The sequence below is a fragment of the Pholcus phalangioides genome, unplaced genomic scaffold (assembly GCF_987345545.1).
Source record: "Pholcus phalangioides strain wild (caught in Gottingen) unplaced genomic scaffold, Ppha-v1.0 ptg000028l_1, whole genome shotgun sequence".
NCBI classification, from domain to species: Eukaryota; Metazoa; Arthropoda; class Arachnida; order Araneae; family Pholcidae; genus Pholcus; species Pholcus phalangioides.
Window position 1 is genome coordinate 8260504 of NW_028301618.1, and position 1153433 is coordinate 9413936.

Below are 1153433 nucleotides of genomic sequence, written 5' to 3' on the forward strand. Positions count from 1 at the left end.
AATTAATAAATTCACAGTGCGGCAAAATATATCTGTTACGGTAAACATGAAAAAGGGAACAATGAAATAGGATATGTACGACACTGGCATTGAGTCCAGAACTACAAAACGGACAGATCTCTTCGCAGTTATAACAAAATGTAATTTCACCATTGTCACTCAGAAAGGATAAACTAGATCTCAGTCGGAAAAAAGTACGAATGACTCTGAACGGTAAATTAAAATTAAAATATGGCTCGCGTAAAAATGAAAAAATTAAATGTTTATAATGTGGGAAATATGTTGAGTTTAAAATATGATTATAATCTCTATGATAATCGCAAGTTACAATATGATTTAAAATGAAAGGTATAGTACGTTTAATTTCGGGAATAGACAGTGACCATACATAAGCATAGCCATATTCGGATAAAATATGTTCAACTTGGGAAACCCAGTTAAAAGTTGTATTGTTATTTTTCCGATTTTTAAGGGCAATAAAACATTTTTTTGTTAGCCTGTTATCGCCAAGATTCAGAATGCGTACCCATAAATTCAGAATTAATTTTATTACCGATCGTTTTAGAGTTGCTCGTCCAGTTTCGTATCGTATTATATAGCCAGGTGTGTTGGATCTCAATCGGAAAACTCTTTTTAAAAAAGTTAAATGGATTTTTTCAATTTCGTCAAAGTACCCGTGACTCCAAACACCAGAACCGTACAATAACACCGAGGAAACAAGTGAGTTAAACAATTTCAATGATTGAATATTTGTACAATTTTCAATGTGCTACCTTAACGCATGGGTCCACCCAGGCAAAATGCCCAGGGTGGGGAAGGGGTAACCACTACTTACAGATGTAACTAGGATTTTTTCCACCCGGTACAAACATGATTTTTCCGCCTCCACAACTTCAAAATTTGACACTTTCATAACGACGTTCTTTGTTCCCACCTAAAACTTCCACTCCGAAAATTCTGCTACCCCCGACAGTTGCCCCATTGCAGCCCCCCCCCCCCAGTTCCGGCCTCGCCAGTACTATTACTAACAAATCTGTATATGCTGAAACGGGTGGTTTGAGTGAATGCTTTCCGCTGGCGTATTTATGTTGTCAGAGTTGTGCTTGTTTCGTGTTCTGCTGTTGCTGCCATCTGCCTTCCGTACTTTGAAGCGAGTTGCGCTTCACACATTTAAATGTTTGAATTTTCCTGTTATGTGAGTATCGTGTTGAAGACCTGCCTTCTGTCAGAAGAAAATACTTTTTGAATGAGAGACCGACTCGCATTCGCTCTCCTGAGTTGGAAAAGTACAAAAATAGTAGTTCCGGTTTTAGATTATTGTTGTCATAGTGGTGCCATCTGTTGTGAAAAGAAGGACAACGGGTCGTTGCTACGAATTTTGTGAACGTGCAGCCTCATTTTGGATTCACCGTATCTGGTAACTCCATAACTCCATCGACCGATGTCTTCAACCTTTTTCTTGTCGGGAGCCATGGCCCCCACATCCTGGAGCGGAGCCCCTCGGCTGGGAACTTTTGTGGGGCCGCCCCGGTCAGACTTTTCACGGGCCCCTTCCGTAGTTAATTTATAGCGTGAAAAAACATAAAAATGATGAGAACTATCCCGAGCCGCAGGGCTAGAGCCCTGTCAGCCCCCCCCCCTTTGTGGGGGCCATGTCGGGAGCACTGCTTGTACCGTTCTACCCATAATCAAAACAAAAGCGCCCTTGCGGCAAGTTCAACATAGGTATGAGGTATGCATGAAATAAATAAGGATGATTTTCATCCTTGAATGCAGTTTGTTAAAGGAATTTGATTGGAACATTGATCAAGTGCCCCGTGGGCCGAGATACGGGGGGGGGGGCGGCGGCGGCATGGGGGCATAGCCCCACCCCCCTCCCTCACCGTCAAAGGTGGAGTCGACTGATCTAAGAATTGACATCATCATCGTGTCCCCCCCATACTTCCAAGTCTATCGCCGCCTATGAAGTGCCCTCGCACAAGTTGAGATGTTTACCTCAGGAGTTAGCTACACTCTCAGAATCTCGATTATCACCATTACATACGCCATTTTTAAACATGTCATACTTTACTCAAGCGCCATCTGCAGTGAAGTTTACCTACATGAACGTCACACTGGGGCGGAGAAAAACTTCCGGGCCGCATAAATAAAAACCAACGTCAAGTCCTTCCTTGGCTAACAAACACAAGCACACCTTCCTTTTGCGGCTTTTCTCCACGGCTCTCTCCAGTTTAAAAAGACCATTGTTGAAAACCCATTGTTGTGGTGTAATTGTGACGATAACGAAACCGAAACTCGTGGCGGCTTTCATCTTGAATTGAAATTAAATTAAAAAAGCAATTTCTTCCTCCCATCATGTCCGGCTTCCATTACAACATCGTCATCCAGTAGAGCTTCATAATTTTTTTTTTTTTTTTGTATATAATTATTATGTGATGCTGAACTCTTGTCTCAAGGACTATAATAATTATAATATAACTATAATATAAATTAATTGCAAACACATATAATACCTGTATAAATGAAAATGCTGGGCGAAGACGAAGTAGTTTTCGAAGAAGTTTATCAGTTGTGCGAAGTCGTTGGAAAGTGAGTAGTTTTTATTGCATTTCAAATTTGAACGATGCAAATCAATCCATACTTATTAAAGAAGAAGTATGGATTGATTTGCATACATTCCATTCAAATGCGTGTTGATTCCCACAAACTCTCGAAAACTATAAAGCACTTGAAAATGACACTTGTTAAAAATTTCTAGGTGTAAAACGAGGGAGTTCTTAACCTTTCACGTTCCACGAACTCCCGGAACCAATGAAATGAAGGCCATAGACTGCTTCTACTAATAACTTCTACTAAAGGCCACAGACTCTTTTTCGTGCCAATGAAATGAACCAGCTTCTACCGAAATTGACCACGTCTAATGAAATTGACAGCTTCTGCTAATATAACGAAGGCTACACTCTTTCGTGCCTGTGAAATGAACCAGCTTCTACTGAAATTGACCACTTCCACTCAGGGCCGCAACTAGGGGGTGCAGGCGGGTCTGGTGCCCTGGACGTCGGACCAGGGGAATGCAAATTTCACTCTTTAAACCTCTCCTTTAATACGTTGTATTACGAGGGGGGCACCAAAATAAAATGTATGCCTGACCAAGCATCTCATTGGTTCCTGCTTCCACTAGTGAAATGAAGCTCCCAGAATTCCTCCTGCCAAAGAAATTTATCCACTTCTACTGAAATTAATCACTACTCAGAGCCGTCATTTCAACTTTTTCCGGGGGGGGGGGGGGCAAAGAGCATGTACTAAAGGTACGCATATATATATATACCATTTGTAGTGTATTTTGTAATGACGGGCAAAATGTATTTGTGTAAATGACGGGCAAAATGTATTTGTGTAAATGACGGGCCTGCTACTACTGAAACCAAACACTTCTACTAATGAAATGAAGCCCACAGACTCCGTTGTGGCAATGAAATGAACCTGCTTCTATTGAAATTGACCACTCTATTAAATTCTTTCTGAGGTTGTTCTGCAACGTTCATTGCAATTTTCGGCTTTGAGACCACAGACTCCCTCATGCCAATAAAATGAGCATTGCAGACCACTTGTACCAATGAAATGTAGGACACTGACTCCCTTGCACATAAATAAAATAAAAGTTATAAACCCTTTTTTCAGAATAGTATTTAGTGTATGCAGTGCTATAAAAATAATGGATTATTTTCTTATCCAAGCCCACATACCCTCTGAAGGCTTCCCATGGGGTTAGTAGACCCCTGGTTAAGAACCCTTGTGTTGAGCGAACATAGAAGAAAAAGCGAAACACTTATGAATACAAAGAGTCAAATTTGTTTATATGAATACATTTTTTTTTTTGACGAACATTAACCATCCATGGCTTCGAGGCTGATACCCATTGTTTTTGTAAGGTGTGTATCTCATTGTCGAAGAAAATTCTTTTTAAATTCCTTAAATCGGGGGGCAACTTCCCTGGGCGAAAACATTTAAGGGGAACAGCAATTTGAGTTGGAAACAAAGAACACCGTTATAAAATTATCATATTTTAAAGTTGTGGGGAGCAAAATAATGTTTGTCCTGGGCAGCAAAAATCCTAGTTACAGCCCTGGCCTGAACTAATCCATGAGGCAGTTTTGATGGACAGAGATGGTCATGCTTCCATCGTGTACAAGCCGCCCTGGCCTGTATCTCACTTAGTTCCTCCGTAAATACGCCCCCAATGCAGGGTACCCATCAGCAATACATGGTTCTGTATTTCAGGTCAATGCAAACTAATTTTTAATTGTTGGCTTGATATAATTGCAGGATTTCCATCTCTACTCATATTTCGTCTCGCGCTATGATAATTATTCACCTTTGCTTTTGTGATGTATCGAATACTGAAAACAGAACCATGCAGTCGACATCCAACCCCTTCTCTGGATCTGCGCTTGTGGATCACTCATCAGCAATACATTCTTCTGTGTTTCAGGTGAATGTGAACCGAACAATAACTGCAGGGGCAGGTTTTCCTTCAGACTCATATTTCACCTCCCACAGCAGCTATTCTCCGCCTTCACTGATATATTCAACTAAATGTGCAAAACTGAGAAACCATTCAGTCTCGCGTTGGGGAGATAATGCATTGGGCATAACTCTTCTGTATTCTAAGTCAATGTGACACCAATCCATAATTACAGGAGGGCTTTCTTCCTGACTCATATTTCATCTCCTAACTAGGCAGGTGCACCCGAACAGGGCTCACTTGGAAGGGGGGGGGGCAGAATGGGCCTAAATGCAAATTCTTGCACAATGTACAGGAATGGCCAGTTATGGCACTGGTGGGAATTATCATTTATTTTTATATTGTAACAAAAATGCTGCAAATGGAGGACCATCTTTCTACGTAGAGTATCCATCAGCAATATGGCTACACTCATTTCCATTTCAGATCAATGCAAACAGATTGCAAATTTCAGATTAGTGTCCTGTGCAGTACACAAATGGGAACATCGAACTCGTTCGTTCATCAAGTCAAGGATGTTCTGCCAAGCCATTTGTTCCGATTGCATTCTCAATGTTGTCATCAAATTAGTTTGTGACGACCTTTTATTCTTGCCAGATGTCACTTATGTTATGGCCATTCCAGAATAAGGCACCAATTGGTTATCAAGCGATGTCTTGTTTGTCACTGGCCAACCGAATGATGGCCCAGTCCATATTCCAAGGAATTTCTGATAGGCAGCTGTGGGAAAAGTAACAAAACCCACCCAAACCCTTGTTTGCCATTGCAAAGTGGGAATCTGTCGTGAAGCGTCATCTAGTAAGAAATTGCCATTTATATGAGATACTATTTGCCAGTGTCTTGCTTCCAATACTCACTATCAATGTCTTAACGTAATGGGTGGAGATATTGGGGGGGGGGGCCGTCGGGTCACCCCCCCCCCCCAGCGTCAAAGGTGGAGTCGACTGATCTAATTTATATGTGTATATATGAATTGACATCATCATCATCATCGTTCCCCCCAGACTTCCAAGTCTATCTCTGCCTATGCAGATGTCTCGTTAACAATACTCATTGTCATTTTCTATGTTCCCCTCCCTAATGGTGGGGGGGGGGGGGGGGAAGCAGGACGATTCTTATCATTTTTTGTTTCTTTATACTGTAAATTCATTATGGAGGGGCCTGTGGAAAATCTGACCAGGGGACCCCACCAAAGATTCCAGCCTTTGGGCCCGGCTGCAGGATGTGGGGGCCATGCCATTTTCGAACTTCCTGTTTCTGTTTGCCGATGTCTCATTTTCAATACTGTTTGCCAATGTCTCATTTTCAATACTGTTTGCCAATGTCTCATTTTCAATACTGTTCGCCAATGTCTCATTTTCAATACTGTTTGCCAATGTCTCATTTTAGTACTGTTTGCCAATGCCTCATTTTCAATACTGTTTGCCAATGCCTCATTTTCAATACTGTTTGCCAATGTCTCATTTTCAATACTGTTTGCCAATGCCTCATTTTCAATACTGTTTGCCAATGTCTCATTTTCAATACTGTTGAAATTCTTTGTGAATCACCTAAAGAATATTTCCTACGGGAAGGGTGCTTATCGAAACTGTATTAAATTGCTTCTACGGCGATAGACCGGGATTGCGGACGGTCGGGAAAGGAAGGGTCTCCGGCTTCTTCGTTAGTGTTTTCGTTAGAACTTTATTTGGAGTCTTTGAATCGCCAATAACGCAAAGTAAATGAAAATTGGCGATAAAAAAGCGTCGCTTTCGGAACACTTTTCTCTGTCTCGACATCTATTCTGAATAGTGTTGGATGAACTACATAAAAAGAAGAAAATGGCCGAGATTATGCGATATCGTATGTTTGCGTAGCATGTTATCTACTTACTTTGTAGAGGAAAAAGGAAGAAATGGGCACTTGACGCCTTATCGCCATTTAATGTCGGTTTTGTGAGCGAGCCCGGAAACCATTCTATTGAAAGAGGAAGCCCTTTTATTCCCCTCGATAATCGAGGGAATTGTTCCGTTTCCTACAGTCTTTACCCTCTCCAACGTGAGTATAGACGGAAGCCTTAATGGGATACTTGGTGCTCTCGAGAATTGACGGAAAAAAAGAATCATTTAGTTTTATACACTTTTTGCAGCCCTATTAATGATGAAGGAAGACGGAAGAATTCTTAACCCAGTATTGGTAATGTTCTAAATTGATTTCACGTACAGATTTCGTCGAATCAACGGCGCAGCTCCCAGCCAAAGCTCATTTTTTGGCTTCATCTAGAGCCGTCTCTACGCATTGGCCCCCCCCCCCCATACGAAATCGGCCGAAGACCGTGTAATTTTGTGATTTGATGTTAGTGTTTTCAGTGGATCGGTAGGCAGGTTTTTCCAGTGTGGTAGAGGCCACAAAACATCATTTTGCCCATGGTGCTGTTAAAGACGGCCCTGACCTCATCGACCGATGACATCCTCAGACCGAAGCCGCTTGAAAGGTCTCTTATTGCAGCTTTGCCTCAGACTGACCGGTTCAAACCACCAATCAACCAACAAGGGGTTCCCGAAAGTTTCTGTTGCAGTGGTTTTCTTGTGCTTTTGAAATCTGAACGTTTCGTCTTCGAGCTGCTAGTCTAGCTGCTGAAATCTACACCTGCCCGTTCCAAAGCTTCTACAATCCACACAAGCTGTCCTCGATCTTCTAAAATCGGAACACGCCAATCTATAGCTGCTAAAATTGTAACGTACCCTTCCCGAGCTTCAAAAAATCTGCACGCGCTCGCCGCGACTTCTAAAATCGAAACACGAGAACCCTCCTCAGCTACTAAAACCTGCACGTGCCTCTTGCCGAGCTTCTACAATCTGCTCATGCTATCCTCGAACTTCTACAATCTGCTCATGAGAGTTCAAAACACTCGTTGCCAATTTTTTCACTTCGTATACTTATTGCCAATTTTTTCAATGCAAACACCCATTGGAAATTTCGTATTTCAAGTACTCGTCAAATTCTTACCTCAGATACTCAACAGATTTCCACTTGCAAATACTCATTGTCATTTTTACTATGTCAAATACCCATTGCCAAGTTTTAGACTACTTGGAAATATAAGCAGTGCCGTCTTAACGCATGGGCCCACCCGAGCACGGCCCGGGGCCTCAAGAAAAAAGAGGCGTCACAAAAATGAGATCCGGTTGAAATTTTCTAAGATTTACTAGGTAGGGCCTCAGAAAAACCACAAAACCGGAGGCCCATTATACTCTTAAGACGGCCCTAAGTGGGGGGGGGGGGGCACGATGATGATGATGCCAATTCATATATATATATACACATATACATTAGATCAGTCGACTCCACCTTTGATGTTGAAAGTATCTCGCCCATGCTATAACCTGTCGGAAATTTCTCATTCATAGTCAGATTCCTGCGTTAGATTACTCATCAAATTCTATTACTTCAAATACTCATTGCCAGTGTTTCCTCATGCAATTTCTCACTTCGAATACTGTAGCCTACTTATTGCCAATTTGTCACTTCAAATTCTCACTGACAGTGTCCGAAAGATTATTGTTAATTTTTCACTTCCCGTTTGGGTGTCGGTAGCACCTTATCGTATACATAACACGTGCGGTATAAGACACGCTCGCATACCAGGTACAATCAGGCCACTCCTCGGATAAGTCATTCCCGAATCCCAGGATTCTAACCCACACCCTTTACAGCGGCTGTATGAGGGAGGCGATTCTGTTTTAATCTTCCGGAGTAAAAGCGTCGTCGGTCAGTCACATATGACTCAGTGGGAAAAAATAAACATACCAACTGCCGTTCGTCATTTCCCGTCAACAGAATCGAATTTTACGGGTACGTGGGCCCGTAGCGAGAGTTCCCGAAAAACCGACCCTCCTCCCCCACCCCCTTAACTCTTAATTTTCATTTCTGTCCAGACATTGACTGCGTTTATGGTGTGTGTGTGTGTGCGTGTCAGTCCTAACTTCTGGTGAGAGAGTGTGTGTGTCTGGCACATCGTGGTCTTGAGATAAATCAATAACTCCTGGCGGAGAAGAAGAATATGGAGATATACCGTGCTGGGGAGAGGGTTAGCAGATCATTAAATAGCATGGAGACCACTTTTGGGGCGTCTTTTGTCTGGGGAGGGGGTTCTAATCTTTATCTGGACCCCTTCCCCCCCACAATTTACAGTCTGGAAGGCTGTCTGCAAATGCCATAAAGGCTTTGTAATATCGAATGTGCGTGTTTTGTTTTATTGGTATTTGACTTAAATTACCTTTAAAGGGGCCATTCAAGTATTACGTAAGCAGATTTTCAGTCATTTTTGACCCCTTCCCCCCCCCTTGTCAACAAAACACTGACCCCCCCCCCTGTCAGCAAAATTTCGTCAGCAGCTTAGAATATTTCATATCTTCAAAAAGGGGTGGTTGATAACGTAAGCACCCTTCAAACCCCCCCCCCGTCATCAAAAGTCAGCAAATCCGAAACCCCTCCCCTCGATGCTGACGTAATACTTGAATGACCCCAAAGTATTATTTACATGTTTTTTTAAACTATATGTATACTAAGCCCTCTTTGTTGTTTTTTTTTGTTTGTTTCTTCTAGGGGTCCGTTCAGCTCTGTACGCCGCTGTGTCCACCGCACCACTGGTCAGCACTTCGCTGTCAAAATAGTCGACGTCGCCAAATTCACTTCCTGCCCTGGTCTCAGTACAGAAGGTGAAGGAAATATATAATTAGTAACTGGTCTGGGACCGTCTTTTTAACGACTTGGGCAAGGGCCGCCCAGAAAAAAAATATTGCGGGCTAGTTCGTTGATTCCGAAACCTATCGCGGGCCACTTAAATGATCAGGAAATGTGCTGTGAGCCACTTGAGCTATGGGAAGTGCACCGCGGGCCACTTAAGTGGTCTGGAACTGTCACTTAAGTGATCCGTAAATGTGCCCCTGGTAACTTAAGCGATCTCTCAGTATGCCACGGGCCACTTGAGTGATGTGGAACTGTACCACGGGCCATTTAACTGATCTGTAGAGTGTGCCGTGGATAACAGATGTGCTTTGGAAATGTCGCGGGCCACTTAAGTGCTCTGGAGCTGTGGCACGGATTCTACTCGGGCCTTTTGAAGTGCACTGGAACAGTGGGACGGGTCACTTAAGTGATTTGTCCATGCTCTACTCAGTTCATTTTTACAAAATTTGGTTTGAGATCGCGGGATACATTCGGCTTGCGCGCCATATGAACTTAGCATATGTGCTTTGACCAATATACGCTCCACCTATCGCTCAACTGGCCCTCGACAGGTTTTCAAATCGCCGCTGTGGTGGTCGAGTGGTCATAGTGACGGACTCGCATCGCGGGGACCCGGGTTCGAGCCCCACCGTCACCACAGTGGTGGTCGGCTGAAGTTGGTTTTCTGTGGTTCCCAACTTCGAGGCGCAAATGCGCGTCGATCTCCCCGTTAAAAAGTCTAGGTAGTAAATTGCCTATGGCGATAGACCTGTGTTGTGCTCGGTTTAAAAAATAAAAAAAAGAGTTTTCAAATCAATGAAGTGGCCCGCACTCTGCTAAAGCTTGAGTACCCTTACTTTAACTTAACTTCTTCCCCCCAGAAGTACACGCATATGTGCACCTTCATTTTTTAATGGTTTTAAATGGCTTTAATCTCTATCTCATTCTTTTTTCAAATTAAGATCTGAGGTGTGTACCTAACTCAAATAGTTCTTGTATAGAGAGTTCTGGTGTTCTATGAATGCTTCGAACTCATATCCAGGGCTACGCAAGCCCCCGACGCGTTTCCACGGGATACTCGAAGCACGTAAATGTTGAGAAACTCCTGGACTAGAACTTCAAATATCAAGTGGCACCCCAGGTTAGCTATGAGACATTTCAATGGGCACCTGCTAGTGCCGTGGCGAAATAAATGCTAATAACAGTTCTGTTAGACTGATCCCCGACAGATCTCACGGTACCAGAGGGTGCCGCGGCTTACCGTTTAGGAATCACTGCTTCGTTTAATAATATTAATTAAATGAAGTAAAAATAATTATTAAGAGTTGATAATATTTATTGTGCCGTAAGCCAGGCGCGTATCCAGTGCTATACGTCTAGGAGGGCGAGTCAGTGGGAATGAAGGACATGCGGTGAATATACGTCCCGTTTTTTACGGGACAGAACTGTTATTTTGCATTGTATTTCTGGCTTTTTGGGTGACGTTGGGGGTGGATCCGCTCTTGTCCGTAACAACTTTGTGAGGTTGTCAAATGACATCTAATGTGACCAAGGTTACCTAAATTTGGCTTTTCCACTTTCCAAAGTTTTTTTCTCTTTGAAACTTCATCTCTCTCCCCCCCCCACACACGAAGCAGCATAACCTTTATAGGAAGTTTTCCCTTCGAACACACGTGTTGTGTCGAGAAAGTAACTTCCATCAACTGGTGAGGTGGTTTTTCTTCCAAAAGCTTCTTTTTTTTTCCTCCCGGAGTTGGTTTCTCCTTCGTACGCGTGTGGAGCGCCTGGCATGAAACTCCACTGTACTTTTTTTTTCTTCCCCTCTCACATATGTACGTGCATTGGGGGGAGAGCGAATTCTCACGAGATGAGTAAAGTTGTTTTCCTCCTCCTACCTCTGTGCATACACGCTAGCGTGTAGAGAAGTAGCTTTTAGAGGAGAAACGTCAAACTGTTTTCTTCGTGGAGTTCTTGGTTCCTCCCCCCCCCCCATCTGAATTACGCATCTCTGCGGAAGTGAAGAAAACCAACTTCCAGGATGTTCAACTAGTCCCTTTTGCTTTTTTTTTCGTGCGTTTGTGTTGTGCCGAGAAGCCATTCTTTTAAGATCAAGTGTGTTTTTCCCCCCTTTGTATTGATCTTTCTCCTGAATACAGATGTATATTGCCGGAATGTGATTTCCGAAAAAAGAGCACTTGCAAAAAAATTGTTTAAGCCCCCCCCCCCCCAAGCGTTGCACAAAAAACAACTTCAGTGATAGCAAGTCGTTTTGTATTCTGCTTAGCTATGCTATGTTGAAGAGCAACCTGTTAGTAGCATAGCAGAGTGACGGCGAGTAGAGAAGAGAGTAATCTGTTTTGTGTTATGTCGAGAAACAACGTATTAGGAGTAAAGTGATGTTGAGAAGCGACACATTAGGGATGAAGTGATGGTGAGAAGAAATATTAGGTGTCAAGCCAAAGGTTCTGAAACTTTTTCCACCCGCGACTCCCCTTACCCCTGATTAACGCTTATCTACGCCAGAGCAGTTTTAAAAAAATGTCTCTTCGGAAAAACCTTTGTCAAGGTCGGTGCTCCGCGGCACCCCTGACAAAATGTTGGCGTAGCACAATTTTGAAAACTACTGTATTGGACCATTCTAGGGACCCACCTCCTATGCATCGGGCAAGGGAGCCGGGGGGTGACAAAAATTTGTGAACCACTGAGGTAAAGCAATGTTGAGAAGCAATATCAAGGTCGAAGCAATGTTGGGAAGCAACCTGTTAGGAGTGAAGTAATGCTAAGAAGCAACTGAATGGGGGCAATGTTCAGAAGCAACTGAATGGGGGCAATGTTCAGAAGCATCTAAGTAGGAGTAATGTTCAGAAGCGACTATAGGGAAACCTACATTAAGGGGTGAAGCAATGCTGAGAAGCAACTATGAAGAAATGAAGAAAACTAAATTAAGGGGTGAAGTAATGTTGAGAAGCAACTATAGAGAAATCAATATGAAAGGCGAAATAATGTTGAGAAGTTATTTATTGGGAATTAAGTGATGCTGAGAAACAGTCTATTAGGAATAAAGCTACGTTGAGAAGCAATCTATTAGGAATAATGACATGAATGTCGCTCTCCACTTGTTAATACAAGATATACAGAAGACTGGATGTTGTGAAGATTCAAATTAAATACATTCACAACATCCAGTCTTCTGTGTGGAGAGCGACATTCATGCCATATATATAGCCATCTGGTGGCTCGTCGTCCATGACCTATTAGCTGATCGGTTCACCGTCCATTGCACGGTTCCGTTCGGCAGTATATACGCTCTAGCGAAGGAAAATCTCTATCTCCTCTGTAGCTTAGTGGTCAGAGCACTCATCCGGCAATCGAGGGACCCGGTTTCGACTCCCGGTAGAGGCAGAGATGAGTTTTTCCTTCCTTAAAAAAATTAACATCTCAAATAATAAATATCTTCACAACATCCAGTCTTCTGTATATCTTGTATTAGGAATAAAGCTATGTTGGAAAACAACCTATCAGGAATAAAGCTATGTTGGAAAAACAACCGATCAGGAATAAAGCTATGTTGGAAAACAACCTATCAGGAATAAAGCTATGTTGGAAAACAACCGATCAGGAATAAAGCTATGTTGGAAAACAACCGATCAGGAATAAAGCTATGTTGGAAAACAACCGATCAGGAATAAAGCTATGTTGGAAAACAACCGATCAGGAATAAAGCTATGTTGGAAAACAATCTATCAGGAATAAAGCTATGTTGGAAAACAACCTATCAGGAATAAAGCTATGTTGGAAAACAACCTATCAGGAATAAAGCTATGTTGAAAAGCAACCTACTAAGGTTTCCATAATGTTAGAAGCAACAATTTTGGAGCAATTTATGCCACAAAAAGGTTTGCAGACCGCGTCTCGTCATTAGCGGAAAATATAAAAAATAGCAGAGGTTTGCGACGTGAAGAAGCACCGACCATGTTTCAACTATGATATCCGCAGATAGTGAAGAAAGATATTTTGCGTTTTAAAATGAGAGGAAGAGATATACTTTTTTATCTATTATATGTCTGTGTGCCCCCCCCCCCGAAAGTTTGGGTCTTGGGCAAACATGAATTTTCATGAAGGGAATAGAATAGTTTAGGCGGAAATTGTTAATCAAAACTTATGTATGAATACTGCAAAAATAGATTCTGAGATATATTCTATAAGGCGTTCACTTACTTTACATTGTTCAATTTGGAAAACACCATTCTGGAATTTAATAAGATTAAAAAGTTAATGTATTACACCAGTGATTCCCAACGTGGGCGATGGAATGTTCCAGGGGGCGCTAGAAGCTACTGGTACAGCATAGGATCCTATGGGGGTTAGTTTGCGTTGTGGTTCGATGGGAGAAAAAGGTTGGGGAAACTGTGTATTAGATCAAGGCCGTAGCGAGAGGGGGACTTGGGGGTCTGGTCCCCCCCCCCCCGAAATGTGAGAAAATGATGGAAAAAAGGGAAAAAGATGGCCAAATCTTTTGTTCTATCACTTCGGTCCCCCGCACCGAAATAAAAATTTCTGGCAACGGGCCTGTATTTGACCCTAAAAATTTTGTGGAGCCCTGAGCATGTCCCGGGTTTGCCCTTGCGAGAGGAAAGAAACACTGGTCTGCCGTGACCTCAAAATTTGTATTTGCAGAGTTGCCAACTGCTACGGATGGCCGCAATAAACTACGGAGCTAAAGGGAGACACTCCCAATACTACGGAAATCGGTTAAAAAAAATGTATAGTCTGAGTTCCTTGCCGTGTTTTACTTATTAATTTTTTATAATTGCATCTATCTTTACAGCAACGCATGCAAGAGAGTTCGAGGGAAGGCAAACTCGGAGCCGATCTGTTTTGTCTGTGTGTGGAAGGCAATCTGTAAAGCCCCGTCTAAATCCGCCGCTATACTCCTAAGATAGTTACTCTTTAACCAGCTTTGGCTCTACTCGATGTTCAAACGCTTGCATGATTGAGCTCGCGGAACTTGTATTGGAAAGAATGTTTCATCGTAGGTGCCATAGGAGCTCTGATACGAAGAAAACGGGGATAGGGGGGGTGTTCTAGGGTTGCTATACGTCCGTATATACGGCCCACAAGGGCATATGTAGGTTGGGATTGCATCGAATATTCATGAATTATAAAGGGACTTGGCGACCTGTGGAAGTTGCTTCGGGTGGTGATGGCAAAGCGGAACATTCATCAATACTGACAAGCTTTAAGCCAATGTTGACATGTCTGTATTTGTGAATTTTTTTCCCATTCGGCAACTTCTCATAAATGTGCCTTTAATTAGCAGAACAGGAACATTTCACTACAGTCCGCAATATTAGAAAGTTTTTTTTAAAGGAATTTTACCTTTTCTTTATTTTTCTTGCAGATCTCAAAAGAGAAGCCACGATATGCCACATGCTGAAGCACCCACACATCGTCGAGCTTTTAGAAACGTATAGTTCAGATGGTATGCTGTATATGGTCTTTGAGTTGTGAGTACATGGTTTTTATATATACCTTTTCTAAATTGTTATGGGCGTAGAAAATTATATCGCATGTATCAACTCTGCTAGTTTTTTCTTCTTCTTTGGGTTGGTCAGAAAGAGAAACTTCAAAGGAGAAAGCATTCAGTTTCTTCGACAATCGACAGTAGAGTGACGTCACAAAAGGACTTGCTTATAAAATTTGAAAATGCTGAATATTTGTTGTTTGTGCATTACGGTGACCCTACTGGGTCACTCTGAAAGACGCATTGTTTTTTCTTTCAGTTATTGTGTCTGCACATCTAGTATATTTGAATTAGGGTTTCGTTGATTCTTAGTTGAAAAATCTGATCAACAAACCCTATACTGCTAGTACATGGACTTCACCACACACCAACTCTGGCCATATTGCTATATTGCAATTTACTGCAGTTAACGAGTTGGGTTGGAAATGAAGGTGCCATCTAATAGTGGTTGCCTCAAGCTTGTTAGGGAAAAATATTGTTCCAGATAATGTCTCTCTCACAAATACTTAGATGGCAAGGCGCAAAGCAATTAGAAGGACAATGCAGATTTATTTTACAGAACAGCTGTGTATTCACAAGCAGCGATTTGCCAATACACGCTGAAAAGAGAGGGCCCTGGCATATGGTTTCCTCTAACTTACAAGAGATCTGGTATTTAACTACTCAACGAACTGCCCCTTAGTTCCGCTTTGGTAGTGCTTTTATGCAGGCGAAGGGAAATTCCAGAAAGTTCTCCACCAATCTTGCGAGATCCCTTAATTTTCTCTGGTGCCATGATGTTGCCGAATTATCTCAGTTTGTCATCAATTAAGCGAGATTCACAGAGAAATGCGTTAATTTAATTTTTACATAGATAATGACTATTTGCAGGTGGAAGATGACATAATTAATTATAAATATGGACTACTTACATAATTTTCGTAACAATATCTTGTTATCTATATTCTTCCCCTGGATCGAACCCGGGAGCTGATGATAACCTTCACTGTGGGTAGATGAGCATCTTACCACCACTCCACTCGGGTGGCACATGGATACATTACTCATGTAGCCGTAGGTACCATATTTAAAGCCTCCGATATAGACAGAGACTTTCAGAAGCAATGCAATGTTCTCTAGTATGTAACCCACCAGTGATCACACATGTCTAATAAGAAAATACAGTATGTCCCACCAGTTAGTCAGGATGTCACGAGTGTGTTAAAGAATGTTTTTACCAACACATTTTTGTTCCTTATGAATAATTGATTGCGTATTTATGTTCTTTTGCAGTATGGAAGGATCAGATCTCTGCTACGAGATAGTCAAGAGAGCTCATGCTGGCTTTGTATATAGTGAAGCTGTAGCTAGGTCAGTTTTATTTTGTGTATATAATGTAGTAGAACCTTCGCTAATCCGAACTAATTCAGACCAGGACCTGTCCTTGGTTATAAGGGTGGTTTTTTTTTTTAACATTTAATGACAGTGGGTGTTACAATGTGTTAGATGAGAATCTGAGACCTGATAATTCAGTTCAATGAGGGCCGTTTTATGAGTGTTAGAGGTCTGGTGCTGTAAAACATTTGATGAGGGGAGTCACTTTTTAACTTCTGTGAAAAACGGGACTTGACAAATCCCAGGGGTTCATCTATGAAATCTGTATTGGCACCCAAAATATTCTGTATGTGATTGCTAAATTGGAGTCTATGAATGACATAAAATTTTGTGATTTTATAACATGGGAAAAGGTTATAAAGTCCCGGAAAAGTCGAAAAATATTATCATTCTGGTCTCCTAAGAAATTTGGCAGGAGCATAAAATACAACATGGGTTACAGCGCCACTTTGGGCGTGGTAACCCATGTTGATAAGATACTCGTCTAAAGTATCAAAGGATGTTTACAGGTGTCGAGAGTTCCGTACTCGGATTGTCCTTGTGAGAAACTTCCCTGATGCAGGGGTACAACAGAAACTGTGACATGATCACAGAAAAATATTGCTACCACAGAGAGTTCTACACCTAGGGGTTAGCGTACCAACCTCTCGGTGAGTATTAAAAAAGAAAATGCTGCTATTCACAATTGGCAATAAATTATAGGTCCCGCTCTAATTAGCCCTCATGTGAAGGAAATGACTGTGATGCGACAAAAATGATCAAATGGTCAGGACCACTTTGGTCTGACTTTTCTGACATTCAAGGCTCCTTCAAACTGAAATTGTTCGCATTTATCATAGGAATGAAACAAACCATGTTCTGCCAAGGAATTTCAAAAAGTTCTAGCGCCATGATTTATCAAGACTCTACTGTAACCAGTTGTTCCACGCCTATGCAGGCCGCAGTGATCCAAAATGGGCCTGCAATCATGTGTAAAGGGGTGGGAGGAGCGTATTAACCCCCTTAATCTAAAAGGTCGAAAAATGGCACAGGGCAATTTTAATAGCATTATAGGGGGGGGGGGAGAGGGTAAGTGGCACTGCCCTTGCCTTTTGGTAAACTGGAATGACTATGACGTTTTTGTTTTCTTGTTAATAACTTTCTCTTGTTTTTTCTTCTCCTCCCCCCCCCCCAGTCATTATATGAGACAGGTGCTAGAAGCAGTCAGGTACTGCCACGAGAACGACATAATCCATAGGGACATCAAGCCACAATGCATCTTACTGGCAACTAAAGAGAATTCAGCGCCCTTGAAACTCGGAGGATTCGGTGCTGCTACCCAAATAATTAGCGAGATTATAGGAGAGAGAGGTAAAAATCTAACGTAATCTGTTGCTTATTCAAACCTGTAATAATCAATACAATATATAGTATATCCCTCCACTCCTGCTCCACACAGAAATATAAAATGAGTTCAGTAAGCAGACCGAGTGTCTCTCTTGGGACTTTCTTTCAAACCGTGCACAACTCAGGTCTATTTCCATGGGCAATTTACTACTTAGTGCTCTCTATTGAGACTGAAGGAAGTAATAGAATTTGAAAGAAAATGAATGCTTTAGGGGTAGGGATGTTCAATCAGCACCTCATAGAGATAGAAGGACTCTGCAGTTTGCATGTGACGTCAATAAGTAATCTATCTTCCTGCAGAATATTCAGGGAAAAAAATTCCCTTCTCGTGCCAGTATCATCGTTTTGAGGAAAAGAAATGATCGGGCTCAGAATTGGTGATTTTTATGTCCCACATCCAATTAATATGCGGTATTTGTGAGCCAATCAGGAAGATTCTACGCCAAAATAAGCAGAAACGAAATAGGATGCTGTGTTTCAAAATGTGGCAAACTTGCTAGGTAATCTGAATGACGTTTATGGTAAACAGTGCAGAGGCGTTCTATCTCTAGGAGGTGCTGGTTCAACCCTTTGCTTAGAACAAATACGAATGTGGCCCAACAAGCACGTCAAACGTGCATAATACAGTCCACGCTTGTTATAATGACCCCATGCTATAGCGACCATTCCATTGTAACCTAACTGTAGACTGATAGGATGAGTCCTAAATTTTTCCATATAATGACTATAATATATATTTTCCTTTTGATATAACATCCGTTTTCGATGGGATGATGAAGGTAGTTGTAATGAGAGTCGTCTGTATCTCAGGGTATGAAAAAATCATGATTTAAAAAAAAATGGAGTTTTTAAAATTTAAATTGCATTTTTTATTTAACCGAATGCTTATTAATTAAGACAAATCTTGTTAATCTTTAAGGATGCACAGGGGCGTCGGAAGTGTTTCTAAACTGTGGGTGCTCGTTTTTAGTTTCATATCGGAAATTTTAATTTCTGAATCAATTCTGGGGAGTGCTGGGATCCATGCCACAAATTACTATGGGTACTTGAGCACTCACAGCACCCCCCGCTCCGACGCCACTGAGGATGCATATTTTCATATCACCTACCTGCTTTTTTCGTTTTTAATCTAATTCAGCAAATCTATATATATAAAATTGATTTTCTGTATGTCTGTGTGTGTGTATATATATGTATGTTCTCTATACAAATCTACAATTTTAGATCGATTGTTGCCAAATTTTGCATATATACCCTTATATATATAAACACTTTATTTTGCGTGTTTGTGTGTAAAAAAACAACACAACATACAAAATTTTTACAACAACATGTTTTTCCCCGGACGATTGGGTGGGTACTGTCCCGATTAACAAATTTTGTGGTGATTACAGACGGGTTGGGGAAAAGTTTCGTTAGGGTGGAGGTATGTTTTAAAAGCAATTGCGGTGGGGGGGGGGCATGGCATCTCACCTGTTATCTTACACTTGCCATCTATATCTATATAATTGATTTTCTGTCTGTGTGCGTGTATATGTTCTCTATAGAAATCCACAATTTTAGATCGATCGTCGCCAAATTTTGCATATATACCAAATGGTACCCGACTCAAACGATAGGCTACTTTAAAATTTCGTCAGAGCAGGGCAAATGCCCAAAATGAGCAAAAAACTGTCGGGCAACAATGGTTTTCGGGCCTCAACAATCACTTTCGGAACGTTTACTTTGGTTACCGTGGTTCCCTAGCAATGCGTTTCAGACGTGTATATGCCTTTACAATGATTTGTCACTTCTTTAACGCTGCCAGTATGTATGTATGATAGTTTATGCCTTTATAATGGTTTGCCACATTTTCAATACTCCCACTAATGAGGCTTTTAAATAGATGTCATAATCATCATCAGCATCGCTTTGAAAGTCAGGCAAAGGGTGATCCTCATAGAAATCAGTGTTAAAATCGCTGATTTTACTGTAGAATTTGGGAAATTTGGTGGGGTTTTCCGCCACATCATTAATTTGAAAAACTGTATTGAATTCTCGATTTTTGAAATATTGAGTTGGCTTAGAGATATAAGAAGCCCAGGAGATTAAATATGAAGTAATTAACCCTAGACCTACTTTTGAGTTGGATATCCGTGCAATATAACATTGATTTCAACTTTTTACTTATATCCTCTTGAGCATGAAAATTAATGTTTCCGTATTGTCTTTTGATATTCAACTGCATAAATTCATGTGGGTTAAGATATTTTAAAATTAATTATGGGCCCCGTAAAAAGTACATCGAAAAAATTCCACAGCTTTAATTAAGCATTTTTGGAAGCTGAAACAGGCAGATGGATAACTTGAAGTTAAGGGAGGGGATCGAAATACTTAGCGCCCCTTAAAAAAGATAAAAAAATATATTCATTTCTTCGTTTCTTTTTAAATCTAGATTTGTTTATTTCATGAGTCGCCATATTGGTTAACTTAGACACGGTTTGCATGTCCCTCAAAGAAAGAGGGAGATATCACGTGATCCAAAAAGCCTCATTAAAGAAAACCCAGGCAGCACCGGGTATTATAGCTAGTAAAGAATAAACTAACAAACAAACTACAATCAAGAAATATGAACACCAAAAATCTGTGTTTATGCACTATGAAACGTAATTGGGCACAAATAGAGAAAAGTGCTTTTATTCAGGACGGCTGTCCCCCGTCCCATTAAAGTGAAAGAGTGGTGGCAACACAGTATCACACGTATGGTGCAGGTATCTCAATTCACTCGATGTACAACTAAAGGGCCATTCAGCATCAACTAAATAAGAAACAAATTCTACTAACAAGATTGTTTCTGGCACAATTGATCAATGCATTTATTATTTGACACCAGTATCGATTGGTGAGGGACAATGCAAGGTTATGGTGTCGCAGGGAATTTTTCTCTAATAGGGTTGTTAACAAATGGAATAGCTTACCCCCGGAGGTAGTAAATTGTAACACAATTGACACATTCAAAAAGAAATACGATAAACATGTTGGGGTAAATCGAGAAGTTCTATCCATACTTAGAATAAGACATCCATAAGTATTCTTTATGGCATTGTATAATATTTTATCGTGTGTATATATTGTTTATAATTTGTGTTAATTGCATTTTTAATTGGGTTGCTGTATTTTTGAAATATATGACATCCATATTTTTATGGGCATCTTTTTATCAGCCACCTCATTGGGCATTTTGCCTGTTGTGGCGTTGTGTTTGTATTTGTATTATGATGTGTTTTCGACTTGCATAATGTGTTGCTTAATAATTTATACATTTTAATTCTTTCACAGATTTAATGAGTTTCAGTAAAAAAAAAGAGCAAACTCTGAATTTTAATATGAAAAGTAAAGAAGTCTGAAGCTTAACATTATTTATGTTGGTACAATGTCTATTACTAGCTATAATACCCGGTGTTGCCCAAGTTTCCTTCAATTACTGAGAGGATTGAAAAATAGACAAACCCTTTATAAAGCCGTAAACTATTACACATATAATGACAGGATTGGAAAAAGCGACAAACCTTTGTAAAGGCATATGCATGTCTGAAACACATTGCACAGTAACCAAAGTAAACATTCCAAAAGTTATTGTTGATGCCCAGAAACCATCATTGCCCAAAAGTTTTTTTGTCCATTTCAGGCATTTGTGCTGCTCTGATGAATTTTTAAAGTAAACTTTTAAACTCTATCGTTAAAGTCTGGTGGCGTTTGGTATACATGCAAAATTTGGCAACAATCTATCTAAAATTGTATATTTGTATAGAGAACATACACTGACACACACACAGAAAATCAATTTATATATATATATAGATTATTTTGAATCAGCAATTAGGGCATAGAACTCAAGGTTATGCATAAAAAGTATTAAATTAAAAGTAATAAAAAATTATTTTTTTTTAATCCGGGAATCTCTAGTGTCTCATTGTAATGCATTGAAATGAAAGTTTTAGTATGCCTTTACAATTGCTTTTTTTACAACTGATTTTTTTCGTAATTTTTTCCACACAGCCAATCACGTTGCTTCAGCCTCTATGTGTGAATATTATGTTAATGGACAAACAATTGATTTATTTAATTCTGTTTTTGGTAACTGGCAACACATTATTAGTGAAGTATTAAGTTTTAGAGTTTTGACAACAGCATAAAAAACATGGTTGCTCATGTTGTCTCTCATTTTAAGTGCCTAAATCTCTATTAGATATGTGTCTTTGTTCAATTCTGGTTATAATTTCTTACACTCACACAATGTATCTAAGATGTCCAGCTGCATACATTTTTTTTGTAATTTTTTCCATGCGCGAAATCTAGAAATAGAACAGATTTCTTTCTGCACTGTATCTAGGGATTAAGTTCCAAGTCTATATTTACCCCAATTTACCATATATTTACAATATATTTTTAATCACAAACTTTACCACATATCAATAACATGCAAACTACACCAGGTTACTTTCGCTTTAATATCATTAACACCAGAAAGACAGACGGGGGGGGGGAGGGGTCTTTATGACCCTGCACGCTGTTTAGCTTGCATATCTCTGCTAAGAATGAACCAAACCACCTGAAATTTCTCGACTTTTCCTGAATTAGCATGTTCTTATTGTATACCAAAGTTTTTCTTCGTTATATTTTTTAACAATGAAGATGCGAGTGGATAATACCTAGAAAGACGGAAGGGGGTCATTGTGACCCTTCCTTATATCTTAGCTCATTATGCTGTAAATACTATTGTCATCATCACAATTGATTTTTAAGTAGGTTATAATCCTTCCGAAAGTCTTTTTTTTGCATTTGACGTTCTGTGTGACCTTTCTTTCCCCCCCCCCCATTCTTATCTGCAAGTGTCCGTCAGCAGGTGTGTAATTTTTGGTTTTTTGTCAAGCATTCTTTCCATGTTATCCGATAAATTTTTTGTCCTGGGACGTAGAAAATTTGAGTGTATGTGATCATTTCAAATAGTTTAGAAATGGCGAGAAAACGTATATTTACTGAAGAAGAAATACTCCAGGAGTTGCAAAGATTAGATGAGAGAAACTCTGGAAGCAGTGATGATGAAAATGCAAAAGGGCATGAGATCTATCCTATGCCGAACTGTGGAGAAGCAAGTAGCGGTTCTGATGACGAAAATTTAAATCAAAATAAACTTATTTCTCCAACGGTGCATCAGTTGGTACAAAATAGAATGTCATTGAGAAATAAGAAACGTAAAATCGTGGGTCTTGTCGAAAAAAAGACCACAGAAACAGTTGCCCGTAATAACGAAACTAAATATGGAGTGGATCAAATGGTGCGATTATACATGACCAAGACTGGAAGTCATCGTTGGCCAATGCATGTATTTTCTAACATTTTGGATATGTCAGCGATAAATGATTGGATTTTGTACAAACAAGTGACAGGAAAAAAGATCACTCGGAGAACTTACATATTGCAGTTATGTGAAGAACTCCATGCTGAGTATTTCAACTTGAAAACTACAATTCAAAATGTGATAATATGCAAAACACCTATTGATAGAGACAAAAAACGATAGGAATGCCAAGTGAGAGAGAACTGCATACTCAATAAAACACTCCAATCTTGTACGCAATGCAAAAAACCAGTGTGCGGTAAATGTGCATCGAGAGAGGGGATTTGTACAGAATGCTTTGAGTGCTAGATAAAAACAATATATTAACAGGCCAGTGGTTTCACTCTTTGTTTTTTGTGTTATAACTCTATTTATGTTTTAAAAATGATATAACGTGATTTGGTATCTGAAAATTGCAAAAAACTATGGGGGGTCATTTTGGACCCCATTCCATCTTTCTAGGTACACTCTCGCGATCCGTCTTTCTAGTGTTAAAGTTATGTAAAGGAAAAATTTAAAAATCAATGATTTTTAAAAAACAATCAAGCGGTTTAAATCTTGATTTTAATCACGATTTAAATCAAGCTGATTTAAGTTGACGTACTCTGGTCTGTGTATTTAATACTGTAAAGCAGGGGTTCTCGAACTGTTTACATCTGTGACACCCCCTTTTCCCTATTCAATGCTTATTCATGAGTTCCGCCGGCTCCCCAGAGTTGTTTAACAAAGAATATTTTCGAAAAACTTCTGTCGGGTGCGTGGAGTAGTGACGCTGACAAAGGTTGGAGGAGCACAGTTTGAGAACCCCCTGTTGTAAAGTGCTAATTTTTTTTAGTATGTTTTGCCACAAAAATGAAAAGAAAACAACCTTCATTTTCCTCCCACTTAGAATGGTATACTTGGATTTAAAATGCTGCCACCAGCTGTCATTTGCATTTCGAGTGCATCCCTAAATAGTTTTTTATCCTCCAAATGCTGTCTAAAATGTATTTTTTTCTTTTCAATGTGGCCGAGAAAACCAAAAAGGTAGGGTAACACTAGTCTAGATGGAGCTGCTGGTCAACCATATGAATGCACTCTGATTGACCCGAAGCGATAGTGGCTTACGTCTCTTACATCTAGAAATTGTCTAGTCCAAGCTGCAACTGATCAAAGCCATTATAACGATACATCGATACATATGCAATGGCTCAATCAAGCACTGTTGTTAAATGTTTTATCAAAATTACTGGTGACAATTTTTGTTATTTTGTCTGGGGAATATATCGGCACATTGGTAACTAAATTGAGAAAATCGGTTATTTGATACGAAACTCTGCTAATCGTGGACCTGTTTGCCTATAAAAGGGGGCATTTTGGGACATTTTATGCAAGTACCGGCAACCAATGAATTAGTAAATAAATTCATCTCTGTGGTGATTTCAATTCCTTTTCAATTCTAGATTGCACAATCAGCGATTACCGTCCTGATATCGGACCAAATGGAAGATTTTATTTGAAATGTGATGAGTATGGTGAGTATTTGTTTAATTTATTGCACACGAGTTTCCATTATGATAACAATACAAGTTAATATACAGTATTGTGATCTAACACAAGCTTGTGTGACACATGGTGGTTTCAACACTGCACTTGAAACATTTAGTGGAGATAGCAAACACATAAAAGGGAACCATATTAACACAGGAGAGCATGATTGACAATTGTATTTGAATTTCATGAGATGCGCTGATTGCCAGTTCGGGTTTTTGGTGGGACATTATGACTTTTTTTTTTTGTAGGGTAAGGGCAGAGACAGTTTTATAGTTTGCTGCCTAGGGCTACACGAATTTTGTCGCCCTTCTCCCATTATAGTCCAATTTTCTCGATCAATCATTACTCGAATACATCATTCTGGTCTATAGTCTTCTTTGCCCCCCTGCTCTTGTAGATACACCTGTGTCTCTACATCACTCTTGTGATCACCCACATGCTTGTATACTTGTTTGGTCACTCCCATGTTCACACACTCTCTAGGTCATTGTTTTGGTCATTCACATGATCCCACGCTGTTGTGGTCAATCACAGTGTGCTTGCACACGCTCTAGGTCACTCTTTTGTTCACTAACGTGCTGGCAAATTCTCTAGGTCACTCGCTGATCTAGCCCCTCACTCTCTAGGCAGAGTTGTACTTACAGTTTTGCATCCTTTCATTCTAATAATTTCCTTGGCCACTCATTCCACAAATCTGCCATCCCTCCAAACTTGTTGTCCCGAGCTATAGGTTGCTCCTGTAAATAAGTTACTGAGTAAGGGGTATAAAAAAACAGATTTTGCCTTGAAATGGACCTTGCAGTGAGAATCAGCATAAGAATTGCAGTAATGCGACTACTATCTTATATTCATAAAAACAATTTTGTGCAGTCTTGGCCACAGCAAGATGATCCGGAAGCAATATGATAAGATGCTGCAAGGTTGACTTCAGTGTTATCCACTTGAGCTTGGATGAAAAAACGAGGGGTCCAGTTTTTTACACGACTATGCGCTGAATTATATTCTGTGAAGGGGGTCTACATGGAGTTGATTGTAACTGCATAGGTGGATCTGTGCAGTTAATATCTATCTAATTGGCATAAAGGGTCCATGGAACACTCAAGGTTAAGAACTCTGAGCAAAAGTGTGACTCTACTGTGTTTTGGCACTGATACGTGCATGACACCAGAATGCTTTGGCTGGGCTGGAGTTCACATATTGGGAGATTTCTTAATTGATTTGAATTCTTGAATTTGAATTGGCAGCCAGCCACAAGGTCAATTTCGGAAGCAATTGTCATTCTGTGTGTGGTGTAGCATCTCTTAACGGCTACATCCCGTGATTCTTTCATCCACAGAGTAAGTTGTTGGCAAACAAAGAAAATAAAGCAATTCTCTAATTTAAATAATTTATTACTTCACAATTATGTTATATTATGTTAATCTCGTTAAATAGATCAAATAAATATAGTTGAACACAACTGCCAATCTATAACATAAGGTCTCACCCAACCATGTCAGCAAGGGTCCCTCAGGCTAAGAGAATTCTTTAGAGCTCTCTGAGGAACTAGGCAATATCGACGCAAGATCGTGATTCACCTGTTGGCACATCGATGACACGACACACTAGATTGTCTACTAATTTGACAGAAGACAACACAGACACTAGTGACATCTCATCACATGAAGAGGTCGAACATCATAGCTCGTTGAATGAAGTTGCAACCACATAACTGCAGGACGCACGACTAACTACCCGGACCAGCCAGAGTAGCTCGAAACAGAACACTTGAAATATTAGTCGAACATTATTAGGGTTAGGGTGAGAGCATCATGCTCTACACTAAGAACTGCTTAGTTGATGAAGCGAGATGAACTGTAGAACGAATGAGAGAATGCCCTGCTGAAGCATCAGCCAGGAGTATACATAGTGGCAGAGAGCCGGTTTTGCGACGGACCAATCAGCATTCTGTTGTCGTTTGGCGCACAGAGAAAACTATGACATCACTCGATGTATTTGCATGTTGTAGGGCGATTTGTAATTATCGGAAGAGTATTATTTTTCTATGGGTGGCAACAGGCTCAACAAGATGGAGGAAGTTGATCAGGCTTCTCCCTTTGTTGACAAGGCTATGGCAGTTTCAGATCGCGGAATCTGGATGACGAAACGGAAGTCTGCGGGTACCTCCACTTGTGAGACAAGGTATATAGACGCATTAATCACATTTCATACAATGTACATTTATATCATTACAGTATAAACATTGAAAAATAAACATAAACAAACATTATATCAACGAAAATCCAGTGACTCGAACGGGTCCTCCCCTGTGGGTTCACTCTGTATTAATGTTAATGTAAGGTTAACAGGAAAGGGGGTTAATGGGACATAAAGCCCTAGGGGCGCTATGTTACAGTGGCTTCGAGTATCCTTCACCGAAGTAAAGCTTGTCCAGGACCTCTGATGAATAGCACTTTTGTCTGTGTGTGAATGTGGTTCATTTCAACGTTCTCAATCTCACCTTGAAATTTATGTGTGAAGCTTCGAGTGACCCTGTTTAGACGGTCTTCCATAGGTTTTATTTCACTAGCAGAGTGATTTTGTTGCAAAGCAAGTCTTTGTATTTTTCTTTTGTCACATTTACTAGTCACTTGGGGTCTTCTAGATCTTGATTTTAGTTTATGATGTTCACCAGGTGCTAGGGCTCTTTAGATGCCTCATTTAAATTGATTTAATTTGATAGAAATTTGAGAAACATCTACCTTGTCACCTCAATATCAATATCCATAATACAGTCGATGCTTCGACTGTCCATTATAGCAACCATCCCATTATAATGACCGGTGCGACAAATCCCAAATATTTCCCAATTCCCCACCATGTTATTGTTTATCCAATATAACGACTGGTATATATATATCATTCTATCCATTACAATGACCAAACTCAACTGGGCCCCAGCTTTTTCATGCAAAGAAATGGACAAAATCGTTAGTCGAGTGTTTTTGACTTTGACCCCTCCGATGCTTGCAGAAGAAAGGGTATGAAACATAGATGGTTTAAAGATATAAAGATAAAGCATTGCCATGTCTATGGAAAGCAAGTGGTTAACTAGCGCTGTATCTGTGAAAATGGGGCAAACCAAAGGCTCACTGCGGTTGTGTGAGTTGACTGGATGGTGATGTTTTCCCCCTCTTCCCCGTTTCCTTATTCTATTCTACTATAATCTCACTGGTGACTCACTTCCCACACTGTTGATTCTTTTTTATCTTATTTTAAATTTTGTTGTGCAATTTCACTTAATTTCCCAATGGCAGAAAAATAGGTTGCTTCTCTAGGTTGGAGGTTGCTTCTCTCAACATAGCTTTATTCCTAATAGATTGCTTCTCAACATCACTTAATCCCCAATAAGTAACTTCTCAACATTACTTCGCCCTTAATATTGGTGTCTTTATAGTGGCTTCTCAACATTACTTCGCCGTTAGTACTTGTTTCCTCTATAGTGGCTTCTCAACATTACTTCGCCCTTAATACTGGTTTCCTTTATAGTGGCTTCTCAACATTACTTCACCCCTTAATGTAAACTTCCCTATAGTCACTTCTCAACATTACTCCTACTTGGATGCTTCTGAACATTGCTCCCATTCAGTTGCTTCTCAGCATTACTTCACTCCTAACAGGTTGCTTCGACTTTAATATCGCTTTCCAACATTACTTTGCCCTTGGTGTAGTGCTTCCTAAAATTACTTCACTCTGAAAATTGCTTTACCCCAGTGGTTCTCAAACTTTTGTCACCCGCGGCTCCCTTACCCAATGCATGGTTCATAGCGGGTCACATATTTTGCAAATGCACCGCTATTCCACGATTACATGATTTTTTCCGTATTTTTTTCCACACAGCCAATCACGTTTCTTCAGCCTCTACGATAATTTGCGTAACTCTACGATATCTTCATTTTTGTATCTGATCACGAAACGCATATTTCGCAAATGCACCGCTATTCCGCGATTACACGATTTTTTTTGTAATTTTTTCCACACAGCCAATCACGTTGCTTCAGCCTCTATGTGTGAATATTATGTTAATGAACAAACAACTGATTTATTTAATTCTGTTTTTGGTAACTGGCAACACATTATTAGTGAAGTATTAAGTTTTAGAGTTTTGACAACAGCATAAAAAACATGGTTGCTCATGTTGTCTCTCATTTTAAGTGTCTAAATCTCTATTAGATATGTGTCTTTGTTCAATTCTGGTTATAATTACTTACACTCTCACACATTACTAGTAAGAAGGATATATCAACATATCCAAAATAATAAGTTGCAGCACTTCCTTATCGAATTCATTTAGTATGAATTTGACTATTTGAAAAATTTTTCACCTTAGAATATGCAAGCATTTAGCCATGCTCCCCATCGCTCAGTAACAGGCTTTGGAGGCAGAGCTAATGTAGGAGCTTTGGCTTTAAAAGCTTTTACATGATAACGAGAAAAAAATAGTCACATAAAAAATTTTTCACATTGGGAAGATGGTCAATGTTCGAATAGAGTGATCAAATTTCTTCACAAATGCTATGCATTGCATGAGCAAGTAAAGTTACATGTACAGCTTTTGGATAGAGGCTTCTGATTTCTCGCCCTGCTTTTATCATATACGAAGTAGCATTAGCCAAGAAAAGTAAAATATTATTATGCTCCATACACACCATTTGGCCACAAAATATTCATGCTTTTGTCGAAAAAGTTGACAGATAGTGGAATGATTGACTTTCTCTAGAATCTCAGAATTTAATACAAAACATTGCCGTGGATGATCCGGCCCGAGAATTCCTATCATGACATTAGCAACAGAGCGGGCTTCAGCATCAGTTGTTTCATCTATTGAAACAGCGTTTTTTGGCCTGCTATAGTAGATCTTACCTGGTCCATCATTTCAATAAAACAATCACTCACAGAATTTTTTGTGCAGTGTTGATTCATCGGGTATGCGATGTCTGGTGCACTTTTTCAAGTCCCTTGAATAGTTCAGCTTTTTAAAAAGTATGCTAGTTGATATTAACATGTCACACATTTCCTTGAAAAAGTATATCTTTGAAGAGCATGATTTTGTATGCTTATTCTTTCCAATGTGCTTTGCGACAGTAAATTTCTTTTCAGCTGAAACTTTAGTTTCACACATTTTGTGCAAAACAAAATGACCTGATCGGTGGAAAAAAGCATCCTCCCCAAATTCTTTAACTAGCTTTTCCACGCGACAAAACTTATATGGTTTGCTTCTGGGCGTTATTCAAATTTCAGCCATACTCGTTCAGCACACAAGCTTCATTGCAAAAAGCTTGAAAAGACTTCCAAGATATCGTCTCTTGTGCTCTAATTTATCTCTGGGAAAAATATATGTTGCTGATCAAGAGAGACCTATTGTGAGATGAGAGCCTTTTCCAAGTTGTGGGCTATGTTTTAAATTTCCTTTACGATGCATTAATTTTTATAATCCAACACTTCTTTTCCTTGCTTTCTCTTGCTGACGAACGGCTTAACTGACTTCTTATCTTCGGTGAAAGACTTTTGAAGTTCATATACCAATGCAATCTGTTGTTGTATTTTTCACTCTGTGACTATAGCCAAATTATAAACATGCTCTCTTCTGTTTGGTTCCCACATTTGGGCAAAGATATTTTTTTTTTGTAATGTGCTACTTTGCCTTTTGTTTAAATTGAATTCCTTTATCATGACCAAAGTTGAAGTTTAACCGCTTAAAAAAGTGATTTAATTGAAGCATTTTATAAATTATATTTTCGATAATATTACTCAATGTAATTAGCACATGCACATATTTCATTTCGTTCACCTTTTATGCTCTAGAAATTTTTTTTTAGAACAGTGAAAAATTTTCTAAAAATGCCAAAAGATGCCCCAAAACATGAAAAAATGCTGTTAAAGTGAAAAAAGGCCAAAAAAAAAAAAAAAAAAATGCAACGAAAAAAAGGCAAATGTCATCAACACCTGGGCCCTGCAGATCATTAATAAAATCATTAAAAAAATCTATCAGTTATTTTTAATTTTATTAAAGACTATACTGTGTGCCTAAACTTTTGTGGCACACTGTATCGTCCCTTGGGGTAGGCGCTGGAATTTTTCAGTAAGATGGGGGGAAAGCCCTCAATATAGTATAAGGGATTGGTTTGGATCATAGGGATTGGTTTGGGACAGGAAGCGCTGAAGAAAGTTTTCTCGTATCATAGGCATTATAATCAGTTTGGCCCAATATAGGCATGGCCTTTGAAAACAGACAGACCCCCATTCAGTGAGAAAATTGTTTTATCAGCATAGGTGGGAGAGTGGAGGTGTATATTCTCCCTCCATTCACTATACACACCCTCAGTGATTTTCTCCTGTTCGAGGAGCCTACATACGCTTGTGCGGCCCAATATATATATAGTAAAACCTATCTTTAACGGAATCGCAAGGGATCAAGTTTTTTTTTTGTTGAAGACAAGTTTCCGCTTAATAAAGGTTCAATTAACGTAATATGTGAAATTATGGAATGGAAATTATATAAGTAAAAGTGGAGTAATATGTGGTATAAAATATACTTTGTAATTACTGCACTATATATTTATCATTTGATATGATACATGATGAATTAAAAAACCACATTACATACGTATTTACTTTGAAATTACACTAGAAATATATGGTACATTACATGCATTAGCTATTCACACCACACAATAATCAGTACAAAAATTTACAAAAACCATTGAACCAATAAATTTTCATTTTTCTACAGTAATCAATAAGAGTTTTCTTTATGCAGTTCGTACTCTTGGCTGCCTGACTTTCTGCGAACAGTTTCGCTTCAGAAATCACACAGAACGTGTCCGAGTCATTATGCTGTAAAGAAAAGTACTGCAAGGTTTTTTGACAGCATTCTGTATGAGTCTTCACCCTACACCAGCGGTTCTCAACCAGTGCTCTGCAGAGCCCTTGGGGCTCCGCCTGCACTCTCCAGGAGCTCTGCGGACGCTCTAGGAAAATTTAAAAAAAAACATTGAAATATTTTAAAAATAATTATAAATATTTTTAAATAGTAGAAATAAATCATTAACTTTTTAATGAATAATTAAAAATGGGCCTAGAGGCTCCGCCATAGAACTTTTTTACTAAAAATGTGTCTGCGAGTCATAAAAGGTTGAAAACTGCTGCCCTACACTGTTCACTCATACAACTCATACAAATACAACGCCACAACAGGCAAATTGCCCAACGAGGTGGCTGACTTAAGAACACGTTTAGAACAAGTTTTTTTGCTCGTCACTGACAAACCATTTCCCCAGAATCGCGTTGATGTTTTCATTTGCAGTTTTTTTCTTAGTTCTCTTTTTATTTTGTCATTATCACAGTTTTTAAATTGCTTCAGAACGTCCTCTATTTTCTTTAGAACTCCTATGCTGAACATTTGCACAATCTGTTGGACATACAAATACAAATACAAATACATCTCCACAACAGGCAAATTGCCCAACGAGGTGGCTGACTTAAGAACATCATGGATCCCCCAGCCATTTTTTGGAGGCCCTACCTACTACTGCTACACCACACATGCACCCTGCCCCCCCCCCCCCGCAGAACTCCCAATGAATCGGTACATGTGGGAATGTGCGTGTACGTGTAGTGAAACCTGACTTGTTATGTGTAGTGCTGCCATCTGCCACCAGTTTTTCTAACTATGAGTGAAGTGTTATGATTGAATGATTTATTGTTGTAGGACTGTTGCTCTCTGTGGCGAGACTTTTTAACGGGGAGATCGGCTCGCATTTGCGCCTTGAAGTTGGGAACCACAGAAAACCAACTTCAGCCGACCACCACTGTGGGGTTCGAACCCGGATCCTCACATCGCGAGTCCGTCACTATAACCACTCGACCACCACAGCGGCCACTTGTATACTGGCCGCTGTGGTTAAAAATTGTACTATACAATTTTTAACAACTACTTGCAGGAATCTCTTTTATTTAGGTGTTAAGATCAAGCTTACAATGATGACGCCTCATGACAAGGCTATCAATCCAACAATGCTCTGACTATATCAGGGGTTCTTAACCTATGGGTCCCAACCTAAACTTGGGTCACAGGATTTCTGAGATGGGTCATTCTAATAAATTAATAGCCAGGGGCTCTTGAGCTACAGATCTTGATCAAACGTAATTCACAAGGGCTTCCATGATGGGGCATATAATCCTCTTAAAGCTTATGGTTCTTGATCTGTGGGTCACAACCTGAACTGGATTCACAGACATTTCAAGATTGGTTACACAAATATACTACTGTGGGTCACAACCCAAACTTCCTCCTAGATGGGTCATTAAAATCCACTTACAGTCCTGTTATAAATGCACTTATTGTCTCACTGATTTCTCTGATTTTGCAAAAAAAAATGAAAAAAAAAGTTCCGTGGGCAAAGCTGTCGTAACGCATGGGCCTACACAAGGCTCATAAAAATTAGAACAGATTGAAATTTTCAAGAATTCGTTACTTAGAGCCTAAAAAAATCAATTGGCCCGGTAGCCAGTGATAATCTTAAGACAGCCTTGTCCATGGGTCGCTGCTAAAAAAGGTTAAGAACCCCTGGACTAGATCAACTCCTCGTGACGTACAAATGTGATCTGTACAAGTGGGTTGTGCCAATCATATCATCATGTGGCTTCTTATCAGAAAATGAGATCTGTCAGCCCTTATTTATTTGTTATGGTTCTGCAGATGCCCACTCATGCAAGCAGTGGAAGGGGGGTTTGCAATGAAAATGAACCCTCCCTCTTCGAAGAAAAAAAGATAGAGAAAGCTTTTTTTCTGTGAGACAGTTTTGCGCACGCCTATGTGAACCTATAACAAAAAAAAACCAAGTTGTTTGTGAATTTTGTAAAATTTCCCGTTAGAGAGAGAGAGAGAGAGAGGTATTATTTTCCTTTTTGTTTTCGCATTAGACAGGTTTTTTTATAATGTATTTTGGTCTTAAAATCACAGGACCAAATTTTTTTTCCCGTTGAAGACAGGTTTCCACCTGATTCAAGTTCCGTTGATGATGGGTTTTACTGTAGTTTTTTTTATGGTTCTACCATTGAGAAATAATGTATTAATCTATAATTCTACACTTTCCAGGAAGGATAGGAAGTCGGCATTACATGGCACCAGAAATCGTCATGAGGCAACAGTACGGCAAGCCTGCTGATATCTGGAGCTGTGGTGTTCTGCTGTATAATCTGCTGAGCGGCACGATGCCTTTCCTCGGCACTAAAGATTGGCTCTGTGAATCCATATGCAGTGGCGAGTTCCGGGTAAGTTAGGCTTTTTGGAGCAAATTTTCTGCAAAGCCAACCATTGCTTAGTATCACACCTATTAAACACGACTTCCACAAGGGATGTCTAGTACAAATTATGTCTAGTCATGGGGACCTCGTCCAGCCTCATGATATTAGAGACACTAAACCAAGGATAAGTTAGGCTGTCGCTGTATTTTTGAACCTAAGGTAATTACTTTCCATGCCAAATAGTATGATTTATATGAGTTCTTAGCTGTGTGCCTAAAGGCTGTCAGGTTTTGCTCGGCAGCTAACCGGAACAGCCATTGCATTGATTTGGTGTGAACAAGTTATTTCGTCTTGCTGGATAATAAAGTACAGTGGGTCATGGCCGGATTTAGACAGGTGCGAAAGGTGCAATAGTACCAGGTCGCTAAACTGCAAAATGGAATAAAAACATGTTTATTAAGTTACATTTTGACTTCTTAATAAAGTGATAGCTTAAAATTCTTTCCAAGACGGGCCTAGACCCACAGGCCTAGGGTTTCAACTCCCTAAGCCAAGAGAGCTCTCCCTTTAACAATGTATTTAAATTATACAGGGTGGATGCATGCTTGCCCCGGCCGAAAGAGTATTTAATTGCGTCTCTGTGTAGCGATCCATTGTTGACAGCCCATCCATTGTGACTGGTGCATAGTCCCCAGCATCATGCCATGATTGAATATTGACTTGTATTTTTTATTTTTTTGGCTAAATAATGAAGTGTTCAAGACTCTGCTATGAAGCTGGGCTGGAAGAGATCTTGGGAATGGGATAAGTTTGGGGCAGAGGTCTGGTGTTCGTTCCCATAATCTGGCATCAGGGTCCCTCTAGTGGGATCACAGGACTCTATAGTGACTTTATAGGGTGAAAAAACAAAAAATGATAAAAATCATCCTGGGGACCCCCCTATGCTAGAGCCCTGTCAGCCCCACCCTTGTAATGGGCGATGTAGACGTGACTACCTGGGCTGTGATCTTTGGTGGGCCTCTAGAAAAGGTTTTTCGCAGCCTTCAGAATGAATTTACAGGGTGAATAAACAAAAATAATAAGAATTGTTCCGGGCTGGACCCCTGTCAACCCCATCCTTGTGGAGGCAACGATTGTCTAAATGCCTGTTACAATTTCTCTCGCTTGGGCTGTGGGCACTATTGCCTAAATTTATTGCCAAAAGGCTTTTTATTATCATAATATAGTAGTACATAGTTTGATAGTTGTTCTTGTGTGCAACATAAACTAGGTAGGCAAAGGGGTGCCTGAGGACACTGCAGGATCGGGGGAAAACCAGTTTAGGCGTCCTAAATCTGTTTTCACACCAGCTGCAAAATACTTCAGCCCATTACTGCAGTGGGTGGCTAATTAGGTTTTGTGGCAGTTTTCTTCCATGAAGGAGATTGTCTTGGGATAAGGGGGCAGCCAGTCATGTGAGTTTGAGTATTGACTCTGCATTTCTCCTACACCAGAAATCAGCATCATCGGGAGATATATTCTAATACAGGCTTCCATCCAATCAGGCTCTTTCAGGAGGATTCAACTGGATACTGTAAATCCTGACGGTATGCAAAATTGAGTCAATTGCTAGCAAAGAAGCAAAAAGTTGATTTGAGATTAAGGAAAGTTTGTCGTTATTCTTATTTTACTTGGATGTCTCACAGTTACATTCAGATTCTAGCCACTGTGGTGAACCCGAGGTCCCTAACCAATACTTTCTGTAACTTACTCTCAACACTAAATTTTTTTTTGTAACATTAAATTGTGTTTGTGTTTTTTTTTCTTTTGTAGATTCTAGGTAGGCCATGGGACGGTATCGGCAATCACGCTAAAGATCTCCTGTGCAAAATGCTCAATGTCGATCCCAAAGCTAGAATAACAGTCGAAGAAGCGCTGAATCATCCATGGGTCAAGGTAAGTGTCTTCTTCAAGTGCATTCCCGATATGCAGGAAGTATTGTTCAGCTAAAAAAACAACTTTGTTTAGAACAGTATTTCTTAACCAGAGGTCCACGGACCCTTCAGGACCCCCCTCCCTGGAGAAGTTTCAGGGGAAGTCAGTGAGCTGTGATGAAAAAAAAAAATTATTGTTCGTAAATTACTATGTGTTGCATATTATTCTGTGAGAGGGCCTGTAGCCTTCACCTTATTGCTGCAAAGGGTTTGGGAACACAAAAGGTTAAGGACCTTTTTTTTTTAGAAAATCAAATCAGCTGCTTAGCACGCACACACGCACAGTTACTGATTATTACTCATTAGTAGGTTATCACGTGTCGTTGCTTAAAAATTATCATCGCAACCAAAAACAGAACAAACACATTAAAAAAGTATTCATGGTAATTTTGCCAATCAGATTGTCAAGAGGTTTTTTTGGCGAATTTAACATCTTCAGTGTAATGCATTTAAAGCTGAAAATTTTATGGTATTGTCTGTCTTCCGCAGCATTTTCAATGATTTGGTTAGTTATTGAATGACTAGGTACAGATGGTTTTAGACCTCCTCTGCACTCCCAAATTTCACCTAAGGCCACAAATATTGTCTAGATAGCCATATGGTAGACATGGTCTGTTATCACAATTGATGCTTGACAGCAGTCATGGTTGTTGAGGAGTGCTGATATTTCACGAAACCTGCCACTGGTCTCTAGCATTCACACACCTCTGGTGTTTTCTCACGTCGCATCCTGGATGTAACACATTATGGCGCATTTGGATACTCCAGCGTTCCCAACGATTCCTCCTTCGTCGAGCATGTTTAGTTCACCATATTTTGGCTTTCAGTTATGCCTTTCTTAAACGGGGGGGAGGATCTCTGTCGCTGAAATTGGTGAAATACTGATGGAAATGGCCGATGGTTTTATCATTCTTGCTTACTGCGTATGTTCTTTGCGCTTATTGACGTCATCTCCTAACACTTGTGTGGTCTTTCACCTTCAATACTTCATGTGTTGACTACACTTGTGTCCTGTTGCCTTTGGAACCTTATGAATTATATGCAAAGAAAGACGTCTTCTCCCAGCTTGTTAATACAATATATATATACAGAAAACTGGCTGTTTGAAGAGATATCGATGTTTATATAGGAAGGAAAATGTGGATGGAAGATATGACATTAAAACTACTTGACCACATGGCAACAACCCGAAAAGTTGTAAAATAGTTTGATGATGTGAAAGCCTAATATTTCAAACATAACAATGCTTCAGCATCTTCTTTTCAACTTGACCATTTTGCTGCTGCCTAGGTTGCGCAGAACAGTTTTCGGGATATGAGCTTGCGGTTAGTCATGTTAATGTGACTTGACTGTGTAACTTTCGATTCTATCACTGGGCTTGACCATTACTTGGGATGTTACGTGATTATTATCAGCCAAGTGAAGTTGAATTTTGTCTAGTGTTGAAAGCTTCGAAAAAACAAATTAGAGTAAAAGTTTGATGTCATGCAATTTCTTAAGGTATCTAATGTTTCTTTTACTGTAGGAACGAGAGTTTTGTGCGCTGAAATCCCATCTCCAAGACGCAGTTGACGAGCTTAGTAAATTCAACGCCAGGAGAAAACTGAAAGTAAGTTTTGATTTTTACTGGTTGCAAAGTGTATGACTTTTTGCCACATTGTCACAGTGTAATCACTGTATGCATGGAAATTAAATGTTTCCTATTCTCATTTGGAAGCAAATGATTGATTACGCATTTCCTCTCCCCCCCCCTCCCCATCATCTCAGGGTGCAGTACTGGCGGCAGTTTCCAGTCCGAAATGGTCCAACTATTATAATGATCCATCCATGGAGCCTCTCGAGGAAATCACATCGGCAGGTGCGGTTCAATTTTTTGTGATATTGCAACAAAACTAGTGCACTCCCAGTTTAATTTAATGTTTTCCCAAATTAGATCGTTGGTAGATGGCAATAAAGAATATCACAGCACAAACTTTTCCATCTGAAAACTTATTACAGTTAATTTAAATTACATCAACAATTTGTATTTTCTTTCGATAATCATAACACAATACAGCAATGCTAAAGTTTTATGTCAGTAAAATACCACAAATTTACCACAGTTAGTGAATTAGATAGATCTCATCTGATCAACGATCAGCATCAATTCAACTAACATGTTTCTGAAAGTTTGATCAAACTCCAGAACTACCTTTCAGCGGCACCACAATCACATCAAATGGCTAGGAAGTCCATGCTGATCCGCATCACCTTTCTGCGAACACCACAAAATCTTCAGGGAAAGGGCATTGTCAAATCAATTCACAATTAGTTCCGGAAACAATCAAACAGGGGACCATTAGAAGTTACGTCATTGTTACGATCATCGGCTTGAGCATCTTACAAAGATCTTTAGGATACAATCACAATGGAGGCATTGGAGGGATTTATTATTGAGGAACTTATATCCATTTCATCATCACAGCAAGAGTGGCGAGGCAACCACCAAAGGGAGATTACTGCATATAATTCATTATGACATCTGAACGATCAGGAAGCGCTATAAGCATCTTGCTTTCACTCAGATCGTAACTAAAAAAGAGCAGGAGAGAAAGTGATGGAAGTGAATGTTCACAGCACACAACTAGCGTTTAAAGAGAAATATTCTTGGTCATAAACATACCACAAGAACCAATCAGATTCAAGAATCAATGTCACAGAAATGATCATAATATGCATACATACAATTGAAAGATTGTAACAATCAGAACCTGACAACATGGAGTGGCCACGATTGCTGGTATGAAAACATCTTGACCGTTCCCGGAGGGCGTGAAAAGAGCAGTTATAAATTTTCGTAGAAATATTAATTTTAATGTTTATTTTTATGGAAATAAAACATTATGACTAGAATAATAGACTTCTCTCTGGGGGAGGTATATGGATACGTTACGATATGATCCCCCTATTTTCTTATTAGATTGAATATAGCGAACCAAATGTTTGATCTCTTGAAGTTTATCTTCTATAGCTGGGTGTTTTACTGTATGTTATTATTTTGTTTTAACTGTTTTATGTGAGGAGATGCTTTCTTTTTTTTCCCCTTCTCAAAGGAGCAGTGTCATTGGTTCTGGACAGTCTTGACGACGTGGATTGTTTGACCGACTGCTCAGAAAGGGACAGAGACTTCCTCTTGTCAGTTTTGGAGGACACACAGCTCCATGCCTTGTTAGACGTGAGTTTTGTTTTGAAATGAAAATCTCTTTGTGTGATTTGAATATTAATTTTGAATGAAAATCTTTCAACTATTCGCTTATGATCTAATGTTGGAATTTCAAGACAGAGTCAGTCGGGATAAATTGTCATTCAGACTTTTGAATACAGCACATCGATCAGATGACGAAAAAAACAACAACAACAACAGATTCTTCGTCACAAAGCCACTGTTTAGTGACATTCCAAACATTTCATTCTCTTGCCGAGATCTCTCATTAAGCCCCTCTCATCTTCACTAAAGATACTTGTTTTCCACTGTTGCGAATGAGCCTTTCACTGGACTACAATTTCCTTAACTTGAAAACGGTCAATTCAAGTGAAACGAAAGGCAAGCGCACCGCAAAATATGGTTTTACCGATACTGCACAGCTCAGTGTCAGCGTCCTTAACTCATACGTTTTTAGGTAACTGAAACAATCCCAGAACATCACAGAGATTTCTCTGGCTTGGCACGTGTCCATACTTGTCAAAGGGTCAATGGAGTTAATGCATCCAAAGTGAAATGCGTAAACAGCTCATTTTAAGGCAGTTGATCAATTGGCAGTCTTACCCCCTTGTTTCTGTTCAATGCTCCAAGAATGAGCAGAAGTGAACCGTGTAAACACAGGTGGCGCACTTCAGTGCTTGGTATTAGACGAGTTTTTGTGCTGCTGGCCTGGATTTCTCCTCACTTTGCTTCAAAAATTGTTTTTCCTTCTTTCTTTCTTTTTTTTTTTTTTAATGTCGATTTTTCTATTTAGCCGCATTTTTTTTCGCTGCTAAAATTTTTTATGTTCCGCTCACCATAATAATAAAATTCAAAAATCAGTGTTCAATGCATACAATATTGAACTTATTTAAATACTGTCCTGCTTAAGGTTCTATCGTTGTTCCAGAAATCTCTTGATGCGATCAGAAATGATTTACATAATCATAAAATTAATCGTCAGTCATTCCATCTTTTTCATACAGCTGCTTCCTATTTCTGTTAGTCAAATTATTCATATTAAAATTTGGAGTTGCGACAGTTGGTGGTGTGCATACGGAGTGACAAACATAGGAAATTTCAATATTCCACTTCAATACAGAACATGTGAAACTGGCAACCCTTCACTGTGGAGGTTAAAATCAAACTCTCTAGGACAGTGTTTCTCAACCTGGGGCCATTGGCGCTCTTGCAGTCCTGAGATACTCTGAGAGAGCCATGGATCATCAAGTTGAGAGGAGTGAGCCATGACAGACTGCTTAGCTCTAAAAAAAAAAAAAAAAATCAGATATAAAGACATTGAGCTTCAAGTGAAGTATGGTGAGGAAAAAGTGTGGCTGCTTTCGAATGAAGCAGAACTGCCCATAGAGTAAGGGCCGTCTTAACACATGCTCCCACTCATTCATAACCCATGGTCTTGTTGAGTGCGTAGTAGGGCCCCACTATCATGAGATTTGATACTATATTTTTCTAGAAAAAAATGAGCGTATAAATTTGTGCACAAGTATTCCCAGGAAGGTAGGGGGGACCTACATGATGTTCAAATACAAATACAACGCCACAACAGACAAATTGCCCAATGAGGTGGCTGACTTAAGAACATCATGGATCCCCGAGCCATTTTTTGGAGGCCCTACCTACTACTACTACACCACTCATGCACCCCGCCCGCACCCCCCCCCGGAACCCCCCAACGAATCGGTACATGCGGGAATGTGCGTGTACGTGTAGTGAAACCTGACGTGAAGTTTTTGTTGTTTCTCTGTAATGCTTGTTATGTGTAGTGCTGCCATCTGCCACAATTTTTTGTAACTATGAGCGAAGTGTTATGATTGAATGATTTATCGTTGTAGGACTGTTGCTCTCTGTGGCGAGACTTTTTAACGGGGAGATCGGCTCGCATTTGCGCCTTGAAGTTGGGAACCACAGAAAACCAACTTCAGCCGACACCACTGTGGGGTTCGAACCCGGATCCTCGCATCGCGAGTCCGTCACTATAACCACTCGACCACCACAGCGGCTGGTGGCTCTGGTACCAGCTCTGGTACCATGATTTGCAGGAATAAGTAAATACTTACGCTGCTCTTTTTAGCCCAAGGGCACAGGAAGGTGAAATGGTACTGCATAGAACTGTCCCCCCCCTCCCCCCCCGAAAACTCTCACTAAATCAGGGGTTGACCTTACTCATGAAATTCTTAGTTAATATCAATTTTTTCAAAAAATCAAGATACCCGGTTCGTCCTTGTCAGAAAACTTTCCTGACACAGGGGTACAACAAAAAACGGTGACTTGATCGATGAGTATAAAAAACAAGCCTGCTGTTTGGAATCGGCGATAAATTGTAGGTCCCGGTCTAATTAGCCCTCGTTTGCAGAAAATGACCGTGGTGCTTCGAAAATGATAAAAAAAATCAATCCAATAATAAGAAGGATCTCACTCTTTTTATCTGGAGGGGGCCCTGGTTTAGACGGGGGGGTGGGGGGGGGCGGCATGAGAAATAAATATGGTCCATGGGGGTGGCATGGGTAAAAAAAGGTTAAGAAATACTGCTCTAGAATATGTCTTTGTCGCTTGATAAAACTTAATCCTCACGTGTTTCATGAATAAAAAGTACTACTGTACGTCCTTGTCAACAGTGTGCGTGTTACAGAGTTTGAATCTGTCCTTTAACACGAATATCTGTATACAGGGTGATTCAAATTGCACATGCGTGTGCGATGAAAAAGCTTTCTTAAAAATAATTAGTGTTTTTTTATAGTTTTTTGATGCTAATCGTTGGGAAAAATAATTAAAAAATTCCATCACGTCTAGTTTTCGAGGCAAAGTGGAAATTAAATTTCAATACTAATGCATAAACAGCAGACAAATCACATTGAAACTGTGCTCTATAAACAAATACAGTAAATCATTGCCAAAGATAATTGTCTGATTTTTGGGTGACATTGGGGGGGTGCTTATTCCGAATCTACTACTACTACTTCACCAAACACCAACTCTGGCCATATCGCTGTATTGCAATTTACTGCCATTAGTGAGATGGGTTGGAAGTGAAGACGCTGTCTATCGGTGGTTGCCTCGAGTTCGTTAGGGAAAATATCTTATCGATATCCTCCTTTGGGTTCGAACCCGGGACCCTGACAACAACCTTCACGATGGTAGACGAGCATCTTACCACCGTGCCACTCGGGCACTGATTCCGAATCTGTCATTGGTTTTGCCATATTGGCTCTATTTCTTGAGAAAAAGTGAAAATTAAATTTCAATTATAAATACCGTTGTCCCAGAGCTGCTCTCAGCGTCTGGGGTTGATACTTGAGATACCAATTAATACCACTCAATTATTCAACCCTTGTCCTCAGGTCGGAGTAAATTATTATTTATTTACAGCTATAACAAATAATGTATATATGAGGATGTATTTAAATTACATACTTATAAATCAGTACATTTGTTTTATGCTACTACTCCTTGAGCGAGAGAGGAATGGAGAAAGCAATAGGTCAAGACTTACCCCAGACTTTCGTCATCTTCCGCTCCTTCCACTTTCCTCCAAAAAAACCCCGGACAACCACCTCTCATCAAGACCTAGTTCGTTCTGTCTCTTTCAACCACCTTCTCTCGTCCAATTTCCTCCTGTTTCCCTCTCATTGGTTCCGTCTCCTAAACGTCATACCCCCTCCCCTTTGGGTCCCAGATTAGAATCCCTTACTGGAATCTCGCTGCTGCCCCGATGTCTACATACCAATGATAAATCCATCTGCCACTCCTTCTCAAGGTACCACTGCCCAAAGGGCAGGGTCAATTCTGAGAATCTGCAAAAGGCGTTGGAGGTAACACCTGTGCATATAGGTGCCCCACGTATTTCTATACACGATATCTGAATAAAAGTCCAACCCAGTTCCCAGACTGTCTGGCGTCGTAAATAAAATTATATTCTAAAAGGCTTCATTAAAATTTTAACAAGTTAGCGAGTAGCTTGTTACACCGTAAGCAGCATACAAATCATATTGAAATTGTGTGTTACGAATAAATATAGTCAATCATTGCCAAAGATATTTCATTGTTTTCAGGGTCTATCATTACAATGGCAGAGCTAGGATATAAATGTGAAGTGTGTATTTATGAGGTGATTTAAAATGAAAATTCCGAAACATTTGGATTTTTTGGAGTTGTGTTATTTCCCCCAAAATATGAAATCGTTTTGTGAAAAAACATCTTACGTGGTTGGTGGAAAAAAAAATGGATTGCATTTTTTGGAATCGGCACCAAAAAAAAAAAATATATATATAAAAATCAGTTTTCAGAATTAAAAAAGTTTCCAAAAAATATTTTTTGCAGACCTGTGTTGTTTGTCCGCCCTACTATCTTTGAGGCTGTTCAAGTATTACGTAAGCAAATTTTTAGCCATTCTTGACCCTCTCCCCCCCCCCTTGTCAGCAAAATTTCGTCATCAGCTCTGCCCCTCTGAATCCTAACTCATATTTTCATAAAGGGTGGTTGATGACGTAAGCATTATCCAAACCCCCCCTTCCCCTTGTCATCAAAAGTTAGCAAATCAGAAACCCCCCTCCCCCATCGATGATGACGTAATACTTGAACGGCCCCTTTGCAACCATCAGTTTCAGAAGTGTGTTTCCAATTACAAAGAGTTTTCAAATAACGTTCAGTTATTTATCATGTCACAACTTTTTATACAGTTGTAGTGTGCTAAGCTGTGGAGAACCTACTCCGAAAGTCATTTTAAAAAAAAAACAAAAAAAACCTCCAAATTTCTAAATGCAATATTTACTAGAGATATTGAAGATGTAAAATTTCTGTGGTTCGTTAACTTTGTTGGCAAGTTTGTATTGCCTTGAAAATCTTCATTTTTAGGGAGTGAAAATCTTCACTCCCTGTTAAGGCCCGTGGTCCTCAATGTCTACTGTCCATTAATGGATATTCCTCATTAGCAGATAAAATTTTTTGTCCCGAGGGTTCAGTTACAAGAGATTCCGCTGTACTGGTTTTTACTTTATTTATGTATTTAAAAGAAAAATGCTTCTCATTGTGCTTTGTATCATCACTTCTCATGTCTTGTACAAATTATTTCGAATTATATAGAAAGAAAGTGATTATTCAACTTTTTAAGAGAACAAGGTGTTTGCTAGTATATTTGCGTTTGAGTGGCATGGTGGTAAGATGCTCATCTACCACCGTTAAGGTTGCTGTCACGGTCCCAAGTTTACACCTGAGGGAGGATATAGGTAAGATGTTTTCCCTAACGAGCTTGAGGCGACTACTGATAGACAGTGCCTTCATTTCCAACCCATCTCATTAATGGCAGTAAATTGCAATATATAACGATGTGGCCAAAGTTGGTGTTTGGTGAAGCGGTATATTTGTACAATGGAATTACCTATTTAGAAAAATGCAGAAGGCGAAAAATCCAAAGATGTTAGCTAAAAATATACAAAATTAAATGCCTAGACAGCTGTTTTGGGGCTACTATAGCCCCTTTGTCAGTTGAAAAAATGAAATGAAATGAATAGACCTGTTATAGCGCAGGGTACTCGCTTAAATGAAAGCATGTTGTCAGATCGAGGCCAATGCATGATGACATGTTGGAAGAAAAATGAGGTGCTGGAAAAATCGTTAACCAAAAAAAAGGAGTTTATGTGAATATTGAGCGCTTCAAAGAAATCTAGGTCGAGGGGGTGAAGAGCAATCCTTAATGATTTTGGGAGAGAGAGTCAAAGTGGTGATTATTGGTCCAGAAGTGTTATGCTATAGAACAGTGATTCCTGACATGGGCGTTAACGCCCCCTTGTGGGCGATGGAATGTTTCAGGGAGGCGGTAGAAACTACAGGTATAACATAGGATCCTATGGGTTAGATTGCTTTGGGGGGACGATGGGAGAAAAAAATTTCTGAAGAAGGGAGCGATAGGACAAAAAAGGTTGGGAAACTGTGCTATAGAAGAACGTTTGTGCTTTAGATTTTTGATGTAGCGTTTATGTTCAGCAAGGCAAAATTTTGACATCATGCGTCAGCCTCGATGAAATCATATGCTTTCATTTAAACAAGTAACCTGTGCTATAACAGGTCTATTCATTTCATTTTATTTTTTCCACTGACGAAGGGGGCTACAGTAGCCCCAAAACAGCTGTCTGTTGTTAAATTTTGAATATTGCGTTGTTTTTTGTTTTTTTTTGTAATGTTAACGCCTAATGTTTTTTATAAATTGGGTTCCAGGTTCCCCTTTTTCCGAACTCATTAAGACTGCCCAGTTATTGTGATCATGTAAAGGGAATGGGGCGATGAACCAAAGTCTGTGTTATTTTTACTGCAGGGTTGTTCAAATTTTCTTTGTAGTGAGTGAATGTGAGGGGAGACTCGATTCGTTCAGTCTCCTATTTTCCATGCTGTTGGAGTATCGATTTGAATATTCCTGTGCGAGGAGAGAATTAAGGAGAAGGAGTCATGTGATAGGGTGAAGAAACCAATAGAAGAGATTGGGGTTTTTTTGCGTGCCCATCTTGTGCCCCCAGATGTTTTTTACACGTATTTATCAGAGATTGGGTGTGACGATAGTCTAGCAATATTTTGCCTTCCTATATAGTAGTGGGTCTCAGACCTTTGTTTCCGGAGGTTCCATTGCCCAGTTCATGGTTCATCTGCTGCTCCTCAGAATGGTATGGTAAATATCTTCCCATGTAAAATAACCACTTCAAAGCATAAATAGGCACACAAATATATATCTCCAACCCACCGCGACGCCCCTAAGAGCGCGACGCACACTTTGAGGAAACACTGCTGTACAGGGTGCCCTGTAAGTCCTAATTTGGCCGTTCATTGTCTTCAGAAATCACCCTCTACCAGTTGTGAGAGTAAAAATAGTGTGTCACAAAATAAAAAATGTTTTCATCTAAATTTTTATATGGTCCTCCCCCCTTTGTCCTCTAACTTCCAATTAGAAAGTTGTTGCCCTGCCTCTCTGAAAAAAATATATTCCACGTTTCTAAGTGCAATGTTTGCCGATTCAAATTCAAAAATCGGAGAAAAGTCGGGAAAGAACAGCATAAACTAAAAGACAACGCTTCTTTCCCTTCATTTATGTTGTTCTTTCCCTAGCTTTTCACCGATTTACAATTCAAACATCTCAGCAAATATTGCACTTAGGGTCACGGAAATGTTTTCATTAGCCTCAGAAGAGACAGAGTAACTTTCTAATTGAAAAATTAGTGGGCAAGGGATCGTGTAGCAGCTTAGATTTTCATTTATTTTATGACACACTGTATCTTTCACTGTTGAAAGTGGTACAGAGTGGTTCCTGAACACATTGCGAGCACTTTTTAAATTGAAACCATACACCCACGATGAACAGCTGAGGAAATGAAGGCCGAATTAGGACTCACATAGGGTAAATACGTATTTTCCGGGACAGTCCCGGTTTTTCCCGTTTTTTACGTGAAGCCCACTTGGATTTTTATTCTTTATTGAAGTCAAAGATTGAAATTATTTTTCAACTCATAAATTATATTATGATAATTACAACTATAAATAACAACATTAATCTCCCACATTTGTCTTGGTGGACGTTTTATCTCGTGCAATTCATTTTAATCTACGCAATTTGCAGCAATGCTTCATTTCCCGCAGGTATTATTTTCCCTTGTAATTTCAGCAATATTTGGCAACTTTGTTCAGTTTTGGCGATGTCCCGTATTTGGAATCGAGGAAATATGGTCATCCTAAACTTACAGAACACCCTGTATACTGTACTGTATTCAGGGCCGGACTTAGGCAAGTGCGAAGGGTCCTATCGCACCGGGCCGCTAAATTTTTAGGGCCCCCCCAAAAGGGGATAAAAATGTTTTGATTACATTTTGACTTCAACTTCTTAGCAAAGCAATAGCTTAAAATTCAGTCCAAGATAGAGAACCTCTAAGGTTTTAGGAGACAATCGGTTTTCTAGCCCTGAGAGCCCCAAATCTTCGAGTGCCTGGGGAAGCACTGGGAAGCGTACACTTTTGTCCATATTTATTGCCAAATGGAATTTTTTATATGACTACGAAGGAGTTTTGCAGTCGTTCTCGGGCACCAGAGTACCCATGGACACCCTGGGGTATTGAAAAACCTCTGTTCAGAGGGGCCGCAATTTTTTTTCGCACCGGGCCGCAAAATACTTTAGCCCGTCCCTGACTGTATTATCACCAGATTACTGTTTAACGCTTAACCGCGTATACTTAACGTCGTCTTCGATCATAAATACAGGGTGGGCAAAAAGTCGGTATAGAAACTTTAAGAATGAATAAAAACCGGAAAAATAACCGAAATAAAAAAACGATTTGCAGAGTTAGCATCGCTAGGTCACGGGAATTTTTTTTTAAGACGGGGAAAAAAATAGCTCAAGACAGACGATAGGTGGCGCTGGTACGAGCGACTTCGGTGGAAATATACAAATGAGACGGTTATAAGAACTTTCGTTCCTAATCCACAACCAGCTCACCGTTGTAAAACCGTGTTATGTGGACCTGCTGCACTCTGCCGTTGCTGGATTTGCGACTCGCCTGCAATGTGTTATCCCCTGTGGCGGCGGTGGTCCGGTGGTCATGTGGTACACATACCACCGCCATCACGCATACTGCTGTAATAAACGATTTGCAAGGTATTTTGTTCGTTATTTGCGTATCTTTTCTTTGACTTGTGTACGCCAGCGCCACCTATCGGCTGTTTTCTTGAGTTTTTTTCCCCCCCACTGTCTTAAAAAAAAATTCCCGTGACCTAGCAAACCGTTTTTCCATGTCGGTTATTTTTCCGGTTTTCTATTCATTTTTAAAGTTTCTACGGACTTTCTGCTCACCCTGTATACACCGAATTGTCAACAACTCGTTTGTCCATGGCGAGTTGCGAGGAATTTTCCGGTTCCGGAATAAAATACGGTTTCGAGCTTTGTTCGGTCTGAAAAATGAATTTCCAAGTGGATCGTTATTCGAGAAATTTCGCATTCATCACTAGAATATCATACCCGACGGTTTTGAGTGGGGGGGGGGGGACGGATAACGACCGTAAAGTTCATCATGAATGTAGCTCCGAAAACTTGAGGGAATTCTAAAAAAGCATACACACCCCGACAAAACGTCGATATCTCCTCGCAGTATACGACAGGAGACGTCCTTGTTCATGCACACACACACACGCACGCACGCACGGAAATATGACATCCTTCCTCGCCACCCAACAGATGTACATAAACATGCCATCAGCGACATTTGCATATCCAAAATGGTCACCCATTTCGCTACGTAAATACGTTGTATACGTTTCATGTCTCGAAGAAAAGCTCTCCGGAATTTTAATGGGGGGCCCCCCTCTTCCCCTTTTCATTCCACCACTCGAGAGAACCCGGATGATACTAAATAGCTTTGCGCTTTCCATTCCCGTCGTTGTGGGAAATGTTTCTTCTATCCGGAAACTGGACCATTTTGTGGTAACTAGAGCCCGGATTATATGCGCTTAAAAAGGGGGCAAAACATGTACTAAAAAGCGCTGAAATATTTCACTATAAAAAATGCTGAAATATGTACTGGAAAATGCCGAGACATACTATGAAATCAAAAATATGGGACTAAAAATGAAAACAAAATATGCATTTAAAAACATTGAAATACGCATAAAATGAAGAATATGTTTTAAAATTCTTCAATGTATGCCCTCAGACCTTCCAACTCTCCGGATTTAGGCGGGAGACTCCGGAGTTTTCATCCTTAATCCGGATTTGTTGAAATTTCTCTGGATTTCCGCTGAAAATTAGATTTCACGCGAGCTTTGTCACGTCGCCGTGACGTCAATGACTGCCGTCGTCGTTAGGGAAAACACCCATAGAGGACAGCCGTGGTCGTTTCCATCGAGCAGCTGTAAAAAAAAAAAAAAAAAAAAAAAAGTCTCGGTGACCGCATTTAAGCAACTGGCAAAGACGACGTGACTTTGTTTACGTAGCGTTTATCGGCAATCATTTATCAGGGGCATGACCTTGGTTGCCGAAATTCCTGTGTAATCGTTATTGTATTCTATTGACAGCCGTGCGGTTTGAATACAAGTTTTTTCCTCAGCAGCTTTGTGCTGTATTTTGAAGTTTTTTAAATTGTTTTAAGTCTTCAGAAAGAAAATATAAAACTTTAAGCTACATAAAGCTTTTAAGAGTTCATATACCCAAGAGTATCGATCACTGATAGCATCATGGTCGCTCATTTTGGTTCGAACAACCCACGGTTCTCTTACGAGTTGAATGGTGTCACTATCCCGGATGCAACTAGGGTCACCGATTTGGGAATTCTCATTGACGAGCGGCTTAGGTTTTCTGAACATTGTTCAGCGGTGGTCAAAAGAGCGAATAGAATGCTTGGTCTCATTTTCAAAAAGGTCTCTTCACGTTCTTCTAAAGTCATTCTTCCGCTTTCTCGAAGCTTAGTTCGTTCGGGACTGGAGTATGACGCTGTAAGGTTTGGAGACCATGGAGAGGGGCTGAATGGGTGCAGAGAAGAGCTACGCGTGTCCTTATTGGCACACGGGGCTTGAGTTATGAAGAGAGACTTCATTTTTTGAACATGTTTACATTGGACGAACGCGGGTGTCGAGGAGATATGATCGAAGTGTTCAAAATTTTCAATGGGATGGATAGGATGGACCATGAACTCTTGGTACACCGCCAATCAATCGACTGCTTTTACAAGGGGGACACCAGTATCGATTGGTGAGGGACAATGCAAGGCTATGGTGTCGCAGGGGGAAATTTTCTCTAATAGGGTTGTTAATAAATGCAACAGCTTACCCGCGGAGGTAGTGAATTGTAACACAATTGATACGTTTAAAAAGAAATACGATAAACATGTTGGGGTAAATCGAGAAGCTCTATTCCATACTTAGAATCAGGCAACCATAAGTATCCTTTATGGGCATTGTATAATATTTTATCATGTGTATATATTGATTATAATTTGTGTTAATTGCATTTTTAATTGGGTTGCTGTATTTTTGAAATATATGACATCCATATTTTTATGGGCATCTTTTTCTCAGCCACCTCGTTGGGCATTTTGCCTGTTGTGGCGTTGTATTTGTATTTGAATGGAAACATTTATATTTTATGAACAGTATATGTACATGTGATTTCTCTATTCTGCATGGAAAGACTGACGTGGAATTATATTCTGCTCAGGGGCAATGCAAAAACTGCCTGCCTTGTGGGGGGAGGAATGGAACTTTTTCTTAAGTGATTAAAAAAAAAAGAATTTGTGAATTTTATTGTGATCGAGTCTATGAGTGCCCGGGGGGGGGGGCGGCAACCCCCTTCGGGAGAATCTCGGGATTCCAAAAGTTGGCACGTCTGTGCCCTAAATGGCATGTATAAGTATACTGTTAATGCACCACGGGCCTCTTAAATGCTCTGGAATTGATGGATGGGTCTCTTGAATGCTCTGGAATTGATCGATGGATCTCTTAAATGCTCTGGAATTGATCGATGGGTCTCTTAAATGCTCTGGAATTGATCGATGGGTCTCTTAAATGCTCTGGAATTGATCGATGGGTCACTTAAACGATCTGCAATTGTATTGCAGGTCACTCAAGTGATCTTTTAATGTGCCACGAGTCTAGTACTACTACCACTACCCGTATATGCGCCTCGTACACATTCCTCTATGGAATTTCTAACGAATCCGCACATGCTGGGATGTGTGTTGTGAGTGTGTATGTATGGCCCTAACGTATTTATGTTGTCGAGTTCCGCTTGTTTCGTGTTCATGGTATAAGTATATTGAGAAATATACTAAAGTGGGCTTTTTTGGCACGTATTAGCATTTAGATTTATTAGGGAAGAGGTTATATATATATATATAGTCAAATCCCGTTATAACGAACTCCAAGAGACCGGGGAAATCACTTCGTTATAACGAAATTTCGTTATGAAGGAATTCCAGGTTTTTGCATTGTTCCTAAGTAAACTTATCTGGGGGAATCAGAAAAGTGTTCGTTAAAACGAGATTTTCACTATAACTGTATTCGACTGTATTACGTTAAGTCGATCTTTTTTGGACCCAGGCCTCGAGATCCCGTCCGACACCTGGAATGCAGAAAAAGGACAGGATAAATGACTGTGTGTGGCTACTGGTATTCAGGTGGGAGGGAAGAGGAGCGTTTCAGACCCATATTAAAAGACCAGTCCCAGCAAGTCAATCCGAGTCTCTATGAAAGTATGAAAGTAAAAACTTTTTTTATTACATTTTTGGGTAATGTTTGGCTTTGCCTCGATTTAGTGTTATGGCACCTCCAAGTTGTGAAGTTTCTGGGAATCCCTCAATTGTGTACGAGTGATCTGAAATCGTGAAGCTATTGGAGAATCACCAATTGAGGAGCTTCTGCTGAGTTGCGAGCTCTTGAAGTATTATTACATCTAGGCTGACCATATTTCCTCGAGAGAAATACGGGACACCGGGATTCCAAATACGGGAAAATACGGGACACCGCCAATTATCGCCAAAAACTACGCCAAAACAAAACGAAGTTGCCAAATATTGTTGAAATTACAGAAAAATCACAATGGCGGAAAATGATGCATTACTGCAAATTGCAGTGGATTAAAATGCATTCCACGAAAGAAAAAGTTTACCAAGGCAAATGTGGGAGATTAATATTCCCATATATAGTTGCAATTATCATAAAATAATTTGAGTTGAAAAATAATTTCAATCTTTGACTTCAATAAAGAATAAAAATTCAAGTAGGCTTCGTGTGAAATACGGGAAAAACCGGGACACTTTTGCCAAAAAGTCGGGACGGCCGAAAAAAAAGAAAATACCGGGACTGTCCCGGGAAATACGGGACGTATGGTCACCCTAATTACATCCATATTTTTATGGGCATCTTTTTCTCAGCCACCTCGTTGGGCATTTTGCCTGTTGCGGCGTTTTATTTGTATTACTCAATCGTTAAGGCGTTGCAAAACTGTGAAGCTGTTGAAGAAGTACTCAGTCTTGAAATTTAGACGACAGCATTGGGGATTCAACCACAACACTAGATACGCACTCAGACTGTTGGACACACACACACACTTCCGGCATAACTAACTCGGTTGTAAATTACCCATGGCGATAGACCAGAGTTGTGCTTGGTTTGGAAGAAAGTAAGAATCACTCACAATCGAAAGGTGTTGCAAAATTGTGACTTACGAAATTCTCTCGATTGTGAGGCTGCTGTAGAATCACTCAATCGTGAAGGCGTTGCAGAATTGTGAGACTGTTGCGGAATCTCACTTGATTGTGAGGCTATTACAGAATCACTCGAGCGCGAAGACATTGCAGAATTGTGAGGCTGTTTTAGAATCGCTCAATTATGAATGTGGGGCAAAATTGCTCAATTATAAAGCAGTTGCAGAATTACTCAATCGTTAAGGCGTCGCGAAATTGTGAAGCTGTTGCAGAAGCACTGAATCTTGAAATTTAGACGACAGCATTGGAGATTCAAACGCAACACTAGATACGCACTCAGACTGATAGGCACACATACACACAAACACTTCCGGCATAACTAACTGGGTAGTAAATTACCTATGGTGGTAGACCAGAGTTGTGCTCACTCAATCGTGAAGGCGTTGCAGAATTGTGAGACTATTTCGGAATCATTTGATTGTGAGGCTATTGCAGAATCACTCAAGCGCGAAGACATTGCAGAATTGTGAGGCTGCTGTGGAATCACTCAATCGTGAAGGCGTTGCAGAATTTTGAGACTGTAGCGGAATCGTTTGATTGTGAGGCTTTTGCGGAATCGCTCAATCGTGAAGGTGTTGCAGAGCTGTGAGACTATTTCGGAATCACTTGATTGTGAGGCTGTTGTAGAATCGCTCAATTATGAATGTGCAGCAAAATTGCTCAATCATAAAGCAGTTGCAGAATTTAATCATTAATGCGTTGCAAAATTGTGAGGCTGTTGCGGAAGCGCTCAATCGTGAAGCCGCTGCTGGATCACGCAGTTGTAGAAGTATAGCGAGGATGGTATGGGATCACTCAAATGCAAGGCTTTACCAATCATGCAAGTTGTTCAGTTTCTGTAGAATCGCGGAGACGCGAAGTGTCGTTATGAGCTTGTTGAAGTTGATGCAGAACCGTGGAAATGTTGCGAATATGCCACGGAATCGCTCAACCATTGAAGCTTATACGTAATCGCGGTGATAAGCGATAATCGCACGTACATCTCTTTTTTTTGCCGGAAAATCCTGGAATATCATTTCGGGGAAAAAAAAACAATTAATTGCACCTTGTTTTCGTACGTTTTCCTACCGTGGGTCGAACGGGAAATCTCTCATGAATCCCCTCTGAGACGTTTCCTTGAAAGGAGATTTAACTCCTTCCCATGATGAGAATAGACTTAAACACTTTCCCCCCGTGAAGATCCGAAAAAGAACGGTATACGAAGAGACCTGTCATAACGGGGATTAATATCAGCTTACGCTCGTCATAGCAGGGTCTTTATTTTCTTAAGCTCGGCAGGGGCTTAATCGAAGCTTAAAATCGCACGAATATTTGGTTTGTTTGCGCATCAACCATTGCCAACGTTGAGCTTGGAGGGTATTAAATTATCAGATCCGTACCCCCCCCGGAATTTGTGAGGCGTGTTCTCCTATTCAAAGTTGGTTCCCGAGAGATTCGCATCAAGAAAATTTGAGATGGAAACTTTTGTTGTTGCTTTTTTCGGTCCATATTTCATGTAATAAAAATCTAGAATTGAAGTTAACAAAAAAGGAAAAGAGGAGGAGAACATGGAAATCCGGGATAAGTTTCCTTGTAAAGGTGGTGGTTTCGGGAAACTCCTAAGGGAAGGGACAGAATTTTTTTTTTATCTTCTCCAGTCTTTTAAAGGAATTGGGATATTTCTTTTTTTCCCTGTTTCTTTCCAACCCTGGATTATAAAAGGGGAAAAAAAAAAGGAAACGAGACGAATGATTTGCCCGGAAGAGGCGTAATGTTCGAAGTTTTTTTTTGGTTCCCACCTTAAAGTTTTGGGAAGTGCTGTTTTGTTTGTAACGCGGGTTGATGGCGACTGTGACGGGAGTAGTTTCGTTACGATTCCCGATCCGGTTTTTTTTTTTTTTCTTTTTACGCCTCGGATAAAGTAGGTTTCATTTTGGTTCTTTGGATGTTGATGTCGATACCCACTTTGAACGTACCCGCTGGTAATGAAGAAGGTGCGGGGGGGAGGGGATTTTATTTTGCTTGCCGTTGGGATTATTTGGCGTCTTGTTGTTATGGCTGAAGAAGCATCGACCAGGGGATGTCCTGCTTACGCTTCGACCGAATGGTTATCGACCCGATAACGTCTAGTGTTATTCGATGCATCGATCCAATTAGTTCTGACTTCCGCATCAGCCATGTGATTAACGCACCTGGTAACGTCTTGCTTCCGCTTTGGCTGTGTGATCACATTTGGAGACCATACCTACAGAAGCCGCGTTCACATGTACAATAAAACATCCCGGGAAGTTCCCGGTAACGGGGATTTTCGCTACAAACCGTTCACATGTCGTTAAGTTTATGCCGGTAATCCCCCCTCTTCTTTCCGGAAGTCGTCACTGGTTACGTAGGTTGAACGGAAGTGATTGATTCAAGATGGTTGACGAAGGAGCTTATAGCAGTTTTCGCGGCGTAAAGGATTATGGGAGAGAAGGTCGGTGTCGACCTCCAATCCACTCCAAGAAAGATGGGCTTTTTTTGATGAGCTTCTCTCCCACCTTTTTCTTCCCTACGAGGGGAAAAAAGTTGTCATGCCGGTAATTACCACCAAAGCGACCCCCAATCTTGCACATGTGAACGGGGCTAGAGGGACATAGACTTGGTTGAAGGGGTGCAGAGAAGAGCTACGCGTGTCCTTATTGGCACACGGGGCTTGAGTTATGAAGAGAGACTTCATTTTTTGAATATGTTTACATTGGATGAACGCAGGTGTCGAGGAGATATGATCGAAGTGTTCAAAATTTTTAATGGGATGGATGGGATGGACCATGAACTTTTAGTACACCGCCAATCGACTGCTTTTACAATGATGATGTCTGTGTCTGCTCTTGCTTTGGCTTTGTGATTAACGCAACTAGTAACGTCTGTCTTCCGTTTTGGCCGTGTGATTAACGCACCTGGTAACGTCTGTTGTCCGTGTTATTGATGCATCAACCCAATGATGTCTACTCTCGCTATGTCCGAATCGTTAACGCGCCTTGTAACGTCCGTCGTCCACTTTTTCCGCGTTTGAATCACCCTGATGTCGTCTGGCTTCCGTTTTGGCATTGTGAATAACGCACGTGGTAACGTTTGACTTTACGCTTTGGCCGTGTGATTAACGCACCTTGTAATGCCAGTCTTCCTCTTTGTCCGTATTATCAATGCATTGACATATGATGATGATGCCTAATCTAGTTTTGGAGCAGTATTTAACGCATCGATCTTGAAACGTATGGTTCTAGCTTTGACCGAATAGTTAATTAATCAGCGAGGCACTGCCTGATTTCCACCTTGGCCGTGGGATCAGCGTATCGATCTGAGATGGTCCGGTTTAAAGCTTTGGCAGAATGTTTTCTTCAAAACCCGACTTGGCCCCGGATTGACACTTTATAAACCGTCTTAGCCCGCAAGAAATAGGCTGTGATAGCTATATTCGTACGGCTCACCCAGAAAGCTTCCGCGAATAAAGTTTGGGTCGTGACCCATCACTCGAGAATCCCTGGCTGTAAGTAAATTTGAAAGGCTTATCTAGCGAATCAAGTTTGATCGATAGCTCTGGAATCCCTAGCTGCTAGTGTATTTTAACCAGCCGCTGTGGTGGTCGAGTGGTCATAGTGACTGGCTCGCATCGCGAGGAATTTCGGGTTCGAGCCCCACCGTCACCACAGTGGTTGGTGGTCGGCTGAAGTTGGTTTCCTGTGGTCCCAAACTTCGACTCGCAAATGCGAGCCGATCTCCCCATTAAAAAAAGTCTCGCCACAGGGAGCAACAGGCCTACAACGATAAATCATCCAATCATTACACTTCACTCATAGTTAGAAAAACTGGTGGCAGATGGCAGCACTATACATAATAAGCATTACATAGAAACGAACGTCACGTCAGGTTTCACTACACGCACATTCCAATATGTACCAATTCGTCAGAGGTTCCGTAGAATAATATGGACGAGGTGCATGTCTAGTTTAGTAGTAGTAGTAGTAGTGCATTTGAACCACACATGAATTTTAAGAGCCCCCCCATCCAGAAGAACGTTGGTATTGCACGTCAGTGTGACGAACGTTGTATAATTTGGATGTCTACTGAGATCGCCATGGACCCTATAATATTCGAAACCTTGGTTCGACTGAAAGTTGAGTCCTTTTAACCCTAATATTTGGCCGGAGATAGACCCATATTAGGGTTATATCGTAAAAATATCAGTCCATAAACCGAATGCAAAAAAAAAAATTATGCGTGTTTCCAAAACTTATCCACGCAGCGGTTCTGAAACTAATAACCACCTTGGAGTTTCGAGCCCATGAATGGCGAAAAGAGAAACTGAATCACACCCACGAGAGAAATGTCGATATCTCTTCGTACCTACGACAAGAGTCGCGTGGTATATATGTATATACATAAATACAAACGGCAACACATAGACACGCAAATGGCGTCCTTCTTCGTTCAGCCAGATACATAAGCATGCCATAAGCGCGAGGAAGCGACATTTGCATATCCAAAATGGTCAAACCCATTTTGCTACATACGCTCTCTCTCTCTCTCTCTCTCGGAGAGAAAGCGCCCCGGAATTTTTAACGGGGGGTTTCCCCCCCCCCCCCCCACCAACCTTCTCGGGGATTCCGGCGAGGATGTTACTGCGAGTGAGTGAGTGAGTAACAGCTTTCTGCTTTTTTTCCTACCTTACGGTCGTGGGCGCTGAAGACACGGGAAATGTTTCTTCTGTTCCGGAGACTGGACGCGACGGTAATGATGGGAAATATACGTCTTGCATGTTTTTTTTTTTTTTCGGTTTCGGAGGAGGGAAATATCCAAAGAATATCCCTGGGGGAGGAAGGAGCGAAAAATTGTTATAGCCCCTGGAATATGTATTTTTGGGAAATACTCACCTGGGAATATCGAGGGCGGGATTTTTTTTTCCCCCTTCAACTCCGTATTTGCATTTCAATTTATCAGCGGTTCTTTTGGTGTGAATTCCGTTGTATTGAATCTGGGGGAAATGGAATTCGGTGGGTGCCGATTTCGATTTCATTTCGGTCTGTTGCTGTGGCGCGAGGTTCGGTGCATATTTGTTTGGTAAATACGGATTATATACGAAGGTGTAGCGCAATCGCTGAATCGCGAATCTCTCTGCGGAATTTTGTTCGGTTCTGGAGCTGTTGTAGAAATTCTCGCGCGAGATATCCCGCGCGTGGTGTGTTGTGGCGAAATGGCTCAATCGTGAAACTGTTGTGGAGGTGTTACGGACGTGCTGCTCTCAGTCAGCGAGCTGGTTCGAAGCTCTCGCTGAATCCCTAAATTGTGAAGTTGCTGCTGGAATGCTCAATCGCGTGAATCTCCCGCGGAATCGCGAATTTTGTGCTGTGATCAAATAGATCAATTTCGAAGCTGTTGCGGACCACGAAGCTGCTGTAGAAATGCTCAATTTTGAAGCTGTTGCGGACCACGAAGCTGCTGTAGAAATGCTCAATTGTTAAGCTGTTGCGGACCACGAAGCTGCTGCAGAAATGCTCAATTGTTAAGCTGTTGTAGAAAATTTTAATTCCGTAGCCGTTGCAAAAATGTTCAATTGTAAATCTGGTGAAGGTGTGCCGTTGTGCAAGGCACAATCGGGGAGAATAGCTCAGTTGAACGCGTGGAATCACTCAATTGTGAAGCCATTGTAGGAATCCACAATTATATGAAGTTGTTATAGAATCGCTCGATTGTGGAGCCCTTAAAGAATCGCTTAATTGTCCAGTTGTTAAATAACCGTTCAATCGTTGGCCCGTTGTAAAATTTCTCAATTGTGTAGCCGTTATGAAATCCCTGAATTGCGGAGCCACTAGCTGTTACAGAATCGCTTCATTGTCGAGACATTAAAAAAGCGCTCAATCGTGAAGCCGTTATAGGATAGCTCAATTATAAAGCCCTTAAAGGATTGCTTAACTGTCGAGCTGTTGAAGAATCGCTCAATTGGCGAGCCGCTGAAGAATCGCTGAGTCGCGAATCCGTTGTTGAATAACTCGGTGGAGGAGCTGTTATAAAATCTCAGTCGTGGAGTCTAATGAATCGCTCAACTGTGGAGCTAGTAAAGATGTTATGGGATCACCCCGAACGGTGACGATGCCACGTGAAACTACAGAATCGGTGAGATTCTACGAAAGCGCCAATTGTGAAGCTGTTGTGAAGCAGTTGCAGAAACAACAACAACAGTTCTTTCCCCACGGAATCTGTTTGTAAGCGACTATTACGTATAATCGTCCACCTAAACGTCTGTTACGAAGTCGTTACCAAGTCATACGCATACAAGTACCGTACATGCATTGCAATATTTTGGAGCTTGTGTAACCCCAATATACGCCAATTTTGAATTTAGGAAGGCCTATTGTAAATACGGTGTGACGAAATATCTTATCCGCGAACAGTAACAGCTGCGGAAATCCTTAGAAATAGTGGATTTCTTTCTCTTCTTCCGGACATTCCGTAAACCTCAACGTCCGGGGGAAACCCTCCCTTGATGATAGCAAGAGGGTGTCCCAAGTAACATCAATGGACACCCCCCCCCCCACCCTCGAGGAACATTGAGAAGGCGTGATCGTCGATTAATTCCTACGGAAAACGTTTTATCGCACGGGAGACGATCGATCGATCGATCTCAACACGACCGAGCAAACGCGTGATTACCATCGCGCCATCATGTCAATTAACACGTAACAACAGCTAATTACGTGTTTATTTAAAATTAATGATAATGATCACGGATATTGGCGTGATAATCGATTCGGGCGTCCGCCCATCGATTAAAAGGTTTTAAGAACTTTTTCTTTACCCCCCGTAAGTAGAAAATGGAGAAAAAATAAACCGGAGATTCTCGTTATTTCTGGAATTTTTCTTTTCCTGTTCTTATCGAGGGTCGACGACGACGACGTGCGTGATTATTTCGATGTTTCGGAAAGGATTTTGGAAGACGAGAGTTCTTTTTGCTCCTTGTTCCTCCTCGTTCCTTAAGGGAAAATGACTTCCCGGGAATGTTTCAAATCCGGTTTTTTTTTTTAAACGTCGCCATTAAACGGAATTGAATAAAACGATATTTTTTTGGCCTCATCTCGAGGTTGCCGATTCAATTTGTTTATTGGCGCCATTATTATTTAAATGGCGGTTTTTTTCGCAAGTCAGGATGGAATCATCGATACTCACCAAAAGGGGAAAAAAAATTTAACCAATAATCGTTTCAATGATGAAACAAATACTTGTCAGACATGGTGCTGATACGTCATCCTTGTATAAGTCGCCACCTGGTGGCAACGTCAGCAGTTGTGAGCTTGTCCTGAGTCTGGTCCGGCCGTCCATGTACGGTCCCTTTCAGTGTACACGAGCTCCTAGGAAAGATTGAGAGATTCCGTGCCTCTGTAGTCTAGGGCGTTCACCCGGAAAGTGAAAGGACGTGGGTTCGATTCCCCCGCAGGGGCAGTTGAATTCTCTCTCTTTCCGAAATATATCTTCGCGACAGCCAGTTGTTAAAAACCTTCGTATGGTGCTGATACTCTTCGAAAACGAAACCTATACTTGCCAAAAATGGAACTGACACTCAGCGAAAATGAGAACTATAATCGAGAAATATTCGTCAAAATGGAACCAATACTTGCCAAAAGAAACCAAACCAATATCCGTAAAGGAAATAGACCTTTTCTTGATATTATGCCGAGGTGTAAATCGAAAAGGGAAGTCACGTGGTCTCCGCTGGGAACTGAACCCAGTTCCTCTTGCTAACCGGGCAAATGCACTAGCATATACACCACTGGAGACACGAGCCCGTGTGTCTCCAGCGGTTTATACACTGTGGAGTGTCCGCAAATATCCAGTGATAATCTTAAATATTCACTGCGAATATTGGGTGAATATTCAATCAATACAGTCAAACCTCGTTAGTACGTCACCCGGTTAACACGTCACTCCGCTTACCGGATCACTTTTTGGAAGTCCAATTGTCCTCAGGCAGGAATTGGCAAGCTATGGCTTACTCCGTTTAACGAGTCACTCCGCTTACTAAGTCATATTTTTGCTCTCCCAAGAGTGACTCATTAACGAGGTTTGACTGTATTCGCAAAAGATGTTCCCAATAAGTGCGATAGACAGAGTCAGTACTTACCAAAAATGGAACCAATAATCGCCAGAAATGAACCAATTATTCGCCGAAATACAATCAACATTCACACAAAATGATCCCAATAATTGCCACGAACAGAATCATACTTACAAAGAAATAGAACCAATAATTGCCAAAAGCAGAGTCAGTACTTGCCAGAAATGGACCCATATTCTCCTAAATGGACCCAATGATCCACTTTTGTCTTAAGGGGGTAAGGGGGGTGGGCTGGGAAAAATAAGCATTAGAAGACCTTTGGAAAGAATGCCTGGTTTTTCAACAAAGACATTTTGGTTTAAATTTGAAGCCCCTAAATTAGTGGGGCCCCATGCAGAAATCAGGTCTAGCTCAAACAGTCCCTTACGTTTCAGAAACCTTGGTCGGCAAATGAACTTCCCCAGCATAACTTTCGTTACTTAAACTGTTCCGTTTTGGTACATAGGCTTTTACGGTGCTTATATTTAAGCATATGGCAATGCTGTTAACAAGCTCTTTGTTTTAATGGGAGCCATAGAAAATGGTCTGCTCCTCTCTCTCTCTCTTTCAAACTTTCTCATAGTGACGACTTAACCGAAATTAGCGACGAGTAAACGAGGGTTTAATGACATTCTTGTCTATGAAAGCTGGAAGGGGCCTGGAGAAAAGCGACGACTTCTTAACCGGAGTGACGAATTCTGACGAGGTTTTACTGTATCTCCATCAGAATGGGCGCCACGTACGTCTGAACAGTGTCAGTTTATTTCGTAACCACCCTCTATTACTCTCGTCTCACGATGAAAAGAACTCGAATCAGTCGCGAGATGGCGATAGAAATTTCAGAAGCCTCAAAAGGAGCCGAAGAAGCCTGACATAACTGTTTAAAGGCCATCGTACGTCTTGAAACACACGTTTTTAGGACAATATCCGATAAAATTAAACGCTAAAACACCCGCCATCATCGAATTATCGGAGAAAGGAAAAAAAAAAGGGAGACCTCACCTGATACCGTAAATTCCCGTTCTTCTCGAGATTTATCGATATACATATAACGGGCGAGGATCCTTATTTAGAAATTTATTTCTTTTTCCACATTCTTTGCTGAGGGGCCGTTCAAGTATTACGTCAGCAAATTTTTAGCCATTTTTGACCCCCTTCCCCCCCCCCGTCAGCAAAAATGTGATCCCCCCCTTTGTCAGTGTCAACAAAGTTTCGTCAGCACTGCCCCCTACCTCCTAGCGCATGCTGGTGGGATCAGAAATGTACGCGAAAGTGGGGGGGCATAGGGGGCTCATGTGGCCCCCCAGACGAAAAAAGAAATTAAACAACAAATTTAAATTTCAAAAGAAAATACCTTCATATGTTATTATAATGGATTTCTGTTAATTTCAATGCTATTTGAAGGGTAAGAGCTCAAAATTTCTCTTTAAGAAATTCATTGCGACCCACCCTTTAAGCCATATGTGGTAAACCCTTGACCCGCGGACCAAATGTGGCCCTGAAGGTTATCTGATGTTTCTTGCCCCCTCAAACCCAATTTTGTAAAAGATGAACTAAGCACATTTACAAATCGCTTAAATGACCCGTGGCACAATTCCAGAGCATTTAAGTGGCCCGTGGCACATTTTCAGATCTCTGAAGTAGGCCCCGAACACATCACTTTCACATTCAAAGATCACTTAAGTATTCTGGAACTGTGTTGCGTGTTACTTAAACGATCCCTGGAACATTTAGAGATCTCTTGAGTGACATGTGGCGCAATTTTAGAGCACTTACGCGGTCCCACATCACTCGAGTTACTTCTTGAGTGACATGTGGCGCAGTTTTAAAGCGCTTAAGCGGACCCAGTGTGGTTCTACATCACTCAAGTTACCCGCGGGACATTCCCAGATTACTTAAGTGATCCGTGGCATAATTACGGATCACTTGAGTGACGCGTGGCAAAGTTCCAGAGCACTTAAGCGGCCCGGACACATTTCCAGAGCACCTGAAGGATCCGCGAAACATTTAGAGATGACCAACGTGGCTCTGTAGTGGAACTTATCAATAGGGAGGATGTTAGTTCAGGTGCCCAATAACTATCGAAAGGGGTTTTTCCCGTTTTTGGCGAAACCGAATAAGATGCCATTAGAAATATTTCATATCTTCACAAAGGGTGGTTGATGACGTAAGCATCATCCTAACACCCCCCCCTCCCATCTGTCATTAAAAGTCGGCAAATCGGAAACCTCTCCCGTCATTTCAACTTTCTCCGGGGGGGGGGGGGCAAAGCACATGTACTCAATGTATGTACAGTCAAACCTCGTTAATGAGTCACTCTTGGGACAGCAAAAATATGACTCGTTAAGCGGAGTGACTCGTTAAACGGAGTGAGCCATAGCTGTGCCAATTCCTGGTTGAGGATAATTGGTGCTTCCAAAAAGTGACCCGGTAAGCGGAGTGACGTGTTAGCCGGGTGACGCACTAACGAGGTTTGACTGTATCCTAATCATCCTCAGGCAGTAATTGGCACAGCTATGTCTTACTCCGCTTGTTAAGTCATATTTTTGCGCTCCCAAGAGTGACTCATTAACGAGGTTTGACTGTATATATATTTGTAGATATATACCGTCAAACCTCGTTAGTGCGCCATCCGGTTAACACGTCACTCCGCTTACCGGGTCACTTTTTGGAAGTCCTAATCATCCTCAGGCAGGAATTGGCACAGCTATGTCTTACTCCGCTTAACGAGTCACTCCGCTTGCTAAGTCATATTTTTCCTCTCCCAAGAGTGACTCATTAACGAGGTTTGCCTGTATATCATTTTTGGTGTATTTTCAAAAGCTGGGGGGGGGCAACGACCCCTCCCCCTCCCTAAATGACGGGCCTGCCCTTCCCCCATCGATGCTGACGTAATACTTGAACGACCCCTATAAAGGTTCGTTTTATTTTTTTTTCTTTCTCGAAGGCGCTTCATTTCACTTCTTTAATTTTCTTTTCTATCAAGAAAACAAGGAGGAAGGGGAAAAAAAAAATAATCGATTTCTCTATCGATTATCATGTCATCTATTTATACATACTTTAATGCTCCGTCATTTTTTCGTTCTTTATATCTGTTTTTTTTTGAATGTGTGTAATGGATGTTTTCATTTGAAACACCCTTCGCTCCCCCCCCCCCCTGTTTTTTTATAAATGAATGAATAAATGAATGACTCCAAATTTATTTTCACGAAAGACTGGATTTTGATTGGACGTGTCTTCGAAGGGGGAGGGAAAAAAAACCGGTTTTTAATTTTTTTGGGGAATTTTGGAAATTTGTCAGTTTTTTTGACTTTTTTTTGGCATTAAATATGTTACGATTTCTCCGGTGGGGGGGGGGGGAAATATTATCCGGCTTCGGCTTTTTACGGAAATCGTATTTGGCAACATCTTGTCCGTTTTCGTTTGTTGTCGTTTTTGGACGGGGTTAAGCCAAAGGAAATGCATATTTGCGTAATTCGTTTAAATAGATATCGCAGTTGGATTAATGTCGTTCCGGATAATGGTCTTCTTCACAAGACCTTGACAAGAGTAAAAAGGCACGAAGTGATTTAATACCGGTCGTGTCTCTGAGATTTGTTTGCAGAGCGGCAACTACAGTTGAATCCCGTTATAACGAACGCCAAGAAAGAGACCGGATAAAACACTTCGTTATAACGGACTTCCAGGTTTTTCCGTTGTTCCTATGAAAAACCTTATCTGGGGTTATATTAGAAAAGTATTCGTTAAAACGGGATTTTCTCGCTATAACGGTATTCGTTAAAACGGGATTTGACTGTATATGCATCGAACGTTTAAGGACCGGATGCGCACTCCGCTTTGCAAAAGTCTCAAAATTAGTTGGCGATGATTCACCTGCAGTCGAATGCCGTTAGAACGAACGCCAAGAGACCGGATATAAAGCTTCGTTATAACGAAGTTTCGTTATTAAGGAATACCAGGTTTTTTGCATTGTTCCTATGAAAAACATTATCTGGGGTTATTAGAAAAGTGTTCGTTAAAACGGGATTTGACTGTATATGCATCGAACGTTGAAGGACCGGACGCACACTCCGCATACTTCTCATCTCGGAGCGTTCCCCGGAGGATGGGTGTATCCGGAAATTTATCAATATATGCGAAAATAACGAAAACAACGATATCTCATATATACGATCTAGCTGTTACCCGCGGTTTCGCTCGCGTGGATTTGGTAGTCTTCAAATTACTCGGCCATGACTCACCTACAGCACGAATCCCGTTATAGGGAACGCCAAGAGACCGGATAAAACACTTCGTTACAACGAAGTTTCGTTATGAAGGACTTCCAGGTTTCTGCATTGTTCCTATGAAAAACTTTATCTGGGGTTATGAGAAAAGTGTTCGTTAAAACGAGATTTTCGCTATAACTGTATTCGTTAAAACGGGATTCAACTGTATATAGCATGTGAACCTGTCATGATCCCCCTGGGGGTGGGGGGGGGGGGTTGAATTTTCAGAAATCGCGTCTTAATGGGTGTCTATATTATAAAATTATGAAATGGGACTAATGGCCTGACTTACATATTTGTACTTCGGCGATTTCGGCTCAGCGTAATTTCTCTATATAACCTTTGAACTTCCCTTAGGGGTCATTCAAGTATTACGTCAGCATCGGGGGGGGGGGTTAAGGGGGTTTCAGTTTGCCGACTTTTGATGACGGGGGGGGGAGAGAGGGGGGTTTGAAGGTTGCTTACGTCATCACGTCATCAACCACCCTTTTTGAAGATATGATCTATTCTAAGCTGCTGACGAAATTTTGCTGACGGGGGGGGGGGGGGGTCAGTGTTTTGCAGACTTTTGCTGACAAGGGGGGGGGTCAAAAATAGCCAAAAATCTGCTTAAGTAATACTTGAATGGCCCCTTATGAACCCATTGTGGGAGGAGGGATCGAATTTCGAAAATCCCCTTTCTTAGTGAGTCTTTTTCAGCGGGGATTCCCCACGATTCGTGGTTCGCGACGCAGGGTAAGGTAATTGAAGTAGGAGACAATAAAAGTCTTCCTCAGGATCCGAGGTCGTCGTCGTCTTCGGGGCCCCGGGGGTAGCAACAATATTTATGGCTTTCAATACAAAGGCCACGGAACGGGGAGGAACATCTAGCCAACGACATGGAACCTTCAGACATTTCGAAATGGATAGTGGAGGAAGACTGCTGGGATCCCCGCTTTGTACGTCGTGAAATGAAACTACTGACAAATTTCATGTTTATAACATCAGCGGTTTCGGCTCGGCAATGATGAATCAGCCAGCCAATCAATGAATCAGTCAGGGCATGTTATTCTATATGCATAGATAAGGAATCTGGAATAATTAATCGTCTCTCCATGGTTAATTAGCCCGTAATCGTACAGTAATCTTGTCTTGTCTTGTATATGATAGATTCTGGAATTGAATTTGTCTCATCATCATCATCCCATTTTCAATCCACTGCTGGATGAAGGTTCCCCCTCTAAATTTTTTCCATTCTTCTCTGTGTGGTGCTTCAGGGCGGTATTCACCGACATGGTTTAAACTATAGTCACAATTTTTTCATGAGAGATCGACACGGATTGGTTGCATTCCAGGTTTTTAACCAATCTATGTTGATCTGTTATCCAAAAATTGCGACAACAGTTTAAACCATGTCGGTGAATACGGCCCTCAGCCATCCAGTTGACTCCAGTCACTTTTCTGATCTCATCGATCCATCTTGTGTGGGGGGGACGCCTTCTTCGACGTTTACCACCACAAGGGGGTACCAATCCAGAATACTTGTGGTCCATCTGTTGAACTGTCTTCTTGCAATATGTCCAGCCCATTTCCATTTCAGACGTTTAATTCTTTCCGTGATATCATATACCTTTGTTTGGTTCCTTATCCAAGTGATTCGTTTTCCGTCTCTCCTTGTGATGCCTAGCGTACATCTTTCCATGCTCCTTTGCGTTGTCTGTAGCCTTTGAATCGTTTCGCTTGTGAGTGCCCATGAGTCAGTGCAGGTAGCACACACTGGTTAAACACTTTTCTTTTCAGGCATAATGGCACGTGGCTCTTCAGAATTACACAGTTTTTGCCAAAAGCGCTCCATCCAATCCTGACGGAGCACTTTTGGCAAGAGATTTATTTAATATACAGAATACACCGATCTCTCATTGATTTTCAGTATAAGCAATCACGCCGGAATAAGATACAAATTGTGGTCTATCTGACTGGCGCCTCCATTTCACTTACATCCGCCAGTAGTGGATGAAACAGCTTGTTTTCTTGGGCTTAAATTATACATTTTTTTATTAGGTGTCGGTGAAACAGCCGATGCTTGGCTTCTTGGCCGTAAATTATACTTTTTAATAGGTATCCGTACTACCTCTTTTTGTTGGCGCATATGATGGGTCCTCTGAGCTCGAATGTCTTCCAGCTGTTCCTAAAGCTCGCGTCTTGTAGATGTTGGTTACGATCCAGGAATTGAATCAACTTCTGCAAACGTCGAAAGTTCAAAGGGCTGTTTAGAATTTTTATCTTCCAAGTCAGCATTCTGGGCTCTGGCTGATGGCCAAAGTGGAAGTCTTTCGTCTGGGGATCACGTGGTGATGTGTAATACCATAGGGCGAGAAATCTACCTTTTTTTTTTGCAGTACATCCAATACTATAGTTGAGATGGACGACTTCAGTGACGTCACGAGCTTCGCGTGTGAGACTTTCTGCTATAGAAAATGTTGACACTCCCCGCACCTCTTATATGAGGGGGGGGAAAAATATCAAGTAGAATCTCGAACATTCTCGCGGGATCCCGTAGAATATGCCTCTTAAAAAAAAATGGATGCTTTTCAGCAAGTTTGAGTCAGTTGAAAGTGCACTGTCGCAGAAAAAACGCACCAGTGTAGACATAACTTATCATCAATCATATCATTCTTCTTGTGTCATGACGTCATCGAAACATCGGCGTTGTTGCCAAATTCGCTATGTCCATCGCCAACTTGGCGCGATTTACAGAAAACTGCTCATTACGGCTCTAATTATTGGCTGTATGTAGAGTAAAGGCTATTTTTTTTTATATTTTTTTTATTGTTAGGCCGTGAGCCTATTACAATGGTGGTGACATTTGAATATATATCATACGCTGAAGGGAGAGAGACAATACATCAATTTGAGATTGGGGATTAGGATTGCACTGAGTTAGTTACATTCGTGACAAACGTTACAAACAATATATTGAATAAAGCAAGAAAAAAAAATGCATAAAAATATTTAAAACAAAAACGCATTGAATAGGAACATAAGAAGATTCTTTGAATAGAAAAAAAAAAAAAATACACATATATATCAAAGAGTGCATCAAAATATATTTATGTCTCGGATTCATTTGCATACTCGCTTTCTGTGAGAATAAAATTTTTTAGTCTTTGAGCAGCTACAATGAAATTGAAAATTGAATGATATTGTTTATGAGATAATTTTAAGAGACCATTCAAATCAAAATGACTTATGAGGTTAGACAGATATTTTCGTCTATATGAACGATAGATTGAACAGTTGAAAAAAACATGGTGCCAGGTTTCGAGTTCGTTCAGATTACACACATTGCAGAAATTGTGGGGAGATATTGCAAAGATTTTTCCATGAAAAAAGATTGAATTATGTTTTATTCTAAGTTGAAAAAGGACTCTTTTCACTGTGGTATCAATTTTTGATGTCATGTAATCCTCAACAAATGTATGCGATTTGAGAAACTTATAATGAGGGTGGTTATTACTATTTTCCATAGCACTCGTGTCAATTTGGAGATTTTGGTCTACAAGTGTTTGCAGAATCTGTGGCAGAAACTTAACAGCTGCGTTGGGATCCTGAGCAAACCAAACAAACCCAAAGCCAGATTTTTCAAGTAACAGTTTGGCGTCTGAAGCCCAGTTAAATTTTGACTCAGTGGACGAGTTGCTATATTGGTGTAAATATGATTTCTTACTAAGTCTAGAGTCCGGCATTTTGAGAATACGTATCCAGAATTTAACAATCAACTTTATAAATGTAATAGATAAAGAGGTAAATCCGAGTTCCAATCGCAATATGTAATTTGGAGTATATTTTGACAAATTAAATAGTTTCTTAATAAAAAAAGAGAAGCATTTGTCGAGTTGTAGAAGGTAATGCATTGACCAAATTGGTGAGCCATAGATCAAGACAGAGGTTACCATACCGTTAAATAGTTTAAACCAGCTATAAGGTGAATTAAGTTTGGCTCCCAGAAGAATAGGCCATAATGCATGTATTGCAGATATACCCTTCGCTTGGAAGTGATTTTTTGCCAGATGGTATGTTCCAGAGGAAGAAAAGGGAATTCCGAGGTAAGTATAAGAATTAACGGTATCCAGTTTTTTATTTTGGTAGAAGAATGTATCGCTTTTGGACTTCTTCCCCCCCCCCTTACGGAAGACCAAGACTTTTGTTTTGTTCACATTGACCGTTAGTTTATAGTCCTTACAAAATTGCTCTAGAATATCAATTTTTCTTCTTAAATTCATAGGGGAGTCCGCCAGTAACACTGCGTCATCCGCGTACAGCAAGATGTTGAGTTGTGTTCCATCAGGGAAAGACAAGTCTTTTATTTCTGCAGAATTAAAGCGAATTATGAGGTCATTCAAAAACAATGAGAACGAAATGGGACTCAGAATTTCTCCCTGAAGAACACCAGAGTTAATGTTGAACAACTCAGTGTATCCCAATGAGCAGCGCACCCTTGCGGCGGCTTTTTTGTATATGTCAGCGAGCATGGAAACAAATTTTGCACTAAGATTAAACTCTTGGAGAACCGACCAGAGAATTTGATGGTCCACTGAATCAAATGCGCTCTTGAAGTCAATAAAAGCTGAGAACAGCTTTCCTCTCTTCCGTTTTAATTTGTTTTGAATGAAATAGTTTAAAACGAACACTTGATCCATGCAACCATATTCCTTTCTGAAACCTGCTTGTTCCTCAAGGAGAACGTCATATACGTTTAACCAATTAGAGTAAAGGCTATTTACAAGCAAAGAATGCGAAGATGCATGATTAGTGATGACTAATGACTATTTACATAAATTTCGTGCCAATATCGTTATTTTTGACGCTTATTTGTCGAGAGGTATTCTTTGAGTGACGTCCTATCTAGGCAGCGTATTCTTATTTATAACGACATCAAGAATTGACGAGTGTTCAGCTATAGGTATTCTTCTAGAAGTCATCCGGCTCAGCCTCCATGAACCAATAGCCATTCGACGACATTCACGTTATTCAGCGACAGTTTTTTTTACTGTTTTTGAGTGCATTCCATAAAGACTGTTCATGATTGTCAAATTCAGCTGTAGGTGTTCTTGGATGTTATTTAGTCTTTGAAGGACCAAGCAGAAAGAGATAGTATTAGAGCCCATTCATCAATTTCTATTTCTGAAGCCCATTCAGTCAGTCGTCATGTTCAGGGCCTCATAAAAGAAGAAAAGAAGTTGGTAGAGGCTTCGCAAATGATGGAGGCCGCCCCCTGCTCATCCAAAAATAGTTATTATGGCTGCTCTCGAACCCATTTCTGCGATTACTATTCTTACTGTTCTTTTGCGCATTCAGCAACGAAAGTTTTCGCTCTATTTGAGACCATTCAGAAACAAATGCTTTTTGCTGTTCCTGAGCCCATTCGGCAACATATGTTTTCGCTGTTCTCCTGTCCACTCAGTGCAAATGTTTTCGCTCTATTTGAGCCCACTCACCAATTGGGCACAGCAACAACGACATCATCTGTCGCTGTTCCTGTGCAACAGGAATTTTTTTTTTTTAGCTCTATTCGAGCCCATTTAGCAACTGGTGATGTCGCTGTTCTTGAGCCCATCCAGTAACAGATTTTGGCCCAACCGGAAACAGACTTTTTCGCTCTATTTGAGCCCATTCAGCAACTGATGTCTTCACTCTACTTGAGCCCATTTAACTAGAAACTTATAAACTGGTGTTTTTCGCTCTATTTGAGCCCATTTAGAAACCTAGAAACAGATGTGTTTCGCTCTATTTGAGCTCATCATTCGGCAACCGATGTTTTCGCGAAGAAAAAACAGATGATTGTGAGACGCCGAGTTGTGGTGTCAACGTCTGTACGGCCTTGCGTGCCAATATCCTATCAAAAATGTAGGAAAAAACCCCTCCTCCCATCAATTATGTCTTAATTCATCGCCCCCCCCCCTCAGCCAACGATAAAGACAGTCGCCTCCCTCAGCCAACGACCAAGCAGATAACATCTTTCAGCCCATTCAGCGATAACTATTTCTGCATATCGTCCAGCAACATCTGCTCGTAGAGCATTCAGCAAGAGGTATTCTTTGTGACGTTTCAGCGACTGCTATCCGCGAATCCCATTCAGGCGCTTGAAAGCCCAATCAGCGACGTCTCTTCCCGAAACAAACCTGGCAACATTTCGCTAAGGAAACGGCACGATATATTTAATACACAGCAATAAGTACTAAAAAAAACAAACAAAGAACAAAACCGATAGGCAGCCAAGTCAAGAGAGAACCTCGTGGTGATTCATATCCACTAAACCCAATTAGCAGCTATTATCATTGCTGGAAAAATCTCTTCCGACAGGTATTGTTCATTCTCATTTAGCGACTGTCGCCCGACGAGCATATTTTTTAAGAATCGCTCGCTATTCACCCCCCCCCGGAACGGCATTTAGCTTAAAGAGCCATCTACTTTTAAAGCGAATACCGTTTTATGAACGCGAATACCTTCTAAAAAGCCTATTTTTCAACAGCCTTCGCGAAGCTGCTAATGGCTGTTGCGGAGGATGGGAGAGAGTGGAATTTTTCCGTATTAAAACTTATTTCGTGCGCGATCGTTGAAACGACTTCAGAGAAGATGGAGGCAAAAACAAAAGCACAAAAAAAAGGCTCATCATGGCGCGCACACACACACGTAACACGTAGTGATAATCGATCGAACCGCGAACGCACCGCGATCGATTTTTTTCCCATGTAAAATAGAATGAAGTGAAAACTCCGATAAGAAATTTATTTAGTGAAATAAATTCTCGTTTGTGCCCTCCTTCACCCCCCCCCCTCCGCCTTCCGCCGACGTGAAACGAGGTGAGCGCGAGTACAGTGTATGGAGCATTTATCGGAAAACCTTTGTTTTCTCCTTCACTCACCGGTTAAGCGGTGAGCTCAGCAGAATCAACCGAGTTTTGGCGATTCCCAACTATAGTCCCTGCATGGGGTGACCAGATGGGGGTAACTGAGAAACCGGGACAAAACGCGGAATCCATTAATAAATACCAGGCAGGGCTCCTACTTTTTTTGGTAAAATGTCCTACTTTTTCTACTTTTTTTGGTAATATGTCCTACTTTATTGGTTCTGTCCTACTTTCTAGATTTTGTCCTACTTTTCCTACTTTTTCTACTTTTTTGGTAAAATGTCCTACTTTATTTTACTTTGTTCTGTCCTACTTTCTAGATTTTGTCCTACTTTTCCTACTTTTTCTACTTTTTTTGGTAAACTGTCCTACTTTATTTTACTTTGTTCTGTCCTACTTTCTAGATTTTGTCCTACTTTTCCTACTTTTTTTGGTAAAATGTCCTACTTTATTTTACTTTGTTCTGTCCTACTTTTCCTACTTTTTTTTTTACCAAATCCTGTCAACAAAATTCGTGTAATTGATTTTAATTGAAAAGGGAATCACATCGACATATTGCCAAATAATACAAATGTAGTATATTGCAATTAATGATTCTGCCAAAGCAGAAATTGTATCGTTTTTCAGGTGATTTGGAGGGGGGGGGGGGGTTGCACGTGGACTATTTGATTTATTAATTTTTCTTGTGCTTGATTTTGAGGGTTCGACAAGTAGAACAGCAGTCATTAAAAACTCGTATCTGGATGGAAATAATAATTTTGTATTTACCACTTCGTGGTCTTGGACAGTAACTTTCATCATTTAAAATTATGGTACACATTTTGTGTATAGGTGAAACAACAGTTTGCATTACAAATCAGTTGGATACATAGGCCTATTCTAAGTTTTTAGCATTCAATTGTCTTTTGTATTTTTAGGGCATGCAGAGGCATAAACAATATTTACAATGTTCAGCAAAGAGCTGGAAATGAAAGTGCTTCATTTGTCAGAAACGATTACATTGGCATTGAGCACTAAAATGTAAACAAATCCTTTTTAAAAGGGATGGACAACACAGTAAAAGTTTCACCTTGACTCATTTGCATTAGACCTGGTAATTTGGAAAATTTGCACTGTGCTTTCGAAAGTGGTCTCGAAAGAGCCCCGTGTTCTCGAAAAAGCTTACACGTCTTTGTAATTTGCCGTGTGCATTGTCGAAGAGAGTTGACAGACTGGACTGTGGGAGACTCCAAAAAAGAATGCATGGGCGGAAATACGGGGGGGGGGGGCCGTGGGAGGGCATTGCCCCCCCCCCCCCCAGCATCAAAGGTGGAGTCGACTGATCTAATGTATATATGTATATGTGAATTGACATCATCATCATCGTACACCCCCCCCAGCAATAATGACCTTGCCCCCCCCCAGACTTCCAAGTCTATCACCGCCTATGAGAGAATTTCCTACTTTTTGGTAAGATAGCCTACTTTTGTCCTACTTTTTGGTAAGATGACCTACTTTTGTCCTACTTTTTGGTAAGATGGCCTACTTTTGTCCTACTTGCCCGGTTTTGTCCTACTTTTTTACCAAATATTATCTACAAAATTTGTGTAATTGGTTTTAATTGAGCAGGGAATCATCGATATATTGCCAAATAGTACAAATGTTGAAGAATGCAATTAATGATTCTGCCAAAGCAGACATTTCATCGTTTTCAAGGTTATTTGGAGGGTGTATGTGAACTAATTTGGCTTATTAGTTTTTCTTTTGCTTAATTTTGAGGGTTCGACAAGTAGAACAGCAGTCATTAAAAACTTGTATCTGGATGGAAAAAAGTAATTTTGTATTTACTTTTCATGGTCTTGGACAGTAACTAGCAGTCATCGTTCAAAGTTATGCATTTTGTCTGTAGGTGAAACGACGGTTTGCATTACAAAGCAGTTGGATACACTGGCCTATTCTAGGTTTGGTGATTCTGATGCTACCCAAATAGCATTTCCATTGCCTTCTGTATTTTTAGGGCATGTGCAGAGGCATAAAAAAATTTATACAATACCCGGCAAAGAGCTAGATGTGAAAGTGCGTGATTTTTCTGAGGCCCTACTTGACAAATTTTCGAAAATTTCAACCGGTTCTAATTTTTTTCGGGCCCCTCTTTCCTTGAGGGTGCCCGGGTGGGCCCCATGCGTTTAGACAGCATTGGTTTAGACACACATTTTGGCCATTTTGTTCTCGCTCCTTTCCCCTACCTAGTGAGTCATCTTTTTCGCGGGCTTTCGCCGAAAGCCTGACGCTGCTGTCAGGTGACACTTCCGCGGCCAATCAGGTGGGTCGAAACTAGGAAGTTCGGGAAAAAGTTGTCGAAAACGAGGCTTTTTCCTTAAGGTACTGGGGGAACAGATAGACGCAAAAGACGTCTCCTCTCGGAACGTGGGGGGGGGGGGGCACATGCAATGTTTTCCATACCCAAGGAACGCCAACCTCTACCCGGCCAGATCATAGAAAACGACGCTCCTGGGCCACCACCTCTCATGACATGACTACTCTCCCTTGGTCACCTCTCTCCATCCGCATCCAACATCGGTCAACACTGCTGGGAACCATCCACCAGGGGCCACACCTCTGAAGACGACGCTCCTAGGCCACCACCTCTTATGATCACTCTCCCGTGGCCACCTCTCTCCATTCGCATCCAACATCGGTCATATACAAGACGAGTGTGGATGGGGGAGTCTGAACGGGTTGACCTCAGCGAACGTACCACAATCAGATTGGAGGCGTTTTTAGCAAAGGCCAGCCTAATGGCCCTTTAATTAAAACCCTCTAACCCTAACACCCCTAATTAAGTTAATAACAATGTACCTACCTATATAGTTTAAGTTTTAAAAAATTTGGCTCTCGAAAGAAATTTCAATCGTTGTACTGTTGATATTTGGCTCTGTTGACTAATGAGTTTGACTGCCCTAGACCAGCGGTTCTCAACCATTTCTGACTCGCGGAGCCCTTTTCAGTGTATAATTTCTATGGCGGAGCCCTGTTTAACTCGAGGAGCCCTTTTTAATATATTATTTATATGGTGGTACCCTTTAGGCCTCTTTTTTTTTGTTTATCGAATTTATTGATTTATTTTATTATTCTCGAGTGGCCGTGGAGCCCCTGGGACGTGCACGCGGAGCCCCTAGACCACTAGACTACAGAGGTAACCAATATCTCAATCTTTCCATGGAGCTCGTGTGCACTGAACGGGACCGTACATGGACGGTCGGACCTAACTCAGGCCAAAGCTCACAGTTGCTGACAGTGCCACCAGATGGCGACTTATCCGAGGATGATGAAATAATGCTATGAGGCAGGCTGACCACATTTCCTTGAGAGAAATACGGGACATCGCCAATTATCGCCAAGAACAACGCCAAAAGTGTACGAAGTCGCCAAATATTGCTTAAATTACGGAAAAATCGCAATGGAGGGGGAACGAAGCGTTACTGCAAACTGCAGTGGATTAAAATGAATTTCACGAAATAAAACGTTCAACGAGACAAATTATTGTTCTTTGTAGTTGTAATTATCAAAAAAAATTCATGTAATTATCAAAAATAATTTCAATCTTTGACTTCAATAAAGAATAAAAATCCAAGTAGGCGTCATGTAAAAAACGGGAAAAACCGGGACACTTTTGCAAAAAAGTCAGGATGGCCGGAGAAACAAAAACCGGGACTGTCCCGGGAAATACGGGACGTATGGTCAGCCTACTATGAGGGGGGAAAATTTAAAAAATAAAAATGGAGGATTTTTTTTTTGTTATGCTGTGATTATGTTGTCTGGAGGGGGGCCTCCCCCCCCCCCTCCTACTATTTAGTCCTGCTTTTTCCTACTTTTTTGAGTGGGAGTCCTGAATCTACTTTTCTTAGCCCTAGAAAAAAAATAGCTTCATCTCGAAGTCAACCGGACGAAGTATCGCGTCGTTAAGTCAACTCACACGGGTCAAGCAGATAACGCTTGGTGCGTGAAGGTGACTTTCAGGGTTGACACCGTGACGTGTACCGCTGCTAAGCCTTACTTAAGGGGGCGCCACATCGACCAAATTTCAAAACTAAATCCGTTTCTCTGAGCTCTAAACAATTCCAAATCCTCCATTTTTTTTTTTTTTTTTTCGTTCGCCGAACAACTCGGACGCGATAACGGCTTTTATGGGACACAATGGACATTGTAAAGTAATTGCTGGCATCGGCATCGCTGTTTCCAAGTCGATATTAGACGCAAAATCCCCCTCAGGGGGCAGACATCAGTTTATCCCCCCTCCCCCCTTTTTTTATTGCTTCATAATGATATTTATACGGTGCAAAAAAAAAAACCAAGATGGCGGATGTTTTTTTTTATAGCTCCAGGTAGAGTAGCTCTTATTAAAAAAAAAAAAAATGGGAAGTTTTTTTGGGGAGAATACGGGGAGCGGGAAAAAAATTTTCCTGTTTTTTTTGCTCCTTTTCCCGAATACTTGGAAGCCATTGAAGCGTGTTTCTTGGAGATAAGAGGAAATATTTTTCCCGTTTTTTTTTCTCTTCCCCTCTCCGTCCCGTTTTTTTCTTTTAAATACTGGGTTTTGTTCTAAAAGACGAGTTTTCTTTATCTTCTTTTATTTGTTATTATTATTTTCGGCTGACACTAACTAATAGATGGCGGTTAATTTGTTCTCATTGATTGCCTCGACGATCAACTGCGTTTGTTTCGCGTTCTCATTGCTTGAGCCGATTAGTGGAATTGCGTTTAGTACGTATTATTGGATCGCCTTGGTCGGTGGTGGTTCCCAATCTTTTCTTTTGCCATGTGCCCCCCCCCTCTCCTTCAAGAGACACACATGAGTGTGGGGGGGAGGGGGGACAAGACGATCGAAAATTGAAGAAAAATTTGTAAATTGAATGAAAGCTCTTTAATAATTGCTTTCTATATCAATTTCTGTGAATTCGGAACGTTTTTTTTGAAGGTTAGAAACTCAAAATTTGCTTTGAGAGATTCTCTGTGCTCCCCCCTCAAACCTCAAATTCGGCCTGTGTGTTTCTCTCTTTCCCCCCACCCCCTCCGAAAAAAGAAGGTCCTACTTATGTACCCCTTTTTCCGTATATATACCTCTCGATAACGGACACCCATGGGACATGAATGAATGTACGCCAGAACTTTCCCACTGGACTTAACCCGTTGTTGAGGTCTCTTCCAGCCCATGTTCGTGGCAGAGTCTGGAACACTTTATTTTGCGTGTTTGTGTGTAGAAAAACAACACAACATACAAAATTTTTACAACAACATGTTTTTCCCCGGGCGATTGGGTGGGTACTGTCCCGATTAACAAATTTTGTGGCGATTACAGACGGGTTGGGGAAAAGTTTCGAGGTTTCGTTAAGACGGATGAATGTACACTTATTAGGGTGGATGATCCAAAAAGCCTCATTGAAGAAAACCCGGGCAGCCCGAAGAAAAAATATCCATCGGAGCGAGTCGTCTCGCTTAGCACCTTATTGGTCGAGCAACATGTGAATACGACAATATAAGTACGCACGTGTGTTGTGGACGTGAAATGCATGAAGAACTTGAATAGAGGAAAGAGAAATACACATATACATACATATATGTAAGCCAGGCCGAGTCGTCTCGCCCTAAACCTATTTTGGTGAGCAATGTGGGCTTGGTTTAAATGGGGGATTGTCTGGAGAGAGCCTTAGCTAAGGATCAGCTTCGGTCTTGGTGGACTCGATCTGGCTGGTTATATTTATATTAGGAAAAAAAATGAATATATATATAATATAAACTACATGTAATGGTTATTATGAAACCATTCGTGACGTCCCGCCTAGCACCCTAGCTAGAAAGAATAGCGGAATGCAGGACACTTGTGGTTATCACATTTACATCATTGTAACGGGAATGTCATAAAAATTCTTGTTCGGGTCCCGTTATTACATGTAATGGTTATGTATTAGTAGTGGCAGTCATGTGAATACACCCATGGGACAGAAAATGTTGTCCGCTAACGAAGACACTCTGTTAATGGATAGATGGCAAAATACATGGAGGCCTGTCGACGTAAATTGTAAAAATAAAATTGTCCTTGGTATATATATCTGGAGTTGGCCGCTGAAGAGGATTGCCCGTTATGGGAGGTCTGAGACAGGCATACGTATCGTTACCAGGCATATGTCGCGTTTGGATGTCAGTGGGGGTTATACATGTAACGTTAGAATAGATTCGACTGTGAGTAACGACCAGTAAAATTTGCTACGATATATCGAAGCACTGCGGGACAATGTTCGGAGATCCGTTAACCATTCTCATAGATGGCGCCCCGCGTCCGTCGACGGAGTCTTTGTCGTCTCCCGGGAGATGTTTATCCCAGGTTCGAACTTTTATTGTTTCGGTTTGACGACTACCATCTTTCTTCATCGTGATTCACGGATAACGGCCACGCGCCGCTTTTACGACCGCGCGTCGCATTTAGATGATAATAGGTCGTAAAATTACGCGGATGCATCGCGAGAGCGAGCCCCGGTCATTTCCATAATAACAATAAACTCCCCGCATCCTTTTCCGAGAGATGTTTTGAGTTAATAAAGGGAAATGGGCGTTTTAAAAGCGCCATCCCTGGGAACGGGTCGCTGGGGGTTTCGGGGGGCCCCTCCCGATATGGACCCGTAGGCTCGTAAGTCATCGGAAATATACTCCTAAAAAAAATTACGTCTTTTTTTTCCCCCTCCATCTCGTTATCAGCGATGGTGTGATGATGGCGTCATTTGAGGCTAAAGTTTCTGGAAATGGTGTCATCAGGTATATTATACTCTCTTCGTAAAGGGGAAAAAAAATTCGGAATAGAGTCTTCGATCGCTGAAAGAGGACGAGATTATGAGAGAAAGGAAAAGTCGAGATGGTGATTGGCCGAGGAGATAATGACGTCATCATCCAGGATGAGGTGATGAAATGGTGCTTATGAGAGTGCAGGTAATCGAACCGGGACATGTTCCGAGTGGCCATTATCAATTATTACTGGTCTAGAAACCCATGAAGCTGCAAAAAATTCGTGAGATGTGTGACTTGTGGGGAAAAAAAGGACCTGGGGAAATGAAATCACTCGAGTTATTTTTTTTGGGACTCTAACGTAGGGGCATATCATGGAAAAGGAATTTGGACGAATCTTTAAAATCTGAGACTCGAAGCGGGGAAAAAAAAAAATGTGTATCAAGTCTCGAATCTAGGACTTGAAGCGGACATCAGTCAAACGGGACTCGAATCTTGAAGTGTAACGGAGAAGAAAAGTTTGTGAGAAGGAGCTCACAAAATGAAAAACGAAAAAGTGACTGAACCGAGTTTTAGAATCGGAAGGTGGAAAACCAGTTATGATGTGACTTTAAGTGAAAATAAAGTGATTTCCAAGACGATCGTGGCTCCCGCTCTCCGTTACGGGACTTGAATTGGGGGTGGGGTGTGAAGCGCTGTGAAAGAATTTGTGACGAAACTCGAATCCGGGACACGAAGCTGGCAGAAAGACGAGACTCGAATCGGTGGGCTATGAAAAAATGGTGATGGGACGGACTCGAATCGGGAACATGAAACTCGCAGAAAGACGAGACTCGAATCACGTACGTGAAGCTGGGGAAAAATTGTGACAAGACTCAACTCACAAATGTGAAGCTGGGGAAAAATTGTGACAAGACTCAACTCACGAATAGAAAGCTGGGAAAAAATTGTAACAAGACTCAACTCTCACGGATATGAAGCTGGGGAAAAATTGTGACAAGACTCAACTCACAAATGTGAAGCTGGGGGAAAAATTGTGACAAGACTCAACTCACGAATAGGAAGCTGGGAAAAAATTGTAACAAGACTCAACTCTCACGGATATGAAGCTGGGGAAAAATTGTGACAGGACTCGAATTATGGATACGAAGCTTGAAGAAATTGTGACGAGATTTAAATCGAGAACATGGAGCTGGCAAAAAGATGAGACTGAGATCGGGAACATGAAGCTGGAAAAATCACGGTTATATAGTTGGAAAAAATTGTAACGAGACTCAAATCACGGACATGAAGTTGGGAAAAAATTGGGACGAGACTCAAATCACGGATATGAAGTTCGAAAAAATTGTGACGAGACTCAAATCACGGATATGAAGTTCGAAAAAATTGTGACGAGACTCATCACGGATATGAAGCTGTGGAAGAAATTGGGACAAGACTCGAATCTCCCGGATATGAAGTTGGGAAAAAATTGGGGCGGGACCCGAATCACGGATATGAAGCTGGGAAGAAATTGGGACGAGACTCAAATCGCGGGTATGAAGGTGGGAACAAATCATAAGACGAGACTCGAATCACAGGGATGAAGCTGACAATTTTTTTTTTAAGTCATACCTCGAATCGGGAATATGTAGCCGAGATCCCACGTGGAGGAAGCATAAAGGAACATTAACTCGAAGTCATTCATTTCTGACGGCGACCCCGTATCAGTGAGTCAGAAGAGAAACGTGGCTATGTGTTCATCATAACCAAAAATAGCTATCGATGGCAATTAATGGAGTTTGATGAAGGGTTTTCGTCGCTAAGTTAATTAAAAGAGGAAGAAAAACGAGTAAAAAAAGCCAATTAAAATAAGTTTCAAACGAGTAACCGGAGCAACATCTCCTGTTTTCGAATGGAGAGAAGCGATAATGATCCAGAGAAAAATAAAATAAATTTGGCCGATCTCTCATCGAATCGGCGCGAGAATATTTATTTATTCATGGAAATCGGGTCATCGGCCATTCATTCGTAATAGCTCAGTAGATGTGCATTGGAAATGCGTAATTCGGTGACTCGGATTTATTTGCATTTAAGTTTACCAAACCCCTGACGTAGGTCCATGTTGACGTGCTTAGTCAAGGTTGATTTGCCTTTGAATGTGAACAGGTGATGTGGATTTTCTCTCGAAATGTGAAACGGTGATGTGGATTTTTTCTCTCGAAATGTGAAACGGTGACGTAGATTTGCTTTTAAATGTGAACTATAGCCACTAGAATAAAAATGATAATCCTTATCAAGTCGCCTTAATGTGAACAACGAACGTTGATTTGCTTTGGTATGCGAATAGGCGATGTAGATTTGTCTTTGAACGTGAACAGGTGATGTGGATTTGCTTTTGAATGTGAACGGTGATGTGGACTTGCTTGTAAGAGGCGAAACGGTGATGTAGATTTGCTTTTGAACGTGAACAGGTGATGTGGATTTGCTTTTGAATGTGAAAAGGTGATATGGATTTGCTTTTGAATGTGAAAAATGATGCGGATTTTCTTTTGAATGTGAACAGGTGGCGCGGATTTGCTTTTGAATGTGAAACGGTGACGTAGATTTGTTTTTAAATGCAGACTAGTGACTAGACTGGGGGCGTATACTTGCTTTTAAATATAGATTGGTGACGTGTAGATTTGCTTTCAAATGGGGGATTGGTGACGTAGCTGGGCTTTCAATATAGCCACTGAATAAATCGAGGCCGACTCATCAAACGTGATTAATGCGCAGTTTGACGTCATTATTACCGCTACAGCCAATAGCTGATCCCCATGCCGATTTTTTGTAACGATTGGACGTCACTTTGAGCAGAAAACTGGTTTTTCAACCCTTGAATAGCCCCCCTAGGGGTTTTTTTAAGCGTGAACTAGATAGATTCGCTTTAGAATATAGACTGTTGACGTAGATTTACTTTCAAAGTGCTGGAGTAGATTCGATTTTAAGTGTAGGCTGATGACGCAGACCTGCTTTTATATGCGAACTGGTGCTGGTGACGCATACTTGCTTTTAAATGTAGACTGGTGACGTGGTTTCGCTTTTACGGTACTGACGTAGATTGAGAGCGACTTCTTATCGAGAGTGCTGACGTAAATTCGATTTTAAGTGTGAAAGGCGTGTTGCCTTGATCTATGACCCTTAGGCTGAAGTTATTGATAATATTAATTATTAAGTGAGCTTGAAAATTTTAGGGGTGGTGATCAAAGCCAGTATTTCAATAGGTATCATAGAGTAGGTGGTAAATATCGGAAGACGTAGATTTTCTTTGCAACATCGCCAGCCGGTGCCGTGCGTTTGTATACATCATAGTTTCCCAATCTTTTTTTTCCCATCGCCCTCCAATGAAATCTAACCCATAGGATTCTATGTTATACCCGTAGCATCTGCCTCCCCCCTGAAACATTCCATCGTCCGCTTTGGGAATCACTGGTATACATCATCCAAAACAGTATTGTCGGGGGTTACGCTACAAAACAAAACACACAAAAGGGACTTATTAATATTGTATGCACTACAGCACGGCTTTCCCAACTCGGATAATGTAGACAATTCACTCTCATAAATTTCGCCAAATGGCGACTAATGTATTTTAATCTCTTAATACCGCTCGCAATCTTCGTCCATAAATCCCGGGAAGAAAATCTTCGCCAAGCCACTCCAGCAATTAACTTAAATAGTAATTAGCGCTGCCGCTAATTACAGCTAATTAAGTTATCAGTAGCTTTATGGAGGCTTCTTTCATGGCAATACGTCGACGGATCTTCGCCGCGGGGCAGAATCGATCGCGGCCATTTTCATGATGTTAATACCACCCACGGAGAAAAAAAAAACCATGAAAAAATGGACAGGTCCAATGGAAAAAAATTGGTTTCACCGAAATCTGCGGATGGACATTTTAGTTTCCGTTTGTCGCCAATTGTCATGATGGTACCATGCTAATGAGATTGACGACGTTGGCGATGAATGTTCTTTGTTTGGTGGAGTTTCATCTCGTTATTGCTCCGGGTTGGAAGCTGTTGTCGTTTTTATGATCACTGGAATGTAACCGGAACTATTAGATCTAATTAAACATCTTGGCTATGTCTTGGAAGGACTGAGCGTCAAATGTCTCTCCGGATGGGTTGTCTTTTGGGAACAAGACTTTCTCTTCCGAAACTGAATTGGAAATTTCTAGATGCTCGACCACTTATTTTTTCGAATTTATCTGCAATGTCCGAACCGTCTTTTTACGTATCACATTCACGCACGGACATACAGTCGTTTGAGGTGTCTTGAAAGGCCCTGTTCGTGGCTCTAAGTGTCCCCGGAAATATTGTTTGTGGTGTCTTCAAGTGTCACGATGGATTTGTCTGGTAGTTTGAAGTGTTGCACGTGCCTTCACAGACCGGCATTTAAAGTGCCACTCATGAACAAATGCTTATTTGAGGTGTCTCGCGCGACCCTGTCTGCTGTTTGAAACGTTCCGTGTTGTATGATTATTATTTCCATATTTATTCTGTCAATTTCAAGTGTCAAAAAAGATTGTCTTGTTTATTAAAGTGTCCCGCGAACATCGTCTTGTTAATTAAAGTGTCTCACGAAGATCGTCTTGTTAATTAAAGTGTCCCGCGAACATCGTCTTGTTAATTAAAGTGTCCCGCGAACATCGTCTTGCTAATTGAAGTGTCCCGCGAAGATCGTCTTGTTAATTAAAGTCCCACGAGGATCGTCTTGCTAATTGAAGTATCCCGCGAAGATCGTCTTGTTAATGAAAGTGTCCCGCGAAGATCGTCTTAATTAAAAAACGATGTAGCCCAGGTCGATAAGATATTCGCCTAAAGTACCAAAGGATGTTTAGAGGTGTCGCAAGTTCGATTCCCGGGTTCGTCCTTGTCAGAAACCTTCCTGACACGGGAGTACAACAGAAACGATGATATGACCACGGGAAAAAATTACTACCGCAGGGAGTTCCACACGGAGACGGAGGAGTTAGTGCACCAACCTTTCGGTGAGTATGGAAACGAAGGCTGCTGTTCGGAATCGGCAATAAATTGTTGGTCCCGGTCTAATTAGCCCTCGTGGGCAGAAAATGACCGTGGTGCGACAAAAATGATCAAATTGTTAATTAAAGTGTGCTGAGAAGATCGCCTTGTCTAAAGTATCCTATGATATCCATATTATCGTTTCAAGTGTCTTGTAAAAAATTCTCTTGCCATCTGAATGTTCAGTGAAGATCACCTACTCGTTTGAAATTTCCTGTGAGATCGTTTTGTCGTCTGAAGTGTCCTGTCAAGGATCGTCGTGCTTTTCGAAGTGTCTTGTTAAAATGATCTTGTCGTTTGAAGCGTACAGTGGAGATCGTCTTGTCATTTGAAGCGTACAGTGGAGATCGTCTTGTTGTTTGAAGTGTCCTGTCGAGGATCGTCCTGTCGTATAGAGTGTTTTGTGAAGATCATCATGTCGTTTTAAGTGTCCCGCGGTTGTAGTCTTTCCTCTGGAAGCGTCCCGCGATATCCGTATAGGCGTTCAGCAATCATTCCGTCATTTCAACCGTCGTACGATGTTCTCTAGGTCATTTGAAGGGTCAGTTGAAATGCCTCACGAAGGCCGTCTCTTAATAAAAGCTTCCAGTGACATCTGAATAGTTTTACGTAGTAATCTGTCGAAGTTTCGGAGGGGTTCCCGTTATCATATAAACATTCCACGCGACATTATAGAGATTTAGCGTATCGTGATTGGCCGAAATGAGTGATGAACCATTACGTCACTCATAGTGAAATTTGTGCTGTGGTGACGTTTAACAATATACAAATACAAATACGACGCCACAACAGGCAAATTGCCCAACGAGGTGGCTGACTTAAGAACATCATGGATCCCCGAGCCATTTTTTGGTGGCCCTACTGCTACACCACACATGCACCCCCACCCCGCGGAACCCCGATCGAATCGGTACATGCGGGAATGTACGTGTGATGAAACCTGACGTGAAGTTTTGTTGTTTCTGTGTAATGCTTGTTATGTGTAGTGCTGTCATCTGCCCCCAGTTTCTCTAACTATGAGTGAAGTGTTATGGTTGAATGATTTACCGTTGTAGGATTGTTGCTCTCTGTGGCGAGACTTTTTAACGGGGAGATCGGCTCACATTTGCGCCTTGAAGTTGGGAACCACAGAAAACCAACTTCAGCCGACCACCACTGTGGGGTTCGAACCCGGATCCTCGCATCGCGAGTCCGCACTATAACCACTCGACCACCACAGCGGCACCATAGATATACTTAATTGTACTTGAATCCAACATCCGCAGTTGGAGCAGTGGTTAGAGCACAGGACACACGTACCGACGATTGTGTGTTCGATTCCCTCTCAAACCCATCTTAGATCCCCCCCCATCTTTGCGATAATTTATTGATTTACTAGAAAATACTTTCATTTTTTTTTCCTGATTTAATCAGATGTGGTTCAGGGGCATCAAGATGACAATAACGCCTCGCGAAGCTGGGCACTGCAATCAATTATTGATTCCCAAAAAAAAAACTCTTTCATTTTTCTTTAATATACTTCGAAATTCAGTTCCGTCGAAAGCTCCGCCCCCCCCCCCTCGTGAAGTTTTATCACCTTTCTTGCTCGTAGAGTAGCCAATCACCGGCGTGCTAATGCTTCTTGTGTTGCTAAGAAAGTAGGGATTGCAATTACGCTTCTCCCGTTGTCGTGCTTCAGGATCGTTGCGTTAATCTGGATGCTCTAAATTCGGATAAGTACCGTACAGCAGCTTTCCGACCTCCTCTTCCCCCCTTGGTATGTGTGAGTCGGCTTTTTCCTCACCGTGACAAAGTGTGCAGTGAAGCCCTTTTTACAGGTTACCTCGCGTCATTCCGGGATGGCCTCGAGGGCCCGTTCGATCTTCGCGGTATCTGTGCTCAGAATCCTTTCTCTTCCAGATGTTCGAACATCGGGTCCATAAATTTTTTGTTTTTTTTTGACTCGTTCCAAGGAATTTCAAGAGGCGGTGGTTCTTCCACTCGAACGGATAATACGAACATGCCGTTCGAACGTTAAGTAGATGGAACGGAAAATAAGCCCCCACCGAAGAATACGTAATGGGGCCCTTCTTCCCTCCGGTCCTTTTTTTTCGCCCTCTTTACTTCTATCTCTCTCTCTCTAACCTATCTGTTCGGGCTCGCAGTACGAACAAGAGCCGCAGCAGCTGCAGTTAACGGCCCGTGTGTGTTCTGTGTGCGTTGTGTGATGGCGGAAGGATACAAATATCCACGAAACTATTTCGCGGATGAGCGCACGAGGTTATTCTATATATATATCAGTCTAGGGTGTGTGTGTGTATATACTAAATCCAGAGATTCCATTCCACGTCAAATCGGTGATATTTTAAGTTTTTGTATCTGGAGTTCTCCCTGAATCTCGCGGGACTTCGAGATTCGTGGTGGTCTCCGGGGTTTCAAATCCTGGCGGTCCGATTTAAGATACGTTCGTCGGAGTTTTCCACGATACTTTATCCATTCCGGTATTATTATTCTTAGCTTCGGGTGGATTCTGGCCGTTCTATAAGATTCCAACCCATTCCTACGAGCTTCGTTGGAATCGCGGGGCTCGTATTTTTAGTCTTCTAGTCTTAGTCTTTTTAGTCTTGTGGGGGCCCAATCTTTGGTTTGAGGAATCTAGTAGACGTTTGTGGTCCCTGAGAAGCCTGAAGAAACGTCTATATTAGTTTCTTTTAATGTCTCAACTGATTTTGACGGACAATTCGGGAATTATCTCCACGCATCCAGAAAGGATAGAATTGTCCGTCAAATCTAAGATCCTGTTCAATATCTGGAGACATCTTGCGACGATTGGGCATCTCATGCCTCCGGAAGACTCAGTTAAGAGTTTACTCTGGAAAAATCGAATGTAACTTTTATTTCAAGTATCCTTACTGTCATTTGGTGTCTCGCGATATCCGTATCGTTTCCGAACTGCCGTTTAAAATGTCACTAAAGTGTCGCCCTATTGCTTCAAGTGTCACGACTGGCCGGCCCGTTATGTCCTTTAGAGCTTTGCACGTTTGTCCGAGTGGTTATTTCTAGTGTCCATTCCGTTTATTTCAAGTGTCACGCGAGACCTGTTTTATAATTTTAAAGTGTCGCTTGCAGTGTCCGGCAAGGCCCATCTTGTAGCTAAAAGCCCATAATAATTAACTACAGGTCGCCCGAGTGTTGTGGTTGGAAGTATCCTAGGGGTTTTCTGGATAGTGTCCGATATCAATGTTCTCAAGTGTCATGCAAGTTTTTTTTTGATCGTTTGAATTGTCACGTGCTACCGAGCTATCTCTGGAGACATCATGCGATGTCCAAATTTCAAGTATATTTTAAAGAATACTTTTGTGATTTGAAGTGTCCTACGATGCCAGGTAGTTGTTTCTAGAGTTCCACTTTTGCAATTTCAAGTGTCACATGAGACCCGTTTTGACATTTTAAGTGTTTTCGGGGAAACCATCTTGTCATTTAAGTTTCAGCCAAGATCCAGCTGCTAGCTGGATGTCAGGAGTGACCCGCGATATCGGAGTTGTCGTTTCTTGCACCCATTTCTCAAATTTCAAGTGTCACTCGGGTTATTAGAGGCTTAGCCCGTCATTTCAAGTGTCGCGGGATGTCCGGAAAGGCGTTTTTTTAGTATCAGTTCAGTCTTATTCAACTATCCCGCGTAACCCGTTTTTTTCGTTTGAAGTGTCCGTTGAGACCGGCCTTGTAGATTGAAAGTGTCCCACGATGCGTTTTTTCAAAAGTGTCCACGATTAAAATGTCCACGATAATAGTTGTTTTTAATGTTAATGCCCGTTCCATTGATTTCAAGTGCCACGGGAGACTCGTTTTGTCATTTTAAGAGCCTTTTGAGGATAGATTTGTCACTTCAAGTGGCTTTTGAGGATAGTTGTGTGATTTCAAGTGTCTTTTGAGGATAATAGTGTCATTTCAAGTGTCTTTTGAGGATAATAGTGTCATTTCACGTGCCTTTTGAGGATATATTTGTTATTTCGAGTGCGTTTGAGGATAGATTTTGTCATTTCAAGTGTCTTTTGAGGATAGTTGTGTCGTTTCTAGTGTCTTTTGAGGATAATAGTGTCATTTCACGTGCCTTTTCAGGATATATTTGTTATTTCGAGCGCGTTTGATCGATTTAATGATTTTGAGTGCGTTTAAGTGGCCCGCGGCACATTCTCACTTCAACAGCTAAGTGGTCAGCAGCACGTTCCCAGATTACTTAAGTGGCCCCGTGACACCTTTTCAAACCAATGAAGTGGCTCTTGTTTCAAGAGTTCTGTGAAGATCATCTTGTCGCATTCAGGTTTCAGGCGAGGTCCTTCTGGTAGTTTGAAAGAAATCTCGCGATATCGCAATAGCCGTTCCTAATGCCCATTCCCGTTATTCCGGGTATCACGCGAGAGACCCATCCCGTCATTCTCAAGTGTCCATTCAAGAGCCCCACGAGGTCCAACGTTTGAACATCGAGGCATTCGGTTGTTGTTTTTCGAAACGTTTTATCTCTTTTAGAAACTACCTCCGCAAGAGAGAAGGAGGATATCGAAAAAAGAAGCGGCGACACGTAATAATTCAAAATGGCCTCCCCGCGATTCCATAACAGGAGTTGAAGAAAAATGTATCGGTTTTTTTCCTTTTCCTATTTTTAAAGGCAATTTCCGAGGATGTTTTTAATGGCGTCGGATCCTCATAAGGAGCGAAATGAAACTTTACACCAAAGGGAAAAAAGAAACTAATATCTTTTCTTGTAACGTGCCTTGGGGGCCGTTCAAGTATTACGTCGGCAAATATTTAGCCATTTTTGACCGCCCCCCCCCGTCAGCAAAATTTCGCCAGCACTGCCCCCTAGCTCCTAACGCATATTGGTGAAAACAGAAACGTACGTGGGAGGGGGACATGGGGGGGGGGCTCGTGCGCCTCCACCCCCCAGGCGAAATTTTTTTTTTTAAAAAACGTTAAAATTTCGAAATAAAATACCTTTATATGTGTGTTATTATAATTCAATTTCAGTTAATTTCAATGCTATTTGAAGGGTAAGAACTCAAAATTTCTCTATAAAAAGTTCATCGCGACCCACCCTTTAAGCCATATGTGGTAAGCCCTTGACCCGCGGACCAAATGTGGCCCTGAAGGTTATCTGATGTGGCTTGCCCTCCCTCAAATCCTAATTTCGTAAAAATGAATTAACCGGCACGTTTGCAAATCGCTTAAATGACCCGTGGCACAATTCCAGAGCATTTAAGTGGCCCGTGACACATTTTCAGATCACTGAAGTAGCCCTCAAAATTCACTTTCACATTCAAAGATCACTTAAGTAACCCGCGACACAGTTCCAGAACACTTCAACGATCCGTGGCATATTTAGAGATCCCTTGAGTGACGTGTGGCTCGATTTTAGAGCACTTACGCGGTCCCACATTACTCAAGTTACGCGCGGGACATTCCCAGATTACTTAAGAGATCCGTGGTATAATAACGGGCCACTTGAGCGATACGTGGCACGTTTGCAGAGCACTTAAGCGGCCCGGAAACATTTCTAGAGCACTTACGCGGCCCGGAAACATTTAGAGATCACTAAAAGTGGCTCTGTAGGGGACTTATCAATAGGGAGAATGTTAGTTCAGATGCCCAATAACTATCGAAAGGTTTTTTCCCATTTTTGGCGAAACCGAATAAGATGCCATTAAGAATATTTCATATCTTCATAAAGGGCAGTTGATGACGTAAGCATCATCCAGACACCCCCACTCTCCCTCCCCGTCATCAAAAGTCAGCAAATCGGAAACCCCCCTCCTCCCCGCATCGATGCTGACGTAATACGTGAATGACCCCCTTGGCGGTAAAAAAGGATATATTTTCCGATAACAACATAGAAGTTTCTAGAAAAAGAAAACGTCTTGTTGTCGGCAGTTTGCGGAGAAACAGGACACAATCGTTACAAACGAAGGAAAGGAAAGTTAACTGTTGCCAGATACTAATAGGGGGAAAAAAACTATATTTAGAAGAATCTCTCCTTTTTTTCTGATCAAGTTTTGTTATTAGATCGCCAAAGAAAATGAGAAAGTGAGCTAGACAAATAAATATCTTGTCTTGAACGTGGAGGGGTTAATAAGGGTGGAAACGAATTATTCCCAATTTTGGATTCGATTTTGGAGCCAAGTGGAATGTGAATTTGGAGCCATGTCCAAGTGAAACTTGGCTTCGTTTTGCTTTTTCTGTCTTACTTGGCGATGAAAACTGAGTGCGAAATATCTTACTTGACCCCATTTCTTAACCCTGACCGACAGTTTTATGGAGGCGTGTCTGTGATTTGGAGTTTATTGGCGATATTTGGAATTTTTTTTGCGAATTTCGCGTAGCATGTATATATCTCCCCCCAGGAGACATCCAAATACAGTAGTCGCCGCTTATAAGAATCACGTTTTGCTCAGCCGTTTTCATTCTTATAAGCGGTTGATTCTTATATATCTGAAAGTTTTTGCTGTTTCTAGTCACCACTGAGTACGCAACGGAGGGGGTGAGGGGGGGGGGGCTTCGGGCGAGATTATGATGTTTTCATTATTGAATAATCTTTAATTTCTGAAATTTTAAATCTATGGCAATAGCATATAGTTTTCAATGTAGACTGACTAAAATGTTGTGCAGTAACTGAATTACTATTTATTTCCAAAAGTAGCCAAATATCGCCAACGCATCTATATAGATAACCCATACATTGCCAAAAGTGATCAAATATCGTCAACTCATCTCTATAGGTGTCCCATATATTGCCAAAAGTGATCAAATATCGCCAACTCATCTCTATAGGTATCCCATATATTGCCAAAAGTGATCAAATATCGCCAACTCTTCTCTATAGGTATCCCATATATTGCCAAAAGTGATCAAATATCGCCAACTCATCTCTATAGGTATCCCATATATTGCCAAAAGTGATCAAATATCGCCAACTCATCTCTATAGGTATCCCATATATTGCCAAAAGTGATCAAATATCGCCAACGCATCTCTATAGGTAACCCATACATTGCCCATATATTGCCAAAAGTGATCAAATATCGCCAATAGATCTTAATAGGAAACCCATATATTGGCGGTACATCTCTGCAGCTAGCCAGCCTATATACATTGCCAAAATCTGCCAGATATCCTGAAAACTGCCATTACAAATGGAAAGTGTCGAACACGTAATTTTAAATAAGACAATTACCTCCATATAACGGATATATATATTACTGAAATGCTTCAGCACCCCCGTCATAACCGAATACCTTTTTATTACAGACATAATAGACAAACAGCTTTACAAAAGCTTCATCTTGAAATTTTCCAGATATTCTTCATTACAAGTAAAGAACATTCAGCACATTTCTTGAACGGACACCTTCCTCCCACCCCTCCAAGACGGACAAAATTTCACGAGGTTGCATTTCCGAAATCTATAAGCGCAATAAGTTTATTTCGCAGAAAGCTCATCATCACCCACGGCGACGCCTAAACACATATCCCCCTTTTTTTTTTGTTCCCGAAAAACTACCCTTAGCCCGCATACAACGGCCACCACCCGCCCTCGTCCTTCGTTTACGTAAAGTCCATATAGCTCCAAGGTAATATCTCTTCCGATATATGTGTTATCGACGCGTCTCCTCTGTAAAGAGATAAACGACCATGAGAGAGAGAGAGAGAGAGAGAGTCTTCGCGATAACGAGATACAGCACGAACTAACGCCCCACCATAACGGACAAGGTATAAAACTTCGGGAGAGAAGTAACCATCATTTGCCGGCAGGGGTAGTACGACGAGAAGAGACTGATAATCTCTAGTGCTGAGGAGAGAGAAACTTTCTGTGGACGTAGTTTCAGTTGGGAGAGCCTACCCCGATAGTACGCATTTCTTTTCTTTTTTTGAGAGAGATGGCTTCGATATCTCTCTGTTTCTTCCCGGAGGGTGAAACAAATCTTCACGCTGAGCAGAAGCCACTTATCTCGAAGCTGCTCCGATTCCTCTCCCTTCAACCCCACCATAGCAGATTATTCTCCGAAAGGTAAAAGAGAGATCGATACGAGCAAAGGCTAGTGGTTGATCTCTTGTCTCCTCGAAGTGCGTTCTACCGGGGTGAAAGAGGAAGACATCGGGAAGTGCGAAGTTTAGTTTTAAAAGGAGTTACTCTCCAGCACTGAATACTTCCCTTGCCTCAGTAATTCGGAAAAATTCCGAAATGGTCTTTCCTCCGTCTCCCGAAAGCGGACGCCTCTCGAATACGTATTGGAAATTATTATTATTTTCTCATAATGTCCGGTTAAGAGAGGTTTCATTCTGCGAATCCAGGGAATACGACACACGTGCGGAAACGTTTTGGTCCCTTCCGTATGTAGAAACCCACCCAGAGGTTAAGGACTGATCGCCCAATAAAAAGGTCCAAGAGAGTAACCAAATCGACAATCTTCGCGGCATTGAAAAAAAAACCCCTGTATAGCGGATGGAAAATGGCCTCTATTTATTGTTTGTTTTGAATTTACTACGTGTTCGTTGACTTTCGACCGCCTGCTGTGAACGGACACACTCGCGCCATTCATCTGTGACCGTCCGTTTTCCAGAGGTTTCGTTACATAAAATGTCACGAAATTTTTGTAACCGGCCCTCTCTATAACAGATTGTGCTGGGAAAAGTTTTCATTTACCGGCTTGTTGAGAGAGAGAGTCGGTAAAGGCATTAGTCTTTACGTTGGCGAAGAGATCATTTTTCACCTCACTACAGCGGACTCCTCCCTCTAATACGTATTGAAAATATTTCGATTTCTCATTGCAGTTCTGCCCGGTTTATAAAGGTTCTGCGAACTTATCGCTCTCCACGAGTTCGTGAAAAGTTTCGGGTTCTTGAGCAGGAACCCCTCTAATACGAACAGAAAATTCTATCCTCTCTATAGAGGTTAAGAATTGACTCGGATAGATTGTCCTTGCCCATTAGAAGTTCGCAGAAGAAAGAAATCAAAAATCGTTCCGATAATTTAAAACCTCTCCGTAGCGGATGAAAACTTTCTGCGATAAAGCGGTTTTTTAAAAATAAATTTTATTATCACACTTCCGATGATGTTCAATCATTGTTTGTGAAACGACATTCTCTCATAATTTACTTATCAATGCCCGTCTTACAGAGGTTTTTTTTCTTCAAAATCACCGGATACGTAGTGAAGAGTCCTGCAACGTAACCTCTGTATAACAGATTGTCTCGGGAAAAAAATTCTCATTTCCCGAGAGGGTCAGCTGTAAAATGCATGTTATGGCAACGAAATAAATACTACCCGTCTCATTAGTGAGGACACCCCGTAATACGGATAGAATTTTTTTTTTTCGTCTCTCTCCATCCGGTGAAGAGAGGTTGAGTTCTCTGAATACAGGTGATTTTTTTGGCGTTAGAAATTGATTTGATGCATCTCTTTTTCAGTAACGGACAGAAAGCTTCGTCCTGTCCGAGCAGAATAGGGTATGTGTCACCTGGGAATCGAATCCTGGATCAGTTATGAACGCCTCCCCCCCCCCTACCTTCCGCAATCCCAGGACTAATAACCTGAAGGATTTTCTTTCCGTGGGAAAACTCTACGTGTTTCCTCCAGTTTCGGGAAAACGGGGGAATCTAATTTACGCTATTCCGGGGTAGAAGAACAACTTCGAAATCACGAACGTTCGCTGTCACGTGACCTCCTGCATTCCATCACGCGAGTCAGTCACGTGATTGAGGCGTGTTTCTCTTTTTCTCCCCCCCCCCCCAAAAGGCTTTTCCCGAGATGAGATTTCTCAAAACTTTTGAATTGTTACGCTTTTTCTCGATATTATGTTCGACAGAAATATCACGGGACTTTTTAGTCCTATGTTATGACGTCATTGGCGTTTCCACCAATTGCCGATCTTGAATTATCGTTTATAAAAAATCGTTAATTAATCCGATTGGCTGCCATTATGACGTAAGAGAAGGTGGGGCGTGGCATCGCCCATGACGAGTGCGAAACCGCTATATTGGCCAATCGACTAGCTCAATTTTATTTAACGTTAAAAGGAATTAGAAATCATTTCGTCTGATTGGCTGTCGTATGACGTAATAGAATGTGGGGCGCGGCTTAGTCAACAATGAGCTCAAATCCGCTATATTGGCATTTTGCTGAAGTTGTGATAGAATTTTTCACTTATTGTTATTCGATACCTCTACATAGCAGCCTGGCAGTCCAGTGGTGTTAGGGAGATAGCCTCTGACTGTACAGGTCTGGGTTCGAATCCCGGTTCGGGCATGGATGTGTCTACTATAACACTAACAAATTCCCTGGACAGATAGATCTTACGGGTGTCTTGCGAATACATGAGAATCAAGTTATTATTGTTTTTAAAATTGTTACTAATAGCATTAGAAGCGTTACCAGTACGCATACCCATGTAATACGGAATCCACATTGTTTTTCCTATCACCGCTTGTTTTATGGGGGGGGGGGGGGGTTCTTCTTAGAATTCCCTCATTGCGCCTCATGATCACTTGTTTTGAAGTATTTTAGCCAAGACATGTGTTGAGCGGGTACCCTTAGAGTCATAGCAGTGTGGCATCCGATTGGTTGTGCTTATGACGTCAAAGAACGAGGGAGTGGCATCATGGAGAAATTGTTGGCTTAGTTGCGTCATTCTTTTCGAAAGCATTTAATTGGCTGTCATCACACGTGATGTAATAGAACGGAAGGCGTTGTCATTATGTAATTGGCGCTCAAACCGCGTCTGTTTTGCTAGGTCGAGGTAATATTGACTTCTTTATTTATTTGACCTCTATAGAGCGGGCATTGGTGTCTTTCGGAGATTTTATATCTGGAAAATACGTTGACGAAGATGGAATGACGTCTTCGCTAATGCATTAATGGGTACAAGGAGCGTTTCCAAATTGAAACCTCTTCATAGCGGATAGAAAGAGTCAAGGGTAGTGAAGTCTTATTTTTTTATAATCATTCGCATAAAAAAAACTATCGCACCTACCCATGGCCGTAACTAGGGCTTTTTGTTCCCACCTAAAATTGCCGCACGGGGCAGTTGTCCCTTCCCCCCCCCCCAGTTATGGCCCTGCACCTACCCATGTAAAACGAATTAACTACGTATCTCATCGCTGCCTGTTTTATAGGGTTTTCACACGAGAATTCTAAAATATATTCCTCATAATTCCTTCATGAAATATTTCGGAACCTCTTTTGAGCGGTCGCTCTCTTCACCATAGATATACGTTTTTGAAGGTTGGTGACTGGTGACACAAGCGTCACTCATGGCGACATTCAATAGGAACTTTGCAGTGGCATCCATGATTTGCAGCCAAGAGTTCTTGAAGCCTGGCCCTGAGGAAGTGGAACAAACGAGGGTCCTTGTGGAATGACTTTATTTATTTTGTGTCGCAAACGCCAATGATTCTTCTCGTTGTTTGTGGGGCCCACGCCTTCAGTTCTTTCTAATTAGGGGGCGGAGGTTCTAAGGAAGGCTCCCCGAATGTAATTGTCGCCACGTGATTTATGGCTCGATCAGGAAAGATACATCAGCGACCACCTTACAAGAAGATTGATTTGATTCCAATACATGCATTGGAGAGGCCGCGTTTTAGCATTACTGAGTTCGGAGCGACCTCTGGCGAGTTAATAATAGATTTTCGATTTTCGCAAATGGTCGCGAGTGTGGCCGAGCCTTTTTCATCAAGAGAAGCGACTTGGCCACACCTTCAACGATCACGCTACCTGTTGTACGTAACGCATCAGTTGAAGTCCAAAATCCAATTTTATCCGATTAATTCTCTTTCTTTTGATCGTGACTTAAGGAAAATATCGTAAAGAAAGAGGGAACAAGAAACAAGAATCTTTTATGTCGTCGGAAGAAATACCTTTATTAAGAACGATGGTAACGATGATAATGGCCTAGTTTTTGTGGTTGAAGACGGGTAGGTGTGTGTCCGTTTATTTCATAACATTTTGTTCCCGCCCCCCACATCACCTGTGAATCCTGTCGATCGATTTGGGTGCTACGATCGTTCTTGATTGGTTCTTTGGTCCCGTTATCTTTGTCATTAAGATAAAAATCGAGATAAAAGTACGATTTTCCTCGTAGTTGATCGGAATTTGTCGTTTCACTTCCGGGAAGTGATTTTTGTTGAAAGGGTGGATCTCTCCAAATGTAATGTACCGACGATCGCACGCACAAGTGTGTGTCTTGAGAATGTTTCTTTGAGAAAGAGACCCTTCAGGTGGTTGATGAGGCTTAATAGTTTCTCCCAGAAGGATATTGGTGACAAAAGCAAGTACAATGTCCAAAGCCAAGACAACGGGCGATTCGATTCTTTATTAATAGGTTGAGCGGTCTTTCTCGTTTGGTGGTTTCAGTTTTAGATGGCGCTCGTAAGATTTACTCGGAGCATGAAAGGTTAAGATCCAGGTCATCCATACTCTCGAACCTGAACTCTCTCGCAGGGTGGATAGAAATCGTGTCAAGCAGGTCGTGGGATAAATAAACTGGTTTCTTTTTGCTTCGGTCCTACATCCAGGGGGTTTTGTCCTACTCCCGGACGATAACTCAGTAAAACGCGCCAAACTTTCTGTATTTCGCCTAATCCAAGCTCTTATTTGTAGGATCCAACGCCCCTTCGTAGTCGTGCAATACCTCCAGCTCGAAATCCATAATTTCTCGGTCTGTAGGAACATTTTGAATTATTTTGCGGATGTTGTTTCGACGCCGTAATGAGGAGGTTCCTTCAAAATGAATAAGGAAACTGCTGTTGTTGTTCGGACCTGCTGCTCAATCAGTCAATGGATAATATAAACCCAGGTTTAAGAGGATTAGCCGGATCCTTTGTTTGGCTTGAATGAAGGAAGAATGGGCAGGATGCCATTCTCGCCGTAAATTCGAAGACGTTTCGGACGCGATTGACGTAGTCTTTGTGTGTGTGTTCAAATCGGGCTGCCGATTAGTAGAACACGTGTTCTGTAATCGTCTTTTTGTTAGTCGTTCGGTCTCGTTTTGTTGCATGCTTTTAAGGAGGAGATTGCTCTGTAGGATGCGTGTTAGTGGAATTGGAGTGCTTAGGGACACTGAGTGGACTGCACTTGGCACTTCTCCGGATAGGATTATTGTGTGAGCAGAATCGGCTGGCTGTAAACTAGCATCGGCAGTTCTACGGGTGGAAGCGGCTTCGAGCTACTCTTGATACGCTCTTCCATAGAAGCGACTGAACTGCTTCCGATATTTCTGTCGAAAAAGAAATTGGAAGAGAAAAAGGGACTCCGGGTTATGTGAGGCAATGTGGCTGGATTGGGGCTACTATGACTTGCTCCAGACTCTTTCCTGTGTAGAAACGAAACGAATTCTCTGGGTTGAATTGGTCGTAGACAGATTTTGTTGGTGAACTGCTTCGCGCGGGGACAATTTGTCCGAAGCAGTTAAATTGCCAAGCGGATTAAATTGCCAAGAACGGATTCTTCGGAGTTTAATTGCTCCGGACAGATTTTGTGGGTTGAACTGTTTGGGACAGATTGGTTAGGGTGGAAGTGCTTAGTGCGGAATCTCCGGGTTGAATTGCTCTGTATAGATTGGCTGAGAAAAACTGCCAAGGACGGATTCTCCTTGTTGAGTGCTTGGGGCGGATTCTCGACCTACGGTTTTTATTGAGTCTCAGCTTGACTGCCAACGAAAACATGAGGTTTTGAATGGTCATAATTCGCGAGCTACTGGACGGATTTCCATAATTTTAGTTTCTAAACAATCATCACAATCTTTGAAAACACGTCGATGCTATGTATGGTTCACAAAACTCACTCGTTCAATATTTTATGGTCTTATATTCTGGAACGACAGCGTTTCTCCGTTGCAGGCCTGTTGCCATTCCCAACAGCTAAAGACTGATTCACCGAGTTTAATTGCTCCTGGCAGATTTTCTGAGTTGAACTTCTCAGGATGGACTTTTCGGGTTGAATTTTTCCGGAAGTATTTTGCGGCTGAACTGTTTCGGAAGGATTTTTTTGGATTGAACTGTTTGGGACGGATTCTCTGGGTTGAACGGCCAAGAATGAATAATTCGGGTTGAATTTTCCGGATGGATTTTGAGGGTGAATGTTTCGTATGGATTTTGTGGGTTGGGCTGTTTGGAGCGAATTCTCTGGGTTGAACGGCCAAGAACGCATAATTCGGGTTAAATTGCTGCGGATGGATTTTGAGGGTGAATGTTTCGTATGGATTTTGTGGGTTGAGCTGTTTGGGGCGGATTCTCTGGGTTTGAACTGCCAAGGACAGATTCTTCGGGTTAAATTGTTCCAGAGCGGTTTTGTGAGTGAATGTTCCGTATGGATTTTGTGGGTTGAGCAGCTTGAGACGGATTACCTAGGTTGAACTGCTCTGAACTTATTGCCTGTGTTGAATTCCCCCCGACATTTCCCTGAGCAGAAATCACTTTCAAATGTTTTTGACGAATTCTTTGGATTTAACTGCTTCAGACGAATTCTCTGTAAGTTGAATTCCCCCCGACATTTCTTCGATGAAGCGGCCGTGATTAACAAGCAGCTCTCGCTACAGCTCTCCGATTGAAAAGTTTTCCATCTGAGGTGTTTTTGACGGCTACTTCTTTCTTTGTCTCGTATTCCCATATTGTAAACGCCAAAACTTACTCGAATCCAGTGTTACCAAAAGAATAATTTTCAACACCTCATAACTTTATTCAAAAAAGTATCTAAAATTTAAAGGAGTATTTTGACTCCTCAACGAAATTTGGATGCGCGAATCACGCATCTACATGCTTATCGTCGAACACTGCTCGGCTTGCATGATGACGTCGTCACCGAGCATTTCATCAGTATGAATAATAATAATCTGCGTTAGTTATTCATAAGACGGAAAATCCGACGATTTCGCGCCTCCGTGTTGCAAGAACCGAAATTTACGGAAGTATGTTCTGGGATCGACGAAACGGATCTCGTACTTATCCCCGGACATCCATGCTTAGCTTATCCGGCGCGAGGGAAGAGTCGTGGGGATTAAAACGGGACGATGACGGGACATATTAATAATAAGCCTCCTTTTATCACACACACAACACATTCATTTCGATATTGAATGAGTTCTAGAACATTCTATTAGTTATTGTTCAGGGCTCCTCTCGAAGAGAGGGGATTGGTTGAGAGCCCGGGAACATCCGAATCGCGATGTCGGAATTATTTTCAAGCGCATTTTCGAATTACTAACACACACGTTGACGTGAGAGAGAGACAGAGAAACATCTCCTTTCTCCTTCACGTTTCTTGTGCATATTAATGAGGAGGGGGGGAGCCCTTTGGGGGGTGAAAGGCGAGGGTTGGTTGAGGTCGTCCAGTGAGAGCGGCGGCATTGGACGGGACGGGGGTGGCAAAGATATAAATTAAGCAAGCCGAGTGGAATAGCAACCCGTTTCCTCGAGAGGAATTTTGAGGTGCAGAGAAGAGAGATATCACACGCGAAATGCTTTACACCGAGTTAGCGTTGCCACCGGCGTTCTAATAAATAATGGTGTTGAGGAAGGAAAAGTTGGTTGTGTGTGTGTGTTGGTAGAGAAGTGTATATATATACTTTCGGGGGTTTATCGCACCATATTCGTGCTGAAGGCGGTTGAAAATCGGGACGGAAAACTTGTATGTAGAATCGGATTTTCACTTGCCCGGGCTTTCTCTTAATGGCGTGGAACGTTGACTTCTCTCACTTGTGCTCGGCTTGCTTATAAATTGATCTGTCTGTGTGTGGAAGTGGGGGGAGGGGGGTTGCCCTGCGTGATGGACACGGAGCCGTAACGATCGCACCTCGTATTCCGATTAAGTTATGATCGACGTTTCGCCGCCCACCCCCCACACAATCTCCCTCGTAAGAAAAATCGGACAGTTCAAGGATTCGTGTAGACAGCGAAGTCGGTCGAGAGTTGTTACAAGGGGATTGTGTGCAATTGTGTATGGCTGGAGGGGGCCCACGCCCATCAATCAGAATCGGAAACTTGTTTGATGATGGTTACCATGTTATGTATGACTTCGAAGGAATAGTAATCACTACTCTCTTTCTAGTTGTGTAATGGACCCGGTAACGGTACGAAAATACACTCGCCGGGCAAAAAAATTAGAACCTAACTTGATTAGAAGTTGCTCCGTCTGGGGGGATCGACGCGGAATTATTCCCGTAGGTGTGCTAATGTGATCAACACAAAAAGCGGAGCTACCGAGCCACCAGCTGCTTTCGGAGTTCTGCGAGGTCATCCAGACAGCTGATGATTCTGCTTTACTTACTGAGGCTACCCATTCGTAACAGAAGTTGTGGGCACGATGCAATCAGGAATCATCTTTCTGGGATATTGGTCTTTTTCCGAATCGAGAGGCATCAAGAAGTTGATTAAAACCCATGCTTAATCAAGGTAGGCCTTGGTAGTTCTGCGTGAATTCATTAGAGTTTAGTTACTTTACATTATTGAACACGTGATTCGAGCAGCAGGTGTGGCGACTACCCGTCGCAGAGCAAAGTAGGCTTTTCTTTCGGCGCGTTGCAAAGAACAATTAGAAATTCTTTTTAGGATGCGACCAAAGTATGTGCGTTGTGAGTTCGGTTTGGACCAGCAGCAGCATTCATTACTACTACTAAACCAGACACACGTACCTCGTCCATATTTCTCTGCGGAACCTCTAACGAATTGGTACATGTTGGAATGTGCGTGTACGTGTAGTGAACCATAAGGCGTGAAGTTTGTTTCTGTGTAATGCTTGTTATGTGTAGCGCTGCCATCTGCCACCAGTTTTTCTAACTATGAGTGAAGTGTTATGATTGAATGATTTATTGTTGTAGGCCTGTTGCTGTCTGTGGCGAGACTTTTTAATGGGGAGATCTCGGCTCACATTTGCGCCTCGAATATGCGAATTGCTCCTCGCGATGCGAGTTCGTCACTATGACCACTCGACCACCACAGCGGTAGCAGCATTGATTGCGATATCGGGGTGGCCGCATAACCTAAGCAGGTGTAGCAAAAAAAAAACGCAGAGCAGCTACCCATTCCGATGTGGAATAACCACGGGCAGGTGGCGCAGTCATCTAAGTCATCTATTGCGGTTCAGATAGACCAGTTCACTAGAACTGTTGCAATTTGGATCTATACCTTTTCACTTGCGTGGCCTTGATGGGGGCAGACATCGCAGCTCTCGTGTAACCTAGCCAGGTGTAGCTAGTAGCAGCCGGAGGAATGACCATGTAACGTAGGCCATTGCAACTATTATTAACAGCCATAAGAGTGGCCACTTTACCTTGTCAGTTGTTGCCAGCCGCAACCATGACAGTGGTTACATAACCAAGACAGAGGTGGCGTAGGAGTCTTCACGTAATCTTGGTAAGTGCATCCAGAAGCAGTCATAGGAGTGGCAGCGTAATCTGGGCAGGTGCAGCCACATGCAGAATGGTTACATGACCCGGGCAGGTGTTTCGAGCAGCATCCGTAAGATTGGCCACGTAATCTAGACCGGCGCAGCTATTATCAGAAGCCATAAGAGTGGCCACGTTACCTGGACAGTTGTCGCTAGACGCAGCCATTGGAGTGGTTACGCAACCAATTCAGTTGACGCCAGCCGCAGCAGTAACCTGGGCGAAAACGAAACGGTGCAGCCACATGCAGCGGACATCGTAGTGGTTACGCTACTTTGGCAGGTGTGGTGCTTGGCCATCAGCAGCCGTACGAAAGGCCACGTAACCTAGGCAGCTGCAGCAACCACCTATAGCAGTTTTAGAAAGGCGGACGCTATTCCGTTTATATTATGCAGCGCTTCTCTATTTTTCTCCCTCCAGCCGCCATCGTTAAGGCGAACCAGCATCGCATTAACCCATAATGGGTGCCGACCCCCCCCCGCCCTCCCCCTCCTCTCCATCTGAACGCAACCCAACCACACCTCACCCAAGATGGGAACCGCGACATCAGCGACAAATGGAATCTAATGACCGGCGACGGGTGGAGGAAAGACAAGACAGAATCCAATTAAAACCCTCGCGGACATTGAGCTCATCCACCCGATCCGCACCACACACGCCGCCATCAACATAACACTACAGAGGAACCAAAAAAGGGTCCCGGAAACCGCTTGGGGGGGGGGAAAGTCAGATATCGTGTGTGTGTGTGTCGGAAGATTAAAACTCGACTCCCGCCCTAATTAAAAAGACACACAGACACAATGAATAATTCATTAATAAGCGAATTAATTGATTTTTATGCAAATCGAATGAATGGGAGGAGGAGGGATTCGTTAAGTTTTGGACCTAATTGAAAATCCGATTAATTAAATTATCGGATCATGATCCCCGGGCACCCCCCTCGTCCCTCGCATTGGATGTGATACTCGAGATGCGACTTAATGTTACGATATTTTGCGCTCGACTTACGACTTTTTTGATTATGTATGTATGTATGTATGGGTTTATATATACGTCTGTGAGATATATTTGGAGTCGCCCTGATTTGGAGCGAGGGAAGTCGCGCGATGATCGACCAAGTCATTAGATAGTCGTTTAAGTTTGCTGTTCCCTCCGAGCACCTGTCGTTTCTCTCGTCATTAAGCCAAAGTCGTTTTCATATATACGACTTTTTTTCCTGTTTTTTCGTCGATTTCGTAAAATGTCGTTTCGTGTAAACGTTGTTCGATGTTTAAGGTCCCGTAATTCGAATTTAGGTGTTCGGGGTCCTCCCCCCCCCCCCCCCCCCGCCCCTTCCTCCCTTCTGGAATCGATTATAGAGTCGACTTATATTCAGTTTCGACGCTGGAAACAGGTTGTTTCGTTTGTTGGGGTTTTTTCTGGGGTGGGGGGGGGGGGTGTTCGGTGAGTAAAATCGAGTCTTTTTACGTGAGAAGTTCGAGTTTGAGACCTCCAATTCGAATTTTGATGTGTTAACATTCTTATCGTAGACTATCAAAGGGAGTTTCCGCGGGTTGTTTAGATTATTGAGAATCCGACTTGTGCAGTTTTGGGTGCGAAGCACCAGAACTGAGGCGTGGATCACGTGTTTACGGGCCTTAATTCCTGTCTAGATGCTAGTGAACGTCTTTCCGGCACCCGATTTCGATCTTTATTTGGCGGTTTTCGATGGTCGATTCCTGTCACAGTACAGACTATTTGGTACGCACGGCCCTATAATCAACCTCTTTAATACGAACATGAACTGAATAGAATGTCTTTCCCACCGATGTGTACTGAATTGGATACTTTTTACCAACATGAACAGAATTGGATGTCTCTCCCCCCCCCCCCCCCCAACAAATATGAATTAAATTGAACGTTTATCTTCCCGACACATAAGTTACTGAGTTGGGTCCGTTTCCTATCAAAATGAAAACTGAATCCAATGTCTTTCCTACGAAATCGAACAGATTCGAATCTGTTTCCTACCAACATGAACCGAATCTGTTTCCTACCAACATGAACGGAATAGAATCTGTTTCCTACCAACATGAACCGAATCTGTTTCCTACCAACATGAACGGAATAGAATCTGTTTCCTACCAACATGAACGGAATAGAATCTGTTTCCTACCAACATGAACGGAATAGAATCTGTTTCCTACCAACATGAACGGAATAGAATCTGTTTCCTACCAACATGAACCGAAATCAGTTTTCAACTAAAATGAACCGAAATCAGTTTTCAACTAAAATGAACGGAAATCAGTTTTCAACTAAAATGAACCGAAACGCGCACCTGTTTCCTACTGAAATGAACCAAAATGGATCTGTTTCCTATTGAAATGAACCAAAACGGATAACCAAAACGGATCTGTTTCCTACTGAAATGAACCAAAACGGATCTGTTTCCTATTGAAATGAAATTCCTACCAATATGAACTGAATCGAATCCCTTGCTTACTGAAACCAACCGAAACGAATCTCTTTCTTACTCAAATTAACAAGATCGAATCTCTTTCCTATTATAGCCGTCTTGAATCGAATGTTTTTCCCAACAATGTGAATTGAATTGGATCTATTTTTACTGACATTAGCGCCGAGTCGAATTTCTTTTCCAACTAACATGAACTTCATCGAATGCCTTCCCTACCAGTATGAACTGGATTTCTTTCCTACCAACTTGAACAGAATCTGTTTCCTACCTTATCGAACGGAATAGTTTATTTCCTACCGTCAAACCGAAAGCTACCCGGGCCGTATCGCCATATGACAATATCAGCTCATTGTCCTCACGGACTGGATACCTCTGGCAATTAGTGTATTTTGTAATGTTCGTTTTTATAAACAATGATCATAGCAACTACAAAATCATAATCTAAGTATAAAATCTGTTATAGCCACGTGCTTCAGATGTGCAGTTAACTTACATGTTGATAAATAGTGGATGGGAGTACCAATTTCACCAAGTGATCTGTTCCTCGTTTTTTGAAGCGGTAAAGGTAATTTGGAAAAAATCCGTCTTTGGCAATGTTGCCAATTTGGTTATTTTCCAACTAGATCCGGTCTTTTTTGGGAAATTCTGTGGTGTTTGGTCAGAACATGATAACTCTAAAATCACATTTTTGAGATATAAGCATTTTCATTGTCATTTAAAAGTCAGAAATGAAGCACACACACATATGCAAATGAAAATATTGTTACGAACTTCCGACGATAGATGGCGCGATTTGTTCGATAGAAATATCGATGATACCGGTTTCGGTCTAAGCGCTGAGACATGCGATTGGCGGAGAACTGCAGTGCGTGTAGAGAAAAATCTAAGAAAGTCCCGCCCCTGCATACGGTAGCGCCGCCGACTAGGAAACTGTGAAATAGAATTTTGTGGAATGTTCTTTTTCTCGAAGTTTCTATCCGGGATATAAATACCGTGGCGCTCACAAGATGGCAGCCTGAGAGAGGCTAGACAGGCTAAAAGAGACTCGGAATAGACAGACTCCATTGTTGAAGTCAGTTGCGTTTAAACTGTGCAAGAAAGTTGTTAGCTCTCTGATTAGCTTGTAAATACGTGTAAATTGCTGTTCTGTAAATAAATCTGTGTTTGTCCGTCGAACTGCTTCTTGTTTTGCAACATAGAAGTCTTGCGGAAAATTATCCGGAACAATATCATACGTCAGCACGTTGTTTAGCCGTACGCGCGTATTTGTGCATTCATCTCACTTGTAATTAGTTATAATTAGCAAGACTTACTACTAGATCAAAAGCCAATTTTTTAAATTAAGTGAAAATACGGAAATGTCCCAGAAAATACGGGACGTATGGTCATCTAAATAATGACTTCTCGACTGTGGTTGTTTTGAGCACGGTTTCTAGTTGTTTTTTTTATGAAGAATCTGGTTGGAAATTTTTTTTGACTGTTGGCAACACTGGTCATTGGTCGTAAAAAGTTCTCTTGCTTTGTATGAAATCGTGGTACTAAGTATTTTGTGGCTTTGATCCAGATACGCGAATCCGTGGGCTCTTGTGGGAGGGACTTGCCGGATATCCCTAGCCAGGGCATGGATGGACATCGGGTTCTGTATTGCGTATGTTTGTATGAAATCGTGGTACTAAGTATTTTGTGGTTTTGATCCAGATACGCGAATCCGTGGGCTCTTGTGGGAGGGACTTGCTGGATATCCCTAGCCAAGGCATGGATGGACATGGGTTCTGTATTACGTGTATACTTGAAAGGCTATCGCGCTGTATATCCGAATGGTCAACTTCTTTCTGTTCGCGGGCCCGAACGGAATCGTCAGCTACAGCTTCGCGGGCCGCATCAGTGGTGCAACTTCGGCGTATAAGCCGCTCTCCATTATTAATTGAATTAATTAGTTAGTTAGAAATAAGAAGAGTTTGTGTTAATCGAGAAATCTGCTGTTGGAACCGATATAGTTCAGATAATGATCACAAATTCAATTTTCTCACGGTACGTTTACCTTGTACGAGCCGCATGCGGCCCGCGGGTCAGCTCTTGGCCACCCACCCCTGCTATAGATGTTGGAGCTCTTGAGCTTTCGTGGTTTGCCATGTATTTCCTACCTAATCGAACTGAATTTTCGTTCAGTCAATATTCAAAAGGCCTTCGGTTTAGTTTATTCAAGACCTTCAGCGATAACAGCGACCGCATCTCCCGGGACTCAAATCCCGGCCATCATATTAATAATTTATCGAATAAATTGATCTCCAAGTGCCCCCCCCCCCCATGTCTTTTTCTCCTCCTCAACAAGTTGAATTCATTCCACAAGCGGGGCGACGACAGACGCAATTCCAGGTCAAAAAAAGGAAAAAAATTCCCGGAATTTTCTTTTTCTCCCGAAAGAATTAAATAAACGGGAAAATATTTAGAAACATTTTTTTTTTTGACGTCCCTTAAGAGAAAAAAAAAGGTTCCCGAGAAACACGGGGTCGTTCTTCAATTCAATTAAAATTTCGAGGCGGAAAAAAAAAAGGATCTCCAGGACAATCTTTCAAAGATAGTTTCCTTCATCTTCGCTCCAGTTTTTTTTTTTTTTTATGTTTTTAATATTCTAATTCCCGGGAGTGTGTGCGTTCATTAATTATGGTTGAGAAGTTTCCAGGAAAGTCTTCTTATATTTTTTTGGTTCCTTCCCAGCGCCATCTTTTGTCTTTAGTCGGCCATAAATCCCGGACCCGTCATCCTGGATTTACTCCGGGAATCTCGAACGGAGATTATTTTTGTCGCTTTTATGTTAATTTTTCCCGGCCCGAGTCATTTCTCATAAGGAAAATATTTTCCGGAAAATTAAAAACTTCTCTCAGACTCCCCCGGATTTATGGTCTCTTCGCTCTTTAAGTCGTCCGGGAACCTCATTTCGGGTCGGGCCATCTTATTTTCGCGTCTCTCTCTTTTTTTTTAAGAATAAATATTTCATCGTTCCATGAAATGGGTTCGAGATCCATAAACCTCAACTTCTCCCGATTTGATTATCTTCCCGATAACTAAGTCGCTGTATTGCAGGTTCGGAACCGGGTATGAATTTTTTTTCAAGGATGATCCGGGATTGTGTTTTACGCTCGGGATCGGCCTGAATGATTCAGTCAAAGGTTCCTGCCACGGAATCCGAATTTTTGAATGCAGAAAATTCGTGTTATTTGGATCTGATCTTCGAGACATTCTCGAACGTCTTGCAAACGCTTTCCTGTGACTAATGTTCATTTTGAGATCTTTTGGCGATCTATCGGTCGCTTTAAGTCCTTTTGGCGATCTATCGGTCGTTTTAAGGCCTTTTGGCGATCTATTGGTCGTTTTAAGGCCTTTTGGCGAGCTATTGTTCGTTTAAGGTTTTTTGGCGAGCTAATTGGTCGTTTTAAGGTCTTTTGGCAAGCTATTGTTCGTTTAAGGCTTTTTGCTTTTGGCGAGCTATTGTTCGTTTTAACGCCTTGTTCAAGGCCTTTTGGCGAGATATGTTCGTTTAAGGGCTTTAGCCCCAGAAATGACTCATCTTGAAGCTTTTGCTCCAGAAATGATTCATCTTGAAGATTTTGCTCCAGAAATGGCTTATCTTGAAGCTTTTGCCCCAGAAATGGCTCATCTTTAGGCTTTGGTCTAGCAATGGTTCACCTCCTGACTTTCATTCCAGTAATTATTCATCTTGAGGCTTTTGGTTCAGTAGTTGCTCATCCTTAAGGCTTTTGCAGGAATTGCTCATCCTTGAGGCTTTTGCAGAAATTGCTCATCCTTAAGGCTTTTGCAGAAATTGTTCATCTTTGAGGCTTTTAGTGTACCGATGCCTCATCGTGAAGTTTTTGGTCTAGCAGTGACTCATCTTGAAGTTTTTGGTCTAGCAATGGCTTACCTACAGACTTTTGCAAAAATTGCTGATCTTGAGACTTTTGCAGAAATTGCTTATCTTGAGGCTTTTGGTCCAGAAATCACTCATTTTGACGCTTTTGGTCCAGAAATCACTCATCATGGGGCTTTTGTAAGTCCCAGTCCAGAACTGAACTCTACTACTATCCCAAGTCAAATGGTTTCTATACTTTTTTGAATTTATGAATTGCGGGAGAATTACTGCAACGACTAGGTTTTTTGCACCATCTCGCCTGAATATATTTGTGGGGGTGGTGTATCTCGGGTTCCGATCAGGTTGGTCGTAAGTCACTCGAAACCCTACGAAGTAAAAATTTATGTGTTATATAAATATTTATGGATTCCGATACATTTTGAATGTGTTTTCCCAGTCCTACGTTTGCGATTTTTTTCTCATCTCTACGATCGAAATAGATTTTCGTTTAGGGGGGCCATTCAAGTATTACATTCGGATTTGATGACTTTTGATGTCTTGGGGGGGGGGGAGGAGGAGGGGTTTGAGTGATGCTTACGTCATCAACCACCTCTTATAAAAATGTGAAATATTCTTAATGGCATCTTTAAATTGGTGTGCCAAAAACTAGAGAAAAAGCTTTCCGTAGTTTATGGGCACCTAAACTAACATTCTCCCTATCGATACGCCCTCTATAGAGACGCTTTAGCGATCTTTAAATCCCGCGGATCCTTCAAGTGCTCTGGAAATGCATCGCTTTTCGCTTAAGTGCTCTGGAACTGTGCCGCGCGTCACTCAAGTAATCTGTTCTTATGCCGCGAATCACTCAAGTAATCTGAGAATGTGCCGCGGGTAACTTGAGTGATGTAGAACTGCATTGCGAGTAACATGTGAAAACATATGAGACCAAAAGAGCGACATAGAAAGTGGATGAGCATGTGAGTGAGAAAAACAGTGCTCAAGCTTGCGAGTGACCAAAAGAGTAATCTAGACAGAGCCGGCCGTATTAAGAGCATCATGGACCCTCGGGCAAACTGATTTTCTGAGGCCCGTACCTGGAATATTCTCGAAAATTTCAACGAGATCTCATTTTTGTGAAGCCTCCCACCTACCCCATCTTCTCGTGAGGGCCCCCGTGCCGTGAGCTCATGCGGTTAGACGGCACTGGATGTAGAGTGTGTGAGCGACCAAAACAACGAATTAATGAATTAGAGACATTGGTGTGTTTACAGGAGTGGGGGGGGGGGGGTCAAGTGGTTTATATCACTGGGTGGCGAAGTCGAGAAATGAGTGGTCTAAGAAATTAGACTAGAATAGGAGAAGGGCGGCAAAACCCGTGTAGCCCCACAGGCGGAAAAATTTATTAATATGGCTCTGATAGTGGTCGCAGAGCTGATGGAATTTTGCTGACAAGGGGTGTCAGAGTTTTGCTGACGGGGGGGGGGGGTTCAGAATTTAGTTTTGCTGGCTTTTGCTGACACGGGAGTCAGAGTTTTGCTGACTTGCTTACAAGGGGGTGAGTTTACTTTTGCTGGCTTTTGCTTACAGGGGGGTGAGTTTACTTTTGCTGGCTTTTGCTTACAAGGGGGTGAGTTTTGCTGACAGGGGGGGGGGGTCAAAGTTTTGTTGACTTCTGCTGACAAGGGGGTCAGAGTTTACTTTTGCTGACACGGGGGTCAGAGTTTTTCTGACAGGGAAGGGTCAGAGTTTAGTTTTGCTGACACGGGGGTCAGAGTTTTTCTGACAGGGAAGGGTCAGAGTTTACTTTTGCTGACACGGGGGTCAAAGTTTTTCTGACAGGGAAGGGTCAGAGTTTACTTTTGCTGACTTTTGCTTATAGGGGGATGAGTTTTGCTGACAAGGGGGGTCAAAGTTTTGTTGACTTCTGCTGACAAGGGGGTCAGAGTTTACTTTTGCTGACACGGGGGTCAGAGTTTTTCTGACAGGGAAGGGTCAGAGTTTACTTTTGCTGACACGGGGGTCAGAGTTTTTCTGACAGGGAAGGGTCAGAGTTTACTTTTGCTGACTTTTGCTTATAGGGGGATGAGTTTTGCTGACAAGGGGGGTCAAAGTTTTGTTGACTTCTGCTGACAAGGGGGTCAGAGTTTACTTTTGCTGACACGGGGGTCAGAGTTTTGCTGACGGAGGGGGGTGTCAGAGTTTAGTTTTGCTGACTTTTGTTTACAGGGGAGTGAGTTTTGCTGATGGGGGGGGGGTCAAAGTTTTGCTGACTTTTTGCAACAAGGGGAGATCAGGGTTTTGCTGACAAGGGGTATGAATTTTGCTGACGGGGGGGGGGGTGCAGTGGCAAAGTTTTGCTGGCTTCTGCTAACAAGGGGGGGGGGGTCAATAAATGGCTAAAAATCTGCCGACGTAATACTTGAACGGCCCCTTATTTCATTTTTTTCCCCCATATTTACGCGGACATAAACGATTTTTTTGTCTATAGTTTTTTTCCCCCCGAAAATATCGTAAATATAAAAAGGGAGAGACTGACAGCTTCTATTAAAGTGAAGAAAAATTGTCGTTTTTCTTACGATCGATTTTCTCGAGAAAGAAAAAAAAAAAATTTACGATTTTTTTCCTTACGATTTCGTATTTTTTTCTCCCCCGAACATGGAAAGATACGAATTTTTTATCGTTTACATTTTTCATAGACTTGATTACGGGTATTCATAGTGTTATTTGCTCAAATGATTTCGATTCCGATCGATTTTTTTTTCTTCCCCCCCCCCATCATTGTGCGCATGCGCCGTGTCGGAAAAATATGCGGAATGTGTTCTTTAAAGCTTTTTTTTTTATGTTTTTTCAACATCGACAACATGAATGTAATACGTGTTGAATCCATTTTGGATTGGGTTTCTTTTTCGCCCATCTCGTCACGGATTCGAATCATGGTAGAGAAAAAAAAGCAAGCTAGATTGACTATACAGGGTGTCCTGTAAGCGTTAATGCGGCCTTTATCAACACCACCTATAGCGCACAAGGCCTCCGCACGAAGCCTGTGACGCCAATGAAGAAGACCATTTCTCCTATTGCCATTGGGTATATTGCAAAAACAGGTAAAGATATCGCATGCGTCGGCCCTGCTATATCCAATGGAATATGTGAAATTGCCGCCTTCAGTGACGTCACGAGCTTCATGAGGAGGCCTTGTTCTATAGGTGGTGTTGCCTTTACCCCATCAACGTTCGTCGTAGAGGTTAAGTAGTATCAATTTAGAAAATGTTCGGAAGCCGTTCAAAAACTACCCTGTACTAGTTTCGAGAGTGAAAATACAGTGTGTAACAAAATGAAAAAATCTAAATTTTTATACGGTCCCCTTGTCCTCTAGTTGTTGCCTTGTATTTCCCGTAAGGCCAGCAGAAAACAATTCCATGTTCCCGAGTTTAATATTCTCTAAGATATTTGAATTTTAAAAAAAATCGATTAAAGTTATGAAAGAACAGCCAAAAAACGAACAGACGAACGCTCTGTTTGCTGTCCTTTCCAAACTTTTCAATTTTTGAATTCGAATATCTCAGCGAATAATGCACTTAGATAACTTTTTTTGGTTGGCCTCGGGAGAGACAGGGTGACAACTATCTAATTGGAAGTTAGAGAACGGGGAGGGGCCCGTATAAAAATTTAGATTTTTTTTTATTTTGTCGCACACTGTATCTTCACTCTCCGAACTTGTACATGGTAATTTCTGAACGCCTTTTGAGCATGTTTTAAAATTAGAATCTTATCTGTACGACGAACGGATGATGAGATTACATTTCATTACATTTAAGGCCGCATTAACACTTACAGGATACCCTGTATGAAAGGAAATGGGTTATGAATCCGAAAATGGACTGATATCTATGTCATGATTTAAATACTGTACTCGGAATCTGTCAGTAAATGCTTCGAAATTCGAATTCGGAAAGACCCTGATTGGATTTCAGAATCGTGTTGGATCTTGAAGATTAAGCAGGACATGTATTTGAATCCTGGTACGAGGCCGTAGTCGTTTCAAAGGCCCCAAAATAATCAAAAAAAGCAAGCCTTAAAAATGAGCAATTGTCGACTTTCTGGTCCCTGATGCTCATTTCAAAGGAATTCAAAATGAGCGTTGCATGGTGAAAAAGTCTCAAAACGAGCGTTCACTGTATCAGGATGACTAATATAGAGGTCTCAAAACGAGCATTCACTGTATCAGGATGACTAATATAGAGGTCTCAAAACGAGCATTCACTGTATCAGGATGACTAATATAGAGGTCTCAAAACGAGCATTCACTGTATCAGGATGACTAATATAGAGGTCTCAAAACGAGCATTCACTGTATCAGGATGACTAATATAGAGGTCTCAAAACGAGCATTCACTGTATCAGGATGACTAATATAGAGGTCTCAAAACGAGCATTCACTGTATCAGGATGACTAATATAGAGGTCTCAAAACGAGCATTCACTGTATCAGGATGACTAATATAGAGGTCTCAAAACGAGCATTCACTGTATCAGGATGACTAATATAGAGGTCTCAAAACGAGCATTCACTGTATCAGGATGACTAATATAGAGGTCTCAAAACGAGCATTCACTGTATCAGGATGACTAATATAGAGGTCTCAAAACGAGCAGCAGATGTCTCAACATGATTATTAGAAATCGCAAAACGAGTAGTAAAAGTCTCAAGATGATTATTAGAAATCGCAAAACGAGTAGTAAAAGTCTCAAGATGATTGGTAGAAGTCTCAAAACGAGTAATCTCAAGATGACTGGTAGAAGTCTCAAAACGAGTAATCTCAAGATGACTGGTAGAAGTCTCAAAACGACTAATCTCAAGATGACTGGTAGAAGTCTCAAAACGAGTAATCTCAAGATGACTGGTAGAAGTCTCAAAACGACTAATCTCAAGATGACTGGTAGAAGTCTCAAAACTAGTAATCTCAAGATGACTGGTAGAAGTCTCAAAACGAGTAATCTCAAGATGAGTGGTAGAAGTCTCAAAACGAGTAATCTCAAGATGACTGGTAGAAGTCTCAAAACGACTAATCTCAAGATGACTGGTAGAAGTCTCAAAACTAGTAATCTCAAGATGACTGGTAGAAGTCTCAAAACGAGTAATCTCAAGATGACTGGTAGAAGTCTCAAAACGAGTAATCTCAAGATGAGTGGTAGAAGTCTCAAAACGAGTAATCTCAAGATGACTGGTAGAAGTCTCAAAACGAGTAATCTCAAGATGACTGGTAGAAGTCTCAAAACGAGTAATCTCAAGATGACTGGTAGAAGTCTCAAAACGAGTAATCTCAAGATGACTGGTAGAAGTCTCAAAACGACTAATCTCAAGATGACTGGTAGAAGTCTCAAAACTAGTAATCTCAAGATGACTGGTAGAAGTCTCAAAACGAGTAATCTCAAGATGAGTGGTAGAAGTCTCAAAACGAGCAGCAGAAGTCTCAAGATGACTAATAAAGGTCCGAAATTGAGCAGGAAAAGCCCCAAGGTGATTAATAGAGGTCTTAAAACTGTCAGTAAAATTCTCAAGATGACTAATATCAATCTCCAAACGAGCATTAGGAGTCTTAAGAATGACTGGTAAAGGTCAAAACGAGCATCCTCAGGGTCACTTGTAGAGGTCTCAAAACAAGCAGTAAAATTTTCAGTATGATTTAATAGGTCTCAAAAGGAGCTGTAAAAGTCTCACGAAGACTGGTAATATCAAAACGAGTCGTAGAAGCTTCAGGATAGTCTTCAAAATGAACATTAGAACTCTCAAGACGTCTAATATAGCTCTTAACGCTAGATTAAAAGTCGTGCATAGGAACCCTAGGATTAGTAGGTAGGTTTAAAGATGATGTTCCACATGATCTATGATTTGTGGGAGTCTGAAATAGAGAAGTAGGGCTCATATATATACACACAATAAAAATTTGTATGTAAAATGCTGTAGGAGTCTCAATTTGGACAGTCAAAGACTCGTTTTAAGACCTTTATTAGTCATCTTTAGACGGCCACTTTTCAGACCTATTAATCAATATTGAGTTTTTCTGCTCGTTTTGAGACCGCTAAGTCATCTTGAGACTTTTATCTTCTCGTTTGGAGATTTATGCAAGTCATCTGGAGACTGCTCTTTTTTTAGAATTTTACCAGTCACCTTGAGACTTCTACTCCTCGTTTAAAGACCAATCAGTAAGTCATCTTGAGACTTTTACTGCTCGCTTTGAGACTTCTACCAGTCAGTCATCTTGAGACTTTTACTGCTCGCTTTGAGACTTCTACCAGTCAGTCATCTTGAGACTGTTCGTTTTGTGACTTCTACCAGTCAATCCTCTTTAGACTGTTCGTTTTGTGACTTCTACTAGCCAATCCTCTTTAGACTGTTCCTTTTGTGACTTCTACCAGTCAATCATCTTGAGACTGTTCGTTTTGTGACTTCTACTAGCCAATCATCTTGAGACTGTTCGTTTTGTGACTTCTACCAGTCAGTCATCTTGAGACTGTTCGTTTTGTGACTTCTACCAGTCAATCCTCTTTAGACTGTTCGTTTTGTGACTTCTACCAGTCAATCCTCTTTAGACTGTTCGTTTTGTGACTTCTACCAGTCAATCCTCTTTAGACTGTTCGTTTTGTGACTTCTACCAGTCAATCATCTTGAGACTGTTCGTTTTGTGGCTTCTACCAGTCAATCCTCTTTAGACTGTTCGTTTTGTGACTTCTACAGTCAGTCATTTTGAAATTCCTAATGTTCATTTGAAGACTTCTATTAGTCATCTTGGGACTTTTAACACTTGTTTTAAGACCCCCTGAGGTTTGAAAGCGAGCAGTAAAAGTATCAGCTAGTCATGTTGAGATTCCTACTTCTCGACTTATCAATCATCTTGAAACTTCCACCGATCGTTTCGAGACCTCCAAGTCATCGTGAGACTTTTACATCGCTAGGAGACGTCAAGGTGCATTTCATCTTGTTCAGCGACATCGGTGTTCGGTAGGTGGCGCGAGAAACAAAACCATCCGGAATCGAGTCCGGAACATTGTTTCTTTAGCACTCACGAGGTTAATTGGAAATTCCAACCACAACACATCCAGTTGAACTCGTCAGATTCGCTCGTTTCGAATTCAAAACAAAACGGGACTTCATCTGACGAACCAACTCTCAAAAAAAAGATTCCTGCATCAAGAGAATCAAGGTTCATATCCCCCAACCAGCCAATCAGAGAGGAAGGATGTAACTGAACCGCGTGTCTTGAAAATTGAGGAAAAATTCCGTTTTCCCGGAGAGTAATTCGGGAATTACTGTAAGGGGGAGTGGATGTTGGATTTGAAAAATGGGAGTGAAGTGGTATTAACTCCTCTCTTAAAACTAGTCGTCGGGTGTTAATCAGAATCTCCCTCGAAGTGTTTTCGCAGAGCATCTTGGAGTGATTTACCACGAAAGGAACGTTGTTGTTTTCTTTCGTGGAGGAACCAACCTTCCCCCCCCCCACCAATTGCGCCAATTACCTCGCAGCGGAGACGTTTCCTTACTTGATTATTATTACCTCCATCACCTCGTTTTGTTGTTGTTCTCGTATGTGATGCGCTTCCGGAATTACTCGTTTCCAGCAACCATACCATATACTCGTTAACTGTTTCCTCTCGTCCCGGAATTACCGAGCCCCTCATTCTTAGTTTCTTTTCTGGGGGATAGAAGAAGGTTCTCCTCCGTCTCGAGTTCGTTTTCATTTCGGCGTTTTCTTCGAGGGCCGTTAATTATACGCTTTATTTATTATCATCCCCGCGTTTTTTGAGGGCGGCCTGTCGTTGAAGATGTTGTGTTTTGAGAGCACCGCCCGTGCGTGGTGCTTGAAGCGGTTCAGTGTTTTTCCTTGCCGGGAGGAGGGCTTTTTAAAAGCCCGATGTTTTTTTTTGGCTTCATTCCGTCTTCGTTTTGAAAAGAGGCTCGATATTGATGGTGTCGTCGACGGGCGCTTGACGATGACGCGAGCGTCCAAAGCTCGTTTCGAACTGATGATTAATCGCGGGTGACGCTCGAGGAGAAGGAATTTAGGGGTTACGGGGTTCGAGTTCGTTTATTTCGAAGAGAATGGCCTTTCTTTTTATGTGTTTTCCGAGTTGGAAATGACTGTTTCGTGAGGTTGCCGGATCCAAAGCGGAACATGACGGAAACGATCTCGGCGAGAATTTTAAGGAAAGAAACTCTTTTTTTTTTTTTCTGCTTAGAATTTTTACTCCTGAACATTTTCAGTCAACTGAGACCAGTGTTTCTCAACCTGGGGCCCATATGCCCCCCCCCCTCCACTTGCGGTCCTCGGATGCTCTCCGGAGAGGGTCACGGGTGGAAATCAGATGAAAGAGGATCAGCGACATGTGGGGGAAGGGGCCACAGAGAACTGAAAAAAAATAGAGCTTCCAAGTGAAACATGGTGGGGAAAAATGTGACTGCTTCCATAATCTAGCAGAAGCTCTCCACGGTGGAAGAGCAACCTTAACCCCTGTGTCCATAGGGAAGTATGCAAATATGTAAGCTGTTACGGGGCCTCAGAACATCGCTCTGCCCGGGGACCTATGATGTTTTAGACTACTTCACCAAAAACCAACTCTGGCCATATCGCTATATTGCAATTTACTGCCATTAGTGAGATGAGTCGGAAGTGAAGGCGCTGTCTATCGGTGGTCGTCTCGAGTTCGTTAGGGAAAATATCTTATCTATATCCTTCCTTGGGTTCGAACCCGGGACCCTGACAACAACCTTCACGATGGTAGACGAGCATTTTACCACCATGCCACTCGGGCTGATGTTTTAGACTGTCATCCAAAGAACCCCACATGTAGGAAGCTCACTGAACTTTAACCCAGGGTAGGTACAGATCCAGAGTGAGGACCCACGAGGTCGGGAGGACTGATTTTACAAAACCTATTTTTCCCATATGAATTCGACAATTGGGTGGGATAAAACCTCTGCCGCCGCCCCCCCCCCCCCAATGTGAATCCGTGCTTAGCCCAGGGTTCCAGAGATCGGTCGTATTTATAAAATCTTTTTCATTATAAATTTATTTCTGACATAATTCAATAAGTAGAAGAGGTCTCAGATGAGGTGGGGGGGGGAGCGGGATAAGACTGGGGGCGGGAGCACGAGAAGAAAATGTGTGCAAAGGGAGCCATGGACTGAAAAAGGTTGAGGAATACTGGCAGCAAAACATTCTGCTTTGGAGTTTGCCGGTAGCAATTGTGCGGTTATTGATGACTGATGAGGATATTGTAGGGTTCGTTTGGGAATCGGGAGTTTCCGGTCGCAGATCGCGTATCCGATTCGAGTCCGAGGTCGAGGCTTAGCTTTTGCTTGTCGTCCGACGGTCGGATATTCGTGAGGTGGAAAGCAGAGTCCGAGTGTTTGTTGGTAGTCCGAGGTCGAGTATTCGCGTCTGAGCGTCTCGTTCATAATCTGAGGCTGCATATTGTATTTGACACGGAGCGTTAATGTCTACAGGGTGATTCAGAATCACGTGCGTTCAAATTTGGTGGTCGTCCGTAGAGAATCGCAGAAGTAGAGGACGTTGTGTGTCCAGAACTTCCGTTCACGTACAAAGTTGTCCAACTACTGCGACCGGTCGTCATTCTTTGTGCGGGGACCGTAAAACCTTGTGTTCGAGACTCCTGTTGGTAGTGGCACGGACCTTCAAGCGCAAATATCAGTTGCCACCTGCAACGTCTATGAAATGCCGGGCATTTTCCAGACTGTCCGTTAGCCCATGCAACAGTGCTCTCAGTCTTGCATTCTAGCAGATGGTCGCGACTTCGAGTGCCTGCTGTAATTCTGTAATAACGAGGAAGAGATAAATGCTATTTGACTTGCCGTTTGTACTTGCGCTGCATCCTTTCCTCCGTATCTAAGCATATCTTGCCTTTCTACATGACGCTTGCGACCGTATACTCTCCATACGAAATCGTATTCTTTCGCCATATCCTACCTCCCTACCATATTTGAACGATCAGTTATGAATAATACTGTTGAATCGAGTCTGAGAGGGGTTGCTGACAGTCTTAGTTGTAGAGTTATCAGAGTTCTCGTGCTGTAAGGCCACCATGGATCGAAGTTTTTACTCAACGTTTCGCCTGCTCTAGTGCCGAAACCGCGAAAGGCTTACTAGCTAGTTACTGTGTATCCAATGCATAGGTTTCCAACCGGGGTTCCGCGGTATCTAAAGCAGTGGGATTTTACATCGGCGTTGCAATGAAAATATCTGTATTAACGCGTTCACTACCCACTTCACACACGCTATATGTGATGTCCCGGTTTTGTCATCTGAGTGAACTGTAGTGAATGTCCGAAAGGATGTCAGATCCTGGGAGCCACTGGCACAATCAATGCGATGTAATGAATTCGAACCTGGAATCCCGTGGTGATTCGTGTGGAAATCAATGTTCAGTCTGGGTTTGTAGGGGGGGGGGCGGAAGAAAGTCTTTTGAGAGTCACAACACACACACGTCAAAGACGGAATATATGTAAATGACGTCACGTCGTCCCGATCGAATCAAAAGGCCGTCTTCCAAAACCCCAAGGATTGCACTTTCCACACAACAAACACACTTCCAATTACCCCACGAGCCATTTCTCCATTGAGGATCACAGGCGGGGAAACGGTTTGTTTTTAATTAAGAATTAATTTAGTGTCGAAAATACTCTCTCTCTCTCTCTCAGACACCTTTTTTTTAATTAACGGAGCGTCGTTATATTCCATTGACGACGGCGACTTTGTACATGATTAACACTTCAAAAGGGCGTCTTTTTACACACAAAGGCTTTCCGCCATAATTACTCTATAAAAGGAATTTCCTTCGAATGAAATGAAGTCTTCTCCCAGATTCGAAAGCATCAAAAACTCGGGTGGGTGGGGGGGGGGGGGGGGGGGGGTCATCAACATTTCTCGAGTCGCGAGCACTGCCTATACCCCCCCCCCCCCATCATCAAACGAAGAGCAACCCCCCCCCCCTTCCTTACGGCAACTTTGACGTACTTATGCCTGAAATCTGCATTTAATCGTAGCAATTTTTACGGGGGGGGGGGGGGGTTCTTTAATTGAAGCGAGTTGATCAAGTGCTCTCGAGCACGAAATCGGACACGAGCGTTCAGCTCTCTCCATACTCGCGAGCAACAGGTTGAAGATGGCTGATCAGAAACAGTGACGTTGACTCGAATACCCGCCCGCACTTGATCGGGTGGGCTTAGATTCTGAGCACGCACGCTCGGACTCGAATTAGTGACTTACTCTGGGACTCAAATCAATGACTTCGGGGTCATATGAAACACCCAACCTCGATTAAAGAGCTGTAACTAGACGTTTTTGCAGAAATGTACTTGTCATTCGGAGCGATCGTACATTTTGGCGCCTGTACCCGTAATATTTATCGAGCGGGAAGAAAGATGAATTCGGTGTCCCCACCCGTACTGTGCAGCGTGTTGTACCAGATATAACTGACCTCCCATTGGATTTGGACCTGTGAGGACTCTACCCAAATCCAGGAACTCGGACTACTTTACCATACATCACACTCCGGTCATATCGACAATTTCCAATCAGTGGAGTTGGGTGGGAATGAAGCCGACATCTATCGGTGGTCGCCCCCAGACTCGGTAGGTAAAAAACTTGTTTTAGATTTTTTTCCCCGTGGATCTCGACAGTAACCTTCATGATGGAAGACGAGCATCACCGCACCGCTTGGGTGCAGGAACTCAGACTGCAAACGTCGAATAGAACTCGAATCAACGACTTCATATTGCTAACACCACTGCTAGATCACGCGGATCATTGAACTCAGACTCTCAAACATCCCCTGTCGGACCAGAATCAACATTGTGATTCTGTCTGTATACTCTACGACTAGACCTGAAATCAACGACATTAGACTGCAAACATCCCCACTGGGATTCGAATCAACAACCTGGGACTGCAAACATCCCCGTTGGGACTCAAATCAACGATGTTCAGCAGAACATCCCCGTTTCCATCACATAACATTAAACATCCCCGTTCGGACTCAAATCAACGATATTCAGCAGATTGCAAACATCCCCGTTGGGACTCGAACTAGCAATATCAGGTTGCAAACATCCTTGCGTGGACTCGAATGAACGACATTAGCAGACTGCAAACATCCCCGAGGTTGCGGTACAGCGCCAATCAGTGGTTCCCACAGCGTATGCCGCAAAATATTCCGGAGATAAAAATTGTATTGAGCTTAGCAATAAAGCGATGATTTCTAATCAGCTTGTCACTCAGCAATTTACGGTCGTGCCGTCAATCGTGCTTCGGGATCGGGTAAGGGGTGCCGCGAGCTTTAAAGAGTGATGGAAACCTTGCTCTAGATCAGAGGTCTTTAGCCTTTTTTCCCAGTCGCGAGCACTGCCTATACTCATCATCATCATCAAAAGAGCACCATTACGACTAGTTTGACATACGAATGCAGGAAAAATCAGGAGGATTTCAATTCTTGAATGCAATTTGTATAAGCTGTTCATTTAGAATGTTGATTAAATGCTCGCGAGAGCACGAAATCGGACGCGGGCATCGAGCAATGATGCCTGCTCCATAGATGTTGATTTTCCTCCATGCACAATTGCATTCTAAATAATGAAATCGGTCTAAAGGTATCGTTCTGTGCATGGAATTACGGTCCCGGAGTTCCCATTCCGATGTTATAAGTGGGGGAAGTCACCTCCACGTGGTTGATTCCCCTCTTTGCGCATTATTCCGTTATATTCATCAATCCCTCCTCCAAAGACTCATCATCCTCCTTCAAAAATAGAAGCACTTTTTCCTCGGATCAAACCAAACACTCCAGAAACCACCAAAACTCCATAACGAAGCTTTCCACTTTTGACTACTAACGGACATACATATATGTCTCCGAAAGAAAAAAAATCCAAATACTAAATTTGCTTTAGTTGTGATCTGTTTTGTTCATTTTCACAGAAAGCTCAGGTCTTTAAAAAAAAAACTCGCAGTGAAAAGGGTTAACACAGCAAATATAACTCGTCTAGAACTCGAATCAACGAAACCAGCCGGCTGCAAGCATCCCTGGCTGGAACTCGAATCAACGAAACCAGCCGGCTGCGAACACCCCTGGCTGGAACTCGAATCAACGAAACCAGCCGGCTGCGAACACCCCTGGCTGCAAACATCCCTGGCTAGAACTCGAATCAACGAAACCAGCCGGCTGCAAGCATCCCTGGCTGGAACTCGAATCAACGAAACCAGCCGGCTGCGAACACCCCTGGCTGGAACTCGAATCGACGAAACCAGCCGGCTGCAAGCATCCCTGGCTAGAACTCGAATCGACGAAACCAGCCGGCTGCAAACATCCCTGGCTAGAACTCGAATCAACGAAACCAGCCGGCTGCGAACACCCCTGGCTGGAACTCGAATCAACGAAACCAGCCGGCTGCGAACACCCCTGGCTGCAAACATCCCTGGCTGGAACTCGAATCAACGAAACCAGCCGGCTGCAAACATCCCTGGCTGGAACTCGAATCAACGAAACCAGCCGGCTGCAAACATCCCTGGCTGGAACTCGAATCGACGAAACCAGCCGGCTGCAAACATCCCTGGCTGGAACTCGAATCGACGAAACCAGCCGGCTGCAAACATCCCTGGCTAGAACTCGAATCAACGAAACCAGCCGGCTGCGAACACCCCTGGCTGGAACTCGAATCAACGAAACCAGCCGGCTGCGAACACCCCTGGCTGCAAACATCCCTGGCTGGAACTCGAATCAACGAAACCAGCCGGCTGCAAACATCCCTGGCTGGAACTCGAATCAACGAAACCAGCCGGCTGCAAACATCCCTGGCTGGAACTCGAATCGACGAAACCAGCCGGCTGCAAGCATGCCTGGCTAGAACTCGAATCGACGAAACCAGCCGGCTGCAAACATCCCTGGCTAGAACTCGAATCAACGAAACCAGCCGGCTGCGAACACCCCTGGCTGGAACTCGAATCAACGAAACCAGCCGGCTGCGAACACCCCTGGCTGCAAACATCCCTGGCTGGAACTCGAATCAACGAAACCAGCCGGCTGCAAACATCCCTGGCTGGAACTCGAATCGACGAAACCAGCCGGCTGCAAACATCCCTGGCTAGAACTCGAATCAACGGAACCAGCCGGCTGCAAACATCCCTGGCTGGAACTCGAATCGACGAAACCAGCCGGCTGCGAACATCCCTGGCTGGAACTCGAATCGACGAAGCCAGCCGGCTGCGAACATCCCTGGCTGGAACTCGAATCGACGAAACCAGCCGGCTGCAAACATCCCTGACTGGAACTCGAACTCGAATCAACGACATTAGACTGCAGACACCCCCGTTCGGACTCGAACCAATGGCATGAAACTGTGAATATTCCCGCTCGGATTTGAATAAATGACATAAGACTACAGTATCCCTACTCGCGCTTCATTCAATGACATCAGCAGACTGCAAAGATTTCCGTTTGGACTCGAATCAGCGACCTCAGAGTGCAAACTTCTCCTCTTGGAATCGAATCAACGATACCGGACTGCAAATTATTCCCGCTCGGACTTGAAACAGCACATCAGGAGACTGCAAACATCCCCGTTCGGACTCGAATCAACGAGCTCAGACTGGAGAAACCGCGAGACACCCAGGCTCTATCGCAAGAAGCAACGCAACGTACGTACTTCGGCCCCCGGGGGGAGGGACCAGAAAAACCAAAACTTATTGAAACGTCAAAGATTACATATATCCGATAATAAACAATTATAGAAAATTGTGTAAAATCCTTTCGCAAAAGGCGCAATCGAAAGTTCGATCGATCAAGGACCGCATGACAGAAGGGCGGAGCACCTCATTGCGCTCAGAGTGTTCAATCCACCAAGTCTAATTCACTCTTGATCACTGTTGAAGATCTTGAAAAATTTCTCCGGGAATCCATTAGATATTAGGGATTCGTCCTGATCCTCACTTGCAAACAGTGCCACCAGTGCGCTGTCAGGGTGAAGACGCGGTGATCTCCTTTACGGAGGAGCTGGAGGAGTCACAGATCTCTCAGGATGTTGCTCAAGGAATTTCACCATTTTTCTCATCTTCTCTTTTGATTCCTCTCGATGTAGCATGTCAAGCATCCATGGTCTATGTAGATGGGCAGCCGGCGAACGGAAGTGAAATGTTAGACAGCATGTGGTGTAGTGCAGGGACGTGCCAGGCTCAAGACAAGAGCATTCATTTATCGCTGGCAATCGATTTAAAGCAGTGATTCCCAACGTGGGCGTTAACGCCCCCCCTTAGGGGCGATGTAATGTTCCAGGGGGCGGTAGAAACTACGGATATAACATAGAATCCTATGGGTTAGATTGCATTGGGGGGCGATGGGAGAAAAAAATTTCTGAAGAAGGGGGGGGCGATGTGTGGGGCAAAAAAGGTTGAGAAACTATGCTTTAAAGTGATGTAAGGTTGCCGGGAAAGGCCCATGACCGGTGACAAATACGATGAGTTCGCGTGACTAGCCCCTGCTGCTGGTATCTACTTTCTTTATAACTTCATGAGTTGATCTTCCTGTGTGACGCCTCCGGCATATTTTGATATCATGTCCCTCCAGACGAGGGACTTGGCGTAAGAAGCTGGATATAAGAGTTTGTCGCAAAAGACTCCGGTATTGGTTGCCGCATCCGCTAGCTCGTTTCCACACTGGCCGTTGTGGGCGACATCAGACTGCAGCATCCCCACTCCTCGCGCTCCAATCAACGACATGAGCAAACTGTAAACATCCCCCGTTCCGACATGAATCAACGACATTAGACTGCAAACATCCACGTTCGGACTTGAATTAATGGCATCAGATTGCAAAGGATTCGAGTAAACAACATCCAAACTGCGAAATCCCTACTCGCACTCCAATTAACGACATCAGCAGACTGCAAACATCTCCCCCGCTCGGACTCATATCGACGACATCAGCAGATTGCAAAACCATTTTGAACAGCGAGATCGGTCTATGAGTAACTTTCCGTGCATGGAATTACGCTCCCGGAGTTCCCACTTCGATGTTATATAAGTGGGAGTAGAAATCGACAGCTACGCGACTCCCCCCCACATACACACCCATTATTCCGTTATATTCATTAATCCCTTCTCCAGGACTTTCATCTTCCTCCTTCAAAAATCGGAGCACTCTTTTCCCGGATCAAACCGCACGCTCCAGAAACTACCAAAACTCCGTCACGAAGTTTTCCTCCCCCGCCACCACCAACCACTCTTCATCCACTCACTCGCGATGGAGTTTCCCACGGTTTTCCCGGATATTTATGGGAGTTTTCCCGACTCCGATCTTTCCCGGATCCTGGGGGAAGGGAAAGACTTTGTTGGGCAATAAATCCAGGCTCTCGCCCAACCAACAGAAACCGCAAAACTTTTGTTTTCGGGTGGGTTCGGGTGGGGAAAACTCTTTGTGTATTGCATTGTGTTATTGTTATTGCTTTTAGGGGCGGAAAGGGATTTTCTCTGTCTCTCCCCTTTCTCCAGGCCTCCCTCAAATTCTGTGGGAATCGAACCCGGAGCCCACGAAAACACAATCCCGGAGTTTTAATTAATAAAATCGTCTTTGTTAATTGAATCGTTTGTAATGTTAGGTATCTAAAAGGCTTTTGTGTGAGTGTGTGTTATGGCTGCTTTCCTCCATCTTGGCAGATTTCCCGGGCGCGGAATTGATGGCCCGCCCGCTCCCCTCCTCCTCCCGATCCTGAATATAGAGATTTGGTGGGAAGGGGATAGGGTGGGCTTTCGGTTTGGCTAATTTATTAGCCCGCTTTTGTTCTTCGTGGTTAGGAAGAGATGTTGTAATCATCTCTTGTGCTGCGGTGAATGGGAATGAATCGAACGGTTGCGAGGTGCTCTCTCGCTCTGTATGGTGGAATGGTCGGTCCTCTTCTCTGGACGATGTATTGGGGGGTTCGATCCCCATTCTACACACCCCCGCTGGCTACGAGTTATCGATGGATTCGATTTTGGCCGGTTGTACTCGCGGCCTCCTGGAAATATGGCGATTTGTTATCCGGGGGAAATCCTGCGTACTGATGACTGACTCGGGCATTCTTGGGAGAGGCCTCGTTCTGCTTTTTTCTATGAAAGATAGGTGGCGCTTCCTCCGAAATAAAGAGAGGCAATAGATAGAGAGATTAACACTGCCTATGACTGGCGTTCGGTACGCTCGATCGCGGAAGGTGTGAATATAGGGATCTTCGACCTGTTTGCTGTCGAGCACCTGGGTGCTCATTGAAGAAGTACGCGCCGGAGAACCAAACTTATCTGGTTTTCCTCATCTCCATTAATGATATTGAGTTTTTCCGGATGGATGGATGAAATACTCTATTTTGGAAAACACCATTCATCAACATTTCCCACTGGAACGAAAAATGGGCAGCGGGATATCACACAGTTTCAGGTCGTGAAGTACGCGGTGCTCATCGAAGCACCCTAAGAGTGCTGGGCACTTTACCTCGCGTTCTTGAGGTTTTGATTGACACCTCCCATTCAAGAATTTCTGGTCCTGGCTTGAGTATAAATCAGAGTTATGGGTGCTCTTCCTTTGACGCTGGACATGTACAGGGGTTGGACAAAATAATGTGAACACCTGTGTAAAAACAACACTCGAGGGAACCTGTCGTATACGCCCGCCCTCTAGTGTGGAAGAGTTCCACTTAGTGGGCGATAATGAGCACACATCAGTCTAGTCGTAGCAGTGATAGCGTTCGGGTACGATGTATATTGGGACGTTATTATATTCAATCACTTTACTCATAGGTTGGAAAATAGATGGCAGCACCAAAAACTTACGCCCAATACTAGATACGCTCTCGAACTGTTAGTTACGTATGCGCACTTCCGACGCAACTCATTCGGTAGTAAATTGCATATGGCGATAGATTTTTCTAGTCGCAGAGGTGGTGCCATCTGTCGAGAGCCTAACGGAAACTCCAGTTCTACAGGTGTATAGAAAAAAAGATGTTGGCTCATCATGAATATCATGAGAGATAAAAGCTTATTTCGGGGGGTGCGCAACCTCCGCTCCGCGGACCAAATGCGGCCCACCAAGGTGTCCCATGCAGCCCGCGAAAGGTGTTCTGGTAAAAAAGTATCAATACGCACAACACTGTAAAAGCTAGGCTGACCATATTGCTTTCATAAAAATACGGGAAATCGGGATCCATTCGGAAAATTGCAAATTAGCGCAAAAAAAAAAAAAAAATCAAATGCGAGGAAAGTTGCCAATCCCGGCCAAGAAAAAAAAAACTGTCAACGATACATACGGTTACCAAATTACAGCCAAAAAAAATTGTCAAAGGCAAGTGAAGTTGCCAACTATGGCCAAAAAGAATTGTCAAACGCAGGTAAAGTTGCCTATCATAGCCAAAAAAATTGTCAAAGGCAAGTGAAGTTGCCAACTATGGCCAAAAAGAATTGTCAAACGCAGGTAAAGTTGCCTATCATAGCCAAAAAAATTGTAGAAGGCAAATAAAGTTGCTAATTACAGCCAAAATTTTGCTGTAATGTTTGCAAAGATGCCAACTATCGTTAAATTCGCTGAAAAAAATCGCCAGTGACGGAAGATAGAGAGGCTACTTACTGCTACTTGTGTTGGATTAAAATGTGATTCACCAAAGAAACATATGTGTTCGACAAATATGCATCACAAATATATTCACATGACTATAATTAATTATGATAGATTCATAATTATCATGATATAATCTATAAGTTATGAAAATGAGCTTAACTCTTGAGTTCAGTGAGAAATTAAAATTAGCATTTTCAACACGTAAAAAACGGGACATTATACGAAAATCTTTAGATGGCCAAAATTACGGGAATGTCCCGTAAAACATAGGTTCTATCGCCACTCCATAAGTTTCCGCGAGCTGCAGAAATATCGCATATCCGGCCCCGCGGACTGGAAAGGGTGTAACGTGTACACCCCTGGGTTGTCTGGCAGATTTTCCAGAGCGCGTCCCGTTTATTCCGGGACATGCGCAATGCTAGCCGGACATGATTAAATATCTCGAGAACCTTCGCGGAACTTTAAAAGGGAGAAATTACGTGACACACAGCAGCCGTCCGTCATCACCATTCCACAACAGAGACGTCAGCGATCAAATAACGCTGAAACCAAAATCGACGAAAAGGAATCCCGTAATTGGTCATCCTCCTAATACGACTTTGCCATCTATGGGTGGCTTTTTTTTTTCCCCCTCCTTATTTTCGTTTTTCGTTCCAAGAAAGAAAGATGGACGCCAACTGCGAAACCCACTATCTGAATTATTATCATTATAGTTATCTTTACCCGTCTATGAAGTTGATGCGCTGTGTGGAGGTAGGGTTAGAGCGGCTTCCAGAAGAACTCAATAATCTCGTTGCCGCTTTTTTTTTATGCGGTGGTGGACGGGTGAAGAAACTCGAGGTGATGAGGTAAATGTTTATGGCCCGCTCTCCTTGCAATGGAGCTAGAAGAAGAAAATAAGGTCCATATCCATGACAGACAACGTGACTCTTCCTCCCTATCAACAAGATAAGGGGAAAAAAATATAGGAGAGTGTTTCCTTTTTTTTCCCCCTCGCCCTTAACCCCTTTAGGAAGTCTTACCTTTCCCACCATCCCTTGATGGGTTGCCTGCGAAGTCTCGTGGAGATCGATCGAGAGTGAAGTGAAAAACTCATCAATCACGTCACGATGTTCGTTCGAGTCGATCTCTGTTCGGTTCTCGATACTCTTTTTCGCCCCCCCCCCCACCACAACCCCGGAAAAAGTCAGTAGGGACATTAGTTCGGCCAATAACCCGGCCAATCTCTCATGATTTCTGACTCTGGCACCGATAACGAAGTTACAGGGGAGTTTTTTTTTTACCCCCTTCACATACGTACTAATTTAGTAATCGGAGAACGACATGCTTGAGATGCCCAGTGGTGTCCTTTCACTGTGTGAAAATAACATCATGGCTCGTTTCCTTGTTGTTGACACGAAACCGTTACTTGGTTTTCCTTTTAATGTGTTGTCCTGGACTTTTTTTTTTTTGAAGTGAAACTTCTTTAGGCAGGGTAGGGAATTTCCAAATCCGTCACAAAAAGTGTAACGGAAACGACGTGAGCTAAAGTGAAACGTCGGGTTTCCCTCTCGTTAGCAGCCCGGGGTGAAACGGAAATGACGTAAGCTTTCCTTTGCTTTAAAAACTAGTTCTACAGGCAAGTGTTCTTATCAGCACCCCCGAGTTGCGCGGTGGTAAGATGCTCTTCTACCACCGTGAAGGTTGCCGTAAGTTCGTACTGGGGGAAGAATATACAAGGTATTTTTTCCCCAACTAGTTTGAGACTACCTTCGATGATAGATGGCGCCTTTATTTCCTACCAAACTGTTTTTTTTCGTTGTTTTTAAAGTCGCCAAGAAACTGCAAATTGGTTCCTCCTCTCCCCCCCCCCCCCACGAAATATTTTTGTATAAAGTTTTACCTTCCATGACTTAATATGATTGTAGGTTGGTTTCTCCCCCCCCCCCCTCGTTTTTCACAGAATTCCGGGTTAGTTTTACTCTACGAGAGGAAACTGCTGTTTGGTTTTTTTTTCCCTCAACTGCATGGACATGAACGTTGATTTATCAGGTCTGTTTTACCCCACTGCAGGAAACTGAAGGTTGGCTTCTCCTGTTTGCGTTCTGGTTTTTCCCCCACTGCACAAAAATGCAGATTAGTTCTTCACTATACCAAACTATGTGGATTTTTCTTTGATGCAGTAACTCGGGATTTCAAATCAGTTTTTCCCTCACGACGCGAAACTAGTTTGGTTTTGCTTTGCTTTATCGTGGCTGACGAGCGGGAAAGACCGTGACAACTCATTGGGGTTGCCATAGTGCACCCACCTACCTGCTTTTACCCGCTTTAACCGGAATGTATTATAATTTTTTTCCCTCGCTTGACTTGCTCACCGCTTGCACTTTTAATTCCTTCGTTTACAAGGTATTAGTGAGAAATTCGGATGATCTCTATTAGGCGAATGGGCGATAAATATGGTAACCTTGTCGTAACCTAACCACACGTTAGAGAAAGGGAAAGAAGTTAAAGGGGGAAAAAAACCAAATGAAAGGAAAACATTATAAATCGTAAACTGGTTAAAACGGGTATTTTCCTCCTAGTCTAAATATCCGTTTTATAGTGGAATGGTAAATCCAACGGAGTTTTTGTAACGATTAATTATCGTTATTCCTAATATCGTTGATTAGTTATGCCATAATAAAAGCGAAATCTTTATTTAATAATTAATGGTAATTAATGATTATACTGAATCCAACGGGATTTTTTTGGCGGTCAATTGTTAATACTAATCGTTAGTTAGTTATGACAATAAAAGCGAAATCGCTAATTAATCGTCATTAACTATAATTAGCTATTACACTAAATCCATTACAACTTCAAGGCGAGTCCTATTCATTTCATGAACGTTCGCCATTCTTTCACGTTTAATTTTATAATAAAACTTATCTGTTGTCAACAAAATACATAATAGATCCTCACGTGATGGCTCCATGATGCCAACTGATCATACAGGCGGTAATATATATAACCACCACCGGCTAGAATCACGCGGGATCATCTCGCTTTCTGCAACTGCTGCGGTTTAAGCGAGAAGAGCGGGAAGCGGTGCACTATGGATGTACCCTCTTATGGGAGTCTGAGAATTAGGTTTAATTCTCAGACACAAACCTTCAGGCTGGTTTTTCGTCTCCTTGAACACTACAGTCTGGTTTGTCTCTTTGAACACTACAGTCTGGATTGTCTCTTTGAACACTACAGTCTGGATTGTCTCTTTGAACACTACAGTCTGGATTGTCTCTTTGAACACTACAGTCTGGTTTGTCTCCTTTCACTTCACTATAGTTTATGTTGGTTTCTTATACTACTACCAGTTCACCATACATGTGCAGCTCGTAAACATTCCTGTCATCAACTTATGTTTGGTTTAGGTATATGGTTTGGTGTGCAGTTTGGTTTTCCCTCACTACGCCAAAAATTGTTGGTTGGTTTTTCCTTTTTTCGACTGTTGGCTGGTTTCCATCAATGCACAAAAATCGATTAATTACACAAACCTCAAGTTGCTTTTCCCTCACGACGTCGAACCACAGTTAGGTTTTCTCTATCACGCAAAACTACGAGTTGTAATTTCCTTCCTGCACACCCACTCGAGACTAAAAGCAGGTTGCTCCACGCCACACGATACTATGGGTTTTGTTTTCCCTCGACACATGAACCTGCAGGATGATTACCTCTCCGTGTTCTTCGGGTATTTTTCTCATTACACGGGAACTGAAGGTGGAAAGTTAGTTTGCTCTCACCGCCCGGATTTGAAGATAAGTTTCCATTCTTCCACTCGCTACCGGGACCTGAAAGATAGTTTCCCCTCACTACAAAACTGAAGATTAGTTTTCCCTCACTTTTAAGTGCAACTGAAGGTCGGTTTCTCCTCACTACATGGATATGCACGTTGGTTTTTCCTCGCGATAGGGATCTGGGGGTTAGTTTTCTCTCACTTTCTCGGAACCGTATCCAAATCACTACAAACAACTGGAGATTAGTTTACCCTCTCTACAAAACTGAATGAAAGTGTCCCCTTCCTCCAGAAAACTGAAGATCAGTTTTCGCCCTCACTACCGGAAACTGAAGGTTATATTAGTTTCTTCTCCCCCCATAGGGATTTGAAAGTTAGTTTCCCCTCACTATAGGGATCTGAAAGTTAGTTTCCCCTCACTATAGGGATCTGAAAGTTACTTCCCCTCAGAGATCTGAGGCAAAGCAAGATATTTAGATTATTCCCCCCCCCCCCATACTATGAGGACCCGAAGGTCGGTTTCACTCACTACAGGGATTTCCGGTTCCTCCTCGCTACAGGAAGGATCTGAAGGTTAGATTTTCCCTTACCAAGTACATTGATCTGAACTTTAGATTTTCCCTTACCAATTACATTGATCTGAAGGTTAGTTTTTCCTCGCTGTAGGATCTGAAGTTTTGCTTCCACTCACTACAGGAACTGATGTGACTAGTTTTCTCCTCACTACAGGGATCTGAAGGTTAGATTTTCCCTCACTACAGGGATCTGAAGGTTAGATTTTCCCTCACTACAGGGATCTGAAGGTTAGATTTTCCCTCACTACAGGGATCTGAAGGTTAGATTTTCCCTCACTACAGGGATCTGAAGTTTTGTTTTTTCACTCACTATACAGGAACTGATGGTTAGTTTTTCCCCTCACTACAAGGATCTGAAGGTTAGTTTTTCCCTCACTACAGGGAACTGAAGGTTGGTTAGTTTCTAATTCCCATATCACAAAAACGGAACTGCAGTTCGCGTTTTTTCCCTGTAAGGAAACCGTAGGTTGGTTTTTCCCCCTTGATATTTTTCAGTTTATTTCCTTCCCCCCCCCCCGTTTACCGGGGCTAACGGGAGTCGGGGCTCTCTGGGTGTTACTATGCGCGTTTTTACGCTGCATTCCTGCACCGAGTGCAGCGTAAAAACGCTGATTGGTTAAAAACTTGAAATTCCGGTTTTTTGACTAATCAGCGTCTTGACGCTGCACGCGACGCAGAAAACCTGTTCCTAGGAAAACCCGGCTTCTCAGCCCCGCTCTCTATTTTCCCCCGTTTGTTTTAGTAAATTTTCCCCCTTATGAATATTAATTAGAGTTAAACTTCAGTGGCACAAAAATCCTGGAACCGAGGTTCGAGTCCCGTTTTGTTTCCCCTCCCCCATGCAGTGCGAGGAAGCCATCTTAAAGGAAGTTGGGGGGGGGGGGACTCCTTTCAGTTTAAAGACGAAGAACAGCCAATTGACAAGCGGCAGCAAGCGTTTAAAAGGTTTCGATGTGTCCCCGGACGATCATTTCCCCGACAGCCGATCATTTACGAAACCGATCCGGGAAATTTTAAAAACTTGTTTCCCCCTCTCCCCACCCCGATCCGGAGGGAAATCATCGCCATGTTTTCGACATGAGATTTAGAACATTCTGGAACCTCTTCGCCCAATTAAAGAAACGGGATCGGGATTGAGAGGGGGAAAACAGGAGCATCTGAGTGACAGGTGTTTCCTTTTTTTTTATCCCGTTTCTTGGTACGGTTCCAGATTCTACAAAAAAAAAAAACCTGGAGATAACGAGCAATGACAAGTGTTTGGGGGAAAGAAACCGGTTTTTTTCTAGGACATTCCAAATGGAGATAAAGAAAGGGATAAATTTGGAGTCTGTTGCATTTTTTTCCCCTTTCTGATAATGATTGGGTGATAGGGAACGTGTGATTCTCATGATTGTAATAAGAGATTTGTTCCTTTTCTCCGGGACTTGAGGAAAATACCCCGACATAGCGGACACCTATTGATTCGAATTCACCCCAATTTGAGATCTCCCCCCCCCCATCTCTTGGGCGGATTCCGCCTTAGCCTATTCCGCGGGCCCAGAAACTTTTACATGAAGCGTGGCCATATGACCCGTATTTTACGGGACATTTCGATAACTGGCTTTTGCCGTCTTGAACTTTTTTTCATAAAATGTCCCGTTTTTTCCTCTGTTTTCAACAAGACTTGCGGTTGAGAGTTTTTGATAGCAAGAATAAAGAATATTTTAATAAGTTGCAAATTATGTTATGATGATTATGACTAATTTATCATAATCAATTTATAATCATGTACTAAGTGTGTTCATTTCACATATTTGCCAAATATGCACGTTTTTTTTTTTTTGGTGAATTACACTTTGACTTGCAGTACCCATCAGTTTTGGCGATTGGTGAATTCTCAGCAATTTCAGCTGCCTTTGCCAGTTCTATGGCTGTAAGTGGCAACTTTAGTTGCGTTCGACCATTTTTTCGGATTTAATTGGCAACTTAACTTGCCTTTGACAATTTCCAATTGTTTTCTGACTGGTACTGGCAAGTTTACTTGCCTTTGTAACAATTTTTTTCGGATTAGAACCGTCTAGAACTGCGGCTTTAAATTGCAAGATCACTTGCCTTTGACAATTTCAATTTTTTCCGACTGAACTTGTAAATTTATTGCCTTTGACAATGTTTTCGGCTTAAATGGCAACTTTACTTACCTTTGGGAATTTCCAATTTTTTCTGACTGAACTAGCAAGTTTACTTGCTTTTGATCATTTTTTCGGTTGCAGATGGCAACTTTGTCTTTGACAGTTGTTTTTTCTGACTGGAACTGGCAACTTCACTTGCCTTTGACCAATTTTTTGGCTGTAAATGGCAACCTTTTACTTATCTTTGTCCATTTTCTTTTACTGAAACTGGCAAGTTTACTGGCATTTGACAATTTTTTTTTTTTGGCGACATCCCGTATTTTTGTGAAAGAAATATGGTCAGTCTAAGTATTTATCTTGTGTTTGTGCGTTTTGATATTTTTCTACTGGAAGAACTTTTGCGGGCCGGTTGGAACCCCTTGACGGGCCGCATTTGGCCCCGCGGGCCGGAGGTTGTGTACTCCTGGCCTATATCAGTCCGTAAAATTCTATAACAAATATCAGTTTCGCCCGTTGTATAGAATGTAGTTTTTAGAAAATGGATGGGAAGTTATACCGTGATAATTGTTGATGACATATTTACCTTTCCATAACGGAAGGGTAATGTTGTGCGTTATAGAGAGGGAACCAAAAGATGATGAAGAAAGACTTGGATGGGTCTTACATGATAACGAAAAGCTACAGAATTTTTTTAGTGTAAGTAATAATACTCGCTGGCATATTTTCCCTCTCTATAACAGAAGAGCAATGTCGTGCGTTATCGAGAGGTAAAGATGATGAAAAAAAAAGAGGTTTTGATGAAGGGATAACGAAAGGCTGTAGAATTTCTTAAGGAAAAACCAGTAATAATAGTTGCAGGTATATTTACCTCTCTATAACGGAAGAGTTGTGTCTGTAATGCTCTTATTTTAGCGAATCAATGAGCGCGATTTTTCCCGCGCGAGGAGCGCAGGTGCCGCAGCGCCACCTGGTGGTTTCCCGATCCCGTTTTCTACGGATTTCTTCCGCCTCAGTTTGGGTTTAGGTTTCGGAAACGGCGATCGTCTCCTGCGTCACCTCTCCGTAGCGGAAAAGTTTTCTTTCTCTCTCTCGCCTCGGATTCGCGCCGTGGTTCGGATGTGAACGCGTATAACGGCCCAGAATATTCACTACCGCCGGCGGGTGTTCGAACTCTCGTGTCCGTGCGTGTTGCATGTGCAGCGTGTGCGTCTTGGCGGGGTTAGAGAACGCTTCCAATAAGCGTTACACTACTCGAGTCTCGCGCGGTCTTTCCTATATGTGCTTTGGAGATGGCGTCGTAGCCGTTCGGCGTTCGCGGTCACCACCGGCATGTGTTCCCATGTATTGCGCACGTGTCGTCGTCGTCCGTTGTGAGGTGGCGAGCAGGAATGTGCATTTCTTCATGTGCTGCGCCATGTACTTCTTGTACGGAATGGTCAAGCAGTGGTCACTATTGGATAATACGGCCAGTGAATCCAAATCCAAGGTGAATATAAGCTTATCCTCTTCTCTCATAGATCCTCCTATAGATGGCGCCTTAATATCCAACCAAACTCCATCGGTAGTAAATCGCTGTAAGGGGAAGGGGTCATTAAAGTATTACGTCAGCGTCGATAGTTTGGGTAGGGTTTCCACTTTTGATGACAAGGGAGGGGGGTTCAAATGATCTCTAAATGTTCCGCGGATCCTTCAAGTGCCCAAGAAATGTGTCGCGGGCCGCTTAAGCGCCCGCGAACTTTGCCGCGCGTCACTCAAGTGATCCTTAATTATGCCGCGGATCACTTAAGTAGTCTGGGATTTCCAGATTACTTAATTGATGTGCCGCGGGTAACTTAAGTGATATAGAACTGCTCGGCGGCCGCTTACGTGCGGTCTAAAACTGTGCCACATGTCACTTAAGGGGGAATCTCTAAATGTGCCACGGGCCGCTTAAGCGTTCTGGAATTGCTCCACGGGTCACTTAAGCGATCTGTGAATGTGCCGCTTAGTTTGTTTCTACAAAATAAGGTTTGAGGTGGCGGGCCACATTTTGGTCCGCCGGACATGGGTTTGGCATATATGGCTTAGAGAGTGGGTCGCAATGAATTTCTTAAAGAGAAATTTTGTAGGTTCTTGGCCTTCAAATGGCATTGAAATCAACAGAAATTGATTATAATGACGTGTAAAGGTATTTTCTCCCGAAATTTAGGCGGTTCGGGGGCGACTTGGCCCTGCCGTCGTAACGAGTCACAATAGGCCCGCTGTTTTGACTGTGAATTTTTACAAAAATTATTTTTTGCATCAAAAGGGGAGTATCGGGGGGCTCGTCCCCCAATATTGCGTTGCGTTTTGAGGTAGGGGTCAAAGCTGGGTGGGGGGGGGGGGTTGAAAATATCTAACATTTTGCTGCCGTAATACTTGCATGTCCCCCCTTAAGGCCATATGACCGGAGTTGATATGTGGTAAAATGGTATTTCAAGTAAGAGAGCCCCCCCCCCCCCCACCAAAAAAAAACCCGCATTTTCGAGAGGACCGTATTCGATGGGTGAGGGGGTCTCCAACTTCTTCATGTTTCATGTTTCATTTTTCATGTCATTGCCTAGACCATAGTCTCCCAAACTTTTTGTTCCATCGCCCCCTTCATCAGAAATTTTTTCCTCTCATCGCCCCCCCCCCCTCCCCCCCGAACTCAAGTAAACCCATAGGATCTTATGTTAAATCAGTAGATTCTATCGCCCCCTTGGACCATTCCATCGCCCACTTTGGGAAACACTGGCCTAGACTATCGCCAAAAATGCGTACGATCCTTGCGTAGTCAACATTTCCCCCAGATGCGAAGGATGGTATGCTTACCTATACAATGCGTTTAGGAGGCTTCTACGCCGCTATAATTCGTAGCAGGCGTCCGTTGTCTTTGAAATGCGTAGCAGGTTTGCTCAGCCTCTTGAATGCTGGGAGGCCTGCTCGGCCTTTTTCGATGACTATCTTGTTTATCTTTTTGAGATGTACACAGCAGGCTTCCTTTGAAATGCGTAAGAGGTTTGTTTTTCCCCTTTGGAATGCGCTGGAGTCGCTTATCTTTTGAAAAGCATAGCAGGCTCGCTTTTACCCTTTGAAATGCATAACAGGCTCGCTTATCCTTTGAAATGCATAACAGGCTCGCTCGTCCTTTCAAATGTATAGCACGCTCGCTCTCACCCCCAAAAACTGCGTAGGAGACTTGCTTATGCTTTCAAATGCTTTTCTTTTTTGAAATGCATAGCAGCGTATCCTTTGAAATGCGTAAAAGGCTTGCTTATTCTTTGATATGCCTGGGAAGCTTGTGTAGGTTATTACTAGAAATACGTAGGAGGCTCGCTTATCCTTTCAAATGTAAAACAGGCTCGCTTATCCTTTCAAATGTACAGCAGTCTGGCTTATCCTTTCAAATGTACAGCAGGCTCGCTTATCCTTTCAAATGTAAAGCAGGCTTGCTTATCCTTCCAAATGTATAGCAGGCTCGCTTATCCTTTCAAATGTAAAGCAGGCTCGCTTATCCTTTCAAATGTAAAGCAGGCTCGCTCTCACCCCCTAAGAAATGTGTAAAAGACTTTACCATTTAAAATGCGTAAAAAAGCTTGCACAGTTATTACTCTTTGCCTAGGCTACCGCCAAAATTACGTTGAAGCCTTGCATAGGTATATTTTCCAGAAATAGGAGGCTTCCATGTGGAGCAGGCTTGCTTAACTTGACAATGCGTAGGCGGTTTGCTTACCCCTAGAAATGTGTGGAATGTGCAAAGTCTTAAAAAAAAGCGTAGGAGAACCCGTCAATTCCCGTGGATTTTTGTTATCCCTGCCCCTACGATAAATAAATCCAGAACGGAAATAAACCTCCAACATCACCAGCCATTCCCAAACACTGCGTTTCGGAAATTCCAGGTTCTGCCGGAGGGCTCCGAGGTCGGTCGAAGGTGCCACGAGATTGTAGGGTCATAACTTTATTTGAATTTCCGGGAAAAATAAGCCGTCTGTGAATAATCAAAAACTATGAAACTTCGGGATTTTGTATTGGCGGGAACGAGAGATTCCGGGAAAATTTTCGACGGGAATTTTTCTCGCTTCATGAACGTCGCTTTTCCAATTAAAACGAAATGACGTTTTCTACCGAATTCCCGGATAATTCGAGATATATAAATACAACATCTGTCAAATACTTTCTTCGGAGTTTTCCCGGCCAATTCTGAATATTTTTCCTTTGAAACGGGATCGAAATTAGTCCGAGAGAATTTCCCGCAGTCAATGAAAATTTTTCCTAATTAAAGTGCTCGAGACTGTCCTATGATTTGTAAATGCCTGGGAATATTTTCTGATCGCGTGGAAATGGTTTCGTATTCCGTTATCCCGGAATTATTTTGCCTCTGATTCCGGGACATATATCGAATATGTATTAACTCGAACAAAGGAATTTTCTCCCCGGAAAAACGGCAATTCTCTCTCTCTCTCTCTCTATTTATCCGTTAGCTTATCCTTTGAAATGCATAGCAGCCACCGAATTTCAAAGGATACGCAAGCTAACGTACCCTTTGAAATTCGCCCCAGCCTTGCTTATTTTTCAAAATGCATAGCAGGCTGGCGTATCCTTTCAAATACGTAGGAGACTTTCTTATCCTTTGAAATACATAGCACGTTTGCTTATTCTTTGAAATGCGCTACAGCCTTGCTTATCTTTCAGAATGAATAGCAGGCTCTCATGCTATGCGTAGAGGTTAGCGTATCCTTTCAAATACGTAGTAAACTTTCTTATCCTTTGAAATGCGTAGCAGGGTTTCTCTTAGTCTTTGAAATGTGCTACTTTCTTGCTTATTCATTGAAATGAATAGCGGGCTTTCTCTCTCTCATACCATGCTTAGCAAGTAGGCTAGCGTATCTTTTGAAATGCGCTGGAGTTACGCTTATGTTTTAAAATGCATAGCGGGCTTTCTTTCCATATTTAACAGGCTAACGTTTCCTTCGAAATACGTAGCAGGTTTGCTTATTCTTTGAAATGCGCTACTGCCTCGCTTATCTTGCAAAATGCATAGCAGGCTCTCATATCATGCGTAGCAGGCTTTCTTCTCTCTTACCATACTTAGCAAGTAGGCTAACGTATCTTTTGAAATGCGCTAGAGTTACGCTTATGTTTTAAAATGCATAGCAGGCTCTCATACGATGCGTAGCAGGCTAGCGTATCCTTTCAAATACGCAGGAGTCTTTCTTATCCTTTGAAATGCGTAGCAGGGTTGCTTATTCTTTGAAATCCGCTACTGCCTCGCTTATCTTTTGAAATGAATGGCAGGCTTTCTTACCATGCATAGCAAGTAGGTTATCGTATCCTTTTAAATGAGCTAGAGCCTTGCTTATGTGTTTTAAAATGCATAGCGGGCTTTCTTACCATGCGTGGCTTTGAAACACGTAGGAGGCTTGCTTACCTTTCGAAATGCGTAGCAGGTTTGCTTACTTCTTTGGAATGCGCTGCACACTTGCTCACCTTTCAAAATGTTTAGCAGAATTTCACAACATGCGCAGCATCCTTTGAAATGCCTAGGAAGCTTGCTTGCCTTTTGAAATGCGTAGGAGATTTGCTTATCGTTTGAAATGCACGTAGCAGGCTTTCTTACCGTTCGTAGCAGGCTAGCGTAGCCTTTGAAATGCGCCAGTGTTTTGCTTATTTTTCAAGGATGTCTCCTGCCTTTTAACATAGTAAAAGACTGCGCTAGTAAAAATATCATTAAAATACTAATTAACCATTGATTTGGAATGTCTAAATGTCCGGGAATATTTCCTGATCGCATGGAGAAGGTTTCGTATTTAGTTATCCCGGATTTATTCCCGTCTCTGATTTCCAACATGCATCGAATATTGACCCCGAACTAAGGAATTTTCTCCCCGGAAACGACAACTTTCTCTCTCGATTAATCCGGAAGGATTAGCCTGGATAAGTTCGGCGAGAAAATTTCCGGGACGAAACATTTCCACGGCAAAACTCTCCTCGCGCCTGTGTATGGGGGAACAATTCCCCCGGAAAACTCGGGAAAAATCCCATTCCACTTCCTTTCTCTTCCTTAATCCAGGACGCGTTCGATCTTTCCTTGAGAGTTCCAGTTTCCTGAAAACCTGGAGAAGTCTCCTCCCTCCCCCCACTCCCCCGTCACTGCCTTTCATCTCCCGAATTAGAAGACACTCGGGAGAATTCTCCCGTAAAACGAAACGGGACCGTGAAGTCCCATTTGACGGGATCCGGGAATTTGGGATCTAATAGATCAGGATAAATATGGATGCTTTTCCCGGACTTTATTCTGTTTTTTTGATTGAGATGAGATACCGGGAAACGAACCTGTTTTCCCTTTATTTCGAGATCAGATAATGTAGCAGAAAAGAAATCCCGTCGTAAATCTTCCGTCCTGGATTTATTTTTCCGGATGAACGTGTTTCATATGCGACACGTAACAGAAATTGATGAGAAAGAAGTTTTTCTGGGTTATCTTGTCATTTTTTATTTTTTGCGATAATTCTCGTACTTTTATGACTTCTCTCTCATTTGTGCGACTTTTCTCTTATTTTTTTTACGATATTTCTCCGAATTTTACGAAAATCCTTCAAAATTCTCGTACTTTTATGACTTCTCTCTCATTTGTGCGACTTTTCCCTTCTTTTTTTTACGATATTTCTCCGAATTTTACGAAAATCCTTCAAAATTCTCGTACTTTTATGACTTCTCTCTCATTTGTGCGACTTTTCCCTTATTTTTTTACGATATTTCTCCGAATTTTACGAAAATCCTTCAATTTTTACGAACTTTTCGGGGATTAAAACAGTTTTGTTTCCCTTTGTATCTTTGATTCTTTTTTTTTCCTGAATTTTTAAAAAAATCACATCCGTCGTGAAAAATCTCAAAGTATTCACAAAAAATCGTAAATTTTCCAAAAATTTTCGTTTCTCATAACACACTTTTTTATTTTTTACGACGGCATTTTCCTCAATTTTACGAAAATCCTTATATTGCTTACGATTTTTTTAGCATATTATACGTAACAGTTTTGTATAGTTTTATATATGCTTCTTAATATTTTTACTGAGTTTTCTGAAAAATCGTATATTTTGTGAAAAATTTCAAAGTTGCTCACAAAAAGTCGTAAATTTTACGATTACATATTTTTGGATAATCTTTCAATTATTAATTCCTGAAAGAAAAGGAAACAATTTTTTTATGTACTGGGTGTCCCACGAGCACTAGTTTAAAGATTCTTAAAAATTGAAGGAGTAACTGGTATATTTGAATGCGATTTTTTTTTGTTTTGGAAAAGTTTTTCCTTTGGTAAAACAGAAACATTAGTTCAAATTTTGATAGAGGGCGCTTCACGGAAGCAAATCACTGGGAATATGCCAATCAAGAGTCCTATAAAACACTTGGCTTAAGACTAGAACAGCTGAATTCTGAATTTTGCAGTTGCTGGCGCTTATACAGGGTGTCCTGTAAGAGCTAATGCGCACTTTTTCCCGTCAACCGTCCGTCGTAGAGGTATGATTTGAGTTTAAAGATATGCTCGAAAGGCGTTCAAACGTTACCCTGCACCAGTTTTGAGAGAAAGAATACAGGGTGTAACAAAATGAAAAAAAAAAATTTTTATACGGTCCACTTGTCCTCTACCTTCCAATTAGAAACTTGTTGTCCTCCATTCCAAAAAAATTCCACGCTTCTAAGTGCACGACGGATGTTTGATGAGATAAAGGCCGCATTAGCACTTACAGGACACCCTGTATGAGGTTTTTGCATTGCGATGTTGACAATGGTAGATAAAGCTGTATTCCCAAATCGGTCGCGTGTGCGGTGGGTTCCGGTGTCACACTGAAGGAGCTCCAGGATGCAATGGCGCAAGGCTCTTGTGATGCTCTGTTATGTCGCTGAGCCATCCCATTCTGCCTTTCTAGCAACTTTTCATGAACTTCAGGAATCTGCGGTAGAGTGAATTGTAGACGCTGGCAGGCTCGTCCGTGTCGCGAGGAACCGGGTTCGAACCCCACCTTCGTCATAGTGGTGGTTGGCTGAAGTTGGTTTGCTGTGGTTGCCAACTTCAAGGCGCGAATGCGAGCCGATCTCCCCTTTAAAAAGTCTCGCCACAGAGAGCGACAGGCCTACAAGCGGTGCAAGTATTCAGTCATTACACTTTACTCACTTCACTTCTGAAGTGATGGCGGCACTGAAAAATTAGACACAACACTGGATACGCAGTCAGGCTGTTTGGTACACACGTTTACACTTCCGGCACGACTCGCTAGGTAGTAAATCGCCCTAAGATGGTGATAGACCCGAGTTGTGTTCGGTTTGAAAGGAACCAAAGTATCGAAGTTGCTTTATCTCAGCCAGCGAAACGCCAGCTGAAGCTTTACACACGTTTCGGACACAGAATAGATTGAAGAATCCTTTAGGTCCGATCACATCTCTTGGACTGGTTTCCCTGGCCATCTATCGACAAAAATCTAAATTAATTGTTATTTTTTCTATACCAAAAAAATCGCCCGTCCTCGGAATAACTTTTCCGCAAAACACATTCAAATACACAAATCTCTTCAATTTTTATGGCGATCTGTAAAATGTGTCGGGATGCGCTTGAGCTCTCTGTAAATGTGCCGCTAAGGGCTTGGGCGATCTGTAAATGTGCCGCTAAGGGCTTGGGCGATCTGTAAATATGCCGCGGAAGTGATATAGGAATGTGCTGCGGGCCACATAAGTTATCTGTAAATGTGCCTGCCGCTTACGAAACTAGGTTTCAGGTCGCGGGCCGTATCAGGCGACTGCGAGAGCCAATTCTGGCCCGCGGACCCATGGGTAGAGCATACATGCACCTCCTCATCATCCAGGGAACCCGCTTCATCGGTACGTGTCCTCACGGTCTGATGTCGAACCCGCTTGCACTCACCATCCAGGAACCCGTGACGTAATTGATCGAAACCACTCACGGATTCTGTAGAGATCCGCTCCGCCGAAATAGGCGCCCACCAACACCCCCCCCCCGCGCCCCTCGGAATCCGATATCGCTTCGGGTATCGCGCTCGGGACCTAAAATATTCGCGTTGTTAAATTGGAATATTTCATTTGTTGCACCACGGACACGTTAGCCGATACCATTTGCATTCTCGGACGATGTGTTTACCCGTTGGACCACCCACCATACAGCCGATTTCGAATTTCCAATGCCATTTGCACCCGAACGCCCCACAACTTTCCCTTGAAACCCAATAATACCAACCGCGAAATGATTAAAACCGTATACGAGAACAAATATTTGAGCAACCACCCCCCCACCCCCCTCTGGACACCGCCCTCTTTCACCCACCGTGGGAGCCGCCTGCCCGCCCCCCTCCTTTTCCAAAGAGTCAGCAGTTAATGAATATTGAAAACCCGGGAAAAGTATTTGTTCGTTTCGCCCGGGGGGAATGGTCGGAAAACGGGGAGTCGGTTGGGGGGAATGGGCGGCCAGGTGATAATGGGGAAACACGGCAATGCACTTAAGAGCTTTACCTCCCACATTTAATGGCTGGGAAAAACGGGATTTAGGAGATAAATCTCTCTTTTGGGATCAATGGGGGCCCCCTTGATAAATCTTCCTATATATATATATATTTGTTTTAAAACGAACTGTGTTTTCAAACTGCTGATGTCGAGAGATCTGTCGAACAAACTGCTTTCCTCCTCTTTCGAATGCTTGCTTGGTTGGCCTGTAGGTGGCGCTGTGAGAAAGATGCGATTTAGGAATTCCTACAGCAAACGAGAGGGGAAAAAAAACGAATTCTTCAGTTTTATGATATTTTTTCACAAATCTATGGTCATCCTCATATTTTTACGATTTTTTACGTAGTTTTATGAGAATTTTCCCAAATTCCTAAGATAGAAAATATTAACTTCTTGCGAGCTTCCTCGTATCTTTCGAATGCTCTAGTATTTTTATGAATATTTTCCCAAACACGTAAAAAATCAATCTTAAACTATAAAAACTTTTTGATAAAACTTGAAAAATGCAACCAATAAGCGCATCGGTTGCATTTGAGCGAATTTAATCAATAGGCTTATTCGTTTCATTTTTCAAGTTTTATAAAAGATCTTGTATCAAACTTTTATAGTGTAATCCCGGCTTTACGCGCGTTTTTCCATATCACGAATAATTTCGTGGTTTTATGGAAATGTGCTGAAATTCATCAAGTAATAAAATACCAATCTTACGAGCGTTTTCCTATCTTAGCGAACGCTTCTATAGTTTAGGAAAACTTTCTCAAATTTATTAAACAATGATTGCTTATCCCACGAGCGTTCTCGCATATTACCCGAATTTTCTCTTAGTTTTATGAGAATTTTCTCAAATTTATCAAACAATGAATATTAATTTTACGATATTCCTCATATCCTTCCGCATGTTTTTGTAGTTTTACGAAAATTTTCTCAAACAACGGTTATCTGTCTTACGAGCGTCCTCCTATTCTCACGAATGTCCTCTCAGTTTTGTGAAAAAATTCTCAAATTCATGAAATAATAAATATCGATCTTATACGAGCGTCCTCGTTTCCTTGCGAATGTTCTCGTAGTTTTATGAAATTTTTCTAAAATGTATATGAGAATATAAAATATAATGCTACGATCGAGTTCATATTTTTACTAATATTTTCGTAGTTTTACGAAAAAATTCTCAAATTTTATTTTTATGAAAATTTGCTCAATTTCATCGGATAATAAATATTAATATCAATCTTGCAAGCGTTCTCATGTGCTTATGAATATTCTCGCATTTTTATGAAAATTTCCTTAGTCATGAAATAAACATCTTACACAAAATCCTCATATCTCTACAAATGCTTTCTTAGACTTACAAAATTTTAAAAAAATTTCCGTTATGTTCACGTAGCTTTGTGAAAATTTTCTCAAATTTGTTGGAGAATGTACAATATAATCTTACGAACGTCCTCATATCTTTACGAATTTTCTCGTACTTTTATGAAAATTTACTTAAATGTGTTTTGAAAATTTCTCAAACCAAAATTTGCTGAAAAATCGCACATTTTCTGAAACTTATCTCAAATTACGTTGAGGGGGGGGGGGGGGGGAGTCCATTTCACGGTAAAATTTCAAAATTGAATCAAAAAATGTCGTTATTGCAAAAAAAAATTGTATATTTTCAATACGTAAAATATTTATAGTTCCCCTTTTTGATCCTCGTCCGAGTAACTCGACGCGAATCTAGTGAGTTCTCATTTCTGCTTTTTTGATCGTTGTCCTGTAACTCGACTTGAATCTAGTAAGTCTTGAATTCCGCTTTTTGATCGTCGTCCTGCAACTCGACTCGAATCTAGTGAGTTCTGCGCTCCTCTTTTTGATCGTCGTCCTGTAACTCGACTCGAATCTAGTGAGTTCTGCGCTCCTCTTTTTGATCGTCGTCCTGTAACTCGACTCGAATCTAGTGAGTTCTGCGCTCCTCTTTTTGATCGTCGTCCTGTAACTCGACGCGAATCTAGTGAGTTCTGCGCTCCTCTTTTTGATCGTCGTCCTGTAACTCGACTCGAATCTAGTGAGTTCTGCGCTCCTCTTTTTGATCGTCGTCCTGTAACTCGACTCGAATCTAGTGAGTTCTGCGCTAGTAGTATGAGCATGACTATGGCGCTTTTTTTTCGGCACGCCCCCGGTGCTGTGGACCCTCCGTGTTGTTGGGCGGTGGTTTTCTTTATGTGCTGGCTGTCGTTGGGTCACGTGATGTGAACACTCCTGGGGGCGTGACGGCCATATTAGATGGTCGTGTTGTTGGACGGGATTTTTTTTTGTGACGTCATGTTGTCGTTGGGTCACGTGATGTCCCCCTCCTCTAAAGGTGGCGTCTCTCTCCTACAGCGATCACGTGGCGCTCATGTTGATGGTGGCACTATCATGCCTCCAATTTTCTACGCTAGATGGCAGTACTACTGATGTATTTTCTCGGGGAAAAAAACTTTCCGCTAAATTGACATACCTGCAGCGAGTAAATCATCCCGGATCTTCTGGCTTCGGGCTTTGTTGGCCCTTGCCTTCGCTCGCCAGTCAGAGGGATACGAAAAATCTATGACAATGGTTCATGCTCGGTATGAACTCGCTATTTAAAGGATCCTGGACCCTAGGAAGCGATGTGATATGTCTGACTCCGCCCCCTTCCGCAATACAGTACGTACTGGCCTATCCTATTGGTTCTCCGCTCATGACTTGACTCGACTTGTGGGTTTTGAAAAGTTTAGAATTTGCGCGTTGGCAACACGTCAAAAGACGATTCTATTGGCTCTTTGTGACCACGTGACAACATTCGTCCAATCGCGAAGTTGTTTGGTCTGACTCCGCCCCTTGTGTACGCACTGGTATTGCATTTTGATTGACAGCTTGACCCCCTTTAAATAGCAAGATGTCCAGAGCTTCAGTCCGTTCAGTAGTATGACCAGTAGGATAGCACCTCTGGACGGCCTTGACCACAAGTGGGCGTGTCCCATAATCGTGTTGTTGGACGGAGGTAGTTTTGGAGGGGGCGTGGCCATCATGATGGCGGCCATATTGGGTTCGTGTTGTTCGAGAGGGGAATTTCCCCCCCCCCTCCTGTGATCGATTCGCACTGTTCGACGATGTGTGTTTTTGGGTGTCACGTGACCAATATATACAAGTTTTTCTTTAAGGGATGATCACAAAGCGCACATCACTTAATTCCAACCCAGTTATAAGATGATCGAAAACCGGAACTTCGCTCGATTCGAACCCAGTTATACGATGATCCAAAACTGGAACTCACAAGATTCGCGTCGAGTTGCAGAACAAGACGACGATCAAAAAGCGGAAATCAGAACTCACTAGATTCGCGTCGAGTTACAGGACGACGATCAAAAAGCAGAACTCACTAGATTCGCGTCGAGTTACAGGACGACGATCAAAAAGAGGAGCGCAGAACTCACTAGATTCGAGTCGAGTTACAGGACGACGATCAAAAAGCAGAACTCACTAGATTCGCGTCGAGTTACAGGACGACGATCAAAAGCGGAACTCAGAATTCACTAGATTCGAGTAGAGTTGCAGGACGACGATCAAAAAAGGGAGCTCAGATCTTACTAGATTCGCGTCCAGTTGCAGAACAAGACGACGATCAAAAGCGGAAATCAGAACTCACTAGATTCGAGTCGAGTTACAGGACGACGATCAAAAAGCAGAAATCAGAACTCACTAGATTCGCGTCGAGTTACAGGACGACGATCAAAAGCGGAACTCAGAATTCACTAGATTCGAGTAGAGTTGCAGGACGACGATCAAAAAAGGGAGCTCAGATCTTACTAGATTCGCGTCCAGTTGCAGAACAAGACGACGATCAAAAGCGGAAATCAGAACTCACTAGATTCGAGTCGAGTTACAGGACGACGATCAAAAAGAGGAGCGCAGAACTCACTAGATTCGCGTCGAGTTACAGGACGACGATCAAAAAGAGGAGCGCAGAACTCACTAGATTCGAGTCGAGTTACAGGACGACGATCAAAAAGAGGAGCGCAGAACTCACTAGATTCGCGTCGAGTTACAGGACGACGATCAAAAAGAGGAGCGCAGAACTCACTAGATTCGAGTCGAGTTACAGGACGACGATCAAAAAGAGGAGCGCAGAACTCACTAGATTCGAGTCGAGTTACAGGACGACGATCAAAAAGAGGAGCGCAGAACTCACTAGATTCGCGTCGAGTTACAGGACGACGATCAAAAAGAGGAGCGCAGAACTCACTAGATTCGAGTCGAGTTACAGGACGACGATCAAAAAGAGGAGCGCAGAACTCACTAGATTCGAGTCGAGTTACAGGACGACGATCAAAAAGAGGAGCGCAGAACTCACTAGATTCGCGTCGAGTTACAGGACGACGATCAAAAAGAGGAGCGCAAGTAGTATGAGCATGACTATGGCGCTTTTTTTTCGGCACGCCCCCGGTGCTGTGGACCCTCCGTGTTGTTGGGCGGTGGTTTTCTTTATGTGCTGGCTGTCGTTGGGTCACGTGATGTGAACACTCCTGGGGGCGTGACGGCCATATTAGATGGTCGTGTTGTTGGACGGGATTTTTTTTTGTGACGTCATGTTGTCGTTGGGTCACGTGATGTCCCCCTCCTCTAAAGGTGGCGTCTCTCTCCTACAGCGATCACGTGGCGCTCATGTTGATGGTGGCACTATCATGCCTCCAATTTTCTACGCTAGATGGCAGTACTACTGATGTATTTTCTCGGGGAAAAAAACTTTCCGCTAAATTGACATACCTGCAGCGAGTAAATCATCCCGGATCTTCTGGCTTCGGGCTTTGTTGGCCCTTGCCTTCGCTCGCCAGTCAGAGGGATACGAAAAATCCATGACAATGGTTCATGCTCGGTATGAACTCGCTATTTAAAGGATCCTGGACCCTAGGAAGCGATGTGATATGTCTGACTCCGCCCCCTTCCGCAATACAGTACGTACTGGCCTATCCTATTGGTTCTCCGCTCATGACTTGACTCGACTTGTGGGTTTTGAAAAGTTTAGAATTTGCGCGTTGGCAACACGTCAAAAGACGATTCTATTGGCTCTTTGTGACCACGTGACAACATTCGTCCAATCGCGAAGTTGTTTGGTCTGACTCCGCCCCTTGTGTACGCACTGGTATTGCATTTTGATTGACAGCTTGACCCCCTTTAAATAGCAAGATGTCCAGAGCTTCAGTCCGTTCAGTAGTATGACCAGTAGGATAGCACCTCTGGACGGCCTTGACCACAAGTGGGCGTGTCCCATAATCGTGTTGTTGGACGGAGGTAGTTTTGGAGGGGGGCGTGGCCATCATGATGGCGGCCATATTGGGTTCGTGTTGTTCGAGAGGGGAATTTCCCCCCCCCCCCCTCCTGTGATCGATTCGCACTGTTCGACGATGTGTGTTTTTGGGTGTCACGTGACCACTGGGATAGTGTCCCAAAATCGTGCTGTTCGACGAGGTGGTATTTTTGGTAGATGGCGCTGTAGTCATTCAAGATGGCTGCCATTGTCACATGACTATTTTTTCATGTTTTCCCACCAGGTGGCAGCACTACCGGGAAAAAAGTTTTCGTAATGTTCACCGGCCTGGTTTCGAACCCGGGACCTTGGGATCTCGGAGCGGAGATCCTCCCTCTCGGCTATGACGTCGTTATGGAAACTCGAGTTAATTATCAATATAAAAAAAAGGCTAGCAGTAGTTTTCTCCGATTTTTTTTTTTTTTACGAAATATTTTTTAATTACTCAACTTACGATCACGTGACGTAGATGGTGCTACATGGTAATGATGTTATCATTCAAAATTGGTGTTCATAAACATGCAGGGACGTGTCGGAATGATCACGTGACCTAGGTAGTGTGAATGACATCATCATTCAAGATGGCATCTCCCTCTGAACATGCAGGGATATATGCGATAGGCCTAACCTAAAAGAAATATTAATTACCTAATTAGAAATATTTGGGTGGTCCTGAAAAGGGCCTTTTTTTTACCTCCTCCACATTTAACATGTGGAGGCTTCGTCATCTCCATCATACGATGAAAATGACGAATCTGTGAGTGATGGACCTTCCGTCTGACCTTCAGGTGTTATCGCTCCTCCCCCCTCCTTCCTCTTCGTGGGGGGGGATGATGATAATGCTCCTTTTCTTTTCCTTACGTTGATGACGCTAATTAATCATTAGTGTACAAATTATGCTGCTTAGCTCTAGTGTTATGCCCATTTCCGCCACTAGATGGCGCCACCGGAAATGTTTCCTATTTTTCGTGCGTTTTTTGACCGACTTCCTTTTTTTGCCGGATTTCGCACCTTTCGAGCCAGACTTCCTGTCGCCTGGAAAATGTCCGATATATTTTCTGGATCTCGCACCTTGCAAACCAGACTACCTGTCTGGGAGAAATGTCGGATATATTTTCAAAATCGCGGTAGGTCCTATTTATTTGGGAATAAAAAACTATTTTAGAGACCTATCGAATCCATGACAGCTGATAAAGAATATTTTCGTTCTCCAGGCTATTGTGCTAGCCACCGAACCAATTAGACTTGCTAGGCCTTGTGAAATAAGTATATAAAATATAAAAGCAATAGTACGTATAGCACATTTAAAAAAGTATATTAAAAAAACAACGCTCCTATAACAAACACATGGCTCCTAATTTTGATGATCTCAAAATATGCCTATGATCGAGGCTACCACCCGTCCAAGGAGTTATTGGTGAAAAGGGTGAATATCGTGAACCATCTCTACTGTTTTTTCAATTATTTTCACACTAATTTTCCACAAACTTTTTTTTAAAATAAATTTTAAAAATTTTTCTCAAGATGGTTGATCACGTGACCCACGTTGATCACATTAATGACGATACTAGGTTGCAGCACTACCGATACACAAATTTCGTGAAAATTATTCACTACGTCGTTATATAAAAGAACTTCTATCAAATGTCCCGATTTTCTCTTTGCACATGAAGTTGCTGTATTAGAAATGAATTTAAAACAGAAAAAATTAAGTCGCCAAATTACGGCACAAAACTAACCAAGATTTTTCTCTAGCTGTTTTCAATCCCCAAGTTTGAAAAGATATAGTTCGTTTTTGGTTGATGATGCTAATTAACCTCTAGTGTTCAAATTATGCTGCTTCGAGAAGAGCCTTTTTATAAACAAATATTCAAGTTAATCAAACATGATCCAAAAAACGCTCACTTTCCAGGCATTATTATTTTTACCCCTCTTCTTCGGATATTTAAGAAATTAAATACCAAAAATAAGAGAATATGCACACACACACACATAAAAGTTTTCATTGTCAACATTTTTATATTTACTTCCATAACGAAACGAGATTTGTAACAACACCCATAAAACACGCATGCTTTAAGCATATTGCTTCTCATACCACATAAATAAGAAACATATTGTGCCTTCCCGCACTTTATTATTTTATTTCTATATTCCATTCAACCACTTAAAAATTATTTATTTCACTTGTTTTATTTTCGTTGATATTATTTTTTTAATTTAAATATATTTTTAGTGTTTCATTATGTCACTTTATTCGTGGCTTTTATTTTATTTTACCACTTTTATTTTATTTTATTTTTATTTACTTCAAACACTTAAAAATTTATTTATTTCGCTTTATTTTATTTTATCCAACTTATTCTCTATTTAATTATTCAAACTTTTATTCAAAAACTTTAATATTTTCTATTTAATTTTTATTATCTTAGTTTCATCATATTATTTTCGTTTCGTTTATTTTTCAATCATTCAAAATTTTATTTTTTAATGTTTCATCGTTTATCTATTTGATTTTTATTATCTTTGTGTCAACAATTTATTTTTCATTTCTTTATTTTTTATCGTTATTATTTCATCTATATCGTTTTTTCACTATCTTTGTTGTTTTTTAAATGTAAACCTACTTTTAGTTTTTCATTATATCACTTTACTCATGCTTTTATTTTAACAAATTTATTTTTATTCATTTCAAACACTTAAAAATTTATTTATTTCACTTTATTTTACTTTTTCCAACTTATTCTCTATTTAATTATTCAAACTTATATTCGAAAATTTAATTTTTTCTTTATTTTACCTATTTGATTTTATCATCTTAGTGCCATCATTTTATTTTCAGTGTTAGCTTATTTTTTCTCTCATTTAATTTATTTTTATATTCCATTCAACCACTTAAAAATTATTTATTTCACTTTATTTCCATTGATATTATTTTTTTTTAATTCAAGCCTTTCCAACTTATTCTATATTTTACTTTTATTAATTATTCAAACTTTTATTCAAAAATTTTAATTTTTCTTTATTTTATCTATTTGATTTTTATTATCTCAGTGTCATCATATTCTTTTCATTTCGTTTATTTTTCAATCATTCAAAATTTTATTTTTTAATGTTTCATCGTTTATCTATTTCATTTTTATTACCTTTGTTGTCAACATTTTATTTTCGTTATTTTTTTATCATTACTATTTCATCTATATCGTTTTTTCATTATCTTTGTTATTTTATTTGTATTATATTTGTAACCATTCGATTTTTATTTATTATATTATTATATTTTTATTCACTTAAAAGTGTTTATTTTTGTCGTTTGAAGATTTTTATTTCTTAAATAATATATATTTTTAAATATATATATATATATATATATATATATATATATATATATTTTTTTTTTTCCTTTTATTAAAATGTTATATGAAAAACCTTCACGCGTAGTTCAAAAAATGAGACTAGTTTATTCAGTCCAAATATTTATGCATATCAAGATATCGATCGCATGCTCGATAAGTTTATACATTTGTTTTTAATTTAAATTAATTCCTTTTATCGTCGGTGTGTTATTGACAAAAACACGAATGTCGTAAATTGTACTACATTTCGTGAAAAAAAACACCATCACCAAGAGGTTGGGAACGAGAACAGTTTCCTCTAAATTTGAAGCTGGGGTCGTCGTACACATACAATGCAAGGCTAGATAAAGTGATAATCACGGACACAACGATGATCCCGATCAAGGCTTCCCCCGGTCTCTTCACGGCTAAAAAAATTTCTCTGGGCCGTCACAGCGCTATACTTTGGCACGTCTTGCATAACTCTGTACTTATCACGATCTCCACTGGAAGTGACAAATGCTAGCGGGATTTCAGCAATTAATATGGTTCATTATGAAAAATCGACGTGGTCTTTCTAGTGTTAAACTGTATTTACGTTGAATTGGGCATGAAAACCGTGTCTCTGACATGTCTCAATGAATAAAATTTTCTTAACTTAAGAAAATATTCATTTCCTGCCGTTTTATGAAATATCAATGTTTCTTACATTTCTGCTGAAAATATTTCTAATGTTTATCAATCCGGGAAGTTACTCCGGCTTACGTACTATAAAATATTATATCTGTATGTTTATTCGAATTTTTTTCATGAATTTTACGTTCCTTAGCAGACATTGTTACCACGAGAGGCATTTTTTTTTTCGAATAGTGATGAGAATAAGAAAAGGCTAAAAATAATCTACTGTATCCGATATGACTGGTGTCAACTAAAGAGTGGACATGGCATTTTAACTTTTATTCTTTCTCGCACCAATTTTCTCAGAAGCATGTGTGTATTCAATAAAATAGTTGGATAAACGTTAGAAATATTTTCAGCAGAAATGTAAGAAACATTGATATTTCATAAATATCAATGTGTTTGTTATAGGAGCGTTGTTTTTTTAATATACTTTTTTAAATGTGCTATACGTACTATTGCTTTTATATTTTATATACTTATTTCACAAGGCCTAGCAAGTCTAATTGGTTCGGTGGCTAGCACAATAGCCTGGAGAACGAAAATATTCTTTATCAGCTGTCATGGATTCGATAGGTCTCTAAAATAGTTTTTTATTCCCAAATAAATAGGACCTACCGCGATTTTGAAAATATATCCGACATTTCTCCCAGACAGGTAGTCTGGTTTGCAAGGTGCGAGATCCAGAAAATATATCGGACATTTTCCAGGCGACAGGAAGTCTGGCTCGAAAGGTGCGAAATCCGGCAAAAAAAGGAAGTCGGTCAAAAAACGCACGAAAAATAGGAAACATTTCCGGTGGCGCCATCTAGTGGCGGAAATGGGCATAACACTAGAGCTAAGCAGCATAATTTGTACACTAATGATTAATTAGCGTCATCAACGTAAGGAAAAGAAAAGGAGCATTATCATCATCCCCCCCCACGAAGAGGAAGGAGGGGGGAGGAGCGATAACACCTGAAGGTCAGACGGAAGGTCCATCACTCACAGATTCGTCATTTTCATCGTATGATGGAGATGACGAAGCCTCCACATGTTAAATGTGGAGGAGGTAAAAAAAAGGCCCTTTTCAGGACCACCCAAATATTTCTAATTAGGTAATTAATATTTCTTTTAGGTTAGGCCTATCGCATATATCCCTGCATGTTCAGAGGGAGATGCCATCTTGAATGATGATGTCATTCACACTACCTAGGTCACGTGATCATTCCGACACGTCCCTGCATGTTTATGAACACCAATTTTGAATGATAACATCATTACCATGTAGCACCATCTACGTCACGTGATCGTAAGTTGAGTAATTAAAAAATATTTCGTAAAAAAAAAAAAATCGGAGAAAACTACTGCTAGCCTTTTTTTTATATTGATAATTAACTCGAGTTTCCATAACGACGTCATAGCCGAGAGGGAGGATCTCCGCTCCGAGATCCCAAGGTCCCGGGTTCGAAACCAGGCCGGTGAACATTACGAAAACTTTTTTCCCGGTAGTGCTGCCACCTGGTGGGAAAACATGAAAAAATAGTCATGTGACAATGGCAGCCATCTTGAATGACTACAGCGCCATCTACCAAAAATACCACCTCGTCGAACAGCACGATTTTGGGACACTATCCCAGTGGTCACGTGACACCCAAAAACACACATCGTCGAACAGTGCGAATCGATCACAGGAGGGGGGGGGGGAATTCCCCTCTCGAACAACACGAACCCAATATGGCCGCCATCATGATGGCCACGCCCCCCTCCAAAACTACCTCCGTCCAACAACACGATTATGGGACACGCCCACTTGTGGTCAAGGCCGTCCAGAGGTGCTATCCTACTGGTCATACTACTGAACGGACTGAAGCTCTGGACATCTTGCTATTTAAAGGGGGTCAAGCTGTCAATCAAAATGCAATACCAGTGCGTACACAAGGGGCGGAGTCAGACCAAACAACTTCGCGATTGGACGAATGTTGTCACGTGGTCACAAAGAGCCAATAGAATCGTCTTTTGACGTGTTGCCAACGCGCAAATTCTAAACTTTTCAAAACCCACAAGTCGAGTCAAGTCATGAGCGGAGAACCAATAGGATAGGCCAGTACGTACTGTATTGCGGAAGGGGGCGGAGTCAGACATATCACATCGCTTCCTAGGGTCCAGGATCCTTTAAATAGCGAGTTCATACCGAGCATGAACCATTGTCATGGATTTTTCGTATCCCTCTGACTGGCGAGCGAAGGCAAGGGCCAACAAAGCCCGAAGCCAGAAGATCCGGGATGATTTACTCGCTGCAGGTATGTCAATTTAGCGGAAAGTTTTTTTCCCCGAGAAAATACATCAGTAGTACTGCCATCTAGCGTAGAAAATTGGAGGCATGATAGTGCCACCATCAACATGAGCGCCACGTGATCGCTGTAGGAGAGAGACGCCACCTTTAGAGGAGGGGGACATCACGTGACCCAACGACAACATGACGTCACAAAAAAAAATCCCGTCCAACAACACGACCATCTAATATGGCCGTCACGCCCCCAGGAGTGTTCACATCACGTGACCCAACGACAGCCAGCACATAAAGAAAACCACCGCCCAACAACACGGAGGGTCCACAGCACCGGGGGCGTGCCGAAAAAAAAGCGCCATAGTCATGCTCATACTACTTGCGCTCCTCTTTTTGATCGTCGTCCTGTAACTCGACGCGAATCTAGTGAGTTCTGCGCTCCTCTTTTTGATCGTCGTCCTGTAACTCGACTCGAATCTAGTGAGTTCTGCGCTCCTCTTTTTGATCGTCGTCCTGTAACTCGACTCGAATCTAGTGAGTTCTGCGCTCCTCTTTTTGATCGTCGTCCTGTAACTCGACGCGAATCTAGTGAGTTCTGCGCTCCTCTTTTTGATCGTCGTCCTGTAACTCGACTCGAATCTAGTGAGTTCTGCGCTCCTCTTTTTGATCGTCGTCCTGTAACTCGACGCGAATCTAGTGAGTTCTGCGCTCCTCTTTTTGATCGTCGTCCTGTAACTCGACTCGAATCTAGTGAGTTCTGCGCTCCTCTTTTTGATCGTCGTCCTGTAACTCGACGCGAATCTAGTGAGTTCTGCGCTCCTCTTTTTGATCGTCGTCCTGTAACTCGACTCGAATCTAGTGAGTTCTGATTTCCGCTTTTGATCGTCGTCTTGTTCTGCAACTGGACGCGAATCTAGTAAGATCTGAGCTCCCTTTTTTGATCGTCGTCCTGCAACTCTACTCGAATCTAGTGAATTCTGAGTTCCGCTTTTGATCGTCGTCCTGTAACTCGACGCGAATCTAGTGAGTTCTGATTTCTGCTTTTTGATCGTCGTCCTGTAACTCGACTCGAATCTAGTGAGTTCTGATTTCCGCTTTTGATCGTCGTCTTGTTCTGCAACTGGACGCGAATCTAGTAAGATCTGAGCTCCCTTTTTTGATCGTCGTCCTGCAACTCTACTCGAATCTAGTGAATTCTGAGTTCCGCTTTTGATCGTCGTCCTGTAACTCGACGCGAATCTAGTGAGTTCTGCTTTTTGATCGTCGTCCTGTAACTCGACTCGAATCTAGTGAGTTCTGCGCTCCTCTTTTTGATCGTCGTCCTGTAACTCGACGCGAATCTAGTGAGTTCTGCTTTTTGATCGTCGTCCTGTAACTCGACGCGAATCTAGTGAGTTCTGATTTCCGCTTTTTGATCGTCGTCTTGTTCTGCAACTCGACGCGAATCTTGTGAGTTCCAGTTTTGGATCATCGTATAACTGGGTTCGAATCGAGCGAAGTTCCGGTTTTCGATCATCTTATAACTGGGTTGGAATTAAGTGATGTGCGCTTTGTGATCATCCCTTAAAGAAAAACTTGTATATTTTGAATACATAAAATATTTATTTTAAAATATATTTCGGATTTTTCCGAAGAATTTCGTTCTATATAATAAAGTCTCAAACTATCTCCCAAAAATAACGCACAGTTATCGAAATTTTTTTATTTTTAAATAATCGTGCATTTTATGAATAAAATCTCAAAATTTTTCAAAAACAATTGTACGTTTGAGGAAAAATAAAATCTCAATATTTATTTCATTAAAATCATTAAATACTTCAGAGAAATCTTGAATTTTTTCGCAAGAGAGCCGGAATCGTTTTTAACAAAGTATAATATCAAATTATTTATAACAATTTCTTCTTTTCCGAAGTGAATCTCAAATTGTTTGAGAAAACTTAAAAATTAAAAACTTCACAATAAAAAATAATCGCGCATTTTTCGGAAAACAAATTCAAATTATTCCAGTGAAATTTGTACATTCATTAAATAAAAACTTCGAATTTTTGCAAAATAATTTTTCAGGAAAATATTAAATTTTATGAAAGTAACTTGTAATTAGTTTTCGAACAAAACGTACTTTCTACGAGAAAAACACTCTTAAAATTATTAAAAGCATTCTTAATGAAAAAAAAAATTTCCTCAAATTATTTCTTTAAAAACAGATTTCCATTGGACGGGAGCCTCAAGCGGGAGGCTCTTCAATCCGGGAGAAAACCTAATCCCGGACAATATAAATAACTGTATATAATTTGAAACTTGAGTAGGCTCGGCTCAGCCCCAAGCAAATTGAAGCCAGAAAAATCCCCTACATCGGTTCCCGTTTCGCCCCGCCCCGTAAATAAAGAAAACGGGATAAACAGGATCACTGTAGAAGATTTCTCTAAAGAGATTCCGGGGTCATTATAGTTATCTTCACATTCAAATAAACCCAATAACAATTATCTTTTCCGCTATAGGACAAAAAAAAGAAGATTCCCCGGAATAACAAGATGTTTTTCTCGCAATACATGGAATGTTCTAGAAATATCTCTTTCGCCGTCCCGTTTTCTGGCCTTGTTAAGTTTCTTTTCCGGATAATTTATTCACGGGGAAAGGAATTTGCCTTGTGGTTGATTTCGGGAGAAAATAAAACTGGTGTTTGTTATTTTAACAAGAACCTTTTCTTCGTTGTTGTTTGCCTCCCCCTCCGTTTGGGAATTTTTCCCGATTTTTCCTTTTTGTCTCGTTCCAATCTGTTTCTTTTTTTCCCGTTTGCATTCCAGACAAACGAATATGGAGAAAGTAAAGACACACTGTTTGTACGTAGATAAGAGATCTGTGGTGAGGGGGAACTTTTGTGGAAAATTAAATGATTTTGGTTCGATTCCGAGGATCTGTTTTGTTCCAAATCGGGAAATTAGTGATGGTTGAGTTGGCTTTTCCTTTGTTTTCGTGGATATAATGTTTCCTTCCGACTGTTCCTTTTCTTTACCTTTTGTTTCTTTTTCATCAATTTATCTGTTTACCTCTTTTTTTGTTTTCTTTCGTTTTGTTTGCTTTCGTCTCCATTTTGCTTCGCTGTCTTTTTTTCTTCTTTCATCGTTTTTTTTCTCTTCGGTTTCCTATTTTTTTCTTTTTTTTCTTTTTCTGTATGTTAGTCCATTCCTTATCTCTTTTTGTTTCTTTACCTTTTCCATTCTCTTGTTTCCTTTTCTTTTTTGCATTTCTGTTATATTTTTGTTTCCTTTTTTTCCACTCTTTTTGTTTCCTTTTCTTTTTGCATTTCTGTTATATATTTTTGTTTCCTTTTTTTCCACTCTTTTTGTTTCCTTTTCTTTTTTGCATTTCTGTTATATTTTTGTTTCCTTTTCTTTTTGCATTTCTGTTATATATTTTTGTTTCCTTTTTTCCACTCTTTTTGTTTCCTTTTCTTTTTTGCATTTCTGTTATATTTTTGTTTCCTTTTCTTTTTGTATTTCTGTTATATATTTTTGTTTCCTTTTTTTCCACTCTTTTTGTTTCCTTTTCTTTTTTGCATTTCTGTTATATTTTTGTTTCCTTTTCTTTTTGTATTTCTGTTATATATTTTTGTTTCCTTTTTTTCCACTCTTTTTGTTTCCTTTTCTTTTTTGCATTTCTGTTATATTTTTGTTTCCTTTTCTTTTTGTATTTCTGTTATATATTTTTGTTTCCTTTTTTTCCACTCTTTTTGTTTCCTTTTCTTTTTTGCATTTCTGTTATATTTTTGTTTCCTTTTTTCCACTCTTTTTGTTTCCTTTTCTTTTTTGCATTTCTGTTATATTTTTGTTTCCTTTTCTTTTTGTATTTCTGTTATATTTTTGTTTCCTTTTCTTTTTGCATTTCTGTTATATATTTTTGTTTCCTTTTTTTCCACTCTTTTTGTTTCCTTTTCTTTTTTGCATTTCTGTTATATTTTTGTTTCCTTTTCTTTTTGCATTTCTGTTATATTTTTGTTTCCTTTTCTTTTTGCATTTCTGTTATATATTTTTGTTTCCTTTTTTTCCACTCTTTTTGTTTCCTTTTCTTTTTTGCATTTCTGTTATATTTTTGTTTCCTTTTTTTCCACTCTTTTTGTTTCCTTTTTTTATTTTATCTTTTTTATCCTTTTCTTCTATTTCTCTTCTCTTTTTGTTTCTTTTTTATTCTATTTTTTTTCATCCTTTTCTTTTCCTATTTCTATTCTTTTTCCATCTCTCTTATTTTTTGTTTCCTTTTCTTTAAATTTTAAATTTCTCTTTTTGTTTTTTCTTCAATTTCTGTTCTTTTTTTCCTATTTCTGTTCATTTTGGTTTCCTTTTTCCTTGATTTTTTTTATTTTTATTTCCATTTCTCTTTCGCTTTTATTTCCCTCTTTTTTCCTTGTCGTCATTTTCATTCCCATTTCTTTTTTTATTTCACTTTTCTAGTCTTTTTATGTTTGTTCCTTTTTTTCCCACTTCATTTTCCTTTTCTTTCTTGTGTCTTTTTTTGTTTTATTTTATTTGTTTCTCTGTGGTTCATTTGTGCGGCCTTTTAGAATTTTCTCTTCGTTTTCCTTTCTCACTGTTTCTTTCTCTCTTCATTGTAATAATACCCTTTGTTTCCTTTCTTTTTTCTCTTCATTTTTCTCATCCTTTTCTATTTGTTAACTTTTTTTCTCGTTTCTCTTAATTTATTTTTCCTTTTTTTTCATTTTTCACATTTCTTCCTCCTTTATCTCTTAATTTTATTTTTGCTTATTTCTCTTTCCTTTCCATTTTCCTTTTAAATTTTCTCTTTTTCCTACGTATCATTTGTTTCTACTTTTCCGTACTACTGTTTATCTCAGCTTTATACCATCTGTTTTTTTATTGTGCTTTTACTTTTAACTATCCATTTTTATTACCTTCATTCTTCACCTTTTTCTCATCTTTTTCCTTCTCTCTTGTTTACTCTTCCTTCTTTTTGTTTCCCGTTTTTTCAAGATATTTCTTATCCTCTTTCTTCTCTTCCCATCACTTTTTCTTCTCTCTCTCTCGCAAATGAACAGGAAGAAAAAGAAATTAGGGCCATCGGAAAATACGGGAAAATGAATCCGGGAATGTGAATATAATACAACTACAACAAGAGACGATATCGAAATCGGGAGAGTGCCAGATAGAGATAACATGCAATATATCCTGGAATGGATTTATCTCTCCGACGACGCCCAATCAAACTCCAGCTCGAATTAACTGTTGATTAATCGACAGACGGGAGATGAATCCCTAAGCCTAATGAGCCTTAAATGCTCGCAATAATCGGGAGAATCATTCAATTAATTCGATCTCGAAACTTCCAGGAAAATGAAGCTTCTCGCTCCCCCCGCCGTTTTCCTCTGTGTCTTCGGCAATCCCCACCATATTCAGTCGCGGTAGCTGTGGATCGAATTCATATCACATCTGACAGGAAAATTCTAGGTTTACGTGTTACCGGGAGAAAAAGAGGAATACTTTTCCGGAGAATATATTCTCGAAGATTCTTGGGATGGGACGAAGAAGAAAAACGGGACCGAGAACAGATTTCTCTAAGAGATAACATATATTTTGGCGCACCTCGCCGTCCTTCGTCGCTTTTGAAAAGAGTTATTGAGGGACAAGTTTCCATGACAACAGGATCGTTTTTCTTTGGGTTTCGGGATTCCTTTTTGTTGCTGTTGTCCGGGGATCGAGAGGGATTGCCGTTATCGAGTCGGATAAGTGACACGTGACTTGATAATGGTCGTCATCACCTCGTGTTGAATCCAGATACTTCGGCGATACCTCGGGATTGTGGTCGGTTTTCGAAATCGAATAATTACGGATAGATCTCGGCCCGGATTTCTGAAGGGTCTTTTTTAGACCTCTAAGACCTGAAAACAGTCTGTTTACGTCTGTTCCGCTTGAATCGTATCGACGTATTTCATCGGACATTTTGGTTGAATGATACATTATTTTGCTATATTTACGATTTTTCGTCTATTTTTTAGATTATTATCGTAAATTACGATATTTATCTTTGTATGATCACTAAAACTCTTCCTTTTTTCTTTTATTTTTAGGTAAGTACTAACATTCCTAAAGGAGGTTTGAATAAGTAGCTTCTCGTAAGTAGCTGTAATTTGTCGTAAATATATGTATATCGTTGATGACAGTTAGCCGTCGGTCACTGTAAGTGGGTGGAATTATTTCGAGTGGTGTCGAGTATGCTGTCAATGTACCTCTGCCAATCGTTCTCATATAAGTAGGCACAGATTGATGCGATCCCACTTAATGATCATTATTTATTTATTAAATACAGATTCAAATATAACATATAACTAGATTCAAATCGAGAATGTTCTGTTTACCTATGGTTATAGTATCACGATTCGAATGGAGGGATTTCCATTCTCCGATCCTTATCTTAAAGCTAGGATCAGATCGGAGAGGGTCTCTCATTGTTATTGTTATGATGCAATTGTGTCCGTATCCGTCAGGTTACTATTGGAAATCATTATTATGATAAGTAGGACCGAAGTGAGAGGATATTCCGATTGTCATCCCGTAACTGTGCTAAAAAATGAGTGAACTCTACGTTGCGACTGTCATCGTGTAACATTCCGTTCGGTGTCTGTCGTCCTGCGAATCGAATCGAGCAAGTTCCGCTTTTTGATCGTCGTTATCCCGGAACTCGAATTGAGTGCGACTTCCGAATTTTTATCGTCGTCCTTTTACTCGAATCACGTGATTTCAGCTTTTGATGATCGTCGTCTTCCCATAATTCATCTCGGATTGAGCGCTGTTTTGGTCGTCGTAATCTTGTAACTCGGGTTTTTGATCATCGTTTAACCACATTCGAATCGAGTGAGTTCCGATTTCTTGAAACGGACTCGGATCCGGCAAGTTTCGCTTTTTGATCGTCGTCCTGTAACTCGTCGCGAATCTTTTGATCGTCGTCCTATAACTCGTCGCGAATCTTTTGATCGTCGTCCTGTAACTCGACTCGAGTCTAGTGAGTCTTGAGTTCCCCTTTTTGATCGTCGTCCTGTAACTCGTCGCGAATCTAGTGAGTTCTGAGTTGATCGTCGTCCTGTAACTCGACTCGAATCTAGCGAGTCTTGAGTTCCGCTTTTGGTGGTTGTCACAGTGTAACTGGTATTGAGCGAAGTTTCGGTTTTGGATAATCCTATAACTGGGTTCGAATCAAGTGATTTCCACTTTGTGATCATCCCTTAGCCGGACTCAAATGGAGCGAGTTCTGCTGTTTTAGTCGTCGTCATCCTGTAAATCTACTCTAATCGACCGTATTCCACGTCTTTATCGCCGTCATCCCGTAATTCGATTTGAATCGTGCGTGCGTGTGTGTGGCGGGGGGGGGGGTGGAAGTAAATAACACAGAGATGCGAAGCGTTTTTGAACGTGAGATGTGTATGTGTGTGGTGAGGGAGAAGTGTTTGATTTCTTTAAAGGCTCCACATGAGCTCACTTATGCGTTGAGTGACTTGTTAAAGTTTCCCATAAATGTGCATGGATGTCATGAATTATTTTATTGCGAGACAAGCATCGCGCAGTAGACGAGTGTCAAACTTGACAGGATCAAGTCACGGTCGGCACATCAGAGAGACTTTTGTTGCTCCTCTAGGATCTTGTATGGTGGAAGGTGGAAGATCGGGGGTGCTACGGTCACAACCGGTTTTTGTATGGGCAGGAAATAGAGGAGAAGCAAGAGTCAGACGTTTTTGTTTGTTTGTCCCCACGAGGGAGACCGAGTAAGCGTATGCAGACGTATAATCGGGAAGGGGCGTCAAATGATGTCTGGCGTGATGCGTCGTCTTCGGGCCTCGGGGAAGCTATCATTTTGTATGGCTTTCGATACAAAGGCTTTACTTTTCTTTCTTTCAAGTAGAGCACAACCCCGTGGGCAATTTACTATCGATTGAGTTGTGCCGGAAGTGAGAGTATGTTTACCGAACAGTCCGAGTGCGTTTATAGTGCTTTGTGTGAATTTTTAGTGGTGCCATCTATATTTACAAGAGTGAAGTGTGATGTTTGAATATTTGGGCTGTTGTAGGCCTGTTGCTCTGTGTGGCGAGACATTTTAACGGGGAGATCGGCTCGCATTTGTGCCTCGAAGTTCGGAGCCACAGGAAACCAACTTCAGCCGACCACCACCTAAGTCTCGGGAATTTTTTTTAAGATGGGGGAAAAAAATAACAAAAACAGCCTATAGGTGGCGCTGGTACAAGCGACTTCGGTGGAAATGTGCAAATGAGACGGTTATAAGAACTTGTGCTCCTAATCCACAATCAGTTCACCGTTGTAAACCGTGTATGTGGACCTTGCTGCACTCTGCCGTTGCTGGATTTTTGTGACTCGCCTGCAATGTGTTATCCCATGTGGTGGTGGTGGTGATGGTGGTCAGAGGGAAAACACGTACTCTTATACTGCTGTAATAAACGACGTGGAGGCATTCTGTTCGTTATTTGCGTATCTTTTCTTTGACTGGTGTAGCCATCGGCTATTTTCTTTTTTAGGATTTTACCCCGTCTTAGAAAAATTCCCGTGACCTAGCGATGCTAACCCTGCAAACCGTTTCCTATATCGATTATTTTTCCCGGGTTTTTATGAATTTTTAAAGTTTCTGCGGACTTTTCGCCCACCCTGTATATATAGACACTCCCCCGAATTTTTCCTCCCCACCAATCATGCTCCTATAAAATTACCGGAAGAGTCCGGCAAAATTTCACTTCGGCTAGTGGTTGCCTGAAGCATTTTAGCGGTTTGTGTTGGACAAAGACATTTTATTAGCTTTCTCTATCCCGCGTGACGACCCGAGAATAGTCGGACGGCCCCTTCAGAATCCCATTGAACCCCCCCCCCCCCGCCAAAAGAGGGAAGCCGTGACGCCCATCTATCTTGCGTGTTCCCTCGGATATCCATCCTTATTTATAGAATTTTCTATATCATAATGTGGATCTGAATCGAACGGGCCTACTTTCACCGATTTGATCCCGTAATCTTTGGCGTGTTTGAAGAATGACCAAATTAGCCCTGCGGGGTTTGCCGTGCCGATTGTTAGGCTGGACACCCCCGAACCGTTATCTTACGATGGTTTCTCTATGCTCGTTCTGAATTACATAATGGTGTCCGTTTCTCTCTCCCTGACGTGTTCCGTTCGCTGACGAATGCGCTCGACCACCGTTGATGATTGGACGTCGTCATCATCATCGTGCCCCTATAATGCTAATCGAGTGCCGTTTGTTCGAGCGAATATGTCGCTCTGGGGGCGTGAAATGTAATCGACATTTCGGTCTAGTTTCGGATTTAAAATGAGTTCGGTATCTGGATCCGACACACACACACTGCCTGGCCAAAAAATAAAAGCCGCGCGTGGTCCTGGGATATTCTAAGATGGGGATCATTCAAGTATTACGTCAGTATCGACGGGGGGGGGAAGGGGGGTTCGGGTTTGCTGACAAGCGGGGGGGGGGGTTGAATGATGCTTACGTCACCAACCACTCTTTATAAAAATAGAGGCAAGTAATGTTGCCGATAACGGCCTGAAAAATTGTCAAGTTGGCAATTACAGCCAAAAAATCGTCAAAGCCAAGTAAAATTGGCAATTACAGCCAAAAAATCGCCAAAGGCAAGTAAAGTTGCCGATAATAGCCAAAGGAGTTGTCAAAGGCATTACGACGCATTCACAAGTCATGAAAATAATCTTAATTCTTGATTGAAAAGAAAAAACTCAAGCAAGCCTCGTTACAAATGAGAAAAGAACTGGACATTTTATCGTAAAGGTAGGGACGATCAAAGCCACTCTGGAATGTCCCGTAAAATGGGATCATACGGGCACCTTATTTTATACATAACCAGTCAGTTTCTTGCCCGCAGACTGAAAAGGTTGTGCCCCCCTGATGATCTAAGATCCTTTAAAGTGAAGGAGAGTCGAATGACACTCCCGGGATTCCCTGTGTAACAAGTCTTCTGGCCGCGCAGTGTATATTCTTGATTTCTCAATTGACCTCGTCATTATGTTGCCCTCAGTTGTCTCGATTCGACGATTAATCCGTAATTTACAGTATAATTTCTTCCTTCAGAGATTGATTATGAAAAGATACGTTTGGAATTGAAATTTTTCTCGTTAGTGGTAATGGGTTCCTTATGGTCATAATGAACAAAAAATCGTAATCATATGAGAAACATCTTTAGTTTCGATCATAATCATCGGAAGATGTTTTCATCGCATTTGGCACGTCATTAACAATGTTTTCATTAGTTTTTCCCTCCCTCCATTCCTCTGCTGTTTGATTTACTCTGAAGAGAACTTACGATTTTATCTTAACTTCAGTCATTAAACCTGTGGAGTTACGATAAATCGGAGAATTTTACTACAATCGTTATCCGATGGAATCTTATTCATAGGTGCCAATGCTTCCGATTTTTCAGCCTTATTAAAATCTTCCGTTCGGAAATCAGATTCTTTCGATTTTTCGTATCTTCCTGTCGGAAATCAGATTCTCCCGATTTTTCGTATCTTCCGGTCGGAAATCAGATTCGATTTTTTGGTATCTTCCTTTCGGAAATCAGATTCTTCCGATTTTTCGTATCTTCCTGTCCGAAATCAGATTCTCCCGATTTTTCGTATCTTCCGGTCGGAAATCAGATTCGATTTTTTGGTATCTGCCTGTCGGAAATCAGATTCTTCCGATTTTTCGTATCTTCCGGTCGGAAATCAGATTCTTCCGATTTTTCGTATCTTCCGGTCGGAAATCAGATTCCATTTTTTGGTATCTTCCTGTCGGAAATCAGATTCTTCCGACTTTTCGTATCTTCAGGTCGGAAATCAGATTTTTCCGATTTTTCGTATCTTCATAGAAAAATCCCTAAAAGTCCTCAAATTGTGCTTTGTTTGAATGGAAAATCCCGAAAGAAAATACGCTTTCAGTCCTTTCAGTTTCAGGCTGACCCCGGTTTCTCAGGAAAAATACGGGGAATCAGGATTTCAAGTACGAAGAATCGGTAGCTAACTGTCGCCAAATATGATACCAAAAGCATGCAAAGTGGCCAATTATTGCTTAAAAAAAACCGGGACAAAACGGAAAATGCTTCCCGGAAAAACGGGATTTATATATGGTCACCCGTTACAGTTTTTAAAAAAAAAAGGCCCCGGGTTTTCCCCTTTCATTTGTATGACATGTTTTCTCTGATGCGGAATGTATCATCACGTGATAAACTACAGATTTTTCAAGTCCGTGAATTGGCACCTATACTTATTGAATTGTGATCAGCGTTTCTCAACCTATGGTCCGCGGACCAGAGGCAGACATGATAAAATTATTCACCAGTTGTAATCGATACTAGTAATATCCATATAAGGTCAAATAAAATTACACCATGGCGCCATATATCATCGAGGAGAATGCAGGAAATTTTGATCTTAAATACCGGCTATTACTAAATTTTGCAAAAAAAAAAATTCAATTTATTGCTTCAAATGCTAATTACTGCTAAAATTGCGGAAAAAAACGACAAACCTGACAAATATGTGAGATAAATATTTAGAATTTTTGCCATAATTATCTTAATATAATTTGTACTATGAAAACGCTAGGGAAGGGGGTATTATTATGGCTTTAGTAATTGTTGCAAGTATTGCTGAAAAGAATGGGACAAATGTGTAAAAAAAAATAGAGAAAAACGAAAAAACTGCCGGTATGTCCCGTAATACGGGACACAAGTGGTCCGTCAAATTGTTTCAGACATTTTACTCTGGTCCTTGTTTTCAGAAAGGTTGAGAACCACTGTGAGATAAATCGTAAGCAGCCGCGATTTTTTTGGTATTTTACGATATTTATTTAACGATAAAGTTCGCAGACTTGCGACGAATCAAAAAGTGCTACGATTATTTAGTGATTTTAATCACGATTGAATTATTGAATAGATGAGCTGAATGAACTAGAATAAACTGGAAAAAAAAACAATAACGTCGATGGGAATCTTTAAAAAAGTTCGCTATGCAAGGGTAACGTCTGCTAAAGAGAGGCAATCAATTATTGAGGAAGAATAACGTCCCCAGCCCTCCAAGAAGTTGTCCGGTACAGAGAAGAACTAAATTCGCAATGACGGGTACCCGCGATGTCCATGCGAATGTCCGTTTTAATGGGTTTCTGTCATCCAGAGATCCGTTATGTGCAGGTCGTTTGAGTTTGGGTACCAAAACCAACAGTACATCCTAGTAGTATCTCAAGAGGATGTAGGTCTTCTTGAGATCAAGCCGCTATGAAGGGGTTTGTTCTCGTTGATGGGTGAAAATCCCTTCTACCGATATTGACTGTCCATTGTAAGGAGGAAAGGGATTTCTAGCATGAAAATTTAATTTATTCATCGCAATTCACTGGATATCCTTTAAGGGAAGTAATCTGTTTTGTGGAGGGTCACGTTTGAACTCTCAAGAACCTCTCGATAAAGGACATGCACGAACCTAAATTTTTGTCCGCTAACAAGGAGAGTGTCCGTTAATAAGTAGAATACATTTTATACGCGATAACACTGATTTTAAAAAAACTATCTGGTGACGAGAAATTCCTGCTAACGGGGAGGTATGCGTTGTGGGGGGTTTCAACTGTTTAGGCAATGTTCGTTGTAGAAAGGTAATTGTTTCCTTTACTTGGGGGTTAACAAACACAATCGGTCATCTACTAGTATGTCCGCTATAGGAAGGTAATTATTTCTCTTACTTGGGGTGGGCAACGTTTCTGATAAATTGTCCGGGAGAAAGACGAATGCTATCGGTCGTCAATTAGGTTTGTCCGCTATGGAGAGGTAATTAATTATCTTACCAGAAACGCTGCCCAAACCGAGTAAATTGTCCCGGACAAACACAATCGGTCATCAACTAGGTTTGTCCACTATAGAGGGACAATTATTTCTTTCACTCGCTGTGGGCAACGTTTCTGGTAAATTGTCCCGGACAAACACAATCGGTCGTCAACTAGGTTTGTCCACTACATCCAAGTCCTACGGATGAACTCTATCACGGACGGCTTGTTTCATTCATGCGTCCGTTTTAACAGGGTTGTCTCAGTGTAGTAAAAGGAATGTAAAAACATCCATTTGAATATAGAAAAATGTTTTTCCCGTCCGTTTTGCGGGGGAAACCAGAGCGCTTTTGTCCGGGAAATGTACATAAAACGAAAATGGAATTTTTAGGAGGGTAAAACGGAACGTCAAGAGAGGAAAAAAAAAACCTCAACCTGGAGCAACGGTCGTGGGAAATATAAAAATCCTCGAAATTTCCTCGAAAATCTCTTATCTGTGGGTATTTCCCGGACGAGAGGAAGGAGGAAACTTGCCATTACACAGAGGGGGGGGGAAACACTCGTAAAAATAAACTGGAATTTGTTTATTTTCACGGAGTAAATTTACTTTATGAATTCCCTCTCCCGTTTCCTCTTGATTTCCCCAGAGTTAGGAGGAGGGTAGAGAAGAGGGGAAAACCGCTGTATCGGGTTATCCAGGACACGAGAAAGAACAAGAAAACAATACGTTGCTCAAATTTCACGGGGAAAATAAATGAAAAATCCCGAGAAATACCGGATCCGCTAAATTTATTAAACATATCCGGGAAGAAAAATATCTCCATATCACCTTTTGAATAGTCCTGGAAACAATTGTCCCGGAGAAATAAAAAAAAATCCGTTTTTACTTTTATAAAAAACATAATTTTATGAATTATTCTACATCGTGTTTTTTCCCACGAAGTGGGAAAGGGAGAGAACTTCAATCGATTTCGGAATTCCTGTCCTGGATAAATAGAATACACACAAAGGAATCTCATTTAAAGATATTTTTTTTTTTTTTGTCCTGGAATCGTTTTTCCCTCCGGAACGATGTATTCGTCGTGTTTGATATTAATAATTTAAACCTTTACGGTGGTTGTTATATTGGATTTTAACAAGCTCCTGGAATAATTTTAGTTCAAAAAAATGCCCGGACAGCATTCTGGTGTTTCCTGGTCATAATGACGTATTGCCCACATGACCTCAGAGTATTTCAGTCGCCTTTAAAACTCCATGAAGAAACATTAGGAGGTTAAGGGTGTGGGTTTAGAAATTATAATTTTATATATGACATGAATGTCGCTCTCCACTTGTTAATACGAGATATACAGAAGACTGGATGTTGTGAAGATATTTATTATTTAAGATGTTAATTTTTTAAGGAAGGAAAAAACTCATCTCTGCCTCTACCGGGAGTCGAACCCGGGTCCCTCGATTGCTTAGTGGTCAGAGCACTCGTCCGGCAATCGAGGGACCCGGGTTCGACTCCCGGTAGAGGCAGAGATGAGTTTTTTCCTTCCTTAAAAAATTAACATCTTAAATAATAAATATCTTCACAACATCCAGTCTTCTGTATATCTCGTATAAGATTATATTCCTGACATATTATATAAGTCTGCGGATACATGAAATTCCCCTGAACATGCTGTGGACCTTCAGATAGCTCCGATTTCCATGACCTGCTATGGACCTTCGGATAGCCAGAATTTTCCTGACCTGCTGTGGACCTTCGGATAGCCAGAATTTTCCTGACCTGCTGTGGACCTTCGGATAGCCAGAATTTTCCTGACCTGCTGTGGACCTTCGGATAGCCAGAATTTTCCTGACCTGCTGTGGACCTTCGGATAGCCAGAATTTTCCTGACCTGCTGTGGACCTTCGGATAGCCAGAATTTTCCTGACCTGCTGTGGACCTTCGGATAGCCAGAATTTTCTTGACCTGTTGTGGACCTTCGGATAGCCAAAATTTCCCCGACCTGCTGTGGACCTTTTAATAGCCAGTTTCCCATATTGGGTATGGAACCTTCAGATTCCTAGAATTTCCCAGCCTCGCCATGGACCTTCAGATATCCAGAATCTCCCAGAACTGCTATGGACCTTCAGATTCGTAGAATTTCTCAGACCACCTATGGATCTTCAGAAGATATCCAGAATCTCCCTCTCCCAGAACTGCTATGAACCTTCAGATTCCTAGAATTTCCCAGACCCGCTATGGACTTCGGATATCCAGAATTTCCCACACCCGCTATGGACTTCGGATATCCAGAATCTCCCAGACCCGCTATGAACCTTCGGATAGCCAGAATTTCCCCGACCTGCTGTGGACCTTTTAATAGCCAGTTTCCCATATTGGGTATGGAACCTTCAGATTCCTAGAATTTCCCAGCCTCGCCATGGACCTTCAGATATCCAGAATCTCCCACAACTGCTATGGACCTTCAGATTCATAAAATTTCCCAGACCACCTATGGATCTTCGTATATCCAGAATCTCCCAGAAGTGCTATGGACCTTCAGATTCCTAGAATTTCCCAGACCCGCTATGGACTTCGGATATCCAGAATCTCCCAGACCCGCTATGGACCTTCGGATAGCCAGAATTTTCCTGACATGTTGTGGACCTTCGGATAGCCAGAATTTTCCTGACCTGCTGTGGACCTTCGTATAGCCACAATTTCCCCGACCTGCTATGGACCTTTTAATAGCCAGTTTCCCATATTGGGTATGGAACCTTCAGATTCCTAGAATTTCCCAGCCTCGCCATGGACCTTCAGATATCCAGAATGTCCCAGAACTGCTATGGACCTTCAGATTCCTAGAATTTCCCAGACCCGCTATGGACCTTCGGATATCTAGAATCTCCCAGAATTGCTATGGACTTCAGATTCCTAGAATTTCTCGGACCCGCTATGGATCTTCGTATATCCAGAATCTCCCAGAACTGCTATGGACCTTCAGATTCCTAGAATTTCCCAGACCCGCTATGGACTTCGGATATCCAGAATCTCCCAGACCCGCTATGGACCTTCGGATAGCCAGAATTTTCCTGACATGTTGTGGACCTTCGGATAGCCAGAATTTTCCTGACCTGCTGTGGACCTTCGTATAGCCACAATTTCCCCGACCTGCTATGGACCTTTTAATAGCCAGTTTCCCATATTGGGTATGGAACCTTCAGATTCCTAGAATTTCCCAGCCTCGCCATGGACCTTCAGATATCCAGAATGTCCCAGAACTGCTATGGACCTTCAGATTCCTAGAATTTCCCAGACCCGCTATGGACCTTTGGATATCCAGAATCTCCCAGAACTGCTATGGACCTTCAAATTCATAGAATTTCCCAGACCCGCTATGGACCTTCGGATATCCAGAATCTCCCAGAATTGCTATGGACTTCAGATTTCTAGAATTTCTCGGACCCGCTATGGATCTTCGTATATCCAGAATCTCCCAGAACTGCTATGGACCTTCAGATTCCTAGAATTTCTCTGACCACCTATGGACCTTCAGATATCCAGAATCTCCCTCTCCCAGAACTTCTATGAACCTTCAGATTCCTAGAATTTCCCAGCCTCGCCATGGACCTTCAGATATCCAGAATGTCCCAGAACTGCTATGGACCTTCAAATTCATAGAATTTCCCAGACCCGCTATGGACCTTCGGATATCCAGAATCTCCCAGAATTGCTATGGACTTCAGATTTCTAGAATTTCTCGGACCCGCTATGGATCTTCGTATATCCAGAATCTCCCAGAACTGCTATGGACCTTCAGATTCCTAGAATTTCTCTGACCACCTATGGACCTTCAGATATCCAGAATCTCCCTCTCCCAGAACTTCTATGAACCTTCAGATTCCTAGAATTTCTCAGACTCGCCATGGACCTTCCAGAATCTCCTAGAACTGCTATGGACCTTCAGATTCCTAGAATTTCCCAGACCCGCTATGGACTTCGGATATACAGAATCTCCCAGACCCGCTATGGACCTTCGGATATCCAGAATCTCCCAGAACTGCTATGGACCTCCGAATTGCCACAATTTCCCATGTATAAACTATGGACGTGAGATAACGTGACAGGATTTACCCATCGTCACAACGAGCGGCTAAAATTTCCTCGGAGTGTGAATTTGTCGAGAACCATAATCTCTAGAGACCTGGCCTTTCAAGCCTTCTGATGGGTGAAATTGTACTGCTGAAAAAAAAAAATTTCCCGGACATTTCCATTAACCTGATAGCTTCTAATCTATTTCGGACCTGCTATACATCTCGAATAATAAGAATTTCCCATACCTGCCATGAGCTAGTAGATAGCTAAAATTACCCGTAAATATTACACTTGTTGATAGCCAAAATCGCGTTCACGTTCCAGGGACGTCGCTTGTGGCTAGAATGTCCCGGACACATCATATAGCTGCGGATAGCCAGAAGATTCCCAGACCTGATATGGGCGTGTTGGTATTCATAATTTCTCGAACGTACCGTGTATGTATCTACAAATCAGTGTTATCCGAAAATGTCACAAAACCACGTTTACACGAAGCTGTTGAAAGAGGCAAAGTTTAGGCAATTACGCTCAACTTTCTATACTCTGGGTGCATGAAAGTCGTGTTATCACCACCTTTTCTGCACCCACTGATATATTTGCAAAATTCTGCCATTTTCGTTCCTTTATGTTTGTGTGTATGTAACAGTTCTTTTACAAATAGCCATTCTTCCCTAGGTGTCGCTTCTTTAGAAAAATATGTTTTCGTCTCTATACAAGGTATTCTCATTTCCTTTACAATAGCGTAGGTGCCAATGCTTCCGATTTACCCGGAAGGTTTCCGATTTTTCAGCCTTATTAAAAAATCTTCCGGTCGGAAATCAGATTCTTCCGATTTTTCGTATCTTCATAGAAAAATCGCTAAAAGTCCTGAAATTGCGCTTTGTTTGAATAGAAAATCCCGAAAGAAAATACTCTTCCAGTCCTTACAATTTCAGGCTGACCCCCGGTTTCTTAGGAAAAAATAGGGAAATGAGGATTTTTTCAAGTACGAAAAATCGGTAATTGTCGCCAAATATGATGCCAAAAACATGCAAAGTGGCCAATTATTGCTAAAAATAAACCTCAGGACAGCAAAAAACTGGATTTATATGTGGTCACCCGTTGAAATTTCAAAAAAAGTGCTCGGACTTTCCCTTTTGTTTGTGGGACGTGTTTTCTTAGGTGCGGAATGTGCCATCACGTGAACGTAATCGATGGGGGGGGGGGGGTTCCGATTTTCTGACTTTTGATGACAAGGGAGAGGGGAGGTTTGCATAATGCTTACGTCATCAACCACCCTTCATGAAAATATGAGTTAGGATTCAGAGGGGCAGAGCTGATGATGAAATTTTGCTGACAAGGGGGGGGGAGGGGTCAGCGTTTTGCTGACTTCTGCTGACAAGGGGGGAGGGGGAGTCAAAAATGGAAAAAAATTTGCTTACGTAATACCTGAACGGCCCCTTATGCAGAGTATCCTTTTCTTTTATCGTTGGGCTCGAAAGTTTTTGCACATTTTATGTCATTCATAGGATTCAAAACTGCGTCAAAGTCAATGAAAATGCTCATTGTACTTTCTTCAAACCGGCTGTCCAAGTTTTCAACCGAATGGTCTAAAACAGTGGTTCCCACCGGTGGGAGCTGAGAAGTCTGAGGGGGGCGTTTTTTGTTCAAATCATATTAGCCCGGTTTGCATGTTCAATATATATTGCGGTATCACTGGGAGTTTCCGGCAGGTAAAGATTTATCTCCCTTTCAAATGCTAAGAGATCAACATTCAAGACGTCCAACTTTGACTAGTATGTTTTCGACAACATCGAAGCAAGAAAATGATGGATTACGAGCGTCATACATTTCCTTACTCATTGCTAAAGCGGGCAAAACCGCACACTATTGGCGAAGAATTGATACTGCCAGCTGCGAACGAAGTCCTGCATACTGTGCCGCATAAGCCACCAGCTGATATTATTAAAACAATTCCATTGAGTAATAAATAATGCAGTGCAGAGACGAATCGATGAAATGTCCGAGGATGTGGAGAAATCTCTAACTGATTTTTCGGCGACTACTCGATGAATCTGCTTTACCAACAAATGAGTATTTACTTCTGACATACGTTCGCTTCATAACACATTTGCCAAGAACTATTATTCACCAGAACATTAGAAACGGTCACTAAAGCAAAATCTATATTTGACGTTTAACACTATTTTGAAGGAAAAGGAATTTCTCTGACTAATATTTTGTCCGTTGCAACCGATGGTGCTCCGGCAATGGTTGGACGCTACCGTGGATTCGTTTCATTCGTGAAAAAGGTCGTACCAAATATAGTGGCCGTGCATCGACAACATTTGGTCACAAAAAACTTTAGTGATCGCCTTCATCGCTCGCTTCAATATGTAATTACGGCAATTAACTAGATCAGAAGCAATGCTCTCCATAACAGAATATTTAGAAATATCTTTGTGATGAAAACGAAGACGACTTCAATCGTTTATATTACACACAGGAGTTCGTTGGTTGTCAAAAGGTACGTGTCTGAAACGATTTCACGAACTCTTTGAATCAGTCACAAAGTTTTTTTGAAAATAAGGATGATTCATTAAGAGAGAATTTATTGAAATTTAAGAGCGATGTATCGCCTATTTGGCCGATTTATATACCAAATTTAATGAAATGAATGTACAACTCCAAGGTTATGATTTGAATTTCATCAAAGCAAAAGGAATTATTTCAGCGTTCGCGTCAAAACGTACTTTGTGCAAACAAAAACTTTGGTAGACGACAATTTTATCAGTTCCCCCCCCCCCCCAATGCTTTCTTCAATAGAAACAACTGATAACGCCCGCGACATTTTGGTTTATTGCCAGCATTTGGAAGCACTAACAGAAGATTTTACGAATAGATTTCAGGATTTACTCAACATGGCTATTCCAGAATGGGTCCTAGAACCTTCCTCAAATAACAGAATTATCGCTGCAGGAAGAGTTGATAGAATTGTCAACAAATGAAGAGTTGAAATTAAAATTAAGAAAAGGGTATCGGGAATTTTGACTACAAATTCAAACATTATACCCGGCCTTATGGGCTACAGCAAAAAAGTTTTTCATTGCATTCCCATCATCATATTTAGTCGAGAGAGGATTTAGCATAGTCGCCAGTCTATTAACGAAGAAAAGAAACAGATTGTCAATAGTGGAACGCGGAGATTTAAGATTATCGATGACAAAAATGACACCAAACATCGAGAAATTAGTTTCATCACATCAAGCTCAGATGTCTCACTAACGGTATTATATTCATATTTGAAATAGCATATATATTTCCAATTAAATACTGCGATAAAAATACATTATTACCTTCTCATAAATTAATTTAAAATTTTGTCCTTGTTTTCAATACATACTATGTGCAATATACACTGAAGAGCCAAAAAAAACTGGTGCACCTTCCTAATATCGTGTAGGGCCCCCGCGAGCACGCAGAAGTGCCGCAACACGACGTGGCATGGACTCGACTAATGTCTGAAGTAGTGCCGGAGGTAATTGACGCCATGAAATCCTGCAGGGCTGTCCATAAATCCGTAGGAGTAAGAGGGGGTGGAGATCTCTTCTGAACATCACGTTGCAAGGCATCCCAGATATGTTCAATAATGTTCATGTCTGGGGGCGTGAGGCGTAAAGCTTTGTGTCGTGCAGTCATCAAGGGTACACGAGTGGGCCTTTGGCTCCGAAAGCCCATATCGATGATGTTTCGTTGAATGGTTCGCACGCTGACACTTGTTGATGGCCCAGCATTGAAATCTGCAGCAATTTGCGGAAGGGTTGCACGTTTGTCACGTTTAATGATTCTCGTCAGTCGTCGTTGATCCCGTTCTTGCGTGATCTTTTTCCGGCTGCAGCGATGTCGTAGATTTAATTTTTTACCGGATTCCCGATATTCACGGTGCACTCGTGAAATGGTCGTACGTGAAAATCCAAATTTCATCGCTACCTCGGAGATGCCATGTCCCATCTCTCGTGCGCCGACTATAACACCACGTTCAAACACACTTAAATCTCGATAACCTGCCATTGTAGCAGCAGTAACCGATCTAACAACTATGCCAGACACTTGTTGCGTTATATAGGCGTTGCCGACCGCAGCGCCGTACTCTGATTGGTTCCATATCTCTTTATTTGCATGCGCATGCCTGTACCAGTTTTTTTTTGGCTCTTCAGTTTAGTTTACCGGCAGAGGAGGGATTTCTTTTTCCTAATTGTGAAGTGAAATCTTGCAAACAGGGTTGCTATGGAATTTTTCTATTCGGAATTCCGTTAACTTTAACCCTCCCAATAAGAGTTGAAAAACTGAGGTTTGTCTGCTTGAAAAGCAAAACAGGTAGTTTGTCGGTCGAGTCCAAAACATCTTTTAGAAGTCAAATGCTTGCAAAAAAGTTTAACTCGGAGACTGCTTTTCACACAAAGGCTGGAGGATTTGGTGTTAGCCCCCCCCCCACCCCTTTTTTTTTTAAATAAAGGAAGGTAATGAACACTATGCAGGGATCAGAGCTAAGTTACAAATAAGCCTGTATAATCAAGTTGCAGCTTTCTACACGGGTAACTTCTGAACCCTTGGGGTTCATGTTCATTGTCTCTTGTACCTATGTTTTAAAAAAAAGCACATCGATCCTAAATTTTGATGAATATTTTCAAGATTTCAGGGGGTGAGATGCGTATTGGCGAACGCTGCTACAAATAACCAAATTACCCGGACAAACCACAGGCCCTCGTAAATCCGGAATTTTCCGTACACGCCATGGACCTCAGCACAACCAGAATATCCTGGGCCAGCTAAGAGCCTTTCGTATCGTCAGAATTTCCCGGCCCAGCTAAGAATCTTTCGTTTCGCCAGAATATCCCAGACCAGCTAAGTCTTTTTTTTTTATTGCCAGAATTTCCCGGGCCAGCTAAGGGTCCTTCGTATTTCCAGGATATTTCCTGGACTAGATAATTTCCCGGACCAGTTAAAATCCTTTTGTATTGTAAGAATTTCGCAGACCAGCTAAGAGCCTTTCGTATCATCAGAATTTTTCAGATCAGCTAAGAGTCTATGGTGTTGCTAGAATTTCCCGGCCCAGCTAAGAGTCCTTCGTATTTCCAAGATATTTCCTGGACTAGATAATTTCCCGGACCAGTTAAAATCCTTTTGTATTGTAAGAATTTCGCAGACCAGCTAAGAGTCTTTCGTATCGTCAGAATTTCGCAGACCAGCTAAGAATCTTTCGTATTGTCCGAATTTCCCGGATTAGCTAAGAGCCTTTCGTATCATCAGAATTTTTCAGATCAGCTAAAGAGTCTATGGTGTTGCTAGAATTTCCCGGCCCAGCTAAGAGTCTTTCGTTTTGCCAGAATATCCCAGACCAGCTAAGTTTTTTTTTTATTGCCAGAATTTCCCGGGCCAGCTAAGGGTCCTTCGTATTTCCAGGATATTTTTTGGACTATATAATTTCCCGGACCAGTTAAAATCCTTTTGTATTGCTAGAATTTCCCGGCCCAGCTAAGGGTCTTTCGTATTTCCAGAATTTTCCAGACCAATTGAAAGCCTTTTGTATTGTAAGAATTTCGCAGACCAGCTACGAGTCCTTCATATTGCCAAAATGCCCCGGACCAGCTAAGACTCTTTCGTATTGTCAGAATTTCCCGGACCGGCTAAGACTCTTTCGTATTGTCAGAATTTCCCGGACCGGCTAAGACTCTTTCGTATTGTCAGAATTTCCCGGACCGGCTAAGACTCTTTCGTATTGTCAGAATTTCTCGGACCGGCTAAGACTCTTTCCTATTTTCAGAATTTCCCGGACCAGCTAAGAGCCTTTCGTATTGCCAGAATTTCAAGCTGAGAGTCGTTGGTGCTGCCAGAATTTCCAGGGCTGCTTGCGTATCCACAGATTTGGAATACGAAATATTTTCAGAAACGTATATTGCGTTCCTACCTCCTGAATTTTTAAATGCAACGTGCACACTTCAACGGTGTTTGCATTACTCTATCCAGGACAGAATATGGAATCTCTCAGTGGCAAATAGTATTTTCAGGAACAAATGTGAATCCGAATAGGAAATTTTTTCGAGTAGCATAAGAATCTCTTTAATTCGCGTAAAAAGAATATTTTTGGGGTAAAAAAATTCTCCCGGACATGTTTCTATTTTTCTTGGTCAGGAAAGGAATGAACCGGATCCAAAACATCTCGTCCTAGTTTTCAACTTCGTACTGAAGAATAAAACCTCTTTTTTTTCCAAATATCCGGGATCAGTTCTCCCATTTTTGTAATAACAATATTATTTATTGTCGCCATTTTCGAAGGATAGATTCCAACTTTTTCCAGGACAAGGGGGGGGGGGGGAAGAAAAAGCTTTGATAAACTGGACAATTTTTCCTTTTAATTCTATTTATCACAGAAATGAGAGGAAAAAATTGTTTTCGATTTGTTACCAGGGGTTATAAAAATATTTCCTCCTTAAGTTTCCAGCAGCGGCCGTAAGACCCGGATGCTTGAAAGAAATATTGTTGCCATTTATTTTGTCAAGTCCTGGAGATCACGGGAATCCCCCAGAGATGGGGAGGGCGAAGATCAGAACTTCCGCCCGATGAGAAAGTGGAGCCGCTGGATATTAGTGAGGATCTTCAACGATTATTGGGGGTCGGAATCCAGGACAGTGTTTAATCTTTAATGACTTTCTGGGTACAGGATCGTGTGGAATATTGAATGAAATGGGTCAAGATCTGGGATTGGAATCTGAAATGGGGGTCGTTGTACGGTTCCGGGAATTTGGCGTATATTTAACGTGTGGGAGTTTCAACGGGTATGTTTCCGGATCCGGAAAAAAAAGTATTAGTTTCGAGATTATTTCTCTCTGGACCGTGAGCAGTGTTAGAGTTGCGTGTCCGGATCCAGGACATCATTGGGGGTTTCGAGTATTTCTCGGGACTCGTAGTGGCATTTTGTTGAGCTTTAAAACATTTCTACGGATCCAGGACGATATTGGGGTTTCAAAGATTTCTCTGAATCCGGGGCCAGTAAAGGATTTTCAGTGAAAGTTGTCCGGATCCAGAACCGTGCAGGACTTTCGAAGAATGCTTGTCCGAATCCAGGACAGCGTATGGTGTTCAACAATTTTTTTCCCTCCGGATCCAGGACAATGTACGAGTTTCGCAACGATTGTTTGGATTCAGGACAGTGTCGTAAATTTTTGATCGTGGAAAGAGGGCACGAGAGAAGCCCCCTGTGCCCCCCCCCCGTGTACGTCTCTGATCCCACCAATATGCGTTAGGTTTCAGAGGGGCAGAGCTGATGACGAAATTTTGCTGACAAGGGGGGGGGGGGGGTAAAAAATGGCTAAACATTTGCTTACGTAATACTTGAACGGCCCCCAAGTTTGAGTCAATAAAGTTAGACTTGAATGGGGGAAAAGGGGTACATGGCAAAATTTGTACAGCCCACAGGCGGCAAAACCGTAAATACACCTCTGCTCACACAGAAGGAGCCAATCAGCACTCTTCGTGCATGACAACCTCCATAACACCGAAACCCCCCCCCCCCCGTCGGTCAATACTGGAGCCATTAAACACCACCCTCAACTAAAATGCGCAGATGCGTCCGTCGCCAACTGTGGAATGTAGGACAATGACATTCTGTCTCATTAAAAAACAAAAAAAAAAAAAAAACACGTAGAAAGTTCCAGAAAAGACCGCAAACGACAAAAAACAGGGGGGGGGGAGAGAGAAACTCTTTCATCAACGTCATCATCCATTCAACATAATTATGCACGGAAGGAAGATGAAAACTGCTAATAGCAACAGTCAACGGGAAAAGGAGTCGGTGGGGGGGGGGGGGAGGGGGGTGCTTTGACGGGAAAAAAAAACCCTGGAAACGTGCCAAAAAAAGAAACGAATAATCCCGGACAACAAAAGGATTTTCCCGGGCCCCTTCCCCCTGTTTCTCAGGATCCTCATTTTGAGGACCTCCTTGTATATATTCACAATCTCCATTCTCACGAGAGGGGAAGCCGGGGCGGACGGGACGGGGTTGTGGGTGACAAGAAGTCACAAAAAAAGAAGGGGGGAAGAGCTTTATGATGAAGTGGAGTGAAGTGCTGAAGATGAATCTGTGTCACGTGTGAGTTCTCCCCCCCCCCCCCCCAGCCTGAAAAAAAGGAGTAAGTGAAGAATCTTGTTGGTTAGCGTCAATCGAAAAGATTCTGATTGGCTGGTCCGTTTTCTAGTTTTTGGCGATCGATTTCTGTTCGATGAGGATCTCGAGACCTAAACTAACCCTTTACATACATTACACGTCAAAAATTGTCGCCAAAAAGGCGAATAATCAACGGCAATCGAGGTGAGATGGCGTCTTTTCTCAGTGGTACTAGATGTTTCACGTGTTTAGGCTTAGAAGTGATCCAGGACCGAGTGGTTTGTCACCGTGCCAACACTGTCCTGGATCTGCTCCCCTCCCCTTCCCCCCCCCCATTGGCGAGGATTCTACACCACCTCAGACCTGGACCAGAGTTATCGCTGGATGTTTGTCAAACCCATTTAGCCAATCAGACAAAAGAAAATGTGTAGCCGAATGGGAATAAAAGCCAAATCGCGACAAGCTGTTTGGTGGCGTTGGCGAATATAAACTCGTTATTTGGTGATCTTGTTTTTTTATTTACTCGCCAAAAATACATTTCATCACGTGCATTTCTGGCGCAATGGCGGTCGGCAGCGCGAACACTTACCCTTACAGTAATCGTTGAAGGGTTTTCACTGCCCTTAATCCAAACAATAAAAGACCCAACGTGGACTTGGATCTGTACGTTTACTCAATGAAGATCCCATGCGATCCTGGACAAGGATCCTAACAGTTGAGAATCAAACACTGATCTTGATCTTAGCTCTTAATCTTCAAGGATCTAACACTGTCTCGGTTCCAGTCCTAAATAATGGGAGGTCCAACACGGTCCAGGACACATACCCAATCGTTGACATCTCGGGTTGGATCCAAAAAAATTGTCGTTGAAGATCTGAATCCGGGAGAAAGGTCAAAGATCGATCGCTGTCCACGATTTGGACCATTACTATTAAAGATCTGGAGTCTCTGGATCCAGACCTTAATTTTACAAAAACCCAACATTGTCCTTCCCGGATTCGGACCCAATCGTTAAAGATCTAACATTATCGTGGATCACAATCGTTTCTGTTCTGCACTGTGTTGGATCCGGATAAATAATGGTTGAAACTCTGACGCTGTCCTGAATCCAAACAATCGTTGTGAAACTCGTACATTGCCTTGGATCTGGAGGAAAAAAAAATCGTTGAACATCATACGCTGTCCTGGATTCGGACAAGCATTCATTGAAAATCCTTTAATGTCCCGGATTCAGAGAAATCTTTGAAACCCCCAATATCGTCCTGGATCCGTAGAAAAGTTTTAAATCCCAACAATCCCACTACGGGTCCCGAGAAATACTCGAAACCCCCAATGATGATGTCCTGGATCCGGACACGCAACTCTTACACTGCTCACGATCCAGAGAGAAATAATCTCGAAACTAATACTTTTTTTCCGGATCCGGAAACACACCAGTTGAAACTCCCACACGTTAAATATACGCCAAATTCCCGGAACCGTACAACGACCCCATTTCAGATTCCAATCCCAGATCTTGACCCATTTCTTTCAATATTCTTCTACACGGTCCTGTACCCGGACAGTCATTAAAGATCTGTCCTGATCACTGTCCTGGATTCCGACCACCCCTAATCGTTGAAGATCCTCACTAATATCCAGCGGCTCCACTTTCTCATCGCAATTGTCGCAAGCGTAGGATGTTTTTCAGTGCCACGCGACACGCACTGGCACGACCAGTTTCCTTGTGATTGGTCGATTCGTTAGCAAATCGATATAACGAGACATTATTATATATTTTTTTAAATATTCGTCATCAATGACGTTACAACGCCATCTCTATTCCTGGAATATCAAAACCTTCAGATATATTCGAATTTTTTTTCCAGATTTTCCAGGGTAAAATACGCCCGTTTAATAATTTCACGTTTGAAGATTCATTGCCAAATCACCGAAAGGTATATATATATATATATATATATACCTTTCGGTGATTTGGCAATGAATCTTCAAACGTGAAATTATTAAACGGGCGTATTTTACCCTGGAAAATCTGGAAAAAAAAAATATATATATATATATACACATACATGTATCGTCCTTACTCCTCCTACCCCCCCCCCCCTCCCCCCCGGGAAATGAATTCCTGAATGCGTAGGGATTCCCGGATGTTTAGCGATGGATAAAATACAAAAGAAGCGTAAGAATCTTTGACAAGTCTTTTCCAATACACGGTGAAAGAAACTTTTCCTTCCCTATATATTGAAAGGGGAAAAAAGAAAATCCCTTTTTTAGTGAATATTTTCCCTCTTGCCTCGGAAATATTTCTGCTGACTCGGGGGGAAAAAACGGGAGGAAATCCCTCTGACGTACGGAATTTAAGGACTTTTTTCCACCCGTTAAGACGTAATGAAAAAAAAAAGCACGAGAAAAGAGGGAAAAAAAACTCTGGCATTTGATTGGCTCGTCATCATTTTTTTTACTTTCTTTTTAGCGTTTTTCGGCCTCTTTTGAACTTGCGTTTGTTATGAAACGGCTTCGGATGGATATTGAATATGATATGGAGATTGTTTCTCTCCCCCCCCACCCCTGACTTTGACATGCTGGGGGGGGGGGCCTTGGGTAGAGCAGGCATTGGGACCCTCCTCGTGACTGTAGTCAAAGATGTTTGATATTTGATTGGGGGGGAGCGCATGTGTACAGTCGGGATCCGGAAATTTTGACTCTCCTGACCGTATGAGCGACCGGGTGAGTGGCTGGCGGCGTGAGTGACGTATGAGCAGTGCCGTCTTAACGCATGGGCCTACCCGGGCACGGCCTCAAGAGAAGAGGGGACTCACAAAAATGAGATCCGGTTGAAATTTTGTAGGATTTACTTGGTAGGGCCTCAGAAAAACCACTTGGCCCGGGGGCCCATGATGCTCTTCACCCGGCCCTGCGTATGAGTGATCAGGTGAGTGTGCGATTGACTGTATAAAATGACGTATGAGTGACTATTTTCATGATCAAGTTAGTGACCGAATAGTTGACTTAGGGAATGACCGTTTGAGTGACCACACTCACTTCTCATACGCGATCACTCGCTCATACTGTCAGTGGCGTCGGAACAGGGGGTGCTGTGGGTGCCACGGGGGGGGGGGGGTTCATCCACAGAATTGATTCAAAAATTAAATTTTCGAATATAGTGCTCAAGACGAGCACCCACAGATTCGAAACGCTTCCGACGCTCCCTCTGTATGCCGTCATCCATCCCACTCACTTGTTCACTCGTACGGTTACTCACCTCTTCAATTGGTCACTCATATGATCACTCGCACACGTGGTGAGGGCAGGCGAAATTTCTGTAAACCGTACAGTCGAACCCCGATTTCACGAATCAGTTAAATCTTACATTTCTATTCGTTAAATCGAGGAAAATCGTTGTGTCGGGGTTGAGATCAACACAAGCACAGAAAAATGAATTTTGAATGCCGGCACCACATTATCTGTGGGATGTTTCGGTTTGCATGGTCCATCTCTACGGGTTTTGTGGTGCTGAAGGGCCCATCTCTGTAATTCTGTGGTGGTGGTACACAACATTCTCTGTGGGATGTTTCAGTTTGCATGGTCCATCTCTACGGGTTTTGTGGTGCTGAAGGGTCCATCTCTGTGATTCTGTGGTGGTGGTACACAACATTCTCTGTGGGATGTTTCAGTTTGCATGGTCCATCTCTACGGGTTTTGTGGTGCTGAAGGGTCCATCTCTGTGATTCTGTGGTGGTGGTACACAACATTCTCTGTGGGATGTTTCAGTTTGCATGGTCCATCTCTACGGGTTTTGTGGTGCTGAAGGGCCCATCTCTGTAATTCTGTGGTGGTGGTACACAACATTCTCTGTGGGATGTTTCAGTTTGCATGGTCCATCTCTACGGGTTTTGTGGTGCTGAAGGGTCCATCTCTGTGATTCTGTGGTGGTGGTACACAACATTCTCTGTGGGATGTTTCAGTTTGCATGGTCCATCTCTACGGGTTTTGTGGTGCTGAAGGGTCCATCTCTGTGATTCTGTGGTGGTGGTACACAACATTCTCTGTGGGATGTTTCAGTTTGCATGGTCCATCTCTACGGGTTTTGTGGTGCTGAAGGGTCCATCTCTGTGATTCTGTGGTGGTGGTACACAACATTCTCTGTGGGATGTTTCAGTTTGCATGGTCCATCTCTACGGGTTTTGTGGTGCTGAAGGGTCCATCTCTGTGATTCTGTGGTGGTGGTACACAACATTCTCTGTGGGATGTTTCAGTTTGCATGGTCCATCTCTACGGGTTTTGTGGTGCTGAAGGGTCCATCTCTGTGATTCTGTGGTGGTGGTACACAACATTCTCTGTGGGATGTTTCAGTTTGCATGGTCCATCTCTACGGGTTTTGTGGTGCTGAAGGGTCCATCTCTACGGGTTTTGTGGTGCTGAAGGATCCATCTCTGTGATTCTGTGGTGGTGGTGCTGCTGCTGCTGCATGATACCAGTTGTAATGTTCTTTGCTGTTGAGTGGTTCGTATCTAAGGTTCTATAATGCTTAATGGTTTCTTCTCTACGGTTCTTTGGTGGTGAATGGTCCAGCTCTGCTGTTGTTCACCGGTGAATGGTTCCTCTGTGGTACATTAAATGTTCATCTCCGTTGTTCTGTAGTGATATCGAAAAACTCGTTTACCGTTTGTTCTAGTGATACTGAAGGGTTCGTCATGAAATCACCTCGAAGCTAGTGGTTCGGCGGCTGGTGTTTTGACACCCTCGTTTCATCAAAGGGGCGTTACACGTTGTTTTGTCAGTCTTAGGTCCCTTTCACACGGAGCGGATGCGGGTCCGCATACCCTTTTAAAGATTCGGCGCCCGCATCTTTAGTTTGGAATTCGTGCATGAAAACAATTTTTTCGCAATTTTTGTAATTTTCTCCATCCCCGATTCAGTGCCCATAGGCAGCCTAGAGCCATTCTTCGGTGGTTTAATCTAGAGCCCCATAGAATATGGGTATAAAGATGCCTTCATTCCGATCCTCACAAGTAGTCGATGGGAGAAAATGTCTTAAAATATTTTGAAAATAAAAATCCGTCTTTTCGGAAAAATATGGAAGAAAAATTCCAAAAACACATCCAATGTTGGAAAATCCAATCCAAAAACATCCGAAACATCAATGTTCCAAAAAAAAAATCAGGAGATATCAAAGAATTTGCAAGTAGGAAAAAGGGGAGGGGGGTGGAGACTTTCAAAATGTCCGTGCTTAGAAATATTCACATCACAATTCTGTCTTAGGCCGGGATTAAACTATAAAAGTTTTATAAAAGCTCTTTGATAAAACGTGAAAAATTCAACCATTAAGATCACCGGTTTCATTTGCTCGAATGCAACCGATGCGCCTATTGGTCGAATTTTTCAACTTTTATAAAAGATCTTTTGTAAAACTTTATAGTGTGATCCCGGCCTCAAGCCCAGATTACACTATAGAAATTTTATAATAATTCTTTTAAAAATGCAACCGATAAGCTGATCGGTTGCATTTGCTCGAATGCAATCGATGAATTTATTGGTTGCTTTTTTCAAGTTTTATAAAATAACTTTTATAAACCTTTTTGGAGTGAAATCCCATCCTTAGATTAGGCACTTCTGAAATGTAAAATTTCATATTTTTTTTTTCAGTTTATAGACTGAATATTGAGTAAAATACACTTGTAGGTATCGGGGGAGCCACCAAAAGTATTCAAGTGCTCAGGGCCTGCAAACGTCTTAATCCGGCCCTGAGTGAACACCGTTTTTTATTGTATAAAATTGTGAAATATGGACAAAAGGCAGTTGAAGTTGCCATATCTCCATCTCAGAAGGAAACGGAGGGACAGACGTACGTGGGTACATCATATTTGATGAACAGGGACCGTCATATGGTGTTTTTAAGGGTATTTATGGCAAATAATTACAACAATTCCGTGCAAAATCATCTTTAGGACGAATTCGCTCCGCGTCCGCATCGTGTGAATAGCCCCGAATAACCCAATTGTCAAAACTTCTGTGTGCGGATGCGGAACCCGCGCTTAGGCTTTGACACATGCGGACGCTCGGTATATTCCAATTGCTAAAAACTTCTTCCGGACCCGCATCCGCTCCGTGTGAAAGGGGCCTTATTGGCAGAGTTGTCGCTGGAATGTTCACCAATACTAAGTTCTGGAGTTCCGTCCGAGACGTCGGCTTGGCCGAAAGCCACTTCGTTTAGAAGACACTTCGGCACCGAAAAGTAACTGTTACCAAATCGATAATTAACCCCCCCCCCCCACCTAATCGAAGCTGATCGCAGCAGGGAGGTAACGACGCCCTTTGCAGATGTCTATATTTTGTCGGAATGCGGGAGAGTTCCATTCATTAAGGGTGTTTCTATGTCTTCCATATCAGATTCGAAATCCGTTATATATACCCTGACTCGTGTAACCTTGAGCTGTTTGAGGGGAAAGCTCGCCATTCCACCACGATTCTGATGCCAAGTAACAACCGCTATCTACGGTGGGGAAATAATTGGCCGCTGGCCGGGCATAGAAACCCTCTCTTATAATGAGGTCAAGAGCAGCTCATTAAAATCTCGATTCCATGCAGGTTGAGCCAGTGGAGCTGAGTTGAAGTTATTCTTATTGTATACCCACGCTGAGTTGGCCTCTGGCTACGTCATGAAACGTCACGCGCGCGCGATGGGCGATTCCATTTAGCTTCTTTCGGTCGCAGGGAAAAGGAGGAGGTTAGTATTTCCCGTCGGCGTCTTTTGCGCTATTGTAGTGCGTTTCCCCCCCCCCCTAAAAAAATGAACCCTTCCTTCGCGCGTCAAGGTCAGAGGCCAACTCCGTTACGGGCATAAAATACCTTGGAGAGGATGCCTTCGAGTTACGCGAACTGGCTTTTGAGTTCGTCTGAACTGTTTATTTGTCTATTACGTGCCCACTTGTGATTGAAACGGGTGTTGCATTTTCTAAAGGAGGATAGATCGCTCGAGTAAACCACGGCACAATTCAAAGGCCCTTAAGTGGCCCGTGACACAATTACAAGGCTCTTAAGTGGCCCGCGGCACATCTACTGATCACTCAAGTATTCCGCGACACTTTTTCAAACCAATTGTAAAAAGTCGAGCGCACCTCCCTCCCCCCGCAATACGTGATTAAACGCAAGAAAGAGTAGCGTAAAAAGCAAAATCGGCACCGACCGTGACGTCACCGACGCCTCTCGTCACTTTTGATACACGTTGACGGCCTTGATCGGAAATTTCGTTCGTTCGTCGTCTGCCTGTCTCGGGGAGAATTGGCAGTGCCTTGATTTTGATTGATCGTTTCTCATTTGAACCCGCCCTGAGTAGTAAAATGGAGGGAGGAGGAAGAGGGGGGGGGACAAGATTGATTTCGATCAAGGATCCTCATCCATTCGGCGGGATCGTTCCAGGGATCGTTCGTTACCTTTCCCCCCCCCCTCCCTCCCTCCCGATCCGGATTAAAATGCAATTCGTTGCCTGTGAGAAATATCTCGACGGACCGGAAACAAAGAATAACATTCCCCGGGATTTTGGAGATTTTATTAAAAGTCTGATGGAGAGTTTTTCCCGAGGAACAATGTAATTGGTTTCCTTATCCGCGTGTGTGTGTGTGACGTCATTCCCCTCAAGTTTCCTTTTTTTTTTTTTGGAACGGGAAAAGCCCGTTTTTTAGGGAATTTCGTTTATTTGATGGATTGATGATAACCGGAATGAAATGTATGTTATACACTCATTGCCATAAAAATTTGCGCACCTAGAAAAAGTCGTCAAAATGAAACGAAATTTTACACATGTAAGTACTACGTTGATATAAGTAAGTGATTAGAAAACCCAAGAAAAAGGATCATTTATTGCAGAAAAAAGTACAGATGAACAGAAGTTTTAGTACTCTGTTGGACCCCCCTCTAGCGCGAATGCACGATGCGATACGAGCGGGCATCGAGGCATACAAGTTCCGTATGATGTCCTGAGACATCTCGTTCCACAGGTGCTGTAAATGCGCCTCTAGTTCGACCAACCTCGTAGGGTGTCCAACTTGCCATCCCAGATATGCTCGATTGGTGACAAATCTGGGGATAGAGCAGGCCAGGGAAGGGTGGTAATGTGGCGGAGGCAGTCTTGTGACATCCTTGCTGTGTGTGGCCTAGCATTGTCTTGTTGAAAAATGGCTCCTGGGAGCCCTGCCATGAGTGGCAACACATGTGGCTGAAGGATGTTATGGACGTACCGCTGGGCTGTCATTGTGCCATGGGTCAATATTAGGGGTGACAGTGTATCGTAAGCAATGGCACCCCATTACCATGACACCAGCTGTGGGAGCGGTGTGTCGCTGTAAAGCGAAGGCAGGATTGAAGCGTTCACCACGGGGCCTCCACACGCGAACACGATTGTCATCACTGCTCAAGTTGAATCTCGATTCGTCGCTGAAGACGACCTGGTTCCATTCCGTTGCAGTCCAATCCCGTCGTGCTCGACACCACTCCAAACGGAGGCGTTGGTGGGTGGGTGTCATTGGCAGCACACGTAATGGGCGCCGCGATACCAGATGTCCTTCAGCCAGGCACCTTGCGATGGTTCGGGAAGACACAGGGGCCCGTAGTGAAACTGCTGCCTGTGTCTGGATAGCGGCCAATGAGGCAGTTGGCTCTACGCGTGCGTTTCGGATGATGTGACGGTCTTCTCGACGACTGGTCTGTCGAGGGCGTCCTGAACCTGGTCGCCGTGTAAATGACGTCTCTTCTGTCCACTGGTCCCAACACCTCCTCACAGTAAAATCGGAACGGCCTAGTTGACGAGCTACTCGCCGAGCTGACCACCCAGCTTCCATCATCCCGATGATTCTTCCCCTATCGAACTCTGACAACTGCTCATATGGTCTTCGACGGTGGCGTAACGGGATGTCTACCTCAGCGTTTCCTTTGCAAACGATTAAATACACTCCAGCAAGCTCTGCTTACCTGTTTTATACTCCAAGGAGAACGAAGTTCAACGCCCTCTAGTGGCATTACGCAATGCGCAATCACGCTGCATTTCTAATCATTTGCATATCTGCCCGACATGTACCTTCAGGCCAACTTTCGTTTCGATCCCACAATTATTTCTTGGTGCGCAAATTTTTATGGCAATGAGTGTACATACGGCTAATCTTTTTGGACCTTTTCTGTATTTACCGGCTTTGGAAGCCGTTGCTTCTGATCCGGAACGTCTTTGTTGGAATCGGAGCGGGATTTCTTATCGGTGTTGGGCCGGAATTAAAAGTTTTATAAAAGATCTTTTACAAAACTTGAAAAAAAAAACAACCAATAAGTCCCGATACATTAGCTCGAATGTAACCAAAATGATAACTGGGGTAAAGAAGGCTTGGAAAAATTATCACCAGAGAAAGTGAGACTCGGAAAGAGCTCGGACAAAATGATAACTAGGCCAAGAAGGTTCGGGAAAATTATCATCAGAGAAGGTGAGGCTCGAAAAAAAATGATAACTGGGGCAAGATGGCGAGGTAAAATTATCACCAGAGAAAGTAATTCTTGGAGAAAATTATCACTAGGGCAAGATGGCGCGGAAAAATTATATCAGGGAAAGATATAAGCCCGATGAAATTACCACTAGGGCAATGGAGCTTCTTGTAGATGATCGTTAGGGCACAATGGGTATTTAAATAAATTATCACTGGGAGGCTCGAGAAAAATAATATTTAACGCAAGGGTGGCGCTTGGAAAAATTATCACCATAGCAATGGAGCCTCTTTTAAGTGATCGTTAAGGCAAGGGAGGCTTCGGGTTGATAATCGCTAGGGCAAGGAATGCTTCGGGTTGATAATCGCTAGGGCAAGGAATGCTTCGGCTTGATAATCGCTAGGGCAAGGAATGCTTCAGGTTGATAATCGCTAGGGCAAGGAATGCTTCGGCTTGATAATCGCTAGGGCAAGGAATGCTTCGGCTTGATAATCGCTAGGGCAAGGGATGCTTCGGCTTGATAATCGCTAGGGCAAGGAATGCTTCGGGTTGATAATCGCTAGGGCAAGGAATGCTTCGGGTTGATAATCGCTAGGGCATGGAATGCTTCGGGTTGATAATCGCTAGGGCAAGGAATGCTTCGGCTTGGTAATCGCTAGGGCAAGGAATGCTTCGGGTTGGTAATCGCTAGGGCAAGGAATGCTTCGGCTTGATAATCGCTAGGGCAAGGAATGCTTCGGGTTGATAATCGCTAGGGCAAGGAATGCTTCGGCTTGATAATCGCTAGGGCAAGGGATGCTTCGGCTTGATAATCGCTAGGGCAAGGAATGCTTCGGCTTGATAATCGCTAGGGCAAGGAATGCTTCGGGTTAATAATCGCTAGGGCAAGGAATGCTTCGGGTTGATAATCGCTAGGGCAAGGAATGCTTCGGGTTGATAATCGCTAGGGGAAGGAATGCTTCGGGTTGATAATCGCTAGGGCAAGGAATGCTTCGGGTTGATAATCGCTAGGGCAAGGGAGGCTTCGGGTTGATAATCGCTAGGGCAAGGAATGCTTCGGCTTGATAATCGCTAGGGCAAGGGATGCTTCGGCTTGATAATCGCTAGGGCAAGGAATGCTTCGGGTTGATAATCGCTAGGGCAAGGAATGCTTCGGGTTGATAATCGCTAGGGCAAGGAATGCTTCGGGTTGATAATCGCTAGGGCAAGGGAGGCTTCGGGTTGATAATCGCTAGGGCAAGGAATGCTTCGGCTTGATAATCGCTAGGGCAAGGAATGCTTCGGGTTGATAATCGCTAGGGCAAGGAATGCTTCGGGTTGATAATCGCTAGGGCAAGGAATGCTTCGGCTTGATAATCGCTAGGGCAAGGAATGCTTCGGCTTGATAATCGCTAGGGCAAGGGAGGCTTCGGGTTGATAATCGCTAGGGCAAGGAATGCTTCGGCTTGATAATCGCTAGGGCAAGGAATGCTTCGGGTTGATAATCGCTAGGGCAAGGGAGCCTCGGTGAAATTGTCATCAGAGCGAGGGCTCGAAGATGAATGACTGCTGGAACAATGGAAAGGTCGTTTTATGGAGCAATGCATCCCGTATCTTGCGGGACAGAACCATTGTTTTCTCTCTCAGTGACGAAAACGATCTCCCTATCTGTATCCGTGCCTCTCTATAGCGGACATTCAGAAACCACTTGCTACTCTGTTTGTCGATTCCACCAATCCGTTATTTACTGGTTGAATTTAAAAAGTCCCTCGTAGAGCGGCCATTCTTCACGAAAAATCGATCGATTTCTTATTCTTTAAAACGGGCACGAAACGTATTTTCTTTAAGAACAAGCATCCGTTATGTGGGGGGAAGAGGAGAGAGACGCCTCTATTTTGGATGCTTACCGCATGTATCTTAACTTATCAGAAAGAACCACACGGCGTTGCCACCACCGAAGTATTAAAAAAAAGTTTTCCGAAGTATTTCGGTAAAGAGAGTATATATTTCGGAACTCTCTCTTATCTCTTGTTAAACGTGGAATTCCGTTATGCGGGGGTAAATATTCCTCTTTTTTCATTCGCCCGCAAAAAACCTTGCATACACGTAATACATATACATGTGCGTTTTCCATTTCCCCAAAGGGACATAAAATCGTATTTTGTTCGGTAGGAGAAAAAAAAATCGTAAAACTATTTCCAGACCCTGATACGTGTTTTCTGGAATTTTCCCGGATTTTCGCGATTTTTATGATTTTTTCTCGAATTTTTTTATTTTACGATTTTTTTCTCATTTTTAAGATTTTATTCTCATGATTTTTATTTATTCTCGTATTTTACGATTTTTTATTTTTGTTTTCTCGTATCATTACGATTTTTTATATCGTTTTTTCTTATTTTTACGATTTTTATTTTATTTACTTACGATTTTTCTCTTATTTTTGTGGGATTTTTATTTTCTTATTAAGAGATTATAAAAATATTTCTGCGAGTTTTTTCTTATATTTTTACGATTGTTTATCTTTTATTGCGTTTTGTCGGTTCTTTTGTTGTCGATTTCTCGCCCGCGTATAACGGTCTTATTTTTCTTTTACGATGGGTTTTTAAGAAAATTACGATTTTTATCTTCTTTTTTTTTGGATCGTATATTCGTTGTCGTTTGGACGTTATTGGTGGGTAATTTTTACGATTTTTTTTGTCGGATCAAAAAAGCGATGTTTTTGTCGTTGTTTTATGACTGGCTGGCTACCTCTGCAAAGCGGACAGAGTTCATTTACGTCATCGATGGTTTTCAATTCATGTTGAGAATCATATATTTTTCTAACGTATCTCCAGTATTCCCGGTTCAGTGGATGCCCCTATATAGCGGACACCTGTATGCATTTTTCGGAATAATCTAGCGACCTTGTACTAACGGATATTTCAGTATAGCGAACACTTAATGTTGCAAGAAAAATAGAAAAGAACGATATGCATTTTTCGGACCAATTCGTAATCCTGGATTGACGGATACCTCAGTATTGCGGACACACACGTCTCGTTACTGACCCCTCCCCAACGACCCTGTAATAACTATACCTCATTATAGCGGGCAACTATCGTTGCGAAAAAAAAAGGAACATTTTTTGAAATGACCCCATCAACCCTGATATGACGGATACCTCAGTATAGCAGATACCTAACATTATGAGAGAAGCATATTCGTTAATTTTATAGTAAGTATTAGGTTGAGGGCATTGTCTGTAGAATTACCTGACCTAAACAACCTCTGCATCTCTTTAACGGATACCTCAGCATACCGGACACTTATGATTACGAGAAAAGTACGCTATGCGTTTTTGGGAATAATCCAGCGACCCTGGATTAACGGATACCTCGATGTAGCAGACACCTATCGTCACAAAAAAAACTAAGTATTTTTCAGACTGACCCAGCGACCATAATGTAACGGATACCTCGGCATAACAGACAGCCAGTGTTACAAATATATATGATTAAAAAAATTTTTATACTGATCCATGGACCTCGTTTGAACGAATGCCTCAAGTTTGCGAACACCTAATGCAACGAATTGATAAGCATTTTTCGGATTGACCGAGTGCGACCCCCGTTGAACGTATATTTCAGCATAGCAGACGCCAGCGTTACGAAAAATGCGCAATATGCATTTTCAGGCTATCTAATCATTTTGGGTTAATGAGTACCTCAGTGTAACAGACACCTAGCGTTAAGAAAGGAAATAATGCGCTTTTTTTGGATTGACCCTAGTAACAATGTTTTAAGTGGTACCTCATCATAGCGGACACCAAGGATTACGAGAAAAGCGAGATATGTATTTTTTCCCAATTGACGCCAGAAAATATGGTTCAACGGATACCCAAATATAGCGAACATCCAGCATTACAGAAAAGAACATTTTTTTGGATAGCCCAGCACCCCTGTTTTAACGGATACCTCATCTTAGCGGACACTTGTCGTTTGCTATGATGTGCATCATTCGAAATGATTAGAGCAACCCTCAGTTCATTGATATTTTACTCGTTATTTCGATATTCTGTGCTGTATGTACGCTTGACCTCAGTTAACAACCATCTTCATATAACGGACATTTTTGCCACCTAACAATGCATCTAAGATAGAAATACCAGACTCACTCAGTAAGAGGATATGATACTCAAAATACGTACTGCTCACGGTCACGATATACCTCAGTAAAGCGGATGCTTCACATTCCGTACCCTTTTCCGATCAATTGCTTTTCCTCAGTTAACGTACACGCTCACATAACGGTCATTTTTGAACGCAAGAGTTATATCTGGGATCGAAACGCGAGACACCCTGGGTTTTGCACTTGAAAGACGAAGCATATTGCGCATAGAACACACCCCTGCACAACGAACATTTCACGTTACCTACACACCCCCCATTAACGGAAACCCTTTCATTAAAAACATTTTCGGCTCGGATAACTTTGTAAATGAGCGAAAGGTCTCAATGCTGGAAAAAAAAATTTCCAGCGATGATTCAGTATTACCTCTCCAAAGCGGGCACCATTGATCGTTCGCGTGGAAGGTTAAACCCACATAGAGCGGATGTTTATCCAAACTGCGGCAGTGATGAACGAGATTAAAAAACCATTATAGTAAATACCCCCACTTAACGGACACCCCCTCAGATGGGGCCCACCCTCTTTTACGGCCAAATAATAATAAAAGTATGCATTTCAAACCCCTGATTAACGGTCACCCTTCTTTTACGGACGAATTGTTTTTTGTCCCGCCAGTGTCCGCAAAAGAGAGGTTTTACTATATTAGATTTCTTTCAATGAAATCTCCGTTTAACGCACTTTTTCTCCCAAACCGTATGTCATGGCTGCTCTGCCGTTATATATGAGCATAAATCGAATCGCCATTTTTTTTTTATGTTTATAGTTTCTCTTTATTGCGTTACCCACGTATAAGAGAATTTTTTCCATTATTTTAAAAGATCGATTCAGTGAAACCTAATTTGAATATCGGAAAAACATTTTCTCGTGTTGGACGAATTTCCCGTTTAAATGACCTCTTTATTACGTCTTTTTTTTTTAAGAGCCTCACCTGAACGTCGAAACCCGCCTAAAACGGATTTTTTTCCCCTCCTATTCTAAGCTTTCATTGGCCTTTTTAACAAGAATAGAAGCGGATAAAATGAACGTTTTCTAGAGGTTTCCGAATTCTATGTACAAATACGCAAATACGCTAGAGAGGGAAGTAACATTTGTTCCGTTAAGAAGAGGTCTGATTATGTATCATTCATCCGCGGTATAGAGGTGAATAAATGAAAATGGGATACTGTCATCTGGCTGGTTTCGTCTGTTCTATAGAGGTATGAGTTTTTCATATGGCTAATTTTCCTGGGAAATATTCGTCCGTTAAGAAGAGGTTTCTGGCGGCATAACATGAATTGTTACAGAATACGCTAAAGAACAGGATTGGATTAAGTTATTATCTGTCCGCTATACAGAGGTCTCGTTCCAAAAAAAGTGTGACAAGAAAGTAAACAAAGCGAAACATCTCGTTTGTTGTGGGCGGTTCCATTCAGAAAATGCGTATTACTTCATAACAACCCTCTTCGTGACGTTCCTGGCCGTTATACAGAGGTCCTGTTTTTAAAATCCGACGTCCATCTGGTGAAGAAAGAAAGACGTACAAAGCGGAAGATCTCGTCTGTTGTGAGTGGTTTCTTCCAAAAAACATTTAAAAAAAAAAAAGTGTTCAAATTTTATCACATCAATTTATCCGCTATATAGAGGTACGAGATTTGTTATCTTCATTCTCATATCCATTTCCACCCGTATCAACGAGATAAAGGGACTAATATTGACATTGACTGGAAAATGAATGTCCGCTAACTAGAGGTTTTGTGAAGGTCTTCGAAGTAATCGTGAGTGGTTGCGCTGAAGAGAGGTATGGGGGTTTATCGCGAGAATTTTTTAAATCGATGTACAGTCGAATCCCGTTATAGTGAAAATCTCGTTTTAACGAACACGTTTCTAATCCCCCAGATACGTTTACGTAAGAACAAAATGCAAAAAACCTGGAATTCCTTTATAACGAAATTTCGTTATAACGAAGTGATTTCTCCTGTCTCTTGGAGTTCGTTGTAACGGGGTTCGGCTGTATATAGCGTCATAAATATCCTGAAGCGTTAGTTTTTCATTTGTTATACAGAGGTTCCGTTAAATAAATTGAATGACTTCCAATGCGTCAAGAAAGTAAAAGCTAAGTTTCGTAAGAAATTATTTCCTTCAGAAAAAAAAAATGGATATTTTTGTCCGCTGTATAGAGGGTTCCGTTACAAAAACTAAATGAGTTCCAATTATCCGCTATGTAGAGGTTCCGTTGCATTTTTTTTATACGGCTCCCAATATGAAAAGAAAGAAAGACGAGCAGCTCGTCCGTTAAAAAAGTTACGTTCAGAAGAAAAAAAAATTGTCCGCTATGTAGAGGTTCCTTGTAAAATTTGAAAGCGAAAAAAAAAGACGAAAGAAAGATGTACACAACTAGTCCGTAATATTGAAGTTTCGTTGAAAAACAAATTATCCGCTATTTTAAGGTTCCGTTACAAAAATTAAACGACTTCCGACGCGAGAAGAAAGACGTACAAAGAGGAACAGCTCGTCCGTTATAAATGGTTTTGTCCGGGAAAAAAATGTTTTTTTTTTTTGTACGCTATATTGGGGTTCCGTTAAGAAAATTAAATGGCTTCCAACGTGGAAAAGAAAGGCATAAGCTGAACCGCAATAATTGTTTCTTTCATAAAAGAAATTGTCTGCTTTGTAGAGGTTCCGTTACAATAATTAAGGAAATTCCGACGCGAAAAGAAAGACGTGTAAAGAGGAACTGCTCGTCCGTTATAAATGGTTTTGTCCGGGAAAGGAAAGATTGTTTTTTTTGTACGCTATGTAGGGGTTCCGTTAAGAAAATTAAATGGCTTCCAACGTGGAAAAAAAAGACGTATAAGCTGAACCTGAGGTAATAATGTTTCCGTTCATAAAAGAAATTGTCTGCTTTGTAGAGGTTCCGTTACAATAATTAAACGACTTCCGACGCGAAAAGAAAGACGTACAAAGAGGAACAGCTCGTCCGTTATAAATGGTTTTGTCCGGGAAAAAAATATTGTTTTTTTTTTTGTACGCTATATTGGGGTTCCGTTAAGAAAATTAAATGGCTTCCAACGTGGAAAAGAAAGGCATAAGCTGAACCGCAATAATTGTTTCTTTCATAAAAGAAATTGTCTGCTTTGTAGAGGTTCCGTTACAATAATTAAGGAAATTCCGACGCGAAAAGAAAGACGTGTAAAGAGGAACTGCTCGTCCGTTATAAATGGTTTTGTCCGGGAAAGGAAAGATTGTTTTTTTTGTACGCTATGTAGGGGTTCCGTTAAGAAAATTAAATGGCTTCCAACGTGGAAAAAAAAGACGTATAAGCTGAACCTGAGGTAATAATGTTTCCGTTCATAAAAGAAATTGTCTGCTTTGTAGAGGTTCCGTTACAATAATTAAACGACTTCCGACGCGAAAAGAAAGACGTACAAAGAGTAACAGCTCGTCCGTTATAAATGGTTTTGTCCGGGAAAAAAATATTGTTTTTTTTTTTTGTACGCTATATTGGGGTTCCGTTAAGAAAATTAAATATCTTCCAACGTGGAAAAGAAAGGCATAAGCTGAACCGCAATAATTGTTTCTTTCATAAAAGAAATTGTCTGCTTTGTAGAGGTTCCGTTACAATAATTAAGGAAATTCCGACGCGAAAAGAAAGACGTGTAAAGAGGAACTGCTCGTCCGTTATAAATGGTTTTGTCCGGGAAAGGAAAGATTGTTTTTTTTGTACGCTATGTAGGGGTTCCGTTAAGAAAATTAAATGGCTTCCAACGTGGAAAAAAAAGACGTATAAGCTGAACCTGAGGTAATAATGTTTCCGTTCATAAAAGAAATTGTCTGCTTTGTAGAGGTTCCGTTACAATAATTAAACGACTTCCGACGCGAAAAGAAAGACGTACAAAGAGGAACAGCTCGTCCGTTATAAATGGTTTTGTCCGGGAAAAAAATATTGTTTTTTTTTTTGTACGCTATATTGGGGTTCCGTTAAGAAAATTAAATGGCTTCCAACGTGGAAAAGAAAGGCATAAGCTGAACCGCAATAATTGTTTCTTTCATAAAAGAAATTGTCTGCTTTGTAGAGGTTCCGTTACAATAATTAAGGAAATTCCGACGCGAAAAGAAAGACGTGTAAAGAGGAACTGCTCGTCCGTTATAAATGGTTTTGTCCGGGAAAGGAAAGATTGTTTTTTTTGTACGCTATGTAGGGGTTCCGTTAAGAAAATTAAATGGCTTCCAACGTGGAAAAAAAAGACGTATAAGCTGAACCTGAGGTAATAATGTTTCCGTTCATAAAAGAAATTGTCTGCTTTGTAGAGGTTCCGTTACAATAATTAAACGACTTCCGACGCGAAAAGAAAGACGTACAAAGAGGAACAGCTCGTCCGTTATAAATGGTTTTGTCCGGGAAAAAAATATTGTTTTTTTTTTTGTACGCTATATTGGGGTTCCGTTAAGAAAATTAAATGGCTTCCAACGTGGAAAAGAAAGGCATAAGCTGAACCGCAATAATTGTTTCTTTCATAAAAGAAATTGTCTGCTTTGTAGAGGTTCCGTTACAATAATTAAGGAAATTCCGACGCGAAAAGAAAGACGTGTAAAGAGGAACTGCTCGTCCGTTATAAATGGTTTTGTCCGGGAAAGGAAAGATTGTTTTTTTTGTACGCTATGTAGGGGTTCCGTTAAGAAAATTAAATGGCTTCCAACGTGGAAAAAAAAGACGTATAAGCTGAACCTGAGGTAATAATGTTTCCGTTCATAAAAGAAATTGTCTGCTTTGTAGAGGTTCCGTTACAATAATTAAACGACTTCCGACGCGAAAAGAAAGACGTACAAAGAGGAACAGCTCGTCCGTTATAAATGGTTTTGTCCGGGAAAAAAATATTGTTTTTTTTTTTTTGTACGCTATATTGGGGTTCCGTTAAGAAAATTAAATGGCTTCCAACGTGGAAAAAAAAGACGTATAAGCTGAACCTAAGCTAATAATGTTTTCGTTCATAAAAGAAATTGTCTGCTTTGTAGAGGTTCCGTTACAATAATTAAACGACTTCCAACGTGAGAAGAAAGAAACGACGTACAAAGCGGAACAGTTCGTCCACAATAGGGTTTTGTCCGAAAATAAAACTTTTTCCTCTTTATCCGCTATATGGAGGTTGTAGATCCTTGATCTCTCCCTGTTGTACTTTCTACCAGCACTGTTTCGGAACTACTGAGCGAACCCGATAGATGGCGGCACAGAATAACGGTAGGAGATAAGTTTCCTTTCGGGTTCCCAATAGCTCCGACAGGTGGCAGCAGATGTATTTTCGCTGGATATTGATTATTTACTTGCAGGAAATTAATTGGAAATCGATCGATTAATCTGTGATTTCGTTTTTGTTGTTGCAGCTGTACGATCGGATCAACACTCGTTCCTATTGCCCCATCAAGTGCCCGCCTTCAGATGCGTTGGACAAGGCCAAGGAGGTGAGTTTCTCTCTTTCTCTCTCTCTACATTACATTCCCTACGAAATTGACGTTCATTGTACAGATCCGAAGAAATTGCTGTGCATGTCGCCGTCAGGTGATTTCTTTGGCGCGAATGTGTCTGTAAAGGTGTAAATATCCGTTCTTGAATCTATTCGCTGTTGTGGATTCTTTTATGCGCAATACAGACGCGTATACCTTTGGTGACCATACGTTCCGTATTTCCCGGGACAGAGTCCTGGTACTTTCTATTTTTCTGGCTGTCCCGACCTTTTTTTGGCAAAAGTGTCCCGTTTTTTACACGAAGCCTACTTCAATATTTATTCTTTATTGAAAGCTTGAAATTATTTTTCAGCTCATAAATTATATTGTTATAATTATAATTATGAATAAGAATATTATTAATCTCCCATATTTTTGTCTTGGTGAACGTTTTATCTCGTGGAATTCATTTTAATCCACTGCAGTTTGTAGTAATGCTTCATTTCCCACCATATTGTTTTTCCCGTAATTTCAGCAATATTTGGCAACTTTGTTCGGTTTTGGCGACATTTTTGATGATAACTGGCGATGTCCTGTATTTCTCTCGAGGAAATATGATCGGCCTACTTATACCTGAAATATGGGGAAAATGCAATTATTATGAGTTTCTTTTCGAGCAATAAAGACGTGTGCAGCCAAGCTGACCATATTTCCTCGAGAAAAATACGGGCTATTGGACTTTTAAAATTGGCGGGACATGGCCAATTATTGCCAAAAATGATGCAAAAGTAAGAAAGGTTGACAGCTATTGCTAGGATCACGAAAAAAGTCGCCACTGCAAAGGTTAAGTTGGCTTCGTTGAAAATACGTGAAAAACCAGGACATTTTTTCAAAAAACGTCGGGACCGCCAGAAAAAGGACGTACGGAAACCCTATTTATAAGCCAGCACCGCTTAGAGATAGACCTCCGCACGCTGCTCATGACGTCACGCAAGTAGCCCATCCTCACTCTGAATATTCGGAGAAAAGAAAATTCCGCTACACGTGCCACTATAATCGTTGTGCGGGACAAGATACGATCGGGCTCAGAATTGGCGATATCTATGCCCCACATCCAATCACCCTGTGGTATTTGTGAGCCAACCCGTAAGATTCTACTCCGAAATAAGAAGTAACGAAATAAGATGCTGTGGTTCAACATGTACCAAACTTTCTAGGTGGGCTTATCGGACTTACTCTCATGACGGTACAGATGAACTTGGCAACCCTTGCGGAGACCTATCTCTAGGAGGTGCTGGTTAGCCCACGCACACAAATTGCGAACTCAAATGAGTTTTATGCTCAATACAGACTTTTATGACGTAGCTAAAGGGGAAAAATGTGAAGTTTACTGGATACTTTATGCTTTGTGTGACCATACGTCCCGTATTTCCCAGGACAGTCCCGGTTTTTCACGTATTTTCAGCGAAAACTGCTTGACTTTTTATGCTTCAAATCAGCGATTAAAATTGTCTTTTCAACTCAGAAATGGCGGTACGATAATCACGACTACTAAGAATATTCATCTCATGTACTCGCCATGTTTCTTTTTGTCCACTGCAATTTGAAGTGGCGGTTCATTACCCGCGGCGATTGGCGACTTTTCTGTGATTTCAGCACGAGTTGGCAACCCCGCTTACTGCTAGCATCATTTTCAGCGATAACACTAGCCATAATACCCGACGCTGCCCGGGTTTTCTTCGATTACTGAGAGGAATGAAGAAGTGGCAAACCATTATAAAGGCATATAAACTATCATGAATTATACTGGCATCATTAAAGGAGTGACAAACCATTGTAAATAGACAGACCATATTTCCTCGAGAGAAATACCGGAAATTGGGATTCCAAATGCGGGACATCGCCAATTATCGCCAAAAATGACGCCAAAAAACCGAACAAAGTTGCCAAACATTGTTGAAATTACGGAAAAATCACAATAGCGAGAAATGAAGTATTACTGCAAATTGCAATCTATATATATAAAATTGATTTTCTGTCTGTGTGTGTGTGTGTGTATGTATGTTCTCTATACAAATCTACAATTTCAGATCGATCGTCACCAAATTTTGCATATATATACCAAATGGGACCCGACTTGAACGGTAGGGTACTTTAAAAGTTCGTCAGAGCAGGGCAAATGCCAAAAATGGGCTAAAAACGGTTGGGCAACAATGGTTTTTGAGCCTCAACAATCACTTTCCCGAACGTTTACTTTGGTTACCGTGGTTCCCTAGCAATGCGTTTCACACGTGTTTTATGCCTTTACAATGGTTTGTCACTTCTCTAATCCTGTTAGCATATGTATAATAGTTTATGCCTTTTTAATGGTTGGCCACATTTTCAATACTCTCAGTAATGAGGCTTTTTGAATGACGTCATAATCATCATCAGCATCGCTTTGACGGTCAGGAAAAGGGTGATCCTCATAGAAATCAGTGTTAAAATCGCTGATTTTACTGTAGAAATGCGGAAATTTGGTGGTGTTTTATTTCATGAGTCGCGCGGTAAGTCGCCATACTGGTTCAACTTGAACACGGTTTGTATGTCCCTCAAAGAAAGAGGGGGTTATCACGTGATCCAAAAAGCTTCATTGAAGAAAACCCGAGCAACGCCGGGTGTGTAATAGCTAGTGAAGAATAAAAATTCAAGTAGGCTTCCTGTAAAAAAAGAGCAAAAAGTCGGGACGTCCAAAAATACAGAAAATACCGGGACTGTCCCGGGAAATACGGGACGTACGGTCACCCTAATTGTAAAGGCATATACGTGCCTGAAACGCATTGCTAGGGAACCACGGTAACCAAAGTAAACGTTCCGAAAGTGATTGTTGACGCCCAGAAACCATTGCTGCCCGACAGTTTTTCCGCCCATTTCGGGCATTTGCCCTGCTCTGAGGAACTTTTAAAGCAGCCTATCGTTCAAGTCGGGGCCCCATTTGGTATATATATGCAAAATTTGGCGACGATCGATCAAAAATTGTAGATTTGTATAGGGAAAATCAACTAGTCAAACCTCGTTAGTGCGTCACTCGGTTAGCACGTCACTCCGCTTACCGGGTCACTTTTTGGAAGTCCCAATTGTCTTCAGGCAGGAATTGGCACAGCCATGACTTACTCCGTTTTACGAGTCACTCCGCTTACTAAGTCATATTTTTGCTCTCCCAAGAGTGACGCATTAACGAGGTTTGACTGTATATATGTAGATAGATTGCAAGGGCGTAGCCGGGGGGGGGGGGACTTGGGGGGTCTGGTCCCCCCCCCCCCCCCCGAAATGTGAGAAAATGACCGAAAAAAGGGAAAAAGATGGCCAAATTCATTGTTCTGTCACTTTGGTCCCCCCCGAAATGAAAGTGGTCCCCCCCCCCCGAACGAAATTTCTGGCTACGCCCCTGATAGATTGGCATTGTCCCGTATTTCGAAGCCCAATATCTCCAGCAAATATGGTCAGCCTATTTATGCGCGGTACTGACGTGTATAGCCAATTTGCAAATAAAAAATATTAACGGGTTTCTCTTCACATGCGCAACACCGATGCGCATAGCCAAACGCTAAAAACTGAGCACTTTCCTTCTCGCGCGATACAGCCACGCCCCGTCATAGTCTGCATGATCAGCCGTTGTGGTCACAGTGCTGGACTCTCATCACGAGGTCCAGGGTTCGAACCCCACCGTCGCCGCAGTGGTGGTCGGCTGAAAGTGGTTTTTTTCTTTTGTGGTTCCCAACTCTGAGGCGCGAATGCAAGCCGACACCACCCCCCCCCCCCACCCCACACACTTTAAAAAAAGTCCACGGAAAGCGACAGGTCTGCAAACGATACAAATATTACATCTCTGTACTTCACTCCCTTCTGAAATATAGATGGCAGCACTGCAAAAATCAAACGCAACATTTATATATGCATTCACACTGTTAGGTGCATACATTGGCATTTCTGGCGCAACTCATTAGGAATTGTGCTCGGTCTGAAAGAAAGATAGCCAAGGTTAAAAATGGTCATAGGCGGAGATAGACTTGGAAGTCTAGGGGGGGGGGGGGTCAAGGTCATTATTGCTGGGGGGTGGCACGATGATGATGTTATACATTATATCTGCCCGCTCCACTTTTGACGCTGGGGGGGGGGGGGACAATGCTCCGCCCATGAAAATGGTGATTCGTATTTTCTGTAAGTCACGTTTACCAGATTTGAAAAAAAAAAAACCCCTCTTTAACGTCACTTTTCCCAATTTTCATACCAGATGGCGCCACTAGAAATCAGCATCACTTGTTGTTTGCGTCCTGATTTTTTTGTTTTGGAATGAGGAAAGCAGAGTTGCCAGATTGGCGGTTTTCCCGCCAAATTGGGCTGGTTTGAAAACGGTTCGCCGGGAAATTTTTGGCTTTGGCGGGTGGCGGTTTTTCCAAAATTGTGTTGTCTTTGCTTGCGAGCAAAGCAGTTTTTCTGTTTCACTTCAGTCCCCACCTCATATTGTGTTTGCTTCCTGACAAGGCAGAAGGGATGGAGGGGAGGCATCTCACCCAACTATGGAAAGCCAGAACTTTCAACCACAATGCCTTTGCCACCCAATAATTGAAGGGACCGTAAAACAAAAACTTGGGAACTGTCCTAGGCTTTAGATAGTGGTTTTCGACCTTTATGACACCGCGGCCAGTCGGTTATCATATATCCAATGTAGTATAAGGGAAGTAGTATGATGTATATCCAATGACTATAAGAGAAATTATAGCCACTACAATAGGGCAGTCGCCTTAAGGGAAATGGGAGACTTCAGTGACGTCACGAGCTTCGCACGGAGGCATTTTGCTATAGAAGGTGTTGCTCTGACCCGACGGTTGGGAAACACGGTATCTAGACCACAGAAGCCTATGAAGGAAACCGTAGCCTCAACAAGCGTGGAGCTGACAGGGCTCAACCCCAGGAACCAGTTCTGTCTAAATGCATGGGCCCACCAGGGCATGGCCCGGGGGCCCATGATGCTTTTAAGACGTCCTCCACTCCAGGCTATCTCTGGGCCGTTTTTCCAGGAGAGAGAATGTGTAGCCCTGACCATGGCCCCCACATCCTAGAGCAGGGCCCCTAGGCTGAGATCTTTAGCGGCTCCCCCCCCCCCGACCCCACTTTCACGGGCCCCTTTATGGTGAATTTATAGCGTGAAAAAGCAAAAAAAATGGTAAAAACCGTCCCGGGCCCCACGGCTGGAGCCTTGTCAGCCCACCCCTTGTGGGGGCCATGGCCCTGACTTTCGCAACTTTTCAAAGAAATCAATTTATTCGGTGAAAAAAAAACCCATATTTTTACGGAAAATGGGGATGGGGGGGAAGTTACTGGACTATAACAAGAAAAGCTATAAACCACACCTTTGCATACTAGAATATCGTCAAACTGTACCTCGCATGTTGCTTCATAGATGGCAGCATACGTTCAAATATTTTGGGCTACTTTTTGGCTACTTTTGAAGAGGATTTTGGCTGGAAATTTTTTAAGGACCTGGCAACTCTGGAGGAAGGGAAACATCCCCCCAGGATAATATGGTATTCTTAAAATGGATGCTGCGATCGCCCCCCCCCAGGGGGCGTTAACGCCCCCTGGGGGGGGGCGATCTGGGGATCTGCTATCGACAGTGCAGACGGGTAGAGTAAAATAAAAGAAAACGAATTTCTTCATGTGTGGAGCGGGGGGGATCTTCAACCTTTTTCCAGTTGCGCGAGCACTGCGTGTGCCCGTCATCAAAAGAAGAGCACCCTTACGGGAAGTGTAGCGTACGAACGCATGAAATCAGGATGATGTCAATCCTTGAATGGAATTTTTTTACAATGTGTTTCTCAATTGGAACGTTGGTCAAGTGCTCGGACACAAGCATCGAGCACTCTGGGTACTTCAGGGAGCAGCACCGTGGTGCTCGCGAGCAACTGGTTGAGGCAGCACCTGGTAGAGTTCTCTATCTCTGTGTAGGAGGTGCTGGTTGCCTGGTCTAGGGTTACGAGATCCGAAAATTGAGAAAGGACGACCGCGCGCACCTTTGAAGTAATTCCTCTCCAATTTTCACAACAGATGGCGCCACTTTTTCTTCAAAAAGGAAGAAGAAAAAAAAGAGAAACCTCCCCCCCACCCCGCAATAATTTCCCTCAACCGCTGTATATGTTAAGGAAATTTGATACATCCTATTGTTATGCATAATCACCGGCTATTACGCATATTTACCAACCACTTTTTTAAGTTCAATAATTTAAATTATTTTTCACCTCATAAATTATATTATGATAATTACAACTGTAAGGAATTCATTTAACCCAACTGCAATTTGCTGTAATGCTTCATTTCCCGCCATTTATCCGTAATTTCGGCAATATTTGGCAACTTTGTTCACTTTCTGGCGTCATTCTTGGCGATAATCAGCGATGTCCCGTATTTATTTCTGGGTAATATGGTCAGCCTGGATGTATGTTTGAAAAAACAAAATTCCACCACCCAAAAAAAAAAACTAACTAATAATCTCGGAAGCCTGGAAAAGGAGGACAGGAGGACGAATGGCTTTTCCGAAACGTAGGAGTACGCTTGAAATGACGTCAAAAAGGAGGCCGTCGAGGTAACCCTACTTCATGCACAGTACGTACAGACATTGAATACAAAAAGAAACGTAAACGAGTTTCACGTGCAAAGCGTGCCTCGTGCTGCCATCTGTGGTTCGCCGACGAAACTTCATGTTCTAGACTCGAGCATCCATACCTTTCAAGTTATTACGTCAGCATCGATTGGGGGGGTTCGGGTTTGCGGGCTTTTCATGACGGGGGGGGGGGTTGGATGATGCTTGCCTCATCGACCCCACCCTTTACAAAAATAATAATTCTTTATGGCACCTTTACTGAGTGTGCCGTAAACGAGAAAAAGCCCTTCACTAGTTTGTGGGCACACGTTCCCCCCGTTGATCCTCTATTGATCCACTTTGGTGATCTCCTAAGCGTGGAAATGTGTCGCGGGCCGCTTGAGTGCTCTGGAATTGTTAGCGGGCCCCCTTAAGCGTGGTGGCTTGCTGGAAATGTGGCTTGCTGGAAATGTGTCGCGGGCCCCTTAATCGCTCTGGAAGTGGTCGCGAGCCCCTTAAGTGGAAATGTGCATCTGAAGCGATCTGGACATGTGTCGTGGGGCCCTATAAGTTCTCTGGAAATGTGTCGCGGGCCCTTAAGCAATCTGGAAATGTTCGCGGGCCCCTTAAGCTTGCTGGAAATGTTCACAGGCCCCTTAAGTGCTCTGGAAATGTGTCACGGGCCCCTTAAGCGCTCTGGAAGTGTTCGCGGGCATCTTAAGCGCTCTGAAAATATCGTGTCGCGGGCCCCTTGAGCGCTCTGGAAATGTTCGGGAGCCCCTCAAGTGGAAATGTGTCCTGGACCCCTAAGCGCTCTGGCAATGTTCGCGGGTCCGTGGAAATGTGCATCTGAAGCGATCTGGACATGTGTCGTGGGCCCTATAAGTTCTCTGGAAATGTGTCGTGGGCCCTATAAGTTCTCTGGAAATGTGTCGTGGGCCCTTAAACAATCTGGAAATGTTCGCGGACCCCTTAAGCTTGCTGGAAATGTTCATAGGCCCCTTTAGCGCTCTGGAAATGTGTCACGGGGCCCTTTAGCGCTCTGGAAATGTTCGGAGCCCCTCAAGTGCAAATGTGTCCTGGACCCCTAAGCACTCTGGAAATGTTCGGAGCCCCTTAAGTGCAAATGTGTCCTGGACCCCCTAAGCGCTCTGGAAATGTGTCGCGGGCCCCTTAAGGGCTCTGGAAGTGTTCACGGGTCCCTTAAGTGCTCTGGAAGTGTTCGCGGGCCCCTTTAGCGCTCTGGAAATATTTGGAGCCCCTCAAGTGGAAATGTGTCCTAGACCCCTAAGCACTCTGGAAATGTTCGGAGCCCCTCAAGTGCAAATGTGTCCTGGACCCCTAAGCGCTCCGGAAATGTGTCGCGGGCCCCTTAAGGGCTCTGGAAATGTTCACGGGTCCCTTAAGTGCTCTGGAAGTGTTCGCGAGCCCCTTAAGTAGAAATGTGTCGTGGGCCCCTTAAGCTCTCTGGAACTGTGTCACGCATCAGTCATTTGATCCATAATTATGCCTCGGATAAGTTAAATAATCTGGGAACATGCCGGGGATCACTTTAGTAATCTGGGAATGTGCCGCGGGTAACTTGAACGACTTAGAGCTGCACCGGGGGAGGGGGGGGCTTAGGGGCTCTGTTGCGTGTCACTTAAGGATCTCTAAATGGGCCACGAACCGGTTGCACTGTGCCGCGGTTCACTTAAGTGACCCGTGAATGTGCCACGGGCCCATTTGAGTGCTCTGAAAATATACGGGCCGCTTAAATGCTCGGGAATTGTGCCAATATGCTAAACCCATGGCCCGCGGGCCAAATGTGGCTCTCGGGGGGGTTATCTGATGTAGCCCGCCACCTCAAACGTAATTTTGTAAAAACGAACTAAGTGACGTGATACTTGAACGGCCCGGCCCCTACCGAATTAATGAATAAATACATGGCCGTCCGCTACAGAGGGGTTTATCGTTTGTCTCTAGTGCGACAGGTGGAGCCACCGTCGATTGATTTCCTCTATTTCCTTATGTTTTTGCAGGTTGTGGAAGATCTGGAGAACTGGTCTGATGAACTGCTCCCGGGAGTCGAGGAACTTAAACTCATTCTGTCGAAGCCGCATTTCAGGGTAAGCCGTCTTGAGCGGATTACCCGCTCAAAACGGACAAATATCAGTTTTTATTTATTTTTCTTATTTTCACTCTGCCTTGAGAGAGGCTTCAATTTTTCCGCAAAACCAGTAAATTCACGTTTCAAACAAGATGATCGGTTGTATGTCCGTTATGGAGAGGTTTCGCTATAGAAGTCTGGATCCCACTGGCTTTCAGTTGTGACCGATATGCACAGCTCTTTCTGTGTTTCTAATATGCGATTTCGAAGCTGTATAAAAGCTCTATAAATTTCATTGAGGAGGCATACATTGGGACCTCTCGATAACGGACACCCTTGGCGTGGGGGGGGGGGAGAGAAATCCGCTAACACGGGGCGTGTCTGTTAATAAGTGTTGAAATACGTTGATGTTTTTGAAAGGGTTCCGTTAACAGGAGCGTCCGCTGTGGGAGATTGCAGTGCATATCCGTTTTATGGAGGTTACCGACTTATGAAGGAAATGCGGAAGAATATAATCGCAGGATATATAAAACTTTTGGCGTGTATCTGTACAGCCGTTATACGGAGACGGAACGCAGTGTGAAGCTCTCGTGACCGTTATTTGATGTCGACGGTATTGCTGGGATCAGACGGCCGTTCTCGAGAGGTTCCGCTACAGTATTCGCGGGTGACGTGACCACTATACCGAGGTCATTAAATAAATATGCGATCTATTAATCATTTGAACGTACCATTGCACAAGTAAATTCACTTTTAAAAGAAAATAATTGGTTTGTTTTTGTAAGTTGTCCGTTATGGAGAGGTTTCGCTATAGCAGTCTGGAGGTTATTGGCTTGCACTTGTGACCGTTATGCAGAGTTCTTCCCGTATTTTCAATATACAATTTCCGAAGTTGTACAAAAACTTCACAAGTATCATTGAGTAGATATATATCCGTTTTATGGAGGTAACCGCTTTGTAGAGGAAAAGATGCCGTTATTAAAAATATAATTGCTGGATGTAGTTTTTGGCATGTGTATGGCCGTTATACTGAGGTAGAACACTGTGTGAGGCTCTCGTGAGACAAACTAAAGGCCGTTATTTGATGTCGAAGATACTGTTGACATTAGACTGCCGTTCTCGAGAGGTTCCGCTATAGTATTCCTGTGATCATCGAGTTTGACGTGACCGCTTTGTCGGGGTCGCGAAATAAAAATTTAATCCATTAATCAAGTGAATACTCCATTACACAAGTCACGAATGGAACAAAATAATTGGTTTGTTCGTAAGTTGTCCGTTGTGGAGAGGTTTCGCTATAGAAGTCTGGAAAACGATTGGCTTTCAGTTGTGACCGTTATGCAGAGTTCTTCCGTATTTATAATATGCGATAATGCCCGGACCCATACAAAAACTTTGCAAGTTTCACTGAGATACCCCGTTTTACGGAGGTAATCGCTTTATAGAGGAAATGATATCATTACCAAGAAGAATATAATACAGCGAAACCCCTCTTTTGCGGCCAAATAATAATTCCTCCTTGTATAATAAAAGCATGCATTTCAAACCTCGGATTAACGGTCATTCCTTTTTTATGGACGTTTACTGTATTTGAATATAATTTTTCGCGTGTGCATAGCCGTTATAGAGAGGTGTAATGTTCTCATGACCGTTATTTGATGCCGCGACCGTTCTCGAGAGGTTTCGTAATACAGTAAAACACCTCTTTATCGTGTTTGAAATGCATACTTTTATTCTTCAAGATAAATCATTATTTTTTCCGTAGAAGAGGGTTGACCGTTCAAAGAGGTTTTATTGTCCATCGAGTGTGACGTGACCGCTATGCTGAGGTCATTTGAGTGGAAGCAAAAAATTGATCCGTTAATCAAATGAATACACGTCAAAAAGGAATTTTATCTGTTTTTATACGTGAACCTCTTCAAAGCGTCCAGCGTTTGATAAATGTCCGCTTTAAAGGGGTATCCGTGATCGTGGAAATATTCAAAATTCAACATCATCGCTCGAAAGAGTTTCCGCATTTGAATAAATAGACGAGTAAAAAGATACTCTCTTTGAAGTGAGGAGAATGAAATAAAAGAAAATGCGTAATGCGGGGGTAAATGCGAACGTCCTTGAAATTCAATGCCGCCGCCACCTTTCGGCAAAAAAAAAGCAAATAACAGCAAAAAAACCCTTTAGCTCCCGTTGGAGAATCGGTTCTTGGCATCGTGACAAGTTTCTTCCCGTCTTTACCCCTCCACAACAGACACCATCATCCTCCCACGTAGTCCAGAGTCAGTTCTCTTTGCTCTTGTATAGCAGAGAAGAGAGAGAGAGCCGCTCTCTCTCTCTCTCTCTCTCTCTCTTTCCCCATTGCAGTCGAATTTGATGCTCTCTGGCTGTCTGTTTCTCTCACGCAACGGAACCCCCGTATAACGCGCAACGTCTGGCTGATGATGGTGATCGCCGCCGTAGTGTGTGGGTTTTTCTTGTTATTCCGTTCTAGTTCAGTCGTGTTGTTGTTGTCGTCGGCGGCGGTGGTTTCAGCCGGGAGCTCTCTGTCTGTCTCTTGTACGGAGGCCGCTGTCTGTTATGAAGGGGTTTTTCGTCTTACTTGTTGTGGGTCGTCGCTTGTTTTGAATTTCTCGTGCCTTGTGTTGGTTGTAAGGATTCTTTCATGTCGGAGGTAAGAACGATTATATAAATTTTTATGGAATCTGTTATAAGAGGTAGTGTCCTGTTATAGACGGGCTGACTAGTAAACAGTGACGTCAAGGTTTGATAACTGTGATTAATACTTATCGCGATGTACTCCGATGGAAAGATAATTTTTTGTTGATGTCCGTTATCGAGAGGTTTCCGCTTCGCAGGGTAAAGATGGGTTATTGTATAGTAAAACCTCTCTTTCGCGGACACCGGCGGAACAAAAAAATTCATCCGTAAAAGAGGGGTGATCGTTAATCAGAGGTTCGAAGTGCATACTTTTATTATACAAGGGGAAATGATTATTTGTCCGTAAAATTGGGGTCATCGCATCTCAGAGGTGTCCGTTAAGAGGGGTTTTACCGCATGTAGCTATTGTAACGAATGTATTGTAGACATAAGCATTTTCCGTTTCTCCGTCCCTACAGATTCGGTTTTCTTTCTTACCTCTACATAACGACGTTTTGATACTACAGTAAACCCCTTGTTAACGGTTTTACCCCTTCTAACGGCTTAATAATACAGTAAAACCACACTTAACTGTCATCCTCTCATTTACGATCAAATAAAGCTTTCCCCATGTATAATAAAAGTATGCTCTTCGAACCCCTGATTAACGGTCACCTCTCTTTTACGGGGGAATTTTTTTGTCCCGCCGGTGTCCGCAAACGGGGTTACTGTACCCTTTTTCGTTTTCATGAAAAGGTTTAAATTCGGGTGGTTGCTGAAAGTTTTACAATACAGTGAAACCTCGCTTTTGCGGACACTGACGGGACAAAAAAAATTTGTCCGTAAAAGTGGGGTGACCGTTAATCGGGTTTGAAATGCATGCTTTCATTTTTCATTATACATGGGGAAATTATTATTTGTCCGTAAAAGAGATGTGAACGCATCTGGGGGGCGGGGGGGGTGTCCGTTAACCAGGGTTTTTCACTGTATTCCTCTTTATACCTCCGGCTCCGGAAAGCGAGAAATTTCGTTGACCTATCTTCCTCGGTATAACGGAATATTCGTTGAGTTTATCTGTGATACAGAGCGGAATAGCTAAAATGTTTGCCTCCGAATAGCGGAATTTCACCTCAAACAATTCGTCTCAATTAGGATTACAATTAGGATATTTTTAATGATTACCTCTATATAACAGAAAATTATTCCAAGTCCTTAATATCTGTTACGTAAAAAACAGTTCCTCAAAATATTACTCAGAAAACCCCCATAGAACGGAATCAATTCAAATACAGTGAAACCCCTCGTTACGGACACCCCCCTCAGAGATGCGGTCAGCCATCTTTCCCTTATATGTTCCCTTTTATAATAAAAATATGCATTTCAAACCCCTGATTAACGGTCACCCCTCTTTCACGGGCGAATTTTGTTGTCGTCGCCCCGGGATCCGCAAAAGAGAGGTTTTACTGTTCGCTCCCTACAGTGGATTTTTATAGTTTTACGCTTTGGAGTGGGAAATCTTATTTTAACAGATAATCTGCTATACAGGGGTGTGGTTTTTTTTAGTCATTTCAATTTCGGTAGATTTTTTCCAACGAGCATTTCGCAATTCAGAGGTTTATTTTATCGAAAGAATTTCATAAACCATTCCGCTTTGTGGAGGTCTCAGATTTATTCATTTTTGTTTTTCAAATAATTGGGAGCTTCTCAAAACTGTCCACCTCTACAAAGCGGAATTATATTCGCTTTAATTCTTGTAGTGATAGCATTAATAAAATACAGAAAAACCTCTCTTTTGCGGACACCGGTGGGACAAAAAAATTTGTTCGTAAAAGAGGAGTGACCGTTAATCAAGGGGTTTTAAACGCATACTTTTATTATACAGGGGGAAACAGCATATAAGTGGATTTTCACGACCCGTCTCGGAAGCCCCTGCGAATCAATTTAGGGCCGCTTGGCCTATAGCCCAGAAATCCCTGGCTGTAGGTGGATTATCCCGACCCATCTCGGAAGCCCTGCGAATCAAATTTTTGTAAGAGGCCCGTACCGCAAGGACCCCCGACTGTAAAGGGATTCGTACGGCGCTCCTCGGAAAACCCTGCGAATCAAGTTTCGGTCGTGACCCATAGGTCAAGAATCCTTGGCCTATAAGTGGATTTGTACGAAGCCCCTGAGAATTAAACCCAAGCGGTAACCCATCTTCACAATCATGGCACTTCACTCACAGTTCGAAAAATAGGTAGCAGATGACAGCACTATTACAAACATTGGACAGAAAACAAGCTTCACATTAGGTTCACAGCACGGACACGCACATTCCAACACGTACCGATTCGTTAGAAGTTCCGCAGCGGAATATGGACGTCGTATAGTAGTAGTAGCATGCTACAAATGTACGCCGTTCGAAGCCTACGTAAAAACTTCCGTCACCAGAAACTGGATTTTTAACTCATAATTGCAAATCATCCGGAAACAATGTATCCCACAAACGTTCACACCCAAAAGCTGAATTTATTCGACAACTGACCACCCCTCAGAAACCGTAATGTTTTCCTCCATCGGAAATGGAATGTATCCCAGTTTCCCACTACCAGGAATGGAATGTATCCCACAGTTTCCCACTACCAGGAATGGAATGTATCCCACAGTTTCCCACTACCAGGAATGGAATGTATCCCACAGTTTCCCACTACCAGGAATGGAATGTATCCCACAGTTTCCCACTACCAGGAATGGAATGTATCCCACAGTTTCCCACTACCAGGAATGGAATGTATCCCACAGTTTCCCACTACCAGGAATGGAATGTATCCCACAGTTTCCCACTACCAGGAATGAAATGTATCCCACTACCAGAAATGGAATGTATCCCACTACCAGAAATGGAATGTATCCCACAGTTTCCCACTACCAGGAATGGAATGTATCCCACTACCAGAAATGGAATGTATCCCACAGTTTCCCACTACCAGGAATGGAATGTATCCCACTACCAGGAATGGAATGTATCCCACAGTTTCCCACTACCAGAAATGGAATGTATCCCACTACCAGGAATGGAATGTATCCCACAGTTTCCCACTACCAGGAATGGAATGTATCCCACTACCAGGAATGGAATGTATCCCACAGTTTCCCACTACCAGGAATGGAATGTATCCCACTACCAGGAATGGAATGTATCCCACAGTTTCCCACTACCAGGAATGGAATGTATCCCACTACCAGGAATGGAATGTATCCCACAGTTTCCCACTACCAGGAATGGAATGTATCCCACTACCAGGAATGGAATGTATCCCACAGTTTCCCACTACCAGAAATGGAATGTATCCCACAGTTTCCCACTACCAGCAATGGAATGTATCCCACAGTTTCCCACTACCAGGAATGGAATGTATCCCACTACCAGGAATGGAATGTATCCCACTACCAGGAATGGAATGTATCCCACTACCAGGAATGGAATGTATCCCACAGTTTCCCACCGCCAGGAATGGAATGTATCCCACAGTTTCCCACCGCCAGAAATGGAATGTATCCCACAGTTTCCCACCGCCAGGAATGGAATGTATCCCACAGTTTCCCACCGCCAGAAATGGAATGTATCCCACAGTTTCCCACCGCCAGGAATGGAATATATCCCACAGTTTCCCACCACCAGGAATGGAATGTATCCCACAGTTTCCCACCACCAGGAATGGAATATATCCCACAATTTCCCACCACCAGGAATGGAATGTATCCCACAGTTTCCCACCACCAGGAATGGAATGTATCCCACAGTTTCCCACCACCAGGAATGGAATATATCCCACAGTTTCCCACTACCAGAAATGGAATGTATCCCACAATATCTAGCAATTGGAAAGTAGAACGTGTCCGACAATTTTCTACTACCTGAAAGTGGAATGTATCCCCAAATTTTCCTCCATCGGAAATGGAATGTATCCCACAATTTCCCACTTCCGGAATGGGGAATGTAACCCATAATTTACCACTACCGGAAATGGAATGTATCCTATAATTTCCAGCAACTGAAAAGTAGAATGTGTCCCACAATTTTCTACTACCTGAAAGTGGAATGTATCCCCACATTTTCCTCCATCGGAAATGGAATGTATCCCACAATTTCCCACTTCCGCAATGTGGAATGTATCCCATAGTTCCCAGTTCCGGAAAGTGGAATGAGTCCCGCAATTTTCCACCGCAAGAAAACTGAATTTATTCTGTCATACAGCTAACAACCTCGGGGGGAAAGAATGCGTCCTGCAACAGTCAGCCACGGAAACCCTGAATGTACCCGAGAAGTGAGATGTATCCGAAAATATGTACGTGCATCTTCGAGAAGTGAATTTCCTCTTCCGGGAAACGGAGTATATCTGATAACTGGACGCTGCTTGAATCGGGATGTATCCGACAAAGCGGTCAACCACCAAAGTTCTAAATGTATCCTGCGATTGTCCACCGCCCGGAAAATTGAATTTATTCTACAACCTCCGGGAAGCAGAATATTTTCCGAAACTTTCAGACAAATACAGGTAAGTATCCTACAATTGCATGCTATAGAAAAGTGTTACGAATCCCGACGTGAGTCAACCAGAGAAACCCCCATGTATCCTATTATTGTTCACTGCCGGAAATCTAAATTTGTTCTACAACTAGCCATCTACGTGAAATGGAGTGTGTCCAACAAAGGTCAACCTCCGAAATCATACATGTATCCTACCATTGCCCAAAACAAGACTAAATTTATTCCACAATTGTGTACCTTTGAAAAGGGGAACGTATCCTAAAACCGTACACCGCTTGAAAGTGAAACGTGGTTGATATTCTGCGAAAATCAACCACGAAACTTCTAAATGTACCCTTCAATTGTCCCCCGACTGAAAACTGAATTTATTCCAGAATATCCTGAAAGTTTCTTTCTTTGAGATATTGTGAGGTGTCCGGTGACACCAGAAAACTGCATCAACGGAAACTGGAATGTATCCTATAAATGTCAACCACAGAAGCTCGCAATCATCCACCACTGTAAAGTATAACGTACCCGAAAACTGTGCGCCAACGGAAACTGGAATGTATCCGACGAATATCAACCACAGAAGCCTCACAATCGTCCACCACCGAAAACTGCGTCAACGGAAAGTGGAATGTATCCTTCAAATCTCAACCTCGGAAACCCTAAATATGTCCTACCGCCTGTATAATAAATTAATCCTACAATGGCTCACCTACAGGTAACGCAACCTGCCGACCACCATAGAGCGGAACGTATCCAACGAAGGTGAACCATAGAAAACTTAAATGTATCCCTATCACCAGTCTTGATATTCAGTTTCTCGTCCACCGTCAAGAAGCAAAATGTAATGCAAATTGTCCGTAAAACTTTCAGATCCCCTCGAAACTGCACATGTTATGAACTCCACGGATGCAGTCATCCACCTCGGTAAAACGGAATATGCTCTATTACCTTCCGCTTAGAAGGGAGGGACTTGAAAGAAAACTTCCGCTATTGCCAATTTCCTGAGAGCAAAACATTCCCAATATCTTATATCAATGGCCAGCAAAAGCGAAAAATCCGCTTCAATGGACACCTCTACAAAACGGAAGACGCTACTCTCTTTCATATTGCTGCCCTTCTACAACAGACACCAACTAAGATAAGATGGAGGGGGGGGGGGAAGTTATAGATAGTTTTTCATTGAATTGAGAGATAGGGACTCGATTACGGAAAAATTGGATTTTTATTTTGGAACCGGATCAAAAAAGGAAAAAAACTGGAAACGGCGTAATAACCGGAACCATAAAAGACCATTCCCGTTTTTTTATATCCCGGAAACAACTAAAAAATAGCGGACGTTTGCGGGCAACGAGCCAATCTCTCGAAAATGACCCTCCTCCTAACTTTAAAATAAAAATTGACCGAAGTTTTATGTTGCGCCATCTATCCGTCCAAAACGGTAACTTTTGTCCCAGTATTTTCTCCTTAATTACCCGGATAATTATCTCCCCGAAAAAACGTAATAATCGATTCTCAATTATGATAATAATAATCGATAGGAAGGAATCAATTCCAGTTAATTAAAGTGTCGACGGGTGAAGTTAATTATCCTCCCTTCCGTATCTGACCAATCGGAAAGCGATGTTTCCTTCTCCCACCCTCGTTTAAAATATTCATCCGGGAGTCTCGGAATGAATTTAAATCCGGAACAGAATCTCCGGAAAAAACCAGCTTATAACCGCTTTACTAGGCGGAAATATTGCTGAGGGTTCCGTGATTGGCTAGGATTTCGTGGCGTAATTACCAGACATCGTTCAATTGGCTACAGGTTGTGACGTCACAAGTGGAAATGGCCTGTGATTGGTTGGAATTTCGTGACGTGATAAACAGACGTCATTCTATTCGTTACAGGTGTGAGGTCAAGTGGAAAATCGCTGCGTGATTCGCTGGGATTTCGTGACGTAATAAATCACATGCTCATCCAAGGCCCGCGGACCAACAGATGTAGCCTTCGCAGTCATCTGATGTGGCCCGCGATCTCAACCCCAATTTTTGAAAAAGGAATTAAGTGGCACATTCCAAATTTGTTTAGTGACGCGCTGTGCAGTCTCACATCACTTAAGTGACCTTCGGCGCAGTTCCAGAGCGCTTAAGCGACCCGCGGCACATTCCTAGATCGCTTAAGCGACCCGCGGCTTATTCACAGATCACAGCGGCACAGTTCCAGAGCATTTAAGTGACCCGCGACACATTTCTAAAGCACTTAAGCGACCCGCAGCATATTTATAGATAATTTAAGCGACCCGCGGCACATTTGCATGTCACTTTACTAACCAACTATGCTGTTCCAGATCATTTAATCAAGTGGCCCGTGGCACATTTACATATCCTTTTAACAGCCAGCGGTGCTGTTCCAGATCATTTAATTAAGTGGCCCGCGGCACGTTACCAATTAATGAAGTGGCTCCGCACTCTCCTAGAGGTTGTAGTAAGTAGAAGTCATTCTATTGGTTTAAGGTTGTGACGTTACGAGTAAGAACTTGCTCTGACTTGGCTTGTTTCGGTGACAGCCGGCGTTGTTGGCTACTTTTGGTGACCACCTATGAAGCCATCATTTGAAAAATGCAACCGTTAACAAACTGTACAACGTTTGGTTTCTTCAGCCATCACGACAGGAACCAAAGTGGTTCCAAACTGTGGTTTGTTCATTATTTGGCTTCAACCGTTGTGTCATATTTGGTCCTCTTTGATGAGAAATTGAGATAGGCAATAGAAGCCGTAAGTAGCGACTTCCAAAACCGAATTTGGTGATCTTTTGACTGGTGAGAATCGGGGAGATTTCATTTGGCGGTTTTCATTTGCTATAATAGGATTTTAATGATATTTTTAGTTTTATTTTTTGGTTCTAAATTGGAGCCAAATGTCTTTTGTCCCTAACGTTGTTCTCATTTTGCTATTTAGGCACTGCTTCAAACGCATGACGTGGTCGCCCACGAGATCTACGGCGAGGAGGCTGTTCGTGTGACGCCACCGCCGCCACCCACCATGCCTTACCTGAATGGCGTCGGACAGGACTCGGAACAGTGTGCGGACGGCGAGAGGGACATGGACACAAGCGTCACCAGGGTCCGGCTCGTACAATTCCAGAAGAACACCGACGAACCAATGGTAAGTAATAGCAACGAATGAGATTGCTGCATTACTCTCTGCGAATAATTTGGCTCCCCCTTTTGTGCAACCTGAGCAGTCGATTAAGGAGCCATTGGCTGTGTATCGTAACTGCTTCGTTTGGCGACTCGAATAGCTAATGCGGAGCTTTCTGTAACCAGTTTTCTTCATTGGGCGACTTGATCTGGTTGGTGACTCGATCAGTCAACAAATTGCTAGGCTGATTGTCGTGACTCTAGCAGCTAATTCGGAGTTTTCTGCGTATTGTAACCAGTTGGCTTCATTAGGTGACTTGATCTGTCGGTTTGGAGCCATTTGCTGAGTAACAAGCTGGCTTTCTTCGGTGACTTGAGATGTGGGGAGTATATGTGATAGCTAGTTGGTTTTTGTTTTGTGACTTGAGCTCAGTTTGGGAGCCATTCGCTTTCTATGGCAGCTATTTAGCTTCATTTGGTGACCCACGCTGCCAGTTTGGCGTCATTGTGTATCTCGATCAAATAATCAGAGCCACTACCCGTGTATTTATAACAAGTTGATATTCTTTCGATGGGGGGGGGGGGGGGTGACTTGAACTACTTCTTAACTACACATGCGCTTCGTAAATATATCTTTGCGAAACTTGGGTGACTTGAACGGCTGGTTTTGGAGCCATTGGGCTATTTATTCGTAACAAACTGGTTTTCTTTGGTAACTTACGATGGCATTTTGGGACCCATTAACTTTCTAAGTGCAGCTAGTTGGCTTAATTCGGTAACTCAAGTAGCCAATTTGGTTGTGAAATCGCAACCATTTGGCTTCATTTTGTATCTCGATCAGCCAATTTAAGAGGCCCCTACCTGTGTATACGTAATAAGTTGGCGTTCTTTTGGTGACTTAAAAATGCCTTTTTCGGAGATATTGAATATTCATTCATAAACAGTTGGCTCTTTTTTGTGACTTGAACTGTTGGAACCATTCGCTGTGTTTTAGCCAGCTTTCTTACTCTGGTGACTTGAGGTGCCAGTTTTGGAGCCTACAAATGGTAGGTGGTTGACTTTATTTTGTTACCCAAGATTTCAGTTTAAAGCCGTTTGTTCTGCATGTCAGTTGGCTTCGTTTTGTGACTTAAAACACCAGCGATGAAGCAATCCACTGGTTTTGTGGCCTACTGGCTTCTTTTTTGGTGCCCGAAGATGCTAGTTCTTGAATTTTGGAGCCATTACGCTCCATATTGCAGCTAGTTGGTTTCTTTTGGTGACTTGAGCTTCCAGTTTGGAAGCCAGTAATTGCGTATTGGGGACAGTTGGCTTTATTTTGGGGGCTTTTTTTTCAACATTAGTATTTGCATCTGATATTTTTTTATACTTTTACAGGGCATCACCCTCAAAGTGGATGAAGAAGGACGCTGCATAGTGGCCCGGATAATGCACGGGGGCATGATCCACAGGCAAGGTACGTTTGTAACGTTTTTTTGGTTCCGGACATGGCGTCGTTATGTTTCGAATCTAGTCCAGAAAATAATTGTTCTTTTGTTTTTCTCTTTTGCAGCTACGTTGCACGTTGGCGACGAGATCCGCGAAATCAACGGCGTCAGCGTCACCAACCAGTCAGTGGAGAGCTTACAGAGGATGCTGGTGAGTGGAGGCGTGCGATTGGACGGTTGTTTGATACAAACAGTACTAACGTTGATTTGTTTTGACTGTCTGTTTCTTTGTTATCGTTGCAGAGGGACGCGAGAGGGAGCGTCACCTTCAAGATAGTGCCGAGTTACCGAAGTGCTCCTCCGCCCTGCGAGGTAAAGTTCATGTTCCTTAATGAGGTGCCCGAATCCATGAGGCCTTTCCTCCAACGTGATGCTGCTCATTCCTCTTCCTTCCCTGTAGCTGCTCTTTAAAGAAAAATGACAACCATATACCGCTTATCTTTATCGTATATATGTGTTTATATAGCTTATCTTCTGCATGATTCGCATTGCTTATCTTTGTTTCTTTTTGCATGTTTCAAAATGAAGAGAGAATCCTCGCTTGGAATCGCGATGATTTCGTTTGGTCGGTTGTCGTGCGGTTTGTCCCACGAATGATATCTCTCCCCCCCCCCCAGTCTGTCCCATTCAATATTCACAATTTTTTGTGACATGTAACCGAAAAGAGCAATTATGCAGCGTGTCCCATGCCTTAAAGCGATGGACACTTACTTTTTAAGATAACTATGGACGCTCTTAGGTTCGTCTCATTGCCAATGAACACTTTTACTGTTAGTCCGTCAATGATAAATAAATAATAATGGACACCACATTTTTCTCGTCTTGTCACCGATAACAATCAGCACTTCCATCACTGGTAATGTAGTCACGCTTCCGTTCGTCTCATCATTGGCAGCGATGGACAGTTGTTCCGTCCATCTCATCACTGATAACTATAGATTCACCCTCCTGCTCGTCCCATCACTGATATCGATAGACACTTTTCTGTTCGTCTCACCGCTGACAGCGATGGACAGTTGTTCTGTCCGTCACATCACTGCTAACGATAGAATCCCTTTTTCCCGTCCAATCACTGATATCGATAGGCACTTCTCTGTTCGTCTCATCATCAAGGGACAGAGCGGGGGCCATGTTTGGTGTTATGTATGTATGTTCGTCTCATCATTGGCAGCGATGGGCAGTTGTTCCGTTAGTCACATCACTGATAACGATAGCCCCCCCCTCCCACGCTCGTCACATCACTGATAACGATAAAACTTCTTTTGCGCGTCCCATCACTGATATCGATTGTTCCGTCCGTCACATCGCTGCTAACGATAGAATCCCTTTTTCCCGTCCAATCACTGATAACGATGAACGCTGATATCGATAGATACTTCTCTGTTCGTCTCACCATTGACAGCGATGGACAGTTGTTCCGTCCGTCACATCACTGCTAACGATAGAATCCCTTTTTCCCCGTCCAATCACTGATAACGACGAACATTGATATCGATAGACACTTCACTGTTCGTCTCACCATTGACAGCGATGGACAGTTGTTCCGTCCGTCACATCACTGCTAACGATAGAATCCCTTTTTCCCCGTCCAATCACTGATAACGACGAACATTGATATCGATAGACACTTCACTGTTCGTCTCACCATTGACAGCGATGGACAGTTGTTCCGTCCGTCACATCACTGCTAACGATAGAATCCCTTTTTCCCCGTCCAATCACTGATAACGACGAACATTGATATCGATAGACACTTCACTGTTCGTCTCACCGTTGACAGCGATGGACAGTTGTTCCGTCCGTCACATCACTGCTAACGATAGAATCCCTTTTTCCCCGTCCAATCACTGATAACGACGAACATTGATATCGATAGACACTTCACTGTTCGTCTCACCATTGACAGCGATGGACAGTTGTTCCGTCCGTCACATCACTGCTAACGATAGAATCCCTTTTTCCCCGTCCAATCACTGATAACGACGAACATTGATATCGATAGACACTTCTGTGTTCGTCTCACCATTGACAGCGATGGACAGTTGTTCCGTCCGTCACATCACTGCTAACGATAGAATCCCTTTTTCCCCGTCCAATCACTGATAACGATGAACATTGATATCGATAGACACTTCACTGTTCGTCTCACCATTGACAGCGATGGACAGTTGTTCCGTCCGTCACATCACTGCTAACGATAGAATCCCTTTTTCCCCGTCCAATCACTGATAACGACGAACATTGATATCGATAGACACTTCACTGTTCGTCTCACCATTGACAGCGATGGACAGTTGTTCCGTCCGTCACATCACTGCTAACGATAGAATCCCTTTTTCCCCGTCCAATCACTGATAACGACGAACATTGATATCGATAGACACTTCTGTGTTCGTCTCACCACTGACAGCGATGATGGACAGTTGTTCCGTCCGTCACATCACTGATAACGCTAGAACCCCATGTGCACCGTCCTATCACTGATAACGATGTGAACACTTGTTCCGCGTCTGACTCATCACTCATACCGATAGAAACTTTATTGTTATCGGTGATGGGACGAACGGGAACGGGAAGTTTTTTTCCCCTTATCCGTGACATCACTAATGTTTATAGACGCTTTTTCAGTTCGACGATCGCCATTTTTATTCCTCGGCCGTCACATTACTAATAACTAAAGCTCGGATCTCTATGTCTTTGCTTTTTTTTTGCATATTCCGCTATTTCTACGTGATAGAGCATATATTTTCAAAATTTTAAGGTATTTTTTGCATATTTCATAATTTTGGATAAACGGTAAATTTTTCCTCGCTATTCCAATTCCGCTTAAGACGATTTCCCGCCTCTGACGAGAGCTCGTAGGGCTAGGATTTTCATGAACTAAAAATAGAACGTCGTTGCTGATTGGTTTGAAAACTAGATGGCAGCACGTTAATCCTGAATTTATAAAAGTGGGGCGGGGGGGACGCTCAAAAGGGAAATTTTAGCTTGATGAGATTAGAGTTAGTAAAACGAGAAATTTTTGTTCGTACAATAAGTAATGGTTCAAAATAGTTTAGACTGCATCAACACTTCTCATTATCATATTATTTTACTAATGCTAATTGAGATAGGAATGCAAAGTTTTTTTAGGACATATTTTTCGTTTTATAGAGCATGTTGGCAGTTTTTTTAAGAGCATAAATGCATTTTTTATAGAGCATTTTTAAGAAGTTTTTGGAGCATAAAATTCCTAGCCCTACTAATAACGATAGATAGTTAGTTGTTCATCATTGTTAGGCTTGTCCTTTCGATTTCAAATGTTTTATGCCAATAATCCTGATAACAATTACCGGACCCACACGAAAAACAGCCCCAAATTGCACCATCGTATTTTGAAATTCTTTAAGAAAATATTCAAGCGGAGTTTCTCTCATTCATACAATGCCGAGACTAGTTCAATAAGTTGAGCGCATGCGCCACACCCATTGACGTAACTGGTCATTTGCATAAGTTCTACCTTCAATTATCCTCGCTTTGCTTATGGATGGGTGTTTGTATATTTGACATATCCGTCAACCGATGAATTCGATTTCATTAACAAAATTGATCAAATTTTTTGTGGAGTAATTAATGTTTGTCCATTTGCATTTGGTAAAGACTTTTATGTTATCATTTTATTTTTACATAAATGGATATATACATGTATATGTTTTTGTATACTAATAAAATTGTTATCTTTTTTCCCTAACGTTGAGTAATTTTCATTTGAATATAGTCTGTAGTTTTGAATTGTGACGACAGATGGCAGCAGACGAGGGAATTATCTGTTTTAATTAAAGCTAGCTAGTCTGTTAATTTGACCTCTAGCGGCAGAAATTAGAAGCTTTCGAGAGTGGATGATTATGAGGATTTCTGTTGTTAATAGCAATTTTTTTATAGTGTGAATTCTTTTTTTTTTTTGTTCCGACACTATGTTTATCTGTATTGTCTTTAATGATTTACGATAAGAGATTTTTATGCTTACCTTTCTTTGTCTTTTCTCTTTTTGTGCTGCCAGTATTTCAGGATAAACCCTCCTCCCGTTCTTGTAAGTAAAAAGTTTATTGCTTGCATGCTGGTGCCGTCTTCCGATTTTTTTTCCCGACTAATCGTCATTTAATTTATGCTAATCTTATGCTAATAGCTTGCTTATCTCATGATTGGTACCAATTTCGTTTGTCATTTTCGTCACGGAATGTTTGATTCTTGGTTGTCATGGAGACGGTCGTTGATTCGGACTCGTGAGTCATCGAGATGCTAATTTTTTCTGTCGTGTGTCGTGATTAATTGATCCAATACCGCCATGTTGTTCTGGCAGAATAATTTGTGGCGTTATTGTCACGTTCGCTTATCACTCTTAATCAAACATCCGTCAGCTTACTTATCTCCATCACTAGTTTTTCTCATCGCTGTTATCGGAGATAGTATTAAATTATTGGTCTGCTTGTAGCTGTCAACTGAAGAGTTATCATTTCTTATCGTTCAAATCGCTCGGCTTATCCACAGCCTCCTAGATACTACTCACTAGGAGGCTTTGGCTTATCGCCGTTACCTTATTGCTAGTACTAAATTGTAGTTTCGTGTTATTCACTTTGCTGCGTCACCACTTTATCCACAGAGTTATCAATTGATTTATCCCTATTACCCAAATAGCTATCTGTTTGTTTGTCGTTGTTGCCAAAAAGTCAGTGGTTTGCTTGCCGCCATAACCGAAATAGTAGTTATCGCAAATCTGCTTGTCGCTGTTACCAAAGCGTTATCGGTTTCCTTCCCCTTGTAACCAAAATGTTTTGCTTATCACTATTATATATATATATATAACTATCACTACCCTTAAAACTGTTACTAAAAAATTATCAATCGATACTATCACCAAATAGTAATCTGGTTTGTTTTGTCGGTACTCCAACGAGTTATCAGTTTCCTTACCGCTATATAACGGAAGAATTATCACTTCCCTTGTGGCTGTTACTAAAAAAGTAATCAGTTTGCTTGTTGCTATCACCAAATAGTCGCCTGTTTGCTTATCGTTGTTGCAAAATGATTATTGGATTTTTTTCATCGCCATTACCGAAATAATAGTTATCGCAAGTAGTCATTTGTTTCCTTGTTGTAATCGCCAAAAGCGCCGTTTACATGTGTAAGATTTGGGGTTGGTTTGGTGATCATTACCTGCATCCTTTTTTTCCCGTTTTCCATTTGTCCCTCTTTTTTCTTCGTAAGGAAACAAAGATGGGACGGAAATCTCTCAAAAGAAGCCCATTTTTTGTGGCGGAAAACGGTGAGGAGAGACCCGATCTCCTCTCCCAGAAACTTTTTCTCCAGGAAAACTATTCTTATCATCGAGCTTACATTACTGGAGGGACCATCGAATGCAAGGAAATCACGTGACTCGGGGAATAACAAAGTTCCCGGCTGGCAATTTCCCCATTAAAATGTCAGTCCGGTCTCTAAATATTGCGTTTTAAAGATTAAAAAAAGGGATAGAGGAAAACTCATCTAAAGATGAAAAATGATTAAATCATTTCTTTCATTAATTTTGAAATTATCACTTTTTCATTAATTTTGAAATTATCACTTTTTCATTAATTTTGAAATTATCACTTTTTCATCAATGCTGAAATTATCTCTTTCATTAGTTCTGGAATTATCACTTTCCTTAATTCTGGAATTATCACTTTCCTTAATTCTGGAATTATCTTTCATTAATACTGAAATTAGCTTTTTCATTGATTTTGGAATTGCCACTTTCGTCAATGCTGAAATTATCTCTCTCATTAATTCTGGAATTATCTTTCATTATTTTTTTCATTAATTCTGGAATTATCTTTCATTATTTTTTTCATTAATTCTGGAATTATCTTTCATTATTTTTTTCATTAATTCTGGAATTATTGCTTTCATCAATGCTGAAATTATCTCTTTCCTTAATGAGAAGATTAATTATATTTCTAGAATCACCTTTCATCAATGCTGAAATTATCTCTTTCCTTAATGAGAAGATTAATTATATTTCTAGAATCATCTTTCCTTAATTCTGAAATTACCTCTCATTGATTTTGGAATTATCTTTCGATTGATGTCATTACAGAATAACGGAGATTGCGCTGATATTCAACGAGTCACGTGATCTTCCGACGGATGATGTTGGCGACACCGTTCTCAGCACTGCCAAGGCGGAGACCGCTGACGTCATACTCCCGCCAGCAATATAAGCTCGGTGATTGGTTACCTCTTTTGTGTCAGCCATCTTGGGCTAACCATTTCCGTTCAACCCACGTGACCAATGACGACTTTTGGAAAGAGCGGGGCGAATACTGACATAAACTAAACGCCATGTAAACGGGTTGTAGCAAAAATCCCTGTTACAGGCAACTCCGCGGGATATTTTATTTCCCATGTAAACGGGGCTAAAAAGTTATCAGTTTGTTTGTCTGTGCAACATGAGCGCTTAGAGTACATATGCTGCTACGCTACGTTAATTAATTGTAGTTGAATTTCATTTGTGTTGCTAGTCTGTGTGCGAGTGTTGTCAGTCTAATTGTTGTCATTGGCATTCTTATCTAAAGGCCGGAAGACGCTACACTGACGTGACATGGCATCGCGTCACGTCAGAAACTTTGGGAATTTGATTCCTGGAAATTCTGTGACGTGGGAATTAATTCTACGTCACATAAGTTCCACGCTAAAGAATTTCCACGAATCAAAATTTACAACGTCTCTAATCGCGTCACGTCAGTGTAGTGTGTTTTGGCCTTAACTCATCTGTCTCTGATGCCACTAAAGAAAACTCCACCATTGGTTCACTATAATTACGATCAGTTATCTTCGCGATTTTGATTATCAGAACTATCGGCGACTACAAATTATGATACCGATTCAGCGATGACTACGGTAAGAAATGCGAACGCTTGTGACAACACTGTTATATCACGGGCCTAGAGTCTAGTGCACCCTTCTGGCAGCCCTCGTGCCTTGCAGACTTTCTGGTCACTGTTTTGGTCGCTCACACGCCTTGCAAACTCTGTATGTCGCTCGCTCTCCAGGCAGAGGTGGATAAATGGTTTTCCCGCCCTTTCATCTCTCACCCCCCCCCCCCCAATGCAACAAATTCATGCCAGCTTGGCGACATCAGGATCGCTAGAACGATCGTTTATTTTGATTTTTGGACTAATTTCTAGTGGGGCAGGAGTGAAGATTGGCGATGATATCGAGATGCTGCATACCTTTTGATGCGTTGCGTTTTATTTCGCCAAATACGCCGCGATAAGTGGATACTTTTTATTTCCTTACAGCAAATGAATTTGAATTTTGTAATAAATGAAATGTCAATTATCCTGCCAAGTAGTGGGTTAAAATATACTTTCACCGAATCTCGATTTTTTTTTTTCTCCAGAATTCTAAACTGCGTCAGGGATTGATCGTTCGAATTTCCTTCAATGGGCGTATCTCAAAAATAGCGTCTGAAATGGGCAGGGTTGAAGTAAAGCTCCCAGAAGGTGGCATGATATGAAATAGAATTACGTCACGGGCATTGGATGGCGTGACCAAAGTGGGTTTGATGTCGTGGAAGTAAGCGTGGATTGAATTAAATGACGTCATGGAAGGTGGTGTAAATTGAGCCGAATGACGTCTGGTAAGGAGGCGTGAATGGAATTGAATTGAGTGACGTCACGCGAGTAATCGTAAATTGAATTAAGTGACGTCCAGGATGGAGGGAATTGAAATGAATGACGTCATGGAAGAAATTTCTTTCAAGGACTAGAATAGGCTTGGAAAACTAATTGCTCAGAAAGAAACATTTTGTCGTCTGAAAGTGTTAATTTCACTACGATGGATAACCGTTGTGTTCTTATTTCAAAAAAATTCGGAAATTCTGGCTTATTATCGCCACCATTATGGCAAAAAACTGCCAATTAGTAACAATCTGAAAGGTCGGTAAATTTATTTAGAGAGACTATGGATAATACTCAAAATTTCAATAATTAGAAGCTGATTGGCTGCAAGGACAAATGTCGTCCGCTCTTCAACGGCACAAAATAGTGACGGCATAAATGGTGCATACAGGGTTATGAAGACCATCGATGCCACAAAAATTTATTTCTAGTTTATCTTCTGGTTACATTCGTTAAATATAACGAGAGAGAGAGCGAGGAGAAAACAAAAACGCCGATTGGCGACATTCCAACGAAAAAACCGGACTAATGTCGTTTGATATTAAAAGGAACACAAATGACGTCATAAAAAAGAGAAGTGAAACAACCAATAATGCCACCCGTTTGGTGATTATCGAACGCCATTTACCAGAAGAAGAGATCCCCCCCCCCCCGCTTTACCAGCGGGTGAAATGACATATGACAGACTGCTGCTTGATGATTCATATAATGAGCACCGAAAGAATATTTATTATCCTTATCATACATTTCCCCCCAATTCACGCGATATCGCGTCGTCCATCACGATCGGATGCGGATAAGCGTTATCTTCATCTCCCGAGAGCAAAGTTTGATGTTATCTGGCCAAAAGCCAAAAATATGATCAGCTTTGGCGAGAAAAAATAAATAAAATACGGTGATATATATATAATTGGCCGATATCCATCACTGAAAAACATGGAGTTAGAAGCAAGGGTGGTGGCTATCGGTTTTTATTTAATATTAATTGTAGCCAAATAGGAAAATAGATTAGCCAAATTGATCTGCTATTTGGCGACATTGGCGAGTGAGCACTCAACACCGGGATGAATTCCATTCAGCCAGTTCGGTTTTACAACAGTCACCGAATGAATGCCAACTAGTTAGTTGAGTCTCCAGTCACTAAATGAACGCCAAATAGCCGACGGGTTTTCAACAGTCGCCAAATGTGAAGTGAATGCTAATTAGCCAAAGTCGCGAAATGAGCCGTAATCAGCCAACTGGTTCGCAAACAGTCGACAAAAATGAAAGCTAATCAGCCAATTAATTTTAAAAAGTCATCATATGAACCTCAAGTAGCCAGTTGATTTTTCAAAGAGTCACCCCCATGAACCCTAACTAGACAGTTGGATTTCTAAATCATGAACACCAAGTAGCCAGAGATTTCCAAACATTCGCAAAATCATCGCCAGTTGAGTGGTTTTCGAAAAAGTTGCCACATGAACGCTAAGTGGCGTTCCAGTTTTCTGAGTCGTCAAATAAATGCGAATTCGCCAGTTTAGTTTTCAGTCGCAGTTTAAACGCCAAGCAGCCAGTGGGTTTTCAAAAAGTCGCAAAACGAAAGCTAACCCCACAAATGAAAGATTAACAAGCCAAATAAATTGACCCCCTTCGGGCGTACAAGCTGTTGGTGATGAATTTGAATGATCTGCATTAGACGTACAGGCGGAAAACGGGGAAAGGAGGAAACACACAACTTTGTTTCACAGGGCTACAATAAAGCTTCGCGATGAGGAAAAAAAAGAGGTTGAAGAAACAGTCAGCTGGATTGAAGTCATTCCACTGACATTTGGACGCAATATTGCGTCCCTGATCGTAAAGGGGGTCAGTTTCGTCTTGATTTAGCGCAATCGGGATCAACAGAGGAAACCCCCGCTGTTTGGCGAACACATCCGTTATAAATATAGCTTATTTGGCGAGTTCGATATTTTATTTACCCGCCAAATGAAACAATGTCGATTTGGCGCCATGGCAGAATCTCGAGCCATGCTAAATTGACCACAGCTATTTGGCGAGAAAACATTTGTACTTTGGTGACATTCGAAATTTGATGAATTTGATCATTTATTTACTTGTCGAACGAAATAATTTCGTCACGATTCGGTGGTGATGGCGATCGACAGAGGAAATCCTTATTCGCACCAAATAAACCCTCTGTTTGGCGACGTTAGTGAATGGACACTCGTTATTTGGTGAATTTGATATTTTTTCGCCAAATTTCAACATGGTCTGGCGGGGTGACGATAAATTCACTGTGTGACGAGATTGGCCGATATAGATCAAAGTCGACACTCGTTACTTGGCGAATTCGATCTTCCGTTAGATCGCCCAACATTTCGCCATGATTAGATGTGGAAACCCACAGCTTCGCTACAGTAACCCGCTGTTTGGTGATATTGGTGAATATATTCGAACTTTCGTGACGTTGTCAAATACACTCTTCGTTTGGCGAATTCAAAATTGCGTTAAAATGAAGTATTGGGTTCACGCTAAATTTGGCTATCATTTGGCTTTTTGGTGACCCGGGTGCTTTTGACAGGTGTTTTGATATGTTGATAATTTTTGCCAACTTATATTATATACATTACAATGAATATCGAATATTTAGCGATCATTTTGAAAAAGTCGCCAAAATCGTCAACCTGCAATTGATAAATAACTTTAAGCCAAACCATATTCATTCACTAAATCGTTGCTGCGATTTGGCGCAGTATTTTTGGTAACGGAGGCTCTAAGCGCCACGAATTCCTGAATACACAGTCAATAGGAAATCAAATTCTCGGCCCTCATTGGCTAATCAAGAGCTGTCTCTTCCTTTGATTCCAAAACTTGGCTATGTGACGTCTCCAGGCGGAGCACCAAAGAATAAGAGTTACGTATTGATGATGGTTTCTTTTTCTCTTTGACCAGATATATGTTAGGGCTCAGTTCGACTACAAGCCCGAAGAGGACGAGCTGATCCCCTGCGCCCAGGCCGGCGTGGCCTTCAAGACCGGCGACATCCTGCAGATCATCAGCAAGGACGACCACAACTGGTGGCAGGCGAGGAGGGAGGGCTCCGACGGCACGGCCGGGCTGGTGCCGTCCCCAGAGCTCCAGGAATGGAGGACGGCCTGCTTGGCGATGGAAAATACCAAGAACGACCAAGGTCAGTCGGTGCAGTTGAAAATCGAATTTTTACTCTTTCGTCAGTAATTGGGGGGAAAAAAATTGATATGGTCCTGTTTTCTTTGCAGTGCACTGTTCGATATTCTCGCGGAAAAAGAAGCACTTTCGGGACAAATATCTCGCCAAGCACAACGCCGTCTTCGATCCCCTGGACGTCGTCACCTACGAGGAAGTCGTCCGGCTCCCGGCTTTCAGGAGGAAGACTCTCGTCCTGCTCGGTAATCGGCGTCTTACCGAATGAGTGCTCAAAATGCTGGTGCTCGTCTCGAAACTTCAATATATAAACTAACCTTTGTTTCTTTTTTTTTTCTTCTCGTAAGGTGCTCACGGAGTCGGTAGGAGGCACATAAAGAACACCTTGATCAGTCATAACCCCGAGAAATATGCTTACCCTATACCACGTAAGTACTGAGTTTGAATAACTAGCTGCTAAATCGCCAAAAATGAAACTGGTGAGGTGAATTCAGTCGCCAAAAAAAGAAAAAATTTCTGTAAAGATTTCTCGTGGAGAGAAACTTATGAACGCCAAGTCATCAGGTGGATTTCTATACATCACCAACTTATGCCGAGGGGTAATTTGACTTTTAAAAAGTCGTCAAACAATTTCGGGGAAAAAAATTCATTAGATTTTCTAAAAAGGTGCCAAGTTAAGAGTTCGTATCTGAAAATTATCAACTTGATGGATTATTGTAATAGCCAATTAGTTTTCAGACAGTCGCCAAATGAATATCAAAAGAAAACATCAATGGGTTTTCAGTCTCCAAGAAAACGCTTATTCGTCAGCGAGTTTTCAAACAGTCGTCAAATGAATGCTTATTACTCAGTGGATTATCGAACAGTCGCCAAAATGAATCCCAAGTAGCCAAATGGATTTTCAAACAGTCGCTAAATGGAAGCTAATTAGTTTGTTACTTTTCAATTAGTAACCAAATTACCTCGATTGCGTTCTCGAATTAACGCCAATATATTTAAAAGTCGCCAAATGAGACATAAAAGACGTTCAGTTCTGCTATGAAATATCGCCAAATGAATACCAAACAGCCGATTAGTAATTTTGTAGTGTGTTGTGAGCATTTTTTTAAAAATCTCGATGGATGTCTTAGTTGGCGATTTTTTCTCTATGTCTGCAGATACGACGAGGCCGGCGAGGAAAGGCGAAGAAAACGGCAAGAACTATTACTTCGTCTCTCACAACGAGATGATGTCGGACATCGCCGCCAACGACTACCTGGAGTACGGCACTCACGAGGAGGCGATGTACGGCACCAAACTCGAGACGATATGCAAACTACACGCCGAAGGCAAGATGGCCATACTCGACGTCGAGCCCCAGGTTAGTTGCGTTTTTCGCGTCTCACCTGTTAACTAGTCTCCATATAAGTTGGCGCTTTTTCGTGATAACTTGGCTTATTTTTTTTCCTCAGGCTCTCAAGATACTCAGGACGTCGGAATATACGCCTTACGTTGTGTTCATAGCAGCGCCTTCGTTAGGGAATATGCAAGACGTGAGTAATTTTTCTTCTTCAAAATATCGCTAATTTTGGTGATTTTTTTATCGAGTGGTCTGCTATGTTAAATTTTGACCATTCAATCGCGTTAGAGATTTCGCAGCCTGGAAAGACTATTCAAGGAAATATTTTTTACGATATCGCCAATTTCGGTGATTTTTCACCAAGTGGTTGTGCAGTCCAATTACGTTTCAGACGGCGGTCTGGAAAGGCTGTTCAAATAATTGTTTTAGATTCTTCTTTCAAAATATCGCTAAGTTTGGCGATTTTTCCAACGAATGGTGCGCTATATTATAATACTTGAACCTTCGTTGCGGACATATTAAATTACAGACCAGCAGCAATTTGGAAAGGTTGTTCAAAGAAATTTTTCGAAATATCGCCAATTTTGGTGACTTCGCACAAAAGTGGTCCGCTATGCTGTACTTTAACCGTTTATTACAGATTAACTGAAGTCTGGAAAGTACATTCAAGGAATTTTTCAGATAAATTTGCAAAATTTCGCCAGTTTCCGCCATTTTTTACCGAGTGTTCTACTTAACCGTACCTCGTATGCATTCCTCTGCGGAATTTCTAACGAATCGGTACACGTAGGAAGGTGTTATGTGTAAATATTCGTGGCCCTAACGCATTTGTTGTGAAAGTTGTGATTGTTTCGTGTTCTTGCAGATGCTGCCATCTTTTTTCCACATGAAAATGGTAAGCAGTTTAATTTTCATGTTACGTAAGATTGCAAAGAGCAGGCAGACCTTCAACACCTGCTCTCTGTGAAGACACCTTTTCAAATGGAAGGCTGGCTTGTAATCGCGCTTCAAAGTTGAAAAACAGCAAAAAACCAACTTTAGCAGACACAGAGTGGTCTTGTATACTATATCTAAACCGTTCAATTGCGTTACAGATCGACGGCAAAGGCTATTCAATGCAAATTCTTTTCAAAATATCGCCAATTTTGGCGATTTTTCATAGAGTGTGGTCTGCTATACTATACTTGAACCATCTAATATCGTTACAGATCGACGGCAGTCTGGAAAGGCTATTCAAGGAGAGCGAGCTTCTGAGGCAGGCCTACGGTCACTTCTTCGACCTGACCATTGTCAACAACGACATTGAGGAGACCATAAGGACGCTCGAAAAAGCCCTAGAGAAGGTCCACACCACGCCTCAGTGGGTGCCAGTCACGTGGGTGTACTGAATGTTTGTTGGTGACAGAAAGAGTAAACTATTTTACTGTGCATTCGGCAATAACCAGTCTTGTATTCTAAGGATTTTTCTTTAAAGGGAGGGTGAGGTCAGAAGAGAAAATGGCTGCCATTGCCATTCTATGCAAGATTTCTATTACTATAACGTTGGCAAGGAAATGGAAACTGATGCCTTGGCGATTATGACGCACTGTTACTATTGTTGGCTCAACTCTGCGGCCATTTTGGTTTTCAAATAATTGGCTACATATCACTTGCATTGGCATGGTGGCAAAGGATACGTCAGTTTTGAATGTGACAGAAGAATTCTCCTCAGCAGGGATCTTGTGGAGGGCCACCTAGTGTACCAATTACAGTGGAACTTTGGTTAACGAGCTTAATTCGTTCCTCCAATGTGCTCGTTATCCGAATATCTCATTATTCGAATCAAACTTCCCCATAGGAAATAATGGAAACTGATAATCCGTTCCACAATTAATCATTCACATAAAAATGACTAATAAAAACGGCATTCAATCAATAATTAAACACAATAATAGTAATATATAATACAATAAAATATGCATAATATAAATAACGCCATAAATAAACATACAATATGGGATTATTATTGACTATTAACTTACTTTAAACAACTAGAGGAGGACTATCGTTTAGGACAGGCACCTTCAACCTGTTGCTCGTGAGCACCATGGGCTCTCTGAATCACCCAGAGTGCTCCCAAGCACTTGATCGACGTTCCAATTATACAAAACCTTTTATAAATTTGCATTCGAGGCATTCATTTGTGCGTCAAGCATGCCGTCAGGGTGCTCATCTTTTTATTATGGATACAGGCAGTGCTCGCGATTGAAAAAGGTTGAAGACCTCTGGTTTAGGACAATTTACAGACTACTTGTTGTTTTTGCAAACTTATTTTTAACTCTTTTTAAAAAGAGCCTTATTCAATGACACTTGCTTTCGCCTCCTTTTTAGGATTTCTGGGAAATCGCAGTGTTCGTTGGACAGATTCATTGCTCGCACACTGCTACAGCTTTATTTGGGCGATTCTTTTCTGCAGAGTTTTGCACAGATTCCCACATTCTACACATCTCTCTAACCTCATTTTACGTGAGAAGGGACATCTCCTTACTTCTCTCTTCCTCAGATGAGATACCATCCATGAACTCTTACTGGTGCATGCAAAAGAGATCCATCACTTCATCTATCGTCAACTCCTAGACATTTTTCACCACTAGTTCTTGAATGCCATCCTCGTGCACCCCGAGTCAATGGTCTTCCCCAATCACACAATCTCTTCGACAAGTAGTGGTTCCTGTTCATCAGCTAGCTCTTCAAAGTCATGTTAAATAATTCAAATCAGCTCACAGTTTTCTCCAAGCAAAATTTGTATAAAAAAAACTTCAAGCGCATGTACGCATGGCTACAATGCTACATCTAGTTTTGTATCGTAAATATTCACACTCGCATGTATGTTCATTTTCCGAGTGAGGCACGCTTATCGGAGACTGCAGGGGAAAATATTACCCACAATTCTATAACACGTGTGTGGGCGAAAAACCATCAGCTCACTTGTGATAACGTGAAAATAAACAAAGCTCAAAATTTTTGCTTGTAATGCTCGTTAACCAAAGTTCACTGTACATTGTTCTCATTATCATGGGGTGGGGGGGTATCCAACTAGGGGAAAGGATCCACTCTGCCAAATTGTTGAGTGGAGTCAGTTGAAAAAGATTTGCTTTACCATCACCACCAGAGGGGCATCACTTTCCATTTCTCCGACCAAACAAGTGTCATAGTCATCATTATTCACTGGGGGGGAGGGGGTGGCACAGACGGAGATTCAGTGAAGTGATATCAACCTGTGCGCGCAGTGCTGCAGTTGTTTTAAACATTCTGTAGAGGATATTTTCTAGTCGGGTATGGAAGATAGTCGTAGTGGGCTGAAAGATTCTTTCTTTGGATGCCAAAGTGAGAAATCACCGTCTCTTAAATCAGAAAAATAGTTACCTCTTTGCTATCAAAAGAGGTCAAAACTTGCACACAGTGCTCGATATTGACGATGACACCTTGGGGTGTCCCACAAAATGCAGACTTTTTACATTTGGCACAACGTCATAGTCTCAAACTTACCTGCTAAAAATTAGGCAAACAAACCTATCGCATTTGGCACAACATTGCAAGCTCTCACTAGCATGTTGAATTTTGCTCAATGTCACAGTATCCCACTGGCTTGTTGCATTTGGCTGTATTGCAACGAAACATTTACTGTCTGTTTTAAAAAAGTAAGTAGCATTGCACATTGGGCACACCGTTGCAGCATGGGCGAAGATACGGGGAGGGGGGGCAGCGTCAAAGGTGGAGTCAACTGATCTAATGTATAAATGTATATATGAATTGACATCATCATCATTGTGCCCCCCAGACTTCCAAGTCTATCTCCGCCTATGCGTAGCCGTTCCACTGTCTTATTAAAGTTGAAAGGTGTTTAGCATGGTTTTTTTTTTACCCGGTGCAACGCCGCAATTTATGCCAGGGCCACAAAGTCACTGTTCAGTCAAGCAAAATCTTGTCAGAAAGTGGATAAATCGGCATCAGGGACATCATTGGCCATAGCCCGAAGCAACTGCCTGTTCGCAATTCATTAGAAGAATCGCAAAAAAAAAAAAATTGACTTTAAAGGGACGAGCATCAAACTGCAACATTGTGCGCACAATTTTAGGACACACGGTATCATTTCCCTGATTCTACATCTGAATTGCCATTCTTATGATATTTTCGCTTTAAAGATCTAGTCCAAAAAACTCCAAAGCAATACATGCAGTTTTTGATGCCACCAAATGCCATAATTTCACCGAAAATACAGCGCCAAAAACGTGTATTTTTTCCCCCCTTGTTTTGTTTCTTTGATTTGTTTATTATGAAATCTAAATATATAGTTTTATACATAATGAGATGTTTATTTTTATGCAGATGGCAATATATTTTTTTCTTTTGTTTGTTTTGTTGTTGAGTAAAAATTTTTAGCCATCCGTTTTATTGTTTTTTGGATTGACGCTGGCTGTGTGTAAAAATCGATATTCAAGACGGAAGAACATTCCTGTTTGTTCGAAGAGCTTTTTTGGCATTTTTAGTTTTTAGACCTTGCATTTTTCTTTTGTCGTTTTGTGTTTTGAACCTGTTTTATCGTGTAATTTTTTTAAGGAGACGTCATCTATTCACATATTAAGCGAGTATTAGGGTGTGTCTAGTAATGCTTGAACTAACTTGATACATGAACAGACGGGAGAAAAGATATTAAAACCAGTCTTTGTCAAATGACGGATAGCTGCGCCAAAACCAGCTTTTACAGGTGCTCGAATGATGGATAGTTTTGAGAATGCTGCAATGAAAGTGAGCAGCTTTGTAGATGCCCAAATCGGTGGATTACTTCAAAGTGTCCGAATGATGTAAAGCAGGAGTTCTCAACCGGTGCTCCGCGTGCACCTCCCAGGGACTCTACAGCGACTCGAGAAAAATAAAATAATATAAATCAGTAGATTTGATAGATAAATAAATAAAAGAGGCCTACACAGAGGTTCTGCCGTAAAAATTATGTACAAAAAAGGGCTCCTCGAGTCAAACAGGGCTCCGCGAGTCAAAAAAAGGTTGAGAACCGCTGATGTAGAGCTTTGAAACTTTTGTGAGTTAGTGGTTTTTTTTTTTTGTTTTGTTTCCAAACAGCTACGCAGGTGTCCGAATGATGGACAGTTAGCTCTGTTAGGTGTCTGAGAACAACTGCACAGGTTGTTGAAATGATGAATAGCTTTGCATATGTCCAACTGATGGATATATTTGCAAAATTTAAATGAATAGCTTTTTTTTAGATGCCCAAACAGCTTTGTGGATGCCTAGATGAACAGTTTAGCAGGTCCCTGAATAATGGACAGCTTTACAGGTACCAAAACAAACAGCTGTATAGGTTTGCTGGAATGACGGATAGCTTCGCCAAATGCCCAAATGATGGGTAGCTTTACATGCTCCTAAATAATGTACAGCTTTCCAGATGCACAATTAATGGATATGTTACCAAAATCTAAATGATGGATAGCTTCGAAGGTGTCTGAATGATAGACAGTTTGGCAAATGTGGGAAAATGATGGATAGTTTTTTTAGGTGTCATCTTCCTGGGCACACTGGAAGATGTCCAAACATCTTCCCGAGTGGTGCCCAGATGAGGAATAATTCAGCGGGTCCCTGAATGATGATGGATAGCTTTGCAGATGATAAAAAGCTTTGTACGTGTTTGAATAGCTGCGCATGTTATTGGGATTTTTCACAGGTGCCCAAATAATGAATTGCTCTTTTCGTGTCTCACAACAGCTTTCCAGGTGTCTAAATGATTTATAGCTTCAAAGATGTCTGAATAGCTGTACAGGTTGTTGAACGATTAATAGCTTTGAAAGTTACCCAAATGGATAGCTTTCTGGATTACCAAATAATAAATAGCCCCACAGAAACTCAAATGATGGATAGGTTTGAAAGGTTGGTTTCCGTCTTCTTTGACAGATGGTTAAGGGCCCAAGTGCTCTTCAACTGCGTTATTGAATGTGTGATCCGTAACATTTGAACTGACGAAAGTTAAAGATGAAAGATTTTGAGTTCGAGTCTGGGAAAACTCTGGATGCATCGATTCAGTGGTGAAGACTTATCAAAGATGATCTATGAAAATGAGAGCAGCCCTCGCGTGGGAAATTGCATCCAGGAATAGTGGTCCGTTGTTTGATTCACACGCATTTGTAATATGGGATATGAGGTAAATCTCGCACGGCCCCATTCTTTGGCATCCTTGATAGTTTACTAAAATTACAATGGGCAAACCGCCGGTGTCTAATTTCGATTTTCTCTCTTGAAGTTACACAAGCACTTTGGGATACAAAGATTGTATACTGTTTATGATACTGACTTCACTGTCTGAAGCGTTATTGTTGGAAAACAGTCGTTTGAGTTTATCAAAGTATGACAAAAAACAAGGAAATCAGAAAATATAACGGAGCGTTAATGATTAATCAAAAATGATGTTATTGAAAAAGCAGGAAACCTAAATCTTAAAGTTCAAAACAAAGTTGTGTAGCACTATCAACAATGGTGTGCGTCTAAACAGCTTTGTGTGCGCCGAGATGATGGATAGCTTTGCAGGTTTCTGAACAGCTGTTCTTGGAATTAAGAATGGGTTTGAAGGTGCCCAAATGAAACGTTATCGAGCTTACCAGACACACCCGTAATATATACACCACTTGATCTCTAGCATCAATTCCCTTAAGAAATTGCCAGGTCTAATGAAAAATCAGTCTAATAATAATAATAGCATCTGCGAATGAGACGACATAGAACACGGCTAAAAGTTGAAACGAGAAAAATGCATATGTCAAAAGGGATAAATAAATAAATATTTATATATGTAATTACGAAATATATTAATGCAAATAATTATCATTGAATTGTGTAATGTTTAGTCGAGCGTTTTTATATATTCTATGACGGAAATAAAAAAAGACGAAGAAACAAATTTGTGATAATTTTCTAGTGAATAAAAAGGAAACTGTCAAAAAGTGACGGTGATTTTGCTTACAAAAACGGATGCATTGCCAATCTTTTTTGTACTGTATGGTATTTGAAAACATAAAGAGACGTCTCGAGACATTGCTGCTTTTAAAACAGCCAATGCAAGATTCTCCTATAAATCGAACAAACTTGATCAGTTGCCTCTCCATTTAGGCTTATTTCGTCTTCTGCGACTAAACGAGATTCCAACTAATACTCATTCGATGGACAGTTCGTCATAGATTCTGTTGGGAATGATGGTTACTTTCAAATTTGGAAGGAATATTGAATGTAAATGGACTATTCAGAAAAAAAGCTGTGGATTAAAACCCCTCAATATTCAGGTTCAGTGAAGGTTTCTTTCTCAAAATATCAACTTTTCCACGCTCCACCTACACACTACAGCATCGACTTGGCAGCTTTCTCGAAGGCTTGTCAGACAACTTTCTGGGACTCGGTTGATTCCCTCTTGAGGGTTTTGAAAGCTCTAGATAGCATACAAGATCCTGTAGTTGAGAGGCCAGTCTTTTCACATCCTCAACGTCAGCATCACTATAGCATTCTAACACTGGGATTGTAATTATATCTGTAGATGATGCCTTTACTCGCGGAATTTAGAATGTGTGTTTGGCTTTCGCCAAATATTTTTTTGAGGGATTATTCGGCTTGCGTGATAAAATTCCAACACCATGCTAGGTCAGGTCTGGTGCCGACCATAAATTACATGATAGCTCCAACTACTTGTATGTAAGGAAATGATTCATCTGCTTGTGATTCGAGACCATTTTCCTTTGACGGCACTTTCAAAATAGGTTTACGAACTAGTCTACAATTTTCTGTACCAAATTTCTTCAGCACTTTCTTTGTATATGCTTGTTGGCTAATTTTGATGTTTCGATTGGAAAACTTTTCAATTTCCAATCCTAAGAAGTATGTTGCTGGTTTACTGGCGACTTTACATTTCATTTTCAGCTCTCTCTCTGTGTTTGATGAAATCTTCAGCTTCTTGCCTATCAGTTGCTGCGACTAGGCGGCCATCATCAACACGTAAAACTACGAGTAATTTTCTGTTATGATCTCTGATGTACGAACAAGGATCAGCTTCACTTGATTTGAATCCTAGTTTGAACAAAATATCTCCAAAACACTTGTTCCAGCAGCGAGGAGCTTGCTTAAGACCATAAAGACTGTGCTTGAGTCTACACACATTACTTGTCCCATCATTATAACCCCTTCAGGTTGTTGCATATAGATGGTTTCTTCTAGATCACCATATAAAAATGCTGTAGAGACATCAAATTGAGTCAAATGCAATTTTTTCCACTTGCTACAATACTGATTATCGAGTGTATTGTTCCTAACTTGGTTACCGGACTGAAGGTTTGATTGTAATCAATATTATGACGTTGCGTGAATCCTTTCATAACAAGTCTCGCTTTATACTTGTCAATACTACCATCTGGATTCTTCTTCATACGATACACCCACTTACAAGGTATAGCTTTCGATCCTTTAGGAAATGGCTGTAGAATCCATTTTAGACTCTGTGGCGTTTACCCAAAATGTACAATTGATTGCATATTGGTAAGTTTCTGGTTCACTTGCATCAGTCACAAACACATCTTCCAACTCGCCTAAAGCACCAAAGGATGTGCAGAGGTGTCGCGAGTTTGATACCCGGTTCGTCCTTGCCAGAAAACTTTCCTGACACAGGGGTACAACAGAAACAGCAACATGACTACAGAAAAAATTACTACCGCAGGGAGTCCCCCATCGAGGGGTTACCGCCGTTTGGAATTGGCAATAAATTGTAGGTCCCATTCTAATTAGCCCTCGTGTGCAGAAAATTACCGTGGTGCGACAAAAATGATCAAATGACATCTGCCAACATAATGTAGCCTTCAGACCTTTCAGGCTTTTTCAACTCGTTTCTGAGCTGTCTGATGTTTATTTCAGCCTCCTCATTTTCATCTTCTGAGCTACAGCTATTTCCCCTCGATTCTTCATCATGGGTATATCTTCCCTCATTTGAAACTTCATTTCTTGGTCAGTTAGTTCTTTCAATTGGAAGTGTCACTATGTTTTCAATCTGTAAGGGCTCTTAAAATACCACATCACGGCAGCAAACTACTGTCTGCCTTTCTTTGATATAGATGTGATACCTTTCATCTCCATCGTATCCGAGAAGATAACCCTTTGTTGCTTTCTTATCCATTTTCTTCCCTTTTTCAGTTGGGATATGAGCATAACAGACTGACCCAATGATACGCATATGCCTTATTCGAAGCTTCTTTTTCATCCATAGCTCCAAGATTTCCAAGTCCTGTTCAGAATATAATCTGAAGTCTCGATAAACTCAGCCCATATGAAAGAGTGGGAAGCTCATTTCTTTGTTGGAGTACTTGCCATCTCAACGATGGTTCTGTTCTCTCGTTCGCTACTTCCATTTTGTTCAGGAGTATACGGTGCAGTCAATTTGTGAATAATTCCATTCTTCTTGAGAATTCTTTGGACTGCTTGGTTGACGAACTCTCTGCCATTGCCACTCAATACTCTAGTTCAACTTTATGTCCTAAGTTTTTAGCATGAGCTAAAAAGTCTTCAAGTGCACTTGCAGTCACTGATTTCTGTTTCAGGAAGAAAACCTAGCGGAATTTGGTATACTGGTCCTTGGAAACAGCAAAGTATCGATACTTTCTACATGATAACATCAAATGGTCTACATATAACTGTAGAGATAAATTCTCCTGGTTTTGTGGCTTTTTTGTCTAGTGCCGAATTTCAAACGATGAGCTTTGCCATAGATAAAGGCAACTGTTTATCAATGTTGAACTTGATATCGCATTCTTTTTCCCATTAATGACTTCACATGCTGTCTATCTTGATGTCTGTACCTTTCGTGGTAAAGCTGGAGAAGGGAATCATCCTTGCTCGCCATATTTACTTTGACTGGCGTTTCTGGTATCAACACTTTAATTTCAGCTCTGAAAAGACCACCACTGACATCTCGTGATTCGCCAAGGACTGCTTTCGCCATTAATTTTCAGATAACATTTTCTTGATGTTGATTCAAATACTGTTCTTGTTTCTGTCTTGCGTTACTAATACTGAAAACAGATTCTTGCTGATATCAGGGATGTATCAAGCAAAGTTTTAAATTGTTTCCTACTGTTTACCATGGGCATTTTTCTTATTGTGCCTTCCCCAACGGCTGGTAGTACTTTTCCATTTGCCACAGTTATACCATACGGATATTTGAATTTACCAAAAAATTTAAATCTACGAAGAAATTACTACTCTTGGTGACATGTTTAGATGCACTGTTATCTATATACCAATAATCACAATTCACTTCTGCAGCGGAAACATCTCCATCTACAGCCAAGAGAGTCATACTGACAGCAGCAGCGGTACCACCATCCTTACTCTGATATCTTGTGGAACAACTTGAACTGGGTTTCGGTGGTTTACCATCAGCAATCCATTTCCGGCAGCTCTTGATCCAATGCCCCTTTCTGATGACAACAGTTAGACTTACTGTACTTCTCTTGTCTGATGATTCTGGGTATTCGTCTGTTTGAAACTTGCAACTAGTGCTTCGTGACCAGATTCATTTTCATCTATGTCTGTCCTTAATTTCCGCTCATGAGAACATCGCTGTATTGTTAAATCATTAACAGTTCTTTTCTTCTTCACTCAGGAGCAACCAATTTGCTTTAAAGGCACGATAATTTTGAGGAAGAGCATCGAGAGTATCTTGCATATCAGCAGTACACGCGGAAGCTTGGTTTCGTGTTTACTTTCTCAACCTTTGTTAAGCTCATTCCACAGATTCTTCAATTTGAATAAGTTTTTTTATTTTCCTCAAGCAGCCGCGGAGCCCCTGGAGAGTGTGCAAAGGAGCAGCCGTTCTCAACCGTTGCTTTGCTCTAAACAAATGTTATACAGCTGATTTTTTTAATGTAGAGCCCCATAGAATATGGGTCTAAAGATGCTTTCATTCCGATCCTCACAAGCTGTCGATGGGAGAAAATATCTTAAAATATTTTCAAAAGATTTTGAAAAAAAAATTTGTCTTTTCGGAAAAATATGAAAGAAAAATTCCAAAAACACATCCAATGTTCGAAAAATCCAATCCAAAAACATTTGATGTTCCAAAAACAAAATAATTAAGGAGATGTCCGAGACTTTGGAAGTAGAAATAAAGGGGAGGGGGTGGAGACTTTCAAAATGTCTGTGCTTAAAAATATTCACAACACAATTCTGTCTTAGGCCGAGATTACACTATAAAAATTTTATAATTCTTTTATAAAATTTGAGAAATTCAACCAATAAGATTATCGGTTGCATTTGCTCAAATGTAACCTATGAGCTTCATTTATTGGATTTTTCAAGTTTTATAAAAGAAATTTTATCTAACTTTTATAGTGCAATCCGGACTTTAAGCCTGGATTACACTATAAAAATTTTATAATAATTCTTTTACACAAATGCAACCAATAAGCTGATTCGAGCAAATGCAACCGATAAATTTATTGGTTGTTTTTTCAAGTTTTATAAAATAACTTTTATAAAACTTTTAGAGTGAAGTCCCATCCTTAGATTAGTTACTTCTGAAATATAAATTTTTTTTCTTTCAGTTGATAGACTGTATATAGAATAAAATATACTTGTAGGTATCGGGGAACCACCAAAACTATTCAAGTGCTTAATGCTTAAGCCGGGTTTTCCTAGGAGCAGGTTTCTACAGCATTTGCGTGAAAACGCTTATTGGTAAAAAAAAAAAAACACCCTGAATTTCAGGTTTTTAACCAATCAGCATTTTCACGGTGCAGAAATTCTACGCCTAGGAAAACCCGGCTTTATGGGTACATCATATTGATGAACAGGGACCTCCATATGGTGTTTTTAAGGATATTTATGGCAAATAATTAAAAAAATTCCGTGCAAAATCTTTAAAAAGTAGCCAAAGATGTGGATGAATTCGCCCCACATCGTGTGAATAGCTCAGAATAACCTAATTGTCAAAACTTGTATGTGCGGATGAAGAACCCGCACTTAGGTTTTGACACATGTGGACGACGTCCGGACCCACATGAACACTTCGAAAATTGCGGGCTAATTTTGCCTCGCCTGAAAGGCTCAGTATATTCCAATTGTTAAAACTTCTTCCGGACCCGCATCAGCTCTGTGTGAAAGGTGAAGGCAAAGGAACTTCACTTGTAGGCTGACTGGAGAGTTAGGCTCTCGCTCACACACACACAGCAGCAGAGTTAGCATGCGGTAACCCATAACCTCTTGTTATTTTGGATCTGTTGATATTTCCTTTCTACTAATGATGTGTGTGAGTGTAAATGATAACGATAATATTTGATTGGACAAAAGCGCATATTTAATAGAGATTTAAACACTAAAAATAAGAGACAGCATTTGTTGTTCAGACTTGAGCAGCCATGTTTTTTGTACTGTTGCCAAAGCCCTGAATTTAAATACTTCATGTATTTAAATATATTTCAATCAGAAAAGCTTTATTTCTTCACATATGATTTCTTTTTCTCACCTCTCTTCTGCCCTCTTAACTACCTGCCATGGCTCCCCCATACAATTTATTCCCGTGGGCTCCCCCAAAACATTCCAGTACTACAAAGGGGCCATATGCCCCCCCCCCTAGTCGAGAACCACTGCATTAACATAATATTCTAACAATTACTATCAATGCAATGAAGAATATATCACACACAAATAACAAAACATTATGTATTAAAAAAATGCCTAAATTTATTCAAGTCGAACGGAAAACATGGAATTAAAGCTTAAGAAGCGGAAGAAGGACCGATATAGAAAGCAAGATAAAGAGCTTCTTTGAAAAATGTTCTAACTTAAAATAACCAAAAGATGAGAAAAAAAAAACACCACAATTTGTGAACTTAAAACGATCTGATAATCAATATATGTGTAACCAAATGAGAATTTTTTAAAAAAGAAACAAAACGTATGATTTCTCGGTTATATATATATATATTTTTTTTTTTCACAGACGCGCAAAAAAATAACTGAAATAAACTTCAAATACCGGATGAATTTGCGTTTTCCGAATAAACATATACATATATATTCAATTTATATACAAATATACCAATCAGAAAAGAGGAGCGAGCGCAAAAACAACCATCATTAAACTTTTGGACAGTTATCGGCGGCAGCAACAACAACAACAGGTTATAATAATGTTATCACAAACACACTTTCGAAGGGGCTGGAGAGAGAGAGAGAGAGAGAGGGGAGCAAAGGCTTCAAGCCTTCATCGCAAGTTTGCGCTCAATGAGCAGGTCGCTGATGAGAGTGTCTTTGACTGGATCGCTCGTGTCTATCAGCGAAAGTTCCAGGATGAAGCTCGGCCAGTCTCGCTCACTGTAGGGAATAACACATTTGATTTGCGAAACAAACGACTTCTCTTTGACTATGTCTCCGAACTGAATGCATTCCTGTGTGTCCCAGTCTCTGTAGCACGGCTTCACACCTGGTGGGAGAAAAAGAGAATTTAAGTTAGAATCCACAACCACTGAAACTTTAGACAGCTGTTCCTATTGTTTGGAACGCTATAAAATCTTGCATAACTATGCTATGAGTCACACTCTTCTGCCATCTCCCAATTTTTTCAGTTTGTCTGGACCAAAACATGATGCGGCACCACAAGCATAAAAAAAACTTAAGTTGGATGAACAATCAAACCGACTCTCACCTGATAGCGTTGCCTTGATAGCTTGACATGGTAGCGTCCTGTATTTTTTCCACAGCGGCTGTAGACTAGTCAAAGGAATCGGCAAAAAGTCCCCAAAATCGACAAAGTGCACCGCAACCTATAAGAGAAACGCATGCGCATTCAATACCATTGTCTCAGTCGCTAGGTCACCTGCGACAGTAAACAGAGCAAACCGAGACTTACCATGTCAGCAACTTTGTTAAATCCACCAACGAGCTTCACCCTGTACCAAGACCCATCCTCGTGATGAGCTGCGAAGAAATTAACGTTTTTCAGCAGGAAAGGGTGCATGTCGAGAATGTTTTCCTGCAAATATAAAAAAAAAAAGCTGTTTACAGAACACAGCATTCAGACATACAGTGGGACTCTGGCCTATCCAGCATAATGTGGCAGAGGGGCGGGCCGGATTTGCTCACTTCCACCCATACCATAAAAAAACCGCCCTTTTTATACCAAAAACCCTATTCATATTTTCTGATCTCTAAGTACAGGCGAGTACTTGATAAATGTCCGTTCTGTACTGGACTAACTGTTCAACTAAGTTTTAAAAACTTATTACGGAATCAATGTTCCAAGAATAAAAATAACGGACACATTTCAGGGTTTAGGATAAAGTTATTTTAGGGGCCGTTTCAAGTATTGCGTCACCAAATTTTTAGCCATCTCCCCCCCCCCCTCTTGTCTGCAAAATTTCTTCAGCACTGCCCCTCACCTCCTGACGCATATTGGTGGGATCAGAAACATACGCAGGAGGGTTGCTCGGGCCCCTCCTCCCCAGACGGAAATTTTTTTTTTTTTAAGTTAAAATTTTGAAAGAAAATACCTTTATATGTTATTATAATCAATTTCTGTTAATTTCAATGCTATTTAAAGGCTACGAGCTCAAAATTTCTCTTTAAGAAATTCATTGCGGCCCACCCTTTAAGCCATATATGGTGAACCCTTGACCCGCAGACCAAATGTGGCCCTGAAGGTCATCTGATGTGGATTGCTCCCTCAAGACTAATTTTGTAAAAATGAACTAAGCGGCACATTTAAAAATCACTTAAATGACCTGTGGCACAACTCCAAAGCATTTAAGTGGCCCGTGGCACATTTTCAGATCACTGAAGTAGGCCTCAAAGATCACTTTCACATTCAAAGATCACTTAAGCAACCCGCGACACAGTTCCAGAACACTTAAACGATCCGTGGCACATTCAGAGATCCCTTGAGTGACACATGACACAGTTTTATAGCACTTAAGCATCCCCCAGTGTGGTTCTACATCACTCAAGTTTTACCTGCAGAACATTCCCAGATTACTTAAGTGATCCGTGGCGTAATTACAGATCACTTGAGTGATACGTGGCACATTTCCAGAGCACTTGGAAGATCAGTGAAACATTTAGAGATTCCTAAAGTGGCTCTGTAGGGAACTTATCAATAGGCAGAATGCTAGTGCAGGTGCCCAATAAGTATAAAAAGGTTTTTCCGTTTTTGGCGCACCGAATAACATGCCATTAAGAATATTTTATATCTTCATAAAGGGTGGTTTTGATGATGTAATGGGTCATTCAAGTATTACGTCAGCAGATTTCTGGCCATTTTCGACCCCCTCCCTGTCAGTAAACCACTGAACCCCCCCCCCCCCCCCCAGCAAAATTTCATCAGCAGCTTAGAATATGCCATATCTTCAAAAAAAGGTGGTTGATGATGTAAGAAACTTTTCCGACCTCCACCCTCTCTCCTTGTCATCAAAAGTCAGCAAATCCGAAACCTCCATCTTCCTCAATTATGACGTAATACTTGAATGATCCCTAAGCATCATCCAAACCCTCCCTCTCGTCATCAAAAGTCAGAAAATCAGAAACCCCCCCCCCCCCATCGATGCTGACGCACACAATACTCGATGACCCCTTATGTCTATCTTGATTGAAGGAAACAGAATCATGTACACTATAAATTATGAACACACAACGCTGGTAAACAAGGTTTTTGTTTCTTGGATGCTGAGTACTGTTTCTTACGTATTTTTCGACACTGATTCTGAATCCGTCGTCAGAAGTCGTCCATCAGGCACCAGTTTTCCACAATTGCATTTTCCATAATTGGGGGTTAGTCGAACCAGCCTTAACCCATCAGCTGCCACGATCCCTATTTGAGGATTTTGTAATTTTACGTGCTTTACGTTTACAACTTTTTGTGCATATACATAATTTATCCAGCCAAAAATTTCAAAAAAAAAATTTTTTTGGCACTTAACGGGTTAATACTCTATACTTACAAGATCAACATTTTTAGCCTAATAATGGGTATTATGAACATTAAAACTAAATATTATGGAATAGTACATCAAGATTCTTTTGAGATACCTCTGATCATGTGCTAGCCATGGGGGGTTAAAGGAATTACTAGCCCCTTTCACCCTTTCTAGGGAATTCCTGACCAAACTGTCCAAGCTTTGCTCCTCGACCAAAGCAATTTGAGCACCTTTTTTTCGAAGGAAGACCACTCAGTCTATTGCAATGATGGCGATGCTCTGTACGTTGCATTGGGGCATCAGTATAATCCCCTAGAGTGGAGGTTATTCATAGATTCCTCTAAAACCAGCACTTTTGCACAATGGTAATGAAAACCTCTCATTTGCATCGCTTACGGGGGCCCCACATGAAGGAGACATATGAAAACATGAAAGTTTTATTACGGATGGTTCAGTATGAAAGACATGCCTGGCACTTTTGCGGAGATTTGAAAGTCATTGCTCTTGTACTTGGTCTTAAACTAGGATATACCAAATTTTGCTGTTTCTTGTGCTTGTGGGACAGCAGAGATAGACAAAACCATTATGTAAAAAAAACAATGGCCACCAAGAAGACAGCTCTTTCCGGGAACCAAAAATGTCGTCAGTCAGCCCCTGGTGGATCCTCAGAAAGTCTACCTGCCACCTCTACACATTAAACTGGGATTGATGAAAAATTTTGTTAAAGGAATGAATTGAAACGGCGATGGTTTTAGCTTTCTAAAAAATAAATTTCCATTGGTCAGTGACGCTAAAATCAAGGAAAGCATATTCGTTGGCCCTCAAATTCGAGAATTAATGAACGATCCTGAATTCGATGACACCCTAAATGAGCAAGAGACACCAGCATGGGAGGCATTCAAGAAAATAGTCCAGAACTTTCTTGGAAATAACAAGACGGACAAATATAAGGACCTTTTGGAGGAATTACTTCAGAACTATATGAAGCTCTTGGTTGCAATATGTCACTGAAAAGATACATTTTCTTCATTCATATTTGGATTTTTTCCCTATAAAAAGAAAATCTAGGTGATGTCAGCGATGAGCACAGTCAGCGATTCCACCAGGACATATCCATCATGCATTATCAAAGCAAGTGGAGCCCAAACATGCTGTTCGATTACTGTTGGACATTAAAAAGAGATATTCTTGCTGCAAAATACAGAAGGAAATCATGTAAAAACACCTTTTAAACTGCCATTAATATTAGAATTTAAGTTATTTTGCTCATAATACTATGTAAGCAAATGCGAAAAATATACGTTTTTCAAAATTTTAAACGTGTGTTACTCAAATACTATGCCTGACACAGAAATTCTGAAAGCAGATACGGAATCAGTGGGGAAAATACTATAAAAATGACCCTGTTTGATCAAAGAAACACGAAAAAATTGAAATTTTGTTTACCGGTGAATCGAACGCTTTTAAAATAAACAAAATATCAACATAAACCGTAACTTTAATTTTCTTATAAAAATTACTTATAATTATTTCGCTCCTCAGTGATAAACAGTAACAGAGGTGTAAAAAAGGTAGGCCCAAGATGAAGGAGTTAGTTTTTAATTTTTTGAAAGTCTTTGATGTGGATGACTCGGGACTTCTCCCGTTTTAGCCATCTTCTGTGACACAATGTCCCTCCACTTACGCTCCAACCCATGGAAAAACCGGCCCGGTTTTGAGGTGTGGCTAACACAGTGCTGGATATTTTGCATAGCCACACCCCAAACTAGTTTGCACAGCTTGGAGAGAGAGAGAAAATCACAGAGAATTATGTATTAATTTTTAACTGGGCCGGACAGTCAAGAGCCTACTGTATTCACGTAACTGTCAAGAGATTCCAATGACAAAATTACTCTGAATGATTAAAAAAAGTATGTGAATAGGTTTTCGGTTGTCATAACAACAACCCATAAGATAATAGTAATACTGTTATCTTATGGGAGATAAAAAATAAAAGCACCGAGATATAAATATAACTGAAAATCTTTGCTCTTGGTATTGCTGCTTTAACGAAATGCTTTTTGAAGAAATACTTGATGACAAGGGAACACAATCAAGCTTGTGCTGGCAACAACTATAATATCTGAGCAGTATAGATGGTCCACAGACATTTGAAACAGCCTGAGCTGTTAATTATAGAACATTTGGAGACGTAATCCTGTAGTGGTGAGCCTAACAAGGCACTAACCTAAGGGACTACATAATGAATTGTGCTAGTTAGTAAATCAAATTCACAGCAGAGTACCTGCTAATAATTACAGCCTAGGGGCCCTGCTTTAGGATGTGGGAGGGGTCCTGACTGTAGCATCTGCTTATCTTGTATAGCTTAAAAGTAGGTCAGATAGCATCAGTTCCCATTTACCAGTGCTATGAAGTAAAATTTTGTTCCACCTGGATTAATGTGTGCTTGAGAACCTATGTCACTTTTCCAGAAGTGGATGTAACGGCAGGCACACCAGGCATGCGCCCAGGGCTCCGAAAGGGACAAACCTCACACTTTTTTCTAATTTAAGGGACCCAATATTTTATTTTGCGCCTGGGGCCCTGACCAACTTTAATCCACCGCTGCACGGCAGCATGAGCACTAAACAAGTGTAACTGGACAACATAAATTTGTTAAGGGCCACACATGCACTCAGAGCACATATGCCGATTCGTTAGAAATTTCACAGAGGAATGTGTACGAGGTGCATGTACGGTTAAGTAATATTAGTGGCATTATTTAACAGACAATATCTTTACGTAATTGACAGAATGTAATCCGCATAATACCGATCAACATATGAATACCAATATTCAGACACCCTAGTACTCAATAGATGGTAGTTTTGGTACTGGGATATTTTCCGTGGTACAGCCTCTTTTAGACTATCAATTGTTGTTCCAGCTAACACGATGGCGGATAGGGTACTCTTTAAATAATCACATCATTTTTAGACTATGCATGTAATGACCTTGAAAAAAACATGATACAGTCAAATCCCATTTTAACGAATATCGTTATAGCAAAAATCTTGTTTTAACGAAGAATTTTCTAGTCCACCAGATAAGTTTACACAGGAACGATGCAAAAACCTGGAATTCCTTTATAAAGAAATTTCGTTACAACGAAGTGATTTCTCAAGTCTCTTGGAGTTTGTTATAATGGGATTCGACTGTAAAAGATAGAACACATATCAATTGACATCAGACTTTGTTAAATGCCGGATAGCTCTGTAGATGTCTCAATGATAGACACCAATGCAGAGAATCTGAATGATGGATAGCCTTGAAAGTGTCAAAATGACGGATAGCTTAATAAGCATCCAAATGACAAAAATCTTTGCACGTCTATGGATGATGATAGCTTTGAAAGTGTTTCCAAGAAAGCTATCCTTCATTTGGACACCTAGAATATTACCCCTTACAGGCTGCCAATCACAGTGGGATATGTGAAACTCACTTCGATCGAGTAGAATCGGTTCATTTCATTGACCAAATTGTCCAGAGCTTTTGCTGTTTTCATCGGCTGCACCTGCAATAAATGTACACAGATATGAACATATAGGAAAGGTGAAGACAGTCATATTAAAAAAAAAAAAAAAAAGATTCCTCCATGAAACATTTGAGGGATTGAGAATCAAAGTGGTCTAAGTAACTTTTCATAGCAGAGCTTTCTTTCTTGAAAGCTCCCAAAAAATCAGTTTTCCTTGAAATGCTTTTTCGCTTGTAAGACACTTTAAAGGAAGAACCAATGTAACTTATTACATTGAAGCAATAGTTATATCTACGACAACAGCAGTAAATTTTAAGGAATAAAGGACTTAGACCACTTCAATATTAAACGAAACTGAGGTATTGTTGAGTAAAAAAGAAGTACAGTGTTTGCAAAAAATGTTATAAAACGAAGTTCTTTATTGATTTATTACAGTAATCATAGTTAATGTACTTTAGGAATAAAAACCCCCATCTTTTAATTTATCTGCAATAAATTCCTCTTCCTCATCTGGAAGAAAGTTAAATTTAATGTTGAATATAAAAGCACACCTAACGTTGAATGAAAATTGCCTACTGTTGTGTACAAAGGTGCATCTAACATTGAATGGAAATTGCTTATGTTGAATACGTGATCTCAATGACAGATTAGAACGCACCAAATAATGAATACAACATCATAGCTGCCAACTTTTGAAAATGAAAATTCGGGAGATTTTTGTTCAAACCCGTATTTTATGCTAAAACCACTCCCAGACGTGCCAACTTTTGAAATTCAGAAATCCGGAGATTCTCCCAAGGGGGGTACCCCCCCTTGGGGGGGTACCCAACCCCCTCCCCGACACTTATAGACTCAATCAAAAAAAAATTCATAATTTTTTTTTTTTTTAATAAATTAAGAAAAAGTTACATTCTCCTCCTCCCCCCCCCCACTCAAGGCGGGTTCTGCATTGCCCCTGAGAAGAATATAATTCCATGCCAGTCTTTGCATGCAGAATAGAGAAATCACATCTACATACTGTTTATAAAGTATGTTTTCTTTCGTGGATGCTATCAGTGATTAATAATCTTGGGTATATGAATTCTTAAAAACTTTATATTTAGCTGTATATAGCTTAAAGTTTTATATTTTCTTTCTGAAGATGTTTAATCGGAAGAAACGATTTAAAAAATTCGAATTACAGAGCTGTGGACGAAAAAACGTGTTTACAGCGCGGCTGTTAATGGAATACAATAACAATTATACAGGAATTTCGGCAACGAAGGTCATGCCCCTGATAAATGATTGCCGATAAATGCTACGAAAACAAAGTAGAGTCATTGCCAGTTGCTTAAATGCGGTCACAAAGACTTTTTTACGGCTGCTCAATGAAAATGACTACGGCTATCCTCTACGGGTGTTTTCCCCTAATGACGACGGTAATTATTGATGCCACGACAACGTGAAATCTAATTTTCTGCCAAAATCCGGAGAGCGGGAGGAAGGATGAAAAATCGGGAGAGTTGGCAGGTCTGCACTCCCTAATAAATACAAAAGGGATTTTTACAAATAAAATAGGGATTTTACACAGATGGAAGTTAAACCCTTGGGAATAAAATCCCTACGCAAAAAAAAGAAGTGAAATTGGAGTCCAAAACTTCAAAATGGTTATCTAAAAATAAAATAATAAATATTGTGTTCAAAATCAGAAACGATGTGAACAAACATTCTCTGTGCGAATGACCCCAAAATCATCGGAAGATGAAGGAAAAAAAAAGCGTTAATTTTTGAACAACACTGACTTTTTGTGACATTTGCTTGATGTTTTTTTTCATTTCACATGAGTGATGATGGCAGTCTTTCCATGACCGATGTTTATGTCCTTAACAAAACTTGTACAAAAAGGAAAAGTTCTGAAACGTTTGATGAAAGGAAATTCATCGGGGGAATAAGTATCTTCAAAATTGATTAAATATGTTTTTGCTTATCAGTATTCATGCTTTGTTATATCGCACGTACATAACTTCAACAAAAGAAATGTTGACCACATGCGCGTCACTATAATTTTCAATTATTATCCAGGACTGGGGCGCAGTAGCCCAGGTCGATAAGACACTCGCCTAAAGTACCAAAGGATCTTTAGACGTCTCGCGAGTTAGATACCCAGTTCGTTCTTGTCAGAAAACTTTCCTGACACAGGGTTACAACAAAAAACGGCGACGTGACAGAAGAAAACATTGCTACCGCAGGGAGTCCCCCCCACCCCGTCGAGGGGTTAGCGCACCAACCTCTCGATGAGTATATAAAACAAGCCTGCCGTTGGAATCGGCATTAAATTGTAGGTCCCCGTCTAATTAGCCTCGTGTGCAGAAAATGACCGTGGTGCGATCAAAATGATCAAATTATCCAGGACTATTGGCTGCTAAGCTATTCCCTGCCCGATAAGAGAAAAAACTTTCTTGTTACCATAAGAGGGTTTGTAAAACTTCCTTAAAAAGGGAATTTCCCCATTCACGACGTGTGACGTCATTTCGAAAGGGAAAAAAACATGTTTACAGAAGCGGGGATTTTTTTTAATGAAGTAGGAAATTTTTAGGGACTATTAAGTATATTTTTTTATTTTCGTAGAAATTCGGGCGATTTAAGAACTTTTTGGGAGGTCGAGGGATGAAGCTAAAATTCGGGAGACTTGGCAGCTATGCAACATGCATCAATGATGAATATGGCATGCACCTAATGATGAATATGGCATGCACCTAATGATGAATATGGCATGCACCTAATGATGAATATGGCATGCACCTAATGATGAATATGGCATGCACCTAATGATGAATATGGCATGCACCTAATGATGAATATGGCATGCACCTAATGATGAATATGGCATGCACATAATGATGAATATGGCATGCACCTAATGATGAATACAAAAAGTGCATCCAACATTGAATAAAAATGGTCTAATGTCGAATACAAAAATACATGTGATAATGAATATGAAAATGCATCTAACTAAATAGAAATAAACAACCAATGCTGAATACAAAATGTGCCTAATGATGAATACAACATACATTTAGTGATGCATAAAAAAATACATCTGATGCCAAATCCAGCACACTTTGGGTCACCAAGGTCCAACAGCATTAAACAGATTAAGCCATATTAAAAAGAGTAAAAAAATCCACCATGGCACTTACAATGAAATTTGATGGACTCGCTGCCATGGGAATGTATACGTCCAGGAACTCTCCAACTTCGGGAATCTCAGCATCAGGAATCGGATCACTTTCATTAGAAGTAGGCCTGTCCAAACCTAGGTCTCCGTTAGCACCAACGACAGGTCTGTAAAACAAAAGTAAAAATTAAAGGAACGTAATTGACAGGTTAAGCCTCATCTAGTGTTTTCAACAGATGGGTGACTAACTACATCATTGGAGCTGTTATTACAAATACTAAACCATGCTGAGTTTGCAAACTCTTGGTTATCTCTCCAAATATTTGAGCCATTTGAAAAGCAACAAGAACTTACCAGACCATTCGGGCATAGTCTTCTATTAATTTCTAATATTTCAGCTGCAGTGGACATATTTAGAGGTGACATGTCAAAGAGGTGTGTGCCCACCGTCAACTTTTTCTGTTCTGCTCTGCTCGCTGTGGTGTACTGCGATGCTGATTCAGTATTGGCAGAGAGCAAGTCCCATCTCAGGATTGGTAGATATTACCATTTGTGGGAAGATTATTTTTGATAGAATTTCAGCATGTGAGAGAAATGAGAACCCAATATTCACTAATCACAAGACAGAACTCGCTCTTAGCCAATCCTGAATCAGCATCACAGGAATCAGCGCTACAGTGAGCTCAGCCAAAAATTTTTACAAGGAAGGCATGTTGTTGGCATTTTTAAATATATCCGTCACAGCAACGGATTAAACATCTCAAATCAATAGAAGGCAATGAACAATAACCTGGTCAAGTTCTTGTTGTCTTCCCATTAGGTGGTTCCCAACTTCAGGATGTGAATGCAAGCTGACCTCCTCATTAAAACGTCTCACCACAGACGTTAATGAGGAGGTTGTCACAGATGTTTAACGCAACAGGCCTGCAACTGTAAAATCTTCAAACTTCACTTATAGTTGGAAAAATATGTGGCAGCACTATACAAGCATTACACAGAAACAAGCTTCACGTTAGGTTCACAACATGGACACGTGTATCACAACATGTGCCAGTTTGTTAGAAGTTCCGCAGAGGAATATGAACGAGGTACATGTGTGCCCCAAAGCAGAATGTTTTGCGTTGTTCTGCAATGATCCCTCAGCTGGCTTAATATGTTCTGCAGTAAATCTACACATAATAGCGTTTTTCTACACTTTTCTTAAAATTCTTCCAGATTGTTCTGCAACAGCACAGGTTGTTCTGCGACGTACGTCACACATTTCGGCATATTCTGCTTTGGGGCATGTGTGGTTTAGTAGTAGTAGTTGTCTTCCTATTAGATGCCAGCCTTGAAACCTACACCAATGTGTTTGAATCATTCTCAGCTCCATCTGTCTCCCCTTTTTTGGACAAGTCATACATATTGAAACATATTGGGGAAAAGTTATCTCGTGAAATTATAAAACACCATCGAAGATGCCTAACCAGAATGATTAGTCATACATTCATCAAAGCAACAAGCTGGTTCACAGGAACCACTTTGCTTCAAACAGAGGAATAAAATTGTAAAATGTCAAGACACACTGAAAGCATTCAATCTTATCGGAAGAGAGATAATAACTGCACACAAATCACTGAAGGGTGAGAGTGAATAACACCAATGAAATAAGTGTGGACAAGAATACAAAATCTTGCATGTGGACTTACTCTGAGCTGATGGTCAATGCCTCGAAGTTGCCTATTGGATCTTCATTAACACAGGCATCTCCGGAACCCAATGACGATCCCACATGATTAAAAAAAGCACCATCAGTGTTTGGGAAATCTGAGTTGGGTGATTGGACTGGAGGACTGATGACAAGTCCCTGGGAAGGATACTCCGGTTTCTCTTCGGTTTTGCTGCAGAGGAAAGAAAGATTATAATGTTTTCGCAAATCAGTCAAAGATATGCTATCGAGACATAACTACCCAAAAAAAAAGATTATCATAACGATGAAAAATGGGATTTTTTTTAATGAACTTGACAGAATCGACACGATTGACAAATCACAGTAGGTCTATGATAAATTCGATAAGCAATTGATGGCACATACTCAAAGAGATTTTGATTGACCATGAAAAATGTGTTGATGGAAATGAAGTGACCTTCCGTATTTCGTCGGTGAAGGTTCACTCTTGCTGGAAGCTCGTCGGTGGCAGGTTCGTCAACCTTTAATGAAATGAATGAGCATAACCAATAAATTTTCTGGCAAATCATTCGCAGAATCACTGCAAAACAAAAATCAGACTTTGTCACAAAAACATTTTAATGGTGAAAGCGTCCTTTACTTACCCGCAACATAAGCTGTTCCATGTCAGGAGAAAGTTCGTACAACTTGTCTGAGCATCTATTCGACCACACCAGATCGGGACACGGCGGAACTCCAGTCATAATACATTCCACAGCCTGTGTTTAAATAAGGAAACAAAACAAATGGCAATCAATATTAAGAGATGGCAGTAGCTGCCATTTTATTTTTGGGATGAAATTAAAGTGATAAAAAAAATGCAAAGCATCAGTATAATATATAGTCCACCAATCATGAGAAGAACATCGCCTAACATCACGTCGGACGATTCTATTATTTCCTTTTAGGTAAAGCAACTAGTACTATTTTGGACTCCTAGAAATTTCACTAAAATCGCCACGGCAGTACTCTGATAATGTCATCATCTCAGTGTTTTTGTTACATAAACACCAGCTGTTCAACAGTGTCGTGTTAAGGCATTGTCACATTAGATTCACAAAAATTTGATCTGGTTGAAATTTTCCAGAATTTACGTGGTAGGAAAAATCAGAAAAATCACTTGGCCAGGGAAGGCTTGTGATGCTCTTAAGACGGCCCAGCTGCTCGAGCAGTTACAACACATTATTTTAACACGTTCACTGCTAATGACATGGTGCCATCATAAAGGACTTGTACTAGGGGGGCTCGTGACGCCATGGTGGCGTCATATACAAAACTAGTTTTAATCTTTAAAAAAATGCGCCCCATCGACTCGACAAGCAATTTAGGCCCCGCAGTGAACGTGTTAATACAAAAATATATGTTTTTTATTCTGCGGAAGGGATCGAAAACTCCAGCCCCCTTTTCAATAATCAGTTCCATGCATCAAGCTGAAGCAGAACACTACACGTATAAAACATGGCCCCCAGAAGGATGGGGTTAACAAAATCCAACCCAGGAGAATTCTTGTAATTTTCTTTTTTTCCCACACTTTGAATTCAGTATGGACGGCCGGTGAGAGATCCCAGCCAGAGATGGCCCCCACATCTTGCAGCCGGGCTCTTAGGCTGGAATCTTCGACGGGTCACTCTAAAGTGAATTTATAGTTGTAAAAAATAATTAGAATCATCCAGGGCTGGATCCCTGTCGAGCATGCCCTTAAGGTGGCTACAGACGTAACTGCAAACTTGATAAGCATGCATGTTACTTTTTTATTTGCCACTACTACATTTGTCACCTATTTGAAAAGCCAATATGAGTAGCTTCTGTGGAAAAAGTAAAAAAGACGATGATGGCGATAAGAGAAGGTAAACAGAAGAAGAATGGCTAATTGCTAGCAGGTGGCATTCTCTTGCTGCGGTATAGAAATTTAACTGAAGAAAATGCCATGTAATTTACAGTAGTAATAAATTATTAAATTAATAATACTCTTTTTGTATTAAATTATTAATTTAAAGTAATTTAACAATTAACTTATTTTATTTTAGTAATTTAATTATTAATTTAAAGTAATTTTACTCCCTTTATTATTAAATTATCAGTACTCCCTCTAAATTTTTTTCTGTATGAAATATTTTAGTTCAAAATATTTTTATTAAATTTAAATTTAATAAAAATTAAAATTTTTTTTAATTAAAAAATTTAATTTACTTCCAGAATTTATAACAACAATTTTCGAGTACATCTTTTAACAAAGGCCAACACAAAGCGCAGCTAAATCAAGCGTGAAGACTGACGAAGTCCACTGAAGCGTGAAGAATACCCGCATACAGAGAGAATCGATTTGCGCCTTTACTGGCAACCCGCGATAATTTTTATCCTTTCCCCACGCCGAAATGGATCTTCTCCAGAGAGGGGCATTTCCGTAACTCTTCTCGTGATCTGAGGACTATAAAAGGGGACACACAAGTCTCCTACCTATTTCTAGGGAACATGCAAGTCCCCTATGCCAGTGGCGCGCAAAACTGTGTCCCTCTTGAGATCGCGCTAACGAACTATGGGGGGTCGTGAGATTTTCCACAATAAGAATTTCCCAAATAAGAAATTCATTTTTATTTAAAAATATGTCAAAACTAAAGAATGCCTTTATTCAGCTGAGCTAACTATCATGTATCATACAATGTAATTTCATAAAATTGTACTTATATATATCGGCTCCGTCATGCCAGAATCAAGAATGTGCAATGCCCTTGCAGAAAAAAGAATGTGGGAAATGACGCTTGAATGTTTACTATACCCATGTTACTCTATGGAAGTTATTTTCCTAAAATGTTTTGTAACGTGTTTCAATAAGGATACACATTCACATTTCAGACACAACTTAGATAGCATAACAAGGTATCCAAACAATTGATTTAAAAAAGGAAAATTTATACATTCATGATTCTGGCATGCGGCAGACGATATCAAGTTAGTACTTTTACAGGGTGACTTGGAAAAAATCACCCAATTTCAAAACTATATTCCTTAAAAATTAAGATCACAAAATACAATGATAAGTGGTAAGTGAATATACGGGGGAAATTGTGTCTACGTTTTATGAACAATTTTTTTTTAATGGTTGATTTCAAATGTAGAATCATTTTGAAATCAGATGATTCTTAATCACCCTGTATACGAAAATCAAAAGGACCAACAACTCGCTACACTTCCATCTTGCATAAAGGGCACTAAGTACATCAAAAAACAAAGTAAATATTTATATGATATTTGAAAAAAAAATTGAATATCTTTGGAAGTCAAAGTTTATCACCAAATTAAAATCGAAACAAGCGTACCGAAAAGGGCTTTTGGGACAGCACATTTATCGACAAAAAAATCGGAATGTCCTGGTTTTCCAGGACATATGGTCAGCCCATGTTGGGGTCACAGGACATATGGTTGGCTTATGTAGGGGGTCGTCGATAATTTGTCAAAAGGGGGGTCACGCTTTGAAAAGTTTGAGCAGCACATTCCTATGCAATGCATTTCTAAGGAACACACATCTACACGACACATTTCTAAGGGACAGCAAGTCTACATATATATATTTTTTTAATAACGTGATCCTCACGTATTCCCAAGGGATCAGCGTGATCCGTCCAGGGAACTTGTTAGTGTTATTAAACATCCATGTTCAAACCCAGACCTGAACAGTGAGAAGCTAGTTCCCTAACCACTCGACTGCCAGGCGGCATTTATAGGAAACATGCAAGTCTCCTACACATTTCTAGGGAACACACGTCTCCTATGCAATCGATTTTCAGTGAACACACATTTCTTATACAACACATTTCTAGGGAACAGCAAGTCTCCTACATATTTCTAGGGGACACAAAGTCTCAACAAAACATTTTTAGGAGACATGCAAGTCTCCTACATATTTATATATAGGAGACACACAAGTCACTTACACGTTGCAAGGGGTACAAAAATTTCCTATGCTGCTCAAGGGATACGCATCTCTATAGTCACACCTTGCTGGAAAGTTGAATCTGGGTTAAATTCCGCCGAAGTTGTTGCATGCACCTACGCTGACAAAGCCATTTCTATTCTGATTGACTTCAAGTTACGATATAAAAACCCAAACTTTAGTTAACAGAGAATAGCAGGGGCTTTATGAATCCCAGGAATGAGGTTCCAATGGCAAATGAAAGAGTTGGTATTGGCATCTGTTTGATTTTCGCTGCGTGATTGCTAAATCTTCTGAGAATTTATGTTTGAGCATCTACAAACATAACAAGGAGCCACTAAGTCCTGGAACAAGTGAAGAAAACATTTATTTAGGACAGAGTTTTTCTGGGGGAAAATACTTATAGATTCAACTGGCAGCTAAGTTTTTCCTTCTCTGATTTGTCAAACCCTGTAGAATAACGTTTCTCAATCTTCACAGCAATAATATCGAATGTTATACACTACATGATCCTGAATAGATGGTTAAATAAGGATGCTCAGAACCTTACCAGTCTCGGTAAATCCGCAAGCCAGTCTGGAATCTCTGAGACACTCGACAGAGGAACGGTCAGGGAGTTGCCATAATCCAAAAAGAACATTTCTACCTGTAAAAAAAAACATATATACATAAACTGAAGTATAATTATACATTGAAATTACACCTACCACAAGCAAAATGCCACAAGCATGCATAATAAACCACAATTGCATCATTTTTTTTGTTGTTTTTTAAAAAACGTAGATTGCTTACTTCGAAAGGTTTTGTTTCTGTCGGAGGTTCCGTGAATCCAGTGTGCATGGCTCTGACCCACGTATCGTCGATGGGATATTTCACAGCATAAACTTTCCCCAAGGACAGCTTCTCTGAAACATTACCGGCCCCTGCCTGTAATTGTAACAGTTCGGGAAGAAAAAAAATCAATCAGTCAATACAACTACCAAACACACACAAATTTCTAGTCCAGATTTGAATCCACGATGTATCACAAGAATGCATACCTCAAATAATTGAGCCATTTTCTCCATTTCTGCATTCAGAATTGCTAATGTGGAATCAGTGCTGTGTAAATAGAGGATGCCATCCGGACTCGCGTGTATCAGGTTGAAAGTCCCGATCCTACCAACCTAGCGAGAAGAAATAAAATTGAAAATACATGCATAATCTTTACAGCAATATAGAAAACATAGAAATTGCAGTACCAACCCGGAAAAAAAAAAAAAAACGAACTCACTTCGGGCAAACTACCGGCCAGAATCAGACTTTCCAAAGTTTTTCTCTTAAGTTCCTGATTGAGATTGATATCATCTTCGCCATGAGTGTCATAGAGCTCTACCACAATGTTAGGTTGCCTAAATGACATAGAAACATGCATCAAGTCATCCAATACGCAATACCGTGTTTTTAGGCGATTCTGAAAATATGTTATCTTATATTCAGTAGCTGATCTATCTTACCACATGAAACATTTTATGAACTATTCCTCTGGTCATGATCTATTTGCACTTTCTTTTAACGTCTTCCCCATTTATGAAATCCCGATTTCAGAAACTAATCCTTCAAGTCTGCTTCAGTTCATAAGAATGAGTGCCGGTAGAACAATGTGTAACCATGTTCTGCTTCTGTTAACCCTTAATATTGTGAGAGATCACACACCTTTTAGACCTCAGGGACCTTAATACTTCGGCTGTGGGGTGAAGTCTTACAGTCGTTGGATGAGGATGGGACCAGAGGTCAGGCTGCTGATGTCCATCAAGATTAATCTTGTCAATTTCTAATAGTTTTCAGTAGTTCATAAGTTTTTAGAGGTGAAACCTCCCCTTGAGTTTTCATTGTCTGTTTGCATTGTTCATATATATTCAGGTTAAGAATTGTGATAAGTATAAAATACCTTGTTTCACACGCAAATGGCAGCAGACTTCGAGACTGGTGAAATATGATCATGTAAAGATCACAACATTATAGTGTGGATCTGGCCAGTTCACTAGATGATGTTGGTTGTTGCCATTTTAATGTGTGAAAATTTATTATTTTTTACGTTTGGTGTTTTTTTTTTAATGTTTAGTATTTTTTATGCAAACTTTCGTTGTTTGAACGTGACATAACTTTATTCTTTTGGAGACAGAGTAGTTACACAGTTCAGTTGCTTCGAAAATTTCTTTGAGATTGTATAAAATGACCCATAATTGAATTTCTCTCTCACTTATCATAGCTACTTTCCAGCATAACATATTCCTTTAAACTTAACCTTTAGTGCCTTGGCGCTAACCTAATCACCGGCTAGTCCAGATGTTTTAGTAATTTAATAAGTCCTTGTAGGTGTTCTCTTCAAATTCATTTTTCTGCGGTGGTCAGTTGATCAATGGAACATAACCTCTTGGTGATCGCGATGGTTCCTCTGGATAAATGAACAAAGTGATGTGTCGGAGGACTCATGCCATTAATTCCCAAATTCAGCAATCGTGGCATTCCCTTTCATCTTGCGTTCAATTGCCTCATACAGACTTTTTACTTCTTGATGACTTCATCATCTCTCTATGATGGTTTTCCCTTCCCGCCTATCTTCCTTCATCGAGATCAAGCTATGTTTGGCGACACATCGATGTTCTTCCCATCATCCTTACTTGATTGTGGATTACATCATGTAAATCAGTCACAGAAATTGAAGAGTTCGCAAAACGAAGTGCAAGCAAGCCCAACTGACCAATAGAGATATCGTCTGGACGTAAATGAAGTAATCCGGACTAATGGTGAGAGGATCAATTTAATTACGAGCTGTATTATTTTTTGTTTTGCGACAAAAAGGTTGAAATCTAATTAAAATGTAACATATTTGAATTTTAAATTGTTTGTGAAGAATCAATCGGTATTGATTAACTCAAACTTGTAAATTTAACATTGAATAAATCACTTGTGGCGGAAATTTGCCATATTTTTTTCATTTTGTTGTCTGTCAATTGCACTACAAAAACCAAATCTGGGATATTATACCGTACGATAAAAATGAACGCTTTCACAGTCGGTGTTGTGATAAGAACATGCGCTGAGCTAGGGTGCCATAGTCCAATTGAATCTAAGTTTTTAAATGTGTCACATCCACATCCCAGTTACCCATGAAGGTGGGGAGGAGGGTGTTGCTTCAGGAAAGCAGGAATTAGTGGAGTCTGGAGGCCTCTCCGCACCTAGCCACAGATGTTTGGTTAGAGCAGTGAAACCTGTCTGCTATTTAGTTTTGTACAGATTCCACTGCAGCATCTCAAAACAAGTGAAGCAGTCTTCCTTGGATGCTCTGTGGACTCCGAAGAAATATGTAAAGGTAATTGTTGAGGTCAATGTGAACAGTTGGATTTCCATGAGGTCTTGCTCACACTGTTTTCTCGTTGGTTGGAGCGACTTGCCCCTTTGTTGGTTGAATGTGTCACTTTTGCAGGATTGATTTGCCCCCAGGGTCGTCTTAACAGCATCACAGGAAAAAAGATTTTTCTGGAGCCTCTTACCTGGATAGAAATAACTGCCAATTAATTTAAATGTGCATTGTCGAAAATTTGACCTGATCGTTTTTTCATAAGGCTCTTTCTACACTTGAGGTCCAGGCCTTAGCCGGTTGGACCCATTTGTGTTAAGACAGTACTGCTCGCCTCTTTGTGGAATACACCTCCCTTTTTTTTGCCCGGCTGGCCTAACCTTTCTACAAACTGATTTTCCTTGTATATGCCACATCCTTAACCTAACATGAAAATGAATCGTCTTTTGAGTTTAGTACTGTGGGATATTCTTGGAATTTTTATCAATTTCTTTACCTTAGTCTGGCCATTCACAGTGACTTGCATAAGAACTTTAATGCAAAAACAGACAAAGTGATGAGAATTGCATTGATTCATTGCGCAATACAGTAAAAATTTAGGAAACAAAAAATTTTACCAAAAGAACACACCTTTCTATAACCTTAGCGATATACGTTTCATCCAGAAGATTTTCGAGGAGTGTTCCGTCAACTATCTCACAATAATTCTCCAAATCGTGCAACATAATGTGTATTGCCTGAAAATTTACAAATTAAAATGTTCACAATGGTTAGTATCATGATGATCTCAGACATGTAAAGAAATGGATTTTATCGAAGCATTGCAAGAGGAAATTCCTACTTCTAATACATACAGCTAATCCGTCTTAGGCAAAAGACAAAGAACAAGTTCTCTCATTACCTGCAGTGGCAAGACCTCAAAACGTGGGTCAAGCTCTCGTAGGTCCGCTATACACTTCTGGGAAGTTGCGCCATAGTCTACGAAATAACATGTCACCTATAAAACAAGAATTTTAAAAGGAATTAGCATTGATAATGCATTATAACATCGAAAGTCTGTTTTCAAATGAATATATCCTTGAAAAAGACCCTGAAATCTATTTGGTCAAGATGGAAGTGTTTCAGATCAGTGAGAACTTTGTTTGAGTTTCATGTGGGAGATTTCGATTTCCGAAAGTGTTTGATCAGCAATATGACCCTACCACAATATTTGTAGCACCCTTCTCCCGTATACCACAATTCTAATGACACCAATGAACTATTGATTGCCCTGTTGCAAAGCGAAATTACTTATGCCATATGTTTGGCATTGTCAAACCAAGATTCAACAAGTCTGCTGGGGGGGGGGGGGGGGGTGGTGTAAATTTTATCACTTCACAAAAAATGCCTATTGTTGGCTGTAGGGTCATTTGATGCTCACTGGCTTGATCCCTGAATTGGTAAATTGTTTGTTGACTGACTGTCACTTTACTCACTGATGCTGTAACTTCCTCACCCCCTCTTTCGCTTACTCAACTACTCAGTCACTTGCTTACTAATTTGCTTGATCAATTGCTCACTAACTCAATTACTTGATCAATTTCTCACCTAATAATTCAGTCACTCATTCACTAATTTACTAACTATCCACTCACTTGCTCAATCAATTGCTCATTCACTCACTCAACATTTTGATGGCAAACTGTTTCAATGAATCTTCTGTCGATGAATTGTCACAGTGAATTTTTTGTACACGGAGGAATATGTATTCCAAGGGGGGGTCCATCAGACTTTAAGGTGATCTGCGTCCATCAGCGGGGCACTTCAAGGTTGTCAAGAAAATCATATGCAGCTGAGATGAGAATCGAGGTAGTTGAGCCCAGTTTCTATGTGGGAAGCAACCGGGGGACTCATGCAGGGAATCTGTGGAGATATTCGTCTCCTCATGGAGAATGGCTGGAAGTCTTTTACCAGTTCAGCCATAAAGTGTGACTGCTCTGACAACTGTTATGGTTCATAGAGCTGCCTGTGTTCTACGTCAAATTCAGGGTTCCATTGTATTTGCATTGTGACAATTTATGTTTTGCAAATTCCACTGCATTTCGCAACGCAAACTTACTTCGCATCCTGCTGATGCAAAGATGTTGCTTGAAATAAACATCCTCAATGTTTTGACATAAATACATCTTTGATACAATGAATTATAACATTTTTAAGCAATTAAAAGCATTTTTCTAGTCTGAACATCAGTCGTGTGTGTGCACCACACCATTCACCTGCATGGCATCAACCCCATTATTATGATAGTCTGTCGAGACTGCACAGCTGAAATTGTAACAGTGGCCTTAGTGAGATCCAGCTTAGTTATGCTTGTTGTGTGTTGCGCTGCAAGAACAGCCAATTGTAGAACATGTACCATCTGGGAACTTGAAGAAGGATGGCTCAATGGTACAAAGGTCTAGAGTCTTATCCTTTGGCAGGAGATGGAACGAAATCTACAGTGCAAATGCAAAGTAAAATGGGCAGGAATATCTTGCAGCCATCTTTGCCCTCAAAATGGCCCCACATTGAAATAAAAAAGGTAGCAAATGACTAAAATGGTGATATAAGTCCCGTTTCGAAATTCCGCACGAAACCTCACCTACACTGCATGTAAAGGTTCCATGGATCATCTAAAGATTACAAACAAGTTCATTTAACTTTTCATATGAATTTTTTTCTCTTAATGGCAACTATGGTGTGCATATCGAAATATTTATTTTTTCAAAACGAAAAAAAAAGTAATTTTATGATGAGCTGAGAGAGAGAGAGCGGTGATGGCAATTAGTTATAAGACTTTACCCTTTTTTGTTTATTTCTTTGATTCAAATTGGTGAGCTTTTATGTTTGAATGCAGAATTCTCCATGCCGAATTCAAAAAACGCTCCAGCAAATTCGGGTATGATGGGATTTTCGCATCTCATGCTCTAACAATTGTCTATGATGAACTGCTCTTCACAGCTCGGAAACAGGTAATGGCTCGATATTCTGCTCATAAAGTTTACCACTTGGCTCGATATACAATGATCCGATATGTCAGAAGGTGCTCAATATTTCTACACAAACCATGACTGGTGCAATCGCAATAATTCAGGAACCCAGTAAGCCGTATGTTATTGGGGAAAAGAACTATCACACAGCTCAGCGATTCTTGTGCCTGTTAAAATTTCAAAGAATCCTCACTTCTACCTAGACAGTAGCTAATTGTCGTTGCCAACTGAAATGTTGGGAGCTAACACCGCACTGTGCCTTGGGGGTGGATTCATTTCAGTGAGGTGGTCATCATGGCATCTACAGATGCATGGTTGTGGATCATGAGTCATCGTTGACAGCGAGTGATGCTGTCTATCATCGTTGGTAAAATTCATGAAAAATGAAATGATCTATGCAGAGAACTTTTCAATATAATTTTGACATGTCTTCATGCATCTATAAGTTTTGTGAATATTGATCGTCATAAATTTTATTAGCTCTCATTATAACTATTACTTTTTAATCGAAAACTCTTGTGATATCTCATTGCACAGTGGCCCATTGAGTTGCTACAGTTTGCAAAGTCAGTCTAAGCATGTCCTGCTTGAAGTTAGGTAGGTATCAAATGACTTCTGATGCGTCAGTATCATGTCCCTAGGGATTCTAGGTTTTAACCCTCCCCCTCTTTTGCCAGATGTCCCTCCTCCCATCCCAACAAAAAAAATCACAGGCGCTTATAACAACAAACCTCATTAGAGCCGTCCACTGCAATGTCTTCGATCAACACTCGTTTCCAAAAGCCTTCATCTATAGCCGCATACAGCTTATTTCTGATTGCTCGATGAACTGGTGGGTGATCTATTGAATAGAACTCGTTCATCTTCTCGAACATGTCTCTTAATTCTGGCTGCAATATGAACAAATGACAAAATGAACACTAATACACAAGTTCGAAGATGCTTACTTTGTTATCAAAACACATTTTCATCATATCATGCGTTTTGCTGAAAGTTATGAGCGACTGTAAATCTCAATAATAAATTTAGTTATCTTATGAGGATGAACTAAAACGAAAGCTTACGTTATATTCTATGAGCAAAACCGCCACATTCACCGTACTGGCAACATAGGTGACATGCACCATCCATTCGTTTAGGTCGGGTAGAATAAGAGGAGGTACTGACCCCGTTGATACCTCATTACCAGCGCTACTAGCTAGAGGATTCTGTTCGCTATTGACATGAGCCAGAACATGATGGTGTTGGTCTTCTTCCATGGAGAACGATGTCCTGCTCTGTGAGTAGAGGAAAACACACATGAACGATGAAAAGAAAACACTTTGCACACAGAATGAATTTAATGTTGCCTTTGGGGGCCAACTGATTACTTACAGAAGTGCTAGTAGGTGTCGTAGTGCCAGAAGACATCTTTGTTATTCTTAGGATACAGGCATTGTGGGGGATCTCGAGTCGTGCTTCAGAAGACCTATCACCAAGAAGGAAAGAAATACATGAATTCAATGCATTGTAATTCCAAACGGTCAAAGACACATCCAATTGGAACACACACACACTTACCGTTCAAACTCGATTATCGTGCTATTCGTCTCGATTATGGACAGCCAATGCTCGGGCAGAGATTCTTGGTATCGGTCCTTGTATTTGTTTGGCATTCCATGGCTCCAGACACCACCTGGAGTTTCCGACAGAATCTAGATGAGAAATGGGAAAAGGTTAGTTTATCAAGAAAGCACCTTGTTTATAGAAGAACATGTACTGTGCAACATACGAACATAACGCACAGCTTCAGACTTACTGTTTCAATGCGACCGACAAATATCTGAATGTCTTCTGATGAGTCTAGCACTGTTTCTGGATACCTCTTCTTATTCTCTGGAATGAGAAAAAGAACAAAATTGACTATCTCAAGCACGATTATTCTCGTTTCTATAGGAATGAACTCTGAAGAAACCACCAATGACAACAGACATGAAATAATGAGAACGTTATCATTAATCTGCAGAATCGCAACCTATCCCATTACCAATTCTAATGTTTGACTTGTCTCTTTCCATATATAATTTTTGAACTATCAATGAATACATAACGACAGTCTGCTAGAGCAGCGGTTCTCAACCGGTGCTCCGCGGAGCCCTTGAGGCTCCTTGTGCACTCTCCAGGGGCTCCGCGGCTGCTCAAGGAAAATAAAAAACAGTAAAATTAAAAAATAATAATTATGAATATTTTTAAATAATAAAAATGAATCGGTAACTTTGATGAATAATTAAAAAATTGGCCTATGGGGCTCCGCCATAGAATATTTTTACTTAAAAGGGCTCTGCGAGTCGAGAACCGCTGTGCTAGAGGTTTCAGTGCCTGGAAGACGTCCTGTCATTGCAATCGATAATTTTCTCTAAATCAGAATTTAGTTGGAAAAAAATTAGCTGAAATAAAACAAAATTTTCCTGATCAAATAGCGTAGAAATATTAACCTCTGATTACAACAAAAAAATTAGTATCGTTAATGCCCCCCCCCCCCCCCCATCATGGCCAGAATTAGGATGATTCGCTATAAAATTCAAGTTCATCTATGATCACTTCCATTCTCAGATTACACGCATTAGTTTACGATAGGTTAAAGCAACATGAATTTAGAACAATTCCTTTAACTTTTGTAACTTGTGTGAGGTTCTTTTATTCATTTATATGTACGCCAATATACATGTTGGTCATTTATACAATATATGTAATCCAGGGTTTAAGCTATGGTCACATTTTTTGGAAAATGCGAAAGAAAATCTTAGAATGCGAAAGAAGTAGTTCGAAGAAGTAGAATGCGAAGAAGTAGTAGAAGTAGTTACACTTCCGCAAAAATACGTACAGGAGGTACGAAACGATCCATCAATAATTACATTAGCATTGTGTAACATTTTGCTAAAGCTTTTCCCCTCATTTTCGCTTTTTTGCGAAAGGAATTTTTTTATCTAGCTTAAACCCTGATGTATTCACACATACATAGGTGCCAATTCACAGACTTGAAAAACCTGTAGTTTATCACGAGATGGCACATTTCAGCATCAAAGAAAACATGGCACACAAATAAAAAGAAAAAAACCCGGGGACTTCTTTTAAAAAATTTCAACAGGTGACCATATATAAATTTTGTTTTTACTGGACGAATTTTTTGCTGCCCTGATTTTTTTTTAAGCAATAATTGGCCGCTTTGCATGCTTTTTTGGCGATAATTACAGATTTTTCGTACTTGAAATCCCCACATTCCCCATATTTTCCCCGAGAAGTCGGGGTGAGCCTGAAATTGTAAGGACTGGAAGAGTATTTTCTTTCAGGATTTTCTATTCAAACAAAGCACAATTTGAGGACTTTCAGGGATTTTCCTATGAAGATACAAAAAATTGGAAGAATCTAATTTCTGACCGGAAGATTTTAATAAGGCTGAAAAATCGGAAGTATTGGCACCTATGCACTGTTACTTTCCTACCTATAAGATGTACTAAAAAAAATGAAAAGCCCAGATGAAGATGGGATTTCAATAGACACTATTAAAGAAGCAGCAGAAGATTTGCCAGTATTTGCTAGCTGCTTTGTTCACAAATTGTCTCACAAAATCGGATGTGCCTGGAGATTGGAGTAATCCTGAAGGGGGGGGGGGCTTATACACAAGTATATATGGCAATCTCTGGTGAAAATAAAAATGTGTATCATTAATTCTGGTTGATATTTTCTGCCCCCCATCATGGACGAAATTTAGGTGATTCGTCATTAATTATGATTTTTCCTGAAAATTTTTCAACAATAAAAAGAATGTTTTTGATCATTCATCATTTTTGTCGCACCTACTGCCATTTTCTGTACACGAGGACTAATTAGACCGGAACTTATTACAGTTTATTGCTGATTCCGAACGTGGCAGTTCTTTTTATACTCACCAAGAAATTGGTGCACTAATCCCTCGATGTGGGACTTCCTGCGGTAGCAATCTTTTCCTGTGTCGATGTTTCTGTGAATGTTTTTGATGGGTTCATCTAGAATCACATTACATCTCTAATCTACAAATCACTTTCGTTCTCAAATTAGTTTACAATACGTTAACATAACACCAATTTAGCAAAGTCCTTTGTCATTTGTGGGGTGGTTTTAACTAGTTCGTGAAGGGCCTTATTAACTAAGATTTACTTTATGGCAGATAATAATTTTGCTGCTTGCCACCTCTCTATGGTGAAATTTCATGGTTTTATAACTTATTTTTTGTTTCCCCTAAACAACAAAAATGGTGACATGACCGCAGAAATAATTGCTACTGCAGTGAGTCCCCCGTCGAGTTGTTAGCGCACCAACCTCTCGATGAGTATAAAAAACAAGCCTGCCGTCGGAATCGGTCCCGGTCTAACTATCCCTCGTGTGCAGAAAATGACAGTGGTGCGACAAAAATTATCAAATGATCTCTCTCTCTCTCTCTCTCAATGGTTTCCCCTAAAATTTTCACCTAGGCTAGTTGTTAGCTTCATTTCTGAGTTATTGAAAACAGACAACCCAAAAGTTTTTGGGCCTTGTCCCCACCCTTAATTTACACACTGGCTTCCAAAAGTTAAGTATGCAACAGCTTATACAATACCACCACTTCAATTCTGCCCCTCAGAATTGGATGGTTAGAGGAACGCACAAACACATGGTACTCAGACATACCCTTCATGTGGAGTTTTTGGCACACTGTAAGAGCAGATAGTGTCTTATCAAATGATGCTGCAACCACGGATGTAACAGTTGCAGTTGTGGAGGTCGCTCTCTGATTCTGCTTGGCTACTATATCAATACCGATCATGGGGGGGGGGGGGGGCGAGCAGGGAGTAATCCTTGTTTCACCAGGCACTGGTCTCCAAACAGCTGCTTGGCTAGTTTGAAATTGTTTTCATAGTTGGTATATTGCTGTAGCAGCCAAATGGAATCGATGAGTGATCTCCACAACTGTAACATCAATGGTTGTAGCATCACTTGGTAAAACCATATCTGCCAGTAATTATGTACCAAAGGCTCCACATGAAGGGACTGTATACCCAAGTACCATGTGTTTGCATTCCATTAATCGTCTAATCCAGAGAGGCAAGATTAAAGTGGTTTCATCATGTTATATAACGTCATCATAATCTTAACCTTTGGAAGCTAGTGCTTTTTAAAAAATCTGGTTGCTTTCAACTTGTAAAATTAACACAGACAGCATATCAGATAATATTTCTTACATGATGAAAGCGAGACATCAAGTTGATTGTTACCCCATCGGCACCCAACAATAGGAAAATCACCATCAAATATTTTGTTAGCACCCCCATTTCTAACACACAGTGTAGTAATATGTAAGAATTTTTACATTGAGCAGTTTGTGTATGTGTGCGCATAGCCAAAAGAATCTTAACGAGTAGACTATCAATAATGGCTTGGCTCATGCCAAGGTTTCCAAGTCAAACAGACTTTTTTGAAATATCAATTGTTTATTAATGTACTCCCTCTCTCCTAAAAAAAAAAAGTTCAGGGTACAGGCACACAAACACATCGAAACAGCCAGGGATGGCTCATGGGCCATGTGATCCATGCAGCTGCACAGAGTGTAAGGGCCTCCTCACACGGGGATGCTCAAGTCTGGAAGGATGGGAGACTCTGTATCCAGCGGATCGACACATAGATTTCTACAGAGTTCCTCACACAAGGATATTGGCAACAAAATATCCTACTTGGCGACTGGCATCATTTGTTGTGCAATCGTTTAGCATTCCTTCATACTATCGTCAGTCGAGATTGTACGAGAGATGTCCGATGCTGAATTTTGTAACAAGATAAACAGTTATAATAACTGTTATTTTCTACAGAAATGTTCTCTGTTGCAACCCCAACCCCCTCTCGAATAGGATGTATATCTGTAATATAAATATAGGCCACCACAATATATTGCAGCACACACATGTGCGAGTATATAGGGAAAACACTGCACCCCTCCAAAATAAACACGTCATTTTTTTCTCTTGGTATGGTAGCATCAGAGTCAGTTCTTCAAAGGAAATAAAGCTTCGTGGTCTAGAACTAAAACTCCTTCCAAATATTGGATATTTGCAACATGAATTTTACTTACCTTAATCAAGGAATATTAGCTATTACTCATCGGGGCTGACAGATCTATTAATTAAAGGTAAATGTCTTTTCTGCTTTCGTATAACGAAAGGAATCCGATTCCCATTGGCCGAAATGAATAGTGTATGATGAATGTTATTTTTATAATGCATGAATCTACCCATAATTTTTGTCTCTATTTATTCTTTTTTTACGGAAATAATAGTGTAGGATGTTAAGCGATATAATTATCATCCCCCCTCGAGCTCGATTTGAGTATTCACGTGTGAGGAGGCTCTGTGTTCAATTATGCTAATAACATAAATACTTTGTTTTGCTGGGAGATATGACTACTACTATTAAATCACACACACACACACCTCATACATATTCCTCTGTGGAACTTCTAATGAACTGTTACATGTTGGAATGAGTGTGCACACGTAGTGAACCTGATGTGAAGTTTGTTTCTGTGTAATTAGGGTTACCAGATTCGAAAACTAAGAAAGGAGGAAACCTGCAAGCGCACCCTTAGTGATGTCACTTATCCCAATTTCTACAATAGATGCCATCACTATTCCAACCAATAAAACCGGCCACAACAATAATTTTTCCCAACTCTAAAACAGAACTGCTAAAAAAAAAAGCAGAAATGGAAAAAAATCTGGGAATTTCAACGGGTATTGGTGAATGCGTGAGGGGGAAAAAAGCACAAAAACACTCATATCAATGAAGAAATATATATTCCAAAGTAGAAAAAAAAAACTAATTCCAGAAACCTGAAGGGCGAATTTTCCGAAACATAGGAGGACACTTGAAATGACATCAAAAAAAGAGTAAGGTTGGTAAACCTATGTGTAATGCTTGTTATATACACTGGACAAACACAAGAACACTGCTAACTTTCACAAAACACAATAACGCTCTGGCATAGCTCCCATATTCAGGTTTAAAAATACATGACAGAGTGGTAGATCAGAGTTGTTGACCACTGGGGAGGAAAAGAAAAAAATATTCCACCAGGAAATCGCTTCACAAGAATTTATATTAATAAGCGTGTTAGAATAATTTAAATTTAATCAGAAGATATTATTGAAAGAGTTGAGGTTTTTCCCGAAATGGGAAAATCAGAAAGAGAATTACTAGATTGATTTATTAGTAAATATATAAATGTGTATCAAACTTAATTATATTTGTTTTCAGATTTACTACGTGTTAAATGCTCAATGTTAATGGGTTTCTTTGAAAGCTCTCTCTACCAGTCGAAAATGAAAGTAAGAGAACCTAGTTATAAGCTGGTAAATTAAAATCTCTTTTAAAATGAATCTTTGGATTGAACATGTTTCTAGAAATTAATTATTTGATTCGCGGTAATACCAGTAAATGAAGGGTGGGGGAAGGACCATACTTCTCATTTCGAGAGGGACCCACTTTCACTCAAACAGGACACAGATTTTGCCAATAACCAGGGTCCCGGGACTCAGGTTAGAGTACAGTAGCACTTTTGAATGAAGCTACAACTACTAAATCACACATGCACCTCGTCCATATGCCTCTGTGGAACTTCTAACGAATTGGTACACACAGGAATGTGCATGTATGTGTAGTTTGTTTCTGCGTAATGCTTGTTATGTGTGGTGCTGCCATCAATTTTTCTAACTGAGTGAAGTGTAATGATTGAATAATTTTGTGGTCAGATGGCAAAATGTCGTAAGTCACTTTTCCAAAAAAATTAGTTGCCCGCATTCTGGAGTCTCGTTCTTAAAAATTTTGGAAGATGACAAAATATTTCGTCCATCTCTTTCGTTTCATGAGGAATGAACGGAGGCAAATTGCAATAAGTTAAAAAGCCACAGTATCATATTTTTATAAAACATTGTTTACAAATTTGCCCTCGTGAAATTTTGAAAAAGTGACTGGCTACATTCTGACATCTGAACACAGAATCGTACCATCGTAGGGCCTGTTGCTCTCTCTCTGTGGGAGGGGGGGGGGGGGGTGAAAGAACAGCCGGCAAGGCAAACCCCTGCTGATTCAGGCATAAATTCTCTAATCGAGGATCAGAAACAGAAAGGAAGAAGGTAGGTATGGTTAAAATATTTTTGCCAAATGTCTTTGTAATGGTCAAACTATAATGCGTCAAGAATATCAAATCATTCACCCAATAACTCAAAGTCTGGGAATGACTTTATATGCTCATTTCGTGGGGAATGACTGAGCTGATACACTGTGGGGGAAGGTGAGGGGAAAAACAGTTTCCAGACTTTTTGAACAGACTGGACAAAATAGTAATCGAAACTTATCAGATCTGTTCTCGAATCATAATAGCAACAGTAATGAGCGAATGAACTGAAGGCCACACAGAAACACAAGAAATCTATTCTTTTAAAAAAAATACACATCACATTTATTTCCAATAATCGCTATAATAAGTACAAAAAAATGCAGAACAAAATCGGCAACAGAAACAGCGCAGTTTTTTAATAAAAAAAACCTCACCCTAAAAATTGTTTCTTCAATCTTAAAAGAGGATTTCTGAACCTGTTTCTGTGTGGCCATCCAAAATAATAAAATAAAACCAGGTCAATGAAAACATATGTGGGAAGATATGAAAGTATACAGTTGGCATAGAAGTTTCTCGACACAAAGCGTTTAAAATAACCAATGCATAATCAAGTTCCAAGTTATTTCCTCAGTGGTAAAATACGCATTTGTCAATATTCATACACAAGAGCATGTTTTCCATCAGACAAGGTGCAATTCAACATTGCGGGTTCTTGCAAAACATGTCTTTCAACACTTGTATACAAGCTTTACTACTAATACACCATACATGCACCTCCTCCATATTCCTAACGAATGGATGCATGTCGGAATGTGTATGTGTACCTAATGTGAAGTTTGCTTCTGTGGAATGCCTGTTATGTGTTGCTTGTCAAGTGCCGCCATCTGGCTTCTGAATTCAGAAACAGACGAATTGGCTGTTTTTTTTTTTTGTTTGTGCCATGTGTAAACTTTTTAAATGTTGTAGGCCTGATCGCTCTGTGTAGAGAGGCTTTTTTAAATGAGAGATCGGCTTGCATTTGTGCGCATCAAAGTTGGAAAACTAACTTCAGCCAACCACCACTATGCCTTCAGTGGGGTTCAAACCTGGGTCCTCTCGATGCTAGTCCATGAGGGTGCCCACACAATCTCATGGGGGTACAGGCGCTGACAAATACATATCATCCTGCCAAGAGAAATCATTTTTGAAAATGCTTCAGCATCTTTCAACTGCCAACCCAAATGAGGAGTTCTACGCCGATTCCCTGAACTTTGGGATTTTACTACATATGTATAATGTACATGAACAATTGCAAGAGATGAAATGGGGGGGGGGGGAACCTATATAACATGAAAACAGCAAATCACAACTTGAATGAAAATTATTTTGTGTTGCCTCAATATAAAAAAGTTTGCAACAGAAGACCTTATAGATAAAAGCCAGGTTACGCTTCTGTTTCTTCTTCCCCCCCTCCCTAGTTAGAACTGACTAGTCAGCAGCCCAACACAGAAATCGGTGAAATGGCCGCTCAAAAAACCAAAACAACCTAGTCCAGATTTAAAAACCAGAAAAAAAAACTGATCATAATCCTCCCGCCAGATACTGCGATGAGTTTTTCTGAAGTCCCAGATGACATGACAATTTTAAAGCAAACACACTCCTACAGGTGCACGCCACAAAAGACCTGAAACAAATTTCATTTCCTGAAGCACAGAAACTGCCTTAAACCAGCACGATTTGATCCAGTCTTGTAAAGCAAAAATAAGTCGCAGCCAGTGTTTTCAGGTTTCTGGAAACAATACCAATTCGACTCTGATTAGCATAAGGTGTTCTTTTACCTGAAAGGTGTACAGAAACATTGTGCCTCCAGGGGACACCGGTGAGCGAACCAAATGCAGCGTTTAACACATTAATAACAAGGCAATGTCAAGCTACCATACATATCTGAGTAAAAAAAAGGATTTTAAAAACACATTTTTTAGGGTGAGGCTTTTCCTCTCAAAATGATATGCAACAGTAAAATCATTAAAAACATGATACAAAACATGTGATTAAAAAACAAAAAAGTGGTACAACATTGTTCCTAAATGATGGCAACTAAATACTCCAAAACTTCTACAACCATACTCTACTCAACAGAAGATAATTTCGGTAAAAAAAAAGTAAAAACATTGTTGCATAACAGAGCGTCTGACGTAACACATTCTGATACATTTCAGAGACATACAAAATCAGTAATAAAAGGTTGTTGCGCTAGAACAGGAGGTGTTTCCAACCTTTCATGCTATTCGTGTGTGTGTGTCCCCCGGAATGCATAAATGGTGTGTATATTCCCTGAACTGTGTTCTGCAGCAGGCATGCACACCCCTAGAAATACCAAATCTAACATAGCCCCCCCCCCCCACTCTTCCCAAAATGCATAAGAAGTATGTGTACCCCCCCCCCCCCCGGAATTTGTAAAAAGGGTGTGTACCCCTTGAAATGTATAGAAACTGTGTGTATCCTAGAAATCTGTAGAACGCATGCTCATCCCTAGAAATGAAAGAGATTTACATGCTCACAGAAATATGCAGGGGATGTGCAATCCTACTAGAAAAGCAAAGTCCTTGAAAATTAGTCTTGCTTACCCATACGAATGTGTAGAATGCATGTGTATCCCCTTGAAATATATGCAGAAGGCATACACATCTCCAGAAATGCATAGGAAGCTTGTCCACCCTCAGAAATGTATGAGCCTTGTGATACCTAAAAAGTTTGTGTAAATAAGGAGTAGGCAAGCTTCTCAGCCATTTCTGGGAGATATGCATGTCTTTTATGCGTTTCCAGGGAGTGGGCAAGTTTCCTATGCATTCCTAGGGATACACATGTTTCCTTCACATTCCAAGAAGTACACATGCCACGAGAAATGTGGATAAGTCTTGCATATATCTATACTGCTTGACAAATGCTAAGAAACAGTTTTATTTTCCGTTCCACCCAACAATCAACATCCTTCAAAGAAATGAAACTTGATACATTTTTAGTAGACATCATGAAGTATCTTTATAATGCAAAATGAAACATATGGCAAAAGAAAAAAAAAGATGTTTTTTACAGCAATCTTAAACAGTTACGATAATTGCTCGTTATGCTGGAAATAAGGACAGATAAAGAGTTCTTCAGCATAAAGTGTGACCTCCTCTGACATTGATGCACATTTGACATCTGTCGTGCATGCTGTTCACCAAATTACTGAGAAGAGCTTGAGGGATATCTCGTCCCATTCGTCCTTCAAGGCAGTTTTGAGTTCCAGTTTGGTTCAAATAGAGGGGCAGTGTTGTTTTTGAGCAATATGTCAAGTGCATCCCAGGCGTGCTAAATGGAATTTAGGTCCGGCATATATGCAGGCCATGGCATGAGCTAAATATCTTCACTTGGTAGCGTGTCCGACGCTTCATTTGTCCTATGCGATGGACATATTGTCATCCATGAACAGAAAATCTGGAGCAAGTGCACCTCGGAAAAGACTGACATGATCCAGGAGAATGTCTGCGCAATACCGCTTTGATTTTATGATACCTCCATCAAAGATATGAAGCAGAGTTCTGCCACTGTGCATGATACCCAAACACACCATTACTCCTTGGCCATAGCGATCAATTTCCTGGACATTCTGCTGATGGTAATGAGTTCCTTGCTCTCCCCACAGTAGCTGGTGTCCAGAATCACTGTAGATGCTGAAACATGATTTGTCAGAGCACGATTCTGAACCAATACTGCTGATCCCAACGAATATGCTCATTATAACAGCGTAATAGTGCATATAAGCTAACATTACTTAATTGCCGAGAAATGGTACTCGCAAATTCGTGAGTGCCAGTACTGTTATCACGCCTAAGGCACAGAGCCTAAGCCATGACTGGTCTTAAAGGACTGTTATCAGGGTTTGCAGCTATCTGGCTAGAAGTGACAATTCTGTTGCTCTCCTCAACAATTTGGTGGACAGCATGCACAACAGATGCCAAATATGCACCAGTGTCCGAGGAAGTCACACTTCAGATGCCTATCATTGGGTAGAACAGAAAATAAGTGTTCCTTTGCATTTGTCAAGCAGTATACATATGCATAAGATTTGTGCCCCTAGAAATGCATAGGCAGTGTGTGTGTGTACCCCTAGAAATGTGTAGGAAACATACTCGTTTCTAGAATCACAAGATATGCATAAGCCTTGAAATGCATATGCACGTCTTTCATGCCTCTAAAAAAGCATAGAATTCATATACATTCCTTGAGATATGTAGGAAGCATGCACATCCCTAGGAATGAAAATGAAGCTTACCTACCCTGCAAAACGTGTAGAAGGTATGCATATGTCCTAGAAATGTATGAGAAACTTGCCTACTCCCATCTATATTAGCTTTCTCATCATTCCTAGGTATCACAAACCTCAGACATTTCTGAGAGTCACAAGACTTGTACACATTTCTAAGGGCAGACAAACTTTTCATGCATTTCTGGATACATGCATGTCTTCTACATATTTCAAGGAGTAAACACACATGCATTTTATGCATTTCTATCAGTATGAACATCCTCTATGCATTTCTGGAATTATGTCTCTTACACATTTTTCTAGGGGATCAGCATGCTTCATACACATTTCTATTCATGTGCATACTGCCTATGCATTTCTGGGGGCATGCCTTCTGTGCATTTCTTTGTGTGAGCAAGACTTATACACATTTGAAGGGATATGTATGCCTCCTTACTTAATTTCCAGGAATATACATGTCTTTCATGCTTTTTCTAAGGGCATACAAGACTTGTATACATTTCAAGGCATACACACACTGCCTGTGCATTTCTAGAGGCAGTATGTGGTATGCACATTTTTCCTGCATTTAAGTTTCTTATATCTTATACATAATTCTAGGGACAAGCATGCTTCCTACACATTTCTAAGGCTATGCATTGCTCACTGCCTATGAGTTTATAGGGACATGCCTTCTTGTACATCTAGGCCAGGGCTTGACAAAATGAAAAATAAATAAAGCGCCAGTTACATTTTCTAGGAATCAAAAAAAATTTTTCATTGAGAATATTGGACGAAATAATTTTTCCAGGCTTTTCTGGGACTTGGCAACCTTTCTCTGTGTTGGTAAAAATGGTTACACAAATCCCAAAAATTTTACAGTCTTCAGATTCCAATTTAGTCATCACACAAAGAAAATTTTATGCACCAACACAGTTTTCGGTAAGTTACCATGGCGACCTGACGCCTGGCATTTGTCAAGTTCTGATCTAGGTATAAAAAAGCAAGACATTTTTTGTAGCATATGCACTCTCCTTGAAATGTGAAGGAAGCATGTGAATCCCAAAAAATGAACGAGAGAAGCTTGTCTATTCCTCTCCTCACTCCCATCTTGCATCTACAAAAGCTTTCTCAGCATTTCTAGGTGTCACAAACCTCATACACATTTCTGAAGGTGTGCAAGACTTTTAAGCATTTCTAAGGACATGCAAAGCTTCCGATGCATTTCTGGAGATGTGCAGTCTCCTACACATTTCAAAGGGTACACATGCTTTTGCATATTTCTGAGGAGTAAGCATGTTTCCTATATGTACTCATAGATATGCGTAAGCTTCCGTAACCTCCTTGTATACGACACCATAACTCTGCTTCAAAAACTTTTTTCATTACTCACTTACTGGTTTTTTTTCTCACCATTGTTGATCACTTTTTATGTATCCCTGAACGGCACCCTAAAGCAGAATGTTTTGCATTGTTCTGCAACGAACCCTTGGCTGACTGGAAATGTTCCAACAGTAAAAATTCCAATAACACTGTTTCATCACTACACTTTTCTTAAAATTCTTCCTTCCAGATTGTTCTGCAGTTTCACTGATTTTCTGCGATGTACATCACAGATTGCGGCATATTCTGCTTTAGGGGGAATGTGTACAAAAAGTTGGGAACAACTGCACTAGAACATAATGAGAGTGTTACTGATTTCTACAAAACAAGCAAAAAACACACATGGAGTCGCAATTGGGGAAAATTAACTATAAATACTGACAGGAATAGGTTGCCAACTGAACTAGTATTTGTTGTTTTTTATCCAAACGATAACAGCAATGTAACAAACACAATATTGATACAGCAATGTATTACAACAATACAGTCTTTCAAAAAGCAGAACAAAGGTCGGGAAAAGTTACTGCTGAAATCGAGGCTGAACATTTCTGAACAAAAAATTGAGATGAGAGATTCTGGGATAAAGAAGCCTTGATCAAGGGGGAATTTTGATTTTTGATCGTTTCATCTACATGTTCAGTAGAGACTAGAGTGGTGTTGATTAAAAATCATGTGGGGGGAGGGGAGTGAGAGTGAGCTCTTACGTCACGATTTTTCATTGGCCTACAGGCGAGGAGATTGGAATGGTTAGGGGAGTTTCACACAGAAACTCTGCAAAAATATTTGTGCACATGAACGACACCTGAGATTTTCCTGAGTGCGTTGACTTTAAAATTACATTGGAATAGATTGAATACGAAAATTAAAAAAGTACACAATTTAAAAAAGAAATTAACAAAACCATTAGCAAGTAATGCGAACGAAAACATTATTGTCATCTGCAAAAACGGTCCGTTGTTTCGGACCTTCTCGATTTGGATTCGCCCGACCCGGGGAGCCACAACACTTCACGATCATGGAATGGTGCTTACGCAAAACGACTACTCGTCTCGAGTGACCTTTTTGAACAAAATCGTCATAGTTGCCATGAGATTTACAATTACCTTCTTCTATGCGGTCGAGGGCCTGAGACGCTGCCAGATCTTCCGCAACGCGTGCCGATCTTATCTCACTCCTCGTTTCCGCATGATATGAATAATACTTGCTCTCCCCGAGATGCAGAACAGAATAGTATTCGCCCCTCTTCGTTGGTTTTGTTTTGTACTCTACGGTGAGGCCATTGGCGTTAGCATACTGCTGGACACGTTCTTTCGGGGACACTAGAAGAGAAAATGACAAAATTTAACAAATTTGACAAATCACTTCACAAATTTTTTTTATAGAAACACACTAACATGGCTAAATCAAATGAAAACCACCTGAAATCCTTCCATCCTAGCACAGATGAGCGATAAACAAAAACCGAAAGATCTACACAGGCATACTCCTTTTGACTTTTGCTTTGCTTCTTTTTTTCCTCCTGTCCCCCCCCCCCTACACGCACAACCCGGTTCCAACAGCCGTCTTCGCTATACAAAATCAGAGACGGAATGCAAGCTCCTTTGATGAATCCAACATAATCAGTTCTTCCCAAGTTTGACATTTGTCTAGTGCACAATGCTTGGCTCGCGATGAATCGTTAGACAACTCTCCCCTCACGTTATACATGGATGTGTAACATAAGGGCGATCACCACCCAATGGTGGTAGTTCCATGTGAAGGTCATATCATGATGTATTATGTTGCATAAGACTGTTAAGAACTTGCTGTATTTCATTATTGCGCGTTTATGTAAATTTATTTCATGTTTTGGTGCAGAGTGATATGTTAATTTCTGAGAGATGTGTTTTCCTTGATGATTAATTTCAGCGATTCAGCAAGGAGCGAGACTTATGGTCCTTATGTACTGCAAGTGAATTATGATCTCACACTCTTTCTGCCATTGTTTTCATTACAGTAGTGCCATCGTAGTTTTCATTACAACTTCAGTGCCATTGTCAGGGTATGCCGATTAAATCAGCTTGATTTAAACCATGATTGAAATCACTTGATTTTTTTAAAGAAATCATTGATTTAAATAAAAAAATTTAAATTTTGTTCTCTCTTTACATAATTTCAATGATTTTGAAGTAAAAATAACCTGGTATGGTATGCATGTTACTGATGTGTGGTAAAGTTTGTTATTAAAGAACTTAATCCCTAGATAGTGCAGAAAGCAAGCTGCTCTATTTCTAGGTGTTGCGTATGGAAAAAATTGCAGAAAAATACAGGGAGCTAAACTGATATAACTGCACTGAGCATTTTCAATGCATTTACAATATGGCAGTATAGCTCCCCTGATTAAAAAACAGAGGAATTATTTTTTGTATGAAGCCTTGAATTCTATGCCCTGATTGCCAATCGTAATTGATGATTCAAAATAATAATAGATGTTGCACCAACATAAATATCATTCGGTTTCGCTTGCCTTTACTTTTCATATTAAAATTTTGTTTGCTCGTTTTTTTACCAAAACTCATTGTATCTGTGAAAGAATGAAAATGTGTAAACTATTAAGCAACATCATGCAAGTCGGAAACACATCTATTAATTGTGCAAGAAACAATCTTGTCAATATAGAATTTGTTTTATTTAGTTGATGCTGAATGGCCCCTTTGGTTGCACATCGAGTGAATTGAGATGTCTGCACCATACGTGGGATACCGAGTCGCCACCACTCATTCACTTTAATGGTGGGGGTCCTCATGAATAAGAAAAATGTTAATTTGTTAATTCATGACTTAACTGGGGCTCAATGAACTTCCATGTTGCATAAACACAGATTTTTGGTGTTTGTATTTTCTGCTTGTAGTTTATTCATTAATGCTTGATTAAATTTAAGCGATTTTTAAAAAATAAGTTAGACGCGATATGAAAATATTCATTCTTAATGATTAACAAGATTTTTTTTTAATTAATAAGGAGTCAGTTAATTTAAATTTAAAAAATCTGATTTAAATTTAAAAAATTTGATTTTTTCATACCCTGGCCATTGTGCACTCGGTTCTTTCAACGCGATGCCAAACAAGATTTCACCAAGATGATCTAGATTGATGGCACACTTTTCAGCAATATTCATTTCATCGGATCTTGACAGAGATGGCTGAACTTATACAGTGCTGTCTTAATACATGGGCTCACCTGGGCATGGCACGGGGGCCTCAAGAAAAGGGGAGCCTCAGAAAAACGAGTAGTTGTTGAATTTTTTGAGAATTTTCCAGGTAGGGCCTCAGAAAAATCATTTGGCCTGAGGACCCATGATGCTCTTAAAACAGTCCTGATCTTGATGCGAGTGATCTTCACTTCAGTTCCTATTGATTGATGTTGCTTGCGTTATTCATTATGGCCAGAGATTGCCAGGAGACACTGTAACATAACTCAATATAATGTGAGATTGGGAATTTCCCTTTATTGAACCAGCAGTGTGCTGTGTATAGTCACATTTCATCCCACTTCATCCTGTATGTTCTCTTGGAGCCATTTATTGATAATCCAGCAGCATGTTTCAGCCCCTTCCAATCTATCGAGTCATTGTACTTCTCCTCCTGGTGGTCATCTCTCTCTGCCTGTGCAGAAGTCGACTGGAAAGATAGTTTCTACATAAAAGCTTGTATCGATTCCTCTCATCAGTGATGGGATCTTGCTAAGGAAGACCGAGGTGTGACTACATCTTCCCTGAACTCTCAAAGCTCTGTTCCTGTGGCACTCTCATTGCTAGGAGATACTCAACCGCTTGGACTGTTCAACCAAAGAATGAAACAGTGGTTTCTGTGATAAAGGACGTCCCGAAGGGTGCCCCATCGGACCGACCGGATGAGAACTTTCTAACATAACTCTCTATGTGTGATATTTTTAACGCTAAAACTCTTAAAATCAATCTTAATCTTAAAATGGTTTAATTGTAAACCTTAAAATTAGCATTGTTAAATAAATGATCCAAGTGGGAAAAAGTTATCATTCTTTATTGCTGTCTGCTGATGATTTACTGTTGGAGAAAAGAAAACTAATTACCAGGAATGCAACGATCATAAGTTGCAACATCTAGGTGATCAACTGAAGCGATTAACCTTTTGCTGACATGGGAATGTGTCTCACTCATCAAGCTTATATTACTGGAGGGAGCATCGAGCTGCCTCTAATGCCAGGAAACCATGTGACTCGGTGAAAACAAAGCTTGTTTGCACATAGAAATGTACAGTTCCGTCTCTAAATATTGCGTTTCAAAGATTAAAAAAAGGATGGACAACTAATCTAAAGATGAAAAAAGATTAAATTATTTATTTCATTAATACTGGAATCATTTTTCATTAATACTGGAATCATTTTTCATTAATGTGGAATAATTTCTTTCATCAATTCTGGATTTGTTTCTTTCATTAATGCTGAAATTATTTTTTTATTAATGCTGGAATTATTTCTTTTATTGACTCTGAAATTATATCTCATTAATTCTGGATTTATCTTTCATTAATTTTGGAATTCTCTTTCCTTAATTTGGAATTATCTTTCATTTATTCTCAAATGATCTTCCATTAATTCTGGAGTAATCGCTTTCAATCATTTTAGAATTATCACTTCATTAATGCTGAAATTACCTCTTTCATTGTGTGTGATTTTAGATTTCTTCCATTAATTTTGGCCTTATTACTTTCCTTCTCTCTCTCATTCTGGAATTATCTTTCATTAATGCTGAAATTGCCTCTTTTATTAATTTTGGAATTATCACTTTTTTTTATCAATGCTGAAATTCCCTGTGAGGTATGAGGGAGAGGAACCCCCCCCCCCACCAGGAGGTGAAAGAGATGATGATGCAAGGAACTGAACGGTGATGGGAGAGAAAAGAAAGAGAAAGGGGACGAGAGAAAACGGACAGTTGATGTCTGGGTCTGCCTGGGGCGGACGTATGAAAAGAGAGAGGCTACTGGAAGTAGCGAGAAAAAGAGAAAGGCGATGTTCAATGAAACTGTGACTAAATGTGTGGTAGTTTTTTTGTACACGAGTTTTGTTTTGTTATGTGGTCTGAGTTATTAAAATCTCAGAAAGAAAAGTATAGCGTGTTGGTATGATGAAATCGAGTATTTTCTCTTATTGAAGAAAGGGTTTCACTGACGAACAATAGCGAAACTCTACATTCTCTTACATTAATTTTAGAATTTTTTTTTCATTAATTTTGGAATTACCTCTTTCAATGCTAAAATTACTTCCTTCATTGATTCTGAAATTATATCTCATTAATTCTGGAATTATCTCTTTCAATTATTTTGGAATTATCACTTTCATTAATTTTGAAATTTTTTTTTCAGTTCAAGTTATCGATCTGCCTGTTTTTGCTTCAAAAAATGCTTGATTAAAGTTGCGAAGTTTCTTCAATGTAATTTATATGGGCCCATAATTTATTTCATCCTAACTAACATCCTAATTAACGTCCTAATTTATATGAATTGATGCAATTGGATAATATAAGACAATACGGAGCCATTAATTTTCATTTTCGTGCTTGAGAAGTTATAAATAAAAAGCTGAAATTAATATTATTGCATGAATATCTACCTCATAAGTGGGTCTGGCTCATTATTTTATATTTAATTTTCTAGGCTTTGTATCTCTAAGCAAACTCAATATTTCAAAAATCGAGAACTCAATACAATTTTTAAAATTATTGATGTGGCGGAAAACTCGACCAAATTTCCGCATTTCTATGCTAAAAACCGGAAGTTTTTAGCACTGATTTCTACAGGGGGATCGTGTTTGCACAGAGTCGCGTGATCTTCCGACGGAGATGTTGGGGGGACACCGTTCTCAGCACTGCCAAGGCGGGCAGGCTCCCTCCAGTAATATAAGCTTGATGGTCTCAATAGATGCTGCAAGGCGGTATATTGATATACAAACTGCCTTGATTCTTTTGTGCTGTCAACACATTCAAATGTGATGTGGGAAAGTGAAAACAAGTCGCTTTGAACTGCCAGACTGTAGAGATAGCTATATATATATATACTAGCTATAATACCCAGACCTGCCCGGGATTTTCTTCAATTACTGAGAGGATTGAAAAAGTGACAAACCATTGGAAAGGCATGAACTATCATGCATAATACTAATCACAATTTTATTTTCGCTTGATGCCTACTACCAGCCCTCTAATGTGTCATTGTTTCTATAGAACAGCTTGTATAAAAGTTCACTTACACTGACTAGGCAATGGTGGCAACGTCACAGCAGCAGCAGAGGCTTTCTTGGCCTTGGCTGGTTTCTTCCGCGGGCTCTGCAAATCCAGAGGAAGGCGCCTTGAGCTAGCAATAGTCGCTGGGAAATACGGCTTCGAATCTGGATCCAGGGATGAACTCCGCCTAAGAGTAGGTGACGTTGAACTCTTGATACCTGAGTGTAACGTGGTAGCTTTGATGGTAGCAGTCGATGCACGGCGGTCTGTTGGACCATGATCTGGTCCTGCAGCACCTGGCTCTTCCACAACAGTAGGCGAGCTGCGCCCCGATGACTGGCTGCTGTTGTCAACTTGGAACTTTTGCTGTCGTAAAAATCGAGGCGGTACTTCGTAATTTGTCTTTGACAGAGTCAGTCCTTTTTTGGATGTCGCAGCCACCAAAGATGATTGTGGTGGCGGCGGCGAAACTTCTCGAGATGGTGATTCTTGATAATAGCTCTTCTTATGAGTGCTCTGAGTTGAAGTAATCCGTGACTGCACAGGAACCTGGACCTTGAAAGGCATTCCCATTCTCTAGAATTCAGAAGAGAAGGCGTGAAATTGAAATAAAACATTTAGTACCAAACATGAAAAACTGGAATTTTTTTGTCAGAAGTAATCTCTGTTCGACCAAATAGAAACTTAATACCTGTGCACTCACTGAACCTGATGACGACAATCTGGAAGGCGGGGCATCCAACAAGACTCTTCTTCCACCTGGTGGTCTGGAAAACTTTCTGGAATTGTAGGAGGAAGCGTAACTGAATCTTGAGCTGGACATCCTGAACTTCTTCTGCATGCCCTGCAAGAAGAAAGAAAAGATCACATGCATTACTCCAGCCACTGTTCGAAGATACGATGTGATGGTCCACGTGTCGCACAACCAGGATCACAAATGAGTATCACGAAAAAACACGAGCCGGGAACTTAACTCTGTATAATTACTTTTAATTTACATTCAATATTTAAAAATTAGCTTTAGAAATTTTACAAATTTTGACACAATTAATAAAAAGTCATCAAAGATCGATCTATATCTCCTATCACTGGGAGTCAGTTCATCGAAGCTGGATGTTGGGAGTTGACTCCTCCATTCTTTTACTTCGGTAGACCTTATGTGATAAAGATGTAACCTTGGGAGTTCAGGAATATGGAGGACTGTCAGACCAGACAAGGCCCGGGCACTGTCCCTTCTGGGAAATTAGCGAATGGAGAGGTATTCCAAAATTAAGACATCTTAACTCCTCAGGTGGAGTTACCAACAAGTTGTTAAGTACGGTTGAATGCCAGTGAAGACAAAATATAAATGCAAAGAGACAACGCTGTCGCTGCCTTTTATACTGAAGGTAACTGAGGAGGGGCGACTGATCACCATGGATCGTACCACTTATTTGCACATATTCTTTCATCATGATGGAACAGTGATGTGCCAGCAGTGGCCATGGCCTGAAATTTCACTAAAAACAGTCACTGGACATCTCGGGAATGATGTTTACCGATCGCACAGGATTGACATATGCCATGATGTTCAACGACCCTGGGCCAACACCAAATGCCATGACTTATGATATTTAGGTGAGAAAAATTTCAGTTGCGAGTTGATAAATGCTTTACCCTTCAAACACAATATAATAATAAAAACAACGAGGAGAAAAAACTATTGTTATCTGTTATTTATGTTGTACATATACCTCGAAAAAAAAGGAAAAACATCATTTCTCTCTTTGAACAAAAGCTGACTCCATTGATTGACAGGACCAGGGGGTGGGGAGGAAGGAAAACATGTTATCAAGAGAAGAAAACTTACATCGGCATGTAGGTTTGGAGTTATCTTTTGAAAGAGTTTTAAGAACCCGAGATATCTCGAGATTGAATCTGTAAGAGTTAAGGACAGAAACGAAAGTGCAGTCCATCTCAAAAGCTTAGCTAAAGCACTTTCCTTAAAATGACATGAAAAATATGGTGAATATGAATTTCAACTTTTTAACGGATGATACCTGAAGCATTTCTACATTCATTGAGAAAAAAAAATTCAACAAAAGAACATTTAAAATATCCATAATATTGAAAATATAAAAAACGGCCGTCTTAAAAGTTAAAAAAGATCAAAATTAATAAAAAAAATACAGGCTAATAAATTTCCCATTTTTTTGTATCAACTACAAATGCATGATCTTCTATGGATCTTATTGAATTTTGTATGATTCCACCTTCAATATTGTACCATGCTTCTTTGATAGAGCTCTCTTCGAGTCATCAAAAGATGAATACTGCTTCCCATTTACATACATGTTCCTTCTAAGTATGTCTCCTCCCCTCCATACATTCTGAATTGGATTCAAGTTTGGACTCATTGTTCGTTAAACATAAAACCATTACATTTTCATGATTAACTCTTTTACAGCTGGTTCCCCCCTCAAAGTAGACTTGTTACTGTCCACTTTTATTGTATCATCGAGAACATAACATGTTGAATCAGCGTTATCTTCAGGTCTGTCTAGTCACAAAAAATTCTCTCGCGCAGTCCCCGCACTTGGCGACCGTTGGCCACAGTCTTTGGTGAGCCGCCGCACACTCCCCCCCCCCCCAGTAGCGAACTTACGGTTCGAAACGGTCCGGGAAATGGACAGTTCGTCCGGAACGTGTTTTTCTTGTCTGAGGAACGGGAGGCGTAGGTAAGGTAATTCTTGTTGGTGACGGACTGGAATCGTTCACGTCTGAAGCCAGGAAGGCGGGTTTCAGTCTGTCCAGAGAAACTGCTCTTTTTTTTCCACGGACATCGATGTCGAATGTCTTTTCACGTCGTTGAATCACTTGAAATGGTCCATCATATGGAGCTTGAAGCGGCTTTCGCACTCCATCGTGCCGAATGAATACGTGTGAGCAGTCTTTCAAATGAGGGTGGACGAAAATACTTTGTGGTGCATGACAAGATGTTGGTTGCGGTCGTAATTTTGTAAAATGTTCTTTGATAGTCTCAATAAGTTCTTTTGATGTTTCTCTCGGAGTGGGATCGAATATTTCTCCGGGAAGTCTGAGACTAGTGCCGTATACCAATTCCGCGGTGGTAGCTTTCAGATCTTCTTTGAAGACGCTACGGAAACCGAGTAATATAGTGGGCAAAGCAGTACACCAGTGTTCTGTGTTATAGGCTTTGATGGCAGCTTTGAGGGGTCTGTGTAGCTCCTCTACGAGGCCATTTGCTTGCGGGTGATATGGCGAGGACCGTATTCGTTGAATTCCTAGTACTCTTGCCAGTGCTAGGAAGAGGGAGCTCTCGAATTGACGGCCTTGATCGGTTGTGATTTTGGATGGCACCCCAAAGCGAGATATCCATGTTGCGTAGAATGTGCGAGCTACAGTCTCGGCGCTGATGTCTGGAATCGGGACCGCCTCCGGCCAACGTGTGAACCTGTCGATCATAGTTAGACAATAGGCATTGCCACCAGAAGGAGGAAGAGGACCAATGATATCAAGATGGATGTGATCAAATCGCTCAGTTTGGTCAGGAAATAAACCTAATGGGGTTTTCGTGTGTCGTGTTATTGTGCTTTTGAAATTTCGTTATAGTCAATAGGATTGGGCATTGAAATTGATGTTATGCGGGAAAGTGCATCTGCGGGTATGTTTTCGCTACCTTTTATATAGTGTATGTCAGTAGTGAATTGGGAAATAAAATCGAATTGCCTGCATTGACGAGGGGAAGCCTTGTCTAATTTTTGCTTGAAGGCATATGTTAGTGGTCTATGGTCCGTGAGTAAAGAAAAGTCTCTAGCTTCTAACATATGCCGAAACTGCTTTATAGAAGCATATGCAGCCAGCAATTCACGGTCGTACGCGCTGTAGTTGCATTCCGCGGGAGATAATTTCCTAGAAAAAAATGAAAGGCTGAAGCTCGTTGTCAACCACCTGAAACAGTGCGCCGCCAATGGCAAAATCGGATGCATCTACCTGAAGTACGAGTTTGGCATCGGGTTTCGGATGTGCTAAAAGGGTTGCGTTGGACAATAGTGTTTTGGAATTTTGAAATTCCTTATTTGCTATGTCAGTCCAAGCAATTTCTCTGTTGTCGTTTTTTTTTTACCCTTTCAAATAATTATTCAGTGTAGTTTGTGTATGTGCTGCGTGTGGTAAAAATCTACGAAAAAAATTGAGTAGTCCAAGGAAACGTCGTAGTTCTTTAATTGTTCTTGGTCTTGGATAATTGAGAATCGGCTCAACTTTTTCTGGCAAGGGTTTGGTGCCTTGTTTGGAAATGGAGTGGCCTAAGAATGATATCTCCGCAACACCGAAGACACATTTGGAAACATTAATTGTGAGGCCATAGTTATTGAGCCGTTGCAAAACAGTGCGTAAGTGAACCTTATGTTCAATTTCACTGTCACTGAAAATGTCTCTAAGCTCTCTGAGCTAATTGATAGGATGGCCTGTGTTTCTGACGGCATACGTTGGAACCATAGAGTTTTTAGAAAATCGTCGCTTACAGATTTGCCGGCTAAATCTCTCATTTCCCTTAATAGGTGTGAAGGTTTTTTGTCCCCCAACTGTAGTTCGGACAACAACTTGCGTACTTGACAAGTGTTAGAATCAGAGAATTCTTCGATTATCCGTTGTTTAAGAGTCTCATACTTGTTTGTTTCGGGTGGGTTCAATAAAATATCTGAAACGGAAGCGAGCGTTTCTGGATCTATAACCGCAATCACGTTATTGTATTTGGTAGCGTCGTTAGTTATGGCGGATATTGAAAAACAACTTTCCACTTGAATGAACCATAACTTTATATTTTGCCGCCACATGGGCGGGAGTTTCAAGGCAACGCGACAAATTTGTAAGTTTTCTGGTGATGGGTCAGGTGGCGAAGGGTTAGGAGAGTTATCGTTAGGCATTTTTGGATACAGACTTTTATGCGAATCTAGTTATATAATTGCGAAAATAAAAATAAGAACATTTGTTATCCTGACCAAACAAAATAGAGCGATCACAAAAAGGTCCTACCCTGATCTTAATGGCATCGGCGGTGCTGCACACATTGGGCTTCGGCTGAGTAGATTCGTCATCTTTATGTCATCAGAAGGTTGCTTCGGTCTAGGTCACCACTGTTACTGTCCACTTTTATTGTATCATCGAGAACATAACATGTTGAATCAGCGTTATCTTCAGGTCTGTCTAGTCACAAAAAATTCTCTCGCGCAGTCCCCGCACTTGGCGACCGTTGGCCACAGTCTTTGGTGAGCCGCCGCAGACTCGTCCAAGCTTTAACTAATTTTTTTTTCTCTCTTGCTTTCTTTACTCTTCCCCCCCCCCCACACCCTTTTATGCGACTTAGACTTGAAATGTCTAGTTTGGTACTACTGTATCTCTTATCCAACTGGTAGCAAATTGCTCTCAACGGCCTCTTTGTAAACATCAGAATTTACAGGACTGTGAAAAAAGGTGAAGAAAACCTGACCATTAAAAAGCAAATGCTGTCCATACCATTAAAGAGGCTCTACCTTGCTGCTTGAGAAAAAGTTAAGTGTTTCCTTAGATCGTGCCATTGGAGAAAGTTCATTTGTGCAGTAAAAATATCATTCGTAAGTACTACCCCATGTAAGTCCATTACAGTAGACTCCAGATAATCTGACCCATTCAGTAATCTAGTGTTTTCTTGCTGGACCATGGTTTTTTACAGGGAAAAACCATGTGCGTATTAACATGTTCCACAAATTCGTGAACAAGATAAAAATACGAAGACAAACAAAGAGGACGAGAAGTGAAAAAAAAAAACAATAGCTGCTGTGTATGTGTGTGGGGCCTCAAGGGACTATATACTACATGGTAGTATGTAGTACTACCATGTAGTATTTTAGCCACTATACTAATACTACTACTGAACCAAACATGCACTTACCTCATACATATTCCTCTGCAGAAGTTCCAATGAATTGGTACATGTTGGAAAGTGTGTATGCGTAGTGAACCTGACATGAAGTTTGTTTCTGTGTAATTCTTGTTGTGTGTAGTGCTTCCATCTGCCATCAATTTTTATAACTATGAGTGAAATGTAATGATTGAATAATTGCATCATTGTAGGCCTGTTGTTCTCTGTGGCGAGACATTTTAAAGGGGAGATTGACTCACATTCATGCCTCGAAGTTTGGAACCACAGTAAACCAACTTCAGCCGACCACCACTATGGCGAAAGCCACTATATACTACATGGGTCCCTATAAATATCTTATCTATGAAGAGTGTTGGCTCCTTGCAAACATGGAGGAATGGAAAATGTCACTACATGCCTCTGCTACTTAGAGGGAAAACAATACCGAGCAATAGTCTGCATTGTGTTCCCACCCACTGTAATAAAATACTATGGTACAGCGAACAAGTAATCAAATATAAGGAAAGTAACTAAGAAAGTTTGTCTACGGAGGGTAGACATATTTCTTGGTTTTAAGTAAATGGTTTCATGCCGATAAAAGGAGCTTTGTCCAAGCCAGTGGGAACATAGTCCCAATTAAAAAAGAGCTTGATGGCAATACAGTTACAGACTGATGTAAGTGGATAGGATATTTGTCGCATTCAAACGGAGAATCCCTAAAGGTTACCACCACAAAGCATCCGGCCGGTCAGAGTGCATGGTACATGACAGGAAGTCACATTATCGGCCATAACTTCGCTTCAAACTAAACTAATAAACTAAAATAATGCCATAAGAAAAAAAATCTCCATCGGGACATCCGCAACAGAAAGCAATGTCATCCAAACACATGAGTAATTTTCTTGCAGATTCAGCAACTGCCAAATCAAAACAGTTTTTCTTGACCAATTCTTCTTCTTTTTTTTTTTGCCTAATACAACTGTCACGATTTTGTGCAATGAAAAGTTGATCACCACAGATATCTGACATCACAATCCTCCCTTAAAACAGTGGGTTTCAAACTGTGCATTGCAGCAGCAGCTCCTAGGAGTGACATGCCGAACTAAGGATACTCATTTATGACTTCATAATATTTTTTACAATTAAACGGCAGCTCAAAAAGGTGAAAATTCATCTCGGTGCTAGAGAAGGGTAAAACATATTGCAGCCGAATACTCACAAAAATTCAACATCACTACAGTTACTATGACGTGAATATAGATTAAGAAAGGGGGAAAAAAAGGCGCTCAATTACTCACCCCTTTTGATTTCGTGTCCTTCTGTTTTGACACCATCTTCTGAATATGCTGGGTCTTCTCATCGGCAACGCCTAAGACTTTCAGCTCCCGAGTGACTGGATCCCTGTTGGTATATCATAAGATTACACATGCATGTAAAGCTTACCGATTTAATTTTATTACTATTCTGAATAGGGGGGAAAAAACTGCTTCAATTCTATAGAACTCACTTGACGACTCTGGCCACATGGGGCATATCTCTGAGCATAGACTCTAGCGTGCTGTAACCCATCTTACGGAACTCGATCCTTTGTCCTACAAGCTCGCTATAGTCTCCTGTAAGAAAAAGACATCAGAATAATTAATATCATATGATCTTCTGTGTTGCTTTATACTTTGAGAGAGATTACATTGAGCAAAAATCTGCACTTATCAGTTAAAGAGAGATCACCCCCCCCCCCCACCAATATAATGACATCCGTCTAACTTTCTAACGTAAGGTATATATTTAAAAAAACTGTAAAATTATATATATCTTTTACTATACTGTTGCAGGACATGTGATGCGAGTTTGTTCAGATGCCCAACTCTAGAGCACCCTTGTCATGCCATCACAGGCATGAATTTGCAATTATTAAAAACAATTTATACTCTACCCCCCCCCCCCCGGCCGCAAAATTGACACATATACCACTCTCCCAAGAATATGTGTGTTCGCCACAAAGAATGTGCTGAACTGTTTGTTGGCTAAAACCTATTCTTTTCATTCTCATTGCCTCGCACTCAAAGGTTCAACAATTACACAGACTGACTGTCTCCATACCAAGAAGGGGCTGCCAATCATCTACCAACTGAGGGCCCACTATCCCTCCAATTCAATGCCAATGCCATCTTGTAATCATGGTGATCATTGGATTTCATAGGTTAGGCGCAGCCACTACAACACTAAAAGACACTTGATCATGCCAGCTTGGCGAGATCACCAAGTCTAAAACTGCCAAGGTGCGAATATTCAAGGCTAGTGCGGACAGGAGAAAAGTAGATTCAAGATGTGATGTCTGGGCCACAAGGTTCTCCTTGTGAGGCCTCCTAATAAAATTGTGCAAGCATGTCAGTTATGTGAAACATCAAATTTTTTTAATGTGCTAAAAAAAAGTATGGATCGGCGTGATCTAACCATAGCTTAAAATGGGTCAATTAAAACGATGAGTCAACAAAAAGTTTTCGAGTAATAACCCCCTGCAACAACTGGTTGCACCGGAACCAATTCAGTAATGGACATCATAGACTACAAGAATACCCCCATGCATGTAAATGATCAAAAGAGTGACCCATGAAGCAAGGAGCCATGTCAGTGAGCAACCAAAAGAGTGACCTAGTGCAAGTATGTGAATGACCGAAACAGTGTGCAAGCGTGAGTGACCAAAACAATGTGTGAGCTTGTGACAGGGTTTAAGCTATGGTTGGATTTTTCACAAAATGCAAAAGTAGTAGTAGACACTTTTGCAAAAATGCTTGCAGGAGGTACGAAACGAGTAGGGTCAGGTGGGGTAAAATGGTCATAAAAAGAGGTGTTTTCATCTTTGAAGAGATATAACCATATGACTTTTTCAAAAATAGGATATCTTTTGGCTGATATTTTACATTACATTCTTAGAGAGTATATTAGCACATTTTTCAAAAATATTTTTTGAGTGTAACAGTTTTTTTTCTGCAACTTTTTAGACCTCACTTTTATGACCACTTTACCCCATGGGGTAGGGTAAAGTGAGTAGTGCATGGGGTAAAATGGTCATACCAAATAATAATGAAATTTTAAGAAAATAATCAGTGGGCATTGAAATTTTATTTAACACATTTATCAAACAATCATTCTATACATTTAAATTTATAACTTTTAATATACTCTATGGTTATAAAGCTCGGCTTCATTAGGATCTTCAAATACAACTGATCTCTTATTTCATCTATGTCCTTATTTTCTGGAAAGGTATAAAAATTCATTATTTAAGCTTTTTCAAGATATTCAACAGATAATAAATCCTTATTAATCACTTGTCTGATAATTTGCATTATTGGTTTTTGTTCTCTTCATAATAAACCAGCACCCCACACACACAGCCTTCTGACATTTTTCATAAAGTTTGAATAGTTATAGATTTGTGTCAGATCTTCAAGAAAGTTTTTTTTTGGCTATGGGAGTTTAATGTAATTTTCGCATATTTATTTTGTGGCAGTCAAAGTTCAACTATTTCCTTAATTAAGATTTCTCCTATTCTATCCTGAACATATTTTCATTTTGCCCTTGAGCTCTGTATTACCCTTTCGTTTACAGCTGAAATTAACGAGGGCAAGGTAGTCAGTATGTGGCTCGTTTCAAGTCTCTCATCAGACACAACACTGATATTAGCTAATTTTGACACTTTCTAAGTTCAAGTCAGCCACTCATGAAGTTGATTCTGTATCTTTACTTCCCTTGGTTGTGAATTGTGAAAGTTCAACATCTACAAAAGGGGGGGGGGGTTGTTCACATTGAGCAAGAGATTTCAAGCCTTCAATACTAGTCTCCTTTGCATGGTAACCGTGATTTTCTTCTAGAATCCTTTTGTCTTTACTTGTTAATGATCCATCTTCCTTAAGTCCTATGGAATCTTTAACTCATGTTCTTGCAGCTCACATGATACTCTAATGCTCTTTCCAACAGCTAACAATACTAATGGAAGAATGTCAGAGTACTGTTGTATATTCTTTTCACATATAGGTTCAAACACCTACTTTCCAAGCGCATGTTTGCTCTGGAAAAGAAAAAAATTAAACAACATTAAATAAAAAGTAAATTGAGTAAAAAAAATCTTACAAGTTCAATTATATGTTAGGCAAAATAGCTCCTAGCAACTAAGTGTTAGTTAAGCCTAATGCTATGACCACTTTACCCCACATTGTTTAAATTACTATAAAATATGAAGTATAATGATTACAACTTACCAGTGCATGGAATAGTGTTCTTGAGATACTTCTGGAGTGCCCTGTACAGCCGATCTATAAAAAGTTTTAACAACTAAAATGGTAGAGAGAAGTTATTCAGGCACTCAAAAAATGGAACCCGAGCTTCAACAACAAAAAAAATTTTCATTTCGATTAAAATGTTGCTTGGCATTATATTATAGGTGAAAAACTTTGCTACTAGCAAGTGAAAGTTAAAACAGAAATTTGGTAGTAATATCAATTGAAATTCTTAAGTTATGCCATTTTATGTTCAGTATGACCATTTTACCCCACCTGACCACTTTACCCCACTTGACCCTAGACATCCAACATCAATCATTAGCATTGTAACATTTTGTAAAGCTTTTCCCCCATTTTCACTTTTTTGCAAAAGGAATTTTTTATCTGGCTTAAACGCTGGCTTGTGAGTGACCGAAACAGTGTACAAGCATGCGAGTGACTGAAACAGTGTACAGCATGTGAATGAGTAAAAGAGTGTCTTAGAGAGCGTGCGAGTATGGGGGTGACCAGAGTGACTTAGAGAGAGTGCGAGTATGGGGGTGACCAGAGTGACTTAGAGAGAGTGCGAGTATGGGGGGACCAAAAGAGTGACTTAGAGGCACAGTTGTACTTGAAGGAGTGGTGGGGTTGGGAAGATCAAATGGGTTATAGAACAAAGTCAACAACAACATGGGTTATAGAGAAACATCAATGTGCCTCTGTTAACAAGGGTGGGTAGAGCTTACTGCCATCCAGACGCAAAGACTCAAATGCTGCCCCTAAACGCGACTCTGGCATGTGCCTGACAGGGCTTGAGCCTAGGGGACCATGAGATAAACATGATTTTCTCTTAAAACAAAGCAGCATGCTATTGTTTGCTGAGCAAAATGCATGTGGCATTTACGTCCTGCTTTTGAAGAAACTGTGGTTCGAAAACTGAAATTTTTGAACTGAAGAAATTGCTTGTTTTTTTTTTTTATGTTTTCCCCGCAGAATTTACAGATCTCTACTTATAAACCATATAAGAAAATAGAGAGAGATCAACACTTACTTTGGACATTGTTCAATAGGACGCCGCCTTTTGCGCTCACGAGCACCGAGACCAAGTTCTCGGCGACTGTCTTCATAAGATTCTCTTTATCCATGTTTGCGTTCTTCTTCCTCTCGATCTTAGCCTCTCATCACATTAAAAAAGATCTAAAAAAATGAACAATTTTCACAATGGAGTCACTTCTATAACAACTGCCAAAATTGTTCTTGAACACATAAAAGTTACAGAAATAATCGCTAAACAATCCAAAACATTGTGACTTGGAATTTACAGAGCCAGTGGCATAGGAAGGCAGGTGCAGGGGGCACGGCCCGCACCAGGTACCAGCTCTGAGGGAGGGGGGGGGGTGACAAAAATTACCAGTTTTGTATTAATGCTCCTTTTAGTTACATAAAATAACAGGCCAAATACATGATAGGTAAAAACAACAGGTCAATACAATTATATGGGCCTATACTATTGCAAATTGCAGGTGAATGATGCGATGCTGCAATAATTTAGTATTATTGTGTGGTGCGTGGGGGTGTTATGTCCATAGGCATACACAGAATTTTCTCAATGGGGGTTAAATTTTTTTTTTCTTCTCAGTAGAGGGGTTTAAATTTTTTCCTGCAAAATAACACTATAATCTCGGCTTTGGGCCCCCCCCCCATTGCATACGCCAATGGTTCTGTCTCGTTTCTTTTAAACTGCGCTGGTGCTCCAGTAAACAAACCACCGGTACTGATGACTCATCATCTCATCTTTGCCACAAATATCATTCGCCCCAAATAGTTCTGTGCAACAAGATGATATTTTTAACCCGAACACCATAATAAAATTCAAAAAATCGTCAATGAATACGGCAAATACTAGGAAAAATACTAAAATATTCCTTATGCATTTCGACACGCTATGGGCGTCGTCTTCAGAGGATAAGAATATCAATGCTGACCGAGTTTTCCCACTTGACTGATTTCCAAATCTTCCATCTCGGTTGCTCAGCGGAAAGAAAAACTATATGTCTGTCCAAGTCTCAAACATCGTGGCAAGAATGAAGAGAAGCGCCTGCGTGTAAGTAAACTCGGTCAGCGTGATGTTCTTATCCTCTGAAGACGACACCCATAACGTGTCGAAATGCAAAAGAAATTTTTTAGTATTTCTTTCCTTATTAAAAAAATTACTTCCTCAATAAATTTCATTTTATACTTTGGTGGACATGGGGGGGGGGGGCACTAGACCTTGCTATGCCACTGTACAGAGCCCTTGATTTATTTTATCGCAATAATTTATCGCCTTCCTAGAAAAAATATCAACCCATTTTAATGCCCGATTTCTACTTAAAATGTACGAGATTAAAAAAAAAAAAAAATTCATATTGTATAATCCCTTTTGGCAAGATAGAAATCCATAAGCATAACGAGAAGTTGCCAAGAGTGAAGAGGACTTATGCTTTTGGACATCTTAAGGTAAGGAACTCGCCAAAAAAAATGTTGCCAAGGGAAATAAGGGATCATACTATAGCTGTTACGTTTGGCCTTTAGGGATTGCAGGATGTATTGTTAAGGCGCAGGACTCTATTTTCTTTGCAATATCTGTAATAAATTGATACAATAATGATCAGTAAGAAGAAAATGAAATGCATGTACATCTAACGTACTACAATTCAAGTCAGTGAAATCTCAATATAACAACACTCTGCGGTCCAGGACAAACATATCGTCATAGGACTACCGTTATATCAAGAGGCAGCAGTTTAACATTACACTGTGGCGATTCCCAAACAAGACAAAAAATATATATATATATATATTGTTGCTGAGGGCCTCGTCATAACGAGGTTTCCCTGTATTTCACAAACTGGTACAACTGTTACCCCTTTAGCCCGACTCTTTCCTCCCTCGGACGGCTAACTTCGGCCAATAAAAGACTAGTGCATTGGCTTAATTAGTATGTTGTTTAAAGCTATTCAGAGTATAAAATCGGGTCTGTTCTCCCCTCATTCAGTGCTCACAAGCGATAGATTGAATATGCTATATCCATAAACAATATTATCCAGAACCATAGGCGCAGACATGAAGAAAACATTGGGGGAAGGGGCTGAAAGTTGCTGGTTGTCCTGTATATACAGGAATGAAGTGCATATGCAGGAGAGAGAGGGTGCGTTGCATTATTTTTTCCAGAAATTAATGTGGGAGGGCTAAAATGACTTTGGCCCTTAGATTCCAGCACCTGCCATAAGCGGATACAGGCTCCTCAAACGAAAGTAGGGGGAAGGAATCAATAAGGATAAATACAGCGATCAGGGAACTAATGTCTACCTCCATCCTCTCGTCCAAGGCTGCAACTAGATGCTTGATCAGCTGGGCCAAACACATATTTTGACGCCCTTTATAATGTTGAATAGGTTAAAGCAGTGTTTCCCAAAGTGGGCGATGGAATGGTCCAGGGAGCGCTCAAAACTACGAATACAACATAGGATGCTACGAGTTCGCTTGAGTCTGGGGGTGATGAGAGAAAAAAATTTCTGAAGGGGCAATGAAACAAAAAGTTTGAGAACTATGGTTTAAAGGATGAAATTTATGGATCCTCTGGTCCGGCACCGGGCACGAAACCCACCTGCTTCCCCGGATTCTGGGCCTTGCTCCTGTCCATAGCAATGCTTGAGGGACGTGTCTAATGCACGAATGGCATGGTGGTAAGATGCTTGTTTACCATCATGAAAAAATTGCCGTCACGGTCCCAGGTTCAAACCCAGGAAAGAATAAAGATATTTTTCCCTAATGAGGCTGAGGTGACCACCGATAGATGGCACCTCAATTTTCAGTCTAACTAATCAATGGCAGTAAATAGCAATATGGCCAGAGTTGGTGTTTGGTGAAGTAGTGTCTATGCCAATAACGCAATTCTTTCACTGAACCGGAGAGGGCATTGGTAGCCTTGTTTGATTCTCAAACTGTGCAGAGCTACGCCCTGGTGCACCTCCAACCTTTGACAGAGGCGCCTCGGAACGGTGATGCTGACAAAGGTTTTTACAAAAATATTCTATTTCAACCAGCAGTGCCCACTTCTTTGAAGATGCCTGCAGTTTTTCCTTTTCTTGGAAGTTTGAAATATTAAAATATTTTTTTATAGCATGTTTTTTTACAGCTCGAATGTGTCAAGACGTAATATGACACCCCAAAAGTGTGAGGGGGGGGGGGGTGTCATAATGTCCTGCGACTAAAAGAAATGCTGTTGTTGGATTTATGTGGAACCTTAGTAGTTGAACCTTTGCTAAAAGATATACGAGTAATAAAACAGATGGATCTTCACAAGGAAATCGGAAATAAAAAATTAAAAAAAAAGCGATGGGGATGCATCTTTGCAAAACATGACATTGATGATAATAATAATCTCAGACCTTGAAATATAATTGTTCAAAACTCCATCTAGTGATGAGATAATAAAGTAGAAGGATGGCTGTACAGATGGCAGCACATGTATGACAAATTATTTTCTGTAAAAGACAGAAAAGTCGGTGCGCCTGCAAATGCTGTCATAGGCACCACCATCATACATGGCAGCAACAGCAATTGCTGTCGTAACCACTTGATTTGTGAAAATACCCAAAAAAAAAAGTCTGCGTGACACCAAACGCAGTCGTAACCACTTGACAGATCAAACATCTTTAGGGAGCTCGCGGATAAGCATCGAGAAGGGAAACGGGCACTGCGAGAGGGAAAAAATTTGAGAACCCCCCTTTTTTTTGTCCACCCAAGCCAACCCAGAATTCCCCCATACTGCACCCGTGGCTTCACTACCCCACTGGGCCATTCAGGCAACAACCCCCCAAGGGGTGATACCACCCCTTTTGAGGGGCAACACTCAACAGAAAACGGCCAACACATGAGACTTTGGCGGGGAAATCGCCTACTACCGATTCGGAATTCAACATGGATGGCACTTGGCCGCCGATGCCATTTTGACCGCCAATAACCCAAATACATAATATACATATATATTAAATAAGATTTACAACAACGTAACGAGGTCCGACCCAACGATCGGGCCCGAGTCTCGGGAACGTGGCGCCCCCGATTGTGGAACCGACTTCCGGGAGAGCATTTAATTACAGCTTCGACCTTATCGAGTGGCCATTCACTTACCACAACCAACCAGAACCGAAACCACGAGGCTAAGGTCACATGAACACAATCAACATATAATTATATTATTACTAATCGCCATAATAGCCACTATAATTACATTAGGTTATTATAACGTGGAATTAATTGTTATTTACATGAATGGCCGCCGAAATATCTCCTATAATATATACACTGGTACTGCCAACAATGAGATAAAAAAAAAAAATACCGCCGTTCACGTCAAGCAAGCATAGAAAATATGACATTGGTGGAGGATAGTTTTTCCTGAATATTCTTCTCTTCTGCCATTTTTGTCGCTTGCAGATTGACGAATCACGGATAGACTCTTATTCAAAAGTTGTTACATTTTAAATGTTAGACAAGAAATGATTGATAGTTATGTTTTTTTTTAGCGCATGTGTTAAAGCTAGTTAAAATCCATAAAATGGTTGTTATATGCATTTTTGACGTTTTAAAGGCTTGAAATAGATAAATTTAAAGTATAAAATGCTCATACATCGTATATATCTAGAGAAAAATACACGCCACATCATGTGGATATTCGAATGACCATATATCCCTATGAAAAATACGGGAAATCAAGGATTGGCTAAAGCCGGGTCTTCCTAGGAATAAGTTTTTTGCGCAGCGTGAACCGAATTAGACTATTTCGCGCCTACAGAAACACGTTACATAATCACGCTACGCGTTTGTGTTTTCCTAGCGAGGCACATCAGATCAGGGCGGCTATATAAAGTATATGGCTTTGGCATCAGCTACTCTGTCGTCTGCATGCTCCGGTTTGAAGGGAAGTGAAATAAAACACACAAGAGTGAAGAGAATATCGGCAAAACGCGCGGCGCACGACGCATTTGAGTCCTCCAGAAGGAGTCAGCGCTGACATGAGCCCTATTGCGCTCTGTAGGGAAACAGTCATGCTGCTTTTCTTATTGGTGAGTGGACTGCGTGTCGCGCTGGGCGAATCACGTTGCGCGCGGCACAGGAAATCTGCTCTTAGGAAAACCCGACTTTACCAAATGTCTTCCAACGGCTAAAATCCGGGAACTCGTTACCCGTAAAAAAGGGACGCCCCATCCAAGCAGTCACCGAAAATCCACCAAAACCGAAAGAACGCCCAACGTTTCTTCCGAGATCCGTATGGAAAAATATAAACGCGTCCCGTAACACCGAAAAAATAGACATTACATCCAAAGGGAAAATTACCAAGAAATCGACAAAAAATACAAGTCCAGAAGTTGCTTCGGCAGAAAAAACCAAGTCCGTCGAGATCACAAGAACCAATCCTAAAACGAGTTCAAACTCTACGGACTTCGCAACGCTCCCTCCATCTACGGACTCTACAAAAAACTTGGAAAAATTCCCGAGCAAACAGGCCTCGACCAGCAAAGCCGCACCGAAACGCAAGAAAGTTGCCGAACCACGCCCGGCACCATCGGCAACCAAAAAGGCCGACAACATCGGCGACCTCACCGGATCTGACGAAGACCATTGCCCAAATTCAACATTGTATATGTTTGAATACGCAAAACTTTGCTTCGAGGATATCCTCAAGTTTAACTCCAAAAAAGACCGGCGAGCAGTCTTCGAAAAATTCTTATACGAGGCCGGGAACATTATCTCGGATACCTAAGCCTCGCCAAAAATCGAAAAAACTTTTCTCAGCATTTAATCGGAAGGTATTCTTTTCTTTTCTTTTTCCTTTCCACAACTTTCATTCTGTCAAAAAAAAAAAAAAAAAATCATCTTCAAAAAAACTTAGAAAAAAATTTTGTGAAAAAAAAAAAAAAAAAAATCGTGTTTTTAAACTTCCTCTTCATCGTTACTCTATCTTTTCTTGACTTTGAAAAATAATCGTATTAACACTATCTCTTTTTTCCCACTTCTTGCAATTTTATCTTGTGCATAACATGTATCTTTTCAGATTCCAGCCAATACGGAATCACGAAGGCGTCTGATCCAATCCCAGACGTGCAGGCCAACATCAAAGCGTTGCCCGACCGGGCTTCTTCACATGCGAAGCTCATAATAATACTAACATCGTAAGGAAGTGGTGGCATTTTGCATCGTCCAAATTTAATTTTAATTGAAAACCAGTGAACCATAAATTAACTTTTTCAAAAGAGGAATTTTTTCCAACCTTTCCCCTCTCGTACACTCACATACATATTTACACAAACACTACTCCCTTGTCTTTTTTCCTTCATCAGGGGGACGCGACGGGCCCCCAGCCTGTATGGGGAATATATGGCCCGCTTAAGGGCCAGGCATCCCCTTAAAATTTTTATTCTGGTTCTGGTTCTTCGAGAAAAATGCGTCAAATCGGCATTCCATTATACGGGACAGCCAAAAATGATGCCAAAGGTGAGTAAAGATGCCAACTGTTGCCTGGGGCGTACGAAGGATACATAGACTGGTCATATTTTCTCGAGGAAAAACAAATACGGGACATAGCCAATTATGCTAAAAAATGGCGTTAAAAGTAAACAAAGTTGACAAATGTTGCTGAAATTACAGGAGAACCATAATGGCGGTAAATGAAGCATTACTGCAAACTGCAGTGGTTTAAAATTAATTCCACGAAATATAACGTTCACACGAAGGTTTTAAACAACTGGTTGTTGTGAAGATGAATTTTTGGAAAGAGAGAAAATTCAACTGCCCATACGGGTAATTTAACCCACGTCCTTTCACTTTCCGGGTGAACGCCCTAGACCACTAGACTACAGAGGCAACGAATCTCTCAATCTATCCTTGGAGCTCGTGTACACTGAAAGGGATCGCACATGGATGGTCGGACCTGACTCAGGCCAAAGCTCACTATTGCTGACGCTGCCACCAGATGGCGAATTATCCGAGGATGACGTCACTCTCCGCTTTTCATACAAAGGTTTTTAACAACTGGCTGTGCGAAGATATATTTTGGAGAGAAAATTCAACTGCCCCTGCGGGGAATCGAACCCACGTCCTTTCACTTACCTGGTCAACACAACTGAACCACTAGACTACAGAGGCAACGAATCTCTCAATCTATCCTTGGAGCTCGTGTACACTGAAAGGGATCGTACATGGACGGTCGGACCTAACTCAGGCCAAGCTCACAACTGCTGACGCTGCCACCAGATGGCGACTTACGAAAGGATGACGTCACTCTCCATTACCGTACACAGGGCTGCAACTAGATACTTCTTCAGCCGGGGCAAGAACGCATTTTGGCGCCCACATGTGATGTAGAAGAAGCAGTTAAAGGGTGCATTCGGTGCCCCTTCCATCCAGCGCCCGGGGCACAAGACCCGCCTGCTCCCTCCTCCCTAGTTGCGACCCCGACCATACGCCGTTGATTTCGTTGCCTTTGTAGTCCAGTGGTACAGGGCGTTCACCCGAAAAGTGGAAGGACGTGGGTTTCTTTCCCCGCAAAGGCAGTTGAGAATTTTCTCTCTTTCCAAAAATTCATCTTCGCAGCAGCCAGTGGTTAAAAACCTTCGTATGGTAGTGGAGAGTGACGTCACACACACCCTTTCGTAAAACGTTCACCAAGAGACAAACATTCTCATTTATACTTGTAATTATGATAATATAATAATTTATGAGTTGAAAAATAATTTCAATCATTGACTTCAACAAAGAATAAAAATTCAAGTAGGCTTCGCGTAAAAAAACGGGACACATTCGCGAAAAAGTCAGGACAGACAGAAAAAAAAAACGGGACTCTCCCGAGAAATACAGGACCCTTAAAATACTGTCACTCTAAGGATCGATCTTTGGAGGGAGCACAAAAGGATTGGCGGGGGGGGGGGCCCTTTTTTTTTCTTCCTGAGAAATTGTGAGTCACCACTCTTCGAAAAGCAATTAAATTAACGGAAATTAGATAAAAATGGCATATAAAAGGCATTTCCTTTCAATATTTCAACTTTAATTTAAATTTCGATAATTTTTTTTTTTGTAGGCTTGAGGAGGGCACGGATAACACCAGCTAGAGTAGATTCTGCTCTAGCTGGTGTAAGCACGGGTTTCCTATGCGTCTCCCCCCCCCCTCCTCCCTCCTGCGTACGCCTCTGACAGTTGCGAAAGTCGCTGAAAATCGAAAAATCGCCAGTGTGTGGTGTAAAATGAAGCACTGCTGCAGATTGTAGTGGAGTCCAATGAATTCCACCAAATTAAATTGTTGAACATAACTAAGCTGACCATATTTCCTCGAGAGAAATACGGGACATTGGGATTCCAAATACGGGAAAATACGGGACATCGCCAATTATTGCCAAAAACGACACCAAAACCACACAAAGTTGCCAAATATTGTTGAAATTACGGATAAATCACAATGGCGGGAAATGATGCGTAGATTAAAATGTATTCCACGAAAAAAAAAACCAAGGCAAATGTCGGAGATTAGTATTCTCATATATCGATGTAACTATCATAAAATAATTTATGAGTTGAAAAATAATGTCAATCTTTGACTTCAATAAAGAATAAAAATTCAACTAGGCTTCGTGTAAAATACGGGAAAAACCGGGACACTTTTGCCAAAAAGTCGGGACGGCCAAAAAAACAAAATACCGGGACTGTCCCGGGGAATACGGGACGTATGGTCACCCTAAACATAACAAATATGCGAGATGAATCTCTTGTTATTTATATAGTTGTAATTATCATAATATAATTCATGACTTTTAAAAAACAATTCCAATCCTTAATTTCAATAAAGAGAAAAAATCCGAATGAGCTTCATTGAAAATATGTTTAAAAAAAAAAACCCGGTAATTTTTGCGAAAAAGACGGGAATAGCCAAAAATCACGTAAAAATACGGGAATGTCCTGAGGAATACGGGACGTATGGTCACACTCGAAATGATCGAATCGAATGGAGGATAGATGGAAAACCTATTCCTCTTATCTTTTTCATTTTCATTTCCTGTGTGCTTTCAAAAACGCTACTTTTGAGATTTGCCTCTGCTATTTCAACTGAACACTGACCAAATTTGTTGCGAAAAGCCTGCACGTAAAAGCGGGTTTTAATCCTAGATTCCAAAATAGAACAATAATTAGGATGACTGAAATCGCTGCGAAGTTGCGAGATCCAAAAAAATCCATCTATAGCAGATGGCCTTCGCGCGAAGCTTTAGCGTAATTGAAGAAGTCCATTTCACCTGTAGCCATAGCAGGCCGACGCAAGCAATATCTTTGCCATTTTTTTGTGGTAATTCTGTTACTGCCAAAGCCCGAAGTTGGGCACTTCGCGAAGTGGCCGGCCCAGTTAACCCGGCCAATGTCTGAAATTCGGGCCCCTATGTGTCGATCCCTGTATATGTATCACTAAGCTATCTACAGTATATCGATCCCTATGATTCAGGGTCATTGCCGTGTTGGCGTTTTTTTTTTTTTGTGATAATTATGCCCATTTATAACCGTAATTACTATGCTTCGCTATGGCAGCACTAACGACCAAAGGAATCTGAATATACACTGCTCAAAACAATTAGGGGAGCAAGCAAAAAAGTGAAGAAAACCGTGCGAGACAGCCACGTATTGGCATACAATGGATAGTACAATGGCGTATCAATGCGCAATACAGAAAAAAGACGTAAAAACATTTGGAATTAAGCTTTAATTCTTTGAAAATATGGAAAAAAGATGAAAAGATGATTTAGGGCAGCAATTTGGCTACATGTAAACGATTAAAAAAAGTACTGTTTGGACATGATGCATGAGTTTTAATAGGGCGTGTGGTCTCCTCGAACAGCTGAGACTGCTGCACACCTGTTTGCCATGGATGCGATGAGGTTATCGATCAGACTTTGGGGAATACTGTTCCACTCCTCAAGAAGTGCAATCTGTAAGTCCCGGACAGTGACAGGCGGCCTTGGTCGCGCAGCAATGCGTCGTCCAAGGGGCATGTTTGGGACATGCTCGATTGGATTCAGGTCAGGAGAGCACGCTGGCAATTCCATACGCTGTATTGTTTCAGCTTCAAGCATGTTCTCCACCAGACGAGCTCTATGCGGTCGGGCATTATCATCCTGGAAAACAAAGGAATCTCCAATGGCTCCAGCGTAAGGGATGACATGAGGTCGCAGTATCTCGTCTGCATACCTTCGGGCCGTCAAAGTGCCATTCCGAATGATATGCAGGTCCGTACGTCCGCCTATGCTGATTCCACCCCATACCATCCAACCAGCTCGTCTGTATTGTGACCTTTCACGAACGAATGCGGCTGTCCCTCCATACCAGAACACGTCGGGTGTCACACTCCAGACTGAATCGGGACTCGTCTGTAAACAGCACTTGGCTCCAATCATGTTGCTCCCAATCTCGATGTTCAGCAGCCCATCTTCTTCAGGCCGCACGGTGGCGTGGGGTCAATGGAATGCAGACCATTGGCCTACGTGCATAGAGCCCTCCCTCATGAAGCCAATTACGTACTGTTTAGCTGGACACCCTTCGTCCTGTTGCCAAGAGCAACCGTCTTTGCAGCTGCGTAGCATTCTCTGTTCTGTTTCGACGGGCTGTTAACCGTACATACCGGTCATCAGTTGCTATAGTAGCGCGTGGCCGACCTTGCCCTGGTCGACGTCTAACATTTCCTGTTTCTTGGAATCGATTCCACAGCCTTGCAACAACACTTCTGGCGACTCCAACAGCGTCCGCGACACTACGTCGTGTTTGCCCGGATTCCAGTCTGCCTATAACACGCCATGCTATGGATTCCGGTAAATCACATTGTTGAGACATCCTCAAGTCATCTTGTCTCAAAAAAAAATACTGCGCAATCGAATTTCACAGTTACGGCAATAAAACAGACGTTTCTGCAACATCCCGATTTCTGCCCTTATCTCCTTTTTCTGGTTTTTGACGTCATGAACTTTGATTTGCATATGAAGTTTTCTTCTTCCGTTTCCTGCTAGGCTTAAATTATGGATGATTCATTTTATGTTACTCATCGGTATACATCTTTGCGTAATTTTGTTAAAACCATGTGCTCCCCTAATTGTTTTGAGCAGCGTATGTGAGTGACCAAAACAGTGTGCAATCAAAAGAGTGACCAAAACAGGGTGCAAACAAAAGAGTGACCAAAACAGTGTGAAAACAAAAGAGGCCAAAACAGTGTGCAAACAATAGAGGGACCAGAACAGTGTGCAAACAATAGAGGGACCAGAACAGTGTGCAAACAATAGAGGGACCAGAACAGTGTGCAAACAATAGAGGGACCAGAACAGTGTGCAAACAATAGAGGCACCAGAACAGTGTGCAAACAATAGAGGGACCAGAACAGTGTGCAAACAATAGAGGGACCAGAACAGTGTGCAAACAATAGAGGCACCAGAACAGTGTGCAAACAATAGAGGGACCAGAACAGTGTGCAAACAATAGAGGCACCAGAACAGTGTGCAAACAATAGAGGCACCAGAACAGTGTGCAAACGAAAGAGTGACTATAGAGCCACAGGTGTACACTTACAGAACGGGCGGGGGAGGCCAAGCGAGTTATAGCACAGTGTTATGCTCGACTTTAGGTCGTCTAACCAAAAAAAAGGGAAAGTTAAATAAAAGTATAAAAGTATATGCAAATTAGAAATCTACACGACTTTCTATTGGTCCCTTTGTCTCTTGCTTGAAAATAAAGAGCCAGGATAGAATTTGCGAGGCGCTAGTTTTTCCCTTCTCGTTTTGGTGCTCAGTTTTGTTTCCTCGACTGGCAGCGGCGGCCGGGACGCGCATCGAGATCATCTAAAGTCAGAAGAGTGTTCCTGGAGCCACTTTGTAGCAATTCTGGACGAGTGGGGTGTCGCATTGTCTTGCTGAAATTGTCCAAGTCCGTCGGAATGCACAATGGACATGAATGGGTGCAGGTGATCAGACAGGATGCTTACGTACCTGTCACCTGTCAGAGTCGTATCTAGACGTATCAGGGGTCCCATATCACGCCAACTGCACACGCCCCATACCATCACAGAGCCTCCACCAGCTTGAACAGTCCCCTGCTGACATGTAGGGTCCATGGATTCATGAGGTTGTCTCCGTACACGTCCATCAACTCGAAGCAATTGGAACCGAGACTCGTCAGACCAGGCAACGTGTTTCCAGTTCTCGACAGTCCAATGTCGATGTTGTCGGGCCCAGGCGAGGCGTAAAGCTTGATGACTGCACGGTACACGAGTGTGCCTTCGGCTCCGAAAGCCCATATCGATGATGTTTCGTTGAATGGTTCGCACGCTGATACTTGTTGATGGCCCAGCATTGAAATCTGCAGCAATTTGCGGAAAAGTTGCACGTCATCCCGTTCTTGCATGATCTTTTTGCGGCCACAGCGATGTCGTAGATTTAATTTTTTACCGGATTGCCGATATTCACGGTGCACTCGTGAAATGGTCGTACGTGAAAATCCAAATTTCATCGCTACCTCGGATGTCCCATCTCTCGTGCGCCGACTATAACACCACGTTCAAACTCACTTAAATCTCGATAACCTGCCATTGTAGCAGCAGTAACCGATCTAGCAACTATGCCAGACACTTGTTGTGTTATATAGGCGTTGCGGACCACAGCGCCGTACTCTAATTGGTTCCATATCTCTTTATTTGCATACGCATGCCTGTACCAGTTTTTTTTTGGCTCTTCAGTTTACATTTACATTGGGATGTGGAGGGTATCTCCGAAGGAGGAAGGGCTGCATGGATTGATCTTTCTTTACTCCTGAGTCTTATGATCATGGTATGCAGGCTAGGAATTTTTGGTCTTGGTTCTGGAGCGGTACATTCGGAGTCGTTGGAATCGTCAGTCCGGTTAATTGGACGTCTGAATTCTGTTTCGCATGTTTCAAGATGTTCCACGTGTTTTATTATGCGATTTGCATTCCATCGGACTTCTGATGATGCGTCTTTTCCAGAGTGTCAGTTTGTCCCGGTCTGGGGACTTATAAAATGGAACTCTTTGGTCTTGGGGAACTCTGAGATGAAATGAAAACCGTTTCCCTCTTTTTCGCAGAGGCAGAGTCTACTATTTTGAATCTTGCCAGATAGGCCGGGAATGGTCCGTGTTCGGTGGAAAAGATAGTAATCGTAATCGTAATCTCCTGAAGTGTTGAGAGAGAGAGGCTACTAATGCCTCTACTTCAGCGCCTCACGCCACAGTGCGTGAAATAAGGAAGGCAAGGTAGCATGCTTGCCCGGTATGCAAGAGGGCCTGGGTTCGAGTCCCGGCGGAGACGTGATGGCTTTTCTTCCCGAGTTCACCTCAGCATAATATCCGGAAAATAACCGTTTCCTTGATATCTCGAGCTGAGAAAAAGCCACCTATCTCTCTCTAAAGATAGTAATGTGTTTCTGGGCCATGGCAAGTGGTCGTCTATACTGACTTCGTGGATCTTACGCCCTGGACTTCCGGCGTCCCACCTTTCTTGCCAGTGACGTAATGATTCTTGAATCCACTTTCTTTTGTATGCTGTTCTAGGGGTCGGTATGGTACAGGGGGTTCCTTCCTTGGTGGCCGGCTTTGCGAAGGAAGTCAGCTTGATCTTTGCTATGAGCTTTGATCCAACACAGAAGTATTTTGCTGTTTCGAATAAGTAGCTCACGAACTTCACGGGCCATTGGATTTGTTGTGAGTGGATCTTTAAGAGCTTTCAAAGAGGACACGCTGTCCGCTTTTTATTACGGTAATATCTGGAAATGTGTTGTTGTGCCACTTTTCTACAGCTTTCTCGATGGCTAGCATCTCAGCTTGGAATACTGTATATTCCGATCGTGTAGTTTGGAGATCCAGTAGTCTCTCGCTTCGTTGTCGCTGAATATGTTGTGTAAGCTGCTCCCACTCCCTCCGTTGTTTTGGATCCATCCGTGTGTGTATTATTCTTCCACGTGTTTCCGGAATATTCTGGAGAAGGTGCACACAATATCGTCTGCCGGTGTGATCTGTCCATCCCATGGTTTCGTTTTCTATGATATCCACTTGCGAGAATTTATCTTCTGGTTGGATACCTTCGTCATTGCACAGAAGCAAACTAATCAAGTTAGGCTCACAACACGTACACACACACAGTGCCAACATGTGCCAATCCGTTAGAAGTCCCGCAAAGGAATATGGACGAGGTGCATGTGTGGTTCCGAGTAGACCGGTTTACGGAAATTTCGCCCTCGACATTTCACCTCCAACATTTTGCCCCTGACATTTCGCCTGCCGTGTGAGTGATGAAGTGAGTGGGTGAGTGACCTTTTGATTGACCAAGTTAGTGGTGAGTGACCACATAAGTGGCCAAGTGAGTGACGACATTAGTGACCAAGTAAATGCGTTGGTGACCGCATGAGTGACCCAGTGTATGTATAATCATATACGATCACTCACTTGGTTCCTCATACGGCCATTCACTTGACTAGTCATATGGTCACTCGTTTGATCATTCATTCATACATACAATGGTCACTCATTCATACAGTCACTTATGCAGCCACTCACTTCTTGATTATTCATACAGTCACTTATACAGCCACTCATTTGATCATTCATATGGTCAGTCACTCACTCACTTGATCATTCATACAGACACTTATACAGCCATTTACTCACTTGATCATTCATACAGTCACTTATACAGCCCCTCATTGGATCATTCATATGGTCAGTCACTCACTCATTTACTTATTCAGTCACTCACTTGGTCACTCATACTATCACTCACTTGGTCACTCATACTATCACTCACTTGGCCATTCTTGGTCAATGCAGGCGAAATTTCTTTCCCCCGGGCTGGGCTGGGATTCTTTCCGGGTCCCCCAAAAAACCTGTGTGTGTGTGTTTTTTAAACTGTATTTCTTCATAAGCCCTCTGCCCTTGTGGGGGGGGGGGACGCGACTTCAGGTTTGCAGTTGGTACTGCCATGCGCATTCCAGCCTCTGGTGCCGAAGAACAATCCAAGCATGCACCATTTCCACTTCGAAATGTGGTAGACAGATGGCACCACCACCACCAGAACACGAAATATGCATAACTCTATTACTCAATCGTGCCTCATAACGCATTCCTCTGCGGAATTTCTAACGAATCGCTACATGCCGGAACGTGTGTGTGTGTGTGTGTGTGTATGTACTGTATATGAGTGGCCCTAATGTATTTATGTTGTCTGAGTTGCGTTTGTTTCGTGTTCTTGCTGGTGCCGCCATCTGTCTTCCACATTTTGAGTTAGATATACAGTCGAATCCCGTTTTAACGAATACCGCTATAGAGAAACTCTCGTTTTAACGAACACTCTTCTAATCCCCCTGATAAGTTTACTTATGAACAATGCAAAAACCTGGAATTCCTTTATAACGAAATTTCGTTAAAACGAAGTGATTTCTCAGGTCTCCCGGAGTTCGTTATAACGGGATTTGTCTGTAGTAAATCCGTGAACTTTCATGTTATGTAAGTATCGTGTTGGAGGTATGGCTGATCTGCGAGGAGACACTTTCCTAATAGGGAGGCCGTTTCGCATTCGCGCCTCGAAGGTGGGAAAACCGCTGGAAACCAACTTCAGCCGACCACCGCTCCGCTGTGCTGTCAACAGAAAAAATTCACAAATGACTGAAAATTTTTTCCGTCATATGGTGAATTTTTGGCGACATTTGGCTACATCCCGTATTTTGCTGTATGAAATATGGTCATCAACGTTACACGATCGCTTAAAAAAAAAGATTGGGAAAGTCTTTCGATGATTAACAAAGAACCGTTAAAAACTATGGGTAGTAAATTCCTCACCGATAAGGGACGAGATATCTCGGCTTAAGGAAAAATGGAAGAAATACGTCCCAACTCTCTCTCTCTCTCTCTCTCCCCCTATTTTTGTTTCCTTTTCCTAATCATCACGAAGTTACCTTTGCAACCCTATTACGGGAGTTGTTTTTTTCTTTCCTTCTGTTTTGCGATTCTACCCCCCACCCCCAATATTATAATGCATCTTTCTTCTTTGTATGAGAGAGAAATAGAACACGGAGGGGAGGGCGAAGGATATGCGATTAATCCCGAAAGAGAAATCGATTGAATTCATCTCCCCCCCCCCAATACATTACTAACATGTAAACAAAGAAAACAGTTTTTGAGATTTATTGCCGATACTTCAAATACAGATCACCCAAATTTGTTGCCAAAAGCCTGTACATGAATTGCGGGGTGAAAGTTGAAAGATGGATTAAGGGGCCTTCGACAAGTGCGGATCAAAACTCGGAGGTGATGGGGTGACCGCAAAAATTTCCTACATCAACACTCACGAATTTTTTCAATAGCAAGTTTCCCCTTCAGACAGTCCCAAGTATTTTAAGACCCTTTTCAGACCCAAGCCATGTTTTTTTTACTTCAGCGAGGGAAGACGCGGTGCAGGACCTGGCCTACCCACGGAGGAGGGCTCACCCATGGCCCACACATCCCGGAGCGGGGCCCCTAGGCTGGGATCTTTTCCGGGCCCCTCAGTTAGACTTTTCACGGGCCCTTCTGTAGTTAATTTATAGCGTGAAAAAGCAGAAAATGATTAGTATTGTCCCAGGCCCCAGAACTACAGCCCTGTCAGCCCCCCCCCCTTTGTGGGGGCCATGGGCTCACCCGAGCCAACAAGCCAACGAGGGAAGACGCGTGGTGCAGAACCTGGCCACGGCGGAGTGCTCACACGAGCCAACAAGCCAACGAAGGAAGACGAGTGGTCCAGGACCTGGCCTGGCTACGACGGAGAGCTAACCCATGGCCCGCACATCCTGGAGCGGGGCCCCTAGGCTGGGATCTTTTCCGGGCCCCTCAGTTAGACTTTTCACGGGCCCTTCTGTAGTTAATTTATAGCGTGAAAAAGCAGAAAATGATTAGAATTGTCCCAGGCCCCAGAACTACAGCCCTGTCAGCCCCTCCTTTGTGGGGGCCATGGGCTCACCCGAGCCAACAAGCCAACGAGGGAAGACGCGTGGTCCAGAACCTGGCCACGGCGGAGTGCTCACACGAGCCAACAAGCTAACGAGGGAAGACGCGTGGTCCAGAACCTGGCCACGGCGGAGTGCTCACACGAGCCAACAAGCCAACGAGGGAAGACGCGTGGTCCAGAACCTGGCCACGGCGGAGTGCTCACACGAGCCAACAAGCCAACGAGGGAAGACGCGTGGTCCAGAACCTGGCCACGGCGGAGTGCTCACCCGAGCCAACAAGCCAAAGAGGGAAACACGCGTGGCCCAGGACCTGGCCTGGCCATGGCGGAAACTTTGTATAATAGAAATATTTAAATCTGTTATATACCTGTTTTTTTCTTTTTTACATAATGTGTTTATATTCATGTAATGTATTTTACATGCATAATAAAACACGCGAAACCGCCCAGCCCCCCTCATCCGGGACAATGGCTAAAATTGACAATGGTCGATAGAGCCTGGGCGTTTTTTTACTTGTCGGGATGTGGGGTATCCCAAGGATGTGTTTTGTCTCCCCTCCGTCAGGCAATTTAACTCACTTTTTTTTATGCGGTTGCAGAATGCTCTGGTGTGGACAACATATTTCATGCTCACCCTGTATATTCTTTACTAGATTTTAAAAGAAATCCCGGATATATTATTCAAAGACGAGCCACAAACTGAAATTTCCGAAACGGCAATAAAATGCAAATTGAATTTAAAATCTCGTCAAACAAGTAAAGGCAATTTTCAATGTCATTATTAATTGTTATTATCGTCATCAATAAATAATGATATTCGTTCGATTTGGCTCGCTATCGACCGCCGAAACAACCGCCAACGCAAGCAGACAACGATGTCTCTCGATCGATCGCCAAATCTTGGCGAGAAACGGGGGGAAAAGACAGAAGGGGGAAGGAAAAAAAAAAGAAGAAAGAAGCAACCACCATTCATTGACCGCCATAACACATCCCGGACGTTCATCCGTTCGGGTCGGTCGTCTGCTTTTTCTTCTTTTTCTTCGTATGTTCGATGGTGATGATGATGATGATGTGGAAGATACGCCAAAGGCCGCATTCGTGACGGTCGGTGCTTCTGAGTGCGAGTGTGTTGTTCGGTGACATTCGGAATTTCTCCCGTATTTTTCTTTTGCAATTTGTTCCCTCTAGGATTTTTGATTCCGGGATGAAAATAAGATAAATAAAGAAGAAGATGAGTGAAGAGGTTTGTTCCGAGAGGCAATTGCCTCATCTCACCAGAGACTTATTAATGAAGGTGAGTTTCCCTTTTTTCCTAATTATTCATTCCCGGGGATTGGCTCCCGGTTATTTTTTCCGGAAAATCCTTTTGAAATACTGAAAAAAATTTAACTCAATTACTTTTAAGCCACTAAAAAGTTCTGAAGTTCTGTATTTTGCATCGATCAATATCATCTTATCTTTTGGTAACATTTCAACGATAAATTTGTGCGATTCGGAATTATATGATGATTTGGGAAAAAATAAAAATGCAGACGACAAACACATCTTCTGCTCTGGATTAGTTTTAAGTTTGTGTGGCTTCATGTGCTTGCGTTTCTTTTTTATCTGATGTTTTTCTTTGTTAAATTTCGTGAAATTTTGACTGAATTTTTTATTAATTTTATTGAAATTTCAACTCAAAACAAAATTTTTTCCGGAACTTTCTAGATTATTCCTAAATATAAAATAAATTGAAAGTTTTAAAGAAATTTATCGAAATAAATTTGTTTTTGTTAGTTTACCAAGAACGAAATTTGAATGGAATTCATAAGATGAAATTTGCCGAAAACGAAATTTAATTGATTCTTAAAAAAGAAATCGAATAAATTTTTGTTAAAATTCTGTAAATTGGTCAGATTTTTTTTTTTTCATTTTAAGACAAAATTAAAATCGACTCGAAATTTTTGAGTTCGAATTTGATCTGAATTTTTGTGTTTTGTGATTTTTCAATGACCATGCGAAAATTTCCGGTTGGAAATTACTCCAAAACTAATTTAATATTTATTCACTGAAATTTAAATTCGATTTCACCTGGAATTTTTTTATTAAATTCACAGGTTCTTTTTTAAATTAAATTTACTTGCAATTTTTTCAAAATTAAAGAAATTTCATTTCAATTTTCTCGGAATTTTAAATTTACTCAAATTTACTCAATTTATTCAAATTTAAAAGTTTTCTCAGAATTACAAAATTTTTTCCAGTTGAAATTCACATCGGAATTTTTTTTTTATTTAAAATTGACCGAAATTCCTAATCGCGGAGAATTTTCCCAGTTGAAATTTAATGAGATTGAAATTCCATCAAAATATTCTCAATTAAGTTTTCTCGAATTTTTTTTTTGTCGTTGAAATTTAATAAAAATCAAAATTTAAAGAAATAGATATTTATTCTAAATTTTTTTGTTTTAGTTAAAATTTACCGATTTTCAAGATTTGCTGAAGGAGTTTTTGTAGTTAAAATTTTAAATTCAATTCAAAATTGTAAATTCAAAATTTACCCGAAGTATCAGCTGGCTGGAATTACAGTCAAATTGTCATTCGTATAAATTCTTGAGCTGTAATTCCAACAAAAATTTCATTTGCTTAAAAATCTGGGCTGGTCATTTTTGTCGCACCACGGTCATTTTCTGCACACGAGGGCTAATTAGACCGGGACCTACAATTTATTGGCGATTCCGAACGGCAGGCTTGTTTCTTATCCTCATCGAGAGGTTGGTACGCTAATCCCTCGATGGGGCCCCCCCTGCCGTAGCAATTTTTTGCTGCGGTCAAGTCGCCGTTTCTGTTGTACCCCTGTGTCAGGAAAGTTTTCTGACAAGGACGAACCGGGTATCGAACTCGCGACACCTCTAAACATCCTTTGGTACTTTAGGCGAGTATCTTATCGACCGGGCTACCGCGCCCAAACCTGGGCTGGAATTCCAACAAAATGCATTAATTTCATGCTGCAAGTTTCTGCCCCAGGATTCCAACAACAATTTCATTCATGTAAATTCTTGAGATGGAATGCCAAAAAAAAAATTTCACTCATGTAAATTGTTGATCAGGAATTTTCATAAGAAATTCATTCTTGTAAATTCTTGAATGGAATTCCAACGAAAATTTCATTCATGTTAACTCATGACATGATCCCAAAAAATTGTCATCCTTGTAAATTCTTGAGTTGAGATGCCAACAAAAATTTCATTCATGTAAATTCTTGAGCTGGAATTCTAATCAAATTGTTATTAACATAAACAGTCATTGAATGTAAATTCTTAGGCTAGAATTTTATTGAAAATATCGCGCAGTTGTATTTCTGAGCTGGAATTTTTTCCAGCCAAAATTTCATTTCTCTAAATTTTTGAGTTGGAATTCTAACCAAATTGTAATTAATGTAAATTGTCATCGGAACTAAATGCCTGGGCTGGAATTTCAACAAAATGCTGGAATTTCATTCGTGTAAATTCCTGATCTAGGATTCCAACAAAAATTTCATTCATGTAAATTTTTGAGTTGGAATTCTAACCAAATTGTAATTAATGTAAATTGTCATCGGAACTAAATGCCTGGGCTGGAATTTCAACAAAATGCTGGAATTTCATTCGTGTAAATTCCTGATCTAGGATTCCAACAAAAATTTCATTCATGTAGATTCTTGAGCTAGAATTCTAACAAAATTGCCATGAATGTAAATTATCATCGGAAGTAAATTCCTGGTCTCGAATTCCAACAAAAATTTCATTGATGTAAATTCTTGAGCTAGAATTCTAACAAAATTGTCATGAATGTAAATTATCATCGGAAGTAAATTCCTGATCTAGAATTCCAACAAAAATTTCATTCATGTAGATTCTTGAGCTAGAATTCTAACAAAATTGTCATGAATGTAAATTATCATCGGAAGTAAATTCCTGATCTAGAATTCCAACAAAAATTTCATTCATGTAGATTCTTTAGCTAGAATTCTAACAAAATTGTCATGAATGTAAATTATCATCGGAAGTAAATTCCTGATCTAGAATTCCAACAAAAATTTCACTGATGTAGATTCTTGAGCTAGAATTCTAACAAAAATTTTAGTTAACGTAAATTCCTGAGCTTGATTGTCATTCATGTTAATTTATGGGCTGAATTTCCAACAAAAAATTTCATTCATCTTAATACATGAGAAAATTTCTATTTTGTAAATTCCGTGGCTGTTGGTGTAAATTCCAAAAAGAGATTCATATTCGCGCATATTCCACAAATAAATTAATTCGTGTAAATTCTAAAAGAAATTAATTCATGTAAATTCTAAAAGAAATTAATTCGTGTAAATTCCAAAATAAATTCATTCGTGTAAATTTCTGGTTCGAAATTCTCGCAAAAATTTATTGAGTTAAATTCTTTAACTAAAATTGCAAATAAAATTTATACGTGCATTTAATACAAAAATTTCACTTATGTAAATTCCTGAGCAGGAATTTTCACAAGAAGTTCATTCTTGTAAATTCTTGAATGAAATTCCAATCAAAATTACATTCATGTAAATTCATGACTTAATATTCCAATCAAAATTACATTCATGTAAATTCATGACTTAATATTCCCATCAAAATTACATTCATGTAAATTCATGACTTAATATCCCAATCAAAATTACATTCATGTAAATTCATGACTTAATATCCCAATCAAAATTACATTCATGTAAATTCATGACTTAATATTCCAATCAAAATTACATTCATGTAAATTCATGACTTAATATTCCAATCAAAATTACATTCATGTAAATTCATGACTTAATATTCCAAAAAAAATTCATTCAGTTGAATTCGTAAAATCCAGAATTCTCACAAAAAATTCATTCAGTTAAATTCATGAACCAGAATTCTACAAAAATTTAATTTGTGCAAATTCTTTAGCAGAAGTTCTGACAAAAAAAATTCGTTCTTGTAAATTCTGGAATGGAATTCCAACTAAAATTCTTGAGCACAGATTACGTAAAAAGATTCCCTCATGTAAATTCCTGAGCGAGAATTCTAACCTAATTGTGATTTGTTTAAATTTATGGGCTGGAACTCCATCCAAAGATTCATTCCTAGGAATCACTGAGCTAGAATTCCAACAAAATCTTCATTCACATAAATCTCTGAGCATTCCAACAAAAATTCCATTCGTGTGATTCTTAAGCAGAGATTCCGACAAAATCTTCATTCGTGTGATTCTTAAGCAGAGATTCCGACAAAATCTTCATTCGTGCAAATTCGTGAGCAAGAATTCTAACTTAATTGTAATTTATTTAATTCAAATTTATGGGCTGGAACTCCATCGACAGATTCATTTATATGAATCCCTGGGCTAGAATTCCAACAAAAATTTCATTCACGTAAATTCCTGAGCAGAGATTCCAACAAAAACTCTATTCGTGTAAATTCCTGAGCTAGAATTCCAACAACATTTTTGTTCATGTAAATTCCTGAGGACAGATTCCAAACAAAATATTTATTAGTGTACATTCCTGAGCAGAGGTTCCAGCAAAAACTCCATTCATGTAGACTCCGACAAAATCTTCATTCGCATAAATTCCTGAGCAGAGATTCCGGCAAAAACTTCATTCTCATAAATTCCTGAACTAGAATTCTAACAAAATCTTTATTCATGTAAATTCCTGAAGAGAGATTCCAAACAAAATATTTATTCGTGTACATTCCTGAACAGAGATTCCAGCAAAAACTCTATTCATGTAGACTCCGACAAAATCTTCATTCATGTAAATTCGTGAGCATAGACTCCGGAAAAATCGTCATTCGTGTAAATTCCTGAGGAGAGATTCCAAACAAAATATTTATTCGTGTACATTCCTTAGCAGATTCCAGCAAAAACTCCATTCATGTAGACTCCGACAAAATCATTCATGTAAATTCGTGAGCAGAGACTCCGGCAGAAACTTCATTCGTGTAAATTCTTGAGCTAAAATTCCAACGAAATCTTTATTCATGTAAATTCTTGAGCTAAAATTCCAACGAAATCTTTATTCATGTAAATTCTTGAGCTAAAATTCCAACGAAATCTTTATTCATGTAAATTCTTGAGCTAAAATTCCAACGAAATCTTTATTCATGTAAATTCTTGAGCTAAAATTCCAACGAAATCTTTATTCATGTAAATTCTTGAGCTAAAATTCCAACGAAATCTTTATTCATGTAAATTCTTGAGCTAAAATTCCAACGAAATCTTTATTCATGTAAATTCTTGAGCTAAAATTCCAACGAAATCTTTATTCATGTAAATTCTTGAGCTAAAATTCCAACGAAATCTTTATTCATGTAAATTCTTGAGCTAAAATTCCAACGAAATCTTTATTCATGTAAATTCTTGAGCTAAAATTCCAACGAAATCTTTATTCATGTAAATTCTTGAGTTAAAATTCCAACGAAATCTTTATTCATGTAAATTCTTGAGCTAAAATTCCAACGAAATCTTTATTCATGTAAATTCTTGAGCTAAAATTCCAACGAAATCTTTATTCATGTAAATTCTTGAGCTAAAATTCCAACGAAATCTTTATTCATGTAAATTCTTGAGCTAAAATTCCAACGAAATCTTTATTCATGTAAATTCTTGAGCTAAAATTCCAACGAAATCTTTATTCATGTAAATTCTTGAGCTAAAATTCCAACGAAATCTTTATTCATGTAAATTCTTGAGCTAAAATTCCAACGAAATCTTTATTCATGTAAATTCCCGAGGAGAGATCCCAAACAAAATATTTATTCGCATAAATTACTGAGCAGAGATTCCATCAAAAACTTCATTCGTGTCAACTCCTGAGCTAGAATGCTAACCAAATCGTCTTTGAGTGTAAATTCTATGGGCTAGAGTTCCATCGAAAATTTCATTCACGCAAATTCCCGAGTTTGAAATTTTTTTGTTGGAATTTTCCTTCTAATTTAAATTCCTGGAGCCATATTTCTAAAAGAAAAGTAAATTCCTTCTTTCGATCTCTATAATTCGAACAGGAATTTCGTTGCCATAAATTTTACGCCATTACCGTATTGAGACGTAATATCTCGTCTTTGTAGATTGTTTCAATCTCATTATTACACAAGACAGAAATTGCCGTAAGCGAATTCATTACAGCTTGTGGAATTCAGATTGAAAAAAATGTATTCTTTCGTTGATATTTGAGAAGTTATTCAATTTTGTTTTGGTTATAATTTGAATCGAGAGATTTCTCTTGAATGGAATATAATGATATTGCCTCTGACATAACGCAAAGACATTCAAGCGAACGAAATAGATTGATGGTGCCAAGGACAGACATCGCGGGTGTACACAACTCTCGTGACGTAATGAATGTAATGCGTGTTCGCAAACATGGTAGGTGTAATGAAGGAAAATAATAATAATAATAATAACGCTATTCATCAACACAACTTTCCGACAAAGAAACGTCATGTCATCGTGTGTTTTCGAGAACCGTCAGAAATGAACATGAACGCCTTTTCGATACCGTCAGAAATGAACATGAACGCCTTTTCGATACCGTCAGAAATGAACATGAACGCCTTTTCGATACCGTCAGAAATGAACATGAACGCCTTTTCGATACCGTCAGAAATGAACATGAACGCCTTTCGAGCCCGTCAGAAATGAACGCCTTTTCGAGCACGTCAGAAATGAACATGAACGCCTTTTCGAGCACGTCAGAAATGAACATGAACGCCTTTTCGACAGACATCTTCAACCCGTTGCTCCCCTGAAGTACCCAGAGAGCTCGATGCTTGCGTCCGATTTGGTGCTCGCGAGCACTTGATCAACGTTCTAATTAAACACCTTGTGAAAATTGCATTCAAGGATTGAAATGATTCTAATTTCATGCAGTCGTACGTCAAACGTGCTGAAAGGGTGCTCTTCTTTAGATGATAGTTGTAGGCATAGCGCTCGCGGGCCACTGCTCAAGTGCGGGCCACTTAGGTGACCTGTAAATGTCCACCTGCGGCTTGGTGGCTCAGGTGAGCCCTCTACCATGACCAGGCCAGGTCCTAGACCACGTCTACTTTTTTCGGCTTATTGACTGAGGTGAGCACTTTGTGTCGCAGTGGCCAGCCCAGGTGCTGGGCCACATCGCTCCTCTCGGCTTGGTGGCTCTAGTGAGCCCCTACCGTGACCAGGCCAGGCCAGGTCCTTTGATACGTGTACTCTTCTAGGCTTGGTATCTCGGATGTGAGATGTCGCTGTGGCATCTCACATCTCTTCCCTCGGCCTGGTGGCTCTATTGAGCTCTATCCCAGGTCACGTGCTGGACCACGTCTACTCTTCTCGGCTTGGTAAAATTGGGTGAGCCCTTTGTGTTTCTGTGGCCAGACCAGGTTCTGGAACGCTTCCTCTCAGCATGAAAATTGAAGAAATTGGCGTATTTAAATGCAGTTTTTTTCGAAAAAGTTATTCTCACGGAGATTGTATTTTTGGCACGGAAAACATTTTGGCCAAATTTTTGTTCGTACCTTTTACGAATGAAGTAGTTGATATTTATGTTACAAAATTGGACCCGAGAAAATTCACAAAACTGACATTTCATCAGGATCAAATCCACCAAATATCACAAAATGGAGAACGATAAAAAGTCTTCATTCCCAGAATCGAATTGGTTTCGGTCTCGTACTATTGTTACAAACCCCATTATTATCTTGTTTCCGGAAAAAAGGAAAAAAAAGCAGACTAGAAACTCGTGTAAACGACAAATCACAGTCGTTGTCATTTTATCAAAAGCTTCATATTTTTGGTCTTCTTCCTTCCGGCTATCAGACGATATATCATTTCGGTAATGGTCATCGCCGTCAATTTCTCGGCCTCCTTTTCAGGCGTTAGAATTCCCATGATTTCTGTTGTTGGAATCCGAACAGACGAAGGCATTGTCCATACCTCTCTCTACTTGTCAGAAGAAGACAGAATTATGCTTATCGTTGTGCTGCTGATTGGGGTTCGCATTCCTTGTCTCGTCTAAACGATGACATGGCGCGTTAATCCTCATCGTCATTATTAGTCAATGATGAGTGTTATCGGGTAGGAGTGATTATTCCATATAGAATAAGTTTATATTGTTATTGATGAAGAGTTCGGTATAATCTTAAAAGAGAAAGTTGAATACGCACCACACCACTCTGGTGCTTCGTGTGAAGATTAACGAAGGACTAAACACAGGACTTCCGACTAACATCATGTATGGTTTGGCTGATAATTTAAGAATAGTCTATGAAAATGGACGTGCGATTCCAGTTAGAAACTACGATTACAGCTCATGATACTCTCTGATGTAAAGAGAGCAATCTTCACACTTCTAAAGAAAAACAATCTGAAACATTCTGAAGTAGAAGATTAAGCGAGAACAGTTCGAAACATCCTGATGTAGAAGATGAACAGAGAACGGTATCAAACCTTCTTAACGTAGAGGGTGAACAAACTGAAATTTTCTGAAGTAGAAGATAAAGGGGGAAACAATTTGAATTATTCTGATGTAAAGAGGAAAATCTTAAACCCCATGATGTCGAATGTGAAGGACAAGCAAACTGAAAACTTTTGGACTTATAAAAAGAAGAGGGAGAAAGCACTTTTGATAGTGCGATAGAGGGGGGAACTATCTGAACCTTTCTGAAGTAGAAGATGAAGGTGATCAATGTGATGATCAACAATGGTGATGATTATGAAGAATGCGAAAATTGTCATAAGTAAACAATACGAAAACTTGTGTTATAAAAAATGAGGAGAGAGAGAGATCTTACACATTTTCTGAAGTTTGCGACGGAAGATGAGAGTTAAGAAACATTCTGATGTAGAAGATGAAAGGCAAATAATCTGAAATATTCTGATGTAAAGAGAGCAATCTTAAACCTTCTAAAGCAGATGATAGTAAAACGGTCTGAAATATTCTGAAATGGAAGATGATAGGCAAACAATCTAAAAAAAAGCTTTCGATGTAGTAGATGAAGCGAGAGCAATCCATCTTGAAAATACTGGATTAAAAGATGATGGTAGAACATTCTGAAATATTGGTGAAGTATTTGAAATATTCTGATGTAAGAATGCAATCTTAAACCTGATAGAGGGTGAAAAATCTGAACTTCTGAACCATTCTGAAGTAGAAGATGAAGGGTAAACACAATTTGAAATATTCTGATATGAGCAATTCTTAATCACTCTGAAGTAGAAGATAGAAGGAAAATAATCAGGAAACGGGAAAAATTTCTGATGTGTAAAATAGAAAGGGAACAATTAGAAAACCTTCTGCTGTAGAGAGAGAGAGCAATCCTAAACGTTCTAAAGTAGATTATGGTAGAACAATCCTTTTTGAACGAAGAGAGAGAGAAAGAACGACCAATCTTAAGCCTTCTGAAATAGAAGACGAAAAGCAGACAATTTGAAATATTCTGATGTAGAGAGAGTGCAATTCTTAAATCCTTTGAAGTAGACAATAGAAGGTGAACATTTTGAAACTATGATGAAGGATGAACAATGCTAAACATTCTGGCACAAACGATGAAGGATGAGCGATATTAAACATTCTGAAATAAACGATGAAGGATGAATAATATTTAACATTCTGAAATAAATGATGAAGGATATATGTGCTGTAGGAAGTGTTCCAAACTGGAAGCCTGAAGACAACAATATGAGAAAAAATTTAAAAGTGAATGGTGCAAAAAACATTTTGAAGTAGATGATGGTGGAAGAACAACAATCTAATAAACAATAAACGAGAAAACTGAGAAACAAGAAGTTTATCATCCATAACACAATCATAACTTTCTTTTAATTGGAGTGTTTTGACTTTCCGAATCAGAATAGGAAACAAAGAAATCCGTTCCCCGTTACTTCTGTTCCTTTCGCTCAATGTCGTCTGCTTTTTTTTTTTTTTTCCCTCCGCCGCATCTTCTGAACGAGAAAACATTGAACTACTTGCAGAATCAGAACAAAAGATAAACGCGGGCGGAATGAACTTTTCTCTATCTCCTTTCTTTCTTTCTTATTTCAAGTCATCACGAGTTAACAGTTGTTGATGCCAAAAAAGAATAACGAAAAAAAGAAATCACGCGTTTCTCTTCTGTTATACGCACATACGTAAACGAAAAAGAAACAACATATTTAAAAGAGCAGACGACAGATTGGCAGAGATATGTTTCTTTTTCTTCTTTCTACGCTGAAAGTTAAGGCCAATAACACTGTTCAAAGAAGATTGGTGAAACGCAGAATTAAGTTATTGCAATTTTCTCTTCCCCGAAAAGAAGAAAGTGTTTCCTGCGAAATCTGTATCGAGTAAAAAAAGAAAGAAAACGGGAGTTCTAAAAATGGATATCGCTTGTTTTTGTTGAGAAATTCTTTACAAGGTCTGGGTTGCGTTGCAGGACAACAAACTGCATTTTCGTTTCGGGGAACTTCGCAAAATGCGCGTTGCTAGATCTGGATCGGTAGGTTTTTACATTTTAACCTTTTCGTGGACCATCCGATTTCCAGGAGAAAATGGCACACGACTAACGGTGTTGCTACCCACTCTAAAGCAGGGGTGCTCAACCTTTTAAAGTGCAGGCCACTTTAGTGATTTGGAAAACCGGTCACGGATACTTGAGTGGTTGGTTTTGAAACCAGTCACAGTCCACTGAAATGATTTAGTAATTTTACGTGAGCCACTTACTTGGTTTCATGAACGGTCGCGGGTCGCAATCAAATAAAATATTTCATGACTTTGAATGTTTTCAACATTTTATATTGCATAGTAAAAATTGTAAACCAAAACCAGCAAATGTTGTTTTTTTTTAATATAGGGCCTATTTATAACAGATGATGGTAAAATTTTAACTACTGGGCCGTATGAATATTGGGGCATCATTGAGACCTTTCCACGGTGAAAGCTACAATGAAAGGCCTCAACATTAGGAACCTTTGTTTAATCACCATCACATAAAAAAAAGATCAAACAATACTAGTGTGAAAAATCATTTATATAGTTCGTTCATTTACTATGTTCGAGGGCACGGGCCACATTTGGTCCACGGGCCATGGGTTGTGCCTGCGTGCCTTAAAGAAAAAAAAATCAGACGATACGGAGGAAAATGAAGAGAAGTGAACAACAATCGGCAAATTTTCTGAGAAAAAAAACCGAGGACAACCAGATGTGGTAATATTGTGCGACCACACTAGATCCATAGCCCACTAAACAATTATGTCTAGTCGGCCATGCTAGACCTCGGAATCAGTTAATCACCATTACTTAAAAGAAAGACCAAACAGTGGGAAAAATCGGTTCATTTTTATAAAACTGAGGTCATGGGCCACATCTGGCCAGCGGGCCATGGGTTGTATCTGTATGCCTTGAAGGAAAAAATCAGACGACACAAGGAAATAAAGAGAAGTGGAACAGCATGAACACTCAACAAATTTTCTCAGCAAAGAAGCAGACGACAGCCAGATCCGAGAATTTCTTGTGATTACACTAGTTCCCGGAATCAGGAAAAACCACGAAAAGGGAAGGGGGAAAAATATTTTTTTTTTCCATTCCGGGATTTCGACTCTTTCCGGATGAGAATATGCGGATATATGAGTATTTATTTATTTCTTTTTCCAGGACAAGAACCCTTCTAGAGGAAAAATTCCCCGGATGACGCAACGGGAGCAGCTCGAACGCGCATGCGCCGTGCTCCAGACGACGGTTGAAACCGGGAGTCCCGTTCTGAGGGTGGAGAGAATGCAAAAGTGGTTAAGGCCCGGGAAGTGAATGGAGAAAATTGATCCCTTCTTTGGCGAGTCACAGAGAGGATTCGCGTTGGGGCAAAATCGTTAATGTTGGGTGATGGCATCGTTTGTGTGTTATGTGTGATATACATCGAGTTGTCTCTTCTTCCCCCTTTTTTTTAATCATCATTATGTGTTTTGCTCTTATCGCCTCCGGCCATAAATTGATTCTGAGCACCTACCGGGGATGAGGATGAGAAGAAGCGAGTCTTTCTGCAAAGGAAAAGTAAACAAAGTCCCCTCTTTCCCGCCCACTAAGCTTGAATTCCGATGTTTTTCCTCTTAAAAATAGCTTCTTGCATACACAACATTGCGCATATAGTTGCCGTATTGCGATTGCTTGCAGTGATAAGGAGCGAGTGTGAAATGGTGTCTGAGTGAGTTTCCACACCAGATTCAGGAAGAATCAGATAATGTAGTTTGTGTTTGATAGATGATGCTTTAAAAAGTTACAGACGACAAACACCAGTATGGTAGGGTGACCATACGTCCCGTATTTCCTGGGACAGTTCCGGTTTTCCCCGTTTTTCACATTACGCCTACTTGGATTTTTATTCGTTATTGAAGTCAAAGATTGAAATTATTTTTCAACGCATAAAATTATATTAGATGATAATTACAACTATAAATAACAACATTAATCTCCCACATTAGTCTTGGTGAACGTTTTATTTCGTGCAATTTATTTCAATCCACTGCAATTTGCAGTAATGCTTCATTTCCCGCCATGGCGATTTTTTCGTAATTTCAGCAATATTTGGCAACTTTGTTCACTTTTGGCGCCATTCTTGTCGATAATTGGCGGTGTCCCGTATTTGGAAACCCAATTTCTCGTATTTCTTTCGAGGAAATATGGCCAGCCTAACCAATGGTCAAAAGAATAAAAAAATATGTTTTTTAATCGCAGCAACCGTAGTATGTACTGAGTTGTTATAAAGAAAAGAAGAGGACATTCTCTCAGATGTCGTTTTGGAGTAAGGGTTGTCTTGGAATTCTCAAACCCTCATCACTCCAACCAGCCCTTATTCAACAGCCATAGTCACCGGAACTTGGAAGCTGAGGCCACCCATCCCCCTATCGAAGCAGACTGTCAAGTTTCTGGTTGGGTCACCGGTTGATTCCATTAAATTTCAAACAAAAGAGCTTTCGATGGCCACCTGCTTCTATGGACATGAAGACGCGATTACCTGGGATTATCCAATCCCGAAGCCTTTCACCATTCTGACTAGTTTCACATGTGGGGTCATTTTGAAGAGCAGAGATCATCCCGTTTGATTTCATTCATTCGTCAGTATATAATGCAGAGGTCTTCAAACTTTTTCTAGTCGCGAGCACTGTCTGTATCTATCATCAAAAGAAGAGCACCCTTTTCGGCAAGCTCGCCAAACCAATACATGAAATCAGGTCGATTTCAATCCTTGAATCCAATTAGTATAAGGTGTTTAATTGGAACGTTGATCAAGTGCTTGCGAGCACGAAACCAAGCCACTGGCGTATTTACGGCGGGGGGGGGGGGGCTTAGCAACCCAGTGCGGCAAGTTCAGAGGGGGGGGGTGGAAAATTCGAGGAATGAGTGGCCAAAAAAGATAGTAGAATGGGAGAAGGCGGTATAATCCCAAAAAAATCCGCCTTTGCCTAGACAGTAAGGGACTAGGTTAGTGAGTGATCAAAAGAGTGACCTAGAGAGTTTACAAGCACGTGAGTGAGCAAAAGAGTGACGTGACCTATTCAGAGTGAGGGAGCAGGTCAGTGAATGACCTAGAACAAGCACATGAATGACCAAAAGAGTGACCTAGGGAGTGTGAAAGCATGTGAATGGCCGAAAAAAGGCATAGAACATGTGTAAACGTGTAAATGATCAAAAGCGGGACCTACAAAGCAAGGAATAATGTCAGTGAGTGACCAAAAGAGTGACTTAAAACGTGAGCCAGGCACGTTAATGATCAAACGAGTGACCTACAGACGTAGGCGGAGATAGACTTGAAAGTCTGGGGGGGGCGGCACGATGATTGCTGGTGGGGAAGGCATGATGATGTCAATTCATATATACGCAAATACATTATATCAGTAGGCTTTACCTTTGACGCTGGGGGGCGGGGGAGGGGGCCTGCCTCCCCTGTATTTTCCCCCAGGCCTACAGAGCGTGTGGAAGTATGTGGGTGACCAAAACACCGTGCAAGCACGTGAGTGACCAAAACAGTGTGCAAACACATGAGTGAGCATAAGAGTGACTTGAAGCGGGAGCAATCACGTGAATGACCAAGTAAGTGACCTACAGAGCGTGAGCAAGCTCGGGCAAAACCTGACGAGTGACCTGCAGCGTGTGGGACCAGGTCAGTGAGTGACCTTTGAGCGTGTGCGAGTATGTGGTTCACCAAAACAGTGTGCTGGCCTGTGAGTGACTAAAAGAGTGACTTTAGAGACACGGGTGTACTTGTAAGAGTGAGAGGGAGACCAAGCGGGTTATAGCACAGGATGGCAAATTCGAGGAAACAAAGAGAATAGTCAAGGAAATTAGACTAGTATGAGAGAAGGGCAGCGAAATCCGTGTAACCCACAGTGAGGCGAAACTATAAACCCGCCTCTGAATCGTACACGAGCATCGAACACTCTGGAATGCTCCATGGAGCACCGTGGTGCTCGCGAGTAACAGGTTGAACATGCCCGGTATAAATGTCACGCGCGATTATGCTTGTCCTGAGTTATTCGTCCATTGTTATTTTCTTCCTCAACCCTGTTGTGCCTTAACGTGCAAAGACCAAGATAGACAAAAAATACAGACAGACACATTTTATTGGTAATCGAAACCGTCATGGTTACCGAAACCCCGATTTCCAAAACAAGAATTGAGCCAACACGTGGCCAATGTAACACAACAACGTGCATTTATTATATTTGTTCTTTTTTTCGATTTGGAAACGCTATAAAGAAAACTAAATTATGTTCCAACAGCAACTGATCCGATGACAAAAACGGACAGCGACTGACGTCAATCCTCTCGTCCAATCACGGACCGCCCAAGGAAAGACAAAAGGGATACTCTTCGGCTTTAATAAATAACCGTCTCGCTGTGGACGTGAATTGATAATAAACCTCGGGAGAAATTTCCGGGAAAACCGGATCAAGTTCATTATACTAATGGCGGGTTGTGGGGAAAAGCTGTTCATAATCAATCGGAGGATTATGACGGGGAAGGGGGGGGGGGGTTTGGGAAATCATTTTCTTCATGATTTGGTCCATCCCATTGGCATTATTGCCACGAGCTCATTATAACGAGGTTCTGATTATTAACTAGCTTTAGATAATTATGTTAATCTCATCCAGTTTATCGTGTTTCCATTTGGTGAAGTCTTTAAGCAGACGACACACATAACGGTTTCACTTTCGTCTTGTCGTCTGCTGATAGCTGTTTAAACGTCGTTTTTGAATGGAAGCTCCGGTTTGATTGGCCAAAATTGAAAACTTGCCTTCGTCTAAGAGTAACCACGTTTTCCGCATTGGTCCGAATCTTTCTTGAAAAGCAGAACGCTAATCGTCATTATGAGCGCAGCTAAGCAGGCTATAGCTCATGGCCGTAAGGTAATTTCCTGTAATATATTGAATCGTGATTATGGCTAGCAAAATTCTTAATTGTTGCTATCTGCATAAAACGTTGATCCCCACGCATAAATTGTCAAGAGTTTACAAGAATTTCACAGACCATGAAAATGATGAAAAGGAACCTGAAGTAAAGGCCGACATAGCAGAATCATTGAAGGAGCTCGTGAAATCTCTCTGTGCTGCTGACGCTGACATAATTCGGGACATTCCTCAGACCAAAAGAACTTGCAGAGATGATCTTCTCTTCCGGAAAGCTTTCGGAGTTGCAAGGCACGTGGAATCGATGGCGGACTCAATCAGCAAAGAAAGGCTCTCTAATTATGTTCTTGAGAGCTTCTATACGCTGACAAACGTTTGCCACGACGATTCCTGCAATATTGCGAGGAAGAAGAAGCCGAGGAAGAGGACTCTACCTGCTGAAAAATCGGTGGCCCCGATTTTCTCTCCTGTCCTGTTTTCTTCGCCAGGAAAAATTGATTCAAGTGAAGGTGACCTGACTATTACTCTGCAACCACTGGACCCTCCTGAAGCGTCAAATCAAGCTGTGGTGAGGATTGAGGAAGATGTCGCACAGGCAGTGGTCAAGAAAATTAAGCCAAATCGGAGAAAAATGGCGAAATTTGTAAAGCCATTAATTTTCTTCTGTCTAGAGAGCGAGAGAGTAGTTCGATGAGTGACCAAAAGAGTGACCTAGAAGTTCTGCAAGCATGTGAGTGAGAAGTAACCAAGAAAGTAAGGTACTAGGTCGGTGAGTGACTTGGAGCATTTGGCATGGATGAATCATGTGAAGTATGTGACCTAGAGAGCTGGTGACGAAAAGATTTACTTACATCGTTTGCAAGCGCGGGGGTGAACAAAAAATTGACCTACAGAGTTAGGGACTAGGTCAGCGAGTAACCAAAAGAGTGATCTAGAAAGCGAACGTGTATTTTCTGTGTTTTCCAGACATATTTCCTCTTTCTTATAAACTTTGATACTCAGCAAGGACAGTCAACTTTTTTCGAGTCAGGAGCGCCATTTACATACAGCATCAGAAGAATAGCACTCGTATGGGCATAGCTGCATTTCAATGCAATGCAATCAAAGGCAACTAGAATGTTATGGTCATGAAAATATATGAAATTAACACAAAGTATCGCCAATTTTCGGTAAATATTGCCCACATTCACGACCTAATTATATTATTTTCTTCTAGTGGGATCTAAACATATTCGACCGGAAGAACTGTACAGAACTTTCAAACTAAGACAGGCCAGGTGAAACCAAAACTTCCAATCACCCTAACCATATATAGTAACTTTAATATACTGAAAATCAGACCCAGTATATTGTGATTGCAACATGAATGGACTAGTTTGATACTGGAGAGCAATCAAAACCTTCCGAGCATGTAATAAGGAACCAGAATCGAACAATCTTTGGTTCTTCGAAGATCACTGCGGTGCTCGCGAGCAACAGGTTGGACATGCCTAATATACATGCAAAAGGATGTATAGTCAGATAGGGTTGCTTTGATACCAGCATTAAATACTACTGAACTATTTAAGGTCAATCATATAACATGGTTTTCTGTTTGGATTTTTCTAAAAACTTCCAAGTCTTTTTCACCGCGCATACAGGTATGACGTCATACTGAGGTTGGGCGAGGTAGGAGTTCTGAACGTGCAATGGATGGACATTCCTTTGAAATGCAGTGTGAGAACAGTAATTCGAGTTTTATACTTCTTTCGGGATCCCTCCCCGACTCCACTTCTTTTTTCTTTAAACTCCTAAAGTATCACGAAACAACTCATGAATTTTTCAAATAAAAAGGAAATTGTAAATGTCATGTCAAACTAGCAAACAAAAGAAAAAGAAAAATGGCGCGTTCTGGGAAAATTGAATTAAATTCCGTTCCTTACCTTGTTTTTTTTTTCTTTTCTTTTTATTATTCGAGAAAAAGTAATCATCTCGAAACATCCTTTACACTTCGAAATCAATTTTTTTTCTCCCCACCACTCAGTGAGAAAAAACGAAGAAAATGGCGGCTATATGGACCTATATAAGCGCTGCACTTCACTTCATTTCTCTCTCTCTCGTCTGCTTTCATTTCTTTTCCTTCTCTTCTCTCTGTGGAAGTAAAGAAAGCTAAGAAATGGTTGGGAGTAGTTTCTATCTTCGTTTTTCTTTCATCTATTCTCACAGGAGAAGCGGAAATGCTGGTGTTATTTACCGTCAGAAATGGTTTTTAGTAGTTTTGACACAAGTTTCTTTTACTCTATTTTTTTATCTTACCAAGGCCCTTTCTCAGTTCAAAGTTTCACAGTTCCGAACTTTTCACTCCTTTTTTTTTTATCAAGGAAAGTAGTAGTAGTGGTTCTTTTCCCAGTTTTTTTTCCAGGAAACTGGAGCACACCAGCTGCGCCGGTTTATGGATACGTGGAGTGAACGCCTCTCTCTCCGTAAAGGTGATGCTCTTTCTGTCTTTTACGTGAGAATCATATGAAAGATCCCGTTTCCATTTTCTCCGGAAATTCCAGGGAAACTTTTTTGTCTTTTCTTACTATTTTCTGGAGAAAATAATTCCCCATAGTACCTCATCCATTTCAAATTCTGCCACGAAATAAAATTGAACCTTTATGACTGACATTTGGTATTTTTTGTCCTAGTGCGTTTTGTTTCTATTTGCACCCATCAGGCTGTTCAGCAGGCGTGCACACCGATTACAGTCTGCGGACCAGAACTGACAAATATCGCGTGACCATATGACACGCATTTTACAATACCAGGATTGAAATTATGTTCATATCTTTTAATTATATTATGATAATTATACTCCAATTATCGAAATCAATTATATTCATACAAATATATTAATCTCGTATTTGCTATATACATGCGTTTTTTGAGGAATTAAATTTTCATCCATTGAGTAAAGCTGGCAACTTTTTACCTAGTTTGACAATTTTTTTGGCTATAACTGGCAGCTTTACTCTAAATTTGGCAATTTTTTGGCAACTCTTTTTCTTCTTCGGTGGCAACGGGAGGAGGAGGAGGCTGCTGAGCTTTCCCGCTGTGACATCTTGTTTACCTAAACAATTTTTTTTTCCAAGTTATTTTTTATATCAAAATTTCAACAAAACCTTTTAACAATAAAGTGAATTAAATTTACTAAATGTAATAGTAATATAAATGTAATACTAAATGTAATGTAAATACTCTACGGAAAACATGAATCCAACATCAGGTTCATGCGTTCAATGTGAAGGGAACATCATAGTTGAGGATGGAAAAATAGTCTGTGTTAAATGTGAGGCGTGCTATCACTTCTATTGCGACGGTTATAATGAGAAAAACACTGGGTGTGTGTTACATGTGTATCTAATGAACAAAGCAACACTTCAGCCAGTATGCCAAAGGGTGCCAAATCCGTAAACCCGAAACGCAGAGTGAGTCATCCATTACCAACCCTTTTGATCAAGAAACTGTCATCGAACCGATTCCGACCTGTAACCTGATCATCTGTGATACTGTGAGTGAAACGATGGGTTCTCTGTCACAAGAATCTACTAAACTCCTTTCATGTATCTCCTCCATCTCCGAAAAGCACATCCATGCACTCATCAGTCTCATGGCGCATCAGTTTTCAACTCAATCCCAGGAACTAACTAACCTCACTGTAAGCAGTACTTGAAAATCAGCAATCAGAAGTACAAGATTACAACAACAACAACACAATGTCATCACTAGAAGTGGAGAACGCCGCTTTAAAATCTCAAACGAAAAACCTTCAAATTGATGTCGCCGATCTCCGACAGTACTCGAGACGATGATTAAAATCACCTGTCTTCGGGAATTTGGATGAAGTCAAGTCAACGATCCTGCAAAAACTTGGTATTATTGACTTAGAACCTGACGTTAACATAATTCATCGTGTTCCAACATCGAGAAAAGTTAAGACCAAGCCTATCATCATGCACTTCAAGACCAAAACATCCCATGACCATCTTCTATAACATTGCCCGTAAAATCTAAGATTCGTGCATCTGAAATAAATGATCGACCATCGCCGCTCACTGTTGGCAAGAAGGCCATAAATTCAAATTTCGAGAAGCGGGAGTTTTTCACAAAGTCAAGTCCACAGTTGACCTAGATTTCTGCGAAGGCACATATATTCGGGCATTCAAAAATATACTAGTGAACGATAATAAATCTATACGCCCGATCGCAACACCATGGCTTAAATTCATTTCGAGCGGGAATTACAAGAAAATTCGAATGGACCAATCGGATAGCACTATTCCGCAAATGTCCAATCAGGACGCTGCATTAGTATCTCACGCAGGCTCACAGCTTCATTCTGACCACGACGTTTGAAGTGAACAGACGTACTTCTTCCGCTGAGCAACCGAGCGTGAAGATTTGGTATTCAATCCAAGTGGGAAACTCGGTCGGCGAAACTAGTGGTTAAAAATTTTTCCTCTGAAGACGGCACCCATTGGTGTTGAAATGCATTAGGAATTTTATTTTTTTTTTGTGTATTTGCCTTATTCGCTGGTGTCTTCTCAATACAATTTATTTCAACGAGCACTTGGCACCATTTGTTAAACAGGGGTATTCCATTTTGCGAAGAAATTTAAAACTGAAAATGATTTTGAGTTTTGGTGGACGAGGAACAGAAAAGTATATTTGAGACATTCGGAGGACTCTAGGGGTGTACAAAATTAGTCATCTCGATTATCTAAATTGCATTAATTAACATGTACAGGGTGAGCAAAGAAAGTCCGCAGAAACTTTAAAAATCCATAAAAACCGGAAAAACAACCGAAATAAGAAACGGTTTGCAGGGTTAGCATCGCTAGGTCACGGGAATTTTTTTTAAGACGCAAAAAATAACTCAAAAAACAGCCGATAGGTTGTGCTGACGTACACAAGTCAAAGGAAAAGATACGCAAATAACGAACAGAATGCCTCGAAGTCGTTTATTACAGCAGTATGTGTTCCTACATGACCACCACCACCACCACAGGGGGAATAACACATTGCAGGCGAGTCACAAATCCAGCAACGGCGGCAGAGCGCAGCAGGTCCACATACACGGTTTACAACGTTGAACTGGTTGGGGATTAGCAGTGTAAGTTCTTATAACCGTCTCATTTGCATATTTCCACCGAAGTCATTCGTACCAGCGCCACCTACCGGTGGTGGTTTTTCCGGTCTTAAAAAAAATCCCCGTGACCTAGCGATGCTAATCCTGCAAACCGTTGCTAATTTCGGTTATTTTTCCGGTTTTTATTCATTTTTAAAGTTTCTACGGACTTTTTGTGCCCACCGTGTATAAAAAGCCCTAGCATAAGAATCTGGATGCACTCCGATTTTGTTCGTTTTTTTGCCCAAAACATCGCTGAGGAAATTATAGATATATTGTTTAACTTCCCATATAATTCCTGTTTACATCTTAAATACAACGCAATTAATATATTCATATTTTGGTGCTATCATAGGTTTGGATTGATTCGAGTTTGTCTATATCACTGGAGGTGTAAGGGTCCCAGATTTCAGCGGCGTAGGAAAGAACGTTTGGTAACAGAGTAGTCTGATATCCCGAGTGGAGTGTTTAAGGTTGCGGCGGAGGAGGAAAAGTTTCTTAAGACACTTCTGTGGTAAACGTAGTCAACGTGTTTGTTCCAACGTAGGTCGGCTGAGATTGACACCGAGATATTTGATTTGAGGAACTTTTGATAACATTAAATTATTGATGGAGTACGAGTATTCAAGAGGAAGTAATTTTACGGGTGACTTTCATGTGTGAACCGTTTTTGAGATGTTGATTGGCATTTGCCATAAAGAACACCAGTCCGCGATGGAAGCCAGGTTATGTTGGAGAAGTTGTCGATCAGATTCGTGGTGAATGATGCGGTAAATTGCACACAGTCATCAGCAAATAATCTAGTGGTGCAGTTGAGAGATTCTGGGAGGTCATTGATGTAAATTAAGAAAAGTGTTTATATGAAATGTGTCTATTTATGTATTATAAAAATCTTTATACACTAACTGACTATAATTTATTCACGCTTTGTAGAAAGCACAACAACTCCGGGGGAAACTTTTGTTTACACACGCAAATCTCTTACATTTTTAGAACTTCATGGTTTTTCGATGCTTACTGGTGAATTGATTATAGTCCAAGAACAAACCTTAAAACTCACTATACTAAATCTGTATAGATCGTCTCATTTGCTCCCAATCAATGTATCGAAGAACTCGATTCCATTTTGAAAAATATTAAATGATGTAGATGATTATTAGGGTTTTGATGTATTAACATCGACGTCTTAAACACAATTTACGGTATTCATTCTGATTATTTGAATAGGCTCTCTAGTGACGGCTTCACTCCTTTAATTTGATTTCCAATGTTACAAGCCCACATTCATATTCGTGCATTGATCACATATTTATTCGCCGCTCAATTAAAACCGATGAAATTTCCTCAGCTATATCCACCACAATACTCTAACTCAGTGTTTCTTAACCCTTTTTTGCCCGTGGCCCCCTTTGAACCATATTTTTTTTCTCGTGGCTCCCCTGTCTTACCCAGAGTTTTCAACTCTCATCTAGAAGCAAGACACTTTATACGTATTGAAATGATTTTTTTTCAGTGAATTTATACTGAACTAAAATTTTGCAAAGAAAATTGGCCTCCAGACCACTGGCCTAGAATTTATTGATCTCCCTGCTAGTCCGAGTTCTATCAGGACCGTCTCAACATCATGGGGACTCCACCTTAGGCAAAGTGATGCTATGGTAGTCCCATACTTTAGCTGGAAATAAACAGCCTACATATTTCCTACTTATTTTCAAAATTAATTGTACTATACAAAATATCATAAAGTGGGGTCACTTATGGGCATGAGGCCCCTGGACATGACCCCTTACAAGAGTGGGACTCACAGAGCTACAGCCCGGGACCTAATATGGTTTTCACCATTTTTTTTGTTTTTCATACAATAAATTTCATATAGAGAAGGGGGGTCTAAAAAATTTAACCTGGGACTTGAGGAAAAACCCCATCCTAGGGAACTTGTTGCAAAATGTAGGCGGTGAGGCCTGGGTGGGTCCATGCCCTGAAGAAGGCCCTGGCTTTATGGGTAGTTTTGTTGGATTCTCTCTCTCACTGTAAGTGTTAGTCACTAATGTAAAATCGTTATTTCTTCACACCTTAATTTTTCTTCTCAGTTCTCCAAACCACCTGTCATGTCCCCTTTTTCCATTTTCTTCCGTGGCCCCCCCTTGAAGTATCCCAGTACCACAAGGGGGCCATATGGCCCCCGGTTGAGAACCACTGTTCTAACTGATCACTATCCAATCTCTTGTAAGTTAAAGTTTTTTTGTTTAATCCTAAACCTGCTAATGGTACAAAAAATAGATCACTCGCCGGAATTTCATCATATCTTCAAAATTAGTTTTGCGCTTACGAAAAATACTCCAGGGCTGAATTTTGATCAATTTATCTTCAAACTCTCGAAACTGTAATCAATAATCATACAGAAATACCTTCATATAGAAAATAACAAAAAATATAACAAGCCTTGGATTACACCTTCATTGGTCCATTTGCGTGTGTGACCAAAATGAAACAAAAACTTTACTTGAAATCTAGGAAGTATTTAGAAGACACCAACGAATAAGGCAAATACACAAAAAAAAAATAAAATTCCTAATGCATTTCAACACCAATGGGTGCCGTCTTCAGAGGAAAAATTTTTAACCACTAGTTTCGCTGACCGAGTTTCCCACTTGGGTTGAATACCAAATCTTCACGCTCGGTTGCTCAGCGGAAGAAGTACGTCTGTTCACTTCAAACGTCGTGGTCAGAATGAAGCTGTGAGCCTGCTTGAGATACTAACTTCTTCCGCTGAGCAACCGAGCGTGAAGATTTGGTATTCAACCCAAATGGGAAACTCTGTCAGCGAAACTAGTGGTTAAATTTTTCCTCTGAAGACGGCACCCATTGGTGTTGAAATGCATTAGGACTTTTATTATTTTTTGTGAATTTGCCTTATTCGTTGGTGTCTTCTAAATATTCTTGGGCAAAGTGGATCAACTCTTCTATCTAGGAAGTATCCGTACGATTTATCAATTCAACAAGCTTACGAAAATGTAACATCATTTCTCAAAAGTCAAATGAAATTAACAAAACAAAAAATTTTTACGCTACTAAATTTTCTAACTGCAAGGCCTCCAGCTAAACGCTGGAAATTCATTAATAAAATGCTCGGATCACAGAACGAAAATAAAACAATGCCCTCAGAAACAAATTCCCAATTACTAACTAATAACTTCAATACCCATTTCGTGAATATTTCAGAACATAGACAGGCACAAAATGATAATTTTAAACAATATATACACACTAATGACAAATCCATCTTCCTGCCGCCTACTGATAAGTATGAAATATCAAAAATAATTAAATCACTTCCAAATTCTGCTTCCTGTTTTGACGCGGTATAACTAAAAAATATTCTCAAAAGTTTTTCTACCAATATTCTTTAAATTTTGGCAGCTATAATTAATAGTGGCATTAAAAAGGGGGAATTTCCTGAATCTCTAAAATCAGCAATAGTTATTCCTATTTAACAAAAATGGAAATTCTAATGATTTTAACAACTATAGACCTATTTCCATTTTACCCTCCACGTCTAAAGTTTTTGACATGATTCTCGAAACTAGGATTTACTCTTTCTTAAACCACAGTGACTTCTTTTCTTCCAATCAGAATGGATTTCTACTAAAAAGAAACACTGAATCTGCACTTTTTAAACTTTACTGGATATGTATAAAAAATATTGATTCATCTCGAAAAACTATAGTCAGTTTCTTAGATATTAGGAAAGCATTTGATAGTGTCGATCACAGAGTTCTGCTCTCTAAATTGCATTCTTGTGGTATCAGAAGAGGCAACGGTTTTAACATTCTCCACTCATATCTTACTAACAGAACTCAAAGAGTAAAAAGTTAATGCTCATTTCAGTAATTTTATGAATATTATCAGCGGAGTCCCACAAGGATCTGTATCAGGCCCGTTATTATTCATTATCTTTATTAGTGACTTGATAAGTGTGGTGAAATCATTACATTTGCCGACGATACTGTCATTCTGGAACAGACTATCAACCACTTATCACAACAATTAATAATGATCTAATTACAATTCAAAAAACTGGTTTATTAATAGTAATCTCAAGTTAAGCATTTCTAAAAGTAAATTTTATTAATTTCTCTTTACGTAATATTCCACCTCTTAAACATAACATAACACTCCACGAACCAAATTGTTTTATGATTGATTGATTGTTCATGTAACTGTCAACGTCTTGAACAAACAACTACGATAAAATACCTTGGTATCCATGTTGTATGGTCTATCAGTCTGGGGAAGCGATTATGTATCTAGTGTTACTCCTATTTTGTCTCTACAAAAAAAAAAAATTATCAGGCTATTGACATCTGATTATAACACTCAATCAAACGAACTCGTCCATCAATTCCCAGATCCTACCTCTATTGATAATATTGCATTATTGTATTCTGCACTGATTCATGTTCTCGTATCGCATAAGTGTCACGGCACCTTGAACCCCGTTACATGTTTATTATTCACAGCAATTGTATATATCTTGCCACCACCTATTGTTATACTAAACTCAATTACATTTCTTTCTTTCTTTTCTCTTCTGTTGTTTATTTTTCACTCATCTTTATAATACATATTTTTACCTTTGTTTCATTAAGTATAATTTTTCTATGTATTTGTCAAGAATTCTATAACTTATTGTAGTAATCTTAACATACACTAACATTTTGATTGTAACAACCAGTATGGGACAAGTGCTTGTTTTGTACTTGTTATATGGCTCATGTTTTGTTATTTTTCTTTTATACAAATACAACGCCACAACAGGCAAATTGCCCAACGAGGTGGCTGACTTAAGAACATCGTGGATCCCCGAGCCATACTTATTTATTTATTTTTTTTGGAGGCCCAACCTACTACTGCTACACCACACATGCACCCCGCCCACACACCCACCTCCCCCCCCCGCCCGCGGAACCCCAACGAATCGGTACATGCGGGAATGTGCGTGTACGTGTAGTGAAACCTGACGTGAAGTTTTTGTTTCTCTGCAATGCTTGTTATGTGTAGTGCTGCCATCTGCCACCAGTTTTTCTAACTACGAGCGAAGTGTTATGGTTGAATGATTTATCGTTGTAGGACTGTTGCTCTCTGTGGCGAGACTTTTTAACGGGGAGATCGGCTCGCATTTGCGCCTTTGAAGTTGGGAACCACAGAAAACCAAGTTCAGCCGACCACCACTGTGGGGTTCGAACCCGGATCCTCGCATCGCGAGTCCGTCACTATAACCACTCGACCACCACAGCGACAGATTTGTAGTTATTTGAAATAAATTTGAAAATTTGAACTCTACTTGCCTTTGACAATATTTTTTAATAATATTTTGAATTTTTTTTAGCAAATTTATACTTAGTTTTGATAATTGGTTTTTTTTTTTTTGCTATAATTGGAAACATTATTTACCTTTGGCAATTTTTTGTCACTAGAATCGGCAACTTTACTTACCTTTGGCAATTTTTGGCTTTAATTTGCAATTTCGGAAATTTTTTTTTGGCTTTAATTTTTTTTGGATTTTTACTTACCTGTGGTAATTTTTTCGGCTATAAAAGACTCGTTTGTTTGCAATACTCTTTTTCGCATCTCAATATCGATCGCTAACGACATTGATTAAAGTCTATTTACGGGACTCTTGGTTTCGAGAACAATCGATCAATTCCTCTTGTGACATGCCCATTCGGTTTTCATTCCTCGACTAATCACTCTATGGTGTTGGGTTATACTCAGTCTGGTTTCTCTTCCTTCGAGCTGTCGTCTGCGACGTTTCATTTCCTCTTGCAAAACTCGGCTCTTGATTGAACGGTTCCGAATGTAGTCATCAGATTCCTGCTGAGTCGTCTGCGTTTCGCTTTCATTAACACAAAACCGATCACCTCAAACTACTAACATAACCAAATAACTTCAAAGTACGTTTCTTGAAATAGAAAACGTTAAACATTATAGATTTTTTCGATTTCTATTTATAGGCATAGCCAGGGATGCAATCACACATCATCAGACCACAGGCCTGATATGCGGCATTTCTGCCGCTCGTGGGCCAGAGAACTTGTATATAAAGTGTGACCATACGACCCGTGTTTTACGGTATATTTCTGTATAATTTTGGTCGTTCCAACTTCTTTTATAAAAAAAATGCCTCTTTTTTCCCCCTTCATTTTCAACAAGGCTTAGTTGAATTTTCGAAATCAACAATGAAGATTATTTACATGATTTATCAATTATATTATGATAATTATCATTTTCTCAGCAATTTTAGTGATAGTTGGTGACTTTACTTGCTTTCGACAATTAATTCCGCTGTAACTGCACCTATTACCTTCACCTTGACAACTTTTCTTACGATACCCGTATTTTTTGAAAGAAATGTGGTCAGCCTAGACATTTATGGTGTCGTGTTATTGATACATAGACTTTCGCGGACCGGATGGAACCCTTTGGCGGGCCGCATTTGGCCCGTGAGCTGGAGGTTATGCACTCCTGATCACAACTATCATAATTAATCCAGTGTTTCAAGCTGGGGTTCGCGGACTCCTGGGAGGGGTCCGCGGTTACTTTGTAAGAGATCTGCAGAAGGCCTATCCTTTTCATTTACTACCATTGCATGAATAACACGTTTTGTGCTGCGAAATTTTAATTTATTCAATTTTTCATGTTATACAAATTATAAAAAAAAAACCAGTACATTTCGGACTTTATGGGAATGAGGGCATCGAAATTGACCTTCTGATATGCTAAAGGAGGGTTCGCATATCATTTAGCTGCACTACAGGGAGCCCACGACATCAGAAAGGTTAGGAAATACTGGTTTAATCTACTATAAAAGTAGTCTTCATCTTTGATTTCAATAAAGGGAAAAAGATTCAAATAAGCTTTGTTAATAAACGGGACAATTTTGATATAGAAAAGGTTGAGATTGCCAAAAATATATCAATGTCCCTTGAAATACGGGATATACATCCTATGTACAAAGAGGAAAATTTGAACACTCTTTAAAGAATTATTGAATACTAGCTATATATAATACCCGGAGCTGCCCAGGTTTTCTTCAATTACTGGGAGGATTGAGAAAGTGATAAAAGCATAAACTATTATACATAATACTTTGCAGCATTAAAAAAGTGATAACCCATTGTAAAGGCATATGCACGTCTGAAACGCGCATTGCTAGGAAACCACGGTGACCAAAGTAAACATTCCGAAAGTGATTGTTGAGGCCCAAGAACCATTGCCTTGGTGATGAAATGCCACTTCGGGCATTTTCCTCCATGCTGAAAAACTTTTAAAGTAGACCCTCGTTCAATCCGGACTCTGTTTGGTGTATATGCAAAATTTGGCGACGATAGATCTAAAATTGTGGATTTGTATAAAGAACATGCACACAGAAAATCAATTTTATATGTATAGATAAGAGTTTTAAAAACACTACTTCATTGAAATGATATCAAGTGAAATCATCTGTTGTATTTTTAGTAGCAGTTTCACTTTCAAGCAAACGCTTAAGTACCTCGTATCGATTGCGAACGTTTGAATCCGCCAATCCCGTATCCACCCGCACATAAAACCGCTAAATATAACATGAAGGGATGCAGCCGGAGAAAAAAGGAATTCGAAAAAAGGAGAAAAGAGCCAGTCATCTCCATCTGTTGTTGCCCTCGATGCCCAACTACACAATCCTCTCCACAACGGGGAAATGGTTTGAACCGTAAAAGTCGCCGATAGGTACCGCTATCTGGCTGCTATGCTGGACCGACTATGGCGGAAAAAGGAAAGAAAGATGGGGGAATAGTTTTCATCATCCTCGCGTGAGGGCCAATCACTGACCCGATCGACGTTTGACTGACCGAACTTTTTCTTTCTTCTACCGAGTTTAGAATCGGATATGAGAAAACTGATGGAGGTGAGGTATTTTCGGGGCTCTTCCGCCCTAATTTTCCTACAAGGTCGGGTATTCGCTCCTTTGTTTTGCTTCTTTCTTTTTATTTTTTAAGATTCTTGTTCCCACACGTGACTTTTTTAGAGAAAGAAAGATGTCTTCCCGAGTCCTTTCTTTGAACAATGAACAAGGAAAAAGAATAATAATCTCGTCTGAAAGTGCGGAAGAGTCCCTGGATTCCAGAAGGAATAAAGAAATGATTTTACTTTCTCTCTCTCTCTCTCTCTAGAGTGAAAAAATTCGTCTATAAATAGACACGCGAACACCAACTTGGGAACTCTCTCTCTCTCTCTCTCTCGAGGTTTTCATTTACAAGACCTTGGTGTGTGTGGAGAAGTAAAAAAAAATGGTGGCTATATGTGTGTCAGGGGTTGTCGTAAATCCTCTGGGAGCTTTCAATAGCCTACTATATTCTCTGTAATGGATTCCCGTTTCAGCTTTGGATCGAATGGACGATGAAATGGAGCTCTGGAGCATCAATGGGGATCGATATGTCGTCGTCCCCGTAAAGAAAGAAGGAAAAAAAAATCGATTTCGTTTGAAAGGAACGATGTCCTTAATTTCCTTGGTGGTGGTGGTCCTTTTCAATTCAGCCAGTAGCCTCTTTTCATCTATTTACTGCGGAAGTTGCTGTGTGCGGTAGTCTTTTATATTTACCTTACACCAAAACCTCCTATAGTCACGCAGTATCACCGGAAGCAGGGCTTTTTGAGTTGGGTCGGAATTCTTTCTCCTCGGAAAAGGAAAGTAGTTCCAGAACGGCAACTCGCCAGGGTGTTGTTCTTTGTTTCTTTCATACCGAGCACAACTCTGGTCTATCACCATGGGCGATTTGCTACCGAATGAGTTGTGTTGGAAGTGGGCATGTGCACCCCCTAACAGTATTGTGTTATACAGGGCCTGTTTGGGGTCATTCAAAGTATTACGTCAGCATCGGGCGGCAGGGGGTTTTGGATTTGCTGGCTTTTGATCACAGTGGGGGGGAGGGGGGGGTTTGAAGGTTGCTTACGTCATCAACCACCCCTTTTTGAAGATATGAAACATTCTAAGCTGCTGACGAAATTTTGCTGACGTGGGGGGGGAGGGGGGGAGGAAGTCAAAAATGGCTGAAAATCTGCTTACGTAATACTTGAATGCTTGAATGGCCCCTTTCTCATAACTTCAGGCCCTGTGTAAATGTGAATTTTTTGAGGTCCCATATACAGTATGTGTCTTCTTTGAAGGAGAGGTGTGCGAAGGGGAAGGTGGCTGCATGTGGATTGTGCCTAAAATATACAAAAGGCAGCCAATTTTGAGTCTCTAGAAGTTTGTGGGGTCCTACGCACGTGCCCCGTTCGCCCGTGCAAGAAACACACCCCATGTATACAGGGTTGAGTGTGAATTTTAGTGGTGCCATCTATTTCTCAAACTTTAAGTGTAATAATTCAGTGTTCGTGCCGTTGCAGGCCTGCTGATTGGCTCGCTAGGGCTATTGGCGCTCGTTGTCCGCGAGTGCCGCATGAATTGCCGTATATACTGGTGTATTAGCCGATCCCCCCCGAAAACCAGCGCATTTTAGGAAGGGGAAAATACGTATATTTTCCATGCAATAAAAGTTACAATCATGGGCGGTAATACGGGGGGGGGGGGGAGGGAAGCGTGGGGGGGGGGCCCAATGCGTCAAAGGTGAAGTTGACTGATCTAATGTATATATGCATATATGAATTGACATCATCAATCATCGTGGCCCCCAGACTTCCAAATCTATCTCCGCCTATGGTTACAATGAAAGATGATTTAAACTTTGCATTCGATGCTAAATTCCATTGCATGCTAAATCCCATTGCTGAATGCTAAATTCCATTGCTGAATGCTAAATTCCATTGCTGAATGCTAAATTTCATTGCTGAATGCTAAATCCCATTGCTGAATGCTAAATCCCATTGCTGAATGCTAAATTCCATTGCTGAATGCTTAATTCCATTGCATGCTAAATCCCATTGCTGAATTCTAAATCCCATTGCTGAATGCTAAATCCCATTGCTGAATGCTAAATTCCATTGCATGCTAAATCCCATTGCATGCTAAATCCCATTGCTGAATGCTAAATTCCATTGCTGAATGCTAAATCCCATTGCTGAACGCTAAATCCCATTGCTGAATGCTAAATTCCATTGCATGCTAAATCCCATTGCTGAATGCTAAATCCCATTGCTGAATGCTAAATTCCATTGCATGCTAAATCCCATTGCATGCTAAATCCCATTGCTGAATGCTAAATCCCATTGCTGAATGCTAAATTCTACTGCTGAATGCAATTTTTTTGAATTTCTCTCATGCCCGAAAACTTCGAGTTGAGGGGAAATTTTAGCTCTGTATTACGGAAAAAGTCTGGGGCCAAGTGAAAACTTCGACTTGAACGGATATTCGAGATATCGTGAATTCGAATATCACGAATTCACTGTATTCCAGTATTAATGGAATAAATAATTTAGTCCTTTTATTATCTTTAGAGAAGAGTTCTCTAATCTTTAAAAGACAATTGCAAATTGCAAATATTTAGACTGAACCGTACATTTCAATGGGGAAACCGCCAGGGGCACACGAGAATTGTGTTATTAAACACTTCACGTGATTTCCTTGCATTCGATGTTGCTGCCGTCGCGGCTCTGCTGGGGATGCTCCCCTCCAGTATTAACAGTAGAACAGCTTTCTGAACTGAAGGACCAGTGGAATATTTGAAACAGTTCGACGGACCACTTGCGTCCCGTATTACGGGGCAAATTCAGTATTTTCAGCCGTTCCGAATTGGTTTATGCATTTGTTAAGTTTTTTTTTTCAGCGATGCTTATTTAACTGTCTGTTATGCCGTGTTCCAAACTGTTTTCCAGCGGACGTTTCATCCACTACTGCGGTGGACATCTTCGTGTGCTGTTTTTTGGTGAGCGAGGAGACGAAACGACCTCCTTGGATGACCGCTGTCCAGTGATGGTAACCTCTTCCAGCGAAATTTCCCTCAAAAAAATTCCCTTTTAACTAAAATTCCCCCCCCCCCCACGCACTCAGAAAATGTGCTGCCATCTAGCGGGGGAAATACATAATCAAGTATTTTACGATAGAAAAGTATTGCACTGCATTAATTTTTGACAAAAATTGAGCAAATTTTAGCCAATTTTTCCCACGAGTTACCACCACTGCCGCTGGAGACGTGGAAGCATCAACTTTTCGTCGTTGTGAAGTCGAGCAAGTGACGTGTTGATTCGGACGTGGCGACTTCTGATTGGGTGGGTGGGATCGGAGTCTTCGAGTTGATTTTCTAACCGTCCTGATCTTAGTATTTCGGATTGGCGGATACCATATATTGCTCAAGTGCAGCCCTTCTTCCCTTCTTGTTTAAATGAAATTATCTCTGTGCTTAACGATCTTAATAACTTCGCAGTTTAGTCGGGAGTGGAAGTGGGTTTCTGAAGAGGGAATATCGGTGTCTCTTGGAAGTGGATGTCGTGGCGCTTGAGGAAGGTATGACCAGAAGGCCAATCAGAAATCGCCACGTCCCATCACATCAACACGTCACTTGCTCGACGTCACAACGACGAAGTTGATCCTTCCGCGTCTCCAGCGAAAGCGTCAGTGGACAACGGAGGAACCAATGAGGTCGTTTCGTCTCCTCGCTCACCAAAAACCAGCACCGAAGATGTCCACCGCGGTAGTGGATGAAACGTCTGCTACAAAACAGTTTGGAAACACGGCATAACAGCACGAAAGGTATGAAATTTACTGTAAACTTCGGCATTGAAAGCCTACCTTCTCTTAACTTTCCAATGTTTACAGAAACCGCGAAATAAACAACGTTTTCATAATTATTATAATAATTATGGCTCTATAGTAAATAATAATATCCTTCTTACGTGTTTGTCAACAACAACATTCTTTCCCCTCAATTTTTCAATGATTTTAACTTTAGGGATTTTGCCGACTTACGGCAACGTTTCTGGTAACAATTGGTGACGTCCCGTATTTTACTGTATTTAGGATCCCAGTTCCCCTCATTTTTCTCAATGCAATATGGACATTTATTAATTTGAATGGTTTTTTTTTTGTCCAATATATTGTTGTTTACTGTGATTTGTAGCCAGAAAAGCCCTTTATTTTCCCCCCACCCTTCATCCATTTTTACAGGAATTAGCAAATTTTGCCATAAATTGCATCTTTTGGCTACAATCAGTGATATCCCGTATTTAGGATCGCAACTCCCCGAACTTCCCTTGATGAGGTATGGTAGACCCCCCTAAGTAGGAAGGTGCAATTTTTACTTGAACCCATACGGATATTAGGAATACAAATTACAACAAATGAACGACTTTTAATTCAGTTAGAATCAAATTATCAAGGCCTCCTGTGGACCACCTATGCCTTCGTCGCGGACCATAGGTTGAGGGACGCTGCAGTAGGACCTCTCGATAACGGACACCAATGGGGATCCAAAAATTTGTCCGCTAACGGGGAGTGTCCGCTATTGTGGAGGTGCCATACACAGTGGAAACTCCTCTTTTATACGACTTTCCCCATTTATAGTTTTGCATGTTGTGCACGCATTTTGCAACATTACCATTCGGAATCAGCATCCTGGTCCATAGTTATGTTCGGCTAATCAAGTAATTAACTGACGGATTATCGTATTTACCAATATGAGCTTGGAATTATAGGGGTCGTTCAAGTATTACGTAAGCAAATTTTTAGCATTTTTGACCCCCTTCCCTTGTCAGCAAAATTTCGTCATCAGCTCTGCCCCTCTGAATACTAACGCATATTGGTGGGATCAGAGACCTACACAGGGCGGGGGTCATGGGGGTCTCGTGCCCACTCCCACCATCAAAAATTTATTTTTTGAATTGAAATTTCGGAAGAAAATGCCTTTATGTGTTATTACAATCAATTTCTGTTAATTTCAATGCCATTTGAAGGCTACGAACTCGAAATTTATCTTTAATAAATTCATCGCGACCCACCCTCTAAGCCATATAATGATAAATTGCATAAAGGTCCGTGGACCAAATATGGCCCTGGGGTTATCTGATGCGGCCTGCCCTCCTCAAACCTAATTTTGTAAAAATGAACTATGCGGCACATTTACAGATCGCTTAAGTGTCCCGTGGCATATTTTCAAATCACTTAAATTACCCGGGACGCAGTTCCAGAACACTTAAGCGATCCGTGACACATTTAGAGATCCCTTGAGTGACATGAGACGTAGTTTTAGGGCACTTAAGTGGCCCCCAGTGCGGTTCTACATCACTTAAGTTACCCGCGGCACATTCTCAGATTATTTAAGTGATTCGTGGCGCAGTTCTAGGGCACTTAAGCGGCCCGGACACATTTACAAATCACTTGGATCCGCGAAACATTTAGAGATCACTGAAGTGGCTCTGTAGGGCACTTATCAATAGGGGGGGGGGGAACGTTACTTCAAGTGCCGACAAACTATCAAAAGGTTTTTCTCGCTTTTTGGCGCGCAGAGTAAGATAAAATTAAGAATGTTTCATATTTTCATAAAGGGTGGTTGATGACGTAAGCATCATCCAAACCCCCCCCCCTTTTGCCATCAAAAGTTAGCAAATCGGAAACCCATCATCGATGATGACGTAATACTTGAACGGCCCCATACATAATCACCGTATTATATGATATGGTAAATCTTGATATATATGATAAATTCTCGATTTATGAACAAAACAAAATTAATGAATTAGAGTTTGCCGCTGATTTTACTGTCCGCTACCGAGAGTGTCTCCACTAACGGGGAGTGAAATACATCAAAGCCCTATTCCAAATGGGCAGGGCCGCCATTTCAACTTTTTCCGGAGGGGGGGGGGGCAAAGCACATGTACTCAATGTATGTATGTATATATTTGTATATATACCATTTTTAGTGCATTTTCAAAAGCCGGGGGGGACCCCTACCCCCCTAAATGACGGGCCTGCAAGTGGGATCAAAAAAGTATCCGTTAACGGTAGGTGTCCGCTAACAGGGAGTGTCCGTTAGTGGGAGGTTCCACTTCATTAGCTGGACGATCACAAGTCCCATTTCCTTCGAGCCTTTTCCCTCGCAAATCGAATCGTCTTCTTGGTCAAATTTCTGCTTGGGCAAGTTTGTTCAGATGTTCCGCAACCTCAAAGGACATAAGAAACAGCATGCAATGCGTGCAACAACGCTACGGATTCCACCCTTGAATGAGGCCAATGAGCTTTTTTCCGACCCTCTCTCTAAAAAGCTGATCTTTTCCTCACAAAAAAATCACCAATAACGAACCGATAATAATTAATCGATCGGCCAAAAATATCATCTAAACCATTTTCGTCCTCTTGATCGCGTAATATCCGATGGCATTTTTGCTTTACTAATAGACCGCAAGAATCGAAAATGATTTCTATACCGTTTTGTAGAGCGGACGTTTGTGTCGTTTTCATTTAATAACTAAAACATGCTATGAATAGGGCCGGATTTCACTAGAGAATCCGGAAACTGTGATGTGGCGATGATCGTCCAGCGCCCACGACAACGACCCCAAAGGCTCGTGGAGCGTAGTTCCTGGTGTATAAAAACAATCGCCCCAAAAAAACAACAACTATAAAGTGAAAGAGGAATCATACCTCCCCCCCCCCTTTGCCCCGGATATCCGAGAGAAAAACATAACTATTATAACGTTTGGCTATTAGCGATTTGATCGTCGGAGATGGCTCTCACTCTTCGCACGACAAACGCACGCGAAAGAGGTGGAAAGTATTGCGCATTTGATACGATTCTGCAAGCAAATGCGTCTGCTACGATGATTTTTCTGTCTCAGGTGTACGTCTGTTTCAGGGGAATACGTCTGACTCCGGCCGAATGTTTTCGAGGGATATGACTGCACTGGTGTTTTGTTTGTGAGGAATACATCTCACTTCATGCAATTTTTTTTCAAGGGATACGCCTGACTTCATCGTTCTCCTGCTTCAAAGAATACGCCCGATTTCATCTGAATCCTCCTGTTACAAGTAAATACGTCTGACTTCATCGATCTTCCGTTTCAAGGAATACGCCCGATTTCGTCTGAATCCTCCTGTTACAAGTAAATACGTCTCACTTCATCGATCTTCTGTTTCAAGGAATACGCCCGATTTCGTCTGAATCCTCCTGTTACAAGTAAATACGTCTCACTTCATCGATCTTCTGTTTCAAAGAATACGCCCGATTTCGTCTGAATCCTCCTGTTGCAAGTAAATACGTCTGACTTCATCGATCTTCTGTTTCAAGCAATACGCCCGAATTCATCTGAATCCTCCTGTTACAAGTAAATGCGTCTGACTTCACCGACCTTCTGTTTTAAGCAATACGCCCAACTGCGTCTGAATCCCCCTGTAGAAGGAATACGTCGAACTCTCTCTCTCTGAATCCTAATGCTCCAGGAATACGTGTCACTTCATCGGTCTTTTGACGAAAGAATAAATCTCACTTCATCGATTTGATTCATTTATTTCAAGGAATACGTCTGAATCCGTCCGAATTCTCCTGTTTCAAGGAATCCGTCTGAATCCGTCCGAATTCTCCTGTTTCAAGGAATCCGTCTGAATCCGTCCGAATTCTCCTGTTTCAAGGAATACGTCTGACGCTGTCTGAATCCTTTTGTTTCAAGAAATACATCTGACTCTGAATCCTCCTGTTAAAGCAATACGTATGATTTTCCCTGAATTCTTTTGTTTCAGGGAAAAAGTCTAACTTCGTTAGCATTTTGATTGACAATACATCTGGCATCATCGTTCTCCTGTTTCAAGGATACGCATTACTTCACTGATGTTCTGTTTCCAAGAAATTCGTCAGAATCCGTCCGAATTCTCCTGTTTCAAGCAATATGTATAACTGCATCGATCTTCTGTTTCGAGGAATACGTCTGACTCCGTTTAAATACTCCAGCTTAAAGAAAAACGTCTTCCTTCATCTGTCTTTTGTTTGAAGAATATATCTGATTTTATCGATCTCTTCTGTTTCAAGGAAAAACGCCTGATGACTCCACCTGAATGCTCCTGTTTCAAGGAATACATCTGACTCCCTCCGTTAGTCTTTTGTTTGAGGAATACGTTTGAAGAAATTCGGAATTAAGTCGGCTTTTGTTTCAAAAAACTGCGCAGGTGTTCTGCTTCAAGCCATTCGTCTAACTTCTAACGTTTTCTGTTTGAAGAAGAATACATCTGATTCTCGGTAGGTGTTCTGTTTGAAATGTTTGAAAGACTACGCTAGACTCTCTACCTGTCTTCTGTTTCAAAGGAATGTCACTTGAATATGTCAGTCTCCCGTTCTAAGAAATACGTCTGACTCCCATCGACTTTCTGTTTCAAATAATACGCCTGATTCTGCCGGTCTTCTGTTTCAAAGAACACGTTTAACTGTTTTGGTCTTCTGTTTTATGGAATCCTGTGACTAGGTCAGTCATCTGTTTCCCGGAATACACATACCAGGTTTTCTGTTTGAAAGCATACATCTGATTTCTTCGGTCTTCTGTTTAAAAAGAATACGTCTGACTTTTAAGATACACACGTGACTCCACCGGTCTTCTGTTTTCAAAGGAATACACCTGAATTCTACTACCTTGTTTTTCCGCAGTCTGTTCAGATCGATGTCTGTCTGTTTTGAATGAATGCGTTTTACATTCAGTCTCCCGTTTCGAAAGAATGCGTGTGGCACAATCGAACCTTTTGTTGCCAAGTAATACGTCTGACACAGATGGTCATCTGCTTCACTGATTCCGTGAGTCACATTTACTTCAGAAACTTATCTTCTGTTGTTTTCCATGGGATATTTCCAACGTCTATAAATTCGATAAAACTCGAATCATCGGTACCACGAAGACTCTTTGTTCTTGACCATTCAGTTCGTACCCAATACTCTCCGTGCGACACGACATCGTTCGCTATGCGTTAACTGAACTGGTACTGTATCACCTCAAGACATGTGGTTCGCGATAACGACGTACCCGACGAACACGCTGCATCCCACGCTCGAGATACTGCACGTGTCCCACGGCCTCGCGGTCCCGCCGTTTCTCAGGAACCGCAAGTGCCGCCTACTTGGGTGCGAGTGCAACGGGCGGCACTTCGTCTCGAGCCACCTGTTGCCGAATTCCGATCGCGACGTTGGCAGTAGATCGAGGAGATCGGGCGAGCGGGACAGTTCAGGCGACGTTGTGAGTAGCGTCGGATTTCTGGAAGACAGAATTTGGGTCAATTTCTTACAACCACCACTGCCATGATATTAATCTCATTGTGTTTCTTCTTCTCGATTGCAGAGTCCTGGTGCGCTATCGCACAGAGACCCGATATCCAGGCTTGGTTGCGCCTTCAGTAGCCAGCTTCACCTGACCTCGGGCCCGACCACGACGAATACCCTAGCCTCTATTGGCCACAGGTAAGTTCAAAGTCCATTCACAAAAGACAGTCCTTTTATGTAGAACAGACATGCTTCAACACATGGCCCGCGGGAGTCATCTGATGTGGCCCGTGACAAATATCATCACTTGAGTAACCCGCGACGCATTTCAACGGTACATATCCAGATCACGTAAGTGGCCCGAGCACATTTCGAAATCACTTGAGGGACACACGGTTCCCTTAAAAGTGGCTAGCAGTACATTCGCAGAATGCTTAAGTGGCTGGCGGCACGCTTTTACATCACCCGAGTGGCTCTCAGCACACTTAGAGATCTTTTTTTTGAGGCCCGTGGCATTTTTATAGGAAACTGTAACGGCTCTAGGTGCATTTCTAGATCATTTGAATGACTCGAAGCGCACTTCCAGATCACTTTGCGTGGCACGTGCCCGTGCACATCCAGCGGCCCGTGGCACATGTCCAGATCCGAGATGAGTAACTCGCGGCAAATTTTCATATCGTCTGAGCTTCTTGATGCACATTTCTAATGAACTCAAGTGGCCCACGATACGTTTCAAAACCAATGAAATGGGCCGCACTTTCCAAAACGTGGTATGGATGAAACGTCATCTGCAGGTCATGGAGCCTTGAAACTGTAGCGTCGGTTGAAACAAGTCAGACCCGCGACACCCACACGCAAAAGAAACTTGCTGATTCGTCGGTAAAAAACACACCAGACCCGTGATACTCACACGAACCGAAACTTTACGATTCACCGATTAAAACACGTCAGACCCGTGACACTCACACGCATGCCCCCCGCCCTCCCCAGAAGGGTGGGCTGACAGTGTTCCAGCCCAGGTCAAAAGTACCATCTTTTTTTGTTTTATTATGCTATAAATTCACCATGGAAGGGCCCGTGAAAAGTCTGGCTTGAGGGCCCGCTAGAGATACCAGCATAGGGGGATCTCCCCAGAATGTGGGGGCCATGCTCACACGCAACCGAAACTTTACGATTCGCCGATTAAAACACGTCATATCCGTGACACTCACACGCATGGTCTCCAGAGGGGTGGGCTGACAGGGCTCCAGCCCCGGGGCACAGGTCAAGTACCATCTTTTTTTTTTGTTTTATTATGCTATAAATTCACTATGTGGAAGGGCCCGCTAAAGATACCAGCATAAGGGGAATCTTTATGGTTCGCAAAGGGGGGCTGACAGGGCTCTAGTTCTAGGGCCCTGGACAGTTCTCATTTTTTGCTTTTTGACGCTATAAATTAACTATAGAAGGGGGCCCGTGAATAGTCTGACCGGGGGCCCGCAAAAGGTTCCACCCTGGGCCCCCCCCCCGCCTGTTGTGGTGTTGTATCTGTATTTGACAGTGAAAACGTTTGGTCACGCTGATGGACCAACACTTCAAGGACAAACCAGTCCCGGAAGAACAATCAAACTTCCTTCTCGATATGTATCCCTCTCCACTGGGGGGGGGGGGGAGTAATGTGGTGTCTCTCCAACATATGTTATTATTATTATTAGTTTTTGTTTCCCCTTGTGTCAACACCACATGGCATACACAATTTAAAGCCGTCTGTTATCTCCATCACCTACGCACATGTCTCTGCTTGGGGAATCATTCAAGTATTACGTCAGCATCGATAGTGCAGGGGATGCAGGGGGTTTCCGGTTTGCTGACTTGTGACAAGGGGGAAGGGTTGGGGGGGGTTATGATGCTTCCCTTTATGAAAATATGAAATATTCTTAATGGCATCTTACTCGGTGCACCAAAAATGAGGGAAAGCATTTCCGCTAGTTATTGGGCGCCTGGACTAACATTCTCCCTATTGGTAAGTCCCACTTTAGTGATCTCTAAATGTTTCACGGATCCTTCAAGTGCTCTGGAAATGTGTCCGGGCCACTTAAGTGCTCTGGAACTGTGCCACGGGAATGTATAATCTGGGAATGTTCCGCAGGTAACTTGAGTGATGTAGAACCACACTGGGGGGGAGGGGCAGCTTAAGTGCTCTAAAATTGCGCCACATGTCATTCAAGGGATCTCTAAATGTGGCACGGATCGTTTAAGGATTGGATTGGATTTTGGGTTTAATGGTGCAAGTACCAAGGATCGTTTAAGTATTCTGGAACTGTGTCGCGGGTTACTTAAGTGGTCTTTGAATGTGCCACGGGCCGTTTAAGCGATCTGTGAATGTGTCGCTCAGTTCATTTTTACAAAATTGGGTTTGGGGGTGGGGGGGGCAGGCCACATCAGATAACCTTCAGGGCCACATTTGGTCTAGGGTTTACCATATATGGCTTAGAGGGTGGGTCGCAATGAATTTCTTAAAGAGAAATTTTGAGTTCTCATCCTTCAAATAGCATTGAAATTTACGGGAGAAGGCGCACGTGCCCCCTATGCCCCCCTCTCCCGCGTACGTTTCTGATCCCACGAATATGCGTTAGGAGGTAGGGGGGTAGTGCTGACGAAATTTTTCTGACAAGAGAGGGAAGAGGTAAGAGTTTTGCTGACAGGGGGTCAAAAAAATGGCTGAAGATTTGTTGACGTAATACTTGAACGTCCCCCTTGCCTCCAGCTTTTTTTCTTCGTTTACAGTTGTTAAATTATTATATTTTCTTACTTAATCAAATGTCCTGAATCTCCTGTAAAAGGAATGTCACTTAAGCCTAATCGCATGCCTGTTTCTGATTTTGGCAGATTTCACCGTCGTGTGGTCGAGAACTCGAACGGCGTCGGACTGACATCGGACAAGTCCACCAGCCTGCCGAGCATCATAGCGCTGCAGAGGATACCCCTGTCCAAGTTGCAGCACCACCACAGGCTTCCTTCCCAGCACCACTACGCACCGCCGCCGCAGTCTGCGAGCAGTGGTGGCAGCGCCATCTCGAACAGCCACGCGTCGAACTCCTCGAACTCATCATCCTACAGCAATCATCAGCATCATCAGCAGCAGCAGCAGCATCACAATAATCATCATCTCGACAATCTCCATCACGTGACTTCTTCTTCCTACGGCGGCGCGCAGCAGAATGGCGGCGGCGGCGGCGCCTCGCTGCCGGCACTCAACATCCGCGCGGCCGGATACGCGTCGTCGTTCCCGCCGGACGTCGGCGACGACATTTCGGCCGAGAGTCCCAACGACGACGAAGACGACGACCTGCAGGCCGAGGCAGCTGAACTCAGGCTGCCCATACACGACTACTACAACAACGGCCACCAGGACGCGGAGGACAGCTGCCTGCAGAAGAACTGCATATCGCCACCGCCGTCTTTCGGCGGCGACTGCAAGCAGAACCCACCTGCGCGGTACGATCCGTACGGAAGGAGATTGCCTCTCATGCCAGAAGGTACTACCAATGCGTCATTATATCTCTCGCCCGTTCTAGTTAATAAGGCCAAGTCATCTGAGAGTTTCAGTCTTCAAGGGGGTGGGGGGCGGTGGGGCTTGTTGTTATTGACGAGTACCCCAAAATTTTTTCATTTACAAGGAGTATGAGAGGGTGGATCAAATGAAAACGGAACAGTAGTCCCGTTCACATGTGCAATAAAACATCCCGGGGGAACGGGGATTTTCGCTACAAACCATTCACATGACGTTTAGTTTATGCCTGTAATCCCCCCTCTTCTTTCCGGAAGTCGTCACTGGTTACGTGGGTTGAACGGAAGTGCTTGATTCAAGATGGCTGACGAAGGAGCTTACAGTAGTTTTCGAGGCACAAAGGATTATGGGAGAGAAGGTCGGTGTCGACCACCAATCCACCCCAAGAAAAATGGACTTCTTTTTTTGATGAGCTTCTCTCTCACCTTTTTTTTCCTTTTTTCCCTACGAGGGGAAAAAGTTGCCACGCCGGTAAATCGCCAAAGCGACCCCCCCCCCCAATCTTGCACATGTGAACGGGGGCTAGTGTGAACTAGCCAAACAAATAATTTGGTTTATTTTTGTATTAGTTTCACGATATTTTTGTGTAGAGGTAGAGCGAAGGTAACCTTTACTGGGGAATGGTTGGACTTGCACTAGGTAGTCTCTAGGAAGCACGTGATGTGGTCTGGCGCTCGGACAACGGTACCGTCCGGCAGGAAATCTGGTTGTCTTTGATGAAGGTTGCTGTCACGGTCCTGGGTTCGAATCCGAGGGAGGAGGATATAGATAAGATATTTTCCCTCTTCTTGAGGCGAGACCACCGATGGACAGCGCCTTCATTTCCAACCCATCTCATTAATGGCAGTAAATTGCAATATAGCGATATGGCCTAAGTTGGTGTTTGGTGAAGTAGTGTACGGAGAGTATGCACTGTCATTGGCTTGTATTCAAGACTGGCACAAGCGTTTCCGCGAGGGACAGGAATCTGCGAATGACGATGAACGACCCGGTTATGGCAGCACCTCCCAGAGATAGAAGGCCTCCGCACGGGCTGCCATAAACGTCATTCAGACTACCTAGTAAGTTTGCCACATTTTGAAACACATCGTCCTATTTCGTTTCCTTCTTATTTTGGCGTAGAATCTTCCTGATTGGCACACTCCGCGTAGTGATTGGATGTGGGGCATAGAAATCGCCAATTCTGAGCCCGATCATTCCTTTTCCCTCACAACGATGATACTGTGGCACGCGAGCAGGGAATTTTTTTTCCCTTTGAATATTCTCAGGGAAAATCGACTACTTACTGACGTCACAAGCAGACTGCTAAGGCCTACCTCTAGGAGGTGCTTTGGTGAAAGAGGGTTGACCAGATAATCTGCTCACAAACGGACGACTGCACAATAAGGGAATATCAGCAAGAAGGTGGGAGTGTGCGTTTCGGTTCCGTTCGTGCCATCATTACAGAGAAACTCCACTACAGGAAAGTGAGTGATATACAAACAGTGGGGAAACGCTTGTGCCAGTCCTACATACTAGTCAATGACGGTGCATGTCCTCCGTACACCGCCTCCGCTCGCCAATGCACGTCACAAACTCCAACGCTTTCTGCCATCGAAAAACGAATAACACCACTTTGCTCTTCTTTAATCGCAAACATTCCGAAAAAGCAACCGAGTGCCTGCACGACGACCACCAGCAACGTGCTTCCGAGCGATTACCTGGGGCAAGTCCATTCTTCAGTAGGGGGGGTTTGTTTACCTTCTTTACCTACACAAAAATCTCGTCTCACACCCATACAAAAAATAATTAAGTTATAGCCGCTGTTCTGTTTTCATTTGATCTACCCTTACACTACAGAATTTTATAGAGATTGTAATGATTAGAGTCCGGATTATATGCACTAAAAAAAGGGACGAAATATGCTCTACAAATATGCAAATATGCATTTAAAAATGCCGAAATATGCACTTAAAAATACCGAAATATGCACTTAAAAATGCCGAAATATGCACTTAAAATGCCAAAATATGCACTTAAAATGCCGAAATATGCACTTAAAAATGCCAAATATGCACTTAAAATTCCAAAATATGCACTTAAAAATGCCGAAATATGCACTTAAAAATACCGAAATATGCACTTAAAAATGCCAAATATGCACTTAAAAATGCCGAAATATGCACTTAAAAATGCCGAAATATGCACTTAAAATGCTAAAATATGCACTTAAAAATGCTAAAATATGCACTTAAAAATGCCGAAATATGCACTTAAAAATGCCGAAATATGCACTTAAAATGCTAAAATATGCACTTAAAAATGCCGAAATATGCACTTAAAATGCTAAAATATGCACTTAAAATGCCGAAATATGCACTTAAAATGCCGAAATATGCACTTAAAATGCCAAAATATGCACTTAAAATGCCAAAATATGCACTTAAAAATGCCAAAATATGCGCTTAAAATGCCGAAATATGCACTTAAAATTCATGGAAAAGTTAAAAATCATCAAAAATGAAAAAATATGCATCACTCACATAAAAATCACTATGCAAAAAAAAAAATTAATTTATAATTGTTATAATTTTATAATTATTAATTAATTAATTTAAAAAAATTATCCCCACATATACCTGCAAATGCAAAAAAACTTCTACATATTTTTCTAGCCGCTCAGAAACAGAATACCAGTAACAAAAGAATTTCAACACTACAGAATCGAATCCCGTTATAACGAACGCCAAGACACCGGAGGAATCACTTCGTTAAAACGAAATTTCGTTATAAAGGAATTACCTTAGCATTGTTCCTACGTAAACTTATTTGAGGGATTAGAAAAGTGTTCGCTAAAACGAGATTTTCGCCTATAACGATATTCGTTAAAACGGGATTCGACTGTATTTCTAAAAACAATTGAACGCTTTTGACATCTCTGGGAATTGCCTTAAAAAATAAGAACATCTCTCTATTAATTCATTAAATTCCTCCTGCGGCAAAAAAAAACCCGATGTTATAAAAATACAGAGAAACCCCCACATTAACGGACACCCCCAGATGCGGTCACCCTTCTTCAACGGCCAAATTATATTTTCCTCTTGTATAACAGAAGTACTCATTTCAAATCCCTGATCAACGGCCACCCCCTCTTTTACGCGAACGAATTCTTGTATCCCGCCAATGAACGCAAAATAGAGGTTTTACTGTATTATTAGCAATATTTATTGCAAAGCCCATAAAAAAAGTGATTACGCGCTTAAATAAACTTTCAAAAATATGCACGTATTCTGAAAATTCTTCGATTTTATGCATTTATATGCACATTAATGCTAAAAAATGCCAAAATATGCAAATGCATATGCACTTGCATATAATCCGGGCTCACGTATTCTGAAAATTCTTCCATTTTATGCATTTATATGCACATTAATGCTAAAAAAATGCCAAAATATGCAAATGCATATGCACTTGCATATAATCCGGACTCACGTATTCTGAAAATTCTTCCATTTTATGCATTTATATGCACATTAATGCTAAAAAAATGCCAAAATATGCAAATGCATATGCACTTGCATATAATCCGGGCTCACGTATTCTGAAAATTCTTCGATTTTATGCATTTATATGCACATTAATGCTAAAAAAATGCCAAAATATGCAAATGCATATGCACTTGCATATAATCCGGACTCACGTATTCTGAAAATTATTCCATTTTATGCATTTATATGCACATTAATGCTAAAAAAATGCCAAAATATGCAAATGCATATGCACTTGCATATAATCCGGGCTCACGTATTCTGAAAATTCTTCGATTTTATGCATTTATATGCACATTAATGCTAAAAAAATGCCAAAATATGCAAATGCATATGCACTTGCATATAATCCGGACTCACGTATTCTGAAAATTCTTCCATTTTATGCATTTATATGCACATTAATGCTAAAAAATGCCAAAATATGCAAATGCATATGCACTTGCATATAATCCGGGCTCACGTATTCTGAAAATTCTTCGATTTTATGCATTTATATGCACATTAATGCTAAAAAAATGCCAAAATATGCAAATGCATATGCACTTGCATATAATCCAGACTCACGTATTCTGAAAATTCTTCCATTTTATGCATTTATATGCACATTAATGCTAAAAAAATGCCAAAATATGCAAATGCATATGCACTTGCATATAATCCGGGCTCACGTATTCTGAAAATTCTTCGATTTTATGCATTTATATGCACATTAATGCTAAAAAAATGCCAAAATATGCAAATGCATATGCACTTGCATATAATCCGGACTCACGTATTCTGAAAATTCTTCCATTTTATGCATTTATATGCACATTAATGCTAAAAAAATGCCAAAATATGCAAATGCATATGCACTTGCATATAATCCGGGCTCACGTATTCTGAAAATTCTTCGATTTTATGCATTTATATGCACATTAATGCTAAAAAAATGCCAAAATATGCAAATGCATATGCACTTGCATATAATCCGGACTCACGTATTCTGAAAATTCTTCCATTTTATGCATTTATATGCACATTAATGCTAAAAAATGCCAAAATATGCAAATGCATATGCACTTGCATATAATCCGGACTCACGTATTCTGAAAATTCTTCCATTTTATGCATTTATATGCACATTAATGCTAAAAAAATGCCAAAATATGCAAATGCATATGCACTTGCATATAATCCGGGCTCACGTATTCTGAAAATTCTTCGATTTTATGCATTTATATGCATAATGCTAAAATAATGCCAAAATATGCAAATGCATATGCACAATCTGGGCTCACGTATTCCGAAAATTCTTCGATTTTATGCATTTATATGCACATTAATGCTAAAAAAAATGCCAAAATATGCACTTGCATATAATCCGGGCTCTAGTAATGATATATATGTCATTGCAGAGGTTCTCAAGTACTACGGGTCCAGGTTGAACAGCTACGAGAGGCACGAGCTACAGGACGGGAAGTACACGGAGGTTTGGTACCTGGGTTTGGAGGCGACCAAGATCGAAGGCGAGGAAGGTGCTATTCAGAACGGTGGCTACGACGACGAGAACGGATCCTACATCAAAGTAAGTACCAAGACCAATTACTTATAACGGGGGGTATCAATTTGCATAATGGTATCGATTAGGTATACAGTCGAATCCCGTTATAGCGGACTCCAAGAGACCGGAGAAATCGCTTCGTTGAAATGAAATTTCGTTATAAAGGAATTCCATGTTTTCGCATTGTTCTTATGTAAACTTATCTGAAGGATTAGAAAAGTGTTCGTTACATCGAGAATTTCGCTATAACGGTATTCGTTAAAACGGGATTCGACTGTGGATTCTGTGGGGGTATCAAGTTTGCATATTGGTATCGATTAGGTATATATACCTTATATATACAGTGGAAAAAAACTCTACCTTGTTTGTTTTCGTTATCTTTTAGGTATTGCATGACCACATATCATACAGGTATGAGATATTAGAGGTGATCGGTAAAGGGTCCTTCGGCCAAGTTATCAGAGCCTTGGACCACAAGACCAATCAGCAGGTCGCCATCAAGATCATACGTAATAAGAAAAGGTTTGGAAATTACAGTTTCACTCTCATTTATTTTATTGGTTCATTTTAGAGATGGGACGAATATTCGGCTGCTGATCGGTATTCCGGCCTATTCGGCCCCTTTGCCGGATATTCGGTTCGGCCGAATATCTGTAAATCTGAGCACAACAAAAATCCTACTACAATAATGTGGAAGTGAGCATGAGTGAGTCACACAAGTAAGTCACTAACTGAAGGATGTGCCTACACAAGAAACGTATTGAGCGACTGAAAGGGGCGAAGAACGTCTAGAGCGGAAAAATTGAGAGCAAATAATGGTTGACATTTTCTTAATTACATGTAAAATTATAACAATCATTGAAGCCGCTGTGGTGGTCGAGTGGTCATAGTGACGGACTCGCATCGCGGGGACCCGAAACCGACCATGCCCCCCCCCCCCCGCTCTGTCCCCATAGGGGATATAAGCTGGTCACCCAGAGGGTTTGGAAGAGCCATGGTGGAAGAGCGATGCAATATCCGGAGCACTAAGCACCAAAAGACCACCAGCGGATAATAAGACAAAAAGTTGAGGTTACATGGGCAGGTGCGTACGCACATCTCCAGCAGGCCACGAAGGGGGGCCCACAAATAACTATAGACACACATATATAAGATATATAAACATATATATACAAGCATATAAACACTCATATATATATAATATATATATACAAGACAGGCGACATTGTCCATTGACAGTAACGGGAATCAAGGCATCGCGGGGACCCGGGTTCGAGCCCCACCGTCGCCACAGTGGTGGTCGGCTGAAGTTGGTTTTCTGTGGTTTCCAACTTCGAGGCGCAAATGCGAGCCGATCTCCCCGTTAAAAAGTCTCGCCACAGAGAGCAACAGCCCTACAAACAGTGCAAATATTCAGTCACTACACATTACTCACTTCACTTCTGAGATATAGATGGCAGCACTGAAAAATCATACACAACCCTAGATACGCACTCAGACTGTTAGGTACACACACTTACAATTCCGGCACAACTCGCTAGGTAGTAAATTGCCTATGGCGATAGACCTGAGTTGTGCTCGGTATGAAAAAAAAAAAAACAATCATTGAAAAAAAATTGATTCCGTAAGTACAGCGATACCTCGGATAACGAACGCCTTGGATTACGAATTTTCTGGTTAACGCAGATTTTTCTTTTTCGTGATTTTTCTGCTTCGGCTAACGAACATTTTCGGTGATATGAATGCATGCACTTAAATGAAATAGCTGCGTCGTGAGCCGAGTTTTCGCACCAATCATCATCAGTATTACTGTCACTAGAGCCCGATTAACTCATGTGACCACCTTGGAATCTTTTTTTTTCCCCCACATGTACCTACACTTTCTCTTTCTGAAATTCTTTGCATATATACCAAATGGGACCCGACTTGAACGATAGGCTACTTTAAAATTTCGTCAGCCCAGGGCAAATGCCCCAAACGGGCAAAACACTGTCGGGCAACAATGGTTTTTGGGCCTGAACAATCACTTTCGGAACGTTTACTCTGGTTACCGTGGTTCCCTAGCAATGCGTTTAAGACGTGTATATGCCTTTACAACGGTTTGTCACTTCTTTAATCCTGTTAGTATATGTATAATAGTTTATGCCTTTATAATGGTTTGCCACATTTTCAATATACTCTCAGTAATGAGGCTTTTTGAATAGACGTCATAATCATCACCATCATCGCTTTGAGGAGGGTCAGGAAAAGGGGGATCCTCATAGAAATCACTATTAAAATTGCCGATTTAACTGCATAAATACGGAAATTTAGTGTGGGGGGGGGGGGGTTCCCTGCCACATCAATAATTTTAAAAATTAAATTGAATTCTCGATTTTTGAAATATTGAATTCGCTTGGAGATACGAAGCCCAGAAAATTAAATATGAAGTAATTAGCCCCGGACCTACTTTTGAGTTCGATATCCATGTAATAACATTGATTTCAACTTTTTATTTATATCTTCTCAAGCATGAAAATTAATGTCTCCGTATTGTCTTTCGATACTTATTTGCATAAATTCATATAGTTTAAAAAAATTAGTTTTATATAGTTTTATATAGTTTTTATATAGTTTTTAAAATTAGTTATGGGCCCCGTAAAGTGCATCGAAAAAATTCCACAGCTTTAATTAAGCCTTTTTGGAAGCTCAAACAGGCAGAAATAGATAACTTGAGGTTCAGGGGGAGGGGATCGAAATACCTAGCACCCATCAAAAAAAAAGGGGGGGGGGACTATTCATTTCTACGTTTCTTTAAATTTAGATTTATTTCTTTCATGAGTCGCGCAGGACGTCGCCATATTGGTTAACTTAGACACGGTTTGCATGTCCCTCAAAGAAAGAGGGAGATATCACGTGATCCAAAAAGCCTCATTGAAGAAAACCCGGGCAGCGCCGTGTATTATAGCTAGTGTGAAATAAATAAGATCTTCAGCATCTCTCATCTTCCTGTATTTTCTCGTTTCATACAATTTTGAAGCCGTTCATTTCAGCCTTCAATCAGTTTTCGCATTTTTCATAGCGCTCCCCCTTGATGTTTTCGTAAGAAACTTATCCTTAAATTTTGGGCAGAACCTGAAACTAATCGAACGATTTTCCATAGAAACATATGGGAAATCACTTCAACGAACGTGATTCCACGACGAATCATCTTTGTTAGCGGACGTATCTAACTGTAATATTAAAATACCGATACAAATTTGATGATATAAAGATACCATTAAGTTTGATTGTCGGTATCAAGGCAATAAAAATCTTTGTTACCAATTTTTTTACATATTTACTTGAATAATAAATTGCACAATTCGATATCAGTTGGAATTACCAATAATTTTATTTGTAACTAGCTATAATACCCGGCGCTGCCCGGGTTTTCTTTCTTCAATGAGGCTTTTTGGATATCACGTGATATCTCCCTCTTTCTTTGAGGGACATACAAACCGTACCTAAGTTAACCAATATGGCGACTTCCTGCGTGACTCATGAAGTAAACAAATCTGGATTTAAAGAAACGTAGAAATGGAAATATTTTTCTTCCTTTTTCAAGGGGCGCTGGGTATTTCGATTCCCCCCCCCCCTTGAACTTCAGGTTATCCATCTGCCTATTTAAGCTTCCAAAAATGCTCAGCTAAAGCTGTGGAATTTCTCCGTGCGCGATGCACTTTACGGCAGTGCCGTCTTAACGCATCCGGGAAGAGGTGCCTCACAAAAATTAGATTTGGTCGAAATTATCTAGAATTTACCTGGTAGGACCTCAGAAAAACCAACTGGCCAGGGGGCCCATGATGCTCTTAAGACAGCCCTGTTTTACGGGCCCATAATTAATTTTAAAACAACCTAAATTATATGAATTTATGCAGTTGAATGCTAAAAGACAATGCGGAGACATTAATTTTCATGCTTGAGAACATATAAATGTAAAGTTGAAATCAATGTGTTATTGCATGAATATCCAACTCGAAAGTAGGTCCGGTTAATAGCTTCATATTCAATTTTCTGGGCTTCGTATCTCTAAGCGAACTCAATATATTTAAAAAAAAATCAAGAATTCAACACAATTTTTGAAATTACAGATGCAGCAGAAAAACCTCATTGAATTTTCGCATTTCTACAGTAAAATCGGATATTTTAACACTGATTTCTAAGGGGATCCTCCTTTACCTGACCCTCAGTGATGCTGATGATGATTATGGCGTCTATTCAAAAAGCTCTCATTACTGCGAAAAAGAGTGGCAAACCATTATAAAAGCATAAACTATTATAAATATTATCACAAAAAAAAAATATTAATAAAATTATAAATATTATAAATATACTGGCAGCATTAAGGTATCCGACTACGTTCGAGAGCACTTTTCTATAAAATGGTTGAGAAGTGAACTTTGATAACATTTTTTGATTGAAAGTGTCTTGAAATGATGGAAACAGTAACAAATTTAGGTCTCCCTATGTTATTTTCTATGAAAAATTCATTTTTATGTCAAATTTTAGGCAAAATTCACATAATATTCGAAACATGATTGCAAAAAATTTTTTGAATGAAATGTTTTGTGATTTTCACAGTGCATTTAGCTAGTGATATTACAGGTTATGAACCAAAATCTAAAGTATTGTGTGATATGCTCATAAGTTACACTCAAATACGTTAATGTACATGTGAATTTTTCGAAATTTCATCCAATATTTCGTCTATAAAACACAGTAATTCAAAAAGTATATGTGATAGACCTTAGATTTTGGTTCATAACCTCAACAATATATAATACAATATCATATTAAAATTTCGTAATGATACAGTGAGTTGATTTTCAGAAATCATGTCACAAACTCAAGTAAAATGTCAAAAATATCATTTTCTGTAAAACGCGTTTAAAGTTTTCATTCTTAAATTACTTGAGGTAGGGGAATGTTTGAAGTACTAAAATCCACCACTTTTGTACATCACACCTTGTTTCATTTCAGCGGTACGATTTTTATTCTTTCGAGCACCTCGAAGTTTTTTTCTAGCCATTTTCGTGGAAGGCAGTGAATGTCGTTTGGACTCTCTGATACGTTCAAAGTCAAAATCAATGAATTTTTCTGCTGTAAAAGAGCATTTGCTTATATTCAACTTATCCATAACTTGGCAAAGTCCTCTAAAACCATCATTGAATTTAATTACAGCAACATATGCTCCTAACTGAAGGGTTTGTAACTCAACAAACACATTTTTTGGTATTATCATCCAAATGACGTTATTGAAACTCTCATTTGCATTTTGAGTTAAACCATGTAAGCATTTACTCAATAGTTTTTTACTACAAAGTTTCAAATATGTAGGCTTTATAATATTTACAATGTTCTCTGGAAGACCATTTCCACTTTGCGTGAACTTTTTTCCTAAAGAAAGAGCCTTTTGGTACTTGCACCAGCTTTTTGGGCCTTTCGGACACTGTCCATGCATCGGCTTCTTTCTGGATGAACAGCAGTGAGCGAATGCTGCAATAGTTGCACTTTGCATCTTTTGAAAATTTCCTGCATTACTTCTGATGGCGATGCCATAATAGTTCTGCAATTTATTTATGAAATCATCTGTGAGTTTGCCTTTTCCACCGAGACCTTTTGTGGTGGCCTTCAGTTTACGTAAATGAGAACCAACTCTTTTCTGTATGTGACCAATACATTCAAACTTTTCTACTGAATTTTGACCATAAATATGCTTTACATTTTCGTAAGCTTTTGAGTCACCATCTCCAAAGTACTGATTGTAGTGCAATCCCCTGAGATGTTCAGAACGCTCGAATATTCTATACGTCCCAACTACTTCCATGTTGCCAGATGATCCTTTATGATTTGAACAAATATGCTCATGTTTTCTAGAGTTAGGATTCTTACAAATTCTGCAAAACTGTGACATGATTTCCACGTCCAAAATTTTACCAGTTTTGACAGATATAACGCTTACTATCCCATTCAATGACGAATAGCCCCGCCGCTGCCACGTTCCATCAACAGACACACCACAATCTTTGACATCATTTGTCGTCGCTGTTTCGCAATGACTTATCTCTGCTGCTGCATTCTTCATGGAATTAATGGCCACTTTTGTTACTGCATGCAGAATCTTTTTCTCTTGATATCTGAATGCTCGTTTTGAAAGGAACGAAGGTAAATTCAATGTGGAACATAAAACCTTTGCTGCTGACAAGCCTTTTCCAATTAGTCTGAGACCGTATATAAAGCGTGTATTTATCTCATTATTTTTGTTTTGCTTTGGTGTGCTTGAAAAACCTTTTGAAAATTGGCAGGTTTTACAGGAAATAGAAAAATTTGAGTTGAGACCAAACCTGGAATCTTCTATAAGAGACAGATTATTGGACAAGCATGTTGGACACAATAGCACAGAAACGACCGATAGCAACACTTCAATGTCAATAATTCTAAACCCTTGCAACTTTTCAGCATTCACATTTTTTGGAAATTCACAAACATTTTTAAGTTTTGAAGCACTAGCAGTTTCCACTCCGGTTTCCAAAGGCACACTTGGAGAAGTTTTTTTTCTTGCTGTTGACGAGCTCGAGCTGTACTGATTTCCAGCAAATTTACGCTTTAGAACACGAGTTCTGGCTCTTGCCATCGCCAAAAAACACGAATAAAGCTTTTAAATAATATAAATAAATTAAAAAAACGTGAAAAATGTAAGATATTGCTATAAAGAATGAGCAGATTCCCGTATAATGTGGTCACGAAAAATGTAAACAAAGATGTAAACAACCAGTTCAAGTTGGTAAAGTGTTGCCAGCTGCTAAAAAATATTTGTAGTGAAATATTTATTCTCTTCAGAAGAATAAAATAAATAACTCTAAAATTAATTTTGCTGGTTTTGATCAAAATAGACTGAAAACAATAGGTAAAACTCTGGATTTATAGCACTTCCGGTCCTTTAAATACCCACTTCCGGTTGTTAAAAGGACACACATCACTACACAAAAGTGGGCGTAACTCCAGTTCTAAGCGTCATATAAACAAAACAAGACCTGTTTTGAAATCGCAAAGAATGGGACTTTCATAAAAGACTTGAAAAGAAAAATCGATATTTTCTTCAAAAATGACGTTTTCAACGTAGTCGGATACCTTAAAGAAGTGACAAACCATTGTAAAGGCATATACACGTCTAAAACGCATTGCGAAGGCAACCACGGTAACCAAAGTAAACGTTCCGAAAGTGATTGTTGAGGCCCAAAAAACCATTGTTGCCGGACAGTCTTTTGCCCATTTGGGGCATTTGCCCTGGTCTGACGAAATTTTAAAGTAGCCTATCGTTCAAGTCGGGTCCCATTTGGTATATATGCAAAATTTGGTGACGATCGATCTAAAATTGTAGATTTGTATAGAGAACATACACACACACACACACAGACACACAGAAAATCAATTTTATATACTGTATATAGATTGCGATGAATTTTTAGAAAACTGATATTCGGCCAAATCACTATTCGTGCCATCCCTAGTTCATTTATCTATTGATCATTTATTGGTTTTGTTTCTTAAATCTTTCGCCAAACCGACTGCCAGGCATTTTAAGCCCCAATCCCGCGATTACTTGGTACGCGACGCAGGGGTATAAGATAACTAAAGTAAAAGATGATTAAAAAAGTCTTTGTTGTGGACGTAAACCGCAAAAACCACAGCCGGCGTGAAGGAAATCCCCTACTTGTGCGGACAAGTCCAGACGCCGGCTGTGGTTTTTGCGGTTTACGTCCAACAAAGACTTTTTATCATCTTTTACTTTAGTTATCTTATACCCTGCGTCGCGTACGAAGTAATCGTGGGACTGGGGCTTTAGAAGCGATAAACCATATTTGAGAGAATTCGATTGAAGAACCTGATTTCGTACGCAGAGCCAGTAGGGGGGGGGGGGGGGGGAAATAAAGGCAACCTAAGAGGGGTCCGTCGAAAAATCACGTCTTCGCTCTCCGTCAAGTCCCCCTTTTTCAATCACTTCAATTTTCCGCAGTTTCCCCTCTTCGAGTCATTTTTCATTACTTTATATTATAGTTTCCAAAACTTTGAGTTCCATCGCCCCCTTCTTAAGAAATTTTTTTCTTTCATCGCCTCCCCCCTCGAACCCACAAGGATCATATGTTATACCCGTGGCTTCTATCGCCCCCCCTAGATCATACCATCACCCACCAGGGAGCGATATCGCCCACTTTGGGAACACTTCTTTATATACTCTTCCGTTTTCAAGTTCTTTTTTCATCACTTCACATTCTCGCAGTTCTCCCACGAGTCTCTCACTTCACATTTGCACTGCTCCCTCTTGAAGTCCTTTCACCATCGCCTTTGCTTTCCGTCAATTCTCCTTCAAGTCCCTTTCCCATAGATTTTACTTTCTATCGGTTCTCCTGCAAGTCATTTTCCCGTCAATTTTGCTCTCTGACGCTTCCGCTTCTTCAAGTCCATTCCTCCCATCGTCTTCACTTCCCGTCGGTTTTCCTTCAAGTCGTTTTTCCATCACCTTCGCTTTCCGATATTTCCCCCTTCGAGTTCATTTCCCATCGGTTCTTCTTCTAGTCGTTTTGGACATTCTCTGCATTTTCCGAAGGTTTCTCCCCTTCGAACTACTTCCCAATCGCTTTCACTTTCCGACAAGCTCTCCTTCAAGTCCGTTTTACGTCGTCTTACTTTTGTGCTAGTTACCGTTTGAGATCTTTCCCCCACCATCTTCACTTTTCAAGTCGTTTTCACATCACCTTCGCGTTCGGACAGTTCTCCTTCACGTCTCCATCTTTTTCCCATCACTTAACATTCTCGCAGTTCTCCCTTCAAGTCTATTTCCCCATCACTTAGCACTCTTGCAGTTCTCCCTTCAAGTCCTTTGCCCATCACCTTCTGAGCTGCTTACAATTGTAACCGTTCTTCAGAAAAGTACGGAACTTTGGTAATGTCTCAATGAAATAATAGGGAAGAGAAAGTGAGAACAAAATAAATAAGTTCCCAAATTCACCGCTACAGGGTGTTCATGCGAATTGCAGAACACCCTGTAACACACGTTCTAGCAAACACGTGACCAAACTGCTCAAGTTGTTATTCACCATAGAGCACGACGTTTATATTACAAGAACGTGCGCTCTTTTCTTGTGAACTCTTTGGGTGAAACTCTTTCGCACGAACGCGGTGATTCCGCTCCAAAAGCACTGCGGACATTTTCAGTATTTAAAGGACGCATCAAAAAAATTCAACCCATCCCTCCATTAAGACGTTCCTGAAGTTTTATAATTTTCTGATGAACCAGTTCAGGCTGTAGACAGCTCAGAAGGACTTCTTAGCCAGGTAACTCAAAGTAAAGACTAAAGCATAAACGTCCAACCAGTGGCCCTCGGAGTCATCGGATGTGGCCGCGTGAGAAATAACCAAACCACTCAAGTGGTGCAATAGCTCCAGATCAATTAAGCAAGCGGAATGACCAGATCACTTGAGCAAGCGCATTGCAGATCACTTAAGCGACACGAAGTGCATTATCAGATCTCGTAAGCAAGCGCACTTCCAAATCAGTTACGCAAGCTGAATGGCCAGAACTTGAGCGCATTTCCAGATCGATTGGGTGACACATACCACAATTCCAGATCACTAAAGTAGCCCGTGGTGCATTTACAGATCAACTAAACTGGCAATGGTATATTTCCCGATCATTTAAACGACTTGCGGTACACTTGCAAATCTCTTGAATGGTTCGCAGAACATTTCTAGATCACGGGATTGGCTTGCGACGCATTTCCAAACCATATGAAGTCACCCGCGCTCCCTATAAGGTTGAGCACCTTTATACCAATAAAGCATAACAAAAATAGCGTCATCCTTTAATATATTACTTTTTTTAACCCTTTAAGCGGCAATGACGAGATATCTCGCCTCCATAAAGGCCTCTTATTTCAACATTGACAAACCCAAATGTTTTGTAAAGTTGATTTCTCAATGGAGAACTTTCCCCCTATACCCCTTAGTCTACACCTGCTGGAAATAGGAGGACAGCCAACTTCTCATTAAAAATGATACGGTATTTTGAGGGGGGAGGTAGGGATTTCTAATTGCCGCTTAAAGTAAAAATAAATGTACCCCCTTTTTTTTTCATTCGAAGGTTCCACCAACAAGCGCTAGTCGAGGTCCGAATCCTGGAGCACCTGTGCCGGAAGGATAGAGACGGCAGCTACAACATGATCAAGATGTTGTGCCATTTCTATTTCAGGAATCACTTGTGCATCGCTTTCGAACTCATGGGGTGAGTAACTCTCTGATCTCTCGCGATTTTCTCTTTCGTGAGCACTGAGCACCTTCCCTGAACAATTTTTGAGGAGAGGATGAGATATATGTTAACAAGTTGTAATCTCTCTTACATACAGGCTGAACTTGTACGAGCTGCTGAAGAAAAACAACTACCAAGGTATCTGCTTGACCCTGATACGTAGGTTCGCTTTCTCACTGGTGCAGTGCCTGAGACTCCTGCACAGGGAAAACATCATACACTGCGACCTGAAACCGGTAATTGTCTTTTGATAGTCTTAAGCCGGGTCCACACCAGCAGAATTCCGCACAGCAAAAAACTGGTTCTGAGATCTGGTTGCACAGCGCGGGAGATTTTAATGATCGATTTCACGTAGCCACGCCCCTAAACTAGTTTTTGTATAGCCACACACACGCCCCATTAGCGATTTTTGCGTAACCACACCCCAACACCGGTTTTGCGTAGCCACACTCCAAAATCTGTTTTTGCCACCAGAAAACTGGTTTTTGTATGGAAACACCGTAAAACCATATTTTCGCGTAGCCACATTCCAAAACAGGTTTTTGAGTAGTCACACCCCCAACAACGGTTTTGCGTAAGTCACACTTCAAAACTGGGTTTTGCGTAGCCGTACCCCCAACAACGGTTTTTCGCAGCAAAACAACAAAACAGGGTTTTTGCATTGAAACACCGCATAACCGGTTTTCGCTCATGCCACACTCCAAAACTGGGTTTTGCGTAACCGTACTCCAACACCGGTTTTACGTAGCCACACCATAAAACAGGGTTTTGCATGGAAACACCGCAAAACTGGTTTTCGCGTAAGACACTCCAAAACTGGGTTTTGCGTAACCGTACTCCAACACCGGTTTTGCGTAACCGTACTCCAACACCGGTTTTGCGTAACCGTACTCCAACACCGGTTTTACGTAGCCACACCATAAAACAGGGTTTTGTATGGAAACACCGCAAAACCGGTTTTCGCGCAAGACACTCCGAAAACTGGGTTTTGCGTAACCGTACCCCCAACACCGGTTTCGCATGGAAACACCGCAAAACCAATTTTCGCGCAAGACACTCCAAAACTGGGTTTTGCGTAGCCGTATCCCCAACACCGGTTTTACGTAGCCGCACTCCAAAACTGGGTTTTGCGTAGCCACACTCCAAAACTGGGTTTTGCGTAACCGTACCCCCAACACCGGTTTTACGTAGCCACACCATAAAACAGGGTTTTGCATGGAAACACCGCAAAACCAATTTTCGCGCAAGACACTCCAAAACTGGGTTTTGCGTAGCCGTGTCCCCAACACCGGTTTTGCGTAGCCACACCAGAAAACAGGGTTTTTGCATGTAGCAAACAACGCAAAACCGGTTTTCGCTCTCCTTAATTCTGTAGGAGTGGACCCGGTGTTGTATTCATCTGCATCCGTTCTTCGCTATTTTGATATACGAGTGTACAATTCCTTTGTTTTTGCAGGAGAATATCCTTCTGAAGCAGCGAGGTGCCAATTCCATAAAAGTCATTGATTTCGGAAGTTCCTGTTTCACCCACCAGAGGGTGTATACTTACATTCAGTCGAGGTTTTACCGGTCGCCTGAGGTATGTTCAACCATTTTATTTTTTCCTCATATTGAATTACGATTCATACTTACATTTTAAACAACGCTTTATGGTTCTATTGATCACTCGGGCATTCATACCCTAACAGGGTGCTCGATGCTTGTTCTCAATATCGCGCTCGCGAGGTATGACCAACGTCATAACCAGTTTTAACCGATTAAAGCTGCCTTCAAGAATATTCACCATTGTGTTGGCGCGAGCATAATCATGTCAAAGTTTTCATAGAGGTGCTCTCGTGATGATAGGCATGAACGGTGCTCGTGACTCGCGAAAGTGTTGAAGACAATCTCTGCCCTTTTCTGACTCTTCGGGTCGATTGAAACAACCACATGACACCCACGTGGATCACGACTTTATGATTCGTCGCTTAAAACACGTCAGACCCATCAGACCCACTTGACTGTTTGTCGATTTAAACACGTCAGACCCATCAGACCCACTTGACTGTTTGTCGATTTAAACACGTCAGACCCATGACACTCATCCAGAATCTGAATTTTTCTATTTGACGACAGGTCCGACCAGTGACACACACAAAAAATCGGAACTTTAGAATTTGTCAATTGAAGCACGTCAGACCTGTGATACCCACACATAATAGAAACTTTACAATTCATCGGAAAAACATGTCAGACCCGTGAAACCCGCGCGAAATAGGTTTTTCCCGATTCGTTGATTCAAACACGTCAGACCAATGGCACTCACACGGAATCTGAACTTTACGAGCTATCGCTTATGTCACAGGTCAAACCTGTGACGTCTACACAGAATTAGAACTTTACGATTTGTCGGTGACAACACGTGAGACCCGTGACACCCACATGCATAGGCGGAGATAGACTTGGAAGTCTGGGGGGGGGGCGCAGTCACTATTGCTGGGGGCATGATGATGATGATGATGTCAATTCATATATACATTAGATCAGCCAACTCCACCTTTGACGCTTTTTCCGCCCCACGCCCCCCCCCGTATCTCCGCCCATGCCCACATAAAACCGAAACTTCACTATTCGTCGGTAAAAACAAGTCAGACCCGTGACACCCACATCGAAATGAAACTTCGCGATTTGTTGGTCAGACCCCCGTCACAGCAACACTAAGTCGGTTCTTCCGATTCATTGATTAAAACACGTCAGACCCGTGAAAACCACGCGAAATCGGTTTTTTTTTTCCGATTCACTGACTAAAGCAAGTCAGACTCATGGCACCCATGCAGATTCGGAACTTTGGAATTTGTTGATTGAAACGCGTCAGACCCGTGAAACCGAAACTTTAAAATTCATCGGAAAAAATGCGTCAGATCTGTGACACTCGCGTGGAATTGAAACTTCACGATTTCTTGGCTAAAACGCGTCAGACCCGTGACACCCACACGGAACAGAAACTTTAAAACTCATCGGAAAAAATGCGTCAGACCCGCGATGCACACACAGATCGGAATTTATGATTCGTTGACATGTCAGACCCACGACACCCACACGCAAATCTGAACTTCACGATTCATCGGTTGAACCACGTCAGATCCGTGACATCCACACAAAATCGGAACTCTACGATTCGTCGGTTTGAAACACATCAGACCAGCGATACCCGAACTTGACCGCCATTATTATTTTATATCGATTGACTGAAGTGAAATTAGATAACTAAAGTGATTTCTTTTCGGTTCAAGGTCATCCTGGGTCTTCCTTACGGTCCAGCGATCGACATGTGGAGCCTGGGTTGTATCCTGGCCGAGCTCTACACGGGCCTGCCGTTGTTTCCCGGAGAGAACGAAGCGGATCAGCTGGCCTGCATCATGGAGGTGCTCGGACCCCCGCCACTTTCGGTCCTCGACATGTCCACGAGGAGGAGACTGTTCTTCGGTGAGCATATCACATATACTCTGCGGAAACATAAAAACCGAGTGTTAAATAAACTGCACATGCTCATTGATATCCGTTGCCCCCCAACCCCGCAGATTCCAAGGGCCACCCTCGATCGACGACCAACAGCAAAGGCAAGAAGAGGAGGCCCTCGTCCAAGCCGCTGACCACTGCCCTCGGCTGCGACGACGAAGATTTCGTCGACTTCCTCAACAGATGCCTCAAGTGAGTTTGGTCTTTGTCGTTCCTGGGGGCATGCCCCCGCCCACATACGTCAGCAGGGATCCTGAGCAGTGCCGTTTTAACACGTGGGACCCACCCAGGCACGGCCCGGGGGGGGGGGTCTCATAAAAATAATATTTGGTTGAAATTTTCGAGCTAAGCACGTAAATTGGCAGGCAAGGTCTCAGGATAATCACTTGGCCTGGGAGGCCCATGATGCTTTTAGGACGGCCCTGCTCCTAGGCTGGGATCTTCGGCCTTCCTCAAGTCAGACTTTCCCCATTATAAATTTATAGTGTGAAAAACAAAAACATCTCGGACTCCCGGGCTAGAGCAATGTCAGCCCCGCCCTTGTGGGGGCCTGGGGGTACTTAGGCGGTGCCTCATTCTAGGATGTGGGGGCCCCAGCAGAGGTGGATTTATGGTGGACTATGAGAATTTTACCGCCTTTCTCTGATTCTTGTGTAATTTTCTTGACCACTCAATTACGTTATCACTCTTTTGGTAACTCACTGACGTGATTCCTCACTCTACAAGTTACTCTTTTGGACTTTCACTGACCCGGCTCACACTTCCTAGATCACTCCCATGTTCACAGACTCTCTAGGTCACTCTTTTGATCGCCCCCACGTTCACACATTATCTAAATCACTGACTGACCTTCAACTCGCTCTCTAGGTCACTCTCATGCGAGGTCACCCTTATTGTCACTCCCATGACCACAAATATATATATATATATACATATTGTTAAAATATCATTTTTTTATATGAAAACAGAAAACAAATTAATTATTTGAACTGGAAAGCAAAAAATATATGAACAATGAAAATTTCAAAAAGAAATTTTCAAAAAGAAATCGAAGAATTCAAAAATGAAAAAGTCATATTTAGGCTGACCATATTTCCACGAGAGAAATACGGAAGATTGAGATTCCAAATACGGGAAAATACTGGACATCACCAATTATCGCCAAAAACAACGCCAATGCTAAACAAAGTCGCCAAATATTGGCGAAATTACGAAAAAAAACACAATGGCGGGAAATGAAGCATTACTGCAAATTGCAGTGGATTAAAATGAATTCCACGAAGAGAAAACGTTCACCAAGACAAATGTGGGAGATTGTGATAATTACAACTACAAATAAGAATATTAATATAACTTATGAGTTGAAAAATAATTTCAATAGAGAATAAAAATTCAAGTAGACTTCATGTGAAAAACGGGAAAACCGGGACACTTTTACCAAAAAAGTCGGGACGGCCAGAGAAACAAAAAATACCGGGACTGTTCCGGGAAATATGGGACGTATGGCTAGCCTAGTCATAGCCAATGTCTAGGGTTCTCATCGGGGGGGGGGGAGGAGAGGAACACCCTGACATTGGCTTAACACAGAACGTTTCTGAGAGCATTTCCTGGCGTCCATAGCCTAAATAGATGCTCGATCCCCCGACGTTCTGCTGTAGTACCATTGAATTCAAAAGTCAGAGAAAATAAAGTCAAACATGTTTTCGTGTCAAGTCGGAGTTGCAGACAATAAGATATACTAAATATATACAGAAGGTGCAAGTACATACCATGTGCTAGTCCTAGTTGTGGGGGTTCAAATTCAAAGTGAACAGTTAAAGTTATTGGTGTGAGGAGGAAGTAAGTCCAAGGTGTAAGGAGAGAGAAAACCTGTTGCATATTAAGATTATTTTGAGACTTAAATGCATTTTGAAAATCGTTGGCATTATTACAGATATGTTTGATGCGAGAAACTTTTTTAAGTCAAGGAAATCAGCTTGATTGTTGTTGTGATTAGTTTTTGTTTTTCAGATTTAATGTGCTAGGATAGACTTGCTGGCTGATTTCGTGAAAGTTGTTGCAGTTGAAGATTATTAAATCACCAATGTATCTGAAACCAGTAATATTAAGAGAAATTAAATTTTGTTTTCAAAGTAATGCAAGAAAATATTTGCAAAAGCACTACAAAAACGAGTCCCCGTAGGAATGAATCCCTGTGGTTTGTTTATATAAACAAATACCATTAAATAAATAGTTCTTAAAAATGCAAAATTTCGCAATATTCAACCATTCGTGTTTCTCCACTGGTGAGTTTCGACAAAAATTCAATTTCCATAATGTTTATTTCGTACATTTGTCTATTTGCCGCCTTTCTCCCATTCCAAAAATTTTCTTGACCATTCATTCCTCAAGTTTGATCACCCCTTCCCCCCCCCCCCCACCTCACCGGGCTAAAGATTGTGTGTATGCTCGTTCACTCTTTTCAAACGGACGATTTCTTTTCAATGCATAATCATCGTTTTTTGTTTTTTGTTTCTGTTGCAGCTGGAACCCGACACTTAGGATGAACCCGGACGAAGCCCTCCAACACAATTGGCTCTTGGGTCACAGGCAGGAAAGTTCCAGGAGCTCCCGCTTCATGCAGTCGCTGTCCCTCAAGGAGATCGAGACGGGTAAATATGTGTGTCTCCTAATATTACATGGGAGTCAGTCGTTGGGATCGAGATTATTGTTTGCCCATTGATTTGTGTCTTGTTGTTATCGTACATATAGATACGGGATCGCTGCGCAGGTCTTCGAGGTTATCGACTAAAGGCAGGAACACTCTTAAGGCAATGTCTTCGACGGCTCTGCACATGAGCCTGCCTGACGAAATCCGTAAGAGCGATCAGTCCCTTAACCCTTCTACGGCACATTAGAGAGTTATTAGAAAATATCCACCATTCCACACAGAAAACAAAACACGGCACCCCTCCCAGAAGTTATGCATGAATGGGCTGACCATATTTTCTAGAGAAAATAAGGGAATGGCCCGGGAATACAGGACGTATGATCAGCCTACGCATGAACCATGCCACGAAGCACCACCAGTTTAGTCTCAACAACCACCTCCTTCCTTTCACCACTTTTCAGCACTCCCTTATCTGCACAAGCTTACCCGTAGGATCCTTTTTGTCACTAGTGTTCGTATAATTATGATATTATGCTTCTACACCGAGTTCAGAAGTCACCAAGCGATCGCTAGAGTTGTTTAGTTTCGTGAAATTGATCAGAAAGTTGCTAGGACAATTTTCAGAAGACGTTCCTTATCGTTACGTGGGTAGACGGATCTGATTCGTCGATGATGTGAGCCCGGTCCCAACCGTTCAATCGTCTAAACCAGTGGCTTTCAGCTTTCAACCTTGTGTACTCCTGAGATATTGGTGGTGGGGGGGGGGGGGAATCCAACATGATGAGATCTCGTAGTGTATTTTAGTGGTCAGCTGAAGTTGATTTTCTGCTGTTTTCCCAACTTCGTGGTGCGAATGCGAGCCGGTCTCCGATTTGAGTAAGTCTCTTCGTAGAAAGCAGACAGACTTTCAACACGATACTTAGATAACAGGAAAACTCATGCACACCTTTACTATCATCACTTGAAAATATGGAACACAGATGGCAGAGAAGTGTATTTCACGTAGAGGGGTGGGAAGCATTGAAAATGCTAAATATTTTTATTAACAGTCGTAGTTATCGTAATGCAGTTTGCATAAAAACACAAGCTTCATCCTAATTGCAATGATAAAAATTCAAGAAATATCCCTGGAAAATTTGATACATAATATTTAATAATTGGAGGAGTGTTCTTACCGCAGCCAAGGTGATAATGACTTCTCGTCTTGACCGCGGTAGGGATCGGATGCTTTTATTGCGCTCCGCTCGCCGACCAGTAACAGTAGTTTCATACGGAACCGTTGCCGAGGGATTATCGAAGGATTATCTGTCACGTCAGTGCGCCATTTTGCGTCTGTTTTCTTCGTTATCGTCAGTTTTACTTAGCGTGTTTTTTTTTATTTTTGGGTCATACTCCTATGCCCACATATAATCTAGGTCGATCTTTTAGTTACTTACTGGCCTACGCCTGCGCTCTAATTAGTCACTCTTTTGGTGATTGATATGCTTGCAAACACTTTAGGACACTCACTGAACTAGTCCCTTGTTTTCGATGTCCCTGTTTTCGTCTTTCTCGTCTTTTTTACGGTGTTTTCCTTATTTGTATAGATTGTGTGTTATTATTTCGCATTGTAATGTATTTTACGTTATTTTAATTTCCTGCTAATGTTTCTCATTTTCCTATTTTTTAAGTATTATTATCTAGTTTTAGCAGTAGTGTTAGTATGCCTCGACCTCGACTAGTGTTGTGTAGAGCTTGCGACGGGAGGTTTCCCTGATCTAGGGGGATAGTAGCTGATAGTTTCAAGTGTAAGGGCTGTTTAGATAAGGCAAGGTTGGAACTCGAGTTCGAAGCGTTAAGGGAAAAAGTTAGGGTTCTAGACGGTTCGGTTAAGCGGAGCCGCTTGTCGTCGAGCCACCTGTTGATGAAGAAGCAATCTCCACTTCCAACGACAGTTTAGAGGGCGAATGGGTGGTCGTGGATGAGGTAGGGGGGGATAGTGATAGGAGTTTAATCACCGGTGATTCTATAGTTTGGGAACAGAGTGTGTAGGAATTTTCGGGTTTTCGAGCGCTGCTGTAAGATTAGCAACGTTCGAGACGTTTTCCATCGTTGAAAGCTCCCCGGGCGAGTAATCCTGTGGGTGGGAATGAATCGGGTAGAAGCGGATATTAGTGAGTCTCTGTGAGTGCCGGGACTTACTATTATCCGCTCGGGAGGGGCGTTCAGATGTAGCGGTGATTCCAGTATTGCCAAGGGGTAGTAGGGGTATAGGAGTAGGATCCACCATTTCAATTTAGGGCTGAAGGACATTTGCTCCTCACTTAAGTCACGTTCTTCGAACTTTCCGCATTTACCGATAGGTGGCTTCGGTGGGATGGGATTCATCTGAATTAGAAGGGGGTCTTTGAGGTTTTACGATAGGCTTAGGTCAGGTTTTTTACTACTACTACTACTAAACCACACATGTACCTCGTCCATATTCCTCTGCGGAACCTCTAACGAATTGGTACATGCGGGAATGTGAGTGTACGTGTAGTTAAACCTGACGTAAAGTTTGTTTCTGTGTAATGCTTGTTATTTGTAGTGCTGCCATCTGCCACCAGTTTTTCTAACTATGAGTGAAGTGTAATGGTTGAATAATTAATCGTTGTAGGCCTGTTGCTCTCTGTGGCGAGACTTTTTAATGGGGAGATCGGCTCGCATTTGCGCCTCGAAGTTGGGAACCACAGGAAACCAACTTCAGCCGACCACCACTATGGCAACGGTGGGGTTCGAACCCGGATCCTCGCGATGCGAGTCCGTCATTATGACCACTCGACCACCACAGTGGCAGGTTTTTTTACTGCCAGACCACGTAGACGGGAATGCGGGTTAGTTAATGATAATAGCAACAGTATTGACGGGGAATTACCCAGCTCGGATTTGGATGGCTTCTCGATTGACACTAAATCACAGGGAAAATTAAAATGTGTTAAATTAAAATGATTAACGCTAGGAGCTTGGGTAATAAAAAAGATTTTTTAGAAACTATGATAGTTGTGGAGGACCTGGATCTTATAGCCATACAGAATCTTGGGAAACGGTGGGGATTAATCTTTCTTACACATCTTTGTTCCAAAAAGGCGTGTTTGTACATCGCGCCCCCTATGGTTCCCGGATAGTGTGCGTAACCTTTATTTTGAAAATAAAAGGTCATTCAGAGAGTATAAAAGTGGACTAGGTGACCTATCATTGTTAACTGATAAAAGAAGAGCGTTGAAGAAAGCGATAAGGGATAGTAAAAAGGAAGTTGAATCTAGGTTGGCAGATAACATTGGTTCTGACCCAAAATCATTTTTTAGATACGTCAATAATGGATGTAAAGGTACAGTTGCCCCCCCCCCTCTCGGTAGGGGTAGAGAGCGATGTAGGCATGCGTAGTACTTTAAATGACTTTTTCACGTCGTTATGGGGTAATAAAATCCTCAACGATATTCAAGTGGAAGACGTGGAGGTCCTAAATCTTCTAAAAAATGTATGTGCAAGAAAAGCACCAGCACCAGATGATATGGGTATCAGATAGGTATTGATGGGATTGCTAGCAAATTCGCAGACGACGTGAAGCTAATGGGGGTAGTCGGGAATCAAAGCGATAGGGAGTTGCTCCAGACCAACTTAAACAGGATTGCAGCATGGGCAATGAATGGAGCATGACCATGACGTTTAACGTTGACAAGTGCATGGTCGCTCATTTTGGTTCCAACAACCCACGGTTCTCTTACGAGTTGAATGGTGTCACTATCCCGGATGCAACTAGGGTCACCGATTTGGGAATTCTCATTGAATAGCGGCTTATGTTTTCTGAACATTGTTCAGCGGTGGTGAAGAAATCGAATAGAATGGTCGGTTTCATTTTCAAGAGGGTCTCTTCGCGTTCTCCTAAAGTCATTCTTCCGCTTTTCCGAGGCTTAGTTTGTCCTGGACTGGAGTATGCTGTAAGGTTTTGGAGAACATACCTACAGAAGGACATAGACTTGGTTGAAAGGGTGCATAGAAGAGCTACGCGTGTCCTTATTGGCACACGGGGCTTAAGTTATTCAAACACTAAACGTGGCCCCCGCTCTGTCCCCTGTGAGGTTGTGGGAGGCTTAAGTTAAATGTAAACACATTCAAAAAATGAAGTCTGTATTGGATGAACGCCGGTGTCGGGGAGATATGATCGAAGTGTTCAAAATTTTCAATGGGATGGATATGATGGACCATGAATTATTAGTGCACCGTCGATCGACTGCTTTTACAAGGGGACACCAGTATCGATTGGTAACGGACAATGCGAGGTTATGGTGTGTGTTGCAGGGAATTTTTCTCTAATAGGGTTATTAATAAATGGAATAGCTTACCCCCGGAGGTAGTAAATTGTAACACAATTGACACGTTTAAAAAGAAATACGATAAACATGTTGGGGTAAATTGAGAAGCTATCCATACTTAGAATAAGACAAAAAAAAACATAAGTATTCTTTATGTGGGCGTTGTGTATACACTTTATCGTGTATATACGGGGTGATTATAAAAAAACTATCCCGACATATGGGCCCCTAACTATCATACCATTCACAGAAACTGAAGGAAATTTTGGCATAAGGTATTTTGAGGTATGCGCTCAAGAATGATATGGAAAACAACAGTGTCACTCTAACAGTTACGGTTACAGTGAGAAAATTTCGAAAATATCAAATGGCAACACCAAGTTTTTTGTATTGGAATGCGATCTCCATACTGAAAAACACTAAATAGCGTTGGAATGGCACCAGTAGCACGAAAATCCCCGGAGCTAGGCAAGGAAAAAGTAAAAAGGACTTTGCCGTGCACCAGAGCATTAATGTTCGTTTCATTCGTCACACCGTTTCTTCGGCTGAGATCCCAGCCTGATTAGTCCTCCAGAAGTCCATGTGGAAAATTTGTGAAACACAATAAAATGCTTTATTTTATGCTGCTTCTCTGTCCTTATTGGTTGCCCTCACTTTTAGCCTATCTACCGCCGGTGATTTTCATGCTGCCGTTCGAACGCTATTTAGGGTTTTTCACAATGGAGATCACATTCCAATACAAAAAACTTGGTGTTGCCATTTGATATTTTCGAAATTTTCTCACTGTAACCGTAACTGTTAGAGTGACACTGTTGTTTTCCATATCATTCTTGAGCGCATACCTCAAAATACCTTATGCCAAAATTTCATTCAGTTTCTGTGAATGGTATAGTAGTTAGGGGCCCATATGTCGGGATAGTTTTTTTATAATCACCCTGTATATTGTTTGTAATTGTACTTTTAATTGGGTTGCTGTGTTCTTGAAGTGTACGACATCCATATTTGTTGTGGGCATCTTTTCTCGGCCACCTCGTTGGCCATTTTTGCCTGTAATGGCGTTGTTTTTGTATTACTAAAATATGGGTCGTGCTCTCAATACGAATTCTCTCCCAGAAAATTAATTTGAAGAATTGTCAAGTTGGTGACGATTTTGGCGACAACGCCCTTGTTTCGATGACGTCATGAAAGTTGTTAATGGTACGGGAAGAAACGGGATCAAGCGAGATTGTTGGAGATTTAACCTCCGTGTGATTATAAGGAAGCTCGCCAAACAGAAAGTGTGCGAGGGAGAAGAAAACTTCACGCAAGCTCTCTTTATTAGCGTATTTTTGTATACAGGGTGCATAGCAAACAGGAGGAATGGTATTTTACTGGTGGACCGTTGATCCTAGAGGTACACTTCTAGTTAGAAAAAGTTTCCAAATAACATGTGTACTCAGATATATCATTTTTTCATGTTTCGAGGGGCTATTAAAATACATAAAAAAATAACTTTTTATACAGTCTTCGTGTGCCCCATAAACCAAATTAAAAAGTTGTTGCGCTGTCTCTCCTGATGAAAACAGAAAAAAAAAATTCCACGTTTCTAAGTGCAATATTCACTGAGATATTCAAATTCGAAAAACGGTAGAAATTTCAGGAAAAAAAACAACAACGTTAAATGCGGGTAAAACGGGTTTTCCGCATTTAGAGTTGTTTTCCCCAAATTTTCCGTTTTTCGAATAAATCAGCAAACATTGAAACGAGGAAGTTTGGCATCAGAAGAGACAGAGCAACAAGTTTCTAATCGAATTTTGGGCATACGGGGAACTGTATAAATTTTTTTTTATTTAGTAATAACTATGCAACCCCTTGAAACATTAACGCCATATCTGAGTACTACACGTCGTTTTTCTAACTAGAAGTACACCTGTAGGATCAACGTTCGCCAGTAAAATGTCATACTTTGTTTACTACGCACCCTGTATATTTGAGTCGCTGCTTGAATCAGTGTCAGTTGTCGTTCTGTAAACAAATCTGTGAAAGTCCCGTATTTTATCTTCGTGCCTTTACTTGTGACGACATAATCCGGAAGAAATAGTATAAAATCACCAATTACAGGGCTAATTTGTGAGAGTAGTGGTATGCAAATGAAGTTCAGCCCGTTATTTTCCAGATTTTATTTGAAGAACGGAAAATATTTTTTGGGATGTTTTAGCAGCGATCGGCAATGAGGTCTCGTAATATCTCGTTTTCGTCTCGACGAAATATGGTCACGCCAGTCTACGTGAAACAGCCAGACGACACAGAAACTAGTCTGGAATCGGTTGTTTTTACCCCCATTAACATCTGTTACATAATAGTGCGAATTCCATTCCATAGCTGTGTTGATTAATTGATTCGCTTCTTATCTTTATAGTTCTCCGCCGAGACGCAGACGACAACGACGACTTACAGCTGCCAGACCCACTCGCAGACTCTGGAACTTTCTTGCCACCTATTTTGTAGGAGGAGAAGCAGAAGACAGACACTATAACCGATATTTCTGGAAGAGAAGATACAAACTACCAACGTGTCGGAGTATTTTGGTGTAGTTTCTTTGAATTTTCTGGCATCGACGCAAATACTTTACTTTCTTTTTGGTTTTATTTCTCGATGTTTCGATTTTGATTGACTGATTCTGTCTTCGGTTCGAGGCAAGACATGGATTCGTTCCAATAATAGACGAGATGTGTGACCAACTGCATGGATGCATGAAAACGTGTTATTGATTGTTATCGTTATCGTAAGTATTTCGGATCTAGAAACTGTGTCTGTCGATATCGGTGGCGTGTGTGACTTGTGCCAAGCTTTGTAATACAACAACAAAAAAAAAGCGATTTATTCTTGTTCCATGGAACAGATGAATTCGAGAAAAAAAAAATGGTTGTGGAACAAATTATTTTTATGAACGGAACTTGGAGCAAAGGAGGAGAAATTCACTGCGAGAAAACAAAAAAAAAGAAAAAAGAAACTGCCTTTTTTATACGCTTGTATGTGTGTTTAGCTTGTTGTTTGGATGTATAATACATTATATGGCACCGTATGTGTAGTTTTACCGTAATTTTGCACGTATGATATGCCTGGCGCCATCTACTGTCGTTGAGGAAACTAGTCTTTTTTTTTTGGTGATGAAAAGCTTTTATTCCGCAAATTGTTAAGTCATTACATTCGCCGATATTCAAGGGGCAAAATGTTTCTATATAACATTATTTCTGTTAAATACTCTCGCAACCACGAGATAGCGACACAGTTTCAAAATTATTTCATTAATATTCAGTGATATTTTTTTAAAACCCTGATATACGACATCCCTTCCAGCTAAAATTAATTACTCTGTAGTCACTATCTAGTCACTCCTCATCGTCTTTGTGATTTGTTGTTTTATAATTAGACTTTTAAAAACACTTGGACATTGTCCATCTGCGATGTGTTTTAATGTAGTTTGACTGCCAACGTCTCTCTCGGCAATGCTTTTATATTTTACTCGCATCTCGTGGTTGCGACGATATTTCGTGGTTTTCCAAGCTATAGCCATCATCTGCTGCTGACTGCTTTTTTCGGTTTTCACAACCAGGGCCAATCATCCTGCTGCTGGTACCGTTTAGGGCAGTTGCTTGGTATGATTGTTTGCGACGATAGCTATCATCTGGTGTCAATATGCATTGAGGCAGACGACTTTTTATTGTGAATGTCATGTGCTGGCAGACGATTCGTCATCGTTTATGGCTGTAGCCATCGTCGGCTGTCAATGTACATTTGAGCGGACGATTCTTCATTGTTTACGGTTGTAGCTGATATCTGCTGTCAATATATATATCATTTATGTATATCACTTATGGCTATGGCTGTTATCTGATGTCAACTACTTGAATTTTAGAACGGATGATTCCCTATTGTTCATAGCTGTCGTCTGCTGTCAGTATACTGTATTTTAACCAAACGATTCTCCATTGTTTATGACTGTCGTCTGTATTTCAGAGCAGACGATTCTCTATTGATCATGGCTAGAAGCTGTCGTCTGCTGTTATACTTCATATTGGAATTGACAATTCACTGCTATTGTTTATGACTGTCATCTGCTGTCAATACACTATGTATTTGAACATAGATTGATTCTTTATTGTTCAGGGCCATGGTTGTCGTCTGCTGTCAACATACCGTATTTTTCAACAGACGATTCTCTATTGTTTATGGCTATCATCTACCGTAAATATGTATACTGCATTTTAAAACAGAGTGAGAATTAAACAGAGAGGGCTCTATTGCTTATGGCTAGAAGCTGTCGTCTGCTGTTTTGTATACTTCATATTGGAACAGACGATTCACTATTGTTTATCGCTGTCGTCTGCCGTCAATATACTATATTTTGAAACCGGTGATTCCTCAGTTTTTGGCTATAGCTGGCGTATGCTTCGATAAGGCATCTTCTCGCCAAATGTACTTTTACATTCACAATGCAATGGATATATTTGTAATCAAAATGAAACATTCGAATCATGTTACACTGAACCACCTGATCAATCAAATTTCTTTTAGGCATGGAAGTGGGGGAAGGGGGGAAGCAAGAATTTTTTTGCTATTAAATTAAAATCTGCATAATGGAAATGCAAATAGGATTTCTACCGAAGAACGACCAAAAAATACAAATTTTCTTTTTTTTTTCATAACGAAATCGAATTTTGATATAGAAGATATTAGGATACCGAAGGAAAGGGAAATTTTGGTTTTCTTTAAATAGCCTGTGATATTGAAAAAGAGGAAGATGAAAACTGTTTGTGACACCTGAAAAAGCTCAAGAGGAAAAACTGTTACGGAAAATCTAGTTTTTTTTGTTTTTTTTTTAAATTGCTATTATTAGATGAGAAAAAAATATTTATCCGGGAAATTGTTATTTGGAGTTTTATGGAAACGTTGAAAACGAAAGCACTGTGTTTATTCTCGCAGATAACCAAATATCCTGAAACAAGCGAAAATCGCCAAATAAAGTTCCCAGATTACCAATATTGTATGTAAAATACCTCGTTCGCACTTTATTTAAAACTGGCAAAACTTATACGTTTTCATACCAGATAATGATGACAAGGTTTGTCGGAATAGAGGAGTAAGACGGTAAACTTACAGTATTCCATAATAGACGTCATTGGGCGATGTCTGAAACAAGTGGACTGGCGGCTTTCGCGAAACATATCCCAGCCGATTATTCCGACAATCGGCGAATTTTCGCTACTTGGCGGTGCTTTTGCTTTCGACGTACTCAAATTAGAGATGTAATCAAATCTTGTTTCTTTGTATAAAATATTTGAGAAACTAATGTTTTAAATGGAAGAAACAATCTTTAAAAAAAAAGTCGTTTTGTATGTAATATGTATGTTATACAGAAAGTGTATGTTTTGATCGCAGAATATACTGTATGTATATAATAGTTATATGTATAGCGGGTGGTATTGTGAGCCACCAGAATGTTAATTTCGTTCCGATTGGATGCTTTTTCTTTTCGAAGGCACCACTATACTCACTGCCAATGAGTTAGAATCTTTTGTGAATGCGCGTTTCTAGTCTTTGATTGTGATTTTGACGGCATCAAGAACAAATATCCAAATGGTGGTGGTACGAAATAGTATCTCCGCCTCGTCTTGGCGAAATTCGACATCCAGCATTAGCGTAACATCATTTGATGGTTTCGAATAGGTTCGATCGCCATCTCGAAACGAAGAGTTCCGTGTCGTACGCAAGGGAAAACTGCTTTAGTGATTGCATCTTATTGGGTTTTTGAACAATCCAATTTTTGGAGTTTCACAATAGAAACAAGTTTATATCGAAGCATGTAACAGTGCTGACGCCATTTTATCAATTCTCAGTCAGCTCTTTCATATTGCACCTGAGAGAACTCGGCTATTCAACGCTCTTTCCCTAGTTTCAATCCAGTTGCATCGATGAATGCGGTCTACTAGAAATCATTCCGGTTGATCAAACTTCGTACGGAACGTATCAATGTCTGTTCACATTCTACCAAGCATGGATCAGAGTAACCGAAAATGAGTCATTAAAGGCTCATTTGATACGAAATTCATCCACCAGAAATGTAACCGAAAAGGGTTCATTTGAGACGTTGACATCCAACACTGACCGAAATGCAACCAATAGTGGCTCAATCCAGGATTATATAATAAGGGCTGTTCCATGACGCACCGGAGTCGGTAACAGCTGACGTCATTGCTCACACAGAACCGAGTGCGACCGCTTTGAAACCCTGTTAATTACGATAGTTCGCAACTCGAGACAGATAATTTCAATTACTTTCTGAAGTTTCTCATTATTTCTTGTTTTTTTTCATTTGAATTAGGTGGAGCTTTTAGAAGCCTTGAACTTCGTTATGACCAATAACAACTGCTGCAACATAAAAACATGGGAATCAAATGTTAAAAAAAATCCTAATATAAAATATTTGAAGTTATTATCATTTTGAATGCTAATATCAAAAGACATTATTACTTACCAACTATTTCTTGGATTTAAACAATTTAGTTTATATATAGATTATAAAAAAAATACCAAAATACATCACGAATGAGAAATCAATTACTTAAAACAGTAAATACGCAACTAAAATGTAAAAAAGATCATGCTTCGCAGGGCCGGGGGAAATGCTCCAGGTGGTAAAATTTACGGAAGGGGGGGGCAGAAGTTTTATGTGGGAACAAAGAATACCGTTACAAAATTATCGAATTTTCAAGTTGGGGGGGGGGGGGGTGCAGCAAAAAAATCTTAGCTACGGCCCTGATGTTTCGTGTGCTGTTGTCGTCTGGTAAAAAAAGTGCTCGAGCAGTGACGTCATGCAGTAGTTCTAAGACCACGCCCACTGAGTCAAGTTGGCAAGCATGACTTCAAAGGGATGTAACAGACCTTATTATATAGCTCTGGTCTCATTCTAACCAAAATTACACCAAATAGCGATGATTAGACACAAGATAATGCAGCTAAAAGCAGCTCATTCGACACAAGATGGATCCACCTCTGACTGAAACGAACCGATTCATTCGACACGATATTTACCCACTTTTAACAGGAATGCAAGCAATAATGGTTCATTCAACGCAACATAGATTTACTTATGATCTAATTCGGCTAGTAGATGCTGATCAATTGTTGATCAGAATGCAACGAACAGCAGTGGCGTCGGAACCGGGGTGCTGTTCTAGCACACCCCAGAATTGATTTAGAAATCCAAAGTTAGTACATAAAGCCCAAGACGAGCACCCACAGGTTCGGAACACTTCAGACGTCCTTGACCAACGCGACTTATTCGACATGAGATAGATCCATCCCTTACCGAAAAGTTGTGATAAAGGTTCATTCGACGAGAGGTTGATCCACCCCTGACTACAAAATAGTCAACACGTGCTCATTTGTTACGAAATGCAGTTGACAATAGCTAACTCGACACTGAAATGGATCCACCCCCTGACAACAAAGCAGCAACAATGGCTTACTTGACATGAAATGGATCCATCCATGATCACAAAGCATCCAACAATCTACCTCTCAAAGGATCAGACATTACATGCTGGATTGAGACTAAGGAAATGAACACGAACTCACATCAACTCTGCCCTTACATATATTGTCAGCTGTACATATAAAAGCAGTATAACCCTCTTTCAGGCACATCATCGAATATCTAAACAAGCAACCGATTGGATATGAATCAATTCAAAGGAGATTTTTTAATATAATTGTCTCTCGTTGAATGTATTTAAGGTATTCTAGTGCATAGTTAATTGGAAAAAAAATGATTGATCAATTTTTTAACAACCGTACTGTTTAATAAATTTGAACGCTTCTTTGCATGCGTATGTGTTACAAAAAAAAAAGGAAGTTTTCTTTGCACTGTCGTAGCTATGTTTGGCATCAATAACGTTACTGGTGCACATGGCACTGTATTTCAATTTTTTTTGTGTGTGTATTTGTTTGTCTCGATAATACCTTTTTTTTGGAGCGATCGCACGCTACTGTTGCTAATAATGTTCTATGTTTGATGTGTAACAGGCGATGACATGATAGAATTAAAAACTGAACATATTTTATGGATCTGTACAAAGTCTTATTTCAAGTTGTAATTAGTGAGTTGTGAAAATTACAGCACAAATTACTGGCATAAAAGCATAATGACCAAGGCCCGTATGTTGACCTAAAAAATGGCCCAAAAACTCGACAAATATGAAAAAATATTTTAAAAATTTGAAAAATTATCTTGAAAACTAAAATAAAAATTCCCCAAAAAGTGACTAAAAATGCTGTTAAAACAACAACAAAAAAATAATTCTTTAGAAACCGAACCAGTCGTTATATTGTGATTGCAGGTAAACGAAAAAGAATTTCCTACAGTATCTATCGAAAATCCCATTCATTTCATCAAAAATTGCCAATGGAATTTTTTAAATAAACAATTCATTATTTATGAGTGGGTTACGTAATCTACAAGAAGATATAGAAATTTCTGTGAAAACACAAGATAAACTTCAATCAACATCAACAGATGCTATTGGGGATGGTTGGCGAGGAGGGATCTGATCTAGTCAGCCTCTTCAATTTCAAAACCTTTAGAGGGAGAGAGATATTCCCAAAAGCCATAAAACATTTTTCTGCTGGTAATACGTCTACTTTTTCCCTCTTCATTTTTTCAAATTTCCAGATAGCAAATCGACCTACCCCACTTTTAGCACACTGACTTTACTGATAGTATCAATACACTCCACACTTTTCCGCAAGACTGCAAACCAGAATGCTGAAGATTGATCTTATGTACGCGTCATCAGTTCTTCAATATTCCCAAAGCAAAATGAAGCTTAAGAAATCTTACTACATGCAGCATTCTTACGGAATGAAAATCATCCAACGTGTGAAAATTTCAAAATTCTCTCTGTAGTACATGCAAGTATGCAAGAATGATGTCACTCTCAGCTGTCATGAGAAAGTTTTTTAACAACTGGCTGTTGCGAAGATGAATTTTTGGAAAGAGAGGAAATTCAACTGCCTTTGCGAGGAATCAAACCCACATCCTCTCACTTTCCGGGTGAACGCCTTAGACTACAAAGGAACAAATCTCTCAATATTTCCTTGGAGCTTGTGTGCACTGAACGGGACCACACATGGACAGCCAGATCTGACTCAGACCAAGCTCACAACTGCTGACGCTACCACCAGATGGCGACTTATGCAAGGATGACGTGGGTTCGATTCCCTGCAGAGGCAGGTGAATTTTCTCTTTTTCCAAAAATTCATCTCCCCAACAGCCAGTTGTTAAAAAAAAAACTTTCGCATGGTAGCGGAGAACGGCATCATCCTTGCATAAGTTGCCGTCTGATGGTAGCGTCAGCAGTTGTGAGTTTGGCCCGAGTCAGGTCCGGCTGTCCATGTATGGTCCCATTCAGTGCACCCGAGCTCCAAAAAAAGATTGGGAGATTTGTTGCCTTTGTAGTCTAGTGCGTTCACCAGGAAAGCGAAAGGACGTGGGTTCGATTCAATGCAAAGGCAGTTGAATTTTCTCCCTTTCCAAAAATTCATCTTCGCAACAGCCAGTTGTTAAAAACCTTCGCACTCTACCACAGTACCCTTTTATATAAAATGAAAATCCCCCCCCCCTCTCAACATCCCATATAGGATCAGAATTTCTTGAATTCACTTTCACTTATTGTTTGGTCAAGTGTGGCAAGCTCTTCGAATTTTTATTATATACTAAATTTACATGGAATTGATCCTAAACTTTATTTGTTACCTATAAAGGAAGATAAAAGTTGAGTGATGAACGTATCATCACCATACGGGCCCTGATAACAACTATTGGCATAGCCATATTATAGCTGCCAATTAGCGAGATTAGTAATTAACAGTGCAGATAAAAAAATTCCATACAAAGACCTTGAACAATATAATATTTACTGATGAAGGCAAAAAAGCCTCTTCGATCGATGCCAACAATAACAAATACACATAAATGCCGATATGTACAAAAAATAATTTAAAAATATTACAAAGAATACAAGAATTAGTTTTTATGTACAACATTTTTCATTTACAGCAGGGGGTTCTCAAACTGTGCGCCGCAAACCTTTGTCAGGGGTGCCATGATGTGACAGTTCAACAAAGGTTTATCAAAGAGATTTTTTTTGTTTAACTGCTCTGGGGAGCCATGTATAAGCATTGATTAAAGTAAGGGGAAGTAAGTTTGAGAGTCCCCTATTTAAAGTGAGACTTGGCCAAGGCCGAATCTTGAATTCTGCGTACTACGTGGCTACAGAAGGCGGCCATTTTTATCACAAAAATATTATTCACTTACACTTGAAAAATTTCCAGAACCAGACCTATATAGCAGCTATGCTATATAGACGTTTCTCTAAAAGAAAAATTAAAACATTGCATGTGAACTTGCAAACACTGTTCACCAAATGCTTAAGTTTGAAAGCCTGAATTTACTGAATGGTAGTATAATTTTGCATTTCTATCTTTTAATAGGTTCTTCTTGATTATATCGGTAGTGAAAAACTTTGATAAAATAGAGATTGAACGGGACTTAAAATGTCAAATTACTTTTTCTTCTTTGTTTAAAAGATTGGAACACCTGAATTTAAACAGATCATTACATGAATATCTTCATGAAAATGGATATCAGCTTGATTGAATAAGTGGCTTTTTTGTCTTTCCTGGTCATGTATGTGAACCTAGAAACAGTTCAATCGCAACATTATGTTTGAAGAGTAAAACTGGATATTTCTGCAAATATAGAGCCCAGCATGAAAAAATTCATGCTGAATAGTAAGAATACAAATTGTACTGTGGCCATCTTTGACCTTGACTATGGAATTTAAGAACCAAGTCAGTTAGTCTCAACCATGGCTCCTATTGCCGTTCTTGTAAGGCAATAACAGCTTTCTTAAATTTGGCTTTTCCCTTTTAGTATGACGCCACAATCTCTCCATATGAATAGCATTAAGTACCATCATCAAATACCACGAATCCACCGAAACATCAATAAAGTTTGATGGGAAATGTCAAATTCTTGAAGAAAACTTCATTCTCCTTCTTCAAAAAAAAGTTTTCAGCTGCTGGAGCCAAAAAAATCGAGACCAATGCATCAGAAGACAGACTACTGAGCCCAAGTGGACTGGGTGTGCATTCATTCCAGAACTTGAAGACTTGTATGAAGATCACTGTTTCATTTGCCCCCCCACATCCAAAAAGCTGTATCAATGTTGTAGCAAATCACATGAACAGAATCTTGATGGCAAGTGAAATACGCAGTGTTTTCCATCTCCATCAAAGTCTTCAACTTAAGTAATTAAAATTTATACAGCAAGCGTATACACATGCATTCGGGGTAATCTTCTGATGCATTGGTCTCTATTTTCTGATTCCAGCAGCTGAAGACTCTTATTTGAAAAATTAAAAATGCTTGGGGGCACTTGTTGCAAACATTCCATTTACTTTTTTGACCACGGCTGAACTTTGCTAAGAAATCCTGAGAATTCCCGCATCTGTGATCTTAACTGCATCAGGAATAAGTTGCTCTCTATCATTCAAAAATCATAAATGCGTTGCTCAAACCAAAGTGAGGAACCATGCACTTGTCAAGGCTGAAAGTCATGCTCCGTTCATTTGTCCATGTTCAAGTTTGACTAGCATATTCCTATTGCTTGTATTCCAGACTACTCCCATTAGCTTCACGCCATCTGTGAATTTGCTTTGAAGTTTAGCGATAAAAAATGAAAAAAAGTGGGCCCAATGACATTTCCTTAAGAGACTCCACTTGTGAAACCTGTCCAATTAGAAAATTCTCCATTCTCACCATAACCCACTGCGATCTATCTTTACACCATGATTCTATCCAATTCAACAAGCTTCCAATGCCAATCTCATGTAAAAATGCTTCAAGGGTTTGCCATGTTGGACCCAATCGAATGCCTTTGATAGACAACATCAACGTTTTTGCCTGTACCCAAAGCGTTAGTCACATGATCATACAAGGAAAGGAGGTTCATTACACACGACTTACTCTTCCTGAACCCCAGCTAGTTTTACACAACTTTACTAACAGATTAATTTCAAATGTGAAATGGTGGTACATTAATAACCATCGTAGTTGCCAATTGTGAATGCAAGCGTGCATGCATTGTGTCATACACAGGTGCTGTATGCCATTTTGTGGGATGGAGTTCCATGCCTGTTGCACTTGGTCAGTCAAATCCACAACAGGGTTAATGCTGGTTGTGTATGACACTGGATTTGTCTTCTAATAATGTCTCTCACGTGCTCGATGGGAGAAAGATCTGGTGATCTCGCAGGCCAAGGCAACATGTTGACACTCTGTAGAGCACATTGGGTGACAGTAGTGGTATGAGACCCAACCCAATAGGGTAAAGGGCTTATATCCCTCAAGGGACAGAGCCCGGGTCTTGTCTGGACTTCAGTAGTGGTATGAGTGTCATCCTGTTGGAAAGCACCCCCCTTGAATACTACTCATGAATGGCAGCACAACCGGTTCAATCACCAATCTGACGAACAAATTTTCTGTCAAGGTGCTAGGAATAACGACGAGAGTGCTCCTGCTGTCATAGGAAATAGATCTCCAGACCATAACTCCTGGTGTAGGTCCAATATGTCTATGCTGCAGACAGCTTGGTTCCGAGTGCTAACCTGGCCTCCTTCTTACCAATGTACGACCATCGCTGGCACCAAGACAGAAACAGCTCTCATCTTAGAACACAACAGATCTCCACTCCGCCCTCCAATGAGCTCTAATTTTACACCACTGACGTCACAGATGGTAGTGATTTGGAGTTAGCGGAATGAATGCTACAGGCTGTCTGGCTTGGAGCTGTCCCCTCAAGTAATCAATTTGTTACAGTTCACTGTGTTACTCTGGGGACAACAGCTCTAATTTCTGCTGTAGATGCAGTACGATGCGCCACAGCCATGTCGCAAATACAGCAGTCTTCTTTCTCAGTAGTGGCCAGCAACTTCCCGTAACTCCTACTGCCAACAATTATGCACGGTGAATACATGCCTGCCAAGTCTTTCCCCAATATAACGGAAAGAAAATGCACCTTCTCGTAAAACTATAACACGGCCGCCTTGTTCAAACTCAGTAAGCTGATGATACTGCCTTCTTCGTCTCCTTAAAGGCATTCTTGACTCAAATGTAGCTTATGCTGTCCAGTCCGGAAAATAAATATAACGCTCTCACAAAGTTTATATCACATATTTAAAGCAAACATGAGTTGCATGATCATAGTGGCGCTACTAGCGCCACTCTTATTCGCCTAGTGTAAAATTTGAATAGGCATCATCTTTCAGATGTGAAAACACGCCTCCCAAATTTTGTTTATCTAGCCCAACTCCTTCTTGGTGTTGGGATTTTATTTCCCGCTAGTGTATTTTTTTTCACGTTGATTTTTTTTTTACATTTTTTTTCTTTTGTTATTATTTATGCTGACAGACATGCATCGATTAATGTTTTTTGGGCTCACAAGCCTGCTTAGCCCCTAAATATTTTGTAACTGTGTTTGAAAATTTTAAATAAAGGAAATATCTGTCTATCTACATTGTAATAAGCTTATTGGTTACATTTACTTCAATGTAACAGATTTGACTATCGGTTGCATTTTCAAGTTTTATAAAAAAAATTTTTTACAAAACTTTTATAGTGTAATCACGGCCTAACAAAATGGTTGTTTAAAAATTTGAGACAGTTTCTTTGATTGAAAAATTGAGTGGAATTTCTTCACTTTTGTTGAAAAGCGCTCACATGCCGTTCCTGATACCATGGCATGCCGATTGTAGCACACGTGTCGCGGGTTGGCCACCCTTGAAGTATATGGCAAAAATCCAGGCAGCAACAGGTAGCAATAAACTTAAAATCAAATTCATGACCTGCATTGATGAATCTACAACACGGGAACATTGATACAATGTGTATCATCCAAAACCAACTTTCTTCCGTGATGATGGCCACAAATAGTTACAGAAATTCTGCAGCACGGGTCATATAAGTTCATAAACGATTATTCTAACAAATATTTCAGCAACATCCGTGAGTGAGATTCTCTTCAGCAATAAGAAAAAAAAAACTAGATCCGTGTCGAATATTAACAAGATAACAATGCTATAACAAGTGTAAAATATTAAATACTGAGGTTTCCAAGAAGGAATGAAAACAGAAGACAATGTCTTTGGCACGTAAGGAAGACATTCAGGAAAACGATGAGATTCCAAAACACAGGAAAAAACGTCATGGCTAATTAATCAAAAGAAACATGGCACTTTGGTGGTTATAACACACACACACACTATCACTGTGAACCCAATTTCCATAAGTTTCTGAGGTACTGCTCGTGACAATTGGCATCTCCACTCCCTTCATGTTTGGTGTAGGGTGCTAGTAAATTGCAATATAGCGATATGGCCAGAGTTGGTGTTTGGTGAAGTAGTAGTGACACTCTGTCGACTCAGTTCATACTCATTGCAAGATCAGGGAGACGTTGTGTCAACCTGGTTCATGTATTTCGTAAGGCACAGAGTGATGTCTCAACTTGGCTCATCTGCTGTAAGACACCAGGCGAAAAAGTGATGCTGTTTCAACTCACCCTTGTTGGAAGACATGGGCAGTGCTGTCCCAGCTCAGTTTATGCCAGCTAAAATGCACAGAGGGTGTTGCGCCAACTTAGTTAATGTCCTCTGCAAGGCTCAATCCAGTTCATGTCTGCTGCAAGGCACAGGAGAAATTGCTCTGATATGGTTCATGTCAGCTATAAGGCACAGAGTCTGTTGCAAAACACAAGAAATTTTGTGCCAACTCAGTTCATGTTCACTGGTTATTTGGCAACATTGGCAAATTAATATTAGTTGCACGATTGCAGAAACCCATCGGGATTTCAAGGTGGAAAGCCCAATAAAAGGCCATGATTTTCAGGGATAAAACCTAGCATGGGAACTTGCCGGAAAAAACTGATAATTCATTAAAAAATTGTGACATTCTTTCTCATTTTGTGACTTTCCCACTATGGTACCCTGTTAGCTCATTCTGGCTCGGCAATGCCGAATGTGAAATCACAAAAGTTACTTTCTGAATCTACAGGCGATGGTGGCGGTGCCTCACTGTGCGGCGGTGATGATGGTGATTGAACACAAATGTGATGGTGATTGCCATTGAAAGGCGCAGCACCGGCACCACACTGTGAGGCGACTCTCATGGAATGTTCCTGGATCAGCGCAGAGAGACCACCGTCCGTAAACTCACTGTCAGACATCGCGATCGGGAAGTACTCAGTCTCACTGGCACTGTCCACTTTCGGGTGGAGAGGTATTAGAGGTGTGTGGACCTGGTCTGAACCCTGGTTATGTCCACTGACGTCAACGAGCTGTGCCCTGGTGGCACAAGGGAAGCCACCACCCATATTGTTCATGGTTGCTGCGGCCATTGCCGCCATTTGCAGGTAGTTGGCAGGATACTGAGTGGCCCCAATTCCAGCGTAGAGCATTTGTGCAAAGTACCCCAGAGGAAGCTGCTGGGATGCAAGGCCATACGTCTGGCTGAAAAGAGGCCCAACAGGACTGTGCGCTGCATTCCTTGAATTCAGGCCCGTCGTCAAGTACCCAGTCTCTGGGCCAGACTTTGCACCAACACCACCGGCCTGGGAATGAGGGCAGTGAGAGTTGTCTGCCATACCATGCGTGAACGGTAGCTGCAGGTTCTGAACCAAGGGTCGCTGGAGCCTCAGTCGGTTGCTGATTGGCTGCACGACTGGCCGTGCCAGGTGTGGTGGTAGCAGAGGCTGCTGTGGCATCGTCATCATCATCATCTGCACATCCAAGTCACCAGTACTTGTAGCCTTGGTCACTTTGGCTGTGGCCCTGGCTGCAACTGCAGCGGCTATTATAGAGCTCTGGATGGAAGTGTCGCTACCTCTGCGGCCGCCTGGGAACCAGGGTGCAATACGGTTGGCCCTGAGGAAGCGCTCCCGCTCCTTGCGTGTCTTGCGCCGCTGGTGACGCAGGACATGAGCATATTCCTGCTCACTTATCTGCAGGCTCAGCGAGTCCAGATTTTGCTGGTGGTGGAAGGAATCCAGGGAGATTCTACGGGCGCTGATGTCTAAGGGCAGAACAGAAGGAAGAAGCATAAGAGAGAGAGAGAAGACAAACATGACACATTTAGGCTGACCATCCACTGGAAGCTAACCAGAGTGAAAACAAGTCATGTGCATGAGCAAGACTGCTATAGCAGCTTTGTGCATACACACAACTGGTTTTTGTTCATAGTAGCTTCCACTGGATGACAAGCCTTAGTAAAAAAAAAAGATATAAATATGGTACATAAACTGGAAAATTGTATCAATCTAAAAAACTTTTAAATGTTTTGAAATCCTGAGCTCATTTTTAACTCTTTTTTTTTTTCCGATTAGGAACAGAAACTACATCATGAAATCAGACTGATTATGTTAATTGGTTAATAATAAGAATGAGTTCTCAGGGGCTGTGGTAGGGGATAGTAGATTTTATTTAAAAAAACCCAGGTTACATTCCCCCCCCCCTCCCATAAACTGACCCTTATATAAACAGAATTCTTCAATATAGGAACGGTATGTATGGTACTTTTAGAATCCCATACCCCCCCTCGAGCAAAATGGTGGAAGTTAACAGGAATTTAGGTCAGGGATATGAAAATGTTTAAGACGTAGGAAGGGTATTTGTTCTGGTTGTGGGGGGGAAACCCTGGTAAAGGGGCAAAACAGGAAGAAAAAATGGTCCGAAGGCTGGTCATGGATGGGGGGGGGGGGGAATTAAACACTGCTGTAAACTTCTGTCATTGAGAGTTGGTCCCAAGGCAGTTTCTTGGCTGATGATCAGTCAAAAGACTGTTGTGCTGTTGCCAACCCTGTATTTTTCAAACACCACAGCATTAAGTTCAAAGATAAGTTTCCCAAGCGAGACACATTTAGTAATCAAAGCATGTGCTGTAACGGGACTCTCTTTTCCACGAAAATCATTCTAGTTGCTTTTAGATACTTTGGATAGATATCCTCATCTCATTTGATCATTTTTGTCGCACAACAGTCATTTTCTGCACACGAGGGCTAATTAGACAGGGACCTACAATTTATTTCATCTCATTGGAGCAGTCATATCTAAAGTGATGATTTGAACCGTACCTTGAACAATTCTGAATCCTTCGGAAAAGCAATTTAAAAACATCACCTTCCCATTGAAAATCTGCAGCCAGTCACTGAAAGCTGAAGTTCAAAGAAGCTGCAGGGTTTCCAGCAATGTGCTGAATGGGATATCCATCCATACATCTTTACTTGGTTGAGAAGAAAGCCAGTGTTTCTTGCAATAGAAATGTGCTCTGCAGCCATCTTGAGGCTGTTTCTGTTGTACCTGTATACTAATTCTGAGAGAACGGGTATCTAACTAGAAACACCCAAATTTGCTTTAACGCAGACAAGTGTCTTATCGATCTTGACAGAAGCATTTATGAATCGACTATGATTTGAATCACTTACCTGATGCTGACGAATACTGTTTCAGTCCGATAGGTCCAAAATTGGTCATGGCATTTCTTCTACTTAAAAACTGAGGCAATGCTGCAGCCCAGGAAGTTGACATCTCACAAGAAGCAATGCTGTTAACGTCCAGGTTCATTCCTGCAGAGATTCATAAAAAACAGAAAATTCACCAATGGCAGAAAATTTTGACTAACTATTTTAACACAATAAAGATTTGTTTTGCTCTTACCGACAGGATCATCATGAGTGCTATTGAGGCTGAATGAAAATCTGCCCTGGTTTATCTCGTTCCTGTGCTGGAAGGCCTTTGCAATCAGTTGGTGCCGTTTTATTGCCATGCCTTCATTTTTTGGAGGTTCGCAACAAAGCCTGTGGACACAATGAGGAGAAAATTCCCAGATTACAACTGAACGAAAAAGATGGGATTCAAAAACAAGAATAAATATTCAATATCAGAAAATACATACTTGAAAAAGAACAGCTTCCAAGACTTGACAGAAATTCTCGTCCAGGTCCATGAAGACATAACGATGCTGAAGCCAAAGAATGCCATGAGATGGATCTGGACCATCGAGACACTAGGACGGCTGTTCTGCATGCACGTCGTGTGAGCCATGGATGATGACGATGACGAGAATGTCGCAAGACATCTTTAACAAGAAAAAAAAGGAACAAGAAACATCTTGAGTAGTTAGAACATCAACAGTTATTGGATGCATATCAGTTCAAGTTTCAAGTTACAACATTGAAGTGTAGAGATAGCCTTTCGGAAGTGACACTAGAGTCATCATGGGGCCAAGGTGGGACCACCGAAACCCAATGCCTAATTTCTGTGCAAATGGGGCATTCGCTCAGACCCCCTGATTATGAAAGCTCAAAAATGTAAACAATATATATTCACTGACTAATCAAACATCTTTGACCCTATCATCGCAAGGTCCTCTAATTTCTGCAGTTTTTCAGCCCTTAGCAAAAAGTGTTTTAGTTGACATGGATTACATGCGTTCTCATAACACAGTTGCATTGTGAGCTGAATTTTTGATCATCTACGTTCACTTGAGCCCAATTAATTTATGTCTGCCTCAAAATCACTCTTCAAGACAGGCCTCTACTTCTCTTCCAGAATGTTTTTGAACAATGTCATGTAAAAAACAAAAAACACCACAGGGCCGCCCATTGTGTCAACAACAGACACCGACCAAACCCATATAATTTCTGTCATCTGTTCCGGTTCCATGTTAATACATGCACTGATGCAGATTCAACATTGCACCTTCGATATGGATTCCAATCTAACCGATCCTTATACAGTAAAGCCCCTCTTAACAGACACCCCTCAGATGTGGCCACATTTCTTTTACAGCCAAATTATAATTTCCCCTGTATAATAAAAGTATGCATTTCAAACACCTGATTAATGGTCACCCCTCTTTTATGAACAATTTCTTTTGTCCCACTGGTGGCCACAAAAGAGGTTTCACTGTACAAAGAAATTTGTCATATAATACTGCAAAACAAAATGCAAAGATCATACATAGAAAGCTGCAATTACTATCGACCTTCTATTTTTTCATCGCAGAACAAAAAAATCAAATTTCCATAAGCAAGTGGGTAAGTGAGCAAGCAAATGAGTGAATAACCAAGTGAGGAATTTGGCAAGAGTCACTTAGTCACTTGCTCAATCTTTTGAGCTTCAAACTGAGGTTGGTGAATTTTACTGTTCATGAATTATCTGCCAATGAACTGTTTGTTGGTGAATTTTTCTTTCAGTGAGTTTTTCTTCAGACACACTTTCATATGACAAGGATTTGTTGCACAACAATGTCAATCCTTGCCCATGTTTTTTTCATGACCTTTGTTTTTTTTAAATCTGAATGAAAAAATCATGGCTTTATGCATATCACACTAAATTAATGCAACATAATTACAACAAATCTTAGCTCGTATTCGCAGACACCCCTCCACCCTATGACCTTAAGAAGTTGTAATACCTAGAAGATGACTTCTTCTAATGAAAAAAAAAAGTGAATTCTGGCTTCCTCATGGAATGCTTTCTTTAATTCCGCCACACTATTAGATATACTTTTCCATTCATCATAATAAATCTACTTAAATGGGTTTAATCTGAACATATTTTTGAGGATTGCTTGATTTTAATATGCACATATAAAATGAAGCAAACAAAAATACATACATAATATAATCTCTGAGATCGTCTTCCCAAGTTGACCGATACGAGAAATCAAAGGCATGACAGGCAAGTGTGAGCAGCACAAACAGGAACGATAGCAACAAGAATGCACCTGGAGAAACAAGACAAAATTTTAACTGTTAGATCACCAGGTATCACAAAAAATATGTTTACATTGAGGATCTTTCTTCAAAAACCATTGTTATCTGTATGCAAGTTTGTGGGAAGCTATCGCCACAGGCTGTTACTGAATCTCGAAACATTAGAGCATTAGAAGCTAATTGGTACATACCAGTTAAAATCTCAACAAGAGAAAATTAAAATTGAGTCTCGTCATTAGATGAAGAGATGCATGGAAATATATTTTCTCCCTTACCAATTTTTGCAGTCATGTGCCGGATCCGCTTCTTGACCTGTTCGTTGGCAACTTCTTGACTTCCCAGTTTAACTTTGACCAACGTGTACAAACCTACAGAAGAGATAAACAAACAGCAAATTAGAAACAAGGTCATTTCAATGATGAGATGATTCCCGGCATTAAGATCCCTCTTTGAAACTTCTTGACGACACTCCAAGAAAAATTTAGTTCTAGGCTATCAAAAATATTTTTTATCTGTGGCTACTGTTGCAAGAGAATTTACAAGCTACAGTTCAACCCAGGTGTAACGCCAACTTGGATTAGCACCAGATCTCAAAGCAGAATGTTTTGTATTGTTTTGAAACAAGCCCTCGGCTGACTGGAAATGTTCTGTGGTAAAAAATCCCATAATGGTGCTTTCTACGCCTTTCTTAATATTCTTCCAGATTGTTATATAGTAGCACTGATTGATTTTTAATGTACATCACTGATTTTGGAATGTTCTGCTTTTGAGGCACCAGAAATTTTCAGAGAACAAATATTCCATTTATCGGGGTTACAACAGGTTCAATCATGATTTTATATAATGCCAAACTTATTATAGTGCTGGAATTCTGCGAAATGGATGGTGGCATTGAATCATTGACTTCACTAATTCCATTTCATATATAAGCTCCGGGCATTTCCCAGAAGAGAAGCTAGTACACGAGTGGCGCAGTGGTAAGATGCTTGTCTTCCACTATGAAGGCTACCGTCAAGGTCAAAGGGTTCGAATCTGGGCATCCAACATCAGAAGCAAGTTCTTTACCTACTGAGTGTGGGGCGACTACCAACAGATGGCTTATTCATTTCCACCCAACTCCACTGGTATGACTGGAGTTGGTGTGCAGTAAAGTAGAAAGAGAAGCTATTCATGCTGATACGAGAACTCTGTGATAACTTCCAAAGATATAGCTTCTTAAAATATTAACAATATGAATTGCAATAAGAAGGAAATGGCTGGCGAATCCCAAAACCTTGGCAAAAAAGCAAAAAATTCATTCAGATGAGCCGGAAAACCAACCTAGAGATAACTTAATAGCATTTGAATCTTGATCAAATGATTTTTTAAGTTTCTGACAAACATAAAAAAGTGAATACAGCAACAAATACAAATCCTAAGAAGCAAGTGATACAGCAATGAATGTCACTCACCAGCAACAAGGAAGAAACCTCCAATCACGGCAGCGGCAGCAACTGGTACCAGCAAGAACCACACCCTCATCATCGGATTTGCATAACCAACAAAACAGATACCGCTCAGCGAATCTCCATCGACCTGGAAAAAAAATCGGAAAAGAAATCGTACTAATAAGCAGTGAAATATTATAGAGAAGGTATTGCAATTGTAAATTTTTTTTAATAGCATGACAATGTCACAATGCTATCCCTCCCAAGTACGTCATAGACACTGAAAGGAGTCTAACCTCTTTCATTGCCATGACTATCGTCGTCAAAACCAGTGGAACGCACCATGCGGAGAGATGGAAATAGGCCACTTTCTTCTTCACTATGTCTTTTGGAGCGCCCGATTCCCTGAACAGCATGTACCAAGCATACGCAAGGATCACAAACCACACCAGTGCAGCCATCAGGAACGAGTAGATTAGGATGAACGTTATGCTGCACAGGTGTTCTCCAGACCTGCCATTGACACAAGGTAAACAAAAAAAAAAAAAGAGATAAAAAACAATCAATTATTTTCGCTCTGAGCACTTCTATGAATGTCTAATTTCCATTTACTGAAACCAAGAAAAAAGATTTGAAATTTAGTTTGTATTACCTAGGTTGCTTTCGACGGATCGTACCGTCAGGCAAACATGTGATTTCTTCCCTAGCGCCAGGGACAAACTGGATCAACCAGCCAAGGCAAGTGACCAAAAGACAGGCATTGATGTAGAAGATTATTATGGCTGGGTATCGGTTCGAAACCTTCCAGCTGATGAGAAACGTCAACTGCGGGAAAACAGAAAAACATTTTTACATATACATTGTGGGGGGAAATAGTAATTTTATCAAAACTTTCAACAACTAAAAAGATGACTCACAATAGTCCATAATTCAAGAGAGGTTGCCAATGCTGGTATCTTGAATCCACCGATTTGTAACAGAAAAGAATACTGAATGCTTTTCAAATGAACTGGGAGATGTCATGGTACACTAGAGGTGTACCATGGGTTGAATGAAAATCAAAGTAGAAGAACGGCCAGCAAGGGCGCTCAAGAAAAACCTTGACCCATATGGGACCCATTTTTGGCACTCCCTGACCACATTTTTTCTTTTTTTTTGCCCTTGCAACTCAGATTTGGCTTTCTTCCTAGAGTGGCGCTTCATGCGGCCCAACAGCTGTGTGCACTTAGACACACAGAGGCAACATGCTTCATGATAAAGGCCAAACATTGCCAAGAGAAAACACTGGAAACAATCACAGAACCACAGCGATATTTTTTCAGTTCCAGCCTGACATTCAGAATCCAGGACCACTCTGCACACCTCCCATATTCTCTGCCTTCCTTCAATGTTTTGCGGCTTGAAACAGGGCTTATCATTGCATGTTACTTTGCTTCCAATCTCAGATATTTGCTCGGTGTGTTCTATCACTCCAGGCAAGATGCTAAGCTGGATAACATGTATTAGGTAATGCGTCTTTGGCTCCAAATGCCTGCCCCAAACAGTGAAATAAATAATTAATGGTCCATCTACCAAGGACATCCCTTGGCTGAATGGTAAATTCAAGCCAAGGCTTTGAATCCACAGAGGTGGGGGAAATTGTCCTCTCCCAAAAGCAAAATAATATGGACAAAAACTGGTCTGTCCCATAAAACATGGAAAAGTTTCACAAATCTACGAAAAAATCACTCCTCCTGAACATCTCCCTGGATTTGCACCTGGTCCGGCAACGATGACAAAATTTGATACAGTTGAGACATGTTCGACCACCATTACTATAACTAATTTACACTTCAGAAAAGTCAGAGACACGCTACAGAAAAAACAAAATTTGTGCCTAAAGTGCTCTGTCACCTGTTTTCCAAATTCAGAAGTGACAAATCTTCCAGGCATAAAGTTGCCATAGAAACTAAAAAAACGTATTTGTGCCAAATGTTTTACATATTCTGCGTGTCTAACACACACTGAAACCAAAATTTGGCAACTTTTTGGCAGTAAACAATAGAAACCTCAATTGTTTCTGCTGCTCGTTGTGATGACTTATTTTAAAGGAATCGACTCACATTCATGCTTTAAAGCCTGGAAATCTGAGAAAACCACCTTCAATTAGCCCTCGCTGCCCGATTGCAGGTACCTATCGGGGCTTTTTATGCTATGGGAAGCCTGGTAGAAAGCCATAATTTTTTCAGAAATTATACTGAGTGCAAGAACTTACAAAAACAAATTTTAAAATCTATTCAGAAAACATCGGTGACCTTCTCTTTCATTTCATGACTTATTCCATAACGGTAGACACCAAAGTTGTCTGGCCCCTACCCAGGTTGAAGAACCAGCCTACCAATTTCCCATATTTACTCTTGAAAATCGGTCCCAAATAGCATAGATGTAATAATGTTCAGTCGACAGTAATTTCGATTCTGACTCCTCAAAAAAAAAAAATTAATGCGAAACTACTTACGGTCATTGGAAACGACAACCGAAGAGCTACGGGAAGACATTTCATAAGTCCGTGAGTTTGAGGACTCTTACGTGAAGAGAAATTTTACTTACGACAGCAAAAAGATTTGCTGCAAAGCACACTGAGGCCATGAATCCAATGAAGCTTCTGGCCTTCATGTGATCCTCCTCTGTGAACAAAGGATTCCTACACTGCAGTCCACATCCTTCCACACTCCCGTACCAGCTGTCAGCATTATCCGTTTCGACAAGCGGCGGTAGGCACTTCGAGGAAGTGTTGAACTTAAGCTCTTGGAGAGGATTCTATGGAAACACATCAACATATGAGGATATCGAATACACAGGTACAGATTACACCAGCTGGTGCTATGCTAAGAACACAAATACTCTGGTATAATTCAATGTAACAGAGTATCGGAACTCATACAAATCAATACTCACCCGGCATCCAGTTGGGAAAAGTTTCTTGTTCTCGCATCTAAGGAAAGCGGGCCAGCCGTGTTTCTCCTGGACGACTCTGCATGGTCCTCTTGTGACTTTGCACATCTCTTGCGATGGCAGGGACAACGTTTCGTTCTCGCATTTTGGCATGTATACTGCACAGAGGAGAGGTTGGACAACTGCCCAGCAGCGTGGAACACTCCTCAGACCTTGCCAAAAACCAAGGTTGTCCTGTCGGATAAGAATAATTAATCTGAATACATTGACAACACTCCTTATATTTTTGGTTCATATTTTCCGAAAGCGCAGTCCATATTTTATTTATTTATTTATACGATATTGCTTGGCCCGAGGCCTGCAATGGGGTGGTGAAATATGAAAGAGATGATGGTGCATGTTACAAATAAAATCGGAAACTATTGTGCAATCAATAATGTTTGATGGGAGGTTGCTCCAATCAGTTATTATTTGTAGGAAGAAATTAAATTTGAAACAATCTGCGGATGCAAAGATGGGTTTCAACTTTTGGGAATGATTAATTCCTTTGGGAAAATGGGAAGGTTGGGTTAGAATATGAGAAAAGGCTGTGGAGGATTTTGAAAAAGAAAGTGAATCGAGAGATGTTTTTATAAATGGAATGTAGTCGGATATTAAGTTGGTGCTTAAGTTCAGTAACAGAGACGGAGGAAGAGACAGGCAGTTTAAAATGAAACAGGCCGATTTATTTTGAATGGATTCTAACTTGCTAGTATTGGAGAGTGTATGGAGGTCCCAAACTTCACAGGCACTAGAAGGATATAGGCTTGGAAGCAGAGATGAAAGGTGGAGCTTTTAAGATTTGAGCAAAGAAACAAAAAGTTTTTGGAGACTCATGGGAGACGTAATCGACATAGTGGTTCCAACGGAGGTTGGCAGAAATTATTACACCCAGATATTTATAATGAAAAACCTCTGTGATTATAGAGCTGTTGATAGAGTAAGAAAAATCAAATCTTTTGTAAGTTTCGTAAAAACCATTTTTGAGGAGTTTAGGGGTAATTGCCAGAACGAACATCATTAGGATATAATGTTGATGTTATGTTGAAGAGATTCTTGGTCAGATTTGTTGTGCACTGTTTGGTAGATGACACAATCGTTTGAAAACAGACTGATATGGAAATTGATGGAATTTGGTAGATCGCTTACAGAAATTGAAAATAACAATAGCGAGAAAACCAAACCCCAGGACAAGCTGGACTTAAGGAATTGAGAGTTCTGGCTCTCAAAGTATACGAACTGATCGTGATTAGTGAGGAAGGCTTCAACCCATTTAAGCAGTTGAACACATAGGCCAAGATTTTGGAGTTTAAGTAAAAGTTCATCATGGGGCACCCTGTCAAAAGCTTTAGAAAAATCCAATAAAATTATATCGGGTTGCACATTTGTGTTGATACTACTAGATAAATTGTGTATGAGAATGTGTGAACTAATTGGGTCAATATAGGCAATAATGAGAGCCACGTAAGTTGGACGATTCATTCGCCAGGAAAAACAAATACTGTACCTGTACTTCAAGCAAGGAAAGCGAATCTTCTGCAAGATCCAGAGATGTGTGCGTGTAGGGCAGTGTGATACCGTAACAGGTAGCGTTCTCTATCGGTTCACACTTTGCTTCCTGAACGCATATCCTTGGATTAGCATGACTGATATCGTTCGGGCTTGACTTCATCATAAGCTTGTTCAGGTGGCTACTGCAGATCACGTAGCTGCCAAAGACATGGATCAGGACAGAAACGAGGTAGAAACGTCTCAAATTAGACATCATGTGGAGAGAAAAATCTGCCAAAAAATTTTAAAAATAGAATCAGAACAGATAGCAAAGAATCTTCCAGGATCTTCTATGGTGTCCAACAGTGCCATACAATAAAAGAGGTAATTTTCAAATTAACTCTTAGCATCATTTAACCATTTACGACATTGATTCTTAACATAGCCATTAGATGGCAATAATATCTTATCGAAACAAGGTGTTGATCCCCAGGCATTATCACAATCACAAACAGGCAATTACAGGCATTTGGGTCCAGTAATTACCCTGCAATTCATCACTGAGATGCCCTCCAAGAAAGATTCTTCAACATGCCCTAGTTTTTAATTAAGGAATTAACAATTTCTCCTGGTTTCTCAATCATATCATCTAGACAAGGCAATCCTGACAGCACCATGGGCAAGGCATGCTTTGAGAACCCTACCCAGCCCTGTGTGCCTGCCAACCCATTTACATTCTTACTCTCGGAAATCAAAGAACCAAATATCATTATCAAGTCACCCCCCCCCCCCCGGTTGGGTCCAATGGTGTTGATACAGCCGCCGCTGTGGTGGTCAAGTGGTCATAGTAATGGACTTGCATCATGAGGACCCCGGTTCAAACCCCACTATTGCCGCAACGCAATGGTGGTAGGCTGAAGTTGGTTTCCTGTGGTCCACAATTTTGGAAAGGGCATAAATCGCAGGCCGATGTCACTGTTAATAGTCTCGTCACAGAGAACAGCAGGCCTACAATGGTACAGTTACTCAACCATTACACTTCACTCATAGTTAGAAAAAACTGATGGCAGATGGCGTATTGTATGTCAAACTTTTTGTAAGGATGTTCTTCGTTTGATGATGGGTACGGACAGTGCTTGTGACTAGAAAAATGTTGAAGAGCTCTGCATTAGAGGTTCCGCAGAGGAATGTGGACGAGGTGCATGTGTGGTTTAGTAGTGGTGTTGATACAGCCATGGATCTGTCCACTCTATTCTCGCTCAAAGCCCCCTCAAGTCAAATTTGGGCCCTCAGTAATAACGGAAATTACATTTTTTTATTCAATTGCACTAGAAATGGGGGGTGGGGACACCAATTATCTACTCTATGCCCAGGGCAGTCATAAGAGCATCATGGGCCCCCCGGGCCAAGTGGTTTTTCTGAGTCCCTACCTGGTGAATTCTAGAAAATTTCAACCGGATCTCATTTTTGTGAGGCCCCTCTTCTCTTGAGGCCCGGGTGGGCCCATGCACTGTCTATGCCACCACAAGGGATGAGTTGACAGGCCTCACGAGTCCTTTTTTTTTCAAACTGTATATAGAGGGACCCCCATAAAAAGACTGGCCTTGGGCCACTGTTGAGGGATGTGGGAGAGCCCACAACTATTCCATTCAATGTTTAAAACCACTCACTTTTATCCACTAGTCACGCTCATAACCACACAAAAAAAGCAATTCGAATTCGGCGGTTAAAACAAATAAATGCCCTCGTTTTAATTCAATCCCTCAATCCATTGAAATAATTAACTTATATTTTTGTAATTAACATCAAAATAACCACAAATTTTTGTAAACAATTACCTAAACAAAAAATAAACAACGGGAAATACCATCACAACAAAGTAAACAAAAACAATGAATCGAATCAACGTGGGTGGCCACTCAACACGAGGTTTCCATAGCCACCATCACATGACATTCCTCACAAAATAGAAATTTGTTATTGTCGTCTGCGCCAGATGATTTCCTTTTTATTTAGGTAGAGGGACCTTAATATATGACCATATGTCCCGTTTATACGGGATATTCCATATTTTTTTTTCGTATTTTTCATCATTATAATATTTTTTGATAAAACATTTATCATGAAGATAATTTCGGATTCTAATTACGATATTATGGCCAGGATCACACTATTAAAGTTTAATAAAAGATATTTTATAAGACTTGAAAAAAAAAACCCTACCTGTTCTGTTTTGTTTACATCGGGAAGTGAAGTGCAGTCCCTTGGAGAGAATGTGTAACGACAATGTAAATGTGCAATAGTTTCAGTTCTGGCAGTTTGAAAACAAAGTATGTACGCATTTAGATGTTAGAATTAATCATGAATTAATTAATTGATTCAGGAATTAATTAATTATTTTGAATATAACTTGGTTTATTTTTTAAATAATAATAAACCAAGACTTTAATAGACTTTCAAAGGTTTTTTACTAGTGCGCATTCTTAACAAATTCCCGTACGAAATTTCAAACACAATGGGCTTCAAGGATATCTATAGCGGGCCCTATGGCCCCGACAAGGGTGGATTGACGGGGGCCCCCGGGTCAATTGCCATCCTTTTTTGTTTCTTCATGATATAAATTCACTTTAGAGGGGGGCCCCCCGTGAAAAGTCCAGGGAGGACCGCTAAAGATCAATCACAGCCTAGAGGTCCTACTCCAGGATGTGGGTGGACCCTGCTAGACCAGACCTCCTATGGGGGGGAAGAGTTATCAGGGCTCAATCCTGTGGCCCTCCCCCATGTAATATATTTTAGATTTTTTTTTTACCATGGAAAAAAAAGTTACTGAAGGGGGGGGGGGGCCCACTCAAAAATGTGGGAGAGTACGTTTATGGTACTAATGTGTGAGGTACTGGGCTTGATTTTTGCTTTAGCAAGAGGGGCCCTCCCCATTATTGTTTGGACCTAAATGTAAACAACATTAAATATTGAGTGGGATGATTTTTTCATTTGATCATTTTTGTCGCACCACGGTCATTTTCTGCACACAAGGGCTAATTAGACCGGGACCTACAATTTATTGCAGATTCCGAATGGCAGGCTTGTTTTTTATACTCATCAAGAGGTTGGTGCGCTAACACCTCGATGGGGGACTCCCTGCGGTAGCAATTTTTGCTGCGGTCAAGTCGCCTTTTTTTGTTGTACCCCTGTGTCAAGAAAGTTTTCTGACAAGGATGAACTGGGTATCGAACTTGCGACACCTCTAAACATCCTTTGGTACTTTAGGTGAGCATCTTATCGACCGGGCTACCGCGCCCATGATTTTTTCCCTCAGATTGATACATCAAGGAAACAGACTTTTTTCTGGATGTTATGCCGCTGTGGACTTAGAGAGAAAAGCCATTCTAGTCGCTGCTGGGACTCGATCCTTAGCCCTTATTCCATCCAGGCGAGTTTGCTACCATATACACTGATAGAGACCCGACCTTGCTTTCCTTATTTCTCGCGCAGTGGTGTGATGCACTCATGTAAAGTTTGAGCAGCCTCTCTTAACTACCGCTGTACAGTCCTATGGGCATCATGCTGGACTCTCACTGTGAGGATCCGGGTTTGAACCCTGTTGGTAGCACAGTAGGGGGGGGGAGGTCTGCTGAAGCTGGTTTTCTGTGGTTTTCCAACTTGGAAGCACAAATGTGAGAAAGTGTCCCATTTGGAAAAGTCTCTCCGCAGAGAGCAAGCAGGCCTAAAATATGATACTTACGTCAGGGCTTGACAAATCAAGGGAAAAAAAATCTAGTGACTGACCAAATATTTTAGGAGCCAAACATTTCTTTAGTTCGAGCTAGTAATCACGCACAGAAAATTCTAGGCATCAATATCAATTTTTCAGTTGCCATGGCAACCGGGTGCCTGGGATGTGTCCAGCCCTGACTTATATAACTTCAAAAATTTGAGACCAGGTCTATTTCAAAATAAAGAGGACAGATGTCAGCAAGAATAAAAAAACAAGTATGTATGAAATAATTAGGTTAGGGCCATGCATATTCATACACTAACACGACACGTGCCGACAGGTACAGATTTGTTCGAAGTTCTGCAGAGAATATGTATAAGGTCATGGGTGTATGTGGAATTTTATTGGGGGGGGGGGGAAGTTTCCCGTAAAAAATTTTTCTTCTGAAGGGGAGGGTTATATTTTCTCCTGCAAAAAAATAACACTATAATCTAGGCTTGAGGGGGGATTTAGAACCCTAACCCTCTCCCCTTTGCATACGCCAATGTATGAGGTGCATGTGTGTACAGTTAAGTAACAGTAGTTGCCTTTCTTCAGTAAATGGCCTCTAGGCAGGACATTGAACATTGAAGGACCATACACACCCCGCTTCCCATCTCAGAGAGACATAGAAGCTTTCCCGGGAGATGGGTGTATCTGGAAATTTATTAATTTATGTGAAAATAATAAACAACAATATTTTATATATACATACATACAATAAAGAATCTGGAATAGAAATCGTGGCCAAGCGGGACAGTAGAGAGAGATGATTTTTTCCAAGTCGAACATATCATGGAAACAGACTTTTTTCTTGGTGTTATGCAGCGGTGAACTCAGAAAGAAAAGTCATTCTGGTGTATATGGTAGCACACGTGCCTGTATTGCAAGAGGACTGAGGTTTGAGTCCAGGCAAAGATCGGAATGACTTTTCTTTCTGAGTTCACCTCGCCGTAACATCTGGAAAAAAAAAATCAGTTTCTTTGTATATTAAGCTGGGGAAAAAGTCATCTCGCTCTCATTTTGGGGCCATTTGCTGAAGTTAAAGGAGACTGACAAGTCTCCAGTGCAACATGCCACAGCATGTGAAATAAGGAAAGTAAGGTCAGGTCTCTAGTCGGGCCGCTTCAATTTGATAGTGCAATTTTCTGGATTGTGCTATAGAAGGCTCAGGTTTGAGTCCTGGCAGAAACCATAATGACTTTTCTTTCTGAATTCATCTCGCCATAACATTCAAGGAAGAATCTCTTTCCTTAACTATTGTTAACCAGAGGTGCCAACATGAAGTAGACATAAAGGGTAGGTGGCCAAAAGTTGCCAGTTGTCGCATATAAATGGGAATCAAGTGCGTACACAGGAGGTTGTAGTGCAGAGTGTTGTATTGTAGACCTATATTCATCATATATTGGGGGGAAGGCTCTGTTTCCTAACAAAATTTATTAATTGTCGGATGGGTGGTTCGAATAAAAGTCAAAATCGAGCCCTGGTGAAGTATATGTTGCAAATGCATCTTCTCCTCAAAACATAATGTTTTGCATTGTTCTGCAACGAGCCCTCAGCTTACTGGAAATGTTCTGCTTTAAAAATCCCTATAGAGCAGTATTTTCTACACTTTTTCTTAAAATTCTTCCAGATTGTTCTGCGATGTAAATCACAGATTTAGGCACATTCTGCTTTGGGACATTTTCTTATCGATAAATGCATTTAATAAGTCTTATCTTTGTTTCTAGATTCTAAGGAGAACCCATAACATCTTGATGGGGATGACTTGCCGTTTATTAATAAGTTGATTTGATAAAACATAGAGATGGCAACAGGAGGCTCCTCAACTGGGAAATGTCTTTATCCCGATGCTGCCACTGCCTTGCAAGATGTACCAGAAACACCTGGGTATAAATTACAAAGGAGTCATTCGTCTTCGCTTCAAGAGAGCATAAAGCTAGATGATATTTCGACGAGGGTGCCATTAGACACAGATCCAGAGAAACGGCTGGTGGCCCATGTGAACGGGAAGCTGCCCGTAAAGGTGGCATTGACGAATGGCGTGGTCCAGCAGCCAGCACCGCCAAAGTTGTATCCCGATGTGAAAGGTCTCGATTATGATCTAGAGTCATTTCATGCAGCGATTGTAGACGTTCAGAATAGATTTCTAGAGCAGGCGAGGGCCATTGCTTTTAAAGGATATGAAGCATTCCTGAAGGTATATTTATCATTCTTTTCTCTATGTAAAAGTACTTCAGTGAGTCATAATAGGCAACGAAGACTTCAACGAACAAGTGATATTTATGTTTGATTGTTTTGTTTATACATGTATATCTATATTCCCCTTCCTCCACCTTCAGGGCACACATGAACTCGAGAAACACCCCTTCTTTGAATTGGTCGGACAGTATGAAGTATCGAGAAAGAAGTTGTTAAATGTCCAAAAGAGACTGAAGCACATCAGTTCAGATGCTAGAGTGAAGTTGGAGAAATTATGGATTACTATACCGAGAGAAATCCCAGTAAAGGTAATTTACTCATTTGATGAATTTCCCTTAACGACTTATGTTGTAGCATCTGTATTACTGTCAAAATAGTAGGTGAAGAGGGGCGTCTTAAGTGAGGGTGCGAGGGGTGCAGTGCAGTGCACCCTGGCAGCAGGTTCTAAGGGGCAACAGCTTAATCACCTTTAACAAATTATTTTTACAATCATCAAGCTCGTTCGCACATTGGTTAACAAAATTCACCAAAAACATTTCTGAACAAGGAAAAAGAAGTAGAATTCTCTCAGTCAGTTGTGAAGGTCAGTCATTCCACCTTTCACAACGATATTTTGTCCAAGATGGTCACAATGTGGCACACTTTGATTGTTCCCAACTGAAATCATCGAAAATACTCGTCACACAACACACGAACCAACAGAGGAGCAGTCTTTTATGCGAGTTGATGAAACACCCAAGTAGACGATATGATTCACAGTAATCTTCTGATTAGAAATCATCCAAGTAATAGGATAGAAACGTACAGCAGTAAATGTGAAGTTACATGGCATCAATAGTTCTCCAATCAAAGTCGTATCGTGATAATCATTGCACCTTAGCCCTCTTCACATACTGAAGTCTTACGACTGATAGGGGACTCGTGTCACCAATGTCCTCATGTAAGGATATTGGTGACAAAATATCCTATGCCACCGAGTCACTGGCGACATTGCGTACTAGTCGAACGCAACAAAAGTAGCATAACTCTTGAAATATTTCTTCATGTTTCCATCGGTAAACGTTGTTCGAGGGGTGACCTGACGCTGTATTTTGTAACAAGATAAACATATATAGTATTTTATATAACTTGCATTTTTTGCAGAAATGTTTTCTGATGCAAACCCTAACTCCAAATCCCTCTCGAATGAAATGCATGTAATACAAATATAGGCCATGCACACACGTGCCTGCGGGAATATGTGGGAAAACCCTGCACTCCTCCAAGATAAACAGTCATATTTTTTCTAAGGTATGGTAGCAACATAGCCATCTCTTTAGGATGACAATGTCACCAAACTATATTACTCCCTCCAAATAATCGATATTTACAACATGAATTTGACTTACCTTAAAGGATTATTAGCAGTCACTCATTAGGGCTGACAGATAAAGTAGCTGATTTATTAATTCAAGGTAAATCTTTTTTTCCAAGGCTGTAGTGAGGGGGACTTGGGGAATCATCCCCCCCCCCCCAGAATGTGAGAAAATTACCGAAAAAAGGTAAAAAGATGACCAAATCTATCACTTTGGTCCCCCGAACGAAATTTCGGGATATGGGCCTGCTCTTTTTTAATTCCATAGAATGCAAGGAATCTGACTCATGTTGGCTGTAACGAAAAGTGTCATTTTCAGTGTATGGATGTACTTATAATTTTCTTCTCTATTTATCCTTTTTTCCTGGAAATTATAGTGTAGGATCGTAATTATTTATAATTATAGTAAAATATCAATTTCATCGCTGTTGGATTCCCAAAAAACTTGACTTTGTGGCCAACAGGAGATGGATTCCTTGCATTATATGGAATTAGTAAACAGACTTACCTGGAATTAATAAATCAGCTTATTACCTGTCAGCCCTGATGAGTGACTGCTAATAATCCTTATTAAAGTAAATTAAATTCACATTATAAATATCCAGTATTTAGAGGGAGTTATTCAGTAAAACCCTCTCTTAACGGACACTCCTCAGATGCGGGCACCCCTCTTTTATGCCACAATAATATCTAATTTCCCTTTCTATAATAAAAGTATGCATTTCACACCCCTGATTGACGGTCACCCATCTTTCATGGTCGGATTTTTTTGTCCCGCCTGTGTCCACAAAAGAGACGTTTTAATGTTGTTTTATAACATGAAGTTTTATTTCCTTTTAAATGTTGACTATGCTGCTGAGGGGGGAAAATAGCTGTGTTTATCTTGGAGGGGGGTACTTGTTTTTCCTCTATGCTCCCCCATGAATTTGCTGTGTATGACCTACTATGTATATTTATGACCTATATATCTATAACCTATGTGTATATTTATATAACACACACCCCCATTTGAGAGTGATTTGGGGTTAGAGTTGCATCGGAGAACATTTCTGTAGAAAATAAAAGTTACTTTTAATAATACTGTTTATCTTGTTACAAAATTAAGTGTCGGGCATCTGTCGTACAATCACGACTGATGAAAATATGGTGGAATGCTATACGACCAACATGCAAGTTGGCAAGTGACTCTGTTGTGTAGGATATTTCATTGCCAATATGAAATTATCTTTGTGTGAAGAGCACTATGGAAATATACGTGTCAGTATTCTGGATACAGAGTCTCTTATCAGTTGCCAGACTAGTATTGCCGTGTGAGGGGGCTCTAACTCATTTTAGGTAGGAAACTGGATTTCAAGCTACTTATACAAGAGAGCTACTTTAATTACCAAGAATTGCAATTATGCAGATTTCAGGCTTTTCTACGTCAACGTTGTCATAAGGGTTGCTCTTCATTTGATGGTGGGCATACACAGTGTTTGCTACTCAAGAAAGGTTAAAGACACCGTAAGTCCTGCTTCTTCGATATGACAATCCGCAACTTCAATCCATGGAGAATCAGTACTTCAAATTGTTCATAAATCACTCACAAACTATGTTGCAGACTTCCTCTTCATTCTGTGAGCAATAGAGCATGACAGCTTGAATCGAACTGAGGAAAATTGAGGGCGAAGGACCAGACCACCCGGGTGGAGTAGGAATATGACTGATGAAGCAAGTGGTGAAGGTGAAACTGCAAGACCAAACAAGGTTGAAATGTGCAAAAATGATCTTGCTTCTGCCTTATATATGGCCAGCTGTTGTCAAGTGCAGCCAATCAGTGCAGATCATATTCCTCATTTGCATATTGTTCATTGTTCTGAAGCTGTCAGATGGCAGAAGCAGAGGCGAAGCCATGCTTTTCCCGTAACAATGACAAAGCAGATATTTCCCGGATAGTGGTACGGCACCATGTCTGATGGCCTCCGGTTGACCCGAATTGGTATTTCAAGTGAAAATATTATTATTAGAAACATTAAATAAATAGCAATTATGTGGGAATGGGGTGGTCACTCTTCACTCACTGCAGGACCCCAATCCATTACAATACCAGTAATGCAATGGTTTTTGCCTTCAAAGAGCAGATTATCAGAATTTGTCACCAGCAGGCAGGATAATGCTGTTGATATTGAGAAAATAAAGCTAGAGATAAAAAATTAAAGACGGAAAAATGGAAGTGTGTGTGAGGAAGAGTGCATTGTCCATCCATGTTGATAATATTGTATCTCTTTTTCCTGTTGTTTTGTAGGGTAAAAAATGTGATGACGGTAGTGCTGTTGATGTCATATATAAGTACGAGTGGAAGGAGTTAGATGTAAAAGCACTGAACGACCTGGTCAGTTCGTGCCATGAACTCGAAAAATCTGTCATCCCAGATCTGATATTCGAGGAGTACGCCACTCAAGTCGCGAGCATAAAGCTGGAGTATTTCATGTCAAATTTGTTGAAAGAGATCCTGTCTAAGGATGATAGGGAGAAACAGAAAACAGGTGAGTGTCCTTTGTCTCCCCCCCCCCCCCGTTTTCATGCCGTTTCTAATTTATTGTATGTTTTTACTGACTGAGTCCTGATTCATAATGATGTGTGTATATATATCTCCTTCCAGGTTTTCCCAGCCCATCGTTTCAACACGCTCAGGCATCTCTGAAGATCTGTGTAAGCATTTTGTTTCATTTCCAACGCAAGCCGTCAAAAGATGTGAAATTTATTGCTGCTACTAGAAAATGGCTAAAAAATCTTGTGAGTAATATGTTCCTTTTTTTTTCTGAGAAAATCCATGATATAACGTTTGTATTTTTTGTGATTATGGTTGTATGGGGGACCACTGTGGCACATGTTCAATAATAGTTGTTTTTTCTTCTCTTTAAGGTTTCCGTGGTTCTTCATTTGGGAACTGTGGACGACGACCTTTTCATCTTGAACAATGTCCTCAGATGTCCGTCTGGCATTAGCTCCTGGGCGTCGGTGTTCCTGCAGTGCCACCCAGACCATATCAGGAAATGTGTCAACCGATTTGATTGCTTGAGCTATTCACTTGCTACGTTTTTCATCATTATGACTCCTATACCGTAAGGAAATGCATGTACATGATGTTTTTCTTCTTCAATGTATCATCTGTAACTCAACGAGGGACCAGATTTTTTTTTTGTTTTTCCATTGGCAAAGGGGTGGGAGCACAATGTCAAGGATGAATCAAATGTTTGGCTCTTTACTGTTCAAAAATAGGCTGCTGGCAGGTTCTTAAGATAATTATATAGTTATTGGCTCGTAATTGGCTTCTGCCATTATTATATGGCAGGGATTACCCATTTTTTGCTGTTTGCTGAAACTTACATTTGAGAATCTTGCGTCATGTCTATCTGATTTTACGGAAGTATAATGGCATGCATATTTAAACCATGACAGACACCAGTAAGGAATTTCTGTTCTAAGTAGTGTTTTTTCCTCTACTACATAAATGCTAATGCTTCTGATTTTTTAGCGTTATCAAACCTTCCAGTCGGAAACCATATTCTTCTAATTTTTTTTATACCTGTTCAGAAAAATTCTCAAAATGCTTCACATAAATGAAAATCTCTTGGTTCTTGCCAGGGTCAGAACTAAAGGAGAAAGGGGGCAACTGCCCCGGGCAGCAAAACATTAGGGAAAAACCTCCGATTTTACAGTGATTGGGGCGACAGAATTATGTTTGCCGCCCCCCCCCAAAAAAAAAATCCTAGTTATGGCACTGGTCCTTGCAATCACAGGCTGGTCATGTTTCTTCGAGAACATTAAGGTTCCAAACACAGGAAGTTGCAAACTGTTGCCAAATATGACATCAAGAGTAAGCAAAGTTGCCAATTATTGTATTGCTATAATCACCAAAAAAAAAATCTTAACACTACCAATTATTATTACCAAAAAGTTGCCAAAGGTTGCAATTTATGGCTGAAGCCACTTAGAAATTGCAGATTTTTCCTATGTTTATAGAAAATTCCCTAAAAATCCTTAAACTGCTTCGAAAAAATCACTGAAGGAAATCTCTCAGTCCTTGCATGGCGCCCGAGTGGTGTGGTGGTAAGATACTCGTCTCTACCACCGTGAAGGTTGCTGTAATGGTCCCGGATTCGAACCTGAGGGAGGATGTAGATAAGATATTTTCCCTAATGAACTTGAGGCGACCACCAATATACAGCCTCTTTGTTTCCAACCCATCTCAATAATGGCAGTAAATTGCAATATAGTGATATAGCTAGAGTTGGTGTTTGGTGATGTAGTCCTTGCGTGGCCATGTTTCTTTGCGAAAAATGCTGGAAATCTTATAGTTGTCACCAAATATGATGCCAAAAGTAAGCAAAGTTGCCAATCACTGATAAAATTGCCAAAAAAATCTAAAATAAATGGGATATTGCCAAACCAAAAAGTTTGATAGGGTCCTGGCTGACCAATCACCTGCGCGGCTCTGTATGAATGTCAATAAATAATGAATTGTAAGGCGGTTGGTAAATGACACTCAAAATCATTGAGAAATGGCGGTTTCTTTTCTTAGGGGCAGAGAAGAGTTCCTGAGCACCATAAAATCTTGCCAGCGCTATGGAAGCGAAGAATGCCTGTGTGAAAGCTGTTTTGTCGTCTTGGATTCTGAAGGAGAGGAGGTAAGAATTCCACCTGGTTTTTTTGGCAGGTTTTACAAGATGAATTTTTGTGTGTGTGAAAAATCATTGATTCAAACTAAATTTCGATAGGTTTGAACGTTCACATTTTAGTAACTCTTTGCCAGTTTGGTTCGGACTGGTGAAATAATCTCATAACCATTCTTTACAGGAACATAAAGTCCAAAAAGACTGGAAGGAAGACGACACTCTCTCGCTCTTTAGCAGATTCTCAATATCGAGCGTATTTGAGTTATCGAGTGAGTAATGTCTCGCTATTACCCCTTCCAATGTTTGAAATGTAGAATAGTTGTTTCTTGTTTACCAATTTCACAATTTTCTTCTTACTTTTCTCTCATTTATTTCATTTACTCATCCTTCTTCTCCTCAAATGCTTCATGTAGAGGGATCATATGCTATCCCAGTCTATGCTGAAACTGAAATGCAAAAGGCAATCGCGCTCTGTGGCTTCATCCATGAAGTTTGTCTGTATGGCTTGAGCACTCATGGAGGCGAAATACACAAACGTGTCTCTGAAATGGTTGGGGATTTCATATGGTATGTGATTTTTTTTAATGTGTGCGTCTCTGAAAATTGTCAGCACTCATTTGCTCCTGTTTAGACTCCAAGTCGTCAAAATGGACTATTTTTCGAACCATTGTGGCTGTTACATTCTTTGATATCAGTTATTTTAAAATGAAGATTTACGGAAGTCTAAGTGTGATTTGTCTGACATTTTTTCCCTTCCAGTAAGTCGTTCCACTTCTTGGCAGCCGAATGGATGGAGTTCAAGTCTATGAATTCGTCATACAGTTGTTGCTTGCAGATAGAGCTCGACAGACTGTTCTTCCATGCTCTGTTCTGCATGTACTCCACGAAGCAGTGAGTGGAATTCGTAGCTTTCTTTCTCCATTTATGCAGTAGATAATTCTTAATCGTGGTGATTATATCTTGAAATGATATTGTTGAAATGATTGTTGTGTATATATATATATATACAGGTTGGATGAAAAAAAAAAAAAAAGCCACCGCAGCAAGGAGCAGAAACAATCAGTGTTTCTGTTATTGATTGTCATAGCGCCAAATCTTGATGAGATGGGGTTTTTTTTTTCTTTTCTTTGCAAGCAAAAGAGTTATTCCACCATGTAACGTGTTAAATTGCTTATGTTGGAAAATAATGAATGTTTAATTATCAATGTCACCAAATAAGTTAAGGTAAAGTCACAGAATTTTCCTTTAGGTGTAGGGTAGACACCCTGAAAGGTTTCCATCACTTTCGTGACCCTTGTCTTTGGTTCTTCCATGTTGGTTACTTGTTAAGCATAAATTTTGTCTCTGACATATTTCTCACAGGAAGAAATCATGTGGGGGTTAAATCTCTGGATACTTAGGTCAAACTACCCTCACAGACATCATTGGGAAGGTTCAATAAATCATTCCTCGCAGAAATCCAACAGAGTATTCTATCCTCAGTGTTAGTCAAGAGTTATAAACCTAATGAGAGAGATTCCATTTAATAACAATGTTAAAGTACAGTACACACACTGAATGGAAGAGTGAAAGCATGCTAGAGCATTGCTGGATGTGTCCAGGTGTCTCTTAGAGCTTTGAAAAGAGGCCCTCATGATAATATTTTATTGCAGTTAATATTAATTGTGCCAATCTTGTTGGGATTCCGTAATCTTCTAGAATCTAGATGACCCTGGAAATAGGGGATGGGTCCTTTATCCCTTTATTTTCCATTAATTGGGTACTGATGTATGATCCTTCTACAGAAGAGAAAATTCTAGAAACATGAGTGAAATCATCATTTTGCAATGCACTACATAATTTATTCTTATCTCCATCTCATACGTAAAGCAGAGGTGCACAACCTCCGTCCCGTAAAAGATGCTCCTTCAGCTTGCAGCCTATGCGAGTGATAACCACCATCCTGCATATGTAGCCCGCAAACGGAAAAAGGTTGTGCACCCTTGCCATAGAATGTTTATACTGTGTTCACAATCTTCACGTCTCAAAAATTTCTTGTGTTAGGTCCGAAATCTTGATGTCAATGGAGAAGCTGCCATATGAATGTGTCTCGCCGAAAGTTCTCTGGAACTTCCTATGGATATTTCACACTGAGCTTTCCTGCCCAGAGAACAACATCCTACGAGAGAAGGATGTGGAACGCAAATTATCAAGTGAATATGAATATACATTTAAAGTTTTTTAAAGTGATTCAATGAAGAGAAATGTCCAAAATGCTGTACCAAAATTGTGAAGTTCTGCTTTTTTTAAAGTTGATTTATGGTTGTAAATTGCTCAAAGTGCTGCCATGCTATTAGGAGAGCTTTCTGTGGCATCACCCTTCAGGGAACATATTACGACCTAGTTCCCCCGGGTTTAAAATCCATGTTTTCGTGACACAAAACCACAATGATGATGACGCCACTGCACAACGGTAGTGCAAGATACAGATTATTTTTTTTTCTCTGGAGTTGTAACCATTGAAAGTAAACTGGAATAAAAAGTATTCTGTATTCTGCACACCCTCCCTATACAGGCTTTTCTCATCACACCCACCTTTTTACACCCCAATCCCTAATGACAAGAGACAGACATGGTGAAACTTTTGATCTAGTTGAAATACTTGACTGTTGTCAAGTTGGTCTTGAAGTTGGTGTGTGTTTGTGTGTGTGTGCGCGAGAGAGAGAGAGAGAGAGAGAGAGAGAGAGTCACTCACTTGATTTCTGTCACTTTGTCACTCACTTACTTGCTTTCTGTCACTTTGTCACTCACTTACTTGCTTTCTGTCACTTTGTCACTCACTTGCTTTCTATCACTTTGTCACTTGATTGCTCTTTGTCTGTCATTCATTTATTTGGACACAAACTTGCTCTCTGTCGCTCACTTACTTGCTCTCTCTCTCTGTCGTTCACTTGGTGTCAAACGTGGCCACTCTCTTAGCTGCTTTCTCAGTCACTGACTTGTTGTTTCAGACAATCAGTTGGTCACTCATTTACTTGCTCTGCCATTCACGCCATTCACTTAATTGGTCTTTCAGTCATTCACTCATTCTTTCATTGAACTCACTCATTTTGACCACTTACTATTTCTCTCAGTCACTCACTGAATTCCTCAGTCGGCCATTCACTCACTATCTCTTCCATTTGCTGACTCACCCACTGTCTCTGCCGCTCATTAACTTTCTTATTTCTCTCCATCACTCACTGAAAAATGCACATGGTGATGAACCTGTTGTTTGGGAATTATCATGTCAACCATTTGAAATAGATCTTCTCTCTTCTTCTCTGTCATTAGAATCATTGCAGCGAATGTTTGATCCCCGCTAGCAACACTGAGCCAAAATTGTCATGCTAATATGTACTGTATACTGATATAAAGATCCATATTCTTGATTCTGATTAGAGAAAGAATGGTATGAGAAGTTGTCTCGTAGACTGGCCAGAACACATATCCTGCTGTGCTTGAGAATTGAGATTTTGTCATTGAAACAATGAATGCAACTTGATTCATGTTAATGTTCCAGCGAATATTCAGCTCACACACATCATACATCTCAGGGAGGATGATAGTAATGAAAATACTTTTCTTCTTTCATCTCCTAGGTCAACAATGCCGCTCTCTGCTACTAGGAAAGTTGGAAGAGTTTTCAGCGAAAGATGCTACTTACGTGTTGAAAGCCATGAAGAGCATAGCCATGTGCAGATCGTGCGAAAAGTCTTGTTTGCACACAGTTTCCAAAGAGTTGTTCGAAGTAATATATCAAATCCTCATGTGTGTGCCAGTAGAAACTGTGAAGTAAAAGATTTATGTTTGTCATTCAATATAGTAATATACATAATTTTTTGTAGATTCTCTTATCAAAGCCAGAATTGTCATCAGAAGTGACGTCTATGCTGTTCAGTCTTGTAGAAAGTAACCCCACTGTAACATCATCCCTGCTTGAGGTTCTGTCTGAAGCTGGTGAAGAGCAGTTCGAGGTAAATATTCATTCTTTTCTCTGTCTACTCTATACTTCACCTCAAGATACTTTGTCCCTACCTCTCACTGTAAAGTTGAAACTACTTAAAAAAAGTGATTCGTTTTGATGCTGGTTCCTGAGGTGCCAGATTCATTGCATTTAGTCATCGCCCTACTCTTTATGAATGTATCTATTGGCCTGCTTTGAAATTCTGTGTCCTTCTCATCTTTTTTTTAGGTCAGCTGTGATCTGTTTACCACCCTGGACTTGATGCGCTGGACCCCCACCAAGGCAGATATGGAACTTCTCTCTGATTGGCTACTCTGTGGCTTGTTATCATCTGCAAAGTGTCAGCTGTCAATGTCTATATTGAGTAAAATGAATTGGAATTTTGAGGTAGCCGATATATACAAACTTTTATGTTGTTTTTTTTGCTTGCAAATATTGTAGAAATACATTTATATTGGTGTTATTCAAAGATTAGGACTATTATATAGTCAAAGTTATCATATATATTTGATTTAGTTTGATAACAAAATCGGTCATTCAGTCATAAGAATTGCAATGGAACAGTCCATGGTGAAGTAATACAACTAACATAAAGTTTCTCTTTCCTGTTTTACAGGATGGTGAACTGTTTCTGTCAGTCAACACGCACAGGAGAGTTGGATGCATGATCGTGAAGGCCTATTCAGTGTATGATGCATCTGCAAGTACATGGTTTGTCTCCAGAGGCATTGAACAGGTTTTCATACAATCACCACCTTCATTTTCTTTTTTTTTTAAAGCTTTATTAAGCTTCTGCATTTTATAAAGAGTCCTATTATCAAATTCAAAATGCAAGGTATGAATGTTTCTGAGCTGGTAGGAAGGGAAATAAGAAATGTGTGATACTTTTTAACTCATATTCTATGGAAGCCAAGTTTGTGGTGAAGGATTTAATTGGCAGAACTGAGACTAATCTGTAGAAGACATGCTACTTTATCAATGGCAAATTTCCAGTTTGCCAGTAACATTTCTTGAGCTGTTTTGAAGCTTCTCATGCATTGGAGAAGGATGTTGAAGGGCATCCTGCTACCTTCTTGTGCGTTACTTTGTCTGACCAGTTCAAAACTTATCGATCCACTTGCACACATCTTTTGCACCGTAAACCACTTCACCTGTATTGAGTTGCAAATTTCTGATGAATTTCAGCCTGTGGCATACTTCCTGTCAAGAGAAATTGGATCATTGCTATTCCTTCCTTCATAGGGCTTATTTATTTTTGGGCTTTGTCAGTATCCTGGTTGGACGAGTTGATGCCAATCGCATTCATGGGTTGGATTTTTGAATCTATTCCTCTGATCCACAAACACAATGAACTTGCTTTTTTTGTATGTGGCATGAACAATGCTCAGGACTAAGAAGAAGATTTAAGACCCTTAAACTTCTAAAGCAGAGTCTTCCAAACTCATTTGTTTCATTGCTGTCATTTATTGATTAAAAAAAATTTTCGCCCCCTTCCTTCTCTCACTAATGAAATATTAGTGGCATTAGAGAGTATGCACCTCAAACTCATGGAATGTTGTGTCGTGATAGTAATAAAATAGTGATTTTACTTATGACTTTCATTTCCTAGGGCGGGTAGAAGCTGCATATGCAATATATCCTATAGGCTGATTTAATCCATTTGCATCCACAAGTGGGATATTTTGCAAAATTTTGTTGTCCTCCTATCACCATTTGTGGAATACAGTGGATTCAGCTTATAACGGTTTTTTTTTAAATTGTTGTATGAGAACAAAAGCAAGAAAATCATAGTAAAACAACAGGAAATCTCTCAATGAATTTTACTGAAAGGGAAATGTTTCAAAAATGTATAGCGTGGAAAAATAAAAATGACGAGAATCATCACAGGCCCCAGGGCTAGAGTCTTGACAACGCTACCCTTGTGGGGGCCATGGGCAAGATCAAGGAAATAAGCTAATGTGGGAAGTATCGGAATGTAATGTTTTGAAAGGTGATCTTACACCAGGAGGGCCCTGTGAGTCCTTGAACATCCGCATGATTTGGTGAGATGGAAGCGACCAGATCTTTAGAAGGCCAAATTGTAGGTGTTCCATCATGACAACGCACCTGCTCACATGTCCCTTCTGGTGTTAGATTACCTGTCAAAATATCACATTCTGATAGCAGTTACTGATAGTAGTCTGATAGGTTCTTTGAAGGAAACACCAAATAAATAGGTTCCATCTGTATATTCATTCTTTCATAATAAAATAAGTCTCTGAACTTTTTGAACAGAGTAGTATGAAGTGAGTAGTAGCAAAAGCTACGAAGCAAATTGGATAACTTAGGGAATGCTGGGAAGGTATTTTTTCTGAAAGAGAGAAGGAGCCAGCAATAGGACAAAAAGTAAAATCTTAAACTGTTATTGACTGAACTTTGATTAACCAATCTTTAGGGTTTAGTAGCACATGAACAGACATTTAATGGGTGATGCTCTGTTTTGATTTGAGCGCTATCACTCTGTTCGATATTTGTTGATTACTTTTCATTTAAATTCTCGTCCTTCAACTTGTGTATGATGTTTTCTGGAAATAAATTTTTTCCCTCATGCAGATGCTACAACTCTATGCTGCCATCCGCAACCAGAAAGTGGAGAGCGATAATGGTTTTGTTGCCTGGGCTTGGAACCTCCTGTTCACTTTAAAACTTCATGTCATGAGCTTGCCGAATGTGCAATGGATCAGGATATTTGATGGATCCGTCGTGAATGAGGATGACATACCAAACTTGAATGACGAAGAGCTCTTTGCTGATCTTTGCTTGGCATATAAGGAGAAACAACCGGCTGCTTGCTTCCTGGTGCTAGCGATGACTAATGTTGGACATTGGTGAGTTTTTTTAATATGATTGTTGTGACATTAGCAAACATAGGACGATACAATAAACTTAAATGATGAACCATCCCTCTCAACTTATTGTCTTGCATTCACGCTTGCTGTCTAATATCTCTTGATGATGTCAACAGCCGGTGTTGGAGAAAAATCGGGTCCATATTCAAACTCGCTATAACACCTTAGCCCGAGATAGTTTTTTTCATTGAATGATGGTCGCAAGAATGTAATCAGCTAGATGTAATAATTATTTTTGTACAAAATAATTTCCAGTGATTAATGGAAAGTTTTTTTTGTTCTCTCTCGCTCAGCATCAAGTCGCTCTCTGGAGAAGGGATAAGCATCATATGCACTCTCATCCAGTTGAAGCAGTATGCTGCTGCAATACAGGCTCTTTATTTTGTACTTCCATTCTTTGCAAAGCATCACGAATGTTTGATCTCCAATAATGCGTGAGTATAACCTTCCTTTTTGTCGGTTGGGCTTGGATTACACTATAAAAGTTTTAGACAAGTTTTTTTATAAATTTTGAGAAATGTAACCAATAAGTTAATTGATTGCATTCGAGCCAATGTATCAAATAGGCTTATTGTTGTTCTTTCCTTAAAGTTTTTAAAAAATCTTTTATCAGATTTTTATAGTGTAATCCCAGCCTTATAATATATTTACAAAATTAAAACAATTATCTGCGGTTTCTTCATAATGCATCTTTATCATACTGCGTTCTGTTCATGCTTGCTTGAAGTTGATACTACTGTGGGCACATTCTGCTTTGATCTGCAATGACCTTCAGCTGACTGGAAATTTTCTGCAGAAAAATTCCCATAATAGTGTTCTCTATACTTTTCTTTAAATTCTTCCCGATTGTTATGCGATGTGCATCACTGTTTTTGGTATATTCTGCTTTGGGGACAGTCACATTGTCCGAGTTTGATCTCGATAGTGTCATTTGCTTCTGCTTTGATGTTATTTGTTTCACTATCAGTGTATGGCCAGGTGCTTTGACTAGATATATGGGCAGTCGGAGTGAGTGCAGATTTAGGCATGTTCATGTAATGGTAAAGGAATTGTTGAAGTTCAAATTTGGTGTCTCTTTTGGTACTGTTTTTCACTCCCCTAGTTGTTGCCATGTTTACGACAAGGAGAAAGAGAAGCAATCCCAATTTCTCTGGTCAGACGATGTGGCAGATGCCGAAAGCCATCGTAGGCTTATAACACAATATGGAGACAATGCTATTCCAGATAGAGTTATGTATAAGTTGTAATTAGACAATATCAAAAATGGGCCGGGTCAACATCAGCAGCATACATAAAGGCAGACAAGGCACCGCCATAGTCCTCACAATTTTGGAATTTGTCATTATAGGTGTAATAAATAAAGTACATTTTTCAGTCAGTCATTTTAGGGAGTGGGCTCAAAAGTTTTTCTGAATTGAGAATCCTGTCATTTAACGAGAACTTGGCAAATCCTTGGGCCACCCATGAGAAACATGATGCATGAAAAAAGAGCAGGATGTTCCCTCCCATCAACCTCCAACATATGATGAGAAGATTCGTCCAACTTTAGAAATGGTACTGCTGAGTTGACATCGACAATGTTGCATGGTCTCTGCAGAAATTAATCAGAGTTCTGTCTATCAATCCCTATCATTTGTGTAAATACCCAAAAAAGTGAAGTTTTTCCCTTTCTATCATGAAGTCTATGCTTATTTTAATGAACTTGGAAAGACGAAGAATTAATTTGTAAATGGAGAAGACATTCAAAGAAATGGCATATTAAGGAAACAGATATTTCCTGGATATTATGCTGAGGTGAACTCGGAAAGAAAAGTCATCTTGTCTCTGCCGGGACTCGAACCCAGGCCCTCTTGTATACTGGGCAAGCATGCTACCCATTAGAGAAATGACCCTTCCTTCCTTATTTTATGCACTGTGGCATGAGGCGCTGAAGTAGAGGCATTAGTAGCCCCTCTTACTTCAGGAAATGGCTCATTGTTCATGATCAAAAGACTATAGGCAGTTTCAGGTTAACTTTGCAGTGAAGAGAAAGGTAGAGAGTGTATTCCTTCGCTGCAAAACATAGTTCCCATATATCGTAGGTTTACGATAGTCCTTTATTCAGGATTATTTCAATTTTTTCTATGATTTTGAAAAAAATACTGAAAAAATATTGTTTTGAACCAACGTTTATTAGTTTGAAATTTTTAAATTAGAAAAAATATTGGTTACCATTATCAAAAATCCATAGTAACAGCAACAACATTCTGGCGCTATATCCTAGAAATGTTCCCCACTAATACCACTGTCGTGCTTTTTTCATTACACAATTATATACTGTATATATATTATATCATTATTTGGTTGAATTTTCCATAATGATACAATTTTTCATTCAGTTCTTACATGAAGTAATAGGCTTACATCAATACGAATATTCACGCACACACACAATCAGTTTTATTTTCTCCCAAAAATAGGCTTCAGTGAATTCAGATATTCACTCATAGATTACAGGAAATGTTCCTCTTCCACAAGAGTGCCAATACCATTGTGAGAGGCTTTTTATGGGTGCAAAAGTTTTGGTTTTAGGTCCTCTTTTTTTAAAATTATTTCTTACCATGTCCATGGGATAGTAGTTGTTTCAGAATCCCCTATAGCTGATCACGGAGAGTGTTGACACGAGTCACGTCTTCCAATCACATGAACACCATCTTCCACCCACAGCAGGGACCACCTGTATCTTCAGATGCCCCTTGCCTTTAGTGTCTCTTCAGATAAAATAAGTGAGAGAGAGAGGGGGGGGGGGCCCACAGAGTGGTTTAGGCTTTCATCTTTTATGTGACAGTTGTATCTCTCTTTTCACCGAAGATAGCCACGCTAAAAAGTTCTCTGCTCTTCCATTTCTGAATACTATATTTTTGGTTTTGAATACTCGCTGTAAACAAAACTCGATAAGAATCATCCATAATAACCATGAGCAGCATATCAACCGTAACAAAAGACTGAAACTGTCGTGAAAACAAGTGGCTTGGACGTATACTGTTCGGGATGGGGAATGGGCAAGAAAAGTGAGTAAAAAAATTCTAAACTTTTCCGTATCATTATTATTATTTGGTGCTATTCCCGCATTTACATGTGAAAACAGGGTTAATCTGCTTGTTCTTAATTAATTAATTAATTTATTTATTTTTTTTGTGATTGGCTTCAAAAAGTTTATTTAATGTTCATTTTTTCCATATAAATTGAAAAAATAAAATTAAAAATCCCCCAAGTTTTTTTAGAGCCATCGTTAATATACAGTAAATAAATTTCAGCTGAGGGAAGGGAAATATTGCAGAAAAATATTACTATGTTTTTCGAAATTTTAGTGTTACTAATTATGCGGTTCCCTCATAGCTTCCCATTCACTACAAAGTTAACCTGAAATGGACTATAGTTCATAAAAACATGTGGATTCATTGATTGGAGGCTCATAAAATCAAGCATGTACGGTACTCATACGATTACTCATACTAATCAGTTCATCAAGTTGATACTCGATTTTACAAATCGACACTTTTTTACAAACTATTCCTCTGGTTTTTAATAATATCACATTTATTTGAACATTTTCTCATTTACAAACTTTTGGATGTCCGGGATGTTCGATATGATGAAGGTAATTATGTTTGTGTATCATGGGTGTTGTACAGGTGCCAATAATTTTGATTTACTCAGAAGCCTTTTTATTTTACTATTCACTTCCTTAAGTCTGTTCAGAAAAACAAGCATCTACTGTATCCAGCTTACTCATTGTTTGCTCATTATCAGAAATTGGATAAAGAGCTTGCATATTGCGATAGACAATCTGAGTTTCACTGAACAACATGCAAATTATTAATTAACTTGACTTTTGGAACTACAGTAGAGCCTAATTATAATGGACTAATAGGGTCTAAAGGTTGTCTGTTTTAGTGAAAGCCCAGTTACAACAAATAATTCTTATAGTGGGTGTAATGAAACAAGGTGTGAATCAATGAAAGTAAAGTAGTTAGCTAAAAAAGTATTTATTATACGTCAAAGAACAGCCTCCAACATAGGTTGAATTGAAAAGAATGTGCACGTATACACTGTATTAATCTTAATTTTTCTGGATAACGAGCGATATGATTCATGTAGCACATCCATGTTGATTGATGCAAACCGACATAACAATTGATGTTTTATTGCTTGCTTGGAAATGTATAAAATTCATCAGATAAAAATAAGCATACTATATTATTATTACAATTTTTTTAACTTCCATTATGAGTGACCTCCATTATATTGGGGGTCCATTATAATGAGGCTGCACTGTATTGGTTATTGTTCTGAAGTTTACTGTCAATGAGATGAAAGTATGTTATTCACATTATTCATATTGTTATTCTTTCTCAGTTATATTTATATATCATCTCTATTTATATTTTTCAAGGTTCATGGTTCATTTCGATGAATTGGTTCAAGCTGATGGAAACACCACAGTTACTGGTTCTGTTCTGTCCAGGATGTTCGATATGATGAAGGTAATTATGTTTTTATTATTACTACCATGGGTGCTATAAGTTCTTTTGATCGGTTTGTCCTCCCAGCAGTTTCTGAAATCAAACCCTTCTATGATGTTCGTGATGTGCATCATTATTTTTTTATTTCTGTTCATATTAACACTCAATTATACTTTGGGAGTTTGCTGTTTCAGTGTATTTGATAAATGGCAGGACGTATTGAGCACGTGACGTGAACACACTTCCGATCATAAAGACGTAAGACAACCTATTCCTTTTTTTAAATCTCTAAAGGCGGCTGCACATTAGAGATGGAAGGAATATTCAGCTGCTATTCTGTATTTGGTCCTTTTGCCAAATATTCCTTTCGGCCGAATATCTGTAAATCTAAGCACTACAAACTGATTTTAAAAAAATAATATTAATTGGAATTTTTTTGCATAAATTAAAAATGTACTGATTATATATTTTATTGTGTTATATGTATTCTTTTTTGAGCAAGAGGGTGAATTTTTAGGATAAGTAAAACATGAAATTCTGAAAACAGAATCCTACTGCAATCATGTGGAAGTAAGCATGAATTACACAAACTTGAAAGTAAATAATGGTTGAAATTTTCTTAATTAGATGTGAAGTTGTAACAAGTGTTGAAAGAAAAATTGATTCTGTAAGTAAAGTGGTACCTCAGCTAACGAACACCTCAACCATGGCCCCCACATCCTTTAGCGGTGCCCCATATTATAGTGAAAGCCTCATAATTTAAACTTGCTATAACAACAATTGTTTTTGAATTTTAAACATTAGATATTTGACAATCACAACAAGATTCTAGTTACAGTCGACGTTTGATATAACAAACCCGTTCGTCTTGTTAAAATTGGACATTATGCTGAGAGGGTAGTTTTATCGAAAGAAAAACATGTATGATAATTGCTCTATGAAAACACTGGGACTTATCCTACTGGTCATTGTAATGGAATGGTCACTATAACGTGGGGTATACAGTCGACTGTATATCCGACATTTACTTATATTGTCACATAGTTTGTTAAATTAATCTAGGCTTAACAACAGCAACAGTCCTACAAACAGTACAAATATTCAGTAATTACACTACGCTCACTTCACTTCTGAGATATAGATGGCAGCACTAAAAAAAATCATACACAACACTAAATACGCACTCAGACTGTTAGGTACACATACTTACACTTCCGGCACAACTCACTAGATAGTAAATTGCCCATGGCGATAGACCTGAGTTGTGCTCGGATTCAAAAAAAAAAAAAAAAAGGCTTAACAACAAAATACTTATGAATTTGAATTGGATTTATTCTTCAAATACTTGTGAAGGTAATTGCTACAGGAGAGAGCAATTGAGTGCACTTGTAATCTTTGAATGCAGCGTTATATAGGGCTCTTGGAATATTCCAGAGAGAGAGAAACTAGTGCATAAATCGGTATCAAACATATTTCAGGTTTGAGAGAACATTCTAGAAATCACACAGATACACCTTCTCAGCCACATCGTTAGGTAATTTGCTTGTTGGGGCGTTGTATTTGAAAAATACATTTGTTTGTCCGTACCAGGATTCAAACCTGAGATCATCGGATGAGAGACATGCACAGTGTCTAGCACGCATGTCTTTCGTTGCAATATTGTTATCAAACTTTAGCATATAAATCCAAGAATAAATTACACACTTAATAAATGTATACAAGTTGATAAAACACATGATTCCAGTCACTACGCATGTATGTATAGTTTCACTAATACAAGAACAATTCTCAATCAATGCTTTTTTCTTATTAATTTCCCACAGATCCAAATCCAACAAGCTCGGCAGCTTGCAGTGGAGTTCACCAGTCCATTGATTAAACTGTGGCTTCAGGTCCTGGCGGAGTTGCTCCTGCTGCAGAACCAGAAAGTCTTGCTGAGTTCTGCTAGCAAAGTTCACCATCTACTGGACGGACTGATCAAGATTGCTTTTCTTCATTCGTGTACACTGGAGAGTCTCTGGGCGCCATTGTCTCCTTTGATAGAGGTACACGGTTTATCTGTTGCTTAAGCTTTTGAAAAGAAACTTGAAATAGAAAAACATCGATTTTAATGTCTCCACTAACTGTCAAAATTGAAATCAGCATGATGCCAAAGATGGTTCATCTACTGGAATTAAGAATCTTGATTTCTCATTGAGAAATAAGGGGTCATATTTATCCTTTTCAGAGGAATCGGCCGTGCGAAGAGAGAAAATCTATCTGGAGTATGTTTTTTGGTAGTGGAATAAAAACAACTTCCTTGATACAGTACGATGCAACATCGTCCAATTCAGCCTATACTTGGTTCGCCTGGTGTGTTATTCTGTCGGAGGTGAGTAGGAAAAGTATCAAAGACTTGTGGTTTGCTGTTCAGAGAGAGTTATCAGCAGATTCCAAAATTATTCCTGAAACAGCTTTCAAGGTAAGCAAATACTTGTCATTGCAACTCGATTATGTGCATAGTGCCCCTTACCTGTTTTGTAGCTGATTGTTTCACATCTCAATAGGCAGTAGCGTCTGAAAATCCAGCATTGACGTTCTCGATCCATGATTTGCCTATATACAGGTGGTGCATGCTTGCACTCACTACTCCAGTATCGCATCACCTGTTGCCGCTGGTGTATCAGCAGTTCTTCATCTATTATTTTCAGAGGGTCAATGTACAGGGGTGAGTATATGTTTCTTTTTTTAAATATTTGACAGTGAATGTATATAATTAATCATGATATTCCGATATACCAATGATAATCATATCATGAGTGTCATCGGTATTTCAGGGTCGTGTTTCAGGTCAACACTCCGCAACACACTCTCTATATAATCTATAACCTGGCAAAAGTGGCAGTGATGACCATCATGACCACAGAGGAAGTTAAATTACCACCACCCCCAGCAGTCAAGAAAGCATTTTTGTGTGATTGCAATGGTCACTCCTCTCATGAGACAATGCCACAAACAAAGAAAGGTACACTCAGGACCTCATCCCAATAAATAACAGGAAGGAAATTAGTTCAAGTTAAGGCTGACTTATGCCAGCCTTATTGCATCATGTTGCATTTGCATCATAAGAACACAGGTTAGATCCCCCCCCCCCCCAGGCTGCACACTAGTGGTCTGCTAATGTTGGTTATCCGGTTTCGAGCCAATCTCCTGGTTGAGAAGTCTAGCTACAGGTAGCAGCAGACTTTACAATCTGTAAATATATGATCGCACTTCACTCACTATTTGGAATGTAGATGGCAGCACTAACATGAATACCTGGTGTAGGTACTCATGCATCATATCCACACCAAATGGGTTGGCATGAAGCGTAAATGAGGTGCTGATGACGACTATGTACCAGCTAGGTGCTTTTGCCCGGACCCTACTAGAATATACGATCTTTGGCCTCGTTGCTGAAACCCATCTGCTGAGAGCCAAGCAATGTTGCACCTATCGACATTTCGTACTGACGAATGTCTAATCAAATTGTAAATTGAGATTATATTCCAGAGACAATCAATCTTAATTAGTCTTGGCGATACTACGATTACTCAAATCAACTCTTTACTATAAGATGAGCGTGATCTGGCGGTTATACCTTTCGGAGTTCTTCAATTTCTTCCTCCGTATATTATGGTACGTCCATTGACGAACACTGATTATATGTGAATTTATATGTGCAATCTATATGTAATATTTTTATTTATTATTCTGAAGATATTTAATAAAATTTCCAGACACACCCATCCTCCAGGAACGCTTCGATATCTCAATGGGAAGCGGGATGTGTTTGGAGAGAGAGATGGGTTAGAGATGGGAAGCGGGGTGTGTTTGGTTTTCAAAAGTCAAAGGTACTCATGCAGACTATGAGGCACACACACGTCTGTCACAATTCATTTACCTCTGAAAGGGAATAAAGGTGTTTTAAATTGCTCAATGTGCGGTAGACAGGAGTGCACTCAGAATAAAAGATCCAGGCTAAACTCTCTGGAGCAATGTAGTCCACTTCTGAGAGCAGCACAGCAATGGCCTGCCTACCCAGTCTGGCATATCTGAAGAGGATGTGCTTAGATTGCAAGGATAGAGTTCTCACCTCACATCTGTTAATGCATCTGTAACTAAGTGCGAGAGACTTTGTTTCTTATTATAGTTGTGCCATTGTTTGAGACGAGGAAACTATGGAAACTGTGTTTGTAATTTTTGTAAAAAGAAGTGGGTGTATGTGCTTACCCTATTTTAAATATTTGAAGTGTGTGTTATAAAATCTTTAATGCATTTGATATTCATTTTGATTTTGTACATTCAGGTCAACTCACAAATGTATCGGCTCAAGATATTTCACTAGTGGACTTTACAGTGCTGCGATGAAGAAGATGAACATGAAGCTGAGGGCAGCCATAGAATACTATCAAAAGGCAGTTGACTCGTCATGTAGCGAAAAAGTTTCTGATTCTTGTTAGTATATCACATGGTTTTTTTTTTGTTAAAAAATAATTGTTGAAAGGCACTGTATGTAGAGTGCAGACCTGCCAACTCTCCCGATTTAGGCGGGAGACTCCGGATTTTTCATCCTTCCTCCCGCTCTCCGGATTTGTTAAAATTTCTCCGGATTTTGGCAGAAAATTATATTTCACGTTGTCATGGCGTCAATAATTACCGTCGTCGTTAGAGAAAACACCCGCAGAGGACAGCCATAGTAATTTTCATCGAGCAGCTGTAAAAAAAGTCTTTGTGACCGCATTTAAGCAACTGGCAAAGACGCGACTTTGTTTTCGTAGCATTTATCTGCAATCATTTATCAGGGGCATGACCTTCATTGCCGAAATTCCTGTATAATCATTATTGTATTCCATTAACAGCGGCACGGTAAACACGTTTTTTCGTCCGCAGCTTTGTAATTTGAATTTTTTTAAATCGTTTCTTCCGATTAAACATCTTCAGAAGGAAAATATAAAACTTTAAGCTATATACAGCTAAATATAAAGCTTTTAAGAATTCATATACCCAAGATTATCGATCACTGATAGCATCCACGAAAGGAAACACATACTTTATGAACAGTATGTAGATGTGATTTCTCTATTCTGCATGGAAAGACTGGCATAGAATTATATTCTCAGGGGCGATGCAGCAGAACGTGCCTTGGGGGGGGGGAATGTAACTTTTTCTTAATTTATCAAAAAAAAAAAAAAAAATTTTTCGAAAAAAATTTTTATGAATTTTTTTTTGATTGAGTCTATGAGTGTCATGGAGGCGGGGGAGGGGGGCGTACCCTCTCGGGAGAATCTCCGGATTTCTGGATTTCAAAAGTTGGCACGTCTGATCAAAATATTTTTGAACTGCATCCATACTAAGCGATGGGGGATGATTTATGGTGACACGCCACTCAGAAACCATGTCTGAATGTGAATTCCCTTATGAAGAATCATCCCAGATACTGTAATATATTGAGGAAATATTTATATATATGCATCTCAATTGCCCTCAACATATAGCGACATGGGCCATGTGATAGATACTTATGCATGTGTTCATCACTATCCAGAGAAATTGTGAGGGGCAACCACCTAGAATGGAAAACTGATCTGCCCTTAAGGGTGTGCGTGATTGTGAGGCCCGAACTCACGGTTATTGGAGGCTTTTTCACCAGTTCTTAAATTATTTCTTACATTGATTCTGAATTTTTGTCAATTCTTGAACTTCTCTCCCCGCCCCCGTTAATTCTTAATTTTTATCAGTTTCGGAATTATTAATTTTATTAACTCTAAATTTTCATCATTTCTTTCATTGGTTGTGGATTGAATTGGATTTCGATTTTTTGGTGCAAGGACCAATTTGGTCAAACTGCACCAATCATCTGAATTTTCATAATGGAAATAGGATTATTTCTTCCGTAAATTCTGAATTTTAATTGATTCTAGAATTTTTTTCTGCTGTTAATTCTGAATTTTCATTGGTGCTGGAATTATTTTCATTATTTCTTTCAATTATTTTTAATTCATCACTTCTAAAATTCTCATTAGTTTTGGTAATCGTTCCTGCCATTTGTTTAAAATCACCTTCAGCACTGAATTTTTCATAAGTCTTGTGTTAATCTACATTTAATCGTGTTTTTAAAATTTTCCATATATGTGTTTCTCAGCATTCCTATATATGATGAAATAATGTATGCCCCCAAAATTGTTGAGACGCTTCTGGTGAGGGTAGCCCTAGTGTAAAAACACATGACCGCCTTGGCGAACTCTCTCAGTGAGAAATAGTCATTATGACAAATACGTTTGCAGTGCATTGGGGCCAAGTTCTTTTTACATGTCCCTTGTGTGTATGACTCAAACTTTTTCAGGCATCTCACATAGCTGAATGAATGAACGCCAGGGTCTCTGCCACCGGACTTATCCCGTTGCCGAGATCTCTTCCAGCCCATCTTCGTGGCAGAGTCTGGAACAAAGTGAGTGCACCTAACAGTCTGAGGGTGTAGCTAGTGTTGTGTATAATATTTCAGTGCTGCCATCTATACTTCAAATTGTGAGTGAAGTGTAATGATTGAATATTTGTAACGTTATAGGCCTGTTGCTCTCTGTGGCGAGACTTTTAAACGGGGAGATCGGCTCGCATTCGCCCCTTGAAGTTGGGAACCACAGGAAACCAACTTCAGCCGACCACCACTGTGGGGTTCGAGTCCGTCACTATAACCACTTGATCACCACAGCGGCCATCTCACATAGCTGCCAAGTCTCTAAAATTTTCACTCCATCACATCCCCAGGACTTCTTCCAAAAAATTCTTGTCTCCCGAATTCTAACCATGGATGAAAAAAAACCCCTATTTTTGGAGGAAAAATTATTCCCAAAGAATTTACCATGAGAAAAATCTGTTGCCTGTATTGTTTTCCCAAAATGGTGTCACAATATTAAAATGTATATAACCTAATACTACCAACAACCACTAAAATCCAGGTACGTTTTGTCATGTTTTGTGCTATGTTGTCTTTTCTTATCTAGTGATACTTTACACCCTTTCAGCTCCTAAAGATGAGAAATCATCTGACGACAGATTGAAATTCCTGAAAGGTTATCAAAGGTATGTCAAAATATATTCGCTCACAGTATAAATTTTGTGATAGCTTCCTTAAGTAGTAATTTATGAAATCTTACTGTCATTTGATACATTATTTTAACTTTCAGTATCTTCACCGCATTCCTGAGATGGATCGAGGACAGCGATCTGAGCGGCCCTGTTTGCTTTCAAGCATTGAATCCAGAATATGACCCTGACAGATTGAAACTCATCCTTGACTGTGAGCAGGTGTGTGGGTTTTTTTACGTCATCGTCTCCCTCATGTGAGAAGCGCAAATGTGCAATGTCCTTAAAAGAAAAAAAAAGAATGTGGAAAATGGTGTTTTAATGTTTACTCTTGGTTGTTATTTTCCTAAAATTTTTTGTAACATTGTTTCAATAGGAGATATACATTTGCGTTTCAAGCAAAAAAAAAACAAGGTATCCAATCAGTTAATAAAAAAATGGGAAAATTTGCACATTTTTTCTTCTAGCATGAGGGAGACAATATATCTCATAGACATACATTCTATTCAGATCTGTTATGCCATCCACATCAAACCCATTTACTAATTAACTGCTATACAATCTATCCTGCGGCAATAGTCACTTTATGTTCCAGATGGCTTTTTTGTCACTTGCATTTGCAGAAAATTATTTTGCTATAATCTATGCATACTGCAGACTATTCTGGCTCTTGATTTTTATGGAACTCATTTTGCATTCTTACACATATGCTGGTTTCTTGGTTGCGATATAGCATCATTTGGCCTTCCAGAGATACTAGTGCAATCCAACAGGTACACTATAGACTACGACTTCAAATGCGTGAAAGATTCTTTTATAGTATTGATCCTTTTCCCAATTTGAGGTTCCCTGTTCGTGGTAACTTCCACAATGCTCTGTGATGTCCCAGTTGCCACATTTGCAATGGTGGAACCAAGTTTGAATTCGCATTTTACTCAGAAACTCACCTTTTATTACTTTGCATTCTTTCATGCATTTCTAATTTTGACAGATTCTCTCTCAACAAAAAAATTTCAAACATAACATTTCAAATAATGAATGCTGATCAATTGAATTTTATCCTTGTTTATTCACTTTGTTTAGTCGTTTCGGAATGAACCGTATTGTATACATGATACCCTATAATGTGCCAGAACTTATTGACCGAATGGAATGTTCCTAACATGCATGGACAATGCTTGATGTTGGTTGATTAATGAATCAACCACCATCAGACAGCTAGTAAAAATTGAATGAATTTTACCCGCTCACTAGTAAAAGTTGAATGTTTAGGAGTTACTTAGAGGCAACTTTCAACTTTTATTGAACAAAATAAACAAACAACACAATGGACTATACAAAACACTATCATACATTTTTTGACTTAAAGGGATGAAGAAAAAATAGAGGAACATAATACAGTTGACGCTCGATATAATGACCCCTTCTTTCCATCGAAAATGGACATTAGATTGGCAGGGTCACTATATCGAAAGTAAAACATATGATAGTCCTTCTATGAAAACATTTGGGACTTATTCAACCGGTCATTGTAATAGAAGGGTCGCTATGGGGTCATTACAACGAGCATCGACTGTATACATTAAAAGTGTGATATAATGAGTGATCTGAAAATGATTGTCAAAGAGCTAATGTTAAACATACCAAAAATATTCTGCTATAATGTCCGAATTTTTTTTTTTAAATTTTAGTTTTCCTTTCTCTTGAAGAATTGAACTAAAAGAGGGGATTACTATCACCAGGGCCCAGGTTTTGATGGCATTTGCATTTTTTGTTTTTTTTCACTGTTAAGACTTTTTTATTTTGGGGCATTTTTTGACATTTTCAGGATGTTTTTTAGTTTTTAAATTTTTTTAAAAGATGCTTTTTGGCTTCCTAACCATAGGCATACACAGGATATTCTCTGAGTGGGGTTCACTTTTTTTTTTTTGCTGCAAAAAACCCTATTTTAGTCTTTAATGCACAAGTCATGGCCCTCACATCTAGCAACAAAGCCTCTTCAGTCAGATTCCTCATGGGCCTCTCAATAGTGAATTTCTTGTGGGGAAAACAAAAAATAATGAGAATCGTCTCGGGGCCCCTGTCAGCCCCACCCTTTGAGGGGGGCATAACGGCAGTGCTCCTAACAGATTCAGGAATTATAACTTGTTTATTATAAAAATAGTAAAATTGGCGCTGATATCTTGTTATTGACTTTTTTTCGATTTAGAAACCATGGTTCGAATTGTTGGATCTTGAAACAATCAAGATGGAAGTTCTCTCGAAGACATCCCTCTGGCGATCCGTGAACAGTTCTTGCACCTCATCTTTCATCGGCAGCAGTAGCAGCAATTCAGAGGAATGTGCAGGTTAGTCTTATAATCGTTTCTCTGCTATTTTCCGATTGAAAAATATTCAGCTGAAGGGAAACTTTCAATAGTTTGAATTTGTTTTGCCAGCTGATAGTATAAGTTGTTTTTAGATGAGGATCAAGTTCAGCCCCAAAGCAGAATGTTTTGCATTATTCTGCAATGAACCCTCAGCTGACTGGAAAAGTTCTGCTATAAAAATTCTCATACTTGAGTTTCTAAACTTCAAATTCTTCAAGATTGTTTTGCAGAAGTACTGATTGTTCTGTGACATGAGTCACAGATTTTGGCACATTCTGTTTCGGGGAAGTTCAGAGACACCATTTGAACAGCTTAATAGTTTTAAAGAACCGAACCCCCTGTTAAAAAGTTTTGCCACATAATGCAGCAGACCTACAATGGTACAAATATTCAATCATTACACTTCACTCATAGTTTGAAAAACAGATGACAGAACTAGAAAAACCACGTACAACACTAGATACACACTCAAACTGTTAGATACACAAGCCCATTCTTCCAGCACGAGTCATTCAGTGGTAAATTGCCCACAGTGATAGGAGTGGAGTTTGTGCTCAGTTCGAAAGAAAGTGTTAAAGAACGGTTAGCAATATTTATTCACCATTTATTCAATTTGATTGTGTGAGAAAGTTCGTAAGAATTGATTGATTGAATATTGGATTGCTTTTTTTTCTCAGCCGAAAAGAAATCAAACGGAATAGTCAAATTGGATCTGTCTCTGCCATCGCTAGAGAAAATAGAGTCATTCCTTCAAGACCTAGGCTCTGTGCAGCTTTCGTCATGGAGTGAACTAAAATCTGTGATAATCAGAGATCAAAAAGCGTTGAGCGATGAAGCGAAGTGAGTTTCTTTTCATTGATTTTTTTTCTTAATATAGCCGACGTCCCTTAATATGATGACATTAGGACTTTAGATTTCTGATAACAATAACAGAATGATAACTATATCTGAAAAAGTCCAGTTCGCAAGTGCGGTGACCATGCATTTTATTTGGTTGAACAGGAGGTATGGTGAACGGGCATTGGTAAAATGGGGCACCTGTGTTTCTTTCCCACATAATTGGTCGCAAAATGTTTAATCATTCCATATTTTTTTTAATTCTATTCTGAAATGGGACTTTTTTTTGGGCTCTGCAGCTACTTTAGGACAATAAAATACATCAGTAAATGAAAAGGAGCCTGCAAGGCTCTGCCATAGAAATTAGGCATTAAAAAGGGCTCCACGAGTCAAAAAAGGTTGAGAACCACTGGTATAATCATATTCTTTTTAATGTACAATACATTATATAGATCCCTTGAGAAAGTCTCTCGAAAAAAGAAATCTGAATCTGGTCGACTGAAACAAACTAATCAAGAACTGAAGAAAATAATATTTTTCATCATGCATTTACCTTCACTATAGGAATGTCATTGCAAAAGCAGCTCTACACGTACGTCAATCAGAGTGAATACTACAGACTGATTTCACCATGTTTCGTTACTCTGATCCCACACATCCCAGAGCAATTCCCTTTTTACTAATGAAATGAAGTTTTTTGCCGTGTCATTCCTTTCACCAAGGTTTTTGCCCCTATCTCCCCCCCCCCTCCCTTAATGTCTCAAGGCCTTAAGATATGACATTAAGTACGCTAATGTTTGTCAACAAGGCAGGTGGGGGGGGGGGGGACACCTTTTAATCTCCTATGTAGTCTTGCAGCCTGATAACGATAATTTTACAGGGTAAAAATAAGTTTGATTGAACCTCTACTAAAAAATGCATAAAAACTTTTTGACAAAAAAACCAATAACATGCATATAAACCAAAGTCCGGATAATATAACTATAAACAAAATTTTCCCCCGGGCTATAATATCTGTTTTTTCCGTTCTTTGATAAAGTGATAACTATATCCAAATTATAACATTATCTGTGATTTTAATAAGCAGCATCGCCTGTATTGCTCATTGAAGATGAATTATAGCAGATGAATAATTGCAATGTAAATGATTTGCTCATGTAAATGATTTCTAGGGGACAAGAGAGACCCGTATAAACAAGAGTTAACATAAAGAATTGATAACTAGCATAACTGTATATTGTATAGATGTTGTGTATGTATACATGTGTTTGTATTTGTGTAAATTAAAAAAAAAAAACGAAATAACTAGCATAAAGAAGAAGAAAATAAAACTAGCATCAGGTAAATGAGGATCATGTGGGCGAATGAGGTCTGGGTAAGAAACGTCAGTTGAAAGAATGTTGTGCCAATGAGTATCTGTTTAGTCTCGCGTGAATGAGGGATAGGGTGAAGGAACCATGGGTAATTTTTTTCGATGTATGGAAGTCACTGCAATACACTGTTCAGACTGTATCGTTATTCTATTCTTTTCCCCCATGTATAATTTATGCCATCCATTTGCATTAATGTGACATGTGGAATGAGATTCCGAAATAATTTTTATTATTACATATCCTCACAGCCATTTTCAAGATAATATCCTGAAGCTTGAAAGTATCAATAAGAAATATGGAGACCTTGTCAAAAAACTTTACAAAGTCAATCCTTCCATGGTAATATGACTTTTCTCGATTCCTTAACTGATGTTTCTATTGTAATAATTATGTTGTATCTGTGCACCAAAATAATTTTGGGGTATGTGTGTAAACATGAAAGCACGGTTTCTATTTTACAGGTGAAACTATCCAAGCCATGTTACAGAGGCTCAAGGTGCACTGGACCAGCGAAAATTAGTTTGACGGTGAGCTGTGTTATGTTTTCTATTCTTTTTAGATATACATTAAAACTTTTTTTTTACGAACACTCGTGGGACAAAAAAGATTTGTCTGTAAAAGAGGGGTGACCATATCAGAGGGAATTCCTGTTGAAACTATTAACATTAACTGAAAAGGTTCTTTATTTGAAAATGAACGAAGTTCTGGCAGTATAAGATGCATTTAAAGTCATGAAAGTACATAACTTTTGCACAGATAAACAATTGAAATCACAAGAAATACAGTAAAACCTCCTCTAACGGCCACCTCCGAACAACTGTTATCTCCAAACACGTCTCATAGACTTAACATTACAGGTAATCTCCAAACAGTGGTGACCACTTTGGGCATGGAGTCAAAAAAAAAATTCATATCGTCATGAGAAAAATAATTTTAGTCTGATTTTCAAGGGAACCCCCCCCCCCCAACTTTAAGGGGGGGGGGGAAATTATATGGTTTCTTTTCCTGGATAAAAATGCTAGATGTGTGTGTGCGTGTGGAGTATATTGAAAGCAGTGGAAAAGGAAAAAGAGCCACTTAAGTGATCTATAGTTGTGCCATGGACAAGTGATCTTTAAATGCACCACAGGTCACTTACATGATCTTTAAATGTGCTGCGGGTCATTGATGTAATCTGAGAATGTGCCGCTTATAATTTATTCTTATAAAATTAGGTGTGAGATTGCAGGTAACATCAGATGACTCTGAGGGTCACACTTGACCTGTACATCATGAATTGAGCATGTATGGTGTAGTTCAGTGTTTCCCAAAGTGGGCAATATCGTCCCCCTGGAGAGCGATGGAATTGTGGCGATAGTAACTACACACTTGAATTAGGACCCTATGGACTCGCTTGAGTTGGGGGGGGGGTGCGTTGATGAGAGAAAAAAAATTTCTGATGAAGGGGCCGATGGAACAAAAAATTTGGGAAACTATAATTTAGTTGATCATGGGTTGGAATAAAGGACTATTTGGGGTTGTTGGTACACCGTCTTGGTCCATATCAGTTTTTTTTCTTTTCAGCAAATCTGTTATGTTCTACCTTAGCACTACTAGCCTAAATTTTAGGATGTCAATCAAAATATCACGCTGTCGATCAGTTAACAGGGCTGCAACTAGATGCTTGCCCAGCAAGGTAAGAATGCATTTAGGCACCCCATTGTAATGTTGAACTCCCCCCCCCGGTCCAGTGTCCGGAGCACCAGACCCACTTGATCAACTCTAGTTACCGCCCTGTAGATTAATCAATTATTATAATATTACAGTGTCAATATAATCATACTTTCAAAATACAGTGTTTCAAAAAGAATACACCAAATTTGAAATGCATGTATTACTAAAAATATTGAACATAGACACTTAAGATTAATTTTATATTACATGGCTAATCATAAAGTTTTTTTACAAACCAAATTAAAAGGTGCTCAACATGTCCACCTTGGGATGCATGGCATATGTCTGTATGGTAGTCAAATTCATCCCAAACTTTTTTGTTTGCATCCCAAACTTTTGAGCATGTTTGTATCCACTGTGAGTGGATTTCTGTAGACTATGTGCAAAACTCTGTCGGATGTGCTCCACATTTCAGTCTGACATGCGGGGACGGCCAGAGGATTTCCCTTTACCCAGACAACCTGTGTCTTGGAATTTTTTATATCATCGCCTAATGATCTGAGCGGTAGGAAGTTTAACACCAGTGTATTGTCGACGAAAAGCATGATGTACAGTTGTTACGGACTTGCACTTCGCAAACCTTAAAACACAAAACTATTTCTGTTGTGCAGTCGATATCTTGACAGACACTGAAGTGGCGGCCGAAGGAAGAGCGTTAGTGCTATCTGTCTTCTATTGTGTGAAACTTGAGATTTCCCTCTACCTATACATTATTCAATCAACAGAGATTAAAAGCTGAATAGTTATGATTTTTTTTTAAATCAGATGATTCGTTTTGAAACACCCTGTATAATCATACTTTATAATATAATCAATTATATAATTGTCATAATCAATTACAGAACAGATTATCATTTTACATAGATCACAATTATTTTTTTTTTCAGAAATACAATGACCACTTCTGAATAGCAGTCACAATTTCACTGTTCTGTTTGTGGCCGTTGTTGGGAGGTTTTATTGTATTAAACAAAGTTAGCTCACTGAATTCATATCTTTGGAAAAATTGATCAATCATGTTTAGTAGGTTTTGCTGAGTAATTCAAACTCTAGAAAATGTATTTTACACTGCGAGACAAAATCCAATGTCTTTCTGTCATTGTGTTTACAGGAAAATGTGTTCCATTGGTCTAGTACTGTGAAAATGTCTGAATACTTTTACACAATTTTCTTGCTCCTTACACTCTATTTCTTCCATATTGTCTTCTTTTTCTGATGCTTCTGACATTGCTAATTTCTTAATGATTTCCAATATTTAAGTGGTATGATCCTCTATTCTCACATTATCATCTATAGGAGCATAATCTTCTGCCGATACAGCCATAAATCACTGTATTTGATGACTAGTACTCTGGTGGCCCAGTGGTAGGGCCTGCCCTTGCTGCAGCATGCATAAATGTATTTGATGACTTAATTTTTGTCCTCTTAGTAACAGAGAGCAATGATTACTAGAGCTGGCCATATTAAACAGTGTTACCATATGTAAAACATACGTGCACAATCACAGCACAACTGATTATAAACTGACATCACAATTGCCAAACATATTAACAAGCTTCTAAACCAAAATTTCGTTAAAATTAGCCAAAAAGTCAATTAAATATTAGAATTTGTGCTGCAATATACAAATAAATACAAATACAAATACAACACCACAACAGGCAAAATGCCCAACGAGGTGGCTGATAAAAAGATGCCCATAAAAATATGGTTGTCATATGTTTCAAAAATACAGCAACCCAATTAAAAATGCAATTAACACAAATTACAAACAATATATACACATGATAAAATATTATACAATGCCCATAAAGAATACTTATGGTTGTCTTATTCTAAGAATGGATAGCTTCCCGATTTACCCCAACATGTTTATCGTATTTCTTTTTAAACGTGTCAATTGTGTTACAATTTACTACCTCCGGGGGTAAGCTATTCCATTTATTAACAACCCTATTGGAGAAAAATTCCCTGCGACACCATAACCTTGCATTGTCCCTCACCAATCGATACTGGTGTCCCCTTGTAAAAGCAGTCGATTGGCGGTGTACTAATAATTCATGGTCCATCCTATCCATCCCATTGAAAATTTTGAACACTTCGATCATATCTCCTCGACACCTGCGTTCATCCAATGTAAACATATTCAAAAAATGAAGTCTTTCTTCATAACTCAAGCCCTGTGTGCCAATAAGGACACGCGTAGCTCTTCTCTGCACCCCTTCAACCAAGTCTATGTCCCTCTGTAGGTATGGTCTCCAAAACCTTACAGCATACTCCAGTCCAGGACGAACTAAGCCTCGAAAAAGCGGAAGAATGACTTTAGGAGAACGCGAAGAGACCTTTTTGAAAATGAGACCAAGCATTCTATTCGATTTTTTGACAACCGCTGAACAATGTTCAGAAAACTTAAGTCGCTCGTCAATGAGAATTCCCAAATCGGTGACTCTAGTTGCATCCGGGATAGTGACACCATTCAACTCGTAAGAGAACCGTGGGTTGTTCGAACCAAAATGAGCGACCATGCACTTATCTACGCTAAACGTCATGCTCCATTCATTTGCCCATGCTGCAATCTTGTTTAAGTTGGTCTGGAGCAACTCCCTATCGCTTTCATTCCCGATTACCCCCATTAGCTTCACATCATCTGCGAATTTGCTAGTAATTCCATCGATACCCTGATCGAGTTTATCGATAAAAAGTGAAAAAAGTATGGGGCCAAGGACACTTCCCTGAGGAACTCCACTTGTGACGTCTGTCCAACCAGAGAATTCCCCGTTCACCATAACTCGTTGTGACCTATCTCTTAACCACGATTCTATCCAATTCAGCAAGTTGCCCCCTATTCCAATCTCGTGTAAACGCTTCAAGAGTTTGCCATGTTGGACCCGATCGAATGCCTTCTGGAAATCAAGGTAAACCACGTCGACATTTTTGCTCTTACCCAAAGCCTTAGTCACGTAATCATAGAAGCAAAGGAGGTTAGTTACACATGACTTCCCCTTCCTGAACCCATGCTGATTATCCGACAATACATTATTCTCGTCTATCCACTTCACAAACTGCCTTTTGATGATAATTTCCAAAATTTTCGAGAGGGAGCTCGTCAAACTCACTGGACGATAATTAGACACCACTTCTCTACTACCCTTCTTAAATATAGGAACAACGTTAGCCAGTTTCCAATCTCTCGGGACGATACCCTCAGCAACACTACTCCTGTATATCTGTGCGACTGGCCCCAACAATTCATTAGCACCTTCCCTGAGAACCCTGGGATAGATATCATCTGGTCCTGGTGCTTTGCTTGCACATACATTTCTTAGAAGATTTAGGACCTCCACGTCTTCCACTTGAATATCGTTGAGCGTTTTATTACCCCATGAGCATAATTTGAACTAAAATTTCAACTATTGGTGTTCATACAGGGGTTTTAGTCCAATGGAATGAATGATGAAAATAGTATCCGTGACCTAATTTGAGAGTGACTGTTAAGCAGGGGGAGGGGTTCAAAATGCATTATTTAAATAGGCTTTTTGCCGAGATATTTTTATTCGGCCATAAAATGAGAGTGATCTGAGAGGTGATTGTTAAGAGGGGTTTTGTTGTGTATGGCTACTACTACTTAACCATACATGCACCTTGTATACATTCCTCTATGGAATTTCTAACGAATCAGCACATTCCTAAATGAATGTATATGTTTCCCTAACGTATTTATGTTATCGAGTTGTGCTTGTTTTGTGTTCATGCTGCCATCTGCCTTCTATTTTCTGAAGTAAAGATAGAAATGCTTGAATTTTCATGTTGTGTTAGTATTGTGTTGTTGGTCTGTCTGCTGTATATGACTGGAAAATGATTATATAGTTCTTCTCAAAAGTATAGATCAGGATTCCCAAGATTTTTCATTTTTGGTTACCCTTTCAGATTTTATATCACACTGCACCCCTGCCTGATCTCAAGAGTCTCCGCTGTGACCCCCCCCCCCCTAAAATGCGGTTTTGCATCATAAATAATTGGTGGGAAAAAAAGCGACAATTTCACAAGACTTAGATGAATTCATTTTATTTCACAAAGCTTTTGTATTGACTAGGTTTCCGATAAGTTTCATGTAGACAGCATCAAGATTAGAGGTTAATTCTCGAGTTTAGTGTTGAGGACTCATGGAAACACACGGCAGACAACCTACAAGCTAGAAAATTCACCTCTCTCATATGAATGACTCAGTGTTTCTGCATCGACTTCTGCGCTGATTGTGAACAATTGTGAAGAAATTTAAACAGATTTAATAAAGCTAAGATGCTTTTAGCTTAATATATATTTTTTTAATTTGCTGTGGGTATATGCTTCTGCAGCGGCATATGCAGAATTGACTTTTTGGGAGAGGGCACGAGATGAATTTCTTCCAGGAATTCTCTGTTACCAGCCTTAAAAAAACGTTTTGAACCAACAGAAATTGGTATAGCAGCATATAAATATACTTTCTTTAATCATTTACAAAGATATTTTAAAATATTTTAATTTTTTGACCATCCTGGAGGGGAACACAGGCACTTGTACCCTTTCCTGCATACACCTCTGTGCTTCTGATTAGTTCCATTTTGATCAATCAAATAAAACAAGGAATATCATCCGATTCCATTTGTTAAATCATAGGTCAGCTGTACAGGTATCCCTCGCTTTACGCGGTTTTCTATTACACAATTTTTAAAAGTTGATTTTAGGCATTGCAGCCCTCAAAACTCTGCTTGGAGTTTAATCCGGGAAATGGGATTGCAAATTGAAGATATATATATATATATATAACCTAGTTAAATCGTTTGACGATGAATATTGAATGATGATGAATGTAACGAATATAACAATGAATTTGAATTTGATGATGTAGCTGAGACAAATATAAGAGAAATTCTCAGATACAACTCGCCAGATCTCACTGATGAACAACGTTTGGTAACACATTTACAATGACGTGATACATTTAATTGAAAAAAGTGGTTCCAGTGAAACTAGAATTTTTATATTTGTGAGAATATGTGGAATTCTCTGGCGTTGCTACTAAAGTTTTCATAAGGAGACAAAAAATGCTGCTTGTCAGCCAAATCTTGAGTGTTTCATTAAAAAAAAGTTATCAGCTACTTCTACCAGTCATTACACTTCACTCACAGTTCAGAAAAATAGATAACAGATGGCAGCACTATAACAAGCATTACATAGAAACAAACTTCACGTTAGGACACACGCGTTCCAACATGTACCAATTCATTAGAAGTTCCTCAGTAATATGGACAAGGTGCATGTGTCGGGCACACATCAGTATCATCAACTCGCTGTGTCATATCTGAAAAAAGATTGGTGGTACCCACTTTGAGGACCACTGCCCTAGAATATCCTGGGAACTCAGATTAATAAATGCTGATCTATATTTTTCGCTTCATGAAAGTGTAGTTTTTTTTCCCGCAACGATGGTAAGAATTGCAAAACCTATCTATCTAATGACCTTTTCATTTTTCAGATCAATAAAATTACAATGGATGAAGATATCAAGGAAGCGATTGGAACTAACGAAGACAGTTTCAATGCCATACTAAACGAATTATGCAAACCATGTGGCATGAAGCTCTGTATGGCTGCCGTTCATGCTGAAATATGCGTCAGGTGAATTTTAAGGGTTTTCCCCCCCTTGTTGGAACGATTTCCCCCCTACTGTATATGTACACTACGACTTATGATGTGCGACTTATATATATCTTACGACTGTATTCTGTTTTCTCTCCACATTATAGCAAATTGGTGAATAGGCTGAAAGCTACTGGTCTGGAAGTGTCTAAAGAATGGTGTAAGATTGGTGTCTCTCTGTTCTACAACCAGCTGTTACAGGCGGAAACAATATTCCAGTTGGGATACGAACAGGCTAGGGAATTTCCACCTGTCAAGCAGTTCTTCTCAACTTGCCTGGAAGTGCTCGGAAGGGTAAGTTTGTGGCTCTCATCCTAATTTTTGTCCCGACTCATTTTGTTATTGCTGAACCAGCTTGTGACTGTTACACATGCCTTAGCGGTAGAGAATAGTTTCTGTCTTGTTTTACTGCCACAGACACTCTCATTGGCAGTTCCTATTTCCTCACAGACTTCTAATGCTTCTAAAAGGATTTTTATTATTGTGAAAATTTAGGAGCTCATAGCTGGCAACGAAGACCAGCTCTTGCCACTCGTGAAGGTCATACTGAACCATAGTGCCATCGCTGGTTTGGCAACGCCTTTCTTCTGTCCAGAGAACGCTTCATCTAGTACTTACCTCTCTGTGTATGATGCTGTAACCAAATCCGTCTCACCCTTGTCTGCTTGTGCTATTTTTGCCATTCTCACAAAGGTAAACTGGAAAACTACTCTCTCTATATTTCACTCTTGTTTTGTTGAATTAATTTGAAATTCATCATCTGATCTTGCATTCAATTAATTCAGTTGAAGCTGAAGAAATACCTGGAAGAGAAGAACGTTCCATTTCTCGCCAGGAAAGAACTCATACATACGATTAGCTCTGGTTTGATTAACTGTGGCTCTCACCCGCAGGGTGATGTACTATACGTCTATGAGGTATGTATATATACAAGAGTTGCTCTTCTTAAAGTGGTAATATGAATGTTGCATACACTTGAAAACCCTCTCACAGTGATTTTGGTGTACATGTAAACATTTATTTGATCTCATCTTACAGAATATATATTATGCTGTTTTTTTAGACCAGTGATTCTGAAAGCGTGTCCGGGAAATTCACAGACAATAATTCATTGCCATGCAATTTACTGTCAAACAATTCACCGAATGGAAAATTCATCGCTGGGAAAATTCACCAACGAACAATTCACTGACAACAGTTTAACATGAGTGACTGAACGATTGAGTGAGTGAATGAATGAGCTCACTCACTTGCTGATTAGGTTGCTCTCACTTTGTCACTCACTCACTATGGTGCCGTTTGGAATCAGCAATAAATTGTAGGTCCCGGTCTAATTAGCCCTCGTGTGCAGAAAAAGACTGTGATGCGACAAAAATTATCAATGATCACTCACTAGGTCACACACTTACTCCCTAGGGCTTACTCCTTGCTCACTAGGGTGCTCACTTCATAGGTCACTCTGCTAGTCACTGTGTCACTTCATCACTCTCTTAGGTTGCTCCAACTTCAGGTTGCACTTACTTCCTAGGTCACTCATTCTATCACTCACTCACTTGGTTGCTCATTATATCATCAACTCACTAGGTTGCTCACTTTGTCAGTCGCTCACTAACTAACTAGGTTGCTCACTTGGTTACTCCCTGAGTCACCTTTTATCACTAACTCACATACTCAATCACCAGGTCACGCACTCACTAAGTCACTCACTCTGTCACCCACTCACTAAGTCACTCATTCTGTCACTCACTCACTAAATTACTGTCTACCTCTGTGTTGCTCACTGTGATACTTGTCACTAACTACTGTATCATTTACTGACTCGGCCATTCCTCTCTGAGTTACTGGCTTACTGACTCATGCCCAACTATTGTCTGTGATTTCCTGTTGGGGAATTGTTGTCAATGAATTTTTTGTAAACCTTCCGAAGGATGTGCAGGAAGAAAGGGTATCCCTAGACAGGGCACAACTAAAAGTTTGAGTCAGTTTTTGTTTGGTGGGGAGGGAAGCAAATATTTTCCTGCACTCATCACTGTAAAAGTCAATGATTTTACAACAGTACATTTTGTTTCTCCCCCGTAAAATTTGCCATCCCTAAAGATTTCAGCCTGGAATAACTGTCCCTCTTGACCCCCCCCCCCCCCTCCCATTCTGGCCTAATCTCAGGGTGCTGTAAACTTATTCAGGGATGGCTAAAGGGTTTTAGGGTTGAAATTATATTGGAAGTAGCCATGACTGAGGTGATTTTGAACCAGTGTGTCACATGGCATATCACTTTGCTGCTGAAGTTTCTTAAGCTCTTTCAAGGTGCCACTAAAAAAAATTTCTGAAGGGTGTGTCGTGAATGCAAACAGTTTTGGAATGATTCGTTGTTTGTCACAGAAACAATGAACGGTTGCATTCCAACACATACAATGCCATTTAAGCTGGGTCAGCACTGCTACCTCTTTCTCTCAAAGGATTTGTTGAACACCCTTGCCATGTAGATGGCAGGATAGCAAGTTACGAGATGAGCAACACAAGTCCATTCTTTTGAGAATCGTGTGTATCAATAATTAGCTCTGGTATTATACTGTCTTTCTTTAATGAAGCGCAACTCCGGTCTATCACCATAGGGCAATTTACCACCAAATGAGTTGTGCTGTAAGTGTGCATGTGTACCTGGACAATTTGAGTGGGTATCTAGTGTTGAACGTGAATTTTTAGTGCTGCTATCTGTCTTTCAAACTAAAAAAATACAGTGGACCCTGGACTATCTAGCCTAATGTAGCAGAAGGGCAGGCCAGATAACAGAAAAACCAGATATGCCGGCCGGAGTTATGTAAATACTCACTTTCTACCCACCCCACGACTTAAAAAAACATTCTTTTTATACCAAAACTAGCTCTTATTTTTATATTTTCTGACCTCGAAGTACAGGCGAGTACTCGATAAATGTACATGTATTTCTGTTGAACTGGGCTGTTTTAAAAATTTACCATGGAAGAAAGAAGTCCAAGACTAAAAATATTGCACATATTTCACAATAAACTTTATAATCACTAACTAAATTGCAGGAAACATAAAATATCTCATAGACACGGTCTCAACAGATCTTGTGGAATAATTTTCATTTATTATTGTTGCATGAAGAACAAACTCTTGAGTGTTGTGAATTGGTAATTTATTACTTCAATCTTTTTATGATACGTAAATTATAAAAAAACAACACATTTTGGATTTCATGGGGGAGGCAGCGTGGAAATTGACCTTCACTAAAGGGGGTCCTTGACATCAAAAAGGTTGGGAAACACTGCTATATAGTACAAATATACAGCCGCTGTGGTGATCGAATGGTCATAGTGACGGACTCGCATAGCGAGGACCCGGGTTCGAACTCCACAGTGGTGGTCATCTGAAGTTGGTTTTCTGTGGTTCCCAGAGGTGTGCTATGTGAGCCAATCTCCCCATTGGAAAGTCTCACAACAGGCCTGCAACGGTAAATCTTCAATCATGACACTTCACTCATAGTTCGAAAGATAGATAGCAGATGGCAGCACTATAACAGGCATTACACAGAAACAAGCTTCATATTAGGTTCGCAACATGGACACGCACATTCCAACATGCACCAATTCGTTAGAAGTTCCACAGAGGAATATGGGCGAGGTGCATGTGTGGTTTAGTAGTATTAGTACAAATACACACTGTTTTTTCTAAGCGAATAAAGCATAAGCATAGAATGCAGGCTATGTTCTTACAAAAATTATTTAAACTTATTTTACTGTTCATTGATAAATGATAACGCAAATGTGAAAAGGTGATATTGTAATTCATTAATGTATTATTATTTTTAAACTAAGCCGGATAATCGAGATTTTACTGTACACAATTATCTTATATCACTAATTACAGTTGCATATTTGCAATTATTATGGAATATTATAACAGTGATTGATGAAAAGAGCGTAGGATAGTAGTACATATTTTATGTAGAATTGTGGAACAATATTTTTCATATAAGTCTTATCTGGCAGTTTTGTGCTTGCACCGTTCCTAGAAATTTGAGTGTCATATGGTGAGAAATAATTTCATTATCAAGTTCTCTGTGAGCATTTTCACTTTCCAGGCTCTCAAAAAGCAGTTTTGTGTTCTCTTGATGCATGAGTTTCCAGACCTATACAATGATGTGTTGGAAATCATGGTCACTGGTGAGTTGTATTTCTTTATTTGTGTGATTTGTATTATGACGTCATTAACTACGAGAAGAACATGCATTTTGTTTCTGTATATGGCCATCTCTTGTAGCAATAAATGGCGATGTTTATCTTTTTACATCTACATATTGGTCACATGAATTTTTTCTATCTAACCACACCGCAATATTGATAGTCTCATTTGAATTAAATTCTACAAAGCTTTTGCATTTGAGATACTTGTGCAAGCTAAGTGGGTGAATGGCCAACACATCAACTAAATGCTTACCAAGGTTTTTTTAACAGCTGGTTGATGCGAAGATATATTTTTGGAAAGAGAGGAAATTCAACTGCCTCTGCGGGGAATCAAACCCATGTCCTTTCATTTTAAGGGTGAATGCACTAGACTACAGAATATGTCACGAATATGTCAATTTTCCCCTGAACGGGACCATACATAGACGGTTGTACACAATACAGGTCAAAGTTCACAATTGCTGACGATGCCACCAGATGGCGACTTATCCGAGGATGACGTCACTCTCCGCTATCCATACAAAGGGTTTTTAACAGCTGTTAAAAAAACCTTCGTATGGATAGTGGAGAGTGACATCATCAGTTCAACAGCTGTTAAAAAAACCTTTGTATGGATAGTGGAGAGTGACGTCATCCTCGGATAAATGCTTACTGTCTGCAAAAATGACTAGGATTTTTTGCTATTCAGTATTTTGAGGTATTTTTTATCTCTGGAGGGTGAAACAGCTGTAAATTGTGATGGGGATAGATGTCCATTATGAAAGAAATGTATTGTAGACAGTTCCTGAATTTCACCCAAGGGAGACCTAGGCAAAGCAAGCGAAGGGGGTTGATGACACACAACTAGAGCAAAAGATATTTGTTTGTTCTGCAGGTTTGTGTCATACATATTTAGGTCTCAGCCATTTCTACATTTGTCCATGCATGAATAAGGCCCTAGATCGCAAAATTGTCGCTTACGGAATAATTCCTTTTTGGTAATGTGTTGGCAAAAAAACTGTCTGAAAGAATGATGAGAAGTCATCAAGAGTGAACGGAGTCACTCTTTCGAACGTTTTTCTCGCTAAGAAAAAAATTGCCAGCACATCGCCAAAAATTTTTTATTCACAGTTATAGTATAATACAATGATAATAAAAAAACTAACGACAAAAACAATAACAAACAAAACAATGTTCTTAGGCTAAATAAGGGATCAAGATTAAATATATGACATCCAAGACCTAATAAAGGATCAACATTGAAAATAAAGCAACACGTAAAATTAACAACGGGTTATGAATTAAAACATGGCTTCCCCCCCCCCCCCCGAAATAAAAACTCTTTGGGTTATAAATAAAAACCCAGTCTTTCTTTTAAATAATACAATGGTCAGGGCAAAAAAAAAGTCCCTCTAGGTTTGGTCAAAAACGGTCTACGAGTTCAATGAAAATGTGATTGCACATGGGATTAAAATTCCTAGTAAAATGGCTAGTATGCAAAAAAAAAATACATAAAAATGAAAAGAGAAAATGAAATATTTCAACAAGAAAAACTGAAGGCAATATACTGAGAAAACGGTATATACAATACAACGAGACACAAAAAATATCAAACCTCTAATGGATTCAATCGATTCAAATGCCGCGCTCTTAAACACAGAAGCCTATTATTACTAGTGATCTTTGTGGGTGACTTCAACATCATACAATGACAATGCAGACCAAAAAAAAGTAAATGGCAGACCTAGAAACCAAAGGAAATAATAACAGTAATAGCCAATAGAAAGGGAAAAAAATGCCAACATAAGGAAAATAGTAAAATGACCAGGACGACAAGTGCCAACAGGCTGTAAATCATTAACTCTATAATGCCCAGATCGGCCGAGTAGGTTAATGCCCATAACCGCCTCAAGTCAGCCCAGCTAGGGGGTATGTTTATGTTTTGGTGGGCTTTTGTCACCAACGGGGAAGAAGATGAAAGCTCTTGTCAGAGGCGGGAACGGAAAAGACAACTGCAACGCCCTATCAATTCAATCGGATTTTAAAAGCTGATGTACTAGAATATTCCTTGAGAATGGACTAAGGGTACTCAATGCATTTTACAAAGAGATAATACTGTGAGGAAAGGGGTGTTTTCAGTAGACAAATTATCTCCCGAAAATCCATTGAAATGGAAGGGTGAACGTCAGTGCAAAGGGGACTCATGGAGAAAGGGTGGGGAGAGGGAAAGTGGCCGAAATTTGGACGAGTCCACTTCGAACACAAAAAACTTGGTGTTTTCACGACCCTCCCAGGTTTTCTATCTGGGCGTTAAAGAGTTAAACAAAAAGGGATTACACACACTATAGCTGCTCCAGTTGTACTTAATGCTTGATTTGAATACCAAGAACAGTTTTCTTTGAAATTATTTGTCGCCTTCACGTTAAGTTGGCTTAAAGGTTTTATTTTTTCAGATTGTGTTTAATTATCAGTTTTGTTAATTATTATTCTGTATATTTCCTCCCTGAACAGGGACAGAATCTGGCAGAATAAACCCGGATGTGTGGTACGAGGTTTTCGAGCTTCTCGGTTGTCCTTTTGATCCAGATGACCATAACTTCAGGGAGATCAACAACGAGATCAGGAAGTTTGCTAGAAACAGAGTTCTTAGCATTGACCAGAAGGTAAGAATCGCTCATTCATTTTCAAAATTGATCATTTCCGGTGATGTGTTTTACTTATTGGCAGCGGTTGTAGCTGACCACATTGGCTCAGTTGATTATTGTATGTTCCTCTAAATGTATGTTCCCCCCCCCCCCGCCAAAAAAACATTCTTCGAAGATTGCATAAGTTTTGCTTTGACAAATATGTGATGTTTCCTGTATTCTCTGAGACCGAAATTCACCTGCAAATGTTGACAGCATCAGGGGGATGATATATCAAGTAGCTCTGCCATATCTTATCAGTTGTTGACAAGATCTCATTAACTCTTTTCCCATCTTAACTGAATGTGTCTGCCACAGATTTTGGCAGAGGCATATTTACAGGAGGGTGAGGCACTTGGCTGGCTATAGTGCAGTTTGACAAGTTCAGAGGGATGGCAAATTTTAGGAATGATTGGTAAAAAAAATTAGTAGATTAGAACGGTGGCAAAATTCGCATAGCTCACTTGAAGTAAAACCATAAATCTGCCTCAGCTAAAGTCAATCGAAGGCTAGGTCAGTGAATGACCGAAGGAGGGACCTAGATAATTTATAAAAATTGACCTAGAGATTTTGTGAGCATAGGAGTGACCTAGAGCATGTGAAAGCATGTCAGTGACTAAAACAGTGTGCAAAGCATGGGAGTGACCAAGCATGATCTTTTGAGCAAGGAACTAAGTCAGTGAGTGATTAAGAGTGAGCAAGGGACAGGTCAGGTCAGTGAGTGACCAAGAAAACATGAAATCATTTGAATGAAAAAAAGGTTGACTTTTTGAAAACAAGGAGACGGGGTTACATTTATGGGGGCTGGGGGAGGGAGGAAAGCACGCTATAGCCCAGGGTGGCAAATTTGAGAAACAAGTGTTCCAGAAAATTTGAATAGAATAGGAAAAGTATGGCGAAATTTGTATGTATCCCACAGAGTTGACAAAACTATATGCCTACACCTCTATATGTGGGGGTGGGGGGGGGGGAGTCTTGTGGAAATAATGGTTCCTTTGGACTACTGCTCTCTAGTCTAGAATCTTCTAACCCTGTTGACATCCATGAAAGCCTACATTCTTCTATGGGACTAAAAACTGGCACACAAAAATTCTTCAATAGACATGCGTATTTAAAATTTTGGCATTCGTGTATCAATTTGTATAAGAGGATATTGTTACCATTTGCTGCGTTCAATTTGTCATTTCAGATGTATGTGTGGAGCCCAGACTTGCATTTATCTCAAGTAAGTATGCATCTTAAGGTTTGCAATTCTTTTAGAGGTGACATATTTCTTGCATGCTTTGCATTAAGGTTTTCAACAGATGGCTGATGTGAAGATAAATTTTGGAAAGAGAAAATTCAATTGCCTTGTGCGGAAATCAAACCCTCATCCTCTCACTTGTTGGGTTGAGCACCCTAAACCACTACACTACAAAGGCAATGATTCTCAATTTTTCCTTAGAGCTTGTGCGCGCTGAACGGTGCTATTTATGGATGGTCGGACCTAACTCAAGTCAAAGCTCACCATCTGGTGGCAGTGCCAGTAATTATGAGCTTTGGCCTGAATTAAATCTGACCATCCTGTTCAGCGCACACAAGGAAAGATTGAAAATCATTGCCTTTGTGGTCTAGGGTGCTCACACCCGGAAAGTGAGAGGATGTGGGTGTGATTCCCTGCAGGGGCAGTTGAATTTTCTCTTTTTCTAAATTCATCTTTGCATCAGCCAGCTGTTAAGTATATGTACTAGCCGAAACGTAGTAACTTGCTCGAGTAGTGCAATGATTAGATGTTTGTCTTCCACTATGAAGGTTGCTGTCAAGGCCCATGGACTCGAATCCAGCCAAAGAACATCAGAAAAACAAGTTCTTTACTACTAAGCCTAGGGTGACCCCCGATAGATGGTGCCTTTATTTCCCACCCAACTTTACTGGTTGGAAATTGCAGAATGGCGATATATGACCAGAGTTGGTGTGCGGTATATAAAGTAGCCAGCTGTTGAAAACCTTTGTATAGGTATTACCCAAGTAAAGCTTAAACCAAGCACCCACAGGTGCATAACACTTTCGCACTCTAGCAATGGGAGATAGGGTTGTGTGCTATGACACCCTTGGTTTTGACATCTTTTGTCCAAAGTCCTCTGGAATGTTACAGAAGAAAACCCTTTTAAGGCACTGTGAATGGGCTCATGCCAATATCGCCAGCTCTCCTAGTGATGCCCCTGACCATAGGCATAAAATTGTATTGTGCCCAAGCTTTCTCAATATTTGCCAACATTTTGATAATGTCTGTGGGAGTATTGAGCTCAAGATATTTTATACAGATGCCCTTGACCCGCATAGCTCATCACTTTTACTTCATGATCCAAACAGCCCCTCTCGCTCCCACCACTATTATTGACTTATGGAACCTATTTGACTCATCTAGCAAAATTTCAATCCTGAAAATTTTTACACATATGTATTTTATTTTTAAATTTGCATGAAAGGAGGATATGTGTTTGGATATTTACTAGGTCTTGCATACACTGAAGTATTTGGGTACGTACTATGGCGAGTCTCGTCTTAACCCTTCGACACACGTGTACACAAAGTACAAGAGTTACATTAGTCCCATCTCCATCATGTTGGGCCTGATGGGTTGCTCGCTGCTGGACGTGTCTTACGCGACTGACGTTGCAACTCTAGGATCAAGTAAGACTTTAACGGTTCTTTTACAAGATTTTGCATGTAACTTGTCTTGTCCATATGAAGTTACATAAAATTGTATTTTTACAGAGACTAAATATGTGTGGGACCTGCTTCATTTTGCTTTCAAGCCTTGGATTGATCCTGTCCTGAAAGAGGAAGTTCTCCACTTCCCATGGTCACCCGAAGAGAAAGTCGAAGTGAGGAAGATGTTCAAGATGTTTGCGATGTGCATCGATTTCCATCATACTGATTTCAAAGGTGAGTGATTTTTTTTCATCGATTTATAGGGATTTTTGTATTTTTTTGTACAGTGCCATGTCTAGCAGAGAGAGAGAGCATGACAAGATTTGATTCTCATCTTTTCTTGACAGATGATGTCTATGGGTACAATATCCTCTCCTCTGCCTGGAACTATTACTTCGACACATACGTTCGGCCTGGAATACGGAGCTACCATTTCAACGTGTGCCATTCCGCCTTCAGTGGTATTCCTTGGGATCAGTATCATCCCACTCATGATGATATTGAGAAGATGTGTGAGGCAAGTTTTTTGTGTGTGTCTTCATTTTCATCTCCAGCCCATTGCAATTATTTCTTAAAGTGTGCATTGCGCCTTCATGGGGCACTGCTAAAATTTTTCATGGCATTGTGCCGAGCAGGTGATACTGATGTATTCTTACATTGGGATTAGTAAGAATTTGACCTAGATTGACTATTTGAACTTCTGTTACTACAGTCGAATCCCGTTTTAACGAATACCGTTATAGTGAAAATCTCATTTTAACGAACATTTTTCTAATCCCCCCAGATAAGTTTACATAGGAATAATACTAAAACCTGGGATTCCTTTATAACAAAATTTCGTTATAACAAAGTGATCTCTCCGGTCTCTCAGAGTTCGTTATAACGGGATCCGACTGTATCATAAAGAGCATCACAAGCTTTTGGTAGGGCAAAGGAGCTACTGGTAAATGATGGCTATATAACAAGGCATTCCTCAAAAACAAACTTCATGTTAAGTACATGGCACATTTCTGACATGCGGGAATTTTCTAGATAGTCCTTGGATGAATGTTTACAACATTCATGCGTTTATTTGTATTCAAATGTTTACACTACATGCATGTGCAGTTTAGTGGTAAATGATAGCTAAGGCAAACAACTAAGGCTAAACAACTGTTAGGGCAAAGTAATTGCTGGTAAATGATGGTTGTGGCAAAGGAGCTGCTAGTTAATGTCCGTTAGGGCAAGGGAAACTATAACAATAACTTTTAATAAACTGTACGCTCACCTTGTAAACATTCCCTCAGGGGAATTTATAATGAATTGGTACATGCAGGAACCTAGCGTGTGTGTGTATATGGGTAGGCCCTCAACATATTTATACTGATGCTGCCATCTGTCTTTCTTATTTTGAAACAATAATGGCTAATGCTAGGTGGAAACCACTGGTGCTTGATGGCAAAAAAAAATTAGGAGCTGCTGCTGATAAATGACTTAGAGCTAGGGAATATTTGGTAAATGATCGTTGGAACAAGAAAAGCCTCTAGTAAATGAATGGCAAGGCCACTTATTTTGATAATCACTGATGGTTAAGGCAAAACACCTGCTGTTAAATGAACACAGATAATGTGGCTACTATTAAATGACTGTTAGGGCAAGGGAGCTGCTGGTAAATTATAGCTTATACAAGGGGTTCTTAACCTATGTATCACAACCCAAACTTGGGTAGCTGGAGCTTTGAGAATGGCCATACAAACTCACTCGTTACGCCACTGGTTTCACTAATTTAAAATCTGAACATTCTGTTAGTTTATACGTATAAAATTGATTTTCTGTCTGTGTGAGTATGCTCTCTGTACAAATCCACAATCTCAGACTGATCTTCGTCAAATTTTGTGCATATGTACCATACAAAACCCGGATCGAACCTTGGGCAAATGCCAAAAATGGGCGAAAAACTGTCTAATAACAATGGTTTCTCGGCTCCAACAATGACTTTTAGAATGTTTACTTTGGTTACAGTGGTTCCTTAACAATACGTTTTAGACATGTATATGCGTCTACAATGGTTTGTTAGCTCTGTGGCCATGTATATTTTTAATGCTGCCAGTATGTGGCCAAAACCAGGACAGTGTCAGTTATTGTAGCTAGTAATGAATATTTAGCAAGCATCTATAGTTTTTAAATAGGCCCAAGAAGTTGATTCTGTTGCAACTAAAAAGGATTAAGAACCCCTGGCTTGTAGATGATGGCTATGGTAAAGGAGCCGCTATTAAATGTCTGTTAGAGGTATGGGGATTCACTGGTAAATGATGGTTGATGTCATATTTTGAAGAAGTGGTGGAGCTGTATACTGAAATATACTGATCAGACCTATTTCAGAAAATACAATAATTCATTGTAACAAAAAAAGATTATAAAATAGAATTGAATGAGGTCAGGGTAGGAGCAGCAAAGCATTGTGGCTGGGAAAACAAAAAGGTAAACAGCTCAGATGAACGGCATTGACCATGGTTGTATTCAGTTTGTAGTAGTAGTTTCACTACAGTTGAGATACAGGAGAACTCGGTGAATTATTACAAGGTTGAAGAAGCCACAAGCATTAAAAGTTTGAGAACTGCTTAGGTCCTTCAACTAAGCTGGCTGGCACTTGAAAATCTAGTTTTGAATCATATCTGGAATGTGAATGTTTTTCTTCAGTCATTCGGAACTTTAATGGTCCTATAGGTTATGGCAGTAGAAGATGACTGTGTCCACCCCAGCATTCATGATTTGCTTATTGGGGCTTCTAATTTTGTATTTGTCTGTTAAACAGGGATTTCATCAACTACTAACCATTATATTTCTTATATCTAAGTAAGACTATCTTGTTCCCCCACATATTGTTTATAGGTCCTACAATGCCAGATTCCAGAATGCAAGAAGTTCTTCTCCGACATCTTCTTCAGCATACCTTGGCTAGATGTGATGGACGAGCTATCGTCGAAGACTAACGTCTACCTCATCAGCGGATATCTTTCCTGCATGGCTAAGCTGGTAATAAAGTTCTCATGGGAATGTCCTGCTGGAAAAGTGAGTTTGTATGTTTTGATCGGCATACTTCCTGTCAATAAAATTAATAATTCGCCGATAAGGAGTTGCTCAAATTGAATGAAAGTTGTCATATATGACATCTTTTCTTCTCTCTTGCAGAAAGGCTCGATGCAGAAGATCTTGAGAAAACTGGAGGAGATGCCTTGGGCGTATCTCAGTGATGACAGCGGAGAGGAGGTCATGGACATCTACTGCAGACTATGCAATCCGGTTAACTTGTTGTGGAAGGATGACAAACCAGAAGTCTTCGTCTTACGGTAAATATGATTTTGGTTCTGTTTTATCTCCAAACAATCCACTGTTCTCCAATGAAATCAGAGGCAAATTATTTGCGCTAGCAATGCTACCAGGAAGTGATGTAAGAAGGGGAAGAGGGCATCAGAGTTTTTGTTTGATGGTGGCAGAATACTTTATGCAAAAAATACAAAAAAAAAGCAGGACATACTTTGAAGGTTCCTCTTCCTAAATCTTGGGGCTTCGGGACTTCATCACTGTTGTCCCAGCATGGTTATGATCCTTTAGTAAAGTTGGAAAACCTTCCCAGCCTATACTAAGATTTGATCACGAGGGAATCTGAAGGGCATCCAAAGTGTTTCAGGTCTGTGGGTGCTCATCTTGGGCTCCTCAAGGAGTAGAGGGAGGAAGGTTATTCTTGGATTAATTTTTTTTTGGGGGGGGGGGCTCTGCATTATGTTCCACAATACTGTGAGCGCACGAGCACTTCTGCCATTGGTAGAATCAGTAACTCATGCTTGTTTAAACCTGCCCACAGCAAGATGCAGCAATAGGAAGAGTTACAATGGCTTCAATGCATACACATACCAATGCCACCTCGTGGGCATGATCTTAATGGATCAGTACCAGCATAGCTCATGAATCAAAGTATGTGTGAAGCTATAGTATAACATCAATTTGAGCATTCACTTGTACGGTTTGTGGCAATGTGGAATGTATGCACTGTGCATAGGTGCCACGTGGGAGCTGAGGCTATTTGATATTTGAACCCCCCCCCCTTCCCAATAATTAATGAAAATACAACGTAACACACCTTCTTTCTCCTGTGTACGAGCTTGAGCACTGCATATACAGGACGACTGGCAACTTTCACTCCACCCCAATGTTCTATTTATGTCTGCGTCTCTGGCACTGGACCATTTGCTGAACAACCAATTGCTTTCATTCAATCTAAACTGCTACTACTTCTCAACCGTACATGAAACTCGTACATATTTCTCTGCAGAAACATATACACTGCTGACCATCCAAAATGTAACATCATGAGTAAAGCATGCACTAATCTTGAAATGTGCACCATGCTTGGGCGCAACTTGAGCCAATCTCCCTGTTGAAAAGTCTCGTCACAGATTCCATTTTCTTATGCCCAGCCTCCTCACAAGATCTTTCAACTGTGTCAAAAACGAATAATTCTTGGTTGCGAAGATAATTGGCTACCCAAACTCTGGCGTGGAATCAAAAGTCTTATGGGAGGGTGGGGAGGAGATGCAATACTCACCCAGGTGATATTCAGATTCTCCCATGTCACATTTCCATGGCCATATTCAGATTCTCTTATAGTGAGCCAGTCGGTTCAGATGCCCACATGCAGAACTGATTACTGACTGTAAACTTGGTTCAGTGTTGTTATCTTTTGCCATTCTCAGCACTGGTATTTTAATGGCTGGCAGTGTGATTTCCTTACTGTCTAAATTTATTTTTGCAGTCTGCTCAAAGTCGTGTTCGGGATGATGCCTGTCTCCGAAATGTCCACGAAGTACGAAACGACAGAGAAGATTTTAAAGCGGAAGAGAATTATATATCTGAGAAAGCTTGTTGCCTTGCTCTGCAGGACTGCCTCAACTGATGCCAAAGTGGTTTCTTCGGATGATTCTTCTAGTCAGTTTCTTACACTCTTCTCGCAGATACTCTCTGATGTTGATTTTATTATTAGTAAAGGTGAGGAGAAAATGTTACCTTTCTTATTGCAGGGCTGGAATTAGAGGTGAGGGGGACTTTAGGGAGGGACAGAAAATTTTAGGAGAGTACAAAAACACTGTTGTAAAATTATCAAATTTGGCCCAATTTGTCAGGGCGGCAAAACAATGTTTGCCCCCCCCCCCTCCCCCACAAACATTCTAGTTACAGCAGGGCTGTAACTAGAATGTTTGAAACTGATCCGATTTCTCAAACCTCCTTGGTCTCGAATATCAGTGCTGAAAATCTAAATTTCTTATTGGTTTCTCTCCATTCCATTATATATAGATTTCTACGCTACAGAACAAATAGCAGCAGCGACTCCACTTGTAAGCATCATTCTTGCCTCCTTAAATGTCGTTGGGAGATCAGACGTGAATGGGCGGATGCTGTCATCCCTGTTGGAATGGTTGGCAACCAATCCGAGGAGCCTTGTCCTACTGCCATGCATCCGGGTGTCATGCCAGTGCATATCTGATGTGCCGACTGTGGTTTCCATCGTTGAGTGTTGTCTCGCAGCGAGATATGAAACCGGTATTCATCTAAGTCTTTTTAAGCAATTTTTGTTTCCAGAAGTATAAACTTAGACATTTCACTTATGTGTCTTTTCTCTCTCTCTCTTATAACACAGAGCTGAAGAACTCAGCGGAAGCAAAAGAGATCTGGTATCTCATGTCGGCATGCATATGCATCCGGGAGCCGAGTAACGATGAGGTTTTCGCTTCCTGCATCGAGCAGAATGCCTATCTGCTGATGTACGAATGGATCTACCGGAGGATGTCAAGTTGTAGGAGTGCAGAGAGCCACCTCAATCTTCTGAGAAAGATTGTCTCTAGTTTGAACGGGAAAAAACCTAGGTACGAATGTAAATTTCATCGCCACGTCCTTCCAATCAAACCTGCTGACATGTTTGATACAATGACAGTTAACTCACAATATAAAATGCAAAACTATTTTATTTGCCTGACAGACCCATTGCGCCCAATGGAGGGTTAAAGCATGTATGTAATTGGGGAATTGTACTTTTCACTAAAATTTGAGGTACTGTGTTGTCAATGATGTAGCATTGCCAGGATTCACGGGTCACTGTTGTTTTGTGGCCGAATAGACATATCTTGGCAAAAAGCCTATTCAAATAATGTATTTCGAACCTCCCCCCCCACTTAATTTTCACCCTCAGATACAGACACCAAAGTTTTCATTATTTGTTCTGTTGTACTAAAACGCGTATATTTCGAAAAAGATGTACTCCCAACTTGTAAATACAAGGTATACTGAAAAACTGGTACATGTCATAAATATATAAAAATGTAACTATATGTTGCCATCTGTGTTAGCCTGTTGTCATTTACGAGCCATTATGAGCTAATTGCTATTACAGCCATTACATGGTACCATTTCCACTCCAGAGGTTAAATATTCTGTCTGTCACTTTAACTTAGTTGGTAAAGTACTCAATCGACAATCGTGGGACCCAGGTTTGAGTCCCGGTAGCAGTGTTGGAAATGGAATTTTTGAACTAATCAGTATAGCTACACAATTAGCTAGTTTTTCAGTATATCTTGTATAAAACCCCAATAGCTGTAATTTTTGGTTCGAATCATGCTCACTAGATGGCAGCACAAGTTATAATATTTGATCCCGTTATTGGCTGCTTTTCAATGAAATTTCTATTTGAAGTGTTCTTTTTTGTTAATGTTTAGTAACTCTGGTGTCAGTTTTTTGGTTGTGCTTGTATATTTTACATGATTTCACACTGTTTGAAATGGCCAGCTCTGGTGATCGTCGCTCTCTATAACTAAGAGAAGAGATTTCCGAAGGGAAAAAATTGATGTCATCAAATACAGTGAAAGACGTAAAATGGAAGTTTGTACTTTTTCAAATGAATTCAATGTCAGGAGGACACAGATATGTTCCATTTCGAAGCAAAAGTAACAGTGGCAAGAATACAAATACAATGCCACAACTGGCAAATTGCCCAACGAGGTGGCTGACTTAAGAACATCATGGATCCCGAGCCATTTTTTGGAGGCCCTACCTACTACTGCTACACCACACATGCACCCCGACCCCCCCCCCCCCGCGGAACCCCTAACGAATCGGTGCATGCGGGAATGTGCGTGTAAGTGTAGTGAAACCTGACGTGAAGTTTTTTTGTTTCTCTGTAATGCTTGTTATGTGTAGTGCTGCCATCTGCCACCAGTTTTTCTAACTATGAGTGAAGTGTTATGATTTAATGATTTATCGTTGTAGGACTGTTGCTCTCTGTGGCGAGACTTTTTAACGGGGAGATTGGCTCGCATTTGCACCTTGAAGTTGGGGGCCACAGAAAACCAACTTCAGCCGACCACCACTGTGGGGTTCGAATCCGGATCCTCGCATCGCGAGTCCGCCACTGTAACCACCACCGCGGCTCGACAGAAGAATCGCTGAAAAACGGAAATCAAGAGAAAATGAACTTACGAAGACAGAAGGGCTTGCGGTAGACACAGTTGTTCATGATTGGTTTGTTTCAGCAAGAAGCATGAATTTACCTGTTTTACCTGACCCGATTTTACAACAAAGAGCTCGAGAATCTGCACAAAAACCCATCAACTTCCGCCGCAGCTTGCCGCTGTGGTGGTCAAGTGGACATAGCGATGGACTCACATTGCGAAGTTCCGGGTACAAACCCCACTGGCGCCACAGTGGTGGCGGCTGGTCGGCTGAAGTTAGTTTTCTGTGGTTCTGTCCTAACTTCAAGGTACAAATGTGAGCTGATCTCCCTGTTAAAAAGTCTCGCCACAGAGATCAACAGACCTACAAACGGTACACATTCAATCATTCTTTCACTTCACTTCTGAAATATAGGTGACACCTCTGAAAAATCGAACACAACACCAGATATACTGTTAGGTACACACACTTACACTTCCAGCACAACTCACTAGGTAGTAAATTGCCCATGGCGATAGACCTGAGTCAACACTATCTATAGCAGAAGGCCTCCGCACAAAGCTTGTAACGTCACTGAAGGTGGTCATCTCTTCTATAGCCATTGGATACAGCAGGTTGACGCATGCGCCATCTTTACTTTTCGTGTACTGTATCCAATGGAAGGTGAGATAACTTGCTTCGTGCGGAGGTCTTCTGCTACAGGTGCTGCTGACTGAGCTCTGTTTGGAAAAAAGAAAAACCAACCTCAAAGTTTAAAATAGTTGGTTGGATCTTTTCCGTGTGCATTATGAAATTATCGGGGATATTCAGCGAATGATATATACCAGTGGTGGCCAACAGCTGGCCCATAGGTTGCATGCGGTCAATGTTTGACTCCTATCCTTTGCAGGATCACACTATACTTCCCTGATAAGGCTGTCATAAATTTTTTATACCTGCAGGTGTTCGGCTTCATCTTGGTGCATGAAAATCTGGTTTTTAAATAAATGCTGTAGTGCTCGATCCCTTCTACAGAATACTATTGACTGCTCGAGCACCCAATGTTTACGTAACAAAAGCACTGTAATAACGATGCCATATTGAGTGCACAGACATGTGGTTTTAGTGAGATTTTAAGGAGTACCTAAATAGCGCTGAAGTTGCTAGATGAAAAACACAGTTGCTAATGATTCTTGATGCACAGTTGCTTTACCTAAATGAATAAGATCATCCTACATGACTTCGCTAATCTGCATCTCGTGCTTGGAGGCTTATACATGAGATTTGACAGTTAATTGGTGAATGGGTTTGATCTGAATTATGTAATAAATATTCACAGCTCTGATTAAAGTGACGGATGTTGTGATGAAAAGAGCGAACTTACTATTGTATTTTTTCCCCCTTATTATTAGTGAAAATGCTGAGACTAAATTACTCCTGGTTTGGGATAAGACTCTGGAATTGGCGTTGATTGTGGCTGCCGAAGGTAATATGCAGGTGAGTGCATATAATTATGACTTATTTTTTCATAAAAGGAGGGGGTATTAATTGTTCGAACAAAATCATTATAAATATTCTGGTGAATGAATGGAATTCTTCACTAATACAGTGCGAGACTTTTGGTTTCAAGGTTACCGAAATTCTCCTGGGATTGGTTCATTTATTCGTGTCATCCCCCATGCAATTTAATGGCTCTGACCCAAGCCGTATTCGAGGGGCGTGGCGGTAAGATGCTTGTCTACTACTGTGAAGGTTGCTGTCAGGTCCCAGGTACGATCTGGAGGGACGAGTATAGATAACAAGATATTTTCACTAACAAACTTGAGGCGACTACTGAGAGATTGCACCTTCATTTCCAACACAAAATAACTGCAGTAAATTGCAGTGTAGCGATGTGGCCAGAGTTGGGTGTGTGGTGAAGTGGGTCATGTCCGACAGCTGTGATGTTACTCGTGGCAGGATTAATTAGAACAGCATGCCATAAACAACTTTTGCTGCAGGAGTTCCAAGAAAATTCTTATCCTGCTATCAATAAACCCGCTAGCATTGCAAAAAAAAAAAATACATCTTGAAGCTACCGGTACTCCGTGGATGGTGATTTGTCGGGTGGGGAATGGTGCACTGCGCAATCTGTAAGCAGCTCGTCCATCTCTCTATAACTGTGAGAATTGTATTATTACGAGATGATGTTTTTTCGGCTCGAAATATACCGAGAAATTGCATTTTTTGGATGTTATGCCAAAATGAATATTTGGATTATCTAATACAAAAAACACCAACTGGGGCGAAAATTGCTGTAGTTAAGGGAGGCTGCTATGACTCCAATCAGCGCTTCATGCTAATAATGCGTGTTAGAATTGAAAAGTGTATCTCTGGTGTATTGGTTAGCAATACACCAGAACATACACTTGCCCAGTATGCAAGGGGACCCGTGTTCGATTCCCAGAGGAGACAAATCACTTTTCTTTCCAAATATTCATTTTGTCATAACATCCAGAAAATTCAATTTCTCTTTTGAGAATTTTTTAATTTATGTTTTATTGCCATGGATACCAAACTCTCTGACCACTATTTCATCTTTTCACAGGTTGCGAAGGAACTTCTTGTCAGGCTGAGCGATGATTTATCGGTTATGGCTGAAGATCGAGAAAAAGGAGGCAGTTTCTTGTCTAGTCTAGGCCTTGGCAAAGGATCTGTGTACTCTGTGAAGTAAGTTTTTGTTCCTCAAAACATGTCAAGTCATATTTTTTCCACACTTGCTATCGTGTACAGTGATACCTTGGTTGGAAAAGATAATTCGTTCCGGAGTCTCATTCGTTGGCTAAAATATTTGTTAGTTGAAACACACGATTAACCAAAGTTTTCTATGGAAAATTTTTTAATCGTCTGACAAGAAATTTTTTTTTCTTAACCTGGCTACTCTTGGTCCCTGTTTTCAAAGCTGTATTCTCACGTTACCTGGCCAATCTTGATCCCTGTTAAAACAAAGTTCTATTTGCCACTCTTGGTTTTGGTTAAAACAAAGGCCACAATGAGTGAGTTGTAGGCAACCACACTTGCAAAACACCATGGCTACAGAAGCCGAAGATACTATAAATGACCATTTCTATAGGATGTGCTCAATGTTCATCTAAATGCGATTCATGCTTCAAAATAAATTTTACTCCGAATTTCGTCAAGGAGTGAAAAATATGAAGGTTTCAACAGCTGGCTTATGTGAAGATGAATTCAGGAAAGTACATTCAACTGCTCTTGCAGGGAATTGAACCAACGTCCTCTTCGCTTGCCAGGTGAGCGTGCTAGACCACTACGCTACAAAGGGAATGAAACCCTTTTCTAGAGCTTGTGTGTGCTGAACGAGACCATACATGAGCAGCCAGACCTAACTCAGACCAAAGCTCTCAGTTGTTGACACTGCCACCAAAGATAGTGACTTGCCTGAGGATGGTGTCAATCTTAGCTGATCACAGCGAATAAAGAGATTGTTGGTTCAATTCCCCACAGAGGCAGTTGCATTTTTTTCCCTTAATTCATCTTCGCATCAGCCAGCTGTCGAAACCTTCATATGAATGGCGGAGAGTGACATCATCTTTGAGGAATGGAAATATTCCTTCAAATTTTAGGTAATTCCTTTTGAATAGAGTTGTCTCTTTGTTTATCATTTAAAAAAGTACCCCTTAAAATTTTGGAGAATGAAATTACCGTATATAATTGTGTATAAGCCGAGTGTTTATATTAAAAATTTTGTCCCTTTCCTTAATTTGGGGGAAGGGGGAAGAATCTACTTATATATACATGGATTAGTTTTTGAGGAAAAAATATCAACCCTCCCCCCCCCCACTTTACCAAATGGCCTCCGCACAACTAGCTTGAAGATCTGTAATGTCATTGGAACACATTAGATTGCGTCACTAATCAGTAGAGTGATTTTTGTAGCTATGTTTAAACCCTGCAGAACTGATGTTAAAGCCAAAGCAAAAAAAAAACATAATTGGCTTTGATGCTAACTGGACTAACGTTGATTTTACAGCCTTTTGGACGCCATCAACAAACCTTCTACAGTTCATTTAAGGAATTTATGGACCAAGGTTTTGAAATTAAAAGCAAAAAAAAAAAATAAGTTCCTTATAGAAACTCAACATTAGCCTAGTGTGCCAGTGGGTTCTTTCAAGAACTGTGTGATGACTTGGCTTTCGACGTAGAGCTTGAGAAGAAGAAATGGAAAGTTTGAGTAATTTTTCATTACAAGTGTTATTGCATGATCGGCTTATACATTGGTTTTCAATTTACTGTAGTTTTGGTGGTCCTTAGGCGAGAGAGTCGTTTATACACGAGTGTACTACTACGTTCAAAAAGTTCCGAGACTTATTTTATTACGGAAAAATTAATACAGATAAAACCTGTTTATTTGGTGTTTCCTTTGAAGTAACTACCCTGTGCAATTATGCATTTTCACCATAGCTCATACAAAAATGTAAATGCAGATTGCAAGCCACCTTTTGCCACATCCTCCAGTGCCCTCTTCGCTGCTCTTCTTTGGGACTCGAGAATTGTTGTCCCTTGAGCAAATTCTTTATCCAAGAAAAAAAGTCACTTGGGGGGGGGGCGGCGGCAAGATCAAGGAGGGAATTAAAATAAGCAGATTGTAGAAATGATGTTTTTGACAGGTAATCTGACACCAGGAGGGACTCGTGAGTTGATACATTATCATGATGGAGCACCCACGACTTGGCCTTCTAAAGATCTGGTTGCTTGCATCTCACTGAATCATACAGATGGTTAAGGACTCACAGGTCCCTCCTGGTGTCAGATTACCTGTCAAAACATCACATTCTGATACTTTCGCAACCAACTTATTCCCCTGATCTTATTCCATGTGACATTTTCCTTTTTCCTCGGACCCAGGGCAACGATTCACAGGTTCCAAAGAAGTGCAATGACAAAGGCAGTTAAGAGAGACGTGTCAAAAAAAGGCTTGCAATCCTTACATATTTGTATGAACAATGGCGAAAATGTAAGGGAGTTACTTTGGAGGAAACAGCAAATAAACAGGTTCTGTTTGTATTCGTGCTTTCGTAACAAAATAAGTTTCACAACTTTTTGAACGTAGTAGTGTATGTACCCTTTAAAGTTATTTTTTCTTGTAACACTGGATGTGCTCTTACAAATAATCTTTCATGCGCCAGTCCTTTGTCTGGATTTCAAACTGGCTCTGGAATGTTTAAATCAGTGATCAAATTGTGAGTTTTTCCTCATACTCATTGCACATGATTTCCGACGTGTAACAAATATAGCTTTAATGTGAATTAATCAACATTTTTATACAAAATTTGGAGTCAGACAGGTATGGATCCAGGGCAATGTGTCTGGAGAGGCAACTTATTGTGTAGGTTCATTGGATCGTCCTGTATTTTACGGGACAGACCAATTATTTCCCATATTATTCAGTTCTTGTGAAGGGTGATTCCCCACTCCACTCTGTATCTGTGCCTAGATCCAGAAGTAAAATATAAAAGCACAATAGCTGATTACTATGTAATTTTGAAAAAAATGATCTTATAGCTTTTAATCGATCTGATTCCAGCTTTCGATTCATATGCCGCACATTATCAGCATTCGTGATGTCTCAGATCCCAGATAATGCAGACATTCGCCTGGAGCGGGACTCTCCTGGACACATGGTTCAACCTTCGTCGTCGGAATCGGAACCCTCTGTGGCGGCAGGAGGATCCAAAACTCCACCCGGGACCAAGAAACCGAAACCTTCGAAAGCGGCCATAAAAGCAGTAGATGAACTCCAGTATCTGGTGACGAAGAAACCTTATGCCGCACTAGTGGTTCACGTGCAGAAGACATTGAAATCAATTTACAACCCATCTAGTTGTCTCGGGGACTGTCGCCAGCTGTTGAAAGACTTGGCGCTTCAGGTCTTTCCGGACAAATCATATTTGTATCTTTTGAACTCTTGATTGAAACTGAATTAACAATGTATATATATATATATTACGTGTGTACCATAATTTAAAATTGTTTATTTTGTCAGTAAAAATTGCTTTATTTATTTCTTTTGAAATAATTCCCCATTTTTTTATAACTTTTAAGCACAGCTCTATCATTACCCACCACACACTATTTCTTATTCAAGCAATATTTCATCACCTTCCACTTGTGGTCTCTGTTAAAAGTTTTATCGTCAACTGTTATTCTTGGATCTCATAAAAGTTCTATGATCATCTACCTTTGTTAAAGTGAGGTTCCATTGTTACCTGCTACCAGGGGCAGCTTAAGTGAGGTTGCAAGGTAAGTGGGGGCAGCTTAGGCTTTAGTTTTTGGTAACACATGCTGGCACACTGTTTTGGTCACTCACGGGTTTGCGAACTCTAGATCACTCACATGCTTGCAAACACTAGGTCACTGTTTTTTGTAGCCCACATTCTTGCAAACTTCAGGTCACTCACATGCCTGCAAACTCCAGGTAATGTTTTTTGGTCACTCACAGGCTTGCAAACTCTAGGTAACTCTTTTTAGTCACTCACATGCTTGCAAACACTAGGTCACTTTTTTGTAACTTCACTTTTTTGTAACATGCTTGCAAACTTCAGGTCCATTATACTAATTTTTTTGACCACTCCTTTCTCGAACTTGCCGCCCTTGGCTATAGCCCGTAAGTCCCTCTATAAATATGGCTGTGCACATATCATGCTTTCGAGCCATACCTTGCCGATAAAGTTGTTGTGAAAAAACTTGAGGGAGATAAGAACTTTGGGATAGTAAATACCAGAAACAAGCATATACTCTATCACAAGGGGCCATTTTGATGCCCTCATCTAGTAATTTTTCAGGAAATGTCAAATGAAGGCAAATTAAGAATTCGGATTCTTGTCCGATCTCTGTGCACTAGAAACAGCTTTAAAAAAAAAAAAATTATTTTTTAAATAAAAGTCACCTCATTATATTTTCTCTTTAGAGGGAAGTGTCCGTAATGATGACTCATCAACAAGATCTGAAATTCGAATTCAGTTATCGTTCATAATTAAGAATGTTAAAACGATTCTAGATCACAAAAACAGAACAATCCTTTTAATAGTGGATGATGGTCACACATTCAGTTTAGTAAAGGTAAACTATTGTGTGGGCTTTTTCTCTCAGTAGCTTTACCAGGGTCTCCAGTGGTGAAGCACTGTCAGCCTCCTGTAAGTCTTCTTTAAGGGCGGCACACATGAGGCTTTACACCCGGGCAGCGGTTAAGCTCGAGCTGCCCCTCTTGGTCCTGTAAAAATTAAGCTCCATCCCGTAATTCTTGGCCCCTATTGAAGCAGTTTTATTATCACCTACTACATTCAGTACGTGGTAAAATAAAGTTCTATCATCGCCTGCTACCATAGGTATAAAGTTATTGGAAGTATGGAAGGGGACGACTCAAACCTAATGCAGTGAAACCTCTATAAAACGGAGCATCGAGACTGAAATTATGTGTTTTATAAAGGTGCGCACAAAAATAGTCGAGTATATTTGTAACATGTCCTGGATATAACATATTTTTCCCCAATTTTTGGCTGTTATTACATACCCTGCTTAACACATACATCGTGGATATTATATACGAAAAACGCTGCCCAATACAGCGGACGCTCATTTTTATGGACTTGTTAATTAGTTCATAAATGGGAGAGACGAAAAAAATGTAGGAAATGAGTTATTCATTCGCCTTTATTGACAATTTCCATATAATAACTTATTTTTGTTTGTGTCATCGCACCATTTTGGTAAGTATAAGCTTCTATAGAATTCATGTAGGATAACATTTCATGAGAATCTCGCTTCTCTGAAATATTTTCACGACAGTAGAACAAAAAACCCTGCCAACAATCGAAACCTCCTTCCTGGCACATTCTCACAAAACACCTGTATATTGGTGAACTCTATATACAGGGTGATTATAAAAAAACTATCCCGACATATGGGCCTCTAACTATCATACCATTCACAGAAACTGAATGAAATTTTGGCATAAGGTATTTTGATGTATGCGCTCAAGAATGATATGGAAAACAACAGTGTCACTCTAACAGTTACGGTTACAGTGAGAAAATTTCGAAAATATTAAATGGCAACACCAAGTTTTTTGTATTGGAATGTGATCTCCATTGTGAAAAACACTAAATAGCGTTCGAACGGCAACTGTAGCATGAAAATCACCGGCGGTAGATAGGCTAAAAGTGAGGACAACCAATAAGGACAGAGAAGCAGCATAAAATAAAGCATTTTATTGTGTTTTCCACATGACCTTGTGGAGGACTAATCGGATCTCAGCCGAAGAAACGGTGTGACGAATGAAACGAACATTAATGCTCTGGTGCATGGCAAAGTCCTTTTTACTTGCCTAGCTCCGGGGATTTTCATGCTACAGTTGCTGTTCGAACGCTATTTAGGGTTTTTCACAATGGAGATCACATTCCAATACAAAAAACTTGGTGTTGCCATCTGATATTTTCGAAATTTTCTCACTGTAACCGTAACTGTTAGAGTGACACTGTTGTTTTCCATATCATTCTTGAGCGCATACCTTATGCCAAAATTTCATTCAGTTTGTGTGAATGGTATGATAGTTAGGGGCCCATATGTCGAGATAGTTTTTCTATAATCACCCCGTATATATATATATATACAGGGTAGGGTGATCAGCGAATAAGCCCTTATTTCAAAATTAAATATCTCTACAACAAAGATCAATAGAATTATGCGGTAAACAGTACGTTTATTAGCAAAACTGTAAGAATGTTGCACAGAAATTTTGAAAATTTAGGTTTTTTTTTTTAATTTAAAAAAAAAAAAAAACACGAGATTTTGGGGTTCCGAATATCCTCATTTGTGTGAAGAGAAACCACTGCATTCGCCTGTGATATGCGCCATGCGTGCTGACAAATTGTTCCAAAATTGTAACGTTCAGTAGTAATCGTTTCTCGCATGAAGAAGGGGCCGATAATGCCTCTGGCGCATACCGCAGCCCATGCAGTAACTTTAGGCGAATGCAGTGGTTTCTCTTCACACAAATGAGGATATTCGGAACCCCAAAATCTCCAGTTTTGTTTTTTTTTAATTTAAAAAAAAACTAAATTTTCGAAATTTCTGTACAACATTCTTAGTTTTGCTAATAAACGTACTGTTTACCGCATAATTCTATTGATCTTTGTTGTAGAGATATTTAATTTTGAAATAGGGGCTTATTCGCTGATCACCCTGTATATATACTCAATCTTCCTCTATTTTCTCTTAAGACATGTAGAACGTCTGAATTGAAGTTTACTTTTAGTTACAACAAACTTAGAGGTGACTGGAGGAGAGGAATAAAATGACTGAAAAAATATGGGGGAATAAAAACAAGTTTGTAAAATATAAAGTTGATATGAGTTTCTAAAATCAGCAAATTTTAACATTTGTGGTGACAGCGTCCACCACTGGATGGTGCTGTCTGCTTAACAGGGAAAAGAACGCACCTGCACAATGGTGGAACTGGACTTGGATTTTGCCGCTCAAACGAGACAGTCACGCGGTTCACTTGTTCTTGTAGGGTTCTGTTTATTTGTGTTTAATTGTTTAATTATATCTTTGAATCGTAGAAGGAATTGTTTGTCGTCAACCGTCTTATGCCTTCTACGACACATTAGCTCTACACCATATTGTTCAGGACAGAGGACCAGTACGTAAAATTGAGCCTCGACTGTAATATGTTGAACTACCTTGTCATTACTACACACTACATCCGAACTGATATTGGCTTTTTGAAGAATTTTGCGTTTCTTTGCGACTCATTGCAATGGAGGACAATCTATGCATGTCACATTATTTTGTGGGATGAGAGAAGGGGAAAAATTCATTTCCTGGGTAAATCCTTTAGGAAAATTATTTTTCTCTGAAAGTAGATATTTTTCCATCACTGTCAAAATTCGAGGGATACAAGAAATTTCGGAGTCCAACAAGGTGGGGACTTTTCCCTCCTGATGACCATCACAAGAGAATACCGATTGAGAAGTCTGCAACACGCAATAAGAAAAAAAAAACATATTCCTTGAAATATCATTTTATATGTTACAAATAGCTACACACAGACATAAATAATGGTACAAACAATTGTTCGGCACAATCACTCATCTTCACCCACGATGTTTTTCGTGCGCTCGTTTATGTATGGCACAGTGCCAGGCTTGCTGTGTGCTCTGCGGTTTGCTTCCCTAAAAATAATAATAAGAAAATTGATGCGCATTAGTTAGGGTTGTCAACAGCATGTAATTGCATTAACTACGTTTTCATTAACGCTACTCACTTCCGTTTCCTGGACTCTGTCATCAGACGGTTTTCATTCCTGGCATTGTAGACGTGTTTTGGAACGTGCCTGTGTCTCGCGATGCTCTTTATTTGCGGGTGGTGCTGGAACTTCTTTTTCAGCGTCTGGTTGTAATTCCTGGCTGCTTTCTCTCGGTACGACAGCTATTCGGAGAGTGGGTAAAAAAAGAACACTGTACGTGAACATGTATTGTTTTTCAGGAACAAAATCATAAGACATCAAAGAAATTTATCAGGCTATCAAAATGGTAGCTAAAACTTACGACTCCAAGCTTTTCCGAAGCATTTACTTTCCACATTCGGATGCTCATTTCGTCCGAACCGGAGAGAATGTACTTATCATCCAATGTCCATTGGACAGACGTCAATCTCTGCATGCGCTTGGTATGATAGACTTCCCTGCAGGGAAAAAAGAAAAAATTATTATAGAATGACTTTTCCTGCAACGTTTCCCCCCTTCTCAGGTGCTGTGAAAAAAACGTGTAAATGATTACACAGAAAAGTTTCCTTCAAGGCAAAAACGATATAGAAAGTTGCGTTAAAAATTCTGTTTGAGGAATACGTTTCAAAAGATAATCAACATCTCTCTTCTAAACAGTGAGCATGGTGGAAACCTTATAGTCACAAAACTTGGCTCGTTTACCTGCTATGACCAGCTCTTACAGAGAATATCCTGAGGGTTTTGTCGTAGCTTCCAGAAGCGAATTCCTTGCCTGTCGGTGAGTAGTCCACATCAAGAACTGCAATACAAAGAAAAATAAGATAAGGCGGCTGAAATCAATCACTTGAATTGCAGCGATTCAACTGGTGCACATGCAATCATCTTAAAGCTAAGAAAATGAGAAAGTTCAGTTTTTGAAATTTTTTGTTGAAAATATAAACTGGCGAGGGAAATTACAAAAACTAAAACCGTTCTTTTCTACAGGTTATTATGACATCTAGAGCGACATTAATTTCCATGGGTACATCCATAGCGCACTGCTTTATCGCTTAAGCCGCTGCAGTTGCAAACAACAATTTGAACCGGCGTGATTCTAGCTGGGGGTGGTTATAGTGCACCACACGCAGGAGGGTTCGCTTGCATGATTGGCTGGCATCATGCAACTATCACGTGAGGATCCATTATGTACTTTGTTGACAACAGATAATATTTACCATAAAAAATTAAAAGTGAAAAAATGATGAACGTCCATGAAATTATTGAACTCGCCTTCAAGGCTCGATTTTGACTTCACGGGGCCCACGTGGAAATGGGATCCAGAAATTTTGACTCTGACATTTTACCCCCCAGAAATTTCTCCCCCTGAACATGGCCAAGTGAGTGACCATGTGAATAACCATATGATTTACCCTAGAATACTAACTAAAAAAAGCTGATAAAGTGCATGTTAACTGCCTTTACCTTTACGTCTCCAAGACGTAAAGTTAGTATTCTAGGGTTAACCAAGTGATCTATGAATCACCAAGTGAGTGACAGAGTGACTGACCATATGAGTGATCAAGCGAGTAACTATATGATTAACAGAGTGAGTGACAGAATAAATGCCCAAGTGAGTGACCGTTCGTGTATGTGAGCGACTGTATAGTTGAGTGAATGACCAAGTGATGATTATTAAAACATTATACACATTGTTCAAATTTTTGCAGGATATTCACTCACGAACTTGAGTATTCATATGGTCATTCTGCTTAAAGTGGGTAAAAGCAGTTTGAGCCAGAAAAAGCAGGTACGCGGGTGCAATATGGTCGCAGCGATGAGTTTTCACAATTTTTTTACCCTCCTCAGCCGCCACAATGAAGCAAGAAGCGGTTCACTATGGATGCACCCTAGGAAAGGGAAATATAGTGCGGTATCTCGAAAATCAAAAGGTATCTTGGGAAATATAACTTAGTATCTGGTAAATCTTAGCTGAGTGAAGGATATCTAAGGAACTATAGCATAGTACAAGGTTTTCGGAAGACTAGTTATATTTGGAGATGATGATTTAGGAAGAGAGTTCGTCTTCACGGGGATTTGAACCCTGGTCTCTCGTATGTCGGATGAGTGCTTTACCTCTAAGCTATGAAAGCAGAGAGAATATTCCCTCCTTGGGAGCGTGCATATGTTGATACCAGTCTTATCCACCAATACATGGTATTGGCTGTTAGTGCGTTCTCTACCTTTTCCTTTGTCAGAAGCCCCCTTCCACCCTGTCACTGCTCAGTGACACTTGCGATAACATAATTTTCACAAAGATACTGAGGGAAAGGAAAACTGTCAGTTTCATCGTTGTCGACTGCTTGAGGAAGCTAGCTTTTTCATGTAGCGCCATGTCAATATCATGGAGTATGTAATCAGGAGAAATTCACTTATTATGACAAGAAAAGTGAATACATTTAGGTCGTTAAAATTCTGCAAATTAGTAGCGGCAATAATAAACGTGCAGAGCAGAATCTGCAGAGAAATTGTTAACCAAAATGCGGAAATGAAGCGATGGAAAACAAAGGAAATCCCATCTTACCTGCGGATATGTGATTCTTGTGAACTTGGAGAGGTAATTTCAATTTCCGCATGTCAAAAGAATACAGGCTGTGGAAAAAGTAAAAAGAGTATTAGATACACCTCAAAACACATTAGAATCCATGATAAAGTCTAATCCGAAATGGCGATCCCGGCTAGGGATAGACAAACTTGATTCCCAGACAGAACCTTACTTATAATCCTCGCAAGCAACTGTGAACACGAATGCCTCCATAGGGTTCCAAGCAAGCGCATTGCACGGCATCGCCAAGACAACCTGAAATGTCGACAAGACACGGTGAATGCAAGATTTAACATCGATTAGATAGACACTAAAAATACAGACAGATGATTTTAAGATAAACAACAAAGGCAGCACCACTTACCTTCCTCAGAGGGCACGCTTCTCGAATGTCGTAAAGAATTATGCTTCTGTCCATGCACGTACTGCCAACGAGATTCACCTGCAACAAAACATCAGAATTTACAATAGAATAGTTATTATTGATTTCGATATGACGAATCACCACTCTAATAATTATCAGCACAAATAGGAAGAAAAAATCCAACAAACCTCCACTGGATTGAAGCGGACACATTTGACGGTGTCAACTCCCCATGTGAAAGATCGCAAGGGTTCTGACCTGGTATCCTCCCAGACGCAGACTTTCTCTCCGCTCGTGACGTGTAGGGGCTCGTTCCGATGATGTGTGATACTGCTCAACATAGTCTAAAAAAAAAAGGGAGAGGGAAAACCATCTATTAGTTATTCTAAATGAGAGAAGAGAAAAAGAAACCATTCAAAAACAGAAGATTTTTCATTTACAGTACGGTTCGCAACATGGTTTCGTTGCATGACCCCCGGATTTATTAACACATCCAACTGACATAAAATCTGCAGACAACAAAAGCAATTCACCAGAAATCGATTTCCCTCTCAACGGATCATTTACTTATGACTTAGATTTCATATCATACACAAAATTTGTATTGTTTACGATCAGGCTCTCAACTAAATCTAATAGATCATCGCAACAAATTAAAAAGCTTGTCCCTCTCACCAAGACTCCACAGGACTATGTCCCATCAAGACATCTTGTTTTTCGACAGATGCTCAGACACATCTAAGTCTATGAGAAAGTTCTAGGTTATTGATGAGATATTTTCCGGAAGAAAATTCCCAGAAGACATCACGAAAAACTATGAAGAGGCGAGAGTTCGATTATTAATCCATTGCCAGAAACCAAGATGATGTGACTGGGAGGAGGGGGGGGGGGAAGGAAATGTAAGTTTGTTTGGTAGTTCCATATTTTACTGGGCAAATTAATTAATTCACATTTGGCTTTTGGGGGGGGGGACAGCCCTACCCTTCTATCTGCGCCTGAGTGAAGGCAGGCATCTTCAGGTATGAATGAGCCAAGGCAGGTGTCTTCAGCTCCCGAGGCAATGAACCAAGACAGGCATCTTCAGCTGTGAATGAGCCGTGGCGGGCAGGCATCTTCAGCTTTGAATGGAGCAGAGGCAGGTGGATCCTGGGAGATGTGTCAGGGAAGCAACTTATTGTGTAGCATTCTGCTCAGGGGGCAGACAAATTTTCGCCATATTGTTCGGCTCTTAGGAGGGATGATCACCCCTTTCCCCCTGGATCTGTGCTTGCCAAGACCACATGATCAGTCGAACATCGTAAAGTCAGGATCACGGGAAACAGTCTCTCAACATGCGTGGCATCTTCAATACTTCAGATAAGATTGACCAAGTCAACAATCTCAAATGAACCTTGAATCGATTTGTCAAGATTGTAAAGACGCCCTAATCTGTTCAGAACAACTAGAGCCTGGGGCAGATTAGTTTTGTTCAAACCTGTTAATTATGAGATAACTTTCCCAGTTAAAGGCAAAATTATCAGAATAAAAACGTGAATCAATCACACGTCGGAAGACAAAGGTTAATGTGACAGTTAAATACGTCTAGAAATGTGCATCAAGGCTTGGTGGGAGAGGCTTTTATTAAGTACATTTACAACAAGCATAATGTCGGACCAAACAGGTCACCATACCAACCCATCTCACAGCAATTACTATGTCACTACCGACATTTTATTGAAATTTGCATATTAATTCACATTCAAAATATCAATGAAAAAAGTGTTCACAATTCAAAAATGGCAACACAGCAGATCGGTCTCGATCACCAAACGCTGCGGCTTGGACAAACAAAAGGTAAATATTACACATGACAGTTACGAAGGTTCGTTGCGCTAGATCTATTGATGTGTTGCAGGTTCACACAGCATCCTCTGTCACAACGTTTGGAAGACATAGCTATCATTAGAAATCGTACGTACCTTCGACAACACAGTGTGGATGGGTTCTCCCATAACAGGATCTTCGAGACTCCATTTCTTGATGGCCTGATCGTCTCCAACCTATTTGATAGTTTAAAAAAAAAAAGCACGTTAATCATATTGGAAAGTTCATTTTTCGACATTCTTAAAGAAAATCTTTCTCGGTGGAAATTAACTCACAGACAGGAAATAGCTGCCGTCAGGTGGTATACACATCCCTCTGACGATACCGTCATGAGCTTGGACACTATGCATGCATTTTCTCGAGATCAGGTTCCACATCCGGATCTGGAAAAAGAAGAAACAAATTAAATGCTTACGTAGTTATTTCAGCCGTTACCCAAAGGCTTACACCAAGAGGTGCTCAACCAGGGTTGGGGTTTTGGACAGGGCACACGGGATAAACTGTCTAAAACTGTCCAAAACCTTGCCAACCCTGTGCTCAACCTCTCGGGCAGTGCATGCCACTCCACTGATTTTAAAATGCATTGTGGGCATTAATTGAGTGATGCTGTGGGTCATAAGTGATCTTGAACTGTGCCACAGGCCACTTAAATACTCTGGAACTTAAGTGTTCAGGGGACTATGGTGTGATAATCTACAATTATGCAGCAGGCCACTTAAGAGATCCAGAACTGTGCCATGGGTCACTTATGTACGTGATCCGGAGCAGTCCTGCAGGCCACTGGGATCTGGGTGAGTGATCTGGGAGTGCACTGCTCGTCACTTGAATGATCAGTAATTGTGGTGCATGTCACTCAAGTGATCTGGGAATGAGCTGTGAACCACTTAAATTATCTTTGAATATGCCACGGGCCACTGAAGTAATGTGGAAATGTGCAACAGGCCACGTAAGTGATCTGGAAATACAAATAAAAATTAAAAAAAACGCTACAACAGGCAAAATGCCCAAACAGGTGGCTGTTATTAAGTTTTATAAAACTAGGATTAAGGTTACAGGCCACATATCAGATGACTCAGACGGCCACGTTTGGCCCGCAAGCAATAGGTAGGCCATGTAGACCGTGCTCTGAAACAAAGAAAATAATAATACAGGTCAGGAATTTTTAGTAAGCGAATGGTACCTACTTCGCCATCATAGGACCCAGAGAAGAGAGTCGACAGCGTCGACGGGTGCTTCATCATGCACTGTATGCCGTCTTTGTGTCCGTCCAATGACCACAGGAAAGGCTTGGCGAAGACTCTCTCCAGCTTGACTGCATTCAGGGCCCTCGTGTATTCCCTGGCCACCTCGAATGGATGCAACGAAGGGTCGTAATTCCTTTGAACTGCAACGGGGGAGAAAAAAAAAAAAGAAAAACCATTTTGAAAATGCAAAAAGTCAGGGCAACAGCAGTATAGGGGGGGGGCACCTTTCCTGTTGCCCTGGCCTATAGCCTACTAAGCCCCCTATAAACATGTCTCTGGTCAGGAATCAAACCTCGTTTTAAGGAACAGATGGCCCTGATCCGTGTGTCCACTTTGAATAGCGACTTATTCACCTTTGGATAAGGCACCTCTATTTAAAAGACGAAAATTCTGGTGTCCCCCTTATTAAGAGGCTGCACTGTACGCAGTTTAGTCGAAGGGTGAAAATGTGTCATGGGCGAATTCATTGATTTGAAAACATTTTGTTGGACACTTAAGAAATCTGGAACCGAGCCTCAGCTCGTTCTAGTGATCTGTAAATACGACACAGGTCATAAAAGTAATCTGGGAATCTGCAGCGAGTGTCACCTAAGTGATGTGCTGCGCCACAGGACACTTGAGTGATGTGAATTACACAGCGGGTCACTTAACCCTAGAATGGTACCTAAAAAAAAAATCTATGCTTATGATACCTATACAAAAACTATGTCTCCTAGACGTATAGGTACCATTCTCGGATTACGTAATCTGGAAATGTGCCATTTAATAAATTTTTTACAAAATTGAGATTGCGTGAGCTATAAATGTGTCGCAAAGGCCTAAGTGTTCTGTGGCGATCTGTAAACATGCTGTGGGTCACTTTATGATCTGGGAATGTGCCCCAAGTCATTTAAATGATCAGCAGATGTGCTATTGGCCGAGTGATCTGTAAATATGCCACAGGCAACTGAAGTCTGCATCGTAGGCTACTTAATCTGGAAATGTGCCGTATTTAAGGCTCAACTACACTGGGTGAGTTAACTATTTTCCGGTCGGTAAAGTAGATGGGGGAGTGGTCATAGTGACTGACGAGGACCCAGGTTCGAATCCCACCGTTGCCACAGTGAGTCTGTAGTTCCCAATTTTGAGGAGCGAATGTGAGTCGCTGACCTCCCCTTTAAAAAGTATCGCCAGAGAGACCAACAGGCCTACAAACAGTACAAATATTCAATCATTGCACCACAATCACTTCACTTCTCAAATATAGATGACAGCACAAAAAAAATCTGACACAACACTAGTTACGCATTCAGACCGCTGGATACACACACTCCCGGTGCAACTCACTAGGTAGTAAATTGCCCATGGAGTTGAGCTCGGTTTGCAAAAACAGAAAAAAAGCTGGCAAGCGAACCTGTTTAAACTACAATTACACAGGACTGTTGAAATCGCTCACTAGATGAGCGAGTGAATCGCTTTCTTAAACTTCCTTTTCTGCACATTGCCGTCTTTTGTTGTGAGCAAAAATAAAAGAGGAGGAAAAAGTAGCTGCACCCAAGAGATAACAAATACGCTGGCGAGTAGCGCAAAAAGTATCCGACTCTTCAACTTTAATGGCACTTGCAGAGCGAACGGCTAGTTCACTTGATAACGTTATTACACAGAGTGACTTTGGTAGCAACGAGTAAAACCACAACAACGTAGCTAGTGAACTCACCCCAATGTAATTGAGAATTTAGTTAATTTTTAGAAAATTATGTTTGACTCCGAGGGCCATGGTTTGAGCATGTGTGATTTAAGTCGATCTCAATAGGATTATGGGGCTCCCCCTGGACTGCTACAAGCCCATAAAAGTTGGTCACATCTCCCACAAGGAGGCTCTATTCTGTGGCTTTCAGAGATCACAATCGAAGTTTTTGAGACCATATTTATGATGGACCCCCCACATCCTCTAGAGCCCTGTCAGCCCCATCCTTATGGGGGCCATGCCCCGTATACACATATTAAGTTGGGTCATATAAACATTAGTATGAGTCCGGAGAAGCCTTCCACACTATGTTGATTTTACTAGGAGGTTATCTTGAGGGGACCCCTAACGCACCTAGGGTGGGTGCCCATGAGCTGTGCCCCCCATCCTAGTTAAAGTATCAACTATAGCGATACTCACTCTTGTGGATGTCATTTTTTGTTTCCCGGAGATAATCATCGGGATTCCTCGATAAAACTTTCACTCTCATGCTTTTATTTCAATGAAAAATTACAAAACATTAGATAAATATAAACAAGTGAGGAGCCACGTGGGGAAACAAAATCTCCAAAGAGGATGTGGTGAACCGATTGCGCTTTCGCTCCATATCTCTTTGTCTTACAAGGAATGACTTACATGCGTAAAGCCCTGTGTAATGCAGTTGAAGCTATCACCATTGACTTGCACTGAGCTATAAGTAAAGCTTACTTATAGCTCAGTGTTGACTTGTAGACACTGAGCCGGGTTTTCCTAGGAGCAGGTTCCTTCAGCACGCGCAGCGTAAAAATGCTGATTGGTCAAAAAAAACCTGAATTTCAGGTTTTTTCAAATTTCAGGTTTTTTCAAACCAATCAGCGTTTTCACACTGCGCAAAAGTTTCACTCCTAGGAATAGGTTTGGTTGGCAGCGTGAACCGAATTAGACTATTTCGCGCCGACAGAAACGTGTTACATAATCACCCTACGCGTTTGTGTTTTCCTAGCGAGGCGCATCAGATCAGGGCGACTGTATAAAGTATATGGCCTTGGCATCAGCTACTCTGTCGTCTGCAGGCTCCGGTTTGAAGGGAAGGTAAAGAAAACACACAAGAGTGAAGAAAATATCGGCAAAACCGCGGCGCACGACGCATTTGACTCCGCCAGAAGCAGTCGGCCAATCACGCCCGACGTTAAGCGCTGTCGTGAGCCGTATTGCGCTCTGTAGAAAAACAGTCATGCTGCTTTTCTTACTGGTGAGTGGACGGCGTGTCAAGCTGGGCGAATCACGTTGCGTGCGGCGCAGAAAACATGCTCCTAGGAAAACCCAGCTTTACTTATAGCTCAGTGCTTGTAGAGAATAAAAAAAAAAGGTTTTAGTTTTTAAAAGTGAAATATAACTTTAGGATTAGTTGAGATTCTAATACGTTTTATTTAAATACAATAGATGGGGCTACTAAACAATATTGGCGCCAGGCTATAGCATTGATTCTTCAATAGTTCAGTAAACGTAATCAAGACCATTGTGAAAACTTTCTGATCGCGATTGAATTGCGATTTTTATTCAGACATTGCTTGAAACAAGCAGATGAATTGAAGTTATTGTAACAATTGTTAAAGACTGGATTATGTTTACTTATATTTGCGAATGACTTCAATCTGTATGACGTCATAAGCACTTGGGACAATCAAAGCACGTTTCTTCAAAAATTATCAGGCGGCTTCATACAACATCTATTATGATTGGTCTAATTCTCACGCACGTGGCTGAAGCACGTGCTATTGTTTACAAACGTGTTTATCTGAAGAAGGATAACTACCGTTTGTATGGGACATTTTACTTTGTAATTGATTTATTTTATAAAATTACCAAAACAAACATGAAAAACATCTAATTTATTTCAAAATCAAAAAGAATAGTCACAAATATATATATGATCCCAGGGCACCATTTCGACATGAAGGGGGCACTGAAAAAAACGAATTAGGGAGCCTTCAAAATCTAGGTATGGCCCTCGCATCCTGGAGCTGGGCTGAGATCTTTTGTAGAACCCCCGGTCAGACTTTCACGGGCCTTTCTATAGTTAATTTATAGCTTGAAAAATCAAAAACCGATGAGAATTATATGGGGATTCTGGGCTAGAACCCTGTCATATAAGTCAGTTACGTTGTTTAAATTTTGGAGCCCTAGGCAACGATTTCACCCTTGGGGATATCGGACCCTGCCCGCTTCATATCCTAGAGCCGGGTACCAACCAGGACTTTAGACTGGGTCCCAGCCAGGGCCTGGACAAATATGAATTTTGGGGGTTATCTGTAGTCTGTGAGGCAGAGGTTTACGTAGGGGAAGGGGCACACGGGCTGTGCCTAAAATACAAAAGGTATCCAATTTTGGGCCCGTCTTGGCACGTGCCTCGTTTGTCCATGTGAGGAACAGGTCTGGGTCCAGAATCGACTTTATAATTTTAATTAATTTTTTTTACACACAGCTTTATTCACAAGGCCGGCTTTAAGTCTTGTGCATTATCCAGGGCCCCCAACTCGAAGGGTGTTTAGGGGCTATGCTGAAAAAAACGAGGACCTAAACAACTCAATGTTACATCGCAGAAGTTTAAAGGCACCATAAGTTCAGAACTCTCAACTTCACCTATCAGTGATATAGTTGCATTTATTCGTTAAATTGATTTCTCGACAATGACGATTTCATGCCCCAGTGATGAGAATAATCTTGAAATTTCTCCCAACATATACTTGGCTAATATTTAAAATTTGGCCACTTTGCATTCAACTGGTTAGCCACTTGGGAAAATGCCATGGTTTTTGACGTCGACCATAAACCCTCTTTTCGGTATATTCCAGCAATTCATTTCACGGGTTCTATATATTGAGCTAATCACATATTAATACAATACACATTTACAAAATATTGGGGGCTTGTTATTGCTGAAATACTTCAGTTTGGCAAGATATCTGATCGATACTGGTGAGGGAGGATCAAAGAATGCAGCAAAATAAAATCACTTTGTTACTTTTCTTTGTTATTCATTTTTTTAATGATCCAGCTGGTAATTTGAGTTATCAGAAGTTGTCTTGTTATCTTCGACCGAAAACATTGAATGATCGCTGGTTTCACTGGTTGGTTCAAAAGTATTTCCTGCTGACTAGCATCATTTTCAGAGTATTCAATTAACCAGGGTGCCGAGAGATGTTCAGCATTTTGACAAGTTTGATATGCCTCTCGACCCTCATCAGAATCTTTTAGGCAGGGCAACACCATCCGCTTGGACCATATCTTTGATGCCCTCCCAGGCAGGGCCGTCTTAAGAGCATAGTGGGCCCCCGGGCAAATGATTTTTCTGAGGCCCTACATGGTGAATTTTCTGAAATTTCAATCACATTTTATTTTTGTCAGGCCCTTTTCTCTTGAGGTGCTCGGGTGGGCCCATGCATTAAGATGGCACTGCTCCCAGGCGGGGATTTCCCTTGTTCTCCTCGAAAGTAAAGGGGGCTATGTGTTTAGAACACAGACAGGGGCGTCAGGAGTGTTGTAGACCCTTGGGCACTTGGCTTGAGCTTTTGGTAGAGGTGGTATTTACAGGTGGATTCGGAAGCTGAAAAATATGAAGAATAAGTGGCAAAAAAATTAGTAGAATAAGAGAAGGGCAGCAAAAAAGAATAGAGTCCCACAGGCAGTAAAACCATAATTCTGCCTCTGCTTAGAAAGTGAGATCAGTGACCAAAACAGTGACCTAGAGAGCAAGGGACCACGTCAGTGAGTGACCTAGAAAGCAAAGGACTAGGCCAGTGAGTGACCTAGAGAGCAAGGGACTAGGCCAGTGAGTGACCAAGAAAGCGTGAAAGCACGTGAGTGATCAAAAGAGTGATTTAGAGACAGAGGCGTATTTACAGATGAGATGCCCAAGCAGACTATAGCCCAGGCTGACATATGAGAGAAATTAATATCCAAGAAAATCAGACTGGAATGGAAGGAAGCGGTAAAGTTTGTGTAGCCCACAGATGTCAAAACCTAAATCTACCTCTGCCTTTATGCGAGCAATTTTTGTGTGGTTGCTGAATAAATTCTAGGAGGTGCTCGGCCCTGTTACAAATTATCCTTGACGTTAATTATTCTTCATTGAGAGGCCTGTGACACGTTTTCAAACCATTGAAGTGTTCCCATGCTCTCCTAAAGGTTGAACACCCTCACACTAAATCTTTGATAGACATGCAAGAAAAGCTACTCTGAATCTACTGTGAACCCTCGTATGCATAAAATCCACACTTGGGTGCAACAGAAACGATTGAATCAACCTTAAAATGGTGTTGATTGAATGGTTTGAATCAGCAACACTGTATTCAATCCATCAAATATGGTTAGCACGAAACTCAATTTAAATTGCTAATTCATTTAAATTGCTACTCAATTTAAACTCAAACTACATTAATTTAACTAAAAAGGGAAGGGGGAAAGAGACAAATACAATTTTCCCCCCACCTTCTTCATGGAAGTGGTGGGTAAATGATGTTTCCCCCGAAAATAGTATAAATTAACTGATTTTTCCATTTCTTACAGCAAATTTTCCAGATACACGATGCAACGAATCAACAAAGTTTGTGGAAAGCTTATGTTTGCTGTTTCAAGAAGAGGATTTTGCACTCGTAAGACCTTCCTTATTTGAATCTTCACAAGCTTTTGTTGTCTAACGAAAACATAATTAATTATTTGCATATTTCTGTGTCTATGAGAACTTACTGCCATAGTTCATGCCATGTTTGCCGTCAGAGGTGGATTTTTGGTTTTGTTGCCTGTGGGCTGCATGAATTTTGCCTCCTTTCTTAGGACTGTCTTGAGAGCATCATGCCCCCCAGGCCAAGTGATTTTTGGAGGCCCTACTCCTACCGGGGAAATTCTCAAAAATTCCACTACTTCTCGTTTTTCTAAGGCCCCCCGGGCAGTGTCTGGTTGGGCCCATGCATTTAGACTCCCTCCTGTCCTTTCTCTCATTCTCATCTAATTTTCTTGTTCACCCTCCCTCCATATAAATAAGTCACTCTTTTGGTCACTCCCATGCTCATACACTCTCTGAGTTACTCTTTTGGGGATTCACGTGCTTGCTCACTCACATGCTTGTATACATTATAGTTTACTCCTATAGTTATACATTGACCTGGTCCCTTGCTCTCTAGGTTACTCTTTTGGTCATTTGCATGCTTGTACATGATCTAGGTTACTCGTTCTGTCACTCACTGTCCTAGTCTTTCATTCTCTAGACAGAGGCGGATTTAACGTTTTACCACCTTTAGGCTACATAAATTTTGCCTCCCCTTCTCTCCTATTCTATTAATATTCTTGACCCACCCCCCCCCCCAATTCCTTAAATTTACTGCCCCTCCAAACTTCCAGCTCCGAAATAGCTGAGCAACCTGAAAATACGCCACTAATATACTTTTCTTGTTACATAAGTACTTGTCTTTGGTCACCAATTATGATTTTGAGTCATTTATATTGTGTGAACTTATATTCTGAAATTAAAATCGTAACTACACAGTAGATGGAGGTATATGAGGTTTGTTCAAAAAACTATCTGACCACAATTTTTCATGCACAAACCAATGAATCTAGGCAGGCATGGGTTTGGTGAATGTATGTGGGCATAGGCACCAGAACCTAGGGGCTGAGGCCATTTGAGCCCCCACTCCCCATAAATTTTGTAAGGGGGCAGAGCACCCCAATAATTTTTGAAGAAAAAATGCAATGCACCTTCCTCCTCCTGCGTATGCACTTGAGTCCCATATATATGGGACAAAGAGCAATTTTCAGCCCCTCCAATGTATTCTTCATGTCGGCGGCTCTGTATGTGTAGGTGATACTAGTGTGCCTGCTTGAATTTTTTTCCTGACTGCAAAAGCTGCCAGATGTCGGTAGATGGACAATGAGTGAGGGTGTATAAGTGAACAGTGTCACACTTTTTTGTTTTTGACAAAATGGCAGGAAAAACCTGAACAACACTATTGCATTAATCATGATGGAGCTGCCAATTGCGATACAGAACGTCTTGGTAGTACTCCTTGGTGATGGTTGTGCAGCATAGTGTGTACTCGCGATGAACCGCGCCAATGGAGTTAAAGAAAATGGTCAGTTTGACTGACCATTTTCTGAAGTCGAAATGGAATGAACCAATCCAATGCTAATGTTTGCCTTATCTGCGCTGCTCTTTGATCGTGATTTGATGATCCTGCATCACCAGAGTTCTCACTTGATCATCAATAACGATCCTATTTCCAGATGTTGAGGGCCTACCAGAACCATAGGCTGAGATAGACTTGGAAGTCTGGGGGGGGGCACAATGGGATGATGTTAATTCATATATGCATATATATACATTAGATCAGTCGACTCCACCTTTAACGCTGGGGGGGGGGGGCGCGTATCTCCACCCATGACCAGAACATGCTTCGCTCTCCATTGATGTGCTGCCACCTTTGAAATGGTTGTACTACTCCTTTGTTGGTGTGGTCCCTGTTTTATCTCTGAAGGTCTGTTGGATCTTGCGGATTGTTTCCACATAGGAAGGGGACCACATTTCCTCATGGGTGGAGATACAGGGGGGGGGGGCATTGCCACGTGTACTAGTAGCGGCTACATATGTGCATCAAACCATGCCTCCCTAGTTCGGTCAATTATGGTCGGACACTTTTTGAATAAACCCTGTAATTACAGAGAACTAAGCAAACTGAAGCCCAGGGAGAAAAATTTTGGAATAGATGATGGTCAAGGATATTGAAATTAAGAACCGCAGAACGGTGACAAAACCGTAAATCAGCTTTAACTTTCAGTGTAACGTTTCAATCTGTGGAACTGAAAACTTTGTTTGCAAATGGTCAATTGAAATCCCCACGATGCATAGTTTACCAAACTTTTTGTTCTATCACCTCCCTCCTTCAAAAAAATTTCTTATCTCTCCCAACTCAAGCCCACCCATAGGATCCTATACAAAACCCATACCTTCAACTGCCCCCCACCCGACTGCTCCATCAACCCTCGGGGGGTGATATTGACCACTTTGGGAAACACTGCCCGTAATCCATGGGTTAAAAAAAGAAAAAAAAACTAGTGTTGCCTCTACCAATGGAATTTGTTGCAATCGTAGCTCCGAACATTTGGAAAATTATTTTTCATGCCAATAGGCCCTTTTCTTTTAGCTTCGTAATCCTATCCCGCAAATTGATTTCATAACTGGGAATTATAATTTTTTTTTAAAGCTCTGTATAAATACTGTATTCAGTTCTGAATTTTCCAGGTAACTTTGTTGTCAGCGAAGAAGTGGCATCATGTCTGCATTACAAGCGCCCGGTGGTGGCCTTGGAGAGCACGATCATCACACATGGAATGCCATACCCTCATAATCTCAGGTGAAATAGATTAGTTCTAATATTACTATGGTGATTCAGAGTATTATTCGCGACGATCCATTTTTCACATTAACGCTATATATATCACTATATATACTGTGAGTATAAACTATAATGACTAGCGATACCCCCTGAATCAAATTCATAATGCACTAGACCCCAGCTATTCCGAACAAGAGAAAATACCCATCCTCACAGGCCATTGGGTCCCATAATAAGCTTGCCATAAATGCAGTTAAATTCTACCACATGGGTTTTTGGATGGCCCTACTTATAAACTTTTTTGTTTGTCCAATTCAGAACGTTTGTACAGGGTGAACTACGACTAATCTGCCAAACGAAAGGGGTGATAGACAAGCGAGCCCAAGTGGAGCATAAAACACTATAGCAACCCTGTCCTATCTGTCACCGTTTACGAGTTACGGTGGATAATGGAAGGGAAATGGCTACATCTTAAAAAACATGAATTTGTGAAGTTTCTGAGAGACCTACATGCAAACTAAGCACATATTTGGAAAGAGCAGAAAAAAGTTCTATAAGTTAACACCATTTTCATCGGAATATTTGGAACTATTGGTGAACTACAGTCGATGATAGATCAATAAAGTTTGAAATCAAATTGTCACTAAAATCAGTAATCATTGATTCCGCAAACACCCTTCTAGCTGCAATCGATCGAATTTGCCAAAAACTTGTCTATTGCGCTAGCTTTCAAAAGAGCCTACAATGAACCATAGCTGCATTCTAGTTCAGGAGTGATTTAGCCTTTTGGTTTGCAATACAATCACTGAAATCAGCATTTGTCGAACAAGGTTTTAGTAGATTTTGGCAACAATTTAATTTTGCACTTTGCCAATATCTTAGTGGCTGTTGCTCACCATTAAATTCAGATATCCTAATAGAAATGGTGTCACCTCATAGGATTTTTTTCTTGCAAATTTAAATTGTCGCCAAAATCTGTAACCACTAATTCTGAATTTTTTGCCGAATATCTACCTCAACGAATGCAGATTCCAGTGATGCACTGCAAACTAAAGGCTAAATCACTCTTGAACTAGAACACCGATATGGTTTGTTGTAGGCTTTTTCGAAAGTTGGTGGAAGGGACAAGATTTTGGTGAATTTGATCAATTGTAGCAAGAAGAGTGTTTGCAATTTAAAAATTTGGCAACAATTCAATTTTGATCTTTATTAATATTTTAGCGATTGCAACTCATCATCAAATCCAAATAGTCTGATAAAAAGGGTATCGTCTTACATGACTTTTCCTTCTCTTTTCAAATATGTACTTAGTTTGTGTGTAGGTCTTTCAGAAACCTCACAAATTCTGGTTTTATCAGACTCGGCACCATTTCCCATCATAAACCGAAAACGGTTCGAGCTAGGACAGGGTTGCTATGGTGTTTTATGTTCCAGTTGGGCTCGTCTGTGACCCACTTTCATTTGGCAGATTGAGTCACATTAACCCTGTATATTCTTGCTCATCCTAATGATTCTTACTCGAACAGGGTAATCCTAGGCTGGCCCACACTCGCTATCATCGATTCCCATATATAAATAACGAGACCATTCAAAGCTGTTTGTCTCCAATCTCCATAAAGCAAATGATTTCGTTCCCATTCCAGTCTCTCTTCTCCACCGCATTGGTGGTCATAGTGACGGACACTCATTGCAATGTCCCAGGTTCGAACCCCACAGGCAACACAGCACCGGTCAACTGAAGTTTGTTTTTTGTGGTTCCCAACTTCGAGGTGCGAATGCAAACCGATCTCCCCTTCAAGAAGTCTCGCCACGGAGAGCAACAGATTTACAAACGGTACAAATATTCAATCATTACACTTCACTTCTGAAATATAGATGGGAACACTGAAAAATCAGACTGTTAGGAACACACACTTACACCTCCGGCACAACTCACTAGGTAGTAAATTGTCCATGGTGATAGACCTGACTTGTGCTCAGTTTGAAAGAAAGTCCCTCTTCTGCATTTCTCTTTGGCGCTTTCTTGTGACCAGTGATTTCTTAATGCACTCTTTTATGAATCAAATACAAGCTTCTCTGATCTGTTTACGAACTGCATTTGTTGAAATAATTTCACGCAAGGCAATATTTTTGTGTTGAAGCCAATTTCCCAACAGTTTTGTTTGCATGTAAACTTGTACTCTGTTGCCTACCGCAACCAGGTCTCGGCCTTTGGGACACCCATTGGGTCAATACACATCAGGCACTTCATTTCAACCTGCTCAAAGCAATAGCAATGCCTTTTACCGCCTTCCTTTTTGCTTTCAAATGAAGTACTCGAAGGATTTCATCATACAAAATACAAGACAACTTTAGCATTTTTTTTTTTTTAAATGAAAACCAATCTGATAGCTTTCTACTATTATGATATCACGTCTTTGATATGCCTTATGAACGCAATCTTCAAAATTTGCATATAATCTGAAGTTTCTTTCGGAACTTTTGAAACAGCTATTTTTCAAAATGTTAAGTTTAAAAAATCCAGAACTTAGTTTCCTTGACAACGACCAAAGTTTGAAGTAGGCTTTTGCATTCTGATCATAAGCAAAAAAATCAAAATTTGAAACGGTATTTATGGCGCAGTTAAAAAAAATTGGTAGCGTCTAAACTTATATGAGACAGACTATATACTCCAGCATGAAAAAAAGGAAAATAATTTCAGAAACCTGAAAAGGAGGAGGACAAAAGGGCAAATTTTCTGGGAGGCGTTTGAAATGGCATGAAAAAGGAGGACGTCTGGTAACCCTGGACATACATATTATTTATCTTATTGAATGATAGTAACTCCCCCTAGTGTCGGTTTATCTCAAGCCTTAGGAAATCAAGTGAAAGATCAGATCAGTGACGGAACCCTCAGACAAGAAGGAATTTATGATTTTTTTCATTCTTTACATACAGTACCGCACTTGATGTCGAGAGGATCATTAGGAAGAATGGAGCTGTTCCTGCGACTATAGGCGTCATTGCCGGAAGGATCCATATTGGTAAAATGGTGTTTTTTGTTTTTTTTTAAATGCTGTTCAGCCAGACCTCTGTATTAAAGGCTATCATCACCCAGCTTTTGTGATATTGGTTTTATACCGCAAGCGAATCAGGCATATTTGTAAATCTTGCCGCTTATGGAATAATTTCTATTATGCTCACACCAATACCATTATACCCAGATCTGACTATGTTTAGTTTGTTTTTTTCGCTTTCATGCTTATCTCAACGAGGCCTAAAAGCAGATTGGTTTCCTGCATCTATTGCATAATCAGTAATGAAGAAAAGAATAATGACAGGTGAAACGGCCATGGCTCTCTAAAGCTTTCCTGGCCAGCAGTAGATGCAATACATTTAATATCTGGTCTATCGGCGAAAAAAATGTCATCGTTTGAATCTTATAAAGTGTTGCCAAAAAGAGCAACAGACCTGCAATAGTAAAGATATTCAATCATTGCATTTCACTCACAATTTGAAATGTAGATGACAGCACCAAAAAATTTCCACTCAACACCAGATACGCATTTATGGTTTTACCACCTGCACACAAGGAAAATTTTGCCACCCTTTTCCCATTTTAGTCAACTCATTTCTCAAATTTGCAGCACCCAGTTTCCCTCACCTGTCTCTGAGTCACTCATTTGTTTGCGCACATGCTTACACACTATCTAGCATATGCGGAGATGGACTTGCGGGGTCTGAGGAGGCGCACAATAATGATAATGCCAATACAAATTTACACATCTTCGATGCTAGTGCACGGGTGGCCTCATGACCCACCCTCGCTCTCTAGGTCAAGGTTGTAGTCCTTCACTTGTTTGCATAGTCTTGGCCAATCTCATGGTTGCTCACTGTGACTTAGCACCTCACTCTCTGGGTCAGTTTTTTGGTTCTGCACATGCTTGCTTACCCACCTGTTTTGATTACTCGTGTGCTTGAACACACTCTCTAGGTCACTCTTTTTGTGTTGTTTCGCTGACTTAATCCCCCACTGTGTAGACAGAAACATACTTTGGAGGATTCACCTATATAATGGATTTGACGCAACAGCTTGCGTTGTCTGTTTCATTTTGCACAGCCTGGGCTGTGGTCGGAACCAGGGTGTGTGTGGGGGTAGAAGAGAAAGAAAGAGTACTGCGAATTTGAAAAGGAAAACCACAGGGCGAACAGCAGTCTGGGTGAGTTTATCATTACACTTCAAGCATAGTTAGAAAAAAGAATGGCATATGGCGGCAGCATTACACGTAACAAGCAATACACAGAAACAAACTTCACAGAAGGTTCACTACACATTCCAACATGTAACAATTCGTCTCACAGAGGAATATGGATGAGGTGCATGTGTGTGGCTTAGTAGTAGTCAGGGTGAGCAAGCCTATTTACTCAAGAAAAAGAGTTTCAAAACTAAAATTGTTTAATGGCAATTGCTAGAGTAGATCATGAAAAAGGACAGTGTTTCTGATCTTGTTTCCTGTCGTTGAAAGCAACATAGAAAAGCTTTCTTAAATGTTTTGGTCAAGTTGATACGGCAACTAAAATATTATTATTTCTAACATCACAGGAATGAGCGAAGAACAAATCCAATTTTTAGCTTCGAAGAATGAAAAGTTTTTGAAAATTTCGAGGAGGGATCTACCGTTTGCAATCAGCAGGGTAAATATCTACACATTTCTAGTCTAATATAGTCTCAATAACTATTACTCTAATGTAAATCAAATTTCATTGTGTATGTATTGTATTTTTCAGAAACTAAGCGGCGGAACAACTGTCTCTGCAACCATGATCTGTGCACATAAGTCAGGTATCGAAGTGTTTGTTACTGGAGGGATCGGCGGTGTCCACAGGGGAGCTGAAGAAAGTAAACAATTTATAAAAAAATTTCTCGTTTATCAATAATGAGCGAATATTATTTTGAATATGTATATAAATTATTAGGCACAGCCTTAATCTGAGCTCATGTACATAACACTATGCTCAATGACATTTTACGCACACATCATGCTTGCAGATATTAACTAACGTATCAAATTCCTTTCCCTGTTGATTCATAATCTTTGTACTTAGGTTGAAAGCATTTATTTAAAAGTTAGACGCCATTGAGGCGCAACAAATTTCTGGCTCAAACTATAATGCTTGAACTTCATCAAGCTAAAACAATTATATAAAGCTACCACTGCTCGCACTGCACTCCATTCTGTTAACCAAGTTGTTTGTATCATAACCATTTAAGGAAGAGAGCAAAAGAGAGAAATCTCCGGCATCTTGACACAGCAGGAACCACTACAGAGCGTCATGAACCACTCAAATCCTGCGAGTACAGAGAAACTTTAACAGAAAGCTTGACGTCATTCCGGCAGAACAAGTTTTTGACTTGCATTATAATGCTTGTTCTCTGATGAGCAAAAACATTCATAGAAAGCTTGGTGTCACTCAAACACAATGAATGCCTCACTCGAATCACAATCATGCTTGTATTCTGACAAGCAAAAACTTCATGGTGCACAAGGTGTCACTTAGACAATGAATACTGCATCATAATCATGCTTGTACTCTGACAAGCAAACAAGTTCATGGAGCTGTAGGTGTCATTCAGACCCAATGAATGTCTCACTTGGATCATAAGCATGCTTGCATTCTGACAGTTTGCCGAAGAAAATGTTCATAGACAGATGTCATTCAGCCACAATGAGTTTCTGATTCTAATGATAATGCTTATGAGTGATACACATTCATAGAAAGCTTGGTGTCACTCAGACACAATGAATGTCTCACTTGAATCATAAACATGCTGGCACTCTGCCACATGAAATGCTTATAGAAAGGTAGATGTCATTCAGCCACAATGAGTTTTGGACTTGAATGATAATGCTTATATTCTGATGAGCGAAACACATTCATAGAAAGCTTGGTGTCACTCTGACACAATGAATGCCTCACTCGAATCATAATCATGCTTGTATTCTGACAAGCAAAAACTTCATGGTGCACAAGGTGTCACTTAGACAATGAATACCGCACTTGAATCATAATCATGCTTGTACTCTGACAAGCAAACAAGTTCATGGAGCTGTAGGTGTCATTCAGACACAATGAATGTCTCACTTGGATCATAAGCATGCTTGCATTCTGACAGTTTGCCGAAGAAAATGTTCATAGACAGATGTCATTCAGCCACAATGAGTTTCTGATTCTAATGATAATGCTTATGAGTGATACACATTCATAGAAAGCTTGGTATCACTCAGACACAATGAATGTCTCACTTGAATCATAAACATGCTGGCACTCTGCCACATGAAATGCTTATAGAAAGGTAGATGTCATTCAGCCACAATGAGTTTTGGACTTGAATGATAATGCTTATATTCTGATGAGCGAAACACATTCATAGAAAGTTTGGTGTCACTCAGACACAATGAATGTCTCACTTGAATCATAATCATGCTTGTATTCTGACAAGCGAAAAAGTTCGTGGAGCACTAGGTGTCATTCAGACACAATGAATGCCTCGCTTGAATCATAAGCATGCTTGCATTTTGACAGTCTGCCACATGAAATGCTTATAGAAAGGTAGATGTCATTCTGCCACAATGAGTTTTGAACTCGAATGTGATAATGCTTATACTCTGATGAGCGAAACACATTCACAGACGAGAAACAGTCATAACAAGCCCTTTTGCCCAAAATTCCAAAAAGTTGGTACATGAACAAGGGTTTATTGCAAAAACAAGTCGGGGACTGAATAGATACAGTTTTTGAAGTTTAGAAGAAAAATAATTTATGTTGATTTTTTCCCAGTTGCAGTCAAAGTGACACCTCTTCTGTCGTTCTAGATAGAGTGAAAAATCCTGTTCTAATGTTAAGACAGTCCTGGTTTTAGTGCGCGGGCGTTTAAAAGTTCATGTGTGAGAAGATGTAAGATTATGCTCTCAAAATCAAAAATGGTTAATAAGATCCAGCAGTCATAAAACATTTGAGTGCCCAAGAGGCAGGATGCTCGTCTACCAAAGCGAAGGTAGTCGTCATGGTCCCAAGTTCAAAACCAGGGAAGAATACAGATAAGATATTTTCCCCAACGAGCTTGAGGCGACCACCGATAGACAGTGCCTCCATTTCCAACCCATCTCATAAATGGCAGCAAATTACAACATGGGTGGAGTAAGTGAAGTAGAAGTCATAAACAATTCTAAATGAGAGGACCCAATGAATAGCGATAAAATCTCTTGTTGCAGCTCCGTTCGGTCAAACCAGAAAATATGTTTTTGTTTCTAATTCCAGAATTCTATAGGCTGATGATTCAATGTAAAAAAAAGAGTGAATTAGAAAAGTACATTCATGTTGGCAACCTATGAAAATGAAGTCAAAATTGTGTGGTTCCCTCGCAACCAGCATCATATGATGCCATTTTTGCTACGATTCACAGAAGGCTCTTTTGTATGTTCTTTCAGCATTCGACATAAGCACAGATCTTACTGAACTCGGTCGAACGCCAGTGACTGTGATATCTGCCGGAGTGAAGTCGATCTTGGACATTGGTTTGACTTTGGAATACCTTGTGAGTATAGTTGATATTTTCGTATTTCACACTGCATTAACGGTTTGTTTGAATCTTTGTATAGAAATCTTATCTCATTCATACGAGGGTAACAATTGCACACGCGATATATTCGTTACATTACAGGAAACACAAGGTGTTTGTGTGGCCACATACGGTGAAACGAGGGAGTTCCCTGCTTTCTTCACGCAGAGAAGCGGGTTCCTTTCCCCGTTTGGAATCAAAAATGTTTCAGAAGCCGCAAAACTCATTGGTAAGTTGATTTTGTTGAAGTCTTTATTTATTCACTGCCAGGAATTGTGGATAAGACACTTTGTGGGGAATCGAACCACCAACGTCTCACTGTTCAGGCAGAAATTTCTACCATTAAGCTACAGAGGACAGACATTTTCTAACTTTAGAACAATATGTTCTTTAGGCTGAAACGGGACTGCACAGTAGACAACCTCCCAACTCGGCAACAACTTGCAGTATCATCAGTCCCTAGATGACACGTAGAATGTTTGTATAATTAGTGGAGAGGGGTTCATCATTTTGTTGTACATCTGGTGGAGAATGTCGCACAGTCCTATTCAACTTAAAGAACATAATGTTCTAATGAAAGATGTCAGTTCTCTGTAGCACTCGCCCTGATACTGAGATTGGTGGTTCGATTCTTCCCAGAGGAATCTGAATTTTCTTTCCGAAATTACCCTAGTTTGGTATCAGATCAATTGTACTTCGTACTACATTGAAGTTTGAAACGCCCACAGCAGTGATTCTCAAACTTTTGTCATCTGCGGCTCCCATGCCAAATTCCCGATTGATCTGATGCTTCCCAGAACAGTATAGTATATTTTCACTCGTAAAATAACCACACAAATCTATCTCCAGCTCACGACAACGTCCCTGACAAAGGTGGTCTACAAGTCGATTCTGCCCGTTTACATGTGTAATAAAATATCCTGGGAAGTTCCTGGTAACAGGGATTTTCATAACCAGTTTATAAGCTATTTAATTTATGCCCTTGTTTTCGGAAGTTGTCACTGGTCACGTAGGTTGAACGGGTGGTTGGCTCAAGATGCCAACGAAGGAGTTAACAGCAATTTTCATGGCACAAAGAATTATGGGACAGGAGGTCGAAGTCATTCACTATTATTCTGCAACAAAGATGGGACTCTTTTGATGGATCTCCACTCCCTACCTTTCTTTCCCCCTTGAGGAAAAAAAGTTGCAGAGCCGGTAATAATCACCGAAGCTATCCCCCAATCTTACACATGTAAACGGGGCTGTATCCATCCAATCTATGGTATGGTAGCATTGGGAGTTTTAGCGGTGAAAATTATTGAAGCAGGTTTTTAAAGCAGCTTTTTTTCTATTTCCCACGTGAACAGGGCTTTGATGTCGTTCAGAAGTATACACAGGGTGCATAGCAAACAGGGATATGGCATTTTACTGGCGAACCGTTGATCCTAGAGGCATATTTCCACACCAAATTAGAAACGCACGCAACAAGACTAACAATATCATGGGTGCACTCAATAAAATTACCTTCCCACAAGCAAAGCTAACCATGAAAAATAAAGTCTTACTCTTCAAGTCAATTCTTCGGCCAACGCTAACTTACGCCTCACCAGCATGGGCACATGCCAACAAAAATAATATAAAAATCCTTCAACGTGGACAAAATAGAATCTTCAGAAGATTTGTAAGAGCTCCATGGTTTGTTAAAAACGAAAATATACAAAAAGACCTTGGTATTCCTCATATTTTTTCATATATCAAAGAACTCAATAAAACACAATTTGACAACATGGCTGATTCGGAGTACCAGCATATACGTGACATTGTTGACTACCATCGTGCCCCAACTCCACGTATCTCGGCAAGGAGGAAGGCCTATCGTAGGCCTCAACAAATCTTTCATCTCCAATGGGAGAATGAGAGATAACAAAAATACTATGTACATAATACTGACAAATTGGCATCTATTTATTTTTTAATATTTATCTTTCTCCTTTGTGTTTATCACCCTTTGATAATTGCGGCACCTATTTAACCGCATTTAAATCAAAATCAAAAAAAAAAATTTCCATACTGGCGAACTGAGCTGGTTTGAGATGTATTTGTGCGACCTGCTTTCTTTCTGTGATCTGGTTTTTGAGGGTTTTTTATGAAAATTATTTGTACAATATGTCAATGGACTGCTTGAATGTTGAATGATGTTTAATGGAGCTTGTCATATAAAAATTGCATTCGCATGTACTTGACCACTGCCCATTGCCATGTATGCTAGATTTCTTTCTCCTTAGATGGAAGAGTTGTGACGGCATTTTACACGACCAAATCCCTGGGCTTAATTTTGTTTTTTAGCAGTGACCGACCAGGACCATTCCTCCCAATATTTGTCATGTTTGTTTCTCTTCTTTCTTCCACTTTACATACACACGCACAACTACACTACAATTTCTTTCGTTCTTCATAGGCCCTTCTGTAATCCCACAGTCAGCACACATGGAGCTGGGAATGGGGGAAAAACTCTAATTCTGGTCTGGTCTGGCATATTTCCAAGTAGAAAAATTATCCAAATAACGTATAATACTCAGATACGTCATTCATGTTTCAAGGGGTTGTATAATTACTGAAAAAAAAACTTTTTATACAGTCCCCATGTGCCCCGAAACCCGATTAGAAAGTTGTTGCCCTGTCTCCTGATGCAAACAAGAGAAAAAAATTCCACATTTCTAAGCGCAATATTCACTGAAATATTCGAAACACTGAGGAAATTTCGAAAAAAAGAGGCTTTTTTGTATTTAACGCTATTTCCCCACCAACTTTCCTGTTTTTGAAATTCGAATGGCTCAGTGAATAATGCACTTAGAAACATGGATTTTTTTTTTGTTGGCATTAGCAGAGACGGGGCAACAAACTTCGCAATTGGGTTTTGGGGACTGTATAAAAAGTAAACATTTTTTTTCACTTCAATGATTATACAACCCCTTGCAACATGAATGGCGTATTGGAGTTATTTGGATACTTTTCTTTAATGGGAAGTATTACATCTAGGATCATAGGTTCGCCAATAAAATACCATATGCCCCCATATAGGAGGGCCAAGCATAGGCGGTGGGGCAGCAAAATGATGCTGATTCATATATACATAGTGTTTCTTAACCTTTTTTTGCCCGTGGCACCCCCGTCTTTGAGAGCCTCATCTAGAAGCAAGATCCTTCATACGTATTGAATTGATTTTTTTCAGTGAATTTATACTGAACGAAAATTTTGCAAATAAGATTGGCCTCCAGATCACTGGACAGGAGACTCTCAGCTAGAAAATAGAGAAAAATGAAGGGCAGAATGCTTAGTCTGCGTGATATTCGAGGCAATTTATGTACAGTTTTAACCACAGGAATAAATACATTAGTTACAACAGAAAGGTTTGGACCAATTTCTAGTTGTCTTCCTGATGTCGCATCAACGAGTAAACCAGCGGCTGTGCTATGACAAATCGTCAAAAAACAGGATGTACGGTCGTATCAAATAGTTTATCTTGCAGATTTGAATGCCAAACTTGTAAAAAATTAAAAACACCCCCCCCCCCTTGATTTGGCATAAAAGTAATGATTTACAATAAGCTTGTGGTTCCATTTCAGAAAGAAGGGGGGAAAAAAAACATCCAATTCTTGCGGATAAAATCTTTTTAAAATTTCCCTCCCCTGAAAGTCTACGGTTGGAATTTGGTAGATTTAAGAAATTCATTTTGAATCTGTGAGATGCGACAGAAATTTAGAAGACTGGCAGCTATACAAGTGCATGAGCAAGTCACGTCAAGTTATTCACTCCAGGGCCATTTTAAGAGCATCACGGGCTCCCAGGCTAAGTAATTTTTCTGAGGTCCCGACTAGCAAAAAAATTCAGCCACTTTTCGTTCTTCTGAGGTCCATGGGCCTGTCTCGCTCTCTGACAGATCCAGTCATTTGTTTACCTGTTCTCATACTTGCTAGTTCTCTGGCGAATTTCTTGTGACAGATCCAGTCATTTGTTTACCTGTTATACAGATTATACTTGCTAGTTCTCTGGCGAACTTCCATTTTAGAGATTTTCCTTTGTGAATTTTAAGCGATTGTTTTACAACTCAGAAGGACAACACGAACCTGGCTTTACAACCCCAAAACGGAACTATACGCCGCTACAACACAGTAAACGTCCATCCCACAATTCTCTTGAACGTAATCATCACCTGAGGCTATTTGTTAATTCCCAGGGAAAAGATTTTACTTAAAACTACGCCACCGGACCGTTTGTTGATGAACATATTGGCAATATAGCGTAAAAGAAATACAACAGCACATATACAAGCAGAGGCATTTATAAACAAATTTTAACCCAGGTATTTATTAAGAAAAAACATCCCGAGTCGTTTACAGATGAATTTTCGGGACACATTCTTTCTCGTGAACGCCCAGGCATAATTTTCTTCCTACGATCATTAGAACTTGGCAAACTGCTTTTTTGTCGCCGCACCCTTGGTGACCTTCAAGACGTTGAAACGGACAGTCTTGCTGAGCGGGCGGCACTCCCCGACAGTCACAATGTCACCTATCGCCACGTCCCTGAAGCAGGGGGACAGGTGGACGGACATGTTTTTATGCCGCTTCTCGAACCGATTATACTTCTTGACGTAGTGCAGGTAATCTCTGCGGATGACAATGGTCCTCTGCATCTTCATCTTGATGACCTGGCCTCGGAGTATCCTGCCGCGGATGTTGACGTTTCCTGTGAAGGGGCACTTCTTGTCAATGTAGGTGCCATCTATGGCTTCCCTGGGGGTCTTGAAGCCAAGCCCGACGTTCTTGTGGTAGCGGAGGTTCTTCCTGACCTTAGCCTTGCCTATGGCTGGCTTGCGGTTCAAGAAGACTGTCGGCTGCTTCTGGAAAGCTCTCTCATTCTGTTCCGCCATTTTCTTATGGATGTCCTTCTGCGGGAGGAGAGAAAGACGTTTGTTAGTAATACATAGAACTCAAACTGTTTACTTTCTGCAAAACCCACAAGGGGGAAAATACACTGGTAAGAAAAAAAATTATCGTTACCTCATTAAAATAATACGCTACAGGTTAATACTTACTGGCTGAGAAACAAAAAGAAAATATATATTTTAGACTTTAATAGCTATAGCAAGTTATGTCATTCAAATTGAGCACAACCACAGTTTATCGACATGGGTAATTTACTAGCGATTGAGTTGTGCTGTCAAAAGTGTCTGATCGTGTATATAACGGTTCGTGTGAATTTTCAGTGCTGCCATCTCTATTTTAAATGAAGTCTGATTATACATTTGTGCCATTGTAGCCCTGTTGCTCTCTGTGGCGGGACTTCTTAACAGAGAGATCGGCATGCATTCACGCCTCAAATTTCGGAAAGCGCCTTCTGCCAACCACAGCTGTGGTGACAATAGGATTCTGACCCATGATGAGAGTCAGTCACTATGACAACCAGAGAGAGAAAAAAATCTATTTTATTTATTAGTAGCAAACAGCCACTTAGGACATGGAGTCGGAGGGGGGAGGAAACGCATATCACTATGAGAAAATTTTCAAGGGAGTTTTTTTTCCTCATCCCGAACATCTATGGGGGAAGGGAATTATTTTTCTTTTCCTGGGTATAGTCCTCCTACCACGAGATGAGATTTGGCTATGGCACGTCATGTCAAACGATTCTATTTTATCCTAGAAGGACATGGCAATCGCGAAAGCTCAGTCACTGATGAACTTTTCTCGATTTGCAATCGTTTTACCAAAAACAAATTGAATAAAATCATCCAACGTGACGCAGCGAAAATTCATCTCGTGGTCGGAGGACTATACAATAATAAAAGCAGGGAAACGGGAGGCCACTTGAGTGATTTATGGTTGTGACTCAGACCACATAAGTGATCTTTAAGTACAATGTGGATCATTTAAATGAACTGGAAATGTGCTGCAGGTCACTGATGTGATTTGAAAATGCGCCCCTTGGTTGATTCTTACAAAATTGAGTTTGAGGGTCATATTTGGTCCAGGTGCTATGGGTCGAGCATGTGTGATCTAGTTGATCGTGGGTGGGAATAAATAACTATTCAAGGGTTGCTGATGCACTGTCTTGGTCCATATCAGTTTTTCCCACCAAGTCATTTCTGTTGCGTTCTATCCGAGTACTATACAGACGAATTCAGTTATAGCAAAAATTTTGTTTTAACGACACTTTTCTAATCCCCCAGATAAGTTTACATAGGAACAATGCAAAATCCCGTAATTCCTTTATAACAAATTTTTGTTATAACGAAGTGATTTTTTCGGTCTCTTGCAGTTTGTTATAACGAAATTATTTTTTCGGTCTCTTGCAGTTTGTTATAACGAAATGACTGTAGTTGGTTGCTGCTTGAACTGGCAAAATTTTGGGTGCTATTTGGTAGAAATGGCATTACCGGTAGCCTCCAAAAAACTAAGTCTATGGGACGCTTTTGGTTCCAATAAAATGTGGCCATTGTTCGGAGGTTTTACTGTACTATACATTTAAAAAAATCTAAAAAGCGAATCTACTTAACTTACCGCCATACTAGAAAATACATGAACAAATCATTACTATTATATTCATTGAGACATCTATTAGAATCATTTCGATCTAGAATACCACTACAAAAAAAAAAAAAAAAAATCGGCAGAAGTTTCATGTCAGTTCTCCACACAACTATAGTATAATCATATTTTCTTTGGAAAGGTTAATTCTAAATAGTATGCGGTATTGTGTGAATTGGCAACTTTTTTCTCTAAATTGCCAAACCGGCTTTGGTGCTAGTGTTATTGCAAGAACACCCAAAAAACGATTTAATAAACGCATTGGGTGGGAACCATCTATCTGATGTCGTAAATATTTTACAGATACATACAGGGTGTTCTGTTAATGGACCAACAAACTCAGAGCGTTGTTAGTAGACATCAAGAGGAACAAAAATTACAATGGAACACTGTGCCGCAATCCACGTTATGAGGGTGAAAATCGCGAAAAACACATGCAGGTTTCAACATCATGCTGGAATAACAAATATACAATAACTACAGAAAAGATATTTTGATGAATTAATACAAGAGTTGGTGGAGGTGGCAGCCGCTGACGTCATTACGCAGTCAACAACGACGTAAAAACGATTACCAGATGCACTAAGATAGGAAGATACCAGATATGCTTTTGACGTCTGCTACAGTGACAAAATTCTCCAGTTATAGATCCTCACAGGCGTTACATAAACGAGTGATCACGATAAGCATTGAAACAGACAACTGCTACATGCGCTTACTACCATAACAGCACTAATTCACATCATCCGCAGTGCATGAATATTTCATGATGCTGTTTGCGTCAGATATGGTAAGTGAACCCACGAACGCATTCAGCGATCTACTTACATCCACCTTTCGTCTCCTCTGGACTCCTTTGAGATTTTAACCCTTTCAATGTGGTTTGCGACACCACGTTATATTGTAATTTTTATTCCTCTCGACATCTACTAACAATCCTCAGAGTCTGTCGGCCCATTAACAGAACACCCTGTATATAAATCAATCTGAGCAAGGCGATACATATTGACCAGTTATGCCCTCCCAGCACCACATAGTGAAGCAAGAAACTTGTCACAACAGCTGTTTGAGTTTCAAGTGTCATTCAATACATTAATGGAGTTTGAGCGATACTTTTCTAACAGCAAAGCTGACCTCTTCGGCCATTGTCCCTAAATTCAATCCTCCAATAGAATCAACTGCTCTCGGTAACTGGTTTCTTATGATCCCATCACATTATTAACATCATGCTGTAATAACACTATAAAGGATCTTTAATGTGATTCAAAATGCTCAATACCCATACATACATATTCATATGCCCTAAAAAATCATGCATACATTAAAATACTTAGAATATTGGCGTTTTATAGAGTATAATAACTATATATTATGGGACCAACAGAGTGATAATTATAACAATTATTTTTACAAACACTATAATCAATTTCATGATTAATGTAGCAAGCAATAATTTACCCATATTAGCCCTTACATTAGAAACTAAACACGTGGACCGATCCCCTATAGATAATTAAAGCAATCAAATAATGATAATCGCCATATTAACGATAATTATGGATAATTGAGAGGTGATTATCTAATTACCTGGAATAATTAAATTCTTAGCGACAATTATCACGCGAATTTCACTTCGTTTTTAACAACGTGAGTCATGAACCGCCGATGGAGGGGAATCGAAGATGGCGTCTATGACGTTGTAGTGGGGCGAATAGTCGTGGTTGTTTTTCGAAAGTGAGGAAGGAAGAAATCATTAACCAATGACAGACACGCTCTTATTTTTTTGGTTTATAACGGATACGGTGATTGTCACAAAATTGATGGAGCTGTTACTTGGAAATTATTATTTTTTGAAATCAGTATATTTTCGGTAATTGATTTTTTCGGTATTGATTTAATTCATTTTAGAGAATTTAACTTTTTTTATTTTACATTTCTCAGGTTTTATAGTTGATTTAAACTTTTTATAGACACTGCCATATTGCATCGAAAATCTGTCATTTTAACTGGACTTTGATGACCATACATCCCGCATTTTTACGTAATTTCGATCATCGTGACTTTGGTGAAACAACGTTGTTTCCTGTTTTCCCCAACGAAATGAACCTGAAATTTAGTTCTGTATTGAAATCAAGGTCATTCGTTGTTGATGAACTCTGTAGTTCTTGTTGAAATCAAGGTCATTCGTTGTTGATGAACTCTGTAGTTCTTGTTGAAATCAAGGTCATTCGTTGCTGAACTCTGTGGTTCTTTATTGAAATCATTCTTTCGTAGAATTTATTCTGATTCATTGGAATCAGTATTAATGGTTCATTACTGATGATTGGCAATTTCCCGTGATTTTGATACTGATTGGCAGTCTTTCTCTCTTCAGCATCATTTTTTTAATGTCCCGTATTTTATCTGGAATAAATATGGTCAGGAAAAACCAGATTAAACTTACGGTAAGTGCTGTCATCTACTGCATTGTTACGAAGTCTTTCTGTGATAATCAATATTTTTTTTCATCAGGCTGCCCATATTTCGTCGAGAATACAGTACATACAGTGGACGCTCGATTTTACGAATCGCACGATTTAACTTTCTCTGTGTGTGGTCCTAACTAATATACTTTTCCTTTAAACGTCTTTCCAATTGCCGAACTAATTTTCCCCTTTCATACGGGTTCATGAAAACGAGCGCCAACTGTATGTGGAGAATTTTGGAACCGAAACATGGGAAATTACCAAATACTGTATCACTATTCTTGTATGTTGTATATATGTATTAGGCGGTATTACACTATAAAATTTTGCTAAAAGTTCTTTTATCAAACTCGAAAAATGCAACCAATAAGCGCATCGGTTACATTCGAGTAAATGCGACCAGTAATCTTATTGGCTGCATTTTTCGAGTTTGATAAAAGAACTTTTAGCAAAATTTTATAGCGTAATACCGGCCTTAGACATGTTTGGTGTAAATTTTAAGCATATCGTGTCTTTGTTTTGTTTTATTTTAGAAGCGCGAAATGAATTGGAATTGGAAAACGGAATCCTTATCGCTGTACCGATACCTTTGGCGCATACTCAGCAAAGTTCCGAAATCGAGGGAGCGATCGAGAAAGCATTACAAGAAGCCAGGTAGCATCAATTACTGTCTTTAATAAATGAGGGGTTGCTTGAATCACCCAATGGCGATGGAACGGGATCGCGTGCCGTAATAAGAAAGTACAGGGTGATCATAAAATAACTGGTGACACGAAAAGCAACGAATTTGGATGGAACTAAAGATATAGGTGTTTCTCAGAGTATGTATGCACTGTAGGATCTGGAGAAAAAACGAAGCCCTAGCACTGGCGGTTCCTGCCACGACGAAAAAAAATTCTAAAAATTCGAATGGCAACATCCTTTTTTATGCATTTCAAAATGATCAGCGTCTGAAAAAAAAACAACATAAATGGCATTGTAACGGTACCTGTAGCACCATAAATACAGGAGTAGGACGCAGATAAAGAAAGATCTCGCCAAAAGGCTGGTGAGCTAGACGCTCGGTCGGGGAATCTCTTCAAATCTGCGGTAATTACTGACCGTGCGTCTAGCGCACTTACAGCGTGGCGAGATCTTCTTTCTTTGCCCGTGTCCTGCGCATAGGCGGAGATAGACTTGAAAGTCTGGGGAGCACGATGATGATGATGTCAATTCATACAAATACAGCGCCACAACAGGCAAATTGCCCAACGAGGTGGCTGACTTAAGAACATCATGGATCCCCGAGCCCTACCTACTACTGCTACACCACACATGCACCCCGCGGAACCCCCAACGAATCGGTACATGCGGTAATGTGCGTGTACGTGTAGTGAAATCTGACGTGAAGTTCTTTTTTGTTTCTGTGTAATGCTTGTTATGTGTAGTGCTGCCATCTGCCACCAGTTTTTCTAACTATGAGTGAAGTGTTATGATTGAATGATTTATCGTTGTAGGACTGTTGCTCTCTGTGGCGAGACTTTTTAACGGGGAGATCGGCTCGCATTTGTGCCTTGAAGTTGGGAACCACAGAAAACCTACTTCAGCCGACCACCACTGTGGGGTTCGAATCCGGATACATACATATATAATGTATACATATACACGTATACATTAGATCAGTCGACTCCACCTTTGACCTTGGGGGGGGGGGATCATTTCGGAATGCCTAAAAAAGGGTGTTGCCATTCGTATTTTTGAATTATTTCCGTTGTAGCCAGATTCGCCTAGGGTTTCGTTTTTCCTTCGCATCCTCGAATCCATAATCTTAGAAACGCCTATATCTCGAATAGCATCCGTGGATTTTTTAGGCTGCTAGGGCCTCGTCTATAGGCAAAGTCATTTTATGACCACCCTGTATGCGTGCAGGGTTTATGACTCACAAAAATATTGAAATGCGGGTCAAGTTTCTCGCCTGCAATTCGTTAATTCGAAGGGTAGGTTGTAGCACCCACCTGTCGACGACATACTTGGGTATGCGCACGAGTCTGGGCATCCGTTAAGGCAAAGCGCAAATTGAGCCGCGTGCAGAGTTCGCGACACGAAGCAGGGCAGCACTCTGTTTTGCGGCCAACGGAAATCAGAAAGACAGCGCAAATTGAGACACCAGGTGACAACACTACGCAAAGCGCGTGTACGCGCGCACTCGTTGGCGCTGCTGTTGAGCCGCAGAGTTTCGTGTCCCGCGCGCACGATTCTTCGTATTCCGTAGGGGTTTTTTAAAAATTAAACCGCGTCATTTTGATAGAGATCGTATTCTCTTATGAGAAATGTTGTTTAATATCAACGTTATTTACATATATTATCAATTATTTCTTTAATTAATTCCTGAATTATTTCCTTTCTTTCTGAGTTTTGTATTAAATATTATTGTTCTTTCCAAGGTTTTGACTTTTCATTAGCTCTAAATTTTAATTCATTATGGAGTTATTTTTCGGAATTCATTATGGGATTCATTAATTTCGGGATTTTCACTAATTTTTTGATTCCAAATTTAATTGTCATTAATTAATTAATTGTCATTAATTGTCATTAATTCTGAATTTTTATTAATTCTTATGCATCCATAATTTTTATTAATTTTTAGAGAAAAAATCCACTTTTATCTTTTTAATAGCCTACGAACTATTTTCCATTAAATTTCTGAATTCGGCTTTAATTCCGAATATTCATTAATTATATTTTACCGATCGATAAAGGAATAATTTTTCATTAAATTTGAAATTTAATTATTAATTTCACTAATTCTGGTGTTTCATTAATCTAGTTGTTTTCCATTAAATATGAATTCCCAGCAGTTTTGGAATTATTTATTAATTTTAAATTGCGATCAATCGTTTCATTTGTTTTACCATTTCACTAGTTCCAAATTTTCATTCATTATGGGATTAATTTCCGAATATTCATTAATCCAATTTCTGTTATACAAATACAAATACAACAGGCAAATTGCCCAACGAGGTGGCTGACTTAAGAGCATCATGGATCCCCGAGCCATTTTTTCTTTTTTAAATTCTTTAATTAAGTTTATTGTGTGATTCATTCTAAATTTTGAATTTTCATTAATTTTATATATTTTCATTAATTTTCATAAACCCTGAATTTTCATTAAAATTTTTATCCCTCCTAAATTTACCTTAATTTTTATCCATTTTCAATTTCGATTAATTAATGTAAAGTTTTTAATTTATGTACCTTTAGTTTTTTTAAGGAATAATTCATCAGAAACATCTGAATTTTCAATAGTTTTTCAATTATTCACTAATTCTGAGAATCGTCATCAATCCTAATTTTTTATTATTTCTTTGTGTTCACGTTTTTATATACGGTATTTTAATGTATATTTTCAGCGTATTCCCGTATTTTCTTTTTAATTAATGTTGTCTTCATTAATGTCAACTTTAATTACCAATAATACAGGCTCCGGGAGCCTCCCAAATGACAAGGTTCCAGTCCCAGCGAAATTGTTTCCTTTCTAAAACGCTCGTGAACTGGGAACGCGTTCCAATACGCGCATCCACTCGCTACACGTGGGGTGGGGCGTGTTGACGTCATCGCAATCGGGTCCCGCCCACCCGCGAACGCTGCACGTGACTCAATTTGCGCTTAGCCTTAAGAGTTGTCTGCCCCGTATAAAACAGATGGCGCCATTGTTACGACTGAATTTTCAATGCTCTTTGTTTGGGATCGAAGGTGCAAGAGACTGCGCTCCTTGTCTCTGGCAGTAACCAATGACAAGGTTCTATTATTTGCGAGCAGTCTATTTAGAGTCCAGGCCTCAAGTTTCAACAAATAACTCGTATTTAGCGTCCACTGCCTCAAGTCTGAATAACATGTTGACATTTTTAGAGTGCAGGGTCACAATTTTGAACAGGATATCCACATGTAGAATCCGGGGCTCCAACTTTGAATTACACATTTCAATTTAGAGCCCCCGGCCCCCAAATTTGAACAGCATATTCAGATTTTGAGTCCAAGTTTGAACAACACATTCAGAGTTTAGGGCATGGTTTCCTGAACTTTTTTATTCCATCGCCCCTTTCATCAGCAATTTTTTTCTCTTTCACCGCCCCCAACTCAAGTGAATTTTAGGATCCTATATTAAGTCCATAGCTTCTATCGGCCCCCCCCCCCCGGACCATTCCATCACCCACCAGGAGGCGATATTGGTCACTTTGGGAAACACTGGTCTAGGGGCCCCAATTCCGAACATCATATTCACATTTAGAATTCAGAGTTTCAAAGCTGAATAGCATATTCACGATTAGAGTGTAGCCCGCCCCCCGAACTTGAACAATATGCAGAATTCACGATTAGTCTAGGGCCAGTGCCGTCTTAACGCATGGGCCCACCCGGGTACGGCCCGGGGGCCTCAAGAGAAGAGGGGCCTCAGAAAAACCAGAGGCAGTTTAATTTTTCTTGAATTTACCAGGTAGGGCCTCGGAAAAATCACTTGGCCCGGGGGTCCATGGTGCTCTTAAGACAGCCCTGTCTAGGGCCCCTAAGTCTGAACAGGATAATAAGATTTAGAGTGCAGGGTCATTCGAAACTCACATTTAGAGTCCAGGACCCCAAGTTTGATGCACAGGCCGCCAAAATATCGACTGACTATTGGAACATCTTCCACCCTGATCGTGCCTCTTCAAGGGCCACCACCGTATTTGAGGGCCCCTGAAATCGAGATTGAGTTCTGCGTAGGCGTTAATCAGTGGCGTAGCTGATTAGAGAATTGAATCCCTCAAAAAAAAAAGTCCAAAGGGGAATTCGGAAGGTTTTAATTGAGCTCGATACGCGCCCTCTGGTTTCGGCATTTTTAATCATTATTTATTTTTTTGTTGCGCAGGGCACAGAATGTGACGGGCAAAGAGGTGACGCCGTTCGTGTTGTCCAGGGTACAAGAACTGTCCGGTGGGGCTTCCTTGCAAGCCAGTATCCTTTTTTTTTCAAGTGATGTCACTCTAATCCGATATTTGCTTCTACTGGTAATGTACAAAAACGGTGCTCTCTTCTGGTACCGGTTAAAAAAGGTGCTCATCTAATACTGAGGAAAAGAAATTTATACTTTTATCCTGATGCTGGGCAAAAAAAAAGAAAAGAAGCAATATTTTTTTTTCTTCTGATGGTGGGCATAGGCGGTGCTCTTGTTCTGAGAGAAAACGGTGCTCTTTTAATGATAGTAGTGAAAAAGATGAGTTTTGTTCTGATTCTTGTTTGATGAAAGATGCCTTCCTTCTGGTCGTAGACATAGACGTGCTCTATTTCTTGTACTAGGCATATACGCGGTGTTCTATTTTTTGTACTAGGCATGTACGGTGCTCTATTTTTTGTACTAGGCATGTACGGTGCTTTTCTTCCCAATAGGTATACACAGTGCTCTTTTTCCCAATAGGTATACATAGTGCTCTTTTTCCCAATAGGTACACGGTACTTTCTTTCTCTTAGGTATATACGCTGTTCTTTGAATTGTAGGGATAAGTAGTGCTCTCTTTTTAATAATAGGCATAGGCAGTGGCATAACTAATGGCAGGGATAGGTGGAGCGTTTCTTCTAGGCGTAGGTGTTGTTCTCTTTCTAATAATAGGCATAGATGGTACTCTTCTTCTGGTAATAGGTTTGGAGAATGCTGTTCTGAAAATAGGCATAGACGGTACTCTTATGAAAATAGGCGTAGATGGTAATCTTCTGAAAATGGGAATAGATTATGTTCTTCTGAAAATCGGCATAGATGGTGCTCCTTTGGCATCTAATAGGTGGTGCTATTCTTCGAATAATAGATATAGACGGCACTCCTCTTCTGATAATCGGGTTTGATGGTCCTCTTCTGAAAATAGGCATAGATGTGGTCTTATGAAGATAGGCATGGATGGTGTTCTGAAAATAGGAATAGATGGTGCTCTTCTTCGAATAATAGGCGTAAATGGTTTTATTCAAATGGCAGGCATAAACGATGCTCTTCTAATAAAATTGTATCGGACGAAGCTCTTAAGCTGTGCTCCTTTATCTTATAATAATCATAGACGGTGCTCTTTTTTCTAATAACAGCTATAGACGTGCTCCTTTTTCTGACAATAGGCATAGATGATGCTCTACTTCTAATCACAGGCGTAGACTGTGCTCTTCTTTTAAATGACAGGCGGTGCTCTTCTTTTAAATGACAGGAGGTACTCTTCTTCTAATAATAGGCCTAGACGGTGCTCACGACATGCGCAAAAAAAAAGGTTAAACACACCTGCTCTAGTCAATCCAGTAGCGTATCAGAAGCCCGAGAAAATCCCCACGAAGCTACCCCGAGAGCACCGTAAAAAAAAGATCCCCTTGTTTTCCGTCTGTCGTGACCAATTATTACGTCACTGCCAACGGGGGTGACAGTCATCGCATTGTTGTCGGGAAATGACGCTTTTTTTTTTTGACTGCTCGAAACTAGACATGTCACTGATAAAGAACAACGCCCACGTGGGCAGCCTGATCGCAGTGGAGTATGCCAAAGTCATCACGGCACCTGGTGGTGCTCCTTCAGTCGGTGGCGGAGGACCGTTTCAACGACGTCCGACAATTCGCCGACGTCCGTCATCGCTGTCGTCACGGCCGGTGAGTCTATTTTTTTTTCCGACATCTTGTGCACAGGGTCGTACCTCGACCGTGTGTTGATCGTCTTGGGGATGGCCCCAGACCAGGATTGTTCATGGGGCGCCCATCTAATAAATTATAGTTAAATGGGGGGGGGGGAAGGTCCCCGGCTGGACTCGTGTCAGTCTTTCGCTCCTGTGAGGGAGCCCACTTAGACTTTGACTGTCCCAACCCAGGGTCCCAAACTTTCGGGGCCAATTTGCATGCTAAAATTGGCATTTTTTCCCTTCCCCATATTTTACTACTCAAAAAAGTCGCGTTTGCCCAGGGGCCGAACTTATGAGGTCTTGGCCATGTGGGGGCCCCTCAACTCAAAAATTCTTCTGAGTTTCTGTTATTCATTCGGGTTCCCAAGGGCAGGTTTTCTCCCACGGGCCCTTTGAAATTTACAGCATAAAAAAAAATATATATATTAGACATTAGTTAAGGGGCCCCGGTGCTGGAACTCATACTCAATGAATTATATTTTTTAACATTGTGGATATAGAGTATTATGGGGGGGGGGGGGCTATAAAACCCTTACCCAAAGGCCTTCTAGATTCATTGAGGGGCCCCGGTGTTGGGACTCATCTTTTTAACACTGTTGATATGCAGTATTATAGAAGGCCTATGAAATCCTTACCCACAATACCTTGCCTCGGGCAAATTTATTTTATTGCATTTTGTTATCCACACTATAAAATCAATATCGGGGCACCCCCGTTGGAGAATCCCGTCCTTGAGCCCCGTAAAAGTCAACATGACTCTTGGTTATGAAAAAATTCATTGAGTGGCCCTGGGCTGAAACTATGTCAGCCTCCGTTCTTTTGGGCCACGTAGACTTTGACGGTCTCCAATGAAAGAGGATTTTCCACTATTGAATTTCTAGTGCGGTTCTATCATAGAGTGGCCCCAAAATCCCAAAAAATCCTTACCCGGGCACTTTTAATAAATTTTATAACATTTCGTTTTTTCGACATTTGAAGAGGGCCCCTTGAGAAATACTGTCCTCGAGGTCCGTCGAAATGTTGATGTCCTCACAAGTTGATTCTAACAGTGTGTCAGTACGAGGCCCCCCTCGAAGAATATTTGATTTTTTGCTATTAAGAGCCTCTTGTGAGGGGTCATGTGTGATTTTCCGGGGTGGGTTCAGGGACAGGATTTTTCAAGGGGCCCCCTCATATTGAATATCTAGCCTTGAAAACAAAAGGTAATGGAAATTTACCTAGATCCCCGAGGCCAGGTTTTTCCCCGGTCCCCACTTCATAATAAATTAATAGTGCGAAAAAAATCCAAAATGCAAAAGATTGTTGAGGGGGGCCTCTTGTTGGGGGGGGGGGGACTGGTAGATTTTTACCGTCTCCTAGGACAGAATTTTTCAATGGGGGGGAGGGCCCAATATTGAGTTTATAGTGCGGAAAATAAAATGTAATTTAATTCACCCAAGGGCCTAGGCAAGGTTTTCCCACGGGGCCCCCCACTGTAAACTTATAGTGTAAAAAGATTAAATGATGGGGGTAAGATTGGCGGCCCTTAAATTATTGATTCTCAGTATGCGAGGAAGAAAAAAGTCATTGAGGGCTCCCGTGGAAACACCTCTCAGTCTCCCCATATAAAAGACACTTTGTGGGGCCCCAAGACCGAGATTTTTCGAACATTTACTGGTGAAACTCGAAAAAGTGTTGTCTATGGGGGATGGGGGGGGTGATGGTGGAGGCAATGTCATCTTAACGCATGGGCTCATGCAAGCGCCGGCCCTGGGCCTCAAGTGCGGGGGGAGGGGAACTTCATGAAAATGAGGTTCGTTTCAAATTTTCTATAGTAAGAGCATGTTAATTGGTAGGCCGTCATTTCTAGCCAGGTGGGGAAGGGGCAGAAAAGAGGGGCGATTTGCCCATGATGCTCTTAAGACGGCCCTGGGTGGACGAGCCGAGACACGGTCAACCTACGGCCGAGCTGCGGCTCTGGCACGGTGCTTATGGATATTATGACTTTATATCTTTCTCTTTAGGTCGTTATCGGGGGCACGAACCTGGACCTCAACATCACCTGCCTACAGGACGACCTCAAGGTAGGCCCTGAGAAAAATTACCTTATCAATTTCGAGGTTGCTTTATTTCGAATGTGCCCAAGAGTAGGGCCTCAATCTGCATCCTGGGAGCCTAATTAATTTTTCACATTATTTTGGTCAGTCGTTAAACATTATGAGAGAGAGAGAGAGTGCCAAAATCCGGCCTTTTTTGCAGTTGTTTGGCGATGTTTTTTACTGCTCGCCAAACAAGCTCTAATGAAGGATTGAAGGAGAATTTTGAATGTCGATAGCTTTTTTTTTTTTTCCTGCTGAAAATGTAGTATAGCTCACCAACGGGCGACATTCTTCTACTCTGTTCGCCGTTTGGCGACGTTTTCAACTCGGGAGAGCGTAAGATGTCAACTTTTCTTACGGCGTGTTTCTCACTCGCCAATTAGGTTCTAATGAATGATTGGATTGGGCGGAGTTTTGAATGAAAGTGGTTTTTATTGGCGGATATATTAATTTTTAGCTCATTAACTGCCGACATTCTTCCATTTTGGTGCTTGGCGACATTTCTCACCACCAATCATTGATTAGACCATCAGAAATGAGAAACTAAATTGACATTTTATACTGAAGTTGTGATCAAGTTTTGAATATGTCAGGGGTTTTTTTAAAATAAAAATGTACAAAAGCTCGCCAAATGGAGATATTCTTCCTCCACTTTGCTCGTTGTTTGACGACGTTTTCTACTTGGGGGGAAGCGTTAAGATGTCGATTTTGTTGGGAAAGTTTTCTTTTGGCGTGTTTTCCACTCGCCAATTAGGCTCCAATGAATGATTGAAGTGGTCGGAATTTTTGAATGTAAGCGGTTTTTATTGGCGGGTGTATTAATTTTAACCCCATAAACTGGCGACATTCTTCCACTGTGTTCGTTGTTTGGCGACATTTTCCCTCCCCTTGGGATCAAGATGTCAACCTTGTTGGTGATTACTTGGCTTAGTCAATCATTTTACTTGCCAAATCAAAAAGTTTCCTTTAGCACACAAAAAAATCCCTTATTGCTCTTTATTATCCTTTAAAAAATTATCACCAAATTTTTGGCATCACATCAAATATCAAGTGTTCGACTGTCATCGGTGAAGGGAAAGATCACTTCTCGCGTGAATTCAAGATGGCGGACATGATCGTATCAGCCAATCAGGAGCTCCGTAGCTGTTGCCACTGTTTTTAGAAGTAAATCCGGGAAGAAATAAACTCAGAAAAGACTCGAGAACTCAATTTTTTCATATAATTAGACGATTTTAATATTTGTTATCACGGGATACGCGCTCCATATATGTATATATATAGTATAGGCCTCACAATATATAGAAAAACAAAAAAACAAATTTACATATTTCGCCTTAGTTATTCGTACACAACATGGAATGATTCAACATTCATCATGGAGATAAAACATGAAAGAAAACATGAACACAGAATAGAAATGGCATTGCAATACCTTATTACAACCCCTAAGACTCGGTTACTGTGTTATTCATTTTTTCTGCTCTCGTTTTTTAGTTTTGGAGCCAAATTAGTCATTTTTAATGACCCCCGGTGGCCTTGAATATAAAACTGGGAGTAGGCTTCATATGTTGGCGGCTTATTGATCATGTTTGGATCTAAATTGCGCGTTTTTTATATATTTTTTTAAATTGTCGCATTTGAGATATTTAATGTTTGTGGGAATTATTATCGTCAAAAGATTGCTAAAATCGCCAAATTCGGGAAAACCGTAACTTTGATAACTTTGGTTTTCATCGACAGTGGGTTTTGTACTCGAAACTGCAATTCTTGGAACATTGCCAAATTTGAAATAGACTATTTTACTGCGCATCGTTAAAAATTTCGCTCGTCGCCAAAATATTGTCGAAGTCACCAAAAAAAAAAAAACTTGAAATGGATCGCCAACCATGAAAAAAGCATTTAAGGTCATAGGAAATTAGTTTGGCCATGTTTTCCGTGACCTTTGGCTTACATGTATGGTGATTTTTCGTGTGAAACTGGAGTTTCGTTTGAAAACCGCGAAATTTTACTCGCTTTAGGAGGTTAATTGTTGTCACAAAAAATCACCATAGGCACTAAATTAAGCATGACATTAATTCGCTATACGTAAAGAAACTGTGAAAGTTACTGGAAATTGAGTTCAGAGATTACGTTATTTTGGCGACTTTGACTTCCAGCGATGACAATTTCTGTGCACGAAATTGCAGTTTCGTTTTCTTAAAATGTCACCAAATTTGAAATATAGTATTTTACTTCGTATTGTGAAAAGTTCTCTCGTCGTCAAAATAGTGTTAAAGTCACCACAACAAATTTAGAATAGATCGCCAAATGTGTGAAAAAAATCACAATGTTTACAGAAATCAATTTCGATCATGTCACTTTTGGTTTTTATTGATGGCGAGTTTCGGTATGAAACATTTTTTTTTTTTTTGAAAATTGAACATTTTTTAGTTATTTTGTTAATTTCAAAAGATTACTTGTCGCCAAAACTCGTCAATGTCACCTAAATGGACATGAAATTAATCGCCAAATGTAAAGAAACTGCAAAAAACAACAGAAATCAGTTCAGATCACGTCAATTTTGTCGCTTTGGCTTTTACTGATGGTGATATTTGACACTAAAGCTTAATTTTTCTTTCAATTTTGTAAAAGTCTATTTGTCATCAGAAATTAGCCAGAATTCCATAGAAATTGATCGCCAAATGCAAAGAAAATCTTTCAAGACTACCGAATTCGATTCAAATTACGTCATTCTGGTGACTTTAATTTTCACTAATGGCGATTTTAGGTGTGAAATCGCAGTTCCACTTTCTTAGAAAACCACCAAAATCAAGATATTTTACTTTAGTCAAAAAATTTCTCAAAAAATCGGTAGTAAAAAAAAAACCAGCTATACTTAAGAAATAAAGAAAAACTCGCCAAATTCTTAGTTACTGTTTTTCGGAAATGATGAAATACGTGTAAATTCACGAATTCGGTTCATGCATTTTCAGCAAAATTGGTATTTCATTAGTTATTTATGAGGCTAATGATATGCTAATTTATTTAGTTTAAGATATATGTTGATTATTTTTGTGAAATGTTACCACACCGATTCCGATTCATACGTTAGTTGTGCAGCTTATACCGGAACCTTGAACCAGAAACTAAGAAATTATCGCCAAATGAAAATGGCATCGAAACTCTCACATTTTGGCGACATAATTCCATTTATCAGTGCCATCTTTGTACGATATGTTTCTGAATATACTGTACTTTCTATTGTTCATGACTAAAGTGCAACAATGCAAAAATTAAAACACTGCAATCACTTTGGATAGACTATACTTAGCGACTCGCACCTACATTTGGCGACTTATCAGCGCACGATGAATGAAAATGGGGGTTTTTTTCAATTTCCCTTGTCGCTATCCTCAATTGACGCCAAACCTAGGGTCACGATCACTACTGTCGTCTGCTTGCAACGCGATTGAAAAAGTGGACGATACTTTCTTTTCTCTTTCAAGCAGCAGACCGTCGCCAAATATCGCCTCTTTATACGAATGAAATCCCTCCAGGTGATAGTTCTATCAGCTTCTCTCTCTTGTTGCGAGTAGCGATGTGTAACTAAATTTGATGATTTATTTATATTAACACGTCGTCTGCTTGGAAACCGATTTCAAAAGAATGGCGATACTTTCTTCAAAAACGACGATCGCCAAACGTCACCACTATCTCAAACCAGATTACGCCAAATAATAATTCTATTTGTCTTGTTATTACTATCTTGTTACTCGTCAGTTATCGGGACGACCACCAATTGGGGTTGAAAAGCAGCCAAGTCTTAAAATGTTTTTACGGTCAAAGCTGTACACACCACCAAATGTCAACATTAAAGATGGCGTCCTGCTGACGGTGCAAATTTTTAACAATGTAAACAATTAAATTGAAAAATAATTGTAAAAAAAGAAACTGGGGTAGTCGTTCAAATTATATACGCTGATAGGAAGCCATGTTGCCATCAATATAGCAGAAACAGCACTAGTTGTCGTCCTGTTAACTGACCATTATGACAATTTTCTCTTACGTTGCAAAACTCAAACGCACCTGGCAACTCATTATTGCCATCGTCTGCTTGAAAAACCTGTTCGTAAACACATCCGATATTCTCATTCTTTTCTTCAGCGGCGTTTCGCCAAACTTCGCCAATATCACTAACGACATCACGCCAAGTAATAATTCTATTGCCCACTCCCTCTTTTGTTTGCTGTCGACAAACAATTTCTCGCAGCACGATTGTCGTTTCAGCGAGAAAGGAACTGAAAGCATTACAAAATCGGCGTAACTTGGCGTCTTTTATTTTTGCTCCCTTTTTATTTTAGTTTAACGATGGCTTTCACAGAGTGAAAAAAAATGGGATTTAGAAGTTATTCGTTTAAAACGAATGGTTAAAAGGATTTCCATGTTTCCTTTTCGATCACCTGGATGTTCGGGAAAGGTAAAAAAGAATTCGCTGTTGCCAACGAGAGTTCTAAAAGTAGGATGGAGCAAAAAAGGAAACTGCTAGTCTTATGTTTGCCTTCATCCCGAAGTGATCCGAAAGTAAACCTTTCCCAAACGAAGCTCTCGAGCAGACGATAATGCAATTAACCCTCCGTGTTAGATCATCATCGTCCAGCAGAGTCAGCCATAATCATCCGTGTGAAAAAGAAGTCTGTGGATGTCACGTGACTATCGTCCCGATCGATCAATTCTTTGACTTTCACAATTCAATCAGGAATCCTAAAGAAAAATCTATCTAAATATAGTTCGTTTTTGGAAAGCTTCGAATTCTCGATATTTCACTCGAAGACGTCCACCATTCTGTAAGATCGCGTGACGTAATCTGACGTTAGCGAATCTACTTCAAACGAAGTAGGCGTGGCTTTCTTTTTCTCCGCGACGTCAGATGTACGTCAGCGTCTGTTGATGAAACATCTTTTTGTCGAGTGTAAAAAACTTTTCTCTCTACCTAAGGCTCTTAGAAAAGGGAGCGTACTCATCGCCTTTCATCTTTGAACAAAAAACTGGTCTGGCCACCCCAAGTGGCGTCTATTGATTAAAAAAAACAACAAGTATCCATGACGCCAACCACACGGTGAATTCGACTGGTATCTGTAACGTACACGCGTACTTCATCCACGTAACGTCAGCTGATTCGACAGTTATATACGTTTGAGGTTGCGCGCATTCGACAGCTAATTCGATATTCCTCTGTGATGTCACACCCACTCGACAGCTAGTTGGGCAGCTCTGCGTGACATCATGCCTACTCTACAATTGATTCGACAGCTTTCTGTGACGTCACGCCTTCTCTACAGTTGATTCGACAGCTTTCTGTGACGTCGCGTCCATTCAACAGCTAGTTGGACAGTTTTCCCTGATGACACGCCCACTCGAAAGCTCTCTTTACCCTGACATGAGCATGTCTTGGCAACCGTCGCAGAAGGTCCAATTTGCTGGCAGAGGGACATTACCTATAAGGGATGTCAAGTCCATCCGACAGCTAATTATCTATATCATCTGCTTGATAGTGCTGTCGACAGGAATACGTGACGTCTCGCCTATGTGACAGGTATCGTTCGCGTTATTCCCAGCAAATAGGTATCTATAGCTTCAAGCTGATTAGACATGTACTGATGTTGTAACTTTGTCCGTAACAATCGTCAGCATCACCTCCGTAAATGGACTTGAACTAGTCATCAAATCTGAACGAGAACCGTTGAAATAACTCACAGAGATGACGCATGATATCATGTGCAAAATGAAAGATTGCAACATATTTATTCATGGGCCATAGCTGAATGCAACCAGATCCAAAACATGGCGTTTCTTTTTCCTTTGTATATACGTCATCGATATCATACAAAAATGGAAAATCGATACTGTATGCAATTCCCCGTTACTCTTTCTCCGGGAAGGCAATGGGGTGAATTTCTCCCCGTGGAGGGCAATAGGGCGAATTTCTCTTCTCCGATTTCCATTATTCGGATATTTTTACTCCACGAAGCACTACGAACATTATACATTCGGGAAGGATACGAGAGAGACAATATTCTTAAAAGAATGGAAGAAAACAACTCCAGACATTTCCATGGTATACATAAGCTGGATCTAACCATGAACCGGGTGTGGAATATAACCCATATTTGTACATATATATGATATGATATTTGAATGATATACATAAATTTTGATATTTTTTTTAGTTTTTTCCTGTTTTTCTTCTTTTCGAAGCTCATTAATGTTAAAAAGATATGGCGTATCGATAAAATTCTGCTATTCCCCGCCCCTTTTTATCCCGTATTAGTCACGCCTACCTTCGTGTCATCATTGGTTATATAAGTTTTGGTCCAAAAATTAGATTATTTTTTCGAGTTCCCGTGTAACAATCGACCATAAATAACAAGGAAATGACCATTAGAAGTGCAATTATGAATGGTTTTTTTTTTTTTTGTTTGAGAAACTGATATTAAAGTGAAGAGAAGTACGAAATTTCGAGCGGCCATTTTGTTATTTTGAAATCAGAGTCTTGACCGTTCTCTAATGTGTAAGACTAATGTATAATATAATACAGTATATATACCTACTAATTTACTCCGCTAATCCGTTTTATGTTTGTAAAGTGGCCGGAATTTTGGAAAGTTTATATATTGAATAGAAGTTTTTTTCTTCCTTTCTTTTGTAAGATGTTCGAAAAAAAGGGAGGTTGTGCTTTATTTTTCTGAAATGGACAACACGGGTAAGTTGAGTCGGGGTACCGATAGATGTCGCTATATTTTTCTTCACACAAGCGTCATTATTAAAATTCAGGGCTGATAAATAAAATGACCATATTTAAAAAGAAATAGCGGGATATATCGACTGATTGAAGACCAGAAATTACAATTTAAAATTATTCTAATTATCTTTCTTTGATATGAAAATTTTCACTGAAGTGACGAAATGTGAGTGTGAAAGAAATGAATATACGGTCATCCTACAGGAAGAACTTTGGGGAATTTTCGAATTTTAATATCATATTGACACTAGTACGAGTCGAAGATCTTGCTAAGTTCGTAGTTCCACCCGCTTTCGTTTGCTTGTGTACTTAACGCTCTTAGTTGAACCACGACCACCTAGATAACCGGTTATATAGGAGGTCGTAGTTGAACCCGCCTACTTTCGTTCGCGAAGGTTGTACTCGATGTTCAATGTTCCGAAATCCCGCCCCCCTTTCATTTCGGGAGGATGTAACTGTCACGCGGTAAATGTGATCGATTCGGTGATTATGCACAATATTCGATTTTTTCGTATTTACCGTCACATAATTATTGTTTATAGATAAGAGGAGCTTTTTATTTCCGTTTTGGAAAAGGTAAGGTTATACCTTAAATATCATTCTAAAACGAAAATAGACGAGGTTTCTTAATCCAAACAATGACTAAACCAGTGATTCCCAACGTGGGTGTTAACGCCCCCTGGGGGCCCGGTAGAAGCTACGGGTATGACATAGCATCCTATGGGTTAGACTGCGTTGGGGGTGATGGGAGAAAGAAATTCTGAAGAAGGGGGCGATGGGACAAAAAGGTTGGGAAACTAGACTAAACCATTAAGGGTCGGGGTTTCTGTCCATTAAACATGATGTTAAAAGTGAAAGTGAGTGGGTCAGCTGAACCACCATCGCGTTTGTGGTTCAGACATCTCCGGCGCCTACTTATTTCTAATGTAACTACAGTATTATTTATGGAGATTAGAAACCTCGCCTATATTTATTTCTACAGGTTGTACTTCGCGTTTAAGACTCGGAAACTACACTGCCTTCAAGTATTGAAGACTTATTGTTTAAGGTTCCTTCCTTGCAGTTTTTGATGGGTGCAGCTGTTGCTTAGAGTTGAGAAACCATCGTATTTTTAATTTTATGAGGTTATAAATAATACCGTTTATAAATTAGAAACGCTGGCTACTTTCGTTTCGAAGGCTCTACTTGATATTTAAGGGTTTGAAATTTCCGTTTTTAAAGGTTGTAATTGATGTTGAATGCTTCACTAACCTTCTTTTTTGAAGGATATGCTCTACGTCTGTAGTTTAGACCAGTGGTTCTCAACCTGGGGCCATATGGCCCCCTTGTGGTCCTGGGATATTCTAGGGGGCCACGGGAGAAAATCAGAAGAAAGGTGGTGAAGGGAGTCATAGAGAGATGCGAAGAGAAAAACGTTAAAAGTGAACCATGGTTGAAAAATATTACTACCTTCAGAATATGTGTTATTTAATTATTATTATTTTATTATTATGTTAATTATGTCTATAATAGAGGGAGGGGGACTGCACTATATGGCATCTGGTACTATGATTTTCATATATAAGCTGTTATTTCCAGTTAATTATGGAGGGCTGCCGGAGCAACGGTTGATGTGTTGGGAGGGTAAATTTATCGTGCATGTTCGTTGGATTGTCCCATATTTTACACAGACCGTTTTTTACAACATAATTTGACTCCTGGGAGAGATGATAATCCACCATTTTTGAATCCGTTCCTAGCCAGGATTCCAGAGATTGATCTGATTTATTCTTATCTGCCGCTGTGGTGGTCGAGTGGTTACAATGCCGGACTCGTGATGCGAGGATCCGGGTTCGAACCCCACAGTGGTGGTCGGCTGAAGTTGGTTTTCTGTGGTTCCCAACTTCAAGGCGCAAATGCGAGCCGATCTCCCCGTTAAAAAGTCTCGCCACAGAGAGCAACAGTCCTACAACGATAAATCATTCAACCATAACACTTCACTCATAGTTAGAAAAACTGGGGGCAGATGACAGCACTACACATAACAAGCATTACACCGAAACAAACTTTACGTCAGGTTGCACTACACGTACACTCACATTCCCGCATGTACCGATTCGTTGGGGGGTTCCGCGGGGGGGGGGGGGTGCATGTGTGGTGTAGCAGTGGTAGGTAGGGACTCCAAAAAATGGCTCGGGGATCCATGATGTTCTTAAGTCAGCCACCTCGTTGGGCAATTTGCCTGTTGTGGCGTTGTATTTGTATTTGTATTTGTATTAAAATTTCATTCATAATAAAAAAATAGAAAATATCTCACTCTTGGATGAGGGTAGAGGGGGCCCACGAGAAAAAATGTGGTCCATGGGGGGGGGCCATGAGCTGAAAAAGGTTAAGAAACATTGGTTTAGACGACGATCCGAAGGTTGGGTTTGCCAAATGCCCCTTATAATACAGGATTCAAAATCCGCGTGTGTCAAGTTGTTCAATATCTAACCTCGGTTTCTTTGTCAGTGCTGTGACTGTGTGAAAACGTGTGACAAGTTTCGAATATACTACACGACTCGGTCATAATCAAGTTGGACAGCTTGGACAAGATTTGTGTAGGTTATTCCCCAACTCGTACCAGATCAATAAGATATAAACAGTTGTTCCAGAGTCCGATGACAAACCCTGCCCTCCCTTTCAAACATCTGATTTCAAAAAAAGAAGAAAAAGAAATAATTAGCCGATGGAAGCTCGATCATTTGTTTACTATATTCCGTAAAACGAAACGCTCTTCTAAATTAGATTTAATTCAAAGTCCTCGTGCTCGTATTTTGTCATCTTCAAAATAACCTATAGCCTGATGATAACCAGGTGCAGTTGGTGCTCTTTTACGCGTCCCCTAACCCTACAATGCACTATAATGAAATATATATATGTATGTACGTCGCAGATTTTTACGTAAAGTATATACGTTGTATACAAAACAGAGTTGAAATGTGATATACATAATATGTTTTGTATAAACTATATATCATATATATATATATATATACTCTCGTAACTAGAGATTCAATATAAGAGATAGAGAGAGATAGAAACACATTTCACCGCATTAGCGAAACGTGATAGAGATGTTTATTCCTCTTCTTTTGCTGTTACGTAGGGTCTCTCGGTGTATATGTGTGTGGATATATAATGTAATATGATATATATTATATGTATATATAATATTCTCATCATCATCTATGTCACCTAACTACTTTCGTACTTGCTTAGTAAATGTATCACTTGAAAAGCAGCATGTTTTTAATGTTTTGCACGAACAAAGAAAAACGTTTTTCAACAGACATGACTCGGTTGCGAAAGCGGTTTCGATCTCGTGTGGTTTAAGCTCATTTCTCAACTCATGCATTGCATCATAAATGCAAGAGCGTAGCGAAAATCATTGACTGGAATTTTGCAGACTTGGAATGGAAATCATACTGTCCGATGAGGTGAAAATTCGCATCACAATGTCACAGCTCCACCCGTATTTTCGAGGTTAGGAAGCTCCGCCCATATTTTCGAGGTTAGGAAGCTCCGCCCATATTTTCGAGGTTAGGAAGCTCCGCCCATATTTTCGAGGTTAGAAAGCCCCACCCACTTTTCTTAAAGAGGAAAGGAAGTTGAGCTTTTTGAGATCACAATTTGGTAACCCTGCAATTTGAGATCACTATTTACCGAAACACAAACTTTGGAATCACGGTGTCGACTTCCCAGATTAATTTTCCGAAAAAAACCAAATTTTGAGATCACGATACCATGGCTCTACGTACATTATTTTTCCAAAATTGGGGGAACTTTGCGACCACATTCACCCTCCTTCAGAAATTTGAAAATCATGTCAAAATTCGTTTCGAAAACCAACATTTTTTCAAAAAAAAAAAAAAAAAAAGATTTTGAAATCACATTAGAAACTATCGTCCACTTGTAACGAGACAAAATCTCCATCACGATGTCATAATTCTATATTTTATGGAGAATATTGAACATTGAGAGCATAAAACACTCTGCCTATCCATTCTTAGATCACGACGTCAAAAACTCATTTGCTATTTTGAAAGAAAGTTGAACTTGGAGATAACAATATTGCCTACTACCTTTCCAGAATTTCGGAACTAAAGATCACCACGGCAGATCTGTCCACGCCCCTACCTACCTTTCTGGTATAGAAAGATCTTTGAGATCATGTGCCATGAGCTACAACATCACAATGGCTATACTATATCGAGATGCAAAAAATATCTGTCAACTATTTTGGGAGAAAGCTCAATTTCGAGATCACGATTCCCGTTTTCCACCAATTTTGTGATGAGCTAAAATCTTTACCGCAAAGTCATAGCTCCAATGTTTTTTCCTATGAAAAAGAATAGGAACGTTGAGACAATAATGTATCTTGGATCAGGCTGTTTTGAGACGAATCAAAATATTCCAACGGCATCTAAATGCCCCTCCTACTTTTTTCGAGTCAAACTTTGAGATCACGATGATGAAGCTCCGCCTATTTGATTGCAAAAAGGTTGGACTTACAGATAACAATCCACCATCTCCGCCCATTTTCGTGTAAGAGAAGGGTGAATTCCGAGATCATGATGCCAAAGTTCCGACTACAGACTTTTGAGATCACGATGTCATGGCCCCATAAATTAATGAACGAAAATCTCTACCACGATATTGAAGCTGCACTTACTTTCTTTTTGGAGGAGAAAGTGAAACTGAAGATGACAATGCTGCGGTTCAATTGAGACGAATCAAAATCTTGCAACGGGGTATTGAAGCTTATACTTTCTACTACTTTTTCGAGTCAGCTAAATCTTGAGATCACGATGATGAAGCTGCACCTTCTTGACAACGTAGGCGGGGCTTTGTGAGATCACATTTCCATATATATTCCCGTCTATTTTTTTTTCCTCACAGAAAGGTGAATGCGAATATAAAGATGAAATTTGAGATCACGATGCCGTAGTCCCAATAGTTCTGTAATGAACCGTGTAGAGGTTTCCTCTTCAGTCAGAGGTCCACCTTCTGTATTTTTTAAATCAAGTTTAACGTTATAAGATAATGTCATGGTTGCTTTAAAACAAATTAAAATATTATAAGGGATATAGAAGCTCCTCCCCACTTTTTTGGGTTGGTGGAATCTTGAGATTAAGATGCCTACGTTATCGAAAAGGTTGAACGTTCAGAGATCGCAATTCCCGTACCCCCTCCCCCCCCCCCCGCCTATTTTTTCTAGAGGGAGGTGAATGTGGAGATCACCATGTCAGACATTCAAAATCACGATGTCTGGGCTACCCTAATTACGTGATGAGTCCAAACCTCCACTATGAACACGAAGCTGCAGTTCCTTCTTATCAAGAAAGTAATAAGTTTCCAATAATGAATACTTTGACATCTGTATAAATTGAAGTGGCCGGAGCCGTAACAATGTGACGCCATTACGTCTTATATGCATACTTCTTAACCTGTTGACTACGCGCATATCGGTTCGTTTATTTGCAATATATACGTCACAGAAAGTAAAAGCAGCTGCAACATAGAGAGCCACGAGATAAATTTTGGTGTTTGCAATTGCAATGACGAGCTAAATAATTGATTGGAAATCGCAACAGAAATGTTTTTCATGGACTGATACTGTTTTTTTTTGGCGAGAAACGAAACCAACCTTTGCTCGAATCGAATCGTATCTGCTTTCACAAAGACACTATGTAACAAGCGAGATTAAATAACGACAAAATATCTCTTATTCATTAAAAAAAAAAAAAAAGACCAACAGAAAACAATGCACCGATCTTTACTGTCAATTTTTTCACCCTGTTGTTCACCCCGGATTCTCCTCTGAATATCAGAGTGGCGTAGTGTTGCTATTCTTTGATGGGCTGTTATTCATTGTTGCTCTAGATGGCGTTTTTACTATGGCTAAAAGCTTCTATGGTAACCCATAGTTAGTTCAAAAAAGTGAGTATGCATGAGAGGTCGCGTAATTAACTACAGTATTGCAATTTTTGGACTTTGGTTTGATGCTTTTTGTTTTCTTTTTTGGCGGAAAGCGTGGAACCACTTCCAACTACTGCTAAAAAACCGTCCCGTTCTTGTTTTTTTTTTTTTATCTGGCCAGAGTCACAAACCTAATTACATGTTGAGATTGCCGAAACGTTGCAGTTGATGCACTGCAGTAGTCGTTCTATCTCAACTCTACACTCTACCAACAACAGCTGAATTTAACGACCATTAACGGATCTGATGTTCTGCCTGACCTGACAGCTAATCTGGGGGTTCCGTCCAAAATAGACCAACAGCAGTTGTTGTTCTGTGTGAATCAGAGTACCATCAGCCGAAGTTCTGGCCGGACCAGACAACCATCAGCTGATGTTCAGCTCGACCTGACTATTATCATCAAATTTGATGTTTCGTTCGAAACAGACCAGAATCAGCTGATGTGTTCTGTGCTTATCAGATTGCCATCAGCTGAAGTTCTTTTTTGAAACAGATCGCCACAGAGCTGATTTTCTGTAGGTATCAGGCTACCATCAGACAATGTTCTATCCGAATCACATCACCATCAATGGATGTTCTGCTTGACAACATCAGCTAACCTGACGTTCCGTTCCAAATACACCAGCATGACCTGATGTTTTCTCCGATCCGGACCACTATCAGCCGATGTTCTGATTGACCCCGGTCACTCACTACACCTGACACCTGATGTTTTCTTGTATCAGACAACGATCAACCAATGGTTTGCTTCAACCAAACCATCATAAGCTGATGTTTTGTCTGAGCCAGACTATCATCAGCTGTGTTTGAACCAGCTTGCCACCTCCTGATGCCCTTGTATGCATCAGACTACGATCAGCCAATATTTTGCCTGTACCAGACCCATCATCATCTGATATTCCATCTGCGTAAGAATACAATCAGCCAATGTCTCTCATTTAATTGGACTATCATCAGCAGATGTTCTGCTCGTGACTGATCAGATCATCCGATTGAGCCAAAAATCTGGTTTGATAGAACCTGTTTGAACCCATTCGGCTAATGCTATGCAATTCGGTGGGAACCACATTGCCCTGTCAATGCTCCTGCGATAGTCGGAAGACATCATCCCTTCCAATGTCGGTAACCACGTGCATTTGAACGAAAGTGAACAACAGGGTGGTTGGGTGATCATGAGGATCGTTCAAGTGGTTGGTGTTGTGTCATTGGTCAATATACAGTAAAGATCGACGTAATGTGAAGAAGCGACGCTCGTGTTTTGATACTTGGCACTTTATCGTGTGTTTGCTGTTTCTTTTCTTGTTCAATATCACCTATAATGGAATTTGCTGGACTGGTGCCACATATCGGACGTGTTTACAATTAAAACAATTGGTTAGTTTTTGGTTTTGCTTGAATTCATTCTTTAGGCACACTTTTGTTTACTTACTTATCACTGAAAAACAGAAACGAGTTTCTTGCTGATTGGTCGAGGTAATTACTCGCCAAAGGAAGTCTTTCGTTTTCCGTCCCCGCCAACGCCACGAGCAGCTCGATCCGAATGTATCTTACACTGGACTTGACCCTTTCACCTCCGAAGGTTCACAGTCGTTATTGTTCCCATTCGGGGGTTTGTCACTCGCCTGGCTGTGTTGGCGAAGGTTAATTTTCGAGGAGAGTGACGTCTCCATCAGACCATGTGGTTCGTCCATGGCCTTGAGAATCATTATCTTCTGTATCATCTCCCTGATCTCGTACCTAAGTATACCGACGAAGCACAGTTTGAGGAAGGCTATGACGCAGTAACCCAGCACGGACAGGAGGTGCGCGGAATGCTGGAGCCACTTGCGCACCGCGTCGTGGCATCCCCGTGCGTGAATGAGAGGTCCGAAGGCGGCCTCAACGCAGGAGATGTTGACCGGTACCTCGCCGTGGTAACGGTCCGTGAGATGCATCCTGCAACAGCTCCTCGGCACGACCTGCCTGTGCTGAGGGTAATCCTGCCTCTGGCTGCCGATCCACGCGCTGGTGTTAAAGTCCTGGGGTCCGGAGACCCCGCAGCAGAAAGAGTCCTGCTGGACGCGGTCCCACAGTAGCTGGAACTCCGGGTCGATGCCGTAGTCCTTCTGGACGCGGCTCCTCAGGTCGTCCTTCAGGTTGGTGCTGAGGTACTGGAAGCGGAACACCCAGACGACCCCGACGACGACGTCGCCGCACAGCAGAAAGAGCATCAGGGACCAGTAGACGTTGAGGAGCTTCTCGTTCATCCGGATGGCCCCGTAGCAGCCGATGGCTTGGAGAAGTCCACCTTGTACGGCCAGTGCCAAGTATGCGTACAGCAAACTCGGGTGATGCATCTTGATGGAAGGGAACAAGGCCATGTGGTAATCCGACAGTATCCAGGCTGCGATAGACACGAAAGCCACCACGCTGACCAGAAGGGCCAAATTGCACGAATATATCCACAGCCTGTAATACCTGAAAGGGGATAAAAAAACAACGTTAAAGACGGGACTACAATGAGCCGCTCCAACGATGTCTTGATATATAAAAGAAAGTCAGTATGATATCTTTTATTATACGGGTTTCTATGGGATACACTCGAAGTTTTGTTTTGAAAGTTCAGAAGTTAAATCTTTTATTATAGACGGTGGGTTTGGTTTAATCATTTCGGAAGAAAATTACTGGGTTTAAATCGTTTCAAGCGAGGTTTAATGAGCCAAACAAGTGCGAATTGGTTACAAGTACCTGGAAATGAGCGGGTTATATAAGTTGCGAAAAGGAGACTAATCGGTTTTCAGCAGGAAAAAAAAAAGCTTTGAAATCTATTTTAAGAGAAGACAATAAATTGATGCAAGTTTTAGAAGGAGAAGACGAGCTGGGAGTCTACAAGTTCTGAAAAAGAGAACATGGATCCATTCAATTATTTTTTTAAGGGTAGAAAAGTGTGGGTAAAATCATCTTTAAGAAAATCTGCGTTGACTATACAACTTCCAAAAGAAAGAGGATGGATGAGTTGAATCTTTTTTTGCAGTAGAAAAAAAAATCACTTGAATCAGTTTCAAGAAAAGATGAGTACATTATATAAGTTCTAAAAAGAAGGTGAATGCGAACAAGTTTCAAAGGGAGAAGATGAATGTGTCGTTGAAGTTTCAAAGGGAGAATAAGATTAGGCTGCACAAATTTCAAGGGAAAAGATGAACGTCGTGCAAGTTCCAAAGGGGATGGTCGTAAAAGTTTCAAAGGGAGAAGATGGTCGTAAAAGTTTCAAAGGGAGAAGATGGTCGTAAAAGTTTCAAAGGGAGAAGATGGTCGTAAAAGTTTCAAAGGGAGAAGATGGTCGTAAAAGTTTCAAAGGGAGAAGATGGTCGTAAAAGTTTCAAAGAGAGTAGATGGTCGTGAAAGTTTCAAAGGGAGAAGATGAATGAGTCATGCAATTTCTAAAGCAGGAAGATGAATTGGTCGTATAAGTTCCAAAGGGAGGAGAAGATGAATGGGTCATACAAGTCTCCAAGGGAAAATGGATGAATGGGTCATACGAGTCTCAAATGGGAAAATGAATGAATAGGTCGCACAAGTTCCAAAGGAAGAAGGTGAGTTCATTGCATCAGTTCCAAAGGAAGAAGGTGAGTTCATTGCATCAGTTCCAAACGTAGAAGATGAATGGCTCAAACCTGTTTTGAGACGAGAACGGATCTGATTGCGGTCAAGTTAGCCTCAGGTGCAGATGGGCATGTCAAATCAGTTTCAAAACAACTGAATGACCAGGTTGAAGCCACATATAAAGGCGAAAAGAAACGCCTCAAAGATGTTTCTGGAAAGAAGATAATACGAAAGGTGACGTTAGTATCAATATAAGCATTACAAAAAGATTAAACTTATATTACGCATTTTTCACCGACTCGTGACCGGTGAACAATGCGTTAATATAAGTTTAATCTCTTTGTAACGCGTTTTTATATTCATATGTATCTGGCGTGATGAATGAGCTTTTCTTAAAAAATAACACGGGTCTACAATGTGTTGATTCTACGGAATTACAGCGGTTTCAAGATTGGAACAAAAAGCTTCCATGAAAATACATATCTAAGGAAAACAGATGCAGGCTAAATCATTTCTAAAAGGGGAAAGACGAACAGGTCAAATGCTTTGCTTGAAGGCAGTCGTTTGTTAAGGGTTTGTCCTCCGCGTATTCTTTATATATTAGTCGTTAACATCATCAAAAGAAATTGTAAAACAAACTGGATCTAAATTTTCAGGTTGTATTTACACTTCTGAATGGCTTAACTGGTACTGTTGCTTCCTGATTGGTTGGGCAATCGTTCAGTGATGTTCTGTTAAGATTTATTTAGTAAACAATAGCAGGTCAACGAAGATATTACCGTTGCAGATGACAAGCAGTAGTTGGGGGGAAGCTTAAAAACCCAAGTAAACTCACCTCATAGCTCGGTGAAGGAACATGGAGCCCGTTGTTGTTGTTTGTCTTTTTATCCTTGAAAGGAATTGGCGACGGCGCTTCTTTTCTTCGTGGTTCGGAATCGTGGCTGGACGCCTGCGGCACCATTCGCGGAGTTTGTCCAACGGGTGGTGATGATGTTGACGAGATCTTCGTAACTTAGTGTAGCTGCCGTTTGTCGATGGCTTTTCCTACCGATTTTCCTGATATCTAAGAGAAAAATAAAGATAAAAGATGTTTATATATATATATGAGCTGGTATTAAGCATTAAATATAAATATACGCCCTTTATGTAAAGCGAAATGATATCCATTACCATTAACCAACGGAAGTATAAAAGAAAACGAGAGCGTTCATTTAAAACCAAGAAAACGATTTCCCACAAAGCAGACGACAAATGGGTAGTTTATGTTTCCTCATCAGAAATTTATTCTCTTCAAATAAAGGAAACCGTTATTTCTTCTTTTTCTTTGTTCTGTTACCCCTTCTAAAATACTATTTTCTTCCATCTTTCTTTTTAAAAGTTTCTATTTTACCTCATTTCTATTCTTTCCTTAAAAAAAAAGAAAACGACGCCATTTTTATTCTCGTCCACCATTTTCGTTCTTTGAAGAACTAACTGCTGCGGCTGCTTCTGTTGTCTGCCTTCTTTTCTGAAGTGAGGTTATTTTTTTGGAAATGAGCTTCCATCTCTTTCTTTCTTTGTTATTTTCTTTTGTTGAAGAAAGTTGTATAGTTCCGTTTCTTTCTTTTCGGATGCAGGGACCACAGTGACTGTAGTGATTTTAAAGCCATTACGGCGTTCTTTAATGGCCATTTTAAGTTCCACAAATAGATGTTTCAAAGTACGTACGAGGATGAATGTATTATATGCTTTTTCCCAAGCTTTCACTTTGCTTTCTCGATTTCTCTCTCCCTTTGAGGTAAATTATGGAATCAAGTTTTGGCAACACGTTTCTTTTTATCATTTTATCGTTTGATTTTCTTTTATATCTCAGAATTCGATATAACTTTTGAATTTTCATTTATCGGAAACCGATGGTTTCATTTCTTTGTTTCTCTTCTTGAACAATGATTGGCTGTCAGTTGCAGACGACGGAACGGACCGAAATTTCCGGATTTCTTACGCGTACTTCGGTATTAACTTTATAAGAAAACACTTCGAGTGCTGCTTTAGACATTGGTGGCATCTTGAAAAGTCAACACTTTTGAGGATGAATTATAAAGTCAGTTCTTTCTATTTTGTCTCCGAGCATTCGAAGATTACAATACTCGAGATTTCCATTGTTTCTGCATTGGAAGATGCAATGTTCTAACAATGAATTATGGCATTTTTAAAGATGTAAGGGGCCGTTCAAGTATTACGTAAACAAATTTTTAGCCATTTTTGACCCCCTCCCCTCCTGTCAGCAAAATTTCGTCATCAGCTCCGCCCCTCTGAATCATAACTCATATTTTCATAAAGGGTGGTTGATGACGTAAGCATTATCCAAACTCCCCTTCCCCCCTTGTCATCAAAAGGCAGCAAATCGGAAACCCCCTCCCCCACATCGATGATGACATAATACATGAACGGTCCCTAGATGTGTATAGAGAACATACACACACTATACAAATCTACAATTTTAGATCGATCGTCGCCAAATTTTGCATATATACCAAATGGGATACGACTTGAACGATAGGCTACTTTAAAGTTTCGTCAGAGCAGGGAAATGCCCCAAATGGGCAAAAAACTGTCGGGCAACAATGATTTTGGGCCTCAACAATCACTTTCGCAACGTTTACTTTGGTTGCCGTGGTTCCCTAGCAATGCGTTTCAGACGTGTATATGCCTTTACAATGGTTTGTCACTTCTTTAATGCTGCTAGTATATGTATAATATTTATGCCTTTATAATGGTTTGTGCCACATTTTCAATACTCCCAGTAATGAGGCTTTTTAAACAGACGTCATAATCATCATCAGCATCGCTTTGAGGGTCAGGCAAAGGGTGATCTTCATAGAAATCAGTGTTAAAATTGTGATTTTACTGTAGAAATGCGGAAATTTAGTGGGGTTTTTCCGCCACATCAATAATTTTAAAAATTTGAGTTCGCTTAGAGATATACGAAGCCTAGGAGGTTAAATATGAAGTAATTAAGCCGGACCTACTTTTGACTTGGATATCCATGCTATAACATTGCAACGCGAATAACCTCTGCTAAATAACTATAACTTCTGCAACGCGAATTTCATGTGATACATTTCTAGAAGCGAAGGTTAAAAAAGTAGGTGTCTCAAAATGTCAAATTCAGAGGTCTTTAACCTTTTTCCTACTCGCGAGCACTGCCTGTATCCATCTTCAAAAGAAGAGCGCCTCCCTTTTCGGCAAGTTCGACATACGAATGCATGAAATTAGGATGGTTTTCAATCCTAGAACGCAATTTTTGCAACGAATTCGATTCGAACGTTGATCAAGTGCTCGCAAACACGAAATTGGTCGCGAGAATCGAGCTTCCTGGGTGCTTCAGGGGAGCACCGTGGTGCACACGAGAAACGGATTGAAGATGCCTTTTATAATTAACGTTTTTTTTAAGAATCGAAAAATTCAATTTTTATCATCATTTTACTTTTCCTGAATAATTAGCCAACATGTAATCAGGGCCGTCTTAAGAGTATCATGGGCCCCCGGGCCAATTGATTTTTCTGAGGCCCTACCAAACAACTTCTCGAAAATTTCAACCAGATCTCATTTTTGTGAGGCCCCTCTTCGCTTGAGGCCCCCGGGCCGTGGTCGGGTGGGCCCATGCCTTAAGACAGCACTGCATGTAATTTTTTTTACATCTCGCACTCCCCGGTTAAGAACCATTGGTATAGATGGAAGGCAAGATGAAAAATCTCAAGTAATTGTCACACAAAGTACACGGAGTGGCAAAAATGACGTCATCGGAGAAAAAAACCCCTCGATGCGTATCAATTTTTAGCAGCGCCATCTAGTAGCGGGAATATTTCGAAACTCGCCACAGTGTGGCGTCTAGTGTGCAGCTTATATTAAATGCAAATATAAATACAGACATACTATAGTTGGCGGAGGCAGTAGTACACGGCGCATGCGCAGTAAAATCGTCCCTGTCGCCTTCAGAGGTCGGTAGAAGATGTCGAAGGTTCTCGGGGATGTTGTGCCGACGACTATCTGAACTGTCGCTGATCTCGTAATCGACGCAATTCTCTGATCCGAACTCAGTGTCAGACCTCGTGAGTCTCATATCTACGTCATCAATCGTCACCACCTATGAAAGAATAAAAATACAAACCAATACAGAGTCAATAAAGAAACAAAGCATCAAGTGAGAAGGGCCTAGAGTTATAAGTCAAAGCCGTACCAAACAACAACAATTATGATTATTAAAGGGGTGATTGGGGGGGGGGAGGGTTGATATAAAGGAATTACGCTAATACCTTTCTGAATCGTTCGTCTCACTCTTTCAAAAAGATCCACTAATTCGTTGGAATTACTCCGCGAACTCCGTTTCCCCTCGGGGCTCGTTTTCTCGCTGATATTCCTCGGATGGAATTTTCGAGAAGAGAAAAGGATGCCAGAGAGGAATTTTCTGGATCTGTTATTACATTCCCGATCTTCCTCGGGGATTATCGTCACTGACGCGTGTGCGTGTGTTTGTATGTATATATATATATATACACAGGTACACATCTCCCATTAATTGGGTAAGGATTCAATGGAATATTTATTGGAATTGGTTGTTCGATGAGCCAATGTCCCCCTGGGGAGGTAGGAAGAGACTTGAAGTATTGATTGCGGTGCGCCCGTTGTACGTAACTAATTCGAGTATCCACGTGAGTCGTGACGATGAAGAATTCTGATTCGTTCCTAGATTCCGGTCAAATGACGTTCGATTCTTACCTTTGGGAAAGTGTTGCCAGGCTGATTGAGTTGGGAATTACGATCAGATACCGACGCAACCAGAGTCGGGATCGGGACCTGCGAGTACCTTGGAAACTCATCTTTTTTTTTTTTTGGCTTCCTAAGCTAAAAGATTCTTAACATGCATAGGCACCATATAGGCTTTTTGAAGGTGCCGACCCCCAATTCTGAATATGCCAGGAGGCTGGTTGTGCTCATTATTCTTCGCAGATGAATAGATGTTCCAAAACAGTTGGGCCCTCGCCATACGGGGATACTAATGTTCCCAAGATACCGGAAGGCTCGGTATCCAAGCCACCCAACACGCGTATTTCTATGGCGCCACTTAGACGGGGATACCGGAGTATTGGCGGCTGGAAAATCTATGCGACCTGTAGACAGGTGACTTGACATGCTAGTCTCCTTGCTACTGCAGTATCACGATTCCGCAATATCGCTATATTCTTGCGATCGTGTGAAGGTTAGTGGATTAGAAACTACGTCATTTCTCTGTCTTCTGGGTTTTTCGTTGTTTTTTATAGGGCCGTGCGATGGCCCCAACAACGGGCAACTCCAGTATTTTGGCCTTCAGGCTACTGGAGATTGATTTAAGTATCCCCGTGTGAGAAGAGCTTTGGCCGCGCTGACTCTTGTAAAGACTGGGATAAAGATTAGCCTCATTTAAAGGTTAACTGCGATGATTTTCTTCCTCAACTAGATGTGAGGTTAATGGCATCGGCAGTTCTTGGCGTGGATTCTTGCAACGCTTATTCGAAGGCTGCTTTCATTGATTTTTTGCTGAGACACGTATCCAGAGACGGTTTACGGAAACTTATGTATATTTCGCCCCCGGAAATTTAGCCCCTGACATTTTGCCTGCCCTGACTATATGAGTGACCATGTGAGTACCTAGCGAGTGATCGTGTGAGTTGTACATTTACCCCCGGACATCTCACCCTGACATTTCGCCTGCCCTGACCGTATGACTGGCAAGTTAGTGACCGTATGAGTGAACAAGTGAGTTACCAAGTGAGTGAACATATGAGTGGCAGTCATTTATTCACTCATACAGTCACTCGATCATTTATATGGCCATTTACTCACCCATACAGTCGTAAACTCTCACTTGCTCATATGGTCACTCACCCACTTATACGGTTAAGGTGGGCGAAATGCCAGGGGTGAAATTTCCGGACCCTTTCAGAGACTGTTCCTATTCAGACACGTGTTCGAAGACTACTTGGTCTAGAAGTGCACGTACCGAGACGCAATTTTGAGAAAAATTCGAGCTGATTCTAGCCGAGGAGACACATATTCGAAGACTGTTTGCTGATGGTTCCTGTTCAGATATTACGTATCCGATTGTTATTTACGCTGATCTCTGCTCAGACGCGTATTTGAAGAGCACTTGCTTTAGCAGCAACGCGTATTCCTGCCGAGACATGAAGTTTGTGACGATTCTTCCCACGTCACATAATCTAGGACTGTTTGTGCTGTTTCCTGCTCAGACCTATATCCAGAGGCTAATGGTTTTGGTTCCTACTGAGACCCGATTTTGTGCTGCTTCCTAGACTAGAATCTAGAGGCTAGGCTTGCTTCCATGCTCAGATGAGTGTTCAAAGGATGTGAACGATGGTTCTTTTCCAGATACGTATTCGGAGGCAATTTGCTGTGATTCTGACCGAGATGTGAATTCGGATTCGAGCGATTTGTGCCGATTCTTACCGAGACACGCATTCGAAGATTGCTCTGATTCCTGCTCAGATCTTGATGCTACTTGCCGCAGTTCCTGCCAAGATACGAATTCAGAAGTAATTTGAGTTGGCTTTTGTAAATCCCTGCTCAGACGTGGGGTGGAAAGTTGCTCTGGTTCTTGCCAAGACACGAATCAGGAAGCTATTTTGTGCAGACTCTTGCTCAGACATGCTACCGAAGGCTGGCTGTCAGACGCGCATTCAAAGGCTATCTGCTCTGGTTTCTGCTAATATGTATATTCGAAGACTGTTTACGCTGGTTCTTGCTAGACACTTATTTGTAGGTTATTTTTTCCGGTAAGAAGCGATTTTGGAGTCAATTTGTGCCGATTCATGCCAAGAAGTATATTCGAAGGTTTCACACTGATTTCTTGCAGAGATATTTCCACCATCTTGAAACTGTTAACTCTGATATCTTTTGGGACACGTATTCGTGAGCATGACGATGCCACCAAGACACGAGTCCACATTTCCATCGGGACTCGCACCCGGTGACAAGTTGCAATCATTCCTTCAGATACGTGCATGCGGATTCCAATTGACGTCAATTTCTGCCGAGACATGAAGTTCGAAGAGCATTTTCTCCCGTGCTCATGTTTCCACCCACGTTGATACAGTTGGAGAATCCCATATCGAATCTTTGGGCTCGAAAAACATTGAAGACCAAACATTAAAACCTGAACATACAATACATACAAACTGCGCTGCAGATGTGACAAATGAAAAGTATGCGACAGGCGAATATTGTTCAGAACGATAGTTAGAAGAAACCAATGGCCAATACTCCAAACGGTGCTCTCGCCGAGAACTTCCATAGTGCAAACAAGGAAAGAAAAATAATATGTACTGGGACAATTTGTTTGTCTGCCTGGTTGTTGTTCACGGACAACAAAAGGCGTTCATCTCGATCGGACATTACGTCCCGAGCAGAAGTTGTGTGTGGCGGTTGTTGTTGTTGTTGTGGGAGACCCTTGAGGGACAAGTTAATGTGTTTGGATGCGTTGAAGCAATAACCTATAAACTCCTTTGGTAGAGGAAATGACAGCTTTACTGTCCACGGAATAACAACAACCTGTCCCCTGAGGTTGGACACGAAACCCGCAGACGACAAGAGGAGGGGGAAAAAAATAAATAGCCAGTCAAAGACGTCCAGTTTGTCCTTTTTTCATCTGATCTACTGGAATTATTTTTCTTTACTATGGTTTCTCTTACATTATTTTGGTGTATGGAGAAAAGCCGTCTTCTTCTCTTCCCCCCTTTTTTTGAGGGAAAATATCATGATATTGAAAGTTTTCTACAAAATCTCAAAAAGACATTTTTCTTCTTGACTAAATTGAAGGTCTGAGCTGCAGATGACGTGAAAAATCACCGCGAAAATTCCTCGAAATTGAAGTGAAAAGGAGGGTGGGGGGAAGAGAATAAGTGATTTTGGTCACGTGCACTTCTTTTAAAGATCGATTATTGGTTAGGAGTCTTTTTTTTATTTTTTTATTCCCCAAAGTTGATGATATAATGGCAGTTTATCTTTTACTTTGCCATAATTCTTACGATTCGATGGAATCTAATCTGCTCCTTTGAAAAGGTGGGGAAGATAACTTGTCTTTTCTCCTTGTGATGGGAATTTGAATTCGATGGCAATTAATCTCTTGTCTCTGAGATTTGTGATGGCAATTGATCAGTTCCTTTGCCGGTTCAGCGATTAGATGGCGATCCATCTTTCTCCTTGGGTAGATGTACCGTAACGATGGTTAATGATGTTTCTAAGAAATGCTAGCATGCTTGTTTGATGAGTCTCCTCTTTTTCCCCATAATTCAGAATCAGGTGACAGCTTGTATCCTCACACAAATAAAGCATACTAACTCGATTCGATAGCAGTTGTTGTTTTCTTTCGTAGGCGCGTGGATTCGATGACATCTTGCATTATCTATTGAGTGAGTATGCCGATTTAATGACTATAGGTAATCTTTTCTTTCTCTCTCTCTCTCTCCGTGATTCGATGACAGCTTGTATCCTCCCTTGAGTAAGCATGCTAATTCGGTGACAGCTTGATGAGAATGGGTCATCTTTTTCTTTCTAATTCTCGGTGATTCGACAACTGCTTGAATCCTTCCTTGAGTAAGTGTGTGTGACAATGGGCCAACTCTTTTTTCCTAGGCTCGGTGATTCTGTGATAGCTTGCATCCTCTTTTGAGTAAGCATGGCGATTTGATGACGATGGGTCATCTATTTCCCAGGCTCGGCAATTCGATAACAACTGAGCTGAGCTGAGAATTTTTCACCAGTCCCGCTGCTTATTTATCTGGCCGCTCCACTGGCCTTATCAGGAGAATACCTACAGTTGAAGTGAATGTAGTGTAAAGCGTGTGTATAATGTATGTATGGGCTAAAGCCGGGAAAAATTTTGAAATAGCTCGCCTTACGCTAATTCTTGCTCGTAAAATGCCACCCCAATTGAGACAGCACCTCAAAGAAAGAGAAATTGCTCCAAGTCCAAATGACGAAGCGCCATTGGCTAGTTACTGCGCTGGTCTTTTGTCCATGTCATGGTGGGGCAGCGATCAGGAATCTACTTCACCGATGAGTTGATGGATTTTAGCATCCTCGTAATCATTTCGGCGATTTTCTTCTGGCACATTTCCATCCCTTTTCATCGTCTTCAGGAGGGCGTTCTGAAAAGAAATGGCGAACTCGTCCATCGGTTCGATCTGACTCTCGTCCACGCTAGTGTCCGAAGAGAATGAAAGGATCATTGAGTTTGTCGTCGGCACCGCATCTCGGAGAGGACTGGGTTTTTTTCTCCACTTGAGAGTTAAGGCAGCCGCTGACTTCTTGGATGACCTCTGGGCGGTCATTGGCTTCTTTTTATCGGTTTTCTGGAATTCCCTGCTGTAGGGGGAGAAGCTGCAGTTTTTGTAGTTCACAGTATGAAACTATTTACAATTATACAGCACTGCGGGCTGTCCACACCACGTACGTTCGGGAAGGCGTTCGTTGCGTGGCTGCGGATGCATTTCACACATCTCTCAGGAGCCGAGAATCCAAACAAGTGATACCCACAGGACTGGCATCTAAAACACATGATGCGTTTTTTCACTACAAGGGGCCTGAATTTCTTTCCACCTTCACTCGAAGATAGTCCAGTGATTTCAGTTCAAGTATCTTTGCCGTGTCCGGGACTGATGGCATGTCAATGGATTATCTTTTCTTTCTTTTTAGGCACCGTGCACTTCTAATTCGGTAATTTGATGATAGTTTGTGCCTTTCTTCGAGTAAGCGTATCGATCTGATGACAGCTTGCATTCATTGACATGCCATCCATTACATCTTGCCATTATGTAAGCATACTGATTCGATGACTGGACATCTTTTCTTTCCCGGACTTGACGGGCCCGGATGTGATTCGATGGCATCTTTTATCCTCCCTTGAGTGAGCATGCCGACTCGATGACAATGGGTCATCTTTTCTTTCCCAGGCTCCGCAATTCGGTGACAGCTCGTACCTTTCTTTGAGTAAACGTATAGATTCGATGACAGCTCGAATTATACATTCAGTAAGCATGCCGATTTGATGACAATGGATTACCTTTTCTTCTCTAGGCTCGACGATTCTTTGAGAGCTTGTATCCTCCTTTGAGTGAGCATATCGATTTGATGACAGCTTATATTTTGTTCCTTGAGTAATCATACCGATTCGATTACAGTAAGTCATTTTTCCATGATTCGTTGAAAGCTTGTATTCTCGTTGAAGCGTGCCGATTCGATAGCAGTTCTTCTTGTCCTCCTAGTGGTTTCTATTTCATGATAGCTTGAACACACTCTATTTTTTTTTTCAAGCTTACTTTCATAATACTTTCGTATTCAATCAAACCTAACTATATTATTTCCCTAGTTTCACAAGTTATTTTGGAAAAATCTTGTTCTGATTCGGATACTCAGATTAGTCTTGAAGAAGGCGACTCTGCAGGATTACGTGCCAAAATATCGGATTCACAACCGCGGAAGTTGCATGCTTTATTGCTCGTAAAACTACATAACCAACCATACATTGTTTCTTTTGAAATGGTTTCTCATCAATTTGTGGCCTATGCACTTGGCTCAGGGTAGACTGTCTTGTTATTCTTCGAAGATACGTGGGAACTTATCTTCTGATATTGTTTTCACTCCCGTTTCCAGAAACGCCAGAGTGAAGATTTTTTTTTTACCCTTGCAGCTTCAACCACATCTAAGGCACTAAAAATACTTACACTAAACATATTGGGTTGTATGGTGGGTACGGTTAGGCTGACCATATTTCCTTGAAAGAAGTACGGGAAATTGGGATTCCAAATACGGGACATCGCTAATTATCGCCAAAAGTAAACAAAATTGCCAAATATTAGAGAAATTACGTAAAAATCAAAATGGCGGGAAATAAAGCATTACTGCCAATTGCAGTGAATTTAAATGAATTCCACGAAATATATAAAACGTTCACCAAGGCAAATGTGAGAGATTAATATTTTTATTTATAATTGTAATTATCATAATATAATTTATGAGTGGGAAAATAATTTCATTCTTTGATTCAATATAAAGAATAAAAATTCAAGTAAGCTTCGTGTAAAAAACTGGGAAAAACCGGGACACTTTCGTTAAAATGTCGGGACGACAAAAACAAGAAAACCAGGACTGTTCCGGGAAATACGGGACGTATGGTAGTCTTCTTCACGTCAAATATTGATTAACAGTACTAGTTATAAGAGGGTAGTATGACACAATTGGGGGTTGCTTGGCTAGCCTATCTCAAAATATTTCGAAAAACCAAAAACAAAAGCACAGTCTTGCCGCATATAACGTAAGTGAATCTCGACAAATAAATGTATGTCAAACCACGACAGGCAAATATGGTCTACACCTCACAAGTCTTCATAATTCGCTATTTGCCAGATGAAAGGTACATACAGTCTCAGAAAACGGAATTACCGGAAAAGGAAAGTCCATCTCGTACACAAATCAATAAAACATTACTTTTGATTTCACGAGTTTGATCGATTACGACCGATTCTCCCATCCCATTCACAGCCGTAATAAATGATTCCCCCGAAACATATATTTATCCCCCACTTGAAAATGAATTTACGCAGTAATTTTAGCGGCCATTTTGAATCGGGAGAAGGGAACCATGAATTCGATACACGTAGACGTAAAAAAAAAAATATATATATATAATAAACCATATCGTGCTTTCATTTCTTACGAATCCGAACCGATATAACGGATATTAAAGAACGTATATTTTCTGTTATGCCCGATTCTATTCGTCCTTAGAATTCTCCCTTTTCTGCTTTTTTTTATCCCTTCGAAGCAGAACTTCTGTAATTACAGTAACCCGTCTAATGTAACTGAAATAGCAGACGATACATCGATCGTTGCCAACCCCACATAAATAAAAAAAAAAAAAAGGAGAAATAATAAAGGGAGGGGGGGGGGAAAAAACGGCTATATTGGTAAATTGAGAAGAAGAAGACACGAGGAAAATAAATGGGAAAGTTCAGGACAAGAAATAATATTAGGAGGAAAGAACTTTTTCCCTTTGAAAAGAGGTGTTTTTTCTTATATATTTTTTTAGCTTTATTTATTTATTTTTAGGAAGTAATAAACACGACCTATCTAATAAACTGACAAGCTGTTCCTTCCCCCTCCCCCTTCCAGTATCGGCGACGACTGTTCCGCCATTACGGAAAGATGACCCCCGGAGAAATGTGAACTCCCAAGATTCCATAAAACGGGTAATAGCTTGTTTACTTGCCATGGAAGCGATTTATTTCACTTACTTCATTTTTCGACCGACAACCCCCCCCCCCTCCTCTCCCTTCCGCCAATATGGCGTAGTGATTAAATAAAAAATGGCGTCGAATTGGTCACGTGCGGTTTGTACATTTATCTTTTTTTTTCAATTAACTATCGGCGTGTGTTCTGTTGCAACTAATAACTCCGTACTATACTGTATAATGAATGCTTGGGGGAATTTCTCAACCTTTTAACGCCAGTGACCGAACTTTCCAACAAATAAACTTCAACCCATTTGTGTGTACGAGTATTCCCCCCCCCCCGGAAAGAATTTGCAATTTTCCGGTGGTGAAATGTTGGTCGGTGAACTTTCCTAGCGGTGAATTGTTAGTAGGTGAATTTTCCGGCGGCGAATTGTTGGTCGGTGAATTTTCCCAGCGGTGAATTGTTGGTCGGTGAACTTTCCGGCGGTGAATTTTCCGTTTGTCGGTGAATTTTCCTAGCGGTGAATTTTCCGGCGATGAATTGTTGGTCGGTGAATTTTCCGGACACGCCTGACTGTGTCGTTCGGTCTAAGGCTGTTAACCAAGCAGAAAGAAACAACGATAGCTTCGAGATCATAACATAGTCCAGTCTGCTTGTGCCTGACTTTATTTCGACACAATTTCAAAAGCTTTCCCAAGTTTAATAACCAAATAACAAAACCCAAAATCCTTACTAATCGGGACCCGATCCGCGGAGACGACGACGAGGCCGCCTTCGCTATCGTTGATGGCTGGGAGGAAAAGTTCACTGTCGCGTTGATCCCCGGGAACATTCCGGAGCGATTTTAAGTCCGTTTCTCAACTGCAATTATCATGTCCGATAGATAATTATCTCGAGGCTTATGTGCGCTATCTATATATATATATATTCGCGTTCTCTTTCCGGTGGCTTACGCGTCATCTCGCCCCTCGGGCATTGGGTTCGTTTCCCCGACGTGCTCGCGGAAGAGAATAGATGCTGAAGATATCACGTCCGCGTTGCTACATACGTATATCCCCTTGTGATCATCGTTCGCGTGTGTGTCTCATTAATTGACGCGAGTTTAATGAAATATTCATGGGGAATTGGGGGGGGGCCCGATTCTCGTAGATGGGAAGATGTAGATTACATCGATCCGAGATAGGGGAGGGGGTAATATATCCGGGATTCTCGTAATATCTAACGTCGGAGAGATTGGTTACGATGAAAAGTCTCGACGTGTTTTCGCGATTTGATATTCGTGCTTTAAATGTGGCTTTTGGCCGTGATTGAATCGGTGCACACACGGATCTGGATCGCGTTGGCTCGCTTTTCACCGTGAGTGGGTTCGGGATGCGAAGTAGTTGCTTTGATTACCGGTGGAGTTGTGGGAGTAGCTTGTTGCTACCCCCCCCCCGTCTAAACTGGTATACTCAGATACTCCAATGATTAAATTAAATAATTTCGTTAATTAAATTGTAGAGAAACGGTGTCTGCACCCAGAGATGCGAAAGCCAACGAAACAGACACCTGTTGATGTTGTGCGTCCGGAAAACTCGTCGCCACGAAATTCACCAAAACAAAAATTCATCGGAGGAAAAATTCATCGAAGGAAAAATTCACCAAACGTAAGATTCATCGGAGGAAAAATTCACCAAAACAAAAATTCATCGAAGGAAAAATTCACCAAACGTAAGATTCATCAGAGGAAAAATTCATCGAAGTAAAAAATTCCACGCTACAAAATTTATTAAAAGGAAAATTCACCGAAACAACAACAAGTCATCGACAGAAAATATTCACCGAAAGAAAAACTCGATAGAATATATTGTCTTTTGTAAACATCGGTGTAATCGTTATTTACAGACAACGATTTACACCGATTCATTGGCGAAAAATTCACCACAACAAAAAATCATCGAAGGGAGAATTCCCCGCTGCGCAATTCATTAAAGGGAAATTAACCGAAGAAACAAGTCCTCGGCAGAAAATTCACCGACGGGGGAAACATTCACTGAAGGAAAAATTCGTCGGCAGGGAAATTCACAGATGAACAGTCACCGATAGAACAAGTCACCGACGCAAAATTTACTGACAGAAAAAAATTCATCGGGAAGAAAATTCACCCAAAAGAGAAATTCATCAACAGGAAAATTCTCAGACAAACAAAAAAAAAAAATTCACCCGAAAGAAAAGAAATTCATCCAGAGAAAAATTTATAGACAAACATCGATGGGAGATTTGCAGGAAAAAAATTCACCGATAGGAGATTCGTAGGAAGAAAAATTCACCGATAGGAAAATTAACGTAAACATATATTCATCGACAGGAAAATTAACGTAAACATATATTCATCGACAGGAAAATTCACGGAAACAAAAACTTACAAATAGTATTAATTCGCGAAAACAAAAATTCACCAACAGGAAAATTCACGGAAACATGGATCACCGACAGGGAAATTCACGGAAGCATGAATCACCGACAGGGAAATTCACTTCACGATGAATCACCGACAGGGAAATTCACTTCACGATGAATCACCGACAGGGAAATTCACGGAAGCATGAATCACCGACAGGGAAATTCACTTCACGATGAATCACCGACAGGGAAATTCACGAAAGCAAAAACCCTGAAAAATTACCAACAGCAAAATTCATGGAAACAAAAAAATCACCGACAGGAAAATCGATCGACTTTTTCACTGACAGGAAAAAAAAATTGATCGAAGTGAAAATTCACCGCAAGAAAAATTCATCGAGAGGAAATTATTTATAAAAAGTCAAAATACATCATTGTTATTGTATGTATAGCTACTACTACTAAACCACACATGTACCTAGTCCATATTCCTCTGCGGAATTTCTAACGAGTTGGTGCATGTTGTGAACCTAACGTGAAGCTAGTTTCTGTATTATGCTTGGTATAGTGCTGCCATCTACCATATATTTTTCGAACTACGAGTGAAGTGTAATGTTTGAAGATTTCATCGTTGCGTAGGCCTGTTGCTCTCTGCGGCGAGACCTTTTAATGGGGAGATCGGCTTGCATTCGCACCTCGAAATTGGGAACCCACAGGAAGCCAACTTCCGCCGACCACCACCGCTGCAGTGATGGTGGGGCTCGAACCCGAGTGGTCGGTCACTATGACCACTCTACCACCGCAGCAGCGGCTGTATGTACAGCTACTGAATTTAAAAGTAGGCTAGCTCTCAATATATTGCAAAAGTTTTGTGGTCTTCCAGTTAGTGCCGTCTTAATGCATAGGCCCCCACCAGGTTTGAGACTGCCCTGCATTTTCAGAAACTTATAACACATACAGTTGTGACATGATGGCATTGGGTTGTATCATTATTGTATATAACTGACTGAAAATTTGATGCATAATGGATATGATTATGAGGTATTATTTGTTAATCTCCTTGACTTGAATACACATTTTACCGCTGTGGTGGTCGAGTGGTTATAGTGACGGACTCGCGATGCGAGGATCCGGGTTCGAACCCCACAGTGGTGGTCGGCTGAAGTTGGTTTTCTGTGGTTCCCATCTTCAAGGCGCAAATGCGAGCCGATCTCCCCGTTAAAAAGTCTCGCCACAGAGAGCAACAGTCCTACAACGATAAATCATTCAATCATAACACTTCACTCATAGTTAGAAAAACTGGTGGCAGATGGCAGCACTACACATAACAAGCATTACAGAGAAACAAAAAAGAACTTCACGTCAGGTTTCACTGCACGTACACGCACATTACCGCATGTACCGATTCGTTGGGGGTTCCGCGGGGGGTGGGGTGCATGTGTGGTGTAGCAGTAGTAGGTAGGGCTCGGGGATCCATGATGTACTTAAGTCAGCCACCTCGTTGGGCAATTTGCCTGTTGTGGCGTTGTATTTGTATAAAATTTCATTTCCCGGCTTCTTATATATCCAATAGCTCTAATACCCGGCGCTGCCCGGGTTTTCTTCAATGAGGGTTTTTGGATCACGTGATATCTCCCTCTTTCCTTGAGGGACATGCAAACCGTGTCTAAGTTAACCAATATGGCGACTTCGTATATCTCTAAGCGAACTCAACACATTTCAAAAATCGGGAATTCAATACAATTTTGAAAATTATTGATGTGTCGGAAAAACCCCAACTATAAATTTCCGCATTTCTACAGTAAAATCGGCAATTTTAACACTGATTTCTTATTTATTTACACACATCTCAACAGGCTGAGCCCAATTACAGAGATGGGAAACACACGGGCATGAAGAATACGAAAAATATCATACAAATATTGAAAATTAATACAAAAGCAAAATAATAATAATTCATCGAATTCACACGTTAAAAGATCAAATCATCAACAAACATATAGCACAAAAATACAACCTCTGACAATAAAGTTCGGTGAATGAAGTCAGAACGGCCGATCTGGCAACGCAAAACGCTGCACCTGCGTAGCGGCAGGTGTTGACCATCTGCCGCCGCCGTTGTTCAGTTGAGCGTCGTTTGTGTTCCGTGAAAGACTTGTTTTACAAAGTGCTTGCTTAGTGCGTTGGTCATTCTCATGCGCACACACTCACTACTTCACCCTTTTGGTCATTCATATGCTCAAACACTCTCTCTACGTCACCCTTTTGGTCATTCTCATGCTCACACACTCTCTACGTCACCCTTTTGGTCATTCTCATGCTCACGCACTCTCTACGTCACCCTTTTGGTCATTATCATGCTCACACACTCTCTACGTCACCCTTTTGGTCATTCTCATGCTCACGCACTCTCTACGTCACCCTTTTGGTCATTCTCATGCTCACACACTCTGTACGTCACCCTTAGGAATTTCTACCAGAGGGAACGACGATGAATGCTGCAAGGTACATTGAAATTTTGACCCGTTTCACGAAACGTCTACGCAGGGTACGACCTCAGTACGCACAACACGGTTCATGGTTTCTTGTTCACGACAATGATCGCCGTCACACAGCCAATATCGCCAAACAGTTCCTGGCAAAAAAAGGGGGTGGTGCAAATTGAACATCCACCATACTCGCCAGATCTCAATCCTCCAGACTTCTTCCTATTCCCGCGACTCAAACTCGCTTTGAAAGGAAAGAGATTCCTGACATCCAACGAAACGTGACGAGGCTTTTGAACTCCATCCCAAAAGAAGACTTCTTGCAAAGTTTCCAGGACATGTATAGGAGATCTCAGCGGTGCATAGTAATCAGAGGTGACTATTTCGAAGGACAGTAAGGTAACTTTCGTTAACATTTCATCTACGTTAATGTTACAGGACTATTCACCGAACTTTATTGTCAGAGGTTGTATATGCGCGCGCGCGGAAGCACACATTGAGAATTATACAAATTCCATGTAGCACCTAGTGGGTGCACCTAGTGTAGCACCTAACATGGGATCTTCATGGAAAATATCTGGGAATTCACCCGTATTTTAGTTTCGGCATGCTCACAGAATTGGTGAAGCATTTAAAATGTTCGTGCACGAGGTAAATGAAAAACACATTTCGGGAACCATGAACCCGTCGCTCGCGAGATGGCGCGGAGATATTAATTAGACTCGTCAGATAATAGTCACCGATTCCGCCGTGAAGGAATGATAGATCTCGCTTTGTACGTCTGCTATCGGGAGATGCCATCTTGAAAAAAAAGCGAGAAGATCCGAAGTTTGTAGGCGCATCTGGGACGTACACACCAAAGCCCCATTCACATAGGCAAATATTGTGGTAGCATTGGGAGTGCTAGCACGGGCTTGACGACTTTTTTTCCTTTACGTGGAAAGAAATGGAGAGCAGCCATTGGTGAAAATTCTTGAAGCTGGTTTTAAACCCAATTTTTCTATTTCCCACGTGAACGGGGGCTCAAAAAACTTTTTCTGTGCACGTTCAATACGTACGCTCATCACTGCAGGAATATGGCCCCCGTATCACTGAGCCATACTCGAGTGAGGGTTAAGACACGTGCCAAATACAGTCGTACCATCGCCGGAACTGAGGTGAATGGCCCAGACGACCTTACGAGAAAGCCGAGTGACTTGTTGGACAAGACACTTTTCGCGTGAGCGCTGAAGTTCAAATCACTCTTGAAAATTACACCTAAAAATCCATTACCATGCTCTTTCTTTCTATAGCTGCTGCATCTACGGTGTAATCGTAAAGCAATGGGATGTAATTTTCGCGTGGATGAAACGACACTGCGCTTTGAAACATTCAGACCGAGATTGTTGTCACGACACCAATCATTCAGGTGGAATATGTCATTTCGGAGAGCCAAGCAGTCTTCTATGGATTGAATTGCACGAGGCAACGGTAAGTCATTTACAAAGACGAGAAAAAGTGACGTACCAAGATCGGACCCCTGAGGAACACCAGACAGTGCTTGTATTCTATGAGGATCATCCTTTGCCTGACCCTCAAAGAGATGCTGATCATCATCAGCATCACTTTGAGGTATCAGAGCATGAGTGATGCCCTGACGTCTATTCAAAAAGCTCTCATCACTGGGAGGATTGAAAAAAGTGGCAAACCATTATAAAGGCATAAACCATACTTTCCCAACCTTTTTTGTCCCATCGCCCCCTTCTTCAGAAATTTTTTTCTCCCATCGCCCACCCAACGCAATATAATCCATAGGATCCTATGCTATACTCGTAGATTCCACCGCCCCTTGGAATTTTTCATCGCCCCCAAGGGGGCGTTAACGCCCACGTTGGGAATCACTGGCATAAACTATTATAATTATACTGGCAGCATTAAAGAAACCATTGTAAAGGCATATACGCGTCTGAAACGCGCATTGCTAGGGTGGGAACCACGGTAACGAAAACATTCCGAAAGTGATTGTTGAAGCCCGAAAACACCATTGTTGCCCGACAGTGTTCTTCCCATTTGGGGCATTTGCCCTGCTCTGACGAATTTTTAAAGTAGTTAATATTTGGAAATTACTGACGTGGCCGCGAAAACACCGTCTAGTATATTTCCGCATATACAGTCAAACCTCGTTAGTGCGTCACCCGGTTAACACGTCACTCTGCTTACCGGGTCACTTTTGGCAAGGTCTCAATTATCCTCACGCAGGCATTGGCACAGCTATGGCTTACTCCGTTCAACGAGTCACTCCGCTTACTAAGTCATATTTTTGCTCTCCCAAAAGTGACTCATTAACGAGGTTTGACTGTATATAGGCCTATATACCCGCAGTGAAAATCGGCGCTCCCCTTTTTAACATTGATTACTACGGCTACCACACACCACCCACGAATGTTAATGCCAATCTAGTTTGGGAATCGATTCGATTCAGCGCATCAAGTTCGCCCTCCAAAGATGGATTTTCCACGAGAACACCGTAGTCTCTGGAGAGAATCGTCTTCTAGACTTATTACGCGACATCGCCCTTATATCGGGGAAAAAGTCATTATATATCACTCGGAGATGACGATGACTTCTTGGTGCTTCGAGGGATATTAAGATCGATCCGTTCTTCGTGTGCCACACTTATTGGTGGTGGGGGGATGACACGGACCACGCGCCATAATCGGTGATTATCTGTCCTCTAACCACACGCAGGATATCGATATTGGCTGGAATGTCAGTCGGAAAGCGATTAGAGCGAGATAGAAGTGTGTGTGTGTGTGTATTTATAAATCAGTGACAGAGAGAGAGAGGCGTCTTCAACCAGTTGCTCGCGAGAGCACCGCGGTGCTCCCAAAAGCCCACCGGAGTGCTCGATGCTCGCGTCCGATTTCGTTCTCGCGAGCGCTCGATCGACGTTCCAATCCAACACCCTGTGGAGGAATTTCATTCGAGGATCGAAATCATGATTTTTCATGTATTGCCGTGAGGGGTGCTCTTCTTTTGATGACTGGTGCAGGTAAAAGTGCTCGCGTGATTAGAAAGATGTTGAAGAACTCTGGCTTTAAATCGATGGTTTTCAACCTTTAGGAGAGGGCGGGGGCCACACTTCATTGATCCATGTCGTGGGCCACTTAATATGAAGTGATCTAAAACAGCACCGAAAGGTCATTTAGGTGATCTGGAAATGTGCCGCGGGCCACTTTGACCCGCGAATATCCCCGAGTCGCGAAAGTGCTCTGGAACTGTGCCACTAAGGACGCCGGGTCATTTAAGCGATATGGAACTGTGGCGCGGTTCACTTAAGTGCTCTGTAAATGTGTCACCGATCACTTAAGTGATCTGCAAAGGTGCTGCGGGCCATTTGAGTGATCTGTAGCTGTGCGGCGAGTCACTTTTGAGTGCTCTGGAACTGTGCTGTGGTGATCTGTAAATATTTCACGAGTTACTTAAATGATCTGGGAATGTGACGCGGTACACGAAAGTAAACTAGAACCGCACCGTTGGTCACTTGAGTGATCTTCAACTGAGCCACGGACCACTTCAGTGATATATAAATATCTCGCGGGTCGCTTAACTAATCTGGACCCGCACCGCATCCGCTTGAGTGATTTCCAAGCGTGCCGCGAGCAACTTGAGTGATCTGGGAATAGATCACAAGTCACTTAAGTGATGTGGAAGTGCACCACGGGTGAGACTTAGGCGGGCTGCTGATGTGCCACTTGATGTGCCACCAACACATATACTTGATTTTCGCGAAATTAGGTTTGAGGTCGTGGGGCCACACCAGATGACTCCGAGGGCCAGATTCGGAGTGTGTGGGCATGTGAGTGGCCAAAAATGTGACGTAGAGAGTGTGTGAGCATAAGAATGACCAAAAGGGTGACGTAGAGAGTGTGTGAGCACGAGAATGTCCAAAAGGGTGACGTAGAGAGTGTGTGAGCATGAGAATGACCAAAAGGGTGACGTAGTGAGTGTGTGAGCATTAGAATGACCAAAAGGGTGATGTAGTGAGTGTGTGTGAGCATATGAATGACCAAAAGGGTGAAGTAGTGAGGGTGTGAGCATGAAAATGACCAAAAGGGTGACGTAGAGTGTTTGAGCATATGAATGACCAAAAGGGCGAAGTAGTGAGCGTGTGAACATGAGAATGACCAAAAGGGTGAAGTAGTGCGTGTGTGAGCATGAGAATGACCAAAAGGGCGAAGTAGTGAGTGTGTGAGCATGAGAATGACCAAAAGGGTGAAGTAGTGAGTGTGTGAGTATGAAAATGACCAAAAGGGTGACGTAGAGAGTGTGTAAGCATATGAAAGACCAAGAGATAATATCAAAATTATCACAGCAATATAATGAAAGATAATTTCAGCATTAATGAAAGATTATCCCAGTATCAAGGAAAGAGATGATATCAAAATTAAGGAAAAAAAAAGATAATTCCAAAATTAATGAAAGCGATATAATTCCAGCGTTAACCAAAAATAATTTTAGCATTAACAAAAGATAATTCTAGAATTAATGAAAGATGTGATTTCAGCATTGACGAAAAAGTGATAGTTCCAAAATTATTGAAAAATAATTCCAAAATTATTGAAAAATAATTCCAAAATTAATGAAAGAGATAATTCCAGATTTAATGAAAGAGATAATTCCAGATTTAATGAAAGACAAATTCTAGAATTAATGAAAGAATAATTTCAGATTCAAAATAAATGAAAGTAATAATTCCAGCATTAATGAAAGATAATTCCAGAATTCATGAAAGATAATTCCAGAATTCATGAAAGATAATTCCAGAATTCATGAAAGATAATTCCTGAATTCATGAAAGATAATTCCAGAATTCATGAAAGATAATTCCAGAATTCATGAAAGATAATTCCAGAATTGATGACAGAAATGATAATTAATAAAGGAAATAACTCCAGAATTATTGAAAGAAATTATTCCAGCATTAATGAAATAAATAATTTAATCTTTTTAGAAGAGTTCCCAATCCTTTCGTTTAGTCTTTCAATATTTAGAGACGAGACCGAACTGTACAATTTCAATGGGGGAAATTGCCAGGCGGGAACTTCGTTTTCACCGAGTCACGTGATTTCCTTGTCTATGCCGTCGCGGCGACTGGATGCTCCCTACCAAGGGCGTAGCCGGGGGGGTCTGATCGCCCCCCGAAATGTGAGAAAATGACCGAAAAAAGGGAAAAAGATGGCCAAATCTATTGTTCTGTCACTTTGGTCCCCCCGAACGAAATTTCTGGCTACGCCCCTGCTCCCTACAGTGATATAAAGATAAGCTCGATGGGCTAAAATCATCCTTATCATGAACAGCCAGCCGCAGATCCATCCCTGCCCACGGGCAGCAGCAAGACAGTTTATAGACAGACAGACAGACAAAACAGTAAATAGAGGCCTCTGCCCGCGAGCCACGGGTCGAGCCTAAACGTACGGTCTTAAGCCCAAGAGTCTAAAAAAAAGACGGTCTCGACATTTTATCGTCGATTTCCGCGGAGGGCGTGTTTTGGGAGTGCAGGAGGGGGAATTAATTAATTAACACGAAAAACTAATCACCGGGGGAAGGGAAATCGCCATTAACTTTTAAGGTAAACTCTCGTAACTTTTTACGATAATTGTCGCAAAACGACGAGCAAAACTCGCAAAAACTAAGCGTTTTTTCTTTTCAGTTTAATGACGTTCCGAACGGTTTTAAAACTACTAGAAATAAGCAATTTTTTCATCCCCCCCCCCTCTCCTTCCGAACGAGATGACGTAACTGACGTAATATCTCGCTCGTTATAGCTGGGGGAGGGAAAAAGTTGTTGTAATTGGAAATACTTTACGAAAATAATAAATATTCATTTATATATATACTCCATCATATCGAATAATTAAAGGACGATATATACGGTATGTATGGCAATGAGATATCCTCTTATAACGGACGTCTCGAAACGTCGTCGGCAATGAATGAGTGAGAAACTTGATAATCAGTGGTCTTTTTTGACTCCCGGACCCTCTTTTTTTTTAGTATACAGGGTGTCCCGTAAGAAACATTTCAAGAAGGACAGAATTACGAAATTTTCCATATACGTGTACCATTGTTATCACCCTGATTATGATAAAACCATCGAGCTTATATTAGTGGAGGGGAACAGCATCCAGGCAACGACATCATATTCAAGGAAATCACGTGACTCGGTGAAAACAAAGTTCGTTTGCCCATTGAAATATACGGTTCGGTCTCCGAATATTGCGTTTTAAAGCTTAAAAAAAATAACGGAGAACTCATATGCAGGTGCAAAAAAAATTAAATTATTTCATTAATACTGGAATCATTTCTCTCATTAATGCTAGAATAATTTCGTTCATTAATTCTGGAATTTCCCTTCATTAAATATCTGAGATTTTCCTTCATTAACTTTAAACTTTTCTTTCATTAATGTTGGAATTATCACTTTCTTCCATTTAGTAATTGGCGATTTGTTTGCCAATTGGCAACATTTTAGCGATAATTAACGATGTCCCGTATTTATGATCTCAGTTTCCCGTATTTTTACTGATGAAATAATGTCACCCTAAAAGCCTAAATACAATAAAACAACTTCATACACACTAGTTGATATTGAACCTGATTGTATTTTTTAAACTCAAAAGGTCTTGAAACCGACGACCTTGGTTGTAACAACTCAGACACAACCTCAAAAGAAGACACGTTGTGGCGAAGTTACATACTTGAAGCATTTTGGAGTACAGAGTCATTCTTATATGCCCTCCACAGCCCTATCGTACACTAACTTGACGTCAACATGACGTATGGCCAGTGACGTCATGTTGACGTCACTGGCCATACGAGATTTACAAGGAATAGTTACACGCTGGTTTCTTTCGGATTCGTTTCGATTGGAACTCACCCATCTAGGTATTATCTTTATATAATACCTCCATGAACTCACCGCCATTAATTAGTTTTTTACATTTTCTTTCTTCCTCATTGCGATGACGTCATCATGCGCAAGTGGCAGCATCAATCGGATGCCATGTTGGTGGGCAAAACTGGTTGGTGAAACTTCACCCTACAGAATGGAACTGGTAGCTCAGGCATGAGCGGATACGGGCCTTTCAAACGGGAAAGATGAGGGGCGAATATCAGAAGGTGTATATATAGTGAACGGGGGGCTTCGACCTCCCCCTTCGCCACCTCCTTGTCTCCATCTATGAGCTCAGGAGTACTCAGTACGACGGATTAACGTAATGACGAAATGGGCTCTCGAAGATAGGTAATGTTACCCACACCTAGGCTGACCATATTTGCTCGAGAGAGATATGGGAAATTGGAGTTTCAAATACGGGACATCGCCGATTATCGCCAAAAATGACGCCAAAACCAAACAAAGTTGCCAAATATTGTTGAAATTACGGAAAAATCACAATGGCGAGAAATGAGCCATTACACTGCAAATTGCAGTGGATTAGAATGAATTCCACGAAAAAAAAAAACTTTCACCGAGAGAAATGTGGAAGATAAATATTCTTGTTTATAGTTCTAATTATCATAAAATAATTTATGAGTTAAAAAATAATGTCAATCTTTGGCTTAAATAAAGAATAAAAATTCAAGTAGGCTTCGTGTAAAATACGGGAAGAACCGGGACACTTTCGCCAAAAAATCGGGACAACCAAAAAAAACAACAGAAAATACCGGGACGTATGGTTACCATACCCACACCACATTGTTTGTGTTCTCAGACTTCGACATTTCCGGTATTCCTATATCCTGTTGCAGGGCCACCATTTTCGACCCGTTTAGTAGCAGGTTTCTGTTTCAGTCAATGACAAAACCTACGGAAGATTTTCGTGCGTATCACCGAAGGTGTTGATGGTTTCTTGTTCGTGAAGAGAGTTGCCTGCAAGGGGGTCTCCATGGGTGTCATTTGGTCTCGTATTCGAGTTACGTTATGAAAGTCACCGGTCAGTTTTAAGGTGGTTCTAATTATCAACAAAACTGGAGATAATTATAAATGTCCTTGGAAGACCGACAAATACTAGAGTGGAAGGGTGCGGAAAACGGAGTACCAGAAATATCCATAAACCTCCTTTCTCGACCAATCACTGATCGGTTCGATAATTGTCTTTCTTCCTTTCACCCCCCCTCCCCCCCAACATCACTTTCCCTTTCATATATCGATGCCCTCCCCCCCCACCTCCACAAATGGAAATTTTCCTGCCAAATTCGAGTTATACGTTGTTGCCAATCGCCACACCCACGTATCGAAGAGCTTATAGATCTGATTTATTTCGGTCATTGAAGGTTTTTGTTTTTAATATGGAATAGTATTCAGAAAGTTTTTCTTAGGTCCCCCCCCCCCCGATCTCGAAGGGTAATAAATCTTTTTTTTGGGGAGAAAGGGAGGTGTATTGTTGGCTCCACAGTACCACCCCACTCCTGTTTCACCATATGGTGGGAAATTAGCGCAAAATATTGCAGAAGAAAAGAGAGAAAACAGGGCGTTTTCCTCCTCTATTGTTAGTACCACGGGGGTACGTTAATGGATTGGGCGGAGGAGATACGAAAATGGACTCGCCGGAAAAAAAAAAAAACCACGGTCTGTAATTCACTTTTCCTTCTTATTGTTATTATTGGAAAGACATAAATATATAAGAAAGAGAAACGGGAAATATATCTCTGCTGTATAGACGTTCGATTGGTTTCTTTTTTTAGTTTGAGGGGTGGGGGGGGGGGGGCAATGGATTCGCCTTGGGCGAGTCCTCCAGCGTCAGAGACTAAAGAGAATCTTTATATTGATGGGTCTCGGTTCTAAGCTCTCCATTTGGAGCTCGGTGTTTTTGGGAATTCGAATCACCAGCGCTGAAGTACCAATCATTCTTTAATGGAAAGATTTGTACTCGATTTCTCGATCCCTATTCACTAGCCATCTCAGAATGAACTGTTGACGTCTTATAACGGTGAACTGGTGGTTGCGAAGACGTTGAAATCCCCGCTAGGATGGACTAGGAGAAATGATACAAAGTCGTTTAAGCCTGCCTGGTGAAGGTCCGAAACATATACAAGACTCAAAAACTGGTCCATTGCGAATCTAGAAACCTGATCTTTGTTGCTTAAAAACTTGGATGGTTATGCAATCACCAGTTCATCCAAGTAGAACTTGAACGGTTACGTTACGCAACCATTTTTCATCCCCTTTTGAAACTTGAATGGCTGCGCAATCACTTGTTTATCCTGGTTGAAACTGTGAATTGGTTTTCAATCATTAGTTCTCACTTTGGCAGACTTGAACAGTTTTTTTTATCCTGGCTGGACTTGAATCCTTATATTGCCCGAGTGGCGTAGTGGAAAGATGCTTGTCTACTACCATGAAGGCTACCGTCAGGTCTACGGGTTCGATCCTGGAAGAAATAAATAGGTAACAAATTCTTTACCTATCTAGCTTGAGGTGACCATATTCCCGATAGTGCCTTCATTCCCGACCCAACTCGATTAGTAGTAAATTGCTGTATGGCGATATGACCGTAGTTGGTGTGGGGGGTAAATTATTAGTGACAAGACTTGAACGGTTTCCAATCACTGGTTCAATCTTGGCGGGATTTGAATGGCTACGCAATCACTAGTACACTTTGGCGAAATTGGACCTGTTTTGTCATCCCAGTTGTTCTAATCGCCGGTTTGACCTGGTGGGAACCTTTACGCTTTCCTAACCACTAGTTGGAGAGACTTTTATGCTTACACTCCTGGCGAGACATAAGCTACTGTGTTATCTCTGATACACTTTATGGTGGAACTAGAGCTGCTTTTAATAACCAGTTAATCAAAGGTTTCCACTTTCTGAAGTTAAGATGGAAGTGCTTGAATTTTCATGTTATGTCGGTATTGTGTTGTAGGCCTGCCTGAGTTGAATATGACTGGACCTGAATGGTTATCCTAACGGGACGTGAACGGCTATGCGATTCAATTTCATCTTGGCTGGACATATATTGCTACGCAATTGCTGATACATTCTGGCGAGATTTGAATGGCTATGCAAAAACTGGTTCCTCCTGGCTAGATTTAAACTGATTTATGCGCACCACACTAGTACACTTTGACGGGACTGGATATATGTTTTATAATCATGAGTCTGATATGCCTGGTCCTGGACGGTTTTCAAACAAATTGTTTATCCTTGTGGGACTTGAATGGTTTTTCAATCATCAGTTCACTCTGGTGGAGTGAATCCGAAATATTTGTAGTTCATATGAGGATTGAAACAGGGTTATTTCCATTCGAAATTCTTACAACCATTAGAATAGAAAGTTTCTCCTCGGTTCTCTCGTGTCCATGGAAGGGATTATAGTCGAGACCAGTTAACGGTAGCAATATCGTGATTTTTTCTGTTCTTTCACGTGGGAAAGGAATCGAAACTAGTAGCAGTAGTTGTAGTAGTTTTCGATCACCATGGAAGAATGAAGATGGGTATCCAGAAATTTGCATAAAAAGCCATTTTCGGTGCAAGGTTTACTTTTTTCTATTTCTCCATTCCGTTACGTAAATGGAAGGAAGCGCTTTAAAAAGGATCTCCGTCGCTTCTGTCGTCATCTTATCCTGTCAACGATCTATCTCACTACGTCTTCATCATCTTCTTCATCTTTTTTTTTGCTCTACGAAGAAAGGATGATTTTCTTTGTTGATGGCCCTTGTGCCACTAGAGAAGAAGAGAGCAAAGTAGACCCCTTGTAAATTCCGGGACGGACATTATGCGCATAAATTTCTTGACTGTGAGGGTAAATATTCAGAGAAATCGTCCTTTTTTTTGTCTTTTATCAGCGTATCTGTTTTTGGAAAAATGAAGAAGTCTCCCGTCGTTTCATTTCGATGAGGTTCGTAACTCGAAACGACCATAAGTCTGAGTCTAAATAATAGATTCCGAATCTTTGATGTCATAAAAAAAGGTTCAGAGTGTAATTTGGCTTCCAATTTGACTGAAATAAATGTTGAACGCATTCTCAAATATCCACGACTAGAGTCTTAATACTGTATTACCATAAACATTTGTTGAGTTTCTTGAGTCTTACCGGAGTACAAGCCAGTTAATTTCTCATCGGAGCGGGTGTATCTTCTCATCACCATAGATGGAAAACCCTGATGGAAAAGACACGTTCTACGCCCACCGTTCAAGTTCGACGAGGCAAAACAGATGTTCACCGAGACTTTTAATTTCAACTGCAACAAACAGATGTTCATTGAGGCGTTCAAGTTCAACTAAGACGAATAGATGCTCACAGAATTATTCAGGAATAATGAAGAGGAACAGTTGTTCACAGAGTTTTTCAGGCGTAACAAGTCGAAACACATGTTAACAGTTGCTCACAGAGTTTCTCAGGCGTAACAAGTCGAAACAGATGTTAACAGTTGCTCACAGAGTTTTTCAGGCGTAACAAGTCGAAACAGATGTTAACAGTTGCTCACAGAGTTTTTCAGGCGTAACAAGTCGAAACAGATGTTAACAGTTGCTCACAGAGTTTCTCAGGCGTAAAAAGTCGAAAAAGATGTTAACAGTTGTTTACAGAGTTGTTCAGGCCTAACGAGGCCACGCACAGGTGATCACCGAAGCGTTCAGGTTCAGCTAGGGCAAATAGATATTCTCATTTACAGTTTTTCTATCTTCCTTTGTTTCAAACCGAGCACAACTTCGGTCCATCACCGCAGGGAAATTTACCACCGAACCAGTTGTGCCGGAAGAGTACACGTGAACCTAACTGCTAGAGTGCGTACTTGGTGTTGTGCGGGAATTTTTAGTGCTGCCATCTGTCTTCCGAACTATATGAATGAAGTGTGATGATTGAATATTTGCACCGTTGTAGACCTGTTCCTCTCTGCGGTAAGACATTTTAACAGGAAGATCGGCTGGCAACATAGGTTTTTAGATCTAACGAGGCAAAAAAGATGCTGGCAGTTGTTTACTGAGTCGTACAGGCCTGATAGGCGGAACAAATGTTTACAGAGTAGTTCAGGCCTAAAAGGCAGACCCATGGCTCTCACTCACAAGGGACTGAGAGCGCTCTAGTTCGGAGCCTTCCGAGACGATTCTTATCATTTCTTGTTTTTCACTCTATAAATTTACTGTATAGGGGCCAGGGGGCGTTCAAGCCTAACGAGGCGGCACAGGCGTTCAAGTTCAAATAAGTCGTATAGATATATTTACATTATATTTGCAGAAAAGATGTTTACAAAGTCGTTCTAGACAGAAAAAATGTTAACGGTTGTTTAAAGAGTTCTTCAGGTCTAAGGAGGCAGCACAGGTATTCACTGCGCCATTCAAGCTCCATTGGAGCAAACTACATTTTTTACTGCACCATTCAGGTTCAACTACGGCGAATAGATGTTCACAGAGCTTTTCATGCTCAACGAGGCAGTAAGGATGCTTACAGAGTCGTTCAGGCCTAGCGAGGTAGAACAGATGTTGACTGAGCCGTTCAGGTTCAGCTGGAGCGAAATTTTTTGTTTTTAACTGAGCCGTTTAAATTCAACTAGGCCAAATAGATGTTGACTATGGCTACACGATGGTAGTTTTTCAGGCCTTACGAGGGCTAGACAGAACAGATGTTTACACAGAGTCGTCAATATTCAACAATATTGAACAGTTTATTGATGTTATACTCATGTCTTTCACAGCAATGTTAATGCATAACTCCTTTAAACTTTTGATTCAGAAGAATCAAGGCCCTAATGAGGCCCTATCATCTCATAGAAAAAAGACGGATGAGCACCGAGTCCCTGATTCTCATGTCAATGAGATAAAACTTCTTTCATTAATAATGGATTTATAGGGATTTCTATTAAAAGTAGGGACTTCTCGACACTGTCCGAAATGGACATGCACGGAAAGACAAAAACGTCTGGCCTAGGCCCATTGGAAATGCGACGTCCCATTCCCGAGGAAAAGAAGTTGCGTTATACTCCTCAGAGGAGAAAAAGTAATATTAATGACCTTGTTTCTTCTTTGAAATGATCGCCATCATCAGCGCCCGTCCATCGATCACCAACCAACTCCTCGCGATCCCGATCGATTTCTGGAAACTTCGGCCGCCATCAGTCACGAAGTTTCACGAAACGCCGAATGTTTTCCCCGAGTTGGAGACGGGAGGCAGAAGTTTTCTCCAGATTAATTATCAGCATCATCAGCAGCAGCAGCAGCATGAGGGGGGAAACTATTCGAACACTTGCGTATCGACGGCTCATCCCCGACTCGGGAATGTCTCCTCGAAGAGAAATCTACTGCCGTGAACTGTATCCGTATTTGAAGGGAATAAGTAAAGACACACACGGAATCATTTCTACTTCTAGTTTCTTTTTCGGGACGGGGTTTTTGAAGTGAAACTTTTCTTTAAGCCCCATGAGAGAGGGAGCATTGTTGTGAGGGAAAGGAAATTCATCACAGAAAGTGTGGAACGCTTTCTTTCCCCCCCCCTCAAAACTCCGTTCCGTGGAATAACTGATTGTGTTATGAAGTTTCGTGAAGTAGACGGGTTGTGGTGTAGGGGAGCGTTGCGAACAGTTTATTACCTTTCTTTACCCCCCACCCCCGTGACGCCACACTTCCTGGCCACACGAAAGTATATTTCGCACGCGAACGCCAGTTTTGAGACATCACAGTGCCAGCTCCTAATTGGCTGCGCTGCCGTAAGGCAGAGTGCGTCCAGAGCGCTTCACCATTTTTCTTTTTTACTCTTCACTCCTGTACTAAAGCCTCCGCCCCCTCTGATTTAGAGCCAAGACCGATTATCGCCAGAAATTTCTAGTGAACAAATCTGCCACACATGGGATCTAGAACGGGTTCAGTCAACACCACCTAGAGATAGGCCTCCGCACGCTGCTTGTATGTACTTCATTTTCCATCAAGGGAAAAAAGAACCGAACCGGATCGTACCGAAAGTGGGGCGACCACGGATGGATGGAGCCTCCATTTCCCACCCAACTCCTCTGGTTGAAAACTGCCGTATGGCGATATATGACCGGAGTTGGTGTGCGGTAAAGCAGTATCATATCGTTGTGGGGAAAGGAAATGATTGGGCTCAGAATTGGCGATTTCTATACCCTCACATCCAATCACCATGCAGTATTTGTGAGCCAACCAAGAAGAAACGAAATATGATGCTGTGGTTCAAAAATGTGGCAAACGTCCTAGGTAGTGTTAATGACGTTACAGATGAGCTTGGTAACCCGGGAGGAGGTCTTCTATCTGTAGGAGGTGCTGGGCAGAGGCCCGAATTTTCGTTTTGTGCGTATCGTGTTGAGAACCTGCCTGCTCTCTGCGAGGAGACATTTTTCAATGAAAGACCGACTCACACATTCAGACCCCTGAAACTGGGAAGTTTAACAGAACAATTCAGACCGCACACAACACTCTTTTCAGCATGCAGCTCATTCACGTCAGAACGTGTCATGTACGTTTTGTTTGCCGAACGTAAAGTTTATTTCTGAGTTATATTTTTAGGAAGTGCTACCATATTTGTCTTCCGAATCCGAAAGTAAACAACTCGACGGGGTTGTATTGGCTGTTCGTGTCATGAGAGGATTTTAAACTTTTTAGGCCTGACCGGCTGTCAGTGAGATCGCATTCGAGTCTCAACGTGAGAAAATCACTTCAACTGATCACCAAGATTTGGAAACTGATGCTTAGTTTCGTTGAGCTATGATCATTCGGATAATGGGAGGGGGGGGGGCGTAGATAAATGATAAACGGGGGTAAACCAGCGGCCAAGAAGGTGAAACTATTACCGGAAGGAAGCCTTAGGCAAATGATTGCTAGGGAGCCATTAGTAAAAGACCGACAAGGAAAAAGAAGTCATGGGTGAATAATAACTCTCTATGGAAAGGGAACTATGATGACGCTACAGAAAAGTAACCGTAAGATCGCATGGGAAAGGAACCGTGGATCAACGAACGCTGTAGAAAGGGAACCATGGGGATAAACGATCGTTACGGGAAGGTTGCCATGGGTTAGGGATCACTATGGAGAGGGAGCCATGAGGCTAGGGATTAATATGGAAAGGGAGCCATGGGTTAGGGATCACTATGGAAAGAGAGCTTAGGGGGTGGGGTATGATGATCGCTATGGAAAGGCTGCTATGAGGTATATGATCGCTATAAAAAGGGAACCGTGGGGGTAAATGATCCCTAGCGGAAAGGATACATTGGTGAATAATCGCTATGGAAAGGGGAACTGATTGTTAGGGCGCTGGCTGCAGGTAAATAAATAATGGCCGAAGTAAGAGAGCCGGTAGTAAATTATCAATAGGACAAAAAAATAGGTTATCGCGAAATATCCCTCCGACAAGGGAGGGGAGCCGCAGGTAAATAATGTGTGGGACAAGGGGGAATCGGTCTCAAAAATCACCCGCAATGAACGACTCCACCATTTGTGACACAAATCCGAGACCCCCCATCGAGTCGTGTATGGCGAGCCGACAACACCATGAATCAGAAGGACAACGTCATGCGCCAGGTTATTTAAATTATTTAATCAAACTCAAACAAACCAAATAACAACTATTTCATATTGAACGTTAACTGAAATGTAAGCGACTCTCTCCCGATAACTTGCTGCACTTGCAGCGCCATCTACGTGATGTCATCTTATCAGCACGCGTATACGCCTCACACACACCAAATCTGCAATAAGAGTTCAAGCGGCTTTGCACAGCACTTCCTAGAGATAGAAGGCCTCCGCACAGGTTGCCATAAACGTTATTCAGACTACCTGGCAAGTTTGCCACATTTCAAAACACAGCATCGTATTTCGTTCCTTCTTATTTTGGCGTAGAATCTTCCTCGTTGCCTCACTAATACCGCATAGTGATTGGATGTAGATTGGACATAGAAATCGCCAATTCTGAGCCCGATCATTTCTTTTCCTCACAACGATGTGCCACGAGCCAATAGAAGGCCTGCGCACAGGTTGTCATAAACATCATTCAGACTACCTAACAAGTTTGCCACATTTTGAAACACAGCATCCTATTTCGTTTCTTCTTATTTTGGCGTAGAATCTTCCTGGTTGGCTCACTAATACTGCATAGTGATTGGATGTGGGTCATAGAAATCGCCAATTCTGAGCCCGATCATTTCTTTCCCTCGCAACGATTTGTACTGGCACGAGCAGGGACTTTTCCCCCCTGAGTATTGTGAGGGAAAATTAACTACTTACTGACGTCACAAGCAGGTGTTGCTTTTCCTCACACCTGGAATCATGTAATTAAGTCCACGAGTAACAAGAATACGATTCCCCACAGATCTTCAACGTCGGGGGAAAAAATCCCTAATAAATCAACCTGGTTGGTTTTCCAGTTTTTATGAAAAATGTCTCAAAAACATGTAAGAAATGAATATTCATTGTCTTTTCCTGGAAATCGCCCAAAAAATAAGGAGGGGGGAAAAATGTCCCCGGGTAACTAATTCAAGGAGGGATTTTTGTGATTGAAAAGAAAATGTCTTAGGTTTAATCCCCGTTTTGTCTCGTCCCGGAAAAAAAAAAGGGACTCCGCGTACGCCCTTTTCCTGCAGCAATGTAACGAACAACGGGAGAAATTCCTGTGACATCGAACTTTCTAGAAACATCGTTCACAAAGGGTGTGGTTAGAATTCCTGTTTTTTTCCTTTTCACATGGTCCTGGAGACACTAATCAATGTTATTTTGTGTTCCCGGTTTCTTTTCCTGTTATTGGGGACGCCAAATTGATTTTGGATCCTGGAATATATATAAGGATTTTCCGATCCGTTTTCGCACCAAAAACATCAGGAATCGGCCGTAGTTTCGAATCCGAAAACTACCCGGCATTCAAAACGTTCTTATTCAAGATTCTGACACGGTGTACTCAATTATCTTAATTTGAGATTCTCACATCTGTTATTCAAGTATCCGTATGCGAGATTTACACCTGCTTGGTAATTGGGGATTTAGAATTCAAGTTACCCGGCATTCAAATGTCCCGATTCCAAATTCGAAGCCGGCATTCAAACATCTGAATTCGAGTTCGGTCCCAGTATTCAAATATCTGAATTCGAGTTCGGTCCCAGTATTCAAATATCTGAATTCAAGACTAGGGCATCCAAATACACATTCAAATATATAAATTCAAGATTCGGTGCCGGTTTTCAACCCAGTATTCAATAATTTAAATTTGAGATTCACGCCCGTTTTTCAAGTATCTGAATTCGAGATTTGGAGTCGGAATTCAATCATTTTTAAATCTGGGATGCACACTGAATTTTCAAATATCTCAATTGAAGATTCACACTCGGTATTCAATTATTTAAATTTGAGATGCATACCGGCATTCAAGTATATTAACTTGAGATTCGGACACAACATTCAAATATCTGAATTTGAGATTGAGACCAACATTTAAATATCTGAATTTGTGATTCGGACCCTGCATTCAAATATCGAAATTCGATATTCGAACCCAACATTCAAATATCTGAATGCGAAATTCAGACCCAGCATTCAATAATTTAAATTTGAAGTTCACACCCGGTTTTCAGATATCTGAATTCGAGATTCGGACCTGGAATTCAATGATTTAAATTTGGGATGAATACCGGCATTCAAATATCTGAATTTGAGATTCGGACCCGGCATTCAAACATCTTAATTCGAGATTCAGACCCACCATTCAAACATCCGAATTCGAGATTCAGACCCACCATTCAAACATCCGAATTCAAGACTCGAACCCAGTATTTGATTATTTAAACACGAAATTCATACTCTGTTTTCAAATATCTTAATTCGAAATTCGGACCCGGCATTCACATATCTGGATTCTAGATTCCGATGTAGACCTTATGTTATTTAAATCCGAGATTCAAACCCGCTATTCAAATACCTGAATTCGAAATTCGGACTAGGAATTCTGTAATTTATATTTGAGATTCACACCCAGTTTTCAAATTTCTCAATTCAAGATTCCCACTTTCGGTATTCAATCATTTAAAGTTGAGATTCACAATCTTCATTCAAATATCTGAATTTCAGATTTGGACCCAACATTCAAATATCTGGATTCTAAATTCCGATGGAGATCCGACGTAATTTAAATTCGAATTTTAGATTTATGCCTGTATTCAGGGATTTAGACCAAAATATTTGAACGCGGTATTCAACTATCCGAATTCGAGATTCACACTCGGTGTAATTCAAGCGTCCCAATTCAAGATTCACATCCGGTATACAAACATCCGAGTTTGAGATTTACACCTAGTTTGAAAGTATCTGAATTGGAGATTCAGACATGGGGTATTCAAGAATCTAAATTCGAGATTTACATCCGGTATTCAGGGATTTAGACGTCGAGATTCTAACCCAGTATTCAAGGATAAGATGTGAAGATTCATACCCGGTGTTAAAGTACCCGAATTCGAGCTTCACACTCGCTATTCAAGTATCTGAGTTCAGGATTCATACTTGGCATTCAAGTACTCAAATTCTGGATTTACCATCTGGTATTTAAGGATTTAAACGTCGAGATTCGAACCCAGTATTCAAGAGAATCCGAATTCGAGATTCATACGCGGTATTAAAAAACCTGAATTCGCGATTTTCACAATGTATTAAAACAACCGAATTCGATGTTCACACCCGGTATTCAATTCATCCAAATTGGAGGTTCAGACCTGGTATTTAAGTATACAAACTCGAGACTTACACTTGGTATTTAGGGATATAGTCTTCAAGATTCGAACGCGGTATTCAAGTGCCTGAATGAAAGATGCACATCTAGTTTTCTGATTTGCAAATTCCAGATTCATCCCAGTATTCAAAAATCCATATTTATGACACGTTAATGATGCCAAATTAGCGGAATTCCAAATCCACACCTGGTATCCAAATATTAGGAATTTATATCAAGTATATTCAGGGATATAAACTTCAAGATTCAATTTTCTGATTTTGAATTCTAAATCCGGTATTCAATTATCTGAATTTGAAATTCGCTAATAGTATTCAAGCATCTGAATTCGAGATTCATATCCAGTATTCAAAGATTTCGAACTGAAGAGTTCATCCTGGTATTCAATGTGCATTCCCAGTATTCGAATTCAAGATTCGAACCACACGGTGTTCAATGATTTTTAATTGAATATTCAACCCCGATATTCAAGTATGCGAATTCAAGGTGACAACTACACGATATTCAAATATCGTAATTCAAGATTTTCAGAACCGAATATCTCTTCTCAAGAATCCGATTTAAAAGTTTGAATCACACGATGTTGAAGGATTTCGTGTTTCGGCTTTGAACCCGGTAGTCAAAGGCTTATAACTCAAGTATTTGAACTCATTTTTGAACTATACATTATACAATTATTTCGAATTCACGATTTGAACCACACGGCACTTCAGGATCTAGAACTTACGATGTGAACCCGGTATTCAAGAATTTTGTATAATTTGGAATTTGCTGTATGCGTGAATTTTATATTAAAGATTCAAATCCATATTCAAAAGATTTTGCATCGAAAATTCAAAGATATTCACGATTCACACCCGTTATTCTCAAGTATTTTATATTTTAAGATTCGAACCCGGTATTCTCAATAATTCTCTATTCAAGATTCAAACCCAGTGTATAAGAACTTTGTATTGAAGATTCAATCCCAGTGTTCTAGGAATTTGTATTCAATGATTCTGTACTCAATATTCAATCTGGGTATTCAAGGAATTTGTATTCAATGATTCTGTACTCAATATTCAATCCCAGTGTTCTAGGAATTTGTATTCAATGATTCTGTACTCAATATTCAATCTGGGTATTCAAGGAATTTGTATTCAATGATTCTGTACTCAATATTCAATCTGGGTATTCAAGGAATTTGTATTCAATGATTCTGTACTCAATATTCAATCTGGGTATTCAAGGAATTTGTATTCAATGATTCTGTACTCAATATTCAATCCGGGTATTCAATGATTCTGTACTCAATATTCAATCTGGCTATTCAATGATTCTGTACTCAATATTCAATCCGCGGGTATTCAAGAAATTAGTATTCAATGATTCTGTACTCACAAGACTCAATCCAGGTATTCAAGGAATTTGTATTCAATGATTCTGTACTCAATATTCAATCTGGGTATTCAAGGAATTTGTATTCAATGATTCTGTACTCAATATTCAATCTGGGTATTCAAGGAATTTGTATTCAATGATTCTGTACTCAATATTCAATCTGGGTATTCAAGGAATTTGTATTCAATGATTCTGTACTCAATATTCAATCCGGGTATTCAATGATTCTGTACTCAATATTCAATCTGGCTATTCAATGATTCTGTACTCAATATTCAATCTGGGTATTCAATGATTCTGTACTCAATATTCAATCTGGGTATTCAATGATTCTGTACTCAATATTCAATCCGCGGGTATTCAAGAAATTAGTATTCAATGATTCTGTACTCACAAGACTCAATCCAGGTATTCAAGGAATTTGTATTCAATGATTCTGTACTCAATATTCAATCTGGGTATTCAAGGAATTTGTATTCAATGATTCTGTACTCAATATTCAATCCGGGTATTCAATGATTCTGTACTCAATATTCAATCTGGGTATTCAATGATTCTGTACTCAATATTCAATCCGCGGGTATTCAAGAAATTTGTATTCAATGATTCTGTACTCACAAGACTCAATCCGGGTGTTCAAGAAATTTGTATTCAATGATTCTGTACTCAATATTCAATCCGGGTGATCAAGAAATTTGTATTCAATGATTCTGTACTCAATATTCAATCCGCGGGTGTTCAAGAAATTTGTATTCAATGATTCTGTACTCAATATTCAATCCGCGGGTATTCAAGAAATTTGTATTCAATGATTCTGTACTCAATATTCAATCCGGGTATTCAAGAAATTTGTATTCAATGATTCTGTACTCAATATTCAATCCGGGTATTCAATGATTCTGTACTCAATATTCAATCCGGGTATTCAATGATTCTGTACTCAATATTCAATCCGGGTATTCAAGAAATTTGTATTCAAGATCCAACCCCTGTATTCAAGGAATTTGTATTTAATGATTTTGTGTTCAAGATTCAAACCAGATATTCAGGTAATGTGAACTCTCAAGACTGAAGTAAACCCAGTACTCAAATATTTGAATCCAGTATCCAAGTATAACAATGGAATATTTGGACGGGGATCATTCAACAGTGGTTTTTGAATCTTTTATTATCCCTACCAATTAATTGAAACAATCTAGACAAAGTTTGTCAGTCTGATTCGAATCGTTGAATGACGTAATAACGCCAAATTCCACCAAAGAAAATCGCCAACCATTGTCTTTCACCATCAGCTGGAGCAATAACAACAAATCGACGCCAAACTTCTAATCCATTGTCCAGATGAAGTTATTATGACGTAACTCCACAATATCACGGCCAAGCCCTAGAACTGAAAAAAAGAAGACGACGGCGTTCGGAATGGCGTGTTTACACGCTCTTGTCATCCATCCATTAATATAAATAATTGAGGTCTTGGCAGCCGACAGCTGCGATGCCTCGGGGGCCCCCTCCCGTCCCCGCCTATAACGAACGCACTTACGAGGTTTTAACGCTCAGACGCTGGCAGAAGAAAGAAATATACCCGTAAATCACACGCCGTAAATCATTCGTCTACACCCGCAATTAAGCGCCCTCCGGTGGTGCCGAGGGGGATATGATTCCGCTTATTTACGTTACCTCTCCAACATTAAAAACAACCAGATGTCGGTAGTTTCTAGAAGCATCGTAACGTCTCCTGAGTTATAGGGGGTCTTAAGTTATCGGCACACACATAAATGGCTTTCCATCTGCAATCCAGGACCCGTGAGATTCCTGAAAACACTTCGTACACCTCACACAAAATGGACATCTTATGGGGATTAGAAATCAGCAGGGGCAATATCATATATAGTCGCTTAAGGGGGTTAAGCACACCCCCCTCCCCCGGATAAAGCCGTGGATATGAAAACGTTGACAAACACACAGGTGTTCCACATCTCCAAGCCAGGACCCTGAAAGGTCCACCTAACCCATATGTGTTCAAAATATCTTTCTTTTGAAATCGGGAGCGTCACGAGATCGCTTGCCCCTCAGGCGCTTCACATCAAGGTAGCTTGACCACCAAGTGTTTGACATCAGTAAGCTCACGTCAGGTGCATGACGCCTAATTGCCTAACCCACAGGTGCTCTCGACGTTGTCAAGCTCAAGTCAGGAACCTGAAAAAGTCATCTACCCCAACATCTCTAAGCTCGATTCTGGAGTTCTAAGAGGTTGCCTAACTCATAGGTGTTCTACATCGCTAAGCTCCAGTAATTCAAAGATTCTGGCAAGGGTTGTTGACCTACAGGTGTTCTACATCGCCAAGCTCCATTAATTCAAAGATTCTGGCAAGGGTAGTTGACCTACGAGTGTTCTACATCGCCAAGCTCCAGTAATTCAAAGATTATGACATGCGTGGTTGACTTACAGGTGTTCTACATCGCCAAGCTCCAGTAATTCAAAGATTCTGGCAAGGGTGGTTGACCTACGAGTGTTCTACATCGCCAAGCTCCAGTAATTCAAAGATTCTGGCAAGGGTGGTTGACCTACGAGTGTTCTACATCGCCAAGCTCCAGCAATTCAAAGATTCTGGCAAGGGTGGTTGACCTACGAGTGTTCTACATCGCCAAGCTCCAGCAAGGGTGGTTGACCTACGAGTGTTCTACATCGCCAAGCTCCAGTAATTCAAAGATTCTGGCAAGGGTGGTTGACCTACGAGTGTTCTACATCGCCAAGCTCCAGTAATTCAAAGATTATGACATGCGTGGTTGACTTACAGGTGTTCTACATCGCCAAGCTCCAGTAATTCAAAGATTATGACATGCGTGGTTGACTTACAGGTGTTCTACATCGCCAAGCTCCAGTAATTCAAAGATTATGACATGCGTGGTTGACTTACAGGTGTTCTACATCGCCAAGCTCCAGTAATTCAAAGATTATGACATGCGTGGTTGACTTACAGGTGTTCTACATCGCCAAGCTCCAGTAATTCAAAGATTATGACATGCGTGGTTGACTTACAGGTGTTCTACATCGCCAAGCTCCAGTAATTCAAAGATTCTGGCAAGGGTGGTTGACCTACGAGTGTTCTACATCGCCAAGCTCCAGTAATTCAAAGATTCTGGCAAGGGTGGTTGACCTACGAGTGTTCTACATCGCCAAGCTCCAGTAATTCAAAGATTCTGGCAAGGGTGGTTGACCTACGAGTGTTCTACATCGCCAAGCTCCAGTAATTCAAAGATTCTGGCAAGGGTGGTTGACCTACGAGTGTTCTACATCGCCAAGCTCCAGTAATTCAAAGATTCTGGCAAGGGTGGTTGACCTACGAGTGTTCTACATCGCCAAGCTCCAGTAATTCAAAGATTCTGGCAAGGGTGGTTGACCTACGAGTGTTCTACATCGCCAAGCTCCAGTAATTCAAAGATTCTGGCAAGGGTGGTTGACCTACGAGTGTTCTACATCGCCAAGCTCCAGTAATTCAAAGATTCTGGCAAGGGTGGTTGACCTACGAGTGTTCTACATCGCCAAGCTCCAGTAATTCAAAGATTCTGGCAAGGGTGGTTGACCTACGAGTGTTCTACATCGCCAAGCTCCAGTAATTCAAAGATTCTGGCAAGGGTGGTTGACCTACGAGTGTTCTACATCGCCAAGCTCCAGTAATTCAAAGATTCTGGCAAGGGTGGTTGACCTACGAGTGTTCTACATCGCCAAGCTCCAGTAATTCAAAGATTCTGGCAAGGGTGGTTGACCTACGAGTGTTCTACATCGCCAAGCTCCAGTAATTCAAAGATTCTGGCAAGGGTGGTTGACCTACGAGTGTTCTACATCGCCAAGCTCCAGTAATTCAAAGATTCTGGCAAGGGTGGTTGACCTACGAGTGTTCTACATCGCCAAGCTCCAGTAATTCAAAGATTCTGGCAAGGGTGGTTGACCTACGAGTGTTCTACATCGCCAAGCTCCAGTAATTCAAAGATTCTGGCAAGGGTGGTTGACCTACGAGTGTTCTACATCGCCAAGCTCCAGTAATTCAAAGATTCTGGCAAGGGTGGTTGACCTACGAGTGTTCTACATCGCCAAGCTCCAGTAATTCAAAGATTCTGGCAAGGGTGGTTGACCTACGAGTGTTCTACATCGCCAAGCTCCAGTAATTCAAAGATTCTGGCAAGGGTGGTTGACCTACGAGTGTTCTACATCGCCAAGCTCCAGTAATTCAAAGATTCTGGCAAGGGTGGTTGACCTACGAGTGTTCTACATCGCCAAGCTCCAGTAATTCAAAGATTCTGGCAAGGGTGGTTGACCTACGAGTGTTCTACATCGCCAAGCTCCAGTAATTCAAAGATTCTGGCAAGGGTGGTTGACCTACGAGTATTCTACATCGTCAAGCTCCAGTAATTCAAAGATTCTGGTAAGGATGGTTGACCTACAGGTGTTTGACGTCTTTAAGATCAAGTCAGTAGCTTAAAGAGATAGATGGCCAACAGGTGTTTTACATTTCAAGCTGAAGTCGGGACTCGGACAAGGGTGCCTGCCTAACCCATATTTCTTCGATATCTCTCCGAGCTCAAGGCGAGTGACAGAGGACGTCGCTTGACCACCCGATGCTTCACATCTCGAGGCTCAAGTGAGGAGCCTGGGAAAGTCACCTCGCCCACAGGCGTTCGACATCTCATAGTTCAAATCGAGAGCCTCACGCAATCGCTTCACCTACAGGTGCTCTTCATCTGACAAAGTCACCTAACAGACAGGTGAACGCCATCTTTTATCTCAAATCGAGAGCCTGATGAAATCGCTTGCCCCACAGGTTTTCGAGATTTTTTAGCAAGAGCGAGGAGGTCATTTGGCCAACAGGTGCTCGACACATTTAAGCTCGAGTAAGGGTCCTGACAAGGCCGCTAAGCCCATATCGTCCGTAAGCAGGGTGGTTTTAAGAGCACCATGGTCCCCCCCCCCCGGGACAAGTGATTTTTCTGAGGTCCTATCTGGAAAATTTTCGCAAAATTCAACTACCTCTCTTTTTCTGAGGCCTCTCTTCTCTTGAGGCTCCCTCGGCCGGGCCCGGGTGGGCCCATGCGTTAAAACGGCACTGTCCGTAAGTTCTACTTAGGAGCTTGTTGCTCCTGTCTGAGCCATAAGGGCTGATTTCCGCAATAGGCAAGTTGAAGCATTTGCCCGGGGCACCATGATTTTGCACCCCCCCCCCCCCGAAAATTCGAACATCGGGGAGCACTGAACCTTTTGGAGAGTACGGGTCATTTCATTGGTATTGAAACTTGAACGATCTGAAACCGCCGCATGTTGCTCAGGTGATCTGTGAATATGTCGCGAGCCAGATGTGTAACTGAACCGCTGTTCACTTGAGTGATGTAACTGTGCCTTATGTGATGTGTAACTGCACGGCAAGTCACTTAAATGATCTGGAAATGGGCCGCAATTCAATTAAGTGATCTATAAATATGTCGCGGGTCGCTTGAGTGATCTCTAACTGCACTCAAATGATGAGTGAATATGGCGCGGATTTCTCAAGCGATCTGGAAAGGGTTTCAATTAACTTAACTGGTCTCTAAAAGTGCGGAGGGTGCACCGCGGGTCACTCAAGTCATCTGCAAATGCACCGCGGGTCACTCAAGTCATCTGCAAATGCACTGTGGGTCACTCGAGTGATGTGGAACTGCGCTGTCGCTCAAATGATTGGAAATGTAACGTTGGTCACTTGAGTGGTGTGAAACTACACCGCGGGGGTCACTTGAGTGATCAGTGAACATGCTGCGGGCCTCTCGAGTGACATTGAACCACACGGCGAGTAACTTGAGGTCGCGGACTACATCAGGTGTCTCCGGGGGGGGGGGGGCATGGGCTCAACATGTATGTCTTACAACCTAGTCACAGGAATAATCCAATCCCAGCTTCACCCGGGGGCTCTCCCTCACGTCGAATTCGAGCCCCCCCCCGAACCCTCCCCCCCCCCAAAAAAAAATAAAACCTCTCCCGATATCAGGAGTTACTGGGACAGGACTCACGCTCGAAAAATTTTGAGATCTCTGGACGCCGAGATCCGCGTCCAGGTGCTATTTTTTAGAGGATTTGATTCCGGGATCTGAATCCGAATACCCGTGGGATCCCAAACGGATCGCAAATCCCTCGAGATCCTTTTGCGGGAGCTCGAGGTAAAGAAAGATAAGGATCGAAGGTGTGTGTGATTACCACGGGGAGAAAATTCCATTCCCGAAGATTCTCGAACGAGGCGGCATCTCAATCCGTAAATCCAGGTACAAAAAAAAGATAAGAAAGATGTGTTTTTCCTCGTAAGTTTTTTCGACAAAATAATCGTAAAAACAAAAAAAAAATCGTAAAGAAAATGCGTGGCTGAGATCCAAGATGGAAGAAAGCCATTCGAAAAATTTCGTCTAATTTTAAAATAATTCTTCTTCTTCTTTATGAACATAATTCTATAATAAGAAACCGCAAAGAAAGAAAAACAACTCTCAAGGATTGATTCCCAAGGTCGGTGACGTAACCGTTCCGGCGGTGACTCGTTGTTTACCCACGCTATTATGACACGATTTGTCATCGAGCCATTAACTCTACTCTCCCCCTGAATGCGTGGATACTGAGGCAGGGCTGAGGCACTGTATGAAAGGCCCCCATGAACTCGAATGATTTTGGTGCCGTCCCCTGTCACCTTAATTAATACACGGTGCACGCATGACCGGGGACCCTCATGACAATCTGAAATTTTGGAAAGTAAGTATTCAGGTATTTTTTGTATCGCAGAACGTGGGTCCGACCAGCACGTCCTACAGATAGAAGGCCTCTGCACTGTTTGCCATAAACGTCATCCAGACTACCTAGCAAGTCTGGCACATTTTGAAACACGGCATCTTATTTTGGCGTAGAATCTTCCTGATTGACTCACAAATACCGCATAGGGATTGGATGTGGGACATAGAAATCGCCAATTCTGAGCCCAGAGCACCTCCTAGAGATAGAAGGCCTCCGCAGTCCACTTGTGACGTCAGTAAGTAATCGATTTTCCCTCAGAATATTCAGGGAAAAAAAATTCCCTGCTCGAGCCAGTATCATCGTTGCGAGGAGAAAAAATGATCGGGCTCAGAATTGGCGATTTCTATACCCCACATCCAATCACCATGCCGTATTTGTGAGCTAACGAGGAAGATTCTACGCCAAAGTACGAAGGAAACGGAATAGGGTGCAGTGTTTCAAAATGTGCCAAACTTGCTAGGCAGTCTGGATGACGTTCATGGCAACCCGTGCGGAGTCCTATCTCTAGGAGGTTGTGGCCTCCGCATGCTGCTCGTGACGCCACCCATTTTTATTCTTTCATAGATTTAACGGGTTTTGGTGCAAAAACGTGCAACTGGAAATTTTAAAAGCAAAGTAGAAAAAGCCCAACGTTATTCATACGTTAGTACAACATCTCTACTATTATTTTCAATCAGCAATTAGGGCATAGAATTCAAGGCCGTACATAACAAATAATTTCCTGTTTTTTATAATCGGGGGAACCCCGGCGTCACATTGTAATGCATCGAAAATGCTTGGTGCCGTTACATCTAAGAGTTCAACTCCCTGTATTTTCCCATGCACAAAATCTAGAAATAGAACAGATTTCTTTCTGCACTGTATCTAGGAGATTAAGTATTACCCCCCCCCCCACCACGTTTTTACAAGATATTGGCAAGAAATTCTCGCCAATGATCTTTATTTGACAAATGGGCGATAAATGTGGCAACCTTGTCCTAACCTAACCGCACGTTAGAGAAAGGGAAAGAAGTCGAAGGAAAAAAAGTAGACGAAAAGAAAGAAAGAGGAAAACAAATGAAAGGAATCAGTACAAAATAGATAAGTGTGGATAAGAAACATAGAGAATAGAGATAAGAGAGATTAGGTATACGAAGTAGATTTCTCTTTCAACCTTCACCTAAGCTGTTCTCTTTTGCTCTTTCTTATATGCACAGTAGAACCTCGATTATCCGAACACATCGGGAGCGAAGAGTGTTCAGAAAAGTGAAAAGTTTGGAAAATCGATTTCGAAACTAATTCGATAACCAAAAGGAGAAAATTTAAATTTTCCCGTAATAAAAACCGTTTTGTTGTCAAGAAAACGCACTCTTCCCCAGATCCAGGACCGTAACTAGGTTTTTTGTCGCACGGGGCAAACATGATTTTGCCGTTCTACAATTTCAAAATTCGACAATTTTGATGATGGTTTTCTTTGTTTCCACCTAAAATTTTCGTCCCTTAAATTTTGCCGCACGGGGCAGTTGCTCCCTGCCCCCCTCTAGTTCCATCCCTGCCCGGATCCTCAGGTACAGTATGTACAATTGTTTGAAAGTGGGTTATTGTACAATAGAAGGAAACTATCGAGTTGGGAGATAAGAGGATTCAAGTTTCAAGAAAATACCAACTGTTGGGCATCATTGACTATAGAAAACTGAAAATGAGGTAGGTTGAAAAGGTGTTCGGTTGACCGAGTTCTTCGGAAAACTGATGTTCGGATAAACGAGGTTCTACTCTATATAGTGTAAGGATACATCATACGTGGGGAAAGAAGTCATTAATAATTGTATAGAAATAAAAGGAAGGTAGAAAAAAACAACTTCGTAGGGTTACAACAAAGCCTCGCGGTGGTAAAGAGAGAGGAAAAAAAACAGAGAGCCTGTTTGAGTGTATTCCACAGGTGTTTGGACGTAATATTGTGTCCTTGATCAGTAAAGTGATTGAGTCTATATATTTACCCCCAAAAAGACCAGGTTACTTTACTTCAATATCATTGAAGTTACGTAAAGGAAAAACGAAATTTAAATTTTGTGATTTAAAATCGATGATTTTTTTTTAAAAAATCAAGCTGATTCAAATCGGCGTACCCTGATGGGAACCAATTACGAACGAAGCCAAACGCGCTTAAGTATGAAAATCGTATATATAATCAAGAGACGTATTAACGAGGTTCGACAAGAGTGTCGGTCTAGTGCATAGTTTCCCAACCTTTTTTGTCCCATCCCCCCCCCCCAACGCAATCTAACCCATAGGATCCTATGTTAAACCCGTAGCCTTTACCCCCCCCCCCCCTGGATCATTCCATCGCCCACGTTGGGAATCACTGGTCTAGTGTAAACCTGGCCTTGGAGCAACATTTGATCGTTGAAATTCTAAATGAATTTATTTGCGTGACGGTTAGAGACCCTACTCTACGATCGTATAGATTTGACGTTGAACTGAAATGACCGTTGTACATGGGAGAGTCTGTCTATATTGCAGTTATGTGATTCTAGGCCCCTTTCGCATACAAGCGATCGCAAGATATTCGGATGATCTTTATTTGACGAATCGGCGATAAATGTGGTAACCTTGTCCTAACCTAATTGCGCGTTAAAAAAAAGGAAAAGAAGGGGAAAGGGAAAAAATAGAAGGGGAGGAAAAAAAAACAAGAGTAAAACAGAGTATAATAGATAAGAGCTGATAAGAGAGTAGATTTCTTTTTTCACCTTCATCCTACCTATTACTCTTTCACTCTTACATGTATATAGGAACATAGGCGTACCCAGAATTTTCTCAAGTGGGGGCGGGGTTTCAGGGCCGTCATTTAAACTTTTTCCGGGGGGGGGGTAAAGAACATATACTCAATGTATGTATATGCAGTAGAATCCCGTTATTACAAACTCCAAGAGACCGAGGATCACTTCGTTATAAAGGAATTCCAAGTATTAGCATTGTTCCTATGTAAACTAAGGGGTTGAAAAAGTGTTCGTTAAAATAAGATTTTCGTTACAACGGTATTCGACTGTGTATATAACATGTCTAGTGTGATGTCTATAGCCGGGGGGGGGGTGGCAATCTGATCGGGGGGCCCCCGATCCCCCAAATGACGTTCCTGGGGGTTTCAATTTTTTTTCTCTCGAAGAGGGGTTTTTTTACGTTTGTTTTTGCAAAATAACGCTGTTATCACGCCTTAAGGGAGAGTTAGAACCCCCAAAAAACATTCTTTCCCTTACGCCATTGTATAGGAGAAAGATTTATATGAAAAAGAAAACCACTATCAGCATATAGAAAACAAAACGAAGATTAAAAAAAAATTATAGGTTTACAACAAAACTTCGCGACGATGAGGAAACGGGAAAGAAAACAAAGAATCTAGTCGACACGAGTCTGGAAGCAATATTACGTCCTGGATCGGAAAATCGGTTGATTTGAGCAACCGTTGGAGAACCGTCAGGTCATCGATCGCGAAACTTCACGACGCTGAATTGGAGCGTGATTGTTGGTGATTAATTTACAAAATGGCCGTTGAACAAACGTCATATCACCCGATTCCGAAACGATTCATTTGAATAACCGTTAGAAAAACTTATTGTGAGATCACTGAATGTTTGAAATTCCAAAGAAATTAATTAGAGTGACCGTCAAGTCACCCCGATCGAGTTTCTTAATTAAAAAAAGGCAAATCCTTTTTCCTCGAAACACGTGCGATAACGTCACTCACTCCGAATGAGTCTCGACAAATTCAGAGCCCGGATGTTCAAATTATAATAACAATCGCTTTAATTCCGTGTTGCAATAACAAATTCCGGGGCCACCAATTTTCGTTTTTCCTTTTGTGTGAAGTTGGTTTCAATTGCCTTTTCGGCTAATTACTTTATTTATCCCACGACAAACAATAATAACAATTAAAAGGAATATTGTCTCGCGAAAGGTCTTTGTTTTTCCGAACTCGTGCGGTTCGTCGTCTAATTGGAATCTCGTGCGACGGCGACGTTTTCATTGGAATTGATTCTTTGCCAAGACCGGAAAAGAAAAACTAAACTTGTTTAATATTGGTAAGAGAACAATAACGCGGGATGAGAAAGAGGGGGGGGATTCGAGCCCTTGTTGTACCCCCCCTAACGAAAGACACTAGGGCGAAAAATTAAACATTTAACATCTCGCCTGTGACCAATTAGGACTGATTGAACCCGACGGTGTTTCTTTCGTCTTTGAAGTTTCGTTTTCTGGCGAATGGCAACGAGTTTCTCGTGTTTCCGAGCTTTGTACGTTTTGTCGTTTCTCTTGACCTTTGAGTGTTCTGTAGTTTTGGAAAGAGTCGGTTTTTTCGTATTCCCCTCGATCTAAAACAGTGTTTCCCAAAGTGGGCAATATCTAGGAGGGGGGGGGCAGTAGGCAGTAGAAGCTTAGAGTTTAGCGTAGGATCCTATGGGTTGGCTGGAGTTGAGGGGCGATGAGAAGAGACATTTTTTTTTGAAGAAGGTGGCGATGGAACAATACGTTTGAAAAACTATGATCTAAAATAATCGAGTCTATTTTTCGATAGTCTCTTTCAGCCTATCCAGCCGCATCGCGAGAATCCGGGTTCAAACCTCACCGTCGCCGCAGTGGTGGTCGGCTGAAGTTGGTTTTCTGCGGTTCCCAACTTCGAGGTGCGAATGCGAGCCTATCTCCCCGTTAAAAAGTCTCCCCACGCAGAGGGGAGGTGAGGCAGGCCTACTCCCTCCATATTTTTATGGGCATCTTTTTCTCAGCCACCTCGTTGGGCATTTTGCCTGTTGTGGCGTTGTATTTGTATTTGTACTTGTACAACGTTACAATTATTCATTCATTACACTTCACTAGCTACGAGATGAGAAAAAAAAACATAGTTTAAAAAATTGATTGCAGATGGCAGCACAAACAGAAACAAACGAACACGGGAGGTTCACTGTACACACACATTCCAACATGTATCAATTCGTTAGAAGTTCCGCAGAGGAATATGGACGAGGTGCATGTCTGGTTTAGTAGTAGTGGTAGTTTATCCAGCGGTAGTGAATGGAGGCGAGAGTATGGAACCCGGGGGGGGGGGGCTTTATAGTGCAAGAAAGCTGCAGGTTTGTGGATAAGTGGGGACCGCGTGTAAATGATCACACGTGAGTTGAGTGATTTCTGGGTAGGCGCTGATCCAGAGATGGCTTTGGTGCCCCTTCCTCTCGAAACTTGGAAGAAGAGACGGTGAGGGGGGAATGATGGGTTTTGTTCCGTTAAATACGGGACTAATGGTCACCGTATATAACATTTATTTTCACGTAAATCCCCAAACTCGACATATAACCTTATATTTGCACCTGTTTCTAGCATAAGGGAGCTGTAGGTAAATGGTTTCTGGAAAAATGGAGCCGCCGAGCTAAAGGTTTGGAAACCATTGCTGAATTCGAAACTTGTATCCTAGATCAATGGTCAGTATCCAAAACATGTGTCCTCCTAGATCAATGGTCAGTATCCAAAACATGTGTCCTCCTAGATCAATGGTTAGTATCTAAAACATGTATCCTATATCCAAGGTCAATATTTAAAACTTTTATCATTATACAAACTGTATCCCAGATTCACAAGATCGGCATTTGAAATTTGTATCCTACAGGCCAATAACTAAGGCTTCTATCCCAGATCTAAAGTCTATATTAGTCTTGTGTGTCCTAGACCCAAAGTCATTATTTGAAACCTGTATCCGAAGCTCTCGTATTTATACCTCGGATCCACAGTTAGTATAAAATGAGTATCACGGATCCAATATCAGTATTCAAAACTTTTTTTCTACCCAAGACCAGTTTTCAAAAGTTTTGGCCTAGATCCAAAGATAGTATTTAAGACTATACATCGTAGAACCAAATTCCGAACTGAAAACTTGCATCTTGCATAAGAATCCGCATTTAAAACTTGTATCCTAGATATAAAGCCCGTTTTCACAACTTGTCATGGATTCAAGGTCGTGGATTCGAACTTGCATTCTGAATCCACAACTCCTGTATTTAAAACTCGTACTTTAGATCCATGGCCCGTGTTTAAAACTTGTATCCGAGATAAATGGGCTCCTATTTAACCTTTCAGCGAATATGTCGGAGATAAGCAAAGAGAGGAAAGGAAAGAGCGTATCTCTCACATACGTGTGCCCGCAGCAAGGTTAAATTGTATCCAATTGTATCCGTGGTAGGAACTTGCTATTTCATAAGAAGTCTGAAATCGAAACTTATGCCTCAGATCTGGAACCTGCGAAACCTGTACCCTAGGTAAGATGCTCTCTAAGATCAGAGTTCTTTCTGCGGAACTTGTATCCTCGATCTAAGATCTGAATGTGCAACTTGCATCTTAGGTCCAAGGTCTGAATGCGTAATAGCCTGAGGTCCGAATGTTTTTGATGTTGACCATGTTCGCTAAATAAAAGGTTCGACCCGAATGCTGGATAAACCATTCTCTAAGAAGAATCTTAACGCTGCATTCCCTATTGTATGTCCGCGGGATCATTGGTTCGAGTTCATTTTTCTTTCTTCGCTGTTGAGTTTCAAACAGCGACTTCCCCCGTCATTGATGGATACACGGAAAAGGCATCCGAAGGCCGGGATCGGAAGGAATCGATCGATTTTCCTCGAATGTAACCGACAAGGAGAGGAAAACGGCCTCGGGGACCTTGGAATGCTTCTTGCACAATCAATCAATCTTTCTTCTTTCTGTTCGTCCTTTACCAAATTACTCTTCGTCATCGACATGGAAAGGTCCGGACCCGCAGCAGCTGTCGCAAAAAAAAAAGCTTCAGACGGCAGTAATGAAAGATTTTAATTGATCCCATTCTTTTTTCTTTCACTCAGATTTCTGATTTATATTCAGGATGCAGCTCATTTATACCGAAACTTCCAATTAAGAATTCCGATCTTTGAATTCTAACCTCAATACCACGAACTTCAAATGAAACGAAGTTAACAATGAAACAAGTTAACGAACTTAACTTGTTTAGTTGCCGAAGTCAGCCCACTGGGAGTCTAAATATCGAGTTCCATGCATCCAGTATTGATTTTTGGTTTTCTCTGAGAACCCTAATTCACATATTACATCAACTCTTTGTTACAAAAAAAAAAAATTCCTGTTCGGAGTTTCGTTTTGCAGAGAACTCTTTATTACTGTGAACACCTTTTTCGAGTTTCATTTCTAGACCCTATTTATTACAAAACGCCTGTTCCGAATATTGTTTCTTGAACGCTTTATTACAAAAGGTGTCGTGCTCTGTGCGATCAAGATAAGAGAAAAGGGCATGGTCTCACAGAGAACGACGATAGCTTTGTTCGCACAGAACACGTAGCGACTAAAAAACACGTGTTTCGAGTTTTGCTGACAGAAATCTCTCCGTTACAAAACACCTGTTTCGAGTTTTGCTTACAGAAATCTTTCCGTTACAAAACACCTGTTTCGAGTTTTGCTTACAGATCTCTCTCCGTTACAAAAAATACTGTTTCGAGTTTTGTTTACAGAAATCTCTCCGTTACAAAACACCTGTTTCGAGTTTTGCTTACAGATCTCTCTCCGTTACAAAAAATACTGTTTCGAGTTTTGTTTACAGAAATCTCTCCGTTACAAAACACCTGTTTCGAGTTTTGCTTACAGAAATCTCTCCGTAACAAAAAATACTGTTTCGAGTTTTGCTGACAGAAATCTTTCCATTACAAAACACCTGTTTCGAGTTTTGCTTACAGAAATCTTTCCGTTACAAAACACCTGTTTCGAGTTTTGCTTACAGAAATCTTTCCGTTACAAAACACCTGTTTCGAGTTTTGCTTACAGATCTCTCTCCGTTACAAAAAATACTGTTTCGAGTTTTGTTTACAGAAATCTCTCCGTTACAAAACACCTGTTTCGAGTTTTGCTTACAGAAATCTCTCCGTAACAAAAAATACTGTTTCGAGTTTTGCTGACAGAAATCTTTCCATTACAAAACACCTGTTTCGAGTTTTGCTTACAGAAATCTTTCCGTTACAAAACACCTGTTTCGAGTTTTGCTTACAGAAATCTCTCCGTAACAAAAAATACTGTTTCGAGTTTTGCTTACAGAAATCTCTCCGTAACAAAAAATACTGTTTCGAGTTTTGCTTACAGAAATCTCTCCGTAACAAAAAATACTGTTTCGAGTTTTGCTTACAGAAATCTCTACGTAACAAAAAATACTGTTTCGAGTTTTGCTTACAGAAATCTCTACGTAACAAAAAATACTGTTTCGAGTTTTGCTAACGGAAATCTCTCCGTTACGAAACACCTGTTTCGAGTTTTGCTTACAGAAATCTCTACGTAACAAAAAATACTGTTTCGAGTTTTGCTAACGGAAATCTCTCCGTTACGAAACACCTGTTTCGAGTTTTGCTTACAGATCTCTCTACGCTACATAACACCTGTTTCGAGTTTTGCTTACAGATCTCTCTACGCTACATAACACCTGTTGAGAGTTTCGTATCCCGAACTCTGCATGCCAAAAAAAAAACCAAATCTATTCGTTGTTTTGTTTTCCAAACTCTATAGAGGGTGGTTACAGCGTGAACGTGACCAACGAAAGAAAGTTGATAGACGAGCCCAAAGGAGAACATGAAACCCTACCAACCCTTTTCTATCCCGAATCATTTTCGAGTTTTGGTGGATAATCGATTATGGAAAAAAATGCTTCAAGTCTGGAAAACCCTGGAAAAATATGATTTATCGCAGAGACTTTCTAAAGCTGGTGCGATGTGAAAAAATTTTTTGTTTTGGTAAATTTGATTGATTGTAGCTAGAAGGGTGTTTGCAGATTTGGCAATTAAAATTTTTTGTCACAATTCGATTTTGCACTCCGCCAATCTCTCAGCGCGTGTAACTCATCATTAAATACAAATATTCTGATAAACATTATGTCATCTTATAGAATTTTTTCTTCTCTTTCCAAATATGCGCTTTTGCGTGTACAGGTCTTTCAAAAACTTCACACATTCGGGTTTTATCCAGACCAGACGCATTTTTCCTCCATAATCTACCATAACTCGAAAGCGGTTAGAGGACAGGGTTGGTAGGGTGTGTTTTACGTTCCACTTGGGCTCGTCTCTCACGCCCCTCCCTCTTCGTTTGGAAAAACAGGTCACGGCATTCAACATTTACATTAAGAAAAACCTGTTTCGATTTTCGGCTCCCCCCTCTCACGAAAACCACCTATTTCAGTTTTTGGCCCTTCTTTATTTCAAAATACCTGTTTCCGACTTCTCTCCCCATTGCAGAACACCCGTCCGAGTTTCGTCTCCTGAACTGTGGAGAAACACATGTTTCTAGTTTCGACTCCAAGAGTCCCGTTCACATAGGAAATGGAAGAAGCGGGTTCAAAACCCGCTTCAAGAATTTTCACCAATGACTGCTCTCTATTTCTTTCCCTACGAAGGAAAAAAGTCGTCAAGCGAGTTCTAGAACTCCCACTGCTACCAAAATATGTACACATGTGAACGGGGCTCAATCAGCGCCTTCTAGAGATAGAAGGCCTCCACACGGGTTGCCATAAACGTCATTCAGATTACCTATCAAGTTTGCCACATTTCGAAACACGGCATCCTATTTCGTTTCCTCTTATTTTGGCTTAAAATCTTCCTGATTGGCTCACAAATGCCGCATAGTGATTGGATGTGGTGGCATAAAAATCGCCAATTCTGAGCCCGATCATTTCTTTTCCGCACAACGATGATACTGGCACGAGCAAGGAATTGTTTTCCCTGAATATTCTCAGGGGAAATGGACTACTTACTGACGCCACAAGCAGCGTGCGGAGGCCTTCTATGTCTAGGAGGTGCTGGCTCAAGACTACCGATTTCGATACCTCAATTCAAGTTCTGAGTTTCTACTTTAGACGTTACTATGTTGGTTCCTAAGAATCCCGGTGAGTGTGAAGGGACTTCAATTTAGCCACACGGAACATCCTAAGTTCCGGGCTTCTGGCATCACATTTTGAATTTAAAAAAAATTGGTTTTTAGACCTCCGAATCCTGATCGTAGCAACTTGTGAGCGGTTTATAATCTAAAAATATCGAGTATACATTTTAGAAGGACGATGGACGGATCGATAACTATTTCCGTCTTCTCTCGAAAGCTATAACTACGTAAAAAAAAGCAACTAGTTTCGGATCGTTGGGGACGTTAATATTTCATAAAGGTCACCCATTCGAACAACAACATCACGCGCTCCGCTTTGTAGTTATAATAATAGTGATAACAATTTGCATTACACACGCGAATGCTTCCGCCGAGAATCACGTGACCTTGCACAATGTGTGTACTTTGATGTCCCAAGTGACCACCGTTTCATTTTTCTGTTATACAAGATGCCACCTTTGATAAAAAACAAAATTCCCATTTTTCATCGACATCAAAAACACGATCGCGTAATTTACATATTGATGAATTTCGCAGCAATGAATCCCTCCATTTGTTTATGAACGGAATTTTTAGACCCGATGCCTTTGATGCAGTAAAGGTAAAAAAATACACAAAAAGACAATACAGTGCAACCTACTGCATTGTCAAAAAGCAAGCAGTCAAAGCTTTTTTGCTAAAGCAGTGATTGGTCTTTCAAGTATCCGAAACCTTTCACAGATGGTTGAGTGAATGGTCTTTCACACTTCAATGGTCTTTCGTTCACAACCTTTCATAAATGGTTGATTCATCTTTCAAGCGTGTACAACCTTTTATAGATGGTTGACTGGACTTCCGAGTATTCTCAGCCTTTTCCAGATGGTCGGTTGGTCTTTCAAGCATCCAAGTTTTTTTCCAGATAGTCAATTCATCTTTCAAGCGTCAACAGCCTTTTGCAGTCGGTTGACTGGTTTTTCAAGCATCCGAAGTCTTACACAGAGTGTTGACTGGTCTGTCAAACATCCAAAAACTTTTGCAGATAATTATATACAAGGTATGCAAATTGGGCAAACAAAAAAAGCGCTCTTATGAGCGCCATACGTGACCCGAATGGGTTTAGCTGTAGCATATGAAGACAGAATACAGAATGAACCGAGCACGTCCAGGCTCTATCGCTATTGCAATTTAAGCACAGTGGTCATAAGATCGCGGACGTACCGGGAAAATCTACTGGTAAGCCACCCCAAGCCAACCCAACCCCCCAGGACGCCCCTCAATAACTCTCTCGTCACCCTGCCTCCTTCACATTCCCAACCCAACAATAGCCCAGCATCTCCGCCCGGCACCACCAGGACGTTCACGCCCCCAACCGCAACTAAACATCCTTAGCCAAGTCCCACAACAGCCGCCACCCGACCACCCAAAAACCCACATCACTCCCCACGACCGAATTCTCCCGCCCCCAGAACCATCCCGCCCCATTCCGGAGCTTTATTGTAAGTCAAAACAATAAATAGTTACACACAAAACATATTTGCAGACATCTGGATGCTTCACGACACTGGCCTTTACGGCGCATCCGTTTCGTTGTAATGTCGATTCTCAACAGTTCCTCAAATATTCATTGCATTGCGTGTAGGGCCCTTATGGCTTGGCTGCGCAGTTATCCGTCTTCTTCACGTACAGGGCCCCTGTGGCCAGTCCACACGGGTATCCAACTTCTCCACTTGTACGGCCCTCATCCTAACAAATCCTCGAATGGAAACCGGTGGGCTTATGGGCCTTTTCCCCTTATTGGACCAGCCGAGCTAAATATCTTCTTTTCCCTCTTGTTCATCGTCAAGGTAAGATCTAAGGATACAGCATACAGGGCCGAGATTTTCGCCGACTCTCTGGTTGTGGAGAAATTCTCACCCAACAATAATACACCAATAAGACAAATATAACAAGTTGACAGACGGGTGGCAAATTACTTTGCAACCAACAGCATAGAGCACTATATCCCACCAATAACGTGGAGGTAGTGAACATCATTAAAGCATTGCAGGAAAACAAGGCCCCCCCAGGTTTTGGTGCTAATAACACAAATAACATGATCAAGGCTTTTCAACACCAAATGTTATTCATTACTTGGCTTAAATTTATTTTCAATAAACTGATGGAAATCAAAAACTATCCAAAAATATGGAAATTTGCTAAAGTGATATATTAGTTCCAAAAGCGGGACAGGACCTGACCTTTGCTTCATCATGGAGACCAATGGTCCCAATGGAGACCCTTGGTAAGGTCTATGGAAGAGTAGTTATCCAGGAACCGCATCACTATAATGACAATCACAACATCATAATCCCCGAACAACATGGATTCAGAAATAAACACTCCACGACCACGCAATTGCTGAGGGTTGTTGGGTACTTGTAAAGGGCGAAAACAAATCGCGAAACATTAGCATTAGCCGTGTTTAATCTCTCCAAAAGTCTGGCACAACGGGCTTTTGTCAAAGCCAATTTGCGCTTGATTTACTTTATAAAAAAACTACCTTGACCTTCAAGGTCCAAATTAATAAGACTCTTTCGAGTGAGAGACATATCAGAGCCTCTGTTGCTCAAGGAAGCGTGTTCTGGGCCCGGCCCTACATAACTATCACATGAACGACTTTCCAACGAACCTTACGACCCTCTATGCTGATGACTGGGTTACTTGAAATCATATTAACCCTTTGCGGGCGCTCGACAGCCTTCAGCAATCCACCAGGGAAATTGAATGGAAATGAAATACCTACTGTCCAATCCACTAGATGGCAGCAGCATACTGTTGGCGAGTGGCCGTCGCCTTGGGTGCGCGCGCAACTCAGTATCGTCTTATCGACCAAACTGACAACAACAACGCGGCTCGTGTGCCGTTTCCCGCTCATGTTGTAATAAAATACATAGTTCGTTAATTGTATCTTTAACTGCCACTTTATTTATCGATGGTTCGCTCAGTGGAATATGCAGTTTTAGTTTCCTTGCGCCCATCTTGAAAATCACGCCACAAGATCGTGTTGACGTACGTTCGCCTCACTAATGTTCGTAACGAGCCATGGTCCGTTTCCGGCTAAACTTCATAGGTTCAAATCAATACCCAGTGATAAATGTGCATGTTCGGCCATAGGCACGCCTCTTCACTACGCAACTCTATGCCCCAAGACAACGGCTTTCCACTTCAGAGAGCCAGCTGAACATCTGCGAATACCTTGGCTTGAGTGCATCCTGAAGCGAGAAGATTCGAAAAGTAAAATACGTAAACTGGTCCGATTTCTAGAGCAGCAAACCCTGAGGATATCAGAGCTACAGTCCCAAAGCCTGAACCAGATAGTGAGCCACCTATGCCAGTTAGGAGATCCACTAGAATACGACATCAACTACACCCAGACAGCGATCTCATACATCTGTTTAGAGAAGAGGAGCTGGAGTAGTCGAGAGTAGTATGATCCACGCGGGATTATCAAGAAGTTGGATACAAGCAGCAATTACTCATGAATGTCTTTGGACCAAATCAAACCACACATTGCAGCGATTAGATCCACCCAGCAGCAGATTGACAGCTTTCATTGATGTGACAGTTACTGATCCAATGAAAATCCCTGAAGAGAATCAAATCAAATTTTACCACGAACTATTCTCGATTACGACGATTATTATGATGATTTCGTGATTTATAACCTGTGATTTATTTACATAAATCCTAATTTTTCGATCATAAATTTTATACTTGTTTACTGGCGAGGTGCGTAATGGCACCTGCCCATGTATGTAATATGTAATTTTTCTCAAGCTCAATAAATGGTTAAGTTCCCCGGGGGCATCCGAGTCCCCTGGGACAATGTGCTTATACCACCGAGTGTGCAAATAGAGATATCTGAATGGGAACATCTTAACAACATCTCCCCTTACAGAAGTGAGGAATACCTTAGGCTGAGAAGGCCTAAGGATTCACTCACGATTTCAAGCTTTAACTTTTCCCGGCTTTTGAACACACAAAATACGTCTCTTGTAAATAGACAATTCCTCCCTCAAGGGAGATGGGTACATATATTTTAGGTCCAAATAGAGTATAGGCCTCCACAAGCTGTGGGAAATTTTCTTATTTGTTTCTTATATTTATTACTATCTATAATACCCAGCGCTGCCCGGGTTTTCTTCAATGAGGCTTTTTAGATGACGTGACGTCTCCCTCTTTCTTTGAGGGACATGCAAACCGTGTCCGCGTTAAGCAATATGGTGGCTTCATGAAATAAACAAATCTAGGTTTAAAGAAACGTAGAAATGAATTTTTTCTCTATTTTTTCAGGGGCGCCAAGTGTTTCGATCCCCCTCCGTCTTGAACTTGCAAGTTATGCATCTGACCGTTTGTTCTTCAAAAAATGCTTAATATTTCAAAAATCGAGAATTCAATAAAATTTTTAAAATCATTGATGGAAAACCCCACCAAATTTCCGCATTTCCGCAGTAAAATCGGCAATTTTAACACTGATTTCTATGAGGATGATGGTTCTAACGTCTATTCAAAAAGCCTCATTATTGGGAGTATTGAAAAAGTGGCAAACCATTATACAAATACAAATACCACGCCACAACAGGCAAATTGCCCAACGAGGTGGCTGACTTAAGACCATCATGGATGCCCGAGCCATTTTTGGAGGCCCTACCTACTACTGCTACACCACACATCACACATGCACCCCCCCCCCCCGCGGAACCCCCAAGGAATCGGTACATGCGGGAATGTGCGTGTACGTGTAGTGAAACCTGACGTGAAGTTATTTGTGTTTCTCTGTAATGCTTGTTATGTGTAGTGCTGCCATCTGCCACCAATTTTTCAAACTATGAGTGAAGTGTTATGATTGAATGATTTATCGTTGCAGGACTGTTGCTCTCTGTGGCGAGACTTTTTAACGGGGAGATCGGCTCGCATTTGCGCCTTGAAGTTGGGAACCACAGAAAACCAACTTCAGCCGACCACCACTGTGGGGTTCGAACCCGGATCCTCGCATCGCGAGTCCGTCACTATAACCACTCGACCACCACAGCGGCAGTTATGCCACAAAGGCATAAACTATTATACGTATATACTCGTACATACACACACTGGCAGCATTAAAGCCAAGCATTGAGTTCGTCAGCTGGCGTTGAACATTTTTATTCGCAGTTTTGTCATCGTAGTTGTTGTTCTCTGTTATTAGTGACGCCATATGTCCTGCGAATATTATTCAAACGCCTTTTAAGCATTCCTTAAATTCAAACTATACCTCTACGATGAGATGAAGACCGCATTACCAATTACAGGACACCCTGTATATAAGCTAGCCATAATACCCGGTACTTCCCGAGTTTTCTTCAATTACTGGAAGGATTGGAAAAGTGACAAACCATTATAAAGGAATAAACTGTTATAATGGAAGCATTATAACAAGACACACAGACATAAGATGTGACAAACCATTGTAAAGGCATATACACGTTTGAAACGCATTGTTGGTAATTACGGTAACCAAAGTAAACGTTCCGAAAGTGATTGTTGCGGGCCCCAAAACCGTTGTTGCCCATGTTGTTTTTCCGCCCATTTCGGGCATTTGCCCAGCTCTGACGAACTTTTAAAGTAGCCTACGGTTCAATCCCGGTCCTGTTTGGTATATACGCAAAATCAGGCGACGATCGGCCTAAAACTGTAGATTTGTATAAAGAACAGACATACATACTTTCCACATTTATATATACGTAAGATTATACTAGCTATAATACCCGCGGCGCTTGCCCGGGTTTCTACAATTACTGAGATGATTGGAAAAGTTACAAACCATTATAAAGGCAACTATTATACATATACTGTCAGGATTAAAGAAGTGACAAACCATTGTAAAGACATATACACGTCTGAAACGTTATTGGTAGGGGAACCACGGTAACCAAAGTAAACAATCCGAAAGTGATTGTTGAAGCCGGGATAACATTGTTGCCCGCCAGTTTTTCTCCCATTTCGGGCATTTGCCCAAGTCTGACGAACTTTTAAAGTAGCCTATCGTTTAAGATGGGTCCCGTTTGGTATATATATGCAAAATTAGGCGACGATCGATCCAAAATTGCAGATTTGCGTAGAGAACAAGCACACACACAGACAGAAAATCAATTTTATGCATATGGATTTCTTATTCCTTCAATATTTCTTTACAGTGTAACTTGATTTAAGTGTAATTGCATAGATGTAAATATAGTATGAAAGCAAAAATATTTATATAAATTACATTGCTCTCGGAAAAATGTATAAACATGTAATCGCGATAAGTGAATTGGTCCTGATAAGATTCCCCTTTTTGATAAGACACCAATTATGAGCTTCCTTTTAGGTCTTCTTGGGAACAATAAGATAAGTAGGAATGGTGTCCTGGTCTTTCGAGTCTCGCATGGAATAGAGATATGGAAGACAGGAATTAAGATGTGAAAATATGGCGATGGTTGAAAAAAAGCGTAGAAAAAGAAATAAAAGCGGGATGATATGCTGTACAATACTTGCTAGTTCGGAGAAGGCACGATCCCGCATCGTCATGGCCGTCATGGTACGTCTTAATTCTTTAAGCCCTTTAGGGCGTGAGATTTGAAAAATGGAAGCAAAATTTGTGATAAACCTGCACGAAAGTCATGGCTTAAATAGCACATTAGCTCCTGTAGATAGTGAAATCTGGCTGGATAGGGAGGGTGTGTAATGCGAGAACCCCATTGTGGCACCCACCTCAAGAGACCAAGGATGGCTCGAGATTAGAGGGGAAAAATTAGAGGGTTTGGCGATAGGAAGAGAAGAAAAGACGGGTTAATTTAGATATAAAGGACTGTTCACACATATTAAGGGCAACTGGGGAATGATCTGGGTTTAATTGTTGAAATTTGGAGTTGATGGTGAGATGGGGAAAAGTAAAGTAGACTAAGACTGAAACTGGGAAGTTTCCTGGGGAATCCCCTTTTCCCCCCACTATAACTGATCATTAGTAGCAATATTCATTAGAGCATTGTGGTGCCACCTCACTGTCAATGTGGTATAATACCACACCAATGGCACAGAGAGGAGGATTCTCAGAATCCGGGACTCCTACCCAACGAACCACGATCCCGGTCTGAAAACTTTTGCAGATGGTCGACCTTCTTTCAAGCATCCGCAGCCTTTAAAAACAACAGCAATAATCCGACCATGATCCCCGCTCTGTCCCCATAGGGCAGGCATCTTTAACCCGTTGCTCGCGAGCGCCACGGTGCTCCCTGAAGCACCCAGAGTGCTCGATGCTTGTGTGCTAGACTTCGTGCCTGCGAGCACTTGATCAGTGTCGCAATTAGACGTCATGTACAGATCGCGTTCGAGGATCGAAATCATCCTGATTCCATGCAGTCGTATGTGGAACTCGCCGAAAATGGTGCTCTCCTTTTCCATGAGGGATGCAGGCGGTGCTCGCGACTGGAAAAAAAGTTGAAGAGCATTTGAAGCCTTACGCAGATGGATGATTGATTCGTCTTTCGCCGATGATTGATTCGTCTTTCGAGAGTCCACAGTCTTTCGCAGTTGATTGATTCGTCTTTCGAGAGTCCACAGTCTTTCGCAGATGATTGATTCGCCTTTCGAGAGTCCACAGTCTTTCGCAGATGATTGATTCGTCTTTCAAGAGAGTCCACAGTCTTTCGCAGATGATTGATTTGTCTTTCAGGAGCCCACAGTCTTTCGCAGATGATTGATTCGCCTTTTGAGAGTCCACAGTCTTTCGCAGATGATTGATTCGCCTTTCAAGAGTCCACAGTCTTTCGCAGATGATTGATTCGTCTTTCAAGAGAGTCCACAGTCTTTCGCAGGTGATTGATTCGTCTTTCAAGAGAGTCCACAGTCTTTCGCAGGTGATTGATTCGTCTTTCAGGAGCCCACAGTCTTTCGCAGATGATTGATTCGTCTTTCAAGAGAGTCCACAGTCTTTCGAAGATGATTGATTCGTCTTTCAAGAGTCCACAGTCTTTCGCAGATGATTGATTCGTCTTTCAAGAGAGTCCACAGTCTTTCGAAGATGATTGATTTGTCTTTCAAGAGAGTCCACAGTCTTTCGAAGATGATTGATTTGTCTTTCAAGAGAGTCCACAGTCTTTCGCAGGTGATTGATTCGTCTTTCAAGAGAGTCCACAGTCTTTCGCAGGTGATTGATTCGTCTTTCAGGAGCCCACAGTCTTTCGCAGATGATTGATTCGTCTTTCAAGAGAGTCCACAGTCTTTCGAAGATGATTGATTCGTCTTTCAAGAGTCCACAGTCTTTCGCAGATGATTGATTCGTCTTTCAAGAGAGTCCACAGTCTTTCGAAGATGATTGATTTGTCTTTCAAGAGTCCACAGTCTTTCGCAGATGATCAGTTGACCTTTGAAGCATCCAGTCTTCAACAGTCGCAAAAATGCCTTTCACACATTCATCCCCCTTTTCGAAGCTGGCTAATCGATAGGTACTCCGAATATTCTCGTCCCCTTTGCACTTGGGTGTGGATGTACTTCCTTCGAATATATGGTACATTCTTTGTTTTAGGGATAATTAAATAGGAATTTCTCGAACATTTCTTTCGTTGAAGATGAATAAATCCCTTCGAACTGCTGTTTTTATAGTGTTTTAAGACTAAAAGCCCTTCGTTCATCCGTTCTCAGCGCACTCTCTTATGGTCGGATTTTTCTGTGAAACTTCGTTCTTCCAGATGTGTTTCCATCTCTTCCATTAGCGCAAAGAAAAACATCTGCGGAATATCAAAACTATTCCACGAGAAAAAATTCTCTTGGAACTTATGTTTTTTAATGTTGGCTCCAAGAACTATTTTGTTCTTTGATGGCCAAGTATTCGGCCAATTTCAGCGGTATGAATGCGAGCAAATAAGGTGCGAGAATGAATAAAGTTGCGTTTTCATTGGATATCCAAACTTTGATCGTTGGTCATCATATAGATCACGGTTATTTGTGTCAATCGATTGGATTTCAACGTAATTGCCGATGATTCACGTCCAAGACCGGAAAAAATGACGGTGTAGTTGATAATGTTATCGGAATCACACAACCGCTATCTAAGACTGTAACCCCGTTTTCCTTTTCTTCAAAAACTTAGCCATTTATAGCGTTTTATTAATGCTTTCTAACGGATTAGCATACTCGCATGCAAAACGACGCCAATGAATTTCAACGAGAGGCGCGCCAACATAACCGAAAATTAAATGGAAATTTATGGGGCTTTTCCCGCGAAACTGGAGATCTTTCGAGCAGTTTCATGAAATTTAAATGAGAGCAAACGTATCTGAAATTAACGAACGAATATGCGTTTCTTTTTAACCGAGTTTGTTTTGTGGAATGGTGTTGTTGGTGGAAGTTTCTTCGGGGATATGGTACTTGTGCATTGAGGAGAGTTATGTTCGAATATCATTATGATTAATATAATGTAATTAGCGCAAGGAGTCCACGGATCTAAAATTGCCTCGGAGTCGGAATTGGACTTAGAAAGGAAAGACGATCCAGACAGTCCTGGATGCGAGCCTTGGATTGGGGTTTTGGACATAATGAGTCGCGAGTCATCGGATGTCAACTGAAATCTGGTTCCAAACTGGCAACGCGGAGGACGCTTTTGGTTTTTTATTATTTGAGATCTGGCAGAGATGTTGTTTCCCGCATATGGTGTGTCGCGAATCCTCGGGGGTGGCGTGAAAGAGCTTCGAGAGCACCGCGAGACATATTGCTACGATCTATAGATAATAGATGGCGCGATTTTTTTAGAGAGTCTCTCAAAAATATCGCAATCTTCTGTTGGCAACGGCAGTTGGTATCGGTTTTCTGTTTATCGCAAAGAGGTGCGATTGGCGGAGAACATTCCAGAAGGTTCCCCCCCCTCTCCAGACAGTGGCGCCATTTTCATCTATAGGTCGTAACATTTGTGGACGTCATTAACTGACGTCAACCGGCCGAATATCAAGCCCTCGACTTACGACGGGAAGACATCGTGGTCGATCTACGGGATAGGACCCAGTTCGAGATGATCCCCTCTGCGAACGGATGGGACTGTATGCTAAAGGCCTTCCACCTATCTGCCGCTGTTCGAGGTGAAGCCGCCGAGGTGCTACAGACGATCGCCGTTGAAGACCGATCCAGCTCTGACGAACGCACTTGAGTTGAGGTTCGGAGAAAATTACCTCAAGGACTTCCACCGACTTCAGCTCAATACCAGGCGACAGAATAACGACAAGCGGTGAGGAAAATCAAGTTCTTAACGGTGGTCGTTGAGAATTTGCGTTTAAGCGCGTGACGTCCCCAACGACTTCATTGTATAACTACTGCAGCGTGATAGACCCTCCCAGATCTACTCCAGAACCAATCAGTTTCCAAGCCTTCGTTTTGACCATCCCAACTCAGAAGACAGAATGTTCGACTTCACCATTGGAAACTCACATTCAAAAACAAACAGCACACCATTTGCACCAAGTTCCGGTCATTACAATGTTTACCCAGTACCTTCCACCAACATGCTCCAACGATCCCGACACAACAACAACAACAAAAAACAAAGCGCCATCTCTCTCTCTTCTCCAGAACTGATTAATTATTCAGTCCCGGCGTTCGGCATATTTACACGGGGGAAGCTTAGTGAGCTCTAGCCTAGGGCGCAAAGTTCATAGGGGTGGCAAATTTGAGGAATGCGTGGCCAAGAAAATAAATAGAATGGGAGAAGTGTAGTAAAATTTGTATAACCCTAAATGAATCCACCTCAGCGAGACAGTAAAGGACTTGGTCAGTGAGTGACCTAGAGCGTGAGCAAGCATGTGAATGGACAAAGGAGTGACCTACAGAGCTAGGGACCAGGTCAATGAGTAGCCTAGAGTGTGTGCGAGCGTGCGAATGGCCAAAAGAATGACTCATTAAGCGAGACCAAGTCAGTGAGTAGCCTAGAGGGTGTGCGAGCATGTGAATGAGCAAAAGAATGACAGAGCATGTGTGAACGTGTAAATGATCAAAAGAGTGACCTATAAAGCCAGAAACCATGTCCTTGGGCGACCAAGAAGAGTGACGTAGAACGTTCGCAAGCATGTGAGTGATCAATAGGGTGTGCAAGCATTTGAGTGATCAATAGAGTGTGCAAGCATTTGAGTGATCAATAGAGTGTGCAAACACTTGAGTGATCAATAGAGTGTGCAAGCATGTGAGTGATCAATAGAGTGTGCAAGCATTTGAGTGATCAATAGAGTGTGCAAGCATTTGAGTTCATCAATAGAGTGTGCAAGCATTTGAGTGATCAATAGAGTGTGCAAGCATTTGAGTGATCAGAACAGTGCGGAAGCATGTGAGTGACCAAAGCAGTGCGGAAGCTCGTGAGTGACAAAAGCAGTGTGGAAGCATGTGAATGACTAGAAGAGTGAACAAAACAGTCTGCAAGCATGTGAGTGAACACAACAGTCTGCAAGCATGTGAGTGAGCAAAACAGTCTGCAAGCATGTGAGTGAACAAAACAGTCTGCAAGCATGTGAGTGAACACAACAGTCTGCAAGCATGTGAGTGAGCAAAACAGTCTGCAAGCATGTGAGTGAGCAAAACAGTCTGCAAGCATGTGAGTGAGCAAAACATTCTGCAAGCATGTGAGTGAACACAACAGTCTGCAAGCATGTGAGTGAGCAAAACAGTCTGCAAGCATGTGAGTGAACAAATCAGTCTGCAAGCATGTGAGTGAACAAAACAGTCTGCAAGCATGTGAGTGAACACAACAGTCTGCAAGCATGTGAGTGAGCAAAACAGTCTGCAAGCATGTGAGTGAGCAAAACAGTCTGCAAGCATGTGAGTGAGCAAAACATTCTGCAAGCATGTGAGTGAACACAACAGTCTGCAAGCATGTGAGTGAGCAAAACAGTCTGCAAGCATGTGAGTGAGCAAAACAGTCTGCAAGCATGTGAGTGAGCAAAACAGTCTGCAAGCATGTGAGTGAGCAAAACATTCTGCAAGCATGTGAGTGAACACAACAGTCCGCAAGCATGTGAGTGAGCAAAACATTCTGCAAGCATGTGAGTGAACACAACAGTCTGCAAGCATGTGAGTGAGCAAAACAGTCTGCAAGCATGTGAGTGAGCAAAACAGTCTGCAAGCATGTGAGTGAGCAAAACATTCTGCAAGCATGTGAGTGAACAAAACAGTCTGCAAGCATGTGAGTGACCAAAAGCGGGACTTAGAAAGTGACCAAAAGCGTGACTTAGAAAGTGACCAAAAGCGTGACTTGGAGACACAAGTGTACTTGCAGGACTCGGGAGGCGACAAAGCGGGTCATTGCACAGGGTGGCGAATAAATTTGAGTAACGAGTGGTCAAAAAAGTTAGACCAGAATGGGAGAAGGGCGGCGAAACCATAAATGCGCCCCTGATTACAATGTTTACCCAGAACCTTCCACCAACATCAGCATTTAAAATGGCCTTTATCAGAGTTTTGTTTTCTTATCCGATTCCAGAGGACACATAAACAATCGATCCCGGGGACGACCTAAAGATCATTTATTCCATTGTTGGCTCCCTCTCTCTCTCTCTGGTTTTGTCCTGTCACGAATCGAACTCCACACCTTTTCCTCCCCTTTACTTTGGCTCCCCTTTTCCGGGTAAATTGATGCATTTATCTTGCTCTGCATGTAATTATCTGCACTCGACTGCACTCATTCGGTGATGCCCCAACGATCCCGAAAGCAACAACAACAAAAAACAAAGCGCCATCTCTCTCTCTTCTCCGGAATTGATTAATTATTCAGTCCCGGAGTTTAAATTCATACAGAAATGTGTACGGGAAAAAATTTTTCCCTTCCGGAGAAAAAGTAGAAAAATTCCGTGGAAATTTTTCCGCTTTGTGTTTTTTTATTTGATATTTTTATCATTCCGGGAAATTTCCTGATTTCCATTATCCAGGAAAAAAACAACAAACATCGTATCTCGAGATTAAGAAAACGGGAAACTCCCGGAGAAATAATGTTTTTAGAGTTTTTTCCTTTTTTAAAAAGTGGGAAATCACAGGAGCTATTAAAAGAATTGTGAAAACTTTGGCGGCCATTAATTTCCGGATAGAACTTTCTGGAGAAACGGGAGGGGAAAAAAAGGGAAAATGAGAGTAAACTACAATTTCTGATTCGGAACAAGCCGTTATAAAGGTGACATTAAAACTTTTTTACTTTCCGGGAGGGAAGTAACACATTCTAGAAGACGTTTCACGGTTCCGTTGCCAACGTTCAAAGTTTCGAGTTGCCTTTAATTGTTGAGAAACAGAAAAAAAGGCCAATATAAGAGGGTAAAGAAGCAACTGAAAAGCAGCATTTCAGTCGCTGAATGAACGCCAGGGGCTCCGCCACTGGACTTATCCCGTTGACCGAGATCTCTTCCAGCCCAGCTTCGTGGCAGGGTCTGGAACAAAGCGAGTGTGTACACCTAACAGTCTGAGTGTGTAGCTAGTGTTGTGCTTGATATTTCAGTGCTAGCCATCTATACTTCAAATTGTGAGTGAAGTGTAATGATTGAATACAGTAAAACCTCGTTAATGAGTCACTCTTGGGAGAGCAAAAATATACAAATACAACGCCACAACAGGCAAATTGCCCAACGAGGTGGCTGACTTAAGAACATCATGGATCCCCGGGGCCATTTTTTTTGGAGGCCCTACCTACTGCTGCTACACCATACATGCACTCCCCCCCCCGCGGAACCCCCAACGAATCGGTACATGCGGGAATGTGCGTGTACGTGTAGTGAAACCTGACGTGAAGTTTTTTTGTTTCTCTGTAATGCTTGTTATGTGTAGTGCTGCCATCTGGCATCAGTTTTTCTAACTATGAGTGAAGTGTTATGATTTATCGTTGTAGGACTGTTGCTCTCTGTGGCGAGACTTTTTAACGGGGAGATCGGCTCGCATTTGCGCCTTGAAGTTGGGAACCACAGAAAACCAACTTCAGCCGACCACCACTGTGGGGTTCGAACCCGGATCCTCGCATCGCGAGTCCGTCACTATAACCACTCGACCACCACAGCGGCTAAAAAAGTAATTATTTGGAGGTGGGTGGATTTAAACCCATGTACCCTGAACTCTTCCCATCTCTAACTCCGTACCTTACCAACCCACCACTACAGCACCACTTAGTAAGCGGAGTGACTCGTTAAACGGAGTAAGCCATAGCTTGCCAATTCCTGCCTGAGGACAATTGGGACTTCCAAAAAGTGATCCGGTAAGCGGAGTGACGTGTTAACCGGGTGACGTGCTAACGAGGTTTGACTGTATTTGTTACGTTGTAAGCCTGTTGCTCTCTGTGGCGAGATTTTTTTAACGGGCAGATCGGCTCGCATTCGCGCCTTGAAGTTGGAAACCACAGAAAACCAACTTCAGCCGACCACCACTGTGGCGCCGGTGGGGTTCAAACCCGGATCCTCGCGATGCGAGTCCGTCACTATGACCACTCGACCACCACAGCGGCAGCATTTCAGTCGCTGTATATTCTGTTGAAAAAGCTTGGTCTATACACCCTCAGAATTCCGCAGCGCGAAACCGGTTTTTTGGGGGTGTGTGGTAAACACAAAATCCACCATTAAGCCGGGTTTTCCTAAGAGTGGAATTTCTGCTCCGTGCGCAGCGTGAAAATGCTGATTGGTCAAGGAAACCTGAAATTCAGGGTTGTTTTTTTTTAACCAATCATCGTTTTCACGCTGCAAATGAAACCTGCTCCTAGGAAAACCCGGCTTTAGGCCGAGTGTTAAGGGACCGTTCAAATATTACGTCAGCAAATTTTTGAGGGTAAGAATTCAAAATTTATGTTTAAGAAATTCGTTGCGACCCAACCTCTAAGCTATATATGGTAAAATTTTGGCTCGCGGAACAAACGTGGCCCGTCCCATCAAACCTAATTTTGTAAAAATGAACTAAGCGCCACATTTACAGATAGATTAAGTGTCCCGTGGCACGATTCCAGAGCATTTAAGTGACCCTGGAGACACAGTTCTAGAATACTTAAACGATCCGTGGCTCATTTAGAGATCCCTTAAGTGACACGTGGCACAATTTTAGAGCACTTAAGTGGCCCCCCAGTGCGGTTCTACATCACTCAAGTTACCCCCGCGGCGCATTCTCAGATTATTTAAGTGATCCGCGGCATATAATTACGGATCACTTGAGTGATGCGTGGCGCAGTTCCAGAACACTTAAGCGGCCCGGACACATTTCCGAATCACTTGGATCCGCGAAACATTTAGAGATCAGAGATAACTAAAGTGACTCTGTAGGGCATTTATCAGTAGTGGGAGGGGGGGGGGATATTACTTCAATACTTCAAGTGCCCACAAACTATCGAAAGGTTTTTCTCATTTTTGGCGCACCGAGTAAGACGCCATTAAGAATATCTCATAATTTCATAAAGGGTGGTTGATGACGTAAGCATTATCCAAACCCCCCCCCCCGTCATAAAAAAAGTCAGCAAATCGCAAACCCCCCCCCCCCGTCATAAAAAAAGTCAGCAAATCGCAAACCCCCCCCCCCCCCCCCCATCGACGCTGACGTAATACTTGAATGGCCCCTAATTGCACGTACGTGACTTTTGGCGCACGTTTTGGGAGGGATGAATTCGCCAGACGATCCCGGACGGCAAAAATTACGCAGCGAAATTAACGGAAAGGTTTTTTTGTTTGTTCTACGTATTATGAGAAACCGGTGGTTCGTGCTCGGCGCTCATCCGAAATGCGCTTGCGCGTCGTCGCACGAGTTTTTTGCGCGCTCGTCTGGCATCAGCCTTAAAATCGCCACACCTCAAAACCGGTTTTTGTGCTTAGGAGTTATGTGGAGGTGTGGACTCGGCTTCAGAATGTAGTATAGGTAGCGTAAATCTTTTAATTTTTGTATATATTAACCCCCTTCGCTTACAAGCGAATTGGCAAGAAATTCTTTGGCGAATTGGCAAGAAATTCTTTGGCGAATCGGCAATAAATATAGTAAACTTGTGTCCTAACCATCAAATGCAAGGAAACCACGTGACTCGGTGAAAACGAAGCTCGGTTCGGTCTCTAAATATTTCGTTTTAAAGATTAAAAAAGAAAAGGATCGGGAACTCATTCAAAGATGAAAAAATATTAAATTATTTATTTCATTAATAATGGAAGCATTTCTTTCATTAATGCTGAAAAATTTCTTTCATTAATGCTGAAAAATTTCTTTCACCAATTCTTGAATTTTCTTTCACCAATTCTTGAATTTTCTTTCATTAACTCTTGATTTTTCCTTGATTAATCCTTGAATTCTTTCATTAATTCTTGAATTTTCCTTCATTATTTCTGGAATTTACTTTCATTAATTATTATTTCTTTCATTACTTCTGGGATAATTTCTTTCATTAATTCTGGAATTATCTTCCATTAATTCTGGAATTATCTCTTTCATTAATGCCTTAATTATTTCTTTCATTGATGCCTTAATTATTTCTTTCATTAATGCCTTAATTATTTCTTTTATTCATGCTAGAATTATTTCTTTCATTAATTCTGGAATTATCTTTCATTAATTCTGGAATTATCTTTCATTAATTCTGGAATTATCTTCCATTAATACTGAAATTATCGCTTTTTAATTAATTTTGGAATTATCTTTCACTAATTCTGGAATTATCTCTTTCATTAATGCCTTAATTATTTCTTTCATTAATGCCTTAATTATTTCATTAATGCCTTAATTATTTCTTTCATTAATGCCTTAATTACTTCTTTTATTCATGCTAGAATTATTTCTTTCATTAATTTTGGAATTATCTCTTTCATTAATTCTAGAGTTTTCTTTCATTAATTCTGGAATTATCTCTTTCATTAATGCCTTAATTATTTCTTTCATTGATGCCTTAATTATTTCTTTCATTAATGCCTTAATTATTTCTTTTATTCATGCTAGAATTATTTCTTTCATTAATTCTGGAATTATCTTTCATTAATTCTGGAATTATCTTCCATTAATACTGAAATTATCGCTTTTTAATTAATTTTGGAATTATCTTTCACTAATTCTGGAATTATCTCTTTCATTAATGCCTTAATTATTTCTTTCATTAATGCCTTAATTATTTCATTAATGCCTTAATTATTTCTTTCATTAATGCCTTAATTACTTCTTTTATTCATGCTAGAATTATTTCTTTCATTAATTTTGGAATTATCTCTTTCATTAATTCTAGAGTTTTCTTTCATTAATTCTGGAATTATCTCTTTCATTAATGCCTTAATTATTTCTTTCATTGATGCCTTAATTATTTCTTTCATTAATGCCTTAATTATTTCTTTCATTAATGCCTTAATTATTTCTTTTATTCATGCTAGAATTATTTCTTTCATTAATTCTGGAATTATCTTTCATTAATTCTGGAATTATCTTTCATTAATTCTGGAATTATCTTCCATTAATACTGAAATTATCGCTTTTTAATTAATTTTGGAATTATCTTTCACTAATTCTGGAATTATCTCTTTCATTAATGCCTTAATTATTTCTTTCATTAATGCCTTAATTATTTCATTAATGCCTTAATTATTTCTTTCATTAATGCCTTAATTACTTCTTTTATTCATGCTAGAATTATTTCTTTCATTAATTTTGGAATTATCTCTTTCATTAATTCTAGAGTTTTCTTTCATTAATTCTGGAATTATCTCTTTCATTAATGCCTTAATTATTTCTTTCATTGATGCCTTAATTATTTCTTTCATTAATGCCTTAATTATTTCTTTCATTAATGCCTTAATTATTTCTTTTATTCATGCTAGAATTATTTCTTTCATTAATTCTGGAATTATCTTTCATTAATTCTGGAATTATCTTTCATTAATTCTGGAATTATCTTCCATTAATACTGAAATTATCGCTTTTTAATTAATTTTGGAATTATCTTTCACTAATTCTGGAATTATCTCTTTCATTAATGCCTTAATTATTTCTTTCATTAATGCCTTAATTATTTCTTTCATTAATGCCTTAATTACTTCTTTTATTCATGCTAGAATTATTTCTTTCATTAATTTTGGAATTATCTCTTTCATTAATTCTAGAGTTTTCTTTCATTAATTCTGGAATTATCTTTGATTAATTCTGGAATTATCTTTCATTAATTCTGGAATTATCTTTCATTAATTCTGGAATTATCTTTGATTAATTCTGGAATTATCGCTTTTTAATTAATTTTGGAATTATCTTTCATTAATTCTGGAATTATCGCTTTTTCATAAATTCTGGAATTATCTCTTTCAATGATATTGGAATTATCTCGTCGATGCTGAAATTATTTCTTTCGTTCATTGTTTTAAACTCCTATTTATGCTATTTAGAAAATAACAGAGATCGCGCTGATATATTTAACGAGTCACGTGATCTTCCGACGAATGATGTTGGAGGACACCGTTCTCAGCACTGCCAAGGCGGAGACCGCTGACGTCATACTCCCTCCAGTAATATCAGCTCGATGATGGTCCTTGGGAACCGCACGTCAGAAAAAGGGGAAAAAATAACACAAATAAAAGAGTAAATAAGACAGTATGAAAGAGAAGGTGATAAGAGAACGCGTATAGGTACAAAGCTAGATTTCTTTTCACCCTCACCTTCTCTTTCACTCTTGTGAGAAAGATGCGTCGTATGCGAGGGGGGAAAAAAATCACTATCAAAGAACCAAAAAGGGGGAAAATAATATTACAACAAAGCTTCGGAATGATCAAAAGAGAGAGGAAAGAAAACAGTGAACTTTTGTTTGAATTCATTCGACTGTCGTTTGGACGCAATATTACGTGCTTTGATCGTGAAGTGGTTAAAATATTTCCAACGAATACCAACACAAAGGCCACAACAGGCAAATTACCCAACAAAATGGCTGGAAAAAAGATGCCCGTAAAAAAATATGGAAGTCAAATATATCCGAAAATACAGCAACCTACTATATATATGCATATATTACGAAAGAAACCCCCCCCCCGAATTTCCCCCATTTTCGAATTCGAATATCTCAGTGAATATTGCGCTTGGAAATATGAAATTTTTTTCCTCTTGTTTGCATCAGGAGAGACAGGGAAACAACTTTCTAATTGGGGTTTTTTTTGGTGCACATGGAGAATGTATAAAAATTTATTTTATTTTGATAACTATACAACCCCTTGAAACATGAATGACGTATCTGAGTGCTACACGTTATTTGGAAACTTTTTCTAATTGGAAGTATACTTCTATGATCGACGGTTCATCAGTGAAATGTCATACCGCCCCCCGTTTGCTATGCACCCTGTATGATACACTGCCTTCGATGGATAGCTTCTCGATTCAGGCCTCCGCACGGGTTTCCAAGTTCACCTTTAACGTCACACTATAAAAGTTTTATAAAAATTCTTTTATAAAACTGCAAAAATGCAACCGATAAGTTTATCGGTCAGATTCGAGCAAATGCAACTAATACAAATTCAAATGCAACGCCACAACAGGCAAAATGCCCAACGAGGTGGCTGATAAGCTCATTGGTTGCATTCGTCAAGTTCTATGGAAGAATTTTTATAAAACTTTTATAGTGTAATTCCTGCCTAAGGCCGGTATCACACTATAACAGTTTGATAAAAGTCCTTTTATAAAACTTGAAAAATGCAGCCAATAAGGTCGCCGGTTGCATTTTCTAGAATGTAGCCAATAACCTTATTAGTTAGATTTTTCAAGTTTTATAAAAGGGATTTTATCAAACTTTTATAGTGTAATCCGGCCTAAGCCTACCCAGCAAGTTTGTCACATTTTCTAACCACGGCATCCTATTTTGTTCCTTCTTATTTTGGCGTAGAATCTTCCTGGTTGGCTCACAAAAAATGCCGCATGGTGAGTGGATGTGTGGCATAGAAATCGCCGATTCTGAGGCCGATCGTTGCTTTTCCGCACCACGATGATACCGGGCACGAGTAACAGTTTTCATTCACTGAATATTCTGAGTGAGGATGGGTCTAGTCGCTGACGTCACGAGCAGCGTGCGGAAGCCGCCTATCTCTAGGACGTGCTGACTTAAACTTTTCGCACACAACGTATTAGCAAGAAATTTGGATGATCTCTATTTAACGAATGGCAGATAAATATGGTAACCTTGTCTTGACCTAACCGCACGTTAGAGAAAGAAGTTTGAAAGGACAGCAGTATAATACACTGGTGAAATAAATTAAGAGAATTTGCATATTGTATCGAATTTCATGAAAAGAACTGAACTGAATGTAAAACCACTGCTTCTAGACAAAAATGCAAATCTTGTACGTCAAATACGTAAGCGTACGCGTGTGTGTAGGCGGAGCCAGTAGAGAAACAGGCTTTACAAGCTAAGACGCATTTCGTTCGCTAGTACACATCGGCGAATTTCTTGGTGTTATTTTGCAGCAATCGGTTAATTTCAAATTGTAACAGTATAAATGAGTAACCACCGACGTTTAGATGATGATGGAATGAGGTGGCGAATTGTGGGGAGGAAGCTAAAAGCAGGCCAATCTCAAGTCCAGATTTGTAAAGAGTTCAATTTAACGCCCAGCGTCGTGTGTAACTTATGGAAACAGTTCCAGGATACCGGATCCATCGAGAGAAAACCTGGGCAAGGTCGTCCAAGAGCCACGGCGGCCAGAGAAGATCGCTATTTGTCGATTATAGCGAGGCGTAACAGGAGTGCTACAGCTTCTCAGCTCTGTCGTGACTTGTATGTAGCCACAGGAACCCGTGTATCAAGGGTGACTGTTGACTTCATGAAAGAGGGTTGTTTGCAAGAAGACCTGCTGTTTGCGTCCCGCTCACTTCTACGGACAGGAGAATCCGTTTATCATGGTGCAGAGAGCATAGAGATTGGAGTATGGATCAATGGGCGACCGTTCTCTTCACTGATGAGTCCCGGTTCAGCCTAAGCACCGATTCTCGCCGTACGTTCATATGGAGAGAACCAGGGACCCGCTACCCACCCTCCAATGTCCGCGAAATCGACCATTATGGCGGAGGAGGTTTAATGGTCTAGGCAGGCATCATGTTGGATGGCCATGTCTCTCAATGTCTTTGAAAGAGGCACTGTGGCTGGTGTGAGGTATAGCGATGAGGTCTTGGAGCCCTATGTTCGTCTTTTCAGGGGTGCAGTTGGCCCCGAGTTCATTTTAATGGACGATAACGCGAGGCCACATAGAGCTCTTCTGCTCGACGATTTTCTAGAGAGTGAGGATATTCGCCGGATGGATTGGCCAGCCAGACCTTAACCCTATAGAGCATGTCTGGGGAGGGCAATTGCAACTCGCAACCCCCCTCCGGGAACCATCTAGGGAATGAAAACAGTGTTGCTGAACGAGTGGGACCAATTGCCACAGGAAATGATAAACTGCCTTATTTCAAGTATGAAATCACGCTGTGAGACCTGTAAGAGGGGACCATACCCCTCTATTAACCCATTTTTTTGTTTATTCTGCAACCGCTGTTTCATACCTTCCGACTCCAACGAGTGTTACGCACGATCATGCGTGTGTATCACAATTATTGAATAGTTATTTGTTTTGTATTGTGTCAATGTATGTACATATCAAATTTCATTAAAATCGGTACTAAAAGTAGTTCTAGAGAAAATCGACCAAGTCTGCAAATTCTCTTAATTTCTTACACCAGTGTAGATAACCAGTATTTTGGATTGAGATTTCGTTCAATTTATGGAAATTAACACTACAGCAATTTAAACAGCATAGGCCCCCCGAACCTATACTCATTTTTCTGAGGCCCCCTTCCCTATCTAGCTAAAAATACCTGCTTACCAGTTTGCACATACGTACGTACGTACTCTCTCCAAAATTTTAACGAGATCAAATGGCCAGGAGGCCTTCCCGAATCGTGTTATCATAGGCCCCACGGGTAAAATTATTTTTGTGAAGCCCCGTTTCCCACATAAAAATGCCTACGGAAATTTTTAACAGCCGGCTGATGCGAACATATATTTCGGAAAAAGAGAAAATTCAACTGCCCTCTTGCGGGGAATCGAACCAGTACGTCCCAGAGATAGAAGGCCTCCGCACCGGTTGCCAAGTTCATCCGTAACGTCATTACAACTACCTAGCAAGTTTGCCACATTTTTGAACCACAGCATCCTATTTCGTTTCTTCTTATTTTGGCGTAGAATCTTCCTGGTTGGCTCACAAATACCGCATGTGGGGCAGGCATAGAAATCGCCAATTCTGAGCCCGATCATTTCTTTTTCGCGCACCGATGATACTTGGGCACGAGTAGCACAATTTTTCTTTCACTGAATATTCTGAGCGAGGATGGGGGCACTTGCTGACGTCACGAGCAGCGTGCGGAGGTAACACCACCTGTAGAACAAGGCCTCCGCACGGAGGCTTGTGCGGCAATGAAGAAAAGGCCATTTCTCCTATTGCCATTGGAGACACTGCAAAAAAAAAGGTAAAAGATATCGCATGCGTCGACCTGCTATATTTTCAATGGCAATAGGTGAAATGACCTTCTTCAGTGACGTCACGAGCTTCGTGCGGAGGCCTTGTTCAATAGGTAGTGTTGGTGGAGGCCGCCTATCTCTAGGAGGTGCTGGTTTATCCCAATATTCTTATAGGACTTCTTACGTGTCAATCGTGTTAGAACCCCCGGATTAACCATTCCGCAAAAAAGGCACCTGCTTAGGGGCGTGAGGAGAAAAGGAGCACCGCAAAAGTACATTGTACATTGTCTTTAAAAATGCACATATTTGTTTTCCTCCAGTAGAAAAATCGTAAAATTTCAAGAGCACTTGATTGTACAGTTGAAGATTCTTGTATCGAAGGGTTGTCCAGGGCTGCAACTAAAGGAGGGCGGAAGGGGGAGGGGAATCTGTTTGCGGGCGCTGGACCAGGAAGGGCGTCGAATTTACTCTTCCGTTAAAAACTACGGGGAAGGGAGTGCAAAAATGTATAAAGATCTCCCCCCCCCCATCCTCCAAGCGACAGAGTAAATTCTAATTTCTAATTGCGGCCCTGAGGGTGGCACAAAAGCTGAGAAACTTGAGTTTAGTTTCGAGCAAGACCCCGCGTTAATGCTCACTTTTTGGATTGAGATTTTGCTCTATTTCCATAAAGTAAGCCCCAGAGCCCCGGCTAAACAGCATCATAGTCACCCGGGTAAATTTTTCTGAGGGCCCCCCCACCTACCTTTCCCTACCTAGCTACAGCGAACTCTCGATATAACGATACTCTGCGGACCAAGAAAAAATACATCGTTGTAGAGCGATTATCGTTATTACATCGGCCATTTTTTTTTCCAAAAAAAAGTCGGGACGGAGGGAAAAAAACCTGAGACTGTCCTGGAAAATACGGGGCGACGTATGGTCATCCCTATTCACAACAATCTGTAAAAAATCACCCCTCCCAATAGCGAACTTTAAATGAACTGCCCCGTCGACTACCCGTGCCTTCAGAGACTGATCCGTCGCGGTCAGGGAGGACGCTGGCTTGGACGTCTCGCTGTAAAATGGTGTCCACTATCTTCAATGAAGCCCCTATAACAAATAGGGTAGCCGGCATGCCGGGAAACATCGAGGGAGACCAACGCGCGCGTGTGTGTGTGTGTCGGAGAAATTCGAATTACAAATTCCGGGAAACAAATCCATTGAATTGTCTGAATGAAAACTGTGATCCTCGTTAAACCTCGCTTTTCCCGGCATGCCGGGAACGGTCCAGACCCCATTATCCAAAGATCTGGTGTCCCTCGAGTTTGGTGACACGCCGGATAATGTGGGGGGGGGGGGATACGGTCCTAACCAAAGTGATTGGAGACGCCAATTAACAGCCCCGATGAAGGTAGGAATCACTTAATTTGAAGATCCTGGTGTTCACAGACCAGATTTTTAGCAATTCTGAATCGTCAAAGAATCAACAGGTTTCGATTCCGTTTCAAAACAGTTTGTTTCCAATTGGTCGGGATTCCGGATCAATGAAATAACCCCCCCGATCGATGTTTGTTTCCATTTGTGATGAGCTGGATGGCATCCAAGTTTCCGAATATACGAGCGCCCATCCGGAATATTCCGTCGACATTTGTACGAACGATTTGCCGCGAATACACATTCGTCACGAAGCCGACGGGACAAGATTTCGTCCCGGACAATCATCTGAGAATCAACACAAGGGCTGCTAATTATAAACGCACAATCACATACCGCAAATACGGTGAGAGAGAGATGCATTTGATGAGCAGATGCAGGGAATTAGAATTTGCATAATTTATAAGTGCTGACATTTTCCGTTTCCTCCGTGAAACGTAACGTAACAGAGATTTATTGTATCCGGATCGGATTTTTCGTGTTATTCCAAATGCATATTGTTGTGGACGTGCTACAGAATAGTGTTGGGAAAGAATAACACGCTGCAGGCCGTTGTAATCGTAACACCAAGCCAAAGCATTTCGATGTGTTGGCTTGGAATTTGCATGGTTTTTAGGCGAATGATTAGCACATGTGTAAGTCACGTTTCTCACCTAGGCGCATAATGATGGGTGGATTTTGTAGGTGACTAAAAATTTGGTGGAATTTGGGAACACGTCAGAGACTAGGGGTTTGTAAATACACTGTCACTCTCATGGACGCGTCAAGTTTAATGGGATTTGTGGACACGCCATTTTTTTTCTGATTGTTATGGGCACGCCATTTTCTGATTGTTGTGGATGCGTCATTTTCTGATTGTTGTGGACACGCCATTTTCTGATTGTTGTGGACACGTCATTTTCTGATTGTTATGGACGCGTTAAGTTGAATAGGATTTATGAACACGTCATTTTCTGATTGTTATGCACGCGTCATTTTCTGATTGTTGTGGACACGCCATTTTCTGATTGTTGTGGACACGTCATTTTCTGATTGTTGTGGACACGTCATTTTCTGATTGTTGTGGACACGCCATTTTCTGATTGTTGTGGACACGTCATTTTCTGATTGTTATGGACGCGTTAAGTTGAATAGGATTTATGAACACGTCATTTTCTGATTGTTATGCACGCGTCATTTTCTGATTGTTGTGGACACGCCATTTTCTGATTGTTGTGGATGCGTCATTTTCTGATTGTTGTGGACACGTCATTTTCTGATTGTTGTGGACACGCCATTTTCTGATTGTTGTGGACACGTCATTTTCTGATTGTTATGGACGCGTTAAGTTGAATAGGATTTATGAACACGTCATTTTCTGATTGTTATGCACGCGTCATTTTCTGATTGTTGTGGACACGCCATTTTCTGATTGTTGTGGATGTGTCATTTTCTGATTGTTGTGGACACGTCATTTTCTGATTGTTGTGGACACGCCATTTTCTGATTGTTGTGGACACGTCATTTTCTGATTGTTGTGGACACGCCATTTTCTGATTGTTGTGGACACGTCATTTTCTGATTGTTATGGACGCGTTAAGTTGAATAGGATTTATGAACACGTCATTTTCTGATTGTTATGCACGCGTCATTTTCTGATTGTTGTGGACACGCCATTTTCTGATTGTTGTGGATGCGTCATTTTCTGATTGTTATGGACACGCCATTTTCTGATTGTTGTGGACACGTCATTTTGTGATTGTTGTGGACACGCCATTTTCTGATTGTTGTGGACACGTCATTTTCTGATTGTTATGGACGCGTTAAGTTGAATAGGATTTATGAACACGTCATTTTCTGATTGTTATGCACGCGTCATTTTCTGATTGTTATGCACGCGTCATTTTCTGATTGTTATGGACGCGTCATTTTCTGATTGCTATAGACGCGTCAAGTTTAATGGGATTTTTGTGGACGCGTCATTTTTTGATGGTTATGGACACGCCATTTTCTGATTGTTATGGACGCGTCATTTTCCGATTGTTATTGACGCGAAATTTTCTGACTGTTACGGACACGCCATTTTCTGATTGTTATGGACGTGTCAAGTGCAATAGGATTTGTGGACGCGACATTTTCTGATTATTTTTTGTTTAAATGTTTAATGGGGTTTGTGAGCACATGTGAAATTAATCCAAACTGAGGTGATTGTTTCGCTCTTGGGAGGTGCCACGGCTAGTGATCAGGCCAGAAATTTCGTTTGGGTGGGGGGGGGGGGAACCAAAGTGATAGAAGAATAGATTTGGTCATCTTTTTCCCTTTTTTCGGTCATTTCCTCACAGTTCGGGGGGGGGGAGGGACCAGACTCCCAAGGCGCCGCTCGTGTGGCATGGTGGTAAGATGCTCGTCTACCACCGTGAAGGTTGTTGTCTACCAACGTGAAGGTCACTATCACGATTCCGGGTTCGAATCCGAGGGAGGATAATAGGTAAGATATTTCCCCTAACGAGCTTGAGGCGACCACCGATAGACAGCGCCTTCATTTCGAACCCATCTCATTAATGGCAGTAAATTGCAATGTAGCGATATGGCCAGAGTTGGAGTTTGGTGAAGTAGTAGACCCGATGTCTCCCCCCCCCCCTCGCTACGGCCTCGCAAGTGATGACAGTAGTGTCATTAGCGAGCCATCCTAAACATGCACAACTCAAATTTTGTAAATAAAACACATGAATGACGATTTCAGAGTGTTGCAAAAAAACTAAAAACAAAATCCAATAAAGGGGGAAAAACAACGAATAAGGGAAGGGGTCCGACTGCATAGGATTTCATATGATTTCTGAAATCAGAAAATTATACATAGGAAAAATGCATTGGCATTATGTTCGTGTCTTCTTGTTTATCAAGACCAGTTTCAGCGGTTTCGGTTCGGGGAGATTTCTACATCGCGCCTCGAATTCAGGAACCACAGAAAACCAAATTCTTCGACCACCAGTGTGGCGACGGTGGGTTTCGAACGCGGGTCCCCGCGATGTGAGTACGTCACTATGACCACTCGACCACCACAGCGGCTATGTGTCACACTGTCACTTATGAATGCTTCGACTTTATGGGATTTGCGGACATGTCATTTTATTATTTTTATGCATGCGTTAAGTTTAGTGGGGTTTACGGGCACGTCATTGTGTGAATTGCTTGCATGTGTTATTTTCAATGGAGTTTGCGGACATGTAAAAAATAAACACCGCTGCTTATATGGTCGTGCATACACTGCTACGACATATGGTATTTTGATGGACATGTATTGAATTTAGTAGGGTTTGTGGATATGTCATTTTAAGATTTTGATTTACGTATTGGGTTCAGTCGCGTTTGCAGACACATCATTTTGTGATTTTGGTGACGCGGTGAGTTTAGTGGGGTTTGTGGACACGTCATTTTATGATTTTGATTTACGTATTGGGTTTAGTCGCGTTTGCGGACACGTCATTTTATGATTTTGGACGTATTGAGTCTATTGGGGTCTGTGGACACATGAAATTACACAGAACCCAAATAAATGCAATAATAATATCCAAATAAAATTTAACGCTTCTTAAGGTCGTGCTAAATTTTGAGGGGATATCAAATACATTTTCATCCTTGGACACGTCAGCTTTGGTGAAATTTGCGGACACATCAAATTTTATGATTTTTGTGGACATGGTGAATTTTGTGAGATTTGTGAACACATTATATTCTGTGAGGTTTTTTTCACACGTCAAATTAGTTGCTTGTAGACACGTCGAATACACTGTCAATTATGAACATGGTAGTGTTAGTGGGGGGTTTACAACCACGTGAAGTCCTATGACTTCCAACACGTCAACTAGTGCATGGTCATTTCTGGTCTTGCAAAATTAGTGGAGTTTAGGGATATCCGAAATTCCGTAGTGTATAGTGTCAAATATACACTGCTACTCTTGGACATGTTAAATTTCAATCGGGTTTGCCGACACGTCGAAGGTTTACGGTATCGACGAAATTAGTTACTTTTGGACACACAAACGCACAGAGCATGTTCACTTTAGTGGTTCTTATGGCTATGTAAAATTTAGTTTTGTTTGCGAAAATGTCAAATTTTGCGGCACCACTTGACAAATTTTAAGTTTGGTTTGGATTGCAGAAATGGAAAATTTGGTGGTCTTTCTTGACATTACTTTCCGAGTCCATCTTTGTTTTGGAAATTCTAAATGCCAGAAATGTATTTTTTCGGGGTGGAAATTTCTCTATTGCCCGAGACAGTAGATGTTTCGTTTTACGGCATTGCTTCCTTTTTTTTGTCCGACGGCAAATTTCACAGTGCGGAAACCGGTTTTGGCGTGTGGCTACGAAAAATCAACCGTTAAAATCACCCACACTAAGAGCTAGCGACACTCCCCAAAACCGGTTTTTTTCGTTGTGGAATTCCGCGGGTGTGGACCCGGCTTAACAGTCTGAGTCACAGCATGGATAAAGACTGGAAACATTGCTGTACCTTGCGAGAGACCTTCCGAGAGCGAAAATTGAATCGAGAAGGAAAATGTTTTTTTGAAGAAACGTAGAGAAAGAAGGCTTTTCTGTCACAAGAAATAAAATGGTTTAGCCATTGAATCGGGGAAAGGAAAAGGGAAAAATAAGGTGACAAAATTAGATTTTGAGAGAAGAAAATGGCGCCTCCAGGAAATATTTAGCTCCAGAGAGAGCGCGAATAAAAAGAAACCAACTTCTGAGGCGCTTGTCAAGCACTTTGTGGCCCTGTCATTGTCAATCAGCTGGCTCTTTATAGTGTATATGAGAAGAACAAGAAGAAAAAGGGAAAGATTCCCAAAGAGAAGGTCGACTTCTTCTTCAAGAATATTTACTTTAGTTTTTCTCTCTTCACTTATCCTTATTTTTCTGCTTGATATACATTCCCCTTCTGCGTTTTCTCAACTGTTTGTGGATGCGTCTTTGGCCGAGTGATCCTGAGGAATATTTTAAGGGTATTCGAGTGGTTGCGGGGAATTGGAATGGGTCCGATTTCTTAAGAGATTCTATCATCATGAGTTATTTTCTCGAAGTAACTTGTAATTGTGTATAAATACACTGCTCAAAACAATTAGGGGAGCAAGCAAAAAAGTGAAGAAAACCGTGCGAGACAGCCACGTATTAGCATACAATGGATAGTACACGCGTATCAATGCGCAATACAGAAAAAAGACGTAAAAAAATTTGGAATTAAGCTTTAATTCTTTGAAAATATGGAAAAAACATGAAAAGATGATTTAGGGCAACAATTTGGTTGCATGTAAACGATAAAAAAAATGTACTGTTTAGGCATGATGCATGAGTTCTAATAGGGCGTTTGTTCTCCTCGAACAGCTAAGACTGCTGCACACCTGTTTGCCATGGATGCGATGAGGTTATCGATCAGACTTTGGGGAATACTGTTCCACTCCTCAAGAAGTGCAATCTGCAAGTCTCGGACAGTAACAGGCGGCCTTGATCGCGCAGCAATGCATCGTCCGAGCATGTCCCAAACATGCTCGATTGGATTCAGGTCAGGAGAGCACGCTGGCCATTCCATACGCTGTATTGTTTCAGTTTCAAGCATGTTCTCCACCAGACGAGCTCTATGCGGTCGGGCATTATCATCCTGGAAAACAAAGGAATCTCCAATGGCTCCAGCATAAGGGATGACATGAGGTCGCAGTATCTCGTCTGCATACCTTCGGGCCGTCAAAGTGCCATTCCGAATGATATGCAGGTCCGTACGTCCGCCTATGCTGATTCCACCCCATACCATCCAACCAGCTCGTCTGTATTGTGACCTTTCACGAACGAATGCGGGGTTATTTCGAGTGCCCCTGTCCCTCCATACCAGAACACGTCGGGTGTCACACTCCAGACTGAATCGGGACTCGTCTGTAAACAGCACTTGGCTCCAATCATGTTGCTCCCAATCTCGATGCTCAGCAGCCCATCTTCTTCGGGCTGCACGGTGGCGTGGGGTCAACGGAATGCAGACCATTGGCCTACGTGCATAGAGCCCTCCCTCATGAAGCCGATTACGTACTGTTTGGCTGGACACCCTTCGTCCTGTTGCCAAGAGCAACCGTCTTTGCAGCTGCGTAGCATTCTCTGTTCTGTTTCGACGGGCTGTTAACCGTATATACCGGTCATCAGTTGCTGTAGTGGCGCGTGGCTGACCTTGCCCTGGTCGACGTCTAAGGCCCTCCTCACACGGGGAAACTAAAGTTCGGCAACTGATAAGAGAAACCGTCTCCCGAAGACCAGTACGTATATCGCTCTAGACGCCCTCACACGAGGAAATTAGCGTCTTGGCGACGAAATATCGAACGCGACTCAATCACTTGGCGACTGACATGCTAGTCGCCGCCAACTTTTGTTGAAGAAACTAGAGAAACTTCCTTTAGCATTCCTTCATATTTTCGTCATGCGAGTTTGGACTCATATTGAAAAACAATCCAGAGTATATATATAATAAATTATCAGTTGAAAGGATGTAATGAAATTTCTTCAGAATTTCAGTTCACAGGTAAATACACGATTTCTTTATTTAAATTGATATTATTTTGAAATTATAATGAAATCAGAGGCGTCGGAATTGTTTCGAAACTGGGTGTGTGTGTGCTCGTCTTTAGTTTTATATCGGAAAGTTTAATTTCTTAATCAATTCTGGGGTGCTCGGATCCATGCCACAAATTACCGTGGGTGCTTGAGCTTGCACCCCTGGCTCTGACGCCACTGAATGAAATGGTAAACCAGGACTGTCATTTCAACTTTTTTCGGGGGGGGGGGCAAAGAACATATACTCACTGTATGTACGTATATATACTATTTATAGTGTATTTTTGAAAGCCGGGGGGCAATAGCCCCCTGATCCCCCTAGATGTCGGGTCTGTGGTAAACACATGGGCCCACCCGGGCACTCCCCCGCTGGGGCGATTTCAAAAGAAGATGGAGCGTCACAAAAATTATATCTGGTAAAAAATTCCAGGAATAACCAAATGAATTTGCCAAGTAGTATCTCAGGAAAAAAATACATGGCTGGGAGCCCCCATGTTGCTCTTAAGACGGCCCTGGATAAGAACCTGCAGAAAATACTGTCTACTTTTACATGTACCTAAACAAGCACGTGTTCCATAGGGATGGTCCCTGATTTTCCCCCTTGCTTGGAATGTCTGTAATCTAGGTCACGTACACGCACATCTGTGTGTGGGAGTATTCGGGGAAAATCATTCCCTGAAACATAAACAATTCATGTGTTGTTTGCCTCTAGTTTTGCCTATTAGTACTATTCGTTTCATCTGATGAAACTACTTAAAATTCTGCGTGACAATATTTTAACTAATAAACAATAAAAATATATTAAATCCGACATATATATAGGTACTGAAAGGCACATTTATAGAGGAAAAACAGACATTTTATTGCGAATTTTTTTTCCGAATGAGACATGAAATTATACTAAAAAATTATCTAATTTTTACCCTTTTATTGTCATTTCAAAATGATATCAATTTAAATAATGAAATTTTGTATTTACCTGTGAGCTGAAATTCTCTTTAGCAATTTCACGTATAATAGAAATTATTTTTCTTATTTATTTGTTTCGATTTTTCCTAACCCGGTTAACAAGATAGTACCGGAAGATAAGAAGGAAAACTATAGAGTGTGCTGTTTTTACTCAGTTTCCCGGGCTTTGAATATTTTTTCAGTAGCACCGTGTGAGGGAGAACGGGCAACTCGACTCGTTCTAGTCAACTCAACTCTCAAGTTGAAGCAACTCGAGCTCGATTTTAGTTTCCCCGTGTGAGGAGGGCCTAACATTTCCTGTTTCTTGGAATCGATTCCACAGCCTTGCAACAACACTTCTGGCGACTCCAACAGCGTCCGCGACACTACGTTGTGTTTGCCCGGATTCCAGTCTGCCTATAACACGCCATGCCATGGATTCCGGTAAATCACGTTGTTCAGACATCCTCAAGTCACCTTGTCTCAAAAAAAAATACTGCGCAATCGAATTTCACAGTTACGGCAGTAAAACAGACGTTTCTGCAACATCCCGATTTCTGCCCTTATCTCCTTTTTCTGGTTTTTGACGTCATGAACTTTGATTTGCATATGAAGTTCTCTTCTTCCGTTTCCTGCTAGGCTTTAAATTATGGATGATTCATTTTATGTTACTCATCGGTATACATCTTTGCGTAATTTTGTTAAAACCATGTGCTACCCTAATTGTTTTGAGCAGTGTAGTAAGAATCGACTTAATTGCCATTGAATGGAAGTTATTTATCAGTGAATTTATGGATCGAACTGAGACTTGCGTCACTGGTCACGAGAGTTCATGCTGGAATATGTGATTAGTTTTGTAGTTGTGACGTCACGGAAAGGGATTCCGGCTAAGGTCTGCGGTATCGGCAATGAAGTTGCAATGTCACGGAAGAGAGCTCATGCTGTGATGCTCACGGGACTGACTTGAAATCAACAGCGCCACTGGAGAGAGTTTGATGTCAGGTGCGTGGGATCAGCCTTGATGTTGCAACGTCCCAGAAGAAAGTTTATGCTGAGGTTAGCGGGATTTACCTTTAAATTGCAACATCAAGGTAGAAGCTTCATGCCGAGGCACGTGGAATTAGATTTGAAGTTGCAACGAGGAATTGGCTTTGGAAGAAAGCTCAGAAATTTGTAACGTCACGGAAGAAAGCTCAGGAAGTTGTAACGCCATGGATGAAAGCTCATAAAGTGGTAACGTGACAGAAGCGAGCTCACGATATGTTTCACGTGATCGGCTTCGAAGGTGCAACGGAAGGTGCAACGCCACGGAAAAGAGTTCTCAGTGAGGCATGCGAGATCGGGAGGTGCAAATGACGGAAAAGAGTCCATGCTGAGGTTCACAGAATTAACCTGGAAGTTTCACCGTGATAGAAGTGATTTCACGCTGTGGTTCGCGGGATTTACTTGCATGTTGCAGCGTCACGGGAGAGAGTTTACGTTGAGGTTGGCGAGATTAACCTGGTATTTGCAACGTAGAGGATTCGTGCTGAGTTCTGGTCTTAATCCATACCTGGATTGTGCCCTAGGTTGCTAAGACATAAAACTAAGGATGTTCCACAACGTTCTAAATTCTTGGCCTCCTTAGAAATATGATTAGAGTATTCAAAGTCCTTAATGCCCAATAGCTCGATCTCTTCATTCTTAAACAGCAGCACAAAATACCATGATATCTGGTTTGGAATCATAGCTCAATTACCACGTTCGATATAATTTCAGCCCCAGAGAAGCTGACGCTGTCCCTGACCTGAGCGTGCCATCTTACGGCAGATACTGCCCCGAGACTTGATGAAATCTACCCAATCAAAAGAGATTTATTAGGTATCGTCAAATGAAAAGGTGACGACGCAGAAAAAAACACCACAAATTTCGCTTAATACGAATTTCTTGCTTCGTCCGTTACTAATTCAGATTCGTGAACACGCAACCAACGCCAAAAGCCACATGAACATCACAACGCTTACATCGCTGCATAAAGAATACGTTTTTTTTCCCCGCAGGATGATAATCACCTGCACGTGCCGCACACAAACAACCAATCTCCTCGCAGAATCTCATTGGGAGGTGTTGGAACACCCATCCTACATGCCATCTTGTGGCTTTCACTCGTTTCTTTTTTTTTTTTAGAATACCAATCTACACTGTAATCCTGAGCAGAATGTTTGTGACGTATTTACCCTATTCTAGCACCTCACCATCCTTTCAGGCTTCCAAGTCTGTGGCTACAAGTCAGTGTGAATACAAATTTTTGTTTTATTTTTAGTGACATATTTCCTCCAGGCACACAAACGCACACAATCGATATTCTTCGAAGATACCTCTCAGTAACAAAAAAAAACGAAACCGAACATGTTAAGGGGCGAAAAACCATACAAGAAAGAAAATACAGATCAAAGTCGACCGTACCGTCATAATACAAATACGTGTGGGTGTGTGTGTGTATATGACGTGTTCTTGCGCCATCAACCCGTCGCCATGAATATAAAAATCTTTCAGGAGCCATATCATTTCAAAACCACACACACATCCATTCAACATAAGGAAGGAAAGAAAGAAAAGGTGAATTTGATGCCCACAAAATATAAGAAGAAAAGATCTGAAAATAGGCCTGGGAAGAATAGAAAGGAAAAAAAAATATTATACAGAGGAGAAAGTTTACTCGGAATGGCATCAGGGGAAGTGCTCTTTCTTCCCGCCTTTATTTATTTATTTTTTTTTCGTTATTCCCCTCGCGGTTACAGTTACACGTAAGGGAAAATAAATCGGAAGGTGACCGCGTGGCGAGATACAACAAAGGAAGAAAAAAAAGATGGCGGGGGAACTATACTCTGGTTACGCGTTGGAGGTTTCTCTTTTACTTTTTTTTTTTCAAAGAAAGAGATGCTGTATTTTTTGGTTGAAGGGTATAAGACGTAATCGTGTATCGTATCAGTATCCCCTTCAGTCTCGGAGGTTGTTACGTTCCTCGAAACAATAGAAATAACAATATCTAGAAACAACGATTCCGTGTTTTCTTTCTCGCTCACTCTAGTGTTATCTTTTGATTCTTTGTTGGTTTCGTTCCTGAATCGGTCCCAGAGGTGTATGTTCGGTGGGGGTGGAGGGAATAAGCGGGCTATGGCCAACTGTGGCAAGTTCGAAGGGGCGGGAAATTTGAGGAGTGAGTCGTCGAGAGAAAAGGATTAGCATGGAAGAACGGCAACAAATCATGAATCTGCCTCCCCCCCGCCTAGAAAGCGAGGAGTGAGGTGATTTAGCGATCGAAAGAAAAACTTTAAAAGCATGTGAATGACCAGAAGAAAAGCCAGGCCAGTGAGCAACCAAAAGAGTGACCTAGAAGCCCCGCAAGATTGGGCTGGTTTAGTGAATAGGGGAGCAACCAGCTTTGTAACTTTTCCCCCCTCGTAGGGAAAGAAAAGAGTAGGAAAGATTTCTACTTTTTGGTGAAATTATGCGGTATCATGCCCCTTTCCCATAATCCTTTTGCGATTTTCCCCTTATTTGATATTGCCGAAACCGGCTCTTTCATTTCCCATGCAAACGGGGCTAAAGAGAGTGCCAGCATGTGAGTGACCATAATATGGACCCAGGTCAGTGAACAACTAAGACAGTGTTGAACAGTTATGAGCGGAGAGGTTAATCGTCTCGTTCTGACGAAAACAGTGACCCAGAGTTTTCAAGAATGGGAGTGACCAAGTGAGAGCAACTAGTTCAGTCAGCGGTTCATTTGAAATTCCTCAGAGGAATATTTACGGGGTACATGTTAAGCAGTAGTTCAGTGAACGATAAACAGAATGACCAAGAGTATGCAATCATGTGAATGACCAAAAGAGTGGCTTAGAGAGTATGAAAGCATGTGAGTGACTGGTGACTTAGAAATAGAGGCAGGGCTTTAATGTGCTTTATCAGGGGCCCGGGACAGACTTTTCCTTGGGGCCCCCCTCTTCAAAGGGTTATTATGCAAAACAAATGTAAACTTTTGTGGGCTCCATCCAGCTTGGGGGCCCAGGGGGAGTGCCCCGGTTGCCCCAGCCTGGTGGGCTCTAGTTGAGGGTGAGAAGTTCGAAATGGCGGCAAATTTGGGGAATAAGTGGTCAAGGAATCAGACACAAAAATGGAAGAAGTTGACAAAACCATAAAATTTCCTTGCCTCTGATTCGACTTCGGGCAGGTTGGCAATAATCAACTTAGGCGCCCCTGTGAGTCTTTGAATGAGAATCAAACAACCTGCTTGTTTGGTTAAATCTGAAGGACATAGATTCTCAATCTTCAAAAATGAACGCATTCTCCCCCCCCCCTCCAAAGCTTTAAAAGTGAGCTCGCTTATTCTCAAAGTTCTAAAACTCTTCACTCACATCCTTCAAGCTTTAAAATCCTGCAAGCATATCCCCCAAGCACTGAAATTAGACACGCATTATCAGATTCTGCAGGCATATCCTGCTAGATTCAAAAGTCTGCACGCATATCTTTAAAGCAGTGCTTCTCAAAGTGTGATTCGCAGTTCCTAGAAGCGTCACGTCAAGCTGAGCTGGGGGTATTTATTTGTGTGCCTATTTATGCTTTGAAGTTGATTATTTCATAAATGAAAAGATCTACTATAAATTATTCTGGGGAGCCGTAGAGAATTCATGCATTGGGGTAAGGAAGCTGCGGTTGAGAGAGACGGAAGTTTGAAATACATTGTTTTTAAGTTTTAAAATGCTCCACGCATATATCTCTAAAGCTGTAAACGTCTGTATTCATATCTCTAAAGCTGTAAAAGTCTGCACGCATATCTCTGAAGCTGTAAAACTCTGCACCCATATCTCTAAAGCTGTAAAAGTCTGCACGCATGTCCCCCAAAGTTGTAAAAGTCTGCACGCATGTCCCCCAAAGCTGTAAAAGTCTGCACGCATATCTCTGAAGCTGTAAAAGTCTGCACACATATCGCTAAAGCTGTAAAAGTCTGCACGCATATCTCTAAAGCTGCAAAAGTCTGCACACATATCGCTAAAGCTGTAAAAGTCTGCACGCATATCTCTAAAGCTGCAAAAGTCTGCACAAGCTGTAAAAGTCTGTACTCATATCTCTAAAGCTGTAAAAGTCTGCACGCATATCTGTAAAGCTGTAAAAGTCTTCACGCATATCTCTAAAGCTGCAAAAGTCTGCACAAGCTGTAAAAGTCTGTACTCGTATCTCTAAAGCTGTAAAAGTCTGCACGCATGTCCCCTAAAGTTGTAAAAGTCTGCACGCATGTCCCCCAAAGCTGTAAAAGTCTTCACGCATATCTCTGAAGATGTAAAAGTCTGCACGCATATCTCTAAAGCTGCAAAAGTCTGCACAAGCTGTAAAAGTCTGTATTCATATCTCTAAAGCTGTAAAAGTCTGCACGCATATCTGTAAAGCTGTAAAAGTCTGCACGCATATCTGTAAAGCTGTAAAAGTCTGCACGCATATCTGTAAAGCTGTAAAAGTCTGCACGCATATCTCTGAAGCTGTAAAAGTCTGCACGCATGTCCCCCAAAGCTGCGAAAGTCTGCACGCATGCATACAGTAGTTTTCGCGGCACAAAGGATTATGGGAGAAGGGGTCGAAGTCACCCACCATTATTCCGCAACAAAGATGGGACTCTTTTGACGGATCTGCGTCCCCCCTTTTTTTCATGCAGGTAATAATCACCAAAGCGACCCCCAATCTCGCACATGTAAACGGGGCTTGAAAGAGTCAGAGGAGGAGGAGGAAGACGAGAAAGAGAGGGGAAAAGTTATAGATTCCGAGAGAATCTGTTTGAAATTGATCCGGCTAACGAGCTGCGGCACATAATCACAGAGAAGACTGGATACGGAACCCAACGCAAATGTACAGGAATTCACAACCAATAATGTGGACTCGCCCAAACGAACCGAAAAGAACAATTCCGGAGTCTCTTCTTAAAGGCGCCGGCGCCGCGGAAATTGTGGCGGAACTTTTCTTTAATCAAAATTCTCGAGACATGAGCGACCTCAAAGAAATCCTCGAAGTTTGGGTGATTTGATGGACTCCTCGGGAGAAATGATAAATATAATAAAGAAATGCTAATAAATGGCGCCCCACGTGGAGAGACGATGACCCTAAGGTCCTTCGAAGGTCCCTTTTTTTCTTACTTCGTGCATATATGTTGGGTTCTTCAAGGTTCTTTTCCCTCTTTAAATACTTTTTTCTGTCCGGATATCGATTAACGCTTTTGGCCGGCCAATCGTCGATATGAGACAGGAGTACAACTTTTTTTCTCCCCCGACCTCCTTCATATCGATCATCAACCCTCTTACACGGGGCAGAAGGGCTCTGCAAATATTTGCCCGGGGCTTTTTTTTCCTCAAACATATATTTATATAGACATATATATATATATATATACATGCATAATGGGGGGAAGGATGCCCACTCCTGCCGCCAACACCCCTTCCCTCTTCACATCATATCTTGTTTATTTCGTCCGAGTGCTGTGTGAAAGTACCAGCTTACTGACGAATTTTATAGTGTTGAAGCAACAAAAACTAGCACAAGGACCCTCCGAAGTGAGTCAACTTCCCCATGGGGGCCCCCAAACCTGGAGCCCTGTTGCACTCCACCCCCTTCCCCCTCCCCGTGAGGGGCCACGAAAAATTTTCATTTGTATTCATTTTACCAACGCATAAAATCTAGGCTCCCCCCCCCCCCCATGCAGTAGCGGGAACCCAATACACAGATTTTTTTTGGTGGGGGGGGGGGGCAGACTGGATTTATCTCGGGCTTCCGCTGTGTTGTAAATTTTTCAATGTTAAAGCAACAAGAAAACAATGAGGTTCATGAAGAGCCCCGTCGAAATGAAACCTGTCAACTTCTTCCCCATGAAGGTATCTATCCAATGCCCTGCCCTGGGAACCCGGACCCTGCGTGTTGGGAGCACTGGTGAGATGTGCATACCTCTCGGTACACACACATAACTTGGTCCCGATGGGTCAAACGGTTAACGATGTATTCAGGACTTAAATGAAAACTTGACTCCGGATTCGTAACCGATTTACGTTGCATAGAAACGGGAATTTTACGAGTTTTTCGATTTTATATTGTAGAGTAGATGTATTAAGGCACAACCCCCCCCCCCCACCACCCGTTATCCCCCCAGGCTTCTCCCGTTTCAATGAAAATATGTATAAGACACATAGATAGAATCTACTTTTACGGAGAGACCTATGGTTACGATCAGTCATATTTTTGGTTTTTGCTGAAATATGGTGGGTTGGGAGAAGGAGGGGGGGAGGGGGTCCACCGGAACTCTTAGTTTTTTCGGGTTTCATGGGTACAGGGCCCTCTATCAGGATCATGGGGGAGGGGGTGTGAAAAATGATGCTCTGAAACTCTGGCAGGAAGACTCTTGGGCCTTACAAATTACATACTTACTCCAAAAAAAAAAGTACAGTACCAGACCTCATCATCACGACCCTCCAGCTCCCACACCCCATACATCCATTAAGACAACCCTACCTAGTGGGTGGGTGGGGGTCTAGGTTTGGTCCGATTACGTTATCATAATCTTAACATTATCTTTGTTGACGATGCTCATAGGCGATTTTTGTAGTCCGATGGCCCCCCCCCCCCCCCGGTTAAAAGATTCTTGACTAGTTCTTGGAGCCAAGATTTTTATTGGGGCCCACAGATGAAAAATTTACGATTGTCCCTTCTGCAATTACAATGCCAATTCGCGAGGCTCACAGGCTAGAGTCCGGAAGCTTCGTATATGGCTCCATATTGTCTCTAGGGCCAGTCAAAAGTTTAGCATCGGGGTCCATCTCTTGCTGATCTACGGAAGTTCAGTCATTCGACGAACTACTCTGAAGGCAACGAAACCCGTAGATATTCTGACTATTCCTCGCGTTTGATTGGAAACCTCAAACCATAAGCGGATGCAGACTCTTCGAACGGTGTTGGGGAAGTGGGGGGGGGGGGGGGGGTTTCGCAAAATTGTGAACGGGAAGGTGATTTTCCACCTCCACTTTGCCCTCTATGATAATAATGAAAAAAAATTAAGGGAGTGGGTCGGGCTTCCACCCCTCTAGATGGAATAAAAATTTATTCACAATAAAATGAATTGCATTGTGACAGCGCAGCCAATTAGCTGGCACTGTGACGTCACGAAACTTGCGTTCGCGTGCTAAATATACTCTCGTGTGGCTAGGGGGTTGCGGCGTCACGGGGAGGGGGTAGGGAGAGGTAATAAACTGTCTTTGTCCGACACAAACCTTCCAAACCCCCCCCCCCCCGCCTCCACCTTTATTTTCGAAATACTGCCGAACCTCTATTAGCATCACCACCACAACCATCTGCTTCTCGGACCTTCATCACAAAATCAGAGAGGAAAAAAGATGTTGGTTTTTGAGAAAAAAGAAAGCGTTTCATTTTTTGTGATGAATTTCCTTTCCCTCACAGAAATTCACTCTTATGTCGCTTTCACTGTTATGTCGCTGTAGAAGCTTCACTTCAAGTGGGCCTTCCGACAGTCAACGAAAACTGTCGAGATTTAGACTGTTCCTTGAATTTGATTGGTTCTTGTCGAGACGTGTTTGATTGGTTCTTGTCGAGACATGTTTGATTGGCCAGCCTCCAGCCGCTAAACTGATTGGCGATAGAGCCTCGGTTCAAAAGTCATTAAGTCACCCTCTCCAAACCACTACCGGAAATTATCTCTCATCAATTTATGGAATTCTACCATTCAACGGGCTTTCCGGTAGCGTGGTTACAATCCCTGCCCTCTTAGCAACACAGAAAGCATTAGCACGCCGGTGATTGGTTACTGCGAGCAAAAAAAAGCTAGCAAGACGTCACGAGAGGTGGAGTTTTGGGCGAAATGAAGCATTTTTAAAATGAAAGCATTTTTCATTGAATCAGTAAATGATAGCTACTACTACTAATATGTACCTCGTTCATATTCTTCTGCGGAATCTCTAACGAATTGGTACATGCGGGAATGTGTGTGTACTGTAGTGAAACCTGACGTAAAGTTTGTTTCTGTGTAATGCTTGTTATGTGTAGTGCTGCCATCTGCCACCAGTTTTTCTAAATACGAGTCAAGTGTAACGATTGAATAATTAATCGTTGTAGGCTTGTTGCTCTCTGTGGCGAGACTTTTTAACGGGGAGATCGGCTCGAAGTTGGGAACCACAGGAAACCAACTTCAGCCGACCACCACTATGGCGACGGTGGGGTTCGATCCCGGATCCTCGCGATGCGAGTCCGTCATTATGACCACTCGACCACCACAGCGGCAGTAAATGATAGCTGGGCCCAGCTTCGCGAGCGAGTCGTTATTATGGTCTTCTCAATGCACGTGAACCACATTTGATTAAATCAGAAACAAAAATTGAAATATTTAATAGTAAATCAGTAAATGACAGCAAAGATGGAAAAAAAATTTGGATGGGTTTCAGACCGAATCGAATACATAACCTTCGGTACGTGAGTCTCGTACTATGTATAACCATTACTCCAACGGTGGATGTCGGACTCAAGCAGAATTAAATGTATCTATTGTAAAACGTCGCCAGCAAAAACTTCACCATCAGTGACGTAATGGTTCATCAATCATTTCAGCCAATCACGATGCGCTAAATTTCTACAACACAGCTAGAAATGTAGTGATTGTTTATCAGCTTCCCGGTATATAGCCATCAGTTATTTTTAGTCTGATCGTATCTCTTAATTAACCAATCCATCGACGATGAGTCATCGTAACATCTTTCAAGCCATCTTTTTCCGGAAAAAAAAAAGAAAGTACAATCTCTATAGTGACCAATTTATTCTGGAAGTTCGATTACGAACCCCGTAGATGATTAGATCTATTTCCAGACGACATTCGTTATCTCTATGAGGAGGGAAAAATGTTTCGATAATAAGAGACAGACGATGGATGTTATAATAACTGTGGTTGGTTGCATGGTGGGGCTCACCATCATCATCATCATCTTCAGCAACAACAACAGCAGGTGAGTTCGGCAACAGCGAGTTCTCGGTCGTCTGTTTCCTTCGCGGTGACGTCTTTCGTTGTAGTTGTCACTGGCAACGAAACTAGATGTCGGTGAAGAGTAAAGAAGAAAGAACCCAACACGATGCGCAAGACACGTGTTCACGACAAAAGGGGACAAATCTTCTTTTTTTTCGCTTCCATATTTGTCCGAAGCAAGTGTTTCAGTTTCCTGGGGGGGGGGGGGTACTCTTTGTATTGCGAAGGAAAATTACCTCTACCTCTCGTTAACGTATCTCTTTCTCTTCCGAGACTGTACATTCTTTCTTTCAGTCTCCAAATCTTTGTACAGCGAGCATCGTAACGAGTGTCCGTTCTTGAGGGGTGTTGGTTCGGAGGTAAACAACACATGAGAATTATGTTTGAAGAGGAGGAATCACCTTTACGTCTCTTGTTAACGCATTCAATCTTGTCCGGGTCTACTAATCCTAGTTTTTCTTAGTTTCAAAATTTCTGTACGGAGGCCATTCCGAGCAATATCTGTTATAGAGAGGTTGAGCAATTCTAATTACATAGGGAGGTTTTTTTAGAATAACATCCAGATCTGTAGTTAACGCCTTCGACCTCGCCCATTTCTGTGCGTAGCGGAGCCGCACATAACGGACACTTCCCAGTTAACGGATACCTCCAGTTAACGGATTATTATTATTATTTTGGTTTCGTATTACGCCAACGGGCTTATATATTTTCCTACCTATGAACGACACTCACCCTTAGCAAACCAAATTTCCGGTCCCAAGAGTGTCCGTTATCGAGAGACTCCACTGCAATCATTTTTCCTAGTTTCGAAATAATCTGAAATAATTCCAAGAAATATCTGTTGTACAGAGGTTCAATAAATTTGAGAGAACATTTGAGAGCCTCCACCTCCAGTTAACGCATTCGATACTGTCAAGGAGTATTCATTTTATTTTCCCGTTAATTTCAGAACCTCTGTGTTTCCAGATATATGTGTTGTAGAGAGGTACGATAATTGGAATTTAAGGTAGCATTTTGTGTTTGAGGGAAAAAAAATCACTTCTATCTCTGGTTAATGCATTCGACCTTGTGGAAGATTATGTATTATTTTTTCTTAGTTTCGGAATCTTTGTTCAATGGTCATTCCAAGAAATATCTGTTGTAGAGAGGTTTAATGATTTCAACTTTACGGGAAATTGTTTTTGTGACGAAAAAATTACCTAAACCCCTATTTAACGCATTCGATAATGTCAGACGATGTATTTCTTTTTTCTCATTCTCGGAATCTCTGTACAATGCCACAAAATATCTGTTGTAGAGAGGTACGATAGTTGGAACTTAAAGAAACAATTCGTTCTAGGAAAAAAAATCAACATTACCTCTACTTAACGCATTCGGTTCTTTCAAGACTATGGACTCTTTCTTCTAGCTGCGAAACCTCAATAGTATGGGCCCCATAATACTGTATGAGCCCCCTTCATAGTTCGCCTCTGGTGACAGGGGCCCATCGAGGGGGATGGAGAGGGGGGGGGCCCTGCACCCAAAGCCCCCATCTTCGGCTCTCTTCGAGCAGGGAGAGAGTGGTCTTGGGTGTCCTCAATTGAGAACACCCAAGAACCCTCTCGTCGAGTCTTCTTTTAAGACGGGGAAAAAAATAACTTTAAAAAAAACCAGCCGATAGGTGGCGCTGACGTACACAAGTCAAAGAAAAGATACGCATATAACGAACAGAAGGCCTCCAAATCGTTTATTACAGCAGTATGTGTTCCACGTGACCACCACCACCACCACAGGGGGTAACACATTGCAGTCGAGTGTCAAATCCAGCAACGGCAGAGTGCAGCGGGTGCACATACACGGTTTACAACTGATTGTGGATTAGGAGCGCAAGTTCTTATAACCGTCTTATTTGCATATTTCCACCGAACTCGATCGTACCAGCTCCACCTATCGGCTGTTTTTTAGGGGTTCCCCCCCCCCCGTCTTAAAAAAATTCCCGTGACCTAGCGATGCTAACTCTGCAAACCGTTTTTTATATCGGTTATTTTTCCGGTTTTTATCAATTTTTGAAGTTTCTACGGACTTTTTGCCCACCCTGTACATGTATATATATATACTAGGTGGAGCTCTGTCCCTCTGTCGCCTTTGGCGGCCAACCCCCCCCCCCTCTCCCCTTCACAACATATCTTGTTTATTTCGTCCCATCAGCGTGCTATGGAAAGGGGCATGCATGTGAAAGCACCAGTTTCTACTGAAGAAGCGAATTTTGCAATGATAAAGCAACAAAAAAAAACAAATGTGATTCATCAAGTACCCCCAGAAAACTTGCCCATGGGGTCCCCAGACTTCAATTCGCTGAATTTTAGTGGGGCTCCCGACAGAATTTATCTCAGGCTACCGATGTGTTGCAAATTTTACAACGTTAAACAACAAATATCCATGAGATTCATCAAGAGACACCCAAAATGAAATCTGTCAACATTTCCATGGGGCCCCGACCTGGAGGCTTGTCGGACATCTCCCCGGTGAGGGTCCACGAAAATTTTAAATTTTCATCAATTTTACAACGAAAGAAATCCAGGGCCCCCATCCAGTAGTGGGGACCCAATACTCAGATTTTTAGTGGGGAATCCAGACTGGATTTATCTCGTCTTCTACTGTTGCAAATTCTACAATGTTAAACAAAAAAAAAGAATCAGATTCGTCCAGGGCCCTCAAAATGAAACCTGTAAACATGGGGGCCCCCGACTTGGAAGCTTGTCGGTCATCCCCTACTGCGAGTTCCATGAAAAATTTTCATTTGTATTCGTTTTACCGACGAATAAAATCCAGGGCCCCCAACCAATTACCCGTGACCGAATTCGCAAATTTTATGGGGGCCCCCAGACTGGATATATCTTCGGCTCTCGCTTTCGCAAATTTTTCAAAGTAAAGCAGCAAGAAAACAATGGGATCCATATCAAGGGCCCCTGGAAATGAAAACTTTTAACTTCCCCATGAAGGTATACGTGCAATACCCCCCGGGTACCCGGACCCTGTGTGTTAGGAGCACTGGTGCTATATGTATATTATACATATACATACCTCTCGGCATGACCCCCCACAAGGTCAGGGCTGACAGGGGCCCGGAGCGATTCTTATCACTTTTTGATTTTTCACACTATAAATTAACCACAGAGGGGGCCCCTGAAAAGCCTAATCTAAATTCCAGCCTAAGGGCTCTGCTGTAGGATGTAGGAGCCTCTCGGCACATACCCGATGTCTTCAGGAGTTAAATGAAAACTCGACCTGAAACCGTAAGCGACTTCCGTAACGCAAAAACGTCACCCTTTCCGTAACATAAAATCGTCACTAATTTCGGTTGCTTAGAAACAGGCCCTTTTCGAGTTTGTGATTTTATATTATAGAGTAGATATTTGGGACTTAAAGAAGTTATGTTTGTCTTCCGCTGTAACGAAATGTTGTTTTTCAACACACAGAATTTATGAGTCTGTAAATGTATAGCTGTCTAATGTCCATGTTTGTATTATTAATGTTCTTGCTTTGTTGAATGCACCATTTAATTTTGTAATATTGGTTGGATAAGCCCCACCCCCAGGCACATAATCCATAGGTTACAATTGACTAAATCCATCCATAAAAAAATGCCCTTTAAGAAAAATCTCCCCATCTATTAATTATTTCAATTTATAAAGTAAAACTATATAGAATCGAATCTTATGAGTTAACTAACCATAATACCCGGCGCCGCCCCGGTTTTCTTCAATGAGGCTTTTCGGATCACGTGATATCTCCCTTCTTTCTTTGAGGGACATACAAGCCGTGTCTAAGGTAACGAATATGGCGACTTCCTGCGCGATTCATGAAAGAAACAAATTTAGATTCAAGGAAACGTAGAAATTAATATTTTTTTTTCCCTCTTTTAAGGGGAGCTAAGTATTTGGATTCCGCCCCTCCCCACCCTGAACTTCAAGTTGAACCTGTTCCAGCTTCCAAAAATGCTTAATTAAAGCTATGGAATTTCTTCGATGTACTTCATGGGGCCCATAATTTAATTTTAAAACATTCTAAATTACATGAATTTATGCAATTGAATATTAAAAGACATTACGGAGACATACGGAGGTGTAACTAACCTCCTTTGCTTCTATGATCACGTGACTAAGGCTTTGGGTAAGATTAAAAATGTAGACGTTGTTTACCTTGATTTCCAGAAGGCATTCGATCGGGTCCAACATGGCAAACTCTTGAAGCGTTTACACGAGATTGGAATTGGGGGCAACTTGATCAATTGGATAGAATCGTGGTTAAGAGATAGGTCGCAACGAGTTATGGTGAACGAGTTATGGTATAAGTGCAGTTCCTCAGGGAAGTGTCCTTGGCCCCATACTTTTTTCACTTTTTATCGATAAACCCGATCAGGGTATCGATGGGATTACTAGCAAATTCGCAGATGATGTGAAGCTAATGGGGGGTAATGATGGATAAGAATGATGGGAGTAATCGGGAATGAAAGCGATAGGGAGTTGCTCCAGACCAGCTTAAACAGGATTGCAGCATGGGCAAATGAATGGAGCATGACGTTTAGCGTTGATAAGTGCATGGTCGCTCATTTTGGTTCGAACAATCCACGGTTCTCTTACGAGTTGAATGGTGTCACTATCCCGGATGCAACTAGGGTCACCGATTTGGGAATTCTCATTGACGAGCGACTTAGGTTTTCTGAACATTTTTCAGCGGTGGTCAAAAAAATCGAATAGAATGCTTTGTCTCATTTTCAAAAAGGTCTCTTCGCGTCTTCCTAAAGTCATTCTTCCGCTTTTTCGAGGCTTAGTTCGTCCTGGACTGGAGTATGCTGTAAGGTTTTGGAGACCATACCTACAGAAGGACATAGACTAGGTTGAAGGGGTGTAGAGAAGAGCTACGCGGGTCCTTATTGGCACACGGGGCTTGAGTTATGAAGAGAGACGTCATTTTTTGAATATGTTTACATTGGATGAACGCAGGTGTCGAGGAGATATGATCAAAGTGTTCAAAATTTTCAACGGGTTGGATAGGATGGACCATGAACTTTTAGTACACCGCCAATCGACTGCTTTTACAAGGGGACACCAGTATCAATTGGTGAGGGACAATGCAAGGTTATGGTGTCGCAGGGAATTTTTCTCTAATAGGGTTGTTAATAAATGGAATAGCTTACCCTCGGAGGTAGTAAATTGTTACACAATTGACACGTTTAAAAAGAAAAACGATAAACATGTTGGGGTAAATCGAGAGAAGCTCTATCCGCACTTAGAATAAGACAACCATAAGTATTCTTTATGGGCATTGTATAATATTTTATCATGTGTATATATTGTTTATAATTTGTGTTAATTGCATTTTTAATTCGGTTGCTGTATTTTTGAAATATATGACATCCATATTTTTATGGGCATCTTTTTCTCAGCCACCTCGTTGGGCATTTTGCCTGTTGTGGCGTTGTATTTGTATTTGTATTTGTATTAATTTTCACGCTTGAGGCTGTTGAAATCAATGTTATAGCCTGGATATCAAACTCAAAAGTAGGTCCGGCTAATTACTTCATATTTAATCTCTTGGGCTTCATATATATATCTCTAAGTGAACTCAATATTTCAAAAATCGATAACTCAATTCAATTTTCGAAATTATTGATGTGACAGAAAACACCACCGAATTTCCGCATTTCTACAGTAAAATCGGCAATTTTAACACTGATTTCTATGAGGATTTGCCTGACCCTCAAAGTGATGCTGATGATGATTATGACATCTATTCAAAAAAGCTCTCATTACTGGGAGGATTGAAAGAGTGGCAAACCATTACAAAGGCATACACTGGCAGCGTTAAAGAAGTGACAAACCATTGCAAAGGTATGCTCATGTGAATACACAGTATTTTTTGTTTTTCCATCTGGTGTGTAGATGTACAAATTTTTGCTATTACCAACACGGGAACAGGTGACGAAAAGCTGTCCGTGTGAAAAACAGGGCTGAAGTAGGTTGATACCTGCCACTACTAACGACTGGCCTTGCGCTTTGTTGATCGTCATGGCAAAAGCTAAACGAATCGGCAACTGTAATTGCTTGAAAGTGAATGGCATTTCTTCAGTCATAATTGGGGTACGTGGAATGAAGACTTCTTCTCCTTTGGCACATTCAGTTAGAATCGTTGCTTGGATGATGCAATTGTGCAATTTCTTCACGCAGAGTCTGTTGCCATTGCAGAGTATTGGTGTCTCCAAATTTCTTAAAATCATTATAGGTGCTCCGACTTTGAGGGTCAAGTTGTGTGGTGGCACACCCGGAATATCCAAAGAGTTCGGAAATTCTGCAGGATACAGAACTGTCTGCGCCGTGTCTGTGACAGTGTCAACCGATTTGTAGATGTGGAGTCTCCCGGAATAATTTTTAGGATTTTTTCGTTGATCTTGTTCACACTATCATTTTGCGATGCCAGAATCGCTTTCTCACAAAGCCACTCATGGTTTTGGTGATTTTGTTGAATGTTTGGGAAGACTTTGTCTGCAAGTTCTTGAACCGAGTTTATATATATAAGAACTGGCAAAATCCATTTGGGAACGTTACCAGTCCAGTGCTTGGGTCTACGGGAATTCTTCCATTGCCAAGTTTGGCCAAGTTTGATGTGAAAATGCAGTGCTGAGTAATTCTGCAGTTGAAACTCGTATGTTGGTGGATAATAATAGTTTTTTAACTTCGTGCCAGAGTGTTGATGATTTGAGGCAAGCATTGAGTTCATCAGTTGGCGTTGAACAGTTTTATTCCCAGTTTTGTCGCCGTAGTTGTTGTTCTCTGTTGTTAGCGACGTCATACGTCCAGCTTGTGCAGCGAATATTATTCAAACGCCTTTTAAGCACTTTTTAAATTGAAACTTTACCTCTACGATGGGCGGTTGATGAGATGAAGCCCGCATTAGCACTTACAGAACACCCTGTATATAGGGGGCCATTTTTGATAGGCCATATTAGCCATTTTTGACCGCCCGCTCCCTCCTTTGTCAGCAAAAGTAAGCAAAACTCTAACCCCTCCCCCCCCTCTTGTCAGAAAGATTTCGTCATCACTGCCCCCTACCTCCTAACGCATATTGGTAGGATCAGAAACGTACGCGGGAGGGGGGCATAGGGAGTTCGCGTGCCTCCCCCCCCCCCCCAGACGAAAAAAAAAATTTAAAAAAAAATTAAAATTTCGAAAATTCCTTTATATGTCGTTATAATGGATTTCTGTTAATTTCAATGCTATTTGAAGGGTAAGAGCTCAAAATTTCTCTTTAAGAAATTGATTGCGACCCACCCTTTAAGCCATATATGGTAAACCCTTGACACGCAGACCAAATGTGGCCCTGAAGGTTATCTGATGTGACTTGCCCCCCCCCTCAAACCCAATTTTGTTAAAATGAACTACGCGGTACATTTACAAATCTCTTAAATGACCCGTGGGACAATTCCAGAGCATTTAAGTGGCCCGTGGCACATTTAGAGATCCCTTGAATGACATGTGGCACAGTTTTAGAGCACTTAAGTGGCCCCAGTGCGGTTCTACATCACTCAATTTACCCGCGGAACATTCCCAGATTACTTAAGTGATCCGTGGCGTAATTACGGATCACTTGAGTGATGCGTGGCACAGTTTCACAGAGCACTTAAGCGACCCGGAAACATTTCCAGAGCACTTGAAGGATCCGTGAAACATTTAGTGATCATTAAAGTGGCTCTGTAAGGGACTTATCAATAGGTAGAATGTTACTTCAGGTGCCCAATAACTATCGAAAGGTTTTCCGTTTTTGGCGCACCGAATGAGATGCCATTAAGAATATTTCATATCTTCATGAAGGGTGGTTGATGACGTAAGCATCACCCAAACATCCCCCCCCCCACTCCCCGCTTGTCATCAAAAGTCAGCAAATCGGAACCCCCCCCCCCCCATCGATGCTGATGTAATACTTGAATGACCCCTAGGCAAGCAAAAATACCCGGCGCTTCCCGGGTTTTCTTCAATTACTGGTAGGATTGGAAAAGCGACAAACCGTTATAAAGGAATAAACTGTCATAATAACAGAATTAAAGGTGTGACAAACCATTGTTAAAGGCATATATTCACGTCTGAAACGCATTGTTGGGAACCACGGTAACCAAAGTAAACGTTCCGAAAGTGATTGTTGAGGCCCCAAAACTATTGTTGCCCGACAGTTTTTCCGCCCATTTCCGGAATTTGCCCAGCTCTGACGAACTTCTAAAGTAGCCTACGGTTCAATCCCGGTCCTGTTCGGTATATATTGCAGTTCCGTTGTGTTTGTTGGTGGCAAGTGTGTATTTGAATAGAGATTTCAGAATTGGAGTTCGTTTCTTGTTTTAATGCAATTGATATTGGGTTTCGTATACGTTTAATTCGACGAGTTTGTTTTCGGTCATCTACTGATTAATATATCTGAGGTCATCCTCTGCTTTTTTTCAATAAGGTGCTCAATGTTGTCATCTTCGATGTAAAGAGCCGTATCGTCAGCGAATGATATTAGTTGTTGTCCGTTGAGATTCAACAAAAAGAAGTCATTTAGATCAAGCAAGAATAATGTAGGGCCCAAAAACCGACCCCAAGAGGGACACCCTTTTGGGTGTTACATTTACACGAACTTCATGTCTGAGGGGAAAATCAACAGTATCTCTAGTTAACGCATTCGATCTCGTCAGAAATTATGGCTATTCCCGTGAATATCTGTTTAAGAAGGGTTCCGTAATTGAGATTTAAGAGAACGTTCTATTCGGGGAGAAAACCATCCGTGTGCCTCTAGTTAACGCATTCAATCTTGTCCAGGACAACACATTCCTTTTGTTTCCTAGTTTTAAAATGGGTACTTGTACAATGGCTATTTCGGGAGATATCTGTTGTGGAGAGGTTCGATGTGTAGAATTTAATGGAACATTCTGTTTCAAGATGAAAACAACACGTGCCTCTTCTTAACGCATTTTTGACACCGTTCACCAACGATCTATCTTTTTTTCTTAATCCCCAAATCTCGATTCAACGCTCGTTCTACCATACATCTGCTATCGAGAGGTTCGGAATTTCACATTAACAGGAATTGTCTGTTCAAAAGAAAAACATCACCTATCGATAACTATCGCATTTCATATCACCTATCGTATTTCATACCATTACAGATAATGTAACCTGCTCTCGAATCCTCTGTAAAGCGGCCATTATGGTACGTATCTATTATAGAAGGGTTGTGAGAAAGGGTTTACATTTCACAACATGGGATTACGGGAAAGAACAACTAAATTTTTTCCTGTCTTGCAGATGATTGGTGGTTGAGCGGGGTGGAGGACGAAGGGATCATCCGCTGTGCTCGGGTAAATATTTGCTTGCCTGTCAGCCGGCGGTTTCTTCGGATTATATCGATCCGTTATCGGGAGGAAAGATATTCCGCGCACGTAAAAGGCAAACCATTACTTTTTTTTTACGATAAATCTCTGTAAAGCGGATAGTTTTGTTTTCGGAAAAGTGTGTTAACGGGTTTCCTGTGTGCAGTGAATGTTTGACCTATCAAGATGTGTTCGTCTTAGACGGGTCGTATTTTTAAAGATTACGAGCTCGTCGAAAAAGAATGGGTTGTCTGTTATGGAAGGATTCGTTCGATAAGTGAGGTAATTGTGATCGGAAACGTGCCGTAAATGTCCGACTTAGTTCGTTGTATGAAGGTAACCAAATTACTGAGAAGTTTCGTTTACTTGTTATGAGTGTAAAAATGGCCGTAGTATGGAGGTTTCATCACGAAATGAATTCGATCGACGCATGTCACTCATGTCAAAAAAACTCTTGTCAAAACTCAAGTTGTTTTTGTAAAATACGACTTTATTTATGAAGTTACGATTTTAATGATATAGTTATGGTTTTAGTCATAAAGTTACGTTTTGAAATTATACAGTGGCGATTTCGGTCATGAAGTTACGATTTCACTCATATAACTACGATTTTATTGATAAAGGTACGATTTCACTAAAACAGTTACGATTTTATTCATAAAATTACGATTTTACGGTAATGGTTAAGAATATCTGTATTTATGAAGTTGCGATTTCACGGTAATAGTTGAGATTTTATTCGTGAAGTTACAATTTTATGGTAATAAGATTCTATTCATAAAGTTGCGATTTCAAGGAAATTGTTAAAATTCTATTCATAAAATTATGAATTTACTCTGGGTTTTTTCGAATCAAAAATTTTATTCATAAAGATCAAACTGACAAAGTTAAGATAATATTCATAAAGCTACGACTTCCTAGCAATAAGATTTCATTCATGAAGACGATTTCAGTGATAACAGTTACGATTCCATAGTTGAGATTTTGTTCTCAAAGTTATGGTTTCACGGAAACGGTTGAGATTTCATTCGCAAAGACAACCTCAATGACATATAGTTACGATTTTTCATTCATTAAATTACGATTTAGATTATAAAGTTACTATTTTGTCGTAAAGTTACGATTTCGCTCATTTACTTACGATCATATTGATAACATTACGGGGTTTAACTTACGTAATTAAGTTTCCATTCATAAAGTTACGATTTCCCAGAAATAAGATTTCATTCACAAATACGATTCCAATATCGTAGAGTTGGATTTTATTCATAAACTTACTATTTCAAGTGACAAAAAAATGCAATTTTTTTCCTTATTAATGCAAAAAAAATGCAATTTTAAGAAAATTTTCTTCTTAAAAATGCAATTTTTGCTGCATAAAATCTCTCAAAAATATGATTTAATACCATAAAAAGTACGATTTAATTCTCAAAAATGCAATTTCTGTCGTTTTAAGTACGTTATAATTCTTAAAAATGCGATTTGTATCGTATAAAGTACGATTAATTTCCCAAAAAGGTGATTTTGATTGTATAAAATGCAATTTAAGTCACAAAATGCGTTTATTTCCAATTCGAATACGTATTTCGAGAATTAAATCATTCTCAGAAATACAATTTTGTCATACGAAATACGATTTAATTCTCAAGAATACGACTTTTATCATATAAAATGGGATTTTTTTTTACCCACAACATGACTTTTTTGAAAATTTATTGCGTTTCTAAGTATAAGATGGTACGATATTTACGATTTTCTTTGCAAAGTTAAATTTTTTTTTATGTAAGGACGATTTTTTCCCCCTTGATTGAAATAAGCTCTTGGATATGAATACCGTCCGCTGCAAAAACAGATTTTTGTCGCGTAAAATTTCTCAAAAATGCGATTTTTATCCCAAAGCATTCAATTTTATTACCAAAAATACGATTTCTATCGTATAACATACGATTTTATTCTCAAAATGCGATTATTGTCGTTTAGCATACGATTTTATTCTGGAAAATTCGATTATTGTCGTATAACATGCGATTATTGTCGTATGACATGCGATTATTGTCGTATAACATACGATTTCATTCTCAAAATGCGATTATTGTAGTATAACATACGATTTCATTCCCAAAATGCGATTATTGTAGTATAACATACGATTTTATTCTGGAAAATGCCATTTAAATCTTCAAAATGTCATTTTTTTTCGTAAAAAAACGGTTTAAAACACAGATAAGCAATTTGCTAACCCAAAATAATACGATATTTTCACCTCAAGTATTATAACTTTGAATTTTCTGGATGTTAATGCCGAAACTGATATTTGGAAAGAAAAGTGATTTGTCTCCTCCGGGAATCGAACCGATGCTATGACTCCACTCAGCGCTTCACGCTACTAATGCGTGTAATGAGGAGTTGGAAAGTGTGCCTCTGGTGTATTGGTTAGCGCACTTGCCCGGTATGCAAGGGGATCCGGGTTCGATTCCCGTAGGAGACAAATCACTTTCCTTTCCAAATATCAGTTTCGGCATTAACATCCAGAAAATTCAATTTCTGTGTATTTCAAGCCGAAAAAATGCCATCTTTTCAGTTATTTTGAAAGTTACGATATTCATAGTATATATTGCGATTTTCTCCGCAAAGTTACGATTTTTTTTTCAAATTTATAAGCTCTAGTACATAAATGAACACGGTCCACTGCACAGTGAAGCAATCGATTTTTGTGCGCAAACCATTTCTTTTCACAACCACAGACCAGAGAGAAAAAGATTCCGAAGAGATGAAATGGAATGATTATGCGTTATAGCCGGGCTCGAAGGAAGAATGAGCTGAATCCTTTACCCGGAAAGTTAACGGGAACAAAATCCTTTCTTTATTCCGGTACAACGACCACATTTGCTCGCTGAATGCGGAAACGTGACGGGACCCCAAAACACGCTCGGTGTTGAATTCCCCCGGGGTAATTCACGCAGGGTATTTGCTATACGTGGGTTCTGTGTCTCCGGAAATTTCCGGTTCCGTTTCTCCTTTGAATTCTCTCTACTCTTTCGATGACGGCAGTGCTTTATACCGATTATCACTCTCCTATAACGACCACTAGACCTTGAGAGTTTTTCGATGACGACCGCTATGTAGAGGTATGTTTTATTTCCTGAGCAGAGTGAATTACGTATATAACAATGCACAACCTCATCATTACGTGGCAATGATTCAAGGTCCAGATAAACGCTTTAAGAGGGTTTTCTGCATTGCATGGGTATCTCGTGGAGATGTGGTTGTTTCCATAGAGTGGAAGCTTTTGATAGCACACACCCTTGGGGACCGAAAATTTCGTCCGCTAACGGGAGGTTCTCCATTAATCGATAGTAAAATACATTGAAGCACGTTGATTTAATTCGAAAAGTGTCCGTTAACGAAAAATGTCTGTTATGGGAGGTTCCACTGCATAAGAAATACGTTATAAATAGGAACCTCCCGTTAATGACCAGTCTTTTGAATTACGTCGACGGGCATCATTGTTTCACTGTCTATTAACGGACACTCCCTCGTGAGTGGATAAAAGTTTTCAATTCCAAGGGTGTCCGTTAACGAGAGGTTCCCCTGTGCTCAGATTCTGCGTCGTTACCGAGAATATTTTTTTTGACCGCTGTATAATGGAAGTTCAAAATTTCATTTTGCCCGTCTAAGACGAATTAGTGATCGGTGGAGAGTTTTCAAAACGGTTTTTTTAAACGTCTAACACAAATACGTTATGTGAGGTGAAAATTCCAAGGAAATCGCATATTCAGGGCATTAGAGCGTCCGTCTTAAAGCGGAACAGGCTATTTCCCATGCATATTTATAAATTCCAAAATGAAGTGTCTGTTGTGAGGAGGTACATTCTCCAAAAGCGCGTAAAAATATCGTAGTGCCCGTTTTGGAGAGGTTTCTTTTCGGACTTCTTTATAGAGGAAAGCTCTCAAAACTTTACCCTGCTCATCTAAGACAGATTTCTGATTGGTAAAGAGTTTTCAAAATGGTTTGCTTTTGAGAAGCCTAATACGAATTCGTTATGTGAGGTAAAACTTCCTAGGAAATCGTATACGTATATACGTATTAGTTTAGGAACACCCGTCTTGAAGAGGTATAGGCTCATTTCGAGGTTTACACAGTGGAATATCTCGATAACGTACACCCTTGCGACAGAAATTCTGTCCGCTAACGGGGAGTGTCTTTTAATGAATAGTAAAATGCATTGGAGCTCATTGATGTAATTTAAAAAAAGTGTCTGTTAACGGGAGAAGTCCGCTAACGGGGAGTATCTAGGGCCGTTCCACTGCATATAAATTCTAAAACGGAAGTGTCCGTTGTTAGGAGGTAAGTTTTCCAAAAATGCCAAAAGTTTTTCACTGTCCGTTTTGAAGAGGTTTCGCTTGATTGCTGAGACCTAAGTAACTTCTTTATAGAGTAATCAATTTCCGAAACTTACGAAAAAAATAGCATCTTTCTGCGTATAATACGATTTTTTTATAGCATCCGTTGAATTTTTACGACAAAATGAGGTATTTTTTTCAAACTTTTCGTAATTTTCATACATCAAGATACGATTTTTATCATAAAAATACGATTTTTTTTCTAGAAAGTTAAAAGATGTATTGAGTGATTCTTATCTGGAGACTTTCATTTCAAATATCTTTAGAGATACGATTTTTGTCGCAAAGATTTCAAGGGATAGGATTTTTCGTGGTATAAGATTTTAATTTCATAATTTTCAAGACACGAAAAGAGGGATTTTTATCTGAAATTTTTTTAAGAGGTAGATAAGATTTTTATCACAAATATTTCGAGAGATACGATTTTTATCTGAAATTTACTGAGACATTCGATGTTCATTTCAAATTTTTTGAGAGATTGCGATCTTTATTTATAGTTTTTCGAAAGACACGAATTTTATCGCAAATTTTATCAAAAATACGAATTTAATCGGAAATTTTATCAGAGATACGATTTTTGTCGCAAATTTGATCACAAATGCGATTTTTATCGCAAATTTTATCAAAGATACGATTTTTTTATCCGACATTTCGCAAAAGATAATTTTTGTTGCAGCGATTTGAAAGGTAAGATTTCATGTGAAATTTTCCGAAGTTTTTCATTTCCAATTAAGAAATTGTCATGTTTATATAAATTGATAGATCAATCAAATTTTTATCTAAATTTTTTCAAGATTTTTATCTGACATTTTCCGAAATAAACGATTTTTAAACTACAAAAATTCGTATCTCATTGTGAGATACGATTTTTATCTAAAACTTCTCGACAGATACGATTTTTATCTTAAAATTCTCGAATGATGTGATTTTTATCTAAAACTTTTCAAGAGATACGATTTTTATCTTAAAATTCCCGAGAGATGTGATTTTTATCTGAAACTTTTCGAGAGATACGATTTTCATCTTAAAATTCTCGAATGATGAGATTTTTATCTAAAACTTTTCGAGAGATACGATTTTTATCGTAAACTTTTCAAGAGATGCGATTTTTATCTAAAACTTTTCGAGAGATACGATTTTTTATCTAAAACTTTTCGAGAGATGAGATTTTTATCGTAAACTTTTCAGATGCGATTTTTATCTAAAACTTTTCGGGAGATACGATTTTTGCCTGAAATTTTACAAAAGTTATGAATTTTTGTCGCTTAAAAACCATTGTAAAAATTTATGGAAGGGCAGAGAATTGTTAAAAGTTTTCAAGGGGGAGATATACGATTCTAATCCGAAATTCTTCTACACCTACGATTTTAATCTCAGTTATTCTGAGAGAGATGCGCGCGCAACTTTCATGTAAAATACTTTAGTCAAAATTAATTTTCCCTCGAAGTGGACGTGTTTGTTATTAGAGACGTAATTAACCTCATCTCGAAAGAAAAACAGCCACGACCTAATGCCCTTTTTATGACGGGCTTTTTTTTAGTTTAAGGGCCCATTAACAGCAACCATAACAACAAATAGAAACAGAGAAAGGAATATTCGAGGAGTTTCTGAACCTTAAACATCACGTGACCCGAAAGAAACTCCGTAATTAAAAGCCCATAAGACAGAGTTAGGCACATATATATACCCGACCGTAAATGAAGGGAACTTCAGGAGCAAATTCCCGACATTCCCCCCGGGAGTAGAAATACATCCACTCTCCAGAAACCAATTCTTGTTCCTGTAAATTCCGAGGACGTAGATGGCGCTGCGGTGTATTTGAAGGTTTGGGGGGGGGGGGCGCGCGGCTACATTTCTAACGCTTATTATCTCTAATTTCCAAAAATACACGATTATTTCAAATTCCTTAAATATACGACGGTGAAACACCTCTCTTTTACGGACGCTCGTGGGACAAAAAATGTTTGCCCATAACGACGGGGTAACCGTACTTTTGAGGGGGGTGGCTCCTGTCAGGGCCGTCTTAACAGCAGCATCATAAGGCCCCCCCCCCCCCTTACTAAGTGATTTATCTGAGTCCCTACCTGGCAAAGTCTCGAAAATTGCAACCGGTTCTCATTTTTGTGAGACCCCCCCCCCCCTCCAGGCCACGCCCGGGCGAGCCCACGCGTTAAGACGGCACTGGCTCCTGTTGAAACTGTAAAATACAGTATTAACAATAACTGAAATGGTTCATTATTTGACAATGAACGAAATTCTGACCATATAAGATGTGTTTTCAACCATCTACATGCCCGAACATTGTTTTCGGCACTGACATGCTTGCAAACTCTCTAGGTCGAGGGAGGGGAGTTCTCAACCAGTGTCCCATGTGTTTTTCCAAGGGAATCCACGGCAGCTCCATGTCAATAAGATAAATCAGTAAACATGATAAATGAATTGAACATTGAAGGACCGGACACACCCCCGCTTCCCATCTCAGAGAGATATCGAAGCTTTCCCGGGGGGATGCCCCTCATATAGTAAAAAGGGCTCCGCGAGTAAAAAACGGGTGGAAAACCGCTCCGCTAGGTATTTTCTAAGTTGCCATAGGCCGGGTTTACACTGGCGCGATACGGCAAGCGTCGCAGTTTGCAGCTCGACGCGTATTGGTTAGAAGAAACTTGGAATTCAGGTTTTTAACCAATCCGCGTCGAGTTGAGCGCTGCATCGCTTGCCGTATCGCGCCAGTGTGAACCCTGCCTCATTAGGGCGTCCTCACGAGTCCTCACAAGTCTGGCGGCTGATAAGAGACTTGGTATCCAAGTGTTCCAGCACGTATATTGCTCCCCACACGAGGGTATTCACGACAAAATTTCCCACGCAACTGAGTTATTGGTGACTTGGAGCACTAGTCGATCGCCGCATTTGTTGCGCGACCGTATAGTATTTCTTCATATTTCCGCCATTCGCCGTGTTACGATGGGCGACCCAGCCCTTAATTTAAAATGCATTTTAGGGCCCGCCCGGAGTAAACCGTAACTCATTTTCCCGGGATTTGAATTTTTTTTTTTTAGTAGCGCCGTGTGAGGGAGAACGGGCAACTCGACTCGTTCAAGTCAACTCAATTCTCAAGTTGAGGCTACTCGAGAGCGATTTGAGTATCCCCGTGAGAGGAGGGGCTCACTCCTTCTCATAGTTACGACTAAACGTCACGTACGAAGGTTTATAGCAGCTGGCTGATGCGAAGATGAATTCAACTGCCCTTGCGGGAATCGAACCCACGTCTTGCCCATTTGTCGGGTGAGCGCACTAGACTACAAAGGCGCAACGAAAATACCTCAAGCTCGTGCACAAAACGGGACCGTATGTGAACATTCGGACCGAACACCAGACATGTCCCCCATTCTGTCTCTTGCGGGATATAAACAGGTCAAATTACGGCTGGGTCATGCTGTAAAAACGCCTCCAGTATCCAAGCCCAGCAGGCAACCCCGACCCGAGAGCCGCAGGGCCCACCCCACGGGGCCTTCGTCATTTCGATACAGGACGCGTCTTCCCTCGTTGGCCTGTAGACGCGTGGTGCAGGACCTGGCCTGGCCACAGCGGAGGACTCATCCGAGGCAACGAGGGAAGAAATGGTCCAGGACCTGGCCTAGCCACGGCGGAGGACTCATCCGAGGCAACGAGGGAAGAAATGGTCCAGGACCTGGCCTAGCCACGGCGGAGGACTCACCGGAGGCAACAAGCCAACGAGGAAAGACGCGGTCCAGGACCTGGAGGAGGGCTCACCCAAGCCAAGTTCGGACGATCAAAGACCACATCTTTCTGACACTGCCACCAGACGGCGACTCATCCGAGGATGATATCGCTCTCCACTATCCGTCCGAACGTTTTGAGCAGCTGGCCGACGCGAAGATGAATTTTGGGAAGGAGAGAGAAAATTCAACTGCCCCCCCCCCTCGTAACGTGACCAGAGTGACGTCACAACGCCCCAGCCTTCCACCATCAAGAGAAGTGAACGCCTCTCTCTCAGACCTCCGTCACAAAAGACAGCTGTCACCGTTAAAGAAGAATGACAGAGCGTGTCTCGTGTCGTCCATTAAACGGAGACGTACGTATCCTTCGAAGACGTTTTCCAGTCTCTAATGACACGGGACCAAAAAATATCGAATACATATATTTCAGTCGATAAAAAGGAAACCATCGAGAACCGCGACGTCACGGGATCCTCGAGAAACAGGAAAACGATAAAATAAATCGATACTTCGGATCAAACATGGCCGTTATCTGTGAGTCCCAAAACTTTATCCTCTGGTTAGAATTTCAAACAGATAGAGACGATTTATTTTATTTCTAAAAAAAACCGGATATATTTCCGGGAAGAGCGATTTCCTGTTTCCGGTTTTGTGGTCAGATAAAATTCCTCGAATCTCTGGTGAAATCCCTTTTTTTTTCTTCCTTGCCCCGTGTGTTCCTGAAATTCTCGTCCCGTATTTTTTTCTCTTTTAAGGAATTTTGTTATCCGATGTGATGCCGAAAGTCCCGATAAAAACCGGAATGGGATTCACACGCAAAATGGCGGACGATAGTGTTTGAGGTCAGTCAGAGGTCAGCCGGGTGAGGGTGTTTGCGTATGTCATCGGCTCTAAATACGCATGTCGAGTCGAAACTCGTTTAATTGGCGTTTTAGGAATCGCCATTGGTAGGTTTGAGTGGACGGATTGACTGCATATTTGGCGTCTCGGTCATTGTGATTGGTGGGTGCCCGTTCACGGCTCGAGTGAAATTGAATCTGGATAGTCATACGTGTGTCAGTGCGTGCCGGGAAAATTCACCGACAACAATTCACCACTGGGAAAACTCGCCGCTAAGAAAATTCATCGACCAACAATTTATTGACAGGAAATTCACCGCTGGGGAAATTCATCGACGTATAAAATTCACCGACAAACAATTCATTGACGGAAGATTCACCGCTGGGGAAATTCCCCGACAACAGTTCGGCATGAGTGAATGGATGATTGAGTGAGCAGGTGAACGAGTGGGTGAATGAATGAGCGATTGAGTGAGTAAATGATTGAAGTAGCAAGTGAGTGAATGGATGAGCTAGCAAGTGAGTAAATAGATGAGGTAGTGAGTGAATGATTGAACTAGCAAGTGAATGAATGAGTTGATGAATGATCGAATGAGCGAGGATGTTCGAGTGAGCAAGTGGGTGGATGGATGAGCATTGAGTAAGCTAGTGAGTGAGTAGACATATCATTCACTTACTCCCCAGGTTACTCACTTACTTCATAGTCACTAGGTCACTCCCATGCTTCCTAGGTCACTGTTTCACTAACTAGGTCGCTTACTCTGTTACTCCCTAACTAGGTGATTCATTCTATCACTAACTCACCAGGTCTCTCACTCTGTTACTCCCCGACTAGGTTGCCGTCACTCTGTCACACACTCAATCACAAGGTCACGCACTAGCTCACTCATTTTGTCACTCGCTCACTCAATAGTTTACTCACTCACCAATACTAACCACTCTTTCATTCACTCACCCCACCTACTGTATCATTTACTGATTCCCTCACTCGGTCATTCCTCGCTCACTTACTGGCTCACTCACTCGTGTCGAAATGTTGTCGGTGAATTCTACGTCGATGAATTGTTGGTCGGTGAATTAATTTCGCCAGCGGTGAATTTTCCGTAAATCGCGTCAGAGGACATAAGGATAACATAAGGATTCAATAGTCACCGCATGCATGAGTCAGTGCTCTGTTTGTGTCAGATAAGAAATCAAACTATCGCCGAGTACTTGTTTCAAGCACGTCATTTGTCACCGCGTCATAGACATCGAATAGTCACCGCGTGCATGTGTCACTGCGCTGTTTGTGTCAGATGGGGTCTAATTGTCTTCACGTGGTCTTGAGATTCTATAATATTCATGTGCGTGTGTCAGTGCACAAGTCAATAAATTGGCATTTAAATACAATACCGTCACTTGCGGTATTAATAAATTCATTAAGTGTGTCAATAACGTGAGTCATAACAGGGTTTGAGTCAGAATGTAGTTTCATGGTCATCGTGTGCGTGTGTTAGTGCGAGGTTTGAGTCTAATTTGGAATAAAATAGTCACTGCTTGCGTGTTTTGGTTGGCGGTTTGAGTCGGATCGTAATAGAATAGTCACACACCGCGCACATGTCACTGAGCGGTTTGAGCAAAATTGAAATAGATTAATCACTCTCTACGTTCGTGAGTGCGTGGTTTGAGCAAGAGTGCGCATCAATAGTCATCCCGTGTGTGTGTGCCAGAGCACATTTTGAGTCGGGCTGTGAGTCAATGTCATCGCGTCCGTGTGTCATCACACATTAATAGTCAAACTGAGCTTGAATAGTCCTCGCGTGCGTATGCCAGATCAAGGTTTGCGCAAATTGGGATACAATAATAATCGCGTATGTATGTCACTGCGTTGTTTGAGTCGGTTTGGAAGGGGCATTATAATTCTTCGCGTGAGTGTGTCAGCGAGCGTTTTGAGTCAGATTGTGCAGCATTAGTCAACGCGTATGTGGGTGAATGTACGGTTTGAGACACACTTCTATTCGTTAGTGTTCGTGTGCTTGTGTCAGTGCGATGTTTCGTGCCAGACTGAATAGAATAGTCTGTCTCAATGACACATGCAAGCGATGACTATTCTATTCTAGTCATCGCGTGCGTGTGTCATTGCGAGGTTTGTGTCAGACTGGAATAGAATAGTCATCGCGTGCGTGTGTCATTGCGAGGTTTGTGTCAGACTGGAATAGAATAGTCATCACGCGCGTGTGTGTCAATGCGCGATTTGAGTCACACTTCGTTTGTCTTCATGTGCATTTGTCGGTGCACGAATTAGTAAATTGCCACTCAACAATCATCACTGGTGGTTATTTAATGAAAACATCAAGTCAATATCGTGCCTCAATAGTCATCGACTACGTGTGTCGTTACATAGTTTGTGAGTCACAATTATAATTCTATAGTCACAGCGATCGTGTCATTATGCGGTTTGAGTGAAATTTGGAATGAAATAGTCATCGCGTGCGTATGTTGGTTGGCGGTTTTGTTTGTGTCAGATTGGAATATACCAGTCGCTGTGTGTGCGTCACTAAGCGATTTGAGTCAAATCTTGAGTCACACAAGGGATTAAATAGTCGTCATGTGCGTGTATCGGTGTACGGTTTCAGTAAGATTGAGCCTCAATAGTCATCATGTACAGTTTGAGTCAGATTGTGCATAAATAGTCATTGCGTGCGTGTGTCAGTGCCCTGTTTGAAACGGATTGGTGATAAATAGTCATCTCTTATGTTTGGTAGAACAGGTTTGAATCATAAATATGCATCAATAGTCACAGCGTGTGCGTCTCAGTGCGCGTTTTGGGTAAAATTGAACAGCAAGTCATCGTGTGCACGTCATTGCGCTGTTCAAGTCAGACCGGAACCCAATAAGCATTTCGTGCGTGTGTCAGTCCGTAGTTTAAGTCAGATTGAGATTCAATAGATAATGCGTGCGTGTGTCAGTGCACGATTTGAGTCACGTTAGGATTCAGGAGTCCTCGCATACGCGTGTGTCACTACGTAGTTTGATTCATCAGATTGGGATCCAATAACGATTGCGAGCGCGTGTCAGTCCGTAGTTCCGAGTCAGATTGGGATGCAACAGATAACGCGTGCGTGTGTCAGCGCACTTTGAGACAGGTAAAGATTCAAGAGTCACTACGCGCTTCTGTTGATGCACGATTAGAGTCCTTGTATCGGTGCATGTGGTCCGAATCATCTTGTGATTCGATTTTCTACGCGTGCGTCAGTGCATGGTTCGAGTCAGATCGGAATCCAATAACCATCACGTGCGTGTGTGCGAGTCCGTAGTTCGAGTCAGATTGAGATACAACAGATAACGCGCGCGTGTGCAGCACCTCCTAGAGATAGAAGGCCTCTGCACTGTTTGCCATAAACGCCATCCAGACTACCTAGCAAGTTTGGCACATTTTGAAACACAGCATCCTACACTGCTCAAAACAATTAGGGGAGCACATGGTTTTAACAAAATTACGCAAAGATGTATACCGATAAGTAACATAAAATGAATCATCCATAATTTAAAGCCTAGCAGGAAACGGAAGAAGAAAACTTCATATGCAAATCAAAGTTCATGACGTCAAAAAGGAGATAAGGGCAGAAATCGGGATGTTGCAGAAACGTCTGTTTTACTGTGAAATTCGATTGCGCAGTATTGTTTTTTGAGACAAGGTGACTTGAGGATGTCTCAACAACGTGATTTACCGGAATCCATGACATGGCGTGTTATAGGCAGACTGGAATCCGGGCAAACACAACGTAGTGTCGCTGTTGGAGTCGCCAGAAGTGTTGTTGCAAGGCTGTGGAATCGATTCCAAGAAACAGGAAATGTTAGACGTCGACCAGGGCAAGGTCGGCCACGCGCCACTACAGCAACTGATGACCGGTATATACGGTTAACAGCCCGTCGAAACAGAACAGAGAATGCTACGCAGCTGCAAAGACGGTTGCTCTTGGCAACGGGACGAAGGGTGTCCAGCCAAACAGTACGTAATCGGCTTCATGAGGGAGGGCTCTATGCACGTAGGCCAATGGTCTGCATTCCGTTGACCCCACGCCACCGTGCGGCCCGAAGAAGATGGGCTGCTGAACATCGAGATTGGGAGCAACATGATTGGAGCCAAGTGCTGTTTACAGACGAGTCCCGATTCAGTCTGGAGTGTGACACCCGACGTGTTCTGGTATGGAGGGACAGAGGCACTCGAAATAACCCTGAATTCGTTCGTGAAAGGTCACAATACAGACGAGCTGGTTGGATGGTATGGGGTGGAATCAGCATAGGCGGACGTACGGACCTGCATATCATTCGGAATGGCACTTTGACGGCCCGAAGGTATGCAGACGAGATACTGCGACCTCATGTCATCCCTAAACAGGTGTACAGCAGTCTTAGCTGTTCGAGGAGACCACACGCCCTATTAAAACTCATGCATCATGCTTAAACAGTACTTTTTTTTTATCGTTTACATGTAACCAAATTGTTGCCCTAAATCATCTTTTCAAAGAATTAAAGCTTAATTCCAAATTTTTTTACGTCTTTTTCCTGTATTGCGCATTGATACGCGTGTACTATCCATTGTATGCCAATACGTGGCTGTCTCGCACGGTTTTCTTCACTTTTTTGCCTGCTCCCCTAATTGTTTTGAGCAGTGTATTTCGTTTCTTCTTATTTTGGCGTTGAATCTTTCTGATTGGCTCACAAATATCGCATAGTCATTGGATGTGGGGCATAGAAATCGCCAATTCTGAGCCAGATCATTTCTTTTTCTCACAACGATGATGCTGGCACGCGAGCAGGGAATTTTTTTCCCTGTATATTCTGGGGGGAAATGAACTACTTACTGACGTCACAAGCAGAGTGCGGAGGCCTTCTATCTCTAGGAGGTGCTGGCGTGTGTCAGCATTGAGACAGGTAACTGAGACAGGTGAAGATTCAAGAGTCATTACGCGCTTGTGTAGATGCACGATTAGAGTCCGTGTATCGGTGCATGTGGTCCCAATCATCTTGTGATTCGATTTTCTACGCGTGCGTCAGTGCATGGTTCGAGTCAGATCGGAATCCAATAACCATCACGTTTGTGTGTGCGAGTCCGTAGTTCAAGCCAGATTGAGATACAATAGATAACGCGTGCGTGTGTCAGTGCACAGTTTCAGTCAGATCGGGATCCAATAATCATCGCTTGCGCGTGCGTCAGTGCATGGTCCGAATCAGATCGTGATTCTGTTTTCTACTCTTGCGTATGTCAGTGAGCGAGTCAATTAATTTGACTCATCAATCAAAAACACTCAAAAAATCATCATCTACGGGCATCAGTCAAGGGATTTAAGCGAATCGGGTTTCACGTTATTGTATGCGCGTGTTAGTAAATAGGTAAACCAGATTAACATTCATAGCGCCCGAGTGCCGCAGTGGCAAGATGCGCGTCTTCCAATATGAAGGTTACCGTCAAGGTCCACGGGTTCGAATCCAGGCATAGGACGTCAGAAGCAAGATATTTACCTACCAAGCCTGAGGCGACCACCGATAGACGGAGTCTTTATTTTCCCACTCCGCTCTACTTGTTGGAAATTGCCATATGGCGATATATAACCGGAGTTGGTGTGCGGTAAAGTAGATTAACATTCTCAGAAGTAACGCGTCACGCACATCAACCAAACTGATCAGGCACAAACCGTCACCATTGGCGTGCGTTCAGGTGCTGTTGGCACAGATACATCTCGCATTCACACAGAAGCCTTTTAAACAAGACAAAGAAAAGCGAGGGATTCCCACATTAATAAAAATTAATTAATCCCCACACACACACACAGCAGATGGCATTCATCGCCTGCATAGCAGTTCCCTCCAACAAATCGCCGCCATCTTGTGTGACATCTCATTAATTTTCTTTAAAAGGTGCGGGAGGGGAGGAGTAAAGAAATGGCGGTCCACGCGGAAGCGATTTCCGTCCTCATTTATTCGAACAAAAAAAAAAATGGCCGAACATTTTTCAACAAGATGACCTTTACCCAGCCTTTAAAAAAATGGTGTCGATTTATCGGGAGAAAAGCAAATGGCGTTCGGTGGGAATAGCCATCTCATATGTTCCCGTATAAATTTCCGTTCACGGCGACGGTGGCGTATTTCATATGTATCCGACTAATGCACTTCATAGGGGGCGGGGGAATCTAACATTTTCCACGTGTCGCGTCTAATGTTCCGATCGGACAGGTTGTTTGGCGTCTTGCTGCTGTATCGTAACCATATGATACAGAACAGAACAGACCGGGCACTGCCGCTTACGCGATTTTAGCTCATTGCCCCGGAGGACGCGGTCTTGCCGGAGAAAATTCTGAAAGACAAGGAGAGAGAGATCGGGGGCCTCCTTTCGCTGTAGGGTACAATATACATTCGTTAAATGTTATACATACAATCGCTGAGACAACATACAAACAATCATTGTGACAACGTACAAACAATCGTTGTGACAACGTACAAACAATCTGGACAGGCATCATGTTGGACGGTCGCACAACCCTCCATGTGTTTGGTAGAGGGTCCGTGATTGCCAAGAGGTATACAGAGGAGATGTTAGAGCCCTATGCCGACTTTTCAAGGGCGCAGTTGGCCCTCGGTTCCTGTTCATGGACGACAACGCTCGTCCACATCGGGCTCGACTGGTCAACGATTATCTGGAAAGTGAGGATATTCGGCGTATGGATTGGCCAGCCAGACCTCCTGACCTAAACCCTAGAGAACATGTCTGGAGACGCTCTTGGGAGGGCAATTGCATCTCGCCATCCCCCTCCGAGAACCATCCCGGAACTGAAAACTGAGTTGCTGCAGGAGTGGGACCGATTGTCACAGGGACCCCCCCCCCCCCAACTGCCTCGTGTCCAGTATGTTGCGACCTGCCTGTCTGACTGTGTGACGGGACCATACCCCCCATATTAGACTCATTTTCGGTTCGATCTCGCAACGGGGATTTTGGACATTCCTGCAATGATGAGCTTTACTGACGATCATATGCGCGTACTATGACTTTTGTATGGTACATCCCTTTTTCTCTGTTATAACTGTGCATTCGTGCCAAATTTCATTAAAATCTGTCCACTAGTTTTCCACAGTCAAGTCTGTCGACTAACTCCCTTCGACAATGCACAGCAAATTACGAAAAGACATGCAAATCTTTTTAAGATTGACGCGCTCTTTCGAGACCACTTCCAAAAGCACAGTGAGAAACGTGTGAATCAAAAGATCCTATGTAAATGGAGTCGAGGTGAACTGGATGGTTTCACTGCGTCGTTTTATGCCATCTGCGCATGCCTTAAAAACACAGAAGACAATTGAATGCTATTGGGTAGCAGCATCAGAATCACCACGCCCAGAATAATCGTATGCATATATATATATACAACTGCTTTTTCACCTATACACAAAATGTGTGCACCATAATTTTGAATTATGAATGGTATTGTCCAACTGTCCGATATAAATCACAATAGAAAGCCCCCCCCCCCCGCCATAGGTCCCCCTCCAAGCCACACAAACCCATGGCCCTCTGGGTTATCTGATGTGCCCCGCCACCTCAAACCTAACTTTGTAAAAATGAACTAAGCGGCACATTTACAAATGGCATAAATGACCCGTGGCACAATTCCACAGCATTTAAGTGGCCCGTGGCACAATTCCATAGTATTTAAGTGGCCCGTGGCACATTTTCAGATCGCTGAAGTAGGCCTCGATGATCACTTTCACATTCAGAGATCACTTAAGTAACCCGTGACACAGTTCCAGAACACTTAAAGCAGTGATTCCCAACGTGGGCGTTAATGCTGTCCCCCCCTGGGGGGCGATGGAAAGTTCCAGGTGGGCGGTAGAAGCTACGGGTATAACATAGGATCCTATGGGTTAGATTGCGTGGGGGGGGGGGCGATGGGAGAAAAAAAATTCTGAAGAAGGGGGCGATGGGGACAAAAAAAAGGTTAGGAAACTATGACTTAAACGATCCGTGGCACATTTCGAGATCCCTTGAGTGACATGTGGAGCAGTTTTAGAGCACTTAAGCGGCCCACAGTGTGGTTCTACATCACTCAAGTTGCCCGCGGAGCATTCCCAGATTACTTAAGTGATCCGCGGCATAATTACGGATCACTTGGGTGATACGTGGCGCAGTTCCAGAGCACTTAAGCGGCTCGGACACATTTCCAGAGCACTGAAAGGATCCGCGAAACATTTAGAGATCACTAAAGTGGCTCTGTATGGGGACTTATCAATAGGGAGATGCCGTTAAGACTATTTCATATTTTCATAAAGGGTGGTTGATGACGTAAGCATCATCCGAACACCTTCTTTCCCCCCCCCCCACCCCCACCCATCGATGCTGACGTAATACTTGAATGACCACTGAAGAAGAGCGCGTTTGGAATCATGTTGCGTTGCTGTTGGAGCAACGCGGATGATGTCCTATTAGGAAAAGGGACGCGTCCCTTTGTCATCGTTTTGGCGTAACGTTCCGCAATCACGCGTGCGGGTGTTGACGGAGAATCGATCTCTGATTATATTCTTGTAGGCGGTTCAATACTCGATGTTGTTCCCAGTGATAAATCCCTCCTCAAGTGTATTCAGTTGGCGATGTTTGTCGATGTCACGTATGGTCTGTCGATTCGGGGCTCTGTCATTAAACCGACGCACAAGACCTAATTGGCTCCATTATTCTCGTTTATAATATTAACAATTGGGGGGGGGGTCCCGTGTACTATGGCGCAGGGTGGCGAGTTTGATGAACGGGTGGGTCGAGAAAATTAGAATGAACCAAGAGCTTCACAAAATTTGTAATAACCCACAGGTGGTAAAACTGTAAATCCGCCTCTGCCTGTGAGAGCGACCAATCGAGTGACCCAAACAGCGAAGGAATGAGTCAGTGAGCAACCGAACGAGTGACCAAGAAAGTGTGCAGCGAGGGGTGACCGAAAGAATGACCTACCCAGTGAGGGACAAGTCAGTGAGTGACCAAAGCAATGGCGTATAGAGATTTTGTAAGAAGTGAGAGACCAAAAAAAGTGTGCAAGCGTGTGAGTGACCTAGAGAGTAAGGGACCAGATCAGTGAGCGACTAAGAAATGTTGCAGGCATGTAAGTGACCTAGAGCAGTGTTTCTCAACCGCCGGGCCCTGATATAATTCATACCGGGTCACGACTGGCTCATGACTGGCTGGAAAAGTACCAGCAATTTCAATATTTGCTCTCTAAAATCGCAGTATCAGATCTCATTGTCATGTCTATGCATTCGGGGGGGGGGGCCTCGGACCGTGCTTGGGGGGGGGGACTATGTGTTAAGGCGGCACTGCTTGCGACTCGAAAAACATCGAGGATTTCTGACATAAATTGTTACAGCGACGTTCTGCCCGTGTATGATCCGGTTTCTGAGGACCTACGAAGGTCCTGTTGAGTATGATTGTGGTTTCTGGGTACCTAGTGCACCCTGTCTGCTCAATTATCCTGCCGTGTATATGTTCCCGGTTTTCAAACATCTATGTGTCACCTCAGTTTCTAAGAACCTATGGCGTTCTGCCACCGTGTATGAGGACTGAGGACCTATGAAATCCTATCACGAATGAATCTGGTTTCTGGGTACCTATTGCGTCCTCAAATGTATGTTTCTCGTTTCTATGTACCTGTTACGTCCTGCCTGCATGATTCTGGTTTCTAAGGGCCTAAAATGTTCTGCTTTGTATAATCCTGGTTTCTAAGAGCCTATGACGTTCTGCTTTGTATAATCCCGGTTTCTAAGAGCCTGTGACGTTATGCTGTGCATGAATCTGGTTTCTAAGGATCTACGAAGTCCTGTTGAGTATGATTCTAGTTTAAAGTTTAATTATTGTTGGCTCAAACGTAGGATTCTTGTTCCTATTTACCCCATTGCGTCCTCCGCCGTATGATTATGGTTCCTAAGAACCAGTTTGATCCCCATGGTTCCAGTTTCTAAGGACCTATGATGGTCCTGCCGTGTATGATTCTGGTTTCTAGGCATCTTCAACTGCGTTTCGTTTTTAGGTATCTTTTGCGTTCTCCCTGTGCGATTCTGGTTTCTAAGGACGTACAATGTCCTGTCGTGTATAATCCCAGTTTCTAAGAGCCTGTGACGTTCTGGTGCGTATGATTTCGGTTCTCAAGGACCTTATGGTGTCGTGCTATGTATGAATCTGATTTCTGAGGACGCATGAAGTCCTGTTGAATATGATTTCAGTTTATGGGTTCCCATTTTGTACTGAAATGTAGAATTTTTGTTCCTATGTATCGCGTCCTACCAGTATGATTCCGGTCTAATCTGCTAAATTGCTAACACATCACTTAAAACTTACACTTACGACTTACGTACCAGTGTTCGGAAAAAAGCATGGTCGTAAGTCGGGATTTCTGTCCCTCTATTCCCGCAGTCACACTTATTTGTAAATCAGTACACTCTCATTGGTGGCGATCGGTGCCATTTTCCTGTTCGGTTTGACTGAAAATGGTAAGCGTACTTACTCATACTTAATTTTGACTTACGCATCAGTATTTGTAAGTCGGGGATGTTGTCACTTCTTGACATTTAAAATAAAGAAGGAAAAAAACGTTGAAAAAAAAAAAAGGACTTCTGGGAATTCGGCTCCCGGTATATCCCGTTGGGACGAGGTTAAGAAAAGCAGAAAAAGAGGAGTTTATGTGCTTTAATGGACAAGGATACGTGTTATCTGAGGGGAGAAGACGCCCATGACGTCATCCTGATGGATGGCCTGGATGTGGAAATAAAAAAAGGGCGAGTTTCCTTTTTCTTATAATATATACGTATGTGAGGAGAGAGAGAAGTCACCCGCAAGATGAATGGCGCTTTTCTACTCGGACCAAGTGGACCAAACTAATGGTTCCTGTCAAATAAGTTCCCCACCAAAAACCTCAGATAAGAGATTACTTTTAAAAGGAAAAAGTCTCAAGTTCAAAAATATAGACACACACACACACCATTACGAGGAATGTCACCCTATTTTTGCCGTTTCGAGTCTTCCTGCGACTACTTTTACACTGTGTTCAGCCATTCTTTGGATTCTACACACGGGGACTTTGGATCGACCTTCACCTCGAGAACGGATGCTTGTGGATGCACCGAGGTGCGGGGTCGTAAGTCGAGATCTCTGTCCCTCTATCCCCGCGGTCACGTCGATTTGCAAATCAGCACACTCTCATTGGTGGCGATCGGTGTCATTCTCCTGTTCTGTTTGATTAAAAATGGTAAGCGTACCCCCTAGAAACGCGCAGCTTTGCCCCGCTATGATTGATTCCGACACAAACATCTCTTTGGAGGAAATGTGGTAGCTAATTGTCTCTGTGGTGAAAGGACGACATACGGTTAGTCAGTTGGCACCCCTAGAGATGCGTTCGAAGCGTCCGTACCCTGGAGAAGGTATAGGATGCTCCCTCACTCCTACGTTCGAGGCGTGAGTACCCCCTGAAACGCTTGGAATTCTTGTTTATTCCTAAAACTGTGTCGAGGCGTGCGCACGTCGAAAATGCTTGGAATGCTCACTCCTATAAATACGTTCCAGGTATATGCGTACTCCCGAAAACGATTACGATACTTGCCTATTTCTAGAAATACGTTCGAGACGTGCGTACCTCCAGAAACACTGAATACTTACTGCTTTTAGAAATCTACGGGTGTGAGCACTAGGGGAAATGTTTAGGTTGCTCGCTTACGCCTGGAAATACTTTCAAGCCGTGCGTACACCCACAACGCTTAGAATGCTTGCTTACTCCTACAAATCCATAGGTGTGCGTACTCCTTGAAATACGTTAAAGGCGTACCCATAAACATGCGAGCCGCTTGAAATGTGTGGGACGCGAGCACGCTATTTGATATACGTGAGAGGCTTGCTTACCTCCTAGAAATGTTCAAAAGTGCGCATAACTTGAGATTTGCAGGATTAAAAAGGGGGGGGGATGCTTGAAATACTCCTTAGAAAACGCGTACGAGGCATTTGTATTTTGAGAAATGCGTTAGAAACTTACCTAACCTTCGTGATAATTATGCCATAATTTTTTACTCTGTATTACTTTACTTGTTATTCCCCCCCCCCCGCCATTATTTGTTTAGTTTTAGAGTACGCTTCCCTCCCTCGAAATAGTACTCAAATTGGGTTCCCTTGAATGTGGATATTATTGAGCGAGGACAGGAATTTCATGAAAATCTGCTCTGATTCAATTATCCGATTTTCTGTTAAACGAGGCACAAACCAATCTCGGGGCGTGGCAAAGCAATGACGTAATGATAATGAACTGACGTCATATTTCAAGTACGCAAATCTGATTGGATAAAGAATAAAAGTCTGAGTCACGTGTGTGTTTGAAGTAATCGCCGATTCGTGGAAGAGATTTAATCGGAACTCGGTAGTGGATTCTTATTGGTCGAGGAAAGAACAGTAATGAATAATCCCTATATAAGGATTTTTCTTGTTATTCCTCGAAATACAGTAGTCCAAGCTTCCCCTTTTTCACTTCCTCTTTCCTGTTTTATCAGTTCTTATTCTTGTAAAAATTCAATTTACTCGGGATATGGACTGGAAGCAAAAATAAAATAACATAACAGGTTATTTAGGAGAATGAAATTCCTATTTTTATACGTCTCCCGGGATTATAAAATAAAAAGGAAGGAAAAGGGGATTCTCAAATTTACTCTTTTCCCGAAAACAGCTCGTTTCGGAGCTAAAAAAGATCGTATCTTTGCGATTTTTTTTTTGTTTTTCAGTTTACTTTGTGCACAGACTCTGTGTCTTCACTTCGGAAGTCCCCGTCGCACTTTTTATTGGGAAATTGAGGAGAAGGGTGAGGGAGGAAAATCCATTGAGATGTCGTAGATTGTCTGTTTGGGAACCGTTCACTTTTTTATCGCCGCTTCTAAAACGACATTTAATAACTTGTTTGCTAGAAACGGCTTTATAGAAACGGATCCCGCATGGATTGACATGGCATCCTGGCTGTTGGATCTGCGCGTGAGCAGTGGAAAGCTGTGCGGATGACAGTATCAGGCCTGATTTAGAGAGTGGTTTGGATTTGGATGGATCTAATGAATTTATTGTTGTTGCAGGTTTAGGATATTGATACGGAGTCGAAATGGGATTGCTGCGCGTGTATTCGTTTTGGAAATGCAAATAACGCTGTTGCGTATAATGATGGGTGCTGCTACTGCTGTGTATGATTCTGGTTTCTGAGGACCCATGGAAGTCCCGTCGAGTATGATTCGTCTTTGTATGTATCTCTCATAAGTTCCTAAGAACTTATGACGAGAAGTTGTGTATGATTTCGGTTTCCAAGGACGTATGAACCAGATTGACACACGGCAAGACGTGTGTCAATCTGGTTTTTGAGGACTCATGAAGTGATGTTGAGTAGGATTCTAGTCCATAGGTTCCCACTTTGTGTCCTCAAATGTATGATTCTCATTCTTATGTACCTATTGTGTCCTGCCTGAATGATTATGATTTCCAAGGACCTATAGCTTCCTGCCACGTATGATTCTGGTTTCCAAGGGCTCATGATGTTCTGCCATGTACGAGTTTTCAAGTACTTATGGTACTTATGGTACCTTGTATGAGTTTGCCAGTAAGTATATAGTCCTGTCGCTTATGATTCTGGTTTATAAGTACCTATGGCAGGGGTTCTTAACTTTTTGTGTTCCACGAATCCCCCCCCCCCGTGAATACAAAATGAATATGCGGATTCCTTTACAAAATAACATTCAGCACACAGCATAACATTCAGCACATTTCATAATCGCACGTACCCCCTAAAACCTCCCCGTGGACACCCTGGTTAAGAAGCACTGACCTATGACGGCCTGTCATGTTTATGTGTCTAAGCACCAACGTCGTTCTGCTGTGTATGATTCCAGTTTCCAAGTGTCTATGGCTGCTTTCTGTGTATGTGACTCTAGTTTACAATTACTTTTAGCATCCTGACGTGTGTAATTCCAATTCCTAAGTACGTACAGCGTCCTATCGTGTACGATTTTGAATTTCAGGTACCTTAGACGCGTTTTTCGGTGTATAATTCCAGTGCATATGTCCTTATTGCACCCTTCTGCATATAATTCCGGTTTCTGTGTACTTACGACGTCGTGCCGTATATGATTCCGTTAACCAATTACATCGTTATGATTCCGGTTTCTAAGGAACGATGATGTTCATGACTCCAGTTTCTGAGGACCTATAAACTTTTTTCGAATATGATTCCGGTTTCTGGGTTACTAGCGTGCCCTAAAATGCATGATTCCCGTTTCTATATAATTATTGCGTCCTGTCCTTTATGATTCTGGTTTCTACAGACTTGCAATGCATCGCCATGTATGATTCCGTTTCCTAAGAACCAATGATACTCTGCCGTGTATGATTCCGGTTTCTAAGAACTTGTGACGTCCTGCTGAGTATGATTCCGGTTTCTAAGGACCCACGACATTTTGCCGCGTAAGACTCCAGTTTCCCACTCTGAGGATACAGAAAGTTCGTCAATTGACCAAAATTCTACGCCGTCGACATGATACGGGTGGCTCGCCACGGTCCTGTTTGATGTACAAGCGCGGATCCAATGAACAGTTGTTATAATTTGGCTTAGACGAAAGTTCATGTAGAGATAGAGTGGGAGGTAAGGAAGACAACTCTTACTGCGGAATACCCTTGCCCTTGGTAGTCTTGCGAAATCACGTGATATATGCTGGGTGATCTGCCGACAGTACCGTACAACATCCTGAGTTGTGCTCGGTTCAAAATAAAGTATCGTACAACAGGAAATCGATTGTTTCTTCATCTGCGGCATGTTTGCAAGTAAAGAAGAGCAACGTGGCGATGTTCTTTTTTTGGTAGCAGAAGGAGTTGGAATTCGCGCGAAGTGCATCAGTGAACGAAGGTCGTGTACGGTGAATATACAATGCCATAAATCCGTATGCAGGATTCTCACAAGCGTTTCTGGGAGGGACGGGAATCTGTGAATGAGGATACGCAACTTGGTTGAAATCAACTCGTCATCACATGAATGCTTTGTTGAAAGAAGTCGACCAGATAGTCAGTCCAAGCAGGTGACGAACAATAAGGGATATCAGCAAGAAGGTGGGGGTGCGTTTCGGTTTCCTTCAAAGAAACTCAACTACAGAAAAGTGAGAAAGTGAGTGCACACAGTGCACCTACGAAGGTCCTGTTAAGTATGATTGCGGTTTCTGGGTACCTAGTGCGCCCTGTCTGCTCAATTAACCTACAATGTCCTGCCGTGTATATGTTCCCGGTTTTCAAGCATCTATGTGTGACCCCAGTTTCTAAGAACCTATGGCATCCTGCCACCGTGTATGAGGACTGAGGACCTATGAAATCCTATCACGAATGAATCTGATTTCTGGGTACCTATTGCGTCCTCAAATGTATGTTTCTCGTTTCTATGTACCTGTTACGTTCTGCCTGCATGATTCTGGTTTCTAAGGGCCTAAAATGTTCTGCTTTGTATAATCCCGGTTTCTAAGAGCCTGTGACGTTATGCTGTGCATGAATCTGGTTTCTAAGGACCTACGAAGTCCTGTTGAGTATGATTCTAGTTTAAAGTTTACTTATTGTGGGCTCAAACGTAAGATTCTGGTTCCTATGTACCCATTGCGTCCTCCGCCGTATGATTATGGTTCTTAAGGACCAGTTTGATCCGTTCCAGTTTCTAAGGACCTATGATTGTCCTGCCGTGTATGATATGTGGAAACGCTTGAGCCAGTCCTGCATACGAGTCAGTGACAGTGCGAATACGCACCATACACTGCCCTCGTTTGCCGATGCATTTCGCGAACTCCAACTCCTGCCACTAAAAAACAAATAACGCCACGTTGCTCTACTTTACTCGCAAATATTTCGCAAAAAAAAATCGATCGCCTTGGGGCGATACTGTCGGCCGAGACCGCCAGCACAAATCACGTGATTCCACAGGACTACCTAAGGCAAGTCCATTCCGCAATTGGGGTTGCTTTTTTTTCTTACCTCCCGCTCTACCTCTACGCACATACAAAAATAAACCAAATTATAACAACTGTTCCGTTTCCATTTGATTCAACCTCGTACAAACAAAAAGACACTGACTGCTTGTAGTCACATCTACATTCTTCGTAAGCTCAGCAAGTCACACGAGTCCACAAACACGAGATAACTAATCCAACTTTTCGAACCGCTTTGAACCAGTCACAAAGCCAGTCCTGGTGAATTTATTCACGTATTCAATCGATCACGAATCTCAGATGTTCATTGTACGCCACGCATTCCACCCGTCATCGTAAATACGGGGAGTTGAAATCGACGAGTCCATAAATCCCGTAACAAATTTTCCAGATAATTCGCAAGAACTTTAAAACTCATAAAAATAAGCAATAAATCGTATATTTATGGTAATAATCACAAATATTCAGATTTGCATTTTTATCTCTCTCTCTTTCTCTTCCTCAGCGATGATTTATACAGATCGGGAGCGTAAAAGGGAGGGACTTGCCAACGCTGAAATCCCTCTTTTCTCGCTAATTATGCTAATGATTATGCAAATAGAGACCGAACCGATAACAGGCAATAAAATCGCTGCGTATTTTAATGGCCACATTTTAATTTTTTGATTATTTTTGCTTAATTTTTCTTCGAGGACTCTTTTCAATTCGTTTCCTCTCGTGAAATATTATTCTATCGGGATATTCCGAGTGGATAGATCTTCAAATATTCAACGCCATTCTTTACGGAGACGCTGATTGGATGTTCTCGAAATCTACCATTTCCGTTTGTTCCCAAAAACATGGGCACGTGAATCTAAAGCTGTCCGAGAGGATTGTTGTGAGGTGTATGAAAGCGTTGTAAACAGTGAGTTAAAATGGCATCTTTGAGGGACTTCCCACCAATGTTTCTTGGATTATATGAATCATAGTAATGTTTAAATGAATTTCAGCCAGGTTTTCACACTTTTCTATATTGAATGGACTCTCGGCTAATTCGAACCAAATTCTCAGATCCTCGCCAAACGGATAATACTGTTATATCGGCGAGTTACGATTATATTTTCGGATTCTACGGACATGTGTCGCACTGTTTTCTCAGATATGTCCAATCCAATTTTCAGACCCTCGTCTAAATGGATGGAACTGTTGTCTCAGCGAGTTACAATCAAATTTTAGGACCCTCAAGAAATGGATCGCACTGTTGTCTCCGCAAATTCCAATCAGATTTCCGGACCCTCGCCCAAATGCATCACATTCTTGTCTAAGCGAATCTTCGGACCCTCGCCCAAATGCATCACATTCTTGTCTAAGCGAATCTTCGGACCCTCGCCCAAATGCATCACATTCTTGTCTAAGCGAATCTTCGGACCCTCGCCCAAATGCATCACATTCTTGTCTAAGCGAATCTTCGGACCCTCGCCCAAATGGATCGCATTGTTGTTTGAGCGAGTTCGTACCTAAGGTTCGTGCAAGGGTTTGAGGAGCATCGAACAATGGATTATAGCGCTGTTTGAACGAGTTTGGTTTTGCTCTCGAACTCTCACACAATGGTTCAAAATGCTTTTCGAGCGAGTTTCCACCACATATTCGGATTGTGAATAGGACAGGTTTACGGACAGTGCCATCGTTGTATAGTTTTAACGTGTTTTGTCAGGCTTTCCGACAGTGCATTGCACAGATGGTTTGACGGAATTCTTCCCAAGAATCCACCGCGTCTCCACCAATGTTTGCGGAACATCACACAGTGGATAATGGTTCTAGTGGATTCTAATTTTCTTTGAGGGTTCTCACCAAATTCATCATAGCGAGTTTAAACCAAATGGAGCATATTGTTGATCAGGCGATGTCCCACGAAGGTTTGGAATGCATATAAAGCTGTTTGAATCCAGTTTCAGGTTCAAGTTCAATCCAGGTTTATCTGAGAGAGGATCGCAGACCGGTTGGACTGAATTCCTTCCGGGTTTAGAAAGAATTTTGGATAGCGTATTGCAGCCCGGTTCGACTGAATTCTTTCCAAGAATCGAGTCCTTTACAACTGTTTGAAGCGATAGCTAACAACGGATCATAGCTCTACAAGAGCGAATTTCCGCCAGGTTCTCAGATCCTTGTGAAGTGGATCGTGAGCGAGTTCCTCGAGGGTTTATGACTACCATTCGGCGGATGTAGAGACGGTAAAACTTTTACTGCATCGAGTTGCCATTCGATCATCCAGAAGACCAATCAGAAGGCATAAAACCCATCCATTTTGGGTGAAGTCCTCGTGGTGTGTGGGGGTTCTCCCGTCTGAGACCCTCTTTTCCCCACCCAAAATGCTCAGTTTCTCGGAAAAGTGATTCGAACGAGATGACGTTCATGAGGTACTTCTACATCACAGATAGTTGCTTTTGATTGGCTCTTCCATCTCTTTCCCTTAGTAGAAAACTCGTTACATTTCAGGAGATAAAAACAAGGAAGTAAATACTACGAGCGATCGAAGAAACGAGGAGGGTGTGGGGGTTTGGAATTAAATAACCAAAACCCAACCGAGCAGATGCTTCTTACATTCCACCCGCGTTCATATCAGTGTTATGCTATGGACGAGGAGTAGGGCAAGAAGAAGTTGCCAAAGTCGATACAAATGCCAAATCTCCGTGTAATAGCATCCGTTTTTGTAAGGGGAGGAAAAAATCCATTTTCTTGGGAATTGAAGGAAAAAAATTCTTTCTCCGGAATTTTATTGCTTATCCGATATTTGAAATTCCACAGGGTTCAGCGTTGGGTCCCATTCACATTTTCTTTCCGACGTAATTATTCTGCGAAAGAGAATGTGCGATTCGCGTTGCGCGAATTTGTTTCTTATTCTTCCCGCGGGGGTCGTGTTGGAAAAAAAAAAAACACCACCCACGTAAGACGGAACCCCCCTTACAACAAATATTCCTCGGTTTCGTCTGGTGAGGTACGAACCAATAAATCAAGCATGAAAGGACTGATGAGAATCGTGAGATTTGTGTTGAAGGCGGGGATATCGCTCTCGGCTCCGCCTTCTATCCCACTGACGTCATCGTAATGAGGGAGCTCGTGTGCACTGAACGGGACCGTACAGTGACGGTCGGGCCTAACCATCACCACCTAGAGATAGAAAGCCTCTGCAGTGTTTGCCATAAACGTCATTCAGACTACCTAGCAAGTTGTTAACTAGCTTGTACTAGTTAAAATAGAGAATAGCGGGAATATTTAAAATTATTATTTTTCAGTTATATTTAAAATTGATAGTTTGGAGTATTTTAATTTGTTTTTTTTGGATTTAACTATATAGAGATGTAAGTCTCCAGGCGCCGATAAAGCAGGCGGAAGTAACTGATACACTAGTGCAGCCAGGGCCGGACTTAGGCAGGTGCGAAGGGTGCAGCCGCACCGGGCCGCTAAGTTTTAGGGGCCACAAAACGAATTAAAAATACTTTTTTTTTACAATGAAGCAAATACGTTGATTGCATTGAGTTACATTTTGACTTCTTATCAAAGCAATATCTTAAGATTCTGTCCAAGACAGGGGACCCACGACCTGCATTTCATAAGTTCGTGCCCTAGGCAAGTACTATTTTTGGGTGCCTCTTGTACAGTTTTCTTTGAGGCAGAGGCGTTGGGGAGGGTATCGCCTGTAATGCAAAAAGCAACCAAATTTTGGGCATGCGCCCCATTTGCTCAGGGGGCGATGGACAAGAAAGAGCGCTGAATTCTCACTCTAACGACGTACTTATTTAAAACTACAGGGGGGTTGCGGTGCGGCAAAATGCGTGCTTGTCACAGCTGAAAGCGTATTTAGTTGTAACTTTGGGCATTTAATCCGTCGTCTAGCCCTGTCAGCCCTTCCATCGTGATGCACTGTGTACAGATGTTGTAGAGATGGCACCCGCATTTTGTAGCAGCGTAGCATGGGTCCGATGCCTGTGCTAATCTCTGGCACAGGCATCGGAACCTGGGAGGCTGGGTCTTATTTCAGCTCCTTCAAGGATCTAGAAAAATAATTTCGGAGGGCCGCAAAGCAGCTGTTTTCGCACCGGGTCGCAAAATGGTTAAGCCCGTCTCCCTGAGTGCAGCAAAACGTAAATAAGAATTGTTGTCTATGGATGGTAGACATGTTTCTTGAGAGTTTAAAGTAAGTGGCGTCACGTTGATGAAAGAGGCTTTGTCCAAGCGGGTGGGAACATAGTCCCAATTAAAACAAATACAATCACAGGCCGATGTAATCGCCATTCATTAGGGGAATCTTTTAGTTACCGTCACAAAGCATCTGGTCGGTTGTACTTCAGGGGTGCCCTAGGCAAAAGGGATCGTCCGAGGAGTGTTTTCTTGGAGGAAAAAGCGGGGAATCGTAGAAAAAATAAAGGGGGGGGGCCAACGAATGAATACACAAATTTCAAGATTGAGAATAGATGACGGCCATTTAAGTAGAAGTATAACAGAGGATCTAAAAATGCCGAGTATGTTAGTCATGGGAAGCTTCAGAGAAAGAGAAAGCTTGAGATGGTTAAAGGTTGGGCAATGGCCGTTGGGATTCTCGGGGTCCTGAAGGGAGAGTCGCTTGCACAAAGAAATTAGGGATGGATCGCAATGGCCAATCTTATGAATAAACCCTCAAGAAACGAATAAAAACTTAGAGATTATGGGGAAAATATCAAATCAAATTAAATGGGTGGAGTTTTTCGAAGGGACTGCGACGTCCGTAATGGAATCTTAAACGGCAAGAGAAAATCTGGATACGGGGAGTTGGAGTTTGAGAGAAAGGCAGTAACGGACGGGACTGAGAAAGAGATGCCGAGTGTGTGTGTGAAGACGAGGTTGTAATCTCGGGAATGGGCTTCCTGGCTGTAATGAGTGTCTAAGGGGCTAAAGACTGGAGAAGGGTCTCTCAATGAGCCCGGTGAGTGATGCATGAATTGAAATCAGGATCCTGATCAATACGGTATTCGCTTACGTACTTACGAGAACGGTCTCAGACCCGAACGGGCTGACACATTTTGAAACACAGCATCTAATTTCGTTTCCTTCTTATTTTGGCGTAGAATATACCTGATTGGCTCACAAATACCGCATAGTGATTGGATGCGGGGCATAGAAATCGCCAATTCTGGGCCCGATCATTTCTTTTCCTCGCAACGATGATACTGGCAGAAGCAGGGAATTTTTATTCCCTGAATACTCTGAAGGAAAATGAACTACTTACTGACGTCACAGGCAGCGTGCGAAGGCCTTCTGTCTCTAGGTGGTGATGTTCTAACTCACGCCAAAGCTCACAATTGCTGACGATGCCACCAGATGGCGACTTATCCGTTCAGCGCACACGAGCTCCAACGAAAGATTGAGGTATTCCATGCCTCTGTAGTCTAGAGCAGTGTTTCTTAACCTTTTTCAGCTCATGGGCCCCCAATGGATCACGTTTTTTTTCTCGTGCCCCCCCCCCCCCCTGTCCTATCCAGGGCTCCCTCTACCCTTATCCAAGAGTGAGATACTTTCTATTTTTTTTATTATGAATATAAAATTTTAATAAATCAGATCAATCTCTGGAATCCTGGCTAGGCACGGATTCAAATGGTGGATTATCATCTCTCCCAGGAGTAAAATTGTATGGTAAAATATGGTCTGTGTAAAAAACACGGGACGATCCAACGAACCTGCACGATAAATCGATCCTCCCAACACATCAACCGTTGATCTGGCGGCCCTCCATACTAAGCTGGTACTAGATGCCGCTGTGGTGGTCGAGTGGTTATAGTGACGGACTCGCGATGGGAAGATCCGGGTTCGAACCCCACAGTGGTGGTCGGCTGAAGTTGGTTTTCTGTGGTTCCCAACTTCAAGGCGCAAATGCGAGCCGATCTCCCCGTTAAAAAGTCTCGCCACAGAGAGCAACAGTCCTACAACGATAAATCATTCAATCATAACACTTCACTCATAGTTAGAAAAACTGGTGGCAGATGGCAGCACTACCCATAACAAGCATTACAGAGAAACAAAAAAACTTCACGTCAGGTTTCACTACACGTACACGCACATTCCCGCATGTACCGATTCGTTGGGGGGGGGTGTGCATGTAGTAGGTAGGGCCTCCAAAAAATGGCTCGGGGATCCATGATGTTCTTAAGTCAGCCACCTCGTTGGGCAATTTGCCTGTTGTGGCGTTGTATTTGTATTTGTAAGGTAGATTTGGTACTATGATTTTCACGTGTAAGCTGTTCTTACATATGAAAATCATACAGTACCAGATCCCATATAGTGCAGTCCCTCTCCCTTCATTATGGACATGAAGACCCGGGTCATGCCCCCATAGACCCAAGGGTTAAGATGACCCTGGTTCTACGAACGGGGATCTGATGAATTCTGAAAGTAGTAATATTTTTCAACCATGTTTCACTTTTAAAGCTTTTTTTCTCCACAGCTCTCTATGACTCTCTTCACCACCCGTCGTGGATCACCTTTCTTCTGATTTTCTCCCGTGGCCCCACCCCTAGAATTATCCCAGGACCACAAGTGGGGGGCATATGGCCACAGGTTGAGAACCACTGCTCTAAATAACCTTGTGGATAATCGAAAATATTCTACAAGTTCTCTACTACTAATTCCGAGATGAAACGGTGGCAGTTTTTGAGGGGAAAACAATTCTTTTTTGATTCTTATAAGCGGTTGATTCTTGTAAACTGTGGCTACTCTTAGTCAAGTTCTGAGGTGTGCTTTTTGATAAAATCAAAGAATCGAAATCTCTTACACTTGTGGGGGGGTCATTCAAGTATTACGTCAGCATCTGGGGTTTCCAATTTGCTGGCTTTTGATGATGAGGGGGAAAGGTGGGGTTTGGATGATGCTTACGTCATCAACCACCCTTTTTTTATGAAAATCTTAAATATTCTTAATGCTGCCATCTTACACGGTGCGCCAAGAACGAGAAAAATCACTACTTTGCGGGCACCGGAACTTATATTCCCCCTATTGATGAGACCCTTACAGAGTCACTTCAGCGATCTCTAAATGTTTCACGGATCCTTCAGGTGCTCCGGAAATGTTTCCGGGCTTCTTAAGTGTTATGGAAATTTTTCCGGGCCGCTGAAGTGCTCTGGAAATGTGTTCGACACGCTCAGGTGCTCTGGAAATGTGTTCGACACGCTCAGGTGCTCTGGAACTCCGCAACGCATCGCTTAAGTAATCTGAGAATGTTCCGCGGGTAACTTGAGTGATGTAGAACCGCACCGAGAGGCCGCTTAAGTGCTCTAAAATTGCGCCACATGTCACTCAAGGGAATCTCTAAATGTGCCACGGATCGTTTAAGTGATGTTTTAATGTGCACGGGCCACTTAAATGCTCTGGAATTGAGCCACGGGTCATTTACGCCACCTGTAAATGTGTCGCTTAGTTCGTTTTTGCGAAATTCGGTTTGACGGGGGCAAGCCACCCACATCAGATAACTTTCAGCCTTAATACCTGAACGGCCCCCTAAGACTGGGTCTGAGCACCCTCCCATGGGTTTGAAACACTTTCAACGGCCCCTCTCTCTACGACTCTAGTCGCGCGACTCCCCGTATCTCTTGCTCATATCCGTTCGAGTGATTACCGTGGAGATGGTCGCGTTCTTCCCGAACCGTCCACACTATCACTCGCGAGCTCAGCATTTCGCACGGGGAGTCCCCCGAGTTCTGTGGACGAACGTCAAGGCACTATCGATTAATGCCCAAACACCCACGAACCCACCCCCCCTCTTAATAACCCTCCGCGCGAATTTTTCGCTGTTTATAACCAAAAAATGGCGGCTTTATTACACGGTCACACGCAGCCGAGATAATGAAAGGAAGCGGCACACAAAGGGAGAAACAAAATGGCGAGCGTTAACTCGGGAACCCCCCCCCCCCCACAAGATCGCATCTCCTACTACAAGGTTTCGAGATAATTCCGGTAATTGGTGCACGGGAGAGGATCCTAATTTACTCTTGAAGAGAATAATGAATTTACGCGCACAAATACGTTGTTTTCAAAGTCGATTAAAGGCCGCAAAAAAGGCAATTAAAAGTCGATTATCGATCCGCCATCGAAGTAAGTCCAGGTAATCATGTCGCGTGCGTTCAGGATGGCTGCCGTGACGTATCAAAACCCGTGCGTAGCTTACATTCGAGAGCCTGTTTAGATGATCACAGCTGTGGTGGGTACTAACGTCAACATGATACACGTGGCGTTACATCAATATAGAAGTAGTTATTTACGATAATTATCCCAAAAGAGATGTCGTTTGTTTATCGGATGCTAGCGATTTCGTCGTCCCACATTCGCGACAGTTTGGAGTTGTCCAATAATTGCCGAAAATGTGCACACGACTGAGTAGTCCTTTTATTATGACCACCTCGTCGATATTTCGTTGGTCCACCCTTTTGCATTAGGGGCCGTTCAAGTATTACGCAAGCAAATTTTTAGTCATTTTTGACCCCCCTCCCCCCTTGTCAGCAAAACTCTGACCCCCCCCCCTCCTTGTCAGCAAAAGTATGCAAAACTCTGACCCTCCCCGTCAGCAAACTCTGACCGTCCCCCCCCCTTTGTCAGCAAAAGTAAGCAAAACTCTGACCCCCCCTGTCAGCAAAACTCTGACACTCCCCCCCTTGTCAGCAAAACTCTGACCCCCCTTGTCAGCCAAACTCTGACCCCCCCTTGTCAGCAAAACTCTGACCCCCTTGTCAGCCAAACTCTGACCACCCCGTCAGGAAAACTCTGACCGTCCCCCCCCCTTGTCAGCAAAAGTAAGCAAAACTCTGACGCCCCCCCCCCCTGTCAGCAAAACTCTGACACTCCCCCTTGTCAGCAAAAGTAAGCAAAACTCTGACACCCCCCCCCCTGCCAGCAAAACTCTGACTCCCCCCCGTCAGCAAAACTCTGACCCTCCCTCCCCCCTTGTCAGCTAAAGTAAGCAAAACTCTGACTCCCCCCCTGCCAGCAAAACTCTGACACCCCCCCCTTGTCAGCAAAACTCTGACCCTCCCTCCCCCCTTGTCAGCTAAAGTAAGCAAAACTCTGACTCCCCCCCTGCCAGCAAAACTCTGACACCCCCCCCTTGTCAGCAAAACTCTGACCCTCCCTCCCCCCTTGTCAGCTAAAGTAAGCAAAACTCTGACTCCCCCCTGCCAGCAAAACTCTGACCCCCCCTGTCAGCAAAACTCTGACACCCCCCCCCCTTGCCAGCAAAACTCTGACTCCCCCCCGTCAGCAAAACTCTGACCCCCCTGTCAGCAAAACTCTGACACCCCCCCTTGTCAGCAAAACTATGACCCCCCTTGTCAGCAAAACTGTGACCCCCCTTGTCAGCCAAACTCTGACCCCCCGTCAGCAAAACTCTGACCGTCCCCCCCCCCTTTGTCAGCAAAAGTAAGCAAAACTCTGACCCCCCCCCTGTCAGCAAAACTCTGACACTCCCCCCCCCTTGTCAGCAAAACTCTGACCTCCCTTGTCAGCCAAACTCTGACCCCCCCCGTCAGCAAAACTCTGACCCCCCTTGTCAGCCAAACTCTGACCCCCCCGTCAGGAAAACTCTGACCGTCCCCCCCCCCTTGTCAGCAAAAGTAAGCAAAACTCTGACCCCCCCCCCCCGTCAGCAAAACTCTGACACTCCCCCTTGTCAGCAAAACTCTGACACTCCCCCTTGTCAGCAAAACTCTGACCCTCCCTCCCCCCTTGTCAGCTAAAGTAAGCAAAACTCTGACTCCCCCTGCCAGCAAAACTCTGACACCCCCCCCTTGTCAGCAAAACTCTGACACCCCCCACTTGTCAGCAAAAGTAAGCAAAACTCCGACCCTCCCCCCCCCCCGTCAGCAAAAATAAGCAAAACTCTGACCCCCTTGTCAGCAAAATTTCGTCCTAAGCTCTGCCCCTCTGGATCCTAACGCATATTGACGGGATCAGAAGGGTACATGGGGGAGTGGGGGGGGGGCATAGGGGCCAACGTCCCCCACGATCAAAAATTTATTTTTTTTCAATTGCAATTTCAAAAGAAAATACCTTTATATGTTATTATAATCAATTTCTGTTAATTTCAATGTTATTTGAAGGCTACGAACTCATTGCGACCCACCCTCTAAGCCATACAATGATAAATCGCATAAACGCCCTTTGCCCCGCGGACCAAATATGGCCCCGGGGAGTTATCTGATGCGGCCTGCTCCTCCTCAAACCTAATTTTGTAAAAATTAACTAAGCGGCACGTTTTTACAGATCGCTCAAGTGTCCCGTGGTATAATTCCAGAACATTTAAGTGGCCCGCGGCACATTTTCAGATCGTTTAAATGACCCGGGACGCAGTTCCGGAACACTTGAGCGCTCCGTGACATATTTAGAGATCCCTTGAGTGACATGCGACGTAGTTTTAAAGCACTCAAGTGCCCCCTCAGTGCGGTTCTACATCACTCAAGTGATCCGTGATTTATGCCGCGGATCACTTAAATAATCTGAGAATGTGCCGCGGGTAACTCGAGTGATTTAGAACGACACCGGGGGCCGCTTAAATGTTCCACGGATCGTTTAAGTGTTCTGTAACTGTGTTGCGGGTCATTTAAGTGATCTTTGAACGTGAAAGTGATCTTCGAGGCCTACTTCAGTGACCTGAAAATGTGCCACGGGTCATTTAAGCGATTTGTAAAAATGTGCCGCTTAGTTCATTTTTACAAAATTAGGTTTGAGGGGAGCAGGCCACATCAGATAACCTTCAGGGCCACATTTGGTCGAGGGTTTACCATATATGGATTAAAGGGTGGGTCGCAATGAATTTCTTAAAGGGAAATTTTGAGTCTTACCCAGGGCAGCAACTAGCGGGTCTCGGGCCCCGGGCGCTAGACCCGAGGGGGCACAAATTTCATTTTGAAACCTCTCCTTCAACATTACAAGCGGAAGGGGGGGGGGCGTCAAAATACGCGCTTGCCCAGGGTGACCAAGCATCTAGTTGCGGCCCTGGTCTTACCCATCAAATAGCATTGAAATGAACAGAAATCGATTATAATAACATATAAAGGTATTTTCTTTCGCGCTCATTCTATCATCACCCAGGGCCGTCTTTAGAGCATCACGGGGCCCCCGGGCCAAGGGATTTTTCTGAGTCCCTACCAGACAAATTCTTGAAAATTTCCACCAGATGTCTCTTTTTTTGTGAGGCCCTCTATTCTCTTGAGACTCCCGGGCCGTGCCTGGGTGGGTCCCCATGCGTTAAGACGGCACTGTCATCAACTCACTAGGTTTGCTCACTGTTATACACTCAATCACCTACTTGCTCAATCACTCACTAACTAGGTCGCCGACTCTGTTACTCCGTGACTGGGTCACTCACGCGCTCCATCACCAGGTCGCTCACTCTGTCACGCACTTACTCACTCGGCGATTCCCTCTCGATCCCTCAGTTCTACCACCGGGTTGCTCATCACGACACTCAATCAATAGGTCACTCATTTCCTCTCTCTCTCCCCCCCCCCCACCAACACTGACGGAGTGGGTGACCACTCACTAACCACTGTACCATTCACTGATTCGCTCACCGGGTCATCATTCCTCGCTCACTCCGTGACGAACTGCTGTCGGTGAATCATGGTGGGGGCGAGGGGGGGAAGGGGGGAACGATCGCCCCCCCCCCAAAAGCAGTAAAAATTATCGCAATGGGAAACAATGTTCAAGTGATTCGATAATTCGGAGAATGAGGTCACGTGACCGCCATTGCATCGTCCCGGAGGCTGAAAGTTAAAGGTAAAAGATTTTTAATGACGGACGTTCGTTAATTATCGGGCCATTATGGAAACGTAATAATTATCATTATCTCGTCCGTTTTCAGAAGATAATATACACGTAACACGACGGATATTTCTCTAATTATCGTCATCGAACACGATACACACACGCGCGCTGGAAATGGTCATAAAAGTGGTCATGAAGGTTATTATGGTTTTTATGACCTCCCGGTTATGTGTTAATTATTCTACGGGAGCGGGTTTAATGCGCCGCCCATTTCGAGTCAAACGCCGTCAATTAATCGCCATCATCTTGATGAGCGGAAATAATCACTCGCGGGGGCCCCCCGAAACGCGCGGGATCCGCCGCCCCCCCCAACCAAATTCTTTGGTGCTTGGGGGGGGGCGTTCAAGTATTACGTCAGCAGATTATCGACCATCTTTGACCCTCCCCCCTTGTTAGGAAAACAGCTCTGCCCCTCCCCTCTTTAAGGAACTCGTTGCGACCCACACCCTTTGAGCCACGCGTACTGAATCCGTGGCCCGTGTTGGGGCCAAATGTGGCCGTCGTCGGGGTTATCTGACGTGGCTCGCCACCTCAAACCTAATTCTGTACAAATGAACTAAGCGGCACGTTTATAGATCGCTTAAGTGACCCGTGGCACGGTTCCAAAGCGTTTAAGTAGCCCGTGGCACAATTTTCCGGATCGTTCGAGTAGGCCCGTGGCGCATTCGCAGATCACTCAAGTGACCCGCGATGCATTTACAGATGATTTGAGCGACCCGCGGCACAATTTCGGTACACTACAGTCGTCCGTGGTACATTTAGAGATCCTTTAAGTGGCACGCGACGCAGTTTTAGAGTACTTGAGCGGCCCGCAGTGCAGTGCTACATCACTCAAGTTACCCGCTGTACATTCACAGGCTACTTAATCATTGATCCGCACATTCGCAGATCACTTGAGTGGCCCGTGGCACATTTTCAGATCACTCAAGTAGGCCCGTGGTGCACTCGCAGATCACTCAAGCGACCTGCGACACATTTACAGATGACTTGAGTGACCCGCGACACAATTTCGGCACACTAAAGTGGTCCGTGGCACCTATAAAGATCCTTTAAGTGGCACGCGACACAGCTTTAGAGCACTTAAGCTGCCCGCAGTGCAGTTGTACATCACTCAAGTTACCCGTGGTATATTCACAGGCTATTTAATAAGTGTTCCGCACATTCACAGTTCACTTGAGTGACCTACGGCACAGTTTCCGGAACACTTAAGAGGCCCGTGGCACATTTATAGATCCCTTATGTGATATGTGACGCAGGTTTGTAGCGCTTAAGCGGCCCCCAGTGCGGTTCTTCATTACTCAAGTTAAACGAGGTACATTCACAGGGTACTTGATAAATGATCCGCGACATGCTCACGGATCACTTAAGTGGCCCGTAACGCATTTCTAGAGCACTTGAACGGTCCGGATACACTTGCAGGTCACTTAAAGGAATCCGCGGATCATTCATAGATCACTGAAGTTGCGCTCTGTGAAGGACTTATCAATACAGTGGAACCTCCTATAACGCGGTGGTTTCCTCAACCTTTGAAAGCCCGCGGCCCGGTTGATTTCATTTTCTTGAGTGAAAGGCCAGGCCACACATACGATAAATGATGAAATGAATGAGTAAAAATGGAACAATGAACCACTCACGGCCCAGTTTGACTGATGTCAGGGCCAGGTACCGGGCCGCGGCCCGGTGGTTGAGAAACACTGCTCTAGCGGGCACTTTTCCGATCCCCGGTCCAGTGAAATAAGACTTCAATTATCGTATACTTCGTATTTCAATTCCCCGTTAGCGGGCACTCTCGATAGCGGACATTAAAATCAGGAGCAAAGTCGAATTCACGGTCGAATCCCGTTACAACGAACCTCCAAGAGACCGGTGAAATCACTTCGTTATAACGAAAAATTCCGTTACAGAGAAATTCCAGGTTTTTGCATTGTCCGTATGTTAACTTATCTGGGGAAATGAGAAAAAGTGTTCGTTAAAACGAGATTTGCGCTATAGCGGTATTCGTTAAAACGGGATTCGACTGTATTAATTTTTTTTGTTCCTAAATCGAGAATTCATCTTATATCGATGGATTTATCGTATCATATTCAACGGTGATCATGTACAACGGTGATTATGTAACGGTGATTAATCCCAAGCTGTTAAATCGCATAGCTACGGTCCAGCTCAAGTTACGCACATTCACAGATTACTTAAGTGATTCGCAGTGATTCTTAGTGATTCGCAGTGATTCTTAATGCGGCATAGTTAAGCCGGGTTTTCCTAGGAGCAGGTTTTCTGCGCCGTTCGTAACGTGAATCGCCCAGCGCGACACGCCGTCCACTCACCAATAAGAAAATCAGTACGACTGTTTTCCTGCAGGCCCGTGGCACATTCGCAAATCAGTGGCCAGGCACAGTTCGGCATAAAAGTTTGATAAAAATTCTTTTATAAAACTTCAAAAATGTAACCCATAAGAGCACGTCTGTTACATTCGAGCGAACTTAACAGATCCGCCTATTGGTTGCATTTTTCAAGTTCTACAAAAGAAGTTTCATCAAACTTTTATAGTGTAATCTCGGCTTTAGGCCGGGATTACACTACAAACGTTTTGTAAAAGTTATTTTATAAAAGTTGAAAAATGCAACTAATAACAGTATTGGTAACATTCTAGCAAATACAATCGATCACTTTATTGATTTCATTTTTCGAGTTTTATAAATGAACTTTTATGAAACTTTTATAGTTTAATCCTAGCCTAAGGCTAGAGATTACACTATAAACGTTTTGTAAAAGTTCTTTCATAAAACTTGGAAAATGCTGCCAGTAAGCTGATTGGTTGTATATGCTCGACCAGCTTATTGTGGTTGTATTTTTCAAGTTTTATAAAAGCACATTTACAAAACTTTTATAGTGTAATGCTAGCCTCAAGCCGAGATTACGCTATAAAAGTTTTGTAAAAGCTCTTCGATAAAATTTGAAACATTCCACCGATTGCATTTGCTCGAATGTAACCGATGCGCTTATTTCTCGTATTTTGCAGGTTTTATAAAAAATCTTTTATTAAACTTTTACAGTCTAATCTCGGCCTAAAGCCGAGATTACACTATAAAAGTTTTCTAAAATTTCTTTTATAAAATTTGAAAAATTCAACCTGTAATATTATGTGTTTCATTTGCTTCAATGAGCTTCATTGGCTCAATTTTTCAACTTTTATAAAAGGCGTTTTATCAAACTTTTATAGTGTAATATCGGCCTAACACCATCCGGTCAAAGCAAAACCAATTCATGCCAACACCAATCTCCTCAGATCACTCAGTTGCGCCTAAATGGGGCTGGAAGATGGGGTGGGGGGGGCGGCTTCCTGATGATAATTAATACTAGGTGTTGCAAAATTTCAAAAAAGAGCCAATTCCCTTTTGGAAATAGGCAAAAAAGGCATTTATATGGCATTTTGCCAGGACTTAGTATTCATTATTAAGTCGAAATATATCAACCAGTATGGGTCTCTAGACCCTCTTGGCTGTAGTGGCCATAGTGACGGAGTCGCATCGCGAGGATCCGGGTCCAAACCCCACCGTCGCCGCAGTGGTGGTCGGCTGAAGTCGGTTTTCTGTGGTTCCCAACTTCGAGGCTGGCTCGAATGCGAGCCGATCCCCACGTTAGAAAGTCTCGCCGCAAAGAGCAACAGGCCTAAACAACGATACGATTATTCATTCATTACATTAAACTCATAGTTTCAAAAAATTGATTGCAGATGGCAGCACTACACAGAAACAAACTTCACGGAAGGTTCACTGTGCGTGCACGCACATCCCAACATGTACCAATTCGTTAGAAGTTCCGCGGAGGAATATCAACGAGGTGCATTTGTGGTTTAGTAGTAGTGGTGGTGGTAGTCTATCCAGCCGTGAGTGAATGGAGGTGAGAGTAGGGAACTCGGGGGGGGGGGGGCTTTATAGTGCAAAGAAAGCTGCAGGTTTGTGGGGCCTTGGGACCACCTGTAAATGATCACGTGAGTTAAAGCGATTTCTGGGTAGGTGCGGATCCAGAGATGGCTTTGGTGCCCCCTTCCTCTCGAAACTTCGAAGAAGAGACGGTGAAGGGGAAGTAACGGGTTTTGTTCCGTTAAATACGGGACTTATGGTCCTACAGATAGAAGGCCTCCGCACGCTGTTTGTGACGTCAGTAAATAGTCCATTTTCCCCCTCAGAATATTCAGGAGAAGAAAAATTCCCTGTTCGTGTCGCAGTATCATCGTTGCGAGGGGAAAGAAATGATCGGGCTCAGAATTGACGATTTCTATACCCCGCATCCAATCACTATGCGGTATTTGTGAGTCAATCAGGTATATTCTACGCCAAAATAAGAAGGAAACGAAATAGGATGCTGTGTTTCAAGTGACGGACGAGCTTCTATAGTGACGTGACGGACTCGCGATGCGAGGATCCGGGTTCGAACCCCACAGTGGTGGTCAATGAAGTTGGTTTTCTGTGGTTCCCAACTTCAAGGCGCAAATGCGAGCCGATCTCCCCGTTAAAAAGTCTCGCCACAGAGAGCAACAGTCCTACAACGATAAATCATAACACTTCGCTCATAGTTAGAAAAACTGGTGGCAGATGGCAGCACTACACATAACAAGCATTACAGAGAAACAAAAAACTTCACGTCAGGTTTCACTACGCGTGCACGCACATTCCCGCTTGTACCAATTCGTTGGGGGTTCCGCGGGTGCATGTGTGGTGTAGCAGTAGTAGGTAGGGCTCGGGGATCCATGATGTTCTTAAGTCAGCCACCTCGTTGGGCAATTTGCATGTTGTGGCGTTGTATTTGTATTCAAAATGTGCCAAACTTGCCAGGTAGTCTGAATGACGTTTATGGCAAACACTGCAGATTCCGCCAAGGGACTACTACTACTCATCACCTCCTAGGGATAGAAGGACTCTATCCCTTGTGCCTGAGTGGCAGGGTGGTAAGATACTTGTCTGCCACCGTGAAGATTACTGTCAAGGTCCCGGGTTCGAACCCGACGGAGGATATAGATAAGATATTTTCCCCTAACAAAACTCGAGGCGACCACAGACAGATAGACAGTGCCTTCATTTCCAACCCGTCTCATTAATGGCAGTAAATTGCAATGTAGCGATATGGCCCGAGTTGGCGTTTGGTGAAGTGAGTAGCCCCCCCCCCCCCCTTGGCGGAATATTTTTTGGTCTCATCTTGTATTTTATGTAACAAAATGAAACAATAAAGTGAATTGGAAAATAATTTATAGCCTTCCTTCCGTTCATTAAACCAAATCACAGGGCATGAAACTCATTAATTAAAGCAAATCTCGTTGACCATTAAGAGGATTTCATGACGAAACACTTAACTTTTTTCACTCAATCTCTCGAGTTCAATCCAACGTTTTTAATGGATTTACCACAAACAATAAACGAACATCGGAAATCCGCGTTTACGCGACATTAAAAGGTCGTTGAGCCCCAAACTAAGTTCGTAATGAATTAATGAATCAACTCCATAAAAATAATGCATTAACGTCTCCCTCTCGCGGAGGGAAAAAAATAAGTGCTTTTGTTGCCCCTTTACGGTGGCGATTCAGTGTCGCATGTGGTGCGAGGTTTCGTCGAGTCGTTCACTCGATGTATCAAAAGTCATGGGGGATAGCAACATGCAAATATATAGATGGCAGTAGCATCGCCTAGGAAATGCGTGAAAAGGGAAGTGCATTGTCGGGTCTCTCGTTTGCACTCAAGTGATTCATTCATGTGAAAAGTTTTCTAAACATCATTATATGGCGAGATCGAAGGCCCCTGCGCTGTTTGCCATAAACGTCATCCGGACTGCCTAGCAAGTTTGCCACATTTTGAAACACAGCATCCTGTTTCGTCTCTTCTTATTTTGGCGTGGAATCTTCCTGATTGGCTCACAAATACCGCATCGTGATTGGATGTGGGGGGCATATAAATCGCCAATCATTTCTTTTCCTCGCAGCGATGATACTGGCACGAGAAGAGAATTCTCCTCACCCCCCCTAATATTCTGGGGAAAAATCGACTACTTACTGACGTCGCAAGCAGACTGCGGAGGCTTTCTATCTCTAGGAGGTGCTGGGGCATTCCAGTTCGGAAATTGTTACGGTATTCTACATTCTTCGATCCACAGTATCAAGAGCGTGCCGAGAATATCTAATTTCAGACGTTGCCTTCCCGCCATGGACAACGCAGTGGCCGACCGCGTCTACCTAATGACCGAGACCAGCGACTTCCGCGTGGAGTAGTCAGTGGGTGAAAAGACAAGCAACGCTGCGCCAAATGGCAGCAACGATGAGTGCGGGGCGTGCGACAGACGCGTCCGTGTGAACGGAGCAGAGAAATTTGACTTTGGTGGGATGTGGCGGCAGAGGACCGGCTCGAGTGCCTTTACTAACAACACGCCATCGGCTACAGCGCCTCTGCTGGGCTCGTGAACATATCGGTTGGACCCTAGATGCTTGGTCAGATGAGTCACGATTCCAGTTGATAAACAGCTGATGGTAGGGGTTCGAGTGTGGCGTAGATCCCACGAGGCCATGGACCAAAGTTGTCAATAAGGCACTGTGCAAGCTGGCGGTGGCTTCATAATGGTGTGGGCTGTTTTTACGTGGCATGGTCTGGTCAAACTGAACTAATCATTGACTGGAAATGGTTATGTTGACCTACTTGGAGACAATTTGCAGCCATTCATGGACATACCCAAACAATGCGCCATGCCACCGAGCCAAAATCGTTCGCCATTGGTTTGAGGAACATTCTGGACAGTTCCAGCGAATGATTTGGCCGCATAGATCGCCAGACATGAATGGGACATGGTTGAAAGTTCAGTTCGTGCACAAAATCCTGCACCGACAAGTATGGACAGCTGTAGAGGCAGCATGGCTGAATATTTATTTCTTCAGGGGAATTTCGACGACTTGTTGAGTCAATGCCATGTCCAGTTGCTGCACTTCGCCAGGTAAAAGGAGGTCCCACAAGATATTAAGAGGTATCCCATGACTTTTGGCACTTCAGTGTACAACCAGAGGGTCTCGTTCAGCATCCAACTAAATGAAAAATACATTCTACTAGCTGTAACACCCTCTGCCAGGGTTTTCTTCAAATGCCGGGAGGATTGAAAAAGTGACAACCCCATTGTAAAGACATATACAAGTCTGAAACGCCTTGTTAGGGAGCCACGGTAACCAAAGTAAACATTCCGAAAGTGATTGTTGAGGCCCAGGGACCATTGTTGCCAGTGGCGTATTTACGGGGTGCGGAGGCTTAGCGGGCTATAGCCCAAGTCGGCAAGTTCAGAGAGGTAGCAAATTTGAGGGTGAATTGGCCGAGAAAATTAGTAGAATGCGAGAAGGGCGGAAAAATTTGCATAACCCTCAATAAATATACCTCTGCCCAGACAGCTAGGGGGGTAGGTCAGCGAGTGACTAAGAAAGTGGCCTAGAGAGTTTGCAAGCACGTGAGCGAGCGAAAGAGTGACTTCGAGTGTGTGGAAGCTTGTGAAGGACCGAAACAGTGACCTGGAGGGCGTACAGATATGTGAGTGACCAAAAGAGTGGCCTAGAGAGTGCGTGTGAAAGCATGTCAATGATCAAAATAGTGACCTAGAGCATGTGTAAAGGTGTGAATGATCAACATAGTGGCAGAGCGAGGAACCGCGTCAGCGAGCAATCAAAACAGTGACCTAAAGCGTGTGAAAGCACATGAGTGACTAAAATAATGTGCAAGCACGTGAATGACCGAAAGAGTGACCTAAAGAGAGTGTGAGCATGGGCATGACCAAAAGAGTGACCTAAAGAGAGTGTGAGCATGGGTATGACCAAAAGAGTGGCCTAAAGAGAGTGTGAGCATGGGTATGACCAAAAGAGTGGCCTAAAGAGAGTGTGAGCATGGGTATGACCAAAAGAGTGGCCTAAAGAGAGTGTGAGCATGGGTATGACCAAAAGAGTGATTCAGCAACACAAATGTACTTGCAGGAGTGAAGGGAGGCCAAGCGGAGTTATATTACGGGGTGGCGAATTCGAGGAAAGAGTGGTCAAGTAAATTAGACCACAATGGGAGAAGGGCGGCAAAACCACAAATGGGCCTCCAATTATTTCCGGACAGTTTTTCCCCCATTTCGGGCATTTGTCCAGCTCTGACGAACTTTTAAAGTCACATTTCTGCCGTTCAAGTCGGGTCCTGTTTGGTGTATATGAAAAATTTAGCGACGATAGATTGTAAATTTGTATACAAACATATCAAATTGTACATTTGTACAGAGAAACACATACACTGGCAGCGTTAAAGAAGTGACAAACCATTGTAAAGGTACGCACACGTCTTAAACGCATTGCTAGGGAACCACGGTAACCAAAGTAAACGTTCCGAAAGTGATTGTTGAGGCCCAGAAACCATTGTTGCCCGACAGCTTTTTTGCCCGTTTGGGGCATTTTCCCTGCTCTGACGAAATTTTGAAGTAGCCTATCGTCCCATACAGTCGAATCCCGTTTTAACGAATACCGTTATAGCGCAAATCTCGTTTTAACTAACACTTTTCTGATCCCTCAAATACATTTACATAGGAACAATGCAAAAATGTGGAATTCCTTTATAACGAAATTTCGTTATAACGAAGTGGTTTCGCCGGTCACTTGCGAGTTCATTATAACGGGATTCGACTGTATATGCAAAATTTGGCGACTATCGATCTAAAATTGTAGATTTGTATAGAGAACATACACACACACAGAAAACCAATTTGGTATATATAGATATTGACAAGATCGTCTCTTACGCGATTGATGCAAGCATTTATTATGATGTGTTTCCGACCTTCATAATACGCACATTTCTAATCTTTTTAACTTTTTTGCCCTTAAAATTTCAAGTCCAACGGTATTTATGTTGGTAGAGCATCTATTATCTTAAATCGGCAATTACGGACATAGAATTGAAACAGTACCTCTACGACGGACGGTTGATGAAATAAAGGCACGCGTAAGCACTTACGGGACACCCTGTATATAAAATTGATGTTGTTTGTGTGCGTATGTTCTCTATACAAATCTACAATTGTAGACAGATAAAATTTTACATATATACGAAACAGGACCCGGATTGAACGACAGACTACTTCAAAAGTTCGTCAGAGCAGGGAAAATATGCCCGGTATGGGTGGGAAACTATCGGGCAACAATGGCTCCTCGGCATCAGGAATCACTTTCATAGGCGGGGATAGACTTGGAAGTCTGGGGGGAGGGGGCACAATGATGATGATGTCAATTCACATATGCATATATAAATCAGTCGCCTTCACCACGCCCCCCCCCCCCGAATCTCCTCCCATGATCATTTTCCGAAAAACACTTGTTCCTACAATCACTTTCCGAATGTTTACTTTGGTTCCCAAACAATGCGTTTCATACATGTACATGCCTTTGTAATGGTTTGTAGTTGCTTTTTAAATGATCCCAGTGCATAGAAAACAACCCGGGCAGCGCCGGGTATTTCACGGCTAGTAGTAAATATCTGTTCTGCAAGATATTATGGCCATTATGAAATGGTGCATCATTCGTGATTGTTGAAACGAAACGTGAACATTTTTATGAGGGGAAATTATAAATTTTTTAAAGTGTGCTTTATATATAAGAGGTTACCTCTCTTGTTCTCATTCGCAGGGCCGCAACTGGGGGGGGGGTTACCAGTTTCTTTCATCCAGGTGGATAATCGGCTTTCAAAATCCTAACAATACCTTAATCTGGTTTTTTTTTCTCTCTGCTTTATGACCACTTGATCATCGTAAGGACCATCTGGTCCAAAGTGACCGTATTGCCTTAAAATCCATCAAAATCATATAGGCAGGTCCTTTTTAAGTTTCCTCACAGACACTTTCGCCATCGTGTCACAGTCATCGGGGGTTCTGCTTCCCCTCTTATGACCGTTTGGCCATCGTGCCAGTCATAGGGATTTTCAACCGCTTTACGATCAAAGACGTAATATTGCGTCCAAACGCTAGTGGAATAAATCCAAAAAGTTCTCTCTGTTTTCTTTCCCCTCTCCTCATCACGTCAAGCTTTGCTGCAACCCTACCAAAAATAAAAATAAAAGTACCTTTTTACCTCTTCTTCTACTATCTACATCTAAGAGTGAAAGAGAACAGGTAGGTGAGGGTGGAAAGAGAAATCTACTTCGTACCTACTCTATTATTTGTAAGTATTACAGATAAGAGGGGGAGAGATAAGAGAGTATAACAGATAAGTGTATCTGTCTCTCTCTCACACATACTTATGTATTATATACTGTTTTCTTTTTTTTCATTTGGTTATTTTCTTTTCTGCCTATTCTTTCCTTCCTTTTTCTAGCATGCGGTTAGGTTGGGACAAGGTTACCATATTTATCGCCGATTCACGATATGGAGTTCCCTTTCCCTAACATTGATGACATTGAATTTCTCATAATGTTCAAGGTTTTTTCCTCTACTTTATATTATCGTTCGGTAGGCTGACCATGTTTGCTCGAGAAAAATACGGAACATCGCCAATTATCGCCAAAATGATGTTAAAAGTGCGAAAAGTCGCCAATCGGAGGAAATGAAGCGCTACTGCAAATTGCAGTGAATTAAAAAAAACGACACAAGTATATTAGATGAATATTCTTATTTGTAGTCGTGATTAATGTAATGTAATTTCTGAGTTGGGAAGATAATTTTAATCGTTGATTTGAAGAATAAAGTTGGCGTCGTTGAAAAATACGTAAAAAAACCGGGACAGCCAGAAAAACATAAAAAAAAACCGGGATTGTCCATGGAAATACGGGACGTATGGTCACCTTTTCGTTCGGTCATCTCGTGTAAGTCATCGGATGCTTTTAGGTTAGGGTGGCCAGATGTTCCGGTTTTTCACTATTGAAATTCACTGTCCCGAAAAAGAATTTCGGGGCACCTACTTGTCCCGTTTTTAATTTGCGCAATCAAAGATCGAATGAAATAGAATCGTATGCAAGTTCAGCCCGTCCCGCTTAACTGGATAACGCATAAAAAATTCTGCAACCAAAATATTCTCCATAAAGATAATGTTAAGGTTCTCCACTTCATTGAACATCAACTTCCCCCCCCCCCCGCCCCCGCTTAATCGAATATTACGATTGACACGACAACTGTAAATGCACGTTCATCGCCATGTACATAATATTTTTTGAAGTGTCAAAACTCTCTTCAGTCAACACCAGCTAGAGCAAAGTGGCTCTAGCCACTGCCTCTGCTCTAGCTGGTGTTGCTTCAGTACGTACTATACATTCAATTATGTACTTTATTTTAATTTCGCTTTCTCGTATATACGGGGGACGTCCGACATTTCCATGTTTTACTCATTTCGGCACCTTTGCGTAGAAGCAGCGCGATAATATTTTTGTAATACATTGTACGTTTGCTAATTTTACACAGCAATGTCCGTCGAAGAAGGGTTTCTAAAATATCAAGGGTTTTTATTAATGAATTCCGTGTTTTTGTCCCGTTTTTTTAATTATAATTCCGGGATTTGTCCCGGTTTCTAAGATACTTCATCTGGTTAACTTTAAAAAAGGCTGATCATCTACCCCACAATCTTAAAATATCATCGGCCATTGGTAAGAGTTTAAGATCCTAGCGGTATCATGGCCGGGGGTGGGGGGGGGGGGTGTTCTTCCTTCCCTAATGACCTTGGTCATCGCGTCGTGGTCATTTCGTCATCGTATCGATTATCAGGTCCTAAATAATCGTTGCTTCAAAGATTCCCCCTTTGCCTTAAAATAAAATCAGTTAGGTTCTTTTCTAAGGTTCTCTTATGGCAATGTAACTATAGTGTCAGTCACATATGGTCCCAAACACCTGTGTGACACGAAATCTCTTCGACACCATTCTCCATATTTTTTCCCGTTTCCTTTATTTCGACCATCGGATCCTGGGTTTTAGTTCATTTTCTCATATTAACCCTTTGCGGTCCAGGTTTTTTTGGACTTGGTTTTGGTTCAGTTCTTACTCTCTCCCGTAATCAAGAAAACCCCTGGTTGCTAGCTATTGCGTTTTTTCATGAGTTCTGCTGAGAAACTGAACTTACGGAGACCTTCTAGTAATCGTAAGAGAAGCCGTTATCACAATCAAGTATCGTTTTTTCCCTGATGTCGACCTCAACAAAGGACCGCAAAGGGTTTCAAAGCTCATCATTCACCTACTCCCTAACATCGAGGTATTGATCAACGTTTCGAAAATGAAGCAACATCATGGGTTCTTTTTCTTACGGTATTATCATCATCGTGTCAGTCGTCGGATCCTTGGATTTAGGTTCCTTTTCATCCTCAAATTCTCATCATTTACGTATCATAACATCCAGGGGTCATCGCGGATCAACCAGCTTTTAGGAATGAATCAAAATCCTAGTTGGTTTCTTTTACGATGCCATCACCATCGTGTCAGCCATCGGGTTTCTTCCCTTACGACTATTCGGTCATCGTGTCAGCCATCAGGCCTCTTTCTTCCGTTATGACCATTCGGTATTAGCAATCGGGTCTTTCTTCCCTTATACGGTCATCTTGTCAGCCATCGGATCTTTGGTTAGGTTCACCTTTACCTTAAAATAGGCCCGTCATCTCAACTTTTTCTCGGGGAGGAGGCTGTAAAGAACATATACTCAATATATGTATATATATTTAACCTCGTTTGTCCATTTATATTGTATTTTCTAAAGCTGTGGGGATCGTCCCCCTCTGACCCCTCTGACCCCCCCGCCCCCGAAAGACGGGTCTGCCTTAAAAAGCTCTACTAACTTCATGACATCCAGGAACCTATTGGCGATTGAACGACTAGAAACCCTTGCTATATGGCAGGGGTTTCATTCCCTTATGACCATTTGGTCATCGTTTCGGCCATCGGGCCCTCAGCAACAGTAGTTTTACCCTTTCCCACTACAAGCGGTCAAGGTTAAGACAAATTCTCGGCAATGTTGACTGAAAAGCACCTTCGGTTAAGCCAGTCTTATCTATATATTCGGGAATTCCATGTAGAAGTAAATGCATGTATAAAAAAACAATCCGCATATAACGCCACATGGGGAAAAAAGAAACCACTCACCTGTGAATCCAACTCGAAGCATCATCGCTATAAACGAAGTCTTCGAGAGATAAACACTTTTTTTTTCGCGCACAAAAATTCAAGGTTTTCTTTTTCGTTCTCAAGTCTCTTTGAATATTCTAACGCACAAATTGTTTAATCACCCTCTTAAAAGAGACATCGTAATATATAAAATGATGTAGGTGGATATTCCTAATATAAATAAATATACCCGCTGTGTGTTTTGTGTGCGGCGAGGCGAGTATTCGGATATATATTGCGATATAAAGAAAAATAGAGGAGAAAGAGCAGACGACACACGCACAAAGGCCGTCCTAAAGAGAGATTTTTCCCAGAGAGAATAATGATGATGCTCTTCCTCTCTCGTCTGCTCCTTTCCTTTCGGATTTGCTCGGCGGGGGTTCGTTTCGCTGCCAAATAGCGCCAAATTATGCTCGCCAAATGGGGATTCCCCCCCCCCCCCCAGCCCTTCCGTTCTTTATGACCGCGTGGCTCTCCTCTTTGTCTTTCCCGTTGCGAAGATGCTGATGACCGTTTTGATGGTTGTGATGGACAAAGGTCATCTCAGGTGAGATTATATTTTACTGTAATTATTCGTAAAAAAAGGTGAGGATGATGGTGGTGGTTGGACCGGGATCAAACCGATGTAGATCTACGCCAAGTGTGTTCGTTAATGTAAGTCGGGGTTTGAATTGTTAAGTGCTGACGGGAATTATCCAACCGAGATGAATAACATTAATTAAGAATAATCAGAGAACAGTGGCAAAGCCCGGCCTTGAAGAAGCCCAAAGTTTTTGGGACTCTGCTCTGACCCCAGGTTCAAAGAGAAACAATCGTTTAATGCAGAATATCTAGGGAATTCAGTTGTGATTTGTAAGGATCTTGTTGGTAGACACTTTGAATAGGTCACATTGGTGATTGGTAGAATCATCAGAGTACGGGACCCCGAAATCAGACCTTGGAGAAGTCCACGACATCAAGGACTCCAGAAAGAAACAGTCCTTAAAGAAGCCACGGTGGCGTGCTAAAACTCAGTCTTGAAATAGTCCACAGCTTCAGGGACTCAGACCCTAAATTTAATTGCGGCTTTTGAACGTGCTTCCAGTTGTTGGTCAGCTGAGAATCCTCAGAGTATAGATGTTAAAACCCGGCTTTCGAGGAATCCGCAACTTTAGGAACTCCGACCTTCGGTTCAAAGAGAAAGTACTTGAAGCCGGATGTCCAGTGAAATAACTGATTTGAGATTTTTTAGGATCTTACAGCTGTACTTGAAGGGTCAGTCAAGAACCAAAACCCGGCCTTGGAGTAATCCAAAGCTTCAGGGGACTTCATCTTAGGTTCAAGCGGGAAACTGTCCTTAAAGCAGGATATCCAATGAACTCGGTCGTGTATTTAAATGCTCTTTCAACTGTTGGTTGGTGAGGCAGCCAAGAATCCTCACAGTGCCGGTGCCAAAACCCGGTCTTGTAGAAGTCCATAGCTTCAGAGAAGCTGACTTTACGCTAAAGCGAGAAACGGTCCATACAGCAGGATGGTCGGTGAACTCGGTCGGGATTCTTAAGGTTTCGTCAACTGTTTTTTGATAGGCCAGTCAAGAATCCTCAAAGTAAAGTTTCCAAAACTAGGCCTTGAAAGCGTCCACAACTTAAGAGACCCTAACTTAGGGGTCAAGGCGAAACAGTCCTTCAAGCCATGTCTAATGAATTCAGTTGCGGTTTCCAAAGTTCTTTCATCTATTGGTTGGTCTGACAGCTAAGAATCCTGATACTCAGAGTACTGTTGTCAAATCCCTCACCACTCGGGTGCGGCCTTGCAGTTCAGAACTTCATGGACTCCAACCTTTGCGTCGTCAAGTAAGAAACAGTCCATAAAGTGGAATGTCCAAAGAACTTAATTGTGGATTTTGAAAGTTCTTTTACCTGCTCGTTTGTTGTAGGTTATCTAAGAATCCTCAGGATAAAGAGGTGTCGAAACCCGGCCTGGGAAGAGTTCACAATGGCAAGATCTTGGTTAAACGGGCAACAGTCCTTAAAGCACAATATCTATCAGCCTCCCCATGTGCTCCCCCCCCCCCCCTCTCCATTATGGAGTACTTTATTTGTAGTTCGTAACTGGAATTATGTAATTAGTAGCTGATGTATTTGAAGAATTAGTGATTCATGCAATTCCATATCTGAAAGGCAATGACCAAAACTCCGTATTCTAAGATGCTCCGGGGCCATACTTTCAAAATTCAGGCTCACGTAATCCCGAACCTGACGATAGTTTGATTCACAGTCTAAAAACTCGCTGACCATTCTGGTTGCTTTTTCTACAGCCGAAAAACTTGCTGACGAGCTGGCTATTTCGATTACGTTCTCTATAGCCGTAAAGCTTGCTAGCGAGCTGACTAACCTGGTTGCTTTCTCCACGGCCAAAAGCATGCTGACGAGTTGATTATCCTGGTTGCTTTCTTCACAGCCGAAAACCTCGCTGATCATCCTAGTTGCTTTCTCCACGACAGAAGAGCTCACTGACCATCCTGGTTATTTTTTCCACAACAGAAAAGCTCGCTGACCCTCCTGGTTGCTTCTTCCACGACAGAAAAGCTCGCTAATCATCCTGGTTGCTTTCGCCACAACAGAAAAGCTCACTGACCCTCCTGGTTGCTTCTTCCACGACAGAAAAGCTCGCTAATCATCCTGGTTGCTTTCGCCACAACAGAAAAAGCTCACTGACCATCCTGGTTATTTTTTCCACAACAGAAAAGCTCGCTGACTCTCCTGGTTGCTTCTTCCACGACAGAAAAGCTCGCTAATCATCCTGGTTGCTTTCGCCACAACAGAAAAGCTCACTGACCCTCCTGGTTGCTTCTTCCACGACAGAAAAGCTCGCTAATCATCCTGGTTGCTTTCGCCACAACAGAAAAAGCTCACTGACCATCCTGGTTATTTTTTCCACAACAGAAAAGCTCGCTGACCCTCCTGGTTGCTTCTTCCACGACAGAAAAGCTCGCTAATCATCCTGGTTGCTTTCGCCACAACAGAAAAGCTCACTGACCCTCCTGGTTGCTTCTTCCACGACAGAAAAGCTCGCTAATCATCCTGGTTGCTTTCGCCACAACAGAAAAAGCTCACTGACCATCCTGGTTATTTTTTCCACAACAGAAAAGCTCGCTGACTCTCCTGGTTGCTTCTTCCACGACAGAAAAGCTCGCTAATCATCCTGGTTGCTTTCGCCACAACAGAAAAGCTCACTGACCCTCCTGGTTGCTTCTTCCACGACAGAAAAGCTCGCTAATCATCCTGGTTGCTTTCGCCACAACAGAAAAAGCTCACTGACCATCCTGGTTATTTTTTCCACAACAGAAAAGCTCGCTGACCCTCCTGGTTGCTTCTTCCACGACAGAAAAGCTCGCTAATCATCCTGGTTGCTTTCGCCACAACAGAAAAGCTCACTGACCCTCCTGGTTGCTTCTTCCACGACAGAAAAGCTCGCTAATCATCCTGGTTGCTTTCGCCACAACAGAAAAAGCTCACTGACCATCCTGGTTATTTTTTCCACAACAGAAAAGCTCGCTGACTCTCCTGGTTGCTTCTTACACGACAGAAAAGCTCGCTAATCATCCTGGGTGCTTTCGCCACAACAGAAAAAGCTCACTGACCATCCTGGTTATTTTTTCCACAACAGAAAAGCTCGCTGACCCTCCTGGTTGCTTCTTCCACGACAGAAAAGCTCGCTAATCATCCTGGTTGCTTTCGCCACAACAGAAAAAGCTCACTGACCATCCTGGTTATTTTTTCCACAACAGAAAAGCTCGCTGACCCTCCTGGTTGCTTCTTCCACGACAGAAAAGCTCGCTAATCATCCTGGTTGCTTTCGCCACAACAGAAAAGCTCACTGACCCTCCTGGTTGCTTCTTCCACGACAGAAAAGCTCGCTAATCATCCTGGTTGCTTTCGCCACAACAGAAAAAGCTCACTGACCATCCTGGTTATTTTTTCCACAACAGAAAAGCTCACTGACCCTCCTGGTTGCTTCTTCCACGACAGAAAAGCTCGCTAATCATCCTGGTTGCTTTCGCCACAACAGAAAAAGCTCACTGACCATCCTGGTTATTTTTTCCACAACAGAAAAGCTCGCTGACCCTCCTGGTTGCTTCTTCCACGACAGAAAAGCTCGCTAATCATCCTGGTTGCTTTCGCCACAACAGAAAAGCTCACTGACCCTCCTGGTTGCTTCTTCCACGACAGAAAAGCTCGCTAATCATCCTGGTTGCTTTCGCCACAACAGAAAAAGCTCACTGACCATCCTGGTTATTTTTTCCACAACAGAAAAGCTCGCTGACTCTCCTGGTTGCTTCTTACACGACAGAAAAGCTCGCTAATCATCCTGGTTACTTTTTCCACAACAGAAAAGCTCGCTGATCATCCTAGTTGCTTTCTCCTCAGCAGAGAAGTTCGTGTACCATCTTGTTGGCTTTTCTACAGCCGAAAAGCTCGCTGACCACTTTGGCGGATTTCTTAATCACCAAAAAGCTCGCTGACCGAGAAGCTCGTTGGTCATCGTGGCGATTTTCTCCGCAGCAGAAAAGTTGGCACATAATCCTAGTGATATTCCCTAATAACACTAGCTGATGATACCACAAGCTGTGTGCTCTTGCAGAGAATCCTCAATTCAAGCAATGGATTACCGAAGCCGACAGAGAGTTGCTCCACTGCGCTATACCTCTTGGACGTTCCTTCGTTTGGATTACACAACAGTGGCCCTTAACCACGGCAGCGTATTGCTCCAGAACTGAGAGAAGCTTCCAAACAGTCGAAATCCGAATGAATATCGGCGAATAGACCCGCTCATCCTGGTCCAAATTCAAACAGTCAACGCTCCATAGAATAGAAACCGGCCCCCCCTCCCGCCACCACCACCATTCTTCACCAGGAGGCCCCCCACGATACAGTTAACACAACACCGTAGACACAGTGAACGAGTCGAATGTGTTAGGACAACCCTACCACTTGATCAAATTTTATTTTTTTCCCGGGAAATCCAAAGGAAATCAAATCAGAGCCCTATCCCATGTTCACTCCTTGGGATAAACGGGAGAAGAGGGGAAAAAACGAAACATACACCTGGAATAACCCCGGAAATATAAAGAAACAAACTGCGCGCTCCGTATCAAGTGAATTCCGTGTGTTATCGCGTAAGAGCACCCGTGGCACGTTTTTGCGACGTCATAAAAACGTCAGGTTCGGGATAAAGGAGATTTTTGGGGAAAAGGACTTGTGTGTGCGCGAGTGTGTGTGGGGGGGGGGTGTTTGGAGCTCCCACGATGGGAGGGGGGTGGGTGGTAGTTGCGCAAGGTAAATAACGGGTGAAATCGGTTATGGGGGGAGAAGGAAGGAGACTGCGAAAAAAAGATGCCCATTCGGCAACAAATCAAGTTAATGGATGGAGGAAGTAGTGAGTTTCTAGATATATGTCTGGTAGAGATGTGTTTAATGGATTTCAAAATGGCGATCGAGGAAAGGAGTGCGGACTCGTGGAAAATGACCCCACACGTCTCGCCATGAATTTCCATTCGTTGCTGTTATTGGATCTTGGCAGTTGGAAGGGACTGTGAACGGTTTGTTGGAGAGAGTAAATATTCACAGGATTATGTACTAAGCCCACCTGCTTCATTACACGTAGTGGTTGAATGATGGGAGGAGGGGGGGGGGGCGTTAAATCCGGGTAAATTTCACCTCCGACATTTCGCCCCAGACGTTCCGTCCCAGACATTTCGCCTACCCTGTGAGCGAACGAGTAAGTGATTGAGTGTATGCGGACAAGTGGCCGTACGAGTGACCAGATAAGTAGGTGGGTGACTGTATTAGTGAGTGAGTGACTGCATGAGTGACCGCACTCACTTTGTCTCTCATACGGTCACCCACCCCTTCAATTAATCACTCATATGGTCGCGCACACACTTGGTCACTTATACGGCCATTCATTCCCTCATACTGTTACTCATCCACTCACCTGGTCACTCATTCACTCATACGATCACCTGGTCACTCATTCCTCATACGCTCACCCATATTGTCATTCACTCATACGGTCACCCATATGGTCATTCACTCATACGGTCATCCACTTAGTCAGTCTTACGATAATTCACTTACACGGTTACTCACCCACCCACTCACTTGTTCAGTCTTAAAGTCATCCATTTACTCATACGGTCGCTCACCCAACCCACTTGGTCACTGATATGGTCACTCACTTCGTCACTCACATGGTCAGGGCAGACAAATGTGCCGGAGGCGAAATTTCCGTAAACCGCGTTACAGCGCGCAACCCAGATCTATCGCAATTTGGAGATTTGACCACTGTGGTAAATGCTGTGATGGCAAGTGCTGTCATCTATCTTTGCCTTCCGCTTTATTATGATCATTACTGACCTAATCAGTCCGGGGTGGTTTGAGTTTGCAAGATTACAATATAGCACATGATTTGAGGTTAAAGCTGATGAATCACGAGAAGTCAAAGCAGGTGGGTTCTTTTGGGGTAAGGGGGTCATTCAAGCATTACGTCAGCATCGATGGGGGACGAGGGGGTTTCCGATTCGCTGACTTTTGATGACAAGGGGGTGTTGGACGATGCTTACGTCATCAACCACCCTTTATGAAAATCGGAAATATTCTAAATGACATCTTACTGGGTGCGCCAAAAACGGGAAAAACCTTTCCCTAAGTTGTAGGCACCCTGGACTAACATTCTCCCTATTGGTGAGTCACCTACGGAGCCACTTTAGTGATCTCTAAATGTTTCGCGGATCCTTCAAGTGATCTGGAAATGTATCCGGGCAGCTTAAATGCTATGAAACTGTGCACACGCCTCACTCAAATGATCCATAGTTACACCGCGGATCACTTAAGTCATCTGGGAATGTGCCGCGGGTAAGTTGAGTGATCTAGAACCGCACTTGGGACCACTTAAGTGCTCTAAAACTTGCCAAATGTCACTCAAGGGATCTCTAAATGTGCCACGGATCGCTTAAATCCTCCGCAATTGCGCCACGGGTTACTTAAGCGATGTGTAAATGTGCCGCTTAGTTCATTTTTACATAATTTGGTTTGAGGGGAGCAAGCCACACCAGCTAACCCCCAGGGGCCACATTTGGTCCGTGGGACCAAGGGTTCATCATTATATGGCTTAGAGCATAGTTTCCCGACCTTTTTTGTCCCATCGCCCCCTTCTTCAGAAATTCTTTTCTCCCATCGCCCCCCCCCAACGCAACCTAACCCATAGGATTCTATGTTATACCCGTAGCTTCTACCGCCCCCCTGGAACTTTCCATCGCCCACGTTGGGAATCACTGGCGTAGAGTGTGGATCGCAATGAATTTCTTAAAAGGTAATTTCGAGTTCTTAACCTTCAAATAGCATTGAAATAAACCGAAATTGAGATGATGCTTTGGGTTCGAATTCGGGCATAGGAACACCGGAAACAAGTTCTTTACCTACCGACGAGCCTAGGGCGACCACCGATAGATGGCGCGTTCATTTCCCAACCAACTCCACCGGTTGGAAACTGCAGAATGGCGGTGTATGATGTGCGGAGTTTGTGTGCGGTAAAATAGTCTTCTTCGTTTTGCCTGATGATGTCCTGTTCTTTCCCTTTTCCAATAAATTCTATTCTTTCTTCTTCCATTTTTGATCTTCCTTTTTTTTTTCTGTTCATTTCATTCTTATTGTTCTTCAATTCTGTTCTTCCCCCTTCTTATTTTTTTTTTTCAGTTCTTCACTTTCCTCATCTTCATTCATGAATTTGATTCTTTTGTGTCTTCTATTCCGTTTTTACCTTCTTTCTTCTCCTTCTTTGTAGTTTAGTGGTTTATTTTTTTTATTCTTCTCTTTCCTTTATTCTTCCCCCCCCCCGCCTTTTCTGTTTGGTTCTTCTTATTCCTTTCTTTCACCCCTCTTAAGCTCTGTTCTCTTTTGTCTTCAGTTTTGTTTATCCGGTCTTCGTTCCATTCTTTCTTCTCATTCCGTTCTGTTTGGCGTTCTTTCTTTTTTCTATCGTTCTATTCCATGTTGTTTTTGGTTCTTTCTTTTTCTTTATAGTCTTTTCTTCTTATTCTGTTCTTTCTTGTCCCTTTTTTTTTATTAAATCTGTTCTTTTGTCTTCTTCCGTTCTTCGTTAATTCTTTCTTCTTCTCGTTCATTCTTTCTTCTTCTCGTTCATTCTTTCTTCTTCTCGTTCATTCTTTCGTCTTCTGTCACGTTCTTTCTTCTTGCTACCTTTTCTTTTCTCGCTCTCTCCCTCTCTCCAATTAAGTTTTGTTTTGCGTTCACGTCTTTCTTCTCGTTCCGTTGTGATATTCTTTCTTTCTATTTCTATTCTTTTCTATCTCCTTCAGTTACGTTCTTTTGTCTTTCGTTTTATTCATTTTTTCTTCTCGATCACTTATTTCTTTTCTCTTCCTTTGTGCCGCTTCAGTTTTGTTCTTATTGTTAATTCTGTTCCATCTATTTCTATGATTCTTCTCGCTCCTTTCTTTTTTCTTTCTCTCGCTCTTTCTATCTTTTATTCGTCTCTTTCTTCTTCTTTCATTCTTATGCTCTTTATTTCTATTTCTGTTTTTTCTTTCATTATGTTTTTGTCTTCTTCTTGATCTTTTTTCTCGTTTCTTTTATTCTGTTCTTCTGCGATTCTGTTATATTTTTTGTTCCTTTGTCTCTGTTTTCTGTTCACGTCCTTTCTCCTTGATTGATTCTGTTCGTTTTCTTTGATATTTTTCTTCGTCTTCTTTCCTAACGTACCTTCTTGCCATTTCGTTGGCCACGTTTCTTCTCCTCCATCAGTTCAGTTTTAAATTTTAACTTTTCTTTCCTTATCGTTCGGTTCTGACCCCTATTTTTCCTTCAGCTTTTTTTACATTATTTCTCCCTCTCTTCAGTCCGTAGCGTCATTATATTCCTGGGGATGTCTTTTCCTATTTATTTCTTCCATAATAGTTCTGATCAGTCTTCGAAAACCTGTAATCACATGTCACATGACTTTCCACCCAAACGGAAAGGTTATGTTATTACTACAATAACTTTCAGAACAATTTCTACAATATTTCAATGCCCACCCTCATGCGCAGGAGGAGGGACGCACATATTGAAGTTTTTTTGTTTTTTTTTCATTTAAATACTCAGACACGTATCGTCCCAATAACAGTTATTATGCCCCGATCCTTACATACTAAGATCGAGGGGCAGAGGAGGAGAAGTTGCCGTGTCGATGGCCTTGAGGAAAAAAGTACATCTTCCATCCACACCCCGAGAAGCAGCTCCTCCCCGTGTGTGTGTGTGTCTCCCGATATCGATCGTTTCAACGCTTAATTGCGAACAAGTCTCTACCCGAACGGAGGCACGTAATTTGCGCTCCAGAAACGGAAACTCGAACAGAAGTCACTAGAATGAAAAGAAAAAAAAATGACAGAGGAAGCCGCCACTGTGTCACGGTTTTTTCCACAATTCACCATCCTAGCGCCATCTTGAAAGAGTCTCCGAAGACACACACACACGGCTGATTACATGCAAACGGGTATCTCTGTCCCATTCATGATAACTATGAATGGTGTCTCTCGGTTTTCCCATAGATCCCTGGATTTCTCTAGGAAATTCCAGGAAGCATCACATACGAGATCGTTATAATACACTTCCTCTCTCGCCGTCCATTCACGAGCTACAATTGCTGTCGGCACTATCATTATCAAATAAGAATGGTGGGGTGGGGGAGGGGGGAAGGTTCACGGCGTTTGTGTGGATTCCTATTCGAAGCGGGTACAAAGGTAGATACTGAAGTTCTTCGGACGAAATTAATTGAAATAGGCACTTGCCGTTGGAATGCGATGTTGTTTCGATTTCTTCGAGTAACCGAGTTCTTACGGATCCACGTGGTGAAACTTTTGTTGTGGCCATGTTGGAATTGGATCGGGAAATCGCATTCCGTGGAAGAGGGTCATGTGACATACCGTTCCGGGATTGAATTTCTCGGATAAAACGACATTTACAAATACAAATACAACGCCACAACAGGCAAACTGCCCAACGAGGTGGCTGACTTAAGAACATCATGGATCCCCGAGCAATTTTTTGGAGGCCCTACCTACTACTGCTACACCACACATGCACCCCGCCCACACCTCCCCCCCCCCCGCGGAACCCCCAACGAATCGGTACATGCGGGAATGTGCGTGTACGTGTAGTGAAACCTGACGTGAAGTTTTTTTCGTTTCTCTGTAATGCTTGTTATGCGTAGTGCTGCCATCTGCCACCAGTTTTTCAAACTATGAGTGAAGTGTTATGATTGAATGATTTATCGTTGTAGGACTGTTGCTCTCTGTGGCGAGACTTTTTAACGGGGAGATCGGCTCGCATTTGCGCCTTGAAGTTGGAAACTACAGAAAACCAACTTCAGCCGACCACAGTTAAATCTGTTTCGCTACAATTTAACCAAATAAAATCAATTTTATTTGGTTAAATTTGACGTCGGAGTCCATGTTGGATTTGGATCGAGAAATTGTATTTGTTCGAAGATGGTCACCCCACCCCTAATAAAGGCAAGTTTTAGGACGCACGAAAAAAGGAAATCGGTGGCGGCCATGTTAGATTTGTGTATTTTAAAAAATCATTTTTTTAGATGGTCATCCAATTATAAAGAACTTTTAAGACGAACGAAAAAGGAAACTTGATGGCGGCCATGTTAAATTTGGATCAAAAGTGTATTCAGTGGAAGAGTGCCATGTGATATATCCCTCCAGGATAGAATTTCTCGGTGAGAACATCGGTGAAGTCCGTTTCGCCACAGCTCATCCACAAAAAGCAGGATTTTTAGAACGCACGCAATAGGAAGTTTGTTGGTGGCATGTTGGATTTGGATCAAAGAATTTCATCCCGTGGAAGATGGTCGCGTGGCACATCGTTCCGGGATAGAATGTCTCATCGAGATCGGTCATCATATTGAGCATTTTTTTTTCAGCCACCTAGTTAGCCAATTTGCCTGCTGTGGCCTTTGTGTTTGCATTTGTATTTGTACATAGTGCACAATTCACCCAAAATAAAGGGGGTTTCCAGGGCCTCAGTGACAATAGGAAACTTAACGACTGCCATGTTGGATTGGGATCAAGAAATCTCATTTCGTGGAAGATGATCAAGTAACCAACCGTAGAGTTTCTCGGTGAAAACATCAATTAAGATCACAACTCGTTCAAATACAAATGATTTTCAGGACGCACGCGAAAGGAAATTTGAAACGTCGAAAGCCATATTGGATTTTGATTTCATTCTTCTGAAGATGGTCATCCGATTGAAAAAGGTTTTTAAGGACGCACGAGAAACATAACTTGTTCGCGTCCGTGTTGGATTTGGAGCAAGAAATCGCATGAGTTTGGACATGGTCGTCCAAATGTAGGGGATTTTTAGGATGCTTGAGAAAGGAACCTTAGCGGTGACCATATTGGATTTGGATAGAGAAACTGCATTCTTTTGAAGATGTGGTTATCCACATTTGAAAAAGATTTTTTAGGATGCAAGAGTAATATAACTTGTTGGCGTCCGTGTTGGATTTGGAGCAAGAAATCGCATCTTGGAGATTTTTAGGACGCACGAGCAATATAACTCGTTGGCGTCCGTGTTGGATTTGGAGCAAGAAATCATATAATTTTGGAGATTCGAAAATGAAGGGATTTTCAGGATGCAAGAGAAAGGAACTTCAGCAGCGACCATGTTGGATTTGGAGCAAGAAATCGCATCAGTTCGGAGATGGTCATTCAAATGAAGGAGATTTTTAGGATGCTCGAGAAATACAAATACAACGCCACAACAAGCAAAATGCCCAACGAGGTGGCTGAGTAGTGACCATATTGGATTTGGATGAAGAAATCGCATTCTTTTGAATCGATGGTCATCCATTTGAAAAATATTTTCAGGACGCACGAGAAAGATAACTTGAAGGCGTACGTGTTTGATTTGGAGCAAGAATTCGCAGCAGTTTGGAGATGTTCCCACCAAAAGTAGGGGATTTTTAGGATACACGAAAATAGAACCTTGTTAACAGCCATGCTGGATTTCAATGAAGAAATCGCATTCTTTCGAAGATAGTCATCGAAACAGAGGGGATTTTTAAGATGCTAGAAAAAGGAAACTCGTTGGCGGCCATGCTAGATTTGGATCAAGAAATCAGCATTGGTCACGTTGGATTTGGATCGAGACATCTCATTCGTTTGAAGACGATCACAAGTCTGGTTTCTCCTGCGAGCCGATCTCCCCTTTAAAAAAAGTCTCGCAACAGAGAGCAACAGACCTACAAACAGCACAAATATAATTCAATTCACTCACTTCACTTCTTCTTCTTACCAGGCAGGGACCTGGCTCTGTCCCGCTAGGGATATTAGCCATTTACTCGGCTGAGTTGGTCCGTGCTGGAGAGTGCTGAAGGTGTCCGACCGGGAAGCCCTCGAGATACATTCGAAGGCCATCCGGTCCGGCACATCCAGCCCTCTTTCCTTTTTTTATCCATGATGAGGGCACTATCCAGTCCCCCCCCCCTCCCATCAAGCAGCCTAGCATTAGTGGTGTCCCTGCGGGCCACTCGTTCCGACCTGATTTGATACAATTCTGCCATCTGGCTCCTTACCAAGCTGTGGCTCCCGATGTTGCACATGCGCACCACCCAGCGAAGCCTACCTCTCCAGAATTTCTTCATTCACTTCACTTCTGAAATATAGATGGCGGCACTGAAAAATCAAACACAACACTTTATACGCATTCAGACTGTTAGGTACACACACAGTTACACCTCCGGCTCAACTCACTAGGTAGTAAATCGCCCATAGATGGTGATAGACCTGAGTTGTGCTCGGTTTGAAAGAAAAGAAAGAAAGTCTGGTTTCTCTCCACAACTCATTCAGACAATGATTATTTTCAGGACGCGGGTAGAAGAAACCCCGGCGGCAGCCATGTTGGATTTGAATCAAGACATTTCATTCATTGGAAGATGGCGATGTGACACGTCGTTTCTGGATAGTTTCTAGGCAGTACCCCTTGTGCTGGTCATGCTAGATTTGGACGTATTGGCATAAGTACAAATATTACAAATACAACGCCACAACAGGCAAATTGCCCAACGAGGTGGCTGACTTAAGAACATCATGGATCCCCGAGCCATTTTTTGGAGGCCCTACCTACTACTACTACACCACACATGCACCCCCCCCCCCCATCCCAACGAATCGGTACATGCGGGAATGTGCGTGTACGGGAAGTTTTGTTGTTTCCTCTGTAATGCTTGTTATGTGTAGTGCTGCCATCTGCCACTAGTTTTTCTAACTATGACTGAAGTGTTATGATTGAATGATTTATCGTTGTAGGACTGTTGCTGTCTGTGGCGAGACTTTTTAACGGGGAGATTGGCTCGCATTTGCGCCTTGAAGTTGGGAACCACAGAAAACCAACTTCAGCCGACCACCACAGTGGGATTCGAACCCGGATCCTCGCATCGCGAGTCCGTCACTATAACCACTCGACCACCACAGTGGCAAATAAATGGAAATATGCAGAATTTGCAATTACAGTAACCTTGGGGAAAAGCAAACATTAGGAGAGCTCTGTAATCACCAGATTAAAGATGTTCAGTTAATCAGCTCGTATAAATATGGGCCCATAAAAATTATGGGGAGTGGGGGAGAATCACAGGTGAATTCCCTAGTTATCCATGCGAAAAATCTAGCCCAGGGCATACGATGCACGTGTCGCCATAACTGAAAAGAAACCAGCGCCGTTGACGGGAACCTACGTCTTGAAAAAAAGCTTTTGGATCTCGTCTTTTCTTCAAGAAAAAATATTTTCCTGGTAAAAATAAAATAAAACCGGAAAATATACAAGGAAAAAAATATTGTTTTTTCCTGGGAAAACATTTTTTTTCCCAAACATTTTGAGATTTTCCAGAACACGAATCGGGAGAGAAAAAATAATCCCGGGATGTGTGATGTGTACTTGGTTTGTTTTTTTTTCCTCTCTTTTCCCGGAATCGATCGAATTTTTCACGGTTTTTTGAACGTGTAACGAATGAAGACGTTAAATAAGTATCAGATACAATCAAGATGAACGATGGTATAGTTGGCGGTAATAGTGTTTCTCTTACATTCCCGGTTTTTCTTTCCCCCCCCCCCCCCGCGATTCATTTTAAAGGGGGGAGTCGTACAAAAAATTGAGTCTTGCTCATTTTTTTCTTGCCAAGGGAGAGAGAGAGATATATATTGATTTATATTGCAGTGGTAACCGTTTTTTTTAGGAGAAATGGTTCATGAAATGCTGATTATTTCGGTTCTCTAGATATATTCGGACCCGTGTCGGGGATCAGGAATGACGCCGTCTTCATTTAGAGCAAGGGTGCTTAACCTTTTGCAGAACGCAGCCACTTCATTGGTTTGGAAACATGTCGCGAGGGATTCAAGTTATTTAGAAACGTTTCGCGAGCAATTTAAGTGTTCTGGAAACGCGTCGCGAGGGATTTAAGTTATTTAGAAACGTTTCGCGAGCAATTTAAGTGTTCTGGAAACTCGTCGCAAGCAATTTAAGTCATATGGAAACGTGTCGCGAGCAATTTAAGTGATCTAGAAACGTGTCGCGAGCAATTTAAGTGTTTTGGAAACGTATCGCGAGCAATTTAAGTGTTTTGGAAACGTATCGCGAGCCATTTAAGTTATCTGGAAAGCTGTCGGGAGCAGTTTAAGTGATTTGGGAACGTGCGGTAGACAATTTAAGTGATTTGGAAACATGTCGCGAGCAATTTAAGTGACTTGGAAATGTGTCGCGAGCAGTTTACGTGATCTAGAAACGTGTTGCGAGCCCTTTAAGTGATCTGGAAACCGGTCGGGTGCAGTTTAAGTGATTTGGAAACGTGCGGCAGACAATTTAAGTGATCTGGAAACGTGCGGCAGACAATTTAAGTGATCTGGAAACGTGCGGCAGACAATTTAAGTGATCTGGAAACGTGCGGCAGACAATTTAAGTGATCTGGAAACGCGCCGCTAGCAATTTAAGTGATCTGGAAATACGTCTGAGGAAAATGTGCCACAAAGTCACTTGAGTAATCTGGAAATGCGTCTGAGGAAAATGTGCCACAAAGCCACTTGAGTAATCTGAAAAAGTTACGTGGGCAATTTAAGTGATATGGAAATGTGCCATATGCATATTCAAATTCCAAAATAACTAATATTCCGACACAGCCATTTCTTCGGAGGTAAAATGACACACAGGGGTACGTACTCAAACCTTTCTCGAGTTGCCCGAAGACGAAGATACTGGTCGATCGAATGGCTTGAATAGCTCGAAGACCATGAAACTGGTATGGTAGACCGAATGACTATTTACTCGGAGACCAAGAGACTGATCGACAGAACGGTTCGAGTTTTCCGAAGACTAAAACACTTGACAACTCGATGACTCGAGGTTGCCCGAGGAGCAAGAGACTGGTTGACCGAAAGACTAGAGTTGCTCGAAGCCTTAGAAATTGTTCATTCGACTGACTCGAGTTGCCCGAAGAGCAAGAGGCTTGTCGTGATCGAGACTTATCAACCAATCGCCCGAGTTTCTCGGAGAGCACGAGGCTTGAGAACCACACAGCACACATACATTCCCACGTTAACATTCCAACAGGAACATCTAATGTATAGGGAGCATGCAGGAAAGCAGTTAAACCCCCTACGGAAGCCCAGAGCACCCCATCAGGCGCAGAAACCAAGAAGATCAAGAGACTGGTCGGATAAAAGGCTCGAGTTAACCGAAGACCAAGAGGTTTGTACTATGTAGTGCCCATCACTATACTGACACTACTCGGGTCTATGTAGCCCCCGTTATAGTGGACGCATTCTATTGACACTTATTATATACGCTATATGGACCATGAGAAAAATTGAAATGCGATAAAAAGCGCCACTTTTTCACCTCGTGGTCGAAAATTTAAGTATTTTTTATTGCATAAATCTGTCTCTCAAGGTCTCATTAAGATATCCTAAAAATGTGGCTGTATTCGGATCAATAGTTTTTGAGACGTACGGGAACTTTAATTATAAACACCATGTACCTAAAGACACGAAGAGACTTCTTGATACAAGAACGGTGAACGATCAACTAAGTAGAACACGAACTGCGTACATCAGAAGCGTGGGAGGAGATGCGCCATCTATATGTGGAAAGTTGCCCTTCACGCATAAATAAATATGTCGCGATACTAGAGTAGCGTGGAGACTAGAACGTAAAGTCGCCAGTCATCAAGTTGCGTACATTTTTCTAGTCGCCAATGCTCAAATATCCTTCTCTGGGTGACACCATAGAAATACACATGTTTAGTCTCCTGGATACCGAGTCTTCTGGTATCCAGGCAACATCAGTATCTTGGTGTGAGAAAGGGCCTTACAACGTCTTTATGTTTAACTTTCGCTTTTTAGATGGCTCACGAGAAGATGTGACGAGATAACCTGATCAGATCTTACTCAAACACACAGCATTGCAGGTACGCAGAAGTGTATTTATAGGGGCGGGGGCCGAGCCGGTTATAGCACAGGATGGCAAGTTTGTGGATTGTGTGGGCAAGAAAATTAGTAGACTGGGAGAAGTGTGGCAAAACTTATGTGGCCCACTGATGGTAAAACCATAAATCCACCTCTGCCTGGAGAACGAGGGCCTAAGCCCATCAGTGACCTAGAGAGCAAGAGATCAAGTTAGTGAGCCACCAAAATAGTGACTTAGAGAATGAGGGACCAAAAGAAGTGACCTAGAGCATGTGAGAGAGCAAGAGATCAAGTTAGTGAGCCACCAAAATAGTGACTTAGAGAATGAGGGACCAAAAGAAGTGACCTAGAGCATGTGAGAGAGCAAGAGATCAAGTTAGTGAGCCACCAAAATAGTGACTTAGAGAATGAGGGACCAAAAGAAGTGACCTAGAGCATGTGAGAGACCAAAAGAGCTAGTGTGCACACATGAGAATGACTAAAATAGTTATCCAGAGTGTGTGAGCGTGGGAAGGACAAGAAAAGGTGACGTAGAGATCGGGGGACCAGGTCAGTGAGCGACAAGATAGTAACTAAGAATGTGCGCAAGTGAGTGACCAAAAGAATCACGCAGAGAACGAGGGACTAGGCCATTGACTGACTTAAAGAATAAGCACGGGAGTGACCTCGTGAGCGAGGAACCAATTCGACGAGTAACCAAATAGTGGCCTAGAGCATGTGCAAGCATGTGAGTGACCAAAAGAACAATGTAGGAAGCGGGAGACCAGGTCAGTGAGCGAATAAAAAGTGACCAAGTAAGTGTAAGCATGGGAGTGACAAAAATAGTTACCCAGAAAGTGAAGAACCGGGTCGGTGACTGACTAAAATATCGACCTAAAGTATTTGAGCATGGGCGTGGCTAATAGAATGATGTAGAACATGAGGGAATAGGTCAATTAGCGACTAAAAAGTGGCCAAGAAAGTATGCAACCAGAAAGTCGCCAAGAGAGTATGCAACCAGAAAGTGACCAAGCAAGTATGCAATCAGAAAGTGATCAAGAAAGTATGCAACCAGAAAGTGACTAAGCAAGTATGCAAGCGTGTTAGTGACCAAAAAAAGTGAGGTAGAGCACGAGGGACCAGGTCATAGAGCGACCAAAAAGTGACCAAGAAAGTGTGCAAGCATATTAGCAACCAAAAGAGTGACTTGGAGGCAGAGGCGTATTTACAGGGCTAGGCGCTAACAAGACTATAGCACAGGCGGAAAATTTAAGGAATGAGTGGGTCAAGAAAATTGTACTATAACGGGAGAAGGGCGGCCAAATTTATTCCACCCACAGGCGGTAAAATCCTCCTCTACAAGTACGCCCACGCGGGGGAAGGGGGATGCCGATATAATTCCGAAATGAAACGAAATTTATATCATCCCCTCCCCACTCACCATGCCGGATCGATCTGAAACATCCCCACGTGGGAAGTATGGGAGCTATTTCAAGAGGAGCCCCCCCCCCCCAATCTCTCTCTGAGTAGGTATATACAAATATAATGTCCCGTATATATAACAGCGTCCCGTATCCAGTTACACCCAGTCCAAACAAAACCTCGTATTACACGGATAAGCCCTCCTTCAGACGCCGTCAATACATTAATCGTCTTAATGAGCGCGATATCGGAGTTAATTAGAATTTATGTACGAACGTGTATATTTAACGAACCACGGACATTCTAGGGCGAAAGCTTCGTTGCAGCGTTAAACAAAGGATAGCAGGTTCTTCAGAATTCCAGACTCCTCTGAGGAGCAACCCTCCCTCCTCCTCCCCCCCCCCCCATCCTCCTTTTCACCCTCTTCTGCGGGGGCCACCGCCGAAGTTTCCAAGTTTATTAAGGACTCTGTAATTAGTACGGGGCTTCTAGAAAAGGGTTAGGGGGGGAGAGAAAAAAAAAGATGAAGACTTCGATTGTTCTCTCGAAAATTAGGGTGGCGGGATTCGTTGAAGTTTCCGATTAAGTCGGGTCTATTATAAAGTATTCATTACTCACGAGGAACCCCCCACCCCCTCTTCCAAACTCATCTTCTTCTTGCAGTCCTTTTTGAACGTGCGATGATTTTTCGTGAGTCCTCTAATTAGCGGAATTAATTCCGATCCGTTATTATTATCATCCTTACTTTCGAAACTTCGAAAAAGGGTTGGAAATTGGAGGGTTTTGGAAGAAGTCCAAGTTTCCTTGTTGTGTTCTCCGCCCTCCTCCTCAGGGTATAGGGAGTCTTTCAAACTCGTGTATTCATTCTCGAATGCATTCATTCTCGATATTTACAATGAAGGATCTCGAGATTTAACGCTCTTCCACCTCCCGTTCTACCTTTCACGTACAATGTTACGTGAAAAAGGTAGCTGCAGCAGCGTATTTTTTTTTTTTTTTTTTTTTTTTTTTTTGTGATGGGTGAAGCCTCCTCGCCTGTGTGTTTACTAATCGGAAATATAATGTGCTAAAGAAAAATAGTTATTTATCGGAATACAGTGGGACCTGGATATAACGATACTCTGCGGACCAAGGGGGAAAAACTATCGTCTCAGAGGGATCATCGTTACATCGAGAGGCAGCGGTTTGACATTAAGCGGGAAAGTAGACATTTCCAAACAAGACAAAATATCGTTATAGAGGGATTTATCGTTATATCGAGTATCGTTGTAGCTAGGTTTTGCTGTAATAATAAAAGGAGATTGAGGCGATAAAAAGAGTAAGAGACCTAGAGCCTGATCCAAACTTGGAGCGCTACGCAGCGACGAACCGCTTAAAAACCGGTTTGTGACGACAAAATTACCTTGGCCCCGCCTCAAAAACCAGTTTCTGGTGGCAATATTGTGTCCCAATCACATCAGCCACATTTCAAGAACCGGTTTCTGATGGCAATTATCAGTCTAAATCACCTCGGCGACACTTCAAAAATCAACTATTTTACGGCAATATTGGTCAAAATCAACTCAGTCACAACTTAAAAAGTGGTTTCTGACGGCAATATGTGTCGAAATAACATCAGTCACATTTCAAGAACCGGTTTCTGACGGCAATTAAATGTCAAAAGCACCTCAGTCACCACAAAAACCGGTTTCCGACGGCAATGTATGTCAAAATCACCTCAATCACCACAAAAACCGGTTTCTGACGGCAATATCTGTCAAAATCACCTCAGCCACGCCTCGAAAAACCGGTTATTCACGAAAATATCTGTCGAAATTATTTCAAAAACCAGTTTCTGACGGCAATACCAGTCTAAATCACTTCAGCTATACCTCAAAAATCGGTTTTTGACGGCAATATATATCGAAATCACATTAGTCACATTTCAAGAACCGGTTTCTGATGCCAATAAATGTCAAAATCAGCTCAGCATAACCACAAAAACCGGTTACTGACGGCAATATCAGTCAAAATCACCTCAGCCGCACCTAGGCTGAACCGGTTTTCAATGGCAACATCATTCTAAGGATACGAACGTAGTGTGTCCGATAGTTTCCGATTCTGTAAGTCGGTGCCGTTGCTGATTGGTTAAAAACCGGAATTTCAAGTTTTTTTTAATCAATCCGTAACGGCACCGACTCGCAGAATCGGAAACCAGCGTAAACTATGTTCGCACCCTAAATCACCTCAACCGCATCTCAAAAAACCGGTTTCCGATAGGTTCGGTGCTGCGGGTGCGGATCGGACTTTAGGATTCACGTCTCAAAACTGGCCACTGCCCTCGGCTATTCTTCATGACGCGAATAAACGTCGGAGTGCGTCCGATCTCGCGAATCTGGGAAAGCAGAGTTCGTAAAGAGAAGGCCATTGTATATGAACGCGTAATAAGATTCGATGAGGCCATAGAGGGATATTAAGAACAATGCCGGCGCCGTAAATCCTCGCTTTGCCGACTGAGGATTAACTAACTAACGACAATAGCCGAATGCCGATTCCATTCAGTGCGTTTAATCCGCCACATCACCAACGTCCCTTTTGTTTTATGGCTTCATTATAAACACACAATGCAGTAAATCTGGTGCATTCAGATCACCGATTAACAACGGATTTAATTACGGTTTACATTGTTGTTTATTCCGGGAAACGATAATGAAGGCGATAATTAATAATTCTTGTTGTCTTTGATCTTGGTTCGAGTGAATGCAGTTGGTTTTAGTCCAACAACCTCTCCTTTCTCCAGCCAATTTTTTTCCCTTCTAAAGACCAAACATAGACGAATAGCATTGAACAAGGGAATGTTCTTTGTTGTCCAATGAAAGTTCTGTTTTCTGTCGTTTTTTGGAAAGGAGCAAAGAATGTCTGTCATATCTTTACTCGTTTGTTTCTTCATTATTCTGATTTTTCTACTTTCTTCAATATTCTGATTTTTCTACTTTCTTCAATATTCTGATTTTTCTACTTTCTTCAATATTCTGATTTTTCTACTTTCTTCATTATTCTGATTTTTCTACTTTCTTCATTATTCTGATTTCCTTACTTACTTCATTATTCTGATTTCCTTACTTACTTCATTATTCTGATTTTTCTACTTTCTTCGTTATTCTGATTTTTCTACTTTCTTCATTATTCTGATTTCCTTACTTACTTCATTATTCTGATTTCCTTACTTACTTCATTATTCTGATTTCCTTACTTACTTCATTATTCTGATTTCCTTACTTACTTCATTATTCTGATTTCCTTACTTACTTCATTATTCTGATTTCCTTACTTACTTCGTTATTCTGATTTTTCTACTTTCTTCGTTATTCTGATTTTTCTACTTTCTTCGTTATTCTGATTTTTCTACTTTCTTCGTTATTCTGATTTTTCTACTTTCTTCGTTATTCTGATTTTTCTACTTTCTTCGTTATTCTGATTTTTCTACTTTCTTCGTTATTCTGATTTTTCTACTTTCTTCGTTATTCTGATTTTTCTACTTTCTTCGTTATTCTGATTTTTCTACTTTCTTCGTTATTCTGATTTTTCTACTTTCTTCGTTATTCTGATTTTTCTACTTTCTTCGTTATTCTGATTTTTCTACTTTCTTCGTTATTCTGATTTTTCTACTTTCTTCGTTATTCTGATTTTTCTACTTTCTTCGTTATTCTGATTTTTCTACTTTCTTCGTTATTCTGATTTTTCTACTTTCTTCGTTATTCTGATTTTTCTACTTTCTTCGTTATTCTGATTTTTCTACTTTCTTCGTTATTCTGATTTTTCTACTTTCTTCGTTATTCTGATTTTTCTACTTTCTTCGTTTTTCTACTTTCTTCGTTATTCTGATTTCCTTACTTCATTATTCTGATTTCCTTACTTCATTATTCTGATTTCCTTACTTCATTATTCTGATTTCCTTACTTCATTATTCTGATTTCCTTACTTCATTATTCTGATTTCCTTACTTCATTATTCTGATTTCCTTACTTCATTATTCTGATTTCCTTACTTCATTATTCTGATTTCCTTACTTCATTATTCTGATTTCCTTACTTCATTATTCTGATTTCCTTACTTATTTCATTATTCTGATTTCCTTACTTATTTCATTATTCTGATTTCCTTACTTATTTCATTATTCTGATTTCCTTACTTATTTCATTATTCTGATTTCCTTACTTCATTATTCTGATTTCCTTACTTCATTATTCTGATTTCCTTACTTCATTATTCTGATTTCCTTACTTCATTATTCTGATTTCCTTACTTCATTATTCTGATTTCCTTACTTCATTATTCTCATTTTCCTACTTCATTATTCTCATTCCCCTACTTCCATTTTTCTGATTTTCCTACTTCATTATTCTCATTCCCCTACTTCCATTTTTCTGATTTTCCTACTTTCATTATTTAAATTTTACTACTTTTATTTTTTTTTTTTTTTGATTTTCCTACTTTTATTTTTCTGATTTTTCTACTTTCACTATTCCCCGATTTCTTACTGTGTTTCAGTCTTTCATTTGTTCTTTGTTGTTGCTATATCATTTCATTTCCTGCGTTTCGTATTCTCTCATTATTTCTTTCTTATTATTATTATTCTGTTCTTTCATTTCTACTATTTTTATTCTTTTTCATTTTTTCTTCTGTTTTCTCATTACTTCTTTTTTCTTCTAGTCTTTCATTCCTTCTATATTTTCTGTTCTTTAATTTCTTTTTTTCTTTTTATGTTCTTAAATTTCTTTCTACTCATTCTTCTGTTCTTTCGTTTCTTCTACCTCTTCTGTTGTTTCATTTCTTCTATATTTTTCTGTTCTTCCTCCTCTGTCACTTAGTTTTTTTTGTTCTTTCATTCCTTTATTATTATCATTATTCTGTTTTTTTCATTTCTGTCTTTTCTCTTATGCTTTTTAATTACTTATTTCTTATAATACTATCTTTTCATGTCTTCTTCCCTCTTCTTTTGTTCTCTTCTTTCTTATTCTGTACTTCCATTTCTTCTTCTGCCTTTTTATTTATTCTTCCGTTCTCCATTTTTTCTTCCTCGGTCCCTTGTTTCTTTTATTCTTTCATTCCTGTATTTTCATTCTTTTGTTGTTGCACTTCTTCTATCTTTTCTATTCTCTAATATTTCTTTCTTCTTCTTTCCATGTTCTCCCGCTTCTACTTTTTCTCAAGTTTTTCCGTTACTTCTTTCTTTTATTTCTTTTTCTGTTTTGATCTTATTTTTACCTCTCTGCTTTTTTCCTCTTACTTTCTTTAGTCACTTGTTTGTTTCTTTCTTCTGCTATTTCTCTTTCTTCATTTACTGCTTTTTTGATATTGATCTCTTTCTTTTAAACTTCGTTCCACCTACAATTTCTTTTGTCTTCTACAATGTCCCTTCCTCTTTTATATGAATGAGCCTCTTTATAACCCCCCTTCACTCAATTTCTTTCTTTACATTATCGTTCTTATTTTCCATTTTTCCTCTCGTGCTTTCATATATCAAATTTTTTCAGCATTTTCTTGCAATACAATAAAAACGGTTGCGTTTTTTTTCTGAAATTTTTTTTGTTTCTGAAGCTTTTCTTAAAATTTTTTTAAAAGCTTTGTAAGGCATTTTTCTTTTTTTTACCTTCTATATACAGTAAAAATCTCTCTTAACGGACACTCCTCAGATGCGGCCACCCCTTATTAACGATTACCTCTCTTTTACGGACGAAGCTTTTTCGTCCCGCCAGGGTCCGCAAAAGGAGGTTTTACGTGTTTGTGTGTATATTTTTCTTTTCGAACTATCCTCCTCATTTGCTTTCTGAAGGAACCGTACAAACTTTACTCTTTTCTTCCTGAAACTACTGTTTCTTTTCTCCTACCCTTACGCTATCTTTGGAAATTTTTCTTCTTTCCTATCTTGAATTTTCGTCGAAAATAGAAACCTACTCTTTTATTCATTTCTTTCCTCTCATATCTTAGCATCTCGTTGAAATTCAGTCTCAACCCAGAATAAGAATAGACACATAACCACAGCCTCACATTCCCTAAAGTCTCATCACCATCTTCTGCTTCATCTATGCAAAAAAAAAAAAAAAAAACAGGGAACAGGTGGCACCCTCTCGAAACAGCTCAATACACAAAAGCAAACAAGTCTCCACCAAAAGAAATGTCAGAAGTCAAATTCAACGGAATGCCTGAAACAAAATCCTCATCAACCAATTGGATTTCTCATAAAAATTGTTATAATAGATAAAACGGTACAAAACACGGAATACTAATTAACATATCCCTTTTCAACGAAATGCAAATTTACGAAAACGGCGATAGAGGTTTCCTGGAAGCGAAAAAAGAGACAGAAAACAGATGGAACTCTAAACACAGAACAAAAGAAACAAAGGAAACAACTACGTTCGTCAAAATCATTTTGCCCCGGAAATGGCGGATCACGTTCTCTCTCGCGAACTCCTGTAACTGAAAACATGATGAATGCGAGGTGGAAAAAGTGGGCTTTAATACCATTTTTCCTTCTCTCCTTCCCCATGTAGAAGCGATATATGCAAATCACAGTCACAGGCGATCATCGCTCATCCGAGAGTTGTTTGCTTCGTCTTTCTCTCTCTATCTCTTTCAATACAATGGAGGATAATATACATTACGAATACAAATGCAACCTCCGAGAAGAACTAATTAACGTTATTGTCCGGAGCAAAAGCACGTTCTCGTCGCTTTTTCCTTCGTCTTAATTAGTTTTCGAACAGAATGTATTCGACTACCCCTCTCTTCCTCGCGTTTCGGCACGTGGAGTGTTCGAGATCCATTCCGAGATTGCCTCTGTTTCTTTCATTGTCCTACTTTCCCACTGTCCCGTCATTTTCGCGACACTTTGATGACTGACAATCTCCGAAAAATAGTTACTTTAGTTTTCGGTACTTGCATTTTATTTCGTTGTCTTCATTAAACTTCTTTCTTAAAAAAATTTAAGTTTTCTATTTCTTTCAAGTTTTTTTTTATATAATTGCGGTCTATTATTTTCTCCTCTACCATGTTTTTCTTTACTTATCTTCTTCAAGTTTTTAGAGGAGACGGGGGATATAGAAGAAGAAAATAGTAAGGCAAGGATTAAGTGGAGAAAGGGAGAGAAGATAAATGAAAAATAAAGAAGAAAAGATGATAGAACTCTCGAACGAGAGAGGAAGGGGAAAAGTTAGAGGATGGAAAGAAAAGAAAGATTATTCTTTTTGTTTCCATTTTCCTGTCCTTCTTTATGGCTGTATTTTTCTTTGCTGTCCATTTTTTGTCTTTCTTCTTTCCCTTTCTCCTTCTCTACTTAACTTTTCTTCTTTCTCTACTACTTAACTTTTCTCCTTCTCTACTACGTAACTTTTTTCCTTCTCCACTACTTAACTTTACTCCTTCTCTACTACGTAACTTTTCTCCTTCTCTACTACGTAACTTTACTCCTTCTCTACTACGTAACTTTTCTCCTTCTCTACTACGTAACTTTTCTCCTTCTCTACTAAACTTTTCTTCCTTCTCCACTACTTAACTTTTCTCCTTCTCTACTAAACTTTTCTTCCTTCTCCACTACTTAACTTTTCTCCTTCTCTACTAAACTTTTCTTCCTTCTCCACTACTTAACTTTTCTCCTTCTCTACTAAACTTTTCTTCCTTCTCCACTACTCAACTTTTCTCCTTCTCTACTACGTAACTTTTCTCCTTCTCTACTAAACTTTTCTCCTTCTCCACTACTCAACTTTTCTCCTTCTCTACTACGTAACTTTTTTCCTTCTCCACTACTCAACTTTTCTCCTTCTCCACTTCTTAACTTTTCTCCTTCTCTACTACGTAACTTTTCTCCTTCTCTACTACGTAACTTTCCTCCTTCTCTACTACTTAACTTTTCTCCTCTTCCTTTTCTTCCCTCTATCTGCACATATCTCCCTTTCTCACCATTTCCTGATCTTCATAGTTATTTTTCTTTTCATCTGACTTTTTCCGGATCCTACCGTTCATTTTTCATTTCTTTTGAAATGAAGTGGATTTTTGAATAAGTTTCTTGATTTTTTTCAAGTATTTGTTTCTTGACTTTCTTTTCTTTTGATTAAGTTTCTTGATTTTTTACCCTGACCTTGGCATTTTATTATTCACTTCCCCTAAATTTTTCTTGATCTTTTTTTTTTCTTTACACTTCTCCTTGATATTTTCTTTATCTTTCCCTTTTCTTTCCCCCCTTCTTTATCTTTCCCTTTTCTTTCCCCCCTTTTTTATCTTTCCCTTTTCTTTCCCCCCTTCTTGATCTTTCCCTTATTTTCTCATTTTTCTTCCCACTCCCTTAATCTTTTCATCATCTTCCCGTTTTTCTTTCCACTTCTCTTGATTTTTTAATGTATTCACGCTTCTCTTCTTTCCATTTCTATTTCACTTTATACTCTTTCTGCGAATATCTTTTTTATTCTTTTCATATTCTTTTGCTTACTTTTCGGGACTCTTCTGTATTTCTTCTTCAAAATACTTTTCCCCTGTATCGATCCATTCTTTGTTCTTCTGATTCATCCCGTTCTTGATTTATTTCTCCTTTCCATGCCTTTCTTCCTTCCGTGATTCTTTTCTCCCTCTATACCCTTCTTCTTCCTTTTTGGTTCTTCTCTTTCTCCTCCTTTCAAATCCTTCTTCTCTCCTTTTGATTCTTCTTTCTATATTTTTTTTCATTGATTTTTCCTTCTTCTTTCTCTTTTTAACTGTTTTCTCCTCCTTTTCTGTCTAACCTTTTCCCACTTCCCACCTAGAACATTAGAAATGGATCCGACTTTGCAGTATCTCGTTGCGATCATATTTGCAGTCTTCTGTTACAGTTTTGAGACGGTTGCTTCCTGTCATCTTTCGTCATGGGTTATTTTCAGCTGTAAAGTAACAACATGTACTAAAATCAGGAAGGAAATGGTCAATTTTCGCCTTCTTTCTCTCCCCCCCCCCTCCGCCTTTCCAAGGTTTTGTCATCCGTCGATAATTCTCAACCATCGTTCATGTCTCTGAACATTAAAAATGGAAATTCTTCCGTGACTGGCTTTAGTTCCTCCCTTCCCTTTTCATTCTTCAAATGATGCCAGAGGACAAAAGAAAAGGTAAAATCTAATGGATTCCCGGACGACTTTTTTCTGAAATTGGATTCAGTCACGGAATCATCGAAACAACTGTTAATATTAATATTATTATGCACGTTCAATTTCGAGACTTCCGAATGTCACTGGATGTAACTCAATTATCTTCATTGGTCGTTTTGTTTTTGTTTTAACGGATCCTTACTTATTTATAAATCGTGCCATTCGTTCTAATGCAAATCTTGTTGTTGTTTATTGCCAAACATGCCATACTAACGAATTAGTTTCGATATAATTATCTTCATCACTCTTTTCGTGCACAGAAATTCAGCTATTTGTGACAAAATTTGCACGCTCTACTTGTAACCTAAAATAATTTGGCTAAGCTCAAATTTACTATACTTGGTGCTCAATCCGCTGTCCCTAGTCTACGTTGGGTTTTTCAGGGGTCAACGTTCTTTAATTCTAGCCATGCTATTGATCATCAAAATTGTTTTACTGCCTTCTTTAGCTTAATTAAACGCAATCCAGCATCAAAGTAGCTCAATCTATTGCAGGAGTTTTATGTTATCTGTCCTCAAACTTGTTCAATTTATCACCAAACTTCCTCAATTCCTAGTCATAGTTTACGTATTTTATCCACAAACTTTTGTTCTCAACTCATTATCCAACTAACTAAACTCATATTGAAACTTCCCTCAACTCATCATGAAACTTGCACAGTTCATTTTTACATACGCGAAACGTGTTATTTATCAAAAAAAAAATATCAAACCCTACAAATCAAAGCTCGACCTTTCGTTAAACATACTCAACCAATCAATCATCACACGCGCAAAACCATTCATTTTCAATCTATCATAAAACTTGTTTAATTCATCTTCAAACTTACGCAGCTTTAGTCAAACTCACTAATCCAATCTCCAAACGAATTGAATTGATTCTCAGTCAACTGATCATTGGTAGTTTTTGTCAGACCACGGTAATTTTCTGTAAACGACTGCTAATTAGACGGTGGCCTACAATTTATTTGCCAATTCCCAACGGCAGTGTTTTTTAATACTCACCGAGAGGTTGGTGCGCTAAGCCGTCGGTTTGGGGACTCTCTGCGGTAGCAATCTTTTTCTGTGGTCATGTCGCAGTTTCTGACGAACTGGGTATCGAACTCACCATACCTTTACACATCCTTTGATACTTTAGGCGAGTATCTTATCGACCTAAACTACTGCGCCCCATTCTCAATCAATCATTGAACTTGCTCAATCCCTCATCCAATTTTCTTTCCACCGATCATTAAGCGTATTCAGTTGAGTCTCACTCATCAAATTTGTTTAATCTCTTATAAAACTCACTTAACCATTTATCAAACATGTACAATTTGTTCCTGTTCCATTAACTCCTTCAGTCTAACATCAATCATACTCAACCCATCATCAAACGGTCTCAATCAATCTTAAAATACACCCAACTCATTCTCGATTTTGTGTGAAACTTACGCAACTCCTGATCAAACAAATTCAACCAAACATCGAACACAGCGTTCAAACACAGCGAACAAATTGTTCTCAATTAACCATCGAACTTGCACAACCCTCACACTCATTCAACCAATCATCAAACGCAATCATTTCCACCTCAATCAACCATCAAGTTTGCTCAACCTCTCATCAAACACACTCAATTTGTTCTCAATTCATCATCGAACTTGCTCAGCCCATCATTAAACCTACTTTACCCATCAAAACCATCATTAGAATGATTTTATTTTCTATAAACTTTGCTCACGCCGTCGTATACATTTTCTCCACCCCTCATCACACTCAGCCAATCATCAAACTCGAATTGTTCCCGATCCATTAACAAAAACGCTTTATCCATATGCAAACATATTCAATTCATTCTAGACCCATCAGCAAACTTTCTGACTCTATCATTAAACTAATTCAACTAATCATTGAACTCATTCACATAATCATTGAACTCATGCAACTGATCATCAAACTGACACTCAACCGATCGCCAAACATGCCGATTTCGCATTCTCTATCCTTTTGAAACTTGCTTAATCCATCATCAAACCCTTCATTCAATGAAACATCAAACACACTCAGTGCGTGCTCAGTCAATCATGAAACTTGAACAACCAATCATCAAACATACTCAAACCATTCTCATCAATCATCAAATTTGTACAACCCATCATTAAACTTTCTCACCCCCAACATCAAACGCACTCAATTCCTTCTCAACCGTTTAAAAATCTTGCGAAACACATCACAGAACTTACACAACCCTTCGTCAAACAACCCATTCAACCAATCATCAAACATACTCGATTCTTTATAAATCTTTTTCAATCCACAATCAAACTTGCAAAACCCTTCATCAAACCCTCCGTTGAACTAAACATCAAACACACTTAATTCGTTCTCAATCAATCGTATAATTTGCTCAACTCTTCATTAAATTTGCTCACCTCATCCAAACTTATTGAATTTATTTTCAACCCATCATGATCAATCATCACTCTCACAACCACTCATCAAGCTCACTCAATTCATTCTTGATCCTTTATAAAACTTGCTCAACCCATCACCAAACTTATAAAAACCCTCATCAAACCTCTCATTCAACCAAACATCAAACACACTCAATTCGTTCTTAATCAATCATCAAACACTCTCAATTCGTTCTCAATCCTTCATAGACCTTGCACAACCCATCGCTGAACTTGCAAATCCTTCCATCAGACTCTTTCAACCAATCATCAAACTCACTCAACTAATCATCTAAGTTTGAGGATTGGTTGTGCGAGTTTTATGATTGATCGAGATTGATTGGGTCGAGGATGAATTGAGTAAGTTTGTAATCAAAAAACTGCACAACCAATCATCAAACACACTCAATTAATTTTCGACTATTATAAAACTTGCTCAAATCATCATTGAACATCCATTATGAGACTCATAAATCGATTATTTAAACTTGCTCCAATCACTACTTGAAACTTGTTAGATTCGCTATCCTAGTGCGAAACTATATTTTCACTGACTTTCCTGTAAGCCGGGTCCACACCAGCAGCGCAATAACCGGTTTTGAGGTGTGGCCAGCGCAGCGCAGGGGATTTTAATGGTCGAATTTGCGTAGCCACACCCCAAAAACCGGTTTTTGCGCTGCGGAATTCTGCGGTTGCCTACCCAGCTTTAGAGGTAGAGAAAACCAATCATTTCTAATATCTCAATAAGGGTATCCTATCGCTCTGGACACTCGCTACATTTGATTTCCATATGTTACGGTAAATGTGATAAATCGGTTATTATGCATACTTACCTTGTCTATTACCGGCGAATATGAATAATACCCAGGTGCCGTTGATAATCTTGATAAATACATTGAAATTCATCACTTTCATCCTTTACATTAGTTAGTGTAAATGGAGAATTTTTGGTATCCTTTATATCGAGGTCCAATTGCATGATGCGTCAAATAGGAGTTTGTTGCATTAGGGGTCTGATTATACATGCACATAAGCTTGTAAAAAGTCGTCGAATCAAAGAATTTATTAAATGAGAGTTTGCTATATCGGGGTATGATCGTAAAATTTGTCGAATGACAGTTAATTATATCGCAGTAAGACCGTAAAGTTGATCGTCAAATGAGAGATCACTATTATCGTGAATGGGAGTTACTTCGAGAACGTTCGTTAAATCAGAGTTTATTATATCCGGTTCAGATTTTTTGCTCAATTAGTACGGTCATCTAAATCTTATCACGGTAATGGGATCGACCGATTTATCATGTTTACCTATACGAAATGGCGATTACATATAATAACCGGCAAAAGTGATAAATTCAGTGCGATTAATCATCGCTTATCAACGATGCTTGGGTATTATGCATAATCTCCAGTGAAAAAGGGATAATGTTTTTAGTATTTATTTCATTTACCAACGACGCTTAGGCATTATACATAATCTCCAGTGAAAAACTGATAATGTTTTTAGTAGTTATTACGTTTACCAAGGATGCTTGGGCATTATGCATAATCGCAGGTAAAAGTGATGATTTTTTTAATATTTATTGCATTTACCAACGACGCTTGGGCATTATGCATAATCTCCAGTGAAAGTGATGTTTTTTAGTATTAATTGCATTTACCAACGACGCTTGGGCATTATGCATAATCTCCAGTGAAAGTGATGTTTTTTAGTATTTATTGCATTTACCAACGACGCTTGGGCATTATGCATAATCTCCAGTGAAAGTGATGTTTTTTATTATTTATTGCATTTACCAACGACGCTTGGGCATTATGCATAATCTCCAGTGAAAGTGATGTTTTTTATTATTTATTGCATTTACCAACGACGCTTGGGCATTATGCATAATCTCCAGTGAAAGTGATGTTTTTTATTATTTATTGCATTTACCAACGACGCTTGGGCATTATGCATAATCTCCAGTGAAAGTGATAATTTTTTTAGTATTTATTACATTTACCAATGACGCTTGGGTACTATGCATAATCGCCGGTAAAAGTGATGAATTTAGGGAAATTTATCAAACTTACCAAAATGCTTGGTAAGTAAATAAGCGTAATAACCACATTTACCATAACATGTACAGGGTGTCCCGTAAGTGCTAATGCGACCTTTATCTCATCAACCGTCCGTCGTAAAACTTAATGCTCAAAAGTCGTTCAAAAACCACCCTGTACCAGTTTTCAGAGTGAAAATACAGTGTGTCACAAAATCGGAAATTTTTATACGGTTCCCCCTCCCCCGAGTGCTCTAACTTCCAATTATAAAGTTGTTGCCCTGTCTCTCCTGATGCCAACAGAAAAAGTTCCATGTGTTTAACTGCAATATTCGCCGAGATATTCGAATTCAAAAACGACAGCATAAATGACGGACCCTCGTTGAGAGGTCCCGGGTGGTTTCAACCCCACTGCCGCCACAGTGGTAGCTGGCTGAAGTTGGTTTTCTGTGGTTTCCAACTTCGAAGCGCGAATGCAAGCCGATCTTCCGTTTGTAAAGGGTCTCGCCACAAGCGACACACCTACAAACAGTACAAATGTAATTCAATCATTACACTTCACTCAATTAAATTCTGAAATATAGATGGCAGCACTAAAAATATCAGACACAACACTAGATACACACTTAGACTGTTACGTACACACACTTACAATTCCGGCACAGCTCACAATGCAGCAAATTGCTCACAGATGGTGATAGACTCGAGTTGTGCTCGGTTTGAAAGAAAGAAAGCCCGACTCAGGTCTTTCGCCATCTATGGGCGATTTACTACCTAGTGAGTTGTGCCGGAAGCGTAAATATCTAACAGTCTGAGTGCGTACCTAGCGTTGTGTGTGATTTTCCAGTGCTGCCATCTATATTTCGGAAGTGAAGAGAGTGAAGTATAATGATTGAATATTTGTACCGTTTGATGGCTCTGTTGCTCTCTTTGGCGAGATTTTTTTTCAACGGAGAGATCGGTTCGCATTCACGCCTCGAAGTTGGGAGCCACAGAAAACCAACTCCAGACGACCATCACTGTGGCGACGGTGGGGGTTGGGACCCGGGACCTCGCGATGCGAGCCCGTCACTGTGACCACTCGACCACCGCAGCGGCTATCTCAGCGACTATTGCACTTAGGAACATGGGGTTTTTTTTGTTGGCCTTGGGAGACACAGGACAACAACATTCCTGATTGGAAGTTAAGGTACAAGGGGACCGTATAAAAATTTAGATTTTTTTGCAATTTTTTTTTTTTACACACTGTATTCTCACTCTCAAAACGGGTACAGCATAATTTATGAACGCCCAAATTAGGATCATACTTCTACGACGGACGGTTTATGAGATAAAGGCGGCATCAGCACTTACGGGACACCCTGTATAACTCCTACCGCCTCCGATTCCCTCGTCGCCACGCCATTACAAACGACGGACACATCGTTGGGCTATTTAAATAAGCTACATCAATTCATAAATAAGCCTTCACGATAGGACTCCAACCAGCTCATAAAGGACCGACCCGAGGTCCGAACTCATCTCCAATCATCATCATCATCACCGAGCAAAGTGAGGAATCGTCTCCATCCTCTTATTCCGAGTTATAACCGATACAACGAGCAAACATCTCTCTCTAATGCACTTCCAACAGCGATTAAAACTCGCCGCCGTTGAATGAGGGAGCGACGATGGCCATTTGGTTGCAGAGTGTGTTGTGTTGTTCCTTCGCCAAAAGTCTCTTTGATCCTATTACGGACGATGTACGCTGAGTGCACGCGAGTGACGTCATCTCTTCGGATACCTCCGAGAGAGAGAGAGAGAGAGGCTATTCGGATGGATACCTTCCTCACCCCGAGACCATTGCGCAACATCCATCGCCTCCTATACGCTGGTGATACTTGCATTAAAACTGCGAGACTCTCGTCGCTTGTCATAATCGCATTAAAAGTCGCCCGCGCAATACTCAAAAGCCTTTTTAAAAACAAGGTTTTTCTATAAAACGAGCGTCTTTCACGGGATCACTCCTTTCAGAGTGGAAATTGAGTCACATTTTCGCCATTAGAGGACTCTGTAGTATTCGGAGAAGTACTTTGTGTATATGTTTCTACGGATTGTCAATAGACGGGCCGTGCGCTTGGATCGTATGATACTCATATGTAAGGGTTGGTTCAAGTGACAACATAGACTGGTGTCGGAAAAGTTATTGATACTTTATGAATACTGAGAAATTAGGGTCTATACTGAACTAAACTGAGAAATTAGGGGCGTAGCCAGAGATTTCGTTTGGGGGCACCACTTTCATATCGGGAGGGGCGGGGGGACCAAAGTGATTGAACAATAGATTTGACAATTTTTTTCAATTTTTTCGGTAATTTTCTCACATTCCCCAAGTCCCCTTCCCCTCTACGCCTTTGTTACCGATACGTTATTGGGGAATGAACACTATACAGCAATGAAGAAGCATAGAAATTAGGCTTCTTTTTTTTTTTTCAAGCCGAGCACAACTCAGGTCTATCGCCATGGGCAATTTAATACCTAGTGAGTTGTGCCGGAAGCGTAAATATGTGTACCTAACAGTCTGAGTGCGTATCTAGCGTTGTGTATGATTTTTAGTGCTGCCATCTATATCTCAGAAGTGTCTATACAAATAGAACGCCACAACAGGCAAATTGCCCAACGAGGCGGCTGCCTAAGAACATCATGGATCCCCGAGCCATTTTTTGGAGGCCCTACCTACTACTGCTACCCCCCCAACGAATCGGTACATGCGGGAATGTGCGTGTACGTGTAGTGAAACCCGACGTGAAGTTTTTTTGTTTCTCTGTAATGCTTGTTATGTGTAGTGCTGCCATCTGCCACCAGTTTTTCTAACTATGAGTGAAGTGTTATGATTGAATGATTTATCGTTGTAGGACTGTTGCTCTCTGTGGCGAGACTTTTTAACGGGGAGATCGGCTCGCATTTGCGCCTTGAAGTTGGGAACCACAGAAAACCAACTTCAGCCGACCACCACTGTGGTGACGGTGGGGCTCGAACCCGAGTCCCCGCGATGCGAGGCCGTCACTGTGACCACTCGACCACCACAGCGGCATGGAAATGAGGCTACAGATAATCACCCCCCCCCCCCCATTGTACCGGTGAATGTCCCGACGTGGTGGACAAGTTTCCCCGATACCTTCCGTAAAGAAGGACAAAGGCTAATGATGGGAACCACTTTCCCACAGCATCACACACCGCTTGATTGCTGGTGAGGCGCTGGAGACCTTTCAGAGCCTTATTTAACGGACCAAATACGAAGTAATCGCAAGGAGATAGACCCGGACTGTAGGATGGGTGATCCAACATTTCCCAGCGGAAAGAGCGCAGAGTGTGTGTGTGTGTGTTCTTTGTTGCTTTTGCAGTGTGCGGACTTGCGTTATCTTCAAACAAAATCACACCCCGTGACAATTTGCCCGGTAGCTTGCTTGCTACGCTCATGCGGACGTTCAGATCATGCAGACAGATATCTATACAGACTACCGTCTTGAAGACGATCAGGATTGTTTAATGGCGGCTACGGACATGAAAACCGAGCTATAATCAACCAGACAGGTTGTTTTCGATCTTCGGACTCCCGTGAACCGCCGCCCCCCGGGTACAGAATTTCGCAAACGGCAACCGAAAAGCAGTTTCCTTTGTTCAACAGAAAGCCATTACCCGGATTGAGTTTAAGGGGTTTTAATTATTCATTCGCCTCCCACACCCATCCGTTGCCAATCGTAGAAATGATTTTTTTCTTCTTCCGAGAGGATCGTTTTGTGTTCCGGTTCCGTGTGGAACGTGACTCATTTCCTCTAATGGACAGGGTGGTGGTGATGATGATCCAGCATCTGTCTGAAACACTTTCGTTCCAGACAGACAGTGGGTTTAAGGAATACTGGGAATTACTGAAAAAAAAGGGGGGTACCCGAGATCACGTGACCGAGCGTGTTCGGAATCTCGTAAATCCATTGGCCGAGGAATGCCGGAAGTGAGCAGGTGGCTTCCGTTGAATCCCTTTGTTTGAATTGCTCATGATGCAATCCTCAGGAGGATTCTGCGGCGCCTATTGGATGAGCCACTGAAGCGCTTACAAAGAAATGTGGCCAATCAAAGGTACGATCAACTGCACGCGTCTTTGTTTCCCCCCCCCCCCCCCCCCAGACAAAATTTGCTTCTGATTACGCCAATGTTTCTCTAAGTGTGCGTCGCGGCCCGCTGGCGATATTGATCTATTATAGTTCTTAGTGGCTTCGATGTGGTTCTTTTATGGGTGCAGATTATCTACTGGACTATTCTGGGGAGTCGCGGATGAGCTGTGACTATCAAGGGAGACGTGGGTCACAAACGCACTCGACTACTATCTTCTCCTGCTTCTAAACGAGAAACCGATTACTTAGGCTCTCGGTTGGTTTTTATTTTATTTATTTACCTAGTCTGCACACTCTTGCCCTGTTTGTAATACTTATGATGGCGGTGCTCGTGATTCGCGTTCAGTGGGTATTATTAGCCTCGTTAGAGATAATGGGTGGTCTGATTCGGAGTTTAGGTGGTAGCTGTAGGCATCAGACAACAATTGCTGAATGACAGGCTATCAAGGTCATGTTCGCAGCCTGAAACTAATAAAATAACGTTGCATTGTCCGTTCAGTTCGCTAATTGGCTGTCGGGATCTTGTATAGCAGTTGCCATCGTACTTTCGGCAGCTACGTTCCCCTCGTCGCACATGGACGGTCGGACTTAACTCAGGCCAAAGCTCACAATTGCTGACAATGCCACCAGATGGCGACTTATCCGGGGATGATGTCACTCTCCGCTATCCATACGAAAGATTTTAACACAGTTTAACACGTTTAAAAACCTTGTATGGATAGCGGAGAGTGACATCATCCTCGGATAAGCCCACCCAACAGCTATACTGGCCGGATCCTTAAAACCCACAATCTGAACTTGTCTACTTGTCTCTCCTGGACTTCAAGCGTTCTTTCTGGGCTCTCGAAACCTACGATCTGAACTTGTCTCTTATGAATTACAAGCGTTCTTTCCGGATCCTTAAACCCCACAATCTGAACTTGTCTGCTTGTCTCGCCTGAACCTCAAGCGTTCTTTCTGGGCTCTCGAAACCGGCGATCTGCACTTGTCTCTTCTGAGCTGCAAGTGTCATTTCTGGGCTCTCGAAACCTGCAATCCGCACGTGTTTTTTCTCCCCTACAAGCGTCTTTTTCGAGGCTGCCAAAATCTTTAGGGTGGCTTGACCTCTACAGACACTCAACGTGTCGTATCAAACATTCTTTAACATAAAACCGATGAACGCATTCATATGTATGGTATCGTGACCGCGCAGGCGCAGACAGACAGTTTTATGTTAAAGAATGTTTGTCGTGTCTGACACGACACGGTGAGTGTCTGTAGATGCGAATCGATCGACCCTTATTCTGCTGTTGTCTACTATTCTGAACTGAAAGGGTCTTCTTTTTACTTTTGGGGCCCCTCAAAATATGCCCGCATTTTCAAATCTAGTTCCCATCCTCCAGTATTCTCAAGTCTATTTTTCTCTGTGGGAATTATTTTCTGTTGGTTATCCTGTTATTTTCCGACTAATTGGATCGACTCGAGTGCTCTCCATCGCGCTTCAAGGGTCCGAACCACGAACAAGGGAGGAATTAACGAACCACGAACCTTTATGTACTGCGTGCAACTCCTCGACTCGTCAGGTCCTTCCGTAAATATCGAAATGTTATGCAACGAGTCGGGAGAGAGAGATAATTCCAGAACAATTATTCTCCCGTTATCGCTTAACGCCAGGAAAAGTAACCAAGTGCTCCACCTACCCGCCATCTTAATCTTTCTACTGTACATACATATATATGCGGTATATGCCGTTAACGAACATTCTTCAGAAGTGGTTGCGGGAATTTGGCAGAGATCCGGGAAAAGTTCGGTGGTTTTGAGGAAGGAGGGGGGGGGTGCTGGTCGATGGTCCGGAAGGGGGAAGTCGTTTTTCCCGACTTTATGAATCGATCCTCACCGTAGAGGATCCACGAATGGTGCAAAGGAAGCGCCCTGCGCTATCTCCGCACTTTAGATCGTTTGTAATACTTATGATGGCGGTGCTCGTGATTCACGTTCAGTGGGTAGTATTAGCCTCGTTAGAGATAATGGGCGGTCTGATTCGGAGTTTAGGTGGTAGCTGTAGGCATCAGACAACAATTGCTGAATGACAGGCTACCAAGGTCATGTTCGCAGCCTGAAACTAATAAAATAACGTTACATTGTCCCTTCAGTTCGCTAATTGGCTGTCGGGATCTTGTATAGCAGTTGCCATCGTACTTTCGGCATCTACGTTCCCCTCGAAACTCTACCTCTGTTGTACAGTCTAGCTAAAGTCTGCCAAGCTAGTCTAGAGTAAAGATTGGGCTGCGCCAACACCAGCTAAAGCAGGTGTCGTTTTAGCTCAGACATCTTCAAGACTTCAACCCGTTGCTCGCGGGCACCACGGTGCTCCCTGCAGTACCCAGAATGCTCGATGCCCGTATTCGATTTCGTGCTCGCGAGCACTTGATCAACGTCCCGATGAGAACACCTTGTAAAAATTGCATTCAAGGATTGAAATCATCCTGATTTTTCAGGCATTCGTATGTTAAACTTGACGTAAGGGTGCTTCTTCCTCCGATGACGGGTACAGGCAGTGCTCGCGACTAGAAAAAGGTTGAAGGAACCCCCCCCCCCACACCCCGCTTTAGCTGGTGTTCGCTGTGCACGGAAAGGCGCCAGATTGTAGGAACGGGGGAAAAGGAGAGTCCTTAATTCCCCCCCCCCCACCTTCGGGTAGCAAAATTTAGGGGGCGGCCACCTTCATTTCGGGAGGGGAACGAGACCAAAGTCATAGAACAATAGGTTTGGCCACCTTTTTCCTTTTTTCGGTCATTTTCTCACATTTCGGGGGGGGGGGGAGACCCAGACCCCGCCCCCCTTCCCCCAAGTCCCCGCCTCGCTACCTCGCTACGGATCATAGTGTTGAGAATATTTACCGGAGAGAGCTCCAAAATGCTACAAAGTTTCGGAATCGCGTATAAAAGTGGAATCCCGCACACAAATCTCTCAAAACAACTTTTACGATCGACTCGAGAGCTCGGATATTGTCCAATTTCCAAAGATGTCTTCGCAAATAATCATTAGGAAGCATCTGGGACCAAAGAATGTTCTCGTGGATACAAAATGTAGGAAGGGATTCTGAAGAGGCTCGTTTCGGTCCTCTTAGAAGTAAGTATTAAGATACAATTATGCATAATGAGTACTTTTGTCATGAATTTCTACATAATGTAGCACTTTTATATTTTCATATTGATCGCATTTACCATAATTGCTCGTATTAAATCGCATCTTTAGTCGCATTTGATTCCCCCCTCTATAACGTAACATTTATTACATGCTCTTATTAATCGCATCTAAGGCCGGTATTACACTATAAAAGTTTTATAAAATCCCTTTTGTAAAACTCAAAAAAATCCAACCAATAAAGCTCATAGGTTACATTCGAGCAAATGCAACCGATGTCCTTATTGGTTGCATTTTTCAAGTTGTATCAATGAACTTTTATAGTGTAATCCTACTAGGCAGGTATTACACTATAAAAGTTTTGTAAAAATTATTTTATAAAACTTGAGAAATGCAACCAATGAGCTCATCGGTTGCATTCGAGAAAATGTAACAATTAAACTTATTGGTTGCATTTTTCAAGTTTTATAAAAGAACTTTTCTAAAGATTTTACAGTGTAACTCCGGCCTAAGGCCGGGATTACAATATAAAAGTTCGATAAAAAACCCCTTTTGTAAAACTTGGGAGAAAAACAACCAGTAAAATCGTATCAATTGCATTGGCTCCAATGTAACCAGTGCGCTTATTGGTGGCATTTTTCAACTTTTATAAAAGAACCTTTATCAAACTTTTACAGTGGGATCCCGGCCTTAGTGGCATGTATGATGAAACTTCGTGTTGAGTCGTCATGCTTTCATATATAACAATGTTATTGAAAACCCCTCGTTTACTCGTCGCTAATTTCGATTCATTATTGAACAATTTGGAAGAGGGGGAGAAGGAATAGATGGTTTTTCTATGGCTTGTGTTTGAAAAAGAAAGAGCTTCATTAAACGCACGCCCCCGCACAAGGATGGGGGCTGACAGGGCTCTAGCCCTGGGGCCCGGGATGATCGTCATCATTTTTTGTTTCTTTACGCTGTAAATTAACTATGGGGGGGGGGGGCGTGAAAATGGTGGCATGGGGACATCCGAAGGTCCCAGCCTAGGGGGCGCCCCAGTGCCCGAGTGGCGTGGTGGTAAGATGCTCGTCTACCAACCTGAAGGTTGCCGTCACGGTCCCAGGTTCAAACCCGACGTAGCAGGATAAATATATATAGATAAGATATTTTCCCCCTAAAACGAGCTTGAGGCGACCACCGATAGATGGCGCCTTCATTTGCAACCCATCTCATTAATGGCAGTAAACTGCAATATAGTGGCAGGGGGCCCTGATTAAACGCATTGTTATGTGTTCCAAAGCGGCCATAAAAGCCTTATGTATCAAAAAAGAAAAAGCTCGCGAGTGGCGGAAGTGACACTGAGTGAGCTCATTTGCCAATTAAAACGACAAAAGTTCGTTCCCTGAAGCGTCTGGAGCTGTTCAAGCTGGGTCTGATTTCTGCGTGGACAGCATGGGCGGAGATATGGGGGCGGCGTGCCCCCCCCCCCCCCCAGCGTCAAATGCGAAATCGGCTGATCTAATGTATATACGTAGATATGAATTGACATCATCAACATCGTGCCCCCCCCCAGACTTCTAAGTCTATCACCACCCATGGTGGGCAGTGGGGGCATTTCCTAAGAGCCTCCACTAATTTGGGGGGGGGGCGCCTTAAAATTTGAGCAAAATAGCTTTGTTTACACACACCACACCAGACATTTTTACCCCTAATCGAGGAGGCCTTCAAATGCCAGGGCCTTTTCATCGCCCCTTCAAATCAAAATCAGACCTTATTGTATTATCGATATTACTGATGCCCCGTCCCGTATATACGTGATTGAAGGGAGTATACCCTGAAGGGTGAGATGCGTTACATTACACATAATCGCAAATTATTCTGGGGGGGTGGTGGGGGGGGTTGCAACTCAAATTCTTGGTCTGAAATTACAACGTCTATACTTCTACGCCCTCTGTTTACGAACTTTCTAATTCGTTCCGTAAGTCCGTTCGTAAACCGAATTGTCCCCCCTCATAGGAATCAATGCAAAATTGATTAATTCGTTCCAATGACTCCAAATATTTTCAGCGTGAATTTTGACAGCAGTGCTTCGCGCTCAAGCGGATAACGTAAAACCGATTGAAATCATTAATACTGATGCTGAAGACGCTTTTCCCCCCTTATAAGAGACAATCCCAACCTTACGAGATAACGGGCTCATATCCCACATTGGGGCCACGGCTGGTTTCTTTAATATCATTCGCGATCTCTACACCAGGTGTCAGGGTCAAACACCTCGAAATCTCTACCTTTACAGTTGTATGTTATTATAACAGATTTCTGTTCATCTCAATGCTATTTCAAGCCTGAGAACTCGAAATTTCTCTTTAAGGAATTCATTGCGACCCACCCTCGCAGTCATATATGCTGAACCCGTGGCCCGCGTTGGACCTAACATGTCCCTCGGGGGGTTATCTGACGTGGCCCGCCACCTCAAACCTAATTTCGTAAAAAATGAACTAAGCGGCACATTTTTACCGATCGCTTTAAGTGAACCGTGGCACGATTCTAGAGCGTGTAAGCGGCCCGAGCATATTTAGAGATACTTGAGTGACATGTGGGACGGTTTTAAAGGATTTAAGTGCCCCCCCCCCCCTCCCCGGTGCAGTTCTACAACGTTCAAGTTACACCCGCGGACATTCTTAGATTATGTAAGTGATCCGCGGCAAATTCCCAGATTACTTAAGTGACCCGCTTCATAATTACGGATCACTTGAGTGACGCGCGGCACAGTTCCAGAACACTTAAGCACCCCCGCAGCATATTTTTGAAACACTTCAGCTGGCCTGACACGTTTCCAGATCACTTAAACGATCCGCGGAACATTTGGAGATCACTAAAGTGGCTCTATAGAAAGAACTTATCAATAGGAAGAATGTTAGTTCAGGCGCCCACAAACTAGGGAGAGGCTTTTCTCGTTCTTGGCACACCCGGTAGAGATGCCATTAAGAATATTTCATATTTTTTTACAAGGTGGTTGATGACGTAAGAATCATCCAAACACCCCCCTCCTCCTCCTCCTCCTCCCCCGCCATCAAAAGTTAGCAAATCCGAAATCACCTTTCCCCCCCCCCCATTGATGCTGATATAATACTTGAGTGACCCCTTACCTGCCATGTTAAGTCCACGAAACGGCGTTCGACTCCAACGAAATGTGGCCGTTAAAGGAGGTTTTACTGTACAGTGGGACTTCGGTTAACGAGCTTAATTCGTTCCGCCATCGTGCTCGTTATTCGTATAGCAGCATATTGCTACAGCTCTATTTGGGGTGGTGGTTCTTTTCTACAGAGTTTTGCACAGATTCTCACATTCTACACATCTCTATTTTATACGAGAAGGGGTACACACACACACACACCTCCTCAGACGAGATACCGTCCATGAACTCTTGCTGGTGCGCGAAAAGGAGACCCATCACTTCATCTACCATCAACTTCTAGACATTTTGCAACCAATAGTTCTTGAATGCAATCCTCATGCACCTCCAGTCCATGGTCTTCCCCAAGCACAAACTCTTGTTCATGAGCTAGCCCCCCACCCCCCTTAAAATCACGTTCAATAATATAATCAACCCACAATTTTTTTTGTCCAAACAGAATTCAAAAACTTCAGGTGCACATGCGCATCGTTGCTATGTTACATCCAGTTTCGTATCGTAAATTTTCACACTCGCGCGTGCGATAATTTTCCGACTGAGGCACGCTTACCGGAGACTGTAGGGGAGAATATTACCTCCCTGAATTCCCTAACACGTGTGTATGTGGGCGAAAGCAAAAACCATCAGCTGTGTAACGTGAAAATAAATTTTAAAAAAACCGCAAAATTTTTGCTCGTAATGCGAACGATCGCTCGTTAACCGAGTCAAAATTTGTTGCTCGTTAACCGAACCGCTCATTAACCGAAGTTCCACTGTATATCAAAACGAAATTTTTAGGTGTACAACATCTCGAGCAACATCGGTCATTTTTGACTTGCTACAGCGGCGTGGACTTTTTGGCTTCAAATAAAAACAAGAGGGAAAAAAAAGAATCCATATGTGTACGAATCCCTTAAATAAAGAAAACGCGATATATATATATATATATATATATCGGATCCCCCCTCTCCCCCCCCCCTAATGTGATTGGCTGTCGAATTTTATTTGAACGAGGAAAGAGAGAGAAAAACTCAATCAGAAATCCAATTCTTTGTTGTTTTTTTTTCCCTTAAATTCTAAAAACTAAAAACGTTTTCTTTTCCGTGTCGTCTGCTTTTCTTTTTTTTTCATTTCCCCCCCCCCCATCTCGGAAAGAAGATAAAAACTCTTACAGCCTTTCTCGCGAGAAAATAATATTAAAAATATTGGAATTGCTAAAAACGCTTACGTTGCCGTTTCCCTTCCCCCCCCCCCCACGTTCTTTTTCCTTTCGCCTCGAGAGGAATAAAATACAAAAAGCAGACGACAGACTTCAGAATAAAAGCCATATTTTTATTTTCAATTTCACACGGGGGAACAAAATGGCGCTCTTAAAGAAAAATGTCTTTCTTTTCTTTGTTTTGTTTTCTCCATTTTTTTTGGTTTCAGAAATGAAAAGAAATGTGCGGGGGAACGACATACTGGCGGTTTGTTCATTCTTTGAGTTCCTATTCGTTGGTTGATCCGGGTGGCCATACGTCCCGTATTTATCGGGAGACCCGTATCTTTAGGTGATTTTTTGCCGATTCCGACTTTTTTTTTTTTTGTAAAAATGTCTCGTTTTCCTCGTGGTCAAGCCTCGGGAATCTACGACTATTCAGCACGAGACAATTCAGCTCCGGCGATTCTGCGTGAGACAATTTAGCATCCCTTTTCAGTTTCTTTTTTGTTCTATGAACAAGTTTTTGCAAAAGCCCTGCTTTTACAAAATTTGTGAAAGCAGGGCACCAAAAAAAAAAAAAAAATGATAGTTTTAACTGAACTTTGGCATACAGTCGAATCCCGTTATACCGAAAAATTTCGTTGTAACGAACACTTTTCTAATCCCCAGATAAGTGTACATAGGAACAATGGGATTCCTTTATAACGAAAATCCATTGTCACGAAGTGATTTCTCCGGTCTCTTGGCGTTCGTTATAACGGGATTCGATTGTATCTAATTCCTTTACATCACTTCAGCTGAATCACTTTGAGTTCTTATTATCCATACTAAATATAAATGGACTTGGTCTACTATTGTTGTGAACCCCTCACATATTGTTTCTAGTTTTGGTAATTGCAATTGTATTTGAAGGGTTGCTGTATTTTAGAAATATATGACATCCATATTTGTTATGGGCATCTTTTTATCAGCCATCTCGTTGGCGATTTTGCCTGTTGTGGCCTTGTATTTGTATATATTGGTGGTTTAATTGGCTAGATCGTTTTTCGCTAGCTATTTTTTTTGTATTAGTTTTCGATTTCTTTTTGTTCTACCGGCTATATCATGACTGTTATACAGAGGTAAGTCTTCTTACATGAATTTCAAACTACTTAATTCCCGTCTCTTACGACGGGGTTGCTTAATTAACCAACTTAACTACAAAATAGCAGATACATGGCCGTAATGAGAGTAGTCTGTCTTACAGAGTTTCTTTCTCGCAGTCAGTTTGTCGCAAAATGTGTCCCTTCTGTAAGGGTATACATAAGTCTGAAAAAAAAAGTTTGGACAGTACTCCTGACGAGGCGTCCGCTGTAAAGACGTTATTAATTAATGAAAACTTTCACTTGAGGAAAAAATTCCTAAAATTATCCGCAATAGAGGGGTGCCTGCACAATTTCATGAAAACGTGGAAGATGTGAAAACAATCGTAATAAAAATTCAATCGCAAAAAACTTTACGACATACTATTTAATATCCGTCGAATTCATTTTTTTTTTCACATCTCTTGCCACAATCAATCGTAAATATGGAGTCCATTAACTTATATTTACGATATCGTTCGGAAGTTTGTTTTTTTTTTAAATCATAAACCTTTACGACCAAACTCGTAATAAGTAGATTAGTTCTGTGATGATAATAATCGTAAAAAAAATAATAATATTTCCCGCTCGCGTTAAACAAAATGGCCGCTCGGGTCGTAAAAGTCATCGTAAACAGTTTAAGTAAAAGTATCGTTACGATACGTACCGTGATTTCAGGGAGTATTGAAACTCGATTTTTTTTTTGGATGTTCCTACGCCGTGTAGGACTGATATGAACAAGTTATTTCAACCTCGAAAGTTTTCGCCTTACGGTTCCCTTTTTTTTCAAATCCTCGCCAAATGAGCTAAAACCCGGAGAATGCATTTTTAAATCGATTAATATCTGGAGTGGGAAGAAGGGTGATGTGTGAACATTTTTCCATATTCATGTAATAATTCCTCTTTTTTTCGTCGCAGAAACAGTGACCTGTCATTGTTTATGTTTTCATCACCGAAACATTGTTTTCTCATCACTATAACTGTCATTGCCATGGTTTCGATTTCCATCACCAAAGCAAGGTCTTCTTGGGAGTTTATTTTCTTTTCATCAGACCGTCACTTGTTCTTGTTTGTATTCTCGTAGCCAAAACCGTCACCTGTCCTTGTTTGTTTGTTTGTGTTTTTTGAACTACAATAACTTTTTTCTTCCTCATCACCATAACTGCCATTGATCATAGTTTCTATTTGTATTCTCACCAAAACAGTCACTTCCCGTGGCTGTTGACTCATCATCAGAACTGTACTTAGTCATGGTTTCCATTTCCGTTACAAAAACAGTCAAGTCACCTGTCGTTTGTATTTTCGTCGCCGAACCATCACCAGAACTGTCACGGTCTCCTGTCCCAGTTTCGGTTTCCTTCACCAAAACAGTCACCTGTCTCAGTTTCGGTTTCCATTGCCAAAACAATCACCTGTCCCAGTTTCGGTTTCAATCACCAAAACAGTCACCGTTTCGGTTTCCATTTCCAAAACAATTACCTGCCCCAGTTTTCGTTTCCTTCACAAAAACAGTCACCTGTCCTAGTTTCGGTTTCCATTGCCAAAACAATCACCTGTCCCCGTTTCGGTTTCAATCACCAAAACAGTCACCGTTTCGATTTCCATTTCCAAAACAATTACCTGCCCCAGTTTTCGTTTCCTTCACCAAAACAGTCACCTGTCACCACTTGTTCCAGACTCTGCCACGAAGCTGGGCTGGAAGAGATCTCGGCAACGAGATAAGTCCAGTGGCATAGTTCTGGCGTTCATTCAGTCACCTGTCACCGTTTCGGTTTCCATTTCCAAAACAATTACCTGCCCCAGTTTTCGTTTCCTTCACCAAAACAGTCACCTGTCACCGTTTCGGTTTCCATTTCCAAAACAATTACCTGCCCCAGTTTTCGTTTCCTTCACCAAAACAGTCACCTGTCACCGTTTCGGTTTCCATTTCCAAAACAATTACCTGCCCCAGTTTTCGTTTCCTTCACCAAAACAGTCACCTGTCACCGTTTCGGTTTCCATTTCCAAAACAATTACCTGCCCCAGTTTTCGTTTCCTTCACCAAAACAGTCACCTGTCACCGTTTCGATTTCCATTTCCAAAACAATTACCTGCCCCAGTTTTCGTTTCCTTCACCAAAACAGTCACCTGTCACCACTTGTTCCAGACTCTGCCACGAAGCTGGGCTGGAAGAGATCTCGGCAACGAGATAAGTCCAGTGGCATAGTTCTGGCGTTCATTCAGTCACCTGTCACCGTTTCGGTTTCCATTTCCAAAACAATTACCTGCCCCAGTTTTCGTTTCCTTCACCAAAACAGTCACCTGTCACCGTTTCGGTTTCCATTTCCAAAACAATTACCTGCCCCAGTTTTCGTTTCCTTCACCAAAACAGTCACCTCGCCTAGTTTCGGTTTCCATCAGCAAAACATTCACCTGTCCCAGTTTCCTTTCGTACTCTAAATCTTGTCAATAAGGTTCATCGTAATAATTGTTATGACAGCCACCTCGTCGGGCATTTTGCCTGTTGTGGTCTTGTATTTATATTTGTACATGTATAATCGTCAAAATCCATATTAATTATGTCTTCAGTTATCTTCGTAGTTGAATAAACGAATCATGTCACCGTTACATTCGAATAATCTCTCCGCTATACGAACCAACGTTTTCCGAACAATTTCATCCATCAAAAAATAAAGGTTCAAGCCACATACAATACCGTTTGTTCCGTTTTGTTTTGTTTTTCAATGAAGCCTCTATTCGAATCCCGTCATAGAAACACAAGCACGATCCACACAAGGGGGGGGGGGCGTCACCGAGAAACAACAAAGTAGACAATATACTAAATAGGTATTGAAATTATTCATAAGCCTATGAATATAACATGAAAGGAACGCACGCGATTAGCATAATCTCCATCGCTCTGGGGCAAGAGAATGCCTCCCGGATCTGTCCGGGAAATTTCACAATTAAGAGAAATGGCTTTTCCCCCCATTCTTGTCTGCTCTCTCTCTCTCCATTGTTTTTTGCCCCCAGGAACGGGAATCAAAGCAAAACTTGGATATTTCCCGTTTCACTCTCGCATTTCTGAATAGATTCGAATTAATTTCGCACTGGAATAATTGTTGGGAATCGGATTAACTTTTACCCACAAATTGTGCGCGTGTGAAAGAAGACCTTATAGTTAATTAAACGGCCTAACACGAAAGATCGAGAATCTCAAGAGGATCGAGCAGCTGAACCTGAAGAATTGGGGGGGGGGGGGGGTGGAGGCCTAAAGTTAACATCTGAATGAGAAAAACCGACAATCGGGTAAATTGAACTTGAAAAATTTAAAACTTGGAAATTAAAGTGGGGGGGGGTCTACTTATTTTGAACGCGGTAAAATCTTTCCCACGCAGAAATGTTATTATCGATCGATTTTTCTCAAATTTTTACTGCATATATTTGATGGTGCATGCTATCCTATGCCTGTACAAAATCTTAAATATATTCAATATTTAATTATTTACAAATTTCCGAAAAAACACATTAAAAACAGCTTGCGCGCGCAGAACATATTTATAAAGCAGTCATGGGCGAAGATACGGGGGGGCGGGAGTGGGGGGCATTCCCCCAGCACCGAAGGTGAAGTCGACTGATCTAATGCATATATGTATAGATGAATTGACATCATCATCATCGTGCCCCCCCCCAGCAATAATGACCATGCCCCCCCAGACTTCCAAGTCTATTGCCGCCTATGAAAGCAGTCAACGATAACAAACAAGCTCTAGCTGTCTTCTTAGACCCAAGAAAAGCATTCGATTCAGTTAACCATGTAATTCTCTTTAAGCAATTGTTTTGCTCATTTATTAAAGTTTTTCTTGCGCATTAATTAAAGTACAATCGGTTTAAAAGTTGCTTTTCAAATCGGATGCAGGCCCGTATAAATTGATGACGATCTAAGTAATAGTGTTTTCATAAAGAATGGCGTCCCACAAGGATCTGTGTTGGGTCCCACATTATTTTTAATTCATGAAAATAATATACAATATCTTGAATTGCATGGTAATGTCGTAAGCTGTGCTGATGGCACAGATAATCTCATAATTCATTGCCATATTAAGGAATGCTTACAAGTGAGCTTTTCCTGTCCCGAAATCCATGAAACTGAAGAAATAGAATGTTTTGGTGTAACTATGCATAAAAATTCAAAATGGATAGCCCATGTCCTGACGATCTGCGTGATGGACTAAATTACATTAACCTTCGAAAATTTTCGGTCTATGAAATGTAGTTTCCATGGATTTCCTTCCAACAATGTATTGCTCCGGATAATTTTTCACAAGTCCTTGAAATAAGCAGAGGATGGAAACACTTTGCAGGATGTTACAAATTTATTTACAAAACAGCAAATTTTTACATGGATTTACAAGCGGAGATATACGCTAACCAGACCAGAGTTCTCTCATTGAGCTTCGAGTCCAACAACTCTCTCCGTTTTTATAGATACGACGAAAAAAATTCTAGAATTCTTCTATAGTTCCGGTTTTGCGGCGCCACTGTCTGGAGACCTTCTAGATAAATCTAGAAACTTCGAGCATACCTTGGCATTTCTGGATTGGCAACAAGAGATTATTGTCCCGAGGGTTTCTTCAAAAATTGCGCTATGGTATTTTTCGTAACAGTATTATGCCTGGGTACTTTCCCTGATTCAGTATGCTTTCTATCTGTGTCTGAGAAGGAGACTATGAATCCAACTTAAATCCGATTAATATTTCTCGGAATGAAATATTGTACATACAATTTTCCATTCAAATACAAAATGGAGCTCGTTATCAAAACGATTTTCGCTTTAATCTCAACAAATTACATATGGTTAAAATATTCATACAGAGAAATCCCTCATGGTTTGAAATCAAAAGATCAAACCCGGAAAGCGCAGACGGGGGATGTCCTATCACATTCATAAACCCACGAATACCGTTTTCCATAATTTACCTTTATCTTGCACCCCCCAGAAACTACAATAACTTAAACCGTAATTTAAAAAGTTCTAAATATTTTAGGGGAAATCCATTATCAACAATTTAAATAACATAAAATTTAACATAAGCTTTCTGTAATAAATTTTATGTCAAAAATATAGCATAAAATATTTCTGTACTTTAAAATGAAAAATAATTAGATTCTTAAACCATTTTAAAATTGTAATAAAATTGGAATTGGCTCGTGAAAACCACGTTTAAGGCAATGAATGCCCCATCCACACCTGCTCGATATGTGTGTCTGCCACCAGCGCAGATAGTCTATATCAGTATTTCTCAACCTATGGTCCGCGGACCAGAGGTGGCCCACAAGCAGACTTGAGAAAATTAATTCTAATAAAACTTGATTCTATAACCGAATGAAAAATTATTCAAACTTTGTAGTTATGTTATTATTATTTTTCCCCCTACGCGGGTTCAAGTAAAAATTATCCCTGAGTTCAAGATAAATCATCTTGGGAAATGTCGGGAATTTTGAGATCCTACGAGATCCGATTGAATACGGTGTACCGCTAAATTTAGTCAAAACATGCAATTTATCGCCTTAGGGGGCCATTCAAGTATTACGTAAGCAGATTTTGAGCCATTTTTGACCCCCCTCCCCTTGTCAGCAAAACGCTGACCCCCCCCCCTTTCCCCCCCGTCAGCAAAATTTCGTCAGCAGCTTAGAATATTTCATATCTTCAAAAAAGGGGTGGTTGATGACGTAAGCAATCTTCAAACCCCCCCCCCCCTCCCCTCCTTGTCATCAAAAGTCAGCAAATCCGAAACCCCACCCCCGCCCAGATGCTGACGTAATACTTGAATGACCCCTTAAGAGCAACTTATTCAATCAAATGCAATTTGCTTATTGCCGCGGGGGGGGGGGAGGGGGGGTTAAGGACTGAACAAATCGCAGTGAACAAAAATGTATTTCGCGATGAAAAAATATTCAAATAATAATAAAACGACCATATTTCGTTGAGAAGAATGAAATTCAGTAAACTGGGATCCTAACTAAGAGGTAATGTACGGGACATCGCCATGTCATACCACAATCCACAGTCAAACCCAAGTGGAAAATTCAACGCCAAGCCGCATATAATCCTGCAATACAAACAAAGATAACCACAGATCAAACGACTCGATGCTATAGAAAGAGAAAAATGTGAGAAATGGTACGTTTCTCAACGTAGTCGATGCGAGTGGTCTCAACCAGCCCCTCCTAGAGATAGAAGGCCTCCGCAGTCTGCTTGTGACGTCAGTAAGTAATCCATTTCCCCTCAGAATATTCGGGGAAAAAATATTCCCTGCTCGCGCCAGTATCGTCGTTGTGAGGAAAAGAAATGATCAAGCTCAGAATTGGCGATTTGTATGTACCACATCCAATCACTATGTGGTATTTGTGAGCCAATCAGGAAGATTCTACGCCAAAATAAGAAGAAACGAAATAGGATGCTGTGTTTCAAAAAAATGTGGCAATGTTTGCCAGGTAGTTAGAATGACGTTTATGGCAAACAGTGCAGAGGCCTTCTATCTCTAGGTGGTGCTGTCTTAACGCGTACATTGTTTGACTATCTTTTCAAGAAGGTAGCACAAATGAATGTCAGGAACACACAAAGAAGCTTTCTGATTTCACTTGGGGAAACAATCGGCAGTTTTCAAAGACGATCCACCAGGGAGCCACGATTGTTCTGATTGAGCCACCCAAGAAGAAAGCTCGACGTGGAATGTGTTCATCAAAAAAAAGAGCCGCAAGACAAGAACCTGTTGCAAGAAATGCAAAACACGACATCGATTCGTCGTTGTACGGCCTTGCGACATCCAACGAACGCGATTCGTCGTTGTACGGCCTTGTGACATCCAACGAACGCGATTCGTCGTTGTACGGCCTTGTGACATCCAACGAACGCGATTCGTCGTTGTACGGCCTTGTGACATCCAACGAACGCGATTCGTCGTTGTACGGCCTTGTGGCATCCAACGAACGCGATTCGTCGTTGTACGGCCTTGCGACATCCAACGAACGCGATTCGTCGTTGTACGGCCTTGCGACATCCAACGAACGCGATTCGTCGTTGTACGGCCTTGTGACATCCAAATATCTCCTTGAGATGGGAAGCGAGTGTGTCCGGTCCTTCAATGTTCAATGCAAGAGATGCAATGCTCACCATATGTACTGAGCATATTGCTATGTATATATTGCTAAATTGCGGAGTCTATTTGTAAATGTGCCGCTTAGTTCATTTTTACAAAATTAGGTTTTAGGGGTCAAGACACATCAGATAACCTTCAGGGCCACATTTGGTCAGCGGGGCAAGGGTTTACCATATATGGTTTGAAGGGTGGGTCGCAATGAATTTCTTACGGGGGGAGGCACACTAGCGCCCTATGTCTCGCCCCCCCCCGCGTAAGTTTTTGATCCCACCAATATGTGTTAGGAAGTAGGGGCAGTGCTGAGTACAAGGGGGGGGGGGTTGGTCAAAAATGGTTAAAAACTTGCTGACGTAATACTTGAACGGGCCCTAAGGGTTAAGGCTGCGGGAACCAGAGGACCCCGAAACATCACGAACCGCAGAAATCACGGGACTCGAACCCGGAAGTGAAAATCCGCAGAAATCAACAGACCTGGACCCCAAAAAGAATTAAGCACCGGGAGAAATCGGAAAACCCCGAGACTGCAGGAACCGGAAGAAGCCTGGGAGGGGGGGGGGAAATCGGTCCTCCGAACCAGAAGAATAGCATGAACAACGAATATATACAGTCTAATCCCATCAAATTAACAACTATGTCAAGATTCAAACTGATCTCAAATTGCCTAAAGACGGAACCGTTGCCAAGAACGAAGATAATGAAGCCCTTGTCAAGCATTTGTTAAGACGTTTCCCTCCCTGCTCACTAAGTCGAGGGTCATCTGGAGCCATTCCAGCATGAAATATAACCCGGGTAACGGTTCCTTGGACAAAAGGAGACGCCAACATCAACAACAACAACTACTCGATCACTTCGTTAAAAGTCATTAGCGGAAGACACGACACAACAACAACAACAACTTCCAACATGGCTCTCGACTAGCTGTCGTCTGCTAATTGCTCCTGACGTTGCTAAATACCCCTTCCCTCAGCCCTTGGAAGCGTTTTCCCCCCGCAGTCGATCCCCCCCCCTTCTCCTTTCTTGGCTTTAGAGCATCGTTTGGCTTAAATTTACGCGAATTGACGCTCGCCAAGAAGCATTCGTGCTCAACCCGTGGCCCTCGAGCCAAACGTGACCCTCGAACTCGTCTGATGTAGCCCCGTGACCACAAACTTATAGCGGTCCAGAGGGCTTTTTTTTTCTTCGGCACTTCGTTGGTATAGTTCGTATCACACAGCTCCAGGTTGTAACTACTGAAGCAAGTTTGTTCAACCTTTCGAAGAGTACGGGCATTGATTTGGAAACGTGTCGCGGGCCGCTTGAGTGACCTCGAATCGATCCGCGAGTCACTTGGTCCAAGTGATCTATAAATGTGGCGTGGGTCACTTAAGCGGTCTGTAAATGTGGCGTGGGTCACTTAAGTGATCTTTAAATGTGGCGTGGGTCACCGAAGTGGACTGTAAATGTGGCGTGAGTCACCGAAGTGGACTGTAAATGTGGCGTGGGTCACTTAAGCGGTCTGTAAATGTGGCGTGGGTCACTTAAGCGGTCTGTAAATGTGGCGTGGGTCACTTAAGTGATCTTTAAATGTGACATGGGTCACTGAAGTGGACTGTAAATGTGGCGTGGGTCACCGAAGTGGGCTGTAAATGTGGCGTGGGTCACTTAAGTGATATGTAAATGTGTCGCGTGTCACTTAAATGACTTGTAAATATGCTGCGAATCGTTCAAGAGCAGTGGAACTGTGCCGCGAGTCATATAATTGATCTGTTATTTATATACTACGGGTCACTAAAGTCATCTATATGTGTTACGGGTCATTTAAGTCATCTGCATATGTGCTACGGGTCACTAAAGACATCTGTATATCTGCTACTGGTCAATTAGGCCATCTGATCTGTATATATGTTACGGGTCACGAAAGTCATCTATATGTGTTACGGGTCATTTAAGTCATTTATATGTGTTACGGGTCATTTAAGTCATTTATATGTGTTACGGGTCACGTAAGTAACCTATATGTATTACGGGTCACGTAAGTCATTTGTATAAGTGCTACGGGTCACCTAAGTCATCTGCATATGTGCTACGGGTCACTTAAGTTATCTGCATACGTGCTACGAGTCACTAAAGTCATCTGTATATCTGCTACGGGTCACTTGAATCACCTGTATATGTACTACGGGTCACTAAAGTCATCTGTATATCTGCTACGGGTCACTTGAATCACCTGTATATGTACTACGGGTCACTAAAGTCATCTGTATATCTGCTACGGGTCACTTGAATCACCTGTATATGTACTACGGGTCACTAAAGTCATCTGTATATCTGCTACGGGTCACTTGAATCACCTGTATATGTACTACGGGTCAATAAAGTCATCTGTATATCTGCTACGGGTCACTTAAATCATCCGTAAATGTGGCACATGTCACTTGAGTGATGTGATGTAAAAATATGCTGGGAGTCACATGAGTGATTCGTAAATGTGCCGCGGGGTCACTTAAATGATCCCTCACTCTCTAAGCTCTTAGGTCACTCTTTTGGTCGCTCACTGGCCAATTCCCTCGGCAGACGCGTAATAATGGCTTTCAACCCCTCGTCTGTGGGCTATCATAGAAGTTTTGCCACCCTTCTCCCATTCTAATTTCCTCAACTGTTCTTTTCTCAAATTAGCTGCCCCTCCGAATATTGCGCCCACTGAGCCACCCCCCCCCCCCCATCTTTCCAGTAAACACACCTCTGTCTAAAGGTTGAGCACCCTTGTGCGCCAAGGGCACTGGGATCCAGTGTAGGATAACTGTTGTGTGATCGACGATAATCAAAGGAGTAATTGTCACTCCAAGGTCACTCCTTACAGATCCGCGAATCTCAGAGGGTTCTCAAAAACACATCCGCGCCATCGGAAAGTGCGTCTTTTCAAGGGCGACCAATCGGGAGACGCGGTTTAAAATTACTCCGGCGTGCAATTAAAAACCGCGTTCCGTGTTAAATAATGGCCGTTTCGCATGACACGAAAGAGCTCGACGAGCCCCGCTCGCACGCACGAGCCATTTGCACCGCCCGCCGGTCATAATCGGTTATTGGATATTATGGAAGAGACAAGTGAGAGGGGATGTGGAGGAAGCGGGTGCGATATATCGGGTGTCCGTTCCAAGGACATCTTCTCCGACATCCACGGAACGTAATTACCGCAATTATCGGATGTGTTTTGCATCATCTGAACAGATGGGGGAGGGAAGAAAACGGATCTCGCGGAAACTCGTTCGGGCGAGATTACGCTGTTTCAGTGGGGAAATGTTTTCTCATCGTGGCCGGTGTGTACCAGAAATGTTTGGGGAATGCCATCAACATGGACGGTTCGAAAGATGTGCAATCGAATTTTCACTCGACCAGCTTAAATTCGGATGCATGTGACTTGATTGAACCCCTTGAAATACAAAACTTCCACGTTTCTGTCATGAGATCGGACCCCACGGGATTTCAGCATGGGTTTCCCAGCTGGTGCTCCGCGACAGCTTCTTTTTGGGGTTCCGCGCGAAACGTCACGGAACCCTTGAAAATCCCGGAACCTGGAGAACTTTCAAAGAAGAGAACATTCTCGTGAATGTTACTCACAAAGCTTAGAGTGTATGTGTGACCTAGAAAACGCAAGCTTTTGTGTCGCGACATCCGACCCACGTGACACTGTTGTCTGCACCTAGATCCACGTGATGCTGGTATCTGAACTTATGTAAACCTTGACTCACGTGACGCCCTGATGTCTGAACCTAGACCCACGTGACGTTGGTGTCTGAACCTATCTAGACCTAGACCCACGTGACACTGGTGTCTAGGTTTTACACTGGTGTCCACGTGACAACGTGCTGTTCTGGAGTCTGAACCTAGACCCACGTGCCGTTCTGGAGTCTGAACCTAGACCCACGTGCCGTTCTGGAGTCTGAACCTAGACCTACGTGACGCTCTGCTGTCTGAATCTGCATCCACGTGACGCTCTATTATCTAAATCTATCTGAACTTAGACCCACGTGACGCTCTATTATCTAAATCTATCTGAACTTAGACCCACGTGACGCTCTATTATCTAAATCTATCTGAACTTAGACCCACGTGACGCTCTATTATCTAAATCTATCTGAACTTAGACCCACGTGACGCTCTATTATCTAAATCTATCTGAACTTAGACCCACGTGACGCTCTGCTGTCTGAACTTATCTGAACGTAGACCCACGTGACGTTCTGTTGTCTAAACCTGCATCCACCTGACACTATTATCTAAATCTATCTGAACCTAGACCAACGTGCCGCTCTGGAGTCTGAAGCTAGAGTCTGACTCCAGTTCCCCAAAACTAAGCCTTCATTTTCACACTATTATCTGACCCAATTATGTGCCTTTTGTGCTACGAGATCTAACCCTTCCCCACCGGGGTCTCAAAGTAGATCTCTTTTCTTATTCCAGCAGATCCGACCTGCGGGCCTTATGACCATAAAGCTAGACCTCCACTTTTCTGACACCGAATAAGACCCACGTGACTTTATTCTCTGAGACCGTAGAACAATGGTGCTCAACATTTCGGATAGTGCCGGGCCACTTGAGCAATCTGTAAATGCGCCCACGTGTTAAGACGGCACTGCTTAAATGATCTGTGAATGTGCCGCGTGTCACTTAAGTAACCTGTGAATGAATCATCAGCCACTTGAGTGCTGTGCAACTCGCGGGTAACTCAATTAAGCGAGTAAATACGTCGTGGGTCACTTGAGTAATCTGTTAATGTGCCGCAGGCCACTTAAGTGATCTGGCATTATGTCATGTCGCTAATTTGTGACTATACCGCTGGTCCCTTAAAAGATCTCGAAATGTTCCGCGGGCCAGTTTAATGGCTTGGAACTACACCGTGAGTCACTTGCGTCATCTCTAAATGTGTCACTTAGTTTATTTTTATAAAGTTAGGTTTCAGGTCAGGGGCCACATTTGACCCGCTGGCTATTGGTTTTGAGTAAATATCCAGTTGAGGGAGATGGGGGGGGGAATGGAGAAGGTGCATCAAGGAACATTTTTATAGAAAGTACGAGTTGAATCCAATGCTCGGTCACCCATCGTACAACCTAGACCTACGAAAACATGAAGAAATACTATAGAGTCACGATACAAATGTTTCGTTAGCCAAGTCGCCAGCGACTCCGTCGCGTAGGATATCTAGTCGCCAATACGCAAATATCCTCGTGTCGGGAGAAACCAGCACCACAGCAACATACGTGTTGGAACACTTGTATACAGAGTCTCCTATCAGTCGTCAGACTTCAGTACCCACGTGTGACGAGGTTCTGATAATTATACGAGACCTGACCCGGTGCATGAACGTATAAAAGTCCGCCACTTTTCTCTGTCGAGGAATCCAGCCCAACTGACTCGTATATCATTTGAAACCAGAAAATAAACGCTTCAAAGTTCCGGAAACATGATCAACGTGTCACGCGAATCCCCCCCAACGCTAAATCCCAAGAGACAAAAGAAACTCGCAATGTGAAGAGCCCTAATTTGTAAATATCGAGTATCCTCTTCTCAACGCGAGTGGCATCATAGCTCCCCCTCCTCCTGAAGAGCTCCTCCTCGAAACGTCCTTGACTTTATTATTTATTCAATCTCTTATGGAATCAACAAAACGGAAGAACAAGGAACAAAAATTGAAGATTCCATCCACGAAAACACGAAGTAATTCTTTTTTTTCTCGCGAGGGAGAGAAACTTTTTAAAACAAAAAAAAGATACCGATGGCGTAACAACTTTATAGAATTTTCTAGAATTTTTAAAATGAAAATATGGTTTAATAAGAATTCCATTTTCCAAATTGACGTGAAAAAATTTCCGAAAGAACAAAAAACACATTTTTGCACTTGATTTTGTTCGCGAAAGAAGAACAAGAATATTTTCTTTGATCTATTGTTCGGATTTATTTGTTCATTGGGAAAAAAGCAGAGACGCCACGCTTTTTTTATTATTATTCAATGAAAAATTTGCCGACAAAAGTAAAGTATGGGACATGAAAGAAAGAAAAATGTCTCTCTATCCAACGTTGCGTAACATAAATTCGAGGCTCTGATCGATCGATCCGATCAGTAAATAGAAAATCCCGTTTTTTTTCTTTCCTTTTTCCTGGATTCACATCTCGAGAACTTCTCTCCCGGTTATGTTACGTGTTCTTGTGTTTCGGCGATGACGTCACTTCCATCCAGGGAACACATTGTTCGGATAAATATACCGTATATTTCGTTCTGTACGTGACCAACTGCTGACTAGAAATGGGCACCGATTCTTATATTGATGTTCTGTATTGATTGGATTCGTTTCGAACGGTTTCTTTCGATTTGTTTTTTCGCATCCAACTTGTGTAATACATAAAACTTGAATAGAATGCAGTCTCATGTTTAATGCATCTCCGACTCATTTGATATGATGCGAAGTCGACTCATTCTAACTGATGCGAACTCGTTTGATTTGTCTCGAATACTGTAAATTGGAATGAATCGGGATGGGTAAAAAGTGTGATTGATTTTCTTGCGCTCTGCCAATGCATACTCGACGTGAGTATCTCATCTGTACTGATGTAAATTAGTAACTTGGACTCATCTAAACTGATACAAATTCGATTCTCGTGACTCATTGTAACAGGTTCAAATAACTTTTGCCATTCATCGGAACTGGTGCAAATAAGACTCTTGCAATTCATCGGAACTGGTGCAAATAAGACTCTTGCAATTCATCTGAACTGGTGCAAATAAGACTCTTGCAATTCATCGGAACTGGTGCGAATAAAATTTTTGCAACTCATCCGAACTTGTATAAATGAGACTTATACAATTCATCTGAACTGGTGCAAATAAAACTTTTGCAACTCATCTGAACTGATAAAAACTGACAAAAATTAGACTTGACCAGAATTACCTGCAGCGAATTGGAAGTTATTTCGTCGGAGATGGAACAACTACCTCACCTTCTGTCATGTACGATGATATCATCAGCTACTGCTATGACACCTTCCAAGCCCATCAAGAGTTCGTGTATACGTCTCTGAAAGATTTCTGGAGCCACCTTGATGCCAAATGGGAGTCTGCACCAACGGAAGCGTCCCAGTGGAGTCTGAAATGTTGTTAACAGTGATGACTCTTCGTCTAGCCCTACATGCAGAAAACCCCATTGCAGATCACATTTTGTGAATATGTCGGACCCTGCCAGTTCATGCAACACGTCATCTATGGTTGGAAGGGTGTAATGTTCTCTTTGAAGAGCCTTGTTGAGGTGGAGAGGGTCAATGCAAAGTCTCAGGGATCCATCTCGTTTAGGAACTATCACGAACTGATTCACCCAGCTGGTTGAATCAGTTGCTCTACTACTCGCTTGATGATTCCTTGCTCCATGAGTCGGTGCAGCTCTTGCCCGAGTTTTTCCCTGAGAGCGATAGGCGGCTTTCGAGGAGGGGAGACCACGGGTACGACTTCCGGATTCACTTTCAGCTTGACTTGTCCCGGAAATTTGCCGACTCCTTCAGAAAAAACGCTTTCTAGTTCTGGCTCCAACATCACATTGCCAACTGTGATGAAATTGCTGTGTTGTACAGATATCAAATTCATGGCTTCACATGTGGGAAGCCCCAGGAGTGGTGATAGTTCTTGGTCGACTATAACAAAGTCCACAGTGTGTCGCAACCCAGTCTTAGGGTTATGTACCTCATCTTTACATGACCCGCTTGCGATAAGCTCCGAATTATTCCACATTTTCAGTTTGCGACGACACGGCAAAAAATTTGTATTCGGTGCTACTTTTGACCTGGGTAATAGGTTGATGGACGCCCGTGTCTAACTGGAACACCACTCTTCGTCCGTTGACATGGAGAACACACTTTGCAGAATGTGTATTTACCGAAGACACACATTCCACATACTCCTCTTCCAGTTCAGGATAAGTCTCATCCGGGTCGTGTCCGATTTGTCGGATCCGCCTAGCTTTGGATGATCGCCTTGCTTGTATCTGACCCTTCGCTATAGACATACACATGGTCTCAAAATGATTAGCTCTTTTGCATTTTTTGCACACGTGCTTCCATGCGGGACAAGATTCTTTCCTCAACGGATGCTCAAGCCCGCAATATTTGCATTCACAGCTTTTATGATCTTGCGAAACTCTGATGGGTTTTTTGACTGCATGTACCTCAGCAAGTGAACGCAGGACTGTACTCTCACGTGAGGCTTTGTACGCTGTCCTACAAACATCAATGCATTTCTCAAGCGATAGAGACCTGTGCTTAACGAGCTCTGCATAAGTATTCGAATCTCGGATTCCGACAACAATTCTATCTCTGAGTAGCGAGTTCATACATTTGTCCCAATAACCGCATACTTTAATCTGGCTTCTAAGAGCCGCCAAGAAGTTATCGAACGACTCACCTTCGTTTTGGCTTCTTTTATTGAAGAGGGCTCTCTCATAAGTCTAGTTCTAGAGCCTGAGTACAAGACAGACAGGAGTGGTCCTAAATTTCCAGCAACCAAGGATGAGGTATCACCCCAATGCTAGGTTCCAACACCACAGAAACAGGTAGCAGGCCCGTCACCACAGACAACCCGGGATAATGGATCTTACACGGTCACAAGATCGGGTCGCCTGGTAAAGCCTCCATCCAGGCTGACTTATTCTCACAAATTGTAAGAAACTTATGGTTTTCCCCTAAAGGGAGGAACATGTTGAAGATGTTATTAATGTACCATCATTATTATTATAACGAGTCGCGGAATGGCAACAGTATGGCATTCGAATGTCGTTTCGGTTGTTATGGCAACATATGTCTAGGCCGGATGTTTATTATTAAAGTGTCAGTTATGTTCTCGTTCGTAATGGATGTAGTCGCATCACTAAACACTAGCGACTCATCTTAAAAATTGGCATCTTTTAAGTCATCTAAACTGAGGCAATTAGATGGTGTCAGCTCATCTGAATTGATGCAAATTGGTAGTTATAAACTCATTAGAACTGATATACATATTACACTATTAACACTCATCTGAAATTATAAAAATTGGACACTTGCGAATCATCTGAACTGACACATCAGACAACGAAATTGACTCATCAGGTGACTCATCGAAATTGATAAAAATTAGACTTGTGACTCAAATGAACTGGCGCAAGTAAGACTCCTGCAATTCCTCTGAACTGATGTAAATTAGATCCTGTCCACTTATCCAGCTGGCACATATTAGACTTTGATTTGCATCGCTTCGGATGACTCACCAGACTCTAGCGACTCATCTGAACCGATACAAAAAAAACTAATCACAATGAGTAATTTCCGTTTGACTGAAACCAGATCATCGATGAAGTTCCTAAAACTAGGATCAAATTGAATGGTACAAGGATCTTTGGATTATACTGTAGATATTCAATGATCGAATGATGGATTCGGGAGTCTAAGGTTTGATTCTTTCTTGGGGGAAGCCACAAGCAATTATATCGGGATTCTGAGTAAAGAGGTTTTTTTTTCCGATTCCAATGTGGATCAAGGAAATTCCTCTCTAGAAAAGAAGCATCTGCGGTTTATTCGATCGAAATCCGACATTACAAGGTATGGCGGGTGATGGCGGTGGAACATTCTTCAATGTCCCGAGCATTTCCAGGCCATTAATCTTCATTCCACTTCAATTTATGCGAGCCTTTTTCCTCCTTCTCCTCCTCCAGATTTTCGATTCGATCATTAACGGACGTCTGCCAGATGCTTTTATGTTGTTGGCGTTTCTTTCTCTTTTTTTTTTGGCGCGTTTACGCCATGGTTACGTCATAAAAAAACGAAAACTGGCTACAAAATAACTCGAGACTCTTCTACAAACCTCGTATCAACCCTGAAACCTTTTTGGCGACATTTTTGCGTTTGTGATTTACTGAGAAACATTGATGACATTACTAAGTCATCATCGATGATTAACTGAGACTTTCAGATAAAAAATCCTATGGTCTTTGTGGATCTTCTAAATAGCTCGTTTCAACACTGGAATATTTTAGTTTCCTTAGTTTTGGCGAGATTTGGCGTCATTTTTCAATTGCATTTGACTGATATGATTTTACGATTTACTGAAAAAAAAAATTGATCAAAAACCACAATCAGAGTTCCTTGAGAAAAAAAGTCCTATAACTGTTTGGCACCGAAATATTAATTTTGGCGAGATTTGGCATGTTTTTATTTGAAATTTAAGTGTCCATCTAATAACCGCAAACATGAAGAAAATTTTAAAATTCTCATTCAAAATCGGAGTCTTATATGTGGCATGTCTCATAGTAGAAGTTGAAGAAAATCGCGCCAACTCACGCCAAAAATTCCGGCACACTGAAGTAACATTTTTGTTAATTTGGCATGTCTTCCTTTTCCGTCACGCAATCAAACTATAAAATACTCGTGGTTAAAAGTTCATTGAAATCATCAAATAAACAGTTCATTTTTCCATTCTCGGCGAGATTTGGTGCGAAGAACGGATTTAGTTTTGGATGTAATAGAGCGGTAAACAAATACAACACTATAAGTTGGCGAAACTAACTCGAGACTTTAAATAGCTCGTTTTAACACTGTGAACTGAATATTTGTTTTCTTCATTTTGGAGATATTTGGCATTATTTCGCATTTGTGATTTACCGAGAAAAAAATTTTATCGAAAACCAACATCAGACTTTTCTAATAGAATCTTATGACCGCCTTGACACTTAAAAGTTATTTATTCCTTATTTTGGCGAGCTGGCAGTGCCAAATGTCTCATAGTATAAGTTTAAGAAAATCGCGCCAAGTCATGCCAAAAATGCTGGAACACTAAATGAACATTTTTGTTAATTTGTCGTCTTTTTTTCCACCACGTAATCAAACCAAAAAGTGCTCATGGCCAAAACTACATCGAAATCAACAAATAAATAGTTTATTTTTTCGTTTTTGGCTAGATTTGGCGATTTACTCAAGAAACTGATGTAAAAGAGCGTGAAACTAATTAAACGTGAGAGTTTGACAAATTTCTCAGTCGAGGTGAAAGTTTCATATTTAGCCAACAACTAACTTCAGTGACCATGACTCATGTGTTACTGCAGTATGTAATGGGAAAACGCGCCAAAAACTGTTGGGATACTAATACAATATATCTACATTCTATATTCAGCATTAAAAGACGCACCAAATCATGCAAACTGGAAAGTATCCGTGGGTTCTGAGAGCATCGACATCATCAAATAACTTGTGCTTATATTACTCTTGGCGAAGTTTGGCGATTTTTCTTCCGAATCCAAACAAGTGACACGCGATTATTGTGAAACATCGAAACTTTTTTCGACTTATTACATAAAATACTTCCCCTTTTTGAATAATCCCCCTTTCAACATTTGGCGAGTTTCGTCACCCGGTAAGTAACACAACACGAGAGATCGGAAACCCTTCCATTGCGCATGCGCAGTTATTCAAAGTCGATAAACAAAAATTGCGATGAAATTCTCACATAAAACGGGAAATTAAATTGGATTAGTTCTTGGAAAAGGGGAAAAAAATGAGATTTTCCCTAATCAAATCCCCCTCATTTCTTCCGGTAAATCCTCTCCAACCCGCAATAACGTGAAACATGAAATTTATCTAAAAATAGCGGAAAATCTTATCAGGAGCTTCTCTCTTGAAAAATTGAAAACATTTCTTGGAAAATTCCCTCATTTACAATTGAAAATCGTTGCTTCTTAATCTTGAAAAATGTCTGTTATACCTCTCTATAAGGGACAGCTATCTTATATATAAATGTGAAAGTATGTATGTATGTTCTTTATACAAATCTACAGTTTTAGACCGATCGTCGCCAGATTTTGCATATATACTAAACAGGACCCTGATTGAATCGTAGGATACTTTAAAAGTTCGTCAGAGCTGGGCAAATGCCCGAAATGGGCGGAAAAACTGTCGGGCAACAATGGTATTGGGGCCTCAACAATCACTTTCGGAACGTTTACTTTGGTTACCGTGGTTCCCAACAATGCGTTTCAGACGTGTATATATGCCTTTACAATGGTTTGTCACACCTTTAATTCTGTTATTGTAACAGTTTATTCCTTTATAACGGTTTGTCACTTTTCCAATCCTCCCAGTAATTGAAGAAAATCCTGGAAGCGCCGGGTATTTCAGCTAGCCAATATACAGGGTGGCCTGTAAGTGATAATGCGGCCTTTATCTTATCAACCGCCCATCGTATAGGTATAGTTTCAATTTAAAAAACTCTGGCACAAAGTTAACACTCTGGTACGAAGTTAAAAAGTTATCATTATCCACCAACATGCGAGTTCAACTGCAAAATGACTCAGCACTGCTATCATTTTCACATCAGTTGATAAAACTTGGCAATGGAAGAATTCCTGTAGACCCAAGCGCTGGACTGATAACGTTCCCAAATGGATTTTGCCAGTTGTTAAATTCAGTTCAAGAACTTGCAGACAAAGTCTTCCCAAACATTCAACAAAATCACCGAAACCATGAGTGGCTTTGTGAGAGAGCGATTCTGGCACCGAAAAATGACAGTGTGAACAAGATCAATGAAAAAATCCTAAAAATTATTCCGGGGGACTCCACATCTTACAAAGCGGTTGACACTGTCACAGACACGGCGCAGACAGTTCTGTATCCTGCAGAATTTCTAAACTCTTTGGATATTCCGGGTGTGCCACCACACAACTTGACCCTCGAAGTCGGAGCACCTATAATGCTTTTAAGAAATTTGGAGACACCGATACTCTGCAATGGAAACAGACTCTGAGTGAAGAAATTGCACAATTACATCATCGAAGCAACGATTCTAATTGGATGTGCCAAAGGAGAAGACGTCTTCATTCCAAGTATCCCAATCATCACTGAAGAAATGCCATTCACTATCAAGCGATTACAGTTCCCGATTCGTTTAGCTTTTGCCATGACAATCAACAAAGCGCAAGGCCAGTCGTTAGCAGTGGCAGGTATCAACTTACTTGAGCCCTGTTTTTCACACGGACACCTTTTCGTCACCTGTTCGCGTGTTGGTAATCCTAAAAATTTGTACATCTACACACCCGATGGACAAACAAAAACATTGTGTATCCACAAGCGATTGCCTGAAGTTTTTAATTAAAATATTTAAAAATGAAAGTAATTTTTTCCTACTTAATGCAGAAATATCTTGATTAAGAAATAATTAATAAGCTATGTATATGTAAATTTTTTACAGGGCGGGCAACGTCACCTGGTATCAGCTACTAGTCAATAATAAAATCGCCATCTATACCAGATGTGATAGAAAAGAGGTTCTCGACCTGGGGCCATATGCTGTCCTGGGATATTCTAGGGGGAGGGGGGTGTCACGGGTGAAAATGTAATGAAAAAGGGGTGCCACGACCAAAGGCGCATTTATATTTATGCAGCCTGCGGGCTACACGAAGTTTGCCGCTAGACTACCCTTTCCCTAGGGTCCCTAGGATGTGATCTTTGGCCATCGTCACCGGGACAGATATTTTTTACAGCTTCCTGTACAGGGTGTTCTGTTAGTGGACCGGCAGACTCACGGGGTTGTCAGTAGGCATCAAGAGGAACAGGAATTGCAATCGAACACGGTGTCGCAAACCACGTTGAGAGGGTGAAAATCGCGGAAAACGCGACGCAGGTTTCGGCGTCGAGCTACAGCGACGAGAAGTACAATAATAAGTACAAAAAAAAGATTTATTTGATTAATTATTACAAGAGTTGGTGGAGGTGGCGGCCCCTGACGTCATTGTACAGTCTACAACGACGTAAAAATGATTACAGAACGCGCTCGAAGATACCAGGGTAGGCTTTTAATGTCTGCCGCAGCGACGACAATCCCCGCTATGAGATCCTCCGGTGTGTCCACATGCGTGTCGCATAAACGAGCGATTTAAGGTGGCCCCATAGGAAAAAGTCCCACGGATTGAGATCCGGCGAATGTGGAGGCCAAGCAACGGGTCCCGCGCTCCCAATCCACCTCCTTGGGTAAGTAACATCGAGGTGATTATGCACCTCGCGGGGAAAAATGTGCGGGGACACCGTCATGCATGAACCACATGCCTCGCTGCACTTTGCAGCAAATTCCGGGAGGACGTGTTGCAGAAAAACCAGGTACGTTTGCTCCATTCAGGCGTTCGGGCAGCAACTACTACTTCACCAAACACCAACTCCGGCCATATCGCTATATTGCAATTCACTGCCATTAATGAGATGGAAATGAAGGCGTTGTCTATCGGTGGTCGCCTCAAGTTCGTATAAGGGAAAATATCTCATCTATATCCTCCCTCGGGTTCGAACCCCGGACCGTGACAGCAATCTTCACGGATCATGATCACAATCTTCACGATCTGAACATCGAGTTCAGCTGCAACCGCTCGTTGCAGCACGGTTTCTTCCATTTGAGGAGTGCGTACACACATTGCGCGGTCTCCCTGCATCTCTCACGCCGTGTTGGGTGGAAGGTTCCCCCGTCTCCCGTAGTAGTCGATCGATCGTGGCGAAAGTAGTATGGTGCAGACAACATGTCATCGGATATTGCTGTTTGTGTATCCGCTATGCTAAGCTAAGCGCCCATTGCCATCTGCCGGACCGTAAATCAGATGCATATCAGCGTATTCCTCGTTCGTGTAGTCAGCCATCACGATACCCATTGAAACATACAACTCTAACTGCTACACGTGCTTACTACCGCAAAAGCGGTAATTTACGTCGTCCGCAACGCGTGATCCTACCCCAGCGCATGCGTTTCGCGACACTGCCTACGTCAGATATGGTGAGGGAACCCACGAACGCATTCAGCAATCAACTGACATCCACCTTTCGTCTCCCGTGGACTCAAGAGCCTGCATTCGCTTTTCGCGATATCCACCCTCTCAACGCGGATTGCGAAGCCATGTTCCGTCGCAATTTTTGTTCCTCTTGATGACTACTAACAACCCTCTGTTTGAGTTTGTCGGTCCATTAACAGAACACCCTGTATAGTGAATCTGTAAGATGAAACGGGATTGATAAGAATTGTTCCATTCGCCCGGGCTGGAGCCCAGTCAATAATATCCTTTGGCGGCCGGCCATGATTTTAGAGTAGGCCTAGTGGTTCTCCACCTTCAAGTTCCCTTCGGCACCACTTAACTCTTTTTCTCGTTGGGCGATGAGCCCAATTTTATTGTCAAGTACCTTTTCTTTTACTATAGTTTGATAGTCGTTCTCGGGTGCCAATGTAAACCTGGTGTGCGCCAGGGTGCCGAGTGCCACAAAGAACTTGAGCCTGTCCCCGTCACTGACTGACTACTGCATCGTTTACTGATTCACTCGCTCGGTCATTCCTCGCTCACTGACTCGTGTCGATGAGTTGTTAGTCGGTGAGTTTCATGGCGATGAGTTTTCCGTAAACCAATCAAGAGATCCAAACCCGCGAATTAGCGTCGATTGCATTCGCACGCACGGGGAACGGAACGTCTGGAACAACGGCAACCATTAGAGTAGAATAAACGGGTCACCCTTGAGGCAAAAAATAGAGCAATCCGTGCATTAGACCAATCATTAAGAGCCGATCAAACACTTAAAATAGATCTCCTTTTTTTTCCCGGATCAGCTGACGTACGTACGTACGTACTAATTCGATTTTTGCCCCCCTTAATGGACACCCGAAAGTCATTTCTGACCGCATCTGTTGCGTGCCGAACCCTAATAATATGGCGACGTGTGTATATATATATATAAAGGAAAAGAAATGGAAACCCCTCAAATACGTAATTGAAATTCCGGAAACAATCGTTATGAAAGGGCATCGGTTCCAATCCGTATAAGACGGCATGTCTCCATTGTAATCATAGTGATTTTTTTTCGGAAAGATCCAATAGGTCAAGAATGCTCGACCTTGAGGAGAGTGCTGGCCACTTGAGTGGTCTGTGAGTGCGTGCCGCGAATCACTTAAATAGGTACAAAACCTCGAGCCTAATTTTTGCAAAAATGAAATAAGCGGTACATTTCCAGATCACTGAAGTTACCTGCAGAACACTAAAGTTACCTGCGGAGCAGTTGCCAGATCACTCAAGTGGCCCGTGGTACATTTTCAGATCACTAAAGTGACTCACGACACTGTCAATTCATCTGAACTGATGCATATTAGGTGTTTCCGACTCATCTGAACTTATTAGGTGCTGTCAATTCGTCTGAACTGATACGAACTATATGCTGTCAACTCATCTGAACCAATACATATCAGGTGCTGTCAATTCATCTGAACTGATGCATATTAGGTGTTTCCGACTCATCTGAACTGATGCATATTAGGTGTTTCCGACTCATCTGAACTTATTTGGTGCTATCAATTCGTCTGAACTGATACGAACTATATGCTGTCAACTCATCTGAACCAATACATATCAGGTGCTGTCAATTCATCTGAACTGATGCATATTAGGTGTTTCCGACTCATCTGAACTGATGCATATTAGGTGTTTCCGACTCATCTGAACTTATTTGGTGCTGTCAATTCGTCTGAACTGATACGAACTATATGCTGTCAACTCATCTGAACCAATACATATCAGGTGCTGTCAATTCATCTGAACTGATGCATATTAGGTGTTTCCGACTCATCTGAACTGATGCATATTAGGTGTTTCCGACTCATCTGAACTGATGCATATTAGGTGTTTCCGACTCATCTGAACTTATTAGGTGCTGTCAATTCGTCTGAACTGATACGAACTATATGCTGTCAACTCATCTGAACCAATACATATCAGGTGCTGTCAATTCATCTGAACTGATGCATATTAGGTGTTTCCGACTCATCTGAACTTATTTGGTGCTGTCAATTCGTCTGAACTGATACGAACTATATGCTGTCAACTCATCTGAACCAATACATATCAGGTGCTGTCAATTCATCTGAACTGATGCATATTAGGTGTTTCCGACTCATCTGAACTGATGCATATTAGGTGTTTCCGACTCATCTGAACTTATTAGGTGCTGTCAATTCGTCTGAACTGATACGAACTATATGCTGTCAACTCATCTGAACCAATACATATCAGGTGCTGTCAACTCATCTGAACTGATGCATATTAGGTGTTTCCGACTCATCTGAACTTATTTGGTGCTGTCAATTCGTCTGAACTGATACGAACTATATGCTGTCAACTCATCTGAACCAATACATATCAGGTGCTGTCAACTCATCTGAACTGATAAATATTAGGTACTTCCAGGTCATCTGAACTAACACACGTCAAGCTCTATAGCTTATGAACTATATATAGAGAGAAACGATGTCATTCTCCGCCGTTCATACGAAAGCCTGGATAACCAAGCGGAGATCGAGATGTAGTTCCGAAAGAAAATTCACATTCCTGCGTGGGGAATCGAACCACCAATCTCTCACTGTCCGGGCGAGTGTTCTAACCATTGAACTACAGAGAGGACAGACATTTTCATTCCTTAGAGCATATGTATGAATGCTGAACGGGACTGCGCGTGGACAGCCTCCTAGCTCAGCTCAATCTTCGTATGAACAGCGGAGAGTGACATCGTTTCTCTCTATATGTCGCCATCTGGGGGGCAACGTCGTAAGAACTATTATCGTCCGTTCAGCATTCATATATATATATGCTCTAAGGAAGGAAAATGTCTGTCCTCTGTAGTTCAATGGTTAGAACACTCGCCCGGACAGTGAGAGATTGGCGGTTCGATTCCCCACAGAGGCATGTGGATTTTCTTTCCGAACTACATCTCGATCCCCGCTTGGTTATCCAGGCTTCCGTACTTCGTATATTATGATAATTATGACTCTCTCATAATTAATTACTGTCAAATATATTCATCTTACGCATTACAGTGAAACCTCTTTTGTGGACACCGGGACAAAAAAAATTCGTCCGTAGAAGAGGGATGACCATAAATCAGGGGTTTGGAATGCATACTTTTATTATTATGAAGGGGCGCGGCGATTCAAATGAACGCTAAAATACTGCTTGATGTCCTTAATACTCGTTTGAGTATTATGCGGAGAGTTGGGAGGGGGGGGAGGATAGATTTGAGATGGGAAATCTGTCTCAGACCTTTACACCGACGAGCCTAAAGATCACGCATGCTGTATTCAGTGTGGGCGGATGATATTCATCAAAGGAATGAACGTGGAGGGTAGTACCAAAGCCTTCTAGATAGACCTAGGAGGTATAGGAGTAGTAGTATCTAGGTGGCTTTTGGTGGTACTCCTGAGTACCACAAAATGCTAAGATCAGTTACATGCTAAAATGCAGATTACATGCTAAAATGCAGATTACATGCTAAGATCAGTTACATGCTAAGATGCAGATTACATGCTAAGATCAGTTACATGCTAAGATGCAGATTACATGCTAAGATCAGTTACATGCTAAGATCATTTATGAGAGCGATTAGCAAAACTCTGAATAATAAAATTTTGAAAAACAATGGAATAATAAAATTTTAACCTTTTACGAGGTTTTTAAAATGTCTCTTACCCGCTTGTAACCGCCACAGTGTAACAATCACAAAACCTTCCAGAAATTGCCACCTCTTTTCATGAAAAATATTTTTTCCCCCGATTGCGCGAGCTGATAAATGCTTTCCCACCAACATAATATAATCATAATAAAAACAAGGAAGAAGATAAAAACTTTAGTTTCCTGTTATTTAATGATCTACGCCTCATCGCATAACTACCTCGAAGGGAGAGGAAAACCATCTTTTCTTTCCCCTTCTGTTATCAGACTTTGGACAAGAGCTGACCCCGCCCCCCCCACGCCCACTGGCAGTTGATTGGCGTGATAGGGGAGGGGGGTGAAGGGAAACCTGCTATTAGGAGAAGAAAACGCTCAACGGTACCACACACCAACTCCGGCCGTCGCTGTATGCAATTTGCTGCCATTAACGAGTTGTGTTGAAAAACAAGGCGCCATCTATCGGTGGTCGCCTCAAGCTCGTTAGGGAAAAGTATCTTATGTATATTCTTACCCCAGGTTTTCGAAACTGGGTCCGGACGGGACGGTGCAACCTACACGATGGTATACGAGGATCTTACCACCACCACCACGTCCCTTACAACAGTAGCCGGGCTCGTCAATGCCGAAACGAGAGAGCATCAAGAACCCGAGGTATTTCGGGATTGCTAAAACTTAGACGAGATATCTCGGGATTGCTAAAACTTAGACGAGATATCTCGGGATTGCTGAAACTTAGACGAGATATCTCGGGATTGCTGAAACTTAGACGAGATATCTCGGGATTGCTGAAACTTAGACGAGATATCTCGGGATTGCTGAAACTTAGACGAGATATCTCGGGATTGCTAAAACTCAGACGAGATATCTCGGGATTGGTAAAACTTAGACGAGATATCTCGGGATTGCTAAAACTTAGACGAGATATCTCGGGATTGCTAAAACTTAGACGAGATATCTCGGGATTGCTAAAACTCAGACGAGATATATCTCGGGATAGCTAAAACTTAGACGAGATATCTCGGGATTGCTAAAACTTAGACGAGATATCTCGGGATTGCTAAAACTCAGACGAGATATATCTCGGGATAGCTAAAACTTAGACGAGATATCTCGGGATTGCTAAAACTTAGACGAGGTATCTCGGTATTATCGCTGTGAGCGTTGAGAGATTTTTTTTAACAAGTCAAAATTTAAGCATTTCACAAAAAAAGGAGGGGATTGCTTTTTCTTTGCCTACAAAAACGTGTGTTCAAATCCTATTTGAGGAAGAAATATGTCGCAATCCAAACAGCAATCGCGTAAAGTGAAATCCGTCTCAGAAAAGAAAAAAAAAACCGTACGCCATTTTTTTATTACAAGAAAACATTTCGACTTGACACGTGACGGTTCCGGGAATTCCACCAATTCCTTCACCTGAGCCATCAGGAAAAAGAATAAAATTCCATCCTCAAACAGAATATAATATGAATAAATATTTTCGAAAGTCAACTCTAAGGTCCTCCAGAAAGAAGAGAAATTTTTACGACCCCGAATTCATAACGTTTAGCGGCGCTTCACTTCTCTTCACTGCTTCGTTTTTTGTTTTTTTTTCTTCCTCCCCCCTGAAGATGTCGTCTGCTTTTTTTTTTTTTATTATTCTTACTTCGTTCTTACAACTCAGCTGTGAAAATATTTATATATATAAGTGTAATAAAATATTTTTTTTTTTTGCCGTTTTCCAAGGAGTCCAAAGATCTATCGGTAACTGCCATTTTCCCTCCCCCCCCCCCCTCCTTTTTATTTCTCCCCCCTCCATAACGTACTTTTTTGGCGCCTTGCCAAACTGCTACCCTTTCCAGCGCACCGATCTCTTCGCAGACGACACTACTTCTCTGATCCCCACAGTGAATTCCTTCGCGTTATATATGGACGACCTTGACTCCGGCTGAAGCGCAAATGAAGGAAAAATCGAAAAATATTTTTATTTCTTTTGTTCTTTTTCTTTCTTTTTTTTTTTACAGGCACTTAATCCGAAATTCTTGCGGATTAATAAATTTATTCTTTTTTCTTTTTTTTTTTTTTGTTCGCATTCAATAAATTTGTTTTATGAGAATGAAGTAAATTTTTATGTGATTCAGAATTTATTAAAACCGAAATTATTTTTCAAGTATGTCAATAACAGATGGAAGGTGGCCGTTGGTCCCCATTTCATTCAAGGGTCTGCGGTGGAGGTTGGCATGAAGATGGTGCGAATAGCAGATGAAAGGTGGCCTTTCGTCCCCTTTCTATTGAAGGGTTTGGGGTTAGAGGGCGATCTAAAGAATGGGCGAATAGCAGATGAAAGGTGGTCTTTCGTCCCCTTTCCATTGAAGGGTTTGGGGTTAGAGGGCGATCTAAAGTTGGTGCGAATAGCAGATGAAACTAGGTAATGAAACGTTACAGCAATTGGATACATCATGGATTTAGGTATTGCAATGAGCCGCATTCTGGATTTCACTGATCATTTTCATGGCATAGTCTGCAAAGCTAATAGAATTTCATATATGTTACGTACGGCATACCGTAAGTGTGATGCGCATTCGTTGTCATATGCTTTCTGTGTGTACGTTCGCCCGACTCTGGAGTTCTGTTCGCAAGTATGGAGCCCTTACAAAATCAAGGACATACAGCTCCTCGAAAAGCCGCAGAGGTCGTTTACTAAACGAATACCTGGCATGAGCGGTCTATCTTATTGCCAGAGACTTCAATTTCTGGGTTTACACTCACTGGAATGGCGTAGAATCGCTGCAGATCTGAAGATGTGCTACAAACTAGTCCACCAAATTGTTTATCTACCATCGAGAGAGCCTTTCTTTGAGATCATAGACAGGCGAGTTAACCTACGTAGGGTTTTTCCACGGATATAGATGCCGTGTGGCAAGAATATGGAACAGTCTTCCATCAGAACTTGTATGTGCCTCCTACGCAAGATTCGCTTCCACTATTGGGGATTTCGACCTGGCTCCGTATGCGAAGTGCTTCCCGTACTGACTATTTTTTTTTTTTTCTTCCAGTATAAGTGCATTTCATGCCTTCTGGGGTTATTATTGTAAATAAATGTAGTAAAGGTGGCCTTTCGTCCCCTTTCCATTGAAGGGTTTGGGGTTAGAGGGCGATCTAAAAATGGTGTGAATAGCCGATGAAAGGTGGCCGTTGGTCCCCTTTCCATTCAAGGGTCTAGGGTGGAGGTGCACCTGAAGATATTGTGTGTAGCAGATGAAAGGTGGCCGTTGGTCCCGTTTCCATTCAAGGGTTTTGGGTTAGAGGGCGGGCGACCTAAAGATGGTGCGAATAGCAGATGAAAGGTGGTCTTTCGTCCCCTTTCCATTCACGGGTTTGGGGTTAGAGGGCGACCTAAAGATGGTGCGAATAGCAGATGAAAAGTGGCCGTTGGTCCCCTTTCCATTCAAGGGTCTAGGGTGGAGGTGCACCTGAAGGTATTGTGTGTAGCAGATGAAAGGTGGCCGTTGGTCCCGTTTCCATTCAAGGGTTTTGGGTTAGAGGGCGGGCGACCTAAAGATGGTGCGAATAGCAGATGAAAGGTGGTCTTTCGTCCCCTTTCCATTCACGGGTTTGGGGTTAGAGGGCGACCTAAAGATGGTGCGAATAGCAGATGAAAAGTGGCCGTTGGTCCCCTTTCCATTCAAGGGTTTTGGGTTAGAGGGCGGGCGACCTAAAGATGGTGCGAATAGCAGATGAAAGGTGGCCTTTCGTCCCCCTTTCCATTCAAGGGTTTGGGGTTAGAGGGCGGGTGACCTAAAGATGGTGCGAATAGCAGATGAAAGGTGGCCGTTGGTACCCTTTCCACTCGATGGTCTAAGATGGAGGTGGATCTAAAGACGCGCATGGTCATTCGATGACTTTTTTAAAACTCCGCGTCTTTTTTGAACGGTGATATCCCAAGGACAATTTCCGTGGAGGAACTCCTACAAATTACTCTGACGTGTCGTGGTGAATCCCCACGAATCATAACTCACTGTGTCACTGAACCTGACGTGTTTCCCCCGTCACGTCAGAGCAGTGTATAGCGGCCTTAAGAATTGCATCAGCTGATAAAAAAAGCACAGAAGACTTGATGATAATCATTCGAGGACCCTTAATGCACTGTATTTGCTAATTGAACAGATTTACAGGAATAATGTTGCCGAGGTTATCGAACAAGAAGACTGTAAGCTTGCTAATGTGGTCCCCCTAGAAAATAGTCTCACGCCAACTTAATTTACTTAAGTTCAGCCGATTAAATTCCCCGCAGACTCTACAGGTGGACCTCCAACATAAAACTTGCATAGCATGAACAAATTCAAGCATTTATCATCTTCACTTCAAAATATGGAAGATAACATAGCATATAACTCTGATATCATAAATACGTTAAAGCCATACACAACACGTTCTTGCATGTACCAATTTGTTAGAAACTACCCAGAGGAATGTTTACGCTTAACACGTGTACGGTTAGTGAATGGCGTGCAATAATGTACTCCCGATAACAAGCATGGGTTTAGGAAAAGAGAGTCGCGTCATCTCTGCCGAAATTCCAATGGGGGTCAGAAATCTGATCTAATCCCATTCTGAACAGTGCCGGGCATAGAATTTTACGAACTACGAGGCCGCAGAATTCGCCAACTGAAGGGGGTCGATGGGGGCGAACGATCTTTTAAGTTTTGTTTTGAGGGTGGATCAAAACAAATCAGATCAGAGCAAATGCCACCTATTCGCTCACGCTTGGAAAAATGTCCAGAACCGACCCTGAATATGAGAATGGAGAAATTCTGGATCGAATTCCATCACTAAATACGTTAGAGAAAAATGCCCTCTCTCTACTTGTTAATACAAGATTCCTCGAAAGACTGGGAACAAAATGCTACCTGTTTCCATAGCTTAGGGGTAGAGCACTCCAAATACAGTCGAATCCCGTTGTAACGAACTCCAAGAGACCGAAATGAATCACTTCGTTATAACGGAATTTCCATTTTCAACATGCGTAAAAAAAATTTTTTTACAGCGGACAGCTATATTCTATCTTTTTTACATTATTCTATCTTCTTTTTTACAGCTATATTCTAAGGGGAAAAACTACTTATTTGCGTTCCAGACAATAAAAGAATGAAGTTGAGTTTTAAAAATCACTAAAAGCAAATGCATATCTGCATATGCATTTACATATTTCGGCTTTTTTTTTTAAGCATTAATGCATGTAAATGCATAAAATCAAAGAATTTCTAGTAGAAGTGCATATTTTTGAAGGTTTATTTAAGCTCACTCAATTTTTTTTTTATAATTTTGCAAATAAATATTGTTCATAATATTTTCATAACATTGGTTTTTTCCCCCCGCAGGTGAAATGTAGCGAATTAATACATATTTATAAAATATTTTACGAATATTAACCATTTTATTGTAAGGCTATTTTTAGAAGTTTACGGAAAATTCACCGCCCACAATTCACCGCTAGGAAAATTCACCGTCGGAAAATTCACCGCCGGAAAATTCACCGCTAGGAAAATTCACCGCCGGAAAATTAACCGCTAGGAAAATTCACCGCCATGCAATTAACCGCTAGGAAAATTCACCGTCGGAAAATTCACCGCTAGGAAAATTCACCGTCGGAAAATTCACCGTCGGAAAATTCACCGCCATGCAATTAACCGCTAGGAAAATTCACCGCCGGAAAATTAACCGCTAGGAAAATTCACCGCCATGCAATTAACCGCTAGGAAAATTCACCGCCGGAAAATTAACCGCTAGGAAAATTCACCGCCATGCAATTAACCGCTAGGAAAATTCACCGCCGGAAAATTAACCGCTAGGAAAATTCACCGCCATGCAATTCACCGCTAGGAAAATTCACCGACAACAGTTCGATGAGAGTCAGAAAGCGAGGGAGTGAGCGATTGAGTTACTGAGTCAGTGAACGAGGGAGTGAGCGACCGAACTACTGAATCCGTGAGTGAGTGAGCTACTGAGTGGATGAGTGATCTAGTGAGTAAGTGAGCTACTGAGTGGGTGAGTGACCCAGTGAGTAAGTGAGTGACCCAATGAATAAGTTTCAATTTATTTAATAATAGATTTTTTAATCATTTGTGACACTACTAGGTTAAAACTAATTCCCTCACTCACTTACTCACTCGCTCACTGACATACTCACTAGGTCACTCACTCCTCTCCCACTGACTCAGTGACTCAATCGCTCACTCCCACTCTAACTGACTCGCATCGAACTGTTGTCGGTGAATTTTCCGGCGATGAGTTTTCCGGTGGTGAATTCTTCGTCGGTGAATTCTCCTAGTGGTGAATTTTCCGGACACGATTTTCAGAGATATGTCAAAGTGTCTCATTTTTTTAAAAATAGTGCAGAAATAATTTTGTTTGTTAATGTTAGTTTCGTTATTGAGCAGCTACAACAAATTGAAAATTAAAAAATGCCTGAACAAAAATATGTAGAGAAGATATTTGCACATATGCGACATATGTACAATATTTGTAAATGAATACATACGAAAAAACTAAGAAATAGAAAACATGCATTTTACAAACACGTCTGCTTTTTTTTTTGAATGATTTTTTAATGCATATTTTCTCATTCTTTATACATATTTCGGGGTTTTTGACTTTTCCAAGATTGCTAATGCATATTCTGGGGTGTTTAATGCATATTTTGGGATTTTCAGTGCACATTTTGGTATTTTTGCATTTTTAAGTGTTCATTTTTGCATATTTTTAGGGCATATTTTGCCACTTTTTTAGTGTATATAATCAGCACCTCCTAGAAATAGAAGGCCTCCGCAGTCTGCTTGTGACGTCAGTAAGTAGTCCTTTTTCCCCCTCACAATATTCAGGAAGAAAGAAATTCCCTGCTCGTGCCAGTATCATCGCTGTGAGGAAAAGAAATGATCTCGGGCTCAGAATTGGCGAATTTCTATGCCCCACATCCAATCACTATGCGGTATTTGTGAGCCATAATCAGGAAGATTCTACGCCAAAGTAAGAAGAAACGAAATAGCATGCTGTGTTTCAAAATGTGGCGAACTTGTTAGGTAGTCCGAATGACGTTTATGGCAACCCGTGCGGAGGCCTTCTATCTCTAGGAGGTGCTGATATAATCCGGGCTCTAGTAATCACAAAGCAGTGAATTCACGTTCTTCAGGCACCATGGATTTCCAGATTTGCCAATCACTAAAACTACTTTTTTCATTCATTCACATTTTTCATGTCAACTGGATTTGCTTCCCCGCAAATCTGCATTTGTTGCCACACCATACCGTTCTTTGAAACGATTCAGCCAGCCGACACTTGCTTAAAAGTTGCCAAAAGCACGTGCGAATTCCAAAGCTTTTTCTCGCGTGAGTGGACCGAATATCAAACATTCGCCACTCGTTGCACTGATTTGATTTCCTTTTCACTCATTGTATTCGTTACAAGTTTTTCCCGCAACACCACAAACCATATAGGAGAACAACTTTTTCCCCAACATTATAGCACAATTGCCATTTACATCAGGAGGGGGAAGGGGCGGCAATAGGGAACAAAATGCAAAGGGTCCCGACACTTGTTTTCGAGTTCGTTATAACGGATTTTTCATTTCGTAACACCGGAATCGCGCAATACACTGTTCTTATCGAAAAAGTTCTCGTTATAACGAGATTTTCTTTATAACGGGATCCGACTGTATAACCAGTCTTTCGAGGATGGATTCTTGTACTAAATTAGTTACCAATCATGCTAGAAACTCGTTTAAATTTCAATCTCGAACAAACACCAAACTCAACCAAATCTAAAACGAAATTGATTAGTTTTAGGAAATTAAGATCCAAAATCAGGGCATAACTGAAGCGTTAACTCCAAAGAAACCGAAAATGAACTTTGATCAAGTCACGTGACTAATCCCCTCAGCCAATCATAGAAGGCGGAAGGGCATTTGAATGTTAGTGCGATAAAAAGAAAGCCCATTAAAATAATTTTCAAGCCAACAGTCCAACATTCGAAACAAAATGGCGGATGGTGTTTCTTGCCATGGGAGAGAAAACGAAAAACGGACCAGACGACAAGAAGCTGATGCCAATTAAAGACGAAATAACGGAAACTGAAAATTCTGAACATAAAATAATCATTTAGAAGCGCAGACGACATTTTACGAACTTCGTTTCTTGATGAAATACGTTTATATATATATATATCTGTACTAAATTAGTTACCAATCATGCTAGGTACAAAAAGATATATATATATATCCAAATGTTTCCGAAACACTCATTACTTTCTTTCATGTTAATGAATCACAAAGACGGATATGGAGGGAACAAAAATTCATAAAAGATGGCGCGTTTCAGAGAACCATTCCCGGAAAAGGCCAAAAGAAGCTTGAAAGAGACGCTTTATTTCGGTTGAAAGTCTTATCCGGCGGCGTCATCTTCAAAAGGTTCCTTCATATCAACTGGTACATAAACTGTAATTGATATTCTTTTGAAATTTGGATCATAAAAATGTCTGTTGTTATAAGATAGATGGTCTCTACAAAAAGATGGTCTAGATTTCATTCAACTGAAGTATCACGAACTAGTTTCGATTCTGAACTCGGCCTATAAATTTAGTACGTTTCACTCGAATGAATCGACCTTGAATTTAATGTACCGTATTTTAACATGTGTAAGGAACCCCCCTGATTTTATGGGATTAACGCCCGAAGATTGGCTTAAAATTTTGAAAGCGGGACTGTCTTCATTGAAATTGGTTCAGATACTACTCTTCGTAATGAGACAACGTTCGTTCAAAATCAGTTGAGACGTGAGTCTTCTTCATGAGGCAACATTCGTTCAAATGAGATGAGATATGGCCCTTCTCGTAACGGAGACAACATTCGTTCAAATTGACTGAGATATCACTTTTCTTGACGAGACAAAATTCATTCAAATCGGTTCAGATATGACTCTACGGAACGAGATAGCATTTGTTAAAATCAGTTGGGATGTGACTCTTCGTGACGAGACGAGACTGCAGTCGTGCAAATCAGCTGAGATATGTCTCTTCTTAACCAGACGACATTCGTTCAAATCAGTTGAGATGTGACTCGTCGTGACTAGACGAGACGGAAGTCGTTCAAATCAGTTGAGATGTGACTCTTCGTGACTAGACGAAACTGCAGTCGTTCGAATCAGTGGAGATTATGTCTCTTCTTAATCAGACGGCATACGTCCAAATCAATTGAGATGTCTCTTCATGACTACACAACAGTTGAGATGTGACTCTTCGTGACTAGACGAAACGGAAGTCGTTCAAATCAGTTGAAATATGTCTCTTCTTAACTAGAAGATATTCGTTCAAATCAGTTGAAATATGTCTCTTCTTAACTAGAAGATATTCGTTCAAATCAGTTGAGATGTGACTCTTCGTGACTAGACGACAGTTGAAATGTGACTCTTCGTGACTAGACGATAGTTGAGATGTGACTCTTCGTGACTAGACGACAGTTGAGATGTGACTCTTCATGACTAGACGAGACTGAAGTTGTTCAAATCAGTTGAGATATGTCTCTTCTTAACCAGAAGGCATTCGTTCAAAGCTGTTGAGATATGCCTCTTCTTAACCAGACAGCATTCGTTCAAAGTTGAAATGTGACTCATTGTAACGAGATAGCAGCGATTCAAATGTATAGAAACATGACTCTTCATGTCAGCAGTGCCGTCTTAACGCATAAGCCTACCCGGGCCTCACAAAAATGTGATCTGGTTGAAATTTCTGAGAATTTGCCAGGTAGGGCTTTAGAAAAACCTCTTGGTCCGGGGGCCCATGATGCTCTTGAGACGGCCCTGCATGTCCGACCGCATTCATTCGAATCAATTCAGCAGGTTTTATTCAAACTATTTCAGATTAAATTATCCACGACTCCTCGAATAAGAGATTGGATTCACCATAAACTGAGGAAAAAGAATGAACGAGTGTATTCCAGGGGCATCTGCTGAAGTGACTCTTTCCGTGATTGTAGTTCTTGAGAACTTGAAAAACTGCCGCCGAGCAGCGCATGTCTATCTGCAGTTCATTAACCACCGTCATAGCACTGCATCCACAAAAATCGAACACACGAAACGTATCAAAATAGTATATTTTCCTCATATCTATCTCATTCCGTCTTGAATCCTCCTGGATGGCGAGCCAATTATAATCTTTCTAAAAAGCGAGATAGATGATAATTTTCCGAATTTTTTTCCAACATGGCGGCAGTGTAATAAAGTTAATGTATCACACATACATAACCCACATTGTATCCTTCTCTCGTCATTAAACGTAGTTGAAAACTTCGCCGGAAGGAATAATATTTTTTTTTTTTCGAGAGGGGCAAATTTGGTACATTCTTCCAACTTCTCCCGTTGAAGTGTATAATACAACAGCTGCCGCCATTATTATACTTAATGGCCTCCATAAATGCGCTCAAAATGATTTATATCTCCTTTTTTTCCCTTCCAAAAAAAAATGGAAAGTTTCTTTTACGTCTGGAAGTTTCAAATAAACAACGGTCGTAGTTTTTATCTTCTCTTCTTAAATGTTACTCATGAGAGGGCGTAAGAAATTTCTATGGTTATGATTATGATCACGTTTGTAATATCCCCGCAATAACACGAACATTCAACAAACAGTTATTGAATATCGCTTGGTTTGGTGACATTTCGTCATCTTGGCGATATTTGTTTATGTTTTTTTTTTTTAATTATCTGTGCAGCATGGTACAGTAATTGTAAAAACTTTTATTTATTTATTTTTCTCTTGTTGTAGACTGATGGTAGCACGCAAGTTGGAAAGATTGAAGTTTCGGCTGGTGGAGTTGGGCGAAACATGGCCGATTGCTTGGCGAGAGTTGGCGCGGATCCGCTTTTCATATCGGTCGTCGGCGACGATGAGAATGGTGTCACGGTACTTTCCAAAATGGAGAAACATATGGTTTGTATGTTTTATTATGTATATGTTTTATTATGTTGGAATAATCGTTTATTGGTAAAATTTGATTTCATGAATGAAACAGTTTATTCGTCTGAGTAATGTCATTAGTGGCTTAGGGTCCGCAGAAAGAGCATTCATAGTTTAAATTCTTCATTCTAGGAAAATTTTCTGGAACATGCAAACTTATTTTGCAAATTACGTGCAAATGAATATTCCAGTTACTAATTTGGCACCTAGAAAGGCTGACTGGGGAAATGCATACGAACCACCAGTTTTCTAAAATGTGAAACTGAAACTCTGCGGCTAATCAGGAATTTTCAGTCGAAATTTCGACGTCATTTGCAGTCAACCGTCGAAGAATAAAAGCTCGGCGGTCATTGGCTTGACGGTAATCCGTCATTTGCAGACGACAAAACAAAAACGTTTATGATCTAACAATAGTGAGTTAGCTGTAGACGAAGAAACCATTGTCGATGATGAAGCAATGGTCAATTAGCCGAAGACAATAAACGTAACATTGTTGGTTTGATGATGTGATTATCAGTCCTTTACGGAAGACAAACCCGACGTTAGTGATTTTGCATTGGTAATCACTAATATCTGATTTAGTTGTAGACGATAAACCTGATGTCGTTGAATTAATGGTAATTAGGCAATTAACCTTTGATGATTTAGTGATAATCAATAAGTTGCAGAAGATAAACCAGCAGTAGCCGATTTATCAGTTGCAGAAGATAAACCAGCAGTAGCCGATTTATCAGTTGCAGAAGATAAACCTGCCGTCCGTTTATCAGCTGCAGACGATAAGCCCGATGTTAATAATCTGTCAATAACTCATTAATAGCAGATCAGAACGAAATCATTAATTTAGTAATAATCAGTTAGTTAAGGAAGACAGAGCTAATGTCGCCGATTCGGAAATGGTTAACTTTAGAGAATAAACATGACGTCCATCTTTGGACAAAAATCTGGTTCCACACGATGAATTCAATGCCATTGATTGGGTGATAATAAGTCATCTGCGGGCAATACACCTGGCATCGTTGATTTGACAATCAGTTACCTGCAGCCGATACACCCGGCATCGTCGAGTTGGCGGTAATCAGTCATCTGCAGGCGATACACCTGACATCGTTGATTTGGCGATCAGTCACATGCAGCCGATACACCCGGCATCGTCGAGTTGGCGGTAATCAGTTACCTGCAGCCGATATGCCCGGCATCGTCGAGTTGGCGGTAATCAGTTACCTGCAGCCGATATGCCCGGCATCGTCGAGTTGGCGGTAATCAGTCATCTGCAGGCGATACACCTGACATCGTTGATTTGGCGATCAGTCACATGCAGCCGATACACCCTGCATCGTCGAGTTGGCGGCAATCAGTCGTCCAGCAGACGATACACCTGACGGCAATGATGTTGTTTGCAGACGATAAATTCGGTATCATTTTCGAGATTTCTGCAGTAGATTATGATTAGCGTCACTCAATGAAAGAGTCATTTTCTAATAAACATCAATTTTGCGATCTTTATTACATCAGCGATGTCATAAAGTCATACGTAACGCTATCAAATATACACCCCAAGTAAAAAAAAATAAAAAATAAACTTCCAACCAATCACGGGACAGAACTTATCACCGTGACCCAAGTTCGTGCGATGCCATCGGTTAGTTTTTGATAAGAGAATAAAAATAAAATGGTTTCTTTTTTTTAAAAAAAAAATAACTATACCTATAACAAAGAATGACTGTCACGAGTCTCGTGACACCGGGGCCCCCTCCCAGCCCCCCAAAAAAAAGAAAGAAAATGGCGAAGCCTGGAGCACATCGTCTCTACTGAACACACACACACAAAAAGACATTTTTATATTTTTGAGTCGAGTTTTTGACGCCTCCATAAAAAAAAAAGGGGGCGAGTTACATTTTTCTTTCTCGTATCACGACAATAACATGAATGGCGTTTGGCTCGGTGCCAAAAAAAAAAAAAATACGGAACACGGGAAAAAGAAATTGTTCGTATCCCGAGGAAATAACCGTTGCGAGAATAAAAAAGTGATGATACATTTTCATTTAAAAAAATATGGCAAAGAAATTTTTACGATAAAATCCGACGAGGCTATCGGTTACTGGCATATTATTTCTATAACGAAGCGCTTAATTATATCGTTGGTGGCACCTGAAATGCTATCAATATGTTTCCAGCGGGCCTTTAACTATTGAGGGCTGCCGTAAATCTTTAGAGCAAATAGTTATTTATAGAGGGAAATGGTGTCACTTTTCGATGTTCATACTGAGTACGAATGATTGGAATGCCAATGATGGATTTTTTCGGGAAGAAAATTCACATGCCTCTACGGGGGAATCGAACCCCTAACCTCTCGCAGCTCGGGCAAGTGCTCTGTCATTAACCTCTTTACGATCACGGGCGTAAAAATACGTCCAAACTCCAGTGTGTGCAATGAATTCAAGCAAATTCTCTTCACCATCGTTAAGCTTTGAAATTGCTTTTGCTTTCCCTCCTTTCTTTGTGTGATGCGTATCTTTCTACTATATACATGTAAGAGCGAAAAAGAACACGTAGGATGAGGGTGAAAAGCGGACTCTTTAAAAAAAACTATCTCATCTATCATAAGTTTTCTTTTTCCTCTTCTTTCTTTTTTTAACGTGCGGTTAGGTTAGGACATTAGTTTCCCAAACGTTTTGTGCCATCGACAATTTTTTTCTGTCATCGCCCCCAGACTCAAGTGAGTCCATATGTTTCTACGTTAACCTCGTAGTTCATATCGCCCCTGGATCGTTCCATCGCCCACCCGAGGGGGAATAATGCCCACTTTGGATTGGATTTTAAGTTTATTGGCGCAAGGACCAATTCGGTCAAACTGCGCCAAAACACATGATTATAAAAAAGAAGATTGTCCTTTTGTCATGTCACAAAATTAAAAAAGCGCATGATAAAAAGCAGCATGAAACGTAAAACAATGACATAAATTGTAAAACTATAATTTGTTATAAAAACCAATGGCCTTGATGAATTTAGAAATGCGAGATGCATCGCTATTGTCATTTAAAATGTCATGAAGTGAAAGATGACTCTGACCAACAGCGGTCGTAAAATGATGACGATGATGTGAACAAGTAAAAGCGTGAGCAATGGTCAATGTACTTTGACAATGTGGGCACTCTGGTTGACTCTCCCGTAATAATAGATATAATTGCGTGAGGCGACTGTGTCCTATGCGTAACTGGGCAAGCAGAACTTCCTCCTTTCGATTGGTCCTGCAGCTCGAACGCCAATGGCCAAGTGTGATGCCCACTTTGGGAAACACTGGGTTAGGACAAGGTTACCAGATTTATCGCCGATTCGTTAAATAGACATAATCCAAATTTCTTTCAACTTTGTGCATGAATTGGTTAAACTGCATAGGACTAACCTTTTCAGCCCGCGGGGCTAGAAACTTGTGTAGATTGTTGACCATGTGACCTGTATTTTTACGGTACATTACCGTAATTTTGGTCGTCCAAACTTTTTCATTTTAAATGTCCTGTTTATCCCCTTATTTTCAACGAGGCTCGATTGAGTTCTTGAAATCAAAAATTGATGTCATTCTCATGGCATAAATTAACGCCATAAAAAAAATTTTTGGCTGTAATTGGCAACTTTACTTACCTTAGACACTATTTTTTGGCTTTAGTTGGCAACTTTTGCAAAAACAATTCCTTCCGCAACTCACCCAACCATGATTTGTGAAACTCCCACGAAGTAACCGCTAGTGACTCTCATGAAACTTCCATGAAGGAACCGAACGTGGCTCAAGTGTATCTCCCGTAGTACGTGCGACCCAGGGCCGTAGCCAGGAACTTCTTTCGCAGCGACACTACTCCTATTTCGGGGGTGGTAGTATGGAGAACATGTACGGGGTATCCCGCTTATAACGTTGTTCAACAGCCCGTCATAAAAAACGTTGCAAGTGGGAAAGCGCTTTAAACGAGAAATCTTAATAAGAATTAATTACAAAGTTGAGACACCAACAAAATAAGTCGTTCTCAGCGGGAAGACGTTCTAAGCGACAACTTTACAAGCGGAATCGACTGTAGATACATATAATATATGATATACACAGGGCGCATAGTAAATTTTACTGGCGAACCGTTGATCCTAAAGGTAATACTTCGAATTAGAAAAAGTTTACAAATAACGTGTAGTGTTGCAAGGGGTTGTATAGTTATTGAAATGATAAAAGTTTTTATGCATAATTAACATTTCACCCAATAAGAGAGTTGTTGCCCTGTCTCTTCCCGATGCCAACACACACACAAAAAAATCCAACGTTTCTAAGTTCAGTATCCACTGAGATTTCCGAATTCGAGAAACGGGGGAAATTTGTGAAGAAAACAGCGTTAAAAAAAACGCGGGTCAAACGGTTTAGCCGCATTTTAGAGCAGTTTTTTCCAAACTTTCCTCCGTTTTTCGAGTATCTCGGCGAATATTGCACTTAAAAACGTGGAATTCTTTTGGGCGCGGTAGCCAAGACACTCGCCTAAATTACCAAAGGCTGTTTGGAGGTGTCGTGAGTTCGATGTACCCGGTTCGTCCTCGTCAGAAAACTTTCCTGACACAGGGGTACAACAGAAACGGTGACATGACCGCAAAAAAAAAAAAATTGCTACCGCAGGGAGTATCCCCATCGAGGGGGTTAACGAACCAACCTCTTTATGAGTATGGAAAAAAAAAAAACAAGCCTGCCTTTCGGAATCGCCAATTGTAGGTCCTAGTCTAATTAGTCCTCGTGTGCAGAAAATGACCTTGGTGCGACAAAAATTGATCAAATGGAACTCTTTTTGTTGGCATCAGAAGAGACGGAGCAACAACTCTCTAATTGAGTTTTGGGGACTGTATAAAAAATTAGGTTTTTTTTTTTCATTTCAATAACTATACAACCCCTTGAAATATGAATGACATGTCTGAGTACTACGTTATTTGGAAACTTTTTCTAATTGGAAGTAACCATTAGGATCAGCGGTTCGCCAGTAAAATGCCGTACCCCCCTCTTTGCTATGCACCCCCCTCTATATATTAGCAAATAATTTATATATAAATAATGGTGTATCATTTTCTTCGGGCATCGTCCCCCTCTTCCAGCCCCCCCTTCCCTGGCTACGGCCTTTGTTCGACGATCCATAACTGGAATTTACCACTACGCGACTACTGGTAACTCTCACGATTTCCCACAAAGCGACTAGAAGCACGCTAGTCACTCTCGTGAAGCTTTAACAAAGCTACCTGTAGTGACTATCATGCGCCGCTGTGGTGGTCGAGTGGCCAGTGACGAACTCGCATCACGAGTACCCGGGTTCGAACCCCACCGTTGTCGCAGGGGTGGTCGGCTGAGGTTGGCTTTCTGTGTGGTTCCTAACTTCGAAGCGCCAATGCGCACCGATCAGGCGGTGTCTCACCTCAGCGAGCAACGGGTCTATAACGATAGAAATCTTCACTCACAGTTAGAAAAATTGATGCCACATGGCAGCATTACACAGAAACAAACTTCACATTAGGGGGTTCACAACACATTCCCTCGTTAGTTAGAAATTCCATAGAGGAATACGGACGAGGTGCATGTATGGTTTAGTAGTGCCTATCATGAAGCTTCTACGAAGCCGCAAGTGATTCGGGTGAAACTTCCATGAAGCGACTACTAGCGAGCGATTTATTCTAAAGCTTCCACGAAGCAACCACTAGAGAGAGAATTTTATGAAGCTTTCATAGAGTGACCACTAGTGACTACGATGAATCAAACGACTGCTAATACTTGACCGTACATGCACCTCGTAAGCGTACCTCTGGGGAATTTGAAATGAAAATGTGCAGATGCTCGAATTTTTGTGTTATTGTACGTATTGCGTTGAAGGTTCACCTGCTCTCTGTGGGGAGATTATTCCAGGTGGGAGACCGGCTCATATTCCACAACCTCGAAGATGGAAAGCCACAAACCTTCGAACGACCGTTCCCAAACAACCACACACCAGCCACTGGTGACTTTCGGGAAGCTCCTACAAAGTGACGTAAAGCCTACTTGGAACACTCCACTTGTGTCAAAATCTGTCGAAGGAATATGATTGGGAAGGGAAGGAATAAGCTTGTTACAAAAAAAAGCAGGGCCATCGACAGACTTTCAGGTCCATGACACAAGACTCGCTGTAATAGATTTTTTCATTTGATACAGACTTATTCTTACTAACTGCAGCTTGTTGCAACGGAATCTGGTGATTGGTAGATCAAACCTTCAAGCAATATTACATTAAATGGATGCTTCCTTTCCAGGATACCGTTGGCATCAGCATCTTACCAGACATCAGAACAGCCTCGTGTGCAGTCATGTTGGAAAAAAGAGGAGACTGCGCTTTCGTGATCGGTGACATGAACGCCCACGGACACATCACGGCCGATCAGGTATTCGCTTGCATTTCCAGCGGCATTACATTCATGTCATCACCTCAGCAGGCTAAATATAAGAGTGGATCAAATGGAAATGGAACAACAGCCACGGAATAAAATGACAGTTCATTTCGAACGCAATCTCCAAAGTTACACAAGCACTTGTCCCACTGTTTTGCCACGCAGTGTTCATAGAGGTTCTTTGGCTGAAATCAGAACCAGTTTCGAACATTGTCCATGACTTCACTGCTCAACAAATGGAAACCCTTCAATGCCTTTTTCAGTGTGCCAAAAATGTGAGTTCCAACACTGCCCACCGAAATTTTGCCCACGTTTTCTGTATAAGAGCAGCCGTACGTGTCTCCATGTTGCCATGCAGCAAAACCGCTCCCAAGGAGAATAGGCCAGGTTATTTGGCATTGATTGCTGCATGCAAACAGTGCAAGGTATTGCAGTACTGAGCAGCGTTGAACATTTGACCATGGTTCAGGAGCTCAAGGAGAAGCGAGTTTAATATCCGCCGTATAGTCCGGATCTATCGCCATGCGACTTCCACACTTTTGTTCTGCTGAAAAATTCAATGAAGGGTTTCCATTTTTTGGGACAATGAAGTCATGGACAATGTTCGAAACTGGTTCTGATTTCGGCCAAAGGACTTCAACGAGTAGGGTATTCACCACTTGGTGAAACAGTAGGACCAGAGCTTGTGTAACTTTAGATATTATAGAGATATAGATGGCTTCAGAGGCAGATTCATGTGTCTCCAGTGGTGTAGATGGTAGCATGCTTGCCCGGTATGCAAGAGGCCTGGGTTCGAGTCCCGGCGGAGACATGATGACTTTTCTTTCCGAGCTCACCTCAGCATAATATCCGGAAAATAACTGTTTCCTTTTTAGATATTATGTTCGAAATAAACCACGTCATTTCATTCCGTGACTCCCGCTTCATTTACATTTGATCCACCCTTATACACATAAGAGGCGTCATGTCATGACCATTCTGTTTGTTTCTTGCTTTAGGTTCAACAATATGAGGAAGTCATAATTAAAGCCCCAATAGTTGTCATGGATGGCAACATACCTCTAGAGACGATGGAATACATACTTTCTGTTTGCTCCAGTCACCAAATACCTGGTGAGTGTTTCCACTTCTTAATGATGTGCGGCCTTGAATAACAATCCAAAGCTTTTGTTAAGAACATACACTTAGGCTCAGATTCGTAGCACTGAATTTACCCGTTTGTATTTATGCCACCGAATAAGGCAGCAAACCCTTTGTCTTTGCTTCTTCACCTCATAATTTTTGCAACCTACAAATCCTAAAATACTATTTCTAATACTTAACTTTTCTGATTTTGAATGCTTTTGTTGAAAGGTGAGGCCATGGACAATAGCTGGGCTTCGGCTCATTTGTTAAACTGTCCAAATGGCAACATACAAATGTATTTCACGCGCAAATTAGTTTTCTTGATGGGAATAGGGCAATAGCTTAGTCATTAGAATTTCACTTGTTTGCAACATGAAAGTGAAACAACGGAAACATCGCAAATTATTTTAAAAAAAAAAAGTCTCATCATTATATTACGAGAGAAAAATTTTTCCATCACATTTTGTAAAGCTCCCTCGAAATGTCCATTCATGATTCGCATGAAGCTTTCATGGGAGAAAGAAGTCACTAGTAAAAAGTCTCACGAAACTCGATAAGGTGGCTGATCATGACTCTAGTGAAGTTTTCAAAAAGCAACTAATGTGTGAGTTGCATAAAGCTTCCACAAAGGTGCAAATCAGGAGTAACGTGAAACACCCACAACATGATTGATCATGGCATTCCTGAAGCATCCACAGAGCAACCAATCGCGATTCCCATAAAGCTTCCACAAAGCCGACTGTCATGAAGCTTCCACAAAGCAACAAAAGATGGAATCATTTCAACAGAGCCAAACTCAACCCTGAGAAATGAGAATTCATATGGTTCTCAACCAGAAAATTACTTACAAATACCTCCATCAATATCATGGGTCACACAATACATCCTACAGACGGCGTCAAGAACTTAGGAGTATACTTATGGATAATCGACTTAATTTTAAAAGGCATCTTTCAAACAGAATTTGAAATGCAACGATAAACTTAGATCAAATTGCTAGATTCTGTAATCCGAGGACCAAAATTAAGCCTAAAGAGCAAGGTATAATGATGTATACCCAAGTAATTCATCCGTCATCATTATACGCAGTTCCTGCTTGAGCATAATGCGTCCAAGGGTAATATGTATACATTACAAGAGTATTTCAGAGTTCTAGGATTCACCGGAGCTCCAAAATATTTTAAAGTTACCGACTTACATGAAGAACTCAAGGTAGAATCGATATACAAATATGTGAAGAGAACTTCAAAAAGACTCTACGTGAAAGGCTTGAGAGTTCGAACATTAATCATTTCCAAGATATTGTGGCGCCATGCAATTGTGATGAAAGGTCGAAACATCTAAGACCAAAAAATATACTCATGATTCAATACAGGAAAGAATTTTGAAGAATGCATAAGACCTCTTACAGGTAATTATGAGATCGATAAGATTAAATAATTTAGTTATTGCTTAGCTGTAAATAAGGGTATCATATGATAGTATGATAAAAATAAGTTGCTTTTTAGTTACGTATAATAATCGCATTTACTCTTAGTATTTTAATGCAAACAGCGTAAGTAGAATTTTTCTTATAATACTTAATTTTGTCTGTAAGTACATTAAAGATTTTTTCATAATTGTTTTTTTTGTTAAGCAAGGATTAACTGTTGTTTAAGTATTGCATATATAACTGTATTAATCGCATTTACTCCTAATACCATCGCTAATAGTGCAGAAATAATTGTTGCGTAAAATAAATATTTTATGGTAAAGATTGGTTAACAAGGAAGTTAAACCGTGGATGATGTCACTCTTCGCTATCCATATGAACGTTTTTAACAGCTTGCTGATGCGAAGATATATTTTTCGGAAAGAGCAAAAATATTCAACTGCCCCTGCGAGGAATTGAACCCACATCCTTTCACTTTCCGTTCAGTGCACACAAGGTTCAAGGAAAGATTGAGATATTCGTTGCCTCTGTAGTCCAGGGCCTTCACCCAGAAAGTGAAAGGAAGTGGGTTCGATTCCCTGCAGAGGCAGTTTAATTTTCTCTCTTTCCAAAAAATATATCTCCGCATCAGCCAGCTATTAAAAACCTTCGTAAGGAAGTTAATGTTTTACAGTAGGTAACTGTAAAAGGCGCAAATACAAGCCGATCTCCCCATAGAGAGCAACAGGCCTACAACAATAAATTATTCAATCATTACACTTCACTCATAGTTAAAACAACAGCTAGCATATAGCGGCACTACACATATATAACAAGCATTACACAGAAACAAACTTCACGTCAGGTTTCACTACACGTATATGCACATTCCAACATATACTGATTCGTTAGAGGTTCTGCAGAGGAATATGGACAAGGTGCATATGTGGTTTCGTAGTAGTGGGTAACTGTACTTTTGATAACCATGAACAAATCAGCAAACAGCTGGAGAAAAAAAGTGGATGGATGGATATGTTAAGAATTAATGTTCAACAACGAAAAGAGCTGAACAGACACCCCGATATCGCAAAAATATATATAAAACATAGTAAAAAGTATTGAACGATTGCTTAATACTGTGTGTAATGGCTGAGTGTGCAATAGGGTAAATTTGATTCTAAATCGTAATTGAGAATTCTTTAACTGATCAATGTATGGTGTTTCCTGGGGATACTGCCAATTTTGCAGTAATAATTAAAGTTAAAAAAAAAAATTTCCCAAGTTGTAGTCAGTGATCACGTCAATAGTGGTCTCCATGATGACATAGATGTAGACCATTAAAATTAAAATGAATCCGGCGCTCTACATAACTGTTTCATGGTCACAAAGCAACTAATCATTACTGTCATGAAGCTTCCACAGAGATGCTAATCATTTCTCTGATCAAAATTCCACGAAAACATGATCGTGTATCTCCCTTGAATACCTGTGTATCACTGTAGAGTGGATTTATGTGTCTAATAGCAATAAAGACGCCATTAGAAACATGCAGAAACCGTCGGCGTGATATGGACATGAAAAACTCTGCCTGAAAAAATGTTTCCCGTCTGCATTGAATCTATAAAATATTTCTATAGCTTCTTTGGCAGAAGAGATTCTCCGACTCGTACAATTGATATCGTATCTTTGCTGCCGCTGTCATATCCTACCTGAGATTAACTTGAGTAACTTGAAACGACAAAAAATTTTAATCATTTTCAATATTTTATCATTGGATTGGATTTTGATTTTTTTTTCTTTGGCACAGGAACCAATTAGGTCAAACTGCGCCAAAACAAATGATCAATTAAAAATAAGACAAAATTTGTTCTTGACATTGTCAGGAAAGTAAGTATAACGTAAAAACAATGACATAGATTGTAAAATACTATAATTTGTTGTAAAAACCAATGGCTTTGATGAATACAAAAATGTGAGCTGAATCGCAATGGTCATTTAAAACATAGCAAAGTGAAAGATGACTATGACCAAAAGCGGACATAAAATGGTGACGATGATGTGAACAAGTAAAAGTATAAGGAATGGTCAATGGACTTTGAAAATGTGGGCACTCGGGTCGACTCTCTTGTAACATAAGCTTTGATAGTGTAAGCAGACCGTCTCCTATGTGCAACTGGGCAAGCAGGACTTTTTCTTTATGGTTGGTCGTGCAGCTCGAACGATAGTGACCGATAGCGGGCTTGATGGCACGTCATTTACACAAGGCTCCCACTCAAAAAGAGTAGGACAACGGGGAGGGTACCGCCCTAAGACACTATAATCATGGCCTTATGGGAAAAACTTTCATTTCTAAAGAATTTTATTTTATTTTAATAGCACTGTTTCAGCGTCCTATAACAGGAATTCTCAAACTGTGTGCTGTAGAGACCCTGACAGAGGTTTTTTGACAATATTTTTTGTTAAACAGCTCTGGGGAGCCTGCAGATAAGCATTGAATAGAGGGGAAAGGGGCACTGTGGGTAGAAAAAGTTTGAGACCCTCCTGTCCTATAAGACTGGCTCAAGCCAAAGCAATATGGCAGAAATGACTCTGTATCAAAAGCAATTTTCGGCCAAAACAGTGTACTAGAAACCCTTTCTGTCTCTTTCTTTCCTCACAATATATATATTGCATTCATTTTTCCGAGGAGTCTGCCACTGTCCAGCCCGTCAACTCTCTCCGACAATGCACAACGCAAATTATGAAGACATGCAAGTTTTTTAAGAATAAATGTGACGCTCTTTCAAGACCACTTTCGAAAGCACAGTGAAAAATGTGTAACTTAGAAGATCTGAAGTAAATAAGTCAAGGTGAACTGAGGTATTTTACTACTGTGTTGCCATCCTTTTTTTAAAGGGATTTGTTCACATTTTACTGTTCGATACCAATGTCATTGTTTTTGACAAATTTCAATGGTCTGACCGGTAGCGATGCATCACTTCTCGAAAGATTGAGAAGCGATCACTCAGCAGGAACCAAGGGCTATTGTCCACATAACAAAGTTGTTCGAGCTGCCGTGCCAGCTTTTTTGTTGCGCTGCAAGCCAAAATAGCCTGTGTAGCACCGAGTAAAATTTAACTGTGGTGCCACGATCATCAATAAGATAATGTACTTCACGTGGATAAATGGGTGCACGTGAAAAGTGGCGGAACGTAGTGCCTGTAATCAGCTGAGTCAGTATAAATTAAATAGCGTTTTTGGTGGGATTTGCATTTTATGTGCCAGAAAGCCTGAAAGGGTAGCTTACAACTCAGCTGAATAAACAGGAAATGCGTCTGGTAATTTGAAAGGTGTCTCTTCACAGCAGATGTAGGAGCAACCAACACCATATCGTATGAGCAAAAGCGAGAGCGAGTTTCAGAGGCGACGAAATTTTAATCAACAAAAACGAAAAGAAAAAAACGATAATTACCATGTCTTGTTTTAATCTGTGAACCAAATAACAAGACCAATTTAAGTCTTGTTCTGCGTCACCCAAAAAGAAAAGCTCGATATACTATCACATTTAGGAACATTCACATAGATAGCGACACAACTAATACTGTCAAAAAAAATATCAACGCTAATATATATGAGAATTCTTGTCTAAAAATATATCAGTATCATCCTCGATGTAATGAGGCGAAAATGGATGATAATGGTAACGACTCGTCAAAACAACAATGAACACAGATCAGGTGAAACAATGGGACGGCATTATTTCATCAGTGAACGACTATAACATCGCCACATCGGAAGAACCAACTATAGTCTTTCAAATAACTTCGCCATATTCTCTACTCAGAGGCATTAGAATGGATTTGTGCGATTTCGAGCTTTCTCGAATAGATGACAATTAAAAAAAAAACAACGAAACACTTCATTCTTGCATAACAGGCATATGCCTGACGTCTTGCCACATAACAGAGGCCCTATGCTTGCGTTCTTCATACGAGTCTTTCAGCAGAAGTATCGACACGACCGCTCCGAGAACCACAGCCATGACCCCGCATCCAAAACTCCAGGAAAGATGGTTGTGGTTCGGGTGCTGTATCCAAGCTTTATCGAAACACCTACTTCCAAAAACGCTTGTGGCGAGAAACGCCATCAGGGCTGTGGAGGGAAAAAAACAAAGGAATATCAGAATCAACGATATCATCCACAAACAAAAATGCCAATCAAAAAACAAAAGCTAATGAAATCGGAAATCAACCTGTTAAAGCGGAGAAAGCGAACAGTATTATGAGCAGATAGACTCTCAGCCTCTCGAAACCACGCAGGAACAGACAGACGATTCCGATTTCCGTGAGCAAGCCCAAAACTATGCCAACGCTCATCAGCAATTGAACGGTGCTGAACCAACCTGAAATGAGAGAGACATCTGATCGTTAAGTCAAGCTAATCAATGAGACAGTGTTCAGACGATGCTCTTAGGCTACTATAAAAGTTTGATAAAAGTTCTTTTATAAAACTTGAAAAAATACAACTGATAAGTATATTGGTTACATTCAAGTGAATGTGACTAACAGACTTATTAGTTGCATTTTTCCAAGTTTTATAAAAGAACTTAAACAAAATTTGTGTAGCGCAATCCCGGCCTTATTCCTATAAATATGAAATGTCGTCCCATCAAAAACAGACGTATATTGGTCAAGAGTTGTTATATTATTTCACTTTCCTCTCGCGTTAATCCTGATTTTATATCGCGCTCAATGTTTTCCAACGGATTGTCTCCATAGAATGCATATAATTATTTCGTTTGTTGAATGAATAGAAGATGCTCTCCGACACGAAACAGCCTCCTAGGAGGTGAAGAGTCTTGTACAACAGCTCTGGGCGGTCAATCAATCAATTAATCCTTTTTCACCAATACATCCCACATACTCAGAGGCAAGTTCATGGTTTCGTCACCAGTGGGCTACTGGCTTCCCCATTGTAGTCTAATTTTCTTGACTGTTCATTCCCCAAATTTGTTGTGCTGTGCTACTGTAACAGCACGGACCCACGGAGGGTGGAAAGGGACCACCCCATTGAAAATAAGTGCTTACTAATTAATTGTTATCTTAATAATTAATGATTTTTCTCACCATAATGTTGCAATTATCCCATATCTAACCGATGTCATCGATCGCGATGCCATGACGTCTTCCGGAAATGCCCACCTGATTGCTCCGCCTGCATTGGCATTATGTTGTTACATCATCCTTCCAAAGTGAAGAAAATCGATTTGCAAGATATGTAAATCTGGCTTGGTCGGCACTGATTGACCACCTTCTCTATAGCTGATGCTATTTAAGACGCAATGATGAGGTCGTCTCGAGGCTTACACTTCCTGATAGCATATGTTCTCTAATGATCATGTAGTCGGCTCTCGGCTCTGCCTGGGGAGCCTGTGCCTCCAGGCTTTGGATTAATTCCCCCCTGTTGATTCCGTTCCTGTCTTCACAAGTGTCGTTCCTCAATGTGGGAACAATGGAATAGGTTCAAGGACGTCCGAAATACGCCCAAGAAAACTTTCCATTGATTGGGCTTGGTAATTGACTCATCGTGTCCGAGAGCATAGGTGGTGATAAATTTCATTTTGCTAAATTCTAAACTGTAAATTTTAATTGTTAATGTTTCTCGTTTTGATCCCGAGTGTGACAAGTTCAGTTTCATCACACTATAACCCACTTGGCCGCCCACCCCTGTAAACATGCCTATGCCCCCCAGACTTCAAAGTCTATCTCCACCTATGCCACTCAGTCTAGTTTGACTTAGCTGAGGACCCGGCGGTTGAGAGACACTGGTCTAGATAACTCTTTTGGTTGCTTTCTATGAAGGGGCGGATTTATGGTGGGCTTATAACTTTACCACCCTTCTCCCATCCAGCATACCGTCGTAAGACAGGTTAGTTTTACCCAGCTGTTGACAGGCCGGGGTACTCCGGATCGATACAGAGGGTAATTCTATTAGCTTGGCGCACGTTTGCACTAAGCCCTGGGGTCAGCGAATTTGGCTTTGTAGCCATAGCCAAAATGTGACTGACATTAAGAGGGTTGGCACCAGACTCTCGCCGGCTCTAGATTCAGGGAATTATTTTTTGTCTCCGCCCATCAGTATAAATGAGTTCTAAGCGGGATAGCACGTCTCTAACAATACCTCCATATCCTTTGAGATGGGACAGGGGTGTACCAATCCAAGGTTACCGCTCTTCTCCCATCCTGCTAATTCCCCCCCCCCTACACTTATTCATCACACTTGCCACCCTGGACTACAGCCTACTAATCTTCCCCCCCCCCATACATACGCCACCGCTCATACTGCTACTGTAACATGTACTTCAACATTGTTTGTGTCAGTTTCTAAGAGTAAATGTGAATATGCTTGGCACGATTTCGCCGCGCCAACATACCTGGATAGAGCCAAGATCTGATCTCCTTGTATCTGTGTCCGACTATGAAATGGCAACCATCGTAGACGATGTCCGATTGGCTCGTCGGATGACTATAGTCCTCGAAGCAAACCGTCCACAGGCCCAGCCTAACGAAAGAGGTGCTCGTCGTCTTCGCCGCGGGTCCTCCGCCGCGGTCATCGTCGCTCGAAGATTCCAGCCAGTGATTCGTGGAGAAGGCGATGAACAGCAGGCCAGTGCCGAATATCGAGACGTTCAGAGCAGCGACGAATAGCTTGGAACGACCGCAACACGAGACGTCTTTCATCTTTTGTTGACAAACAAACAAACAACGAGGAGCGTGGTCTACCGACTTCGCGAGGCTTGTTTGTGTCGTCTGCTGTGATTGAGTGGTAACTTTTATGAGTGATGTCTACGGTTTTCAGAACTGGTCAGACCCATTTTCTCAGAATTTTAATATTCGTAATGTTTACAGACATACAAATTCCGTCTTGTTTCCCATAAAAAGAATATAAACAGCAGGAGGTGAAAACCAGGTTTTTTTTTCTGTATATAGACTCAAAATCGAACAGAAAAGGTGATTGTTTTTATTCGGTAATATATGGTCGTGCAAGAGTTATCCTGACCATATTTCTTGGATAAAAATACGGGATATTGGCTTAAATGTCCCCACTCAGTGAATGTTCCTAGAAAGTATGCCAAATTGAAGAATATAAATAAAGCACTACTGCACACAAATTCCAGGGGATTAAAATTAACTCTACGAAAAAAAATCTAACATGACAAATCTTTTAGATTTTCACATTATCGTACAGTCGAATCCCGATAAGATTGAATAATTGACGTTTGGATGTACCCAAAATACATCCATAAAAACATAATTTTGGGTACATCCAAACGTCGACTATTCAATCGTATTATCAAACCCAAAAGTTAATTCATTTCTAGTCGAATCCTGTTTTAACGAATACCGTTATAGCGAAAATCTCGTTTAAACGAACTCTTTTTCTAATCTCCCAGATAAAAGTTTACATAGGAACAAAATTCAATAAACTGGAATTCCTTTATAACGAAGTGATTTCACCGGTCTCTTGTTCGTTATAACGGAATTCGACTAATTTATAAGCTGTGAAAATAAATTTAATCCTTGATTCAGTAATGAATAAATATTCAAGTAGGCCATAGGTTCCCAAACTTTTTCATCCATCGCCCCCCCAACTCAAGCCAATCCATAGGATCCTATGTTACGTCAGTAGATTCTATCGCCACACCCCCCCCCCCCAAAGGGCGATTTCACCCACTTCAGGAACACTGAAGTACGCTTTAGGGGACCTATTGGTACGGCTGGAAGTAAAGGAGCGCAACTGTTCTGGGTGGCAAAAAAAATGCCATTCTAAAATCGACAAATTTTAGTGGTGGGAAGGCAAAATCATGTTTACCCACATCAAGAATCATCCACGTCCTCCAACAAGTTTACGGTACTGCTATTACAGTGTTTCTCAACCGCCGGGCCGCGAATGTTATGTTAAGAAAAAATCAGGATGGTCGAAATTGCACAAAGGTCATGGGTAATATAGTCACCATATGAGTTTAACAAAAATGGTGTATAGCGTTGGTTAAGGCGAGTGGAACAATCCAGTGGCTATAGCAGTAGCTTGGAGGTGCTTTAAAGGTGATTCTCGAGATGAGCTGTATTGTAAATTGTGCAAAACAATGCCATCCTTGACTGACTTCAATGGTGGACCAAGGGTCCTTAGGCCAGTGTCAACTTGTCAATCACACCTTATAATACATCATATCCAACTGCAGAGTCATTGATTAACCTACAGCTGATCATTCATTCCACGTGTGAAATGGCATCAGAATCGAGAACCTTTGAGCATTATGATGTCACCTTGAAGCACACGCTAAGCTTGACATAATGCCAAATTACACTCACAGTGTGGGTGAGAATGATTAATGATGATGCTAAAAAAAAGTAACGAATAAACAACACAAAATCCAATCCAATGTAACTTTATTTTTTGCGTCACAAACACGCACTGGAAAAAAAGTCTATATCTGTCAAAAATAACATTAAAACCATTTCTCGATAGATGTAAAAAAATAACAACTGCACCATCACCAAACGTAGAAAAAAAATTAAAAATGGTGTAAAAGTTAATAAAATACATACATTCTCGATAGAATTTGTGATTGGACGGAATGTTTAAATATCACGTGTAATGATGAAAAAATAAAAAGATTCTAATGCGAGATTTCCTTACTCCCCCCCAAAACAAATATATGATCTATATTTTCTAGAAACGCTAATCGGTATTTTCGAAATCACTCGAGGAGATTATTAATACCGAGACAAAAAAAAAATGAGTGGCATGAAATAAACATGTTAAAAAGATACAAGAACATATAAAACAATCGAACAAGTATTTTGTGAGAAAAAAAGAGATAATATCTATCGACAATACATAACGTGACTAAAACAATTACTCTGTGTCATTGTTCAAACAACTGATGTCCACATTTTTTTTTTTAAGTTACATCGTTAAATTGTTCTTCGTCATATTTTATACTTTGGTATGAGTCTGCTCGAGATGATAAGCGACTTGGTGCTGTATCTCGTCTTCTCGTTTCTTGGCCTTTCCCGCTTCGATGAAGAACAAGATGGATGAGATGTAGATGAAGAAACTTCCGACGACCGCCAGACCGTAAGACCATGACAGATAATTATGGTCGGGATCAGGCATCCATTCTCTGCTGTCACCTTTTATGCCGAACACGACCACTGCCAACGTGCAACATATCGCTGTGAAAGAAAGAGAAAAAATTCTGATGGTTACTTATAACTAGAGCCCGGATTATATGCACTAAAAAAGTGGCAAAATACGCTCTAAAAATATGCAAATATGCATTTAAAAATGCCGAAATATGCACTTAAAATGCTAAAATATGCACTCAAAAATGCCAAAATATGCATTAAAACCCAAAATATACACTCAAGTCATGAAAAGTTACATGTAATCAAAAATGAGAAAATATGCATTTAAAAAATCATCATGCAAAAAAAGCAGATATGCTTTTGAAATGAACATTTTCTATTTTTTAATGCATATTTTCATTTACAAAAAAATATCCCCGCATATACACCCCCTGCATATTTCTACACATTTTTTATTTAGGCATTTTTAATTTCCAGTTTGTTGTAGTTGCTCAGTAACGAAATACCAATAACAAAAGAATTTCGACACCATTTCTAAAAAAATTGAACGCTTTTGACATAGCTCTGGAAATAGCCTTAATAATAGAACACTTGATACTTAGAAAATACGAACATCTCTATTAATTCACTAAATTCCACCTGCGGTAGAAAAAAACCTGTTATAAAAATGCAATGAAACCCCCTTTTAACGGACACCCCTCAGATGCGGTCGCCCTTCTTTTAAGGGCCAAATAATATTTTCCCCTTGTATAATAGAAATATGCATTTCAAATCCCTGATGAAAGGTCACCCCTCTTAAATTGTTTTGTCCCGCCGGTGACCGCAAAAGAGGTTTTACTGTATTATTAGCAATATTGATTTTGAAAGATTATAAAAAAAGTGATTACGCTTAAATAAACTTTCAAAAATATGCACTTATTATGAAAATTCTTTGATTTTATGCATTTATATGCATTAATGCTGAAAAAGGCCAAAATATGCAAATGCATATGCACATATGCATTTGCATATAATCCGGGTTCTACTTATAACATATCTAAAACACTAGTGTAACATACGATGGCACGTGTTTGTTCCCTGTTGTAATAACATATAGAGAAGCAATGCCAACTGGCCATTTGCGCCCAAATAAGTAGCTGTAAATCCGATTTTTCTCAGATGTTCACTCATCTTTTTTTATACCACAAGTTCGTCCCTACGTGTTGTCTTTTTTGTGTGGGTGATGTGTAATCACTGTGTACTTTGTTTTTAACATATTCATCTTTTCTTTCTTTTTTAACACTGAGGGCAACTACAGTCCATCGCCCCATGGTCAATTTACTACCTAGTGAGTTGTGCCGGAAGTGTAAGCATGTGCACCTAACAGTCTGAGTGTGCATCTAGTGTTGCATCTGATTTTTTAGAGCTGCCATCTATATTTCAGAAGAGAAGCGTAATGTGATTGAATATCTGTACCGTTTTTAGGCCTCTTGCTCTATGTGGTGAAACTTTTTAACGGGGAGATTGGCTTGCATTTACACCTCAAAGTTAGGAACCACGGAAAACAAACTTCAGCGGATTACCACTGTGGCACTGATAGGGTTAGAACCCGGGTCCCGACATATTCATCTGCAAACAACCAATCGCCCTGGATGATAACTTTCCTACCATCAGACAAACTGTTTGAGGGGGGGGAAAACTCTGGCCTTTAAGTCTAGTTCTATCTTACATAAGTTTTGACCCATGGGCATATTTACAGCGAGGCCTAGCGGGCTATAGCACAGGGTGGCGACAAATTTGAGGAAATGAATGGTTAAGAAAACTAGTAGAATGGGAGAAGAGCATGGCAAAACTTGAATAACCCTCAATAAATCCTATGCCCCCCCCCCAAGGGTGGGGCTAAAAGTACTCCTACCCTGGGATTATTTTAATTTTTTTTGTCTGTTAAATCCTTTAAATTAACAATAAAGGGGCCCGTAAAAAAGTCCAACCTAGGGGCCCCCTGCTACTACTACTAAACCAGACAGGCACCTCGTCCATATTCCTCTGCGGAACCTCTAACGAATTGGTACATGTTGGAATGTGTGTACGTGTAGTGAAACCTAGCGTGAAGTTTGTTTCTGTGTAATGCTTGTTATGATTAGTACTGCCATCTGCCACCAGATTTTCTATCTATGAGTGAAGTGTAATGATTGAATGATTTATCGTTGTAGGCCTGTTGCTCTCTGTGGCGAGACTTTTTAATGTGGAGATTGGCTCACACTTGCGCCTCAAAGTTGAGAACCACAGGAAACCAGGGGGCTCCCTGCTGCAAGATGTGGGGGGGGGGGGAGGCATGATAAATCTGCATCTGCCCAGGCAGCTAGGGACTAGATCAGTGAGTGACCAAGAAGTCAAAAAGTGGCATAGAGCGTTTGCAAGCACATAAGTGAGTAAAAGAGTGACAACCATGCCCCCCCCCCCTAATTGATTTTTCTGAGGCCCTACCTGGAAAACTCTCGAAAATTTCAGTTCTCTCATTTTTGTGAGGCCTCTCTTCTCTTGAACTGCCCGGGTGAGCCCATGCGTTAAGATGGCACTGAGAGTGACTTAGAGCATGAGCAAGCATGTGAACAACCAAAAGAGTGATCTAGAGCATGTGTAAGTAAACGTGTAAATGATCAAAAGAGTGACCTGTAAAGAAAGGAACCATGCCAGTGAACAACCAAAAGAGTGATCTAGAGCATGTGAAAGTATCTGAGTAACCAGAACAGTGTGCAAGCATGCGAGTGACTTAAAAGAATGGCTTAGAAAGTGTGTGAGCATGGGAGTAACCAAAAGTGTGACTTAGAGATGCAGTTGTACTTGCAGGAGTGGTGAGGGGTGGGTGGCAAACTGGGCTATAGCTCAGGGTGGCAAATTTGAGGAAAGAGTGGTCACACACAAGAAAACAAGAAAATTACACTAGATTATGATAAGGGTGGCAAAACCATAAATACACCTCTGGTCTTGACACATTGTCAACAAAGAGAAAGACGTCTTTCATTTTCGAATCAGGATAATGACAGGAAACGGTCAAAAACATTTTTCATTTCTCGACAATGCCACAGGGGTGCTGGAAAAACTAATTCGGTTCAGAAAGAATGGGTGTTAATCTGTCTTGGGACTTTTGCGGGGGGGGGGGGGGACCATCTCACTTCTACTCAGTGTTGTAACCGAACAAGGAGGCAATATGCAACCTTCGCCAGCAAGCAATGTCATCTTTGCTCGGTGTTCTAACATACTGTGGCAGATACCAGGGTCATAACTAAGATTTTTTGTCAGGAAAACAAACATGATTTTGCTGTAATGAGTGTTCGCCACCTTCCTCCAGCAAAGATATTGATAATTTTATATATTAGTGGTTTTTGTTCCGAAGTAAAAATTTTTCCCACCCTGAAGTTTGCTGCCCAAATAGTTGCTCTTTTCATGTCCCTCGCCTCTAGTCTTGGCAGGCAGTATTATCTCCGCTAAGTGTTTTACAAACTGTACCAGGCAATGCCATCTTTGCTCAGTGTTTTTACACATTGTAGCATGGCAATGCCTAGTTGCAGCGAACTGTAGCAAGCTATGCCACCTTCACCCAATGTGTTAACAAAATGTAGTAAGCAATGCACAACCATAGAAAATATTCACAATGTGGTGCGTGTCCTCATCACATTGTGAATAGTTTCTATAGTTTCGGGCGAAATAATTTTTTTGATTAAGCAATGCAAGCATCGCTCAGCATTTCAGGAAAATGTAGCAGGTGATGCGACCTTCGCTCAGTGTTTTAACAAAACATAGCAGGCAATGCTGCCACCTTTGTTCAGCATTCGAACAAATCCTACCTGACAACGCTACCTTTCTTTTCTCAGTATCGTAACGAAACAGTGAAATACCTCATTTTCTCAGCGTCATAATGAAACATAGCAGGAAATGCCCCCCCCCCCTTTATTAAATAGTGTAACAGTAACGTTATTCAGTAACAACACAAGTAACAGATACTGTCAGTCTTTAAGTATTTGCAGCAAAATGCAGCAGGCAATGCCACCTCTTCTCAATGTTGCAACAAAGCTTAGCTCAGTGTTGTTATAACGAATGGTAAGTAATGACACCCTCATTAAATGTTACAGCAAAACAAAGCATATTGTTTTGTATTCAGCAGCCATAACTAATATAACATACAGAGCCCTCTTTTCACCTAGAGAAATTGCATTCCATCATTTTGAGTACAGTGATAATTATTCCATAAAACTTGCATTTGTGTTATGTTTGTTCGCTATCATAATTAGAAAACGGGCAACATTCGTCAAACACAGCAATTAAATTCGATCAAATGAACAAAGAAGGGAAAAAAGAACATAATCGTCAAAATACAAACTCTGAAATTCACATCAACAAAGAAACCGACCTGCGAACAGCATCAATATGGCGATGATCCGAATGAAGGCGTAATTCTTCTCTGGATTGAGACAGAGGTGAACAGCAAGGACCATGATGCACGCAACAAGAAGCGCTGTGAAGCCAAATGTGTAAAATACTTGGACAACAATGAAGAATGCTGTAAAACAATTTTAAAAAAGAAAACAATTACTTTGTTGCAGGGCGCAATAACATATATAGCATTTGATTTCAGTATTTTAATTGTAATTACAAGTAATAATCAAAAAATTTCTCTCGCTCGCCTCATACTTGTGATAGGTATATATAGGCTACTGGGTTCAAAAATGCACACAGTGAACAAAGAGTAAAATTGATGAACTGGATCGAAATTTTTCCAATTTTTTTGGTTAATCAATAGGCTACATACTGGGCCGCAACTAGGGGGAGAAGGGGGGTCTAATACCCAGCCGCTGGATCAGAATCTGCTTCTTCTACATGCAAAGGGCGTTGAAATTCCGGCTTGCCTCCCCGGGGACAAAGTATCTAGTTGCGGCCTTGGTGGCTATGTACAATAGTCAGTTTTCGAGTTCCGATTTGGAATTCAGATATCAAAACCTACTGACCACATGCAGGCGGAACTGGTAGGCTGCACAGATACCACCACACTATTCTAACATGGCAGACTTCTTGTAAAGAGATAAAATGGTGAGTTGTAAATTGAGTTTTTCGGAATAATTCCTTGTTTTATTCAGGATTACTATAGAGATCTGCGAGTCAGAAACGGGTCTGTAGAACTTCTTAAGGTTCATAGCTAGACTCTGCCACAGCTTAAAATGGATCTACACATTTTTTTTAAAGTCTGGAAGTCAATAATGGGTCTGTGTGTACAGCTTATCAGGATCACAATCAAACTCTTGGAGTTAAATACAGAGTCTGCGTGGCTTTTAGATAGTAGGCTACAACTGCGAGGAAATACGGAGTCTGTGCTTAATTTTTCGTGATTACCAGCATGTCAGAAAACGGGTTTGAATAATTTTCAGAAATGAAACAACACTGGATCTGCATAGCTCTACAGGACTGCAATCGCAAATCCAAAATCGATCCTAGTTTTGAAACTGAGACTCGTGAGTCACAAACGTGTTTGCGTAATTTTTCACTGTTTCAAAAATGAACTGAGAGTCAACAATGGGTCTGCGTAACTTTCCAGGATCAAAATGAAGAGTGAGGATTAGTATAGCTCTTCAAAGAGCTCTTATAGAGCGTGTCAAAGCATGTGAATGACCAAAAGAGTGACTGACCTGGAACATGTAAATAGTTCAGGGACTTCCAAACTCGCTTTAACCAAAAGAGTGACCCACAGAATGAGAGGTACCATGTCAGTGAATGATCAACAGTGTATGCAAGCATGGCCGTAACTACGATTTTTGCCCCCCCCCCTAAATTTTGCTGCCCAGGGCAATTGTCCCCACAACCAGAACCAGAGGCACAGACATGAAGATGACATTGCGGGAGGGGGTGAAAGTTTCTCTGGTTGTCCCACATATATATATATATACAAGACTCAAGCACATATGCAGAAGCGGGAGGGTGCAGTGCATTGTTTTTCAGAAATTATTGGGCTCGGCCCTCTTGAAAATTTATTGGAGGGAGGGCTCATATAGCCCCCCCCCCCAGTTCTGGCCCTTCATGCAAGCAAGTGAATGACCAAAAGGGGTGACCTAGAACATGTGTAAATGATCAAACGTGACCTTTGTCACTCTTTTAAACCATGTCAGTGAGTGACCAAAAAAGTAATCTAGAGAGTATGTGAGCGATCAAACAAGGTACGGGGCAGTCGACCATGCGAATTCGTCACTTGCGAAAGATGCGAGATGAGGGTGAAACTGGTTGTGCGATGCGTTAATCGGAGGCACCCCATCCGAGGGCTGAGCCTAGTGGGTCTGGTGCGTGAGGAAACGGTGCAAATTTCACCCTTTAACCCTTCCTTCAACATTATGCGGGGGGGGGGGACACACACACACCAAAATACATGCTTACCCAAGCCGACCAAGCATCTAGTAGTGCCCAGGGCCATCTCAAGAGCACTATGGGGGGGGGGGGCCCTGAGCCGAATGTTTTTTCTGAGGCCCCACCAGGCATGCATATTTACGTGCATACTCCAGGAAAATTTCAACTATATCTCATTGTGAGGTTCCCCCTCTTCTCTTGAGATGCCCGGGAGGGCCCCATGCGTTAAGATAGCACTGAGCAATCTTGGGCGGAGATACGGGGGGGGGGCATTGCCCCCAGCACCAAAGGTGAAGTCGACTGATCTAATGCATATATGTATAGACGAATCGACAACAGCATGATCTTGCCCCCCCCCCCAGCCTATCTCCGCCTATGTGATCGACCGACCCATAGGCGGAGATAAACTTAGAAGTCTGGGGGGGGGCACAATGATGTATCAATTCATATATACATTAGATCAGTTGACTCCGCCTTTGACGATGGAGGGGTAATGCCCCTCCCCCGTATCTCCGCCTATGTGTCGACCAGGGCCGTCTTAAGAGCGTCATAGGCCCCCCGGGCCAAGTGATTTTTCTGAGGCCCTACCTGGCAAATTTTCGAAAACTTCAACTACTTCTAATTTTTCTGAGGTGCCCAGGTGGGCCCATGCGTTAAGACATTGGTGTCGACCAAAGCCTGATCGTCGATACTCACGCTGCTCGATGAAGGACCTGAGCTTCTGATACTCGTCGGTGAGGATCCACCGGCACCCGGCGTAGTACTTGCGCATGGCCAGGTCGTCGGGATCGTGGAAGCTCCTGAAGCAGGTCTCCCACAGGCCCATCCTCACGAACACGGCCCCGTAGAATCTCCTGTCCGAGGCCAACCAGTTGGGCGTCACGAAGCCCACGAACACCATCAAGAAGCACAGCACCGAGAAGCTGTCCGAGGCTATCCTCAGCGCGCCCAGTTTCGTCTTGACCATCTTCTAAACACTATTAATTATTATTAATTGTTATTATTACAAATCAAAGGATCTCTGGATTGTAGGGCGTTGGCTCCGAAGCCCGCGCTCACGTTGCGGCCACCATTTACACAAACAACACATAAACAAACTTGTTTTCGAGCTTTCTCGCTGGCGAACGGAATTCTCGTATATGTTAGCAAATAGTCGTATTTTTCAAGGCCGGATATACGACTCCAGTCGTATCCTCTAGGTGTTTCTCTCGTTTCCGCGATTTTGATCGTAACGTCCTACGATTGCGATCGCAGCGGAGCAGGCGATAATTTTTTGCGCTTATGCGTGTTCGAAGGTCATTTAACCACTTCCTTTTTTTTCCCTCCCATCTGGAAATAGGTCGTGTGCCAGAAGAAACCAACCCACGCGCGGTGCTGCCATCTATCAAACACATTCATCGTGAAATTCCCTTACGATTAATGCAGGGGGTTCTTGACCTTTTTTTTTCAGCCGCGACCCGCGGCGGATTAAAGTCGGTCGAGGCCCCGGGCGCAAAAGAAACTATATTGGGCCCCTTAAATTAGAAAAAAGTGAAGTCTGTGTTTCTCGGGGGCCCTATGGAAGTCGGGACCCCGGTGCGCCCGCCGTTAAATCCGCCTCTGACCGCCATGGCCCCCACATCCTGTAGCGGGGCCCCTAGACTGGGATCTTTTGCGGGCCCATCGGTGAGACTTTTAACGGACCCCTTCTGCAGTTAATTTATAGCGTGAAAAAGCAAAAAAATGATAACGGTCCCGGGCCCCAGGGCTAGAGCCCTGTCAGCCCCCCCCCCCCCATGTGGGGGCCATGCTGACCGCATCCCCACTGTTGATGTTTCGAAATTTAGTGAAACCAGTAACGCAATAAGTGCATAAAAAAGACTTTGGAAGCGCCTGCGAATCAAGTTTGGTTCGTAGCTCAAGAGTCCTCGGTTGTAAGTGGATTTGTACGACCCCAACGACCCATAGGATAAGAACCCCTGGATTAATTTAAGTACATACTCGAGGCCAGACCCATTGATAATCCCGGAGCCGGGCCACCACAGATGAGATCTTTGGTGGGCCCCAGGCCAGGATTTTTCACGGCTCCCGCCGAAGTAAATTTATCGTGTAAAAACGGGGGGGAAATTCATTCCGGGGGGCCCCATTCCCCATAAGGGAGGGGGGGGGGGCAGAAAATATAAGCAATAAATATTCTCTGGATAAGCAAACCACATTTGACCGACCCTATAGCTATAGGCCTCCAGGGTCGTCTCACCGAATGGGGTCACTCCGGCACAGCCCGGAAGATTCAAGTGCATTGGAAAAGGGGGGGTGGGAAAATGCTATCTGCGGCTATGATTTTTCGCATGTGAACGGGTAGGCCTCAAAACGTCACATTGCACTTGGGCCCAATATGTTACTCAGACGGCCCTGCCCCGTCTCCAAATGTCGTCCATGCCCAGCAGTGACTGGCCCGCAACCTCAAAACCTAATTTCCTAAAAATGATTTAAGCAGCGCATAAACAGATATAACTTAAGTGACCCCGCGTTCTGCATCACTTAAGTGACCCATGACATATTCTCAGATCACTCAACTGCCCGCGGCTCATTCCCAGATCACCTAAATGACCCACGGCACAGTTTCTGATCACCTAGGTGGCCCTTCGATATATTTATAGATCACCGCGGCACAGTTCCAGAATACTCAAGTGACCCGCGGCACATATACAGATCTCTCAAATCCCCAGATCACTTAATTAAGTGGCCCGTGACACATTTTCAAATCAATGAAGTGGCCCACACCCTTGCCCTAATGCGTTATGAAGGGCAGTTAAATCATCTGTGTAGCCAGGGCCGCAACTAGATGCTTGATCACCCGGGGCAAGCGCGCATTTTGATGCCTCCTTGTAATTTTGAAGGTGAGGTTTCAGAATGAAATTTGCGCCCCCTCGGGTCTAGCGCCCGGGGAACGAAACCCGTCTGCTCCCCACTAGTTACGGCCCTGTGTGAAGCCCACGGTGCCCTTTCCGAAATGTGAGAAAATGACTAAAAAGAGGGGAAAAGATGGCCAAATCTATTGTTCTATAAGTTTGGTTCCCCCCCCCCAAATTTCTGGCTACGGGCCTGGCTTAAGTGACCCGTGGCACAACTCCAAGAGCAGGCGGTCCGTGGCTACCCGTGTCACACTTACAGATCACTTCAGTGACCCCCCCCCGCCCGCGACACAGTTCTGGAACAATTAAGCGGTCCGTGGCACATTTAGAGATCCGTTCAGTGACGTGTGGCACAGTTTTAGAGCACTTAAGTGGTCCCCAGCGCAGTTCTACGTCACTCAAGTTACCCGCGGCACATTCCCAGATTACTTAAGTGATGCGCGGCGCAGTTCCAGAGCACCTGAGCGGTCCGCGGCGCATTTTCAGATCCTTTGGGGGATCCGCGGAACATTTAGAGATCACTAAAGTGGTTCTATAGAGGACTTATCAATAGATAGGAATGTTAGTTCAGGTGCCCACAAACTGCGGAAAGATTTTTCTCGTTTTCGGCACACCGAGTAAAGATGCCATCAAGAGAATATTTGATACTTTTATATATTAACAAAAGGGTGGTTGATGTGCGTGTGTGACGTAAGCATCATTCAAACCCCTCACCCTGTCATCAAAAGTCAGCAAACCCGAAACCCCCTTCCCCCCGCCCCATCGATGCTGACGTAATACTTGAATGACCCCACAACGAGCTCACAAGTTCCAAACGGACGTCAGACAGTAAGGGGCCGTTCAAGTGTTACGAAAGCAAATTTTTAGCCATTTTGTACCCCTTCCCCCCCTTGTCAGCTTAAATTCGTCATAAGCTCTGCCCCTCTGAATCCTAACGCATATCGGTGGGATCAGAGACGTATACAAGTGGGGGGGGGGGGCTCCCCCCCCCCCCCCCGCGCGACGATCAAAAATGTATTTGTTTAATTCACCCTCTGAGCCATATAATGATAAATCGCATAAAGGCCCTTTGCCCCGCGGACCAAATATGGCCCCGGGGGGTTACCTGATGCGGCCTGCCCTCCTCAAACCTAATTTTGTAAAAATGAACAAAGCGGCACATTTTAAGATCACTTAAATAATGACCCGGGACACAGTTCCAGAACACTTAAGCGATCCGTGACACATTTAGAGATCCCTTGAGTGACATGTGACGTTGTTTTAGAGCGCTTAAGTGCCCCCTCCCCCACCCACCCCAGTGCGGTTCTACACTACTCAAGTTGCCGCGGCACATTCTCGGATTACTTAAGTGATCCGCGGCACATAATTACGGATCACTTGAGTGATGCGTGGCGCAGTTCCAGAGCACTTAAGCGGCCCGGACACGTTTCCAGATAGGAGTTCCTCAAGAACAATTCGCCACTGATTGCAGAAGAAAGATTTAGGAGGGACCAAACTTGACATATCAAACTTGACCATCAAACTTGACCAAACGTGTCTATTGGAAGATCTACTGCCACAAAACAAAGCTCTTTAATCGCGAAAATGTAGCGGTTTCAGGCTTGGCCATTGATGAGTCCTGACTTGAATCCTATTAGGAATGTATGGGGCATACGATAAATGTGTGTTTGCGAATGAAATACAGTGTTCGACTGTTGATGACTTGAAGGGCTCTATCGGGGAAACATGGTGCAGTTTCGATGCTCAAACCCTACAGAATTCGATTAGATCCATGGAGTTTGGGGTTTTGAGAAAGGAATGAAAAGTCAGCTATTAATAGCTCGCAATTTTTGTATATCTGAATTTTCTCTTAACTAACTATTAAGGCAGCCATTTTTTTGGGGTTTCTGATGCCATAAGTCTTTCTTATCGTTATACATCGTCAAGGCCGTAGCGGGAGAGGGGACACTTGTCCCCCCCACCCCCCCCCCCAGAACGAAATTTCTGGCTACGGGCCTGTGCATCGTGTTTGATTACGAGACAACCTATCAATGCGTTCCTGAAGTAGGGAAAAAAAGCATGAGCATATAGGCAGGCATAAACTTTTATTGAGCTTGAAACCCCACCCCCCCCCCGCGCAATATTTGTGAAACTTATGGAAACATTTTTTCAGAAAAACTGAATTTGAAAAATTCAAAAAAATGAAAAATTCTGAAACAGTCAGTTTCAGCTCCCCCCCCCCCCCGAAATGTGTGAAAATGACCGAAAAAAGGGAAAAAGATGGCCAAATCCATTGTTCTGTCACTTTGGTCCCCCCCTGAAATGAAAGTGGTCCCCCCCCCCCGAACGAAATTTCTGGCTACGCCCCTGCCCCCCCCCCCCCCTCTACATTTTTGAACCCTCCCAATACACATTACGCCTATGAAAATGAGTATAACAAAATAGCTTCTTTCTATAACAAAATGGCACACACATCCTGATTTTTGAACTCCATCACACGATTTCGCGCGCGCGCACGTTACATGCTATACAACCAAGACTGCCAAAATATTTCTGTCCGTAACTCGGAAACTTCGTAAGTCGGGGAGATTATTACGGTACATAAACTTTTTAGAAGGGACCGCACAATTATTTTTTCGTACCGGGCTGCGAAACTCCTAAGTCCGGCCTTAGCTATTCGATCCCGAAGACATTTCCAAAATAATAATGGGCCGAGGCCTTAGCTGCTATAATTCAGGGCCCCTCTATAATTTTTTTAAAGTTAATTTAAAGTGAGATCAGGTAATAAACATAATTCCTCGGTCCGAAGCATGGGCGGAGATGCGTGTGGGGGGGGGGGCACCTCCCAGCATCAGAAGTGGAGCCGACTGATCTAATGTATATATGAATTGACATCATCATCATCGTGCCCCCCCCCCCCTGACTACCAAGTCTATCTCCGCTATGGTCCGAAGCTAGATCCCTGTCCGGAGGGGGGGGGGGGGGCCACAGGAATTTCAAGTCTCTCGAGAGGGATTCCTCAAAACACCATTGACGGGGCGGAGGAAAGAGCGCTCAGCTCGCGAATCGAGACTCGCTCACGTGACCAACAACGAATATAAAAAGACCATCAAAATTCCTTCATAGTATTATATTATTTTATAATATTGCGCCAATCGGTCAAGGGTGCGGTTAAACCTCCATTTTCTCTGCGTTTTCTTCTGAGAACGAGAAAAAACAACCGGAAGCAGCGGTTTCGAAACTTCGGGCAACTTCCGGTACGAGGCTAAAGAAACATCATATGAGTCCGAATCCTATCTCTTTGCATAATCACGCGATTGAGCAAACAAACAAATGGTGTCGCCAACTCACGCGAAGGTGATTCAAAAGGTCAGTTTCTTTTGTTGTTGTTTTTGGCTCGGGTGTTCTCTCTGATGGTCATTCGGGATGATCATGACCATTCTGTTTACGTTCGTCGTGAATCGTATTTCGTGGAATTTCTTCGCAAGGTCGGCCAATCGGCTTCGTGATTAGAATTCCGACAAGCTCCAATGAAAAGACCTTTCCCTGTCGCTCCAAGTCGCGGGATGAATCCCAGAGTAAACTTTCGGATAAAACGATCCGAATGGTAGCCGTTCTGAGTACGAACGGGCCTAAGTATTTAGCGCTACCGTGTGAAAACAGCTTTACGGCCCTCTAAAATGTTTTTTTACCCGTTCTTTTCCTGTGTCCTCGGGCACCCCATGCGCTCGAAGGATTTACATTAGAGACTAAAAGAGTGACGTAGAGCGTGCACACAAGCACGTGAGTGACCAAAAGAGTGACTTGGAGACAGAAGCGTATTTACAGGTGTGGGAGTTTAATGGACTATATAAGCTTGGGGTGGCAAATTTGAGGAATGAGTGGCGAAAAAATTGAACTAGAATGGGTAAAGGGTGGTAAAATGTATTTATATATATATACACACACACAAAGGTTTTTAACAGCTGGCTGATGCGAGGAGTGTTCACCCGGAAAGTGAAAGGACGTGGGTTCGATTCCCCGCAGGGGCAGTTGAATTTTCTCTCTTTCCAAAATATATCTTCGCATCAGCCAGCTGTTAAAACCTTTGTATGGATATCGGAGTGACATCATCTTCGGAAAATGTATTTAGCCCACAAATACTGCATAACCATAAATCCACCTCCGCGTGTCCCGCGTTTTCACTCACAAGCAGCTCTCCGAAAATGTCCTAAATTCTAACATCCTTTTATGGATGTTTACCGATTCATTGGGGGGTTCCGTGGGGGGGGGGGGGGTGCATGTGTGGGTGTAGCAGTAGTAGGTAGGGGCTCGGGGATCCATGATGTCTTAAGTCAGCCACCTCGTTGGGCAATTTGCCTGTTGTGGCGTTGTAATTGTATTTGTATTTGTATTTATTTGTATTTGTATGGTATTCGCGAGTTCTTTAAGTTGAAGAATTTAGTCCAAAACGAGGGTTCCGGAGTCAACTTTGAGTTATATATCCCGAAATGGTGGTCTTCTGGAATCAGCTTATCCCGAATGATGGTCTTCTGGAATCAGCTTATCCCGAAAGGATGGTCTTCTGGAATCAGCTTATCCCGAATGATGGTTTTCTGGAATCAGCTTATCCCGAATGATGGTCTTCTGGAATCAGCTTATCCCGAAATGATGGTCTTCTGGTTGTTTTACGTTTCACGTAACATTGTTTTATTGACATACATACTTTTACTTCTTTGACATGAAAAGAACAAAAATGCTATCTTATTTTCATATTGTCATTTGTTTTGGCGCAGCTTGACGAAATTGGTCCTTGCGCCAAAACACAAAATCCAATCGATGGTCTTCTGGGATCAGCATATCCCGAATGATCGTCTTCTAGAATCAGCTTATCGCGAACGATCGTCTTCCGAAATCAGCTTATCGCGAACGATCGTCTACCGAAATCAGCTTATCCCGAATGATCGCTTTCTGGAATCAGATTATCCCGAATGATCGTCTTCTGGAATCAGCTTATCCCGAATGATCGTTTTATGGAATCAGCTTATCCCGAATGATCGTTTTATGGAATCAGCTTATCCCGAATGATCGTCTTATACAAATACAACGCCACAACAGGCAAATTGCCCAACGAGGTGGCTGCATCATGGATCCCCGAGCCCCTACCTACTACTGCTACACCACACCCCCCCCCCCGCGGAACCCCCCAACGAATCGATACATGCGGGAATGTGCGTGTACGTGTAGTGCAACCTGACGTAAAGTTTTTTGTTTTCTGTGTAATGCTTGTTATGTGTAGTGCTGTCTTCTGGAATCATCTACGAGCTGAATGTCTCAAATGATGGCCTTCCGAAATTCAGCGGCGAAGGTTCATGCCGAATCAGAATCAATTTTGAATAGAAACAGTATTGGGGCAATTCTGAATTTTTCGCTCATAATCATTTTTCAGACCCGGAGTTTCGCTTCAAATCCTAAACGTTTCCTTCAGGAATTTTCACTTGAAGTGCTAAATTTTCTGCCGAGAAACATTTTCGCACCCCTAAAGCTTCGGTTCAAGTCTTGCATTTTTCGTTCACAATCAGTTCTGAGCCTGGAATTCGGTTCCAGGTTTTGAGCGTTGGGTTCAAGTGCCACACACAAGTTATTTGTTCAGAATCATTTTTTTGGGTTTAGAACTTATAGGTTCACTACAAGATTCATCGGAAGACTGGTTATTTGTGGCGATGAAGATTACAAGGAAGAAAATTCATCACTGCCCCCACGGGGACTCGAACCCCGGTCTCTCGCTTGCCGGACGAGTGCTCTACCATCTAAGCTATGGAAGCGGATAGAATATTTTAACCTTGGAGCGTATATATATGTTGAAAGGCACCGTACATGGACGGCGCCTTTCTGCGATCTGCTTCCATAGCTTAGATGGTAGAGCACTCGTCCGGCAAGCGAGAGACCGGGGTTCGAGTCCCCGTGGGGGCAGTGATGAATTCTCTTCCTTGTAATCTTCATCTCCACAAATAACCAGTCTTTCGATGAATCTTGTATTGACAAGTGGAGAGGACGTTTCTATATTATAGGTTCACGTCCAGAATTTGAATATTTCGTCCAAAATCAGTTTTGAGCCTTGAGTATCGGTTCAAGTGCCAAATTATTTATTCAAAATCATTTGAGAGCGAAAAATTTCGATTCAAGTCCCGAATTTTTAGTTTAGAATCAGTTTAGAGCAGCGTTTCTCAACCCGAGGTCCGCGACGAAGGCATAAGTGGTCTGCAGGCAGGCTTAATATTTCGATTCCAACTGAATGAAAAATTATTCAATTGTAATTTATATTATTCATATACATTATGGGTTCAAATCCATGTGTTAAAATTGTACTTTCATACTTAGGTTTACCATACCTCATCAAGGAAAATGCTGGAAATTGCGACCCTAAATACGAGATATCACTAATTATAGCCAAACGGTGTATTTAAGCTGTAATATCTTTCTCATACTACTTCATTGAGGAAAAATAAGGGGAACTTGGCATTTAAATATGATAAAATACTGGACGTTGCCAATTGTCATCAGGAACGTTGATTTTTTTAGCCTAGAGTTTCGGTTCAAGCGCCAAACTATTCATTCAGAATAATTTTTTTAGCCTGAAGTTTCAGCTCAAGCGCCTATATAAATATATATATATATATATGGGGGGGGGGGGGTGCCCAGGTCTTCTTCTTCCACCTACTTACATCTGTTCATTGAGACAGAGCAACGGGCCATGATCTGGTTAGGAGAAGGTTTAAATGTCATATTTTTGGTTCAAAATAAGTTTAAAACCTAGAATTAAAGTCCTGAATTTTTCGTCTAGAATCAGTTTTGGGTGTAGAAGTTCGGTTCAAGTGTCAAATTTTATCCGGAATCAGTTTCTGAGCCTAGAATTTCTGTTCAAATGCCAATTTTTCATTTACAATCATTTTCGAGCCTCAATTTCAGTCCAAGTCTTGAATTTTCTGTTCAGAATTAGTCTAAGCCTACAGTTACGGTTCGATACTGAATTTTTCCGCTTGGAATCAGCCATGAGCTTAGAGTTTCGGTTCAAGTGCCAAATTATTCGTTCAAAATGTGAGTATAGAGCTTGGAATTCGGCACAATTCAAGAATTTTCTGATCTGAATCAGTTTTCGGTTCAAAATTTTGGAAAATTCCTACAACAATTTCAAGTCCTGAACTTTTCGTGCAGAATCAATTTAGAGCCTGGAATTCGCTAAAAGTTTTGAATTTCCCGTTTGAAATCATTTTTGATCCTGGCATTTCGGTTCAAGTCCCAAAGTTTCTTTTCTGAATCAATTTTGAGTTTAGAATTTCGGTTCAACTCCTGAACTTCATGTTCGGAGTTTCGAACAAAGTCCCGAATTTTGCATTCAGAATCGTTCTTTCATCCGAGAATTTAGATTCAAGAGCCAAAATTTTGATTATAATCATTTTTGAGCTTGGAACTTCGATTCAAGCGCCAAATTTTCCAGTTAGAACCTAGAATTTCGAATCAACTTCCGAATTTTTCGTTCAGAATCAGCTTCTAGCCAACTCGAGTTCGACTTCCGATATGAGAAAAAGGCATAAGGTGCCGTTCAAATATTACGTCAGAAAATTTTTAGCCATTTTTGACCCCCTCCCCCGTTATCAAAAGTCAGCAAAACTCTGACACCCCCCCTCCTCCTTGTCAGCACTGCCCAAGCCGACGAGGGAAAACGCGTGATCCCGTACCTGGCCTGGCCACGGCGGAGGGCTCACCCAAGCCAACACCCCCAACAAACCAACGAGGGAAGACGTGGTCCAGGATCTGGCCTGGCCACTGAGGAGGGCTCACCCGAGCCAACAAGGAAAGACGCGTGGTCCAGGACCTGGCCTCGCCACGGCGGAGGCCCACCCGAGCCAACAAGCCAATGAGGGAAAACGTGGTTCAGGACCTGGCGCTTGGCCACAGAGAGCCAACAAAGGGCTCAAGCTCAATAGAGCTAAAAAGACATCAGAAGAGCTCATCGGAATAAATTGTATATTGTATAATAGAAATATTTAACAAAAATCTGTATATACTTTTTTTTTAATAATGTGCTTTTATATTCATGTTCATGTATTTTATGTGCATAATAAAGCACCCGACACCACCCAGCCCCTCACCCGGGGCAATGGCTAAAATTGACAATGGTCGGTAGAGCCTGGGCGGTGCACGGTATGAAATGAAAAAATGTAATGTCAGTACTGCCCCCTACATCCTAACGCATATTTGTGGGATCAGAAACGTATGCGGGAGGGTGGGGGGTCATAAGGGTACGTGCGCCCCCCCCCCAGACGTAAAAAAAATATTTGTTCAATTCAAAAAAAAAATTTTAACATTAAAATTTTGAAAGAAAACACCTTTGATACGTTATTACAATCAATTTCAGTTAGTTTCAATCTTTAAGAAATTCATTGCGACCCACCCTCTAAGCCATATAATGATAAACACCTTGACCCGCGGACCAAATGTGGCCCTGAAGGTTATCTGATGTGGCTTGCCCCCTCCTTTCTAATCTTGTAAAAATGAACTAAGCGGGACATTTACAAATCGTTTAAATGAACCGTGGCACGATTCCAGAGCATCTAAGTGACCCGTCGCGCATTTTCAAGATCCGGACATTGAACATTGAAGGACCGGACCCGGACAGTGGCACATTTAGAGCTCCCTTGAGTGACATGTGACGTAGTTTTAGAGCACTTAAGTGGTCCCCGAGTGCGGTGCTACATCACTCAAGTTTCCCGCGGCATATTCTCAGATTATTTAAGTGATCCGTGGCATATAATTACGGATCACTTGAGTGATGTGTGGCACAGTTCCAGAGCACTTAAGCGGCCCGGACATATTTCCAGACCACTTGAAGGATCCGTGAAACATTTAAAGATCACTAAAGTGGCTCTGTAGGGGATTTATCATTAGGGAGAATGTTAGTTCAGGTGCCCACAAACTAGCGGAAGATTCTTCTTGTTTTTGGTGCACCCGGTAGAGATGCCATTAAGAATATTTCATATTTTCATAAAGGGTGGTTGATGGCGTAAACGTCATCCAAACCTCCTCCTTGTCACCAAAAGTCAGCAAATCGGAAACCCCCGCCCCCCATCGATGCTGAATGACCCCTAATGTGGTCATTAAATGATTCTTCTCCCCTCGAATAATAACTTGACCCGTGGGCTCAAATTGAATATCCAAGTCTCGAGCGGCTTCCCGTGGAGTCGTATCATTTTGGACGCATGTGTCCTGGGGGTCGATCCCTTAAGATACCCTTGGAAGCAAGGCTCAAGAGAGATCAATCAAAGGGCACGTGTCCTAGCAATTATGCCGTCATTTACATTCCTATCCCGTGTATGGAAGGGAAAAAACAACACCAAAATGGCGAAGCCATTGGTTTCTTTGGATACGCACCGGTGAGCGTAAAAATGGCCGACGCTCTTTACACACACACACAAGCGTGATTAAATCTATTTCTATAGAAGAGTCCATTGTTCGAGTGTTTCTCTCGACACGCGGCGTCACGGTTTGGAACCCCGTGCAGTCACTTTCTCTTCTTTTGTCATTAAACGAAAGTCACACCCCCTTTGTGTCATCATCGTTTTTTTCGGCATCATCAGCAAGGATAACGCACCGCGAGTTTTGCAACAGAAAGGCCATTGCTCGAGATCCTACGGTACGGGCCTTTAACCAAAGACCCCCGAGGATTTTATTTTTGGATCTGCAAGGTGGCTTGATCGGGGACGCCGGAGGGGAGAGGGCGGACTTCCAGATCAGATTCTGTAAATGACACGCGTCGCAGTTTCAGATTATTTAGGGGGCTCGCGGCGCATTTCCAGTTCCCTTAAGTGATCCGCGTCGTAGTTTCATATTATTTAGCGGGCTCGAGGCGCATTTCCAGTTCCCTTAAGTGACCCGCGTCGTAGTTTCATATTATTTAGCGGGCTCGAGGCGCATTTCCAGTTCCCTTAAGTGATCCGCGTCGTAGTTTCACATTATTTAGCGGGCTCGAGGCGCATTTCCAGTTCCCTTAAGTGATCCGCGTCGTAGTTTCATATTATTTAGCGGGCTCGAGGCGCATTTCCAGTTCCCTTAAGTGATCCGCGTCGTAGTTTCACATTATTTAGCGGGCTCGAGGCGCATTTCCAGTTCCCTTAAGTGACCCGCGTCGTAGTTTCATATTATTTAGCGGGCTCGCGGCGCATTTCCAGTTCCCTTAAGTGACCCGCGTCGTAGTTTATTTAGCGGGCTCGCGGTGCACTTCGAGTTCCCTTAAGTGACCCGCGTTGTAGTTTATTTAGGGGCTCGCGGCGCATTTCTAAATTCCTTAAGTGATACGCGTCGTAGTTTCATATTATTTAGCGGGCTCGCGGCGCATTTCCAGTTCCTTTAAGTGACCCGCGTCGTAGTTTATTTAGCGGGCTCGCGGTGCACTTCGAGTTCCCTTAAGTGACCCGCGTCGTAGTTTATTTAGCGGGCTCGCGGTGCACTTCGAGTTCCCTTAAGTGACCCGCGTTGTAGTTTATTTAGGGGCTCGCGGCGCATTTCTAAATTCCTTAAGTGATACGCGTCGCAGTTTCATATTATTTAGCGGGCTCGCGGCGCATTTCCAGTTCCCTTAAGTGACCCGCGTTGTAGTTTATTTAGGGGCTCGCGGCGCATTTCCAGTTCCCTTAAGTAACACGCGTCGCAGTTTATTTAGGGCTCGCGACGCATTTCCAAATCCCTTAAGTGGCGCGTTCTCAAACCAGTGAAGTAACCTGAGCTGTTCTGAAGGATGAGCACCCTTGTTTAAAGCGTTTGGTCATAATCAATGTGAACATTTCGAGTTCTCCTAAAGAGCGTGCAACTTTTAGGAGAGTGTGGGCCACTTCGTTGATTTGAGAACGTGCCCTGGGAATTTAATTAAGTGCTCTTAAACAGCACCGCAGGTTACTTGAGCGATCTGGAACTGTGTCACGGGTCACATAAGTGACCTGTAAATGTGCCGCGTGTTACTTTAGGGATTTATAAATGTGCTGCGGGCCGCTTGGATGATCTGGGATTGTGGCGCGGGACACTAAAATAACCTCGAAATATGCCGCGGGCTGCTTTGGACGACCGGTAAATGCGCCCCCGTGTCGATTAAATGATCTTAAATGCGTGCTGCTTAAGTTCTCTGGAAATGTGTCGAGGGCCGCTCGTGTGATTTGGGAACAGTACCGTCTTAACGCATGGGCACGGGAGGCCTTGAAGGCAGAGGGGGCCTCACCATAATAATATTTCCGAGTTTAAGCGTGTAATTTTTTTACGCAGATGTACATTTGTAAGCAGTCATTCGTGTCAGGTAGAGGGGCCTCAAAAAAATCATCTCGCGCGGGGCACTAAAGATTACCCTGTCTCGGAATGTGATGTGTCACGGAAGTGACGATAACTGCACCGCGGGTCACTTGAGTGACCTGAACGCTTAGCTCATTCGTACAAAATTAGTTTTGAAGTCACGGGTCACATCAAATGACTCCGAGGGCCACGTTTGGTCAGCGGGTGATGAGTTGGGAGCATGCACGCTCTAATAAATATCTCCCCCGGGCCCCTGATATCATTCATACGGGGCCGCGAGTGATTAGCAGTTTTATTTTTCCTCTTTCATTTTCCGTTGGTCGTGTGTTTGACCGGGCCTCCGACTCACAAAAATGAATGAAACCGGGCCGCGGGCTTGAAAAATGTTGAGAACCACTGCTCTATAGAGCCACTTTGGTGACCTCTAAATGTTCCGCTGATCCTTTAAGTTATCTGAAACTATGCCGCGGATCACTTCAGTAATATGGGAATGCGTCACGGGTGTTTTTAGTGACGTGGAATTGCACTGCGGGCCGCTTAAGTGTTCTAAAACTGTGCCACATGTCACTTAATAGATCTCTGAATAAATCCACGGACCGCTTAAATAATAAGCAGGAAAATACGGTACATACACGGTATCGGGCGAGGTTTGGAGGGGCTACCTTTTAGCCATGGCCCGACATCCTAGAGCAGGGCCCCTAGGCTGGGATCTTTTGCCCCCCCCCCCGACCACACTTTCACGGGCCCCTTTATGATGAATTTATAGCGTGTTAAAGCAAAAAAATGGCGAAAATCGTCCCGGGCCCTAGGGCTGGAGCCTTGTCAGCCCACTCTTTGTGGGGGCCATGCTTTTAGCCACGATAACGGGCCCCAAACGCAGGGCCAGCAAACGTTTGAGCGTTTCCCCCCTCCCTAAGCATTCCCTGAGGCAGAGTTATGGCTTGGCCGAAAAATTCACCGACAATAGTTCGACATGAGCGAATGAGTGACTGAATGAGCAAGTGAACGAGTGAGTGAACAAGTGAAAGAGTGAGTGAGCAAATGATTCACTGAAAGTGTAAAAATGAATCAGCGAGTGTGCTAATGAGTCAGTGAGTGAGCTAATCAACCAATGAGTGAGTTGATGAGTCAGTAAATGGTACAGCAGTTAGTGAGTGAGTGACAGAGTGAGCGAGTGACAGAATGAGGGACCTAGTGAGTGAATGCGTGGCCTGGTCATTTAGTGTGTGGCAGAGTGAGCGAGACCTAGTCAGTAAGTGAACGATCTGGTGATTGAGCACCGTAACAGAGTGAATGACCTCATTAGTGACCTGATGAGTTGTGATAGAATGATTTAGTCAGACAGTAACAGAGTGAGTGACCTAAATAGGGAGCGAGAGAGTGACCGAGTGACATGGTGAGCGACATTCTGAGTGAGTGACCTAGAGAGTAAGTGAGTGAGTTATGTGTAATGAGTGATTCTCTAACTCATTTTCTCACTCACTGACTGAGCGAAACCGGCCTAAACTAGGCCCGTCATTTAGGGCGGGGGGGGCGTTGCCCCTCCCCTGGTTTTCGAAAATACACTAAAAATGGTATATATATATATATATATACACACACATTGAGTACTTGTGCCCCCCCCCCCCGGAAAAAGTTGAAATGACGGCCCTGGGCCTAGAGCTAGCTCTAGTGATGATTTCAATCTTTCAATGCAATTTGTACAAGGTGTTTACTTGGGACGTTGATCAAGAGTGCTCGCGAGCACGAAATCAGACACGACAATCGAGCACTTTAGGTGCTTCAGGGAGCACCGTGGTGCTCGCGAGCAACGGGTCGAAGATGCCTGACCTACAGAAAGCTACAGTTGATATTGTTCGACGATCGATCCTAGACCGTAGAGCACATGTAATATTTCAGTATCCAAGTTTTATAAAAACACCTGTTACAAAATTGATAAAAGGTATCAGTTTAGAGTCTGGAATTCGGTTCTAGTTACAAATTTTCTGTCCAAAATCGGTTTTGAGCCAAGAATTTCGGTTAACGTCCCGATTTTTTTCTCTATCGAAAATCAGTTTTTGGCCTAGAGATAGCAGGCCTCCGCAGTCTGCTTGTGACGTCAGTAAGTAGTCCATTTTCCCCTCCGAATATTCAGGGGAAAAATGTTCCCTGCTCGTGCCGCAGTATCATCGTTGTGAGGAAAAGAAATTATCGGGCTCAGAATTGGCGATTTCTATGCCTCACATCCAATCACTATGCAGTATTTGTGAGCCAATCAGGAAGATTCTACGCCAAAATAAGAAGAAACGAAATAGGATGTTGTGTTTCAAAATGTGGCAAACTTGCTAGGCAGAGGCCTATCTCTAGGAGGTGCTGGATCAAGTCCGGGAATAAAGGCTTATATCCCGGGAGGGACAGAGCCTGGGTCGTGTCTGGTCTGTCGTATCAAGTCCGGAATTTTTCGTTTAGGAGCCTAAAGTTTCGGTTCAGGTTCCAAATTATTCGTTCAAAATTACTTTCTGAGCCTAGATTTTCGGTTTAGGTGCCAATTTTTTTCACTCAGAATCAGTTTAAATGCTTGAGTTTCGGTTAAAGTCCCGAATATTTTATCCAGAATCAGTTTTGAACCTTGAGTATCGATTAAAGTGCGAAATTAGTGATACAAAAACCAGTTTAGAGCCTAGAATTTTGGTTCGAGCCCTAAAATCAGTTTTAAGGCTGGAATTTCGGGACAAGTCGCGAATTTTCCGTTTAGAATCAGTTTTGAGCTCAGAATATTGGTAGGATGTGCCTAATTATTCGTTCAGAATCACTTTTAAGCCTAGAATTTGGGTGCAAAGGTACTCACCTTGTTCAAACAGGTCAATAAGGTAGTAGTAATCGTTGTCGAAGATCCACCGGCAGTTCTTGAAGTTGTTGTTGTACCTCAGGAAAGCGGACTCCTTGTAGGTCGTGTAGCACAGTTCCCATAGACCGACCCTGTGGAACCTCTGGTAGGGCAACAGGTTGTCGGACTTCAACCAGTAAGGGGTCGCGAAGGCTATCGCGATCAGCAGCAGCGCCATCAGCAGGAAGAACCTTGCGACGACGAGGATACCTCTGTAACTCATGGCTCGAACAGTATACTGAGCACTGTTAGATATATCCGAATGTGTGTGTGTGTCTCTCTCTATTGAAGGTGTCTCCGATTTCTGCAACGTCACTCACAGACGACACATACGCACATGTACACAGCTCTTGAGTGTGTCACCGGGTCGAAAGAAATACGATTCCTTCACGCACCAGTTTCGTTTCCTCTTTCTAGATGGCTTCCACCCCTGGAAAAGATAAAACAAATCGAATAAGTTGTAGGCTAGGCCACAGAGCCGAGACGCGTCAGCCATTCATAAGATAGCGTCTTTGTCATCACGTGACTATTCACAACGGGATTAGATTCATGTTTCATACAGATGAGTATTTACCGGGGCTTAGCGGGCTATAGCACAGGCCAGCCTGTTCAGAGGGGCTGCAAATATGCGGAATGAGTGGTCAAGTCGATAGAATAGAATAAAGACATCAAAACAATAATTTCACCTGTGCCTAGGGAGTGAGTGACCAAAAGAATGACGAAGAGAGTTTGCAAGCATGGTAGCAGACGAAAGAGTGACCGAGAAAGCAATGGATTAGGTCAGTGAGTCACCAAAAGAGTTACATAAAGAGTTTGCAAGTATGTGAGTGACCAAAACAGTGCAAGCACGGACCATATCATACCAGCCGAGAACAGTCCAGGCCACATCATCTATTAGAAATATTTGCCAGAGGCTAGACTGAGGGACCAAAAAAGTGACCGTGGGATGCAGGGTATCATATCAGTGAATAGACCTCGAGAGTGAGCGACCAAAAGAGTGACCTAGAGCGTGTGCAAGCATGTGAGTGGCCAAAACGGTGTGCAAACAAATGAATGACCAGAGAGTAACCTATAAAATGTGTAAGTGTGGGAATGACCAAAAGAGTAATCTAGAGAGTAAAGGGCCAGGTCAGTGAGTGGCAAGAAGAGTAACCAAGAAAGTATGTGACCATGGGAATGATCAAAATAGTGACTTTGTGCAATCATGAGTGCGACCAAAAGAGTTGCTAGAATGGCAATACCGAGAAGAATTGTTCACCTCTCGAGATACTCCTCTCAGGGTTGTTTTTTTTCAGAATTCCAGTCCGAACATGGGCATAAGCACCAGAACCTAGAGCATGCATCCTCAACCCGTTGCTCGCGAGCACGAAGTCGGACACGACCATTCACTTTTGGTGCTCATGAGCACCAAAGCACCGAAGATGACTGACCTAGAGAGTGTGTGCAAGCATACGAGTGACCAAAATAGTGCGCTAGCATGTGAATAACCAAAAGAGTGACCTACAAAATCTGTGAGCAGGGGAATGGCCGAAAGAGTGACCTAGAGAGCAAGGAACCAAAACAATGTACAAGCATTTAAGTACTGACACAACAGTGCGCTCGCATGTGAGTGACCGAAACAATGTGCAAGCAAGCATGTAAATGACCAAAAGAGTGACCTAGAGAGTGTGTGGGCATGGGAGTGACTTAAAGAGCGAGTGACAAAAAGAGAGTTTCAAAAACAGAGTTGCATTTGCAGGGGAGAGCAAAGCGGGTTATAGTCCAGGGCGGCGAATTCGAGGAATGACTGGCCAAGAAAATTAGACTAAAATGGGAGAAGAGCGGAAAAAATTCGTGAAGCGCCCCCAGGCGGCAAAGCCATAGAATACGCCTCTGGTGCAACTCATCGGGTTTGAGTTCTGGATATCTCTCTCTCTCTCTCTTTCTGGAGCGTTTTTCCTGCACATCCCGGATACTTCTTCGAAGCTTATTCCAGCGCAACTCATTTTTCGGATACGTCACTGGAGGGTGCACTTCCAAGTCATCAGAAGAATGAAGTTGACGTAGCAAGTAAGTAAACGAAAACGTGTCCTGGATCAAAATTAGCAACACTTTCCACGCGCAAGCGTTCCGGAAAAGTGTCCGGATATCCGTTAAGGAGAGAGAAGTATTTCTTTAGAGTTATCGGAAATCGTTTCGAGCGGGTAGGTGTTCGGAATCAGAACCATAATGCTTTTGGTAGGAAAGGTTCGGGTATGTCGAGTACGGCCAGACTTAAAGCAAGTGCGAAGGGCGCAGCCGCTCCGGGCCGCTAAATGCCAGGGGTCGCAAAACGGAATGAAAATACTTTGATTAAATGACTTCTTATCAAAGCAATATCTCAAAATTCTTTCGAAGACAAGGAACCTACGAGTCTATGGTTTCGACAGAATCCCCTTCGATTATCCAGGGCATTGAGTTCGGCTTCTAGGCAATTTGGGGCTGCTTTTATAGAGTGTTCCTTGAGACAGAGGCATCGGGAGAGACCTTAATAATAATAAAAAAAAGGGCAGCCAATTTCGTGGCCCTGAGCAAGTGCCCAGTTTGCCAATACGAGAAACAGGCGCTACTCCCAGCCAAGAGTACACGCCGATTTGATGCTCCGGGTGCTGGACCAGAAAGGGGTGTGCATTCTTCATTTAACGACGTATTTTAAAACTACGGGGGTAAGGGGGGGGGGGCAACATGCACGATTATCCCCAGCTGAAAGAATATTTGGTTATAGCTCTGGGTATATGATCCCTTTGCTGTGATCTTTGGCGGGCGTTAAGACATGTTTTTCATATGCCCCTCTATAGTGAATTTATAAAGGTGCGTATACACTAGCGCGCTGATCTTGCAACGCGCAACCCCCGGCAGCGGTTCTATATGAATTCCTTTCTTTCCTTTGTGTTCGTTGAAAACCCGATTCCTGATGGATCCAGAGAAAACAGCTCAAGAATTGTTCACAACACCGTCAGTGCCGTCTTAACGCATGGACCCACCCGAGGGCCTCAGGAGAAGAGGGGCCTCACAAAAATGAGATACGGTTGGAAGTTTCTAGAATTTACAAGGTAGGGCCTGATAAAAATCACTTGGCCCGGGGGCCCATGATGTTCTTAAGACGGCCCTGAACACCGTACAAATTACTGAACAACCAATTGCGAATGCTTTCATTGCATGATCTGCGCGCTAGTGTATCCGCGCTTTAAAGTCAAGGAACAAAATTAATAAGAATCGTCGCTTCCACCGGGCTGGAGCCCCGTCAGACCCCCACCCTCTTGGAGGGACATGATTATACAGTAGTGGTTCCCAGCCTTCTCAATTTAGCACGACACATAACAAGTATTACACAGAAACAAACTTCACGTCAGGTTTCACTACGCGTACACACACATTCCCGCATGTACCAATTCGTTAGAGGTTCCACAGAGGAATATGGACGAGGTGCATGTGTGGTTTATACAAATACAAATACAAATACAACGCCACAACAGGCAAAATGCCCAACGAGGTGGCTGATAAAAAGATGCCCATAAAAATATGGATGTCATATGTTTCAAAAATACAGCAACCCCATTAAAAATGCAATTAACACAAATTATAAACAATATATACACATGATAAAATATTATACAATGCCCATAAAGAATACTTATGGTTGTCTTATTCTAAGTATGGAAAGAGCTTCTCGATTTACCCCAACATGTTTATCGTATTTCTTTTTAAACGTGTCAATTGTGTTACAATTTACTACCTCCGGGGGTAAGCTATTCCATTTATTAACAACCCTATTAGAGAAAAATTCCCTGCGACACCATAACCTTGCATTGTCCCTCACCAATCGATACTGGTGTCCCCTTGTAAAAGCGGTTGATTGGCGGTGTACTAAAAGTTCATGGTCCATCCTATCCATCCCATTGAAAATTTTGAACACTTCGATCATATCTCCTCGACACCTGCGTTCCTCCAATGTAAACATATTCAAAAAAATGAAGTCTCTCTTCATAACTCAAGCCCTGTGTGCCAATAAGGACACGCGTAGCTCTTCTCTGCACCCCTTCAATCAAGTCTATGTCCCTCTGTAGGTATGGTCTCCAAAACCTTACCGCATACTCCAGTCCAGGACGAACTAAGCCTCGAAAAAGCGGAAGAATGACTTTAGGAGAACGCGAAGAGACCTTTTTGAAAATGAGACCAAGCATTCTATTCGCTTTTTTGACAACCGCTGAACAATGTTCAGAAAACCTAAGTCGCTCGTCAATGCGAATTCCCAAATCGGTGACTCTAGTTGCATCCGGGATAGTGACACCATTCAACTCGTAAGATAACCATGGGTTGTTCGAACCAAAATGAGCGACCATGCACTTATCTACGCTAAACGTCATGCCCCATTCATTTGCCCATGCTGCAATCTTGTTTAAGTTGGTCTGGAGCAACTCCCTATCGCTTTCATTCCCGATTACCCCCATTAGCTTCACATCATCTGCGAATTTGCTAGTAATTCCATCGATACCCTGATCGAGTTTGTCGATAAAAAGTGAAAAAAGTATGGGGCCAAGGACACTTCCCTGAGGAACTCCGCTTGTGACGTCTGTCCAACCAGAGAATTCCCCGTTCACCATAACTCGTTGCGACCTATCTCTTAACCACGATTCTATCCAATTCAGCAAGTTGCCCCCTATTCCAATCTCGTGTAAACGCTTCAAGAGTTTGCCATGTTGGACCCGATCGAATGCCTTCTGGAAATCAAGGTAAACAACGTCGACATTTTTGCTCTTACCCAAAGCCTTAGTCACGTAATCATAGAAGCAAAGGAGGTTAGTTACACATGACTTCCCCTTCCTGAACCCATGCTGATTATCCGACAATACATTATTCTCGTCTATCCACTTCACAAACTGCCTTTTGATGATAATTTCCAAAATTTTCGAGAGGGAGCTCGTCAAGCTCACTGGACGATAATTAGACACTACCTCTCTACTACCCTTCTTAAATATCGGAACAACGTTAGCAAGTTTCCAATCTCTCGGGACGATACCCTCAGCAACACTACTACTGAATATCTGTGCGACTGGCCCCAACAATTCATTAGCACCTTCCCTGAGAACCCTGGGATAGATATCATCTGGTCCTGGTGCTTTGCTTGCACATACATTTCTTAGAAGATTTAGGACCTCCACGTCTTCTACTTGAATATCGTTGAGGGTTTTATTACCCCATGCAACACCCGTATATCGAATATCATTATCTCCATTAAAAACCGACGCGAAAAAGTCATTGAAAGCACTACACATGCCTACATTGCTCTCTACCTTAGAGCCTCCTATCGAGAGGGGGCCAACTGTCCCCTTACATCCATTATTGACGTATCGAAAAAATGATTTTGGGTCAGAGCCAATGTTATCTGCCAACCTAGATTCAACTTCCTTTTTACTATCTCTTATCGCTTTCTTCAACAGTCTTCTTTTATCAGTAAACAATGATAGGTCACCTCGTCTACTTTTATATTCTCTGAATGCTCTTTTCTTTTCAAGATAAAGGTTCCGCACGCTATCCGTGAACCATAGAGGGTGTGATGTACAAACACGCTTTTTTCGAACAAAGGGTATGACGTCGTGCAAAACAGAGGACAGCTTCGTACTAAATTCTTCCCATTGACTTACCACCCCTACTGATTCCAACCGGTCTTTGAAAACTTCCGCTAACCTTCTTCTCAAAACATCAAAGTTAGTTCTCCGAAAACAGGGAACCAGTCTTTTGTTATCAACCTTACCCGAAGAAAAGTTACAGTGAAATCTGACGATACGATGATCACTGGAAGAAAACTCTTCCCCCACCGAAACATGTTCAACTAGATCCTCAGAACTAGTAAGAACTAAATCCAAAATAGCAGTACCCCTAGTGGCTTCTGATACATGCTGATACAAAAAATTTTCGAGCACCAACTTAAGAAAGTCTCTTTCATACTGATTTCCAGATGAAAGGTTCTCCCAATCAATACCCGGGTAATTGAAATCCCCTAGTATGAGAACCCTCTTTCGCTTACACATGTAGGAAATTTCATCATGCATTTTGGCAATGTAGTTTTGATCCCTATTCGGTGGATTGTAACAAACCCCAACAATAAGCTTATGACATCTTTTGCTCTCAAGTTCAACCCATATGGTTTCAATATCACTTCTCTGCACGTTACACTCTCTAGCCTTCAAACAGGATTTCACGTATATCAACACTCCACACCCTTTCCTATCAGATCTATTTCTCAAAAAAGTATCGTATCCTGAGATGTGTAAGAAAGATTCATCCCCATCGTTTGCCCAAGATTCTGTAATGGCTATAAGATCCAAGCCCTCCACAACTATCATAGTTTCTAAAAAATCTTTCTTATTACCCAAGCTCCTGGCATTTATTAACACACATTTTAATTTGCCCGGTGGTTTGTTGTCAATCGAGAAGCCATCCAAGTCAGAGGTGGGTAATTTCAAGTCAGTACTGTTGTGATTATCATTAACTAACCCGCATTCCCGACTACGTGGTCTGGGAGTAAAAAACTGACCTAAGACTATCGTAAACCTCCCAGACCCCACTCTTATTTAGATGGATCCAATCCGAACGAAGCCACCTATCGGTAAATGCGGGAAGCTCCAAGAACGTGACCCCAAGTGAGGAGCAAATGTCCTTCAGGCCTATATTAAATTGGTGGATCCTACTCCTATATCCCCTACTACCCCTTGGCAGCACTGGAATCACTGCCACATCTGAACCCCCCTCCCTAGCGGATAATAGTAAATCCCGGTATTCTGACAGAGACTCACTAATATTCGCTCCTACCTGATTTGTTCCCACCCACAGAATCACCCGCAAGGGTAACTTTCGGCGATGAAAAACGTCTCGAACGTTGCCAATCTTCCCCCCAGGAAGACAACAGCGCTCGAAACCCCGAAAATCCCTACACACTCGGTTCCCAAGTTCCCTAACCATAGAATCGCCGATGATTAAACCCCTATCACTATCCCGCTCTACCTCATCTACGACCACCCATTCGCCCTCTAAAATGTCGTTGTTCGTGGAGATTGCTTCTTCATCAACAGGTGGCTCGACGACCAGAGGCTCCGTTATAACCGGGCCCTCTAGCACCCTAACTTTTTCCCGTAAAGCTTCGACCTCGAGTTCCAGCCTTTTCCTAACCAAGCACCCTTTACAATTGAAACTATCAGCTACTATACCCCTAGACCAGGGAAACCTCCCGTCGCAAGCTCTACACAACACTAGTCGAGGTCGAGGCATACTAACACTATTGCTAAAGCTAGATAATAATAATAATACTTAAAAATAGGAAAATGAGAAACGTTAACTGGAAATTAAAATAATGTAAAATACATTACTATGCAAAATATACGTAAGAGATTATACGAAAAAATTACGTAAAGTAGAATGCTCAGCACTAAATCACGAAGAATAAAATAAATATGTATATAAAGAATACAACACCACCCTCTAAAAAAAAGTATTAAGCTACGAAGTACAATTTATACTTATTAGAATTAGCTAACTATCTCCAAACACTAACACTACAACAATAGGCCCAAATGGAAGGAAAACAAAGTTATTGAGAGTACCCGGGAAAAAGTATACACTGTTTGCTAACACTAACGTCCAAAAACCTACGAACTTATATCAAAGAAGCGAGCGAACCTGGCGAAAAAACAACGAAAATGAAACGCGAACGAGAAAAATAAAATTAAGTCGATCGAATATACACAACGAAAATTAAAAAAAATGAGAGCAATATAATAAAAAAAAAAAAAAAAAAACACTTATCTCACAATCCAACGTGCGCTGAAAAAAAGAAAATCACCGCAGAATATGACCCAAAAATAAACAACACTCTAAGTAAAACTCACGAGAACGAAGAAAAACACAAAGAAAGACACAAAATGGCGCACTGGCATGACGGATAATCCTTCGGTAATCCCCCGGCAACGGTTTCGGATAAAACTTCTTCTATTCGTCGGTGAGCGGAGCGCGATAATAGCACGTCCGTTCCCAACGACGGCGAAGACCATAATGTTTAGTAGTAGTAGTAGCCTTCTCAATTGCCCGGAGCACACCTACTGTTTCCCTCTTTGGGCGATAGGCCAAAATTTGTTTCTGTGACTTCTTTTTTTTACTCTAAATAAAGTATCTAATATATAGTTTGATAATCGTCCTCGGGTGTTAAATGGGTGCATGCCAAGGTGCCGAAGATACTACTACTGAGCCGCAACTAGATGCTTGGTCACCCGGGCAAGCGCGCATTTTGACGCCCCCCTTGTAATGTTGAAGGAGAGGTTTCAGAATGAAATTTGCGCCCCCTCGGGTCTAGCGCGCGGGGCACGAGACCCACCTGCTCCCCCCTAGTTGCGGCCCTGACCACACATGCACCTCGTCCATATTCCTCTGCCGAACTTCTAACGAATTGATACGTGTTGGAATGTGTCTATGTGTTGTGAACTTGACGTGAAGCTTGTTTTTGTGTATTGCTTGTTATGTGTAGTGCCGCCATCTGCCACCAAATTTTCCCATTGTGACTGAAGTGTAATGACTAGAGCCCGGATTATATGCACTAAAAAAGTGGCAAAATATGCTCTAAAAATATGCAAATATGCACTTAAAAATGTAAAAATATGCACTTAAAAATGCAAAAATATGCACTTAAAAATGCAAAAATATGCACTTATAAATGCAAAAATAAGCACTTAAAATTTAAAATGTGCACTGAAAATTCCAAAATATGCATTAAACACCCCAGAATATGCATTAGAAATCTTGCAAAAGTCAAAAATTCCGAAATATGTATAAAAAAAGGGAAAACATGCATTAAAAAAGAGAAAATATGCATTAAAAAATACACCATGCGAAAAAAAGCGAATGTGTTTTTAAAATACATGTTTTCTATTAGTGCATATGTATTTCATTTTTACCAAAAAATATCCCCTCATATATATGTATACAGCATATGCAAATAACTTCTACATATTTTTTATTCAGGCATTTTTTTAGTTTTCAGTTTGTTGTAGCTGCTCAATAACGAAAATAGCAGTAATAAAAGAATTTCGACACTATTTCTAAAAACAAAATTAACATTTTGACAAATCTCTAGAAATAGCCTTACAATAAAACAGTTAGTAGTCGTAAAATACTTTATATCGGCGTCCCAACGCCCCTCGCCGAGAGAAATTCAAATCCCGACAGAAATCGCGAAATGCGGCTTATACATGGAAATTGAATTTTTAAATTCGACCGTGTCGGGATTTTGACCTGTCGGGATTCTGACCGTGTCGGGATTCTGACCGTGTCGGGATTTTGACTTGTCAGGATTTCGGCCCTGTCGGGATTTTGACCTGTCGGGATTTCGTCTGTCGGGATTATGACCCACACCCTTTATAAATATGTATTAATTCACTAAATTTCACATACGGGGAAAAAAAATCAATGTTATGAAAATACTATGAACAATATTTATTTGGAAAATTATATAAAAAAAAGTGAGCTTAAGTAAACCTTCAAAAATATGCACTTATACTGGAAATTCTTTGATTTTATGCATTTATATGCATTAATGCTAAAAAAGGCCAAAATATGCAAATGCATATGTGCATATGCATTTGCATATAATCCGGGCTCTAGTAATGACTGAATAACTTTATCGTTGTAAACCTGTTGCTCTCTGTGGCGAGACTTTTTTAACAGGGAGATCGGCTCGCTTTCGCGCCTTGAAGTTGGGAACACAGAAAACCAACTTCAGCCAACCACCACTGTGGCGACGGTGGGGTCGAACAAGAAGCCGAAGACACTGGAGAATCAAAAAGAAAAAAATTGTCCCTGTATGGAAGTGGGGGTAACCTGGAAAAACCGATGCGTTGCATGGAAGCATTTCGGAGGGTTTGAGGATTCCTGATAAAAAGTATGGAAACGGATAGAACGGAATCGTTTCGGACATGCTCAATATGCGTCGTCGTGCGGAATCGTTCCAATGAGGGCCCCCTTTCACACGGAGCGGATGCGGGTCCGGAAGAAGTTTTAACAATTGGAATATACTGAGCCTTTCAGACGATGCGAAATTCGCCCGCGTCTAGGAAATGTTCATGCGGGTCCGGACGTCGTCGTCCGCATGGGTCAAAACCTAAGGCCCCTTTCACACGGAGCGGATGCGGACGCGGGTCCACATACCCTTTCAAACGAGCGCTGAAGATGCGGACGAATCGCCCGCATCTTTAGTTCGAAATTCGTGCATAAAAACTGTTTTTTCGCAATTTTCGTAATTATTTTTCTCCTTCACCCCTGATTCAGTGCCCATAGGCAGCCTAGAGGCATTCTTTGGTGGTTTTTATCATTGAGCCTAAAGATGCCTCCATTCCGATCCTCACAAGTAGTCGATGGGAGAAAATATCTTAAAATATTTTCAAAAAATTTTGAAAAAAAATCTGTCTTTTCGGAAAAATATGAAAGAAAATTCCAAAAGCACATCCAATGTTCGAAAAATCCAATCCAAAAACATCCAAAACATTCGATGTTCCAAAAAAAAAAAAAAAATTCAGCAAATATCAAAGAATTTGCAAGTATAAAAAAAGGGAGGGGTTGGGACTTTCAAAATGTCTGTGCTTAGAAATATTCACATCACAATTCTGTCTTAGGCCGGGATTACACTATAAAAGTTTTGTAAAAGCTCTTTGATAAAACGTGAAAAATTCAACCATTAAGATCACCGGTTGCATTTGCTTGAATACAACCGATGCGCCTATTGGTTGAATTTTTCAACTTTTATAAAAGATCTTTTACAAAACTTTATAGTATAATCCCGGCCTCAAGTACGGATTACACTATAAAAATTTTATAATAATTCTTTTAAAAAAGCAACTAATAAATTTATCGGTTGTACTTGCAATTTATTAGTTGCTTTTTTCAAGTTTTATAAAATAACTTTCATAAATCTTTTAGAGTGAAATCCCATCCTTAGATTAGTCACTTCTGAAATATAAAATTTCATTTTTTTAAGTTTATAGTCTAAATATTGAGTAAAATATACTTGTAGGTATTCGGGGGGAACCACCAAAACTATTCAAGTGCTGGGGTCTTCAAACGGCCCTGAGTGAACAAACCGGACGTGGATAACGTTGTTTAATAAAAGTATTTTTTTTAAAGTTTAAAAAAATTAACAGATTAAAAATTTAAAAAAATAACAAATATTTAAAATAATATTTCAGATATTTATATTTTTAAATAATTTTAAAAATTTAAAAAGAAAAAAATTAAAATTTTTAAATTAAATTTAAAAGTTATTAAAGTATTTAGTCAATTAAATATTCGTAATGAACGGCTTATAATTTTGGTCCCGTCAGTGGCCGTTGTTGGCAGGTTTTATTATATAAAATTGTGAAATATGGACAAAAGGCAGTTAAAGTTGCTATATCTAAATCTCAGAAGGAAACCAAGGGATACACGTATGTAGGTACATTATATTAATGAGCAGGGAAAAGACGGATTTTTTATATGGTGTTTTTAAGGGTATTTATGGCAAATAATTAAAAAAATTCCGTGAAAAATCACCTTCAAAAAGTAGCCAAAGATGCGGACGAATTCGCTCCGCATCCGCATCGTCTGAATAGCTCCGAATAAACCTATTGTCAAAACTTTTTGCGGGCCCTAAGGGCCCTTTCACACGGAGCGGATGCGGACGCGGATGCGGGTCCGGAAGAAGTTTTAACAATTGGAATATACTGCGCCTTTCAGACGAGCCGAAAAATCTCCGCACTTAGGAAATGTTCATGCGGGTCCGGACGTCGTCCGCATGTGTCAAAACCTAAGTGCGGGCTCCGCATCCGCACATAGAAGTTTTGACAATAGGTTTATTCGGAGCTATTCAGACGATGCGGATGCGGAGCGAATTCGTCCGCATCTTTGGCTACTTTTTGAAGGTGATTTTTCACGGAATTTTTTTAATTATTTGCCATAAATACCCTTAAAAACACCATATAAAAAAATCCGTCTTTTCCCTGCTCATTAATATAATGTACCTACATACGTGTATCCCTCCGTTTCCTTCTGAGATGGAGATATAGCAACTTTAACTGCCTTTTGTCCATATTTCACAATTTTATACAATAAAACCTGCCAACAAGGGCCACTGACGGGACCAAAATTATAAGCCGTTCATTACGAATATTTAATTGACTAAATACTTTAATAACTTTTAAATTTAATTTAAAAATTTTAATTTTTTTCTTTTTAAATTTTTAAAATTATTGAAAAAATATAAATATCTGAAATATTATTTTAAATATTTGTTATTTTTTTAAATTTTTAATCTGTTAATTTTTTTAAACTTAAAAGAAAAATAATTTTCATAAACAATGCTATCCACGTACGGTGTTCACTCAGGGCCGGATTAAGACGTTTGAAGACCCTAGCACTTGAATATTTTTGGTGGTTCCCTCGATACCTACAAGTATATTTTACTCAATATTTAGACTATAAACTTAAAAAAATGAAATTTTATATTTCAGAAGTGACTAATCTAAGGATGGGATTTCACTCTAAAAGATTTATGAAAGTTATTTTATAAAACTTGAAAAAAGCAACTAATAAATTGCAAGTACAACCGATAAATTTATTAGTTGCTTTTTTAAAAGAATTATTATAAAATTTTTATAGTGTAATCCGTACTTGAGGCCGGGATTATACTATAAAGTTTTGTAAAAGATCTTTTATAAAAGTTGAAAACTTCAACCAATAGGCGCATCGGTTGTATTCAAGCAAATGCAACCGGTGATCTTAATGGTTGAATTTTTCACGTTTTATCAAAGAGCTTTTACAAAACTTTTATAGTGTAATCCCGGCCTAAGACAGAATTGTGATGTGAATATTTCTAAGCACGGACATTTTGAAAGTCCCAACCCCTCCCTTTTTTTATACTTGCAAATTCTTTGATATTTGCTGAATTTTTTTTTTTTTTTTTTTTTTGGAACATCGAATGTTTTGGATGTTTTTGGATTGGATTTTTCGAACATTGGATGTGCTTTTGGAATTTTCTTTCATATTTTTCCGAAAAGACAGATTTTTTTTCAAAATTTTTTGAAAATATTTTAAGATATTTTCTCCCATCGACTACTTGTGAGGATCGGAATGGAGGCATCTTTGGGCTCAATGATAAAAACCACCAAAGAATGCCTCTAGGCTGCCTATGGGCACTGAATCAGGGGTGAAGGAGAAAAATAATTACAAAAATTGCGAAAAAACAGTTTTTATGCACGAATTTCGAACTAAAGATGCGGGCGATTCGTCCGCATCTTCAGTGCTCGTTTGAAAGGGTATGCGGACCCGCATCCGCATCCGCTCCGTGTGAAAGGGGCCTAAGTGCGGGCTCCGCATCCGCACATAGAAGTTTTGACAATAGGTTTATTCGGAGCTATTCACACGATGCGGATGCGGAGCGAATTCGTCCGCATCTTCGGCTACTTTTTAAAGATGATTTTGCACGGAATTGTTTTAATTATTTTGCCATAAATACCCTTAAAAACACCACATGAGGGTCCCTATTCATCAAATATGACAGTACCCACATACGTCTGTCCCTCCGTTTCCTTCTGAGATGGAGATATGGCAACTTTAACTGCCTTTTGTCCATATTTCACAATTTTATACAATACAAAACGGTGTTCACTCAGGGCCGGATTAAGACGTTTGCAGGCCCTAAGCACTTGAATACTTTTGGTGGTGGTTCCCCGATACCTACAAGTGTATTTTACTCAATATTCAGTCCATAAACTGAAAAAAAATGAAATTTTATAATTCGGAAGTGAGACTAATCTAAGGATGGGATTTCACTCCAAAAGGTTTATGAAAGTTATTTTATAAAACTTGAAAAAAGCAACCAATAAATTTATCGATTGCATTCGAGCAAATGCAACCGATCAGCTTATTGGTTGCATTTTTAAAAGAATTATTATAAAACTTTTATAGTGTAATCCGGGCTTAAGGCCGGGATTACACTATAAAGTTTTATAAAAGTTGAAAAATTCAACCAATAGGCGTATTGGTTGCATTCAAGCAAATGCAACCAGTGATCTTATTGGTTGCATTTTTCACTTTTTATATCAAAGAGCTTCTACAAAACTGATCGGAATGGAGGCATCTTTATACCCATATTCTATGGGGCTCTAGATTAAACCACCGAAGAATGCCTCTAGGCTGCCTATGGGCACTGAATCAGGGGTGAAGGAGAAAAATAATTACAAAAAAGTTGCGGAAAAATAGTTTTTATGCACGAATTTCAAACTAAAGATGCGGACGTAGCTCGTGTGAAAGGGCATGCGGACCCGCATCCGCTCCGTGTGAAAGGGGCCCGAGGCATCCGGAACAGAAACATTAATGCGTCGCACGAAAACTCTTCGAAGTTGTACAAAAAAAAACGCTGCACAGAAGTGCTTGCAACGCTTTGCATACGCAAAGTATTCGGAATTGAAAATCAATGCGTTGCACAGAAGTATGTTTTTCAAGGCTCGGATACGCGTCACGAGAGTAGAACGCTTCAGGGAGGTTGAGTATGAATCCAGAATGGAGAAAATACGAATGCGTTGCCCGGAAAACTCTCTAGACGGGGGGTAACCAAAATGAAATAAAACCCAGTTAAATTTACTGAAAGTCCCCGATTGATTGCGCGGAATCAAAGATTGATTGATTGCGAGGGAAACCCTTCGAAGCGGTATCCGGAATCGCCTGTGCAACGAACCCAGAAAACTTCAAAGCCGTATCCGGAATCGAAGAAAAACTCTACGAAACTGTGTCCGGAATCTGAGACTGCAAAGGAAAACGCTTTGTAGAAGGTATTTGCAAGGCGGGACCTTAAGGCCAGCGTAATTACGCTGCCGCAGATGGCACCAACCCTAAGGGACCGATGGGGGCGGTAGGTGACTTTTTATCACCAAAATATCATTCGCTTGCACTTGAAGAATGTCAAGAACAGGTCCTGGGTATCTGGAATCAAAGAGTGCAAGGAAAACACTACGAAATCCAGAATCAAAACACTTAGAAGTGGTATCCGGAACCGATGACTGCAAGGAAAACGCTTAGGAGACGTATCTAGAATCAAGGACTGCGAGGGAGAAACCCTTTGAAATCCGGAATCGAGGAGTACGAGGGGGGGAACCCTTTGAAATCTGGAATCGAGGAGTGCGGGGGGGGGGGCCTTTGAAATCCGGAATCGAGGGGGAAACCCTTTGAAATCTGGAATCGGGAGGGAAGCCCTTTGAAATCTGGAATCGAGGGGGGAAACCTTTTGAAATCTGGAATCGAGGAGTGCCAGGGGGGAACCCTTTGAAATCCGGAATCGAGGAGTGCCAGGGGGGGAACCCTTTGAAATCCGGAATCGAGGAGTGTGGGGGGGGAACCCTTTGAAATCCGGAATCGAGTAGTGTGGGGGGGGGGGAACCCTTTGAAATCCGGAATCGAGTGGAACCCTTTGAAATCTGGAATCGAGGAGTGCGAGTCGGGGGGGGGGGGGAATCCTTTGAAGTCCGGAATCGAGGAAAACGCTTCGAAGAGGTATCCGGAATTAAAAATTAATGCATTACACAGGCGTATTTCGGAAGGTCTGAATACGCTTTCGGAGGTAAACGCTTTAGAGAGGTATCCGGAATCACAAACGAATTATATATAAACATTATTAATATACATTATTTAAAGCGGAAACGTCTTAGAGAGGCATGCATAGTACGTCTTAAACAGCAAAGAAAATATCCGCAGAGAAAAAAAAACACAGCCATTCAACATACGTCTTAAGTGGGTAAGAACAGTGCCGTCTTTTAACGCATGGGCCCACCCAGGGGCCTCGTGATAATGAGGTCTCATAAAGATTTTCGAGATTAAGCAATCACTTCTTGTCAGGTATATATAGGGGGGTCTCATAAAATTCAACTTTCCCGGGGGCCCCTGATGATCTCAAGACGGTCTTGGGTAAGAACATATCTACCCAGGGCCGTAACTAGATGCTTGGTCACCCGGGGCAACAGCGCATTTTGACGCCCCCTTGTAATCTTGAAGGAGAGATTTCAGAATGAAATATGCGCCCGCTCGGGTCCAGCGCCCGGGGCACGACTGCTCCCCCCCAGTTGCGGCCCTGTATCTACCACACCGTATAACATATAAATAACCCCCAAAAAAATAGCATCGTCTTGAGCGAGGAATCTCCGCTTTCTAAGCAAAATCTTGTTAAGTCGTTTATAACGTATAAGAATGCGTTATACGGTCGAATCCCGTTATAACGAACTCCAAGAGAGACCAGAGAAATCACTTCGTTATAAAGAAATTCTAGGTTTTTTTGCATTGCTCCTATATAAACTTATCTGGGGAATTAGAAAAAGTGTTCGTTAAAACGAGATTTTCGCTATAACGGTACTCGTTAAAACGGGATTCGACTGTACGTACAAAGGATCAAAGTACTCACCAATCTCACATACTCCTATCGACTGACTTTCTGGAATAAAAATGACACCTCCTACGAGAAACGAATTCTTCGCTTACAACAGACGGCATAGATCACATATTACGACACCGACTTCCGTTCTAAGAAGTAAAAAAAAAATGAAATTCGTAATAATTGCAAGTTCTAGAAAATTCTTTTTTTTCTCTCTCTCTCTCTCTCGCCACGTTCTTGTTTGTCATTGTCTTCTAAATAACGGGCGAAGAAAAGACATTTCGTTTATACGATACATACCGGATGTTATTTTTTTTCCTTTCTTTACCCTTTTAATACGCATTATATTATGTATCTCTAATACGGGGGCTACGCACCCACCCTTGCCCTCACCTCAACGTACACACACAATAGGCCGAAAAGTGTTGCGTAAAAATTTCAATTCCGTCGCCGTCGGAAGAGGGAGAGAGAGTGAGTTGACCCTGTTTGTTGTTATAAGTGGCAATGTCTGTGGACGCGACGCCCTTCTATTACATATAGCGGTGGTCATCTCGATTGTCATTTTTTTTTTGGTCATTATCCTGAAAGTTTTCTACGAAACTGTCAAGGCCGTCCTTAACGAGAATTTTTTGGGGGTTTTTTTTCCGAGAATATTCGGAAGGTCAGAATGGCGTCAGGGTCAATTAGTGGCGTGGCTGACCCATCATCGGTTATGCCCAGAGGCGCATTTATGGTTTTGCCGCCCTTCTCCCATTCTATAGCCTGATTTCCTTGACTACTGTTTCCGCGAATTCGCCAGCCTATGCTGACTTGCTTGGTTTCTATCCTCTCCTGCGAGTGTGTTTGTGTTTCTGAGTCACTCTTTTTGGTCACTCCCATGTCCACGCACACTCTATAAGTCACTCTTTTAGCCACTCACATGCTTGAACACTGTTTTTGGTCGCTCCCGTGCTTGCACGCGCTCCAGATTATTCTTTTGGCTGCTTACTGACATGGTTCCTTGCTGGGCCACTGTTTTGATCATTTACACGTGCTTTACGTCACTTTTTTTGGTCATTCACAAGCTTGCACACGCTCTAGATCACTCTTTTAGTCATTCACAAGCTTGCACACGCTCTAAATCACTCTTTTAGTCATTCACATGTTTTCACACTCTATAGGTTACTCTTTTGGTTTACTCACATGCTTGCACATCTTGTAGGTCACTGTTTTGGCTGCTCACTGACATGGTTCCTTTCTTGGTCACTTTTTTGACTGCTCACTAACATGGTTCCTTGCTGGGTCACTGTTTTGATCATTTACACATGGTCTAGGTAACTTTCTTGGTCATTTACACATGCTCTAGGTCACTGTTTTGGTCATTCACAAGCTTGCACATGCTCTAGGTCACTGTTTTGGTCATTTACAAGCTTGCACACGCTCTAGATCACTCTTATAGTCATTCACATGTTTTCACACTCTATAGGTCACTCTTTTGGTTTACTCACATCCTTGCACACCGTTTTGGCCACTCACATCCTTGCACACCGTTTTGGCCACTCACATGCTGCTGGCACATGTTGTAGGTCACTCTTTTGGCTGCTCACCGACATGGTTCCTTGCTTGGGCACTCTTTTGATCATTTAAACATGCTTTAGGTCACCGCATGCTTGCACGCACTCTCTAGGTGACTCTTTTGGTCATTCATATGCTAGCACGCACACTAGGTCATTCTTTTGGTCATTAACAAGCTTGCACAAGCTCCAGATCACTCTTTTGGTCATTCACATGCTAGCACGCACTCTCTAGGTGACTCTTTTGGTCATTCATATGCTAGCACGCACTCTAGGTCCTTCTTTTGGTCATTAACAAGCTTGCACAAGCTCCAGATCACTCTTTTGGTCATTCACATCACACGCTCCAAGTCACTCTTTTCATTATTCACATGCTTGCACAGGCTCTAAGTCACTCGTTTTGTTCCCTCGTGTGCTTTCCACCTCTCTAGGTTATTTTTTTTGGTCACTCGCTGACCTAGCCTCTACATGTCTGTAAAGAGGTGGAAGGTTGTGCATATTTTGCCTCCCTTTCCCGTTCTACTAATTTTCTTTGCCACTCATTCCTCAAATTTGCCGCCCCTCTGAACTCGTCGCCCTGGGCTATAGCCGACTAAGTCCCCCCCCCCCCGTAAATAAGCCACTGGTTATGAGTCTTATATTCTAAATTTATGTAAAATTTGCAGAAAATATATAAGGTGGAACCAGGGCGCTCCTCTCCCCCCGGATATAGCCTTGCCTAGCTCATTCTTTTGGAGGGAGGGCATGGAGGCAGGATTCATTAGTTTATTCATGCAGATTAATCAACCGTAATTATGAAGAGCTTATGTGTGTATTTCGCTTGAAAGGAAAGTGTCACACGGAAAGATGGTGGCCTTCTCCAGGCATATGTTGGCGAGAGTACGATGGCATTCTCGAGGCGGAGGTTAGGGGGAGGCAGTGCCGTAGCGTGCCTTCTTGCACCCTCCCCCCCCCCGAAAGGGTTACGCTCAGAAAAAGGAGGGATTTGGGGCCAACGTTCGACTCGCGGCCATTGCCCCGGTTGCTTGCCTCAGCCTAGTTATGGGCCTGTAGGGAGGGACAGTGGTGTTCTTTAGGATGTTATGGAAGATGTGGCGGCATTCTCGACGCGGGTGTTACAGAGTACGGTAGAGTGTTATCGAAAGGGGAATGTGTGTTGTGGAGAGGGGGAAAACGCGTTGGCAATCTCAAGTCGAATGCTCTGGGGAGGAAGACGGTATTCCCTGATAGTGCTGTCGCATTATCGATGCAGCTATTAGGGAGGGACAGTGTCGTTGTCAAGACGGATGTTACAGTGTACGGTGCAGTTCTCGAGGCGGAAGTTGCACTGTGCAATGGCGTTCTCGAAGCGGATGTTGTGGAGGCGATGGCGTTCTCGAGGAGAATGCACCACTGATGCAGTCCCCGTGAGAGCAGAGATGAATTTCCTTTCCTGAAACATCGATATCTCCTCACTCAGCCTTTTACAGGATTTTACAAAGAGTACTTTGTAACGGGCCTTTTAAGAGTAAAACGGGCCTGTATGTTAGGAAGAGACAATTGGTTCTTCAGGCGGACGTTATAGAAAATACGGGAGCCATGGGTGGAGATACGGGGGGGGGGGGGCCGTCAAAGGTGGAGTCGACTGATCTAATGTATATATGAACTGACATCACCATCATCGTGCCCCCCCCAGACTTCCAAGTCAATCTCCACCTATGACGCGAGCGTTCTCAAGTAGATGTTGCAGAGAGCGAATTGTCTTTTTTCCGAGGCTGACGGTGGGTGTTGAGACGTTGGCGTTTTTGAGGAAGATGTTATAGGAGGCAGTGGCCTTGTCGAGGAAGTTGTTATCGGGGGGGGGGGGGAGCGATGTTGTGGGGGGGGGGGGTGTTATGGCATCCTCCCCCGACAAACCAGTCACGTCCTAGGCTCTGTCCCTCCAGGGATATAAGCCTTTTGCCCTTGCGGGTTGGGTCGCGCTGGGGAGGCATCCTCCCCCAGAACATGTAGGGGCAGTGGGTTTCGCAAGACGGATATTAGTGAGAGACTATATTAGTGAGAGATATGGTGGCATTCTCGAAGCGGATGTTACAGAGTACGGTGGCGTTCTCGAGGCAGATTTTGTAGCATTATCAAGGGGGATGTTGCGCGGTGGGGGGGGGGACGGGGACGTGTTATAACGTTCTCCCGACGGATGTTGCTGAGAAGATGACGTCTTCAAGAAGAATCTCACTTGGGATGGCGACTTCTTCGAGGCTGATATGGGGTGGAAGGTGGCGTTATTGAGACGACTTCCACTTCTGAAGCGAGCGCAAACCCTGTCTATCACCATTGCGGGTAATTTACCATCGTTTTGCCCTCTTCCACAGGGAAAGTGAGTTGCGTCGGAAGTGTGTATCTAATCGTCTGCGTGCATATCTAGTGTTGCGGGTGAAGCTGGCGCTGCCAATTTTTTTTCTTTTCTTTTTTTAAACGGGAATGAGCTTTGATGATTGAACATTTGATGTTGTAAAATCTGTTGCACTCTGTGGCAAGACTTTTTAACGGCTGAACCAGAGTCGTCGCACAGTAACCATTCTCGAGTCTGATGTCACAGAAAGGATGGAAGCGTTCTCGAAGCGGATGTTGCAGGGATCGCCGAGAAAAGGTGGTGTTCTAGAAGCGGATATAGCGAGAATAATGGCATTTTCCAGATGGATGTCGGGGATCTTTCCCATCTTGGGACAGAGTGGGAGCCATGTTCTGGTTTGGTGGTAGGGATCTTTCCCCGATTCATCAAATTGAGCAACCACAGATCTAAAACACCTCATACACCTCTTATCAGAACAAGTTTCTTGTCCCCAATAATATTGCATTAATCTAATTTACATTTGCTATTTATTCCTCAACAGTTTCCTGTTTAGCATGTTAAATAAGATGATGATGACTGATTTTAATGTTCTGTCTCGTGTGTTTGTACAGTTTGGTTTGAACCAACAGACGTCAACAAGGCTGGAAAGCTGGCCCAGTGCACAAACTGGAAAGATGTCAAGCTCTATGCTTCCCCAAACTTCAACGAGCTTTTGGTGATGCATGATTCCATGTGTTGCCACCACAAGAACACAACAGGTACATGCACGTAGGGAACCTTCCCCCAAAATCTTGATGTCTATACAATCAGCAATGCCTTTTATAGACTCTCTCTCATTCCTAGATGTCAAAGACACTCAATCCATCTTGAGACATTCCACAGAGCTATCACTGCCACTCATGGAGCACTTAATGACCCTGGTGGTGACTCTTGGGCCGCTCGGAGCCCTGCTGGTCACCAGGGTAGAGAAGGGCAGACCATTCAGGATAGGGAGGTGCCGTCATGACCGACATCAAGATGTAAGTATAGTAAAAACCCTTGTTTGCATACACTGGCACGACAAAAAAATTCATTTATAAAAGAGGGGTGATGTTGGTCAAGGGTGTGAAATACATAATTTTATTACACAAGGGAAATTATTATTTGACCATAAAATAGAGATTTTACTGTATCTTTATTATGGATGGATTTGTGGGGAAGGCACAATCAAAGGTGTCATTCATCTTCTTGTTTCTAATTGCAGGACAAGATCCGTACAGTCCATTATCCGCCACTAAATCCCCCGGAAATCATCAGCGTGTCTGGAGCTGGGGACTGGTAAGTACCAAGTGAGGTTCCTCAACCCTTACTCCTTTCAAATGGCAGATCACACACTTAATCTGTCAATCATTCGGATGACCCATACCATGGAGATATCATGCACAAACCATCTGATCTATTCAACAAATCTTTTAACACCAGCAAAATATGTCATCTCAAGAATGTGATTATATGTACATCTCTCTATTTGGCAGTTTCGCAGCAGCAATGATTGGTGCCATGCTTCGCGGTTTGGATCAAGATGCATGCGTATATGAAGGGATGAGTGCTGCAATCTGTTCCATGGGCTCCAGAGATTCTGTTCCAGAGAAGATATCCCTAAGACGCACTTCAGATCGCTTGTCATACATTTCAATAGAACTGTGATATTGTACTTGTATTGTGCATTTGACAAGGAGAGAGATATTTTGCTCATTGCAAATGATTTATTTAAAGCAATATAAAATCTGAACATCAAAATGATAATAAAAATATTTTTACATAATGTTGCACCGGTAAGGCATTTGCATGGACTTAACAGAATATTATGTATCGCGAAACCTCACTAAAATGATACTCTCGATATAACAATAATCCCCCCCCCCCACAACAATATTCTTCCTGGTCTGCAGAATATCGTTATATTGAGGTTTCACTGTACATAGATATAATTCGTGTGCTTTTGTATGTATTATTAGCTTGCTGTGTGAACACATGATTTGTATGCTTGTGTATGTGTTGTATGAAAGTTTAGTCTTTCTGTGAGTATTGTTTTCCCATCTGTGTATGCATCGTTTATCAGCTTGTGGCTGTGTATGCATCATTCATCAGCTTATGATGCACATGCATTGTTTAACCCTTACAGCAGCAATATCTAGCTATTGCCTATCTCGTCAAACTTGATCTGCTATATTTCAGTTAACCGGAAATATCTGGGGTTCTTAACATGCTTTTATTTTCAAAATGGCAGTTATAATGTGCACCAGGAAAATCTTAAAAACCACTTAAATGGTTAACAGCTTGTGGCTGCATATGCATTGTTTATCAGTTTGGAGATACATACGCATCGTTTAACAGCTTGTGTCGTGGTGTTTGCATGTGCGTTTGTGTATATGTTTTATATTGTGTTGTTTATATCCTTCGCATGCATCCTGTACATGTTTGTGTATGACTCATTGATGTATTCGTGTATCGTTCTTGTGTATACTCTTGTATGCATACTCATATGGTCTTGTACTCATATGTACACTCTTGTATGCATACTCATATGGTCTTGTACTCATATGTACACTCTTGTATGCATACTTATATGGTCTTGTACTCATATGTACACTCTTGTATGCATACTCATACGTACACTCTTGTATGCATACTCATATGGTCTTGTACTCATATGTACACTCTTTTATGCATCATTTGCATGCCCTCTGTATGCCATTTGTATTTTTGTATGAATCACTTGAATATGGTGTTTAATTTGTTTGTTTGCTTGTGTATGTGCCATTCATGTGCATAAGATACAAGCAGTGTAAGCATATACCAAACAATCCCTTGAAAAAATGCAAAATGGCAACAATCAATAACAAAATTATATGCATGACATTCTGCGACTAGAATCTGTATAAGTAAATATAAAATATACATATATCTCTTGACGGTAAAAAATATGGCTCGGCATGACATGACATGAACTCACACGTAAATGTAACTATATTTAGGGACAGAAGACTAGAGAATAGACTTGGGTTTTTGAAAGAGAGGAGCCATCAACCAGCAGTAATAAACTTACAATACCACTCCTCTGCCTTCTTGAAATGCCGCTGTGGTGGTCGAGTGGTTATAGTGACAGACTCGCATCGCGAGGATCTGGGTTCGAACTGCCACAGTGGTGGTCGGCTGAAGTTGGTTTTCTGTGGTTTCCAACTTCAAGGCGTGAATGCCAGCCGATCTCCCCGTTAAAGTCTCGCCACAGAGAGCAACAGGCCTACAACGTAACAAATATTCAATCATTACACTTCACTCACAATTTGAAGTACAGATGGCAGCACTGAAATATCAAGCACAACACTAGCTACACACTCAGACTGTTAGGTGCACTCACTTTGTTCCAGACTCTGCCACGAAGCTGGACTGGAAGAGATCTCGGCAACAGGATAAGTCCAGTGGCAGAGCTCCTGGCGTTCATTCATTCATGCCTTCTTGAAATCTTCAACCTCCCAATCCTTTTCCATCACTAGAAGTACCCCCATGTATCAAGACAAAGACTAGAAGACAGATGGACAAATTGCCATGGATGCCAGGGGTAGAAGAGCTTGTGCAGAATTCCTCCCTGCTCTGCTTTGACTGATCACACATCACAGAGGGCACAAAAACGCATGCTTGCCTTAGGTAACAGTACTTTTTATCGTTGATTCTCTGTCTTTACTGTTACAGCCTTGTTCTAACGACTAGAAGGACAAGAAACACCACTGGTTGACCTCAGTGCTGAAGTCGAGTGTGGAAGATAGAAGTATTAGGATGAGTCCGTGGATCAATTACGATATATGGTTTTATTACAGAAACACACATTACTACAAACTACACAACACATACAAGGACGGTTACAAGAGGAATGAGAACAAACAGTACACTGATCAGAGTATAACATATGTTATAGGTGCTGCCATCTATCAGACATTATTTACACTAACACCCCCCTTTAATTCAGTCTGTCTGAATTATCTTAGTGGAAATCAGGTGACAAGTCCCAGTTCTTTGCAAAGCTTTTGATGAGCTGGTCTTGGCAGTCCTTTCGTAAGTATGTCTGCAATCATATCTTGACTCTGGACATATTCAAGGAGTATGTCCCCCTTCTCTGATCTTGGATCTAATATGATGATGCCTTACATCAATATGTTTGGTGCGAGCACGGAATTTTGGGTTCTCGGCAGATTTTATTGCAGATTGATTGTCACAATAAATCACAGTGGATTTCTGATGTCCTTTCAATTTTAGCTCACACATTATTCCTCTCAACCAGGCACATTCCTGAGCTGCTGAACTTAAAGACATATATTCAGCTTCGGTTGAACTGAGAGCTACGGAGTGTTGCTGTTTTGACATCCAGGTGACAGCTCCTCCTGACATCATGAATGCATATCCAGATATGGACCTTCTGGTGTCCAAACAATTTCCCCAATCTGCATCAGCATATGCAGAAAGCTCAGAGTGATCAGCTTCATACATCATTTTCATGGAAACAGTTGACTTGATGTATCGAAGAACACGCTTCAGTGCAGTCCAATGAGCTTTCCCAGGATTTTTGTTGAACTTGCTTAGATGACCAACAGCAAAAGCTATATCAGGCCTCGTTGAATATGCAGCGAAGATGAGAGAGCCAACTAATTCTCTGTAAGGTACATTGGACATCTCTTCCTTTTCAGATTCGGTCTTCGGTTCATCATTCTTGGATAGACTAAGTCCTACTTCAAGAGGAGTGGCAACACCATGACAATCAGACATGCCAAAACGGACGAGAACATCTTTCAGATATTTTTCTTGATCAATGAAAATTTTTCTGTTCTTTCGATCACGAGTGATCCTCATACCTAAACAATGGTTCACTTCACCAAGGTCTTTCATCTTAAACTTTTTGACAAGGGCAGCTTTGAGATCATCAGTAGCAGATTTATCATCACTGAAAATTAGAATGTCATCCACATATATTCCCACAATGATTGTTTTCCCCCCTTCGATCTTGAAGTACACACAAGAATCATATTCGGACGGAGTGAACTCAAGGTCGAGAAGAACATCATGTAGTAACATATACCATGAACGACTGGCTTGCTTCAAACCATAGACAGATTTCAAAAGACGACAAATGGATCCAGATGGAAGCTTGACATACAGGTCTTCATCCAACTTCGGATGGAGGAAGGCTGTCACAACATCCATGTGATGAACATCCCAGTCATATTTAGCAGCAAGGGCAAGCAAAAGTCTGATCGAGGTAGTTCGGATGACCGGTGAGAAGGTTTCATCATAATCAAGGCCATAGCTTTGGGAGCATCCACGAGCAACCAAACGGGCTTTGTACCGTTCAATAGAACCATCAGCAGTCTGCTTAATCTTGAATACCCATTTCATGGAAATGGCTTTCCGACCTGGAGGAAGTTCAGCTGGAATCCATGTTTGATTATCAGCATGCGATTTCAGTTCCTCGTCAATGGCCCTTTTCCAATGTTCAGCATCCTGGCTGTTCAGAGCTTCAGTCAATGATTCAGGTGTACTTTCACACAATGAAGCTTGGAAGGATACAAAATCATCATTGAAGATACGAATGTTTTGTTGTCGTGTACGTTGAGGATAGCGATCAGATCTAATCGGAACATTTGGTAAAACGTCAGGTGTCCTCACAGTATGGGAAGAAGACTGTTCTGAACTGTTTTCCAATGATGTTTCAGTCTCTAGAGAAGGCTGAGAGATAGTAACGGTTGAAAACTGTGTATCAGCTGCATTTTCAGGCGACGGAAATGGATCATGGCTCGGTGAATCCATTTTGCCAAATGGAAACTGGTCTTCAAAAAACTTCACATCTCTAACAATTTGCACCTCTTCTGTTTGGGGGTTGTAAATGCGATAACCCTTGGTTTCATCGCTGTAGCCAAGAAGGATACCATCCCAAGCTTTAGGATCCAACTTCTTCCTTTTACACTGGGGGATATGAACCATGGCTCGACATCCAAAAATGCGAAGATGCAATATGCTAGGTTTTCGTCCAGACCACAGTTCTTGGGGAATGCGTTTTTTTAGAGCTTGTGTAGGACATCGGTTGCGAATGTAGGTAGCTGTCAAGATAGCTTCGGCCCAAAACACGATGTCCAAATTAGAGTTGAACAGCATTGCACGAGCAGCTTCCATCAAAGTGCGGTTGAGGCGTTCAGCTACTCCATTCTGCTCGGGTGTATGTGGTACAGTTCGCTGATGCAATATTCCAGCATCTTTCAGAAAACTTTCCATTTTCTCAGAGACATATTCCCCACCATTGTCAGAACGTAAGACTTTGATTTTTCTTTCCATCTGATTTTCGACAAATGTCTTGAATTCAACGAATTTGTCAAAAACTTGATCTTTAGACTTCAGGAAGTATACAAAGCATTTGCGAGAGAAATCATCAATAAAAGTAAGAAAATAACGAGCTCCACCTTTTGATGAGATTTGCATGGGGCCACAGAGATCTGAGTGAACAAGTTCCAGAAGATTTCCTGCACGTGTCTTGCTTGATTTTGGAAAGGATTGACGGTGTGATTTTGCACGAACACAAACATCACAATCCTCAAAATCAGATTTTAAATCACATTTGAAATAAAGTGACTTTTGCAGCTCTCTTAGGGAACGAAAATTAAGGTGACCCAGTCTCCTGTGCCATAACTGACAGGTGTCTTGCTTCATTGAAGTGGTACAGACAAAGTTTGTTTCATTATCAAGACGATACAGTCCATTCACCTCTGTTGCAGTTGCCAAAACAGATGAACTGTCAACCATGGGTTTCTCTTTTAGTATCCTGCAACCGGTCTCATCAAAGATGACTGATAGCTTAGGCTGACTGTGTACAAGTTTACTAACACTTAACAAATTCAGCGCGAGTGTAGGCACAGACTTGACATCTTTAGCATGCAGTGTTTTTGAAGAGCTGAGCACTATGGCGACGTCTCGGTGCCCTGTGACTGGCAATTTTTCACCATTGGCTAGACGGACCTCTTCTTCGGATGATACATCGTGTGAAATTGGCAATGAACAACTGAGATGAGTTGATGCACCAGAGTCTATGAACCATTCATGTTTGTCAGAGAAAACCGCGGCAGAAAATACAGAAGAAACAGTTGCTCCAGAAGCAATTTCTTTTTCAGAGCAAACTGCATTAGCAGAACACTTAGATTCAGTTTTCCGGCGATTTTTCTTTTTTGGTTTCGAGCAGGTCGTAGACTTGTGTCCGCGATCATTGCAATTAAAGCAACGGATTCCTTTTGTAGCACTGGCAGGTTGCTTTTTCACGAAAAACACGGAATTCGATGGCGGTTTCGGAACTTCAGTTGCGTCTTCCAGCAGCAGGCTTTTCACGAATGAAGTCGTGATTTCTTGTCCAGATCCACGAATACCCAGGACGAGAGGCTTGTAATAGTCCGGTAATTTCGCGAGAATGAAACCACCGATGACGTGGTCGTCCAACGGCTTGCCGACGTTTTCGAGCTGTTCCGCGACGATCGTGAATTTATTCAGGTATTCGTCTACTGTACGGCAATCGTGAAAACGAATGTCCAGAAGACTCTGATACAGGCCTACCACACGAACAATACCTTTATCTTCGAAGGTGTCATTGAGCAAGTCCCATGCTTGCTTGGCAGTTTCACATTTCCGCGTGATCGTTGCAGTCGCAGGCTTGAGAGACAAGTTGATTTTCGCGAGAGCTCGGCGATCCAATGCGTTGTCGATTGGTTCGGTTCCCGGCACAATACAACTCCACAAACCGCAGTCGATGAGGAAGTTCTTCATGGCGAATTTCCAATCGGTGAAATTTTTCGGACCTTCGAGATGTTTCGATTCAGGCAACGTGCCTACGGCAAAACTGGTTGTCACAGTCCTGGAAGTCGTCGACATCGAAAGCCTCAGAGTTTCCAATTCCCGCCTCAAGGCTTCGTATTCTTCAGCGGTCGCCATGTTGGAGAGAAAACTAATCGGCGCGAGAAAGATCGTTAAAAAAACATCGGAACTCGCGAGTTTGTAGTCACAAAAATAATCTTATGCAGCGGGCCCATAACCTATTAGGATGAGTCCGTGGATCAATTACGATATATGGTTTTATTACAGAAACACACATTACTACAAACTACACAACACATACAAGGACGGTTACAAGAGGAATGAGAACAAACAGTACACTGATCAGAGTATAACATATGTTATAGGTGCTGCCATCTATCAGACATTATTTACACTAACAAGAAGTACAAGGCATCAGATGACAGAAGGGTAGCTTACTGACATCAGATAACATAAAGGCAGCTTGTGGACATCAGAAGATAAGAGAAGAACAGTTTTTTGGACACCGAAAGATGACAAAAGGGCAGCTTTGTGGGCATCAAATGGAAGAAAGAAAGCTTGTAGGCATCAGATGACAGAAAAATATCTCATGGATATCAGGTGGCAGAAGGATAGATAAGTTGATGGTCACCCTAATACAAAAGCAGTAAAGTAATCTACTATCTGGAGGAACGCCGAGAATGAATTAGGTTTTGAGGAAACAAAAAACAAGGAAATTTATTCAGTATTTTTGCCTCCACTATACTTGCAATGCATCTACAGATAATGATTCCATGAGACTGAACAGGAGCGGGAACTTTGAATCTAATTTGCATAAAATCTGTTTAATGCCAGGGTTCACTCGCGGTGATTTGGGTGAAATTTGTTTCTCTTTAGCTGCACAACTCAAATTACAGTAGGTTGCACACAAAAGTGATACTCCTGGATAGGAAGAGCTGCGACTAGTCTACACACACACACACAAAGGATCTTCAGGCTGAACATATGTAACACATTCAGAATGAAAAATATCGGCTGTGTGTAGAGATATGTGCCACCATGATATAGATAAACATTACTCACTACTATTTAGAGGATTTTGTGTAAAAAACCATTTGGACGATTGATACTGGGTTTTTATCTGCAATCAGATGCCAAAACCATAGCCTACTTGCTCCCGTCTGCTTCTCCCACTCAAGCAAAAAACCAAAAAGGTTTCTCTCAGCAAATGAATACGGCTAGCATCAATTCGAGGCTGTCTCTTGGAGAAGTGTGCAAACCATGTCCATGGGCAGTCAGAGATCATACCAGTCAGCTAGCATCAACAATTAAAGCATCTCCAACAAATTCCATTGCTATTTGTTGTACAAACTTACTTTTGGTTGATGGCGCCTCACAGACATAGGGATGATCAATGGTATGGTATCAGTGACTTAGTTTAAATGCAAATCGGTTCCCAACCAGAAAAGCGACAGTGGTGAATAGCAACAACAACCCGTGAAGATGCATTCCAAAATCCACTGACTAGATCATTTAAGCAGGGCAAAAACAAAAAAGTCTTTCAACAGACTGGAGAAAGGTTCCCGTTTGGAGTCAGGACGAGTCTCTTGGAGCCGCACTCGCAACAATACTTGGCACTCTGGACTGGATACTTTGTACCACACTGGTAACAAAACCTTGGCATCCTAGGCTGCTCTGAATTCTCGATACCAGCTCCTCCTTTTCCACTGCAGTTTGGTGCAGAAGTTGCAATCAGAGGAGGCGTGATGGATTCACTGCTGTTGGTGCTCCTGCTGAGAGATCTTTCACGGGACGTCTTACTAGGAGTGGACTGCTTACTGCTGGATACCGCTGGAAGAGAGTTGTTTCTGACACTCCTTGCTGTCTCACAATGTGTAGTATGATTATCTGTATATCTGATAAAGGAATGAGAAGATAAATATTAGAATCATGCTGAAATATGATCCAAAAAAGTTTGTAATGGCACAGTTTTACGAGGATATCAACATAGGATTAGATTTAGTTAATGATCGCAAACAGCATGAACTGTTTCATGATAAATTTGCTACAACAACTCACTGCCATGCAATTCACAGAAAATTCATCAAAAGGAAAATTCACTGATAAATTCAAAACAAATCACCGATTTGTCACAAAAGATTGAGTGATTGAATCAGTGAGCAAATGAAAGAGTTGAGTGTGTGAGCAGGAAATCATGAAAGTGAGTGAGCAAGCAATCAAGTAAGAAATTAAACAGATTGTTGAGCAGTGAGTAAGTATAAGCAAGTTAATCAGGCAGTAAGTGAATGAGCAAGTGAGGGGGAAATCGAGTGTGTCAGCAAGGAAATGATTGAGCAACTCAGTGAGTGGACAAGAAAATGCATGAGCAATTCGTCATGAGAATAGAACAGTTAGTAAATGACTTGCTCATGGTCCCTTGATCACTTGCCGAATCACTCACTTATAGATTCTGTCATTTGCTTACTCAGTTGCTCACTTTTTCGATATTAAATCAAGGTTATTAAGATTATACTACACTAATTAAAATGACATCAACATAACAGAATGGATTTAATAGGTGATAGCAAACAGTTTGAATGGATTCATGGAAAGTTAATGACAACAATATGCCGCCACACAATTTACCAAAAAAAGGAAAATTTGCAGACATTAGTTCGCCACAGAGATATCGAATGGGTGAGTGGTCACATCAATGAAAAAGTGGGTAAGTGAGCGGGCCACTGACAGTGTCAGTCACCAAGTGATCTAGCAAATAAGTGAGTGAGTCAAGTGAGCAAGCGAATGTGTGAGTGTGGTTGTATTCACTCTCGCTGACTGAATAATTTGCTCACTCACTCTTTTATTCACACCTAACCACCCTCTTGCTCCTTGACTTGGTCACTTGCTCGATCTTTTGGTGTTGAACTGTTGGCTGTGAATTTTCTTTTCAGTGAATTTTTCGTGGATGAACTGCTTGCTGGTGAATTTTTCTTTTTGCTGAATTGCGGGGTGGTTAATTTTCTCTTCAGTGAATTTTCCAGACATAGTTTGAACCAATGAAAGCACTTTGGAAACCATGATAAACTTGCAGTGCATTTCATTTAATTGTCACACCGTGGTAGAAATCTGCAGTTTGAAGCTGATTCTGAATGGCCAGAGATTACACACCCATAACATTTGAAACATATTGATTCATGAGTTGGATTAGAATTTCCAAACAAATTTCTGACAAATCAGACTACAGTGATACCCCTCAACTTACATCAGTAATTTGTTCCAAGACTAACGACATAAATCAAGGTGCATTTTTACACTAACAATGCCCTTTCTTCAGGAGAAAAGGGTGAAGCTTTTCTGCATTCTTTCTGATGTGAATCTTGCAAAGAAACATTTCTATACTATAAACACAACGTCAAACGCCAAGATTTGCTCAACATGCAAAACAATTTTTTTTTTAGAATAGCATGTCATGAATTTTCGGGGTAACATAATATGTCAGGGTAGAATACCTGTAGAACTGATGTAGAACTGTAGATATAGGGCAGAAAAATTTCTGTCCTAGAACTTTTAACATTTAAATGAGCCAAAAGTAATACGTATAACATGTAACATCAACATGCAACGAAGAGAAAATATAAAAATTTTGAAGCAAACTTACTCGTCGTCAAAATCCTCTGTTTTCAACTCAGAAAACTTCATCCTCAAGGCACTGAGCATCTCATAGTTATGATTGCTGTAAAATATAGAAAATATAATGTTTTTGAAAAATTTTTTATGGCTAATATCAGTATTCAAGACTAAACACCGAGCTATGAATGGGCAGTTGGGCAGCAGAAGTGATTCTGAACCTCACAAGATGTCATCATCCAGGGGTGGGAAGTGACTAAGTCCATTTCGGAGCAGCTTTGGAACAGCAAAATTCAGGATTCGGAGCAGTTTTGGAGCAGCAAAATATGGGATTCGGAGCAGATATTTATAAATTGGAGCAGTGAAATTAACAAGAATATTTTCGGTAACCCTCAACCCTTTTCAAAATAAAACTGTACTGTCTTTTGTTATCAAACATCTTTTCGTCAGCTTGATTTTTGTTTCTGGTGTTTTAGGCTTTTGACACCTTGTTTGAAAGAGCGGCTGTCATATAATTTTTTGCACCCGTCTATTTAAGATGATTTTTGCTTACTGAGGGCGCTATTTGCTGCCTTGAACAGCACTTCTTCAAATGAGCTAAAAAATTTTTTATAAGTTTTCAATTTTTTTATACTTGGAAAGAAATTGTTGCAAAATGGGAGAGAATTTCGAAAGAATCAACTCGATGTTTGGCGATGCAGCACTCATTATCTGGCGAGATTGGCGATCTGACACTCGTTATTTGGCGAGATTGGCGATCTGACGCTCGTTATTTGGTGAGATTGACGATTTAACGCTCGTTATTCGGCAACATTGGCAATTTAACGCTCGTTATTCTGCAACATTGGCAATTTAACGCTCGTTATTCGGCAAAGTTTCTAAACTAAAATTCATAATTCGGCGGACATGCGCTTTTTACTCCCGGAATGAAAATTTTTTTCACGAAATATTGGGATTTAACACAATGACGATCGACTACAGTAATTTCTGCTGCTTCCAGAGGCGACTTTTTTTTTTAAACGGAAACACTCGCATTTGTACTTTAAAGCTGAAAGACATTGCAAACCATCTTCAGTTCCACGATCACGGACAATATCGGGGTTTCGCGATGGAAAGCCCGATGAGGTGCCGATAGTTTGAGTATAGTGGAATAAAACACGCTCTTCTCGGAAAGAATCGTTTCATGGCTAGCAGGAACAAAATGTTTTTGGCGTCCTTTCCGAAATTCCGGGCATACTGAAGCAAAATTCGCTATTTGGCGCAGAAAAATACGAAAATAAGCTATTGGAGCAGGATGGCGCAAGATATTAGTTTTGGCGCAGTGCGGCGCAATTGGCGCAGAGTTCCCACCCCTGCATCATCATCACCAAAACCATAGAAGTAAGACTAAACTCATACCATCGCCAACATCCTTTCCAGTTTGGTGTCAATGACAATGTCTAGCAGCGCTATCTCAATACATGCGCTGACTCAGCCATGGTCAGGGAACATCTGATGACCATGTATAGCAATCAGCACCTATTTTTCCAGACTTACATCCCTTCCCCCCCTCAGTGCATGCAAGACCCCATAATGCTATTAAAATAGCAATGCTGTCTGGAAATATGTACTGATAATCTTTTATATGTAATCTGTGCCCTTGAATTGATTGAGCATTTGTTTGTTTCAAGACCTGAATAGTACCTGTCGTGTTCTTCAGAATCATAATCAAATTCATCGACATAGTCTTCGTATTCGTTATCGTTGGTATCTTCATAGAAAGAGTCCCTGTAAGGGGAGAAAAACAGAAAATTAGACATTGTTTTTATATATAGGATGTAGGATGATTGAGACGATGCCTTTGTGGCATGCATGGGCTATCTTGTTATAGCCATCTTAATTGCTGACACAGCAGTTTGTGGCAAGGGTATATAATTCATTATGCTAACTGTGGAGGGACAGTTAGGGGTGGTGTAACATACTGAACAGAGGTGCATACCCTATCTCCCCGTGTCTTTCAAAATCTTATCGGAAGCATATATCTCAAGGAGAATAAATGGGTTCTTATTAGTGGTGTGTGCCGTAAGTTACATATAATATTTTACTTTTGCTATTAATTAGCATGAGTGTATTCCATGGAATAAGTGGAGATTAGTTCAACTGCTTTTTGTGTGAATCGATCCAGCAAGCTTGCTCACCTCCGATCATCATCACTGGAAAACAGATCATCCTTGAACTTGACAACAGGCACATATGAAGAATCAGCTGAACGAGAACTTCTATGAGGCAAAGTGAAATAATCTCCTCTCCCTTCGCATGATTTTGTACTATAATGGAGAAAGAAACTTGCCGTTAATAAGCACTAAATATATAACATCTAATAAGCACTAAATATCTACCATACACAGTCAAGTTTCTATATCTAATCTATGTAACCACACAGCTTCTCATGAATCGGTAAAATATTTGACTGCTGTGGTGGTCGAGTGGTCATAGTGAAAAACTCGTATTGCAGGGACCTGGGTTCAAACTCCACTGTTGCCACAGTTGAGGTTAGCTGTGGTTCCCAACTTCAAGGCACTAATGCAAGCCGATCTCCCCAGTAAAAAGTCTCAAAACAAAGAGTAACAGGCCTACAACAGTACAATTATTCAATCATCAAACTTCACTCATAGTCAGAAAAAAATTGATGACAGCACTACACATTACAAGCATCACACAGTAACAAACTTCTCGTTATAGGTTTACAACACATAAATGCACAAATTCCAATATAGCCCAGGGGTCTTCGACCACCTGCTAAAATCTCTTCATTGAGGCAATGCAGCACGCCATGATCTGGTTAGGAGGAGGTCTGATATTATTTGTGTCTACTTATGAGTGCATTCACAAAACAGCTCTATAAGAATGGTAATTAACAGGAGTTGCTTAACGAATTTGGGACCAGCTGACCTGGATTAAATTCTGACAGTTCGTCTAGATTTTCAAAGGCTAACAAGACTTGGCAGCAAGCTGCCAAGGTTTCATCTATGCCTGTGTCAAGATTCTATTTAGGCCAGCTGTTAAGATTTGATATAAGACAGCTGTGAGAATTGGACATTGTGGCTGTCTATCTAGATTGGATCTTGGTGGCCAGCTGTCTGGATTCGATATAGGCCAGCTGTGAGAACTGAATCTTGATTGCAAGTTGCTAAGGTCTCATGCATGCCAGCTGCCATGATTTCATCTACGACAGATGTCAGGATTCATTATAGGCCCGCTGCCACGATTTGATATAAGTCAGCTGTGAGAATTAGATCCTGGTGACCAGCTGTCTGGATTGGATCTTGGAGGCTGTCAAGATTCAATCTTTGTGGTCAACTGTCAAGATTGCCAAGATTTGATAGATGGTTCATTTTTGTGGCCATTTTGCAAAATCTTATTGAAATAAACAAAATAATTTGCAAAACATCATCAATGCAGCCATAGGTGCCAGAACCTGGAAACCACCACTCTCTCCCATAATAAATTCTGTGAGGGGGCTGAGCCCCCTCAATAATTAATGAATATACAAAGCAACGCACCCCTACTCCTTCCCCTGCATAGGAGTCCCATATATACATGATGACTGGCAACTTTCAACCCCCGTCAATGTTTTCCTCATGTCAGCGCCTCTGCATACAGCAATCCAGATGTTTAAAAAAATGAAAATCCTAAAACTCACTTGGGTGGTCTCTCACAACTTTGCCCTCTGCACGGAAACGTCTGCACAGATTCTTGAAAAGCGACATGTTTTGTTCTCGAACCAAGTAATCCAGGTGAGGAGAAAGTTCGTTGGATGCCAGGACTTTTGGAAGCAGCATCCGCACTTTTCACCAACCTCTGAGCATCGACTACACTTGAGTTCCGTTTCTTCCCAGGAAGTGGCGCTCGATACTGAATTTAAAGGGAGGGGGTAAAAAAAAAAAAGTGAAAGTATCGATACGAACAAAATTGTTGTGAAACCATACTAAAAAATGATAAAAAGAGGAAGTTCTTACTTGTGTCCTTGCTTTCAGTCTTTGCAATGCTTCCGAGCTTGATGGACTTTTCGGCATTCTGATAACCTGTTCTTGGCACCATTTGATGTGACGATCGGCAGCCTTGTGATTGAAACACCTCTGACACACAGGACATTGAATATAACCTTTAATGAAAGTTTAAAAAAAATGAATAAACCTGGTGATGAAGGTTATGACAGCTGGCTGATGCGAAGATGAATTCAGGAAAGAAAATTCCCACCTTGCAGGGGTGAGCTTTGGCCTGAGTTAGGTCTGGCTGTCTATGTGTTGCCCCGTTCAGCAAACACAAGCTCTAAGGAAAGAGGATTTGTTGCCTTTGTGGTGTAGTGGTCTAGGATGCTCACCTGGAAATTGAGAAGATGTGGGTTCGATTCCCAGCATAACTGTGTGTGCTGAACGAGGCTGCACGTAGACAGTCAGACCTAGAGATGTGAGGTGGCCTGAAACATTTACAACAAAATAATTTTTGGTGTAATCACCCCGAATGACAACTTTTAGTTCGAGAATATTCTCAGAATATTCTCCAGGTCATGATGAGAGGTTTCAAAAGTTTTGTTATAAAGATTTTAGAAACCTTTAGATTAAAATCTTAAAAAATTGTTTTAAAATTCGATAAATTTTCAGAAATAAGTTCACAACAAAAGAAATTAAATCAAAGTTGATTGATAAAAGAAGCAATTATTATATAATCATCTTCATTCTAAGAAGATACAGAACTGTTGTTTTCTTCAATGCACATACACTTAAATTCTGTATCACTCCCTTTCTTTTTTCAAGTCGTGTAATTCAGCCCCTTGTTGGTTTAATCTTCTGGCTTTCAAACTTCAATATTGTGGTCTAAAAACTTCAATATACCCATCTTCTTAACAGGAAGAGAGACAGGGACAGAGAATATTCTCTCAAAGGACTACTATTATAAATTACTAGAGAATATTCCTATCAAAAATAATTATTATTATACAAAAATAATTATTATTCTCAAGTTATTTATCAAGATTATTTATTATAATACATGTTATTACATATATTCTTGATAATACTCTCTGGAAAGATTTCGGGAACTGAAGAATATTCTCTGGAAGGACTATTATTAATAACTTCAGAATAATTCTTATTATTTTCTATAAGAATATTTTCCCCAGTGATTTATGAAAGTAGTCCTTCCAGAGAATATTCTCAAGGATATTATATGTAACTATGTTATAAATAACCGGAGAATATTCTCATCAAGAACTTATAATATTCTGAAGTTATTTATAATAGTAGTCCTAGCAAAGAATATTCTCGAGAATATTCTCCGAAAGATTATTCTCGAGAATTTTACATCTCTAGTCAGACCTAACTCAGGCCAAAGCTCACATTCCCTGCAAGGTAGTTAAATTTTCTTTTCTGGATTCATCTTCGCATCAGCTAGTAGTTGAAACCTTTGCAGTAACAGCAAAGAGTGCCATCATCTTCGGATAAACCTGGTTAGTTACGAATTCAACAAGATCACTGATTTCGAGAAATTACTACATAGTGGAAATTATACAAATACAAATACAACGCCACAACAGGCAAATTGCCCAACGAGGTGGCTGACTTAAGAACATCATGGATCCCCGAGCCCCTACCTACTACTGCTACACCACACATGCACCCCCCCCCCCCCGCGGAACCCCCCCAACGAATTGATACATGCGGGAATGTGCGTGTACGTGTAGTGCAACCTGACGTAAATTTTGTTTCTGTGTAATGCTTGTTATGTGTAGTGCTGTCATCTGCCCCCAGTTTTACTAACTATGAGTGAAGTGTTATGGTTGAATGATTTTACTGTTGTAGGACTGTTGCTCTCTGTGGCGAGACTTTTTAACGGGGAGATCGGCTCGCATTTGCGCCTTGAAGTTGGGAACCACAGAAAACCAACTTCGGCCGACCACCACTGTGGGGTTCGAACCCGGATCCTCGCATCACGAGTCCGGCATTATAACCACTCGACCACCACAGCGGCAAACCATTGCGTCTAAATTATTTAGACACTGTCCATAAAAGTATTTGGCATTATTAAATGAGTATGTCAGTCAGAAAAAACGAAACATTACAAAGCTGAGTGTTCATGACCTTTTTTCCTTTTGCGTTACTTAGTGGCCAGAAATATCAACACAGAGGATGTGGCTCAAAATAGTTGGCAAAACTTCCGGGTATAAGCGATTCTCCGGTTGTACACAAAGGCCTATTCACAAAAGGCTTAGCAGGCTATAGCCCAGGACAGCGAATTTGAGGAGTGAGCAGTCATGAAAATCAGTAGAAGGGAAAAAGGGCTGCAAAATCTGTATAGCCCACACTGACATTTTTTTTAAACATATCCGCCTCTACACAGAAAGCGAGGGACTAGGTCAGTTAATGAACAAATGAGTGACCTAAAGGACAAGGGACCAGGTCAGCAATGGACAGAGAATAACAAAAAATTTGCAAGCATGTGAAGGACCAAAAGAGTGACATAGCATGTGGCTGGATTGGAAATTTTTGGAGCAAAAACCAATTAGGTCAAACTGAACCAACACATATGACCATATAAAGGCAAGATAAAATTTGTTTCTGTTACATCAGGAAAGTAAAAGCCTGCACTAAAAAACCAAAAACCAAAAACAATGTAGCGTGAAACATAAAACAATGACGTATATTGTAAACAACTGTACTTTGTCGTAAAAACCAATGGCTTTAATGAATTTAAAAATGTGGGATGCATCGCAAATGGTTGTTTAAAATGTCACGAAGTGAAAGATGACTATGACCAAAAGAGATCGTAAACTGATGACGATGACGTGAGCAAGTACAAGCATAAGCAATGGTCAGAGGACTTTGATAGCGACGGCACTCTAGTTGACTCTCTCATAATAAAAGATATGATTGTGTGAGGAGACTGTGTCCTATATGCAACATAGCATGTAGCAACCACGGGAGTGACCAAGAGAACGAAGGACCAGGTCAATGAGTGAGTAACATAAAAGTAGCATAAAGATTTTGCTACCACGTGTGACCAAAACTGTGTGTAAGCATGTGAGTGTCCTAAAGAGTCATCTAGAGTGCAAGGCATCAGGTCAGTGAGTGACCTAGAGCATGTGCAAGCATATAGGTGACCAAAACAATGTGCAAGCATGTGAATGCCCAAAAGAGTACATAGCATGTACAACCATGGGAGTGACCAAAAGAATGACCATGAGAGTGAAAGACAAGTTCAGTGAGCAGTCAAAAGAATGACCAAGAATGTGTGCAAGAATGGGAATGACCTGGAGTGTGTGTAAGCATGGAAGTGACAGAGAGTGGACCAGCATGTGTGACGCAAAGAGCGAGTTAGAGACACGCATTGACTGGGAGAGCCATGTGGGCAGCCTAGGGCGGTAAATTTGATGAATGAGTGGTCAAGAAAACTATCGACTAGAAAGGAAGAAAAGTGGCAAAATTTGCATAACCCATAGGTGGCAAAACATAATTCTGCCTCTGGATGTACAACAGTTCGAGGTCTGGATATTTTCTGGCCAATATGAATCAAACAATGAAAGTGAATTGAATCAATAAGATTAAAGATGATTACCTAATGGAATAACAGGACACGTTTTAGATTTTGTGAGATGATAAGACGGAGAAGTCCTTGTCGAGTTTTCATGATGGTTCTCCCGGCATTTCTTTTTCTGTTTCTTTGGATCATCCTTGATAACGACAAAAGACAGAATATAAATCTTCATGTACTACACAGGTGAGTTTGTTATTCAACAACAAAGTAATATACAGTCAATGCTCGTTTTTACAAATTTGAACAATTAGTTCATAAAAACTTGTCAATTAATGCAATCAAGGTTTGACTGTATCAAAATAAAATACAGTGGATAGATCTAATCAATGGCAGAAGCCTATGTTCCTCCGACCTGTCGAACTGGAAACCATTACTCAACCATACACGCACCTTATACACATTCCCCTGAGTAATTTCGTATGAATCCAGACATGCTGAAATGTCTGTGTTCTCTAATGTATTTATGTGGTTAGAGTTGTACTTGTTTCATGTTCTTGCTGGTGTTGGCATCTGATTTTGAATATGGTCAAACTGGAAGATGATGGATGACAATTTTTTCACGCAAAGTTGCAAGATTCGAATTAGTGATTTTTTTTTTAATCAGAGAACTATTATCTCACGAACATGAAAATACAAAACTAAAAGGGGGCATTTGGCAGAGAGGGAGGGTACAGGAAAACTGGTCAGCCATCCAAACGACAGTGGATCCACAGTGGGAAGAAAACCATCCAAGCCTTATGTGTGATTGAGTTTTTAATGGTTTAAAAAAAAAGTTGCAGCTTCAATACAACAGCAGCAACTGGGATAAGAATGCCAGACTGTTGAAAGCGCTCCAAACCACATCGATGGTCGTCTGGATCAACAAACTAGTACTGCTGAAAGAAATATGCTCTTTAGCAAAAAAAAACAAAGCACCCCTGAAAAATAATTTGATGAATTCGAAATTTCTCATGCAAATTCCTTCATACCAAGTATGCAAATAATTAAATTTTCAAGGCCAATGAATGTTAACTTCGGCCATAGCACACGCATTTCTGCTGTGAAATAGCATTGTATAAAACAGGCAACAATCGTGGATGACTTATCATTTCCCTTCAGCATTGCAGTTTTCTGGGGACATGACCAATAATGCCGTTACGACATTGTCAAAAACCTTATGGGCAATCGAACGACTTTGAATGCAGTTGCATTGACAGGATGCATGAAGGTGGCTAGTCATACCAAGTAATAGTCTGCCACCAGCACCATACAGACACAGCTATGCAAAGGTACTGGCAGCAAAATTTGCTGCAGGAAACTCATTGGCAGAATGAAGGTGCAACATCAGATATGCATGAATGCGAGGCAAGATCAGATTATTGTACAGTAGGCCCAAACTGCTCCAACGAGATCATTATCCGCTATCCAACGAGCTACCAGCCTCTTCCATAACACCAGCGGTACCTTCCACCATCTCACAGCACTTGTCTGAGGAGGGGTTACACACTCACAACGGCTTTTAACCCCATTGTAACAGAGGCATCTAAAGTGGTGTTATAGCCAATCACCATGGCTGCCAGTGGACTGGCATCAAATAGTGCTCAACAATGAATCCTGCTTCAGTCTTAGAGTAGATGACTATCGGACCCGTGTGTAGAAGGGCCAGAGCAAGTGGTCCCAATCAGGCTTTGTTTTATGGACGCATACACAGCTATCACCCCTGGTGTGATGGTGTAAGGTACCATCTCTTACTACAGCAGGTCATCTCTAATCATCCTGCATACAACTCCAACAGTTCAATGATATGTTGATGGCATCTTGTGTTACCCTTCATGGCACGTCATCAGGGGTAATTTTCCAACAAAATAATGCCAGGCCAAATATGGCTCGCATATCTCTGGACTGCCTCCGTGCTGTTGATACTCTTCCTTGGCCAGCAAGGTCACCGGACCTTTCATCAACCGAACATGTATGGGACATGGTAGACCGCCGAATCTGGAGCAACAATTGACAAATGCCTGGCAGAATGTATCGCAAGATGAGATTGGGAATCTTTATCACTTCTTAAAACAACGTATACAAGTATGCATCGCCACCAGGGGACGAGGTGCATGTCTGGTTTAGTAGTAGTAGCCATTGGTGGGTCCTACGGTTTTGAATTTTTAATCGTTTCATTATGTGTGTAACAGCTTTTTGAACCAGTGGCGGCTCGAGGTCGGATATTTTGGGTGGAGACGGGGGAGCGCGTGCAGATTTTCAAAAATATACTGCCATTTATCGGTGAAAATATGTACTCAAGTATACATGTATTTACAATTATTAAAGTACTACACTGCATTGAAAACTTTCATTTCTGTTTATCAAATTATTTTTCACGTTATCTGTATGCAATACAAAAATAATAATACTTTATCATTACAACATTAACGTAAATAGTTTACACAGTGAGCTTAATACACATCTTAACAATGTTAAAAATCATCATTTAAGTTTAGCAGTTGCCATCGGCGATGGTTTTTGCAAATTGTGAAAATTTATACTCTTCTTCCAATATTTCACTCTCATTTCAAAGGTGTATAAAATTATATGACAAAGTTATCAAATATATTCTAACTTAAAAGATAGAAAGTAGATGGCAGCATCAGTATCTGCAGCATGTTTTCAGCATGACAAAAACGAACATAATAACCTGTGCTAACTATCACCTCCCCCTTCTTTCTTCTCTCATATCTCTACTACTAAAGGGTATCTCATATCGGTGCATGACAAAAAGCGCCTAAAGAAGAAAGGAATACAGAGCCCCCTCTCTCTCCATCGATAGCGTCGGCAAACCTTGACCATATGACCTGTATTTTATACGGGAAAATAAAATATGGCTTCTGAAAATATTTCTTTCCTAATTAATCAAATTCATTTGAAAGAAATTCAACGGTATTAAGTTGATATCTAATCCATTTGAAGCATTAAATGAATGGCTCAAAAATTTCAAGAGATGGCGTGCACCTTGTTCACGAGCCGTCACCAGCCTTGAACCAGATTCTAATAATAAAAAAGTGTATTTGAAAAATCAATGAGAATAAAACGTTCACATGACGAATGTTTAAATTATCTGAAATAGAATTTAAAAAATAATCTCACAAGAAAAACCTTTTCGACTTTCGTCAGAGGGAAAGGAATGATGTCTTTGGTTCTCTGCAGGAACGAGTCGAACTTTTTACGTCTGATTGTTTTCCTCGATCTCTCGCAAACTTTCTCGTGACGTTCCTGCCAAAAAAATATATAAAAAAGTTGGTCACAAATACGAGGGGGGAAAAATTATACGAGAGTCAACGAATTCAATGATGTCTGCTAAAATGTTGAACACATAATATATCAATACAGTGTGGACAGGAAAAGATGCCGGAATACAAGTTTTTAATTTCTCAATCACGGAGCATGATAGATGCTGTTGAGAGCATAATTTTACCCCAGCGTAAAAACATGACAGTGAGGAAAAATAAACAGTTTTTATTCATTTAGTGCAGGCATCTTCACCATGGTGCTCCCTGAGGTACCCAGAGTGCTCGATGCTCATGCCTGATTTCATGCTCGCGAGCAATTGATCAACATTCCACTTAAACAACTTGTAGAAATTGCATTCATGGATTGATATCATCCTGATTTCATGCATTTGTACGTCCAACTTGCCATAAGGCGCTCTTCTTGTAATGATGGGTACAGGCAGTACTTGGGACTTGGAAAGATTGAAGACCTCTGATTTAATGAAATAACATTAGACATGATGGTTGATGTGGTGGATCCAATTCTGCTATGTATCAAGAAACATGAGAACCTCGATTATCCGTACGCAGACTAACTGGGAATCAGATTAACCATGCTGCAAAAATGCCATGTGTTCAGCTTTTCCCCCTATCTGTGTTATTGTTACTGATTTTGTCATAAGATTTTGTGAATGTTTGCGACAAAGACAAACATTCCCTTTTTCTGAACCGGATTCTTTCATGCTTTTATAGAACTGTTCTCCCCTTCCCCCCCATTATAGAGCTGAACTCCCGTGTCAATGTGTTGAAACGGCAGTTCCCCTTCCCCATATGCACACATAAGAAATGAGACATTGTCCTGGAGCGATCAGCATTTTAAGATTTACAGATAATTACAGGAAATGCAGGGAAGTTAGTCGAAATGCATTTTTTATTTCTTACCTTCAAACCCGAACACAACTCAGGCCTACCGCCCTGGGCGATTTACTACCTAGTGAGTAGTGCGGAAGTATGTGTGTTTCTAACAGCCTGAGTGTGCATCTAGTGTTGTGCTGCCTTCTATATTTTGTGAGTGAAGTGTAATGATTGAACCGTTGCAGGCCTGTTGCTCACTGTGGCAAGACTTTTCTACGGGCAGATCAGCTCGCATTTGCACCTCAAAGTTAGGAGAACCACGGAAAACCCAACTCTACACACCCGACCACCACTGTGGCAATTGTGAGGTTTGAATGCTAGTTCTCGTGATGTGAGTCCATCACCAGGGCCATCTTACTTGGCCCCTAGGCCAAGTAGTTTTGGAGGTAGGAGGAGGCCCTACCTGGTAAATCCTAGAAAATTTCATCCGGTTCTCATTTATGTGAGGCCTTTTCTCTTGAGGCACTGGGCCCATGAGTTAAGACAGCACTTTCCACCACTATGACTACTCTACCACCACACAGTAGCTGTTCACTCTCCCAGCATTGATAATTGAGACTCTACTGTACTAGTGTACACTAAAAATGAGAATTGCTTTTTTTTTTTGCAATATACTGATACCAAACCAGTGTGAAGACTCTCACCAGTGAAGATGGCTGGAACGTCCTTCCGCATATTCTGCAAGGCTTAACAAGAAATTTCCTCGGATCCTCATCTGGAGACGGAACTGTAATGCAAAGTACACGAGTAGATGATCAAAAACAGTGTCATAATCAGGATAGTGAAATATCAAGTTTTAAGCTCTTATTATCTTTAAATTGAGTTCGGGTGACAGGAGGTAAGATACATCAACCCACACCAAAGCCGTATTAATATTCATACAAATACAACGCCACAACAGGCAAATTGCCCAACGAGGTGGCTGCATCATGGATCCCCGAGCCCCTACCTACTACTGCTACACCCCCCCCCCCCCCGCGGAACCCTCCAACGAATCGTTACATGCGGGAATGTGCGTGTACGTGTAGTGCAACCTGACGTAAAGTTGTGTTTTCTGTGTAATGCTTGTTATGTGTAGTGCTGTCATCTGCCCCCAGTTTTACTAACTATGAGTGAAGTGTTATGGATGAATGATTTACCGTTGTAGGACTGTTGCTCTCTGTGGCGAGACTTTTTAACGGGGAGATCGGCTCGCATTTGCGCCTTGAAGTTGGAAACCACAGAAAACCAACTTCAGCCGACCACCACTGTGGGGTTCGAACCCGGATCCTCGCATCACGAGTCCGGCACTATTGTGGCTTCTCTGGGTAGGTTTCTCCTTTGGGCCCCTCTTGAAAGGGTTATTATTATGCAAAACAAGTGTGAATTTTGTTTCCCCCTCCCCCCCCCCCATTTGACTTGAGGCCTTGGTTGCCCCAGCCTATTTACAGCTCTGGTCCACATGGGTAAAGAGCTAATATTCCGGAAAGTGCAGAGCCTTGTCTGACCTGACAGGTAAGATACGTTTGCAATTTCTTTTAAAACAATATGCAGTGCCGTCTTAACGCATGAGCCCACTCGGGCACCCCAGGAGAAGAGGGACCTCATAAAAATGAGATCTGTTTGAAATTTCCTACAATTTGCAAGGTAGAGTATCAGAAAAACCACTTGGCCCAGGGGCCCATGATGCTCTTAAGACAGCCCTGCCAATATGTTGCAGGCAGTGTATGTTTTGTCATTACCTTGAGGTGAAGGCACCCATGGAGGGGGGGGGGCAATGATTACAAAGAGTCTTTTGCTGCAGCACAGCATTTGAATCGTATAAGCTTATTTTCTTGTATGTTGCCAACAGTATGTTATCTTCATTTTCCTCGCAGAAATATACCTCCTGACCTTCACCTCAGATTGTACGTGTTTTCACTTTTATTATTTTTTCCCCGTCGTCATTTGAGTTTTCATCCTGGCCGATCAACGGTTTTTACCCATAACATAGATTAAAAAGCTTCTAGGCCTTCTTAAGGTCAGGCGGGACCATTTCATTACTTATAACACAGTTCCAGAGGTTTTTTTTTGTTCCAGAATAGGATTTTATAAACCACAGAATTAGTAAAATCGTTTCTAAATTTCAGTGGAATTAAACTAATAACAGTCAATTAAACCAGGGCTGTCATGAAAATAACCCAGGGCTCAATTTTGATTTGAGGTAGGCCCTAAACAGAACAGACAGAGCACGACGAGGCTCTGTTGCTTACATGATTTTAAGTCATTGTCCTGGAGGGCATGGTCATGCCGAGTCCCTAGACAGTACAAGCATTAGGAACCCCCACAACTGAAATCAAAGATATTTGCCAAGTCAGGCAAATATGTATCTTGGCCCTCTTTAAATCATAGAGCCTCGGCCAAACACCCACATCTGCCAATATAGTAAACTAGCCTAGCAATTCGCCTATAATCTAACCAACGAGCATATATCTCCAACGAGTGAGATGTTGATGCATGGTTCTTGTAGCGATATATCCACAGTGCTAAAGGTTTTTTTTAGGGCAATGCATTTCTTCACAAAAGACCTTACCTACCCTTGCAAGAACCTGGACTACAGATTGGGAATCACACCTTTTAGCGTGGTTGTAAGCCAATGGTGTTAACCTTTAAGAAAGTGTGCGTGCCACTTCAATGGTTTAAGAATGCGTCATGGGCGACTTAAATGATTGTGGAACAGTGGCAGTGGGATACCCTGCGGCTCACTTAAGTGATCTGTAATTGGGCACAGTGGATCACTTAGATGATCTGTAACTGCACCACGGCCTCTTACATGCTTTGGAACTATGTGCGGGGAGTCACTTGAGTCATGAATGTGCTGAATGCCACTGTCACTTGAGCGATCTGGGAATGTGCTACGGGCTACCAAAGTGAATTGAGAAGCTACACCGCAGGTCACTTGAAAGATCTATAAAGACGCAGTATGTCTTTTAAATATGTAAATATGCTGCGGGCTGTTTAAGTGATCTGGAACTGTACCACACATCCCTCAAGTGATCTGGAACTATGCAGCGGGTTACTTAAGTGATGTGAAGATATACAGCTGGCCATTAAATGATCTATAAATGTCACGGGCTGCTGAAGTGATCAGGAACTGTACCAGCGTCTCTCAAATGACCTGGCAATACTGCAGATGACTTAAGTGATCTGTAAATGTCCCGCATATCTCTTGGAAGATCTGGAACTGTGCCGCGGACTGCTTAAATGATCTGGCACTGTGTAAAGGGTCGCTTAAGCGATCTGTAAATGAGCCGCGGTGCCACATTTCTCAAAATGTGATTTGAGGCCACGGGTTGAGCATGCACGCTGTAAACCTACATATGGAGAGATCCTTGGCTAATAAACTTACGGGTATTTTCCATGCAAGTGATTGATGGATGAACAAGCCGAGTCCGAAATAATGGAGCGAGATCTAATCATCTAACTAACTTAAATAATCTGAATCTTTTATAAAAGATTGATTGATAATTGAATTATAATAAATTATAAGAATTTTTCGTTTGATTATTTTGAATTATTGGTGTAGTTCAATCACCTACGTCAAAAAACGACGACTAAAAAATGTAAACAATCACAAACTGTTGCCAAATAGAGTTTGATAAATGCAACACCCGTATTTTAGATGAGCAGACGATAGTTTTTCTTCGTTACTTCATTGCCGATATGAATTAGACATGATTTCATTAAGGCGACTGGATAGGGGGACGGCCCTGATAGGGGGGCCCCTATTGTAGCAACACCACACTAAATATTTCTAGTGTGGTGTTGATTGTAGGGGCTATAGATTTCATATCTTCAAAAAAAGGTGGTTGATAACGTAAGCAACCTTAAACCCCCCCCCCCCTCAAACCCCGGTCATCAAAAGTCAGCAAATCAAGAACTCCCTCATCCCCTTCGATACTGACGTCATACTTGAATGACCCCCAAAGTTTACATTGAAAGTAATTTATTATATTTGTTATTGTGTTGTATTTTGTTTATTTTGCTTTTTTCGTTATTTTCAAAAATTAAAAATTAATTAAATTCAGACACATATTTGTGCTTCATACAATATTTGAATTCAAGATTCATTGAGAGACTGGTTATTTGTGGAGATGAAGATTACAAGGAAGTAAATTCATCACTGCCCCCACGGGGACTCGAACCCCGGTCTCTCGCTTGCCAGACGAGTGCTCTGCCATCTAAGCCCTGGAAGCAGGTAGAACGTTTCAACCTTGGAGCGTATATATATGTTGTATTGGCAAGTGGAGAGGACATCCGCCTGGTTGGCCTATGTCATTCACGAGCTATTAGTTGATTGTTGACGCCGTCCATGTACGGTGCCTTTCAACATATGTATACACTCCAAGGTAGAAACATTCTATCTGCTTCCATAGCTTATATGGTAGAGCACTCGTCCGGCAAGCGAGAGACCGGGATTCGAGTCCCCGTTGGGGCAGTGATGAATTTTCTTCCTTGTAATCTTCATCTCCACAAATAACCAGTCTCTCAATGAATCTTGTGGAGAGGACATTTCTAATTGAATATTTGAATTGTCTTTTAACGGGAAACAGGGGGGTAGGAAATTACTCATGGTCGCAAGGGGGCCACAGGAATGAGAAATGATTGAAAGGGGGGGGGGGCATGGGCAAAAAAAGGTTGAGAACAGGCCCGTCATTTGGGGCTGGCTTTTGAAAATACACTAAATATGGTATGTATACATACATTGAGTACATGTTCCTTGCCCCCCCCCCCCCCCGGGAAAAAGTTGAAATGACGGCCCTGGTTGAGAACCACTGGTCTAGTGGTCTGGGGCGTTCACCCGGGAAGTGAAAGAACGTGGGTTCGATTTCCCGCAGGGGGAGTTGAATTTTCTCTTTCCAAAATATATCTTCGCATCAGCCAGCTGTTAAAAAAGAAAAAAAAAACCCCTCTGCATCGTCACTTTTACAAAGATTTTTAATTTTTACCGCTAGAATGAACACTCACAAGGTCATATCAGTTAACACGTAGGCGGAAAGACCAAGTAAAGTGGCGGTGACAAAACCGAATCGAGTGAAAAAAGGTAAATGTTTTCACTGTGGGAAAAAAAAGTGCCATTTCCCTATCAGTGTTTTTGTTGCTCGAAAACTCTATTAACAGAGATTGGCGGCACCTTTAAGGGTGGAAGCCTTCATTAGTTAGAGCTCCTTCGACGCTGGCCAAGATGAAGAGTGGTTTCGTGAGGATCGACTTGAACAAGACAACATGGGAGGTGCCCGATAGGTACCAGTCCCTGGCCCCAGTTGGGTCCGGAGCCTACGGTCAAGTCTGGTATGTCATTGTAATCTATCGCATTTCCATGTGACGCTGGTGTTGGTTCCTAGCACTAAAAACATATTCAATTTTAATTCTGATCAGTTGACCTTCCCGATCTGTTGGTCAAGACGTCTAAGGTCTATTCACACACATCAGTTCAATCACCCCCAACAATTTACCAACGAGCAATTCGACAACTTACCTAGTGAGTGGTATCACGAGCAAGCCACTGAGCACTCGTGCTCACTGATTCGCTCAAGCACTCATTCCTATAATCACTCGCTTGCCCGTTCACTACTCACTCAATCACCACTTCTATGTTCACTCACTCACTGATTTGCTTACTTTCGGCCGTATTCACCAGCACAGTTGAAACTGCAATTGCAAGTGAAAAAGATTGAAGATCGAAACGGATTGGTTAAATTGAGGACTTTAACCAATCCGTGTCGATCTCTAATGCTTTAACCTGCGATTAAAGTTTAAACTCTGTCTGTGAATACAGCCATTTCTCATTCACCACTTGTGTGCTCGCTTGATCTTTCCTATGGTCACTGATTTGGGTGTTTCACTATTTTTCATGCTCGCTGATATGGTCACTTGAATGAGCAAGTCATTGAGTGTAAAAGAGCATAACAGCGAACGAGCATAGAAGTGAGTGAATAAGCAAGTTGGTGAGCAGAGAAATAGCGAATGAGCAAATCATTTGGTACAAGTAAGCATAGAAGTGAGTTTGAAAATAAGTGAGAAGAAATGAATACATTTTACTTGAAATTCGGAAAAAAATTAGCTAATGGAACTGTCATCCGATTTTTCAAAATTTTCCATCCAAAGAAACCAACTAAGGCTGACAGCTTAGATTTCGCACTGAATGAAAAAGGTGACAGGAATAATTTTTTTTCACTTGAGTCGAGTCTCGTGACGGGTGTGTGTGAATAGACCTTTAAACATCAAGTAGAGATTCTGTTGCCACAAGATTTGATATAAATGCAAAAAGAAAATTGTATGACTGGCCTATAAAATTTCCATAGAAACATCCTAGATGTGTGCGATGAATGTAGAGGGCTCAAGGTTACACAGAGATTCAAAGTTTTCAACAGCTGGGGCTGATGGGAAGACAAATTCGGGAAAGAGAGGAAAACTCAACCGCCCTTGTGGAGAATCGAATCCTCCATGTCCTTTTGCTTGACCACTGATGAGTGTGCTAGACCATTATGTTACAAGGGCAATGAATCTGAATCTCTTCTTAGATCTTGTTTACGCTGAACAGGACTGTGCATGTATGGTCCTGTTCAGCGCTCGGAAGCTCTAAAATGATTTGTTGCCTTTGTAGATCATTGCAATGTGCCTTGCACTCCCAGATTTTTTTTTTGTGCGTGTGTATATCCCAAGTTGGTAGACAGCAAAAAGAATTGACATACAATCAATTTTTCACAATAAGACATTCATTCTCGAACTTAAACCCTATACCGTTTACTGTTTTTTAACATATTTTTTCCCATTTAAAATTTTGTTGCCTTTTACTTAAAATATCCAAGTCTTTTACCAAGTATGTAACTAAAATGTATATTTTAATGTTTTGAATTTTCTGATCGGCCCAAAATTTTATTCCATATTCAAAATCTTCTTCGCAGCATCTGTTAATGCGCTAATCAAAGTAATTTATTCTCACTTAAAAATTTCTTGGCCTAGGTTGTATACGTCCGGAGTTTCTTTAAAGAGCATTTTCAATCGAAGCACGGCTGCCAGGACTTGATATATCGAAAGCGTTGTTTTGCACAGCTATGCACAATAAGGGCATTGTTTTAAGTATCTCGGTGATCATCTAGATAATTTAATAATGGCATAAATCGCAACATTACATATACAGTGGAAAAGAAGTTTTTAAATGCCTATCTGTCATGAAAAGAGTACAGCTGAGTCTCACTTATCTGACATAAACGAGCCGTCAAAATGTCGGATAAGTGAAAATTTCAGATAATAGGGAGTTGTGTTAAGAAACAGCCTATTTAAATGTCAAACTATAATAATTTTACACATTATGAGCCTAATGTTTTAAAAGAAAACAACAGAAAAAAATAACCTACAGTTACAGAATATTCTGAAGTTAAATACAGTACTTGAAAGGTTCAGTCTTCTGATGATTCAAAGAAATTTTTGATTGTAGTCTGCTTTCCTGACGAGTGCTATTTCTTCGCTGCCAAGTCTCGCCATCTTTGCAGCATCATTATGTCGATTCTTGTAGCTGCTTCTTGTTGCTCAATGCTAATTGCCGTTTCTAGAGCCTTAACTGTTACGTGAAATTCTGAGAGGCTCGACAGTTGGTGCTTGATCTTGATCTTCAATTTTGTCATTGCAATTGACAAAAGCGATAATTTCTTCATCGGTTATTTCATACTGATCATCATCCAACTTACAATTTCTGGCAAAGATGCATCCAGGGATATGTTGCACTAAAGGTAGAATGTTCTTTTTTTCTATTTGATCTGTGCTTCCCATTTCCATATTTTTATTACCTAGTTGCGGTCATGCTCGTAACTTTCTTGCAGTTCTTGCTGCCAGTTGATGCGTTATATATATATTTGTCCCGGGTGTGACGTAGGATAATACGGAATGTCGGATAAGCGAGACTCTGCTGTATGAGTAGTTTAAATTTTGGAAGGTTGAGAACATAAGAGCCGAAACCTAGTGGCTCTAGGTTTCGGCTTCTCTCTCCTGCATATGCATTTGAGTCCCGTATATATACGGGAGACGACCAGCAACTCTGTTGCCCTCACCCCCAATATTTCCTTCATGGCGCCTCTGGTTGAGAATCATATTGAATTAAAGAATATCAAATAGTTCCATAGTTTTTCCTTCAGCGTTTATGCTATGCACTATTCAAGTTGTATGTTTTATAAGGGGGAAAAATATATTGTCCAAAATAATTCTGTAGAGCAGAGGTCTTCAACCTTTATCAAGTTGCGAGCACCCTTACGGCAAGTTTGGCATACAAATCCATGGACTCGAGATTGATTTCAATCCTTGAATGCAATTTCTACAAGATACTTAATTGCAACGTTGACTCCCAAGTGCACACGAGCATCAAGCACTCTGGTTGCATCAGGGAGCACCATGGTGCTTGTGAGTAATGGGTTGAAGATGCCTGCTGTAGAGAGTGTAAAATTATTTCGCAATCATATTGAGTATTTATTCTTTGCATAACATAGGCCTAGTCATTTTAAACATTACATGCAATTAACGTGTGTATTTCCAATGGGGATTTTTATATTGGAAAGGAATATTTGAGGTTTTGGCAATTTTCGACTCAACAATTTAAACCACAGTTTAAAATGTCAAAAACTGCTGTGTGTCAGAAACCTGCCAACCTTGGTCCTTACCAGGTTGGACCAAGTATTACTGTAAAGTTTTTTTGAATTTAAGTTTCATCTCATCTAGGCCGCCATGTTTTAGGCGATATCCTTGAAAATGCCTTTCCATTGAGTATTTTATTTTAATTAATATCTTAGAATTCTTATTACCATTAGAATCTTGTGCATATATATATATATTTATTTTCAATTTCCAGCTCGGCTCATGACACGGTGCGCAACATCAAAGTCGCCATAAAGAAGCTAGCGAGGCCCTTCCAATCGGCGACTCATGCGAAAAGAACTTACAGGGAGCTGCGATTACTTAAACACATGAATCACGAAAATGTAAGGTCCTTCCATTTACATTTCCTTTCTAGTTAGTGATTATATGATGTGTATGTGAAATTATCAGTAGACCTTATCTAGATTTGGTGGGGAGGGAATATAATGGTTGCCTTTTATACATAATTTTTCCATTTTGATTGCTTCAGTTTTCTCTTAAGTTTCCATACGTTACTGAAATATGACCTTTTTTGTTTGTTTCTGCCTCAAGGTTATTGGTTTACTGGACGTCTTCACTCCGTCTACCACTTTAGATGAGTTCCAGGATGTGTAAGTATCAAAGACAATCATTTTACCTTGATTCAAACAGTGAATTTTCACTATGTAAAAAAGACTTTGTTCTCCCGGGTTCAGGGTTTGTATGGGGCAGGGAAAACAGAGAAATGTCAGAGGGAAAAAAATTTCTACTGAAAAAGTCAGGAAAATAGTCCATTTTTGTTCTTAAACCTGGAAATTTCTGACAAATGACCTGGAAAATTGTAGTGATTGCCATCTTATTGAAGACAAAAAATGATATAGACATAAAAGTTCTCTGAAAAAGGGAAATTGATAATGTAAATTGTGCGATCTGATATAAATATTGATAATCCATAAATCTCGCAATGGAACGCCAAAAACCATAGAAACTGCTAAAGAAAGAGGATTTCATAAGTCCTTGTAGAAGAGCGTATTGCTGCGACCTCATCGTAATTGCATGCAAAATGTTTCTGAAAACTTATCATAAAGCAGGGCTATAAAATACTATATAGCACTGGGTAAAAAAGTATATTAAAAAAAAAAACTCAGTTGTGATAATTTTCGTAAGTTGACTTGTTGACTTCAATGAAGAATGCCGGATGAAGCATGTGTATAATATGATTCCCACATGGGTATTTTTTATTTTGAAAATGGTGAATGATAAGGAAACTGTTTCCAATCTAGAATAGGCAGATGAAAACCCGAATCGGATTGAAACAGTCAAAAGTAAGCCATGTAAAGCATGGTGCCCGTTTTGCAGCAAAGCGTTCAATTTGAGCAATTGGACAGACAAGCTATAGCTATTCTGAGCTGTGCCAAGCATGTGAAATCAGAGTTTAGTACATTACTGAAATTTTCAGGTCTAGCGCTAACACGACTGTCGACCGCGCAGAATTGTAATGCAGCGAAACCAACTACATCTACAAAGGAAGCAACAGTAAAAGTCTTAAATCGTGTGGGCAGTGATGCCCCCCCACCCACCCACACTGATCATCCTCTGATGATAATTCAAGGATGTCGGAGAAATTTTTAAGCTAATGTTTTCAGACAAGTGATATATATTGCAAGAAAAGGGAAATCTTGCATTCATTGATTGTGTTAAATTTTTCCATTAGGTGCATTTCATAGCTGCCAAGTCTCCTGGACTCCAAAAAAATTCTTTTGTGTCCCGAGTTTCGCTTGTGATTGTGAAAAATCCCTACATTTAGGGAAAAAAATTATTCCTCTAGAATTTACCTGAAAAAAAAAACTGCTGCTTCATAAATGTTCTGCAAATTATTGCCATTTCGTCAAATCACACACAAATATTTTATTTTTGGGGAGAAAACACAAAATTTGCCAATCAACAAGTGTCAATCTGGCCTTTCGAAATTCAAAATTTTTACGAATTCTTGTATCTGCTTTATTCATGTCCCGTTTCTGGCCCAGTGGAGATTTTTTAGTTTGCAGGATCTGATTTTTGAGAGGTAATTTAGCCCAAGGACTTTACCGACTGGGTGGCCATGATTGGCGATGACTTGCACAGTCTCACGTTTTTTGCAATGTTAAAATATCCCTAAACTTTCCCTTTTACTAATGAAAAATCCCTAAAATGTTTCAAAATATTCCTTTTACATTTATTTTTGTACAGAATTTGGATCAGTGCGAAAACCTTACGAATTCTCATTCTCCAAAGTTGGCAGCTATGGATGGGGTTTGCAAAGCATAAATGCGAGAAAAAAATATTTATTAACCTATGATTAATTAATATAAATAATTTTATAATTAATTTTATACAAAGGTTTTCAACAGCCAGCTGGCTGATGCGAAGATGTGTTTAGGAAAGAGAGAAAATTCAACTACCCTGTCGTGGGAAAACGATCCCGTGTCCTCTCACTTGTCGGGTGAGCACCCTAGACTACTCGCCTACAGTGATTCTCAATCTTTCCTTGGAGCTCTTGTGGACCAAATGGGACCATTCATGGATGATCTGACCTAACTCAGGGCAAAGCTCACAATTGTTGACACTGTCACCCTCGTATGGATAATGAAGAGTGGCATAATCCTTGGATTAGTTGCCCTCTTGTGGCAGTGTTAGCAATGCGAGCTTTGACTTGAGTTAAGTTTGGCTGTTCATGTAGTGTCCTATTCAGTGCATATGAGCTCTAAGGAAAGATTCAGATATTTGTAATCTCGTGGTCTAGGGTGCTCGCCTGTCAGTTGAGAGGACATAAGTTCGATTTCCCCACAGAAGGGCAGTTGAATTTTCTATTTTTATTCAATAAATCTTTCTTTTTCTCTTTATTCAATATCTCTAAATTCATAATTGCATCAGCCAGCTGTTGAAAACCTTCATATGGATAGCGGAGAATGACATAAACCTAGGATAATTAATTTTGCAATTAATATGGTTAATTTTGATTTATTGTAATCAGTGGCAGATTAAAGTTGGTCGAGGCCCGGGCGCAAAAGAAAATATTGAAAACCTTAAATTAAAAAAAGTTTGGGTATTTCAGGCCTTGGACGCACACCCAGTGCACCCACGATTTAATCTGCCTCTGATTGCAATTTACATTAAATTTTCTATTAAAAATCTATCTTTAATATTTTTGAGAATTTAACTGGAAAATCTGGGAAAGTCTGGCAATTTTTTTTTTTGCAAAATGAGTATGAACCCTGTTGTTATTTCTGTGTTTGCTCAGCCTGGAAAAATTATGAAAAACATGTTTGTTGCCTTCAAAACTTTCTTTTATGGTAATGGGATCAATATTTGTGAATTGGTCATTTACCATTTATTGATGACACTGGAATATTGAAAATGACAAAAAAGCGAACTTTTTGCACTGATAATCATTTCAAAAGTAATCAGTAATCTCCCCAATTCTATTCTTAATATACATTAACGACCTCCCTGAAACCCTCAACTGTACCACGAGACTTTTTGCTGATGATTGCATAATCTACCGCACCATAACTCACGAGTCAGACCAAGAACTTCTCCAACACAATCTCAATTTCATCTCCCAATAGTGCTCCACATGGCAAATGCCTCTTAACATCTCTAAAACGGTTCTCATGAGGATTTCACGTAAGACCTCACCTTTCGAATTTTCATACTCCTTAAATAACTCGTCCATATCCCAGGTTTCTCATTACAAATACCTCTGTGTTATCATTTCAGCAGACCTTCGCTGGAATAAACACATCTATTATATCTATCAAAAATGCCTCAATAAACTCTTTTTCCTTCGTCGCAATCTAAAACACTCTACTCGTGACGTTAGACTTCTCTGTTATCAAACCTATATTTTTCCAGTCCTCCCCATGCCTCAGAAATTTGGGACCCCTACACTGCTAGCAATATCGAGAAGCTGGAATCAATACAAAATAAATCCGCTCGTTTTATCTATGACAGTTGGTCCTCCTATGTGTCTGTCTCTGAACTTAAACCCGAACTTAACCTTCTCCCTCTAAATACTCTCATCGCCTTCTTTCTGGATTAACCATGCTTTTTAAAATTCTCCATGGCCTTTTTAATTTTGATACCACTGGTATTATTTCCAAGCCAGTAGACTTGATCATCCACTTAAGATTAACCCTATCTCCGCTTCCACCGACTGCTTTAAATTTAGCTTTTTTTCACTTACCATTTCTAACTGGAACTCTCTCCCCTCCACTGTCGTTGATTCACCCACGCCATTTATATTTTAGAAAAATATAAAACTTTTTTTTGTCACCATCAACCGCGTTCTCATGTTTAGGCCTTGGCCAACATTATTTTATAAATAAATAAATAAATAAAAACTGCAATTAATAACTCTTAGAATATGCCACATAATTAGACTCTTCACGGAAAATAAATTCAGAGTTGAAATATAAAATTTTAAATTTAAAAAAATATGATAGGATTTTTGCCGTCTTCATTCTCATATACATCTACACTTCAAAAGTAATCTCCATGATACACTCGATGCTCATTTTTATGACTTGATAATTAGTTCATAAAATCAAAAGTTTGCAAATGGAAGGTCCAAAAAAAAAATGCAGGAAAAATAATAAATGAGAGTTGGTCATTCACAATTATTTGACTATTTTCAAAAAAGAAATACTTTTGTTTGCTTTATCATAAGATTTGGTGCTAATTTCAGTAATTAATAATTCTAATGATCCTTCCCTTCTTTCCATTCACGGGTGACAGTTGTATCCACAGTTGCACTTTCTCCGCACAGTATCCTAAAAGTCAGGCAGTGTCTGAATTTCTGCTGCCATCCATCTAACCTTTTCAAATCTTCCAAGTTTAACTTTGAGGCAAATAATTTCGCTTGCTTTTTCAAAAATTTTCCGTAGATTGGAATATTTTTATTTCTCCTTTTCCTCAGCCAAGCAACAAGTGCCTTTTTCGAACTCTGGACATCTTGCTTTTATGAAATATTTCTGCCTTGGAGTTGATACATTAACTTCTTTAAAAAAAATTCATTTACTGTCAAGCACAATCTTTACTATTTTGCGGAAACTGTGAAGAGGAAAGTAAATGAACAGTTAGCAGTTAATTCAATTGACTTCAGTCTCAGAAATTGCCTTATGAATAGGTTAATGTATTATACCATTTCTCAAACTACCAGTTATCCAATCATAATCACGAACACATCTGCACTTCACCGTCAACCCTCCAAACTATCAAATGTGGATTTTTCATGTTGGTGATAAATTGATAAACTCTTTACCTTCTCCCATCTTTCTATGTTTACTCTTGAGACAGGTACAACATGCAAATCAAAGTTTACTTTTGGCTACAACGAACACGGTGGTGGCAGCTGGAATTATAAAATAACTCGAAAAAAATAGCGAAGGAAAATAAGAGTTTGTAAAATAAAAAGTTAATAGAAATGAGAGTTCATAAAATAGAGGAGATTTTAACATCTCTGTGGCATGCAGTTTGGGACAGAGGACTGGTTCATAAAAAGAATGTGTTTGTGTAAATTGAAGATTCGTTGAAATTGATCGACTGTATTTATGATGTTTCTTCCCTGGTATGGATGCTCCACATCGAGTATTCCTTGGCAAAGGTGATCTTTTGATTTTGAGTAAGCGCTCATGCTTTCTTTGAAATTTTCAAGATGAACAAGGAGGATGTGATGTGCCACTTGGAGAGGCATTGGAAAGTCCATTTTTTTATAGATTTTTATGTCTTTCTACAAGCTTGAGATAGTTTTTGGTCCAGCGATTACCTAGTTAGCCATTAAGCATGAAAACATAGATATCCCAAGCTTCTTTTCCAGTCTTTTGAGTTTTTTCGGGAAGTTCCTTGTGTTCCACATTCTTTACTGTAATCTGATAAAGCCCACTTTTTCATCTTTGCCACAGAAAATGTAAGGAACATGTTGTAGGTGTTTTAATTTTGCCAATTCGTCACGTAGGGCCATAAAAAACTTTTTTCAATTTTTTTCTATAATTGTGGCATTGGTACTTTTTCGATCAGTCGTAGTGGTGGTCGAGTGGTTATAGTGACGGACTCGCGATGCGAGGATCCGGGTTCGAACCCCACAGTGGTGGTCGGCTGAAGTTGGTTTTCTGTGGTTCCCAACTTCAAGGCGCAAATGCGAGCTGATCTCCCCGTTAAAAAGTCTCGCCACAGAGAGCAACAGTCCTACAACGATAAATCATTCAATCATAACACTTCACTCATAGTTAGAAAAAAACTGGTGGCAGATGGCAGCTCTACACATAACAAGCATTACACTGACACAAACTTTACGTCAGGTTGCACTACACGTACACGCACATTGGTTGGGGGTTCCGCGGGGAGGGGGGTGTGGTGTAGCAGTAGTAGGTAGGGCCTCCAAAAAATGGCTCGGGGATCCATGATGTCTTAAGTCAGCCACCTCGTTGGGCAATTTGCCTGTTGTGGCGTTGTATTTGTATTTGTATTTGAAATGGGTACGAGTCTTTGCCGCCTGGTAGTCCAGTGGTTAGAGAGCTAGCCTTTGATTTGACTGTGGAGGTCTGGGTTCGAACCCCGATTCGGGCTCTGGACAGATCCTTGGCGTAAACTTCATTTTTGGTAATAGGAGGCAATTTAACTTTTTTGATTAATTGGTGGTGACAATTTGCTGTATGTCCCGCTTTAATTTCAATGAAATATAGTCACCTTTGGGTATTTATGTTTTGTGAGATCAGTAACCAGTACCGTAACTAATCCTTAATGTGCCCTGTACAAGAATTTGCATTTAAGCCCCCTTCTGGTCCATTTTTGGGCCCAAAAGGCCCATTCTGGACCCCCCCCCCCAAGTGGGCCCTATGTGGGTGCACCTTTTGCACCTTCCTAGTTACAGCACTGTCAGTAACTGTCAATTCTAGGGATAAAAATTTCCAAATAATCTTTTTTATGACACTTCCATACAACTCGTATTATCCTGCTTGTGGGTATTTGACCTCCAAAAACAAAAATCACACTTGCGAGTTCAAAAGCAAGGTTAAAATAAAATTATTTTCTGTTCTTTTGTAGTCATAAGTCATTTGGAAATGAGGCTGGCTAACCAGAAACAAAAACCATGTTACATAGTGTTATGTATTATGATGAGGGCATGATTTCCTTTGCAGATACCTCGTGACGCATCTGATGGGTGCCGATCTCAATAACATCGTCAAGATACAACGCCTTAGCGATGACCATATACAGTTCTTAGTCTACCAGATACTCAGAGGACTCAAAGTGAGTAGCAGTTTTTTTTCTTTTGTGTTTATAATGCAAAAGACGAACTGAACCTTGGAAAAATGGAAGGATGACTGTAGGAGAATGCAAAGAAACGTTTTAAAAAATTAAACCAAGCATTCTATTTGATTTTTTGACAACCGCGGAACAATGTTCAGAAAACCTAATCTGCTCATCTATGAGAATTGCCAAATCAGGGACCCTGGTTGCATCTGGGATAGTAATGCCATTGAACTCATAAGGGAAACGTGTGTTTTTTTAACCAAAATGAGTGACCATGCACTTGTCAATGCCAAAGGTCATGCTCCATTCATTTGCTCATGCTGCGATCATATTCATGCTAGTCTCAAAATCGCGAGTAACAGCTAGTCCACATATGTAGCTGAACTTGTTCTCTTGCTTGATATTTTACACATGACTAATTTTCACTTCATCTTTTTTTTTTTTTTTGCAGTACATACATTCTGCAGGAATAATTCACAGGGTAAGTTGTTAATGTAAGATTGTATATATGCATATTCTTGCCATTAATTGCCAAAATTCCAAGCCTACAAATGTGTTTGCTTGCAAAACCTGGGAAGCAGTTTTTTTTTTTAAATTCTTCTCTTTGCTGTTTCATTTTAGGATTTGAAGCCTAGCAACATAGCGGTGAACGAAGATTGTGAGCTTAAGGTATGGCTTTCTTTTGTATTAGATCAGTGTTCTTTAACCATTGGTCCTCAATTTGTTTCTTGTATTTGTTTTTTGTGGGTTTTCTTTTGCCAGTGAACAAATTATTTCTCCTATTCATGCATTTTTTGCCAATCCGCAAGTTATTTCTCCTATTTAGGTATTTTATTGCTTGTCTGCAAATTATTTCTAGTTTTTTTTTCTGTGGTCCACAAAAATTAGTTTTATTCATGTTTTTCATGGTCTGAAATTCTCTACTCCTATTTATTTTATACTGGTCTATGAATTGTTCCTCTTCCTCATGTGTTTTCTTCCACCAGCCTGCAAACTATTTCTTCCATTTCCTCTGTCCTATGAAATTATTCAACTATTTTTGTACTTTATTTTTTGTACAACTATTTTATACTAGTCCGCAACTGTAAAAAAGAAGTTGAAGACTGCTGTATTAATTAAATTATATTTTCAGTCGTCGCATGTAAACGAAATGAAAATCTCCTTCAGGAGCAGGATATTAAAAAAAATCACAAAAATCAGATTTTTTTTTATTTAAATCGGGTTTTTTTTAAATTAAAATTGACTGCTTATTAATTAAAACATGTCTTGTTAATCATAAAGAATGCATATTTTCATGTCTTAACTGCTTTTTTCTCCTAATTGCTCAAATTTAATTAAGCATTAATGAATAAACAACAAACGAACTACAAGCAAAAAATATGAACACCAAAAATCTGTGTAACTAGAAAGGCCATTGAGCACAAATTAACTTCATGAATTAAAATTTTTTTTGTAGAGAAGTGTTTTTGTTCCATGAACCCTGTCCCCCAACCTCCATTAAAGGGAATGTCAATTCACTCAATGTACAACCAAAGAGCCACTCAGCATCAACTAAATAAAAAAAAATTTATATTGAACTAGCTATAATACCCGGCGTTGCCCGGGTTTTCTTCAATGAGGCTTTTTTGGATCACGTGGTATCTCCCTCTTTCTTTGAGGGACATGCAAACCGTGTCCAAGTTCACCAATATGGCGACTTTCTACGCGACTCATGAAAGAAACAAATCTAGATTTGAAGAAACGTAAAAAAAAAAAAAAAAAAAAAATGAATACATATATATTTTTCTTTTTTTAAAGGGTGCTAGGTATTTCGATTCCCCACTTTGAACTTCAAGTTATCCATCTCTGCCTGTTTCTACTTCAAAAAAGCTGTGGAATTTTTTCGATGTACTTTTTACAGGCCCATAATTAATTTTAAAGAAACCTAAACTATATGAATTTATGCAGTTGAATGCTAAAAGACAATACGGAGACATTAATTTTCATGCTTGAGAAGATATAAATAAAAAGTTGAAATCAATGTTATTGCATGAATATCCAACTCAAAAGTAGGTCCGGCTAATTACTTCATGTTTAACCTCCTGGGCTTCGTATATCTCTAAGCGAACTCAATATTTCAAAAATCGAGAATTCAATACAATTTTTAAAATTATTGATGGGACAGAAAAAAACCCCACCAAATTTCCGCACTTTCTACATTAAAATCGGCAATTTTAACGCTGATTTCTATGGGGGATCATCCTTTGCCTTACCCTCAAAGTGATGCTGATGATGGTGTCTATTCAAAAAGCTCTCATTACTGGGAGAATTGAATAAAGTGGCAAACCATTATAAAGGCATAAATATTATACATATACTGACAGCGTTGAAGAAATGACAAACCATTGCAAAGGCATATACACGTCTTAAACGCATTGCTAGGGAACCACGGTAACCAAAGTAAACGTTCGGAAAGTGATTGTTGAGGCCCAAAAACCATTGTTGCCCTACGGTTTTTTGCCCATTTGGGGCATTTGCCCTGGTCTGACGAAATTTTAAAGTAGCCTATCGTTCAAGTCGGGTCCCATTTGGTTTATATGCAAAATTTGGCGACGATCGATCTAAAATTGTAGATTTGTATAGAGAACACACACACACAGAAAATCAATTTTATATATATAGAAGACAAGATTGTTTTTTGCACAATTGGTGGATGTGTTTCCGGCTTGATGTTGCTTAATAGTTTACACATTTTCATTCTTTCGCAGATTTAATGAGTTTTGGTAAAAAATCAAGCAAACACAAAATTTTAATACGAAAAAATAAAGTCAAAAGCCCAATGATATGTTAGTACAATATCTATTATTTTGAATATATAATAATATAGAATTCAAGGCTTTATACAAAATATAATTTCCTCTGTTTTTTAATTATTGGAACCCTAATGCTACCCGACAATGCACTGAATATAATGCTGTCTAGCTAAGTTTATCTTCCTATATTTTTCTTCAGTGCCTTCCATATGAAAAATCTAGAAATAGAGCAGTTTTCTTTCTGCACTGCATCTAGGGATTAAGTTCAAGTCTATATTTACCCCAAGAATCTTCCATACTTCTTTTAATTACAAACTTTATCACATATCAGTGTAACGTGCAAACCATACCAGGTTATATTTACTTTAGTATCACAGTGAATTTACATAAAGAAATAACAAAATTTAAATTTTGTGATTTAAATCAATGATTCTTTTTAATCAAGTTGTTTAAATCGGCAAACCCTGTTCAGGAGAGTCTGTTTCTTTTACTATCGTCAATTATTTTAATTACCTGGAGATATGCTATTCGATACTGTCTAGCATCTGTATAGTCTAAGCAATGATAAACCGTTTATAAAAGGCCATCTGGAATTTATTTCAAACTAGATCCCAGTCTGGTTGGATCTTACAGGTGTATTTCTTCCACATAATTGCATGATGTGACAAATAAGAATACCCAGTGTGAGAATAATTTTTTAAATGCCTGCATTCATTTAAGGATTTCATCATTCAAGTTTATTTAGAGCAATTTATTTCGAACAAATGCATAGCTGCCAACTCCCTCCTCCTGAAATTCAACTACGGTGGATCCAATATTATCCCAACTACTTGTTTTTATGGATTTAACTTCCAGTAATACTCGTGTAAAATTTCTGGTTTAAAGAATTTTCGTTCTTACAATGTTTTTTTCCACCAGTTTTTAAAAAAAAAATATATAAATGTGATTCATTGTATATCTGTTGGGGTCTGGAAACGTTTTTGACTGTCCAGAATTTTTAAAGTAATTTGGATTAAAAAAAAGCCCCACTTTTTCTTACTATTACGTGGAAAACTTATTTGCGAAATTGATTTGTTTTATTTGAGGTAAAAAAATTTCTCTTCATATAGATCCTTGATTTTGGACTTGCGCGACACGCAGAAGTGGAGATGACTGGGTATGTGGCCACAAGGTGGTACAGAGCTCCTGAAATAATGCTCAACTGGATGCATTACAACCAGACAGGTAGATATGTTTTTATAAATGAAGTCCAGCCCATATGTACAGTGAAACCTCTCTTTTGTGGTCACTGGCAGAACAGAAAAAAAAATCATCCATGAAATAGGGGTGGCCGTTTATCAGGGGTTTGAATGCATACTTTTATTATACAAGGGGAAAATATTTCTCAGTAAAAGAGGGGTAACTGCATCTAAAGAGTGTCTGTTAAGAGGGGTTCTACTGTAACAATCCAAATTTAGTGTCTGGTCTTGTTATCTCACCATTTTCTTTCATCTCAGTATTTAAGTAATTTTCATACCATTATCGTTACTTTTTCTGAGGGGAATTAAGGGAAAAATTCCAAATGCCATACCATCCTAACATTGATGTTTGATAGATAGCTGCATGAAAAGAAATGAAAAACCATTGCAAATATAAGACAACTATGGAGGAGGGGGGGGGGGGGGCAAGTTATTATCTCTAGTCTAAGTGCTTGAATTTGAATAATTCCTCTTAACAAACTGATTGTTAAATTGGTTGTGTGCACAACAACTACATTGTCCAGTTGCCTGGGTATCCTTAGAGTGAACACTGATTTACGGGTAACATTTTAAATATCGGTTAAGCCAAACTGAACGAAAATAATGCAATAGTTCTGCGGAACTGGTGCAAACCAACTGAATCCCACTACTGCTTTCACCCATTCTATCAGCTTCCTTTCAGTCTTAGTTTTTTTTTTATTCACCAGCGATAAAAATATCTGGTAATGCAACTGGTTGTAATACAACTGGTATAAACTTGTATGAAAAGACAAAAAGGAAACACAAAAATTATGTGAATTAGGAACATTCACTCTTTGACCCCTATGGGACTAAGGTCTCCTTCCAGTAGGTCTATAAAAAATTATCTAATATCTGTTATGTTTCTGTTTGTCCCACATTTTCATCACTTTTTTGAACTCCTTATAGGTAAACATATGCTGTATGACGTACAAAAGCCTAGATAACCAAGTTGAGATCGAGATGTAGTCCAGGGTTCGATTCTTCACAGAGGAATGTGAATTTTTTTTCAGAACTATATCTCGATCTCCGCTTGGTTATCCAGACTTTCGTACTTCGTATGAACAGCGGAGAGTGACATCGTTTTTCTCTATGTTGCCATCTGGGGGCTAACGTTGTAAGAACTATTAATTGAGCTAGGAGGCTGTCCATGCACAGTTCCGTTCAGCATTCATACATAATGTCTAAGGAATGAAAATGTCTGTACTCTGTAGTTCGATGGTTAGAACACTCGCCCAGACAGTGAGAGATTGGTGGTTCAATTCCCCACAGAGGAATGTGAATTTTCTTTCCGAACTACATCTCGATCTCTGCTTGGTTATCCATGCTTTCGTACTTCGTATGAACAGTGGAGAGTGACATCGTTTCTCTATATGCTGTATGTTTACAGTTTCCCTAATACATTCACACCACTTAGGGAACCTTGGTTGCATAAATTTTTATTGTAAGTCATATGACGGAGCTTATCTCCAATGCACCATTGCTCTTCATCAGTTTTTTTCGACCAGCATTTACTTAACAACATCTTATTCTATCATAGCTTACTTGGGATTGCATGAGCTATGTTACAATCACTCTTGAAAAGAGGAGGGGGTGGGTACAGATGTTCTATTATTTTGCTCTGTTCTGAAACTATTGATCTACCTTTTGAGAACACCTTCTATTTTTTATCTGTAGAAGAATCACAATTTCAGAGAATTTAAATCTGATTACACTCAGTTTTAGACTATGACTGGATAAGGTTAAAGATGTTCAGAAGGCATGTGCGCAAATTCATTACTGCTCGTGTACTGCTGTTTCCTCTTACGAATGTAATGTATCAATATTATATTCATGTTCTTAATTGCTTATGGATTTTTTTTTTTTTTTCAGTTGACATTTGGTCCGTCGGCTGCATAATGGCTGAACTGATCACGTCCAAAACTCTCTTCCCTGGAACAGATCGTATCCTTGATTGAAGAGTTTTTTTAATATTTCATATTTTTGGTATATACATATAGGCTTTTCAATGTTTCTAAAAGAGTGGCGGGCATCTAAAGAAGATAATCAGGATAGCGTGTTGAGGATGAAGCTTACTTATATTTATGCAATGTGTCTTATTAGGTTTGAACTGTTCTGCTGTAGTTGATTAAGAACATTAAATCTATTTGATTGGCTGTTGCTTGTTCTTCTCGGTGTTTGTTGAAATCACACCTCAGCCTGACCTGGAGATAAACAGCTAAAATTAAATTACTTGATTTTTGGTGACTGGTCGCAGTAAAGCACTGTCTGGCTAGCTAAACATATACATTAATAGTGGCTTTTTCTTTAACATTGCCTCCCAAAGATCCCTGTCACTCACTCATGCAAGGAAAACTTAGAGTTCAGTAGCATGATGATGAAACAGTCCAAAACCCCTCCACCACAATAACTTGTCAATGAGGGATGGCTACAAAAGCTTGATATTATTCGTAGGTGAAAATTGACGAAATTGCTGTAACATGTTTTGCTTTTTCATCCATCATATTTCAGGTTTTTTCCCCCTTGACATGTCTAGACATCGATCAGTTGATGAAAATTATGTCTATCGTCGGTAAACCTAGCGATGATCTTCTCTTCAAGCTAATGAGTGAAGAGGTAGTTTGACGTCAATGGATATTAATTAATGTGTGTGTGTGTGTTTTTACATCTGGTTGCTCGTTTGAGACCTTCTTAACACATTAATACTTGTAAAAGAATGATGCATATAATGTGTATAGGTATTTCTAATATCCACCCCTCCTGATTTCACTTGAATTTGCTTATTTGATTTTTCAGCGAATGAGTGAATGAATTGTTTCCTGCAATGAATGTTTTTCCCCATTCCTTGTGTTTTATCCTTAACAGACTCGCTATAGATATTGATCAATTAATGCGTATAATGGTGTTATGTGGAAAGCCTGATGATGAGTTTTTACGGAAAATTACAAGTGAGGAGGTGGGTTGACTCCGTGTAGTTTTTTTTTTCTTGCTATAGTTGCATGAATTATATATGCATATATGCATGAATTATACTTGTGTAGAAACATGGAGAATGTGGTTGACTGTAGGATTTCATGGTAAGAGTCAAGGTAGAATGATAGTTTTAGAGTTATGAGTAATGGTTCAAAGAAAGTTTTCGATCCAGAACACATTACATCATTAATTTAAATATATATGGGTATGGAGTCAATAGAATCTTCTTGGCTGTCCATAATCACCCTAATCTAATGCAGCCCAAACCCAACATTCCTTCAAACAACGTGGCTCTGTTTGCATAATGAAGGGCAGCATTAGGCTCTGTTGTCCTGATACAGCCCCTCACCCTCAACCCAACATTCCTTCAGATGAGCCCAATACATCCCAAACACAACATTTCTTCAGACGAAAGAGCTCAATATTGCCCAAACCCAACATTCCTTCAGACTCGTCTGCATAATGAAGGGCTGCGTTATGGTCTGTTGTCCCAATGCAGCCCCAACCAAACATTCCTTCCGACAACAAAGCCTGATGCAGTCAAAATCGAACATTCTTTCAAACAACATGACATGTTGCAGCCAAAATCCAGCATTCCTGTAGACAACATAGCCTGATGCAGCCTGAACCCAACATTCCTTCAAATCACATGACTCGATGTAGCCCAAATCCAACATTACTTCAGATACCAGTGCGAATTTGGCTTCTGGTACAGTCACTTTTGTACAGCCAAGAAGATTGCATTTACAAAATTTTCTTACTTTGACGCCTAGGGGCTGTTTAAGTATTACGCAAGCAAATTTTTAGCCATTTTTGACCCCCCCCCCCCCCCCCCCCGTCAGCAAACTTTCGTCATCAGCTCTGCCCCTCTGAATCCTAACTCATATTTTCATAAAGGGTGGTTGATGACGTAAGCATTATCCAAGAAGAGTGGCACCCTCCCCTCTAACTTGTCTCGGCTTGTAAACTGATTCCGGGATTTATTTGCCATGTTGCCCTGTCGTATCTGTACTGGGTATAGGATGGTGGAGTCAATTCATCAAATACCCAAAGGAGTGCTTTACTTGATTTATACTAACCATGGAAGCCTACAATCTTCACTGAAGGACAAGGTATAATCTGGAGTCAGCCGTTAAGTTTCAGTTAAACTCTGCCAAGACTACTGAATTTTGTGATTAAACTGAGGTCTTACGCACTGAAGAAAAGACTTTATTATAACAATAAAGGAATTTTTTAGCTGTTTTTGCTGTCATTTGGAATTGAGAACCTCCACTTGACGTTTTGCTCGTTTGATTGACGAGCGTATTCGGTAGTAAGTAATTCTTTACTTACTTGAAAGGCTTTAGTGGTGCTTTTGTTGCCTCTTTATCAGAGAATGGTGACTCATTTCAATCCATGGGAATGACCATCGAGTGGAACATTCCAATGGAATAACACATTTGTACCATTAGGTAACTCCGTCGAGCCTCCTGGCAGTACGCACGAACTTGACTATCATCTCTTTTTTTTCTCTCCTGGAGATGTCTGTTATGAGAGTGAATGTTTTTTTCATTGAAAATTCTTGATCATGGATAGTCGAACAGCTGGAAAATCCTTCACTTTTTTGTGTTAGGATGGCAACTAAAACCTAATTTGACTTTTTTTTCTCCTTTTTTTAATGCGCAAATTGATGTCTTTGCATGTTGTTTTGCCTCTGTTTTTATATTGGCATTGGAGAGTGTGTAGAGAAGACATCCAGTGTCCTCCATGTAGAGAATGCATGCATATATTAATTTAATTTGCTTTGTCCCTGTCACCTATAATCAGAATTTGGTCTATTTCTCTGTCGCATGCAATGCTCCCACCAAAAAGTTTTAGGCTTCTTGTATGGAGTGAACTAATCAAGGTTTTGCTGGGATGTTATTCTGCATGTTAGTGGTTGTGCATGAGGTTTTCTGCATGTTATTGTATTTGTTGCAAATTTCTATTCAATGTTTTTGAATTAGCCTTTGGTGAATTGTTGATAGCGGATGAAGTATAGTATTCTATCTAAAGAATTGTTGCTCTGGAACTGCTGTCAAGTTTGGAATTTGAACTGTTTGTGAGATTTCATTTGCTTTTGTGCTTCTATTAGTTATCGCTGAGGAGGAGGAGGTAAAAGGGGATACCCTCTCTTTTCCTCTTTGAAAAAGGAGGGTACCTTGGAAGTATTATTCCATCTACATGCATTTCAGTGGAGCTGCTTTGGTTTAAAGCAGTGTTTCCTCAAAGTGTGCGTCGCTGCTTCTATGGGTGTCGCAGCAAGCTGGAGGTATTCATTTGTGTTCCTATTTATGCTTTGAAGTGGTTCTTTTGTTAGTGGAAACATCTACTAAACTATTCTTGGGAGCCACAGGTGACAAAAGTTTGAGAATCACTGGTCTAAAGGTTTGTCTGTACTTACTGTCTGTTGCTTGCAGCAACTAGGCCGCACCTTTCTTCTTGCAAAAACTGATGGCTAGTTTGCTATATGTAGACTTTTGACCTTTCTTTCACTGTAGACCTTGTAGATCTGTGTATCTTAATCCAGCTACCACTAACTTCTCGAGATAGGGAAGTTACCTAAAGACCACACAGGACTGCTTACAGTACTGGAAGGGACATCATCTTAAGATAATTTTCTAGTACGCTACCTCCTTGTTGACTTTATTCCAAATCAAGTTTATTGCCAATAGTTTTGACATTAATTTTTGCACTGAATCGCTCTGTGATTTAATTATTGGTTATAACCAGTTGAAACAAAATTAAATTTCTTTATTTTTTTGTTTCAGGCGAGGAATTACATCCGCTCATTACCGTCTATGAAAAAGAAGAACTTCAAGGAAGTTTTCAGTGGCGCTAATCCTGATGGTGAGTTGGGGATGTCTCTTCCCCCCCCCCCCAACTCAATGTTTTTTTAAAACAGTGGTTCATAACCTTTTCCCCTTCCAGATACGCCCTTGGATAATACATTTTTTATCTGTTAGAAAATTCAGTTTTTTCTGTAATTAATTACATTAATTCATTTCTGAATTATTTTACTTATTATTTAAATGCCCTATAATATATATATGAATGAATTCAAAAGCCAATCTAAAAAAAATTTACCTTTTTCTTAAATTTTTTTATTGAAATTTGGAAAAAATATTCATGAAATGGTTCTTTACTTATTATTGATTCCAGCCCCAACAGCTATAAATTTGTTTCTTTGACATTTGCCTGCATTTTTTCATGTTTTTCCCGAGTCACGTTCAGAATAATATCAAATCTAAGCATTACATGCTAATAACACAAGATACCAATGTAAAAAACCATGAAACAATTTAGGTAAATGATAGTATTTTTTTCTCAACCGAAATGGAAAACAAATATGATTGCCAATCGGAAAAAAAATCTTTTATGACACAAATTTCATGCGACATATTTCTACAAGCAAAAGCCAATAGATGATTTGTTGAAATATTGGTATTGTTCCATACAATACAAATACAAGGACACAACAGGCAAAATGATAAGGTGACTCAGAAAAACATGCCCACAACAAATATGGATGTCATATATTTTTAAAATGTGCAGCAACCCAATTAAAAATACAACTACAATAACTATAAACAATATATACACAAGATAAAATATTATGCAATGCCCATAAAGAATACTTATGGTTGTTTTATTCTAAGTGCGGATAGCTTATTGATTTACCCCCAACATGTTTATCGTATTTCTTTTTAAACGTGTCAATTGTGTTACAATTTACTACCTCCGGAGGTAAGCTATTTCATTTATTAACAACCCTATTAGAAAAAAATTTCCTGCAACACCATAACCTCGCATTGTCCCTTACCAATCGATACTGTTGTCCCCTTGTAAAAGCAGTTGATTGATGGTTCATAATTCATGGTCCATCCTATCCATCCCGTTGAAAATTTTGAACACTGATCATATCACCCTCACATCTGCATTCGTCCAATGTAAACATATTCAAAAAATGAAGTGTCTTCATAACTGAAGCTGCGTGTGCCAATGAGGACACGTGTAGCTCTTCTCTGCACCCCTTCACCCCTTCCACCAAGTCTATGTCCTTGTGTAGGTATGATCCCCAAAACCTTACAGCATACTCCAGTCCAGGACAAACTAAGCCTCGGAAAAGCGGAAGAATGACTTTAGGAAGACGTGAAGAGACCTTTTTGAAAATGAAGCCAAGCATTCTATTTGCTTTTTGACCACCACTGAACAATAGGGCGTATGACGAAAAACTTTTGTTTTTAAATTCAAAATTTCAAATCGATAAAAAGTTGTCACTATGGTCACATATTTACCAAAAAAAAAAAAAAATTTCAGTGAAATTGAAAAATATTTAGGTCTCCCAGCATGAGCCTAAAGTTTAATTTTTTTTGTCAAAAATGGAGATTTTAAATTTTTTTTAAAAACAAAAATATAAAGCAAATTTCTGTTTTCAAGTACAAAAATGTAAAGCTTAGAATATTAGTTAACAGTAAAACAAATATCGTATCTGTCATGTAACATTTAGGTCTCCCGGAATCTACACGAAAACCTTAATTTTTTTTACCATATACATATATTTTTTGATTTTGAACTCATCCTTTAGGTTGATTTCAGTTGTTTTATTTATAGTCCAGGCACAGTAGTAGAGCAGGAACTTAGCTAGCAAGTGCTCTTTTGCAGGATTTAAATGTTATAATGCCAGAAAATCAGGCAGTAGTAATTGATAAATCAAAGATTTTTTGGGAAATGGTAAAATATCGTAAAGGTATTAGTTCAACTCGGCACTTCAAAAGATTTTTTGGGAAATGGTAAAATATCGTAAAGGTATTAGTTCAACTCGGCACTTCAAAAATAATTACGCTCTATTTTGATGGTCGAAATAATAAAACAATGAGTAAAGAAATTGTAAGTGATAAATGTGTTTGGAAAACTATACTAGAAGAACACATATCTTTGATTGAAGAACCAGGTTCAACATATATGGGACACGTAACTCCAGACAGTGGCTCTGGGAAAGAAATAATGTCATCAATACTAAAATTTACGAAAGGAAACTGCATTGACGAGAAAAGTATTAAAGATCTTGGTTGTGATGGTACCGCATGAAATACGAGAGTTTATAATGGATCAATTTTATTGTTTGAAAATGCTTTAAAACACCCAGTACAAGCAGTGGTTTGTTTGCTTCATTTAAACGAATTGCCTCTTAGAAAAGCTACGGTTGCCCTCAACGGTCCAACTTCTGGAATTGCTTCTTTTAGTGGTCCAATAGGAAAGCGTTTAACAAGTTGTGAAGATTTACCAGTTGTTGTGTACAATAAAATAAATATCATTTTTCCAGACGTTGATTTTAAGGCGTTGAGCACCGACCAGAAATATCTCTGGCATATATGTCAGGCTGTACTTACAGGCAAATGCCCCCAAGAGTTGGCAAACAGAAACCCCGGAAACATCTCCCATGCAAGATGGCTGACATTGGCAAACCAAATTTTACGTTTATATATTGCATCACTTCATCCAACCCCGCAGTTGAAAACACTAGCTGAGTTTGTCATGAAAGTTTATGCTCCCTCATGCTTTACAATAAAATGTCATCCGAGAATTATTTATGCATTTCAAAACTTTTTTGAGATAGTGCAATGCACCAAGTACTTGTAAGATGATCTTAAGACTATTGTTCAATCAACTTTATAGAGAAGTGCTTTTATGGTACAACCAGAACATCTCCTTTTGGGAATGTTGTTTAACTCACAAAAACATATTAGATGTCTGGCAAGCAAGAGGATACAAAAAGCTCGACAAACAGAGTTAAAAGCAAAGAGGGTTTTCAAACCACCACAAGTTAATTTTGAGGCAGAGGACTACATAGATCTTATTAATTGGCAGTCTGCAATAGTAATGGAGCCACCTCTCATAACTAACTTAAGCAACCAAGAGCTAGAGTTGATCATTGAAACAGGAACTAGCGATAGAAAGGAGTTTAAAATTCCTTCTCACACACAAGCTGTGGGAAGAATTGTCTTGTGGGAAGAAGAGGTTGAAGAAGCTTCTCAGCACGTTTGTGGCTTCAAAGGTTGAGATGATGGGTTTATTATTAGATCAAGATTGCTGGACAGGAAATACCTTCCAAAGTTTGAAACGAAGCATCATTTCGCATCTGCAACTACAACAGTCCAGGAATAAACATTCAATTAATACTTTATTTTTTCTATAGCTATAAAATATAATATTTTTCAAACAATAATGAACTAAATCTAATATTTTTGTTTTTTACAGGCATATTTTAATTTAGTTGCTATAAATTGTCCTTTACAACCAGTCTAAAACACTTTGGTTGCAGGTTGAGAGAGCTGCTTATAACTGTGATGCCGCGTACATATGAAATAAGCCTATTCCGAACTGAACTTTAACATTCTGAAATTTTCATCAATTATCAAGATCAAGATTCATTTTGAATTACTTTTTAAAAGTTAACATTTTGATATTTATAATTTTTTTTTTCTGTAGAAAATAAAATTATTTTTAATTTTCAGTTACATTTAGTTTTAGGCTTAATTTCATAAAATAAAAATTAAGTTGGGTCTATAGTAAATACGTATAAAGTTTTGAAATACTTTTTACCCGTATGGTTACGAGAAATTTGTTAATGAAAAAAAGTAGAGTAGAAGTAATTGAAGCTGTGACAATAGACCTTAATTTTGCAAAAAACTGATAATTTTACTGCAAATGCGGGAGCCCTAAATGTTACATGACAGATATTTTTTTTACTGTTAACTAATATTCTAAGCTTTACATTTTTGTACGTGAAAACAGGAATTTTTTTTGGTAAATATGTGACCATAGTGACAACTTTTTATCGACTTGGAATTTTGAATTTCGAAAAAAAGTTTTTAGTGATATGCCCTACTAAACAATGTCCAGAAAACCTAAGACGCTCGTCAATGAGAATTCCAAAATCAGTGACCCTAGTGGCATGACATCCGGAATAATGACACCATGTAACTCGTTAGAGAAATGTCTCTCACAAGCATAGGCGTACGCAGAATTTTGTTGGGGGGGGGGGGGTTTCAGATTTTTTTTCTTCCTTGGTGAAACAAGCTAAACTGAGAGAGTGGCTCATACGAGAGATCTGATATTGTAAAATACTGTCCATAGTTTTGCCGTGGCAGCACTGCTATATAGGCAAAAGAAACCTTCCAGAACAATCTCCATGATTCTCACGAGATCTTTACACTTCTCTTGGGCTTATGACATCAGCAAATCATCGAAACTGTTGCCAGACTTTCCAAGATTTACAGGGAAATGCATTAATGGCTATTTACAGGTAAAAAAAGACATAATAAATGATAAATAAGGACTATATAAAATAATCTATTGTCATAGTATGTACAGGGATGTTCGAAACTATGCATAAAAAGATTAACCCCTTGACTCCCAGGCTATATTTCGCAGATGTGTGACTATATGCCAGGCTGTGTGGGAGAAAATGTGTCAAATTTTTTTTTAATGACTCACAACATCATATGTTAACATTTTTTTTTGATGATATACTTATACATAAATGTAACATACGTGTATCATACTCCCGATGAGGACCATGTTATTTCATTTGCATATCACAGAGAATAGTCAGGTTTAAAATCACAGGGCATGCTATTAAAAGAATCAATACATCCTGGTCGCTAAATACCTAAATGAGAGAATGTACTCTGGGTTCCTCATGGGAGTTAAGGGATATTGGTGATACAGAGCAGTTAAATAAAACATTGACACATTGGGCTTCTGGTCGTCCTTCCCCTAAGGGGATTAAAGTTTTTGTCAGATAAAAACAATTAGTACAGTTGACTCTCGCTAATCTGGCTGTGCACTAGTCCAGCCCGTCTGCCGCTGTGGTCAATAATCATAATGACGGACTTGAATCGTGAGGACCAGTGTTCAAACCCCACCGTCACGATAGTGATGGTTGTCTGAAGTTTGTTTTCTGTGGTTCTCCCAACTTCAAGGCAAGAATGCGAGTCGATCTCCCCATTAAAAAGCCTCGCCACAGAGAATAATGGGCCTGCAATGGTACAAATACTCAATCATTGCACTACACTTTTGAAATATAGATGGCAGCACTGAAAATCAGACGTATCACTATACACACATTCGCACTTCCGCCACAACTCGGTAGTAAATTGCTTAAGGCAATAGATCAGAGTTGTGCTCAGAGGGAAAGAAAGTCCAACCCATCCAGTAGTCCAGTGTTTTTAGAAGGTTTGCTTCGAGCCCATAGAAGAGTGAAACATGCCACTGCATGTCTGTACACAGAAGTTTATATTATTCAAATAAGCTTTTCAATTAACTTCTATTAATTCGGTGCACCCTGGTTTCGATATGTGCCCGGATTAAGAAAAGTCTAGTGTACTTTCCTTTATAAGCTCTAAGAGTGTTTCAAGAAATATAAGCATTGCAACAGATATTGGAAGTAGTATATATTTGGCATTGCATGCCGAGTGAATTATTTTCATTGTTTGTGAACACTTTTTTCAGTGAGCTTGTATTGTTCTGTGATAAAACAATCAATGTGCATGTTTCGCTTGCTTTTTCAGCCATTGATCTTCTAGAAAAGATGTTAGAGCTCGATGCAGACAAGAGGCCAACCGCCACAGACGCTCTAGCGCATCCGTATCTTGCCCAGTATGCCGATCCCAGTGACGAGCCAATTGCTGATCCTTACGATCAGTCTTTTGAAGATAAGGATCTCTTGGTGGCCGAGTGGAAACGTAAGTTATCACAATTTCATAATATCTTCTATTTCCAACTGAATGGCATTCACTGGTAAAGTGCTAGTTGGAGTGATTGGGCTTTATGGGAAAGTATTGTAGCAATACATGTAAAACCTCTGCCTTAAAGATATTTATGTTTTTCCCCTACCATGGAATGACTCACCAATAGACTCGAAGATGGGGGGGGGGGGGGGGGGCTTTAAACATGTATTATAACCTGAAGCTTCATGTAATGGTTAAATTCTTGTGGATGTAGATTTTCCATGGGAGTTTTTCAGTTTGATGCATGTGAGCATGATAGTTTCTAGGGAGGATGGCATTATTTGCGATATGTTAACCCATTTGCAACAGGTGGACTGTTCTATAATTTTTATAATTTCTTATCAAATTGTAATAATTTGCTTGTGTCAGTTGTAGCTTTCTGCTGAATTTTAAACAATCTGCAATTTCTCTTCTGCGATTGGCTCCACCATTTTTCTTTCTCTTTTTCCTCACATGACCGGTCTCATTTCGATTATGCGCTGTGAACAGTGAGGTCGTCCCCCCCCCCCCCCCGATACATAGGTTTTTTGCCTTTTTTTCCATTTCTTTTTTTCGTGTGAAGGAACTTTCCAAAACGTGTCTAACTGTTGTTTTTGTCACATTTTGGGTTTACCTCTATTGTTATAATTATATATATATAATCTGCAAGTGTTCTGGAGTAAAGAGAAAATCCTTGGAAGATGTAACTCACTGGGTTAAACCAATTTAAACAAGCTCAAATGCTGTAGTCCCCGCCTTTTCTCTGCCCAGTGTCCCCAAGGTGAGTATAGTACTGGTATGCAAAAACAAGTTTTGCGCTATTTATGATGCTCGAGTGCATCAGATTTATAAAATGAGTAGCGTATTAAGAGCCAAAATGTATATGGGTTGAAGCAGACATGCCTGCTGCTACAGATTGCTCATAGTGGCTGCACTCAATGATGGAACTATGGCTGGTACTCTCAATACTATGGAAGTATTTTTTTTCCAAAAAAACTGATGTTTTGAGTTCTTTGTGGTTTTTTAATTAATTTTTCTTAGTTGTGCCAATCCTTACTGACTATAGCTATAAGCGTAATACCTAATTCCTATACACATATGACAGAACGCTTCATCGAACTGGAAAAAGGTTGTCATTGAATTGCCACATTGTTTGCCATTAAACATGTTGCAATGCAACATTTGGGTGTAATTTAAAGGGATACTGTAAATTACATATACTGATTAATACTGATTATAAGCTCACAATCCAGACTGACAATTAAGCATGACGATGGAGCAAATAACAAGCATCTAATATCAGGACATGAAAAAGAATCTCAGAAGTATGAGGAATTGCAGAATGGTGCAAGTGCTGTGATTATTTCTACACTGTTCTCCAAGTTTGGAAAGGGCATTTTTGGATTCCAGATGTCAACGATGACCAGTTTCAGGGCCAATTCATTAGAGAATTTAGATGAGTCGAGAAAATTTTTATGTTTGGTGATGCTTTCCACACTTTTATTGATCTGCTTTATATGTATCGTTACGAAAATTATGTAAATAGTACTCATTTATCACTCATCATGTGATTCTCATCTGTAAATAGTCCAGAAGCTTCCTCTCTGAGAGCAGCGGCTTGGTGGAAGGCTTAGATGTGAATATGCAACCCCATCTGTTCGTGGAGTCAATCATCTCGAACTGGGTCCTGTAGAACGACCATGATGTCCTTCCGTCATAGGTCGATGGCTTGATGCTCGACCGGTTGACATTAGTTATGACTGGCAGGATCTGGTTAGCATCCACAGAACATGCTATCTCTTGAATTCTCTTATCGTTCTCCAAGTACTTCTCTTCTGCCTTGAGGCAATGGCGACAGTTCTACAGACACAGTCTTCTCCACAGGGCATCAGCATTTACATGTACCTTAATTTCAGTGGCTGCAATTGCTCCCTTCACACCAGATTTACATAATTTTTGTAACATTGCCTCCTCCTTTAGAATTGTTCATCCCGAGTAATTCAGTCCTCAAATAAGCGGACTGCACTTGGTCACTAACTATGGTAAGAAGCTATTTACATAATTTTCGTAACAGTACAGTACCACCAACACAAGGAAAGCTATTACTGCGTAGGAAGGGAAATGACAGAAAAGCAATGCGGGACGGTAGCCTTAGCATTCGTTATGTTTACACAATTAGTTTTGCATTCGTAAGCTAAGTTCCTTCGGATATTTTTGTTTTGCTTTTGTTGCAATGCCGCTGTGGTGGTCGAGTGGTTATAGTGACGGACTCGCGATGCGAGGATCCGGGTTCGAACCCCACAGTGGTGGTCGGCTGAAGTTGGTTTTCTGTGGTTCCCAACTTCAAGGCGCAAATGCGAGCCGATCTCCCCGTTAAAAAGTCTCGCCACAGAGAGCAACAGTCCTACAACGATAAATCATTCAATCATAACACTTCACTCATAGTTAGAAAAACTGGTGGCAGATGGCAGCACTACACATAACAAACATTACACCGAAACAAACTTTACGTCAGGTTGCACTACACGTACACGCACATTCCCGCATGCACTGATTCGTTGGGGGGGGGGGTCGTTGGTGGGGGGTGCATTTGTGGTGTAGCAGTAGTAGGTAGGGCCTCCAAAAAATGGCTCGGGGATCCATGATGTTCTTAAGTCAGCCACCTCGTTGGGCAATTTGCCTGTTGTGGCGTGGTATTTGTATTTGTATTTGTATTTGTACAATGATTCTTTTTGTCTATGTGTGGTAAGGCAATCTGTCATATGTGCCATCAGTATGGTGGTTAGTGGTTTTGCGTACATATTATGATGTTCTTGCTAGAAATGTCCTTGTAACTTAAAAGGATAAATTGTTGTAGCTGCCGCAGAATTTCCTATACAAAGAAAATATTGGGGCTGGGATGTGTGATTTAACTGCGGCTAACTCATTTTCTCTAACAGGTGTTAATTATTTTTGTTTCTAGTCAATTTACTTTATTTTTTCCTGAAGTTTATTTTATGCCACACAAAAAAGCACTGGAAGTGTCCTGTTTTTAAAAACAGATCTAAAAGTATAGTTTTGATTATATATATATTATTTAGTTTTTTATTTTCAAAATTTTTGTTTTTTGTTTTTTTCTCTCTCTCTCGCAGGGCTCGTGTATGAAGAAGTTCAGAGCTTTGAGCATCCTCGTATCGAGTGAAAATTAAAATGAAATTAATAAATAAATTAAGGAAAAACGAAAAAAAAAACCTTTATTTTTTAACGAGAAACATCAGTTGCTCTCTTTTCGAAGAATTTTGCTCTCTGTCTCTGTGAAATTTGTCTGTTATCGCTGAGGTTGTACGAACTTACTTGATCATATATATATATATTAAATATATATATTTTTATTTTATATATTCATCGTTCGCTGCCGCCGCCCCACTCAGTCATCATAAATTGTATTATTTGTTGTTATGCCATTACAAGATTTGGGACTCTTCCAGTCCTTTTATTATTATTATCGATACTTTTTTTTTGTCATGTGTGTATAATGACACGCTTCTTACTTATATATATTTAGTTTATGTGTTTACATATGTTTTTATATAAGTGCAATGTTTGACTTGAATTGTTTCACCATTTTTATTATTTTATTTTATAAGTGTTGACCCGATGACTTTTGTTACTGGCATCAAGTGATTGGAGCAGCAGTTGTGGGATATCAGATTTCCCTTCCTCGTCCTTATGTAGATGTCTCTTGCCATTTTCATTCTTTAGGTATCGCAACCTTTAAGTCACTTATAGGTCATAGATAATATCCAAATCCAGCTTGCAGACAAATTTCAAAAATGTACCGACATGCTCAGTCGTGTCTAAAGGTGTTAAATAGTTTTGGTTCTGTCTTTGACTTTGCTCAGTAGTCATGGCATGCATATGTTGAGTAATTTGGTTATTCATGACATATTTTTCACACACGTGTTGAACAGTCATAGTTTCCTTCAGCTTGTTCAGTTGTTATGCCATACATATGTTGAACAGTTTGACTGTCTCCAGCTTCTTCAGTTGTATGGCATGTATATAGAGAAGTTTGATTTTTAACATGTTTTTCATACATATGTTGAACAGCTTCATGTATTGTCATGCGATGCATACATATACATTGAGTAGTTTGATTCCAAAGTTGTTTTGAGCAGTTTTAGGTCGATCTCCAGCACACTCTGTAGTCATGACATACATATGTAGAGTAGTTTAGTTATTTTTGCCATATTTGTTATATACGTGTTGAACAGTCGCAGTTTCCTCCACCTTTTTTAATTGTCATGCAATGCATGTATTGAGCAGTTTGTGCTGCTTCCAGATTGTGTAATTGTCATGCCATACATACATGATAAGCAGTCCAGTTGTCCAAAGTTGTGACATGTATATGGTGGACAGTTTTGGCTCAATCTCCAGCTAATTCAATAGTCATGGCATACATATGTTGCAGTTTTTACAGCTTGTTCAATTAATTCAAACATTTGCCATTTTCACTTCAATTATGAAAGACAGATGACACCACCAATATAACACAAAACAAGCGTAACTCTGAACATAAATATGTTATAGCCGCTTACACCCACTAAGAGCATGTTCATGTATGTACAGATTAGTTGGAAATTCCACAGCGGTGTATGAGGTGTATTTGTGGTTAAGTAGTAGCTTGTTCAAGTGTCATGCCATACATATGGTTGAACAGTTTTAGTTCAGTCTCCAGCTTAATAGTTGTGTCAATCATATATTGAGTAGTTACAGTGAGTTTACTTATTGTGTCATACATACATTGAACCCTTTCAATTCAATCATCAGCTTGCTCGTCAATTGTCAGATGTATTTCTTGAAGTTTTGGTTCAGTCTTGTGAATGTATTCAGAAGTTGGGACGTTCATATTTTGAGAATTTTCAGTTCAGTTTCTGATTCCCACAATATGTGTGTCATACATATGTTGCGTATTTTACTTCAATCTTCAGCTTGCTCAGAAGTCATATATCCTACATATGATGAATGTTGAGCAGTTTTAGTTTGGTCTTCTACTTGCTCAGTTGTCAAGTCTTATATTTATGTCAAGTAGTGTCAGTTTAGTATCTATCTCACTCAAAACAAGGTCGTAGCGAGATGGGGGAAATGGGGGATCCAGTTGCCCCCCCCCCAAAAAGTAAGAAATGACTGCTATATATAGAATAACATGGTCGAAAAGTCTATTTTTCTATGACTACTTTGGTTTCTCCCCTCCCTCTCCAAAATACCAGTTGACCCCATCCAAAAGAAATTTGTGGCTTCAAGCCTGACTCAGAAGGTATTAAATTCATGTGTATGGTTATCTGTTGTCAGCAGTTTGCTCAGTAGTTTGTCATATATATATGTTGAGTGGACATCAGATACACTGAACTCATTCAATTCAGTCTCTAGCTAGCTTAGTAATTGTGCCATGAATTTCGTGAAGTTTTGTCTCAGTCTTCGGGGTGTATTCAATAGTTGAAACGTGCTTACATTGATTATCTTTTATCCAGCTTGCTCAGTTAAGTCTTACACATATGTAAGTCTTACAATATATGTAGAAAAATTTCAATGCAGTCTGGATTTATGACATTCATACGTTTCTTAGTTTCTGTTGTCTCCTATTCGCTCTTATTGTACCATTCATATTTGACTGCTTCAGTTCAGTCTTCAGCGTAATCAGTAGTCGTGCCATACATTGGTTGAGTAGTTTCAATTCAGTCTCAAGCTTGCTCAGTAGTTATGTTGCATATATGTTGAGAGTATTTTGAGTTTAATTATTTCCTGAGATGTGATTGATTGGGAATCGTGAGCTTCTAAATTATGAAAGCGAGCTTTAGCATAAGCAAAATACAATGGAGCCTGTATGAAGTGGAATGTCAAGTAGCCAAAATAATACTTTGTTTTATACAAGTTACCATTTTATAAAGATGCACATTAAAGCACTAATCAGCAATTTGGCTATCTTTTGATTTCCTTCAAGGCAGGGTTTCGCCTCATACATTGTCCATCGTAGACTTGCTTCCATCTCATACATTGTCTGTCCCATACAGGTTTCACTATTAAGTCTATTAGAGTATGCATGCATTATTTTTGGCATAGTCTCGTTACAAAAATTTTGACTTGATGCAACCAAAAGTCCTACTCAGGTCTTCATATATTTATTTGATTCTTTGTCCAGTGAATGATAGTTGTATATCTGCTACTTGTTTCCGTTTTCACCCATGAGCTTTGTCTGCAGTTGTTTCGAGCCCACAGATCAGATAGCACTGAGATAGTCAGCACTAGCTGATGTCAGTCCTATCTGCAGAGAAAAGGGATTACACTTCTTAATATATCAGAGAAGAAATTAAACATGTTCTAAGAAAAGTTTTAACATTACCGTAACTGTAGATGGGATGCGAATTTAAAATTTTGATCTAACCATCTGCCTGTGCTACTGCTCCACACCTGATATCAGACGTGTAACAATGTAAAATTTATGAAGTTTGCCAAGGGGGGAAATAACGACAACCAGTGCCTTCGATCAGATCGTAAGCATAATAAGGCTTTGAGTAATTCATTAAGTGATTCAAAATGAGGAATGTACGCTGCAAGAAAATTTCATTGTTGCCTTTTGTTTGTCGATGGGCTGAGTTGCTGCTTATTTTCTCTCTCGATGCATACACGGAGTACAAATTGTTATGATTTATGAAAAAAAGATTTTTTGGAGATTTGTTGCTTATGTGGGTGGAAGAAACAGCACGTGATTCCAAGTTGTCATAATGAATGGACGCGAGTGTCATGGGTGTGCCAAATATCTTACTATATGGTCAACATTAACTCGACCGAGAAGACCGCAATATTTTTGAAGTTTTTCCCCCCTGACCTGAATTGTTCTTCCAGTTGTGCGAATGAAAGGGTATAGCCAAGGACCACTAGAAGACGTTAACTTTTTTTCAGGATTCCAAGCTATCTGTTTGTGCTGGTTCCCAATCAAATCTAAAAATAGGGGGTGAAATATCCAGCAATTTTTGTTAATTTTAATGACACCAAAATAATGTTTAAATTTTGAAATTGCCTTCTGTGTCGTTTCTTAGTCTCGTGGGTGTCATTTTGAAAGAAACGTCTTGGGACAGTATAGAGGTCCTTCAAAATCAATCTATTTGTCTATGCCATAGCAGACAATCATCCACACTGCAATGTACTGATGCGGCATTGTGGTTCATAGAAACAAAGATATTAGCACAGTGCCCGAATAAGTATCATCAGGTAACTTCACCACCAGCGAGTTATGATTGGATTACAGATAACTTTGCAAAGATGATTAGTTGTACGAGGCTCTCCATGATCCCATATCCCAAAAAATGAAATTGGTTTATATTTTGCGCCAAAATACTATGTGTCTAAATATTACTGTTGTAAATATTTTTTTCCCTTGCTGTAGTACTAATACAAGTGCCTGATGATGTAGATGTTTGTGCTAACAGTATTTTTTTTTGGGTTTATTGTGAAATTATATTGATGAGAAAATAAAATTTGAGCACAATTTTTTTCGAATCTGTTCTGTCGTTTATCCTTGTAAATTTCGTAGTTTCAATTTTAAATCATTATTTGTACTAAGCTTTTGAGACGTTTCACGCTGATGCATACAGTAGACTTTTCATGAAGCACAATACAAGATAGGCCGAACCAACATTTTTCGGTAATCAATATTACAAGCGCACATAGATAAGAACACGCTTTCAAATCCTTGTCAAGTGTTTAGCTATTTTTTTAATCTCAAAATATTTCAGTCCATCACTTGCATTGGATTGCGCAAAGTCTACTGTATGCGCGAAAGCTATAATTAGGTAATTTTTTACGAAAATATGGTCTATTTTTTATTATATACAGTATTTTATTATTCTAGAGAAAATGAGTCAGCAAATTGTTTCAGGCCACGATTTGAATTCAGTGTTGTATTACAACAGTGTATCTTCACATTTAATATGATTGTTTCTGATGCAAAAAATGTTCAGCAATATTAAATGTTTTTGTATATCAATATCTGTACATTGAAACCATATACAGTAGTTTTTTGTCCCACACATTCACATTGATCTTATGCCTCAACTGAGAACTGGCATTCGCATTGATCATATTTGTAGACTAATGCTGTGGGATTACACTACAAAAGTTCTTTTATAGATGACTTGAAAAATGCAACAATGAGCATATCAGTTACATTCTAGCGAATATAATCAACAGGCTTATTAGTTGTGTTTTTTAAGTTTTATGAAAGAACATATATAGTATATGTAATCTTGGTATATATATATAATTTGCATTCACATTGATCTTCCTATTCCTCGGTTGATGAATGTGAGTCATCACAATGTAAATGCAAAGTCACATTTGAGAAACAAATCCAAAGATCAATGTAAATGTATGCTCTCAGCTGGGACTCGTAAAACTAATATGAATGAGATTTCCATGTGATCTGGGGAAAGATCTTCATTTATAAGTGAAGATACAGGCGTCTTGAATGGATCAGAGAAATAGAATTGATTTCTTTTCAATCATGGGAAATCTCTTTGAGATGAACTTTATCTTACTCAGAAATGGAAGTCATATTTATTCAAGGATGGTATCCTTCTTCCATGGATGAGTCGCCATCTGCTGGCAATGTCAGTAGTGGGAGCTCTTTCTTGAGTTAGGTCCAACCGTCCATGTACGAGCCTGTTCAGTGCAAACGAACTCTAGGAAAGATTGATGTTTGTTGCTTTTATTGACTCTGGGGTCTATAGAGCGCTCACCTGGCAAGTGAGAGGACATGGGTTCAATTCCCCGCAAGGGCAATTGAAGTTTCTTTCTTTCCTGAATTCAACTTCGCATCAGCCAGCTGATGAAAGCCATATTTAATCTAATTTCAGATTTTAAAAACCCACCTTAAACTGAATTTTCGGCCAAGTTTTTGTCCTTTGAATGGGGAAATATGAAGTCTTGCTGACCCCCTCCCCCATTTTCTTAGGGAACTCTTTTACTTCTTTGAAAAACAATGAATACTTACTGCTATTGTATCTGAACTGGTTCTGGGAGTAAGGGATTGGGTTTGAATGGAAGCAGAGATTTTTACTATCCAAAATTCAGTAAATGCCTGTTTAGCATTTCACCTATGATGAAAATGATTACTTTTGTTAGAAAACACTCTTGTTTCTTAGAAATATGTTCATAATTTTCATTTAAACTAGTTCAGGCGAGGGAGATTGAATGGTTATTCACAATTTTAGTGATACCGTGTTTTAGCGTTTCATTCAGTGTAGAGATGGGTACCAGCTGCAAGAAGCATGTCTAGCATTTGAGCACAAACTATATCAGGTGCTAAAGAGAAGCAAAATTTAAGTCTTAGAAAAATCACCAACGAAAAAGGAAAATGCGAAACTCTTGATGCATGTCTTCAGAGGGTAGAAAATATCACGTTGACCGAGAATCCCACGTGGATTGGTTACCAAATTTTAAGTATTGGTGGCTCAGCGGAAAGAGAAAATATACATCTGTCCAAGTCAAACGTGACCAGAGTGGAGCTGGGCGCCTGCGTGTCTTCTGTAACGTACTGATTGGCTGCTCGCGAAATGGAGCTATCTGATTGGTCTATTTGAAATTTTTTTTACGATTCCTGCTCGTAATGAATCTCATTGATTTATTGTCATTTACTAATTTATTTTTGAATTCTCAAATATATGTGCCATCGTAGACGTCTAATCAGCGATAGACTATATTGTGGGAAACTTCCGCTTCCTGAATCTATCTTGCCAGCAGTGAGCGGCGATGGTCGATTTTTCACATTCTTGATTTTTAACACAACGAGCGTGCTCATTTAATCTAGTTTTTATGGGTCTGTCCTATGTAACCAAGAGGGCAATCACCACGTGGAACGTAATAAATGTCCGTTGTTTATTCTGTGGTATAGCCTGCTCAGAACTTGAGTTTCAAGTTTTGAAAGTAGGCACATCTTTGGTTGTTAGGTTAAAATTTTTGAGAATTGGTTTGATCTTCAGTGAGACTATTGGATCGTAAAGTGCAACCAGGGCCGTAACTAGGCAGGTGCACCCGCAACAGGGCCTACTTGGGGAGTGAGGGACTAAATTCAAATTCTTGCACAGGAATGGCTAGCTACGGCCCTGGATGCACCTACACTTTCTTTGAGTGTCTTCTGTGTGATATTTTCTAAAGTGGTTCCTCTTGTTGGTTTCATGAATTTTCTACTTATTTCGTAAACGATTTTGGTGTAGAACACCCCCCCCCCTCCCCCGCCCGGTTTTCAGCCATTGTTCTGATGGTTTCTAGTTCAAGATGGTTTCGTTGGTGATTTTTCTGAGTATTATTAGACAAAGTTTACCTACTCTTCCAAAATTTAAGTGTCCACAGATGTGGAGTATTTATTTCACAGAAATGTTATTACATTGCTCGTTGATCTCATTGTGACTATTTTTTAAAAAAAGCCGCTGTGGTGGTCGAATGGTTATAGTGACGGACTCGCGATGCGAGGATCCGGGTTCGAACCCCACAGTGGTGGTCGGCTGAAGTTGGTTTTCTGTGGTTCCCAACTTCAAGGCGCAAATGCGAGCCGATCTCCCCGTTAAAAAGTCTCGCCACAGAGAGCAACAGTCCTACAACGATAAATCATTCAATCATAACACTTCACTCATAGTTAGAAAAACTGGTGGCAGATGGCAGCTCTACACATAACAAGCATTACAGAGAAACAAAAAACTTCACGTCAGGTTTCACTACACGTACACGCACATTCCCGCATGTACCGATTCGTTGGGGGTGCCGCGGGGGGGGGGTGTGAGGGCGGGGTAGCAGTAGTAAGTAGGGCTCCAAAAAATGGCTCGGGGATCCATGATGTTCTTAAGTCAGCCACCTCGTTGGGCAATTTGCCTGTTGTGGCGTTGTATTTGTATTTGTATGTGATTTCTCAGAATTTTTATAATTTTAAATATTAAAAATTTTTCACTTTTGACAAAAGTGAACAGACTTTTTACGGGCCCTTCTATAATAAATGTATAGCATGAAAAAAACAAAAAAAATGATTGTCATTTTCCCGTGCCACAGGCAGGGCCGCAACTCTGAACAACCAGAAGGGGCGCCGAATTCACGCTTTAACTACATGCAAGGGGCGCCAAAATTCCGGCTTGCCCCGGGTGACAAAGTATCTAGTTGCGGCACTGGCCACAGGGCTGGAACCCTGTCATCCCACCCTTTGGGGACCGTGCGTATACAGTTCGGGTGGCTCAGCGACAGAAATTTCGGCAAGAAAAAAAAAGTGATTAAAAAAAACTCCAAACTATACCGTATCATTATTTGGTGCTACTCCTGCATTTGCACATGAAAACAGGGTTAATCTGCTTGTTCTTAATTAAGAGTTTTTGAGAGCCAGTGTTAATATACAGTGTTTGGAAATTGTACGTTTCTTTCGTATTATCGTTTGGAATTATTTTTATAAATAAATTTTTCAGCTGAGGGAAGGGAAATATATTACAGAAAAATATTAGTTTTTCGAAATTTTTAGCGTTACTTACGGCACATCAATGAAGAGTAAGTAACACGCTGGGCCGTCTTAAGAGTATCATGGGCCCTCGGGCCAAATGGTTTTTCGAGGCCCTACCTGGTAAATCCTAGAAAATTTCTACCGGATCTCATTTTTGTGAGGCCCGGCTGGACCCATGCGTTAAGACGGCACTGTGTCGTACTCATCATTCACACACATCTCAACAACGATCCCTGTATCCCAGGGCCGTCTTAAGAGTATCATGGGCCCCCGGGTCAACTGATTTTTCTGAGGCCCTACCAAACAGATTCTCGGAAATTTCAACCAGATCTCATTTTTGTGAGGCCTCCGGGCCGTGCCTGGGTGGGCCCATGCCTTAAGACGGCACTGGTAACACGCCGATATGATTATTTACTACGAATTTTGAAACTCTTTTCAATCAAAAGAACCAAATGATTTCAAAAACCTCACTTTAGTTCCTAAAAGTATCGGCAGTGGTTTTTTTTTAAATTCTATAATTATTACTAACTTACTGTGCAATTTTTTTACAAGCATTATGTTATACGTAAAGTAAGGTTTTTCTCAGTGAGATTTGCGAGAATCGGCTATACCAGTGATTCCCAACGCCCCCTGTAGGGCGATGGAATGTTCCGGGGGAGGCGGTAGAAGCTATGGGTATAACATAGGATCCTATGGGTTAAATTGAGTTGGGGGCGATAGGAGAAAAAAAATTTCTGAGGAAGGGGGCGATGGGACAAAAAAAGGTTGGGAAACTGGGCTTTTTTTTTTTTAACCGAGCACAACTCAGGTCTATCGCCATAGGCAATTTTCTACCTAGTGAGTTGTGCCGGAAGTGTAAGTGTGTGTACCTAACAGTCTGAGTGCGTATCTAGTGTTGTGTATGATTTTTCAGTGCTGCCATCTATATCTCACAAGTGAAGTGAGTGATGTGTAGTGACTGAATAATTGTACTGTTTGTAGGTTTGTTGCTCTCTGTGGCGAGACTTTTTAACGGGGAGATCGGCTCGAAGTTGGGAACCGCAGAAAACCAACTTTAGCCGATCACCGCTGTGACGACGGTGGGGCTCGAACCCGGGTCCCCGGGATGCGAGTCCGTCACTATGACCACTCGACCACCACAGCGGCGGGAAACTATGGGCTGTACCTCATCAAGACCGCGCATCGATACATTGCTTAATTAAAAGCCTTTCGTTGCCATAACAACAAGCAATGCGGATCCCTCGTAGCTTCCCTTTCACTGCTAAGTTAACCTGAAACGGACTATAATGTTGCTAGAATCATATCTCTTTTTTTCTGCTTCTTCCTGTAGATGTGATAAATTGCTGAAATATGTGATTTTTATCAGTTAGGACGGCACTACGCTATAAAAGTTTGATAAAAGTTCTTTTGTAAAACTTGAAAAATGCAAGCAATAGGCTTATTGGTTGTTTTTTCTTTATCTCAGCAACCGTTCATCGTAGAACGTAGATGTATGATTCCAATTTGCAAAAATGTTCAAAACGTTTAGAAATCACTCTGTACTAATTTCAAGAGTGAGAAAAATGTGCTCCATAAAATAAAAAAAAATCGAATTGCTTATATGGTGCTTCTGTCCTCCAACTTCCAGTTAGAAAGTCTCTCCTGAGACCAAAAAAGGCCATGTTTCCAAATAAAATAATCACTGAGATATTTGAATTCGAAAATTGGGAAAGAACATCATAAAAAAAAGTGTTGTCCGTTAGTTTATGCTGTTATTTTCCAACTTTTCTCAGATTTTTGAATTCAAATATCTTAGTCAATATTACACTAAGAAACGTGAAATTTTTTTTGTCGGCCTCAGAAGATGGGGAGAGGGCAACAACTTTCTTATTGGAAGTTATGAGACGGAGGACCCGTTTGCGGCACTATTTTCTCTGTCGAAACTAGTACCGAGTGATTTCTCTGAACACATTTTGAGCATTTTTTAAATCAGAACCATACCTCTATGACGAACGGTTGATGAGGTAAAGGTAGAATTCGGACTTTCGGGACACCCTGTATACAGTATGTTGATTGGTACACACTTGCAAGCAGGTGGAGGGGTCCTCTGAACACTTCTTTGCCCAAAGAGGAACATGATGCTTCTTTACTTTTAAACGGTACACCACCCAGGAGGCTCCGTCGATATTCGCGAAAGGAACATGATGCTGTTGAAATGGCCCAGGGCCGCAACTAAAGTGGGGAGAAGAGCAGGTGGGTCTGGTGCGCCGTACCACAGGAGGCCAAAATTTCACCCTTTAACCTCTCCTTCAACATTACAAAGGGGCACCAAAATGCGAGCTTGCCCCATCTGCCCAAGCATCTAGTTCCGGCCCTGGATGGCCCTGCCATTAACGTCTGTCTATTCCAAGGGTTTCCGACGTAAAAGCTCTCACAGAATCTTTGGTTGGTTATAGGGGTGTCCTACAGAACCCAAACTGATTCTGAATATTTCTTTTATACGCGAGGTGCTCCGACATCTTCATGGGACCTCACCTCCTAATTTGCATACTTTATTCTCAGAATTTCCAATAAAGAATAGCCTTACGAGAGAGTATCAAGCTCTCCAGGTTCTGGGATATTTGAGGGTTCTTTTCATTCAGCGGAACCTCAGTTGGAAATGTATGGTTCATGTGTTCGTTTCTTTTCCCACAGGTCTCGTACACAAGGAGGTCCTCATGTTCGAGGAACCAAAACTACGGCAGATACACGCCGGAATCTCCGAGACCGCTCAGGACGTGCAATCGTTTCTCAAGCTGAGGGATAACGACGACCTCACGATGTACAGCTGACGTAGGTAGACCGTCTCCGGGGAACAGTCGCCTCTGGAGAAATTTACCGAAAAACAATTTTCAAGTGCTTTTCTCTCTCTCTCTCATCGAAGAATACCAAAACGGAAAACTTGTATATTGCGTTTTAGTTGTGCTTGTCACAAACCGAACTCCGAATAAAAAGTTATTCGCTTCTGTGTGCGTGAATTATTATAACTGCACTATGAGTTGATGCTGGTACAGTGATCTTTAATCTCTTGCGGTCCTACGTCGAAGTGGACCCGACATAGGACCGCATCGGGAAACGACGGTGCTTCATTGTTATAACGGTCCCTTATGATATTAGGAAGTACCCTGTGAATTCAGCTTCTTAATGAAACTCATAACAGCAAAGGTTCCTTCCTCATTGCGGGGGAGGCGTCATAAAGTACGAACTATACCAGCGAAGTACCGAAAAAACCCTCTGGAATGCAAAGTGTTAATCTTTTTCCCCCATTTTGTACCCCAGCCCCGGGTAATGTACAGGGTGTTTAAAAAAAAATCATCCGATTTGAAAAAAAATCATAACTATTCAGCTTTTAATCAGTTTTGATTGAATAATGCATAGATAGAAAGAGGTAAATGTCGAGTTTTCACGCAGTTGCCGACAGGCAGCGCTAACGCTCTTCCTTCGGCCGCCACTTCAGTGTTCGTCACGATGGCGACTGCACAACAGAAATCGTTCTGTGTTCTAAGCTTTGCGAAGTGTGAGTCCGTAACAACTGTTCATTGTGATTTTCGTCGGCAATACCCTGGTTATGAGCTTCCTACCCTTCAGGGGATTAGGCGATGGTATAAACCAGCTGTTCTCAACCGGTTTAACTTTTTGATAAATAAATAAAAATAGGCCTACGGGGCTCCGCCATAGAAATTATAGACCAGAAAGGGCTCCGCGTGTCAAAAAAGGTCGAGAACCGCTGGTATAAACAATTCCGAGACACAGGTTGTCTGCGTAAAGGGAAATCCCCTGGCCATCCCTCCATGTCAGACGAAAATGTGGAGCGCATCCGACAGGGCTTCGCACGTGGTTCACAGGAATCCATTCTCAGCGGATGCAAATATGCTAGCAAAAGTTTGAGACGAATTTGACTACCATATAGACATATGCCATGCATCCCAAGGTGGACATATTGAGCCATTTTAATTTGGTTTTGTGAAAAAACTTTGATTAGCCATGTAATATAAAATTAATCTTAAGTGCCTATATTCAATGTTTTTCGTAATATACGCATTTCAAATCGGCTGATTCTTTTTGAAACACCCTGTATATTCAGTCGTCTCCGAGACCGTCCATCCCTTTGGGAAAGAGCGCAAACCATCCCAAGATGGTCACTCTGGGCGGTCATGTCTGCCTGTCTGTATATTCCGTTTACAACAGATTCGGAAAACTGACTGACTGGAGAGCTATCGGTGTTTCGTGGAAGGAAAATTCATCGCTGCCCTCACGGGGACACTCGAATTTCCCGCGGAACATTTCCACATTACTTGCGTGATCCGTGGCATAATTACGGATCACGTAAGTAATGCGTGGCACAGTTCCAGAGCACTTAAGTGGCCCAGACACATTTCCTGAGCACGTGAAGGATCCGTGAAACATTTAGAGATCACTAAAGTGGCTCTGTAGGGGACTTATCGATAGGGAGAATGTTAGTTCAAGTGGTCAACTATCGAAAGGTTTTTTCCAGTTTTTGGCACACCGAATAAGAATATTTCATATCTTCATAAAGGGTGGTTGATGACGTAAGCATCATCCAAACCCCCTCCCCGTCATCAAAAGTCCCACTCCCTAATCGATGCTGACGTAATACTGTCCCCTAAACGGAGGAAAGTTGGGTAAAACAGCTCTATATTATATCCGAAAAAAAATGTTTTACCCGTATTTGACATTGTTTTCTCCCCAATATTTTCCTCAATTTTCGAATTCGAGTATCTCAGTTGCATTTGGAAACATTGAATTTTTCTAGTTGGCATCAGGAGAGACAGAGCGACAACTTTTTTAATCGGGTTTTGGAGCACACGGGGAATGTATAAAAAAATTATTATGTTTTTATAACCGTACAGAACCCCTTGAAACACGAATGACATATCTGAATACTGCACGTTATTTGGAAGCTTTTTCTAATTGGAAGTATACCTCAAGGACCAACGGTTCGCCAGTAAAATGCCAAACCAAAGTGATTGGAATTTGCAATGTCTTTTGCATTCGGGGACGAAGTGAACTGCGCCTCTTCTTTTACGCTAACACCGATTTGAAGTCAAGACCGTACGTATTTACTTTTGAAGTAGGTCAGCTGTTATCTGCTGTTATGAGGGAATTTCCGCGCAACGGAATAAAAAGGTTTGGAAGATGAGAAAAAATAATGAGGAAGCTGCGCATCTCACATGAGAATAATGAGTATGTCATTATTATTATTACTCTTTTATATATAAACTAGCCCTTTAGATGATTGTGTGTGTGTGTGTGGGGGGGGGGGGGGGGGGCTGGAACTAATGCCTCGATATCATTGTGATGTAATAGCTATTTTGCTCAATGCGGGGTCCCAGCATACTAGATCAGGAGTTCCCAAACTGTGCATCGCGGTGCCCTAAGTAGCTTTCGTCTTGGCGCCCTGTAGTGGCGTTGGAGCCGGGTTGCAGTGCGGGCCCGTCATTTGGGTGGGAGGCAGAAGGGCCGCTGCCCCCCCCCCCCCGGCTTTTGAAAATACACTAAAAATTATATGTATATACAAATATATATATATATACATACATTGAGTACATGTGCTTTGCCCCCCCCCCCCCCGGAAAAAGTTGAAATGACGGCCCTGTGTTGCAGTGGGTGCTCGATTTTGCATCATCAAATGGTAATAGCTATTTTTCTCAATGCAGGGTCCCAGCGTACTATAGATTAGGGGTTTTCAAACTGCATCGTTGGGCCCTAAGTATCTTGCACCGCGGTGCCCGAAGTAGCTTTCGTCTTGCCCTTTCGTTGCGGGGCGTCCTGTAGTGGCGTCGGAGCCGTGTTGCAGTGGGTGCTCGAGCGCTCACAGTATTTTGCATCATCAAATGGTAATAGCTATTTTTCTCAATGCAGGGTCCCAGTATACTAGATCAGGGGTTCTCAAACTGTGCATCGCGGTGCCCTAAGTAACTTTCGTCTTGCCCTTCCATTGTGGGGTTTCCGGTAGTGACGTCGGATTTCAGTGGGTACTCGAGCACTCGCAACATTTTGAATCATCAGATTGAGCACCTAAAGAATTAATTCAGAAATCAAAATCGCATATATAAATAATAAAGACCAAAAAAGACCGCCTCCTTGCTAATTACTTCCAACACTCATTTCATAAATATTGCATAACATACAGTGGCACAAAATGATAACTTTCTACACTTCACATTTATGTTCTAATGAAAACTCTATGTTTCTCTTGCTCCAACAGATATTGGTGAAATTAGAAAAGTTGTAAGGTCCTTGTCCAATTCTGCTACTTGCTTTTTGAGATCATAACTGCAAAGGCTGTAAAAAGTCTTCCTTTTCTGTACTTGACAACTTCTTGCAGGTCTTATTAATAATTGTATCGAAAATGGGGCATACCTAGTACGTCTCAAATCAGCAGTCGTGATTCCCCCCCCCCCCCATTTGCAAGAATGGAAATTCAAATTGTTTGCATAACTATAGGGGTCATTCAAGTATTACGGCAGCATCGATGGGGGTGACTTTTGATGACAAGGGGGGGGGGGGTTTGGATGATGCTTACCCACCCTTTATAAAGATATGAAATATTCTTAATGGCATCTCTTATTCGGTGCGCCAAAATATATATATGGCCTTGGGGGGGGGGGACACGGATGAAATTCTGGCAAAAGGGGAGCCACGGCTACTGATACGGGGGCCACGAAGAAGTTTGTGGAATTAAATTTTTTTAGTCACTCTGACTAAAAAAAATGTAATTTCAAACAAAAAATTCATAGAATATATTTTTCGCAACTTTTCCGCTATTCAAGTAACATTAACATGAGGAAGGAAATAAAAAAAGTGGTTCATGTAATCTCGATGGGTTTACGACTTGGGGGTGACAGTAGGCCCTGACACAAACTATAGAAGAGGTTTAAAGCAAAATGGAGTAACTGTAAAGACAGAAAGTTGTGTGTGTTCGAAGACTTTTCATTCAAAGAGGCTGCCAAAGCAGACAAAGATTTGTTGACCATTCATTGACATTTTTTCAGTGCTGGTAGTAAATGCAATCCAAGAAGTAGATGGGTGAAAAATGAAAGCTTGTAAAAAAAAAACCCATCGTTTTCATGCAATTACAGACGGATAGCCATCTAGTTTAGCACAAAGCCATCTTCAACCGGCACTCAGTGGTCTGATCATTGATCGTTTTTGTCGCACCACGGTCATTTTCTGCACACGAGGGCGAATTAGACCGGGACCTACAATTTATTGCCGATTCCGAACGGCAAGCTTGTTTCTTATACTCATCGAGAGGTTGGTGCGCTAACCCTGTCGATGGGGGGGACTCCCTGCGGTAGCAATTTTTCGCTGCGGTCAAGTCGTAATTTTTTATTGTACTCCTATGTCAGGAAAGTTTTCTGACAAGGAGGAACCGGGTATCGAACTCGCGACACCTCTGAACCTAAGTGGTCTGATGGGGAATATATTTATAAAAATCGAATAAAGAACGATTGCTCTGGGGTATTTTTTTTATGAATTTTCGGGGAGGGGTGTGCCAATCCATTGCCTCCACTGAAAAGAAATGAAGTCGAATTCAGTTATAACGAACTCCATCCAAGAGACCACAAATCATACATGAGGAAAAATACCCGCGAAATTAAATTTTTTAAAACTACATTGCTGTATAACTTAAGAAACTGTAATTTCATAAATTTGCTGTTGTGTCTCAATCGCAAGTGTTTACATGCCATTCCTTTCAATTTAACAGGAAAAACGTGATTTTAAACATATTTAAGACGGTCTTAACGTCATTTGGTTTGTGCTGATTGGTTTCTATGTGCAATCCAAGCAGATAATGTATTGTGACTTCATCTTTAAAGATTGACACCACATCTTTAAAGTTTTTTTAATCTATACTGTAACGCTTCCTATTAACTTCCCTACTATGTAAGCCTGCTGCTGGCCTACTACTGACCTGCAACATCCCAAATAATTTCAATGCAATTTTCCTATCCTGCAAGAACAATGTTGTGGGCATTAGAAAAAAATTTCTAAAATGGCGTATGACCACATTTAAAGCAATGTAAATCCGTTTATTTGAGACTCACTGCATCTGCTGATTTCTCAGAAACGTGTAATGAATTCTCACGTAAGTCTTCACTTTGAAATGTCCATAACCGGCTCAATGCGTATCTTTGCATAATATATTTTTTCCCGTTATAACGGTATTCGTTAAAACGAGAGTCGATTGTATTTCGTCTCAAACTATTTTTTTACGTGTATTTGGAGGCTGCATGGGTAACAGGGCGTATGGCACTTTACTGGCGAGCCGTTAGTCTTACAGACATACCCAACTAGAAAAAGTATCCGAATCACGTGCCCAACTCAGATATGTCATTCATGTTGTAAGGGGTCGTGTAGTTATAAAATTAAAAAACAACTTTTTATACCATCCCCGTGTGCCAAAGAACCCAATTAAGAAGTTGTTGCTCTGTCTTTCCCGATGACAGCTAAAATAATTTCACGTTTCTAAGTGCAATATTCACCGAGATTTGCGAATTCGAAAAATTGAGGAAATTTGGGGGGAAAAAAACCCAGCATTAAATGCGGGTAAAATGGTTTCCTCTCATTTAATGATGTTTTTTTCCAACTTTCTTCGAATATCTCAGTGAATATTGCACATAGTAACGATGAATTTTTTTGTTGGAGACCGGGAAACAACTTTCCAATTGGGTTTTGAGGCACAGGGTGTCCACATAAAAAGTTAATATTTTTTGTTTCAATAACTATATAACCCCTGGCAACATGAATCAAATATCTGAGTACTACGCATTATTCGGGTACTTTTTCCAACTGGAAGTATGCCTCTAGGACGAATGGTTCGCCATTAAAATGCCATATGCCCCGTTACCTATGCGCCTTGTATATTAAATATAGTACAGACTGTTATGTGAAATATTGTGTTGTGTTTAAGCCAACTCGCACGTTGCTTCGTTCGCCTGCGAGAGAGCGGCCACATTATGAACCAAAAAGTCACTTGAAGGTAACTTGTCATCCAACGAAATATCAGATTTTCACCGTATCGAAATTGAAGTCAACAAACTGCTAAGAGGGGGTTTCGGATTTGCTGACTTTTGATGACAAGGGGGGGGGGGGCGGGTTTGAAGGTTGCTTACGTCATCAACCATCCTTTTTTGAAGATATGAAATATTCTAAGCTGCTGACGAAATTTTGCTGACAGGGGAGGCAGGGGGATCAGTGCTTTGCTGACAAGGGGGGGGGGGTGGGCTGACACTGCGTTACGCAATGACAAAACCCGTATATACTGGGTGACTCGAAATGTTACGCCGCCAAAGCAGTTTTTTTTTTTTTTGCCTTGTAGCATTTGCAGCGAATTCACAATGACACTAACAATTTTACGGGAATTAAAATTAATACTTAATATTCTAGAATAATTTAAGAAATTCATTTTTAAAAATATTGTTGGTGCTGCTACCTACTTTCAAAATTAGAAGTGCCTTATGTGGTGATGGCGAAGCCAACACCTTCTAGAGCAAGGCTGCTTTAGAAGGTATTGGCGAAGCTCAGGTATAAAAAAACTAAATTCTTCATTCAGCTTTGCTCCTTATAAAAGAAACTTATAAACTGACCTGAAAAATCAAACTTCCAGTTCAGTAATTTTTTCAAGACCCAAAGAGACATCGAACACAAAGGTCCTCCACACAAGCAGACAACAGGTAAGATCGTAAAAAGTGAATTTTTTCACGCTTCACTTTATAGTAATGTGCTGCCATCTAACGTCAAATTTAAAAGCGACTCATGTGGTGATGAAGTTTAAAGTAAAAAAACTATATTCTTTATTCCGCTCAGTTCCTTATAAACATAGCTCATAAACTGAACTGGATATTTGAACTGAAAGTTCGGCTATTTTATTTGAGCATAAGGAGACGTCCAAAACAAAGAGCCTCTTAATGAGCAGACGACAGTGAAGAAGTTGGTTTGTTCGGTTCCCTACAAGCTGAGCTCACAAACAGAACTGGAAGTTTGAACTGCCAGTTCAGTAATTTTTTCAGGACACAAGGAGCCGCCCGAAACAAGTAACCTATAGAGAAGCAGACGACAGAGATTATATATTACTGGAGGGAGCATCCAGCCACCGCGACTGCAGCGACATCAAATGTAAGGAAATCACGTCACTCGGTCAAAACAAACTTCCCGCCTGGCAATTTTTCCAAAGAAATCTACAGTTCGGTCTCTTAATATTGGGTTTTAAAGATTTAAAAAAAGGATAGAGGGAAGAACTCATCTAAAAAGAGATGGAAAAAAAAAGGTGAAATTATTTTTATTTAATACCGGAATTATTTCTTTTATAATTTCTTGAATTTTCCTTCATTATTTTTTGAATACTCTTTCATTTGTTTCTTTCATTAATGCTGAAATTATTCGTTTTATTAATGCTGAAATTATTCATTTTATTAATGCTGGAATTATTTCTGTTATTGATTCTGAAATTATATCTCATTAATTCTGAAATTATATCTCATTAATTCTGGAATTGTCTCTTTTATTAATTTTGGAATTATCTCTTTTTCATTAATTTTGGAATTATCTCTTTTTCATTAATTTTGGAATTATCTCTTTTTCATTAATTTTGGAATTATCTCTTTTTCATTAATTTTGGAATTATCTCAATCCTTCATTCTGAAATTATCTTTCATTAATTTTATTATTATCTCTTTCATTAATTCTTTCACTAATTTTGGAATTATCACTTTTATCAATGCTGTAATTATCTCTTACATTAATTCTAGAATATTTTCTTCCATTAATGCTGAAATTATCTTTCTTTAATGCTGAAATTATCTTTCTTTAATGCTGAAATTATAACTTTCATTAATTTTGGAATTATCTCGTCCATGCTGAAATTATTTTTTAATATGTTTTAAACTCCTATTTATGCCATAAGAAAATAACGAGGGATCGTGTTTGTTTTCGCCGAGTCACGTGATGTTCCGACGAACGATGTTGGGGGGGGGGGGGGCGGACAGTTCTCAGCACTGCCAAGGCGGAAACCGCTGACGTCATACTCTGACCGGAGGCTTGATTTATTTACTGTTGGTGCTGCCATTTAATCTCAAAATTTCAGGCAACTCATGCGATGATAAAAGAGAGAGAGTTCTCTTTGTCATTTTTTTTGGCATGAAATTTTTTTATGCGACGAAAATTTCGGTAACAAAATTCGTGCATTTGCAACAATCGATTTTATGCAGAAAAAATAATTATTTCTTTCCACAAAAACATTCGGACAATATGGATGATCGAACAAATAAGTGAAAACACGGATTATATGGTCTTCAGATAGGGTTACCAGATTCAATTTACGAATTTTTCAGGTAGGACCTCCAAAAAAAAAAAATCCAGCCTATGATGCTTAGGCTGACCATATTTCTTCGATAGAAATACGGGACATCGGGATTCCAAATACGGGAAAATACGGGACATCGCCAATTATCGCCAAAAATGACGCCAAAACCAAACAAAGTTGCCAAATATTGTTGAAATTACGGAAAATCACAATGGCAGGAAATGATGCATTACTACAAATAGCAGTGGATTAAAATGTATTCCACGAAAAAAAAAAACGTTCACCATGGCAAATGTGGGAGATTAATATTCTCATATATAGTTGTAATTATCATAAAATAATTTATGAGTTGAAAAATAATGTAAATCTTTGACTTCAATAAAGAAAAAAATTTCAAGTAGGTTTCGTGTAAAATACGGGAAAAACCGGGACACTTTTGCCAAAAAGTCGGGACGGCCAAAAAAAACAGAAAATACCAGGACTGTTCCGGGAAATACGGGACGTATGGTTACCCTAGCATCATTGGAGCATCATTGATGCTATTACTACGATCCTTCCTGTCAGCCCCACTCTTGTGGGGGTCATGGAATTCCAATACTTGGTTCCTTTACTTCTATTAATTTACATTAATTAAACAAAAACATCAATAGAAAATTCGAAAAATGATCAAAGTTATCGAATTGCAACGTATATTTGATAAAGAGATGATGGTCTGTTCAATATGGTTCGAGCCGCTATGAAGTGTCACCAGGTGGACCACGTGCTAATTATTATTAATAATTTATGAATTGTATGAATTTAATTTTTAAATGCCATTCCCCCTCTCAATGGATCGTGTTTGATCCAGACTATCAACGCGTTCCTGAAATAATGAAAAAAAAATGAGTGTGATAGAATTAGTTCTTTTCGTGAAAACAAAATTTCCCCTTCAAGATTTATGTTCGTAACTCGAAAAGTTTGTGAGTTGGGGAGCAACTACATAAAAAAATTTTAGAGGGGGGACCGCAATTTGTTTGTTGGGCTCAGAGAAGAGAAAGAGCAACAACTGTCTAATTGGAAGTTAGAGGACGGGGAGGGATCGTATAAAAATTTCATTTTTTATTTTGTGTACACTGTATTTTCTTCCTCAAAACTCGTACAGGGTAATTTCTGGTCACATTTTCAGAATTTTTAAAATTGGAACCATACCACTACGACGAACGGTTGGTGAGATAAAGGCTGCAACAACACTCCAACGAGAAACCATTGACTCTTACTTATTACGTCAGCAAATGTTTAGCCATTTTTGACACCCTCCTCCCCCTTGTCAGCAAAATTTCGTCATCAGCTCTCTGCCCCTCTGAATCCTAACGCATATTGGTGGGATCAGAGACGTACACGAGGGGGGGGGGCATAGGGGGCGCTAGTGTACCCCCCAACGATCAAAAATTTATTTTTTCAATGCACAAAAATATTTTTTTAATTGAAATTTCGGAAGAAATTACCTTTATATGTTATTATAATCAATTTCTGTTAATATTTCAATGTTATTTGAAGTTTATGGACTCAAAATTTATCTTTAATAAAATGCATTGCGACACACCTTCTAAGCCATATATGGTAAATCGCATATTGGCCCGCGAACCAAATATGATATCTGATGCGGCCTGCCTTCCTCAAACCTAATTTTGTAAAGATGAACTAAGCGGCACATTTACAGATCGCTTAAGTGACCCGTGGTACAATTCCAGAGCATTTGAGCGGCTCGTGGCACATTTTAAGATCACTTAAATGACCCGGGACACAGTTGCAGAACACTTAAGCGCTCCGTGACATATTTAGAGATCCATTGAGTGACATGTGACGTAGTTTTAGAGCATTTAAGTGACCCCCCACCCCCAGTGCGGTTCTACATCGCTCAAGTTACCCGCGGCACATTCTCCGGTTATTTAAGTGATCTGCAGCATATAATTACGGATCACTTGAGTGATGCGTGGCACAGTAGCAATTAAGCGGCCCGGACACATTTCCAGGTCACTTGGATCCGCGAAACATTTAGAGATCACTAAAGTCTGAATTCGTTATGGGGGGGGGGGGCTCTCGATAGCCACGACGCGCAAAAGTGTTCAGATTAAATGCCCATCTCTGTCGGGGGATCGATCCGGGGCCACAGAAATTTTGATTTTTGAAAATGATTTTTGTTTTCGCCGTTCTTTCTTTTTCTAGTCTTTTCTGACATTATTTTGTTTCTCTTCTAGCAGACTTCGAAGTCTGAATGAACAGGGAAGTTCGTAGTTACTTAATGTAAATGACTAATAACAATATGGCGGACTCCGACGAAGACGATGTCAAAGTGTCGCCCGAAGAAATGGTGTTGCCAGCAAACGAGTCGAAAGCTGAGAGGAAAGAAACCAATTTGGAAATCAAGAGAGAAGTTAGTGACAGTGACATCTCCGATCACGATGATGCCAAGTCCCAGACCTACAACTGCGAGAACTGCTCCGTCGCGAGGACTCACAAGTGCCAGCGGGACAAGAAGACGTTCCAGTGCGACGTCTGCCAGAAGTACTTCGCCCAGAAAATCCACATGACGCGCCACCGCAGGCTGCACACGGGGGACAGGCCCCACGAGTGCCCGACGTGCCACAAGGCGTACGTGGACCGCTACTCTCTCGCCAGGCACCAGAGACAGCACAGCGGCGAGAAGCCGTACCAGTGCGACGTCTGCGACAAGAGGTTCCTCACAAAGTCCGACGTCAACACCCACAAGATATACCACAGTGGCGTCAAGCAGTTCCAGTGCGACATCTGCATGAAGAAGTTCATGAGGATGGGCAGCGTCAAGATCCACACCAGGACCCACACGGGCGAGAAGCCCTTCGTGTGCGACGTGTGCAACGTGTCCTTCGTGTCGTCGAACGACCTGAAGCGGCACAAGAGGGGACACACGGGCGAGAAGCCCTACAGCTGCGAGGTGTGCGGCAAGAAGTTCACCAGGAAGACCTACCTGAAGAGCCACAGGCGCAAGCACACCGGGGAGATGCCGTTCCAGTGCGACACGTGCAACAAGGCTTTCTGTTACAGGGCCCAGCTGAACCAGCACAGGAAGACGGAATGCACAGCGGACGCTGCGACGGCAACTTCTCGGGCGGAGGAATATAGTTCCGAAGATACTTAAGGGTTTTTGGCATGTGAACAGTCATTTTCCTACTAAATTCAACAATGTTGATAAGCAATAAAGGAAATGAGACACACTCACAAGTTTGATTTGGTCATGTTCACAAACATCTGCCGTGAAACTTCGGTTTGCCCGATCATTGGTAGGCTTTCCTTGGACATTCCCGTATTTTCACGCGGTCTTGGCTGTCCCGTATTTCTTTAAAAATGAAAATTACTCGTTTTCTCCCGCATTTTCAACGGAGAGCTTACTTGAATAATTATTCTTTACTGAGAAACCAATGAATAAATTTATTTCATAATCATTTCATATCGTTTTTTTCCCCCCTACTCATAAACTTTATTACAATATTTACAGAAGATCCCGCTTATAACGTTTGAAGAAGAAGGAAGAAAACTGTTATGGAAAATGAAAAAAACGTTGTAAACGGCACAAAAAGGCTTCAAATGGGAAACCTCGATGGGAATTAGTAAGGGTTGGGGCCACGAAAATGAGATGTACTAAGCGGGGAAAACGTTGTAAGTGGGAACGTTGTAAGCGGGATGCATTGTATTTATAGTAGTTATACAAAATATATAATTTTAATATTTATAATTGTTATATATTATGTCTCACAAATTTAACATGTTTTTCACTTTTTCGTAGAACTATCAATCCACTGCAATTTGCAGTACTGCTCCATTTTTCGTGATTGGAGACTTTTCGGTTATTTTAGCAACAATTGGCAACTTTGGCATCATTTTTAACAATAATAGGTGAATTTCCGTACTTTTCTAGAGGGAATAAGGTCCGCCTTATGTTTGTTTGTCTATTTTTGTTCGTGGATACGTTTCATTCTCACTGCGGTTTACAGTAGCGCTTCATTTCCAATCATTTTAGTGATTTCGCAGTGATTTCAGTCCTAATTGTCGCCAAAAGTGATGGCGAAGAAAAGCGAAAGTGCCATATGGGTGAGTATTCGTTTTTTTAGTTGGTATCCAAGTGCCATTATTTTTCTCGAGAAAATGTGGTCGGGTAATTTACCAATGTGACCATAATTAATCTCCAGGCTGAAAGGGGTCATTCAAATATTACGTCAGCATCGGGGGGGGGGGTTTGAAAGTTGCTTACGTCATCAACCACCCCTTTTTGAAGATATGAAATATTCTAAGCTGCTGACGAAATTTTGCTGAGGGGGGGGGGGGCGTCAGTGTTTTGCTGACTTTTGCTGACGAGGGTGGGAAGGGTCAAAAATGGCTGAAAATCTGCTTACGTAATACTTGAATGGCCCCAAAAATGTAGAAATTGGGATGTAAAATACGGAAAATCACTTTTTTCGCCAGAAATGACGACAAAAATAAGTTATGTTGCCAAATATCCAATAACGGGAAATGAAGCATTACTGCTAATCGTAAGGGATTAAAATGGATTGTACGATTAAAAAAAAAAAAAAAATGCATCAACATGTGCTGACCATATTTTCCCGAGGAGAATCCGGGATCCCAGATTCTGCCAATTGTTGCCAAAAACGATACCAATAAGAAGCAAAAAATGCCTAAATGAAATGCGCATGAAAAAAAAATTGCCTAATTGCGGAAAATAAATTGGTACTGTAAAACGCAATGGAATGAAATTTCAAGCTTTTAGCAACAAATTCGGATTATCCCTATTTGACGAATCGTAATAAATCTGGTAACTTTGTCTTAACCTAACCACACGCTAGAAAAAAAAGAAAAGGAAGTGAAAAATGCAAAACAAACAGTCTATTAAATGAGTCATTTACCGATTCGTTGGGGGTTCCGCGGGGGGGGGGGGGTGCATGTGTGGTGTAGCAGTAGTAGGTAGGGCCTCCAAAAAATGGCTCGGGGATCCATGATGTTCTTAAGTCAGCCACCTCGTTGGGCAATTTGCCTGTTGTGGCGTTGTATTTGTATTTGTATAATGTAAACATTTTGAATAATCAAGTCTCTCTTCATAGCTTAAGCCCCGTGTACGATCACGAGCACGCGTGGCGCTTCTCTGCCCCCCCCCCCTCTACCAAGTCAATGTCCCTCGGTAAGTATGGTCGCCTAAACCTAACGGCATACTTCAGTCCAGGACGAGACTAAGTTCCGGAAAAGTGGAAGTATTACTTCATGGGAACGCAAAGAGACCCTTTTGAGAATGAAACCGAGCATTCTATTCGACTTTTTGACCACCGCTAAACAATATTCAGAAAACCTAAGCTACTCATCAATAAGAATACCCAGATCAGTGATCCTAGTTGCGCCCAGTACACCATTCAAGTCGTAAGTGAAACGTGTGTTGTTCGAACCAAACTGAGCGACCATCCACTTGCCAACGCTAAAAGACATGCTTCATTCATTTGCCCACGCTGCAATACTGTTTAGGTTGGTTTGGCGAAACTCAATCTCTATCGCTTTGATTCCCGACTACCCACATTAACTTCACGTCATCTGGGAAATTCCTAACAATCTTATCGGTACCCTGATCGAGTTTATCGATCGAGTTTATCGAGGGAAGACGTATGGGGGCCGATGACACCTCCTTGAGGAACTCCACTTGTGACGCCTGTCCAATCAGAGATTTCCCCGTTCACCATTACCCGTTGTGACCTATTTCTTAATCTGTCCAATTCAGCAAGTTGCCCCATATCCCAATCTCGTGTAAACGTTTACAGAGCTTACCATGTTGAACCGGATGGAATGCCTTCTGGAAATCAAGATAAACAACATCTGCATTTTTGCTCTTACCCAAAGCCTTAGTCACGTGATCATAGAAGCAAAGGAGATTGGATACACATGACTTCTCCTTCCTGAACCCATGCTGATTATCCAACAATACATTATTCTCGTCTATCTGCTTTGCCCCAATTATCTTTTGATAATAATTTCCAAAAGTGGGAGCTCGTCAAACTCACAAGACGATAATTTGACACGGCTTCTCTGCTACCTTTTTTAAGTATCGGAACCGCATCAGCAAGCTTCGAATCCCTTGGGACGATACCCTCAGCAATACTACTCCTGTAAATCTGTGCGATTGGCCCCAAAAATTCCTTAGCATATTCCGTGAAGACCATAAGATAGATATCATCTGATCCTGATGCGTTGCTTGCACATACATTTTTTAGAAGTTCTTGGACTTCCACACCTTTCACTTGAATTTCGTTGACGACTTTGTCACCCCATGCTACATCGGTACTTTGTATATCGCCTTCACTATTGAAGACTGACGCTAAAAAGTCATTGAAAGCACTGCACATAGCTCTCTACCCTAGACCCTCTTATCGAGAGGGGGGGGGGGCAACTTTCTCCTTACATCAATTATTGACGTACCTGGAAAATGATTTTGTGTCAAAGACAATGTTATCTGCCAACCCAGATTCAACTTCCTGTTTACTATCCCTTATCGCTTTCTGCAATGCCCTTCTTTTATCAGTGAACAATGACAGGTCACCTCTTCACCTTTTGTAATGTTGTTTGTTCATCAGGGAGTTTAAATATTTCTTTCTTTCCCACTCACTTTATGGGTTTGTTTCGCTCTTATATGTATATAGCAGAAAGATACATTACATGTGGGGGGAAAATCACTAACAGAAGTACACTGGTGAAATGAATTAAGAGAATTTTCATATTTTATCGAATTTCATGAAAAGAACTGAACTGAATGTAAAACCACTGCTTCTAGACAAAAATGCAAATCTTGTACGTCAAATACGTAAGCGTGCACGTGTGTGTAGGCGGAGCCAGTAGAGAAACAGGCTTTATAAGCGCGCGCAAGTTAAGACGCATTTCGTTCGCTAGCACACCTCGGCCTATTTCTTGGTGTTATTTTGCAGCAATCGGTTAATTTCAAATTGTAACAGTAAAAATGAGTAACCACCAACGTTTAGATGATGGAATGAGGTGGGGAGGCTAGAAGCAGGCCAATCTCAAGTCCAGACTTGTAGAGAGTTCAATTTAACGCCCAGCGTCGTATGGAAACAGTTCCAGGATACCGGATCCATCGAGAGAAAGCCTGGGCAAGGTCGTCCAAGAGCCACGACGGCTAGAGAAGATCGCCATTTGTCGATTATAGCGAGGCGTAACAGGAGTGCTACAGCTTCTCAGCTCTCTCGTGACTTGTATGCAGCCACAGGAACCCGTGTATCAAGTTTGACTGTTGACTTCATGAGAGAGGGTTGTTTGCAAGAAGACCTGCTGTTTGCGTCCCGCTCACTTCTACGGACAGGAGAATCCGTTTATCATGGTGCATAGAGATTGGAGTATGGATCAATGGGCGACCGTTCTCTTCACTGATGAGTCCCAGTTTAGCCTAAGCACCCATTCTCGCCGTACGTTCATATGGAGAGAACCAGGGACCCGCTACCTACCTTCCAATGTCCGCGAAATCGACCATTATGGCGAATGAGGTTTAATGGTCTGGGCAGGCATCATGTTGGATGGCCGCACACCTCTCCATGTCTTTGAAAGAGGCACTGTGACTGGTGTGAGGTATAGGGATGAGGTCTTGGAGCCCTATGTTCTCCTTTTCAGGGGTGCAGTTGGCCCTGAGTTCATTTTAATGGACGATAACGCGAGGCCACATAGAGCTCTTCTGCTCGACGATTTTCTAGAGAGTGAGGATATTCGCCGGATGGATTGGCCAGCCAGATCTTCAGACCTTACCCCTATAGAGCCTGTCTGGAACGCTCTGGGGAGGGCAATTGCAACTCGCAACCCCCCTCCGGGAATCATCCAGGGAATGAAAACAGCGTTGCTGAACGAGTGGAACCAATTGCCACAGGAAATGATAACTGCCTTATTTCAAGTATGAAATCACGCTGCGAGACCTGTATATCTGTAAGAGGGGACCATACCCCCTATTAACCCATCTATTAACCCATTTTTTTGTTTATTCTGCAACCGCTGTTTCACACCTTCCGACTCCAACGAGTGTTACGAACGATCATGCGTGTGTATTAAAATTATTGAATGATTATTTGTTTTGTATTGTATCAATGTATGTACGTATCAAATTTCATTAAAATCGGTACAGTAGTTCTAGAGATAATCGACCAAGTCTGCAAATTCTCTTTATTTCTTACGCCAGTGTACTATAGACAAATCGGAAGAAAAAAAAGTCTGTTCATAGGGTTACAATAAAGCTTCGCGATAATGAGAAGAGAGAGGAAAGAAAACACAGAGCATTGAATTTATTCCACGTTGTTAAAATGAAATATTTCATCTGTGATCTAAAGGGGTTAATTCATGGAAAAAAAAGCCAGAAGAAACAAACTTGAAAATACGTGACTCTCTTGGGAGAGGTCATATTGTCATCCCAGTTATCCTTCATTTTTTGCTTTGTAGGGATTTCTCAGTGATACCATAATTGCCAATTTTTCTTATACTCGTATAATTAGGCTGACTAAATTTCTACGGGAAAATACGGGACATCAATTATCACCGAAAATGACGCCAAAATTGAAGAAAAGTTGCCAAATATTGCTGAAATTTGGAATCGCCGTTTGGATGGAAATCGCCGTTTTCTCTCCTCCATTATGGAATCGCCGTTTTTTCTCCTCCATTATCGAATCCCCGTTTTCTCTTCTGCATTAGGATTCACCGTTTTCTCATCTCCACTATGGAATCGCCGTTATCTCTTCTGCATTAGGATTCACCGTTTTCTCATCTCCACTATGGAATCGCCGTTATCTCTTCTTCATTATGGAATCGCCGTTTTTTCCCCTCCATTATGGAATCACTTTTTTCACTTCTCCATTATGGAATCACACTTATCTCTCCTGATTAATGGAATCACCGTTTTCTTTTCTCCATTATGGAATCACCGTTTTTTTTTTCTCCATTATGAAATCGCCGTTTTCTCTTCTCCATTATGGAATCTTCGTTTTCTTTTCTCCGTTTTGGAATCGCCGTTTTCTCTTCTCCATTTACGGAATCGCCGTTTTCTGTCCTCCATTAGCGAATCGGTGTTTTCTCTTCTCCATCACGGAATCGTTTCTTTCTCATTTCTATTATGGAATTACCGTTTTCTCTTCTTTATTATGGAATTACCGTTTGCTCTTTTTTATTATGGAATCACACTTATCTCTGCACATTCTTTGAATCACACTTATATCTCATCATTTAGGGAATCAGCGTTTTTTCTCCTCCATCATGGAATCGCGGGTTTCTCTTCTCCATTATGCAATCACCATTTTCTCCTCTCCATTATGGAATCACCGTTTTCTCTACTCCATTATTTAATCGCTGTTTTCTCTTTTCCATTATGGAATCACGGGTTTCTGTTCTTCATAATTGAATCGCGGGATTCTCTTCTCCATAGTGGAATTACCGTTTTCTCTTCTTCATTATGAAATCGCCGTATTCTCTTCTCCATTATGGAATCGCCGTTTTCTCTCCTCCATTATGGAATCGCCGTTTTTTCTCCTCCATTATCGAATCCCCGTTTTCTCTTCTGCATTAGGATTCACCGTTTTCTCATCTCCACTATGGAATCGCCGTTATCTCTTCTGCATTAGGATTCACCGTTTTCTCATCTCCACTATGGAATCGCCGTTATCTCTTCTTCATTATGGAATCGCCGTTTTTTCCCCTCCATTATGGAATCACTTTTTTCACTTCTCCATTATGGAATCACACTTATCTCTCCTGATTAATGGAATCACCGTTTTCTTTTCTCCATTATGGAATCACCGTTTTTTTTTCTCCATTATGAAATCGCCGTTTTCTCTTCTCCATTATGGAATCTTCGTTTTCTTTTCTCCGTTTTGGAATCGCCGTTTTCTCTTCTCCATTTACGGAATCGCCGTTTTCTGTCCTCCATTAGCGAATCGGTGTTTTCTCTTCTCCATCACGGAATCGTTTCTTTCTCATTTCTATTATGGAATTACCGTTTTCTCTTCTTTATTATGGAATTACCGTTTGCTCTTTTTTATTATGGAATCACACTTATCTCTGCACATTCTTTGAATCACACTTATATCTCATCATTTAGGGAATCAGCGTTTTTTCTCCTCCATCATGGAATCGCGGGTTTCTCTTCTCCATTATGCAATCACCATTTTCTCCTCTCCATTATGGAATCGCTGTTTTCTCATTTCCATTATGGAATTGCCGTTTTCTCTTCTCCATTATGGAATCACAATTTTCTCTCCTCATATATGGAATCGCCGTTTTCTGTCCTCCATTGCCGAATCGGTGTTCTCTCTTCTCCATCAGGGAATCGTTTTTTTCTCTTATTTATAGAATCACTGTTTTCTCTTTTCGATTATGGAATCACCGTTTTCTCTAATCCATTATGGAATCGCCGTTTGTTCTCCTCCATTATGGAATCGCTGTATTCTCTTCTTTATTATGGAATTATCATTTTCTCTTCCCATCATGGAATCACTGTTTTCTCTTCTCCATTATTAAATCGTCGTTTTCTCTTCTACATTATGGAATCACCGTTTTCTCTTCTACATTATGGAATCGCGGGTTTCTCTTCTCCATTACGGAATCACGGGATTCTCTTCTCCATTACGGAATCGCGGGATTCTCTTCTCCATTGTGGAATTACCGTTTTCTATCTTTCATTATGGAATCGCCTTTTTCTCTTCTCCATTATGGAATCACGGGTTTCTTTTCTCGATAATGGAATTACCGTTTCCTCTTCTCCATCGTGGAATTACCGTTTTCTCTTCTCCATCATAGAATTACCAGTCTCTCTTCTCCATTATGCAATTGCCGTTTTCTCTCCTCCATTAAGGAATCGCTGTTTTCTCTTCTCCATTATTGAATCGCTGTTTTCTCTTCTTTGATATGGAATCGCTGCTTTCTCTTCTCCATTATGGAATCGCTGTTTTATCTTCTCCATTATGAAACCGCCGTATTCTCTTCTCCATTATGGAATCACCGTTTTCTCTTCTCCGTTATGGAATCACACTTATCTCTCCTCATTTGTGGAATCACCGTTTTCTCTTCTCCACTATGGAATCGCCGTTATCTCTTCTCTATTATGGAATCACACTTATCTCTCCTCATTAATGGAATCACACTTATCTCTCCTCATTAATGGAATCAACGTTTTCTTTTCTCCATTATGTAATCACCGTTTTCTTTTCTCCATTATGAAATCGCCGTTTTCTCTTGTCCATTCCATAGCTGCCAAGTCTCCCGAATTTTTCGGGAATCTCCCGAATTTTAGCTTTATCGCTCGACCTCCCGAAAAGTTCTTAAATCTCCCGAATTTTTACGAAAATCACAAAAATCCTTAATTGTCCCTAAAAATTCTCTACTTCATTAAAAAAAATCCCCGCTTATGAAAACAATCCCTAAGGAATTTCTTGTGGGGCATGAAGCCTCTTTTTTTTCCCTTTCGAAACTACGTCACACGTCGTAAATGGGGAAATTCCCTTTTTAAGGAAGTTTTACAAACCCTCTGATGGTAACAAGAAAGTTGTTTGTCTTATCGTGCAGGGAAATGGCTTAGCAGCCAATAGTCCTGGATAATAATTGAAGATTCTAGTGACGCTCATATGGTCAAAATTTCTTTTGTTGAAGTTACGTACGTGCAATATAACAAAGCATGAATAATGATAAGCAAAAACATATTTAATCAATTTTAAAGATACTTATTCCGATGAATTTCCTTTCATCAAACGTTCCAGAAGAGAGCCTACTTTTCCTTTTTGTACAAGTTGTGTTACGGGCATAAACAAAAGTCATGGTGGAAAGACTGACATCATCACTCATGTGAAATGAAAAAAACATCAAGCAAGTGTCACAAAAAGTCAGTGTTCTTCAAAAATTGACGGTGTTTTCCTTCATCTTCCGATGATTTTGGGATCATTCGCGCAGAATGTTCACAGCGTTTCTGATTGAACACAACATTTATTTTTACATCATTGAAGTTTTGGCCTCCAATTTCACTTGTTTTTTGCGTAGGGATTTTATTCCCAAGGGTTTAACTTCCATGTGTGTAAATTCCTTATTTTAATTTGACTTCAGTAGGGATTTTATTCCCTACGCTTTAAATTTTATGTTTGAAAAATCCCTATTTTATTTGGAAAAATCCCTATTGTATTTATTAGGGAGTGGTTTTAGCATAAAATACGGGTTTGCGCGAAAATCTCCCGAATTTTCATTTTCAAAAGTTGGCAGCTATGCCATTCTGGAATTGCGAGATTATCTTCTCCATTATGGAATCTCCGTTTTCTTTTCTGCGTTATGGAATCGTCGTTTTCTCTTCTCCATTATGGAATCACAATTATCTCTCCTCATTTACGGAATCGCCGTTTTCTGTCCTCTATTAGTGAATCGGTGTTTTCTCTTCTCCATCACGGAATCGTTTTTTTCTCTTTTCTGTTATGGAATTACCGTTTTCTCTTCTCCACAATGGAATTACCGTTTTTTCTTTTTTATTATGGAATCGCGCTTATCTCTCCTCATTCTTTGAATCACACTTATATCTCATCATTTAGGGAATCAGCGTTTTTTCTCCTCCATTATGGAATCGCGGGTTTCTCTTCTCCATTATGCAATCACCGTTTTCTCCTCTCCATTATGGAATCGCTGTTTTCTCATTTCCATTATGGAATTGCCGTTTTCTCTTCTCCAGCATGGAATCACCGTTTTCTCTCCTCCATTATGGAATCGCTGTTTTCTCTTTTCCATTATGGAATCACACTTTTCTCTTCTCCATTATGGAATCACACTTTTCTCTCCTCCATTATGGAATCGCTGTTTTCTCTTTTCCACTATGGAATCGCAGTTTTTCTTCTCCACTATGGAATAGCAGTTTTTCTTCTCCACTATGGAATAGCAGTTTTTCTTCTCCATTTTATCACAGTTTTTTCTTTTCCATTATCGAATCGCCGTTTCTCTTTTCCATTATGGAACTGCCGTTTTTTCCTCCACATTATGGAATCGTCGTTTTCTCTCCTGCATTAAGGAATCGTCGTTTTCTCTCCTGCATTAAGGAATCGTCGTTTTCTCTCCTGCATTAAGGAATCGTCGTTTTCTCTCCTGCATTAAGGAATCGACGCTTTTTCTTCTCGAATTATGGAATCACCGTTTTCTCTTCTCCATCGTGGAATTACCGTTTTCTGTTCTCCATCATGGAATTACCGTTCCCTCTTCTTCATTATGGAATCGCCTTTTTCTCTACTCCATTATGGAATCGTCGTTTTATCTTCTCCATTATAGAATCACCGTTTTCTCTAATCCATTATTTAATCGCTGTTTTCTCTTTTCCATTATGGAATCACGGGTTTCTGTTCTTCATTATTGAATCGCGGGATTCTCTTCTCCCTTGTGGAACTACCCGTTTCTCTTATCCATCGTGGAATTACCTTTTTCTCTTCTTCATTATGGAATCGCCGTTTTCTATTCTCCATTAGGAATCACACTGATCTAACCTCATTTATGGAATCGCCGTTTTCTCTTCTCCATTATGGAATCGCCGTTTTTTCTCCTCCATTATGGAATCGCTGTATTCTCTTTTTCATTATGAAATTACCGTTTTCTCTTCTACATTATTAAATCGTTGTTTTCTCTTCTACATTATGGAATCACCGTTTTCTCTTCTCCATTATGGAATAACCCTTATCTCTCCTCGTTTAAGAATCGCCGTTTTCTCTACTTCATTATGGATTCCCTGTTTCTCTTCTCCATTATGGAATCGCGGGTTTCTCTTCGCCATTACGGAATCGCGGGATTCTCTTTTCTCGATTGTGGAATTACCGTTTTCTGTTCTCCATTATGGAATGGCTGTTTTCTCTTTTCCATTATGAAATCGCCGTTTTCTGTCTTTCATTATGGAATCGCCTTTTTCTCTTCTCCATTATGGAATCACGGGTTTCTTTTCTCGATTATGGAATTACCGTTTTCTCTTCTCCATCGTGGAATTACCGTTTTCTCTTCTCCATCATAGAATTACCAGTCTCTCTTCTCCATTATGCAATTGCCGTTTTCTCTCCTCCATTAAGGAATCGCTGTTTTCTCCTTTCCATTATGGAATCGCTGTTTTCTCTTGTTTGTTATGGAATCGTCGTTTTCTCTCCTCCATTATGGAATAACCGTTTTTTCTCCTCCATTATCGAATCCCCGTTTTCTCTTCTGCATTAGGATTCACCGTTTTCTCATCTCCACTATGGAATCGCCGTTATCTCTTCTGCATTAGGATTCACCGTTTTCTCATCTCCACTATGGAATCGCCGTTATCTCTTCTTCATTATGAAATCGCCGCTTTCTCCCCTCCATTATGGAATCACTTTTTTTCCCTTCTCCATTATGGAATGACACTTATGTCTCCTCATTAATGGAATCGCCGTTTTCTCTTCTTCACAATGGAATTACCGTTTTCTCTTCTTTATTATGAAATTACCGTTTTCTCTTTTTTATTATGGAATCACACTCATCCCTCCTCATTCTTTGAATCACACTTATATCTCATTATTTAGGGAATCAGCGTTTTTTCTCCTTCATTATGGACTCGCGGGTTTCTCTTCTCCATTATGCAATCACCGTTTTCTCTTCTCCATTATGGAATCACAATTTTCTCTCCTCATTTAAGGAATCGCTGTTTTCTGTCCTCCATTGCCGAATCGGTGTTCTCTCTTCTCCATCAGGGAATCGTTTTTTCTCTTATTTATAGAATCACCGTTTTCTCTCCTCCATTATGGAATCGCTGGTTTTTCTTTTCCGTTATGGAATCACACTTTTCTCTCCTGCATTATAGAATCGCTGTTTTCTCTTTTCCATTAAGAAATTGCTGTTTTCTCTTCGCCATTATGAAATTGCTGTTTTCTCTTCGCCATTATGGAATCACACTTATCTTTCCGTTATGATGGAATCACACTTATCTTTCCGTTATGATGGAATCACTGTTTTATCTTCTCCATTATGGAATCACCGTTTTCTCTTCGCCATTATGGAATCAACGTTTCCTCTTTTCCATTAAGGAATCATCGTTTTCTCTCCTGCATTATGGAATCACTGTTTTCTCTTCTGCATTATGAAATCACATTTATCTCTCCTTTATTATGGAATCAACGTTTTCTCCTCTCCATTATAATCACTGCTTTGGTTTCTCCATTATGGAATCACACTGATCTCTCTTTTATTGTGGAATCGCCGTTTTCTTTTCTATATCATGGAAATACCGTTTTCTCTTCTCCATTATGGAATATTTGTTTTCGCTTCTCCATTATGGAATCTTTGTTTTCTCTTCTCCATTATGGGAGCATCATTTTCTCTTCTGCATTATGGAATCACTGCTTTCGTTTCTCCGTTATGGAATCTTTGTTTTCTCTTCTCTTCTATGGAATCACCGTTTTCTCTTCGCCATTATGGAATCACACTAATCTTTCCTTTATGATGGAATCGCCGTTTTCGTTTCTCCATTATGGAATCAACGTTTTCTCTTTTCTATTAAGTAATCACCGTTTTCTCTCCTTTATTATGGAATCACCGTTTTCTCCTCTCCATTATATAATGACTGTTTTCGTTTCTCCATTATGGAATCACTGTTTTCGTTTTTCCATTATGGAATCGTCGTTTTCTCTCCTGCATTATGGAATCACTGTTTTGTCTTCTCCATTATGGAATCTATGTTTTCTCTTCTCCATTAGGAAATCTCTGTTTTTTCTCCTCCATTATGGAATCACCGTTTTCTCTCCTCCATTATCGAATCCCCGTTTTCTCTTCTCCATTAGGATTTATCGTTTTCTCATCTCCACTATGGAATCGCCGTTATCTCTTCTTCATTATGAAATCGCCGCTTTCTCCCCTCCATTATGGAATCACTTTTTTCACTTCTCCATTATGGAATCACACTTATCTCTCCTCATTAATGGAATCGCCGATTTCTCTTCTCCACAATGGAATTACCGTTTTCTCTTCTTTATTATGGAATTACCGTTTTCTATTTTTTATTATGGAATCACACTCATCTCTCCTCATTCTTTGAATCACACTTATATCTCATCATTTAGGGAATCAGCGTTTTTTCTCCTTCATTATGGACTCGCGGGTTTCTCTTCTCCATTATGCAATCACCGTTTTCTCTTCTCCATTATGGAATCACAATTTTCTCTCCTCATTTAAGGAATCGCTGTTTTCTGTCCTCCATTGCCGAATCGGTGTTCTCTCTTCTCCATCAGGGAATCGTTTTTTCTCTTATTTATAGAATCACCGTTTTCTCTCCTCCATTATGGAATCGCTGGTTTTTCTTTTCCGTTATGGAATCACACTTTTCTCTCCTGCATTATAGAATCGCTGTTTTCTCTTTTCCATTAAGAAATTGCTGTTTTCTCTTCGCCATTATGAAATTGCTGTTTTCTCTTCGCCATTATGGAATCACACTTATCTTTCCGTTATGATGGAATCACACTTATCTTTCCGTTATGATGGAATCACACTTATCTTTCCGTTATGATGGAATCACACTTATCTTTCCGTTATGATGGAATCACTGTTTTATCTTCTCCATTATGGAATCACCGTTTTCTCTTCGCCATTATGGAATCAACGTTTCCTCTTTTCCATTAAGGAATCATCGTTTTCTCTCCTGCATTATGGAATCACTGTTTTCTCTTCTGCATTATGAAATCACATTTATCTCTCCTTTATTATGGAATCAACGTTTTCTCCTCTCCATTATAATCACTGCTTTGGTTTCTCCATTATGGAATCACACTGATCTCTCTTTTATTGTGGAATCGCCGTTTTCTTTTCTATATCATGGAAATACCGTTTTCTCTTCTCCATTATGGAATATTTGTTTTCGCTTCTCCATTATGGAATCTTTGTTTTCTCTTCTCCATTATGGGAGCATCATTTTCTCTTCTGCATTATGGAATCACTGCTTTCGTTTCTCCGTTATGGAATCTTTGTTTTCTCTTCTCTTCTATGGAATCACCGTTTTCTCTTCGCCATTATGGAATCACACTAATCTTTCCTTTATGATGGAATCGCCGTTTTCGTTTCTCCATTATGGAATCAACGTTTTCTCTTTTCTATTAAGTAATCACCGTTTTCTCTCCTTTATTATGGAATCACCGTTTTCTCCTCTCCATTATATAATGACTGTTTTCGTTTCTCCATTATGGAATCACTGTTTTCGTTTTTCCATTATGGAATCGTCGTTTTCTCTCCTGCATTATGGAATCACTGTTTTGTCTTCTCCATTATGGAATCTATGTTTTCTCTTCTCCATTAGGAAATCTCTGTTTTTTCTCCTCCATTATGGAATCACCGTTTTCTCTCCTCCATTATCGAATCCCCGTTTTCTCTTCTCCATTAGGATTTATCGTTTTCTCATCTCCACTATGGAATCGCCGTTATCTCTTCTTCATTATGAAATCGCCGCTTTCTCCCCTCCATTATGGAATCACTTTTTTCACTTCTCCATTATGGAATCACACTTATCTCTCCTCATTAATGGAATCGCCGATTTCTCTTCTCCACAATGGAATTACCGTTTTCTCTTCTTTATTATGGAATTACCGTTTTCTATTTTTTATTATGGAATCACACTCATCTCTCCTCATTCTTTGAATCACACTTATATCTCATCATTTAGGGAATCAGCTTTTCTTCTCCTTCATTATGGACTCGCGGGTTTCTCTTCTCCATTATGCAATCACCGTTTTCTCTTCTCCATTATGGAATCACAATTTTCTCTCCTCATTTAAGGAATCGCTGTTTTCTGTCCTCCATTGCCGAATCGGTGTTCTCTCTTCTCCATCAGGGAATCGTTTTTTCTCTTATTTATAGAATCACCGTTTTCTCTCCTCCATTATGGAATCGCTGGTTTTTCTTTTCCGTTATGGAATCACACTTTTCTCTCCTGCATTATAGAATCGCTGTTTTCTCTTTTCCATTAAGAAATTGCTGTTTTCTCTTCGCCATTATGAAATTGCTGTTTTCTCTTCGCCATTATGGAATCACACTTATCTTTCCGTTATGATGGAATCACACTTATCTTTCCGTTATGATGGAATCACTGTTTTATCTTCTCCATTATGGAATCACCGTTTTCTCTTCGCCATTATGGAATCAACGTTTCCTCTTTTCCATTAAGGAATCATCGTTTTCTCTCCTGCATTATGGAATCACTGTTTTCTCTTCTGCATTATGAAATCACATTTATCTCTCCTTTATTATGGAATCAACGTTTTCTCCTCTCCATTATAATCACTGCTTTGGTTTCTCCATTATGGAATCACACTGATCTCTCTTTTATTGTGGAATCGCCGTTTTCTTTTCTATATCATGGAAATACCGTTTTCTCTTCTCCATTATGGAATATTTGTTTTCGCTTCTCCATTATGGAATCTTTGTTTTCTCTTCTCCATTATGGGAGCATCATTTTCTCTTCTGCATTATGGAATCACTGCTTTCGTTTCTCCGTTATGGAATCTTTGTTTTCTCTTCTCTTCTATGGAATCACCGTTTTCTCTTCGCCATTATGGAATCACACTAATCTTTCCTTTATGATGGAATCGCCGTTTTCGTTTCTCCATTATGGAATCAACGTTTTCTCTTTTCTATTAAGTAATCACCGTTTTCTCTCCTTTATTATGGAATCACCGTTTTCTCCTCTCCATTATATAATGACTGTTTTCGTTTCTCCATTATGGAATCACTGTTTTGTCTTCTCCATTATGGAATCTATGTTTTCTCTTCTCCATTAGGAAATCTCTGTTTTTTCTCCTCCATTATGGAATCACCGTTTTCTCTCCTCCATTATCGAATCCCCGTTTTCTCTTCTCCATTAGGATTTATCGTTTTCTCATCTCCACTATGGAATCGCCGTTATCTCTTCTTCATTATGAAATCGCCGCTTTCTCCCCTCCATTATGGAATCACTTTTTTCACTTCTCCATTATGGAATCACACTTATCTCTCCTCATTAATGGAATCGCCGATTTCTCTTCTCCACAATGGAATTACCGTTTTCTCTTCTTTATTATGGAATTACCGTTTTCTATTTTTTATTATGGAATCACACTCATCTCTCCTCATTCTTTGAATCACACTTATATCTCATCATTTAGGGAATCAGCTTTTCTTCTCCTTCATTATGGAATCGCGGGTTTCTCTTCTCCATTATGCAATCACCGTTTTCTCTTCTCCATTATGGAATCACAATTTTCTCTCCTCATTTAAGGAATCGCCGTTTTCTGTCCTCCATTGCCGAATCGGTGTTCTCTCTTCTCCATCAGGGAATCGTTTTTTCTCTCCTCATTTAAGGAATCGCCGTTTTCTGTCCTCCATTGCCGAATCGGTGTTCTCTCTTCTCCATCAGGGAATCGTTTTTTCTCTTATTTATAGAATCACCGTTTTCTCTCCTCCATTATGGAATCGCTGGTTTTTCTTTTCCGTTATGGAATCACACTTTTCTCTCCTCCATTATGGAATCACTGTTTTCTCTTTTCCATTATGGAATCGCTGTTTTCTCTTTTCCATTAAGAAATTGCTGTTTTCTCTTCGCCATTATGAAATTGCTGTTTTCTCTTCGTCATTATGGAATCACACTTATCTTTCCGTTATGATGGAATCACACTTATCTTTCCGTTATGATGGAATCACACTCATCTTTCCGTTATGATGGAATCACTGTTTTCTCTTCTCCATTATGGAATCACCGTTTTCTCTTCGCCATTATGAAATCAACGTTTCCTCTTTTCCATTAAGGAATCATCGTTTACTCTCCTGCATTATGGAATCACATTTATCTCTCCTTTGTTATGGAATCAACGTTTTCTCCTCTCCATTATATAATCACTGCTTTCGTTTCTCCATTATGGAATCACACTGATCTCTCTTTTATTGTGGAATCGCCGTTTTCTTTTCTATATCATGGAAATACCGTTTTCTGTTCTCCATTATGGAATATTTGTTTTCTCTTCTCCATTATGGAATCATTGTTTTCTCTTCTCCATTATGGGAGCATCATTTTCTCTTCTGCATTATGGAATCACTGCTTTCGTTTCTCCGTTATGGAATCTTTGTTTTCTCTTCTCCATTATGGGAGCATCATTTTCTCTTCTGCATTATGGAATCACTGCTTTCGTTTCTCCGTTATGGAATCTTTGTTTTCTCTTCTCTTTTATGGAATCACCGTTTTCTCTTCGCCATTATGGAATCAACGTTTTCTCTTTTCTATTAAGTAATCACCGTTTTCTCTCCTTTATTATGGAATCAACGTTTTCTCTTCTCCATTATGGAATCACACTTAACTATCTTTCATTATGGAATTACGGTTTTGTCTTCTCCATTATGGAATTACGGTTTTGTCTTCTCCATTATGGAATTACGGTTTTGTCTTCTCCATTATGGAATTACGGTTTTGTCTTCTCCATTATGGAATTACGGTTTTGTCTTCTCCATTATGGAATTACGGTTTTCTCTTCCTTATTATGGAATCACCGTTTTGCCTTCTCCATTATGGAATCAACATTTTCTCTTCTGCATTATGGAATCACCGTTTTCTCTTCCCCATTATGGAATTAACGTTTTCTCTTCTCCATTATGGAATCACCGTTTTCGCTTCTCTATTATGAAATCACCGTTTTCGCTTCTCCATTAAGGAATCAACGTTTTCTCTTCTACATTATGGAATCACACTTATCTCCCCTTTATTATGGAATTACCGTTTTCTCTTCTCCATTATGGAATCACACTTAACTATCTTTCATTATGGAATCGCCGTTTTCTCTTCTCCATTATGGAATTACGGTTTTGTCTTCCTTATTATGGAATTATCGTTTTCTCTTCTTCATTATGGAATCACCGTTTTCTCTTCTCCATTATGGAATCACACTTATCTCTCCTTTATTATGGAATCGTTGCTTTGTTTTCTCTATTATGGAATCGCTGTTTTATCTTCTCCGATATGGAATTTCCGTTTCCCCTTCTCCATTATGGAATCGCTGTTTTATCTTCTCCGATATGGAATTACTGTTTTCCCCTCTCCATTATGGAATTACCGTTTTCTTTTCTCCATTATGGAATCACCGTTTCTCTTCTCCATTATGGAATCACCGTTCCCTCTTCTTCATTATGGAATCGCCTTTTTCTCTACTCCATTATGGAATCGTCGTTTTATCTTCTCCATTATAGAATCACCGTTTTCTCTAATCCATTATTTAATCGCTGTTTTCTCTTTTCCATTATGGAATCACGGGTTTCTGTTCTTCATTATTGAATCGCGGGATTCTCTTCTCCCTTGTGGAACTACCCGTTTCTCTTATCCATCGTGGAATTACCTTTTTCTCTTCTTCATTATGGAATCGCCGTTTTCTCTTCTCCATTAGGAATCACACTGATCTAACCTCATTTATGGAATCGCCGTTTTCTCTTCTCCATTATGGAATCGCCGTTTTTTCTCCTCCATTATGGAATCGCTGTATTCTCTTTTTCATTATGAAATTACCGTTTTCTCTTCTACATTATTAAATCGTTGTTTTCTCTTCTACATTATGGAATCACCGTTTTCTCTTCTCCATTATGGAATAACCCTTATCTCTCCTCGTTTAAGAATCGCCGTTTTCTGTACTTCATTATGGATTCCCTGTTTCTCTTCTCCATTATGGAATCGCGGGTTTCTCTTCGCCATTACGGAATCGCGGGATTCTCTTTTCTCGATTGTGGAATTACCGTTTTCTGTTCTCCATTATGGAATGGCTGTTTTCTCTTTTCCATTATGAAATCGCCGTTTTCTGTCTTTCATTATGGAATCGCCTTTTTCTCTTCTCCATTATGGAATCACGGGTTTCTTTTCTCGATTATGGAATTACCGTTTTCTCTTCTCCATCGTGGAATTACCGTTTTCTCTTCTCCATCATAGAATTACCAGTCTCTCTTCTCCATTATGCAATTGCCGTTTTCTCTCCTCCATTAAGGAATCGCTGTTTTCTCCTTTCCATTATGGAATCGCTGTTTTCTCTTGTTTGTTATGGAATCGCCGTTTTCTCTTCTCCATTATGGAATCGTCGTTTTCTCTCCTCCATTATGGAATAACCATTTTTTCTCCTCCATTTTCGAATCCCCGTTTTCTCTTCTGCATTAGGATTCACCGTTTTCTCATCTCCACTATGGAATCGCCGTTATCTCTTCTGCATTAGGATTCACCGTTTTCTCATCTCCACTATGGAATCGCCGTTATCTCTTCTTCATTATGAAATCGCCGCTTTCTCCCCTCCATTATGGAATCACTTTTTTTCCCTTCTCCATTATGGAATGACACTTATGTCTCCTCATTAATGGAATTACCGTTTTCTCTTCTTTATTATGAAATTACCGTTTTCTCTTTTTTATTATGGAATCACACTCATCCCTCCTCATTCTTTGAATCACACTTATATCTCATTATTTAGGGAATCAGCGTTTTTTCTCCTTCATTATGGACTCGCGGGTTTCTCTTCTCCATTATGCAATCACCGTTTTCTCTTCTCCATTATGGAATCACAATTTTCTCTCCTCATTTAAGGAATCGCTGTTTTCTGTCCTCCATTGCCGAATCGGTGTTCTCTCTTCTCCATCAGGGAATCGTTTTTTCTCTTATTTATAGAATCACCGTTTTCTCTCCTCCATTATGGAATCGCTGGTTTTTCTTTTCCGTTATGGAATCACACTTTTCTCTCCTGCATTATAGAATCGCTGTTTTCTCTTTTCCATTAAGAAATTGCTGTTTTCTCTTCGCCATTATGAAATTGCTGTTTTCTCTTCGCCATTATGGAATCACACTTATCTTTCCGTTATGATGGAATCACACTTATCTTTCCGTTATGATGGAATCACACTTATCTTTCCGTTATGATGGAATCACTGTTTTATCTTCTCCATTATGGAATCACCGTTTTCTCTTCGCCATTATGGAATCAACGTTTCCTCTTTTCCATTAAGGAATCATCGTTTTCTCTCCTGCATTATGGAATCACTGTTTTCTCTTCTGCATTATGAAATCACATTTATCTCTCCTTTATTATGGAATCAACGTTTTCTCCTCTCCATTATAATCACTGCTTTGGTTTCTCCATTATGGAATCACACTGATCTCTCTTTTATTGTGGAATCGCCGTTTTCTTTTCTATATCATGGAAATACCGTTTTCTCTTCTCCATTATGGAATATTTGTTTTCGCTTCTCCATTATGGAATCTTTGTTTTCTCTTCTCCATTATGGGAGCATCATTTTCTCTTCTGCATTATGGAATCACTGCTTTCGTTTCTCCGTTATGGAATCTTTGTTTTCTCTTCTCTTCTATGGAATCACCGTTTTCTCTTCGCCATTATGGAATCACACTAATCTTTCCTTTATGATGGAATCGCCGTTTTCGTTTCTCCATTATGGAATCAACGTTTTCTCTTTTCTATTAAGTAATCACCGTTTTCTCTCCTTTATTATGGAATCACCGTTTTCTCCTCTCCATTATATAATGACTGTTTTCGTTTCTCCATTATGGAATCACTGTTTTCGTTTTTCCATTATGGAATCGTCGTTTTCTCTCCTGCATTATGGAATCACTGTTTTGTCTTCTCCATTATGGAATCTATGTTTTCTCTTCTCCATTAGGAAATCTCTGTTTTTTCTCCTCCATTATGGAATCACCGTTTTCTCTCCTCCATTATCGAATCCCCGTTTTCTCTTCTCCATTAGGATTTATCGTTTTCTCATCTCCACTATGGAATCGCCGTTATCTCTTCTTCATTATGAAATCGCCGCTTTCTCCCCTCCATTATGGAATCACTTTTTTCACTTCTCCATTATGGAATCACACTTATCTCTCCTCATTAATGGAATCGCCGATTTCTCTTCTCCACAATGGAATTACCGTTTTCTCTTCTTTATTATGGAATTACCGTTTTCTATTTTTTATTATGGAATCACACTCATCTCTCCTCATTCTTTGAATCACACTTATATCTCATCATTTAGGGAATCAGCTTTTCTTCTCCTTCATTATGGACTCGCGGGTTTCTCTTCTCCATTATGCAATCACCGTTTTCTCTTCTCCATTATGGAATCACAATTTTCTCTCCTCATTTAAGGAATCGCTGTTTTCTGTCCTCCATTGCCGAATCGGTGTTCTCTCTTCTCCATCAGGGAATCGTTTTTTCTCTTATTTATAGAATCACCGTTTTCTCTCCTCCATTATGGAATCGCTGGTTTTTCTTTTCCGTTATGGAATCACACTTTTCTCTCCTGCATTATAGAATCGCTGTTTTCTCTTTTCCATTAAGAAATTGCTGTTTTCTCTTCGCCATTATGAAATTGCTGTTTTCTCTTCGCCATTATGGAATCACACTTATCTTTCCGTTATGATGGAATCACACTTATCTTTCCGTTATGATGGAATCACTGTTTTATCTTCTCCATTATGGAATCACCGTTTTCTCTTCGCCATTATGGAATCAACGTTTCCTCTTTTCCATTAAGGAATCATCGTTTTCTCTCCTGCATTATGGAATCACTGTTTTCTCTTCTGCATTATGAAATCACATTTATCTCTCCTTTATTATGGAATCAACGTTTTCTCCTCTCCATTATAATCACTGCTTTGGTTTCTCCATTATGGAATCACACTGATCTCTCTTTTATTGTGGAATCGCCGTTTTCTTTTCTATATCATGGAAATACCGTTTTCTCTTCTCCATTATGGAATATTTGTTTTCACTTCTCCATTATGGAATCTTTGTTTTCTCTTCTCCATTATGGGAGCATCATTTTCTCTTCTGCATTATGGAATCACTGCTTTCGTTTCTCCGTTATGGAATCTTTGTTTTCTCTTCTCTTCTATGGAATCACCGTTTTCTCTTCGCCATTATGGAATCACACTAATCTTTCCTTTATGATGGAATCGCCGTTTTCGTTTCTCCATTATGGAATCAACGTTTTCTCTTTTCTATTAAGTAATCACCGTTTTCTCTCCTTTATTATGGAATCACCGTTTTCTCCTCTCCATTATATAATGACTGTTTTCGTTTCTCCATTATGGAATCACTGTTTTCGTTTTTCCATTATGGAATCGTCGTTTTCTCTCCTGCATTATGGAATCACTGTTTTGTCTTCTCCATTATGGAATCTATGTTTTCTCTTCTCCATTAGGAAATCTCTGTTTTTTCTCCTCCATTATGGAATCACCGTTTTCTCTCCTCCATTATCGAATCCCCGTTTTCTCTTCTCCATTAGGATTTATCGTTTTCTCATCTCCACTATGGAATCGCCGTTATCTCTTCTTCATTATGAAATCGCCGCTTTCTCCCCTCCATTATGGAATCACTTTTTTCACTTCTCCATTATGGAATCACACTTATCTCTCCTCATTAATGGAATCGCCGATTTCTCTTCTCCACAATGGAATTACCGTTTTCTCTTCTTTATTATGGAATTACCGTTTTCTATTTTTTATTATGGAATCACACTCATCTCTCCTCATTCTTTGAATCACACTTATATCTCATCATTTAGGGAATCAGCTTTTCTTCTCCTTCATTATGGACTCGCGGGTTTCTCTTCTCCATTATGCAATCACCGTTTTCTCTTCTCCATTATGGAATCACAATTTTCTCTCCTCATTTAAGGAATCGCTGTTTTCTGTCCTCCATTGCCGAATCGGTGTTCTCTCTTCTCCATCAGGGAATCGTTTTTTCTCTTATTTATAGAATCACCGTTTTCTCTCCTCCATTATGGAATCGCTGGTTTTTCTTTTCCGTTATGGAATCACACTTTTCTCTCCTGCATTATAGAATCGCTGTTTTCTCTTTTCCATTAAGAAATTGCTGTTTTCTCTTCGCCATTATGAAATTGCTGTTTTCTCTTCGCCATTATGGAATCACACTTATCTTTCCGTTATGATGGAATCACACTTATCTTTCCGTTATGATGGAATCACTGTTTTATCTTCTCCATTATGGAATCACCGTTTTCTCTTCGCCATTATGGAATCAACGTTTCCTCTTTTCCATTAAGGAATCATCGTTTTCTCTCCTGCATTATGGAATCACTGTTTTCTCTTCTGCATTATGAAATCACATTTATCTCTCCTTTATTATGGAATCAACGTTTTCTCCTCTCCATTATAATCACTGCTTTGGTTTCTCCATTATGGAATCACACTGATCTCTCTTTTATTGTGGAATCGCCGTTTTCTTTTCTATATCATGGAAATACCGTTTTCTCTTCTCCATTATGGAATATTTGTTTTCGCTTCTCCATTATGGAATCTTTGTTTTCTCTTCTCCATTATGGGAGCATCATTTTCTCTTCTGCATTATGGAATCACTGCTTTCGTTTCTCCGTTATGGAATCTTTGTTTTCTCTTCTCTTCTATGGAATCACCGTTTTCTCTTCGCCATTATGGAATCACACTAATCTTTCCTTTATGATGGAATCGCCGTTTTCGTTTCTCCATTATGGAATCAACGTTTTCTCTTTTCTATTAAGTAATCACCGTTTTCTCTCCTTTATTATGGAATCACCGTTTTCTCCTCTCCATTATATAATGACTGTTTTCGTTTCTCCATTATGGAATCACTGTTTTCGTTTTTCCATTATGGAATCGTCGTTTTCTCTCCTGCATTATGGAATCACTGTTTTGTCTTCTCCATTATGGAATCTATGTTTTCTCTTCTCCATTAGGAAATCTCTGTTTTTTCTCCTCCATTATGGAATCACCGTTTTCTCTCCTCCATTATCGAATCCCCGTTTTCTCTTCTCCATTAGGATTTATCGTTTTCTCATCTCCACTATGGAATCGCCGTTATCTCTTCTTCATTATGAAATCGCCGCTTTCTCCCCTCCATTATGGAATCACTTTTTTCACTTCTCCATTATGGAATCACACTTATCTCTCCTCATTAATGGAATCGCCGATTTCTCTTCTCCACAATGGAATTACCGTTTTCTCTTCTTTATTATGGAATTACCGTTTTCTATTTTTTATTATGGAATCACACTCATCTCTCCTCATTCTTTGAATCACACTTATATCTCATCATTTAGGGAATCAGCTTTTCTTCTCCTTCATTATGGAATCGCGGGTTTCTCTTCTCCATTATGCAATCACCGTTTTCTCTTCTCCATTATGGAATCACAATTTTCTCTCCTCATTTAAGGAATCGCTGTTTTCTGTCCTCCATTGCCGAATCGGTGTTCTCTCTTCTCCATCAGGGAATCGTTTTTTCTCTTATTTATAGAATCACCGTTTTCTCTCCTCCATTATGGAATCGCTGGTTTTTCTTTTCCGTTATGGAATCACACTTTTCTCTCCTGCATTATAGAATCGCTGTTTTCTCTTTTCCATTAAGAAATTGCTGTTTTCTCTTCGCCATTATGAAATTGCTGTTTTCTCTTCGCCATTATGGAATCACACTTATCTTTCCGTTATGATGGAATCACACTTATCTTTCCGTTATGATGGAATCACTGTTTTATCTTCTCCATTATGGAATCACCGTTTTCTCTTCGCCATTATGGAATCAACGTTTCCTCTTTTCCATTAAGGAATCATCGTTTTCTCTCCTGCATTATGGAATCACTGTTTTCTCTTCTGCATTATGAAATCACATTTATCTCTCCTTTATTATGGAATCAACGTTTTCTCCTCTCCATTATAATCACTGCTTTGGTTTCTCCATTATGGAATCACACTGATCTCTCTTTTATTGTGGAATCGCCGTTTTCTTTTCTATATCATGGAAATACCGTTTTCTCTTCTCCATTATGGAATATTTGTTTTCGCTTCTCCATTATGGAATCTTTGTTTTCTCTTCTCCATTATGGGAGCATCATTTTCTCTTCTGCATTATGGAATCACTGTTTTGTCTTCTACATTATGGAATCTATGTTTTCTCTTCTCCATTAGGAAATCTCTGTTTTTTCTCCTCCATTATGGAATCACCGTTTTCTCTCCTCCATTATCGAATCCCCGTTTTCTCTTCTCCATTAGGATTTATCGTTTTCTCATCTCCACTATGGAATCGCCGTTATCTCTTCTTCATTATGAAATCGCCGCTTTCTCCCCTCCATTATGGAATCACTTTTTTCACTTCTCCATTATGGAATCACACTTATCTCTCCTCATTAATGGAATCGCCGATTTCTCTTCTCCACAATGGAATTACCGTTTTCTCTTCTTTATTATGGAATTACCGTTTTCTATTTTTTATTATGGAATCACACTCATCTCTCCTCATTCTTTGAATCACACTTATATCTCATCATTTAGGGAATCAGCTTTTCTTCTCCTTCATTATGGAATCGCGGGTTTCTCTTCTCCATTATGCAATCACCGTTTTCTCTTCTCCATTATGGAATCACAATTTTCTCTCCTCATTTAAGGAATCGCTGTTTTCTGTCCTCCATTGCCGAATCGGTGTTCTCTCTTCTCCATCAGGGAATCGTTTTTTCTCTTATTTATAGAATCACCGTTTTCTCTCCTCCATTATGGAATCGCTGGTTTTTCTTTTCCGTTATGGAATCACACTTTTCTCTCCTGCATTATAGAATCGCTGTTTTCTCTTTTCCATTAAGAAATTGCTGTTTTCTCTTCGCCATTATGAAATTGCTGTTTTCTCTTCGCCATTATGGAATCACACTTATCTTTCCGTTATGATGGAATCACACTTATCTTTCCGTTATGATGGAATCACTGTTTTATCTTCTCCATTATGGAATCACCGTTTTCTCTTCGCCATTATGGAATCAACGTTTCCTCTTTTCCATTAAGGAATCATCGTTTTCTCTCCTGCATTATGGAATCACTGTTTTCTCTTCTGCATTATGAAATCACATTTATCTCTCCTTTATTATGGAATCAACGTTTTCTCCTCTCCATTATAATCACTGCTTTGGTTTCTCCATTATGGAATCACACTGATCTCTCTTTTATTGTGGAATCGCCGTTTTCTTTTCTATATCATGGAAATACCGTTTTCTCTTCTCCATTATGGAATATTTGTTTTCGCTTCTCCATTATGGAATCTTTGTTTTCTCTTCTCCATTATGGGAGCATCATTTTCTCTTCTGCATTATGGAATCACTGCTTTCGTTTCTCCGTTATGGAATCTTTGTTTTCTCTTCTCTTCTATGGAATCACCGTTTTCTCTTCGCCATTATGGAATCACACTAATCTTTCCTTTATGATGGAATCGCCGTTTTCGTTTCTCCATTATGGAATCAACGTTTTCTCTTTTCTATTAAGTAATCACCGTTTTCTCTCCTTTATTATGGAATCACCGTTTTCTCCTCTCCATTATATAATGACTGTTTTCGTTTCTCCATTATGGAATCACTGTTTTCGTTTTTCCATTATGGAATCGTCGTTTTCTCTCCTGCATTATGGAATCACTGTTTTGTCTTCTCCATTATGGAATCTATGTTTTCTCTTCTCCATTAGGAAATCTCTGTTTTTTCTCCTCCATTATGGAATCCCCGTTTTCTCTTCTCCATTAGGATTTATCGTTTTCTCATCTCCACTATGGAATCGCCGTTATCTCTTCTTCATTATGAAATCGCCGCTTTCTCCCCTCCATTATGGAATCACTTTTTTCACTTCTCCATTATGGAATCACACTTATCTCTCCTCATTAATGGAATCGCCGATTTCTCTTCTCCACAATGGAATTACCGTTTTCTCTTCTCCACAATGGAATTACCGTTTTCTCTTCTTTATTATGGAATTACCGTTTTCTATTTTTTATTATGGAATCACACTCATCTCTCCTCATTCTTTGAATCACACTTATATCTCATCATTTAGGGAATCAGCTTTTCTTCTCCTTCATTATGGACTCGCGGGTTTCTCTTCTCCATTATGCAATCACCGTTTTCTCTTCTCCATTATGGAATCACAATTTTCTCTCCTCATTTAAGGAATCGCTGTTTTCTGTCCTCCATTGCCGAATCGGTGTTCTCTCTTCTCCATCAGGGAATCGTTTTTTCTCTTATTTATAGAATCACCGTTTTCTCTCCTCCATTATGGAATCGCTGGTTTTTCTTTTCCGTTATGGAATCACACTTTTCTCTCCTGCATTATAGAATCGCTGTTTTCTCTTTTCCATTAAGAAATTGCTGTTTTCTCTTCGCCATTATGAAATTGCTGTTTTCTCTTCGCCATTATGAAATTGCTGTTTTCTCTTCGCCATTATGGAATCACACTTATCTTTCCGTTATGATGGAATCACACTTATCTTTCCGTTATGATGGAATCACTGTTTTATCTTCTCCATTATGGAATCACCGTTTTCTCTTCGCCATTATGGAATCAACGTTTCCTCTTTTCCATTAAGGAATCATCGTTTTCTCTCCTGCATTATGGAATCACTGTTTTCTCTTCTGCATTATGAAATCACATTTATCTCTCCTTTATTATGGAATCAACGTTTTCTCCTCTCCATTATAATCACTGCTTTGGTTTCTCCATTATGGAATCACACTGATCTCTCTTTTATTGTGGAATCGCCGTTTTCTTTTCTATATCATGGAAATACCGTTTTCTCTTCTCCATTATGGAATATTTGTTTTCGCTTCTCCATTATGGAATCTTTGTTTTCTCTTCTCCATTATGGGAGCATCATTTTCTCTTCTGCATTATGGAATCACTGCTTTCGTTTCTCCGTTATGGAATCTTTGTTTTCTCTTCTCTTCTATGGAATCACCGTTTTCTCTTCGCCATTATGGAATCACACTAATCTTTCCTTTATGATGGAATCGCCGTTTTCGTTTCTCCATTATGGAATCAACGTTTTCTCTTTTCTATTAAGTAATCACCGTTTTCTCTCCTTTATTATGGAATCACCGTTTTCTCCTCTCCATTATATAATGACTGTTTTCGTTTCTCCATTATGGAATCACTGTTTTCGTTTTTCCATTATGGAATCGTCGTTTTCTCTCCTGCATTATGGAATCACTGTTTTGTCTTCTCCATTATGGAATCTATGTTTTCTCTTCTCCATTAGGAAATCTCTGTTTTTTCTCCTCCATTATGGAATCACCGTTTTCTCTCCTCCATTATCGAATCCCCGTTTTCTCTTCTCCATTAGGATTTATCGTTTTCTCATCTCCACTATGGAATCGCCGTTATCTCTTCTTCATTATGAAATCGCCGCTTTCTCCCCTCCATTATGGAATCACTTTTTTCACTTCTCCATTATGGAATCACACTTATCTCTCCTCATTAATGGAATCGCCGATTTCTCTTCTCCACAATGGAATTACCGTTTTCTCTTCTTTATTATGGAATTACCGTTTTCTATTTTTTATTATGGAATCACACTCATCTCTCCTCATTCTTTGAATCACACTTATATCTCATCATTTAGGGAATCAGCTTTTCTTCTCCTTCATTATGGAATCGCGGGTTTCTCTTCTCCATTATGCAATCACCGTTTTCTCTTCTCCATTATGGAATCACAATTTTCTCTCCTCATTTAAGGAATCGCTGTTTTCTGTCCTCCATTGCCGAATCGGTGTTCTCTCTTCTCCATCAGGGAATCGTTTTTTCTCTTATTTATAGAATCACCGTTTTCTCTCCTCCATTATGGAATCGCTGGTTTTTCTTTTCCGTTATGGAATCACACTTTTCTCTCCTGCATTATAGAATCGCTGTTTTCTCTTTTCCATTAAGAAATTGCTGTTTTCTCTTCGCCATTATGAAATTGCTGTTTTCTCTTCGCCATTATGGAATCACACTTATCTTTCCGTTATGATGGAATCACACTTATCTTTCCGTTATGATGGAATCACTGTTTTATCTTCTCCATTATGGAATCACCGTTTTCTCTTCGCCATTATGGAATCAACGTTTCCTCTTTTCCATTAAGGAATCATCGTTTTCTCTCCTGCATTATGGAATCACTGTTTTCTCTTCTGCATTATGAAATCACATTTATCTCTCCTTTATTATGGAATCAACGTTTTCTCCTCTCCATTATAATCACTGCTTTGGTTTCTCCATTATGGAATCACACTGATCTCTCTTTTATTGTGGAATCGCCGTTTTCTTTTCTATATCATGGAAATACCGTTTTCTCTTCTCCATTATGGAATATTTGTTTTCGCTTCTCCATTATGGAATCTTTGTTTTCTCTTCTCCATTATGGGAGCATCATTTTCTCTTCTGCATTATGGAATCACTGCTTTCGTTTCTCCGTTATGGAATCTTTGTTTTCTCTTCTCTTCTATGGAATCACCGTTTTCTCTTCGCCATTATGGAATCACACTAATCTTTCCTTTATGATGGAATCGCCGTTTTCGTTTCTCCATTATGGAATCAACGTTTTCTCTTTTCTATTAAGTAATCACCGTTTTCTCTCCTTTATTATGGAATCACCGTTTTCTCCTCTCCATTATATAATGACTGTTTTCGTTTCTCCATTATGGAATCACTGTTTTCGTTTTTCCATTATGGAATCGTCGTTTTCTCTCCTGCATTATGGAATCACTGTTTTGTCTTCTCCATTATGGAATCTATGTTTTCTCTTCTCCATTAGGAAATCTCTGTTTTTTCTCCTCCATTATGGAATCCCCGTTTTCTCTTCTCCATTAGGATTTATCGTTTTCTCATCTCCACTATGGAATCGCCGTTATCTCTTCTTCATTATGAAATCGCCGCTTTCTCCCCTCCATTATGGAATCACTTTTTTCACTTCTCCATTATGGAATCACACTTATCTCTCCTCATTAATGGAATCGCCGATTTCTCTTCTCCACAATGGAATTACCGTTTTCTCTTCTCCACAATGGAATTACCGTTTTCTCTTCTTTATTATGGAATTACCGTTTTCTATTTTTTATTATGGAATCACACTCATCTCTCCTCATTCTTTGAATCACACTTATATCTCATCATTTAGGGAATCAGCTTTTCTTCTCCTTCATTATGGACTCGCGGGTTTCTCTTCTCCATTATGCAATCACCGTTTTCTCTTCTCCATTATGGAATCACAATTTTCTCTCCTCATTTAAGGAATCGCTGTTTTCTGTCCTCCATTGCCGAATCGGTGTTCTCTCTTCTCCATCAGGGAATCGTTTTTTCTCTTATTTATAGAATCACCGTTTTCTCTCCTCCATTATGGAATCGCTGGTTTTTCTTTTCCGTTATGGAATCACACTTTTCTCTCCTGCATTATAGAATCGCTGTTTTCTCTTTTCCATTAAGAAATTGCTGTTTTCTCTTCGCCATTATGAAATTGCTGTTTTCTCTTCGCCATTATGAAATTGCTGTTTTCTCTTCGCCATTATGGAATCACACTTATCTTTCCGTTATGATGGAATCACACTTATCTTTCCGTTATGATGGAATCACTGTTTTATCTTCTCCATTATGGAATCACCGTTTTCTCTTCGCCATTATGGAATCAACGTTTCCTCTTTTCCATTAAGGAATCATCGTTTTCTCTCCTGCATTATGGAATCACTGTTTTCTCTTCTGCATTATGAAATCACATTTATCTCTCCTTTATTATGGAATCAACGTTTTCTCCTCTCCATTATAATCACTGCTTTGGTTTCTCCATTATGGAATCACACTGATCTCTCTTTTATTGTGGAATCGCCGTTTTCTTTTCTATATCATGGAAATACCGTTTTCTCTTCTCCATTATGGAATATTTGTTTTCGCTTCTCCATTATGGAATCTTTGTTTTCTCTTCTCCATTATGGGAGCATCATTTTCTCTTCTGCATTATGGAATCACTGCTTTCGTTTCTCCGTTATGGAATCTTTGTTTTCTCTTCTCTTCTATGGAATCACCGTTTTCTCTTCGCCATTATGGAATCACACTAATCTTTCCTTTATGATGGAATCGCCGTTTTCGTTTCTCCATTATGGAATCAACGTTTTCTCTTTTCTATTAAGTAATCACCGTTTTCTCTCCTTTATTATGGAATCACCGTTTTCTCCTCTCCATTATATAATGACTGTTTTCGTTTCTCCATTATGGAATCACTGTTTTCGTTTTTCCATTATGGAATCGTCGTTTTCTCTCCTGCATTATGGAATCACTGTTTTGTCTTCTCCATTATGGAATCTATGTTTTCTCTTCTCCATTAGGAAATCTCTGTTTTTTCTCCTCCATTATGGAATCACCGTTTTCTCTCCTCCATTATCGAATCCCCGTTTTCTCTTCTCCATTAGGATTTATCGTTTTCTCATCTCCACTATGGAATCGCCGTTATCTCTTCTTCATTATGAAATCGCCGCTTTCTCCCCTCCATTATGGAATCACTTTTTTCACTTCTCCATTATGGAATCACACTTATCTCTCCTCATTAATGGAATCGCCGATTTCTCTTCTCCACAATGGAATTACCGTTTTCTCTTCTTTATTATGGAATTACCGTTTTCTATTTTTTATTATGGAATCACACTCATCTCTCCTCATTCTTTGAATCACACTTATATCTCATCATTTAGGGAATCAGCTTTTCTTCTCCTTCATTATGGACTCGCGGGTTTCTCTTCTCCATTATGCAATCACCGTTTTCTCTTCTCCATTATGGAATCACAATTTTCTCTCCTCATTTAAGGAATCGCTGTTTTCTGTCCTCCATTGCCGAATCGGTGTTCTCTCTTCTCCATCAGGGAATCGTTTTTTCTCTTATTTATAGAATCACCGTTTTCTCTCCTCCATTATGGAATCGCTGGTTTTTCTTTTCCGTTATGGAATCACACTTTTCTCTCCTGCATTATAGAATCGCTGTTTTCTCTTTTCCATTAAGAAATTGCTGTTTTCTCTTCGCCATTATGAAATTGCTGTTTTCTCTTCGCCATTATGGAATCACACTTATCTTTCCGTTATGATGGAATCACACTTATCTTTCCGTTATGATGGAATCACTGTTTTATCTTCTCCATTATGGAATCACCGTTTTCTCTTCGCCATTATGGAATCAACGTTTCCTCTTTTCCATTAAGGAATCATCGTTTTCTCTCCTGCATTATGGAATCACTGTTTTCTCTTCTGCATTATGAAATGACATTTATCTCTCCTTTATTATGGAATCAACGTTTTCTCCTCTCCATTATAATCACTGCTTTGGTTCCTCCATTATGGAATGACACTGATCTCTCTTTTATTGTGGAATCGCCGTTTTCTTTTCTGTATCATGGAAATACCGTTTTCTCTTCTCCGATATGGAATATTTGTTTTCGCTTCTCCATTATGGAATCTTTGTTTTCTCTTCTCCATTATGGGAGCATCATTTTCTCTTCTGCATTATGGAATCACTGCTTTCGTTTCTCCGTTATGGAATCTTTGTTTTCTCTTCTCTTCTATGGAATCACCGTTTTCTCTTCGCCATTATGGAATCACACTAATCTTTCCTTTATGATGGAATCGCCGTTTTCGTTTCTCCATTATGGAATCAACGTTTTCTCTTTTCTATTAAGTAATCACCGTTTTCTCTCCTTTATTATGGAATCACCGTTTTCTCCTCTCCATTATATAATGACTGTTTTCGTTTCTCCATTATGGAATCACTGTTTTCGTTTTTCCATTATGGAATCGTCGTTTTCTCTCCTGCATTATGGAATCACTGTTTTCTCTTTTCCATTATGGAATCGCTGTTTTCTCTTTTCCATTAAGAAATTGCTGTTTTCTCTTCGCCATTATGAAATTGCTGTTTTCTCTTCGTCATTATGGAATCACACTTATCTTTCCGTTATGATGGAATCACACTTATCTTTCCGTTATGATGGAATCACACTCATCTTTCCGTTATGATGGAATCACTGTATTCTCTTCTCCATTATGGAATCACCGTTTTCTCTTCGCCATTATGAAATCAACGTTTCCTCTTTTCCATTAAGGAATCATCGTTTACTCTCCTGCATTATGGAATCACATTTATCTCTCCTTTGTTATGGAATCAACGTTTTCTCCTCTCCATTATATAATCACTGCTTTCGTTTCTCCATTATGGAATCACACTGATCTCTCTTTTATTGTGGAATCGCCGTTTTCTTTTCTATATCATGGAAATACCGTTTTCTGTTCTCCATTATGGAATATTTGTTTTCTCTTCTCCATAATGGAATCATTGTTTTCTCTTCTCCATTATGGGAGCATCATTTTCTCTTCTGCATTATGGAATCACTGCTTTCGTTTCTCCGTTATGGAATCTTTGTTTTCTCTTCTCCATTATGGGAGCATCATTTTCTCTTCTGCATTATGGAATCACTGCTTTCGTTTCTCCGTTATGGAATCTTTGTTTTCTCTTCTCTTTTATGGAATCACCGTTTTCTCTTCGACATTATGGAATCAACGTTTTCTCTTTTCTATTAAGTAATCACCGTTTTCTCTCCTTTATTATGGAATCAACGTTTTCTCTTCTCCATTATGGAATCACACTTAACTATCTTTCATTATGGAATCGCCGTTTTCTCTTTTTCATTATGGAATTACGGTTTTGTCTTCTCCATTATGGAATTACGGTTTTGTCTTCTCCATTATGGAATTACGGTTTTGTCTTCTCCATTATGGAATTACGGTTTTCTCTTCCTTATTATGGAATCACCGTTTTGCCTTCTCCATAACGGAATCAACATTTTCTCTTCTGCATTATGGAATCACCGTTTTCTCTTCCCCATTATGGAATTAACGTTTTCTCTTCTCCATTATGGAATCACCGTTTTCGCTTCTCTATTATGAAATCACCGTTTTCGCTTCTCCATTAAGGAATCAACGTTTTCTCTTCTACATTATGGAATCACACTTATCTCCCCTTTATTATGGAATTACCGTTTTCTCTTCTCCATTATGGAATCACACTTAACTATCTTTCATTATGGAATCGCCGTTTTCTCTTCTCCATTATGGAATTACGGTTTTGTCTTCCTTATTATGGAATCATCGTTTTCTCTTCTTCATTATGGAATCACCGTTTTCTCTTCTCCATTATGGAATCACACTTATCTCTCCTTTATTATGGAATCGTTGCTTTGTTTTCTCTATTATGGAATCGCTGTTTTATCTTCTCCGATATGGAATTTCCGTTTCCCCTTCTCCATTATGGAATCGCTGTTTTATCTTCTCCGATATGGAATTACTGTTTTCCCCTCTCCATTATGGAATTACCGTTTTCTTTTCTCCATTATGGAATCACCGTTTCTCTTCTCCATTATGGAATCACCGTTCCCTCTTCTTCATTATGGAATCGCCTTTTTCTCTACTCCATTATGGAATCGTCGTTTTATCTTCTCCATTATAGAATCACCGTTTTCTCTAATCCATTATTTAATCGCTGTTTTCTCTTTTCCATTATGGAATCACGGGTTTCTGTTCTTCATTATTGAATCGCGGGATTCTCTTCTCCCTTATGGAACTACCCGTTTCTCTTATCCATCGTGGAATTACCTTTTTCTCTTCTTCATTATGGAATCGCCGTTTTCTCTTCTCCATTAGGAATCACACTGATCTAACCTCATTTATGGAATCGCCGTTTTCTCTTCTCCATTATGGAATCGCCGTTTTCTCTTCTCCATTATGGAATCGCCGTTTTTTCTCCTCCATTATGGAATCGCTGTATTCTCTTTTTCATTATGAAATTACCGTTTTCTCTTCTACATTATTAAATCGTTGTTTTCTCTTCTACATTATGGAATCACCGTTTTCTCTTCTCCATTATGGAATAACCCTTATCTCTCCTCGTTTAAGAATCGCCGTTTTCTCTACTTCATTATGGATTCCCTGTTTCTCTTCTCCATTATGGAATCGCGGGTTTCTCTTCGCCATTACGGAATCGCGGGATTCTCTTTTCTCGATTGTGGAATTACCGTTTTCTGTTCTCCATTATGGAATGGCTGTTTTCTCTTTTCCATTATGAAATCGCCGTTTTCTGTCTTTCATTATGGAATCGCCTTTTTCTCTTCTCCATTATGGAATCACGGGTTTCTTTTCTCGATTATGGAATTACCGTTTTCTCTTCTCCATCGTGGAATTACCGTTTTCTCTTCTCCATCATAGAATTACCAGTCTCTCTTCTCCATTATGCAATTGCCGTTTTCTCTCCTCCATTAAGGAATCGCTGTTTTCTCCTTTCCATTATGGAATCGCTGTTTTCTCTTGTTTGCTATGGAATCGCCGTTTTCTCTTCTCCATTATGGAATCGTCGTTTTCTCTCCTCCATTATGGAATAACCGTTTTTTCTCCTCCATTATCGAATCCCCGTTTTCTCTTCTGCATTAGGATTCACCGTTTTCTCATCTCCACTATGGAATCGCCGTTATCTCTTCTTCATTATGAAATCGCCGCTTTCTCCCCTCCATTATGGAATCACTTTTTTTCCCTTCTCCATTATGGAATGACACTTATGTCTCCTCATTAATGGAATCGCCGTTTTCTCTTCTTCACAATGGAATTACCGTTTTCTCTTCTTTATTATGAAATTACCGTTTTCTCTTTTTTATTATGGAATCACACTCATCCCTCCTCATTCTTTGAATCACACTTATATCTCATTATTTAGGGAATCAGCGTTTTTTCTCCTTCATTATGGACTCGCGGGTTTCTCTTCTCCATTATGCAATCACCGTTTTCTCTTCTCCATTATGGAATCACAATTTTCTCTCCTCATTTAAGGAATCGCTGTTTTCTGTCCTCCATTGCCGAATCGGTGTTCTCTCTTCTCCATCAGGGAATCGTTTTTTCTCTTATTTATAGAATCACCGTTTTCTCTCCTCCATTATGGAATCGCTGGTTTTTCTTTTCCGTTATGGAATCACACTTTTCTCTCCTGCATTATAGAATCGCTGTTTTCTCTTTTCCATTAAGAAATTGCTGTTTTCTCTTCGCCATTATGAAATTGCTGTTTTCTCTTCGCCATTATGGAATCACACTTATCTTTCCGTTATGATGGAATCACACTTATCTTTCCGTTATGATGGAATCACTGTTTTATCTTCTCCATTATGGAATCACCGTTTTCTCTTCGCCATTATGGAATCAACGTTTCCTCTTTTCCATTAAGGAATCATCGTTTTCTCTCCTGCATTATGGAATCACTGTTTTCTCTTCTGCATTATGAAATCACATTTATCTCTCCTTTATTATGGAATCAACGTTTTCTCCTCTCCTTTATTATGGAATCAACGTTTTCTCCTCTCCATTATAATCACTGCTTTGGTTTCTCCATTATGGAATCACACTGATCTCTCTTTTATTGTGGAATCGCCGTTTTCTTTTCTATATCATGGAAATACCGTTTTCTCTTCTCCATTATGGAATATTTGTTTTCGCTTCTCCATTATGGAATCTTTGTTTTCTCTTCTCCATTATGGGAGCATCATTTTCTCTTCTGCATTATGGAATCACTGCTTTCGTTTCTCCGTTATGGAATCTTTGTTTTCTCTTCTCTTCTATGGAATCACCGTTTTCTCTTTTCTATTAAGTAATCACCGTTTTCTCTCCTTTATTATGGAATCACCGTTTTCTCCTCTCCATTATATAATGACTGTTTTCGTTTCTCCATTATGGAATCACTGTTTTCGTTTTTCCATTATGGAATCGTCGTTTTCTCTCCTGCATTATGGAATCACTGTTTTGTCTTCTCCATTATGGAATCTATGTTTTCTCTTCTCCATTAGGAAATCTCTGTTTTTTCTCCTCCATTATGGAATCACCGTTTTCTCTCCTCCATTATCGAATCCCCGTTTTCTCTTCTCCATTAGGATTTATCGTTTTCTCATCTCCACTATGGAATCGCCGTTATCTCTTCTTCATTATGAAATCGCCGCTTTCTCCCCTCCATTATGGAATCACTTTTTTCACTTCTCCATTATGGAATCACACTTATCTCTCCTCATTAATGGAATCGCCGATTTCTCTTCTCCACAATGGAATTACCGTTTTCTCTTCTTTATTATGGAATTACCGTTTTCTATTTTTTATTATGGAATCACACTCATCTCTCCTCATTCTTTGAATCACACTTATATCTCATCATTTAGGGAATCAGCTTTTCTTCTCCTTCATTATGGAATCGCGGGTTTCTCTTCTCCATTATGCAATCACCGTTTTCTCTTCTCCATTATGGAATCACAATTTTCTCTCCTCATTTAAGGAATCGCCGTTTTCTGTCCTCCATTGCCGAATCGGTGTTCTCTCTTCTCCATCAGGGAATCGTTTTTTCTCTCCTCATTTAAGGAATTGCCGTTTTCTGTCCTCCATTGCCGAATCGGTGTTCTCTCTTCTCCATCAGGGAATCGTTTTTTCTCTTATTTATAGAATCACCGTTTTCTCTCCTCCATTATGGAATCACTGTTTTCTCTTTTCCATTATGGAATCGCTGTTTTCTCTTTTCCATTAAGAAATTGCTGTTTTCTCTTCGCCATTATGAAATTGCTGTTTTCTCTTCGTCATTATGGAATCACACTTATCTTTCCGTTATGATGGAATCACACTTATCTTTCCGTTATGATGGAATCACACTCATCTTTCCGTTATGATGGAATCACTGTTTTCTCTTCTCCATTATGGAATCACCGTTTTCTCTTCGCCATTATGAAATCAACGTTTCCTCTTTTCCATTAAGGAATCATCGTTTACTCTCCTGCATTATGGAATCACATTTATCTCTCCTTTGTTATGGAATCAACGTTTTCTCCTCTCCATTATATAATCACTGCTTTCGTTTCTCCATTATGGAATCACACTGATCTCTCTTTTATTGTGGAATCGCCGTTTTCTTTTCTATATCATGGAAATACCGTTTTCTGTTCTCCATTATGGAATATTTGTTTTCTCTTCTCCATTATGGAATCATTGTTTTCTCTTCTCCATTATGGGAGCATCATTTTCTCTTCTGCATTATGGAATCACTGCTTTCGTTTCTCCGTTATGGAATCTTTGTTTTCTCTTCTCTTTTATGGAATCACCGTTTTCTCTTCGCCATTATGGAATCAACGTTTTCTCTTTTCTATTAAGTAATCACCGTTTTCTCTTCTCCATTATGGAATCACACTTAACTATCTTTCATTATGGAATCGCCGTTTTCTCTTTTTCATTATGGAATTACGGTTTTGTCTTCTCCATTATGGAATTACGGTTTTGTCTTCTCCATTATGGAATTACGGTTTTGTCTTCTCCATTATGGAATTACGGTTTTCTCTTCCTTATTATGGAATCACCGTTTTGCCTTCTCCATTATGGAATCACGGTTTTCTTTTCTCCATTATGGAATCACCATTTTCTCTTCTCCATTATGGAATCACCATTTTCTCTTCTCCATAATGGAGTGACCTTATTCTCTCATGCATTATGGAATAACCGTTTTTTCTTCTGCATTTTGGAATCACCGTTTTCTCCTCTCCATTATGGAATCACACTTAACTATCTTTCATTATGGAATCGCCGTTTTCTCTTCTCCATTATGGAATTACGGGTTTGTCTTCCTTATTATGGAATCACCGTTTTCTCTTCTCCATTATGGAATCACCGTTTTCTCTTCTCCATTATGGAATTACGGTTTTGTCTTCCTTATTATGGAGTCACCGTTTTCTCTTCTCCATTATGGAATCAACATTTTCCCTTCTCCATTATGGAATCACCATTTTCCCTTCTCCATTATGGAATCACCATTTTCTTTTCTCCGTTATGGAATCACCATTTTCTCCTTTCCATCATGGAATGAACGATTCTCTCATGCATTATGGAATCACCGTTTTCTCTTCTACATTATGGAATTACCGTTTTCTCTTCCGCATTATGGAATCACACTTATCTCTCCTTTATTATGGAATCACACTCATCTTCCCTTTATTATGGAATTGCAGTTTTCTCTTCTTCATTATGGAATTACCGTTTTTTCTTCCGCATTATGGAATCACACTTATCTCCCCTTTATTATGGAATCGCCGTTTTCTCTTCTCCATTATGGAATCACCGTTTTCTCTTTTGCATTATGGAATCACCGTTTTCTCTTTTGCATTATGGAATCACCGTTTTCTCTTCTGCATTATGGAATCACTGTTTTCTCTTTTTATTATGGAAAGAACGTATTCGCTCATGCATTATGGAATCACCGTTTCCTCTTCTGCATTATGGAATCACCGTTTTCTCTCTTTTATTATGCAATCACCGTTTTCTCCTTTCCATTATGGAATCACCGTTTTCTCTTTTGCATTATGGAATCACCGTTTTCTCTTCTGCGTTATGGAATCACTGTTTTCTCTTCTCCATTATGGAATCACACTTGTCTCTCCTTCAATATGGAATAACCGTTTTCTCTTCTCTATTATGGAATCATTGTTTTCGCTTTTCCATTATGGAATCACCGTTTTCTCTTCTACATTATGGAATTACCGTTTTCTCTTCCGCATTATGGAATCACACTTACCTCTCCTTTATTATGCAATCACACTTTCCCCTTTATTACGGAATCGCCGTTTTCTCTTCTCCATTATGTAATTACGGTTTTGTCTTCTCCATTATGGAATTACGGTTTTGTCTTCTCTATTATGGAATTACGGTTTTTTCTTCCTTATTATGGAATCACCGTTTTCTCTTCTCCATTATGGAATCAACATTTTCTCTTCTCCATTATGGAATCACCGTTTTCTCTTCTCCATTATGGAATCACACTTATCTCTCCTTCATTATGGAATCGTTGTTTTCTCTTCTTTATTATGGAATCGCTGTTTTATCTTCTCCGATATGGAATTACCGTTTTCCCTTCTCCATTATGGAATCACCGTTTTCTTTCCTCCATTATGGAATCACCATTTTCTCTTCTCCATCATGGAATGAACGTATTCTCTCATGCATTATGGAATCACCGTTTTCTCTTCTGCATTAGGGAATCACCGTTTTCTCTTCGACATTATGGAATTACCATTTTCTCTTCTGCATTATGGAATCACCGTTTTCTCTTCCACATTATGGAATCACTGTTTTCTCTTCTCCATTATGGAATCAACATTTTCTCTTCTCCATTATGGAATCACCGTTTTCTCTTCTCCATTATGGAATCACACTTATCTCTCCTTCATTATGGAACCGTTGTTTTCTCTTCTCTATTATGGAATCGCTGTTTTATCTTTTCCGATATGGAATTACCGTTTCCCTTCTCCATTATGGAATTACCGTTTCCCTTCTCCATTATGGAATCACCGTTTTCTCTTCTACATTATGGAATCACACTTATCTCTCCTTCATTATGGAATCGTTGTTTTCTCTTCTCTATTATGGAATCGCTGTTTTATCTTCTCCCATATGGAATTACCGTTTTCCTTTCTCCATTATGGAATCACCGTTTTCTTTTCTCCATTATGGAATCACCATTTTCTCTTCACCATTATGGAATGACCGTATTCTCTCATGCATTATGGAATCACCGTTTTCTCTTCTACATTATGGAATTACAGTTTTCTCTCTTGCATAATGGAATCACCGTTTTCTCTTCTCCATTATGGAATCACACTTAACTATCTTTCATTATGGAATCGCCGTTTTCTCTTCTCCATTATGGAATTAAGGTTTTGTCTTCCTTATTATGGAATCTTCGTTTTCTCTTCTCCATTATAGAATCACCGTTTTCTCTTCTACATTAATAGAATTACCGTTTTCTCTTCCGCATTATGGAATCACACTTATCTCTCCTTCATTATGGAATCGTTGTTTTCTCTTCTCTATTATGGAATCGCTGTTTTATCTTCTCCCATATGGAATTACCGTTTTCCCTTCTCCATTATGGAATCACCGTTTTCTTTTCTCCATTATGGAATCACCATTTTCTCTTCACCATTATGGAATGACCGTATTCTCTCATGCATTATGGAATCACCGTTTTCTCTACCACATTATGGAATTACAGTTTTCTCTCTTGCATAATGGAATCACCGTTTTCTCTTCTCCATTATGGAATCACACTTAACTATCTTTCATTATGGAATCGCCGTTTTCTCTTCTCCATTATGGAATTAAGGTTTTGTCTTCCTTATTATGGAATCTTTGTTTTCTCTTCTCCATTATGGAATCAACATTTTCTCTTCTCCATTATGGAATCACCGTTTTCTCTTCTCCATTATGGAATCACACTTATCTCTCCTTCATTATGGAATCGTTGTTTTCTCTTCTGTATTATGGAATCGTTGTTTTCTCTTCTGTATTATGGAATCGCTGTTTTATCTTCTCCGATATGGAATTACCGTTTTCCCTTCTCCATTATGGAATCACCGTTTTCTTTCCTCCATTATGGAATCACCATTTTCTCTTCTCCATCATGGAATGAACGTATTCTCTCATGCATTATGGAATCACCGTTTTCTCTTCTGCATTAGGGAATCACCGTTTTCTCTTTGACATTATGGAATTACCATTTTCTCTTCTGCATTATGGAATCACCGTTTTCTCTTCCACATTATGGAATAACCGTTTTCTCTTCTCCATTATGGAATCAACATTTTCTCTTCTCCATTATGGAATCACCGTTTTCTCTTCTCCATTATGGAATCACCGTTTTCTCTACTCCATTATGGAATCACACTTATCTCTCCTTCATTATGGAATCGGTGTTTTCTCTTCTCTATTATGGAATCGCTGTTTTATCTTTTCCGATATGGAATTACCGTTTCCCTTCTCCATTATGGAATCACCGTTTTCTCTTCTACATTATGGAATTACCATTTTCTCTCCTGCATTATGGAATCACCGTTTTCTCTTCTACATTATGGAATTACCGTTTTCTCTTCCGCATTATGGAATCACACTTATCTCTCCTTCATTATGGAATCGTTGTTTTCTCTTCTCTATTATGGAATCGCTGTTTTATCTTCTCCCATATGGAATTACCGTTTTCCCTTCTCCATTATGGAATCACCATTTTCTCTTCACCATTATGGAATGACCGTATTCTCTCATGCATTATGGAATCACCGTTTTCTCTTCTACATTATGGAATTACAGTTTTCTCTTTGCATAATGGAATCACCGTTTTCTCTTCTCCATTATGGAATCACACTTAACTATCTTTCATTATGGAATCGCCGTTTTCTCTTCTCCATTATGGAATTAAGGTTTTGTCTTCCTTATTATGGAATCTTCGTGTTCTCTTCTCCATTATGGAATCTTCGTTTTCTCTTCTCCATTATGGAATCAACGTTTTCTCTTCTCCATTATGGAATCACTCTTATCTCTGCTTTATTATGGAATCACATTTATCTCCACTTTATTATGGAATCACCGTTTTCTTTTCTCCATCATGGAATCACACTTAACTATCTTTCATTATGGAATCGCCGTTTTCTCTTCTCCATTATGGAATTAAGGTTTTGTCTTCCTTATTACGGAATCACCGTTTTCTCTTCTCCATTATGGAATCAACGTTTTCTCTTCTCCATTATGGAATCACACTTATCTTTCCTTCAATATGGAATCACCGTTTTCTCTTCTACATTATGGAATTATCGTTTTCTCTCTTGCATTATGGAATCACCGTTTTCTCTTCTCTATTATGGAATCACCGTTTTCTCTTCTCTATTATGGAATCACCGTTTTCGCTTCTCCATTAAGGAATCAACGTTTTCTCTTCTACATTATGGAATTATCATTTTCACTCCTGCATTATGGAATCACCGTTTTCTCTTCTCCATTATGGAATCACCGTTTTCTCTTCTGCATTATGGAATCACACTTGTCTCTCCTTCAATATGGAATAACCGTTTTCTCTTCTCTATTATGGAATCATTGTTTTCGCTTTTCGATTATGGAATCAACGTTTTCTCTTCTACATTATGGAATTACCGTTTTTTCTTCCGCATTATGGAATCACACTTATCTCTCCTTCATTATGGAATCACACTTATCTCCCCTTTATTATGGAATCACCGTTTTCTCTTCTCCATTATGGAATCACACTTAACTATCTTTCATTATGGAATCGCCGTTTTCTCTTCTCCATTATGGAATTACGGTTTTGTCTTCTCCATTATCGAATTACGGTTTTGTCTTCTCCACTATGGAATTACGGTTTTCTCTTCCTTATTATGGAATCACCGTTTTCCCTTCTCCATTATGGAATCAACATTTTCTCTTCTCCATTATGGAATCACACTTATCTCTCCTTCATTATGGAATCGTTGTTTTGTCTTCTCTATTATGGAATCGCCGTTTTCTCTTCTCCATTATGGAATTACGGTTTTGTCTTCCTTATTATGGAATCACCGTTTTCTCTTCTCCATTATGGAATCACCGTTTTCTCTTCTCCATTATGGAATCACCGTTTTCTCTTCTCCATTATGGAATCACACTTATCTCTCCTTCATTATGGAATCGTTGTTTTCTCTTCTCTATTATGGAATCTCTGTTTTATCTTCTACATTATGGAATTACCATTTTCTCTCCTGCATTATGGAATCACCGTTTTCTCTTCTACATTATGGAATTACCGTTTTCTCTTCCGCATTATGGAATCACACTTATCTCTCCTTCATTAAGGAATCTTTGTTTTGAAATCTCTATTATGAAATCGTTGTTTTATCTTCTCCGATATGGAATTACCGTTTTCTTTTCTCCATTATGGAATCACCGTTTTCTTTTCTCCATTATGGAATCACCATTTTCTCTTCTCCATCATGGAATGAACGTATTCTCTCATGCATTATGGAATCACCGTTTTCTCTTCTGCATTATGGAATCACTTTTTTCTCTTCGACATTATGGAATTACCATTTTCTCTTTTTCATTATGAAATCACCGTTTTCTCTTCCACATTATGGAATTACCGTTTTCTCTTCCGCATTATGGAATCACAATTATCTCCTCTTTATTATGAAATCACACTTATCTCCCCTTTATTATGGAATCACCGTTTTCTCTTCTCCATTATGGAATTACGGTTTTGTCTTTCTTATTATGGAATTACGGTTTTGTCTTTCTTATTATGGAATTACGGTTTTGTCTTTCTTATTATGGAATTACGGTTTTGTCTTTCTTAATATGGAATCGTCATTTTCTCTTCTCTATTATGGAATCACCGTTTTCTCTTCTCCATTATGGAATCACCGTTTTCTTTTCTCCATTATGGAATGAACGTATTCTCTCATGCATTATGGAATCACCGTTTCCTCATCTGCATTATGGAATCACCGTTTTCTCTCCTTTTTTATGGAATCACTGTTTTCTCTTCTCCATTATGGAATCGCACTTGTCTCTCCTTCAATATGGAATAACCGTTTTCTCTTCTCTATTATGGAATCACCGTTTTCTCTTCTCTATTATGGAATCACCGTTTTCGCTTTTCCATCATGGAATCAACGTTTTATCTTCTACATTATGGAATTACCGTTTTCACTCTTGCATTAAGGAATCACCGTTTTCTCGTCTACATTACGGAATTACCGTTTTTTCTTCCGCATTATGGAATCACCGTTTTCTCGTCTACATTACGGAATTACCGTTTTTTCTTCCGCATCATGGAATCACCGTTTTCTCTTCTCAAATATGGATTCAACATTTTCTCTTCTCCATTATGGAATCACAGTTTTCTCTTCTCCATTATGGAATCACACTTATCTCTCCTTCATTATGGAATCGTTGTTTTCCCTTCTCCATTATGGAATCGCCGTTTTCATTTCTCCATTATGGAATGAATGTATTCTCTCATGCATTATGGAATCACCGTTTTCTCTTCTGCATTATGGAATCACCGTTTTCTCTTCTACATTATGGAATTACCATTTTCTCTCCTGCTTTATGGAATTACCGTTTTCTCTTCCAAATTATGGAATCACACTTATCTCTCCTTTATTATGGAATCACACTCATCTCCTCTTTATTATGGAATCACCGTTTTCTCTTCTCCATTATGGAATCATACTTAACTATCTTTCATTATGGAATCGCCCGTTTCTCTTCTCCATTATGGAATTAAGGTTTTGTCTTCCTTATTACGGAATCACCGTTTTCTCTTCTCCATTATGGAATCAACGTTTTCTCTTCTCCATTATGGAATCACACTTATCTCTCCTTCAATATGGAATCACTGTTTTCTCTTCTACATTATGGAATTATCGTTTTCTCTCTTGCATTATGGAATCACCGTTTTCTCTTCTCTATTATGGAATCACCGTTTTCGCTTCTCCATTAAGGAATCAACGTTTTCTCTTCTACATTATGGAATTATCATTTTCACTCCTGCATTATGGAATCACCGTTTTCTCTTCTCCATTATGGAATCACCGTTTTCTCTTCTCCATTATGGAATCACCGTTTTCTCTTCTGCATTATGGAATCACACTTGTCTCTCCTTCAATATGGAATAACCGTTTTCTCTTCTCTATTATGGAATCATTGTTTTCTCTTTTCGATTATGGAATCAACGTTTTCTCTTCTACATTATGGAATTACCGTTTTTTCTTCCGCATTATGGAATCACACTTATCTCTCCTTCATTATGGAATCACACTTATTTCCCCTTTATTATGGAATCACCGTTTTCTCTTCTCCATTATGGAATCAACATTTTCTCTTTTCCATTATGGAATCACACTTAACTATCTTTCATTATGGAATCGCCGTTTTCTCTTCTCCATTATGGAATTACGGTTTTGTCTTCTCCATCATCGAATTACGGTTTTGTCTTCTCCACTATGGAATTACGGTTTTCTCTTCCTTATTATGGAATCACCGTTTTCCCTTCTCCATTATGGAATCAACATTTTCTCTTCTCCATTATGGAATCAACATTTTCTCTTCTCCATTATGGAATCACACTTATCTCTCCTTCATTATGGAATCGTTGTTTTGTCTTCCCTATTATGGAATCGCCGTTTTCTCTTCTCCATTATGGAATTACGGTTTTGTCTTCCTTATTATGGAATCACCGTTTTCTCTTCTCCATTATGGAATCACCGTTTTCTCTTCTCCATTATGGAATCACCGTTTTCTCTTCTCCATTATGGAATCACCGTTTTCTCTTCTCCATTATGGAATCACACTTATCTCTCCTTCATTATGGAATCGTTGTTTTCTCTTTTCTATTATGGAATCGCTGTTTTATCTTCTACATTATGGAATTACCGTTTTCCCTTCTCCATTATGGAATCACCGTTTTCTCTTCTACATTATGGAATTACCATTTTCTCTCCTGCATTATGGAATCACCGTTTTCTCTTCTACATTATGGAATTACCGTTTTCTCTTCCGCATTATGGAATCACACTTATCTCTCCTTCATTAAGGAATCTTTGTTTTGTCTTCTCTATTATGGAATCGTTGTTTTATCTTCTCCGATATGGAATTACCGTTTTCTTTTCTCCATTATGGAATCACCATTTTCTCTTCTCCATCATGGAATGAACGTATTCTCTCATGCATTATGGAATCACCGTTTTCTCTTCTGCATTATGGAATCACCGTTTTCTCTTCGACATTATGGAATTACCATTTTCTCTTTTTCATTATGGAATCACCGTTTTCTCTTCCACATTATGGAATTACCGTTTTCTCTTCCGCATTATGGAATCACAATTATCTCCTCTTTATTATGAAATCACACTTATCTCCCCTTTATTATGGAATCACCGTTTTCTCTTCTCCATTATGGAATTACGGTTTTGTCTTTCTTATTATGGAATTACGGTTTTGTCTTTCTTATTATGGAATTACGGTTTTGTCTTTCTTATTATGGAATTACGGTTTTGTCTTTCTTAATATGGAATCGTCGTTTTCTCTTCTCTATTATGGAATCACCGTTTTCTCTTCTCCATTATGGAATCACCGTTTTCTTTTCTCCATTATGGAATGAACGTATTCTCTCATGCATTATGGAATCACCGTTTCCTCATCTGCATTATGGAATCACCGTTTTCTCTCCTTTTTTATGGAATCACGGTTTTCTCTTCTCCATTATGGAATCGCACTTGTCTCTCCTTCAATATGGAATAACCGTTTTCTCTTCTCTATTATGGAATCACCGTTTTCTCTTCTCTATTATGAAATCACCGTTTTCGCTTTTCCATCATGGAATCAACGTTTTATCTTCTACATTATGGAATTACCGTTTTCACTCTTGCATTAAGGAATCACCGTTTTCTCGTCTACATTACGGAATTACCGTTTTTTCTTCCGCATTATGGAATCACCGTTTTCTCGTCTACATTACGGAATTACCGTTTTTTCTTCCGCATCATGGAATCACCGTTTTCTCTTCTCAAATATGGATTCAACATTTTCTCTTCTCCATTATGGAATCACAGTTTTCTCTTCTCCATTATGGAATCACACTTATCTCTCCTTCATTATGGAATCGTTGTTTTCCCTTCTCCATTATGGAATCGCCGTTTTCATTTCTCCATTATGGAATGAATGTATTCTCTCATGCATTATGGAATCACCGTTTTCTCTTCTGCATTATGGAATCACCGTTTTCTCTTCTACATTATGGAATTACCATTTTCTCTCCTGCTTTATGGAATTACCGTTTTCTCTTCCAAATTATGGAATCACACTTATCTCTCCTTTATTATGGAATCACACTCATCTCCTCTTTATTATGGAATCACAGTTTTCTCTTCTCCATTATGGAATCATACTTAACTATCTTTCATTATGGAATCGCCCGTTTCTCTTCTCCATTATGGAATTAAGGTTTTGTCTTCCTTATTACGGAATCACCGTTTTCTCTTCTCCATTATGGAATCAACGTTTTCTCTTCTCCATTATGGAATCACACTTATCTCTCCTTCAATATGGAATCACCGTTTTCTCTTCTACATTATGGAATTATCGTTTTCTCTCTTGCATTATGGAATCACCGTTTTCTCTTCTCTATTATGGAATCACCGTTTTCGCTTCTCCATTAAGGAATCAACGTTTTCTCTTCTACATTATGGAATTATCATTTTCACTCCTGCATTATGGAATCACCGTTTTCTCTTCTCCATTATGGAATCACCGTTTTCTCTTCTCCATTATGGAATCACCGTTTTCTCTTCTGCATTATGGAATCACACTTGTCTCTCCTTCAATATGGAATAACCGTTTTCTCTTCTCTATTATGGAATCATTGTTTTCTCTTTTCGATTATGGAATCAACGTTTTCTCTTCTACATTATGGAATTACCGTTTTTTCTTCCGCATTATGGAATCACACTTATCTCTCCTTCATTATGGAATCACACTTATTTCCCCTTTATTATGGAATCACCGTTTTCTCTTCTCCATTATGGAATCAACATTTTCTCTTTTCCATTATGGAATCACACTTAACTATCTTTCATTATGGAATCGCCGTTTTCTCTTCTCCATTATGGAATTACGGTTTTGTCTTCTCCATCATCGAATTACGGTTTTGTCTTCTCCACTATGGAATTACGGTTTTCTCTTCCTTATTATGGAATCACCGTTTTCCCTTCTCCATTATGGAATCAACATTTTCTCTTCTCCATTATGGAATCAACATTTTCTCTTCTCCATTATGGAATCACACTTATCTCTCCTTCATTATGGAATCGTTGTTTTGTCTTCCCTATTATGGAATCGCCGTTTTCTCTTCTCCATTATGGAATTACGGTTTTGTCTTCCTTATTATGGAATCACCGTTTTCTCTTCTCCATTATGGAATCACCGTTTTCTCTTCTCCATTATGGAATCACCGTTTTCTCTTCTCCATTATGGAATCACCGTTTTCTCTTCTCCATTATGGAATCACACTTATCTCTCCTTCATTATGGAATCGTTGTTTTCTCTTTTCTATTATGGAATCGCTGTTTTATCTTCTACATTATGGAATTACCGTTTTCCCTTCTCCATTATGGAATCACCGTTTTCTCTTCTACATTATGGAATTACCATTTTCTCTCCTGCATTATGGAATCACCGTTTTCTCTTCTACATTATGGAATTACCGTTTTCTCTTCCGCATTATGGAATCACACTTATCTCTCCTTCATTAAGGAATCTTTGTTTTGTCTTCTCTATTATGGAATCGTTGTTTTATCTTCTCCGATATGGAATTACCGTTTTCTTTTCTCCATTATGGAATCACCATTTTCTCTTCTCCATCATGGAATGAACGTATTCTCTCATGCATTATGGAATCACCGTTTTCTCTTCTGCATTATGGAATCACCGTTTTCTCTTCGACATTATGGAATTACCATTTTCTCTTTTTCATTATGGAATCACCGTTTTCTCTTCCACATTATGGAATTACCGTTTTCTCTTCCGCATTATGGAATCACAATTATCTCCTCTTTATTATGAAATCACACTTATCTCCCCTTTATTATGGAATCACCGTTTTCTCTTCTCCATTATGGAATTACGGTTTTGTCTTTCTTATTATGGAATTACGGTTTTGTCTTTCTTATTATGGAATTACGGTTTTGTCTTTCTTATTATGGAATTACGGTTTTGTCTTTCTTAATATGGAATCGTCGTTTTCTCTTCTCTATTATGGAATCACCGTTTTCTCTTCTCCATTATGGAATCACCGTTTTCTTTTCTCCATTATGGAATGAACGTATTCTCTCATGCATTATGGAATCACCGTTTCCTCATCTGCATTATGGAATCACCGTTTTCTCTCCTTTTTTATGGAATCACGGTTTTCTCTTCTCCATTATGGAATCGCACTTGTCTCTCCTTCAATATGGAATAACCGTTTTCTCTTCTCTATTATGGAATCACCGTTTTCTCTTCTCTATTATGAAATCACCGTTTTCGCTTTTCCATCATGGAATCAACGTTTTATCTTCTACATTATGGAATTACCGTTTTCACACTTGCATTAAGGAATCACCGTTTTCTCGTCTACATTACGGAATTACCGTTTTTTCTTCCGCATTATGGAATCACCGTTTTCTCGTCTACATTACGGAATTACCGTTTTTTCTTCCGCATTATGGAATCACCGTTTTCTCTTCTCAAATATGGATTCAACATTTTCTCTTCTCCATTATGGAATCACCGTTTTCTCTTCTCCATTATGGAATCACACTTATCTCTCCTTCATTATGGAATCGTTGTTTTCCCTTCTCCATTATGGAATCACCGTTTTCATTTCTCCATTATGGAATGAATGTATTCTCTCATGCATTATGGAATCACCGTTTTCTCTTCTGCATTATGGAATCACCGTTTTCTCTTCTACATTATGGAATTACCATTTTCTCTCCTGCTTTATGGAATTACCGTTTTCTCTTCCAAATTATGGAATCACACTTATCTCTTCCAAATTATGGAATCACACTTATCTCTTCCAAATTATGGAATCACACTTATCTCTCCTTTATTATGGAATCACACTCATCTCCTCTTTATTATGGAATCACCGTTTTCTCTTCTCCATTATGGAATCATACTTAACTATCTTTCATTATGGAATCGCCCGTTTCTCTTCTCCATTATGGAATTAAGTTTTTGTCTTCCTTATTATGGAATCACCGTTTTCTCTTCTCCATTATGGAATCAACGTTTTCTCTTCTCCATTATGGAATCACACTTAACTATCTTTCATTATGCAATCGCTGTTTTCTCTTCTTCATTATGGAATTACGGTTTTGTCTTCTCCATTATGGATTTACGGTTTTGTCTCCTCCATTATGGAATTACGGTTTTCTCTTCCTTATTATGGAATCACCGTTTTCTCTTCTCCATTATGGAATCAACATTTTCTCTTCCCCATTATGGAATCATCGTTTTCTCTTCTCCATTATGGAATCACGCTTATCTCTCCTTCAATATGGAATCACAGTTTTCTCTTCTCTATTATGGAATCACCGTTTTCTCTTCTACATTATGGAATTATCGTTTTCTCTCTTGATTTGGAATCACCGTTTTCTCTTCTCTATTATGGAATCACCGTTTTCGCTTCTGCATTATGGAATCAACGTTTTCTCTTCTACATTATGGAATTATCTTTTTCACTCTTGCATTATGGAATCACCGTTTTCTCTTCTACATTATGGAATTACCGTTTTCTCTTCCGCATTATGGAATCACACTTACCTCTCCTTTATTATGCAATCACACTTATCTCCCCTTTATTATGGAATCATTATTTTCTCTTATCCATTATGGAATTACGGTTTTGTCTTTCTTATTATGGAATCACCGTTTTCTCTTCTCCATTATGGAATCAACATTTCCTCTTCTCCATTATGGATTCACACTTATCTTTCCTTCATTATGGAATCGTTGTTTTCTCTTCTCTATTATGGAATCGCTGTTTTATCTTCTCCGATATGGAATTGCCGTTTTTCCTTCTCCATTATGGAATCACCGTTTTCTCTCCTTTATTATGGAATCACCGTTTTCTGTTCTCCATTATGGAATCACCGTTTTCTCTTCTGCATTATGGAATCACACTTGTCTCTCCTTCAATATGGAATAACCGTTTTCTCTTCTCTATTATGGAATCATTGTTTTCGCTTTTCGATTATGGAATCAACGTTTTCTCTTCTACATTATGGAATTACCGTTTTTTCTTCCGCATTATGGAATCACCGTTTTCTCTTCTGCATTATGGAATCACACTTGTCTCTCCTTCAATATGGAATAACCGTTTTCTCTTCTCTATTATGGAATCATTGTTTTCGCTTTTCGATTATGGAATCAACGTTTTCTCTTCTACATTATGGAATTACCGTTTTTTCTTCCGCATTATGGAATCACACTTATCTCCCCTTTGTTATGGAATCACCGTTTTCTCTTCTCCATTATGGAATCAACATTTTCTCTTTTCCATTATGGAATCACACTTAACTATCTTTCATTATGGAATCGCCGTTTTCTCTTCTCCATTATGGAATTACGGTTTTATCTTCTCCATTATGGAATTACGGTTTTGTTTCCTCCATTATGGAATTACGGTTTTCTCTTCCTTATTATAGAATCACCGTTTTCCCTTCTCCATTATGGAATCAACATTTTCTCTTCTCCATTATGGAATCACACTTATCTCTCCTTAATTATGGAATCGTTGTTTTGTCTTCTCTGTTATGGAATCGCCGTTTTCTCTTCTCCATTATGGAATTACGGTTTTGTTTTCCTTATTATGGAATCACCGTTTTCTCTTCTCCATTATGGAATCACACTTATCTCTCCTTCATTATGGAATCGTTGTTTTCTCTTCTCTATTATGGAATCGCTGCTTTATCTTCTCCGATATGGAATTACCGTTTTCCCTTCTACATTATGGAATCACCGTCTTCTAGATTATGGAATTACCATTTTCTCTCCTGCATTATGGAATCACCGTTTTCTCTTCTACATTATGGAATTACCGTTTTCTCTTCCGCATTATGGAATCACACTTATCTCTCCTTCATTATGGAATCGCTGTTTTATCTTCTCCGATATGAAATTACCGTTTTCCCTTCTCCATTATGGAATCACCATTTTCTCTTCTCCATCATGGATTGAACGTATTCTCTCATGCATTATGGAATCACCGTTTTCTCTTCTGCATTATGGAATCACCGTTTTCTCTTCGACATTGTGGAATTACCATTTTCTCTTCTGCATTATGGAATCACCGTTTTCTCTTCCACATTATGGAATTACCGTTTTCTCTTCCGCATTATGGAATCACAATTACCTCCTCTTTATTATGGAATCACACTTATCTCCCCTTTATTATGGAATCACCGTTTTCTCTTCTCCATTATGGAATTACAGTTTTATCTTTGTTATTATGGAATCACGGTTTTGTCTTTCTTATTATGAAATTACGGTTTTGTCTTTCTTATTATGGAATTGCGGTTTTGTCTTTCTTATTATGGAATCGTCGTTTTCTCTTCTCCATTATGGAGTCACCGTTTTCTTTTCTCCATTATGGAATGAACGTATTCTCTCATGCATTATGGAATCACCGTTTCCTCATCTGCATTATGGAATCACCGTTTTCTCTCCTTTTTTATGGAATCACCGTTTTCTCTCCTTTTTTATGGAATCACCGTCTTCTCTTCTCCATTATGGAATAACCGTTTTCTCTTCTCTATTATGGAATCAACGTTTTCGCTTTTCCATTATGGAATCAACGTTTTGTCTTCTACATTATGGAATTACCGTTTTCACTCTTGCATTAAGAAATCACCGTTTTCTCGTCTACATTACGGCATTACCGTTTTTTCTTCCGCATTATGGAATCACCGTTTTCTCTTCTCCATTATGGAATCACACTTATCTCTCCTTCATTATGGAATCGTTGTTTTCCCTTCTCCATTATGGAATCACCGTTTTCATTTCTCCATTATGGAATGAATGTATTCTCTCATGCATTATGGAATCACCGTTTTCTCTTCTGCATTATGGAATCACCGTTTTCTCTTCTACATTATGGAATTACCATTTTCTCTCCTGCTTTATGGAATTACCGTTTTCTCTTCCACATTATGGAATCACACTTATCTCTCCTTTATTATGGAATCACACTCATCTCCTCTTTATTATGGAATCACCGTTTTCTCTTCTCCATTACGGAATCATACTTAACTATCTTTCATTATGGAATCGCCCGTTTCTCTTCTCCATTATGGAATTAAGGTTTTGTCTTCCTTATTATGGAATCACCGTTTTCCCTTCTCCATTATGCAATCGCCGTTTTCTCTTCTCCATTATGGAATTACGGTTTTGTCTTCTCCATTATGGAATTACGGTTTTGTCTTCCTTATTATGGAATCACCATTTTCTCTCCTGCATTATCGAATCACCGTTCTCTCTTCTACATTATGGAATTACCGTTTTCTCTTCCGCATTATGGAATCACACTTATCTCTCCTTCATTATGGAATCGTTGTTTTCTCTTCTCTATTATGGAATCGCTGTTTTATCTTTTCCGATATGGAATTACCGTTTTCCCTTCTCCATTATGGAATCACCGTTTTCTTTTCTCCATTATGGAATCACCTTTTTCTCTTCTCCATTATGGAATGACCGTATTCTCTCATGCATTATGGAATCGCCGTTTTCTCTTCTACATTATGGAATTACAGTTTTCTCTCTTGCATAATGGAATCACCGTTTTCTCTTCTACATTATGGAATTAAGGTTTTGTCTTCCTTATTATGGAATTAAGGTTTTGTCTTCCTTATTATGGAATCACCGTTTTCTCTTCGCCATTATGGAATCACACTTATCTCTCCTTTATTATGGAATCACACTTATCTCCCCTTTATTATGAAATCGCCGTTTTCTCTTCTCCGTTATGGAATCAACGTTTTCTCTTCTCCTCTTCTCCATTATGGAATCACTCTTATCTCTCCTTTATTATGGAATCACACTTATCTCCCCTTTATTATGGAATCACCGTTTTCTCTTCTCCATTATGGAATCACACTTAACTATCTTTCATTATGAAATCGCCGTTCTCTCTTCTCCATTATGGAATTAAGGTTTTGTCTTCCTTGTTATGGAATCACCGTTTTCTCTTCTCCATTATGGAATCAACGTTTTTTCTTCTCCATTATGGAATCACACTTATCTCTCCTTCAATATGGAATCACCGTTTTCTCTTCTCTATTATGGAATCACCGTTTTCTCTTCTACATTATGGAATTATCGTTTTCTCTCTTGCATTATGGAATCACCGTTTTCTCTTCCGCATTATGGAATCACACTTACCTCTCCTTTATTATGGAATCACACTTATCTCCCCGTTATTATGGAATCATTATTTTCTCTTATCCATTATGGAATTAGGGTTTTCTCTTTCTTATTATGGAATCGCTGTTTTATCTTCTCCGATATGGAATTGCCGTTTTTCCTTCTCCATTATGGAATCACCGTTTTCTTTTCTCCATTATGGAATCATCGTTTTCTTTTCTCCATTATGGAATCACCATTTTCTCTTCTCCATTATGGAATGAAAGTATTCTCTCATGCATTATGGAATCACCGTTTCCTCTTCTGCATTATGAAATCACCGTTTCCTCTTCTGCATTATGGAATCACCGTTTTCTCTCCTTTATTATGGAATCACCGTTTTCTCTCCTTTATTATGGAATCACCGTTTTCTCTTCTCCATTATGGAATCACCGTTTTCTCTTCTGCATTATGGAATCACACTTGTATCTCCTTCAATATGGAATAACCGTTTTCTCTTCTCTATTATGGAATCATCGTTTTCTCTTTTACATTATGGAATTACCGTTTTTTCTTCCGCATTATGGAATTACCGTTTTTTCTTCCGCATTATGGAATCACACTTATCTCTCCTTTATCATGGAATCACCGTTTTCTCTTCTCCATTATGGAATTACGGTTTTGTCTTTCTTATTATGGAATTACGGTTTTGTCTTTCTTATTATGGAATTACGGTTTTGTCTTTCTTATTATGGAATTACGGTTTTGTCTTTCTTATTATGGAATTACGGTTTTGTCTTTCTTATTATGGAATTACGGTTTTGTCTTTCTTATTATGGAATCGCCGTTTTCTCTTCTCCATTATGGAATCGTCGTTTTCTCTTCTCTATTATGGAATCACTGTTTTCTCTTCTCCATTATGGAATCACCGATTTCTTTTCTCCATTATGGAATGAACGTATTCTCTCATGCATTATGGAATCAACGTTTCCTCATCTGCATTATAGAATCACCGTTTTCTCTCCTTTTTTATGGAATCACCGTCTTCTCTTCTCCATTATGGAATCACTGTTTTCTCTTCTCCATTATGGAATCGCCCTTGTCTCTCCTTCAATATGGAATAACCGTTTTCTCTTCTCTATTATGGAATCAACGTTTTCGCTTTTCCATTATGGAATCAACGTTTTATCTTCTACATTATGGAATTACCGTTTTCACTCTTGCATTAAGAAATCACCGTTTTGTCGTCTACATTACGGAATTACCGTTTTTTCTTCCGCATTATGGAATCACCGTTTTCTCTTCTCCATTATGGAATCACACCTATCTCTCCTTCATTATGGAATCGTTGTTTTCCCTTCTCCATTATGGAATTAAGGTTTTGTCTTCCTTATTATGGAATCACCGTTTTCCCTTCTCCATTATGCAATCGCCGTTTTCTCTTCTCCATTATGGAATTACGGTTTTGTCTTCTCCATTATGGAATTACGGTTTCCTCTTCTCCATTATGGAATTACGGTTTTGTCTTCCTTATTATGGAATCACCATTTTCTCTCCTGCATTATCGAATCACCGTTCTCTCTTCTACATTATGGAATTACCGTTTTCTCTTCCGCATTATGGAATCACACTTAACTCTCCTTCATTATGGAATCGCTGTTTTATCTTTTCCGATATGGAATTACCGTTTTCCCTTCTCCATTATGGAATCACCGTTTTCTTTTCTCCATTATGGAATCACCTTTTTCTCTTCTCCATTATGGAATGACCGTATTCTCTCATGAATTATGGAATCGCCGTTTTCTCTTCTACATTATGGAATTACAGTTTTCTCTCTTGCATAATGGAATCACCGTTTTCTCTTCTACATTATGGAATTAAGGTTTTGTCTTCTTTATTATGGAATTAAGGTTTTGTCTTCGTTATTATGGAATCACCGTTTTCTCTTCGCCATTATGGAATCACACTTATCTCTCCTTTATTATGGAATCACACTTATCTCCCCTTTATTATGGAATCGCCGTTTTCTCTTCTCCGTTATGGAATCAACGTTTTCTCTTCTCCTCTTCTCCATTATGGAATCACTCTTATCTCTCCTTTATTATGGAATCACACTTATCTCCCCTTTATTATGGAATCACCGTTTTCTCTTCTCCATTATGGAATCACACTTAACTATCTTTCATTATGAAATCGCCGTTCTCTCTTCTCCATTATGGAATTAAGGTTTTGTCTTCCTTATTATGGAATCACCGTTTTCTCTTCTCCATTATGGAATCAACGTTTTCTCTTCTCCATTATGGAATCACACTTATCTCTCCTTCAATATGGAATCACCGTTTTCTCTTCTCTATTGTGGAATCACCGTTTTCTCTTCTACATTATGGAATTATCGTTTTCTCTCTTGCATTATGGAATCACACTTATCTCTCCTTTATCATGGAGTCACCGTTTTCTCTTCTCCATTATGGAATTACGGTTTTGTCTTTCTTATTATGGAATTACGGTTTTGTCTTTCTTATTATGGAATTACGGTTTTGTCTTTCTTATTATGGAATTACGGTTTTGTCTTTCTTATTATGGAATTACGGTTTTGTCTTTCTTATTATGGAATTACGGTTTTGTCTTTCTTATTATGGAATTACGGTTTTGTCTTTCTTATTATGGAATCGTCGTTTTCTCTTCTCTATTATGGAATCACCGATTTCTTTTCTCCATTATGGAATGAACGTATTCTCTCATGCATTATGGAATCACCGTTTCCTCATCTGCATTATGGAATCACCGTTTTCTCTCCTTTTTTATGGAATCACCGTCTTCTCTTCTCCATTATGGAATCACTGTTTTCTCTTCTCCATTATGGAATCGCACTTGTCTCTCCTTCAATATGGAATAACCGTTTTCTCTTCTCTATTATGGAAACAAAGTTTTATCTTCTACATTATGGAATTCCCGTTTTCACTCTTGCATTATGGAATCACCGTTTTCTCGTCTACATTATGGAATTACCGTTTTTTCTTCCGCATTATGGAATCACACTTAACTATCTTTCATTATGGAATTGCCGTTTTCTCTTCTCCATTATGGAATTGCGGTTTTGTCTTCTCCATTATGGAATCAAACTTATCTCTCCTTCATTATGGAATCGTTGTTTTCCCTTCTCCATTATGGAATCACCGTTTTCATTTCTCCATTATGGAATGAATGTATTCTCTCATGCACTATGGAATCACCGTTTTCTCTTCTGCATTATGGAATCACCGTTTTCTCTTCTACATTATGGAATTACCATTTTCTCTCCTGCATTATGGAATTACCCTTTTCTCTTCCAAATTATAGAATCACACTTATCTCTCCTTTATTATGGAATCACACTCATCTCCTCTTTATTATGGAATCACCGTTTTCTCTTCTCCATTATGGAATCATACTTAACTATCTTTCATTGTGGAATCGCCCGTTTCTCTTCTCCATTATGGAATTACGGTTTTGTCTTCCTTATTATGGAATCACCGTTTTCTCTTCTCCATTATGGAATCACACTTAACTATCTTTCATTATGGAATCGCCGTTTTCTCTTCTCCATTATGGAATTACGGTTTTGTCTTCTCCATTATGGAACTACGGTTTTGTCTTCTCCATTATGGAATTACGGTTTTCTCTTCCTTATTAGGAATCACCGTTTTCTCTTCTCCATTATGGAATCAACATTTTCTCTTCTCCATTATGGAATCATCGTTTTCTCTTCTCCATTATGGAATCACACTTATCTCTCCTTCATTATGGAATCGTTGTTTTGTCTTCTCTATTATGGAATCGCCGTTTTCTCTTCTCCATTATGGAATTACAGTTTTGTCTTTCTTATTATGGAATCACCGTTTTCTCTTCTCCATTATGGAATCAACGTTTTCTCTTCTCCATTATGGAATCACTCTTATCACTCCTTTATTATGGAATCACACTTATCTCCCCTTTATTATGGAATCACCGTTTTCTCTTCTACAATATGGAATTATCGTTTTCTCTCTTGCATTATGGAATCACCGTTTTCTCTTTTCTATTATGGAATCACCGTTTTCGCTTCTCCATTATGGAATCAACGTTTTCTCTTCTACATTATGGAATTATCTTTTTCACTCTTGCATTATGGAATCACCGTTTTCTCTTCTACATTATGGAATTACCGTTTCCTCTTCCGCATTATGGAATCAAACTTACCTCTCCTTTATTATTGAATCACACTTATCTCCCCTTTATTATGGAATCATTATATTCTCTTATCCATTATGGAATTACGGTTTTGTCTTTCTTATTATGGAATCAAAATTTCCTCTTCTCCATTAAGGAATCACACTTATCTTTCCTTCATTATGGAATCGTTGTTTTCTCTTCTCTATTATGGAATCGCTGTTTTATCTTCTCCGATATGGAATTGCCGTTTTTCCTTTTCCATTATGGAATCACTGTTTCCTCTTCTGCATTATGGAATCACCGTTTTCTCTCCTTTATTATGGAATCACCGTTTTCTCTTCTCCATTATGGAATCACCGTTTTCTCTTCCGCATTATGGAATCACACTTGTCTCTCCTTCAATATGGAATAACCGTTTTCTCTTCTCTATTATGGAATCATTGTTTTCGCTTTTCGATTATGGAATCAACGTTTTCTCTTCTACATTATGGAATTACCGTTTTTTCTTCCGCATTATGGAATCACACTTATCTCTCCTTTATTATGGAATCACACTTATCTCCCCTTTATTTTGGAATCACCGTTTTCTCTTCTCCATTATGGAATCAACATTTTCTCTTTTCCATTATGGAATCACCGTTTTCTCTTCTCCATTATGGAATCACACTTATCTCTCCTTCATTATGGAATCGTTGTTTTCTCTTCTCTATTATCGAATCGCTGTTTTATCTTCTCCGATATGGAATTACCGTTTTCCTTCTCCATTATATAATCACCGTTTTCTTTTCTCCATTATGGAATCACCATTTTCTCTTCTCCATTATGGAATGAACGTATTCGCTCATGCATTATGGAATCACCGTTTCCTCTTCTGCATTATGGAATCACCGTTTTCTCTCCTTTATTATGCAATCACCGTTTTCTCTTCTCCATTATGGAATCACTGTTTTCTCTTTTGCATTATGGAATCACCGTCTTCTCTTCTCCATTATGGAATCACTGTTTTCTCTTCTCCATTATGGAATCGCCCTTGTCTCTCCTTCAATATGGAATAACCGTTTTCTCTTCTCTCATATGGAATCAACGTTTTCGCTTTTCCATTATGGAATCAACGTTTTATCTTCTACATTATGGAATTACCGTTTTCACTCCTGCATTAAGAAATCACCGTTTTCTCGTCTACATTACGGAATTACCGTTTTTTCTTCCGCATTATGGAATCAGCGTTTTCTCTTCACCATTATGGAATCACACTTATCTCTCCTTCATTATGGAATCGTTGTTTTCCCTTCTCCATTATGGAATCACCGTTTTCATTTCTCCATTATGGAATGAATGTATTCTCTCATGCATTATGGAATCACCGTTTTCTCTTCTCCATTACGGAATTAAGGTTTTGTCTTCCTTATTATGGAAACTTCGTTTTCTCTTCTCCATTATGGAATCAACGTTCTCTCTACTCCATTATGGAATCACTCTTATCTCTCCTTTATTATGGAATCACACTTATCTCCCCTTTATTATGGAATCACCGTTTTCTCTTCTCCATTATGGAATCACACTTAACTATCTTTCATTATGGAATCGCCGTTCTCTCTTCTCCATTATGGAATTAAGGTTTTGTCTTCCTTATTATGGAATCACCGTTTTCTCTTCTCCATTATGGAATAAACGTTTTCTCTTCTCCATTATGGAATAAACGTTTTCTCTTCTCCATTATGGAATCACACTTATCTCTCCTTCAATATGGAATCACCGTTTTCTCTTCTCTATTATGGAATCACCGTTTTCTCTTCTACATTATGGAATTATCGTTTTCTCTCTTGCATTATGGAATCACCGTTTTCTCTTCTACATTATGGAATTACCGTTTTCTCTTCCGCATTATGGAATCACACTTACCTCTCCTTTATTATGGAATCACAGTTATGTCCCCGTTATTATGGAATCATTATTTTCTCTTATCCATTATGGAATTAGGGTTTTCTCTTTCTTATTATGGAATCACCGTTTTCTCTTCTCCATTATGGAATCAACATTTCCTCTTCTCCATTATGGAATCACACTTATCTTTCCTTCATTATGGAATCACCGTTTTCTTTTCTCCATTATGGAATCACCGTTTTCTTTTCTCCATTATGGAATGAAATTATTCTCTCATGCATTATGGAATCACCGTTTCCTCTTCTGCATTATGGAATCACCGTTTTCTCTCCTTTATTATGGAATCACCGTTTTCTCTTCTCCATTATGGAATCACCGTTTTCTCTTCTGCATTATGGAATCACACTTGTCTCTCCTTCAATATGGAATAACCGTTTTCTCTTCTCTATTATGGAATCATTGTTTTCGCTTTTCGATTATGGAATCAACGTTTTTTTTTTTACATTATGGAATTACCGTTTTTTCTTCCGCATTATGGAATCACACTTATCTCTGCCTTATCATGGAATCACCGTTTTCTCTTCTCCATTATGGAATTACGGTTTTGTCTTTCTTATTATGGAATTACGGTTTTTTCTTTCTTATTATGGAATTACGGTTTTGTCTTTCTTATTATGGAATTACGGTTTTGTCTTTCTTATTATGGAATTACGGTTTTGTCTTTCTTATTATGGAATTATGGTTTTGTCTTTCTTATTATGGAATCGTCGTTTTCTCTTCTCTATTATGGAATCACTGTTTTTTCTTCTCCATTATGGAATCACCGATTTCTTTTCTCCATTATGGAATGAACGTATTCTCTCATGCATTATGGAATCACCGTTTCCTCATCTGCATTATGGAATCACCGTTTTCTCTCCTTTTTTATGGAATCACCGTCTTCTCTTCCCCATTATGGAATCACTGTTTTCTCTTCTCCATTATGGAATTGCACTTGTCTCTCCTTCAATATGGAATAACCGTTTTCTCTTCTCTATTATGGAATCAACGTTTTATCTTCGACATTATGGAATTCCCGTTTTCACACTTGCATTATGGAATCAACGTTTTATCTTCGACATTATGGAATTCCCGTTTTCACTCTTGCATTATGGAATCACCGTTTTGTCGTCTACATTATGGAATTACCGTTTTTTCTTCCGCATTATGGAATCACACTTAACTATCTTTCATTATGGAATCGCCGTTTTCTCTTCTCCATTATGGAATTACGGTTTTGTCTTCTCCATTATGGAATCACACTTATCTCTCCTTCATTATGGAATCGTTGTTTTCCCTTCTCCATTATGGAATCACCGTTTTTATTTCTCCATTATGGAATGAATGTATTCTCTCATGCACTATGGAATCACCGTTTTCTCTTCTGCATTATGGAATCACCGTTTTCTCTTCCACATTATGGAATCACACTCATCTCCTCTTTATTATGGAATCACCGTTTTCTCTTCTCCATTATGGAATCATACTTAACTATCTTTCATTATGGAATCGCCCGTTTCTCTTCTCCATTATGGAATTACGGTTTTGTCTTCCTTATTATGGAATCACCGTTTTCTCTTCTCCATTATGGAATCACACTTAACAATCTTTCATTATGGAATCGCCGTTTTCTCTTCTCCATTATGGAATTACGGTTTTGTCTTCTCCATTATGGAATTACGGTTTTGTCTTCTCCATTACGGAATTACGGTTTTCTCTTCCTTATTATGGAATCACCGTTTTCTCTTCTCCATTAGGGAATCAACATTTTCTCTTCTCCATTATGGAATCATCGTTTTCTCTTCTCCATTATGAAATCACACTTATCTCTCCTTCATCATGGAATCGTTGTTTTGTCTTCTCTATTTTGGAATCGCCGTTTTCTCTTCTCCATTATGGAATTACGATTTTGTCTTTCTTATTATGGAATCACCGTTTTCTCTTCTCCATTATGGAATCACTCTTATCACTCCTTTATTATGGAATCACACTTATCTCCCCTTTATTATGGAATCACCGTTTTCTCTTCTACATTATGGAATTATCGTTTTCTCTCTTGCATTATGGAATCACCGTTTTCTCTTCTCTATTATGGAATCACCGTTTTCGCTTCTCCATTATGGAATCAACGTTTTCTCTTCTACATTATGGAATTATCTTTTTCACCCTTGCATTATGGAATCACCGTTTTCTCTTCTACATTATGGAATTACCGTTTCCTCTTCCGCATTATGGAATCACACTTATCTCCCCTTTATTATGGAATCATTATATTCTCCTATCCATTATGGAATTACGGTTTTGTCTTTCTTATTATGGAATCAACATTTCATCTCTCCATTATGGAATCACACGTATCTTTCCTTCATTATGGAATCGTTGTTTTCTCTTCTCTATTATGGAATCGCTGTTTTATCTTCTCCGATATGGAATTGCCGTTTTTCCTTCTCCATTATGGAATCACTGTTTCCTCTTCTGTATTATGGAATCACCGTTTTCTCTCCTTTATTATGGAATCACCGTTTTCTCTTCTCCATTATGGAATCACCGTTTTCTCTTCCGCATTATGGAATCACACTTGTCTCTCCTTCAATATAGAATAACCGTTTTCTCTTCTCTATTATGGAATCATTGTTTTCGCTTTTCGATTATGGAATCAACGTTTTCACTTCTACATTATGGAATTACCGTTTTTTCTTCCGCATTATGGAATCACACTTATCTCTCCTTTATTATGGAATCACACTTATCTCCCCTTTATTATGGAATCACCGTTTTCTCTTCTCCATTATGGAATCAACATTTTTTCTTTTCCATTATGGAATCACCGTTTTCTCTTCTCCATTATGGAATCACACTTATCTCTCCTTCATTATGGAATCGTTGTTTTCTCTTCTCTATCATCGAATCGCTGTTTTATCTTCTCCGATATGGAATTACCGTTTTTCCTTCTCCATTATATAATCACCGTTTTCTTTTCTCCATTATGGAATCACCATTTTCTCTTCTCCATTATGGAATGAACGTATTCGCTCATGCATTATGGAATCACCGTTTCCTCTTCTGCATTAAGGAATCACCGTTTCCTCTTCTGCATTATGGAATCACCGTTTTCTCTCCTTTATTAAGCAATCACCGTTTTCTCTTCTCCATTATGGAATCACTGTTTTCTCTTTTGCATTATGGAATCACCGTTTTCACTCTTGCATTATGGAATCACCGTTTTCTCTTCTACATTATGGAATTACCGTTTTTTCTTCCGCATTATAGAGTCACACTTGTCTCTCCTTTATTATGGAATCACACTTATCTCCCCTTTATTATGGAATCACACTTATCTCCCCTTTATTATGGAATCACCGTTTTCTCTTCTCCATTATGGAATCACACTTAACTATCTTTCATTATGGAATCGCCGTTTTCTCTTCTCCATTATGGAATTACGGTTTTGTCTTCCTTATTATGGAATCACCGTTTTCTCTTCTCGATTATGGAATCACACTTATCTCTCCTTCATTATGGAATCGTTGTTTTCTCTTCTCTATTATGGAACCGCTGTTTTATCTTCTCCGATATGGAATTACCGTTTTCCCTTCTCCATTATGGAATCACCGTTTTCTCTTCTACATTATGGAATTACCATTTTCTCTCCTGCATTATGGAATCACACTTAACTATCTTTCATTATGGAATCGCCGTTTTCTCTTCTCCATTATGGAATTACGGTTTTTTCTTCCTTATTATGGAATCACCGTTTTCTCTTCTCGATTATGGAATCAACATTTTTTCTTCTCCATTATGGAATCACCGTTTTCTCTTCTCCACTATGGAATCACACTTATCTCTCCTTCATTATGGAATCGATGTTTTCTCTTCTCTATTATGGAACCGCTGTTTTATCTTCTCCGATATGGAATTACCGTTTTCCCTTCTCCATTATGGAATTACCATTTTCTCTCCTGCATTATGGAATCACCATTTTCTCTTCTACATTATGGAATTACCGTTTTCTCTTCCGCATTATGGGATCACACTTATGTCTCCTTCATTATGGAATCGCTGTTTTATCTTCTCCGATATGGAATTACCGTTTTCTTTTCTCCATTATGGAATCACCATTTTCTCTTCTCCATCATGGAATGAACGTATTCTTTCATGCATTGTGGAATCACCGTTTTCTCTTCGACATTATGGAATTACCATTTTCTCTCCTGCATTATGAAATCACCGTTTTCTCTTCTACATTATGGAATTACAGTTTTCTCTTCCGCATTATGGAATCACACTTATCTCTCCTTTATTATGGAATCACACTTATCTCCCCTTTATTATGGAATCACCGATTTCCCTTCTCCATTATGGAATTACGGGTTTGTCTTTCTTATTATGGAATTACGGTTTTGTCTTTCTTATTATGGAATTACGGTTTTGTCTTTCTTATTATGGAATTACGGTTTTGTCTTTCTTATTATGGAATCGCCGTTTTCTCTTCTCCATTATGGAATCACCGTTTTCTCTTCTCCATTTTGGAATCACCGTTTTCTTTTCTCCATTATGGAATCACCATTTTCTCTTCTCCATAATGGAGTGATCGTATTCTCTCATGCATTATGGAATCACAGTTTTCTCCTCTACATTATGGAATCACACTTAACTATCTTTCATTATGGAATCGCCGTTTTCTCTTCTCCATTATGGAATTACGGTTTTGTCTTCCTTATTATGGAATCACCGTTTTCTCTTCTCCATTATGGAATCACCGTTTTCTTTTCTCCATTATGGAATCACCATTTTCTCTTCTCCATAATGGAGTGACCTTATTCTCTCGTGCATTATGGAATCACCGTTTTTTCTTCTGCATTATGGAATCACCGTTTTCTCCTCTCCATTATGGAATCACACTTAACTATATTTCATTATGGAATCGCCGTTTTCTCTTCTCCATCATGGAATGAACGTATTCTCTCATGCATTATGGAATCACCGTTTTCTCTTCTGCATTATGGAATCACCGTTTTCTCTTCGACATTATGGAATTACCATTTTCTCTCCTGCATTATGGAATCACGGTTTTGTCTTCTACATTATTGAATTACCGTTTTATCTTCCGCATTATGGAATCACACTTATCTCTCCTTTATTATGGAATCACACTCATCTTCCCTTTATTATGGAATTGCCGTTTTCTCTTCTTCATTATGAATTACCGTTATTTCTTCCGCATTATGGAATAACACTTATCTCTCCTTTATTATGGAATCACCGTTTTCTCTTCTCCATTATGGAATCACACTTAACTATCTTTCATTATGGAATCGCCGTTTTCTCTTCTCCATTATGGAATTACGGTTTTGTCTTCCTTATTATGGAATCACCGTTTTCTCTTCTCCATTATGGAATCACCGTTTTCTTTTCTCCATTATGGAATCACCATTTTCTCTTCTCCATAATGGAGTGACCTTATTCTCTCATGCATTATGGAATTACCGTTTTCTCTTCCGCACTATGGAATCACACTTATCTCTCCTTTATTATGGAATCACAATCATCTTCCCTTTATTATGGAATTGCCGTTTTCTCTTCTTCATTATGGAATTACCGTTTTTTCTTCCGCATTATGGAATCACACTTATCTCCCCTTTATTATGGAATCACCGTTTTCTCTTCTCCATTATGGAATCACACTTAACTATCTTTCATTATGGAATCACCATTTTCTCTTCTCCATAATGGAGTGACCTTATTCTCTCGTGCATTATGGAATCACCGTTTTTTCTTCTGCATTATGGAATCACCGTTTTCTCCTCTCCATTATGGAATCACCATTTTCTCTTCTCCATCATGGAATGAACGTATTCTTTCATGCATTGTGGAATCACCGTTTTCTCTTCGACATTATGGAATTACCATTTTCTCTCCTGCATTATGGAATCACACTTATCTCCCCTTTATTATGGAATCACCGTTTTCCCTTCTCCATTATGGAATTACGGTTTTGTCTTTCTTATTATGGAATTACGGTTTTCTCTTTCTTATTATGGAATTACGGTTTTGTCTTCCTTATTATGGAATTACGGTTTTGTCTTTCTTATTATGGAATCGCCGTTTTCTCTTCTCTATTATGGAATCACCGTTTTCTCTTCTCCATTTTGGAATCACCGTTTTCTTTTCTCTATTATGGAATCACCATTTTCTCGTCTCCATAATGGAGTGATCGTATTCTCTCATGCATTATGGAATCACAGTTTCTCCTCTACATTATGGAATCACACTTAACTATCTTTCATTATGGAATCGCCGTTTTCTCTTCTCCATTATGGAATTACGTTTTTGTCTTCCATATTATGGAATCACCGTTTTCTCTTCTCCATTATGGAATCACCGTTTTCTTTTCTCCATTATGGAATCACCATTTTCTCTTCTCCATAATGGAGTGACCTTATTCTCTCGTGCATTATGGAATCACCGTTTTCCATTCTGCATTATGGAATTACCGTTTTCTTTTCTCCATTATGGAATCACCATTTTCTCTCCTGCATTATGGAATCACACTTATCTCCCCTTTATTATGGAATCACCGTTTTCCCTTCTCCATTATGGAATTACGGTTTTGTCTTTCTTATTATGGAATTACGGTTTTCGCTTTTCCATTATGGAATCAACGTTTTCTCTTCTACATTATGGAATCACCGTTTTCTCTTCTACATTATGGAATTACCGTTTTTTCTTCCGCATTATGGAATCACACTTATCTCTCCTTTATTATGGAATCACACTTATCTCCCCTTTATCATGGAATCACCGTTTTCTCTTCTCCATTATGGAATCACACTTAACTATCTTTCATTATGGAATCGCCGTTTTCTCTTCTCCATTATGGAATTACGGTTTTGTCTTCCTTATTATGGAATCACCGTTTTCTCTTCTCGATTATGGAATCAACATTTTCTCTTCTCCATTATGGATTTACCGCTTTCTCTTCCGCATTATGGAATCACACTTATCTCTCCTTCATTATGGAATCGTTGTTTTGTCTTCTCCATTATGGAATCGCTGTTTTATCTTCTCCGATATGGAATTACCGTTTTCCCTTCTGCATTATGGAATTACCGTTTTCTTTTCTCCATTATGGAATCACCATTTTCTCTTCTCCATCATGGAATGAACGTATTCTTTCATGCATTGTGGAATCACCGTTTTCTCTTCGACATTATGGAATTACCATTTTCTCTCCTGCATTATGGAATCACCGTTTTCTCTTCTACATTATGGAATTACAGTTTTCTCTTCCGCATTATGGAATCACACTTATCTCTCCTTTATTATGGAATCACACTTATCTCCCCTTTATTATGGAATCACCGTTTTCCCTTCTCCATTATGGAATTACGGTTTTGTCTTTCTTATTATAGAATTACGGTTTTGTCTTTCTTATTATGGAATTACGGTTTTGTCTTCCTTATTATGGAATTACGGTTTTGTCTTTCTTATTATGGAATCGCCGTTTTCTCTTCTCCATTATGGAATCACCATTTTCTCGTCTCCATAATGGAGTGATCGTATTCTCTCATGCATTATGGAATCACAGTTTTCTCCTCTACATTATGGAATCACACTTAACTATCTTTCATTATGGAATCGTAGTTTTCTCTTCTCCATTATGGAATTACGGTTTTGTCTTCCTTATTATGGAATCACCATTTTCTCTTCTCCATAATGGAGTGACCTTATTCTCTCATGCATTATGGAATTACCGTTTTCTCTTCCGCATTATGGAATCACACTTATCTCTCCTTTATTATGGAATCACAATCATCTTCCCTTTATTATGGAATTGCCGTTTTCTCTTCTTCATTATGGAATTACCGTTTTTTCTTCCGCATTATGGAATCACACTTATCTCCTATTTATTATGGAATCACCGTTTTCTCTTCTCCATTATGGAATCACACTTAACTATCTTTCATTATGGAATCGCCGTTTTCTCTTCTCCATTATGGAATTACGGTTTTGTCTTCCTTATTATGGAATCACCGTTTTCTCTTCTCCATTATGGAATCACCATTTTCTTTTCTCCATTATGGAATCACCATTTTCTCTTCTCCATAATGGAGTGACCTTATTCTCTCATGCATTATGGAATAACCGTTTTTTCTTCTGCATTTTGGAATCACCGTTTTCTCCTCTCCATTATGGAATCACACTTAACTATCTTTCATTATGGAATCGCCGTTTTCTCTTCTCCATTATGGAATTACGGTTTTGTCTTCCTTATTATGGAATAACCGTTTTCTCTTCTCCATTATGGAATCACCGTTTTCTCTTCTCCATTATGGAATCACCGGTTTCTCCTCTCCATTATGGAATTACGGTTTTCACTCTTGCATTATGGAATCACCGTTTTCTCTTCTACATTATGGAATTACCGTTTTTTCTTCCGCATTATGGAATCACACTTATCTCTCCTTTATTATGGAATCACACTTATCTCCCCTTTATTATGGAATCACACTTATCTCCCCTTTATTATGGAATCACCGTTTTCTCTTCTCCATTATGGAATCACACTTAACTATCTTTCATTATGGAATCGCCGTTTTCTCTTCTCCATTATGGAATTACGGTTTTGTCTTCCTTATTATGGAATCACCGTTTTCTCTTCTCGATTATGGAATCACACTTATCTCTCCTTCATTATGGAATCGTTGTTTTCTCTTCTCTATTATGGAACCGCTGTTTTATCTTCTCCGATATGGAATTACCGTTTTCCCTTCTCCATTATGGAATCACCGTTTTCTCTTCTACATTATGGAATTACCATTTTCTCTCCTGCATTATGGAATCACACTTAACTATCTTTCATTATGGAATCGCCGTTTTCTCTTCTCCATTATGGAATTACGGTTTTTTCTTCCTTATTATGGAATCACCGTTTTCTCTTCTCGATTATGGAATCAACATTTTTTCTTCTCCATTATGGAATCACCGTTTTCTCTTCTCCACTATGGAATCACACTTATCTCTCCTTCATTATGGAATCGATGTTTTCTCTTCTCTATTATGGAACCGCTGTTTTATCTTCTCCGATATGGAATTACCGTTTTCCCTTCTCCATTATGGAATTACCATTTTCTCTCCTGCATTATGGAATCACCATTTTCTCTTCTACATTATGGAATTACCGTTTTCTCTTCCGCATTATGGGATCACACTTATGTCTCCTTCATTATGGAATCGCTGTTTTATCTTCTCCGATATGGAATTACCGTTTTCTTTTCTCCATTATGGAATCACCATTTTCTCTTCTCCATCATGGAATGAACGTATTCTTTCATGCATTGTGGAATCACCGTTTTCTCTTCGACATTATGGAATTACCATTTTCTCTCCTGCATTATGAAATCACCGTTTTCTCTTCTACATTATGGAATTACAGTTTTCTCTTCCGCATTATGGAATCACACTTATCTCTCCTTTATTATGGAATCACACTTATCTCCCCTTTATTATGGAATCACCGATTTCCCTTCTCCATTATGGAATTACGGGTTTGTCTTTCTTATTATGGAATTACGGTTTTGTCTTTCTTATTATGGAATTACGGTTTTGTCTTTCTTATTATGGAATTACGGTTTTGTCTTTCTTATTATGGAATCGCCGTTTTCTCTTCTCCATTATGGAATCACCGTTTTCTCTTCTCCATTTTGGAATCACCGTTTTCTTTTCTCCATTATGGAATCACCATTTTCTCTTCTCCATAATGGAGTGATCGTATTCTCTCATGCATTATGGAATCACAGTTTTCTCCTCTACATTATGGAATCACACTTAACTATCTTTCATTATGGAATCGCCGTTTTCTCTTCTCCATTATGGAATTACGGTTTTGTCTTCCTTATTATGGAATCACCGTTTTCTCTTCTCCATTATGGAATCACCGTTTTCTTTTCTCCATTATGGAATCACCATTTTCTCTTCTCCATAATGGAGTGACCTTATTCTCTCGTGCATTATGGAATCACCGTTTTTTCTTCTGCATTATGGAATCACCGTTTTCTCCTCTCCATTATGGAATCACACTTAACTATATTTCATTATGGAATCGCCGTTTTCTCTTCCCCATTATGGAATTACGGTTTTGTCTTCCTTATTATGGAATCACAGTTTTCAATTCTCAATTATGGAATCACACTTAACTATCTTTCATTATGGAATCGCCGTTTTCTCTTCTCCATCATGGAATGAACGTATTCTCTCATGCATTATGGAATCACCGTTTTCTCTTCTGCATTATGGAATCACCGTTTTCTCTTCGACATTATGGAATTACCATTTTCTCTCCTGCATTATGGAATCACGGTTTTGTCTTCTACATTATTGAATTACCGTTTTATCTTCCGCATTATGGAATCACACTTATCTCTCCTTTATTATGGAATCACACTCATCTTCCCTTTATTATGGAATTGCCGTTTTCTCTTCTTCATTATGAATTACCGTTATTTCTTCCGCATTATGGAATAACACTTATCTCTCCTTTATTATGGAATCACCGTTTTCTCTTCTCCATTATGGAATCACACTTAACTATCTTTCATTATGGAATCGCCGTTTTCTCTTCTCCATTATGGAATTACGGTTTTGTCTTCCTTATTATGGAATCACCGTTTTCTCTTCTCCATTATGGAATCACCGTTTTCTTTTCTCCATTATGGAATCACCATTTTCTCTTCTCCATAATGGAGTGACCTTATTCTCTCATGCATTATGGAATTACCGTTTTCTCTTCCGCACTATGGAATCACACTTATCTCTCCTTTATTATGGAATCACAATCATCTTCCCTTTATTATGGAATTGCCGTTTTCTCTTCTTCATTATGGAATTACCGTTTTTTCTTCCGCATTATGGAATCACACTTATCTCCCCTTTATTATGGAATCACCGTTTTCTCTTCTCCATTATGGAATCACACTTAACTATCTTTCATTATGGAATCACCATTTTCTCTTCTCCATAATGGAGTGACCTTATTCTCTCGTGCATTATGGAATCACCGTTTTTTCTTCTGCATTATGGAATCACCGTTTTCTCCTCTCCATTATGGAATCACCATTTTCTCTTCTCCATCATGGAATGAACGTATTCTTTCATGCATTGTGGAATCACCGTTTTCTCTTCGACATTATGGAATTACCATTTTCTCTCCTGCATTATGGAATCACACTTATCTCCCCTTTATTATGGAATCACCGTTTTCCCTTCTCCATTATGGAATTACGGTTTTGTCTTTCTTATTATGGAATTACGGTTTTGTCTTTCTTATTATGGAATTACGGTTTTGTCTTCCTTATTATGGAATTACGGTTTTGTCTTTCTTATTATGGAATCGCCGTTTTCTCTTCTCTATTATGGAATCACCGTTTTCTCTTCTCCATTTTGGAATCACCGTTTTCTTTTCTCCATTATGGAATCACCATTTTCTCGTCTCCATAATGGAGTGATCGTATTCTCTCATGCATTATGGAATCACAGTTTCTCCTCTACATTATGGAATCACACTTAACTATCTTTCATTATGGAATCGCCGTTTTCTCTTCTCCATTATGGAATTACGTTTTTGTCTTCCATATTATGGAATCACCGTTTTCTCTTCTCCATTATGGAATCACCGTTTTCTTTTCTCCATTATGGAATCACCATTTTCTCTTCTCCATAATGGAGTGACCTTATTCTCTCGTGCATTATGGAATCACCGTTTTCCATTCTGCATTATGGAATTACCGTTTTCTTTTCTCCATTATGGAATCACCATTTTCTCTCCTGCATTATGGAATCACACTTATCTCCCCTTTATTATGGAATCACCGTTTTCCCTTCTCCATTATGGAATTACGGTTTTGTCTTTCTTATTATGGAATTACGGTTTTCGCTTTTCCATTATGGAATCAACGTTTTCTCTTCTACATTATGGAATCACCGTTTTCTCTTCTACATTATGGAATTACCGTTTTTTCTTCCGCATTATGGAATCACACTTATCTCTCCTTTATTATGGAATCACACTTATCTCCCCTTTATCATGGAATCACCGTTTTCTCTTCTCCATTATGGAATCACACTTAACTATCTTTCATTATGGAATCGCCGTTTTCTCTTCTCCATTATGGAATTACGGTTTTGTCTTCCTTATTATGGAATCACCGTTTTCTCTTCTCGATTATGGAATCAACATTTTCTCTTCTCCATTATGGATTTACCGTTTTCTCTTCCGCATTATGGAATCACACTTATCTCTCCTTCATTATGGAATCGTTGTTTTGTCTTCTCCATTATGGAATCGCTGTTTTATCTTCTCCGATATGGAATTACCGTTTTCCCTTCTGCATTATGGAATTACCGTTTTCTTTTCTCCATTATGGAATCACCATTTTCTCTTCTCCATCATGGAATGAACGTATTCTTTCATGCATTGTGGAATCACCGTTTTCTCTTCGACATTATGGAATTACCATTTTCTCTCCTGCATTATGGAATCACCGTTTTCTCTTCTACATTATGGAATTACAGTTTTCTCTTCCGCATTATGGAATCACACTTATCTCTCCTTTATTATGGAATCACACTTATCTCCCCTTTATTATGGAATCACCGTTTTCCCTTCTCCATTATGGAATTACGGTTTTGTCTTTCTTATTATAGAATTACGGTTTTGTCTTTCTTATTATGGAATTACGGTTTTGTCTTCCTTATTATGGAATTACGGTTTTGTCTTTCTTATTATGGAATCGCCGTTTTCTCTTCTCCATTATGGAATCACCATTTTCTCGTCTCCATAATGGAGTGATCGTATTCTCTCATGCATTATGGAATCACAGTTTTCTCCTCTACATTATGGAATCACACTTAACTATCTTTCATTATGGAATCGTAGTTTTCTCTTCTCCATTATGGAATTACGGTTTTGTCTTCCTTATTATGGAATCACCATTTTCTCTTCTCCATAATGGAGTGACCTTATTCTCTCATGCATTATGGAATTACCGTTTTCTCTTCCGCATTATGGAATCACACTTATCTCTCCTTTATTATGGAATCACAATCATCTTCCCTTTATTATGGAATTGCCGTTTTCTCTTCTTCATTATGGAATTACCGTTTTTTCTTCCGCATTATGGAATCACACTTATCTCCTATTTATTATGGAATCACCGTTTTCTCTTCTCCATTATGGAATCACACTTAACTATCTTTCATTATGGAATCGCCGTTTTCTCTTCTCCATTATGGAATTACGGTTTTGTCTTCCTTATTATGGAATCACCGTTTTCTCTTCTCCATTATGGAATCACCATTTTCTTTTCTCCATTATGGAATCACCATTTTCTCTTCTCCATAATGGAGTGACCTTATTCTCTCATGCATTATGGAATAACCGTTTTTTCTTCTGCATTTTGGAATCACCGTTTTCTCCTCTCCATTATGGAATCACACTTAACTATCTTTCATTATGGAATCGCCGTTTTCTCTTCTCCATTATGGAATTACGGTTTTGTCTTCCTTATTATGGAATAACCGTTTTCTCTTCTCCATTATGGAATCACCGTTTTCTCTTCTCCATTATGGAATCACCGGTTTCTCTTCTCCATTATGGAATTACGGTTTTCACTCTTGCATTATGGAATCACCGTTTTCTCTTCTACATTATGGAATTACCGTTTTTTCTTCCGCATTATGGAATCACACTTATCTCTCCTTTATTATGGAATCACACTTATCTCCCCTTTATTATGGAATCACACTTATCTCCCCTTTATTATGGAATCACCGTTTTCTCTTCTCCATTATGGAATCACACTTAACTATCTTTCATTATGGAATCGCCGTTTTCTCTTCTCCATTATGGAATTACGGTTTTGTCTTCCTTATTATGGAATCACCGTTTTCTCTTCTCGATTATGGAATCACACTTATCTCTCCTTCATTATGGAATCGTTGTTTTCTCTTCTCTATTATGGAACCGCTGTTTTATCTTCTCCGATATGGAATTACCGTTTTCCCTTCTCCATTATGGAATCACCGTTTTCTCTTCTACATTATGGAATTACCATTTTCTCTCCTGCATTATGGAATCACACTTAACTATCTTTCATTATGGAATCGCCGTTTTCTCTTCTCCATTATGGAATTACGGTTTTTTCTTCCTTATTATGGAATCACCGTTTTCTCTTCTCGATTATGGAATCAACATTTTTTCTTCTCCATTATGGAATCACCGTTTTCTCTTCTCCACTATGGAATCACACTTATCTCTCCTTCATTATGGAATCGATGTTTTCTCTTCTCTATTATGGAACCGCTGTTTTATCTTCTCCGATATGGAATTACCGTTTTCCCTTCTCCATTATGGAATTACCATTTTCTCTCCTGCATTATGGAATCACCATTTTCTCTTCTACATTATGGAATTACCGTTTTCTCTTCCGCATTATGGGATCACACTTATGTCTCCTTCATTATGGAATCGCTGTTTTATCTTCTCCGATATGGAATTACCGTTTTCTTTTCTCCATTATTCAATCACCATTTTCTCTTCTCCATCATGGAATGAACGTATTCTTTCATGCATTGTGGAATCACCGTTTTCTCTTCGACATTATGGAATTACCATTTTCTCTCCTGCATTATGAAATCACCGTTTTCTCTTCTACATTATGGAATTACAGTTTTCTCTTCCGCATTATGGAATCACACTTATCTCTCCTTTATTATGGAATCACACTTATCTCCCCTTTATTATGGAATCACCGATTTCCCTTCTCCATTATGGAATTACGGGTTTGTCTTTCTTATTATGGAATTACGGTTTTGTCTTTCTTATTATGGAATTACGGTTTTGTCTTTCTTATTATGGAATCGCCGTTTTCTCTTCTCCATTATGGAATCACCGTTTTCTCTTCTCCATTTTGGAATCACCGTTTTCTTTTCTCCATTATGGAATCACCATTTTCTCTTCTCCATAATGGAGTGATCGTATTCTCTCATGCATTATGGAATCACAGTTTTCTCCTCTACATTATGGAATCACACTTAACTATCTTTCATTATGGAATCGCCGTTTTCTCTTCTCCATTATGGAATTACGGTTTTGTCTTCCTTATTATGGAATCACCGTTTTCTCTTCTCCATTATGGAATCACCGTTTTCTTTTCTCCATTATGGAATCACCATTTTCTCTTCTCCATAATGGAGTGACCTTATTCTCTCGTGCATTATGGAATCACCGTTTTTTATTCTGCATTATGGAATCACCGTTTTCTCCTCTCCATTATGGAATCACACTTAACTATATTTCATTATGGAATCGCCGTTTTCTCTTCCCCATTATGGAATTACGGTTTTGTCTTCCTTATTATGGAATCACAGTTTTCAATTCTCAATTATGGAATCACACTTAACTATCTTTCATTATGGAATCGCCGTTTTCTCTTCTCCATCATGGAATGAACGTATTCTCTCATGCATTATGGAATCACCGTTTTCTCTTCTGCATTATGGAATCACCGTTTTCTCTTCGACATTATGGAATTACCATTTTCTCTCCTGCATTATGGAATCACGGTTTTGTCTTCTACATTATTGAATTACCGTTTTATCTTCCGCATTATGGAATCACACTTATCTCTCCTTTATTATGGAATCACACTCATCTTCCCTTTATTATGGAATTGCCGTTTTCTCTTCTTCATTATGAATTACCGTTATTTCTTCCGCATTATGGAATAACACTTATCTCTCCTTTATTATGGAATCACCGTTTTCTCTTCTCCATTATGGAATCACACTTAACTATCTTTCATTATGGAATCGCCGTTTTCTCTTCTCCATTATGGAATTACGGTTTTGTCTTCCTTATTATGGAATCACCGTTTTCTCTTCTCCATTATGGAATCACCGTTTTCTTTTCTCCATTATGGAATCACCATTTTCTCTTCTCCATAATGGAGTGACCTTATTCTCTCATGCATTATGGAATTACCGTTTTCTCTTCCGCACTATGGAATCACACTTATCTCTCCTTTATTATGGAATCACAATCATCTTCCCTTTATTATGGAATTGCCGTTTTCTCTTCTTCATTATGGAATTACCGTTTTTTCTTCCGCATTATGGAATCACACTTATCTCCCCTTTATTATGGAATCACCGTTTTCTCTTCTCCATTATGGAATCACACTTAACTATCTTTCATTATGGAATCGCCGTTTTCTCTTCTCCATTATGGAATTACGGTTTTGTCTTCCTTATTATGGAATCACCGTTTTCTCTTCTCGATTATGGAATCAACATTTTTTCTTCTCCATTATGGAATCACCGTTTTCTCTTCTCCACTATGGAATCACACTTATCTCTCCTTCATTATGGAATCGTTGTTTTCTCTTCTCTATTATGGAACCGCTGTTTTATCTTCTCCGATATGGAATTACCGTTTTCCCTTCTCCATTATGGAATCACCGTTTTCTCTTCTACATTATGGAATTACCATTTTCTCTCCTCCATTATGGAATCACCATTTTCTCTTCTACATTATGGAATTACCGTTTTCTCTTCCGCATTATGGGATCGCACTTATGTCTCCTTCATTATGGAATCGCTGTTTTATCTTCTCCGATATGGAATTACCGTTTTCTTTTCTCCATTATGGAATCACCATTTTCTCTTCTCCATCATGGAATGAACGTATTCTTTCATGCATTGTGGAATCACCGTTTTCTCTTCGACATTATGGAATTACCATTTTCTCTCCTGCATTATGGAATCACCGTTTTCTCTTCTACATTATGGAATTACAGTTTTCTCTTCCGCATTATGGAATCACACTTATCTCTCCTTTATTATGGAATCACACTTATCTCCTCTTTATTATGGAATCACCGATTTCCCTTCTCCATTATGGAATTACGGGTTTGTCTTTCTTATTATGGAATTACGGTTTTGTCTTTCTTATTATGGAATTACGGTTTTGTCTTTCTTATTATGGAATTACGGTTTTGTCTTTCTTATTATGGAATCGCCGTTTTCTCTTCTCTATTATGGAATCACCGTTTTCTCTTCTCCATTTTGGAATCACCGTTTTCTTTTCTCCATTATGGAATCACCATTTTCTCTTCTCCATAATGGAGTGATCGTATTCTCTCATGCATTATGGAATCACAGTTTTCTCCTCTACATTATGGAATCACACTTAACTATCTTTCATTATGGAATCGCCGTTTTCTCTTCTCCATTATGGAATTACGGTTTTGTCTTCCTTATTATGGAATCACCGTTTTCTCTTCTCCATTATGGAATCACCGTTTTCTTTTCTCCATTATGGAATCACCATTTTCTCTTCTCCATAATGGAGTGACCTTATTCTCTCGTGCATTATGGAATCACCGTTTTTTCTTCTGCATTATGGAATCACCGTTTTCTCCTCTCCATTATGGAATCACACTTAACTATATTTCATTATGGAATCACCGTTTTCTCTTCTCCATCATGGAATGAACGTATTCTCTCATGCATTATGGAATCACCGTTTTCTCTTCTGCATTATGGAATCACCGTTTTCTCTTCGACATTATGGAATTACCATTTTCTCTCCTGCATTATGGAATCACCGTTTTGTCTTCTACATTATTGAATTACCGTTTTATCTTCCGCATTATGGAATCACACTTATCTCTCCTTTATTATGGAATCACACTCATCTTCCCTTTATTATGGAATTGCCGTTTTCTCTTCTTCATTATGAATTACCGTTTTTTCTTCCGCATTATGGAATAACACTTATCTCTCCTTTATTATGGAATCACCGTTTTCTCTTCTCCATTATGGAATCACACTTAACTATCTTTCATTATGGAATCGCCGTTTTCTCTTCTCCATTATGGAATTACGGTTTTGTCTTCCTTATTATGGAATCACCGTTTTCTCTTCTCCATTATGGAATCACCGTTTTCTTTTCTCCATTATGGAATCACCATTTTCTCTTCTCCATAATGGAGTGACCTTATTCTCTCATGCATTATGGAATTACCGTTTTCTCTTCCGCACTATGGAATCACACTTATCTCTCCTTTATTATGGAATCACAATCATCTTCCCTTTATTATGGAATTGCCGTTTTCTCTTCTTCATTATGGAATTACCGTTTTTTCTTCCGCATTATGGAATCACACTTATCTCCCCTTTATTATGGAATCACCGTTTTCTCTTCTCCATTATGGAATCACACTTAACTATCTTTCATTATGGAATCGCCGTTTTCTCTTCTCCATTATGGAATTACGGTTTTGTCTTCCTTATTATGGAATCACCGTTTTCTCTTCTCGATTATGGAATCAACATTTTTTCTTCTCCATTATGGAATCACCGTTTTCTCTTCTCCACTATGGAATCACACTTATCTCTCCTTCATTATGGAATCGTTGTTTTCTCTTCTCTATTATGGAACCGCTGTTTTATCTTCTCCGATATGGAATTACCGTTTTCCCTTCTCCATTATGGAATCACCGTTTTCTCTTCTACATTATGGAATTACCATTTTCTCTCCTCCATTATGGAATCACCATTTTCTCTTCTACATTATGGAATTACCGTTTTCTCTTCCGCATTATGGGATCGCACTTATGTCTCCTTCATTATGGAATCGCTGTTTTATCTTCTCCGATATGGAATTACCGTTTTCTTTTCTCCATTATGGAATCACCATTTTCTCTTCTCCATCATGGAATGAACGTATTCTTTCATGCATTGTGGAATCACCGTTTTCTCTTCGACATTATGGAATTACCATTTTCTCTCCTGCATTATGGAATCACCGTTTTCTCTTCTACATTATGGAATTACAGTTTTCTCTTCCGCATTATGGAATCACACTTATCTCTCCTTTATTATGGAATCACACTTATCTCCTCTTTATTATGGAATCACCGATTTCCCTTCTCCATTATGGAATTACGGGTTTGTCTTTCTTATTATGGAATTACGGTTTTGTCTTTCTTATTATGGAATCGCCGTTTTCTCCTCTCTATTATGGAATCACCGTTTTCTCTTCTCCATTTTGGAATCACCGTTTTCTTTTCTCCATTATGGAATCACCATTTTCTCTTCTCCATAATGGAGTGATCGTATTCTCTCATGCATTATGGAATCACAGTTTTCTCCTCTACATTATGGAATCACACTTAACTATCTTTCATTATGGAATCGCCGTTTTCTCTTCTCCATTATGGAATTATGGTTTTGTCTTCCTTATTATGGAATCACCGTTTTCTCTTCTCCATTATGGAATCACCGTTTTCTTTTCTCCATTATGGAATCACCATTTTCTCTTCTCCATAATGGAGTGACCTTATTCTCTCGTGCATTATGGAATCACCGTTTTTTCTTCTGCATTATGGAATCACCGTTTTCTCCTCTCCATTATGGAATCACACTTAACTATATTTCATTATGGAATCGCCGTTTTCTCTTCCCCATTATGGAATTACGGTTTTGTCTTCCTTATTATGGAATCACAGTTTTCAATTCTCAATTATGGAATCACACTTAACTATCTTTCATTATAGAATCGCCGTTTTCTCTTCTCCATCATGGAATGAACGTATTCTCTCATGCATTATGGAATCACCGTTTTCTCTTCTGCATTATGGAATCACCGTTTTCTCTTCGACATTATGGAATTACCATTTTCTCTCCTGCATTATCGAATCACCGTTTTGTCTTCTACATTATTGAATTACCGTTTTCTCTTCCGCATTATGAAATCACACTTATCTCTCCTTTATTATGGAATCACACTCATCTTCCCTTTATTATGGAATTGCCGTTTTCTCTTCTTCATTATGAATTACCGTTTTTTCTTCCGCATTATGGAATAACACTTATCTCTTCTTTATTATGGAATCACCGTTTTCTCTTCTCCATTATGGAATCACACTTAACTATCTTTCATTATGGAATCGCCGTTTTCTCTTCTCCATTATGGAATTACGGTTTTGTCTTCCTTATTATGGAATCACCGTTTTCTCTTCTCCATTATGGAATCACCGTTTTCTTTTCTCCATTATGGAATCACCATTTTCTCTTCTCCATAATGGAGTGACCTTATTCTCTCATGCATTATGGAATTACCGTTTTCTCTTCCGCATTATGGAATCACACTTATCTCTCCTTTATTATGGAATCACAATCATCTTCCCTTTATTATGGAATTGCCGTTTTCTCTTCTTCATTATGGAATTACCGTTTTTTCTTCCGCATTATGGAATCACACTTATCTCTCCTTTATTATGGAATCACACTTATCTCCCCTTTATCATGGAATCACCGTTTTCTCTTCTCCATTATGGAATCACACTTAACTATCTTTCATTATGGAATCGCCGTTTTCTCTTCTCCATTATGGAATTACGGTTTTGTCTTCCTTATTATGGAATCACCGTTTTCTCTTCTCGATTATGGAATCAACATTTTCTCTTCTCCATTATGGAATTACCGTTTTCTCTTCCGCATTATGGAATCACACTTATCTCTCCTTCATTATGGAATCGTTGTTTTGTCTTCTCTATTATGGAATCGCTGTTTTATCTTCTCCGATATGGAATTACCGTTTTCCCTTCTGCATTATGGAATTACCGTTTTCTTTTCTCCATTATGGAATCACCATTTTCTCTTCTCCATCATGGAATGAACGTATTCTTTCATGCATTGTGGAATCACCGTTTTCTCTTCGACATTATGGAATTACCATTTTCTCTCCTGCATTATGGAATCACCGTTTTCTCTTCTACATTATGGAATTACAGTTTTCTCTTCCGCATTATGGAATCACACTTATCTCTCCTTTATTATGGAATCACACTTATCTCCCCTTTATTATGGAATCACCGTTTTCCCTTCTCCATTATGGAATTACGGTTTTGTCTTTCTTATTATGGAATTACGGTTTTGTCTTTCTTATTATGGAATTACGGTTTTGTCTTCCTTATTATGGAATTACGGTTTTGTCTTTCTTATTATGGAATCGCCGTTTTCTCTTCTCTATTATGGAATCACCGTTTTCTCTTCTCCATTTTGGAATCACCGTTTTCTTTTCTCCATTATGGAATCACCGTTTTCTTTTCTCCATTATGGAATCACCATTTTCTCTTCTCCATAATGGAGTGACCTTATTCTCTCGTGCATTATGGAATCACCGTTTTTTCTTCTGCATTATGGAATCACCGTTTTCTCCTCTCCATTATGGAATCACACTTAACTATATTTCATTATGGAATCACCGTTTTCTCTTCTCCATCATGGAATGAACGTATTCTCTCATGCATTATGGAATCACCGTTTTCTCTTCTGCATTATGGAATCACCGTTTTCTCTTCGACATTATGGAATTACCATTTTCTCTCCTGCATTATGGAATCACCGTTTTGTCTTCTACATTATTGAATTACCGTTTTATCTTCCGCATTATGGAACCACACTTATCTCTCCTTTATTATGGAATCACACTCATCTTCCCTTTATTATGGAATTGCCGTTTTCTCTTCTTCATTATGAATTACCGTTTTTTCTTCCGCATTATGGAATAACACTTATCTCTCCTTTATTATGGAATCACCGTTTTCTCTTCTCCATTATGGAATCACACTTAACTATCTTTCATTATGGAATCGCCGTTTTCTCTTCTCCATTATGGAATTACGGTTTTGTCTTCCTTATTATGGAATCACCGTTTTCTCTTCTCCATTATGGAATCACCGTTTTCTTTTCTCCATTATGGAATCACCATTTTCTCTTCTCCATAATGGAGTGACCTTATTCTCTCATGCATTATGGAATTACCGTTTTCTCTTCCGCACTATGGAATCACACTTATCTCTCCTTTATTATGGAATCACAATCATCTTCCCTTTATTATGGAATTGCCGTTTTCTCTTCTTCATTATGGAATTACCGTTTTTTCTTCCGCATTATGGAATCACACTTATCTCCCGTTTATTATGGAATCACCGTTTTCTCTTCTCCATTATGGAATCACACTTAACTATCTTTCATTATGGAATCGCCGTTTTCTCTTCTCCATTATGGAATTACGGTTTTGTCTTCCTTATTATGGAATCACCGTTTTCTCTTCTCGATTATGGAATCAACATTTTTTCTTCTCCATTATGGAATCACCGTTTTCTCTTCTCCACTATGGAATCACACTTATCTCTCCTTCATTATGGAATCGTTGTTTTCTCTTCTCTATTATGGAACCGCTGTTTTATCTTCTCCGATATGGAATTACCGTTTTCCCTTCTCCATTATGGAATCACCGTTTTCTCTTCTACATTATGGAATTACCATTTTCTCTCCTGCATTATGGAATCACCATTTTTTCTTCTACATTTTGGAATTACCGTTTTCTCTTCCGCATTATGGGATCACACTTATGTCTCCTTCATTATGGAATCGCTGTTTTATCTTCTCCGATATGGAATTACCGTTTTCTTTTCTCCATTATGGAATCACCATTTTCTCTTCTCCATCATGGAATGAACGTATTCTTTCATGCATTGTGGAATCACCGTTTTCTCTTCGACATTATGGAATTACCATTTTCTCTCCTGCATTATGGAATCACCGTTTCCTCTTCTACATTATGGAATTACAGTTTTCTCTTCCGCATTATGGAATCACACTTATCTCTCCTTTATTATGGAATCACACTTATCTCCTCTTTATTATGGAATCACCGATTTCCCTTCTCCATTATGGAATTACGGGTTTGTCTTTCTTATTATGGAATTACGGTTTTGTCTTTCTTATTATGGAATCGCCGTTTTCTCCTCTCTATTATGGAATCACCGTTTTCTCTTCTCCATTTTGGAATCACCGTTTTCTTTTCTCCATTATGGAATCACCATTTTCTCTTCTCCATAATGGAGTGATCGTATTCTCTCATGCATTATGGAATCACAGTTTTCTCCTCTACATTATGGAATCACACTTAACTATCTTTCATTATGGAATCGCCGTTTTCTCTTCTCCATTATGGAATTATGGTTTTGTCTTCCTTATTATGGAATCACCGTTTTCTCTTCTCCATTATGGAATCACCGTTTTCTTTTCTCCATTATGGAATCACCATTTTCTCTTCTCCATAATGGAGTGACCTTATTCTCTCGTGCATTATGGAATCACCGTTTTTTCTTCTGCATTATGGAATCACCGTTTTCTCCTCTCCATTATGGAATCACACTTAACTATATTTCATTATGGAATCGCCGTTTTCTCTTCCCCATTATGGAATTACGGTTTTGTCTTCCTTATTATGGAATCACAGTTTTCAATTCTCAATTATGGAATCACACTTAACTATCTTTCATTATAGAATCGCCGTTTTCTCTTCTCCATCATGGAATGAACGTATTCTCTCATGCATTATGGAATCACCGTTTTCTCTTCTGCATTATGGAATCACCGTTTTCTCTTCGACATTATGGAATTACCATTTTCTCTCCTGCATTATCGAATCACCGTTTTGTCTTCTACATTATTGAATTACCGTTTTCTCTTCCGCATTATGAAATCACACTTATCTCTCCTTTATTATGGAATCACACTCATCTTCCCTTTATTATGGAATTGCCGTTTTCTCTTCTTCATTATGAATTACCGTTTTTTCTTCCGCATTATGGAATAACACTTATCTCTTCTTTATTATGGAATCACCGTTTTCTCTTCTCCATTATGGAATCACACTTAACTATCTTTCATTATGGAATCGCCGTTTTCTCTTCTCCATTATGGAATTACGGTTTTGTCTTCCTTATTATGGAATCACCGTTTTCTCTTCTCCATTATGGAATCACCGTTTTCTTTTCTCCATTATGGAATCACCATTTTCTCTTCTCCATAATGGAGTGACCTTATTCTCTCATGCATTATGGAATTACCGTTTTCTCTTCCGCATTATGGAATCACACTTATCTCTCCTTTATTATGGAATCACAATCATCTTCCCTTTATTATGGAATTGCCGTTTTCTCTTCTTCATTATGGAATTACCGTTTTTTCTTCCGCATTATGGAATCACACTTATCTCTCCTTTATTATGGAATCACACTTATCTCCCCTTTATCATGGAATCACCGTTTTCTCTTCTCCATTATGGAATCACACTTAACTATCTTTCATTATGGAATCGCCGTTTTCTCTTCTCCATTATGGAATTACGGTTTTGTCTTCCTTATTATGGAATCACCGTTTTCTCTTCTCGATTATGGAATCAACATTTTCTCTTCTCCATTATGGAATTACCGTTTTCTCTACCGCATTATGGAATCACACTTATCTCTCCTTCATTATGGAATCGTTGTTTTGTCTTCTCTATTATGGAATCGCTGTTTTATCTTCTCCGATATGGAATTACCGTTTTCCCTTCTGCATTATGGAATTACCGTTTTCTTTTCTCCATTATGGAATCACCATTTTCTCTTCTCCATCATGGAATGAACGTATTCTTTCATGCATTGTGGAATCACCGTTTTCTCTTCGACATTATGGAATTACCATTTTCTCTCCTGCATTATGGAATCACCGTTTTCTCTTCTACATTATGGAATTACAGTTTTCTCTTCCGCATTATGGAATCACACTTATCTCTCCTTTATTATGGAATCACACTTATCTCCCCTTTATTATGGAATCACCGTTTTCCCTTCTCCATTATGGAATTACGGTTTTGTCTTTCTTATTATGGAATTACGGTTTTGTCTTTCTTATTATGGAATTACGGTTTTGTCTTCCTTATTATGGAATTACGGTTTTGTCTTTCTTATTATGGAATCGCCGTTTTCTCTTCTCTATTATGGAATCACCGTTTTCTCTTCTCCATTTTGGAATCACCGTTTTCTTTTCTCCATTATGGAATCACCGTTTTCTTTTCTCCATTATGGAATCACCATTTTCTCTTCTCCATAATGGAGTGACCTTATTCTCTCGTGCATTATGGAATCACCGTTTTTTCTTCTGCATTATGGAATCACCGTTTTCTCCTCTCCATTATGGAATCACACTTAACTATATTTCATTATGGAATCACCGTTTTCTCTTCTCCATCATGGAATGAACGTATTCTCTCATGCATTATGGAATCACCGTTTTCTCTTCTGCATTATGGAATCACCGTTTTCTCTTCGACATTATGGAATTACCATTTTCTCTCCTGCATTATGGAATCACCGTTTTGTCTTCTACATTATTGAATTACCGTTTTATCTTCCGCATTATGGAATCACACTTATCTCTCCTTTATTATGGAATCACACTCATCTTCCCTTTATTATGGAATTGCCGTTTTCTCTTCTTCATTATGAATTACCGTTTTTTCTTCCGCATTATGGAATAACACTTATCTCTCCTTTATTATGGAATCACCGTTTTCTCTTCTCCATTATGGAATCACACTTAACTATCTTTCATTATGGAATCGCCGTTTTCTCTTCTCCATTATGGAATTACGGTTTTGTCTTCCTTATTTTGGAATCACCGTTTTCTCTTCTCCATTATGGAATCACCGTTTTCTTTTCTCCATTATGGAATCACCATTTTCTCTTCTCCATAATGGAGTGACCTTATTCTCTCATGCATTATGGAATTACCGTTTTCTCTTCCGCACTATGGAATCACACTTATCTCTCCTTTATTATGGAATCACAATCATCTTCCCTTTATTATGGAATTGCCGTTTTCTCTTCTTCATTATGGAATTACCGTTTTTTCTTCCGCATTATGGAATCACACTTATCTCCCGTTTATTATGGAATCACCGTTTTCTCTTCTCCATTATGGAATCACACTTAACTATCTTTCATTATGGAATCGCCGTTTTCTCTTCTCCATTATGGAATTACGGTTTTGTCTTCCTTATTATGGAATCACCGTTTTCTCTTCTCGATTATGGAATCAACATTTTTTCTTCTCCATTATGGAATCACCGTTTTCTCTTCTCCACTATGGAATCACACTTATCTCTCCTTCATTATGGAATCGTTGTTTTCTCTTCTCTATTATGGAACCGCTGTTTTATCTTCTCCGATATGGAATTACCGTTTTCCCTTCTCCATTATGGAATCACCGTTTTCTCTTCTACATTATGGAATTACCATTTTCTCTCCTGCATTATGGAATCACCATTTTTTCTTCTACATTTTGGAATTACCGTTTTCTCTTCCGCATTATGGGATCACACTTATGTCTCCTTCATTATGGAATCGCTGTTTTATCTTCTCCGATATGGAATTACCGTTTTCTTTTCTCCATTATGGAATCACCATTTTCTCTTCTCCATCATGGAATGAACGTATTCTTTCATGCATTGTGGAATCACCGTTTTCTCTTCGACATTATGGAATTACCATTTTCTCTCCTGCATTATGGAATCACCGTTTCCTCTTCTACATTATGGAATTACAGTTTTCTCTTCCGCATTATGGAATCACACTTATCTCTCCTTTATTATGGAATCACACTTATCTCCTCTTTATTATGGAATCACCGATTTCCCTTCTCCATTATGGAATTACGGGTTTGTCTTTCTTATTATGGAATTACGGTTTTGTCTTTCTTATTATGGAATCGCCGTTTTCTCCTCTCTATTATGGAATCACCGTTTTCTCTTCTCCATTTTGGAATCACCGTTTTCTTTTCTCCATTATGGAATCACCATTTTCTCTTCTCCATAATGGAGTGATCGTATTCTCTCATGCATTATGGAATCACAGTTTTCTCCTCTACATTATGGAATCACACTTAACTATCTTTCATTATGGAATCGCCGTTTTCTCTTCTCCATTATGGAATTATGGTTTTGTCTTCCTTATTATGGAATCACCGTTTTCTCTTCTCCATTATGGAATCACCGTTTTCTTTTCTCCATTATGGAATCACCATTTTCTCTTCTCCATAATGGAGTGACCTTATTCTCTCGTGCATTATGGAATCACCGTTTTTTCTTCTGCATTATGGAATCACCGTTTTCTCCTCTCCATTATGGAATCACACTTAACTATATTTCATTATGGAATCGCCGTTTTCTCTTCCCCATTATGGAATTACGGTTTTGTCTTCCTTATTATGGAATCACAGTTTTCAATTCTCAATTATGGAATCACACTTAACTATCTTTCATTATAGAATCGCCGTTTTCTCTTCTCCATCATGGAATGAACGTATTCTCTCATGCATTATGGAATCACCGTTTTCTCTTCTGCATTATGGAATCACCGTTTTCTCTTCGACATTATGGAATTACCATTTTCTCTCCTGCATTATCGAATCACCGTTTTGTCTTCTACATTATTGAATTACCGTTTTCTCTTCCGCATTATGAAATCACACTTATCTCTCCTTTATTATGGAATCACACTCATCTTCCCTTTATTATGGAATTGCCGTTTTCTCTTCTTCATTATGAATTACCGTTTTTTCTTCCGCATTATGGAATAACACTTATCTCTTCTTTATTATGGAATCACCGTTTTCTCTTCTCCATTATGGAATCACACTTAACTATCTTTCATTATGGAATCGCCGTTTTCTCTTCTCCATTATGGAATTACGGTTTTGTCTTCCTTATTATGGAATCACCGTTTTCTCTTCTCCATTATGGAATCACCGTTTTCTTTTCTCCATTATGGAATCACCATTTTCTCTTCTCCATAATGGAGTGACCTTATTCTCTCATGCATTATGGAATTACCGTTTTCTCTTCCGCATTATGGAATCACACTTATCTCTCCTTTATTATGGAATCACAATCATCTTCCCTTTATTATGGAATTGCCGTTTTCTCTTCTTCATTATGGAATTACCGTTTTTTCTTCCGCATTATGGAATCACACTTATCTCTCCTTTATTATGGAATCACACTTATCTCCCCTTTATCATGGAATCACCGTTTTTTCTTCTCCATTATGGAATCACACTTAACTATCTTTCATTATGGAATCGCCGTTTTCTCTTCTCCATTATGGAATTACGGTTTTGTCTTCCTTATTATGGAATCACCGTTTTCTCTTCTCGATTATGGAATCAACATTTTCTCTTCTCCATTATGGAATTACCGTTTTCTCTTCCGCATTATGGAATCACACTTATCTCTCCTTCATTATGGAATCGTTGTTTTGTCTTCTCTATTATGGAATCGCTGTTTTATCTTCTCCGATATGGAATTACCGTTTTCCCTTCTGCATTATGGAATTACCGTTTTCTTTTCTCCATTATGGAATCACCATTTTCTCTTCTCCATCATGGAATGAACGTATTCTTTCATGCATTGTGGAATCACCGTTTTCTCTTCGACATTATGGAATTACCATTTTCTCTCCTGCATTATGGAATCACCGTTTTCTCTTCTACATTATGGAATTACAGTTTTCTCTTCCGCATTATGGAATCACACTTATCTCTCCTTTATTATGGAATCACACTTATCTCCCCTTTATTATGGAATCACCGTTTTCCCTTCTCCATTATGGAATTACGGTTTTGTCTTTCTTATTATGGAATTACGGTTTTGTCTTTCTTATTATGGAATTACGGTTTTGTCTTCCTTATTATGGAATTACGGTTTTGTCTTTCTTATTATGGAATCGCCGTTTTCTCTTCTCTATTATGGAATCACCGTTTTCTCTTCTCCATTTTGGAATCACCGTTTTCTTTTCTCCATTATGGAATCACCATTTTCTCGTCTCCATAATGGAGTGATCGTATTCTCTCATGCATTATGGAATCACAGTTTTCTCCTCTACATTATGGAATCACACTTAACTATCTTTCATTATGGAATCGCCGTTTTCTCTTCTCCATTATGGAATTACGTTTTTGTCTTCCTTATTATGGAATCACCGTTTTCTCTTCTCCATTATGGAATCACCGTTTTCTTTTCTCCATTATGGAATCACCATTTTCTCTTCTCCATAATGGAGTGACCTTATTCTCTCGTGCATTATGGAATCACCGTTTTTTCTTCTGCATTATGGAATCACCGTTTTCTCCTCTCCATTATGGAATCACCATTTTCTCTTCTCCATCATGGAATGAACGTATTCTTTCATGCATTGTGGAATCACCGTTTTCTCTTCGACATTATGGAATTACCATTTTCTCTCCTGCATTATGGAATCACACTTATCTCCCCTTTATTATGGAATCACCGTTTTCCCTTCTCCATTATGGAATTACGGTTTTGTCTTTCTTATTATGGAATTACGGTTTTCGCTTTTCCATTATGGAATCAACGTTTTCTCTTCTACATTATGGAATTACCGTTTTCACTCTTGCATTATGGAATCACCGTTTTCTCTTCTACATTATGGAATCACACTTAACTATCTTTCATTATGGAATCGCCGTTTTCTCTTCTCCATTATGGAATTACGTTTTTGTCTTCCTTATTATGGAATCACCGTTTTCTCTTCTCCATTATGGAATCACCGTTTTCTTTTCTCCATTATGGAATCACCATTTTCTCTTCTCCATAATGGAGTGACCTTATTCTCTCGTGCATTATGAAATCACCGTTTTTTCTTCTGCATTATGGAATCACCGTTTTCTCCTCTCCATTATGGAATCACCATTTTCTCTTCTCCATCATGGAATGAACGTATTCTTTCATGCATTGTGGAATCACCGTTTTCTCTTCGACATTATGGAATTACCATTTTCTCTCCTGCATTATGGAATCACACTTATCTCCCCTTTATTATGGAATCACCGTTTTCCCTTCTCCATTATGGAATTACGGTTTTGTCTTTCTTATTATGGAATTACGGTTTTGTCTTTCTTATTATGGAATTACGGTTTTGTCTTCCTTATTATGGAATTACGGTTTTGTCTTTCTTATTATGGAATCGCCGTTTTCTCTTCTCTATTATGGAATCACCGTTTTCTCTTCTCCATTTTGGAATCACCGTTTTCTTTTCTCCATTATGGAATCACCATTTTCTCGTCTCCATAATAGAGTGATCGTATTCTCTCATGCATTATGGAATCACAGTTTTCTCCTCTACATTATGGAATCACACTTAACTATCTTTCATTATGGAATCGCCGTTTTCTCTTCTCCATTATGGAATTACGTTTTTGTCTTCCTTATTATGGAATCACCGTTTTCTCTTCTCCATTATGGAATCACCGTTTTCTTTTCTCCATTATGGAATCACCATTTTCTCTTCTCCATAATGGAGTGACCTTATTCTCTCGTGCATTATGGAATCACCGTTTTCCATTCTGCATTATGGAATTACCGTTTTCTTTTCTCCATTATGGAATCACCATTTTCTCTCCTGCATTATGGAATCACACTTATCTCCCCTTTATTATGGAATCACCGTTTTCCCTTCTCCATTATGGAATTACGGTTTTCTCTTTCTTATTATGGAATTACGGTTTTCGCTTTTCCATTATGGAATCAACGTTTTCTCTTCTACATTATGGAATCACCGTTTTCTCTTCTACATTATGGAATTACCGTTTTTTCTTCCGCATTATGGAATCACACTTATCTCTCCTTTATTATGGAATCACACTTATCTCCCCTTTATCATGGAATCACCGTTTTCTCTTCTCCATTATGGAATCACACTTAACTATCTTTCATTATGGAATCGCCGTTTTCTCTTCTCCATTATGGAATTACGGTTTTGTCTTCCTTATTATGGAATCACCGTTTTCTCTTCTCGATTATGGAATCAACATTTTCTCTTCTCCATTATGGATTTACCGTTTTCTCTTCCGCATTATGGAATCACACTTATCTCTCCTTCATTATGGAATCGTTGTTTTGTCTTCTCCATTATGGAATCGCTGTTTTATCTTCTCCGATATGGAATTACCGTTTTCCCTTCTGCATTATGGAATTACCGTTTTCTTTTCTCCATTATGGAATCACCATTTTCTCTTCTCCATCATGGAATGAACGTATTCTTTCATGCATTGTGGAATCACCGTTTTCTCTTCGACATTATGGAATTACCATTTTCTCTCCTGCATTATGGAATCACCGTTTTCTCTTCTACATTATGGAATTACAGTTTTCTCTTCCGCATTATGGAATCACACTTATCTCTCCTTTATTATGGAATAACACTTATCTCCCCTTTATTATGGAATCACCGTTTTCCCTTCTCCATTATGGAATTACGGTTTTGTCTTTCTTATTATAGAATTACGGTTTTGTCTTTCTTATTATGGAATTACGGTTTTGTCTTCCTTATTATGGAATTACGGTTTTGTCTTTCTTATTATGGAATCGCCGTTTTCTCTTCTCCATTATGGAATCACCATTTTCTCGTCTCCATAATGGAGTGATCGTATTCTCTCATGCATTATGGAATCACAGTTTTCTCCTCTACATTATGGAATCACACTTAACTATCTTTCATTATGGAATCGTAGTTTTCTCTTCTCCATTATGGAATTACGGTTTTGTCTTCCTTATTATGGAATCACCATTTTCTCTTCTCCATAATGGAGTGACCTTATTCTCTCATGCATTATGGAATTACCGTTTTCTCTTCCGCATTATGGAATCACACTTATCTCTCCTTTATTATGGAATCACAATCATCTTCCCTTTATTATGGAATTGCCGTTTTCTCTTCTTCATTATGGAATTACCGTTTTTTCTTCCGCATTATGGAATCACACTTATCTTCCCTTTATTATGGAATCACCGTTTTCTCATCTCCATTATGGAATCACACTTAACTATCTTTCATTATGGAATCGCCGTTTTCTCTTCTCCATTATGGAATTACGGTTTTGTCTTCCTTATTATGGAATCACCGTTTTCTCTTCTCCATTATGGAATCACCATTTTCTTTTCTCCATTATGGAATCACCATTTTCTCTTCTCCATAATGGAGTGACCTTATTCTCTCATGCATTATGAAATAACCGTTTTTTCTTCTGCATTTTGGAATCACCGTTTTCTCCTCTCCATTATGGAATCACACTTAACTATCTTTCATTATGGAATCGCCGTTTTCTCTTCTCCATTATGGAATTACGGTTTTGTCTTCCTTATTATGGAATAACCGTTTTCTCTTCTCCATTATGGAATCACCGTTTTCTCTTCTCCATTATGGAATCACCGGTTTCTCTTCTCCATTATGGAATTACGGTTTTGTCTTCCTTATTATGGAATCACCGTTTTCTCTTCTCCATTATGGAATCAACATTTTCCCTTCTCCATTATGGAATCACCATTTTCTTTTCTCCGTTATGGAATCACCATTTTCTCCTTTCCATCATGGAATGAACGATTCTCTCATGCATTATGGAATCACCGTTTTCTCTTCTGCATTATGGAATCACCGTTTTCTCTTCGACATTATGGAATTACCATTTTCTCTCCTGCATTATGGAATTACCGTTTTCTCTTCCGCATTATGGAATCACACTTATCTCTCCTTTATTATGGAATCACACTTATCTCCATTTTATTATGGAATCACCGTTTTCTCTTCTCCATTATGGAATCACACTTAACTATCTTTCATTATGGAATCGCCGTTTTCTCTTCTCCATTATGGAATCACCGTTTTCTCTTTTGCATTATGGAATCACCGTTTTCTCTTTTGCATTATGGAATCACCGTTTTCTCTTCTCCATTATGGAATTACGGTTTTGTCTTCCTTATTATGGAATCACCGTTTTCTCTTCTCGATTATGGAATGAACATTTTCTCTTCTCCATTATGGAATTACCGTTTTCTCTTCCGCATTATGGAATCACACTTATCTCTCTTTCATTATGGAATCGTTGTTTTGTTTTCTCTATTATGGAATCGCTGTTTTATCTTCTCCGATATGGAATTACCGTTTTCCCTTCTGCATTATGGAATTACCGTTTTCTTTTCTCCATTATGGAATCACCATTTTCTCTTCTCCATCATGGAATGAACGTATTCTTTCATGCATTGTGGAATCACCGTTTTCTCTTCGACATTATGGAATTACCATTTTCTCTCCTGCATTATGGAATCACCGTTTTCTCTTCTACATTATGGAATTACAGTTTTCTCTTCCGCATTATGGAATCACACTTATCTCTCCTTTATTATGGAATCACACTTATCTCCCCTTTATTATGGAATCACCGTTTTCCCTTCTCCATTATGGAATTACGGTTTTGTCTTTCTTATTATAGAATTACGGTTTTGTCTTTCTTATTATGGAATTACGGTTTTGTCTTCCTTATTATGGAATTACGGTTTTGTCTTTCTTATTATGGAATCGCCGTTTTCTCTTCTCCATTATGGAATCACCATTTTCTCGTCTCCATAATGGAGTGATCGTATTCTCTCATGCATTATGGAATCACAGTTTTCTCCTCTACATTATGGAATCACACTTAACTATCTTTCATTATGGAATCGCCGTTTTCTCTTCTCCATTATGGAATTACGGTTTTGTCTTCTTTATTATGGAATCACCGTTTTCTCTTCTCCATTATGGAATCACCGTTTTCTTTTCTCCATTATGGAATCTTCATTTTCTCTTCTCCATAATGGAGTGACCTTATTCTCTCGTGCATTATGGAATCACCGTTTTTTCTTCTGCATTATGGAATCACCGTTTTCTCCTCTCCATTATGGAATCACACTTAACTATCTTTCATAATGGAATCGCCGTTTTCTCTTCCCCATTATGGAATTACGGTTTTGTCTTCCTTATTATGGAATCACAGTTTTCAATTCTATATTATGGAATCACACTTAACTATCTTTCATTATGGAATCGCCGTTTTCTCTTCTCCATCATGGAATGAACGTATTCTCTCCTGCATTATGGAATCACCGTTTTGTCTTCTACATTATTGAATTACCGTTTTCTCTTCCGCATTATGGAATCACACTTATCTCTCCTTTATTATGGAATCACACTCATCTTCCCTTTATTATGGAATTGCCGTTTTCTCTTCTTCATTATGAATTACCGTTTTTTCTTCCGCATTATGGAATAACACTTATCTCTCCTTTATTATGGAATCACCGTTTTCTCTTCTCCATTATGGAATCACACTTAACTATCTTTCATTATGGAATCGCCGTTTTCTCTTCTCCATTATGGAATTACGGTTTTGTCTTCCTTATTATGGAATCACCGTTTTCTTTTCTCCATTACGGAATCACCGTTTTCTTTTCTCCATTATGGAATCACCATTTTCTCTTCTCCATAATGGAGTGACCTTATTCTCTCATGCATTATGGAATTACCGTTTTCTCTTCCGCATTATGGAATCACACTTATCTCTCCTTTATTATGGAATCACAATCATCTTCCCTTTATTATGGAATTGCCGTTTTCTCTTCTTCATTATGGAATTACCGTTTTTTCTTCCGCATTATGGAATCACACTTATCTCCCCTTTATTATGGAATCACCGTTTTCTCTTCTCCATTATGGAATCACACTTAACTATCTTTCATTATGGAATCGCCGTTTTCTCTTCTCCATTATGGAATTACGGTTTTGTCTTCCTTATTATGGAATCACCGTTTTCTCTTCTCCATTATGGAATCACACTTAACTATCTTTCATTATGGAATTGCCGTTTTCTCTTCTCTATTATGGAATCACCGTTTTCTCTTCTCCAATATGGAATCACCGTTTTCTTTTCTCCATTATGGAATCACCATTTTCTCTTCTCCATAATGGAGTGACCTTATTCTCTCATGCATTATGGAATAACCGTTTTTTCTTCTGCATTTTGGAATCACCGTTTTCTCCTCTCCATTATGGAATCACACTTAACTATCTTTCATTATGGAATCGCCGTTTTCTCTTCTCCATTATGGAATTACGGTTTTGTCTTCCTTATTATGGAATAACCGTTTTCTCTTCTCCATTATGGAATCACCGTTTTCTCTTCTCCATTATGGAATCACCGGTTTCTCTTCTCCATTATGGAATTACGGTTTTGTCTTCCTTATTATGGAATCACCGTTTTCTCTTCTCCATTATGGAATCAACATTTTCCCTTCTCCATTATGGAATCACCATTTTCTTTTCTCCGTTATGGAATCACCATTTTCTTTTCTCCGTTATGGAATCACCATTTTCTCCTTTCCATCATGGAATGAACGATTCTCTCATGCATTATGGAATCACCGTTTTCTCTTCTGCATTATGGAATCACCGTTTTCTCTTCGACATTATGGAATTACCATTTTCTCTCCTGCATTATGGAATTACCGTTTTCTCTTCCGCATTATGGAATCACACTTATCTCTCCTTTATTATGGAATCACACTTATCTCCCCTTTATTATGGAATCACCGTTTTCTCTTCTCCATTATGGAATCACACTTAACTATCTTTCATTATGGAATCGCCGTTTTCTCTTCTCCATTATGGAATTACGGTTTTGTCTTCCTTATTATGGAATAACCGTTTTCTCTTCTCCATTATGGAATCACCGTTTTCTCTTCTCCATTATGGAATCACCGGTTTCTCTTCTCCATTATGGAATTACGGTTTTCACTCTTGCATTATGGAATCACCGTTTTCTCTTCTACATTATGGAATTACCGTTTTTTCTTCCGCATTATGGAATCACACTTATCTCTCCTTTATTATGGAATCACACTTATCTCCCCTTTATTATGGAATCACACTTATCTCCCCTTTATTATGGAATCACCGTTTTCTCTTCTCCATTATGGAATCACACTTAACTATCTTTCATTATGGAATCGCCGTTTTCTCTTCTCCATTAAGGAATTACGGTTTTGTCTTCCTTATTATGGAATCACCGTTTTCTCTTCTCGATTATGGAATCACACTTATCTCTCCTTCATTATGGAATCGTTGTTTTCTCTTCTCTATTATGGAACCGCTGTTTTATCTTCTCCGATATGGAATTACCGTTTTCCCTTCTCCATTATGGAATCACCGTTTTCTCTTCTACATTATGGAATTACCATTTTCTCTCCTGCATTATGGAATCACACTTAACTATCTTTCATTATGGAATCGCCGTTTTCTCTTCTCCATTATGGAATTACGGTTTTTTCTTCCTTATTATGGAATCACCGTTTTCTCTTCTCGATTATGGAATCAACATTTTTTCTTCTCCATTATGGAATCACCGTTTTCTCTTCTCCACTATGGAATCACACTTATCTCTCCTTCATTATGGAATCGATGTTTTCTCTTCTCTATTATGGAACCGCTGTTTTATCTTCTCCGATATGGAATTACCGTTTTCCCTTCTCCATTATGGAATTACCATTTTCTCTCCTGCATTATGGAATCACCATTTTCTCTTCTACATTATGGAATTACCGTTTTCTCTTCCGCATTATGGGATCACACTTATGTCTCCTTCATTATGGAATCGCTGTTTTATCTTCTCCGATATGGAATTACCGTTTTCTTTTCTCCATTATGGAATCACCATTTTCTCTTCTCCATCATGGAATGAACGTATTCTTTCATGCATTGTGGAATCACCGTTTTCTCTTCGACATTATGGAATTACCATTTTCTCTCCTGCATTATGAAATCACCGTTTTCTCTTCTACATTATGGAATTACAGTTTTCTCTTCCGCATTATGGAATCACACTTATCTCTCCTTTATTATGGAATCACACTTATCTCCCCTTTATTATGGAATCACCGATTTCCCTTCTCCATTATGGAATTACGGGTTTGTCTTTCTTATTATGGAATTACGGTTTTGTCTTTCTTATTATGGAATTACGGTTTTGTCTTTCTTATTATGGAATTACGGTTTTGTCTTTCTTATTATGGAATCGCCGTTTTCTCTTCTCCATTATGGAATCACCGTTTTCTCTTCTCCATTTTGGAATCACCGTTTTCTTTTCTCCATTATGGAATCACCATTTTCTCTTCTCCATAATGGAGTGATCGTATTCTCTCATGCATTATGGAATCACAGTTTTCTCCTCTACATTATGGAATCACACTTAACTATCTTTCATTATGGAATCGCCGTTTTCTCTTCTCCATTATGGAATTACGGTTTTGTCTTCCTTATTATGGAATCACCGTTTTCTCTTCTCCATTATGGAATCACCGTTTTCTTTTCTCCATTATGGAATCACCATTTTCTCTTCTCCATAATGGAGTGACCTTATTCTCTCGTGCATTATGGAATCACCGTTTTTTCTTCTGCATTATGGAATCACCGTTTTCTCCTCTCCATTATGGAATCACACTTAACTATATTTCATTATGGAATCGCCGTTTTCTCTTCCCCATTATGGAATTACGGTTTTGTCTTCCTTATTATGGAATCACAGTTTTCAATTCTCAATTATGGAATCACACTTAACTATCTTTCATTATGGAATCGCCGTTTTCTCTTCTCCATCATGGAATGAACGTATTCTCTCATGCATTATGGAATCACCGTTTTCTCTTCTGCATTATGGAATCACCGTTTTCTCTTCGACATTATGGAATTACCATTTTCTCTCCTGCATTATGGAATCACGGTTTTGTCTTCTACATTATTGAATTACCGTTTTATCTTCCGCATTATGGAATCACACTTATCTCTCCTTTATTATGGAATCACACTCATCTTCCCTTTATTATGGAATTGCCGTTTTCTCTTCTTCATTATGAATTACCGTTATTTCTTCCGCATTATGGAATAACACTTATCTCTCCTTTATTATGGAATCACCGTTTTCTCTTCTCCATTATGGAATCACACTTAACTATCTTTCATTATGGAATCGCCGTTTTCTCTTCTCCATTATGGAATTACGGTTTTGTCTTCCTTATTATGGAATCACCGTTTTCTCTTCTCCATTATGGAATCACCGTTTTCTTTTCTCCATTATGGAATCACCATTTTCTCTTCTCCATAATGGAGTGACCTTATTCTCTCATGCATTATGGAATTACCGTTTTCTCTTCCGCACTATGGAATCACACTTATCTCTCCTTTATTATGGAATCACAATCATCTTCCCTTTATTATGGAATTGCCGTTTTCTCTTCTTCATTATGGAATTACCGTTTTTTCTTCCGCATTATGGAATCACACTTATCTCCCCTTTATTATGGAATCACCGTTTTCTCTTCTCCATTATGGAATCACACTTAACTATCTTTCATTATGGAATCACCATTTTCTCTTCTCCATAATGGAGTGACCTTATTCTCTCGTGCATTATGGAATCACCGTTTTTTCTTCTGCATTATGGAATCACCGTTTTCTCCTCTCCATTATGGAATCACCATTTTCTCTTCTCCATCATGGAATGAACGTATTCTTTCATGCATTGTGGAATCACCGTTTTCTCTTCGACATTATGGAATTACCATTTTCTCTCCTGCATTATGGAATCACACTTATCTCCCCTTTATTATGGAATCACCGTTTTCCCTTCTCCATTATGGAATTACGGTTTTGTCTTTCTTATTATGGAATTACGGTTTTGTCTTTCTTATTATGGAATTACGGTTTTGTCTTCCTTATTATGGAATTACGGTTTTGTCTTTCTTATTATGGAATCGCCGTTTTCTCTTCTCTATTATGGAATCACCGTTTTCTCTTCTCCATTTTGGAATCACCGTTTTCTTTTCTCCATTATGGAATCACCATTTTCTCGTCTCCATAATGGAGTGATCGTATTCTCTCATGCATTATGGAATCACAGTTTCTCCTCTACATTATGGAATCACACTTAACTATCTTTCATTATGGAATCGCCGTTTTCTCTTCTCCATTATGGAATTACGTTTTTGTCTTCCATATTATGGAATCACCGTTTTCTCTTCTCCATTATGGAATCACCGTTTTCTTTTCTCCATTATGGAATCACCATTTTCTCTTCTCCATAATGGAGTGACCTTATTCTCTCGTGCATTATGGAATCACCGTTTTCCATTCTGCATTATGGAATTACCGTTTTCTTTTCTCCATTATGGAATCACCATTTTCTCTCCTGCATTATGGAATCACACTTATCTCCCCTTTATTATGGAATCACCGTTTTCCCTTCTCCATTATGGAATTACGGTTTTGTCTTTCTTATTATGGAATTACGGTTTTCGCTTTTCCATTATGGAATCAACGTTTTCTCTTCTACATTATGGAATCACCGTTTTCTCTTCTACATTATGGAATTACCGTTTTTTCTTCCGCATTATGGAATCACACTTATCTCTCCTTTATTATGGAATCACACTTATCTCCCCTTTATCATGGAATCACCGTTTTCTCTTCTCCATTATGGAATCACACTTAACTATCTTTCATTATGGAATCGCCGTTTTCTCTTCTCCATTATGGAATTACGGTTTTGTCTTCCTTATTATGGAATCACCGTTTTCTCTTCTCGATTATGGAATCAACATTTTCTCTTCTCCATTATGGATTTACCGTTTTCTCTTCCGCATTATGGAATCACACTTATCTCTCCTTCATTATGGAATCGTTGTTTTGTCTTCTCCATTATGGAATCGCTGTTTTATCTTCTCCGATATGGAATTACCGTTTTCCCTTCTGCATTATGGAATTACCGTTTTCTTTTCTCCATTATGGAATCACCATTTTCTCTTCTCCATCATGGAATGAACGTATTCTTTCATGCATTGTGGAATCACCGTTTTCTCTTCGACATTATGGAATTACCATTTTCTCTCCTGCATTATGGAATCACCGTTTTCTCTTCTACATTATGGAATTACAGTTTTCTCTTCCGCATTATGGAATCACACTTATCTCTCCTTTATTATGGAATCACACTTATCTCCCCTTTATTATGGAATCACCGTTTTCCCTTCTCCATTATGGAATTACGGTTTTGTCTTTCTTATTATAGAATTACGGTTTTGTCTTTCTTATTATGGAATTACGGTTTTGTCTTCCTTATTATGGAATTACGGTTTTGTCTTTCTTATTATGGAATCGCCGTTTTCTCTTCTCCATTATGGAATCACCATTTTCTCGTCTCCATAATGGAGTGATCGTATTCTCTCATGCATTATGGAATCACAGTTTTCTCCTCTACATTATGGAATCACACTTAACTATCTTTCATTATGGAATCGTAGTTTTCTCTTCTCCATTATGGAATTACGGTTTTGTCTTCCTTATTATGGAATCACCATTTTCTCTTCTCCATAATGGAGTGACCTTATTCTCTCATGCATTATGGAATTACCGTTTTCTCTTCCGCATTATGGAATCACACTTATCTCTCCTTTATTATGGAATCACAATCATCTTCCCTTTATTATGGAATTGCCGTTTTCTCTTCTTCATTATGGAATTACCGTTTTTTCTTCCGCATTATGGAATCACACTTATCTCCTATTTATTATGGAATCACCGTTTTCTCTTCTCCATTATGGAATCACACTTAACTATCTTTCATTATGGAATCGCCGTTTTCTCTTCTCCATTATGGAATTACGGTTTTGTCTTCCTTATTATGGAATCACCGTTTTCTCTTCTCCATTATGGAATCACCATTTTCTTTTCTCCATTATGGAATCACCATTTTCTCTTCTCCATAATGGAGTGACCTTATTCTCTCATGCATTATGGAATAACCGTTTTTTCTTCTGCATTTTGGAATCACCGTTTTCTCCTCTCCATTATGGAATCACACTTAACTATCTTTCATTATGGAATCGCCGTTTTCTCTTCTCCATTATGGAATTACGGTTTTGTCTTCCTTATTATGGAATAACCGTTTTCTCTTCTCCATTATGGAATCACCGTTTTCTCTTCTCCATTATGGAATCACCGGTTTCTCTTCTCCATTATGGAATTACGGTTTTCACTCTTGCATTATGGAATCACCGTTTTCTCTTCTACATTATGGAATTACCGTTTTTTCTTCCGCATTATGGAATCACACTTATCTCTCCTTTATTATGGAATCACACTTATCTCCCCTTTATTATGGAATCACACTTATCTCCCCTTTATTATGGAATCACCGTTTTCTCTTCTCCATTATGGAATCACACTTAACTATCTTTCATTATGGAATCGCCGTTTTCTCTTCTCCATTATGGAATTACGGTTTTGTCTTCCTTATTATGGAATCACCGTTTTCTCTTCTCGATTATGGAATCACACTTATCTCTCCTTCATTATGGAATCGTTGTTTTCTCTTCTCTATTATGGAACCGCTGTTTTATCTTCTCCGATATGGAATTACCGTTTTCCCTTCTCCATTATGGAATCACCGTTTTCTCTTCTACATTATGGAATTACCATTTTCTCTCCTGCATTATGGAATCACACTTAACTATCTTTCATTATGGAATCGCCGTTTTCTCTTCTCCATTATGGAATTACGGTTTTTTCTTCCTTATTATGGAATCACCGTTTTCTCTTCTCGATTATGGAATCAACATTTTTTCTTCTCCATTATGGAATCACCGTTTTCTCTTCTCCACTATGGAATCACACTTATCTCTCCTTCATTATGGAATCGATGTTTTCTCTTCTCTATTATGGAACCGCTGTTTTATCTTCTCCGATATGGAATTACCGTTTTCCCTTCTCCATTATGGAATTACCATTTTCTCTCCTGCATTATGGAATCACCATTTTCTCTTCTACATTATGGAATTACCGTTTTCTCTTCCGCATTATGGGATCACACTTATGTCTCCTTCATTATGGAATCGCTGTTTTATCTTCTCCGATATGGAATTACCGTTTTCTTTTCTCCATTATTCAATCACCATTTTCTCTTCTCCATCATGGAATGAACGTATTCTTTCATGCATTGTGGAATCACCGTTTTCTCTTCGACATTATGGAATTACCATTTTCTCTCCTGCATTATGAAATCACCGTTTTCTCTTCTACATTATGGAATTACAGTTTTCTCTTCCGCATTATGGAATCACACTTATCTCTCCTTTATTATGGAATCACACTTATCTCCCCTTTATTATGGAATCACCGATTTCCCTTCTCCATTATGGAATTACGGGTTTGTCTTTCTTATTATGGAATTACGGTTTTGTCTTTCTTATTATGGAATTACGGTTTTGTCTTTCTTATTATGGAATCGCCGTTTTCTCTTCTCCATTATGGAATCACCGTTTTCTCTTCTCCATTTTGGAATCACCGTTTTCTTTTCTCCATTATGGAATCACCATTTTCTCTTCTCCATAATGGAGTGATCGTATTCTCTCATGCATTATGGAATCACAGTTTTCTCCTCTACATTATGGAATCACACTTAACTATCTTTCATTATGGAATCGCCGTTTTCTCTTCTCCATTATGGAATTACGGTTTTGTCTTCCTTATTATGGAATCACCGTTTTCTCTTCTCCATTATGGAATCACCGTTTTCTTTTCTCCATTATGGAATCACCATTTTCTCTTCTCCATAATGGAGTGACCTTATTCTCTCGTGCATTATGGAATCACCGTTTTTTATTCTGCATTATGGAATCACCGTTTTCTCCTCTCCATTATGGAATCACACTTAACTATATTTCATTATGGAATCGCCGTTTTCTCTTCCCCATTATGGAATTACGGTTTTGTCTTCCTTATTATGGAATCACAGTTTTCAATTCTCAATTATGGAATCACACTTAACTATCTTTCATTATGGAATCGCCGTTTTCTCTTCTCCATCATGGAATGAACGTATTCTCTCATGCATTATGGAATCACCGTTTTCTCTTCTGCATTATGGAATCACCGTTTTCTCTTCGACATTATGGAATTACCATTTTCTCTCCTGCATTATGGAATCACGGTTTTGTCTTCTACATTATTGAATTACCGTTTTATCTTCCGCATTATGGAATCACACTTATCTCTCCTTTATTATGGAATCACACTCATCTTCCCTTTATTATGGAATTGCCGTTTTCTCTTCTTCATTATGAATTACCGTTATTTCTTCCGCATTATGGAATAACACTTATCTCTCCTTTATTATGGAATCACCGTTTTCTCTTCTCCATTATGGAATCACACTTAACTATCTTTCATTATGGAATCGCCGTTTTCTCTTCTCCATTATGGAATTACGGTTTTGTCTTCCTTATTATGGAATCACCGTTTTCTCTTCTCCATTATGGAATCACCGTTTTCTTTTCTCCATTATGGAATCACCATTTTCTCTTCTCCATAATGGAGTGACCTTATTCTCTCATGCATTATGGAATTACCGTTTTCTCTTCCGCACTATGGAATCACACTTATCTCTCCTTTATTATGGAATCACAATCATCTTCCCTTTATTATGGAATTGCCGTTTTCTCTTCTTCATTATGGAATTACCGTTTTTTCTTCCGCATTATGGAATCACACTTATCTCCCCTTTATTATGGAATCACCGTTTTCTCTTCTCCATTATGGAATCACACTTAACTATCTTTCATTATGGAATCGCCGTTTTCTCTTCTCCATTATGGAATTACGGTTTTGTCTTCCTTATTATGGAATCACCGTTTTCTCTTCTCGATTATGGAATCAACATTTTTTCTTCTCCATTATGGAATCACCGTTTTCTCTTCTCCACTATGGAATCACACTTATCTCTCCTTCATTATGGAATCGTTGTTTTCTCTTCTCTATTATGGAACCGCTGTTTTATCTTCTCCGATATGGAATTACCGTTTTCCCTTCTCCATTATGGAATCACCGTTTTCTCTTCTACATTATGGAATTACCATTTTCTCTCCTCCATTATGGAATCACCATTTTCTCTTCTACATTATGGAATTACCGTTTTCTCTTCCGCATTATGGGATCGCACTTATGTCTCCTTCATTATGGAATCGCTGTTTTATCTTCTCCGATATGGAATTACCGTTTTCTTTTCTCCATTATGGAATCACCATTTTCTCTTCTCCATCATGGAATGAACGTATTCTTTCATGCATTGTGGAATCACCGTTTTCTCTTCGACATTATGGAATTACCATTTTCTCTCCTGCATTATGGAATCACCGTTTTCTCTTCTACATTATGGAATTACAGTTTTCTCTTCCGCATTATGGAATCACACTTATCTCTCCTTTATTATGGAATCACACTTATCTCCTCTTTATTATGGAATCACCGATTTCCCTTCTCCATTATGGAATTACGGGTTTGTCTTTCTTATTATGGAATTACGGTTTTGTCTTTCTTATTATGGAATTACGGTTTTGTCTTTCTTATTATGGAATCGCCGTTTTCTCTTCTCTATTATGGAATCACCGTTTTCTCTTCTCCATTTTGGAATCACCGTTTTCTTTTCTCCATTATGGAATCACCATTTTCTCTTCTCCATAATGGAGTGATCGTATTCTCTCATGCATTATGGAATCACAGTTTTCTCCTCTACATTATGGAATCACACTTAACTATCTTTCATTATGGAATCGCCGTTTTCTCTTCTCCATTATGGAATTACGGTTTTGTCTTCCTTATTATGGAATCACCGTTTTCTCTTCTCCATTATGGAATCACCGTTTTCTTTTCTCCATTATGGAATCACCATTTTCTCTTCTCCATAATGGAGTGACCTTATTCTCTCGTGCATTATGGAATCACCGTTTTTTCTTCTGCATTATGGAATCACCGTTTTCTCCTCTCCATTATGGAATCACCGTTTTCTCTTCTCCATCATGGAATGAACGTATTCTCTCATGCATTATGGAATCACCGTTTTCTCTTCTGCATTATGGAATCACCGTTTTCTCTTCGACATTATGGAATTACCATTTTCTCTCCTGCATTATGGAATCACCGTTTTGTCTTCTACATTATTGAATTACCGTTTTATCTTCCGCATTATGGAATCACACTTATCTCTCCTTTATTATGGAATCACACTCATCTTCCCTTTATTATGGAATTGCCGTTTTCTCTTCTTCATTATGAATTACCGTTTTTTCTTCCGCATTATGGAATAACACTTATCTCTCCTTTATTATGGAATCACCGTTTTCTCTTCTCCATTATGGAATCACACTTAACTATCTTTCATTATGGAATCGCCGTTTTCTCTTCTCCATTATGGAATTACGGTTTTGTCTTCCTTATTATGGAATCACCGTTTTCTCTTCTCCATTATGGAATCACCGTTTTCTTTTCTCCATTATGGAATCACCATTTTCTCTTCTCCATAATGGAGTGACCTTATTCTCTCATGCATTATGGAATTACCGTTTTCTCTTCCGCACTATGGAATCACACTTATCTCTCCTTTATTATGGAATCACAATCATCTTCCCTTTATTATGGAATTGCCGTTTTCTCTTCTTCATTATGGAATTACCGTTTTTTCTTCCGCATTATGGAATCACACTTATCTCCCCTTTATTATGGAATCACCGTTTTCTCTTCTCCATTATGGAATCACACTTAACTATCTTTCATTATGGAATCGCCGTTTTCTCTTCTCCATTATGGAATTACGGTTTTGTCTTCCTTATTATGGAATCACCGTTTTCTCTTCTCGATTATGGAATCAACATTTTTTCTTCTCCATTATGGAATCACCGTTTTCTCTTCTCCACTATGGAATCACACTTATCTCTCCTTCATTATGGAATCGTTGTTTTCTCTTCTCTATTATGGAACCGCTGTTTTATCTTCTCCGATATGGAATTACCGTTTTCCCTTCTCCATTATGGAATCACCGTTTTCTCTTCTACATTATGGAATTACCATTTTCTCTCCTCCATTATGGAATCACCATTTTCTCTTCTACATTATGGAATTACCGTTTTCTCTTCCGCATTATGGGATCGCACTTATGTCTCCTTCATTATGGAATCGCTGTTTTATCTTCTCCGATATGGAATTACCGTTTTCTTTTCTCCATTATGGAATCACCATTTTCTCTTCTCCATCATGGAATGAACGTATTCTTTCATGCATTGTGGAATCACCGTTTTCTCTTCGACATTATGGAATTACCATTTTCTCTCCTGCATTATGGAATCACCGTTTTCTCTTCTACATTATGGAATTACAGTTTTCTCTTCCGCATTATGGAATCACACTTATCTCTCCTTTATTATGGAATCACACTTATCTCCTCTTTATTATGGAATCACCGATTTCCCTTCTCCATTATGGAATTACGGGTTTGTCTTTCTTATTATGGAATTACGGTTTTGTCTTTCTTATTATGGAATCGCCGTTTTCTCCTCTCTATTATGGAATCACCGTTTTCTCTTCTCCATTTTGGAATCACCGTTTTCTTTTCTCCATTATGGAATCACCATTTTCTCTTCTCCATAATGGAGTGATCGTATTCTCTCATGCATTATGGAATCACAGTTTTCTCCTCTACATTATGGAATCACACTTAACTATCTTTCATTATGGAATCGCCGTTTTCTCTTCTCCATTATGGAATTATGGTTTTGTCTTCCTTATTATGGAATCACCGTTTTCTCTTCTCCATTATGGAATCACCGTTTTCTTTTCTCCATTATGGAATCACCATTTTCTCTTCTCCATAATGGAGTGACCTTATTCTCTCGTGCATTATGGAATCACCGTTTTTTCTTCTGCATTATGGAATCACCGTTTTCTCCTCTCCATTATGGAATCACACTTAACTATATTTCATTATGGAATCGCCGTTTTCTCTTCCCCATTATGGAATTACGGTTTTGTCTTCCTTATTATGGAATCACAGTTTTCAATTCTCAATTATGGAATCACACTTAACTATCTTTCATTATAGAATCGCCGTTTTCTCTTCTCCATCATGGAATGAACGTATTCTCTCATGCATTATGGAATCACCGTTTTCTCTTCTGCATTATGGAATCACCGTTTTCTCTTCGACATTATGGAATTACCATTTTCTCTCCTGCATTATCGAATCACCGTTTTGTCTTCTACATTAATGAATTACCGTTTTCTCTTCCGCATTATGAAATCACACTTATCTCTCCTTTATTATGGAATCACACTCATCTTCCCTTTATTATGGAATTGCCGTTTTCTCTTCTTCATTATGAATTACCGTTTTTTCTTCCGCATTATGGAATAACACTTATCTCTTCTTTATTATGGAATCACCGTTTTCTCTTCTCCATTATGGAATCACACTTAACTATCTTTCATTATGGAATCGCCGTTTTCTCTTCTCCATTATGGAATTACGGTTTTGTCTTCCTTATTATGGAATCACCGTTTTCTCTTCTCCATTATGGAATCACCGTTTTCTTTTCTCCATTATGGAATCACCATTTTCTCTTCTCCATAATGGAGTGACCTTATTCTCTCATGCATTATGGAATTACCGTTTTCTCTTCCGCATTATGGAATCACACTTATCTCTCCTTTATTATGGAATCACAATCATCTTCCCTTTATTATGGAATTGCCGTTTTCTCTTCTTCATTATGGAATTACCGTTTTTTCTTCCGCATTATGGAATCACACTTATCTCTCCTTTATTATGGAATCACACTTATCTCCCCTTTATCATGGAATCACCGTTTTCTCTTCTCCATTATGGAATCACACTTAACTATCTTTCATTATGGAATCGCCGTTTTCTCTTCTCCATTATGGAATTACGGTTTTGTCTTCCTTATTATGGAATCACCGTTTTCTCTTCTCGATTATGGAATCAACATTTTCTCTTCTCCATTATGGAATTACCGTTTTCTCTTCCGCATTATGGAATCACACTTATCTCTCCTTCATTATGGAATCGTTGTTTTGTCTTCTCTATTATGGAATCGCTGTTTTATCTTCTCCGATATGGAATTACCGTTTTCCCTTCTGCATTATGGAATTACCGTTTTCTTTTCTCCATTATGGAATCACCATTTTCTCTTCTCCATCATGGAATGAACGTATTCTTTCATGCATTGTGGAATCACCGTTTTCTCTTCGACATTATGGAATTACCATTTTCTCTCCTGCATTATGGAATCACCGTTTTCTCTTCTACATTATGGAATTACAGTTTTCTCTTCCGCATTATGGAATCACACTTATCTCTCCTTTATTATGGAATCACACTTATCTCCCCTTTATTATGGAATCACCGTTTTCCCTTCTCCATTATGGAATTACGGTTTTGTCTTTCTTATTATGGAATTACGGTTTTGTCTTTCTTATTATGGAATTACGGTTTTGTCTTCCTTATTATGGAATTACGGTTTTGTCTTTCTTATTATGGAATCGCCGTTTTCTCTTCTCTATTATGGAATCACCGTTTTCTCTTCTCCATTTTGGAATCACCGTTTTCTTTTCTCCATTATGGAATCACCGTTTTCTTTTCTCCATTATGGAATCACCATTTTCTCTTCTCCATAATGGAGTGACCTTATTCTCTCGTGCATTATGGAATCACCGTTTTTTCTTCTGCATTATGGAATCACCGTTTTCTCCTCTCCATTATGGAATCACACTTAACTATATTTCATTATGGAATCACCGTTTTCTCTTCTCCATCATGGAATGAACGTATTCTCTCATGCATTATGGAATCACCGTTTTCTCTTCTGCATTATGGAATCACCGTTTTCTCTTCGACATTATGGAATTACCATTTTCTCTCCTGCATTATGGAATCACCGTTTTGTCTTCTACATTATTGAATTACCGTTTTATCTTCCGCATTATGGAATCACACTTATCTCTCCTTTATTATGGAATCACACTCATCTTCCCTTTATTATGGAATTGCCGTTTTCTCTTCTTCATTATGAATTACCGTTTTTTCTTCCGCATTATGGAATAACACTTATCTCTCCTTTATTATGGAATCACCGTTTTCTCTTCTCCATTATGGAATCACACTTAACTATCTTTCATTATGGAATCGCCGTTTTCTCTTCTCCATTATGGAATTACGGTTTTGTCTTCCTTATTATGGAATCACCGTTTTCTCTTCTCCATTATGGAATCACCGTTTTCTTTTCTCCATTATGGAATCACCATTTTCTCTTCTCCATAATGGAGTGACCTTATTCTCTCATGCATTATGGAATTACCGTTTTCTCTTCCGCACTATGGAATCACACTTATCTCTCCTTTATTATGGAATCACAATCATCTTCCCTTTATTATGGAATTGCCGTTTTCTCTTCTTCATTATGGAATTACCGTTTTTTCTTCCGCATTATGGAATCACACTTATCTCCCGTTTATTATGGAATCACCGTTTTCTCTTCTCCATTATGGAATCACACTTAACTATCTTTCATTATGGAATCGCCGTTTTCTCTTCTCCATTATGGAATTACGGTTTTGTCTTCCTTATTATGGAATCACCGTTTTCTCTTCTCGATTATGGAATCAACATTTTTTCTTCTCCATTATGGAATCACCGTTTTCTCTTCTCCACTATGGAATCACACTTATCTCTCCTTCATTATGGAATCGTTGTTTTCTCTTCTCTATTATGGAACCGCTGTTTTATCTTCTCCGATATGGAATTACCGTTTTCCCTTCTCCATTATGGAATCACCGTTTTCTCTTCTACATTATGGAATTACCATTTTCTCTCCTGCATTATGGAATCACCATTTTTTCTTCTACATTTTGGAATTACCGTTTTCTCTTCCGCATTATGGGATCACACTTATGTCTCCTTCATTATGGAATCGCTGTTTTATCTTCTCCGATATGGAATTACCGTTTTCTTTTCTCCATTATGGAATCACCATTTTCTCTTCTCCATCATGGAATGAACGTATTCTTTCATGCATTGTGGAATCACCGTTTTCTCTTCGACATTATGGAATTACCATTTTCTCTCCTGCATTATGGAATCACCGTTTCCTCTTCTACATTATGGAATTACAGTTTTCTCTTCCGCATTATGGAATCACACTTATCTCTCCTTTATTATGGAATCACACTTATCTCCTCTTTATTATGGAATCACCGATTTCCCTTCTCCATTATGGAATTACGGGTTTGTCTTTCTTATTATGGAATTACGGTTTTGTCTTTCTTATTATGGAATCGCCGTTTTCTCCTCTCTATTATGGAATCACCGTTTTCTCTTCTCCATTTTGGAATCACCGTTTTCTTTTCTCCATTATGGAATCACCATTTTCTCTTCTCCATAATGGAGTGATCGTATTCTCTCATGCATTATGGAATCACAGTTTTCTCCTCTACATTATGGAATCACACTTAACTATCTTTCATTATGGAATCGCCGTTTTCTCTTCTCCATTATGGAATTATGGTTTTGTCTTCCTTATTATGGAATCACCGTTTTCTCTTCTCCATTATGGAATCACCGTTTTCTTTTCTCCATTATGGAATCACCATTTTCTCTTCTCCATAATGGAGTGACCTTATTCTCTCGTGCATTATGGAATCACCGTTTTTTCTTCTGCATTATGGAATCACCGTTTTCTCCTCTCCATTATGGAATCACACTTAACTATATTTCATTATGGAATCGCCGTTTTCTCTTCCCCATTATGGAATTACGGTTTTGTCTTCCTTATTATGGAATCACAGTTTTCAATTCTCAATTATGGAATCACACTTAACTATCTTTCATTATAGAATCGCCGTTTTCTCTTCTCCATCATGGAATGAACGTATTCTCTCATGCATTATGGAATCACCGTTTTCTCTTCTGCATTATGGAATCACCGTTTTCTCTTCGACATTATGGAATTACCATTTTCTCTCCTGCATTATCGAATCACCGTTTTGTCTTCTACATTATTGAATTACCGTTTTCTCTTCCGCATTATGAAATCACACTTATCTCTCCTTTATTATGGAATCACACTCATCTTCCCTTTATTATGGAATTGCCGTTTTCTCTTCTTCATTATGAATTACCGTTTTTTCTTCCGCATTATGGAATAACACTTATCTCTTCTTTATTATGGAATCACCGTTTTCTCTTCTCCATTATGGAATCACACTTAACTATCTTTCATTATGGAATCGCCGTTTTCTCTTCTCCATTATGGAATTACGGTTTTGTCTTCCTTATTATGGAATCACCGTTTTCTCTTCTCCATTATGGAATCACCGTTTTCTTTTCTCCATTATGGAATCACCATTTTCTCTTCTCCATAATGGAGTGACCTTATTCTCTCATGCATTATGGAATTACCGTTTTCTCTTCCGCATTATGGAATCACACTTATCTCTCCTTTATTATGGAATCACAATCATCTTCCCTTTATTATGGAATTGCCGTTTTCTCTTCTTCATTATGGAATTACCGTTTTTTCTTCCGCATTATGGAATCACACTTATCTCTCCTTTATTATGGAATCACACTTATCTCCCCTTTATCATGGAATCACCGTTTTCTCTTCTCCATTATGGAATCACACTTAACTATCTTTCATTATGGAATCGCCGTTTTCTCTTCTCCATTATGGAATTACGGTTTTGTCTTCCTTATTATGGAATCACCGTTTTCTCTTCTCGATTATGGAATCAACATTTTCTCTTCTCCATTATGGAATTACCGTTTTCTCTTCCGCATTATGGAATCACACTTATCTCTCCTTCATTATGGAATCGTTGTTTTGTCTTCTCTATTATGGAATCGCTGTTTTATCTTCTCCGATATGGAATTACCGTTTTCCCTTCTGCATTATGGAATTACCGTTTTCTTTTCTCCATTATGGAATCACCATTTTCTCTTCTCCATCATGGAATGAACGTATTCTTTCATGCATTGTGGAATCACCGTTTTCTCTTCGACATTATGGAATTACCATTTTCTCTCCTGCATTATGGAATCACCGTTTTCTCTTCTACATTATGGAATTACAGTTTTCTCTTCCGCATTATGGAATCACACTTATCTCTCCTTTATTATGGAATCACACTTATCTCCCCTTTATTATGGAATCACCGTTTTCCCTTCTCCATTATGGAATTACGGTTTTGTCTTTCTTATTATGGAATTACGGTTTTGTCTTTCTTATTATGGAATTACGGTTTTGTCTTCCTTATTATGGAATTACGGTTTTGTCTTTCTTATTATGGAATCGCCGTTTTCTCTTCTCTATTATGGAATCACCGTTTTCTCTTCTCCATTTTGGAATCACCGTTTTCTTTTCTCCATTATGGAATCACCGTTTTCTTTTCTCCATTATGGAATCACCATTTTCTCTTCTCCATAATGGAGTGACCTTATTCTCTCGTGCATTATGGAATCACCGTTTTTTCTTCTGCATTATGGAATCACCGTTTTCTCCTCTCCATTATGGAATCACACTTAACTATATTTCATTATGGAATCACCGTTTTCTCTTCTCCATCATGGAATGAACGTATTCTCTCATGCATTATGGAATCACCGTTTTCTCTTCTGCATTATGGAATCACCGTTTTCTCTTCGACATTATGGAATTACCATTTTCTCTCCTGCATTATGGAATCACCGTTTTGTCTTCTACATTATTGAATTACCGTTTTATCTTCCGCATTATGGAATCACACTTATCTCTCCTTTATTATGGAATCACACTCATCTTCCCTTTATTATGGAATTGCCGTTTTCTCTTCTTCATTATGAATTACCGTTTTTTCTTCCGCATTATGGAATAACACTTATCTCTCCTTTATTATGGAATCACCGTTTTCTCTTCTCCATTATGGAATCACACTTAACTATCTTTCATTATGGAATCGCCGTTTTCTCTTCTCCATTATGGAATTACGGTTTTGTCTTCCTTATTTTGGAATCACCGTTTTCTCTTCTCCATTATGGAATCACCGTTTTCTTTTCTCCATTATGGAATCACCATTTTCTCTTCTCCATAATGGAGTGACCTTATTCTCTCATGCATTATGGAATTACCGTTTTCTCTTCCGCACTATGGAATCACACTTATCTCTCCTTTATTATGGAATCACAATCATCTTCCCTTTATTATGGAATTGCCGTTTTCTCTTCTTCATTATGGAATTACCGTTTTTTCTTCCGCATTATGGAATCACACTTATCTCCCGTTTATTATGGAATCACCGTTTTCTCTTCTCCATTATGGAATCACACTTAACTATCTTTCATTATGGAATCGCCGTTTTCTCTTCTCCATTATGGAATTACGGTTTTGTCTTCCTTATTATGGAATCACCGTTTTCTCTTCTCGATTATGGAATCAACATTTTTTCTTCTCCATTATGGAATCACCGTTTTCTCTTCTCCACTATGGAATCACACTTATCTCTCCTTCATTATGGAATCGTTGTTTTCTCTTCTCTATTATGGAACCGCTGTTTTATCTTCTCCGATATGGAATTACCGTTTTCCCTTCTCCATTATGGAATCACCGTTTTCTCTTCTACATTATGGAATTACCATTTTCTCTCCTGCATTATGGAATCACCATTTTTTCTTCTACATTTTGGAATTACCGTTTTCTCTTCCGCATTATGGGATCACACTTATGTCTCCTTCATTATGGAATCGCTGTTTTATCTTCTCCGATATGGAATTACCGTTTTCTTTTCTCCATTATGGAATCACCATTTTCTCTTCTCCATCATGGAATGAACGTATTCTTTCATGCATTGTGGAATCACCGTTTTCTCTTCGACATTATGGAATTACCATTTTCTCTCCTGCATTATGGAATCACCGTTTCCTCTTCTACATTATGGAATTACAGTTTTCTCTTCCGCATTATGGAATCACACTTATCTCTCCTTTATTATGGAATCACACTTATCTCCTCTTTATTATGGAATCACCGATTTCCCTTCTCCATTATGGAATTACGGGTTTGTCTTTCTTATTATGGAATTACGGTTTTGTCTTTCTTATTATGGAATCGCCGTTTTCTCCTCTCTATTATGGAATCACCGTTTTCTCTTCTCCATTTTGGAATCACCGTTTTCTTTTCTCCATTATGGAATCACCATTTTCTCTTCTCCATAATGGAGTGATCGTATTCTCTCATGCATTATGGAATCACAGTTTTCTCCTCTACATTATGGAATCACACTTAACTATCTTTCATTATGGAATCGCCGTTTTCTCTTCTCCATTATGGAATTATGGTTTTGTCTTCCTTATTATGGAATCACCGTTTTCTCTTCTCCATTATGGAATCACCGTTTTCTTTTCTCCATTATGGAATCACCATTTTCTCTTCTCCATAATGGAGTGACCTTATTCTCTCGTGCATTATGGAATCACCGTTTTTTCTTCTGCATTATGGAATCACCGTTTTCTCCTCTCCATTATGGAATCACACTTAACTATATTTCATTATGGAATCGCCGTTTTCTCTTCCCCATTATGGAATTACGGTTTTGTCTTCCTTATTATGGAATCACAGTTTTCAATTCTCAATTATGGAATCACACTTAACTATCTTTCATTATAGAATCGCCGTTTTCTCTTCTCCATCATGGAATGAACGTATTCTCTCATGCATTATGGAATCACCGTTTTCTCTTCTGCATTATGGAATCACCGTTTTCTCTTCGACATTATGGAATTACCATTTTCTCTCCTGCATTATCGAATCACCGTTTTGTCTTCTACATTATTGAATTACCGTTTTCTCTTCCGCATTATGAAATCACACTTATCTCTCCTTTATTATGGAATCACACTCATCTTCCCTTTATTATGGAATTGCCGTTTTCTCTTCTTCATTATGAATTACCGTTTTTTCTTCCGCATTATGGAATAACACTTATCTCTTCTTTATTATGGAATCACCGTTTTCTCTTCTCCATTATGGAATCACACTTAACTATCTTTCATTATGGAATCGCCGTTTTCTCTTCTCCATTATGGAATTACGGTTTTGTCTTCCTTATTATGGAATCACCGTTTTCTCTTCTCCATTATGGAATCACCGTTTTCTTTTCTCCATTATGGAATCACCATTTTCTCTTCTCCATAATGGAGTGACCTTATTCTCTCATGCATTATGGAATTACCGTTTTCTCTTCCGCATTATGGAATCACACTTATCTCTCCTTTATTATGGAATCACAATCATCTTCCCTTTATTATGGAATTGCCGTTTTCTCTTCTTCATTATGGAATTACCGTTTTTTCTTCCGCATTATGGAATCACACTTATCTCTCCTTTATTATGGAATCACACTTATCTCCCCTTTATCATGGAATCACCGTTTTTTCTTCTCCATTATGGAATCACACTTAACTATCTTTCATTATGGAATCGCCGTTTTCTCTTCTCCATTATGGAATTACGGTTTTGTCTTCCTTATTATGGAATCACCGTTTTCTCTTCTCGATTATGGAATCAACATTTTCTCTTCTCCATTATGGAATTACCGTTTTCTCTTCCGCATTATGGAATCACACTTATCTCTCCTTCATTATGGAATCGTTGTTTTGTCTTCTCTATTATGGAATCGCTGTTTTATCTTCTCCGATATGGAATTACCGTTTTCCCTTCTGCATTATGGAATTACCGTTTTCTTTTCTCCATTATGGAATCACCATTTTCTCTTCTCCATCATGGAATGAACGTATTCTTTCATGCATTGTGGAATCACCGTTTTCTCTTCGACATTATGGAATTACCATTTTCTCTCCTGCATTATGGAATCACCGTTTTCTCTTCTACATTATGGAATTACAGTTTTCTCTTCCGCATTATGGAATCACACTTATCTCTCCTTTATTATGGAATCACACTTATCTCCCCTTTATTATGGAATCACCGTTTTCCCTTCTCCATTATGGAATTACGGTTTTGTCTTTCTTATTATGGAATTACGGTTTTGTCTTTCTTATTATGGAATTACGGTTTTGTCTTCCTTATTATGGAATTACGGTTTTGTCTTTCTTATTATGGAATCGCCGTTTTCTCTTCTCTATTATGGAATCACCGTTTTCTCTTCTCCATTTTGGAATCACCGTTTTCTTTTCTCCATTATGGAATCACCATTTTCTCGTCTCCATAATGGAGTGATCGTATTCTCTCATGCATTATGGAATCACAGTTTTCTCCTCTACATTATGGAATCACACTTAACTATCTTTCATTATGGAATCGCCGTTTTCTCTTCTCCATTATGGAATTACGTTTTTGTCTTCCTTATTATGGAATCACCGTTTTCTCTTCTCCATTATGGAATCACCGTTTTCTTTTCTCCATTATGGAATCACCATTTTCTCTTCTCCATAATGGAGTGACCTTATTCTCTCGTGCATTATGGAATCACCGTTTTTTCTTCTGCATTATGGAATCACCGTTTTCTCCTCTCCATTATGGAATCACCATTTTCTCTTCTCCATCATGGAATGAACGTATTCTTTCATGCATTGTGGAATCACCGTTTTCTCTTCGACATTATGGAATTACCATTTTCTCTCCTGCATTATGGAATCACACTTATCTCCCCTTTATTATGGAATCACCGTTTTCCCTTCTCCATTATGGAATTACGGTTTTGTCTTTCTTATTATGGAATTACGGTTTTCGCTTTTCCATTATGGAATCAACGTTTTCTCTTCTACATTATGGAATTACCGTTTTCACTCTTGCATTATGGAATCACCGTTTTCTCTTCTACATTATGGAATCACACTTAACTATCTTTCATTATGGAATCGCCGTTTTCTCTTCTCCATTATGGAATTACGTTTTTGTCTTCCTTATTATGGAATCACCGTTTTCTCTTCTCCATTATGGAATCACCGTTTTCTTTTCTCCATTATGGAATCACCATTTTCTCTTCTCCATAATGGAGTGACCTTATTCTCTCGTGCATTATGAAATCACCGTTTTTTCTTCTGCATTATGGAATCACCGTTTTCTCCTCTCCATTATGGAATCACCATTTTCTCTTCTCCATCATGGAATGAACGTATTCTTTCATGCATTGTGGAATCACCGTTTTCTCTTCGACATTATGGAATTACCATTTTCTCTCCTGCATTATGGAATCACACTTATCTCCCCTTTATTATGGAATCACCGTTTTCCCTTCTCCATTATGGAATTACGGTTTTGTCTTTCTTATTATGGAATTACGGTTTTGTCTTTCTTATTATGGAATTACGGTTTTGTCTTCCTTATTATGGAATTACGGTTTTGTCTTTCTTATTATGGAATCGCCGTTTTCTCTTCTCTATTATGGAATCACCGTTTTCTCTTCTCCATTTTGGAATCACCGTTTTCTTTTCTCCATTATGGAATCACCATTTTCTCGTCTCCATAATAGAGTGATCGTATTCTCTCATGCATTATGGAATCACAGTTTTCTCCTCTACATTATGGAATCACACTTAACTATCTTTCATTATGGAATCGCCGTTTTCTCTTCTCCATTATGGAATTACGTTTTTGTCTTCCTTATTATGGAATCACCGTTTTCTCTTCTCCATTATGGAATCACCGTTTTCTTTTCTCCATTATGGAATCACCATTTTCTCTTCTCCATAATGGAGTGACCTTATTCTCTCGTGCATTATGGAATCACCGTTTTCCATTCTGCATTATGGAATTACCGTTTTCTTTTCTCCATTATGGAATCACCATTTTCTCTCCTGCATTATGGAATCACACTTATCTCCCCTTTATTATGGAATCACCGTTTTCCCTTCTCCATTATGGAATTACGGTTTTCTCTTTCTTATTATGGAATTACGGTTTTCGCTTTTCCATTATGGAATCAACGTTTTCTCTTCTACATTATGGAATCACCGTTTTCTCTTCTACATTATGGAATTACCGTTTTTTCTTCCGCATTATGGAATCACACTTATCTCTCCTTTATTATGGAATCACACTTATCTCCCCTTTATCATGGAATCACCGTTTTCTCTTCTCCATTATGGAATCACACTTAACTATCTTTCATTATGGAATCGCCGTTTTCTCTTCTCCATTATGGAATTACGGTTTTGTCTTCCTTATTATGGAATCACCGTTTTCTCTTCTCGATTATGGAATCAACATTTTCTCTTCTCCATTATGGATTTACCGTTTTCTCTTCCGCATTATGGAATCACACTTATCTCTCCTTCATTATGGAATCGTTGTTTTGTCTTCTCCATTATGGAATCGCTGTTTTATCTTCTTCGATATGGAATTACCGTTTTCCCTTCTGCATTATGGAATTACCGTTTTCTTTTCTCCATTATGGAATCACCATTTTCTCTTCTCCATCATGGAATGAACGTATTCTTTCATGCATTGTGGAATCACCGTTTTCTCTTCGACATTATGGAATTACCATTTTCTCTCCTGCATTATGGAATCACCGTTTTCTCTTCTACATTATGGAATTACAGTTTTCTCTTCCGCATTATGGAATCACACTTATCTCTCCTTTATTATGGAATCACACTTATCTCCCCTTTATTATGGAATCACCGTTTTCCCTTCTCCATTATGGAATTACGGTTTTGTCTTTCTTATTATAGAATTACGGTTTTGTCTTTCTTATTATGGAATTACGGTTTTGTCTTCCTTATTATGGAATTACGGTTTTGTCTTTCTTATTATGGAATCGCCGTTTTCTCTTCTCCATTATGGAATCACCATTTTCTCGTCTCCATAATGGAGTGATCGTATTCTCTCATGCATTATGGAATCACAGTTTTCTCCTCTACATTATGGAATCACACTTAACTATCTTTCATTATGGAATCGTAGTTTTCTCTTCTCCATTATGGAATTACGGTTTTGTCTTCCTTATTATGGAATCACCATTTTCTCTTCTCCATAATGGAGTGACCTTATTCTCTCATGCATTATGGAATTACCGTTTTCTCTTCCGCATTATGGAATCACACTTATCTCTCCTTTATTATGGAATCACAATCATCTTCCCTTTATTATGGAATTGCCGTTTTCTCTTCTTCATTATGGAATTACCGTTTTTTCTTCCGCATTATGGAATCACACTTATCTTCCCTTTATTATGGAATCACCGTTTTCTCATCTCCATTATGGAATCACACTTAACTATCTTTCATTATGGAATCGCCGTTTTCTCTTCTCCATTATGGAATTACGGTTTTGTCTTCCTTATTATGGAATCACCGTTTTCTCTTCTCCATTATGGAATCACCATTTTCTTTTCTCCATTATGGAATCACCATTTTCTCTTCTCCATAATGGAGTGACCTTATTCTCTCATGCATTATGAAATAACCGTTTTTTCTTCTGCATTTTGGAATCACCGTTTTCTCCTCTCCATTATGGAATCACACTTAACTATCTTTCATTATGGAATCGCCGTTTTCTCTTCTCCATTATGGAATTACGGTTTTGTCTTCCTTATTATGGAATAACCGTTTTCTCTTCTCCATTATGGAATCACCGTTTTCTCTTCTCCATTATGGAATCACCGGTTTCTCTTCTCCATTATGGAATTACGGTTTTGTCTTCCTTATTATGGAATCACCGTTTTCTCTTCTCCATTATGGAATCAACATTTTCCCTTCTCCATTATGGAATCACCATTTTCTTTTCTCCGTTATGGAATCACCATTTTCTCCTTTCCATCATGGAATGAACGATTCTCTCATGCATTATGGAATCACCGTTTTCTCTTCTGCATTATGGAATCACCGTTTTCTCTTCGACATTATGGAATTACCATTTTCTCTCCTGCATTATGGAATTACCGTTTTCTCTTCCGCATTATGGAATCACACTTATCTCTCCTTTATTATGGAATCACACTTATCTCCATTTTATTATGGAATCACCGTTTTCTCTTCTCCATTATGGAATCACACTTAACTATCTTTCATTATGGAATCGCCGTTTTCTCTTCTCCATTATGGAATCACCGTTTTCTCTTTTGCATTATGGAATCACCGTTTTCTCTTTTGCATTATGGAATCACCGTTTTCTCTTCTCCATTATGGAATTACGGTTTTGTCTTCCTTATTATGGAATCACCGTTTTCTCTTCTCGATTATGGAATGAACATTTTCTCTTCTCCATTATGGAATTACCGTTTTCTCTTCCGCATTATGGAATCACACTTATCTCTCTTTCATTATGGAATCGTTGTTTTGTTTTCTCTATTATGGAATCGCTGTTTTATCTTCTCCGATATGGAATTACCGTTTTCCCTTCTGCATTATGGAATTACCGTTTTCTTTTCTCCATTATGGAATCACCATTTTCTCTTCTCCATCATGGAATGAACGTATTCTTTCATGCATTGTGGAATCACCGTTTTCTCTTCGACATTATGGAATTACCATTTTCTCTCCTGCATTATGGAATCACCGTTTTCTCTTCTACATTATGGAATTACAGTTTTCTCTTCCGCATTATGGAATCACACTTATCTCTCCTTTATTATGGAATCACACTTATCTCCCCTTTATTATGGAATCACCGTTTTCCCTTCTCCATTATGGAATTACGGTTTTGTCTTTCTTATTATAGAATTACGGTTTTGTCTTTCTTATTATGGAATTACGGTTTTGTCTTCCTTATTATGGAATTACGGTTTTGTCTTTCTTATTATGGAATCGCCGTTTTCTCTTCTCCATTATGGAATCACCATTTTCTCGTCTCCATAATGGAGTGATCGTATTCTCTCATGCATTATGGAATCACAGTTTTCTCCTCTACATTATGGAATCACACTTAACTATCTTTCATTATGGAATCGCCGTTTTCTCTTCTCCATTATGGAATTACGGTTTTGTCTTCTTTATTATGGAATCACCGTTTTCTCTTCTCCATTATGGAATCACCGTTTTCTTTTCTCCATTATGGAATCTTCATTTTCTCTTCTCCATAATGGAGTGACCTTATTCTCTCGTGCATTATGGAATCACCGTTTTTTCTTCTGCATTATGGAATCACCGTTTTCTCCTCTCCATTATGGAATCACACTTAACTATCTTTCATAATGGAATCGCCGTTTTCTCTTCCCCATTATGGAATTACGGTTTTGTCTTCCTTATTATGGAATCACAGTTTTCAATTCTATATTATGGAATCACACTTAACTATCTTTCATTATGGAATCGCCGTTTTCTCTTCTCCATCATGGAATGAACGTATTCTCTCCTGCATTATGGAATCACCGTTTTGTCTTCTACATTATTGAATTACCGTTTTCTCTTCCGCATTATGGAATCACACTTATCTCTCCTTTATTATGGAATCACACTCATCTTCCCTTTATTATGGAATTGCCGTTTTCTCTTCTTCATTATGAATTACCGTTTTTTCTTCCGCATTATGGAATAACACTTATCTCTCCTTTATTATGGAATCACCGTTTTCTCTTCTCCATTATGGAATCACACTTAACTATCTTTCATTATGGAATCGCCGTTTTCTCTTCTCCATTATGGAATTACGGTTTTGTCTTCCTTATTATGGAATCACCGTTTTCTTTTCTCCATTACGGAATCACCGTTTTCTTTTCTCCATTATGGAATCACCATTTTCTCTTCTCCATAATGGAGTGACCTTATTCTCTCATGCATTATGGAATTACCGTTTTCTCTTCCGCATTATGGAATCACACTTATCTCTCCTTTATTATGGAATCACAATCATCTTCCCTTTATTATGGAATTGCCGTTTTCTCTTCTTCATTATGGAATTACCGTTTTTTCTTCCGCATTATGGAATCACACTTATCTCCCCTTTATTATGGAATCACCGTTTTCTCTTCTCCATTATGGAATCACACTTAACTATCTTTCATTATGGAATCGCCGTTTTCTCTTCTCCATTATGGAATTACGGTTTTGTCTTCCTTATTATGGAATCACCGTTTTCTCTTCTCCATTATGGAATCACACTTAACTATCTTTCATTATGGAATTGCCGTTTTCTCTTCTCTATTATGGAATCACCGTTTTCTCTTCTCCAATATGGAATCACCGTTTTCTTTTCTCCATTATGGAATCACCATTTTCTCTTCTCCATAATGGAGTGACCTTATTCTCTCATGCATTATGGAATAACCGTTTTTTCTTCTGCATTATGGAATCGCCGTTTTCTCTTCTCCATTATGGAATTACGGTTTTGTCTTCCTTATTATGGAATAACCGTTTTCTCTTCTCCATTATGGAATCACCGTTTTCTCTTCTCCATTATGGAATCACCGGTTTCTCTTCTCCATTATGGAATTACGGTTTTGTCTTCCTTATTATGGAATCACCGTTTTCTCTTCTCCATTATGGAATCAACATTTTCCCTTCTCCATTATGGAATCACCATTTTCTTTTCTCCGTTATGGAATCACCATTTTCTTTTCTCCGTTATGGAATCACCATTTTCTCCTTTCCATCATGGAATGAACGATTCTCTCATGCATTATGGAATCACCGTTTTCTCTTCTGCATTATGGAATCACCGTTTTCTCTTCGACATTATGGAATTACCATTTTCTCTCCTGCATTATGGAATTACCGTTTTCTCTTCCGCATTATGGAATCACACTTATCTCTCCTTTATTATGGAATCACACTTATCTCCCCTTTATTATGGAATCACCGTTTTCTCTTCTCCATTATGGAATCACACTTAACTATCTTTCATTATGGAATCGCCGTTTTCTCTTCTTCATTATGGAATCACCGTTTTCTCTTTTGCATTATGGAATCACCGTTTTCTCTTTTGCATTATGGAATCACCGTTTTCTCTTCTGCGTTATGGAATCACTGTTTTCTCTTCTCCATTATGGAATGAACGTATTCGCTCATGCATTATGGAATCACCGTTTCCTCTTCTGCATTATGGAATCACCGTTTTCTCTCTTTTATTATGCAATCACCGTTTTCTCCTTTCCATTATGGAATCACCGTTTTCTCTTTTGCATTATGGAATCACCGTTTTCTCTTCTGCGTTATGGAATCACTGTTTTCTCTTCTCTATTATGGAATCACCGTTTTCGCTTTTCCATTATGGAATCAACGTTTTCTCTTCTACATTAAGGAATTACCGTTTTCACTCTTGCATTATGGAATCACCGTTTTCTCTTCTACATTATGGAATTACCGTTTTTTCTTCCGCATTATGGAATCACACTTATCTCTCCTTTATTATGGAATCACACTTATCTCCCCTTTATCATGGAATCACCGTTTTCTCTTCTCCATTATGGAATCACACTTAACTATCTTTCATTATGGAATCGCCGTTTTCTCTTCTCTATTATGGAATCACCGTTTTCTCTTCTCCATTATGGAATCACCGTTTTCTTTTCTCCATTATGGAATCATCATTTTCTCTTCTCCATAATGGAGTGACCTTATTCTCTCATGCATTACGGAATCACCGTTTTTTTTTCTGCATTATGGAATCACCGTTTTCTCCTCTCCATTATGGAATCACACTTAACTATCTTTCATTATGGAATCGCCGTTTTCTCTTCTCCATTATGGAATTACGGTTTTGTCTTCCTTATTATGGAATCACCGTTTTCTCTTCTCGATTAAGGAATCAACATTTTCTCTTCTCCATTATGGAATCACCGTTTTCTCTTCTACATTATGGAATAACCGTTTTCTCTTCTCTATTATGGAATCACCGTTTTCGCTTTTCCATTATGGAATCAACGTTTTCTCTTCTACATTATGGAATTACCGTTTTCACTCTTGCATTATGGAATCACCGTTTTCTCTTCTACATTATGGAATTACCGTTTTTTCTTCCGCATTATGGAATCACACTTATCTCTCCTTTATTATGGAATCACACTTATCTCCCCTTTATCATGGAATCACCGTTTTCTCTTCTCCATTATGGAATCACACTTAACTATCTTTCATTATGGAATCGCCGTTTTCTCTTCTCTATTATGGAATCACCGTTTTCTCTTCTCCATTATGGAATCACCGTTTTCTTTTCTCCATTATGGAATCACCATTTTCTCTTCTCGATAATGGAGTGACCTTATTCTCTCATGCATTATGGAATCACCGTTTTTTCTTCTGCATTATGGAATCACCGTTTTCTCCTCTCCATTATGGAATCACACTTAACTGTCTTTCATTATGGAATCGCCGTTTTCTCTTCTCCATTGTGGAATTACGGTTTTGTCTTCCTTATTATGGAATCACCGTTTTCTCTTCTCCATTATGGAATCACACGTAACTATCTTTCATTATGGAATCGCCGTTTTCTCTTCTCCATTATGGAATTACGGTTTTGTCTTCCTTATTATGGAATCACCGTTTTCTCTTCTCCATTATGGAATCAACATTTTCCCTGCTCCATTATGGAATCACCATTTTCTTTTCTCCATTATGGAATCAACATTTTCTCTTCTCCATCATGGAATGAACGTATTCTCTCATGCATTATGGAATCACCGTTTTCTCTTCTGCATTATGGAATCACCGTTTTCTCTTCTGCATTATGGAATCACCGTTTTCGCTTCCATATTATGGAATTACGGTTTTGTCTTCCTTATTATGGAATCACCGTTTTCTCTTCTCGATTATGGAATCAACATTTTCTCTTCTCCATTATGGAATCACCGTTTTCTCTTCTACATTATGGAATAACCGTTTTCTCTTCTCTATTATGGAATCACCGTTTTCGCTTTTCCATTATGGAATCAACGTTTTCTCTTCTACATTATGGAATTACCGTTTTCACTCTTGCATGATAGAATCACCGTTTTCTCTTCTACATTATGGAATTACCGTTTTTTCTTCCACATTATGGAATCACACTTATCTCTCCTTTATTATGGAATCACACTTAACTATCTTTCATTATGGAATCGCCGTTTTCTCTTCTCCATTATGGAATTACGGTTTTGTCTTCCTTATTATGGAATCACCGTTTTCTCTTCTCCATTATGGAATCACCGTTTTCTCTTCTCCATTATGGAATCACACTTATCTCTCCTTCATTATGGAATCGTTGTTTTCTCTTCTACATTATGGAATTACCATTTTCTCTCCTGCATTATGGAATCACCGTTTTCTCTTCTACATTATGGAATTACCGTTTTCTCTTCCGCATTATGGATTCACACTTATCTCTCCTTCAATATGGAATCGTTGTTTTGTCTTCTCTATTATGGAATCGCTGTTTTATCTTCTCCGATATGGAATTACCGTTTTCCCTTCTGCATTATGGAATCACCGTTTTCTTTTCTCCATTATGGAATCACCATTTTCTCTTCTCCATCATGGAATGATCGTATTCTTTCATGCATTATGGAATCACCGTTTTCTCTTCGACATTATGGAATTACCATTTTCTCTCCTGCATTATGGAATCACCGTTTTCTCTTCTTCATTTTGGAATTACAGTTTTCTCTTCCGCATTATGGAATCACACTTATCTCTCCTTTATTATGGAATCACACTTATCTCCCCTTTATTATGGAATCACCGTTTTCCCTTCTCCATTATGGAATTACGGTTTTGTTTTTCTTATTATGGAATTACGGTTTTGTCTTTCGTATTATTTAATTACGGTTTTGTCTTTCTTATTATGGAATTACGGTTTTGTCTTTCTTATTATGGAATTACGGTTTTGTCTCTCTTATTATGGAATTACGATTTTGTCTTTCTTAATATGGAATTACGGTTTTGTCTTTCTTATTATGGAATCGCCGTTTTCTCTTCTCTATTATGGAATCACCGTTTTCTCTTCTCCATTATGGAATCACCGTTTTCTTTTCTCCATTATGGAATCACCATTTTCTCTTCTCCATAATGGAGTGACCTTATTCTGTCATGCATTTTGGAATCACCGTTTTTTCTTCTGCATTATGGAATCACCGTTTTCTCCTCTCCATTATGGAATCACACTTAACTATCTTTCATTATGGAATCGCCGTTTTCTCTTCTCCATTATGGAATTACGGTTTTGTCTTCCTTATTATGGAATCACCGTTTTCTGTTCTTCATTATGGAATCACACTTAACTATCTTTCATTATGGAATCACACTTATCTCACCTGTATTATGGAATCACACTTATCTCCCCTTTATTATGGAATCACACTTATCTCCCCTTTATTATGGAATCACACTTATCTCCCCTTTATTATGGAATCACACTTATCTCCCCTTTATTATGGAATGACCGTTTTCTTTTCTCCATTATGGAATCACACTTAACTATCTTTCATTATGGAATCGCCGTTTTCTCTTCTCCATTATGGAATTACGGTTTTGTCTTCCTTATTATGGAATCACCGTTTTCTCTTCTCCATTATGGAATCACACTTATCTCTCCTTCATTATGGAATCGTTGTTTTCTCTTCTACATTATGGAATTACCATTTTCTCTCCTGCATTATGGAATCACCGTTTTCTCTTCTACATTATGGAATTACCGTTTTCTCTTCCGCATTATGGAATCACACTTATCTCTCCTTCAATATGGAATCGTTGTTTTGTCTTCTCTATTATGGAATCGCTGTTTTATCTTCTCCGATATGGAATTACCGTTTTCCCTTCTGCATTATGGAATCACCGTTTTCTTTTCTCCATTATGGAATCACCATTTTCTCTTCTCCATCATGGAATGATCGTATTCTTTCATGCATTATGGAATCACCGTTTTCTCTTCGACATTATGGAATTACCATTTTCTTTCCTGCATTATGGAATCACCGTTTTCTCTTCTTCATTTTGGAATTACAGTTTTCTCTTCCGCATTATGGAATCACACTTATCTCTCCTTTATTATGGAATCACACTTATCTCCCCTTTATTATGGAATCACCGTTTTCCCTTCTCCATTATGGAATTACGGTTTTGTCTTTCTTATTATGGAATTACGGTTTTGTCTTTCTTATTATGGAATTACGGTTTTGTCTTTCGTATTATGGAATTACGGTTTTGTCTTTCTTATTATGGAATTACGGTTTTGTCTTTCTTATTATGGAATTACGGTTTTGTCTCTCTTATTATGGAATTACGATTTTGTCTTTCTTAATATGGAATTACGGTTTTGTCTTTCTTATTATGGAATCGCCGTTTTCTCTTCTCTATTATGGAATCACCGTTTTCAATTCTCCATTATGGAATCACCGTTTTTTCTTCTGCATTATGGAATCACCGTTTTCTCCTCTCCATTATGGAATCACACTTAACTATCTTTCATTATGGAATCGCCGTTTTCTCTTCTCCATTATGGAATTACGGTTTTGTCTTCCTTATTATGGAATCACCGTTTTCTGTTCTCCATTATGGAATCACACTTAACTATCTTTCATTATGGAATCACACTTATCTCCCCTTTATTATGGAATCACACTTATCTCCCCTTTATTATGGAATCACACTTATCTCCCCTTTATTATGGAATCACACTTATCTCCCCTTTATTATGGAATCACACTTATCTCCCCTTTATTATGGAATGACCGTTTTCTTTTCTCAATTATGGAATCACACTTAACTATCTTTCATTATGGAATCGCCGTTTTCTCTTCTCCATTATGAAATTAAGGTTTTGTCTTCCTTATTATGAAATCACCGTTTTCGCTTCTCTATTATGGAATCAACGTTTTCTCTTCTACATTATGGAATTATCTTTTTCTCTTCTACATTATGGAATTATCTTTTTCTCTCTTGCATTATGGAATCACCGTTTTCTCTTCTACATTATGGAATTACCGTTTTCACTCTTGCATTATGGAATCACCGTTTTCTCTTCTACATTATGGAATTACCGTTTTTTCTTCCGCATTATGGAATCACACTTATCTCTCCTTTATTATGGAATCACACTTATCTCCCCTTTATCATGGAATCACCGTTTTCTCTTCTCCATTATGGAATCACACTTAACTATCTTTCATTATGGAATCGCCGTTTTCTCTTCTCTATTATGGAATCACCGTTTTCTCTTCTCCATTATGGAATCACCGTTTTCTTTTCTCCATTATGGAATCACCATTTTCTTTTCTCCATAATGGAGTGACCTTATTCTCTCATGCATTATGGAATCACCGTTTTTTCTTCTGCATTATGGAATCACCGTTTTCTCCTCTCCATTATGGAATCACACTTAACTATCTTTCATTATGGAATCGCCGTTTTCTCTTCTCCATTATGGAATTACGGTTTTGTCTTCCTTATTATGGAATCACCGTTTTCTCTTCTCGATTATGGAATCAACATTTTCTCTTCTCCATTATGGAATCACCGTTTTCTCTTCTACATTATGGAATAACCGTTTTCTCTTCTCTATTATGGAATCACCGTTTTCGCTTTTCCATTATGGAATCAACGTTTTCTCTTCTACATTATGGAATTACCGTTTTTTCTTCCGCATTATGGAATCACACTTATCTCTCCTTTATTATGGAATCACACTTATCTCCCCTTTATCATGGAATCACCGTTTTCTCTTCTCCATTATGGAATCACACTTAACTATCTTTCATTATGGAATCGCCGTTTTCTCTTCTACATTATGGAATAACCGTTTTCTCTTCTCTATTATGGAATCACCGTTTTCGCTTTTCCATTATGGAAATCAACGTTTTCTCTTCTACATTATTGAATTACCGTTTTCACTCTTGCATTATGGAATCACCGTTTTCTCTTCTACATTATGGAATTACCGTTTTTTCTTCCGCATTATGGAATCACACTTATCTCTCCTTTATTATGGAATCACACTTATCTCCCCTTTATCATGGAATCACCGTTTTCTCTTCTCCATTATGGAATCACACTTAACTATCTTTCATTATGGAATCGCCGTTTTCTCTTCTCTATTATGGAATCACCGTTTTCTCTTCTCCATTATGGAATCACCGTTTTCTTTTCTCCATTATGGAATCACCATTTTCTCTTCTCCATAATGGAGTGACCTTATTCTCTCATGCATTATGGAATCACCGTTTTTTCTTCTGCATTATGGAATCACCGTTTTCTCCTCTCCATTATGGAATCACACTTAACTATCTTTCATTATGGAATCGCCGTTTTCTCTTCTCCATTATGGAATTACGGTTTTGTCTTCCTTATTATGGAATCACCGTTTTCTCTTCTCCATTATGGAATCAACATTTTCCCTGCTCCATTATGGAATCACCATTTTCTTTTCTCCATTATGGAATCAACATTTTCTCTTCTCCATCATGGAATGAACGTATTCTCTCATGCATTATGGAATCACCGTTTTCTCTTCTGCATTATGGAATCACCGTTTTCTCTTCTGCATTATGGAATCACCGTTTTCTCTTCCATATTATGGAATTACCATTTTCTCTCTTGCATTATGGAATCACCGTTTTCTCTTCTACATTATGGAATTACCGTTTTCTCTTCCGCATTATGGAATCACACTTATCTCTCCTTTATTACGGAATCACACTTATCTCCCCTTTATTATGGAATCACCGTTTTCGCTTCTCCATTATGGAATCACACTTAACTATCTTTCATTATGGAATCGCCGTTTTCTCTTCTACATTATGGAATTACCGTTTTCACTCTTGCATTATGGAATCACCGTTTTCTCTTCTACATTATAAAATTACCGTTTTTTCTTCCGCATTATGGAATCACACTTATCTCTCCTTTATTATGGAATCACACTTATCTCCCCTTTATCATGGAATCACCGTTTTCTCTTCTCCATTATGGAATCACACTTAACTATCTTTCATTATGGAATCGCCGTTTTCTCTTCTCTATTATGGAATCACCGTTTTCTCTTCTCCATTATGGAATCACCGTTTTCTTTTCTCCATTATGGAATCACCATTTTCTCTTCTCCATAATGGAGTGACCTTATTCTCTCATGCATTACGGAATCACCGTTTTTTCTTCTGCATTATGGAATCACCGTTTTCTCCTCTCCATTATGGAATCACACTTAACTATCTTTCATTATGGAATCGCCGTTTTCTCTTCTCCATTATGGAATTACGGTTTTGTCTTCCTTATTATGGAATCACCGTTTTCTCTTCTCGATTATGGAATCAACATTTTCTCTTCTCCATTATGGAATCACCGTTTTCTCTTCTACATTATGGAATAACCGTTTTCTCTTCTCTATTATGGAATCACCGTTTTCGCTTTTCCATTATGGAATCAACGTTTTCTCTTCTACATTATGGAATTACCGTTTTCACTCTTGCATTATGGAATCACCGTTTTCTCTTCTACATTATGGAATCACACTTATCTCTCCTTTATTATGGAATCACACTTATCTCCCCTTTATCATGGAATCACCGTTTTCTCTTCTCCATTATGGAATCACACTTAACTATCTTTCATTATGGAATCGCCGTTTTCTCTTCTACATTATGGAATAACCGTTTTCTCTTCTCTATTATAGAATCACCGTTTTCGCTTTTCCATTATGGAAATCAACGTTTTCTCTTCCACATTATGGAATTACCGTTTTCACTCTTGCATTATGGAATCACCGTTTTCTCTTCTACATTATGGAATTACCGTTTTTTCTTCCGCATTATGGAATCACACTTATCTCTCCTTTATTATGGAATCACACTTATCTCCCCTTTATCATGGAATCACCGTTTTCTCTTCTCCATTATGGAATCACACTTAACTATCTTTCATTATGGAATCGCCGTTTTCTCTTCTCTATTATGGAATCACCGTTTTCTCTTCTCCATTATGGAATCACCGTTTTCTTTTCTCCATTATGGAATCACCATTTTCTCTTCTCCATAATGGAGTGACCTTATTCTCTCATGCATTATGGAATCACCGTTTTTTCTTCTGCATTATGGAATCACCGTTTTCTCCTCTCCATTATGGAATCACACTTAACTATCTTTCATTATGGAATCACCGTTTTCTCTTCTCTATTATGGAATCACACTTAACTATCTTTCATTATGGAATCGCCGTTTTCTCTTCTACATTATGGAATAACCGTTTTCTCTTCTCTATTATGGAATCACCGTTTTCGCTTTTCCATTATGGAAATCAACGTTTTCTCTTCTACATTATGGAATTACCGTTTTCACTCTTGCATTATGGAATCACCGTTTTCTCTTCTACATTATGGAATTACCGTTTTTTCTTCCGCATTATGGAATCACACTTATCTCTCCTTTATTATGGAATCACACTTATCTCCCCTTTATCATGGAATCACCGTTTTCTCTTCTCCATTATGGAATCACACTTAACTATCTTTCATTATGGAATCGCCGTTTTCTCTTCTCTATTATGGAATCACCGTTTTCTCTTCTGCATTATGGAATCACCGTTTTCTTTTCTCCATTATGGAATCACCATTTTCTCTTCTCCATAATGGAGTGACCTTATTCTCTCATGCATTACGGAATCACCGTTTTTTCTTCTGCATTATGGAATCACCGTTTTCTCCTCTCCATTATGGAATCACACTTAACTATCTTTCATTATGGAATCGCCGTTTTCTCTTCTCCATTATGGAATTACGGTTTTGTCTTCCTTATTATGGAATCACCGTTTTCTCTTCTCGATTATGGAATCAACATTTTCTCTTCTCCATTATGGAATCACCGTTTTCTCTTCTACATTATGGAATAACCGTTTTTTCTTCTCTATTATGGAATCACCGTTTTCGCTTTTCCATTATGGAATCAACGTTTTCTCTTCTACATTATGGAATTACCGTTTTCACTCTTGCATTATGGAATCACCGTTTTCTCTTCTACATTATGGAATTACCGTTTTTTCTTCCGCATTATGGAATCACACTTATCTCCCCTTTATCATGGAATCAGCGTTTTCTCTTCTCCATTATGGAATCACACTTAACTATCTTTCATTATGGAATCGCCGTTTTCTCTTCTACATTATGGAATAACCGTTTTCTCTTCTCTATTATGGAATCACCGTTTTCGCTTTTCCATTATGGAAATCAACGTTTTCTCTTCTACATTATGGAATTACCGTTTTCACTCTTGCATTATGGAATCACCGTTTTCTCTTCTACATTATGGAATTACCGTTTTTTCTTCCGCATTATGGAATCACCGTTTTCTTTTCTCCATTATGGAATCACCATTTTCTCTTCTCCATAATGGAGTGACCGTATTCTCTCATGCATTATGGAATCACCGTTTTTTCTTCTGCATTATGGAATCACCGTTTTCTCCTCTCCATTATGGAATCACACTTAACTATCTTTCATTATGGAATCGCCGTTTTCTCTTCTCCATTGTGGAATTACGGTTTTGTCTTCCTTATTATGGAATCACCGTTTTCTCTTCTCCATTATGGAATCAACATTTTCCCTGCTCCATTATGGAATCACCATTTTCTTTTCTCCATTATGGAATCAACATTTTCTCTTCTCCATCATGGAATGAACGTATTCTCTCATGCATTATGGAATCACCGTTTTCTCTTCTGCATTATGGAATCACCGTTTTCTCTTCTGCATTATGGAATCACCGTTTTCGCTTTCATATTATGGAATTACGGTTTTGTCTTCCTTATTATGGAATCACCGTTTTCTCTTCTCGATTATGGAATCAACATTTTCTCTTCTCCATTATGGAATCACCGTTTTCTCTTCTACATTATGGAATAACCGTTTTCTCTTCTCTATTATGGAATCACCGTTTTCGCTTTTCCATTATGGAATCAACGTTTTCTCTTCTACATTATGGAATTATCGTTTTCACTCTTGCATTATGGAATCACCGTTTTCTCTTCTACATTATGGAATTACCGTTTTTTCTTCCACATTATGGAATCACACTTATCTCTCCTTTATTATGGAATCACACTTAACTATCTTTCATTATGGAATCGCCGTTTTCTCTTCTCCATTATGGAATTACGGTTTTGTCTTCCTTATTATGGAATCACCGTTTTCTCTTCTCCATTATGGAATCACACTTATATCTCCTTCATTATGGAATCGTTGTTTTCTCTTCTACATTATGGAATTACCATTTTCTCTCCTGCATTATGGAATCACCGTTTTCTCTTCTACATTATGGAATTACCGTTTTCTCTTCCGCATTATGGAATCACACTTATCTCTCCTTCAATATGGAATCGTTGTTTTGTCTTCTCTATTATGGAATCGCTGTTTTATCTTCTCCGATATGGAATTACCGTTTTCCCTTCTGCATTATGGAATCACCGTTTTCTTTTCTCCATTATGGAATCACCATTTTCTCTTCTCCATCATGGAATGATCGTATTCTTTCATGCATTATGGAATCACCGTTTTCTCTTCGACATTATGGAATTACCATTTTCTCTCCTGCATTATGGAATCACCGTTTTCTCTTCTTCATTTTGGAATTACAGTTTTCTCTTCCGCATTATGGAATCACACTTATCTCTCCTTTATTATGGAATCACACTTATCTCCCCTTTATTATGGAATCACCGTTTTCCCTTCTCCATTATGGAATTACGGTTTTGTCTTTCTTATTATGGAATTACGGTTTTGTCTTTCTTATTATGGAATTACGGTTTTGTCTTTCGTATTATGGAATTACGGTTTTGTCTTTCTTATTATGGAATTACGGTTTTGTCTTTCTTATTATGGAATTACGGTTTTGTCTCTCTTATTATGGAATTACGATTTTGTCTTTCTTAATATGGAATTACGGTTTTGTCTTTCTTATTATGGAATCGCCGTTTTCTCTTCTCTATTATGGAATCACCGTTTTCTCTTCTCTATTATGGAATCACCGTTTTCTTTTCTCCATTATGGAATCACCATTTTCTCTTCTCCATAATGGAGTGACCTTATTCTCTCATGCATTATGGAATCACCGTTTTTTCTTCTGCATTATGGAATCACCGTTTTCTCCTCTCCATTATGGAATCACACTTAACTATCTTTCATTATGGAATCACCGTTTTCTCTTCTCCATTATGGAATCACACTTAACTATCTTTCATTATGGAATCGCCGTTTTCTCTTCTACATTATGGAATAACCGTTTTCTCTTCTCTATTATGGAATCACCGTTTTCGCTTTTCCATTATGGAAATCAACGTTTTCTCTTCTACATTATGGAATTACCGTTTTCACTCTTGCATTATGGAATCACCGTTTTCTCTTCTACATTATGGAATTACCGTTTTTTCTTCCGCATTATGGAATCACACTTATCTCTCCTTTATTATGGAATCACACTTATCTCCCCTTTATCATGGAATCACCGTTTTCTCTTCTCCATTATGGAATCACACTTAACTATCTTTCATTATGGAATCGCCGTTTTCTCTTCTCTATTATGGAATCACCGTTTTCTCTTCTGCATTATGGAATCACCGTTTTCTTTTCTCCATTATGGAATCACCATTTTCTCTTCTCCATAATGGAGTGACCTTATTCTCTCATGCATTACGGAATCACCGTTTTTTCTTCTGCATTATGGAATCACCGTTTTCTCCTCTCCATTATGGAATCACACTTAACTATCTTTCATTATGGAATCGCCGTTTTCTCTTCTCCATTATGGAATTACGGTTTTGTCTTCCTTATTATGGAATCACCGTTTTCTCTTCTCGATTATGGAATCAACATTTTCTCTTCTCCATTATGGAATCACCGTTTTCTCTTCTACATTATGGAATAACCGTTTTTTCTTCTCTATTATGGAATCACCGTTTTCGCTTTTCCATTATGGAATCAACGTTTTCTCTTCTACATTATGGAATTACCGTTTTCACTCTTGCATTATGGAATCACCGTTTTCTCTTCTACATTATGGAATTACCGTTTTTTCTTCCGCATTATGGAATCACACTTATCTCTCCTTTATTATGGAATCACACTTATCTCCCCTTTATCATGGAATCAGCGTTTTCTCTTCTCCATTATGGAATCACACTTAACTATCTTTCATTATGGAATCGCCGTTTTCTCTTCTACATTATGGAATAACCGTTTTCTCTTCTCTATTATGGAATCACCGTTTTCGCTTTTCCATTATGGAAATCAACGTTTTCTCTTCTACATTATGGAATTACCGTTTTCACTCTTGCATTATGGAATCACCGTTTTCTCTTCTACATTATGGAATTACCGTTTTTTCTTCCGCATTATGGAATCACACTTATCTCTCCTTTAATATGGAATCACACTTATCTCCCCTTTATCATGGAATCACCGTTTTCTCTTCTCCATTATGGAATCACACTTAACTATCTTTCATTATGGAATCGCCGTTTTCTCTTCTCTATTATGGAATCACCGTTTTCTCTTCACCATTATGGAATCACCGTTTTCTTTTCTCCATTATGGAATCACCATTTTCTCTTCTCCATAATGGAGTGACCTTATTCTCTCATGCATTATGGAATCACCGTTTTTTCTTCTGCATTATGGAATCACCGTTTTCTCCTCTCCATTATGGAATCACACTTAACTATCTTTCATTATGGAATCGCCGTTTTCTCTTCTCCATTGTGGAATTACGGTTTTGTCTTCCTTATTATGGAATCACCGTTTTCTCTTCTCCATTATGGAATCAACATTTTCCCTGCTCCATTATGGAATCACCATTTTCTTTTGTCCATTATGGAATCAACATTTTCTCTTCTCCATCATGGAATGAACGTATTCTCTCATGCATTATGGAATCACCGTTTTCTCTTCTGCATTATGGAATCACCGTTTTCTCTTCTGCATTATGGAATCACCGTTTTCGCTTTCATATTATGGAATTACGGTTTTGTCTTCCTTATTATGGAATCACCGTTTTCTCTTCTCGATTATGGAATCAACATTTTCTCTTCTCCATTATGGAATCACCGTTTTCTCTTCTACATTATGGAATAACCGTTTTCTCTTCTCTATTAAGGAATCACCGTTTTCGCTTTTCCATTATGGAATCAACGTTTTCTCTTCTACATTATGGAATTACCGTTTTCACTCTTGCAATATGGAATCACCGTTTTCTCTTCTACATTATGGAATTACCGTTTTTTCTTCCACATTATGGAATCACACTTATCTCTCCTTTATTATGGAATCACACTTAACTATCTTTCATTATGGAATCGCCGTTTTCTCTTCTCCATTATGGAATTACGGTTTTGTCTTCCTTATTATGGAATCACCGTTTTCTCTTCTCCATTATGGAATCACACTTATATCTCCTTCATTATGGAATCGTTGTTTTCTCTTCTACATTATGGAATTACCATTTTCTCTCCTGCATTATGGAATCACCGTTTTCTCTTCTACATTATGGAATTACCGTTTTCTCTTCCGCATTATGGAATCACACTTATCTCTCCTTCAATATGGAATCGTTGTTTTGTCTTCTCTATTATGGAATCGCTGTTTTATCTTCTCCGATATGGAATTACCGTTTTCCCTTCTGCATTATGGAATCACCGTTTTCTTTTCTCCATTATGGAATCACCATTTTCTCTTCTCCATCATGGAATGATCGTATTCTTTCATGCATTATGGAATCACCGTTTTCTCTTCGACATTATGGAATTACCATTTTCTCTCCTGCATTATGGAATCACCGTTTTCTCTTCTTCATTTTGGAATTACAGTTTTCTCTTCCGCATTATGGAATCACACTTATCTCTCCTTTATTATGGAATCACACTTATCTCCCCTTTATTATGGAATCACCGTTTTCCCTTCTCCATTATGGAATTACGGTTTTGTCTTTCTTATTATGGAATTACGGTTTTGTCTTTCTTATTATGGAATTACGGTTTTGTCTTTCGTATTATGGAATTACGGTTTTGTCTTTCTTATTATGGAATTACGGTTTTGTCTTTCTTATTATGGAATTACGGTTTTGTCTCTCTTATTATGGAATTACGATTTTGTCTTTCTTAATATGGAATTACGGTTTTGTCTTTCTTATTATGGAATCGCCGTTTTCTCTTCTCTATTATGGAATCACCGTTTTCTCTTCTCCATTATGGAATCACCGTTTTTTTTTCTCCATTATGGAATCACCATTTTCTCTTCTCCATAATGGAGTGACCTTATTCTGTCATGCATTATGGAATCACCGTTTTTTCTTCTGCATTATGGAATCACCGTTTTCTCCTCTCCATTATGGAATCACACTTAACTATCTTTCATTATGGAATCGCCGTTTTCTCTTTTCCATTATGGAATTACGGTTTTGTCTTCCTTATTATGGAATCACCGTTTTCTGTTCTCCATTATGGAATCACACTTAACTATCTTTCATTATGGAATCACACTTATCTCACCTTTATTATGGAATCACACTTATCTCCCCTTTATTATGGAATCACACTTATCTCCCCTTTATTATGGAATCACACTTATCTCCCCTTTATTATGGAATCACCGTTTTCTTTTCTCCATTATGGAATCACACTTAACTATCTTTCATTATGGAATCGCCGTTTTCTCTTCTCCATTATGAAATTAAGGTTTTGTCTTCCTTATTATGGAATCACCGTTTTCTCTTCTCCATTATAGAATCAATGTTTTCTCTTCTCCATTATGGAATCACACTTATCTCTCCTTCAATATGGAATCACCGTTTTCTCTTCTACATTATGGAAATATCGTTTTCTCTTCTACATTATGGAAATATCGTTTTCTCTCTTGCATTATGGAATCACCGTTTTCTCTTCTCCATTATGGAATCACACTTAACTATCTTTCATTATGGAATCGCCGTTTTCTCTTCTACATTATGGAATAACCGTTTTCTCTTCTCTATTATGGAATCACCGTTTTCGCTTTTCCATTATGGAAATCAACGTTTTCTCTTCTACATTATGGAATTACCGTTTTCACTCTTGCATTATGGAATCACCGTTTTCTCTTCTACATTATGGAATTACCGTTTTTTCTTCCGCATTATGGAATCACACTTATCTCTCCTTTAATATGGAATCACACGTATCTCCCCTTTATCATGGAATCACCGTTTTCTCTTCTCCATTATGGAATCACACTTAACTATCTTTCATTATGGAATCGCCGTTTTCTCTTCTCTATTATGGAATCACCGTTTTCTCTTCACCATTATGGAATCACCGTTTTCTTTTCTCCATTATGGAATCACCATTTTCTCTTCTCCATAATGGAGTGACCTTATTCTCTCATGCATTATGGAATCACCGTTTTTTCTTCTGCATTATGGAATCACCGTTTTCTCCTCTCCATTATGGAATCACACTTAACTATCTTTCATTATGGAATCGCCGTTTTCTCTTCTCCATTGTGGAATTACGGTTTTGTCTTCCTTATTATGGAATCACCGTTTTCTCTTCTCCATTATGGAATCAACATTTTCCCTGCTCCATTATGGAATCACCATTTTCTTTTGTCCATTATGGAATCAACATTTTCTCTTCTCCATCATGGAATGAACGTATTCTCTCATGCATTATGGAATCACCGTTTTCTCTTCTGCATTATGGAATCACCGTTTTCTCTTCTGCATTATGGAATCACCGTTTTCGCTTTCATATTATGGAATTACGGTTTTGTCTTCCTTATTATGGAATCACCGTTTTCTCTTCTCGATTATGGAATCAACATTTTCTCTTCTCCATTATGGAATCACCGTTTTCTCTTCTACATTATGGAATAACCGTTTTCTCTTCTCTATTATGGAATCACCGTTTTCGCTTTTCCATTATGGAATCAACGTTTTCTCTTCTACATTATGGAATTACCGTTTTCACTCTTGCAATATGGAATCACCGTTTTCTCTTCTACATTATGGAATTACCGTTTTTTCTTCCACATTATGGAATCACACTTATCTCTCCTTTATTATGGAATCACACTTAACTATCTTTCATTATGGAATCGCCGTTTTCTCTTCTCCATTATGGAATTACGGTTTTGTCTTCCTTATTATGGAATCACCGTTTTCTCTTCTCCATTATGGAATCACACTTATATCTCCTTCATTATGGAATCGTTGTTTTCTCTTCTACATTATGGAATTACCATTTTCTCTCCTGCATTATGGAATCACCGTTTTCTCTTCTACATTATGGAATTACCGTTTTCTCTTCCGCATTATGGAATCACACTTATCTCTCCTTCAATATGGAATCGTTGTTTTGTCTTCTCTATTATGGAATCGCTGTTTTATCTTCTCCGATATGGAATTACCGTTTTCCCTTCTGCATTATGGAATCACCGTTTTCTTTTCTCCATTATGGAATCACCATTTTCTCTTCTCCATCATGGAATGATCGTATTCTTTCATGCATTATGGAATCACCGTTTTCTCTTCGACATTATGGAATTACCATTTTCTCTCCTGCATTATGGAATCACCGTTTTCTCTTCTTCATTTTGGAATTACAGTTTTCTCTTCCGCATTATGGAATCACACTTATCTCTCCTTTATTATGGAATCACACTTATCTCCCCTTTATTATGGAATCACCGTTTTCCCTTCTCCATTATGGAATTACGGTTTTGTCTTTCTTATTATGGAATTACGGTTTTGTCTTTCTTATTATGGAATTACGGTTTTGTCTTTCGTATTATGGAATTACGGTTTTGTCTTTCTTATTATGGAATTACGGTTTTGTCTTTCTTATTATGGAATTACGGTTTTGTCTCTCTTATTATGGAATTACGATTTTGTCTTTCTTAATATGGAATTACGGTTTTGTCTTTCTTATTATGGAATCGCCGTTTTCTCTTCTCTATTATGGAATCACCGTTTTCTCTTCTCCATTATGGAATCACCGTTTTCTTTTCTCCATTATGGAATCACCATTTTCTCTTCTCCATAATGGAGTGACCTTATTCTGTCATGCATTATGGAATCACCGTTTTTTCTTCTGCATTATGGAATCACCGTTTTCTCCTCTCCATTATGGAATCACACTTAACTATCTTTCATTATGGAATCGCCGTTTTCTCTTTTCCATTATGGAATTACGGTTTTGTCTTCCTTATTATGGAATCACCGTTTTCTGTTCTCCATTATGGAATCACACTTAACTATCTTTCATTATGGAATCACACTTATCTCACCTTTATTATGGAATCACACTTATCTCCCCTTTATTATGGAATCACACTTATCTCCCCTTTATTATGGAATCACACTTATCTCCCCTTTATTATGGAATCACCGTTTTCTTTTCTCCATTATGGAATCACACTTAACTATCTTTCATTATGGAATCGCCGTTTTCTCTTCTCCATTATGAAATTAAGGTTTTGTCTTCCTTATTATGGAATCACCGTTTTCTCTTCTCCATTATAGAATCAATGTTTTCTCTTCTCCATTATGGAATCACACTTATCTCTCCTTCAATATGGAATCACCGTTTTCTCTTCTACATTATGGAAATATCGTTTTCTCTTCTACATTATGGAAATATCGTTTTCTCTCTTGCATTATGGAATCACCGTTTTCTCTTCTCTATTATGAAATCACCGTTTTCGCTTCTCTATTATGGAATCAACGTTTTCTCTTCTACATTATGGAATTATCTTTTCTCTCTTGCATTATGGAATCACCGTTTTCTCTTCTACATTATGGAATTACCGTTTTCACTCTTGCATTATGGAATCACCGTTTTCTCTTCTACATTATGGAATTACCGTTTTTTCTTCCGCATTATGGAATCACACTTATCTCTCCTTTATTATGGAATCACACTTATCTCCCCTTTATCATGGAATCACCGTTTTCTCTTCTCCATTATGGAATCACACTTAACTATCTTTCATTATGGAATCGCCGTTTTCTCTTCTCTATTATGGAATCACCGTTTTCTCTTCTCCATTATGGAATCACCGTTTTCTCTTCTGCATAATGGAGTGACCTTATTCTCTCATGCATTAAGGAATCACCGTTTTTTCTTCTGCATTATGGAATCACCGTTTTCTCCTCTCCATTATGGAATCACACTTAACTATCTTTCATTATGGAATCGCCGTTTTCTCTTCTCCATTATGGAATTACGGTTTTGTCTTCCTTATTATGGAATCACCGTTTTCTCTTCTCGATTATGGAATCAACATTTTCTCTTCTCCATTATGGAATCACCGTTTTCTCTTCTACATTATGGAATAACCGTTTTCTCTTCTCTATTATGGAATCACCGTTTTCGCTTTTCCATTATGGAATCACCGTTTTCTCTTCTACATTATGGAATTACCGTTTTTTCTTCCGCATTATGGAATCACACTTATCTCTCCTTTATTATGGAATCACACTTATCTCCCCTTTATCATGGAATCACCGTTTTCTCTTCTCCATTATGGAATCACACTTAACTATCTTTCATTATGGAATCGCCGTTTTCTCTTCTACATTATGGAATAACCGTTTTCTCTTCTCTATTATGGAATCACCGTTTTCGCTTTTCCATTATGGAAATCAACGTTTTCTCTTCTACATTATGGAATTACCGTTTTCACTCTTGCATTATGGAATCACCGTTTTCTCTTCTACATTATGGAATTACCGTTTTTTCTTCCGCATTATGGAATCACACTTATCTCTCCTTTATTATGGAATCACACTTATCTCCCCTTTATCATGGAATCACCGTTTTCTCTTCTCCATTATGGAATCACACTTAACTATCTTTCATTATGGAATCGCCGTTTTCTCTTCTCCATTATGGAATCACCGTTTTCTTTTCTCCATTATGGAATCACCGTTTTCTCCTCTCCATTATGGAATCACACTTAACTATCTTTCATTATGGAATCGCCGTTTTCTCTTCTCCATTGTGGAATTACGGTTTTGTCTTCCTTATTATGGAATCACCGTTTTCTCTTCTCCATTATGGAATCAACATTTTCCCTGCTCCATTATGGAATCACCATTTTCTTTTGTCCATTATGGAATCAACATTTTCTCTTCTCCATCATGGAATGAACGTATTCTCTCATGCATTATGGAATCACCGTTTTCTCTTCTGCATTATGGAATCACCGTTTTCTCTTCTGCATTATGGAATCACCGTTTTCGCTTTCATATTATGGAATTACGGTTTTGTCTTCCTTATTATGGAATCACCGTTTTCTCTTCTCGATTATGGAATCAACATTTTCTCTTCTCCATTATGGAATCACCGTTTTCTCTTCTACATTATGGAATAACCGTTTTCTCTTCTCTATTATGGAATCACCGTTTTCGCTTTTCCATTATGGAATCAACGTTTTCTCTTCTACATTATGGAATTACCGTTTTCACTCTTGCAATATGGAATCACCGTTTTCTCTTCTACATTATGGAATTACCGTTTTTTCTTCCACATTATGGAATCACACTTATCTCTCCTTTATTATGGAATCACACTTAACTATCTTTCATTATGGAATCGCCGTTTTCTCTTCTCCATTATGGAATTACGGTTTTGTCTTCCTTATTATGGAATCACCGTTTTCTCTTCTCCATTATGGAATCACACTTATATCTCCTTCATTATGGAATCGTTGTTTTCTCTTCTACATTATGGAATTACCATTTTCTCTCCTGCATTATGGAATCACCGTTTTCTCTTCTACATTATGGAATTACCGTTTTCTCTTCCGCATTATGGAATCACACTTATCTCTCCTTCAATATGGAATCGTTGTTTTGTCGTCTCTATTATGGAATCGCTGTTTTATCTTCTCCGATATGGAATTACCGTTTTCCCTTCTGCATTATGGAATCACCGTTTTCTTTTCTCCATTATGGAATCACCATTTTCTCTTCTCCATCATGGAATGATCGTATTCTTTCATGCATTATGGAATCACCGTTTTCTCTTCGACATTATGGAATTACCATTTTCTCTCCTGCATTATGGAATCACCGTTTTCTCTTCTTCATTTTGGAATTACAGTTTTCTCTTCCGCATTATGGAATCACACTTATCTCTCCTTTATTATGGAATCACACTTATCTCCCCTTTATTATGGAATCACCGTTTTCCCTTCTCCATTATGGAATTACGGTTTTGTCTTTCTTATTATGGAATTACGGTTTTGTCTTTCGTATTATGGAATTACGGTTTTGTCTTTCTTATTATGGAATTACGGTTTTGTCTTTCTTATTATGGAATTACGGTTTTGTCTCTCTTATTATGGAATTACGATTTTGTCTTTCTTAATATGGAATTACGGTTTTGTCTTTCTTATTATGGAATCGCCGTTTTCTCTTCTCTATTATGGAATCACCGTTTTCTCTTCTCCATTATGGAATCACCGTTTTCTTTTCTCCATTATGGAATCACCATTTTCTCTTCTCCATAATGGAGTGATCTTATTCTGTCATGCATTATGGAATCACCGTTTTTTCTTCTGCATTATGGAATCACCGTTTTCTCCTCTCCATTATGGAATCACACTTAACTATCTTTCATTATGGAATCGCCGTTTTCTCTTTTCCATTATGGAATTACGGTTTTGTCTTCCTTATTATGGAATCACCGTTTTCTGTTCTCCATTATGGAATCACACTTAACTATCTTTCATTATGGAATCACACTTATCTCACCTTTATTATGGAATCACACTTATCTCCCCTTTATTATGGAATCACACTTATCTCCCCTTTATTATGGAATCACACTTATCTCCCCTTTATTATGGAATCACACTTATCTCCCCTTTATTATGGAATCACCGTTTTCTTTTCTCCATTATGGAATCACACTTAACTATCTTTCATTATGGAATCGCCGTTTTCTCTTCTCCATTATGAAATTAAGGTTTTGTCTTCCTTATTATGGAATCACCGTTTTCTCTTCTCCATTATAGAATCAATGTTTTCTCTTCTCCATTATGGAATCACACTTATCTCTCCTTCAATATGGAATCACCGTTTTCTCTTCTACATTATGGAAATATCGTTTTCTCTTCTACATTATGGAAATATCGTTTTCTCTCTTGCATTATGGAATCACCGTTTTCTCTTCTCTATTATGAAATCACCGTTTTCGCTTCTCTATTATGGAATCAACGTTTTCTCTTCTACATTATGGAATTATCTTTTCTCTCTTGCATTATGGAATCACCGTTTTCTCTTCTACATTATGGAATTACCGTTTTCACTCTTGCATTATGGAATCACCGTTTTCTCTTCTACATTATGGAATTACCGTTTTTTCTTCCGCATTATGGAATCACACTTATCTCTCCTTTATTATGGAATCACACTTATCTCCCCTTTATCATGGAATCACCGTTTTCTCTTCTCCATTATGGAATCACACTTAACTATCTTTCATTATGGAATCGCCGTTTTCTCTTCTCTATTATGGAATCACCGTTTTCTCTTCTCCATTATGGAATCACCGTTTTCTCTTCTGCATAATGGAGTGACCTTATTCTCTCATGCATTAAGGAATCACCGTTTTTTCTTCTGCATTATGGAATCACCGTTTTCTCCTCTCCATTATGGAATCACACTTAACTATCTTTCATTATGGAATCGCCGTTTTCTCTTCTCCATTATGGAATTACGGTTTTGTCTTCCTTATTATGGAATCACCGTTTTCTCTTCTCGATTATGGAATCAACATTTTCTCTTCTCCATTATGGAATCACCGTTTTCTCTTCTACATTATGGAATAACCGTTTTCTCTTCTCTATTATGGAATCACCGTTTTCGCTTTTCCATTATGGAATCACCGTTTTCTCTTCTACATTATGGAATTACCGTTTTTTCTTCCGCATTATGGAATCACACTTATCTCTCCTTTATTATGGAATCACACTTATCTCCCCTTTATCATGGAATCACCGTTTTCTCTTCTCCATTATGGAATCACACTTAACTATCTTTCATTATGGAATCGCCGTTTTCTCTTCTACATTATGGAATAACCGTTTTCTCTTCTCTATTATGGAATCACCGTTTTCGCTTTTCCATTATGGAAATCAACGTTTTCTCTTCTACATTATGGAATTACCGTTTTCACTCTTGCATTATGGAATCACCGTTTTCTCTTCTACATTATGGAATTACCGTTTTTTCTTCCGCATTATGGAATCACACTTATCTCTCCTTTATTATGGAATCACACTTATCTCCCCTTTATCATGGAATCACCGTTTTCTCTTCTCCATTATGGAATCACACTTAACTATCTTTCATTATGGAATCGCCGTTTTCTCTTCTCTATTATGGAATCACCGTTTTCTCTTCTCCATTATGGAATCACCGTTTTCTTTTCTCCATTATGGAATCACCATTTTCTCTTCTCCATAATGGAGTGACCTTATTCTCTCATGCATTATGGAATCACCGTTTTTTCTTCTGCATTATGGAATCACCGTTTTCTCCTCTCCAATATGAAATCACACTTAACTATCTTTCATTATGGAATCGCCGTTTTCTCTTCTCCATTGTGGAATTACGGTTTTGTCTTAATTATTATGGAATCACCGTTTTCTCTTCTCCATTATGGAATCACACGTAACTATCTTTCATTATGGAATCGCCGTTTTCTCTTCTCCATTATGGAATCACACTTAACTATCTTTCATTATGGAATCGCCGATTTCTCTTCTCCATTATGGAATCAACATTTTCTCTACTCCATTATGGAATCACACTTATGTCTCCTTCATTATGGAATCGTTGTTTTCTCTTCTCTATTATGGAATCGCTGCTTTATCTTCTCCGATATGGAATTACCGTTTTCCCTTCTCCATTATGGAATCACCGTTTTCTTTTCTCCATTATGGAATCACCATTTTCTCTTCTCCATTATGGAATTACAGTTTTCTCTCCTGCATTATGGAATCATCGTTTTCTCTCCTTTATTATGGAATCACCATTTTCTCTTCTGCATTATGGAATCACCGTTTCCTCTTCTGCATTAGGGAATCACCGTTTCCTCTTCTGCATTATGGAATCACCGTTTTCTCTTCGACATTATGGAATTACCATTTTCTCTTCTGCATTATGGAATCACCGTTTTCTCTTCTACATTATGGAATTACCGTTTTCTCTTCTCCATTATGGAATCACACTTATCTCTCCTTCAATATGGAATCACCGTTTTCTCTTCTACATTATGGAAATATCGTTTTCTCTCTTGCATTATGGAATCACCGTTTTCTCTTCTCTATTATGAAATCACCGTTTTCGCTTCTTTATTATGGAATCAACGTTTTCTCTTCTACATTATGGAATTATCTTTTTCTCTCTTGCATTATGGAATCACCGTTTTCTCTTCTACATTATGGAATTACCGTTTTCTCTTCCGCATTATGGAATCACACTTATCTCCCCTTTATTATGGAATCATTATTTTCTCTTATCCATTATGGAATTACGGTTTTGTCTTTCTTATTATGGAATCACCGTTTTCTCTTCTCCATTATGGAATCAATATTTCCTCTTCTCCATTATGGAATCACACTTATGTTCCCTTCATTATGGAATCGTTGTTTTCTCTTCTGTATTATGGAACCGCTGTTTTATCTTCTCCGATTACGAATTACCGTTTTCCCTTCTCCGTTATGGAGTCACCGTTTTCTCTCCTTTATTGTGGAATCACCGTTTTCTCTTCTGCATTATGGAATCACCGTTTCCTCTTCTGCATTATGGAATCACCGTTTTCTCTTCGACATTATGGAATTACCATTTTCTCTTCTGCATTATGGAATCAACGTTTTCTCTTCTACATTATGGAATTACCATTTTCTCTTCCGCATTATGGAATCACAATTATCTCCTCTTTATTATGGAATCACAATTATCTCCTCTTTATTATGGAATCACACTTATCTCCCCTTTATTATGGAATCACCGTTTTCTCTTCTCCATTATGGAATGGCGGTTTTGTCTTTCTTATTATGGAATTAAGGTTTTGCCTTTCTTATTATGGAATTACGGTTTTGTCTTTCTTATTATGGAATTACGGTTTTGTCTTTCTTATTATAGAATAGCCGTTTTCTCTTCTCTATTATGGAATCACCGTTTTCTCTTCTCCATTATGGAATCACCGTTTTCTTTTCTCCATTATGGAATCACCATTTTCTCTTCTCCATAATGGAGTAACCGTATTCTCTCATGCATTATGGAATCACCATTTTTTCTTCTGCATTATGGAATCACCGTTTTCTCCTCTCCATTATGGAATCACACTTAACTATCTTTCATTATGGAATCGCCGTTTTCTCTACTCCATTATGGAATTACGATTTGTCTTCCTTATTATGGAATCACCGTTTTCTCTTCTCCATTATGGAATCACACTTAACTATCTTTCATTATGGAATCGCCGATTTCTCTTATCCATTATGGAATCAACATTTTCTCTACTCCATTATGGAATCACACTTATGTCTCCTTCATTATGGAATCGTTGTTTTCTCTTCTTTATTATGGAATCGCTGCTTTATCTTCTCCGATATGGAATTACCGTTTTCCCTTCTCCATTATGGAATCACCGTTTTCTTTTCTCCATTATGGAATCACCATTTTCTCTTCTCCATTATGGAATTACAGTTTTCTCTCCTGCATTATGGAATCACCGTTTTCTCTCCTTTATTATGGAATCACCATTTTCTCTTCTGCATTATGGAATCACCGTTTCCTCTTCTGCATTAGGGAATCACCGTTTCCTCTTCTGCATTATGGAATCACCGTTTTCTCTTCGACATTATGGAATTACCATTTTCTCTTCTGCATTATGGAATCACCGTTTTCTCTTCTACATTATGGAATTACCGTTTTCTCTTCTCCATTATGGAATCACACTTATCTCTCCTTCAATATGGAATCACCGTTTTCTCTTCTACATTATGGAAATATCGTTTTCTCTCTTGCATTATGGAATCACCGTTTTCTCTTCTCTATTATGAAATCACAGTTTTCGCTTCTTTATTATGGAATCAACGTTTTCTCTTCTACATTATGGAATTATCTTTTTCTCCCTTGCATTATGGAATCACCGTTTTCTCTTCTACATTATGGAATTACCGTTTTCTCTTCCGCATTATGGAATCACACTTATCTCCCCTTTATTATGGAATCATTATTTTCTCTTATCCATTATGGAATTACGGTTTTGTCTTTCTTATTATGGAATCACCGTTTTCTCTTCTCCATTATGGAATCACACTTATGTTCCCTTCATTATGGAATCGTTGTTTTCTCTTCTGTATTATGGAACCGCTGTTTTATCTTCTCCGATATGGAATTACCGTTTTCCCTTCTCCGTTATGGAATCACCGTTTTCTCTTCTCCATTATGGAATTACAGTTTTCTCTCCTGCATTATGGAGTCACCGTTTTCTCTCCTTTATTGTGGAATCACCGTTTTCTCTTCTGTATTATGGAATCACCGTTTCCTCTTCTGCATTATGGAATCACCGTTTTCTCTTCGACATTATGGAATTACCATTTTCTCTTCTGCATTATGGAATCAACGTTTTCTCTTCTACATTATGGAATTACCATTTTCTCTTCCGCATTATGGAATCACAATTATCTCCTCTTTATTATGGAATCACAATTATCTCCTCTTTATTATGGAATCACACTTATCTCCCCTTTATTATGGAATCACCGTTTTCTCTTCTCCATTATGGAATGGCGGTTTTGTCTTTCTTATTATGGAATTACGGTTTTCGCTTTTCCATTATGGAATCAACGTTTTCTCTTCTACATTATGGAATTACCGTTTTCACTCTTGCATTATGGAATCACCGTTTTCTCTTCTACATTATGGAATCACACTTAACTATCTTTCATTATGGAATCGCCGTTTTCTCTTCTCCATTATGGAATTACGTTTTTGTCTTCCTTATTATGGAATCACCGTTTTCTCTTCTCCATTATGGAATCACCGTTTTCTTTTCTCCATTATGGAATCACCATTTTCTCTTCTCCATAATGGAGTGACCTTATTCTCTCGTGCATTATGAAATCACCGTTTTTTCTTCTGCATTATGGAATCACCGTTTTCTCCTCTCCATTATGGAATCACCATTTTCTCTTCTCCATCATGGAATGAACGTATTCTTTCATGCATTGTGGAATCACCGTTTTCTCTTCTCCATTATGGAATCACCGTTTTCTTTTCTCCATTATGGAATCACCATTTTCTCTTCTCCATTATGGAATCACCATTTTCTCTTCTCCATAATGGAGTGACCTTATTCTCTCATGCATTATGGAATCACCGTTTTTTCTTCTCTATTATAGAATCACCGTTTTCTCTTCTCCATTATGGAATCACCATTTTCTCTTCTCCATAATGGAGTGACCTTATTCTTTCATGCATTATGGAATCACCGTTTTTTCTTCTGCATTATGGAATCACCGTTTTCTCCTCTCCATTATGAAATCACACTTAACTATCTTTCATTATGGAATCGCCGTTTTCTCTTCTCCATTGTGGAATTACGGTTTTGTCTTAATTATTATGGAATCACCGTTTTCTCTTCTCCATTATGGAATCACACGTAACTATCTTTCATTATGGAATTGCCGTTTTCTCTTCTCCATTATGGAATCACACTTAACTATCTTTCATTATGGAATCGCCGATTTCTCTTCTCCATTATGGAATCAACATTTTCTCTACTCCATTATGGAATCACACTTATGTCTCCTTCATTATGGAATCGTTGTTTTCTCTTCTCTATTATGGAATCGCTGCTTTATCTTCTCCGATATGGAATTACCGTTTTCCCTTCTCCATTATGGAATCACCGTTTTCTTTTCTCCATTATTGAATCACCATTTTCTCTTCTCCATTATGGAATTACAGTTTTCTCTCCTGCATTATGGAATCATCGTTTTCTCTCCTTTATTATGGAATCACCATTTTCTCTTCTGCATTATGGAATCACCGTTTCCTCTTCTGCATTAGGGAATCACCGTTTCCTCTTCTGCATTATGGAATCACCGTTTTCTCTTCGACATTATGGAATTACCATTTTCTCTTCTGCATTATGGAATCACCGTTTTCTCTTCTACATTATGGAATTACCGTTTTCTCTTCTCCATTATGGAATCACACTTATCTCTCCTTCAATATGGAATCACCGTTTTCTCTTCTACATTATGGAAATATCGTTTTCTCTCTTGCATTATGGAATCACCGTTTTCTCTTCTCTATTATGAAATCACCGTTTTCGCTTCTTTATTATGGAATCAACGTTTTCTCTTCTACATTATGGAATTATCTTTTTCTCTCTTGCATTATGGAATCACCGTTTTCTCTTCTACATTATGGAATTACCGTTTTCTCTTCCGCATTATGGAATCACACTTATCTCCCCTTTATTATGGAATCATTATTTTCTCTTATCCATTATGGAATTACGGTTTTGTCTTTCTTATTATGGAATCACCGTTTTCTCTTCTCCATTATGGAATCAATATTTCCTCTTCTCCATTATGGAATCACACTTATGTTCCCTTCATTATGGAATCGTTGTTTTCTCTTCTGTATTATGGAACCGCTGTTTTATCTTCTCCGATTACGAATTACCGTTTTCCCTTCTCCGTTATGGAATCACCGTTTTCTCTTCTCCATTATGGAATTACAGTTTTCTCTCCTGCATTATGGAGTCACCGTTTTCTCTCCTTTATTGTGGAATCACCGTTTTCTCTTCTGCATTATGGAATCACCGTTTCCTCTTCTGCATTATGGAATCACCGTTTTTTCTTCGACATTATGGAATTACCATTTTCTCTTCTGCATTATGGAATCAACGTTTTCTCTTCTACATTATGGAATTACCATTTTCTCTTCCGCATTATGGAATCACAATTATCTCCTCTTTATTATGGAATCACAATTATCTCCTCTTTATTATGGAATCACACTTATCTCCCCTTTATTATGGAATCACCGTTTTCTCTTCTCCATTATGGAATGGCGGTTTTGTCTTTCTTATTATGGAATTAAGGTTTTGCCTTTCTTATTATGGAATTACGGTTTTGTCTTTCTTATTATGGAATTACGGTTTTGTCTTTCTTATTATAGAATAGCCGTTTTCTCTTCTCTATTATGGAATCACCGTTTTCTCTTCTCCATTATGGAATCACCGTTTTCTTTTCTCCATTATGGAATCACCATTTTCTCTTCTCCATAATGGAGTAACCGTATTCTCTCATGCATTATGGAATCACCATTTTTTCTTCTGCATTATGGAATCACCGTTTTCTCCTCTCCATTATGGAATCACACTTAACTATCTTTCATTATGGAATCGCCGTTTTCTCTACTCCATTATGGAATTACGATTTGTCTTCCTTATTATGGAATCACCGTTTTCTCTTCTCCATTATGGAATCACACTTAACTATCTTTCATTATGGAATCACACTTAACTATCTTTCATTATGGAATCGCCGATTTCTCTTATCCATTATGGAATCAACATTTTCTCTACTCCATTATGGAATCACACTTATGTCTCCTTCATTATGGAATCGTTGTTTTCTCTTCTCTATTATGGAATCGCTGCTTTATCTTCTCCGATATGGAATTACCGTTTTCCCTTCTCCATTATGGAATCACCGTTTTCTTTTCTCCATTATGGAATCACCATTTTCTCTTCTCCATTATGGAATTACAGTTTTCTCTCCTGCATTATGGAATCACCGTTTTCTCTCCTTTATTATGGAATCACCATTTTCTCTTCTGCATTATGGAATCACCGTTTCCTCTTCTGCATTAGGGAATCACCGTTTCCTCTTCTGCATTATGGAATCACCGTTTCCTCTTCTGCATTATGGAATCACCGTTTTCTCTTCGACATTATGGAATTACCATTTTCTCTTCTGCATTATGGAATCAACGTTTTCTCTTCTACATTATGGAATTACCATTTTCTCTTCCGCATTATGGAATCACAATTATCTCCTCTTTATTATGGAATCACAATTATCTCCTCTTTATTATGGAATCACACTTATCTCCCCTTTATTATGGAATCACCGTTTTCTCTTCTCCATTATGGAATGGCGGTTTTGTCTTTCTTATTATGGAATTAAGGTTTTGCCTTTCTTATTATGGAATTACGGTTTTGTCTTTCTTATTATGGAATTACGGTTTTGTCTTTCTTATTATAGAATAGCCGTTTTCTCTTCTCTATTATGGAATCACCGTTTTCTCTTCTCCATTATGGAATCACCGTTTTCTTTTCTCCATTATGGAATCACCATTTTCTCTTCTCCATAATGGAGTAACCGTATTCTCTCATGCATTATGGAATCACCATTTTTTCTTCTGCATTATGGAATCACCGTTTTCTCCTCTCCATTATGGAATCACACTTAACTATCTTTCATAATGGAATCGCCGTTTTCTCTACTCCATTATGGAATTACGATTTGTCTTCCTTATTATGGAATCACCGTTTTCTCTTCTCCATTATGGAATCACACTTAACTATCTTTCATTATGGAATCGCCGATTTCTCTTATCCATTATGGAATCAACATTTTCTCTACTCCATTATGGAATCACACTTATGTCTCCTTCATTATGGAATCGTTGTTTTCTCTTCTCTATTATGGAATCGCTGCTTTATCTTCTCCGATATGGAATTACCGTTTTCCCTTCTCCATTATGGAATCACCGTTTTCTTTTCTCCATTATGGAATCACCATTTTCTCTTCTCCATTATGGAATCACCGTTTCCTCTTCTGCATTAGGGAATCACCGTTTCCTCTTCTGCATTATGGAATCACCGTTTTCTCTTCGACATTATGGAATTACCATTTTCTCTTCTGCATTATGGAATCACCGTTTTCTCTTCTACATTATGGAATTACCGTTTTCTCTTCTCCATTATGGAATCACACTTATCTCTCCTTCAATATGGAATCACCGTTTTCTCTTCTACATTATGGAAATATCGTTTTCTCTCTTGCATTATGGAATCACCGTTTTCTCTTCTCTATTATGAAATCACCGTTTTCGCTTCTTTATTATGGAATCAACGTTTTCTCTTCTACATTATGGAATTATCTTTTTCTCTCTTGCATTATGGAATCACCGTTTTCTCTTCTACATTATGGAATTACCGTTTTCTCTTCCGCATTATGGAATCACACTTATCTCCCCTTTATTATGGAATTATTATTTTCTCTTATCCATTATGGAATTACGGTTTTGTCTTTCTTATTATGGAATCACCGTTTTCTCTTCTCCATTATGGAATCACACTTATGTTCCCTTCATTATGGAATCGTTGTTTTCTCTTCTGTATTATGGAACCGCTGTTTTATCTTCTCCGATATGGAATTACCGTTTTCCCTTCTCCGTTATGGAATCACCGTTTTCTCTTCTCCATTATGGAATTACAGTTTTCTCTCCTGCATTATGGAGTCACCGTTTTCTCTCCTTTATTGTGGAATCACCGTTTTCTCTTCTGCATTATGGAATCACCGTTTCCTCTTCTGCATTATGGAATTACCATTTTCTCTTCCGCATTATGGAATCAACGTTTTCTCTTCTACATTATGGAATTACCATTTTCTCTTCCGCATTATGGAATCACAATTATCTCCTCTTTATTATGGAATCACAATTATCTCCTCTTTATTATGGAATCACACTTATCTCCCCTTTATTATGGAATCACCGTTTTCTCTTCTCCATTATGGAATGGCGGTTTTGTCTTTCTTATTATGGAATTACGGTTTTGTCTTTCTTATTATGGAATTACGGTTTTGTCTTTCTTATTATAAAATAGCCGTTTTCTCTTCTCTATTATGGAATCACCGTTTTCTCTTCTCCATTATGGAATCACCGTTTTCTTTTCTCCATTATGGAATCACCATTTTCTCTTCTCCATTATGGAATCACCATTTTCTCTTCTCCATAATGGAGTGACCTTATTCTCTCATGCATTATGGAATCACCGTTTTTTCTTCTCTATTATAGAATCACCGTTTTCTCTTCTCCATTATGGAATCACCATTTTCTCTTCTCCATAATGGAGTGACCTTATTCTCTCATGCATTATGGAATCACCGTTTTTTCTTCTGCATTATGGAATCACCGTTTTCTCCTCTCCATTATGAAATCACACTTAACTATCTTTCATTATGGAATCGCCGTTTTCTCTTCTCCATTGTGGAATTACGGTTTTGTCTTAATTATTATGGAATCACCGTTTTCTCTTCTCCATTATGGAATCACACGTAACTATCTTTCATTATGGAATCGCCGTTTTCTCTTCTCCATTATGGAATCACACTTAACTATCTTTCATTATGGAATCGCCGATTTCTCTTCTCCATTATGGAATCAACATTTTCTCTACTCCATTATGGAATCACACTTATGTCTCCTTCATTATGGAATCGTTGTTTTCTCTTCTCTATTATGGAATCGCTGCTTTATCTTCTCCGATATGGAATTACCGTTTTCCCTTCTCCATTATGGAATCACCGTTTTCTTTTCTCCATTATGGAATCACCATTTTCTCTTCTCCATTATGGAATTACAGTTTTCTCTCCTGCATTATGGAATCATCGTTTTCTCTCCTTTATTATGGAATCACCATTTTCTCTTCTGCATTATGGAATCACCGTTTCCTCTTCTGCATTAGGGAATCACCGTTTCCTCTTCTGCATTATGGAATCACCGTTTTCTCTTCGACATTATGGAATTACCATTTTCTCTTCTGCATTATGGAATCACCGTTTTCTCTTCTACATTATGGAATTACCGTTTTCTCTTCTCCATTATGGAATCACACTTATCTCTCCTTCAATATGGAATCACCGTTTTCTCTTCTACATTATGGAAATATCGTTTTCTCTCTTGCATTATGGAATCACCGTTTTCTCTTCTCTATTATGAAATCACCGTTTTCGCTTCTTTATTATGGAATCAACGTTTTCTCTTCTACATTATGGAATTATCTTTTTCTCTCTTGCATTATGGAATCACCGTTTTCTCTTCTACATTATGGAATTACCGTTTTCTCTTCCGCATTATGGAATCACACTTATCGCCCCTTTATTATGGAATCATTATTTTCTCTTATCCATTATGGAATTACGGTTTTGTCTTTCTTATTATGGAATCACCGTTTTCTCTTCTCCATTATGGAATCAATATTTCCTCTTCTCCATTATGGAATCACACTTATGTTCCCTTCATTATGGAATCGTTGTTTTCTCTTCTGTATTATGGAACCGCTGTTTTATCTTCTCCGATTACGAATTACCGTTTTCCCTTCTCCGTTATGGAATCACCGTTTTCTCTTCTCCATTATGGAATTACAGTTTTCTCTCCTGCATTATGGAGTCACCGTTTTCTCTCCTTTATTGTGGAATCACCGTTTTCTCTTCTGCATTATGGAATCACCGTTTCCTCTTCTGCATTATGGAATCACCGTTTTCTCTTCGACATTATGGAATTACCATTTTCTCTTCTGCATTATGGAATCAACGTTTTCTCTTCTACATTATGGAATTACCATTTTCTCTTCCGCACTATGGAATCACAATTATCTCCTCTTTATTATGGAATCACAATTATCTCCTCTTTATTATGGAATCACACTTATCTCCCCTTTATTATGGAATCACCGTTTTCTCTTCTCCATTATGGAATGGCGGTTTTGTCTTTCTTATTATGGAATTAAGGTTTTGCCTTTCTTATTATGGAATTACGGTTTTGTCTTTCTTATTATGGAATTACGGTTTTGTCTTTCTTATTATAGAATAGCCGTTTTCTCTTCTCTATTATGGAATCACCGTTTTCTCTTCTCCATTATGGAATCACCGTTTTCTTTTCTCCATTATGGAATCACCATTTTCTCTTCTCCATAATGGAGTAACCGTATTCTCTCATGCATTATGGAATCACCATTTTTTCTTCTGCATTATGGAATCACCGTTTTCTCCTCTCCATTATGGAATCACACTTAACTATCTTTCATTATGGAATCGCCGTTTTCTCTACTCCATTATGGAATTACGATTTGTCTTCCTTATTATGGAATCACCGTTTTCTCTTCTCCATTATGGAATCACACTTAACTATCTTTCATTATGGAATCGCCGATTTCTCTTATCCATTATGGAATCAACATTTTCTCTACTCCATTATGGAATCACACTTATGTCTCCTTCATTATGGAATCGTTGTTTTCTCTTCTCTATTATGGAATCGCTGCTTTATCTTCTCCGATATGGAATTACCGTTTTCCCTTCTCCATTATGGAATCACCGTTTTCTTTTCTCCATTATGGAATCACCATTTTCTCTTCTCCATTATGGAATTACAGTTTTCTCTCCTGCATTATGGAATCACCGTTTTCTCTCCTTTATTATGGAATCACCATTTTCTCTTCTGCATTATGGAATCACCGTTTCCTCTTCTGCATTAGGGAATCACCGTTTCCTCTTCTGCATTATGGAATCACCGTTTTCTCTTCGACATTATGGAATTACCATTTTCTCTTCTGCATTATGGAATCACCGTTTTCTCTTCTACATTATGGAATTACCGTTTTCTCTTCTCCATTATGGAATCACACTTATCTCTCCTTCAATATGGAATCACCGTTTTCTCTTCTACATTATGGAAATATCGTTTTCTCTCTTGCATTATGGAATCACCGTTTTCTCTTCTCTATTATGAAATCACCGTTTTCGCTTCTTTATTATCGAATCAACGTTTTCTCTTCTACATTATGGAATTATCTTTTTCTCTCTTGCATTATGGAATCACCGTTTTCTCTTCTACATTATGGAATTACCGTTTTCTCTTCCGCATTATGGAATCACACTTATCTCCCCTTTATTATGGAATCATTATTTTCTCTTATCCATTATGGAATTACGGTTTTGTCTTTCTTATTATGGAATCACCGTTTTCTCTTCTCCATTATGGAATCACACTTATGTTCCCTTCATTATGGAATCGTTGTTTTCTCTTCTGTATTATGGAACCGCTGTTTTATCTTCTCCGATATGGAATTACCGTTTTCCCTTCTCCGTTATGGAATCACCGTTTTCTCTTCTCCATTATGGAATTACAGTTTTCTCTCCTGCATTATGGAGTCACCGTTTTCTCTCCTTTATTGTGGAATCACCGTTTTCTCTTCTGCATTATGGAATCACCGTTTCCTCTTCTGCATTATGGAATCACCGTTTTCTCTTCGACATTATGGAATTACCATTTTCTTTTCTGCATTATGGAATCAACGTTTTCTCTTCTACATTATGGAATTACCATTTTCTCTTCCGCATTATGGAATCACAATTATCTCCTCTTTATTATGGAATCACAATTATCTCCTCTTTATTATGGAATCACACTTATCTCCCCTTTATTATGGAATCACCGTTTTCTCTTCTCCATTATGGAATGGCGGTTTTGTCTTTCTTATTATGGAATTACGGTTTTGTCTTTCTTATTATGGAATTACGGTTTTGTCTTTCTTATTATAGAATAGCCGTTTTCTCTTCTCTATTATGGAATCACCGTTTTCTCTTCTCCATTATGGAATCACCGTTTTCTTTTCTCCATTATGGAATCACCATTTTCTCTTCTCCATAATGGAGTAACCGTATTCTCTCATGCATTATGGAATCACCATTTTTTCTTCTGCATTATGGAATCACCGTTTTCTCCTCTCCATTATGGAATCACACTTAACTATCTTTCATTATGGAATCGCCGTTTTCTCTACTCCATTATGGAATTACGATTTGTCTTCCTTATTATGGAATCGCCGTTTTCTCTTCTCCATTATGGAATCGCCGTTTTCTCTTCTCCATTATGGAATCACACTTAACTATCTTTCATTATGGAATCGCCGATTTCTCTTCTCCATTATGGAATCAACATTTTCTCTACTCCATTATGGAATCACACTTATGTCTCCTTCATTATGGAATCGTTGTTTTCTCTTCTCTATTATGGAATCGCTGCTTTATCTTCTCCGATATGGAATTACCGTTTTCCCTTCTCCATTATGGAATCACCGTTTTCTTTTCTCCATTATGGAATCACCATTTTCTCTTCTCCATTATGGAATTACAGTTTTCTCTCCTGCATTATGGAATCACCGTTTTCTCTCCTTTATTATGGAATCACCATTTTCTCTTCTGCATTATGGAATCACCGTTTCCTCTTCTGCATTAGGGAATCACCGTTTCCTCTTCTGCATTATGGAATCACCGTTTTCTCTTCGACATTATGGAATTACCATTTTCTCTTCTGCATTATGGAATCACCGTTTTCTCTTCCGCATTATGGAATCACATTTATCTCCTCTTTATTATGGAATCACACTTATCTCCCCTTTATTATGGAATCACCGTTTTCTCTTCTCCATTATGGAATGGCGGTTTTGTCTTTCTTATTATGGAATTACGGTTTTGTCTTTCTTATTATGGAATTACGGTTTTGTCTTTCTTATTATGGAATTACGGTTTTGTCTTTCTTATTATGGAATTACGGTTTTGTCTTTCTTATTATGGAATTACGGTTTTGTCTTTCTTATTATGGAATTACGGTTTTGTCTTTCTTATTATGGAATTACGGTTTTGTCTTTCTTATTATGGAATTACGGTTTTGTCTTTCTTATTATGGAATCGCCGTTTTCTCTTCTCTATTATAGAATCACCGTTTTCTCTTCTCCATTATGGAATCACCATTTTCTCTTCTCCATAATGGAGTGACCGTATTCTCTCATGCATTATGGAATCACCATTTTTTCTTCTGCATTATGGAATCACCGTTTTCTCCTCTCCATTATGGAATCACACTTAACTATCTTTCATTATGGAATCGCCGTTTTCTCTTCTCCATTATGGAATTACGGTTTTGTCTTCCTTATTATGGAATCACCGTTTTCTCTTCCCCATTATGGAATCAACATTTTCTCTTCTCCATTATGGAATCACACTTATCTCTCCTTAATTATGGAATCACACTTATCTCTCCTTAATTATGGAATCGTTGTTTTCTCTTCTCTATTATGGAATCGCTGTTTTATCTTCTCCGATATGGAATTACCGTTTTCCCTTCTCTATCATGGAATCACCATTTTCTCTTCTCCATTATGGAATGACCGTATTCTCTCATGCATTATGGAATCGCCGTTTTGTCTTCTACATTATAGAATTACAGTTTTCTCTCCTGCATAATGGAATCACCATTTTCTCTTCTACATTCATTATGGAATAAAGGTTTTGTCTTCCTTATTATGGAATCACCGTTTTCTCTTCTCCATTATGGAATCAACGTTTTCTCTTCTCCATTATGGAATCACACTTAACTATCTTTCATTATGGAATCGCCGTTTTCTCTTCTCCATTATGGAATTACGGTTTTGTCTTCCTTATTATGGAATCACCGTTTTCTGTTCTCCATTATGGAATCACACTTAACTATCTTTCATTATGGAATCACACTTATCTCACCTTTATTATGGAATCACACTTATCTCCCATTTATTATGGAATCACACTTATCTCCCCTTTACTATGGAATCACACTTATCTCCCCTTTATTATGGAATCACACTTATCTCCCCTTTATTATGGAATCACACTTATCTCTCCTTTATTATGGAATCACACTTATCTCCCTTTATTATGGAATCACCGTTTTCTTTTCTCCATTATGGAATCACACTTAACTATCTTTCATTATGGAATCGCCGTTTTCTCTTCTCTATTATGAAATTAAGGTTTTGTCTTCCTTATTATGGAATCACCGTTTTCTCTTCTCCATTATAGAATCAATGTTTTCTCTTCTCCATTAAGGAATCACACTTATCTCTCCTTCAATATGGAATCACCGTTTTCTCTTCTACATTATGGAAATATCGTTTTCTCTCTTGCGTTATGGAATCACCGTTTTCTCTTCTCTATTATGAAATCACCGTTTTCGCTTCTCTATTATGGAATCAACGTTTTCTCTTCTACATTATGGAATTATCTTTTTCTCTCTTGCATTATGGAATCACCGTTTTCTCTTCTACATTATGGAATTACCGTTTTCTCTTCCGCATTATGGAATCACACTTATCTCCCCTTTATTATGGAATCATTATTTTCTCTTATCCATTATGGAATTACGGTTTTGTCTTTCTTATTATGGAATCACCGTTTTCTCTTCTCCATTATGGAATCAATATTTCCTCTTCTCCATTATGGAATCACACTTATGTTCCCTTCATTATGGAATCGTTGTTTTCTCTTCTGTATTATGGAACCGCTGTTTTATCTTCTCCGATATGGAATTACCGTTTTCCCTTCTCCATTATGGAATCACCGTTTTCTCTTCTCCATTATGGAATTACAGTTTTCTCTCCTGCATTATGGAGTCACCGTTTTCTCTCCTTTATTGTGGAATCACCGTTTTCTCTTCTGCATTATGGAATCACCGTTTCCTCTTCTGCATTATGGAATCACCGTTTTCTCTTCGACATTATGGAATTACCATTTTCTCTTCTGCATTATGGAATCAACGTTTTCTCTTCTACATTATGGAATTACCATTTTCTCTTCCGCATTATGGAATCACAATTATCTCCTCTTTATTATGGAATCACAATTATCTCCTCTTTATTATGGAATCACAATTATCTCCTCTTTATTATGGAATCACAATTATCTCCTCTTTATTATGGAATCACACTTATCTCCCCTTTATTATGGAATCACCGTTTTCTCTTCTCCATTATGGAATGGCGGTTTTGTCTTTCTTATTATGGAATTACGGTTTTGTCTTTCTTATTATGGAATTGCGGTTTTGTCTTTCTTATTATGGAATTACGGTTTTGTCTTTCTTATTATAGAATAGCCGTTTTCTCTTCTCTATTATGGAATCACCGTTTTCTCTTCTCCATTATGGAATCACCGTTTTCTTTTCTCCATTATGGAATCACACTTAACTATCTTTCATTATGGAATCGCCGTTTTCTCTTCTCCATAATGGAGTAACCGTATTCTCTCATGCATTATGGAATCACCATTTTTTCTTCTGCATTATGGAATCACCGTTTTCTCTTCTCCATTATGGAATCACACTTAACTATCTTTCATTATGGAATCGCCGTTTTCTCTTCTCCATTATGGAATCACACTTAACTATCTTTCATTATGGAATCGCCGATTTCTCTTCTCCATTATGGAATCAACATTTTCTCTACTCCATTATGGAATCACACTTATGTCTCCTTCATTATGGAATCGTTGTTTTCTCTTCTCTATTATGGAATCGCTGCTTTATCTTCTCCGATATGGAATTACCGTTTTCCCTTCTCCATTATGGAATCACCGTTTTCTTTTCTCCATTATGGAATCACCATTTTCTCTTCTCCATTATGGAATTACAGTTTTCTCTCCTGCATTATGGAATCACCGTTTTCTCTCCTTTATTATGGAATCACCATTTTCTCTTCTGCATTATGGAATCACCGTTTCCTCTTCTGCATTAGGGAATCACCGTTTCCTCTTCTGCATTATGGAATCACCGTTTTCTCTTCGACATTATGGAATTACCATTTTCTCTTCTGCATTATGGAATCACCGTTTTCTCTTCTACATTATGGAATTACCGTTTTCTCTTCCGCATTATGGAATCACAATTATCTCCTCTTTATTATGGAATCACACTTATCTCCCCTTTATTATGGAATCACCGTTTTCTCTTCTCCATTATGGAATGGCGGTTTTGTCTTTCTTATTATGGAATTACGGTTTTGTCTTTCTTATTATGGAATTACGGTTTTGTCTTTCTTATTATGGAATTACGGTTTTGTCTTTCTTATTATGGAATTACGGTTTTGTCTTTCTTATTATGGAATTACGGTTTTGTCTTTCTTATTATGGAATTACGGTTTTGTCTTTCTTATTATGGAATCGCCGTTTTCTCTTCTCTATTATAGAATCACCGTTTTCTCTTCTCCATTATGGAATCACCATTTTCTCTTCTCCATAATGGAGTGACCGTATTCTCTCATGCATTATGGAATCACCATTTTTTCTTCTGCATTATGGAATCACCGTTTTCTCCTCTCCATTATGGAATCACACTTAACTATCTTTCATTATGGAATCGCCGTTTTCTCTTCTCCATTATGGAATTACGGTTTTGTCTTCCTTATTATGGAATCACCGTTTTCTCTTCCCCATTATGGAATCAACATTTTCTCTTCTCCATTATGGAATCACACTTATCTCTCCTTAATTATGGAATCGTTGTTTTCTCTTCTCTATTATGGAATCGCTGTTTTATCTTCTCCGATATGGAGTTACCGTTTTCCCTTCTCTATCATGGAATCACCATTTTCTCTTCTCCATTATGGAATGACCGTATTCTCTCATGCATTATGGAATCGCCGTTTTGTCTTCTACATTATAGAATTACAGTTTTCTCTCCTGCATAATGGAATCACCATTTTCTCTTCTACATTCATTATGGAATAAAGGTTTTGTCTTCCTTATTATGGAATCACCGTTTTCTCTTCTCCATTATGGAATCAACGTTTTCTCTTCTCCATTATGGAATCACACTTATCTCACCTTTATTATGGAATCACACTTATCTCCCCTTTATTATGTAATCACACTTATCTCCCCTTTATTATGGAATCACCGTTTTCTTTTCTCCATTATGGAATCACACTTAACTATCTTTCATTGTGGAATCGCCGTTTTCTCTTCTCCATTATGGAATTAAGGTTTTGTCTTCCTTATTATGGAATCTTCGTTTTCTCTTCTCCATTATGGAATCAACGTTTTCTCTTCTCCATTATGGAATCACTCTTATCTCTCCTTTATTATGGAATCACACTTATCTCCCTTTATTATGGAATCAACGTTTTCTCTTCTCCATTATGGAATCACACTTATCTCTCCTTCAATATGGAATCACCGTTTTCTCTTCTCTATTATGGAATCACCGTTTTCTCTTCTACATTATGGAATTATCGTTTTCTCTCTTGCATTATGGAATCACCGTTTTCTCTTCTCTATTATGGAATCACCGTTTTCGCTTCTCCATTATGGAATCAACGTTTTCTCTTCTACATTATGGAATTATCTTTTTCTCACTTGCATTATGGAATCACCGTTTTCTCTTCTACATTATGGAATTACCGTTTTCTCTTACGCATTATGGAATCACACTTATCTCCCCTTTATTATGGAATCATTATTTTCTCTTATCCATTATGGAATTACGGTTTTGTCTTTCTTATTATGGAATCACCGTTTTCTCTTCTCCATTATGGAATCACCGTTTTCTCTTCTCCATTATGGAATCACCGTTTTCTCTTCTCCATTATGGAATCACACTTATGTTTCCTTCATTATGGAATCGTTGTTTTCTCTTCTCTATTATGGAATCGCTGTTTTATCTTCTCCGATATGGAATTGCCGTTTTTCCTTCTCCATTATGGAATCACCATATTCTCTTCTCCATTATGGAATGAAAATATTCTCTCATGCATTATGGAATCACCGTTTTCTCTCCTTTATTATGGAATCACCGTTTTCTCTTCTCCATTATGGAATCACCGTTTTCTCTTCTCCATTATGGAATCAATATTTCCTCTTCTCCATTATGGAATCACACTTATGTTTCCTTCATTATGGAATCGTTGTTTTCTCTTCTCTATTATGGAATCGCTGTTTTATCTTCTCCGATATGGAATTGCCGTTTTTCCTTCTCCATTATGGAATCACCATTTTCTCTTCTCCATTATGGAATGAAAATATTCTCTCATGCATTATGGAATCACCGTTTTCTCTCCTTTATTATGGAATCACCGTTTTCTCTTCTCCATTATGGAATCACCGTTTTCTCTTCTGCATTATTTAATAACCGTTTTCTCTTCTCTATTATGGAATCATTGCTTTCGCTTTTCGATTATGGAATCAACGTTTTCTCTTCAACATTATGGATTTACCGTTTTTTCTTCCGTATTATGGAATCACACTTATCTCTCCTTTATTATGGAATCACACTTATCTCCAATTTATTATGGAATCACCGTTTTCTCTTCTCCATTATGAAATCACCGTTTTCTCTTCTCCATTATGGAATCAACATTTTCTCTTTTCCATTATGGAATCACCGTTTTCTCTTCTCCATTATGAAATCACACTTATCTCTCCTTCATTATGGAATCGGTTTTTTTCTCTTCTCCATTATGGAATCGTTGTTTTCTCTTCTCTATTATGGAATCTTTGTTTTCTCTTCTCTATGATGGAATCGTTGTTTTCTCTTCTCCATTATAGAATCGCCGTTTTCTTTTCTCCATTGTGGAATCACCATTTTCTCTTCTCCATTATGGAATGAACGTATTCGCTCATGCATTATGGAATCACCGTTTCCTCTTCTGCATTATGGAATCACCGTTGTCTCTCCTTTATTATGCAATCACCGTTTTCTCTTCTCCATTATGGAATCACCGTTTTCTCTTTTGCATTATGGAATCACCGTTTTCTCTTCTGCGTTATGGAATCACTGTTTTCTCTTCTTCATTATGGAATCACGCTTGTCTCTCCTTCAATATGGAATAACCGTTTTCTCTTCTCTATTATGGAATCACCGTTTTCGCTTTTCCATTATGGAATCAACGTTTTCTCTTCTACATTATGGAATTACCGTTTTCACTCTTGCATTATGGAATCACCGTTTTCTCTTCTACATTATGGAATTACCGATTTTTCTTCCGCATTATGGAATCACACTTATCTCTCCTTTATTATGGAATCACACTTATCTCCCCTTTATTATGGAATCACCGTTTTCTGTTCTCCATTATGGAATCACACTTAACTATCTTTCATTATGGAATCGCCGTTTTCTCTTCTCGATTATGGAATCAACATTTTCTGTTCTCCATTATGGAATCACACTTATCTCTCCTTCATTATGGAATCGTTGTTTTCTCTTCTCTATTATGGAATCGCTGTTTTGTCTTCTCCGATATGGAATTAATGTTTTCCCTTCTCCATTATGGAATCACCATTTTCACTTCTCCATTATGGAATGACCGTATTCTCTCATGCATTATGGATTCACCGTTTTCTCCTCTCCATTATGGAATCACACTTAACTATCTTTTATTATGGAATCGCCGTTTTCTCTTCTCCATTATGGAATTACGGTTTTGTCTTCCTTATTATGGAATCACCGTTTTCTCTTCTCCATTATGGAATCAACGTTTTCTCTTCTCCATTATGGAATCACCGTTTTCCCTTCTCCATTATGAAATCACCATTTTCTCTCCTGCATTATGGAATCACCGTTTTCTCTTCTCCATTATGGAATCACCGTTTTCTCTGCTGCATTATGGAATCACCGTTTCCTCTTCTGCATTATGGAATCACCGTTTTCTCTTCGACATTATGGAATTACCATTTTCTCTTCTACATTATGGAATTACCGTTTTCTCTTCCGCATTATGGAATCACAATTATCTCCTTTTTATTATGGAATCACACTTATCTCCCCTTTATTATGGAATCACCGTTTTCTCTTCTCCATTAAGGAATGACGGTTTTGTCTTTCTTATTATGGAATTACGGTTTTGTCTTTCTTATTATGGAATTACGGTTTTCTCTTTCTTATTATGGAATTACGGTTTTGTCTTTCTTATTATGGAATCGCCGTTTTCTCTTCTCTATTATGGAATCACCGTTTTCTCTTCTCCATTATGGAATCACCGTTTTCTTTTCTCCATTATGGAATCACCATTTTCTCTTCTCCATTATGGAATCACCATTTTCTCTTCTGCATAATCGAGTGACCGTATTCTCTCATTCATTATGGAATCACCATTTTTTCTTTTGCATTATGGAATCACCGTTTTCTCCTCTCCATTATGGAATCACACTTAACTATCTTTCATTATGGAATCGCCGTTTTCTCTTCTCCATTATGGAATTACGGTTTTGTCTTCCTTATTATCGAATCACCGTTTTCTCTTCCCCATTATGGAAGCAACACTTTCTCTTCTCCATTATAGAATCACACTTGTCTCTACTTCAATGTGGAATAACCCCTTTCACTTCTCTATTATGGAATCACCATTTTCGCTTCTCCATTATGGAATCAACGTTTTCTCTTCTACATTATGGAATTACCGTTTTCTCTTCCGCATTATGGAATCACACTTATCTCTCCTTTATTATGGAATCACAGTTATCTCCCCTTTATTATGGAATCACCGTTTTCTCTTCTCCATTATGGAATCACACTTAATATTTTCAATATGGAATCACCGTTTTCTCTTCTCCATTATGGAATCAACATTTTCTCTTCTCCATTATGGAGTCACCGTTTTCTCTTCTCCATTATGGAATCACACTTATCTCTCCTTCTATATGGAATCGCTGTTTTATCTTCTCCGATATGGAATTACCGCTTTCCCTTCTCCATTATGGAATCTTCGTTTTCTTTTCTCCATTATAGAATCACCATTTTCTGTTCTCCATCATGCAATGAACGTATTCTCTCATGCATTATGGAATCACCGTTTCCTCTTCTGCATTATGGAATCACCGTTTTCTCTTCCACATTATGGAATTACCATTTTTTCTCCTGCATTAAGGAATCACACTTATCTCTCCTTTATTATGGAATCGCCGTTTTCTCTTCTCAATTATGGAATTACGGTTTTGTCTTCCTTATTATGGAATCACCGTTTTCTCTTCTCTATCATGGAATCAACATTTTCTCTTCTCCATTATGGAATCAACGTCTTCTCTTCTCCATTATGGAATCACCGTTTTCTCTTCTCCATTATGGAATCAACGTTTTCTCTTCTCCATTATGGAATCAACGTTTTCTCTTCTACATTATGGAATTATCGTATTCTCTCTTGCATTATGGAATCTCCGTTTTCTCTTCTACATTATGGAATTACCGTTTTCTCTTCCGCATTATGGAATCACACTTATCTCTCCTTTATTATGGAATCACACTTATCTCCCCTTTATTATGGAATTACCGTTTTCTCTTCCGCATTATGGAATCACACTTATCACTCCTTTATTATGGAATCACACTTATCTCCCCTTTATTATGGAATCACGTTTTTCTCTTCTCAATTATGGAATTACGGTTTTGTCTTTCCTTATTACGGAATCACCGATTTCTCTTCTCTATTATGGAATCAACATTTTCTGTTCTCCATTATGGAATCACCGTTGTCTCTTCTCCATTATGGAATCACCATTTTCTCTTCTCCATTATGGAATGACCGTAGTCTCTCATGCATTAAGGAATCACCGATTTTTCATCTGCATTATGGAATCACCATTTTCTCTTCTCCATTATGGAATCACCGTTTCCTCTTCTCCATTATAGAATTACGGTTTTGTCTTCCTTATTATGGAATCACCGTTTTCTCTTCTCCATTATGGAATTACGGTTTTGTCTTCCTTATTATGGAATCACCGTTTTCTCCTCTCCATTATGGAATCAACATTTTCTCTTCTCCATTATGGGATCACACTTATCTCTCCTTCTATATGCAATCGTTGTTTTGTCTTCTCTATTATGGAATCGCTGTTTTATCTTCTCCGATATGGAATTACCGTTTTCCCTTCTGCATTATGGATTCACCGTTTTCTTTTCTCCATTATGGAATCACCATTTTCTCTTCTCCATCATGGAATGAACGTATTCTCTCATGCAATATGGAATCACCGTTTTCTCTTCTACATTATGGAATTACCGTTTTCTCTTCCGCATTATGGAATCACACTTATCTCTCCTTTATTATGGAATCACACTTATCTCTCCTTTATTATGGAATCACACTCATCTTCCGTTTATTATGGAATTGCCGTATACTCTTCTCAATTATGTAATTACGGTTTTGTCTTCCTTATTATGGAATAACCGTTTTCTCTTCTCTATTAAGGAATCACCGTTTTCGCTTCTCCATTATGGAATCAACGTTTTCTCTTCTACATTATAGAATTATCGTATTCTCTCTTGCATTATGGAATCACCGTTTTCTCTTCTACATTATGCAATTACCGTTTTCTCTTCCGCATTATGGAATCACACTTATCTCTCCTTTATTATGGAATCACACTTATCTCCCCTTTATTATGGAATCACCGTTTTCTCTTCTCAATTATGGAATTACCGTTTTCTCTTCCGCATTATGGAATCACACTTATCTCTCCTTTATTATGGAATCACACTTATCTCCCCTTTAATATGGAATCACCGTTTTCTCTTCTCCATTATGGAATTACGGTTTTGTCTTCCTTGTTATGGAATCACTGTTTTTTCTTCTCCATTATGGAATCACACTTATCTCTCCTTCATTATGGAATCGTTGTTTTGTCTTCTCTATTATGGAATCGTTGTTTTGTCTTCTCTATTATGGAATCGCTGATTTATCTTCTCCGATATGGAATTACCGTTTTCCGTTCTCCATTATGGAATCACCGTTTTCTTTTCTCCATTACGGAATCACCATTTTCTCTTCTCCATCATGGAATGAACTCATGGATTCTCTCATTCATTATGGAATCACCGTTTTCTCTTCTGCATTATAGAATCACCGTTTTCCCTTCGACAATATGGAATTACCATTTTCTCTCCTGCATTATGGAATCACCGTTTTCTCTTCTAAATTATGGAATTACCGTTTTCTCTTTCGCATTATGGAATTACGGTTTTGTCTTCCTTATCAGGGAATCACCGTTTTCTCTTCTCCATTACGGAATCACCGTTTTCTCTTCTCCATTACGGAATCACACTTAACTATCTTTCATTATGGAATCGCCGTATTCTCTTCTCCATTATGGAATTACGGTTTTGTCTTCCTTATCATGGAAACACCGTTTTCTCTTCTCCATTATGGAATCATTGTTTTCTCTTCTCCATTATGGAGTCACCGTTTTCTCTTCTCTATTATGGAATCACCGTTTTCGCTTCTCCATTATGGAATCAACGTTTTCTCTTCTACATTATGGAATTATCGTATTCTCTCTTGCATTTTGGAATCACCGTTTTCTCTTCCGCATTATGGAATCACACTTATCTCCCCTTTATTATGGAATCACCGTTTTCTCTTCTCCATTAAGGAATGACGGTTTTGTCTTTCTTATTATGGAATTACGGTTTTGTCTTTCTTATTATGGAATTACGGTTTTCTCTTTCTTATTATGGAATTACGGTTTTGTCTTTCTTATTATGGAATCGCCGTTTTCTCTTCTCTATTATGGAATCACCGTTTTCTCTTCTCCATTATGGAATCACCGTTTTCTTTTCTCCATTATGGAATCACCATTTTCTCTTCTCCATTATGGAATCACCATTTTCTCTTCTGCATAATCGAGTGACCGTATTCTCTCATTCATTATGGAATCACCATTTTTTCTTTTGCATTATGGAATCACCATTTTTTCTTTTGCATTATGGAATCACCGTTTTCTCCTCTCCATTATGGAATCACACTTAACTATCTTTCATTATGGAATCGCCGTTTTCTCTTCTCCATTATGGAATTACGGTTTTGTCTTCCTTATTATCGAATCACCGTTTTCTCTTCCCCATTATGGAAGCAACACTTTCTCTTCTCCATTATAGAATCACACTTGTCTCTACTTCAATGTGGAATAACCCCTTTCACTTCTCTATTATGGAATCACCATTTTCGCTTCTCCATTATGGAATCAACGTTTTCTCTTCTACATTATGGAATTACCGTTTTCTCTTCCGCATTATGGAATCACACTTATCTCTCCTTTATTATGGAATCACAGTTATCTCCCCTTTATTATGGAATCACCGTTTTCTCTTCTCCATTATGGAATCACACTTAATATTTTCAATATGGAATCACCGTTTTCTCTTCTCCATTATGGAATCAACATTTTCTCTTCTTCATTATGGAGTCACCGTTTTCTCTTCTCCATTATGGAATCACACTTATCTCTCCTTCTATATGGAATCGCTGTTTTATCTTCTCCGATATGGAATTACCGCTTTCCCTTCTCCATTATGGAATCTTCGTTTTCTTTTCTCCATTATAGAATCACCATTTTCTGTTCTCCATCATGGAATGAACGTATTCTCTCATGCATTATGGAATCAACGTTTCCTCTTCTGCATTATGGAATCACCGTTTTCTCTTCCACATTATGGAATTACCATTTTTTCTCCTGCATTAAGGAATCACACTTATCTCTCCTTTATTATGGAATCGCCGTTTTCTCTTCTCAATTATGGAATTACGGTTTTGTCTTCCTTATTATGGAATCACCGTTTTCTCTTCTCTATCATGGAATCAACATTTTCTCTTCTCCATTATGGAATCAACGTCTTCTCTTCTCCATTATGGAATCACCGTTTTCTCTTCTCCATTATGGAATCAACGTTTTCTCTTCTCCATTATGGAATCAACGTTTTCTCTTCTACATTATGGAATTATCGTATTCTCTCTTGCATTATGGAATCTCCGTTTTCTCTTCTACATTATGGAATTACCGTTTTCTCTTCCGCATTATGGAATCACACTTATCTCTCCTTTATTATGGAATCACACTTATCTCCCCTTTATTATGGAATTACCGTTTTCTCTTCCGCATTATGGAATCACACTTATCACTCCTTTATTATGGAATCACACTTATCACTCCTTTATTATGGAATCACACTTATCTCCCCTTTATTATGGAATCACGTTTTTCTCTTCTCAATTATGGAATTACGGTTTTGTCTTTCCTCATTACGGAATCACCGATTTCTCTTCTCTATTATGGAATCAACATTTTCTGTTCTCCATTATGGAATCACCGTTGTCTCTTCTCCATTATGGAATCACCGTTTTCTTTTCTCCATTATGGAATCACCATTTTCTCTTCTCCATTATGGAATGACCGTAGTCTCTCATGCATTAAGGAATCACCGATTTTTCATCTGCATTATGGAATCACCATTTTCTCTTCTCCATTATGGAATCACCATTTCCTCTTCTCCATTATGGAATCACCGTTTCCTCTTCTCCATTATAGAATTACGGTTTTGTCTTCCTTATTATGGAATCGCCGTTTTCTCTTCTCCATTATGGAATTACGGTTTTGTCTTCCTTATTATGGAATCACCGTTTTCTCCTCTCCATTATGGAATCAACATTTTCTCTTCTCCATTATGGAATCACACTTATCTCTCCTTCTATATGGAATCGTTGTTTTGTCTTCTCTATTATGGAATCGCTGTTTTATCTTCTCCGATATGGAATTACCGTTTTCCCTTCTGCATTATGGATTCACCGTTTTCTTTTCTCCATTATGGAATCACCATTTTCTCTTCTCCATCATGGAATGAACGTATTCTCTCATGCAATATGGAATCACCGTTTTCTCTTCTACATTATGGAATTACCGTTTTCTCTTCCGCATTATGGAATCACACTTATCTCTCCTTTATTATGGAATCACACTTATCTCTCCTTTATTATGGAATCACACTCATCTTCCGTTTATTATGGAATTGCCGTATACTCTTCTCAATTATGTAATTACGGTTTTGTCTTCCTTATTATGGAATAACCGTTTTCTCTTCTCTATTAAGGAATCACCGTTTTCGCTTCTCCATTATGGAATCAACGTTTTCTCTTCTACATTATAGAATTATCGTATTCTCTCTTGCATTATGGAATCACCGTTTTCTCTTCTACATTATGCAATTACCGTTTTCTCTTCCGCATTATGGAATCACACTTATCTCTCCTTTATTATGGAATCACACTTATCTCCCCTTTATTATGGAATCACCGTTTTCTCTTCTCAATTATGGAATTACCGTTTTCTCTTCCGCATTATGGAATCACACTTATCTCTCCTTTATTATGGAATCACACTTATCTCCCCTTTAATATGGAATCACCGTTTTCTCTTCTCCATTATGGAATTACGGTTTTGTCTTCCTTATTATGGAATCACTGTTTTTTCTTCTCCATTATGGAATCACACTTATCTCTCCTTCATTATAGAATCGTTGTTTTGTCTTCTCTATTATGGAATCGTTGTTTTGTCTTCTCTATTATGGAATCGCTGATTTATCTTCTCCGATATGGAATTACCGTTTTCCGTTCTCCATTATGGAATCACCGTTTTCTTTTCTCCATTACGGAATCACCATTTTCTCTTCTCCATCATGGAATGAACTCATGGATTCTCTCATTCATTATGGAATCACCGTTTTCTCTTCTGCATTATAGAATCACCGTTTTCCCTTCGACAATATGGAATTACCATTTTCTCTCCTGCATTATGGAATCACCGTTTTCTCTTCTAAATTATGGAATTACCGTTTTCTCTTTCGCATTATGGAATTACGGTTTTGTCTTCCTTATCAGGGAATCACCGTTTTCTCTTCTCCATTACGGAATCACCGTTTTCTCTTCTCCATTACGGAATCACACTTAACTATCTTTCATTATGGAATCGCCGTATTCTCTTCTCCATTATGGAATTACGGTTTTGTCTTCCTTATCATGGAAACACCGTTTTCTCTTCTCCATTATGGAATCATTGTTTTCTCTTCTCCATTATGGAGTCACCGTTTTCTCTTCTCTATTATGGAATCACCGTTTTCGCTTCTCCATTATGGAATCAACGTTTTCTCTTCTACATTATGGAATTATCGTATTCTCTCTTGCATTTTGGAATCACCGTTTTCTCTTCCGCATTATGGAATCACACTTATCTCCCCTTTATTATGGAATTACGGTTTTGTCTTCCTTATTATGGAATCACCGTTTTCTCTTGTCTATTATGGAATCAACATTTTCTCTTCTCCATTATGGAATCACCGTTTTCTCTTCTCCATTACGGAATCACCGTTTTCTCTTCTCCATTACGGAATCACGCTTAACTATCTTTCATTATGGAATCGCCGTATTCTCTTCTCCATTACGGAATCACCGTTTTCTCTTCTCCATTACGGAATCACCGTTTTCTCTTCTCCATTACGGAATCACGCTTAACTATCTTTCATTATGGAATCGCCGTATTCTCTTCTCCATTATGGAATTACGGTTTTGTCTTCCTTATTATGGAAGCACCGTTTTCTCTTCTCCATTGTGGAATCAACATTTTCTCTTCTCCATTATGGAATCACCGTTTTCTCTTCTCCATTATGGAATCACACTTATCTCTCCTTCTATATGGAATCGTTGTTTTGTCTTCTCTATTATGGAATCGCTGTTTTATCTTCTCCGATATGGAATTACCGTTTTCCCTTCTGCATTATGGAATCACCGTTTTCTCTTCTGCATTATGGAATCACCGTTTTCTCTTCTCTATCATGGAATCAACATTTTCTCTTCTCCATTATGGAAACAACGTTTTCTCTTCTCCATTATGGAATCACCGTTTTCTCTTCTCCATTATGGAATCACCGTTTTCCCTTCTCCATTATGGAATCACACTTAACTGTCTTTCATTATGGAATCACCGTTTTCTCTTCTCCATTATGGAATCACCATTTTCTCTTCTCCATTATGGAATCACCGTTTTTCTCTTCTAGATTATGGAATTACAGTTTTCTCTCCTGCATTATGGAATCACACTTATCTCCCCTTTATTATGGAACCACCGTTTGCTCTTCTCCATTATGGAATCATCGTTTTCTTTTCTCCATTATAGAATCACCATTTTCTCTTCTCCATCATGGAATCACCGTATTCTCTCATGCATTAAGGAATCACCGTTTTCACATCTGCATCATGGAATCACCATTTTCTCTTCTCCATTATGGAATCACCGTTTCCTCTTCTCCATTATGGAATCACCGTTTCCTCTTCTGCATTATGGAATCACACTTAACTGTCTTTCATTATCGAATCACCGTTTTCTCTTCTCCATTATGGAATTACGGTTTTGTCTTCCTTATTATGGAATCACCGTTTTCTCTTCTCCATTATGGAATCAACATTTTCTCTTCTCCATTATGGAATCACACTTATCTCTCCTTCTATATGGAATCGTTGTTTTGTCTTCTCTATTATGGAATCGCTGTTTTATCTTCTCCGATATGGAATTACCGTTTTCCCTTCTGCATTATGGAATCACCGTTTTCTCTTCTGCATTATGGAATCACCGTTTTCTCTTCTCCATTATGGAATCACCGTTTTCCCTTCTCCATTATGGAATCACACTTAACTGTCTTTCATTATGGAATCACCGTTTTCTCTTCTCCATTATGGAATTACGGTTTTGTCTTCCTTATTATGGAATCACCGTTTTCTCTTCTCCATTATGGAATCAACATTTTCTCTTCTCCATTATGGAATCACCGTTTTCTCTTCTCCATTATGGAATCACACTTATCTCTCCTTCTATATGGAATCGTTGTTTTGTCTTCTCTATTATGGAATCGCTGTTTTATCTTCTCCGATATGGAATTACCGTTTTCCCTTCTGCATTATGGAATCACCGTTTTCTCTTCTGCATTATGGAATCACCGTTTTCTCTTCTCTATCATGGAATCAACATTTTCTCTTCTCCATTATGGAATCAACGTTTTCTCTTCTCCATTATGGAATCACCGTTTTCTCTTCTCCATTATGAAATCAACGTTTTCTCTTCTCCATTATGGAAACAACGTTTTCTCTTCTACATTATGGAATTATCGTATTCTCTCTTGCATTATGGAATCTCCGTTTTCTCTTCTACATTATGGAATTACCGTTTTCTCTTCCGCATTATGGAATCACACTTATGTCTTCTTTATTATGGAATCACACTTATCTCCCCTTTATTATGGAATCACACTTATCTCCCCTTTATTATGGAATTACCGTTTTCTCTTCCGCATTATGGAATCACACTTATCTCTCCTTTATTATGGAATCACACTTATCTCTCCTTTATTATGGAATCACATTTTTCTCTTCTCAATTATGGAATTACGGTTTTGTCTTCCTTATAACGGAATCACCGTTTTCTCTTCTCTATTATGGAATCAACATTTTCTGTTCTCCATTATGGAATCACCGTTGTCTCTTCTCCATTATGGAATCACCGTTTTCTTTTCTCCATTATGGAATCACCATTTTCTCTTCTCCATCATGGAATAACCGTATTCTCTCATGCATTAAGGAATCACCGTTTTCTCATCTGCATCATGGAATCACCATTTTCTCTTCTCCATTATGGAATCACCGTTTTCTCTTCTCCATTATGGAATCACCGTTTCCTCTTCTGCATTATGGAATCACACTTATCTATCTTTCATTATGGAATCACCGTTTTCTCTTCTCCATTATCGAATCACACTTAACTGTCTTTCATTATGGAATCACCGTTTTCTCTTCTCCATTATGGAATTACGGTTTTGTCTTACTTATTATGGAATCACCGTTTTCTCTCCTCCATTATGGAATCAACATTTTCTCTTCTCCGTTATGGAATCACCGTTTTCTCTTCTCCACTATGGAATCACACTTATCTCTCCTTCTATATGGAATCGTTGTTTTGTCTTCTCTATTATGGAATCGCTGTTTTATCTTCTCCGATATGGAATTACCGTTTTCCCTTCTGCATTATGGATTCACCGTTTTCTTATCTCCATTATGGAATCACCATTTTCTCTTCTCCATCATGGAATGAACGTATTCTCTCATGCATTATGGAATCACCGTTTTCTCTTCTGCATTATGGAATCACCGTTTTCTCTTCGACATTATGGAATTACCATTTTCTCTCCTGCATTATGGAACCACCGTTTTCTCTTCTACATTATGGAATTACCGTTTTCTCTTCCGCATTATGGAATCACACTTATCTTTCCTTTATTATGGAATCACACTCATCTTCCCTTTATTATGGAATCGCCGTTTTCTCTTCTTCATTATGGAATTACGGTTTTTGTACTTCCTTATTATGGAATCACCGTTTTCTCTTCTCCATTACGGAATCACACTTATCTCTCCTTCATTATGGAATCGTTGTTTTGTCTTCTCTATTATGGAATCGCTGTTTTATCTTCTCCGATATGGAATTACCGTTTTCCGTTCTCCATTATGGAATCACCGTTTTCTTTTCTCCATTATGGAATCACCATTTTCTCTTCTCCATTATGGAATCACCGTTTTCTCTTCTCTATTATGGAATCACCGTATTCTCTCATGCATTAAGGAATCACCGTTTTCACATCTGCATCATGGAATCACCTTTTTCTCTTCTCCATTATGGAATCACCGTTTCCTCTTCTCCATTATGGAATCACCGTTTCCTCTTCTGCATTAAGGAATCACACTTAACTATCTTTCATTATGGAATCACCGTTTTCCCTTCTCCATTATGGAATCACACTTAACTGTCTTTCATTATCGAATCACCGTTTTCTCTTCTCCATTATAAAATTACGGTTTTGTCTTCCTTATTATGGAATCACCGTTTTCTCTTCTCCATTATGGAATCAACATTTTCTCTTCTCCATTATGGAATCACCGTTTTCTCTTCTCCATTATGGAATCACACTTATCTCTCCTTCTATATGGAATCGTTGTTTTGTCTTCTCTATTATGGAATCGCTGTTTTATCTTCTCCGATATGGAATTACCGTTTTCCCTTCTGCATTATGGAATCACCGTTTTCTCTTCTGCATTATGGAATCACCGTTTTCTCTTCTCTATCATGGAATCAACATTTTCTCTTCTCCATTATGGAATCTCCGTTTTCTCTTCTACATTATGGAATTACCGTTTTCTCTTCCGCATTATGGAATCACACTTATGTCTCCTTTATTATGGAATCACACTTATCTCCCCTTTATTATGGAATCACACTTATCTCCCCTTTATTATGGAATTACCGTTTTCTCTTCCGCATTATGGAATCACACTTATCTCTCCTTTATTATGGAATCACACTTATCTCTCCTTTATTATGGAATCACCTTTTTCTCTTCTCAATTATGGAATTACGGTTTTGTCTTCCTTATAACGGAATCACAGTTTTCTCTTCTCTATTATGGAATCAACATTTTCTGTTCTCCATTATGGAATCACCGTTGTCTCTTCTCCATTATGGAATCACCGTTTTCTTTTCTCCATTATGGAATCACCATTTTCTCTTCTCCATCATGGAATAACCGTATTCTCTCATGCATTAAGGAATCACCGTTTTCTCATCTGCATCTTGGAATCACCATTTTCTCTTCTCCATTATGGAATCACCGTTTTCTCTTCTCCATTATGGAATCACCGTTTCCTCTTCTGCATTATGGAATCACACTTATCTATCTTTCATTATGGAATCACCGTTTTCTCTCCTCCATTATGGAATCAACATTTTCTCTTCTCCGTTATGGAATCACCGTTTTCTCTTCTCCATTATGGAATCACACTTATCTCTCCTTCTATATGGAATCGTTGTTTTGTCTTCTCCGATATGGAATTACCGTTTTCCCTTCTGCATTATGGATTCACCGTTTTCTTATCTCCATTATGGAATCACCATTTTCTCTTCTCCATCATGGAATGAACGTATTCTCTCATGCATTATGGAATCACCGTTTTCTCTTCTGCATTATGGAATCACCGTTTTCTCTTCGACATTATGGAATTACCATTTTCTCTCCTGCATTATGGAACCACCGTTTTCTCTTCTACATTATGGAATTACCGTTTTCTCTTCCGCATTATGGAATCACACTTATCTTTCCTTTATTATGGAATCACACTCATCTTCCCTTTATTATGGAATCGCCGTTTTCTCTTCTTCATTATGGAATTACGGTTTTTGTACTTCCTTATTATGGAATCACCGTTTTCTCTTCTCCATTACGGAATCACACTTATCTCTCCTTCATTATGGAATCGTTGTTTTGTCTTCTCTATTATGGAATCGCTGTTTTATCTTCTCCGATATGGAATTACCGTTTTCCGTTCTCCATTATGGAATCACCGTTTTCTTTTCTCCATTATGGAATCACCATTTTCTCTTCTCCATTATGGAATCACCGTTTTCTCTTCTCTATTATGGAATCACCGTTTTCGCTTCTCCATTATGGAATTATCGTATTCTCTCTTGCATTTTGGAATCACCGTTTTCTCTTCTACATTATGCAATTACCGTTTTCTCTTCCGCATTATGGAATCACACTTATCTCTCCTTTATTATGGAATCACACTTATCTCCCCTTTATTATGGAATCACCGTTTTCTCTTCTCAATTATGGAATTACGGTTTTGTCTCCCTTATTGTGGAATCACCGTTTTCTCTTCTCTATTATGGAATCAACATTTTAACTTCTCCATTATGGAATCACCGTTTTCTCATCTGCATTATGGAATCACCATTTTTTCTTCTTCATTATGGAATCACCGTTTCCTCTTCTCCATTATGGAATCACACTTAAGTATCTTTCATTATGGAATCACTGTTTTCTCTTCTCCATTATGGAATCACCGTTTTCTCATCTGCATTATGGAATCACCATTTTTTCTTCTTCATTATGGAATCACCGTTTCCTCTTCTCCATTATGGAATCACACTTAAGTATCTTTCATTATGGAATCACACTTAACTATCTTTCATTATGGAATCACTGTTTTCTCTTCTCCATTATGGAATCACAGTTAATATTTTCAATATGGAATGGCCTTTTTTCTTCTCCATTATGGAATCACCGTTTTCTCTTCTCCATTATGGAATCAACATTTTCTCTTCTCCATTATGGAATCACACTTATCTCTCCTTCTATATGGAATCGTAGTTTTGTCTTCTCTATTATGGAATTGCTGTTTTATCTTCTCCTATATGGAATTACCGTTTTCTCTTCTCCATCATGGAATGAACGTATTCTCTCATGCATTATGGAATCACCGTTTTCTCTCCTGCATTTTGGAATCACCGTTTTCTCTTCTACATTATGGAATTACCGTTTTCTCTTCCGCATTATGGAATCACACTTATCTCTCCTTTATTATGGAATCACACTTATCTCCCCTTTATTTTGGAATCACCGTTTTCTCTTCTCAATTATGGAATCAACATTTTCTCTTCTCCATTATGGAACCACCGTTTTCTCATCTGCATTATGGAATCACCATTTTCTCTTCTCCATTATGGAATCACACTTAACTATCTTTCATTATGGAATCACCGTTTTCTCTTCTCAATTATGGAATCAACATTTTCTCTTCTCCATTATGGAACCACCGTTTTCTCATCTGCATTATGGAATCACCATTTTCTCTTCTCCATTACGGAATCACACTTAACTATCTTTCATTATGGAATCGCCTTATTCTCTTCTCCGTTATGGAATTACGGTTTTGTCTTCCTTATTATGGAATCACCGTTTTCTCTTCTCTATTACGGAATCAACATTTTCTCTTCTCTATTATGGAATCGCTGTTATATGTTCTCCGATATGGAATCACCGTTTTCTTTTCTCCATTATGGAATCACCATTTTCTCTTCTCCATTATGGAATGACCGTATTCTCTCATGCATTATGGAATCACACTTTTCTCCCCTTTATTATGGAACCACCGTTTGCTCTTCTCCATTATGGAATCACACTTAATATTTTCAATATGGAATCGCCGTTTTTTCTTCTCCATTATGGAATTACGGTTTTGTCTTCCTTATTATGGAATCACTGTTTTCTCTTCTCCATTAGGGAATCAACATTTTCTCTTCTCCATTATGGAATCACCGTTTTCTCTTCTCCATTATGGAATCACACTTATCTCTCCTTCTATATGGAATCGTTGTTTTGTCTTCTGTATTATGGAATCGCTGTTTTATCTTCTCCGATATGGAATTACCGTTTTCTCTTATCCATTATGGAATCACCGTTTTCTTTTCTTCATTATGGAATCACCATTTTCTCTTCTCCATCATGGAATGAACGTATTCTCTCATGCATTATGGAATCACCGTTTTCTCTTTGACATTATGGAATTACCATTTTCTCTCCTGCATTATGGAATCACCGTTTTCTCTTGTACATTATGGAATTACCGTTTTCTCTTCCGCATTATGGAATCACACTTATCTCTCCTTTATTATGGAATCACACTCATCTTCCCTTTATTATGGAATCGCCGTTTTCTCTTCTCTATCATGGAATCAACATTTTCTGTTCTCCATTATCGCTTCTCCATTATGGAATCAACGTTTTCTCTTCTACATTATAGAATTATCGTATTCTCTCTTGCATTATGGAAGTACCGTTTTCTCTTCCGCATTATGGAATCACACTTATCTCTCCTTTATTAGGGAATCACACTTATCTCCCCTTTATTATGGAATCACCGTTTTCTCTTCTGAATTATGGAATTACGGTTTTGTCTTCCTTATTATGGAATCACCGTTTACTCTTCTCTATTATGGAATCAACATTTTCTGTTCTCCATTATGGAATCACCGTTTTCTCTTCTCCATTATGGAATCACCGTTTTCTTTTCTCCATTATGGAATCACCATTTTCTCTTCTCCATTATGGAATGACCGTATTCTCCCATGCATTCAGGAATCACCGTTTTCTCATCTGCATTATGGAATCACCATTTTCTCTTCTCCATTATGGAATCACCGTTTCCTCTTCTCCATTATGGAATCACCGTTTTCTCTTCTCCATTACGGAATCACACTTAACTATCTTTCATTATGGAATCGCCTTATTCTCTTCTCCATTATGGAATTACGGTTTTGTCTTACATATTATGGAATCAACGTTTTCTCTTCTCCATTACGGAATCAACATTTTCTCTTCTCTATTATGGAATCGCTGTTATATGTTCTCCGATAGGGAACCACCGTTTTCTTTTCTCCATTATGGAATCACCATTTTCTCTTCTCCATTATGGAATGACCGTATTCTCTCATGCATTATGGAATCACACTTATCTCCCCTTTATTATGGAACCACCGTTTGCTCTTCTCCATTATGGAATCACACTTAATATTTTCAATATGGAATCGCCGTTTTTTCTTCTCCATTATGGAATTACGGTTTTGTCTTCTCCATTATGGAATTACGGTTTTGTCTTCCTTATTATGGAATCACCGTTTTCTCTTCTCCATTAGGGAATCAACATTTTCTCTTCTCCATTATGGAATCACCGTTTTCTCTTCTCCATTATGGAATCACACTTATCTCTCCTTCTATATGAAATCGTTGTTTTGTCTTCTGTATTATGGAATCGCTGTTTTATCTTCTCCGATATGGAATTACCGTTTTCTCTTATCCATTATGGAATCACCGTTTTCTTTTCTTCATTATGGAATCACCATTTTCTCTTCTCCATCATGGAATGAACGTATTCTCTCATGCATTATGGAATCACCGTTTTCTCTTTGACATTATGGAATTACCATTTTCTCTCCTGCATTATGGAATCACCGTTTTCTCTTCTACATTATAGAATCACCGTTTTCTCTTCTCCATTATGGAATCACACTTAACTATTTTCAATATGGAATCGCAGTTTTTTCTTCTCCATTACGGAATTACCGTTTTGTCTTCCTTATTATGGAATCACCGTTTTCTCTTCTCCATTATGGAATCAACATTTTCTCTTCTCCATTATGGAATCACCGTTTTCTCTTCTCCATTATGGAATTACGGTTTTGTCTTCCTTATTATGGAATCACCGTTTTCTCTTCTCCATTATGGAATCAACATTTTCTCTTCTCCATTATGGAATCACCGTTTTCTCCTCTCCATTATGGAATCACACTTATCTCTCCTTCTATATGGAATCGTTGTTTTGTCTTCTCTATTATGGAATCGCTGTTTTATCTTCTTCGATATGGAATTACCGTTTTCCCTTCTGCATTATGGATTCACCGTTTTCTTTTCTCCATTATGGAATCACCATTTTCTCTTCTCCATCATGGAATGAACGTATTCTCTCATGCATTATGGAATCACCGTTTTCTCTTCTGCATTATGGAATCACCCTTTTCTCTTCGACATTATGAAATTACCATTTTCTCTCCTGCATTATGGAACCACCGTTTTCTCTTCTACATTATGGAATTACCGTTTTCCCTTCCGCATTATGGAATCACACTTATCTCTCCTTTATTATGGAATCACACTTATCTCCCCTTTATTATGGAATCACCGTTTTCTCTTCTCAATTATGGAATTACGGTTTTGTCTTCCTTATTATGGAATTACCGTTTTCTCTTCTCCATCATGGAATGAACGTATTCTCTCATGCATTATGGAATCACCGTTTTCTCTTCTGCATTATGTAATCACCGTTTTCTCTTCTGCATTATGGAATCACCGTTTTCGCTTCCATATTATGGAATTACGGTTTTGTCTTCCTTATTATGGAATCACACTTATCTCCCCTTTATTATGGAACCACCGTTTGCTCTTCTCCATTATGGAATCACACTTAATATTTTCAATATGGAATCGCCGTTTTTTCTTCTCCATTATGGAATTACGGTTTTGTCTTCTCCATTATGGAATTACGGTTTAGTCTTCCTTATTATGGAATCACCGTTTTCTCTTCTCCATTAGGGAATCAACATTTTCTCTTCTCCATTATGGAATCACAGTTTTCTCTTCTCCATTATGGAATCACACTTATCTCTCCTTTATTATGGAATCACACATATCTCCCCTTTATTATGGAATCACCGTTTTCTCTTCTCCATTATGGAAAAACACTTAACTATCTTTCATTATGGAATCGCCGTTTTCTCTTCTCCATTATGGAATCAACGTTTTCTTTTCTCCATTATAGAATCATCATTTTCTCTTCTGCATTATGGAATCATTGTTTTCATTTCTCCATTATGGAATTACTGTTTTCGTATCTCCATTATGGAATCACACTTATCTCTCTTCCATTATGGAACCACCGTTTTATATTTTGCATTATGGAATCACTGTTTTCTCTTCTTCATTATGGAATTACCGTTTTCCCTTCTCCATTATGGAATCACCGTTTCTCTTCTCCATTATGGAATCACCGTTTTCTCTTCTATATTATGGAATCAAGGTTTTCCCTTCACCATTATGGAATAACCGTTTCCTCTTCTCCATTATGGAATTACCGTTTTCTCTTCTCCATTATGGAATCACCATTTCCCTTCTGCATTATGGAATCACTTTTTTCTCCTCTCCATTATGGAATCACCGTGTTAGGAAATTATCTCCATTAGGGAATTATCGTTTTCCCTTCTGCATTATAAAATCACCGTTTTCTTTTCTCCATTATGGAATCACCATTTTCTCTTCAGCATTATGGAATCACTGTTTTCTCTTCTCCATTTTGGAATCACACTTATCTCTCCTTCATTATGGAATCGTTGTTTTCTCTTCTCCATTATGGAATTGCCGTTTTCTCTTCTTTATTATGGAATCTATTCTCTCTCCTCATTTATGGAATCACCGTTATCTCTTCTCCATTGAGGAATCACCGTTTTCTCTTCTTTATTATGGAATCACACTTATCTCTCCTCCATTAGTTTATCGCTGTTTTCTCTTCTGCATTATGGAATCGTTTTTTCTCTTCTCCATTATTTAATCACAGTTTTCTCTTCCCTGTTAGGAATCGCGGTTATCTCTTATAAAGAAAATGTTTCGTACCGAAGAGGAAGAAAGTGTTACTGACTGGGCGGTACCGAAATGTCAATCTTTATTATCACTACACTGTCCGGGGTATTATATACCGTTGTTCGCAAGGGGGGTAGGCATCATGTTTTACTAGAGAAACCTGCCCATTTTGGAACGATTTTGTGTTTTTAACGTGCCATTTTCAGAACGATTCGACAAAAAACTCATGCCCGGTGGATGGTTAAACAGTGATATATAATGTGATATTTTATATAATTTGCGGAATAGGATTATACAATACATTTGTGTATATTTTGCCTAAATCTATCCTAACAAAACTACATTCATGCTGCAAAGAAATAATTATTTGTTTTAAAATACGGTAAGACCTCGATATAGCGATAATCTGTGAACCAAAAAAATGTACATATATTGTTGTAGAGAGATTATCTTATCGAGAGGCATCAGTTTAGTACTAGAATATAAACATTTTTAAACAAGACTTGAAAAACATCGTTGTAGAGGAATTCATCGTTATATCGAGTATCGCTGTAACGAAATTTCACTAATTAATTTTTCAAAACAACTACGATTCTAAAGTACATTGTATATATAAAATTCGGGTAAGTTGGCTGGAAAGATAATCACTTAGCAACAGTATTGAATATTGTATTAATTTTTTTTTAATTTTTGGTTTTCATCAACTTATTCTAAACAATTATTATCTTTATACCTAAGGACTAGGGTTAGAGTAACTGCTTTTAATCTAATAAAGGGAAAAATTTATTTCATATAAATGAATTAGTGTTTAGTCATGCAGATAATTAAAAAATATGTAATGTGAGATATAAAAATATGTAATCCTATTTATGACTAATATTTTTTACTATATTTTCTTTCAGGATTTTGTTCTCACTCCAATATATAACTGCCTGCGGATTCTTGTGGCGACTCAAATATTCTTTACTAGTGTGCTATTTTTGAAGTGCATTTCTACAGCTATAGTTAAAAGCTTCAACCCCTAACGACAGTAGCCTACTAGGAAAAGTTCTTTTTTTCGTGTTTGGATATGCTGTCAGTGTAAAAAAAATTGAAAGACATAACCAAAAACTTTTTTTTTCATTCATATTATCAACACAAAAATTTGGACGATAATTTGAAAGCTAACTTAATGTTGCATGTTTTTGCCAGAATTTGTGATTCAAAACTGGGTAAATTTTCATTTTCATTTCAAGTCAGTAATATAAATTATCTCAATTATTTTAAAATGTATGGTTAATGTAGATGAATCTACACAGAGAAAATTTTCTGCAAACTGTTATCAAATAAATAAGAAAATAATTTATACTATCAAATAATAGGACAGGGCTGGACAAATTGCAAAAAAATCTAGGCACCCCCAACAATTTTTTAATTGCTAAAAAAACTTTACCCGACGAAAAAGGTCCAAAATAACTTTTTTTTAACTTTTCAGGGCATAGTGACCTTTGATGTTGCAAATATACTGCTATAAATGCCAAAATTTTATGCTGCAGTCAACCTGCAATTTAGTAACTACACAAAAAAATTTTAGGTGCCAATACCAATTTTTTAGTCACCATGGTCACCTGGGATTTGTCCAGCCCTGTAATAAAATATCATAGACTGTTTGGTACACTCTTATATCTAGTCTGTTTTTGTCTAAATAAAGTTGATAAAGTCTTCAATCTCCTACTGCAGAGCAATCTGATGACCAATCATTATTGTATGTAGAAGTTTATTACTTGACTGAATCAGACAAAAATTGAAGCTTCTTATGGATGAAATTAATCTCAAACCATTCCTTGATTTTAGGGGGGGGGGGGTTTCTATTAGAGTGACAGATATTTTGAACTGTGTCTGAAATGACTGAATCAATCAGAACAATTGTAAAATTTCTTTATATTATCCATATTTTTCGGAGGGGGCATAGAAGAATCTCAAATGTGTTTCAGTTGCAACATTGAGAAAATTGTATGATGAATCAAGAAGCACAATTAAATATTGCCATACACTAACTTCCATACATTAAATGGGAATTTTTATAAGTTTTACTATTATCTGTGCGAAAATTTATTTCTAATATGTTGCTTGTGGCAATTTTCTATAAATTTTATCAATTCTTTTGAATAAATATCGGAATTTTTGTAATTTGAAGTTGTGTTTTCTTTGCTTCCTCGTTTTATTTTGAAGTTATCAGTTCAACTATAAGAGCTGTAGAAAAAGGGATGTTTATAATTCATCTTATGCTGATTTATATTAATTTGTCTAGCTTTGCAAATAATTATTTTGTATTTATTTTTAAAATATTTTCTGAACAGAGTAAGAGAACGGAAGATATATATATTGCAAAAGTTTAATTTTTTTTCTTCATAATTAAGGTAAGTTGGAATTAAGAGGAAATATTTTTTTAATTAAAAAAAAATCAATGCAAGCAACCGATTTTTTATAATTTTGTTTATATCGAACTTAAGAAATCTGTAAAAGAAAATTGATTCAGTTGGGCTTGAAAGGCAAGATATTATGAAGGAAGAAAAACGATCGTCCCCGCGATCAGCCTCCACTCAGTGACGTCACGACTTCAGTGTGGAGGCTTTCTTATTCTATAGGGAGTGTTGGTCTGGCTCATTATTTTATATTTAATTTTCTAGGCTTCGTATCTCTAAGCAAGCTCAATATTTCGAAAACCAAATATTCAATTTAATTTTTGAAATGATTGATGTGGCGCAGGGCCGTCTTACGAGTATCATGGGCCCCCGGGCCAACTGATTTTTCTGAGGCCCCACCGAACGAATTCTCGAAAATTTCAACCAGATCTTATTTTTGTGAGGCCCCCGGGCCGTGCCCGGGTGGGCCCATGCCTTAAGACGGCACTGATGTGGCGGAAAGTCCCGCTAAATTTCCGCATTCCTACGCTAAAATCGACAATTTTAACATTCATCTCTATGGGGATCATCCAGTGTATGTCCCTCAGGAGTGATGCTGATGATGATTGTGACGTCTATTCGAAAAGCCTCATAAAGCGGGCTCCCCCTGAGCCAGTCATTGTAAAGGCCAATTCAATACCAGTCAATAACGGACGAACAGAACCAAAGCTGAATTTAGGCGGCTTTGAACGGAACTGAGGTGGAAGAACACGTGCTTCACGGTATGATTATTACATGTGAAAACATGATTTGTAAATATTAATTTCCCATTTCCCTGTAATTTTTGTAAAATGCCCATGAAATAACTCATGTTTTCATCCGTTTGAGATAAATAATCATGTTGAGCTTGAACCATTTACGAGAAGTTGACATTTCTAATAGTTGAGTTCAAAACCTCTCTTTCATGGACACAAAACGAATTCGTCCGTGAAAGAGGGGTTGCCGTTAATCTGTGATTTGAAAAAGCGTACTTTTATTATAGAAAGGGGAACTATTATTTGGCCGGGAACAACTGTAATATAAACCGATTGGCCGTTAGGTGGTCATAGTGACGGACCCGAGTTCGAACCCCACCGTCGCCATAGTGGTCGGCTGAAGTTGGTTTTCTGTGGTTCCCAACTTCAAGGCGCGAGTGCGAGCGGATCTCCCCTTTAAAAAGTCTCGCAACAGACCTACAAACAGTACAAATGTAATTCAACCATAACACATCGGTCACTTCCCTTCTGATGGGAGCCCTGAGAAATCAAAACAACACTACGTATGTACTCGCACTGTTAAGTACACACACGGTTACACTTTTGGCACAACTCACTAGGTAGTAAATTGCCCATAGATGATAGACCTGAGTTATGCTCTGTTTGAAAGAAAGTATAATTCAGTGCCAAACAGGTCCAACGGCCCAACTGAAAGATCGTAACTGACCAGGCACTTTTTTATTTTCCATGCACAAAACCTAGAAATAAATAAGTTTACTTTCTGTACTGTATCTAGGGATTAAGTTGAAGTCTATATTTACGCCCAAAGATCTTCTATACTTCTTTTAATCATGAACTTTACCACATATCAATAACATGCATGCCATACCAGAGGTTACTTTTGCTTCAATATATCATTGAACTTATGATTTTTTTTTAAAAACCAAGTGATTAAGTAATCAAGCGGATTTAAATCGATGCACCCTATCTCAAAATAACGATAATCCCTCTTCACTGGTATTTTTTCTTGACCCACAGTGTATCATATCAGTCTCACTGTACACTAATAAAATTTATAGTAACTTTAATTTTAGAAAAAAACTTGCTGAAATATAAGAAAAAGGGAGTCGTCTATTTTTCTCTCATATCCACATTTTCGAAACTCACATGTTCGCACCGTCACTAAATTTGTGATGAAAAACCATACCAATATTCTCTCGATAGATGACATAGATTCATCAATATCAACACCAATCCTGTCAAAATCAAGATCATCTATCCCGTACATCGCATGTACAAAAATATGAACTTTGTTTGGAATTATTGCTCGTCTACAACTCGCCATGAGATTCCAGACTGCTAAAAGAAACATCCTAGTGTAAGTGTATTCTTAGTTAACCGTTCATTGACTATGATATTCTCGACAGACTCCTTGCGCAACGATGGTGCTTTCACTTTGCTCTGCAAATCAGGTATCGCTCCTCTGGAATCTTCCCTCAATTTTTTTTGTGCACATTTTATTTTTTCTATTTTTTTAAAGTAATTAACGCAGAGCCTAATAAATAATATTTTTAATCGCCATGATATTCTAAAATATGAATTTTACCAAAATCAATTTCTGCTCGAATGCCAAAATTTTCATGCATTTATTTCAATTGTCATATGGAAATATTTGTTCAGATTCAATATTCTTTCTTTTGCATGTAATATATGTTAACTAAATTGAATCACCCTGTCGATTGGCTTAACTTTTTTGCATTTTGTCATTTCTTGTTTTTTTCCTTTTTCAGATTTTCATCACCACTCTGGTAAGATGACCATCTTATCTCATTCATTTATTTAACTTTTTGCATTAACTATCATCACACCATATCATCAACAGGGTGTTCAACATACAAGATGAATCGGGACATTCTATTCCAGCCTCTCTAACGAACTTTTCAATGCTATTGGAAGGGTGGTGCTACATGATGAACAACGATAATAAGGTGAGTTGTGCATCATCCACTCATCTGCGAGTTGAATCAAGACATTTCGTTCCTTCCTTAGCTATATTTAACGCTGGTATTCTCACAGTAATGAGATCCGAGCAACGAACTATCGTCATGGATGCTATATAAGGTACCTTTTTATTTTTTGTGGCCACAATTTTTTTCTTGTTTGTATTTTTGTGAATTACTTCATATTTTATTCTATTTTGGTTACGTCATAATATGTTTATGATTTCTTTAATTTGATGTTAATAGTAACTTCATCAGAGCAGAGCTTAAATCTGTCTCGCGTTGAAGGTTTTTAACATTTTTTTAAATTTAATATTTGCATCTATATCTTGTTGCTTTGAATTTTTTTTATGCCATAGCATGGCGAATGTCATATCAAAGTGCATCCAGGCATTTGTTCATCTCCCAACTCTTCCCCCCATGTGTTTATTAAATATAACGTTTAAATGTACGGAACAGGTGCTGTATAATCCAGACCTCCAAATCCAATATAATCCAGATCGCCAAGGCGCTATAAGTCGCCAACGCCGGTGCTTTCACTTGTTTTGCCGGGTTGTCGTTGTTCCAGATTGTTCCTCAGTGGCTTCTTTCTAGAACCTTCTATTACCCATCCATTATAGATGCCACTTAAAGCGTGGGCGATTCAAATGGACAACACCGTTTTTTCCCTTTGTGCTGTAGCGTCATTTCGTTTCTAGTTTCCAACGGAATACCTTGGATTATTTCTTCCGGATTTTTCCCATTTTTTGCCAGGTTGTATTTTTCCGTTACATTTCTTCTTTTTAATATTTTTTTGTTTAGATTTCTGTGATTTCTCAACTGTTTTATCATACCTTCAGTCCTCAGTGTGGTTAAGAAGTACCAGGACGTTTTATCAGACGAACTGGATCTTAAATTTTCTAATGGTAGGCCAACCTTGGGCAATGAGGGAGTAGGTAACTTAGTTTTTTATCAGACGTACTTGTGCTGAAATAGGCCCCTTTTTCTACAATTTCTTAGAGAGGCTGGGCTCCTGACATGAGACAGGGCGTTAAAAAATCCCTTTCAGATGGTTTTATTTGGTTTTGCAGGTGCGGAGCCCAGAAATCGATTCGGCATGGGTCGTGGTTTGGGTGCAGCAAGTTGAATCCCGACGAGATTCTGCTGCTAACGTACTTAATGGTGCTAGGTGAAAGCACCTCTAGGATAGCGCAGGAATTTTTTTTCTCCAAACATACCTTAACCGACTGGCGTCAATTTATAAACGAAACTGTACTTGACCACATTGAGCTGAAGTCGGAGAAAATAGGTGGGCCAGGTAAGGTCGTCGAGATTGACGAATCTAAATTCGGTAAGAGAAAATATAATAGTGGTCGTAGAGTGGAGGGTCAATGGGTTTTGGGGGGAGTAGAGAGGGAAACACGTAAGTTCTTGGTAGCCATCCACGATCGGTCCACGGATACACTCCTCGGGTTGATCGAGACGTGGATAGAGAAGGGAACGACAATCCACTCGGACTGCTGGAAAGCGTATAATCGTCTAGGAGAGAGAGAGGGTACACCCTTTTAAAAGTGAATCATAGTGTGGAATATGTAAACTCAGAGACAGGTTCCCACACAAACACCATCGAAAGCTTTTGGCGACACGTTAAGAGTTCACTGCCCGAATATAATCGGCAGAAAGATTTCAAATTTTATTTGGCCTTATTTCTTTTCAAAAAGGCTTGCATTGAAAAAAAAGTAGACAAATTTAATGCCTTTTTGGAAATAGTTAGAGAGGTTAAATGGGAAGAGTACAAGATTTCCATTTAGTCGATTACGCGCTTTCCGGCCGTCACTATTAGAAATTTATTTATTTTTAACCCAGAAATTTATTTACTTTTAACCCAGAATATTTACATTTGTTATTGTTATATTTTTGTTGAGATATTGTTGAGTTTTTTTGATATTTTTCCCTTGTGGAGTTATTTTTGTCGTTATTGTTGGTTTTTTTGCTGGCAATTGTTTCTGTCGGCAATAATTGGTCTTGGCGACCTCGTCTGAGCCGATGGACATGTTTGGCGCCGAAAAAAAAAGTCCCCAAAATCACCAATTTCTGAATTATACAGCACCTGTTCCAAATGTACTACCACCATTGGTGTATGCAAAGGGGGGAGACCCCCCCCCCCCCCAAGCCAAGATTATGGTGTTATTTTGCAGGAAAATATGTAAACCCCCATCCCCCTTGAGAAAATTCTGTGTATGCCTATGACTACCACTATTATTTGGCCAAATTAATATTTATATCTGCATTAATTATCTCTCCAGGGCCGTCTTAATAGCATCATAGGCCGAGTGATATTTCTAAGGCCCTACCAGGCAAATTCTCAAAAATTTCAACCAGATTTGTGAGGGCCCCAAGCTGTACCAATGCCTCCTACATAGCTTAAAGCCTCGGTACGCGCACCTGTGACATCACGAACGTAGGCGACTGGTTAGGGGCCCCTGCAAGTTGTCTCACCAGCAATGAACTTCATTTCTCCAGAAATAGTAGGAGTATAATGCTTTACCTTTCATCTCGCTAGGTCATATCTCTTGGAAACTCCTTGTTGCATGATACATAAAGCACATTATAATAATGAAAATATTTCTTAAAATAACTTGATTAAAAGAAAGAAAAAAAAAATTGAATTGAGGGCTCTTTCACAAATAAAATTATATATTTGCAAAAAATGCAAATAGCATATGCTCTAGGTATCTATATTCCAAGAGAGGACAGAAATAGGTATAAGAACGTTGGATTACCTGTTTGTTTTATATTTACATTTATAAATAAAAATTTACAATAAAAAAACTTCAGATCTAAAATAATTCTCTGAATAAAAATAATGAAGTAATGATAATGAATAGTGTATTTTCCTGAAAACTCATTTCAAAATGGAGGAAAATAAATCAAATACTCTCAAATGTCAAAAAACACATTTTATTTACAATAAGAATTTTTCAAGTTTTACAGCAAATGAAATAATTGTGGAGCTGTATTACACAAATAAATAATAATTCAACCCTTTCGAATCGCCACTTGTTGTCTTGGATTTCATTAAGGTTTTTAATTTTCTATCTTTTGCTTTTGAATGTGATATGTTATCATTTTTTTTCTTTTGCAATAATTACTTAAAAGTATATTTATAACTTTTTTTAACCATACATTTCGTCAAAAAATCAGCTGAATGCTTATTTTCACACATCTTAAAACCCAAATATTTTTCATCAAGCATCAATACACTATTTACAATATTTGAGGCAACTACTCTGTGGTCTTGTGTTTCCAGAAAAAATTCTTCATAATTTGTCTACAGTTTCTTAACTATTATATAAGTGTGTACTGCAATGGCAATTACATCATCAGTAGGGTATTTTAAGTCCCCCCCCCCCCTATCTTGATGATGAATCAATACATCATTAGGTTGATAAAGCAATTCATGATTTCTGGTGAGTAATCAATCAAGTTTATTGTTTTGGCTGCTGGCCTTTAACAATTGGTTGGCAAAAAAAGGGGGTATTTCATAACAAAATTATATATGAAACACAAAATGAAATAAGTAAGGGGAAAAAGACAAATGAACTAAAAGACAGTTTAAACATGACATGGGGATAAAAATACATACAAAACATATGAGAAATCTATTACAGTAAGGAGTTATTCACAAAGATCTTAATTTCATTGCAGATATAATAAATTTGTATGTATTAAAGCACGTAGTGTAGTCGTTAAAATGCAAAATACTTTCAAGGTTAAGATGAGTAGAATCACCAAAGACATTTTTTTTTGTATTGCAGTATATTTATCGCAGGATACAATGATGTGTCTCCAGGATTCATACTCCTTCACTTCACTCCCTCCAAAATTAGCACATCGCTCTGGAATCTCAACTGAATAGATTTCTGGTGAGTAATAATGTACAAAAGATGCAAGTTATTAACACATTTTAAAACACAATGCACAGCATAACCAGAAATGTACAATTTGCACAGCATAACCAGTAAGTAAAGTATACAATTACAGGCATCAAATCATTTTGTGTAACTTTAACATCAAATACATTAGTGAAAGCTACACAAGTATTGTCAAAATAATTATTTTCTTCATCGTCACACAAATTCACACGTATGTCTCCAAAAAATTGGGATTTCAAAATCAAGGGAAGGGTTGACTGTAAGCGCAATTTCCCTTCAGCTTCATACAACTGTACCAAAGATATGTCATACTGTCCCCCTGCAAGTTGGCGGTATCGTCCAAAATGGTCCTCTAATGCAGTGGTTCTTAACCTTATTTTGCCCATGGCCCCCTTTCAATATTTTTTCATTGCTGTGGCCCCCCTTGTGACAATAATTCACCCCCCCCCTCCGCCGTTAGAAAATAGTTGGTCAAATATTGTTCATGTAAACATATATGTTTGAATTTATTTTTATTTTTTTTATTTACTAAAATAATGGTATACAAGTATATAATAATGGTATGTAATAAATAGTACAGTAAACATGATACAATACAGGGGAGGGAAGTTAGACAAGTAAATCAAACACTAGCAGGCTCTGTCACAGAAGTGATTTTCGCATAGTTTCCCGAAGGGCGTGGTTGTGTCGGGAAAAATTCCAGTCTGTGACAAGGCCAAACGGTTCCCCCCCCCCCCCCGCTCATCAGTCAAACACTCCCTCAGCGTGGCATGAGACATAAAATATAGCTAAACAGTGCGGCACAATGCTTGGTGCCCACAAGAACAGCTGTACGAAACATTGAGAGGAGTATACTGATGCGGAAAATGTGATGCAAAAAAATATATATACATATGTATATGCATACATATGTGTGGTATAGAAAAATATATTAAGCTATACAGTGTGGCACAATGTTTGGTGTCCACGAGAACAGCTGCACGAAATATTCATAGAGAGTATCTTAAGCAGAGAATATGATGCAAAAAAATATAATATATGTATACATATGTGCGGTATTAAAAAAATATATTAGTGCAGCATAATGCTTGGTTTCCACGAGAACAGCTGCACGAAATATTCATAGAGAGTATCTTGATGCTGAAAATATGATGCAAAAAAATCTAAAATATATATACATATGTGCGGTATGAAAAAAAAATATTAGTGCAGCACAATGCTTAGGTCCGACAAGTAAAGCTTTACGAAAACTTGATGCAGAGAATGTGACACAAAAAAACCAAAATGAGCATACATATGTGTGTGTGTGAGAGACATAAAAAAAGAAAATATACTTATAGCTATATATTCACGGGTCACAATGCTTGGTGAACCACGAGAGACAGATATACGAAAAATTGATACATGTTGTCTTCTTAATGCAGAGAGTGTGGTGCAAAACAAAGAAAAAAAAGTAGTGCCACACAAAAACAGCAGTTGAAATAAATTGTGCGTTTTGCAGAAGATATGATTCAAAGATGGTTATATGCAATGTGCGACATGAAATGTGACATGCGGGAAAGTAGGGTGGCACCAAGCCGGGAGCTTCGAGAAACAGCTATACAGAAAGTTGATCCAAAATGTCACGTTGCAGAGAATGATCACATATTTGCAGTGGGTAGGAAAAGGTGAGAAAAAAAGCAGCACAAAATTGATGCTAAAATGTCATGTTGCAGAAATTATGATACACAAAGTATTGATGCAATAATGACATGGTACAGTAAAATGTGAAGTAAAAAAATGGGGATAAAAAATGAGACATGGGAAAATATATGCGGCTTGATGAGAAACACCATATCACCGTATAGGTTGATAAAGGTGGACGGTACAGGGGCCTCAAAGGATAATGCAATATAGTAAAAAATGCAATAAGTGATTTTTAATCAATGTGACCCTTGTGCTTGATGACCAGAAACAAGTTTCTTTATGTCTGGTTCTATCGATGTGAGGGATAAACGTAAATCACCTCTGTCCATTATGTTGAGGCGATTTCTTGCTTTGCTGAGCAAATTGTTCACACGACTAAACCCCGATTCTACTAGGTAAGAAGTTGGAAACGCCATGAAAAATAACTTTACTTGATCCCAAAGCTGTGGGAAGTTTTTAGAAGCAGCACTCCAAAAATTGTGTTTATCCTTATCGAAAGATAATTTTGCTGCCATGCTGTTTTGTAAGTCATACGTACAATACGAATTGACATCATCATCATCTTGTCCCCCCAGACTTCCAAGTCTATCTCCGCCTGTGATTCAACTCGTAAGAGAACCGTGGGTTGTTCGAACCAAAATGAGCGACCATACACTTATCAACGCTAAACGTCATGCTCCATTCATTTGCTCATGCTGCAATCCTGTTTAAGTTGGTCTGGAGCAACTCCCTATCGCTTTGATTCCCGATTACCCCCATTAGCTTCACATCATCTGCGAATTTGCTAGTAATCCCATCGATACCCTGATCGAGTTTATCAAAAAAAAGTGAAAAAAGTATAATCACTAAATAATGTCATTTTGACGTGTGAAAATTATTGGATCTAATTTTCAGTTTAGTTGATAGATTATGGAAGGAAAACACTTTCTTTCTTCTAGTTTAAGTTGATTGTCGCTAGTTATCAAAGTAGAGCAGGGGTCTTCAACCTTTCAGACATAGCGGGCCAAATCGAAACTTCCTACGAAGCCCGCGGACCACCAACTCATATAATTTAATGTTATCTGAATAGAAGGTGCCAATTGGGTCCCGAGTCAAATAGGGACAAAAATAATTGAAGACTTTTCATTTACTCTAATATTATTTATTTTATTAATTTTTATTATTAATTATTCTGAAAAGTCTTTGATTAACTACTGTTTCAACTAATTTATTCTGAAATTTCAAGTGTGTTGAAATTACTTTAAATCATTATGTAATTACTTATTTCAGTAATTCTAAAATTATTTTCCTTCTCAATATTTCTTGAAATTATTTTTTTCAAGAATTACCCAATTATTCTTTTATTGATCGTGAAATAATTTCTATCAGAAATTACGAAATTATTTCTCTCATTGATTTACAAGTTATTTTTTTTCACAAATTCTGAAATTATTTGTTTCATTTATTCTAAAATTATTTCTTTCATTTATTCTAAAATTATTTCTATAATCAATTCCAAAATTATTTCTATAATCAATTCCAAAATTATTTCTATAATCAATTCCAAAATTATTTCTATAATCAATTCCAAAATTATTTCTATAATCGATTCCGAAATAATTTCTTTCATTAATTCTAGAATTAATCGTTAAATGACAGGTGGGCCATAACAAAAAGCTCCGAGAGACAAATGTGTACTACGAGTCATGCGTTGAAGACCCCCTGTAGTAGAGATTCATCATTAATGTCACAGTTAATTATACTGAAATGCGTTGTCATATCTCTAAAATCCTCTCTAAAAACTATTATATCTCTAGGACCAAACGTAGGTCCCGAGGGGAAGGATCGCCTCCCCCGCCCAATTGCCGAATAATATGAGAATTATTGTTCTGTCCTGTATTTTACGGGACAGTCTAACAAACCTACATAATAAATCTCCTCTGACACAACTCCCTGGATTCCCACGATGTATAAACAAATACGCACGGTGTCACTTGCGATCATAGGGACTTCGGGGCATTTGTGCAAAAGGTATCTCCCATCTAGTTGCCCTTTTATCTCTTTTCCTTCCCGTCCCTTTCTTCTTTTCTTCTCTACCATAACTAACAAAGGGGCTGTATCCACACGATATTGTTTAACTGAAATCTTTCATGCATGTTGTCAGGAGCAATTAACAGTAGCTTCTAAAATACTTATTCTTGATTTGGTTGAAACAATGATTTATTGTTTAATAAAAATACCAAAACAAAATTAAAAATGTATTTATAAATTATTAATTATAATAATTAATTAATATTATGTATTATAAATTAAAATCGAACACACTTGAAGAAAAAAATTAACTTACCTGAAGAGCTACAAAATTTCTGTACGAGAGTGATTTTTTAAGAAGTTTAGATTGATGTGTGCGGTATATGTACTTGAAGCTCCTTCTGGGCAAAAACTAAGATGCATGATGAGCAAAGAAAAAAAACGCTTCAAGAAGGTAGAGTTTATTCACTCTTCATCTGTGAAAAATCAGAGTTGAACGACAAAGCTTTTTTTGGGGGTTTTTTGGTCACGATTTTTGCAAAACTGACCATTATGCGACGCGCAACTTCAATTACAGTATTTGACATTTTCACTTCGACTTGAACTCTAAATGTTTGAAATCTATGTAAATTATTCCTATGTATAAAATCCGCGTAATTTTTGACCTCTAAAGCCATAAACTTTAAATTGACAGATACGAAGAGATACATTGAGCCAACTATAGAAATTTTGATGCATATATACACTTAGGTCAGAATTCATTGTATTTTCTTAGAAATCAGCAGACACAGTGAGTCTCCAACAAATGGATTTGAATTAGATATTTAAAATGTAGCCATATGCCCTTTAGGATTTTTTTTCTTCTTCTAATGTCCACAACATTATTCCTGCAGAGTAGGAAAGTGCATTGAAACTATTTGGGATGATACAAGTCTGTTAATAGGAAACAGTATCGGTAATAGGTCAGTATCGAACAGCATATGTGCAGTATCGGTTCTTTCTTTTAGAAAACCATTAAAGAGCTGCTGGTGTTAATTTTAGAGGAGGTCTCAATACATTGTATCAGCATTATAGAAACCAATCAGCAAAACAAACGAAAATAAGACCGAACGACGACCAAAATAGACGAAAATAAGATATTTTTAAATATTAAATGTGCTTGAAATTATGTTATTCTATTTTTCCTTTTAAATCCTAAAAGGAATAGCATAAGAATTCTTGGGATTGAAGCAACAGTAATATTATGCCAATTAAGAGTTTCTTAGGTAAGTTATGCAGTAATATAATTTAAAAAAATTGAATTTCGTGGGTACTTCTCCCCGTTTATAGGTTTTTATATTACAAAATTTCACACTTAATCAAAGAAATTATTTTCTTTTTTTATATCTTCATTGAGATATATCATATGAGGCGGGGGGGGGGGGTAACTTTCAGAGAAGTTTCAGGTGTGTGATTTTCGCATTTTTGTGCAGCCAACTGTTTTATGGCCTCTTCAACGTCGTATAAACGAGGTTCCACTGTATTGAGTAATAGTTTACTAAAAGCAAACACCGAGTGTGTTTAAATGTTCAATGATACATATATAATGCAATGAAGATTACTGCGACTAAGGCCATCCTGTTTTAGGGCTTCAAAAATGTTTTGGATTTTGACATGTCCAAATGCGTAATGATATACGTATTTCGCGTAGATGAGTATTTCACGTATAAGTGTAGAGGTGAATAGTCACCGAACTATATTGTCAAGCTCTACAAACTACACGAACTTGATAAGGCTCTGAACAAACACACATTAATCAGTTTATCATTGCAAATCCAAAAAAAGTCATGAAATCAGAAAAACATTGTGTCGTTCATAACTCAAATTTATCAATCACATACAGAAAATTGTAGGCGCCAATACCGATTTTCTAGTCACCGTGGCGACATAGCACCAGGGATTTATCTATCAAGTTGAAAATTTGTTAATTCCAGGACTTATTTCCGTTAAAGTCCTTATTTCGCATTTTAAATTAAAATTGAGAAAAAAGCAATGCAAACAAGTCTTACCTTCTTTTAGATTGCAGAAGATGTCAGATTCAATAGAATTACACCGTGTATATATATATACATAAACATTCGTCTCGAAATCTTATGATGTTGCACAATCTCTTATGAGTTTATGACAAATTACATAAACACACGCACACATGCAAATCACTATATTCACTTGTGTTTTCGTTAAACTAATAAGATTATCTGAGACTTGCTCAAGTACTAAATTTAATCTTTAACTACTCAAATTCTTACAGTAGGCGTTGAACTATCCTGCCATCCAATCACGGGTCCAAATTATTTTTTTTTATTTGTTTGAATTGTATTTATGACTCTGCCTTAAGGACCATATTGGCTAGCCTAGGTACGGGGGGGGGGGGGGTTAACAAATATCCCTTAAAGACAGGCGACACCATTCCTCCTCCTTTTATTTTTATTATTACGGTAACGGGAATTCGATTTCCCCGGCTTTCATAGTATACTGCTATTTCTTTTCGGCAGTGGCAATGCATTGCACCTCCACTCAAAAGTCATAAAAAAAATATAAAAAAAACCATGCATATAGCAATCATTCTTTATTCGATTTTCTGACTCCAACAGACTACCCAGTGTTCAGCTGGGGAGAGTTTGTTTTATGCTAGATGGCTATCTGTCTTTATTTGCTTGGAAAGGATGTTCCATATCCCCCCACAGTGATGAACTAATATTTTTTTAACCCCTCTTCTTCCAGGATTACATTTACTACACAATCGCCATATCCAGCACCCAAAAGAATATCAATGAATGGTCAAAAAATCTTTGTCTGCTTTTTAAATGGCAGCTTCTTTGTATGAAAAGTCTCCGGACAATTTCCTGTCTATACAATTATTCCGGGGGTTCTGTAATTCCATTTTATCAAATGATCTCATGAGCAAAGGCCTCTGAAGGAAAGCCTCCTAAAAAGAAAGACTAAACTTTTGCCCCGAAGCTATTTCTATGGACGTTGTGTCTTGGCGCATTGTCAGCCCCCACAACATATGTCGTAAAACCACCCAGATACACGCAAAACTTTTTCCTCTCTCCCCCCCCCCCTCACCTCATGTTAATGTTACTTTAACGAGGAAAGTAATGGGAAAAATATTCTATATATTTTTTTGTTGGAAATGAAATGTTTTAGACACGCATTTTCCACATTTTTTCGTGGCAACCCACCCCCCCCCCCCATAAGCAGCCGTGGCTCCCCTTTTGCGAGATTTTCATCCGTGGGCCCCCGGTTGAGAACCACTGCTCTAATGTATTGGTCTGAAATTTGCCAGTCAATAAGAACTTCATACCTAGTTCCTCAAAACAATATCGGCTCAACTCTCTCATTGCATAGGTTGTCAAGGTAATAGCCAAATGAGTTTCTGGAGTCAAACGACCAGTATCAGAATTACTATTCTTCCATAGGTCTAACCAATCAAGAAATTGAAACGAAAATCATAAAATTTTAAAGGCTCTTGGTAGATGTTTCTCTTGTGGATGGCTTTCAGAATAGTTTTAACGTTCATAACATCCCACCAGTTTGTGATTATTTTTATGTATGTATCAGGCGACTCTGAATGAGTTATTGCTACTACCTCTCCGGCTATATTCAATGCTTCCACAGTGCTACTGTTGAAAACATTGATGGCTAATTTCACATTTTGTCGTTCTATATTAGTAGGGAAGAGGGTCTTTGTTGTTAGAGTGTGCCCATATTTGATTAACTCTGATCGTTCCTGTTCACGCAATTTGCGCTATGCCTGAAAAAAATGCAGTTTTTAACAAATTGCCTGACTCTGGATCATCACAATCATTACTTGGAAACATTGGATAAAACATACAACAACCAGGGTTTTTCTTATTTAACCAATTATTCCTTATGCATTTCAAAACATAGACACTGTCTATCATAAAAAATAATTTTTTACTGTTATCGTGAGGGTGAGGATACACTATTTGCACTTTTTGGGGTGTAACAAATTTAGACACTGCCTTGCGATTCAGTGAGTTATTGTCACTTATAATGCAAAAAACATGAAAGCTCATTCTCTCTAAGCCTATAATTACTTTCTTCACAAGCTCATGTAACATGTCTGTGCATTAATAGTCTTAACTGGCATTATAGCTACAACATCTTTGAAATTTGACTGGACACTCTGAACCATAAATACATAAGTAGAGTTTGCAGCTTCACTGCAATTGTAAGCCATGCCTACGATATTTCCTCCTTTGAAATCTAGAAAAGGTTTCGAGTGAATCTCATCCATCAGCAGAACAATACTCTTATCGTTATCAGAAAGGTGTAGAAATTTTTTTTTTCCACATAACTTAAAAAATTTGCATTCTCAATTTCATTTTTGGGATCCAAATTATGCGTAGTAAATAACTTCTTCGAAGTCATGGGATGTGGCAAAACCAAAACATCGCTATTTCTCAGAAAATTATAAGCGGGGGGGGGGGGGAATTGATGCAATCAGAGAGAAAAGAATCAATTGATCTGAACTATATCGATTCTGATTTTTGTGATTTGAAGACCAAAGATAAGTGTTCTTTTATGAAACTAATTTTTGATTTTTTGTTTGGCTTAAATAAACTTTCCAGTTTTATCAATGACTCATAATTACTTGTAACAAATTTTGCTTTTCATCATATACATTTTTACAATATTTAACCAAAGCTAAGAGTGTTCGATATTTCTTGCACACTTTTTATAGATATAAGAAAGTGAAATGCATCAATCTTTTTAATACATAAATTGTCTTTAAACACATTCACGCAAAGATATCTATCTATCACAGCAATAACGTACCGGGGAATATTATCAACAACCATTACTCTAATATATGAAAAATTTTCTGAAGTATTCACTGGGTAAATCAATCGAAGTTCCTTTTTCAATCAAGTCCTCAAAAGTTTCAATCTTGCACTCATCATAATGATCTTGATGAGTTCTGATGTTTTCAGATATGACACTTTCTAACTGAAAATTTTCCATTCTCTTCCGCTTTGCTTCTGGATTTTCTCCTGAAGATGATGGTGTTGATAAATGCGTTGGACAACCTGGAAATAATGATGGCACTGCACCTTTCTCAAGTCACTGTTGTTCCAACGGAATTATGCTCTTCTTCCGAGTTTGAATTACTCAATGTTTGAACGTAATTATATTATTTGAAACTTTGTGTATGGCATGTAATAAAAAAAAATTCAATTTCTTTCTACGCTCTAAATTTTTTAAAAAAGATTATAATTCAGCACTCACTTGGATCAGCTTCTTGAAGTCCCCGGTCCTGAAATATCACGGGTGTCGTGCTACCTTGACACCCCATGATCCGATCCATCCCTTCGAATTGTTTGAATTGGTGCTTGGATCCAGCACCGCTTCTGCATAGATTGTCCTGCATATTTCGGTATTGCCTTTTCAGGCATTTTATTTTGCTCCGAACTAGAAGTGAGGACTTTATGATACCTTTCGCGGACAACTCTTCTGCAATTCGACAATACAGCTCACTATTTTGAACTGTGCTGTCAAATTTTCCTTCCACAGAGTACATTTCATAAATTGATGATAACTCTTTGACTTCACCATCCTTCCATCTGTCGCATTTCGTTTCCATTGCAAAAAAATATGAAGATGGAAGGGGAGCTTCAATTATGATGGCCGACGGAAGGAGTTGATGGTTGTTTACGCTGTACAAAGGATCATGGGAGAAAAGGTTGGTATCGACCACCAATCCACCCCAAGAAAGATGTTATTTTTTCACCTATGAGCGGGAAAAAAATTCCCATGCGAGTAATTATCACCAAAGCGACCCCTCTAATCTTGCACATGTGAACGGGGCTTAGGAATATGATGAATATTCTAGATTTAGACCTTTTGCTGAATACAGTCAAACCCTGTTGTAACGAATTGGGGAAAATAGGTATTTTTTATGTCAAGGAAATTGTGAAATTGAAGTGTAAGTAAACACAAATACAAATTTTTTGCACAATTTGTTAAATTGAGGAATTTATTAAATTGGAATTTGTTGCATAAGCATTCGACTATGTATATGTGCTTTAACAAATCACTTAAACCCAGTGACTATACACTTTTTAATAAATCCTAAAAGCTTCTAATTAACGCTTCATTAACTAGTTGCCATGTGCATAGCTGCCAAGTCTCCCGAATTTTTCGGGAATCTCCCGAATTTTAGCTTCATCGCTCGACCTCCCGAAAAGTTCTTAAATCTCCCGAATTTTTACGAAAATCACAAAAATCCCTAATTGTCCCTAAAAATTCCCTACTTCGTTAAAAAAAATCCCTGTTCATGAAAACAATCCCTAAGGAATTTCTTGTGGGGCATGAAGCCTCTTTTTTTCCCTTTCGAAATGACGTCACACGTCGTAAATGGGGAAATTCCCTTTTTAAGGAAGTTTTACAAACCCTCTGATGGTAACAAGAAAGTTGTTTGTCTTATCGTGCAGGGAAATGGCTTAGCAGCCAATAGTCCTGGATAATAATTGAAGATTATAGTGACGCGCATATGGTCAAAATTTCTTTTGTTGAAGTTACGTACGTGCGATATAACAAAGCATGAATAATGATAAGCAAAAACATATTTAATCAATTTTAAAGATACTTATTCCGATGAATTTCCTTTCATCAAACGTTCCAGAAGAGGGCCTACTTTTCCTTTTTGTACAAGTTGTGTTACGGACATAAGCATCGGTCATGGAAAGACTGCCATCATCACTCATGTGAAATGAAAAAAAAAACCATCGAGCAAGTGTCACAAAAAGTCAGTGTTCTTCAAAAATTGACGGTGTTTTCCTTCATCTTCCGATGATTTTGGGGTCATTCGCGAAGATTCTGATTGTGTTCACAGCGTTTCTGATTGAACACAATATTTATTTTTACATCATTGAAGTTTTGGCCTCCAATTTCACTTGTTTTTTGCGTAGGAATTTCACATTCCCAAGGGTTTTACTTCCATGTGTGTAAAATCCCTATTTTAATTTGACTTCAGTTATTGAGTAGGGATTTTATTCCCTACGCTTTAACTTTTATGTTTTAAAAATCCCTATTTTATTTGGAAAAATCCCTATTGTATTTATTAGGGAGTGGTTTAGCATAAAATACGGGTTTGCGCGAAAATCTCCCGAATTTTCATTTTCAAAAGTTGGCAGCTATGCATGTGTAAGTAAAACTATTTTTTTAGCTTAAGGAATTCGAAATTGTATATTTATAACTACTGTGAACTTTAACGAAAGCCAATAATTGGCCACTGAGTATTTTAAGGATCAATAACCTAAATATGGAGATTTTGTTGTGTAACATCAATTTCGATCATTTACATTAATCTTTAATTTAATTTTCAATCTACAAGCAGAAACGCTACTTTCATTCATTAATTGTTCTGAGTTTTAAGAAAAGCTGAGTTACTTCCACAAAATTATCTGAATATTCAGCCAAGTCACTATTTGTCCCACCTCCAAGTTTGACTTTTGTGATGTATGATGTAAATACCTATACACACCTAACTGAAGCCAAGCAGACAGGTCTACACCAGAATATTCTTCCTCCAGGCAAGTTCGGACACTGCTGTTCCACCAAATGAAGGAATCGTGTGTTCGTCCTGGGTACCTACTGTTCACATTCATTATACGCAAATCTGCATCACATATCTGGGGAAATATGTAAAAAAATCCCATATTCAGGTCACTTTGGATTGTGGACTTACTAAAAAAGAAAACAATTCACTCACCAACTGCGTGTTAATTGAATGGCATAGCTTTCTGTTAACGTAATATGGCTCAGGGTAAGTTTTCTCAAATTTCGAAGGAGCCTCGATAGCGATATCGGTGCTGTCTACTGCATCAATAACTCCTGGGAAGTTGTACCGAGCCATAAATTTCATCTGGAGATTTTTATACTCTGATGGCTCTGGAAACATCACATACTTGTCTAGCAGACGCTCGTTGATTGCATTGGTGACACTGATTATACATCGGCTCACTGACTGCTCAGTCATTGCTAAGCACGGGTGCTGGCCGATGGTTTTTTGATATGCACCTTTTGCGTAAAATCGCAGTGCACATAGTACCTGGAAGTGAAGGAAATAACAAATAGTCAAACCAAACATGATAATCATACAATGCATATGCTTTTTACATAGCTGCTGTATCTAAACAGAAGCCAAAACCCACACCATTTTATAGTAAGAATAACTTTAATTCACTTTTTTTTTTCTTTCTCTCTCAACAGTGACGCTTTCATTAAGAATATTTTTCCAAAGCGTCTAATTTGTTTAATGTGCGTACACTGGCCCGCAACTAGGGCATGAGCATGTGAAATACATTTTTTTAATAAGAGCACAATAGCCTTTTCATGCCCCCCCCCAAGAAAACGTCTGCCCTGAGAAGCCATGCTATGGCCCTGTGCATAGACATAACCAAAATTTTCACAGAGGGGTGTGTTTCAATTTTTTTTTCTGAATGAAGGGGGCAGTTGTTTTAAATAATTAATACTATAATCTCGGTTGGGGGAGTGCCCCCCCCCCCCCTGCATTTGCAAATAGCCTGTGCCTACACATTTTTATTCATTCAAAATGACTGAAAACGGCATGTTGCACCATTAAAAAAATTTATATTCTTAAATTCTCACCAACTTTTCTCTCAACTGTCAGTGCATGCGTCACCTCAGACTTAGACTTCAACAACGAGCTCAATTTGTCGCACAACAGTTTCGCTGTATCTTTCTTCAACCTAAAAAGGCTCACGAAATCATTCTCGGACATAAGAAATGGATCTGTTAGACATTGATATCATGAAATTAAACATATCGAATCCCTTGAACCAAAGATATCCTCAATCAAAAACAGCATGGACGCCGCCATTACAGAGAAAAAAGTTGTAGTTTTGAGCTAATAAGAGGGGCATCTTTTTCGTTATCGCTGTTGTTATACAAGGAAACATGGACACTGTCTATCATAAAAAATAACTTTTTACTGTTATCGTGAGGGTGAGGATACACTATTTCCACTTTTTGGGGTGTAACAAATTTAGACACTGCCTTGCGATTCAGGGAATTATTGTCACTTATAATGCAAAAAACATGAAAGCTCATTCTCTCTAAGCCTATAATTACTTTCTTCACAAGCTCATGCAACATGTCTGCATTAAGTCTTAACTGGCATTATAGCTACAACATCTTTGAAATTTGACTGGACACTCTGAACCATAAATACATAAGTAGAGTTTGCAGCTTCACTGCAATTGTAAGTCATGCCTACGATATTTCCTCCTTTGAAATCTAGAAAAGGTTTCAAGTGAATCTCATCCATCAGCAGAACAATACTCTTATCGTTATCAGAAAGGTGTAGAAATTTTTTTTTTCCACATAACTTAAAAAATTTGCATTCTCAATTTCATTTTTGGGATCCAAATTATGCATAGTAAATAACTCCAAAGTCGTAGGATGTGGCAAAACCAAAACATCACTATTTCTCAGAAAATTATAAGCAGGGGGGGGGATTGATGCAATCAGCAAGAAAAGGATCAATTGATCTGATTTATATCGATTCTAATTTTTGTGATTGAAGACCAAAGATAACTGTTCTTTTATGAAACTAATTTTTGATTTTTCGCTAATTCCTTCATTAATTGTTCTGAGTTTTAAGAAAAGCTGAGTTAATTCCACAAAATTAGCTGAATATTCAGCCAAGTCACTATTTGTCCCACCTCCAAGTTTGACTTTTGTGATGTATGATGTAAATACCTATACTCATCTAACTGAAGCCAAGCGGACAGGTCTACACCAGAATATTCTTCCTCCAGGCAAGTTCGGACACTGCTGCTCCACCAAATGAAGGAATCGTGTGTTCGTCCTGGGTATCTACTGTTCACATTCAGTATACGCAAATCTGCATCACATATCTGGGGAAATATGTAAAAAAATCCCATATTCAGATCACTTTGGATTGTGGACTTACTAAAAAAGAAAACAATTCACTCACCAACTGCATGTTAATCGAATGGCACAGCTTTCTGTTAACGTAATATGGCTCAGGGTAAGTTTTATCAAATTTCAAAGGAGCCTCGATAGCGATATCTGTGCTGTCTACTGCATCAGTAACTCCTGGGAAGTTGTACTGAGCCATAAATTTCATCTGGAGATTTTTATACTCTGATGGCTCTGGAAACATCACATACTTGTCTAGCAGACACTCGTTGATTGCATCGGTGACACTGATTATACATCGGCTCACTGACTGCTCAGTCATTGCTAAGCACAGGTGCTGGCCGATGGTTTTTTGATATGCACCTTTTGCGTAAAATCGCAGCGCACATAGTACCTGGAAGTGAAGGAAATAACAAATAGTCAAACCAAACATGATAATCATACAATGCATATGCTTTTTACATAGCTGCTGTATCTAAACAGAAGCCAAAATCCACACCATTTTATAGTAAGACTATTTTAATTCACTTTTTTTTTTCCTTTCTCTCTCAACAGTGACGCTTTCATTAAGAATATTTTTCCATAGCTTCTAATTTGTTTAATGTGCCTGCACAGGCCCGCAACTAGGGCATGAGCACTTATTTTGTGTAATACATTTTTTTAATAAGAGCACAATAACTCTTTCATGCACCCCTCCCAAGAAAGCGTCTGCCCCGAGAAGCCATGCTATGGCCCTGTGCATAGACATAACCAAAATTTTCACGAAGGGGTGTGTTTCAATTTTTTTTCTTCTGAATGAAGGGAGCAGTTGTTTTAAATAATTAATACTATAATCTCGGTTGGGGGACTGCCCCCACCCTCCTGCATTGGCAAATAGCCCTGTGCCTACACATTTTTATTCATTCAAAATATATACAATGTCAGTGTTAACCTGAATCCCTCTCCATAATATAACCACTGGCCTCTTTAGCCTTTACAGTGGCTGTGCTCATACATGACAGATTCTTCGTCTCGGAACTGATAGCATATCACACAGGGCTTAATTAATTCATGGTATTATTTTTACCTTTACTTAGAGATTAATGCTTAAGCATGATTTCAGGAGCCGAGATGAAGCAGACCTCGCTCATTCGCAGCCGGAATCAGAAGGAGAGAAATGTTGCTCCAAACAAGCTGCTTCAAAAACAGGTTTATTTTCTCGCTGGACGGGTTTGGCATTGCGTTGGTAGTAGAATGAATGCCAACGGTCACTTGGTGAAACGCTCACAACAATTATGTGCATACACATTACTCTAAACTTAAGCTATACAACATACTAAAGATTACCATACAAAAAAGAATGATTATCAATATTATCAACGATTATAGGACATAAGTTGAAGATAAATTATGTAAATAAAAGACATGCAATTTTAAAGTCAATTCAAATCAATAAGAAATACAAGAGGCTAAATAAAATGCTTGCAATCTATACAAGAATAATTTCAATTGATACTGTCTAGCAATTGGCGTTGACAACCATGGGGTTTCTGTTTCACACGCTCACCACAATTGTGAACGACCCCTCTGGCTAAATTCCTTCTATTAATCAGCCCGAATCTTTGTCCTTCATAGTACAGCAATGTCTGCAGACCAATGTGATGGAACTTCATATGGAAGAATTCAAAAATCAGACCAGTTAAATTGTTCTTCGTTGGAAGAATGATTTGATGCCTTTGTTATAATGATATGTGGTTTTAAAAATTATCAATTACAGTTTAAACATTTAATGAATTTAGACTAGGGGGTGGCCGTGAAGAGAGGGGGGGGGGAGAAATTCCCATACCCAGGTTCGCATTCATCTAAATAAAAACAAAATTACCATTAGAATATAGAAACCCAGATCTCAACAAACATGACACAAGGAACTATACCAGTTCACAATACATTTAAGTCAGTATTTTAAGGAGAAATCTATAACACTAAATCTAGGGACCCTATTAATCATATTTGTAAGATATATTACTCTAAATGAACCTATACAGACAAAAATTTATTCGAATTCTTAATAAAAAATATTCTTAATACTAGGTTATCATACTGTTAATCTTAATAAAGTAAACGTAAAATGTTTAGAACACCATCAAATTAAAGTTGGGGCATCGAATGCTGGCGAAAACGTTTGACTACATAATCCGGGTTCTTAAAAATAAGTTACTATAATCCTGTCATACGGACAGCAAATATTAAATTATTACTTTAAGTTGCCAAAATTATCGTCTAATATTTTTGTCTGTATAGGAGGAATTCGAAGTTGTTGAAGGAACATTGTACTGTGTCCGACCTAAGATCACAAGAACTACAGGTCTACGGATGTTTCCAGTACCCTCTGGGCGTTTCGTAGTGGTGACAGGGAAATGAAATGACTTTCATCTGTCTTGTTGGCCACTAGGACCCATCATAGGTGCCCTTTGTCAATGGCCCCAAAGCAGAATGTGCCAAAATCTGCAACGCATGTCACAGAACAATTAGCGCTACTGCAGAACAATTCAGAAGAATTTTAAGAAAAAGTGCAAAAAACACTATTACATGTGTGGGGATTTCTACAGCAGAACATTTCCAGAAATTCCATCCATTGGAAACCTCGCCAATGAGCTGCTAAAAGAATGACTAAAGAAAAGTTGAAAGACAACACATAGGTCCCAATAAATGAGCACTTGTAACTCGTGAATATTTGTAGGAATATGCCTGTTTTTTGTCTTGACAAGGTAGTTGAACTTTGTAATTGATTTTTTTTGTGCTTTTAAATTTAGATGAAATAGAAATTAGTATTAAAAAAAAGGAAGAGTGGCGGAAGCCCCTCCCAAAGGAGAACCTCTCTTCGCCTTGCTCACATCATGAAGTGTCGGTTGCCACAGAAAAATAAAAGGTAGACGTGTTTTTCTTTTGGCAATTTTTAGACAGTATATCACCACGTTGCTCCTGTAACGTCTGGTGTATCCCGGTCGAGCCCCCAGAATTTATGTAACGTCTTGTGATCGATCCCGGTTGAGCCCCCAGAATTTATGTAAAATTCTTGATCGTTACCTCCCGGTTCTTTAATATTTTTCCCCCAGTAAACATTGAGTGGATGACAACAATGGAATAGACAAAGTTTAAATAGAACTATAACATTTATTCAATTATATTGTTAAACCATTAATCAGCGTAATCACAATTATCACAGGCCTTTTATATGTTAAACTATTAATCAACATTTTATCACAATTATCACAGGCTTTACTCTCATTGTCACAATGAAACAAAAATATGAATCGATCTCATCGCCGTGTCCAGGTTTTCACGTGTTATCACATCGTCCGGTAGATACTCTCAGGTGTCTGCCACACAGCCAAAGACTCGTCAGCACCAGCTTCAGACGATTTTGGTGTAAACACACACGTTGAGACGAAAGCTCAGCCACTGCACATGGAACTGGAGATGAAAGTCCACGGGTGGCCGGTCTGGCCACTAACCGATCACTGGATCACGACGACGTTGAAACCTTACGTGCGATGAGACGGGATAAGTGCCAAGGCACACTTCTACTATTGTAACTTCATTGTATTTATGAGACGATCTAGCTCACACCATGACAGGGCGTGACGCCTTGCCGATTAAATCATTAAGTCAGTCATAAGTCGTAGGTAAGGAAGTCGAGAGGAAGTAAGTCGTAAGTCAGCACATCTCTAGCTGGCTTTTACATAGCAGCATTCCCACAATGCCTCACTGAAGAACCAATCACAACATTGAAGGTGTGGTATTAGCTTATATCTGATTTACATAATTTCATGAGAAAAGGAAATATTGTAAACATTATAATATTGAATCTGGCAACCAAACATAAACAAATTGGAGATCTGGCCAGGATCCACAACTTTTAGGCCTATTGCACATTGTAAAAACTCATGACATTATAAACCGTGAGATGGTCCTAGGAACCACCGACGGCGTGGAGGTAAAATATATTGCACATTTATATAACACTTTGCTGAACATTTATATTATATTGCATTAATATATTACACAATTAAAATAGAGTTTGGCGATGACGACTCGACGTGGCCTCCACCGACAAACCACGGGAACCCCCAGAGGGAAAGAAGGTAACTAGACGAGCTATTGGGATCTCTGACATGGATGTAAAACGGAATTTATATGGGACATTGGTAGCCCGACCTCTGGCCCCGTTCTCGCCCGACGGCTAGGAGACCCCACCCCCCGACCGTCAGACTAAGCGAACTAACTGACCCGAACCGGATTGTCAGCGGAAGCCTCGGGTGGTTTCCGGTAACCAACGAACCCTGGGGCCTAAACAAGATTAATTGAACAACAGGATTGTAAGAGATCCCAGGTCGTCATGTTACATTCCCAGAGACAAAACAAGTTGAACATCAATCCGGAGAGAACCAGTTTACTACATGGTTTTGGCATGTACGTGTAGCGATATTATGCCGATTCTGGTAGAGCGTAGTCGTACATTCTTTCTGGTGACAGACCGTCTCATCTCATTGTGGGAAAATTTTGTAAAATATAATGGTTTTGCCAGTAGTTGAAAGGCTTTGAGATCTAAAAATAGCTCAGTCCCATTTGGGACTACTTAAAACTGAAGCACTTAGGGGACGGTGTTTTTCTACACTATGTGACTGTTAAGGGGTGGAGCACAAACTAAAACTATATTCATGTCAAAAGCCTCAAGAGTATTCCTTTTGAGTATAGAAATCCCTGATGAAAATACTCACATCGATTGCATGTAATGTTCAAGGTCACTGCGTTATGCAAAGGATAAATACTTAATATGATTATAAAATAATTTTCTACAGAATTATTTTGGGAAATATGTTTTTATTTTACAAAGTATACAATTTGAATAGAGCATAATATGAAAGCAGAAGAAAAACTATGGAATTATTTGGTATTCGACGTGATTCTCTTTAAACAAAGCTCCTGTAACTTATTCTGAGTGAAAAAGTAAGAATGACAACATTGTACATTTTTGAGGTCAATAACAGCTCAAACAACATCTTGCATTGACAATAGCCTTTTGGTACCTGCTAGTGACCACTTCTTGATCCTCTGAGAAGTGATGCATCGCCGCTAGCAGGATCATTGGAATAACAAACTACATGCCACTAAAGCCCACACTCTGCCATTGGCATTTCAGTGCAGGACTGACCTAAAGGAGAAAGTTCTGCGTGCCCGGTTGTGCATAGGACGCAGTCACCTCACACATTCTTATCTTCTATTACGAGAGAGTCAACCGAAGTGCCCACATTGTCAAAGTCCATTGCTTATGCTTTTACCTGTTTGCATCATCGTCATCATTTTACGACCACTTTTGGTCATTATCATTCACTTCGTGACATTTTATGAGACTATTGTGATGCATCTCTCATTTTTGAATTCATCGGAGCCATTGGTTTATGACAAATTAGTTTTTACAACCTATGTCATTGTGTTACGCTTCACGTATTATTGGTTTATTAACATGCATACTTTTAGTTCCTTAAAAAAATTTTTAAATAACATGATCATCACGTGTTCTCAAGAGATATTTACAATCTGTCCAGAGAATTTGTTAGTACGTTAGTAGACATCCATGCCGAATGGGGATTCAAACCCAGATCTGCAGTCAGAAGCTAGCTCCCTAACCACTGGACTGCCAGGTGGCAGTGATAATTTTTATCTCATTTTTATATGGTCATTTGCCTCAAAGCAGAAAATTTCAAAATCTGTGACGTGCAGAACAACCAATGCTACTGCAGAACAATCTAGCAGAATTTTAAGAAAAGTGTAGTGAAGAAACACAATTATGAAAATTTTTACTGTCAGAACATTTCCAGTCAGCTGAGGGTTTGTTGCAGAACAAAGCAAAGCATTCTGCTTTGGAGGTCATTTGTTTTGGCGCAGTTTGACCAAATTGTTCCTTTCACCACAAAAGCATAAATCAAATCAATTTGTGGTCGAAAACCTAACCCCGTGATTTCCTATCATACATATTTTTAATAAACAGCTCTATTTCACTTATTAAATTGAACACGGGTAATCAGTAGTTTCGATTAAATGGACACTAAAATTATAAATTATCTGTTGTAGAGATCAAAGTTTTTATATCATTGCTCAAACTGATCTCGTTCAAAAGTAGATCATAAATTGTAAATTCCAACTTCCCAATACACTCCCAGATCATTTAATTATTTCCAAGCAAAATCTTTGGTAGATGACCATGGAGGAAACACAAATACAGATTTTTCCAATTGAATATAATGTCATGAGACTAGCTTTTGATAAGGCTAAACAGGCACTTTGCATTCTGTTGTTTTTTCTTGGATAGTTTGTTTCTTACTATCTCAATTTTTCTTTCATCATTCAGCATTGTCAGTTGATAGCGGGCGAGCTTGGCAGATCTGAATTGCTTTATCCGGTGTTAAATACTATTCCGCCAGAAAATTTTCCCAATTAGATTCGCTTTCAGCACTGATGACCCATGCGGTCTCTGACCAAACTATCATGCATTGTTCCACAATCACACACACATCACTTGCTTCATCCTAAATGTTTGGTGTAGAATGCATCAAACGTTTCATCAGCAGTTTGCACTTTTTTGAATATGAAACGTTCATGCGCATACGTTATATTTACGTTTAGCAACTTTCAAACACATTTACGATCAAACAAAGAGTTTCCTTCTGCTCATATATTGCGTAACTCCACCTTAAGCCTCTGGAAGGCTTCTTCTTTCTCATCCCATGGAATCTGATTTGGGTCCTTTTCTTCGTCATGTCAGTTAAAGGTAATAAGAGTGATGAGAAGTTTGAGATGTAGTCACGATAGTAAGTAGCCAGTCCCATAATGCTGCGTAACTCCTTGGTTGTCGGATGAGGGAGGTTTCATGTACTTGCTATTTTTTCTGGATCGGGTGAGTGTTGTGATCAGCTGAGCCAATAATATGCCCTAAGAATTTCATCTCTTTTCTTCAGAATTCACATTTATCCGAATTGACTGATAACCCAGTTTGTCACAACGTTTTGAAAACGTTACTCAGATGCACAAGTTGATTTTCCCGCAATTGTGAGAAAATCACATCAATGTATGAACTATGAACGACAGTACCTTTTATGAGGTGATAAGACTTTATCCATTGATCACTGGAAAGTGCTACCAGCATTTTTCATACCGAATGGCATAACCTTGAATTAGTAGTGGCCATGTGTGTCACAAAAGCAGTAAAGTGTGACGGATTCGATTGGTGAATGTGCATAAAAAGGGAAAACAATTAAATTTACGATTATGGAATTTTTTTGTGTTGTGTATTAGCGTCCGTCAACAAAGAAAGCAACCAACAAAAATTAATATAATTCACACCGAGGGGTTAACACTAACAAATTGATTTATTAAATTATCAAATAAAAATAAGGGTTTTCCAAAGAGAAGATCCACATCCAACATTTTGTATTACTATTGAGAATAAATCATCTTGACATGCCGAATACTAAATGATTACGTATCTCGGTAAGTGATAAATGATTATACATTTTTGAATTGAGAGAGAGATGAGATTTCGACTAAATTGATATGACACTCACCATCAATTATCCATCTTTCGGATCCATCTCAGCCGTGATCGTTCACCACAGTACCTGATCTTTCCTCGTTTGCACTCCAAACTCAAACCTCGTCCTCGCATCTCGACTATAGGAAAAAAAAAAACCTAGTTTTTTGCAGCACCCCACCTTATATGGGCATACATAATAAAAATGAGTTTGCATAATCACAATTTACTTTCTGATTGATATGTTTCACAATAATGAGTGGACATCAATTAATCAAAGAACATTCAAGAGCTCATTGATTTCTTGAGTATAAGCAACGCTTTCTGTGTGTGACACCTAACATGTCTCAGAGTCTGTGATATCGGATTTATCTAAAAATTAAGGTTTTAAAACTGTGATAGGATATAGGTGGCAAGAAATGACGATAGGAAATTGATTTTTTTCTTCTTCCCAAAGCAGAATGTGCAGAAAACTGACGTACATCACAGAACAATCTGTGGTAGAATTTTAAGAAAAGTACTGAAAATAGCATTTGCAAATTTTTACCGCAGAACCCTTTCAGTCAGCTGAGGGATCATTTCAGAACAATGCAAAACATTCTGCTTTGGGGGTGCATGCTTTTTACCTTTTTTTTTCCTTTGAAGCGGAGATTCTGGTGGTAGGCAATTTTTATCGTGTCATTGGTAGATGAAAAATCATTATTTTGTTTACAGAGAAGTTGTTAAAAAATACTTTCGTAGATGACAACAAAATTTTGCTTAAAATTTCTGTTGAATTGTGTCTAAAAGAACAAAATTCATCAAAGGTAGACCAATTTTCATCAATTAGGTATTTCTTCGATACTTTGAATCAGGGTATGGCGATTTACTTTAACAATGTTCTTTAACACTGAAACTGGTGTAATATCTTGCCCCAATATAGGTTTAAGTGATGGTTATTGCAGCCATATAATAACAAGCTGTTATCATCCCCAAACAAGAGTTTCTTTGCTTCCACTATAACTGAGCATTGTTGGTGACTAGCATAATTATATTCTATCTTTGCTTTTTCAATGAGTTCTTTTTGATATTGTATATTTTTGGTACGAGTTCCTGCTTCCACTAAATCTAGAAAATAAGTTTTTCCCACTCACTCTGAATACAAGTTGCAGTTACTTAAACTAAACGGACTGAGTATGATCAATCTCTGTACCCCAAAAGGCGCAGTCGTGCCAGAAAAACTCCAGCTGGCAGTCTGGCTAGGTAAGTGAGGGAACAGGAAAAGAAGGAAAAAAGGTAGAGAAAATAATAACTAATGTGAATATAAGGTTAGCTATGGGCTCTTGGCCTCTTTCTCTTTTCTTGCAGCTAGTGGGCTTTTAGCCTGTTTTCAAAACATGCAAGTTCTTTGGCAGTGCACAACTACACTTTTAGTCACTACTTCTTGTACTTCTAGGTCAGTTAGTACATCAAAATTAATATATTTTTTAAATTCTCACGTATTTCCAAGGGATCAGCAGGATCCATCCGGGGAATTTGTTAGCATTAGTAGACATCCATGCCCGAACCGGAATTTGAACCCAGACTCTCACAGTCAGAGGATAGCTCCCTAACCACTGAAATACCAGGCAGCGAATTCCTCATTGTTTGAATTTCTATTCTTGCATAACTTTTCAGCTTTGTAGTTAGAAATGTGTTTCCTCAATCTGTCTACTTTTCCAAGTTACACATTCCTGCATTTGGCATATTTGCTGATATAGAGAAGTAATCAAGAGTATTTTCCTCCAAATGGCTTTGAAACAAATCTGATTCGCACCTAAAACTTTCTGGTGTGTTATATAAATAGGATCTACTTGTTATTAGTTGATCTTTTCCCTCAGAGTTTGATGTTTTAGTCATTCAAATGTCGCGGGGTGTAATGTGATAGGCCTCCTCGTGGTGCACTCTGGGTAACGCCAAATCTATCACACGTCATTGTCATCGCTTTTTGTGCTCATATACTTCACCTTCAATAGCCCAAATTACACGTTTATTTCTACACATCTTGCAGTACATGTCTTGCGTCTCGTTTTGTCCTGTACATGTTTGTCTTCTGTGTCCAACCCCTCATTGTGGGCCCCGCTCCGGCGGGGAGGGGTCCTCCCGGATGGGGCATTGCTTCTAGCGTATGCTCCATCCGGGACGCTGTCTACCTGCGTGTTTGCCGTGCGTGGAGACCCGTAAGGCTGGAGATGGGGATCCTGGTTAGCCTGATGCGCTAGCTTTGGCCTCGGATTCAGCCGAAACGGGAGGCTTGGATTAGCCCCGTCCAGGTCAATCGGCTGTGGTCGCCTCGGTGGCTGAAGGGGTTACACTACTGGGCAGGTAGAGGGGCCGGGCCTGCCGGACGTCGTTGAGGTTTGTTGGTGCTGCTTCACGACGATCTTGGATCTTGAACGCGTCTGCTCGCCTGCTTTGGTGGTGTATAGCTCCCACCTAACCTGACGTTGCTACTAACCTTCACCGGTTACGTGTGCGCGTCCCCTCGTAGGGCTCCATGGTGGGCATGGTGGGTGGGAGTGGAACAATACCCATTCAAATATGGGAAAAACAAAAAATGCACCAAAACGTCAAAGAACTACTTTAAGTGAAACTATTGTCACAGAAACCGCTTCTTCAAATCTGTCATCTGTCTCATTCTTCTTCTTGCATAGCTCTGATACCAATAAACAGCTGTCAAAAGTATCACCATTCTTGATTGATAAAGCTCTCTATGGCGCAGTTGGAACTCTGAAATCAGTGAAGGCTCTCCGTTCAGGAGACCTTCTCGTCGAAACTAACACTCCTAAACAAGCCGAACTCATTCAAAAGCTCACATCTCTCGGGGACATTCCCATAACAATCAAAATCCACCCCACGCTGAATTATTCACGTGGTGTCATCTCAGACCCTAACTTAATTAACATGGATGAAGATGAACTAACTCAGGAGCTAGCGTCTCAAGGCGTAACATCTGCCAAACATATCATGAGCCGCAAAGATGGCAATCTAGCTCCATCACGTAATATAATCCTGACATTTTCATCCCCAACATTGCCGAAAGATGTCAAAATCGGTTACTATAACCTCCATATCCGGCCATACATACCTAACCCTGTAAGATGTTTCAACTGCCAAAAATTCGGTCACTCACGAATGGCGTGCCGTGGTCAACCCACCTGCGCAAAGTGCGGCGAGAGGGACCACATTTCGGACAACTGCACTAATTCACCATTCAAGTGCGTCAATTGCGGTGGCGACCACCCCGCATTTGACAGGAAATGTCCGAAATGGAATGAGGAAAAAGAGATCCAGAAGATCAAGGTTCTCAATAACATCTCATATATTGAAGCACGCCGTCGTGTAATCCCTAACCAAACTCCAATAGCTAGTACATCATACTCTAATATGGTAACAAATCCATCAACAGCTAATAAGACTAACAATGTCACCAAAGCATCTGTGACAACTCAGACCGAACCCATAGCTGATACATCCACTCAAACATCATCTAACCAACCATGTAATAGTTGTGGCTGCTGTTGCTCTGCTGGAATACGGAAGGAGTCCACCACCTCCGAAGAAGCAGGAAAAGCAACAGCGAACACATTCAAAGTAACTACAACTACTAAGCCAAAAATCAATAGTGGAAATAAATCTAAAATAAAAGTATTCAAGACCGGATATTCAAGAAAAGCCATTCAGAGAGCAAAGAAGAACCCTACAGTACAAAACATGTCACTGCTTGATGACAAATCAATTGGTGACATGGATCTCGATAATCCCACAGAATCCGGTGGTACTCGCCGGAAATTAGACCGAAATAAGTTCAAGGACCTTGAACCGTCTACATCCATTTAAAATTTATGGCCAACATTATTCAATGGAACATTCGTGGTCTTAGATCCAATTACGAAGATCTAAAGGATTTAATCAATCGCTATCATCCTGTTTGCGTGGCACTCCAGGAAACTTTCACGAAGCCCTCGGAGACATGGAACATTAGGCGACATTCCCTGTTTCGTATTGACTACGATGACGGGAGTAGAGCCTGCCGCGGTGTTGCTCTGCTGGTTCCACATCATGTGTCGTCGCGCGTTCTAACGCTGCGCACGAACCTGCAAGCCATCGCGGTGGAAATCTCTACAGGCCTAAGAGTTACCATCTGTTCCATTTATTTGCCACCAAATGACACATTCTTACAGAGAGATCTAGAACAACTGATTGATCAATTACCACCACCATTTTTTCTTCTTGGAGACTTCAATGCACATAACATGATTTGGGGTTCTAACAGCAACACCCCTCGTGGGGAAATGGTTGAACGATTGTTAGATGACATGGACCTTACCATCATGAATGATGGCAGTTTCACTCATTTCCATGCCCCAAACAATAGTTTCACTGCAATAGATTTATCATTATGCTCACCTTCACTCTTGCCGAACTGGTCCTGGTCGGTTGATCCAGACCTCCACGGGAGCAATCATTTCCCTCTAGTGGTTAAGTGCCTTGATCGAAGCCATAGCATACCTGAGGGTCCTCCTCGGTGGAAGCTTGTGGCCGCCCGATGGGCAGACTTCACGGTCAAGGCAGAAATCACGGAGGATATGGTTTCGCAACCCGACGTCGACCATTGTGTCGACCTTGTGACCAGTTGTATGATCTCAGCAGCCAATGAAACAATACCCAAAGTCTCCTCGAAACTTCCTAAATTTCCTAAACCTTGGTGGAACCACGAATGTAATCTCACTATTAAAGCACAAAAGAAAGCGTGGAGTAGGTTCCGGCGGTATCCTACCCATGACAACAAGTTGGTATTTTTAGAAGCAAAGGCGATAGCAAGAAGAACCAGGCGCCAGGCTCAACGCGAGTCCTGGCAAAAGTTTACCACGGGAATCAATTCATCTACTTCATCTAAAGTCATTTGGGACCGGATCCGAAAAATCAATGGTCATTATCAGTCTCATCCCATCACTATTTTAAACACCAATGGCACTATCATCAGCGATGTGAGGGATATTGCGGATACCATCGCCGCCCATTTCGCCACTGTCTCCAGTGATGCGAACTATCCCCCATCGTTTCATCCCATTAAATCATCAGCCGAACGTACATCGTACACCTTCCGGCCTTTTACACCGGAGGGGTACAATTCATTGTTCACCCTTCATGAACTGACGACGGCCTTGCAGCGAAGTCCTGACTCAGCTGTAGGGCCCGATGCTATTCATTATTCCATGATTCGGCATCTCTCACCAGAATCACTGTCACATTTACTCATTTTATTTAATCGGATCTGGCTCAGTCATTCATTTCCTGACACCTGGCGAGCAGCCATAGTTCTTGCATTCCCGAAGCCTGGCAAAAATCCTCAACAACCGAACAGTTACAGACCTATTGCTTTGACCAGTTGTTTATGTAAGCTCATGGAACGCATGGTCAACTATCGCCTTATGCACTACCTTGAGGTTAACAATATTTTATCTAAACATCAAAGCGGCTTTAGACGGTTCAGGTCCACAACATGCAATCTATTACGCCTTGAGACATCAATAAGACAAGCATTCGTAAAGAGGGAGCATATGCTAGCCATATTTTTCGACATAGAAAAGGCCTACGATCGTACTTGGAGGCACGGAATTCTTTCCGACCTCTATAATTGCGGCTTGCGGGGCAACTTGCCTATTTTCATTAAGAACTTTCTCGCTCGACGCATCTTCCAGGTACGGATCGGAAGTACATTATCAGCTCCCCAAATCCAAGAACAAGGTGTACCTCAAGGTAGCATTTTAAGTGTAACACTTTTTATTTTAAGACTCAACGGGGTGTTGAACCAACTCCCGTTGTCAGTCACTGGCGCACTATACGTGGATGATCTGTTGATATCATATCAATCAGTGAATATGAGGTCAGCCGAGAGACAATTACAAACCGCACTCAACAAGATCAGCAAGTGGGCTCATAATAACGGCTTCTCTTTCTCCGCAGACAAAACCGTCGCTGTGCATTTTTGCCGGCGTCGTGAGCTTCATGATGACCCACAATTATTTTTAAATAATAGTCAAATACCTATTGTAGAGAATACAAAATTCCTCGGCATTACATTTGACAAGAAACTTACATTTAAACCTCATATTTCACAGTTGAGAGCTCGTTGCATGAAGACGATGAACCTCTTGAAGGTCATCTCTTCTACATCATGGGGAGCAGACCGTAAGTCGCTCCTCCACTTATATAAAGCTCTAATAAGATCAAAGCTCGACTACGGTTCCATTGTATACGGGTCAGCACCTCGGAGTTATCTGAGTGTGCTCGACTCAATTCATCATCTCGCTCTCCGCATTTCCTCTGGAGCTTTCCGAACTTCTCCCATGGAAAGCCTCTATGTCGAATGCAACGAGCCATCACTGACATCAAGACGCCAACAACTTTCTTTGAAATATCATATCAAAATGAAGTCTTTACCAGGTCATCCACTTCATCGTGTCATTTTCAATCCGTCATTTCATAGACTTTTTGCTGCTCGACCTTCATGTGTTCCATCGTACGGTCTTCGTATGAGGGCACTTGTGGAAGAACTAGAATTAGACATGAGTCGTGTGGCCCCAGTTGCTTGGCAACTGGCACCATGGGAGCAGTCTCTGCCAGATGTCTCTCTTTCATTATCATTATACCCTAGAGCCACCACAGCAGATGTTATATATCGACAGATATTCTTTAGGCACAGGGGTAGGTACAACAGGTACTTTCCCATATATACCGACGGCTCTAAGAGCCCTGGGCATGTCGGTTGTGCCTACATCTGCTGTGAGGAGACATCTTTCAAACTTCCCGACATATTTTCTATTTACTCGGCAGAGCTGTACGCAATCCTTCAGGCTCTACGTCATATACGACGCAAACGCCACCGACGATGCATCATTTATAGCGACTCTCTTAGCTCATTGCAAGCATTGTGTTCTTTTACTTTTCACATTCATCCATTTATTCATGCCATTTTTCATGAACTGCATCACCTCATTCATCACGGTACCACAGTAAAATTTTACTGGGTACCAAGTCATGTAGGAATACCGGGCAACGAAAAAGCAGACAACGCAGCTCGAACAACAACTAACATTGACAATAGCCTTTTGGTACCTGCCAGTGACCACTTCTCAATCCTCCGGGAAGTGATGCATCGCCACTGGCAGGATCATTGGAACAATCAAGTTAATAATAAACTTTATGCCATCAAGCCCACACTTGGCCACTGGCGTTCGAGCTGCAGGACTAACCGAAAGGAGGAAGTTCTGCTTGCCCGGTTGCGCATAGGACACAGTCGCCTCACACAATCATATTTGTTATTACGAGAGAGTCAACCAGAGTGCCTTCATTGTCAAAGTCCATTGACCATTGCTCATGCTTTTACTTGTTCACATCATCGTCATCATTTTACGACCGCTTTTGGTCATAGTCATCTTTCACTTCATGACATTTTAAATGACAATAGCGATGCATCTCGCATTTTTAAATTCATCAAAGCCATTGGTTTATACGACAAATTATAGTTTTTACAATTTATGTCATTGTTTTACGTTTCATGTTCCGTTTTATATGTTTTAGTTTTTTGACATGACAGAATGACATTTTTCTCATTTTTATGTCTTGCTTTGGCGCAGTTTGACCAAATTGGTCCTTGCGCCAATAAATTGAAAATCCAATCCAATCCAATTCAAATGTCGCATACTATGAAGCAAGGAAGCTAAATCTCGCACCCGTGACTCACCATGAAGAAAAATAAAACATCTTGACCTTTTTTATTTCTTGCAGTTTAAAGGTGAAGAACAGTTAATACTTTATGACAAGAAAATTGGCCTAATTTTTGTGTGATAAGCCCCTCAAATTTGTTCAAGTCGAGAAATTGCATCAACTGGTGGTGATTGAGGCCTATACATCAAATGAAGTTGATGGTGTATGTCACAGGCTTGAGGATGCTTCCCATTTTCAAAACTTCTGAGCGAAATGTCTGCTGATAAAACATGCAATGAAAGATAGTAGTTTGGGAAGGCCTGGAGACATTTTCTTGAGTTTTTCTGTGATTCCCGAGACAGATTTTTACACAGGCAGAGATTTCAGTTTAGTAAGGTTTGACGACCAACTGCACAATTGGTGTTTTTTTTCTTATTGGTCATTGAGGCTCTTATAATAGAAAAGTAAGCATGCACACACATTATAGTTTAATATACATGTATCTAGTTTAATTTCCTTCACTAAATTCTTCTTTTGGTTGCTCACATGCTTCTGTACTCTTTGGGGTCGCAAATGGAAGAGTAAAAATTATGTGCCAACTTAAAACTTTTAGTCATCATGGTGACAGGATTTGTCAAGCCCTGTATTTGATACAATCTTTGTTGTAAGGTTTTTGCATTTCTTGCATTATTGAATAACTTTGTAAATGCAATAAGTTTTGAAAGACAAAAATATCATGCTTAGAAGGTGAGTCTTTGATAAGTCTGATTAGTAATAATAATTCGTTACACTCATTCATATGATACTTTGCTCTGATGTCTGCTATAATGTGCTTGAGCCCAAGTGCAGAGCGAGTTTACAAAGTTATGGAAAAACTGTTACTATATAGTCCCAATCTCTCCAGTATGCTAGGTTTTAGCTTTTTCATAAGTTCAATCATTTTAGGTACGCAATATAATTTCATATTACTCTTTGCAGCTTGTACCTACAACATCACTCGACATTTTTGCATGTTCCGAAACACTAATTCTACAGCGGAGCGAAATGAAGCTAAGAAACGAAAGTTCAGTGTTAAAAATGTTAGCAGAGTTGCCTTGATTATGGGTTCTTAAACACAGATATCCAATTCTGTATAGAATATATATGATAACAATGTGAAAAATGTATAGTGTAAAAAAAATTCATGACAAATTGTTGCCTTACCAAGCCTCTGTGGCTGTAATTGTTAAACTCATGGAGATTCTAGAGCTCTCCATGGCATGCAGTGGCTCTTCTTTCTGCAGGATAGAGGAGAACCTGCTGCACAACCATACCAGAGGTTGAAGGCTGGAAGAAAAAGCAATATCCTCATAAAATATTTATTGATGATGCTTTGTATAACACAAAGAAATTAATCACTCACTGATATCATTATCTTGCATTATATCAGTTTAGATCATTGCAATTCAAAAAGGGACTATAACAGTTAATGGGTGCGTGCATTGCTAAAAATGAGAAAATTTATCTCGTGAAAAGAAGGAAGTAGCTGAGGAAAGTATATATTAGAAACTCTGCAGCGAAATTATATCAACCTGACTCTGATATGTGACAGTCTCAGCAACCTCTGTGTTTCCATATATTACAAAATCTCCAAGAAGGGAAACCAGCTTCTCCTCCACTTGTGTCAGTGGGCAGAACCTCGCCACGCCACCTCCAGTTTTTGCCATATTCTTTTTCCGCGTAGCAGCCCTTTTTTTTATTTCACTTTTGTACTTGATCCAAGTCTGAAAACAAGTTACGGTTGTCAATTTCAGAAAAAATAACATGAAACAATGTTTTGAACATCAAACAAGATGGAATGGTGTTGCAGATTTTATAGTTGTGTGGTAACTAACCCTTCAAGTGACAATGACGAGATATTATATATTCGGGTAAAAAAAGTTTTGATTCTTTCAAGTTTTTCTGATAAGATTTTTTGGGAGATTTGTCCATATCTCCATAGTAACCATTACGTATTCTTTTTAAGAAGCTTCTCAAATAATTAGACTATATGTTGAAGTAAATAGCAACACACTGTATGCAAGGATTATTTAATTTGATCAAAAATACAGTGGTTAAAAAATGTATTAAATAATTAAAGTATATAACATTTACTTACTGTTTTCCAATCTAGCCACATTTTCTGTGGCCCCATCGGCATGGCATTTAATTTGTTGGCCAACCGCATCCACAACATATCTTTATCGTCTCTGGTAAACTGAGAATCAAACTTTCCATCAATTGATGGGAAATGATGAAATTCACCATCACTTCAAATTGAGCTGAGGTGGTTTTGGGCTGCTTTTTGCTGACATTGTACACTTGTGCCTATGTGTGAAAACAAATATTTTGCACGTGCAATTCAAATGAATTTGTTGCCAAAGTCGCTGAACAAAAAAAACCCTGTAAATGTTAGTATTAGTGTATATCCCAAGCCTAACGTTGATTGGTCAGCGGTCGGTGGTTGATCATCCAAAGGGAAACTATCTTTCCCCATGCAGAAAGTCATTTCTTTCAATTTTCCCTCTTTTACATCATGTGACCTTAAGGGGACAAGGGACGTTCAACATGAGAACGAAATTTGCCGCCGGGATGGGAAAAATGGAAACAATTCGTCCGGAAGCAGATGAGTGAGGATTAATTAAAATTCCGGAAAAGCTCTTTGTTAGTTGCTACGTCATCAATGTCTCCCGATACGAGCAAAACAGCTTGTGGGAGAATGAAGATAAAAAATCGATCGGGGGGGGACATATGAAGCTCTGAATGGTCTCAAATGATAACTGAGAATCTTATGTAAGTGAAATATAATTCAAATTTAACTGTACAGGGCAAAGTTCAACAGAAGAATTTTTCAAAATTGCAAAACTTTGAAGAAATAATCCTATGTGAAACCTATGAGCGAGAATCGGTAATGTTTACGTTTAAAGCATTCGGGAAAAAAATCACAAAAAATCGGGATATTGACAAAAATGTATGCAGTTGGTGGTAAAAGGTGCAGAGAAGTTCAGCTTACAAAATGATCGGAAGAAAACGGGGAGGTTGACATGGGAAATCCAAAAATCGTTGAGTTCCACAAAAACACGTAAAGTAGTCCTCGGATGCACTAAAAATTTCACACACAGAATGAAGAAAGATCGATGTACCAGTAGAAACCAATATCACAAAAAATAATCCACAAAAGGGAAGCTATACCGACTGAACAGAACGGCGAGCGCGGAGTGTTAGACACGTTGGCAAGAGCACTACATTTTATAGCGTCCCAAATGCGACCACGTCTTACGTGGGAGGAATGACAGACAAGTTTCCAAGCGTTTCAAGATTTTGAAAACGTTAAACGAACGATTCGAGGTCGGGGGCACCATGTTTACAGGTTTGATTTTTGGGGTCCTGGATTTAATTCGTTGACAAATGTGAGCAGGCTGAAAGATGTCCAGCTATGTATATCGTCAACGGAATAAATTCGGAGAAGATCGGTCGATTAGGAGCCGAGCAGTCCGTGGTCCTTAGGGTAGGTTGTGCGGGCGGCAGATGAAGAACTTCGGGGACAGTTTTCTGCACAGGCAAAGGGTGCGCTGTGGTGGACGGTGGAGTTGAATCTGAAGAAGATCTGTCTGTTAGTTGGTCCACAATGTACAAAATATGCAAGGTCGTCTGGGCCGTGGGCAGAAATGATGATATGGGTACACAAGTGAAGGGGAACATGCATCAATACTTGAGCAATATGTGACACGCGAAATATTTGGTCCAGGTGGAGCGGTTGCAGAGAAAAAACGCCTGCAAAGGAGAGTGGCCCGCACGATGGGCGGGCAGATAACTGTGGAACCAAGGCAGCTATCGAAACGGGACAACTTTAGGCAGTCGTTATGGTGCTGGGACTATCTTCCCTTCAAATGTGGAGAGTGTATGATGAACAGGAGAGGAGTTAGCCCCTGTAGACGAAGGCGGAGGGGAAACCAAAGATTTTACAAAATGTCTCTAACATAATTAGGTGCTGAGATACATGTAAAACAAATATTTTTCCCAATATTTTTCGGAGTTTGAAAAAAGTAAGGGAGGTACAATACCTTGATCCGGGCTGTTCAATCAGTCTGTATGGACGGTATCTTTAATCCCAGGTGGGAATACACACCTGTTGGCAGTTGCGCACAATGTAATTACCAAGAAGAGAAGCGGTGAAACTGGTGATGTAACGTCACTTTGTTGTTGTATCGTTTAACGTGGGGGCACTTCCGCACAGATTTAGCGATGGGAATATCTTCAAATCCAGTAGACCTATTGAAATCAAATTTTTAAAAGGCTAAGAGAACGAAATTTGCCGCCGGGATGGGAAAAATGGAAACAATTCGTCCGGAAGCAGATGAGTGAGGATTAATTAAAATTCCGGAAAAGTTCTTTGTTAGTTGCTACGTCATCAATGTCTCCAGATACGAGCAAAACAGCTTGTGGGAGAATGAAGATAAAAAATTGATCGGGGGGACGTATGAAGCTCCGAATGGTCTCAAATGATAACTGAGAATCTTATGTAAGTGAAATGTAATTAATTAGACATGAATAAAATAATTACATATAACTCCAGATTCATTTTCCTTACATTTATTCCGTATCCATCTCACTGTTCAACAGATAATAAATTACATGTTCATTTAATTACGCGAGGTGGCAAGTAGTGAAGAGGAAGGAGTCAGTAATTAACTTACCGCCGCTAGGCAGAGGGGTCAGCGCTCGCCGAAGTTTCTTGTCACTCTGTCTCTGTGTTACGGCTTCTTCCTGAAGGTCTCATTCTATCTTGCCAAACACCTTATTGTGCGCCAACCGACACCCTCTTGTGCGGCAAAACAGCATAGTGTTCCCACATAACAACTTGCAGTTACGGTTAAATTGAGCAGGGAAATTATCACAATTTATTTCCCTCTATCATCCCTCCCCCCTTTGTAAAACTTGCCACCGAGGGATTTTCAACTAAATTTACAGTTCATTGTTTCGTAATGTCCTATTCTGTCCACCGCTGTGCATGCTGGTGTGTGTCTGGGTGACACTTGGCCTGGTCGACGATGCCTTGATGAAGCTTGCAAGGGTGCTGCGGTGTGGTATGGTCATGATGCAGCTCAGCGTTGCTCCAGTATGGATGTGGATGTTTCAAAAAAAAGAAAAAAAATATTCTTGGTTATATTGATATGTTACAAAACAACACACCTCTCCTGGCGACCACTCCTTCCCTCTCCACATTTACCACCTGTACACTATTGCTTGCTGTACAGATTTGCCAATTTTTTTTTTTTTTCTATATTCAATTTGGAGAGACAATGCATGTGACTATACCAAAACAATCGAGTAGAGAGAGTGACGCCAGAAAAATAATACACATTCACAAAATTCAAACATATACATCAATACACAAATGTCATTATCAACTCAAAATTCCTGTAAACTGAGAATTCAAGAAAAAAAAATTTCCATATCAACAATTGCTTCGCTCTGCAATGATGAAGAAAAAAACTTCTTAGACACATTCACCAACTCTAAAAAAAATTTTGATTTTTGCTCTTTCTCAACCTCTCAACATTGAACATTGAAGGACCGGACACACCCCTCTTCCCATCTCAGAGAGATATCGAAGCTTTCCCGGGGGATGGGTGTATCCGGAAATTTATTAATTTATGTGAAAATAACAATGATAGACATATATACAATAAATAATCTGGAATAAATAATCGTACAAATTGTGATCATATAGCATCATCCACAGATAATCAGTCCGTAATCGTAATAGTCCTTATATAAATAATCAAAAAATAATTTTTGTCTTGTATGTGATGGAATCTGGAAGTGAGTTTATCCAATCTAGAATATAACAATCTCGGCAATCAAGCTGTAATAAGATATAAATTGACGTCTATATGTCCGGCATCCCCATTTCATTCACACCCGCCGGAAAAAGGATGAAACAGTTGACAACCTCTCAACAGCAATCTCAACTCTAGAACAAATTCAAATTCCTAAAAATTCAATCAATTTCCATATTCAATTTTGGCATACTGCAATTGAAACAATGTCTGGTTCCAATAATTCAAATTCAACAAACAAAAACAAATTATATTCAAAAATTTCCATCTATACTGACTTTGTATTTACAACAGGAGCTTGTTCGAAATTCATTCAAATTGTGGTGTGATTTTGTTTATACAGTTATCAAAACATTCAAGAACGACCAAGATTAAAATTTGTTATTTCATACAATCATTATCAACAACTATCTTTGAGAACTGCAACATTAAAATTACTGTTGAACTTTAAATTAATCTGATATCATATATATATATATGTATGTTGTTTCATATGTCAAACTGCAACTCAACCACGGGATCAGTGTGGAGGTGTTATAGTTCAAGTTATGCATAGACACACTAATCAATGACAATTGTATCACCTCAACACAAGTTATTTTACAATGCCAGCACTGAGAAAATTTATGTTGTAGGCATGGATAGCATATCTCATGAAAGTATATCTCAAAACACTCATATAGTCAATCAGAAAAATTTTGCATCTTGAAAAATTTAAATGGCATCATTTAGAGTTAAATTCTTGGCCTTAGGTCGTACCTGGCTTGAGGTTCTGGGTTGTCATTCGCCTCAAGTTCACCTTCTGGCTCACCAATTGCATTCCCTTCTGTGTTTACCAAGTGCAAGTGTGAAAATCGTTGAGTGTATGGGATCATTCTGTTTACATGCGTGTTAAATGTTTTTCTAGTGTTATGTACATGACGAACTTTATAATTAACTTTTGAAAATCTCTCCAACACTCTAAAAGGACCTTCAAATTTAGGTTTGAGCTTCTGTGACAACCCTGGTTTTAAGTTTGGAGTTTTTATAAAGCATAATGACCCAATTGGATAATCAAATTTTTCATTACTTTTTCCAATTCTACTGTGAGCCATATGTTTAACTTCCTGTTCCTTTAAATTTTGCAAAACTTTTTGAAATACTTCACTTAATGTTTGTACCAAGCGTTGTATGTACTCAAATTTAGACTCGTGTGTTTGTGTTTCTGTGTTCAAAGTGTATTACTACACATGGAAGCCAAAATATTAGCAATGGATTGGTTTGGCTTTTCTACTCGTCCATTGACGTGTGCAGAATATGTGGAAATGTGTCTTTTCTGTATACCATGAACTTTACAAAATTCAGTGAATTCTGCACTAGTGAAATATCTAGCATTGTCTGTAATTAATGTGTGTGGACAGCCTCTGTGTACAATGTAATTGTTGAAAAAAGTTTCTGCTATAGTTGTCGACTTAAGGTCTGACAGTGGAACAAGTTGTATGTACTTCGAAAAAGCATCTATCATGGATAGAACATAACTGTGACCTGATTTAGTGGTTTTCAAGGGACCAAACACATCCATATGACACCTGGACTCTCACTTTGATCTACTGGCTCATTTGGGGCAGAAGTGACCCTGAAAGCACTGCGACAAGAAAGACAGGTTGTGCATGAGTTTACAAAATTCTTAGTGTCTGTGTACATGTTATTCCAAAAAAAAATTTCTGCTAGACGATAGTATGTCTTGGTGAATCTCAAATGACCTCCTGCTTCTGAATGTACAGACTCTAACACTTTAGCTTTGAGGCAATGAGGGACACAAACTTGTTTTCGCACATCTTGACGAGGGGATTTTGAATGTCGTTTTGACAAATGTACCAATATACCTCTCTCGTCAATCTTGTAGTTTCTATATTTAGGGTCTGTGTTAGATTCTTTAACATTGTCAATTATTACTTTTAATTTATCATCATTTTGTTGCATTGATGAAAGTTCATCAGGTTCAGGAAAAACTATAGTGAAAGTGTTGACACTGGGAGACAAATGGTCAGCTACTGCGTTTAATGTTCCCTTTACATAACATATGTCATAATTAAATTCTTCTAGTGCCAATTTCCAACGCAATATTTTAGAAGATGGGTTTTTATTGGATAGAAAGCCCTGCAGAGGTTTATGGTCACTGTAGACCTTGAAATTTCTTCCAATTAAAAATGGTCTAAAAAAATTCAGTGCACAATAGATGGCAAAAAATTCCAAAACGGTGGCACTATACTTGGATTGTGACTGATTCAATTTCTTAGAAAAGAAATACAAGGGTTTCACTTCACCATTGGGGTATCTCTGTTCAAGAACTGCACCTACACCTTTACATGATGCATCTGTTGTTATTTTATTTTATTTATTTACACACCTCAACAGGCTGAGCCCAATTACAGAGATGGGAAAAGTAATGGAAATCAATAGAAAAGCAAATAATAATAATTTACACGTTAAAGAAAAAATCATCAACAATTGTATAATACAAAAATATATATGCGCAACGGAAGCAAACATTGTGAATTCAATATGAGGAAGACAAAACGACCAAAATAGATGAGAAAACATAAAATATATACAAATTCATATAGCACCTAGTAGAACATGGAATTCCTGTGAAATATATCAGGGAATTCACCCGTATTATAATGCTTGCATGCTCGCAAAATTGGTGAAGCATTTAAAATGTTCGTGCGTGCACGAGGAAAATAAAAGACATTTCGGGAACTATGAACCCGTCGCTCGCGTGATGGCACGGAGATATTAATTAGGCTCGTCAAATAATAGTCGTCGCTTCTGCCGTGAAGAACTTTATGAAGGAATGATAGATCTCGCTTAGTACGTCTGCTATAGAGAGATGTCATCTTGAAAAAAGAGAGAAGATCCGAAGTAGGCGCATCTGGGACGTACACACCAAAAGTCTTTCGGAATAATGACCTCAAAAACTTTTTCTGTACACGTTCAATACGTACGTTCATCACTGCAGGAATATGGCCCCATATCACTCATGTAGAGCTCATGTAGAGTTTGTTGTTTGCCTCCTCAGTGAGTGCATCAGTTACAGCTTGGTCAAAATTTGGAGGGGCTCTGCTAAGCACATGGCGTTGTATGTCGGGTCTAAGCCCAGCAACAAAACGAGCCTGCAGTAACCTGTCATTGGCTGCTATGACCTCTGGAGAAATGGCGGCTGTGTTTTGGAAAACCCTGTTGCCAAGGTGTCGCACTCGAGTGGCAAAATCTTCAACTGACTCCTGTTCCTGCTGTACACAGGTTGCCAGGGTGTGCAACTGACTTGTTTCTCAAATCGCGAGACAAAAACTCTGAAAAACTGGAAATTTGGTCGTTTTGTGGGACGGAAAAAAAAATGCCTCGGCCGTTGGCGACAATTTTAATTTAGCGATGGAAATTTTGTCATCTTCGGACCACCCGCTGAGTCGCGCAACTTCGTTAAATTTATTCAGAAAATTTCTCACGCTGCGTGAACCTCCCGAGAATGGTGGAATTAAATCCACAAAAGAAGCATTGAAATTTGCTGTGGGGACTCGTCTGATTGTGCGTGTAACCACGGGTGCTCGGCGTTGAATGCGTCTATTCATTTTTTTCAAGATGCAATTATAAATACTTTTAAATACACAATGAAATTTTACAACATGAAATACTTTACACAAGCCACCAATTATTAATTAATTATTTCCGATTAATTCAAGACTTCATTACGAATTTTCACGTCACGTGGTTTCACAAGAGAAAAAAAAAACGTGGTCACATTAAAATTATATTTTACCGAACAACAAAAAAAATACTGATGGAATCGTGAATATTGCAATTATTTCGTTAAAATAAAATCATGGATTGATACATTGCACAATAAGAAGTGGATGGATGCGGATTAAGCGAGGATTGGTCACGGTACCAGTGATACGAAGGCCGATTGTATCAATTAAAATTAGACATGAATAAAATAATTACATATAACTCCAGATTCATTTTCTTTACATTTATTCCGTATCCATCTCACTGTTCAACAGATAATAAATTACATGTTCATTTAATTACGCGAGGTGGCAAGTAGTGAAGAGGAAGGAGTCAGTAATTAACTTACCGCCACCAGGCAGAGGAGACAGCGCTCGCCGAAGTTTCTTGTCACTCTGTCTCTGTGTTACGGCTTCTTCCTGAAGGTCTCATTCTATCTCGCCAAACACCTTATTGTGCGCCAAAACAGCGTAGTGTTCCCACATAACAACTTGCAGTTACGGTTAAATTGAGCAGAGAAATTATCACAATTTATTTCCCTCTATCAATACTTATATTCACGAGACGTGAGGTTTAAGTTGTATCGAGAGACGAAGACATTCTCGAGAAATTTGATTTTAACCTTCATGACAAAGGGTTGTCAGTTTCGCATGTTAACGTAGAGTTGTTCTGTATTAATGTAGAATAAAGGAATTTTCCATATTTGCTGCTCTGTGCACACCTCAGCGTCCATCACGAGACTCATTTTTGAAAGTTGTCTGACTCATTATTTTTGAACCAAAGTTGTCTGTTTAAAAACTGGTATAAAAAGGTGACCTGCATGTTAGTGCCACCAAGTTGAAAATTACAAGTGAGGATAACACAAACACAGCTATATTTATAGTATGAATAGGTAAGGAACATATCAGTGGACCTTCCGCCTCAGAATGAAAACAATTATTTCTTCAAATATATTTAAATAAATTGAACATTGACAAATTCTGAATTGCATATTGAATCAGTGTTGGTACAAAAAAAATATATAAAAAGCTAAATGGCAACACTATTGGAACTTGTCTGATTTGGCCAGAGCAACACAATGATGCATAAAGCCGTGAATGATATTAGTCAAGTCTTAAGAGCAACACAGCTTTTGGGTTATTATACCATGTGTTTTTGGATATGACTTATTGTTCCTATGGATGGCACTTGCATCCATATAAAGGTAAGAAATTTGTACTGTTTTATGATTTGTTGTAATTTTTATTAAAACTCAAAAATCTATTAATTTTCATTCTAAAGTTTTTGAGTTTTAATGAAAATTACAACAAATTAGTTTTTTTTACAATCTACGACATTGTTTCACGCATCATTTCTTTTTCATGATATGTACTTTTACTTTTCTGAAAAAAACAAATTTTATTGATCATTTTTTCAAAAAAGCAAATAGAATGCTTGGTCTCATTTTCAAAAAGGTCTCTTCGCGTTCTCCTAAAGTCATTCTTCCGCTTTTTCGAGGATTAGTTCGTCCTGGACTGGAATATGCTGTAAGGTTTTGGAGACCATACCTACAGAAGGACATAGACTTGGTTGAAGGGGTGCAGAGGAGAGCTACGCGTGTCCTTATTGGCACACAGGGCTTGAGTTATGAAGAGAGACTTCATTTTTTGAATATGTTTACATTGGATGAATGCAGGTGTCGAGGAGATATGATTGAAGTGTTCAAAATTTTCAATAGGATGGATCATGAACTTTTAGTACACCGCCAATCAACTGCTTTTACAATTGGATACCAGTATTGATTGGTGAGGGACAATGCAAGGCTATGGTGTCGCAGGGAATTTTTCTCTAATAGGGTTGTTAATAAATGGAACAGCTTACCCCCCGGAGGTAGTAAATTGTAACACAATTGACATGTTTAAAAAGAAATATGATAAACATGTTGGGGTAAATCGAGAAGCTATCCATACTTAGAATAAGACAACCATGAGTATTCTTTATGGGCATTGTACAATATTTTATCATGTGTATATATTGTTTATAATTTGTGTTAATTGCATTTTTAATTGGGTTGCTGTATTTTTGAAACATATGACATCCATATTTTTATGGGCATCTTTTTATCAGCCACCTCGTTGGGCATTTTGCCTGTTGTGGCGTTGTATTTGTATTTGTTTTGGCGCAGCTTCACCTAATTGGTCCTTGCGCCAATAAAACCAAAATTCAATCATGAAGTTCTGATTCTGATGTTCGGCTCCCCTCCCCTTATCTATGCCCTTTTGATCAGCCCAAGCACACTCCATGTCCCTTTTTATATCCTATATGAGATTTTTGCTGACGATAGTTTGACCTTGATCAAATTGGTCCTTGCGTCCCCAAAAATCCAATCTAGACAACAATAAGGAAACAAGAAACCAATTTTCCTCCTGAACAAATTTATTTAATATAAAGATATTTATTAATCACAAAATGTAAGCATAAGTTTGAATAATTGCACAATTATGTTGTGAAATTTAGTCCTTTGGTTTTGTTCTGTGTATAACTTTACTAATCTTCAGAAAAATATCACAAGTCAATACAACACAACAACAAGGGAGTCCAGAAAACGTCCACTATTCTCATTGACATGCAACCAATATGAACAGGAACCCAGATGTCTGTACTTATACGTGAAAACACCACCTCCCAGTGTCACTACCTTGCGCAATGATGTAAGCCTTGCATTTACTGCAAGGTCAATCTGGAACAAAAACTGCTGTCGTGATGGGTCCCTCAGGAATTTCCAATAGCGCTCCTCTAAATTAAGACGTTACAAAATAATTAATTTTTCGAATTTTACTGATTGTAAATGTAAAGTTTTTTAATATGGAAAGTCATGTTCTCCCCCCCCCCCCCCCCAAATTTTCCATGCACAGAAACTCTGGCCCTTTTTTGGTCATATGATCAAGGTAGCTTTTTTGCCAGAAGCAAGAATTTTTATGATTGAACAATATTTTTCAACTCATTCGTTTGAAGCTGTTATTGAGACATTCAATAATGAATTCCCAAATTTTTCTATGCCCAATAAGACAACAATCTTCCAAATGATGTCCCATTTTCAAGAAACTAGAAATTTTGAAGATTGCATGTAAAATGGCTGCCTGTCTCTACCGAACCAAAATGAAATGCTTGAACTGAAGGGCAAAATGTTCGACTGCTCACAGAGCCCTGAAGAAGTTGACGTTTAATGCCTATCGTGTTGGGGTTCTTCCACAGTTGAAAGTTCCAGATCAGATCAAACATCGGAATGTGGTGCACTGAAAATCTGCACGTCTGTCATGAAAAGTCCCTGCATTCAATCGAAATTGGTGTGTGGTGTGCAGTTTCACGCCGTAGAATAGTGAGTTTAATTTTTTTTTTTTAAGAAACGGTGGATGGCAAACTGTGTAGATATATATTTTCTAATTCATTGCACTGTTGGCAGCACCAATAAAAAACTAAACATGCATAATTATGATCTAATCATGCAATAAATATAATATATAAAATGAAACATAAATGCATTAAGGCCACACATAGATTTCAAACTTTTTGGATGTTCAAGACCAAGCATTGGTCTGAAGCATCCAGAAGGAACACATTCAGTGTCCCGACAAAAACAAATAGTGGAATGTGTGAATCTCGCAACAATATAAAACTTGGCGTTTTTTTTTAAGTGTTCCAGAGACAAGCAAATAGGTTAAATTATGGCTCCAAAATCAAAAATGAAAGATCATTATGGCACCTGTCTGGGTAGTCTATTCGTTTCAAGGAGAGACCTCTGGTAATGTCCCGGAAATTCATTCTCTAATTGATTTCCATAGGGCATAATTAAACTAGCAATGTTGTATCTGCTGAGTAAGATGCCTCATCTAGTTCAGCAGCTCTGTTTCCTTCCATATTTCTTCCAAAGCTCCTGCTTGATGATCTTCATGGTGTTGGTGTTCTCGAACATGTACTTGACACGGAACTTCTCCTTGTGCCAGCTGTAGATTTTCACGCCGGGCGAGTGGACGAGGAATGCTTCATCAAGAATGCTGAAGTCGTAGTTCATGAGACACATTTGGTAGGCCTGGATAATGGAAACTTATTAGGTTGATAACATTGATCAGTAACAATCTATATATATAAAATTGATTTTCTGTGTGTATGTTCTCTATACAAATCTACAATTTTAGATCGATCGTCGCCAAATTTTGCATCTATGCCAAATGAGACCCGACTTGAACGATGGGCTACTTTAAAATTTTGTCAGAGTAGGGCAAATGCCCCAAATGGGCAAAAAACTGTCAGGCAACAATGGTTTTTGAGCCTCAACAATCACTTTCTGAACGTTTACTTTGGTTCCCTATCAATGCGTTTCAGACGTGTATATGCCTTTACAACGGTTTGTCACTTCTTTAATCCTGTTAGTATAATGTATATGCATAATAGTAGTTTATGCCTTTATAATGGTTTGCCACATTTTCAATACTCTTAGTAATGAGGCTTTTTGGATAGATGTCATAATCACCATCATCATCATCGCTTTGAGGGTCAGGAAAAGGATGATCGTCATAGAAATCAGTGTTAAAATTGCCGATTTTATTGTAGAAATGCGGAAATTTGGTGGGGTTTTCTGTCACATCAATAATTTTACAAAGCCCTGGAGATTAAATATGAAGTAATGATCTGGACCTACTTTTGAGTTGGATATCCAGGCAATAACATTGATTTAAAATTTTTATTTATATCTTCTCAAGCATGAAAATTAATGTCTGTATTGTCTTTTGATATTCAACTGCATAAATTCATGTGGGTTAAAATATTTTAAAATTAATTATGGGCCCGTAAAAAGTACATCAAAAAAATTCCTCACCTTTTAATTAAGCATTTTTGGAAGCTGAAACAGGCAGATGGATAACTTGAAGTTCAAGTAGGGGGATCTTAGCACCCCTTAAAAAAGGGGAAAAAATTCATTTCTACGTGTCTTTAAATCTGGATTTGTTTATTTCATGATTCGCACTGGAAGTCGTCATATTGGTTAACTTAGACACGGTTTGCATCTCCCTCAAAGAAAGAGGGAGATATCATGTGATCCAAACAGCCTCATTGAAGAAAACCGGGACAGCACCAGGTATTATAGCTAATTTGAAAATAAATGTCAACTCACCACTTGCATTTTGTTCGCCTTTCCTTCCCAAGTAAGCCTCACATCGAAGGTGGGATCAGATTTCGTCCCAATGAAGAATGGCTCCCACACGTCAAGCTTGTTCTTCTTGTCCCTCTTCACTGTTTTCCAGATCGTCAGAGGTTGGGGTAGGACGTCCCTACCCTGGTCTGTGGACGTAGTGGTGAAGTTCATCCATTCCTTCAGGTGGGGAATCTCGTGGCACTTCGGGCACTGGTATTTGTGGAATGAGATTGCAGCCTTCCTGTAGAACATCTTCCTCAGCTCCTGTTTAGTCTTTGGTGGCTCGAATTTTGCCCAGACCTCAAACACAGGCAGGACATAGACCCTATTTTTCTTTGTCTCATTCACACTTCTGATCATAAGGTTGAATCGGGTCCGCACATCGACATTCGGATATAGCTCTATGTCTATCAGCATGACGTGGCTGGTTATGGTGTGATTTCTGGCCACATTGCGGACAACATTTATTGGGTATGTGCCATTACGCCTGAAAAAGAATGGGAACGTTAAAAAAATGTATAATCACACATAATTTTCTTGGAACTGTCTGAAGATATTAACTGCCAATACTCACTCTGTCAGGTATTTCTTGGCTTCTTTCGGGTTATTGCAGTCAAAATCGTCATCCACCACTACATTCTCATTAATGAACTGTGAATCTGGCTCGAAAACGAGGTGCCAGTCAGCCCAGTCTCGTAGGCACTTCTCACAGTGTCTCAAGGTCTCTATTATCGTGACCGTGACCTCATACCAGTTGTAATCAGGGATGTACACTGCCACAGATATTGGTCCCATCCACCTACTACACTGGGTGCTCAGGTGGTAAAGGAATTCTGGGGTGCTCTGTGTGCAGAGAGTGACGTCTGTTGCGTTTATTGTGCTCCTAAAAAGATAAACAATGAACTAAAAAACTAAGGGTGGCATCATAGGTCAGAAAAATTAGCTATGTCACATTCTTGGAATATAATAGTTTTAACTTGTAATAACAACCAAAATTGAACTTACAGCTTCCTCCTTCTCCAATGCGGCAGTACACAGAATTTGTCAGCGTAGTAATATGCTCCATAAGGGCAAGGTCCATCAAAATACACCACATCGCTTCCGCTGATTAATGGTGAGGGTTCTGTCAGTGCTGCATTGTTTGTCTCATTAACTTGTTCGTTGATGCTGGGTACTTCTCTGAAACCAAAAAAGTTGGGTACAAAGTCTGACGATTTCGGCTGCATCGCAATTTTCTCGTGAAGCTTTTTCCATCGCGTGCTGATCAAGATGGACGCGGTCATTATGAAACAAATGGATACAAACACCTTGAGGCACTTGGTCACCATTTTATCTTTGCATAGGTGTCAGCTGGCTCATCTAAAAGTAAAATATATATTCACGTATATTTTTGAGCATTTCCTAGAGGGGAAACAATTTTGAATGAAACTTATGTACAGCCGAACCTCGATTTAACAAATCAGATAAGGCTGACATTTTTACTTGTATCATAGTTGAGATTAGCAAAATGTATGCTGAGGACTCGTGAAAAATTGTTAAATCAGTGTGAATGTATTTACCAGCAGAAATGCCTGGCATTGCTTGAAAAAAGCGGTAAATACACAGAATGCTACAGATCTCATCAAAAACATTTCATGCAAAAAATGAAGCCAAGTCTCGAGATTCTTTAGCAGTAAAAAGTTGTGATATCCGAACGTCGACGCATGGACCCGATTCAACCTCATGATCAGAAGAGTGATAGTAGAGAGCCAAGTGAAATGCTGTTATTAACTCTGACACTTTAATTCACGTCACTGTTTTACTTTTAAATTTTGTTTCGTCATTCATGGTTTTACTTTTTTGACGTGACAATAATACAGTTTAATTGTTTTGGCACAGTTTGACTTTATTGGTCCTTGCGCCAATAAATCGAAAATCCAATCAATCATATATCTCTTAAAGGATTTTTGAGTTGTATCTTTATGTTTAATTAGCGTGGTTTCATCTGAATTTTTTTCTTTTAATGTGTGAGCTGAAAATATTTAAATTTGTTGCAATGTAACGAGATTTCAGATATGTTTGTAAAACAATCGTAAATATTCAATGAGATTCATTAAGAATTATATGTAGAAGAAAACAATCAATTGCAATGATCCCCCCCCCCCACTCCCAATGCTTGCCAGTTTTAATCAAGAAAGAAGTGAGACCTGCTTTTGAAATAATGTGAAATTACATTTTCTTAAAATAAGAACGTATATAATATTGCAGTAACACTGGCGATTTGAAAAATAAATGACATCTAGCTGGACCCCACGACTTAGAGATGAAGAAATCCTGGGCAAGGCAGGAATTGGGGGCCCCCATGAGTAGAGTCAAATATTTTGGGTATCCAGTGAATATTGCCGGGATAAGTTTTGTATAGGAAATTATCTAAATAAAATATCAGATGTCATCTTTATTTTATTTGCTCATTATCTTGCTTAGCGAGAAATTCCATTTTCTCCTATGGAGCTGTTCACACCCGGAATAACATGACAGAAAATAAAGGTAATATAACAAGAAAATACTTTCGAATTTATTTCAGAATTTACTTGGATAATACCAAAAACACTAGTGAATGTCTCACGAGAGGCTTGATCGATAATTTCATAAAATTTATTTTAATGATTAAATTTTGAATTTTCTTCGCAAACTTTATTGTTGAACATTTTGAGTTTAAATCATTTATTAGTGTTATCGCTAATCAAAATTTATTATTATCTATCACATTTTACTAAATTACCAATTTTGCTTACATGAGAAAAGTAGGCTGTGGTCACAATGACCACAGGAAGGCCATACTTGATTCTGAAAGTGGCATCTGACTTGAAGTGACATTTTTTCTGATGTTCCTAAAATTTGATAATCAACCCAAGTGGGATCCTCAGTCAGCGTTGATATAGTGGTTGTATTCATCCTTTGAAGACGGCACCCACAGTGTATCGAAATGCTTTAGGAATTCATGGCGTTTTTCTCATTATTTGCCTTTGGTTCTTCCATTGATTTGAACGAGGGAAAGGATTATTACAATTATAAATTGTAAACGTATTTAATTGCAAATGTACAAGATTGGTAAAAATTGAATCGACAACCCAAAGACAAAACGAATAATTTTTTGGCAATAAAAACAATGAAATAGCTGGGACTCGTGTCCCATCTCTAATCACTTCGAAGGGGGAAAATCATAAAGCAGTAGATCTCCAGGTAAATTTGGTTGCCAACCCATGTGTGAATACGATTGTGTATTTAGTGTGTTACAACCCCATGCTTCAAAGAGTGTGAATACGATTGTATATTTAGTGTGTTACAACAACACTAATTCTAATTGGATAGCCCTGTACGCATATTTCTAAGTCGGTCACTATAAAATTGAAACCGCTGAGTAGTTTGCATCAATTCCATTAAAAATATTTATGTATGTATATTTTAATGAATCGGGGTGCAAGTGACTTTGGCTGAGTTCTTATTACTCAAGTTCAAATAAAGTCACTTGCACCTGGCTTCATTAGAAATATATACATAAATATTTTTAATGGAATTGTGTGATGCAAACTACTCGGCGGTTTCGATTTTATAGTGACCGTCTTAGAAATTGGCATGCATGGCTATCCAATTAGAATTAGTGTTTGTATATAGTACATGGAGGTTTATGCACTCAACTCATCAACGCTTATTTTATGCTCCATGTCAAAGTTGAACACTTAACTCCAACATGCGTTGGTGGGAAATAATTAAATGTAAAATAAAATTTCCGGATATGCGATTTCATAGGAGTACGTAATACATGTTAAATCTAGTTTCAGGAATGTGTAAGGTGGAGATGCCAATGTGGGAGATTAATATATATATTTTTTAATATAACGTGATCATCACTTATTCCCAAGAGATCTTTACAATTTATAAAATAAATCTGTACTGCATAAAAATTTTAAATTTATTTTTTAAATCTCCAACTATAACAATTATCACATTTACAAGGAAAATAGACAGAAATAGCATTAACCCATTGACGCCTGTTGGTAAGAAAATTTTCCATCCCAAATTTTAATTTTTTTTCCCCCTTCGCCAATAAATAGGGAGTGTTTTTTAATCTCAAAAAATCAAAGTTGTCTTTAATGGGTTAAAAGAGGGCCTGAAGTTCAAATTTGAAGAAGGCTATTAATTGTTCTGGTTGCAAAAGCAAATATATCTGGACTTGATGGGATATACAGCGGAGCCTCATACGTCGAACCTCCCGTTACCGAACACTTTTAAATTACGTAAATGGGACTCCAGATGTGCTGTTCTCATGTAGCACAAAATTTTTCACGTGCGAGACATTTCAATGCAGTCACAAATCTTTCGACACTAAAATCAAAATCCCCTACAAATATTCAGTTGTGAGAATTTGAGAATGCTGCTTAGTAAAATAGCCCAGCATAAACAAGTAATGGTGGCACACATCATGTGCAATAGGATCGCTATTCGTAGTTGTGTTTTTTTTTTTTTTAAAGTAATTTCATTATTAATAGATATTTTCTGAGTGTGTGATGCGAATGTTACTTTGACTGCAATCAATATAAATATGTTTTATGATTTATAATTTCATAATTCACAAATTTATTTTTTTATGCTCGTAATGAAGTTTACTGTAATCTTTTGAAACTACTTTTTTACTGTAATTGTTCTTGAATTTTTAACTCTTTTTATACTATTCAGTTGCAGGAAAACATATTGATGCAAAGAAAATCAAAAATTCATCACTGCATCTTTCAATATTTTATGCAGATTTGGAGTTTTAATGTCACTTCCAAGGGAGCGAATCGCAGTGCCCTCATTGTCAAAGTCCATTGCTCATGCTTTTACTTGCTCACATCATCGTCATCATTTTACGCCCGCTTTTGGTCAGAATCATCTTTCGCTTCATGACATTTTATCTGACCACTGCGATGCATCTCACATTTTTTAATTTATTAAAGCCATTGGTTTGTGTGACAAATTATAGTTTTTACAAGCCACGTCATTTTACGTTTCACAAATACTTTTACTTTTTGACACGTCTTGTATTAATCTTATATGGACATTTG

At 40.1% G+C, this 1153433-nt stretch overlaps 18 protein-coding genes, 1 long non-coding RNA gene and 3 other non-coding genes across 51 annotated transcripts in view; 9 read left to right on the forward strand and 13 right to left on the reverse strand.

The window, feature by feature from the left end:
• Positions 1–2176: 2176 nt before the first annotated feature.
• CASK (peripheral plasma membrane protein CASK) lies at positions 2177–236830 on the forward strand. 6 transcript variants are annotated; one of them, XM_089252011.1, is made up of 24 exons: positions 2177–2589; positions 9113–9225; positions 14637–14742; positions 16032–16109; positions 17308–17483; positions 24342–24413; positions 33572–33747; positions 35533–35655; positions 37219–37302; positions 37461–37551; positions 38786–38907; positions 197109–197186; positions 205809–205895; positions 215967–216173; positions 217526–217604; positions 217701–217786; positions 217879–217947; positions 221675–221704; positions 228261–228498; positions 228587–228736; positions 228839–228919; positions 229649–229851; positions 229943–230023; positions 231039–236830. In XM_089252011.1, exons 1-24 carry the CDS (start codon positions 2522–2524, stop codon positions 231216–231218), a joined length of 2778 nt encoding a protein of 925 aa, XP_089108137.1. In that variant the 5' UTR covers positions 2177–2521; the 3' UTR covers positions 231219–236830. The 6 variants fall into 6 exon arrangements, with proteins under 6 accessions (XP_089108137.1, XP_089108138.1, XP_089108139.1 ...); XM_089252012.1 differs by having other exon boundaries at positions 38789–38907; XM_089252013.1 differs by having other exon boundaries at positions 38792–38907.
• A 5740-nt stretch (positions 236831–242570) lies between these two features.
• On the reverse strand, positions 242571–300117 carry LOC149067891 (tudor domain-containing protein 7A-like). 2 transcript variants are annotated; one of them, XM_089252063.1, is made up of 26 exons: positions 300012–300117; positions 295748–295893; positions 291942–292047; positions 291733–291835; positions 285224–285376; positions 284559–285108; positions 279398–279613; positions 266276–266352; positions 266038–266171; positions 265852–265945; positions 265542–265754; positions 265209–265367; positions 262371–262466; positions 262100–262206; positions 259400–259517; positions 259167–259292; positions 258919–259053; positions 258677–258772; positions 254801–254914; positions 254562–254677; positions 254176–254367; positions 252510–252654; positions 249295–249366; positions 243755–243877; positions 243551–243668; positions 242571–243328 (listed from the first exon to the last, which is right to left on the reverse strand). In XM_089252063.1, the coding sequence occupies exons 2-26, from the start codon at positions 295839–295841 to the stop codon at positions 243102–243104; spliced, it is 3684 nt and encodes a 1227-aa protein (XP_089108189.1). In that variant the 5' UTR covers positions 295842–295893; positions 300012–300117; the 3' UTR covers positions 242571–243101. The 2 variants fall into 2 exon arrangements, with proteins under 2 accessions (XP_089108189.1, XP_089108190.1); XM_089252064.1 differs by lacking the exon at positions 300012–300117 and adding an exon at positions 299875–299981.
• Positions 300118–313711: 13594 nt separating this feature from the next.
• LOC149067892 (dual specificity tyrosine-phosphorylation-regulated kinase 4-like) lies at positions 313712–383863 on the forward strand. 4 transcript variants are annotated; one of them, XM_089251990.1, is made up of 13 exons: positions 313865–314041; positions 351547–351665; positions 354336–354985; positions 359945–360114; positions 360476–360612; positions 370253–370393; positions 370515–370653; positions 371874–371996; positions 373690–373882; positions 373978–374107; positions 376439–376566; positions 376667–376771; positions 383295–383480. In XM_089251990.1, exons 1-13 carry the CDS (start codon positions 313979–313981, stop codon positions 383381–383383), a joined length of 2187 nt encoding a protein of 728 aa, XP_089108116.1. In that variant the 5' UTR covers positions 313865–313978; the 3' UTR covers positions 383384–383480. The 4 variants fall into 4 exon arrangements, with proteins under 4 accessions (XP_089108117.1, XP_089108116.1, XP_089108114.1 ...); XM_089251988.1 differs by lacking the exon at positions 313865–314041 and adding an exon at positions 351196–351444; XM_089251991.1 differs by lacking the exon at positions 376667–376771 and having other exon boundaries at positions 313712–314041; positions 383295–383863.
• LOC149067893 (uncharacterized) lies at positions 364957–366777 on the reverse strand. Its single transcript, XM_089251992.1, has one exon. It carries the CDS (start codon positions 366743–366745, stop codon positions 365048–365050), a length of 1698 nt encoding a protein of 565 aa, XP_089108118.1. The 5' UTR covers positions 366746–366777; the 3' UTR covers positions 364957–365047.
• Positions 383864–394399: 10536 nt separating the features above from the next.
• smo (smoothened, frizzled class receptor) lies at positions 394400–408621 on the reverse strand. The gene is made up of 13 exons (XM_089252104.1): positions 408497–408621; positions 406675–406949; positions 405132–405362; positions 404784–404993; positions 402847–403019; positions 402491–402707; positions 402219–402342; positions 401043–401135; positions 400670–400778; positions 398943–399125; positions 398705–398844; positions 398473–398613; positions 394400–397064 (listed from the first exon to the last, which is right to left on the reverse strand). Exons 2-13 carry the CDS (start codon positions 406933–406935, stop codon positions 395989–395991), a joined length of 2958 nt encoding a protein of 985 aa, XP_089108230.1. The 5' UTR covers positions 406936–406949; positions 408497–408621; the 3' UTR covers positions 394400–395988.
• A 293-nt stretch (positions 408622–408914) lies between these two features.
• On the forward strand, positions 408915–472161 carry Epg5 (ectopic P-granules autophagy protein 5). Its single transcript, XM_089252310.1, has 46 exons — positions 408915–408988; positions 412143–412612; positions 412755–412922; positions 416253–416493; positions 416610–416743; positions 416873–417072; positions 418533–418638; positions 418808–418895; positions 419040–419193; positions 419386–419517; positions 420670–420818; positions 422247–422395; positions 422493–422621; positions 422840–422998; positions 423228–423347; positions 425204–425478; positions 425793–425933; positions 429935–430025; positions 431828–432049; positions 432232–432465; positions 432551–432711; positions 434332–434480; positions 437048–437105; positions 437210–437330; positions 439318–439456; positions 440155–440317; positions 441936–442026; positions 442149–442214; positions 448916–449058; positions 449187–449373; positions 449575–449772; positions 449865–449996; positions 453185–453266; positions 455778–455929; positions 457140–457175; positions 458446–458623; positions 458708–458878; positions 458992–459161; positions 461516–461695; positions 461816–461973; positions 463437–463669; positions 463976–464221; positions 464319–464544; positions 467515–467599; positions 468690–468811; positions 471687–472161. Exons 2-46 carry the CDS (start codon positions 412220–412222, stop codon positions 472069–472071), a joined length of 7317 nt encoding a protein of 2438 aa, XP_089108436.1. The 5' UTR covers positions 408915–408988; positions 412143–412219; the 3' UTR covers positions 472072–472161.
• Positions 472162–476167: 4006 nt separating this feature from the next.
• LOC149067896 (DDB1- and CUL4-associated factor 13) lies at positions 476168–484898 on the reverse strand. Its single transcript, XM_089252213.1, has 12 exons — positions 484586–484898; positions 482380–482579; positions 481471–481578; positions 481291–481371; positions 479521–479676; positions 479333–479410; positions 479141–479223; positions 478948–479015; positions 477090–477186; positions 476710–476845; positions 476427–476590; positions 476168–476334 (listed from the first exon to the last, which is right to left on the reverse strand). Exons 1-12 carry the CDS (start codon positions 484653–484655, stop codon positions 476247–476249), a joined length of 1329 nt encoding a protein of 442 aa, XP_089108339.1. The 5' UTR covers positions 484656–484898; the 3' UTR covers positions 476168–476246.
• A 1034-nt stretch (positions 484899–485932) lies between these two features.
• On the forward strand, positions 485933–832428 carry LOC149067897 (uncharacterized). The gene is made up of 19 exons (XM_089251976.1): positions 485933–485965; positions 488714–488799; positions 491442–491553; positions 494473–494558; positions 496118–496209; positions 496303–496414; positions 499005–499111; positions 499238–499364; positions 508703–508823; positions 513052–513137; positions 514633–514796; positions 516826–516885; positions 768578–768742; positions 775061–775189; positions 776194–776308; positions 831236–831382; positions 831468–831643; positions 831868–831941; positions 832139–832428. The coding sequence occupies exons 2-19, from the start codon at positions 488733–488735 to the stop codon at positions 832308–832310; spliced, it is 2112 nt and encodes a 703-aa protein (XP_089108102.1). The 5' UTR covers positions 485933–485965; positions 488714–488732; the 3' UTR covers positions 832311–832428.
• RpS11 (ribosomal protein S11) lies at positions 503458–507414 on the reverse strand. Its single transcript, XM_089252198.1, has 2 exons — positions 507292–507414; positions 503458–504068 (listed from the first exon to the last, which is right to left on the reverse strand). The coding sequence occupies exon 2, from the start codon at positions 504048–504050 to the stop codon at positions 503580–503582; it is 471 nt and encodes a 156-aa protein (XP_089108324.1). The 5' UTR covers positions 504051–504068; positions 507292–507414; the 3' UTR covers positions 503458–503579.
• On the reverse strand, positions 531128–534206 carry LOC149067899 (CD151 antigen-like). The gene is made up of 2 exons (XM_089251983.1): positions 534096–534206; positions 531128–532135 (listed from the first exon to the last, which is right to left on the reverse strand). Exons 1-2 carry the CDS (start codon positions 534116–534118, stop codon positions 531226–531228), a joined length of 933 nt encoding a protein of 310 aa, XP_089108109.1. The 5' UTR covers positions 534119–534206; the 3' UTR covers positions 531128–531225.
• Positions 534145–687976, reverse strand: LOC149067900 (uncharacterized). Its single transcript, XM_089251984.1, has 3 exons — positions 687844–687976; positions 537176–537386; positions 534145–534323 (listed from the first exon to the last, which is right to left on the reverse strand). Exons 2-3 carry the CDS (start codon positions 537360–537362, stop codon positions 534145–534147), a joined length of 366 nt encoding a protein of 121 aa, XP_089108110.1. The 5' UTR covers positions 537363–537386; positions 687844–687976.
• TRNAT-GGU (transfer RNA threonine (anticodon GGU)) lies at positions 775934–776006 on the forward strand. The gene has a single exon. It is a non-coding gene; the product is annotated as a tRNA-Thr (tRNA).
• On the reverse strand, positions 779482–784532 carry LOC149067902 (uncharacterized). Its single transcript, XM_089252234.1, has 3 exons — positions 784144–784532; positions 781963–782112; positions 779482–781862 (listed from the first exon to the last, which is right to left on the reverse strand). The coding sequence occupies exons 1-3, from the start codon at positions 784448–784450 to the stop codon at positions 781630–781632; spliced, it is 690 nt and encodes a 229-aa protein (XP_089108360.1). The 5' UTR covers positions 784451–784532; the 3' UTR covers positions 779482–781629.
• LOC149067903 (uncharacterized) lies at positions 786144–826836 on the reverse strand. Of its 2 annotated transcripts, XM_089251981.1 has the most exons (4): positions 826770–826836; positions 810248–810716; positions 791253–791402; positions 786144–786949 (listed from the first exon to the last, which is right to left on the reverse strand). In XM_089251981.1, exons 2-4 carry the CDS (start codon positions 810507–810509, stop codon positions 786711–786713), a joined length of 651 nt encoding a protein of 216 aa, XP_089108107.1. In that variant the 5' UTR covers positions 810510–810716; positions 826770–826836; the 3' UTR covers positions 786144–786710. The 2 variants fall into 2 exon arrangements, with proteins under 2 accessions (XP_089108107.1, XP_089108106.1); XM_089251980.1 differs by lacking the exons at positions 810248–810716; positions 826770–826836 and adding an exon at positions 793928–794342.
• TRNAA-GGC (transfer RNA alanine (anticodon GGC)) lies at positions 801837–801908 on the reverse strand. The gene has a single exon. It is a non-coding gene; the product is annotated as a tRNA-Ala (tRNA).
• TRNAA-GGC (transfer RNA alanine (anticodon GGC)) lies at positions 801985–802056 on the forward strand. The gene has a single exon. It is a non-coding gene; the product is annotated as a tRNA-Ala (tRNA).
• A 6322-nt stretch (positions 832429–838750) lies between the features above and the next one.
• Positions 838751–857435, reverse strand: LOC149067906 (zinc finger C2HC domain-containing protein 1A-like). 3 transcript variants are annotated; one of them, XM_089251977.1, is made up of 10 exons: positions 857205–857435; positions 854482–854564; positions 852801–852926; positions 849705–849819; positions 846110–846255; positions 845794–846005; positions 844289–844417; positions 843795–843878; positions 842143–842217; positions 838751–840400 (listed from the first exon to the last, which is right to left on the reverse strand). In XM_089251977.1, the coding sequence occupies exons 1-10, from the start codon at positions 857215–857217 to the stop codon at positions 840046–840048; spliced, it is 1338 nt and encodes a 445-aa protein (XP_089108103.1). In that variant the 5' UTR covers positions 857218–857435; the 3' UTR covers positions 838751–840045. The 3 variants fall into 3 exon arrangements, with proteins under 3 accessions (XP_089108103.1, XP_089108104.1, XP_089108105.1); XM_089251978.1 differs by having other exon boundaries at positions 839901–840400; positions 852810–852926; positions 857205–857348; XM_089251979.1 differs by lacking the exon at positions 843795–843878 and having other exon boundaries at positions 839901–840400; positions 857205–857348.
• A 1436-nt stretch (positions 857436–858871) lies between these two features.
• LOC149067907 (mitogen-activated protein kinase 14-like) lies at positions 858872–900064 on the forward strand. Of its 4 annotated transcripts, none has more exons than XM_089252349.1 (12): positions 858872–859147; positions 862698–862827; positions 863036–863094; positions 869641–869752; positions 870207–870236; positions 870377–870424; positions 873657–873771; positions 875676–875747; positions 876680–876759; positions 879566–879644; positions 885371–885544; positions 888700–888881. In XM_089252349.1, the coding sequence occupies exons 1-12, from the start codon at positions 859041–859043 to the stop codon at positions 888747–888749; spliced, it is 1056 nt and encodes a 351-aa protein (XP_089108475.1). In that variant the 5' UTR covers positions 858872–859040; the 3' UTR covers positions 888750–888881. The 4 variants fall into 4 exon arrangements, with proteins under 4 accessions (XP_089108475.1, XP_089108473.1, XP_089108474.1 ...); XM_089252347.1 differs by lacking the exon at positions 888700–888881 and adding an exon at positions 899754–900064 and having other exon boundaries at positions 858882–859147; XM_089252348.1 differs by lacking the exons at positions 876680–876759; positions 888700–888881 and adding exons at positions 876340–876419; positions 899754–900064 and having other exon boundaries at positions 858908–859147.
• A 2104-nt stretch (positions 900065–902168) lies between these two features.
• LOC149067908 (uncharacterized) lies at positions 902169–911888 on the forward strand. Of its 2 annotated transcripts, none has more exons than XM_089252252.1 (2): positions 902169–902303; positions 910665–911888. In XM_089252252.1, exon 2 carries the CDS (start codon positions 910715–910717, stop codon positions 911582–911584), a length of 870 nt encoding a protein of 289 aa, XP_089108378.1. In that variant the 5' UTR covers positions 902169–902303; positions 910665–910714; the 3' UTR covers positions 911585–911888. The 2 variants fall into 2 exon arrangements, with proteins under 2 accessions (XP_089108378.1, XP_089108377.1); XM_089252251.1 differs by having other exon boundaries at positions 902180–902303; positions 910668–911720.
• Positions 911889–1098595: 186707 nt separating this feature from the next.
• LOC149067909 (uncharacterized) lies at positions 1098596–1113522 on the forward strand. 11 transcript variants are annotated; one of them, XR_016195271.1, is made up of 6 exons: positions 1098604–1098691; positions 1099889–1100042; positions 1100455–1100472; positions 1100547–1100652; positions 1104462–1104569; positions 1113275–1113522. It is a non-coding gene; the product is annotated as an uncharacterized LOC149067909 (long non-coding RNA). The 11 variants fall into 11 exon arrangements; XR_016195270.1 differs by having other exon boundaries at positions 1113341–1113522; XR_016195269.1 differs by having other exon boundaries at positions 1098605–1098691; positions 1100547–1100785.
• Positions 1113523–1125857: 12335 nt separating this feature from the next.
• On the reverse strand, positions 1125858–1137164 carry LOC149067910 (uncharacterized). Of its 3 annotated transcripts, none has more exons than XM_089252193.1 (3): positions 1135688–1137164; positions 1135122–1135313; positions 1125858–1125959 (listed from the first exon to the last, which is right to left on the reverse strand). In XM_089252193.1, exons 1-3 carry the CDS (start codon positions 1135763–1135765, stop codon positions 1125936–1125938), a joined length of 294 nt encoding a protein of 97 aa, XP_089108319.1. In that variant the 5' UTR covers positions 1135766–1137164; the 3' UTR covers positions 1125858–1125935. The 3 variants fall into 3 exon arrangements, 2 of the variants coding, with proteins under 2 accessions (XP_089108319.1, XP_089108318.1); XM_089252192.1 differs by lacking the exon at positions 1125858–1125959 and adding an exon at positions 1134769–1134876; XR_016195290.1 differs by lacking the exon at positions 1135122–1135313.
• An 8881-nt stretch (positions 1137165–1146045) lies between these two features.
• Positions 1146046–1153433, reverse strand: part of LOC149067911 (beta-1,4-glucuronyltransferase 1-like) — an 11581-nt gene continuing 4193 nt past the window's right edge. For both annotated transcript variants that reach the window (XM_089252166.1, XM_089252167.1), the window contains exons 2-5: positions 1149355–1149708; positions 1148924–1149232; positions 1148329–1148836; positions 1146046–1147248 (exon numbers count right to left, since the gene is read on the reverse strand). In XM_089252166.1, the coding sequence (XP_089108292.1) occupies positions 1147054–1147248; positions 1148329–1148836; positions 1148924–1149232; positions 1149355–1149677 (1335 nt within the window). In that variant the 5' untranslated portion in view covers positions 1149678–1149708 and the 3' untranslated portion in view covers positions 1146046–1147053. The remainder of the gene's footprint in view (positions 1147249–1148328; positions 1148837–1148923; positions 1149233–1149354; positions 1149709–1153433) is intronic.

Bases quoted from the DNA above. Each gene is read 5' to 3' on its own strand.
- CASK (XM_089252011.1), top strand. From the start codon at position 2,522: ATGAAAATGCTGGGCGAAGACGAAGTAGTTTTCGAAGAAGTTTATCAG. The intron at 2,590-9,112 runs GTGAGTAGTTTT...TGTTTCTTCTAG, and splicing joins TTGTGCGAAGTCGTTGGAAA to GGGTCCGTTCAGCTCTGTAC. The intron at 37,552-38,785 runs GTGCGGTTCAAT...CCCTTCTCAAAG, and splicing joins CGAGGAAATCACATCGGCAG to GAGCAGTGTCATTGGTTCTG.
- LOC149067891 (XM_089252063.1), bottom strand. From the start codon at position 295,841: ATGGATAAAGAGAATCTTATGAAGACAGTCGCCGAGAACTTGGTCTCG. The intron at 265,946-266,037 runs GTAAGTGTGTGT...TCTTGGTGATAG, and splicing joins ACGATAATCGAGTTTGAACG to GTCTTCTGAAGCACGACTCG. The intron at 254,678-254,800 runs GTAAGTAAAGGA...ATTTCATTAAAG, and splicing joins TGGAACAGCTTATGTTGCGG to GTTGACGAACCTGCCACCGA.
- LOC149067892 (XM_089251988.1), top strand. From the start codon at position 351,211: ATGTGGTTCGCGATAACGACGTACCCGACGAACACGCTGCATCCCACG. The intron at 370,394-370,514 runs GTGAGTAACTCT...TCTTACATACAG, and splicing joins ATCGCTTTCGAACTCATGGG to GCTGAACTTGTACGAGCTGC. The intron at 376,772-383,294 runs GTAAGAGCGATC...TTATCTTTATAG, and splicing joins GAGCCTGCCTGACGAAATCC to TTCTCCGCCGAGACGCAGAC.
- LOC149067893 (XM_089251992.1), bottom strand. From the start codon at position 366,745: ATGGCAAGAGCCAGAACTCGTGTTCTAAAGCGTAAATTTGCTGGAAAT.
- smo (XM_089252104.1), bottom strand. From the start codon at position 406,935: ATGATGTCTAATTTGAGACGTTTCTACCTCGTTTCTGTCCTGATCCAT. The intron at 402,343-402,490 runs GTTAGACTCCTT...TTTTTTTTCCAG, and splicing joins TAGTCATGGCAATGAAAGAG to GTCGATGGAGATTCGCTGAG. The intron at 400,779-401,042 runs GTAAGGGAGAAA...TTGTTTCTCCAG, and splicing joins GCACATGACTGCAAAAATTG to GTGCATTCTTGTTGCTATCG.
- Epg5 (XM_089252310.1), top strand. From the start codon at position 412,220: ATGGCAACAGGAGGCTCCTCAACTGGGAAATGTCTTTATCCCGATGCT. The intron at 420,819-422,246 runs GTGAATATGAAT...TTCATCTCCTAG, and splicing joins TGTGGAACGCAAATTATCAA to GTCAACAATGCCGCTCTCTG. The intron at 464,222-464,318 runs GTATTCATCTAA...CTTATAACACAG, and splicing joins CGCAGCGAGATATGAAACCG to AGCTGAAGAACTCAGCGGAA.
- LOC149067896 (XM_089252213.1), bottom strand. From the start codon at position 484,655: ATGAGAGTGAAAGTTTTATCGAGGAATCCCGATGATTATCTCCGGGAA. The intron at 479,411-479,520 runs GTTTGTTGGATT...GTTTTGTTGCAG, and splicing joins TCCGCTTCAATCCAGTGGAG to GTGAATCTCGTTGGCAGTAC. The intron at 476,335-476,426 runs GTGAGTAGCGTT...TATTATTTTTAG, and splicing joins ACAGAGTCCAGGAAACGGAA to GGAAGCAAACCGCAGAGCAC.
- LOC149067897 (XM_089251976.1), top strand. From the start codon at position 488,733: ATGCAACGAATCAACAAAGTTTGTGGAAAGCTTATGTTTGCTGTTTCA. The intron at 776,309-831,235 runs GTGAGTGTTTCC...GTGTTTGTACAG, and splicing joins CTCCAGTCACCAAATACCTG to TTTGGTTTGAACCAACAGAC. The intron at 831,644-831,867 runs GTAAGTATAGTA...TTCTAATTGCAG, and splicing joins GTCATGACCGACATCAAGAT to GACAAGATCCGTACAGTCCA.
- RpS11 (XM_089252198.1), bottom strand. From the start codon at position 504,050: ATGGCGGAACAGAATGAGAGAGCTTTCCAGAAGCAGCCGACAGTCTTC.
- LOC149067899 (XM_089251983.1), bottom strand. From the start codon at position 534,118: ATGTTCCTTCACCGAGCTATGAG. The intron at 532,136-534,095 runs GTGAGTTTACTT...ATCCCCTTTCAG, and splicing joins TTCCTTCACCGAGCTATGAG to GTATTACAGGCTGTGGATAT.
- LOC149067900 (XM_089251984.1), bottom strand. From the start codon at position 537,362: ATGAGACTCACGAGGTCTGACACTGAGTTCGGATCAGAGAATTGCGTC. The intron at 534,324-537,175 runs GTATGTCTGTAT...TTTTTCTCTTAG, and splicing joins TACTGCCTCCGCCAACTATA to ATATCAGGAAAATCGGTAGG.
- LOC149067902 (XM_089252234.1), bottom strand. From the start codon at position 784,450: ATGAAAGACGTCTCGTGTTGCGGTCGTTCCAAGCTATTCGTCGCTGCT. The intron at 782,113-784,143 runs GTATGTTGGCGC...CTCTCATTTCAG, and splicing joins CAGATCTTGGCTCTATCCAG to GTTGGTTCAGCACCGTTCAA. The intron at 781,863-781,962 runs GTTGATTTCCGA...TTCCCTCCACAG, and splicing joins CGCTTTCTCCGCTTTAACAG to CCCTGATGGCGTTTCTCGCC.
- LOC149067903 (XM_089251980.1), bottom strand. From the start codon at position 794,198: ATGGTCAAGACGAAACTGGGCGCGCTGAGGATAGCCTCGGACAGCTTC. The intron at 791,403-793,927 runs GTGAGTATCGAC...ATTGTTTTACAG, and splicing joins CAGGTCCTTCATCGAGCAGC to CATTCTTCATTGTTGTCCAA. The intron at 786,950-791,252 runs GTCGGTTTCTTT...TTTCTTTCACAG, and splicing joins CATATTGATGCTGTTCGCAG to CGATATGTTGCACGTTGGCA.
- LOC149067906 (XM_089251977.1), bottom strand. The intron at 846,006-846,109 runs GTAAGAACTTCC...CTTTAAATTCAG, and splicing joins GACTGAAAGCAAGGACACAA to TATCGAGCGCCACTTCCTGG. The intron at 840,401-842,142 runs GTAAGTTTGCTT...TTCCTTTATCAG, and splicing joins ACAGAGGATTTTGACGACGA to ATATACAGATAATCATACTA.
- LOC149067907 (XM_089252347.1), top strand. From the start codon at position 859,041: ATGAAGAGTGGTTTCGTGAGGATCGACTTGAACAAGACAACATGGGAG. The intron at 873,772-875,675 runs GTAGATATGTTT...TTTTTTTTTCAG, and splicing joins GATGCATTACAACCAGACAG to TTGACATTTGGTCCGTCGGC. The intron at 879,645-885,370 runs GTGAGTTGGGGA...TTGCTTTTTCAG, and splicing joins CAGTGGCGCTAATCCTGATG to CCATTGATCTTCTAGAAAAG.
- LOC149067908 (XM_089252252.1), top strand. From the start codon at position 910,715: ATGACTAATAACAATATGGCGGACTCCGACGAAGACGATGTCAAAGTG.
- LOC149067910 (XM_089252192.1), bottom strand. From the start codon at position 1,135,765: ATGTTGTGGATGCGGTTGGCCAACAAATTAAATGCCATGCCGATGGGG. The intron at 1,135,314-1,135,687 runs GTAAGTAAATGT...ACTTGTTTTCAG, and splicing joins TGTGGCTAGATTGGAAAACA to ACTTGGATCAAGTACAAAAG. The intron at 1,134,877-1,135,121 runs GTTGATATAATT...TTTTTCTTCCAG, and splicing joins CTGTCACATATCAGAGTCAG to CCTTCAACCTCTGGTATGGT.